The sequence below is a fragment of the Fusarium venenatum genome, assembly GCF_020744135.1.
Source record: "Fusarium venenatum strain MPI-CAGE-CH-0201 chromosome Unknown EDB82scaffold_1, whole genome shotgun sequence".
NCBI lineage: Eukaryota > Fungi > Ascomycota > Sordariomycetes > Hypocreales > Nectriaceae > Fusarium > Fusarium venenatum.
Window position 1 is genome coordinate 4,607,115 of NW_027072129.1, and position 851,620 is coordinate 5,458,734.

At 48.0% G+C, this 851,620-nt stretch overlaps 305 protein-coding genes and 10 non-coding genes across 315 annotated transcripts; 139 read left to right on the forward strand and 176 right to left on the reverse strand.

Annotated features, from left to right (window-relative positions):
- Positions 1-683: 683 nt before the first annotated feature.
- On the forward strand, positions 684-2,945 carry EDB82DRAFT_45311 (uncharacterized protein). Its single transcript, XM_025730744.2, has 3 exons — positions 684-1,445; positions 1,495-1,773; positions 1,826-2,945. Exons 1-3 carry the CDS (start codon positions 1,036-1,038, stop codon positions 2,883-2,885), a joined length of 1,749 nt encoding a protein of 582 aa, XP_025589838.1. The 5' UTR covers positions 684-1,035; the 3' UTR covers positions 2,886-2,945.
- Positions 2,645-6,207, reverse strand: EDB82DRAFT_45394 (uncharacterized protein). The gene is made up of 2 exons (XM_025730742.2): positions 3,003-6,207; positions 2,645-2,889 (listed from the first exon to the last, which is right to left on the reverse strand). The coding sequence occupies exon 1, from the start codon at positions 6,009-6,011 to the stop codon at positions 3,006-3,008; it is 3,006 nt and encodes a 1,001-aa protein (XP_025589837.1). The 5' UTR covers positions 6,012-6,207; the 3' UTR covers positions 2,645-2,889; positions 3,003-3,005.
- Positions 6,208-6,951: 744 nt separating this feature from the next.
- Positions 6,952-10,165, reverse strand: EDB82DRAFT_424579 (WD40-repeat-containing domain protein; the record flags this gene model as incomplete). Its single annotated transcript, XM_025730741.1, has 3 exons — positions 6,952-7,059; positions 7,110-9,746; positions 9,818-10,165. 3 exons carry the CDS (start codon positions 10,163-10,165, stop codon positions 6,952-6,954), a joined length of 3,093 nt encoding a protein of 1,030 aa, XP_025589836.1.
- Positions 10,166-12,356: 2,191 nt separating this feature from the next.
- Positions 12,357-14,973, reverse strand: EDB82DRAFT_471042 (uncharacterized protein; the record flags this gene model as incomplete). The annotated part of the gene is made up of 5 exons (XM_025730740.2): positions 12,357-12,500; positions 12,647-12,663; positions 12,712-12,729; positions 12,817-13,863; positions 13,911-14,973. 5 exons carry the CDS (start codon positions 14,971-14,973, stop codon positions 12,357-12,359), a joined length of 2,289 nt encoding a protein of 762 aa, XP_025589835.2.
- A 307-nt stretch (positions 14,974-15,280) lies between these two features.
- On the reverse strand, positions 15,281-17,129 carry EDB82DRAFT_45440 (thioesterase-like superfamily-domain-containing protein). Its single transcript, XM_025730739.2, has 3 exons — positions 16,979-17,129; positions 16,640-16,891; positions 15,281-16,591 (listed from the first exon to the last, which is right to left on the reverse strand). The coding sequence occupies exons 2-3, from the start codon at positions 16,737-16,739 to the stop codon at positions 15,741-15,743; spliced, it is 951 nt and encodes a 316-aa protein (XP_025589834.1). The 5' UTR covers positions 16,740-16,891; positions 16,979-17,129; the 3' UTR covers positions 15,281-15,740.
- On the forward strand, positions 17,086-18,050 carry EDB82DRAFT_45411 (uncharacterized protein). The gene has a single exon (XM_025730738.2). It carries the CDS (start codon positions 17,433-17,435, stop codon positions 17,964-17,966), a length of 534 nt encoding a protein of 177 aa, XP_025589833.1. The 5' UTR covers positions 17,086-17,432; the 3' UTR covers positions 17,967-18,050.
- Positions 18,051-18,572: 522 nt separating this feature from the next.
- Positions 18,573-22,922, forward strand: EDB82DRAFT_45426 (armadillo-type protein). Its single transcript, XM_025730737.2, has 3 exons — positions 18,573-19,039; positions 19,154-21,473; positions 21,656-22,922. Exons 1-3 carry the CDS (start codon positions 18,994-18,996, stop codon positions 22,593-22,595), a joined length of 3,306 nt encoding a protein of 1,101 aa, XP_025589832.1. The 5' UTR covers positions 18,573-18,993; the 3' UTR covers positions 22,596-22,922.
- A 26-nt stretch (positions 22,923-22,948) lies between these two features.
- On the reverse strand, positions 22,949-26,195 carry EDB82DRAFT_486459 (eukaryotic membrane protein family-domain-containing protein). The gene is made up of 2 exons (XM_065608277.1): positions 23,816-26,195; positions 22,949-23,768 (listed from the first exon to the last, which is right to left on the reverse strand). Exons 1-2 carry the CDS (start codon positions 26,042-26,044, stop codon positions 23,091-23,093), a joined length of 2,907 nt encoding a protein of 968 aa, XP_065465555.1. The 5' UTR covers positions 26,045-26,195; the 3' UTR covers positions 22,949-23,090.
- Positions 26,196-26,426: 231 nt separating this feature from the next.
- EDB82DRAFT_45509 (dienelactone hydrolase) lies at positions 26,427-27,732 on the reverse strand. Its single transcript, XM_025730735.2, has 3 exons — positions 27,498-27,732; positions 27,059-27,440; positions 26,427-27,005 (listed from the first exon to the last, which is right to left on the reverse strand). Exons 1-3 carry the CDS (start codon positions 27,545-27,547, stop codon positions 26,685-26,687), a joined length of 753 nt encoding a protein of 250 aa, XP_025589830.1. The 5' UTR covers positions 27,548-27,732; the 3' UTR covers positions 26,427-26,684.
- A 533-nt stretch (positions 27,733-28,265) lies between these two features.
- EDB82DRAFT_45507 (uncharacterized protein) lies at positions 28,266-29,360 on the reverse strand. The gene has a single exon (XM_025730734.2). It carries the CDS (start codon positions 29,229-29,231, stop codon positions 28,374-28,376), a length of 858 nt encoding a protein of 285 aa, XP_025589829.1. The 5' UTR covers positions 29,232-29,360; the 3' UTR covers positions 28,266-28,373.
- A 2,621-nt stretch (positions 29,361-31,981) lies between these two features.
- On the forward strand, positions 31,982-34,087 carry EDB82DRAFT_45535 (amino acid permease/ SLC12A domain-containing protein). Its single transcript, XM_025730733.2, has 2 exons — positions 31,982-32,568; positions 32,705-34,087. The coding sequence occupies exons 1-2, from the start codon at positions 32,084-32,086 to the stop codon at positions 33,903-33,905; spliced, it is 1,686 nt and encodes a 561-aa protein (XP_025589828.1). The 5' UTR covers positions 31,982-32,083; the 3' UTR covers positions 33,906-34,087.
- Positions 34,088-34,719: 632 nt separating this feature from the next.
- EDB82DRAFT_532625 (uncharacterized protein) lies at positions 34,720-37,307 on the reverse strand (the record flags this gene model as incomplete). Its single annotated transcript, XM_065609254.1, has 3 exons — positions 34,720-35,863; positions 35,923-36,182; positions 37,276-37,307. The coding sequence occupies 3 exons, from the start codon at positions 37,305-37,307 to the stop codon at positions 34,956-34,958; spliced, it is 1,200 nt and encodes a 399-aa protein (XP_065465556.1). The 3' UTR covers positions 34,720-34,955.
- A 557-nt stretch (positions 37,308-37,864) lies between these two features.
- On the forward strand, positions 37,865-39,498 carry EDB82DRAFT_550643 (uncharacterized protein; the record flags this gene model as incomplete). Its single annotated transcript, XM_065609571.1, has 3 exons — positions 37,865-38,005; positions 38,076-38,364; positions 38,506-39,498. 3 exons carry the CDS (start codon positions 37,865-37,867, stop codon positions 39,198-39,200), a joined length of 1,125 nt encoding a protein of 374 aa, XP_065465557.1. The 3' UTR covers positions 39,201-39,498.
- Positions 39,404-41,831, reverse strand: EDB82DRAFT_520312 (uncharacterized protein; the record flags this gene model as incomplete). Its single annotated transcript, XM_065609067.1, has 8 exons — positions 39,404-39,766; positions 39,818-40,213; positions 40,267-40,560; positions 40,613-40,919; positions 41,068-41,113; positions 41,169-41,545; positions 41,599-41,676; positions 41,740-41,831. The coding sequence occupies 8 exons, from the start codon at positions 41,829-41,831 to the stop codon at positions 39,404-39,406; spliced, it is 1,953 nt and encodes a 650-aa protein (XP_065465558.1).
- A 3,389-nt stretch (positions 41,832-45,220) lies between these two features.
- On the forward strand, positions 45,221-45,531 carry EDB82DRAFT_486473 (uncharacterized protein). The gene has a single exon (XM_065608278.1). The coding sequence runs from the start codon at positions 45,249-45,251 to the stop codon at positions 45,483-45,485; it is 237 nt and encodes a 78-aa protein (XP_065465559.1). The 5' UTR covers positions 45,221-45,248; the 3' UTR covers positions 45,486-45,531.
- A 15-nt stretch (positions 45,532-45,546) lies between these two features.
- Positions 45,547-46,326, reverse strand: EDB82DRAFT_486474 (uncharacterized protein). The gene has a single exon (XM_025730727.2). The coding sequence runs from the start codon at positions 46,074-46,076 to the stop codon at positions 45,684-45,686; it is 393 nt and encodes a 130-aa protein (XP_025589823.1). The 5' UTR covers positions 46,077-46,326; the 3' UTR covers positions 45,547-45,683.
- Positions 46,327-46,715: 389 nt separating this feature from the next.
- Positions 46,716-50,405, reverse strand: EDB82DRAFT_571302 (uncharacterized protein; the record flags this gene model as incomplete). The annotated part of the gene is made up of 1 exon (XM_025730726.2): positions 46,716-50,405. The coding sequence occupies one exon, from the start codon at positions 50,403-50,405 to the stop codon at positions 46,845-46,847; it is 3,561 nt and encodes a 1,186-aa protein (XP_025589822.2). The 3' UTR covers positions 46,716-46,844.
- Positions 50,406-51,656: 1,251 nt separating this feature from the next.
- On the reverse strand, positions 51,657-52,852 carry EDB82DRAFT_45655 (ankyrin repeat-containing domain protein). The gene has a single exon (XM_025730725.2). It carries the CDS (start codon positions 52,798-52,800, stop codon positions 51,706-51,708), a length of 1,095 nt encoding a protein of 364 aa, XP_025589821.1. The 5' UTR covers positions 52,801-52,852; the 3' UTR covers positions 51,657-51,705.
- A 303-nt stretch (positions 52,853-53,155) lies between these two features.
- On the reverse strand, positions 53,156-54,170 carry EDB82DRAFT_486477 (uncharacterized protein). The gene has a single exon (XM_025730724.2). The coding sequence runs from the start codon at positions 54,005-54,007 to the stop codon at positions 53,366-53,368; it is 642 nt and encodes a 213-aa protein (XP_025589820.1). The 5' UTR covers positions 54,008-54,170; the 3' UTR covers positions 53,156-53,365.
- Positions 54,171-54,332: 162 nt separating this feature from the next.
- EDB82DRAFT_486478 (uncharacterized protein) lies at positions 54,333-56,432 on the reverse strand. The gene is made up of 2 exons (XM_025730723.2): positions 55,638-56,432; positions 54,333-55,578 (listed from the first exon to the last, which is right to left on the reverse strand). The coding sequence occupies exons 1-2, from the start codon at positions 56,399-56,401 to the stop codon at positions 54,465-54,467; spliced, it is 1,878 nt and encodes a 625-aa protein (XP_025589819.1). The 5' UTR covers positions 56,402-56,432; the 3' UTR covers positions 54,333-54,464.
- A 1,353-nt stretch (positions 56,433-57,785) lies between these two features.
- Positions 57,786-58,113, forward strand: EDB82DRAFT_520319 (uncharacterized protein; the record flags this gene model as incomplete). The annotated part of the gene is made up of 2 exons (XM_025730722.2): positions 57,786-58,020; positions 58,100-58,113. The coding sequence occupies 2 exons, from the start codon at positions 57,786-57,788 to the stop codon at positions 58,111-58,113; spliced, it is 249 nt and encodes an 82-aa protein (XP_025589818.2).
- Positions 58,114-58,143: 30 nt separating this feature from the next.
- EDB82DRAFT_471059 (Alpha/Beta hydrolase protein) lies at positions 58,144-58,977 on the reverse strand (the record flags this gene model as incomplete). Its single annotated transcript, XM_025730720.1, has 1 exon — positions 58,144-58,977. One exon carries the CDS (start codon positions 58,975-58,977, stop codon positions 58,144-58,146), a length of 834 nt encoding a protein of 277 aa, XP_025589817.1.
- A 1,198-nt stretch (positions 58,978-60,175) lies between these two features.
- On the forward strand, positions 60,176-60,767 carry EDB82DRAFT_45689 (uncharacterized protein). Its single transcript, XM_065607853.1, has one exon. It carries the CDS (start codon positions 60,401-60,403, stop codon positions 60,710-60,712), a length of 312 nt encoding a protein of 103 aa, XP_065465560.1. The 5' UTR covers positions 60,176-60,400; the 3' UTR covers positions 60,713-60,767.
- Positions 60,768-61,536: 769 nt separating this feature from the next.
- On the reverse strand, positions 61,537-63,253 carry EDB82DRAFT_423837 (aldehyde dehydrogenase domain-containing protein; the record flags this gene model as incomplete). The annotated part of the gene is made up of 6 exons (XM_025730717.1): positions 61,537-61,829; positions 61,880-62,222; positions 62,278-62,338; positions 62,389-62,604; positions 62,655-62,887; positions 62,945-63,253. 6 exons carry the CDS (start codon positions 63,251-63,253, stop codon positions 61,537-61,539), a joined length of 1,455 nt encoding a protein of 484 aa, XP_025589814.1.
- Positions 63,254-70,633: 7,380 nt separating this feature from the next.
- On the reverse strand, positions 70,634-71,622 carry EDB82DRAFT_486491 (uncharacterized protein; the record flags this gene model as incomplete). Its single annotated transcript, XM_065608279.1, has 1 exon — positions 70,634-71,622. A coding segment is annotated over one exon (989 nt), but the record flags the coding sequence as incomplete, so codon positions are not given.
- Positions 71,623-72,274: 652 nt separating this feature from the next.
- EDB82DRAFT_486493 (Alpha/Beta hydrolase protein) lies at positions 72,275-73,698 on the forward strand. The gene is made up of 5 exons (XM_025730715.2): positions 72,275-72,808; positions 72,856-72,913; positions 72,968-73,045; positions 73,094-73,355; positions 73,404-73,698. Exons 1-5 carry the CDS (start codon positions 72,366-72,368, stop codon positions 73,604-73,606), a joined length of 1,044 nt encoding a protein of 347 aa, XP_025589812.1. The 5' UTR covers positions 72,275-72,365; the 3' UTR covers positions 73,607-73,698.
- EDB82DRAFT_486496 (catalase-like domain-containing protein) lies at positions 73,699-75,442 on the reverse strand. The gene is made up of 2 exons (XM_025730714.2): positions 74,761-75,442; positions 73,699-74,705 (listed from the first exon to the last, which is right to left on the reverse strand). Exons 1-2 carry the CDS (start codon positions 74,945-74,947, stop codon positions 73,756-73,758), a joined length of 1,137 nt encoding a protein of 378 aa, XP_025589811.2. The 5' UTR covers positions 74,948-75,442; the 3' UTR covers positions 73,699-73,755.
- A 1,390-nt stretch (positions 75,443-76,832) lies between these two features.
- EDB82DRAFT_45961 (lipoxygenase) lies at positions 76,833-79,388 on the forward strand. Its single transcript, XM_025730713.2, has 2 exons — positions 76,833-77,320; positions 77,374-79,388. Exons 1-2 carry the CDS (start codon positions 77,049-77,051, stop codon positions 79,349-79,351), a joined length of 2,250 nt encoding a protein of 749 aa, XP_025589810.1. The 5' UTR covers positions 76,833-77,048; the 3' UTR covers positions 79,352-79,388.
- On the reverse strand, positions 79,381-81,782 carry EDB82DRAFT_456620 (uncharacterized protein). The gene is made up of 2 exons (XM_025730712.2): positions 81,248-81,782; positions 79,381-81,198 (listed from the first exon to the last, which is right to left on the reverse strand). Exons 1-2 carry the CDS (start codon positions 81,701-81,703, stop codon positions 79,426-79,428), a joined length of 2,229 nt encoding a protein of 742 aa, XP_025589809.1. The 5' UTR covers positions 81,704-81,782; the 3' UTR covers positions 79,381-79,425.
- A 100-nt stretch (positions 81,783-81,882) lies between these two features.
- On the forward strand, positions 81,883-83,900 carry EDB82DRAFT_486502 (uncharacterized protein). Its single transcript, XM_025730711.2, has 6 exons — positions 81,883-82,379; positions 82,429-82,499; positions 82,547-82,761; positions 82,809-82,890; positions 82,943-83,231; positions 83,279-83,900. Exons 1-6 carry the CDS (start codon positions 82,262-82,264, stop codon positions 83,569-83,571), a joined length of 1,068 nt encoding a protein of 355 aa, XP_025589808.2. The 5' UTR covers positions 81,883-82,261; the 3' UTR covers positions 83,572-83,900.
- Positions 83,901-83,926: 26 nt separating this feature from the next.
- EDB82DRAFT_486505 (uncharacterized protein) lies at positions 83,927-84,884 on the forward strand. Its single transcript, XM_065608280.1, has one exon. It carries the CDS (start codon positions 84,422-84,424, stop codon positions 84,704-84,706), a length of 285 nt encoding a protein of 94 aa, XP_065465562.1. The 5' UTR covers positions 83,927-84,421; the 3' UTR covers positions 84,707-84,884.
- Positions 84,885-86,662, reverse strand: EDB82DRAFT_486506 (P-loop containing nucleoside triphosphate hydrolase protein). Its single transcript, XM_025730707.2, has one exon. It carries the CDS (start codon positions 86,454-86,456, stop codon positions 84,999-85,001), a length of 1,458 nt encoding a protein of 485 aa, XP_025589806.1. The 5' UTR covers positions 86,457-86,662; the 3' UTR covers positions 84,885-84,998.
- A 773-nt stretch (positions 86,663-87,435) lies between these two features.
- EDB82DRAFT_520329 (uncharacterized protein) lies at positions 87,436-87,963 on the reverse strand (the record flags this gene model as incomplete). Its single annotated transcript, XM_025730706.1, has 1 exon — positions 87,436-87,963. The coding sequence occupies one exon, from the start codon at positions 87,961-87,963 to the stop codon at positions 87,436-87,438; it is 528 nt and encodes a 175-aa protein (XP_025589805.1).
- Positions 87,964-88,200: 237 nt separating this feature from the next.
- On the reverse strand, positions 88,201-89,315 carry EDB82DRAFT_486510 (uncharacterized protein). The gene is made up of 3 exons (XM_025730705.2): positions 89,135-89,315; positions 88,468-89,072; positions 88,201-88,415 (listed from the first exon to the last, which is right to left on the reverse strand). Exons 1-3 carry the CDS (start codon positions 89,184-89,186, stop codon positions 88,326-88,328), a joined length of 747 nt encoding a protein of 248 aa, XP_025589804.1. The 5' UTR covers positions 89,187-89,315; the 3' UTR covers positions 88,201-88,325.
- Positions 89,316-89,323: 8 nt separating this feature from the next.
- EDB82DRAFT_564794 (uncharacterized protein) lies at positions 89,324-91,594 on the reverse strand. Its single transcript, XM_065609795.1, has 3 exons — positions 91,237-91,594; positions 90,799-91,184; positions 89,324-90,748 (listed from the first exon to the last, which is right to left on the reverse strand). The coding sequence occupies exons 1-3, from the start codon at positions 91,552-91,554 to the stop codon at positions 89,461-89,463; spliced, it is 1,992 nt and encodes a 663-aa protein (XP_065465563.1). The 5' UTR covers positions 91,555-91,594; the 3' UTR covers positions 89,324-89,460.
- Positions 91,595-92,051: 457 nt separating this feature from the next.
- EDB82DRAFT_564795 (amino acid/polyamine transporter I) lies at positions 92,052-93,804 on the reverse strand. Its single transcript, XM_025730703.2, has 3 exons — positions 93,436-93,804; positions 92,278-93,388; positions 92,052-92,222 (listed from the first exon to the last, which is right to left on the reverse strand). The coding sequence occupies exons 1-3, from the start codon at positions 93,730-93,732 to the stop codon at positions 92,092-92,094; spliced, it is 1,539 nt and encodes a 512-aa protein (XP_025589802.1). The 5' UTR covers positions 93,733-93,804; the 3' UTR covers positions 92,052-92,091.
- A 480-nt stretch (positions 93,805-94,284) lies between these two features.
- EDB82DRAFT_550677 (mate-domain-containing protein) lies at positions 94,285-95,766 on the reverse strand (the record flags this gene model as incomplete). The annotated part of the gene is made up of 1 exon (XM_025730702.1): positions 94,285-95,766. One exon carries the CDS (start codon positions 95,764-95,766, stop codon positions 94,285-94,287), a length of 1,482 nt encoding a protein of 493 aa, XP_025589801.1.
- Positions 95,767-96,588: 822 nt separating this feature from the next.
- On the forward strand, positions 96,589-98,027 carry EDB82DRAFT_543362 (arginase family-domain-containing protein; the record flags this gene model as incomplete). The annotated part of the gene is made up of 6 exons (XM_025730701.1): positions 96,589-96,723; positions 96,773-96,960; positions 97,013-97,096; positions 97,148-97,377; positions 97,427-97,845; positions 97,896-98,027. The coding sequence occupies 6 exons, from the start codon at positions 96,589-96,591 to the stop codon at positions 98,025-98,027; spliced, it is 1,188 nt and encodes a 395-aa protein (XP_025589800.1).
- EDB82DRAFT_532647 (fungal-specific transcription factor domain-containing protein) lies at positions 97,715-99,526 on the reverse strand (the record flags this gene model as incomplete). The annotated part of the gene is made up of 3 exons (XM_065609255.1): positions 97,715-98,122; positions 98,175-99,406; positions 99,471-99,526. The coding sequence occupies 3 exons, from the start codon at positions 99,524-99,526 to the stop codon at positions 98,091-98,093; spliced, it is 1,320 nt and encodes a 439-aa protein (XP_065465564.1). The 3' UTR covers positions 97,715-98,090.
- Positions 99,527-100,899: 1,373 nt separating this feature from the next.
- Positions 100,900-102,262, reverse strand: EDB82DRAFT_471075 (uncharacterized protein; the record flags this gene model as incomplete). The annotated part of the gene is made up of 3 exons (XM_065607958.1): positions 100,900-101,825; positions 101,967-102,156; positions 102,242-102,262. The coding sequence occupies 3 exons, from the start codon at positions 102,260-102,262 to the stop codon at positions 100,900-100,902; spliced, it is 1,137 nt and encodes a 378-aa protein (XP_065465565.1).
- Positions 102,263-103,560: 1,298 nt separating this feature from the next.
- On the forward strand, positions 103,561-105,317 carry EDB82DRAFT_486518 (serine carboxypeptidase S28-domain-containing protein). The gene has a single exon (XM_025730697.2). The coding sequence runs from the start codon at positions 103,676-103,678 to the stop codon at positions 105,287-105,289; it is 1,614 nt and encodes a 537-aa protein (XP_025589797.1). The 5' UTR covers positions 103,561-103,675; the 3' UTR covers positions 105,290-105,317.
- EDB82DRAFT_486519 (uncharacterized protein) lies at positions 105,318-106,955 on the reverse strand. The gene is made up of 4 exons (XM_065608281.1): positions 106,249-106,955; positions 106,149-106,201; positions 106,008-106,098; positions 105,318-105,958 (listed from the first exon to the last, which is right to left on the reverse strand). The coding sequence occupies exons 1-4, from the start codon at positions 106,611-106,613 to the stop codon at positions 105,355-105,357; spliced, it is 1,113 nt and encodes a 370-aa protein (XP_065465566.1). The 5' UTR covers positions 106,614-106,955; the 3' UTR covers positions 105,318-105,354.
- Positions 106,956-107,454: 499 nt separating this feature from the next.
- EDB82DRAFT_486520 (uncharacterized protein) lies at positions 107,455-109,242 on the forward strand. The gene has a single exon (XM_025730695.2). It carries the CDS (start codon positions 107,775-107,777, stop codon positions 109,164-109,166), a length of 1,392 nt encoding a protein of 463 aa, XP_025589795.1. The 5' UTR covers positions 107,455-107,774; the 3' UTR covers positions 109,167-109,242.
- Positions 109,243-111,333: 2,091 nt separating this feature from the next.
- EDB82DRAFT_486522 (uncharacterized protein) lies at positions 111,334-113,453 on the forward strand. Its single transcript, XM_025730694.2, has 2 exons — positions 111,334-111,536; positions 111,584-113,453. The coding sequence occupies exon 2, from the start codon at positions 111,796-111,798 to the stop codon at positions 113,107-113,109; it is 1,314 nt and encodes a 437-aa protein (XP_025589794.2). The 5' UTR covers positions 111,334-111,536; positions 111,584-111,795; the 3' UTR covers positions 113,110-113,453.
- On the reverse strand, positions 113,434-114,953 carry EDB82DRAFT_532652 (uncharacterized protein). Its single transcript, XM_025730693.2, has 2 exons — positions 114,396-114,953; positions 113,434-114,280 (listed from the first exon to the last, which is right to left on the reverse strand). Exons 1-2 carry the CDS (start codon positions 114,643-114,645, stop codon positions 113,664-113,666), a joined length of 867 nt encoding a protein of 288 aa, XP_025589793.1. The 5' UTR covers positions 114,646-114,953; the 3' UTR covers positions 113,434-113,663.
- A 1,209-nt stretch (positions 114,954-116,162) lies between these two features.
- On the forward strand, positions 116,163-117,542 carry EDB82DRAFT_46122 (glycosyl hydrolase family 61-domain-containing protein). The gene has a single exon (XM_025730692.2). The coding sequence runs from the start codon at positions 116,483-116,485 to the stop codon at positions 117,503-117,505; it is 1,023 nt and encodes a 340-aa protein (XP_025589792.1). The 5' UTR covers positions 116,163-116,482; the 3' UTR covers positions 117,506-117,542.
- Positions 117,543-118,082: 540 nt separating this feature from the next.
- Positions 118,083-118,598, reverse strand: EDB82DRAFT_471082 (uncharacterized protein; the record flags this gene model as incomplete). Its single annotated transcript, XM_025730691.1, has 1 exon — positions 118,083-118,598. The coding sequence occupies one exon, from the start codon at positions 118,596-118,598 to the stop codon at positions 118,083-118,085; it is 516 nt and encodes a 171-aa protein (XP_025589791.1).
- Positions 118,599-119,145: 547 nt separating this feature from the next.
- EDB82DRAFT_571325 (uncharacterized protein) lies at positions 119,146-120,926 on the forward strand. Its single transcript, XM_025730690.2, has 2 exons — positions 119,146-119,567; positions 119,620-120,926. Exons 1-2 carry the CDS (start codon positions 119,210-119,212, stop codon positions 120,576-120,578), a joined length of 1,317 nt encoding a protein of 438 aa, XP_025589790.1. The 5' UTR covers positions 119,146-119,209; the 3' UTR covers positions 120,579-120,926.
- Positions 120,927-121,433: 507 nt separating this feature from the next.
- On the reverse strand, positions 121,434-122,104 carry EDB82DRAFT_486530 (uncharacterized protein; the record flags this gene model as incomplete). The annotated part of the gene is made up of 2 exons (XM_065608282.1): positions 121,640-122,104; positions 121,434-121,579 (listed from the first exon to the last, which is right to left on the reverse strand). Coding segments are annotated over exons 1-2 (271 nt in total), but the record flags the coding sequence as incomplete, so codon positions are not given.
- Positions 122,105-122,482: 378 nt separating this feature from the next.
- EDB82DRAFT_550686 (nucleophile aminohydrolase) lies at positions 122,483-124,016 on the forward strand (the record flags this gene model as incomplete). The annotated part of the gene is made up of 2 exons (XM_025730688.2): positions 122,483-123,502; positions 123,554-124,016. The coding sequence occupies 2 exons, from the start codon at positions 122,483-122,485 to the stop codon at positions 123,557-123,559; spliced, it is 1,026 nt and encodes a 341-aa protein (XP_025589788.2). The 3' UTR covers positions 123,560-124,016.
- EDB82DRAFT_46142 (uncharacterized protein) lies at positions 123,726-124,814 on the reverse strand. The gene is made up of 2 exons (XM_025730686.2): positions 124,434-124,814; positions 123,726-124,384 (listed from the first exon to the last, which is right to left on the reverse strand). The coding sequence occupies exons 1-2, from the start codon at positions 124,674-124,676 to the stop codon at positions 124,043-124,045; spliced, it is 585 nt and encodes a 194-aa protein (XP_025589787.1). The 5' UTR covers positions 124,677-124,814; the 3' UTR covers positions 123,726-124,042.
- A 614-nt stretch (positions 124,815-125,428) lies between these two features.
- On the reverse strand, positions 125,429-127,437 carry EDB82DRAFT_46244 (GPI transamidase component PIG-T). The gene is made up of 2 exons (XM_025730685.2): positions 126,530-127,437; positions 125,429-126,484 (listed from the first exon to the last, which is right to left on the reverse strand). Exons 1-2 carry the CDS (start codon positions 127,290-127,292, stop codon positions 125,499-125,501), a joined length of 1,749 nt encoding a protein of 582 aa, XP_025589786.1. The 5' UTR covers positions 127,293-127,437; the 3' UTR covers positions 125,429-125,498.
- Position 127,438: 1 nt separating this feature from the next.
- On the forward strand, positions 127,439-128,638 carry EDB82DRAFT_46192 (uncharacterized protein). Its single transcript, XM_025730684.2, has 2 exons — positions 127,439-127,907; positions 127,961-128,638. Exons 1-2 carry the CDS (start codon positions 127,551-127,553, stop codon positions 128,414-128,416), a joined length of 813 nt encoding a protein of 270 aa, XP_025589785.1. The 5' UTR covers positions 127,439-127,550; the 3' UTR covers positions 128,417-128,638.
- Positions 128,560-130,043, reverse strand: EDB82DRAFT_46138 (uncharacterized protein). The gene has a single exon (XM_025730683.2). The coding sequence runs from the start codon at positions 129,820-129,822 to the stop codon at positions 128,704-128,706; it is 1,119 nt and encodes a 372-aa protein (XP_025589784.1). The 5' UTR covers positions 129,823-130,043; the 3' UTR covers positions 128,560-128,703.
- A 437-nt stretch (positions 130,044-130,480) lies between these two features.
- Positions 130,481-131,017, reverse strand: EDB82DRAFT_471090 (uncharacterized protein; the record flags this gene model as incomplete). Its single annotated transcript, XM_025730682.1, has 3 exons — positions 130,481-130,573; positions 130,633-130,728; positions 130,790-131,017. 3 exons carry the CDS (start codon positions 131,015-131,017, stop codon positions 130,481-130,483), a joined length of 417 nt encoding a protein of 138 aa, XP_025589783.1.
- Positions 131,018-132,691: 1,674 nt separating this feature from the next.
- On the reverse strand, positions 132,692-133,666 carry EDB82DRAFT_46261 (uncharacterized protein). Its single transcript, XM_025730680.2, has 3 exons — positions 133,649-133,666; positions 133,153-133,546; positions 132,692-132,980 (listed from the first exon to the last, which is right to left on the reverse strand). Exons 2-3 carry the CDS (start codon positions 133,264-133,266, stop codon positions 132,840-132,842), a joined length of 255 nt encoding a protein of 84 aa, XP_025589781.1. The 5' UTR covers positions 133,267-133,546; positions 133,649-133,666; the 3' UTR covers positions 132,692-132,839.
- Positions 133,667-134,043: 377 nt separating this feature from the next.
- Positions 134,044-135,616, reverse strand: EDB82DRAFT_486542 (uncharacterized protein). Its single transcript, XM_025730679.2, has 2 exons — positions 135,264-135,616; positions 134,044-135,197 (listed from the first exon to the last, which is right to left on the reverse strand). Exon 2 carries the CDS (start codon positions 135,193-135,195, stop codon positions 134,152-134,154), a length of 1,044 nt encoding a protein of 347 aa, XP_025589780.1. The 5' UTR covers positions 135,196-135,197; positions 135,264-135,616; the 3' UTR covers positions 134,044-134,151.
- Positions 135,617-136,946: 1,330 nt separating this feature from the next.
- EDB82DRAFT_46294 (uncharacterized protein) lies at positions 136,947-137,591 on the reverse strand. Its single transcript, XM_025730678.2, has one exon. It carries the CDS (start codon positions 137,523-137,525, stop codon positions 137,040-137,042), a length of 486 nt encoding a protein of 161 aa, XP_025589779.1. The 5' UTR covers positions 137,526-137,591; the 3' UTR covers positions 136,947-137,039.
- A 1,478-nt stretch (positions 137,592-139,069) lies between these two features.
- On the forward strand, positions 139,070-140,670 carry EDB82DRAFT_486544 (uncharacterized protein). Its single transcript, XM_025730677.2, has 2 exons — positions 139,070-140,368; positions 140,529-140,670. The coding sequence occupies exon 1, from the start codon at positions 139,078-139,080 to the stop codon at positions 140,245-140,247; it is 1,170 nt and encodes a 389-aa protein (XP_025589778.2). The 5' UTR covers positions 139,070-139,077; the 3' UTR covers positions 140,248-140,368; positions 140,529-140,670.
- An 837-nt stretch (positions 140,671-141,507) lies between these two features.
- On the reverse strand, positions 141,508-143,419 carry EDB82DRAFT_486549 (uncharacterized protein). The gene is made up of 3 exons (XM_065608283.1): positions 142,469-143,419; positions 142,024-142,423; positions 141,508-141,977 (listed from the first exon to the last, which is right to left on the reverse strand). The coding sequence occupies exons 1-3, from the start codon at positions 143,363-143,365 to the stop codon at positions 141,748-141,750; spliced, it is 1,527 nt and encodes a 508-aa protein (XP_065465568.1). The 5' UTR covers positions 143,366-143,419; the 3' UTR covers positions 141,508-141,747.
- A 1,227-nt stretch (positions 143,420-144,646) lies between these two features.
- Positions 144,647-147,258, forward strand: EDB82DRAFT_46334 (uncharacterized protein). Its single transcript, XM_025730674.2, has 3 exons — positions 144,647-145,342; positions 145,403-145,596; positions 145,648-147,258. Exons 1-3 carry the CDS (start codon positions 144,831-144,833, stop codon positions 146,952-146,954), a joined length of 2,013 nt encoding a protein of 670 aa, XP_025589776.1. The 5' UTR covers positions 144,647-144,830; the 3' UTR covers positions 146,955-147,258.
- EDB82DRAFT_46359 (uncharacterized protein) lies at positions 147,257-149,046 on the reverse strand. The gene is made up of 2 exons (XM_025730673.2): positions 148,880-149,046; positions 147,257-148,816 (listed from the first exon to the last, which is right to left on the reverse strand). The coding sequence occupies exon 2, from the start codon at positions 148,705-148,707 to the stop codon at positions 147,358-147,360; it is 1,350 nt and encodes a 449-aa protein (XP_025589775.1). The 5' UTR covers positions 148,708-148,816; positions 148,880-149,046; the 3' UTR covers positions 147,257-147,357.
- Positions 149,047-149,666: 620 nt separating this feature from the next.
- EDB82DRAFT_486554 (uncharacterized protein) lies at positions 149,667-151,973 on the forward strand. The gene is made up of 4 exons (XM_065608284.1): positions 149,667-150,253; positions 150,310-150,420; positions 150,471-150,649; positions 150,707-151,973. The coding sequence occupies exons 1-4, from the start codon at positions 149,939-149,941 to the stop codon at positions 151,752-151,754; spliced, it is 1,653 nt and encodes a 550-aa protein (XP_065465569.1). The 5' UTR covers positions 149,667-149,938; the 3' UTR covers positions 151,755-151,973.
- A 699-nt stretch (positions 151,974-152,672) lies between these two features.
- EDB82DRAFT_564801 (uncharacterized protein) lies at positions 152,673-154,104 on the reverse strand. The gene is made up of 3 exons (XM_025730671.2): positions 153,599-154,104; positions 153,079-153,550; positions 152,673-153,024 (listed from the first exon to the last, which is right to left on the reverse strand). The coding sequence occupies exons 1-3, from the start codon at positions 153,823-153,825 to the stop codon at positions 152,761-152,763; spliced, it is 963 nt and encodes a 320-aa protein (XP_025589773.1). The 5' UTR covers positions 153,826-154,104; the 3' UTR covers positions 152,673-152,760.
- Positions 154,105-156,572: 2,468 nt separating this feature from the next.
- EDB82DRAFT_486557 (uncharacterized protein) lies at positions 156,573-157,385 on the reverse strand. The gene is made up of 2 exons (XM_025730670.2): positions 156,998-157,385; positions 156,573-156,945 (listed from the first exon to the last, which is right to left on the reverse strand). Exons 1-2 carry the CDS (start codon positions 157,266-157,268, stop codon positions 156,731-156,733), a joined length of 486 nt encoding a protein of 161 aa, XP_025589772.1. The 5' UTR covers positions 157,269-157,385; the 3' UTR covers positions 156,573-156,730.
- A 434-nt stretch (positions 157,386-157,819) lies between these two features.
- EDB82DRAFT_46383 (heterokaryon incompatibility protein-domain-containing protein) lies at positions 157,820-160,230 on the forward strand. Its single transcript, XM_025730669.2, has 3 exons — positions 157,820-158,233; positions 158,281-159,248; positions 159,304-160,230. The coding sequence occupies exons 1-3, from the start codon at positions 157,924-157,926 to the stop codon at positions 160,060-160,062; spliced, it is 2,037 nt and encodes a 678-aa protein (XP_025589771.1). The 5' UTR covers positions 157,820-157,923; the 3' UTR covers positions 160,063-160,230.
- EDB82DRAFT_550698 (uncharacterized protein) lies at positions 160,116-160,743 on the reverse strand. Its single transcript, XM_025730668.2, has 2 exons — positions 160,441-160,743; positions 160,116-160,373 (listed from the first exon to the last, which is right to left on the reverse strand). The coding sequence occupies exons 1-2, from the start codon at positions 160,689-160,691 to the stop codon at positions 160,169-160,171; spliced, it is 456 nt and encodes a 151-aa protein (XP_025589770.1). The 5' UTR covers positions 160,692-160,743; the 3' UTR covers positions 160,116-160,168.
- A 468-nt stretch (positions 160,744-161,211) lies between these two features.
- Positions 161,212-162,153, reverse strand: EDB82DRAFT_520364 (uncharacterized protein; the record flags this gene model as incomplete). Its single annotated transcript, XM_025730666.1, has 3 exons — positions 161,212-161,678; positions 161,741-161,993; positions 162,055-162,153. 3 exons carry the CDS (start codon positions 162,151-162,153, stop codon positions 161,212-161,214), a joined length of 819 nt encoding a protein of 272 aa, XP_025589768.1.
- Positions 162,154-162,478: 325 nt separating this feature from the next.
- On the reverse strand, positions 162,479-164,222 carry EDB82DRAFT_46412 (FAD dependent oxidoreductase superfamily protein). The gene is made up of 2 exons (XM_025730664.2): positions 162,866-164,222; positions 162,479-162,816 (listed from the first exon to the last, which is right to left on the reverse strand). Exons 1-2 carry the CDS (start codon positions 164,076-164,078, stop codon positions 162,689-162,691), a joined length of 1,341 nt encoding a protein of 446 aa, XP_025589767.1. The 5' UTR covers positions 164,079-164,222; the 3' UTR covers positions 162,479-162,688.
- Positions 164,223-164,421: 199 nt separating this feature from the next.
- Positions 164,422-168,606, reverse strand: EDB82DRAFT_422883 (uncharacterized protein; the record flags this gene model as incomplete). Its single annotated transcript, XM_065607623.1, has 6 exons — positions 164,422-166,193; positions 166,260-167,207; positions 167,663-167,810; positions 167,863-167,976; positions 168,094-168,439; positions 168,500-168,606. The coding sequence occupies 6 exons, from the start codon at positions 168,604-168,606 to the stop codon at positions 164,422-164,424; spliced, it is 3,435 nt and encodes a 1,144-aa protein (XP_065465570.1).
- Positions 168,607-169,050: 444 nt separating this feature from the next.
- Positions 169,051-170,600, reverse strand: EDB82DRAFT_571343 (uncharacterized protein; the record flags this gene model as incomplete). Its single annotated transcript, XM_025730662.2, has 2 exons — positions 169,051-170,373; positions 170,424-170,600. 2 exons carry the CDS (start codon positions 170,598-170,600, stop codon positions 169,195-169,197), a joined length of 1,356 nt encoding a protein of 451 aa, XP_025589765.1. The 3' UTR covers positions 169,051-169,194.
- A 1,127-nt stretch (positions 170,601-171,727) lies between these two features.
- On the reverse strand, positions 171,728-172,785 carry EDB82DRAFT_46441 (Alpha/Beta hydrolase protein). Its single transcript, XM_025730660.2, has 2 exons — positions 172,302-172,785; positions 171,728-172,249 (listed from the first exon to the last, which is right to left on the reverse strand). The coding sequence occupies exons 1-2, from the start codon at positions 172,731-172,733 to the stop codon at positions 171,905-171,907; spliced, it is 777 nt and encodes a 258-aa protein (XP_025589763.1). The 5' UTR covers positions 172,734-172,785; the 3' UTR covers positions 171,728-171,904.
- Positions 172,786-173,032: 247 nt separating this feature from the next.
- On the reverse strand, positions 173,033-173,129 carry EDB82DRAFT_t62. The gene has a single exon. It is a non-coding gene; the product is annotated as a tRNA-Ala (tRNA).
- A 183-nt stretch (positions 173,130-173,312) lies between these two features.
- On the reverse strand, positions 173,313-174,101 carry EDB82DRAFT_532676 (Mss4-like protein; the record flags this gene model as incomplete). Its single annotated transcript, XM_025730659.2, has 4 exons — positions 173,313-173,456; positions 173,506-173,698; positions 173,748-173,792; positions 173,855-174,101. The coding sequence occupies 4 exons, from the start codon at positions 174,099-174,101 to the stop codon at positions 173,354-173,356; spliced, it is 588 nt and encodes a 195-aa protein (XP_025589762.1). The 3' UTR covers positions 173,313-173,353.
- Positions 174,102-174,173: 72 nt separating this feature from the next.
- On the reverse strand, positions 174,174-175,227 carry EDB82DRAFT_486572 (glycoside hydrolase superfamily). The gene has a single exon (XM_025730658.2). It carries the CDS (start codon positions 175,201-175,203, stop codon positions 174,283-174,285), a length of 921 nt encoding a protein of 306 aa, XP_025589761.1. The 5' UTR covers positions 175,204-175,227; the 3' UTR covers positions 174,174-174,282.
- EDB82DRAFT_564805 (uncharacterized protein) lies at positions 175,219-177,346 on the reverse strand. Its single transcript, XM_065609796.1, has 3 exons — positions 176,974-177,346; positions 176,286-176,925; positions 175,219-176,234 (listed from the first exon to the last, which is right to left on the reverse strand). The coding sequence occupies exons 1-3, from the start codon at positions 177,191-177,193 to the stop codon at positions 175,502-175,504; spliced, it is 1,593 nt and encodes a 530-aa protein (XP_065465571.1). The 5' UTR covers positions 177,194-177,346; the 3' UTR covers positions 175,219-175,501.
- A 755-nt stretch (positions 177,347-178,101) lies between these two features.
- On the forward strand, positions 178,102-179,949 carry EDB82DRAFT_46477 (pyridoxal phosphate-dependent transferase). Its single transcript, XM_025730656.2, has 4 exons — positions 178,102-178,746; positions 178,795-179,141; positions 179,186-179,638; positions 179,685-179,949. The coding sequence occupies exons 1-4, from the start codon at positions 178,365-178,367 to the stop codon at positions 179,928-179,930; spliced, it is 1,428 nt and encodes a 475-aa protein (XP_025589759.1). The 5' UTR covers positions 178,102-178,364; the 3' UTR covers positions 179,931-179,949.
- Positions 179,950-180,479: 530 nt separating this feature from the next.
- Positions 180,480-181,485, reverse strand: EDB82DRAFT_471109 (uncharacterized protein; the record flags this gene model as incomplete). Its single annotated transcript, XM_065607959.1, has 4 exons — positions 180,480-180,483; positions 180,516-180,921; positions 180,968-181,378; positions 181,428-181,485. 4 exons carry the CDS (start codon positions 181,483-181,485, stop codon positions 180,480-180,482), a joined length of 879 nt encoding a protein of 292 aa, XP_065465572.1.
- A 729-nt stretch (positions 181,486-182,214) lies between these two features.
- EDB82DRAFT_571349 (uncharacterized protein) lies at positions 182,215-183,514 on the reverse strand (the record flags this gene model as incomplete). Its single annotated transcript, XM_065609914.1, has 6 exons — positions 182,215-182,635; positions 182,685-182,778; positions 182,840-183,059; positions 183,104-183,177; positions 183,226-183,262; positions 183,326-183,514. The coding sequence occupies 6 exons, from the start codon at positions 183,512-183,514 to the stop codon at positions 182,263-182,265; spliced, it is 987 nt and encodes a 328-aa protein (XP_065465573.1). The 3' UTR covers positions 182,215-182,262.
- A 1,158-nt stretch (positions 183,515-184,672) lies between these two features.
- On the forward strand, positions 184,673-185,244 carry EDB82DRAFT_486584 (uncharacterized protein). The gene is made up of 2 exons (XM_065608285.1): positions 184,673-184,985; positions 185,033-185,244. The coding sequence occupies exons 1-2, from the start codon at positions 184,696-184,698 to the stop codon at positions 185,187-185,189; spliced, it is 447 nt and encodes a 148-aa protein (XP_065465574.1). The 5' UTR covers positions 184,673-184,695; the 3' UTR covers positions 185,190-185,244.
- EDB82DRAFT_486588 (chaperonin 10-like protein) lies at positions 185,231-186,919 on the reverse strand. Its single transcript, XM_025730652.2, has 3 exons — positions 186,029-186,919; positions 185,685-185,975; positions 185,231-185,632 (listed from the first exon to the last, which is right to left on the reverse strand). The coding sequence occupies exons 1-3, from the start codon at positions 186,448-186,450 to the stop codon at positions 185,350-185,352; spliced, it is 996 nt and encodes a 331-aa protein (XP_025589756.1). The 5' UTR covers positions 186,451-186,919; the 3' UTR covers positions 185,231-185,349.
- Positions 186,920-187,991: 1,072 nt separating this feature from the next.
- EDB82DRAFT_471112 (uncharacterized protein) lies at positions 187,992-189,304 on the reverse strand (the record flags this gene model as incomplete). The annotated part of the gene is made up of 3 exons (XM_025730651.2): positions 187,992-188,360; positions 188,539-188,993; positions 189,046-189,304. 3 exons carry the CDS (start codon positions 189,302-189,304, stop codon positions 187,992-187,994), a joined length of 1,083 nt encoding a protein of 360 aa, XP_025589755.2.
- Positions 189,305-190,436: 1,132 nt separating this feature from the next.
- EDB82DRAFT_46573 (sulfate transporter family-domain-containing protein) lies at positions 190,437-193,422 on the reverse strand. The gene is made up of 4 exons (XM_025730650.2): positions 192,710-193,422; positions 192,508-192,653; positions 191,920-192,460; positions 190,437-191,870 (listed from the first exon to the last, which is right to left on the reverse strand). The coding sequence occupies exons 1-4, from the start codon at positions 192,966-192,968 to the stop codon at positions 190,456-190,458; spliced, it is 2,361 nt and encodes a 786-aa protein (XP_025589754.1). The 5' UTR covers positions 192,969-193,422; the 3' UTR covers positions 190,437-190,455.
- Positions 193,423-197,279: 3,857 nt separating this feature from the next.
- EDB82DRAFT_486597 (Endoribonuclease L-PSP/chorismate mutase-like protein) lies at positions 197,280-197,936 on the reverse strand. The gene has a single exon (XM_025730649.2). It carries the CDS (start codon positions 197,839-197,841, stop codon positions 197,431-197,433), a length of 411 nt encoding a protein of 136 aa, XP_025589753.1. The 5' UTR covers positions 197,842-197,936; the 3' UTR covers positions 197,280-197,430.
- A 427-nt stretch (positions 197,937-198,363) lies between these two features.
- On the reverse strand, positions 198,364-200,089 carry EDB82DRAFT_486598 (uncharacterized protein). Its single transcript, XM_025730648.2, has one exon. It carries the CDS (start codon positions 199,787-199,789, stop codon positions 198,470-198,472), a length of 1,320 nt encoding a protein of 439 aa, XP_025589752.1. The 5' UTR covers positions 199,790-200,089; the 3' UTR covers positions 198,364-198,469.
- A 317-nt stretch (positions 200,090-200,406) lies between these two features.
- Positions 200,407-202,466, reverse strand: EDB82DRAFT_456645 (aldehyde dehydrogenase domain-containing protein). Its single transcript, XM_025730647.2, has 5 exons — positions 202,045-202,466; positions 201,792-201,993; positions 201,175-201,735; positions 200,856-201,122; positions 200,407-200,802 (listed from the first exon to the last, which is right to left on the reverse strand). The coding sequence occupies exons 1-5, from the start codon at positions 202,164-202,166 to the stop codon at positions 200,467-200,469; spliced, it is 1,488 nt and encodes a 495-aa protein (XP_025589751.1). The 5' UTR covers positions 202,167-202,466; the 3' UTR covers positions 200,407-200,466.
- A 115-nt stretch (positions 202,467-202,581) lies between these two features.
- EDB82DRAFT_486600 (Endoribonuclease L-PSP/chorismate mutase-like protein) lies at positions 202,582-203,570 on the forward strand. Its single transcript, XM_025730646.2, has one exon. The coding sequence runs from the start codon at positions 203,047-203,049 to the stop codon at positions 203,446-203,448; it is 402 nt and encodes a 133-aa protein (XP_025589750.1). The 5' UTR covers positions 202,582-203,046; the 3' UTR covers positions 203,449-203,570.
- Positions 203,571-203,636: 66 nt separating this feature from the next.
- Positions 203,637-205,136, reverse strand: EDB82DRAFT_520381 (major facilitator superfamily domain-containing protein; the record flags this gene model as incomplete). The annotated part of the gene is made up of 4 exons (XM_025730645.2): positions 203,637-203,879; positions 203,926-203,998; positions 204,048-204,830; positions 204,877-205,136. The coding sequence occupies 4 exons, from the start codon at positions 205,134-205,136 to the stop codon at positions 203,637-203,639; spliced, it is 1,359 nt and encodes a 452-aa protein (XP_025589749.2).
- Positions 205,137-206,059: 923 nt separating this feature from the next.
- EDB82DRAFT_471119 (uncharacterized protein) lies at positions 206,060-208,648 on the forward strand (the record flags this gene model as incomplete). The annotated part of the gene is made up of 5 exons (XM_025730644.1): positions 206,060-206,652; positions 206,699-207,049; positions 207,096-207,710; positions 207,755-208,198; positions 208,243-208,648. The coding sequence occupies 5 exons, from the start codon at positions 206,060-206,062 to the stop codon at positions 208,646-208,648; spliced, it is 2,409 nt and encodes an 802-aa protein (XP_025589748.1).
- Positions 208,649-209,632: 984 nt separating this feature from the next.
- Positions 209,633-211,193, forward strand: EDB82DRAFT_46704 (uncharacterized protein). Its single transcript, XM_025730642.2, has 3 exons — positions 209,633-210,065; positions 210,121-210,940; positions 210,989-211,193. The coding sequence occupies exons 1-3, from the start codon at positions 209,787-209,789 to the stop codon at positions 211,132-211,134; spliced, it is 1,245 nt and encodes a 414-aa protein (XP_025589747.1). The 5' UTR covers positions 209,633-209,786; the 3' UTR covers positions 211,135-211,193.
- Positions 211,194-211,721: 528 nt separating this feature from the next.
- EDB82DRAFT_520384 (uncharacterized protein) lies at positions 211,722-212,668 on the forward strand (the record flags this gene model as incomplete). The annotated part of the gene is made up of 2 exons (XM_025730641.1): positions 211,722-212,010; positions 212,058-212,668. The coding sequence occupies 2 exons, from the start codon at positions 211,722-211,724 to the stop codon at positions 212,666-212,668; spliced, it is 900 nt and encodes a 299-aa protein (XP_025589746.1).
- Positions 212,669-212,946: 278 nt separating this feature from the next.
- Positions 212,947-214,662, reverse strand: EDB82DRAFT_571361 (uncharacterized protein; the record flags this gene model as incomplete). The annotated part of the gene is made up of 5 exons (XM_025730640.2): positions 214,420-214,662; positions 214,234-214,372; positions 213,664-214,183; positions 213,465-213,617; positions 212,947-213,412 (listed from the first exon to the last, which is right to left on the reverse strand). Exons 1-5 carry the CDS (start codon positions 214,516-214,518, stop codon positions 212,947-212,949), a joined length of 1,377 nt encoding a protein of 458 aa, XP_025589745.1. The 5' UTR covers positions 214,519-214,662.
- Positions 214,663-216,413: 1,751 nt separating this feature from the next.
- EDB82DRAFT_532694 (uncharacterized protein) lies at positions 216,414-217,825 on the forward strand. Its single transcript, XM_025730639.2, has 2 exons — positions 216,414-217,020; positions 217,077-217,825. Exons 1-2 carry the CDS (start codon positions 216,419-216,421, stop codon positions 217,756-217,758), a joined length of 1,284 nt encoding a protein of 427 aa, XP_025589744.1. The 5' UTR covers positions 216,414-216,418; the 3' UTR covers positions 217,759-217,825.
- Positions 217,826-218,148: 323 nt separating this feature from the next.
- EDB82DRAFT_520387 (uncharacterized protein) lies at positions 218,149-218,775 on the forward strand (the record flags this gene model as incomplete). Its single annotated transcript, XM_025730638.1, has 3 exons — positions 218,149-218,287; positions 218,342-218,495; positions 218,538-218,775. 3 exons carry the CDS (start codon positions 218,149-218,151, stop codon positions 218,773-218,775), a joined length of 531 nt encoding a protein of 176 aa, XP_025589743.1.
- A 385-nt stretch (positions 218,776-219,160) lies between these two features.
- On the reverse strand, positions 219,161-220,710 carry EDB82DRAFT_532695 (major facilitator superfamily domain-containing protein; the record flags this gene model as incomplete). The annotated part of the gene is made up of 4 exons (XM_025730637.1): positions 219,161-219,455; positions 219,502-220,123; positions 220,170-220,481; positions 220,527-220,710. The coding sequence occupies 4 exons, from the start codon at positions 220,708-220,710 to the stop codon at positions 219,161-219,163; spliced, it is 1,413 nt and encodes a 470-aa protein (XP_025589742.1).
- Positions 220,711-221,218: 508 nt separating this feature from the next.
- EDB82DRAFT_46741 (uncharacterized protein) lies at positions 221,219-223,836 on the forward strand. Its single transcript, XM_025730636.2, has 5 exons — positions 221,219-221,574; positions 221,622-222,140; positions 222,183-222,926; positions 222,975-223,048; positions 223,094-223,836. Exons 1-5 carry the CDS (start codon positions 221,354-221,356, stop codon positions 223,735-223,737), a joined length of 2,202 nt encoding a protein of 733 aa, XP_025589741.1. The 5' UTR covers positions 221,219-221,353; the 3' UTR covers positions 223,738-223,836.
- Positions 223,837-223,873: 37 nt separating this feature from the next.
- Positions 223,874-224,927, reverse strand: EDB82DRAFT_520390 (mitochondrial carrier domain-containing protein; the record flags this gene model as incomplete). The annotated part of the gene is made up of 6 exons (XM_025730635.1): positions 223,874-224,147; positions 224,192-224,210; positions 224,258-224,614; positions 224,659-224,751; positions 224,804-224,835; positions 224,887-224,927. The coding sequence occupies 6 exons, from the start codon at positions 224,925-224,927 to the stop codon at positions 223,874-223,876; spliced, it is 816 nt and encodes a 271-aa protein (XP_025589740.1).
- A 269-nt stretch (positions 224,928-225,196) lies between these two features.
- Positions 225,197-226,105, forward strand: EDB82DRAFT_520391 (uncharacterized protein; the record flags this gene model as incomplete). Its single annotated transcript, XM_025730634.1, has 2 exons — positions 225,197-225,355; positions 225,413-226,105. 2 exons carry the CDS (start codon positions 225,197-225,199, stop codon positions 226,103-226,105), a joined length of 852 nt encoding a protein of 283 aa, XP_025589739.1.
- A 71-nt stretch (positions 226,106-226,176) lies between these two features.
- On the reverse strand, positions 226,177-227,682 carry EDB82DRAFT_46770 (uncharacterized protein). Its single transcript, XM_025730633.2, has 3 exons — positions 227,004-227,682; positions 226,685-226,954; positions 226,177-226,634 (listed from the first exon to the last, which is right to left on the reverse strand). Exons 1-3 carry the CDS (start codon positions 227,661-227,663, stop codon positions 226,248-226,250), a joined length of 1,317 nt encoding a protein of 438 aa, XP_025589738.1. The 5' UTR covers positions 227,664-227,682; the 3' UTR covers positions 226,177-226,247.
- Positions 227,683-227,960: 278 nt separating this feature from the next.
- On the reverse strand, positions 227,961-230,256 carry EDB82DRAFT_486631 (uncharacterized protein). The gene is made up of 7 exons (XM_025730631.2): positions 230,181-230,256; positions 229,378-230,115; positions 229,148-229,334; positions 228,694-229,104; positions 228,528-228,645; positions 228,257-228,478; positions 227,961-228,204 (listed from the first exon to the last, which is right to left on the reverse strand). Exons 2-7 carry the CDS (start codon positions 229,862-229,864, stop codon positions 228,070-228,072), a joined length of 1,560 nt encoding a protein of 519 aa, XP_025589737.1. The 5' UTR covers positions 229,865-230,115; positions 230,181-230,256; the 3' UTR covers positions 227,961-228,069.
- A 260-nt stretch (positions 230,257-230,516) lies between these two features.
- Positions 230,517-232,138, reverse strand: EDB82DRAFT_471130 (amino acid/polyamine transporter I; the record flags this gene model as incomplete). The annotated part of the gene is made up of 2 exons (XM_025730630.1): positions 230,517-232,006; positions 232,057-232,138. The coding sequence occupies 2 exons, from the start codon at positions 232,136-232,138 to the stop codon at positions 230,517-230,519; spliced, it is 1,572 nt and encodes a 523-aa protein (XP_025589736.1).
- Positions 232,139-236,177: 4,039 nt separating this feature from the next.
- On the forward strand, positions 236,178-237,150 carry EDB82DRAFT_486637 (uncharacterized protein). Its single transcript, XM_025730629.2, has one exon. The coding sequence runs from the start codon at positions 236,301-236,303 to the stop codon at positions 237,036-237,038; it is 738 nt and encodes a 245-aa protein (XP_025589735.1). The 5' UTR covers positions 236,178-236,300; the 3' UTR covers positions 237,039-237,150.
- Positions 237,151-238,526, reverse strand: EDB82DRAFT_486639 (iron permease FTR1/Fip1/EfeU). Its single transcript, XM_025730628.2, has 3 exons — positions 238,116-238,526; positions 237,621-238,066; positions 237,151-237,572 (listed from the first exon to the last, which is right to left on the reverse strand). The coding sequence occupies exons 1-3, from the start codon at positions 238,266-238,268 to the stop codon at positions 237,164-237,166; spliced, it is 1,008 nt and encodes a 335-aa protein (XP_025589734.1). The 5' UTR covers positions 238,269-238,526; the 3' UTR covers positions 237,151-237,163.
- A 157-nt stretch (positions 238,527-238,683) lies between these two features.
- Positions 238,684-240,625, forward strand: EDB82DRAFT_520397 (Cupredoxin; the record flags this gene model as incomplete). The annotated part of the gene is made up of 5 exons (XM_025730627.2): positions 238,684-239,010; positions 239,062-239,556; positions 239,598-240,162; positions 240,206-240,428; positions 240,475-240,625. The coding sequence occupies 5 exons, from the start codon at positions 238,684-238,686 to the stop codon at positions 240,623-240,625; spliced, it is 1,761 nt and encodes a 586-aa protein (XP_025589733.2).
- Positions 240,626-240,664: 39 nt separating this feature from the next.
- EDB82DRAFT_46823 (uncharacterized protein) lies at positions 240,665-241,831 on the reverse strand. The gene is made up of 3 exons (XM_025730626.2): positions 241,398-241,831; positions 240,968-241,342; positions 240,665-240,921 (listed from the first exon to the last, which is right to left on the reverse strand). The coding sequence occupies exons 1-3, from the start codon at positions 241,508-241,510 to the stop codon at positions 240,705-240,707; spliced, it is 705 nt and encodes a 234-aa protein (XP_025589732.1). The 5' UTR covers positions 241,511-241,831; the 3' UTR covers positions 240,665-240,704.
- A 407-nt stretch (positions 241,832-242,238) lies between these two features.
- Positions 242,239-244,574, reverse strand: EDB82DRAFT_486645 (heterokaryon incompatibility protein-domain-containing protein). Its single transcript, XM_025730625.2, has 2 exons — positions 244,125-244,574; positions 242,239-244,075 (listed from the first exon to the last, which is right to left on the reverse strand). Exons 1-2 carry the CDS (start codon positions 244,450-244,452, stop codon positions 242,343-242,345), a joined length of 2,061 nt encoding a protein of 686 aa, XP_025589731.2. The 5' UTR covers positions 244,453-244,574; the 3' UTR covers positions 242,239-242,342.
- Positions 244,575-244,778: 204 nt separating this feature from the next.
- On the forward strand, positions 244,779-249,287 carry EDB82DRAFT_571373 (P-loop containing nucleoside triphosphate hydrolase protein; the record flags this gene model as incomplete). The annotated part of the gene is made up of 8 exons (XM_065609915.1): positions 244,779-244,964; positions 245,037-245,367; positions 245,564-246,064; positions 246,111-246,344; positions 246,389-247,201; positions 247,248-248,463; positions 248,512-248,595; positions 248,639-249,287. 8 exons carry the CDS (start codon positions 244,779-244,781, stop codon positions 249,219-249,221), a joined length of 3,948 nt encoding a protein of 1,315 aa, XP_065465575.1. The 3' UTR covers positions 249,222-249,287.
- Position 249,288: 1 nt separating this feature from the next.
- Positions 249,289-251,168, reverse strand: EDB82DRAFT_532707 (cytochrome P450). Its single transcript, XM_025730623.2, has 2 exons — positions 250,932-251,168; positions 249,289-250,882 (listed from the first exon to the last, which is right to left on the reverse strand). Exons 1-2 carry the CDS (start codon positions 251,062-251,064, stop codon positions 249,366-249,368), a joined length of 1,650 nt encoding a protein of 549 aa, XP_025589729.1. The 5' UTR covers positions 251,065-251,168; the 3' UTR covers positions 249,289-249,365.
- A 656-nt stretch (positions 251,169-251,824) lies between these two features.
- Positions 251,825-253,311, forward strand: EDB82DRAFT_486651 (uncharacterized protein). Its single transcript, XM_025730622.2, has 2 exons — positions 251,825-251,927; positions 251,974-253,311. Exons 1-2 carry the CDS (start codon positions 251,852-251,854, stop codon positions 253,254-253,256), a joined length of 1,359 nt encoding a protein of 452 aa, XP_025589728.1. The 5' UTR covers positions 251,825-251,851; the 3' UTR covers positions 253,257-253,311.
- Positions 253,312-253,763: 452 nt separating this feature from the next.
- EDB82DRAFT_440835 (amino acid/polyamine transporter I) lies at positions 253,764-255,585 on the forward strand. The gene is made up of 4 exons (XM_025730620.2): positions 253,764-253,824; positions 253,871-254,829; positions 254,878-254,957; positions 255,002-255,585. Exons 1-4 carry the CDS (start codon positions 253,809-253,811, stop codon positions 255,375-255,377), a joined length of 1,431 nt encoding a protein of 476 aa, XP_025589727.2. The 5' UTR covers positions 253,764-253,808; the 3' UTR covers positions 255,378-255,585.
- Positions 255,586-256,568: 983 nt separating this feature from the next.
- Positions 256,569-257,895, reverse strand: EDB82DRAFT_571377 (uncharacterized protein; the record flags this gene model as incomplete). Its single annotated transcript, XM_065609916.1, has 6 exons — positions 257,716-257,895; positions 257,628-257,664; positions 257,505-257,581; positions 257,063-257,451; positions 256,941-256,961; positions 256,569-256,746 (listed from the first exon to the last, which is right to left on the reverse strand). The coding sequence occupies exons 1-6, from the start codon at positions 257,872-257,874 to the stop codon at positions 256,569-256,571; spliced, it is 861 nt and encodes a 286-aa protein (XP_065465576.1). The 5' UTR covers positions 257,875-257,895.
- Positions 257,896-258,593: 698 nt separating this feature from the next.
- On the reverse strand, positions 258,594-260,642 carry EDB82DRAFT_571378 (Tannase/feruloyl esterase). The gene is made up of 3 exons (XM_025730617.2): positions 260,113-260,642; positions 259,925-260,060; positions 258,594-259,878 (listed from the first exon to the last, which is right to left on the reverse strand). The coding sequence occupies exons 1-3, from the start codon at positions 260,471-260,473 to the stop codon at positions 258,777-258,779; spliced, it is 1,599 nt and encodes a 532-aa protein (XP_025589724.1). The 5' UTR covers positions 260,474-260,642; the 3' UTR covers positions 258,594-258,776.
- Positions 260,643-260,941: 299 nt separating this feature from the next.
- On the reverse strand, positions 260,942-263,852 carry EDB82DRAFT_532711 (uncharacterized protein; the record flags this gene model as incomplete). Its single annotated transcript, XM_025730615.2, has 4 exons — positions 260,942-261,874; positions 262,870-262,988; positions 263,041-263,502; positions 263,558-263,852. 4 exons carry the CDS (start codon positions 263,850-263,852, stop codon positions 260,942-260,944), a joined length of 1,809 nt encoding a protein of 602 aa, XP_025589722.2.
- Positions 263,853-264,455: 603 nt separating this feature from the next.
- EDB82DRAFT_486657 (uncharacterized protein) lies at positions 264,456-266,304 on the reverse strand. Its single transcript, XM_025730614.2, has 2 exons — positions 265,775-266,304; positions 264,456-265,731 (listed from the first exon to the last, which is right to left on the reverse strand). Exons 1-2 carry the CDS (start codon positions 265,986-265,988, stop codon positions 264,605-264,607), a joined length of 1,341 nt encoding a protein of 446 aa, XP_025589721.1. The 5' UTR covers positions 265,989-266,304; the 3' UTR covers positions 264,456-264,604.
- A 368-nt stretch (positions 266,305-266,672) lies between these two features.
- On the forward strand, positions 266,673-273,737 carry EDB82DRAFT_532713 (P-loop containing nucleoside triphosphate hydrolase protein; the record flags this gene model as incomplete). Its single annotated transcript, XM_065609256.1, has 4 exons — positions 266,673-269,631; positions 269,752-270,088; positions 270,134-270,801; positions 270,860-273,737. The coding sequence occupies 4 exons, from the start codon at positions 266,673-266,675 to the stop codon at positions 273,676-273,678; spliced, it is 6,783 nt and encodes a 2,260-aa protein (XP_065465577.1). The 3' UTR covers positions 273,679-273,737.
- Positions 273,738-273,788: 51 nt separating this feature from the next.
- EDB82DRAFT_550762 (uncharacterized protein) lies at positions 273,789-279,428 on the reverse strand (the record flags this gene model as incomplete). Its single annotated transcript, XM_025730612.2, has 5 exons — positions 273,789-277,605; positions 277,663-277,936; positions 277,992-278,585; positions 278,639-278,663; positions 278,729-279,428. 5 exons carry the CDS (start codon positions 279,426-279,428, stop codon positions 273,916-273,918), a joined length of 5,283 nt encoding a protein of 1,760 aa, XP_025589719.2. The 3' UTR covers positions 273,789-273,915.
- Positions 279,429-279,989: 561 nt separating this feature from the next.
- Positions 279,990-281,529, reverse strand: EDB82DRAFT_550765 (uncharacterized protein; the record flags this gene model as incomplete). The annotated part of the gene is made up of 2 exons (XM_065609572.1): positions 279,990-280,506; positions 280,766-281,529. 2 exons carry the CDS (start codon positions 281,527-281,529, stop codon positions 279,990-279,992), a joined length of 1,281 nt encoding a protein of 426 aa, XP_065465578.1.
- Positions 281,530-284,617: 3,088 nt separating this feature from the next.
- EDB82DRAFT_471150 (uncharacterized protein) lies at positions 284,618-285,930 on the forward strand (the record flags this gene model as incomplete). Its single annotated transcript, XM_025730609.1, has 3 exons — positions 284,618-284,744; positions 284,801-285,087; positions 285,133-285,930. The coding sequence occupies 3 exons, from the start codon at positions 284,618-284,620 to the stop codon at positions 285,928-285,930; spliced, it is 1,212 nt and encodes a 403-aa protein (XP_025589717.1).
- Positions 285,931-286,254: 324 nt separating this feature from the next.
- Positions 286,255-287,762, forward strand: EDB82DRAFT_46950 (cyclin-like protein). The gene is made up of 2 exons (XM_025730608.2): positions 286,255-287,167; positions 287,220-287,762. Exons 1-2 carry the CDS (start codon positions 286,346-286,348, stop codon positions 287,442-287,444), a joined length of 1,047 nt encoding a protein of 348 aa, XP_025589716.1. The 5' UTR covers positions 286,255-286,345; the 3' UTR covers positions 287,445-287,762.
- Positions 287,763-288,436: 674 nt separating this feature from the next.
- On the forward strand, positions 288,437-289,925 carry EDB82DRAFT_46970 (FAS1 domain-containing protein). Its single transcript, XM_025730607.2, has 4 exons — positions 288,437-288,668; positions 288,722-289,074; positions 289,120-289,547; positions 289,594-289,925. The coding sequence occupies exons 1-4, from the start codon at positions 288,554-288,556 to the stop codon at positions 289,829-289,831; spliced, it is 1,134 nt and encodes a 377-aa protein (XP_025589715.1). The 5' UTR covers positions 288,437-288,553; the 3' UTR covers positions 289,832-289,925.
- EDB82DRAFT_486672 (RmlC-like cupin domain-containing protein) lies at positions 289,913-290,697 on the reverse strand. The gene has a single exon (XM_025730606.2). The coding sequence runs from the start codon at positions 290,557-290,559 to the stop codon at positions 290,020-290,022; it is 540 nt and encodes a 179-aa protein (XP_025589714.2). The 5' UTR covers positions 290,560-290,697; the 3' UTR covers positions 289,913-290,019.
- Positions 290,698-291,164: 467 nt separating this feature from the next.
- Positions 291,165-291,250, reverse strand: EDB82DRAFT_t61. Its single transcript has one exon. It is a non-coding gene; the product is annotated as a tRNA-Gly (tRNA).
- A 751-nt stretch (positions 291,251-292,001) lies between these two features.
- On the reverse strand, positions 292,002-294,500 carry EDB82DRAFT_571388 (cytochrome P450). The gene is made up of 3 exons (XM_025730605.2): positions 293,844-294,500; positions 293,348-293,794; positions 292,002-293,303 (listed from the first exon to the last, which is right to left on the reverse strand). Exons 1-3 carry the CDS (start codon positions 294,023-294,025, stop codon positions 292,415-292,417), a joined length of 1,518 nt encoding a protein of 505 aa, XP_025589713.1. The 5' UTR covers positions 294,026-294,500; the 3' UTR covers positions 292,002-292,414.
- A 139-nt stretch (positions 294,501-294,639) lies between these two features.
- EDB82DRAFT_486677 (membrane bound O-acyl transferase family-domain-containing protein) lies at positions 294,640-296,404 on the forward strand. The gene is made up of 2 exons (XM_065608286.1): positions 294,640-295,839; positions 295,890-296,404. The coding sequence occupies exons 1-2, from the start codon at positions 295,073-295,075 to the stop codon at positions 296,332-296,334; spliced, it is 1,212 nt and encodes a 403-aa protein (XP_065465579.1). The 5' UTR covers positions 294,640-295,072; the 3' UTR covers positions 296,335-296,404.
- A 203-nt stretch (positions 296,405-296,607) lies between these two features.
- Positions 296,608-298,629, forward strand: EDB82DRAFT_571390 (cytochrome P450). Its single transcript, XM_025730603.2, has 3 exons — positions 296,608-296,792; positions 296,842-297,879; positions 297,927-298,629. Exons 1-3 carry the CDS (start codon positions 296,661-296,663, stop codon positions 298,428-298,430), a joined length of 1,674 nt encoding a protein of 557 aa, XP_025589711.1. The 5' UTR covers positions 296,608-296,660; the 3' UTR covers positions 298,431-298,629.
- Positions 298,630-299,846: 1,217 nt separating this feature from the next.
- EDB82DRAFT_486683 (cytochrome P450) lies at positions 299,847-301,793 on the forward strand. The gene is made up of 2 exons (XM_025730602.2): positions 299,847-300,277; positions 300,328-301,793. The coding sequence occupies exons 1-2, from the start codon at positions 299,964-299,966 to the stop codon at positions 301,697-301,699; spliced, it is 1,686 nt and encodes a 561-aa protein (XP_025589710.2). The 5' UTR covers positions 299,847-299,963; the 3' UTR covers positions 301,700-301,793.
- Positions 301,577-303,261, reverse strand: EDB82DRAFT_47138 (membrane bound O-acyl transferase family-domain-containing protein). Its single transcript, XM_025730601.2, has one exon. The coding sequence runs from the start codon at positions 303,006-303,008 to the stop codon at positions 301,830-301,832; it is 1,179 nt and encodes a 392-aa protein (XP_025589709.1). The 5' UTR covers positions 303,009-303,261; the 3' UTR covers positions 301,577-301,829.
- A 284-nt stretch (positions 303,262-303,545) lies between these two features.
- EDB82DRAFT_520420 (P-loop containing nucleoside triphosphate hydrolase protein) lies at positions 303,546-304,411 on the reverse strand (the record flags this gene model as incomplete). The annotated part of the gene is made up of 3 exons (XM_025730600.1): positions 303,546-304,013; positions 304,067-304,321; positions 304,373-304,411. 3 exons carry the CDS (start codon positions 304,409-304,411, stop codon positions 303,546-303,548), a joined length of 762 nt encoding a protein of 253 aa, XP_025589708.1.
- A 455-nt stretch (positions 304,412-304,866) lies between these two features.
- EDB82DRAFT_486688 (cytochrome P450) lies at positions 304,867-306,604 on the forward strand. The gene is made up of 3 exons (XM_025730597.2): positions 304,867-305,099; positions 305,143-305,521; positions 305,570-306,604. Exons 1-3 carry the CDS (start codon positions 304,917-304,919, stop codon positions 306,535-306,537), a joined length of 1,530 nt encoding a protein of 509 aa, XP_025589707.1. The 5' UTR covers positions 304,867-304,916; the 3' UTR covers positions 306,538-306,604.
- EDB82DRAFT_486691 (cytochrome P450) lies at positions 306,605-308,725 on the forward strand. Its single transcript, XM_025730596.2, has 4 exons — positions 306,605-307,076; positions 307,127-307,236; positions 307,284-307,446; positions 307,492-308,725. The coding sequence occupies exons 1-4, from the start codon at positions 306,852-306,854 to the stop codon at positions 308,617-308,619; spliced, it is 1,626 nt and encodes a 541-aa protein (XP_025589706.1). The 5' UTR covers positions 306,605-306,851; the 3' UTR covers positions 308,620-308,725.
- Positions 308,726-309,431: 706 nt separating this feature from the next.
- Positions 309,432-310,310, forward strand: EDB82DRAFT_520423 (RTA1 like protein-domain-containing protein; the record flags this gene model as incomplete). Its single annotated transcript, XM_025730595.1, has 1 exon — positions 309,432-310,310. The coding sequence occupies one exon, from the start codon at positions 309,432-309,434 to the stop codon at positions 310,308-310,310; it is 879 nt and encodes a 292-aa protein (XP_025589705.1).
- A 2,561-nt stretch (positions 310,311-312,871) lies between these two features.
- On the forward strand, positions 312,872-313,710 carry EDB82DRAFT_486696 (uncharacterized protein). Its single transcript, XM_025730594.2, has one exon. The coding sequence runs from the start codon at positions 313,048-313,050 to the stop codon at positions 313,486-313,488; it is 441 nt and encodes a 146-aa protein (XP_025589704.1). The 5' UTR covers positions 312,872-313,047; the 3' UTR covers positions 313,489-313,710.
- On the reverse strand, positions 313,705-314,858 carry EDB82DRAFT_486697 (uncharacterized protein). The gene is made up of 2 exons (XM_065608287.1): positions 314,543-314,858; positions 313,705-314,494 (listed from the first exon to the last, which is right to left on the reverse strand). The coding sequence occupies exons 1-2, from the start codon at positions 314,637-314,639 to the stop codon at positions 314,010-314,012; spliced, it is 582 nt and encodes a 193-aa protein (XP_065465580.1). The 5' UTR covers positions 314,640-314,858; the 3' UTR covers positions 313,705-314,009.
- A 23-nt stretch (positions 314,859-314,881) lies between these two features.
- EDB82DRAFT_486700 (uncharacterized protein) lies at positions 314,882-316,047 on the reverse strand. Its single transcript, XM_065608288.1, has 3 exons — positions 315,783-316,047; positions 315,564-315,729; positions 314,882-315,503 (listed from the first exon to the last, which is right to left on the reverse strand). The coding sequence occupies exons 1-3, from the start codon at positions 315,869-315,871 to the stop codon at positions 315,297-315,299; spliced, it is 462 nt and encodes a 153-aa protein (XP_065465581.1). The 5' UTR covers positions 315,872-316,047; the 3' UTR covers positions 314,882-315,296.
- A 129-nt stretch (positions 316,048-316,176) lies between these two features.
- Positions 316,177-317,146, forward strand: EDB82DRAFT_486701 (uncharacterized protein). The gene is made up of 3 exons (XM_025730591.2): positions 316,177-316,733; positions 316,782-316,817; positions 316,871-317,146. Exons 1-3 carry the CDS (start codon positions 316,575-316,577, stop codon positions 316,958-316,960), a joined length of 285 nt encoding a protein of 94 aa, XP_025589701.2. The 5' UTR covers positions 316,177-316,574; the 3' UTR covers positions 316,961-317,146.
- A 1,934-nt stretch (positions 317,147-319,080) lies between these two features.
- EDB82DRAFT_486706 (Alpha/Beta hydrolase protein) lies at positions 319,081-320,866 on the forward strand. Its single transcript, XM_025730590.2, has one exon. The coding sequence runs from the start codon at positions 319,277-319,279 to the stop codon at positions 320,777-320,779; it is 1,503 nt and encodes a 500-aa protein (XP_025589700.1). The 5' UTR covers positions 319,081-319,276; the 3' UTR covers positions 320,780-320,866.
- A 696-nt stretch (positions 320,867-321,562) lies between these two features.
- EDB82DRAFT_520429 (DSBA-like thioredoxin domain-containing protein) lies at positions 321,563-322,234 on the forward strand (the record flags this gene model as incomplete). Its single annotated transcript, XM_025730589.1, has 1 exon — positions 321,563-322,234. One exon carries the CDS (start codon positions 321,563-321,565, stop codon positions 322,232-322,234), a length of 672 nt encoding a protein of 223 aa, XP_025589699.1.
- Positions 322,235-322,382: 148 nt separating this feature from the next.
- Positions 322,383-323,668, reverse strand: EDB82DRAFT_471167 (uncharacterized protein; the record flags this gene model as incomplete). The annotated part of the gene is made up of 2 exons (XM_065607960.1): positions 322,383-322,405; positions 322,465-323,668. The coding sequence occupies 2 exons, from the start codon at positions 323,666-323,668 to the stop codon at positions 322,383-322,385; spliced, it is 1,227 nt and encodes a 408-aa protein (XP_065465582.1).
- Positions 323,669-324,122: 454 nt separating this feature from the next.
- Positions 324,123-325,735, forward strand: EDB82DRAFT_47470 (Mu homology domain-containing protein). Its single transcript, XM_065608026.1, has 3 exons — positions 324,123-324,609; positions 324,656-325,625; positions 325,671-325,735. The coding sequence occupies exons 1-3, from the start codon at positions 324,273-324,275 to the stop codon at positions 325,675-325,677; spliced, it is 1,314 nt and encodes a 437-aa protein (XP_065465583.1). The 5' UTR covers positions 324,123-324,272; the 3' UTR covers positions 325,678-325,735.
- Positions 325,711-326,996, reverse strand: EDB82DRAFT_47477 (uncharacterized protein). The gene has a single exon (XM_025730585.2). It carries the CDS (start codon positions 326,756-326,758, stop codon positions 325,793-325,795), a length of 966 nt encoding a protein of 321 aa, XP_025589696.1. The 5' UTR covers positions 326,759-326,996; the 3' UTR covers positions 325,711-325,792.
- A 5,576-nt stretch (positions 326,997-332,572) lies between these two features.
- EDB82DRAFT_471170 (uncharacterized protein) lies at positions 332,573-333,234 on the forward strand (the record flags this gene model as incomplete). Its single annotated transcript, XM_065607961.1, has 2 exons — positions 332,573-332,915; positions 332,972-333,234. 2 exons carry the CDS (start codon positions 332,573-332,575, stop codon positions 333,232-333,234), a joined length of 606 nt encoding a protein of 201 aa, XP_065465584.1.
- A 1,083-nt stretch (positions 333,235-334,317) lies between these two features.
- Positions 334,318-334,838, forward strand: EDB82DRAFT_486716 (uncharacterized protein). Its single transcript, XM_065608289.1, has one exon. It carries the CDS (start codon positions 334,362-334,364, stop codon positions 334,587-334,589), a length of 228 nt encoding a protein of 75 aa, XP_065465585.1. The 5' UTR covers positions 334,318-334,361; the 3' UTR covers positions 334,590-334,838.
- Positions 334,839-335,421: 583 nt separating this feature from the next.
- EDB82DRAFT_47573 (uncharacterized protein) lies at positions 335,422-336,049 on the forward strand. The gene has a single exon (XM_025730581.2). It carries the CDS (start codon positions 335,609-335,611, stop codon positions 335,924-335,926), a length of 318 nt encoding a protein of 105 aa, XP_025589692.2. The 5' UTR covers positions 335,422-335,608; the 3' UTR covers positions 335,927-336,049.
- EDB82DRAFT_520434 (uncharacterized protein) lies at positions 336,049-336,447 on the forward strand (the record flags this gene model as incomplete). Its single annotated transcript, XM_025730580.1, has 1 exon — positions 336,049-336,447. The coding sequence occupies one exon, from the start codon at positions 336,049-336,051 to the stop codon at positions 336,445-336,447; it is 399 nt and encodes a 132-aa protein (XP_025589691.1).
- Positions 336,448-337,223: 776 nt separating this feature from the next.
- EDB82DRAFT_486720 (uncharacterized protein) lies at positions 337,224-338,293 on the reverse strand. Its single transcript, XM_025730579.2, has one exon. The coding sequence runs from the start codon at positions 338,077-338,079 to the stop codon at positions 337,471-337,473; it is 609 nt and encodes a 202-aa protein (XP_025589690.1). The 5' UTR covers positions 338,080-338,293; the 3' UTR covers positions 337,224-337,470.
- A 948-nt stretch (positions 338,294-339,241) lies between these two features.
- Positions 339,242-340,521, reverse strand: EDB82DRAFT_47609 (60S ribosomal protein uL13). Its single transcript, XM_025730578.2, has 5 exons — positions 340,393-340,521; positions 340,033-340,168; positions 339,870-339,923; positions 339,558-339,816; positions 339,242-339,504 (listed from the first exon to the last, which is right to left on the reverse strand). Exons 1-5 carry the CDS (start codon positions 340,411-340,413, stop codon positions 339,366-339,368), a joined length of 609 nt encoding a protein of 202 aa, XP_025589689.1. The 5' UTR covers positions 340,414-340,521; the 3' UTR covers positions 339,242-339,365.
- Positions 340,522-340,831: 310 nt separating this feature from the next.
- EDB82DRAFT_47628 (uncharacterized protein) lies at positions 340,832-342,529 on the reverse strand. The gene has a single exon (XM_025730577.2). It carries the CDS (start codon positions 342,097-342,099, stop codon positions 341,182-341,184), a length of 918 nt encoding a protein of 305 aa, XP_025589688.1. The 5' UTR covers positions 342,100-342,529; the 3' UTR covers positions 340,832-341,181.
- A 1,998-nt stretch (positions 342,530-344,527) lies between these two features.
- EDB82DRAFT_520438 (thioredoxin-like protein) lies at positions 344,528-344,952 on the forward strand (the record flags this gene model as incomplete). The annotated part of the gene is made up of 3 exons (XM_025730575.1): positions 344,528-344,579; positions 344,630-344,728; positions 344,783-344,952. 3 exons carry the CDS (start codon positions 344,528-344,530, stop codon positions 344,950-344,952), a joined length of 321 nt encoding a protein of 106 aa, XP_025589687.1.
- Positions 344,953-345,134: 182 nt separating this feature from the next.
- On the reverse strand, positions 345,135-346,757 carry EDB82DRAFT_486726 (chalcone-flavanone isomerase-domain-containing protein). Its single transcript, XM_025730574.2, has one exon. The coding sequence runs from the start codon at positions 346,376-346,378 to the stop codon at positions 345,221-345,223; it is 1,158 nt and encodes a 385-aa protein (XP_025589686.1). The 5' UTR covers positions 346,379-346,757; the 3' UTR covers positions 345,135-345,220.
- Positions 346,758-348,080: 1,323 nt separating this feature from the next.
- On the forward strand, positions 348,081-351,158 carry EDB82DRAFT_47634 (uncharacterized protein). The gene is made up of 4 exons (XM_025730573.2): positions 348,081-349,073; positions 349,123-349,845; positions 349,894-350,005; positions 350,052-351,158. The coding sequence occupies exons 1-4, from the start codon at positions 348,327-348,329 to the stop codon at positions 350,693-350,695; spliced, it is 2,226 nt and encodes a 741-aa protein (XP_025589685.1). The 5' UTR covers positions 348,081-348,326; the 3' UTR covers positions 350,696-351,158.
- A 1-nt stretch (position 351,159) lies between these two features.
- Positions 351,160-353,296, reverse strand: EDB82DRAFT_47915 (ammonium transporter AmtB-like domain-containing protein). Its single transcript, XM_025730572.2, has 4 exons — positions 352,763-353,296; positions 352,399-352,715; positions 351,674-352,351; positions 351,160-351,627 (listed from the first exon to the last, which is right to left on the reverse strand). The coding sequence occupies exons 1-4, from the start codon at positions 352,844-352,846 to the stop codon at positions 351,306-351,308; spliced, it is 1,401 nt and encodes a 466-aa protein (XP_025589684.1). The 5' UTR covers positions 352,847-353,296; the 3' UTR covers positions 351,160-351,305.
- Positions 353,297-355,258: 1,962 nt separating this feature from the next.
- Positions 355,259-356,223, reverse strand: EDB82DRAFT_47944 (peptidyl-tRNA hydrolase). The gene has a single exon (XM_025730571.2). It carries the CDS (start codon positions 356,069-356,071, stop codon positions 355,466-355,468), a length of 606 nt encoding a protein of 201 aa, XP_025589683.1. The 5' UTR covers positions 356,072-356,223; the 3' UTR covers positions 355,259-355,465.
- An 18-nt stretch (positions 356,224-356,241) lies between these two features.
- Positions 356,242-357,745, forward strand: EDB82DRAFT_486738 (BAR domain-containing protein). Its single transcript, XM_025730570.2, has 5 exons — positions 356,242-356,556; positions 356,625-356,675; positions 356,723-356,768; positions 356,815-356,888; positions 356,943-357,745. Exons 1-5 carry the CDS (start codon positions 356,544-356,546, stop codon positions 357,542-357,544), a joined length of 786 nt encoding a protein of 261 aa, XP_025589682.1. The 5' UTR covers positions 356,242-356,543; the 3' UTR covers positions 357,545-357,745.
- On the reverse strand, positions 357,746-358,843 carry EDB82DRAFT_532745 (uncharacterized protein; the record flags this gene model as incomplete). Its single annotated transcript, XM_065609257.1, has 2 exons — positions 357,746-358,149; positions 358,201-358,843. 2 exons carry the CDS (start codon positions 358,841-358,843, stop codon positions 357,857-357,859), a joined length of 936 nt encoding a protein of 311 aa, XP_065465586.1. The 3' UTR covers positions 357,746-357,856.
- Positions 358,844-359,293: 450 nt separating this feature from the next.
- On the forward strand, positions 359,294-362,629 carry EDB82DRAFT_47951 (Endonuclease/exonuclease/phosphatase). Its single transcript, XM_025730568.2, has one exon. It carries the CDS (start codon positions 359,425-359,427, stop codon positions 362,338-362,340), a length of 2,916 nt encoding a protein of 971 aa, XP_025589680.1. The 5' UTR covers positions 359,294-359,424; the 3' UTR covers positions 362,341-362,629.
- A 709-nt stretch (positions 362,630-363,338) lies between these two features.
- EDB82DRAFT_471183 (uncharacterized protein) lies at positions 363,339-364,682 on the forward strand (the record flags this gene model as incomplete). The annotated part of the gene is made up of 1 exon (XM_025730567.2): positions 363,339-364,682. The coding sequence occupies one exon, from the start codon at positions 363,339-363,341 to the stop codon at positions 364,680-364,682; it is 1,344 nt and encodes a 447-aa protein (XP_025589679.2).
- Positions 364,683-365,372: 690 nt separating this feature from the next.
- Positions 365,373-369,319, reverse strand: EDB82DRAFT_471184 (uncharacterized protein; the record flags this gene model as incomplete). Its single annotated transcript, XM_065607962.1, has 9 exons — positions 365,373-365,563; positions 365,615-365,849; positions 365,899-366,203; positions 366,274-366,364; positions 366,417-366,950; positions 367,150-368,513; positions 368,567-368,669; positions 368,943-368,986; positions 369,187-369,319. The coding sequence occupies 9 exons, from the start codon at positions 369,317-369,319 to the stop codon at positions 365,373-365,375; spliced, it is 3,000 nt and encodes a 999-aa protein (XP_065465587.1).
- Positions 369,320-370,906: 1,587 nt separating this feature from the next.
- Positions 370,907-372,798, reverse strand: EDB82DRAFT_486768 (uncharacterized protein). The gene is made up of 5 exons (XM_025730564.2): positions 372,468-372,798; positions 372,163-372,393; positions 372,029-372,102; positions 371,801-371,970; positions 370,907-371,736 (listed from the first exon to the last, which is right to left on the reverse strand). Exons 1-5 carry the CDS (start codon positions 372,700-372,702, stop codon positions 371,238-371,240), a joined length of 1,209 nt encoding a protein of 402 aa, XP_025589677.1. The 5' UTR covers positions 372,703-372,798; the 3' UTR covers positions 370,907-371,237.
- A 3,313-nt stretch (positions 372,799-376,111) lies between these two features.
- Positions 376,112-377,309, reverse strand: EDB82DRAFT_48274 (uncharacterized protein). Its single transcript, XM_065608201.1, has one exon. It carries the CDS (start codon positions 377,153-377,155, stop codon positions 376,172-376,174), a length of 984 nt encoding a protein of 327 aa, XP_065465588.1. The 5' UTR covers positions 377,156-377,309; the 3' UTR covers positions 376,112-376,171.
- Positions 377,310-383,130: 5,821 nt separating this feature from the next.
- On the forward strand, positions 383,131-384,153 carry EDB82DRAFT_471187 (RTA1 like protein-domain-containing protein; the record flags this gene model as incomplete). The annotated part of the gene is made up of 3 exons (XM_025730560.1): positions 383,131-383,299; positions 383,360-383,608; positions 383,663-384,153. 3 exons carry the CDS (start codon positions 383,131-383,133, stop codon positions 384,151-384,153), a joined length of 909 nt encoding a protein of 302 aa, XP_025589673.1.
- A 1,098-nt stretch (positions 384,154-385,251) lies between these two features.
- EDB82DRAFT_486787 (uncharacterized protein) lies at positions 385,252-385,645 on the forward strand. Its single transcript, XM_065608290.1, has one exon. It carries the CDS (start codon positions 385,280-385,282, stop codon positions 385,622-385,624), a length of 345 nt encoding a protein of 114 aa, XP_065465589.1. The 5' UTR covers positions 385,252-385,279; the 3' UTR covers positions 385,625-385,645.
- A 329-nt stretch (positions 385,646-385,974) lies between these two features.
- Positions 385,975-388,478, forward strand: EDB82DRAFT_48413 (C6 zinc finger protein). The gene is made up of 2 exons (XM_025730559.2): positions 385,975-387,537; positions 387,592-388,478. Exons 1-2 carry the CDS (start codon positions 386,374-386,376, stop codon positions 388,390-388,392), a joined length of 1,965 nt encoding a protein of 654 aa, XP_025589672.1. The 5' UTR covers positions 385,975-386,373; the 3' UTR covers positions 388,393-388,478.
- Positions 388,479-388,891: 413 nt separating this feature from the next.
- Positions 388,892-391,480, reverse strand: EDB82DRAFT_48424 (Alpha/Beta hydrolase protein). Its single transcript, XM_025730558.2, has 2 exons — positions 390,160-391,480; positions 388,892-390,103 (listed from the first exon to the last, which is right to left on the reverse strand). The coding sequence occupies exons 1-2, from the start codon at positions 391,023-391,025 to the stop codon at positions 389,113-389,115; spliced, it is 1,857 nt and encodes a 618-aa protein (XP_025589671.1). The 5' UTR covers positions 391,026-391,480; the 3' UTR covers positions 388,892-389,112.
- Positions 391,481-392,221: 741 nt separating this feature from the next.
- Positions 392,222-394,868, reverse strand: EDB82DRAFT_48474 (heterokaryon incompatibility protein-domain-containing protein). Its single transcript, XM_025730557.2, has one exon. The coding sequence runs from the start codon at positions 394,555-394,557 to the stop codon at positions 392,371-392,373; it is 2,187 nt and encodes a 728-aa protein (XP_025589670.1). The 5' UTR covers positions 394,558-394,868; the 3' UTR covers positions 392,222-392,370.
- A 329-nt stretch (positions 394,869-395,197) lies between these two features.
- EDB82DRAFT_471191 (major facilitator superfamily domain-containing protein) lies at positions 395,198-399,242 on the forward strand (the record flags this gene model as incomplete). The annotated part of the gene is made up of 7 exons (XM_065607963.1): positions 395,198-395,853; positions 395,904-395,929; positions 395,977-396,911; positions 396,962-397,088; positions 397,402-397,461; positions 397,509-397,897; positions 397,947-399,242. The coding sequence occupies 7 exons, from the start codon at positions 395,198-395,200 to the stop codon at positions 399,240-399,242; spliced, it is 3,489 nt and encodes a 1,162-aa protein (XP_065465590.1).
- A 311-nt stretch (positions 399,243-399,553) lies between these two features.
- On the forward strand, positions 399,554-401,071 carry EDB82DRAFT_48574 (uncharacterized protein). Its single transcript, XM_065608246.1, has 3 exons — positions 399,554-400,222; positions 400,272-400,489; positions 400,693-401,071. Exons 1-3 carry the CDS (start codon positions 399,864-399,866, stop codon positions 400,977-400,979), a joined length of 864 nt encoding a protein of 287 aa, XP_065465591.1. The 5' UTR covers positions 399,554-399,863; the 3' UTR covers positions 400,980-401,071.
- Positions 401,003-402,217, forward strand: EDB82DRAFT_48543 (uncharacterized protein). Its single transcript, XM_065608234.1, has one exon. It carries the CDS (start codon positions 401,314-401,316, stop codon positions 401,923-401,925), a length of 612 nt encoding a protein of 203 aa, XP_065465592.1. The 5' UTR covers positions 401,003-401,313; the 3' UTR covers positions 401,926-402,217.
- A 175-nt stretch (positions 402,218-402,392) lies between these two features.
- On the forward strand, positions 402,393-406,395 carry EDB82DRAFT_456709 (uncharacterized protein). The gene is made up of 4 exons (XM_025730553.2): positions 402,393-403,140; positions 403,189-403,491; positions 403,539-404,456; positions 404,503-406,395. The coding sequence occupies exons 1-4, from the start codon at positions 402,818-402,820 to the stop codon at positions 406,070-406,072; spliced, it is 3,114 nt and encodes a 1,037-aa protein (XP_025589667.1). The 5' UTR covers positions 402,393-402,817; the 3' UTR covers positions 406,073-406,395.
- Positions 406,396-406,593: 198 nt separating this feature from the next.
- EDB82DRAFT_520457 (uncharacterized protein) lies at positions 406,594-407,591 on the forward strand (the record flags this gene model as incomplete). Its single annotated transcript, XM_025730552.2, has 2 exons — positions 406,594-407,473; positions 407,521-407,591. The coding sequence occupies 2 exons, from the start codon at positions 406,594-406,596 to the stop codon at positions 407,589-407,591; spliced, it is 951 nt and encodes a 316-aa protein (XP_025589666.2).
- Positions 407,592-408,218: 627 nt separating this feature from the next.
- EDB82DRAFT_486798 (uncharacterized protein) lies at positions 408,219-409,179 on the reverse strand. Its single transcript, XM_025730551.2, has 2 exons — positions 408,870-409,179; positions 408,219-408,813 (listed from the first exon to the last, which is right to left on the reverse strand). The coding sequence occupies exons 1-2, from the start codon at positions 409,090-409,092 to the stop codon at positions 408,464-408,466; spliced, it is 573 nt and encodes a 190-aa protein (XP_025589665.1). The 5' UTR covers positions 409,093-409,179; the 3' UTR covers positions 408,219-408,463.
- Positions 409,180-413,022: 3,843 nt separating this feature from the next.
- On the forward strand, positions 413,023-414,394 carry EDB82DRAFT_486805 (uncharacterized protein). Its single transcript, XM_025730550.2, has 2 exons — positions 413,023-413,200; positions 413,257-414,394. Exons 1-2 carry the CDS (start codon positions 413,160-413,162, stop codon positions 414,302-414,304), a joined length of 1,089 nt encoding a protein of 362 aa, XP_025589664.1. The 5' UTR covers positions 413,023-413,159; the 3' UTR covers positions 414,305-414,394.
- A 675-nt stretch (positions 414,395-415,069) lies between these two features.
- Positions 415,070-416,793, forward strand: EDB82DRAFT_571424 (uncharacterized protein; the record flags this gene model as incomplete). Its single annotated transcript, XM_025730548.2, has 3 exons — positions 415,070-415,518; positions 415,570-415,955; positions 416,003-416,793. 3 exons carry the CDS (start codon positions 415,070-415,072, stop codon positions 416,545-416,547), a joined length of 1,380 nt encoding a protein of 459 aa, XP_025589662.1. The 3' UTR covers positions 416,548-416,793.
- Positions 416,794-416,837: 44 nt separating this feature from the next.
- On the reverse strand, positions 416,838-419,620 carry EDB82DRAFT_48788 (lysophospholipase catalytic domain-containing protein). The gene is made up of 2 exons (XM_025730547.2): positions 419,151-419,620; positions 416,838-419,008 (listed from the first exon to the last, which is right to left on the reverse strand). The coding sequence occupies exons 1-2, from the start codon at positions 419,224-419,226 to the stop codon at positions 417,135-417,137; spliced, it is 1,950 nt and encodes a 649-aa protein (XP_025589661.1). The 5' UTR covers positions 419,227-419,620; the 3' UTR covers positions 416,838-417,134.
- Positions 419,621-420,924: 1,304 nt separating this feature from the next.
- Positions 420,925-422,700, reverse strand: EDB82DRAFT_48785 (ATP-NAD kinase-like domain-containing protein). Its single transcript, XM_025730546.2, has one exon. It carries the CDS (start codon positions 422,567-422,569, stop codon positions 421,151-421,153), a length of 1,419 nt encoding a protein of 472 aa, XP_025589660.1. The 5' UTR covers positions 422,570-422,700; the 3' UTR covers positions 420,925-421,150.
- A 762-nt stretch (positions 422,701-423,462) lies between these two features.
- Positions 423,463-424,895, forward strand: EDB82DRAFT_520463 (acyltransferase-domain-containing protein; the record flags this gene model as incomplete). The annotated part of the gene is made up of 4 exons (XM_025730545.1): positions 423,463-423,668; positions 423,722-423,965; positions 424,019-424,467; positions 424,532-424,895. 4 exons carry the CDS (start codon positions 423,463-423,465, stop codon positions 424,893-424,895), a joined length of 1,263 nt encoding a protein of 420 aa, XP_025589659.1.
- A 1,926-nt stretch (positions 424,896-426,821) lies between these two features.
- EDB82DRAFT_486816 (major facilitator superfamily domain-containing protein) lies at positions 426,822-428,898 on the forward strand. The gene is made up of 5 exons (XM_025730544.2): positions 426,822-427,362; positions 427,424-427,670; positions 427,724-427,803; positions 427,859-428,710; positions 428,764-428,898. Exons 1-5 carry the CDS (start codon positions 427,090-427,092, stop codon positions 428,797-428,799), a joined length of 1,488 nt encoding a protein of 495 aa, XP_025589658.1. The 5' UTR covers positions 426,822-427,089; the 3' UTR covers positions 428,800-428,898.
- Positions 428,899-429,415: 517 nt separating this feature from the next.
- EDB82DRAFT_456723 (Metallo-dependent phosphatase-like protein) lies at positions 429,416-431,767 on the reverse strand. The gene is made up of 3 exons (XM_025730542.2): positions 431,367-431,767; positions 429,528-431,313; positions 429,416-429,443 (listed from the first exon to the last, which is right to left on the reverse strand). The coding sequence occupies exons 1-2, from the start codon at positions 431,485-431,487 to the stop codon at positions 429,644-429,646; spliced, it is 1,791 nt and encodes a 596-aa protein (XP_025589657.1). The 5' UTR covers positions 431,488-431,767; the 3' UTR covers positions 429,416-429,443; positions 429,528-429,643.
- A 4,401-nt stretch (positions 431,768-436,168) lies between these two features.
- On the forward strand, positions 436,169-438,745 carry EDB82DRAFT_48996 (fungal-specific transcription factor domain-containing protein). Its single transcript, XM_025730540.2, has one exon. The coding sequence runs from the start codon at positions 436,505-436,507 to the stop codon at positions 438,719-438,721; it is 2,217 nt and encodes a 738-aa protein (XP_025589655.1). The 5' UTR covers positions 436,169-436,504; the 3' UTR covers positions 438,722-438,745.
- EDB82DRAFT_48988 (family 32 glycoside hydrolase) lies at positions 438,468-440,482 on the reverse strand. The gene has a single exon (XM_025730539.2). It carries the CDS (start codon positions 440,371-440,373, stop codon positions 438,769-438,771), a length of 1,605 nt encoding a protein of 534 aa, XP_025589654.1. The 5' UTR covers positions 440,374-440,482; the 3' UTR covers positions 438,468-438,768.
- A 738-nt stretch (positions 440,483-441,220) lies between these two features.
- Positions 441,221-443,429, forward strand: EDB82DRAFT_486823 (general substrate transporter). Its single transcript, XM_025730538.2, has 4 exons — positions 441,221-441,736; positions 441,819-442,126; positions 442,190-442,939; positions 442,988-443,429. Exons 1-4 carry the CDS (start codon positions 441,625-441,627, stop codon positions 443,336-443,338), a joined length of 1,521 nt encoding a protein of 506 aa, XP_025589653.1. The 5' UTR covers positions 441,221-441,624; the 3' UTR covers positions 443,339-443,429.
- Positions 443,430-444,081, reverse strand: EDB82DRAFT_532768 (uncharacterized protein; the record flags this gene model as incomplete). The annotated part of the gene is made up of 1 exon (XM_025730537.2): positions 443,430-444,081. Exon 1 carries the CDS (start codon positions 443,928-443,930, stop codon positions 443,430-443,432), a length of 501 nt encoding a protein of 166 aa, XP_025589652.1. The 5' UTR covers positions 443,931-444,081.
- A 358-nt stretch (positions 444,082-444,439) lies between these two features.
- On the reverse strand, positions 444,440-446,872 carry EDB82DRAFT_486830 (general substrate transporter). Its single transcript, XM_025730536.2, has 9 exons — positions 446,589-446,872; positions 446,381-446,538; positions 446,222-446,326; positions 445,814-446,173; positions 445,573-445,761; positions 445,433-445,519; positions 445,161-445,383; positions 445,005-445,106; positions 444,440-444,952 (listed from the first exon to the last, which is right to left on the reverse strand). Exons 1-9 carry the CDS (start codon positions 446,687-446,689, stop codon positions 444,688-444,690), a joined length of 1,590 nt encoding a protein of 529 aa, XP_025589651.1. The 5' UTR covers positions 446,690-446,872; the 3' UTR covers positions 444,440-444,687.
- Positions 446,873-447,412: 540 nt separating this feature from the next.
- EDB82DRAFT_486831 (uncharacterized protein) lies at positions 447,413-448,369 on the reverse strand. The gene has a single exon (XM_065608291.1). The coding sequence runs from the start codon at positions 448,177-448,179 to the stop codon at positions 447,472-447,474; it is 708 nt and encodes a 235-aa protein (XP_065465593.1). The 5' UTR covers positions 448,180-448,369; the 3' UTR covers positions 447,413-447,471.
- Positions 448,370-448,788: 419 nt separating this feature from the next.
- On the reverse strand, positions 448,789-451,054 carry EDB82DRAFT_49089 (fungal-specific transcription factor domain-containing protein). The gene is made up of 3 exons (XM_025730534.2): positions 450,847-451,054; positions 450,483-450,798; positions 448,789-450,435 (listed from the first exon to the last, which is right to left on the reverse strand). The coding sequence occupies exons 1-3, from the start codon at positions 450,984-450,986 to the stop codon at positions 449,080-449,082; spliced, it is 1,812 nt and encodes a 603-aa protein (XP_025589649.2). The 5' UTR covers positions 450,987-451,054; the 3' UTR covers positions 448,789-449,079.
- Positions 451,055-451,433: 379 nt separating this feature from the next.
- EDB82DRAFT_532772 (uncharacterized protein) lies at positions 451,434-452,560 on the forward strand. Its single transcript, XM_025730533.2, has 3 exons — positions 451,434-451,948; positions 452,002-452,102; positions 452,160-452,560. The coding sequence occupies exons 1-3, from the start codon at positions 451,864-451,866 to the stop codon at positions 452,298-452,300; spliced, it is 327 nt and encodes a 108-aa protein (XP_025589648.1). The 5' UTR covers positions 451,434-451,863; the 3' UTR covers positions 452,301-452,560.
- On the reverse strand, positions 452,561-454,335 carry EDB82DRAFT_486840 (uncharacterized protein). The gene is made up of 5 exons (XM_025730531.2): positions 454,244-454,335; positions 454,124-454,194; positions 453,945-454,075; positions 452,922-453,894; positions 452,561-452,873 (listed from the first exon to the last, which is right to left on the reverse strand). Exons 1-5 carry the CDS (start codon positions 454,263-454,265, stop codon positions 452,643-452,645), a joined length of 1,428 nt encoding a protein of 475 aa, XP_025589647.1. The 5' UTR covers positions 454,266-454,335; the 3' UTR covers positions 452,561-452,642.
- A 1,396-nt stretch (positions 454,336-455,731) lies between these two features.
- On the forward strand, positions 455,732-457,604 carry EDB82DRAFT_49148 (glycoside hydrolase superfamily). The gene is made up of 4 exons (XM_025730530.2): positions 455,732-456,120; positions 456,176-456,829; positions 456,889-457,026; positions 457,080-457,604. The coding sequence occupies exons 1-4, from the start codon at positions 455,998-456,000 to the stop codon at positions 457,386-457,388; spliced, it is 1,224 nt and encodes a 407-aa protein (XP_025589646.1). The 5' UTR covers positions 455,732-455,997; the 3' UTR covers positions 457,389-457,604.
- Positions 457,605-457,820: 216 nt separating this feature from the next.
- Positions 457,821-458,830, reverse strand: EDB82DRAFT_571438 (Clp protease-domain-containing protein; the record flags this gene model as incomplete). Its single annotated transcript, XM_065609917.1, has 5 exons — positions 458,641-458,830; positions 458,574-458,592; positions 458,497-458,522; positions 458,308-458,449; positions 457,821-458,263 (listed from the first exon to the last, which is right to left on the reverse strand). The coding sequence occupies exons 1-5, from the start codon at positions 458,782-458,784 to the stop codon at positions 457,821-457,823; spliced, it is 774 nt and encodes a 257-aa protein (XP_065465594.1). The 5' UTR covers positions 458,785-458,830.
- A 170-nt stretch (positions 458,831-459,000) lies between these two features.
- Positions 459,001-460,360, forward strand: EDB82DRAFT_520477 (uncharacterized protein; the record flags this gene model as incomplete). Its single annotated transcript, XM_025730528.2, has 2 exons — positions 459,001-459,325; positions 459,378-460,360. 2 exons carry the CDS (start codon positions 459,001-459,003, stop codon positions 460,358-460,360), a joined length of 1,308 nt encoding a protein of 435 aa, XP_025589644.2.
- A 104-nt stretch (positions 460,361-460,464) lies between these two features.
- Positions 460,465-462,009, forward strand: EDB82DRAFT_49158 (Alpha/Beta hydrolase protein). Its single transcript, XM_025730527.2, has 2 exons — positions 460,465-461,681; positions 461,732-462,009. The coding sequence occupies exon 1, from the start codon at positions 460,800-460,802 to the stop codon at positions 461,598-461,600; it is 801 nt and encodes a 266-aa protein (XP_025589643.1). The 5' UTR covers positions 460,465-460,799; the 3' UTR covers positions 461,601-461,681; positions 461,732-462,009.
- A 233-nt stretch (positions 462,010-462,242) lies between these two features.
- EDB82DRAFT_564844 (dihydroxy-acid/6-phosphogluconate dehydratase) lies at positions 462,243-464,423 on the forward strand. The gene is made up of 2 exons (XM_025730526.2): positions 462,243-462,482; positions 462,572-464,423. Exons 1-2 carry the CDS (start codon positions 462,415-462,417, stop codon positions 464,298-464,300), a joined length of 1,797 nt encoding a protein of 598 aa, XP_025589642.1. The 5' UTR covers positions 462,243-462,414; the 3' UTR covers positions 464,301-464,423.
- Positions 464,389-465,942, reverse strand: EDB82DRAFT_486849 (uncharacterized protein). Its single transcript, XM_025730525.2, has 2 exons — positions 465,684-465,942; positions 464,389-465,634 (listed from the first exon to the last, which is right to left on the reverse strand). Exons 1-2 carry the CDS (start codon positions 465,712-465,714, stop codon positions 464,694-464,696), a joined length of 972 nt encoding a protein of 323 aa, XP_025589641.1. The 5' UTR covers positions 465,715-465,942; the 3' UTR covers positions 464,389-464,693.
- A 714-nt stretch (positions 465,943-466,656) lies between these two features.
- Positions 466,657-470,506, forward strand: EDB82DRAFT_486852 (P-loop containing nucleoside triphosphate hydrolase protein). Its single transcript, XM_025730524.2, has 7 exons — positions 466,657-466,905; positions 466,964-467,135; positions 467,183-467,322; positions 467,557-467,791; positions 468,269-468,394; positions 468,442-470,147; positions 470,195-470,506. The coding sequence occupies exons 1-7, from the start codon at positions 466,891-466,893 to the stop codon at positions 470,252-470,254; spliced, it is 2,454 nt and encodes an 817-aa protein (XP_025589640.1). The 5' UTR covers positions 466,657-466,890; the 3' UTR covers positions 470,255-470,506.
- A 313-nt stretch (positions 470,507-470,819) lies between these two features.
- Positions 470,820-472,277, forward strand: EDB82DRAFT_486855 (uncharacterized protein). The gene has a single exon (XM_025730523.2). The coding sequence runs from the start codon at positions 471,263-471,265 to the stop codon at positions 472,136-472,138; it is 876 nt and encodes a 291-aa protein (XP_025589639.1). The 5' UTR covers positions 470,820-471,262; the 3' UTR covers positions 472,139-472,277.
- A 3,305-nt stretch (positions 472,278-475,582) lies between these two features.
- EDB82DRAFT_421593 (Manganese/iron superoxide dismutase) lies at positions 475,583-476,328 on the reverse strand (the record flags this gene model as incomplete). The annotated part of the gene is made up of 3 exons (XM_025730520.2): positions 475,583-475,705; positions 475,763-476,230; positions 476,281-476,328. 3 exons carry the CDS (start codon positions 476,326-476,328, stop codon positions 475,583-475,585), a joined length of 639 nt encoding a protein of 212 aa, XP_025589637.2.
- A 492-nt stretch (positions 476,329-476,820) lies between these two features.
- EDB82DRAFT_471220 (uncharacterized protein) lies at positions 476,821-477,364 on the forward strand (the record flags this gene model as incomplete). Its single annotated transcript, XM_025730519.1, has 2 exons — positions 476,821-477,026; positions 477,079-477,364. 2 exons carry the CDS (start codon positions 476,821-476,823, stop codon positions 477,362-477,364), a joined length of 492 nt encoding a protein of 163 aa, XP_025589636.1.
- A 756-nt stretch (positions 477,365-478,120) lies between these two features.
- On the forward strand, positions 478,121-479,663 carry EDB82DRAFT_49228 (meiotically up-regulated gene 113-domain-containing protein). The gene has a single exon (XM_025730518.2). It carries the CDS (start codon positions 478,405-478,407, stop codon positions 479,581-479,583), a length of 1,179 nt encoding a protein of 392 aa, XP_025589635.1. The 5' UTR covers positions 478,121-478,404; the 3' UTR covers positions 479,584-479,663.
- A 1-nt stretch (position 479,664) lies between these two features.
- EDB82DRAFT_49288 (Retinoic acid induced 16-like protein-domain-containing protein) lies at positions 479,665-483,666 on the reverse strand. The gene is made up of 4 exons (XM_025730517.2): positions 483,510-483,666; positions 483,341-483,448; positions 482,349-483,289; positions 479,665-482,304 (listed from the first exon to the last, which is right to left on the reverse strand). The coding sequence occupies exons 1-4, from the start codon at positions 483,516-483,518 to the stop codon at positions 479,865-479,867; spliced, it is 3,498 nt and encodes a 1,165-aa protein (XP_025589634.1). The 5' UTR covers positions 483,519-483,666; the 3' UTR covers positions 479,665-479,864.
- Positions 483,667-485,372: 1,706 nt separating this feature from the next.
- Positions 485,373-488,675, reverse strand: EDB82DRAFT_49220 (uncharacterized protein). Its single transcript, XM_025730516.2, has one exon. It carries the CDS (start codon positions 488,530-488,532, stop codon positions 485,680-485,682), a length of 2,853 nt encoding a protein of 950 aa, XP_025589633.1. The 5' UTR covers positions 488,533-488,675; the 3' UTR covers positions 485,373-485,679.
- A 3,774-nt stretch (positions 488,676-492,449) lies between these two features.
- EDB82DRAFT_49444 (uncharacterized protein) lies at positions 492,450-494,373 on the reverse strand. The gene is made up of 3 exons (XM_025730515.2): positions 493,627-494,373; positions 493,387-493,569; positions 492,450-493,332 (listed from the first exon to the last, which is right to left on the reverse strand). The coding sequence occupies exons 1-3, from the start codon at positions 494,218-494,220 to the stop codon at positions 492,745-492,747; spliced, it is 1,365 nt and encodes a 454-aa protein (XP_025589632.1). The 5' UTR covers positions 494,221-494,373; the 3' UTR covers positions 492,450-492,744.
- Positions 494,374-494,499: 126 nt separating this feature from the next.
- EDB82DRAFT_520490 (uncharacterized protein) lies at positions 494,500-494,811 on the forward strand (the record flags this gene model as incomplete). The annotated part of the gene is made up of 3 exons (XM_025730514.2): positions 494,500-494,548; positions 494,601-494,744; positions 494,795-494,811. 3 exons carry the CDS (start codon positions 494,500-494,502, stop codon positions 494,809-494,811), a joined length of 210 nt encoding a protein of 69 aa, XP_025589631.2.
- A 370-nt stretch (positions 494,812-495,181) lies between these two features.
- On the reverse strand, positions 495,182-497,346 carry EDB82DRAFT_49419 (uncharacterized protein). Its single transcript, XM_025730513.2, has one exon. It carries the CDS (start codon positions 497,195-497,197, stop codon positions 495,347-495,349), a length of 1,851 nt encoding a protein of 616 aa, XP_025589630.1. The 5' UTR covers positions 497,198-497,346; the 3' UTR covers positions 495,182-495,346.
- A 149-nt stretch (positions 497,347-497,495) lies between these two features.
- On the reverse strand, positions 497,496-499,011 carry EDB82DRAFT_49580 (uncharacterized protein). The gene is made up of 2 exons (XM_065608519.1): positions 498,021-499,011; positions 497,496-497,967 (listed from the first exon to the last, which is right to left on the reverse strand). The coding sequence occupies exons 1-2, from the start codon at positions 498,780-498,782 to the stop codon at positions 497,794-497,796; spliced, it is 936 nt and encodes a 311-aa protein (XP_065465595.1). The 5' UTR covers positions 498,783-499,011; the 3' UTR covers positions 497,496-497,793.
- A 1,392-nt stretch (positions 499,012-500,403) lies between these two features.
- Positions 500,404-503,008, forward strand: EDB82DRAFT_49415 (Endonuclease/exonuclease/phosphatase). The gene is made up of 2 exons (XM_025730512.2): positions 500,404-501,478; positions 501,531-503,008. Exons 1-2 carry the CDS (start codon positions 500,596-500,598, stop codon positions 502,733-502,735), a joined length of 2,088 nt encoding a protein of 695 aa, XP_025589629.1. The 5' UTR covers positions 500,404-500,595; the 3' UTR covers positions 502,736-503,008.
- A 1,271-nt stretch (positions 503,009-504,279) lies between these two features.
- EDB82DRAFT_532791 (uncharacterized protein) lies at positions 504,280-504,771 on the forward strand (the record flags this gene model as incomplete). The annotated part of the gene is made up of 1 exon (XM_025730511.1): positions 504,280-504,771. One exon carries the CDS (start codon positions 504,280-504,282, stop codon positions 504,769-504,771), a length of 492 nt encoding a protein of 163 aa, XP_025589628.1.
- A 169-nt stretch (positions 504,772-504,940) lies between these two features.
- Positions 504,941-506,458, reverse strand: EDB82DRAFT_486882 (mitochondrial carrier domain-containing protein). The gene has a single exon (XM_065608292.1). It carries the CDS (start codon positions 506,417-506,419, stop codon positions 505,076-505,078), a length of 1,344 nt encoding a protein of 447 aa, XP_065465596.1. The 5' UTR covers positions 506,420-506,458; the 3' UTR covers positions 504,941-505,075.
- Positions 506,459-506,642: 184 nt separating this feature from the next.
- EDB82DRAFT_486884 (uncharacterized protein) lies at positions 506,643-508,677 on the reverse strand. Its single transcript, XM_025730509.2, has one exon. It carries the CDS (start codon positions 508,500-508,502, stop codon positions 506,784-506,786), a length of 1,719 nt encoding a protein of 572 aa, XP_025589627.2. The 5' UTR covers positions 508,503-508,677; the 3' UTR covers positions 506,643-506,783.
- Positions 508,678-508,818: 141 nt separating this feature from the next.
- On the forward strand, positions 508,819-510,402 carry EDB82DRAFT_486885 (uncharacterized protein). The gene is made up of 3 exons (XM_065608293.1): positions 508,819-509,384; positions 509,535-509,710; positions 509,758-510,402. Exons 1-3 carry the CDS (start codon positions 509,119-509,121, stop codon positions 510,087-510,089), a joined length of 774 nt encoding a protein of 257 aa, XP_065465597.1. The 5' UTR covers positions 508,819-509,118; the 3' UTR covers positions 510,090-510,402.
- Positions 510,403-510,739: 337 nt separating this feature from the next.
- Positions 510,740-512,969, forward strand: EDB82DRAFT_423201 (heterokaryon incompatibility protein-domain-containing protein; the record flags this gene model as incomplete). The annotated part of the gene is made up of 2 exons (XM_065607624.1): positions 510,740-511,124; positions 511,186-512,969. The coding sequence occupies 2 exons, from the start codon at positions 510,740-510,742 to the stop codon at positions 512,967-512,969; spliced, it is 2,169 nt and encodes a 722-aa protein (XP_065465598.1).
- Positions 512,970-513,421: 452 nt separating this feature from the next.
- On the reverse strand, positions 513,422-513,511 carry EDB82DRAFT_t60. The gene has a single exon. It is a non-coding gene; the product is annotated as a tRNA-Glu (tRNA).
- A 530-nt stretch (positions 513,512-514,041) lies between these two features.
- On the forward strand, positions 514,042-515,280 carry EDB82DRAFT_49648 (uncharacterized protein). Its single transcript, XM_025730505.2, has one exon. It carries the CDS (start codon positions 514,200-514,202, stop codon positions 515,151-515,153), a length of 954 nt encoding a protein of 317 aa, XP_025589623.1. The 5' UTR covers positions 514,042-514,199; the 3' UTR covers positions 515,154-515,280.
- A 222-nt stretch (positions 515,281-515,502) lies between these two features.
- Positions 515,503-517,621, forward strand: EDB82DRAFT_543422 (uncharacterized protein; the record flags this gene model as incomplete). Its single annotated transcript, XM_065609374.1, has 7 exons — positions 515,503-515,546; positions 515,580-515,692; positions 515,748-515,923; positions 515,986-516,269; positions 516,327-516,594; positions 516,646-516,988; positions 517,020-517,621. The coding sequence occupies 7 exons, from the start codon at positions 515,503-515,505 to the stop codon at positions 517,619-517,621; spliced, it is 1,830 nt and encodes a 609-aa protein (XP_065465599.1).
- Positions 517,622-517,857: 236 nt separating this feature from the next.
- Positions 517,858-518,643, reverse strand: EDB82DRAFT_49644 (uncharacterized protein). The gene has a single exon (XM_025730502.2). The coding sequence runs from the start codon at positions 518,529-518,531 to the stop codon at positions 518,004-518,006; it is 528 nt and encodes a 175-aa protein (XP_025589620.1). The 5' UTR covers positions 518,532-518,643; the 3' UTR covers positions 517,858-518,003.
- Positions 518,644-519,048: 405 nt separating this feature from the next.
- EDB82DRAFT_564852 (uncharacterized protein) lies at positions 519,049-522,451 on the reverse strand. The gene is made up of 2 exons (XM_025730501.2): positions 521,973-522,451; positions 519,049-521,924 (listed from the first exon to the last, which is right to left on the reverse strand). The coding sequence occupies exons 1-2, from the start codon at positions 522,368-522,370 to the stop codon at positions 519,098-519,100; spliced, it is 3,225 nt and encodes a 1,074-aa protein (XP_025589619.1). The 5' UTR covers positions 522,371-522,451; the 3' UTR covers positions 519,049-519,097.
- A 1,512-nt stretch (positions 522,452-523,963) lies between these two features.
- On the forward strand, positions 523,964-525,817 carry EDB82DRAFT_440926 (chaperonin 10-like protein). The gene is made up of 4 exons (XM_025730498.2): positions 523,964-524,594; positions 524,645-525,455; positions 525,508-525,603; positions 525,655-525,817. The coding sequence occupies exons 1-4, from the start codon at positions 524,264-524,266 to the stop codon at positions 525,743-525,745; spliced, it is 1,329 nt and encodes a 442-aa protein (XP_025589617.1). The 5' UTR covers positions 523,964-524,263; the 3' UTR covers positions 525,746-525,817.
- A 21-nt stretch (positions 525,818-525,838) lies between these two features.
- EDB82DRAFT_543425 (uncharacterized protein) lies at positions 525,839-527,326 on the reverse strand (the record flags this gene model as incomplete). Its single annotated transcript, XM_025730497.1, has 2 exons — positions 525,839-526,346; positions 526,398-527,326. The coding sequence occupies 2 exons, from the start codon at positions 527,324-527,326 to the stop codon at positions 525,839-525,841; spliced, it is 1,437 nt and encodes a 478-aa protein (XP_025589616.1).
- A 1,159-nt stretch (positions 527,327-528,485) lies between these two features.
- Positions 528,486-530,117, forward strand: EDB82DRAFT_520503 (transmembrane amino acid transporter protein-domain-containing protein; the record flags this gene model as incomplete). Its single annotated transcript, XM_025730496.1, has 3 exons — positions 528,486-529,396; positions 529,445-529,797; positions 529,846-530,117. 3 exons carry the CDS (start codon positions 528,486-528,488, stop codon positions 530,115-530,117), a joined length of 1,536 nt encoding a protein of 511 aa, XP_025589615.1.
- A 1,396-nt stretch (positions 530,118-531,513) lies between these two features.
- EDB82DRAFT_486912 (major facilitator superfamily domain-containing protein) lies at positions 531,514-533,614 on the forward strand. Its single transcript, XM_025730495.2, has 2 exons — positions 531,514-532,220; positions 532,282-533,614. Exons 1-2 carry the CDS (start codon positions 531,686-531,688, stop codon positions 533,199-533,201), a joined length of 1,455 nt encoding a protein of 484 aa, XP_025589614.1. The 5' UTR covers positions 531,514-531,685; the 3' UTR covers positions 533,202-533,614.
- A 279-nt stretch (positions 533,615-533,893) lies between these two features.
- Positions 533,894-535,719, forward strand: EDB82DRAFT_486915 (succinyl-CoA synthetase-like protein). Its single transcript, XM_025730494.2, has 5 exons — positions 533,894-534,263; positions 534,325-534,353; positions 534,449-534,575; positions 534,630-534,718; positions 534,778-535,719. The coding sequence occupies exons 1-5, from the start codon at positions 534,109-534,111 to the stop codon at positions 535,365-535,367; spliced, it is 990 nt and encodes a 329-aa protein (XP_025589613.1). The 5' UTR covers positions 533,894-534,108; the 3' UTR covers positions 535,368-535,719.
- On the reverse strand, positions 535,720-537,293 carry EDB82DRAFT_486920 (ubiquitin-conjugating enzyme/RWD-like protein). The gene is made up of 3 exons (XM_025730493.2): positions 536,668-537,293; positions 536,266-536,540; positions 535,720-536,215 (listed from the first exon to the last, which is right to left on the reverse strand). Exons 1-3 carry the CDS (start codon positions 536,920-536,922, stop codon positions 536,041-536,043), a joined length of 705 nt encoding a protein of 234 aa, XP_025589612.1. The 5' UTR covers positions 536,923-537,293; the 3' UTR covers positions 535,720-536,040.
- A 586-nt stretch (positions 537,294-537,879) lies between these two features.
- On the forward strand, positions 537,880-539,835 carry EDB82DRAFT_49880 (ATPases Rpt2 of the 19S regulatory particle of the 26S proteasome). Its single transcript, XM_025730492.2, has 4 exons — positions 537,880-538,163; positions 538,216-538,269; positions 538,319-539,125; positions 539,172-539,835. Exons 1-4 carry the CDS (start codon positions 538,161-538,163, stop codon positions 539,676-539,678), a joined length of 1,371 nt encoding a protein of 456 aa, XP_025589611.1. The 5' UTR covers positions 537,880-538,160; the 3' UTR covers positions 539,679-539,835.
- A 130-nt stretch (positions 539,836-539,965) lies between these two features.
- On the reverse strand, positions 539,966-540,752 carry EDB82DRAFT_49884 (uncharacterized protein). Its single transcript, XM_025730491.2, has 2 exons — positions 540,421-540,752; positions 539,966-540,369 (listed from the first exon to the last, which is right to left on the reverse strand). Exons 1-2 carry the CDS (start codon positions 540,586-540,588, stop codon positions 540,082-540,084), a joined length of 456 nt encoding a protein of 151 aa, XP_025589610.1. The 5' UTR covers positions 540,589-540,752; the 3' UTR covers positions 539,966-540,081.
- A 697-nt stretch (positions 540,753-541,449) lies between these two features.
- Positions 541,450-541,539, reverse strand: EDB82DRAFT_t59. The gene has a single exon. It is a non-coding gene; the product is annotated as a tRNA-Glu (tRNA).
- A 367-nt stretch (positions 541,540-541,906) lies between these two features.
- Positions 541,907-548,067, reverse strand: EDB82DRAFT_422634 (putative DNA helicase INO80; the record flags this gene model as incomplete). Its single annotated transcript, XM_025730490.2, has 4 exons — positions 541,907-542,076; positions 542,127-546,621; positions 546,673-546,978; positions 547,321-548,067. The coding sequence occupies 4 exons, from the start codon at positions 548,065-548,067 to the stop codon at positions 541,907-541,909; spliced, it is 5,718 nt and encodes a 1,905-aa protein (XP_025589609.2).
- A 2,380-nt stretch (positions 548,068-550,447) lies between these two features.
- EDB82DRAFT_543432 (P-loop containing nucleoside triphosphate hydrolase protein) lies at positions 550,448-552,404 on the reverse strand (the record flags this gene model as incomplete). The annotated part of the gene is made up of 3 exons (XM_065609375.1): positions 550,448-550,574; positions 550,625-551,766; positions 551,817-552,404. The coding sequence occupies 3 exons, from the start codon at positions 552,402-552,404 to the stop codon at positions 550,448-550,450; spliced, it is 1,857 nt and encodes a 618-aa protein (XP_065465600.1).
- Positions 552,405-553,329: 925 nt separating this feature from the next.
- EDB82DRAFT_50047 (uncharacterized protein) lies at positions 553,330-554,595 on the reverse strand. Its single transcript, XM_025730486.2, has 2 exons — positions 554,331-554,595; positions 553,330-554,271 (listed from the first exon to the last, which is right to left on the reverse strand). Exons 1-2 carry the CDS (start codon positions 554,367-554,369, stop codon positions 553,669-553,671), a joined length of 642 nt encoding a protein of 213 aa, XP_025589607.1. The 5' UTR covers positions 554,370-554,595; the 3' UTR covers positions 553,330-553,668.
- A 3,662-nt stretch (positions 554,596-558,257) lies between these two features.
- Positions 558,258-560,422, forward strand: EDB82DRAFT_456778 (Glucanosyltransferase-domain-containing protein). The gene is made up of 2 exons (XM_025730484.2): positions 558,258-558,656; positions 558,706-560,422. Exons 1-2 carry the CDS (start codon positions 558,582-558,584, stop codon positions 560,245-560,247), a joined length of 1,617 nt encoding a protein of 538 aa, XP_025589605.1. The 5' UTR covers positions 558,258-558,581; the 3' UTR covers positions 560,248-560,422.
- A 3,282-nt stretch (positions 560,423-563,704) lies between these two features.
- Positions 563,705-566,032, reverse strand: EDB82DRAFT_421069 (uncharacterized protein; the record flags this gene model as incomplete). Its single annotated transcript, XM_025730482.1, has 2 exons — positions 563,705-565,459; positions 565,583-566,032. 2 exons carry the CDS (start codon positions 566,030-566,032, stop codon positions 563,705-563,707), a joined length of 2,205 nt encoding a protein of 734 aa, XP_025589603.1.
- A 1,635-nt stretch (positions 566,033-567,667) lies between these two features.
- EDB82DRAFT_520514 (phosphatidic acid phosphatase type 2/haloperoxidase) lies at positions 567,668-568,823 on the forward strand (the record flags this gene model as incomplete). The annotated part of the gene is made up of 2 exons (XM_025730481.1): positions 567,668-567,814; positions 567,861-568,823. 2 exons carry the CDS (start codon positions 567,668-567,670, stop codon positions 568,821-568,823), a joined length of 1,110 nt encoding a protein of 369 aa, XP_025589602.1.
- Positions 568,824-568,982: 159 nt separating this feature from the next.
- Positions 568,983-570,537, reverse strand: EDB82DRAFT_50217 (uncharacterized protein). The gene is made up of 2 exons (XM_025730480.2): positions 570,142-570,537; positions 568,983-570,086 (listed from the first exon to the last, which is right to left on the reverse strand). The coding sequence occupies exons 1-2, from the start codon at positions 570,434-570,436 to the stop codon at positions 569,143-569,145; spliced, it is 1,239 nt and encodes a 412-aa protein (XP_025589601.1). The 5' UTR covers positions 570,437-570,537; the 3' UTR covers positions 568,983-569,142.
- A 478-nt stretch (positions 570,538-571,015) lies between these two features.
- EDB82DRAFT_t19 lies at positions 571,016-571,126 on the forward strand. Its single transcript has one exon. It is a non-coding gene; the product is annotated as a tRNA-Met (tRNA).
- A 613-nt stretch (positions 571,127-571,739) lies between these two features.
- Positions 571,740-571,829, forward strand: EDB82DRAFT_t20. The gene has a single exon. It is a non-coding gene; the product is annotated as a tRNA-Glu (tRNA).
- Positions 571,830-572,359: 530 nt separating this feature from the next.
- On the reverse strand, positions 572,360-572,456 carry EDB82DRAFT_t58. The gene has a single exon. It is a non-coding gene; the product is annotated as a tRNA-Glu (tRNA).
- A 986-nt stretch (positions 572,457-573,442) lies between these two features.
- EDB82DRAFT_571474 (uncharacterized protein) lies at positions 573,443-574,773 on the forward strand (the record flags this gene model as incomplete). Its single annotated transcript, XM_065609918.1, has 2 exons — positions 573,443-574,407; positions 574,480-574,773. Exons 1-2 carry the CDS (start codon positions 573,844-573,846, stop codon positions 574,771-574,773), a joined length of 858 nt encoding a protein of 285 aa, XP_065465601.1. The 5' UTR covers positions 573,443-573,843.
- A 1,036-nt stretch (positions 574,774-575,809) lies between these two features.
- Positions 575,810-578,403, forward strand: EDB82DRAFT_486951 (MBOAT, membrane-bound O-acyltransferase family-domain-containing protein). The gene is made up of 3 exons (XM_065608294.1): positions 575,810-576,449; positions 576,495-578,100; positions 578,147-578,403. The coding sequence occupies exons 1-3, from the start codon at positions 576,262-576,264 to the stop codon at positions 578,171-578,173; spliced, it is 1,821 nt and encodes a 606-aa protein (XP_065465602.1). The 5' UTR covers positions 575,810-576,261; the 3' UTR covers positions 578,174-578,403.
- Positions 578,404-578,519: 116 nt separating this feature from the next.
- On the reverse strand, positions 578,520-580,117 carry EDB82DRAFT_471252 (Alpha/Beta hydrolase protein; the record flags this gene model as incomplete). The annotated part of the gene is made up of 4 exons (XM_025730477.1): positions 578,520-579,005; positions 579,054-579,522; positions 579,575-579,651; positions 579,698-580,117. 4 exons carry the CDS (start codon positions 580,115-580,117, stop codon positions 578,520-578,522), a joined length of 1,452 nt encoding a protein of 483 aa, XP_025589598.1.
- A 106-nt stretch (positions 580,118-580,223) lies between these two features.
- Positions 580,224-582,924, reverse strand: EDB82DRAFT_50288 (Hsp90 protein-domain-containing protein). Its single transcript, XM_025730474.2, has 2 exons — positions 582,573-582,924; positions 580,224-582,522 (listed from the first exon to the last, which is right to left on the reverse strand). Exons 1-2 carry the CDS (start codon positions 582,828-582,830, stop codon positions 580,678-580,680), a joined length of 2,103 nt encoding a protein of 700 aa, XP_025589596.1. The 5' UTR covers positions 582,831-582,924; the 3' UTR covers positions 580,224-580,677.
- Positions 582,925-584,403: 1,479 nt separating this feature from the next.
- Positions 584,404-585,615, reverse strand: EDB82DRAFT_486961 (flavin reductase like domain-containing protein). The gene is made up of 2 exons (XM_025730473.2): positions 585,288-585,615; positions 584,404-585,236 (listed from the first exon to the last, which is right to left on the reverse strand). The coding sequence occupies exons 1-2, from the start codon at positions 585,472-585,474 to the stop codon at positions 584,617-584,619; spliced, it is 807 nt and encodes a 268-aa protein (XP_025589595.2). The 5' UTR covers positions 585,475-585,615; the 3' UTR covers positions 584,404-584,616.
- Positions 585,616-585,660: 45 nt separating this feature from the next.
- EDB82DRAFT_50400 (mitochondrial 54S ribosomal protein bL31m) lies at positions 585,661-586,589 on the forward strand. The gene has a single exon (XM_025730472.2). It carries the CDS (start codon positions 585,833-585,835, stop codon positions 586,322-586,324), a length of 492 nt encoding a protein of 163 aa, XP_025589594.1. The 5' UTR covers positions 585,661-585,832; the 3' UTR covers positions 586,325-586,589.
- A 70-nt stretch (positions 586,590-586,659) lies between these two features.
- Positions 586,660-588,434, reverse strand: EDB82DRAFT_520521 (Vps5 C terminal like-domain-containing protein; the record flags this gene model as incomplete). Its single annotated transcript, XM_025730471.1, has 3 exons — positions 586,660-586,815; positions 586,863-587,846; positions 587,898-588,434. The coding sequence occupies 3 exons, from the start codon at positions 588,432-588,434 to the stop codon at positions 586,660-586,662; spliced, it is 1,677 nt and encodes a 558-aa protein (XP_025589593.1).
- Positions 588,435-588,686: 252 nt separating this feature from the next.
- EDB82DRAFT_486965 (WD40-repeat-containing domain protein) lies at positions 588,687-592,270 on the reverse strand. The gene is made up of 4 exons (XM_065608295.1): positions 591,679-592,270; positions 591,081-591,263; positions 590,229-591,034; positions 588,687-590,179 (listed from the first exon to the last, which is right to left on the reverse strand). Exons 1-4 carry the CDS (start codon positions 591,832-591,834, stop codon positions 589,051-589,053), a joined length of 2,274 nt encoding a protein of 757 aa, XP_065465603.1. The 5' UTR covers positions 591,835-592,270; the 3' UTR covers positions 588,687-589,050.
- A 53-nt stretch (positions 592,271-592,323) lies between these two features.
- On the forward strand, positions 592,324-593,632 carry EDB82DRAFT_486967 (mediator complex, subunit Med11). Its single transcript, XM_025730469.2, has one exon. The coding sequence runs from the start codon at positions 592,746-592,748 to the stop codon at positions 593,280-593,282; it is 537 nt and encodes a 178-aa protein (XP_025589591.1). The 5' UTR covers positions 592,324-592,745; the 3' UTR covers positions 593,283-593,632.
- A 1,035-nt stretch (positions 593,633-594,667) lies between these two features.
- EDB82DRAFT_486969 (uncharacterized protein) lies at positions 594,668-596,927 on the forward strand. The gene is made up of 4 exons (XM_025730468.2): positions 594,668-595,268; positions 595,318-595,395; positions 595,446-596,291; positions 596,338-596,927. The coding sequence occupies exons 1-4, from the start codon at positions 595,122-595,124 to the stop codon at positions 596,668-596,670; spliced, it is 1,404 nt and encodes a 467-aa protein (XP_025589590.1). The 5' UTR covers positions 594,668-595,121; the 3' UTR covers positions 596,671-596,927.
- On the forward strand, positions 596,905-598,094 carry EDB82DRAFT_486971 (uncharacterized protein). Its single transcript, XM_065608296.1, has one exon. The coding sequence runs from the start codon at positions 597,168-597,170 to the stop codon at positions 597,657-597,659; it is 492 nt and encodes a 163-aa protein (XP_065465604.1). The 5' UTR covers positions 596,905-597,167; the 3' UTR covers positions 597,660-598,094.
- Positions 598,095-598,111: 17 nt separating this feature from the next.
- EDB82DRAFT_520526 (uncharacterized protein) lies at positions 598,112-598,459 on the reverse strand (the record flags this gene model as incomplete). Its single annotated transcript, XM_025730466.1, has 2 exons — positions 598,112-598,197; positions 598,246-598,459. 2 exons carry the CDS (start codon positions 598,457-598,459, stop codon positions 598,112-598,114), a joined length of 300 nt encoding a protein of 99 aa, XP_025589588.1.
- A 990-nt stretch (positions 598,460-599,449) lies between these two features.
- On the forward strand, positions 599,450-600,966 carry EDB82DRAFT_532822 (uncharacterized protein; the record flags this gene model as incomplete). The annotated part of the gene is made up of 4 exons (XM_025730464.2): positions 599,450-599,618; positions 599,674-600,011; positions 600,069-600,895; positions 600,954-600,966. Exons 1-4 carry the CDS (start codon positions 599,492-599,494, stop codon positions 600,964-600,966), a joined length of 1,305 nt encoding a protein of 434 aa, XP_025589587.2. The 5' UTR covers positions 599,450-599,491.
- An 81-nt stretch (positions 600,967-601,047) lies between these two features.
- Positions 601,048-604,770, reverse strand: EDB82DRAFT_543440 (uncharacterized protein; the record flags this gene model as incomplete). The annotated part of the gene is made up of 7 exons (XM_065609376.1): positions 601,048-602,125; positions 602,159-602,267; positions 602,298-602,898; position 603,093; positions 603,878-603,968; positions 604,408-604,528; positions 604,660-604,770. 7 exons carry the CDS (start codon positions 604,768-604,770, stop codon positions 601,048-601,050), a joined length of 2,112 nt encoding a protein of 703 aa, XP_065465605.1.
- On the forward strand, positions 603,890-603,979 carry EDB82DRAFT_t21. Its single transcript has one exon. It is a non-coding gene; the product is annotated as a tRNA-Glu (tRNA).
- A 4,009-nt stretch (positions 604,771-608,779) lies between the features above and the next one.
- On the reverse strand, positions 608,780-610,522 carry EDB82DRAFT_471263 (uncharacterized protein; the record flags this gene model as incomplete). Its single annotated transcript, XM_025730461.1, has 1 exon — positions 608,780-610,522. One exon carries the CDS (start codon positions 610,520-610,522, stop codon positions 608,780-608,782), a length of 1,743 nt encoding a protein of 580 aa, XP_025589584.1.
- Positions 610,523-617,194: 6,672 nt separating this feature from the next.
- On the reverse strand, positions 617,195-619,248 carry EDB82DRAFT_50581 (Metallo-dependent phosphatase-like protein). Its single transcript, XM_025730460.2, has 4 exons — positions 618,719-619,248; positions 618,593-618,653; positions 617,510-618,529; positions 617,195-617,453 (listed from the first exon to the last, which is right to left on the reverse strand). Exons 1-3 carry the CDS (start codon positions 618,848-618,850, stop codon positions 617,586-617,588), a joined length of 1,137 nt encoding a protein of 378 aa, XP_025589583.1. The 5' UTR covers positions 618,851-619,248; the 3' UTR covers positions 617,195-617,453; positions 617,510-617,585.
- A 2,014-nt stretch (positions 619,249-621,262) lies between these two features.
- Positions 621,263-622,982, forward strand: EDB82DRAFT_520531 (uncharacterized protein; the record flags this gene model as incomplete). Its single annotated transcript, XM_065609068.1, has 2 exons — positions 621,263-621,358; positions 621,438-622,982. The coding sequence occupies 2 exons, from the start codon at positions 621,263-621,265 to the stop codon at positions 622,980-622,982; spliced, it is 1,641 nt and encodes a 546-aa protein (XP_065465606.1).
- A 1,150-nt stretch (positions 622,983-624,132) lies between these two features.
- On the forward strand, positions 624,133-625,877 carry EDB82DRAFT_487016 (Phophatidylserine decarboxylase-domain-containing protein). Its single transcript, XM_025730458.2, has 5 exons — positions 624,133-624,336; positions 624,391-624,750; positions 624,805-624,883; positions 624,933-625,104; positions 625,158-625,877. Exons 1-5 carry the CDS (start codon positions 624,197-624,199, stop codon positions 625,829-625,831), a joined length of 1,425 nt encoding a protein of 474 aa, XP_025589581.2. The 5' UTR covers positions 624,133-624,196; the 3' UTR covers positions 625,832-625,877.
- EDB82DRAFT_487018 (glutathione S-transferase) lies at positions 625,878-627,378 on the reverse strand. The gene is made up of 4 exons (XM_025730457.2): positions 626,747-627,378; positions 626,412-626,691; positions 626,192-626,359; positions 625,878-626,139 (listed from the first exon to the last, which is right to left on the reverse strand). The coding sequence occupies exons 1-4, from the start codon at positions 626,888-626,890 to the stop codon at positions 625,928-625,930; spliced, it is 804 nt and encodes a 267-aa protein (XP_025589580.2). The 5' UTR covers positions 626,891-627,378; the 3' UTR covers positions 625,878-625,927.
- A 534-nt stretch (positions 627,379-627,912) lies between these two features.
- On the reverse strand, positions 627,913-628,002 carry EDB82DRAFT_t57. Its single transcript has one exon. It is a non-coding gene; the product is annotated as a tRNA-Glu (tRNA).
- A 725-nt stretch (positions 628,003-628,727) lies between these two features.
- Positions 628,728-629,969, forward strand: EDB82DRAFT_520534 (ankyrin repeat-containing domain protein; the record flags this gene model as incomplete). The annotated part of the gene is made up of 1 exon (XM_025730456.1): positions 628,728-629,969. One exon carries the CDS (start codon positions 628,728-628,730, stop codon positions 629,967-629,969), a length of 1,242 nt encoding a protein of 413 aa, XP_025589579.1.
- Positions 629,970-632,130: 2,161 nt separating this feature from the next.
- Positions 632,131-634,213, reverse strand: EDB82DRAFT_543443 (major facilitator superfamily domain-containing protein; the record flags this gene model as incomplete). The annotated part of the gene is made up of 8 exons (XM_065609377.1): positions 632,131-632,446; positions 632,499-632,552; positions 632,731-633,088; positions 633,135-633,334; positions 633,386-633,561; positions 633,617-633,866; positions 633,912-634,045; positions 634,097-634,213. The coding sequence occupies 8 exons, from the start codon at positions 634,211-634,213 to the stop codon at positions 632,131-632,133; spliced, it is 1,605 nt and encodes a 534-aa protein (XP_065465607.1).
- A 1,048-nt stretch (positions 634,214-635,261) lies between these two features.
- On the forward strand, positions 635,262-637,543 carry EDB82DRAFT_550895 (tryptophan synthase beta subunit-like PLP-dependent enzyme; the record flags this gene model as incomplete). Its single annotated transcript, XM_025730452.2, has 7 exons — positions 635,262-635,472; positions 635,532-635,697; positions 635,757-635,883; positions 635,933-636,023; positions 636,074-636,134; positions 636,195-636,555; positions 636,601-637,543. 7 exons carry the CDS (start codon positions 635,262-635,264, stop codon positions 637,207-637,209), a joined length of 1,626 nt encoding a protein of 541 aa, XP_025589576.1. The 3' UTR covers positions 637,210-637,543.
- EDB82DRAFT_487023 (Sodium/hydrogen exchanger family-domain-containing protein) lies at positions 636,989-639,206 on the reverse strand. Its single transcript, XM_025730451.2, has 3 exons — positions 638,803-639,206; positions 637,957-638,753; positions 636,989-637,910 (listed from the first exon to the last, which is right to left on the reverse strand). The coding sequence occupies exons 1-3, from the start codon at positions 639,041-639,043 to the stop codon at positions 637,257-637,259; spliced, it is 1,692 nt and encodes a 563-aa protein (XP_025589575.1). The 5' UTR covers positions 639,044-639,206; the 3' UTR covers positions 636,989-637,256.
- A 275-nt stretch (positions 639,207-639,481) lies between these two features.
- On the reverse strand, positions 639,482-641,543 carry EDB82DRAFT_487029 (uncharacterized protein). Its single transcript, XM_065608297.1, has 7 exons — positions 641,176-641,543; positions 640,882-640,921; positions 640,583-640,828; positions 640,323-640,525; positions 640,176-640,270; positions 639,952-640,122; positions 639,482-639,899 (listed from the first exon to the last, which is right to left on the reverse strand). Exons 1-7 carry the CDS (start codon positions 641,223-641,225, stop codon positions 639,562-639,564), a joined length of 1,143 nt encoding a protein of 380 aa, XP_065465608.1. The 5' UTR covers positions 641,226-641,543; the 3' UTR covers positions 639,482-639,561.
- Positions 641,544-642,371: 828 nt separating this feature from the next.
- On the reverse strand, positions 642,372-644,798 carry EDB82DRAFT_487031 (amidohydrolase family-domain-containing protein). The gene is made up of 2 exons (XM_025730449.2): positions 643,024-644,798; positions 642,372-642,968 (listed from the first exon to the last, which is right to left on the reverse strand). Exons 1-2 carry the CDS (start codon positions 644,485-644,487, stop codon positions 642,474-642,476), a joined length of 1,959 nt encoding a protein of 652 aa, XP_025589573.1. The 5' UTR covers positions 644,488-644,798; the 3' UTR covers positions 642,372-642,473.
- Positions 644,799-644,881: 83 nt separating this feature from the next.
- EDB82DRAFT_487034 (fungal-specific transcription factor domain-containing protein) lies at positions 644,882-647,243 on the reverse strand. Its single transcript, XM_065608298.1, has 2 exons — positions 647,112-647,243; positions 644,882-647,048 (listed from the first exon to the last, which is right to left on the reverse strand). Exons 1-2 carry the CDS (start codon positions 647,199-647,201, stop codon positions 645,084-645,086), a joined length of 2,055 nt encoding a protein of 684 aa, XP_065465609.1. The 5' UTR covers positions 647,202-647,243; the 3' UTR covers positions 644,882-645,083.
- A 671-nt stretch (positions 647,244-647,914) lies between these two features.
- EDB82DRAFT_520540 (carbon-nitrogen hydrolase) lies at positions 647,915-648,925 on the forward strand (the record flags this gene model as incomplete). Its single annotated transcript, XM_065609069.1, has 2 exons — positions 647,915-647,974; positions 648,029-648,925. 2 exons carry the CDS (start codon positions 647,915-647,917, stop codon positions 648,923-648,925), a joined length of 957 nt encoding a protein of 318 aa, XP_065465610.1.
- A 239-nt stretch (positions 648,926-649,164) lies between these two features.
- On the reverse strand, positions 649,165-651,528 carry EDB82DRAFT_487039 (amino acid permease). Its single transcript, XM_025730446.2, has 11 exons — positions 651,296-651,528; positions 651,040-651,244; positions 650,921-650,990; positions 650,707-650,862; positions 650,492-650,657; positions 650,350-650,445; positions 650,060-650,302; positions 649,916-650,007; positions 649,669-649,865; positions 649,563-649,608; positions 649,165-649,512 (listed from the first exon to the last, which is right to left on the reverse strand). Exons 1-11 carry the CDS (start codon positions 651,385-651,387, stop codon positions 649,319-649,321), a joined length of 1,557 nt encoding a protein of 518 aa, XP_025589570.1. The 5' UTR covers positions 651,388-651,528; the 3' UTR covers positions 649,165-649,318.
- Positions 651,529-652,698: 1,170 nt separating this feature from the next.
- Positions 652,699-654,544, reverse strand: EDB82DRAFT_532835 (uncharacterized protein). The gene is made up of 3 exons (XM_025730445.2): positions 654,107-654,544; positions 653,694-653,981; positions 652,699-653,644 (listed from the first exon to the last, which is right to left on the reverse strand). The coding sequence occupies exons 1-3, from the start codon at positions 654,254-654,256 to the stop codon at positions 652,925-652,927; spliced, it is 1,158 nt and encodes a 385-aa protein (XP_025589569.1). The 5' UTR covers positions 654,257-654,544; the 3' UTR covers positions 652,699-652,924.
- A 1,690-nt stretch (positions 654,545-656,234) lies between these two features.
- On the forward strand, positions 656,235-657,561 carry EDB82DRAFT_471278 (uncharacterized protein; the record flags this gene model as incomplete). The annotated part of the gene is made up of 3 exons (XM_025730444.1): positions 656,235-656,455; positions 656,514-656,763; positions 656,821-657,561. 3 exons carry the CDS (start codon positions 656,235-656,237, stop codon positions 657,559-657,561), a joined length of 1,212 nt encoding a protein of 403 aa, XP_025589568.1.
- Positions 657,562-658,052: 491 nt separating this feature from the next.
- EDB82DRAFT_571499 (uncharacterized protein) lies at positions 658,053-662,361 on the reverse strand (the record flags this gene model as incomplete). The annotated part of the gene is made up of 11 exons (XM_025730442.2): positions 662,021-662,361; positions 661,589-661,962; positions 660,604-661,541; positions 660,192-660,552; positions 659,405-659,600; positions 659,142-659,327; positions 658,930-659,095; positions 658,854-658,874; positions 658,681-658,807; positions 658,373-658,623; positions 658,053-658,210 (listed from the first exon to the last, which is right to left on the reverse strand). Exons 1-11 carry the CDS (start codon positions 662,183-662,185, stop codon positions 658,053-658,055), a joined length of 2,943 nt encoding a protein of 980 aa, XP_025589567.2. The 5' UTR covers positions 662,186-662,361.
- Positions 662,362-662,789: 428 nt separating this feature from the next.
- On the forward strand, positions 662,790-664,864 carry EDB82DRAFT_51016 (major facilitator superfamily domain-containing protein). Its single transcript, XM_025730440.2, has 7 exons — positions 662,790-663,147; positions 663,197-663,254; positions 663,304-663,590; positions 663,641-664,054; positions 664,107-664,318; positions 664,371-664,542; positions 664,593-664,864. Exons 1-7 carry the CDS (start codon positions 662,974-662,976, stop codon positions 664,827-664,829), a joined length of 1,554 nt encoding a protein of 517 aa, XP_025589565.1. The 5' UTR covers positions 662,790-662,973; the 3' UTR covers positions 664,830-664,864.
- A 367-nt stretch (positions 664,865-665,231) lies between these two features.
- EDB82DRAFT_487058 (acyl-CoA N-acyltransferase) lies at positions 665,232-666,266 on the forward strand. Its single transcript, XM_025730439.2, has 3 exons — positions 665,232-665,421; positions 665,471-665,950; positions 666,000-666,266. Exons 1-3 carry the CDS (start codon positions 665,320-665,322, stop codon positions 666,024-666,026), a joined length of 609 nt encoding a protein of 202 aa, XP_025589564.1. The 5' UTR covers positions 665,232-665,319; the 3' UTR covers positions 666,027-666,266.
- A 236-nt stretch (positions 666,267-666,502) lies between these two features.
- Positions 666,503-667,860, forward strand: EDB82DRAFT_487059 (uncharacterized protein). Its single transcript, XM_025730438.2, has one exon. It carries the CDS (start codon positions 666,828-666,830, stop codon positions 667,743-667,745), a length of 918 nt encoding a protein of 305 aa, XP_025589563.1. The 5' UTR covers positions 666,503-666,827; the 3' UTR covers positions 667,746-667,860.
- A 274-nt stretch (positions 667,861-668,134) lies between these two features.
- EDB82DRAFT_440974 (xylanase) lies at positions 668,135-669,825 on the reverse strand. The gene is made up of 2 exons (XM_025730437.2): positions 669,137-669,825; positions 668,135-669,088 (listed from the first exon to the last, which is right to left on the reverse strand). The coding sequence occupies exons 1-2, from the start codon at positions 669,403-669,405 to the stop codon at positions 668,341-668,343; spliced, it is 1,017 nt and encodes a 338-aa protein (XP_025589562.1). The 5' UTR covers positions 669,406-669,825; the 3' UTR covers positions 668,135-668,340.
- A 692-nt stretch (positions 669,826-670,517) lies between these two features.
- On the reverse strand, positions 670,518-672,164 carry EDB82DRAFT_487062 (uncharacterized protein). The gene is made up of 5 exons (XM_025730436.2): positions 671,508-672,164; positions 671,385-671,458; positions 671,303-671,337; positions 671,082-671,254; positions 670,518-671,027 (listed from the first exon to the last, which is right to left on the reverse strand). The coding sequence occupies exons 1-5, from the start codon at positions 672,101-672,103 to the stop codon at positions 670,973-670,975; spliced, it is 933 nt and encodes a 310-aa protein (XP_025589561.1). The 5' UTR covers positions 672,104-672,164; the 3' UTR covers positions 670,518-670,972.
- Positions 672,144-673,340, reverse strand: EDB82DRAFT_571505 (uncharacterized protein). The gene is made up of 3 exons (XM_025730435.2): positions 673,159-673,340; positions 673,024-673,105; positions 672,144-672,963 (listed from the first exon to the last, which is right to left on the reverse strand). Exons 1-3 carry the CDS (start codon positions 673,193-673,195, stop codon positions 672,516-672,518), a joined length of 567 nt encoding a protein of 188 aa, XP_025589560.1. The 5' UTR covers positions 673,196-673,340; the 3' UTR covers positions 672,144-672,515.
- A 619-nt stretch (positions 673,341-673,959) lies between these two features.
- On the reverse strand, positions 673,960-675,144 carry EDB82DRAFT_543448 (Intradiol ring-cleavage dioxygenase; the record flags this gene model as incomplete). The annotated part of the gene is made up of 2 exons (XM_025730434.1): positions 673,960-674,720; positions 674,772-675,144. The coding sequence occupies 2 exons, from the start codon at positions 675,142-675,144 to the stop codon at positions 673,960-673,962; spliced, it is 1,134 nt and encodes a 377-aa protein (XP_025589559.1).
- A 2,299-nt stretch (positions 675,145-677,443) lies between these two features.
- Positions 677,444-679,276, forward strand: EDB82DRAFT_51140 (uncharacterized protein). Its single transcript, XM_025730433.2, has 5 exons — positions 677,444-677,918; positions 677,965-677,986; positions 678,033-678,349; positions 678,397-678,780; positions 678,832-679,276. The coding sequence occupies exons 1-5, from the start codon at positions 677,662-677,664 to the stop codon at positions 679,193-679,195; spliced, it is 1,344 nt and encodes a 447-aa protein (XP_025589558.1). The 5' UTR covers positions 677,444-677,661; the 3' UTR covers positions 679,196-679,276.
- A 374-nt stretch (positions 679,277-679,650) lies between these two features.
- EDB82DRAFT_t56 lies at positions 679,651-679,744 on the reverse strand. Its single transcript has one exon. It is a non-coding gene; the product is annotated as a tRNA-Ser (tRNA).
- Positions 679,745-681,519: 1,775 nt separating this feature from the next.
- EDB82DRAFT_550908 (uncharacterized protein) lies at positions 681,520-683,450 on the forward strand (the record flags this gene model as incomplete). Its single annotated transcript, XM_025730431.2, has 2 exons — positions 681,520-682,125; positions 682,179-683,450. The coding sequence occupies 2 exons, from the start codon at positions 681,520-681,522 to the stop codon at positions 683,448-683,450; spliced, it is 1,878 nt and encodes a 625-aa protein (XP_025589557.2).
- Positions 683,451-690,651: 7,201 nt separating this feature from the next.
- Positions 690,652-693,549, reverse strand: EDB82DRAFT_421398 (uncharacterized protein; the record flags this gene model as incomplete). Its single annotated transcript, XM_025730427.1, has 1 exon — positions 690,652-693,549. The coding sequence occupies one exon, from the start codon at positions 693,547-693,549 to the stop codon at positions 690,652-690,654; it is 2,898 nt and encodes a 965-aa protein (XP_025589553.1).
- Positions 693,550-695,994: 2,445 nt separating this feature from the next.
- Positions 695,995-697,155, forward strand: EDB82DRAFT_520555 (Alpha/Beta hydrolase protein; the record flags this gene model as incomplete). Its single annotated transcript, XM_025730426.1, has 1 exon — positions 695,995-697,155. The coding sequence occupies one exon, from the start codon at positions 695,995-695,997 to the stop codon at positions 697,153-697,155; it is 1,161 nt and encodes a 386-aa protein (XP_025589552.1).
- A 1,384-nt stretch (positions 697,156-698,539) lies between these two features.
- On the reverse strand, positions 698,540-699,706 carry EDB82DRAFT_487081 (glycolipid transfer protein domain-containing protein). The gene is made up of 4 exons (XM_025730425.2): positions 699,421-699,706; positions 699,303-699,361; positions 699,089-699,207; positions 698,540-699,035 (listed from the first exon to the last, which is right to left on the reverse strand). The coding sequence occupies exons 1-4, from the start codon at positions 699,566-699,568 to the stop codon at positions 698,741-698,743; spliced, it is 621 nt and encodes a 206-aa protein (XP_025589551.1). The 5' UTR covers positions 699,569-699,706; the 3' UTR covers positions 698,540-698,740.
- A 1,802-nt stretch (positions 699,707-701,508) lies between these two features.
- EDB82DRAFT_487084 (uncharacterized protein) lies at positions 701,509-705,182 on the forward strand. Its single transcript, XM_065608299.1, has 6 exons — positions 701,509-701,915; positions 702,012-702,136; positions 702,182-702,520; positions 702,637-702,920; positions 702,977-704,422; positions 704,617-705,182. The coding sequence occupies exons 1-6, from the start codon at positions 701,808-701,810 to the stop codon at positions 704,829-704,831; spliced, it is 2,517 nt and encodes an 838-aa protein (XP_065465611.1). The 5' UTR covers positions 701,509-701,807; the 3' UTR covers positions 704,832-705,182.
- Positions 705,183-706,171, forward strand: EDB82DRAFT_487089 (uncharacterized protein). Its single transcript, XM_065608300.1, has one exon. The coding sequence runs from the start codon at positions 705,592-705,594 to the stop codon at positions 705,934-705,936; it is 345 nt and encodes a 114-aa protein (XP_065465612.1). The 5' UTR covers positions 705,183-705,591; the 3' UTR covers positions 705,937-706,171.
- Positions 706,172-710,004, forward strand: EDB82DRAFT_487090 (bifunctional P-450:NADPH-P450 reductase). Its single transcript, XM_025730423.2, has 5 exons — positions 706,172-706,520; positions 706,572-706,690; positions 706,743-708,839; positions 708,886-709,082; positions 709,133-710,004. The coding sequence occupies exons 1-5, from the start codon at positions 706,409-706,411 to the stop codon at positions 709,812-709,814; spliced, it is 3,207 nt and encodes a 1,068-aa protein (XP_025589549.1). The 5' UTR covers positions 706,172-706,408; the 3' UTR covers positions 709,815-710,004.
- On the reverse strand, positions 709,916-712,289 carry EDB82DRAFT_51261 (uncharacterized protein). Its single transcript, XM_025730422.2, has 2 exons — positions 711,997-712,289; positions 709,916-711,941 (listed from the first exon to the last, which is right to left on the reverse strand). Exons 1-2 carry the CDS (start codon positions 712,138-712,140, stop codon positions 710,334-710,336), a joined length of 1,752 nt encoding a protein of 583 aa, XP_025589548.1. The 5' UTR covers positions 712,141-712,289; the 3' UTR covers positions 709,916-710,333.
- A 1,747-nt stretch (positions 712,290-714,036) lies between these two features.
- On the reverse strand, positions 714,037-715,057 carry EDB82DRAFT_487101 (uncharacterized protein). The gene is made up of 4 exons (XM_025730420.2): positions 714,898-715,057; positions 714,826-714,845; positions 714,578-714,760; positions 714,037-714,519 (listed from the first exon to the last, which is right to left on the reverse strand). Exons 1-4 carry the CDS (start codon positions 715,000-715,002, stop codon positions 714,456-714,458), a joined length of 372 nt encoding a protein of 123 aa, XP_025589547.1. The 5' UTR covers positions 715,003-715,057; the 3' UTR covers positions 714,037-714,455.
- EDB82DRAFT_487102 (mitochondrial 54S ribosomal protein mL44) lies at positions 714,967-716,574 on the forward strand. The gene is made up of 2 exons (XM_025730419.2): positions 714,967-714,989; positions 715,097-716,574. The coding sequence occupies exon 2, from the start codon at positions 715,227-715,229 to the stop codon at positions 716,376-716,378; it is 1,152 nt and encodes a 383-aa protein (XP_025589546.1). The 5' UTR covers positions 714,967-714,989; positions 715,097-715,226; the 3' UTR covers positions 716,379-716,574.
- EDB82DRAFT_487103 (acyl transferase/acyl hydrolase/lysophospholipase) lies at positions 716,575-719,521 on the reverse strand. Its single transcript, XM_025730418.2, has one exon. The coding sequence runs from the start codon at positions 719,163-719,165 to the stop codon at positions 716,700-716,702; it is 2,466 nt and encodes an 821-aa protein (XP_025589545.2). The 5' UTR covers positions 719,166-719,521; the 3' UTR covers positions 716,575-716,699.
- A 1,019-nt stretch (positions 719,522-720,540) lies between these two features.
- EDB82DRAFT_487107 (uncharacterized protein) lies at positions 720,541-722,576 on the forward strand. Its single transcript, XM_065608301.1, has 3 exons — positions 720,541-721,137; positions 721,196-722,010; positions 722,062-722,576. Exons 1-3 carry the CDS (start codon positions 720,895-720,897, stop codon positions 722,180-722,182), a joined length of 1,179 nt encoding a protein of 392 aa, XP_065465613.1. The 5' UTR covers positions 720,541-720,894; the 3' UTR covers positions 722,183-722,576.
- EDB82DRAFT_440993 (uncharacterized protein) lies at positions 722,577-723,851 on the reverse strand. The gene is made up of 2 exons (XM_025730416.2): positions 723,507-723,851; positions 722,577-723,450 (listed from the first exon to the last, which is right to left on the reverse strand). Exons 1-2 carry the CDS (start codon positions 723,622-723,624, stop codon positions 722,675-722,677), a joined length of 894 nt encoding a protein of 297 aa, XP_025589543.1. The 5' UTR covers positions 723,625-723,851; the 3' UTR covers positions 722,577-722,674.
- Positions 723,852-724,945: 1,094 nt separating this feature from the next.
- EDB82DRAFT_51558 (uncharacterized protein) lies at positions 724,946-726,143 on the reverse strand. The gene is made up of 2 exons (XM_025730415.2): positions 725,881-726,143; positions 724,946-725,820 (listed from the first exon to the last, which is right to left on the reverse strand). The coding sequence occupies exons 1-2, from the start codon at positions 725,983-725,985 to the stop codon at positions 725,242-725,244; spliced, it is 684 nt and encodes a 227-aa protein (XP_025589542.1). The 5' UTR covers positions 725,986-726,143; the 3' UTR covers positions 724,946-725,241.
- Positions 726,144-726,630: 487 nt separating this feature from the next.
- EDB82DRAFT_51535 (histidine phosphatase superfamily) lies at positions 726,631-728,846 on the reverse strand. Its single transcript, XM_025730414.2, has 2 exons — positions 728,142-728,846; positions 726,631-728,088 (listed from the first exon to the last, which is right to left on the reverse strand). Exons 1-2 carry the CDS (start codon positions 728,399-728,401, stop codon positions 726,777-726,779), a joined length of 1,572 nt encoding a protein of 523 aa, XP_025589541.1. The 5' UTR covers positions 728,402-728,846; the 3' UTR covers positions 726,631-726,776.
- Positions 728,847-731,092, reverse strand: EDB82DRAFT_51534 (uncharacterized protein). The gene has a single exon (XM_025730413.2). It carries the CDS (start codon positions 730,976-730,978, stop codon positions 729,293-729,295), a length of 1,686 nt encoding a protein of 561 aa, XP_025589540.2. The 5' UTR covers positions 730,979-731,092; the 3' UTR covers positions 728,847-729,292.
- Positions 731,093-734,166: 3,074 nt separating this feature from the next.
- On the forward strand, positions 734,167-737,846 carry EDB82DRAFT_440997 (ribosome 60S biogenesis N-terminal-domain-containing protein). The gene is made up of 2 exons (XM_025730412.2): positions 734,167-734,341; positions 734,400-737,846. Exons 1-2 carry the CDS (start codon positions 734,185-734,187, stop codon positions 737,636-737,638), a joined length of 3,396 nt encoding a protein of 1,131 aa, XP_025589539.2. The 5' UTR covers positions 734,167-734,184; the 3' UTR covers positions 737,639-737,846.
- Positions 737,842-744,264, reverse strand: EDB82DRAFT_487121 (chitin synthase-domain-containing protein). Its single transcript, XM_025730411.2, has 3 exons — positions 743,588-744,264; positions 738,280-743,534; positions 737,842-738,223 (listed from the first exon to the last, which is right to left on the reverse strand). The coding sequence occupies exons 1-3, from the start codon at positions 743,893-743,895 to the stop codon at positions 738,192-738,194; spliced, it is 5,595 nt and encodes a 1,864-aa protein (XP_025589538.2). The 5' UTR covers positions 743,896-744,264; the 3' UTR covers positions 737,842-738,191.
- A 3,908-nt stretch (positions 744,265-748,172) lies between these two features.
- EDB82DRAFT_520569 (chitin synthase-domain-containing protein) lies at positions 748,173-753,618 on the forward strand (the record flags this gene model as incomplete). Its single annotated transcript, XM_025730409.2, has 3 exons — positions 748,173-748,441; positions 748,492-752,196; positions 752,247-753,618. 3 exons carry the CDS (start codon positions 748,173-748,175, stop codon positions 753,616-753,618), a joined length of 5,346 nt encoding a protein of 1,781 aa, XP_025589537.2.
- A 326-nt stretch (positions 753,619-753,944) lies between these two features.
- Positions 753,945-755,984, reverse strand: EDB82DRAFT_487133 (branched-chain alpha-ketoacid dehydrogenase). Its single transcript, XM_025730408.2, has 2 exons — positions 755,479-755,984; positions 753,945-755,423 (listed from the first exon to the last, which is right to left on the reverse strand). The coding sequence occupies exons 1-2, from the start codon at positions 755,733-755,735 to the stop codon at positions 754,256-754,258; spliced, it is 1,425 nt and encodes a 474-aa protein (XP_025589536.2). The 5' UTR covers positions 755,736-755,984; the 3' UTR covers positions 753,945-754,255.
- A 363-nt stretch (positions 755,985-756,347) lies between these two features.
- Positions 756,348-758,745, forward strand: EDB82DRAFT_487136 (argininosuccinate synthase). Its single transcript, XM_065608302.1, has 14 exons — positions 756,348-756,651; positions 756,728-756,741; positions 756,800-756,994; positions 757,054-757,077; positions 757,134-757,226; positions 757,304-757,317; positions 757,367-757,371; positions 757,423-757,515; positions 757,568-757,682; positions 757,735-757,789; positions 757,844-758,026; positions 758,090-758,113; positions 758,175-758,297; positions 758,361-758,745. Exons 1-14 carry the CDS (start codon positions 756,629-756,631, stop codon positions 758,642-758,644), a joined length of 1,245 nt encoding a protein of 414 aa, XP_065465614.1. The 5' UTR covers positions 756,348-756,628; the 3' UTR covers positions 758,645-758,745.
- A 1,026-nt stretch (positions 758,746-759,771) lies between these two features.
- On the forward strand, positions 759,772-761,614 carry EDB82DRAFT_52224 (uncharacterized protein). Its single transcript, XM_065609098.1, has 3 exons — positions 759,772-760,040; positions 760,100-760,834; positions 760,891-761,614. The coding sequence occupies exons 1-3, from the start codon at positions 759,966-759,968 to the stop codon at positions 761,398-761,400; spliced, it is 1,320 nt and encodes a 439-aa protein (XP_065465615.1). The 5' UTR covers positions 759,772-759,965; the 3' UTR covers positions 761,401-761,614.
- On the reverse strand, positions 761,403-763,034 carry EDB82DRAFT_487142 (uncharacterized protein). The gene is made up of 3 exons (XM_065608303.1): positions 762,662-763,034; positions 761,978-762,603; positions 761,403-761,922 (listed from the first exon to the last, which is right to left on the reverse strand). The coding sequence occupies exons 1-3, from the start codon at positions 762,681-762,683 to the stop codon at positions 761,791-761,793; spliced, it is 780 nt and encodes a 259-aa protein (XP_065465616.1). The 5' UTR covers positions 762,684-763,034; the 3' UTR covers positions 761,403-761,790.
- Positions 763,035-765,728: 2,694 nt separating this feature from the next.
- EDB82DRAFT_422494 (putative polyketide synthase) lies at positions 765,729-773,620 on the reverse strand (the record flags this gene model as incomplete). Its single annotated transcript, XM_065607617.1, has 5 exons — positions 765,729-766,568; positions 766,621-766,947; positions 767,019-772,269; positions 772,325-772,374; positions 772,430-773,620. 5 exons carry the CDS (start codon positions 773,618-773,620, stop codon positions 765,729-765,731), a joined length of 7,659 nt encoding a protein of 2,552 aa, XP_065465617.1.
- Positions 773,621-774,455: 835 nt separating this feature from the next.
- On the forward strand, positions 774,456-775,751 carry EDB82DRAFT_487154 (Alpha/Beta hydrolase protein). The gene is made up of 3 exons (XM_025730403.2): positions 774,456-774,966; positions 775,023-775,456; positions 775,506-775,751. Exons 1-3 carry the CDS (start codon positions 774,729-774,731, stop codon positions 775,581-775,583), a joined length of 750 nt encoding a protein of 249 aa, XP_025589531.1. The 5' UTR covers positions 774,456-774,728; the 3' UTR covers positions 775,584-775,751.
- Positions 775,752-780,271, reverse strand: EDB82DRAFT_487157 (P-loop containing nucleoside triphosphate hydrolase protein). The gene is made up of 4 exons (XM_025730402.2): positions 779,200-780,271; positions 778,333-779,136; positions 776,029-778,263; positions 775,752-775,975 (listed from the first exon to the last, which is right to left on the reverse strand). The coding sequence occupies exons 1-4, from the start codon at positions 780,052-780,054 to the stop codon at positions 775,949-775,951; spliced, it is 3,921 nt and encodes a 1,306-aa protein (XP_025589530.2). The 5' UTR covers positions 780,055-780,271; the 3' UTR covers positions 775,752-775,948.
- A 451-nt stretch (positions 780,272-780,722) lies between these two features.
- EDB82DRAFT_487159 (putative AMP dependent ligase/synthetase) lies at positions 780,723-783,004 on the forward strand. Its single transcript, XM_025730401.2, has 6 exons — positions 780,723-781,104; positions 781,159-781,557; positions 781,626-781,871; positions 781,956-782,118; positions 782,168-782,499; positions 782,568-783,004. Exons 1-6 carry the CDS (start codon positions 780,838-780,840, stop codon positions 782,892-782,894), a joined length of 1,734 nt encoding a protein of 577 aa, XP_025589529.2. The 5' UTR covers positions 780,723-780,837; the 3' UTR covers positions 782,895-783,004.
- A 3,962-nt stretch (positions 783,005-786,966) lies between these two features.
- EDB82DRAFT_52575 (uncharacterized protein) lies at positions 786,967-811,580 on the forward strand. Its single transcript, XM_065609144.1, has 2 exons — positions 786,967-800,828; positions 800,881-811,580. The coding sequence occupies exons 1-2, from the start codon at positions 787,167-787,169 to the stop codon at positions 811,234-811,236; spliced, it is 24,018 nt and encodes an 8,005-aa protein (XP_065465618.1). The 5' UTR covers positions 786,967-787,166; the 3' UTR covers positions 811,237-811,580.
- Positions 811,581-811,660: 80 nt separating this feature from the next.
- Positions 811,661-812,216, reverse strand: EDB82DRAFT_487161 (uncharacterized protein). The gene is made up of 4 exons (XM_025730398.2): positions 812,132-812,216; positions 812,035-812,075; positions 811,912-811,980; positions 811,661-811,858 (listed from the first exon to the last, which is right to left on the reverse strand). The coding sequence occupies exons 1-4, from the start codon at positions 812,144-812,146 to the stop codon at positions 811,768-811,770; spliced, it is 216 nt and encodes a 71-aa protein (XP_025589527.2). The 5' UTR covers positions 812,147-812,216; the 3' UTR covers positions 811,661-811,767.
- A 3,487-nt stretch (positions 812,217-815,703) lies between these two features.
- Positions 815,704-817,697, forward strand: EDB82DRAFT_52609 (cytochrome P450). The gene is made up of 5 exons (XM_025730397.2): positions 815,704-815,987; positions 816,046-816,196; positions 816,253-817,217; positions 817,280-817,563; positions 817,616-817,697. The coding sequence occupies exons 1-5, from the start codon at positions 815,816-815,818 to the stop codon at positions 817,652-817,654; spliced, it is 1,611 nt and encodes a 536-aa protein (XP_025589526.2). The 5' UTR covers positions 815,704-815,815; the 3' UTR covers positions 817,655-817,697.
- A 529-nt stretch (positions 817,698-818,226) lies between these two features.
- EDB82DRAFT_487173 (Rhodanese-like domain-containing protein) lies at positions 818,227-819,145 on the forward strand. The gene is made up of 2 exons (XM_025730396.2): positions 818,227-818,676; positions 818,730-819,145. Exons 1-2 carry the CDS (start codon positions 818,424-818,426, stop codon positions 819,026-819,028), a joined length of 552 nt encoding a protein of 183 aa, XP_025589525.2. The 5' UTR covers positions 818,227-818,423; the 3' UTR covers positions 819,029-819,145.
- EDB82DRAFT_487176 (uncharacterized protein) lies at positions 819,146-820,423 on the reverse strand. Its single transcript, XM_065608304.1, has 3 exons — positions 820,226-820,423; positions 819,727-820,129; positions 819,146-819,669 (listed from the first exon to the last, which is right to left on the reverse strand). Exons 1-3 carry the CDS (start codon positions 820,268-820,270, stop codon positions 819,269-819,271), a joined length of 849 nt encoding a protein of 282 aa, XP_065465619.1. The 5' UTR covers positions 820,271-820,423; the 3' UTR covers positions 819,146-819,268.
- A 151-nt stretch (positions 820,424-820,574) lies between these two features.
- Positions 820,575-824,017, reverse strand: EDB82DRAFT_532875 (ubiquitin family-domain-containing protein). The gene is made up of 9 exons (XM_065609258.1): positions 823,659-824,017; positions 823,066-823,602; positions 822,794-823,007; positions 822,366-822,737; positions 822,077-822,319; positions 821,939-822,025; positions 821,523-821,529; positions 821,153-821,444; positions 820,575-821,097 (listed from the first exon to the last, which is right to left on the reverse strand). Exons 1-9 carry the CDS (start codon positions 823,776-823,778, stop codon positions 821,011-821,013), a joined length of 1,959 nt encoding a protein of 652 aa, XP_065465620.1. The 5' UTR covers positions 823,779-824,017; the 3' UTR covers positions 820,575-821,010.
- A 465-nt stretch (positions 824,018-824,482) lies between these two features.
- Positions 824,483-825,892, reverse strand: EDB82DRAFT_52853 (eukaryotic translation initiation factor 5A). The gene is made up of 4 exons (XM_025730393.2): positions 825,416-825,892; positions 824,906-825,172; positions 824,685-824,817; positions 824,483-824,632 (listed from the first exon to the last, which is right to left on the reverse strand). Exons 1-4 carry the CDS (start codon positions 825,437-825,439, stop codon positions 824,562-824,564), a joined length of 495 nt encoding a protein of 164 aa, XP_025589522.1. The 5' UTR covers positions 825,440-825,892; the 3' UTR covers positions 824,483-824,561.
- Positions 825,893-826,849: 957 nt separating this feature from the next.
- On the forward strand, positions 826,850-829,403 carry EDB82DRAFT_52701 (Sac2 family-domain-containing protein). Its single transcript, XM_025730392.2, has 3 exons — positions 826,850-827,617; positions 827,668-828,062; positions 828,114-829,403. Exons 1-3 carry the CDS (start codon positions 827,164-827,166, stop codon positions 829,251-829,253), a joined length of 1,989 nt encoding a protein of 662 aa, XP_025589521.1. The 5' UTR covers positions 826,850-827,163; the 3' UTR covers positions 829,254-829,403.
- EDB82DRAFT_487188 (rab-GTPase-TBC domain-containing protein) lies at positions 829,362-831,135 on the reverse strand. Its single transcript, XM_025730391.2, has 3 exons — positions 830,675-831,135; positions 830,466-830,621; positions 829,362-830,406 (listed from the first exon to the last, which is right to left on the reverse strand). The coding sequence occupies exons 1-3, from the start codon at positions 830,901-830,903 to the stop codon at positions 829,553-829,555; spliced, it is 1,239 nt and encodes a 412-aa protein (XP_025589520.1). The 5' UTR covers positions 830,904-831,135; the 3' UTR covers positions 829,362-829,552.
- A 2,796-nt stretch (positions 831,136-833,931) lies between these two features.
- Positions 833,932-838,851, forward strand: EDB82DRAFT_53336 (mono-functional DNA-alkylating methyl methanesulfonate N-term-domain-containing protein). Its single transcript, XM_025730390.2, has 5 exons — positions 833,932-834,493; positions 834,716-835,831; positions 835,885-836,396; positions 836,445-836,761; positions 836,817-838,851. Exons 1-5 carry the CDS (start codon positions 834,263-834,265, stop codon positions 838,625-838,627), a joined length of 3,987 nt encoding a protein of 1,328 aa, XP_025589519.1. The 5' UTR covers positions 833,932-834,262; the 3' UTR covers positions 838,628-838,851.
- A 251-nt stretch (positions 838,852-839,102) lies between these two features.
- Positions 839,103-843,090, forward strand: EDB82DRAFT_487194 (uncharacterized protein). The gene is made up of 4 exons (XM_025730389.2): positions 839,103-839,979; positions 840,057-840,560; positions 840,615-842,575; positions 842,625-843,090. The coding sequence occupies exons 1-4, from the start codon at positions 839,527-839,529 to the stop codon at positions 842,866-842,868; spliced, it is 3,162 nt and encodes a 1,053-aa protein (XP_025589518.1). The 5' UTR covers positions 839,103-839,526; the 3' UTR covers positions 842,869-843,090.
- A 571-nt stretch (positions 843,091-843,661) lies between these two features.
- Positions 843,662-846,386, reverse strand: EDB82DRAFT_543464 (heat shock protein 70 family; the record flags this gene model as incomplete). Its single annotated transcript, XM_025730387.1, has 5 exons — positions 843,662-843,937; positions 843,990-845,952; positions 846,050-846,081; positions 846,239-846,300; positions 846,374-846,386. 5 exons carry the CDS (start codon positions 846,384-846,386, stop codon positions 843,662-843,664), a joined length of 2,346 nt encoding a protein of 781 aa, XP_025589517.1.
- A 1,856-nt stretch (positions 846,387-848,242) lies between these two features.
- Positions 848,243-850,690, reverse strand: EDB82DRAFT_543465 (nucleotide-diphospho-sugar transferase; the record flags this gene model as incomplete). Its single annotated transcript, XM_065609378.1, has 5 exons — positions 848,243-849,241; positions 849,311-850,180; positions 850,223-850,376; positions 850,431-850,597; positions 850,658-850,690. The coding sequence occupies 5 exons, from the start codon at positions 850,688-850,690 to the stop codon at positions 848,243-848,245; spliced, it is 2,223 nt and encodes a 740-aa protein (XP_065465621.1).
- Positions 850,691-851,620: the final 930 nt, after the last annotated feature.

Consider the following 851,620-nt stretch of genomic DNA (forward strand, 5'->3'; position numbering starts at 1 on the left):
ACACACGGGAACCCCATCACGCAATAAGACCAAAAACGGTAAGACATTATCTTCCTCGGGATTGAAGCAGACGATGCCATGTGGCAGATGCTGGTCAAGACGTTTGGATCCAAAAAAGCAAACATTAGTTGCCGAAGGTTGATCAGCGGTCTTGGCCTCACCCTAGACCATAAACGAGTTGACGAACAGGTTTGAGTTTGAGGGGAGGGCCTCAAAGATGTGATGTTGTTTGATGATTTATCCACTCATTTTGAACAACTGACTCTATTAATACGACGTTGTTTCCGTGAGTCAGTTTCTGCTGGTGAGATTAAAGTGACTGTCTTAGTTTGAGGCTGTTAGGCTGAGATTCTTGTAGTCCAATGTCGGGGTCTCCAAGATTCCCCCGCAAGCTTGGCGGGTACCTGAGGTTGATAATTCCGAGATGAACCGAGTCATCGAAGAGTCTTTTGACGATTGAGTATCTCTTGAGGTTGTTGATGTTGCTGGAATTGAGCTCAACTAGTTACAGATGTTGATGCCCTATAGCATAACGTTTACCTCGGTTCGATTCACTGTCACTCGCGAAGCTCAGTAAGCCCAGTCTCATGCATGGGTAACAGAAAAATTGGTCTCTGAGCTTCGGGGTACAAAAATAAATGACCAAATATGTCTGCTCTAGGTGTCATAAACTGACCTACTAATTTCGTCTCCTATGGTCCCAGTGTACAATTTTCTAATACCCGAGGCCCTGTGTCCTCTTGTATAGCCAAGCCCAATTCATCTCTAAGCCTCCAAAGGCTGTAATATTAATTACAATTCCATTTGAATAAGAGAAAGTCTTAGTTCCTCAACTTACAACAACAAAATAAACTATAAGCCGGCGTCATCCCGATTCTCCGATTCTCCACACAATATCCCGCATTGGCAGTTACAGTACTGTACAGTCAGTACTTTCGTGAAACGCCATAGTTAAACATCACATCATCATAGATTCTGTCTGTCACCAAAAAGAATAGACAAAGAAAAAGAAAGAGATAGACATAGACCATCAAAATGTCTTCAATATCAACCCTCTGCGATTCCCTCCAGACCTCAACAGTCCACGTCGTCGATGGCCTCCGCAGCTTCGTCACGTCCTACCCGCAAGCGCGTCTGGACCTGGCCTCCTTGTCGCGCGAGCTCGCAGAGCTGCAGATGGTGGCGAGGCTACTTCACCACAACGCTAAAGCTCTCGACGCCGACTCTGACCTGAAATTGCCTGCGAGATTGGACGATGCGCTCAAAGGTGTCGTCAGTGAGGCTGGCGAATTGATCGAGGAGGCTGAGGATGCCTTGGATCTTGACAAGGAGGAGGAGAGGACACAGAGTTGGCTAGAGCATACCGCTGAACGGCTGTCGGCTTTTGCAAAACTACTGGAGAGTCTGAGAAGTTCCATGAGTCTAGGTTTGGATTGTGTGTTATTGTGAGTTATTCCATTACTACCTTATGCCATCTTCACTCACATGTCTCAGAGTTATCAATGCTCAACCTCATGATGGACAGAGAGAACTTCCCGGTTACAGCAGTTCTCAAATCCTCCAAGAAGCATCCACTCTACGCTCAAAATACCTCGGAGAGTCAGACAGCGAAGACTACCGCGTTGAAAGCCAACGAACCATCATCACTGAATTCCTTGAGGCTGTTCACGACTTTATCTCAGAGAGCTCCTCCGCTATACCTCCTCCTCCACCAGCCGACGATGAAGAGGGCAGAGATGTCAGCAACAGCAACAGCAGTTTCGCCAACCCTGAGTAAGTCCATCATTGTTCCATTCTAGGTTTCTTATACTTACTCACATCTCAGAACAATTGCTTCATCTCCTCACTCAGAGACAAACGAACCTCCCATCCCAGACTACAATGCCATCGGTATAACATCCACAACACCCCTTCGCATCTCTCTTCGCCACCTCGCCAAGAAAGAACTCTCCAACCATGAAGTTATCGAAACAGCCTACCTCTCGCGCCATGGCGCCTGCACATTCGCCACCCAGACTCTCGAGTCCCCCACACGCTTCTACGACATGAAGGTCAATCAGGTATCATGCCTTCAGAACCAGCACGGCGTGAGCATGATCTTCTCTCGAAACGGCCGCCAGTGGGCGTATCTCAGCGAAGAAGATGGCAAGGGTCTCAACGCAGCCAACCACGACGGGATCAACTTCAAGAAGCCCGTTATCTATCTAGGTGATTACATCAACGGACGCAAAGTCCCTGTCGCGAAGTGGCCCGGTGCGAAACCGCTGGCGTTTTCGAATGATGGGAACTGGCTTGCTGTGGGAAGTACAAAGGGTCGTGTAGGCCTCGTGGACTGCAGCGTCAACATTAACAGAGCATCCGTCGTTATACCTTGTCATCTGGACGAGGTTACACATGCCGTCTTTACACCCGACAGCAAGCTTCTCATCACTCAATCGCGCGATGGCACGATCCGTATAACAAACGTCAAAACGCGCGCCTCAATCGCCAAGTTGGAAACAGACACATGGAAGAAGCCTCTGTTCCTTGGAACGTCTCCCGACGGAGAAATCATTGTGGCAGTTTGGGGCGACACCATTTTTCACTGGAACCACGGCACGGCAGCGCTCGAGTCGTATAATCTCAGCGGACGAAGAACGCGCGAGGGTTGGCCTGTTGCTGTATCCGCTGACTGTCGTTTCCTGTGCTGTCGGACAGATGACGGTGTGGATGTGAGCGATTTGTATTCTGGGCGAGTGCTGTATACTATCAAGTTCCAGAGCGGGTTTGTGACTGCGGCGTCGTTCAGTTGGGATGGAAAATATTTGATTCTTGGAAAAGCGGCGTCTTGTATGGGATTGAAGGTTGGGACATCGACTTTGGATGTGTGGGAGCTTGTATTCTAGGCGTCTAAAACGGTCGTGCTTGTAAGAGTCAAGTTGTATTGTATACTCTAAAGACAAAAGGATGAACCAAAAGCCATAAGGATGAAAGTCCAAACGACCAAGTCAAGCAGGACTTACACATCACTCAACCTCTTTCCACCTTGCCTCAAGCATGCGCACCCTCATCACCGGCTCACCACTCATAACCTCAGCCGCCTTCTCTCTCGCCTGTCTATCGTATGTATATCCTTGAAGCACGTACTCATTCTCATGTCCATACCCAGCATACGCATTTCCAACCGTGTATGTATGTCCCACCGTCACATCATGCGTCTGTCCCATACTCTTGTAAAAGGTACCCTGCGTACCCAACATCTGTGCCTGCATCGCAGCTATCTTTTGCTGGTTTAGGATTTGCTCGCATTGCATAATTGTCTGCGTGTAGACAATGTGTCGTTGCTCCGCCATTTCGAGGAATTTTTGCAGGTCACCTGTTGTGCAAGTCTCGCTGTATAGATTCCTCATGCGAGGTGAGAAGAGATCGCACATGCGTTCCTTGTCAGGTTCTCTTTGGCCTGTGAGTGAGAATCGGGGTTCCAGAGCTGTCCCTTTGGCAAAGGAGGCATAGCAATCCTCGCAGATGGCTACGACTCCCCATCCCCACCAACGTCTGTTCTTGCTGAACTTGATCCGTGGGCATTGTTCAACAGAGCCCCATTGCGCAGCCCAGTCGAGGAAAATCCTGCCATCTCCCCAGTTCCTGGCATTGGCGTATGTCTCCAGAGCTTTGAACGCGCGTGGATGTCCCAGATTGAAGCCGCACATGTACACGCCATCCTGTGTGACATCTGTGTCTCTCATAAACCACCTCGATCCTCCAACTGGCTTCACGATACCCTCGTAACATGCAGCGCAGATACCCCACGAAGCGTCGTTAATGGGCGTATACCAAACACCGCCCCTGATGCCCTGACTGCTACAGAACGGATACTTGTCTATCTCCTTCACCGCGTTCCAAAAGAGACTTCTGTCCTCATCGTCCATGGCTTGGTGCATGAGAATGACATGGTTCAGTTGGCCCAGATTGCACCTCGTGCCGAAATCACCTCCAATGATTTGGTTCCATTTTTCCTCGTCTTCTGAAGCCAGGAAGTAATCATGGTAACACGCTCCGCAAGCCTGCAGTCCCTCTGGTCCAGATTTAGGCTTGTACCACGTATATTGGCTAGCCTTGACAACGTTGAGTTTTGGACAATCCGGTAGTTGCGCCCTGTCATTGAACTGTCGACAGAACTCACCCCATTTATTCTCTTTAGCATATTCCATGAACTTGCGCTTGAGGAACCACACGCTCAAATCACAATAAGCGCCTCCTTGACTATCTTGGAGACGATAGTACTTGGCAAAGGAGGATGTAATAAGACCATCCTCAAAGCAGGCCTGGCAGATGGTCCCGTTGGGTATGTCATCCGCTTTGTACCACAACTCACCCTCAACGGCATTCTGCTCCCTGCAGTCTTTGATGGTGATTCTTTTATGCATAAACTCGATAAGCTGGTCCAGGCTTCCAGAATTGACCGCCGCAGGGAAGAGATTGTCTTTGACTCGTCTGCTGCTGAACCGACATTTCCGCTTTTCACCATCATCGTAAAAGGTCTTTATAAACGAGTTGCAGAACTTAGTATCGTATATGTGATCAACGTAGCAACGGGCGCAGATGACGAATTCGGGAACTGAAGCGTGATAGAACCAGTGTTGGGGGGACGAAGTCAGAGCTCCTGAGCATTCGGCTCCTGGCTTTGCACCGCATGGATGCCGAAGTGCGGGTTCGGGCGTTCTCACACGAGGGGGAGGTTTCTGTTGGCGAGGACTTGGAACTGGGCGAGGCGAATCTGGCTGCTGCCGAGGGGAGGTATATCCAGAGGAAGGAGATGGTGGGTGGAAAGAATTCCTTAGTTTATGCGACCGAGATTCAGGACTCGGTAAATTATATGGGTTTCTTCTTCCTTGATCTACCTGATCTTGTACCTTGGATGTTGGTTTTGTCTGTGAACTTGATGGCTGAGGACTGTAGGTCGCCTGTTGAGAATTCTGACTAGCACCCGGTCTCTGATGTTGGGCCGTGGACAGGATAGGAGGAGGGCCAGGCGGCGGCGGAGGAGGAGGTGGTGGAGGAGGCGGTACATGAACCTGAGGACTCACTTGTTGAGGAACCTGACTGGCACTTCTCTGACGTTGGGTCTTGTTCAGAACAGGAGGAGGGCCAGGCGGTGGAGGAGGCGGAGGAGGCGGAGGAGGCGGTACTTGACCCTGGGGACTCTGAGGCGAGAGAGACTCCTTCTGTCCCGAGTAATGATAAGGAGTCGACCTTCTAGGACTCATACTTCCACTTCCACTTCCAGCTGTAGAGACAGGTCTCCTCGGCAAAGGCGGTGCAACATCCTCTGTGCTAATTCTCGGCGGTAGGGGCGGTCTCTCTTCATCATCCTCCCTATTCTGCTGTTGCTGTCTCTGTCGTTTAATCTCATCAAACAACCTCTGCTGCTCCTTCACAAGTTCCTCTTCACCCAACTTCAAATTTCTCGCCTCCTCTGCCCTCAACCTCTCCAATTCTTTATTATGATCAATATTCATATTTGCCATTTGCTCTTCCGCCTGCCTCATTTGTGCTTGGTACTCGGCTTTGTACTGTGCCGCGAGTCGTTCGGCTTCGCGCCATTGCGTTTCGAGGTGTTGTGTTTGTGTCTTTGCTTGCTCGGCTTGGGCTTGGAATTTGGCCAGGTCGGCGTAGTATTGTGTCCTGCGATCTGTTGTTCCTGGTGATTGTGAAGGTGTTTGGTTTGGCTGTGAGCTCATGGGACTGTATGGTGATGGCGGTGGTGGATATTGCGGACTCTGATGTTGTCCATAATGAGGTGACTGACTCTGGTACTGCGGGCTTCGAGGTTGTTGATAAGTCGCTTGTCCATACTGCTGTTGTTGCCAACCTGGTGATGAAGCATTCGGCCCAACCCGCCCATGCCCAGAACCTCTCTTCTCTTTTCTCTGCTGTTGGTCCGCAAATTGCTGCTGCCTCTCTCTCTCCAACTTCATCTCTTTCCTGTACTCCTCCGTCGCCTTATCCACGAAGTCTTTGAGCCACGCCATGGCAACAAACACAAGATAATTTGTTGGATAGTCCGAAGTGAGGAGGGGTCTTTGTTTGTTGTTTGCCTAAATACGTGTAAGAATGGCGGGTGGGTAATAAATGATAAGCCGCATGTTCGCTGGCAGTCGAAATGATCTGACCAATCTGAGAAGTCGTTAGACGAGTGACTCCATTCTCTCGATTTCCGATGCAACGATGCAATATCTTTATTGTACTCTTGGTTATCGTCCTCTTAATCGTGGTTTCTGAGCATCGCCTTTAATTGTAATCCCTGCATTCAGCTCGGCATGGTCGGGACTTGGCACATGTTTAACACCGGATATTGCTACACCATAATTTTGATCTAAACAATAAGCTTATTTATCGTAAAGCTTGACAGAAACCTCATGTATACATCGTGATATAGGTACCTAGTGGACAACAGAAAAGTTGGCCAAGGTTACCTAGAGACGAAATTAGTTGGTCAGTTTATGTTTCTTAGACTATAGTTTTTAGACTACTTATTTTTGTACCCTAAGACTTAGGAGGCCATCACCATCACATTCACAATCCGAAACTATCAAGCATGTAAAAAGTTGATTCCACCTGACTGTAATGCTAGGCCCCTAAAAACATGGCTTTTGTTCATCCTCCAGGCTCAACACAAGACACTACTAACATTTCTGTCTATCCGTCTGAGCCTGATGATACCGGACCAACTTTAGTTCTGAGAGAGAAAAAAAAACAATAGGTATATGCTCCCATCCGCCAAATAATAACAAGTTCGAACGCCTTTCCTCCCAGTCATGCTTGTACCTCGTAAACTATGTGTGTTGTTTATGCATAATGTTCGACGCCTCAACGCCAGTTGGTTTCATTAGTCGTCTCCATAGACTGACAAATCGCGTGTAAGCCCATATAACTGATATTTGTTCCATCATCCATACGTAACGTTATATCTCACGCTTCTTCCTCAATCATGGCCCGGACCTCGGGTTCATTGAGAAGAATGCGCTTGCCCAGTTCCTCTGGGGGTTTGCCATCTCGGACAGCTCCAAAGTCAAGAATCTGCATCGTGTTAGTAATTGTGCTTGTTTATGCTTGATTCATCAACATACCTCAACATATGTTAGCTGGTCTCGCTGAACGGCAGCTACACAACGTCGCTCGTCAAACTTGACTTGCCAAACACCGCTGAGATCACTCAGCAAGTCTTGCACGCATTCGCCAGTTCGGACATCCCACATTTTGACTGTCTTTTCACTGCCACTAATGACCTTGCGGCCATCGTGCTGGAAACAGGTAATGGCCCCAGTATGCGCCATAAGCGTATTACGGCACTTCCCATTCTCTGGGTCCCAGATACGAAGAGTGGAATCGGCCGCTGCTGATACCAAACGCTCGTCGCGCAAGTCCAACAACCCGACAAGGAGACTATGCCCTTCGAGCGTATACAGACATGCGCCTGTTGCAAGATCCCAAATCTTGACCAATGAGTCCATAGAGCCGGATATGCAACGGTTACGCTCATGGTCCAGAACCACAGAGTATACCTTTTGAGTATGGCCATGGAGGACGTGCAGTGCCTCACCAGTGCTGATACGCCAAACACGGACGGTGCTGTCATAAGATCCACTGACCAAGGTATCGCCGTAGGCCGAAATAGCCCGAACGGAATGAGTATGTCCAGCCAACACTCGAATGAAGTAAGGGCAGTCCGACTCGTGAGCTGGGGGGCCGGTCTGGATGTAGCGACGGGAGCCGACCTCGGGGAGGCGCCAAACTCTGAGCTGACTGTCTCTGGAACCAGTAATGATGAGAGGCTTCTCGGGCTGCATGATAGCCTGTCCGCCGGAGTCTCTACCAGTCTCGGTGGGCATCAGAATTTGCAGACAACGAACAGTGCTAGTATGTCCGTAAAATACCTGCTGGCAGAGTCCACGCTCAATGTCCCAAACACGGACAGACCTGTCAGTTGAACCCGAAACAAGCATGTTGCCCTCGTACTGCAGCGCCCAGACACCACCCTCATGACCTTCAAGCTTCTTGCGGAGCTTGCCCGTCTTGGTGTCGTAAATATGAATGAGGGTATCGTCGCTGCCAGTGATGATCTTGTCCTCGTCAAACTGAAGACACGTAATAACGTGACGAGGATGAGCTGCAAAGGCGACGTGGCCGGGTTTTACCTCGCCGCTGGTCCAGCTCTTGCGGATCATGTGGTGGCGGCGGTATAGTGACTTGTAGAGATGAAACTCGCGGAGACTTGGCAGTCCAAGCTGAGGGTCGGGAACAGCATTGATGGCAGCACTTGCAGCAGACAGCGGTCCCTCCGATGGGTGCTGTCTGACTTCAGGCTGCGACTTGCTTTCCTCGCGAGTCACGGCCTCCTGAGCACTTGCACGTCGCTTGGATCGCTCGGCAGCCGAATAGGTGTTGAGCGCTCGCTTTCGCTTAGAAGCCCGGGATTTTGAGGCTGTGTCTTGTCGAAGGGTTCGGGTGAGCTCGTGCTCGGTCGAGGTCAGGCGGCTTCGCATGCTCAAATCCTTCTCGTAACCAGAAGCGCCAACAGGGTCTTGCCATCCCCAGCCCTGAACGGAGGCCTTGTTAAGCTCACCAGGGGGGAGCCTGTAGCCATCACGGTCAAATAATTCCTTCCAGCCGGTCTCATTGCGGTCAACGAGATTGCGCCAGTGCTTGGAGACCTGAGCAGCTCGGCAGAGGTCCCGGTGGTCGAGATGGGACAGAACAGTGTACCCGAGCTCTAGAGGTAGCTGTCGAAGGAAATCGCACTTGAGGGCAGGGTTGACAGCGTTAGCGACAACTCGGAGAGTAGGTCGAGGACATCGGCGAAGGAACTGATACATCATGAATGTCTTCATTTCGGTCTTCATCGAGTCGAAAGCCTCGAGCAGAGTTTGGGTATCGACAACGTGGGGAGATCCACCAGACCGAGCAAGCGCGTAGTCATCCTGGGAATGACCAGCAGGGACTAATGCGGTCGAAAGATCATCTTCTGTCAGTTGTGATTCCTCGACCCAGCGAGAGGGGTCCGAGTTTGATGTCTGGAAATTGGACTGGCCTTCATCTTCGGTGTCGGCGGTATGTAACTGAGCGGCTGCTAAAGTAGGAGACAGTCTAGGACTAGGAAGACTAGCATCTTGGGCAGCAACGACATCGATACTGGGTCTGGGGTTAAAGGGACGAACAGACTGCTGCAGGGATCCATCAATGTCTGCAAATGGTTCTGCATCAGCGTCGGTAATTGGTGGAGTAGCAACGTTACTGCTGAAGACGGTGTGGGAATCACTTTCAACAGGGCTGGTGGCTTCGTAATGGGGGCTAACAGCGGACGAAGATGCTTCGGGGGAGTGTTGTCGTTCGTGGTGTGACGAACGTCGACGAGCTGATCGGTCAGATGAGCCAACAACTTCTGAGGTATCAGGGGTAGCAAGGAATCCAGAAGGCGCTCTAGGTGGCCTCTCTCCTTCTCGTCGACTTGACCCATGAGCGATAGAACGACGAAGCTTGTCCGAAACAGCGTTAAGTGGGTTTGATCGAGGCAATCGTCGAAGGTTAGATGTGGCTGCGGATTCGGGAGAGTCTGTAGGGCTGGCTCTTGAGGCCCGGGAGCGTCGGGGATAGCCTTCTGAAGGAGATTGTGATCGGTGCTTAGGCACTCGGACGAGGGTATTCGATTCTTGAGGGGATTCGGCTTTGATTCGGCCCTGGGTGGAATGACCGTTGCTATATGACATCTGGGAACGTTAGTCTTTATTTGTTGTCATGATGGCCACATCATGCATGCATGACCGTTGCGCGAACTTACTTGGGTGTCGTTGGGCTCATCCTCGGCTTCGTCGTCGGTCTCGAGCGCACCAGGCATATTGTAAGAGAACTCGATTAGTTCTGGGGGAGTGGGCTTCATGGCAAGAGGGTATTCTTTTGTATCGAGGTTTTCGAGGGGCACAGGATCCCTAACAAAGACGTGGGGAAACTTGCGTGTGAGACGAGTAGTGGTCGTAACAGTCTTAGTCTCGACGCACTCGCTAACCTCGAGCTGGAATCGACGAGATCGCTGGCTCTGGCTACCTTCGGAGATGTTTACAGAGACTGTTTGCGAGGGTTTGGGATGACGAGGCTCGAGAGCCTGACTAGTCGCGGGTGACGGTGTCATGGTTCGTTGTGATGTTTGTGTAGTTGTGTTCGTCCAGGCTATTGAAGATGTTGCCTGGTCAAAAAAAGGTGGACAAGTTCGGTTGAAGCAACCAGAGGCCGATTATCAAACCCAGAATCCACAACGATGAGGGAAGTGAATCTGAAGAACCGACCAGCCAGGGACGGGACAATCAACGCGATGGTTACGCCAGATCACGCATGTATCCGTAAGCGGCAGAAGCGATCAATGAGGCTCTTTGACTCGATCGAGAAAGAAGATTGAGGAGTCGGATGTGTACGGTCGTGCTGGGAATATACGGACGATAGCAGGCGTATATCGACGGACCGAACCGCGAAGAGGTTTCGAGTAATGGCTTCCCCGGGAACTGCACGCTCAAGGTTCGAAACACCGTAAATCGAACCGTCGTTGCGAGGGCGAAGGAGGGAACGGCTGTAAGGCAGTTCGTCGAGCAAAAGACGCGTGCGAGTGTGGACTCGGCGTGCAAAGGCAAGGGGAGGCCTGTATACAAGGGAGTGTGGCGAGTTGGGGCGGGAATAAAGAGAGGAGAGAAAACGAGATATTGATTAGTAGGAAAAAAGGAAACAGCAATACAAAGAAAGAAAAACAAGGCCAACAAGAAAAGGGGCGGAAAATGGATGTCGTAGAAGGGTGTTTTGCCTGTCTGCTTCTTTTTCCTTGGACACCCTTTTTCCTTCGTTTTCTTCTCGAAGGGCTCCGTTTGCTGACGAGGCTTTGGTGAGAGAGAAGATATGGTTGTGCAGGCTGATGTGACGGAGGAGTAGTTGGTGTCTGCTTCTCGGGCCAAGGTAGAGGTGGACTCTCCATTATTAGAGCTAGTCTATTTCAGGTATGGCGCTGTATTAAATCAGTTGGCCCAGGGCTCCTCCCCATGGAGGGTATCAGAAAAATTGACCGCTGGACGTAAAGAAGACGAAATTAGTAGGCCACTTTATGCTCCTAACAGTACGTTTCCTAGACTACTTATTTTTATACCCTAAAGCTTAGGAGTCCATTATTTCTGGTACCCAGTAGCTCCTTCTTACAATCCAACAAGGTCTAGCCTGATCGCTACCTGAGAATGATTGGACGAAGGCTTGAAGTACGTACATCCTTGGGGAAGGGGAAACATGACACGGGGACAGAGTGCTGTACATCTCCACACGCTTCCATTGTATGGGGTTTTTGGTGAGCGGCTGTGGAAAAGTGTACTTGTTATGCAATGCAATGCTGGGCATGAACTGAACTGCAACCCTATCACAGCTAAACTAGATTGTTTGGACAAAAGGTCAAAGGCTCATTTTACAGGTTGACTCTGTTGACAAGTGTGCATTAGGTACCGGAAAGTACCTGACCTGACCTGACCTGACCTGGCATGGTCTGTGTCTTGTCACCCGGCTACCCTCTAGTTATACTCCAGCTGCGGATACGTCCGTGACCGACCGACGCGCGAAAGCTGGAATTCAAGACAGGTTTTAACCGCTCAGTCAGCCTGCTTAGTCCGATGTCAAGCCTCGTTGATTCTCAACCCGGATTTTCATGACCTAAATCGAGGACATGCGGTCGTGCACGTCTTGGAACAGAATCCTTCAAGAAACAAGGCACATATCCCTCACGTGATCTGTTCCCATTTCTTATCGGTTCCGGCGTCGGCGAAAGTGAAGCCTATTTTGCCTTGCACTATAATTACTTGATGGAGTATCCGTACCTAGTAGTATTGAGATGCCACACGGAGGCATGAGACATAACACCCTATAAGTGCATTTAATTACATTTTATAGTTGCTATGCTATCATTGGCTTGTTATTCCCGAAAAGGGAGGAATACATTTTACGTTTAAATCAAAGGGAATATTCAGATAGTCTAGAGTATAAATAATTCACTATCTATCTCTATTGCCATTATGTATGCATTACCGTTTATGCCATAACTATTATGTTTGTTATTTCTCCAAGTAGTTCACCCTTGGCAGAATAACTATCCCTTCCCCTCACAACTACTGACCTATCATCTCCCCTTTCCCACTCAAACTCTTCTCCCTTCAGAACCAGACTTCACCGCATTCTCGACTAGAGTCCACTAACGAGACTCTTTTGCCACATGGGTTGAAAAGAGAGAAAAATCATTTCCAAACTCACGTGTATTCTCCCCGTCTGATCGGTGCCGATAAAGTTTCACTTAGTCAGCCGAATCAAAAAGGCAGTGCCATCGCCATCGGCATACCCGATACCAGGATTTCCACGTCCAGGTCAACACCGATGCGGGGGTGTTCCGATCGGGGGCTTGGGTTGGCTGATATGGCGGATTTCTTGAGTGTAGGATTGCACCAACTAGACTAAAGAGGAATGTGATTGCTATGTGAAAGTGTAAGGCTTTGCTATGATTTAGGTCACTTCTCTAGGGTAATCAGTATTGAATCATTACAGTGCTGTTATTGTCATGATATTTGAGGCCTATTTCCCCCAAAGAACGCTGACATACTTTTGTACTTCCAAAGACTACATAAGTCGTTATCGTGGTATCTAAAATCCCATCGCTAAACACACCATTCCCAAACGTGCCCCCTAATCAAGTAGATCATCCAGCTTTTTAAACATATTTACCCAAAGCTCAAGATATGTAAACTGGCATACGACTCCCAAGCAACTCACTCTTACTCAACTGTACGTCCAACTTGTTAAAATCATGCAGCATTAGCCAGCATATCATGCGGAATATCAACGTGCACCAGACATCATCATGCGACACCTCCTGCTCATACAAAGCGGCCTCTAGCCTTCTTGGCACCTCGCTCGTCAGTGAATAAGCCTCGCTCACGGCGCTGCCGGGTCTGCTGGACATAGATGGACGGCCGTTCGACATGGTGTTGAGAGGTATGTTTTCCACGCTTGTTTGTAGACGAGGTGCCGGCATGGGCGGCGGGGGAGACGAGCCTCGTTCCATACCGCGCGTACTACTTGCCTGAGTCCTACCCGTGCCTGCTCTTCGGAAACCGTGACCCGGAGGTGCTCCGACAATACTCGTTCGTCGATTTGTTGAGTGGGTAGCGCGAGGGACAACCTTTTCGCGGATGACATGAAAGTAAACTTCCATGAATTTATGCTGTCTTTCATCCGGACTGGCTTCGTGCATATCTTCAAACCCAAGCGGCGTCACTCTAGGTTGTCCATCTGGCCTAGGGTGCGCTGTTGCCGGGCTCCATTCAGCATGTAAAGATTGCGCATCGGATGAGCGATCTTCTCCGTCGTTGAGAAGACGCAGGACCTCTTGGATATGCGACCGGAGGACATCCTGGACCATCTCTCGACGCTTCTGTTGGATCTCGGTCTCATGAACCCTGATGCCCATCTGCTCAGCAAAGGGGGTGATGACACCGGCAGGTTCCTTGGCCGTCAGGATTTGGTCACAATCATCAATTGCTTCATGAAGTGCTTTGAGCATCATCATCCTTCCAGCCATGTTGCTATCCTTGTGATTCAGAATTTTTTCGATGTGTTTCTTGCTCTTTTCAAGAATGACCGGGTTTCGACGCGCTCCTGACAGTGATACGCCAACAAGTTCGGAGTAAGCCTCCATCACCTTGACTAGGGATACCGACTGCTTGTCCCAGCGATCCGACGTCGGGTTGGGAATATGTGTAAACATGCTGTCCTTGATGTGAAACGTGCGACTCAGCATACCAAGGATCTCGAACGATACTGAAACGTGTTAATGGATGCGATATCGAAGAGGGAAATGAACATACCAGGAAACAAATGGGAGGTGTGCTTGCCAGTATCCTGGAAAGCACGAACAGCATTTGTATTACATCCAATTTTAATCAGAGTCTGCGAGATCTCGCCACGAGTTGCTAATTGGAGGAAAGCTAAGTTTTCAGGGTCATCTTCTGGGAATTGAAGACGTCGCTGGTCCAATGTCACGCTGTAAATGGTAGACACGTAGCCAAAGCACAACTCTTTGACTTGATCCACAGGAATCACTCGATTGTGCTCGAAGCGACTTCTTCCGTAGATGCTAAAGGTGAACATCAAACCAAGATCAGCGACCTTCTCTCCCAGGACCATGAAGCCATTGCCCTCAGCGCGGTAGCGGTCACGTCTGCGGTCGAACTCTTTCCAGTAAACACCCAGAGCAGCCAGCATCTCGATTAGATGGCATATCGTTGTTGTCGCATATGGGCGAAGGACTGTTGCAGGCATCGTATCCCAGCTTTTCCGTTTGCGTTGAAGAGCCACTGTCATTGTATGTGCCTCGTACAAACCCGGAGGCTCTGTGGGAAGATCAGACTTTTGCTCCTGGGCATTGGGTGGCCCGATTTGTTTGTGCATCTCTCCATATTGGGTCTTCTGCCACTTCTCCGAATCGTGTTCCATGCGTTGCACAGCGCTGAGTAGGAGTGTCCAGGAAGCTCGTTCATTGTCGGCAGTGTGAATGCGCTCTCGTCTCGTCTTTGCCGCATACTCTTCTCGAAAGTTGATGCTCAACTCAGACCATGTATTATCGAGACTCTGTTCGCTGCCGTCCAGGAAGTAAATCTCGGCTCCTTGGATGGGACCGTTCCTGTTATCTGGGGGTGAAACGAAGATGACGGGAGCTTCAAACTCAACCTCGAAACGAAGCTCGTCCCATGAGAAACGGCGGGTTTTTGTGAGGGCCCATTTCCCCATTACTTTCTCGTTACATTGAGCGTATCCTGCGGCAGAGGCGTAGTATTGCTGCATAACCTGCATGAAAGTGGCTGCGAGAGCGACCAAAGACACGAGGAGAGCCACAACGGCCACGATGACTTCGGGGTCTGCTTCGGCCATGTTGGTGGATATTCTGTGTTCGTTCGTTCGATTCGTTCGTCTAGTGTCTTAGGTGGTGGCGTCGCGTAGTGGACTAGACAAGGCCGTCGCTAGCTGGAGAGACACGGCGTCAAGGGTCGATGATCTGAAGCCGTAGAAGCGAGTGGAGATTAAAGATGCGACGGGAGAGGTTTGAAGCAACTTGAAAAGCAGTCCCTTTCGTTTGTAAACCAAAACCCGCGTGGTGAATCCTTTAGGTTGGCGCCATGTTTGCCTGCGGATAGAGAGAAAAGAGGGATCCAAAGGTGAAAGGAGAGGATTGAGCTCCAGACGCAGAGCCTCGTTTGAACTTGTTAATTCGCATCTTCCTACGTACAGGGGGAGGGCGTACAAGGCTCTCAAGTCCGGGGTTTAATTGGAGCGATGGCTTAATGAGGTGGGTTTTTGGCTGAAGATGGTCAAGGATACGGAAACATTGGGGGCGGCCGCTTTCAGGGCTGTAGCAGGCCTCAATCAGGGAGGGGATTGAAAGGATTGAATGCCTGGGTAAAGGGGGTTATTCCAGGAATATTATAAAAAGGTTTATATCATCAAATAGAGCAACGAATTAATCCAGCCATAAGAAGAGGAAGGTTTTGGTAGGAATGACGTTGTGGTTGATGCATAGTAGTTAACCTTAACCCTATAGCTTAGCGGATGTCGCGTTGGAACGGTTGGTGGGCTGGGGGCTGGGCACGGGCGCTAGGGCCGTCCAAGGCTTAGGGTAGCAATAGCATCAGGGTAGCACCTCAAAGCTTCATCTCCCGTCCTGTGTTCCTCTCAACATCCAATATCAGCGCAACGATATTGCTCAAAGAAACAACATCACCCTCTCTATCATAACTAATCACCTCGACATCGTATCTCCCATTCTTGATAATTTTGGCTTCAATCCTGATCCTCAACCACTCGTCTCCCTTGTCTGGCAAAGCTTTCTTGACATCTAGACTCAACGATACCGTTGGCATCCAAAAGATCTTGTCAAACGCAAAACGGTCCTTTGGAGTCGGTGCTTCGATATCTGTTGGTCGGAATCCCTCAATCATAAGGGAAGGGGCTACGTCGGCGAGATACCCGAGCATCCATGTCTTCCAGCGTTCACCGTTGGACATACGCAGCCAGAGGTCCCATGACGCAGGTGACGTTGTCTTGTTCTTGGGACTATAGAATTCAACATGTTGCATCATGGGCACCATGTCCATAACTATCATATGTAATCTCTCCCAGTTTGGGTCCTTCTCGTCTGCAAGCTTGCTCAAGTTCACTGGAGGCGGTGGCTGACGAAGCTCAAAGCCTGTAGACAAGGTGAGACCGCTTTTAGCCTCCACCCGATTGTTAGTGACATACGCCGCGATTTTTTTCTTGGATTTTGTAGTTATCCACGGTTTCTGTGTTAGGAGTCCCTCTTGATATAGCGTGATGTGAACGATTGACAAGGCGCGACCTCTTCGGACTTCTTCGACTACAAGAACAGCTGGTCCAACATGTGTTGCGTTCAGAAAATGCCAATGCGCTGCGAATGTGTCGGGCTGGTTTCCAGATGTAAGGAAAATGCGCGCAGCGCGAAGAAACATGGCAGATATGTATCCTCCATGTGGGACTGTAGTTGTTAGTGAGTTGAGGTCCTGCGTGAACAAGACCAACATACCCGTTCCAACAGCATAAGACTCGGCGAGATTGACTGTAAATGTAGTCTCATTTTGCTGTGCGACTTGTGATTCTACCTCTAACGATGGATAATCTGACATTCTGAATATTGATTATTTGCTGTTTTACGGATGGTGGTACAGCGTAAGTTGGATAGAACGCTGACGTTGGCATCTTTGAACCTCAGACTTGAGCCGAGGCTGACAGGGGTCTGCAATGATGATGGCTGAACATCAACACATTGCATGTTGCTCTTGATTGAATGCATTAGTGGGCATGTACGACATGTGCGCAACCGGCCTGCTTGAAGCCACTTAATTACTTCTGATTGCCTACCAACCTCTTTGACCCGCAAAGTCGGGAATGGTATTGATGATGAACTAAGTGCAACCAACTGTTTTCACCCCTTTCTCCTCGAATTCTTAACAAGGCATGTTTGCTATTAGTGGCAGAAGTTATATCGCTGTTACTGATCCCGTGTAGGTAATGACAAAAAAGTTTATCTGCTGGATTCTAGGGTATAAATAACGAATGGCCAAGGAACCCCAGTTCAATCAAACATGAACTGATCGATTGATTAGCCTTTGTCTCATGTTTTTAACTCTGAGGTCAGACAGTCTCGGTTGGTGGTAACTTCAGACTTAGGCGAGGTGGCTTACTAAGATCATGACGCGGTCCCCTGTTGCATCATGTCTCGTGTTTCAAAGGAGGCAACCTGATCTCGTTCTCTTCCCTCCCTTTTTCTTTCCATATCATTTCCATCAGAATAATATTACCCACTATCAGCTACAATCATGTCTCGATTCTCTCGCTATGATACCGACGAGGAACGTCTCCCAGAAGGAATGCAGAGAGTAGGCTACGATGCTGACAGCCAGGTCTATACGTTCCGCGACGCCGACGGAAGTTACTGGGAGAGCGCGCCCGGCAACCAATATGGTCATCTCACCAAGGTTGGCGAAGCGCGTCCCGAAGGCCAAGAATCCGAGTCTTTCCTTGTGACGAACCCGCAGTATCAACAACCCAAGATGTCTTGGTTTACTGATATGAAGCCCTTCCTCAACTTCCTCATGCTCATCACCCTGTCGCTGCTTCTTCTCTTCTGGTTCCTCGGCCACAAGTCTTCTCCCGAGGAGCGCATCCCCATCCCGGACTGTCCAGAGGGTACAATCGCATATGGAGTTAAGCAGGACGATACATGCTATGATATTGCCAAGAAGGCGGGCGTGAGCGTGGATGATATCTTGAAGAAGAATAAGGATCTTGACTGCGATGCGCTCATGATCGGTGATCGTATTTGTGTGCCTGGCAAGAAGAGCATCGATTGAGAGAGTCGTACCATGTTTCGTGGGATGGCGTACAGAGCATTGCTGGGTAAGACCTGACCGGCAGATGATGGTGTACGGCTATTGAGCTATCAAGACTAAACTGAGTGACCTTGGAACTGGTCTTTGCCTACCTAGACGGAGCTACTTATAAGTAGGCCATCCGTTGCCCATGCTATGGGGCACCATAACGTCGAGTGTGGTCAGTTCTGACTTATTGTGCGGCTTTCATAGCAACAATATTGCAAGCAAGTGCTATTCAATGGATGTTTATCGACTCCTGAACCAGTATTTGGATATCTCTGTCCAATTGTTTGGTAGTGAAGCGTCGAATGCTTCGGGAGCGTCTCTATCGGCCAGCCAACGTCATCCGGGGCCTATTAATGCCCACTCATTGGGTGCCATCTGTGTCATCATGCGCGTTGCTAGTGCAGCTCTCGACCGACGTGTGCCAACGAGCCAAGTCTTGGCCTCTAGCGTTGCGTTGCATTGCGTTGCATTTATCCGATATCTTGAGCGATCCGTGACTGTCTCTTGGAGACGAGCAGAAGAGGATTCAAGAGGTTGGTAATGATGAGCATCAATAATGTTTGAAATGGATAAAAGAAACAGAATCAACTTCAACAGCTTCCTATCTATTATCACGTCAAGGGCGGTCAAGTTTGAGATTCTCTTCGGTCACATTTTAGCCCGACAAGGAAATCATCACAAAAAAAAGGCCCCGCGCTAGAGTGGAATAGAAGAAAAAAACGAGGGGCAACATCAGACCCTTGGAAGCTTTGGCCGCTGCCTACCAACCAGCATCGAAGGTAGCAGGAGCGGGGCACATGGAATTTTTTTCTCTTCCTCTACTAATTTCGACTCGACCCGAGGACCCCAAAATAATTTAAAAAATTCAGACGCGGGTCCCTGGAGGTTTATTTTTCTCTTTCTCTTCATCCAACTATAAACCTTCGGGTTCTTTTCTTTTTCCTCTTTTTTCTTTTCCTCTCTTTCTACGTCGTTCAACCTTTCGACTTAGAAATTAATCATGGATAAGGGGAAGCTTGCTCAGCTCCTTGAAGGGAGCCAGGTCCGTAAGTTTTTGCCTATTGATCTACGTCAACACATTCACCAGATGCAAGATTTGTTCTGCTTTGTGTGTTGCCTCTCGCTACACAAACTCTGAAGCTAACCTCACCTTTCTTTAGCCAACACTGAGCAGGTTAAGGCTGTCACAGCCGAGCTCCAAAAGAACTTCTACACAAAACCCGAGTCGCTTCTCGCCCTCGTCGAGATCTCCCTCACACATGGAGATGCCGGTGTTCGACAGCTCGCCTCGGTCCAGGCTCTCCGTCTGATCCCCAAGTTCTGGGAGAAGACCGCCCAGGACCAGCGCCAGCTTGCCCGCAACCACCTTTTGGAGGGTGTCCTCAAGGAGTCCTCCGCTGGTGTCCGCCACTCTCTCGCCCGTCTCATCGCCGGCATTGTCAGCTCTGATATGGAGAACGGTGAGGGTGAGGACTTCCTCAAGCACATCCTCCCTCTCAGCAACAACGACAATGTTATTGCCCGTGAGGTTGGCTCATTCCTCCTCTACGCCATCCTCGAGGAGGACCCCACACACTTCTCCGACAACACACACGATCTTCTCAAGCTCTTCCAGTCCCGCATTGAGGATCCCCAGAGCAAGGAGGTTCGCATCAACATCGTTCGTGCTATTGGTGCCATCCTCATGATCATCGAGCCCGAGGAGGACGAGGTTGCCCTCAAGGCCATGCAGGGTTTCGTTCCCAGCCTGGTCAACATCCTCAAGGCCACAGTTGAGGCTGAGGACGAGGAGAGCTACAAGATCGTCTTTGAGGTCTTCCACTCTTTCATCGCATACGACTCTTCCCTACTTGCTGTCCACCTCCGAGATCTTCTCTCCTTCATGATTGAGCTCGGTGGAAACGTCAACGCTGAGGAGGATGCCCGATCTCAGGCTCTTGCTTTCCTCATTCAGTGCGTTCGTTACCGACGCATGAAGATCCAGGGTATGAAGGATATGGCTGCTGAGCTCATGGTCAAGGCCATGCACATCGTCACCGAGCTTGACCCCGAGGACGACGAGGAGGACCTTTCTCCTGCCCGCACTGCCATCAGCCTTATCGACACTCTGTCCAACGAGCTTCCTCCCCGACAGGCTATTGTTCCTCTCCTGGAGCAATTCCCCCACTTCGCTGGCAACAACGACCCCAAGTACCGTATGGCTGCTATGCTCGCTCTTGGTAACGCTGCTGAGGGTGCTCCCGACTTCATCTCTACACAGCTCCAGCCTCTTCTCCCTGCCATCATCTCTCTTCTCGAGGATGCCGACACCCGAGTCCGACACGCCTCTCTTGTCGGTCTGATCCACCTTGCCGAGGAGATGGCCGATGAGATGTCCTCTCACCACGAGCAGATCATCTCTTCTGTTCTCAAGAACCTCGAGGCTGCTTCTCAGGGTCCCTCAGACAAGAGCAACGTCAGCATCATTCGCTGCGCTTGTGGTGCCCTTGACACCTTCGGTGACGGTATTGACACCAAGATCATGGCTCAGTACGGTCCCAACCTGATCGGCCCCATGGTCCGTCTTCTCGACCATGAGGACTTTGGCGTCAAGGCTGCTGCTGCTTCCGCCATTGGCGCTATTGCTTCTTCCATGGAGAAGTCTTTCGAGCCTTACTTCAAGGACGTCATGACCTCTCTTGGCAAGTTCGTCTCTATCAAGGAGGGCGAGGAGTCTCTTGACCTCCGAAGCTCCACCTGTGACAGCTTGGGCCGCATCGCTATGGCCGTCGGTTCTGAAGCTTTCCAGCCTTACGTCATGGACCTAATGTCCGCCAGCGAGGAGGCTCTCAGCCTCGACAACCCCCGCCTCAAGGAGACCAGCTTCATCTTGTGGTCTAACCTGTCCAAGGTCTACCATGAGCAGTTCGACCACTTCCTTCCTGGTGTCTTCAAGGGTCTCTTCTCTTCTCTCGAGCTTGAAGAGGAGGAGATTGAGATCCCTGGTGTTGACGCCAGCCAACTTGGCGACGGTTCTATCGTTGTCGGCGGTAAGCGTGTTAAGGTCAAGGCTCCCGAGAATGGGGACGATGCCACCATCGCCAACGGTGGTGACGATGACTGGGATGACATTGAGGACCTCGATGACCTCGATGATCTCGGTGCTGTGACCGCTGTCGCCCTTGAGCAGGAGATCGCTCTCGACGTTCTTGGTGACGTTATTTCCAACTCTTGCAACAGCGCCAACCTCGAGACCTACGTCGAGCAGACGATCGAGAAGGTTTCTCCCTTCACTGAGCACACATACGAGGGATGCCGAAAGACCGCTGTCTCCACCCTCTGGCGCACATACGCCCGTGTCTTCCAGGTCTGGGAGGAGAGTTCCGGTATCAAGTGGGAGGCTGGTCTCCCTGCCAAGCACACACCTCCTAACTCGCTCATCTCCATGGGCCAGGCTCTTGAGAAGGCCACCATGACCATCTGGTCTGATGACAGCGAACGGTTAGTACTACCCCTCTGTTCTTTCTTTTCTGCCAATATGATGAATACCTTGCGTTATACCCAGCTCACTCAGAGGCAAAATGCCGTTGCTGAGAACACGTCTAATCTACTTCTGATTCATGGCACTGTTACTTCTTTTTCTCGTATTCTTGACTTGAAATCATCTGCTAACAGTCTTATAGCACCGTTATCACCGACATCAACCGCAACATTGCCGCCACCCTCAAGGCTTGCGGTCCTGCCATACTCACTTGCAAGGACGGTTTCCTCCAGGAGTTGGTTTCGGTCGTTGGTCTTATCATTACCCGATCGCACCCCTGCCAGCAGGATCTCGGTGACGAGGAGGAGGAGCCCGAGGTTGATGCCGGCTCTTCTGAGTACGACTGGCTTGTCATTGACACTGCCCTTGACGTTGTCGTCGGCCTTGCTGCCGCTCTTGGTAACAGCTTCGGTGAGCTCTGGAAGATCTTCGAGAAGCCCATTCTCCGACTTGCCAGCTCCAGCGAGGACCTCCACCGATCTACCGCTGTCGGCACCATTGCTGAGATCACCAAGTACACTGGCGACGCCATTACTCCCTTCACTGAGTCTCTCGGCCAGGCTCTTGTCCGCCGCCTGACAGATCCCGACCCTCTGGCCAAGTCCAACGCCGCTTACGCCATTGGTCTTGTTGTCCTCAACTCCTCCGACACCAGCAAGACCTTCCCCATGTACCCTCTCCTCTGGGAGAAGCTCGAGCCTCTTCTGACCGTCAACGAGATGCGCATGACTGACAACGTCGCTGGCGCCGTCTCTCGCATGATGGCCAAGAACCCCAACAACGAGTTCGTCGCCCAGGCTCTCCCCGCTGTTGTCAACATCCTTCCCCTTCAGGAGGATTACGAGGAGAACGCTCCCATCTACGAGAATATCTACAATCTCTACCAGCACTCCAACCCCACTGTCGAGCAGCTCACCCCCCAGCTCGTCGGCATCTTCGAGAAGGTCCTCAGCCCCCCTGAGGAGCAACTCGAGCCTGAGACCAGGCAGATCCTCCAGCAGACCGTCCAGATGCTCTACAAGGCTAAGCCTGACCTCCTGGCCAACAACCCTGGCATCCTCAAGCTTGCCAACATCCAGTAAACTGGTTGCACGGCATAGCAGCATCATGATTTGACGACGATTTCGGAATGGTGGATTCACAAAAAGGGAAATGACGAACTACGATATGATTTGATGAAGAAAGAAAAGTTTTAGACACGCTTGTAGAAAGCGCGGTGTCATTGATAGAGTACACGCATGCTTAAACGGTCTAGCATGTGGAAAATAAAGGGCAACGGGAATGAATGGTAAACAAAAGGGAAAAAGGATTATAGGGATGGCAAGCGCTGGGATTTCTGAAGAAGCTACAAATAGGCTTTAGGACTTTTGATACCTAGGATTAGAAAGAGATACCTTTCCATATGGACATTTTGTTTCAAACGGTGAATGAATTGGTGATGATAATATATGTTAAACAAGACGTCACGTAAAGAACACAGATGTCAGACATGCTCTTCAAGCATTGAATCTCAAGTCAAAATGCATATCTAATACCCGACGTAACGCCATAGAATGCAAAAAGAAACTATTTACAAATTACCAGATCCTTTTCGCAACCATCTCATACCTTGAGACCTTTTCAAAGTCATCCTTCTTGGTCTTGTCCGTCGTCTTCTCAACTCTCTTTCCTGGCCCCTTTCCACCCTTGAGTCCTTCATTTCTATCAGCGTGCACCCACCTCTGCCTCTCCTCGCCGACTTCGACCTGCCCAAACCCGCCAACGCGGCGAGCACCAGGTGTATCGAAGGACTCTGACGCGCGACCCTGATGCTCCTTGCGCTTCATGTCCGCGTAGCGATTGCGCGAGTATTTGAGTAGAAGCATGCCAAGTAGGAGCTTCAGAATGAGAAGAACGAGGAAGGCGATGAAAAAGACAACCACCATTGTGACAGCGGCAATAACATCGTCTGATGTCCAGGAGTACCAGGGGCGGGAGTTGAGCGGTGAACCGTAGGGGTAGCCGTACGTTGCGCGGCCGAGGGAGTCGCGAATCAGAGAGTCGAAGTGGTTAAGAGCTGCAACTATGGCAGGAGACGAAGGCGTTGCGGATTCGGAAGTGAGGGATGTTTGTGTTGATGCAGGAATGGGCATCGGCATCGGAAGGTGAGTAGAAAGAAGCATGTGGTAGGTTTGGATGGATGCACGGATAAAGAGGCATGAGAGCGGTATGACTGCCAGACCTAGCCGTTTGGTGAGAGAAGGTGTCATAAATGCCTACATCTGTTAGTGAGGGCTATGAATGGAGCGATAGAAGAACTTACGTTGGTGTAGTAGTCTTTACAAAGGATATCGAGAATACGGCTGTAGAATGCTGGCTTGATATTGTTGAACTTTGTAACATAGGCATGTTTGATAGAGTCGACAAGCATTTCGCTTCCAATGACAATCAAGAACGGAGACAGAACTTCACCTGACATGAGCCAGGATGGAAGGACCGTGAAGCTGTGAGGGAGAATAGACGGGTTGTGTAGCGGCGCAGAGGAGTCGTCAAAGGATGATTCGGAGCCAGCACCAGGAACACTCAGTCCACCAACCTCGACGACATTTCGCATACCGATGATTAGCAGCATGATCCAAAGCTGAAACCGCTCAACGATATCAGCACATGTTAGCTGAAAGAGATTGTCCTTTTCGAAACGTTTGAAGACAGTGCTCTTGATCTCGACGAATTGGTTGGAAAGGAGAAGAGTCAAGAGGGCGTTGGAGTACGAGTTGACAGCGACGTTGAGCGTAATGACCTGGTAGTATAATGCTATTGAATGGAGACAGCAATACGCCAGCGCCAGCATGAACATGCCCAGTGGAAGCAACACCTTTGATCGGCCAGAGGCGTTACGGGAGAGTGTTTCGGTGCTGAAGAGACATTCGAGGATATCCTGACCGAGGGCGGATAAGAGACGATCGCCGACTTCGAGGATGTTGTAGATAACGTAAAGCTTAATGGCGGATTGGGCTCGAATGAAATGGTACATTCGGCTTGCGTCAAGTGTCATGAGGGCCATAGAACTGCAGATGATAACTGCGCCCTGAAGCAGATCAGCTTTATGGAAGGCTGACAAGTTCGAAGGCATGGACTTGGTTCTCCTGTGACGAAACGCTTTAGATCTTGGTTGAGATCGAGACGGCAAGGGCTTGAAATGGGCATTTGCATGTGGTTTGAAATCATGCTTCTTCTCATCGTTTGAACGACCTCGCGGACGACTCTCGCTGCGTGATCTTACTTGATCAGTGGCCTCCTCTTTAGTGGCAGGCTGTGAAATTCGTCCGCGTTTCCAAAGTCTCCCTAGGCCGTACCAGACATAGTCGACGAGCCATCGGATCTCCTTAAGAACCAGGTAGCCCCACCAACGAACCAACACACCAAGAGCGAGGATGAAACGCATAGGAAGAATAGTGAAGTTGTATAACCAAGCGTCAAGACATGCCAAGGCGCCGAAGTTGAGCGTACGCTCGAGAAACGGCGGAAGAAGAAGCACGTTCTTGAGACGCTCGAATTTGGCAGCATTGGACTCGTAGGGGATGTCGTATGCGTGAGATTGGTGAATGTACAACGGACTAGGTCGCTGAGCTGCTAGTTCAAGCTGTAGATGTGTAGGCAGTGACATGGGAGGCAGAGGAATAATAGGCGGAATCGGCGACGGCGGTCGTAGGCCATCAGTTTGGATGGGGATGGCTGTTGCAGGTGTCGGCCGACTGATGTTAATAGGAGATGTTGCACCTGCACCATCAAGATTGAGATTGAGAGAGGTTGGTCGACCAGCGGAATTGAAAGAAGAGTATCTTCGCGGCGATGATCTTCCGGAATCGCTTGTGTGCACACGGCTTGTAGGAGGAGTGGACAGAGTGCGCGCCCCAGGAGACGGTCGTCGTGGGACTTGAAGATCCCAGAGTCCAAAGCCAACACTTCCCGCTGATCGAGCCTCTACAGCGACACCGTTGGGCTGCAGCGAGGGGAACGCCTCGAGGGGTTGTTGGCAGTCGACACGCATCGTTGACTGTCTTAAAGCGTCGCGCTGGTCGAGAAGATGAGAGATAGAGTCTTGATCTATTGACCTCCGTTGAGGAGCGGGGGCGACTGGGAGAGACTCTGGAGAGTTTGTGAGGCGTTGCATTTCTGTTGCGGACAGGCGGCGGACGTTTGGGTTTGTCGTATTGCTTATCGTGCTGCTACGACTGGCCCTTCCAGAGGGTACCGCCGTTTCGAGGTCTGTATCCTTTTGCGCATCGTTTGTCTGCGGTTGAGGTTGATCATTTTGCTGCTGCTCGTTCTGGACATCTTCGACGGCCGGTTCAGAGATGGAGGATGAGCTGGAGTGAATGCGACGAATGCTACTGCTGGAGCCTTCCTCTGAGGAATGGTCCTCGTCCGAGGGTATCGTGGGGAGTTTCGTGGTCTGTTCGTCGGCGCATGTTGACGGTGGAGGAGTCGAGGATGGGGATAGAAGCGGTGGGAGATGATGAGGTTGGATGGTATCGACGGAGGCGGCCATCACGCGGGTTTGTGCTCCTGAAGCATGTTTTTATTATCCTCTATATAATGAATGAGCGTCGTGGAGAGGATAAGTCCGATCGAGGTTGAGATGTGTCGTGTGATGAAAGGAGAGACACAGAAGTAGGTTACGATTGCAGCCATCAGCATACATCACTGGCTAGATGTCTGAGGTGAGCTGGCAGTGGAAGCGCCACAGTGGAGTCTCCCCCTGAAGGTCACTGAAACTTTGGGCTGTGGGGGTCAAGCAAGGTTGTGTCAGTGGCTTGAAATTCCAAGGATCTGGATTGCCGAGACGGGAAGAGATGGATTTGAGATTCGAGATCTGGTCTTACATAGGAGCGCATAGAGAAGACAACTTCGCTTAATAAAGATCGATATGACCTAGATTAGTGTGTAGCAGAAAAGATGACCTCTAAACGTGAGGATATAAAAATAAATGACCTAATCATATCTTGAATAGCATAAAGTGACTACCCCGAGTGGCTGTTGCGACTGTTTCTGCTCATCACATCATTGCATTCGCATTCCACTTCCAAAAAAACAAACTTTAACCAAGAATGTCTTTCAACACTCACGTTCCAAGGTATCAATTGTATTCTATTTACTTATTTATATCATAACTCATTCGTCTTCACCCTTTAGATCAGGTGCTCATCAAACCACTGAACAGCCTGAACGAAAGCCTGCTCCTTGGCAAATACCTTGGCCTTGTCCTTGAGATCGCTGCGCACAGCGAATCCGTGCTCAACGTGAGAGTACAGGTTGATTTGGAAAGGCTTGCCAGTCTCGATGAGGATCTCCTCAGAGCGGTGTCGCAGGTTGGCAGGGAAGATGCTATCGGTCTGAGCGGCGGCAATGGAGAGAGGTCCCTCGATAGCCTTGAGCTCGTCCTCCTCGACGAAAGAGGGGTGAGCGACGTAGCCAACCTTGATACCCTCTTTGTAGTTTCGGATAACGTACTATGGTGCTGTTAGTCAAGTCGTTTTCATCAGTTCAAATTGAGGGGGCATACCTTGGCGCCGAAGCAGTATCCTACACCTCCAATCTTGGAGATACCCTGGTCCTTGAAGTACTTGATAGCCTCGACAACAATGGGGTCGATTTCAGCGGGAGTGTGGGGGTTGTTGCCGTTGGCACCCTTTGTGATCCAGCTCATGATATCGACACCCACAGGAGGGTAGGTTAAGACATCACCGTTGAAGAGATCAGGAATAATAGTGGTGTAGCCGTTGGCAGCGAATTGATCCGCCATAAGCTTGCTGTTGTTCCAGATACCATAGATATCAGCGACGTAAACAATTCCAGTGCCCTGGTGAGCCTTGCCCTCGGGAGCAGTCGCAAGGTAAGCATCGAGGCCGCTGGGAAGCTTGATCATCTTGCCAGTGGGCTCGCCTCTGTAAGAATAGTTAGTCAATGAAGGGAGTACCCGAGACAATGGGTTAAGTGCTTACTCGTGGCGCACACCCTCTGTGCAGCACTTTCCGGGTTGGTTAGAAGCCATTGTGTATAAGGAGTATGGGTGCTGTTATTAACGTGTGAAATGAAGCTGTAGATGCTGTAGAATAGAGGGTTTTTCTCGGTGGATGATTGCCCGAGTTATATAAAGGTCTTGACCTCCAACCCAAGCGGACCCCATTTTCCGTCGTGACGCAATGGAACCCAATAGATATAAGAGCTCCATGGCACGAAAATGCCGATATTGGTCCAACTACCCCACAAAACGCCGTGTCCTATGAACCCTTCACTTTTCCTGTTGCGTGGTAAGTAAGATCCATCAGATCCAGAGTCCTTATTGGTGACAAGAAGGACCTTTTCAATGTAATCCGCACAGGTTTTCTGGACTTGAACTCTTATCTCCGTATTTCCCTGGTTCTATGGAGTTGTTCTTATGTCCGTGTCAAAGCCTGAGATTTTGTGCTCCACGGAACGCCGGATTATACATCGGCTAAGATCTATGGACATGTCGGAACTCGGAACTAGGTATTGTAGGAATTGCCGTACTTTGTTCTTCGGCCCGGGGTCGGCGAAGATGAAGTATTTTGGAGAAATACTGTTGTGATGATGTTTTTTTTTTACATATAAAACATGTACAGATCGAACGCGCATCACCATATGTGTACATGGAGCATGGTGATGGCATTTGTGAACAAGAATGTGGCTCTGGACTCCAAACTAAGAGAACGTTGAGTGCGAAATGCCAAAGATGCGCGACGCTTTCGAGCATCGTGCCTGTGGCATCCAGCACCAGACAGTAACTGGATCAGTATTTATATGGTATCATTGCTATGCCTTCCAATGTAGCTAATTATATAATACGCCATCAATCATTACTTTTGTCGAATTCCCTTTGGCTTTCTCTTTTTGAACACCACCGCCGGTACGCCGGACTCAGCTTCCTCAGGCTCTGGCTTTATCAGAGGTTCAATATCTGGTGCTTCTGTCTTGACAGCCGACGTCTCCTCTTCTTTTACCGTTGTTGTGTTGTCGTCATCTTCCTTCTTGACTTCCTTTGTATTATCTTCTTCTTCCTTGACTGTCTCCTCCTTGACAGCCTCTTCCTTGACAGCGCGAGGCGCAAATGTTGACCCGCTCAGAAGCGCATCCAGCTCGTGGTCTTCTTGAGGCATCGCTTTTGAATCACGTCCCCATCGTCTGGGTTTCTTGAATAGTCCTTGCATAGCATCCTCTTCTTCCTTTTCTTGTTCTGTCGCTTCGCGCTTCCGCACGCCGTTCGCTCTTGTCTCAACCTTGACCTCCCCTTCTTCTTCTGGCTTTTCGATAACTCGTGTATTCGTAACTGTCCATTCGCCCGGCATAGCCATCTCAGGTCGGAAAGCGCTTGGCATTGCAACGCCCATCTCGGCGAGCTGTTCCCTCTGCTTCTTCAAGGACGCTTCTGACGGTGCGCTGGGCTGGGTGCGCGGCGCAGGTCTTGAGGGACCGGCAGCTGATGATGATGATGATCCTGATACGACGCCATTGAGACGGGCGATTTCTTGCTTTGCGCGTTCTTTCTCGCGCTCGTCACGCTCGTGGCCGCGGTGCAGGTCACGCAGGAATCGTTTGAGGGCGCCTTGATGCTTGCCGGTAGATTCGTGGTTCTGGCGCTCGAGTTTCGTGTCGCGGACGTAGATTTGGCAGTGCTTGCACCAGTATTTTGGTGTGGATTTCCAGTATTCGGACATCTTGGATGGTTGTGATGAAAATGATGCTTGGGGGAGCTTCTTTGGTGGAGGATTGACGATTTGAAAGTCAAGAGCTTATGTCACTGGAAATCTTTAGCACGGGCCACGTGCAGGTGCAGGGTAAGCATCTTTCGATGAAGATGAAGATGTAGAAATGGATGTCAAATGCGATAGAGCTCAGTTCACTGCAGTCACGAAACGAATATCTACGTATCCGTGGTTCTTGTTTTTCATTGTGTTATGCCCCGGTTAGTTTGGAGTTTTGAGACTGGGGGTGATGCTTCCAAGCTCATTGGATGTCTCACGCTGATACTGCAGCATGTAGCTTCCAACGCTTATAATCTATGTATGTAAGTGGCAGACAGAATACTAGATGATCATTGTCGACTCCTTTGTTTTTCTTCGCATACCAGTGGCTATGCGCTTCTTGTAATAGAGGTCCTCTGGCATATCTTGACCATCATCTGCTTTGCGGAATGTTGGCGATCACAGAACCCTGGATAATGTTGGTGAAACTAACCAAGTTTTCCTATTGTTCTAAGGCCCAGGCTAAAAATATTCGAGACTAAGGTTGCAGCTTAGTATCCTTTTGGCTTGGTTATATTTTAGCAGGTTCAATTGCCATGAGTCTGTTTATTGTTAATGTTACCTGACTCAATCCCAATGACGTATGTGAAGCTTTTACCTTGTGATGACCTCCCTGTCTCGGCAGTTGAGACAGAACGTTCCAACGAGCCAACTTTGATGTTGATCAGTCGGAAGTCAAATCAAAACCGCCATGGATAGCCTGTCTTGTACATACAGATGGTCTCGACTCAATTCTGGTGGCATCAATGCACAACCCGTACAGATATATCTTCGGCAACTGCGTCACATCTAGAGCACTTAACGGAACTCGTTGGACGCTTTGAGAATTTTGTTGAGTCGAGTTTCATAGACTCCAGGGTCCGACCAACCCCGGACCAGCTTGGACGCTTCGTTCGCCCACAATGGACCCTGGATTTGTTTCTGCCGAATAGATAGGCGAAATATCCACGATGACTTTTCTTCATGTGGGAAAGCCAATGTTGTCAATTACTTTACGAGAACCAGAAAAAGTTCTTGGCTTATAAGCTTAATTAGATGTCTATTTTATGCATAATCAAAAATATACAGGTGAATCTTGTGTAAATGTTGACACTAGGCACATGATGGATCTTGACCGAATGAAACTCTTATCCATGGTTAGCTTAGCCGACGTTCTTGTCTTGGTGGAGCTTCAGCTAAGAATACGAAGACGTAAATACCGCAATTCCATGTTCAGGTCACTTCTTGGCGCTTACAGCGCGTCATCAAGAGTTGTTTCTATCGCCGCCAATAAGCGCACCATTGGAGAGAATGAGGGTGATTACAATTACCTGATCCGGGTTTTGAGTTGGCCATGATTCGACTCCTGTATCGGATACTTCGTAGGAAAGGCGGTGGCGGTGTTGATGAACTTTTTCAGTGCCTGGACGAAAGAGGAAAATGCCCTGGAAAACTTGGCGTTGCTCTGCCGTTGAGCCGCAAGCTAAACTCTGGGCATTTTTGACGACAAGCCATGGCATTCAAGAACAGAGAAGTCTTTATTATTATATCTAACATTCTTTTTGTTTTATTAAAATGAAATCGTATTGTTTCAATGAACCCTTTGTTGTTGAATACCAGCATGGGCTTTGGATGAATGTATTGTCGGCTGGTTATTACTGTATTTGTTCAAGTAGTCAATTCATTATGTAAATGAAAGACACAGTTCGTTAATGATCCATCGAACTCTTCCTCCAAAGGATCGGGGTCCATGCAATACCCATGCTTGTTAGTCCGGCTCGAGGCGCCGCCTAAGTCTCACTGACCTGACCTGACAGAGACCTCCTCACTCGAGAGAGCAGCGGAAACCCCGTTTAGTCCAAGCCGCACCATGTCTTTGCCTTGTATCCACAAACGACCCTTTGGCAAATCACGTATTGAAGTTGCTTGAAAACTCTGAGGCCTGAAGGTGGAGGGCCCACTCGCTCGGTTTGCGACGCACTTTGAGTCACGTGGAATGGCAAGAAAAATGCTCTGAGGGTGTACACGTGACCATATTTCCCTTGACAGCTGAGAAAGAGACTGACGCTGTGACGTCAGATGTCCTGACTTGTTGCTTTGCATATTTTCTGGACTAGCAATTACCTAATTTGCAAAAATCTCCGATCGACGGTTGAAGAAACGACATTGTATGAATCGCATCTTCCAACAAGTACCTATGTCTACTGCACAAAAGAAACAGACAAAGATCATCGAAAGACAAGCTTATCGTTATTAGGGTCAAACATGCATTTGGTGAACGGACTCGTTCAAAAGTGCTTGTTCGATGGAGTATCATCGTGGTCGGACGAGTTGAGTGTTTGATGGTGGAGAAAAAAATATGTTGCCTCCACCTCGCCAGGCTCGTTCAATATCGACCATATCCACACTCTCCTCCAACTACTCTTACACGACCCATTATGACGCGATGCTTCACTACAATTCTGGGTTCAGAAACGTCCTCAATTGATGTTGACCCACTGGTCCTCTTCTCTCAGTACTCCACCAGAAGAGAACCATGTCTCTACTCGACTCTGCGGAGCGAGAGTCGGTCTTGCCTCTGAGCCTGTTGAATCGTCGATAAAACCCTTTGCTCTCGCTCTTACTTCATCCTATTTCTTCTCTTTCTCCTTCCTTTCTTTTAGTATCTCTCTCTTCATTCTTCTTCTTTCTCCACATGTTCTTCAACCCCAGATCTTCATCTGAGGGTAGTACATGGTTCTTGATCTGAGCTTCAACTAACACCAACACCTCCCGCGGCCGAAATCATGTCTTCCGACTCTGAAAAGGTCTCCAAGAGGGCCGAAAGCCCCGTTGCTGACTCTGAAAACGATGGCGGCAACACTGATGGTCTTCATCGCCGACTCAACAACCGACAGGTGCAGCTCCTCTCTATCGGAGGTACTGTTGGTACCGGTCTCTTCATCGGTATCGGTGCCGGTTTGGCCAAAGGTGGCCCCGGAAGTCTCCTCGTCTGCACAGCTCTCTACGCCATGGTCCTTGGTCTTACCAACAACTCTATCGCTGAAATGAACACTTATATGCCCGTCTCTGGTGGTTTCATCCGTCTCGCTGGCCACTGGGTCGATGACGCTCTCGGCTTCATGGTTGGCTGGAACTTCTTCCTCTACGAGGCCCTTCTGATCCCCTTCGAAATTGTCGCCCTGAACCTGGTTGTCTCATTCTGGAGTGATAACGTTACGCAAGCTGGTCCAACCGCTGGCTTCATCATCGCTGTCATCATTGCTTACGGGTAAGGCTTCTTCTCGAACTGCGAGTCGCATCCTGATGTGCATTCATGGATGGGGCTCCATAGTTCACTTTTATCCTCTCTCTCCCTTGTCCATTGTGTTGTGAAACGTATGCTAAACTCGTCTCTCCTCTTCTAGTGTGCTGAATCTTCTCGCTGTTGGTGTCTTTGGTGAAGCTGAATTCTGGCTGGCCCTCGGCAAGGTCCTGCTCATCTTCATCCTCTTCATGTTTACCTTTGTGACTATGGTCGGGGGTAACCCTCAGGGTGACGCTTATGGCTTCCGCTACTGGTCCAACGTGCATGATGCATTCGCTACATTCCGATCCGAGGGTGATCTCGGCCGTCTTGAGGGCTTCATGGGTGCCCTGGCTTCTGCCGCCTTTTTCGTCGTCGGTCCCGATTACATCTCCATGGTTGCCGCCGAGGCCAAGCACCCTAGCCGATACGTCAAGACTGCCTTTAAGACTGTCTACTTCCGATTCGGTCTCTTCTTCATCGGTGCTGCTCTGACCTGCGGTATCGCTCTTAGCCACACTGATCCCACTCTTGTCGGCGTCCACTTGGGTGATGGCTCCGGTCACGGCACCGCTGCTGCTTCTCCCTGGGTCATCGCCATGGCTAACCTTGGTATTGAGGGATTGCCCCATCTCGTGAATGCCCTGCTTTTCACCACCATTTTCTCCGCCGGCAACACCTATACCTACTGTGCGACCCGATCCCTGTACAGTTTGGCCCTCGAGGGACGTGCCCCTCGCTTCCTTCGCAAGACCACCAAGAACGGTATCCCTATCTACTGTTTCGCCGTCACCATGGTCTTCCCCCTGCTTGCCTTCCTTCAGCTCGACAGCAGCTCCGCCGAGGCTCTGACCATCCTTCTCGCCCTCATCACTGGTGGAGGTATTGTGGACTACATCACCATGAACATCACCTTCATCTTCTACTACCGCGCTTGTAAGGCCCAGGGTATCGACCGTAAGACGATGCCTTACTTCGGTTACTTCCAGCCCTACTGTGCTTGGATCGCCCTCGTCCTCCACACCATCGTCTGCTATACTTACGGCTACACCTCTCTGGCCCCCTTCGACGCCAAGAACTTCTTCTCCAACTACACTATGCAGATCATCGCCCCCTTTTCCTACCTCGGATGGAAGCTCATCCACCGTACCAAGGTTGTCAAGCCCGAGGAGTGCGATCTCGTGTGGGAGCGCCCTGCAATTGACGCTTATGAGGAGCGCGCCATGATCGTTGACCCTCCCACCGGTTTCTGGGAGGAGATCATCGGTCTTGTTGGTATCAAGAAGAACAAGAACAAAAGCGCAGCTGAGGCGCAAGTCTGAGTGAATTGAATCACCTGAAAGAACTGGCGAAAAGAACAAATGTCATACCGCAATGAGATGAGAAAGTTAATGAGGAGCGAGCCAGTTGGCGGATCATCGCGACTGTGAGGAGTAAGACTTGGCCGATCATTCATCACCACCTCGATGCGATCGGCATAGCAACACCACGCTGCTTCGCCTGCTTTGTGCAGGCCGTCATTGAACAAGATACCCCAAATCGTCATTCCCGAAAGGAGTGATTGTATTGCATTGACATGTATTAAGTTGTATATACCATAGAAAGAAGAAATGAACTTAACGTATTATGCTGAAACATCTACATATTACTATTATTGTGAAGACCATTATCCTCGAGACTTCTCTTTAGTATACCAAAATTTCCAAGACAGTCTCCCTGACAGATTGGCTTGATTGGTTAAGAAGTTCTTCGTCAAGTACCGAACGGCTCAAGTGGAGTTTGACGGCCCGAGAAGCCACCTCCGCTCGGCACTGGCCGCCGAGAAATGGGTCTCCGTAGAACCGGACCGACACAGAACATTCAGCTTGACTTCTCGGGTCATACAGAGTAAACATAAAACTCACCAGACTCAGTTCTAAGAGAATGATCTTATGATACAGTCTCTTGGCTAGTGGGTAGTAGAAAAGTTGACCTATTACATCTCGGCGATATCACGAAAGAGGGCCCGCAAAGCGGACTACCGACAGTCAATAGGTGGTCTCTAAGAAGCTCGGAGAATTAATTACAGGGGAAGCATACGGTCCATTTGTGAAGAAGATGGAAGAGTGCAATGACTACCTCTTTTTTACATTCTTTGGCATATGAGAGGAAAATTTGGTGCCCATCTGCTAAGACACGATTTAAACTCCCAAGTTTTCTGGAAGAAGTAAATACCATCAATTAGACCAAGAAGGCTTGACAAACTAAATATCCTGGTGCCAAATACCAACATTACAATATTGACAAACATGATTGCCAATGTACAAGAACCCGTAAGTGAAGACAAAGTCTGTCATCAAGAGATTTGATGCCAAGTACAACTAATGAGTAGACTAGTTGTCTCCCTGCTCTTCCCATATGGCTTGGTGCTGAACCCGGTGCATGATCGGATTGTCATACTCCTTGCCCGATAATAAATAAGGGCGTCCAGAGGCACCACACAAGGATGTAAACATGCTGCAAGCCCAGTGCACCTTGACAGCAGACTTGAGATACCGGACATCCTGATCTGGCACGATGACGTGAATGAGATGCCCTGATCGAAGCGGCTCACCTGACGTGGTGGTTGGCTCATTCTCGCAGGAGGACGGTGGAGGATAGCTCTTGTCTTGGGATGCCTGAAGCTCATCCATCAGGTGTTGCCAGTCGTTCTCCATATCAAAGGGCTGGCCAAATCGACCCTTTGTCCGGGGCATCCAGTAAAACTGCAAGGCCACCTTGACATTGCCATATTGGAGCTTTGCATCCTCATAATGCTTGAACGCGCATAGTCCGCTTGTGAGGGGCTTGTAAATAGCTGGATCGATGCAGATCATATTCCACGCTTTGTGAGATCCTCCTAGTTGGCGCTTGTTGCAGAAAGGGTTTGGTCTTCGGATCGTCGTGAGGTCAATATCCGCAATGAGTTCACCTGACCCCGCAAGATTCCCCGTCATATCGTTACGTATCACGGTGTTGTTAAGAGTGGAGGGGAAAAACCAGAATATCTTTGGGTTGGCTTTCCCAGTCACCACACAAACATTCCCATCACGGTTGCGGCACTTGTCCTCCTCGACTGTGTCTTGAGGATAGTCTTGGAGACCAGCATCGGTCCTGAAATGAGAGTCATAGTCTTGAGCCCGAAAGTCGGAAGTGAGATCATCGGTATTTATCTCATTGCCCTTCCAGAGTTCCAGTGTCTCGGGCAAAGCGTGGCCCCAGTCTTGGTGAGCGACATTCTCGGTGTCAAGGTGAAGCATATCTATAGATAGTTAAGTGGTTAGCTGGGCAAGGTCCAAAGTATTAGGGATGATTTCTTACAGCGCTTGCAGAATGCATCAATGCTGTTAAGTGTGCCCTTTAACCACCCTGGGTCGTTGAACACTGCACAGGGATCATTCCCGGGACCCAGAGCACCATTTGGCTTAATTTCCCGAAAGTTGACGAGAAGAATAGCAGCGACGTGTTCAGTGCGTAGACGGAAGAGGTCCTCGTAGATGGTTCGAATGTATGTTTCAAGTGGCTGAGGATACGCGCGCCGCAACTCAAGCTCAGGGAAAGAGAAGAGGGGTTCAGGTTCACTAAAGTGAGCTCACCCTATGTGCTGGGAAGAATGATCCATTTTGTGAGTATAAAAGAATACTGGTAGGTTGCTGATGAGGCTCGTCTTGCTGCTTACCTATCTGGGTTTATATAAATGATCATTTGAGGGTGGATAAGGTTGCGTGGTAAAGTTAATGATCTCATCTAAGTTCAGTCGCCTTGCTATCAGGAGAGGTAATTGGGCACAACAGGAAGAACAAATATGAGTGAAAAAAATAGAAGCAGGTGATTTGCCGTGCGTGCGTTAATCTCGGGCTCTGATTCAGCTCAGCGCCACTGAGTAACACAAATGAGAACAGACAGCAAATGAATTGGAGGCCGTGGAATCAGCGGAAGCAAGAGTCTTCTTCTGTCACAACTTGGCAAACTTGGTGATGAGGCATGAGTCTCACTTTGATTGTGGCTTGTGCTTGCGTGACGTCGGTCACCCAAATCGCTTGCACCAGGGCTTCAGATCAGCGTGGCGTTGAAGACAAAGAGACCTAGGTAGCGACAGGATGGGGGATGTGCTTGTGACGGACTATGATTGATTGTGCCTGGAGTCTAGGTAGTAATCGGCGACAACAGGTGAAGTATCTAGGTAGTTAAAAACCAGGTGATGATTGAATCTAAAATGTATAATATTTGTGATGGGTTCAGGCTGGCAGGGATTTGCAATCTAGAATAGCAAAGGCCGGACGCTCGCATAAAATATGATGCGTCTATCGCGGCAAACGGTAGACCATCATGCATTAGCCCTATGCTTGATATCGATTGCATATACATAGGTACATACTACCTACCTAGGTATCGTTACCTCCATCCTACAGTCTACCCAAACGAGCAAGCTGCCAAACGAATTATATGCAACGACACCAAAGTCAATATACAAATATAGTCACTCACTCTGACAATGCAATCGTGCTTCCAAGTAGCCTGGAAATCTCTCAATACTGTAACAACCCTCAGGGTATTGGATAAGCCGGCTACTGGGATCACAAGGGACGAAGTAATCTAATATCTATGACCAGACCCTAGACTATTTAACCCTTATTCTAAAGATTACATTCTCATGCTTGGACTCGATATTACTGAGGCTGTGTTAGGGATTCTTCAGCTGCCATTGCTGCAAGTCACACCTTGACAAGATACTCTCCAAGCCTCTCCGCTGTATGATACTACCTGTCACACCAAGCAATCAACTCTCATTCTTTTCGTATCCATTGGGGGGCAACAGGAAATCGTTGAAGCTCTAGGCTACAAACGAAAATAAACAACCAAAGGACTTGGCTAAAACTTACAGATTTACCTACCTAGTTGCCAACTGCGAGTGATGTCAACGATACAAAAGACAAATAAATGACTGTAATTCGTCCTTCCTCTATATAACACAGGCTTATGCCAGTTGCCTATTGGCTCGGAATGACCCCGGCGTATGTGAATTGAACACTGCGCAGTGAGTACGTTTCATTTGCTTCGGGTTTGTCTTGCTGTTATTGCAAATATGACTAGAATTACGAGTCACGGAAGAGGTTTGGGATAACAGCCTTCTGTTCTGCGTGACTGACAATCTGTCGAGCGTGAATTAACAAATGAGGGTAGGAAGACTATATTTCCTTGACATGCCAGAAGCATAAAGTCATTCTCTGATATGTCAGTAAAGCATATCAGTCATTTTATCATGGATCTACTGGAGACTGTGTGTAATGCCTTTCGAGGCTACATGGTGGAAAACCCACAGCGGATACCCGAAGCACTTGCGAAGATTACTCACGGCCAAGTGCACCCGTGGGAGCAACCCGGACTGCTACTTTCAGCTGCGGTTAGTTGCCTGCCTGTGTTTACCTATCTAGGTACCTGAAAGTCTCAAGGCTAATGTGGATTAAACTTAGGAGACAGCAAATTTGACGTATGCACGCAGAATTGAAGATCTGTGCCGAAGGCACATTGACGATGCTTTCACTTTGCCACATACCCATTTATCAGTAATAATGGGCAGTGCAACGAATGAGTTGCTCGTCTACATGGTTTACACCGTTGAACGGGGGTTTCTTGATGAGAACAACTATGAGGACGCCGGGGATGAGAACCCTGATCCTGAGGAATCATCGAAAATCGACAAACACAACACACGAGCCGCCCAGCAAATACTGACCTTCCTAAACCGTGTGGTTACATTCTGTAACCTATTTATGGGGGAAGTCAGAAGATAGAGGGACAACGTCCGTGGCCCATGATACCCTACCTTACACTGCCGCACCGACCCATATCTCCGCCGTGCCGGAGTTGTTCCCCCCGACGTTTCTGACGCCCATTCCCCAGTGCAAGAGGGTAAGCCAAAGAGAAATGACAGGGAGAAAGGCCTAGCAAGCTCCAGAGATGGAGTGGCTTGTGTCATTTTGGGAACAATCGACCCAGACGTGGCACATATATTGCCATTCGCGACCACACAAAGCCACGAAGCTGCAATGCAGCTGAAGGCCTACTGGCACGCAACAGCTTTTATCGTCAGCCGAGATTTTCATCTTTGGAAGTCTCGCCATGTCATCAAAGATGGATTTGATAAATCCTTTAACATGAACTGTTTAGAAGCGCAAATGCATCGCTGGTGGGGGAAAGCCTACTGGGCTCTCCAGAGTCTGGGTCAGCCCACGGCAATGACAGTCGACGGCGGCGACACCAAATGGGTGGTCAGAATGAAATTCTATTGGCTGCCTAATTTGTACAACAGTTACAGATATCCAGAAACAGCCAATCTTGATGGTAGTGACAACACTTTCACGCGGTTGTGTAATGACTTGAACCAAGCGTTTGCTCACGGGTTTCCTGCACGAACCCCAAGTGGCAATGCCGTAAGAGACAATGTTCGCGCGAATCTTGCGACTGGCGAGTTGCTCTTGGGTGGGCATTTATTTTCTGTTGCTTTTGATACGCAGCAGGAAGCGTTCAACTATAACGACATGATTAAACTAGAATGGGCAGTGTTGCGTATCGAGATGTTTCGCGCGGGATGGTGAAGGAGGGAACCTATTGCATATAAGTTTGAGACAGGGCCTTGTGAAAGCGTTACTAGACTAGGTAGACTTTAGGAAATTTCTTTCATCTGAGCCTTATGAGTCTGAACTGAATTACCATTCAGAATGGAACTGAATTATAGTCCAGTCTTGAATTTACCTTACTCGAGTTATTCTCGACCGTTTCAAGGTCAAAACAAACATTCCTAACCAACACTATTCACATCATCCAACTTCATGAAGTAATCAGTATCCATCATCGGTTGATCCATCCCAAGATATCCCATATCCAAAAGCGTATAGGCATCTGGCATTCCTGTATCCATGGCCTTGAACCAGTCGTCCGTAAACATTCCTGTATCAATAGTCTCTTGCATCTCCTGCAAATCGGGTGCACCCATCAACGAGTCAATTTGACACGCGAAGAAGCGGGCGAGATCAAAGTAGAGATGTGCTGCTGAAGTAGCGGGAAGGAGTTGCACGATTTGATCGAGCAGAGGAATAACGCCGATGACTTTCCCTGCAGCAGTAGATTTCTCTTCAGGCGTGAGGGCGCCTCTTTTGATAGCCTGTTTTAAAAGTCAGCAACATGGATGTGATTTTGTAGCGTAAAGACGAACGCGTAAAACCTCGCTCATGACGTGACAAATCATGAGATACTGGTTGTTTTGGAAGCCAAGGGCAAGCTCAATAATCGTTTTATCCGAAGTCAACAGGTCCATAACGCGACTTGCTACCTCGATCGACTCTTTCTCGATTTTTAGAAGAGCTTTTGATGAAGAAGGGGAAGAGTTATCATCTGCGGCAGTAATGTCCCGGAGGGCTTGGGCATTGAGGACTAGGATACTGTGGTCCATGTAAAATGCCAGAACAGGGAGTAATTTTCCAGATGGTGAGTCGTCTGGTATGCAACGGTCGTTGCGTAGGCGTGTTAGAGCGTCGTAGGACTCATTGTGCCATTCCACAATGGAGGACGTGGTCGAATTTGGTTGTTTTCGTTTGTCTACTTGACTTAGCTATTCAAAGTTAGTTATGAATGTTTTTGGTGAGAGGGGAGGGGTTGGCTTACCAATAGTCTTCTGCTTTCAATAATTCCACTCAGCATACGGTCCGTCGGTTCAGCCAACGGAGCCTTCCACCATTGTGTTGCGGAACTGGGAATTTCTTTCCAGTTGACAGAATGTAGCTTCCCATTCATGATGCCGAATCCTTTGTCTGAGATAAGAGTACGAAGCCACGTCCTTTCGTAGTTGCGGATATATCGTCCTATGTTTTCAGGGGATGAATTCTCGCATTCTGCGTTGACATATTCTCTTATGACATCTGATTTGCTGATTCCCATCTCTCTGGCCAGTTGCATGGCCTGGATCTGTTAGCATTTTGAATTATCAAACATCAACCTGGACTTTACTCACATAACTAAGGGATATAGATGAGGTATCGTCTACTTGTGTTGGGGACACAGGTGTCCAGTATTGCATGTTGACGATGGCTTGTATAGTTGCAAGAGACTTCACCGCGGCAGCAATGGACCACTTGACGTTTCCATTGGCTAGGTGTACCAGAACAGGGTATATCGCTCGATCGCGAGGGCGAGCTGACATGGCGCATCCAAGTGCGCAGATAACGGAGAAAAGGGTGAATGAATTCGCGTAGACATAGTCGACTGTGTGTAATGTGGCGTCGAGGAGGCCTACTAGTGGGTTGCGAGTAGAGAAAAACCTGGAAATAGTCAGATTTTGATATTATGAGAGTGTAAAAGAGGCCGACTTGCAGTTGAAAGTATACAGTCGCATCACTATCCTCGATCAATCGAGAAGCAAGCGGATCACAAGTGGCCTTTTCTAACTTGAAAGGGCAGTCAACTGACTGAGCGGCTAAAACATCCCAATCTTTTTGTTGCGCTCTATGTGATGCTTCTAGATGTTAGAGACACCCAAGAAATTACGATGGATATTTGTCTCAACTTACAGAAATAAGCACCAAGTCGTTCCTTTATAGGCGCCATGATGGCTTCCCTAACGCCAGGCTGCATCGGCATCTGGGATCGCAGTCTCTCACACTGAGCAGACGTGTTTGTTGCGATAGCAGTCGTGACAATACTAAGCGGTGAGATCAGGTCTTCAGGGTGGTCGTAGCTATCATCTTCAGGCGGTGAATCTGGTTGAGCAGGTTGAGACGTGGCGCGACTATCAGATGAAGACTGTGCTTGCGTCCACGGCGTTCCTCTCACGGAGACAGTCTTGTTCGGGCTTGGAAGACCTGCTCCAAGAAGAGCAGCGATAATTTCGTCTTTTGCACCGCTTTCTTCGATGCGTGAAAGGAGCTTCTCTACACTGTCAGGCTTGCTGTGATAGTAGTTAGAATAGCGTGTATGTTTGGACAACAGGGTTGGACTCACTTTGTACTTCCATGCTTTCGACCGCGATTAGATCGAGCAGGGTATTTGCAAGCGCGATCATGGGAAACACAGCGAGAACTGAAAAGAAATGTATCAGTAGTTGCCAAGGTGGACCAGCACTGGTATCTACCAAACACTCACCAGGGGTCTTGACGGTCGCATTTTTGTCTAGAGGCGCGACAACTAAAGCATGCGACCTGATGCTGCTGGTTCTTCTCCACTGGGGCCTCCATGGTTCAGCCTGTAGCGTGTTTGTTATGTCTTAATTGCGGCTCGGGGTCTTCAAGGGTCTCAGGAGGTTAAGTTAGTAGCCGAGTCTGGGGTCTTGTAGGAAGTCGCTGTTTTGATCTAGTCCCCGACGAGTCAATTGTCACGTGATAATTAATAAGCCATAATAGAACGATGTAAGTATCAAGATATAAAAATAGGTACTGATAAGTCTTATGTGAATAGAATATTGAACTACTGGTTTCATCTCTGACAATCCTAGTACCCAAATCTTCGAATGAATTGATTTATATCCCTGTCTTCGGACTTCTTTCCAGTGCAGTTGTTGAAAAACAGATGCCGTAATCATCAGACTTTTAAAATCGACCCTGTGGTTCAAAAAGGATCAAAAGAACTCTCGCCTGCGCTGCCTGTATCAATCGATATCCCAGCATAGGTACCGAATCAACGTATATAGCGCCTGTCACTGTTCTTTGTATCGCATTAGTGAATCGGGGTCACATTGTTTCGCGCTCTGACCGGAACATCCAGACCGAATGAAAGCAAGAAGCCTTGAACATCACAGTACAGCGCAGCAAAACACTCAATATGGATGCTCTTAACACTATATGCCATAAGCTCTATGCGCATGCGGCACAGAACTAGCACATAATTCCGGAGTACATGCATCGGATCAACAACAGACAAGTTCATGAGTATCAGATACCTACACCGCTTCAAGATCCAAATGACGCTGAATCACTGTCAAACATGAGGCTGAATCACTGTCAAACATGAGGCTGAATCACTGTCAAACATGAGGCTGAATCACCATCAAGAATGGGGCTGAATCACAGCCTGATCTTGAATTTGTCTAGTTATACTGTGAACCATCCCTGATTTACCAACCAACCTGCTTCATTTAAATAGCAGTACTGCCTACTGCAATCTGATTATTTCCTCGTAGGCGATAGCGTCCTTCTCTGTATTATAAGTAATACTAAACACGTATCTACTCAATAGTCACTCATGAGTGATAGGATTAGCTTAGATATTGCCTCTGGCAGTATTATCTCGCGGCTTTCGTAGTAGTAGACGCTGTCGATAAGCTTCGTTGAGGTCGTCTATTTAAGCAATAGTATTATCTCGAGTATCTAGATTTGTCCTTTCCGGGTATCTCAACTTGTGAAGGAGATCTGGTACCCAATAGAACATAAGTCGTACCTCCCATTTCATACGTCCTCCATCGACTATCTTCGGTCTAGGATAAACCATGCTCTTGAATGCCCAGTCGCATGCGCGACATCCGGATCAAGAGTCGACATAGGCGTCGGGTGCCTCTTTGCTATTTGGCTTGGATCCGTTTGGCAAATTCCTTTTAGACAATAGCCTAAATTTAGTCCATATTAGCTTTGAGACTTAGAGACTTTAGTATAGATAAGTCTAACCTCTTCTATTGGAAGAAGTATTGGGCGTGCGGGTGGGCTTGCTGATCGCCTATACCACGTATTAACTCTAGATATTGCGGTACAATGTGCGAGTTCTCTTCGACTAGTCGGCAAGTGAAGTGATGTTGAGTTGAGTATGTTTGGAATTTAGAATTCTTTTTTGCAGCATATCAAAGTAGGTAGATAGATGGATGGTCGGCTACCCCTTCTTCATTCACTATGCCTCGGCTTTTTGGCACTGCGTGACTGCGCGCACATTAAGCAATCATTTCTGGCTGTCGATACCTGAGTACCAGACTAGAGCTTCAGGCTAGATTGGGCTAAAGATTACAAACTTAGCTGACGACTTTGAGTGAAATTGATGGCTTTCAATGTCTTTACCCTTCTTGCCTACAACACATGCCGGTCACTCATTGGCCTGGAAACGCAAGATGTGAACACATGGACGGGATTTTAGATAGAAAAGCCTCCCACAAATTTCTGAAGGCCTATTGTATACCGAAGTACTGTTTCGCGTGACTGGGAGTCTGTTGCCTCTCAAAACGCCAAGCCTAAAAGATATCATGGTTGTGGGTTGACGGGAATAAAACAAAGACGAATAAGAGAAAGTGTTTGGTTAAAGCTGTGATTCACGACATCAGCAGCTGCAGAGTTCCTGGCAATGCCACAATAACAACAATTCTAAGGATAGGCACAAAAGAACAAAAGTCAGAAGCATAAACGCAAACGCAGCGCAAATATTATCTTGCTAATTTTATCACGAGAAAAATTTATCTTATCTGGTTTTATAGACTGCAATTCATTTGCATTCATTTGAGCGCTCGATTGCGTCGAGTCTGTATTGATTTATAAGTTGTCTGTATGTCCGTATTCATTTGTGTAACTCAGTGATGCGATGTCAGAGTTCGAGCATGAAACCTCCTGTTGATAGAAGACGCTTACCTGCTTGGAACTGATGCACTGGTGAGCATATGCCTATTCTTTCTCTTAGGCAACATATAAGTAGGCTAATAAAGGACAAGATTTGTGAAAATGAGTTACTACTTTTTATTTATTCTTTTTACTCTACGCCGAAGCCCAAGTCTTCTTAAAGTTTCTAGTAAATTTTGAACTGAAGGATTCATACGGATCAAAAACCCAATATATCAAACCTAATTTCTTCTCAATAACTGACTTTCCCAATAAGACTGTAACTGACACAGCAACAACTAAACTCTATGATGGCAGGGCAATAAAAGAGGCTTCTGCCGAGCTGTAAATGAGTTATTGCAGAAATCCCTAAATCTAGGAACTCGCACTGAACTCTATTAACTTCCGCCACCACATTAAGTTACAATGACCGGAAAAAATTGCTTCCAATTACTATATATTCTACCTTCATTCTCGCCTACCGTGACCTCGCAGCTCGGCCTGATCCTCCACACTCTACATTCGCCATCATTGTTTCTACAATTCATCAACATGGCAGAACTCAACATGACAGACCTTGTACTTCGAGTTAGAAGGCCCGACCAGCAACACGGAAGTACCGTTTTGGGGTGGAAAAGAATCGGCTGGCCAAGTCTTCTGCCCGTTCTGGAGCGTCGCTCACTTTACCATCAGCTGCCCGAAGATGCACGGCGGATATCACCAGAGTTGAAGAGCAAAGCAAGGGAGGTTCTTTTGAAGCACAACCTAATCACTGTCGACCCCTGGGGCGTGTCTGAGGAGCAGGTTTTGGTTGAGAACAGATGGAACCAGATGACCCTACCTGGAAGACCAACTCTCGTCATGGTGATCAAATGGTCGGATGAGAGGCAAGAATCGAGACGCCTCGCAGCCCAGGAAATAGCTGACTACGTCCAACACGCCACCCAAACATTCCCCTACACCTTTTACGTCGAGATCACTTCGGCAGAACGAGTGAACACGGTGTACTATGATTTCATCAGGGACCGGACCCTCTCACGACAATGGAATGACATCAGACACCGTGTTGTTGACTGTCTTCGCTCCATGGAAGAAACGCGAGGCTACCTCACCTGCCTCGCGTTCCAGATATATGGGTGCGATCCAGATTTGAGCATGAACCCACCGACTGTCTATATCGCGGTGGATGATCGCTCTGACGAAAGAGGGTGGTATGGTGTTGTTTCTGCTGTGAAGGATATACTCCGCGCAGCAGACGGGTTGAGCCATGTCCAAGTCCATATAGAGACCACCAAAAATGATCTCTTATCCAATTTCGACTAATTGTTAGCCCTTTTGAGAAAGGAAGGGGCCCTTACAGATAGTTAGTTCCTGAGGTTTTATGGAACAATTTATGACATTACTGATATAAATTGTGAAGAACTACTGTTGTAATAATGCAATGCAAAGCTATGAACCGAACACAAGCGCCTCTACCCACTCTTAACGCCAAACGTAAGCCCATTAATCATATTAATTCCATCACAAATATCCATATCCTCCTCCAGGTGACGTTCCCATTCCACCAGGTGCAAGACCACCACCGCTCGAAGTCCCCGAGACGCCTCCGTAAACACCACCATTGACTCCTCCGTTGGGGCCTCCACTGACACCAGAATAAATGCCTCCATTCACTCCGCCATATATACCACCATGTGGTCCGTCATGTGGCCCGCCAACGCCCAATGATCCATTGCCAGAGCCATGGCCGTATTTGTGGTTGTCTGAAGATGATCTTCTGCTGGCGTCGCTGGAGAATTTGCTTCCTTGGAGTCTGGATGTGGCTTCTGGTGTTCTTCGACCAAGAGTTGTAGGTCTTGGTGGTGGTAGGTCATTCGTTTCTTCGTGTTTTGAGAAGAGGTTGAATAAGCACATTGGAATTGATAGGGTATGTGTGTGGGTAGGTGTAGTAGGTATTGTGAATAGGATTGTAGCGATACTGTGACGTTTCTATAGTTGAGGTTGAGTAATAGTTATGTTGCGATAGTTGAGATCAAACCGAGAACAAATTGCAGGGCAGGTCGAGCATTTAAATGATTGACAACACGTTTTCGGCAGTCATACCTAGACCACGCGTACCTGCTTAAAAACCGGGCCTAAGGGGCTATGACGATCATTAGCAGCCTATAATAAGGCCTGATGGACCGCTTGCACCGCCCCATGTTGGTCCCTGATTTTAAGCACAGCCTTGAAGAATCCCTGCATTTTTGCATTGGCTCAGCGCTTGGTCATGATCACGAGGCGGTCAGGTCACTCATACGAGGCTGGCAGAAAAGCTATCCTTGCAAGCATTAGCATATAAAAATAAATGATCTAAAGTCATCGTTTAAACAACATAAAATGACCTACTAATGTCGTCTGATGCTTCTCCGATACCATGAGGAATTTTGCGTGGGATGGGTGAATTATATAATGCTGCCACACAATAAGTTGCTGGTCTTGTGCGAATTTAAGCTTAAATTAGCGAACGTTGGTGGAACATGGTGACGAAAATTTGCACATTTGATTTGACAGGCCACGAAGCATCCCGAAATTAAAGAATGCGTCAAATAAATAACGTAGTATTATGTCAAAAAACAAAAAATAAAAAAAATACCCAGCGAAATGTATGACAGTTGAACTTCCAAAGACTCGTTGACCAAACTAGTCAATCTGCTGATGCCTCTCGTTACAGTTGGTACAGTAATTGGCTGTGACACGGCAAGTGTTGGACATATAGCCAGTACCACACTTGCTTACGCCAGTATTATCCTTCATGTACTGGTACTCCTCCTTGATCTGCTTCCCGTTCAGACCACCGACACTCCAGTCATTACAGTCAAACTCAACAACACAACCAGCTTGACCAAAGGTGGGAACAATGATGAAGCCGCTCTTAATGCGAGCATAGTATGAAGCGAACTCAGTGTAGATGACATCATCCCTGAAGTTGTCAATCGCACGATCGCATGCGTTGTCGATAGAATGGCATTGGCTAGACCCCTTGTTGTTACCGTCAGTCTGTACGGGGTCGGCGGGACGAATTGTCGAGGCAGTGCCCGAGCCTTGAGTATAAGTGTAAGACCCGCCGGGGTAGTTGCCGACCTTGACGGACTGATCAGGGTATGCTAGAATAGCGCCATTATCCATAGTGGTAGTGAAGGGGGTAGGCTCTGGAGGAGGAGGAGCCTCGGTGGGGGCCAGAGTGACGGGAGATGGGTACTCGTGGTAGTAATGGCACTGGCCAGAGATGAGAGCGGCCGTAGTGACAAATACCTGACCAGCAGTTGTGGTTGAGCACTGGCAGTGAGGAGTCTCGACTCGGGGACCGCCAAAGTTGACACAAGGGTAAGGGCCGGTATAAGTGTCAGAGGTGGTATCGGGGGCCGAGGTCGTTGTGATGAAGGATGTCATGAGAGTGGTAGGGGGTGAGGTTGTAGTCTCACCAGCTGTGGTGGTCTCCTCAGCAGTGGCCTCCTTGGAAGTGGTCTCGTCGATCTTGGTTTCGGTAGTGGAACCGACCTGTGTCTCAGTGCTCTTAGTATCCTCTGTAGACGTAGGATCGACCGAAGCATCCGTGCTCTCTGATGTCTCGGCAGCCGAAGTAGCATCAGAAGTAGCATCAGAAGTGACAGCCTCTGTGGATGTGGGACCAGATGATGCTGTAGCGGTCGCGTCGCCGCGTACCAAACAGCTATGAGCAGCATCCTCATCGGCCCGCTTCCGCTGGCCGCCGGCGGGGGCGGCGGGGGCAGCAGGAGGGAAGACAAAAAACTCATGCGAAGTGACTAGGTTATCCTCAACCCAAAGCCTCCAACGACCCATAGCCATACCTAGACCCAGGAGCTCATCCTCTTCAGCGCTCTGGATAACCCGCTCAAGCATATCGAATTCAACAATCGCACGACCCCAGTATCCAAATATATCGGTTGACTGGTCTTTGTCAGTGCGGATGTAGCCGAGTACCTGACTTGTGGCACCGGGTATGATGCCTGTCAGTTTGGTAGCCAAATCATTTGCACGCTGCTCGTAACGATAGAGTGTGTTGATACCGTACAACGTGGTATCAGCAAGACTAGTAAAGGGGGTGATGATGAAGACCTTGGGCTCGTTAAAAGAGTGCAGATAACCTGGGTTTTCGTCTGTGCCGATAAGGGAAGTGACACTCAATGCGTTCCCGTCAGTCGTGCCGTCACGAAGAGCGTTGAAGGCCTTGGCCTCAAATTCGTCATCAGGCTTAAAATTCCAATCTCCATCAATGAAGACGGGGTTTTCCCAGATGTGAGAGAGATAGGTACCCACGTTCGAAACGATCATAACAGCTGTGCAGCCATAGATACCGTTGACTCCGGCCGAGCCCCTGCCTGCCGGGCCGGGGGCGTTATACCAGTGACCCGATGTGTCTCCTTGCTGACTAACCCAAATGGGATTCAAGGAGCCAACATACGCAGCGTTAGGAGAGGTATCATCGGCGAATGTGCGACGGTTTAGAGGCGCATCTCTCTTTTCGGAGGGACCAGAACTAGGTCGGGAGGTAGGAGGCGCGTTGAAGGGATCCTTGAAGCCACCAGGCTTAGTCGGCAAGGGTCCGTCGGTTGTAGAGGTAGGAATGTCCTTACAATCAACGACTCCTCCCTCGTCAGACATCTTTCCATCCTTTCCTGGCCCGGGACCCATAGGGCAAGAGTCACCACCGCCACAGATGCCTGAGGCACAAGGCAGTGGCATACCGGTGGTGGTCTCAGTTGTGGTGGACTCCTCAGTAGAAGTAGGGACTTCCGTCGTTGTAGGGGCTTGAGTCGTCGTTGGGGCTTCTGTTGACTTCTCGGTGGATTTTTCTTCACTCTTCTCTTCTGTCTTGTCATCCTCATCCTCGTCATCATCTTGCTGTTCGTCAGTCAACTCGTCGTTCTTGCCTTGAACGCCCGAGACAGCACCCGTCACAGCAGGGACGTTGCCCGCGATGATACCGCCCGACACCTTAGTAAGGTCCTCAGCCATACAAGCTAGCTTGTTGATGACATCTCCAATTGGGCCCAGAAGTCCACGCTTCTTGTTAGAACAGCCAACATCGGGACTGCCGCCGAGTGCAACAATAACAGCGATGATATCATCATGAGTGTCCTCGACCTCCTTGTTGGTTTGGTCCTTGAGAGACTCGGGATCCTCTTTCCACTTGTCGATGACGGGGATTAGGGAAGCGATCTGAGATGATACTGATGATACACTGGCGGTGGCTTCGGGTGGAGCTGTAGTGGGTGCAGGAGCTTGTGTAATCACAGGCGAGTCCTCTTCCTTGCTGGAAGGATCTTGTTCAACTTTGTTTGTTGTAGGCTTGGCTTCCTCAGAAGTGGGCTTGGCTTCTTCCTCAGAAGTGGGCTTCGGTTCAGGCTGTGTGGTAGTCTCGACGGGCTGCTGGTCGACCGCGGTTGTGGTATCAACGAGAGCCTCCTCAGACGTGGTCTCTGGAAGGCCCGGGATGACCTCTGACGTTGTAGGCACAACTGGCGCTGGCGCATCTGTAGTGGTGTCTTGTTCAACCACTTGAGAAGTAGCCTCAGGCTGGTTGGTGGAGACATCAATCGCAGGTTCAGTAGTCGTATCAACTGGAGGCGGCAGCCCGGTGGACGTGTCAACAAGGGCAGGGCCAGTAGATGTGTCAATGATGGGAGCAGGGCCTGTGGTGGTATCGATGATTTGAGGCGGTAGCTGAGTCGATGTGTCGATAGGGGTAGGGACAGTAGTCGTATCAATTGCAGGAGGAGGCAACCCACTGGTTGTATCAACGATTTGAGGTGGCAACTCAGTCGATGTGTCAATGGCAGGATCAGGGCCGCCCGTTGTGTCAATCACGAAGGGGATTTCTGTGGTTGTATCCACGACAGGTACGAACTGTTGAGTGGTAGTGTCTTGAGGTAGCTGCTCTGTGGCAGTGTCTGAAGAAGGAGGAGGCGGGGGCAGCGAAGAGGTATCTTGGATAAAAGGTTGCCCAGTAGTCGTATCCTGGACGTCGGGCACCTGAGAGGTGGTCTCGGGATTTTCAGGAACGACTTCTGGGGTGGTCTCTGGGATGAAGATAGCTTCGCTGGTGGTGGTGGGCAGAACAGCAGGTGGTACAAAAACCTCCGAAGTAGTAGTAGTAGTAGTAGGAATAGGCTCAGGAACAGGGTCTTGAGCGATGGCAAAGAACGGCAAAGCTGCCAAAGCAAAGAATGTGGTACGCATGTTTGCGCAAACGAATGACTAATAAGCAAATGAATGAATGACTAGACTAGACTAGACTGCAAGTAAAAGACTGTAAAAGGCCAAAGAGCCTATGGTTGGTAAAGACTCGAATGAATCGTCGCGCGACATCTCTATATGTAGGGCTGCTTTCCTAGAGATCAGTCAGTCAGTAGTAGTGAACGTCTCGAGGTCGTCTCGGTCAAGGCTCACAGGAACGTGCATCGATGCGAATCCTTCCATTGCTTGATCTCCACGCCACAGGGGTAGAAGTGAGCTCTGTGATTGCTTGGTGTAACACGGATGCAAAGATCAGCGTCTCATCTCATCTCATCTGAGGCCTGGGCTCATTTGCTTCCAGGGCAGATGGAAGCTGACGTGGGTTGTAATCAACAGGTGCCGTGTCAGTGTTGAACGTTAGCCTCAAGGCTTTAGGATACAAAAATAAATAGCCTAAAAAGCCTGATCTAAGTGGCATAAACTGACCTACTGATTTCGTCCCTTACACCCAGCGGCCAACCCTTCTGTTACTATGAGGCCACTGAAAGTTTTCTTTTTTAGCGGTCCTGCAGGATCTAATTAGCACTGATCCTTCTGCGTTTCAGAATAGGGTGGCTTGCCGCAGCCTCAATGGGCCCCAAATCTTCCGATCCGTAGAAGCCGAGAAAAACAATTGGAAGATAAACGAACGCGATCAAGAAAGCTTAATTACAAGAGACAATGATTTTATCTATGCCTTTGCCTTTTCTTGTTTCTCAAGAGGGCATACCTATAAGAATGCAACTGTTAGTGTATGTCCATAGAGGAACAACAGGCTCAAAAGTTAATACAATATGTACTACAGCTCAAGCTTGTGAATCAAGATCCTGTCTTCATCCAATACTGGTAATTCGTGTCTTGAACGTTTCTGTTTCTGTTGTCCCGCCCCCAGAATAGGCTCCATTATTTGTTCCTTCGGCCATTGTAAATGGAGTCGTCGATGATCGATATCACAAAATCCCGATAATCGCTACCAGGCTTGATCCCTGCTCCCTAATCACTTGAAATTGGCATCGGCAATGCATGTCAGCAAACCTCGAATCTCATGGTATACGAACCCTCAAGGTATCAGAAGACTTGGCTGCCGCTAGCATAATGAACGAAATCAGTAGCCTAACTTATGCCATTTAGCTCAGGCTTCTTAGTTTACTTATTTTTGTACCCTAAGACTTAGGAGGTCACAGTACAAGAACCAGCACGTTTTTGTAGATCACCCTGCAATTCAAATTTTCCGATACAGCCACCAACTAAACCTAAACTAACGCTACATTATTCCAAGCGCCTGTTTCATCTCGTCACTGCTCAACCTGCCAGCGTAATCTTTAGCACTGCCGTAAGGTCCCTTCTGATCAGGATCCGCCCCCTGGTCCAAAAGCCATTTCACTCTCTCAACAGCGCCCGCCCATACGGCATTCACAATCGGGTACAGCGCTACCATATGGCGCGTCTCAAGCTTGTCGTTAACTCCGGCACCATTCTCCACAAGTAGCTGCATGACGGGTATTCTAGAGACGTCAAATTCTCTTGTTGGCGTGACGCGTCCAGCATGGGGGTTTGCGCCTGGTGGCAAAGCACCTACTGCGTAGTACAGCGGGGCCCCGTTGGTGATTTTGGCGCCGGCGTTTAGAAGCTTCTGCACCAAGTCTGCACTGCCATACGTTGCTGCCAGCTCCAGTGCCTGGCACGAGCTTGTGTCGGGTCCGCCTAGACGGTCGCGGTAATCTTGCTGGCTGCCCAGATTTGGGTCTGCACCTTGCGCGAGGAACCAGTCGATGAGTGTTTCGTTGTTGTACTTGATGAGTCTTGTGAGGAGGACCTCGCCGTAGAAACCTGGCGTATTGACAGTCCAGCCATGTTCGGCAAGAACCTCGAAAAGGGCGATTTGCTGATCGGCTGGGGCTTTGAGAACAATCTCTGGTGTTTGTCGTGAGATGGGTGCTCCAGATTGGAGCAGATATCGTGCAATTTCGACGTTTCCGCTTTCCAGAGCGTTGATTAGACCGTGGTGAAGAAAGACTGGCGTGCGAGCTTGAGAGGTGATGATTGACTGGATGGTGAGCATGTCGCCGGCTTTGCAGGCAGAGAAAAATGAGGCGGCTGCGGGTGACACATTTCGCTGATAAAGGATGCCGTTGTCCTCGGGTGCTTGCACTGGAATGTCGTCGAAAGGACTACCAATTTGGTGAACCTGCTTTGAGCCCATCTGGTTCATTGTGGTCCCCATTTGACTTCCTATCTGGTTTGCTGCTTGTTGTTGTTGTTGCAATGCGGCCATTTGCTGCGCTCTCAATGCCATTTGTTGACGTTGTCGCATTTGCAAATAACGCCGTTGTTCGGCTTGTTCCTCTTGTAAAGACATTTTTTTAATTATTTAGTTGCGTGTGTTGGTTGGGAAGTGTAGGTGAAGCAATCTCAGTTGAATCCTTTGTGATTCATGCAGCGCTGAGATGTTCGCTCAGCTGACGTAATGTCACTGGAAATCGACACAAAGGAAAAATGCATCTTGTTCCCGGAATGTTCAGTACAGCATATTCATGTATATTATTTTAACTATAAGCTGAAGTTTAAGTCTCTTCAACTAACTTCGAGTTGTTGGTGATAAGGTTGGTTTATCTGCACAGATTGACGACTCAATGCCGCATTGTAACAGCTCCATATACGGTGATCGGGTTCTTTGATGAGCATAAAACAGTGCAGCTGCCCAAGTCAATACAGTGATAACTAAACTTTATAACATGAGCAATAAGACAAGCTTCTATTGTACTGTATGCACTGTAGCTATGTTTTTCTTCGATTTGCTTGATCTACTAGAAAGTTCACCACTCGTTCGATGTTCACAGCTCCCGGGTAACCACAATTAAAACCACCAAGTACAAAGTCTTCAGAAAGAAATAGTGTACAGTTCTTCTAAATTATCCTTTCACCTAAGCCTGCATAATCGCAGAAGCCAGCCCAGCCATAACCATAACACAAATGACTCGGACAGCACTCAAATTTGCCCCATTGGTCTCCCGTGGCGGCGAAGCATCAGTTGAGCTTCCAGTAGCTGTTGGTTCATCACTCGCAGCACTATCACTCCATGTATTTCGAGCAGAGCTTGATTCTTCCGTAGCAGTAGCCATGACCTGAGTTGATTTGATCAAACCCTGTCCCCCAGTAATAACAACAGGTATCGATGAAAAGGATAGTTCAAACGCCCCTGTGATCTCTGCCAAACCCGTAGCAGTCTTCGTCAAACCCTCCCCATCCGCTAAAACAGCCGTTGTACAAGCCTTTGCTGTTCCGCTGCTCACAAGGCATTCGATTGAACTGATTCCAAAGTCGGCCACAGATACCATCCAGTGAAACGTGCCCGTCGAAGCAGCGCCCTTGGCGACGGTCTTATCAGCCCATGGCCCCACAACGACGGTGTTGTTAAGAGTTGCACCGTCACATTCTTGGCCCAGGCAAACGATTTGGAGTGTAGTGGCGGTTGGGTTGGCGGATATCACTGTTGCAGTGGGCGTGTTTTGGCGGTAAAGGTTGAAGGGGGGCATGAATACGGGGGTTGTGAGTGCTGATGTCATTTTGGTGAAATGAAAGAGGTGCTATCGGTATGCGATTATGAGGCTTATTGTCGATAAGGTGTTTATGGAAGCAAAATCAAGGGCCAGGGACAGCAGGTGTTTTAAGGCAAACAATGCGGCGTAGGAGAAGGATTAATGATCGTGAATGCGATCGTGATACTATTGGCCATTAGAATGCGCTAAGGAGTGATGTCTTTAGCTTGGGATGGTAATTTCGGGTATTTGATTCGAACCGGCTAATACTTTCACAGTCAGCATACAACCGAGGACTATTTCTGATCAGATAGTACGAGTGGATTGGATATAGAGGTTTGAACTTTGAGGACGAGATAATAATAAATGAGAATATAGCGTCTTAAAACCCACAGAAAAGCTGGCTCTAAACATTATCGTACAAAAGAAATAGCTTGAGTCTTATTTAAACATTATTAAATGAGATCTCTTGTCCTTGTAGCGACTAACTTTGACATGTACTCCAGCAACCCATGAAGGGATCAAAGACCCTCTCTCCATCTTCAGCGCCTGGCTGTTGTAGCGACGACATAGTAGGTGGCGTAGGAAAGTCAAACTGATAGAACGGCACATTTTTGTTCTCCTTAACATGGATATCAATACCCCTCTCCCTGCCTATATTAATCAACCTTGAGTAATCAAACTTAGCAATCGTGTTCCCCTTCTCCGGGTTGGGTTGTTGCTGGATGAAGATGGCCTTCAGCTTCCCGCCACTACGTTCGTTATTTTCGACCGTGAGATAAAGAAGGAACTCCAGACGTCCCATCACTTCTAAATCCATCATCTCGTCATCGCGGTAGCTCTTTTGAACCAGGATCACCTCAACGTCTGGCAAGGTTAGACAAGATCTCCCATATGGATTGTAGCGCCTTCTAGGATCTTTCCATTCATCAAGCTCTTCCTTGTGTGTAGCTAGTCGTGGGAAAGCTAATGCCATAGGGTTCAAAGCATTGACAGTGACTTTGGTTGCTCCTGTGTACGACTTGCGTATCGGCCTGGTTCTACCGAACCATCCCCACGTGCTCTCGCTCGGCCGAAGACGACAATTGTACTCTATAACATGCTCTAGGCTTTTGCTCAGATGCAACATGAGCACATATAGAGCTTGGTTATTGGCCGCATTGGACAGCTGAAGTTTCAGGCCACCACGAACAGTTAGAGTCTTGAGTTTCTTGGGAATTAGCAAGAACTCCATGACAGACTCGGCCGTATAATCCTGGTCCGAAATATCATATCTGTCAACGAACTGGTCAATAAAGACGTGTTCTACAGAAGAGCAGCCTGTCAGGGCAGCTAACTGAGGGGGCCTTTCTTCGGACTCCAACCTCAACATGTTTCTCTGGAGATTCATAGTCCCAAAGTAGGCGGATTTGAGACGAGGAAGAAGCATTAGGCTGCGGAAGTGTCGCGGTCTATGTAAACCGGACAGATTGCGGTCCTCAAACCATAATCCTGTTGGGATACCGACGGAGACCTCTCGTAGACTTTTAAGGCCCGGCGCCCAGGAGTTCCGTCGCCAACTCTTAGTAATAATTTGCGATAGCCACTCCATCACTTCCCTAAGATACCTATATCAGTATCTCCCTAGTGAACCCAGCAAAAAAAAAAAAAAACTTACAATTGAGAAAGATCACTTGTGTTGTCTTTACTGCTCGCGTGTTTTAAAACGTTCAGCCGGGGACATAGAGTGACTAGCAGGGCTTTCAAAACACCATCATTGCCTTCGAGAAGTTGTGCTGAAAGCCGCTCGATTTCATCATCATCGCGGCGAAAATGCCCATACTCTATCAGCAGGTCGATGTAGGTGGTCAAGTGTTGTCCAATGATGCTCTCTCGATATTGGTCCCCTCTTTTTGTTCGCCATACAGCATAGATCATGCAATCCTCAGTCAAGTCTTCGTCTTCGTCTGTTTCCTCATATTCCCACAGCTCTCTCCAGGGCGGTTTCTCGAACACTTGACGCCATTGAAAGTCGTGGAATGTCTGACCACCTTGAAAGGTTGAAGACATTGTGTCTTCTGGAGACGGCGATGGAAAGATTTCTACTGTGGACGGCACCTCTGACCTAAAGTCTCCCCAGTACTCCCATCCGTACCTTGTACCGAATATCTCGATGGTGCGAATATTCCAGGCAACATATGGATCCGTAATGACTTTCTGCAAAACAGACGGTATAGTCAAGTACTTCCAGTCAGTTACGACGCCGTACTCTCGGTAGGCAGCCCTATGGCGTTTAAGGGTGGCGTCTCCTCCATTGGCGAGCCGACGACATGTAAGAGCAAGGTTGAAGTGGTCGGATACATGACATAGCTTGAATATTTCGTGAATCAATTCATCCGGAAGCCTCAGAAAGAACGCCGGCTGATCTGAATGTACAGCCATTTTTGAGTTGGAGCTGAAAAGGGGAAGTAGGTAGAAGCCAGGGACGAACTAGGCAGAGAGTAATAAAAATGGCCGCTAGTCAAAAACATATTAGCGCATTAATTCGGTATATCTTCCGGCCTTGGCAATGGAATCGAGCAAAAAATATGCCCAAATCTATGCAGTTTCATCAAGGGCTGCAAGAGAGGAACATGATTTGTTTAATTTAGCAACTTAGATAAAAAGCAATAATTCAGCTTCACAATCTTCATCACGAATCATTGCCATTGATCCATTACTTCTGCCTTATCTTCTGGCTCCTGTAGCACCATCTTGACGTACTGTACAATAGACAGGACTGTGAATGCACTCCCATGCAGGTGATTAGGCTCTGTTGACAAGTGTAAGAATATAACTAACAGCCATCTGCCGATAAACCCAGAGTTTCTGCCGCTCAATTCCAGTGAGGCAGACTGATCTCTCATAGTATTTATCATATACTGAAAGCCCAGTCTCACCTCACACACTCATCTCAATAACTGCCAAGATTGGAGGTTGGCAGCGACAAGTTGACAACCAACAAAAGATTGCCGAAAATGTTGGACAATCACCCAGCCTCCAAGTTGTAGATGTGAACTCCAAAATAAATCAGTGTGAATCTGCCAGCGACTCTACCTTGAACACATTCTAGATGTAAAGTTCACTAGTGTGGACTCGTTTGGAGGCAAAACCTGGAGGGTTGCTATCTCTGCATCTGTGTTGATTCTCTTGGACCTACCCAACTACATACACAAGTACCACAAGCCGATTCACGTATAAGGTTGGCAGATTGAGATCATGCACGAGACAGGTTGAAATTCTAGGTTCGTCATGAGCCAAGAATAAAATCATTACGCGTCTGCCGAGACCCTTCTTGGCGATGCAGAGGAGTGACGTTGGACAAGGCTTGGCGTTTCTGGGCGTTGCAACAAGGTTTCCCTCTAACGGCAGCCACAACTCTTCAGCGATGGCACCATGACATGTGCCAACGTACTGAGCCTCGCCATTATGGCTTGGGGGCTTGTAATGGCTGCCATCGAGTGGCGTCATGACGGTAGTTGCCATATTGTGAAGCAGGTTTCTCAACCTCGATTGGAGGGTGACGTCGAATCACTTCATGTCATAACCCATAATCCAAAAATACAAATACTCGTTGGTTTCCAGCTTGTAGAAGTACCATTCATTATCCTCATCAGACAGAATAACTACAAATCACCTTTAAAAGAACTACCACAAGAAACTACAAAGATCAACCAACAACAAACTACTACCAACCAACCAACTCTACTCAGACACAATTCGACCTCAAATTACCCTCTAAAACTCCAAACACCACACAAATCAATCCAATCCAATCCAAAAAAAAATGTGTCTTCCTTTCGGACGAAGCAGCAACAACCGTCGCTACGGTGGCAGCAGCGGAGGCATGATGGGAGCTCGCCCTGTCAAGGAAGTTCACCACCATCACCACGGAGGAATGGGCGGCGGCCGTATGGGTGGTGGAATGGGAGGCATGGGAGGAGGACGTCGAATGGGAGGAGGTATGGGCGGTGGACGTATGGGCGGCGGACTCGGTGGAATGATGGGAGGTCGACGAATGGGTGGACGCTGCTGAGAGGAATATTGCGATTAAATGATTGAGATACGACTATTCATGTGAGGACGTTAGATGTATAATAGAGCGCAGCGCTTAATTGATTGCACGAAAGATTAAAGACACCAACCTAAACATGGTCAAGTTTCAACGTTGTTGTAAAGAAGTGTACCAAGTCGTCCAACTCTTCAGGCGCCTTAATCCAATGGCCCTCCAACTCCGCACCTTGGTACTCCTTCCACTTTACTGAATAGCCAATGCGACTGAGGGCATCCCGAGCTTGTCGTCCCAGCTCCACATCGACATAAGTATCGTCTGTTCCATGACCAAGAAAGATGGGGGTAGATAGATCTGGGTTCTGTGATGTTGGCTGACCGAGTATATCATTCACGAATGTTGTGCCCTCATGTTTCTCGGCCATCGGGGTCTGATTCGAGTAATCCTGAAGACTCAAAGCGAAAGGAAGCCAAGTGTTGGTACCGAAAAACGCACCCAGTGGTGTTTCGGTTCGGCGGCGAAGAAGAGTCCACATCGCTATCGCTCCTCCTTGACTGATTCCGCCCAACACCGCTCGATTGCTTTCTCCATCAAGGATATTAATTTCTGCGTCGATGATTCTTTTGATATAGTCGGTCGACTCTTTTATGCCTGGTATTTGCAGATCCTGCTTCGCTGTTGTATCCGTCAAAGAATAGGCCTCGAACCAAGCTGGCATATCTTCCTGGAACATCTCACTCCAGAGTTCACGCGAAGTCGGAAATACCCATCGCCAGTTTGGAAGCTTCTGGGCCAGGTTGGTTCCATCGACGAATAGGGTTTCGTCAAAAAGCTCTTGGGCAAACTCTAGGCCGTTGCTGCCTCGTCCATGTAGGATGACTGCTGTGTGTGTGTGCTCTATCGCAGATTCGACAATGTGTGTTGGCCCGAACGGATCTGTAGTCTGCAACTCTGGAGACCGTGCCATAATGATGGTGGTCAGGATGCTGTCAGGGCTGATTGTGATGTAGTGGGGAAGTTTATTGTGGCGGGGCTTTGAGAATTTGCTTACGCTACTTACAAAGTCTGCCGGCTCAATGTTTTTCTGGCTAAAGCCTGATATCATGTTTCTCGAATGCGATGCTAGAAAGAGAAATTTCTCACAGGGTCTTGGTCTTTTTTCCTTAGCTCCGTAGATCATGTCAACTTTGCAACTATTTTGCCCGTCTCTAAATCACCACCATGAACTTTGTTAACAATATAAGTCAAGAAGTCTAATCTAAGAACTAAAGCAAAAATGATATTATAATTTCGTCCCTTTTGTTCTGAGCGGCCAGTTGTTCTGGTACTCTGTGACGCCTGCACAGCTACGCGGCAACGTCAGCGTCTAAGCACAGTTAACCGTCTGGCGCCACCTGCTAATTTTTGTACGCAACTCCGTAGGTGCTGTAGGTTTAAATTTTATCCCTTATGCCTACTTATTAGCCTTTTGGGTTTTAATTTAAATCCAATAATCTCCTCATCATCACCGCCGGCTGACGCATCCCCAAGACCATCAGAAAAATTGGCCGTTTGAAGCACAAGGAACGAAATTAGTAGGTTATTTTATGATCTTTGGAGCAGACTCATTAGGCTATCTATTTCCATATCCTAAAGTACAGAGGCTAACATTTCTACTACCTGATAGATTATCCAACCTACTCAACGGCACAAAATGAATCTACACAGCTCAGGCTCCCCTCAGTGGTCATCTCTGCCGCCAGAGATCCGCTCCAAGCTTCTCCACACGATTGTCGACCAGAAGAACCCACGGTGGTCATCTTTAGCTTCGGTCTCTAACGAATGGCAGAGTGTCATTGGGGCGCGAAACATGGCCAAACTGGAGATTTGACATTCTTGCAGCGTTGACGAGTCCGGGGAGGTGGTTGTTCGACACTCTTGCGTGGAAGAATTCGGGCGCATGGTTGTTCAACAAAGGCACCTGGTGAGACATATCTATCTCCAGATTGAACATGAACACGATTCTACGTTCAAATCCTGTTCGGGCGACGTTCTCCAAGAAGTCTTTGCCATACTCAGCACGTAGGAGACGACAGGACCTTTGACGCTAGAGTTCAATGAAATTCCAGCGAACGGCTCGCAACACTGGTTTCGGAATTTGCGATGGGATGACGACTATGATTCTTATGACCTAGATTCACCTATTTATGAACCCCAAGAGGTAATGGATGGCAGCTGGCATGATCCTGCACATGGTTGGGAGAATGGTGTGCAGGTGGAACCTCCTCCATTCTTAGCCCAACTGCCGCGGCTGACGGAATATATTTTCGAGCCATAGCCTAAGGCATATTCAAGAATTGGTCGCGAGGGTTCGTGGTACTTGGCAACGAAAGGTAAGTGCTTCCGTATATATGCGCAATCTTGCCCGAAAGATCATTATATTAACTTCATTGACAATAGTGTCTTTCTTGCATAGCATCTATCCCTCAATTGCGCTCAACAAAATGATTATTTTCCAACATTTTGACCCACGCTTTGGGCCGACTTTCCCAGTGCATCTACTTCCTCCGACTATCGACGAAGCTGGATATAAAGCGTTTCAAAACTTGGAATTCCATGCCCATCAAACCATGATGATGCTATTGGCCGATCGGGTGAAAGAACTGACTGTCTCGTTCTTGTTCGATGCCAATGATGTTTTGAAAGAGTTAAAATGGACATGAGACCATATGAATTTGCGATCTCTGGCCTAGACGTCAATATTTTTAGGAGCTAGAAAACAAGAAGAAGACAACATCCAACGCCAACTCGTCGACATGGCGAAGGTGGCATTGTTAATGCCGTAACTGAAGACCCTCGTACCATGGACTGGTGATATAGGTATAGCATGTGCTTTTGTGTACATGAAGGGAGAAAAGTATGTTGAGATTAACTGGCGCGGGACATGGGATCTTGATATTGGCCACCATGTCATGGATGCATGGAATGATGTTGTAACGTTTCATGGGGTGGAATTGCGTACTACTACCCCTAAGCGCATCACAGAGGTCATCATGTCTTATGGGGACGCTATCTATCATGAACTGCCTTGTCAGGTAATTCAGCCTACATCGCTTTGGCAAATTCGGGTGGAGAATCAGTATACTACCCCACCAATTCGAGCCTAGGCGGTGTGACTCGGGTCTCAGGGTAGCAGAAGAAATGGTCTTCAGTAGCATAAGAGACGTAGTCAGAAAGTCTGTCTACGCTGTTAAAAAGGGGTTCTTATGTCATTTACTATTATCCCCTAAAAAATGGGAGCTCGATGTCTCTATTTTTCACGAGGATGGGCACCGTTTCGAAGATGAAAGGAGTAGTGAGACCAGGATATTGCACCTCAAGTAGTAGAAAACTAACTATTATTGAAAAGGAAGCACTCGGCTCTTGTATTGCAGAGGAGGAACTGAGAAATGAGACGATCTGAAGATGTAATAAGAACCGAGTTTGAATTTAATTGATTAAAGGTCTTGATACGAAACATACTGCCACACATGATTGTCATGCCCCCCTAAGCAGCAATCTTGCTCAAGAACAAACTCTGCACATTACACATGCCTTTAAGGCCGTTGATACCCCATTCGGCTCCAATACCAGACTCCTTGTGTCCACCAAATGGTGCCATCGGTGTGATATCAAAATGAGTATTGACCCAAACAGTTCCTGCATCGAGCTGCTTCGCAACTCGCTCAGCTGTCTCCAGATCAGCTGACCAGACCGAAGCACCCAATCCAAGTCGTGTATCGTTGGCGCGCTCGATAACCTCCTCTTCATCTTTCCAGGACAGAAGAGGAAGAATGGGGCCTGTCATGTATGTCAGTATACCGACTCTTAGTGAATTCAGCTTAGCTTACCAAATGGCTCCTCGACAACAATCCGTGAATCCTCAGGTGGGTTATCAATCACAGTTGGTGTGATATAATACCCATCCTTGGGCTCGGGATCGAACTTTCCTCCCGTGGCAACTTTCCATCCTTGCTTTTCGATATCCTCAAAGAAGGTCTTGACTCTGTTGTATTGCATCTCATTTTGCACAGGGCCGTGGCTGGTTCCCTCATTTGATCCATCGCCAAGCTTGTAGCTCTTGACATGCTTGACAACTGCGTCGCGGAATTTCTCGTAGATGGATTCATGAACGTAGATGCGTTTGACGTTGAGGCAAATCTGACCAGAGTTCATAAACGCCAAGGTTGAGACCTGCGCTCTGTTAGTAATTCTTGTTTCGCATTGCAATAAGTCAGACAGCACTCACCTTTTGGGCCACTGCGTCAATGTCAACATCTGCAAAAACAACTGCAGCATCGTTTCCACCACTAAAGAAGTGTCAGTAGCATGTCCAACTCGCCATTTCAAAAGTACTTACAGCTCAAGGGTCACACGCTTTAGTGTCTTGGCAGCACTCTGCATGACCAACTTTCCAGTATGTGTAGACCCAGTAAAACTGATCTTGTCAATGCCTGGATGACTGGTGATCCATGGTCCAAGGTTATCATCTCCGCTGAGTGACTGCACGACGCCAGGAGGGAAGAACTGCTGCGCAAGTTCAACGAGCTTCAATCCACAGTATGGGGTGAATGGACTGCGAAAGGTCAGGAGCTGGAGTGTAATGGGAAGTGAAGATGCTCTTACGAAGGCTTGACAATGATGACATTTCCAGTCAACAGAGCGGGAGCGATTTTAGAAGCAGCAAGCATGAGAGGAAAGTTCCAGGGAACGATAGCAGCGACAATACCAAGAGGTGTGTATCGGGTGATGACCTTTCGAGTATCGCTATCCTCGACGACCTCTTCGGTAAGATCAAGGCTCGCTTGGCCTTTGATCCAAGCAACAGCAGCGTCAACCTCGCCGTTAGCTTGCGCAACCTGTAGCCCTTAGTATCTGCTCCAAACATTAAAGTTACCAGAAGGATGTAGACTTACTGGCTTTCCTTGCTCCGAAGTGAGCAACTCTGCAAATTCTTTCTTTTGCGCCTCGACAGCATCAGCCCAAGCAAAAAGCTTCTGTCTACGCTCTGCCCAAGGAACCTTGGACCAAGACTTGAAGGCCTGTCTTGCAGCATCTACAGCCTTGTTCAGGTCATCTTGGGAAGCAACAGGAACTTCAGGCTTCTTTTCAAGTGTAGCCGGGTTTATACCCTGGTGGGTCTTCTGAGTCGGGGCGCTTTTGCCATTGATGATCTGGACGTAGTTTTCCTTGAGGTCGAGGGTCTTTGTGCCGTTTGTAGACATGATTGTTGTTGAATAGTTATGGTTGAATGAACTGCGATGGGAGAAGGTAGTATCCTCTAGTGAAGTTCAGTCTTTTATATACATGACGGCATTTGAAACTCCCCCGCACTTTATGCCAGCTCGTACAGCACACGAATAATGAATGAGGTGTCACAAGATAAAGTAAAGACTTCCGAATGCCATCGGAGATGACGTCCCTCTGCACGCTAATGTATGGCTCCTCCACTAACATTTCCCAATGTGAAACTGTCTCTCAACAAAAGCCGAAACCCTCGGACCGAAAGGGCGGCTAACAAAGCCGTCTTCTCTCAATCGGCTTCACAAAAATAAAACAAGTGTTAGTTTGACATTACCAATGAATGGGTTGAATTCAATGTCATATATATACAACTAAATGTCTTCCCATTCCAACTCGGCCACCATCTTCATTAAGTTTTGGTCGGACAAAAAGATAATGATTATGGTACATTGATGGGTCGGTGATCCCTGTAACGGTAAAGGCAATAATGCATACTTTAAGTCCAAGACTACAAGCTGATCGCCACGCTGGCCCTTTTATCCTGTCATGTCTCACATGTTATGTCCGCCTAAGTAGGCTGTGTACATGTGAGGCTGGATGTTTCGCAGCTGAGTGGCTGTTCGACTTCACTGTACATACACATAGCCTTACATAATGCCCAAGGCAGATAGTACAGCCATGATTCATCATTTACTCATAAAGTAGCCTCTATTCTTTTGTATGTGAATACAAAACAATGGAAGGTATAGTTTGGATACCAAAAACTGATCTATTAATTTTATCTTATATACTTCAGGTAATCAACCACTCGATACCAATGTTACACTCAAAGTTTATCCCCCTTCCCCACGACCTTGACACTCATTACTCTTAGATAGGTATGCAACATGGTATCTGAAGTAAACAATCCGTCTCTATGCCAAGCTTGTCAAATACGGGATAAGAACGATTCTTTCAACAAATGTTGGCCAGGTCACTCAACTCGGATCATGTTAGACGACCTGGGGGTCAATCCGCAATGCCTGATATGTTCCATCGCTAAATCGTCTGTTGAAAATCGGCTTTCAAGGATCAGATGTTCGTCATTTTCTACAGTACAAGTTTCTATTCCCATACCGAGTTACCTGATCGCTGGAAAGGACTCCGATGACTTGAATCTTCCATATATGTCTATCTTGAAATCAGGAAACATCGAAGTTTCTATGCTTATGTTCTTGCATGTTTGGCCAAATTCTACTCAAGAACCGATTGCACTAGGTATTCATGCACCGAGATACCTTTGTGTTCAACTTCAAATTCGTCTTCTATATTCGACATGCGATCCTTTTACCGGGTTGACTGTGGAAAAAAAAGCCTTACTTGTCTGGCCTAGTACCCGATCCGAATCAGTCACCTCTAAAGTTCACGGGGCATAGGGATACAATCTTTGAGAAGAATGTCATACCAGTTCAGCCCGGGTCTTACAGTCCATCGTCAAGAGCCCAGTTTTCCGGAGAATTGGAGATCCGAGATATCGTGGAAGGAATACCCTCGGTCCCCATGGCAGAAGCTTGAACGACAGACTTTGGACCTCCAAACATGTAAGGTGGCCGCTACTCTTCCTGGTTGTCTTGTCTTCAAGACTGCCGTTGCAAATGTCAGGATTGGTATACAACAAACGCAGTCTCGGCGAGGAATATCTGGGCCGTACGGTGTTGACAATGACTTGTAGCAATTGCATATTGGTCACCAGCAGCTGGGGTGTCTTTACAGTGTACCCCAGCAACTACAAGAGAATATCCAGTCCTCGAATGGCTGGAGCCGTGACATAATAGCCATCTCTGGCACTTTTGTTAATTATAGAGACCAAAAGAGTATGCTGATGACCCGACGGGACAGGAAGGGGAGAATAGTGACAAAGTTCAGCCTGTGGCAGCTGCATGTTATGTTGATTGAGAGGGACAGCTCTCAACCGCATGTCGCCCGTCGTGTTGCAGTTGGTTATGTCCGCACGCACCTGTGGAATCTTTGCGCCCCACGATGGGGTACTATAGTTCTCTGTTGAATGCACCACTATATATTACTTCCTAGCTAGCAACCCAAGAATACCCTTCTTATCACAAGCACTCGCAACATCCAAAGCACTTCTCCCCTTTATATCCTCCTTCAAAGGATCTAGTCCCTTCTCCATCATCATCACAAACAGAGCCTTGTCATGCCCTTCCACCAAATACGTTGAGGGTGGCCGAGATGCGATTTTGTGCAGTGCCGTCTCTCCAGCTTTGTTGACAGCGAAAACATCAACCCCACTCTCCTCTGGAAACAGTATCTCGTAGTGATCTATGTGGCAGGCTGTCCCCTTCTCGTTGTCTTTCTGAGGATCCAACATCGACAGATAGGGATGCAAAGGGGTGTTCCCAGCATTATCAGCAGCATTGATCGAACCACCTTGAGATATATATCTCTTCCAGAGAGAGATGCAACTGTCAAAGAAATCTTCTGGCAAATCATTATACCACCGCCATCCATCTACATGCTCGCGTTGCTGGAGAAGACATTGAGATGCGATATGATGCAAGACTGTACGACCTTGGGGATCGGGTTCTGATAAATCTGCGCCTTTTTCCAATAGAGCTTCACAAACTGTTGGACGTAATGTGCGCAAGGCGCAATGCAATGGTGAGTACCCATCACTGTCCTTCTGGAATAATGTAGGAGATACCTCTGGTCGATTTATGAGACTGATGAGAACATGATCGGGGTATCCGGGATTGTTCAACAAATGGTGTAGTGCAGTTTTGCCTGAAAAATCCACCAAAGAGGCGTTAGCTCCGTGACTCAAGATCTCCAACGGGGATATCTTTTTCGATGCCTGCAGCCGTCGACGTGGCTTCGCCGAACAACCTAAGAGGTCTCGTCTCCAATCACATGCTGCCATTAAAATGGTTCTACCTTGTTGATCACGGCGGTTGAAGTCGATCTGTGATACACAGGGTTCTTGTAGTAGGGCTTCAATGATTTCGTATTCAGTGTATTCGAATAGAAATTGAAGCAAAGTCTCGTCGTCATTTAACGGGAGATAGAGGTCGGCACCGTGCTGGATGAGTGCCACTAGTAAGGGAACAGAATTTGATAGGTCATTAACAATCCCCAAGAAGTTTGTTAAAGTGAATGCCGAAAAGATAAGAGGGCATACTAGGCGAGATCTGTTTGATTCCATGTCAACATAACAGCTTTGACACTCTTCATCAGTCGCATCAGCGTTTGCCCCATATTTGAGAAGCAAATTCAGCGTTCCGAGGTTCTGATCACGGATGGACTCAAACAAGGGGCTTTTAACCCCAATATTGGCGTCTGCTCCATTCGTAAGAAGTTCCTGTACGATATCGGGTGCCCAAGATGCCTTGTGGAGAGCAGATTCGCCTCCCTTATCAAGGATATTGACATCGGCTCCATGCTCGAGAAGGGTTCTTACAGCTTCCGATTTCCATAGGCCTTGTTTTCCATACTCCGGTCTGCCGGAAGCAATATGAAGAGGAGTCTCTCCCTTCTCATCGCTTGCATTAATATCTGCGCCCTGAGCGAGAATGTACTTCAACGCTTCTAACTGCCAGTATCCTTCTGCTGACGAGAGGAGATGGAGAGCTGTGCCACCTGGAACTATATCGCATGATCTTCCTCGAACATATGAAGGAACACTTGCAAAATGAGCATTCACATCTACCTTCAGCTTTTCGACGAGCGTCTTCACAGTTACGAAGTTGGATTCCTTCCCGGAACATGCCATTGCCAGGGCAGTCAAAGAAGGCTTTCCGCTGTATGTTGACGGCTCGGAAGTAGCAGCCTCGAGTCTCGACTTAACTCCATCGAATGTGCTGTAGTAAATGACAAACTCATAGGCACTCTCGATAACTTTCAAGTGGTCTATATTTTGCTCAGACTCAGGCTTCACAAGTCGACCGAGTAGCTCATGAACTGAAGTCGACAATGGTGTCGCCTTGAAGCTCTTCATAGTGAGCATTGTTATTTCGTCGGTTGTCAATATGCCCAGAGTAATGCCAGGATTCTCAAGAAGCAACTTGAAATTGGGATCACCTTCACGCAAAGACACCAGGTAAGGCCTCGGAAGCATCAGCGATATCTGGAGTCGAAGTCTCCCTCGCGACTTCAGCACTAACTCCGAAATATGATTGTCGTTCTCCAGATGTTTGGTAGCTTGCTCGAGGAGTTTGTCAGACCGATAGAATATCTCGGTCAGTCCAGAACATCCTGTGAAGAGAGCAAGATCGAGTGCCGTTGTTCCATAATTGTCACGGCAACTGACGTCGAAACCAGACTCAATTAGAGACTCAATAATTTGTGAAAGACCTGGCGAGAAATTTGTCTTGAAGCCCATTGGCGGGGGACTATTGCACTTCCGAAGATACCAAGGTCGGGGAATGCCTGAACGCTGGGAAGATTCGCCTTCTTCCGATGCAACTTCTGCACATGCATGAAGGACGGTTGAACCATCGGATGCGTTCAAATGGGGAGAAGCACCATAACGCAGTAGCCATGCCACGCATTCTGCTTGACCCGAGCGGCAAGCGTAATAGAGCGGTGTTCTGCCTAAGTTATCCTGCAGATCAAAGTTGATGCCTCTCGTCAATAATTGACCGACTATGTTTGGCTGGCGGGCACGGCATGCCAGGTGCAGAGCATTCTGAGAATCCGAAGTTTGAAGGTTTATATCGACGGCACAGTCTATCATTTTCGCAACCTCCGCTTCTGATTTCGTGGCTGCAATGTGGAAAGACGAGTAACCATTTTTATCTAGGACTCTGAAGTCGATGTTGTGGTTGTTGCGGAGAACATCAATGAAGTGATAACCCTTTTCCTTCTCATTGACGTGACATCGTCCATCTATTTCTTGGTACAAATGCAGGGGGGTTGATCCCATATGGTTGACTGGACTGACAGGGACATCCAGATCAATCAGATAGTGGACAATTTCTGCGTGCTTTTCGTCGGTCTTATACCACTTTGCGATAAGGTGTAGAAGGCCATTGCCATCGTTATTCGATTTGAGAGGACTTACTCCATGGGCGATGAGTTGTCTAAATGCTTCACAGTCGTTTCTTTCGGAAAGACAATAGAGGAATAGTGCATTGTTCCCCTCATCATCTTTCAGATTGGGGTTTGCTCCATGGCTTATTAGAATTTCGAGTCTTTCGCGTGGTCCCCGTAGGCAGCAGTACAGATAAAGTGTTTTACCACCTTCATCTTTCGTGTCGATGTCAAAGCCCTCCTGTAGAAACATTTCCAGGCACTGTGAGAACTTTTCTGTATCCTTTCGGCGGAGTTTGGATAGCGAAAACCAGCAACGTTTCTTTTCTTGGACTTCCTGGCATCTTGAGAACAGAATCTTGAATATACTGGTACCGAGTGACATAGCATGAGAAAGTGGAGAATTGCCATCATTGTCATGACACGAAGGATCAGCTCCTTGTTCAAGTAAATATTCGATAACAGCTCGTGTCTTACTTTCTGATTCATGTCGATGGTTGCGCAGTGCGGGATTCATAGCACTCAAAAGTACTGTTTGTCCGAGCAGAGTCTTGCTGTTCAAATCGCATCCACGGTCCACCAATAGCTTCAACACTTCCAAATCTCGGCTATTGCTAGCGACTCTGTGCAAAGCGCTGCTTGGCCACACGTACGTCTCTCTCGTTGTAGTTCCATCATCCGAGAGAGGATTAATTCCGTTGACATTTGCACCCTCCTCAACGAGTGCCTTCACAGAAGGCAAACATGGACCGGACTTGTTATATCCGTTCCTACAATAGGTCGCTGCCTCGAGTAAAGCAGTCGTCCCTTCTCCATTCAGCTGATTGATGTCAGCACCGCCTTTGAGCAGAGCCTTCAACGTCTTTCGGCACTCTGCATCGTTGGTGTCGCTCCATTCTTTTACCAGCCGATGAATCGGTGCCTGGTCGTGTTTACAGAACGTCTTGCTATCCTGGCATAGCCGAGATAATTTCTTGGCGTCCGCACCTCTGTTGATCAGCATCTGAACGCATTTCGAGCTAGGTGTATCGCAAGCGTAATACAATGCCGTCGCATTTCGGTAAGTGGCATTAGGTGAGACCGGCGAGTTGTCTAATAGGGCTTGAACAGCTTCTATTCGGTTCCATGAGCACAGCAGGCACAGCATTTTGTCCAGCATGATCTGGTCACAGAAAGGCGCCATGACTAAGACAGTGCCGATACATCCTGCACGACTGACGTAGGTTATAGCAGTTTCCCCTTTCGTACTCTTTGTACAACACCTATAGCCTTCATAATTTTCCTTGGTTTTGGCTGTGTCCGGGCTGACACCATTTTTAAGCAGTAGGTTGACAACTTCTACTCGGTCTCTTAAAGTTGCTAGATGGATCGGCTTCAGGCCCCTTATATCATCGGCGTCAGGGTCCGCCCCATGCTGTAGAAGCAGGGATGCGGCTTTCAAATGGCCATTTACAGCTGCCCAGTGAAGGGGAGTTCGCTCTTGAGCATCGAGTGCTGACACAGACGCATTTTGTCGTAACAGTTTTGAAGCAAACCCAGACAACCCTGCAAAGGCTGCGAGATGGAGAGGTGTTGGGATTCCATGAGTAAGACCTTTCTGAGATGAAGTCGTCCCCCATTCAATCATCAGCCATCGCAGGAACGGAATGTTGTGGTGATCGACAAAATTAGTGATGGCTTGAATAAAGTTGTTGTCCAACACATCGTAGAAGCTTGCATGATATGACCAGTTTTCCACAGCATAGCTAAGAAACGGATGTAGCAGTCGAGCAGTCCTGTAGTCAAATGGATCGGTCTGTTCAACAGACTTCAAGTGTAGGACTCTCTGATTACTTTCATAAAGATCAAGAGCGTTTCTGGGCGACATAAATGTGATGGTCGGATCAAGAGGTATCTTACCAGATTTCTCAACGTCCAAGAGCAGTGAGCCAGCCTGAAGATACTCCAGACAGTTTAAGGCCATGCGTCGATGTGCCTGGAGCGAGTCGATGATAGGAAATGTAGATGCTTTCGGCGTCAAAGCACTGCGACTCTCCCCCCGTAGGAATTCTGTAAAAGAGTGGTGAACTACCTGCAAAGTCTCATCTTCGAGGATCTCGATTAGAGACCCACAACTCATTGCAATCAAAGACTTGAATGTATTTGGCTTTGTCAGGTTCGGATATACACATTCTAAGAGACTTGCAAGCTCATTCAACCGCAGCGGTTTGGATGCATGAGTGATGGCTTCCAGTATCGTAAGCTGCATCTCCGTGGTTATTCCAGACTCACAACGTTTCTTTTCCAGAATGTGGGTATAAGTTTGCTCAAGACCGACTGGGAGAGACGTCTCAAGCGCGGAGATATCAACGGGGTTATCTGATGGCGGAGACTCCTCGAACTGATCCATCGTCAATTTGGCAAAAAGGAACAGACCTTGAGACTTTCTTGCAACCATATCGATGATATCTTGTTTGAATTGATGATTAATATCAGACCTTGGCGACACATTAAATCGATGGTTGAGGTAAGCGAGTATGTCTGCATCAACCAGGCTCTGCTGAAGGCTAATGTGCACAATTGATGAATCTCGTAATGATTTCTGTAGATGTTGCTCTGGGCGACTAGTCATGAGCAGCTTCAAAGTCTCAGGTCGATGTGTAGCGAGGCTGTTGAGTTTCTGTAAAAAGAGTGTGTTGTCGGCCAACATCTCGTCAAGGGCATCTACGACACAGTATAGTCTCGGTACGCAAGATATACCTTCTATGAATAGCTGAATCAGTTCGTTGTCCGATGTGTCTTCCAAATTGGTTGTGAGCCGTCGAGATTGGAGGGCGAACTGTAGTTTCGGGGAATGCGGAAGAAGCTGGGCAAGCCAGTCTTGCAGCAGAGCCCGGGGTGAGGAGCTAGCAGCGACAATGTTCCTAAAGAAGAAGAAAAGGACTGGGCAGTCTTGGGTGACTTTGAGGTGCTGAATCAGACTGGCTGCCATAACAGACTTGCCAGCACCAGGCACACCTTTGATCCAAAGATTTCCGTGATGTGGGCAATCGTGCCACTTCCGATATTCCTCTGTCTGACAGATCCAGAGCCCAGTTTTTGGCGCTTGCGAGAGAAAGTTGCGACGAAACTCGCCCGACTCAGCGAGATAATCGGTAGGTTGGAGCCATTCCCTCAATTGAGCGACGACTCCAGGGTCTAGTGCTGAGTCTTGATGGTTGATGATATCATATTCATCTGCGGTATTCGCAGACTTGGGCATTATAAGATAGAAGTTTCGATGGATCAGCAAAGTTGTGATGGAATTAGATGAGGGGACGCGATTATGTTGCGTGCTTATCCTCATGTGTTGGAGAAGTAGGTATTCTGGTCCATGTCAGATTGTTGCGCCTCAGGGTATCAGAAAAATGGGTCGCTGACAATATAAGAGACGAAATTAGTAGATCAGTTTATGCTGTTTACACTATGGTTCTTCGACTACTTGTTTGTTTACCCCAAGATCTAAGAGGCCTGGGCATTAGCTGCGCCAAGATAATGTACATGGAACCCAGTTATTCAAGACCATTGGTCAATATTATTGTCAATAATACATCCAAACAAGTTGATAGAACTATCATCTTGATATCTAGTCATATTATTTCAGCGACAGCAGTGTTGTCTTCATGACCTGTAGAACCTTACAGTTTCTTGACAGACAGAATAAAGTCATGTTTGAGAACTTACCTGACACCAACAAATAGGGCCTGTTAATCGGAGGCACGTGTTAGGGAGTACTTGGTCTCACCCGACAAGTTAACCGTTGACCAAGTACTGCTTAACTTAGTGCCATTAGGATATGGATATCCCCACTAGTGTTAAGTCATGATTTGACGCTAGACTAATACAGGTAGTGCTCATTATGAATCATGCGCCGTCAGTCATGGGCTTTTCCGGGATATCAAGCAGAAAAAAATAATAACAACTAGAGAAGTATAGATGAAATAGTATAAATAGCTTGGAAAAGTGTCAAGTTTAATGTAAAGAATCAAGTTGCGAACTGATTCACAATCCGTTACCTCGAGACTCAGAATCCCCACCACGCAAGTCAAAATGGGTTTCATGAAAGCCAACTGTGACCATGTCGACCTCTCAGCTCCTTTCACACCCCTTCCCAAATATGGCCATCTCTCCAAAAAGACATCCGAGTACGAACAAGCAGAGCCTGAGATCAGAAAAGCACGTTCGGCTGTCAACTGTCTCCCTGACTTTCCAGCCGTTCGTGCAGTGGCTGGTGATCCAGACGCCGTAATGCCTCCCGGCGGGCCTGATAGATACAAAAAGATCACCACCGAGTTGATCAATATACCTACCCGTGATAGCACCAGTATCGAGCTCAAAGTGTACAAGTCACAGAAAGTGAACAATAATGCAGTTCTCATGTATCGCATGCATGGTGGGGGCTGGTGTCTTGGACGACACGAAGTTGATGGCATTGAGAATGTTTATGCAGCGATGAATCCTGATATCGTTGTTGTAAGCGTCGAGTATCGCAAGTAAGTTTCGCTTTGATTTATGGGGGGTATAATGCTGACGTGACCAGAGCACCTGAACATCCTTTCCCAACACCATACGATGACTGTTATGATGGACTCATTTGGGTATGTTCAGTCAAAATCTCGGACTTACAGGACTTTGATGCTCACAATCTCTAGTGCAAAAGCAATCCAGATAAGCTAGGTATTGACCCCGAAAGAATCATCATCAGCGGTGGTTCAGCTGGTGGGCAGCTTGTCAGTAACACTGAGACTTCGACTTCCACAGTTATTGATTGTTTCTAGGCCGCCTCCCTCACAATGAACTGCCTGAGAGATGGCATCACTGGCGTCATTGCTCAAGTTCTACACTTTCCAGCATTATGTCACCCAAAGTTCTTCCCCAGAGATAAGTACGAGTATGGCAGCTACATCCAGAACCATGACGATGCTATACTCAGTGCATTGGGTATGGAGACCTTTTACGATGCTTATACTCCCGAAGCAAAGCCTGATTACCGACACTCGCCTCTTCTTGCTGATTCCTTCAAGGATCTTCCACCTACCCGTAAGCTTCGTTGTTGGAGAATTTAAGCCAGTTGCTGACCGGTTACAGTTATTCAGTGTGCCGGTATTGACCCTCTGCGCGATGATGCTTTTGCACTAGCTGAAGCAATGAAGAACGATGGAGTCGAGGTAGAGGTTCACTGTTATGCTGGCCTTCCGCATTGGTTTCATGTTCTCTTACCTAGTGCAACAGAAACCTCCCAGTTACTTCAAAGGTATACTGGCTTCTTGGAAAAATATGCAAGAAGATAAAGAGATTCCAAACTAAGAAAATCAGGGTGATGGTGGAGCGCAATACCAATACGTTCTACAATCTTATAACATGAACTGTATTAGATCCATCATCATTCATTATTGTTGTATTCCCACCACCGATGTGAAAGTGACTAGATAAAACTGTCCTACTCCAATTGTGTCTCATGTCGTCGCTGATCCGAGCTAATCCAATACACACCCTTCCTTGCTTGAATCAAGGGGTCATTCGAAGACTTGATTCCCTCAATACCCCCCTTCTCTGGGTTTGGATGAAACGAAATCTGCTGTTGCTGAGCAGCATTGTCATCCGAAACCTTGTTGATCTCCAATCTTCCGACAGTGACGAACTCCTTACTCTGATACGGCTTGGTAGCATCGTCCAGGACATCATCAGGACCCGCAATGTGTGCTTGTATATTGATAACAATTGGTTTACTTGGGAATCGCTCCCGGAGATTATCCTCCAAGTAGTCGTTTCCAAGCTGTGCCAACCTTTGCTTGTCCTCGGGAGTATTGTTGGGATATAAGTGCTCTCCGTCAGCAGGATCAAGACGGTACCTGACATTGGTCTCTTTGCCGTCCTTGTTGGTGAGTACGTGAGTGTTGGGCTCATAGTATGTGATAGTGCCGTAAGTATGGGGGTTTGGCTTTTCAGACTGGACGAAAGCCAATGCTGACTTGTGATCCGGGTTTCCAAGGAAAGACAAAAAGGCAGTATGAGCTTGATCATATTCTTTTTTCTCTTTGGAGGAGTCGCCACCTCCGGCCTGGGCCTTCTTGAGCATAGCATCAGTATACCCGTCCACCCCAAAAAGTTTGAGGAAAGTCAGGAAGTCCTCCCCATTGCGGGTTGCAAATCCATTGAATGAATGAGCGATCAGATCAGTATGCGTGGTGTCGTCGACCTGGAAGCGGATGGCTATACCCTTGGGAGTAGCACCGTCGGCTACATCAGCGACATGAGGCAGGCCGCCACCGACTGAAAAGCGAGCAATAACCTTGGTAGAGGCATTGTTGAAGTGAGCTGCCCTGGAAAGGTTCTTAGCTTCCTCAGTTGGCGTGAAGGTACCTTCTACGAGAAGACCTTTGGCATGGGCTATCGTATGCAGTGGTGAGTTTTGGTTCTGAAACATAAGTCCTGGACTACTAACTTGTTCGATAGCCAGGATGCTTTCCAAAGATTCCCTGCATCGCATTAACCAAGTGATGAGGCAATTCATCTTTTGATGGCTCCGGCTTGTGGCAAACAGCATTCAAGCAAGCTTTAGACTTGTGATCCGCTGCATCATTGGCAAGGCCGACGGTGATAGTAGTTTGAGGAATAACTTGAATAGACATTGTGGATACCTTATGAAGAGGAACTGATGACGTGTGAATAGGCAAGGCTCAGTGTCTCCAATGCGTGGGAACGAAGGGTATTTCAGTTCAAGGCTGAAGGTGGTGGGAAGGCTGGCGGTTAAACGAATTGGATCTGTAACCCTGGTAAGTCCCAAGCACAATCTACAAACCTGTTAAAATTAGAAGGGGTAGTAAGCTTAAGCGGCCGCCGCCAAGTTAATCGACTTCTATAGAAACTCTTACTGCCATTTGGTTTAGCTGATCCAGGATGAAATACGACCTGCGGCTGAGCATAGTCTCCATAAAGATATGTGATATGTATAACTATCACGCCGAAAATGCGCATAGGTGGTTCAGCTGTCCACAAACACACGTCAGACTAGGCTTCTACAAGTGGAAATATTATGGTAAAGAACAGTCTAGAATAGCTGATCCTTGTCCTGAGGCTTAAAATAACACAACAATATCTCAGCTTTGGCTGCGTCGGTGCAACGTCGGTACATGGAGTAAACGTCTGCAGCAGCACCTATTGACATACTGTCTTGGGAGTTTCAGCTTACGGTGGTCGGTTCAATAGTTTGAGCGGCTATGAGATATAATAAGCGAGATACTATACCAGGTCTGGTCACTCCGGATTCGGAGTCGAACCTCAATCCAGAATCCCCATTGACTGCAGTACAATAGAGCTGCTTACTTGAAAATGTTTCCTTCGAATTAACCTATATAAACTAGACGTTATGAAGAGAAGAAGCTTGATGAAATTCCTGCCAAGTCTATCATACAGCAGGGATTGAAAGTCTGTCTCCATAACGTTGCAGAAATATTGGAGTATAAGACAGGGGTCCAGCAAAACGGAACTGTGATGGCGGCGTCGACAGGGATTGATGGTGAGGCTTAGATATGGGGAAAAGATTGATTATGTTCATATCATACTTGATTAGATCAAATGATTGTTCTTTCACAGTGGAAGGGCAGACCCGAAGGCATAGTCAAATCTGTGTCGGCTTACCCGAACTTTACGACCGAGATGTCGAACCGAGGTTGTATTGCAGGAGACGTTAGTCCATTTCTAGTACTTATTTATGCCGACATCTATGACTACTCTTAGGCTGATTGCATACATATGCAAGGAAAAGTTAGATACTTCCACCGTTGAATCGAGACACTCATGAACTTCTCATCCCTGAAAGTGGCACTTAGCAACACATGACCACATATGGTGATATGTTTCACACTAAAGCTTCTATCCCAATACTACTAACCGAGCTAGCTAGGCAGCTAGCCACAAGGCAGAGACTAAACTGAAATTAGACCTTCGAAGTCTTTAGCGCCATGGCTAATGCGAGGTGATAACCGTTAACGAGTGTGATGACCAAAGGCCGAACCCGGATTTGCTTACCTTCTCTTTTCATCAGCGACCTGAGTACAAGGATTAGTACGTCTCACATCAGCAAATAGCAGTTTCTGCTTGAATTGCATGAACCGTTGCTTCTATCACCGGTTACTATCTCGGCCAAGTCCGCCATTGTGGAGAACATTATTACACAACGGCTTGTCTAAGCCTCAGCCCTTCGGTCGAGCATTCTACTGGCTAAGAAGGCTCTACCACTTCTACAATATTCCGCGCAAGTCTGTTCTTGTAAGATGTCACAAGATCACATGCAGTTGATGGAATGACCTGTGCGTGGTTGGCTGATTCGAAAGATGCCTGAACAGTTTACGGCGAGCTGAAATGCATGTTTTAATAGTTGCAATGCACTTCATTTGATAGTCAGAGGGGCTTAAGCAGTTTCCACTCAGGTTCTTGGTTTGGGAACAGTGTATCTTCTATCTCCTACCTTCGTAGCTGACACCGGGATGGTTACGTCTTTCCCTGTCGACACGACGGCCATTGCCGAGGACTGTCTCTCCTCTGCCACAATGGAATCTAGGTTGCCTCTGAACCATCTAAGGGTCAAGACATTTTTCAGCATCTCTGGTATATAGGGGCTGCCACCAGCACAGAATCAATCTCTCAAATATCCATTCTCATTTTTATCTCATCCATTTAGTTCCCTTCTTCTTCATCCTTAACACTTGATATCGAGCGAGCTCTTACACAATGTCTGCAGTTGCTGGCCATATTGTCCCGCCCAGGTCCAAGCTGGACTCGATCCTGGGCTCTGGACTCGAGCACAATATCGAACATGATCCTCTTGAAGTCTGGGACAAGGGAGTCTTTCTCAATGAACTTCTAAAGCAAGGCATTGCACTCAGTACTAATGAATATGGAGCTCTTGACGGAGACCTTGTTGCGGACGAAGGTCTCAAGAAGGGAACTTACAAGGGTACCAGATTGGCCTTGACTGAGATATACAGTATTTTGGAAGACGCGTATGCAAACCTCAAATCTTGCAGTTTACCTCAACCTGCTAACCACTTCATAGTGCTGTCTCCCACTTTGATAAGCGCGGCTTCGAGCCCATCTTTCCTATACAGAGAGAGCTCGATCTAAAGAAGCGTATCTATCAGTGGAGCGACGGGAGTGATGGTTATCCCCCTCACTTGAAGGTTGATGGTAATGATGAGTCGAACCTTCCCCCCGATGAGCGACAAAGCAAACCGGGCTCCGCTAGGTCAGAGGGAGTTGGGCAAATCTTTGATATGCAGGAAACAGCCTTCGTAGCCAAGATTGCCCAGGCTGTTTCGTTTATCATCCCTAAAGATATTGATCACGAGAACACCCCCTACAAGGGACCTACTCTTGCCGACGTCGAGAAGTACAACAAGGCTCAGCTCCCCAAATCTGATTCTGCAAGCAATGGCTGCACTCCTAACACGGATGACCTCAATAAGGCCGCCGACATTATGACGGGACGAAACATTGGCGAGTACGATGACTGGTATTCGGACGCCCGATTTGCCCAGCAGCACTTCAGTGGTGTCAACCCTAGCACCATCGAGACTGCTCGTACGGACAAGATCAAGGCTTATATCGATGAAGCACAGAAGCAAGGTCTTGATAAAGTCAAGGCAATTCTCGAGGATGGAAAAGATATCCTTATCCAAGACTATTCCTACTTCCGAGAAGCTACAGGCGTTTCCAACGAACAAATCTTCCAGAACACAGTGTACGAACTCAAAGGCACTACCCCAACTGGAAAGACTACTAACCGATACGCTGCCGCCTCGGTCGTTATCTTCCAGCTTCACAAGGATGGCCGTCTCCACCCATTGGCTATCACGCTCGACTACAAAGGCTCACTGGACAAGTCCATTACCATCTTCAACCGAAGACTCTCTCCAGATGACGTGGCTGATATCGCTGAAAAGGACGACTGGCCTTGGAGATACGCCAAGACTGTTGCACAGACAGCTGACTGGGCGAGACACGAGGTTGCTACCCATCTTGTCGACACGCACATGATCGAGGAGGCCATCATCGTCGCAACCAACCGAACAATCCCTGAAGGCGAACTTTTGTATGAGATTCTTAGCCCCCATTGGTTTAGGACTCTTTCTTTGAACGCTGCCGCACGCAAACTCCTGGTCCCAGGTGTCATTGCGAGAATCGCTGGCTTTGGACCCTCGAGCCCTTCTGCCGACTTTAAGAGTAACAATGTTTTCAAGCTGGTCGACTGGTCATACAAGAACTTCAACTTCCAGGAGAAGTACATCCCCAACGATCTCAAGAAGCGTGGCTTCGACATCAAGGGGGACAAGAGTGGTAAGTACAAAAACTACCCCTACGCCAACGACATGTACCTGCTTTGGGGTATCATCCGCAACTTCGTCAAGACCGTCATTGAGTCTCAGTACACATCAGACCACGCCGTGCAGAAGGATCATTACATTGGCGACTGGTGCAAGGAGATTCAGACCAATGGCCAGATTCCTTCGTTCCCAACTATCACTACTGTCGAAGAGCTCATTGACGCAGTCACCATGTGTATCCACACAGCTTCACCACAACACACTGCGGTCAATTATCTTCAGGACTATTACTACAGCTTCGTACCTGCCAAGCCACCTGCCCTATGCACAACTTTGCCCAAGGATCTCCAAGCTTTACAGAGCTACACGGAGAAGGACCTCACGGCAGCTCTGCCCATCGGTACCGATGACATGAAGTGGAAAGACTGGCTTCTGGCTGCCCAGCTGCCCGAGCTCCTCAGCTACAAGGTGCAGCAAGACTACAACCTGATCACCTACGCCAAGTCGTTATACAATGTCAACAAGAACCGCACGATAACCGAAAACACAAAGTTCAACTGCAAGGCTATTAAGAAGGCTGCTGCGGACTTTTACAGCCATCTTAAGAGTGCTGGAGTGGAGTTTGAGAAATACTCAAAGGCTCAGACCGAAGGCACTGTTGAATACCCTGTTCTGCAGCCCGAGACTACTGCTATCTCGATCTTGATTTAAATAGTCAACGAGTACCATTCAAAAGCACATTTCTTTCTCTTAGATAGTAATTCATTAGATTTAAATCTGCTCCGTCAAATAATAGCTGGCCCATCCGTGAAAGCATCCAAAAAGCTCATGTCAATCCCTTCCAACGTCCATGTATCTGGAACTGAACCTCCTGGCATAATTTGCGGGAGTTCTGCATCTATGGCTGGGTCTCCTCTAGAACTCTCAGCTTCCGTCGACGACAATGGTTCAGTAATGCCAACGCCCGAATAGGAACCTGCTATCCCAACATTCGCTCTTCCGCCTCCTCTATTATCAACCGGTATATTGCCCCAAGGCAATTCCATCACAGTCGGCAAAGCTTCCTTTCCTTCTGGATCCCGACGCAATATCTTGATCAGCGGGTAGTTAGGAAGATGGATCTCTAGCTCGGTTCCATCGTTATTGGCTTTAACATGATGGCCTAAGCTCCCATCTTTCATGGCATCTTCCGCGAACGATACACTGTACCGCACACCAGCAGTTACGTTATCCTCCATAGCAAGAAGATAGTGAAGAAGTGTCGCTAGCCGTTTGGAAATATCGTCATCAGGACTTTGCATATTGTTTTCTGCTATAGAAAGCACCTGTTCCAGCAGACCTCGATCACTCAATCGCTGCTGGACAATGAAATGGTATCCATTATCTTCGATTCTTTTATGACGATGATCGCAAAGGATATGGCCAAGCGTCAATGCCGTAGATGCCATGAAAGCGATGAGGTCGGTTCCACGACAATGCGTCTTTGTTTGAGGCATCGATCGGACCGAGACAAAACGCGTCAAGATCTCTCGACTTGCTGTTATTGCAGTGAGCTTGTGATAACCGCAATTCTCTTTACCACCTTCTTTCAATAAATATGGCATATGTAATTGGAGTAAAAGATGATACTGCATAAAATGATCGTTAAATCTCAAGGTTTCGCGGATTCTGTCAGGTAATTCCAAGTGCGACGCAAGAGTAGGCATGACCCACCATTGCGCCGGCATTGAAGTGCAAGCATCTCGAAGAATTTTGTCAACCTCTTCAGTGATGTTCTGATCGTAGATCTCTGATGGTTTCCGGTTCAAAAGCTTCCCACAGGCAATCGAACAAAGATTCTGCAACTTCCGGTTGGACGGATATGATTCGAGTTCTTCCACATGAGGAAGTGGCTCATCAGGTGAACTTTGGGGAAGACCAAGCATCAGACATAGATATCTGTCAAAGTTGATGAGACGGAACCATAAATCATTGACATCGACGGCAACATCCCGGAAGGAAAATGGAACTACTCCTTTGTCGAGACCCATCATTTGAGCGATCATGACCGCCCGGCGAGCCGCAAGCCAAGAACGCCGGAGATCTCCTTTGTAGTTTGCGTACAGGCCTTGGAGCATTATGCACTCTATGCCTTCGAGGGAGGAGACAAGATCATCGTTACACGTGACCTTGTCATGCGCGACTTTGGCCAATCGAGCCATTATCGTCTCGTAGTTTAGGCTGAGCTTGTCAAGATATCTTTCTGATGCTATCGGCACTCCTTGGAGATACGTGGCTAGGACAAGCATCTTTCGCGCCACGAGGACAGGATGTGATCCGCGTGGTGGTAATCGAAGAAGGTTGGTAGGAGACGGAAGACCGGAATTTCGATCCTTCGGCGGTGCGCAAGTGAGCGCGCGAATGATTTGTGAGGGCTCAACTGGAAGGCTTAGGATGACTTTCATATCGTTTGGGTTAGGCCAGGCAGCCATAAGCTCATTGTATAGATCACCAAATTCATCCTCTGATGGAAGTGACGGTGATCCTTCTAGCTCTAGTGTAGTACTTGGAATGATATTCTAAACAATGTCAGTATTAAATTCATGATTCGGACATTTCATGACTAACTGTAGGTAAGTCTTCGCTGCCAGGATCGATATCTGTGTGAGCTACGGTAGGTGAATTGGAATAATGGTCGCCATCGTGGCTTCGCCTTCTTGACCCCAAGCTCTCAGGAGATACAAGCCTCTCTTGTGAATGTGTCTCAGTTTGTGAAGCCTTGATCAAATGCTGCACCAAGGCCTCGACTTCTCCAAGACGATCAACGACATGCTTGTTACTCCCCAGCGGAGGCGGGGCTTCTTGCACATCCTGGCTAACGCAGTCTGTTCCACGTCTCTTGCAAGATTCACAGACGCCAAGGTGATCAGAGTAGATGCACTTTGCTTTCCGCCGCTTGCACTCCCAACATGACTGGGTCCCCTTGCGGAGTTTCCGCCGTTTCGGGGCTGGTGCGGATTCGTTTTCCGAAGGCCGGGAAGTAGTTGGAAAATGATGCTCGTCCAATGAAATGTGGTCACCCATTATTGATAGTGTAATTTGACAGAGAGTAGGTAGTGAAGGGTCTCTGTTCGAGAGGGAATAAAGTCATAATTGCTGACCGTGGAAGGATTCCCATGCTCGTCCGCCGATTTCCCGGACATAAGTAATTTGTCATCCCCTTACTCTGCTGGATTAGGAATAGTGTGTCTCACGCCATGGGACCCCGGACTAGATACAGATGAAATTAGTAGGTCAGATTATACCACTTAGACCAGACTTCTTAGCGTACTTATTTTTGTACCCTCTGGCCTAGAAGATCAACTTTTATCACACAGAAGGGTGAGCAAAAGAAGCAACACAGAGAGCATGACACCCAGGGATAGTTGGCTCACTTATTCGGTCTTCCATGTTGGACCACTCCATCGTTGATAAAAACCGGAGAATGAAAATAACGCCGTGGTAACGAACGTCGGATATAGCTACCTTGCGGGTACTGGCAACACTATCATCGGCGGACAAAGGCTCTGGCATCATGAGATGGCGGAGAAGACGATCGCTAAGGATTAGCATTGACCTAGGTATATAAGAGTGTCTAATCGAATGATTTACCAGTTGTTCAGCAGCATTGCCAATCCAAGCATCACTTCAACAGAACCCCTTGCAACTGTACACCTTAAGCTCAACATGGTCAAGGTTGCAATAGCTGGAGGAGCAGGAAGTATGTTCAAATATTGTTGCTCGTGATATGTTGCTTATATAAATCACAGACGTAGGTCGAGAAGTCCTCGATGCCCTCCTCGCCAGAAACAGACATGAAATTATACTCCTCTCACGGAAGGTAAGAAACTAGATCCAAGACAATATAGCCAATTCTCACAACTTTAGGACGCCCCCGAAACACCCATCGCACCAGGAGTCAAGTGGTTCAAGACGGACTATCAGAACGTCGACGAACTAGCAAAGCTCTTGGAGGGTGTCCACACTGTCCTTTCTTTCATGTCCATCTCGCCGGGTGAGACTGGAGCCGGAGCACAGAAGCCCTTGATTGATGCTGCAATCCGTGCTGGGGCGAAGCGTTTCGCACCCAGTGAATGGGCAGCGTGAGTCTCCAGTCCTCCAAGGACGTATGGGTGCTGACTTAGAATAGCTCCAAACTCGATCATCTACCCTGGTACGGCTTCAAGAGAGCAACTCGAGAGTATCTGGCCGAGATTAACAAGGACAATAAGGTGAATATTTTACATTCCGCCCTACTTGTAGTGACTAATCAAAGACTCCCAGGTTATCGAGTATACACTATTTCAGTACGGACTCTTTACCAATTACATGACTTATCCATACATGTCATCCAAACACATCAGCATGTTTGAAACACCTGTCAACTTCAACGACTGCCGTGCTCTCCTTGTTGATGATGGTGAAGCTGTCATCTCACTTATCACAGCACAAGATGCGGCCAAAGTCACAGCTCTGGCTGTGGAGTATGAGGGAGAATGGCCTATTATCAGTGGTATCAAAGGAGCAGATATCACACTAAATGACTTGGTGGTACTAGGAGAGAAAATTAGAGGTATTGTATCCGGTGAATCATTACAACATTGTACTGACGTCTCTCAGGCAAGCCATTTACCGTCGTAAAGCTCAAGAGTAAAGACCTTCTCGCTGGCGAAGTCAAGGCCCCATGGCTCCCATTGCCTGAGCATCCATCAATCCCTGTTGCCGTCCGCAAAGAGTTCGCAGCCAACATGGTGAAGGGCATACTGCTTGGGTTCCAGGATGGCGCGTTCCAGGTTTCTGATGAGTGGAATAAGCTGTTGCCTGACTTCAAGTTTACTCAGCCCGATGAGTTTCTTATCAAAGCTTGGGCTGGGATTGACGCGGGCGAGAAGAGTGTGTGGACTGACTATTGATTGTTTTGGGGGCGTCAGATGATATAAGAAAACGGACCAATATGCGTGCCATTTAATTATGGAATGTGTGGTCAAACAGTACTGAATCAACGATATAAAAGCCTCCAGATCCTCGACTGTTTGGGACCCCCCAAATTGTATCTAATCATGTCTTCATTTTGTCTAATCTTTACGTTACTGGGGCAAATAAGCGGCTGGAATGGCGCAGCAATAAGACTCGCGATGATTTTAAAACTCAGTGAAAACCTCCAGTGTCGTGTCGATCATCGCTGTATCGCCCCTTATTACAGTAAAGATCGGCAGTGCCTCCAAGCAGGGCTGATGGGCTGCTAGACTGAATACGGTAACGATAGAGCGATGGGCCAATTTTCCCCTTTATTAGGTTGCACAGCCCGCTCAGCTGTGTCGCTGTCACAACCAATTAGCGGCTGACGAGTTGAATTATGACGCTAAATATCTTCTGGAACAATGTTAGATGGGCGATATCCGAGAGCTCAGCCTCGGGCTTGACTCTGATAAGGTGACCATCATCACGTCATGTGAAGTCGTCAAGGCTGATCGTATACCAACATTATTCTGTATATATAAATAGTCATTTCCACCCAAGAATACTCCATCATCATCATCATCATCACCATCATCAAGACTCAACAGTCAGATCAACACATACAATAACCCTTACCCAACACACTGACTGATTCAACAAAAACATTGACAACGGTCAATTCTCAAACACAATCTACCCAAATATAAAACCATATTTACATCAACATCAATATTCAATCCGGAACAGACACTATTCTACAAACCAACACACACCACAACACTAGACATATACAAACCACAAAAAATGTGTATACCATTATTCAGAAAAAAGAAGCAGCCAATGGTCTACGACTATTATCCTCAACCTGCAATGGGTTACGCAAATAAATACGATAACTACGGCGGGTACTCAAAGGAGTATAAAAAGTCAAAGAAGTACAAGAAACAACGCAAATACGACCACATGGGATCTGCTGCTGGTGAAGCGGCAGGTTTCTTCACTGATGCATGGGGCGGCAGTGGTGGTGACGGGGGAGGAGGAGGAAGTGGTGGTTGTGATGGAGGCGGCGGTGGCGGCGGAGCTTGCTAAGCGCGATATATTTGACTTCCATGAGTATAGAATGAGGAGATGGATGTGTTAGATTAGAGTGTACTGATACAGTTGTTGATGGACAGTTGGAGGTTGCTGTTTGAGCGTTTTCTTGTCTGATAGATTATAGATTTGATCTTTAGATACCATTTCAAATATTGATTTTCTTTATCTCTACCCATAAATCGAAATGAACAACTCGCAAGTTACCTGTCTATAGTATCATACACCCAAAGCCTCAATTCGAGACCCTATACCAACTTATATATAATTTACACTGATTAACTGAGCCTCAGACTCTTCTTTTCCCCGTAATTACCTCAAACTCCTTTTCTGAGCTCTTCTCAAGCTCTTTCTTGACCCAAGCTCCTATACTTGATGCCGCATCAAGAGGGCTCTCAAGATGCAATTGGAAAAAGCCCTGTAGCAGTGATGGCGTGAACGTATCGTCTGGAATCTGCTCGGCAAACCGAGCTGCCAACTCTTTAATCTCGTCCATGTCCAGATGTGATGTGCATCCCAAGTCGGGAGAGAACATGCGTACAAACATCTCCTCTGCCGACTTGCGACTGATGTTGCCTAACAACACTTTCATGTCGACGCGGCCTGGTCTAACTAGGGCACTGTCGAGTTGCTCGGGGTGGTTTGTCGTCATAATAATGATTCGTCCTTCCACGGAACCCACTCCATCCAGCACATTCAACAATCCGGATAATGTACAGTTTGGTGCAGAGCCGCTCTCTTGCCCATTGTCGGAGTTGGAACGGTCTGTCCACACGGCGTCAATATCCTCCAGCAGGACAACGCAACGTGGTGGAATTTCTTGAAACATTTGTTCGAGATCTGCATCCGTAGCAACGCTGGGGATCTTGACCTCGTAAAGGTCCAGACCGAATTCACCTGCTATGGCTACTGACAAGGACGACTTTCCAGTTCCAGGTGGTCCGTAAAAGAGATAACCGCGTCGATAAGGCATACTTCGGCTTTGATACCGCTTCTGCGTCTTGGGGTCCAGGTAATTACGAATATCCCCGAGAAGGTCTTGTTTGGTTCCGTTGTCAAAGTGAACAGTTTCCAGATAGCGGATTGGCTTGCGAGCTTTGGGTTTCCATGATAGGCCATATCGATCCCGGGCGTAGATGATGACGAAGAATTGAGTTTGTCGATCAGAGTATTCGCGACAGGATTCAATGAATGCTTTGATAGGCTCTGCTGACCAACCGAAACAGCTCACGGTTATTTCCTCTCCTCCAATTCCATCATAACTAGGATCCGATAAAGAGGAGCTGAAATCGTTGACGCGTCTCGTAACAAGAAACAGATTTCCACCCCAGAAAAGCCATCTCGTGTTCCAATGAGGTGAATACTGGATTGAATGCCGTGTCTTTTTAAGAGCAGCTGCACGATCTCCGTTTTGCCCAACATCAGTCCTTCCATGAAATGAACGATAATGCCGTTCCCGATTAGCCATGATCCATTTGACAACACTCCTATTCAAAGGATCACCGCCGGGGACTGTGACAGATGCAAGAAAGAACCGTCTTATCGTGCCATAGACTTCGTTCCATAGAGTGTTCAGAAATCTCCAGGCTGTGGGGACTGTGCCGGCTATAGCGATAAGGGAGCCAATTTGGGTGATATCAAGCTCTGACCAGCGCGAACAGACATCGCGCATGATGCCAATTCCATGAGTCCAAGGGTCGAGGAGATTTTGGCCAACTGTTGGGCCGATGGGTATTCGATGAGACATGCTGTCAATGGCTCAGATGACGTTGAGTTTACTCAATTGAGGATGAGCGACGAGTGCAATTGAGCACCCATTGAAGGGATAGACTCAATGATTTGTAAAGAACAATGAGACTTGAACTGATTACATTTGTTAACGAGTGACAGAAAAGGAAATCATGGAGGGTAGCATATAGATCTATGAGAGACTCTGTTATAATGAGATGCAATGTAACCCAGAAGATACAGATTTGTTAAAGTTTTGGCAATATTTATGATGCCGAGCTTGACCGCCTACCTTTCTCGGAGGATAGTCCCCCTTTCTTACCGCGTATCCCTGCCAATGACTTTGACTCTGCTGCGTGTCATCTCGCCCTTGCATTAGCAACAGAGCTTGAGATGTAATTAATATGGATATTGCTGGAAGACACAGCATTCATTCGTGTGAAGAACTGACTACGGTATCAAGGGTGCGTGACTAATTCGATATCAGCACCGAGACTAAACCATACAGCACGCTTTTACCAGTGCTAGTCGTAGCGCTACAATTTTTGTGATACCCTAGAGCATCACAGTATCACAGTTACAGATACTGACAATATACAGCTTTACTATTCAACAACTAGACATGGCGTTTCGTATTGATGCATAACAAATTTAAGGGTATTTTGTGGATCTCACATTAACAAGAAGAAATGAAGAAAGCTTAATTAATCCGTAGATCTCATCTGTTGACTTTACCAATCTTTTGGTACATCTCCACCAAGGGTTAGTCCTTTTCTGCAGCCATGTTCTCTATCCTTGAACAGCCCTATCATATATAGCACAATTTATGCATAACAATTAACCATCAGTTTAAAGAAACTGGGGGCGGTTGTCCGAAAAACATGTGATTGGATATATTTTATCATGAAAAGTGAATCAAGTCCTCCAAACAAATGTGAAACGGATTCCAGAATCCATCCAGCTAGTGGAACAAGAAATTGTGCTCCACGAGTTTCAGCTCATTTTTCACTATTTTTAGCATCATTGTACAATCCCGCAAAACCCTCAATCCCTTTAACTGCCATACGATCGATGTAGGGCAACTGTTCCTGGAGCCAGTCCTCTTCCTTGCCAGCTTCTGGAATAGTCATGCCTCCTTCTCGAAGGGCCACCATGGGTGTAAAAGTCACCATAATCAGTCTCTTGTCTTCATCTCCAACATTCCACCTTGCCTTCTTATCTGGTGGCTGAACTCCCAGTACGCTGTACCAGTATTCTTCAATGTCGGTTGCCAATTTGTCAAAATCCGCCTTGGACCGCGACGAAGAGTCGCGAACGAGACCGACAATGCGGTTAGAAGTGGCGGGGTGAGGCCATCCAGCCACAAAGTAGTTGTTGTCTTTGTTTTCTTCAAGATAAAAGCGCACGTGAACAAAGAATGAGGGTGTCTTGAAAGCTCGGCAATGTAGTTGGGTGATGGCAGTTGCCAAAAGTTGTTTCTGGTTTTGATTGAGAGAGCAAGAGTGGTGGATCTGGTAGAAAGGCATGACTGCCAGTAGAAGAAGGTATTAGATTAAAAGGTATAAGGATTGGTTGAATGGACTGAAAATGCGCGGATTGTATCGTAAAAGTGGCTTCTAATAAGCATATCTTGTCGGAGAAGCTGTCTCCGCTGACTTTAGACAAAAGCGGGGTTGGACAAGGTTGTGACGATGAATCAAGGAGTCATAGTTTCAGCCCTGACGTTTTTGTGTATCAGAAGCTCTTTGAGGGGAAAAGGCAAAACTTGTATGGATGAGTCTTATTTATATGGTAGATTCTCTTATGAACTAGCTACGTATATCGACTTCTTGTCTCGCCTGTACTTCTGAGGCCTCCCCAATGACGGTCCAAACTCAACGCCCAACTTTTACCACTTCTCAGCATAGGGTCGAATATCAATCTCCTGTGTAAAAGCAGATCGATGCTGTGTATGGAGATTCCAGTATGCCTCGGCAATCTACCAACACAAGTCAGTCATTGTCTAGTAACACATCTAGCTCAGAACTTACCGCGTCAGGACTAATCTTTCCATCCTCAATACCATCATTTGCAGCCCATTCCTTTGTTCTCGGGATATCAATCACTCCATCAATTACTGCATGCGCTATATGAACACCCTTTGGTCCAAATTCTCTCGCCAGTGACTGGTGCATCGCGCGTTGTCCCCATTTACCTGCTGCAAAAGTACTGAACTGCGGACTTCCCTTGATGGAAGCTGTAGCACCGGTAAGGATGAGAGTAGGCGGGTAGTGGGACTCTGGCACCGCTTCCAAAAGATGAGGAATGGTAGCCTGTGCAAAGTGAAAGAATGACCTGATTGAGCCGTCGATGCTGGCGTCGAGATCCTTTTCTGTCTGTTCCAAGAAGGGCTTTCTGACGAACCCACCGCTGCCGACGTTATAAACTGCTGCCGCGAGATGACTGTCGGGGAATTGCTTGTTGATATCGTCAAATGCCTTCTTCAGAGATGCTGGGTCGGCCACGTCAGCAGTGATTCCGATGGCTTTACCGCCTGCCTTTTCGACATCTGCGAGAGTGCTCTCATAGCTCTCAGGGCGACGGGCGAAGAGAACTACGGGATACTTTTGGGCGAAACGTAAAGCGACGGATCGACCTAGAGACACAATCTGAGTAAGACGTGGGTAGTCGTAAGCGGGGCGAAGAGATCAAGCTTACCTGTACCAGGACCGACACCAGCAATGATAGCGTAAAGGGATTTAGAGGCCATTTCGGTAATTGAATAAGTAAGTTGTTTCTTGAAAGAGATGAGAATAATAGTGGTCAAATGTTTATTTGGACAGATTTCTGTCTTATGTAGAGGTCGGGCTCTTCAAGTTGACCTCACATTCGAGTTCAATTATGTCATCTGCTTATAAATAAATATTCACCGACGCTACTGCGGGTATCTCGCGTGTCGGCACGTTGGACCAAGTCCGAATATGGCTGATTAATATAAATGTACATTTATCAAGATGTGTTGGTCTAGAATTTACCCTCACATCCTAATCAAGATCCTTAGCAATCTTATTTACCCATTCCTCCATTTCATTCAGATCTCCCCTAAGCCACATGTACACGGGGCGTGTAATCGCTCGATACATGACTGTTCTTTTCGAATTCGACGCTGAAGTGATTTTCTGGGCTTTCTTTATCCCCTTCTTCGCCTTCCCAAGTTTCGAACCAACTTCCCATACTGAAACGCCCATTGTCAATCGATTGAACTTACTGTATTCTCCCCATTGATAGTCTCCCTTGTTGTCATCCGAGTCACGATTCAGAATTGGAAGGACTAGTTGGCGGAGAAATTCAGGACCCTCCTCTTCGTCTTTAGTGGTGCTCCCACGTGTATTTATTCCAATCGACTCCAAATTGCGGCCTCGTGAAAGAGCCTCGGCGATCTCGCTCTGGAAAGAGTCAGTAGGATCTCCCTTCGAAAGTCTGCACATTCTTACAAGTTGTTTTCGTTCTGGATAAAAGTGGAAATGCTTCAGTTGAGGGAAGTTCTCGATGAAACGTTTCACCATCTGAGTATCCAGACATGGCATCTTCCATCCAGGGATAGAGATTGAATCTCTGAACTCCAGCGTGGTCAAATTTGTATGCATAAAAAGGCCTTGTAAGAGTGTATCCTTCAAACCCGGATTAGGTAAGTCCAAGGAATGAATCCCGGCATCAACAACGGTGAGACTCGTCAACGTGTTAAAAGAAGAAATGAAATCTATACCAGGGTCCTCTTCTTCGGGGTTTGCCGCCATCCTGGTCAGATTGGAAGAGGCTTGGGAACCCAGATTCAGAGAAAGGCTCCGGAGTTTTATGTCGGTACTCGTTACAGCAGAAAATATTTCGATTAGGCGCCGGAAGAGCAAACCAATCTTGACATTCTTGTAGCCAAACTTGAGATTTTCCAATGCGGAGAAATCAATAGCCCTAGACAGAGAATCCACTTCATCAGTGTTAATAGTTGCACTCTTGATAGAAAATGACCTCAAAGCGATTAGGTCGTGCTGTAGGTTTGAAGATTCAGTCTTGTCGTTTGATTTGTCCACCACCTCGTTATACAAGGAGTCAAAATAAGAGCGATCAAGGTCCAAACTCCGTAATGTGGAACGTGAGTTCCAGATAAGCTCCAAGGGAGGGCCAGCAGTGCCAAACCAATTGGATGTGAACAAGTGAAGGTGCTTTAAGCCTTTAGTTGCAGCTAGTGCTTCTGCCGCTGAGTTGTTTTTCCAGGAGGTATGTAGCCAAAGAGCCTGAAGGTTCTTTTTGACAGCTAATTTCGTTGCCATTGGCCTGTCCGTTATTAGCAGAGAAAGAATCTCGGTCAAAACTGGAATACATACTCTGTAAGATCCGTGGCTGCAAAGACTTCCAAATTGTCTGTAATCTCCAAAAGTTCCTCAATATAGCGAAAAACGATATATCTATGCTTCTTGCCCGGATCACCAATGTCGAAGAGGGCCTGTCGGACACAATCTGCGATCTCAGGTCTCTCGTTGTCGTCTGAGTTGTTGGGGAAACTCTCTTGTTGGCCCTTGTACTGGCCTTCTTTCTTCAGCTGTTTCCTCTGCTTGATCGTGAGAAGTGGCTCAATGGTGCGGATGAGCTTGGCAATATGAGCATGAAACGATACGGAACCCTCTACACGCTTGAAGAGTTGAGGTGTGACGAGGCTATGAAAGGCCTTGCTAGTTTTGCTAAGATTGCCTAGAGACTTTGTGTCTTCGATCTGGCTGTTGTCAACAAACGGGTTCATCTCAAGAATGAGAGTTATACTTTACCTTCTCTATGACCAGATTAAAGACTTCTGGGGGTAATGACGAAAATGGGCTATTGGAAGTATTGGCGGATGTCTGGACAGACGAATTGCTAGCCTTTCTCATTCCAGCTCTGGCCTTTGGTTTTGACTGTCGGCCAGGAGACTTGTCGTCGGACTTTTCATCCAAAGATTTGGTCTTCGGCGCTTTTTTGATAGGTTTGTCATGGTTGGAAACTGGAGCCTTCCGTTTAGGTATTTTCTTGGGTTCTTGGGTTTGTTTCTCAGAAGAGGCAGGCTCATCGGCCTTTGCCTTTAGTCTCGCGCTTCTCCGTGCCGGCATTTTGCAATGCTGAGTTCGAAGAGAGACAGATGTGGTGAAGAGAAACAAGGCGGGTTTCCAAAACATAGTCACACATACCTATTTGACGACTTTATCACGTGATGATGCTGACATTATCTATCCTTGCAGGAAGCTGCCTTGTTTTTGTTCTACTTGTCTTGCTACCTTGCTACCTCGAGATAGCCCAGTATCAAGCGAGCTTATGTTGTCTAGAAAGAGTTGGTAGGTTATTTCTTTCGTCTATGCAATGTTCTAATAGCCATAGATCACATGTCTCCGCATTGAAGGCATGTGGAGGTCTACCAAAGCCAGAGTGAGACACGTAAACTGATCTCACGATGCTAGGGGTTGGTGTCAATGACGTAATTGAGTCTTTTGATAACCTTGACTGAAATTATATGACGGAAATAGACAAGAACTAAGAATATTTATAGTGTTGAGCAAAATGGCAATCTGCTTATAGTTCAAATTTGGTTATAAATAAAAGATTACAAATCCCTACTTTTCCTTGTCTTTGTCCTCGCTATCAACCAGTGATTAACGAAACGAAGGGCCTGGGTAGTGTTTTGAAGCAGACGCCAGCCACCATATAGTTATAAGCGTACACAAGCCACAGAGAATCACGGAGTTGTAATTCATGGTCGAGGCATCGAATGGCAGTCCTACAGCTGGAGAATGAGTTAGTTGTGAATTCAAGATGCAAATTGCTTGAATGGCACTTACGAAAACAAAAGAATACATCGAAAAGTACAATCAGCAATATGGTGAATGTGTTGATCAGGGATCCCCATTTCTTCAGGTGAAAGGGCCCAGGTGAGAATCTCTTGCGACCGCTGAGGAGATTCGAAATAATAGGAATAGCGTATGAAACCGTGGTGATGATGATGAAAGATCCAGTGAGATTACTGAACCCGACTGAACTTCCCAGCGGAATAGCACCAATACCCGATGCTATGACTGCCACGAAGATGGTTGATTCGACCGGTGTTCTAAGTTTGGTGCTGACTCTGCTGAAGTAATGGGAAAACGGCACTGCTTGATCTCTAGCCAGAGTCCAGTAAGTACGGCAGTTGGTCAAGACAGTGCCGATGACGCAGCATAGAGACGATATTAAAATGATGAATAGTAGAGCAAATGTCGCCGCTGTGCTTCCAGTTGCTTGATGATAAATCCCGGCCAATGGGAACGTGTTGGAATTTCCTTGAAGTACTGAAAGATCCGAGATGGCATATCCGAGAACAACGGCGAAAGCCAAAGCATAAACACCGCCAATGGAAATATAAAGAAAGATGGCCCTGGGCAGATCTTTTTTCGGGTTGGCAGCCTCTTCAGCCATGTGAGTAATGGCATCCAGAGTCCCAATGGTGAAAGCACCGTTCAGAACTCCAACCATGAATGCAACTCCATCATTCCAACCAGTCAGGTTGTTTTCGTGGAAGGAGTTCCAGACGAATTGACTGGAGGCATGCTTCGAAGGCATGACGGCGACGATGATGATTGTCACGAGACCGCCGACAACAACGAGAATTAACCCAAGTTTCTGAGTATAAGGCACAAGCCGATTAGAAAATATGACAACAAAGGTACTCAGCCATATAACGATCAGATATGCGACGTAAACGTGCCACGCTGAAGGGGAGAAAGCAGGTGTGAGTGTTGCGTAGCACTGTACTCCTGCATTGGCTGCGACCTGGACTAAAGATGCGAGTCCGAACATCCAACCATAGAAGTTGATCCATCCGGCATAGAAGCCGGTGACTCGGCCCCATTTTGGCCCAGCTGCTATAGTAGCCCAGTGGTATACACCACCAGAGCTAGGACAGGAGGATGAAAGCTGCAGAGGTTAGCACGCTGTAAATAATCCTGTGGTGTTGGGTATACCTCAGCAAGGCTCAGTCCGATAAAGGTATAGTAGAAGACGGCGACCATAAGCCCATATATGACGCCAGAGATACCTCCGCTCAGAATTGACACAGATATAGATGAGCCTAGAACAACCCAGGCATTGTTGACCGTCACAGCAATGCCCGTGAGCCCCACGAGTCCATACTGTCGAGTGAGTTGGTCGGTATGACCAGATGCGTTGACGACAGAACCTTGCTCGGTAAATGTGGTAGAATCTCCTTCAGTTACATCCCCTTTCTCGAGAATACCACTATTGATCTTGTCGTGATTCATTAGAAGATAGGCAATGGCAAGGCTTGAAGATGATAAAATTAAAGAACAGTTGGTTCAACAACTATTGATTCATATTCCCTAGAGGTCTATATAGACGTTAAATCTTTAAGACAAACAGATAACTGATACCGAGATATCTTAGAGTAGCTCACCTTGTACAGGTGTGATCCCATTTTGGCTAGACCCCTGTTTATCACCCGGGAACCGATTGGAGATATCACACATCCCTTATCACAGGCCGAAAGCATTTTCTGTGCGGTTACAATTCCTAATCCAGGTATGTCTTATCTAGAGTTGCGCCTTCTGTGAGTAGCAAGGGTTACATCATTTTATTGACCTAGTTAATATTCGTTACGCGGTTCCAGTAACTTAGGTGCTTTGAGGCAATTACTCTCCAACTCCAGGGAAGTGGTCAGATTTAGGACAAGATGATATCTTCAAGCCATTGGATAAAGTCTTTATTGTGATTTGTTGTCAGAAAGTCCAAAAAGTCGACATCTCACCATCCTCTATGCTACTATTGACATTGCTGGGCATAACGCTTGCTCCCATCTAATCCTGGTCATCGACTCTGATCCTATCGGACGCTCGCTGGACTTCTTTCTTCCAGTTACACAGGGCAATGATAATCCATTCCAAAGCGCCCACAAGGAACAGGGCCACACACTGTCCAACCCAAAGTCCAGAAAGCCCCCATCCATGAAACGCAAGCCAGATACCTGCTGGAAGCGCACCTCCGTAGTAACTGACACAATTGACTAGAGCCCCGACCCACTGTCTTCCCATTCCTCTCAAGGCTCCTCCGCAACTTCCATTGAGACCATCAGCGATTTGAAACAGCGCTACATAAGGCATGATGTGCGCGACGAGTGATACAACCTCTTCGTCATCGTTAAATAGCTTAGCGATGGCATTCTTGGTGCATAGTAGGATGGTTAGGATAATGGTTCCGAAAAGGATGGAGAGGAGCGCTGCTGAATGCGCGCATATCCGAGCTTGAACCGCGTCCCCAAGACCCAAGAGATTGCCCAAGCGAGAGGATGCCGCAACACCAAGTCCAAAGGGAATGGTGTTGATGATCTGATCTAGAGTCATAACGACAGACTGTGCAGCAAGAGGTATGGTTCCGAGACGTCCAGCAGCAAGAGCTACAACCTCAAACGCCCACCACTCAGTCCCAACATGGATCACGCCCAGGAATGCAAGCTTCGCAAAGGGTCCAAGATGTTGGAGTGCTTGTCCAAGGTTGAAGCCACCCCAGCATTCCGAACCCTTGACAAATGATGTGTACCCAACGAGGGCAAAGAAGCATAGCCAATATGATATACCAGTGGCAATGGGGGCTCCATCGAGGCCTAAGTCAAGGGTGTAGATAAAGAACCAGTTAAGAAGAGCGTTGAGGGGAGATATGACGAGGAGTGCGTAAGTTCCTGGTCGGTAAATCTCTTGTGCCTGGAGGAATTTTTTCATCGCCTCGAACCAGACATATCCCAGGCCACCAGGGATCAAGAGTTGCAGAAATCTGGGACCTTGGACACAAATGAACTCCTCTTGTCCAAGAGAGCGAAATATGTATCCAGAGAAACACCATATGATGGCAACGACTGCGTAAAAGCCCGTCAAGACTATCAACCCTCTCTGCAATAGTGTCCCTAAATCTTGTTTATTCTTGGAGCTAGTAAATGTACTCGAGCCAAGTGTATCGATGGCAGTCGTTCCGCCGAGAGCGATCAGCCATGCTGTTGCCATGGCGAACATGTAAGAAAACGCGGCCGTTGCGAGAGCTTCGGGAGACAGACGGCCGACCATAAGGACGGATACTGTTTGCAAGCTGTTTTGGAGCATGTATGCCAGTATGACTGGCACCGATGCTTTGACCAGGACGATCGTTTCCGTGACCCATGGTGAATGGGAAGGACTCTTGAGTTCGACGGAAGAGATTTGGGTATGAGGAATCAACGGGGTCTCTTCGTCTGGGAATGATTCCAGAATTCGGTACGAGGGCTCTGTGGGCGGAGAATGCTGCGAGGCCATCGTTGAGTTGAGTTTTTTTTGAAGGCTAAGTAGAAGCTGAGTTGTAGTTAATGAGTCTGTTACTAGACACAGCGGGTTTGGGAAGATCTCAGCAATTTCGTCGCGCGGATTCGATAGAATCATCCATGCAAGTTTTGTAAGTCATGAATACATTGCCAAAAGTAATGCTATCGGCAAAAAGAGCAAACTATCTGCTCGGTATGTCTGAAGCCACATCAGCCTGTCTCATTTTGATAGGCCTGTAGTTATCGCAATCTGCATGCCATCATTGCTGTGCTCTGTATGCTGATGAATCTCTTTTACTATGAGGCATTTGTAACTTGTCATCGACGCCGCATCACACTTACACTGCATCAATTCGAAGCCATCACCGTGTAACGTTCTTATCTCTGAGAGATATATCTCGATTACCCAATATGGTAATTTACCCACGATAAGGACATGGAGTTGTGGGGTGTCGATCTGTTTGCAACTTGATCAACTATTTTACCCCAGACTAGCCTAACTTGGTGATTTACGCGCTCCATTGACGCCCGTTAATAGATGGTGATGCGAGTTGACGACAATGACGGTCAATAGCACGTTGTTGTTTAGTTCCTTGATGAATTGATGCTTGTGATTTGGAGAAACAAGACTTCATGAGTAAATGAAAATGGTAATTTGTGTTCGTACTGGAGTATGTCGGCAGGTATCAAACATGACTTTGCACTTAAGAGTTCACCCCGGATTGGCATAAATATTAGATTACTGGCCACTTTAAAATTGACTGAAATATTCTATGTTCTTTCCCATCTCTAGATACTTTCAACCACTGTATCGAATATGCTCTTTAACGCTTTCACTTTCCTCGGCATCGCGTCTGTCGCAATTGCTCATGGCAATCATGACCAAGAGCCGATGGAAGGACCTCATCAATCCCTTTGGTACAACACGCTCCCTGGCGATGGTGGTACTCAAGTAAGAACTCATTTATCAATTTTTTGTGACAAAGTTCTGATATGATTAGGCCGACTCTGTCTTTTCAGGCATCAGCACCTTTGGTCGACTTCCTTACCAACCTTGTCTAGGACACAACAGTATCAAATATGACATCGCTTTCATTGGTGCACCATTCGACACAGGTACTTCGTACAGACCCGGTGCTCGATTCGGCCCTTCTGGCATCCGACAGGGCTCTCGACGACTCAACCTCTAGTAATTCGCTGCTGTTCAGTCTTTAGAAAACAACTAATCTCAGGATTCCCAGCGGAGGCTACAATGTACCACTAGCCACGAACCCTTTCAACAGTTGGGCAACTGTTCTAGACTGCGGTGATATCCCAGTCACTTCGTAAGTTTACTTTGGATGTTGCTCATCAAAGCTATACTCACCATATTCTAGTTATGATAATCAATTCGCACTCCAGCAGATCGAAGAAGGCCATTACAGTATCCTCTCACGACCACCAGTCACGGATGCAGACAAGTTTGGTCCAGCAAGTAAAGGTCGAACTCTACCTCGAGTCATCACTCTTGGTGGTGATCACACTATTACCTTGCCCCTGCTCCGATCCATCAACAGAGCGTATGGACCTGTCACTGTTATTCACTTTGACAGTCATCTGGACACATGTAAGCCTTAGGTCCATATCCCAACAAGACTCACACTAATTCGTTATAGGGAGGCCCAAGGTCTTCGGTGGTTCGCCCTCAGAAGCCGCAAGTATCAACCATGGTACATACTTCTACCACGCTGCCATGGAAGGTCTGCTTGTGAATGACACCAACATTCACGCTGGTATTCGTACCACTCTTAGCGGTCCTAGTGACTATGACAACGATGGTTACTGTGGCTTTGAGATTGTCGAGGCACGAGAAATCGATACAATCGGCACAACAGGCATTATTGAGAAGATTCTGAAGCGTGTTGGAACTGATCGCCCTGTCTATCTGTCTATTGACATTGATACTCTCGATCCAGCGTTCGCTCCCGCTACTGGTACCCCCGAGACTGGTGGATGGTCGACCAGAGAGCTCAGGACGATCATCCGAGGACTTGAGAGCCTGAACCTTATCGCTGCAGACATTGTTGAAGTTGCTGTAAGTTCCATCTTCTGTTGGAGAAGTACATTGCTAATAGAGAACCATAGCCTGCTTATGACACTAACGCGGAGCATACCACGATGGCAGCCGCTGATGTCCTTTATGAAGTTATGTCAATCATGGTCAAGAAGGGACCACTTAGCAGAATGATGGACAGCAAGAAAGAAGAGGAGCTGTGAGAAGATGTAGTCCAGGGTTAACATCGAACAACTGTTCTGATATTTCACATATCTCAAGCTAGCTCAGAATAGAACAATATTGTATGACAATCTTTCTATAAGAACAACATTTAGCCGAATGTAAATAAATTTGGTTAGCACACTTACCAAGCAAGTACTCAGCGCACATGTTGCCCTCGTAATCTCCAAAGTCTTCTCTTAACTTCCATATATCTTTCAGGGCCTGCTCGATGATCTTGACATGTAGTGACCCGATACATATCTCGAGTTTATTAATTTTATCCAGAATGAAGGTCTTTTTGTCCTGGTCATACGCTTCACATCCAACAGTGAACAAAGGCATGGCCATGGCGACCCAAGTATGGCATGGTTCACCTTGTGCCATGTTCTGAATCATTTCGTGAATGGTATGTATAGCAGTTTGTATCTGTTCAGACGATGAGGGTAGGCCATATAATTGTCGGTATAATTGGATCAAGGTAGCCTGCTGGAAGACTTTGTTGCAGAGCGCAAAGTCACGATCTGCTTGGGAGGAAAGCGACGATATCGACACTCTTGGTGGCTGCTTGACGTCTCGACTAATGATAACGTTGAGTCTGTCCAAAATAACATCTGCATTTGTTGTCTCTTGGTCATGTGTAGATACCTTCATATTTATATGGTGTAGAATATCGAGAAGCTCCTCGCTATAGCCAAGAAACCCATCAATCTGAGAGTTGGGTTCGGGGGAGGCGGGGATACTGCATTCAGTCTTTTCGTACGCGCTTCTAGTCGAAGGGGTAATAGATCGCACGTGAGGTAGCGTCTCCAAAGCACGATAGAGCATGAGAAGGTGCTTCATTGCTGATCTCAGTCCCGCATCGCTAGTGTTAAATGAACGTTCTCCATGGAGTAGGGCTTTGATACCCTGCAAGTGGATTGGCCATCTCGACATTCCTTGCTGTCCTGAGAAAACATCTGCCAAACACCAGATAAGACAAGTCGCGATTAGAACCTCACTCTGCTGTCCTTTTTCCAGAGCTGCTCGCAGGAGAGGTAACCCAGTGGACTGTAGATGCTCTACGACTCGTGTTATGCTTATACCTTCTACATCTTCTATGCCTCTAGATATAAGACTTGAAGCTGAAAGCGCAAGACTTGCCGACAGAAGGTGCGGTGACTGCAGCATAGTCGGCATAAGACCTTGACAAAAGTCTTGATGGATCGTCGGATGGCTGGAGAGCGACGCCAAAACACCTTCTGCAAAGTGATGTAGCAGTCTCTTGTATCGTCTAGGTAAGATCATTCCATTAGGTAGTGACTCGGGTATTCCCGGCTCGACACTTTCCATGCCCTTTCCAAGGTCATCGTTTTGGGTGTTCCAGATGATGTCCCCAGACCTGCTTGAGACTATAATTATGTCGCGTCAGTGTGATGATCTCTATTTCAAGGATCCCCACATACCATGCTGCGAAACGCGAGACTTTTGACTCCAAACAAGCCTTAATTCGTACTGACATTTCCGGTTGTATGAGGCACATTGGCCGCAACTCGGCTTCGCTTCGTCACACTTTCGTCTACGTTTTCTACACTCTCCACACCCCTGCCGAGATCTTTTGCCAGTCATGCGTTTAAATGAAATGAACACAGATGATTCAGCATGAACTACTGGAGAAGTTGGGGTAGAGAGTCTGGGGTAACGGGCGTTAGTTAAATGGTTGGCAATTGTAGGTATGTTGTACTTGCGCGATAAGAGGTAGCCTCCTGATTGGGTACCTAGGGGTTGTACCGCTGGGGGTTTATCTTGGCTCAACGCATAATCTTTGACAGTTGAACTAGCGTATATCAACTTGACAATAATAAGGGGATGGGGATTAACACAATAGTATCATAACTTAAAAAGAATCAACAGTAGTCATAATGGGTCTTTGACACAAAATACTAAAAGATGAAACGGGTCTTAACAAGTTGATGACCCTAGTCTTACTCGGGCGTATGTTCTGCCATCCACTGCAGATATTGCTTATTCGAAAAAGACAGTATTTTTACATCAGTAGCATGCGTTTCCAGAAAGTTCACAAATCCGATCCTGATTACCTAGCCAGTCTAATAGTTGATCCCACGCAGGGTTCTGCCAGAACATGGGCTGAAGCTCTCCCAGAGGTGGGCAGCCTTAGTTTCGTTAAACCCGACGTATTGTAGCTTCTGAAGAAAGCTGATTTGGGACAATATGCTGTCATATTTCTGCGTCAAAGTATGTTGGTTCCTATTGATATCGATGCTATATACTGCAAAGAGGCGTACGTGTTCTTATATTCGGGGAAATCTCGTTCTACAACCCAGGTTACAGCCAGATGAGACGAATTTGCCATGCCAGTAGACCCATAGGTCTGATTTACTGATGGCTATGGTCGGTGCATTTTTTTTTTTTAAGCAAAAGCTGAGATAGCCCTTGCACTGGTCTAGTGGGTTGGTGTGCGTAATGTGATGTAGATAGGCAAAGTAGGCCAGTGAAGAATAGTCGCCAAGTCAGTATAATGTGAGTAGCTCGTGACTGGTGGAGACCGACTGATCATTTTGGACTGTAGAAGAAAGGAACAAAGGTCTATGTCTAGCGATGACTTCAATCCTATTGAGCGTCAACAGGACTTGAATGCTTACTTCAGCATCCCGGAATTGTATATCTGTCATAGATCTTCTGTTACGCAGCTGTATGGTTTTAGAAACAACAAACTGAGTTGAACTCACCCAGGCGCTTATAAACACCGGATCGAGAATGGGTTGCCACTATCTAGTTTTCAACTGGCTCTGAGTTTCCTTTGTTTTCTATGTCACCATTGCTACAGCCTTTTACCATAGATCTTTGACCAGGAACCACAAGTATATCATTTGACTAGAATCTGCTGCCAATATTTCTCCTCTTTTTCTCTTCGTCCTCTCTGAATTGTTCATCTCTCGGCTGACAAGAGCCATCTATCTGACTCCGGCCAGTCAGGTACCAAGAACGTCCAGCACCCCCACAAAGAGCTGCAAACGTGACACAAGCCCAATGTATCTTGACAACGGTCTCAAATAGCTGCGACTCTTGTTCTGATATCTTTATAAAAATAACTTGACCTGACGCAAGTTGCAGACTGCGGCGATCAAATTGCGGTGGAGGACAGCCGCGGTGCTGGAAGCTGTCGAGGTCAACAGTCAGTTCTCGTCTCCCTTCCCTCTGTACTTTGTCATGGTCGAAGCTTGTCAAACCATTTGCATTACTTCTGGGTCCGCATCGGTTGATTTCGTCGAGATCAATGACTTGATTAAATCGCCCGGGCAGCTCAGGCATCCAAAAGAATTTTAATTGTACCTGAAAGCTCCCGTCATCAAGTCTATGTGTGCAAATAAAGTTAAATGCACAAAGGCCCTGGGTAAGAAGGTGATAGATAGACGAGTCAGTGCAGAGCATATTCAACATTCTGTGAGTCTTACCAAGCTCAGTTGCACTGTGGATATCATCTAATAAGTCGATATTTCCTGTCAAGAAAATACAACCCCCTTCAAGATTTCCTGTAGCGTTATTATGGTCCGCATTATCATTCCGTCCACGGGGAATAAACCAGAAGATATAAGGGTTAGATCTTCCCGTCACAACACATCTATTTCCATCGCGCACACTGCAATTATTCTCCGCCTCCTTCTCCTTGTGGTGATGAGGAGGGAGGCTCTCGACATCGCTTGCAGTTCTAAATGATGCATGGTAGTGCATGGATAGCATAACCTGGTTATAGCTCATTCTGTGGTCTACTCTCGGCTGCGGTTTTGGCTGCTCAGGCACTGCGTGGCTCCAGTTCTCTTTCACACAAGATTATCAGTCAAATGCTTATGAGGCGGCTGGCCAAAATTTCACCCTTTTGCAAGCACTGTAAGAACATCTAAACCATCACTAGGCTGCTTAGGTAGATAAGACGAGCTGACTAAAGAAACAGATATGCTTCATCTTGACCCTAATAACTTGGGTAAAGATAACCATTGCCCTCGAGATACTGCAAAGGAAGAAGTAGAATTGTGGCAAGGTTTTCAACTCGAATACGAAAGCTACGTTCATATATTCGAATGCGCGTCTCAATATCTTTGGCGTTTCGATATCGTCTTTTGAGTCCAGGTTCTTGAAAACAAGCAATCGGAAATGAAGATATTGGACTTGAAGCAAGTGAATGGATATCATGGTTCTATGTAGGTTCGCGAGTTACCGCATCGAAAGCGTCGGCCATGTTGGGAGGGCACAAGGTAAGAGGAAGAGCGAGTAATAGAACTGCCTGGCCACTGAAGTTTCTGGGTGTATACAACTGTTAAAGAAGAGAAGAAGGGAATTTGTTTCGGCCAGGTACCTGATGATCGACTGGGGAGTGGTTATGTCTGGTGGTTTATATAAATATATATATTCCCATTATTTTATGCTTCTTGGTGATTCTCAAACTTTAAAACTAACTTCGTCCTAGGTTTATATGATACTTTGGGTGAGTTTATAGTCTTTGGGAAATTGGTGAGATTCTCCAAGCAACACATTTGTGTCTCTTAAACATTAAATGCTTCCAACTATGTTTTTAAAATGATGGTTCAACTCACAGTGTTACAAGATTCATCCCACAAGGTTTCCGTTCTCCGCTTATGCCACCTTCCTTTTCCTCTTATACATATGTCCAACCTTAGCAATGTTTTACATTCCACCTTCGTCTGTATTCCACCCCGACGATGTCGTCGAGTTGGAAACATCAGGTCGTCTCAGTCCTGTCGATAAGAAAGACTTCAGAAAGTTGCATTAACGACGCATCGGCGATATGAGCGACTGGTTTGAACACCGAGTACCCCAAAGATGTATATAGCGACAACAATGCTGCGGTTTGGAAGTCAACTATGGAAGGCTGGGGCATAGCTGAAGAGCTACAAGATGCCATTCTTGATCCTTTATTCGCGATGCAACGCGGTGGTTTCACTTGCAATGATTGCATCATAGATACGTTTACATGCGATACAGAGGATTACAGAGTGTTCGAAAGAACTCTCATGATCGCGCAATAGGGTTGCCATTTATAATCCCGAAAACTGTTCAAACAGAGAGGATGGAGAGATATAACTGGGGGGATATTTTAACCGTCACGATGAATTGCATCTGCCAAATCGATTTGTACTCACAGCCTGAAGCACAGTTGTAAGTAAACAAGGCAATGCCCGAGCGAGAAGTGAATAGCCTCAACTTCGTTACCCACAACAAGAGCCGCTACAAGTACGCGATGCCAATTGCGGGGCTATACCTGGGCAATTATCTATGGATTAACAAAGATAAGAGTCATCAATCAATCGGCTCATTTTGCCGTTGGTGATGCAAAAGCTTACAAAGGTTCCCATGAACGACGATCTTTGCACCAAAATGCTAGAACCTGGCAGGGACTAGGAAAAGACCGGACGAAAGTATTAGTGTATTTTAGGCCAAAGTTAGACCAAAGATGGTCTAATATTTTTGTCAAGCTATAGACTAGCCTGAACATGCCTGGGGAACTTCTGTATCAGTGCAACCATTGATCTGCATTGGGAAGGTGCCGGATACAGCATTGGTATATCAACACCAAAAGCCCCGCCTCTTCTAACCAGGACAACATTCCTCATCATCAGCATCATTAGCAAACATGGCGCGTGGATGGTTTGTCAATTGCGCTGCCTTTCTCTTGGCTTTGACCGCCGGAGGGAACGCGTACCGTCTTCCCGCCCTCTCCGCTCGCGCCAGAGACAGTGGTCCCAAAGCCGTCAACATCAGTGTTCCTGTCGATCATTTCCACAATGACACCATCTACGAGCCTCACTCTGACAAGAAGTTCCCTTTGAGATATTGGTTTGACGCCCAGTACTACCGCAAGGGCGGTCCCGTCATCATTCTCGCGTCAGGCGAAACTTCAGGCGAGGACAGAATTCCCTACCTCGAGCATGGTATTCTCCAGATGCTAGCCAACGCCACGGGCGGTATCGGCGTCATCCTCGAGCATCGTTATTATGGAACGAGTTTCCCTGTGCCAGACTTGAAGCCTGAGAATATGCGCTTCTTGTCGACTGAGCAAGCCCTTGCCGACACAGCCTACTTTGCGCAGCATGTCGAGTTTCCCGGGATGGAGGAGCACAATTTGACTGCTTCCACCACCCCTTACATCATCTACGGTGGCTCCTACGCCGGTGCTTTCGCTGCTTTCGCGCGCAAGATCTACCCCGACCTCTTCTGGGGCGGGATCTCCTCATCCGGTGTTACCGCAGCCATTGTCGATTACTGGCAGTACTTTGAGGCCGCACGTCTCTTTGCACCAGGCGATTGTGCCAAGGTCACACAGAAGCTCACCCACGTCGTCGACAACATCCTTCTTGGCGACGACAAGGAAGAGAAGAAGCAACTCAAGATTGCTTTTGGTCTCCTCGGTCTTCGAGATGATGATTTCGCCACGGCCATCTCTCAAGGTATCGGAGCCCTACAGAGCAACAACTGGGATCCTGCATCCGACTCTTCCAGCTTCGGTCTGTACTGCGGTAGTGTCTCTTCCGACGACATTCTCTTCGCGAGCACTCGACACCTCGCGCCTTATGTCAAAAAGTGGCTCATCTCCGCTGGTTACAAGAAACAGCTCAAGTATATGACAAATCGCTTCCTCAACTACATTGGCTACATAAGGTCCAACGTTGAGAGTGACAAGTCTGGGCGCTGTAACGGAAGAACGCTAGATCAGTGCTACTCTATCCGTGGGTCAATGAACGAGACTAAGCTTGACCCCAACAACATGTTGCGCCAGTGGACATATCAGACTTGCACACAATGGGGATACTGGCAAACTGGATCTGGTGTGCCAAAGGATCAACTTCCCATGGTGTCTCGTCTCATTGATGTCGAATACAACACGATTCCCTGCCGTGAAGAATTCAACATCACTACGCCTCCCAATGTTGAATCCATCAACAAGCTCGGCGGCTTCAACTTCAGCTACCCCCGCGTAGCCTTCATCGACGGCGAATATGATCCTTGGAGGGCTGCCACTCCTCACGCCATTGGTTTGCCGGAGAGAGAGTCTACTGTCAGCGAGCCTTTCATTTTGATTCCTTATGGTGTGCACCACTGGGATGAGAACGGTTTGGCTCCTGGTAGCGAGGAGATCGGACTGCCTCCTCCTGCTGTCAAGAAGGCGCAGCAGGATATCGTCGACTTTACCAAGGCTTGGTTGGAGGATTGGGAGAAGGAGAAGGGCAACGGTGCTGCAGACCTTTAAAGAGATAACGCGTTACGTCATAGCTAATTGAATTCTTTGAGAATGATTATATCTATCTTCCAACTCTAATAACCTTCTCGTCTGTTGACCTTGTTGATAAGATCACTCTGCCCCGCACCTAGTCTCTCTAAATTCAAACCGAAGATGTCGAACAACCTCTTGTAATAGAATGAGGAATTTGCACTGATGTGAGGCGTGATAATCACATTTTTTGCGCTCCAAAGAGGGTGGTTCTTAGGCAACGGCTCAGGATCGGTCACATCCAACGCCGCACCCACAATCTTCCCAGAATTCAATGCCTCGACAATATCGTTCGTGTTAACAATAGGTCCACGGGCGATGTTGACTACAAATGTTCTCCTCTTGGCGAGTATGTCAAACTCGGGCTTGGAAATCAGGTCCCTCGTTTTCTCAGTCAACGGTAATGCGATGACAACGATATCAAGGCCTGAGTCGAGGAACGCGCGGACATCTTCCTTGGACCCGCCTGAGAACCATTTACTAGGAAATTCACCCTCTGGATCTCCGAGGCCTGGGGGTGTGTAGGAGTCGTCGCGACGGGACTCGGGGGTGTTGCGAGGATGGAGAGTGTAGGCGTGGACGTCCAGGCCTAGTGCCTTGGATAGACGAGCTGTCTGACGTCCTATGCTGCCGTACCCTAAGATTCCACTGTAATGTGTTAGAAAATACTCTTGTTCTTGAGTTGAGCGTTTCGTACATTCGCTTGCCAGCTGTGTCTGTGGCATCTTCGGGGTCATTGTTGAGACGGTGCCATTGGCCTTGGTCCTGAAGTTTGGAGTATTCTTTCACTTGATACACTGTTATTTGATGATTCCACTAGATTACTCTCATTACTCACATCTCAGTCTATGGGAAAGGTAAGTCCCGATGACCCACTCAGCGATTTGAGGCCTTATTATTGTCAGCAACCTTTCAAACTCATACTGATCACGACTCACCCATGAACGCCATTAGCTGTGCAGATAGGAATCTTTGTGTCGGCAAAAAGGGGATTCTTGGTCAAATGGTCTACACCAGCGCTAGTAAGTTGGATGTATTGCAGGTGAGGCACCTGCTCTGGTTTCGGCAGTAGGTGAACAGTGGCCACAGCAGTCAAGATGATGGTGGTATCTTTCCATTCCTTTTCATCAAACTGAGGCTCCAAAGGCTCGTTATGCTTCTTCTCAATGAATGTCTTGATAGTCAGGTCAGGGAATTGTTTTTGGATAGCTTCGACCTGGGTTTTGGGAGACTCGGTATTCAGAAGGATAATTGCTTTGTGGCCCTTGAGGCTTTTATTAGTCTTCGTTACGATGAGCGTCATGGCGACGTTGTGAAGTATTGAAGTTAATCAGAGAATTACTATTGAGAGATATTCCTAGGTACTTGAGTGAATGTGCAGAAGAGGATGAAGGATGCGACAGGTGGAGATCATCATCGCGTCAAGGTGGGGTAGATTGACGTTCGAGATAACAAGTTGCTTGTCACGATAATGAGCAGGAGATGGGAGATGTCGCAATGGCAATGACATCCTGTTATGTACTGCTGTTATTGATTGATATGACAGACATGAAGCGTATGGGTCAGTACCTCCTAAGCCTTAGCGCACCAAGGTGAGTACTGACTCTAGGAAGTCTGATCCAAGTAATACTGTAGTGGTGTGACGACCGCGCTAACAACAGAAAGTCGGGTGGTAAGAGGGATAAATGATTAGGCCGATCCCAATCCTCAGAAGCCAATAAAACGTTCTCATACGGCAATCTCGAACACACCAACCCAAGTTTCAGCCTTCTGTCGCGTTAAGGCCTAGTTCATGGGCTCGGGTCGGCAGGATGTTACCCTATACTCATATCGGATCACGTCCACTCAGCTCACTTTCTGGATCTGAAGACTTCAAATCGGCTCTTTTAGAGATTTATGTTGCCTTTCCATGACACAAAAGTCTATTCAGCCATCTATTTACACTTCATGTTTTTTCGGGTTCGAATGGTTGACTAAACCTTTGAATAAATATGGATTACATGGACATAAACAATGATTGGCAACAAGAGGTACACGTACGCACCCTGGGGCTAGTAGGCAGCCCCCAATTGTAATTGTGTTTGATGCGTTTCGGTGCTACAATACAATTTAGCTTCTGAAGGCCTGGAGAAGTCCATGTTATATGGCCTTCCATTCATATTAGCATCAGCCCTACAAACAGCCTACCCCCGCTAATGCTGGCAGTCAACCTAAACACCCCACAGCAGCCTATAATCCGCGGATGTCATTGGCGGTGGCAGTGCAGTGAGCTGAGCAACCACAAGCTTCATTTCCACAATCTTGGTATGGCTTCTTCAACTTCACATGCACTGCCCGACGCCATGAACCCCAACAAACATCTAATCCCACCCTGAGGAAAGCTACAGAGCGAAAGATGCATTCAAATAACAGCCTATCCCCCGGTGGGATGACCATCTTTCAACTCATCTCGCGACAACTCTAAATGGCTTCCACATCATCGCCGTCCACAGACCTTCCCGTCCCGGCATACTCGGTGACCGACAACGATGACCTCCTGAAGCGTATCGAAGCTTCCTCCTGCGTCGATTTCCCCATCCTCTACTCCCCCGCTAGCCGCTCCACGAATCTACAGCGCCTGACCGTCGACGCGGATTGGAACACGTACCACGAAGCCTACCGTATCGAGACAGACATTGTCGACGCCTTCTTTCTCGCCATCGAAAACGGCCACGATGACGTTGTCGCCGACTTCATAGCCCGCGGATGGGTGTCGCCTGATACCACAAGCCGATGCGGAGAGACGCCCTTGATAGCAGCTGTGCGTGCGGGCAAACTGCCAATGGTCAGCCGCCTCGTCGCTCTCGGCGCAAGCGTCAATCACTATGGTCGCGTACCAAGCGAGGGTAAACCCGTTGCGCCAGAGGACCTGCCTGAGCGGACTCCGTTAATGGTCGCTGCTGATCGCGGTCATCTGGCTCTGGTCAAAGTCCTAATGGAAGACTACGGCGCCAAACACGACCTCATTGCACCAGACGGCGCAATCGCCTTACGTCTCGCAGCTATGAACCGCCATCGCGAAATCGTACAATACCTGCCCCATTTTCGCGGTGGTTCGTGGAAGAGGTGGATGCATGTGCATCGCAAGCAGATGGAGAGGCTACAACGCGCTGCAAAGCGGCTGTTCAACTTTCTCCGGCTACTGTTCTGGGACTGCCCTAAACTTCTTTTGTACGATGCGCCTAAGGAGGTCTGTCTTGCAGTCTGGAAGCGCCGCCACCGGATCAAGAACTTTGTGAAGGAAATACCCGGGAAGATCAAGGGAGGGGTTGTTGCGATGCCTGGGCACATCAAAAGCGCTGGGAAAGCAGTCTGGAAGGGTATAAAGAAGATTCCATCATTCTTGAAAAGCGTTTTCCAGGCGATTTGGGAACTGTTGAAGAGGATACCTGGCGGTGTGATGACAATTATAAGATGGATCGGTAGCGGACTAAAGAACATCGGCAAAGCCATTGCCGACATCTTTGCCGAGCTCTTCTCTTTCCTACACACAACGATCGTGGCCATTGTCACCTTCTTTCGCGGTATCACACTACGAGACATCTGGGATGGCTTCTGCTATCTCACCCGGGCCATATTCATCGACGCACCCAAAGCAATTGGTGCATTCATCGTGTCCTTTGGCAAGATGACCTACGATGTTCTGGAAGCACTTTTCGGCTGTCTTGGCTCATGTATCTGGGAGATCGGCGTGGGTATGCTCTGGCTGATCAAGTATATCCCGCTCAGGATCTGGACCATGATTGAAGCGCTGGGTATATCGTTGGTGAAAGCTTTTGAGGAGGTGATGGTGTATGTCAACCCTAAGCGGATGTGAGCTTGATGTCTGGATCAGATAATATTTAATATCCAACAATTACAACATAATATTTACATATACTATACTGTCGTGGAAATTATCTTGCCAAATTCAGCGCAAATGCCGCCATAAATCCGCTATGTCTATATGTTTATGCCTGAGCTGAATGTGTTTGTTGGCTCGAAACCAGACCATTGTTATCATAGCGCCGCCACAGGGTCTTGATCAAACCACGCCCAACATCATGTAATGACAGGGGTATCAACTGATTAGGCTATCTTTTCTGTTTTTCCATTGGGGAGTCAAACGGAAATACAAACGGGATTTCGCTTGTATCGCCACGAAAAAAAATCGTTGGTCCAGCACTTTTTTTCCTTAATGAAGCCATCGTCAAATCAATAGCGCCTTCGCTGTCCCCGCCAACAAACCAGTCGACCCCTGCATTTCGGACCGCCCCCCTGTCTGGAATACCGACAGTGCTTTAAAAGATCGATAGTTTGGCGACTCAGCTGCCAAGCAATTGTTCTAGATTATGGAAGAGGCAGAGGCCATCAAGATGGGCATGGGAATAAAGATGTGCACTACCCATGAGGCGGAGCGGTTGAGTCCGCGTCTGGCTTGCACAGATTATTCGTCGAGGTTTTAGAGATGGCTCGCCAGTTTGTCCTTTCGTTCTTTCTGGTTTCGGCCTTGTATCCGTCTGGAGTTCCTGCTGGACCTTGCCGGCCGAAGCCTGTGTCCTCTTATGCTGTTCCGAGCGTTGCGACGAGTGAGGTCTCTACAGATATTACCGGCCTGACGTCTTCTATTGAGAGCTTGACTGTCGAAGTCTCAGCAAGCGCTTCGACGGGCATCTTAACTGACCGTGGGGAGACCGATGCGGCGCAAACGACTGGTACCTTGTCGCTGAGTCTACCTGCCAGTCTTGCTACGACTACGACTACAGACGGGGAGACTACTGCTGTGGCGACTGGCCCTGCTACAGATACCTTCAGCTTTACGACAGACTCTAGCACGGTTGCTTCCTATTCTGCGTCCTCTGGCTTCATATCAGGCTCTGTCGCTACGGATTCTGCCAGTTACACAACCAGTGGTGCCACAACAGATGCCAAAACCGACACCGCCAGCGACGCCACAACCGATGTTTCTGTCTTCAACACAGGTTCTGTCACCACAGCCTCGACTTATGCGACCAGCGATGCTGGGACTGATGTCTCTGGCCTCCCCACAGGCTCTGCCACTCAAGATGTCTCGACTTACACGACCAGTGAAGCTACGACAGATGCCAACACTGACGACATCGGTGATGCTACTACTGATGCCTCTAGCTTCACTACGGGTACTACCACCACAGATGCGCCGACTGATGTTTCCAGTGATGCTACAACTGGTGCTTCCAGTCTCACTACGGACTCTAGCACCACAGGTGCCTCAACCTACACTATCAGCGAGTCCGGAATTGGCACCACCACGAGCCCTGTTACTGTTACTACCACCTCAGCCAATTACTGTAAGCCTCTTACGCCCGAGCATGTACTCCTATTAACTAATATTCTCCAGGCAGCAACGATGAATGGCAGAACGATGCTCTCATTGCCTCTTTTAAGGCCACAAGGACCTATGCGATAGATGTCTGCGCCACTGCTATCGAACCCGTCACCACTGTCGCAGCCACAGGATCGTCAGAGACTACCGAGTCCGAGATCGTTGTCGTCACAGAGGATTTTGCCGATAAGACCAGGATTGTTATTCATGCGCCGTCTACCAACTTTGTCGCTGGACCTGACAGGACTGTCACTGCTGTCCGTCGCGACGGAATTATCGAGATTATTGAGCCAAAAACTATCTACGACACCGTCGCCCGCACGACTATCGAGCTCCCAACTGCTTTCGAAACAGTTTTCACTACTGATGTTGAATACATCGGCAGTACCAGCGTGGACACTATCTACGATGTCGTCGATACGCAAACGACGTTGGTGGTTACGGACACGACCGAGATCACAACCGCTACTTCTACAGACGTGGTCACCGAGACTATCACCAGTATTGAGAGCATCCCTACTACGTCTACCGAGTACGTAGTCACCGGCACAACCATCAAGTTTGCCCCGGGAATGACTATCCACGTGACCAACTCTCGTACATTCGTCGTTTACTCGGTTCCATCTACTCGAAGGCATGTTTTGTACACGACTACCAATTACCGCACTTCTGCCTGGACGACCGTCACTGTTCAGTCAACATACACTGACTATACCACCGCCCCTACGGAGACTGTCGATGTTACTACTGCGACGAACACGGTAGACGAGACAATTGTCACGAGCACTGACACTGACTTTGCTACGAGTACTGTCACAACTAATGAGTGGACCACAGAGACTTGTAAGCCTGGTCAATTGATCCTTTAAGCACAGACTAACATTCCACAGCCGTCTCTACTTCAACTAGCACCAAGCTTCTCCCTCCAAAGTACACTCAGCACGAGTTCACTTGGCTGCAGAACAAAAAACGAGCCATCGCCAGCGCTGCTCTTAAGGTCCGCGTCGCTCTGCCCGACAGCCTCGAAGAACAATGGATCAACGAGTATGGTGAACCTCATTTCCATAGTGCCTGTTCATGTTTTCTTCCCTTCTCTCCCCACATGAGGACCGTCTACGCGTCCGCAGAACTTGAGACGATCATCGAGAAGTCCACCACCATTGACAAGATCTATGGCGACACCGTCACGCTGACCATTACCACGGCCGCAACCGTCACTACCCACAAGACCTTGACGGAGACCACTGTCATAGATGGGACCACCTCTATCGAGACGCGCACCGTCCATGAGGATATCACCCAGACTGTCTTGTCCACGCCCACAGCTCAATCCCTCATCACAAAGGTTGTGGTCAATGATGATGTGAAGCAAGTCACCAAGGAGATCGCTGTCATTGACACAATCACTCTGTATGGTATCGCTACTGGATACACATGGATGGAAGTTACCCGCACGCAGGACATCTACGATCTTCGCAGCAAACTATTCCCAGTTGTTCAGACCATCGACATTGCCGAGACGTCTACCTCTACTCTCCCAACTACCATTGTTGAGACTACCGTAGACGTAACCTCTACTGCGCTGTCCACTGCCGATGAGACTGTCTACGATGCGTTTACCAGCATTGTTCCCGTCGCTGTCACTGATGTGAAGCAGTTCACATATACAAAGACCATTTTCACCGATGCGACATCGGTCTACTCAGTTGAGGCTACCAACACTGTTGGTACAATTGCGACAACAACGCTGACTACCTTCACTACCGTCACCAATGGAGTCACATCCACAATCACCACAATTCTGTCCACCGACGTGACTGTCACAGCTCAAGCGATCGCAACAGAGACATGCGCCATGCCCATCAAGGACGGCGATTTCGAGTACGAGCCCGGCACCAGCCCTTGGTACGCATCCTACAAATCCAAGTACGATTGGGACAAGATTTGGCTTGACAATGCCCACGGAAAGGTTCTCCAGACGAAGCAGCTTTACAACAACACCAACTTCATCTTGTGGCAGGACATCCAGTCATGCAAGGGCGTGACTTTCAGTTGCGACTACCAGTTCTGGATCGACAAGTACTACTACGTCAAGGGCGACAAGAAACCCGGCAAGGGTAAAAACGACAACAGCGACTCGGCATACTACTGGTGGACGCCTTACATCTGGACGTTCTGGAACGATAATCCTAACACAATTGGAGAGCGGTGGCCCAGAAATACGGGCGAGGCTGGAAGGTGGATGGATGCCAACATCAAGTTTCAGACTACTGGCAAAGTTGACACGCTGTGGATTTACTCTGCAAGTCCACAGTGGCCGTGGGAAGGCGACAACTTTCTCATGCTGGATAACTACAAGTGCAAACCGATTGCATTCAAGGGACCGAATGGGCCTGTTGGGGGGTTCCGTTCATAGCGACTATCTGGGTAGCATTCTTCAGTACGTTATTACGTATATACATTTTTATCTGAACATTACAGCGAGCGATACTCTTGTTGCCTTCATCTTCACTTCGGCACGTCTGTGGAATTGATAAGCAATGAAACAACAATGTCTATGCTTCAGGGTAGATGTCCAGGTTCGTTCAAGCGCAAAAATTAGCCTACTGCGTTCGTATCTTTTACTTTTAGCGGCCACCTTAACTGATGCCCCAATATGGTGGAACGACAGTCGTGAGGTTCAATTGAGGACGTCACTCCATGTTCAACTTCATGGCTGCAGGAGTAGGAACTGGGCTTTGGTGCGATATGTCATATTAGTCTATATAATTAATTTTAGTTCATCATGTTCTCATGAATTTGAGCCTCTTCCTCTTGTCAATCGCATTCCCACTTTCCTGTCACTACCTGAGATATCTCGCCCTTCCATTTATTATTACTATTATTGATTGTGCTATTATGAAGTTCCAAAGTTCCGTCAAGTCGTTATTTCATCCGCTTAATTCAGGTGATGCACTTCGCTGTCGCATCTCATACAGCTGGTTTATCCTGTTGCGCATCTGCATACTGACTCCGCCGCGACTCTCTGGCATTAGATCGCTCATCATTCCCCTCCCAGCCAGCTTTGATAAGCCAGAACAAGGCCATCAGCGGTGTCGTTAGAAGACTAAGAACAGCACCAAGAATAGCCTTGAAGGCCTGTGGTGTCCAATGATCATCATACCGCCAGTCTCCGCCGTCGCGCTCACCAAGAGTGGTCAGAATGCCAACAGACAAAGGCCAGAGGAGGATGAACCCAGCGACAGCAAAGATGAAGCCCCTCAGCGCTCCCTGCACAATGGTGTTGAACACCGAAGCAGTGTTGGGATCGTTGAGTGGCTGTACCTTTTCGGACTGGTTCTCCGAGTCGCTGGGATCAGAAGGTGGAAGGAAGAAAAGCCATCTCATCCATGGCTGAGACGGCTCGGGTATGAAGCCGACAGGTTGGACGGAGCGCTTGGAGAGGTCGTAGCTGACGAGACCCATCTCGACGAACCAGGTGAGGATGCATTGGATGATGATGGTGACAGCGGCATCACCCGATAACGTGTTTGGTAGTTGAAACAAGCGTATAGGGTTTTTGATGGTGTCTTGGGTGGTGTACATGGCTGTAGACAGGATAGTCAGCTTTTCTGTCTCCTCTCTCATATTGTGTCATATCATGATGATGACCATACCCAAAAGGTAGTGAATGATTGTCAGGTCAGACAGGAATAAACTCACGGTAAGCCAAAGCAAAATTAACGCCGCCGGATAAAAGCATGGCACCCACACCATCAAGGCCAAACACATAAAAGAGCTGATGACCAGTAAAGTTCAAGCTTGGCCTCATTCGCCCCTCCTCTTGTTCCTGTTCCTGCATTTCGTCTGCATCAATCTCAGGGTTGACAAGTTTCATGGACCCCTCCAACCCCTGCTTGGCTTGTTGCAGAACCTGCCCCTGTGTCTCATGTTGCGCCATTAGAGCTGACATGTCGATTTTAGCGTATTCTTCCGTTTATTGTTTCTCCAGATAATAAATCAAGGCAGAGGACAAGTTGGTTGTTCGGATGAATTGAAAAGGCTGAGATTGCGTATGCGAATGCGAAATTTGGGTCGCCAAGCGGTGTAAAAGGGGTCTTGGGAAATTACTGTCCGAAAATTATAGTGGAAGACGGAGAAGAAAAAAAGCACTGTTCAAGAGGAGAAGCTTGGACTGGGTTGACTGACTCACAAGCGAGACTTGACGCCAAAAATCATGAATGATCAGATAGATCTCTACGGTTTTACACGGCTATAGGGTGATTTTCCCTTGAATATTGTTGAGATGATGTTTGTATCGCACCATTCTTCACCGCTTAGTTAAAGGTATAAGGCATCATCACACCATGTTTATATCAATAGTAGTATCAATCGCCGGTTAAAACAATGTTCTGACATCTGATACACGATTGACAGTTTATAGAAACATACATATCAATAAACATTGCATTGCAAAACGTTTGGTAATAGTAGACGCTGAGTGGTCTAGGGTGGTTGTGTCTTCTTTGAGTGGTTCTGGAGACGCTATCTTGATACTTGTAGAGTTTCACTAGCAGATGCAACCCCGATCCAATCGGTCACGTAGGGCGGGTCTTGGAACAAGCAAAGAAGAAACTTTATCTTACTCTTGGTAAAGATTGACGCTAAATCAGGTACAGTAGGCATTTTCGGTCCTGTCATCCGGCTCAAACCCTGGGCAGAGTCTACCGTAATTCCGTAAAGTAGTAGTCCATGTTAATATCAATATGGATAAGGCTTCCCGTCCCATCTCATCCCATCTGGGTACACCTGGATAGATTGAAGCTGTCAGGGGATACGCATGGCCAAGCTGTAAACGTCTCAGGGAGATTGACCCAGGAGTTGACAAAGACAAGGGTGGACCACTTTAACCGGGGGCGGGATCTAACAAGACTTGCGGAAAAATAAGAACCGTTTGAACTTTGGGTCCTTGCTTCTGATGGTTCTTCCGGCGCTAAAGCAGGAACCCACGATATTGTTTTTTCCATCCATCTTTTCTCTTGCTCCCTTGTCTTTAGTTTCAGGTACGGCGGCTCATTCAGAGATGCACGTCCCAAGAGAGGGGGAAAAGGGCCCTTCGCTTGGAAGAAACTGGCAGCTCGCCTGTTTAACTGCTCTAGACATGGTTTGACCGTTGTCAACTGAAGGAACAGCCACCGTATGACATGGTATAGTCATCTTGGCAACCGTCGAGCTTATTTCGACCATTACCAGATCTTGGGGAACAATTTAGACGAATACCTTACTATAGACCACGAATACGGACTATACTCTCGGCTCTCAATCATCAGACTCTGTCACTCGTTGTACATCAACGTCAATCGTTGCATGATCTACTAATATCTCGATCACTTAACCTTCACCACCACGATAACCCTGGTCCCCTGAAACTGGCTGGGCCACGAACAATGCAACCTAGGCGCCAGATCCCTGGTGGCATATCGGCCGAGCATGGTATCCCTGTCTCTGACTTTGTCCAAGGCGGGAAACTACCCCGTACAACCTTGAGGCTCTACCTATTTCGCATCCGTCTCGATTCGATATAAGAAGGACCAGACATCCCGCTTCCAAATCGACTCTCTTCTTCTTCACTCACTCAGTCTCAATACAGCAGTTTCATTCCATTCACTTTGATCTTTGCACATTCTTTTACTCTTCTTTGACAGAAGTAGTTCAATTCATTCTTTCATCACCGCCAGCCGGAATCAACTATCACAACCACTTTCTTTTACCAACAACTTCTTTTTTACACAACCAAACCAACTTTCAAAATGTCTTCTTTCACCACCAAGACCATCCTCGCTGCCCTCGTCGCCGCTGCCGGCGTTCGTGCTCACGGCCACGTCGAGTCCATCACCGTCGGCGGAACTGAGTACGAGGGTCTCAACCCCGGTGCCGCTGCCTACGAGAACCCCCGCAAGGAGCTCGCTGCCTGGTTCGCCACCAACACTGACAACGGCTTCGTTGAGCCCTCTGCCTTCGGTGATGCTGACATCATCTGCCACCGCGGCTCCGAGAACGCCGTCAAGTCCGCCAAGGTCAAGGCCGGTGAGAAGATCACCATCAAGTGGGACACCTGGCCCGAGTCTCACAAGGGTCCCGTCATCGACTACCTCGCTTCTTGCGGTTCTGATGGCTGCGCCAAGGTTGACAAGACCAGCCTCAAGTTCTTCAAGATCGCTGAGGCTGGTATGACCTCTGGTGGTAACTTTGCCTCCGACGACCTTATCGCCGCTGGCAACTCCTGGGAGGTTACCGTCCCTACCTCCATCAAGGCCGGTAACTACGTCCTCCGTCACGAGATCATCGCTCTCCACGCCGCTGGCCAGGAGAACGGTGCCCAGAACTACCCTCAGTGCTTCAACCTCGAGGTTGAGTCTGACGGTACTGCTGAGCCCGAGGGTGTTGCTGGTACCAGCCTTTACACTGCTGATGAGGAGGGTATTGTCTTCGACCTCTACAACAACCCTACCAGCTACCCCATCCCCGGTCCCAAGATGAACATTGCCGGCGGTTCTTCCGGCTCTGCCCCTGCCACTCCCACTACCCCCACCACTGGCTCCGGCTCCGGCTCCGGCTCCGGCTCTGCTCCTTCCAACACCGCTGCTCCCGTTGAGTCTGCTCCCGCCGAGTCCGCTGCCCCTGTTGAGTCTGCTCCCGCTTCCGGTAACGACAACCAGAACAACGGTGGTGCCTCTCCCGTCCAGACTGAGGCTCCCGCTGCTCCCCAGCCCACCAAGACTGGCTGCAAGGCCAAGAAGGCCCGCCGTCACGCTCGTGACATGATGAACTAAGCTCTCCCTTTTTAGAGCTTCAGTTCTCTCTAGCAACGCGCTGAGCGTGGTTGTGTAAAAAACCTTTCAAGGATCATTGTGTCCTGTCCACCCACCTCGACAAATGGGATGAACCTTCAATATTCTGCTGTATATTTGTGACCTCGAGTCCGATTAATAAAATTACTTCGATCACCGCACCTCTGAATCCTCTGACTTGGGAGCACGTTCATGCAATGTACTTGATACTTTTAAAGTGATGTTTTACCTCCATGCACTGAAATGTAATCTGGGGGCGGGACGGGTCTTGATTTGAGTCTAAGAACCTGTGTGTATTTCCAAGACGGGAAGACATAGATTGAGATCTGTTTTTACTATTGAAGTGCGTTCATAAGTGAAATATTAATTTGATTGATGAACATCAACGGACGACCACCACTTGTTAAAACCCATCACAAAAAATACGGTCGACTTGATTCCAAGTCTTCCTCACATTCCAGCTCCCAAAACAAGACATGCTTCAACCAAAGACGTCTCTCATCGCTTATCTTTGTTAGTCTATCACCAGGAAAATCGAGAAGGGGTGCCCTTACTTACTTCAGCTGGACACTCCACGTAGCATCAAGAGACATAGACATTCCCATTGTAGGCGAATCATGTCATGAAAGAGTCGCACCTCTTGAACAGTGTCGTGGTTAACCTCAAAAACATATCCACTCTTGATTTTCTTTCCGTCTCTGAGCCAGCCTGCCATGTGCCCATCCCCATTTTTGGGCGCGGGAGCCTCGTACTGTTGAGGGGCTGGGGCGATTGGGATGCCGGATCGGTCCGGCGGTCGCATGGGCGTCTTTAGAAATTCATTGGAACGAATAATGTGTTTATCAATAAGATAAACCAATTCATCAGGTCGAAGAAACAGGCGTGAGCGTCTGTCAAGCTGAAATTGCTTTGGGTTGGCCACAATGACAGCCGTCTCGTGTTGTGTTAATTCGTAAGTAGGTGCCATCCAATAAATCTTCTCGAGGACTTTTTTCGCCCTCTGTGTGATGGTTGACTCGTTGTCGTCCTTTAGGACGGAGGCAGCCTTCTCTTTGCCGTACCGATAGCGGGCCATCTTGACGATTTGTGGTTGTTGTAAAAATGAAGTTGCCGACTCTTGTGATTGCAGGTTTTAGAGCGAAAGATATTGAGCTTGGTATAGTTGGATTAGCTGACCAAGCGTGCTTGCATCTATAAACGCGGTGACTGGCAGCTGGCAGCCAGCTGGCAAATAGTGACAGCTATTTTATCCCGTCGGATAGATACATTATGTTGCGCAAAGGTCCTTGATATGTGCACACTCTTCTTTGGAGTCTCGAATATAGATACAATCTGCTACTCGCAGCCAATGATAAATTAGTTTACATTAAGAGCACAAACGTGATAAAGCTGGCCTAGTAACTGCAAACCTTGTGGAACAGCTTTGCTGACGTACACGATGTTAATTCAAATAAAATATTGTTTACTACCTTGTAGTTAAACCCAAACATCACCTCGCTTGTGTTACTTACTTGTTAGCCAGTGAATCAGAGCTCTAGGTAACAAAGAAGCGGGGTTAAACTTTGGAAGATCTTATTAACTTTCTCCTCGACTCTCAAATAATGATTTAAACCCAGACATTTCCTATTAGAAGCAACTCAACTCTTACACCTTACTCATCCTTCCACGCTGCGTCCTCCTAACAACATGGCTCCACCTCCGCCTCCAGCTGTGGAAATCAGCAGGCCTATGAATCGTGATGCGGATCGTTCAGTTCCGATCCATCCGCCTCCAACCCGTTCAGTTCCGTGTTGTTCATTCCCGGTCGCTTGTCTTCAAGAGACCAAACTCGGAGACCGATATGATTCTGCCAGGAAAATCGAGAAGGCCATCCGGAGAATACAGCCTGGGTTCCGTATCCGAGTTGAACATTTTGCCGCCATTCTGCTGGTTGAACAAGAAGATCTCCAGCATGAGGACGAGGGGGGTCACCTTTCACACGAGAGGTGCAACCCTTGGCAACTGAAACGTCGACTGGAAAAAATCTCGCCATTTTGCAAGCATTGTAAGAATATCCAAATCACAACTTGAGTAAGATTAACTGATCAGAATTATAGATATGCTTCACCTTGACCCAAGAAACTTGGATCTAAAGCACTGGGTTCACGCCAAACCTGTGCCGCTGGTATCACAGCCCCTACTAAGCCCCGAAATGAGCTACGACGAGATTCAGTTGTCGACGCACTACCGTGCATCTTTCAGAACTCAAACGACTATCGACGAAGTTCCTAAGAATATCGCTCAGCGGGGAGAGAGGGAGTGCAGAGAGCGCGATGGATATAAATGTGTTATAACAGGAAGATCTAGCCCTCGTGTATTTTGGCTGATTCCCAAGGGGTTTAATGATACCAAAAACAACAATAACGCAACCGGCAATTTTGAAGCAGGATGCGTCTACTTAACCAAGATCGACCTTCTAGACGATATTCACAGTGCGACTGAGCTCGGCAAGACCCATAAAGTCTGGAACATGCTCTGCGTTGATCCAGCTATTTACGATACTCTTGCACAGGGTCTGTGTGCATTCAAGTACATAGGTATAGAAGAACTTCGTGACGGACACTGTCAGGTGCAGTTGAAGTTCTTTTGGATGCCTAAGCTACCTCCACGATTTGGCCAAATTATGGATCTTAATGCAATCATGAAATTCAATCCCAAAGACAACGCACAAGGCTTCATAAGCTTCCAAAACATCGAAAGAGGAAAGGATATCTCTGCCGACCTTACGATGTTTAAGAACTCCGGCTGCCCTATGCCGGATCGAATTGACAAGCGAGAGGCCATATCGACTCCACCACTTTTGTCAGGCAAAGACGTCAATATAAAGATGCCAAAACGAGAGTCGAGACTGTTTAAAACGGTAATCGAGATACATTGGGCTTGTGTTACATTCACAGCTCTTTGTGGTGGCGCTGGACGTGCCTGGTACTTAATTGGCATGAATCAGGCAGATGGCTCTCTTCAGCCGAGATGGGAGCAATACAAAGAGGATAAACACACGGGTCTCACAGATTAATCACCCAGCCGAGAAATTCCAGAACGATGGCTCAACCATCCAGTTTGTAGCTTTGGGCTTTCTTTGATTTTTATTTCACCATTGGGTTTCTGTATTTCGACCATGGATTTGTCACCTGGAATTATATGTTTGTTGTTTGCGACTGAAGCTACCTGCAAATACGTTGCCTGTGACTTTTCTAGAACTGACACTGCTTCACAACGTTTGTGGTGACTGAGTTGGTAGAATTCCTCAAGTTTAGGTGGCTGTTGCTTTGACGACGCTCAAATGTAGCAGCGAAGAATATGCTATTACAGCTTGCCAGACGGCAGCCAGCTGCCATTCCAGTGGGTTTACAGATCGAGGCCGGCACACTCGTAAATGCCAACCCCTCTGTCAAGGTGAACATCTTTCGCCCATTCACTCGCTCGTTTCTCGATTCTTTCTTCATCAGTTAACGTCAACATCAGGTAAAGTCAGCTGTCTACCATTTCTACCCTCCCAGTATCCCCGTCCGCAACGATCATCTAGCTGCCCATCTCGGGTCTATTACTACCTCCCCTTGACGTCTTTCTTTTCCCCCTTCTCGCGGTCTTTCTGTCGCCCTACGACTATGACTTCGAGTGTTAATAAGTGCTGACGTATCTGTTTAGTTACACGTTTATTTTTATTCCTTCTTATAAAAGGAAATAACCATGTCTTCTGTACGTACTGACCCCAAAACACCATATCAATATTCCTCCTCCTGACTTATGCTAGTCTGGCAATCCCAAGACCCTCGGGAACACAACCAGTGAGGCTGGGGACAAGTCTGGGGCCTCAGCCTCAGGCAATAAGACCCCTCGAAAACGTCGGGTTTTCTGTACATACTGCAAAAAGGCCAATCATACCGAGGATGTCTGTCGCAACAAGCGTAAGTTCGTTTTACTTGCCCTACCTATATCAGAGATACTAACACCTTGTAGCTAGCACCTACTTCACTGTGGTGTCCGGCGGTTCCAAGGAGTTCCCACCGGGAACAACTGTCTGTGTGGTAAGCTCTTTCCTGGGTATTAGTGACTTCAGTTGCGGCAAATACTGACTGTGTTGAATCAACAGAGTGATGGTGGCGTTGCTCGAGCCGTTCCCGTGAAGGAGAAGAAAAAGAAGAAGGAGAAGAAGAAGGAGAAGAAGAAGGAGAAGAAGAAGGAGAAGAGGAACAGGAGGAAGGAGAAGAATGAGGAGGAGGAGGAAGACGAGAAGAAAGAGGAAAAGGAAGAGGCAGATGATGAGTTTGCGGCCCTCATAAGGGCCATGGAGGAATTTCATTTAAATGAATAGACTAGACTATATATCTAGTCAGACAGCACCCATCAATGGCTTTAGCCTCTAAACTCTAGTGTATCGACATAAACGACCGAAAGTGATGTTCTGGGTACTATAAATTGATGTACTAATTTCATCTTTCACTGCTAGCAGCCACTTTTTGATACTCTGTCGATGACATATCATTTCAGTCTAATTCCGTTACTGTTATGACTGGCATACTTCTGCTTCGTGTATTGTCTAGTAGGGAGAGAAAAGGAATGATGCATTGGAATGAGGGGTTGGAATAAACACTCGTATCAATTTTAATCACGCGTCAATGAATCCCTGTCATCACCAACACGCTTGAATGACTGGTCAACGGCTGCCGTAATTTATGTCTTACAGCGTTTAACTTTGACAATTCTGTATCACGTTCCTCGACTACCGAGACCATAAGAGACAAAATTAGTCCATCACTTTGAACCCTGTTTCTGGTTTTCTTTTTGGCACTCCTAATAACTACTACCAAGTCGGCACGACGCTTACCAGAAACCGTCGGTTTCGGAAGGTCGTATAAGATACGCCACTCCGTCCTTCAAATTTACCCTTCAACATCCTCATCAACAACTCTTCCAAAAATGACTCCCGTCTCCCTAGTATTAGGAATACTCTCATTCTCGGCTTTTGCCCAAGCGGGTAATTCGCCAGGTCTTCCCTTTGTCATTAACACTTGGGGAGGCGACTTCACTGCTGCCACAGACGCTGCATTCAATTCCCTACAGAAATCCAAGACGTCGGCAATTGATGCCGTTGAAGTTGGTGGCCTAACATGCGAACGCAACCAGTGCGATGGTAGTGTCGGCTATGGAGGTTCTCCCGACGAAAACTGTGAGACTACGCTTGATGCAATGATCATGGATGGAGATACCATGAACACTGGCGCTGTGGCAGCCCTGCGACGGGTCAAGGATGCTATTTCCGTAGCGCGACATGTTCTCGAGTATACCAGTCATTCGCTCCTTGCAGGTGATCAGGCTACCCAGTTCGCCATCGAGAACGGCTTCAAAACGACGAATCTCACGACAAAAGCGTCTGCCAAGAAGTGCAAGGAGTGGAAGGCCAGTAAATGCCAGCCCAACTACCGCCTCAGCGTTAGTCCCAATCCCGAACACTTCTGCGGCCCGTACCGTCCTCTGGCAAAGAACAAGCAGACCCAGCAAAAAACCCAATCTTCACACGATACTCTTTCTCTCATTGCCATAACCAAGGACGGAAGTCTAGCCGCAGGAACAACCACAAATGGTGCGTCACACAAGATCCCCGGCCGAGTCGGCGACGGTCCCATCGTAGGAAGCGGCTCTTACGCCGATAGTTCACTTGGAGGCTGCGGTGCAACAGGCGACGGCGACATCATGCTCCGATTCCTACCCTGCTACCAAGCGCTCGACAGCTTGAGTCGAGGTCTATCCCCCAAAGAAGCAGCCGAAGATGCAGTTCTGCGCATGGTTCGCAAATACTCTGATCTGAAGAGTGGCATTGTCGTGGTTGATCGGTACGGAAACCATGGCGCTGCTGCGAGTGGTTGGGACTTCACCTACAGCTACAAAGGAGGCAAGATGAAGAACACAAAGGTGGTCAAGGTAAAGCCGATGCAGGAGGTACGTGTTGAATTGAGGCGGTCATGATGGACATGGCTGACACACGTCTAGGTCTGATCGATGCGTCTATCGGTGTAGGGTCTTTGTGTTTGCATTTCTCGTCGGCAAGCGTGTGCGTTACTTCCAAGCTCGATCACGTAACAAGGAATACGGAGTTGAGATCCCCAATCTCATGTCTGCATTGGTCAGTCTATGTTGTTTTGTAATAACAAAGTCATATTCTTGCAATCCCGATGGCTTCTGTACTTTGATGTGCCTGATGGGTATGGCGACCGACCTGGATTGGGTGAAGGACATTACGCTGGTGGTATACGATTTACCCCATTGATATACGGACCACAAGTCTTGTCACGCTATATGATAACTCAGTGAAACTTAAGATTGAGAAACAACTTTGAGATCTTGTTTAATTGCAAAGAAATGAACCTCCAAAAGGCTGTCAACCACAATTGCCCCGAAACAAAGCAAACATATCCCTCCTTTGAACTCCCAATCACATCGTTACTGACCCTGCACATCCATCCTTGTATACCACATGACTCACGTATAAGCCCAAGCCGCAAACTTGTCTCCCGCAGTCTGGATCTCAATACCCTCGACCTTCAAACATCCCTTTCCTTTGAACAAGCCTGTGGTCGCCTTGAGGACCGCTTCATTACTGATAGGCACGTTTCTTGCTGTCGGACAAGCCCAGAGCCCCGGGCTGTCGTTCTCTGGCGACCACATGAGTATCGTGACAGGCATCTTGCAATCCGAGACGACGTGCGCGGGACGAAAACCACCCATTTGAGAACCTGGTGGACGAAGAGCCGAGTGCGGGGAAGGATACGAGATTATGCCGTCGGACGCGACAAAGATGAATTGGCCACCCGGAACTGCAGCCTACTACCATCAGTGGAGGCGAATTAAAGGTGAAGAGAGAGCAACTCACTGCGAGGCCCGTCATGTTTGCATTGACTTGTGTAGACTTTCCATCGGGACACTCGGTCGCATTATCAAGACCACAAAAAGTACTGGGTTGCGAAGCACCGATGATGAAGGCCCTGTTCCGAGCGTTGATGACACGGGCGTGGATCTGAGGAGCCTTTGGTGCGAAGACAGTGAGAGTGTAGTAGGCGTCTACCACGGCGAAAGCTATGAAGAGGAGGAGGAGGGCGAGCGGATTCGGGTTCATGGTTGCGAGTGCCCGTTAGGTTTTGACATGAATCTTGAATCGACCAAAGTTGAGGAAGTGTCGTTGAATTGATGGTATTTAGTTGCATGGGAAAGTTTGTGATCGATGTTTGTTTAGTTTAGACGTGACAAGCTGTTAAGGAAGGAACGGGGGAAGGAGGCTGCAAGCCTTTTCTACTCGATGCCTGAACACCTCAGTATCGTGGTTATATCTCGTACAGTTGCCTCGAAAGAGAGAAAAATGGCCACAAAATGATATAAATAACTATTTGTTCGATCAACTTCAGCTCGTTCCGGCATGGTGCTATTATTACAGTGAAAGTGCCGTGGTACTGGGAACATCGCCGTCCCGAACAAGTTCTTATACTTTCAGTAACACCAGGCGCCATGGCAGCCGCTACAGTCCTGGAAGAGCAAGTAAAACAGTGAAACATGGTATGGCAATTGTTCGCAGCATATCGCGCACCATTAATTCTTAAAACGCCTCCAGCCATGTTGCCAGAGGACTCTGGGCACAAGTGCGCTGGTCCGCGTCATATCGAACCCTAGTGCACTTCATCCAGAGATGCGATAAGCTCGTGCCAGTGTTCCCTAGATCAAATCACGCGGTCCGATTATATCTAGGAGTACGGTGCAGGGCCGTTACATGTAACGTTCAGTGGATGGCGAGGCCGAGAGCACGATGCATCACTTCGACCCTAACTGGACGACGAGAGCCCATGTAATTGGATCCTGAGACCCTAGTCCAGCTGAAAATCAGTATGACGGTGTTGGACATGCTTGTGTATTATAGGATGTCAAGGAAATAATTCATACATCATATCTATTGCTTCCCAACATTTCCCTTTAATCTATGGATAAGTCCCATAATCTTGGCCTTCAAGGCCATCCCTTGCGCCTCATCAGCGCCGACAAATCTTCTGACGAGGATGTTGTACAACCCTCCAAAAGCAAGGGCGATCGCCGTTGATGTAAAGATGATAACGTTGTACGGCATGCTGAAATCTGGCGTGGGAAGGTACAGAAGAAGCGTTGTAGTGCGGATGTTAAGGACCTTCGGCTCAAGCGTGGTGATGACTGCGGCAGCGACATCAAAGCCGCGATTGGCATCAGGAGGATATTCGGTATATCGTAGGATGGACTTCTCGAAATCGTATGTCAGAAAGACGGTGCAATGCGGAGGAATGCGTATGCGAAGTTCGAGCTGTGTACCTCGCGCGCGGTCGAGAGCAGGGCGGTAGTAGATCTCCTTGATCAGATCGGACGAGTTTGACAAGGGAGCATCAGCGATACGGGCCGAGAGGGTGTGAAGGTAAATGCGCATGAACCAGGGTAGCGACTCCATGTAGACGAACTCAACATCGGTGTCGCTGGGGTTGCTCAAGATAGCTTGTACACCACCGTGTTCCTGGCCATGACCGTTGAAACTGCGATCAGCGTAGAGAAGAGGCGTTTCGGGCTTGTTCAAGATCTTGTCCTCATCTTGTGACTCAGGCTTGACGAGCATGAGAGCTAGTTCAGAATTGGCATCAAGATTATAGCATCGAGAGTTTCCATCCTCAGACCTGATCTCGCGGGCACCCTCGGTTGTGTAGATGTCGCGGGATCGGGGGATCTGTATGCAGACGGGAGGGATATCGGGGTCGGTCAATGGGCATGTTCCTTTAATGGATCGACCAAATACTTGAGATAAACTCCAGTCTTGGCCATCGAGGCTGTCGGCGGGGAAGCAAGTGTTATCGGAGTGGTACGATTTGGAGGTATCGCAGAGAAGCTCGTGAGCAGGAGGGGGTCTTGGGATAGGATTGTCTAATGATTGTTAAAAGAGTCATCGGGCAGGTTAAATAAACATACTTTGAGGTCTCTTGGAGCGGTTAATATCGAGAACCATGTCCACAGTCTCCTCCATTTCCAGGAAGCATTCGCCATCCGCATCACACTTGGGTCTGACGTCAATTGCCATGCTCTGATAAGAGGCATCAAAGAGCTTGTGTCCATCCAGTAGCGTTGCAATTCCAGCCTTGCCCTTACATGGCAGTAACTTGAGGAAAGGTGTCAAGTTTTCGGTGCATACGACTTCATGTGGTAAGACGCCATGGAGAAGTCTTGTGTTGGCCAACGAGGAATTGGAGTGGTGGCCATCGGGCTGGAAGGACATGACGGGTCGAATCGTTCGGGTCTCGTCGATAAAGTTCAGACTGGCACAGAATAGTCCAGACAGAGCGTTTGTCAGAATCAACCACTTCTCATCAGCTTCGGCATCAGTTTCAGCATCCAACCAGGCCCACAGCTCAACACCAGTGCCTCCCTCGCGTGTCCCATCCCAAGGCCTAGCACCCCACGATTGAGCGTCCCATCGTCCTAGTGTGAATCGAAGATGTAATTCCCTCGTACCGGCGTATTGTAAGATCTGGGCGAGTGATCGTGGAAAGAGTCGAAAGTTGTGCGCTTCAAAGTCGGCGATCGAAGTATTGGCTCGGAAGTTGAAGCTCGCTAGAAGCTGGGACAGGGGTAAAGGTCGAAGCGTTAATTGTTCGTGATAGCCCGATGTCGCGGCCGAAGTTAGTGCCAAGCCATTTGTGATGGCTAGAAGAAGATAGGCCAGAAATCGGCGCATCGTGAAAAGGGTTAAAGAAGGTGGAAGTCGTTCAGGACTTCACATCGCACCTTTGCCCTTGGGAAATCGACATGGAGTCGTAGCTTGGAGAGCTCCAGTTGCGACGTGGAAGGTTCAATGTAATAAGCGGTGATAAGAGGCAGAAACTTAGCTTTACCGGCGCGCGCTTCCTCCACATACCGTCGCAACCTGGATCTTCAAAGGCCCCGCCAACTTTCAACATCTTCAATCAGCAATCTTTAACGAAAGACACAAGTTATGGCCGCCGAACAGAGAAAGCTGCTCGAGCAGCTTATGGGCGCATCGTCAACATCTCGCGCTGCTCAGCTGTCTCTTACAGACCCCAAAGTCTGTCGTTCCTACCTCGCAGGCACCTGTCCACACGACTTGTTCACGAACACGAAGCAGGACATTGGTCCTTGTCCAAAGGTGCACAATGAGGGATTGAAAACCGAATACGAAGCTCTGGCAGACAGGGAGAAGCAGAAATATGGATTTGAGTACGATTACATGCGCGATCTGCAAAAGTACATCGATGATTGTAACCGACGAATCGATGCTGCGCAGAGGCGATTGGAGAAGACACCTGATGAGATTCGACAGACTAACGTCCTGGTACGTCTTTAAACTTCGTGTCCCTTCTTGCATCCAAATGCTAACCATCACAGCTCAAAAGCATATCCGAGCTCACAGAGTCTATAAACAACGGCCTACTCGAAGTCGAAGTCCTCGGTTCCATGGGCGAAGTCTCCCGCGCCCAAGACGAACTCTTCCGCGTCCGCCAAGCCTCCCAATCTAAAGCCGATCGCGAAAAAGAGCTCAAGGCTCTTTCGGACACTTCAGGTCCTTCAGGTCACCAGAAGCTCCAGGTTTGCGACGTCTGCGGTGCCTACCTGAGCAGACTTGACAACGATCGTCGACTGGCGGATCACTTTTACGGCAAAATGCATTTGGGGTATGCGCAGATGCGAAAGACGTACGATGCGTTTCCCAAGGAGATGAAAGGTCGTTCGAGGGCGCCAATGGACGACGATGGTCCTGGCATGGGCGGGCCGAGAGGACCGCGCGGTTCAGGAGGATACAGGAGTGGTCGCGGTGGAAGGGGCTACAGGGGAGGATGGTAGTTAACGACTAATATTTGCTTACTGGATAGTACCAAGGCGTTGGGGCGCTGCTTAAAATAGAAGGAAATCAAGAAAGAAAGAGTTGGTTTGGGAGCATGGATGACAATACCCTTTCTAGACCGAGCAGCTCGGCGATAGAGCGAACGAAAATGAAGGAGGATTTTTACAATCTCGCTTGGACTATTTATGCTGTCTAATCATGCTGCCTGTGGTATTTTCCCAATGTTCTTCGACTCCGTTACCAAGCCACACCAAACATTCCGACTCTTTCATTTGTACCCATTCCCCTATGACTTTTTGTTCTGCTCATCATATTCATCCATCTCTTCATCCCACTTTCCGCCAGAGAGTGGTGGCAATGGGGGTGGCAGGCCAGCTGCAGCTGCAGCGAAGGCTGGCTTATCGCTAGCCGGGACAGGTATGCTCTTCTTGGTCTCACCAGGCAGAGCTGGGAAATCTTCAGCTGCCGGGATGGCTTGTTTGGGCGGTGCTGGAGGCGCACTCTCATGGCCACCACGTCCGCCTCTGCCTCCTCTTCCTCCCCGGCCACGACCTCTACCCCTTCCACCACGATGTCTCTCATCGAGGAAGCGATCCACATCGTGTTCTTCGTTGTCCCTGGTTGCATACCGACTTCCACTCATGCCAGCGTTCTTCGATCCTCTAATACCACCGTTTGCGCCACGGAATCTTCTGTTCTCTTCCTCTTCCTGGGCCTCCTTGCCTTCGTCCCATCCACCCTCCTTCATACCCATAGCCTTGAGCTTCCTCTCTCTGTTCTTAGCGCGCTCATCCTCTAATTTACGTCGATCCTCCTCATTTCGTTTGCGTCTCTCGGCGTCCTCAGCGCGTCGCTTCTTTGCCTCCTCCATACCGCGAGCATATGCAGCAGCATGGTCCTTCTCGTCTTTTTCGGCCTTTTCAAACTTGCGCGCCTTCTCAGCATTGATAAGTTTCATCTTCTCCATCTTTTCAGCGAGCTGAGCCTCGGTGAGCTTCTGTCGTGGATTTGCGCCGGATTGAAGACGAGCGGCGTTGTTATGTTGTAAGCCATGAGGAGTCTTCTCACGAGGAGCCGTGGGAGCGTTGGGAGGAGCGTTGGATGTAGGTTGGGGAGGTTGCTTTGTGGGCTGGGGCGCTGGGACAGGAGCTGGTGCGGGAGCTGGGATTGGTTTGTCGGCGTATCGTGACGAGGAGAGTCCTTGGGGTTTGGGTAGGGGTGCTGTAGGCGTTGGGGTTGGGGCTGGCTCTTCTTGAGGAGCAGGAGACGGTTGAGCTGGCGCGACTGGAGTAGGCTCAGAAGCAGAAGAGGCTACTTCGGGGGTGACTACAGTCTCGCTCTCGATGGGTTCGAAGTCATCGTAGAAGAGGTCATCGTCGGTACGGCCTCCAAATTGGTCATCCATGACGACAGTGTGTTGCGAGTATAGAGGTTGTCAAGTAAACAAGAAGTTTTGTTTCCAAGAAGGGCAATTGAAAGCGCGACGACACTTATGCAGTATGCCAAACCCAAAATCTATATAGTGTCGAGAAAGGGAGGAGGGTAATGGTCGCAAACAATATTGGTAAAATGATACCCCGCTACCATAGTGCGGAATTGAAAGGCACAGCAGTTTCAATGTGGGGGAGGACAGAACTGGCAATCAGTGGAGCCGGTGCAGAATTTCGGTCTAGAGTTTGTCCGATTTCGGTGAGCTCGGTGAGCTCGGTCAGGCTGGTAGGTCCAACAACTTATGTGACGACACTTCGTTGCCTGCCTTTTCCAGCTGTTATCCAATCCTGCACCGTCTGCTTGAAATTATTGTGCCGATGATTGTGATTTTTCTCTTTAAAGAGCATTTTCTTACTCTGACAAGATTAGGTCTTGTGGTGTATGAGAGATGATTATCACGGCGACGATGGATTGCTTCCTTGCTGACAGACAGGTTGAGCACTGAGGATGTCGAAAAGAGTCACTGTGAGACGAGTTTTCGCTTAACAGTGGATTTTATATACGCTGAGTTACTGTCACTGTGTTCTCATTTGCTTGCTCTAAAATAAATGTCTCCTGTTGTTCCATTCTTTTCATACGTTGGCATCCATCTCAGCCTCAACGGCTCCACGTCGCTTGTGGTATGTTTGCTTGAGAGACTCAAGCGAACGGTCGGGAAAATGGTTCTGAAAAAAAAGTCAGTAATCTCAAACTTTGGTAATCAGGAACAAGCGAGTTGAAATACCTTGATTTGGATCCAGGACAAGCCATTACGCCTCAAACGGATGAGGCGTTCGAGCTCCGCGACAGACCAGAACCTGTAGGCATAGGAAGTGGCGATCTTCATAGAGAACAGACAGTCAGTATTGCTAAAATGTCAATGGAAATTCATTGCCACTTACGCTGGTTGGCTGGGAGGCACTTTGGCTGGTGCCATCACTCGTGGACAGGGTAGAGGCAGAAGCCGCGTTGCCAGGGGAAATCTGGTCTTGGGAAGTCTCAGCGGAGTTGGCAGCCCATGGGTGACTGCCGGGCTTCTCGGGAAGAGGCGTTCGGCCACGGTCGAGAGCCCGACGCTGCCAACGCTTGAGGCATGGCTGATGGTTTGGCGCAGAGGCATTCGAAGACATGGTGTATATATGTCAAGTGTCTAGTTACTCGAATGTGTTTGTTTGTCAAGTCGAAAGGGAAAGAGAATCCGGAGAGAGAGGCAAAGAAGATGATATAAATACATCTTGAAGATCGAAGCCACGGACCTGAATTGTAGACTAGTATAATGAACAATAACCCGTTGTGTTGGGATTTATTGAATTGAACAATGCCTGGGAAACCATGGCAATTCATTGTGAATAGAACCAAGTACTTATGTGGAGCCTTTCCGAATTGTTTTAATGATGAATAAGATAATATAATGAAGAACCAGTGAATAGCGATGATTGACCGGGCTAGTGAGATGAAAAAATTGTTAATGCAAACGAGTTTGTCGTCATTGTGGTTTTTCCATCCGAAACCCAGTGGAGCTGAACTTGGCAGAGGTTGAGAGTATAAAGCAGCGGCATTCATGCCCAGAATAATTCAATCTGCAAGGGATTTTGACTGTGGGTGAAAGGGCGATCGCCGATACATAGGGAGATGTACTGAGATCACCACCTGACGTGCTTCACTCGCTCCTTCGCCACCAACAATCGGATTGGTGCGCAACATGCTACACTTGCTTTGTTCCCAAGCGGACCCTGGTATCCTCCCAGTATTGTTGCTATCTTCTTCGATGGCCACATCAAGGTAACAGAAGAGTCAGACGCTAGAAGCATAAAAGACAAAATTAATGAGTCAGTTCATGTAATCTTGGCTCTGCTCTTAGTTCATTTGTTTTTGTTGCCTGGAATTCAAAGGCCAAATTGTCTGCTGATACACTAGGGTTGTCTGTGGTCGTGCGCTTATGTTTCTTTCCTGGCTGTTAAATTTGATGCTCCATGGGAGAAGGAAACACTAAATCGACAAGCACAGTTTTTGGAAAAGGTTATAGAAAGTAAGTCCTGCAGCCTGCTTCAGTATTTGTTTCTGCGCATGTCAAACGGTCTAGGTTTCTTCTCTTACCTTTCCCAAACCGCCATCTCTGTTATCTTGTTCATTACAACACCAGCCAAACTGTTAATCGGCATATTGTCAACTACCATTTTCGACAAACTGTACAATCAAAACGTTTCAGCTCTGTGTTGAGCTGAGTGCGATAGATTTGCATCTCTTTAATTCGAACAACCGGACCAAAACTCCGAGGCAGATTCATTATTTATCTGGACATTCCACCGCTCACGTCAAGTCGGAGTATCAATTTTTCAACTCACTGCAGCTTGCAAATTGTCCCACGAAGACTAAAGCATTCGATTCCATCCAATATCAAATTCTTGGAAACCATCATGGCGACAACGCGGATACGGCTGAAGCCATGGCAGCAGAAGGCCTTAAAAAACGGAAGAACGCCCCTTCCTGAGTTTCCTGGCAACAGACTCTGGGCCCAGAAAACTCAGAGCGAATTGACCCCGCGCCCTGCTGAGAAGAGGCTACTTGGCGAAGAAGTGCTGGTGGATAAGACAAGGGGAAGTGAGAAAAGGTCTACAAGTCTTGAGAGAGTCTTTGTAGAGTCGGCCGAAAATTGAGTCATCGTCTGTTACAGGTCTGGGCAGGAACGTTGGTAATTTCGATGAACAGCAGCTTAACGTGATTTACAACAAGCGAAGGATAAAGATATGCAATGAATGAGTCAGTTTCAATAAGGCTCTATTCGATTCGAAAGTTAAACCTGTGAGAAGTCCTCCTCAACTTGAAGGTTGGGAGATGGCGCGGGCGCCAAGTTTTCTTAGAAGAGGTCAGCGTGAAAGAACACCCAATTATCTTCATTCCTCGCATGTTTTGCCCATGATCGGCATGTACTCCATCTGTGTATCGATATCATTAGACGGCATCCTTGTTGAGCCCAGCAGTGTTTGATGATGCTGCTTCAGCGGCCTGGTTCTCCATGTAGCATTTGATGGCATGTCTTCGCTTGTGAAAACCGTGTTGGATGGCCTCGTGCGTACGCTTGGGTAATTTCATCTATTTATGTAGATTGTTAGCGTTATCTCCGGCTATAATGTAACACCACTATTCCAAAAAGATGAGATGTCGCAGCTTAGCTCCTGGCCAGAAATGGTAGCCCAGGGAAGGTGGCTGAAGGAAAAATAAGGATTTGAATCATATGGCTAAGCTTCGGACAGAAGGCACTTACCGCGACATTGGCCGAGACTTGGACTGAGCCAGTATTGATGTCCGTGCTTCTCGGGAAACAGAGCTCGACCGTTATGAAGGAGACGGCGCTGCCAAGGGCGGAGTTGGTTGACATGGTAGTTGGTAATGTTGCTGTTGCTTTTATTGGTTATCTTGGTGAGTATATCGGGGATACTGATATATGACCGCCAACCATCCACACTGAAACACACGTTGAAACATGGACAAAATACATAGTATACAGGAATTTCCTGGTAGTCATCTAGTCTAGATAGATGGTATAGCGATTATTTTGGGCCGCCTTACTGTCATATCTCGAGTGCCCGGCACTCTTTTGACAAGTGGGCAGTTGTCGGAAGAGTGAACATTATTATGCCCTATTTTACATAGAGCCTCTTCATTGAGGTGATGAGGGAAGAAAATAAGCCAAATGTTCTGAAGTGATTGGACAAATGACAGTGGGCCCGGGCGCCGACTCTAAACCAAGCTTGACATACATCAGGATACGATACGCTATTGTACATAGCAGCTGAACACAAGCGTGTGTGCAGAAAAGAAACAGTGGTATTGAGTGATCTGACCAAATTCCATGAAGCAGGCGAATGTGCCCGTTATTGGAATGCGTGTACGTGACTGGTCCAGCTGTATACCGAATGTGGATGACATGATCATTTGGAGTAATGTGATATCATAACAAAAGTAAAATTTAATGCGATGGACAGAAAAGACAGACGCTGCATGCCTCTCTGTCCAATTAAGACTGCGGAGAGTCTAAGTGGGAACCTTGGGAGCATGGCCACCGTCTCCTTTTTATAATCCCAGTCATTGTATGGCAGAGGAGCTGACATCAATCAGACTAGGAAAGTCACGGCCAAGGCGTTTGCAACTAGCATCATAGTTCAAATACAACAATCAGACATTTTTCCCCCTAGCTACATAGCCAGACTTGAAAACTAAATAAAGAACACTAATACAAGACAACATGAAGAACCAAGAAAGTTCACGACATAGTGGCCAGAGCAGGAACGTCGAAGGAGGCCTTGAAACCATCCCGTACCATCTTGATGTTCGGGCTCTCCATGTCAATGTTCAGGCTCTCCAATTCCAAGTTCAGGTTTTCCTCGTCATCGTCGCCCTCAAATGCGTGATCCCTCGGCTTTAAAGACCCATCACTTAGATCCATACCAGTTAGGTTCCAAGCGCGCTCAGCACCACCACAAAGAGCTGTAAACAGAATACAGGCCCAGTGTACCTTGACCACAGACTTGAACTTCACTGCGTCTCGTGCGGACATCGTTATGTTGATAGAGTGGCCGGATCGAATTCTCTTGCCCATTTCGGAACTTTTCGGGAATTTCGTGGGACAACACTGGCGATAGTATGCGTTAAAGCGTTGTTGTAATGATATTGCTTCGGTCGCAGCTTGAAACCTTTGCTTGTTGATGTCAACGTTGAATCGTCCTGGCAACTTGGACATCCAGCAGAGTTCAAGGTTCACCAGGGCTTGGCCTTTGCCGATATCCTCATATCTAATGAACCTGAAACCACAAAGACCCTTGACGAGATAATCGTAGATATCTTCATGAACGCAAACCATGTTCCATGCTTTATGAGACGCGCCAAGCTTACTAGCGCTGCAGATGTCCGCGGGAGCATTCAAGAGATTGACACCAGCTAACTCGATACTTGCTCCTTTGAGCATTCCTGTGGCATTGTTGTGGTCCACGGTATAGTTCCATGTGATGGGGATGAAATGAAAGATCCGAATGTTAGACTCCACCGTCAACACACACTTTCTTCCATCACGCTCAAGGCACAACTCTTCCTGCTCTTGATCAAGATGCACAGGGTCAAGATCCGGGTCGGTCTTGAAACATAAAGAGTAGTACTTCGCGGCCTCGATTGTCTCTTCGTCTATGTCGTCATTCTCGAACAATTTGTGGTTCACTGGGGGCAGGGGTTCTGGCAGTCGAGGTGCAGCGTGTTCCCAATTTATGTCTTTGGGATTCTTCGGGTCAAGGTTTTCTGGGTCAAGGTGAAACATGTCTGCGTTCTGAGTCAGCCAGCCAACTCTAAGCACTTAGGGGCTAATGGGGGTTTGGTTGCGCTTACAGTGTTTGTAAAATGGAGAAATAAACTCCAGCCGGTCTTTTACGACGTAAAGTGAGACAGCCGTTGTTGACAGTCAACCACGGCTCCCGATCTTTTGGTTGTCTACCATCAGGATCGCGACAAGGTATTCAAAGTACAGTCGGAATTCAGGTTTTGCTTTCTGAATAGTAGTGCAGATCCTTTCGAGATGGTTGCGTCGAACTTGAAGCTCACACAGACTAGGCAATGGATGATCAAGATAGTCAGGGACTATCAGCGTAGAAGAGGACATGGTGTTGAGACAAAAGAACGAGAAAGATGGAGTGAAGTGTATGAGTCTGATCAAGTTCATACACATGAATTATAAATTTTGCTTGGGCGCCTCAAACCCTGATTCGGTGCTGCCTGATTTAATAGTTACACAAATGGTCGCCTGACTAGCTCATGACCAAATCTGGAGAAAGAAATCAACCTTAGCACTGAGCCACAAGAGGGATCAAGTCTTCATCGATATCTGCCCAGGCATGCAGACATGAGACAAAAAAGAAAAAGCCCAAAAACACGTTTGTTCTTATTAGGTATGCATTGCACGATTGTGAACGATGCCATCAAGATGATTACGCTCCACAAACATAAACACTTTTCTTAATGTCTCAAATCATCAAAACAAATGGCCACTAGGAACATGAGAGACAAAATTAGTATTCCAGCTTGCACTATTGAGATCTGGCCTCTTAGGCTTATTTTTCTAACCCTGCAACTGAGAGACCATCCCTTCTACTACTGATACATTCGTCTTGAAAAACTCTCTCTATTCACGAGGCGGATCTAATCGAAATTCAACATTTATTGAGATTGGGCACAAATGCGTGTTCGTATTCGTTTGAGATGCAGGCTTTGAAGTTCAGCCGACTCAATAACTTGCTTCTGCAGGAATAGATGCAAATGACGCTTGTAGATTACTTATTTCATTGAGTCAAATGCCTTCATGATTTGTTATCAGTCGATCAGTGCGCCTGTTTAGCAATGCGTGGCTAGCCGTCTACGGCATAATGCATATACGAGAAACATACTCGGTAGATCAAACTAATGTTTATCCAAGTAACTGACTTACAGAATAGGAATACTGCCTGGTAGATTAGTCCCCTTTGCTGTCAACGTGGTGAGGACTGCCCGTGTACTAAGGAGAGAGGAAAGCCCACAAAGCCTTTGCCGGTGTGAGCACATGATGCTGCTCCAAGCGTCTAACGCGGCAAGTGGCAGAACGTGAATGAATCGCGGGTTGAGAATGTTTCAAGCTCAGCACGAAGCCGAAATGCATTGTTCACCTTGGTACCTGGTTAGATAACTATATGTAGGGGGATACCGCGCTGATTGTAGGCAGCCATTTAAAGCGCTGACGGCTGCGGCTGGCTGGAAAACTGCCTTAGTGACCCCAGCTGACGGTTGTAATATCCGGAATCTGTAGAACCCTGCGACTCCAAAGACCGTGGAGCCCGGTGGAAGATTTACAACTGCTGCCCAAAGATCGCAACCATGGTTAGATGATGAAACATTGGACATCATCACTTCTGTGTCTATCCGACGCCCGAAGAGGACTTGCGATAAACCGCCGTGTGTCTCAGTTGACAACAGGGCCTTCCTTCCGGCGTCGGATGATAGACCAGGCTACAGGCGAGAGCAAATATCGTGTGCTTATCAATGTTACCCGGGACGGATCGCAATCTCCGGCTGCTGTCCAATTGCTCTTGTTAGGTATCAATAAATCACCACCAGGTGGCGTCTCTGGGGTTTTTGTCATTTCAATCTGCGGTCTAACGTTGCGATCAAACGATCTCTGAGTTCCCCTTGCGTGCTCAACAACTTTGCACCAAACCTGCTACAGACTGCGTCCACATTTCCTCTTTTCCTGTAGTTAGGATGGGCGCATACAATGACTGGCTTCGTCCTGACTGCCAAACCAAGCTCCATAAGACTGATCGGTGCTTCCGTGGCTTCGTGAAACATGAAGACAACGATGTCTGCAGCTTCTTGCATATCTAGCTCCCACGAGACCTGCTCAACCCAACGCTTGTCAGAGAAATCTTCTCTCCATGTGCTGTCCCAGTCCGGTCGATTGGGGTTGAGGATTGTGACTGGATAGTTGTTCAGTGCATCGGTAAGGGCTTGGCGCCAATCTGGCTCGCCCGTGCTTGTTGTGATACCCGCGAGAAATATTGATGTTGTGTGGTCGCCCAAGTTTGCTGGTTGCGGCGCCATGACTACAATAGCTTGCGAAGTCATTTTTCTTTACTTTGCTTGGTGATAAGTAAAACGTTTAATGCGGTCGTCCTGAAGTATGATGATAAGTAAAGCATAGAATCATGCTGAACCCCGCCTCGGAGTGCGCCAACTGTAGCCTTCATGACCGCATTGTGATTGGTTGGGTGATCCGGAGGCTCACAGCGGTTTCTTTTGATGACATTACACACAGTTACCTTGATAAAAAGCCAACAGGTATTATGCATGGAAGCACTCGGGCTCCCGTCCCGTGAGATAGTGCCATATACGAAAACAGTGCTTAGTAAATTCCTTTTATTTTATTTATTGTTCTCTGTAATTTACTTGTAATTGTCAGTCCAAGCCACTCAATATACTTGATTTTCTAACAAAATGTCCATATGCATCAAAATCTCAAATCAATATTCTCCCAGGAATTTACTTTCCTACATAGGTGCCTAGTACCAAGAACAGAGGTACGTAACTGAAAGGGCGGTAATAAAACTCTATAACTTGTAAATTTCTCAGCGTTTACAACGATCTTCAATATGGTAAGTGCGCTCAAGGCGGACGGAAGGCTTACTGCTGGTGAAAGAATTCCCGCCTGCATAGGTTGCTAGCCTACTTGCCTGGAGACAACATATCTGTGGCGTTCAATAGATGGACCGCTCCCATGGCAGTAAGCAGGAAACAAATTCGGGTACCATCTAAGTTACGAGGGGCTGGTATGTGCCGCGACTGATGAACAGATCAATGGACTGTTCTACTGGGAAAAGAAATGATTTTGTCGGGCACTTGACGCATGCTCAAACATGGAAAAATTTTGCTTATCGGTTTTGATGAATCACTTAGAATAGCCCGATGTAACTGTAGCCTGGCATCTACATGGACGATGTATGTCACTGCAAAATCATGGAATAGAATTTGCATATATGATATCTCAGTAATAGTGGTGTAGTCGAGTTCTACACGCGAGACGGGGCCAAATTTAACTGATTCTCAAGATACCAAATCTCGACTTTGCCTGTGACCTGTAGTATTGTGTCTCTGATCATATCATACACCTCCAGTCAAGCAAACAACTTCTGATCCTAGACCGCTGAAAGCACACTTTCTTTGGCAGTTTGCTGCTGCTAAAGCTTTGTAGCTGTGCAAGATCCCGTCCTCTGGACACGTTTGCGATTCACTTCGCAAACGATGCACCGGTCCGGCCCAAAAGGTTTGCCAGAACGGCTATGCATGTTCACAAAGAGACGTATTCTGTCATCTTTTTCTATTCCTGGAGCGAGTCGATTCAAGGAAAGCTGCTTTGCATAATCGTATCGGATTCCAAGGATCTTCCAAAGAAAAGAAAAGAAAAAACTCTGCCCGTCTTACAGTCATTCAGCTCTTCCAGGGCCATAAAGGATGGGTAGATTCCTTATTCACCCTGCCACTTCACAATGGACATTGATAACAGACCTACAACCGAATCGGACACTTCGGGCCAGTAGGTCAATGATTCACTCTGTTAACTTACAATAATCGCAGATATACCATTTCGTACAGATCCCCGACTGGAACCAATACCGCGAGGATGTCTTACTATCAGGGTCCTCTGCATCCTCAGATAAACCCTACACCTTTTCTGACACTCGAAGAGGCAGAAGATGCTAAACATAAAACCAGATTCATTGATCGCATCTTACAGAAAGAGAATCACAAGACCAAATGGAACATGACAAGAGATCACATGTCAGCCATAATCGCCAACCCCAACCTGATCACCTGGGATGACAACGACACCGAAGGCCGCGTAATCATTCAGGCTCTCGACAAGCTTCTCGATCTATCAGAGGTGCACTTGAACAAAGGCGCTAGAGGCAGACAGAGTGGCGACAAAAAGGAGAAGGAGGATAAAGCATCAAGAGACAAAAATGCGATAAAGAACGCTTCGACGCGCGACAACCACTCTTGTGTAATTATGGGCACAGCGAATCCTGAAATGGCCTATTTATTTCCGCTCGCGGCGACAAGCATAAACGCCGCGGTGAAAAGGACCCTGGGGTGCTTTGGCGCTCTGAAGACACTCATGGACACAGACTTCCATGACACATATCGTCCTCGGGCCAGCCAATTGAAGGGCTTCGAGGGGCCAGGAAACCTCATTGCGATCAACAAACAACAGCACACGTGGTTCGATAGAGCATTCTGGGCGTTTGAGCCCCTAGAGCCCGATGATGAAGAACCCTGTGTAGTAACTCTTAAGTCGCACTGGTTGCCTGCCTGTCGAACTCGACATCCAGAGTATGCGGTCCTGGACGACTCCTTCAACGACTCCATCAATCGTTTCCTCAGGGAGCTAACCCAAGCTCACGATGAAGGCTTGAAGCCTCGCCGCCTCAAGGTTGGTACTGGAGTCTTACGGGCACACCTGAAAACCGGTGAAGAGGTACGCAGCGGCCATTTGTTCAAGATCCAACATGGTTCTGTAGAGAACGCGCAGTATTGCAGAGATATGGCTCTTGTACATTGGAGGTTGGTGAGAATGTCAGTGTTCCGAGGAATAACGGAAATAGAGGGGCCTCTCCCTGTCGGCGATGTTGGCCATGACGACCTTGACGACCATGACGGCACCCCGTCCAAAGGGAAAGGGAAGGCTCCAGATCAACGACAGGGTCGGCCCAGCACAGGCGAGGACTCGTCGCCAAAGCGGCTTCGCCGGACCGCATCGTCTTCCTCAACAGCAAGGCTCAGCAGCATCTAGCACGTTGGTATTCATTGAGGGATGCAATCAGGAACGCTTCCCCGTACGCTTCAACCTCACAGGAGTAGCGCTTCTCCCAGCCCGGTTTGGGATGTTTGGGGAATCGATCAATCTTTTGTTCCTGGTGATGATAAGGGAGGTCAGTAGTTGTGGGTGTGACTTCTATTACATAGATTCACATGGTTGGTAAACGAAGTTTCCCATGTCACTGTTATTTTAGTTCATAAAGATTGTAGTTCATCCAGATTGGAAATCTTATGTCATTTGTTTGTCTCACTCACAGTTTGAATGTCCTCTACTCTAACAGAGCCTTCTTCTTTAGCAGGGCTTATTCTTCGTTCTGATGTTGATATTTCACTGAAATCCGATAATGAATGAATGATTGCAAATTTCGGGCTAGTACAAAAATTCAATAACCTAAAAGTCTAGTCTAGACAGCATGACTACCGTACATTTTCAAGGAAATTGATCGCGGTTAGCTTGCGACTAAGGCATGTCACCAGGCCTCGCTGTGCCAATCACTTCTATATCGGTCTAGGTCACGTCCAGGTCGGATGACAAAGAAAAGAGAGTATATCATTGATTTGTTCAGGCTTCTGAAAAATCATCGGATAGCCAACTTACCCTACCCATACCCCGCTGTGTCACTGGGATCAATTTCGTGGAAATGTACAGTAGGAAGTAATTATGTGAGAAGGAAGTAATTCGAGATCCACATTATAGTCCGGTCACTCTCTTAATGTACTCGCTTGTTACTTAGATGAGCACAAGACTTGTTCTAACTATAAGGGCAGGTTGTCATTTATATCAACCGCCTACGCTTGTTCTGATGGGATTCAGTGTCCTCATTGCCGTCGCTATCATCGTGAACACCATTCTCTGTATCCAGCTCATCTTCCAAATTCTGCTCGCCGGTCAAGTCAATTTCGCATTCCGATTCTGCAATTTCCTCGACGTCCTCCTGCTCACTCTTGCCGTCTGAATCCCCTTCATCTTCTGAACCACTAGTCTCATTCCCTTCCGAATTCATCTCATCTTCTTGTACTTCTTCTTCTACTTCTTCCTTTGCGCCCAACACGTGTCTTTCCTCGTTCAGCCTCACACGCTCCATCGTTTGATGAAACCTTGTCATAGGTCGCAGGGACATCTCCAAGTGGCGTCTATAGATGTTGCCGTCCGCGCTACTGTCCCCTCGTGCCAAGGCACATGCCGTACGAACAAGATTCTTGATCTGTCGGCCATTCAGTTTTTCTTTTGCGATTTTTTTGAGACTGCCGTCGAGTCTCAGAGCTTCTGCGCTCGTCAGGGAGATTTGCTTGAGAAAATTGAACAGTAATTTACTTCGACTGGGCCGAGTGAGAGGTGGGTAGCAGATTGCAAGATGAATGCGGGAGATAAAAGCGGTGTCGAATGCGCCGATACGGTTTGTTGTTAAGAAAAGGATGCCATGATAGTATTCGATCATTCGAAGAAACACTGATATTCCATTAATAGTTGTTGTTAGATATGACTTGCTATATGCGTACCGGAAATAACACCATTGTGAGTCAGGTTTCTTGATCTTCTTTGTTCAAGATACACGTCGGCTTCATCAAGAAGAAGAAGCGCATGCCATCTTTCTGCAAGATGGAAAGCGTTCCTCAATCCCTCTTCTACCGACTTTGGAGAGGTCCCAAGTGTTCCGGCATCAAGCCGAACAAGAGGCTTCTTGCAGTAGTCCGCAACACTTTCTAGACCTATCGTCAGTGTTTGAATCGATCAGTTGAAGTTACGTACCAGCTGTCAGAGTTTTCCCAAGGCCAGGTTCCCCGTAGAGCAGGAATGTCATTCCCTTCCCCTTTCCTCTAATGAGGTCGTCAAAGGCAAATTTATCGTCCTCGTGTACACCTACAAGAGAAAGTAGTTGCGCCTTCTGATCTTTTGGCAGAATGAGATCGTTGAAAGCTTCTGGGTCGAAATTGATCTCTCCGATATCATCAATGTCAAATCTCCCCCACTTGTTCTCCCTCAACGAATATCCTGCAACGCGAGTGTAGCAAATCATGAACTCTTCTTCTGTCAGGCTTTCTAGGACATCTTCAGGTTTGTACTTCTTCTTGTCATCGCGTAAGGACGTATACCAGCCCAAACCACTGTCCCGCCAACCGCCATGATCTGTCATAATCCGAGTTTTCATCTGTCAATTAGCCTGGATTTTGAACGATTTTACTGATGAACTCACCCAACCCGAAGATTTGCCAGGGCCGTCTTCAAACCAAAGATAACGTTTTCCATGGATGCCCACAAACTTGCGACCACGTGATATAAGCATTTCCCTCTTACTTTGCTTCTCTTCGCCTTGCAAACGATGGAAGGGCACGATATGGAGCTCTCTGAGCGGTTTCAAACCTTCATAATGATCGATATGCCCATGGCTTTCAGAGTAACCAAAATGAATACCGTTATAATCGATATCCATCCCATAGAGGAGCCAGTTCTTGCCCGACAGTGTCATTCTGTCAAGTTTGAAAGCCCATGGTACATCGTCTCGGACATATACGAGATCTCCAGGCCTGAAAATCATCCACAGGTGCTTATGCTCCAGACCTGGTTCAAATTCTGCGAGCCATTCCAAAGCATGGAAAGGAATTATCTCCTCTGCAAATACCTCCCACATGTGAGAGATGAGGTGTTGAATGTGTTTCGCTGCTTCCTCATTCTGACATTCCCACAATGTTCGCCCGTAACTCATGATTTCCTCACGGTATTGGAATAGACAATGAGGCTTACCAGTGATGGTGATATTTTTAACATCGATATTGAAAGTGGCGTACTCCGGAATGGCGGCCTTGAGGGCCGCTTTCATAAACGGTGATTTGATCTCAAGCACAGTTTTCTCAAGGTCCTGCTCTTTATCCCAGTGGTTTGTGACTGTCAAAGCACTTTCATTGGCACGCGCCGTTCTAGAAGTGTACTTCTTGCCAGCTGGTAGAATGACTCGGTCTCCAGAGGTATTATAAAACGAATCAAATCGTTTCGTTTCACATACGGCGCCAGCTCCACCGAGATCTATTGGGTTGGCTGGTTGAGAAGGTAGAGATGCCGTCCAATCGAACGGCTCCAGGTCTGAGTCCATCATTTTAAGAAAATATGGTGGTAAGATGATTAATTGGAAAAGAACTCTCTGGTAAGTGGAAAGCGGGTGGGGAGTAGGAAGAGCTGGATCTTTATTACTGTCATTTATGTATCCTGCTGGGCAAACGATTCTGCCTAGGCGACCAGCCTGCATGAAAGACATGGAGGTATGTACTGATACCTGGTTCCTTGGCACCGCCCGCATCTCCCCTCGCATGGCGCCACTAGCACAGGTCGTCCACCAGTTCACGGCAGCCAATCAACCATCCCTCACAAGCGTTTCAGAGACAGATTCTGCTTTCGGATCTTTGTCGCCCTTGACAGTCGGTTTGAACTTGATGGCAGCAATTGTATTGTATGGCTGCTCAGTCACGGACTCGGATAGCCACCGACCCATCTGATAACTTTGGTGGCGATGCTGTTTAGATTTAGAGGTTGTTGTCTTGTCTCCGGGTCGCGGGACAGTAACTAATGTGTCGGACTGTCAAGAAGAGGTGAACACAGGTAGCTATATGACAGAACAAAAAAGAACTATTTCTTACCATTGTGATTTGTTCTAGTCAGATATTTCTATGTTGATTGGATGGGAACTGTGTCAACGTCGCTTTGATGAATACTGATGTTGAATAATATGGATTTCATTTCCTCTCGGTATCATCATGTATTTATATAATCCAACATGATTCATTTATGATGGCGGGACCTTTTAGTCCCTATCAAGACTTTTCTAAAAATGTCATACAGTAGAGCCTTTGCGAGGTATTTTCAACCTTGCTCTACGACTATGATTTCTCAATATCAGTTCCAACTTTAGTGCCAGTCTCTTACAGTCTTTTAAGGGCTTTGCAAACCACGGTATTGGATGTCACCGTGCATGGTTTTGAGACAATAAGTGACAATAAATCATCCAAGTCCTTTTTAGACTTCTGAGAGCTTTTGCCCAGCGGCCAGTAGAACGGGACTGCCTCTGCAGCCTCACTGGGGTGCATGGCTCAGAAGATCAGCGGGTCCAGGGAGGGCTTTCCAGTTCTTTTTGAGCTTTTTATCAGCCAATGATATCGCAACGCCTGGGCTGTAACAGTACCTTCAAATCTTCTAGTGCGTGAAGTGGCTGATAGGCGGTAAGCGTTTCGAGCGTCATCGTGTTTCGTTTTATTGGATAAGTAATTGAATTGGAGTTACACAGCATGCTCAGCGCCGCGTGGCACCTTCTAGGACTTCTCAGTCCTTTTTTCAGCTCCTTGTATTAGGTCAGCTTTGACACATTAGTTGTACATAGCCCACATGTCTCTTCCATCCTCACGGTTGTTCTGCAATCCCTTTCCTGATCCGTTCACAGTCCTTTTTTTTTCTTCTTTTTTTCTTCTTTTTTTTTCCTTGTCTTTTGCCCATAAGCATGCTCGTATGCCGACATTTGCGAGGTCTGGCAAAAGATTTAAGATAAAGTTGTTTTTATCAATTCTGGCGAAATGTCTAGAATGAACCAACAGACTCATTGGGATGATTTTCCCAACCATCGACTACCAACAATCGCCAGCCTGAACCAACCCATGGATGTTTGGATGTCATCTGGTGCCTTACTTCCAGAACTTCAACCCGTTTACTCTGATGTCCCCCAAGCAGTTTCTCTCCCCACCCCTTCGAATGCAGTGCAAGCACAGGACGTAAGACTAGATACTGCCACCTCTGGAGGCGCGATGCCAATCGCAAGACCACAGGAGTCAGTTCCTTTGCAGCCGCCTTGTCGATCGGAGCCTATAATCGCCCGAGAACATGGAGGTTCTTCACATTCCCTCCTCGATAGAGGACGTGTTGACAACACCTCTTCTAAGCGACCCTCGCGCAAACCAAAAGCACCGCCTCTTGGAGAGTCGCAATGGGAGCAGAGAAAGCCATACATCGAGCAACTTTATATGCAAGAAGACCTACCTTTGTCAGAAGTGATACGAAGAATGGAAGAAACCCACAAGTTTTTCGCGACGTAGGTCCTCCTATCCACCGATGTTGATACATGACCAAGACTAATATGTTTGTATCATAGAGAAAGGATGTATAAGAACAAGTTCAAGGCTTGGCGATGGTCTAAAAACACTCCTGCTGCATGGATGGCAAAGAAAGCGCGACAACGCAAGCTTGATGGAAAAGACACAGTGTTCTACTGGAACAATCAGAGGTGGACTTCAGACGAGTTGGCACAGAGGAATGGCAAAGTCTGGCAGAATCAGAGTGGCGATGGTAAGTTTATCTCATTTCTGTCTTCATAGAGAGCTAGTGCTAAGTCACTAGGCACAATGATCATCTGCGGCCGCACCCCTAACGATACCAAATATTACACGCCTGGAAATGAGAGCCCTCAGTTGGGCTTCATCTCTCATCAACCTCACGGCTCGAACGAGAGAAACCAGGGAGAGACATTTTACCTTGACACACCACCAGTTAATCTTGAATATCACAAAACAACATTGTCTCAACTTCATGATTTACTGAAAGAAGCCTCTTGTGCAGCCTCGACTGGAAAGGTGAATGATGCCGATGCTGACTTTCGCGATTCTGTATCAGGATTCCGTTTCAAGCTCTCACCAACTCACGACGAAACTATTAGGGCTGCATATATGTATGCATGCTTCTATGCGAAAACCAACCAGATGGACAAAGCAGATGCTGTACTAAACTGGATGTCCAACCATCATGTCAAGAAGTGGGGGTCAAGTCATGATAATACCTATCTCCACTATGCACGCACGATAGAACTGTTTCAATCTTGGGGTCGTCAAGAGGATGCTGAGGTCCTTGTCTACAGACTCCTGGATGATCAGATGGGCGAAGGGGTCAACCTCCTCGACATAGGCCATGAACCGTACGTTCAACGCGCAAGCGCATGCGCCCATTTCGACAAATCGTTCCCTGACACGGATGATCCCGAGCAAATAAGCCAGCAACTCAGCAAAATAAATTTGGCAATTATGTCAAACATCAAGGGCTTGAACAATGTTCTTGAAGTTATCATCGAGCATTGCGATCAAAAGCCTCTTGACCTGAATATGTCGTTACAAGCTTGCCGGGCCAAGTGTACACTTGCAACATGGCATAACAACGATGGCGATCGTGGACTGGCTTTGAATATCTTAAAGGGTGCCAGAAGATCAATCACGCCCTTTATTATTGTCGAGGAACAGCCCATGTCGCGCGCGACAATACAAACTGCAAAGACACTTGCTTATCAGTTTCTAGAGATGAGGGAGGATTCTTGTTCCAATGCTGTTCTTGAAGACGTTGTTGGCTCGCTCAATTCACGCTGCCAAACCTTTGACTGCGACGACAACGACAAGGCGTTTCTGCTGGATTTTGTTCTCACTGTTGCTTTCCGTCTTCACGAGGTTGCCTCTTGGGATAAATGCCGATATTGGGTCGAGCGGGGGTTGGGCCTTGCCATGAAGCTGCATGGCTTAAAGTCGCCCGAGGCTCGCAGATTTCAAAAGATATTGGACAAAGAGGACTTTGATATGAGAAGTTCAATAAGCGTTCATGATCTGATGAAGGCTTCCGGTGGGTTGTTCAACATTAGGTTGGTTTCTAACTCAGGCTTTCTGTAATTGTGATAGTAAGGGGTGTAATAGACAGTACGTTTGTACCTGGAGTGAGCTGAAGGATTGATTTTAAATGTTCTGTAACTCCTATTTCCCTCTTTTCAACGTTTTTCTCCTTCTCTCCTGCAGTTATTCACGTTGGTTTGTGAGACCATGGAGGATCTTATGCTATTTATTCTTATTCCCTGGGAAATTAGCAGTGCTTCACTATTATAGACAAGCAACTATGCATAATGGAGCTGTTACTTCTCATGATAGAGTAAATTACGGAGATGTGATAACGACAGAGTGAGAAATTCATTAACTTTCCACGATTTAGGATGGATGTCAAAGTAGAAAACCTTTAAGTTAAGCCTGAGAATCACCAATTGATCTGCTAATTACATTTACGAAGCTGTCCATGGCCAACTCATGTCCCTAGATATTTCCGCAACCTCTCGATAATCGAAGGTATTCCAGCTGCCTCCTGGGGCTTCCAATGCTCGTCCACCGTCGGTGCCACTGTCAGTTGTGAAAATGCCCTCGACAACTCATGCATCTCAACAACATCGCGGCTGTCCAAAAGTCCTTCACGACGATTCAACCTCCATAGTAGATCAAGTGCCTGCACCTTGACTTCCTCATCCTTTGTAACCGTTGCAATAAAAGTTAAGCCTGAGATCAGATCTCCGTCGAGTGAGTATGTTGGCTGCTGGAGGGCAAGGATAGGAGCTGCTGCTTTTCGAGCTGCTGCTAGAAAAGGCTCGAACACCTTGAGACTTGGGTCTGCTCCATCACCCGTCTTTTTGTAAGAGTCAATCACCATTTGCCAATACTTTTGTCGCAGACATAAGTTGTCATATTGCTGTTCCTCCCTTTCTGACAAGCCTCCTGGTTTGAGATGACAGAATGCATCCAGTCGCACAGTCCACTCGTCCAGGGATTTTTGTAACTTCTGGCTTGCCTCGGCCATGAGACGCTCTTTGTCGCCTTCATCGCTGCACTCGTAATGCCAGGGCTTCTCGTCTTGAAGAACATCCAACTGTCGCAACACGAGAGATGCCTCGTCGAGACTGTTGAAAGGGGCGATCGATTTTGAGTCTTGGATTGTGTTCTTGCGATACCACTGTGTTACTCCTGAGGTCGCTTCGTTCGGCGGCATAAAGTTGGAAGATTCGACCTGAAGTCTACAGAACATTTCTGCAAGCTTCTCAGTTATCATGCGGTCTTCAAAAGTTGATGAGGGTGGCTTTGAGTGGAATAATGCCAATCCTGCCCGAAGATGTTTCAGAAATTCGTCGTACCGGCCCGTGAGACCTTCAAAGGAGATAAACAGTAGACAGCATATCATGACAACATGCAGGTTCTCAGCCGAACTTGCTGTCATGCTTGGGATAATGGATGCGATTGCCTTGTTGTACTGCTGAATCATGAAGTTTTGTATTTCATCAATGTTTGGGTGACCATTTGCCCGAGCCATGAACAGCCGATGTGAGGCACCCACAGCAACCACGCTGCATCGAATTGACTCATGCTTGTGTCCCATGGGAAGAACATATCTGATCCAGAAATTGGTCGATTCCGCAGAAAGTGAGAGTTGCGACGCTGTGAGTTGTAAGAAATGCTGAAAGTATGGGGACTCGTGGCTTGTGAAAGAAGGAACATTGCGGATGGCAGTCCCCAGTGGTATCAGCGTCAACTTGACTGGTGCTGTCTTGGTCTTGGTTCTTTTTCGAGGTGGCTTGGGGGGTTTCGGTGGGGGATAACCATCGCACTTCATCTTGTCCTTAGAACAACGTTCACATGTTGGTTTGGCCTCGTCACATTTGAGATGGCGGATTCTGTCCTGATAAGTATTTGACTAAAAAGTGTCTTGAGATCCTTACTTGCTGCGAAGTGGCAAAAATTAGATTAGGTTCAGGCATAAATGATGAAAAAGTGATTAAACGTACCAAGTAATGCACCCATTACGGCTTTTGGGAGTAGATGTACGAGTGTATCTGGCCCTGGTGGCCGTTATTACTTGGACGGCCGACATTAATGCAGGTGTTGCCGATACGAAATAACCTATAGGAAGTAAGAAGACCGCTGTGAAGTAGTAAGACAAACGGCAGAAACTGTGGCCTGTAGATATAAGTCAAGCAAAGTGGATTCGGATGAGACATGGCTGTAGTGCAAAAGGGGGTCCCATCCCAGGGCTAACCGATTTCGGTTGGGTTAACCTTGGGATGAAGCCTTGCTTGTCAATCATGATGCCTACTTCTGATACCTCTTGGGTCACATTGACATTTGAAACAGTTGCCAACGTAGCATCAGATGAAGAAAGAATGTTTAATTCAGATCCACTGGATTATATTACAATTTTGACATAAAAGTACCATATGTAAAATGGTGCTTGTGGCTTAATTGCAGCAACGTGAATGAATCGGCGAATTGTGAGGCCTACTTTTGAAGTTGTCCAACCAATCAAAGGAAGTATTCTAGCTTCAGAGGTCTACAGATGTTAAACAAGGCTGAAATTACACATATTTTAATTGATAATGGTCGGTAAGACCAGCTGAGTAGTGGAAACGATGTAGTCACAATATGAATCTCTCTGGAATCCATGTCACACTAACACTAACGTAGTGGAGTCACTCGGTATTCCCGACTGTCACTTTTTTACGTGGGAACCAATAATATGCCGTCTTGAACCCATTAAGTGGGTATCAAGCAAGTTGGCCTTCAAGATTTAGGATACTAAAATAAGCAGCTCAAAAAAACAGATCGAAACGGCGGAAACTAACCTATTAATTTCGTCTCTTATGCTTCTAGCGGTCATTTTTTCTGATACTTTGAAGCCCATCCACCTGGTCCGTGGTGTCGGAATTGACGTGAAACCCACTGGTTTGGTTCGAGTTGCACAGGGCACCTAAAAAGTATCCTGTGAATAAACATGACAGTACTTTATAATTCTCGCCCAAATCCTCCGCATTTCCCATCTCCAATCCTCCCTATCAATACCCGCCATCATGTCATTCGTCCCCATGGAAGAGGAAATCCGCTTTAGAGGGCTCCAGGCCAGCCGGACTGCCACCTGGAAGTACCTCTTCTCAGTCTTCCTGCGGTGGTTAGTTACTTTGCTGCTCAGCCTCGCAATCTGGAAGATTTTGTGGTTTTACTCCGAATCCATGGTCATCATGGCGAAACCGGCTACGCGCGACTTTAATGTTTGGATCACAGGGCTTACTATCGCTCTTGGGTTGGCGTTTGCTGGGAGTTTCGACAAGTTGGCCAAAGATACACGGTGGTGGATATTGTCCCGTCGACACCGATCTCTCAGAAAGGTATACCCACCTCTTTCATCCTTCCGACATGCCCTGTAGGCTGACAGTTCCCATAGGTCGAGGCTATCCTAGAGGCCGAAAACGTGTTAGCTATTTTGCGGATGGCCTTTAGCTCTCGGCGTATCACTATCCATGTCACCGCTTTGTCCTGGTTCTTGGTGTTTGTGGTGAGTTTTGTACACCCGACTGCCGACTACGCAAGTACTGACATCAGTAGGCCTCGCAAATAGGCCTCGCTGTCCTCGGGTTGTTCTACTCAGTGGATGTGTCAGACAAACTTGCCCTACAGGTGGTACCTGGCAACGTATCGATAGCCAACATGTCTGCGGTTCAACCTCTTGGATTCGTCTTCTCCAACAGTCAGTCCAGAAGCGATCAAGAATATGCCGCCAATATGTAAGTTCAAATACCTCGATTACCCAGGTTGTGGTATCAGCATCTAATATTTAATGGGTACGGTGCCATGTCACTCACATACTTGACTGGGGTTCGTGGCCTCGAACCCCAAGTCGGTGACCTACGACTCGCCTCTGATCCGGATTTGTTCTGCGACTTGGAAGGATGCGATTTTATATTCGTCGAATCATCAGTTCCGTCAAATCCAGAGAAAGAACTAGCTGATATGTCATCATGGCAACCGATAATAGTAGCCACGCCACGCAAGATGACTGTATCGACAAAGTGCGAAGCTTATCCCGTGATAAGTGGCGGCGACGGGTCATCCACTGAGATTGGGTATCGAAAGAATGCAACCAATGGCGGGAGTCGGGAAACCGTCCTTGTCAGTGTTCCCTTGACCGCAGACACCGAACAGACAATATTCATAACCAACACATCCTTTACCTGTGGCCCTGGCTGCAGCACCGTCACGGCGTTTGAGACATCGGCCAAAGATCCCTGGTTTTACTCATGCAATACGACTGTGGGCTCCGTCACTAACGCTACGATACCGGAACACGAGGTATCAGAACACGTACGGCTTTTGGCATCCTATGCTATCGCCCTTCAAGGCTTCGCAGCCAATTCGACATTCAACGACACTGACCTGCAGTACCAAGTGTACCCAGCTCAGTCACCGTTTGGAACTCCCCTCGAGGGCATGGCACAGGCGATGGAGCTTACAGTGTCGCGCTTCGCAGCAGGTGTCATTGCAATGGTAGCAAAGGTCAATGAACATATCATAATTGACGGATTGCCGCCAGTGAAGGGATCTAGTCTCAACGTGGACCACTGGGACTACATATGGATCGTTTTGGCTGTCATAGTCTGCTTCCAGTTCGTGTTCAGCGTGGTTGTCGCTGTTATGGCTACGAGGGTGGTTATACCTCCTGGAGGGGCGACGTCCATGGCAAAGGTATTGCGTGCTATGGCTTCTGACGGGAGTCCTGATGAGACAGACTGGATATACCGAAGTCGGAAAGTTTCAGCCGATGGGGTTTACGACTTGTATCTTGAAGGACGTCCACATGGTGAGCTGCAAGAAAAAAGCTTTGGAGCATAATTGACACGATTGATGGGGTGAAAGTAGTATTTCTGTGTCTGACAACAGGAAGAGAAAAAGGGTTCTACTAAGGTGTGAAATTTACGATTGAGCGTTGCATACAGGCATAGATTGCATGGTCAGTGGGAGTATTAGAGTATATCAGGAGTATATCTTGGGAATTTTGAATCTACAGCATTTCATTAATCAAGTTCTCGTTATAAATGAACTGAAACACGGCGCGACATCGCTGATCGTAGGTAAAACTTTTGCATGAACTCTTGCGCTTCTTCGTCACTTCATCATTAACTTCAGCTCTAACAAACACACTAATCCTTCTCAAGCTGGTTCATGATTCCACCATTTTATTACCTCCCAGAACATTTCGGCATAATATCCTTTATCTGGATAGTGTTGTCTCGAGGGCCGAACTCAACCCCACTCATCGGTAAAGACAGCCTGAGTAACCCTATCACTGTATACACGAGACAGTCCCTGTTTGAAATTTCAGGGTTCAAACGCCAAGATGTGTGGACGGGATTAGGAATTCACTGCTTCGTGTACTACAGATCTCTTCGAAGAGCACACGACAAGAGCAGTAAATGTAATGATCTGGCATCAATCAGATGATCAATAATTGGCGATAGAGAAGGCATAGAGATTGTAATATTGTTGTTCTGCTGAGAGAAGTGGTTGAAACAGATACAGAGATAGAGCTCCAGAGAGTTATTGCTGTGGAATACCGTTCATTCCGGTGCTTAATGTTCATTTCGGTATCTAATCAATCCTTGACGTGTGAGCTACTAGCATCGTCAATGCTTTATTAACAACGTGGACTGTCGACGAAAGTTTTCGTGCCTCTGAGTTAAGATAAAATATTCCCAAAATTTAGATATAGTAGTATATAATGCTTAATTGACGAGAACTACATAAGGTATTCTCGAATAAGAAGAAGGAGAAGAGAAAGTCAATGTCAACGCAAACAGGGCGAAGCCCGTTTGCAAGGCAACCAGGTCCATCGCCTAATCTACTCAAATGACCCAGGAGGGCACTCGGGGGTAGGCGGGTAAGTAGTTCCATCATTCTGCCAGCCTCGAAGTCGGGAGAAGCGACTCCACAGATAACGAACGAACCACCCCTCGAATCGAGTGATCTTGGTGAGATGAGCACCCTGGTCTGTAGGCTCCATGACCATTTGCTCGTCGAGGTTGGGCGGAAGCCACAGGATGGAACAGAGGGAAGTCTCGTTGCTGTGGTCGTTGACGTAATCGCGGAGGCCAAAGGTATGGCCCTAAGAATATTAGCTTTTGTGATGCCAGTGTGTAAAGGAAGTAAGTTTACGTACCACCTCGTGAACCAAGATAGACCAGTTACCCAACTGGCTTCCAACAGTGTCCCAGCCATACTCGCTGATAGTGATGCCCTCACCTCCAGCTGCACCCATGTTGTGCTCGCCCCAGCTCTTGTCGACCAGGAAGTACTGCTGGAATCGATTCTCTTTACCGCGGCCACACTTGGAAAAGTCTCCGTCAGAGTTCAGGTGTCGTGAGCAACCGGGATCGCAGGTAGGAACTCCATTATCGTCTTTGAACTCGGTGTAGACATGAAAATCATCGCGGTTTCCTACCAGCTGGCTCTCGTTGGCTACAGCCCATGCGATGACATTGTGCTTGACCTCTTTGAAGGGGAAGTTATCCCAGCCTGGGAGCCACTCGAGCCACTGCTCATATTGTTGAACGAGTTGGGTGTGGATATCATTTCTGGTTTCCTCATCGAGGACCTTGTCCGAGTTCCATCTCATGCAAACATTGACAGTGCTAATGTACATCAGTAATGGTCTTTGCAATAATTCACTTCAATCATACCCATTTCCATCGATGATCTGGTCAAGAGCCCAGTTGTGATACTTTGTGAAGCCGGGCCCATCTGGGAACATGGCGTTTAACATGATTTCGGTGTTATCCCATGCCATCGGTAGAGATTTCTCCCACTTCTTCGGCATAGGATCGTTGGGCGAATCGACAAAGGTAGCGGTGGCAAGACGAAGCATGGCTGCCGTCGAGAAGACGACGTGACTGAGGCGAGATACCATGGTGAAGTATTATGATGAAAATCGAAAGACTGGTGGTGAGTGTTGGTAATGAGGAGCAGAAGAGACGGCGAAGAGGAGTTGTTTTATAGCAAAAGTCCAGGAGTCTTCTTTACTTGACCGCTGATGCCAAGGCAGAAGATGTCCTAGGATGTGGCCAGGCATTTCTCCGAGATAGATGCTATGACCATGACGCAACGGTAGTATTTGGCAAGGCGGATTCCATCTTTCACTCCATAATGTCTTTTGCATGTAGATTATCTTGCTCCGTTCGTTGTCTTGTGGTGTGGTTCACCCTGGCCAAGTGCCCCAGTGTTATACCCCCAGTTCATACTTCCATCAACCTGCTCTTAGCCGGAAATAGTCAAGATGTTCACAGTCCCACTTAAAGTCTCTTTCATGCTTTTTGATTGGTAACTGCGTAATTTCTTGACATTCTGCACGGGTCTGGCCGTCTTCTTGGCATCAGGTACATGTAACGGCTTGGCTTGTGGGACACGGCACATTTCAGTACAGCCTTGTTCTCACCGTTTCCCTCGATTCCTAACAAAGATGCGTTTCAACACGCCCTTGATATCTTGCTTGCCCACTCTAGTTGTGGGATAGCCCCGTCACTTCGAGTCTCCATCTTTCCGTGCTGTGCCCCTTTGAACAATGGAAGCCGTCATTCTAGGGTAGGACAAGACTGGAAATGGAAACAATCTGACAACCATTTCACAATCTAATTGAAGCTCTGGCTTGTGCTGATGGGCCAAATTTCTAGCATTATGACCAATGATGTCGTTTCCTAGCAAACTACTGCGCCTTTTGCTACGATACCTTGAGAATGTGTTAAATCAAACACTGACCTCCATGCCTAGCAAATCGTCACACACTGTATATCGTAACCACAGTCAAGCTCTGCATACTCATTTACTGTTGACTCGTGGAGCTATGGATCTGCTTTTTCATGATGAATAAAATAAAGTAGAGAAGTAAATGACATTATGATCCTGTTCTTTGCTATTGAACAATCCTCTCAACTAAAATGCTTCAGGCCCCATCAATGACAATCATCAACAAAATCCCAACGCAACTGTGTCCAAAAATCACAGAGTAGTTCTAACCGACGGTGACTAATATTTGCAAATGATATAAACTGCGTGTATGAGACCGGGAATGAAGACTACTCATGTCAGTACGATTATAGCCTGGTAGGGATCGGGTGTAATACATAGACATGTGAGGAGAAGGTTGATCCAGAAATCGCCTCCACATCCTCTCTCCATAAAGACACCAAGAGGTGGGATAAAGATTGCGGCCAAAATTTTACAGGGGTCACTAGAAGACAGTTAGCCATTATGTACTTGACCTGTGTTGGAAGAGAGAATGTCGAAGACATACGTGCAAGTAAAAGGCATCGTTTCGGTTGTATGTAGAGGTCAGAATGGTGGTATTATAAAGGTGTTGATTCTTTGGTTATAAGTCAATTAATGAAGTAGTGTGTGAATGAGGGATGGAATGGTTCAACCAACGTAGAAGCAAACTCATCTTTTATAACTCTATCACCTTTTGTTTCGAGATCCTGGGATACAGGTATCTACCGAATATCTGAGGGTGCTCATCTACCGAGTCAGGGATGTTGCCAGCACTCAGCCCCGTTGCCCTGAAGCTTTGGACAACTTGAGGCACATGTGGAACTTTAGCTCGCTCAAGAGTGGATGAACTCGGAAGTTGATCTGTCTCTATAACAGACCTGACAAGGCACACTAGCCTTAAATCGGTTCAATTTGGACATTTCCAATGCTGTGATTGGCTTCTTCGTGTTTTTGTGCACTCGGTATCGTCCGAACCATATCTGGGCATCCATGCCACTGTTACAGACCGTAGGGCTAAGGGGTTGCAGAAGTCGCATTCGGCGTTTTAGTCTGCCACAGTGGAATGAGAGATGCCAAATGGAAATTATTATCCTATCAATTGGATATAGATGGAGACAATTCAAGAGTAATCTTGACGAAGATCGGTGGATATCTGCAACATGAAGGAAAAGTCTGGAATATTGATGTAACATTTGCAGACACTGAAAGGTACAGCATTTGCGTAGGCAATGCTTCACCAGCTCTAGTCAGCCTTCTTACTATGATCACATGAGGAAAACGATGCTGCGCTAGTTCAAATCCTCCTGAAAATCTGACAATCTAACACCCTCTTCATTGCAAGGTCCCTCGAGCTTGAATGAGAAGGAACAGATGCGGTGACATGTCCCTACCGATCATTTTGAAAGACAGTTCCGTGACGGATCTACGATGAAAGGAGTTTAAAATGGTTTGTTGAACAACCGTTACCACGCAAGAGACTTGTTTTGATGACCCGGGACGGAGATGTGAGATGGTTCTGCCTTTCTAATACCCACTTACCTAGGTCTTTTGTATGGCTTAGCGTAGGCTGAGGAGTATATGTAAAGCAGAATAAATAGGCTATACACTTTCTGTCCTAAACTCGTCGAGAGATCAGGCACCAAGCTCCAGATCTCGCTGACGGCAACCCCTTGTCGGGCGGGAGACAGGATCGTAGACCCTGCCGTTCGGAGAATTTCCATCTACTATTCACTACAGTGTCATGTAGGTGTAACTTTACTCCCCTGAACCCAATCATATTCCTGAAGTTAAAAATGATAATGTCTCCACTGTCACGATACTATGCTGGTAGCTTCAAGTGATTGAGTGTGTTAGAATGAGCAGCATTTGGAAATTGCTAAAACTTGAGAGTAGTATTGCATAGTTGGATTTGAATATCTTTCTATAGTAGTACAGAAATACAATTAATTGAGCTCTAGGATGTGATACACAAGAAAAGTTTCCCGCTATTTAGAGTATCAAATCTCAAAACAAAGTATGTTCTTGATTAATAGTAGCCCTTGTTATCCCTATTAAATAGCAAAAGCTGCGGCCGCACCAACAACGACAGCCTTGATAACATCATAGGTGACAGAACCGGCAGCATTCGTAGAAGTAGGCTCTTCCGTGGCAGAGATGGTAGCAGAGGCGACAACTGCATCCAGGACCTTGGAGGCAGAAGCGATGACGGCCATTCCGGGGTCCTCAGCTACCAAGTCGCACATATCTCGAACAATATCGGTGGAGCCTTGATAGAAAGTTCAGTATGAGGTTCGTAATACGCGGACAAACAGACTTACTGGAGGCGTCCTCAAAATCGCACTGCGATCCGATGACACACAAACCAACTTTGCTGATGAGAGAGGCTTTGCTCTTGCAGAGGCACACAATATCACCTGCATCACATCCGATGGCTTCGTGGAGATTCCCAAGGCACACAGCGACACAGTTTGGGACCTGAGATGCCAAGGCCGGGAGGGATGTTTGAGTTGGCGACGAGACAGTTGTTGTAGCTTGAGCGGCGATGGCCACGAGGGAGGTAAAAAGAGCGGACTTGGTAAGAGAGAACATGATGTTGGATCGTTTAAAGTTTGTAAAGGAGGGTATTGGTGAGATGTGATGGATAAGTAGTGGAATAGAGAACAGAAGTTAGTATTTATATCGAGCTATCTCGAAACTCAGAGCAATCATGACCTCCTTAGATTCAGCCCAAGACTGACGTTCGGAATACTATGCCGGAGACTCGAGAACTATGACCAATAGAATAATACGTATTTTGTTCAACATCCATGCCAACTTTGGCATAACGAGATAGTGGAGTTAACTTGACCCTATGAATCATCTGATTGGCCTTTACGTATTTCTTGTGCAATCGGGTCCCCCGACTGACACAAGTAAGCGACAAATCTGATGAATGGGCCAAGACACAGCCTTTCTTGGCTAATTTCACCTGTCACGAAAGTGTATAGCTAGCTTCAGGTAAGGCAGATTTGGACGAATTCCCTTGTCTAGTATAAGCCCGAAAGAGGAAGTCGCCTTTGTATCAGATGTTTATAAGTTGACACTTGGTTGAACCGACGATGTAAACTTGTATTTGATGCTTTTCCCCACACTCGGCTAACGGGGAATTGATTGGCCGTGTAGTCGCCTGTCACTTCATGTTAGGCGAGCGATTTTGGCATTATCATTCGACTATTTCATAACTTAAGATCATTCAAAATACAAGATGGCCGAGTCATCAATCAGCGTCACGTCCTTGCCCTGCGCTGTATGTAAGTTTGAAAAATGGAACACCGAAGTAGAAAGCAGCAACAAATTCGGTCATGAACATACCATTGAGAAGTATGAAGACCTGCAGAAATCTGTGCTCTCGGGATGTCCTGGTTGTATCATTCTTCACGAGGCGTGGGTTTGGTGCATTCCCGACCAACATTTACGCTCCAAGGCATGGCTTGCTTTCAACATTGATACATCCAAGATGTATTTCCATCTCTTCACTGAACACGTTCTTGATGTAGATATTTTCACTCTTTCAGGTGTGTTTCGCTCGTAACCTTACTCGGTCACTTTCTCAAGCAAACAGGTCAACCTCGTATCAAACATATTGCTTCAGCATCTCTGCTACCTCCTAGCACTGAACTCCGATACAATCTGTCCCGCATCCAATCTTGGATAGAAGCATGTGAACGTCTACACAAAAGATGTTCTGTAGTTACTGAGTTTACTCCTTTTCGCTTGCTTGACTTGCAAACAGATATCCAAGATTGTATAAAACTAGTGAATGTACCCAACGTTCGCTACGTTTGCTTGAGTCATTGCTGGGGTAGCACTCGTTCAAAGCACCTGACGAAGCGGGAGAACCTTCTCGCCAACCAGTCAGGAATTCCACTACTTGAGTTACCCAAGACATTTCAGGATGCCGTGCATGTCACCAAGGCTCTGGGAATTCGCTATTTATGGATCGATACGTTTTGTATCATCCAGGACGATGAAAAAGATTGGGAAACCCAAGCCTCGCTTATGGCGGCAATATACGAGAATGCGTATATCACTATAGCAGCAGGGTCAAGTGACGATGATGATGGGGGATTCTTTGCAGAGCCTCGTGACGCATACACAAAAGCGTACAAGTTTCACTTGGATGTCAATGGTATTGACCATGAATTTTACATGAGGTATGCTGTTCCACATCCAGGTGAAGGATGGCCAGTTGGACGATTACTCCCGTTGATGACTCGCGCTTGGACTATGCAAGAACGTCTACTCGCCAAGAGATATCTGTGCTTTGGACACAATGAGATATTTTGGGAATGCCAGGAGGATGTTTCCTGCAGTTGCACCATAGCAGAGGGCCCGTTCAACCCCTGTGATGGGGAGCCCAAGTTTCACGGGTGCGAACCACTGAAGTATAAAAGCTCATTGTTGAATAACCTATCTTCAAATGACCTAGCGACTCTTTGGAGAGATCTAGTTCATGAATACTCGGGGAGAAACCTCACGAAATCAAGTGACAAGTTGCCTGCTCTTGCAGGACTTGCAGAGAAGTTTCAGGTATCAGCCCACACTCGCCAACATGTGTCAAAGTGTATTTTGCTAACATTATTAGCGAGTATTTAACTGTGGCTATCTTGCCGGCCTCTGGATGAACAATATTAGGGAAGACGTTTCTTGGCGCACTTCAGGAAATGATGCCCCGTTCGGTCGTATGCGAAAAGGTCCTTCATGGTCTTGGGCGACGGCTTGTGAGTCACCAATAATATGGCCGCCAATAAAATTACACAAAACGTTCCAAGTCACAAGTACTTCTATCCATAAAGAGATTAACGGATTAACTGTACATGAATACGCCAAAGGTTCGCATTTAACAATTCGTGGATTTATACAGCCTATTTCTATCCAAACATATGTCAACCGAGACGAACTTGAGAAGGTCTACCCTTTGGTACGGCGCTGCCAAGTAGTCGAGTGGGCGAGGCGTCATTCTGAACATAGCCAACTGTTAGCCCGACGATTCGGATCCCTTGTCAAGCATGCAGAGCGCAAACCAAGGGATAAAGCAATAGAGATGGACAACGACCAGGAACAGACCATGTACGGGACATTCTTTGCCGATTATCGCTTTTGGGAAACGGAAGAAGAGTTGCGAGGGACATTGCAGCACGTCTACTTCCTTTTTCTAGGCAGTGAAACTGATACAGATCCTCTATGGATTGATGGTATGATTTTAAGGCCACGTTCAGGTCAATGGGATGAGTCTAATGTCTGTTATGAGCGAATTGGTTGGCTTCGATACTGCACTTTAGATTCGGTGACAGAATCAGATCGGACGCCCCGGGGAACTCAATCAACTATTACTCTATTATGATATGGGGGTACGACAGACTACCCTGTATGATAAAGTCTATGTGATATAGTTCCCAGCTACATGCACGAACCATGAAGTCCTCCTTGCCATCTTCAGACATCTTGTCCTAGTCTGAACTCCGCCTCCATTCGAGGTAAAGCTCCTTTCCACTTGTACCGCCTCTCATTAAAAGGTCAAACGCCTCCTTTGAGCCTTTCTGCTCAGGTTCGAGTTTGAGGCGGTAAGGCCATTTCTCGACAATGGTTTGCTTTTCCTTCATCGCTACCCCGATATAACGAGGGAATTCAGAGAACATAAACGTGTATGAAATCCTTGAGACATAGTCAGAAATAAATTCAGCTTGGTGACAAAGGATGGAGAGAGCCCATTATCACGTACCTGTCAAAAATATAATCAAAGTCCCTAACATGGTCGCGGGCATGTACGAGCTTGACAACATCGGGATCATATTTACCAACTCGCGGACGTGTCAGCGGGAGGAATTGGAGAAGACACTTGGAAGATGGGCTTTCCACAGCTGCATCGGCTACTTGTTCATCTTGAGTCAAGTTCTCATCCACAACGTTCATGAACAAAGTGATGAGAGTAGCGTGAGGGTTGGTAGAAGGTGTTTCGAGTAATGGTGACATGATTTCGGCGGTTTTATGGATACCAAGATACCCGCCATCCGAGATATTGGACACCTGTTCAAAGTGAGTATAGGATCTGATAGTTGCTATAATGTAAATTACCTCGATGCGATCAAAATATCATTCCGCGAGATGACGGGGAAGATCGGCTGCATCCAGTTGAACAAGTTCGAATGCCACACTTGAGCTCTCCATGCGCCCTAGAAATCCGTCCAACACAAATCTCAGATGACGAAAGAGCTTGCCATAGATATCCGAGGTCGCAGGTCCAGTAGAAGTTGCCTCAACCTCCTTTATAGACCAGCCGTTCAAAGGATCAGAGCTGTCATGCATAGGCCAGCTGTCGGTATTATGAAAGAACGTCCTACCTTCATTAGTTTCAATGTGCATGACAATCCTACATGACTTACGGATTTGGCAGTTGAAATTCACTGCGGCAGGTCCCAAAGGGGAGTAGAAGTCCATCCTCCCGGAATTGCTGTCTTGATACTCGATGTGCGTGAGGCAAGAAGAGAAAAGATCAGTCCCGGTAATCGACTCGCGACTCGGCGAGTATGACATCAGTACGTATTGTGTTTGCCTTTTCAGTCGTCAATCCATCAGGAACTTTCATGAAGCTCAAGATGTCTTCCCATGACGACTTCGCAAGGACAAGTCTCAAAGACCGTTGACCAAATGCCCAAGTCTTTCCCAGAATAGTTTTGGCTGGTTTACCTTTGATGTTGTCACAAACAACCTCAACGAGAGGGCGTACTCTGTGATGGAGAATGTCAAGATCAGACTTGCAGATAAAGGCTGAGTACCAAACGTGGATCATGCAATCGATGGTTTCATCTTTTCCTTCGGCTGTGAGCGCCAAAAGGAGCAGAATAGCATTACGTGCCACTACATCGAGATCGCGGTCATTCATGACAATGTCGAGGTCCCGATCATAGGTCGAAGGAAGTTCAGCGATAGTCTTGACAACATTTCGCATGTCACCGGAAGCTGATGAGTGACACAGAACATTAGCCTTGAATCAAACTTATCATGCTAATGGGAGTAGATACCTGCAAACAATAGGCTCAGATGGCCTTGATACTTGTCTCCTTCGTTCGAGCCAAGTTGAAGAACATCAAGGGCCGGGACATTCCCCCATAAATACTTTTTACCTCTAAAGTCGGCACCTATTCCTTCTCCAACGAAAGCTGGTGTCCTGTTCGTAAGAGCCCAGTCTGGAATCCAGTATTCCTTGGCAAGGAATGACTTGCAAACCACTTTGTGGAGAGGCCAGTGGACTTTCTGACACTCGGAACCACAGTACTGCGATGAAAGACGGTTAACGATGATCTAAAGAACTATCATGCCTTAGTAAATGACCTACTACAACGAGACGGCAATTGCTGCAGCTAGACTTTCCTACTTCCTGACAACCGTTACCATCCGGAGGGCAGTTCGCGCAGGGTAGCGATGGCGTGGCCATGATGATCTTGGATGGATAGCGGGCGTATCTCAGAGTCTCCAAGGTTTAAACTCCTGTTCTCTGAGAAAAGTCGGTGGAGGGTCTAAAATGTAAAGAATGATAATATTTATAATTTCCAAGCTATGCCAACGCTATATGCTTTGCTGGACCTTCCTACCAGTCACTATGCTACCGCCAGCAGCTGTACTATCACTTCTCCATTCTTCTTTATGAGACCCGCTTCTTTTTGGGTTGTTACTTGGTTTTTTGAAGTGACATATGACGGCCAGCTGGCTTAACATCGCAAATGAAGCTGCGTTCACCAAGCAAGATGTTTGTAGTCAACAACTAGGTGAAATAGTAACCCTATCCCATAAATATCAATACGACTTTATGAGAAATTATTCACTCTGTAGAAACTATATCATGCAGACTACGGGCTAAAAATCGCAATCAAACAGAGGTAATAAATCAGGAGCCTTGTGAAATTTAGCAAACTGAACTAAGCTAAACTTATGATTTTTAGGCCTTCTAAAATTTGATTAGCATAAAGCTGCTATGTCGTTTGGAACGTTTCATTCGGTTTCTCGAAAGCTCTGGCAAGGCGGAAAGATTTTGGCAGCCACTCTGGTTCTGAATCCATCATGCACACCAACGCCTCGGCGCACTTGTAAGCAAACGCCACTGTTACCATGTTAGATCGTTTTTACTGTGGATTTGGAGGAGTACCTACTTCCATGTCCATTCATTCCGACAGACACCCAAAGTCCTGGCTTGCCTGGGGCTTCGCCGACTAGAGGGAATGAGTCCGGCGTGTAACATGTGATGCCGACCCAATCGTGCACTACTTTGTCTCCTTTTCCCCAGTCACCGCGCCCGATATAATCTCCGGCCGCATGGTGGAGATACTCCGCAATCTCATAGTTGATCTTTGAGTCATCAGTGCAACCTGTGCCTTTGTCGATATGCTCTCCTCCGCCATAAAGCATATCCCCACCCCCTCTGGTACCTTCTTCTCGGACTAGGAAATAGTCTCCTCCGTTATAATCAGACAAGGCACAACTCTTCCTCAGAGCTGGAAGTTTATGAGCTTTGTCACCCGGACGGATTGCTGATACCTGGCGTCGACTGGGTACGAGAAAGCCCGTTGCAGTCAAGTCCGGGTAAAGCACATTCGTGTAGGCGTTGGTGGCGAGGATAACGTTTTTCGCGTGCACAGATCCTCTTTGTGTAATGACTTCCCACTCATCATCTTGTTTGGCAATCCGAGTTACAATCGTGTTGGTTTGCAAATTGAGGCCTTTTCCTAGACTCAGTTCAAGCATGTTACAAACCAGAAGATATGGATTCTGAGTGTATGCAGGATACGTTGTCGCACCAACAATATCAGGGATCCTGAAAGCTTTCTGAGCCTCTTTGCCTTGTAGAACCATCTGGGTAATGGCGATTTTGGACTCGGGTCGCCGCTGATGGAAAGCTTGCCTGAATTTGATAGCAGTCACCGCTACATCAAACTTCTCCTTCGTCTTAAACACTTCTGCGGTTTCCACAAGTGTGAAGTCGCATTGGATGTCATTTAGACAAACAAAGTCAGCCATTGCTTGAACATTTGCCTGCTCAAGTTTGTCGATCTTGATTGCTTCTTCTTCCCCATATTTCTCAACATGACGCGGAAATCTGTGCCACCATCCGGCGCGACAATGGCCACCATTTCGACCTGATGCTGCTGAGGCAGCTGTTCGGGCCTCTATCATGAGTATCGATGCTGTTTCATCACGTTCACGGAGCTTGTGGGCGACAACAGCGCCAGTGATCCCTGATCCGATGATGACATAATCAGCATTGCTCGGAAGATCGGGAGTCGTTCGATGATTTGCAATGCGGTGAGGGGGAAGTTGCCAGTACGAGGTTACCGGGTCTTCAACGGGAAATCCAGTCTTAGGCATGACTGTCGAACGGTATGTGAAATATATCCTCTCACGAAGATTGTCTTCTTGTTGTATTGACCATTTTGTGCTGGCATTGAATCAAGGTCATCATGCTATTGATTGCGTAGACATACGCGCGGTTTTCTGCAAAGAACCATGGAACTTTTGCACAAGGACGCGACCAACCAATACAGTTCGGTCACTTCGACGTTATCTAATCACTCTCCGGAGTTTCTCAACCGGCTGACGCCGTATCTACGTGCAGGATCAAGACCTATCATACATATATTGGCATGTGAGATTATACAGGACTTCACTCAAAAGAGGAGAACATTTGTATCTAATTTATACTGTAGACTTTTCATTTCTTCACAGATTTCGATGATTTCTTCTTGGAAGATTTGTCCTTCGAACCTTTCTCCTTTGAAGCTTTATCTTTTGACGACTTCTCCTTGCTAGTCTTTCCTTTCGAGGTCTTGTCCTTCGAAGCTTTCTTTTTACTAGACTTCTCAGGATCCTCTTTCTTGGTCTCAACCTCCTCACGATTATATGGAACCAGTGCCCAAAGGTGATATGGGTACTGTATTTGGACTTGCAGATTTTCTTCATTCGCTATCCTTTGACGTCTCGCATTTCTTTCCAGCAAATCTGCTTCGTAGGATGTGTGAACCCTGCAATCCTCGGCCCCATACTCAACATATGGCGTGTCGTACATCTGTTCCCAAGAGTAAATATTGGTATGTGGCACTTTCTCAGCGAGGAACATGCCGACGTATTTGCTCTTGCAGATAAAAGCAATGTCAATGGGTGTTTTACCATGACGGTCTCGCTGGTCCAGCTTTGCGCCGGGCATCTCTGATACCATCTCCATCGCATCAACACAGTCCAAAGTGGCTATCCAGTGGACCAAACTGCGCCCTTCGATATCTCTCTGTGTCGGATCAACACGACCGCTTTCTAGAAGCAGGATGAGACATTCTTTGAAACCAGCATCAGCAGCGGCCTGGACGGCTGTCCTACCCAGACGGTCCTGCAGTGTGAGACTGGCGCCACCCTGAATAAGAGCCTGGCAGCTGTAGAAGTTGCCAAGCTGGGAAGCGTAGTGCAACGCGCTACGACCGGAGTGGTCTATCTGGTCTATGTTCAGCGTCTGGCCACCATGATGCAAACAGGTGTCTATCATGTCGTCCCAATCGTTCATAGCGGCATGATGCAACACTCCCTTGCCTGACATGTCGAGATGGAAGCACAGGTTCCGGTAACCACAAGTCGCCATCAAACGCTCACATATATCCTTATCGCCATGCTTCGCTGCGAGAACCAGTGCGCTAAGATGTCCTCCTCTAGCGATTGGAAATGCCTCTGAGTGTTCGATGAGTACCAAAGCCATTGACTTTAGCCCCCAGTAAGTAGCCAAAGTCAGTGGTGTTCTGCCTATCCTGTCGGCCAAGTCGAGCCGAATACCTGGCTTGCTGAGCAGCATACGAACGACGTCTTCCCTACCAAGAGAGGTTGCCAGGTGAAGGGGAGTGTATCCATCGCGGTCTTGGGCATTGAGATCCGTTTCAGTAATCAAGTCCAACATCTCGGCAACGCGCTGGGTAGGGCCACCTCTGACTTGATCATGCAATAACGTACCGCCCTGCTCATTTCTCGCACTCAAGTCAGTCATTGGGTGAGATAGTAGCTCGTCATACAAGTCCCATGCTTTTGCCGTGAGGGCAATTGCAAGATTCGATCGGAAATGGTTTCTGGGAAGGTTTGGGTTTGCTTCAAGTTCAAGAAGTAGAGAAGCTGCCTTTCTTCCGAATTCAGTGTTCGCAATCATACAACAGTATTGGAGTGCTCTCCCAGGGCATGATGACCAGTTCTCGTCCATGTCATAGCCATGGTCTTGGAACATGCGTGTAAGAGAGAGCGCAGAAGGCTCGGGCATATTGCTGAGGACATATCTTAAAGGTGTCGTTCCATAATATTTCCCTTCCGGCCATAGAGAGCTCAAAGAGTAAATGCTTTTGTCCCCTGTTGTTTCAGAAAATAGTAGCCACATGGGATCGTGCGTTGGGAATTTTCTGATGTGCCATAGAAAGTGGCTACTGGCATAATCAAGAAAGGGATACTGTTCGGTTAGTTCTGTCAGGGAAATGTCAGCACGGTGGAAGACTGCAAAGTCGTGGTGTAGAAGTTCAGGGATCGTACCATCGTGTTCTGATTCAGTTGAAGCACTTTCCAATAGATCCGCCAACTTGAGATACATGAGGCAAGCCTTGGTGATACTTTGACGTCCCGTCTCAATGATTTGTTTGAAATGGTTCTGGCTTTCGAGGTAGTCTTTGAATGACAAATGAACAAAAGCCATTGTCCCGTCATCCTGTTGTGATACAAGGTGCGGAACCTCTCTTTCTACCACTGCGTTCAAATTCCGGAAAGGCTCGAAATCAGAAGACCGCTTGATGGGCTTTCTGGATCGACAGATACCTAGGATTGTCCCAATCTCAACTTCTGACATAGGTCGCGCCGCTGCGGCTAAGATAGAAAACATCAGGAATATGTCTTCAAGAACCGAATCGTCAATCTTTTCAATCATCTTGTCGTAGAACGTTACCATGCTGGTACCACTCAAGAGGACTTCGTCTAATTTCTCGTCTATCGTGTGTTCATTCCAAAATATGCCTCGTTGGAAGTCTTCCCATGCGAGAACAGCCACGAGGAACATGCCAGCTGCAGCACCTGAAATGGAAAGAACAATTTTCTGCTCAAGAGTCGGTGTGACAGAGGCGTTGAAACTTTCGTTCTCGGTTTTTAAATCGTCAACAGAGCTTTGGAGATATTTCTTAATGTCGCTCTTCATATCAACGTCTCCGAGATGCAGTATTTCAAGACCTTTGAGCTCACTACTTGTTAAACCAGTACTTGGACGACTTGAAATGAAGGCTTTGAGGGGTATATTTTGTCTCTGGAGGTCATTTGCAATTTCAGATAGGCCAACGAGGACAGCAGTAGCAACAGCGGGACCAAGCTCTTCGATAGCATCAATGACGATAATGACCCTGCTCATGGTTTGCATGGAAAGAACCTGCTGTAAAGCTTCCCACATCTTTTTGGTGGTCAGGTCAAAGACTTTCCCCCCCGTTTTGCAGCTTTCTACTCGGTTACGCACAAGAATACCGCAACGTGGATTGAGTTGAATGAGCTGGTGCAGTAGAGTACGGAGTATAGTGTCCTCACTATTGAAGACAGCATCCATGTATGAGCAAAAGTGACTGACGACTTGGTAACCGGATTCTAAGTCTCTGTTCGATCCGCAAGATTGGATATGCTCTGCCACGCAACGTGTGAGGACACTCTTTCCGGATCCCGCGAGACCAGTGAGTAGAAGTAATGGCGTTTGAGTCGACTCCAGCCATTTCACATACTTGGGATGGCTAAATATCCACTCGCAAGTGCCATTTTGTGATTGGCGAGGCCTCATTTGAGCCGCCTTAGGATCAAGGCAAAACAGAGCGTCAAGAAGATCCCTATTATCAGCTTCTATGGAGGTAATACACCCTGAACAGTAATGTTAGCAATGTATTCAAGGAAAAAACCATACAATCACTGACCTTCTGCAAGCTGCTTTATGGACGACCATATTGGAAGGTATTGTTGAGGCTTTTTTGGTGAAACATGGGCGAGCCCACGATGATTGGCATTGACAGGGACAGCACGCTCGTTAGGGAGGCCCAGGATTGCTGAGAATGGTTCTACAACCTAGTTTCTATAGTTAGAGCTGATGCCAACTTCTGGGGTCGGTCACCTTTACCATACTTCGTCCCGTCGGCTGCTGCTCGTAAAATGACACGATGACGATAGACTTTAACGGATATCTTGCGTGCTGAGAAACTGCTTCAAGCTCGGCGGAAGATACTTGGAGCGTCTTTAAAAGGTCGGATCTCGCACCAGTCCCAAGTGTCGCGTTGTTGATCAATTTTGATAGCAGACGTGCATGGGATGCGACTCGAGAGCCTCTGTGAGGGCAGCCAAGAAATATGACGCCGGCAACACTTTGAGCCAGATGCTCAAGATCCTTATTCAGTGTTACCTGGACGAGGAACTCCTTGAACACGACGCCCCCGAGGCTATGGCAGATGAAGAGTAAAGGTCGACAACGTTCTTGTGGGCTTTGGCGAAATATCTCCAGGCGGTTAGCCAGATCAAGAGCGTAATCGCAGATCTGGGAACGAGACTTCCCGAATAGTACGACTGAATCGTATCCGAAACTCATGATTCGCGCTTCGGGAACATGAAGTGGTAGAGAGTCCCGTAGCCACAGATGCCGGTCTTCCTTTTCGGTCCATGTTTTCAATGGGTGGCCACCAAGACCGTGGATTGCGACAATACTGTTGAGGTATCAGAACCAAAATTGAACAGCCTTGCGTAGAACAATCGGTGTTGCTTACTCAACGAGGTATTTGCTATTGTCGTGGGGTTCCTCCGAGTTAGGATGCAGGATAAACAATCCGTGTCTTTCATGATTCTCACTCTTTGTAGAGGTGAACTGGGTCATCTTGGTCTGGTATTGATGCAAACCAAGTTTTGAATCATCAGCCGGAAATCATCCATTAGGTAGGAAGGCATGACCAGTTGAGGCGGGGTTCAGGTCCAGATATGCAATAATGCGTTGTTTCCTTTACAGCCTATCTTACCTCGTTCAGCCTGACAGGGCATAATCACACGCCTAGACGTATGCTATTGGATAAGAGGAATCTCACCACCATCAGCCCTCTTATCTGATCTGTACTGCTGCTATTACTCGCCATAAGTTGCAATAGGTTGACAGGTCCATGTCCGCCCATGGACGCTAGTAGGTAGTGGGCACGTTGCTAGGTCTCTCGACTAAATTTTAGGGTATAAAATTAAACAGCTTAAGAAGTCTGATTTGGGTGGCTTAAACTAACCTAAACTAACCCCAAAATCCATCCCAGCTTTGATGTAAATAGGCCAGGTACTAAATGTTTTCAATGAGTGATTCAAAAATTACCGTCTATTTGTTTTCCAGATACTAAACAAAGATAAATGATATTTAAAAACATTAAACCCAACAAAACACCAAATCCATGCAACGACGCGACAACAATCATCTTCATCATGTTCATCACAAGACCAATAAGCCACCCAGCATAGCCGATACAAACACCATGCCTAGACTAGCAGCAATCTTCAACGCATCCGACTGCGCAGCATCAGAAGATGAGTCGTCGTCATTCGAGCCTGCATCTGAGCCGCTATCCGTCTCCTCAGCGTCATCTTTGTCGGTACTCTGAGGTCGGAAAGGCTTGACAGCGCGAGTACTAACGCTGCGAGAAGTACCAGTCTCTTCAGTGTCGCCAGTCTCTGAAGGGGAACCCGAGTCAGTGGCCAGCAGTTCATCGGTTTCTGTGGGCTTGGATTTTCCGGAGCGACCAGCGCTTCCTTGACCACGGCCGCAAGATTCATCATCAGAGTCAGCGCAATTCTGCGATGCTGCGCCCGTGTTTTCTGGTGCCGAGTTGCCTGCAGGTGAAGCACCAGGTCGAGAGTTATCACCCGAATCCTCGCCACTACCACCCTCGCCACCATTGCCGTTGCCATCACTGTCACCACTAGAGTCGCCTCCATCACCTCCATCACCACTTCCAGGTGCATCACCACTTTCAGGTGCATCACCACTTTCAGGTGCATCACCTTCAGGCTTTTCAGCCTCTCCAGGGTTGTTTTGAGGCTGAACCGCAGGAGGAGCTGGAGGTGCAGTGGTAGGAATTTGAAGCTTGCCATCCGAGACCTGACTGACAGGAGGAGCAGTAATGATGGGAAGTTCCATATCATCACAAGGCGTCGTGCGAACCTGCACCTGTCCGTCACCAATCTGGCACATAGGTACTGCGATTGTGGTGGGAACCTCCTTGGTCGTACCATCCGAAACAACAGTCACGACAGTTGTGGCAACGACGCTGCTTCCGACAATTCTCTTCTTGGGTGCAGTCTTGGACGAACTTCCCTTACCACATGGCATAACACCAAACTCGACAGGTTCACATTGCTCAGCCCAGTCGCGGTCGTACAAGTTGTAGAAGTCGCCCGACTTGCACTGCCAGAAGATGGCCGACGCGCCGAGGGCGAGTGTACCGTTGGAGCAGACGGAAAAGCCAGAGGTATAGATTGCGCCAGACTGAGCGGGCTTATCAAATTGGAATTGGTAGCTGTCGGAGATGTAGCCTGTGCGGTCTTGGGCATCTTTGAGGACTCCATCTTTGAGGCTTAGGACGAGAACACCCTCTCCGTTGCACGAGCGCTTCTGTTACTTATTAGTAAATGGGCTCTAATCTGTGGGTTTTACCAACTCACCTCACTGAGATCGCGCTTAGTGTTACCAGGCTTGAAGATGGTCACTTCAAATTGACCGCTGTATGATGTTGTGCATCCTTTGGGAGGGCCATCCTTAGGGCTGATGTCTTCTGTGACTGCTTGGGGGACAGCAAGGGCTGTGGCGGCCAGAGCCAAGAAAGCCAATGAGCGTCTCATTTTTTTTGTATAAAGGTGTGATAAGGTGTTATAGACGGATGCGATTGAGAAAAAAGAGTTGATTCCCTTTGCTGTGTGATTGGGAGGTTGTGTGGTGATGCTTTTTCTCAATGGCGAGAGATGTCCAGCTTGATATACACGACGACAACTCTTTTATTGTATTCTGGAACACCTTGCTAACCTCCCTTCTCCTGTTGGCACTCTACAAGAGGTACTGCATTGTTCGCAAGACGAGACACGTCAACCCACGCGGCTGGAAAAATCTTCTCGGCCTAGAACCCCGGTTCTAGACAATGCGATAGCCATTAAACCGTTTTTACAGGAGTCGCGCATACCAGTTGGTCATTCTTAGGGACGGTAACAATGGCTGGCAAGAACTCCTTCTGCAGGGAGAGACACATCTTCAGGGCATCGTTTTCAAGTGTGGCTGGAACTGTGCAAAGGAAAGCTGATGAAACGCACTAAATGGTAGGGAAGATGACCTGGACTGGAATCCTGTTTTCCTCAATTAGATCGCAGCGTATTTTGGGGAGGCGATATGGGATGGGAGGAATGAAGTAGTCCCAATGTCTCACCTTGTAATGGGCAATTGTCTGAAGGGATGGATGGCTCGATGGATTTCCTGACCTCCTCAACCATAGCCAAGGGAAGAAATATTTCCATTATGGGGAACTAAGGCACATGAGGGAATTGTTTGAGTATTTAGAGAACGACAAGAACTGAAAGCGCATATTTTACTACCTATGTTCAATGGACTAAATTAACCGTTTTTGATCAACGTCTCCCCTCTTTATTTGGCTTGGGTAAATAAGGTGGTAAAAAAAGAATGAGAAAAAAGATAATAATTCTGATCAACACTTCCGTAATCGAATTGACTTTGAACGATACTGGGAATTGAGAATCTGCAAGCCCAGTTGAAGTTGTCGCAATGGCCAGATCTACAGGGGACATGCAAGGGAATGGCGCTGAGACATGATCGTCCCTTACAAGGGTCAAGCACGACTTCCTGCCATCTTACAGGGTAAGTGAGGAATGTGAGGAACCAACAAAAAGGAATCCTCCAAATGGAATGAACACGACTATTCTCGTGTTTGATGTTGGTACCTGCATCAGTGAAGGTTGAAAATGACTGACAGATGCTTGAGACGCGTGAATTTCGATGTGGTAGTATTGATTAGATACATCCAGCCGTCGAAAGAAATTCACAGTCAAACATACAAGATTACACAAAATGTTCATCTCAGCCATTAAACAAAACTGTGGGTCGATATAATCCAACACAACAACTCCTTCATTCAAGACGCTTACGCAAGGATTTCCTCTAGAGTATCCATGAATAGTGAAGGATTCGTTTGGTGGGGTGAATGACCCGTATCGAGCTCAAACACAGGCACACTCCGACCCCCCTGTTCCTCAAGCCGAGCAATAAACATCCTCTGCGCAGCCTCTGGAACCAACAAATCCTTCTTAGTGAGTATCCAACTCGAAGGAATAAGCTTGTGGAAACCATCGTATGTCTGTTCGTCACCAAACACTCGCGCAGCCTGGTAGACTTGGGAAGCAGCTTGAGCTAATGGAAGTCCTTGCTCTTTCGTGAGTTCACTGTAAAAGCACATTGCTGTGTTTTCATCACAGACGAGGTAGTCGCCCTACATTATCTATGTTAGCCCTTGTCTACTTGTCTGGATAGTGCTGATTCACCTCTCGACGGGGATAACGACCCGGATTTGCCTCATACAAACCCCTTGTGTTTTTGCCCGGTGGCGCAAAGATGGAAGCCAGAAAGACAAGACGAGTTATTCCACCTTTCAGACCAGCTTTCTCGCGCTCAAGGCGACTCAGGCCACGAGTAGCCTCGGTACCAACCATTCCTCCATATGAATGCATAAGCAACACAACGTCGCTTCCTTTATCGATGTGCTTCTTAAGAACTGATGAAGCTTCTTCCACGTCGTCAGCTAAGCCAGGTGCAGGATTGATAGTTTCTTCCCGCGAAGATTTGAGACCGGCAACTTCGACGGGATATCCCTTGTCCTGGACTGATTGCTGGATAGCGCCCCAGAAGCGAGGGAGGCTGAAGTTGCCAGGTACAATGACTACTGCAGGCTTCATGGCTGCGCGTAATGTAGCCATGATTGAAGTTTGGATAAGAGATAGAACAATGGTGTTGAGAAATGAGGGGAAGACATCGTTTATTAGTAGGCACGAAGGATGCGCGATGCAGCCCGGCTTACGTGGGATGCCAGCATTTACAAGTCTGAATACTGAGCCAACTCTATGCCTGGGTCACCGCCACGACAATCATATCTAGTATGACTATTTCTAGAAACTAGAAGATAAAATCCATATTGTATATATACTTCGTGTAAGAAATTATATATAAAAAAAAATTGAAAAAAATTGTGGTAAAGGTGGAATCTAACCACCGAAGCTGGACGAACAGGGAATCGAACCCTGGACCACTCCCAAACGACGAACTCGGAGTCGAGAACATGCTAAGGGAGTATTATACCACTAAACCATTCGCCCGGAATTGCTTTGTGATTGGTTGAGAGCCAGGTTGCTACTACGGTAGACAAGGATTTAGGACGAGGCGCCCAACGACTGCTGACAACATCTCAATCCACACTAGCGATATTATTACGCGTTGAGTTTCGACAAAATCTCTTTATTCGTCAATTGGTATTCTCGTTTCAATACCGATCCCAATCCCCACAACGCCGCCGCTTGTCATCAGTCATAAACAACACAACTCAGTCCACATCCTTCATGAGTTCACTGTCCTTGTCGAGCTTGGTCCACTTGTCCTTTCCATCAGGAATGTCAACTACTCTTTGAGTGTAAAAGATGTGGCATCTGTTCTCGTTAGAATTTATATGACGGCCAATGTATGATGAAGACGTACTGAGGTTGGAAGTTCTCGCGGAGTTGAGGTGTGTCAAGGTTCAACAGCGTGGGGAATAGAAGGACCATGTTTCGACCTTCGTCCATGATCCAACTTCCACACTCGGCACAGCCTACCTTGCAGGGAAGAATGTGCTCGTTCTTTCCAGATGAAGTCTTGTAGAAACGGAGATTCTTGACGCCGTTTTCGAAAGCTGTTAATGTTAGGATATGTGCAGACTACTCCAAGAAGGGAAGACAAACCAAGATCGGTTTTCTTAAAGATGGCTGCCCATTGGAAAGGAGCACCTGCAATTGGTGAGTTATGATTCACGAAGTAGGTCCAGACTACGCTAAAGTGGATTACTCACCGTGGATCTTCTTGCAGTCAATGCAATGACAGTACTTGGAAGCAAGTGGTTTATCACTGTTCAGCCAATACTGTACTCGACCACAGTGACACGAGCCGTGAACCTTTTTCTCAAAGTTCTCTCGCTTCTCAGTGGCTTCATCAGGTCTCATGTATGGAGGCTGAGTCTCCCAGTCATCGTGGTTGTCGTGGGAAAACTGGTGCTGGTGGTTTTCCATGTGCTTCTTGTCGTCGTCTTCGGAACCCATCTTGGCGAATTGAATGTGTAATGTTTGGCAGGAGAGTAAATAACCTTGATGTCTAAAGTTAAGATAACAATTAGAGTGTATTAAGTATTGCAAAATAAATAATCTGGGGTCTTTGTACTGTCGCGTGCCTGCCCCCTGATGAGCGTGGCGCACGGTTGTCGTCATAGATATAACATCATAACTACGATTTATGACCCTCATATATTTCCTTTTCTCCCTGCATTTTAGAATCATAATTTAATATGTCATTGATCATCTCGGCCCACTTCCATGGCTCGGAGCTTTCCTCCGTCCTCGCGTTGTAGTACTCCCAACCCATGACGCCTCCGATACGTGGATATTTTCTTACCAGCTCCCCGAGACACTTTCGCAGCTTTGTTTCTTTCACGTAGCCAGAACAGTTGGACGGGTTTGTTACAAGCCCAATCACCACTTTCTCCTGCGGCCATCCGCGCGCGATGATTCTGTCGTAGTCGTGCGGCTCGCTCATGTCGCCCCAGCCGCAGTAAAATTGCGTGTTATACCATGCTATACGCGACCCGAGACCTTTTTCGAGCTCTTCCATGTTGAAACCACCCAGGTTTTGCTCATTGCGTAACGCTGGTGCGACGGGCGCGAGAGTCACGAGGAAGGATTGGCCAAAGTCGGTTTTGAGATGGTCAATTAGACGGATCACACCACCGAGGGACATTGCTTCTTCAATATCCAGATCCAAGCCGTCGAAACCAGCCCATTTGATCATTCTGCGCAGTGGCTGGTACCATCGATGAAAGCCTTCAAGCGAGCCGTCAAGTTTTGTGTATGACCCTTGCGCCGCGCCGCCCAGCATGCCGAGGACTTTTATACCTGCTGCTTGAAGTTTTTTGACTTCATCCCAGAGGGGAATGAATTTATCTGCATCGTAGAGATCATTGTTGAGTGTGATGCGCGTAGGCGTGTTGAGGTGAATAGCCGCGATGATGACGTGTGTGACGCCTGCACTTGGGAGAATTGTGGGTTGTATCGAGATGTATCTGTCGTCTTTATAGTGAGTTTGATGGTAGAAAACAATGCGCCGGTAAGGCTTTGTCTCAGAACCTGATTCACTTCCTTTGACGAGCATTTTGTTTTTGTTTTGATTGATGATGATTGTCCGAAAAGGAGGAGGCTGGCGGTGAGTTGGCAGGGATTATGGCTGGGTGTAGTCTTAGTCACGAGTCTTGTCAACATTCCAGCGAAAGCGATGAAAAACAATTAGAGCTCGGAATATCTTGTCTGTCTAAAGTATATTCAGATTGTCGCCTCAGGATACAAAAAGTGATATCCTCAAGGCTTATTTAAACTCGCACAAATAATAGTCTCAAGTCTCGTCTCTTTTGTAAATGGTCAAGACATTAGAGGGAAGAAGTGAATTTCCATCATTATTCCATGACCCTAAAAATAGGGTACTCATCGCCGACATTCAACGGGATAATGTTTACACTAGCATAAGAGTCAATGTTCTCAGGCTCAAGAGCAGCAAATGCCAAACCGGCATTCTTCTGCCTGGTGCTGACAAGGAAACTTCCGGCTGGTAGCTTAATCTCCTTCTCCTTTGTCTCGGTTGTGATAGTCGCAAGAACCACACCTTCGTAGTAAGAGCGAGAGAGCTCAGCAGAAGTAACGTTAAAGGCCTCAACGGTGCCGCTCCAAGGCTTGTCAAGAGTCTTGACTTCGAGGCCAGAAACTTCCAGACGTTCTGCAAGGCTCGACCAAGCTACAGGGATAAGGTAAGACTCGGGTCGAGATCGGGTGAGATTAGCGGTCGTAGGGGTTGTAGAAGCGAACTGAACAGGAACTTTGACGACGGAGCCGTTCGTTGCGTCGATCATTTCGAATTCGCGAGTGCTAAACTCTGTGTAATCGGTGATCACAATGGGATCCTTGGACTCGACAAAGTCCTTGATACCGCCCTCGACTGTCTCCAAAACCTTCTCTGCGTTATTGGCAGTTGTCTCGATGATAGAGCTAGCCATGGTCAAACCAGCAGCAGTTCGGCGTTGGAATTCCTGGTCAGCGAGACCAATGCCTCGCATCTCGATTAAGAAGGTGACACATTGAGTCACGCCCATGGCGTTGCGGCCGATCTTTACGTCTGAACCAGCCTCATCGAACCTTAAAGACTTTGTTAGACAATTATTCTCATGATATCAGAAGCGAGCTTACTTGGGGACGTAACCAGGTGTCGAGTTGGTCGAACCGGTGACATATGGTTCCCACCTCAATCCGGCCTTGACCATATCCTCGCCAATGTTCTTAGCAAACAACTCTTCCGAAAGCTCCCGAATGTCCTGGTTGATGTTCAGGTTCTTGGCAGCAGAGAAGAGACCATCCGCGGCCTGGACATAGTTGCCGTATCTAGAAGAGGCACCATACTCGTGCATATCAATCGCAACATGAGGTGCGAATTCACTAAAGAACTTCTTGATGTCGCGGGTCTGCTGACGAGCAAGCTTGATATGATCACGGTTGGGATCAAGGCCAGAGGCGAGAATGCGCTGGAAATAGTAGTTTCCGTCGGGGTTGTAGCGAGGCATGATGACAATGTCGGTATCTTTGAGCATCTTGGTAGCCCACTCGGGATCATTGTCGAACTTGCCGAGGAGAGCAAGAATGGATTCGTCACCAGCGGGTTCATTTCCATGTACGCTCGCCTGAACAAAAAGTCGTAGTTTGTTTGATCTGCTACGTCCCTTTGTTGTTGATAACTTGACATACGGAAATGAGCGGAACTCCTCCGATGTGAAGTTTGCTGTATGGTATGTCATGTAATCGTTGTCGGCAGCGACTCTTTCCATAAATGATTCTGTTGTCATTAGTAAATCAGACTCCTCAATGATACATGGCGACATACCCATATCTTCATGTGAGGTTGGTCCCTGTGTGCCGTTCTTGAACCCAGACTGTCTATCTCCGCCAAAAGCGGGTGATAGCAATTCAATGTCGACATCTTTGAAATTAGCAGCTATCAGCGCGGGATCCGGCCGAACGGGAACATGATTGTATCCATACTGAACGGCGTTGACAGTGGATATGGCCGAGAGGCCGAAGAGGCAGGCTGTTTTTGTCAACATCTTTGCTAAAGCTTAGAGGAAGTTGCCTAAAGATTTCGGAGTTGGAGGGACAACTACTTTATAGCTATCAGGCGAGAGATTCCTAAATAGGTAGCTCATAAAGTGACGGTCTCCAGTTCTTACCTCCGCCCTGCATGTTTTCTCAATCTCAAGAGATCGTCAACGTCAATCTTTCGTTTAAGCATGATATTAAGCAAGAATTGGGCTCTTGGCATTGGGGAGAGTAGCTTGATGAGGAAGCTGCCAATACTAAGAGCAGTGGGGCAAAGTAACGTCGATGTTGGTGAGCGGGGTCGCAACAGAGATATCGGACATTCAATTCCCAAGCTCGAAAGCATTATTCACATATACCAATGGCTATTGCATATATATTCAATAGTCAATTGGTCTATAGAATACTCATACTTTCGCATTGTAGAAGTTGAAGTGTTGATGAGCCTATCACGGTTGACTGGAATACGGAGATAGTGGCCTCGGCATGCAGTGATCGACAAGATAAGGCTTACCCGATAGCACCAATAAACAATGCCTCATAGAGAAAGGTTCGCCGATCACAGCAAAAGGTAACTAAAGTAAAGGTCGTTTATGATGCTCAGACCCAATTTTTGCGTTTTTTGTCTCGGGTTAAAAGCTTGGATGTCAGTTCTTCTGTAATCGACAAACAAGTTCCGGAGATCCCAAGACAATTGAATGCCGAAACCCCAATCTTGTGCGCCTGGGCAAAAATAGGGAATTATAGATATTCGGTAAATCGAAGTGGCTGGGTTCTTATTAATGAGTCGGTACTTGGATATACTATTTCGTTGTCAGAGAACATCAAGTGTCTCATTGGTCACGACAACTGTATGAACAAATCTACACTTCGCGTTGTACCGCCGATAACCTTCACTATCCCCAAGCTACCCCAAGGTCAACACCAAGACAAACTATCCCAAATGCAGTAGGCCGATGGAGACAAAGGCTACACGAACGCACCTTGACTAAGGTTATCAATATCATATCATGAACTCACATGTAATTGGACGCCGCTTCTCACTCTGGCTTCCCGTTCTGGACATGTCTGTTGTTTATATGATAGCCGAGTGAGGAGGTTATACATATGAGCTGGTATGGCAACCTCTGGTCCTTTCTGTTGAATTTTTGACATCTCACAATACACATAATATCCAAGATGCGACTTTTAACTCGACCAACAGCGTGTACGATTGCAAGAGGGGTTATCCGAAATAGCACGTCTCATCACTATGTCCCCCAAGCCAGCGTCTCAACACTTCATGCCAAAATCAACAGCCCACCACCAAGAATCGTCAAAAGTGAGGGTAGCTGGCTGCAAACAAACACAGGCCACAAGATTCTAGATGCATCTTCGGGTGCGGCTGTCGTATCTATCGGACACAATGATTCAAGAGTCAAAGAGGCCATCACCGCCCAGTTAGATCAGGTAGCTTATTGCTACAACCCTTTCTTCACAACTGAAGCTGCCGAAAAGATATCGCGATTTCTGACTGATTCCACGAATGGCCACATGTCCAAAGTGTTTGTCGTCAGCTCAGGTTAGTATTAGCTTGGACTGATGACAATGTATTAACCAGTTTGTTAAGGAACCGAGGCCGTGGAAGCAGCTTTGAAGATCGCTCGACAGTACTTCACCGAACTACCGACCCCGCAACCAAACCGAACCAAATTCATCGCGCGCAAGCAATCTTATCACGGAAATACACTCGGCTCTTTGGCAGTTGGAGGCCATAAAGCACGACGAGGCGTATACGAGCCTGTTCTCGCTACGAATGTGTCCCACGTATCACCATGTTATCCTTATCGAGAGATGAAACAGGGCGAGACGGAAGAACAGTACACCGAGCGTCTCGCTAAAGAGCTAGATGATGAGTTCAAGCGCGTGGGACCTGATAACGTGTGTGCATTCATTGCTGAGACAGTCTCTGGAACGGTAAGTCGACGTCCCGAATGAATGGACATAACTGACGGTCAAAGTCACTGGGATGTGCACCACCAGTGCCCGGATACTTCAAAGCCATGAGAGAAGTTTGCGACCGTCACGGCGCCCTTTTGATCATGGATGAGGTCATGTCCGGTATGGGTAGGACAGGCACGCTGCATGCCTGGGAACAAGAAGGCGTGGTACCCGATCTTCAAACTGTTGCCAAAGGTCTCGGAGCGGGATACATGCCAGTCGGTGCCTTGCTTGTCGGAAACAAAGTTGCAGACGTTTTGGAACAAGGATCGGGTGCTTTCTCTCACAGCCAGACCTATCAAGGTCATCCTGTTGCATGTGCAGCTGCGTATGCTGTGCAAACAGTCATGAAAGAGGATAACATGTTGCAAAACGTGCAGGGAATTGGGAAGATCTTGGGCGAAAAGCTGAAAGAAAGACTTGCGGGTCATAAAAATGTGGGGGATGTCAGAGGAAGAGGGTTCTTTTGGGGGGTAAGTGAATCATGCTGTTTAAGGATACCTGCTAACAAGTCTGAAGCTGGAGTTTGTTCAAGATAAAGACACAAAGGAGCCTTTCCCGTTGAGTGATCAAATCGCTGGAAAGTTACACAAGACTGGTTTGAATGCCGACCACGGTATTTCACTAATTCCTGCGACTGGAAACATCGATGGCATGCGAGGTGACATGGTCATTATCTCGCCTTCATTCACAATCACGGAAGTCGAAGTGGATATGATTGTAGACAGGGTAGAAAAGGTGGTAACATCTGTGCTCGGTTCATAGGTATGTATTAACTGAATGATATGACGCTCAAACGAATCTCACATTATGAAGGCCTGTGTCGGTCCACCCAACAGACTCGTCCATCGAATCGAAGACTGCGACGCCCAAATCTCCTTGACCTGATCAATCGCCCTCAACAAATTCCAACAACCAGTGGTATTATGCAACGAGACCAACTTGTCCAAAAAGAACTCTCGATGATCCGCCGTTGAACTCTCAGCAGCGACGATAAAGTACGGCCAGGCCAGGAGATGTCGTCCTACGATATCGACGTACGCGTCCACTTCGCCTAGAGATTGCTTGAATTCTTCGATCATGTGCACGGTTTCTTCTGCTGGGGGGTTGAAAACGGCGCGTTGGACGTAAATGTCGCAAGCGAGTGTCGTCAGGTTGGCGAGTTGGGAGAGTAGATCTTTGAGTTCGGGATGAAAGCGATCGCACCAGGTTATGAATTCGAGACAGGCTCTTTGTTGTGCTTGGATGAAGTGAACGCCATTTGTTTCGTTGAAGAGTGACTCTCCAAAGAGACAGACTCTGCGAGATTGTCAGTTACCTGTTTGCGTTCGTAGACTGTAGGGGGCGTACCTGAGGATTTGCAATTGAAGAAAGGTTCTGAGATCAGTTCTTCTATCCTCTGATCTTGCAGCAAGAGCATTAACTACAACTCTTAGAGACCCATAAATGAACCTAAAGTTGTCGCTGCCACTGATCATTTCGCGGATATGTAGCAGAAGCAGGGCTGTGAGAGCCGAATCGTCGTCTTGGGGAGCGCATTGATGAGACCGTGAAATAAGCTCTCGCACAAGACTACCATATGCTGCAGGATCGAGAGATATTGAGGTACCGTTTTGTAAAGAAAGATGCTGTTCAACGACGAGAAGAACCGCCTTTCGTACGAGAGGGTCTGTCTCTGCTCTTGGAAGGATTAGATCTCGGTAGCCATTGAAGCCCATATTGATGACTGCGATTAGCTGGGCTATGTTGTTGGAGACTGAAGCTTGTTAGAGGGTTCAACCGATGAGGCCTTGAGGACTTACAGTATCCAAGGCAAAACCGAGACTTTGGATCAATGTGATCCAGTCCCCAGTCAATTGATAATGGCTTATGACTTGACGCGACTAGATCTTGCGTCTGAGCAGTATCCTCCACTATCTCATCCGTTTGAAGTGAACTCTGGTTGACCTTTTCGTAGCCGCTCGTTCGGAACGGATCATCTCTTTGATGTCTGGTAATTGTAGATATAGCTTGTTTCTGTTTCGGTGACTTGGTGACTGGTATATCAACAATTGGAAAAGTCTTTCCGACAAACTTTCCCCTTGCGGCAATGCCATCATTGAAGCGATATCGTAGACCCAGGCCACTGCATTTGATACCTTTGGTGGCACACTTTACGCACTCTGGTTCTTGGCGATCACAGTCTATGCGGCGACGAGAGCATTGATAACAACCTGCATAAATATTATGAAAGGCCCTGACAGAAATAGTAGAGAGACATACCTCTGACTTTGGGTCTCTTCTTGGTTTTGTCCAAGTTCGGGGCTGTATTGGGGGCCATTGGAGAATTGTTGCACAAGAAGCGGGTGGCGCTGTCAGTCTGCAAGCTGTGTACCCAAGAGGGGTCGGGTCTCGTGCAGAAAGGTTGAATAGTTGAGGGCCGGTAGGGTAGAGCTCAGCGTATCAGGGATCTGATAGCAAGGGAGGTTGTTGAGAAGTTTGCCTATCTCGTCATGTTATCGCGACACGGTATTGGAACCCGGTCTTGTCCCATATCATCCGGCATCGCAAAGGCGGGGTAGGCTAATCCATATCAGGAACCTCCGTTGACTGTTGATAAGCGATTGCGGAGACCTAATTTATCACTCTTCTCATCGAAGGTAATTATGTATACATCTTGGAACAATTATCTTATATACCGTAGCGTGTACCAGCAGCAAAGGACCTGGGCCATATGATCATGTGGCACTGTCGTAAAGTTCGGGACTGTAAGGGAATAAATTTCCCGTCTCTTGGCGGGTGAGACAATCTGTAATTTGAAGATCTGAATGTGTATAGTTGCTAAGTGAAGCCGTCGCGTCCGAGGTTGTGCGGCAAGTTAGTTTTGTACATTTGAGTTGTTGGGAGAGACAATTAAGTACCGTACCGAGGCGTGAATTTGTGCCACGGAAGTGCCTTGTACTTGTTAGCGTTGTGGCTGTACAACTGACAACCACATGGAGCTGAAATATGGTCAAATCATATTTTAGCACACCTCGCTCAAGTAATGGCTCAGCGAATAAACATGGCAGGGCATTGTGACCCGATTCATTAATATTATGTAACGTTTTGTATAGCTCTACTTCCTCCACGGATGCTGCTTGGCTTCGATATATGTATTGGTCCCGTACCAATGTGCCCTCAATGTCCTTTGGGGATCTTCATCATAACTCCCCTGACTTTGACTTGCAACCTTTGTCACTGTGTCCATGTTCAACCCCATCTCGTCGTCGCTGCGTTGATGTCGGACAGCAGGTGTCTGCTCGGTCCTCTGGCAACGGGGTCTCATGGCATTGAGTCGGACAAGCAGAGGCTTGAACGTAGGTACACAGGCACATATCAGCGCGGATGTAATCTCTGCAAGACCCCAGAGTTGAGGTCGAACGATATCCCATGTTGACGTAGACCACAAATTAGCCCATCGTATCCTCACAATGGCTAAAGCTATTGAGCTTTGACAGTGTTAGTACAATGCTTATCAGGATTTGGCCAGTGGCTTACAAGCAGCCCAGCAGAAAGACTGCAGACAAGGCGATCTTTTGTGAACGGCGAAGATTCAGCTTCCAGATGAAAGGCAAAGGTAAGACTGCGACAGCTAAATCGGTAAATATGCTTATTCCAGCGCATATATCCGAGTTCCATCTTATGGTCTACACATCTCCCTTTTACTACCGGATTCCAGATGGCTGTCATAGGAATGCAGGTCAGGAAGAAGACCAAGATGACACTGATATTCCAGAGGACCAGAAAGACCATCGCACCGATATAAGTCCATCTCCAGTGAGACATCGAGACGATTCTATAATAAAGTAGTACGAAAGACATCTTGGCCCAAAAAAGGGCTTGGCCGTAGAAGAAGGTTGCGATATATGCACACTGGACTGGTATTAGTTATGTCCAAAAGACTCCAGTGTGAATACATATGCCTTGTAGAAATCGGCCATCTTGTCGGCCGGTATTTGTCCCGTTGGGTCACCGAGACCGAGGGGTATTACTATTTGTTGTAAGCTTTAGTTCGCTCAATTCGAGGGTTTCGACGTACACGCAAGTATCCCGGAACCAAATATCATTATGCATAACTGCAGAGATACCCACCGTTAGCAAACACTACAGCAATGGAAAGTATGCCTGACCAATCTTACTGTAGACATTATTGCAGTAAAGTCATCCAAACCGACAGCTTGTATTGACCAACGACACCATATCCTCAAACCGAGCACCAAAAGCGACACGATGGCGGAAAACACAACAACCACAAGAACCGTTATGAGACGATCTCCTGTGGTCTCGGCCATCGATGGAGGAGGGCCCGGGCCTATCGAAGTAGCCATGGTGGTTGTGGGCGAAGTTATGAGACAAGTCTGATCCAAACATTCGAAAGCAAGCAAAGACTCTGGGACTAGTCGAGTTGATATTACCTCGTGTAGATGTCTAGCGTCGAGTCCAAGGGAAGCCACTATTTTGACTTTGACATGACTGGGATGTGGACTATGATGGAAATGAACTGATCGACAGTCTAAATGGGAGGATCTTGCAGCAATGCAGGAACAAATTGTCCTTGGCCCAGCCCTAGAGTAACTTGTTTCGGGGGAGAATTTCTAATATCTGCAAGATCCAGGTATCCGGATCAACGTGATAGATGGGATTTTCTATGCGCCCAGCAAAAGTAAAACATCACCAACAAGGAGCGAACAGATGATCGGCTTGACCGAGACTGTTTCTTGTCGATTATAAACCATTACTCTGTTATTCTCCGATGCGATGACGGAACCACATACGCCGGATCGACGGTAGCATCTTCCTGGACAAAAGAAACCCGGTCTTTCCCAAACTTGTCTGTTTATGCCCGATTATACTTCAACTCTATCGCAAACTAACAAGTTTCGGACAGTCTTTGCGTCTCAGAGCAAGCTTAGTATGTCCGGATCCTGAGTCATTGACCTGATGAATCGAGCCTGTCATAACCAACAAGGCTTGTCATGGAACTCTAGCTGGTTTCAAGGCAAGAGTTTATTGCCGGCAATAATGGCTGCCAATCAATTCTTGCCGGACGAGTGAACTAGACCGAGGACGTTATTCGAATGGTGTCGATCGGCCCACGTTACCAGGCACGCCGGGCAACTTTGTCTCGGGCCGCTTTTGGCAAGAATGTTGCCTTTGGCGTTTTGCACTATTACTGAGGGCGTTTACCTCGGTTTGAAATATGCAATTAGTAATGTTCTCGGCTATCAATAATAATCCAGTATCGCTATCGTCATTAAGGATATTTGCACTTTTCTAGTGACACGGGGTTGAATCATTGGCAGTTATTGTCTATGTGTTTCAGCTTCCATTCAAATGATGATTGTGGCTGATATTCATCATGTCTCATTGGCTGTGTCTCTGGAACACGAAATACGAGCAATAAGATGTGGTACCCCAGGCATCCTTGAATGCAACCTTGATGATTGGTTGAATCACAAGTCTTGATTGTCAGACAAAGACCATATATCCATACCTTTTTGGATGATATATGTTGAAGATAATTTCATTTTCTGCGTTCTTCAATACAATGACAACTACCCTCAAGACAAACCTGCGGTCCCCATTCCATGATGACCAGACAAGTGACAACAATAAAATCGAACTCTATGCTTTGGGTGCAACCCCAGAAGATAATGGAATAACCGCATTCAATACCATTTCACCCACAAACGTCGTACCTTTACGAAAACTGAAGCAGTGGCCTCGGGCAGTACTTTGTCCTGCTTGTCGAGAACTATCTATCACAAGAGTTGAGCGGAAGATCTGCGGCGGAACACAGTGAGCTTGGCAAATATTATTTGGGAACGACACTAATGGTATTCCAGTGCCATGGCAGCATTGATGTTTGCGTGTACAATTGTTGGCGGCCCTCTTGCATACATTGGAAAACAATGGAAGAACGCAGAGCATTACTGCTGTAGATGCGACCGACGACTGGTCACTTGGCATTTCAGTTCTGGTACGGAGATTCATGTATGGTAGATGCCGATTTTCACTTGCTATAGATATCAAATATTAAGTATCAAGAGTATTGTTCAAAATTCTTATATTCTATTATTTCTATTTTTCGCTTAACAATCAACAAGTCGCCAACTCCTCGTTTTTAAACATGCCATGCTTTTTTTTATGTATAAGGAATATCTTACTCCTTGACGAGAACAGCTCTGTATCGGACCTTGCCGTCCTTGAGGTCGTTCAGAGCCTTCTCAATACCCTCCTCGTTAAGAGAGTACTTCATGATAGTAGGAGTAATGTTCTTTCTGGCGACAAACTCAAGAAGCTTGCGAACGCTGTCGCGAGAGCCAACAAGAGATCCCTGGATACGGATACCCTTGAGAGAGAGCTCAGTCAGGGGAACGGGAGTGGCCTCGAGAGAAGCGGTAAGAGGGTAGATGGAACCATCGTAGTCGACGATTGAGGCAAGGCTGTGATTTGTTAGTTTGAGTTTTGGGAAACATGATGTAACAGAATACATACCCGCTGTAGTCAATGTTGCCACTGCCGCAGAGAAGAAGGTGCTTGACGGGCTTGAGACCCTCGGGAGCCTTGTCACCAGACTTGTAAACGTGGAACTCGGAAGCACCGTAATCCATAGCCTCCTGTCTCTTGGACTCGGAGCTGGAGAAGACAACGACATGGTTGCCCATGGCGGCAGCCAGCTTGATGGCGAGATGGCCAAGGCCACCAATACCAACGATACCTACTGACTCAAGAGGTCGGAGACCGTACTGGGTAAGACATGTCCAAACAGTAGATCCAGCGCAAAGCCTTTTTTCCATAGTTAGTAAATAGCCATTAACGCCTCAGGGCCGAAAACATACAGAGGAGCCGCATCAGCGGAATCGTAACCCTCAGGAATGGGGCAAACAGTCTTGGAATCCCAAACGGCACCGTAGGAGAAAGAGCCGTTGTTGAAATCGGAGAAGCCGTAGATCTGGCGGTCACGGCAGTACTGGTCGCGGTCGGTGCAGCAGTTGTCGCAGTGGCCGCAGATCTGGTGGGTGTAACCGAATCCAACTCTGTCGCCGTTCTTAACGTTTGTGACGGCGGAACCAACAGCCTTGACGATACCGACACCCTCGTGACCCAGGACAACGCCGCTGGTCATGTAGAGCTTATCGGTACCACAGACACCAGAGTGTGTTGTCTCGATAAAGACCTCGTGGTTCTCGAGCTCGCGCTCGACGTTGTCGGCGACAATCTTGCCCTCTGGGGTACCGCGGAAGACCTTGAAAGAGACCATTTTTAATATGTGAGTATATATTTGAGTGAGTGGTTGAGTATGAGAGTATGAATGGAGATGAAGCAAATTCGGCCCGGGAGGTGAAGAATTGCGGGAAAGGGTTTATATAGAGGTTAGAGAAGACGGTAGATGATGTTACATAGTGTCAACAACGGGGCAGTCTTCCTGATTTAGGTGACTCGTACACATGGGTAATGGGTCGATCTATAAAACTTAAACCCCTGACCCTGAAAGTAGACGGGGACTGAAGAAACAGTTGAGGAGGTTTTTTGGTGTGTGATGATAAGGAAAGTCGGGTTGTGTGGGTTGAAACACGCGATCTCTAGTCTATCACCCGTATATCTATTTATTAAACGGTTAATCTTAACATCACCTACAGTACGCTCATGTTTCCCTATCGAATTCATGGGAAACAACTGTTCAATCTCTATTTTTTCAACGGTTTCGTTGGATCCAGGTCCTCTCTCCGGGCTCGCCTAGGGTATAAAAGTGGCTCTATCGATGGATCCAAAGTTTGGTCCTCGGTCCGGAAGTCTCTGGCCAATCAAACAAGGGTAAAAAGTGGCATGTCGCTTGTACGGCACTGAAATTCTTTTCTGGAAATGTTTCTAGAACCCCTGGTAGAATAAACGGTGGCAGGAAAAACGTGTAATGTAGTAATGTTGCAAGCATTCTTAAGCGATCGACGGAGCTAATGATATCACATCTCCATTGATTACTTTTCAATGCCGATTACTGATGAATTATCGGAAACATTTATAACTTGTACCGATGGCCGTCGCATTGAGCTTCAGTGTTCAATTTGACCACGCCTGAAACCTTGGCAAGTAGTGTCTCCTTAGACTCGGCCCATTCTCGCACTATCAGTTAGCCTCCGATGAAGCTTTACTCAAATCTGAGTTGACTACTCTGTACGGTGATAAGGCTACGCTATCGCCGTCCTTGTCTGACAAATGGAATCTTAGTTTCTGTCCGTCAGTTACAGCCTCACTTTAAATGCGGGTTCTATCCAACATCTCGATTGGGGTAGCAGATAGGCCTGGCTTTAGCAGAACACACAAAAAGAATGGTACAATTTTTTCATCTCTTATTTTATCCATGGTGGGTCTTTTCGGTGGATGGAACAAATAATGATCTCATCCCGAAACTTTATATCTAACCGGGAAACTTGGCCGTGAGAACGAACCACAAGAGACGAGTACTGTAGGTCAGTTTAGGCTTCTTAGACTATACTTCTTGGGCTATTTATTTTTGCATCCTAAATCTTGGATGTGAGCTTTTTTACTAATCACTAAAAAGAGAAACATTTAATGCTAGTGTGTACCGTTCCTAAAGTACCGTATCAACTCACCAAATTCGGTAGCGAAAGAGGCGTTTTTCAGCGGGTCTTCCGGTAAGCCACTGGCATCCTCTACTATCATTCACTTGGCTGGATATTGCAAGGCAATAGAGGCTTTTACCATGCATACATGATCTTTGCATTAGTGTGAATGTATCAGAAACGCGCTACTGAATTTTACGAGTTAATGGGTATGTTTACCCTACATCTCACTCTCGTCGCTATCCTCATCGTCCTGGACATACTCGCTGTGCTCACTTTCTCCGCTGTGCTCACTTTCTACGCTGTCCATGACATCCTCGCTGCCCTCGTCATCCATGGTATCATCGTTGTCCTCGCTTTCCTCGCCATTTGCCGACGAGAAAGCCAACCGGACCGGTTCATCAACATAGTTACTGAATCGTTTGGACCATTCAACCATTTCCACAGGTAAGGGTTCCTCGGGGTTGTATGCCCCATTCACAGCAGTCCAATCGACATATTCATCGTAAAAGTTGCTTGAATTTGGTTGACAACCTAAGCCTTCCAAAGCTTCACGAACATCGTCGTTTTCTTCGAATCTGTACCTGGACTGGACACATTTTGATTAGTGAGTTGAATGATTGGCCGTTCGAGTGATAAGGGACGGAATCAGTAGATCGCATTATGCCATTCAGACCATGGTTTTCGGTCATTTGCTCTCGTAGCCTAACACCAAGAGACCATCATTCCTGCTACTCACTAGGCACTGCGGAGATGGTGACACTTACTGATGTATATTCCCAGTGTGTCAAGATTTTTGAAAAATCAATGTCACTTTTGGTTATAGTGTCGGCAAGGCCGATGTTGGGTAGGTAAATGTCAAACAGGTTCCTTTCCCTGCTCACATCGATTGGAGCTGTCAAGAGTTGTTGTTCTTCGTTGGAAACAGCCGGGATTGTTGTGTTTGCAGTGTCCATATTACCCGCCTGGATCAGCTGAGCAGCCTCAGTCACTCCCGCCTTGATTATACACCGACTGTAATACCTCCACTTCAGTTCTTGTAGGAGGTGTTCCGCACCGACGTCAAGAAATCGATCCTTAGTCCTGTAGCTCGAGTCTTCTGGGGAGTTTATTGCTATGTCTGCTCGGCGCCATGTGAAACGGTTGAGCGGCCACAGTCGATGAAGGTGTGGTAGGTAAGTCAGGTTGGCAAGCTGTGCAAAGCATGGTACGTGATAATAATCTGTCATGGTCAACTGAAGTCTTGATAGCTATGTCTTGGAATCGATACATACTTGGTAGAATGGTAGATGAGCCGAACATCGGTGGGCGGATGGAAACGCAATATTGACTTGAATCAAACGTCCTGCTGCAGATCGGGCTCTTGCAATCTAGGACGGTCCGTTCAGTTCCATAGACCCTAGACTCCGGAGGTCTGTGTTGCAGGAAACACATGTATGTCCAACGACCTTTCACCATCCTGTTCAAATATCTGTTGAAACATTCGGATTGCCGCTTCGCCTCCAGCTCTCCTGGGGGGCGGGAATTATCCATGATTGCAGTGCGATGGGTTGAAACGATAGCGTAAACGATATACGATATGATCGGTGTTGATGATTGATGTAGATTCAATGTTCGATGTCCCAAATAAAATGCTACATAGTAAGTAGGTGCTTTGAAAGCATAAGAGACAAAATGGGAGAGTTCGTTTACCGAATTCAGTCTAGATTCTTAGACTACTAAGGTGTTTCCTTCCTTTCTATATCGTGGAGCTTAGTAGAAGCCAACTTTTCCATTACACACAGGTAACGGAGTTTGTTGAACTTTTGGAAGTCGCAAGGGGCCAAAGGTTACCCTTTCTCAGCTGGTTATTGACCGCCGGTTGCTGGGCTATGGGGTGTGTTTCCTCTCATACCTTCCATCGTCCTAGCTCTTCTTTCGAGGAATTCGTCATAGAAAGTTGCCATGGCCTGTTATACCTGGAAACTTCGGAAAGTCGCGGTCAACCGCGGGTGTGACATCAAAGCGCACTATAGCAAAACATACCAAAACTTCAAGGGTCCAGTGTAACACCACACGAGACTGCCACTAGATGCAGAGGGTGTCATGTTGCGTCTGCTGATATCGACGTGTGCCACCTCGGGCACTGCTTGTCGTTCCAAAAGGAGTAATAAAGCAATTGACGCCCAACAATGGGTTGCAGAAGATGCATAATCTAACATAGCGATCTGTTCCATAAGATTGATGTACATTCCTTCATTCGGGGGAAGTCTCAAAACTTAACTTGCCTACACCATCACGCGACCTTAGAACTGATTCCCATTCGCTCGGCATTATCTTGCTGCAGCTAGACCATCGGTTCTGCATCAAAACAATCAGCACGTGCTCAGGAAGCGACCAAGGATGATGACTGGCACCTGTCAGATCAAACATGGCCAAGTGCTACCTTCTTACGTCACAGCAATCAACATTCACAATTAAACAGAAGCTATTGTTGCAGGTAACAAATTCATTATTGTCATTCATATGCCACGCTATCTGCAGCGGGGACATTGCAATATCCATCATATCCAATGTAAAACATCAAACTAAATCGGGTATACACACGACATCGCCCAGCTGGCGATCACAAATCTTCCCAATAAGAAACGCCAATGCCTGTTTTTGAAATAAAAATGACACAAATTCACAATATCGTGATGAGATTAGTGCTGCTTGAGCTCGGCAGCTGCCACAGCCGCGTCGACAGCTTCTTGAAGATCGAGGTGAAAGTAAGGCCGGTTGAGACCACCAACAGCAACGAGGCGGGTACTGGTGGGATCTCTTGGTAGCTTCTCCATAGATGCGCTGTTGACAGAGCCTTCGACAGCCTCGATATCATGGCGCGTTGGGGTATTCTTGACCTTCTCGTCGAGAGCAGCGGCAGTAGCGGCACTATCGTCACCACCGAGGTCAGCGATAGAGAAGATAGCCTTCCAATGACCGGCAGCTTCATTTCCAGTACGAGGAGTGCGGTAGCCGAAGCCAGCAGCAGCAAGAGCACGCTTCGTCCATCGGTTCTCAATGTTGGCAAAGTGCCAGTCAACAACTTCGGGAGCAGCAAACTTGTCAAGCTGATTTCGGACATCGATCAATGCCTGGATAGATGTAACGTCGACGTTGTTGACACTAGAAAAGTCGAGGATAACAGACTTGAGAATGGGTCGCTCATCGTTTTCGATAGTCTTGATGTGGCGGGGCTCGCGGTCGTTCCAAGGTCGGTCGCCAAGCTTACCCAAGAGCGCGGGGTTTGTTCGTCTGCATTCGGAAAAGATAGACTCGGTCAGGTGGTTGAGGTAGTGAGAAGCGTTGGGGTAGTTGAAGCCTTCGGCAAAGCGGTAGATAAAGACACCGGGATAAGGAGTGCGAACAATGACCTTGGGGTTGGAGCCGTTGCCGTGATCCAAAGGAAGGAAACCAGCGCGTAGAGAACCCTCACCCTCGTCGACGGAACCGGGGCTAGCAGTACCATCACTGACATTGGCCTTCATGGTTCGCACACGAACGACACCCATGAAGCGACCGCGAGCCTTGAAGAGACGGAAAACAACAACAGCAGCGGACATGGCAATTGTGGTGTAAATACCGTTCTCGATGGAGCTGAAGATGGTAACGAGAACACCGGCAAAGAAAATGATGACCTCGAGGGGAGAGACACGCCAAAACTGGTAGACAACCTTGGGAGGAGTAATGACATCTCCGACAGCGTGAATAATGACACCAGCAAGACCAGCGTTGGGGATGTAGAAGAAAACAGCAGTCAGGGCGTAAAGGGCAAGTAAGACAACGATGGCAGTGATGACACCGGCGAAGGGAGTGCGGACACCAGCCTTCGACTTGATGGCAGTTCGAGAGAAGGATCCAGTAGCAGGGTAGGCACCCAGGAAGGGACCGAGGAGGTTGCTGACACCGATAGCGACGAGTTCTTGAGAAGGGTCGATGACATAGTTGTTGACACGACCGAAAGACTTGGAGATGGAGATGTGCTCAATTAGGACAACGATAACGGCGGCGGGAAGCTCAGAAACGAAGGACCGGATGATGTCACTGTTGATCTCGGGGACAGCGGCGTGAGTGAAGCCTGGGTCGGATTAGTAAAGATGCTTTGGGTAGCGATCGTTGATACTTACCACTAGGAACGTCGCCAACGATGCTGATGCGAGGGTTGTCGCGGTGCTTGATGTTGATTCCAGCGCTGATACCAACGTAAAGGAGGATGACAAAGGCGGTTCGAAGGGTGGAGATGAAGAAGTATAGCTTGGCACGGTGAGGCTGCTTCTTGGCCATGGTGCTGCAAAAGATACGGATAATGTAGAGCAGGACCAAGGCGGAGAGACCAATGGCGGCGTCAAGCTTGGAGCCACCCAGGTTCTTGAGGGTGTCAATGATGACCATGTAGGTAGGCTGACGCGTGTTGACTCCCTTGATGCCCATGAGCTTGGGAACCTGTCCAGCAATAATGTTGACACCGGAACCGGTCATGAAAGCGCAGATTGAAGGCAGAGGGATAAATTCGACGAGCCAGCCAAGTCGAGCGAGGCCGAGGAAGGTGACAATTGAGCCGACGATAACAGCCAGAGCGGAGGCAATTACGTGACCAGGGACATCGGGAAGAGTGTCTGCAGCTCGCAGAACAATGTTACCTGTAACTTGGGACATGACAGCGACGGGCTAAAACAATTAGCAGGGGTCTGGAAGTGGGAGTCGAATGTACGTACACCAATGGTGATATCCTTGGATGTCGCAAAGAACCAGTAGATCAAAACGCCCATAAATGATGAGTACAATCCATATTCGACGGGGAGCTGAGCCAGCTGGGCATAAGCCATAGATTGGGGGACCACAACAGCACCAACAGTGATTCCTGCGCTGGTGTCAGCAGAGATGTCCATGTGACAGACATTACGGGGAGTTACTTACCAGCAACCATGTCACCAAGGAACCAGATCAAATTGTATTTGCCCACCCATGATAGGAAAGGGAAGAGGTTGTAAAAGTATTCACCAACTTGTTGAATAGAAGGAGTGATTTCTCTGAGAAACTCTCCAACTGTAGGTTCCTCTTCGATATATAGGTCGGCATTCGTGATTGAGGGCGCTCTCTCTTCGGGTTCGGTGTGATCGGCGCCAATGAACTTTTCCAAGGCCGTCTTGGCCGAGTTTTTGCCTTGTTGCGGCATGTTTGCTGAGGGTGTGATTGTGTGAGAGTAAAGAAAGACAACGCTTGAAGGAAAAGAAGAAGATAAAGAGCTGGATAAAATAAGAATTGATGAAGGGATGAGGAGGAGTATGCAAGAACGGGGAGATCAAGAAGACACAACGTGGGTATTTGAGTCTTGGAGAGTGGTTGACCACTGAAAACGGGGTCTTTTGAGTGAAGGCCTGTAAGCGATAGCGGACCGTTCGGGTTGTCGCTCGGTGCGTCGGGGTATGCTGCAACGCTAGCAAGACTTTCTCCTAGTTGGGGCAAGTAGTCGAGGAAGGTATGACGACTCCAATGCTTGGTACGGAGTAAAATTGAGGTAAAAACTCGAACAGATCGACTCGATCTTATGGGGAGTTTGGTCTTGACCCGTTTTTTGGAAAAGAATCGGGGAATGCGACGCAGAGTGAGATGAGGTGAGGTGAGGAAAGAGATTGGAGAGAGAGGCGGCGATGGAAGTATAAATTTAAGAATGGTCAAGATGATGTGAATTGCCGATTGGACTGGACTTGACTTGACTGGGCTGGATAAGGCGATGTGGACCATAACAGTCTTGCACCATGGCAGACCATGCCGTGCGGTTGATGACCCTTCAGCCCTTTGTGTGCGACATTCCCATCTTCTGACGGGGAGAAATGATGCTATGGGTACACCCTCTCAGCGCGCGTTGATGACCGAGCGTACAGGGATCGACGAACACCAATTTGAGCGCCTGAAGTACATGGTACGTACGGGCTGTGTTTTCTGTTCTGTTTCTCGCATCACGGTCAATGTTCTTCCCACGCCCCAAGCTCTTGTTCCTTTTTTGCCAACCCGCGTCAAGCTGCCCTTAACTGGCCTGACCGAGGCGAGGGCGCAGAAGCGTGGGGGAAGCTGGCGTTGGCGGCAAAAAATGGTGTAGGGGCCCCATTAGAATCATTGCGTGCTGACCAGGATCTGAGCATGTCATGGTCGCTATCCCAAATCAGCTCCGCTCAGTTCTCCACCAACATTCGTGTCGTCTCCATGAGAATGAAGATTCTTTATTGCGGGGTATATATGGATTCGATAGAATGGGAGTTGTTTTGTTATCGAGCATTTGCGTTTGTGAATTTGTGCGACGATTTTACAGCGTTTGGTCATCTTGCAAAGATTTACAGATTCATGCATTCAGGGTTTGAGGAAAGAGAAAATCCTTGTTAGATCAACTCGCGACGATATCGTCTCCGATTGCGCCATCGCTCTAGAGCCAGTTAAAGTCTTGAGCTGCTCGCTAGGTGGATAACGCTATACTACTTATGGCTTAGCGAAAGCAAGCTTGTTGTGAAGGCGCAGAGCATTGATGGTGAAGTGAGATCATCAATTGGATTAGAAATGCTATAATGAATGCATTGCGACGAAAAGGCGGCGTGAAACAAGTATTCATTTATTTATTGTGTAGCGTGCGATGGAAAGTTGCAAATACAGTGGGTAGAAGACAACAGGTGTCTTTGTCTTTTCTACAGGGACCTTCGGGGAGTTGAGTGCTTTTTTACTGCCGTTCCCGCCCTGGAGCTTTTGTTCCATGCATGCTTCTTTTGTTTCGGGGAGATGATAATAGATCTCCTCTGAGAAGGAACATTAAGAATTGGACCTTGACTCTTCCTTAGACACGAGAAATATGAATAAAGTCATGGCAAGGAAATCACAAAGGGCTAAATGCGAATCTCCATCCTGTTGCATCTCTATCAGCAGCGTATACCCATCAACTCTTCATAATGGCCTCATAAAGATCCCTCCCCCAACTCCCCGTCGGCCCCACTTCCCCCTACAACATCCTGGACCGCATGCGCTACCCTTTATCAACGTCTCCAGTATCAACCGACTTCAAATTCATTTCACTGCCTACGACCGTGGTAGAGCCGTTATTTGATGCTCACTCCCATTAATAATTGCGTTTCTTGTGCACGTCCTCCGCGCTTATCAACGGTATGCAACACTTTAAAGCTATCCCCGAACCAATTTCCTGTTACCAAAGATTTGTTTTAAGATTATTACATATTTGATCCGTGGCACACAACAACCATGCAGGCATTTTAGTTGACAGACCTGTCTAGCCTTTCGCCAATAGCATTAGCTCCCAGTAAAAGACCACACCCTTGCACCTCCCATGCAGACACACTGAGACACACCCAATCTACCAGTCTACCAAAGCTGAAGTCCTGCTGTCACTCGACAGGTCGAGACTCAATCAAGCCGTAGTCTATTCAAGCCCTGAGCAATAGCTCTGCTTTTTCCATGCCGATCTTCCGGCCTTGGCGGACTTTAACAGCGAATTCTGTTCATCTAGACTCAGAGCTGATCGCCACGCATGGTGCATTTTGACGCAAGAAACCCTGACATATTGCTCCATCCACGCTTAACTCTAATCTACTCTTGATTGATCAATCAGGGGTATTATCCACCAACCTGGACCGAGCAATGACTTCACTAGCCGCCCCCATTATACAATCCCAAGTTAAACTCGGAGTGACCTTCGTCTCCCCGATCAGCTCGTTGGCTGGTGTAGTTCTGAATACCAGATGTACCCTGTGAATCTTACGAGATGAAAACTTATAATCTGCTGGTTCGGACGGTTGCCGCGTCTTGTCCTCCACATATTGCCAACTAAGGTATGAATATCCTGGTCCATGGTCTCCCCTTTCGACACTATCATTGCATCCTACAGTCGGACCATCGGCGTTCGACCGACGGCCCATCCTTGATACATGGTTCAACAAAACGTTATGCAGCCAAGGCCCCATTATCTCTCCCGCTCGGGAGACGAAGTGCTCAGGCAACCTTCTTTCCGTCTTGGCCCCCCACGTCAAGAGACGCCTGAAAACGCCTTTTCCGAAATTCCATGTGTCTCGCCGTCTTGGCCACCTAGATAGGGGGCCTTTTACCTTGGCAAATTCCGTAACTCGAATGATCTAGTCCAGATTAAGGTGTTAGGCACACGAGCTTATTACTGGCTTTCAATGGTGCCATTTTCCAGCCGTTTGGCGAATATGCGACAGCTTTCCTGGTAGCTTCGCACTTTGCACATCACATATTCGATCTATCCCACAACCCGATGATTTGTAAATTATGTATCCCACCATCCCATAACCTCCCACCATTGTCGTGTCTCTCCCATTACCCCCAAGAACGGGATCTAGATTTACCCTTGCTTCTGGATTCGATAGTGGTGTCTAGTGTCGGGGAGTATGCATTAAGTGTCTTGGTCTCGGCCTGTCATATTCCAAAACCCTGTGGCAACTTCGAGCTCCCCACGACATGTACTGAGTACATGCTCACTCAACGCCCTGCCAAGCGATTTCACGTTGACATTCCCACACCACTCGCTTCTGTACAACGAAGGCATCCCGGTACCGCCCTCCCTAGCAAGGTAGGTAGCACACCTTTCTCGGAATAACGGCACGCTCATATGCCTTATGTTGTATGCCAAGCCGACAAGAGATTGCCCATACACTCATTTTCTGAAGTTCGATTTCAAAGTAGAAGGCCCAAATGGCTCGTTCGCAAATCATTGATGTCGAAGCCATGCACAGTTCGGTCGATCTGATTTTCGGTTGTCAATTCTGTGAGCTCCCGGTAATCATGTAGAAAGAAAACACGATCTTCATCTAGAAAGGCCTGGATATTAACCAATATAAAAATTGAAGAGTAGTTAACTAGATATTGGAACACGGATTCTGATAGTAATATACGGAACACAATTACCCTGTATTGTTAGCGATGAACCCTTTGATGAAAAGATTTGAACAAGCACACAAGCAGGTGCTTATATTTTGTAATCATTTTGATTGATACAATGCTTCAGGCGGTACTCATGAACAACTTATCAAGTCCTACTCTACATATCATAATCTCTTACAAAGCTATCATATGACTTTCTGAAATCCATCGTATTAAGCACCTCTTGTGAGGTCTGTACCGGACTGAGAGTCCTGAGGATAATATAAAAGCTCAGCATATTCCCTTTCAGGGCAAGTGCTCAAGATATGCCAAGATTTAGGTGATAGACCACTCAGCTGACGTGACGTGGCATGTGACCGTCGCGTCATATACGCGTTCCAATTAGCATGAATTTCATTTCTGCCTTAAGTCTTCTCTTCTACCAACTTCACATAATCCACAAAAGTTTTAATGTCAATGATAAAAACATCATTTGGCAGTAATGAACTCTGGTGAACACAACATATATTGGTTCGATCCCAAGAAATTCGCTCGAGTAAAATTGCAAAGATATTGGGGTTGCGGCCCAGATGCTATCACTTTATTCAATATTAGAGAGATCAAAGCCTTGAATTTGAAACAGACTGTTTGTATTACGATAAGAAACGAGCTCTAAGAACCACCTGATGTCGAACTATTGCCATGATTGTTTCATGTACGCTTTGCAAAAAGTGTCAAATGTAGAACTGCTGAAGACATCCTCACGAGGAATGCTTCTTAGCGTCAACCTCGATTTCAATCCTCATATTCGGAAGGGCCAGCCTTGTAACACCCGCCGCAACGCCACCAGGTCGGTTGTTGGGAATTCTTCTCTTGAGCGCCTCTGTCACCAACGGCAAAGTCACGTCAATATCAGTATGATAGTGTCGTACGTAGTAAACATCCTCCCATCCACGAAGACCAGCTGCTTTGAGAACATCCTCGACATTTTGAACTGCCTGCTCTACTTCGTCTTTGACGTCGGATGGCATCTCGCCCTTGTCATTGAAGCCACCTTGGCCTGAGATCTTATAAAAACCATTGCATAGGTCGACAGCTTGCTCGTAGTGGTTGGCGTCACTGATGACTTTGAGAAAGTCATTGGGAGGGGCGATGTACTTGAATGAGGCCATGTTATTTAAGATGGAGGAAAGGTAGCGATGTGGTTTCAGACAGTGGTGAGAACGTTGGGCGATTCTTTTGACAACTCAATAACAGGAGAGCTATACGGTACTTTATATCCAGATGAAAACAATCAGAGCTGACCAGTGTCAGCTGAATAAGCTCAAAAGTCTAAAAGGGATACATATGAAGCGAGCGAGACATCTGCATACTTCTTTAACCAATCAATCAAGTCGAAGGCGCCAAGGTTCTTCAGCCGCAAGCCATTCCAAACAGTTAAGGTTAATTGATTATCTATAAGCGCTAGGTCTCGGAAGTTCCAGCTTCTCATTGCTTGAGAACCTGGGTAATGATTACCGTCTTACCAACTCCATTGTAAATGCTCAGGGTTCTGGGTATCTTGGAGGAGAATCGAAATGGATTTTATATTCTCTTTATTGTTAAAATCCAGGGGTCGATCAGTAGTAAATATGTTACAACCACTTCTAGACCCTTTACATCGCTGCGTTTAGATCTAGTAAGTCTTCGTTATCCTAGAATATTCTGATATTATTATTCGCTGCGGTACTATGAATAAGCCATACCCAATCTCGGCAGCTCCTCTATATAATCGTTAATCATTAATCACGTCCCTTGCTATCATGAAGTGACGAAACACTCTCTGATCGAAGCCTCCTGCATCTCACTATACAAATCAAACTCCTTCTTGACGGCGCATCCTAGGTTCTTCTCAAACGAACCTTTGTCGGCGCCTACTGTGTGTCTCATGCCGCCATCGCCACCAAGATTGGAGTGGAAGATCCCAGCGGCACTAACTGGCAGAAAATCTTCGTATGTAATGGGTTCAACCACAACAGCCCCGGAACTGACAAGGGCGTCAATGTCAGCTTCCGGGGTTTTGGTAGCGCTTTGGACAGGCTTATAGGCAAAGTAGGCCAGTTTTTCTGTTCGAAGGGTTTCCATATTGTCAGGAAATCTTTCAAAGATCTTGGCCAGATGCTTCTCTTTTGACTCGACTTCAGTAAGCTTGCTTACGGTCTCTCGCCATTCGTTGATGAGATCGTCGTATAGTTGTCGTCCCTTAGGTGTCAAAGCCATGCCTCTCTGTTCAATCTTCCCAAAGCGGGCCTTGTGGCTTCCTCCTGTCTCTTCGCCCTCTGAGAAGGCAATAGCTTCGTCGATCGCTAAAAAGCTTGTCTGACGAAGTAAGATGGGGCACAACCGCGGTGGTGGTCCTTCAATAGCGTCTTTTGCTTGTAGGCCATACCGCAGCATTTCAATCTGTGCTGTTTCGATGTCTAGCACGCGAGGTGTGAGGTGGTTGATGTGAGGGCCTTTGAAGCAAACAACGTCTGAAATCAGGGGATGTGCTTTCCGTAGGGCTTTGTATGTCTTGAGATCCACGGTTGACGTCTTGTGCCATCGGAACGTTTCGAGAGCCTCTTTGATGAATTCCTCTGCTATGGCTTCGGAGAATGATCCTTGTAACTCAAATTGCTCAATAAGCTCCACGCATCGAGGTGTGAAAATGCAGCGCTTGCTTAAGATTTCGGAGGCTTTTGACCTAAGATCCTCATCCTCGATGAGTTCCAACCTCAGCAATGACGTGAAAACTCGGAAGGGGTTATAAGCGAGTGCTTCTTGTGTGAGGGGTCGAAAACAAGTGGCATGAACTGGAAGGCTGGCAACGGTGAGATCGTAATAGCCGACGGGGTGCATTCCCATGACGGAGAATAGGCGTCGCATCATAGATAGCTCTTCTGGCGTTCCTAGCCTAATGGCACCGTGTCTTTCGACTTCAATGCGGGGTTCGATTTGCTGGTGTTTCTTGTGGTTGATGTCAGACACCAACTTGAGGAGAGTGCCGTATTGTGGGACTTCACGTCGGTACATGCTCGAAAGAGCAGACGCGAACATGGCCCTCACGGCGTCTGGGCTGATGGAGTTTGTTGCAGTCATGTTTATTAGCTTTGTTTGTAGAAAACAATACTCACAGGGTAAACAAGTGCGTTGATTATCGGCAAAGACTAGATTGTAATTCAGAGGGATCCTTATCCTTCATATATCTATCTGCTTCCAAGTCAGGCTTGGCTTATCGTGGTATCTTGACGCGTATCTTTCTACGCCCTTTTCTATGTAATCTAGCTCACCGACAAGGGGTGCAGCGAATCAAGTTACACGATTCATGGTAATTAAGCGGAGACGACATATCTAGTCCAGGATGGCGTTGACAGAAACAGGTCGTTATCTGGGGATGTGGGACCCGGAAGAGGTCATGAGGATAGTCAGGCCCGACAATTCGGAAACAGGTCCCGAGCGGCACGTTTATTCGGGAAAGACTTTCTCCATTTATCAGGAACTTACCCGAAAGCCGATACTAACCATTGGAAAGGGCTGGATATAAGCATTGAACTATCGTAAGTATCAATGCTTCAAGTTTCAAGATCTATTTAGAATGGTTCATTCAGTCGTTCAAGATCATATGCTTCCTGGTAATTCACTACGAGCTTCAAGGTACAAAGCAGACTGCGACATCTTTCAATTCCAATCTAAGCCAAACCGCATAAAAATTAGATGATGTTTGTAACTCAATGGTATCATTTAACTATATATCTAGAATTTATACTAGAGTTCATCTACAGCTCGAAACCCAAGTTGACATGAACAGCCTTGGGTTGGGTATACGCGTCCAGAGCATACTGTCCCAACTCACGTCCAATGCCTGAGGACTTGTAACCACCAAAGGGGATACCAAAGTGTGAGTCACCCGACGAGTTAATCCAGACCATGCCAGCCTGGAGCTTACGAGCAACCTTGTGTGCACGAGCAATCTTTTCTGTGAACAGAGCCGCGGCTAGACCATACGAGGTGTCGTTGGCCTTTTTAATAGCTTCCTCGTCAGTAGAGAACTTGGCAATTGAAACTACAGGGCCGAAGATCTCCTCCTTCATAATCTTCATGTCTTCAGTTGTCTGTTGATCGGGTCAGTATGGTTTTTGTCGTGAAATTGACATTGTGAACTTACGTCGGCAAAGACTGTGGGTTGGAGGAAATATCCCTTGTCACCATATTTGCTGCCTCCGTACAGAAGCTTGGCTCCAGACTTGCGGCCCTCCTCGATGTAAGATAGCACGCGCTCATACTGTGTCTTGGAGACTTGGGGTCCCTGAACTGTTGACTCATCGAAGGGTGAGCCGAGTTTGTCGTTCTCTTTTGTCACCTCGACGAACTTCTCAAGGAACTTGTCGTAGATGTCCTCGTGGACGTAAATTCTTGAAGTAGAAGTGCAGACCTAGACGTAGAATCAGTAAAAGTGTCACTGGACGTGTGATGGAGGATCTTACCTCTCCCTTGTTGTCCATGATTCCAAAGTGGCACCACTTGACAGCCTGCTCCAGCTCGGCGTCGGCAAAGACGATAGAGGGGCTCTTACCACCACACTCAAGGGTGATATTCTTCAAGTTGTTCGCGGCGTCCTTCATGATAGCTCGGCCAGTGTTGGTGCTACCGGTAAAGGCAACCTTGTCAATGTCCATATGTCCAGCAATGGCCTTTCCTGTAGAAGGACCAAGACCAGGCAGAACATTGACGACACCTGCAGGAAGACCAGCTTCTTTGACTAAGTTACCAAAGTACAGAGCAGATAGCGGGGTCTGCTCGGCGGGCTTGAGGATGACTGTGTTGCCACAGGCCAAAGCGGGCGCAACTTTCCAGGCGAGCATCATGAAGGGAAAGTTCCATGGGATAATCTGGCCACAGACACCGAGAGGCTCTTGGAGGACGTATGCGAGTTTGGCGGGGGAGGTTTCGATGGTCTTACCACTGATCTTGTCGGCAGCACCGGCGTAGTAGCGGAATACGTTGTAGGACTCATCGAGATCACCAGCGAGACAAGCGCTAAAGGGCTGGAGTGGCAGTTAGCAATAAAGTAATTTGCGGTAGAATGAAGCTTCGCGCGTACCTTGCCGTTGTCAAAGGCATCAATAGCGGCAATGAGCTCACGGTCACGATGAATAAGATCGGCAAGCTTGTAGAGAAAAGCGCCGCGGTCAACAGCAGCAAGCTCAGACCATTCGCCCTCAAAGGCCTTGCGCGCGGCTTGAACAGCTTTGTCAACGTCCTCTTTTGATGCGCCCTTGAGTTTGATGACTTCCTCCTCTGTACTGTGGGTTTGTGAGCGTATGCTCTGAAGGTGAGTGCCCGCGGGTGCTTACTGTGGGTTTGTCACGACAAACTCGTCGCCTGTAGCTGCAACAAACTCATTGTTGATGAAAAGACCAGTTGGTTGGTCATACTTCTTACCATTAGGCAGAGAGATTTGTGTAGTTGATGCCATTGTGAACGAAGAGGGGAGAGCAGATTAAATGACTTGAATGTCTGACAATAATTTGGGGACATCTTCATTTATAAAGAGTACGACATGACAGAAGCCGGAGCTCCACGGGTTACGGGACACAAACAATTGAAACCAATCATTCACTCGCCTCTGGAGCGTCAAAGAGAGCTGCATTGCGGGGTTCAATCAGTCGTGAATAGCTGCAGCCAACATATGCCGAGAACGCCAATAACCCTGTCTTTAGCCAATATCCATTGAGCATGCGGGCACAATTCAAGTTCATGATAAACAATTCCCTCCATCATGTTCAAGAAGGGTAATTTTTGAGGCCAGGACGAGGACCATCGTAACCCATGACATGACGCGGGGAAAGCTGGACGAAAGCTACCAGGGCTAATCTTGTTTGGGCAAGTTTTTAGTCCCTTGGCCACCCACTCTGGAAGAACGTTCTCTCATCCATGCATCACTCTTTGTCCTTATCTTATACTGGATTGGGGATATTTCTGGGCATTTCTGCGGGGATTCGATTAACTATCAGATACAAGTGTACTCTCGCTGAATTAGGAAACTTCGTTGGCCACTCGGCAGTACAACTCCATCGTGTCATGCCATGGATGACGCCCTATAGCCGGTCGTCAGGAAGTTGTCTTGGTATACAGCCTACGCCAAGATCTCCATGGCCATTCTGTGTGACATTGAGTGCAGTACATAAGAGACGATGCCACCTCTTGTGCGAGGATATCAAGCTCTACTGATCACGTCCACCAAGCACTGACTATCTAGAATCATCGATCAATCTTGACAATCTTCTCGTAGGGCCTTTCATGTGCAGTTCTAGATCAACGCAACTAAAGTATATCTCTAGGGCTCACTCACCACGATGTCACACCTCACATATTACAACTACGAAGGCGTGGGCAAAACCAACAACACAGAATACTCCTACTCCCAAGCCGTACGCGTTGGAAACACCATCAAGTGCTCTGGTCAAGGTGGCTGGGACGACCAAGGCAACATCGATAAGGAAGACCTGAAGGGTCAGATCGATCTCGCCTTCAAGAATGTCGAGAAGAACCTCAAGGATGCAGGCGCAAGAGGTTGGGCCGATGTCCACTCGGTCAGAAGTTACCACATTTCACTCTCTAGTTCTTTCGACTTGATGGTAGAGTCGTTTCGAAAGTGGATGCCTGATCATCAGCCTACGTGGACCTGTGTAGGCGTCACCGAGTTGGGAATTCCTGGTATGATTGTTGAGATTGAGGTGGAGGCCAACATTGCATAATAGTGGTAGTATTCAAGATATTGAAGCGCACAAATTCCATATTTCCTTCGTAGTGCTTCCTTTGTCCTTCACTTCTTGGTCTATTTCATAAGCTTCAGGGTCTAAAAGTACATAACTTAAGAAACCACTCTATAATGTCCTAGAGCAGCTCACTGATTTCGTCACGTATGTCTTTTTCCGGACGAAAATCACTCTTGGTGCAATGTCGGGTTATCGGTCTCCTTAGGCATCGGAACAAACAACCATGAGACAGATGTGGCAACCAACAGCGCACACAGAACAGGCTGCAGGACTCCCACGCCAACACTAGCTGCAACAAGACCGGTGATGATGGGGAACAAACAACCTCCAAGCTGAGCAAAAACAAAGACAAATGCTAAAGCCGTAGACTGAATACGAAGGTTGACCAATTTGGAAGCGATGTTAATGCCCTAGTAAAGTTAGTGTTGTCCAAGTAGAGAGGTGAGAGAGGCTGACTGTGGCAAAGTATGGACCCATGAAGAACCCTAGCAGACTAATGGCTATGGATGCAGCAATGATATTTGGAACGCTGGAATTATTAGCGACGACCATGAACTGGGGCAGCCGAGAAGACTTACAGCCAGAATAAGAGTTGTAATGCAATGCTGATGATGGTGAATCCAAAGATCATTCTTCGGACCCCAAATCTATGAATAGGCTCAGCGAGAAAAAGTCTTCCGAGTAGCGATCCTCCATTAAATCCAGCAGAGACAAAGCCCATCTGGTTAATATCACCATTACGAACATCGACAAGGTACTCAACAACCCATCCGCTGGCAGTAAGTACAGCGCCGATGTAAAAGAAGAAAAAGATGCTAACAAGCCAGACATTCTTGTTTCTGAGGGTCTCCTTGATCAGGGAGAACGCATCTTCGCTTCTCGATGCAGGCGACTCGTCAGCCTCCAGTGTCCTCTCAGTCGGCTTCTGCTGTCTCTTGAGTTTGAGGGTATCCCAGAACGCGTACATCACAAACGCGACGTTGAAAACGCCAATAGCGAGCGGGAAAGTGTAAAAGAGGTACCACCTCGAAGTGCTCCCCACTGACGCTATACCCGTCGCCACAAACGGTCCAACAAGACACCCAGCCATGTACATGGCATGGATGAAAGCTAGCCATCGATGCGAACTCTTGGTTCCAGCAACAAAGGTGTTTCCGTGGGTATCCTGGTACGCCTGTCCTAGACTTGCCAGCCAGAATGTGACAGCGAATAGGGCAAATGGTGGTTTCCAGGCCCGGAGAGCATGAGCTATGACTTGCAGGACAGCACCCAGGGCAAGCATGGAGCCGAGGTCAAATATCTGACAAAGATGAGTGTTTGAAAAGGCGCCAGAGAACCAGCCCGTGAAGTTGGCTCCATATCTGGGATCGTTAGTTTGCGTCGATTGAGCCAGGATTTTGGGCTTACACTGATGAGACAATGGCGGTCGTGACGTCGTAGTCGCGAATGATGTGAGGCACCAACGCTCCAATGCTCCCATCATTAACGCCTGCGACAAAGAATGAGAAGCCAGCACTGAAGATTTTGAGAAGTTCTGTGGTATTTGGCTTGTCGGATGATGTTGGCGGAGGGTCATCGTTGAGTGAGCGACCTGTTGGGTTTGTTGTATCGCGAAGCTCAAAGACGGGTTCAGACGTAGCGGTGTCGGTTTGCGTGATTGTAGCCATGATGGAAATAATGAGGGACAGATGATTGAACCGAATGGAAAGAACAAGCTGGTGTACTTATACCAGCTTGACATCCAAGTTGGAAGTGTTACCGGTTTTGTAATAGTCGCGTGCCAATATGGTGACATGATACGACAGACGAAATAAACCGGCCATTGTAGACTAATTTATGTGAGGTATTTGATCCTTTATTTTTCAACACGATAAACTTTGGGAGGTTGGATCGTCAGGGCGATCTCGCGTGGACGGGCCGTTTTGGCTAAACATCGGAGGAAAACTCAATTCATGACATGGATACATGAGATTGAGAGAGGAAATACGAGTGAGGCAACGGTCAAAGTAAACTGATTGACTGAGACAGATAGAACATCCCAAGTTGTGAGACCTGACTATTCAGCTCTTGTGATGGTGACTAGGCATACGTTGTGATAAGGGATCAACAGATGCTACTAAGTCAACTATTTTGGGTGTTTACATTAGTGACACGATTCGGCGTGAGACCTACTCTAGTTCTGCCACTAACCCTGTTTGCCAATGGGTTAAGAGGGGAATAACACGGTATAGTAAGAAAGACAAGTGAGTATTGAAATGAGTCACTCTGTTATAAAAAGTGCCTCATGGAGCGATATAATGTCTGGGCAGGCATAGGGTAAGTCAGGGTCTAAGATTATGACGTACAATAACATCGTGACATTCATCTCCGCGTTTGAGTGATTTGGCAAGACATGATAAGATTGTCAAAGTCGCGTGTCTATTGGCTGCTGACTCATCGGAGTGCACTTTTTTCCGCCAACCCCCTGCTCCCACATTCTCCACTCTGGCCACGTCAAAGGCTGTAGTCGGTGAGTGAGAGAGTCTTGCAACCCGACCAAGACCTCAATCTGGGGAATCCCAATCCCAACCCCTAACTAAACACCATTCCGATGCAATTACTGCGTGGCGATCGTGGAGATACCAGCAGCACTTCTTCCAGGAGCTATGGAGGTTTTGGACCTTCAGAGCCCCGGCTCTTCGAGTTCAACGAGCGGGGTCGCTCTGTAGCGCCCAAATGTATCGAGATGTCCAAGCAGCACCCTGAGGACTTCCTCAATTACCTCCAGCAGGCATGGAAGCGTGACAAGATTTACATCAAAGAGAACCCAGAGTCCATGTTTGATATAAAGGCCATCAGAGTCCTCTGCCAAGACGGAAAATTCAGACCCCTCGGAAACTCGTATATCCCGCTGCCCAAGCTGCATTACCTCCGGAATCGATATATGCTCGAAGGAGAACCCTTCCCTTTCCTCAGACTGGATCCACCCATACGCTCCGAAGGAGGATTTGGTCAGTGGAGATGTCTCAGGGCCTTTGCCAAGTACCATGACGACCTGGATTTCTTTCTCGAGATGTTGATACGAGTACGACGATCAAAAGCATCAACCGTCGAGTTCCCCCGTCGAATATTGGAGCTATACCTTCGGATACAAGCAGAGTGTGAAGACTCAAAAGATCCAGACGCCAGCGCCCACAAAGTCAGGTATGGACACCGTACCCTCCAAACATCATGATACTCACGCCATCAGATATGCCTTCGAGAAGGAGCAGCTTGTCTATGTCCATCCGATATGGCGGCCACTCAGTGAGTGTCTATTAGACGATTCATGTGAGATATCCAGCACGTTGTCCAAGTCACCCGTGTTTCCGGTTCCAGAAGATTGGGACGCTAGCAAGTCTGAGCTTGCGTCTCTAAGAGAATTCTACACCCAAACGCTGAAGCTTGAAAAGGCCAGCTACCGGACCATTGTAGACGTGTTGGAAAAGCGTGACTTCGATGCAGTCCTCGACCCAGCGGATCTTTGGTTGACGGACGAACTTTATCGCGCTTTGGACAAGATGAGAATGGATCTTTCACCCAATGATGCTGCTGATCTAAAGTGAGTTGCCTCATATTTGTCAAGTCATACAACTAACATTGTACAGAATAGCATTTATCGAAAAGTCCATCATCGCCGTGGCTCCTGGAGAAACTGTGACATGGCTCAACGCAACCGATGTCTCTTGGTGCCCCAAGCTCGACAGCCCCGAAGTCAACGATCTCAGCAAGCACTACTCTGAGCTCCATGAGTTCTTTGTCGACTTCCTCGACATAAAACAAAACGACTCGGGTCTCATTTTTGACACATTAATGCAAGTCTCTTCATTAAGTCCAGACTGCTCACGTGACGACACCGCAAGAGGTCTTTTGGTCGCCGTCAGTCAAAGGATACCAGAATACGGACATGTTTTCGATAAGGAGAGATTTATGCAGAGTAATGTTTTCCCTGTGTCGACATCGGATGGAGTTTTGCTTTGTGCCCCCAGTATGGAGTTTGTAATTGCAGATCGACAAAATTTGAAAGAGGCGTTTGAAGGAAGGTTGAATTTGTTGGATTTTGATCCAAAGACTGTTTGGATGTTGGATAATTTGTTGGTTTGGGCTGGCCTTGATCAGCGGTACTTGTCCCGTCACGTTGTGGATCAGGGGCCAGAGGACGAGAACTTCAAGTCCATCGAGCTACCCGATGAACTCTCGGCTAAGGCTGATCACATTTTACGGTATGTCCTTACCACTCTTGTCACTTCACATCTAACCCCTATAGTATTGCTGTCCACTTCAAAAGTCCTAGAACGACTACACCAAAAGCAACATCTTGGCTTCGCGAAACTCTCGATCACTGCGAAGTCCGACTCGCATCCAGTTTCCAATCACAACTCGTATACCGCTCCGGCAGCGCTGAAATTATTGCTGTCAATCCTATGGGCGGTCTCGACATCAAGGATACAGTTGGTCTTACTGTCTACTCGGACGATGAGAATTGGGAAATTTTCAAACAGACATTACTCCCACGCCGACTGCTTGAATGGATAATGACGGACCCCGAGACAAATGTTGTGCAAGATGTGCCTGAACAGGCGGTGAGCTTGATGAGAAGTATCATCAATGTTACAAATGCTCGCGAGCATGTGATATCGAGAATTCTCGATGCCGAGGGGATAGTCGATTTGGAGCTGTTACAGGCATCGCCGTATTGGCGGGTAAATAGGTGAGCAGCACGAAACGTGTTGAAGAACATGGCTGACCATTTAGTGAACGACAACCAGATGCGACAATCACGACATCCAAAGCAGACCAGTTTGCGGCAGCCAAGATCATCGACGACTCAGATTCCACCCCCGCTCCAGCATACAGCCAAGCCGGCCCCTCATACAGCAGAGACGAACAACCCGCCTACAGCAAGGGCGAACCATCATACACTCAAACAGAACGAGCCTACTCGAACGCCGAGCCACCTTACAGCAAGGAAGACCCCGCAAAGCGATCACCGCCGCCGCCACGGCCATCAAAACCAGATTCGCTGCGGGATAGACTTCCAGTGTCGAAACGGGGCTTGCAGAGACGGGTTTCGGAAAAACAGGATTGGGAAGGGGATTTTGTAGCGAACGAAGCTACCTTGGTTGATTTTACTGGAGAAGATGCATATGGCATAGATTGATTTATAGATGCAATGAGTGACGTGATAGAATGATTATGAAGTAATGGTACATGGCTAAACTCCTCTTTACATCAGTACTCAAGTTGTAGAGAAGCTCTGGAAGTAGACAGCATTTTGTCTTGATCATAATAAGGAAACAAATAATAAGAAGTTCCAAAGTCGAGATTCATCACTGGCGGGTCCTTTAAACTTATTTGACGCGTCCAGAGATTTATTGCTTAGTTGATCCCTGTTAGCCCCTTGAGAGTCGTCATCTGAATCTGCGAGACATGCCTGCCAAATCAAAGGATTGGCATTAACATACCCACTCGAGTTTGCTAGACTGGTGGGTAACAGAAGCTTACCTTGAGGTTTGAGTGTCAAAAATAAATGGTCTGAAGTACTGGTTTAAAGGTCATCAAGTGACCTACTAATTTCGTCTCTTGTGGTTCTCGCTGCCAATTTTATAATGTCCTGTGTGCTAGGGAGCCGTTTTAGCCGCTTAGACTGTGTCCACTTGTCGATCAAAATAGCTTCAGCGAAACAAACTAAAGCATGTGGACATGTGGACATGTGTCCGTAGGATGAAACATTCCAAAGGACGCGGAACTGATGACGTTTGCTTCTCATGTAGGTTGTTTCAAAATGATATGCAATCATCATATCATGAACTAGTTGATCCTAAATTACAATTCCATTTGAGATGATTGTGCGCATCTCTGGGCATTTGTCAAAGCGGCCGACCAGACATAGTCATCCAATCGGCATCAACGGAGTGTGTCGACAAGTCGGCGATTTCTTGTTTTGATCAACCCATGGGCCAGCGTTAGTGAGGCTGAGGACCCTTGGCGATGCGGGTCGTTTGCGAAGATGCATTGCCATCACAATAAAAGACTGTTTCATTGGCCAAAGCGTGGGATTGCTTACGCCCCGGTTCTTGGTACAGGGACCAACAAGGCACTGAAAACGGTAGAACTGGGTACTGCTCCGTAATAATTGTCTTGGAGCCAACATGTCACAAAAGAAAAGATGGGCTGAGGATCGTCATCCCAGTAGTCTCGCTTGCACGTCCTTTCTTTCTGAGCAAACAATAGTTGTTGAGCCGTTGTTTATATCCCTTTCTCAAACATGATAATGCCCAGCTTTTTAAACCAACATCATGTATAGCTTGCTGTACAAAACAACCGCCTGTGTAGCTTTTCTGCTCTGCCTGGTCTGGTACGGCCAGTCTCACTTCTACCGCGATCCCGGTAGCGTCTTCTTCGACAAGACACGGGCGTACGAGGCCAGTTACTCAACGATCCGTACAGCCGAAGCCGAACAGACGATCGGGTCACTTTCCGCCGAAGGGAGTCCTTATTCCAAGAACGTATTGTCGAGAAACAAGACACTTTGTCTGGCGCTGAACTCGGTTGCACGGCAGACACAATATCTTCCAGTAAACATCCCTCGACAGCTATCTTTGTTACATACTAATGTCGATCGACTGTTAGATCACAATAGGGAGCATCCTTCACGGTCTCTCCGAACAAGAACGTCAAGACATCGATATATCCGTCCTCATTGCCGAGACTGACCCGACGCGACATCCTAACTGGCACGAACTATGGCTCAAACGAGCAGTCGACCAAGTCTACACCTACAACAATGATACCACGAGCATCGAATACCTCTCCGAATTGGAAAAGACCCAAAACTATCGTGAAAAGGGCGTGTTCGACTATACCCTTGCTCTCGAACGGTGCTATGACACAGGCGCTTCGTATGTAGCTGTGTTCGAGGACGATATCCTGCTGGCACGAGGATGGTTTATGCGGACTTTGCAAGGCCTAGCAGACATCGCTAGTATAGATTCGGAGCAACACTGGTTATTTATGCGATTGTTCAACCAGGAGAGGTCCATAGGGTGGGCCTCCCACGAAATTGGCGGGAACAATGAGTTCTGGATTATTTTCGGTATCGGTTTAGGAATCTTGGCCCCCGCAGTATTCGCACGACGTCGTTGGAGGGCAACTCAGAAGTATCTCGACCGAGAGATACTATTCGTCGTCGTTTTCATCTTGGCCCCAGGTATAGTGATACTAGTGTATCAATCTGGTAAAGCGAGTTTGTTTCCACCGTCACCAGGAGTCTTCAACGAGCCTTTTGGATGTTGCTCGCAGGCTATGATCTTCCCACGCCGTCAGGTGCCTCTGATGATATCTGAGCTTCAAAAAAGGCAGAGAGGGCAGGTGGACTTGATACTGGACGACATTGCCATTGGAAATAAGCTGGATAGATATGCTCTGTACCCAGTTCAAGCGCAGCATATTGGTAGGTTCCCCATTAGTCTGGGGGTGATTCGGGACTGACGACTTTTAGGTATCGATTCAGCGAGAAAGACGACAAAGGATGAGGCGCAAGCCATATGGAGCATGGCGTTTGAAGATTTGGACTCTAAATCCTTGAAGACAGAACACGAGAGAATGGTCAAAACGTACCAGGAATTTTGGGAAAAGATAAGCTAAGCGACGACAATGTTGTATTGCCCGATCTTTAGACCAAAGCCGAAGTCTTCTTGACGCATTCTATATTGTAATTTGCAGGATTCATACGATTTCAAAACTCAGTATATCAAAATAATGGTTATCTCAATAAATGACCTCGAACGCGTATGCTATCTGAAAAAGCAGCTAGGTGGCGTTCAACACGGCAACGACTGGATTCTATAATGTACACATGGGCTATGGTTGATGTAAGAAGGTCCCGTTGAGCTGTACGTACAGAAACTTGAACTACGATGATAGGTCCCATGATATACACAATGTTAAGTTTATGAGTTCAGACGCATCTCGGTAATGTTTAGCATCTAAATCACCGCCGTGAACTACATGAAACATCAACGATGGGGTACAAGGCGCAAAAAAAGTTCATGACGTGGAAATGTAGGTAGCCGACGGCCAGTTGCAGGTGATAGCACTGGCGAAACCAAGCTGCCATGGACTGACGTGGACATTGTCACCCCCAAAAGATTATCTTTCAAGCTGGCAAAGTCACAAGTACACTTTTACTCATATTCATCACATATTCATCACACTATCATGCACCGTTGACGATGAAGCAAGCAAAGAGTCATCTCGACTTCACGGCGCAAAACCTACCTGGTCCATGCTTCCGAGACCTCAACTACACTGCTTACGACGCCAACATCACAAAATCTCGTCGGCTACATCTGTCGGCCTACTTTAAATTTATGCGCCCCGAAATAAGTTATCTCTACGATGATTATGCAGTGGAAGCCCGCAAGAGAGCCTGTCAGGTACTCTATAACAAAGCGAAGCAGCGTGGTGTCCCCATACCGTATTTCGAGTACCTTGTTGACAACTGTTTTTGGAAGCTATGGTGTGAGTTTGATTATATTTATACTTTAGCCACTGCTAATGCTTCATAGTCAGTTCATTTGGCTCTGATGCGCCTTTGTGGCCTTGGGGACCTCAAAAAGTCCCAATGACATTGGAACCTGGGGAGAAACCGAGTCGTACATATGCCAAATATTGTGAAAGCCGCGCCACTGAAACTTCCAGAGAATCAAGCGCTGCTAGGTTTATGTCACAGGCCGAGCCCGATCCAGAGTCTTCAATCGATCCCAACTCACAGTACATTGTGCGGTCACAAGCCGTGTTCACGAAATCTGGAGATGATAAACCAGAACCAGACCTCGATTTGAAAAAGCGAGAGGCTGCTTGGGAAAAACTGGATCCTTTCGAGCATGTGCCCGGCATTGTCGGGCCATTCGAAGTCGAACCACCATCGCTAACACCTATCGAGACGCTCGTAACACAAGATCTGGCGGTAATCAATACTTTATTTGAGGGACATGCCATCATCAAGGCAAACATAACTCGACGAAGAGTCATCGTTTCGTTTCCTGAGACGGTTGAAGACGGGAGTGAAACCAGACAGAAGCATTCCATTGTTTGGGGACACGTACGTGGATGGGTTGATTCGATCAACCAGAAGAAATACGTAACACTACGTGAACATTTACAAAGTGTTCTATAACTTCACGGGGACTGATATGGGAAATGACAGGATATTCTCATAGGACCAACCAAAGGGGAGTCTGCATTAGGATAGCCTCCTATGTTAAGTGGTTATTACACCTTATGAAATAAGCCATAGATTGTGTTTCGAAAATATACCTTACGTATGGATCGTGATGGATATTTGTGCAGTAATTTATTGATCATAAAGCTCGCTAATGCAAATCGAACTATTATAACCTCAGCCATTATTATAGACACAAGCCTGTATATGAATCATGTTATCATTCTATCAATCTAAATTGAGTTATCGCCAGTATCGCGTGACCTCCTTGTCTCCGATATAACCTGTGTCTTATTGTACTTGCTCGGCCCATCTACCAGGCTTTGCTCATCATTCTCACTATACTGCACTTGAAATGTCCTGTGCATTTCTATTCCTCCATGCTCAGGCGAATGGTCCGAGTCGCCCGTCTCCGAGGGGAGCTCCACCCGAGCAGCCCGACTACGGCTTAGAACATGTGACTTGCGGCCGTAGTTTTCGCCGTAATTGTTGTATTTGCTTGAGTCGTGGGAGGAGCCGCCGAGAGCGGGGAAGATACGGACGAGAAGGACTCTCAAAGCAGGCATGGATGCGCAGATAATGCCGATATTGATCTCCACAGTCGACCAGATTGACACATCTGTTTGGTCGTAGGTTGGGTTTGTTGAAGATCCAAGGTGGACGATGTACTGCAAGCGGATGATGCTCACGATAGTGATACTGATGAGTTAGCCGACGACGTTTCTGACACGTGGCAAGTCAAGTTACTCACAAAGTTCCAACGATAAACATGGCGGCAACACCAATTTTCTTCTTCCAGTGTAACTTGAGTTTACGGATGTACCACATGGGGATGCCTAGCATCCAAAAGTCCAAGATGATACTGATAGCCGCATTCGCCCAGCCGATGGATGCGATGTTGAAACTAAAGAGTTAGCACATTGTCACTCGTCTGGATCAGGTGGACATACCATTTTCCTTCATGCTCACCATCCCAGCTAAGCCAGAAGTAGTTGACAGGCGTGCACTGAAAGGCAGCTAAGAAAACAAAGACGACTCCATAAACAGTATTGAAAACAATAGTTCCCCAAAGAAGCTTCTGCGCCTTGCCAGGGAAGATACGGAGATAAAAGAACAACAACGACGTCTTGAGGAACGAGACTTGAGCAAAGTAGAACACCTCGAGAAGCCAGAAATAAAAGCCGAATTTGGTGATCTGGTCAAACTCGAGCGTCCAGATATCACGTCCCTCTCCGTGTCCTGCTGTACCGTGTATATTCATCGCAGTCGAAGGCATTCCGATAAGAAGTGTGAGACAAATGAAAAGATCGTCGAGACCATAGTCAGCGTTGCTGAGGAAGTATTTTGTGCCGAGACGCAGGAGAATAGAAACGCCGGAGATGACGCCGAGGACGATTGTAACGTTGATGAAGATTTCGGTCTTGTCGCGGACGGGATAATCGCAGTAGGTATAGGTCATGTTTAGAGTGGCTAGGTACAGATGTTAGTTTGGTCTCGATATTGTGTCGCTGTTGACTTACTCAAACTGTCTTTGACATGGCAAACCTGAGCTGCGCACCCCTCAGCCGTTTTGATGGTCTTCTGTCCTCCTCCACATAAGCAAGCTACATCGGTAGTGCTACATCCTGATTTTCCAAAAGAGTCTTCGTAACAAGGAGACTGTACACATTAGCAAGTAAATTTAGTTATCGCAGCAACAAACGTACCGAACAGCTAGGCAGAGTCTTGAGCAACTCAGTTGTATTCCCAAAATCTGCCACAGTCCAAGGCACAAAGGCCAGCAACAAAGGCAAAGCCCACTTCATTATGATCGACAAATCTTAGATAGCAAGACAATCAGCGGGTCCCGGGGAGCGACTATATAAATTCTTGACAGATCAGACCAGACCCTGACGTTCATCGTCTCGAGTGGATTTAAGGGTTTAAAGACTCGATTCCGTCCCCTGCTGGTCTCATCTTGTTTTCTGGGGTTGTGTTGATTATGGAACGCCCGGAAGGGCTTCCACGATACAGAGTAGCATTGCGGGTTAACTGTGCAAGGCAGGACCTTAGAATAGCGTCATTTATCATTGCCACGAGGGTTTAATCTGCCTGGATTTTGAGTCCTATTCGCCCAAAGTTGAGCTCGTTTACGGCAATCTTATAGGACACCAGCAAGGGTATCTAACGAGGAATTCTCTTTTTGTTGAATACCCCGTGTTTCACTATAATTTTAGCTGCTTATTCTGGAAGGTCGTGAAGAAAAGTTTGCCCCTGCGCTAGACAAGATCAAGGATCATATCTCGTCAACGGGAGTTCCTTTCTTCTCTTGGCATGTGTCAATGGCCCATCCCTGATCAGATTAGGGCAAGGATTGAGAGGAATTGATCATCTCCGGCTCTGTCAAAACGAGGGGCATTTGAGAGTAAGCACTTAATCCAAGGAGTAATATTCCTGTTTTTTCAGCTCTTGCATGCATGTAAAAGATAGCTTCCCCCTTTTTTTGTCTGTGCCGCACGTATTACGGATTGGGATAGCCGTAAACGAAAAGAGATTGACATCTCCAAAAGCCACTATGTTGGACTTGGCAAATGAACCGAAACGCCACAGAAAACATGTTCGAGTTTTAAGAGAACAATAGTAATATCATTCCGGGTTTCTGGAACTGCAGGTTATCCAAACTAAGCAAACCATTCGTGAGCGGCGCATTCAATAAAGTTTTGGACTACCATTCTGGATTTAACTAGTCGTCGGATAACCCTTCAAAAGCGGAGCGGACTCCATCTCAACGTTGTTCATTGCAACTGTGAGTCCTCACGGGCCAAGTCTAGAACACCAACCTTGTACGACTAGTTCATGACTCAACGGTCGACTAGGACAGGTCCTGCATTGACAACTTTCAAGTTTCCTGTCACCGTTTCTTCTCGATGTGTATTCTTTGTACAGTTTTAAGATCAGCGAATTGACCCCACAAACAAGACCAAATTCGGGTATCTTGACATCAAAGGTGCTACATAAACGGTTGCAGCCAAGCCAACAATGACACTTGTGCTACCACTACATACAGTACCGGTCATGTCCCGTTCTAGACCTGTATCCCTGAAGTCAGCCCTGTCAGTCTAGCCCAAGGGCTTATCTCAATCTGGGGGAACACAACTGCCGTTGTTGTGAAATAACAAATGAACTAATAAATAAACTGGAACCATTTGTTCATCAGTTCTGATCCATTTTGACAGGTAGTTTCTCAAGAAACATAAAAAACGAAGTTAGAAAGAACTGTCTGGTTTAGCAATTCGCGATTGGAATAGAAACGTTCTCAGGCGGTCATGGCTGGTTGAGAGTGTCTCTGTTGGACAGTATTCGATGAGTGTGCATATTTCATGGAATCGCGAAGACTGCGAGAACCCGTTAAAGAGTATTTCTCCCCAAGGTGTCCAGAGTCTCTACATCTTAGATTTCTCTTTCTTGTCAATTTGCTTCATCAGGCCATTTCACAGACGGTTTCCCAGCATGTCAATTAAAATTGGTTGCCAAGACCATGTAGCTCGTCTAGTTCCAATAGTTCATTCAATAAATCACCCAAAAAAGCAAAGCCTTTCAATAGTGTCTTTTGCCAATATTTGGCTTCCCCAGCCAGACTTTTCCTTTGTCTTAATAATGGTCTCACAAAACATCCCCCAAAGCCATCTGATTGCTTTCTCTTTATTCCCGATCATAGTCAACGCCATGGCGGCAAAGTTAATTTTGACGGCTTTCATAGCTGCACTCAGAGTCAATGGTAGCCCGTGTAAACCAAACTCTTCTGCACCTACCTCTCCAGACTTTACTTCCGATGCTGTTTTTACGACAATCACCGCCGACGACGTAAGCACTGGACCCGGTTTTCCGACTCAAAGTTCCATTTACGGTTTCACTTCCACTGCCTTAGCTTCTTCTCGAGCAATAGATGAGGCAATAACCGATTCTACCACTATCCTAACCCTAGAGGCATCTTCCTCTGACACGTCCTCACCAGAGACTTTAGCATCCGAGACAACTTGGGATAGATCATCGGCCTCCGCAATTCCAACCTCTCTTATGACTACTGACTCAACTGTCGATGAATCTACTACCGTAGACAGCGCAGTTGTAACATCATGGTCGTCCGGCCCAACAACATCCTCCTCCATCACAAGCACAACCACCACAGCAGAAGCACAGACTCCCATTGGCTTCCACAATGGTGGGTTTGAAGATGATCCGTCTCCCGATGCACTCCCTTGGGTCATAGGTAGAAGCGTCACGATTCCAAACGACCCAGAGAATGCTCATTCAGGCAACCGCTACGCGTACGTATCCGTCAATGTTTACGTGTTTAGAACTTTGTTTAACCGTTAAGCACTAGTCTTGTCAAATTTCCCATCACGGGTACCGGTCGTCCCATCTATCCTTTGCAGCAAAGCATTACCGGCCTCGACGCCACGAAAACGTACCTGCTGACTATTCATTGGGCCTTTACAGACTTTGGTTCATTGTCAAATACAGCATGTGAGTTCTGGACTTATTTTGGCCCACTCATTGAATACTATAAATTCAACGCTGCTGGCATGCCAACCAACGAATACTCCAGACGGCAATACCTGGCGGCAGTGTCGACGGTATCGGACAACGCCAATATGATATTATATTGGCGCTGTTCAAACTCAGTTCCGAGTTCTCCATGGGCTGGTGTCGAGATACGTATCGACGATGTTAGTCTTGTCGAGTATGATCCTCCGTGCACTCTTGTAGAGCCGCCTCCTCAAGGTCTCGTTTGTGGCCAAACTGGAACATTTCCAACTTCCGCAAATTCCTACCTTATTGGCTCTGAAATCCCCTTAGGCCCTTTCGAGAATTGTGCCCAGATGTGTGCTGAAAACCCTGAATGCAAGACTATCACTGGGGCTTTGGGCAATGGGAATGTGATTGGGCGTAATGCACGCTGCAAGCTCTACTCGAAAACACCTGAGGAGCTTGGCTTCTATGCTTCAACGAGTGGCCCGGGCGTTTTCCAGCCAGGTTGCTTTAAGTGTCGTCCTTCAGAGTAGACGTCGTTGTCGCTTTACCTTGGCTTGAAGAGTGATGTCAAGTCATGGCGGGATGATATAATAGTTGTATGAAAACAACCTGTTTCTAATTTCAACACTGAATTTGATTCCACTAGATAATTATCAGATTATTGATGAAACCATATTCACTGAAATGAAACATGATTCAATTTGTGTCTATTGCGCGAACTGATCTAACAACGCCACTTTGCATTGTCTTCGGAAGAACCAATCACATACAACGGTAAAGAAGACTTACTGTCGCCTGGAACCAACATATTTACCTGGCAAGTGGTCATTGCTCGGATTCTTTGTGGTACAAGTCGGTTCCCGAGGAATTTCTTTTACTGATTACAACCTGACAACCAAGAATAACAGAAGTGTTATACCATGACTCTATCAACTCGTAATGACAGCAATGTCTTTAAAGAATTCGAAATCCACCGACGTTCTACAAACAACCATATTATAAGCTACTTCGAGTGCCTCGGTCAACACCCAAGCGGGGACGGTCTTCCTGGCCTCTTAGGTATTCCCAGACATTTCTTTGACTGTGATCAACCTACTGACTTAGAGATCACAGATAGAACCCCAAGAGAGAATTCGCAAATATTGATGTTGAAAGACATCTCTATTAGCGCGGTTCAAGAGCTCAAAATTCTCGAAAGCATCATTGGCGAAATCATCAAGCAAGAGAAACCTCTTGCGAGCTCCGTGTCTCCAAGCGTTCTTTCATGGTAAGTCCTTCGCCTTTGTCCATTCATTACTGACAGTTTCAGTACGGTCTTCTGTCTTGCAGTCGCATACGCCTTGTCGAATCCACCACTGTCGGTATTTTTCAAGACAGTTACAGTCGTCGGGTCAGCTTTTCTGACTATTCGTTTGGTCCGAAAGTATCTGCAGCGGAGGCAGCTTGTACCTCTTCAGCACAAGGTCCAAGGACTGGGTCGGGCGTTCAAGAATGGGACAATTCGGTACAGGGACTTGGATGAGGTGGTTGTTTCGCCTCTTGACTAGTGAGAACTGGAGAGGATTTAGCATAGTCAACAGCAATGAAACAATTTTGTTCGTATCAAGATCTACCGTCGTATCCACAGCAAGGTATGAATCACACATCCTAGCTCCCAACCCCTGGGTCTGATCTCCATCAGTACAGTTACATTAGATCATCAACACTTTGAATATACTTTCTTGGCTTCTGGGGACTTCGTATCCTAGCAAATTCCCTGTTTCGACAGCGACACGTGGCACGGGAACAGCCGCGATGCTCCTCTCTCTCGCATCTTATACTTGATCGGTCCCACAGTTTAAACATTTACCAATAAGATACTCGAATCACAGTGTAAAATTTATGATATAGAATGACTCGTGTTGAACGAATATAATTATGGTATCAGATACTCTAAGAACTACTCTGCTCCTCCTCATCTGGCTTGTCCAACGCGTTTTCCGCTGGGCGTTCAGGAACCAGGAAAACGGCAAACGACGTTGAAGGTAGTGAAATGCAGAACATTGCAAAAGCAACAATGAGGTTGGTAAGAGATGGAACCTTGGCGGCACCGACTCCGAAAGCCAAGCATGAGCCAAGAGACTCGAAGGATCGGACAAGGCCGACGGCCAGAGTCAATGTCTCGACATCTTGGAAAAAGGTTCCAATAATCCAGTACACAAACATGTAATGAGATTCGTTCATAAACCTGATCAGTTAGCTTTGTTCGAAATGTATATACTTCAGGAACGTACCGAAGGAGAACTTGAACTGCGAATCCGCGTCCGAATCCAGGATGAGCCCAGTCCAGAGTAACAGGAGGGTTGGCACTGCGATATTCCATCTCCATAGCGAACTGCCATCCGAATAGTGCAGTCATGGTGATAGCCAGGAAAGCCCAGGTGAAGCGCGCAAGCTGAGGTCGGCTGAAATACTTGAGATCAAAGAACCATCCCCAAAAGATATTGGAAGCGGTAGCAGCGATACCAGATGTCAACGACGCCAAAGCACGAGATCGAACGGAAAAGTAGTTGACGAGGTAAATTCCAAGGTACGTGCTGTTCCAGTTGAATCCGACCAGCATGGGGATGAGGAGGAAGAACTGCTTGCGTTGGATGAGAACGCCCCATTTTCGGACTTGCTCTGCGATGCTCGTGTTCTTGTTGGTAGCAGGAAGCTTGGAGCCATCGGATCGAATGACCTTGTGAGGAGGCGAGATGAGAAATGCGAGAGGAAGACCAAGACATTGAAGAGCAATGAGGACGAGGTATGTGGTGTATCCGACTCGACCACGCTTTTCGGAGTCAACATTGAGGGAGAGTTGAATGGAAGAACCGATGAGTTGACCGAGTTCTCGCAGACCAAGCCAAATTCCAGCTACAATAATTAGTTTCCGTGATCGCAAATATGAGGGCTGACATACTGAATTTTCCACGATCCTTGACATCGCCGTATCCCAAAGCGATGGCACCTTCAGAAGCCCACAGAGCAGAAGCTCCGATACCGCAAGTAGCACCACCAAGCAGAACGAACCACTCAATTCCATATCGGTTGTTTGTGTAAAGTGCAGCTGAATAAGGCGCGTATCCAAGAGTACCGATGATGAGAACCCATTTTAGACCAATTTTGTTGGCGAGAATACTAAAAATTGAACAACCAAAGACCATTATACCGAAAGTGAGTGAGTTTGCTCCATTGACGAGGTATGGCTCTTGCTGGCCTCCAGCACCGGTGTCTACCAACGTTAGAGATATTTGGAAGATTGACGAAGTTTACATACTGTTGAGAGCATTCCAGATTCCTGGTTGTGTGAATGAAATCAATCCAACGATGATAACGTTGAATAGAGGACTTCGATACCAGCGTGTGAAGCGAGATACAGGCTTTGACTGCTCTGTAACATCTTGGGCGACATTCTTGACCGGTTGGTCTTTATCGCTGCTGTTGTCTATCACGGCAGACATTTTGACGGTTACTCTTCAACGTATAATCTCACATTGAAATGCAGGCACCAGTATTATATATATCTCTGTATTATTCCATTATCTATTTGCCTCAATAAATTTGTTCAAGGGTGTATCAAATGTGGAGAGAGCAGCGTCCCAAATCTTCCAAATAAGGCTAGGATCGCAAGTTGGCCGATGGTGTTTTTAATGGTTCTTCCCACTTTTATCAACTAAAGAGTCATTTCGTGCTTGACAGGGTCGATGGCGACATATAAGCGGATAGATAAAAGGGTCTGATGGTTGTAGTTGAATCTCTTGGTTTGTGTCTGTAGATTGCGTGCTAACTTATATAATATCCATGTATAATATCCTCGTTTAACATGTAATTGCTCCAAAGTCCCTTCTCCGCCTCTCTCCGATTTCTCGTCGGAAGCTTAAATACTGGCCAATCATGATTGTTTCCGACGCCTTCATCCCTGACTCGATACAAGGGGGGGATCGGGCAAGTTTCCGCTGTCAAAGTCCCCCTTCCCTTCTTTTCGTCTATTCCAATTCCATCTCATCACGTTTCTCCTCTTTAGCATCGCGTGCTTTTAATCCACATTCAATTGCTTCGGTAGACAAAACAACCGCCGAGTTTCGTCAGTTCCAACACCAATAAATGGCGGGGAATTCAAACTCGGACCTCCAGACGTTCACGTCCCCGCTTCAACAAGGAGGTGATTCGCCCCGTCCGAGACAAGCAGCTTGTCTCGTCTGTCGTCGATCAAAGATCAAGTGCGACTGGAAACCCCATCAGGAACGATGCAGGAGATGTATCCAACTCGACACGGAATGCGTGCGACCTGCATATCATCCCGGTCGTCAAAAGGGTATCAAAAAGTGAGTATCCTCCAATTCATGTCAATTGCAAGGCTGACAACTGCTAGTAAACGTACAGGTCTTGACAAAGCTTTGTATCAAATTGATCAAGCTGTCAAACGCGCTCGTTCAGCAGCTCAGAAGAATCCAGAAGATGATAGAATTCTGAACCATCTTCAGGATCTACTCAGTGGCGCGAATTCACCTGCTGATGCCCCGCAGACGAGATACAGTGCCAGCGGCGATGGTGAAGAGGATGCTTATTCTGAAGAGGAAGAAGAGGAGCAGGAGCAAGATCCTATCGTGATACCTGAGTTCATTCAAAGAACACAGCAAAGTCTTGCAATTGACGACGCCGAGAATCCACTGCAGCTTCTTGCAAGGGCATCCTACATTCAACCGTCACCAGAGTCGAGACATGGAAATTCCCCTCAGCAAGCCCATACAGCGAGCACAACTGGACAAACCGAGGATGAGATTCAAGCGTTCTTTGCTCCAGCGCATGTTCATCTAGATGTTGGATCTGACCTTGACCCTGTCACGTTGGGACTTGTCTCAGAAGATGAAGCTGACAGGCTATTCCACTTGTGAGTTCCATGACTTTTACTTTGATATCTGCTGACCATCAGTTTTCATCGCAATCTTGCTCATACCCGATGGGGCCTTGATCCAAGGATATACACCGTCGAATTCACGCGCTCGAGATCATCATTCCTCTACACATCCATCATGGCTGCATCAGCCCTTTTCATGCCATCAGCAGCAGCACTTTCAAAACGACTATCAAACCACGTCAGGACTCTCGCACACAAAGTCGTACTCAAGCGGTACAGATCAGTTGAAATCGTTCTTGCGTTCATGGTAAACATTCCATGGATGTTCCCAGGTCAACATTCAACCGACGACGAAACCTGCACGTACATCTCCATAGCGAACACGGTCGCCACCGATTTATCGCTTCACAAAACCCTCGTATCGCCAGAAATGCTAGGCTCAGGATCAGAAATTGGTCTCGCGAGGGGTGATTGTCTTGACCCGAGAGCAGCTTTAGCCATGGACGGATTTCCTGAGCTTGATCCATGGTCTGAGAAAGGACGTCTGTTACTTCGTAATCGGGAGCGATGCTGGCTTTCGCTTTTTGTTCTGGAACGTGGAATGTCTCTTGCCAGAGGACGACCGTTTTCTGTTCCCATGACCAAGTCTTTGAAGGACTGTGACAGTTGGCATCGGTCTGAATTTGCCGATCCTCTTGATGGACATCTTGTCTCGATGGCTGTGCTAAGAAGAGACTTGGATGCGTTGTTTGCTACTGTGAGAGCTCTTTGTGACGGATCGCAGATGGCTTCTAGTGACGGTTCATTGATCGCCCAATCGTATGTGTCACGTTGCTCTTTGATGCAATAATCAGCTAACCTTTTCAGAATCCAAGGGTCAATTGAACGATTCTTTGATCAATGGTACACAGAGTGGGGGATCTCAATTGGCAAAGGCCCAGGTAAGATAGATGTCCGTCTATCTGTCGAATCACGCTGACCGTCAGACCGTCGACTTCCACCATACGTCGAAATCCTCGTCACTCACACCCGCCTGTCCATCTATGGCGGCGTGATAAACCATCCCACAGCGCCGCTTGAAGTTCGTCGCTTCTTCCACACAGCCGGTCTCTCCTCAGCTCTGAACGTGATGCGTGCCGCTATCCAGGGAGAGTCGCAACTTCAATCCATGCCGAACAACACCGCCATCATGATATCCTTCGCAGCCTGCTTCGCTTTAACATTGAGTTCCTACGCGACTGGTGGTTCAGCTTTGGCCCCGAGTGTCAGAAACCTCATTGACGAAACAGCCACCGTTCTCGAAAGAATCGGAAAAGTAACGAGACATCGAAACGGTCTTTCTATTAAATATGGAAAATATCTCAAACAAATCGTCAGAAGGGCAGCTACAGGAGACGGTATATCTGATCCGAGAATGCCAATCGTCAACGAAGCACCCATCACGACGCCCACATTTCTGGACCAGCAAGCTCTATGGCAAGAACCGATTCATTTCTCTGCCATGTCAGATGATCAAATTGTACAAGCTCTGAATCAACCAGGCAACGACTTTGAGCCCGGATTCGGTGGACTTTCATGGGAAGATATGACAAATTTCGAATGGCTTTACTGGCCCGAAGTTGGTATATAACATAAAAGATAGCAAAACATTAAGCAAGAGTTTCCTTCTCTTGCATTCCACCCAGCCAGTCAAAAGAAGTAAGCTGTCGCAATTTCTCCATAAACACGAATGTCAAAACAGTATGCGGTCTGTAAAGTTAGTTTCGTCATATATGAGAAGGTAGAGCAACGTACGTAAGTCTTAGCCAAGCAGGAGTCCAACCTCTCATGAGGAACCGAGGACCCTCTTCGCGAAGACCGGCTCTAAGAACTTGTGCCAAACCTTCTTTGCCAGCGTTGGACTGCATTCGACTCTTAAGAACGTCAGCTGGGGCGCAGATGGTTGTCGCCATTGTTCCGGCTGCTAGGGACGATAACGCATGCGTTTTTGTGTCGTCTCCGAAGCCGTTGGCAAGGAGATACTGTTTAGCGGATGCGTATCTGGTCTGTTAGTTGAGTAACTGGTATACTTTCAGGAGACTTACGTAGCGATCTGGGAAACATCTACAACTGTTAGCAACCCGTTTGAATATAAAGATGAGGCAACTCACTCATCAAAGCACTCCTCGCAATGTTGGGAACAAGGCCCTTCCAGAACGCCATCATGCCCTCTTCACTATACACTCTGGCCAAGGCATCCAAGGCATGATTATATCCAAATTGCTGTCCAGGTGCCTTTGCGCCATCTGCACACATACGGACGAGAACAACTTCAGCTGGATTACCAACTAGTCCTGCAACACCACCTGCGACACCTGCACAAGCGATGTTTTGTGTGACTGATAGTTGCTTGCCTGTGTATCCTCTAACCTTGTCAGAGAAGTATGTGTGGAAGCCAAAGCGAGCGGTCGAGTATGTTCCTTGACGAAGGATGGAAGCTGATAGACCAGTCCATAGAGATGGGATGCCTGATTGTGTTAGCTTTGTTGTGTAAAGATGATTGGGAATTTACCATCTCGTGCTGCAAATCGGTATAAAACATTGAGCATAGATGAGTTTGACTTCAACACCTGCATTCGATATTTTGTTTGATCCAAAGGGTGTGCTGTACAAGTTAGTTGATGTCTTCTATGTGAAGTTGTAAGTGCTGAACCCACTGAAGCAAACAGCCATACAGGCGGCAGCACCACTATAACTTGTTAGTCACAATCACTGTACTACGCAAGACAAGCAAGCATACCCAAGCCAGAACGGCTCCTTTGTTTTCTTTTGAGAAACCATATTAACAAAATTACTTGGTTATCCTCTGCTCTGCTTCCTATTCCTCACTTACACTCTCATTGTTTTGTACACACCCAAAACCGTCGGCTTCTAAATCTAGCTCCGATGTCGTCCCTCATTCTGAACCCCGGATATAGTGGAGATATTTTTCGGCCTCCAGATCCGTCACCGAGGCATCATCGTCATCGTCTCAAAACCGCGACAGATCCTCGGCTTGTCCTGTGAAAATGCGACAGTAACAAATGTCAAACAACGAGAATAACACCGAAATGTCCAAACTCTCTGCACCTTTGAAGGCGCTTATCAATGCGCCTTTTGCGCGACCTGGTCCAAGACCTGCGCCAGCTCAAGTTCAAGAATTGTTCGAAGCCATCGCAAATGATGCAGCTATTAGGAACCTCGGCCCAAAGTCTTGGTTGACTGTCTCGGTATGTTCTGTCAATCAATTGTGTTCCATCCACTTGTACTAACGACTACTATCGTAGGCCGCTGCTACCTTTACTCTTAACTCTCCCGATTCTCTACCCGTCCTCCATCGCGTCGCATCTTCCAAAGATCCCAATTCCGCCGTCCAGAATGCCGAGTTCATCCGAGAGGTTGGTCTTAAGTGTATCAGCTTCAACGGCATTCCTCGAACCATCAACTCCCTCAACGCATTCCACGCAGCGCTTCCCGAAAGCGTTACATCTAAGCTCAGCACAAAGCCAAGCCGACAACCAACGTCGCAAAATATCGACCAAACATTAGCCCGCGGTCGAGGGCTGTGGGATTCTATCTACAGACCATACGAAGACAAGCTATTCGAGAAGCTCGCCCTCGCACACCCCGATCTACCTGTATATATCCTTAGTAGCCATTACTCTGCTCTCCTCTCCGATCCTGCCGCTTCCGATCGCGGTACACTTGCCAGTCTCGGCCGAATCCATACCTCCATGATTGCTATCTCTTGTCTACGCGCGCAAACTGGTGTCGGACCTCAAGTGCTGTCGCATGTATTTGGTCTACGTAAGGCGCTTGAGGATGGAACATATAAGAATGATCAGAATGGCGAGACAGAGGAGAGTGTACAATACTTGGCAAGTGACGAGGGTGGCCATTGGATCTTGAATACAGTCGATAAGATTGTTCAAGCGATCGGCGGAAGTAGCTTTGCGCCGGGCAGTGAATCTAAACTGTGATAATTTATATAGTAATTCATAAATCAGAATATATATACATGAAAAGATACTTGTGTAGTTAAAGCGTCTCGCAACTTTGGGCATTGCGCAAACCTCCCAATATCCTACTACATCTCCTATAGTGAGCACTGTTCAAGGCGCCCTAAGTCTGTCCCTGGTAAAGAGCGGGACCCTCGCCATCGAAGAAAGTCTCATCCAGAAGCGACAGCAACACCTTCTGCCCAGCCCACTGCTCCTCAACATTGGGCCTAATCTGAGCTGGTGGGAGCACAAAGCCCGTCTCACCAGTGTCCCTCAACTCAATTGTGTACGAGAACTTGGCCTGTCCTACGCTGTAAACGTGGTCAGGCGCCGCACCAGTAGTGACGTACAACACAGCGCCACTAGGACCGAAAGTATAGGTTGTCTTGTCGTCAGAGCTATCGCGGATAGCCGTGCTCACGAGGGCAGCTGCTTTGGTCCATTTTCCAAGCTCGGGCGCGTAGAGATCTTCCTTGTAGCCAAAGGGAGAAAGGATGTATTGACCGTACTGAAGAGTGTTAGCGACGCGGGCAATTCACCACGGAAACTCAGACTTACGCTGTGCCAGTCAATGTAGAGAGCAATACCAACGGTATCTCTCAATTGGCGAACAAACTTGTCCAATCCAGCATTCTCAGGGCTGTCAGCTGGCTTCTCGCCGCGGTAAGTCTGAGAGCAAGGATTTGTCGAAGCACCTCTCTTGTTGGAATCCCAGCCAAACTCCCAGTTGCGGTTGATGTCGCGACCAAAGCATGTCTGGTTTGGTGCTGAAGTTGGAGGAGGTTGACGGTTCTTTCGCCAGAGGCGATCAGCCGTGGTAGAGTAAACCTGATCTATTTAGCTGGGTAATTGACAATTAGAGATGAGGATAACTTACGAAACCGTCGGGGTTGACAAAGGGAAAGATGTAAAAGTCGTATTTGTTCAAGATGGTCTGGACGTCTTCATCTCCGCCTTTGAAGCCCTTGATAAGCTGAAGGGTGATGTATTCAACGGTTGGTGCAGAGATCCATTCTCGGGCATGAACAGTACCATGGTAAAGCACAGCAGGCTTTCCAGGTCCAGCCTCGCCCCAGAGATGAAGTCCATAAATATTCCTGTTCTGGTACGACTTGCCCGAAGAAATGAGCTTCGAATTGTTGGGAAACTGGGCTTGCAAGTCTCGGAAGTAATCGATATGATCCTCATAGTTGTGGAACTCATCGTACCAAGACTCATCATCGGCCTGACGCTTCCACTTCTTGTGAGATGGGCTTTCGCTGACGATAGAATCGCCCAGGTTCTCGTGCAAGGTGGTAAAGTCAAGCTTGAGACTCTCAAAAGCGTCTACATCGTTGGGTGCGACGACAATGTCGGCGTATTGGTCGCCATGCTCCCACTCGTCAAAAGTGACGGGGGCAAGCTTCTCTTTGACGTCTGCTTTGCCGTGGGTGTTTACTCGAAAGACTCTGTACCCGTCATACGTCTTAATGTCAGCCTTGGGAACAGCAATTGCTCCCAAGGCGAGGGTGAGGAGGGAAACGAAAGAGTACCTCATTGCGATGGATGAGTTGAGGATGGACTAAAGTGCTGTATACCCGTACAGCAGGATGTTATATAGAAGATAGATAGATCATCGCTTGGCGGATGTTCTTGGCAGGAACTTTTGACAACTAAAGACGATCATTTCCAGTCATACCACGCCCAGCATTGAGGTTTTCTACCTTCCTTATGTGCTCTGGTGGGAATTGTATCATTCGTGCATTTACAAGCCAAGCTCAACAGTGACCCGCCCTGTCGATCTGCCCTCTACCTTAATTAAAGCCTAACTCTATTTCACCATCCCCCGCTGCGGAGACATGACAACACGACATGGCAGGATTCAATGACGAATGATGCAAAAGTACTAACGTATCTTGACATTATGCTATGCTGGGTATGCTTTGCCGTCTACTTGGTATCAACTACTCCATCTGTTTTAGTTCTCTCGCTTCTACAAAGTCGGCCTCCGTTTTGCTTCTAACTTCATCAACGCTCACGCCCGGCGCAAGCTCAGTAAGAGTTAGAGTACCCTGCGCTCGGTCTACCTCAAAGACGCACTAATTGGACAGTTAGCCAAGTCACAAGCAACTCGAACGGCACAAAACTTACAAGGTCGGTGATGATCGTGCTGACTACATTTGCGCCCGTTAGAGGCAAAGTGCATTGCTGCACGATCTTGGACGACCCATCCTTGGCGCAATGCTCGGTTGCAACGACAATCTTGGTGTTGTCGGGGTTGGCTACCAAATCCATCGCTCCGCCCATGCCCTTGAAAACCTTTCCAGGAATCATGTAGTTGGCCAGATCACCGACTGCACTCACTTGCAGGGCCTGTAATTGTCAGCAATGGAAATGAGATGAGAGGAATTGCGCAACTTACACCAAGGATTGACACATCAACGTGTCCACCCCGAATCATGCCGAAAGACTCGGCCGAGTCAAATACTGATGCGCCAGGAACGAGTGTGACTGTTTCTTTTCCAGCGTTGATGATATCACTGAACTGTTAGTAGAGTTCAAGAGGGAAAAAAGGACGAAAGACATACGCATCAACTTCATCCTTTGTAGGATAAGCACCCATTCCGAGGATACCATTCTCAGACTGGATATGCACAGTCGAGTCGGCAGGTAGGAACGAAACGGCCAGCGTCGGAATTCCCACTCCCAAGTTGACATAGTATCCAGGCTTGAGCTCTTTTGAAGCTCGTCTTGCGATACGGTTTCGTCGCTCTTGAGCTTCATTTGCAGCCTTTGGTGGTCCATCCTGACCCTCCTCTCTCAACTTGAGGACCTCGATATTCTTCTCGGCGGTGGCGGGGACGATTCGATCGACGAAAATGCCGGGGAGGTTGACATCGTTGGGGTCGATTTCGCCAACTTCGACAATGTTCTCGGCTTCGACGATGGTGAGCTTTGCGGCCTTGGCCATGAGGGGTCCGAATGACTTTGTCGCATATCTGATCTATTAGCGGAGAAGGTGATTGAGGGTATCGGACATACCGGAAGACACAATTGCCATCCTTGTCTGCCTTCCAAGCTCGCATGATCGCGACATCGCCTTCAATTGCATGCTCCATGAGGAACGTTCGACCGTTAAACTCGCGGGTTTCTCGCTTTCGACCTTTTTCGACAACGGCGCCAGACTTGTCTAGTCGCACGGGGATTTCACCATCTTGCAAAAGGGTGTCTAACTTGTTAGCTTAGTCATTGTGTCCCAACGATTGACTTACGAGCTGCTGTTGGTGTAAAGAATGCAGGAATGCCTGCGCCACCAGCTCGAATGCGCTCAGCCAATGTACCTTGCGGACAAAGCTCAATTGCCAATTCGCCGGTCAAATACTTCTTCTCCAAAACTTTGTTGTTTCCAAGGTACGACAGAATCAAGCGATCGACCTGGCCAGCGCTGGTAAGCACCGCCAAACCACCTTTGCCTTCCACTCCAGCGTTGTTCGACACAGCTGTGAGCGAGTGGAGGGAATCACGACCTCTGCGGTTGATCGCATTGATTAGTGTATCAGCCACGCCGCAGAGTCCAAACCCAGAACTCAACAACGTTGAGCCACTCTTGATATCCGCAACCGCAGCATCCGCGTCATTGAAAAGCTTGGATTGCCCTCGTACCGACAGCGCCACTCTCGTTGTACTGAATTGGCGGCTTGTGAAGCTGCTTCCCCATGTCATGGGCCGCGCCCGTTGGAATCTTAGTAGCTTCGACATTATTGTAGCGTGCTGTGGTTTGTTCTCGTTGTCATGATGAAGGGCTCATGATAGTTTAAAGAGTGATTCGGTCGTAATAGTAGGGCCGAGAGCTACGACGATCGGCGACAGAATTGGATCCGAGAGGACGTCATTCTCGGTGGAAGAACTGGTGCCGACCCGCGGTCATCGGACTGAATGGTAGAAGCAGCAGCTGTCAGGTGTAAGTGAACAGTATTCTCCATTAATTGAAGCCGCGGCTATTACAGTAGGTATGTAATTACAAGTCTGCGAGCTATCGCACTTGAACGCGTGATGGAAAATAACCGGAGTATAGTTGATCCTAGTTGATCCGACAGCGCAGGGTAGGGGATCGCGAAAGCGAGAATAAAGTCATTCGCAACATCTTGTGGGCCTTGACGTAGGAGACCCAGGACTCTGGGCCATTAAAATCGCTAGCAACAGGTGTGGGACTGGGAATGTTCTATCTGCACGTCAAGCGCGTCCATGACGGGCGTCAATTGACAGCTGTCAAGCATCAGTACATATCTCACAAACATCACAATCAGAAAGTCAATCACGGCAATGGGAACAGGCTATTAATAACAATGTTGAATGTTAATATTGGGTATCTAGTAAATAACGCTGTTAAAACTCAAATTCATCCTCCAGTCTAATTAAGGGGAACACGACGGAAGCGGTTGGATTCCCATCCATCAATCTCATCAATATGAGTCTCGCGAACAAGCTTGTAGCCACCAATCTTGGGAAGGATGATAGCCCAGACAAGCCAATAGACAGCACCAGCGGCAAGAATAGCTATACCGACAACACAGTGGATGTAGTAAGGCATGCTCTTGTACTGGTTCTGGCTAGGGTCATCGGGAGCGATGAAAGGAGCAATTACGAGGTACATGTTGCTGAGAAGGAAGAAAACGGTGACAGGCAGAGTGGCCTTGATGGGAGCGTTCCAGTTGTACTTCTCGCGGTGGAGGTAGAGGTGGACGAGACCACCAGCCACAAAAGTGTTGACAATGGCGAGAGGGTAGGAGATGAGGTTAAGGATGAAGTTGTAGGCATCGCCAGGAGGAGGAGCAAGGATGACGATGACGCAAATGATCCAGTGCTCGAAGAGACCAGCCAAAGGAGCGTTGAAAGGTCGGTTGCTAGCCCAGAGACGGGAGAAGGGCAGAATACCCTCACGACCAAGCTCCTGAACGAGACGACCCTGGGAGAAGATAACACTCAAGACGTTTCCAAAGGCGGACAGAGCGACAAAGACAGACATGGCGCGCTCGGCAGCAGGACCCATGACGTTGCGGAAGAGAGAAGCAGCGACAAGACGCTCGGAGGCAATGATCTCGGCCTTGGGAACAGCAGCGAAGTAGGCGATGTTGACGAGGATGTAAATGATGGACACAGAGATGATGGCGGTAGGAGCAGCGATCTTGAGAGTTCGCACAGGGTTGCGAGTCTCGCTGAGAGCATAGTTGGCGTTGCTGTAACCGACGAAACTCCAAATGACGTTATACAGGGCAGTGACAACACCGTAAGCACTGCCAGTGGTGCCCTCGAAAGCGCGGCTCAGGTTGTCGGGCTTCTCATCAATCTTGAGGTGGCCGCCGAGAGCGACGAAACCGCAGATGATCATGATGAAGACGATGATCAGCTTGATGAAGCCGAGGGCGTTTTGGAGACGAAGACCCCACTTGAGGGCGCAGCCGTGGATGAGGAAAGCAGTTGTGATGCAAGCCAGACCAATAGCACGCTGGTTCCATCGATCGACCTCCTTGTTGGCGGCGTGGAGGATGTACTCGCCAAAGACGACAGAGTTACCGGAGGCCCATCCCATAAGAAGAATGTAGGAAGCGTAGATGCCGGTGACGAGGAATTTGGGCTTGCGGTAGATGAACTCGAGGTAGTTCTTCTCACCACCGTTCTTGGGGATACCGGTACCCCATTCAAGGTAGACGGCGGTACCAGCGGCGGCGATGAGGGAACCCACGACCCAGATGATGAGGGCCAGGCCAGGACTTCCGAGAAGGGCGAGGATGGAGCCAGGAGTCGCAAAGATACCGGTACCAATGACTCGGTTGAAGATGAGCATAGATGCGCTCAGGACACCAATCTGTCGCTTGGCATCGGCGGCATGTTGCAGGCGACCTGGTCAAAGTTAGCAGAGTCCAGTGTACAGGTTGTAATTCACGACGCACCCTCTTCTGTGTCAGAGCCAGAGCCGACATAGTTGGTCTTGTTGGCCTCAGGTGCGAGGCCCTTGAGATCGTCTTTGCTCATGATGACAAGACTGTAATATAGATCAGACAGTCTAGAAAGGATACAGAACTCGATGGACTGGAGAAGAGAAGCGGTGTTGAGAAGGGGGCACGTCTCCTTTAATAAGAGAGTCCATCGCGAAAACCAGTACGGAGTACCCCGTTCCTAACCATCCCCATGGGAAGGCAAAATTAGGAAAACTTGTCGTACCCACCAACCGGCGGAGCCTCCTTGATCCTCAAAAGTCTAGAAGACATTGCAGAAAAAGGCAAAGCCAAGACAAGGGATCAAATTAGAGTAAGAAACGGTTCGGGCCTGAATCGTGCCATTTTGCGGTGAAGCAGCGAATAAGCGCGCAAGAATTGTTGGTTCAATGGCTTGCTTGCACGGTCTTGGGACTTGGGAGGCAAGCTAATGTGTCATGAAAATCTCTGCAGTTGAAGCTTTTCGACATTCTAAAGTGACTAGGACGATGACGCGATCTGAGGTGATCGCACGCTTATTCCCTTGGAACCAATAAACGTCTCTAAAATCGCAAAGTCTTACCCACTCTGGATATTTTAATGGCATGGATCTTTTGAGTCTTGCCGGGCAATGGACCGATTTAGTCTACAGAACCCGGCCTCGTGGGTTCCCGTTTCAATTAATCTCACTTCTCGAGGCTCTTTTGGAGAGGTTCCATTGTTTTAACTATCTACTATTCTTAGGAGGTAATTGATTTGACATGTTGTTTTTTGTCAAACTCCCCGTGGATCCTCGTCTTCGGTTGTCCGGCTGAGTGGGTTAACTGGGGTGAACAGGAGTTGCATGAACTGAACTCGATCATGGTAGTCACAGTACCAATCAATGTCAAACACAACTTCCTCAACTGGTGTTTCAACGGGATATGGTTGGAGAGCCATTGAGTGTCATGCTATATGGTGTGATATCGTCAAATGCTTGCTCATCTAAACGTCCCAATAGTATTTAGGCGTATGACGGACAACAGGGATCGACTACGCCTCAGCACACCTTTGATCACCAATCTCACCACGCTCGACACGAGGTTGCCTCTCCATAAGGCTGGACTCCCCGAGAGCCCCCGGTCTCGATCAAGATGTCTTCACCTATAGACTACTGCATGCAGACCGCGGGATGGCGAGTGGGACAAGGTGTGGAAGAACATCGCCATCCTCGACTTGAACCACGCCAGCCGTGGCATGTCTTGTCAATGGACTGACCTGCCTGATCATACTTAGTCACCTTTTCCCGGTCTGTTGGTTCATAAGATTTACCTAATGTTGTGATCACTTGGTCTACTCGTGAGACAAGATTTGTTGACTGTATCGATGAGGTGCTTAGCACAAGCCAGTGTGTCAGTAACCATGGTTTGAGTTGTCATGAGTCTAGTGAGTCCAGCCCTCGGTAGGATGCTTTCCCTAGGCTTCTTCATAGCGTGAGCACTTGGCATCCATTTCTAGCTGCCTATTCTGTATACACAAGTCCGTGAATGTGGTTGCCAAGCTGAACTGGAATACAGGTCGTAACTGTCACCACAATTCGCCATTCAACCACTGTATGGGATCATCAATGGTGTCGTAAAGGCCCCATCTTAGTGTTGGGCAAAAATACACCAAAGCTCAGTTTATGAACTTTCACGAGAGATATACAAAGCATGCACACTTACAACAAATCAATAGTTCACGAATAAAGAAGCTATCAATTTCAACCCTCGGTATAGTCGACGCTACTGTACAATTGACAAGCTACCTTTGTGGCGTTGGCTTGCAGATGCCAGCCAGTCCCTAACATGATCTACCGGCCACTAAAGCCACTGGCGTCAAAGGCGTCATTTTCCAGCAGCAGAATTTTCTTTCCTTGTTTCTTTTCCTCGACAAGATTGATACAGCTGTTAACCCGCGAATAAGCTGCATTCAGCCATCTGCTCAAGCCAAGAGCAGCCCCTCTATGAGCGCAATCTCTTGACCCTTGTGAAGGCAAGGTAATTACTACATGGTTGGCAAAGGCAATATCATGTTCATAGTACCATGTTAACTTACGGTATCCCGAATACTTCTTTATCTAAACATCGTTCTTGAACCCTTGCTTGACCTTTACCGTGAGAAGCCGCGCGGGAACTCCAGGTCCACCGCGCCTAAAGAGGCTGCCGTGTGAACGCGTCTAGACTTTTACCAGGAACAAGCTGTTCTTGCGATCCACTTTAGGATGTGAATACTACTCTCCATAAACCCCATAGTCTAGATCTGTCTGGACTCTTACCATCCGGTTGGAGCGGCGGGCTAGCGACTGTCTTCCAAGCGATGTTCCCGGGGTCCCGATTTCGGCCCGTTATGGCTCAAGATGCTTGCTCAGGAGGTAGCTAGGCCGAGCTTTGGTTAAAAAAAAAATACACCGTATTGTCTTGGTAGAGACTTTGAGATGTTTGTTTGTAGAGTGGTTGGCATCTGTTCGGGACCGCTAGTCTACCAGACACCTGTCTCGCTGGATACATATGTACATGAGAGAATAAAGATCCATAAGGCTAACCGATAGAATATCTGCCAATACAGATCCGACTGTGAATGTTCTTCGGGCTTAGAGCTTATCCACTGTAGATTGTGTAATTATGTGGTCCATCGCCTATAGGGTATGTCCACCACGATGAGGACAACTGTCACATGGTTGGTCGCGTCCGTTATTAACACAGAAATATCATCATTGGCAGAATTCTGGTGTGTTTAGTTCAATGCTACCTATTCTTCATTACCTACATAGAATATTGTTGGTGGTGGTCAGGGGTACGCTATAGACATGTTGACGTACGGACATTGTCGTGTGTCGACGCTAGATATGATGACAGTGAACATTCAAAACAAGATCGCAAAAGGGTTTTCCAGGGGTCATTAACACTTCGCAATTTAATCTTTGAAATATTCGAGAAACTCTGGAAGCAATGTTATTATTTATGGTCGGTTGGCAGTTGCTAGAAATCCAGTTCTATCAACAACGCTCATCATGACTGAGGAGGACGTGCAGAGTGATGCACATCATGACCCCGAGGAATAGGCTCACTCGTTACATAAATACCATAAGAGCAAGTAGTAAGGGAAGATGGGAAGATTCTAAATGATCATATGGTAGATAGTGTACATAGATATACGATTACCCGCCATGGCCTGATCATGACCTAGACACTAAGCTTGATAGAGCAGCTTTGGATGCCGGGAAAATTACAGTTCAAAGAAAATTCGAGATTTAAATCACGGGAGATTCACCTTCAGGAGAAGATATCTGTAGATTCTCCTGCAAAGTTATTGATAAAAAGTCGCAAGGGTTTTAGGTATTTCCTCGTATCATGACCCTCAAGGTATCAGAAAAGTTGACCGCTAGAAGTATACGAGACGAAATTAGTAGGTCACTTTATGCTCTTTAGGCTATAGTTCTTAGACTACTTATTTCTATACCCTAAGACTTAGGAGGCTAACTTTTCTGCTACTCACTACCATGACACAATAAACCGTTAATTAGGCCCACCTCTTCATGCACTTGATGCGACATCAATTGCCTCAGCCACAGTCGTAACCAGTTCAATTCAGCCTAGAGGTAGTAGGAGAGATTGTAGGTTTGAAGTGTGTATTAAAGTTGAGCGATAGCACCTACTGAATTGGGCATTGGTCCATCATGCATTGGGTTACTATTCACTGACCACAAGCCAGAGGTTAATGCATCGGTAAACACAAACGGTTCAGAGGCAAGTTCTGCGCAAAGGTACGAGTAGCAATCAAGGTAACGCAAGCAAAAGAGCTGTAATCAGTAAAACAAGAAGCAGTCAGCAATTTGTATTATAGCAAGTGGCGGATCTGATCTGATTGTGGCGCTGCAGCCCCCAATCGTTCCTTCACCTTCCTTATCCAACGCGTTGCCATAGTAGTCCTTACGCGCCCACGCCTCAATTTGCGACCAACATCTACACAGTGACGCAATAGCGCACCCACTGCAACTGGACCTGGAATAGGAACCAAAGCTCAACGCGCGAAGCCACGACAAAAGTCAATCGGCGCTTTGCGATATTGTGCTTTATCGCTATGGTATCGCCCCGAAAAGGTATTACTTCTCATCTCCCTTTTATCCGCTAAACGTTGTCGCTGACTTCCTATCAGATCCATACGATTTCCCTGTTTCGCCCCTGGCGAACCGAGACGCCATGCGCCCAGCTACTCCCACCAAAGAAGATAGCCTCGCTCATCGCGAAAAGCCTGACACTACAAATGCTTCTGCTGCTGTGAGACCCGGTACTCCTCGATCCGGCACTCCGAAAGCTGGTACCCCCCGAACTGGCACTTTCAGCACACCAAAGACTACTCCCGGTGCGAAGAAAGTCGTTACCGAAGACGCCCCAGCTGAAGGCCACCCTGCGGAACGCGGCGAGCCCCAACAGGACGGTGATAAGGCGCAGCCCAACGGAGATGCAAGCGGACGAGTCGATCCCGGCTATAAGGAAGACGTGGAGATCGACTCCTTCATCGATCACCGCGTCGACGAGGCTAATTCCACCGTCGACATCCGGGTTCTGTGGGAAGGCGGAGAAACCACATGGGAGACAGAATGGAGTCTACAAGAACAGGTCCCTGCACTCGTCTTCCAGTACTGGGACAAGGTCGGCGGTCGCGATGCTGCCACCAAACTAGAAGTCTACCATGTCTTCAAGATTCTCAGACGCGACACCAGTACCCGAGCCAAGAGGTATGAAGTGCAATGGGTCGGTTACAAGCGCGCAGATTCGACCGTCGAGAAGGAGGAGTTCCTGCGCAGCATCGCCCCGGCTGAGCTGGAGAAGTTCCAGGCCAAAGAGTTGGTCAGCGGCGCTTCCAACGATAAGCGCAGAGGCGCTGCCCGTGGTCCTGGTCGACCTCGCAAGAAGGCCCGTGTTGATGAGGATTAGGAGCTTTTTTATTTGTTTACGATTCTAGGGTTGTTTCGGATGGCGCGCATGTAGACGACCGGGTGAATGAACACGATGGCTAATGGGATTTGCTGTATTCAATGGTTCAATACATTTCATCTAATTTAATCTGTCCTGCTGTGCTCTTCCTTGGCCTTGACAAGAGGCCAATGACCGTGATCCTCCTTGTATGCCATGGCGGTAAACTGCGCAATCACGAACACCCAGTACAAGTTGTATGCGAGAACAGATCCGTAGGTGGCGGAATTGTTCCATCCGACAACAGCATTTAGGATAGCCCAGCCTCCTCCGCCGTTGAGTTGGGGGTTGCAGCAGTTGACATGCCAGATGCTTCGGTCAATATCGTACGATCCAGGACCATCACCGAGTTCCGCGGCGTCTCCGCCGACAACCTTGTTCCACTGCTGCTGCTCAAAAAGCCAAATCGCGCGGGAGAATAAGCCTGCTGCGACAAGGTATAGAAGACAGGTCGAAGCAACGAGGAAATATTGTAGCTTTGCAGATGAACCGCCCCTGTACAAGTTAGATACAACGTTAAGAACAACTGAACTCAGAACTCACCGATAGAGAGCATATCCCACGAGACCACCCAGTGCCAGACCCAAAATGACGGGCAGAGGTACAGCTGAAGCGGGCGCAGAGAATGAAACGCCCGCAACGAAAACGATACCCTCAATACCCTCGCGAAGAACAGTGATACAAGGCAATACAAACATGGCATACTTCTCAAACAAGTTAATCAGCCATGCCCTCTTTCCGTGAGCAGCGACTACGGGCTCCTCAATGGCCTTGGATAGCTTGGCTCGCCATTTATCCTCCATCTTTCCGACGCGCAACAAAGCGCCGCCCATGATGGTGATTATGATGGCCGAAATGAGCGAGAACACGCCTTCATAGTAGTACTCATGGTCTGCCCAGGTGTCACTGCCTAGGATGTAGAATGTGCCAATGATGATACCGGACACAATGGCGCAAACTGCGAAACCAGTCGCAGTTCCAGCCCAGACCTGTCATGTCAATTAGCAATGATCGTGAATATGCCGACAGTAAACTCACCTGTGTACGCAGGGTTTTATAAAGGTTGGCATCGCGCTGAGAGCCATCAAGGGTCTGCTTGAGAAAGGCCAGCAAAACAGAGACAATGATGGCTGTCTCGAGAGTCTCTCGAAACACGACGACAAAGACGGGCACCGAGAACAATTCGAGCATATTGGGCAATGTTGACTTGAGAGATTTGCTATGCTATCGAAAAGATCGGATCAGATAAGAAATAGTCAGATGAGTTTATTCCGAGCCACGACACGCCAAGGCTTTTACAAAAAGGCTTGAAATTACCTCGGCCGGTTCAGGACTAACGAGTCACACGATGCCCACTTAGACCCTGAAATGCCGAATCACGCGCTGTTTTACCTAGTATCAGCTGTTCGCTTGGACTTTTGGAACGAAAACTCTGATGCCCTTGGTGTCTTATTAAATAACCGTGCAGAAGCAAAAAAAATTAAGGGTGCCAACGCGACCGACGTCGGATTATCTGATTGATAAGATCCCTGCTTTCTCCACGCTTAATCCGACTCCGAGGTCTTGGGGACTGTCTCATCTCATTTCTGATCAGTTCAACAACACAATGAGATTCGGATGGGCTGTGGTTTTTGCGCCGGCCGTTTTGGCTGCGACGGTGTCTTATGATTTTACTATTGAATGGGTCAGAGCGGATCCTGACGGGGCATTTGAGAGACCGACGATTGGGATAAACGGGAAGTGGCCAATTCCAAGGATTGAGGCTAATGTTGGAGATACCGTTTTGGTCAACGCCAGGAATAATTTGGGCAACCAGAGCACATCACTACATTTCCATGGGTTATTTATGAATGGATCCAATCATATGGATGGACCTTCACAGGTCACTCAATGCCCCATTCGACCTGGCGAGTCTTTTCTTTATAACTTTACGGTATGTGTTTACGATACACTGAGATGAATGAAGCTGAAACTGATCAAACAGATTACTCAACCGGGAACATATTGGTATCACTCACATACCGAAAGTCAATATCCAGACGGTCTTCGTGGTCCTCTCATCATTCATGACCCAGAGTCACCTTTCAAATACCAATATGACGAAGAAATTATCATGACTATCTCAGATTGGTACCACGACCAGATGCAGACTCTAATTCCAGAATTTATGAGAAAGGGAAACCCGACTGGTGCTGAACCAGTACCTCAAGCTGCTCTTATGAATGAGACTCAGGATCTACAAGTCGTTGTCCAGCCTGGAAAGACATATCTTCTTCGACTGGCCAATATCGGCGCATTTGCAGGACACTTCTTCTGGATTGAGGGACATAATCTGACTATTGTTGAGGTGGATGGTGCCTATACGAAACCAGCCTCAGCTAATATGATTTACCTATCTGCTGGTCAACGATGTAGTGTTTTGGTTACCACGAAAGAAAGCACACTGGACAACTTTCCCATTGTCTCAAGCATGGATACAGTAAGTTGCCCACTCTTTGATTTACTTGACTGACCATATAGGATCTATTCGACGTACTCCCCGATGATCTGAACTGGAACGTCACAGGATGGCTGGTATATGATCAAGAAAAGGACCTTCCTGAACCGTCAACCGTGTACGAATTTGATCCTTACGACGATATGGATCTCGTACCGTATGATGAAATGGCTAGACTTCCCAAACCCAGCAAGCATATCGAACTTGACGTTGTTATGGATAACCTGCGTGATGGTGCCAACTATGCCTTCTTTAACAACATCACTTACCGTGCTCCCAAGGTGCCAACTCTGTATACTGCGTTGACCAGCGGAAAAGAGGCAACGAACCCGCAGATCTACGGAACCTATACGCACAGTTTTGTTCTGGAAAAGGATGAGATCGTTCAGATTGTTGTCAACAACAGGGACGACGGACGGCATCCATTCCATTTGCATGGTCATCACTTCCAAGTCCTTCACAGAAGCGAAGATGATGTTGGCGATTTTACTGGATCGGAAGAGCTTGCTGAGACGCCAATGAGACGAGATACTGTTGTCGTGAGAGGAAATGGAAATGCGGTGCTTCGATTCAAGGCTGATAACCCAGGTATGTTTGTCAATTGAGTGTTGAGCAAATAGCTAATCGTCAGGTGTCTGGTTGTTTCACTGCCATATCGAATGGCACGTCACTTCTGGGTTGATCGCAACATTCGTCGAAGATCCCCTCGCTTTGCAGGCTTCTCTCGAGTTGCCTCAAAACCACCTCGATGCGTGCAAAGCTGGTGGTATTCCTACTGTTGGCAACGCCGCTGGAAACACCAACCTTCTTGATCTCTCTGGCGAAAACGTCCCTCCGCCACGTCTCCCTGAAGGGTATGTCTCAATCTCGCTGTTCAATATCGCCCACTGACATCAATAGCTTCACACTTAAAGGAACCGTCGCATTCGCGTTTAGCACACTGATGGGTATATTCGGCATTTACACAGTCGCATCATATGGAATGAAGAAGGAAAAAAAGACACCCGAGAGAGCGCCGTTGCTCGCCGAAGAAGAGCTTCCGGAGCAGTAGATACACAGAAAATATTATCGCTCGTACATATCCCAACGCCTAACCTCTCCCTACAACTTTCCCTGCCACATAGTGTAGTTTATTTATTCGGCGCAGGCGGTGGTGCAGCAGGATACTTGGAAGCCTCCCTTAAATGGTCTGGTGTACCCAAAGCCTTCATTTCGCCTCTGTATTCGCGCATGGCGACTTTGCGACCGCAGTTCTTGCAGTAGTGGTTGATGTTTGATGCGCAATGGCAGATGTAAGGGCAAACAACGCCGAAAAAGGTTCCGAAAAAGAGCGCGGCGGCGTAGACGCTGTACTAGTTAGACAAGTCTTTTTGTGAGATGCAAGGGAACATACTGTGTCATTCCAGACGCTGACTTCTTGACCTTTGTCTCGGTCTGGTGCTGACAGAACGGGCAGTCGACGGAATCAGCTTGGTCGGCTAGTAAATGTAAAGGCGTAACTGTGGGACCGCTTCGCTGCATGGGAGGTTGCGGTTGCATCTGAATAGACATGCCCTCTTGTCCTGCATATTGCTGTTGCGCAAGACTAGGATGCTGCAAGATTGGAGGCGATTGTGTTCCGTCCCAAGACATCGCGTTCGTGGGTACAGGCGAAACAGTCGATACGGGTGGTGGGGGACTCGTCTGCGGGCTTGTTTGCGAAGGGGGATATTGATGCGCTGGCTCGACCACGACTTCGGGTAGGTTATCGTCGTTAACGTGTCGCTGTCTGCGAGGAAATGTTAGCCAGTCGCGCGATCGTCTGAGGGAGAAGAGAGACAAACTCAATGGCAATCTTCTCGTCCGTAGGCGGTTCAGCGCTAGGCTTAGCTGTGTATGAAGGAGGCGCGATGGTGTCGCCATTCACAGGTGTCGAGGAAGTTGCTGGCTGTGACATTTTGAATCGCGAACTGGACGTAGAAATATTTTCTCAAGGAATGATTCACTGAGGCTGTGAAGAAAAAGAATAAATTTGGGTAAAACGTATTTTGAATAGCTCGCATTCGTGAGTCCGACGGGAATGTGTAAGCTAGGGAACCCTTGCTGAATCCTTATTTCGTTTGGGCATGGCGCAGTTGATTCCTTCGAAAACGGGTCTGAGCTACCATCGAAATTTGGGGGCGTCGCAAGCTTAATGGCCACTGGATCAGTCGAGTTGGCGGGCTGTGTCGACGATCGAAGAGCTGAATTTGCAGAGGATTGACAAGCTGGACTCCCTGTTGAGCCATGTTGAAGCTTAGTGCTTACGCGCTAACGGCATTCTGTAGCCGTTCAAGATTAGAGGACCAGGCTTATCGATAAACTTGTTTCCCAAGGTTCAACTTCAATCGTAGGGCTGAGCAGCTGTTATGTACATTAGTATCGCCAACGCTCAAAACCTTGTTTATCAACAAGCGAACCTAAGAAGTTGTTATACTTAACATAGTAACAGCTTCGTTTGTCAATGGAACAAGTAATGAATTACGTGATAGACACTGGAACGATGAGGCGGAGCCGTATAGTTGCAATTGAGTCTTTGACCGAATTTTTGATCCCTGTCACTTCCCATCTTAACGACAGCAATTGCATTGTTCTTTATATCCTTCACAGAAAATTTGACCGATGGAATCATAAGAGACGAAAGTGGTTGTCCATTTTATGCTCTATAGAGTATAGTTCTTAGACTACTTAGTTTTATACTCTAAAACTTAGGAGGCTATTGTTTCTACTACCCACTAGATATCCAAACGCTATATGACATATATAGAATGGAGACCGTCTTCATATGTCGCACAAGGTAGTGCTGTGAAATCAAATCCGTCTTGTTGAGCCGATTCTGATGAGGCTTCTTGGATAAGACTACTCATAGGGTATGGATTCTTGACCTTGCCTGTCCTTGTACGCGCCATGCCAATCCGACGAAAGATGCCCCGAGAAGGATCTACCAACTTGAACAGAAGAAAGTCCCACATGTTGAAAGGCGCACCAATATCATCGAAAAGATGGTGTCTCGTTAGCATGCAGTATAAGGCGTCGCTTTTGTTGTCCTTGTCAAAGTCTGTCTGCGGCTCGTCAAGCGATACTGATGACCATATATCACCTGTTTCTTCATCCTTATATTGTTGCGGATCATATTCAATGTTGTCAATAATCAGCGACCACATGTCCTTGCCTTCCTCTTGTTTGTGCAACAGTTTCAGCTTTCTCAAGTGTCCGCTAAGGCGAATCCATCCTGATCGGACTGCGCCCATCTTGTCCTCTGTGGCATACTCCAGTTTGTAATCACCCACTTCGTATAGATACTCCTCCCTGTCAGGAACTTGGACTGTAGTAAGTACATCACCGTTGATTGATGCCCATGACCAAGAAGGTGCTGTGTATGCCTCATAGCGCGTTGGTACGCCTTTGTCGCTGGTGTATGCCCGCCATAGCAGACCGCTCTGAAGATGGCTGCGCCACATCCCAGCAACATAGTCGTCTGACAGATAGTATTCGTATAGTCTTGCAACGGCGGAGAACGCGACTAGTCTATCACTGGGAAAGCTTAAAGCGCACCCTGAATACTTCATAACCAAGCTTGACCAGGACGAGTACCCATGCGGAGCATTCATCAGCCCTTTAAAGGGGTCTCCAAAATACAAGATTTCGAAGCCGTCCGGGTTTGTCTCTGAGGCCGCAAATTCACGACACTCCCAGTAAACCTGATGTGCACCAAAGTGTAGAGCCCTTGGGGATAGGAACCGCTCTTGCATGACCCAGCCTCGAGTGTTGATATGTGCGTCCTCGACCGGTTTCCAGTAGTCTTGGTAATCCAGAATATATTTATCTGATAGAGGTGTGTCTTCAAATTCAGAGTCAGAGGGCCTCTTTTGAACTATAGCCTCTGTAGTAGGAGGGATTAGACTTTCTGGATTTCGGTTTCTGAAAATGGGCTCAGAACTATTTGTGTTTTCCGCAGCAGCTATGTTGCAGTGTGAAAAGGAGTAAACCTTGTGCATTAGGGATGCCTCCCTGCTCCAGTCGGAAAGGTCGCCCTTGTCTTGAAATATGCACAAAGCATCGATCCATATGTGGTCTACGCCGAATTGTTGAACAATAAAACAAGCATCGCGAAATGTTGGCGGAAAAGATGACAGAGGCATCCCTTGTAGGAGGCTTTGGTAGGACTGCTTGTTCAGAGTAATGGCATGGCCTTTGCCCCAGGAATGGCTGAGAGTCATGTATGGCCCCGAAGGAGTGACCGCGCTTGTTTCTACAAGGTAGATGATAGGGTCTTTTGCATTATCAGAGGATTTAAAGCTGAGTAGTCGTGTAGGATACCATTCTGTATCAGTCGATTTGTTGCATGTTGGATGTTTCTCCAAGCATTGGCTCATCCATTTCTTCGCTAACGAAAAGACTTCGAATGAGTTTGTGCTGGCTGAGAACTTGATGGAATCAAGAATGAGGCGGTCGTGCCCAAGACGCTTTTCCTCATCCGTCTCTACTTTTGGTCAGCGTACTGTACCCATGTGATCACGCCGTAATAATACCTTTGCGAGCTTCAAATTTGAGTATACGGCGTGGAATGCCAGTGAGTTCGGATGCATCTGGGCCCAATTCGAATGACAGATTGAAGCCTGAATCATCTTCGATGACAGCCATACTCATGAGTCCAAATGTTTCGAACTCGTATCCCTTGAGCTGGTTAAGCTTTTGTTGTTCATCCGGCGTATATTGGAACCAAATGGTTGCACAAATCATACATCTCGACTCTACTGAAGCTCTCCAATGCTCAATGCAGGTTTGATGAGGAAAGTAATCGACCCCTGATACTTCGGCTGAAGAGGCCAAAAGGTCTTGGCACCTTTGACAAAGCATGACTTGGTGATGGTACCTGTGTACAAGTTGGTTCACTCGACTTTCATAGACAGTGAAGTCACAGAAGTATAATAGTCCCCGATCTGAACGTCTCTCTCTCTCTTTGAGAAAAGACGTAAAAGTGTAAGACGGAAGAATATCCCGCTTTCGTCCGTCATCCAATAGTCGTATCTCGTATGCGTATTCCGTATGACCCCACCATAATGACTCGCCGCTAAACCCCTTCTAGTCCCTTGGAGCGCTCCATGTTAGACGGCAAGACCTTATATATAACATGGCCGAATTAGCAGTTGATCATGGAGATGTTTGTTTCTTCATGACACGCCATGGATTCTGACAGTAAATTCGGGCCTCACAGAGTAGGCGTTTTTGACTTTACTATTCTTTTTGAGCAGAGCATCTTGTCGCTTCTGCCCACTGCAGTGTTTCTGCTTGTTGTGCCACTTCGACTGTTTGTGCTGAGGAACAACGAGAGGGCTGTCGTACTTGGAACTTTATTATGGATTAAATTGGTAAGTGATTTGAACATGTATTTAGCCTTGCTAACAGCGTAGGCCACGTCCGCCTGTTATGTCTGCCTGCAGGTGACTCTAATTGTGCTTTGGTCTCGAGAGAGTTCGACAGAGATAGCCATAGCAGAACCAGTGTTTGGATTTGTCGAATCGATAGCCCTTGTTACTTTGATCTTTTTTGAACACAAAAACTCCAGGAAACCGTCCAAGATAGTTGGGGGATATCTTGCCGTTACTATCATTCTCGATATTGCTTTGGTACGCACCTTTTGGATAAGGTCGATATGGGCCATTGCAGCTGTGTTCACTTGCTCCCTCGCACTCAAAGCAACACTTCTAATATTAGAAGAATGGCCCAAACTCTTGGTACGAGAGCAACACAAGATACGAGAAACCTCTTCAGGTGTGATCAGCAGAAGTTTCTTTTGGTGGCTAAACAGTCTCTTTCTTCAAGGACATCGTGGCATTCTTGAAACTGAAAATTTACCACATATCGACAGAAAATTCGATACAGATCATGTGTTGAGACCGTTGGAAGAACGATGGTTACGAGGCAGGTTCAAATCAAGTCATCCTCGGCGTTTCACTAACATCTATAGACCCAAAGAACGGCCAGTTCAGCCTTTTGAAGTGCACCTTCCTCGCCTACAAATGGCAGTTCGCAGCAGGCATCTTTCCTCGACTTTTCCACAGCGGCTTCAACTTTGCACAGCCATTTCTTATACAATCCGTCATTACCTTTGTTGGCCGAAAGGAAATGTCTGTACAAATTTCCAGTGGCCTTATCGGAGCGACTGTGCTTATCTATCTCGGTCTCGCAATATCTGGAGCATGGCACAAGCATCTCTCATTTCAGATGGTCACCATGTACAGAGGTGGACTGGTCTCATTGATATTCAAGAAGACCCTAAGACTGAAAACATCATCCATCAAAGATTCCGCACAAGTCACCCTCATGACAACAGACGTCGAAACAATTGTGGCTGCTGGAGCGTCAGTACATGACATGTGGGCCAATATGCTTGAGCTTCCAATTGGTATCTATCTACTACACCGTCAGATAGGCAATCCGAGTCTTCTTGTGTTAGTTCCTACAATTAGTAAGTAAATCCTCGCCCGAAAGTCGTAACCAAGCTAACAATCAAGTCACAACCATTCTGAGCGGAATCATCTCGATAGCAATGGAGCCGGCGACAGTGCGTTGGAACAATATGGTGCAGAAGCGTGTAGGCGAAACATCAAGCATGCTGGATCAGATCAAAGGCATCAAAATGATGGGATTGACCGATTTCTATCTTCAAACAGTGCAGAGTCTGAGAGTGAAGGAATTGAAGATATCTGCAAAACTTCGATGGTTGCTTGTACAATTTGTCACACTTGGTGAGTTGCCACTCTCTTTTCACTTAGCATTGCTAACGTTTTAGCCATGGTATCTGCACAGGTAACACCAGTCGTTGTGATACTCTCGGCAATCTACTGGTCCAAATCAGACGGAAGACTGAGCGTCGCCGAGGCATTTACGTCATTGTCCTTAGTATCACTTGTCACCCAGCCGCTTGTCTCTGTCCTGGTTTCGTTGATGCAGGTTGCTGGGGTTGTCGCAGGGTGTGGCAGGATCCAGGCATTCCTGGTGCTCAAGGAACAAGATGCAATGACAGCAGAGGTACCCGAAAACGACCTGGCCGTGGTCATCGAGGATGCAAACTTTTCCACATACGAAGGAAGCACACTTCTCACTGATATCAACATGCGTGTTGTTCACGGAACTATTAATATGATCATTGGCAAAGTAGGAGGCGGCAAGTCGTCTCTCCTCAAAGCCATCATCGGTGAGAACACACCCTCACCAGGCATTGTTAAAAGAGAGGCTTCAGTTGCCTATTGTGATCAAGTGCCATGGCTGCGAAACACCACAATCAGCAAAAATATCATCGGGCAGTCGCGAGTTGATGAGAAATGGCTTGCGACAGTCATACGGTCATGTGCGCTTGAAGAGGACCTGGCGCAGATGCCTCAGGGTCAAGAGACTGTTGTTGGATCCAGAGGAGTGGCCTTAAGTGGAGGGCAGAAGCAGCGAGTTGCCCTTGCTCGTGCTGTCTACTCCCGAAGCAAGCTCATCGTTCTTGACGATGTCTTTAGCAGTCTTGACCAAACAACATGTGACACAGTCTTTGATCGACTTCTGGGAGCAAATGGGTTGCTTCGTACAAGGACTGTCATTCTTGCAACCAGTAACGGTAAGTGTTTCCTGTCAACAATATGCGACTACATTCTAACAATCAGTCCGTTTTCTTTCCTCGGCAAACTATATCACTGTTGTTCAAGAGGGTCGCATTACTAGCAATCAATTGACACACTCTGATCTCGAACTTACGGAAACGCTCAAAGCTATTATACCCACCCAACCCCCCGAGATCGTTCAGAAGGACATTGCCACGGCTACCCCAAAAGAAGAAATCGACTTATCACGAAAAACAGGCGATACAGAGTGCTACCTGATTTATGTCCGATCAATGGGCTGGAAAGTCATCAGCATCGTGTTTCCCGCCTCTGTGACAGGTGCGGTCCTGGAAGCCATGCCTCAGATCTGGCTACGAATATGGACAGAGAAAGGTGACGGTTCTAAGGACACCAGGTATACAGGTGGCTATGTAGGACTCGTTGTCGCCTCCATGATTATGGCTCTTCTCAATATCGGTTACTTCCTCATAGAGGGCGTTGAGAGGTCTTCCAATAACCTTCACGAGCAACTGTTGAAAGCGGTTTGCAAAGCACCATTGTATTTCTTTACAACAACCGAAAATGGTAGCATTCTGAATCGCTTCAGCCAAGACATGTCGCTCATTGATATGTCATTGCCGTTGGCGTTCTATCTCACGCTAGACTTGACTCTACGCGGTTTGGTTCAAACAGGAGTTGTTGCATCAGGCGCAAGTTATTTTGGGGCTTTTCTCCCACTTTCGTTCCTTGCATTATACCTCATCCAAAAGTACTACCTACGCACCTCGAGGCAAATGCGTCTTCTTGATCTCGAAGCAAAGACGCCACTCTACACGCAATTCACTGAAATTACGGCGGGATTATCGACAGTCCGCACATTTGGATGGACGGGAGAACTTTTAGACGAGAGTTTCAAACTACTCAACACATCGCAAAAGCCGTTTTATCTAATGTTCTGCATACAAAGATGGTTAGAGCTAGTGCTTGATCTCTTTGTCGCTGGTATGGCGATGTTGTTGGTTACAATTGCACTTCGGATCCCGGGAACCACAAGCGAAGGAGCAATAGGACTCTCCATGGTTAATTTGCTCGGCCTGAACCTAACTCTAACAACTGTGATTGACCAATGGACGACTTTGGAGACGTCCCTAGGAGCCATAGCCAGACTCAAAGCGTTCATTAGCAGCACACCAAACGAGAACAAGGACAGCGAAAAAGAAATGCCATACAACTGGCCAGCAGGCAAAATTGAGATTGAGGGCATCACAGCTTCATACAGGTATGCTGCTACTTACTGTGATTTTGAGACTCGCTAAAGCTTTGATAGTGATCAAACGCAACCAGTCATACATGACGTGTCTCTAGTTGTCGAACCAGGACAGAAAGTCTGTCTTTGCGGCCGCTCTGGAAGGTACAGCACCACCCCCTTTTTATTGAAAAAGCTAACAAGACAGTGGCAAATCTTCCCTCATCCTCTCAATTTTGCGACTTCTCGAACTCCATACTGGAACTATTCGCATAGATGACAAAGATCTTACGACGATACCACGCCAATACATTAGATCGAAAATCACAACTATACCTCAAGATCCGGTTAATATTTCAGGTACGGTGCGGCAAAATATGGACCCCGAAGAGCTCGTTCAGGCGGATGAGGTGCTCATTGCAGCTTTGAAAAAGACAACTCTATGGTCAATCATTGAAACCCGTGGAGGGTTGGACGCTGATATATCGGCACTTGGCTTCTCAGTTGGACAGCGTCAACTCTTCTGTCTTGGACGAGCGTTGCTCTCCCACTCCAACATTATTCTTCTTGATGAACCATCAAGTAGTGTGGATGACGCCACAACCAAGGAAGTGCGCCAAATCATCCACAAAGTTATGCACGGCAGGACAGTCATCGAAGTTGCGCATCGACTTGGTTATGTCACAGACTTTGACGTCGCAGTCGTGATGAAGGATGGCAGAATAATCGAAACCGGCAATCCAAGAGATTTACTAACTCGAGATTCGGCATTGAAAGCGTTGCATGTATAGACTTTGAAAAGGACCCCACTCGACATGTAGTATTATCTCACATCTTCACTCAACCAATTGCAACTCATCTATAATTATTGTACATTACATGCTATTATATACTTTTATCTATCCATCCAAATCTATTCTATGTCTTTCCTGTGTCTAATCGCTCTTTGATGGCCACTTTATTCTCTTTTCAGCCCTGACATACAGGTTATTAGGCCTAATCAACTGGAACATGGGATCGTACTCGACAGGCCCATCTTGAGCGAGATTGAACTTGTATCGGTATACAAGCTTAGGCAAGAAGACCTTGACCTCTTGCAGGGCAAAGTTGAAGCCGACACACATGCGAGGACCAGTCGCAAAAGGGATATAAGAATCCTTGGGACGGTTCTTGACTCGGTCAGTATCCCAACGGTCGGGGTCGAACAGAGCAGGGTTGTCCCAGATCTTGGTGTTGTTGTGAATGTGGTGGAGGGCGGGGATGACGATGGAGTCCTTGGGCAGCTTGTAACCACCAGGAAGGATCATGTCGACAGCTGACGTTCTAGCGGGTTGGTAAGAGGGGTTGTGGCGGCGTTGTGTCTCCTTGATGTACTTGTCAAGGAATGTGAGCTTGTTGGTCAGGTCAGCGGTGATCTGGGTGTCTTCGTCAAAGCCATTGTCGACCAACTCCTGAAGAAGTCTCTCTTGCATGCCGGGGTAGGCAACGAGACCATACAAAAGCCAAGACAGAAGAGAGCTGGTTGTGGTGAAACCGGCACCAGTGGCGACGACGAGGGGTTCCATGATACGCTCTCGGGGAAGCTTGTTGCCCTTGCTATCGCTAGCACGGAGGACATAGTCGACCATGTTCTCAGCCTCAACAGCGGCATCCTGAAGTTCCAAGTCTCCTTCACCCTTGGCGGCGGCGGCGACAGACGCTGTCATCATGGCCTCCATGTGAGCACGAGCCTCTCGCATACGCTGAGGGTCGCCGAAAGGAAGACTCTTGTACCAGCTGGGCATGGATGTGAGCTTCTTGTTGAGTTCAAGAGATTGGGCAATTCTTAAGACCATAGCATGTGGTCGGGCATCAGGAGAGGAAAAGTGCTGGAAATCCATTCCAAGGACCAGCTTTCCAACAGCTTGGGCTCCGAGCTTCAGCATATAAGGGTACACGTTCCAGGCCTCATCACGCTCATCAAGTTCGTCAAAGACCTTGAAGGCATCTTCGACAGTTCGTTGCATGGTGGGTGCGTAATGTCGCACAGCCTTGGGACCCAGAGCAGGGGGCAAAAACTTGTGTACCTCCTTCCACTCTTCGGTATTAGTATCACCAAGGAAGACACCGGCCTCCTTGTTTTTGATTGGGAACAGAGGGTGGCCCTCAATAATTCGCTTGGAGAAGAAATCTGTCTCTGAGAAGACAATAGTGGCTAGCTTGGGGTCGTTTGTGTGATAGATGGTGTTACCCATGTTTGTTGTTTTGAAGAGAGGACCATATTTCTCAAACAGACGTTGATGGTTGCCGAGATGGTCGGGATAGACCTCGAAATAGTTGCCTACAAAAGGCAGACCATTGGGGCCTGGAATCTCACGGACGGCCTTGCCATCGATGGTGATGGAAATGTCATCAGCAGCGAGAACATCAGCGACCGTTGGCAAAGCCTCAGAGTCGGTAACAAAAGCGATACCTAAAAAGTCAGTAATTGTTTGGCTGTTTCTTTTATTCAATTGACGTACCGCTAGGATCAACAATTGCAAAATGCGACGCTATCAAGTGTTGGAGACCTTGCTCGTCTAGGGTGGCGGGTAGCTCAATTTCTTGGGCTGTTGAAGGGTCCTCGCCCATAAGATGAAAACGTTTTGTAGCCATGATGATGATGAATATAGTATAATGAGACGAACAAGTTTACAAATGGCTAGTCGCTGGCTGGTCTACTGGTCTATATAAAGCAAACAATGACATTGAACATGCCGAGGCCCAGGTTGAGCTACAGCGGATTCGTGTGGATCAAAGATACGAACCTTGCAATCTGCCGGTACATTGGAAAGGGGCCATGAAGAATTTGCGTCTGCAGACGGCATTGACATGATGAGGTGGCGCTTTGGATCCACCAGATATTCTCCGCAGCCCTGTTAACAAAGTACAGATGTTAGCGAGCAGCTTGCCTGTTGGAGTAAGTATCTTTTATTAGTGCCGGACTTGTCGGGTATACTAACGGGCACTACAGGTAGTATGAGTCAAGATAGCTTGGTTAGCAATTAACTTGAATCGCAATCCAATTGCAAAAACACGTTTCAAGCATGATTCTATGTACACATCATTATCTTTCATCATGTCCAATACCGTCGGAGTATATCTCACCACCGAATTCCGTGCCTCGGATTGATAATCCATTCGTGGCCCATGATAAAAAGCTTTGACCGACGGAATTCATGCCCATTCAAACATCACAAAACGGAGACAGGCACGGAGACTCGGCCGTTCCGGACCCACAGTCGGCCGAGAAAGGGCCACAAGCCTCGGCTCGTACCTAAAAGGGGCAAAAGTAGAGACCAGTCAATGCGACCGTGTTTGATAGCGATTAATATAATGTGCTGTCTCCTCTTGACCCGGATATTTGTCTATCTGTCTATCAATTAATTTCTGTACAATCAAAATGGCCTCATTTACTGCAAAGGAAGTGGCTGCTCACAACACCCGCGGTGATTGTTGGACAATCATCAAGGGACAGGGTAAGAAATTTTTAATCCAACAAAATAGCATCGCTGACCGCTTTAGTTTATGATGTTACAAAATACATGGAAGACCACCCTGGTGGTGCAGATGTCCTCATTGAATCAGCTGGAAAAGACTCAACAATAGAGTTTGACAGTGCTGGTCACTCTGAGGATGCCTTTGAGATTATGGAGCAGTATCGCATTGGAGAGTACAAGGGTGCACCTGTGCGAAACGCTCCCAAGGCTGTTACTCTCAAGAAGGCCGCTCCTGTCGCTGTTGCCGGAAGCAGCTTTGCTACAACCGCTCTTACAGCTACTGCCGCTATCTCAGTCGGTGCTGTTGCTCTTCATCAAGCATACCGACTGAACCCTGAAATTCTGTCTGCTCTCCCCAAGATCAAGCCTGGATCTGGATCTGGCCCGGGCTTCCTGGAAGGTTTCATCATTGCTTCTGCGCTTTTCACCGTTGCTGGTACTGTCACCGTCAAGAAGCTATCGAAGCACCTTCACTTTGAGGAGGGTGGTTTCATGAGCTATGCTCCTCACAAGAAGATGCCCAAGGTCACAAAACTTAACCCTCTACTCCAAAGAGGATGGCTCGACCCTACAACATACCACGCTCTTCCCTTGGCCGAGAAGGAGGAGATTGCTCCCAACGTTTACCGTCTGGTTTTCGCCCTTCCCACACCTACAACAGTCCTCGGTCTACCAACTGGTCAACATCTCGCCATCAAGGCTGAAATCGATGGCAAATCAGTCAACAGATCCTATACACCCATTTCAAATAACAGCGATCTCGGAAAGCTCGAGCTTGTCATCAAGTGCTATCCCGACGGTCTTTTGACTGGCAAGTACCTTGCCAACCTCGAACTCGGTGATGAGGTGCAATTCCGCGGACCCAAGGGAGCTATGCGATACCAGCGTGGTATGTGCAAGAGAATAGGCATGCTCGCTGGTGGAACAGGAATTACTCCCATGTTCCAGATTATCCGTGCCATCTGCGAAGACGATCGCGATCTTACACAGGTCAGTCTCGTGTACGCCAACCGGTCGGAGCAGGATATTCTGCTTCGCGAGCAACTCGAGACCTTTGCCCGACGATACCCCCAAAACTTCAGACTCTACTATCTTGTTGAAAAGGCGCCCGAGAATTGGGCGTACGGAACTGGTTACGCTACACAGGCGCTTATGGAGGAGAAATTCCCCGCGCCTGGGCCTGACTCCAAGATTATGCTGTGCGGACCTCCTGGTATGATCAAAGCGGCCAAGACATCTCTTGGCAACTTGGGATTCGAACAGCCTGGGGCTTCTTCCAAGATGACTGATCACATCTTTTGTTTCTAGTTAGAACTTACATGTACTTTTAATAATGAACCAATTAGACACTACTTTTCATCTCATAAATAGCCTATTGTACCCCTGTAAAATGATCAGCAGCCACTCGATAACCTTGGGCTGATGCTTAAGAGCTTATTTTGTGGCCGGGTCAATACGCCCGCTGACGGGTCTTTACCTTCCCCTTGGGGTAGATCTGCGCATCTTGGCGATGCTAGGATTCGATGTCGACATCGCAAAGCTATATCATTTGCAGAACTGAGGGGAACTTTTGTCTTGTACTCCATCGTCATTGTAACACTTTATTGCGTGTGATGCATCTTTATAAAGGCTCACATCTCGTAGTATCATGATTAAGGTTTGTCTTGTTTCGAGGCAGACATGGCCGACACAAAGAAAACTCAAGCCGTTGATGGCTTGCGCGGTCAGCCCTACGATGGCTTCAACAGTGATGAGAGGCCTGTCGCTGATAACGCCAGTACCATCGATGCGCAAAACTTTGCGTTCACCGAAGATCGTAAGATTGGCGTCACCGGCGCTGTCTTTTTGATTCTCAACAAGATGATCGGTACCGGAAGTAGGTTTACCACCATCATATTCGAAAGAACAAAGCTAATTATTAGTCTTTTCTACACCCTCTAGTATCTTTGCAGCTACTGGTTCCGTGGGCATATCCCTAATGCTGTGGATCATCGGTGGCTTCTTGACCTTTTGCGGTTTGAGCGTTTTTCTCGAATTCGGACTGGCGATTCCAAGATCTGGCGGAGAGAAGAATTACCTTGAAAGAGTCTATCGACATCCCAAATACTTGGCTACATGTGTCTTGGCTAGTCAAATGATTCTTCTTGGCTTCTCCTCAGGCAACTCTCTAGCATTTGGACGTTATATTCTCTATGCATCGGGTAGAGAGACACCTGATGGATGGGAGGCTCGCGGTATAGCAGTTGCATGCATCACCTTCTCAGTCCTCCTTCATAGCACGCTTCCAAAGTGGGGTATCCGATTATTCAACGTCTTGGGCGTTTTCAAAGTCGTTATCCTCTTGTTCATCGTCTTTTCAGGCTTTGCTGCACTGGCAGGACACCGTCGCGTTCCCAATCCTCACAACTTTGACAACGCGTTCCGCATAGAAGACGGCGACGGATATGGTGGTGGAGGAGCATACGCTTACTCGAACGCCCTCCTCAATATCATCTACAGTTACAAGGGCTGGGAAAACGCGAACTACGTCCTCGGCGAACTGAAGAACCCCAGAAAGACACTTGCTGTCGCAGCTCCCATCGCCATCGGCGGCGTAACGATTCTTTACGTTCTCGCAAACGTGGCGTACTTTGCAGCGATTCCCAAATCTGACCTCGCCAAGTCTGAAGTCATCGTCGCTGGCCTCTTTTTCAGGAACGTTTTTGGTGAAAGCGCCGCGGCGAGGAGTCTGCCTGCGTTCGTCGCGTTGAGTAACTTGGGTAATGTTCTGGCTGTTTCGTTTGCGCATGCCAGAGTGAACCAGGAGTTGGCTAAAGAGGGCATGTTGCCTTTTAGTCGATTCTGGGCGTCAAACAAGCCTTTTAATTCGCCTGCTCCATCCGTAAGTGTCCTGTCTATAAGGCGTCGGTGATGTGGCTAATGAGTGTAGTTGTTTCTTCATTGGATTGTCACTGTCGTTGTGCTTCTTGCACCACCTGCTGGACCAGCTTATAACTTTATCGTCAACTTGTATGTCATAACAGCCCGTCACGAAACTAAGCTAACAGACTCAGATACACTTACCCCGGCGCCTGGATCAACGGTTTCGTCACGGCTGGCCTTATCTATCTTCACTGGAGCAAATCAGAAAACTGGAAATCGCCATGGTACACATACCTTCCGATCTCGGTACTTTATCTACTCGCCAACATCTTCCTCGCTTTCGTGCCGTTCATTCCACCTGATGGCGACTGGAACGCGGATGGATATCCGTACTACGTGTTCCCTGTCGTCGGTGTTGGTGTTTTGATACTCGGTGCTGTCTACTGGACATTCTGGACCAAGATCTTCCCAAAGATTGGAGGATACAAGGTTGTTGCTGATAGGACATTCGATGATGCTGGTGTTGAGACGGTGCGGTACCGTAAGGTTTCTGTCCGGCATCATTAAGTGACCTCAGCGTATCAGAGAAAGTGAAAGAGAACGAGTGAAGCCTATATATGGAGTGGTACGGTGATAAAGTGTATCGATCGTGGGGTTGTATCAGGGTATCAGAAAAGTTGGTCGCCAGGAGCATAAGAGACTAAATTACTAGACCACTTTATGTTACTTAGACTATACCTCTTAGGCTATTTAATATTGCCGCCTAAAGCTTAATGGTCAATTCTTTTGCTACCCGCTAGGTGAGTGAATTTCTGTAAGAAATACATAACGATTGTCTTGTCACAGTCAATAAACGAAACTGAAATTCTCACATTGATGCAGACAATGAACTCTCTTCCTCAACTATAAGTATTTGTCTTGCTTGTCATTTCAACAGCATACCAAACTATCTCTTTTACTTTGATTACTACTTCCACATTGACATTCTTCATAATGGCCTCCGATATGAACAGCACTCATGTTCCCCAAGAACCATCTTATATCACCGATATCAAGGTGTACCACAATGGGCTTCCTGGTAATTTCCGAGTCGAGAGCGACAGCCTAGATGTCCGTTTGAAAGCTACAGTTGACTCACGTGGCAAAATCTCCGATATCGAATTCAAGCACCGTAATGGAGAGCAGATAAGGAATGGGATATTTACTGATAGGCGGGGAAGCCTTTACTTTACGGGAGATGCTCGCCTTGCGCAAATTGTTATTGTAGTCATGGGAATTGCTTGTGAGGCAGTCCGTGTGCCGGAGCGAGTTTCTATCATGGTGAGTCCTGAACTTGATGGTTGATAAATATGGAGAATTGGAAACCTCGTTCGGGATATCATTTAATATTCACTAAGGTATTCACTAATAAAACTACATTTCAGAAAGCAACATTTTCTATGAGATAGGAGTGGCGGAAGGCTTGAGCTTGAGATATAGATAGATAATAGCACAAGATATCTTTGTTTGTAAAGACGATGGAAACTTCACGCCAGCAGTATAGGCGTGAAAACTACTGCCTTTGTGCTGATCGATAATCTTGCCAAGATATCCATTAAGTTTTTCTCATGAGAACCGAGGTACATTTATCCATCGTCGCTTGTGTTTAACTACAGCTATGAAGGCGTTTCAGACGTGCCTACACAGTTTTGAGAATAAATTGCTAGGTAGTTTCTATTTGCATCCTTCGGAATATAGCCCATTCTCGTTATCCAGAGTCTACTCGGACGTGAATAGCTTCTCCGTACTACATTCCCTGATGCTTAACTCGATGCCAGTCAGCTCCCCACCAACCATAGTTCCCATCGTGCTGAGCCTCCGGTGACTGGCACTTTGTTTCGGATCATGGGCTGATGTTATCGGAGAAACTAACAGTGAACCCATCGACTGGCTAGTACTAAATTTCGTGTACCATAGTTTCGTGGTTATCAACATTACGCCTCGGGCAAAGCTCTGAAAACATGGTCTCATTGTCATAATTGCGGCGACAATAACGGCAGTAAAGATCTCTGACATGGCGAGGGTGTTGGGAGTGGTATTGTACCCTGATAGTGTTACAAAAAACTCAAAAATTCAGAACACCTAACATACAATGCGGATCTGTTGTGGCCCCTGGGTTGGGCACATAGAGTAGAACTACTCGGGACGAAGCACAGGCCGTATGCCTACTCAGTCAGCGTGAAATGATGGCCACCAGAAGTGACCAAACTTACAATAGACCGACTGCGATAAGACCGAGGAACTGCCATGTTTCCTTGCGTCGATTTGTCTGCAGTAAAACAGGGAAAGGCATAATGACGAGGAGAACAGAGGTGATAACATTTATGTAGGCATTTGCCACACGGAACTTGTTATTGTCAATGCATTCACCTGTCACATCTTTGAGCCACGCCTTGTGTATTGGTCTGCATTGGAATGTTGATACCAGGGTGCCCGAGGTGTAGTAGGCGACGATGACACACATGAGGGCAAAGTTGCAGTATCGAGCCAACCTTATTCGCCACAAGATGGGGTCCTTGAAGATGCTCATATAGATCGTACAAATTGAGAGCTTTATGACACCGGCGGTGGCCTTGAAGAAAACCTGGTTCAGCCAGAAGCACTATTGTTATGAGCGGCAGAACAAGCAAGTTGAGGATAATGGTAAATACCTACGAGTTTTGGTGTGAGTGCGGCTTGGATTTCGGGCGGTAGATCGGCTTTGTGATATCCATATCCCCATCGGAAGTACGCTATTTGTTATTCAGCTAGAGGTAGTAAGGGAGACACGAAACTCACGGTCCAGGTTAAAGCCAGCAAGGCATAAGCTCAGACACTACATATCAATTATTATCGACGGTGCGCAAAAGCGGAAACAATATCTTACCAGACCAAGAACCAATAAATAATCTGATAGCACAATAACTCTCTTCCACACACGCCACGATATTCTCCATATAACCAGAAAGGTCGCAACGATTGGAAGTACAATCGTCACAGCCTTGAGTTGAGCCGAGTTATTGGGGCCCTGATAATACTCTGTCATGGCTGTTGAACAGAGTTGGAGCATGCATCGTTGACAGATGACAGATAGCAACGCGGGTATTCGGGGTAGGAGACATGTTTAATTCAACTATGGAAAAAATTTCCCAAAGCCATACGCCGCACAACCTAATGACGGGAAAACTAACCGACAATTCATTCAAGGCTGCCCGGCTTCGCTGCCATTATTAGATGTTCTATCGGCACACTCAAATTGCCAACGTGCCAGTTGGTTGACATCTTTTGCAGATGATGAACTTAAATGAATGAGAGCCGGGATAGTAATGAGAGAGAACGACAAGTATTAGGCAGGGACAAAAACAAGGGTGGCGCGTTGTTGGTAGTGTTTGTTGGTTCAAGGTTGTATACATGAAGGAGGCACAGTTCCCCCTTACATGGATAGTACCCACCATTGAGATTGATATTGTACCAGACCACTGTGGCCGGGTTCTAAACCAGCTCTTTGCAGTTATCAGATTTCTTTACTTAGGCAGTTGTAACTGCTTGGTGAATAGCTCATACGACTTAAAAACCATGATAACATAGCATATGTATAACAGGGGCTGTTGAGATACCTTGAGCCCCCTGTCATAAACATCTGCAAAGGGTTCAAAACCGTCACGTCCGTTAATTTCGCTTGTGGACTGCTGGTTCACGGTAAAAATAAGCCGACTACTACGCCGCTGGAAAAGCCTGCAGAATGAGAAATTCAAATATGGATTTCGGTCTCCTGCTACGGCACTTGTCCACCTATGGTTTACCAGAACATCATTTTTTGTATTGCTGACTCTTGAATTCTACTGAAATTATCAATCAACCTAGATAATGAGATATTAATACGAGTTTCAATTGAGCGTGAAATGTCTAAGTGATCGTAGCCAAGTATCTATGATGGAGGGATTGGCGTTATTTGCATCGCCAACTGGTGACCTTCTTGGGATCTCCACCAAGGTATGTCTGCGTCTTGGGATACAGACAATGTTTGCGGCGAAAGTCAACACCCTCAGTATACGTGTCGTTGATAAACTTGGTACCCGTAAGGCTCTCAGGGGCATTTCCCTTCTCGACCCACGCCACTATGGCAGCCAGCACATTATGCTCGGGATCAAAAGGGACTCCGGCTGCTGGAGCACCCCCACCCTGTCCTACAGCCCAGGCACCGGGACCTGTATTGCAGTGGAACATGCCCGATATGGGAAAGTAACGGTAGTAATCATGCAGATTGTGGTCGGCGGACGCCATGCGATTCCAAAAACGATGTGTGCTGAACTGCGTGATCTGGTTGTCCTGACCGCCGTGGTAGCTAAGAAGCTTACCGCCACGCTTCTTGAAAGCTGGAAGTGATTTGGGATAGGTGCGAATGTTGGAAGGGTTCAGTTCGTCGGCCTTTCGAACATCGTCAGAGCTGTAGGTACTGGCATCCCACTCCGGGTCGTTGTACACGGCGTAACGGAACCAATCCACCGAATAGTCAAAGGGCTTGCCAGCTAGGAGTTTGCCCACTGCCTGCAACTCGTTGCCAGGATTCATACGCGGGAAAATAAGTTTGCCGTTGGGATATTTGTATGGGGCGTAGATCATTTCCAGTTGCTTTATCTGGGCCGAATTAAGGCAGTTGCTAGTTTGAGAGCCTTTGCAGAGTAGTGTCTTGGGGTTGAAGATGCATTTTTCAGGAACCTCGATGATGCCATCTTTGACACCATCAATCTTGTCGCATTGTGCAAGAACTTCGTCATGGATGAGGCCACTCCAGGTGGTTAGAGGAATGTAGTTGTCAGAACTTGCATTGCCTGTAATGGTATAAAACATGGCTCTCTGTCCTTGAAGATTGTTAAAGTCGACGGCGGGACATCCAGCCACGATGCCGTCGTAGTCCTCGGGGTATGCCTCTGCGGCCTTGACTCCCATACGACCGCCTAGTGAACAGCCGATATAGTAGTTCTTCGCAGAAGGCTTACTGTAGAAGGACTTTATTATTTTCTTGGCCGATGCGGTACCAGTGTGAAGGCTTAGATGTCAGCTGTTGTGCTTGTGATGGATAGAGGCATACTCACGATCTGTAGGAAAAGTCCTCGATAACGTCGGGATTGTTCAACATGGTGATGGCTGTAGTGCCATTGTGACCATTGTTAGTACCCATTGTAGCAAAACCATTCGATGTACCATATCCAAGATCTTCATATTTGATACCTAGTCAATGTTAAGCTTAAATCTTGTAATGCACAGTTGGTAGAATGCTTACACCCATCAACGCCGCCATTGCCAGTAGCAAGATATCGATTTCCCTTCCACTCACGCGGTAACCATACCTCGAAACTGATGCTAGACCGTTTGGAAGTAGGGATCTGAAGAGCGATACGGCAGAGGTCGACCTTAACAAGTTGGGAGCGACGGTTGCATGACGGGACGTTATCGGATAAATCTAGTGTTGTATCAGCCGAGATGAATTCTTGGCGCGTCAGAGTCGAGTTGTCGATGAGTCTTGCAGGCTTGAAGGCCAGACATCTCTCGCGAAACGAGTCGCGGGAAATGTCGCACACAACTGTTGCAACCAACAAGCTGATGGCAACAAAATGCCAGTAGAGATATCTAGTCAATGCCATGTCGCCTGATCTCTCAATCGAGGTATGCCTAAATTGAGCCTTTGTCCTCTGAATCCATTCGAGTGTATCGAAGGGAGACGATGAAGGAAAAGCGAACAGAGATAAATCTCAATTGTTGTTGGTTATATAAAAAATGAACCCTGGAATCTCAGAGCCCCTCATATCAAGGATGGCCGGACATATGTACCACGTTCCCCGAAATTGGATGCGGAGAAACCACTACCCATGTATATCATTTCCCAAGCAAGAAGAACTCAAGTACCTAGTTTAGGTACATACGATAAAGTTACCTGTCAATTTCATATGTTGCCGCAATTGCTCACAACTTCAAGATTAGCTATTTTCTGCGATTATCTGTTGCAAAGAGATATTGTCGACCACATGGCCCAACCCTAGGTATTTGATACCTTCTCCGTAAGATCTTACCTCGTCCGTCAACAAATATCTTTCAACTCTATCTACTCCGCTCTAACCCTCAAGTATCTGACTCAACGCCATCTCCCATGTTCCTCGCCAGATAATTGACGCATATCCATCTCGTCGAAAGTAGGTGAAATAACAAGCCTCTCCTTTAGACTCGTTCCATAGGGTCATCGTTTCGAGGTTAGGCATCCTTTGTGAAGCGTGTACTGCCACCATCAAGAGGTCATCGGTCCTGTCGGGCTCATTCTTGCACATCGTTCGGGAGGTCAAAGTGAGAGACTTCAACTTGTCCCATCGCCGCAGTCCACACGCATCAAAGAAATGGCGAGCATCGACAAGAAATGAGATTGAAATGTGCCCTAGCTCTCGGCGTCTAGCGAATGCAGCTCCCACACCTGTACTCGGTTGACGAACCCGTTCCGGATTATATTGCACGTCAGGCCCTCGATCAAGTTGAAACAGGTCAAGAAAGTCCCTCCGCTTGGCGGGAACCTCGAACTTATCTTCGGCAGGAGCACCGAAATAACAGTCTTTGAACCAATGCTCCGAGTCGCTTGGGGAATAGGCGTTCAGCTCCAACGTCAGACGTCGTCCTTCGTGGGTCCACTTAGTGAGGATGGAGAACAATCTGGAGACTGCTGCGACTATGATACCGTTGTTCGAATAGGACTGTGTCAGTGACTCCCACTTTCGGCAAGCTCTACAAGTGTAGGTTGTGAGCTCTATGTTTAGCCAAATGTGATCAATCTGCGGCGTTGCTTCTTCAGAAAGCTGGTCCAGAAACACAAGACAACTTGGATGAAGCTTGAGGTGGCTAAAGTTCCTCTTCTGTAGGACTTGTTGCCATTCCTCGGATACAGATGCATAGACTCCTACTCCTGCGTCGAGCCATGATAGCCGGTCGAGGATACTATTGCGTATCTCGGGGGGCAAGGATAACCAGTTAAGTATAATAGGGCGAGGAATAGGCAGATGTAGCTAGTGAAACAGAAGAGTCAGACTAAGCTCTAGGATACAAAAATAAATAACTTGAGAAGTATGTTCAAAAACAAATAAACTGACCTATAAGTTTCTTCTCTAATGGTTTCAGTGGCTGACGTTACTGATATACCAAGAAAAGAAAATGGAAGAAAAGCCACGAATATGAAATAGAACACCAACATTATACATGCTTCTTTACACATTATGTATTATGACTCACCGCCACAGTTTGAAGGATAAACTTGGTATCAGACTTTGAAAATCGAAAAGAAACGATTTTCTTTTACTACTCCAACCCGAAATCTAAACCTTCTGGGGATCAAGGATTTCAGAACATGCAACATGATATTGATAACTTATTACACCACCCATCTAGGCGGTGTTACAGATTGAATGGGAACCTAAGTATACCTTTCTTGACTTGCTTGTCTTGCTATCAAGCTATGGCAGGTAGAGTCACTTTCATCTTCGAGGCGATTAGTGGCGGTAGTCTAGAGTACGTCTGACAGAAAGAAATCAACGCAAGTGCTCCTCATGAGTTGAGTGAAAACAAAACTATACGCGCCATGACAAAACAGGTTCATTTTGTCTGGAGTTTAGATACCTCAATGCCTTCTCGATAAACCTCATCAAATAATCTACATTTGTGTTACGATGAAACCCCCGGGGTCTCGTTCTAATCACACGCAGCACATTCGAAACTTCTGAATATTAAAACTCTCTTTTGGAACAACCTAGGTTCGGTTTCCTCCATTGCCAACCTTGCCGCAGGGACCATTACTGTAGACATAAGAACTTGGAGCGTCAGCTTTAGTAAAGTATGTTAAGGTTAACACCTGAGTGTTGCTGCACGTAAATCCTGTGCCTGAAGGAGTGTAGATCAAGCAGCTCGAAGAATCCAACCGCCATATAGTGAGTAGACAATCGGATTTCTTTTGACACAAAACACAGCAGTCATAAGCACTTTTAGGACCACTCGTCGGAGTACCGACGGTGTTCATGTTCCGGGTTGCTGATACGATGTTATAGCCGCCATTGGCAGTCATCAGCATGTTGCTATCACCACAGGCCTCATAATAAGAGTCGGCTGGAATGACGCTCTCGACCATCACTGATGTCATCTGTTAGTGCATTCCTATTAATCGAAGAGAATAAATACGTACCGATCTCAGTTTTAGTAGCTGTCTCAGTGCGATCGTCATACTCGGTAACAGTAGAGACCGTAGTTGTAAGTGATGTTTCAGTCACCTTGGGAGGGTACTGGGTCTCAACCGTAGTCTCGATTGATGTCACAACCTTGGTGTTCGTCTTTGGGTTGACAGTGACGCGGGATCCCTGAACTGTGACAGTGGTAACCTTGACTGTGGTGGTGGGGACATTCTTGACACAGTCTATGCGTTGGACATACTGAGGGTTAGATCCAAGACCGGGCAGGGAAATGTCTGATGAGGCTCTCTCTGCATGCGAGTTTCTAGCTTTGATTTTTGGTCGCCAGTCAGGGCCTTTAGCGACGACGAAACCTTGCGAGGCTTGGACAGTACTAGTAGTATACTTTGTGGTGGTGCTGGACGATATTGAAGTTGAGGTGGTAGTATGTAGTCGAACTTCATTCTTGGTTGTCGTATCTGTAAAAAAGATTAGTTAAGCTATGTCTCAGTCGTAGTGAGACAAAGTCCGTACCAGTCTTTGTTACAATAGCAGTCTCGACACCAGGATCAGCCTGTGTTGTTTCCGTAATAGTCTTGACAGTGGTGGAAGTAGTTGTCTTGGCCCTGGGCACAACCACGACGTTGACCTTGCGGATGACCTTCTTCTGGACTGTTACTTTATTATGAACGGTTGTGGTGGTCCGAGGGATTCTGCTTGCAGGGATACTCTGAGTTCCAAGCTTGCTTTGGCAGATCACATTTGAGGAAACAGCCAGACCCTCAGCGGCCAGAGCGAGGAGAAGCAGAGCAGACCGAAGAGCCACCATGTTGATGAACAAAGACAGATGAAATGGCAGTGGAGAATGATGGCCAAGACAGAAGGGATGATTATTGTAAGTGGGAAAAGACGGATTTAAAGTGCATCTTACGAGCTGGGAACAAAACTGCTCAGCTGGATAACCATGAGAGGCCTAGACCAGTATATTCCTTAAGCGATATTGAAATATTGACCTTAGCACACGATTTACAGTGGAACATGACCAAACTGATAATAGCAACATTTAGTATTATGCGCTAGTTCCCAATTGGTATCGAATAATCCTTGCAAGAGAAATTCTAGGTGCAGATGGATTGAAACGATTGAGTTCTAGACGCTCATAAAAACAAATATTAGTCAGTAGGCGAAAGCCGCTCGACGCGGTCGACTGGCAAAAGCGGGCGGTGAGCCAGCTGTTCTGTAATTTCTTTCCATGCAAAGTGTTGAAGATACTGGTGGTCTATATATCAATAGACCTGCTGTCCCGTATGTTACGGGATCGAATCCATCTCTGTTATCCAAGCATTCACTTGTGTAAATGACATGCTGTTTATGCCTAGTGGTGGGGAAAGAAGCTTTTGTAGATGGTTGATAGCGGAGAGTGATGGATGTTGTTGGCATCCTTTACTTGATTTATGGAACATCATGCTCAATTTGAGTGTGCGCTATTCCTCGACTACGTTTAAGCTACTTGACAATATGCCAACCGGTAGTATCCAACCTGATGCTATCACAGTGGGAGACGTATGTCTACACCTGTTACTAGTTGCACTTTCCGCAATAGCCGCATTCAGCATCACATGCAGCGTAATCACTCTGCTCATCACTGTCTGAGAGTGTTGCCATGAACTCTTCCCAACGTCCTGAGCCTTCCAGATTGAACTTCTCCTCATCCTCAACTCCCAACCAAGCCTCCCATTGCTTCCTCACTGGCTCCGACAAGACGTCTCCCCCGTCTGGCAATTGTTTTCGAATCTCAAGAGAGCCGTTCTTAGACCAGACTATCTCCAACTTGCCATCATTGGATCTTCGAGTGTTGTCAATGATGACGTGGAGGAGGGCAGCAAGGCGATTGAGACATGGCTGATTCTGATCTTGCCATTTTTCGATATCGGACTTGATATCCTTGATCTCGATATCGCTTTCCCGGAAGAGCCCTTTTTCGTGGTAGGCGAGGAGGAATTGCGGGATCTGGGATATCCACAAACGTTGGAGTTGGTCTCCGAGATGATCCTTCTTGCGGGTGTATACCGATCGTGTCTTCAAGTCAAAGATGCTGCTTTGGGGGATATTCTCGCCGCCTTCCAAAACGACAAGCTTGTTGCTGATGTTGACTGGTGAGTCACTGACGCCAATATCTTCAATCTGGTAAAGGCTATTTGCGTTGGAGGTTTCATCGTATGACTTGATGCGAATCTCGGGTTTGGACGGACCAAGAAACCCATCGCCTTCGAAGCGGACAAGTAGATCATAACCGGCGAACCGATAGGAAATGATTCTTTGGTGTGTCTTGGATCTCTTAGCTTCAGGACCCCAAGTAGTGTATGCCTCGGGAAAAGTGTGCCCAAATCCTCGAATATCCTCGATCGTCTGATCAGGCGCGTCCTCCCTACGAATGAGATGAACCGTGTCGCCAACTCTCTCGACGAGAATGCGAAAGCAGCGATCGAGGTCGACCCCTCTGGTAAAACGTAAAAGGTTTCCAATTGAGCTTCCGCATGCGACAATATTGACGGGCATGGACTCTGGATGCATCTTCATGACAGACACAATGGCAGGCTCCAATGGATGCTTGGGGTAAGAGGCGGCGTTGATGTCGCGATAGTAATCACCGGAATCTTGAGGCAGTTTGTTGGAGCCCTTGAGTGGTGTCCATCTGGGAGGTTCGCCTATAAATGTTAGACGTGTTTCTCAATTACGTGGTTCACGTACCTGGGATAATGATCTTGGGTGTTGAAGAGCTAACCCAGTTGTAGGATGCCACACATTGGACATTGTCAATCTCAGCGCGGACACCAGTGTCGGAGAGACTGTCCCTAGTGATGCGCTCAATCACATCTCCAAGCGGATGTGTTTTAGAGATGCCTGGTTTCTTTTCATCATCGGTTGAGAGGGAACCTCTGTTGCCTCTGTACCGTCGATGCATAGCGAAGACGGATGTGATCAATTTGGCGGGTGAGTAAGCAGAAAGTATGAATGGGACTGAAAATTTAAGAGTGAGAGATCAAAGTCTGAATTTAAACAGTTTATTGATACTGCCGACAGAAAAAAAAACAAGAATGGTGAAGGTGGCCGGCCTCTTGCATTAATTACACTTGCTGCGCAGTGTTGGCCAGGTGCGACCAACAGTGGGCTGTGAATGCTGGACATTGAGGCCTCCCAATCTGACCAACACAAATGAATCACTTGTGTACAATCATTTTGCAGGAAATAACTCATGCCTAAGAGCAATTAATTCTTTGATCATCGCTGTTGGTCGTAGCCCACATGCATTGATTGCCAACATCCCCCCACCATTGTTGCTGTGGGAGGCCCATCAACCCTCCAAAGCCTGGTCGTATGACGAATAGGAATCTGTTTGTTACATCGCACAATGAAGCCTTGTCGGCCTCGTGCATAATCAATCATCGTGGCGGTTCTGGTTGGATTGGTCCTAGGCAGACTGTGGAATGCCGCTTCATTCACGGGCAGCCCAATACAAAGAGAACGCACATTCATTGCACCTTAACCTGACACTCTACCTTGACTACTCTGAATTGTTCTTCTTCATCTCAACTCTTCTCATACCATCTCTCTTGATTACATTACACTTCCATCTCTACTACCGATCATGGTTCTTGTGAAAGACGCATCAGGCTCACGAGCCGCCAAGCTCATTAAGTCTTTCTGGGCTATAACCAAGGGAGAGCAACAGATCACCAATGCTCACTCGGCTAAGCTCTTTCTGCAAGCCTGTCAGGCCTTTAGTGACAAGAACACGGCCGTCAAATGCGTAGAAGTCCTTATCTCCAACACACCCGGCTTCGCAGCTCTCGAAAGAGCTGTACGTGCCGACCTGAGCCCCGACTTCATCAATTCGGCCTCATTACCTCTTATCCTGACTCTAGCAGACGATGGTGTAATTGCACTCAACAACGGCGGGTTCCTTCGCCAGATCCTGTCTGCCATCTTAGATCCTTCGACATTTTGGAGCGCTTCAATGGATGCATACAGTAGTGGCAGACTTGACAGTCTTGGGCTAGAAGCTTTCGCTTGGCTCTGCTTGCAAGTTGTATCCGACCAAACAGGCTTCGAATCCCAGAAGCTTGAAGTGGACCAAATGATGAAGCGTCAAAGTCTTCTAAAGTCTCAATTGCCTGAAGTTCGGAAAATTGCCTATCGCATTGAGAAGATCATCAAGATCTTTTCCCAGCCCCAATCTGTAACACAGGGCATCACTCCTGGAGGACGTCACGACAATGATCATGCAAGTTTCCGTCAAGTCTCTATCTATCCCACCTCTGATGAGCTCACGTCTACCGACCCTCCGTACCTCCAACGACTTGGAGAGGTATTTGACACGCCAATGGACACCCGAAGTCAGGTTTACCGCGATTGGCTATTTCGGCTGCTCCGCGAAGACATGCTTTCAGAGCTTCGCGATGACCTCCAAGTTGCCATGGGCCGGAAGAAAAGCAAGCGCAAACCAGTTACCCTTGGCGAGATGAAGCTTGTCAACATTGATGTCGACAAGACGACCATGCGACACATTCATCCTTACAGCCTGTTCGTGGCCTGTGGCCAGGGAGTAAATTTCCCTCGCAATATGTCCAAAGACAGAAAAGCAGCCTTTGTTGACAACTCCAAGCATTTCATGAAGCATGATTCTTTTGGCGCTCTCTGTTGCGACGACAAAATTATCGCGTTTGGATCACTCGTGCGAAACAACACCAATCTACTAAAGTCGCCGCCTATCGTCGGTCTCAGATTCACGGACAGCTCTGGCTTAATGTCCGCTCTGGACGCTTTCGAGAGTCCCATCAAAGATCAGCTCAAGTTTTTGATCGTTGGCACCGCTACTTTTGCGTATGAGCCTATCTTAGAACGGCTGAAGACGATTGCAGACCTTCCTCTCGAAGCTCAATTAATCGACCATGAGCAGCCATCGCTTGATGTTCTGAAGCCCATCAAATTGGATGCTTTGCTTGATAGATGCCGAACAACCTTTGAGGCAGGTTCTAGGATGACCTTGCCTTTAAACTTCACGCGTTCCAAGGAGATTCACCTTCAAGACGCCCAGCTCAAGTCCTTCATCCACGGATTGAGTAGCGATCTGGCTTTGATCCAAGGTCCCCCAGGCACTGGAAAGTCGTTCCTGGGTGCCATCATCCTTTTGACTATTCTACGCCTGACCACATTCCGTGTCCTTGTTCTTAGTTATACAAACCACGCGTTGGACCAATTTTTGGAAGATCTTATGGATATTGGCGTTAGTTCAGATCAGATCGTTCGCCTCGGGTCTAAATCTACTGAGGCCACCAAGCCCACCCTTTTACACGAGTACGATGGCCAGAAGAGATACTGGCTGACTATGGAAGAGAAAAATATCCTCAACGCGCTGCGATTTGAAGAAACTGAACTGGACGAGGAACGCCATGAATACAGCAAGAAGCTCGCAGGACGCGGCGTCAACCCCGCTGATATCCTCGAGTACCTTGAGTTTTCTGAATCGTTTACGTCGGCATGGTCCGCGTTCCAAGTCCCTGACGATGATGGGTTTCAGATGGTAGATTCCCGCGGTAAAGCAATTGAGCCCGAAGCAGTTTATGACTATTGGCTGCGCAACGGCGACGTCAACGGCATGGGAAGACTGAACGACTTATTAGAAGGGTCCTCTCGTGCTTTTTGGGACCTGTCGCGCGAATCAAGAACTCAACTTCATCATGAGTGGGCTCGCAAGGTCCGAGAAGAACAAATTGTCAATTTTGTTGATCTGAGCAAGAGATTCAACGACACCAAGGCCAAGATCAGAAGTATACTCGACGAGCGAGGCCGAAGGGTACTGAGGGACAAGCGAATCATCGGATGTACAACTACTGCTGCGGCGAAGTACCAATCCATCATCGAAACAGCAACCCCCGACATCATTCTCGTCGAAGAAGCGGGAGAAATCCTTGAGGCTCATACCATCACCGCTATGAGTGCCTCCGTCAAGCAACTCATCCTCATTGGTGATCACAAACAATTGAGACCCAAGGTTGGCAACTACGCTCTCAGCAAAGAAAAGGGCGAGGGATACGATTTGAACGTTTCTCTATTTGAGAGACTTATTACCCAGGGTCATCATTTTACAGCACTGCAAGAACAGCATCGCAGCCATCCGGACATATCGCAATACCCCCGTATGCTGGCATATCCTGAGTTGAAAGACGTACCATCCACTGTCAAACGCGACCCAATTCGAGGACTTAAATCCCGGGTCACGTTCGTTCACCATGAAAAGCCCGAAGATACCATGGATGATGTAAACGACAGTCGAGATCCCACTGCAAAGGCCACGAAGAGAAATACCCACGGGGCTATGATGGTTCTCAAGATGGTCCGCTTTCTTTCCCAGAATGGATACAAAACCCAAAACATGGTTGTTCTTACGCCGTATCTTGGCCAGCTGTTCCTACTCAGGGAAACCCTACGACAAGAAACCGATCCCGTGTTGAGTGACATTGACTCACACGATTTGCTACGCGCGGGCCTGATCACACCAGCAGCGGCGAAGGTGAACAAGAAGACCCTTCGTTTGTCAACCATCGGTGAGTGCTTAAATTAGGAGCGATCGACTAATTTTATGTCCTAAGCCTGTCTAAACCCCCTAAAAAAACATATAGTTATCCCGCTTTAGACCAGGAACAGAGTCAAGCTAACATGTATAGACAACTACCAAGGAGAAGAGTGCGACATCGTCATTGTTTCGCTCACACGCAGTAATGACTCTGGCGACATCGGATTTCTGTATGCTCGCGACCGACTTGTTGTCCTCCTATCGCGAGCGCGAAACGGCATGGTTCTCTTTGGTAACATGGAGACATTCATGAAGAGTAAGAAAGGAGGGAAAATGTGGACGCAGTATTTTGATGCACTGAAGAGAAACGATTCTCTATTCAATGGTGTTCCGGTACATTGCGAGCAACATCCAGACGTCTCTATGCTTTTGAAGACCCCCGAAGACTTCGATATGAAGTGTCCCGATGGCGGGTGCGCAAAACCTTGGTATGTTTGGCTTTCTTGACTATTACATCTTCCTAATCTCTATAGCGGTGCTGCTCTGAGCTGTGGGAAACACTATTGCAATCGACGATGCCATCGAGTACAGGACCATTCAAAGGTTGAGTGTTCCGCAAAAATCGACAGGACCTGCGCCAGAGGTCACACTTCCAAGGTTCCTTGTGGAGACAACTCCAAGAGCTGTAGGGCATGCACCAGAGAAGACGAGGAAAACCGCCGTCGTATAAAACGGGACTTGGACATTGAAAGAGCCCGGCAGGAGCAGGAAGACAAGTACCGACTAGAGCTGCAAGAGATTGATGATGAGATCCACCATCTCCGTCGGACCGCCAAGTACGATTCGGAAAGAGAGAAGAAGATGGACGAAGTCGAGCAGAAGAAACAAGAGCTTGAGGCTCTACGACAGGCTCGTGCCATGAAGACCAAGTTGGCAGCGGCCCAGGCAAGCAGGCCAGCGCCCCAAGCCTGGGTTCCACAATTTGATGTTATTTCTCAGGCTGCCTCTGAGTGGAAGCACATGAAGAAGGTCGAGGGTGCATTTAATGACGCTTTGGACAAACTGATGGGTATGATTGGCTTAGAATCAGTCAAAGAGGAGTTTCTTTCTATTAAGTCAACTGTCGACACGAAAATACGTCAAGGGTTTTCACTTGGAGACGAAAGGTTTAGTTGCTCGCTACTTGGAAACCCGGGGACAGGCGAGTTTCCCTTCTAGCCGCTGAGTCAAAATAATGAGGAGGCTGACCATTCTGACAGGTAAAACGACGGTTGCCAGGATTTACGCCGAGTTTCTCAGTTCTGTTGGGGCCGTCGCCGGCAGCTGTTTCAAAGAAGTTACTGGATCAAAATTGGCCAATATGGGTGTCTCTGGCTGTGAGAAGCTTATCGAAGAAGTCAACAACAACGGTGGAGGATGTGTCTTTATAGACGAAGCGTACCAACTTTCGTCAGGCAACAGTCCTGGTGGAAAAGCAGTTCTCGATTACCTATTGGCTGAGGTTGAGAACTCTCGCGGCAAGATCATATTTGTTTTGGCTGGCTACAACAAGGAGATGGAATCGTTCTTTTCGCACAACCCTGGCATCCCCAGTCGCTTTCCTATCGAGATGAAATTCGAAGACTACACAGACGATGAACTTCTGAAGATCCTGCAGTTACAGATTCATCGCAAGTTCAACGGCACGATGGCTGTAGCTGAAGGTGTGGATGGACTCTTCTGCAGAATTGCGGCCCGTCGGATCGGCCACGGTCGCGGTAAAAATGGTTTTGGCAACGCGCGTGCTGCAGAAAACCATTTGCAGGCAATCACAAAGAGACAGGTAGCACGAATCCGGAAAGAACGTCATGCAGGAGGCAAACCAAGTGACCTACTATTTACTCAGGAAGACATCATCGGACCAGAGCCTTCAGAAGCACTGATAAAGAGCAAGGCATACCGAGAGCTCAATTGCATGATCGGACTCAAGGAAGTCAAGGACGCGATCAAAGTCCTGATGGATACATTGAAAACAAATTTTGAGCGCGAACTCGCTGAAGAGCCTCTAGTTGAGTTCTCTCTCAACAAAGTATTCCTCGGATCACCCGGAACGGGAAAGACAACCATTGCAAAGCTTTACGGCGAAATCTTGAGAGACCTAGGCTTGCTGTCCAATGGCGAAGTTGTGTGCAAGAATCCTGCAGATTTTGTCGGAGCTGCTCTTGGGCAGTCCGAAGCGCAAACCAAGGGTATACTCGCTGCAACAGTTGGAAAGGTTCTGGTAGTCGATGAGGCATACGGATTATCAGGAGGAGGGGGAGCAAACGGTTCCATGGCTGATCAGTATAAAGAGGCTGTTGTCGATACCATTGTGGCCGAAGTACAAAGTGTGCCTGGCGAAGATCGCTGCGTCCTGCTTCTCGGCTACAAGGACCAGATGGAGCAAATGTTCCAGAACGTCAATCCAGGTCTCAGTCGGCGATTCCCTCTTTCATCAGCATTTATTTTCGAAGATTTTGATGACGATGCCTTGGCAAAGATACTCGACATGAAGCTTGGCAAGTCAGGCTTCAAAGCAACTGAGAAGGCTAAGTCTGTTGCCCTAGAAGTCCTTGGCCGGGCGCGAAACCGACCAAATTTTGGGAATGCTGGCGAAATCGACATTCTCCTCGGTAGGGCAAAGGCGAGCCACCAGAAACGCCTCACCGCTGGTCTTGTCAACAGGCGTACCACCCTGGAAGCCGTGGATTTTGACGCGGAATTTGATCGAGCCGAAAAGGGAGACACTGACATCAGCAAACTTTTCTCCGGCGATGTTGGTCGGGATAGCCTCATAGCTACTTTACAAGACTACCAGAAACGTGTTCGCCAGGCTAAAGAGTTGGATATCGACCCAGAAATCCCCTTCAATTTCCTTTTCCGTGGCCCACCTGGAACGGGCAAGACAACAGCAGCTCGCAAGATGGGCAAGGTCTATTACGATATGGGATTCTTGGCAAAGCCAGAGGTTATTGATGTCTCCGCAACTGAGCTGATTGGTCAATATGTCGGACAAACAGGACCCAAGGTGCAAACGCTCCTCGACAAAGCTCTTGGAAAAGTACTCTTCATCGATGAAGCCTATCGTTTGGCATCAGAGACGGGATCATTTGCTAGAGAAGCGGTTGACGAACTAGTTGACTGCGTCACTAAACCGAAGTATCATCAGAAGCTGATCATCATCTTGGCTGGCTATGTCCAAGACATCAACTCTCTTCTCGCCATAAACCCAGGAATGTCCAGCCGATTTCCAGACAACATAGATTTCGATGCCTTGGCTCCTTCGGTTTGCGTTCAGTTGATGACAAAGCAAATGCAAGCTCACAAGGCCAAGCTCAAGGGTCGGAGGATCATGGACTTCTCGTGCTTGGAAAGTCCAACAGAGTTATTTTTGAACGACTTAACCAAAGCTTTCGAGGCTCTTTCGCAGCAAGATAGCTGGGCCAATGCAAGAGACGTCAAGGAGTTGGCAAAGAAACTTTTTCAAAAGTTTGACCTTTCTTGTCCTGAATTGACGTTGACGGAGGACATGGTCCTGGCGACACTAGACGACATGATGAAAGAGCGCCGCGACAGAATGGAAAACAAGAAGCCAACAGCAGCGTCTGAGATCGCGAAGGCGTTTGTTAATGGCCCGACCTTCACTCCTCCCACTATCACTACTAGTAAAACAGTGATTACTCAAGAAAAGGAAGCGGAAGAGCCAGAAGAATCCACCGAAAATCTGTCCCACGACGCACTCCACAGCATTCGAGATGCTGGAGTCAGTGACGAAGTATGGGAGCAACTGCAGAAAGATAGGGAGAATGAAGAACGTGATAACGAAGCGCTGCAACGTCTAAAGCAAGCACAGCGAACGGCAAAGGAGGCTGATAGAGAGAGGATCGTGCGGGAGATCTTGGCAGAAGAGGAGAGGCGCAAGCAGATAGAGGCAAGAAAGGCGAAGCTAATACGAATGGGCATCTGTCCTGCAGGATTCCAATGGGTCAAACAAAATGGAGGGTTTCGGTGTACTGCGGGTGGGCATTGGATTTCCGATGAGCAGGTAGACAGGATGTAGGTCAGAATCACAGATAGCGTGTCACTTCTTCAGGATAAGGTATAAAAGATTTAATCAATAATTCTGTTCTCTACCAGTGCTAAGGAAAAATACTTAACTCAACACCTTTCCCTCAATTAAAACCCCCTTTACTCTCGCCTGTCCTTTTTCCTCGGCGATACTCACGGCAGACCAAATCTTTCCGCTATTCCCCTGTGATGGTACGTTAGAAGCGGTTAAAGGTACTCTACTCATGCCTCAATTTTGTCGGAAGGCAACAAACAGGCTAGGGACAGGGTATATACTCACTGTGTTGTATCCCCACTGAGGCAATGTCACATTAGGGTCAGCTCCCTTCTCAAGCAACAACCTCAAGCCCTTGATCTTATACTCTTCCTCGCAGTCACACAAGACCAGAGCAATAAGTGGGCTAAATTCATTATGAGTGACGTTTACATCAGCACCTTTATCAATCAACAGTTCCAGCATATCATGTTGCACCATAGACCAACCAGGCGGGTCCTGGAGGTTATACTCTTCATGAAAGCTCCACTGAAATGGATAATGTGACGGGCCTGCACAGACGGCAATCAGTGGTGTCCCAAAAGGGCTATCTGGTACAATGGCGTTGACATTGCATCCGTAATCAAGAAAGTGCAGAATGGCATCTGCGCGTAGCAATGCTGATGCTGCGATAAGTGCGGAGCCGTAAAAGCTCCCTGGAATAACCTCATTTGGGTCGGCCCCTTGTTGAAGGAGGAAGGGAATGGCCATCGGCACGTTAACGCAGAGTGTGATCATGTTGCCCCAAAAGCTATTATGAATGGTCAAGCCGACATTTTCTTTCACAATGTCGCTGGTCAAAGCCCGAAAAGGGTGAGTAAAGTTGAGCATCTGACTGGCCGATATCTCAGTTGCGCCAAGCTTACGGAGAGGTTCCGAGACCCTGTAACTCTTCTTCATGTCAAGAGTCGCGATCATTGCTGTTGGATAGATGCCGCAGCTCTCCTCACGGTTCACATCCACACCTTCTTGTCCAGCTATCAGTTCCAGTCTATCTTCGTCATGTCCCTGAGTCGCAGCAATGAAGACGTTTCCAAAGAAAGGCTTCGCATACTGTATGGAGGGTCCCGTAATTTTGCAATCATCCCACATCCTCTTCCACAGCAATGAGAAGTGCAGAGACTTGCTGTATTTTAGAAGCAAGGACTCAAGACAGGTCGGTTGTGCGGCTTCATTCTCAAACGAATATGACATATCGAATTTAGCTCCCTTTCTCATAAGGAGCGACACAATCTCGTCTGCGCCGCTGCTATACGAAACCTCTACAGCAGCGATGAGGGGGCACCACTTCTCTCGGCCAGGGTTGCATTTGTTAACATTGTGAACCTGTTGAAGGAACATCTCAACCGCTTCAACATTTTCAGACCCACAGGCTGCTGTCAGAAAGTCCCCAAATGGTGCTCCTGGAGCTAGTTCTTGGGTCGCCCCAATGTGCTGTAACTTGTTGATCAGGGTCAGGTTCCCAGCAGCACATGCGGCATACATCTGGGTCCCTGATTCAGATAGAAGCGCCTTTATCTTATCCATGTCGGTATGGAAAGACTCTCTGATGTCATATAGTAGGTAGGACGAAGCTCCCTGGTCTATAACGAAGTTGACATCGACACCGCCTTCGATCAACTTCAGAGCAACATCTTGGTTATCCGATTGAATAGCAAACATGAGCGACATTGCCCATTTTCTCCATTCTTCGGGGGATTTGTACGACGATACGTCAAATCCCTCCAGAAACTTCAATGCCAAATCCCAATGTTCGGTAAGAATAGCAGCAAGTGCTGGATGTGACCACTCGGTTTCAGGATGCCCTGGAGTATTAGTGGTTGCACCATGTTGAATGAGAAGATCAACCACAGATTCACTACCCGTTGCGGCAGCAGCAATCAACGGAGTTCCATATTCATCACCTGGTAGATACTTATCAAGGTTGTCCAAGAGTCCATGAGACTTCATGAACTCCACTGGCATATGGTACCTCATGGGGCTTGTGATTATTGCAGAAATTACAGACCCATCTCGAGATCCATAACCGTATATATTGAAGGTAGGCGGCGGACATAATGGCCTCTCGATACTTGTTTTCAATGCTGGTGTGTGTTGCTTGAGAAGGTCAAATATCCGCTTCCGATCTAGCACGGGGCACCAAGAGTTTTCAAATAATACCACCGAGGGAAGCATACCAGACTTTGCCTCAAGGTTCGGATCAGCCCCCGCATCCAACAAAACCTCGACGTTTGCAAAGCCTTCTCCTCGACAAGCCGCCACGAGAGGCGTACTGAAATCGCGATAGTTCTCACCAAGAAGTGAGCTGTTTGGGTCTGCACCTCTCGCAATGAGCTGTTTTATCACCTGGATGCCTTCCTTTCTGCCCGCCCAAATGTTGAGTGCCAAGTTGAGCTTTTCTTTGTTCTCCGGTTGCTGCAGATAGTCATACAGAAGAGATTGCAGGATTCTAAGATCCTCAGTTTGTCCTTGTTTGTCGACCACAGGAAGCCAGGACCCAATAGCGTGTAAGAGAATATCTTCGTCATGTAGAAACTCTTCATGTGCTCCTTGGACAAGAAGTCGACTGATTCTAGTATTGTCCATCGCAGTGGTGGATATGATCCTGGGCTCTTCTTCCGCGTACTCCCAATCTCTGGAGTGGGTGTCAATCCTATCTAGGAGTACCGCAGGGTCGAGATGGCTAAGCCAATATTTATTGACCTCCTCCAAAGTCACATTGCTTGTGTATCGGCCTTGTAAAAGTCTCAAATTAGAGGCTCGGTTAATTCTAGCGGTTGGGGAAACTCCAGAGGCAAGCAGTTTTCGAACACATTCTGCGTTCCCTTTACAAACAGAGACGTAGAGTGTCTCTTCTTTGAGCTGTTTGAATGCCAGGGCGTTCATTCGTACGCTTCTAGAAGCATGGGAGAAAAGAGATGCCAGGAACTCTTCAAGTCCCTCCTCAGCGCTAAGTATAGAGCATAGTCGTATCATGATGAGATATACTTTAGTGCCGTAAGGACGGTCACTAAATAAATCGAAATATTCAAGAGCTGCTGCAAAAAGCTCGTGACATCCATCGACCCATTTGGCCACGATGGCTGTAAAGAGCCCGTTGACGGTGCTTTTCAGGATCGACTCCAGAATATTTTCAACCTCTGGTATATTGCTGATTGTAGCCCTTTCATAGCTTTCTTTGTTTTGAAGTATACAGCGGCGTACAAGGTCAATCCTACATGTAGCCACGATGAAGGCGAAAGGAGTCTGTTGATAATCATCAATCCCACTAAAGCCGACTGTGTTTTGGATCAACGAAATGCACGTGGGATACAATCCTGCCACGATAGATTTTGATAGGAAGCTCGAGGTGTGTCCGATTCGTAATGGACCGTCCAAAAGCTGTGTCATTGATATACCCCAAGGTCCACCTCTGGCATCGATGTGTAAAGCCGGGTTGAATGGTGAACGATAATCCGCCCAATAGTTGACTAGAGCGCAATTTTGATCAAGGTTCTTCAACCTGTGTTCCTGTTGAATCAGGCCGGTTATATAATGGACGAGGTCATACTCAACGTTTTGATATTGGAGATGGGAAAATATGTCTCCACATGTGTAAGCCAAGAACTCGACCACATCCCTATCATTTTCAGCAACAATATCATTCTCAGAACCTGATTGTTTGATTGATTCCCAGATAGGCGAGGTACTGTACGCCAAACAAGCTCTGGAAAGCTGAAGGTGAATGTCTCTCAAGTCGAGTCTGAATTTGCCAGCTTGCGGCGAGAGAAGATATTGTTCAACGCTAAAATGTGCAAGAGTTATGATCTTGTAGTCATGTCTCCGAAATTGGTGAGTGTGGTCGGACTCTCTGACGAGACTTCTGCAAATGTCGCGAATTTCACCCTTTTTGACAAGACATATATCATCATCCACCCGAATATGTTATCATTTAAGACTTACCGGATTTTGCAGACGATCCTCCTCATCAACCTCCAACCTATCCTCATCAATAGTCAATGCTTCGACGAGCATGTTGGCGGTCATTTCTCCATCCGTTCCAATTAGCCACGATAGTATCCGTCGGGCTTTGCGGAGATCAGAACCGGACATTTTCATAAACATCTGTTCATATGTCTCTGTAAGGGTTAATGGCAAGTTATTGATAGCTTCTCGTATCTCCCGTGCTGTTCGACAACGCGATATCTCGTCAAGTTGACACTGCACCCAGCGGAACCTGTTTTCAGTTATCAGCAGTCATCCCGTACAGAGGGCATCAAAGTAACACGTACATTCCACCAGACTTTTGCACTAATGTGGTTATCACATCGCTTCGAAGTCGTTCTGGAGAGTCGCGAAAGACTCTGAACTTGCCGTTTGTATCATTACGCATTGTCTCTGTTATAAACAATTCAATATCTTGAACCACTGCGGCATATTCCAGTAGTTGTATGGAGAAGCCTGAGGGCTCAAGAGATTGTTTGATGCCACTCTCATCACGACTGAAACACATAAACCGTACATCTGCCCAAGGCCCAGCGTTGCATGTCAAATTTTTAAGGACACTCAATAACTGACCAACTTTCTCGCATTCATCAAGAGCATCGATGAACAGAAACACCGAATCAAAGTTGGAATACTCCTGTTGCAGAATACTTACTAACTCCGAAACAGGCACCAGATCCGCGGTTGGATACTTGCTTCGCAATTTCTCGATTGCTTCTGGAAAGGTCGGCATGTCGGTGATGAGCTGATGTAACAAGGACAGAAGCATAGAGGTTGGCAGTAATTTTTGAGAGCTTCTGAAGTCGAAGTAGTAGTACCCAACGTATATATTGGATGACAGTAGAAATTCCGTTGACAGAGCGGCCTGTATGGCAGTCGACCTACCAACGGTTGGTTAGTCACGATATCGAAATGCATTTGAGTAGCGGCCTACATAAGTACTGTTTTCCCAGCTCCGGCTATAATCATGGCGGGTTAGTGAATTTCGCGGAGATTATAATTGTAGACAGAAATTAGAAATCACCTTCGCCTTGAACCAAGATATTTCTGGGTGAGTCTGCACCGCATCGCAGCCACTGCGCAAAAAGTCCTGTTTCCTGAAAGAACCAGGATCCTGTGTTTGAGACTGCCAGAGCGACGTTATCCCGATAGTTCGACTCACAGTCAACAGCATTTAGCCACTTCGTAAGCTCCTTCCTTTGATCGTCGCTCATTCTTTCCTTGATGTCGCATAGATGCGCATCTATCACCCCAATACTGTCCGATATGAGAGCGCAGTCAGACTCGCGTGCATCGCGTAGTTCGAGGAGCTGTGCTTTGATTTCTGCTGTTATCTCGAGTGTGCTGACAGCAATAGCTTTTTTGAAAATGTTCAAGTGTCTCTGAATCCGCATTGACGCATTTTGAAATTCTCCATCCTTCTTAAATGGCCAGACGAGAATCTGGCGGATCCTTCTAAGACCTTCAGCCGGCTGCAGCTTTGCCTGCAGTTCCAAAAGGTCATCGTGACAGAGTTTGATATCTGACTCTAGTTCTATCTTCAGGCTCGATGACACCGAGGGAAGTTGAAGTCGAGATATAATGCGTAGGAGAGAGCTTAGTTCTTCATGTAGTGCCGTAGCCTCGTTGGCCGCGTTGCTTACTCCTCTGATGTATTTAATACATGCAGACGAGACGGAGACGGAGAGGTCCACAATCGCTATCAAACTGGCGGCGACTTCCATTGTGGCGAATGCTCACCAAGGTATGGCAAAGCGTCTGAATGAATGTGTCATCGATGTAGTGTACAATGTGTGTGCTGGGAGAAGGCTTCGGTACTCTTTATAAGTCGGAAATCGAAGCTTCAGCCACCATTTTATAGACGCGGGGGTTTCTGCAAACCTCTTAACGTCCGACTCAAAACGGAGGACAGACGGTCTAGAGCAAGCCACTATTGTAGAGAAATACTCCCAGGCATTTAATTTTGCGGCAGATCCACGACTGAGACAATTCCATGAGCAATGGTCTTGTAGCATTATCTACCTAGTCCTTATCATTCACCCGGCATGACGCTGACTTGTTTGTCGAGGTTCAGCCCATATATGAAAGCATGAGAAACATTAGGCACAGAGCATGAGAGACGAAATTAGTGGGGCATCTTACACTTCTTAGACTATCATGCTTAGACTACTTATTTTTGTACCCTAAGAATCAGGGGGCTAACCTGGATGAAAGCTCTGGACTAAAAAGAGACGTACATATTACAGTAAAGAGGTAAAGAGCTGTCAATTACCCTGTCTGAGTATCTAAGCACCTTCAATTCGCATCTGCCAAAGTGACGTAGGTGGGATTATCTCACAGGGTAGGTTAATATGATGTATAGCATCCCCATAAGAGTTGATTATCTCTTGAATACGCTCATGCCCAATCTTCAGTTCCAAAGAATAAAGCGCGACAACAGCTTCCCATACTTCTAGAGCTTCCTGGCAAATGTCCATGACCCACGTCCCTCGCCATAGCACTCGGGCGTAGTACTTGTTTCTGGTGTAGATAAACGCACAAGAGTTTCCCCGACCTCCATTCCACAACACCATTGTCTCCAGCTTCGGCATCCGCAGTGCCAGTTTCGCTATAGAGAGCAGTAGACTGTTAATACTCCCCGCATAGCGCTTTCCACTTCCCTGGAAAGCCAGGGCTATTGATTGCATGTGATCCCATGTCCATTCTTCCCTGCAGGCTGCGACAAAATCCTCGGCGTTAATAAGGAACGAGATAGAAAGTTGTTCGAGTCTCAAGCTTGCCAGAGATAGATTTTGACTGCTACTAGATGCATTATCAAAGTCCTCGTAATACCGATTTCTTCTCATACTCTGGTAATGAAGATCTTGATAGACGGGTTGTGTAAAACGCTCAACGTGATGTCGAAACAAAATCAATATCTTGTGTTTTAGGTAAAGACAAACCCATTACCCCTAGATTTACTAGATAAATTAGCTAATTGAATTCCTACGAGGGGTTCTACGGACGGGATCGTATAGATTCGATATAAATATATGGAAATGTCTTTGTATATGCTGCTGACCATGGCTCGTAGATGATGTCCGTTAGGCAGACCAATTGCGACAAAATTTTGTCTAGACTGTCAGGTGCAAGAAAACGACGAAATTGGCGACGAACCATTAGGCTCGTGACTGCGGTGACAGAGACGGAGCTGCTGTGCTCCAGTATAATAAGCCCAAAGACCTGCTGCATAGCAAAGAAAGACGGGGGCTTCACCTGGACGCCATCTACCCACCTATGCTTGGTGTCGTACCAATTAGACTCTGCCAAAGTCAAGTCTTGGTTATCTGCATCGTGATCGTCGTCAAACCGAATGTTTTTAGCCCAGTGCTCCGTATCACTGCTAGACGTCGTGTTCAGTTCCAGCGTTAAAGGACCTTTTGTCTCCCACGTGCTTAGGACCGTCAGAACCTTGGCAATGGCCTTACTCACAACAGAGTCGATACCGTTGAGTCGACCAGGAAGAGAACGACCCTGGCAAAGGCCACATTTATACTTCGGTAGCTCAATGCAAAGATAGATGTGCCTCACAAGGTGTCTCTGTCGAACAACTTGCCCGAATCCGTCCAAGCAGGATGATGATTGGAGTTTTAGCTTGGCCATGTTCTTTGCTCCAATGACGCCTTGCCATTCTTTAGAAACGGAAGCTAAAGCAGCCCAACCTGGATTTTGGAGGTCGACTATCGTGTTTAGATTCATGTGGCGGATCTCTGCAGGGAGAGACGACCACCTAAGGAACCCTGAACTTCGAAGTCTCATGTTGCACTGCCGATTCGTTGGTGGCATTATGAAGAATAATTGAAGATGGTGTGTGAGTTATATGAGGGCTGTGATTGAATCTTATCTGCGAGTGAATAAATCAAGGTTTCGCGAATAGAACACAGTACATTCAAATTCCATAAATCTGAACACAAACCTTGCGAATATTGGATCTCTTCATATCCAAACACAACAGGTCCCTTTAATTTTGTGAAGGCTAGCGGGTATTTACACAGAGGCTATCAGGGTTGGCCTTGCCACATTATAGTCAAATAAAAAACAATCCTCCTATAGAGGGTTTTAGAAAAGACTTGGAAATTTTTTTATTCAGCATGCCCACGGACTTTATCCCAATGACTTGCATTTTGATACAAACCAGATGTTGAACAGATACGAACTGTCTCATTGGTTCGGTGGTTGGATGGCTAAACTGCGGTGGAAGATGCCGCCTTAGCTACCTCACCCTCAGTCTCAGAACAGTTGGCTGCTCGAGGTACAAGAGACAAAATTAGCAGGTCACTTTATGCTATTTAGACCATGATTTCATGTCATTTATTTTTGTACCCTGAAGCTTAGAGGCTATTTTCTGCTACCTACTAGCTTCCTAACTCACCCTTGCTCGACCCTTGATCTACAGTCAATAAAACCCTACTGGGAAGCCTACAGGTAGACGACATCTGTGCCACGCAATTGTCTCGAAATGGTGCACATCAACGTTTCACGCGGCGCGGATCGTAATGTGATGGACATGTCAAATCAGACAGTGCCTCTATTCGTGAAAATAGGGGATCAACCAATACTGGACAAGTCTGGCGCGCGCCAAAACATGCTCCTTACGCACCCGACACGAGCCATTGAAGGAAGTCTGGGGAACGGAACGAGACCAATTTAGCGTCAAGTCGCTCAGAGCCAAGCTTTTCAACCGGAGAGTGGGCGATTGTCAGACCGAAACGTGGGAATGAGATCGACAGGACCAGGTTGAAAAAGCTTTTTTTTTTTCTCTTACACAGTATCCGGGTCAAACAGCCGATACAATACAAATAATACTGCTACTGAGGTCACATTGGACTCATCTTACGTACAGTTAGTTGGTTAATGTAGGTACTTATGACTTGCGTGCTTTGCAACCCCGCCTTACGATTAAGACCATTACGCAAGCTCGTTGGTGGAGAGTTTTATCGGAACTGGAGGAATGGTCTGGATCCCGGGTAGTAGTGAGTGTGTGGAGCGGAGGTTGAGTCGATTTTGAGGGGGACCCGGGGCAAAAAAAGAGTGAATTAATTTTTTAAAATTTTGGGTTGGACCTTTTTAGGCGGCACGCATTAATTGTTAAGCTATTCCCAACATGGCTGGAGGCTGGAATAGGAAGGTTGGTTCTTGGAAGCAATCAGATAACGATTAAATTCTTCTGCCGGGGTTGATCATTTGCCTGTCTTGCGGCTCTATTCCATAGAAAGCGGGGTTGGTTCATCACCCCAAGCATAACATGATGGAAGAAAAGTAAGAGGTTGGAGACCAATGGGTTGGACGGGCCGAAAATGCTGTTTGACTAGAGATCAAGAATCAACAGAGGATAAAAAAGAACAGAGTTAAAAATTGTTGGTGGTGCCGTGCAATCTCTAAATGGAAAGGTTAGTTTGATGGAGAATAAAAATGGTATGCTTAAAGAAGATCCAGAGTTTTCGTCGGTCAACTCTAGTGGATGGTATGTCGGGGTAGATACGGAGTAGATAAATATTCACTCATCAAGATGGCTGCTGGCCTGATTAACACCTCATATTATTACATTAGTATGACGATGATAGATTGTACAGTGGCGGTCTATGATATATGTCCTTGTCCATATCCAAACAGTCAGTCACCGTTGTACGGTTCCATCTGGTCTATCTTTCAGTGGAGATGACCAACTTGGCTTTCCAGCCGGAGACAGTTCCCGTTGTTAGTGTAGCGGTATCGCAGGTCATTGGGCGCCGTTGTCTAGGTCCGTCTCAGGGGGCATTGGAACTTGGAATCACGGGCCACCAAGACGACTGTTAGGTGTTGGGTACTCTGTACGTGGTTACAGAATTGATCCGTACTCGTATCAGGATCCATCTCACCTCATTCAGAGACTCGTTACGAGTAGATCGTGGGTCTCGCTAACAATTTCTGTCTCTATTTTTACAAACTCTGACTGCGCAGTACGTCAACGCGATACATCCTCTGTTTGATGTCTAGACGACTTCTAAAAATCCTCTGGACACTGGGAAATCTTTAACCGCGCCACGTTCGGCAGCGCCTAGCTTGTTGACCAGTCCAGTCCAGCCTGTGGTGAACTGAACGCAAAGTTGGGGTCGGTAACCACTCGTCTTTTTGCCGCTTGAATCTCCTCATGCCATTCTAGGCTTTCCCATGGGACGCCAAGTTCCCGTCCCCAAGGTACCCATGACATGGCATATTGGCAACAGCAGCACGATACGATAGGTTCAACGTATCGCCTCGCCAAACGTAACCATCAAGATTCCAGAGAGGCTCAATAATACGTCACAGAGATTGTTGTGTTTCAATAATTCGCCCATTTTGCTCGGGCTTTGTTTCATGAAAATGAGATCTAATTCCTGCGACTTCTCCAGGTCGCGACTTCAACAGTGTTTGGCTACTACTGCAAGACGATAAGATAAGCTGGAGCTACTACTCGTGCAGGGCCGAACGCCCTGTATTTTGGTGACTTTCAGGGGGCCAGCCTCCCCAACCTCACTCCACACGGGCTTGGAGCCACTACGGTCACACCCCGGACACGCTCATCCAATGTCGCATCACAACCTTTTGCACCAGGAATCAGACTTCAAGGCCGGGTCGTGTCCTTTCCATCTTTGCTCATACGCCCCAACTGTTCGCCACCCTACCTAGCCTCCATCTTCCATCCCTCTTCTATACCCCTTGCTCTGTCTTGGTTATCATTCATTACCCCGTCTCTCGCTCTACAACTCAACTCAACTTTCTTTCTTTTGCACCTGTTCTCTGTTCCCTCGTTTGATCCATCTTACTTTGCTTCCTAGTGACGGCGCAAGACGACCCCGCGAATCAATCAATCGGACTGGCTCCGATTTAACAATCGATAACGAGAACACCAAAAATGCATTTCACAAAGAAGATCGACCGAGCCTTCCAATGGGCCGGCGAAAAGATGGGCGCTGAAGCCCGAACTGCTCATTCTGATGAGTTCAAGAATCTCGAGACCGAGATGGCTTTGCGACAAGATGGTACGTAACATCAACACCGACCCCAGCAGTCACCATGATGGCTCTAACATTATTAGGCATGGAAAAGATGCAAAAGTCAATGAGCGGCTACGTCAAATGGCTGTCTCGTCGCAATGAACTGATGGAAGACAAGGAGCGCGGCACCCCAATGTCGTCTCTTGGTCGAACTATGGCCACTCATGGTGAGGACTTTGAGCAGGATTCCGAGTTCGGAAACTGCCTCTTATCTTTGGGTCGTGCCAACGAGCGTATTGCTGGTATCCAGGACTCTTATGTTGACTGCGCCAATGCGACCTGGCTGGACAACCTCGAGAGGAGTTTGGCAATGATGCGAGAGTACCAGGTATGTCAATCACTTCAAATACACTTTCCCAACTAACAAGAGTAGAACGCTCGCAAGAAGCTCGAGAACCGACGCCTCGCCTACGATGCTAGCACAAATAAGCTGCAAAAGGCCCGCCGTGACGATTTCCGTGTCGAAGAAGAGGTTCGCATGAACAAAGCCAAGTTTGAGGAGACGAGCGAGGATGTTCTTCGTCGCATGCAAGACATCAAGGAATCAGAGGTCGACAACATCACCTCCCTGACCCAATTCCTTGAAGCTGAGCTCGACTACCATGAGCGCTGTGCTGAGGAGCTGCGACGTGTGCGCCAGAGCTGGGCTGGCGGTGCATCATCACCCACCAGTGCTCCCAAGATTGGCCGCAGTCGATCCAACACCGCTCGTTCTTGGCAAGAGCCTCGTCACCAAGCCGTCTACGAAGAACCCGAGGCTGAACAAGAATCTGCCCGCATCCCTCATCGTTCTCCCGGCAGCCGTCTCGCACCTCCTCCTCCTCAACCTGCTCGACCCCCGATTGGACGCGCCTCAACCTTTGAAGGCCGCTCCTCTACAGCTACACCACTTGCCAATCTCAGAGTTCCCGGTGCGCCCCTGACACGCGTCGCTACGGACGGCGGTTCATATGGACGACACGACGATGTATTCTCTGATGATGTCTCAACCAGCAGAAGCGGCAGTCCCGACTGGGAACACCGCGCTGCCAGCCCTGCAACTAGCTATGGAAGTTTGAGTCGAAGCACAAGTGGATTGGCTCTTGGAAAGAAGCCACCACCACCTCCTCCCAACAGGGCCAAGAAGCCCCCGCCTCCTCCTCCTACGAGAAGGGAGAACCTGGGATACTGATGATGTATTATGAGACAAATTGGGTAAATTGGGTACATGGGTAACTGGCGTTAGGGAATAATCTGCTTGACAATAGAGTCATTGTACGCGAAATGCGTCTAATTGAACATGTGATCCTCATTGACGTGATTGTGAAAGCCGTTTGGTGGTTGTACGTGATTCTCAAACAATGTCCTCAGACGTACAAACTGCTCAGCAACTGGATCCTTTTTCTCCTTTTTTTCCCCACCACAATAACCTACTTGAATATCGAGCATTCGACCAAAACACCAAGTCTCCACTTCAAGTTGTCAGTTGAATTGTGAATGTCATGATGCTAAGTTATTGTCGCGTGAGATAAGATAAGGTCACGTGAACTCCTTAAACAAAGAGGCTTCCATGATCACGAACACCATTTTGTTGCATCATCATCAACATGGCGACTGAAGACGAGCGCTACCGGCAGTCGAGCCAGTTTCGGCTCTGGTCATTTACAACGGCCAACCTACAAGAGCTACGCGCAAAGACAAACTCGCTCGCTCGAGAACAGATCGCTCCTCGACTCGCGACAGATCCTCCTCCCGACTTCCTCACCCCCGATGAAGAAATCCGTCTTGTTAAGTTCTTCACCGTAGAGCTTATTCGCGCGGCTCAGTTCTGCGAACTTCCTACCGAGATTCGAGCAACGGCCGCCATTTTCCTGCGACGGTTCTACGTGACCAACTCAGTCATGACATACCCAGCGACCGACCTTCTCAAGACATCACTATTTTTCGGCTGCAAGGCCGAAGGTTTCTTCTACAAACTAAACGCTTTTTCGGAAAAGTTTCCCAACACAACAGGCGAACAGATTCTTGCCGGAGAGTTCCTTCTCTGCCAGGGAATTCGCTTTGCATTCGATGTGCGACATCCTTTCAGAGCGCTTGAGGGTGCCATTCTAGAACTCAGGCGAAGGCTACCTGATGAAGAAACGCGAATCAATAAGGCACACGCTCAAGCGCGCGAAATTCTCAAATTCAGTCCTTTAGTGACAGATGCGTACTTTCACTATGCGCCAAGTCAAATCATGATGGCAGCGCTTTCCATGGTTGATCACGGATTGCTCGACATTCTGATCACTTCTCCGGGTCAGGGCGGGAATGCCAGCCAGGAAGCAGTCTTTGCAAACATGCGGGATAAGATCCTTGGAGCTGTCGACAGCTGTCGCAAGATGCTTGAGGAGGAACCACCAGAGAGGATGACGGATTACTGGGGAACGGTATGTAACGCTTTATACTCAAAGATGCGGGATGTTGAACTAACAATGATAGCCCGAAATCATCAAGGCAATGAAACCCCTTCGGAAGAAACTCCAGAAATGTCGCGATCCGGATCGAGCGAATCTCGTCAATCTTCAACGAGCGAGGCGAGAGCAGGTCATGAACAAAGAAAAGAAGGCAGAGGCAAGCGAGGATGGAACGGTATTTGGGGAGGATTCAAGAGAAACAAAAAGGGTGAAACTTGAGAATGCAGATCCTTTTGGCCCTCCTCTCTGAGTTGTCGGGTCAATTAGATGATACCTTCATCATGTTCTACGAGCAAACCAATCGGCACCTGCCAACACGTTTCCTAGGATGATTCCGCAGAGTCTGGACTTGGATCGGCCAGTTTTGGCCGATGCATGAGCTGGCAACCAGATTCTTGCATCCCTTGCTCCCTTGGCAATTTACCTTGGCCAACATGGTGAGTCCAAGGGAGCTTTCTGCGTATCCTATGAGAGAGCAGGAATGCGACGCTAGTATTGCCGAGCTCTTGGCAGCGTCTTTAATTCTTTCAATAGCTGAGTAGCGGACGCACCTTTTGCAAACAGCTGTTGGGCTGTGCTACAAGCTAAGCTGTTGCGATACCTTAAATCATGTCTATGACGATATCAATATACCCGATCGGCGTGTGGGGAGTGGGGACCCGGCCGAAGGAGCTCAAAACTGGGGGCCTAGGCCGAATTGATTCAACCTCCAGCCTATCGCGAATTCCGGATATTGCTGGCAATGAAAGAAGCTATCGTTTTGTGTAGGTTGTTCGTTACGCGGTCGTTGCGCCTCCATGCGACCAGCGTCTTCAGACCAGTGGACAAACAGGCTTTTGATCAGGTCGATACGAGCAGGGTTAGTTACAAACTTACAATAACAATATGGAATCGCCCTTTGTCCAATTGAATTCGTCCTTCGGCTTTGCCATTGGTGCTTCGCAACTCCCGAGCACAACGCTGCTTCGTCTCGCCCGGCTTTCGGCACGCGGCAAAACACGACAGCTCTCAATCGAAACCCGACCCTTGCTTGGCTTTAACATTGAACCGTTGCCTCAGACAGTCAAGAGCCTTGGCGCGTTGGCTAAGTTGAGTTGCGCTCTTGCAACCCTGTCTAGCCAGTGAAGATGTGGGAACGACCTTGGTCTATGTCATTGACTCTGTTTTATTCTGCATCGAGCATGGTCTCGACAAGGCTCGTGCTGATGAAGCATTCGCAATTGGACAGGAGTCTGCCGCAAGAGCTAAGACATGTCGACTGCGAGCTTCCATCGAAATGGTTCATAAGCTCTATGTTTCCCCCCAACTTTTGGTCAATTGTTTATTCAGGATAACTCTATTTAAGCAAACACATCCAATATGAAGCTGCAGACTATCACCACTCTTGCCCTTTCGGGTCTTGCTGCTGCTCAGAGCCGTCCCAACCTTACTGCGGCTATTGAATCTGAGAACTCTACTCTCTCCTCGCTTGGTGGTATGTAACCAACTAATCCAGCTATGATGTACTTGGTATGCTGACCCTCGCAGCTCTTGTCGCCGCTCAGCCAAGCCTTCTTCGAGACCTTGGCCGTCTTCGAAATGTTACTATCTTGGCCCCAAGCAACGATGCCCTCGAGGAGCTCCTCAAGGATACCACCGTCGCTCGCATGGTCGATGACAACCCCAGCTTTGTCGCCAACCTTCTGTCGTACCATATCCTAAACGGCACCTACTATGCCAGCAACATCACCGACATGGACGCACCTGCCTTCGTTCCTACCCACCTGACTAACTCGACATATGCCAATGTCACTGGCGGACAGCGCGTCGAGGTCATGGCCATGAACGATACTGTCAGCTTCTACAGTGGATTCCGTGCTCAGTCCAATGTCACCAAGGCTGTAAGTCACAACCCATTTATAGCATTGACTTTGCTGACTCTTTAGGACCTCAACTTCACTGGAGGTGTCATTCATATCATCAACCGTGTTCTCAGCATCCCCCAGAACATCTCTGATACTGCCGTCGCTGCCAACCTTTCCGCCGCTGCTGGCGCCCTCACAGAAGCCAATGTTGTGACCAACCTCAGCAACGAGAGAAACGTTACTGTCTTTGTTCCCAACAACAGCGCCTTTGCCAAGGTCGGTTCTGTCCTCGCCAATGCCAGCGAGAGTGATGTTGCCGACATCCTTGCGTACCACGTCGTCAACGACACTCTTGGCTACAGCAGCGACCTCAAAAACGGTACCCTCACTGCTTCCGATGGCACCAAACTCAACATTGCCATCTACAACGGCACTGTCTTTGTCAACGAGGCCAAGGTCATCGTCCCAGATGTCCTCATCGCCAACGGTGTTGTCCACGTTATCGATGCGTAAGTCTACTTCAGCCACTCTCAAGTTCCAAGCTAACATCTTCAGTGTTCTCAATCCCGAAAAGTCTTCTGCTACCGCCAACCCTACTGCTAGCACGCAAGAGGCTGCCTTCTCTGGCGCCAGCTCTGTCAGCGACGTTCCCTTCACCTCTGGTATTCCCGCGGGTACCGCTCAAGCCACTGGTCTGACTCCCTCCACCTCAACCGAAGGTGCCGCTCAGGCTACCGCTGCCATCGCTCTCGGTGCGCTGTTTGGTGGTGCTGCTCTCATGATGAATGCTTAAGCTGTGGTTAATTGTAATTATGTTAATTAGCTAGGGATTAATGGTCGTTCATAGTAATGGTGGATTGAATAAATGAACATGGTTTGAATCCAATTGTATCACTTGTCGTGAATTAAGTTTGATGTTTCCCGATCAACAGCCTCGCCGGTACATGCCACGCGACGTCGCCATCACCGTTGAGACAAGATTTATACCTCTATAGCCGGTCCTTCGTTACCATATACAGGATCTTTCCGAAACCATTCTAAATCCTTAATGACATTAACCTTCTTCTCCTCTCCGTTCTTCCCATAACACATGTCCCAATCGTATCCTTCCGGGTAACTCCCCACCATTTCAAACCCACCATCCAAATCCTCCAACAGCCGATGTCCAACGCCCGCAGGCACAATGACAACGTCTCCCTGTTCCACCACAGGCTCAACGCGCCCATTGTTCTCCTCGCCGCCGAAGCACAACCGCGCCCTGCCGTAGCTGATGCAGAGGACCTCGTGGGATGTGCTGTGGAAGTGCGTCTGGCTATACATTGTGTAGCGCCATTGAGGTTTCACTACACCAATTGACGTGAGGTGTGCTTCGATCTTTAACGCTGAGACGGGGCGTTGAAACGCGCCATGGTAATGAAGCAAAGGTTTTTGCTGGATGCTGCAGTTGGGAATGAGATTATGTGCTGGTATGAGATGTTTCGAGACGCGGAGAGATGAGAGAGGCGTAAGAGACATTGTCATGGGTGATGTTTGATGTTGTGATTGTAGTGGAGGTTAAAGTGAGACGTTTGGAATCATTCACTTTGTTAAGATATTTCACCATCACGTTATTTGACGTCACAGTAGTCTACAACCACCAGCCCAAATAACAATTTCCATATCAACTACAACTACAAGACACAGAATAATGTTCAATTGCATTTTGATACAACCAGAATGAAGCCATGAGTATTTCGTCGACTACATGCCCATTTTCCCAACACCTACCCGGCAGCTAGCGTCCGGTCACCCCGCAAATTGGCATCTACAGAGTTCAGCTAGCTGCACGCCAGGGAAGCGGAGACGGCGAGATCGAGAAATTAAGGTCTTGTCCAGGAGACGATCGACGTTCTTCATGATCGCCAAGCTACGATGTTCCAGTGATCGCCGGGTGTGCCTCACCATTGCGCAAGCAGCGGGGACGCATTCAGCGCTCACCAAAGCATCAACGAGGCCACACTCCCACACAGAGGTTTTCCCTGCCCGGAAACTCCTCCAGGTTAAAGCCAAAAAACATGATGAGTCGATAGAATGCCGTAAAAGGTATTGATAATTTCGATTCGACGCGAAAAAAAATTAAAAAAAATTGCGTAATCTGGGAATCGAACCCAGGGCTCCCCGATTTAAGTCACGTGACTGGCAACGGAGAATTTTACCACTAAACCAATTACGCTGTGATCTCGTATAATCAGTACGCTACAAATCAACTACATACGCCAAGCCTGCATACCACGACATCTCTAAAGGGCTGTCAACCTTTACCTGACCTGGCCCTCCGTAAATGTCATTATAGAAAAATCTAGGTCGATTGATTGGGATAGAAGCCGTCCTAAGGTAACTAATTTTGAGCTCTGTGGTGCTGCTGCTACATTGTTGAGATCAAGGCGCTGTATCTCCCTACAATCGCCTAAGTAGCATAAACTTAGCTCTCTTATGATGAGAAATAGTTTAGTTACTTTATGATCTCTTAGACCGGAAGATATAACAAGTGGGTGGGCCTTTGTTGTACGAGAGAGAATATGTCAAGCTTCCTACTACCTACCCAATTGATGGATGGAAATTTGACCATGTCGAATTAGGCCAGTATGTCTCTGGTCTTGATAAACTGTCGACTCTTTCTTCAAGGTTATATATATTACCGAGATACGCTTAGAATTATAAGACATATCGAGCGCTAACAGCCATGATTCTGGTTGCACTTATCCTTGGAACCACAACCATTGACATTCGGAGACAACTAACCACTATGAACGATGACACGAAACCTGTCTGAAGGCAAGTCATGCCCTTCAACTTTGATTGAAATCAAATACAGTAATGAATACCTCTAGATATATTTGATGTCAGGATGTTGGCCGTGCTGAATTTGTGAGTAAGTTCTAAAATCCAGGCCGTGTCAGCATTGCCATATCTCGACAATAGCTAGTTTGGAAAGACCTCTCATATTTGGGTCTCGATTACCGCGACGCTGTAGAGAATTCCATTGTTACCCTCTGGAAGCTCTGGAAACGGCGGGCGTCGAACATATCACATAGTCAAAGGGGAGTTGGGCGTCAGGAATGTGTTTGTTCAGATGAGACATTCAGAAGACCTTAATCATGGGGGAACAATGAATATGAACACAATCTTAACCTGAGCCATTTCAAGGAACACTTAGGTAACGCAGAAAAATAATCTGTGATGTGGACTACGTAACCATGATATTGTCACTAGACAATCAGAGTTTATGTAGGTCAACGGAAACAGTCATTGGGTATCAGTGAGGCCAAGTGTTCCTAGTCCAAGTATTCCCAGTCCAAGAGTTTAATTCAATTTCAATATATAGAATCCTATGCGACTACTTAAACTGAGCCTTTTCCCAACCACTTCGTCTGGCGAGGTTAACCTTGATGTCACCCGCTGGCTTAAGCGAAGTCAAAGGAAGCTTAGATCTATCCATCTCTGGCAAATTGAAAGTCTCTGTGGTAGGAGTCATGTCAAATCCCAACAGAATACTCCCCGCAAAAGTAAGAACCTCATACGATGCAAAGTGACGACCGGGACAGAGTGTGTTGCCACCACCAAAAGGCCTGAAAGCAGCAGCTCGTCGAGCCTTTTGTTCCTTGGTGAGAACCTTTGACTTGAGGAACCTTGTGTGGTCAAAGACCTCTGCATCTGCACCCCAGGTCGTGGGATCAGCGTGGATGAAGGCTGTGGGCATCTGCACTTGCGCGCCCTTCTTGAGGAGCCAACGGTCTTGGATGAGAGTATCCTCGTTGGTGTAGCGCACCGTTGCGATACCACTCGTCATACGAAGGATTTCTTCATATGTTGACATGAGGATGGGGCACTTTTCCCTGATGACAGTGTAGTTGAGACTAATTTCCGATCGTGATGAGGGGTCTTCCAGGGTTGCTTCGAGCTCTGATCGAATCTCCTTCAGGAGGTCAGGTCTGGAGAAGATTTGGATAAGGAGCCAGAAGGTTGTGGGGATTGTGTTTCCAACAATGGCCAGGATACTGCCGACCAGAGCGCGAGCATTGTTCTCATTACTCAGACCTCGACGGATGCCGAGGTTAGACAGCTCTTTGATGAATGAGCATGCAGTATCTAGTCCATCGTTGTCGAGGTATTGGAAGAATGCATTGACAAGCTCATTGCGAGTTTTCTGTGCAGTTGAGTACTTCTTGGGACTCAGGAACCAAGGAATACCCAAAAGAAGGACTTTGATGTTTGCTTCCCATAGCCTGTTCACGTTAGTCGAGACCTTGTAATGTTGTGAATTACTTACCAGAATGTGGAAATCAGGGATGGGTTCAGGGTGAAAGGGTCTTTGTCACCAAAACAGGCAGAGTTATTGGTTCTCATGTACAGATCTTGGACCCAGGCGTACAGATCAATGGTCTGACTTGAAGGCATGCCATTGACAATGGTCAATAGCTTGCCACGAATAACAGTGCACAGCTCGTCCAGAGATTCCGTACCAGGTAGCAATGAAGCTTTCTGCACCCGGTGAATCTCGCCATACATGCCCTTCTCTGTGTGGGCATCACGGAAGATCAACTCAATACCTGCCTCGTCGAAGCCCATCATTCGACGGAAAGCAGGGATCATGGCAGGACTGAATGACAGAGATGTTGTATTGCGTTGAACCGCCTGCACGAGTTCTGGAGATGTTACAATGTAGTTCTTTTGACCTGACATGTCAATCGTAAAGATTGGATGTGGTTGTTGGGCGCTGATCTTATTAGCAGCTGTTAACGATTTCTGATATTAGAGATACTTACCTGACAACATCGAAATACCGCAGACCATGCTTCAAGAGTCCATAGATGTGACTGAAGTACGGAACTCTTTCCTTGACATAGGGTGGTTCCCTTTGGTCTGGTCCTTTACGAGTAGCTAAAGCAACGACGGCCACTATCACGCAGCAAACCAGCCCAAGAGTGATGTTATTTACACCCATCATGATGGTTGTTTTGACAGGATGTACCCCAAAAATCTGAAAAGGTATGCAGTCTTGGTTTCAACGTGGTGTTGTGGGTGCTATCGAGGGGATTGCTGTGAGGCCCAATGTCACGTAGAGAAAAGACTAGAGAGGAAGACTGGACTCAACATGAGCTATGGCCGATTTACCCAGTCGGAGATCTAATTTTGGACTCGACTAATCAAGGGTCAAGAAAAGCAAAGAGTAAGCGCTGTCATGTCATGAAGGAGCCGTTTCGAGTCCCATTGCGTAGGTGGAGTTGCCAGGGCCACGATGGATGCACCAAGATGGATTCACGCACCCTTGTTCATGCGCCTCACAGACTCACACACCCAAGCTTTGGGTAGTTAGTGACAGAAATGCCATCGGTAGATGTTTGTTCTTTCTACTTTAGCCCTAAGCGAAAAGGACGGATTGGAGCTCGACAGCTACGCCTCGTCGGTGCACTGCGGAAGACGTCTCCCGCCGAGCCTAAATGCTGGGTGGTCAGCATGGATCAAGATAATGAAGTTGTATTTATTTGCGTCAAGGGGAGTGAGAATAGACAAAGGGTAGGGATCAGTCGGTTATCTAAGCGTCTAGTTTAGCGTCGGTTAGTTAGTTACAAGGGTTGTGAGAGTTGCATTAAAGGATCTCGCTCTAACTCCACACCAAAATCTTTCTAAGCCCTCACGATCCCGCTACGTATTGCCAATGCTAATGCGGATACATGGATGGGCAACTGAGGATGGGTTTCAATGCATTTGAATTTGCTTCTGCTTATCTCAGAAAATAGACTCGTCTCGGCAGCTCGGTCAGGCTCGAAACGGTAGTCGAGACCTTTTGATCCGCCTCGGCCTGCAAGGTCCACATTGTTTATCATGGCAACGTTTCTACAGGACGGACAGCGTTTCATCAGCCACGGCGAACAGACTGTGACAACTTTTCGTTGTTCCTCTATGTCTCTGTTACAGACATCTCTTCAAACTGTCACCTTCTAAACAAAGTTCTGTGTAACTGCTACTCTACCATCCAACGTCAGCGAAAACAATGGCTTGCCGTCTGTATCTTCACCCGCTGGTCATATCGACAGCCCAGCAGTTCTTCTTTATCTACATCGCAGGCTTCACATCCAGCAAGTCGGTTCTGCGTCCAATTGGCTTTATACTCTTTCTCATTTCCACTTTCGTGGCACTTTCCTCTTTTGAAGACTTTATCGAACCACCAGGATGGGTCTCGAGAGCCATCATATCTGTCTTTCCTCAGATCTCACTGACTTACTTTGAGCGCATGATCGTGCGCAAGATTGCGTACGCCGATGATCGAGAGAAGAAGGATCAGCCTGCTCAATCAAGACTCGTAGAGTTCCGCTCGCGATATGTCTTTGGACAAGAGGTTGCGTCCTCAATGAGAGGTCTGGGCACGGCGTGGGAGATCAGGAACATCCACAACTTTGACTCTCGTGATCCTTCCTATGTCCCATCTGCGACACCATTTGTGTGCATCAATCTGCTTAAGGTGCTGCTTTGCTTCTTTGTTCACAAGTTGTGCATCACGACGCAGCTGAGTCTGAACAAGGAATACATGGCGCCCGTTTATGTACCCGTGTTTCGTCGTCTCGGTGATGTTACTATGGACGAGTTGCAAGTTCGTTACATTGCGACTGTTACAACTGTCGTGTCAATCTTTTGCTTCATCCAGGGCGGTTATTCGCTGGCCTCAGCCGCTTCGGTCATTATGAACCCCAAAGCTGTCAAAGATTGGCGACCAATTTTCGGCGAATTATCCGAATCGTACTGTCTTCGACGTTTCTGGTCGTAAGTTTCGAGGCTCTCTCTCCCCGACGTTACACAACTGACAGATGTAGAACCTTTTGGCACCAGGGCCTTCAGAACAACCTTCGAGGTACAGCGACATGGATTGTCAAGAACGTGTTTCGTCTCAATTCTTACTGTCTAACCTCGAAATATCTCAAGATTCTCCTTGCGTTTGCGCTGTCAGGTCTCGTCCATGTCCCCAGTGACATGGGAAGCGCAGTACCAGCAGCCAAATCCGGGGCCATTCAGTTCTTTTCGACGCAACTGATTGGGCTCATGCTGGAAGATACATTCGGAGATATGTTTCTTCCTCTCTGGAAGTACAAGGCTACTAGAATTCTGGCAAAATTGGCTGGATACTTTTGGGTTATTAGTTTTCTTGCTTGGTCGGGCCCTGTGAGATGGTTCCCTGTAATTCTTCAGCAGACGCCTGAAACCGAGCTCTTTAGACTGAGTGCTTTTAAGCCTATGGCCAAGGTTATGACCTGCTTCTAGATTATAGATGAGATTTGATCATTGAAATAGAATATCTTCAATTTGATTATTAAGTCTCTCAAATTTAACCGCTTCGCTTTTAAAACGGGTAAACTAAATGAATATTCATGTGAAAGCCCAGGAGAGATAAGGCGAGCAGGTTGATTACAGGGCTGTAGCGGTGCTGAAGCCAATAAGTTACTGCTGCACAGTGGAAATTGAGCTCTAAAATTAGCGACGCCCACTGTAACTTGGCAGGTCAAAGTACTTAAAAATCGCACCGTCCATCCAAATGTACACTCACCCTCTCACTACATATACATATTCACAACACACAGATCACCATCATGATCACACCTATCCAGGCCATCGGAGTTCTCTTGCTGGGTTACAGTGGCCTCTGTACTGTACAGCTGCTATGGAACTACAGAAAGGCCAAGGCTATCGGCCTTCCAGTACTCATCACACCCATTGATCCTGTACGTCAAGCGATAGTCACCTTGTGATACGAATACTGATGAACAATAGTCAAACGTCCCTTACCTACTCTGTTCCAGCTGGCTGGAACCTCTGCTCCGCAAGATCCTGCCCTTTGGATTGGGAAACTTTGTTGAGTACAACAGTCGTGACTGGAATTACAGCCAGATTCATGGTCTCCAAGAGCGCATTGGTGATACCTTTATCATTGTCAGTCCTAAGCAGATCCGTGTCTTTACTGGCAACGCCAAAGCATCTGATGATCTCTGCCGCCGACGCAAGGACTTTGTCAAGGCTGTAGCTCTTTACAAGCCGCTTGAGACCTTTGGTCGCAATGTTGTAACTACTGAGGGTGATGACTGGGTGCGACACCGAAGAATCACCACCCCTCCGTTCAATGAGAGGAACAGCGAGCTCGTATGGGATGAGTCAAAGCGACAAGCCACCGACATGCTCAACATGTGGGCGTCGAACCCCAAGGGCGTTGTCAACCCCCAGAGCGACACCATGGTGCTTGCTCTTCACGTCCTCACAGCCGCTGGCTTTGGCAGAAGCTACAAATTTGGAAGCGGACTCGAGAGCGAACTGGAGAACCACAGTCTCAGCTATCGCGACGCCCTCAGTCTGATCCTCGGAAATCTCTTTACTGCCGTCTTTACAGCCACCCTTAATCTCCCCACCTGGATGCTGCCCTCCAAGTTCAAGAAGGTCCAGGACGCTGTCATCAACTTCCGTCAATACATGGCTGAGATGGTCGCCGAGGAGCGTGAGGCCATGAATGCCGGCGCAGAGGAGCAGGACAATCTCATGAGTATCCTTGTGCGCGCTTCAGAGAATGAGAATAAGCAGGGCAAGGGTGCCCGCCACTTGACTGATACTGAGATTTATGGCAACCTGTTTAGCTACAATCTTGCCGGACACGAAACCACATCCAACACCCTGGCCTACGCAACTGTCCTCCTCGCAGCAAACCCAGAATGGCAGAAATGGGCCGCCGAAGAGGTTGACCAAGTTACAGCAGGGGTTGATCTCAAGGACCTTGACTACGAAACTTATTACCCTCAATTGAAGCGCGTACTCGCGATCATGGTATGCGAACTCTCCCCCATCAATTGACAATCTACTAACACGCCCAGCACGAGACACTACGATTATTTGGAGCAGCAAGGGCTGTCCCTAAGACTACCATCGTGGACCAGGTTCTCAAGGTTGACGGTACTTCTTACACGATACCCAAGAACACCTTTATTGGCGTTAACCTTGCAGGACTGCACACATCATCCGCATCGTGGGGCGACAATGCGCTGGAATGGCTCCCCAGCCGCTGGATTACACGGGATGAGACGGAAGGCGAAAAGATGACTACTATGCCCACAGGGGCCTTCCTCCCTTGGGCCGCCGGTCCGCGTGTGTGTCCAGGCAAAAAATTCTCGCAAGTGGAATTCGTGGCCGTGCTCGCATGTCTTCTCAAGGAGTACACCGTGGAGCCCGACGCAGACGGTGAAGGAGACCTCAAGACTGCGGCGTCAATGGCGCTCATGGAAGAGGCGAAGCAGTCGAGTTTCAATTTTCTGCTCAAGGTGAAGCACCCTGAGAAGATCAAGCTGCGCTGCGTGCGGAGGGGCGAGAACAAGGCTTAGTTTAGTTAGGCAGGCAGGGGTGTGTGCCCAAGGAAGGATTGTTGGTTGGTAGGGCTAAGCTAGGGGTAGACTAGGCTTCGGATACTGTACCACTCTGCAGGGAGAGGAGGCTCCATTATGGAGCGTTTCTATTATACTACATGCATACAACAATGTTTTGTCGTGTCACGAAACGGATCCGCTCAATCAATTTCTGACTCTGTTGGCTGTCTCTGACCGTTCTATACCGCACAGACAGGGTCCTGTCATCATCAGCCTCCATTCTCATAACTGGGTCATATCATGATCTACGCTTAAGACTGGTAGACTTGCTAAGATTTGACCCGCCCCAATGGCTACGTGTCCGGCCCCATGCGAATCTAATCCTTTCTCGAAGGTCTCCGTGGTCCACTATCAAGAATTTGTTTTTTTACCATGACGGCTAATCAGCATTGCTGTACTGTAATCTAAACGCTTGGAACAAGGTTTCGTTTTTCCTTCCTTTCGCAGCATAGCCCTGCTAGTGATACTTGTAACGTTTGTTATTGGAGGACCTTGAAAATCGCTTATCCCTGCGTAGTATTTCCTCTCCCCTGTCCTTTTTCCATCCTTGTCGTGACAGAATGCAGTCAGCAAACCTGCGGGCCGTCTTAACACCCTTTGGGAACTTCGGCTCTTGAAGGGCTCACCACATGTATTGGTGTTTTTTCCCCCCCTCCAGGACACATGCATCGGTAAACTTACGATAGAGGTTGATATGAGTAAGACGTGACATAAAATTGCCCGTCAAAAGAGGAGGAGGGGGCGTCGATGATCGAGATGATCTGCATGCAACCCTCAACTTTAGTTGTACTCCTCCAGGTTCAAGTCTCAGCGCTGACGATAAACTTGCTCATGATACGAGTTGCACTTGGTCTTTGAGAGCTTTGGGTTTCTGTAATAGATGCCTAGATAAACATCACGAACACGAAGCTTACAGCGGCAAGAACCAAGAGAGTATCTCCAAGACAAAGGCCGCATGATGGAACACACCCTGAAGCAAGGACATGAACACCATCTTTACCTTGTCTGGTCCATTGTACCCTATCATTAATCTGCATCAGATCCAGGTTAGACGACGGCTCGCTCGGTATGTGGGCATGGAAGTCGCTAAGACCGACGAGCCGTGCCCCCTCGTAGGATTTCGACTTGCCCCGAGCTGACAAAAGAGGATGGTGAGTGAAGTATGGTATCTGTCTACCTAAACGAGATCCTGGTCCATGATAAGCTCCTCTGGCTGTGCAGTGCAGAATGTACACATGTTCCCCGTACCTTGGGTGCCAAACCAAAACCAGCCTTGTCAGGATGGATGGGGTCATACCCAAGTTCGGTTCAAACATGGAGTTTGCTTGTTTTGGAGCCCACGCTATTTATGGGGTCGTCTAACCTGTCATCAGGTCCTTGCATAGCGTAGTTAATTAATATTCCATGCCAAAGACGAAAAAAGAAAAAAGCTCGAGTCGCACTAAAACGATTTTGAGATTAAACTATACCTTCCCTTCACTTTGATCAAACATGCTCTTCTTTAGCGCCCCGCCGTTGAAAGATACCATGTCCGTCTTGAACTCCAAGATCATTTTCGACTTCAATTCCACAATCATGAAGATCACTCACTTTTTTGAAACCTCTCCCACGGCCTACGCCCTTGTTTCTCTGCTGGTTTTACTTTTCTCAACATATTGCATCACCAATATTCGTTATTCACTGCAGAGACTTTCCAACAGACGCTATCAAGGCAAGGAACCTTCAACACTTCCTTATGGAGTGCCTGTACTTGGTTCGGCCCTTGGCTTGATGCGAAATCCTCACGGATTCTTCAAGTCCATTCTGTAAGTCTTTGCCGATCTTTCGATTCATCTTCATATCTAACATCTTCCAGTAAAAAGGTTGACAGTGGAGAACCACTTCGAATGCGTCTTGGTCTTGACCATTACTACCTCATTCACGGAACGAGAAGCGTTCAACAAGTTTTTCGATGTTCCAAAGAGCTTACCTTTGAAGAATTTGCTCTTCGGGTCGCTCACAAGGTCAAACGTCTTCCAGAAAAAGATGTTGCTCTGGTATCAAAGGACAAGTCGGGCTCTGCACGAGTTCCTCTGATAGAGTCAAAGGAGGAGGATCGCATATGGCGAAAGTTCCATGAACTCTATGAGCACCATCTTATTGGGTCTAGCGCAGTTTCTGGCCTCACAGAATTGTTTGTCGGTTTGATGAACAACGAGCTCGACACTGTTGCCCTCGACGGACCCATTGAGATCGGTATCGACCAGCTTCTGAGAAAACACATGTTCAGAGCGTCTACCATTGCTCTTGCTGGTCACGGCGTGTTTGAGGTTGACCCCAACTTTGCCGATGTCTTTTGGGAGTACGACGTGGACTTCATGCCTCTTCTCTACGGTCTCCCCAAGGTTCTCTGCCGCAAGGGCTGGAACGCCAGAGACAAGTGTTTGGAGACTACAAAACAATATCTCGCAAATGCTTGGCAAAACCTTGACTGGCAAGCTGCCAAGGAGACCAACCCCGAATGGGAGCCCAACTTTGGTTCCAGGCTTGTCCGCGAGCGAGAAGTGGCCATGGAAAAGTATGGACTCGGCCTGGAGGGAAGAGCATCTTTCCAAATGGGTCTCATCTGGAGTATCAACTCCAACGCTATCCCCATGACATCCTGGATTATTATTGAAATTCTCCGCCGGCCAGAGATTTTCAAAAGGATCAAGGAGGAAGTCGCCATGGTTTTCGACAAGGAGAGCAAGCATATTGATATTGCAGAGATGAGAAAACTACCACTGCTCAACTCAGTGTACCTCGAGTGTCTCCGTCTCAGGTCTTCTGTTTTTGTTGTTCGCAAACTGCGAGAGTCTATCGAGCTCGACGGGTACACACTCAAGCAGGGAAATCTCATCCTCGCACCATCATACCTGGCTCACAGCGCTCCCGAAGTGTGGTCATCAGACTCTTACCCACCAGAGGAGTTTTGGCCTGAGAGGTTCATCAAGAAAGGCTCGGCTGGTATTACGGCAGGCAACTACTTCCCCTACGGAGGCGGCGTAGCCATGTGCCCTGGACGCAACTACGCCAAGCAGGAGATCTTGGCAGCCGCAACTCTGTTCTTTGCACACTTTGACGCTGAGCCGCTGCGATTCGTGGATGACAAGGGCAAGACGTCTGACAGGGGACCAGAGGTTGGCAATGAAGCCAGGGGTGTTGCAAGGGTTGATAGGGATATGGTTGTTCGGTTATGGCGCGCTTAGAATTATGTTACTCAATACCATTTGGAATTAGTCAGTTAAACTTGCAGTTTATGGGAATATACGTATATCATGATATCTACACAGAGAATCAAATTGTCTAGGCTAGCCTATGAATTACAAAGCAAATATCTCACTCTACAGCTTTGAAGTTTCCAATCACCGAGTACGAGACAAGTTGATCTTGCGGTCGTACAACCCTCGCGGCAGGATACCCCCACGAAGGAGTCATCCAATACATGTAAGCGATAACCCAGACGTAACCGAAGTATTTTCTCTTGTTACCTCCTAACCCCTTTGAAATGTGTTGCACGCCGTCCTCGCACATTATGGCCAAAGCGGTTACGAGGAAGTAAGTGACAGCATTCGACTCCTGAACAGAAATGCCAAGAGCTCTGTCAGCGGGATAATGCAGGGCTCCTGAAATGAAGAAACTGATGATAAGCTTGCAGTACCGGGCAATGACTGTTCCCCTTGGCATATGAAGCAGGCCGTGGACGAGGAAGTCGCTAATGCTGGTAAGATGACGTCGCAGCGTTTGATGCCAAAAGTCACCCCAGAAGCGCCTGATGGTGTAAGCATCCGACAGACTACCCCAGACGGGGGGTAACATTCGGACAGGGTAGAGGCCCAAGATAAGGTACACGAGTGAGAATACGCTGTTGACAAGGTGGATAACACAAAAGGTGTTTGCCCAGAAGCCAAGAACAGCAAAGAGACGGAATAAGGCTTCCTGTGCGTCAATTTCTCCCAATCGGGTGAGAAGCAGCTCATTCCGGGGTGACATGAGGTTCTCAATGTCTGGTGGCGGTTGGTTCGCGAATACGTCGAGAATCAAGTAGCTGAGGGTGGCATTTTTGACATGTCTCAGCAATTCTTGGCGGCGGGACGGAACGAGAGATAGCGCGGCGGGAGAGGATGACCAAGACGGGATTTTGGAGATCTGTTTGACTGTGCCGACGCCACGCATATTCCAAAGGTTGCTGACACCAAAGCCCAGCCGTGTTGCTGTAGACGACGACGTGGGGGATGATTTCTTGGCGGTAGTTTCCTCATCACCAAAAGACAATTTGGTGAGGCACAAATCGTCGAATGATTTTAGACACTGAATCCACATGCCAGTTGATAGCAAGGCAATGTGAAGACGGCTCGGCAAGGCATCATCAATAGCCTGATTGAATATCCAGGTGAGCCAAGAGACGACCAAGGCAATTGCCGGACGGACAAGGTTGCTGGGCGCTGTGAAACTGAGAGCAAAGGCAGTCAGGGCCTGGGACGTGGCTGCAAAGCAAAGGGCAGTCTGAGCCGTCATGGTTGTGGTGACTTGGTGATAGTGGCAAGCCTCAAAGAAAGGAATTGTCTTGTCATGTCTTGTCTCGTCTTGTCAGCACGGGATGGGCATTCAAATGTTATTTTCAACACGGCTTGCCAAGTAGACCGTGCAGTTGATGTAGCGAGACCCTGAAATGTCACACCTGAAGCGTCAAGTACGCACAGAACAGAACAGGAAACAGGTGTCTTGTCCAGGCATGTCTCGACATGGTCTTTGCCTCACCGTCAGCAAGGTATCCATAGAATGTTGGTGTTTCATTAAAGATGGAGTTACAATAAGCGCTAAACCAAAAGATACGCGAAGGATCTGCAGAGTCCAGGGGGATCCTTGTGGCTTGCATTAATCCCTGCGATGCATCATCATAGTTGCCCAACCGCATTAGGTGAAGACAAAAAAAAGAACAGTTCGTCTCAGATAAAAACACGGGTAATCACAGCCGGTAGTTGATAAAACACTGCCCATACGAGGCACAGCCTTTTCCTTTCTTTGTCAGAAGCACGGAGTATTATTATGACACTACAGCAAGTAAGAGTACCTGCGCCAAGCAAAGCAGCCGCCGAAATATAAGCCGGCAAATAGACAGAGCCACACCATCGATCCCACTGCCATGGCAGTCCTCTTGACGTTCCGTAGAAAGGCAGCTTCGTTCACGCGTGGGAAGTCCTGATCCACAGGTACAGGCTTATCCAAGAATTTCGCAAGGGGCTCCCATCCCATGCTTGGCTGGTACTCAAGGAGCTGACCAGGCGGCACAATGTCGTGCACCCATTGGTTGTGCTTATGGTACAGCTCCTCACAGGGCACCTGCTTAAGACCAAACTTTGACGAGTAAAAGTTGGACCAGGCAACGATGAGATCGCTCGAATGGATTACCCCGGGAACCCAATACCCGAGGATGCGATACCAGGAGGAGCGCAGATCGATGCCCAATCCGTAGTAAGAAGCCAGCCAGACCTGGGGATTTTTGCGTACAGAGAGAATAACCTGAAGGATTGTCAGCAAGCAAGTAACAATCAGCGGGGAAGTCCACTGCTTACCTTTGCGTTGGGGTAGATTGTCAGCATGTCGTCTACCAGTGTACTGGCAGGAGGCTCAAAGACGGCTTCAAAGCCATCGTAGAGCTTCTTGAGTGCTTTGAGCCTCTCGTTACGATCTTGAATGGCGAGAACGCGAGCACTCTCCTTGACGCGGGCAATGGGAGCCGGAGGATCACCGAGATGGAAACATGGGTTGATACCAAGAATCTCGAGACCTTTTTTGAGACTTGTTGTTGACGTGCGTGGTAGACCAGCCTATAGAGTTTGTCAGTGATAGAAGTGAGGTGGATGTCACATTAGACATACAACGATAATCTTTACGTCTTGTGTCTTTTCCTGTGCCATGTTGTTTGATTGATTGAATGATTGATTGGATTGCTGCAGAGATTGGGTGATCGTTTGTTGGAGCATTTATTTCACTATCTATACAAGTTTTTTTTTTTCCTTAGCCGTCATGGTTACCCCTAGTCCTTGTCATTTGAGTACAAGCCTTCCCTGGGTCTTGGTCCTGTCAGTCTTACATATCAAGGGTGTTGTTGGTGTTGTTTCTGCACACGCCAAACAAGGGTCATCGGCCTGATTTTCGGCAGGGGCGTGTGCATGAGAGATGACGGAAACTAAATATACTGCATTAGGGGTGAGTGGGGACAGAAATGGGCTGTTTCGGCTAGGGCTGATCCGCTGGAAATGGGCTGTCGGTGGGTGACCGGAAGTCGGCGCTTAGATTAGCAGTAGGTACGTACTTTCCATTGAGACAGGGAGCAATGGCTTTGGGTCATTTCTACCTCCAAGACTTTAATCAAGCAATCATCGTCAAGGTGTTCTATTCTCACCATCAAGAATCCCAAACATGGAGACATATTTGCTAGTCGCCATCTTTTTGGCTGCAGTCTTTCTTGTCAATCACAAAACCTCTCCCAAGGTTCCCTCCACTATACCACGACTTCAAGATTCATCCCCCTTTCTTCCATTCAAGCTTTACTGGCGTTATCTCACTGATTGTCGTAGACTATTTCTCGAAGCATATCAAGAAGTAAGTTTCTCCACTCCACAACGAGTTCTACTAACGGCCTCAGTTCACCAAAGATGGGAAAACATGTGTTCTACCAAGTATGGGCTTCAAAGATGAGATCCATCTAGCACACCATCATACCCAATGGGCAGCTTCACAGCCAGATGGTGTACTCAGCCCCTTTGAAGGGTTCCGTGAAATTGACAAGGGAGATTGGAATTCCGGTCATGCCAGCTACATCCAAGACCCATGGCAAAGTATCGTCATCAAAAAGGAGATGGGTCGTTTCCTAGAGATACTCGCTTCTGAAGTGGACGATGAGTTGAAATATGCTGTACCTGAATATGTGAAGCCTGGTCCAAATGATGAGCTCGATGTCTATGAATCCATGAAATGGATTGTAGCTCAAGTTTCTAGTCGTTTCACTGTTGGTCTTCCTCTCTGTACGTTTTTCCATCTCCGTCAAAAACATCACCTAACGGATTTTCTAGGCCGTGACAAGAACTATCTCAAAGATTCTCTCGCTTTTGCGGACTTGTTCATATTAAACTCTGGTCTTTTGATTTACACTCCTTCTCTCCTCAAACCTATCATTGGGTTCCTCATCACTCTACCAACACGGTATAACCGATGGAAAATCCAAAAGCACATTCAGCCTCTTTACGAGGAGCGCACCAAACATCTGTTGAACCCTGAGCTCTATGAGAAGAGCGAAGAGCCAACAGACAACCTGCAAATGATGATGAAATACGCTATCAGCAAGTACGGCAACCAAGTCACTCCCTCTCAAATCTCCGACAGGCTGTGTCTTGCGAATCTTGCATCCTTTCATCAGACTGCTGTTGCGACAAGTAATGTTTTGATCAACATTGCCGCCTCCAATGCAGAGTTCAACACCATAGAAGTCATCCGAAAGGAAATGGCTGAAGTCCTTGGTGAAAAAGGCGTGTTTGACAAAGCCGCCGTGTCAAAGATGGTTCAGACCGACAGTGTCCTACGAGAGTCTATGAGAACCCACGGATTCGGAAACAGAGCCATGATCCGCAAGGTAGTTTCGCCAGCTGGAGTAAAAACACCAGATGGTCAAACTCTTCCCAGCGGTTCAACCATGTCCATTCTTTCGTATCCTGTCCACAATGACCCAACCATCTACGAGCACCCTGAAAAGTTCCACCCTTTCCGTTTCTCTCAGTTGAGAACTGAAGGAAACGGTGCAAACCTGTCATTTGTATCTACATCTCCTACATATTTACCCTTTGGCCACGGAAAGCATGCTTGTCCGGGACGGTTTCTGGTGGACTTTGAGATGAAGATGATCTTATATCACGTCTTGAAGGAATTTGATATTGAGCTTCTTCCTGAACATAATGGCGTGCGACCGGAGAGTCAATGGGTGACAGAGGCTGTTATGCCACCTGTGGGAGTTAAGCTGCGATTTAAGAAGCGAGAGCTTGCATGATTTATTGAGAGTAGAATAGATGCGAATTGAAGTTATCATGGTTGAATTTAGCCTATGTTTTGCCACTTGAATGCAAGCCGTTATCAAAAGCCACCAAAATAGAACAGCAAAAAGAAGAAAAAAGAATGCTACGTATGTGTATGCAATAGCGTGGCGGTGCATGAAACAAGGTCCTTGCTTACTTTGGGACTTATCAGGCCCCTGCTCGTAGTAGCTCCTCCTCAAGTGGACTGGTACTGTAGCGCTACCTAGACATAAAATAGCCAGCCCAGTGAGATTCCATTCCCTCCTCATCCACACTGCAACCACCCACAATGGCACCAATTGCTGTTTTTCTGTCTTACTATCGACCATGGGCTGCCGTCGCCATTGCTGTTGCTGTTTACTACCAGATAATCGTTGATCAAAATTACAATGTCAAAAATGCACCCTTTTATTTGGCAAAGTATCTACTAGGCTTTTTGAGTATCTGGGCCGTATACACGACTTTCCTGTATCCTGCCTTGTTCAGTCCGCTAAGACATCTACCTCAGCCAAAGGTATGTGCATGATGGATAATACTGGAAAGATCATCACTGACAAAGTACAGGTCGGTAGTTTCATCAATGGCCATTGGGCCGAGTCTGTCCGTGAACCTGCCGGGCTACCATTCAGGCATTGGATGAGGACCATTGAAAACAATGGACTCATTAGATACAAGTGAGTCCATCAAATATTCTTCACAAGCCAGGTGCTGACATACACAGACACCTTTTCAATCAAGAAAGAATTCTTGTCACTAGCCCAGAAGGCTTGAAAGAAGTCCTTGGCCAGAACAGCTACGATTATGTGAAGCCTCATCTTCTCCGAGCAATGGTCGGCAAAATCTTGGGCTATGGACTGCTACTCTCAGAAGGAGATGTGCACAAGGTAATTCATTCCATCCCCTATAACCAAGTCATCTAACAATTACAGATGCAAAGGAAAAATCTCATGCCAGCATTCAGCTTCCGCCACATCAAGGAACTTTACCCAGTCTTCTGGACAAAAGCCCAAGAACTTGTCCAAGGGATCGAAAAGGAAATGTCAGAAGCTGCAGGCTCCCAGATCGACATTGCAGACTGGGCGAGTCGCGCTTCTCTCGACATCATTGGCTCTGCAGGCATGGGCCACGAGTTCCAGTCACTTTCTGACCCCAGCATCGAGGACACCATGAAGATGTACGGCTCAATGGTCAAGCAGAGTCGCGGAGCTAAGCTTCTGACGGTTTTGCAGCTTGTTCTACCCTCCGTCATCACGGATTATCTTCCCTTCCAAAGGAACATGGGCGTTTTGGCTGCGTCAAAAGCTGCGAGGGATACTTCTCAGCGGCTCATCAACGCGAAAAAGATACAAATGGCTGCCAAGGAGAAATTGTCGCCTGATATCATTTCTACAGCTCTTGAGTCTGGTCATTTCACAGATGAAGGTCTTGTTGACACTATGATGACCTTTTTGGCTGCTGGGCACGAAACAAGTGCTGCGGCGTTGACTTGGACAATTTTCCTGCTTGCCAAGAACCATGATATCCAGGACCGCCTACGAGAGGAAATTCGTCAAAATGTTGACGGTCTTGCTGACAGCGTTGACGCCAAGAAGCTCGATGGACTTTCTTATCTCCACGCTGTCTGTCAAGAATCTCTACGTCTGTACGCCCCCATCCCATTCACAGTGCGCGACTCTTTGAAAGACACCACCATCCTGGGTACATTTGTCCCAAAGGGAACAATGGTTATCCTCTGCCCGTGGGCCATCAACCGCGCGCACGAATCATGGGGAGCTGACGCGGATGATTTCAATCCCGAGCGTTGGATGGCGCCAGGCCAAGCCAACTCGGGTGGCGCAAAGAACAACTACGCGAACTTGACGTTCCTTCACGGGCCGCGGAGTTGCATCGGGCAGAAATTCTCGCTGGCCGAGCTCATGGCTCTTACGTGCGCCCTGGTCGGGAGGTACAGGTTTGACATTGACAAGGACTACGAGGTGAAGGATCTCACTGATGGGATTGTTGCTAAGCCGCGGGAGGGGCTCAAGGTTTCTGTGGAGGAGATTCAGGGTTGGTAGAGACGATTTGATTAGAGTGTACAGATTAGAGATGCATGAAGCAAGGGTAGATAGTGTAAGGCTGTTTAGACAGCGCCACAAAGATGCAGTTTCAACCGTTTTTTCACGAAATGTCTCACTAGATTAGTGTATCCGGTACTTTTCTCGTCTAGTTTTTTTCCGGACCACTGAGTGATTAATTATCCGACTTGTTTGCTGAGGGGGCTTAGCTTAGCATGTCACAAAGCTTTATCTGTGCGTGTCACTATCCATGTCAAGGGTCTGGTACCATGTCCATCATATCTTTTTCTCCACAGTCTAAGTCCACCCCGTAAGATCTAGCGTCTCACCCCTAACAAGAGTGACCCTGTCCTGTCTTTGTATGAGAAAAGCACAACAAAGATAATGCACCGGGTCTATGCTGGTTTCCATTTAGCCTGGCAAGAGGCGGAAAACATGAGTCGCTTGGCTTGTCGGATCAGCAACTGGCTCAAAGCAGCACCGGTCAGTACCTACAGCATCGGCTTCTACTTTTGTACTACAGACCCAGCACCAACACAACTCTACAAGGTCATGAGATTAAGTTGAGCGACTTGTTGGCCCTCTTTTCCCCCGTTTGTTCTGTTCTGGGGTCTGTTGCAGATCCTCACTGTTTTGCCTCTTGTCTCTGACTCTGTCTCTATCCCTTGTCCAACCTCGCAGCCCCATCCTGTTCCCTTCTGTCATTATTCTTCAACCTTCCCCGACAGTCCGGTTTCTCTCTTTTCTCTCTTCCCATCCATCTATCTACATCATCATCTCACTCATCATCATAATCACAAGATAAACAAGAAATGTCGATATCTGACGGTAGTTACGCTCGGGGTGACCTCCTCAACGGCTGCAAAGCCCTTATCCCAGGCCTTGAAAACGCCTACGGATATGTCCCCAGCCTCGCAGCCGGTATCGTCTTTGATCTTATCTTTGCCGGCACTGGAATCTACCACATTGTTCGCTCGTTCCAAAAGCGCAAAGCCACGTCTTACCTCTTGGCCATCGCGTCGTACGTTGAGCTCGTGGGATGGATTGGTCGTACGTGGTCCAACAAATGTCCCTACAACAAGATTGCCTTCCTTCTGCAAATCACAACCCTCGTCGTCGGTCCAATTTTTGTCGCTGCTGCCATCTACGTCACTCTCGGATATCTCATCAGATCCATTGGACCTCAGTACTCTGTCATCCGTCCTAAGCTCTACCTCTGGATCTTCCTCGTCGTCGATGTCATCGCCCTTCTCATCCAGGCGGGCGGTGGTGCTCTCGCTGCGGCTGCTGCCAACAAGGGCAAAGACACCCAGCCAGGTACCAGGCTGATGGTCGCCGGTATTATCTTCCAGCTCGTCTTTATGACTATCTTCTGCAGTCTCTTCGCCGTCTTCATTAAGCGAACTCGTGGTCTTACCCTCCAAAAGGGCCAGCGTCTATCCATCTACTCCACCATCATCTCTGTCGTCTTTGTCTACATTCGATGCATTTACCGAACGGTCGAGCTTCTAGAAGGTTGGGAGGGACATTTGCTCAAGACAGAGGGGTACTTTATCGGTCTTGATGGTGTTTGCATTGCCGTTGCAATCTTGATCTTCTGCATCTTTGACCCGGCTGTTCTTCTTGACAACCAGGAGCCCATCACTGCTGAGCAGTCCTTCAACGAGCTCAACACCGTGTCTACCAAGTAATTCCACGTGTAGAGCTTTGGGGTTCGTCAGTCATTACTAGCATAGCCAAATTCACATGCTTTTCGTGTTTTTATCTTCCAGTTTCAACGGCCTGTGTCAGACAGGACGCTCTTTAGTTACAAGCAGCCTGTATCCAAAAGTTTATGCTATTCAAATCCCCAACTGTCTCTCTCCATCTTCTCTCTATAAAGTGACTGCCGAGTCTAGATTGAGCCTCAGCCTATTTTGTCCCTTGCTTAGCCCGTTGGAGTTAGTAACAACGTCCCTGCCGCCCTACCGGCTTTTCGCATATGTAGCCTTGCCACTAAGGTCTAGCTTCAATGACACCATCGGAGTATTATAATAGTGCCACAGTGTTGTAACTCCTACCAATCGTTATTTCCTCGGGAGGTACAGATCCTTTATTGTGGCCTGGCATCTCAACCACAACACTCCCACGATTTGGCACGGTTCATTCTGCTGTTCCCTTCTGGGTGGTGATGTTGGACTTGTGATTTGTTGATGTTCAACCCATGTCAATTTGTCAAATGGAAGGGTAAGAATTTGCGTCCAATAGAGAAGGTAGAGGGTCTCGATCCAAGAAGTTCAACATGTGGTGACAACTATAATGGGTTTCTCCATCAATAGTAAGTGAAGATAAAGATGCCGGCTCAACTTGCTACCATCAAATGGGATCCAGTTTCTACATGAAGACGTAACGTCCAACACTTTCCTGTACAACAGCTACGCCATCTCATCCCGATCGCTCGATGTATTATATCCAAAGAAAAGTAATTGTCTATCCTCAGGTTAATGTGAGCATAGCTGCGATGTACCCCTCCCCTGCTCCCCAGCTTCGCAGAATCAAGTGGGTTGTCACCTTGCTTTCTCACATCCTCGAATGCACGTGGGTAATCGGTGTGTCACAGCAGAGACTCTGTTTGAGGTTTATGATATCTGAGACCCGAGAACGACTTACAGCCTTAAGCAGATGCACATCTGATATGTTCAGTGGTACTCGTCAAGAAGGATAGTGCGAATTGGCTGCAAGGCAATATATAGACTCACCCCTTTAGTACCAGGTGTTCAGACCGGATTGATCTGTTTACTCCAACCAAAAGTAGGTAATACGTTATAGCTAAGTGTTCCAACGTGACGGGAATCCTGGGGAGAGGCGGGAAAGGTGTGGCACTCCATTTTATGGACAGCAACTACCATTTGCAAGGTTTTCTGAGAAAGATACTTGACTTCCTGTAATTCATAACCAATGTGCTAAGATTATCTAAGAAAAACATAGCGTGCTTAGCTACTTTTCAAGTCGCAACTGGCTATGACACTATGCTATCCTGTCAGAATTTGACACATGTGACTTCCTAAGCTTCTCGAACTTTTGATGTAACTTAGATAGGCACAGACATCATAAAGTACCTATTTTGTAGCGACTCAATAATTCTTTATGTGACGAAAAACCATCTGAATCACCCCAGCAGCACTCATGTTAGAACCTCAGAGTATCGTCACACTTCAAATCCCTAAGACGGCGAGTCTTGCATCGTCGCTGTGACTTGGAGTACTGTCCTCAGTTGAATTGTACATGTAGGGCACGTACGAATTGTAAGTCTAGTTGTGTGCCACACATGGTTACACAGCTCATGGCTGACTGGTGTGTTATATCAGCCAAGGCGAACTTGGAAACAGTGACGAATGAAGACACCTGTTATGTGACACATAAGGCAGCAAAAAGTCACTCCAACGTAGACAACTTGTTTACTTTGCCAAAGTTCTTGTCCTCTCCTTTATAAGGCTTTTATGTCTTTTCGTGCTTCTCAGTCAAGGATCTCCAACACAGGATTCAAGAATTACACAAGCTACGCATCATGAATCTGATGCTCACGCAGTAAAGACAAGCCTCTCCACAGCTTGTCATTATTATTAGTTCATTTTTACGTCCATTTATGCATATTCCTTTCGGGTCTGTCGGCTGATAACCTTATTCAATACTATAAATCAGCTGACCTAGACATTGGTTTGGAAGATGAGGCTAGGATAAACCATGGCTAGATACTCGACGCTATTGAACGCCTCACCAAGATGCTCTGGGATAATTGGTCCTGAGGACTCACAAGATGCATTTCAAAGATCCAACGAGATGAAATTAGCGAATAAATTCGTAATATCTAGGATAGTTTGTTATCAATTGCACACCAAACTCATCATGAGACGTCTAGATTTATACTCCCCCATATCGCAGCATGACAACCAAATTGTCCGTCACGGCTACATTGCTTTTCACAGCCGGCAGTTGTCATTTTTAAGACCAATCGGATCATGAATTCTTCATCGAATCAATGATGTGTGACAAGACACACTAAACCCAAAAAACGAGGCTGGTCTGGAATGGTCGGCGCAGATGATAGCGCCGTTTGCGGGAAAGTATGTCGTTTACCCTGAAACACGTACTCTAAAATTGGAAGAAGGCATGGATCTTCTGCTCAGCTAAGGCATTTTTGAACGTCTGTGTGTGGTGATCAAGACCCTGCGTCATTGCGCTTGTTACTATTGAAAGCCTCAACTCGTGGTATACGAGGTGGCGTATGCTCGTTCGTCTCGTGGACTAACGTTTTTGTTCAGCCGGATTCAGATTAATTAAGCTTAATGAAAGATTTATAAGGCCATGTTCCTCCGCATTATTTGATCTGGAATTACTCAACTTACTACCTACTCTCAACAGTATCAGTTAACTCATCGCTTGGAAAACATGCTGTTCCAAAATATCCTCTTCGCTGCTTCCATCGGCCTCGCTGCCGCAGCCTCTCAAGCTACAGGCCAAGAATGTGGCAAGAAAATTGCACCTTGCCCCAATGACTCCGTCTGCAAGCCTACCCTCGCCAATTGCAAAAACCTCAACAAGTGCCCCGGAACGTGCTACTTCAAGAACGAGTACCAATCATGCGGTGGCTTCCGCTCCAAGCCTCCACCACCATGCAAGAAGAACACATCTTGTGCGAACGACCCTCGAACACCTGGTGACTGCGGTATGGCTTGTGACAAGCCTGGTATTTGTGTACCCAAGAAGCCACAGAGTTGCGGTGGATTCACGGGTAAGAAATGCCCTAAGGGCCTGTACTGTTATGACGATCCTAAGGACAAATGTGATCCTAAGAAGGGTGGAGCTGATTGTTCTGGAATTTGTCTGTGAGCTTTTTTTTCGTCTGCAAGTTTTGATATTAGGATGAATATAGGAGTTGATGAAATGAAGAGAGTCCCAATACCACAAAGAACAGCCAAGACCTCGGAAGTAGCCGAGGACTGTCTTGGTGTAATTTGGGGAAGAACAAGCTGAAACATCTGATATCAGGTCGTAAAAACGGGTGATCGACGTGCATGAAATGTAGTCCGTGATTTGTTTCAAGAATAAAAGGTCAATTAAACCCAATCTATGCTCTATAACTAAACTCCAATCAATGTCTTCATTTTGTTTACTTCTCATCCCAGCTGAGAATATCCCTTGTCTTTTGTTTCTTTAGTTGAAACGATGCTGGATGACTTCCTAGAAAGAACCAGCCAATCATGATGCGTAGCACAGACCTTCAATTGTCAATGCCATACATGGCATGTTTCAACAGGCACTTCCAAATTAATTACCCAGTAAAACGTCAATTTGCTAGCGACAATCTCATCCATCGCGTGGTACCTGATCCTTTGGGCTAGTGTGCAATTTCACACAAACTGCCACAGAGCAGCGACAACACCAGCAATACCCAAGAATCCAGGGGCCATGATAGATCCAGCATTAATCTCAGCATCCGAAGACGCAGTTGCCGTCTCTCCACTTCCTGTGGCTGTACCAACAGGTCCATCCTCATCTGTAGTAATAGCTGTCCCTTCAGCTGTCGTGGCTTTGGCGAATGTGGTCTCAGTCTTGGTCATGGTTGTCTCCGTGGTGCAAGTCTCGGAAGTCTCGGAAGTCTTAGTTGGCAAAGCGGTCTCGATGGACGTTTCTTTGGCCTTGGAATCTGTCTTTTCAGCCTCGGTCACGGTGGTCTGCGCGGCGTCTGGAACAGTCGTCTCGGCCTGAGAAGTCTGCTTAGTTTCTTCGGCTGTACTAGCAGGTGCGTCAACAGCAGTAGTCACACCAACGGCAGTGGTTGCATCGGTCGTTGGAGCGTCCTCTCCAGGTCCAAGATCAACAGGCTTTCCAAGTTCTAATGCGCGTCAGCTTCGTCTATCATGTCCGAAATCACTAAGCTTACTAGCACAGAGATCGTTTGCCCAAGTCATGGCAGCACTCTTGTCTTCGCCGCAGCTCGTGTCGGCACACTTTGAGAAGTTTTCCTGGAGTGTAGGCATAGTACAGAAGCAGAGGTAGTTCGTGGCTTCTTTGCAATCTGCTGGAGGGCCATTTGTGATAAGGCCCTGGAAACAGTCGATCTGTTGTCTTTGTTAGCATTGATGATGTATAAACGGTTAAACAATCCACATACAGCGCATGTAGTCTCAGCCGCCGTAGCGACTGAAGCCATCAAAAGGGCCAGTTGAGCGGCGTTAGGTTTTCTCATTTTGTTAATGATAACGCTTTTACTAGAGAATTTGGTAGGTAAAATTGTTGGAAGGGTCACGTCGAGGTTATATGCGCAGGAAATCAATCATATCTTTGCCCTTAAGTGTGTTTCAAGGTCATCTATGCGAGACCCTGTCTGATCCTCTGTTTCATCCCTCAACCCTTGTAAGACCCCATGAAACATCCATTCCTTTCGTGAAAGAGAGCAATTTGATACCATTGGATGTTTCCTTAGTCCTTCATTAAATCATGAACGAAAACCCCGGGAAAGTGAATCGGAGACTCTAATCAAGAACTGCGGCGGGGCAAGTTCATAGACGCGGTTGCGGCGTCCATACTCTGATTCAGAATCAACCCAACAATGCGACAGCATAGATAGAGATAGTGAGCCATTACTTCTTTGATAGACCAACTTAGTGAATATCCGCCTTTCCTCGTACTATTGTTTACCAATGTTCTGGTCCGATCTCGACAGTGTTGACATCCACTCCATCCTTGAACCATCTCTCCTCCTCACTAATCTTGACGTTGTTTCCGCTCATTTGTCTCTTCTTCATCAGTCCATTGTTATCAAAGGTCCAATCTTCAAGTCCGTAGCATCTCCACCATTGTCCATCTTCATCGCGGAATTCATACCAGAACTGCACGGCGATCTGTAGTGCGTGTTAGCACATGATTTTAGAGTGTAAAGAGAAGAAAAGAGTTAAACTCGCCTTGTCATTGTCAAAAGCAAAGAGTTCTTTGCGCAGTTTGTACTCGTGCTCGCGATTCCACTTGTCAGTGAGAAAAGTCTCAATCTCATCACGGCCTTTGACAAAGGTGCCACGGTTCCGCCAGATTGAGTCGGGAGTATACGCCATCTTGACTTTGGATGGATTTCTTATACCAGAGTGGTCAGTCAACTTCATTTATGTCTGGATTGGGGATCATACTGGGTATTCCATGCATCTTGCGCAGCCTTGACCTTGACATGCGCAGTCTCGCGGCTGAAAGGTGGGACAGGTGGTCTCTGTTCGCTCATTGTGAAATACCTGGTGAAGGAAGTAAAGACCTGGAGTTGATCTCTTGAGAGAATAAATGTTGTGAGGGAGAATGTTTATAAGGATGATGTTGAGCTTGGCATGACAGACATGAGTCTTATATCTACCAGTGCGGGGACTTGCGGCGAAAGCGGCCTCGGGCTCTGCCTCACTTGTCCTACTTGTAAGCAGACGTAATGTCAATCGTAAGCAAATCTAATTATGAGGATTCTGACGCTACTTTTTTACAAAGATTTAGTAAGCATTCCCTAACTCTAGCACGTCACTAATGGATGGGAACCCAGGTATATAAATGAGTGACGCTCAGTACCTTCTGCCCGCCAGCAGCTCACTATGCCTTAATGGACTTGGTTGAATTTTTTAATCTTCAAGTCACCATGAACTCTAATTCTAGTGTTACTGTTTGGCTCCCAGCTATTAATATTCTTCTTTTTTTCTTTTTTGTAACTGATCTAAAATCTGCCTGGGCCTCACATACTCCTCCTACATGACTCTCTTCGTGATAGATACTCAATAGCTAGATAAAGGTTCGGACGCACTTTGATTGGTCGAATGGTTAACACGAATGCCCCATTAGTAACGTAACCTATCTTGGTAACTAACCCTCTTCTTCGGCAGCTAGGTGAAACTATGCAGTGGAGTATTCGTGGGGAGGCATATAAGTAGCGGTGGAGGGTCGACCCCATGATATCTTCAGCTGTAAACCGACCTTTGTCCTCCGATTACCAGAGTACTATTACAAACATCGACAGCATGCATAATCCTATTCCCATTTATGGACTCTTGGTCCTGATTTTCTTCTCGGCCAACAGTCCTGTCCATGCATCGTCACCTGAAATGGTTGTAAGTGGATAGCTGGCTTCGCGAGTCGCCCTGCTAAGTTACTATCAGATACCGCTCCTCGGCTCTAACCCTTGCACTTGGGGGGTAAGTTTTGGAGCCATGTGAGAGTATAATTATTTACTAAAGCAATATTCCAGCCATCGTTCTGGTGCGCGAGCGAAGAGAACATGAAAAGATGTGGTGTTACCGCAGAAGAGTGTGAGAAATATGCCAGCGATGTATACTAGTCGGCGGTACTGGGTGTTCTGGTGCTGTTGTATTGTCACTTCACCATGCCACTCATGCCTGGGGTGATCATGAGAATAAATCCCTCATCTCGGGTGGTGTACCAAATTCATATCTAGGGACTATGGTTTATGAGTAGAATCAACTTTTATCACTATCGCCTGGCCGCCATCACATCATGCGTAAACATGGTTTTTTTTTGTTCTTGCTAGTACCACGAACTCTAATGGTCATACTGTTCGATTACCAAGCATAAAATTTTAGAATTACTCTGTTGCGGCAGAGGTTAAGGGTTAATATAGCGAATTAGTACACTACATCAATGCCCGCCAGCAGCTCACCATGCCTTAACAGACTTGGTTGAATTTTTTTGATCTGGAAGTCACTATAAACTCTAATTCTGATGTCGCTGTTCGAATCCCGTCCGCTCCCCCCTTCTCTCCTGCTTCTTCCTTTTTATCCTTTTCTTTTTCTCATCAATCTCTACATCGCCCGCCAACAGCCAACGCAAGTTTCACCGCGATCCATGCCACGTGCCATCTTGGTGATATATTGGCCCACCAATTTTCGCAACTCACTCCTTTTTTCATTCCCACTCACTTTTCCCTTTTGCAAATGGCTAGGCACTCATAAGCTTTACTTGTTCATTTCGACGGCCATGTGTATGCTCATTCATGGCATCCTACAAGCTACAAGTGGCTGTCCACGTTTCACGTACACTCTACCCTCTACAACTCTGTGAAGGAAGGAGCAGCCATCACGACGCCCACCATACCCCTCCCCTTCCTAACATCGACATCTAGAGAGTCTTGTATACCAAAAAAATTGGACACGCCTCTAACAAGGATTTCGGCCGTAGCTGGGTGGTTAAAGCATGGCGAGCTGCCTTGGCGGGCCTCAACCAAGTCCGTCGGTTCGACGCCGACCCGCCTACACCTGGGAAGGGAGATGCAGGTGTGATCCTTGTCCCCTGAGCAAACTCGGGGGTTAATCTACTTCGTTCAGCGCTGTGGTGGGGATGTAGTAGGCATGCCCAGTACTGTGCGAACCTTTTTGCTGTTTGTGATGAAGATGCCTTGAAAGGGGCAGAGTCCAAGGCTGTGGCATTCTGTTTTTGATTCAATGAGACAGGAGATATAGTTGAGAACAATTCTTCCTACAATAGTGAACTATTTCTGAAGTCTTGGTGTCGGAATGTTGTGCTTTGGAAGCTGTTTTTGGAGTGTGAATAGGGGCTCGACAGATATACCAAACAACAGCAAGGGTACTGATCTGGCCACATCTTCTAAAATCTCAAAATTGAATATTTGAGATCCTTGCTAGAATATTTTCAGTGATTATTCTGTCAAACACAGCTTTAGAGTGTTGTTGATCGAGATCTTGACAATCCAAAGTGTACCCTTGGAAATATGTTTAGACAAGCCACAAGCCCAGCACATAATGAATGGGAAACGACTGAGCTTGAAACTATACTTCTAGTACTTCTTTAGCTATCAGTCAATTTATATAGAAGGAATTATCGAATATGATAAAAGAAACGTCGAGTTCTTCGTCTTATTACCTCTGACGGGGTATCTCCTCATAGGCAAGCTTGATGGATTTACCAAGATTCCCTGCAGACTAATTCTAATACTAGTCACCACTTATTGCGCTATTTATCAATAGTATACTCTCGATTAAACTAGTGGTGATGGTAACATCTAGTTAGAAAAGTCACCCAGGACATTGATCCATACTGTGTTAAGTGATTACTAAACGAGAATGGTCGTACATCACGAAGGGGAGTGATCACAAGGCATATTCATTGCTAATTGACTGAAATCGTAGTCCTTTAAGCATATCAGACGTACCTTCAATGTCAATCGCGGCTATTAGTGTTGGTGAACTAGTCTATCTAGACATTAAGCGCAAACCTACAACTTGTTTCCACAACAACAGCCGCGCTAATGATCAGCATATTAAACGATTGTTGTGATTCGTATACCTGCGAATGAACAAAAGCGAATGCGATTCCGACCACTCATCTGCAGCTCTCGTAGCTTGGAATGTTCGTGGCGTCTTTGGTGCCAGTCAGCGCTAAGATAATCCAGCCTTGTTGGCACTGGATTACTGCACATTGTCACGGAAAACACGGCATACAGGTCATAGGTCATAGCCTCGAATTAACTTTCGGTACGTGTTATTCAGAGATCTGCCCGATCAGATCATGAGGGGCAGCCTTGTGTCATTGGGGGAGGCATAGGTATAAATTCTCACTACTGCTCTGTGCTTTCCCTTGCTTTTCTTGTCGTGCAACTTCATACTTAATTATTTCAACAATGACGTCCTCAATTTTCCTCTCAATATTTCTTCTTCTACTTGTAGCTGTAGCTACAAATGCTGCAACACCAAAGATAAATTACGCAAAGTGCCCTTCCGCGATTCCCCCAGGTGTAGACTGTGGGCGGATCAACGTCCCTCTTGCATATCAAAGCGGGAATTCTACCTCTGCTAAGGGCAATGAAACAGTCGAACTTGTCTTCACTCGGTTAAACCACACGGGCAAAGGCGAAAAGCAAGGCGTCCTTTTCTTCAACACTGGTGGTCCCGGAGCATCTGGTGCGATCCTCGTCGCTGGAAGTCCCTACGTCCCCGCAATCGAATTCTCGTCTGATCTCCGAGACGCCTATGATATCATCGGTCTCGACCCCCGCGGTGTAGGCGTCAGCAGCCCTGTCGAGTGTGACCCCAAAGTGTTCAACCAACGCGTCAAGACTTATGTAACAACCGATGAGGAATACGATGCTCTTTACAACTACAGTCGCAAACTTGGCGAGAGCTGTGCAAAGTTGACCGGCCCCTTGATCGACCATCTCGACTCTGTCCACGTTGCAAAAGACCACCAGGTCGTGCTCGAAGCTCTCGGGGAATCCAAATTCAATTACCTTGGTCTTTCTTACGGTACCCTTCTCGGGTATACGTATGCATCCCTGTTTCCCAAGTCTGTCGGCCGAATGGCTCTCGATGCTATCGTGGACCACTCGCAATCCGAGATCGGAGCTCTCCTCGCAGAGTCTACAGGCTACGAATCTACTCTTAACGAGTTCTTCGATTGGTGTGACAGAAACTCTACCTGTGCTCTTCACGGCAAGAACTCAAGTAATGTATGGGACCAGGTGCTCTCGCGCGCAGACTCAAAGCCCATACCAGCACCAGGCTGCAACGGCACATGTCGCTCCAATGTGAACGGCGAAGAGATCCGTTACAACGCACAAAGCTTCCTGACATTCCAATATCTCACTTTCGGCCCTAACTGGCTCGATCTTGCAGACGCTCTCCTCCAGGCTAGCAGAGGCAACGCAACAGCTCTATCCACACCCACCCCTAATTCCCGGATTGTCCGAGACCCGAGCGGTTCGCCGTACAATTATCTCGCCATTGGATGTCAAGACTGGCTTCACAACTCTAAAAACTCCGTTGATTTACGCCAGAAGCTCATCAACGCTGTGACGTTTGCACCACGAACGCTTGGTATGTCGCAGACATACTATTACGAAAGCGCGTGTATAGGATGGCCTGCGCCGTTGACAAATCCACAAGGCCCCATCGCTAGCGGTATCAAAGATGCGCCGACAATTCTTATTGCGGCTTCTGTCTATGACCCTGAGACGAGTGTGACAAATGCAGAGGGACTCAGGGAGCAGTTGACAAGAAGGGTGAGCATCACAAGGAACGGGCCTGGACATACGAGTCATTACCTACAGGGAGAAACAAGCCAGGCAATGGACCGGTATCTGGCTACGGGAACACTGCCAAAGGACGGCACTGTATACAAGAATTAGGTCTGGTTTGGTTCTGATTTTAGCCACATTTCCTGGATTTGGTGTGTAATGCAGATTTAGTTAATAATATCTTGTGATGAATCTTGCTACGAATCATGTCCCCCTTGTAGTTGGCATACCCACAAAAGCACAAGAGAAAGCTTTAACATATCCATGTATGATATACTTGTAAGGCGGGATGATCTATTTATAACTACTGGTCGTTTTACGCTCGTTGTCTAGGGACACGGCCCCTGGTGTCATCCATGATCCGTCGAGCTGCATATCATAATGGGGCTATACCGTCTTATGCCATCGATCGTCACCCTAGTTCATCACTTCAGCCCTATGCATACGAACTACATCTTTAATTCAACTTCAAATTGACATCAACCGGTGACATGGGGTTTCTTTGACCTCTCTAGCACCATCTTGCGAGTCCCGAGATGGATCAAGGTCAGCCAAGGTAAAGAGTAACATCGCCACCGTGTAACTTGAAAAGGTTGTTAAATGCAAGCAAGTTGTATTTCTAAGCACGTCTCACAATGGTCGTATTGACAGCTTTGTGTCACTTCCAATATCCACTCCGGACCTCGGCATCCCACTGAGCCGACCCACCCCGAACAGGTGGAGTCAAATTACCGGCGTTGTAAGTGATTACGTGATCGAAGCGGCGATTTGCAAGCAGGATTGCACAAAAGCAAATGCCTTTATGTATAAGTCGAGAAGAATGCCGCCATTTCGACCTCTCATCACACTCCAGCAATCCCATTTCACCCCATCCTACATACCAACTCAATCAATATGACCAGGTTCAAGATCACAGTCACCTCGGACACCATCTGCCCATGGTGCTACGTTGGTCGCAGACAGCTCCAAGCCGCCCAGCGCCTGTGGGAGCAAAAGTACCCCAACTCCAATGACACCTTCGCCGTTAGCTACCAACCCTTCCAACTCAAGCCCGATTGGCCCCGAGGTCCTGGATCCAGCGTCTCCAAGGAAAAGGTTTACAATGAGAAGTTCGGCAAGGAGCGCGTGGCTATGATGCACAAGCACCTAAGCGGCGTCGGAGAGAGTCTGGGCATCAAGTTCAAGTATGGTGGACAGACTGGAAACACTAGGGACTCGCATCGGTTGGTTCAATTGGCCAAGAAGTATGGTGGGGAGACCGAGGGCAAGGCTCTCGATGGCCTCTTTGCCGCGTATTTCGAGGAGAACGAAGACATCACCAGCTACGACATCCTGAGGAAGGTGGCGGTTGAGGCGGGGATTCCGGAGGCCGAGTTCCAGAAGGCCATTGTCGACAGCGACGAGTTCGGCCCCGAAGTGGACAGGCTATCGGAAGAGGCGCACTACAGTGGTGTCAGTGGGGTGCCTGACTTTGTGATGCAGGATCGATTCCGACTTTCTGGCGCCAACGATCCATCGACGTTTGTCAGTGCTTGGGAAAAGATCAAAGCGGCTGAGGGTTCATGATCAGATCATTCTCTTAGGGTGGTCTGATTGAAACAAGACCTCTGTTCGCTTCTCAAGGACATCATTCCAGAGATGCTGGCCTTGGAAGCCAGGGACGTAGAACAATAGACCAATTTCTTGACTTGTCCACCAACTTGCTCTGTCCATATTACCAGAACCCAGTACCAGATACTCATCATCCACAAGAGTCATCTTAAAGTGGCTCACAACCGGTTCGTCATCTTGATCACGTCTGGCGTCGAGCTGTTTGTAGTAAAAGATCTCCAATTTGCCAGGCATGGGTGCTTGCGACTCTGGGTCTGATGATTGTGGCTGGTTGACAAGAGCGTTATATCTCTGGATGAACTTGCGCAAGCACCAGGCTGTCGTCGTGCCAGATGTGACAAGCTGTTCGATAAGCATCATGCCTTTGCTTGTCCTGATTTGAACATCGACTCCACGAGCGAGCGCATCCAACAGACTTTCGACAACGGGCCATGAAGTAACGTTTGGTGTGAGGATGGTGATTCGTCGCTGAGCGTTGTGGAATAGTGTAAGTAGAGCTGCGTTGAGCGGAGTCACCGGGGGATCCTTTTGTGATAAAAAGGGAAAGGAGAACGAGAGTCTGGGGTTGCGATGATGAGGCGACGGGAGAAAGATGGTTGGCACTAGGCCATTAGCAGGAAACTCGATTGACTGTGTTGCCGATACTGCATTGCTAGCTGGCAATCGAGGTGCATCGTCTCTATATATATCGTTTGGGGCGTCTGATATCTGTCGAGGTTCATCGCCCTGTGCCCAGACACGGTCGTAAAAGGCCAAGAGTCGATCAACGATGGCACCTTCAACCTCGACGCAGCCTTCAAACCATCGTTCCCAACTGACGTTACAGCTCGGGATCCAGGCCCTTTTCCCATCAACAATGACAAACTTGGGATGCATAACACTTAGAGGCGTGAAGAAGATGCTCTTGACGGTGAGATCAATACCCGCATGCTGTAGCAACAATTGATCCGGGAGACCCAGCTTGGACCATTTGGAGGGCTCGTAAATGTACCCATCACGGGATGCAGGATGTAATAGCTTCTGGAATAGCCCAAAGGACGAGAAGCCGATCGTAATCTGTAAACGAGTTTGGACCTTGGCCTCAACACGCGCTGTCGCAAGCTGTTCAAGAGTATCGCGAATAGCGTCGAGAGAAGGAGACGCAGCCCAATAGCATGTAATTAGCTGTACGCTATGTTTGGCGCTCAGAATAGCTGGAAGTAGAGCGCGTGTGTAGATGGAGTGGCCTGTTCCCACGTATAAAGACTTGGGCGAGCTGGTCGTGATGAGAGAGTCAACGTTGTTGACGTAGTAGCTCGGGAAGTCATCTTGTTGCTCGTCGCGACGCGATTGAAGTAGTTCTTTCCATGGCCGAACAAAAGATTGTGGAAATTCTGTATTTGCTTCCATATTTAGTATGATATGACGGGGGAAGAATGAGGACTCGGACGAAGGAGATCTAGTATAACATGATGAGAAAGTGAGAAGTGGCTGGCGGCGCAGTAGATGACGCGGAAGAGTAGACCGAGCCATCATCGCCAAGAAGCAACCCACTTTCATACATTCTCTACGAAAAGAGGAATTGATAGAATCAATTCAACTCCAAACACGAGCCAGAAACAATACAGTATATTTAATCTGTTTGAGATTCTAACGGTATTAACGGTGTTATTTGTCAAAGTATGTGCTGCTGCTGCACGTTCCAACTACTAAGTTCAGCAGAAGCAATGCTGGTGCGAAAAACTATAACACCATAATACTCCAAACGTTTTCCTTCAAAGTATCAACATTCAAACACTAATAATTGCTTTCATTATGGTTCAACAATCATCATCCGCAATGCCTTGTCTTCAATCACCAACGCCAGTTTAGTCATCCACGCGACTCGCTCACCGCTTTTGAGCTCCCTGGCAGAATCCCCCACTACGGCACCTCCACCTCCTATCTTGAGACCCTGGAGATTGGATTGACTTCTCATCGCATCGCAACAACAACACTCTCTCAATTCGCGATCATGTTGTCCGGCGTCCTCGTCTTCAATCAAAAGGGTGAGAACCTAATCTTCCGCGCCTTCCGAAACGACTGTCGTCCTCGTCTCGCAGACGTCTTTCGTATCCAGGTCATCTCCAACGCTCAAGTCCGATCGCCCATCCTCACCCTCGGAAGCACCACCTTTAGCCATGTCAAGCACGAGAATATTTACCTGGTCGCCATCACAAAGAGCAACGCCAATGCTGCTCTTGTCTTTGAGTTTCTCTACCGGCTAATTCAGCTTGGTAAGGGTTACTTTGGCAAATTTGACGAGGAAGCTGTCAAGAATAACTTTGTCTTGGTCTATGAGCTGCTCGATGGTATGTGTCCCAATTGCTGATATATGGCTCTGCTAATCTTCCACAGAAATCATCGACTTCGGATACCCTCAAAACACAGAAACCGACACCCTCAAGATGTACATCACTACCGAAGGCGTCAAGTCCGAGTCCCGAAAAGAAGACACATCCAAGATCACGATGCAAGCCACTGGTGCCCTCTCCTGGCGCAAGGCAGACGTAAAGTACCGTAAGAACGAGGCTTTCGTCGACGTGATCGAGGATGTCAACCTGCTCATGTCCGCCACCGGCGCTGTCCTGCGCGCAGACGTGACGGGTCAGATCATCATGCGCGCTTACCTCTCCGGCACTCCCGAGTGCAAGTTTGGTCTCAACGATCGCCTACTTCTCGATAATGACGGCCTTCTGAGCCTGCCGAGCGGAAACAAGATGGGAACCAAGGCTACAAAGGCCGCTGCTGGAAGTGTCACTCTCGAAGACTGTCAGTTCCATCAGTGTGTTAAGCTCGGCAAATTCGACGCCGATCGAATTATTAGCTTTGTCCCTCCCGACGGTGAATTTGAGCTGATGCGATACCGTGCCACCGAGAACGTTAATCTGCCTTTCAAGGTGCACGCCATCGTGAACGAGGTCGGACGATCAAAGGTGGAATACAGCATCGGTGTCAAGGCCAACTTTGGCTCCAAGCTATTTGCGACAAACGTTATTGTCAAGATCCCTACACCGCTCAACACCGCAAAGATTACCGAGCGCTGTACACAGGGCAAGGCCAAGTACGAGCCTAGCGAGAATGTTATCATCTGGAAGATTGGCCGCTTCACGGGCCAAAGCGAATACGTCCTCAGCGCTGAGGCTATACTGACGAGCATGACGGAGCAGCGCGCGTGGAGTCGACCGCCGCTGAGCATGAACTTTAGCTTGCTCATGTTTACAAGTTCCGGACTGCTGGTGCGCTATCTTAAGGTGTTTGAGAAGAGTAATTATTCGAGCGTCAAGTGGGTGCGGTACATGACGAGGGCAGGATCATACGAAATAAGGTGAGTATCCCAGCTCTTTTTCATCAGACTATGCTAACAAGCCAGATTTTAAATGCATATAAGTGGTAGAACATGTATGGCGTTATGGTATATCCCGGCAAAAGTCGAGCGGGCGGTTTCTTTAGCTTCACAACCCAAGTTTCCAATTACATTTGTTCCTCCGTGATTCACTCATCTTCTACCACCAACACCCTGACACCCTGAAACTTGCCTCTATCCGTGCCTTCTTGTTGGGTCTTGATAGCGGTGTCAATCAAACACGCAAAGAGATACGCTGGGTGCTCCTCGTCCCATCCCAGGGCGGCAAGGTTTGTTGCTTCAACGTAGCGTCTCGAGACGGCGTTGATGATGTCGCCTGGTCGATCTTCGTCGTCGGTGTTTTTCGTTCGTAGACCTTTCCACAGGGCGTCACGCTTCCGGATATCGTTCATTTTAACACTCTGCCTTCTGCACTGCTTGCACCGCCCGGCGCACTCATCTACCAAGTACAGCACCTCGAGATCTTTCTGGATTGTGCACGCAAAAAAGGCAATCTCTTCAAGACCCAACTCGCCGTACAAGCCCGTCGCCCATGTTTCGCCAACATCGATGGCTACCTTCTTCGCATTTCGCAGGGCTGACGCCAGCTCGGCTGACCACTGGTTCTCGAGGATATCCTTGATGGGTGGTGGACAGAGAAGTGTCTCGGTGGCTAGATCGGAATGGTCGGATGGATCTTGGCGAATGCGCAACATGAGGACATCCGACGCTGGGATGGAAAGCTTTTGACCACGGCCGGAAAGATAGATCTCGTTCATGTCCTCTCTCGTCTCTGTCTCTCTGACAGTCCGCTCCGTGAGACGACTGATCAGCTTTGACGTCGCGGTGGCATGATACATGCTTGGATCAAACACGCCCCTTGGGCTGATAGTGTCCATACGATCAAGAAACACCATATTTTTATACTCTTTCAACTTTTCCACTCCTTCTTTGCTATTCATTAATGACTGGAATGCTTTTTCGGTACGTTTGTCTCCTTTCCATGACGGATAGCATACATCAAATATGTGCATGGCCGGTCCGGGGCGCACATAGGTATGCCATATCTTGATCTGAAGTTCGAGCGGAAGACTTGTAAAGTGTCTGAATGCCATTTTGGATGTGGAAAGTTTGTTAGCATTCTGTATTTTCGCTCTCAGCACTATTACCTTATATATACTTGTCAAGTCTTAGCCTTATGGTGATGTATCCCACGTCAGCACGACAGCACTTCAAGACATCAGCACTAATATACTGATGTCTTTTGTCGGGCTCTATATGGATGACTATTTGTTGAAGCTGATATAATACGTTGGTGGAGGCTAACCAGGTATGTACATTCGAAATAACTACGTGTGTCGAGTTCCTATGCTCATCTGACTCCTTTGCTGATGTTGTCGAGATACCGCCCCTTAGTACGCAGTCATGTCAGCAATTACAGTTCCAAATTGGTGCTTCACAGCGCTTGTTCGACGGCTGTTGGATGATATCCATGGAGGCCTAACTGCTTCAGCCTGCTCGTGATGGTCAATTGAACGATGTTGGTTAGTCCTCAGCAGAGGATGCACCTGTTCTTCAAATGCATTGGTGGCATTTCAATTGTATCAACTCGCTGTACAATCGACGTGGTGGGCTTTGGAGTTATTTGTCCACATCGTGGTAAGACAGCAATGGAGCGAACGATGATGCGTGTGCGAGGGGCCATCCTAACCAGAGTTCATTTAATAAAAGGCTAAGCTTTCTGCAAAGCCTTGGCTCCATTACCTGTGGCAACAGAGGCCACTCAGCTCTACTCCGATACAGTCGTCTCTCGGTCAAGACGAGCTCCTTGCTTTCAGAACGATAAAACTGCAAGGAGCAAGGGGCAAGGTTAAGTTGTCGCTGTGATGGACGCCAAGAGCCTTGGTTGTGGTCCGATTCTTTAGGTAGGCGACCTTTCTTGATTCATTTGAGTTGCGTCATTCGGCCGGAGGCTAGTCCCTCAAGAGACGTCTTTTCATCTCCTATTGAGCGCAGGAAAAGCAGCGGTCATATCAACATGAAGCAAGATCCCAGTGGTCATCTAGCAATTATCCCTGCAAGACACAGGAACAACAATACATTCGGGTCAGTTTTACGGTTTGTCGAGAGCCGTTTCATTCCCAGAAATACCCGCGCACACTCGGAGGCCTCAGGTGGGATTGTAGTACATGCATATTCCAGATAAGTCGATACTAGAGGCCGATAGGTTTCGGTGTCTGCAGTATCTATTGACCAATATTGATTGGGTATGGCAGTATTGTGAGAGATTTGCTCGCAGATCGCCAGACACTTTGATGTCCCCGGGATGTCTTTGTTGAGGCGACCAATGCTGTTCTATCGAGACAGGGACTAGACTAGTCTAGAAGGATACAGACCGAAGATCAATCGTACGATGAGGCTCATAGCGTCTTCTTATCCGAACAATCTCTTACATACCATTGGATCATATTCAAGACAGCGGCGTTTTCGTTCTGGGGCTTAAGCGGGCCTCGACCAGGCCGTTGGACAACGACCAAGATTAATCAACAACACCAAGCCCTGGAAGCCACTCTGATTGAGCCCGTAGTCAAGATATACGGGCGTAAACTCGGGTATTTTGATCATGTTTCGTTTTTGGTGTAGTTGTGGCTTTCCAGTTCTCCATGTGGTTGTGTTACTTTCCCATGAGATGATCCCATGTTATACGCTGTACAAAGTAACAGTGGACTTTTTCTACCTCAAATGCAGAGACAATGCAGAGTAGGCTGGGCATCATTGCTATGACCGTCTATATGACAATCCCTATAGGTACATAACGTCCAAGCTCAATTGTCATAACTTAGTAACTTGCTCTTAGAATGATGGCCCTGCTAGTACATGCTCCATTCCTTCTTTTATGGATGCCCAACCACACATAATCTTCCGATTCCCATTCCAATTCCAATTCCCGGGACGGAATTCCGATCCAATCTAAGAGCCTCCAATGCCAAGCACCAACGTCTCCATAAGAAAAGCAACCGTGAAACAAAGTAGCGTCCCCACGAGAGAGCCATGTGTTTAGTGAGACCTGAGTAAGCAGACATTTACACCACTTAGTACAGGATGAAAATGGTAAACACATCATCAAATCACACAATCTCCGCGGCCTAGTTCCCCTTTCTCTCTTTTTTTCCCATGGGTTTTTTTTTCTCTCGGTTATGCTATACACGTTACATCGCTTTCCGTCCAGGTACTTGGGTTATGCAAAGCGAAAGCGAAAGCGAAAGTCCAAAGCCTGATCTTATTAGATGCAGCTTTACAAGCGAAAGGCTCTCAAAGGCTTGATTGATAAAGCCCCAACCCACCAGAACTCTCCACGATGTGAAAAATAGTCTTGTCCCTGCATGAATATGAGACCCGCCGTGTCACTCCAGTTTCAGCTCGGTCCATTGAGGAGAAGAAGAAGAACAAGACACGCCGTTGTGAACCTAGGGATGCGGTCAAGACCTTCCGCATTGACTCAACTCTGACATAGCGATGTTCTGAGCGAGATCGTATACTAGATCCCAGTCGGTTTCGTTTCCATGAATCGGGCGTTTTGTCCGGCTTATACCTCTCGAGAATCGTTTCCGCATCACCTATTGGACCACCACCTCTTCTAGGCAATGTTGCACCGTCCACGTTATTCGCTGGAAGGACCAGGCCTAGAAATTTGCTGGTTAGTAGTACTCCCGTTGCCAGCTTCAGCCTTACGGATATAGTGCAGTGTCTGGCTGGGCTGTGCTGTGCTTTGCTGTCTTATGGGTTGACCGGTCTGTCCATCTCTATCGTTGACGTGGGCTGTAATTTTGTGGTACTAGAAGAAGAAAACATAAAGAGGATCGTTACTCTCTTCTCAAATCTCCTGGTTGTTCTGAGTTTGGAGCCATTAGTCATTCTGTGGTCTAGCATACAGCTTTCACTATATCATCAAGTCCTCTCGACAGTCTTGACCCAAGATATTGGTGTCTTGGAAGACTAGCCCTAATATCATCCAGCACATCTATCGAAAAGAACACACATCACCTACTTACCCTGCCAATTCAGCTGCGGGCCAATAACAATATCTATAACCTCATTGTGATATCATACATCTGCTACCTCTGCAGAGGAGTCAGACCGTCTCCTTCAACATACTGCCGCATCTATCTTGTCTTGCAGCGACACAGCACAACTCCCAAAACCAGCAGCCCGTCCCGATTGCGCAGTTCAAATCGCACCTTTCCTCTTGCTCGATCGTATCCAGCTGAAGCACCCTCCCGAGACATACATATATACACACATCTGTACAATACGATGTGCATCGCTAACTACATCCACTACCATCACATACCCCCCTGTGACCGCCCCATCACCTACAGCTACCACTACACATTCTGCGCCGCAGCCCGCTACGACCCCATAACCAGTCAGCCCCTCGACCCTTGCGGCAGCGTCTCTAGCAGTTCCCCCTATGGCGATCTCAACGACCCGTGTTCTATGAGCCAGTGTATGGTCGACCGTCGTTGCAGCTCAGGAGAGTGTCGGCTCGAAGACCTGAACGGGAGGTGGGTGTGTTGCATGTGTGGTAGAGTAGGCAACTCGAGCGTCAAGTGCCTGAATGTTCGATCTGCAGAAACTATGACTGTCTGCACGCACCAAGTATGCGAGAACTGCACAGAGGACAAGACATGAACGGCGCCAGAGTCCGAAGAATATCGGGGTAATGCGTGGGGTTCGAGATTTAACTCGTAACTGATGTCTCAGCTTCGAGTATAGTCCGACGTTGTGGCATATGCAGGCAGGATGTAACCGCCGCGATGTATACATGTTCCCCTCGTGGCGTTCAATTATGGCAGGTCTATTATTATCTTTTTTTCCTACTATTACCACATCTGTTTTGCTGACTACATCCAGATTTGACCGCCCATGTTTCCATTCTTAGCTCTTTCGCGAGCCACTCGATGACTCTCAACATCCGCAAAGAAACGGGCTACATACAAGAGATGAAGAACAAAATACAATCCCAAGTAACACTCCTCGACCACAAAGTATGGTTAACCGATCGAGCGGTTTCACAGTGATGGACGTTTTTGCGACCTCGAAAGGAATTCTCTCTTTTCCACTGACGATATATCGACAACCCATAATGGTGGAAGCAATCGTCGTCAGCTATGCTACAAAACCCAAGCCAATGCGCCCAATAAATTCCGATCTTCAAGCTTGTCCGCCCGACTTCAGGCTTATTTGTGAGATATGGAAGCCATGTCCGCCCTCGGGATCTATCGCGGTTGGGGTTGCGCTGGTGGTTCATGGTTGTGCTGGTGAGATCAAGGAAAGGGTAAGGAGAGCCGGTTTGACATGTTGGATGGAAATTATGAAGGTTATTGGGATACATAAAGCCCATATACCTTCGATCTTTGCATGAATAAGGTGGATTTATCAGAAAAGTCATGTCAGCAGCCATATTATCAATCCTATCATCGCCCATCAATCCAGCAAACAATCCACCTGGCTTCAATCAGCATCTCAGAAAATGTGCCAGCAAATCACTTTCCGTCTCGCGTGCGAGCATGTCTCAACGCACATAAGATACTGCGTGGTCGGTCTCTTGCACCGCCGCACCTGCAGCAACACCACCAAGGAGTCCATCCCATACCCTCCCCCGTCTGGCTACACGCTTCCCAAGTGCCCGCTTGCAGACTGTCCCTTTGAGACCAAAAACCAGGCATGGGACTGCTGTTGGTGCGGCAAGACGTGGAATGTCGGCGGGCGATGCAGCTGTGTCATGATAGGAGAGGGGGGCACGTATCGGTGCGAGCATATCTGCTGCCAATCTTGTATGCCTTCTAGAGAGTATTTCTCCTAGGATGATATGCTATACAAGCAGAGCAGCGTGGAGGATGATACCCTTGATTACGTTTGCATTTGACAATTCGGATTAGTTCTGTACTTGTTGTTCTCACGAGATAGCCATCAATCTAATGACGCTCCTATGATATTGCAAGAATCAGTCCAATGCACTACAATGACCCTTACGAACACCTCCTCAATAGCTCGCGAACTCAACATCATGAATTACAAGCATTATCCCAGTCCTGAATCAATTTGGGGACTTGTCTTGTGACCATTGGCTTATTCCCAGGTGCTTCCCAGGCTGGCATGTCGCGTTGTACCAGATTGTGTTGCGAGCCAGGGGGTCTAAATCGAGATTGACCTAGGCAGTAAAGTAGATCATGTTGGTAGATGCACAAGATATGCTGTGATACGCTTGGCTAACCACACACGTATCCAAGGACACATTCTTATTGTCTTGGCCGTAATTCAATCATCACTTTCATCACACTTCAAGATCACTAATCTTGATATACCAGGCTGCCAGGTTCATCACATCTTGCCAACCACCGATCTCACAAAGTCCATCTTGTACCACCAAACTCCACCATTCCATCCCCGTACGACCCGCCTCACTTCTTGTGGCGTCCTATAAGCTTGTGTCGTACAGGAAAGTCATGGAATCCAACATCCAAGGATCCCGAGACAATAGGACTTTAGGGCATAATTCTGCCGGATCGAAGACTTGGGAAGATTAAAGGCTACAAACCCCGATGATGCAACGTTCAAAAAAGATGGGGAACACGATCGATGATTCTATCTGGGGTGATGCAATGCAGACGCCTCAGAGGGAGTATGCAAATTGTGTGGTTGGTATGTGAATGTGCATTTGTGAGGTCTCTAGTCATGAGAATTGCTTCGCTGAAGGGGAGACTAAGCCTGCGGTTGGCCTCGGCCATGATAGATGGCAATCTGTCGAGTTGGTAGTCAGGCTGGCTGCTGTCTGTGTATAAATAGGCTCAAGATGAAGCCGTCCAGAAGCAATCCAAACTTGAATAAACAGAGTCATTCACTTCTCATTCCTCAAGATAGTCAAAATGTGTCACGGTCATCCTCGACACCACCCCTGCGCCCATACATCCATCAACTGGCACTACTGCCCGTCGGCGCTCATCGATCTCGAGACAGGCTATGAGACGCCATGCAGCAAGATGTCCTTCGCGGCAGCCCAGCCCACAAAGTCGGACTGTCCTCTCCAGAACTGCCAGTTCAAGAGCAAAGGTGGCAGCTGGACATGCTGCGCATGCCAGCAGGGTCCCAACACTCAGGGCTGGTGCACCAAGCCCCTGAGCAGGCTGACCATGAATCCCGAGTCCTTTACACTTGAGACTGTAGAGACCACGTGTGACCACGGGTGTTGCAGCGAGTGTGTACGATACGGTAAGTACCAAAGCTTCAGATGGAGTGGTACGTGTGACTGATGCCTCTGTTCCTAGGCCCAAGCTGTGATACTTCTTCGCCAGAAATGGCCTTTTCAGAAATTCGAAGGGGTTCTGCGTCGCGCAAGTTCGGGTACGGCAGCGTCACCAAGTCCCATCGTCGAGGATCTGCCTTCTCGCCGCCTGTATCGGAGGAGGATTCTACGCCGTCGCCATCTTCGTCAAAGTCTAGCTCCGGTAGCTCGAGATATAAGCTTGATCTGGAGTATACATCGAGCAAGTTCAAGTCAAACAAGAAGAGACACAGAAGCAAGCGATAGGGGACATCTGCATTGTGATTTTTGGTGACGAGTATGATGATGATGATGTTGGTGAATGAATGTTTTGGTGAATAGATGGTTACCTATTTTGGTCAGCACGTGAAGATAGGTGCGGTCATGATCAAGTTACCAATATTGGTGGCAGTCGCACATTCAGCAAATATTTAGTTTTCAATCTTATCTCATATTTACAGACTCTACTAAGTCTAAGACTCAATCTCGACATAGATCTACGATCTAGTCTATACTTTATCTGTCTGGGCCCTCGCAAGCCAGACTCGAATAAACTTTTATAGTCAAAGCCACCGTCGAATCAGTCAGTCCACTCTGCGGCCCGAGAATGAGACACACCCGAGCGAAACGAATCTAGCTATTATCGGCTCTTTCCAACAGCCCATCTTGACGATAGCGTCGGGGCTTCTCGTTGCCGCCTTAAACTATTCATCTGAAAGATGGAAAGAGGAGCCGGGTGATGATGATCTGCGACGGGCTGAAACGTCAGCCAATAGTCCGAAGGTGTATTTACCTCGGTATATAGTCCGGTAAGTCAAAGACGAACAAGATGTGTTGAGGCCTGACACAAGAGTTGATAGTCATTTGTGCATTGGGCATTGGTGTTATTACTGGGAAGTGCTAGTAATATTTGCTTGCAATCTTGAGGCTCCATCAAGTAATCTTCAAGGTAGCCTAGAACCTGCAGCTAACCTAGATAGATAAATGGCTAGATGGCTTAGGTTTCATGTCGATTTAGGTAGTCGACGACAGTTTCGGCGACGCCTTTGATGAACCGACATTAATCTGGGCTTTTACTTGTCATAATAAGCTTCTGCCACCGAGTTTCATCAAAAGCCAAGCTCGATTGCAAAGTGATGTTGTAAACCTAAGAGCACATGGCGACAGTCACGGCTGAGCTGATCACCTCCAGGATGGGATAGAATGTGATATGTCCCTTTGCTGACAGCCATTGGGTTGCCATACGAGATAGTTCTCTTGAATGTGAGCACTGAATTCAGCTTACTTTATTGCTTATCTGCTGCGTAAAAGTTACAGATTGAACTTAATGCATGATATTAAGTTCATCCCCTCCAACCCAAACCACGTGTAATGCCAGGATCATTACATTAGCCATGTGCCTCTTCCCCCCCTCTTCTCTCTCTTCTCTCTTGGTTGTCGTCGCCACCATGTCATGCCATGTGGAAATGACGATCAGTTTGTCCCTCTTTAGCTTGTCCGTTTCTGCTTCTACTAACACCATCGTCATCATCCCCCCAGAGAGAAAAAACACAAACGCCGTACCTACATGCCTACGTGGCTCCCACGCGAGTGGCGGATATTCCAAGGGTCTGCTGCCCTGATTATCACGAAAAAATACATTCCAGTGACGAAAAAAGGGCTTTGAGGTTCTCCGTGGGATAGCCTTTTGGTGTTTAGTAGTCCCTCCCCTACAGATTCAGGGCAAGTGGGTACTGTGATGGAGCCTGGGGTCTTGTACGAGTGTTTTGCTCCAGGGGCGCCATCTGGCTTGATCCCTGAATGTTTTGAAACGCCAACTTTTGCTTTAGCTCAGTTCAGCTTTTCAATTGATGAATGTTGCATGATGAATCAATTTGTTCTTTGCCAGCGAATTCATTAATATCTACAAGTGCAATAAAGTGTTAACCCCATCAAATTCGGGTCTCACCAGTCCAGTCGAGTCCAGTCCCCTAATCGAAACTGTGTCCCAGGCGGCTCTAAACTGTAGCGCATGTACACATGCTGTAGGTAGCACACCCCCCCTGTAATACGACCCATCCGCGGGGGGGGGACCAGGCGAGACAAGTCCAAACTAACCGCTGAGACTCGTGCCTGTGCCGTTTTGTTAGGTGGCTTTGGCTTTAATCTCCAACAAATCTTGTCCAATCCCCTTTCCCCTCTCCCTCCTCTCTTGGACCTTTGCTTTTTTATCCATTTCAATAACTACCTCTGTTTGTCCATTTCTTGTTTCTCGTTTTGAGTCGTGATTAAAAAGAAAAGGAAAAAGGAAATAAACCGCTGAACGGAAATCGACAGCAAAACGGTCAAAACCCACAACCCGCTCATCCGTTCTCTTTCTTTTTTAAATTACCTACATACATAGCTCGGTCGCTATTGTATCGGCTTACCTCTACTATTACGTCTCTATCCACTTTCTCAAAACCCACTATCTTCCCTCTCTTTCTTCATCTACGGTTTCGCTTCTCCTTTTCTCCTCTTTTGCTTGCTTGGGAATCCTCGTCGTCGCGAGTTTCATAAATCCCTCTATAGTACCCATATCCGCCCTCAACTCTCCATCGCATCATCACCATGCCTGCTTCTCTGGACTCTTCCCGGCCCATCATGGCCCCTTCTGTAAGTAATGACCGCTCGGATCTTCTCTTTTTTCATCCTCTCCTTTGTCCATCCACTTGGCTTGGAGCCCCCCTGGTCAAGTTCCGTACAGGACCGTCTAGTTCCGTCTCTAGTCTCGCCTGTTCTGCCGTCCGTCTGCCCACTTCGATGGATGATCGGTGCTGGCTGGAGAATGCAAGAGACGAAACCGAAACCACTGAAATGTGACTCTCTTACCTCACCGGCCGCTTGGTTCAGCCCATACAACCTTTACTGGCACATATGTACCTTGGCTTGGTTGTCATCCATCCGTCTTTGTCCACTACGCCCATCATTACCACCTTGACACATTCCCCTGTCGCATCCTTTCCTCTCTCTCTGTGACTCTTTTCTTTATTTTTTGTTTATCACTTCTTGTCCCGTCCGTGTGTCTGTGCCTACTTCAATCTTATTTACTTCCTGCCCATCATGGCTAAGCCTTGGATCTCATCGCACGCTCATACCCAACCTGATCGCCAAACTACCAAAGAAAAAGAAAAGGATCAACCGTCCACTGACTCTTCAAAGAACCGCAACTCTGTTCGCTTCAGCACTTACAGCATGGCTCCCTCACTGTCTCCCACCGTCGGAACCACCGACTCTGCCCACGCCGAGATTCGCGACATCGCTACCGGCCTCGACCGCATGGAGAACAAGGCCCTATCTTCCCAGCGCGTCATCCTCACCGACGAGAAGACAGACACCATGAGCAAGCTCGCCCTCGGCGCGAAGCTTGAGCGTGCTCTCGACAGGAGAATGAGCGGCCAGGACGCTGTCATGCGACCTCGTGGCCAGAGCCTCAACGAGAAGCTCAGCGAGAAGGAGTAGAACATACCTACAAGAAACCCACCAAAACAAACAACAAACGCAACAAAGCACATGTCTTGCGAACAAGATACCCCTCGCAAACGAGAAACTCTTCTTTTTAATTTTGATACAAAAATTATTTTGTTTTCGGCCTGGTCTTGACTCTCCTGAGTAGCGCATGGCATCTTGCTCCCATCGCATTGTTTTTTTTTTTCTAATTCGCAAGCGGAATAACGCATCACGCCAATGATCAACCAAGGGGGAAATTACATGGAAATGCGTGGGAACACGAGCCGCAATTCATTCAGCCTCTGATGTATGCTCGCAAAGCCCACAATCATGGATCTTGTTCAATGACTTCAAACGCATGCGAATTGGATCTGGGCGGCTGCTTGTTGACATCCAATTCCTTTTTCTCGATTTTCTTTTTATAGGCTTTTGTTTACTCTAATGGTATGCTGCGATGGAACATATAAAGTGGCAAAGACACAGGAATGGGGCATGAAATGCAATGCATGGAAGACGTCCTTTGGAATGGAATTTAGGGGACCAGGTGATTAAGGTTACGGTTAGGGAAAGGACGAACTGTTTCGCATTTCCTTAATCTGTTCTCAGGCGTAGCGAGTGCAGGACAGAAGAATTGACATTGTACGATTGAACTTTGAAAACTTATTCAATGGACCCCCACGTTTACACATCCGGGATGAGTGAACACTCGCATAACGCCACCACGATATGTCAATATGTCTAATGCTGCAGTTGAGATTGAATACTGGGGAGTCACATTGACCTGAAACATTCATGCAATCCATCAAATGCGTTGTGTTGATATTAAAACTCCTGATAGCCACGGCCGAGCAAACAATGCCGTTAAAACAAAAATTCCATGTGCCGCTATTACAGGCATCTCCTTACTGAGACCTCATAACTGCTATCGTTGCCTTGAAGCTTACACCCAACTATCATGTCTCGGGTGAATCCTCCCACTTCGTCTCAGCCTTCAGCAGCCCTGATTCTAACCACACTCAACCATTCTTCGTTAACTTAAGCCTGCTGCTTCTCAATCCTCTCTTCGATCTCCTTCAATAGCTGCACCAGCTCTCCCTCTTCACCCTCAACCTCCAATCCCCTCCTGATCCAGTCCCTAGCCTCTTCAAATCTGCCCATCTCGGCCAGACATCTTCCTCTTCTCCACCAAGCCTTTGCGTTTCCGACCCAGCGCGCCTCGACGCTCGCATGCGCATCCACGGCACCCTCAGCCCAGTTCTGCATCGCCATGTGCGCCTGCGCCCGGTTGGCAAGCAGTCCGCTGATCTCCTCCCGCACGAGCGCAGCAGGCTCCCACATAGGGCGCTGCATGGCCATCTGCACACCCAGCGTGTAGAACTTAACGGCCTCAGGGAACTTGCCCTTGCGATATTCGTTGTTACCAGAATCGCGCAGCTTGGTCACATTGGCAGTGCGCTTGGGGTTGACAGGCACAGGAGGAGGGGGTGCGCCTGAAGGGTGCTCGATGGTAAGGAGAGAGCGGTGGAGTGTGTTGAGAGCTTCGAGTTCGGCGGCCAGAGAGCGCGATGCGTTTTGCGAAGTGATGGCCTTGGACTCAGGGTCCATCTGAATGGGAAGAAGGTCGAAGTGATCAAGATCCGACATGTTGGCCGTTTTGGTATGTGTTCTCTTTTGCTTTTGTGTGTCGTTGCCTCTTCTCGATGGTATTATTTCTTTCTTTTTTTCGTAAGTCTTTTGATTGTAAAAGAGTGACTTGGTTTGGAGTGTAAAGTGACAAAGTGTTTCGATGTTGTCCCACTGCACCAGTGTAACGGAGTGGGTGAGGACACCTCACAAAAGGCTTATCTTATCAACACATGACACCCCAGAGAGCAACCACCATACCCTACAACGACAAGATGAAAGGAAACATTCTACATTAACAAGTGATTAAGTGCCTTAATATTGCATTTTTCATATTGAATTATATGTTTTTGGCGGACATTGGCGTGTGTCTAGTTCACACAACAAGCTAGAGTTGTACATTTAGTTGTGATATTTAGACCTATACGTATTCATTCTTCATGGCGACACAAGGAATGGCTCACTCCTCTGCTTCCACAAAGATTAATACTTGACGGGTGCACTCAGAAGAACACCAAACTTCAACATATCTAGCTTTGACTACAGCTAAAGAGCAACACACACACACTACAAAACACATGAAGACAAGTGTGCTTTCGCATATCATGACTCTTAAGGGCTAATGTGCAATTAATTCGTATGATATCACTACACTAAATACAAGACAATCACTAAGTGCTTGAGTTTACGCACTGACGTCAACATGAACGGACACAAGACACAATGCATTCACATGAAATCATAATTGATCAAACAAGAGCCTTTCCTTTTCTACTCCTATTGTGCAAAATGCGAGACCCTGTCCCGTTCAAGGAAGCGTAACAAGATCACCTCCCATTGCCATCACTCATAAAACCCGTCCGCCGAACTCTGGCGTCCTTGGGTAAACACGGGATCAATGGCAATCTCCAACCTCCATCAAACGTTCACTAATGAAATATCCCTCCTCCACATCATCAAAAGCCTCATCACAAAACCCAAAGTTCGAAGAGGTATCCACACAAGAGTCTCGGTTATTCTCATGGAAATCATGTTGAATTGTCGGACCCCTGTGCTTTAGGTTCTTCTGGTCTCAGATGGTAAGTGCAAAAAGGAACAATCGACGATCGTGGTTGGGGACTTTTCATTTAGAACATTTCTTTTGGGGGGAATCGACATCTACTCCTCGAGCCACCCTTGCCATCACTCAGCAAATCAAGTAAATCCCTTTGAACCACCGCGCCATCTAATGAAACGCATGAGAAATGATAGACGTTGCCAAGCTGTATCTAGACCGGCAAGATTCCAGGTCGAGGGATATGAACAGCTTAGTAGCCGAAGTTGGCAAGAGCCTTTGAGGTCTCCTCCTTGACAGTGGCGTTCTTCTTGGCATCGGCCAGTTGTCGGGCAGCAATCTTCTTGCGCTCGTAGTAGGCGGCACCCTTAGCCTTTCTTCGCTCCTCCAATCTATGACAAGTTAGTTCGTGTCCAATGCAAAGGCACATATCGAGAAAACATACCGGGCAACGACATCCTGGTACTTCCAGCCAACCTCGTGGGACAGACGGCCGACAGTGCAGAACTTGCGGCCGGGCTGGAGTCGGAGAACGCGGAGAGCCTGGGGAACGACGACCTTCTTGGTCTTGTCGTAAGGAGGGGGGACACCCTCGAAGACCTTGAGGCGCTCGAGAGCAGCGGCACCACGGGCGGTCTTGTGGGGGATCATGCCACGGACGGCCTTGTAGAAGATTCTGGAAGGAGCGCGGAAGTGGAAGGGACCTATATCGAGTCAATGACTGTTGTCCAATGTTGAGGAAACGGCTTCGACTCACCACCGCGGGTGGGGTTGTATCGGGTGATCTTTCGGAGGTGGGCGTGGTACTTGACTGTTGTCATAATCAGCTTGGTTGTTCTTGTAATAGCATCGCTGTGGTGTTTGTTCCATAGATGCTCGGCCTCATATCGAGGTTCTGTGGTATCGTGGGGTAGACATACGCTTGGCGCGGAAGAACTCTCCAGAGATGTTAAGGGCCTCACAACGGACGATAACGATCTTCTGACCGCTAAGGAGCTGCTTGGCGACAATGGAGGCGAGTCGGCCAAGGAGATGGCCCTTGCCATCGATGACGACCTGTAAACGCACACAACGGTCAGCGAAATGCGTCTTCAAGACCAATATTCCCATATGAAAGGCGAGCGACGAGCAGCGTGAACAACAATTGTAGGCGCTGACTGCTGAGATCCCAAAACGTCTCCAATACCATCGCCAACGTATCCCAGTTGCCCGCAGCTCGTCTTGCACTTGCACATCAAGGCAATATTGATTTGGTGTTTTTTTCTGTCGGTGGCACTCACAACTTGCTCGAAGCTGGACATCGTAACCGTCTTTTCTGGGGGGATTAAAGAAAAGGAAAGAAAGGCAGCTCAGTCGACGGCTAGACAAACAAATCCTCAAACCGGTCGGCGAAGATTTGGATTTCCTGTGCTGCTGGGGTTAGTCGTCCCTCGAATTGTTGGGTGCAAGTGGTCGCGATACTGATTGACGGGCGAAAAATCCAAGGACCATTCGAGAGGGCTCGTTGTGCCTTGTGCGCTAACCGCTATTGGAAAAGACTCTTAGTAGAGCAAGCGACTCGCTGAGCTGCTTAGGGCTCAAAAGACCTATTGAATTCAGCCGAAGAAATTCCGAATCACTAGAACAAGGCGAAAGTAACTGACTGATGGTAAGATGACGGGGCCTCCACTATAATTCTCCATCTTCACGTGATTCAATTGAATCTGATGATGCAAGACATAGACAAGATACCGAAGGGTGATTCACTGCCGGCAGAGGCATACATCAGAGATGATTATTAACAAAGGTTGTATATAGACATTGTAGGTGTATATAGATATGGTAGGTATGCATCAATCTTGGGTGTGTTCAACCAAATTATTATGACAATATGCTCAGATGCTGTCTATCATTGTCATCATCGTCAAGCTGTTTCATTCCTTGAATCTATTGTACAGCTTGTTCTATATCAAAGAGCAATCAATGGTAGTCGATAATTCGTTCCCAGCAACGCCAAGCGCACTCAAATTAGACAATCTTTTCAGTCAACCTCCAATAATAACATTCAACGCCTTCGCTTGCATGCGGGCTCAACGCTCCTTTGCAACGTCCAAATCCTTCAAGGTCTTTTGGACCTGCTTGACCAATTCTTTTCTTCGCGCTCTGACCTCAGGCATTCCTTCGGCCTCGACACCATCCAGCTTTAGCATAATGTGCATCATGATACTCTCAGATAGTTTGCGATGATCCTCTTCTTTCTTCTTGGGGTCTGAAGGTGGTGATTCAATGTACTCGGCGGACAATGGTAACCACTTGATCTGGTACTCAACTGCCAGATCGTCCAAGACCTTCATGGGACCGCTGGTAGCTCCTGTGGATGCAGGCGGTGCTGGAGGCGATCTAGGGTGATCAAAGGTAGAGGTGCTGTCGCGCGGACTGCCTGATAAAGAATCGCCATCACTAGCGATGCCCTTCTTCTTGCTGCGCTTGTTCTTGCGGCGACGTGTTTTTCTGTCGTCTCGAGGGGCATCGACAATAACCATTTCCTCCTCCGAACCACTACTAACATCACCGACCTCGGGCATGACAGCCATCAACTCGCTGTTGTTCTTAACACCATAATCTCGTACTGGCGCCATAGGGTCCTTGAGTTGCTTTCCCTTGTAAAGAAGCTTGATGCGTGAAGTTCCGCGCTCAGGAAGCTCCATCATTAACCCAACCCGATCCTTGACATCGATCACCCGCAACTTTCCATCTCCGATCGCATAGGCGGGGAAGTGAGCAGGATATGTTATTCCGCGGTTTTTGATAAGAAGGATATCGTCCTCTGGAGCTGGTGGGGGCACCGTCGAGTGAGATCTGGGATAGTATCGGTCCCCAGTGACGCCATCAAGATCTTGGGAGGTGATGTAGCTGAAATCGTCGTCGGTGACAGCGGGGACGCCGCTGGGCATAGAGCTGTAAGGCGAAATCTGTTCGCGGCCAATAGACCAACCGTATCGCGACATTGTTAGGGGAACGGCGACTAGAACAGCGAGGCTGCTATAAACGAGGGTTGGAGGGACGCCGAGAGTGTCTGATATGTATTCGCCCGAATCTTGAAAGGCAGATGAGAGGTTAGCCAGCGCCCCGTTGAGGTAGGACGTGACGTTTTGTAAGGCACCGGGAGATGCCACGATTTCTTGGGCGGAATCCACCTTGTTCGACGGTTTCTAAGGTGGTCCCGAACAGGACACCCTAGAGGCAAATGGGAATACGAGTGCAGCAATTGACCAAGGTCCTGGACAGGAAGAAAGGTCAGGACAGGGCGGTCGGTCGATAAAGCTGAGCGACTGGTGGTTCTCTTGTGATCGACCCGTGGGCTGATGTGGAGCGATGAACAGAACAGGTGGGCGGGCTTCGATGCAAGGCGTGCAACGATAACCAAAAGTTTGCGAATCGCGGGCAGAATGCGATGATCACGACCTTTGCGGTATAGGGGGGTCTGCACCTATACCTGCGCTGTCCGCCTGGTTTCGTCTTGCACAACAAGACAAGCAAGTTGGTGCTGGGAGAAATGTAAAATACCGTAACCCGTCAGTGATACACAACGAGACTAGGCAAACGGGTGTATCGGGCTGGGCTCTTTTTCAGGTGACACCGTGAGGGGGCTTGGGCGTCAGTCTTTGTCCCGGCCAAGCTGTGCAGTGCAGGACAACCGGTACTATAGCGCGAGTCTAAAGTGCTGTACGTATTCTGTATTGGTGATGACGGGGCGATGCAATGCAAGAAACCGGGCAGCTTTTAGGGGACACTTGAAAACTGCAAGACGTGAGGCCGGCGATTGGTGGAGATGTGGGCAAGAGGGGGGGACAAGTGCAGTACAAGATGTCGCCCCAAGAAACAAATCGAATGCAAGAAATATGCAACGAAGATTTGACTCGTTTTACTTTCTCTTTTTTGGGAATAGCGAAAGCTTGCGCGCGTTATGTTGTGTGTACGTTGCAGATGGAAAGTCTAGATTACAACAGTAAAAAGGGAGAGGCCAGATTATGGATTTTTCTAAATTTGATAATCTATGGACCTGGTACTAAAAAGCCAAGAGCCGCACGGGGAGTCTACTAACAACGCTTTTGTTCCAGGTGCATGGCCTGACAATTGGCAATCGAATCCTGGGGGAATGTGTCAGACTGTTCTAGCGGGAAAATCATAATCAAGGGGTCCAGACGCCACTAGATTTGTTTAAGATGGCAGTTGAACAGTTCATTGCCTTTGACACGACTTGAGTCAAGATTTACTTGAGTAGCACATAACTATCTTTAAGAATTGTAGTCCAACTATGAGCTGAATACTACCGGGATTTGATCATTCATCCAAAGTCCTATGATTCCATTGTGAGCACTGGGCTGATGTCAGATGTAGATATCATGAAGTTTGTCAGTGTTTTCCGGTGGGTATGCAGAGCTACCACATGTACTTCTTTTAGATCATTATCCGCTCATGGTGGAAATCAATTCAATGGGAAATAGACGGTTGAAAAAAACCGTGACTAAATTGTGCTTGCTCCATTTGTTCTGCGGTGGTTGCTCGATTTCATCACCTCTCGAGTGGAGGTTTAAAATTGAATTATTATGACTAACTGAACAGATGGACCACCACAGGACCTTCATCGATAGGAACCATCGATAGCTAGACTTAAAAAGGGGTCATATAAGTATCTAGCCAAATACGAAAGTTTCTGGAAGCTCTCGCAATCGCGACTTGGAAAGCATAGTCCTGGACTATGGATTTTGGCAGTTCACTTACCCTGAACACTGGCAATAGAAACGTTCGGAACAGAACCATCTCCATTCATTTTGTTAACAACGGCTCATACAATATTTTTCTACTGTAACTTTAAACTGACGATAAAACCCATTATGATTCAACATCCAGTTGCTCTCTTCATCATTTACATATGCTTACTTATCTATCGCGTATATATAATCTATTATCCGGCTGTGCTTACAAGGGTTCACCGGCAGTTGTCCACAAGCAACCTGGATACTTAGTGAAGCAAGTGCTTATGGTTCCTGTCAAAACACCAATAAAGTATCGCATTCTTTCTGTATGCCGGTTTCATGATTACAGATGCAAGTCAATTTGATCACAAATTCAGTTGCCTTCTCCGGAGACTCAAGAGACGCAATGGGACTGATTCCAAAGAAAGACACATGTGATTACTTAATCCGGGGCGCCAGATGATTGCATCATTGTACCTATTTTTCAGTCGCCGAACTGTCTCCGACCACTGACAAAGCAACTCGCCCTCAGCTACAGTGCATACATCCATTACATATTGCAATCCGTCCCTCTATCCCCAGCGCATCTAGAATAAATACCTCCCCCACTTCTGCACAAAGCTTCCTTATGAGTTTCTTTCGATCATTCTTCACTCGAGCAACAAGCCCCGGCACAATGTCTCAAGCATCTACCAAGGTTCAGCAGCTTATCGACAACAACTCTGTTGGTATGTTATCTTGTCGCAGCTGAGTATTGCGCAATCTAATAGTTTCGCAGTTGTCTTCTCCAAGTCTTACTGCCCTTACTGCAAGCAGACCAAGAAGACTCTGGATGATTTGAACACCGAGTACGAGCTCCTCGAGCTTGACGAAGTTTGTAAGTTGGACCCAAGATTTCTCTAAAACTATATCAGCTACTGACAACCCGCAGCCGATGGCTCCGCCCTTCAGGATGCTCTCGAGAAGATCTCTGGCCAGCGTACCGTCCCCAACGTCTACATCAAGCAACAGCACATTGGTGGCAACTCGGACCTCCAGAGCTTGAACTCTGGCGGAAAGCTCAAGAACCTCCTTAAGGAGGCTGGTGCCTTGAAGGCGTAAGAATTCACAAAAATAATAACGAAAGATGGACACCATGGGCTAAGGACATCTAATGCTTTCAGTTCTAAGCTTTAGACGTGTCTGTACACCGCACAAGACATATAGATTAGGCACTTGAGGATTAGACGGTACTACAGCTTGGGCGATATAGCCCTAATTGAGTAGAATTCATAACTTCGAAGAACCCCATCCGAGTCCTCGTGCATTACATAGTGATACATGCCGAAATTCCCGTAATATACATCTTTTTACTGTAAACCGAGCCCTTTCACAGAACCTGTGTGGCGACTGTGCCAACGGGTCGCTCGACAAACTCCATGACGCCATTGATGATGTTCTTCCTGGCCTCCTCTGACGCAACCTTATTTCCAGCTAGGTAGTTGAGCCACAACAACCTTGAAAGTCGTTCGTCGTCGACAGTTCCTAGGATAGTTTTGACGGGCTCCTTGCGCGTGCTGTCGTTGTAAGTGATAGTCATCTTTCCAGCACCGTCTCGAACGAGAAGAAGCTCGTTCTTCTTGGCCACCTGCCCTCGTTGGAATAAGACCTTGAAATGCTTCATGGCCTGTCCAAACGCCTCGTCGTTGTAGTCTGGGTTGCGTGCTGAGCGAGCCTGGACAGCTCTAACAAGACCGTCGCGCATGTGGGGGAAGTCTGTATCTCTAACGGGAATAATGCGGAACGCTGAGCGGCACCCAGCTTCCTTCAAGAGTGTGTTCCATGTCTCCTCGCCTTCGCTAGCATCCTGAAGAGCCTTTCGCAGATTCTCCTTCTCGGATGGGATCAGTGTCGTAGCAAGAGGGTTGATCTTCTTAACCAGGTAACGCTGGAGCTTCTCGACATCCTGGGTGGCGACGTAGAAGCCCACTACATATACCTCGAAGCCAAGGAAAGTCACTGTTCTTGTTCCCAATCCGACCAGCGTAAACTCGGTTCCATGCTTATCCGTGACGGCGGCTGCAATTGGGCCAGCTGCAGCTCCAGCTGATCCAACGTTCTCAATTTCTAATGTTCGTGGGAATAATTTGATGGTTGTGTTGCCTGTAGGAACAACCTCGTTTCCATCTTCATCATGGATAACCACTTTTCGCTTCTCGCCCGCCTCTGTCTTGAAGGCCTCTGTTGGTACTTCAGTATCGCACTTGATCGCTGCCTTTTCTTTTTCTCCCTGTGCCTCAATAGCCTTTTTGAGTTTCCATGCCGTATAAACGAAGGAAACAATACCGGCGATGGCACCAGCGGCCAGAAAGGCCGTGCGGTTCTGTTCGTAGTCTCGTCGCTTCGAATTGAGCTGGTTTACATCGAGATCATCGGTTAGACGGCCTGATCGCTGGGAGAATAGAGTCCGGCGAGTCGTTGGGGCGATGGCGCATCTAGTGTGGACTGATGCGCGAAGCGCAGGGCGGAGAGTTGAGGGGCGGAGCATCGCGGGGTTTCAGGGCAGGATATCGAGGATCACACCACTAGCCAACAAAACAAAACAAAACAATGTCTATCTGAGCAATAAGCAAATTGATAGACCTCAATGGTGATGGTCTGAGTTGCTAGTCAGGAACCTGTGATCACCTCAGAAAGATGCGGAAGAAACGGGTAAACCTCATCCGACCAAGCCCCACAAAACCAATCGACAAGCTTAATCGATTGCCTGCTTACTACGTCAGCGATGCCATCGCGAGGGTCCTACCCTGTACCGATAGGACGTCATGACGGAGATGGGCCTCAGGGTATCAGAAAAATTGACTGCTGGAAGCATAAGAGACGAAAATAGTAAGACACTTTATGCTTCTTAGGGTATAGTTCTTAGACTACTTATTCTTATACCCTAAGACTTAGGAGGCCATTTTCTCTGCTACCCAGTAGATGGGTATTGTTTTGTGATTTTTAGCATTTGGAAAAACCAAAGAGTCTCGCTAATGGTAGCCGAGCTACTCTGTATAAGATGGATATATATTCACCTCACCTGGAACCGAAGCGTGACTTTTGATTCATGCGCGAGTTCTATCATGAATAAATCCACTAAATCAGTCATTTCCCACTTCTCATATGTACACATACCTATTCTGTACAGAGGAGGCAGCGCTAATATTCTTATTATTTTCTCTCCGAATACCCGTATTTATTGTAAATGAGCTCTTGGGCTTATTACTGGCTCAAGCCTCATGCGGGACGAGATTGACTCACAATTTCAACCTCAAATCAAATCATTACGCTTACCTCCTTCATGTATGTGAATGTATCCAATGCTTGTCATCTTCCCCGCAGCAACAACTGACCTTGGACATAAGGCGTTTATTTTGTGACAAATAGCCAAAGAGTATGGAATGGGTTGCTGAGAGATATGCACATGTGGATACGCTGAATATGCCATAATAAAATAACAAAAGTTCATGGAATCACATGAACTGAGGCTGTTAACAATTATAAAGACGGTTCTTGCCAAATTTCAGATGTATGAACCAAGCACGCGGTTTTCTGAAACATGCATCATCCCTCGCATCAAAACCACTAACTAATCGAAACAACAAGTCACACACGACCATCACCATCACTATCACCACCATTCCTAGACCCGCAGACTTCAAACCCCTGACTTAACCAGTCTCGAGTGACAAAAAAAGACCGTGTCAAACCCCAAACCCCACTACGGCCATCCCGCCCGACTACGACGTAAGGAGGAGATCTAGGCTGAGGATCATCTGGCCTGGGCTCGCTCGTCTCATTGAACGGGAGTCACTTGAGAGAGTTTGCAGCGCAAGACTGTAGTATAGCGGCAATTTGCAGGGAGCGCGGCTGAAACCAATCGTCTGGTGCAGGGTAGTAGGTAATAAATACAAACGCCTCGAATCGTGCCACCCCCGTGGATACTTGTCGTTCTTCATCATTTGGCTGTGTCATAGGCCTTGTTTTCCCTGCTTTTGAGGTACCTACTACCCAAAACCCCAGCAGCCCAGTTACGCTACCGCTGTCGCTACCGCGCGCCCAAGCCAACCTAACCTAAGCAACCTAACTTCAACCAAAAACCGCCGCCCCGTTTCGGCTCTAACCTTGCCTTGTCAATTCAATTCATACTCTTATTATTGTTGTCGCCGTCCCCTTCAACGACCAGCATCAGCTTCCTTTTGGTCGCGATATTGATTTTTAGACCTACGAGTGAACCTGCTGTCTCCGCATCGCTACTTCGAATACTATTGCTGTCGACCGCCCACAGAAGGAACCTTGGGACCGCCCACAGCTGCTGCTGCTGTTGCTTAAGAATCACCCTTGTGATCCCTGATTTCCCTCCGCCTTAATCCTGCCCAAACTCACACCGAACAACGTCACCACACAAAGTTTCAAATCTCTGTGAAGCGCCTCCCTTGCCAACTACCAAAGACATGGCCGCTGCTGCCACTCCTGCTGCCGCCGCGAGGCCAAGTCCTGCCCCCGCCGACGAGCGGGAAGACTCACGATCCTCATCCTCGTCAACCTCCCCCGCGCCGGCCGACAACGAAGAATCCGACTTCTTTCTTGGAGCCAACGACTCGCAGTCTAGCATAGGGGTACCAAACTTTCAAGATATGCAAGTCGAGGATGCCTGCCAACCGCCCGTTCATCGGTTGCCGAACGAGATCCTCATCAGTGTGTTTGCTAAGCTCAGTTCCACATCCGATCTATTTCACTGCATGCTTGTTTGCAAACGATGGGCTAGAAACACTGTGGATCAACTATGGCACCGTCCTGCATGCACAAACTGGAAGAACCATGCCAGCATCTGCCAAACTTTGGGCATGGAGAACCCTTCTTTTCGATACCGCGATTTTATTAAGCGCCTGAACCTGGCCGCTCTCGCCGATAAGGTCAACGATGGTAGCGTCATGCCTCTTTCGGTTTGTACTCGTGTTGAGCGGTTGACTCTCACAAACTGTCGCAACCTGACCGATTCTGGTCTGATTGCTCTGGTGGAGAATAGCAACTCATTGTTGGCACTCGACATTTCCAACGACAAGAACATTACAGAACAGTCTATCAACGCCATCGCCAAGCACTGCAACCGACTTCAGGGACTCAACATATCGGGTTGCGAGAGTATTTCCAACGAAAGCATGATCACTTTGGCGACTAGCTGTCGCTATATCAAGAGGGTTGGTTTTGCGACAGTATCGAATTTTTGCAATAACTAACTATTTATAGTTGAAACTCAATGAATGCGGCCAGCTGCAGGACGACGCTATTCACGCTTTCGCCAAGAACTGCCCCAACATCCTCGAGATTGACCTTCATCAGTGCGCTCGCATCGGCAACGGCCCAGTGACATCCCTCATGGTCAAGGGTAACTGTCTACGGGAGTTGCGGTTGGCAAACTGTGAACTTATCGATGATGAGGCTTTCTTGTCACTCCCCTATGGACGAACCTTTGAACATCTCCGCATTCTCGATTTGACTTCATGTCACCGTTTGACAGATGCTGCTGTGCAAAAGATTATTGATGTGGCCCCTCGCCTCCGCAACCTTGTTCTTGCAAAGTGCCGAAACATCACCGACACAGCCGTTCATGCTATTTCCAAGCTTGGTAAGAACCTGCATTACGTGCATTTGGGTCACTGTGGGAACATCACCGACGAGGGCGTCAAGAAACTTGTACAGAACTGCAACCGTATTCGATACATTGATCTTGGCTGCTGCACCAACCTGACGGATGAGAGTGTTAAGCGTCTTGCTCTCTTGCCTAAACTGAAGCGTATCGGCCTTGTGAAATGCAGCTCTATCACTGATGAATCAGTTTTCCACCTCGCTGAAGCTGCGTATCGCCCACGAGTGCGACGAGACGCCAGTGGAATGCTTGTTGGCAACGAGTACTACGCCTCCAGTCTCGAGCGTGTCCATCTGAGTTATTGTGTCAACTTGACCCTCAAGGTTCGTTGATCCTTTGTCTAACCTGTCACTATTACTGACATTTCACAGAGCATCATGAAGCTACTCAACTCCTGTCCACGACTGACCCATCTGAGTTTGACTGGAGTCGCCGCCTTTCAACGTGACGACTTCCAGCCATACTGCCGACAAGCGCCTCCTGGTATGTATCTCGAGACTGGTTTATACTACTGCTAACTGGATTATAGAATTTACCCAACACCAAAGAGATGTCTTCTGCGTCTTCTCTGGTACCATGGTGTCCAAGTTCCGCGACTTTCTCAACACTTCACCACAGTTTGAGGATATGTGGGACAATGGCTGGAATCGACCAGCAGTCTTCGGTTCACGACGCCCTGTTGCGGCCAGCCAGCCAACAGCACCTCCTGGAGAGGGAGCTGACGACGAAATGGTTGATGATGAGAACGACTATGAGGGTTTAGACGGTAGCGAGATGGTTGTGGATGCCCAAGCACAGAATCCCGTCAACGGCAACGGAACCGTGAACCCCAATGGATTGACGAACAACGCATTCCAACAAGCTATCCCTATACCTCCTCCACTTCCTGGTTTTCCAATAGGTCAGCACCCTGTATTCTTCCCGCCGTACACCCGGTTCTTGTCTTCGTCGCCATTTTTGCGACAAGATCCAAGACTGCTCAGGCCGATGTTTTTTCAGACCAGCATTAACAACATGACAGAAGGCGGAGTGCCACAACCTACGACCAGTCAAGCGAGCGCAGCACCCCTTGGCCATGGGGGCCCAGCAAATGGAGAATCCCCTAGTGGCGCAAGCACAGCGACGATCCACCGGTCGCAGGAGAATGGAGATCAATCTGACTCGATGAACTAAACAACCAGAACTTTGCTTTCGCTCACTTAGACAACGCACCAGATTTGTTTTGTGTTTCTTTCCCCTCTTCATGGTATGTGGATCGCTCCATCTCTTTGACGGGACGTTACTAATGGTTGGCAGAATTAGATTATGCGTGCTTGCACACGGACGGTATGGCTAGACGGGACAGAGCGTATCAAGGAGTTTTGTGTTTGCATTATCCTACGAGCCGCTGTTTGCGGCAATGACATTAACGGCAAGAACCAAGTATACCTATACCACAGAGGGCACAGATAGGACCGGGAGGCTGCGGCAATTGATCACTCACATTAACATTCATGAGCTTTGGTTTTATGTACGACCTTTGATAGTAGTTTGAGCACCCTTAGTGGTCGCAATTTATTGCACCGCGAACACTCGTCGGACACTTGCCTGAACCATTAGAACGGAGAATATAATTTATACCTCAACTTCTAAGATCCTTTCAGAGATAAGCCCTGTATTCAAATTACAAAGGGTATATTAATTTTAATGTTAAGAAATGAATATAACTCTGGTGAGCCATTCCAACTTCGACTAGACTCGTACAATTTGAACGCTACTGCATCTCGCTATCTTGACAACATTGCTAGACCTTCTCGTGACTTGTTCGCGCACTCGCATCAGAGTTGGGATGTGTGCTATCAGCCATGTGACGAGTCATCTCAACATAGTCATATGCAAACTCGCCCAACTGTCCATCATCCGTACCAAGCTCTTCCTCCTCGGGAGAGACGCGCAAAGACAGACCGGGGATGAGGTTAAGAATGAAGAGCAGAAGGCAGGTCAGTACAAAGGACCAGGCGAAGCAGGCCAGAGTGCCGGCAATCTGGTAGCCCAATTGGACCCAGTTGCTGTCAACCCAGCCGATAGGGTCGTACTCTGCACCATCAAGAGAGGCGATGGATTTACTGCAGTGAGTTAGCTGTGTTACTTAAAAGGAATGGGAAAACATACGTTCCAAAGATACCGGTGAGGATGTTACCAACCATACCACCAACTCCGTGGATAGCAAAGATATCAAGACTGTCGTCAATGTTGATGAGGAACTTGAGTTTGGTCGCAAAGTTGCACAGGACACCACCACAAATTCCGATAATGACCGCACCCCAAGGCTTGACAAAGCCAGCAGCGGGAGTGATGGCGACAAGACCAGAGATAGCACCGGAGCAGAAACCAATGGTGCTCCACTTCTTCTCAAGACGATAATCGAGTAGGATCCAGGCAATGGCACCGCATGAGGCAGCCAGGTTGGTCACATAGCATGCCATGATAGCGCGGATGTTCATAGCAAGAGCTGAACCACCATTGAAGCCAAACCAACCGATCCAGAGGAATACCGTTCCGAGAACAACATGAGTGACGTTGTGAGGGCGGTAGGGAAGACCATTGTTGCGAGAGTAGCCAGTACGCTTGCCGAGCATGAGGGAGTACGCAAGGGCGCATGTTCCTGAAGCGACGTGAACGGGGCCGCCACCGGCAAAGTCATAGCTGGGAAGGTTGAAGAGCCAGCCGTTGGCGTTCCAGGTCCAGTATGCGATGGGGTCGTAGACGATAGTGGACCAGAGGAACATGAAGACGATGGCCGGGAGGATACGACCTCTGTCTGCTACAGCACCAATAGCAAGGGCAGGTCTATCAATGTTAGTATGGTGATTAGAGGTGATCAGCGAGAGACTCACGTAATAGCAGCAAACATGCCCTGGTAAAGACAAAAGAGAATATCAGGGAGAGCATCAGAGCCATTGGGCTGTGCGAGCGTCTCCATGAGACCGAACTGGGTGAGATCGCCCAAGAAGGCATTTCCAGTTCGTGAAAAGGTCAAGGAATAACCCCAGAAGAACCATTGGAAGCTGATGACAGCAACCGAGATCATGGACAACAGGATCAAAGTCAGGGCCGACTTGCGACGAGCGAGACCACTGTAGAAGAAACCCACGCCGGGAATCATGAGAAGAACGAGCACGGCGCAGGTAACCAGGAAGACCAAGTGGCCCGTCTATTCACTATTAGCCAGGGACATGCAGAGGCTCTAGCAGCACATACCTCATAGAAGATATTGAGGTCAGATACGCCAGACGAGTAGCCATCGTCGGCAGAGTCGTCGGTGCCATTGTAAGGAGTCGCCATTGTGACAACACTATGCGGTTATGAGACGCAAGCTCTTGATCCAAACCTGATGCAAGTCCAGCTTAACTTTGACAGCTAGAAAGAGTGGGATGATGGAGGTCCAGGGACTCGGGTCAGGAAGGCTTGATACTTATTTAAAGCAAAAAGACCCGACGCAGCTCGCGACGAGCCAAGACAGAGTGTCTATGGCGACCAGGGGAGGGTATGGTAGATAGTGTGGGGGATGCTTGATAAGACGCCCGCAAGTTAAGCAACAACGGGAAGGCCACTCCGTTGGATTGAGCCGAAAGAGCCACATGCTCGGGTTGATGGGATCTAAGGTATATCCATATATGGAACAAGGCGATGCCAATAAGTTCAAAGAGTCAGGTGCCAAGAAGAGCTGGTAGATGATCCTCCACAGCCCTAAACTCATCCCATGATAAGCTTGAACACAAAACTCGTTGTGACAAAGCGTTGAAATTGAGTTGACAGGCTCATTGTGTCACAGAGATGAGGCCTTGGTCGTGTTAGCGGCCCCCCTGTTAGTATGTTCCTGAGTCTGGCACACGCATGTCGTTGCTTATCACGCCAGCATTCCGATTCGGTTGTATTAGGATGGACGCCACGCCCAGGTTTAAACAGCCGGCACTGATAAGCTCAGATATGCCTATAGGGCGCGTCTGGTAGTAGTCTTGACTTGGCAGTTGGTCCGCGATGAATATCTTTTCTTGGCTTTGGGTGGTGCAGGCATTCGGGGGTTTGATGAGTCGGTATGCATTGTATTCGGAAGAAAAGAGAGGAAACGCGGACTAAGACTAGGTATGTTGTACCCCTCTCTGACTGAGATGAGGAATCGAAGGAATATGCGGCCGCAGATATTGTTATAACATTGAACTTGGCATTCTGATTCGCTGCTGTTTAGTATATTTTAGGCTGGAGATCCTCCAGAGAGGCTTCGATTCTGACACTGCCTGGATGAGCTATGAGACCAAATTTAGATGGCGAAAAAGCTCCGAAGAGGCACTCATGTCCGAACACCCTCTTCTGGGATATGGACTGAGCTTTGAGCTTCCCCAGACCTGACGGAGTGCATATCCGACGCATGTCCGTGTCGTTTATACTTCTTATCTGACTTGACCTGAGTGTTGTCCAATTCCAGTAGGAGATGTTGATTGAGATTCAATAGAAGGTATATGATTGGATAGTTCTTATCTCTTGGCAGGTTTGGTGGAGTGCTTAGCGTAGAGACCCTGAGCCCAGGGAATGTGATCCTTGTCCTTGTATGTCGTGTCGCTCGGCCGATACTTGATACAGGTAGCGAGACACCTTCATGTGCAAGTAGACGTGTGTAAATTGTTGTTATGGCTAGTCTGGAGTTCTCATAGTGCTTATTGCAAAACACCAAGCTTTGCTAAATATCTGACTGTGTTGCCTCGGGCTCTGGGAATCAAGACCTCACGTTGTGTGGTGGTACTTAGTGATATCGGTTCCTGAGTGTCTGATAGTAAAGATACAGAGACGATCGCATGGGACAGCATTTGTCGAGATGCCTGGAAGATTTGACATGATTGACAGCTCTACCCCGGATTTACAGATGTTTACTATGCTTTTGCGCCCGCAACGCCCTTGATAAAACCTTTGTTGCGCGCGTCAGCATGCGGACTACCCGCTCTTTGGGACGCCCTGAATGATAGACGTTCATGTATATAAGGTTGACCTGCGTCTCGTGGCATGTCCAACATTTCTCGAAGCTTGGGCTTATTCCAATGTCGAGGAATCTCTGATTTTCTTCACTCTCTTCAAGGATCGACCCTCGTTTCGCTTCGCTAGTCAATCGCAATGTACACGATAGCTTGACCGGCCGCTTTGACAACAGCCCTCCCAAACCAACACACGATTACCGGATCGATTCGAGAGATACCAAAAGCACGTCGGCACTTGATCACTCGTTATTTCGACACCTCCGCATGCCTTGTCGGATACCAAGGCGCCGACTGTACTAGCTTTTGATCAATATTTCAGCTCCGCCCCAGGTTGTCATACCCAAAGTACATCATGAGTGGGATAATTGAACCTCCATAATGATATGACCAGAGTTCATTGGACTGAAGGGATTATGCAAAATTGGTTCCAACTTGGCATAGATAAGGAAGCGAAAGAGGGAGTGTTGGCTGTGACCTAGTTCATCCGTGGCGTGCTTAGCGTGAGATAAGGAACTGGGCATACCACAAGGTAGGACAAGCAGATAATGCAGTGCGTAGAATGCATTCTCAGATGTATCGCACTCATGATTGAACCCGACTGCTGGACAATTTGAAGATGCATGTGTGGTCACAGGGAAATATGCGTAGTGGTGGCGTGTCTTGTTTGGGTATCTTTTAGACTGTGATTCTTTCGATTGCTCAAGTAGTCTCCATGTTTACTGAGCAGCTGTGAGCTTGAAGCTCCAAGCGAATATGCGCGTCTGCGTTTTGAACTTCAATATGAAGTAAGACTGACGTTGAGCTATTCCTTGAAATGGACAGTAATCCAAATATGGCGGTTACTGCAATTCTTTGAGTCAATCCGTCATAATATTGCAGTAGCGTTGCAGCGTCGTATCGCTTTGCCGTTGGAAACAACCTAGGAGGTTAACCATCATCGCTCAAGCTCGGCCTTCCATTCCTTTTCCACTTGCATGAGCTGTTCGGCGACCATGCGTGGTACTTCATCCTCCTCGAAAGCCCTCCTCTCCTCGTTCGAGATCCGGTCAAGGACATAGTCACTGACAGTGCCTCTGTCTCTTTCTCCATCCGAGGGGCGTCCTATTCCAACAGCTATTCGCACAAACGGTGAGGTAGGATACTTATCCTGTGACAGCTTGTTTTTGACGTCCTTGATGCCGTTGTGCCCCCTGGGACTTCGATCCCAGGCTCTGAGAGAAACAGCACCTTTCTTCGCCTCAAGTTCGTCATGTAAAATGATCAGACTGAGTGATGAAGGGTCTTGTTGCTTGACCATATCGCTCCAAGCACGGGCAACAAAGCGACCAGAGATGTTCATAAGAGTGGGCGATTGAACTAGAGTGTACTTTGGACCTTGGGATACTAGGCATGATTGGCCCCCGAAAGTCTTCTCTTGAAATGAAGGGTTGCGCAGAACGTTGGCGAGACCATTGAGAGCAAAGTGACCAGCTGAATGAAGACTTTGGTATTTCGGCAAAGGATTTCCCAAGCTAACAACTAAGAACCGAGGGTTGAACATTTTGATGAGCCAGTATAGGAGGAAAGTCGAAACCTGTTAATAGGATGAGAAGGATAGGTTGATAAGTAAATGATTGGCCGAATTTGTATTAGATCAAACCAATTTACTTTTGTTCCTTTGCCGTATAATATAACGCGATTCGATATTGAAACGGATCGTCAAACTCTTTCCCAATTGCATTTCGAGATGCAAATCCACGCGTGATCACGTGTATCGAATAAAGAGCTAAACACAGCCTCCATCGCTGACGTCGATCATTTCGATTGGGCTGCTAGGCACTAACAGGTAGTAGTGTGGCTGAGCTCCAGTTTTGTCGTCACTCTTCACTCAACTTCCATGTTTATTACCATCCTCCTCCTGTAATACCACCAGCAATTCAACCATATACCCTCGAGCGCGCATTTGCAAATTACTGCCAAAAAATCACTCAATCAAGACGAGAAAGCTCTTTTTATAAACATAATATTTCAACATGTCGTGGGCGGGTACGAGAGCCATCACCCCGCAATCAGGAGCACAACAGATCAGAACAGAGGGGTCTAACATGAGGCAGGGTTCAAGAAGAATGTCAACCGCGCGACGACGCAGGTTATGATGAAGACGGGTACGCGACTCGTACGAAACGAGGAGACGAAGCTGATTGTGCTATAGGGCACGTGGAAAAGACAAACGATCGCGATTATGAAGTCGAAGAAAGGTCAGTAACACCGAAGCCACTGAAAGACCACGTCTAACGGAAATAGGCGATTCAAGACCATGGAAGCAGCTGCTTTGCGACTACAAAAGGAATCAAAGGGTTATCTCGATTCTCTCCGAGGTACGCTCGTCATCCGCAACACCATATGATCTTCTGTACTGAACCCTGACTTAGCTATGACTGCTTCGCAAATGCGAATTGCCGAAACGATAGATGCATTCTATGGCGACGCAGGCGCGAAAGACGGCGTTAGCAGGAGTTACAAACAGGCAGTCGAAGATCTAGACGCCGAAACCATCAAAGCCCTAGACGGCCCATACCGAACCACTGTCCTCGACCCCATCACACGATTCTGCGCTTATTTCCCCGACGTCAACGAGGCGATCAAAAAGCGTGCGCACAAGCTGCTCGACTATGACGCCCTCCGCGCAAAAGTGAAGAAGCTTGCCGAGAAACCCGACAAGGACGCCACCAAGCTACCACGTACCGAAAAGGAGATGGAGATGGCAAAGGTCGCTTACGAGCAGTTGAACGAGCAGCTAAGCACCGAACTGCCCCAACTTATCGAACTTCGCGTGCCATACCTAGACCCTACTTTCGAAGCTCTCGTCAAGATCCAGCTACGGTTTTGTGCAGAAGCCTATTCGCGTATGGCGCAGGTGCAGCAGTATCTGGATGCCGACACGAGAGATCAGTACGCCGAGGGGCAACTGGACGCCAGAGTGGAACAGGTGTTGCAGGAGATTCGTGAGTTAAGCATCAGCGGTACGGTATAGGCTTTGGTTTGGATTTGCATCTCATCAGGATTGGGGAACGGCGTATGGAACGGTTGGTTGTTGTTTGTAGGCATGTGCTAGTATCATGAAGATTCATGAGAAAATAGGTGCAGAGTCCTTATGGGCTTTCTCAAGTTCTACTGTATATAGGCGGATCAGTTTCTATAATTTTATTATTACGCGCTTTGCTCTTAGGCGAATACTTGCTGTCGTTGACTATTCAACTCCGTAACCTTTTCCTGGGTTCCCAGAAGGCTCTTTTTGAATCATAGAATCAGGAATCTTCCCTGGCGTCCCCACAACAAGACTGGCTTAGTCGGTATTGATATCAGATTCAGATCCCGCAGACTCAGGTTTCTCCTCGGCTGGCAGCTCAACCTCCGGCATATCGACCTTTAAATCCGTGTTCTCGGAGTTTTCAGTCTTCAAGTCTTTGCCCTTTGGATCCTTGGCCTTTGCCACATCTGCTTCTGGCATCTCAATCTTTGACCCCGACTCCTTTGGTTTCATAACCTCTGGTTTCACGGATATCGGATTCTCTGCCTTTTGTTTGCCTTTCCCTTTCGTATCCTCCATCTTCGACTCTTCAGACTCGGGGTTTTCAACTTCAGGTTTTCCATTCATGACGGACGTCACCTAGTGTCCGACATTAAAACCATTCGCCGTCCCAAAGAGATCGCTTATACTCAGTCGTCTGCCCATCGCCTGCATGGCGGGGCCAGCTTCAGGTCCTTGTGTTGTTTCGACAGGACCCGCAGAGCGCGCAATCTTCCAAGCTTCTTGGATAATGGCGGCGTTCATCTCTCTCGTCTCATCCTTGTCGTTGTGGATCCACACTCCTAGGACCTTGTCGCCCTCCTCCCAATCGCCCTCGACCTTCATAATCACGAGCTCGCCAGAAACTTCAGCATGGGACACCCGTGAGAGATCTACAATCACATTATCAAGCCCTCTTCTGTTAAGGACAAACACGCAGGCTCGTGGTTGTTGGGCAGGATCCTCGGAAGACGGACTTTGCGCGCAGACAAACATGGTGCCCTCCACGCCAGACTTCTCCCAACTCTCAGAGGTGCTATTGAATGTGTAGATAACAGCGTTGGCTGCTATGCTGAGGATGGTGTGGATAGAGGGGAGATAGCGCTGGAGCACAGAGAGGTTGAGTTCGGTGTTTGTGCGTGGAGGCGGTGGCGCGTAGTCGGTATGTATAACTGCGGCATCTGATTCGTAGTCTGAAACGGCCGGTATGCGGTTCGAAGGCTGACGGGTGTGTCGCTGCTTTCGTGGTGTTTGTCGACTCATGATGGTGGTTGTGGTGTTTTGAGGTTGGGCACAATTCACTACCTGTGAGACTGGTAGCCAGTCTAGGGAACCTGATCGGTAGGGAAATGTCAAGCTATTTCGTATGTAAGACCTGTCTGAAATGATGATCGAGTGTCGCGTGATCGACGTTGGTTGTGGTATGCAAGATAAAGTCAAAGGCAGGCTGGGTATTGTTGACAGGCACGGTTGCGCATTCTTGAGTGCAGCACCTTGGGCAGGTAGCTTATCGATAAGGCGCAAGATGACGCTGCCGCGGGGCGTTGAGTTCCTAGGACCCTTCCTTAGTACTCTGTACATCACAACTAACCAAGACTACGACAACTCCGACGTCATACGCGAAAGCTGAGGTTTATCCCTTCATAACCCCCGTTTTTGCTTATTTCAACATTCTTTTGGTGCTGCCGCAGTCGAGAATCATCTCTTTGACTCAAGTTTATGGTTAAGCCAGGTTGTTCGAAGTCATGATCTAGAGAACGACAAGTCGACCTCCAAGCGATACCTCGAGCCGACGCCGTGTGTATGACTCGTCTCTCTATTCTAATACTATAGTAACGGCGTCCATGGCAGAAGAAAATGACCAGTCCCCTGGTTCTGAGCTAGGGGATCCTACATCCACGACGCCTCAGTCTCTCGCTAAAGCTGTTCATGCCCGACGATCGGAATTCGTGCGACCGCATAGTTTAAAGGTCAAGATTGGAACATGGAACGTTGCAGCGTGTACGGGGACGGATAAAGACCTTGCGACATGGTTCACATGCGGTGAAGGCTTGGACGAGCAGTTGACAGGCCTCAATCTTTCCAAAAATAGTGCCGTGGAAAAAGATGCAAAAGACAATGGCAGTTCCGAGCCTCTGCACTTGACTTCTGGAGATGCTATCGGTTTGTATGTGCTGGGACTACAGGAAATTGTAGACCTTAACACAACCAAGGATTACATGAACCGTGCTGTTTACACAGACACAAGTGCTATGGATAAATGGAAGGCAGCTTTGGAAGCAGCATTGCCTAAAGGCTACGAACTCATCACGGCTGAGCAAATGACTGGCTTGTTGCTCCTGGTGTATGCTTCCCCTGAAATTGCGCCTACCATCAGCAACGTCAGTACGAAGCAGGTTGGCACGGGTCTCTTGGGATATTTTGGAAACAAGGGAGCCGTTACAACGAGACTGTTACTTGGCGAAACAACGCGCATGGTCTTTGTGAATAGCCACTTGGCTAGTGGTGCTGGCTCTTCATACTTGGAGCGTCGCTGTTGGGACGTTGGCCAAGTTCTCTCGCGAACTCAATTCGACCCAATTGTGCACTCGGGCGTCGAAGAAGACGAGGGAGAGAAGATTGGAGACGAGGATCTTGCATTCTGGTTTGGAGACCTAAACTTTCGGCTGGATGGACTACCCGGAGATGATATAAGACGAATACTCACGTTGCATGCTCGAGGTGAGTATGGCATAAACGAAGACGAGTCGAAACCACTTGGCGAGCAAGGTGTCATTGTCATGAAAGGTTCCGATAGTGATGAAGAGTCATCTTCTAGGCCATCTCTGCATTCAAGGGACGAAAGCTTTGATACCGCCAGCGACCTACCGGACCCTGATGACTTCCCCGAAGACCCCAGTCAAGATCCCACTTCGTTGCAGGCTACAATCGACTCTTTGATTCCCCATGATCAACTGCGGAGGATCATCAAGCAGCGGAAATTATTCCATGATGGCTGGAAAGAAGGACCAATCACTTTTCTTCCGACATACAAATACGATGTTGGCACGGTTGGCCTCTTCGACTCAAGTGAAAAGCAAAGAGCTCCAAGTTGGTGCGACCGAATTTTGTTCAGGACTCGAAAGGACAAGCAGGATTACGAAAATAAGATCAAAGAGGAAGAAGAAGCGAAGAAAAAAGACGAAGAAATGAAGTCTAGGGGACTAGAAGAGGATGAAGACGTGCTCTTTAGTTACGATCCCGACGCTGACGGAGAGGATCCCATGTTGTCCACTGACAACCTCGGATATGATGAATACGATGACAACGATGAGCCAGAGGCAGAAGAGCTCGTGACAAAAGAAGGCTTTCGGGATCGAATCAACCTCGAGATTTACACCTCTCACCAACGCATTGCATCCTCAGACCACAAGCCTATCACTTCAATCTTTACGCTCGACTATGATGCTGTTGTACCAGATCTTAAAGCAAAGATTCATGCAGAGGTGGCAAGAGAACTAGACAGAGCGGAGAATGAGGGCCGCCCAGGCATTACCGTTGTCGTGGAAGGTAGTGAGGGCAATGAAGATAAGATTGTCGACTTCGGAGAGGTTCTACCTCTAGAGAAGCAGGCACGCCATTTGACGGTTGCCAATACAGGGAGTGTCGCAGCGACCTTTTCGTTTGTGACGAAGCCGACAACAGATGAAGGAGATGATGCTATCCCTGAATGGCTGAAGACGTCATTCGTGTCCGCTGACGAAGAAATCCAAGGTTCCCTGGGCACTACTGTCACTTTAAACCCCGGAGAGACGGCTTTGGTCTTGTTGGAACTCCAGGTACAAACTGTCCCTCACATCAGGGCCCTGAACGAAGCCCGTGCCAAGATCGAAGAGGTTCTAGTTCTTCGTGTAGAGGATGGCCGAGATCACTTCATTCCTGTACGCGGGGCCTGGAAGCCCTCTTGTCTAGGTCGCTCTATGGCAGAGCTGATAAGAATCCCAGATGGAGGTATCAGAAAGTTTGTGGAGGACAAGGGCATAAAGGGAGCGATCTCTTACGACTCAGCCGTACAATGTTCAGCGCCGAAGGAGCTCTTCAGGCTTACTGAAGTAGTGCAAACACTTGTGGAGCGTAGTCTCGCAGAGGCGACGATGCTGGAGGATGAGGTGCTACCGAGAGACCCTGGATGGCCTCTTGAGTCTTCAACTTGGAGGGTTGCCGAAGAGGACATGCAAGATGCAAAGGTCAAACTCGTGTCTGCCCTCGATAACGATAGCTCTCTACTTGATGCGCTCCCACTAGAATGGTCTGCATCCTTCAAGTTAGAAGTTGTCTGCTCTATACTCCTTCTCTTCCTCGAATCGCTTACAGATGGTCTCATTCCTACTCATCTTTGGGCCAAGCTCTCTACGTCTTTACCCAACGTAACCTCTGTACCTCCCACTGCCTGGCCCGACACCAAGACCCGGGTTCTCGACATTCTCTCTACAGCACCAAACCACAATATCGCGTTCGTCTTTCTCACAGCCACTCTGTCCCGCGCAGCGTCGGAGCTAACGCCTGTAACAACTGATCCCAAACCCGGTCTTTCCCGTCGTCTAAGCTTTCGCCGAGGAAACGCGCAAGATGAGGACTCAAAGAAGCGGAAGATGAGAGAACACAGATACGCCGAGATAGTTGGGCCATTGGTCTGTCGGATAGACGAAAAGGAAAAGGGCGCAAGGGACAGGGCGAGAACGATAGTAGAAATGTTCATAATGCGTGATGAGGGGAGCTAGAAGCGGCCGGGTCGCAAGATACGAGCTTTGTGGGCAAGTTTTTGAACATGACGTTAGAGATGCGCTGAGAAGGAAATTAATCTGGGGTTTTGTTTTTTGGGTTGAATAGAAGGTATACCGGCATTTTCGATGTGTCAGCAGGGCTGGAGGACAGGATACGACAAAGGGGTTAGAAAAGGTCAGTGCTAGTCTATAACAATGAGAGATCAAAGTCGTGAACAAAGTTTGAAGAGTCAAAGGAAGTGTACAATTGGTGGGTGTATCATGTCTTTGAAGAATTAGCAGGTTCATGCTTTGTATACAAGGCACTAATGAGGAACAAGATACAAGATAGGTACTCTTCACATTCCTTCAGCTTTATGGCTTCTTGGCACCGCTCCCCTTGTTTCTGTTGCTTATTAGTTCTATCAGCCGTCCGTCAATGGTGATGGTATCACTTCTTGGTACTCAGCCATTCCTTCCTTAGGTCGCTGTAACTCTTGTATAGAAGACTCTTACTGTTTTCAACAGCCCTTTCCCATACATGAAATGTCCCTTCTAGACGTCGGTGAGTCACTGCAGTTATATTTTTTACTCGCATGATAGTACCTGCAAACTTGCACTGCTCGTTCTGTTTCCCCATCGCTTTTTTCGGTGGGCCACCGAGTTTCCCTTTTCTTCCATCATCTCCCATTACCTCTTCTCATTTTTCCTTTGTTCAAAAACAAAACAAAAATCATTTTGAAACAGCATTTTCTCTACCTTTTTGACCGTATTCTTTCAGTTACGCGCATAGCCTGGCGCCGCCTCTTCTTGCTTTTGATACGAGACACCGATTCTTAGGAAATCATCTTGGTATTTTCAGGTACCCAGGTGAGAATGCATGAACACATAATACTCCTTGAATATCCTTTAACCTCCTCGCAGGAACAGTCATCATGGGCACTCGCACAGATGTGATGTCGTTCTAGAAACCCAAGGCTCACCACACGGCCAAGCTGCCTGCAGTCTACCGACGCATGGTGCTTTACCAAGCGGAGACTCTGCTCGATAGGCTAATCGATATACGTGATTTTGCCATGGAATATGTAGAGGAAGACGCTCTGTTGCATTATGCTAATGTGCTTCCACTTCCTTCTCCTGACGAGCAGGAGGAAAAAGACCTAGTTGAGTCTCCAGAGGGCAACCCGGTCCCGGACTCGGACGAAAACGAAGAATTTGAAGCTTGCGAAGATCAACTTGCGCAGCAAGAGAATGCACACTTGGAGTTATCTGAGAATATTGCTGCCGTGGACCAACAGGACAGTGGTGCGTTCACTGGTACTACCGATGTCGACATGGAGGACACTGAGCCTATGTGGGATGGCGCTATCCACGGTTATGACTGGCCAAATGTCGAGGAGCCATCTGAGTATCACTCTGCGTCTAGTGATGAAGAGGACGAGATGACTGATAATGCCAAATTCGACCCTTTCGAAGCCTCTCCCAGTACTACTACTCCTGAGTCGAATACATGGCTCACAAACAGTCCTGATGCTCCCCACAGTGTATTCTTTAATACATTTGTCACGTTCCCAATCGCTTGTGCCGGGGATGGCCAAGGAGTCCTTTCACCTGGAGTTGAATACTCCGATCCTCCTCAAGGCCCTGCTTCGGCATGGTTGACTAACAGTCCCGATGCTCCCGAAGGAGTCGCTGAAGCGGAAACCTCTTCCGAGACTTGGCCTGGTGATGGAATTGGATCTCTGCCGGTCGATCACCATCTTTCCATATCACAAGACAGTTTGGATAACGAAGAAGACGTGGGGTCCTTGTCTGATAGCGACAGTTCAGACGAGATCACCTCCCAAGCTATTGATGACCAGATCGAAAAGCTACGACTCGCACCGAGCACTCTTCTACACCCACACGGTTGGTATTGGCCAACACATTTCCTCGACGAAATCGCTACCCAAGTCGAAGAGTACGAAGAATACGTTCAAAAGAAGAATTTTCTCATCAAGAGCATCTCCAAGAACAAGACCCTATCACGAGACGAAACCGACAACATTCTGTGCGAGTTCGTACACGAGAACATCGTGCGCAAACCCGTTGTAAACGCTGTGCAACTCTTTAAGCTGAAGCGTTTTATCGATAATGTCGTGCGATTCGTTCTCGCAACTCAAAGAAACATTGACGCAATCGATGCAGACATGGACGAAGGCCGCCGACGCCATTTCTTGCCGTTGGATTCACCGTTGCGCTTCCGAAGCAAGCGCCTTGGGAGCTCTCTCCGGTTTGTAACCAGCGTCAATGATGCGTGGGAGAGAGGCCAGGATAATTGGGGTATGCCGCCCGTAAAGATAAAGCGCGAGCAAATATAGGCTTGGATGGCAAGACTGGGAGATGGATTCACAGAGCCGGATCTAGGACTATACACGCTTGTCTTTGGTGGGTATTAACGGACACTTGCTATTGGCATCGACATTTCCGAGGAATAGGTTGCGAGACTGAGTCAAATTGGAACATGTAGATAAGAAGTTGCAAATCGGCAACTTGGTCATCGAGATTGGGCTGCGACGTCGAGAGAGCTTGGTGCCGTTGGAACAAAGGGTTTCGCCAATATTTGAGAAGCCAAGAGAGAGGCAGAGGAACCAGGACAACGCGTAGTAGATGGAACAAACGTTAAATGGACCATTCTGTCAAAATTCTCGGGTGAAGTCATGTTGCTGTTGTGGCCTCACGTTCAATAGCGGGCAGTGCTGAATTTTCGATGCTCGTCTTGTCGGCTCGGGCCATTGGCTCAATGCCGATAGCTCCCAAACGAGGGAGTCAGTTCGTCACAAGTCAAGTACTATCTCTAAAAGTTCCTCCATCATTTGTCACGGCTTCGTTGGGAGTTCTCATCGGGTCTTCTCACACTGCCTCGGGATGCGGAATCTTTTCCATCGGAGCATCTTGTAGTTATCGTTACAATATAAATAGAGAAGAGTTCGTCTCGGTCGTCACATAGTCATTCCGCTAGATCTCGTAGCTTTCAGATACAAGAGCGATGAACATTCGGTAGATATCCGTCAACTAGGCGTAGAAATGGGTGTCGGAAAAGGATTATTGGGCACAGGCTCCCGCTGGTAGGTCGGATGGGGGTACCAATTCTTCTCAAACATCTGCGCCACCCAATAGAGTGAATGGTCCCAGTCAAACTTGTCCTGATTACCTATGTATCTGACATCCTCTGGGTCTCTTCCAAGGTCAGGTATGTTCACTGGAAGTAATGGTCAGTTCCCTCTTGAGATTGTAAGTTGGTTCCGTCTACCTTTGCCGTTGTTGGCCTTGAACTGTTTCCATACAGAGAGATGCTGCTTGATACATTCGTCCCAGCGGGTCTGTCTGATGAGATCCAATTGATCCCCCGCAAGGCCTGCGAAATGCTCAGCGTCATCTTCTTTGTTTTTGGGCCATTTGTTGCAGTTGTAGTAATGCCAATGGGTGAGGATGTTATTGCAGCTTTCATGGAGACTTTCGACGAATCCAGGTATCGAGTATCTTGGCTTTATCTGGTCAGTCATCTCAACGCAAACGCATGCCATCATCAATCACCTTAGGTCCAAAATTGTCCCTGGCATGTCGATATCGATCTGCGGTCATGCGACTCGATTCGCGCAACAAGATGAAAACGACGGTGTACATGGTAAACCACCACCGATTTTTATCTTGGCTGAAGAGCCAGTCAACATCCCTGAGCAGCTTTTCCTTATATATTTCGAGGACCCAGTTGTACACAAGGTTATCAAACTGAGCGACTATCATGCGCGGAGCCGATATCTTGCCGTAGAGTGGGTAAGATTTATCTTGGGTCTCAGGCTGCATGCCGAGTGTTTCATCGCCTTGTATGTAGAGGGATCCTACAGTGTGTTCTAGGTGCTGTCAGTTTCTCCGAAGTGATGTCGATAAGGCCAAGGGATAATGACTTACGGATGGCGCACCACATAATAAAAAGGTTTCCAAATACCTCCACCTCTTTCTTATCCTCTTGAGACATCGAGTTTCCCAATCTCATTTCTTTCTGAAATCATTGTCAGTGCTATGAATAGTTTGTCTCACCTGATCACTCTTACAGTGAGTTTCATAAAACGTATCATTGCTAACTGATATGTTCTGCAAACAACAAGCCGACCTTCGTGTCCTGAGGCCAATTCCTCTTGGATTGTTTGTAGTAATGCTGGGAGCGCATTTTCCACGGTATATTGCCTGACATTCTCGGCCGTCTCGTAGATGCTGTTGAGACAATACGTTGCCAACTCCTTCTTCTTGAATGCCATCGTTCCCGAGTGGTTATCGGTCCAGTATCGAGCTGTGACATCGCCGTCTTGGGGGGTGAATTGAACAACGTCCAAGAACATTGGCTTCTTGCAAAAATCTTGGGACACTTGAATCCTCACGATTCTAGGCTTGCTGAGGCGACCTGGAATGTCTCGCATCTCGATGCCCTTCCATCGTCGGGTGAGGTTGAGGCCGCCGCTTCGGTAAAGCACAATTTCGGTGATTCGGAGTCGCAAGCAGGGAACTCGGTGGATCGTCTTCGGAGAGGTCTTGGAAAATCTTTTGCATGTTTTGCATTTCCCTTCGGGATTCCTGGGGTCAGGAAAGCACTGTTTGTTTTGTCAGCATCGCCGTGAAGTAGAACTAGAGGTTGAGAAACGTGGGGAATAGCAGAAAGGCTAACTATAGGCTCGAGGAACAGAAACCAGAACGGTAGATATCTAGTCCAAATCTGTATAACCCAAATAAAATCTTGGCTCTCATGCCACCAGCAGTCAAGTGTTCTGCTATTCCCAGGGAACAACATACTTTGATTTTCTGAAATCGACAACGAACACAAGCTCCAATTTCTCTCGTTTGCCGAACAAGCTCACGTTCCTCGCTTGTCAATCGACGTCTTCCGGATGGGGCCATTGGCGGCGTAAGGGCGTTGCTAGCGTTCACGTCGTGGGTATCTTCATCGGCCTCGCAAAGATCCGACAAATACTCGTCCTCTTCTTCGTCTGTCTGTCCGTCGGACTGATCATCGTCATAGGCTTCGTAGTCGGAGTCTTCATAAAGCGATGCTGCCTCGGAGGATGAGTCCTGATACAAGGCGTCGGTGTCGATGGGAGATGAACAGACATTTTGCTCGGGGGAAGGCGAAGGCGATCCACGGTTTGCATAAGCATCGCTCGCGTACCCTTCGGAACCAGAATCTCCAATGGTCATTGAATCTAGACGTTGAGAAAGAGTGTGAGAATTAGTGGCATCGTTTTGAGAACCTTCAATGCTCTCTGTGTCGGTATCATACAGGTCATTTACTGGTTCACTCCTCTCTCCCAACTCCCCGTTGGTGCCACCATCGTCGCTGTTGACATCCTCAGGTGTGTCGTCGACGGAATGGCCTCGAGTCACCGCGAAAAGAAGAAGCTTCGTGGGTTGATCAAGAACTGTGTTCTCGCAGGGCTCATGGTGGTGTTCGGAATCATTCTCAAAATCGATATTACCAAATTTTATAATAGGTACCTCATCATCGTCAACAGAATCGTCATGTTGGGGATCTTGAGCGGTACTGCAGCATAAATCGGCGAGACGTTGATGGTGCAAAATAGAGGAGTCGCATGTCGTTGAAAAGTTTGGTCCAGGAGTGACTGGTATGAGACCAAGGTTCAGGCTTGATTCTTCCTGAAGTCGGGTTTGTGGACGTGCAGGCGCAGGTACAGGCGATTCTTTCTCCTGTTCTGGGGATAGGAGCGGTCTCCCTTGACGACCAGGTACTGATTCAAGCTCTGGCTTGGATTGTCTTAGTTCCAAACCCTCTGGATCTTCACCAGATGGATCCTCCAAGTCTACTTCGGGTGGAGAAGGGAATTTCCCCTGGTCCTGTTGCCCGTCGCTTCGGGTCGCAAGCCCAAAACCTAGGAACCGCTCACAGTATGGACTTCGCCGCGTTGATATTGGGAGATGGTCCGAGTGCGCTGGAGACTTCTGAACAACACTCCCCGAACGCTGGACGTTCCCGACTTTTACACTCCCATCGTCGGCATGTGCACATGTACTGCCGGAAGCGACATTATCTTGACCAGGGTGTTGTTGACCGTTCTCTGGCGACAGACTCAACTCGGATGGGCTTGTATCCTGTTGATAAACGCGCTCATCCGAATGAACCAGTGGCACATGGCCCTCGATGCCTGCATTATCATTAGAGCTGAGTCAGTGCTCTTTGTTTGTTTCATAGGCTCACCACTGTTTAGATGTTGGTTCGAGCAATGACGTTTCAATCGACGAGAGTTGGCTGCATGTTCGGTATCCGCACGTTTCCGACGTTTCTGTGTCACCAAGAGAACCTGTTAGGATACAGAGCGGAACGAGTTGACACATTGGAATGGTTCCCGGCAATTTGGTCCTCCAGTTACACAGATTGGTACCCCCCGCGTCGTCACACACTGCCTAAACCAGTAGGGCTCTACAGGCGGTCCCAGGGTCCGGTCAAGCATGTGCTTGACGAGCAGGTTACTTTACAGGAGGCGTTCAGTGTAGTGGATGGCCTCTGGCGTAAGAATCACGCTCCAGAGGGATGAGTTGGCATGTGGAGGAGTATGGTTCGTTCGTTCACTTACGAGTTTCTCAGCCGAACGATTGGCTTCAACATCCATACCGGCAGCTAGAAGCGGTGTCCCATGCGGTTAGCTTGGCAGCTATCGAGACGCATCCATCCATACCTCTCTACTTACGACGCGATATTCGTACAGCGACGAGGTGTCGGTGGTCTTACGACAGTCGGGAATACTTGATCGGTAAGAGTGACGATGCAGGAGCAATATCCGCGGTCTCCCTCAGGTGAGGTGCCCAGGATTCACCCACTCGTCGCCCTCGAGCCCTTGTCTGAAGGGAGATGCAGGGGCGTTCGTTCTACCACTCCCAAGCCGTTGAGTGAGACAACCACATCCTTGTCGACTACATGAAATGATCCTTGTTCAGAGAGGCAGTTGGGCATCTTGAGAGTCAGTTTTCCTGTCAAAATGAAATGTCCTACTCCTATTGCTCTTCCCAACCTTTTGAGGCTTCACGACTTTCAAATTCGACATATTTTTAACATTTGATGCTAGTTCAACGTCTAACTTTCAAGGTTTCCTAGTCTTTAACGGATGGATCCTGTCTCAAGAGATACCGCCAATCAACGACAAGGTTAAACAGCTGGCTTGGATCCACAGATGCCATGTTCTGCCGTCACCGGTCAATCTGAGTGGTCAATAGTACAGGGTTTAGGTTTCGCTGGCGTTGTCGACGGGGATAGGCCATCTCGGCTTTTTCGGAGCTCAACCTCAAGTCAACAACGGCAATTAGAACATTAAAAATCACTGGCATCCCGTGTTGCTATTACGTATCGCAATGTCGGATAGGAGCAATCAATGGTGATCTTTTGACTTCATGAAATCCAACTATCCTTCAACAATACAGCATATCTGAGGTTGTTGTCTCTCTCGTATTTGAGCCAGTCACCATCCCAGTACTGATTCCATTGAAGGGGTACTATGTACAAATTCCGGATCTTCGCTTGAAGACATCTGAGACGGAATCGGCTAAGTTGCCTTGACGGCCCGCATCGGGAACCTACATAGATGGACAGGCTGCCAGACGGAGAAATTTGAACAAGGGTGAGTAGGTAATTAAAAGGAACTTTTGAATATCTCAACTGAAATGAACGCAATTCAATAGCTGAGACACGATTGTCAGTAATCGATGAAGCCAAGCATTCTCGCCTCTCGTTATACAGCCGAAAGAATCTAACTAGTACTTGATTATAACTATACGTGTCTCGCGGTCATTACATGAGAGCCGAACATAGTTGAAAGAATTGTCTGTCTCAACCAAGCCAATCTCGCGGACAACAAATCCATGGTGTCTTTAGTCACACTGTGGCATATCTCGGCAGTTACATTTGTGCAGTGGTGCGATTCTCGAAGCTTACACATGGTATGTACGTAGATTTGGTCCACTGTCAAACCAGAAAGATCGGTCATTCATAACAAGGAAAAATTTAGCATCAACTTAGGCGAGTACTGGTCTAGATTCTCACGAGGTTGGTCACTGTAAGCGAGTTTCTGGGCAAGGGCCGCTTCCTTAGAAAATGCTCATACAATTTCGCTACCGTAAGGGACAACGGGAGACCCGAGATCTTCTTGACAACCCTTGTCTTACAAGACATTGCATCAACGTCAAGGTAGTCAAGATCCGGCTATACGTATTCGGAAGAAAAACATACCTGCGTGTTCGAGGCCGCTGACTATGTTCAAGTGTTGTTATGGCAAGGTTTCAGAACTCGACAGACAGGTATTTGAAAGTTACCTGAGCCAGTCAAGCAAGGCCCTCACATTGTGGATCGAAAGGCATGGCTATGTGTATCTTACGATTACTTAGGAATGGACTAATATTGATATGAAAGAAACCCAGGAATGTAGATCTACAGTATGTAATGTGCTAGTAAAAGGATAATACCAACTCCTGACTTTTTGGACTTGGTGTCTATAGTACACAGCAACCAATCTTGACTCCTTGATACGATAAATCAATTGGTCAATTTGTCGGTGTTTTTAACACTGGCGGGGGTGAACTTATAGCGGCACGCAACAAGGATTCTCCGATAACACAACTATGACAGACAGGGGGGATACATTATCCAAAGAATGGCTACTACCTAACGACCTGGTACCAAGCATCCGTACCTAGGTTGTCTAGCGTAATAAATACATGAGGCTGGATCTAACGAGGCGACAGACACATAAAAGGGTCTATACATCCCGCCAAAAACAAAAAAGCAAACATATTGTAACTCGGAAACGACTGAAGATTAGGAACAGAGACAAAAATCAAAGGTCTTCACATCCGTGCGGCCTATACATCATCAGCTTTCCTCACTCTTCTGCATCAGAACTCTCCGAGTCTTCCATCACGAAGCAAGCCGAGCTTGTGGCGTACTTCGGCACAGGATACTCTGGCATTGGAACAATAGGGTAATGTTGAGTCCTGATCCTGCGGTTCTCTCCATAGGCAGCTTCCCAAGGAGGAAGCAGACCATCAGGGATTGCCCAGCCGTACTTTTGGCTGCGAAGCCAGAGTCTTACCAGATGTCGCGATGATGTAGCGTTGTCCGTGTAGGCATCTCGGCGGTGAACGAGGGCAAGGTTGTTGAAGAACAAGAGATCACCTGTCTCCAGCTTCAGCTTCAGCTCGAATTGCGAAGCGGCGTCTGATACAGCTTGGAGGGCATATCGCTGAGCTTCTGAGAGATCAGGAATGTTCGTCCTCATCTTCGGGTGCGGGCCGAGGCGGTGCAGATCAAGGCTGACGAGAAGCTTGTTATCGTGGAATTCAAAAACGGGCGCGAGATAGAACGAGGCGTTACGGCCGGACCTGCCCGAGACATTTTGTTAACGCTGTCCCCAGCCCTACTGAAAAATGCGAGGGTATGTCTTACAGTTGAACAGGCCAGTTAGAGGCTCTCAGAGTATCAATAACCTCAGGCTTGTGGATAAACAGGTGATTAAACACAGTCCAAGCAGAACTAAGATAGGTGTTTCCTCCCTTATTGGCGCTGTCTCGGACTTGGAGGGATAAAATATCACATCCCATGTCAGTATGGAAAGGCTGCAGAACGAACAGTTAGGTGGAATCTTATTTCTTTGAGTTGGCTGTTGAGGCCTACCAAAAATTGATTGGTATGAATACCATGACGCGCGTGAGTGGGAGTAGCCCACTTCTTTGAGTCAGTTATATGGGCTACAATCGTTAGATGAAAATCTTAAAATTCGAATAATGGCAAGTAAAGTGAAAACGTACAAAGCATGTTCCCTTTTCGGTCCTGTAGGCCACGCTTGTCGCCAATATAGCTGGCTACACCCAGGAAGATAGTAACACTATCTTCATTAGTGTATTTCGCACCATCGATGCCACGAATAATAACGAAACCCTTGCCAAGATGAAGAGTTTCAGCACTGGCACGCAGGCGCCGAGATAAGTTAGGAAGGGGGAAGTTATCTGCTGAAACTTTATCACCATCAAGACCGAGGGCTAGCGTACCAAAAACCGTTAGCAAACTACTTAAACCTGAGTCAAATTAGTGGCTTAAGATGATTAGGACTGACCTTTGAAACTGGCAAGGGCGCTGTCAACCTCGCCAGCCTCCTCGTCACTAAGACGGAGAGTGTAGGTTTGGTCTCCGTCGAAGTCTTGACCAGACCAGAGAAGAGGACCACTAAGACGATTGTTTTTGGCGTCATCCTTGATAGGAGAAGCTCCAATAATATCAGAGTTTGCACCAACGACGCCATCGTCAGAGCGTTCCGTATCTTGAGGAGTAGTGCCCCTGAGAGATGCCATTTTGGAAAACGAACAACACTTTAAGAGTCAGGGGACAATAGGAAGAGTAGAAGTTATCGATAGAGTTTTATTGTGCTTTGGGAGATGGTTTGCATGTGAAGCTTCAATTCTAGAGAGAGTAACCCGAGCTATTTATGTTGATAACTCGTCTAACACCAGATATCCCACATTTCGAGGCATCCAACAACTGATCATCTCTCTTGCAGACTGAAAAGATGCAAATCAAACATCTCCACAGCCGCCGGTTGTCTGCCGGATGCCTCCCCGGCCTGAAATCAACGAGTTGTCATCGCATTGCATCTTGACATTGTCATCGTCCACTATGGGCTGCAGATCAGATGACCGGCCGGCCTTGTTATCGTACATATCGTCTTTGTTAGCTGCAGAATTCGTGGGGCGGATGCAAAGAATAGAAGGCCTCATTTTTCAAAGTTGACATGGTGCGCTGGTTTTGAAAAGGGGGTGTTGACACGCTGGGCTGAGATGGCACCTCTTCGAGGCCAAGCAAGCCCTGGCGGTTATCGAGAGTTCCAACTCTACAGAAACTAGAAGGTATTACAAAGGAAGCGGTACTATGGTTCTTCATATTGCTTTGGAATATATGAGAATTGCACCGAGAGTCATAAGGCAATACGTTCGTCTAATTGCCGTTTCACAGGGCCTTTGGTTAGACTGACCAGGTCTCTCGGTAGGGTGACCGGATAGAGCAATTGACAGATACAAGGCTGATCGATATCAAACTAAGGATCTTAGACCCGGTTCCGGCTGCACGACATTGTTGTCCGGTCTTAGCCAGCGCTAAAACAAGACATAAGGCGGGTACCTGGATTGTTCCGGTTCGAATATTAACAACTATTACACATACCGAGATACTGATCCACTACTTGTAGTCACACTATCTCTCTTATTGATCATAAAGGTTAAAGAGTGACATAAGCTAAGCTGTAATAGGATGGTTCTAGGAGAATCTTTCACATTATACCTGGTCAGTTGACAAGTACCTCTCGGTTCCTTCACACTTACACTTGTGCAGGGATATTGCCAATCTAGAGATTTAATAGCGACTGTTATGCAGCAATATCGAACGCGCTTAATTCATTCCAAGTATCGGGACGTCTTGAACCCCGATGTGGTGCACTATGTGTCTAAATAGGGGTATCAGTTCGTTGGACTTGCTTAAGCAAAACACTTTATCGTCTGTATAAACACCAGTATGTGCAGGGTAATTAAATTTCCAGATAGAAGTTCAAGGATGCCATTATAATACCTTTTACTAAAAGCGAAAGAAGTCCATTCCATTTTGAGTACGTACTGAGCGAGTTTACCTCCTCGTCTTCGACTCTCTTATCATATACCGACTGTGACTCTAAGCTGTTACCTTCTCATCACACTGCTTACACGTAAACATGTAAATCAGCACATGTCGTCGACAAACACCCGGATATAACATCCGAGCCAATGATAGTTGCAGCAACTCTTCCTCAACGACCCTTGATGAATTTCGAAGCCCTTGTCTTGAGGCCGGATCATTCACATATCTTGATCATTTCTACAAACTGCTCACTTCTAAATAACCATTTAGGCAAGCCCCGTGTCTGTGATGCGACACAAGACACGTAGCGAGTATCAGTGATAACCGGGTATCACACTGCGCACTCAGGGGTGACCCTGTCAGAGGAACATGTCTGATGGGGAACAGCGGCCCTCTCGCTCCTCTATAGCTATGGCGTGCATGATCACCATACTGGGGCTCTCCGGTTCCACTTCTGTTGAGGTGTGAGTTGGCTAACGAGTATCTTCAGGTCCTGCCCGAACTACACGATCGCAGCTAGCCTGAGGTGTCGTCAAGTTGCATTGTTGCAACATCGGCCTGAGCAGACACCTGAACCATGAGTTTTCATTGGCTAGGTTACAAATTTCCTCGAGCTGGCGTGCATCTATAGATGGCATCATGCGAGATTCTTCTGCCCCGGCTGGTCAGACAGTGTGACGCCCAACCTTGACATGAGAAAAGGCGTACATCGTGAGGGATACCTAACAGGTAACACACTTGACGTGTATAGCACATCACTAGCCTTCTTTTCACGTTACAACGGCAAGTTGGGGTCCTCTTGAAGCTCGTTTGTACGACTCGGGCATCACCAGGGTCGTCCCCTTGGCTGTTAGCCAAGCCGCAGTTCACCTTTTCCAGCTTCGTGACAACTTATTGCTCCAAAAGTTCTAGCCAACTGATTGCATAACATTCACCGAGATCCTTTGCTGCAGAAGCATGGTCCTTCCTAGTACCCGTTTCTTGAGTCAGTCCCTTAAGATACCCGATATTGCCAGGTTTACTACCGATTAGGTAGGCAATTAATTTTAAGGTGGCTTTCAGGCTTATCTTTAACCTAAAAAGGTATGCAACCTCTTTATATCTCCCTGAACGACAGTGAACTCTAACATAAATATGTGAAATTGTCCAGACTCTCCAAAGCTAGCGCCTTGCAACTGTGACGGTCTTAATAGAACCGCTAGTCCCAACGTTCTTGGCACGTCCCTCCACTGCGGCAAAGGCTCCGAGTCTCTAGTAAATGGGTCTTTAATTTCCCTTGGCGCCAGAATGTTGTCACTAGCCGGGATCATTCGTCTCGAGTAGTGATGAGGGCAAACGATTCGGGGGCCCGGAACAGAAGCACTTGCAGCAGGGAAGTTCTCCGGTTGCCCACACCGGGATATACCTTGGGGTGTGTTTTATTCGGCCGCGGATTTCGTCTGGAGTACTTGCGGGATACTTCAAGTGCTCTGCATTTGAGGCAGCTGGGATGGCATCAGACCGAGGTAAGCCATGGTCTCGATGGAGGCTATACTCGTCCACAACATAGAAGCAGGATAGACCAAGGAGAAGCACATGATGATACCACGTCACGAACAGGGCTCCCAATTGAGACATACCTGCGTTGTTTGTCTTTGATATGTGGGATGTGTTGGCTCTAGAAGAAAGAGATCAACCTGATACCCATCCACCGTAAAGACCGCCCAACCAGCCCAAGCCCCACGCCTTGTTCTAAGCCATGATCATCTGCACAACTCTGACGCCAAATTCCACTTTCCAACGTGGAGTGTTTGTTGCAGCCCTGTTCGTGCAGTATATGTAAGTAGAGACTGACAGGGACCAGCCTACACAAACCAACAAGATACATAAGATTGATGAGCTGGCTACACATCCAATTCATCAGCACTTGCCGTATCTCTGTGTCATTGACGAAAAGAAAGTGCAGAGTTGTGGACCTAACTCGCTGAGTGTGGTTGCTGTCCTATCCTACCTACAACTAACTCAAACTATTACGTCGCACACGCGATCCTCATCCTAGAAAACAAGCCATTATGCAACCATCAAAGGTTGGACGTACCAATCTCTGATACCCATTAAGCAATCATTATCCAATACACCTGCTCATCCTGAACAAACTTGTTACCTCGTTTTCGATCATCAAGCCAATAAACCCATTATGCCAAAGATAGCCCCTATCCCCATCGCCGCCGTCACATGAGCGGCTCCCGCAGTCTGAACGGACGTTGGACCATCCGTCTCGGTCTCCGATCCAGATACAGTAGTCTTTTCTACGAGTGTCATTGAGGTGGTGGGAGATGAAACCTCGCTTCCTGGGACCCAAGTCTCCGACGGGGCTGGTACTACTGAACCCCCAGCAGACGACACATACTCCTCGACAGTCATGAGAGTTGACACAAACGTCGAAGATATCGTCTCGACGCTTGCAGACTCAGACTCAGCTGTGACTGAGCATGCTGCACAACATTTGCCTGTCGCCTCAGAACAACCTGCACCCGAACTCACTGCCTCGACCGTAGTCAACTCCGTCCTCGTACCTTCGACCACGACTTCTCCCGTCGACGTAGAATATGCCTCCACAAGAACTGTCTCTATGGTGGTCGATATAGTACGGAGCAGCGTCGCCGTTGACGGGGTCTTGGACTCCCATGTCTCGGTGATTGTCTTTGTCATCGTCACCGTGATGTCTGTTGTACAAGGCCCCGAGATGGGGACTTCCTCAGTCACCGGCTCTGTCAATGTCTCAGTGGTAGACGATGTCTCGATAGATACAAAGGACCATGGGAGAGTCAACTTCGTCTTGCTTGGCAGGACGAATGTGCCTGTCACCTCTGGTACATGAGTTACCGTCGGTTCCTCTGCCTCGGCTGAACTCAAAGGGGGAAGACCAAGTTCGCTCGAAGCCAGCTCACTCGAGGCCGAGGAACCAGGCTGTTCCCATGTCCAGGGAGACATATGCGTGGAAGTAGTCGAACATGATGTCGAGGTTGACAGGTATGGAGAAGTCCACGTCTCTACCGAAGGGATAGGAGTATTCCATATCGTGATGCACGATGTCATTATCGGCGATGGAGTAGCTGCGGCAGCTTTAGACTCGCCACTCCTCCTGTTCATCATTAGCATGTACCTAGCTCAAGAAGGGGCCACTTACCAAGGGACAGTGACAAGTGTTTGACATGGCGGCGCGCAGATGATCGTCTCCGAAGCCTTCCCATATGTGGTGCTGTACTCTCGAGTAAACTCATCTGTGATGACCGTGAGTTTCTCCGTAATCGTAATGACACTAGGATCCCACTCGGTGACAGAAGATACGTCCTCACCATCAGTAACAGAGCAGAAGAGACAGTCCACAGTCAAGACAGTCGTCGGCTCGGGAGCAACAGAGGTTGGAAGAGGAGGAAGAACCTCGACAGAGAGGACAGGCTGTCTAGAATGAGGAAAGGGTATCTGAGTCACCGTGGTGGAAACCAACGAGGTCAAGAGGACAAAAAGAAGGCTAAAGGCGCCCATGGTGCAGGTAGAAGCAAAAGCCACTACTGTAAAAAGCTAAAGAGTGTATCAGCGTTCGGTTATTCAGTTTGTATCAAAGAGATATAAAACAGAACAAACAACCCCTGAGCAAACGACAGAACTTCTTCCTTAAGTACAGATATTAAGGCCTCATTACACAGCGTTTCTTAGACGGCCGCTGGCTCGGGGATGACTGAAAGGATTTGAGTTTCTTATCACGTTGGGCATGAGCCATGTTTACCTGTCCTGTTCTTTCTTTCTTTCTTTTCGTTTCGCGGAAACATATCACGGCATATTCTGTCAAATATGTAGTGATATGAGTCTACTCCAATCAAAGGCTCTGTTCTTTAATTACCGTGGAACCATTGGGTTGTACGGATAGGGGTAACGGCGTCTGGTGCAACTACTTGGTGCGACTAGTTCAAACGAATAGGTTTAGGCTATCGTTCTTTCAGCCGGCATTTGCAACGCGAACCAATTCCTGACCGACGGCAATGTAAAAGTTCAATTTCGCTGTAGGTCAAGGTTTCCCTGGGGCGAAGAAGAGGTTTGGAAGTGCAACATTGATGTCGGTTGAAGTTGCCCAAAGGCTGATGAGTCTGTCTACACCGCTCTTCGGTTCTATGAGAAAGATTTTCAGAGAAGTACGAGCTTCTTTTGTTTCTAATTCAAGCTTCTGAACTAGCAATTGATAGGGGAGACACAAATGTTGGCGGGTGGTGGAAGAAAGGACATATCGATGTTTGGGGTGAACCATTCATTTTGGCGACGAACAACGGTGCAGCTGTAGGATTCCTGAGATGATCTCATTCCGCCTAATTCTAGAGTCCCGTTCTTGGTTCATGTAAAAGTTTACAGGATTAATCCAAGCGAGCCGAGTCGATCTCAGACCCTCTCGCCTCTGCCTTAACCAGCACAGCCTAAACAAATCTCAACTCGGAGATACTTGAGCGATGCATGTTTATATCTTCTAATGGTTATTCCATTACCATTAACTGTTCGAAACGATCATATAATCTCTCCTAAATAGCCCACTCAAAGTCTCGTTCATGTCGCAAGAGCGTTACTCGCACCCGTCGGGAAGACCTCCGAAATCTGATATTCCCGTCCGAAACAGTTGCCGGATCTCATGTCTGACCTGTCAGTTAGACTGATAGTGGCTAAGACAACTAGATGAGGACATGTCGGACCTCTATCTATTGTTCTTAGATATTGGATGTTGAAAAGGGGATTAACCTTGCTTTGTCCTCAGAGCTGGATCGGCTACTGTGAGCAGATCCAGATTGAACATTATGAAAGAGCTACTCCTGAAGTTTTTACTCACGCTTGATCCATCTTCTTGTCCCTACCATTACCCCACGATGTCTTACCCGCATGGCTCAGGGGGGGGGATCGCAATGAGCCCTCCGTACATTGTGTGATAACAAGACTCGAATCTTTCGTTACGTGACAATAGCTTCTGTGGTCACTTAGGTGAGATGTCATTCGCAACATCCATCCCGGTTTTTGTATTCACACAGATGGGTTTTATCAAGACAGGAATACCATCAGATACTGCCCGAGAGTGATCTTGTGAAGAATCGTACAGGGAACTATTGCGTATCTTGTGATTGAGATGATGAGTTGACCGTGTTCGTGTTTTGCCTCCTGCGCATGATGTATTATTGATGCTTCTGCTTGTATAATATGTTACTTATCTAACTAATCACATACTGGACTCTTCAGCTAACCCGTCAAATGTTCCCCCTATAATATCTCCTACTCGCCAAGTGTAATATGATACCACTTAAGCATGGCTTAGGGCATGCCGCATACATGTCTTTCATGCCACGGAGAGCACGGTTCAAATTGAGATCTTGTTAGTTTAGACATCTGTGTCAATTCTGATGCCATTGTGCCATAAATCAACCCTTGGAACGTACTGGCTTGATCGATCCTTCACCCATTTGGCAGTAACAAGTCAACTGGTAAGTGGCTGGAACATACAGCAAGCCAGAAGCTCAACGTTATGCAATAACTAATGCAGCCACTAAAGTTGGCGCAGAGGCTGGCACTGGCATTACCCTGCAGGTGTAGGTTCTGGCCTCGTGGTTCAGAGAGTCAGGCTGGTATGTAGACATTGAGACCTATCACTGCATCTTAACTCAGAGGCTGGCTGATTCACCAAGAACATGTCGGAAACAAAGGCGAAGTTATGCCTTTTGGCTCAACCTTCCGCTGAAATCCGTTTCGTCAACAGTAAACCTACGCTCATCCAGCCCACCGGCGTCTGGAAGGATGGCTGCTCCAAGCACCAGAAGCCATGGCCAAAGTCTAACAGGCAGCGAGTTGAGATCGAGGTACCTCAATGAAATACCAAGCTATGATATCATTGTTCTTATCTGACACCTCTCGGTAATAACCGACGCCACAGCATGTCAACGGGGCAAGTTGTCAAGAATCCCGGGGGCTGGACGGGCACTTGTGGGGCCGTTGATGTCGATCCCGGCGCCGTCCACCGGTAAGTGGCTAGAAATGGCAGTTCTGAAAGTGCAGTAGACAGTAAAATTCGGTTGCGGTAGGCTCTTCTCTGCATAGTGACATGGCACGAGCGGAAGCCGTACTCGTAGGGTCCATCGTTCGGGACTCCAGAAGCATATCAGCACATTATGCGTTATCTCACGAGTTTACTCTGGAGAATACTCCACTTGCTCCAATAGCCTGTTTCTAATGGATCCCCCTAAATCTTTGGGGAGAGAAAAAATTGCACCTCTTGGCGAGGTCCGACACAGCCTGTGCGTTCAGAAATAAGATTATCATGTCATGGTGATTCTAGACTAACAGGTATGGAGAAAAAGAGAGTAGAGTCGCTAGTTGATCTCGGGTTTTCGGGTTTAGGCTGTTGAATCCACTGATCTGCGGCAGTGGTCTAGTTTTGATTCATGGAGCTTTATTGACATATTGGGCCCAGACACGAGAGTGAAGGATCGTATTAGCAGGCCCTGTAGATATAATGATGGGATGTTGGACTTGAGGCATGCGGTATTGTTCAGCCAAGTATTAAGCATTGTTGAGTTCTTCTTGATCGTGACGAAGAACTCACTGGCGTGAATCAACCCAAGGAACAGTGCTGGTGAAAACCTGGCCAGAGGTCTAGGGTAGCCAGATAGCTGGGTTGGCTGACTAAGATTCATGCTCGTGAGAACTGGATGTGATCTGACATGTACCTATGCATGTACTCTGTATGCGACGTTGCATTTTGGTGGACCATTCCATTGGCATATGACAGATTTTCATTGCTTTCAGGGTTCACCTGAAATTTTATGTTACTCCTAGACTTTGAATATGATCTGATCTCACCTTACAGCCAGTACTTGTCCAACCTACTACAAGCGTGGTTGCTGTGTCACCAGTCACCGCTCTCCCTTCTCAAGACAATCTTCAGCCTTGCCAGCAAGCTGAGCTGGCGCCCTTTCGGACCGACCGCAAAGAGACGTTGCTTCTTCGGGTCTAGTCTGGGGTTTAGCACAAATACTGGAAACTGTGTTTCTCCAGGTTCAGCCAAGGGCATTTCCCCCTTGCTGCTGGGGTTTGTGGGTGATGGGTTGTGTTAAGATTATAGCAATCAATTCCAACATCGAAAGCTGGAAAATATCGTCAGGCCCTGATCGACAAAAGACGCATCTACCAGCAGAGGCACGACTCATGCGCAAGACGTAACAAAACCCACTGAAAAGCACACGACGAGTGTTCCAAGTTCCTTCGAGAAAGACGCTAGCCACGGCCAGTCCGGCAACTACTGCACGATGAGGCCACGAACGAACACGCACAAGTATACAGTGTTGGTGACGGGCAAACCTAATTGGCTCATATCTCACACTGTGATAGCCCACCAGGTTATGGGAGGAACTTGCTCGCTCGCACACCGTCCAGTCAACAACATCAGCATCTTTTGGTGTTTGTAACCATATCGTGAAAAGACGGGAACACGTCTGGGAATAACAAACCCAATTATATTGAACTCAATCATTCTAAACTCAATCGCTAAATACCTTCAATCACGTCAATTCATATTTCCCTATCAGCTGAGTTGGACAATCTCGGTACCAGTGACCTACCCCTTGCAACATATTACAATGCACAGAAGCTTGGATGATCCGACGCTATTACGGTGAGCCTTTTTCAACCATCGAATTTGTGTGTCACAAAGGGGTCGGTTAAACATGCTCAAACTCTTCATGCGTAGCCACGCTATTGTGATTAGGCTTATTCACGATATTTAACCTATAAGCATGGACAGGAACAAACGCCTCAGGGTCATATCAAGCTTTATGATATGGAAGGCGGCTTAATCGTATCACCTCCCCTCTTTGCGGGGAAGGGACTGGGAACTTCCATCAGATCCACGTTGTTTCCCTTTTCAACATCGGAAGAAGCTCTGGTGTCGCTGTGCATAGCAACGCGTACGTAACCTTATTACCCCAGAACTAAGATTGATACGTGATACAGCCGCGCAAAAACGCACGGATGGTCCTGTTTCAAGCGAGATGACAGCTGCACTGCGACTTCCGCATCAGATCTATCTATATACGTACAGTTGTACCTAGGATGGGTAGTACTCTGTACTGTCAAAGAGCATCATTGGTTGCCTAGGTATCCTGATGTTAGTCGTAATTGTGCTCTAGTATAAGTGAACATAAGCGTCGTGTTATGACTTTACGAGCTACAAGGAGGCTGAACAGACGTAATGGGAGGCTGTGTTGCTTGAACACTAAGTTGATGGTCCATCAAGGGTAGAGATCCTCAAGATGGAGATATAGTAGAGGATGTAATTAGACCTGAGAGTCGACCAATTTTTGGATGACACATAACTCTCATTCCATAGTAATGGCGTTATAGCAGTCAATTGCAGTACAAGTGCTAGATAATGGATCGACACAATAGCCAGATACTAACCTACCTGTTATTGTACAGAACCAGGGGCTGACATAACGGAACCTATCCAAGTTCTATAACGTCTAGTTTGTATTCTACCATGAAACAGCTGTATACTTGCAGTTACGCGTCATGATATCTTACCGTTACTGTCTACCGTCCAAACATACATTCATCTTACTTTCCTAGGGGCCGAACCGTCGTATCGTCATCTGTACAGCCACCTAATGAATGACACCGAGATTGATGAAACGACAATATTCAAAGTACGCATATAGATTGACTCTTTACCTGTTCATCCGTCCGCGCGTATATTGTAGGGCTGAGTATCTGTTGTCTCTATCGTTTTGTAGATGATCTACTTATACGCGTATATGGAAGCCCCACAGATTACTGATGGACTATGAATGGTCCAAAAAGAGTGGGCTCACTCACGTATAGGTATCCGCGTAAAGAAGACAGACATTTTTTTATAGACATTTGTAGAGAAAGACGACAGTTGGGGAGGAGGAGTTTATATGAAAAGTCGAGTATATAGTTGAGCGTAATACCAAGACAATTCAAGATTATTTCACCCCACTCAGCTTTTATTTCTCTCTGCATCATAGCGACATTAAAACACCAATATTAAACCCCACCACTATCACCAAGAGCCTCACGACAACTCACTCACAATGGCGGGCTCAGATGCACCACAGGCTTATGTCTTTTACAATTACAACCCGAGCATGGTGGCGGCTGTCATATTTATCGTTGTGTTTGGCATCTCTTCATTATTACACACGTATCAACTTGCGCGCGCTCGAACATGGTACTTTATTCCATTCTTGATTGGATGTCTCTGTACGTCCCCCCAAAACCAACCATTGGTGTCTATTCATCCCTTACTTACTTATAATTTAGTCGAATGTGTTGGCTACATTGGTCGTGCTCTCTCAGCAAATGAAGCACCCGACTTTAGCAAAAACCCCTACATCATCCAGTCTATATTGTTGTTACTTGGACCAGCACTGCTCGCCGCATCCATTTACATGGTCCTCGGTCGTCTCATCAGGCTCTTGGATGCGGGTCAACTCTCCGTTATTAGCCCCAAGTGGCTTACCAAAGTGTTTGTCACTGGCGATGTTTTGTCTTTTCTCGCGCAGAGTGCCGGTATGTGTCTTTTAAGTAACTCACTCAAATGATCTTGCTGACTGACTCTTATAGGTGGTGGTATGTTGGCGACAGCCAAGGACAAAGATGCTGTCAAGAAAGGCGAAAACATCATCGTCGGTGGTCTCATCATCCAGATCCTCTTTTTCGGCTTCTTCATGGTTGTCACTCTCATCTTCCATGTCCGCATCAACCGCAACCCCACACAAAAGTCTCTAGAGATTGTCACTCCTTGGAAGAAGCTCCTATTCGTCCTGTACGCGGCCAGTCTGTCCATCCTCGTGCGATCAGTATTTCGTGTCGCCGAGTACGTCATGGGCAAAGACAGCGCACTCCAGTCGCAGGAATTCTGGATCTACATTTTCGATGCTCTACTTATGAGTTTGGTCGTTGTCTCGCTCAACTGGTTCCACCCTAGTCGCGTGATCAATGGTGCGTTAGACGGGAAGCGGATTGCGAGTCAGGATGAGTATATGCTGGAGGGTCAAGGGTATGAGGGACACCGCCAACGATACTCTCTGTCGCCTGCCCGTCCCAAGAATTGAGGAGGATTAATAGGTCTGTCTGGTGGAGAATATGTTTGAGGACAAGTATGGGCTTTAGTTGTAGACATAGTATTGGTTGAATAAAACTTCCTTTTGTTGTATAGAAGTGGGATGTCACTCAATATTCATGGGTCTAGCCTGTAAAGCTCATACGAGACAGCCTCAACCTTGTTACTGTTACATGAGGCTCAAAGTGGCTCTCATTGCTTCAGGTCTTGGAAGTAAATTATGGAGATTAAGAGGCAGATGAATGAGTGGATGTTTGTTAGTGAGACATTGAGATTGAAGTTCCGATGATGCGGAATTGTGTCGATTCGAAACCAAGGCGACCAAAAAGCAAAAAAAGTTGGTTCGGGGATTGTCTTTTTTCGGTAGCATTGGCGGGAACCTGGAACTAAGACGGGAATGGACGGTTCAGAACAACGGCTCTTATGCCCCGAAATAGTGACAATTGGCGATTGACAATTCAAGTCATATCATTTCAGTTCGTATCGTTTCGGCCTGAAGTGTTTGAGAAACGTCAATGTACCGTGACGGAGCGGAACAGAAGAAGCAAACATGAGATCTTTTGACGCATCATCTTGAGGTAAGGCAAGTAACGTCAAGAGAGAGATAACGCGTGTCGGACCGACGTACAAGCAAAAGACTTGCGACTTGCGTGAATTTTAGGTGTAGAAGCATGTACACGATCGTCGATGTAGATTGATTCTGTTAGGCTTCACCTCTATTCCATCACCAGTACGTACAGGCAACCCGAGGTTTGTTTGTTGCCGGAGACTGGAGGCTGGCTGTGCTTAAGTTGCACTGTTTTGAACTGTGAGAGCTGAGGGATTAGAATGGTCAAAGCGGAGAGCAGTCACTGAAAGTCGACGTGGCACAGTGTAAGGTAGCTTTTAGAGGCTTAGCACTCTAGCCTGGCACTGGTAGGTTGGTGAGCGCCATCTGGAATCAATTTGTCAAGGTATCGTTGCGTTCGCTTCCATCTTCAATTCGATGATTGCCATCATCAACTTGATTTGATTGTTTGGAAATTGACGAGGATAAAAAGCAACTGAATCTCCCTCTGTTTACGAGTAGTACTCTGTACCAACCTCTCATCCCCCCCCCCCCCCCCCCCCCTTGTTCTATGATATTCCTCGTCCATGATTTTCAAGCACTGTGGTGGCTGCTAATTTCTTCCTCTACACCTTTCCTCTTTCAGCTCCTTCGCCCGTTCGGAAGTACGGTTGGCTGCGCGTTCCTTGGTCTTTGGAAGACGTGTGGTACGAGTAAAAACTGGCTTAAAAAGTCTCTCTCCACTTTGTTTCTTTGCCAAGGTACTTGCTACCCGCGATCCTCTTGTCCCACCCTGGAACTGCGGACTACAGACCGCGCATCCACTGTCCAGGCACTGACTGGCTTCAGGGTATCAGAAAAATTGACCGCTGGAAGCATAGAAGACGAAATTAGTAGGTCAGCTTATGCTTCTTAGATCAGGGTGTTTGTACTAGTTATTTTTGTATCATAAGACTTAGGAGGCCAACTTTTCTGCTACCCACTAGACTGGCTGGTACAGTACAGCAAAACTGTACTGTACCTCACTTGCTTGCAGCCGTCAACCTAAGATCCACTACGGGCAAGTCCACCACCCCGGTCGTTTCCTCGAAATCTCCTTCCCCTACAAACCCGCTTCTCACCTCATTCTATTCCTATTCCTACTCTTGCCTTCTCTCCCCGTCCCCGTCCCCTTCATCCACATTCTTTCTCCCCTGTTACAACCAACACAACGACGGTTGCCAAAACACCACAACTCCGTCAACTCTTCCTATATTCAACTAAAACAATATTGACCTTCCGAATATCGACAAACTCTACGCCTCTTACAACTCCTGGTCACCCACCCGAACGAGACCCCCCGCATTATGGTCCATCGCGAAAGGGCCGAATAACGCATGCACGCTCGTCTCGTCCCCTTCAATCTCCCCTCCCCGCCTGAATTCTAAGTCGCCCCGAATATACCTTCGAAAACGACATTTCTTGTCACGGCCGGCCACCCCCGCAAAATCCCCAGACTTTGGCTCGCTGGCTTGCTTCCTCCCCGCGATCCGTCTGTCTATCATCCTGTCAACCGAGCATATATAACGCTCCGCCGACAGTATATCTTTCATCGACCTGGGAGCTTATCGTGCTCTAGCACTGTTCCCATCGCCCGTCCCGACCGTTATTAACCTAATCTTCACCATGGGTACCATTCAAAAGAGGGCCTGCGATGGATGCCATCGTCGAAAGGTCAAGTGCGATTCCAACAATCCATGCCGAAACTGCAACACTGCCAACATCCAATGCACGTACAATGCTATTCCTCAGAAGAAGGGCCCCAAGGGTTCGCGCGCCAAGGTCATCAGTGAACTTCGAGAGAACCAGCGCTTGACGAGTCTTCCCGTCAAGGTCCAGGCCAGAATGAACGGCGTTATTCCTGATGCCATTACGCACCACAATCCAGTACCCGGACTGCTCACAGCCGAATTCGCAAAGAGCTGTGTCAACTTCTTCTTCGACAATCTCTACTCCAAACTACCCATCCTCGACCGAAATGCCATAGAAGCTCAGCTACCAGCCATGGAGAGAAGCCCCGATACATACTGCTTATTCACTGCCATGTCCGCCTTCATGATGCTTCAGCCAGGCATGGGCTTTCCCACAGCCGATTACAACCTCCAGATGGAACCTGGCGCCACCATCGCAGCCAGTGCCATACTGCTCGACGAGTGCCTACGCGTTCGCAAGGGCTCCGACTATTGGGAACGCCCTACCCACAACGCCCTGGCCACCAATTTTTTCATCTTCGCCATTCACTACACTCAAGAAGCTCATTCTTCCGCCTGGTATTATCTTCGAGAGGCCACAACCATGATCCAGATGTCAGGCCAGAACAACGAGGAAAAATACTTGCAAGATATAGACTCCATCCGACGACGACGCCTGTTCTGGCTGTTTTTCAATGCTGAGCGAGCCTATGCTATTCAGCGCGGTTATCCCCTGTCCTTGCAGGCAACTGTTCACACGGGCAATTATACCGATGATCCTGGGGACACTTTCAACCCTTCTATCCAGAACAACTTTTTCAACTTGTGCGGCGTCTTCCAAAACATCGACGACAATTTCCTCAATATTTGGCGACATCCATGCTGTCGCCTCGATGGCCAGACTATCGCTTCATTGAGCTCTCAGCTCGCCAAGATGCCGTCTACATACCCTCCTGGTGCTGCTTACCAAGCTGTTCAAAACTGGCTTAAGAGTGTGGCATGGCAGGTCAGCGGAGATTCTCAGGAGTCTATCGCGTACAGAATGTCCCAGTTGCTTTCTGGTTTCCCTAACCCGGGAATGTTGATGAACTCTGGCTTGGTAAGTTCTTATATCATGTTATCCCACATTTAGTTTTGCTCTAACAATTCACAGATCCCCAAACTACTCCAAGTAACTTCAGACTTGATTGTTTACCTGGCCAATGCGCCCCAGTCTCGCAACCCAACAACCCCTGGGCCCGACCGTCACCTTCAGCCCCTCCTGCGCATTTGTCTGGCTATTCAAAACGAGAACTACCAGTTCGTGCCTCTGTTGTTGAGCAAGATTAACGAATATCTCCCTTACGTCATCGACCCTACATTGTTAAACCCACCAGAGAATGTTGCCTCCTATGGAATGTCTGCTGATATCTTCGACGGCTTCGGCAATGCTGGTATGGCCCAGATGCCTATGGGCGACTACAACAGCGCCAGCCTACCCATGAACCCTTATGAGCCCAAGTATGAGGATATGGGCGGCAATAGTCCTGATTCGCTCCCTCACTCCCACCATTCCCATCACTCAAACGGTTCACCATCAGGCTCTCAAATGGGCAATGAGATGTCTCAGAACTTTGTTAGCTCCCCTGGTGCCGTCATGTCCCCAGGCATGGACTACACCCCCAACATCGGTGGTTTCAACATTTCTGATATGGTCATGAGCCCCCTCGGTGGTCCAGCCCCGCCAAACGGCATCAATATGCAGCGGCAACAGCAGCTAAACAACCAACCTCAGATGCAGGGAATGCCCAATCAGGGCATCAACGCCCCGCCAATGAACCAGAATATGGGCTCGCTATACAGTGGTGTACGACAACCATCACGCCAGAGTAGCTTCAACATGCAAAGTCAGCCTCTGTCGGCAATGGGGTCAATGCCTGATGGAATGGATTTTAATACATTACCACCGCGGTGATGGCCCGGCCCAACTGCAGAGCTTGATAATGCTTGGCTGACCTACCGGGCTGGTACCGATTTTGGGGCATTCCTTCTTCTTTTTCTTATTCGCCTTTTATTATTTTCATAATCCTCAGGGAACTGAACCAATTTTGATTGCATGGCTGGTGTACTGGTGTTTTTGTATTATATCATGGCCGCTGGAAGCACAAGGGACGAGATCTTAGTAGATCCTTAGGCTGCTTATTTTTGTATCCTAAGACTTGGAGGTCAATCTTTCTGCTACCCACCAGTATGGCTATTTGGGGAGTTTTGGGTCTGGAAGAAGGTCTGGGGTTTTCTTTTGTCATTTATGTTATGCCAATTAAGAGTAAAATCGGAGTCTTGTGGCATAGGTTACGATCTGTATCAAGCGGGACCCTTGTATGGCTAAAAAAAAAGGAAATGTATTTCGATGAAATTACAATAGATACGGAATAAAACTTTACTCAATATTTTGACCCTTGCACCTTGAAAAACACCCAATTGTGCAGATTTCAGCAGACGAGCATCTTGACACTGCTGCACATTCAAATTTAGAGCTGTGATGTATGTATTTATATAACAAATGCTAATGGGTATTCTGTCTGGTATCTCGTTTTCAGTCGTTAAATCTTGTAGTCAAACGCCAATGTTAAAAACAAAACCCATCATAACTTCGTAATCCAATCTTTATATCTTTCTCTTCCACAAGATATCTTCAGTGCTTTGCGGTCACAGACCGAATGGCAAGCACCTGGATCCTCTCAGCGTATAAATTCATTAAGTGACAAACGGGATCTCCCCAGATGACTTCCCTCAAGTCTTCTTCGCTGCAAGTTACCGCAACAACGCCCTCTTCGAGTCGCTCTTTGACGGTCTTGCGGTCCTTGGGTTTGGCATGGGGATTTCCCGAGCGCAGCACGACGATCCGGCCGGCGTTGCTGAGCGTGCAGGCGGGAACTTTCCACCTTGGTTTCTTCGTGCGCGAAGAAGAGCGCGAGCGCTGCTTGGATTTGGTGTCCTTGTGGTGTGAGGAGGACGAGGGTGGCGGCGAGGAAAGCAAGTCGAGAAGGCTTTTAACGTAGGCTTTGTCGGCGCGGACGACAGGGTCACCCTCGTTTACAAAGCTGAGGAAGACGCTCTTTCTAAGAGACGGCGCGTCGGGTTTGGAGAGCGGGAGGAGAGATACTGGTGGTGCACCGAAGGTTATGCAGTGGACTCTTTTAAAGTGCTCTGTAAGAACGTTGAGTTCGGATTTCGCCTCACTCGTTTGGGCGACCATGTGCGAGTACAGCAGTGAAGCAATGGCACCACCAGCAGAGTGCCCTGTAATCAGGAGACTATACGAAGATCTCGACGGATCTTCCTGTAGAAGCTGTCTCAGCCGCGCAGCGACAGGCTTGACCATCTTCTTGGCCACATTCAGGAAACCCGCATGGCACAAGTTACCCGGATCATCGAGGAACTTGACAGGGCTGATGGGTACAGACTTGAAATTGACGGCCCAGTCCATGAAGCTCGCTGTGCCCCGGATAGCAAAGACGATGGTGCCGCGATTGTCTACCGACACAGATTTGATGCAGGTTTGCCTAGGACCTGCGAGCCAGTCGGATGAGACGTGGGCGTCACGTTCGGAGCCGGAGGGCTTTTCGTAGACACGTTGGGAGTACTGGGCAGCAAGACAAAGGAGAGGCCATGTAGGCATATGCCTGGACACGTTAGAGGAAGTCTAGGAGGTACAATGGTGACATGGTATGATACGTACAGAGCGAGCGTGTGTAGATCCATAGGGAGTTTAGAGTTTGCATATTGCTCAACTTTAGAAAAGTAATTGCCCGAAACTACTGATGCAGCAACATTGCAAGACTGCTTATCCTTGTGCTTCTTCTTGCTAACACCCTTGTCATTGACATGCTGATCCTGAACCGGAGCGCAGTTGAAGAGCTTGCTCTCATTACCGCAGAGCTTCTCATGATCAATCAGCGTCATGATATCATTGAACCGATCATACATGGCATTTGTCGACTGTACAATCTGGGTGCAGCCGTGCCAAGCAGACAATCCATCGTCGTAGAGTTGTGGCGCCGCTTCTTTGGCCATGTTGGCCATTGACCCTGTGAAGCGGTTCAATGATGAAGAGAAGTTTGGCTGCGAATGCATTGACGAGAGATTATGACTCGGCGGCACCAGAGCTTGAGATTGATGGTTGATGGTATGGTACTGAGGAGGATTAACAGGCGCGAGGTTTTGCGACGGCTGATGCGAGATGTGGTAGTGGTGGTTTACCACGACTGGCTGCTGGTAACCGTTCCAACTTGGCGGCGCATCGAGGTAACCCGCTGGCTGAAAATGCGGCTGAGATTGTGCTGCATGTTGGTTGCTGTATAGAGTCGTAGGTGGTTGAACAGGATACTGTTGCGATGGTTTTGGTCTTGGCGCCGACGGAAGGGTAGGACGAGCACCGGACTGATTGCCTGAAACAGGAGCAGGAAGAGCTGGACGATAAAGGTTTGGAGGGTCCGTTATCGAGGGTTTGTGTATTGAGGGGTTTGTGGTCTTTGTCTTTGAAGTCGACTTTTTTGACCTTTTCTTCTTTGAAGAAGATGACGACGAAGCGAACCACCAACCCATGATGATATATGAGGTGGAGGAGGGTGAAGGGAGTAAGGATGTTTACATCTCAGGCAGGAAAGCGCCGTAGTCACACAAGGTAAGATAAGAATAGAGATAGAGAGAGAAAGGTGTGTGTGTGTACGCGCTCTATGGGGACGATTAAAAACAATAAACAAAAAGGTGGAAAAGCAGACGGCGAGAATCATGAATAGTCTCACACATGACCCGACCTGACCGAGGCATGGCAGTGGAGGAAGATATTCTTAGCAGCTGCTGTGATTCAGTGTTTTCCTAGCGGGGGGGTATATCTCAGCCCGGTCGATCTTTCCCCTGTCGAACTGCAGAGAGCATTAATCTTGGAGCAGTATTCTCAGATCAGTGGTTGAGACCTGCAGCACTTAATTTGTCTCCAAGATAAGAAAGCCCTTAGTGAACCTAACTAAACAAGCGAATGCATGGGTGGCGCAAAAAGACCCCTGTAATAGAGCTTTTTGGCATTATCATTCGTTGACAACACACCAATCATGGCCACGTCGCTCTGACAAGGCATGAGAATGACTCTGAACCTGCCAGACATTGGATGACTCTGCAGTTGAATGCAGCTTCTATTTGATGCCGTTAACAAGGGGGTTGATGAACGGGCGGCAATAGTACCTGTAGCCCCAATGTTCTAACCCTATGGCTGGGTGAGTCAATGACTTTGTCTCAGGCGATTTTAAAGACTCGATCGAGTTATGTTTCAGCCTTTAAGACATCGTCTTTGTATGACGCGCGATTCAATATAGTTCACACCTTTACAATTTAAAGGTGTGTTAGCGTGAGTTTGGGATGCTCGGATCTAAGAATCACGACGAGGTCACCAATGAGGGTTCGGTTCGTATCAAAAAACCCTTCATGTATGTACGTACTTACTGCACGACTGTTTTGCAAATGTGGGTTCAAGACGAGTGGGGGATGAACACTTTTGATGCATTCATGAGACTCAATTAAACTCTGCCGATGCAGACAACTGTAAGGACACCTCGATCGTCGACCAATTGTGTGCTTGACGTTGCCAACGAACATGCCAGCAAACTTGCCAACGAACACTCCCGGAGCTGCTTTAGCACCAAGATGCGAGGTCGAATGAGTCACATCGTTTCAGAGTGCTTCACCGCAATAAAGCAATGGTGTAATGGGTCCTAAAACCCTTCTTGTAAGTGAGAAGCAGGTGTTTTGGACGTGCCTCGTGCTTCTTAGAATCTCAATGTGTGGTCTTGACATTGCGTTATGGAGCTCGAAAGCATGAATCTTCAACTGCAAGACGATCATCAGCGTCCACAGAAGCCACCGATATCGCTGCCATGACTCCTTCTCCCTTTCGCTATGCATCATGCGACTGTGGTCCTTTTGGCGTTTGATCGATATCAAACTGAACCTCGTACAGCGTTCGACCTAACCCTTCAGTCACCACTATCCTGATCGCCAGGTGAGTATTCATCACTGGATCATTCGCAATGTTATGAATTTGGTCTTCTTCCCAACCATCTTCACAGGAGCTCGGGAATAGGGCCTTGTGTTCAGAGTCCTGTGAGATACACAGGTGCTGCCAGTTCGATGAACACAGCCGGCGCCGCTGACCGTCCAGTTGAACTTGTATTTCGGATGGGTGGAGAGTGGCACTCCCATGGTACATCTCAAGTGACCTCATGTCGTCTGTTGAAGTGCGAGCATACTCAGTAAAGGCGAGCATGTTGAAGGCCCGGCACCACGGGCTCCAAGGTGTGTAGCCTCTGCCGTCTGCATTTACCTGGCGATGCATGCCCCATATTATTACCACATGTCCGACAGTGGCATCCTTATCCTGAGATTGATCGCTATTGGAGAGACTATCTATCAAGAAGCTGACAAAGTGAATGCCACCAAAGTGTCGATCAACTCCTGCATGCTGACACTTCACAAAGACCCATGGAGAAGGGATCTGGGTTGCACGGGTATCGTACCTACTCAAGGGAGGGTGACCACCAAAATTGTTCATAGCGTAGCTGAAATTGCGCTTCCTATCCGAAGTATATCGCAGCCTCATCATCTTAGAAACAAGGTACACTGGCCCAGTCTTTGAGCCCAGGTCATACGAAGGATTCATGCTCACAACGTTGCTGGGGCTTTGATGGCGCAGAACACTGACATTCTTCTGGGTAGCCTGGTTGAGATACCGCCTGGCCTTCAGTACAGGAGGACATCTCAGAACATCCCCGTCCGCGGATGCGCTCGACCAGGCCTGGTCGACTGATATCTCAAGACTACTGTAAACCTGTCTGGGGTCAACAGGAACAACAAATCTATGATATACGCGTCGATACAATTTGATAGTACCTAGGTGTTCAAGCAGCAGTGCCGGTCGAACGAGGTAGTCATCATCGTAAGCAAGATCTAGTATACCTAAAGAGAGCTTCCGGTCGAACCATTCGTTTGTTTCTGGATCGTAAATGCTCACGGTACAAGGGCAGATCCACAAATCCATTTGTATAGCAGTATCAGTCAACTCTATCGGAGTAATAGAGCCCATAAAGCCGACTTCAAAGGCCCTGCTCGTCCTCTTGAAGACTCGACGACCAAGAATATGAATAGGTTCGCTGAAGACGGAAGGTGAAGGTGCTAGGCATCCGAAAACATGACCGAACGGCGCGTGGTCGAAGCCGCCGCGCCACAGGAGAATGGACTGATCCTTCGACTGCCGGACTATGGCTTCTTGGAGTCGCAAGAAGGCCTTATTTCCTTCCCCATAAAGCATGGGCATGTTTAAGTTGAACAGGCCAAGAAGGCAATAAGCGGAGTCTTCCTTGCGCGTTGTGATACGCGATGAAGCCCAACTCATCTTGAGAGACACTGCAAATGAGTCAAGAGTTTGGGGAAGTGTATCAAGTGCTGTGCAACGTACACAGACACCATCGCGGACCGCATGATAAGGTTCGAGACAGTAGCATCGAGGCTCGTCAAATAGCTGAGGCCAGATACCTGTTTTATGGCAAAGACGGCCGAGAAGCTCGTCATCCCTGGAGCCAAAGTTGATCCAATCTTTATCGAAAAAAGTGACACGGCGCGGAGCAATCAACTCCTGTAATGTCCATCCTCTTGTGAACCAGCGGCTAGAGAAGAATGAAGTATCCGCTGATCGGAGACGAACGACTCTCCCGGCAGATGTTCTGGCAGAGTCATACGAGAGGATGGTACTGAAATCACTCAAGAAGACGTACCATAGAGAAGCCTGCTGATACCATTTGAACATGGAGTTGATGGCCTCAGATAATTCTGCGCTGCTGGTCTTGTCGATGCAACATGTGTCGATCCAGACATAGCCATAACCATTCCTTCGAGCCTGTGCACAACATTCTTGAACCTTGTAGAAAGCTTCACGGCATTGGAGGCTCTCGAGTGGCTGCTGCGTTATATCTTGAAATATAATTTCATCGTCCCCCCATGTGTGCGACAGGATGACATAGTGAGGGATATCGGATTCAGCACCGTTGAAGCTCTCAAGCCGAATAGTATGAGCGTTGAGTAGTCGCATGTTTGTGATGGTTTACCGGTTCTGATTCTGATGCAAGAATGGGACAAAAACGAGGGGGACTTTGTATTGAAGCCGAGCCCTTCAGGTTATCAGGTCAGGCTTTCAGGAAGGCGTTTTGCATGCAGCCCTACGGCTGGAGACTATGTATTGGTAGGGTGACATTGTCCAAAGTAATCGCTTCGGCTGGTAAACCAAAGAAAGTCCACAGCAGCTTCATTTCAACAGATAATGTGACGAACCCTCGGGTGTTTGGGATTTTATTCATGTAAAGGCAAAGACGAATGGTAAGGCGAGAGAAACAACTAGGTACTGCTTCTTGTTCGAAAAAAGATGGAAGGAAGGATCGATCATGCGCGGGAGCGGGCCTTCCCCAAATAATCTACGCATCTTGGCAGGCAGGACCCTTAAATGCGATCGCATTCGTTAGCGGGTCCATCATTCTACATGTTCTTATTCTCACCAACAATACATCAGATGGATACAATCGGTATGACGGACATAGGTACATAATGGAGTAGAAGCTATTATTCCACAGCCTTAGAATCTATATAAACCCGCCTATGCTTCCCTTTTGTTTTTTTTTCTGTCGCACAAACCGTTTCTGCTTTCCAATCTTCAAATCATGTCGCAAACAACAACCATGGCGTCTAAGACACTCGCGCAACCTGATGAACTGGATATCCATGCCAGAGATCACAAACCACCACATCCTCAAGACGAAGCCAGCAAAACAGTAGGGAACCCGACCCTCATCCCAAACGATACCAATGATCCACCTACCAATTCCTGTGAACCCGAGCCCACGGAACACAGATCCAAGAAGAGCCTGGTGCAGATCGCAACAGTGATGACTTCTCTCTGTGCTTGCGTCTTCCTCGCTGCCCTTGAAGTGACAATCGTCTCAACTGCCCTTCCAACTATCGCTGCCCACTTCGCTTCTGATTCAGGCTATACCTGGATCGGCACATCTTTCGTCCTTGCGCACACTGCCTCAACACCATCGTGGGGGAAAATCTCCGACATTTGGGGAAGAAAACCCATTCTACTCGTTGCCAACGTCATTTTCTTTGCCGGCAGTCTTTTATGCGCTCTTGTAGATGATCTGGCAACATTCGTTACTGGGCGAGCTATTCAAGGTGTGGGCGCTGCAGGTATGCAGACTCTGGTGAATATATGTATCAGCGATATGTTTTCGCAAAGAGATCGAGGCTTATACTATGGCTTGACATCAATTGTGTGGGCAGTCGCAAGTGGTATTGGTCCCATTCTAGGAGGTGCCTTTACCGATCGATTGAGGTGAGTAGATCTCTTCAAAAGAACGGGCTTTATTTATTGACGGCCACCAGCTGGAGATGGTGTTTCTGGATCAACTGTGAGTTCTTCACACAAAGCTTTCATACGTTTAACTGACACCTCTAGTGCCCATCACTGTCGCCGTCTTTGTTCTACTTGTTCTCACTCTCAAACTCCCGTCCCCAAACACTCCCGTGTGGGCAGGCATTAAAGCTATCGATTGGCCAGGCAGCTTCCTCATCGTTGGAGGCACTCTGATGTTGCTTCTGGGGCTCTACTTAGGTGGAGTCTACGAACCCTGGAACTCGGCTACAGTGATCTGTCTTATTGTCTTTGGAATCATCACTGCATTATTGTTCGTCTGGAACGAGTGGAAGTTGGCACAGTATCCCGTGATACCAGTTCATCTCTTCAATACTTGGTCATCGTCAGCTGCATATGCTGTCACATTCTTCCATGCTTTTGTGTTTATGGGCGTTGCTTATTACTTCCCCTTATACTTCCAAGCCGTTCTCTTGGCAAGCCCACTTCGCTCGGGACTCTATCTTCTCCCGTTCATTCTCTCCATCTCCATATCCGCTGCTATTACTGGTGTGTACATACAGTTCAGCGGCAAGTATCTTCTAGTCTCGCGTGCTGGGCTAGTCATGATGACTTTGGGAATGGGACTCATGATGAATTTGAGCATGGATTTGAATTGGACAAAAATGATCACCTTCCAGTTATTAACTGGTATAGGTGTTGGCATGAATTTTGAAGGTCCCTTGCTATCTGTTCAGGCGGTGGTGCCGCACGAGGATGTGGCAGCTGCAACAACCTCAATGGGATTTACCAGAACTATTGCAACAGCCATATCCGTCGTCATTGGTGGTGTTCTCTTTCAGAATGAGATGAAAGGAGAGAACAAAGTACTTATGAGCGCACTGGGCCTTGAGCTCGCCGAGATATTTGATGGGGCATCTGCGTCTGCTAATATTGACCTGATCAAAACACTCCCTACTGAAGCACAGCTTCTTGTGAGGGCCGCATTCTTCCACTCTCTTGATAAGATGTGGATATTGGTGAGTTGTACTAGGTTATATTCTTCCACTTCTTTTCTGACAGCCAATAGTATACTGTATTCTCGAGTGGTGGGTTGTTACTCAGTTTCTTCATGAAGGCGCAATACCTGAGCAAAGACCACAACGATGCACATTTGGGCATCGTTAATAATTGTGAAGTAGGAGATTCAGCAGGAGGTACTGCAATTTCGACAGAAACCAACGGGACTCACGAACTGAGATGCATCTCTGTGAAGACCAGAGGTGCTTACCCAAACTGATATGTCGAAGATAGTTATTCAAGATATCATAAGAAAGTTTGAAACACAGTTTAAGATAGTAGGCCACTGTGTTTAAGAGAGCTTAAGAGAGCAGGCCGCTATAATTTTATGCTTAAGGACATATAATCTTTTAATTATCTATACTTTTTTATATAGATATTTACTATTTTTTATTGCAGATATATAATTCATAAGAGGTTTACCACTGTAATGTTTAATACTTAACACAGTATATCGAAAGTATTCGCACCCACCCGTCGGTATCCTGACTTTATTCTTTAGCGACTTAGGTACTTACCGTCTATAACCAAAACCGTTATCAGTACTACAGTCCCAGGCTCTATAGCATTAGAAAAAGCAATAGCTGGGACTTTGCAAGGGTCAGCGTTTTCACCTTTAACCACAGCCATTGTAATGAATGGCCCCTCTTCCACGAGTCCCTTGGCCGCGGGGAATACTTCCATACTTGACAGTCTCTCAGATACAACCATCACGCATGAAATGGACGACAGCCCAACTGTTCCTTTACTCCAGGACTATCAGAGAAGTCCTGTACCCAGCGAGCAGTCGCTGCCCCAAGACATCATCGATAACGAAGCTGGAAAAAGAACGTTGGTCAAAATTGACCGTACCATTATTCCTCTTTTGTTCATAACATACATGTTCAATTTCATGGACAAGGTCATATTGTCTAGTGCAGCGGTATTCGGGTTAAGAGAAGACACTGTATGTTTATCCTCCCAATATTTGTACGTTGGTACTGAAACTATCTGAGCATCTCCAAGGCCAACAGTACAGCTGGGTAGGAAGCGTTTTCTACCTAGGCTATCTACTTTGGACTTATCCAACCACCATTCTTGTTGCAAGCCTCCCCATTGGAAAGTATCTTACGGTCAATACGATTTTCTGGGGCTTGGTTGTCGCTTTCACTGCATCGTGTCAGAACTTTGGCGGTCTCTTGCTCATGCGGTTCTTTCTTGGCATTGCCGAAGCGACGATAACACCAGGCTTCATGTTCCTTACTTCATCATGGTATACACGCGATGAGATGCCGACCCGTGTGGGAATATGGTTCTCAGGCAATTCTGCCGGGGGGCTAGTCGCGAGTTTGCTCGCTTTCGGAGTTGGCCATATTGACAGCACGACAATACGACCTTGGAGATGGATGTACGCGATGTTAGGGAGCATGACCTTTCTATGGTCTGTACCCTTGTTCTTCCTCCTTCCTGACAACATATCAAAAGCCACCTTTCTCTCGCCGGAAGAGCGGAAGATTGCAGCGCAGCGCGTGTCCACTTCTGGTACTGGTAAAACCGAGGGTGCGCGCTGGAGATGGGACCAAGTGCACGAGTGCTTGATCGATCCCAAATCCTGGTTTATCATTGGAATTGAACTGTTTACTCAGATTCCAAACGGTGGCTCTCAAAGCTTTGCCAACATCGTCGTGGCATCTTTTGGGTTCACTAACCTGCAGTCTACATTAATCAACATACCGTACTCGCTTCTTTCAGCTGGTATAATTGCAGTAAGTGGCTATTTGGCTGGTCGCTTCCGCACCCTGAATTGTCTCCTAATTATTGCGGTAATTCTACCTTGTGTTATCGGCAGTGCCCTCATTTACAAACGGAGCCATATACCCCAAAGCCTGCATCTATTTGCGTACTTTCTCCTTTCAACCGGATCTGCAGCAATGCCTCTCAATATGGCCCTTGTGCAGTCCAACTATAGAGGAGTCACCAAGAAGATGACTATAACAGCCATGTTATTTGTCACGTACTGCCTAGGAAACATGGCTGGACCACATTTCTTTCTAAAGTCCGAGGATCCGCTATACGAAACTGCGTTTAAAACAATCACGGTTTGCTACAGTTTGGCGATTCTTTGCGCTTTGAGTCTGAGAGTTTATCTTAAACGGTTAAATGCAAGTCGTACACAAGAAGAGGGTGTTGTGGGAAGTGCTGGTTCGGGGGGGATTACGAGGGAGGGTGCTGGAGAAGAGAGTAGCGATCTAATAATGAAGTCAGGAGATTATACGGACTGGCAGGCTGTGGGATTCAGGTATAGACTGTAAACTCGGACTTGGTTTCATCACAATGCGAGGTGATGGCGGCCTAGGATGTCTGCATGAGCCTAACAAGGTACTTTGGTGGTCATCGGGTTCGGCTGTGGCCACTTCACGCGGTAGATTTCTAGGCAGCAGAGACCTTTAATTTGATGGTTTTACACAATTTCTAAAGTCTAATACCGACTTTTTCCCTTGCTCTGAGCTTTAAGTTCAAAAATGTAGAGCTCAAGAAATAACCTTATTCTCACACAATACAAAAGCACTGCTAAGCAGCCCACTTCTTCTTCCTCTAGCACAACCTACGAAACACGATCGACGCAAAGACCTTTAAAGAACAGATTTAAAGACGCCGATTTCTTCAATTGAACGTCGCATGATATACATGATAATTAAGAAGACCAGTCAATTAAATTCCAACATCAGTTCGTGAAGCTGGTTGAAAAGGTCACGTGCTCTGTGGCCGAACGTTTCGCCGAGTCCGCTAAGTGGCCCCAAGATTTGGAAGCACCAAAGCACCCACTTTGAACTTTTGACACTAAGGCGAGTCCAGCTCTCTTCTCCTGGACCATCTTTGTCAACTTTTTTTTATTTAAAAATCATCAATCTCTGATCGCACAGCATTCCAAAATGTCGTGGAGAAACCAGGGAATCACCGGTTCGAACAACATCCCCCTGGGAAAGCGACGCTTCGGGGATGAGGAGGAGGAGGAGACGTTCAACGGTGGCGACGCCGCTGTTGATCGCGACTTGAAGCGAGGACGCGACCCTGAGCCTCGCAGCGAAGCTGATGGACCTCGACGACGAAAGAAGCGAAACAGATGGGGTGATGCATCCGAGAACAAAGCAGCTGGTCTCATGGGCTTGCCCACTGCTATCTTGTCAAACATGACAAGTGAACAGCTTGAGGCCTACACGCTGCATTTGCGAATCGAGGAAATCTCCCAGAAGCTACGCATCGACGACGTCGTCCCAGCTGATGGCGATCGGTAAGTACTCAAATCTTGTTTTCATCTCTTCACTGCTAATCCAGGGTAGATCACCTTCTCCCGCGCCTCAGTACGACAACCACGGCCGACGTATCAACACACGAGAATACCGATACCGCAAGCGACTCGAAGATGAACGACACAAGCTCATTGAGAAGGCCATGAAGACCATCCCTAACTACCACCCGCCTCAGGATTACCGCAGACCTACAAAAACCCAGGAGAAGGTCTACGTTCCTGTCAACGATTACCCGGAGATTAACTTCAGTATGATTGCTAACCCTTTAACCCTACTTACCAATATTCTGTCCTTGTTTTTTGTTTTCCTTTTGGAGTTTGATCAGACTCATCAACACACACACACACACACTGTGTTGTGAGATCTGGTCCTTCATCGAATGGACAAACCCCTTGCACGTCCGTCTAATCTTTACCAATCAGATACTAACAATAGCTCTCTCGTACTAAAGTTGGTTTACTTATCGGCCCTCGTGGTAACACTCTGAAGAAAATGGAGGGAGACTCAGGTGCCAAGATCGCTATTCGTGGCAAAGGCTCCGTCAAGGAGGGCAAGGGCCGGTCCGACGCCGCGCATGCCAGCAACCAGGAAGAAGATCTGCATTGTCTCATCATGGCCGATACTGAAGACAAGGTCAACAAGGCCAAGAAGCTCATTCACAACGTCATCGAGACTGTAGGTGTATTCCCACTCTTTGCAGGGCTTTTACTAACAAATTTAGGCTGCATCTATTCCTGAAGGTCAGAACGAACTCAAGCGCAACCAGCTCCGTGAGCTCGCCGCCCTCAACGGTACCCTCCGAGACGACGAGAACCAGGCTTGCCAGAACTGTGGCAAGATCGGCCACCGCAAGTACGACTGCCCTGAGAAGCAGAACTACACTGCCAGTATCATCTGTCGCGTCTGTGGTAACGCCGGCCACATGGCTCGTGATTGTCCCGACCGCCAACGTGGTGCCAGCTGGCGCAACACCGATGGTGCAGCCCGCCCTGCTGGTCGTATCGATAGCGGAGATGCCGTTGATCGTGAATACGAGGTAAGCAATCTCCCACACATATATTGTAATTAAACAATGCTAACAAAGTGCAGCAACTCATGCAAGAGCTTGGTGGAGGATCTTCTGGACCCCCTGCGCGTATCGAGGCCGGCCCTGGCGCTCAGGACAACGGCAGCGCGAAGCCCTGGGAACGTGGCCCTACCGGCGGACCTGCACCATGGCGTAGCCGTAACCAAGATTCTAACGAAGGAGGATCAGCAGCTCCCTGGGCCCGAGACCGTGGTGGTCGCAGCCAGGAGAATGCCGCTGGCAATGGCGGTGACAGTTACTATGGCCAAGCATATGGCGGTGCTTCAGGCGGTGCTGCTCCATGGCAGCAACAAGCTCCTGGAACTCAGGCTGGGTATGGCGCGTATCCTGGGTACGGTGCCTATGGTGCTGCTCCTGGAATGGCCGCTCCGCCTGGTCTTGGGGCTCCTGGTGGTGCCCCTCCACCTCCTCCTGGTGCTCCTCCTGGACTGGGCGACATTAATGCCTTCATCCAGCAGTATGCTGGTGCAGCACCTCCCCCACCGCCGCCCTCTGGCGACGCCCCGCCACCACCTCCCAGTGATCAGCCTCCTCCACCTCCACCTCCCGGTGCCTAAACGAGGCAAGACCAGGATATCCAAGGTTGGAAGCTTCTGACAATAGTAAATTCTCGGCTAGGGGCTAAAGATTGTTTGTCAAACCGGATATTAGGAAAGGGAATAAGCGATCGTTTCTAATGTGGCAGCGACTAACCAGTACAAGCCAAGCTTGTATTTCACTGCTCAGTATCATGAGTTTTGATGATCGAACCGTGTGTTGCAGCTAGTTATAGTTCATTTCGAAGCATAGGACTAATCGCGTAGGCAAAGTGTATTTGATAATTCAGTCGATTTGTTTATATGGTCTTTTATCTCTTGTGATTTGCTCTAGTGAAATAGATGACATGCTGATCGTAACGTACCTAGAATACCCAGTTTATGCACGTCGATAATTGATGCAACTCATGCATGCTTATAGGCCCCCGCATTGCAGTATTGGCGTCATTGTACGTACCTTAGGAATTCCCGGAACAGGACAAGGAGCTTGGGCCATGTGACAATAACTTACTGAGGAAACGACGCAATCGACAGGAGTTGCCTCTTTCTCGTCGAGTCCTACAAACTCCATCTTACTCGATATTTTAATTTGGTTCAACCAAGAAAGGCTCTTGCGACGCGTTGTGGAAGTCGCGCTCGTGAAATTCTTAAAGTACCTGTACCTTCTTCTTTTGCTTCCCATCCGTTGACAAGCGTCATCTGATCTAGTCTAGTTAGATCCTTGTTCCATCTGCCTGACTCTCCCTCATTGTCTTATCTTTCAACCTCTTTACTTTTCTCCGAAGTACTTTGTCTGTTCCCATCGCTTCGCGTTAACTTGAATCCTGATAATGACCCTTCAACTATAATTCTTATTCGCGCCACCTAGACTCTCTTCTCTTCACTTCGCGACGCACAGGCGCGTCGAGTATACGGCATTACCTCAGCGACAATTCCAAGCAATTTCCATCGCAATGAGGGCTAAGAATCCCCTTGCCTTTCGGCCAGGGCCTGTAACTTTTTGGACTACTGTCATATACATCGCCCTTCTTATACCTCTTATATGGGTTCACGAGACTGTCCCTCCGGCTCCGGCCGATCGCTCATTATATCAAGGCCTCAACCTCACCGAGGCGTGGCTAGATTTGCAGGCCATTAGTCGCACTTATCATCCCTACAACAGTCACGAGAATGACCGAGTGCGCGAGTTTCTCATCGACCGCGCAAAGGAAATTCTGGACCGAAACGACGTTTCTTATACGACCGAGACTATTGGTGGTGTTGACTGGTATTCGAGGTCAGTGCCGAGATTGCGCGACAACGGACACTTGCTAATACCCAGTAGAGCCTCTTCTCTTGGAAATCTAAACTCCTTTGATAGCCCCAAAGAGACAGTGCAGGCCAAGCCTCGTGGGGCCACTCTCTTTGACGACAGAATCTCCAATATCTCTTGGACTTACAACACCGCCAGGCGCATGGGCTCTAACATCTCCAAAGGAACCTGGTTGGCACAATACTTTGAAGGAAATAACTACTATGTCTACATCCACGGCACGGACGACCCCGAAGGTGAATGGTGGCGTGACGAATCCAAGTATAAGAAATTCCACGGCCAAGGAGGTGTGCTCGTCAACTGCCATTTTGACTCGTAGGTGGTTCTCATCCATGATATACTTCGATGACTAACAGTTGCAGCGTTTCCACTGGATACGGTGCTACCGATGATGGAATGTCCTGTGTCTCGATGCTCCAGCTTCTGAGCTACTTCACACTCAAAGGACGTCAACCCAAGAATGGCATCGTTCTGCTTTTCAACAACGCCGAAGAGGATGGTCTTCTTGGCGCCAGAGCTTTCGGCTATAGTCCCTTGTTGCATTTCACTCATACATTCGTCAATCTCGAAGGTGCCGGCGCCGGAGGCCGAGCCCTGCTTTTCCGCACTACTGATTTGCAGGCTGCCAAGGCGTATTCCAAGAGCCCCCATCCGCTCGGATCCGTTGTGGCTGCCAATGCTTTCGAACGAGGCGTTATCAAGAGTGCCACCGATTACGAGATCTTTGCAGACATCTTTGGACAGCGTGGACTTGACATTGCTTTTTATGCACCTCGTGCTCGCTACCATACTAATCAAGATGATGCCCGACATACATCTGTTAACAGTATCTGGCACATGCTCTCAGCCGCCCTTGCTTCGACTGAGCATTTGTCCAAAACGACCGGAACCATCTTTAACGGTGATCGATCAGATGGCAACTCTGATCTCGTTCAGAATGGTAAACAGGCCGAGGGTGTCTGGTTTGATATCTTTGGCGCTGCATGGGCCGTGTTCGCACTTAGGGGACTCTTTGCATGGTCGTTGACACTCCTCGTCGCCACCCCTCTAGTTCTCATGGCCTTCACGTATATCCTAGTTCGCAAGGACAAGTACTACTTCTTCGCTCGGGACATAAAGATGCACCACGACATTAACGATGATCCGGTCACGTTGGGTGGTTGGAAGGGCTTCTTCCGTTTCCCCTTTGCGCTTGCTTTTGCTGGAGGATTGACTATTGCGGCTACACTTTTGGTTGCTAAGTTCAATCCACTGATCATCTACAGTAGCGGTTATGCTGTGTAAGTAGCCTTGACTTATGACCGATCGCAAACTAACATGTCCCAGGTGGTCCATGACTTTGTCTATCTTTTACTTCTCTTTCTGGCTTATCATGCGAGGATCCGCCTTTGTCCGCCCAAGTGCCCTCCACCGAGGCTTCGTGCTAATTTGGCTTTTTGCTCTTGGATGGGGTGTACAAGTTGTCTGTGCTGTGGCAGAAGACCGCATGCACATTGGTGCCCTTTATGCGACCGTGTTCTTCCAGTCGGCTATTTTCCTGGCTTTACTGATTTCTCTATTGGAGCAGTTTGCGCTGCTTGGCAAGCACGACTTTGCCCTACAGCTGCACGATGCGCATCAAGCGCGCGATGTCTCGAGCCGCGGAACTGAACAGGAATCCAGACCACAAACGGACAACGAACCTGCCCAAGCTGAGGCCGAAGAGGGTGAGGGCGAAAACGAAGATGCTACCGAGACAACGCCACTTAGAGCTGGCGAATCTGGCTACGGTTCCAACGCCCAAACATCATTCGCAAACACGTATCGCCGTTCGGTTGCCGACACTTCGCCTGCCCCGCCTAGTATGCGACGATACCAACCTTTCGAGCACGAGCAGAGCTGGTCTGGACGCCTTCCCTCCTGGACTTGGATTCTTCAATTCCTATTCCTGGCCCCGATCCCTGTGATTATGTTTGGTAATCTTGGATTAGTTGTGATGACTGCCACGCAGATGACGGGTACAGATGGAGGTAGTCTTCTTGTCCCTGTCCTATCTCTGGGCATTCTAAGCATCTTTTTGTTGCTACCACTCACACCTTTCATGCACCGAGTCACCCATCATGTGCCCATGTTCCTGTTTTTTGTCTTCGTTGGCACCTTGATCTACAACTTGGTGGCGTTCCCATTCTCTGATAACAATCGCTTCAAGTTTTACTTCCAGCAGGTGATTGATCTCGATAACGGCACCGACACTGTCTCTATTGTTGGAATTGAGGATTATGCGCGCGCCGTTATCAACTCGCTGCCGAGTACAACAGGTCAGGACATTAAGTGCCAGCCAGCTGTTGGACGGGATCTAACGGACTGCCAATACGACTCTTCCTCTCTGACTCCCAACTTGTATAAGGACAAGTCACCCAAGCAGCTAGTCTCGATCGAGACGGTTCACGGCAGCGATGAATCGAAAGCACGAATTCGAATCGACGCGGTAGATTCTAGACTTTGCTACGTTCGCACATCTCGACCCGTTTACGGATTTGCTGTTGATGGCGCGAGTGCGCGAGATCCTCGTTTTGGAAAATTTCCTTCGGAGGGTTTCAGTAGCGTTCAACTCTGGCGACGTGATCGCGATCGACCCTGGACCTTGAATCTCTACTTGAATGAGCGTAATGCATTGGCCGTGGCAGAATCAGAGCGAGAAGAAAGCGAGGTGCTGGGAGACGAGGAACTGAAGGCTAGAGAGGTAGAGCAAGCGGCAGATCGTCTTGAAGTCACAGTCAGCTGTGCCTGGAGCGATGCCAACACCCCTGGCACGATTCCTGCTCTTGATGAACTTCTTAAGTACATGCCTACTTGGGCAGCAGTCACCAAGAAGAACGTGGGACTTGTAGAAGTTCGCAAGACTCACAAAGTTTAATTAACGGACGGAAGGATATCACGAACACGACATGCATGACGGGAACCTGAAAGACTTGGCAATGTATCGCTAGAGTGGTTAATGATTGTGAAAGGCCCTAAAGCATGGTGACAGCCATTGATAGGGTGTTTGGGATTGATTTGTAGCATTGGTTTCGTTTGGCCTACTGTTTAACTGTTGAGTACCTGAGTGCCGTAAAGAATATGATTGTCAAATATCGTCAAAACGTCAATACTGAGACCCAACTCACACTCGCTACAATATAACGTCAGGTGCCAAACGCAAAAATATAATCCACAACTCGGAGAAATGAAAATTATCGAGCGTCCATCAGTGAATAGGTAACTACCCAAGCTGCTCCAATTGATTGCTTATGTGTGATGCTTCGACAATGCCAAAACCATTATCACAAGCTACCGGGTAGCTCGGGCCCTCCAAAATACGCAATCGCATCCACCCATACTTTTGTCTCTCTCACTAAACCCTCAATTCAAGGACCTCACATACATTGGCCAAACACCATGGTCCCTCAAATATGGCTGCCATCAGAACGCTCCAAAGGAGCCGAACAGAGGGCCCTCATTTACTATATCTGTGGAAATCCAGGGCTTATCGAGTACTATACCGACTTCCTTAGCAACCTACGAGGTCTGCTGGATAAGATGGAGAAAAACACTGCGTACGACATATACGGTACCAATTTACTCGGATTCAGTGACGACGATCATGAGCCATTCAATTCAAATAACAAACCTTGGGGTCTTGATGGACAGGTCGAAGGCATGTACGGCAAAATCGCGGCAAGGGGAGAGGGTTACAACTTTGTGATACTCATGGGCCATTCTGTTGGGTCATATATCGCGGTTGAGATATTCCATCGACACATGAATAACCCAGAAAGAGCGCCGCATCTCAAGCTACGACATGGATTCCTCCTGTTCCCTACGCTGACGCACCTCGCTCGTTCGTCCAACGGCGTGCAGTTTGTATTGCTGCATCGCATTATTCCCTTTCTCGACACCGTCGCATCGCTACTCGCGCGGCTACTCCTCGGTTTAATGAGCGTAGCCAGAGTGACGTGGATCGTGCAACGTCTTTTGGGCTTCACTCATGCAAGCGCAGACGTCACAGCGCGATGGCTTAAGAGCAGAGATGGTGTGTTGCAGGCAGTTCATCTGGGGCTGACAGAGCTGGAGATGATCTGCGAGGAGAAATGGAGTGATGAGCTTTGGGCTACAGCTGGAGAGGAGAATGGAGTGCCGAGGTTCTTTTTGTTTTATGCAAAGAAGGATCATTGGGTTCATGATGCGGAGAGAAATGGCATTATGGAGAAGAGAGGGCATATGTCAAGGATCACGGTTGATGAAGGGGATATTCCACATGCGTTCTGCACGAGACAAGGTACGTGAAATACACCGAGGTGATCTGATATTTGCTAACGGATTTAGATGCGAGTCTGGAGGTTGCAAGGAGAGTATGTGAGTGGGTTCAGGAAATCGATGGACACAGAAACGAATAAGAAGAAGGATTCTCTTGCTCAAGGCGTATCTTTCAAGCCTCGCCACAACGTTTCAGAGCAGAGAGAATGATCAATAATTAGACGTGGACTGTGGGCACTGGCACCGTGATTGCATATACGAAGCTGGCGATGAATTCAAGACACATGGACACCACTTAAGCATAACACGCCGTCTTCTATTGGATCTCGATAGGAAAACTAACTTTTCAGCCACAAGAATACTTTGGCTTTCGATACCCTGGTCTATTTTCAGCGTCACATCGGTTGTCGGTTCCCCCGCACTGCGCCAAAATGAAAGATCGAGAGGGACAGGGACGCGTAAGGGTTATGGCCTCTTGGCGGGCCAACAGAGGACCTTTCGGGATGCGGTCCAGAAACGGAGCGGCTCTCAATGCAGACAAACAGACGTCGACCACTGGAGGCGAGGCTAGCCATTTGGAGAAGGAAATGTGGGTGTGAAGACGTTGGAGGTGGCGGCCAGTAACCGCTCAGTGATTGGGTTACTCGGTCAATGACAGTTCAGTACGATCGAAGTGTGTCATCACGATCTGCAATCAGGTACTGTCTATTGTTTATTCGTGATATTGTTAAACAGTCAGGCACTCAATTGCAAGAAACAAGAGACAGGCGAGGTAATTGTCACTGGTATATTCGCTTATATTCATTGTGGTCGAAGACCATTACTATTAACCCGTGAATCGAATCCTGATAGCGTTTCCAATTCTCATACACATAATCAATATCGTCCTTTCAATTTAAAAAAAAAACAATGCCTCTTACCCCGTTCGTCTCACCAGATGTACATTGACTGTCCAGTTTGACTACTTGAGGAATCAGGTTTTCATAACTGACAAGCTGGTTCCTAAACTCCTTTACAGAGCAAGGGCAGCGAAAGCAGCCATGGCGATGGCACCGAGACCAGTGAGGCCAGCAGCGCCGTTGGCCTGCTCAGGGCCCTTGGTAGGGGTGGCAGCAGCGGGAGTGCTGGCAACGGGCTCCTCAGCAGCGGTGGTAGGAACAATAGGAGCGACAGTGGTGGTGGGCTTCTCCTCGGCGGCGGCGGTGGTAGTCTCAACGACCTCAACGCTGGTGCTGACAACGACCATGGTGGTGGTAGGCTTCTCCTCAGCAGTGGTAGGCTTCTCCTCGGCAGCGGTGGACTTGTCCTCAGACTCCTTGGGAGGGTTCTTGCAGAGACCCTCGGTAGCGGGGAGAACCTCGTCTTGAGGTTATAGGTTAGTATATGATGTAGACTATAAGATACAGAAGGGGACTCACTGATGGCAACGTCGGTACCACACTCGTCAATGACACAAGAGGTAGCGACAGATCGGACAGCGCTGAAGTCCTTGCAGACACAGGCGAGGTCGGTCTTGTCACAGTCGGTCTCGCTGGCGATAGCCTTGTCGAGGCAAGGAATGGCGCACTTGGGAACGTCGGCAAGAGACTGAGCCTGAGCGGCAACAGCGGCGAGAGCAACGAAAGCGACGGAGTACTTCATTTTGAATGTGTTGTTTATGTTTTTTGTTTAAAAAGGCGAGATACAACGAGTGTAAGAGGCAGTGTAAGAGCGAATGGATGAGGAGGAAGGTAAGAGACTCGAGAAGATGGATGAAGAAGAGGCTTTATGTAGTTTATAGATTCTAGTCAACAACAAGTCGAATCAGGTACAACAGGGGTGTATGTCTGTGCGGGTTTGGTAGCCGTTGGTCGATTTCCATGGAAGAGACAGAGAGAGGAACCAGCCTCTTCTCTTAGCTGCAGCTACAACTGCATGTACTGCTTTGGACATCCATCATGTTCTTGATTCTGAAGCTATTGCCATCCATGTAAACTAACCAAGTGTGGGTGGAGTATAGAAAAGTGGACAGGTCAGGCCAGTCCCCCAGGGTATCAGGTTAGTGGCATGCGACGAGCCGGGCCAGACTAGCTCGGAGAAGACTCTCAACCAATAGGAGATAAGAAGTGCAGCAGGGAAGCCCAGTATAAAGAGGGGGTGGCTATTAACAAAAGGCCCAAGTGCATGCAAATGATTGTACAGCAACTACGTACGTTTCTGGCCTGTCTATTCCTTTCAAGTAAAGAGGCCAACGGGGTCGATTACCGAATTCGATACACACATCCGAGTAGATCGACGAGGGGGACTCGGATGAGGAGGGAAAAGTCTGGGGGATGCGGAGAGAGCGAAGTTGAAGCAAGCACAGGCCTGTACAGACACAGAGACTACTCTACAGCAACAGCTCGGCATATCCAGTTGATTCAAGAATGCAGAAATTGAGAGAGGCGATTCTTTAATGACTCGGATTGATTCTTTCAGAAGCCCACTTGAAAATCCCCTAGATCAGGTACAGAGGGTTCACTAACGAAAGGGGCTGCTGCTAGATGTCAAAGCTAAATGGATACTTGGTTTTACTAGACGCAGCTACCGCATCAGAAGTCACCGTGTCCAATCCATTTAACTGAAACCACTTAACTTAGCAATGAGCACAGATGTTCTAGAGACAATCACTGGATTATAGGTCCGATCGATGGGGTTTATCCGATACCTGTTTCCACCTGATGCCCAGTCGAAGCTTGACCCATCAGTATCCGAAGGTCAGAGCACACATAGGATGGTCCACTTCGGGATATTGAATATTGGTTCCCTCTTGTTAGCTGAAGATATCGATTAATAGTTATGGATCTCTAAAAGAAACGTGACTCGATTGCGATGGACTATCTACTTGGTTACTGAAAAACAAGATTTGGTGTACGGATACTCTCCGGGACTTGTCCTGGATTGGGTCACATGCTGACAGGCAAGGTTCTATTAATCCCATGGGCTTTTTTTTTAAAAAAAAAATTTTAGAGCCCCGAGGGCCGATGGACGGAACGCAATGGACCAGTGCCAGTGTCAAGTTGGTGAGTTGAATGGAAAAACAGGTTCTATAAAGTTTAATGAGGGAGTTACAGCATACCAACCACTACAACTAGAAAATGGAATGGTACGTCGAAAATGCAGGAACAGAACAGACACAAAGGTTGCTAGTTTTTGATTCGATGCAGAATATTGAGATCGGCTTGAGAAGTCGGATGGTGAATAGGCTTGACTCCAAAGGGTAGAGTCTCAAAGCTTGGATGCTGTCATGGATGCAGCATTACTCGGAACATTTGACTTTTCTTCTCTATTCATTTCATGTGTTATTATGATCTGAACTGCAAAGAGAACTTCTTCCTCATCTCACTGTAAAACTTACCTACTTTTGGTAATGGCGCCAACCTCCCCCCGCATCTTCTCTGTCTGTACGCCTCCACCATCAGAAACAAATAACCCCGGTAGAGACACCCACAACGGGAATAAAAGACCCTGTCACTTGTCAGGGATCGAGACTGACTGCCTTCCTACCATGGACAAATGCATTATTACCTACTCAACCGCCGCTTGTTCTCGACCGCCACGCCGAGGACTCACATGGAAAAAAGAGTAAGGGAGAGGAGCCCACATGTCCTGCGGCACTGTTTATTGCTTGCTTTTCTCTGATCTGAGCTTAGCTTGACCAACATAACTGTTGCTAGGGGATCTCCCCAGGAGGAGTTGAAATCGACTGATGAGATGGGGGAGAGGACAAGGGGTCTTCCATCGCATCGCCTATCCGCCGTTGCCGACTTGGCAAACGTTACTAGCGAAACAGGGTTCCTGTTCTCTTTTTTGCTTCTGTTCAACAACAAAGAACCCATCTCAAGATGTGACATTTTTGGTGTTTTGCAATAAATATGTATAAGCTGAGATGCAATGCATGGCATAACCTTTACGAGAACACGATCCATCTTAACATTAATGCAAGTGCATTTCCTTATGTATAGGTGCTCAATTATATACCACACACAATATGCAACCATGAAAGAGGTTGGTGACGAAAAGACACACATTCCTCCGAGATGAGGCTTTATTGCAAGGTACGGAATGTACTTGTCTGGCACAGCAGAGCAGTAGGGTAGGTAAGGACCAACGTTTTTCGTCATGTCAAATTTTAGCTGCCAGGTCTAGGATTAAAATAGCCTCAAAGGCTGAAGAGAACAAAAAGGCTAGGTTCAATGCAACCATCTCAGCTCGGGTTTGCATACAGGGTCAATTTGCGTTGCCACACACTTTTAAACTCGCGGCACTACCGACTATAGAAAAGGGAAAGTTGGGCAATGTTAATTATTAGACCGAGGGTGAGAGATGAAGCATATGATGGGATCTACATTCAGCTGCCCCTAGAGTCAAAGCAAGACAGTGCTGTAATCTCCGATACTGAAGTGCCGTACAGAAGACTCTGAATCCTACCGGCAACGACAAAGTCCCATGTTTCCTTGATCCTCCAGCTTTCCTACACATCCAATCCTGAAATTACCACCAATCATTACAGTTCACCATCCCACATTCTGTTCCAAAGGGAACCCCTGTCTCTTGGCGCTTGACCGTTGACAACAACGTCATTGCAACCGTTCCAAGAATTGTTTTGCGACAGAAACTTCAACGTCTTTTTCTCTTAACCAAGATCACCGATAGATCTCTAGTGTGACGTACGTCTAGATTGACCGTGCCAGTCTTGTGTGCCCCTGTTCGAGAAGGGTCTATGAAACATGGTGTGACGCAGATGTTAAGCAAGATTTCTGGCTAAGATCTTGGCTGGTTGTACTGGAGATATTAGATGTTGGATACAGGTATTTCCGGGCGTTGATGTAATGCTATGTGGTGAATGAGTCGGCCTTTGGAGGTTGGCATACATCAGCCAAGGCTGTTCAACGAGACGTCGACCTATCTTGTGGTTGATGGAAGCCAGAACGGGAATATACCTCATAGTGATGGCACGCAGTCAATCAGTAACACGTGCTACTGGGAACTATGTCCCATTGAATCCTTATTTCGACTTGTATCATAGTCTTGATCGACTACCCGGGTGTCGCAGCGACTGTCCGGGATCCACCCCGAGTCTGAGACCCAAAATGCCCGGTTACGGCGCCGAACCATCGGCCTTTGCAACCAGTTAGATCGGGAGTTTATCTTGGCTTGTCGTATCGATAACTTGAGCTTATCAAGAGATATAAACTTATTGCAGTCTCTCAACAACCGCTACAGTCTCACATATACCTTTCCTAAACAGGAACTTCCGCAACTAACCAATATCCCTCACCAAGAAAGTAAAATTTCTCTTCTGGTTTCTTCTATCATGCAAATATCTCGTATTGAAAGGGCTTTAAATGTTTTGTAATCCAAAAGATGTCAAAACTTGACTAAGTAGTTGAGGCTCTCTCGCTTGGACCTTCTCACTCTTCCCCAAACATCCCCGACTTCTCGGTCAAATCCACTTTATTCAGAGACTATGAACCAACCGTAGAGCTCGGAGTTCTCCAGAGCCTCCAAGAATGGCTTGGCAAGTAACCGTGGGGAGTAACTCCGCATCATGACGGAATCATTCGACAGTTTGGAGAAATATCTAGTTCATGTGAATGTTCTTCATCGATCGTTTATAAAGTGAAGAGTATCCCGCTTGTAATATTGTTCATCATATCCAAGCGGTTCATCATCCAAATACAACCAAAATGAGCGGAAAGACATTCAACGTGGGCATCGTGGGATATGGGTAAGTTCACCTCATAATCATGACATCTCACCACTTCAGTTAGCTGACTCAAATAGCATGTCCGCGAAAATCTTCCACATCCCTTTCCTCACTCAGACTCCTCAGTTTAAGCTGCATGCCATCGTCCAGCGATCTCCCAAGGAGGGCAACTCAGCACCTGCTGACTACCCCGATATCAAGCACTACACAGACTACAAGCAACTCTTCGCCGACTCCGATGTCGACCTGATCATCATCAGCACTCCCCCCAACAACCACTTTGAACTCACAAAGGCTGCTCTCGAGTCCGGAAAGCATGTCTTAACTGAGAAGCCTTTCGTGCCCACCTCTGCTGAGGCTGACAAGCTCATCGAGATTGCCAAGCAGAACGGCAAGCTCCTCATTGTTTACCAGAACCGACGATGGGACTCTGACTTTGTCACCCTCAAGAAGCTCATCTCTGAGGGTACACTGGGCCGTATCTTCCAATTTGATAACCACTTTGACCGCTACCGAATGGTCCCCTCCAAGAACTGGAAGTTGGATTTGCCTATTTCTCAGGGAGGCAGCGCCCTTTTTGATTTGGGAACCCATCTCATTGATCAGGCTTATATCCTATTCGGCAAGCCTCAGGCTGTCCACGGTCGTCTCCTATCCCAGCGCAGCGGCAAGTTCGACTTTGAGAACCCCGACGGTGTCTCAGCTGAACTGACCTACCCTGATGGTCTCATCGTCAACATCCGCATCAGCGTCCTTAGTGCTGAGCTTGAGCAGCCTCGCTTCTGGGTCCGTGGTACAAAGGGCAGCTTCCGCAAGCTGGGCCTTGACACGCAAGAAGATGCGCTCAAGGCTGGCACAAAGGCTACCGATGAGGGTTTCGGAAAGGAGGACCCCACACGATACAAACTGATTGTTGTTGACGAGAACGAGAAGGCCAAGGAGCAACCTCTCTCCTCAATTGAGGTTCCTACTTACAAGGCCTTCTATTCCCAGCTCGCCAAGGCCATTGAGACTGGAAAGGAAGAGGATGTACCTGTCAAGGCTAGCGAGGCCCGAGATGTTTTGCAGATCATTGAGGGTGTTTTCGAAAGTGCTAAGACTGGCAAGGACGTTACTTTTGCTTGAAGCCTTTAGGGCACTTAAGATATAATGAATTTAATGAACAATAAAAAGTAAAGTGTACGCTGTGCACCTTCCATTATCCTGTCGTTACGGAGCATATATTCCGCACCGTGACCTGTTGTGCTTTCCTCCCAAATATTACTTTGTGACGTCCTATCAACATCGTTGAAGAAAGGAGACCAGGACAAAGACCAACTTCCAATACTTTATCCCCGTGTTTTTGAGTCTTCTCTATCTGCAAACCCATCGTTACCCAGAGGTTCTTATTATTAAAAGCAACATTACATACACATCAATCATTTACTTCTCCATATACCGCCTGTCTCGCCCACGATGACGAGAAGCCGTACGAGACTTCCCCGGTACCTATCGAGGCGGTTCGTCCCCAAAGACACCTCTGAGTCGCCTTTGCCAACTGCTCTTCGACGAGTTCCCCCACCTACCCGGGCTCCATGCCACAGGCGTAGCTTCTCTGATTTGGACGATCTTGAGCAAGGGAGCTACACTCTGCAGCCATTCCAGAGAGAGTGGTGTCTCCAGAAAACCAACTGGATCAGGCCCAGATGGCTCAGGCTTTTCATCCAACTTTGTCTACCCCAAAATGATGACAGCGAACACTATCGAATTGAGGGGAAATTCGCCGACCCAGACGGTTCCAAGTACATCGATTAGAAACTTGGGCGCACTAGGAATTGTCGAAGTTTTGTCTTTCGCTTTGTCTTTCGCTTTGTCGTGGTGTTTGTTTGCTCTATGATCATATCGTTCATTATGGCTCGAGTGACTCCGGGTGCAATCGAACCTACAGGCCAAATATCGGGGGGAATGCCTTTACGCAGGTCTCCGCCAGACGGTATTGCCTCTGGTTTGAGGGGAGCATATGAAGACGGGAGGATCGCCCCCGGACCTACGGACGCCAAGACTCGTTCCAGGTTTCTTCCTTTCTTCTTTGAAATCTGTATTATCGGTTCAGCTTTTTCAATGGCTCAGGGCCTCATCACGTCTGGAACCCTCCCCATCGTAACGTCGAAAATGAAGCTAAAACTTCTCAGTTTGCGAGGAGCACGAGTCGGAATGGAACGTGTAGGGCATACAGCCACTACAATAGCAACAGCACTTCTCAAAAGCACGCAAATCGTTGATCCTCAGAAAGCCAAAGACCCGATGATTGGTCAATCAGAATATGTAAATCACCAGAAGTTATTGCAGCGCCGCGTTTTGTGAGTTCTCTTGTCAGTCAGCTTAAAGTCCTGGTGATTAACAATCTTTAGCAAATGCCTCGCACTATTAACGGCATATCCAGTCTGCCTACTGCACCAGGGACTAGACAACAAACGTTGCGTAGATATTGACAGACGCTGTGAAGAGGCTGCACTTCGGCTCACAGAAATACACCCTATCACACCACAGGATTTGTCGCAGTCTTCGTCACAACTGAGCGAAACATCTCAATCTCCGATGGAAAAGAATGTTGATATCGAGCGAACCCGTTTCTTTGAGATGTTCTCATTAGAAATGGAAATGGAGTTCCGTACTTCGTGCACAAAGAACGACTCCCCGTCTTTGGCTGCTCAACGGGCCATTACCAAGATTCGCATGACTCTCGAAAATTTGGTTGATGAAGGCCAATTGGATAGTTTTAGATCCCCCATCATCCGTGAGTGATCACCCCCTTGGCGGAGATCATGATTCTCACTACAGCAGGTGAGAACATCGATGTCATGGCTATATCAGGTCGCGAGTGCCTGGTATATTCTTACACCGATGCAGTACCCCGTGCTTTCCTATGGGTATTGAAAATTATTGCAAAAGTGATGTTGCTTGCAGTCCCTTTATTCATCAACGTTGACTGGAAGAGCTTGGCAGTGTCGAAGAGGCTCTATTTATGTCTTCTAATTGGTGCTGTCGGTGCTTCTGGGCTGACGATACTCGACGAGATTGATTGTATGTGGAAGGCTTTCAAGAAAGGGATGAATACATACGCATGGTCACTTGGTATCGCTCGAGAGATCGACGAACTATTGAACGAACCAAACGACATTATACGAATGCATTGGTACAATGGAGTGCCGAACAGTAGTATACGAGAGCACAGCTACAATATTGGTTATGATGAGGTTCATCGTCAGGTTGGCCGAATGGAGTCACCTTATAATGAGTGTTCTCCTCAAGTTAGCCAAATGAACTCGCCGTATGAAGAGGTTTCAACAATGCTTTCATTCGGAAAGGCCAAGCCTGCAGACTTCTAGATAGCAAGTAATAGAAGAGTTAACCCCCGAGCCTTGATATGTGGGAATGAACCACATGAGAGTCCAGTCAGAACAGCATAAACTAAGTCACGAACTCTCTTGAACAGCAAGAGACTAACGTTTCTCATGCCCTGCAGGTAGAGAAAATACACTCGATAAGATGTAGTTCAAGCCATATGACCAAATGAATCTAAATGGCATTGAAGACGTTGTCCTGTGTCGCAACTGACCGAGGGACCGTTTTTGGGTTTGGATCAAAGTGAGATTGTCAATATCATGACTTCACCATCGTACAAAAACATTGGGCGCGAAATCATTTAGATTGACCATAGTACTAGAGTAGGTATCCTAAAGAGCAAACCGTGCAACCCTTCCAATTCAAGTATAGCAAGTAAGAAAAAGATGAGCCTCAGACTCATCGTCTATTCAACCGAGATATATCCCCCTCGCAATGCATTTCCTCAAGAACATGCTTCAAAATGAATAAATAAAGTAAAAATCAACAACTCCAATACGTGGTATATATAAATATATGTATATTCTTCCCGTATGTGCAAAACCTTTTCTTCTTTTCTTGTTTTTAGGGTTTAAATGGCTAGGATGAATCCTGCAGCGGCTGCGATAGCGACGAAGGCGCTGCTGGCCATCTTCGTCGCAGAACTCTCAATATGAATCTGGTCGCCGATGAACTGAGGGTCGTAGACGCCGGGATCACTACTATCGATGGTACCATTCCAGCAGTAGTTTGTGAAGCACTCCTGGCACTTGTCGGGCACGGTAGTGTTTGTGCGGTCGAAACTGCGAGAGAGCATGGCGCAGCCAACACAGACGGGCCAGTTCTCGTCGCGGGTGCCGTTCAGCATGGTGGCGACAGCGTAACCGTTTTCGATGATGGCGGAGAGCTCGGAGGAGTTGATGCTCATTTGGAAGGTGGAGATATTGGAGGAGTAGACGTATGGGTAGTTGGGAATATAGACGATGAGAGGAGTAGGCTCGGTCATGTTGGTGGCGTTGCAACCGAAGAAGGTTGGGCGGGTGTTGAGGCCCAAGTTGAGGAATGTGTTCTTGTCGGGGACAGGAGGGAATGATGAGCCCCTTGCGATGTCGGTAAGAGAGCGCTCGTAGGTAGCGATGGGAGATGCACCGTCGGGCCAACTGAATTCGGTGTCGGCCGAGGAGTCGAAAGAGAAGACAACGTCAACCTCACGGTCCTTTCGGAGGTGAGGGTAGTAAGGGATGTTCTGAAGATCCTCACCACCGTCGACAAGAGTGAGGCGCTCAGATTCGGCACTCAGATTCTCCTCAGGGTTCCAGCCATAGAAGGGGTTAGGGGTCCAGTCAGCGATATCGTTGTTCTCATTGCCAATAGCGTTGAAGACAGCAGATACAGCCTCGAGGGCAATGTTGGGAACACCATCGGGGACGTAGTTGCTGTCGTCCTCGTTCAGGTACAGAACAATCTGGTTAAAAAGACTGCTAGATGTTCCCATGACGAAACCGGCATTGTCGAAGCCAGCAATGCAGGACTTGTCCTTGGGTAGCTTTCCCTTGTCGAACTCGGAACCGACGTACTTGAGGGGAACAAAGCCCTCAAGAACGGGGTCGTAAGAGCCAAGTTCCCAAGGAGTAAACTCAAAGTTGGTCGCGTTGAGCGAGATGATCTTCTCGTTGGGCGCGCGACCGTCAGCGACAATGAGAGGCATAGGGGCTTTGCCCTCAGAGAAGTCGGGATCGTCGGCGATGGATGACCATGTGTAGGAAGGGCCACCATCTGTGGCGTTGATGAGCTGATATGACAGCATGCGGCCCCAGTAATCGGTAAGAGATCGTTCGTAGCCGGCATCCTTCTTATCTGATACGGCGTCGAAGATTGTGTTGTAGTATTGAACCAGCGAATATCGCTCAGGGCCCTCCAGAATCGAGTTCTCCAGCTGCCAAAGACCAGGATATTGCACGCTATCTTGCACAGAAGTGAAGTTGTTCATCATCAAACTACCGACGAGCCATCCACCTCCGGAAAGACCTGAGAGATATGTCGCACTCTGCAAAAGACCACCGAGGTTTCCATTCTTGTCGCTGCCGTCGGAGCGAATATCCCAAGCCGCCAGCGCACCAGCACCACACAACATGGCACGATAACCACCGCCAGAGACGGCGAGACCAATATTTGGCAGAGCCGTAGCGTTGGTCTCCACATCCTTAAGGTATTCTTCGCTATTGAAACCAGGGATCGCAATTCGTTTCAAAAGATCTCGGATAGGGGAGATGGTCTCGTTTCGGCGCTTGGGAATCCAGTCGCGCTCCATGCTCGAGATGGAAGAGCCATTTCGAATGGTCGGGCGCGTGCTCGGGCAATCGACTTCGGCGGGAACATAACCATCGGGGGCTTGGGGAGTGCCTCGTTTTGACACAGATTGGGGAGTGAAATCTGAGTTGGAGATGGCGACAAAGGCGTCATCAACTGCGATTAGGTTGCGATTAGCCTCGATCCAGGACCCGTAAATTTGGTAAGAAATGCGACCACAGCACAACAACCTCGATGCGCCTCAAAATGCAATCATGGAATGTGCGAGCGCGCGCGATCGCATAAAGTGTCGACTTACTGGATGGTCTGGCAGCAACGGGCTGCAGGGCGGCGCTGGCAGCCAGCAAAAGGGCGAGGCCCGAAGTGATGGCCATACTAATTAAGGCCTCGGGCAAGATAAAAAAGAGCGATGAGAAGACGGTAAGCTAAGAAGAGTTTGTAAAGGCGCCAGAAGGAACGAAGTGGATAAGTCGAATTGGAATTGTCGTCGATAAATTGGCTCGATAATGGTTATGCGATCAACGAAGATGTTGCGAAATAAGACAAGGTTGGTGTTTCAAAGTTGAATGCGTCCAAGTGGCAAAGGGGAAATAAAAAGAAATGCGATATAGTACGAAACGAAAAGAATGAGAGGAATCCCTTTCAAAGAAGAATGAAACGAAAAATAAAGGGAATAATAAAATGAAACCCAAGAAGCACGCGAGGGTTGCTTGTAAGAGGGAAGGATTCGATGTGGGGTGAGAGTTTGATTGGAAACGGTTTCTTGTGGTTTTTTGATCCGTGCTTTGCTTTACTTTTGACACTTGTTAGTTCGAGACGAGTACATATATGTCAAAACAATTGATGAGCGAAGCAAGTGACTGTATAAATAACAAGTAATTCCTTTCTCTCCATTCCTATTTCTAGTGTCATCAGCCGCCGAACGCACCATTTTCTTACAGGCGCCCAAAGTCCCTCTCTTACTTTGCTGCCAAGCCTTGCCCAGCCCTGCGCCGCCTCTCTGAGGTGTACCGGTCTGATGCAATGGTACAGGCTGTGTGACTTTTGTGCTTTAACTTAGAGTTACACTGCAGATGCTTATAGTTGCAGATAAGCTCAGTTGAATCTTTTGAACTGCAATTGAACGTTGATGCTCGTACGTTATCGTCTTGTAACATGACCTTTTACTGTCCAACTATAGCTTTTGTTAGTCCACAAGTGACAGGTAGAGTCCGCTACGGGGGCCCCCAGAATAGAATAAACCCCCTGCACCCGAACCAGCCACTCACAAGGTTCCAACCCGTTCCAGGTACACCCGCCATTCCACCCTAGGGGATCATGGATGCCCGTTGAGCTGAGCTGAGCCTCGGGATGGAATGACCTCACCTCAGCCAGGGATCTCCTATTCTGGATATTTCGCTGCGAGATCGTCAAAGGCTGAGAATTAAGATCCGCGGAACATAAAACGCCAAACGACATTTTCATGAAGATCAAGCACTGACCATTAAAGTCTCGGGACCAAATCCTCTAGCTGTCTTTCGTAGAACGATCACCCCTGCCCAGAGAAATTAAAGGGAATGCCCCAAGCTCAAATTTCCAAAGCCAAGACGGCTTGGCGGCTCTTGTGACGTCTTGTTGTCATGCAATTCACACCCAGAGATTCATCCAAAGGGCGCTTAGATACATATTGTACAAGTTGTACAACACATCTCTGTCGACCAGTGTTGTCTATCGAGTAAGACAAATGCCATCAAAATTCTCATCATGTCAGCTTCTAAAAACCAACTGTGGATAAAAAGTACAAGCCTCGTATCACGCTGTGGATTATCCTCCACTGCACTGCCATCTGTCAGCAGGCATGCATCCATCGTGGATCACCATTTACCACCAAGAGGAGCAATCTCTCGTGTTGAGTGGTCCAGGAACGCTTACCACATCACAATTTTAGCTTGAACCCTTGTCCGCGGACAATTCCATGCCCTTTTCTCGGCCGATGCGGAGAACTAGAGCGATCCATTCCTCCTTTACAAGCTTATTGCAGCTATTATGCTTTAGTTGGTTACCATGACCTAAAGGTTAGGAGAGTTGACTGCTGAAAGCATAATGTCAGAAGTCTTTTTATGCTGTTTAGACTAAACTCTTAGGTTTGGTGTTTATTTAGGTTTTAAAGCTGGCGATTTTTCTGTTACCCGCTAGCATGTTCAGCCCTAGAACATCCGTATATGTCATCTTATATCCTTTGATAAATCATGGGTATCAAATATTGCATTACATAGTCTAGATCTGCATGCATCGTCACCAACATATCTCATAGCTGGCTTAATCGGCAGACTCATCGCCTGCAGGCTCTCGTCCAAAAGTACTGTTAAACTTAAGGAGGCCAGTCAACCCACCGACCCAAGGGTCATCATCTTCGGTCCTGATCATGCATGGCACACCGCCATGCCACTCTTCGCCAGGCCCAGCACGTCCAATAAATTCACCTTCCACCCGGATCTCGGTCCCCGGAGAGACTCCGGCGCATCGTTTGCCATCAATGCTGAGATCAAGCTCGCGGCCACGATTCTTCCGGCTCATCCGTAAGGTGACCTTTGTGTCCAGTGGAAGTACTAGAGATCGAAAACTGAGACTACAAGGGCTGATGGACGTGATAAGAATGGACTTGACCAGTGGATGAACAATAGGGCCACCCGCACTTAGACTGTACGCTGTCGAGCCAGTCGGTGTGCTGATCAGAATACCATCAGCTGTGGTTTCGGTAAGAAAGTGCCCGTTCTGGTAAATGTCGATAATGGCTAGATGAGGGTGAGATCCTCGATGCACCGATATCTCGTTGATTGCTCTCAACGATGGCGACGGTTCATGCGGGACTGCTAACGCTTTTGCCCCCGACTTGGCCTCGCTTGATAACGTATCTGACAACCAATGGTTGATATTATTTCCCGAGGGATCAAACACGTCAGCCTTGATGCGATGGCGCAGCAGCACCTTGGAAGCTCGCTGAGCTCCCATGCTCTTCCCCCTGTGCCTATCCCAAGCTGTGTAAGACACTGGGGTTGTCTTATCCCAATCGCCACGAGGGTAGTTGGCTTCGCGCGTTGCAACATCACTGCCACTCATAAACGTTTCCCTCCAAGCCTTTTTGTATTCTCTGAAATCCCATTCTCCGAGAAACCCCAACGTTCCCATGTTGAATGAAAGGATGGGAGGAACAGAACCATGGAGCTTGTACAAACTAGCAGCTCGAAGAACAGTGCCATCTCCCCCAAATGTTGCAATGACGTCAACCTTGTCCGCCATGTTTGATCGAGAGTCTGAGGCGTAGATTGGAAAATCGAGATGTTCCTTCAGCGTTTCGGCGATACGAGGCTCGAACACAAGGTTGACCTCGGGATACTCATTGTGAAGGTATGTGGAAAACTTGACAACGGCGTCGACAACTGCATCTGAGTACAGCTTGTGGATGATGAGAAGGTTTTGGGGAGGCTTGGGCCAGTTGAGGGATAGGAGCGATGATCCGGGTTTGGTACTTTGAAGGTATCGTGGGTTTATTCTATTTGTTAGTTCTGCAATGCTGCGAATTTCCGAGGTTCGGCGGGCAGAGGTTGTCGATAGAAGACGACATGTTTGTGCAGTGCAAGTCGAGGTTGGTAGTCGAAAAATGAACGAACGCGCGGGTCGCTGATAAAGTCTGGGATGAATGGGCGCCAGGCCTCTTATAAATGGCCTTCTAGACATGGCATGGATGATACTGCATAGCTATCGAGAAGAAAATATGCCTGTCCAGGCTGATTGAATTTGATTATAGATGACGCCGAAGACGGCAGCTAGTCGCTTTGCGACTACCTTGGCAGAATTTATGAAGCTAAAGGTGGGCTATTTTCACCGCCTGCCTTTCCTAGAGGCAAGGTCTCTTGGAAAGAATAAGGGTGCTTTGGCTTGGAGGGGTCCCAAGGGATCGGATGACAGCATCTGGACCCTTTAAATATTGACTCAGACGTTATAACCTTAAAGACGAGAACTGATCAGGTGAAGAATATGTATGACCTCCACTGTAGAGTGTCTTGTTGAACCCCGCGATAGCTTCTGTAGATGTAGATCCAACAGCTGCGAGATCTGATATTACCAGGTTGTGATTGGTCAAATACCGACCTTCCTCCATCTTTAGCCAGGCGTCATAGGACCTCAGCCCAGCAGCTCCGACGCATCCGCCTGATGTCACTAGACTACTAACCTGCTAGCAGCTAGCGAAGAACAGACAAGCACATTATGTAGGTACGGTAGCAATAAGCTCATACCTAGACATTAATCACATGCTGTGACCTGGACTACTAATTTCGTTGGCATCTTTGTCTTTACCTTTACCTGAAGCTTTAGCAGGTTTGCGACAGTGTTCGTCGGCTGCCACGAGGCTTCTACAGCTGCAAACTGACTGCCTGTGCCACGCGACCCCTCGTCTTTACCTCAGCTCGGCGACATCCATTTTGACGAGACAAACACGAAATATAACAGTCTTGAGTGCGCTCTTTTGTCTGTTTTTGTTCGTTCTCCTCGTCGTGACACCTCGTACGAACCCATCGGTCGAGATAGACAAGCACAATTAAGCAAGCAAGCAACAGCCAGGCGCCGCTATGGCTGACACTACAAACGCTGACCCGTCAGAGACGGCACTCCCAACGCCAGAAGTCCTCGCTGGAATCACTGAAGAGTCGTTGGCCAAGAAGCAAAAGCCGCTACCAAAGGAAGAGCATCCATCAGGAAAGGAAGGCTATGGAACCTTTGTGCAAATACTCCGTGGCTCCTGTTTTGCTCTCTACTTCAACTCATGCATCTTCATGTACGTGCATCAAGTTTCATTCATCCACCGCATCATGGCTAACATGATGGCAGGATTTTCCTCACCCAGCTCATCGGCTTACCACTGTACCTTGTCAACCGTGACTGGTACTACGCTTACATAGCCATGACCAAGGGCTTCTTTGGTCTTACCATAACTCTCATGACCCAAATCTGGGGCCCGACAACTATTCGAGTGAGCGGTGACGAGTCGGTCGCTGGCCAGATTAAGTTACGGGCCGACGGAGGAGTGCAATTTGAGTTCCCTGAGCGGTTGGTTCTCATCGCCAATCATCAGGTAGGAGAGGCGATGCGATACGCAAAACGGCTGTGTGCTAACTCTGGTCGTAGATTTACACTGACTGGCTTTACCTTTGGTGGATTGCTTATGCCAACTCCCCAAGCATGCATGGCCACATCTACATCATTCTCAAGGAATCACTCAAGCGCATCCCGGTTGTTGGTTTGGGTATGCAGCTCTATGGGTTCATCTTTATGTCGAGAAAGATGGCTTCCGATCAGCCCAGAATGGCTTACCGCCTTAACAAGTTGAAGAAGCCCAAGGTTGACCCTAATGGCAAGTCTTATATGGACCCGATGTGGCTGCTCTTGTTCCCTGAAGGCACCAATCTTTCCAACAATGGACGTAGAAAATCGGCAGGCTGGGCCTCCAAGATGGATCTCAAGGATCCCGAGCACGTTTTGCTCCCAAGGAGCACCGGTATGTTCTTTTGTTTGAACGAGCTCAAAGGAAGCCTTGACTACGTCTATGATTGCACGGTCGCGTATGAGGGAATCCCGTAAGTTGTGACCTGCAAGCCCCGTTACACAGCATCGAGACTGTCGACTGACGAACGAATATAGCCGAGGTGGATTCGGTGAGGAGTACTTTGGTCTGGTTAGCACCTACTTCCAAGGGCGCCCTCCCAAGTCGGTCAACTTTCACTGGCGCCGTTTCCGACTGAGCGACATTCCCCTTGACGACCAGAAGGCCTTTGATCTCTGGCTTCGCGAGGAGTGGTATAAGAAGGATGCACTGATGGAAGAGTACATGTCAACCGGTCGGTTCCCTCGCATGGAGGGCGGCAAGGTCGATTACATCGAGACCGAGGTCAAGACACGGCAGCCATGGGAGATTCTCCAGCTCTTCACTGTTGTTGGCACTGTTGCGCTGATTTGGCACAACATCAAGAAGACGTTTACGACTATGACAACAGTCCTTCAATAGAAAGAGCCGAGGTTCGGTTGGGATTCAGGGCGGTAAGACTGAGGATGTGGATGGAACCGGACCTTCGATGGTTGTGCCTGTCGAAATTTGACGACTTCAAGGTTGCACAACCTTTCAAGGTGAGCTGAAAGGATTTGATAAAGGTGTGGAGGTTCTTCTCGTTTCGGATTGATGTTTTTTTTGTTGCGGCATAGGTGAGATACCGAGGCGCAGTCTGGTTAGAAAGGAGGCATCCATGAGAAGAGAGGATGCTATGAGAATTCGGACAGTATCCGAGAGCTAAGAGGCGAATGATATCTCTGAGTTTGGCTTGAGGTAGACCAGCAAGCGTATAGGAACGTACAATTGATAGCTTGATATCCTGAATGACACTTTTGTCGCTACCGAAGGAAGGATCATTGACGAATAATAGAGCCTCAGCGCGTACCGACGTTGAAGCTAGGGAAGGATGCGCAAGCATTGCCACAAAGAGATGACAATGCTTTTGGGTTGGGTTACCATGCGGTGTTGCTGCAAGCCTCCCTCAGGTGGCAGCTCTCAAGTGCGGATCAAGCCAAGCCAAGTTGCAAACAGCCATAAGTTAGCGTCCCCTTCTTCGCAGATTGTCCAACGAGGAGTTGTAAAGGTTGGGGAGCTAGGGAGGTGTTAAAGTAGCCTTTCCGGTCTGGTCTTACTAGTCGTTTTTCTACCAAGGGTTAGTCTAGATTAACTACGAGCCTCGGTATCCAAGGTCGCTCTATGGAGCGTTATTGGTTCGGGATATCGAGAGATGATGCGGGGGTGGGGAAGAAACGCGGGGAAAGAGATTAAGTTGAGAGCTTTGAGTGTGTGTGGTGTGTCTGTCTTGTCTTGACTTGTATCGTTTCCAAGTCCGAGTTGACAATTAGTCTAGGATATCGTGTCCGTGATGGAATAAGATTGGTTTGATGGACATGCTGAACAGGAGGTGGCTTAAGGCTAAAGGCTTGAGGGTGATGGAAAAGATGACTCTTGTAATTTGGGTTGCAGAAATTAATTAAGTGTCAAGGGTGTCTAGAAGATTGCAAAATGACTGAGTATTTTTGTTGGTCAACCTTTAAACCATCCAGCCTTTTTGTCGCTCTGAAAAGGTTCCCCTTGTTGGTGTAAGTGAGGTCAACAGATAGACAGCATCTGTTGTGTTTCCCACGACTTATGTAGTAAAAGGGAAATTGGCTTGATACAGCATTTGGTTACTGGTCAATACTACGACAAACAATGCCAATGCTCGCTTCTAGATTCAGCCCATGCAACACAGAAACAGGAGAGAGCGCATCAGTCAGTGCGCTCAGACAAGCAAAAGCAAGGGGCCTGTCAATTACAGAGATAGGGACTCCATATTCTGCAAATGGTTGGTCTAATTAATAGCCAAGACTGCACTACCCAAGCCTCTTTCTTTTTTTCTCTTCTTTTCTGTCTTTAAACTAGTAAGAAGGAGTATTCCGCACCTCGAAAAATACCAAGTCTGCTGATACATTTCCAGCGCAGTTGCATGGCTCCTCCTTCGCATCTTGCCCCAAAAAAGGCAATCCTCCGGGCGTAGGAGCTGGAGCTATTAAATATACTCATGGGAACGAATTACTTTACCCCGCAAAGTTCCCACACCCCGGGTTTTTTATTCCTTTACTATCGTAGGGTGTGGAGCGACCTCCAGGTTTAGTAGGCAGATCTTGCGGGGAAGAGTCACAACGTAGATGGGACATGGGGACAATACTGACGCAACGCTCTCCAAAGCATACAATACCAATAGCCCTAGACGAGACGCAAAGGGGGTGTGGACTGTTTAGCAATTGCTGCTTGGCATTGACCGCCACCCGAGGCATGTTTCTGTCGTTGTATTGGATTGGTCAATAAGAGGAGAGAACCCGGGGTAAAGAGAAAATCCCAGACGTATATAAACAAGAGAGGCGACGCATCATAAACCAACAAAACAGAATAAACTGGAGACAAAGAAAAACTCGGGGTAATACAAGCAAATCCAAGCTTGGCCTCTTCGATCCGTGAAACTTGGGACCTTCCTCTTTCTTCAAAAGGGGGGTTGTGTAACAAATCAGGACATAATCCTCATCCACTTGCTCATCTTTTTTATCTATCCACTATCCCCATCCCCCTCTTCTTTCCCTCTCTCTTATTCTCTCAACCTCTCACCATAACATCAAACTCTCGATAACAAACCATGGAGAGGCCAAACGATATGGAGGCTGTTGAGAAGCAGCCTGACTCCGACTATAAGCACATCGACCAAGCCCCCAGCAAGGTCAGCTCCGATATCGATGCCGACCATGGCTTCACCCACGAGGAGCAGCGCAGCATCATCAAGCGCATTGATCGTCGTCTGGTTATTACTGTCGGTGCCATGTACTGTGTCTCGCTCATGGATCGCACCAACATGAGTGCTGCCAACATTGCCGGTATGGGTGTCGAGCTTCAACTCACTGGCTTCAGATACGTGAGTCTTGTTCCTGACAATTGAGGTCAATATCGCATATGCTGACGAATTCGGTCAACAGAACATTGCAAACCTGGTCTTCTTTATCCCGTACATCATCTTCCAGCCGCCTTCAACAATCCTTATCCGCAGAATTGGTCCCCGCTTTCATCTGGCCATTATCACCATGCTCTGGGGAGCGGTAATGATTGGTATGGGTTTCGTCGAAAAGTTCCCTCAGCTTGCGGCTCTTCGTGCGGTCCTTGGTTTCTTCGAAGCTGGTTTCTTCCCCAGCTGTGTTTATCTGCTTAGTACCTGGTACACACGATGTGAGTATACTTGAATCTGCCCGGTTCTCACTCAGTCACTGACCAATATTCAGACGAGGTTGGAAAGCGATACTCTGTCTTTTATCTCCTCGGCTGTGTCGCCTCAGCTTTCTCTGGTATTCTCGCCTACGGTGTACGTTTCATCCCCGATATCGCTATTTCGCTCTTACTTACATTTAACTTCGCAGCTTATGCAGCTCAACGGTCGCGAGGGTCTCACCGGTTGGCGCTGGATCTTTATCATCGAAGGTGCCTTGACTGTCGCCCTTGGTATTTCCGGCTACTGGCTTCTCGTTGATTTCCCCGACTCAAAACGCAAGACGTGGTCTTTCCTCGGTGCTCGTGAGCGCCAATGGGTCGTTGATCGCATCACCCGTGACCGTGGCGATACCGTGGTTCCTCCCTTCCAGATGAGCAAATTCCTTCGCGGAGGCGCCGACTGGAAGGTCTGGGCCTATGCCATGATCTTCTTCGACACCACCACCATCAGCTACGCCCTCGCTTACACTCTGCCTATCCTTCTCGTTGGAAATATGGGCTTCAGCGTTGGAGCTGCTCAGTGTCTCGTTGCGCCTCCTTACGCCTTTGCCGGTATCGTAATGTTCGCGACAGCTTGGGTTGGTGATAAGTATCACGTCCGAGGCCCCTGCATCCTATTCAACATGCTGCTTTGCCTCATCGGTCTTCCCATCATGGGCTGGGCTGAGAGCGCTAACGTCCGATACTTTGGTGTCTTCCTCGTCACTGCCGGTGCCAACAGCAACATCCCCACTGCCATGTCATTCCAGGCCAACAACATCCGTGGTCAGTGGAAGCGAGCTTTCTGCAGCGCCACTCTTGTTGGTTTCGGTGGCTTTGGAGGTATCGCTGGCAGCTTGGTGTTCCGTGAGCAGGACAAGTTGACGGGATACAAGCCTGGCATGTGGGCCTGCATTGCCTGCTGTCTAGTCACTGTTGTCCTGGTCATCTGCTGTGACTTGGACTTCAAGAGAAACAATGCCAAGGCTGACAGAGGCGAGAAGATTTTGGAGGCTCATGATGTGAGTAAGCCCTTTCCTGCTGACACAGCATCATCACTGACAAACTACTCTAGGACGATGCTACTGCTGATTTCCGCTACACTTACTAAGATGGACGAATACATGTCGACTGCTAGCGTACGATTTCTCTGTTGTTCGAGGTGGATATGTTCCAGTAGTCCAATAACATCTATTGTTCAAATCTTTGTCTTTCATATTCCTTGCACTCGACTTGGTGACATGTTGCTCATAAGAGACAAAAGCCTTTCTTTCTGTCACATCAAACGCTGTTCGTCCTCCCAAGTCATAGACTGGATAGTGTTACTCCTGAAATGCGTCGTGTTCCTTGTCTTGTTCTCCAACCATGACCATCGTACATTGTACACTCCTACCCAAACACTTTGGTCTCCCACATACCCGTACGAAGAAAAATCTTTCTTCGCCGTTTCCTCATAAACCCCATATCTATCCTGTCGTGATGATGGTGGTTCTGTAACAACACATCTTCATTTCTCAACTCGCAAACATGAGTCATCCCGAGTACGCTGTCCCAGTCTATCCGGGTATTTTGGCCGTCGAGCTAATGCTATGGCTTTTTCTTCCCATCGTCTTTGTCACACTGCTAGTGTTCAAGTGCCGTATGGAAAACAGAGAGGTAGAGTGGTTGGAGGAGGGTCTTCTTTTGCCTGTGGAGGAAACACCGATGAACTATCAAACCACGATCCGAGGTTTGAGAGTCGGTGTATGATAACAGGTTGGTGGAGTTTTTCTTTTTCTTTTTCTTTTTTACAATGCTGGCATTGTTTTTGATAGATGCTGACGATCATGTCTACTATAGACACTAACAAGTCATTGTACAGGACGATCGAGACAAAGAAGTAGAACAAGAGACCATTATTTCGCTTTGCGCTGTAAGTCGTCTATCTATACACAAATTGCATGTTTTTTGTATATTTACATCAGAAACATAGTCATCGCAACACCGAACACAGCAGTAAGCAGAGAGATCTGCATACCGCTGGCGGCGTTCTCGTCACTTCCTCCTGTGCTTCCACCGCTTCCCTTACCCTTGGCCTCTTCCGAATCGGCATCCTCGGAATCATCATCATCGCTGCTAGTCGCATTGGTCTTGGCGACGCGCTCCTCCAGCTTGGGCTTAAGAGGGTTGTGCGCATCGAAGTAATCGATCAGCACCTCGTCCTGGGTGTCAAGAGTAGCAATATTCTTTTTATCAGTGCTAAAGAAGTTGTCACCGCCACCGGCCAGGAAGTCAAGCGTGACGACGCGGTACTTGGTCTTGTCCTCGAAAGATTCGCCGTCGAGCTTCAAGCTCACCAGCTTGGATCCGTTCTTGTTGTCGGGGTTGAATTCGACCTTGAGACCCTTGGAAACCTGGAACCATGAGGTGATTTCCTTGTCATTGTCTTGGTTCATGCCTGTCACGGCACCCTCGAAGATATCCTTGATCTCGGCACCAGTGAATGTGAGCTCAACGATGGCGTTGCCGAAGGGGAAAGATGTCAGTACCTCGCCACGGGTGATGTTGCCCTCGTCGATGGTGGCGCGAACTCCACCAGCGTTGATAAAGGCGAAGCTGGGCTTATCATCGTCGGAGCGGCTTTGGTTGAGGCGGTATTCGAGCATGGCGTCAGCCATGACTTGTCCGAGAAGACAGTCTCCATCTTGGCATGTAGACTGGTCAAGCTCGGCATCCGTGTAGCCAACGACTTCAGCGGCGAACTTCTCAAAGGGACCTCGCCACGACTCAATCTTCTTCTGGAGGTCCTTGTCCATCTCGGTCTGGTTGGTGAGGTGGATGGGAGCACCATGATATGCGAGGGGCTTGCCATCCTTGTCAAAGGTCAGGTCGATGGAACCGAGGTACTCGCCCCATCGATAGGCAGTAACAATAAAGACTTCATCACCATTGATGTTGTCAACAATGGTGGGGTACTCACCCTCGGAATTGCTCATGTTGCCGAGAGGAGTGTGACTGTGACCACCGATGATAAGAGACAGACCCTCCGTTTTGGCGGCAAGCTCCTGGTCCACGTCGTAGCCAAGGTGAGTGAGCGCAACAATGCGGTTGACCTCGGTCTTGTTGCGAATCTCCCAAACAGCCTTTTGCACTTCGGCGATGGGGTCGAGGAAAGTAGTCTTGTTTCCAACACTTGAAATTCCGGGTGTAGTATCAGTCGTCACACCAATAACAGCCAAGTCATGCTCCTCAAAGATCTGGTAGTTCTTGATGGTCTTGTTAAGACCTTCGTACTCACTCTTGACATTGCAAGAGACGACAGGGAAAGTCAAGTTTTGGAGAAACTCGCCGAGCTCCTCATCGCCGCCATCCCACTCGTGGTTTCCGAGGGTCATGGCGTCAAAGTCGAGAGCATTCAGGTTCTCTGCAATCTTGGAGGGTCCGTAGAAGGAGTAGAATAGCGTACCCTGGAACTCATCACCCGCATTAAGCCACAAGTTATCCGGGTTGTCCTTTCGCAGGGCATCAACGGTGTGCTTGATGCGCGCGTAACCACCGAAGCAGCCCTTCTTGGGGTCGACGCAGTCTGTGCCTGACTTTGCGAATTGGTCGAGATGGGCATGGACATCGTTGACGTGGAAGAAGGCTGTGAGATGTTAGTGATACATAAGTTAATTGCGACGAGTTTAGAGTGCATACAAATGTTGTAATTTCCGTCATCGTCGATGAAGCGCTTGGTCAATCGCTTGCTGAAGAGGGTATCTTCAGCGATGACGGAGCTGGTCAAAGCGAGAGCTGTGAGAGTAATTGACGACTTCATGATGGATGTTTGGACTCGTCAAAAAAGCGCAATTGCCCCAGAATCGAGAGTTAAAGGGTAGACATTTCGAGAAATTAATCAAGAGTGCATGGCCGGTCTCTTTAACTCGTCAGTTGAAGCAGACCCTGTCGGTGTTCCTTGGCCTGATCGTCGCTGATAATGACAGGTCTTGGGTCTTGCAAAGGTTCCATGATAAAAAGGGATCGCCAAGACCACACGTGGGCAATGTGACTGGCTTATCGCATGAGCCGAGGTGAATCCTTTTCATTTTGTTTTATTTAACTATTATTGATTTGGCAGGAGTTGTTATCGTGTAACCTGCCAGTATATAGAAACGTGTGTGCAGGCTCTTGTTTCATCTGTGTTGGTTATCTCACAACCTACCTATTACTGTGTGGTCACTGGATAATCCATCTACCAACAAGGTAATACTAGTACTCCAGACTCTTGATAAGCTTGGAGACCCCAACAAGGCCAAGACTTAAGACTCGGGGTAGTCAGTGCCGCGTCGGCGTTGTAAGACAAATGAGGAAGGTTTATTGTTTATAGCGTCGGTCAAACGGTTTTTAATCAAGGTTAGCCTGGCCAATCTAGACATGCCTTGTGCGCAGCTTCCAGTATGCCCAGTATGTATGTACTCTCTAATTCTGTGCCTGCTCAATGCCATAGACAAGTAAATCTGTTGTTCCGTTTTACTGTCATCAATCATCAAGATGGTAGCACTAACCACTGAATGACTCGTACAGAAACATAAACTCCCTTGGATCTCTCAGAACCCGCAACTGAACAACTGGGGCGATTTGTTTAGTGCCAACGCGTTAGCCTTTAAGCTTATTCGTTGCGACTAGGTACTAGATAAAACGCCTCATTGACCCTGAACATTGGCTTGCTTGTCAACTGTTCGTTACGTCAGAAAGCGGGCGTGTTTCTTAGGGTCAAGGAATATGGGCTTGTGACAGATAGGCAGCCAATCTCTATGAATTGCCCATTTGAGCAACCCTGATTTCACTTTGATATCGCCAACTGCCAAGACTTTTTGTGTTAATGTTTATTGTTGCGGCTGGAATTTGGCCACCGCTGTAGATTTATCGAGATGCCTATTTTGATCTAGTGTAATCCCTGCAAAACATCCAATCGCTAGCTAATCTGGCTGATCATCAGTCAAAGCGTTGATGATTTGTTATTACTATTCATCATAATAGTAAACTAAAAGCTACAGGAAAGCTCCAAATCGATACCGAGGTAGACAAGTCGGGTCCCGGAGCAGCAGGCCCGAATAATATAAACTAGAAAAGGAACTGTTGGTATTAGTTTCGTCCCGTCTCTCTGGGTAGTTGACAATAGTCATGTATTCATAAGCGCATATTTCTCCACTGAACGCTTCCAGTGGGACACAGTGGAGCGTTAGTGGCTTGAAGAACCACGTCCGTGAACTGAACTGCGGGCACTAACAAAAACCATCTTGCCTCGATCAACTGACTACTATAGAGTCTACAGATGACAAGAGAACTCAAGGGAGATTAAAAAAACGCTATTTCGTATCCCGATTACTTTCGGGCGATATGATTAGTAATACTCGTCATTGGTACGGTTACTATTTTGGACATGTTTACTGAGTGAGCGGTGTACTTCAAACCTTGGCATGCTGATTGGATCCCTTGGTATGCAGACTACCCTAGACCATACACATGAGTCAGCTTGCTCTCTGTCATATTGTCGCGAATAACTTCATATCAAGACACTCACCAATAAACATGTCTTGAGCCTTGATTTAATTCATTCCATAAAAACCTGAATCGTTACCAATAACAGTCTATGCGCAACCAGGATGGTTATCCACTTACAACTTAGCACCCTAGTAGGTAACAGAAAAGTTAGCCCCAGAGACTGGCATCACCATATGAAAAAGATAGTCATCAAAGGCCTGGACTCCGGACCGAACTCGGCCAGTAGTCGCTTACACGATTCAAGTTTGAAACTATCTCCCTGTCAACTGATTAATGGTATCAACTGACGGACTGTTAAATTCTTTGCCGTGTTATCCACTTGCAACGATCACTACCTAGGACGATAGGATCTTCACTCAGTACGACATTGTGTAAATAACTCGATACGCCTACTCACGGCTCAAGCCCGATCACATAATCGGATGTAAAATTCAGATCAAGTCCTATTATTCATCAACTTATTGTCTCTCAAGATTGCCATTATCCTAGCGACTCTCTTGGCATCAGATACTCAATTGCTCCATTATGCAGAAATGACCCGACTTTGCCCGCCAAGAGGTGGAAATGTAATAAAAAAACAACAAAGCGTCTTGAAAATCAGTGCCTTTTGCGAACTATGAATGTTCAGCTGCTGTGCCAAGACGTGTTGGAAATAGCAACGACGTCCGAGCGACGATCATAACATCCAAGCTGCCAATCGCCACGGAACGGCGCGCCAGTAGCCACTTGTAGCTCAGGGCATGGTACCGTAAGTCCGGCCTCGTCACTTTCGCGCTTTAGATTTCGCAGGGCTGGGCCGAGGGCACGAAGCGAAGCGAAACCGTTGCGAGAAAACGGAATCTTGGCTTTTGGAGGGGGAAGCCAAGACGTTACCAGTATGTTCGCGGCTCCTCCATCTAACTTGATCAAGTTAGATGTTTGCCTACGTAGGATTTTCTCTTGGAGGGAGCCGACGGTAGTTGTGGGCACTCTGTGAGCTGGGCTGATACCGATTCGCTGCGTGTACGAGAATTGAGAATGATCTTCAGATGAGGTTGATGCAGGAGCTCAACGACTGGACGATGTGGGTATGTAACAGTAGAGCATCTGATATGCTCGATCACCGCGCTCGCTTGTTCAGGGGAATATCGAAAAGCTAGCGGACTTATCATATGGATTGACAGTGGCTGCCCTGACTACCTGGCACTGGTGGTCGATCAACGGAAATAGCAGAATGGTTATCAAGCTCCAATGTCGATCTTTGGAAGGAATTCCTGAGTTTTCGGAACAAGAGGCAATTTGACAACGCCACGTTTGGCGCACAGGTACAGCACAGTAGTCCAAAGCAGTTAAGTTGGCCGACGGGAGGCCTACTGAAGTGTGGGTAGAACTTGTTTCTGGAGCACTAGAGAGTGATATGAGGTGTCAGAATGAGGCGAATTCCATCATGAGCTGCTAAATAATCGGAGATGCTAAAGGTTGGTGGAAATAACGTTGGTGTGTTTTCATGGAATGCCTAAATGATGTGCATGCATGGGTAGGAAAGTTTACAGTGACATTTTGGACTTGTTGGCGCCAAGAAATGCCACACATAATTTGAGATTATTGATCTGCGGTTAAAAGGTGTTGATAGTAAAGTAATTCTTGTTGACTCTGGACATGTTTGTAGTTACAGAGTCTTGGCAAAGGATGTAGTTACGCATAGACCATTTTGGTTAGTGACGGATCAAATTTCACATACAACGAGTCTTGGCATGTAATAAATCATGCAGTGTCATCACGTGAATTGTATCGTTCCCCTACATACCGTACATTGTGCTCTAAAAGGGGGTATCCCAGATGAGGTCATCTCGGATCAATCCGACAATCGAGCATCTCAGTACGTCATCTGACTCTGGAATAACTAAAAGAAGACGCAAAGGAAGCACAAGACTTTCAGGGTCACCCTCCTCTAGGGTCCCATGCCAAGACTGGGCGGCGGCAACGAGGACCTGGTCCGGTTTAGTACGGTACCTCGATACCCCAACTCCCGAATCCACGGAACTGGGCAATGCAAAAAGCGACAACTAACGTACCGTAAAACTAAACTGTTCGGATAACGAGGCAACACTATAGTGCGCCATGGCGTCTTGGTGTGTGGATGCGGCGGCGTACTTGCTAAAGCCTGCAAAAAATGGACGGACCCAACTCTATTTGCCGTCCGCGTCTACAGGTCAACCAGGTTCCCGTCTTAACCTTGACCGACTAAGCAGGGATACAACACGAATGGATGGATGGATGGACCGAGGACAGAGGGATGGCCTCAAGATCGGCCAGTCCCCTTGCACACTCTGACACTCCAACACACTCGATACGGGTGTTATGTAAATGGCTCGGGCCCCGTTGGTACGTTGAGGGAGCTGAACCAAAAGGAATCACTCCAGAAGCTTTGATCAAAATCGACATGGTTCATCATCATCTCCTCTTCCCTCTCCACTGCACTGACTGAATCGAGCCAACGAACCCACAAGCTGAGACTTGACTTTAAGGCTGACTGACAGTCACCATCCACCGACAAAAGATCATCCATTATCTCCCCCGATAAAGATACACAGATACAGTCACGGTACAGTACATACAGAGTATAAGACTGCCACATCTATCGACACAGCCTCATACCAAGAGAGCTTGTTACCTGGGGTCAAGGACTCGATCAAGTAAGCAAAGCTCGGCACTGTAGATTATACACTATACTGCGGATCGGTAGTTGCATTTGCATACCTCTCTCTATACAACAGTGCACTGCAGTGCCTCAGTGCATTGCCAATTAATAGGGACATGCCCTAGGTGTAGACTGGGTATTTTTTCTCCCTCTTCCCTTTTTTAGAGAAAGGCAAGACCAAGACCCAAGACCCTAAGAAAGAGAAAGGAAAGAAAAAAAAGTCCAAGCACAATCCATACCAAGACAAGAATTTGCTTGCACAAGTTGAGACAGGGACAAGCAGACGAAAAGAAGCGGGGGGTGGGTTTTCTTCTTAACAACCTGCCCGGCCAGACACAAGATAACACAAACATCAAAAACCTCTTACACATCATCTCTCTTCTTTCTTACCTTGGCTCGTCTTGCATATACTAATATCCATACCTATCCCCATACTTATACTTATACCCGTCCCCATACATTTTGCTTATACATACATATACATATACACAACACATCATCCCACACACGCCTGCCTTGTTCTGAAAAATAAGGACATGGCAAATAGATTTGAACCCACTTCATCGGTCTCGTCTTCTCCCACATCAACACTACATCACGACACCCTCAAATGGAAATCATCACACCCCAGGACTACCAGAACAACTCCCGCAAACGACAACGTCGTAGCCTTCGTCCCTGTGACGCTTGTCGGAAGCGTAAGACTCGCTGCGTCACAAAGGATGGTGACGGCGACTGTGTCCATTGTCAGCTGAGGGCTACACCGTGTACCTTTCAGCACGATCCCCCAGAGCGACAGGTTGCAAGCACCAGCGGGAATAGCAGCAGCACAACCGCCACCGCCCCGGGAATTCAGGAAGAGATCAGCCCAGACGAGATTCCAGGACCGCTTCAGAACCAGTCCCAGTCCCAGAACCAGAACCAGCCTTCAGCCAGGAGTATGAGCCAGCAAAGCCGTAAAGAGTCTCGGGACGAAGTTCAGTCCGTCTACTCCGTCCCCTCGATCCAGCCATTCCTCTCCCCTGCCGAGACGCGCGCTTCTGCTGATAGTGGTATGCCTATTGCTCAGCCCTCGGTGCTTGTTCCCGAGCTTGGTCCCCTAGATCGCACTATGGGGTGCTCGTCTACGCGCTTCGCCGAACTCTATGGCCTTGGAAGTGACATGGAGCCCATACTAATGCGACATCGTCCCTACGATCCTCAAACCCACGAGTTTAGCCTTGATACGCATGCCATCCGCCGTGTGCTCGAGAGGGACGACGGCCAGGAGTATCCCTTGACGTTTCACATGGCTCGAGACGAAAAAGCAGTTGACGGTGATCCCACCTTTTCCCAGGTCGACGCTATCGAGAGCTGCGTTCGCCCCCATGGTCCTAGTCTCATTGAGCTCTTCTGGAGACACGTTCAGCCGTGCTATCCCATCCTCTCCAAGGACCCCTTCACCCTTGCCTATAGCCAGTCTTACCGGCGCATACCCGCGGCCCTCCTCGGAGCAATCTATCTATCCGCGATTCGCTGGTGGACCTATGACCCTGAACTCTCCATCAGAAGCCCCCCGGATGCTGCCCTACTGCGTAGGATGCTCCGGACGGCCATCCCGGCGTCCTACCACCGCCCAAAGCTCAGTTCCATACAGGCTGCCCTGCTCCTCCTCCAATGCCAGCCTGAGGACCCCCTCAACCCGGACCATACCTTCCAATGGGGCCTGACATGCCAGGCGCTTGCTATCGGTCAATGTCTTGGTCTTCACCTTGATGCCAGCAACTGGACTATTCCCCAATGGGAGCGCAACGTTCGTAAGCGTCTCAGTTGGGCGCTATTCATGCAGGACCGCTGGACTGCATTGGCTTACGGACGACCTGTTCACATTCACGACGATGACTGGACAGTTGGTGATCTTACTCCGGCTGATTTTTCGGATTTCGAAAGTGAGGTTCCCAACGCTCCCTCAGCTACGGGGTCTGTTTCTAGTTCCGTTTCTGTTTCTGGCTCCGACGATGACCGGAGATCGATTGCCTACACTGGTATGACGCAGTATATACAGATGGTGCGGTTGACGCAGATTCTATCAGTTGTCTACTCCACCTTCTATACAGCTCGCGCCTGTCGAGAGCAGGACACGGTGATCCTCTTTGAGAAGGCCCGGCCTCTTTTCGAGATGTTGACGAACTGGTACCACAACATCCCGCCAACGCTGCAGATGAATGTTATCTACCAGCGCAAGCTGTGTTTTCACGGATACTTGCACTTTTCATACTATGGCGTTGTCATGACCCTTCTGCGTCGCCTGATTCGCTCTACAGCCCTCCCACCACGCTGTTCAGACGATCGCGTACTCTCCAGCATCCGCCAGATTGCTCTCCAAACAGCCCAAAGCGCGATAAGCTTCGTGATAAGCTTGAGGCCCGACCATCTCGAAGCATTTTGGTACTTTACATCACCCTACCTCTTCTCGCTCCTCGGCTCCTTTACCACCCTACTTCTCGTCACCTCACTATCTTCTCAAGAACGTCATTTCTGGCAAGAAACCCTAAACTCGTATCTCTGGAATCTTCGTATGATGAGCAAAAGTCATCAGCCTATGCAATATGCTGTGAATCGTCTCGAGGGTGCCATCCTGCGTGGTCTAGAGCACTCTCTGGCGGTCAACTTAAACGAACCGCTCAATGACAAAGTTAGCCCCATGATGGGGAATTATGCTTCAGATGTATATGAATACACCGATTTTGGCGACTGGGACCTGGCTGGCGCATCAGGTCCATATGATCTTCTTAGCGGGTTGGTTATCCAGCCGAATCCCATGATGCCACAGGACGATCTAGGATGAGAGCTGCAAAGAAAATAACTTTGCGGCGAGGAAGGTTAATAGAAGAATTACTCGGCGTCTTCAAGATTGTCCGACTCGGCTGAGCCGTCCTTGCTGCACATCGAATGACGCATATTTATGTCAACTAAATCAACCATGCCATCCTCCACATACCACCCCAACCTGCGGACGCCACAGCGGTCGTTGTCTGTCCAGTTGGGTGGTATAGGTAATCGAAAGCTTAGTGCTCGCCCTCCACAAAATACCTCCACGATTTGACCTCTCAAAAAGAGGAAGACTCCGTCGACAAGGCTGACATTGTCATGTCGCACCAGTTCGGGTCCATCAACAGGTCGTGGAATGTGCATACGGTACTGGTCAGCCCAGAAATCATCTAGGGGAGGGAAATCCGTCATGAGCGCGACAGAAAAGAGGCCATTTCCTTGAGGGCTGAATTGCAAGCGATGGCCCTTTCCAGTGCTATCGACTTGCAACATGACTCCAAAAGTGTGAGCATCACAGGCTGCGACTTTAAAGTCGACCATGAGATGTCTCTTCCACTCCGCAGCCCCTAGTTCGGGATAATGCGTCGCTGTCGTCCCGAGAGAACAAAGATACAAACTGGGAGCAGCATCACCGGGCGACACAGGTCTAGAAGTTCGCCATATATAACTTCGAAACTCTTGAGAGGCGTCAATGCGCAAACAGGCGTTGTTATCTGCCCACATGATTCTGGTGATGCCGAGATCACCTCCCCAGAGCCACTTGTTCTCGTCGTCCGCATAGTCACCAATCCAGCCAAAGCAGATCCTCTTGTCAGGGTCTCCAGCCTTTGGGCATGATTTGGCTGCATACCAACGGCGTCCGTCCAAGCGTCCATGAGACCCATCGCGTGGGACGCGAAACGGACCATATGGAGTGTCGGCCATGCGATACACTGTTCCTGCATTTGGTGCGTGGAAGCGTGAATATACCAGGTACCACTTCCCATTTGGCATTGTGAACAACTCTGGACATTCGGGGCAGAAGACGTCGTTGGGGGCATACAAAGGCTCCGGTGACACTGTCCAAGCCTCAAGATCGGGTGAAGTCAACAGGGCGATGCACCCACGACTCCAATACGGGCCATTGGCGAGGCGAGTGCCGACAAGCATCCAATATCTCCCTTCGGCGCGGTTGAAAAAGACAAACGGATCGCGAAAATCGATACGCTCAAACTTGTCCAGCCCATTGCCGAGAATAGTGATTGGCTTTGATGTCGAGTCGAACCTTGTACCATGACGGTCAGAGGCCTTGGTGTGAAGGATTGTTTGTTGGCCGTTCCGAGACAGGTTATATCCCGTATAGAAGATATTCATGTTCTGATCCAAGTCGAGCACGGCGCATCCCGTCCAGACGCCATCAGCGTCAGGGTCGGTACTTGACTCTCCAGGGGATATCACAGGTTGCGGGTCCCGTTCCCATTCGAGAAGGTTCGTTGATCGCAAGCGTGACCATGTTGTTCTCAGTCGTTGAGGATGGTGTTTTGTGGATGGTGGTGTGCTGAGGTGGAAGACATGGTATGTATCGTCAACAAGCAGTGGGATGACATCGGCGGATGCTTGACTGGCTGATGCGCGAGAGTAAGGGCATAGTTCGGGTGGTGGAGTTGGGACTGGGAGTATGGATCGCATAATTGTTTGTAGTGAGCTGTCTTGATATGAAGTATAATAAGTGAGGAGTAATCTGATTATCAAGGTAGACACGATACTGTTTGTTAGCCTAAAATGAATGATAGGAATAATAAAGTAAAGTAATGTCTTCTGTTTATATCCATTTTAGAAGAAACCTTGGCATATGAATAGGTATAGGAAAGGTATGGGTATAGATATGGTCGAAGCTTCTACGCTGTTTAGATATCGAATGGAGTTCCCCGATTCATGTACATGGTCAGGGCGTCGGCGGATTGACTCTTGGAACATGACTCTCCAACTGGAACATTGTCACTTCTGAAGAGGGGTAAAAAGAAGAAGATCACATAACAAGGCAGGACAGGTCTGGGCAGGCACCAGGCGGGGATCATTCAGAAATAAAAGAGAGGATTGGAAGCTATACCAGTGCTCAACAGTTTATCGCGTCGGCAGCAAGGTATCAAAATGAACCTTTTTAGAAAATGCCCCGGCACGGCGCTGCCCGAACGAGTCAAGCTTCTAGACCCTTGCTCAAACTTTATTTCGATGATCCTAACTCGCACGGGTTTAGTTTAGGTTTCGATGAAGAATGCCCAAGTCCCGGGCCCCTAACCTGATCCTGAATAGTAAGGACCCAGACAGAGACATTACTATGAATACATGACTAGGTTGAACAACAATGAGGCTTACGGGAGAATATGTTCTAGAATTAAAACATCAGCTTATCAGCCAAAGCCTCAAAAGCCATTGCAAGGTAGGTGCAGGCAAAAAAAGGGGGAGTTGCAAGGGAACTTTTGTTGGTAGACATCATGATCAGGCCAAGACAAACTCGTGATTCAGTCATTTTTCGTATGTGACGTTGTATTCTTTCCGGAGCCTCTCTTTTTCTCCTCCTTCTTCTCCCTCATCAACAACGTCAAAGTATCCATCACAGTCTCTTTCTTCAAGGATACCCTCTCCATTTGATCCACTCACTAATCAATCTACTGCATCGGAACCGCAAATTGCAATCTCCCCCCCTCATCTAAAACCCAACTAGCCATAGTCAACTAAACCCAGAAAGCCTTTGCCGGTTTGTGTCAGAAACCAGAGACAGAGAGCAAAGACCAAGGCACGGGGGGAAGAAAGAGTATCCTCCCCTCCCTTTCAGCCCTGTCGACGCCCGCGCGCCGGACTTCGTTCTATTTCCCGCGGAGAAATATTAATTACAAAACGAACAGAAACTGAATCAAGAGAAAGTTACAGAGTCGGAACATGTTCTTCCGGATTAGACATCCCTATGTCTGGCTCTGCTGCGGCTTTGCAGCTTTGGGTGCTTGCCTGTATGGTTATGAGGGCGTTTACTTTACCGGGGTTTCGACTCTCGGTATGTTACTTTTTTTTTGTTCGATTTCTCCAAAACTAAATTACACCAGATATTAGTGTTGTTTAGCTGATATCATCAAAAGATGTCTTTGTACGCGACTTTGCCACACCAGTGTCTGGTGCCCAGGACGAATATGAGATCTCCCCCACCGACTTGGCTGTCATGACGAGCATGATTAACGTGGGCGAATTGGTGGGATCGCTATTGGCAGCTCCCATCAATGACCTATTCGGCCGAAAGGGAGCATTCATGTCCGGCGCTATCACTGTTATCATCGGTGTTGTAATGCAACTTTCCACCACCTCGAGCCGTGCTCTCATCACGGCTGGTAGAGCCATCTCGGGTTTTGGCGTGGGTAACTTTTCCGTTACTTCGCCCTTGTACATGGGAGTATGTCTCTTTGAAACTTTGTGAAATATGCTCGGTTTTTGCTTATCAGTGGTCAACTTGTAGGAGGTTGCGCCAGAGGGGTTGAGAAGTCCACTCCTTATGTGCTGGCAGCTCGTCTTGTCTATATCGCAGATCATCGCAGCTGGTATAAACCGAAGTGTGATCCACAACGACACAACCTTTGCGTATCGATTTCCCATTGGGTTCCAGTTGATATTTCCACTGATACTGCTGCTTGGTATCACTTGGTTACCAGAGTCGCCGCGATGGTTATTACGCCGTGGACAACACGATAAAGCAATGCGCTCTCTGCGCGTACTTCACCGCGAGGACAAGCAGTACGATTGCCAAGCCGTGATTCAGAGCATCGAAAAAGACTCTGCGAAGGATCACATCGATGACGCAGAGAGCGCATGGATGCAACTTATAACAGACCCCGTCGAGCGTCGTAAAGTCATCCACAGCGCCGGCGCTTTGGTCGCTCAGCAAATCAACGGGATCCAGTGGTTCTATTACTTCGGAACCATCTTCTCCAAGGCAATTGGTCTGCGCGACCCATTCCTCATGACGCTTATTGTCTTTATTATCCAAGTCTTTGTTGTCCTTGCAGCGGTGTTGCTGGCTAACAAGATCCCAAGACGACCTCTTCTGCTGATTACTACGGGAATCATGACTGTGTCTATCTTTGTAGTTGGATGTCTGGGTATTCCTGGTGGACAACCAAGTGAGACAGTTGGCAAAGTGATTATCAGTTTTGTCATCATTGAGATTGTGGCCTTTAATTTTGCTTGGGGACCTCTTGGCTGGACGATTGTGAGTATGTCTCCCCCTTGCCGATGCTTTTCTAACATGATATCTTAGGCTTCTGAAATGGCAGTTGGAAGAAACCGCAACAAGATCTATGCTGTCGCCGTTGCCTCATTCTGGATTACGGTCTGGGTCACAGTCTTTACTCTGCCCTATCTGTACTACTCTGCCGATCTCGGTCCCAAGACAGGTTTTGTGTACACAGGCCTTTGCTTCGTGTCATTGACCTATGTATACTTTTGCGTTGGTGAAGTCACAGGACGTAGCATTGAAGAGATCAACGGTTTCTTCCGAGATGGTATTCCTGCGCGTCACTGGAAGAAGCAACCGTTTGTTGAAGCACAGAACCCTCCAAATGTGAGCGTCGTCGAGGTTCAGGGACAGGAAAAAGTGGCTAATCATTGAAACGAGTTATGAATTATGTACTTATGATGTCTATACCCATTAGTCTAGTATACTGGCCCCGTTGACAATCTTGATCCTGATCTATACCCATTTAACGACTCATTCCAGCGTCTCTAAAGCCGCGGCTGATATACATTCTTTGCGCCACTAGTCTTTGTTCACCATTGCAAGTGGTGATTTTTGGTCTCTCAACGTATCCAGATTGAGGCCGCCCAAAGAGCCATGCCATATCCCCTCCTATTCTATGCCCCGATGGCGGCATCTTCATGCTCTCGCTTGTAGGTTCCGGTAATGATGACAAAGGAACTATGCCTCCAAAAAGAGGTTGGAGAGGTTCGGGCTCATAAACGATAGCTGGTGTTTGCGTCACTCGGCCGTAGCCCATAGTGTCTCTTGTGAAACGAGTTGTGAAGCCGACACTTCCCATCCAGGCGCCCTGCCTTCCACTACTGGGGTATGGTGAGGATGAAGAAGTCGTCTGTTGAACTGACCCGGTGAATTGGCTGGCAATAGCTGGGTTTGAGGGTCTGTTTGGACTTGGAGGAGCCTGAGATGCTTGACGCATCAATAGTACCGGGGTGACAGTCTCCATTTTGAACTGATGTGTATTGGAGTAGTTGACTGTATGTAACTGCAAAGAAAAATTGGTGAGAGGTTTGGAACTCTATAGTCATTAGAAGTGTTTCAAAGATAGGTACAGTAATTTATTTTCGGATATTGTTATACATGGCCGTTGTCCTGCCTTCTTATATCGCAACTCTGAACATGAGTATTAGTTATATCACACCAACAAACGCCACCATTTATTTTAATAGGTATCTGTAACTAAAGCATGAAACAAACATCCAACAACGAATAAATTGACATAGAGATTCTCGTATCTGTTTCAAAGACAACTCGTTTTCTTTGTTCTTTGTTCTCTTGGCAGGGGTATCATCGCCTTGTGTGTGCATGTGTGCGTGCTAGTATTGAAGATGCCGAAAATAACAACCGGCCACGCTTTCAAAGGCAAAGAAACTGCGAGACGTAGCTATTTTCGGGTCATTCGTTTATCGAATTCGTTTGGTCGAGTGACTGGTAGAAAGGCTGGCCTCCACGTTTGGGGTACAGGAATAAATAGCCTGAGAAGTCTAGTCTAAATAGCTAATACTGACCTAATAACTTCATCTCTTGCCATCGTCTCTATAGACTGCAAGCTCACCATAGTGTACCATTGTGCACCATAAAATAACATTGAAACTTTGTTTATTACCGCACTGAATCTAAGGCGCGGTGCAACTGGCAGCAACGCACTATGCCGACGAGCAGAGAGGCTCCTCAAAATAAATCTACATTATACACAAACCTGCTCAGACGCTATCTTCCCTATGTTCGGTAACTGATGCCTTGGCACCAAGCTTGCCGCCCATATCGTCGCTCTCGGTGGGCGCACGGTCGTGCACGTAGCCAAACATGACATCCATCTCTTCAAGGGTCTTGCCCTTGGTCTCAGGAAGGAAGAAGAAAGCCCATACAGTGGCGATGATCATCCAGCACGCGAAGAAGAACCATGTTCCATAGCCGAAGGACTTGAAGATGTAGGGGAGGGCCTTTGTGATGGCGAATTGAGTGAGCCTATATAAAGTTAGATCATTGTTGGCCAAGAGGAGTAGTGAAGATGCCTTACCATTGCACACAGGCAGCGTATGTGCCTGTCAAAGTACGCAGAGCACCGGGGAAGATCTCAGCAGAAACGATCCAGGGGATACCGTTCAGACCAAAAGACCAGCTATAACGAATCAGCATACTGATTTCATCACCAAAAACGAGGAGGGGAGCTTACAAGACAGAGTAGACCATTATCATGGCTGTGGCAGCCTTACCACCAGCGGCAGTTGATGGAGACAACTCCTTGCCCTCGGCGATGATAGAAGCAGGATGTCCGATCTTGACATAGGCACCCACGATCCAAAGACAAGCTGAGCAAAAGGCAGATGAAATGATGGTCGGGTTTCGTCGTCCCCAGATATCAATAAGGGCACCGTAGAAGATGATGGATGCAACAGCTGTAGGGAGTCAGAGAAAGCACGGTGAATAGATATTTGTTGAGCATACCTTTGACGAGACCGTAAACTCCAGTGTACAAAGCGACATCCTTGATACCAAGCGATCCGAAAAGAGTGGGAGAGTAGTAGTTGATGGCTACAAACTGTTAGTTGGCTTTATCATAGTAGAAAGCAGATGAAGGACCGTACCGGCAGCACCAGACATGTTCTGCAGGGCAAAAGAGCAAAAGACAAGCAAGACACGGTTTCGCATGCCCTTCTTGGTCAGTTCAGAAATCGCGCCGCGGAAAAGAGCCCAAGGTCCCGTTCCGAATCGGCTAGCAACGCGAGCCTCATCTGCGAGACGCTTGCGAATCATATCGAGATCTTCCTGGAGATCTATCACGTTGTCAGTGTCCTCTTTTTTGTAAGTGCGAGATGCCAAACTTACACTTATGGTCACGGGGAATCTGTCGAAGACTCTCAAGAGCCTTTGTCGCATCCTCCTCACGGTTATTGCGCATCAACCAAAGAGGACTCTCATGCAGGAAGAAGCCACCGACGAACAGAACAGCGGCAGGGGCAATTTGAACAGCCATGGGGACACGCCATGCCGCTGCAGAGTTGGGGTTCATGTTCTGGTTGATGCCATAGTTGATCCAAAAACCAATCAGAGATCCAGTCTGGTATGTGACTTCGAAAAGGCCAGTGAGAATACCGCGGATGGAAACGATGGAAAGCTCGGCGATGTAGCTGGGTACTGTGGCTGTGATGGCTCCGCATGCGATTCCTGTAAGAGCACGACCGGCGTCTGAAGTTGTTAGATGTCGATACTATCAAGCTTGTAAGGCTGGCTTACAGATATAAGACAGCTGATGAGTTGCGGCAGTCATGAGGATAGCGCCGATGAGGAAGACGGCAACGTTAGCCTGAAGAGCCCATTTTCGACCAATCTTTTCAGTGACTGTCCAGATGTATCAGCAATTGTATCTCCAAATTTCAATCTACGAGAACATACTCAAGAAACAGATGATGGCACCGAAAAAGGCACCAGCCTGGAACGTCGCAGTGATGTTGGACGAAATATCAGCCTGTTGGCTAGGCTGAATATTGAAATCGCGCTTGAAGCTATCGCGAGCAATGGTGGTACCAATGAAAGCGGAATCGTAACCAAATCTTCCATCCTGTTAGTGGCCTGAACTTTGGGTTAACGATGTGAAACTTACAGTAGAGATCCTGTAGCAATAACTGCTGCTTCGGTGTAGAGACGCCAATTGTACACCTCCTTTGGCGTAGGCCGATCTTCGACAGCACGAAAGCCACCCATAGTGATGTCTATATCGTGAACAAGTAAATGTTATACTTGAAGCTGAGACAGATTGATTAAGAGATAAGGAGAAAACCCTGTGGAACCATGTCTTCAAGAGCGTTGGTTGATCCAGGATCGGTAACGGTATTTAAAGCATAATCTCTCCAATTGACAAATCCGGGGGCGTGGGGAAACGGAAACCTGGGGATTGTGTGGAGCAACAGAGTCATCACAAACATGTTTTTCTCTCTCTTTTACGAGTCATGGTCTCATGCATGAACGATGCAGGGTTCAAGTCTTGGAGAATGTACCAAACCCGACAGGCGAGCCGATGCGAGGGGAAGAGGCGATTGGAGGATTGAGTTTGCCGATGCGGGGGAAGACAGCTTAGTCCACTTCTATAAACAAAATCAAGATATCATATCTCATGATTTCCGTTTTCTTTTCGCTCAATTGCCTGAGACGCGGAATTGGAGCGAGGTACCAAGGCCAAGAATTGGCACAAGACTCACAAGATCTGGCCATTGCAATTGCTATGACAATTATTTGCTAGCTAGACATGACTAAAAAGATCCGAGCAACGACTGTAAATCACCAAATTTGTATATGCGATTCGAGTAGTGAATACAATTCTCTAAAACATCACAACACATTCGTACTCATATAGAGCCACAGGGAAAAATTGCAGAATTCAAATAGTCATTCTATCTCATAGTAACTCATCGAGATGGAAATACGAATGCCAAATTTTGTAATGTAATAAATTTTTATATATGTCATAAGCTCATCTATAACCCCATCTAGATATCAGAACCCCTCTTGCCGAGACCCTTCTCAACAGCCGAAAGAGGCTCAACAACACTATGAATCCAGTCCTGTTTACTCTCATCAACATACTGAGGGTAGGGCTTCCTGCAGTGGCAGCTGCCAGAGGGGTATCCCAGAAGCTTGGCCACAATCCACTTGGTGCCGTTGATACCACCCTTGGCGAATCCCCATTCCATCTTGGCCAACTCAAGCTGTGCGGCCTCAGCTTCCTTTGTCTTGCCAGCCATGTACAGGTCAAAGATTCGCAAGCAAGTCTTGGGGTACAAGTTTGCAACGCCAGTGACTGCTCCTGTGGCACCGACAGATAGTGCTGGGACAAGCCAGTCGCTCTGACCAGCAAGAGCAGTGAACTCTTCTGGCTTGTATTGGGCTGCCACACGGGCGACCTTTGCGATACCACCACATGTAAGCTTCACGCCGACAATGTTGGGGTGCTTAGCCAGACGCTCCAGCATCTCCGAGTTGACGTCGAGACCAGCTACAACGCCAGGGAAGTTATAGATAACAACGGGGACAGGGCTAGCGTCTGCGAGCTCCTCGAAGAATGCGACAATAGCATCTTGCGTCATAGCGAAGTGGAAGTAACTGGGCGTCAGAACGAGTACAAAGTCGGCACCTGCCTCCTTGGCAAGTTTCGTCTCGTTGATGGCGTCTCTTGTTGTTTGGGACGAGGTTCCCATTGTGATTGTGATATCGGGGCGACCACAAGAGGTTGCAATCTCGCGCGTCGTTCGGACTAGTCGTGACTTCTCGGCTGCTGAAAGTGTGACCGCCTCTCCGTTTGTTCCTGCAATTACGACTGGAGGTTGTTAGTTGAAGTCCGACGAGAATTTACGTATATACATACTGCCATCCAGGCCAGAGTTGACTAGGAACTCAATATGGCGACTCTGTTGGTCCCAGTCGACTTCTTGGTTGGCATCATTTTGGAACCAAGTCAAAGAAGGGACGTGAATGCCTGGGGGGAAGGCCTTGCCCTTTGCGGAGATTGATCCCATATTGAATGAATATAATATAAACTGAAATACTCAAGGCTGAGATGGTGAAAATATCGATGTCGAAGAAGACAGAATTGGAGTAAGAGGTTGTTGATTGTTGCAAAACCAAGAACGAGCTGCCTCGAGGGTTTTGTTCCAAGCCTGACGCTGGCTTAGTGGGGGTCTTGGTTGTATTCCCATCGGATCCATTGGTACAGCGGCATCATGTCATATTCTAGTTCTGCGATTCGCTGGTCATGGCTTTGACATCTGTCGTGTAAATGCATTAGGAGAGGTCATCCCCAGCTTTCACCCACTTTAGCCTGGTGCGGGGAAGTTGGAGATCACCACATCCGATCGGCTCGACAAGTGTGTGTGGGGCCTCGATCCGACCGTTAAGTAGAACAGTCAGGATCATTCGCATGACATTCATTAATGGTCCGAGACAAGTCAGTAGTCTGTATTCCAAAAGCCAAGACAACTAGTGTCATGAGCTTGGAAGTGTCTGACAAATATTCACCGACGTCGCGGAATTGATAGTCAGAAACCACCATGACAGCGTCGCAGCAGAACAAGCTATCGGAATCCAATCTCGACCCGATCTCAGACGATGGCAAAGCTTGAGTTGAAGACCTCATGCATCACAGACCGGATGTCCATACGTGCCTTGGCCGCGTCTTGCCGAGCCTGGACTTCCTCTAGCACTTGCGCCGTGATGCGTGCATTACCCGCGACCTTCTCCATTCTGAGAATCTGTGTTTTGATCCAAGCCTTTTCGCTAGCGTCTTGCTCTTCTACACCCAACATCAAAAGAGGCCATAGCATATTGATGGGAAGTGTGTCATCAGTATCCAAGGCGGCCACAATCTGCCGAGCGAGCTTCCGGATTTGGTCCAAAGCTTCTGACGCCTCTTTCGTTAGAGGCAGGCTCTTGTAGGCAACGCGATGAAGATGCACTTTGCTGGCGTAATAGTTTGAAAGGTATGTCCGGAAGGCTCGTGTGATGACAAATGCCAGGTGTTTCGAGACGTGAGGCTGCGTCAACTTGCCTGCTACGGCATAATCCATCAGTGGTGGTCGATGCTCGTACAGAGTGCGTAAGTCAGCCGCTATGACAGCACCGATATTCATAACCTCGATTTCGTCTTCAACCGTACCACGTGATCGATGCCATGGGTCAATCTTGGAGATCCTGCCCATAAAGCTCTGGACTTTCTGGTAAAATACAACACCTGGTTGATATAACACCTGGAATAGTACGTCCTCGATATCTTCCGCAGGGTCATTCTTCGAGATGTCGTCGGGTTCCCCATCGAAGCTTGCCGGCGATGCTTCCACTAAAAGGACCTCGTCGTCTTTAGTAAGAAACAAACCATCGCCCCCAGCAGATACTGCCCGCCCATCGAGGAGTCGAATCCAGAGAAGCAATTGCTTCTCCACCTGCGTCAAGCCATGCTTGTTACTCGCTTGGAAAAGAGTGTACGCGCGCTTTAGGTTCGAATGCGCGGCATCGAGACGACTCTCCAGTATATCGATATAGCTGAGAAAGAATAAGGCTGCAAGGAGATGCTCGCGTCCACGGCTATGTTCAGACATGGACACACCATCATGGCTTGCAACTTCTGCAACGCCACGCTGGTAATGATCATCATCGCTCATAGTCCAATTGCCGTCTTTCCTAGAAAGTAAAAGGTTCGAAAAAGCCATAATTGCGTGACGGACCATGGGAGAGACATTGGCCATTCCGATGACAATTTGTCGCATGGAAATCCATTTCTTCTGAGTCTCGACCTCGGCGATAATGGGAGGGTTGACAGAGCTGGCAAAAAATTCCATCAACCTTTCGCTTCCATCTCTAGTATCGGTCGCCCGACTATCATTGCTGTGCGTCATTGAAGGCGCTTGTAACGGTGTCACAAATGTCGTCCTATCCGGAAATGCGACCTGCGATTGAGCAGTCTGTTTGTGTCAGTAGGCTTTCGTAGTGCAACCATAAATTTTCCTACCAGCATGGGTGCTTCTAGCCCCTGATTCTGGTGCATTTCAGGTGAAGCTTGTTGCCAAAAGTCTCCGTAATCCCACATGAAACTTGCATAATCAAACACTTCGTCTACTGCATGCCCCGGTTGGAACACAGATGTTCCTGGTGACGTATCTGTTGGCGACAAACTTTGCTCAAGAGACTGTGCAAGCGTTCCCGTGGTAGATGCTTGTCTCCTTTGAGCTCCTGAACGTTGTTGAGGGCGCCACTTGCACTCCATATTAAGCCTCTCACAATGTGAACATCTAGGTCTCTGCTCGTCGCATTTGACTTTTCGTCTCCTATTTTTCGGTCAGGGACAAGCACATTAATCGAAGTACTATACGTACTTGCATGTTAAACATCCATCGCGTGAGCGAATCTGCCTCCTGGCCGCGACTGTAGGGCGTGTACTTGATGTACTCTGGCTCTGGATACTCACACCGCTTGAAAGGCGTGGGATGAGAGGTCTCCCTCCATTCATATCCATTAGAGTTGTGAGAAACAAAAAGGAGTCAACGATTATACTATGTAGCAATTGAATATAGAAGCTTGAAGTTGTATAAGAGGATGGGGGAACTAAAGCCATCCGTCACCTGACGCGGAGAAGTAAGTTCATTTGTGGGGCTCCCTCCCGAGAATCAGGAACTGACGATCAACTGACAGGTAGTCCACATTTACCCCAAGTACCCTGACGTTCTAATTAAATACTAAGACTAGTAGGCTAATATTTAATTAATGACTACAATCCAATCTGACTCCAGTGTGTTAAAATATTTCTACTATCATATACCATTTTGAGGCTTTTTATATATTAATGCATGGCTCTATGTACTCAGGAAAGTCATTCTTAGCCATACTTTTTGATACCCGTGGCATGACCTAGGCTGTCGGTACTGATTCAACCCCATGCCATAAGATGATAGCCTTACCTGAGCGTCATCTAGTAATTCCATTCATATTTAGTTCCATTTTGGGCATTTAATAGTATCTTGGTAACTGCCTGGTCGATCGATTTAGTCACTTCCCTATCGTCACTACCGTTTCTTACCCGAGCTTTTGACTTACAAACCTCCAATGAGCTTCCACATACATCCGTTACCTACCTCAACTTTCTGTTGTACAAGTGCAACCACGATGCGTAACAAAGCCACATGATTTCCTACACTCTATGAACACTTAGAGTATCCAAGTGACGTCAAACTTTTATAGAAGGTTCAGCATCATCTGTCCTTTACGCCTTATTTCTGTCTTTCCACACTTGAATTCAAGACATTCATAACCTAACACCTTCAAATACATCCAACAATTCAACGCCTCAAACACTCAACACCCAGTTTACCTTTTCCCTAAACGATCATTCCATCATGCCTACAAGAGAAGTGCTCGACCAGTGGAAAGCCACTTCCCCTACTGCTAAAGGCGAGGGCCCCCTCCAAGGCAGAACCACCCGTTAGTTTCTCTCGATAGCTCTCTTCTTCAGACTGTACTGACCGATCGCAAAGCTGCTCAGTCTTTGGTCTCCATGCACGAGTGTTTCGCTGCACGACCCAACGCCGAAGGATGTATGCATCCCTGTCATGATGGACGTCTCGAGCCTGGCCAGGTATAAACCCCAGGAATTGCAGCTTTTCATGAACATAGGGCTAATGGCGGGAAACAGGACCGCGTTCGTAATAATGGTGCCCGTACACCCAACACCATTCACGCTGATATCATCGCACAGATAGAAGCGAAGCGAGAGCGAAAGGAGTCGGAAGCAATTGAGAACAAAAGAAAGCAGTCCGAGATTGCTACTAAGTGAAATTGAAGTGGGAAACATGTTAGGGGATGTTCAAATTGATGATACATGACTCTCGAGTGTTTCGAGATGTCATAGTAACTGACAGTATGGGTCTCGCAATGGTTCGCCGCTGGTTGCAGTCAGGCACAGACGACTTGACAGTATAGTTTGATACAAGAATGTCCCTCCTATCTCTTTTTAAGATCCGGGTTTATCAGTGTGCAGCGATAAGTGCAGAATAGTCTGAGTACCATGAGGTGCTAAAAATGGGACACACATCTTCTAATGTTATTCTTTATCATTTCGTTTTTACGTCTAATCAAATCTATCATCATATCAACAGAATTTATCTAATAAGATTGCTTAGTGACCTTGAGAAAGGTTGACGACAGCCCACTTGCCATTCCATGCCCACTTCCTGGCACCAGAATCACCACCGCCACCCTCAAGTTGCCTCAACTCCTCATCCTTACCCTCAGGAAGGCCAACGACAACATCAGCCTTGCAAGTTCGCAGAGACAGAACATTGACACCTGAAGAGGGTCCCAGAGGACCCAAAGCCTCAGTGAAGGGTGTGGTGGGGGGCCAAGCAGCCTGTATTATGTTAGTGATAAATCTCTTACGTTGGTAGGGGTGGCTTACATCAGCTGTGAGCTTGCGGTAGTTCAGATCTCCCTTAAAGATAACAAGCTCAGCAGGCTTGAGCTCCTCGTGCAACTCAGGGTTCTCGGAGGGCAAGCGCCAAAAGCTTCCGCCATAGGTCCAGTAGCGGTTGGGTCGGAGAATGAGTTGTCCTTCAGCATGGAATGTGGCCCACTCTTGGAATAGAAACTGGAGGTCTTTCTCTCCCTCTTCGGATAGAGGCTCAGGCTTCTTTCCTTGAAGATCCTCGTCCTCTGATGGTGTGTCGTACAGTGCACGAGGGTTGGCAACAGCGTTCAGGAGGCCGCTAAAATCGCTGGGCACGACATCGGAGACGAACCATGGGATGGACTTGGGTCGCAAAACGACTTGGGTAGCAAGACCGGCCGAGAGAAGGTAGCCGGCCAGGATCATGTCAACATACAGTTCGAAACCAGCATTGTCGAGGACGATATCAACACGGCGCTCCTTCTTGCCTTCATTTTGGGCCTTCTTGAGGATCTCGTATGCTTTGGGTAGATCATTGCAGAGAATGTTCTTCTCGGCCGCCTTACGAGCCGAGGAACCCTGCAGCTTCTGAATATCCTCGTAGGTCAAGTTGGTGAGTAGTGACAAGTCAGTCGCGTTACCCCACAGGCAAATCTCAAACATCTCTTGGAAGAGCGTCTCCTCGGCTTCGGGGTCGTGGGTCGAGTCTTTATCGGCGCGGAGTTGCTCGACTAATTGTCTGTAGTTGCTGGCGAGCTCGAGGACAGCGGGCCGTGATGATCGGAAAGTATCCATCTTTTGTCGGGCAAAGATATCGTAGTTCTTCCAGTGCTCGCTCATACGAAAAATGGAGCTTATGCGCCTATACAAATAGCATTCGGAAAAGAGCCATGGCACATCGTACCAGTGAGCATCAGGCCCGAGAGCCTCGATCTCCTTGTTGTAGGTCGCAATCTCTTCAGTGAAGCCATCATCGGGGATGGGACTATTTAAGTCAGTCAAAGGTGGCTTCATCGAGGTATAGTTGTGTCGTACGTAAGCTTGCGATCGTGTTCGACTTCGTACTTGAGACCTGCCATCTTCTCGATGATCTTCTTGCCCTCGGCTAGTTTCTCGGGGTCGGAGGTCTTGGTAACGGCACGGTAGACATCGTCAATTCCTTGGGTCTACAAAAGTCAGCGATTGCTTCAATGAGACATATTGTTCCATCTCACCAGAATGACAGGCCATCGCTTCTTAACAGACTCATGAGCGAAAGACGTAGGATCGCTAGTCTTGTACTGTGCTGTCGGTGGGGTCAGTCGTGTACGATGGTAGACTCGGGAAGCACATACGGGTCTTGGTGTCGTGCTCCATATTGATTTGTGTATTTACTGTAAATTGTAAAGAAAAGAGAATTGACAACTTTTTTCTGCTGATAGAAGATCGTCAGGAAGTAACTAGAGATCTCAACTAAACATCTTGGAGGGGCACGCGGGGCATTTTTTGGTGGGGCTCAAGATGGGAATCTGACGTCAAACCGCAATTGGAATGCCGAGCGTCTCGGGAAATGCTTGACTTGGATAAACATTTAAATTGCCAAGTTGGAGAACAAAAAGCAATATATTTCTCAGATATTATCGGATGCTTTGAGAAACAACTAGAGATTTAGACTTACATCCGGACACTGTCATAAAAATGCTGTTTGGATGTGACTATACAGGTACATTAAAGGAAAATATTTGTTTTGGCGCAGCATCAAGAAACAATAACAAAGAAGTAGTCAAGTGACAGGTAGACACAAATGAATTAAACTGCAATAAAATCAAGCACGGATATGTTTCAACCCATACAATCCGTCAATGTATCATCATTCGAGACGGCTGCATTAAAAATACTCTACTCCCTCATATTTGAGCAACCTAGTGGGTAGCAAAAATGTTGGCCTCCTAAGTCTTAGGGTGTAAAAATAAGTTGTCTAAGACATATAGCCTACCTAAGGAGCATAAAGTGACCTACTAATTTCGTCTGATATGCTTCCAGCGGTCAACTTTTCTGATACCCTGAGGGCAACTTACCCCAGACCTTAATCAAGCTGCGATTATGGCTTTCCCAGTGTCAACAATCTCAACTACTTGTTGGTTCGCAGCGAGGAGGGACCAACTAGTAAAGCCTTTGAAAGACAAATTCCTGTATTGAATTAAGGAGATAATTATACACTCAGTGCAAACCCAGTTTCTTCTTTTTATCCCTTCATTATCTTAGATCGTTACGTTGCCTTGCTCAAGAGTCTTGGCGTCTTGAATGTATCTGTATCCGTCAACCTATTCTCATCCGATATATCTGATATTCCACAATACATCAGCCAATCATGCCTGCGTTTCTTCTCGTATCGATAGAAAATACAATACTATGGCTAGCAGTTCGCATATATTGCCCTCATCAGATCAATCCCTGCCAATATCAAGGCCTATTAAACATTCTTCTGGGGCAGACGTGCAGTCAACATCTTCACGACTTCATCGTCCTTGGCCCGCTTGTACTATGCAGAACTGCCACGGGGACTTTGTAGAATAGCCTATCGGGAAAAGTTCAACCCGCTCGAATTGAATCTGAGAGACCGTCATCTTCCAGCAAACCTAGCTTTGTCGTGAGGAGAACCATGTCAGCTATGATCTCCATCGAATGACATATTCTTGGAAACAACGAGGAAGGTAGCATTCGAAGCCGAATTAGGCGGATCGCCACGTCCGGAAGCACTGAATCAAGTCCAAAAACGCACTGCCATCTGGAGAAGTCCTCTACTAAGCGAAACGTTCGGACGAGCCGCACCAATTGATTCAAAGCGCATAGAATCCCGGCCTGATGATCAGCTACGATATGGGACTTCCCCGGACTCTGGGGTTGGAGTAGTGGAGATTGTTTCACTTATACGAATTTAACCTTCGGTACTCATCCATATTAGCCGGCACTTCAGATGGTATTGACGGTCTTGGTTATCATGAGAGGCAAAAAAGTATATAAAGAAAGCAAATGGCGGCCCTGTTTGGAGTGAAAGTCTGGTACTTGCTCGACAGCAATCCACCAGTACTTCCAGCTTCATTCCATAATGCTTTTTTCTCAGTCCATTGGGGTCGTGGCCCTTGCCACATTAACCACTGCTCTTCCGGAGCGAAAGACTCTCGCAACCCGAGAAGTTGGAAGACTCCCAGCTTTGGGATGGAATGGCTGGGTAAGTTAATCATGGAAACCCGAAAGCCCTGCCTGATTACTGACATCGTCAACAGAACCAGGGACAATGCAATGCGGCCAGCGAGAAAGTTGCTTTGGCTACAGCCAAGACCTTCATTGATATGGGTCTAAAGGACGCCGGATACCAATACATCAACATAGACGATTGTTGGTCTACGAAACAGCGTGACTCGAAGGGCAACCTTGTACCCGATCCCAACAAGTGGCCAAGAGGCATCAAGCCCGTCGCCGACGAGATCCATAAAATGGGTCTTAAATTTGGTCTCTACGGTGACAGAGGTGTCAAGACTTGCGCTGGCTTTCCTGGAAGCCAAGGCCACGAGAAGCAAGATGCCGACTTGCTTGCCAGCTGGGGTGTTGACTACTGGAAGTACGACAACTGTTACACGCCATGCTACAACGGCAACCAAGCCGACATCCAGACCTGCCCTATCGGCCAGGGTCCCAGCTCCAGACCCGGATACGAGTTGATGAGAGACATGCTCCGCAACACAGGAAAGGATATCCTCTACTCCCTCTGCAACTGGGGTTGGGATGAGGTCTGGACTTGGGGTGCCCAGGTTGGCCACATGTGGCGTATGAGTGTCGATAACTGGGGTAAATGGGAAGATGTTGTGCGAATTGCCAACCAGGCCGCACCTATTCTCAAGTATACCCAACCTGGTCGCTACAATGACCTCGATATGATGGTAGGTTATAAACTGCCTATGCTTAATGGCAAAAAATGTGAGGACTAACAGAGATTTAGATTCTTGCCAACGGTGCTTTGACACCAGCTGAGGAGCGAACTCACTTTGCAATTTGGGCCATCACCAAGTCCCCCATCATCCTCGGAACGGACATGACCAAGATCAACAGCCAAGAGATTAAGCTCATCACAAACAAGGTACCTAAAGTCACATCTTATACTGTAGACATAAACTAATCATACCCGTCAAGGGCCTCCTTGCGATCAACCAAGACTCACTGTCAAAGCCTGCTGTGCCTTTCACCCCTCCCGGAACCCCTGCCAAAGCCAACAACGAGATCTACCCTTACTGGTCAGGACCTCTATCGTCCGGAACCGTTGTTGCCATTGTCGCTAGCAAGGGCAACATCGACACAAAGCTGAGCCTCTCACAAGTTCCCGGACTCAAGGACCAGGATTACTCATGGACGGAGCTTTTGACTGGCGCCAAGGGCAGGGGCAAGACTGTTCAGGCCAAGTTGGAGAAGCATGACATTGCTGTTTTCCGAATCGACAACTAGTGGAAGATTATGAACACTTGTAAATAACTTTTCTCTTCTTTCTTTTCGCCAGTATTTTGTTCACTGGATTTCATTTGTAACCATCTAGTGTCGATAGTTTGTAGCAATATTAGTCTGCCCTACAAGAGTCCTGTGAGCTTAGGTAAGAATCATGGTATTATGAGTGATGCAATCAATATGCACAAAGATAGATTGTTAAGGCCTAAGTCAAACATTAAGTTTCAAGTCGTTGACCTCGTTAACAAGTCAAGAGTAGAAGAGTCTGGCTCGATTGTGTAGTCAATGAATATACTCTCCTCAACAATTATTATACAAACCATGCTTTGAACCAACTCTCTACCGAGTATGAACAACGAGCTTGATCGAGAAATGCGTGAAACATCAGTCTCTGTTATATTTAATACCCATTGGATTTATGGTAAGCTTGTAATCCTAGCTCGTCTTGGGTGCGTCGGATTGCCCCTCTTTCTTTTCCGACTCCGTTTCCGGCCTTTTGGTTAGGATCTCGTCGATAACGCCCAAATCTAGGGCTTCTTCTGGACTTAGGTACTTGTCTCGCTCCATCAAATCGTTGATCTCCTCCAGCGAGTACTTCTCATGACCTTTGGCTTTGTTGAGGTGGTATTGCATTATCCTGTTGGACTGCTCTCGTGTCTTTTGGATCTGATTCGCGTAAATCATAATGTCCGATGCTTGACCTCTAGTCCCACCAAGAGGTTGATGGATCATAATTGAGCTATGAGGGAGCGAGAATCTCTTGCCGGCTTCACCTCCTGCGAGAAGAATAGCTGCCATTGACGCAGCGCCTCCTATACATACTGTCGAAACTGGTGACTTGATGTATGTCATGGTATCGTAAATGGCCATTCCTAAACCTGCTATGAGTATTGAAGAGAGACATGATTGACGGTGGAAGTACCTGAAGTGACAGAGCCACCAGGAGAGTTGATGTACATCGTGATCGGTTTTTCCGGGGTATCGGACTCGAGCCAAAGAAGCTGCGCGACGATCGAGGCGGACATGTAGTCGTTGACTTCGCCATTAAGGCAGATGATGCGTTCCTGGCGCCGTTAGAACTGTGTTCACAACATGAATAAATTGTACGTACCTGTAAAAGCTTGGAAAATATATCCCCTATAACCCATCAGCTTGTTGACAACATCCAAATAACAGCCTTAAACGGACATGTCTTTCTTCCAGCAGCCTGGGTATGTTAGTTGGGCGCATTGACTCAGAACAAGAGGTAACCTACAGACGACTCTTCAATGTACGGCATGGGGATGTTAGCCATTGGTGCTGTTGGTCCCTGGCCAGAGGAGCTAGAGAATCCAAATGCCCTCACTTGCTGCTGCGACACGCCGCGCAACACGCGCAACGTCCTCGGTCTTAGAAACATTATCGCGATAACGAGTGGTAGGTATGATGATGTTGATAGACTGGGGCCGGACGGCGGAAGTGGTGGGGGGAAGCTTCACGTAGCTCAGCGGCGCGTTATCGATAACGATGCGACTGACCCCTGCTGAAATTTAGCTTGCTTCCCTCATGACCGAATTCGCCATTGAACAAGCACGATACCAATTACGATGAACCGATCATGATACCTCGAGAAACGATGAACAGATGTACAAAGGTCTGCGTCGATCAGCTCCGGAGCCTGCGATTGACAATTGACGGCCAAAAACAATGGATTTCCTACGATAGATCAAAACATTCTCGAGAACAAATTCTTAGGCAAATACAAGCGGAAATTACGAGAATAGAAAACCGGGACGATCCGATAGACCTGGAGAAAAAGACAATCGAGACAGAATCAGGAGAATTGCCACTATCCCCAATTCTTGATGCGGAATGGATCGCTTCAAGGAGACGGTCGCGCAAACCAGAGGCGGGGAAAGTATCAGGACAATTTCGCAAGCACCTTTCAAATAACCCATACGGTATGTCGTCCGTATTTATATATATATATATCATGGCTAAGTGTCACTATAGCCGAGGCATTGATGACCCCGATGAGATGGTGCAAGAATACGAATGCAATTCTACCTAGACATTTCTTGCAGGATTTCGAGCTGGTTAGGCATCCGGATTCCACTCAAACGGAAGCGTGGTATGCCCCAGGCCCACTGGCTCTCGCGAACGTCATGCCATGGAGTCTTCAGAGGCCGGGAGAGGATAACAAGAGCAACACTAATGTACAAACACAAGAAATGGAGCCTGAGAAATATGAGGCCCTTGACACAACATTGCAAAGAGAGGCATCCGCCAACAGCGGGGAGTCGTTACAAGGAAAGGAAACAACAAAAGTCGAGGATGATATTCTGGAAGGACAGGAAAAACACAGCCTCGATGGAGAAATCAGGGAAGATTCCCACCGGCCCGGACGTTTCGTCATTTACGCTCTCTCACGAAAGAACGTGATCGATAAAATTGCAAACAACAGATCACTGCAAGCTAGAATGGCAGCTCAACGCAATGGTATGGGAACATACGGCATCCCTCCTGTTGGAAAAAGAGTCTTCCGACCTGATATGAGCGACTTGCTGCTCAAGATGATGCGACGCCAAGCTGTCGACGCCCTCATCGCACGAAGCTCGAGTAAGCGCGACGGAAAAGAACCCTATAAATTTATCATGCCGGTCGGGAGTTGGGAAGAAGCAGCACAATCTGTTGCTGGCGGGGCCGTGCTCTACATACCAACAGAACCAATGGAAGACATGAATAATTACGCCACTCTTGATGTGCAGAATGCCAATTACGGTGGGAAGATCGCAGTGCACGACTTGGTATTTCTACTTGGCGAGTCAGAGGTTGAGCGATTGAGAACAGAGGCGAAAGAGTTCCAAGGCCAGGAACTGATGATATTGAAGAATCACAGAAGTGAAAGCATGCGAAGCTTGTTTCTACTCCTTTGGAGGCTGCAAGGATATTTGGCAGAGCCGCAGGCAGAGCTCATTGAGCCAAGGCAATATTAGTGGAATTGTAAAATAGAAAGACACCATGATAATAAGCAAGACAGGGATTTTGTACATGTGCTACATCCCGTTCACTCCGGTCGGTTTCAATTACGGCCCCACATCTACCGACGGCCAGCTGTCATGGCCGACACACGCCGATAGAGCGGTTCCGTTTTTTTTTATGATGGCCATGGCAATAGAGGATTGTAACCATTCGTTTGTTCATTGTTTATTGCTTCCAAGTTTCACAACGTTTGCTTTCGACAGAGTTGAAAGCGAAATACAGTGTTGCAAGTTATTTGAGCGATTTTTGTTCTTCTCACTGAGCGTCTACAAAACCGAATCAAACGATATATCACATCGACATTGGGAGAAGACCCAGCCCAAACATCTCAAATTCACGTCGATCTAGAAAGGTCCCTGCATAGAAACCATTGCAACTCAAATCCACGCAGCCATGGACAACAATCCTGAATGCATTCAGCCTGCAGACTGGCAGGCCGGTCAAGCTGTACCAGTCTTCCTCATCCACGATGGCGGCGGCACAACATTCTCATATCACTGTTTGGAACCTCTTAACCGTCCTGTTTACGGGATCTACAATCCCAACTTTCACAGCGGGGAACCCTTCGACGGGGGACTCAAAGACATGGCTAAGCTTTACACACATTGGATTATTGAGACTGTCGAGAAGCCCGACTTCCCCAGGCGATACAATTCGGATGGAAAGATCCAAATACTTCTCGGAGGATGGAGCTTGGGTGGCCACTTGAGTCTTGAGATCGCCAAGCAGCTCAACCCTGAGGATACCGAAATCAGAGTTATCGGTATTCTTATGGTTGACACAATCTACCCGCACAAGTACTCGAGTAATAACCGCAAGAGACCCGGCGAAGGATCAGAAAAAGGCAGAAACAAGAACCAGATTCTTGCCGACCTTTCCATGGCTGATGCTCGCCGTATGCTTCAGTCTTGGGATCCTCCAGTTTGGCACGAGGACTCTATAGGAGAAAGGCCACGAATCTCTCTGCTCCGAGCTAAAGAGGCCTTGCCAGTGAAGGATGGTGAGAAAGATCTTGTGGACATGAGTCGCGAGGAGCGAAATCTTGGGTGGGATTTGTATGACAAGAATCTATTTTCCGAAGTGGTGGATATTAATGGTCATCATTTTGAAGTGTTTGCTTTCAAGTTCATTGAGGACATTTCTGAAAAGATGAAGGATTCGCTGAATGGTTTGGAACGTGCCTCCCGAAGCTGAATGAATAAGTCTTAGGGAATGGGGACTGTGTCTTGTCACTGGTAGAAATAGTACATGCCATTCTTAGACATATATGATATGGTAAGTTACTTCTTCATTCGTTGGACGTACTGGAGACTAAAAGTGAGCAGGTTACTATGACCTAGGTCTTTCACTAAGACAAATTGTGAGATGGGAGACATAGGATATAAAGAAATATAGAGTATCAACGCTGGTTGCTTCTTACATAGTACCTACCTAGGTAGCATTAGCAGTTCAATAAAGACCGCCGGTGTCGCTCATAGTTTCTTGGCAAGGATGATTTTAACAATTATGTCTCTCACAACTACTGAAACTCACACTCTCACTCGTGATAAACAATGCACTTGGTATACCTAGTGTCATAAGCTGTCATAAGCCCGGAAGCTCGGCAGAATAGTATGCAAGTTGTATTGGTAGCTCCTATGACATGATTTGAGTGGGCAAAGTGGACAATGCGCTGAAAGCCCCGCCGGAGTAGAAGCACTTCCCCCGGAGGAACTTGGCAATACTCCTTCCAACCAATGGCAATGCTCGAATTGTCATGCGGGGAGCACTCAACGGGGGAGGAGCACCAAAAGTCAGAGGGAAGATCACAGGGAACCTGAACTGGGAAATTTTGGTCAAAAGGGCAGCCGACATCGCAGCTGAACCCCAGCTTAAGAAATTCCACAAACTTACCACCGTTTTATTTCTGGCATCTCTGGGCGATTGACCATCCCACGCACGCTGTGACCTTTTGAGTTTGTCGTGAAAAGCTTCAATTGGCTCTTGTAAACAGCCTCAAGTCGTCATCATGCTTTCCCGGTCACTACTGCGCTCCAGAGCTGTGGGAGCTTTCCCCCTCTCCTCCAGGAGCCATGGGTATGTTCATCACGATCCATTGCCAACGATCAAGAATTTCCTACACAAGGTCAATTCATATGTAAATACTAATCACTCTTCCAATGCAGCCGCTTCCTGTCTACCACAGCCATCCGCGCCGATGACAAGCTCAACAAGATCTCCTCCAACATCACCCAGCCCAAGGCCCAGGGTGCCTCCCAGGCTATGCTCTACGCCACCGGCCTCTCTGAGGATGACATGAACAAGGCTCAGGTTGGTATCTCGTCCGTATGGTACGAGGGAAACCCTTGCAACATGCACCTTATGGACCTCTCTGCCCACGTCAAGGAGTCTGTTGCCAAGGCCGGTCTCATTCCCTACCGATTCAACACCATCGGTGTCTCTGATGGTATCTCCATGGGTACCACCGGTATGCGATACTCCCTCCAGAGCCGAGAGATTATCGCCGATAGTATCGAGACCGTCATGAATGGTCAATGGTACGATGCCAACGTCAGCTTGCCCGGCTGCGACAAGAACATGCCCGGTGTTGCCATTGCCATGGGTCGTGTCAACCGTCCCAGCATCATGGTTTATGGTGGAACCATCAAGCCCGGATGCACCAAGCAAGGCGAGTCTATCGATATCGTCTCTGCTTTCCAGGCCTACGGCCAATACATCACCGGCGAGATTACTGAGGAGCAGCGATTCGATATTATCCGAAATGCCTGCCCTGGTGGTGGTGCTTGTGGTGGCATGTACACTGCCAACACCATGGCTACTGCCATTGAGACTTTGGGACTTACCCTTCCTGGTAGCAGCAGCAGCCCTGCTGAGGACCCCAGTAAGGTCGCCGAGTGTGAGGCTGTTGGACCTGCTATCCGCAACATTCTCAAGGAGGATATCCGACCTCGTGACATCATGACTCGTCAAGCCTTTGAGAATGCCATGATCGTCACCACCATCCTTGGTGGCAGCACCAACGCTGTCCTGCACCTTATCGCCATTGCTGACTCTGTCGGTATCAAACTCGACATTGAGGACTTCCAAAAGGTTTCCGACCGCACTCCTTTCCTTGCCGACCTGAAGCCCTCCGGAAAGTGGGTCATGGCCGATATGCACAAGATTGGTGGTACTCCTGCTCTTCTCAAGTTCCTCCTGAAGGAGGGCATTATTGACGGCTCTGGTATTACTGTCACTGGTAAAACCATGAAGCAGAACGTCGAGGACTTGCCTGGATTCCCCGAGGACCAAACCATTATTCGCCCCCTGAGCAACCCTATCAAGCCTACCGGCCACATCCAGATTCTTCGCGGGTCGCTGGCCCCTGGTGGCTGTGTTGGTAAGATTACTGGCAAGGAGGGTCTCCGATTCGAGGGTAAGGCTCGTGTCTACGACTCCGAGCCCGCCTTCATCTCTAGCCTTGAGGCTGGTGAGATCAAGAAGGGTGAGAAGACTGTCGTCATCATCCGATACGACGGACCCAAGGGTGGTCCTGGCATGCCTGAGATGCTGAAGCCTTCTTCTGCCATCATGGGTGCTGGTCTTGGTCAGGATGTCGCCCTTCTCACTGACGGTCGCTTCTCTGGTGGTTCCCACGGTTTCATTATTGGCCACATTGTCCCTGAGGCCATGGAGGGTGGTCCTATTGCCCTTGTCGAGGACGGTGATAGCATCGTCATCGATGCCGAGTCTCGTGCTATCGACCTTGTTGTTCCCGAGGAGGAGGTCGCTCGCCGCCGCAAGGCTTGGAAGGCCCCTCCTCCCCGGTACACCAAGGGTACTCTCAGCAAGTACGCTCAGCTGGTCAGGGACGCCAGTGAGGGCTGTGTCACCGACAGCGGACTCAAGAACTAAAAGGCTCATGAAAGCCAAGCAAAACTGTTATATGTCACGATGTAATTCATTTTAATGGGGTCGGAAAAGGCGAATTTAGATTTTTCGGGTCAGAACTTATATCCAAATATTTTTTGTATTAAATACCTTGCCAGATTATTCATCGTGATTGGTGATATAAGAAGTGCTCGGGGCTTGACGACTCTACTCAACAGGCTACAACATAGAACGTATCAAATTAAATATAAAGACCAAGGCAGAAAACACGGTCCTACGAATGATCGTAGGTATTTGGCTGACTGAACAAAAAACCTCCAAGCTCCTTGCAATGCGGCAACTCCTTTTCCACAAATCATTTCTCGAACCAACCAACCAACATCTCCGTGTTGGCTCTTTCATCTTTTGTTATCGTAATCATTTCTTACTGTTCAGTGCGTCAACAAAGGATGCCTTGTCCTTCATCGTGAGGCCGACTCGCTTGACACGGCTGAGTCTAGCCAAAGCCTCACCCACGCGGTCGAGAACACGCTGTTCATCCGCGGAGACGCCGGCGCTCACATCGTTACGTTGGCGCAGCTCAGTGGGGGCAGAATGTGAGACACCATTGACCTTTGCGGCAGATGTGTTGATCTGGCCCTCAGCGATGCGCACACGGATACATGTTGTTGGTCGAGAAAGGAGATCCCACAGGAATCGGAACCACTTGCCAGGCACGGGAGTCGTGACATCGGAGGGTGTATATCGAATGCTCACGGGGAAAATGTGGACATCAGCTGGCGTTTGAAGGATGCTCGGGCTAAAAGGCAGAATGGCCTTTCCGTTGGTAGTTCCGCACTCAGGGAAAACGGCCACAATTTGTCCTGGGTTGCTAGCCAAAATGTCCTTGATTTCGACAAGTTTGGCGTTCGGAGGAGGAGCAGTTCGTACGGGCGAAAGAGCTGCCAGAACAGCGCCCAGCAAGCTAACACGCTGCACACGACGAGTATCAGGATACGAGATTGTAAAGATGGGGTCGAAGATGGCGGCGAGGTAGATCGCATCAATGGGACTCGAGAAGTTGACAGCAATAACTGAACCGGGGTGAGGGAAGCGCTCGCGGGGCTGGTCCGCCAAAGTGCCACGTTTGACGCCGTCGAGCTGTAGATCAATCCACCATATTCCCGGTATGGCCATCAACCCCCAAAGAGCAACTTTTCTAAAGATGACGGGCAACGGGAGGAAGTGGAAGAAGAGAAAGTAGCCGGCGAAATAGGCGATGAAGAATGGGAGGCGGAAGAGGAAGAGTGCGGCGTGGGTGAATATCGCGACCGCTGAAATGGGTGTCGAGACAGGGAGAAAGGGCGCAATACCCGTTGCTATCAACATTAGCATGTGAATAACACCAAGTTTCTGAAGGTAAATTACCTCGATCGCGAAATTGGCTGTACTTTTCCATGTTGCTGGTGATCGCGTGGTGTAAGACAAAAGAAGAGGACAAGCGGAGGGGTTAGCTATCGAGACATGAGAAGCCTTTCGCTTTTATGTTTGCTAGTCGTTGTCTGAGGGAAAAAAGGCGACTCGGCTACGGATGACGAGAACAAATGAGACGGCGTTGCGAAGTCAGATTCTACGACAGCGCATGCTATCAAGCGTCATGTCATAAGATGGACGGACAAGAGTGACATGTGAATTTGTGTGTGAATTGTCGCCCCACGTTGGGACTTGTCAACGGTGCTGGCTGAGTCAGCCGAACGTTGGTGATGTTTTTGGCCTAGACTGGGGTAGCTGTCATAGAGGTTCAACCTTGTAGCACTTTAAGGTCGACTTTGTAGATAGTTACTTGGTGGTATATTGTAGAAAGTTTAGTGGTACAACGGGCTCCAGTTAGTCCATTGGAGCATAAGAATAGATCAGTAAAAGTTGGGTCGGGTGGGCTACATGGGCAAGAGTCGAATATGAGGTAACATGGTGATACAATGTTTCGATTCACAGTGTGTTCTTGGAATCACCAGGCATATGCAATAGCTTGGAAGTCACTGCCTGGCCTAGCAGTAACAGCCATGTCAAGTGTTCTATTCCACATGACAAGACTTGAAGGTTGCATAGCTTTGAGAGCTGAAGCTTTAACGCTTTGCTGGTACGGCGTTGCACTTGACAACGGCGGTTTGCACTGCAGGAAACCCGATTAGAAAAACAATCATACAAGACCTAGCTGACCAGGTCATCGAGATTCTTTTTATCGAGAGGTTATATTTCAGGCTATATTTGTACATACAAACAGTGATGTCAACTTGGAAGTCCCCTTTCCGTGGTGGGGTGTCTCCAAAAACGGATTCGGTCCATCGCCCCAGCAACGCCTTGACGTAAACAATCAACGCTTCCACATCGCCAATCTCCAAGCGAAACTATCCCGCATGAGGATCGTTCCAAGTCAACCATAATAGTAGCTCCATCCATGAGTTGAGCACCGAGCGTGTACCACTTTTGTTACCACTGCTTTTCACTCTTTGTTAGCTTTCGTATATTCACACTACTTACTTTTGCTACTGCGGTCTACAACAAGTGCTTCGTTGCTGCTTGTTGTCCGTGCCTCCTGCTTTTGTCTCTGAATTGCGGGCGCACTGTTTTCACCATGGAGGACACCTCAGTACGTTGTTAATTCGCGTCAAAAACCTGAGACAGACACTTATCATCAACCTTCACAGTCATTTCGAACCTCCAAGATGAGTCGACTCCCCGCACCTTCTTCGATGTCCATGTCGATAGGAGGGGGAGGCCTTACGGAATGGAGCGAGTCGCAACACAATGCTCGCATTGCGTCTACTGCGAGCTCACTATCGGCCCTCAAGAACCTGAAGCGCGAGATCCCTCAACCAGGTAAATCTAACTTCAGGGATATCGCAGCTCTATCTGACATCGTATAGCCGCGCAATCTGATCCTAAGCGCAAGCCGCTTTCCGAACGCGCTCTCGAGTATTCTTCCAAACCTACATCTTATGCCTCCGGCGCAGCGGCTGCACGATCAGGTGTGCGGCCTCAGAGTCTAGCGGGCATGTCTTCCGGGGTAAGTCACAAATTCTCTGATCTTGCACCAGTTTGGCGCACCAAAATCACCCTTCGACCGCACCGACTCGACATTTTTAAACCGACGTCACGAAAGCAGTCTAGAGACAAGACTTTGCTCCTGAGCCCGAACCGCATCCACTTTGTCCTCCCTGCATATCAACTTGTACTAGATCACAGGGCATATGGTCACGGTATTAATATAACTTTGCAGCTGCTAACTCCTTGTGTTTAGCTCAAGCAACCCTCAACCACTCAGTCACGACTCGGCGCAGCTACATCGATGGGCTTTAACAAGGCCACCCAAAACGGACGATATGGCACGACAACGACAACGACTACACGAATTAACGGACCTAATGGAGTCAATGGACGCCCTACGCATACCCGATCGAAAAGCCAAGCACCCCGTCCACGAACAGCGCATGCTATCCGCGAAGAAGAACGACAAGAGCCTCCAGCAAATACTGGTACGATAGGAATTCAGCTATTCTGTTCACAATCGCACGTCCCGCTCCCCCGCAACAAGACAAGAACATCACAAGCCTTTCCAGCCCTACCAACAATCAGAGATAGTTCTCTAACCACAAAGTTCAATGGTTTAAGCCTCGAAGATCAAGATATCCCCGGGACTCAAGCGATCTCCCGCCCCCCAACACGTCGATTATCACAATCTTCAATTGCATCGCATATATCCAATATTCCTTGTAAACGACGTGGCAGAGTTGGCCAGAATGACAAGATCGCTACCTCTCAACTGGCGTCTTCAGAGTGGGCATAGGGAGCTCCTCCGAAAGCACCAAGAACTGAGGAAGTGAAACGAAAGCTTGCGCAATTCGAAGAGTCACTGGCTCTTTCGCCCGTCAAAACATTCCAATCCCCTGCCAAAGCACCTTCCCCCAGCAAAGCGTTTTTAAACAAAGATTCTAATCTGACATCATATGTAGCATGGGACGTTGACGGTCGAGTCGTGGACATGGAGTCCCAATTCAAAGAACTAAAGGAGATGGTCAACACTACTCTTATTGAGCGAAAGGGGCATGATGATGCTCTTGAACTAGCCAAGAAGCGAGGTGGGCATTTCTGACCAAAATCAGGGAAATTACTAAACCTTCTACAGTGAAAGAGTTGGAGAGTGATAAGGAGAAGCTCGACATGAGGAACGACGCCTTGAAATCAGATCTCGACTCGGCAAGAGAGGAAGGACGCCAGATCCGACACGAAATGGACAAGAAAAAGTGGGAATTCGAACGACAAATGGACGACCAGGAACGAAAGCATAGAGAAAAGATTGACGACATATCACGGCAACATAGAACAGCAACCGAAGAGCTCAAGCGAGAATTGGACCGACTAAAGGAGGAACAGACAAAGGACCACGAGCAAAAGGTCGAAAGCTTGACAAGGCTCTACCATCAGGAATTGTCGGAAGAGCGACAAAAGAAGGACCGCGAGATCCAAGAACTACGAACCCGGATGGGCAACGAGCACCAGGATATGGGCGTTGCTATACAAAGAAAGGACCGTGAACTCCAAGAAGCCAACTCCATGGTGGAAAATCTTAGAGGGGATCTCCAGCGGGAACGCACCTTGAAGAGCACTCTTCAAACGAGCATCGCCGAACTTTCGGCAGCCAACACGACACTAGAGGCCAAGATCAACTCGCTCAAGTCACACGTCGAATTCCTTGAATCAGACAACAAGGCCCAGTCGGACTCATTCGCCAACATGGAGGCACGTCTACAAGAAGCCCTCCGTGTAGCCGAAGAAGCCCAGACCAAGCTCATCAAGGAGGAGACCGAGCGACGAGTTCTTTTCAACAAGTACCAAGAGCTCAAGGGCAACATTCGAGTCATGTGCCGTGTTCGACCGCCCCTGGGTAATGGAGAGGGAGAGGAGGCTAAGATGTCGTTCCCTGATGACAAAACATCTTCCGAGATCGTTCTAGCTGGCCCTGAGGAAAAGAGCAGCTTGGGACAAATCACACGGAAGAACTACCCGTTCGAGTTCGATCGTGTCTTTGTTCCCGGTACTCAGAACGAAGAGATCTTCGGCGAGATCTCTCAGTTAGTTCAGAGCGCACTCGATGGCTACAATGTGTGCATCTTCTGTTATGGCCAAACAGGCTCTGGAAAGACACATACCATGTCTTCTATCGATGGTATGATCCCACGTGCCACCCACATGATCTACGACACCATCACCAAGCTCAAGGAAAAGTCCTGGGAGTACACCATGGAGGGTTCGTTTGTTGAGGTGTACAACGAAGAGCTCAACGACTTGTTGACGCCCAATGATCGAGCTGCAGCAAGAAAGTTGGAGATTCGTCATGACGAAATTCGCAAGCAGACAACAATCACGAACTGCCAGTCAGTACGTCTTGACAGTCCATCCAGTGTAGAAATGATGCTTGAGGAGGCACAGAACAACCGATCCGTAGCAGCCACCAAGGCCAACGAGCGGTCGTCCCGATCCCACAGTATCTTTATCCTCAAGCTGATCGGAGAGAATTCTGCCACCGGGGAGCGATGCGAGGGCACATTGAACCTTGTTGATTTGGCGGGTTCCGAGCGTCTCAAGCACTCACAGGCTGAGGGCGACCGTATGAAGGAAACCCAAAACATCAACAAGAGTCTCAGCTGCTTGGGCGATGTCATCGAGGCACTCGGACGAGGATCAGGTCACATCCCGTACCGCAATTCCAAGTTGACCCACTTGCTGCAATACAGCCTGGGAGGTAACAGCAAGACTCTGATGTTTGTTATGGTTTCGCCACTCGAGACACATCTGAAGGAAACATTGACAAGTCTTCGATTTGCGACAAAGGTATGCTTGTTCCCATGTATCGGTTATTACAAAGCTAACAAGAACAGGTGCACAACACTCATATTGGTACGGCCAAGGCGACCAAAAAGGTGCGCGATTCAACATAGGCCGGCCTATAGACAGACTATCGATTGGAACTGTCAAGAAGATGCGAATAATGGAGTTGTGTGTTTTTGTTGCTTTTGAGTTGGGTCATCAGGATAGCGTTGAACATGGCGTCCAGAAGCTGAGATGTCTGAATTGCAGGAGTTGAGGAGCATATATGGTTAAGAGCTGTCGCCTACGGCCAGTTTATGATGTGTTTGTGTCAGGCGAGCAAGTAAACATGATTGATTGATTGATTGATTGATTGATTGATTTCTGGACATGAGTTGGGTAGCCAACCTACTGAGGCTTGCTGCGTCTGCGCTGTCTATAGTGAACGAACATTGTATATATTGATATGGTAAATACTTATCATGTGTATTGATCTTGTTTCTTTCTCGATATAATCAATGTTAGAGATTGGTAATGAATTGTTCTCATGTTTATGAGAGTGAATTCATTGATGCAGTTCTAGTGGGAATTGATGTTCACACAGCCAAGTTAAGTTAGAGTCAAAGCCAATTACCGCCGATGAATAAGCCATCAACGGGCACTAAAAATCCGTGGCTGTCAATCGTTAATTGAGTCGACCTATTCACTCACTCACTTTCGTTCTTTCATTCCTTTGAACATCTCTCTTTGTTCATCACCACGAGATATTGTTTCGGTTACAACTTAACATTATCACTATTTTATCATCTATCTCAGCTTGAGCTCATGGGTAAAGGCATTGCTAGTGCACGTTGACTCCGCTTTAGGAACCAGGCCGCCGCAAGCATAAATAGACGTGAAACAAGTCAGTTTGTGCTGCTTCAGCCAGGCTTCAAGGCATCTAAGCCACGGAAACAAAGGAGGTTGGCCAATTGAAGTATATGAGATAAAACAAAAAAGCAAATAGGCTTGCAAACTAAACCTGATCCTGAGCCGAGGTTGGCCAGCAACAAAGTCTGCCCTTTCAATCACTCACGGACCTTTTCGCATTCTCTCAAGTTACACGTCATCTCAACTCGTTCAACTCATTCAATAGCATCATGTCAGGCGCGACAGGTCTCAAAGGCTCTATCTGGGCGACGGGAGGTCGTTCTCGCCTTCAAAACTCTGTTCCCTCAGCACGCGCCTCGTCGCAACCTTCATCGCGACCAACGCCCCCGCCACCATCTGCCTCAGCACCTTTACCAAGCTCTGTTTCAACTCCAGCGCCCTTATCTGACTCAATTTCACCACCAGCGCCCTTGAAGGGCTCGATTTCAGCCACGACACCTTTGCCGAGCTCAATTCCAAGTTCGACACGCTTAACATCGTCACAAGCTTTCCATCGCTTTGAACAGGCCTGCCAGAGGCTGCGATGGAGATTCGTTGATCTGAAGAACTCGTACGAGCGTGCACTGCATCCGGAAAAGTTTGGATTCACGGTGGGCGACGCTGAGAGGAACTTCAAGGTGGACTTTCATGAGTTCTACGTGTGGATTGAGCAAGCGATCGTCCTTCTCCTCCTCGTCTTCGATATTGAAATTCCGCATCAAAGGTTTGCCGGCGGAAGGAAACAGCAGCACCGATATCACGAGGAAGTTATCAACGCCTTGGAAGAGGTGTCTTGTCCCCTATACAAGGCACTAGGAAGTGGAGAAGTGAACATGGCGCTACGGAAAGCTAAAGAGCTGAGGAATAGGTGGAAGGATGCTGGCGAAGGGAAAGAGACGCCACCTCTCAAGATGTATGACCTAACCTGGCTCGTGGGACAGATCCTGGCTGGTTTGGAAGTTGGCTACAGTATTGGTGCTAAAAAGGTTGAGAAGGACAACCAGGGGCGGTCGTGGGCTGATGACTATGATGATGAGATGGGCATGGCTGTGGATGATGAATGGGATTGGATGGTTGATCCTATGGAATGGGAGAGTGTAAGCTAGTCAGATGATATTGGTTAGCATCACAATAACTTGAGAGGGTAGATATGGGTTGTTCTAGTTGGACTAGAAGAAATAGACGCCAACATAAATGCAAATTCAATATCATGCTGCAAACTAACCACGTTTGCCATTAACCTCTAAAGTCAAGCAACCACAATTTATTTTCTATCAATTATCTACCTCCAAATAACAACGTATCCCAGATACAAAAAAAAACAAGATTAAATCAATCAAAGTAGGGAGAAAGACATCAAGTCATTCACAAGAAAGTAAAAAAGACAAGAATCAAGCAAGTACACCCGCGTCCTTTGTACTAAACGAAATCGCCTACCATCCGAAACCCCATCGCTTACGGATATATGCAGGCTCACGGTACGAAGGAGGCTCGTAGGCAGGTGGCTCGTAGTCAGGCTCCTTGATACCAGTGGAAGTAGAAGCAGAAGCAGTATCGGTGGCCTTGCTTGTAGTGAGGAAAGTGGTGAAAGACGAGAAACCAGTTGCTGCATCGGCGCTGGAGTCAACGGAGAATGTTGGCCAGCCGTTGTTTGCGGAGCTTTGAGCACCAAAGTCATAATTGTGAGGAGGGTAGGTTGGTTCGAAGGGAAGAGAGACGGGTGTCGTGGCGGCGGATGTGGTGGACTGGGAGGCGGTTGACTCAATGGAAACTGAATCGCTTGTCTCAGCTCCAGCAGCTGTGCCACCGGTAGTCACTCCGGTCTCAGTCTCTGCGGTGGGAGCTGTAGTTTTCTCGACCACACCTGAAGTAACAGAGGTATCACTTCCCTCGGAAAAGGTTGACGTGAACGACCCAGCCAGAGCAGACGAATCGACGCTCACATCAGCGGTACTATGAATAATAGTCGTGTTCTCATAGATGTGAGTGTGTCTGGTTGATGTGCAGGGAGTAGTTGCCGATTCCTCAACCTCGGTTGTGCCAGTGGAAATGCCAGCGCTTGTGGACTCGGGGCTGGAATCACTGGCAGTTGAATCGGTCTGAGAAGATGAGGTCTCTGCGGTGACGGTCTCGATTGAGGTGACAGTTTCGACCGCGGTCTCTGAATCAGTAGAGGCGTATGTGCTGGAGGACTCGGAGATAGAGCCTTCGGTGGTTCCTCCTGAGGAAGCGGTGGACTCCGACACAGACACAGATACGGTCTCGGTGCGTGTAAAAGTGAAGGAAGATGTAAACTGGGTAACACCAGTAACTTCAGAAGTGACAACTTCAGTTGTCGCAGAGCCTTGCTCAGTTCCGCTGCTGGACTCCTCAACCTGAGAAGATGTAACCAGGAGTTCGGTGCTTTCCTCTGAGGTAAAGCCTTGCTCAGCGGAGCTGGAGTAAACAGTAGAGATAGTCTCAGTGAAGGTGACCTGGCTGGTGAGAACCGAGGTCAGAGTAGCGGTGGAGACTCCTTCAGTGGCTGAAGATGCATCAGTGCTTTCGATCAGAGTAGATTTACTCTGCTGAGGAACAATCTTATCGATGGTAGTACTCTCAGTAGACACAAATTCAGTGCTGAGAGCGGACTCTGAAGACTGTCCGGTAAAACCCTGAGTGACGATGCTGGACTTACTTGTCTCTGACAGCTGAGTAGTACCGGATGCAAGAGCAGAGGATTCAACACTCGGGACAATAGTTGGCATGGTCTCAACGTCTGTGAAAGTCTCGGTGGTTGCCTCTGTCAAGATCAGAGTACTGGTAGAGTGTCCGTACAGACTAGACTCAGACTCAGACTCCGAAGTCTCACCCGCAAGAGCACTCGAGTCAACCGAGACGCCAGACGACTCAGAAATAGGAATCGTAGTCTCAGAGTCAGAGACAGTAGGGGTAGAAGTGTAAGAGCCCGTGACAGCGCTGGTGTTGGCAAGCTTGGAGAACTCCGAGGTAACAGAAACAGTGGGCAGGGAGACAACCTCTGTGGTCTCGATGAGAGAAGTCTCAGACACGACAACCGAGGATTCAGTCGGAAGCTTGATGATGGTGGATGTATCGATGTACTCGGTCGAGGTACACTGCGATACGACAGAGTAACAGGACGCTGCACACTCTGTGACAGTCTCGGTGACAGTCACAGTGTCGCGCTGCGCATAAGCAGCTGACGCCCTGTACTAGTTAGTTTAAATTACATTGAACAAGAATGAGAAACACTTACCAAAGCCCGACGAGGGCGAAGCGAGCGAGGAGAGACATGTTTGGGTCCCTCTGGAGAGAAGCGAAAGTGGTGAGTGTAAAGATTAGGGAACAAAACGAATGACGAAAAAGAGTGAGTCTGGTCTTAGTTCTGGGTAAGCAAGACTTGACCTTTGATGTTTTTCTTGAAAGCTCGTCATCCCCTCTTTATACCTATTCTTCCTCTTACGAGGCCTCTCACGAGTCCGTTGTCATGTAACCCCTATCGATGCATCATGCGGTGATACCGGAGAGACCGTGAGCGAGGTATAATGGAAGGGTATGAGAAGTATGTGTCAGTCCGCGTTGCACGTTTCGTCTTGCCGTAAAGTTAATATAATAATCCTTCCGTCAAGTTACCCTTCCCTTCGGCTTCCGGCAATGTCCTGATACTAATGCTTGTTTTGTCAACGGGAAGCCTGTCGACGGGTAGCTTCGTTACAGCTAATGCTTTAGGCCGAGAGAGCCTGCACTTCATACGGATAATACGCTTCCATATTCATGTCTGTTTGCAGAGTACCTAATGTCAACATAGCGAGAAATTGGATACGCTGAGAGCTGGCACTTGAGAGTCAGTATAACGTCTCACAGTTACATCGAGTCACTTGCGAAGGTTGACTTATTCCTTTTTTTTTGGTCTAGCACTTTCTATAGCCTTAGTCAAGACTCGTTGACGTTTCTTTTTTCTTTCTTTTTCAATTTCCCATTGTGCGCAATCGTGAAGCCGTGCCTTGCGTCTGTTCTATGTAGGCGAGTTACACGAGCACAGACACATGATTCACATGTACAAGCTAATAAAAGTACGGTGATACAAGACTTAGGACCGAGGTCTCAGGCCAGTCATTGTTGGATGATGTGTATGCATATTTAGATACGTGGCGTTGCCAAACCCGCGTGTAGACGGGAGCATGCATGTGGCCGCATAATAAAAGCGAAAGGGGAGAAACAAGGAGGAGAAGATCAGAGCACTTCACGGGCCATTCGGAGGCGCAATTGACAGAGGGACAATGAAAACTTGGCGGTCAAGCAAGATAGATACTGGTGCACGGCATGCTGCTGCGCGAGTCAAACGGAGGCCACGGTCTTGGGTAGCTAGCCGAGACTGAGTGTCGGATGTTGAGCACGTTGCTAGGGAGTCTGTATAGTTTCACTGCATGATTGTTAAAGCTTGAGGTTGGGTGTTTTTTATTTGTGCAATCTCAAAATAGATGAGATGGTACTATGGTATGAAGGAGTCGTGTGGCGTCATAACTCGTTCTTCATTATGTCAACTCCGTCTAGATAGAAGCTCGCAGGACCTTGAAAGCATCCTCACGGGAGCCGGTGAAACGAGCCTCGGCCGTCTTCCAGTTGATGACATTCCAAATGTTATCAACATAAGCAGCCTTTCCATTGAGGTACTAGTTGCACACCCATATTAGTTCTGAATTGTCTGTAACACTGTAACTGTAACGTACCTGCAGATAGTAGGCATGCTCCCACATATCGACACCGAAAATGGGCACTTCTCCTCCCACGACAGGGTCCTGGTCCTTGGTGGTAACGACACGCAAGCCCTGGGCGTCCTTGACCAGCCACCCCCAGCCGCTGCCCTGCAGACCCAGCAGAGTCTTCTTGAAAGTCTCTTGGAAAGCCTCGATGCTGCCCCACGTCTTGGAGATTTCAGCACCGAGCGTGGGGGCGCTTTCGGGCTTGGAGTCTGGAGAGCTAGAGGGACTGAGGTTCTCCCAGAAGAGGGAGTGGTTGATGTGGCCGCCGCCGTTGAACTTGATGGCGGACTGCAGGGCGATCTGGCCGGCGATGTCGTTGGACGAAGTAGCGGTGGCGTAGTTCTTGAGTGCGGCGTTGAGATTTGTCACATAGGCTTGGTGATGCTTGGAGTGGTGAAGTTCCATGATTTGAGCAGAGATGCTAGGTTCAAGGGCCTTTTGTTGTTAGCTTGGCTGTTCTTGATGATTAGAGGGGACCAGCTCACATCATAGGCGTACGGCAACGCCGGAAGAGAGTAGATTCCAACAGACATGGCTGAATAAGAGTTTATGTTATCGGAGAGTTGAACAGTCTCAGAAGCAAGGTCAGGCTCAGCGTTAACTGAGAGAGAAGATAGAGGTGATGTGAGAAGGAGGAGGGGTAGGAGGGAGAACATGATGGAAGAGAGATTGCGTCAGAGTCTAGTTAGTAATATGTCTGTTATAGTGATAGATACCCAGTAGATAGTGAGTAGTGAGTGCTGTTAGTGTTCATCAAGGTACTCGAGTTGATGTTGTTGTTTCGAGAGCATTTCCCCTCAAACTTGCTCAACCCAAAAGTTACCCGATTCGGGAACACGCTAGGTCTTGCTGATCTCTGATTGGTCAGTTTTGTGTGAGCAGGTTTGACGGGAGGAGCCGTGAGAGACTATGAGAAGAATGCTAAAACAGGCCAAATAATTATATCTACTATTATATCTACTATATTCCTCTATAATTCATCATCAACATACTTTATAATCATCCTAAACATTCTACTCATCATAATGTGCGGCCCTGAAAACACCAACCGTCCTCGAGGAGGTGCTCTCGTCTCCCTCAACTCTCCCACAAACTCTCCTTCCAGAATCTCTGGTGATCTCGCCTTTCACACTCCCGGAAGTCCATCAACTTCAAGCGCGACACATGCAAGACTCACTCCAAGTGAGGAATGCAGTATACATAATTTCTCTGATTTACATGTCATTATACAGTGAGTTCCCTTCACTTCCACCAGACCATCAGTCTATATTAACGATAAAAAGTTCGAGTGGTGATTTGACCAGAAACGCAAGCGAATGTGGTCTATTTCGTCAATTCTCTCTCCAAAAACCTCCAACATCCAACGACTTTGTCGAATCACAACTCCAGGGACCACTATCACTTGAAGTTGGGGGCGATGGAATCATTGGACGTCGTGTTTCTGTCTATTCACGTCTTGAAACAGGCCAGAATAAAATTATTGCAGAAGGTATCGTCGGCTTCAATTTCATGAGTCAGGAATTATCGGAAGAATCGTCCTGCCCATCATCTCCTTCACCATCGCTCTAGAAGAGTACCTTGGCGGACAGGTCAGGACCATCAAGGTTGTTGAGAAGCGCACCGGGTGCGAATTAAGTTTATGGTCAAAGGGTTTTGTGTCTTTGCTTCATCAAGGTTCTTATTGGCGGGCGTTATAAGTTGTCATTCACCCACGGTCTGCGAGCGGCAAGGAATCTGGTTCTAACATCATATCATGGATCCCCAGCATGGGTTCGTTCGGCTCGGCGTTTAATCAACTGCATACAATTGATTGTTTGCTTCTTTACTATTTGTTACCCCATAGTTTTCTCGAATTATATCCCATTATTCTCTCTCGTTCCTGGTTCACCTGGGGCTTATTCCACCTGTTCAACCATCACAAAGAATCAATTCAGGCACCGAATCATGAAGATTCACAACTGCCGTATCCAAGGCAAACCAAAATCTCTTATTCAGGAAAGACCCCGGTTTATCTGTCAGGGATTAACCGTCATTGGGGATGACGTTTCATTTTGTAAAAATAGAGTGCACTGATCAACAACACGTAGTAACCAACACCAACATATGTCCTGTCGTTCAACAACTCACCAAGCATCGATAAAACAAAGCAAAGCCTAAACAACTCATCGTCAATTCCTACAGCATCCGAGCTGAGTTGTTGGCCACATAAAGACTGCCACCACTTCATATGTAGGGTTCAATTCAGCCTACGGCTCATGCACAGCCACGCACAGCCACATACTGTCTGCCAACTCAAACCTACTCTCCACTTAGCTGCAAACTCATTCTCCATCACGGATCCCTCCCCTTGCCTAGCCGCCGCCATGGTTGGACTTGGTCGCGACTACACAAGCCAAGCCAAGATGGGGAACGGGAACAAACAAACCAGCTTCCGGACACGCCTTGGTTGGTCTTGAACACTTCGTCATCCCTTCAAACATCCCTGAATCATATTCATCCTGCTTCCTCATCCCACCTATATATACAACTATCTCTCCCTCTCCGCAGTTCTTCCTTCCTCGAAATACGCCATTCATTGAGTTCCCACCGCTCTTTGTAAACACGAAACAATGCCTTTTGTCGCAAATACTCCCGAGTCTTATCTCGGTCGATCCGATTCAAAACTCACTGAAGGAACATGCCGTGGTTTGACATCCAACGGAAAACCATGTCGCCGCCCAGTCGTTCAGCAGAACCCCGCACCAAAGACCGACAGGCGCAGACGTCCCGTGACGCCTGATCCACGCGATGAGAGTCTCTACTGCTGGCAGCATCGTGAACAAGCCAACATCTCAGCACAATCTAGCCCTGGCCCGCGACCCAATGCGACACCAATCTTGGAAGGTCGTACGAGCTTGGATACGTTGACGGATAGATTGGGATTGGTGGACCTGAACGAAAAGAAACATGGGAACGGGAGACTGAATGGTTCGAAACCACAATCGAAAAAGTCGTCTCTGTTGTGCTGCTTTTGCTTTTCGGTTCCTTATGAAGACGATGAGGAACCAGAACGTCCACAACCACGCCCTGTTCAGCACACATCCGCGTCCAACCAAGGACTGAGCCCATCACAAAACATGTCCGGCGGCAAATCTTCCCGCAAATCACGTAAATCAACGGGCTCCCGGACAGCAACCATCAAAGATTTCATCCCCGACTCTCTAGACACCACCACTGCCTCGGCGCTAATGGCCGAGATGTCCCGTCCGTTCGGCAGTGGAGAAGAGCCTGGCTTCATCTACATGTTCTGGCTCACTCCCACATCTCAGTCCAAATCTGCCGCGCCCGTTGATGCAGCACGCTCTCTCCTAGCACCTCCATCACCAAACAACCAATCGCGCTCACGAAGTGCAAGCAACGCTGTGCGCAGCTTTGCAGCTTCAGATCCAGCCAACTCTAAAAGCACTATGCTTCTCAAGATCGGCCGCGCATCTAATGTGCAGCGCCGACTGAACGAGTGGCAGCGCCAATGTGGTCGCGAAGTTGAGCTTCTACGATACTATCCCTATATTCCTGGTTCACATGAATCGTCCGGCGTGGTCCCACACATGACGCCGCACGTACACCGTGTAGAGCGTCTGGTGCACCTAGAGCTTTCAGGATTGGGTTTCAAGGCGGATGCGGGCAAGTGTGCCGCTTGTGGTAGAGAACATCGCGAGTGGTTCGAGGTAGAAGCCACAAGAGACGGCATCAAAGCTGTCGATGATATCATCAGAAGGTGGATAGAATGGGATGAAATTAACCCATAAGTTTGGGAACCATGTAACATATGTACGCATTTCTAGCCGGCGTTGGGTTCATTTCAATACACAAAGTCACGATACACTACCACGAGTCAAAAGTGAATGTTACGTTCAACCAGATCCGGATCTACGGTCTCGGTATGCATTATATAAATATTCCTTTCCTTTCCTTTCCTTCATTTCCCTTCCTGTGTATCAAACAATCGCACCAATGCCATCTGCTCATGAATCGTGAGGATCTTGTGAATCTCGCCCGAATAATGCACCTTCTAGCTCAATTTCCACCGTTACACAAATCGTACCTCGTCGAATAGACCTGCCCTGACTTGGATGAGAGCAGCAAGCTCAAAGAGAAAAGATTGCAGGATGATCACGTTAGTGACAACGTGAGAGACTGATACAGTCGTTGTGTTCTCTTTTTGCACTCGTGGCTGCGGAGTTTCTGGCTCTAGAGTTTGCTGTCGGGATTTTGGTCGAGGAGTCTCAGGCCTAGGCTCATCACTAGGCTCCTCAGCTTCATGGCTCTCGATTTCAGTGTCATTAGCCTCAGGTTGTTGCTGTGCCTCGGTTTCCTCTTCGGCTCCGGGATCCTTTGATGTAGGCTCCTCTGTCTCAGACTCCTTGATCTCTGACTGCTCGGCCTTTGTCTCCTCATCGCCCAACTCCTTGGTCTCTGACTCCTTGACCTCTGGCTCCTTGACCTCCGATTCACTGGTCTCAGGTTCATTGACCTCCGGCTCTTTGTCCACTGGTTCCTCATTTTCAGGCTCCTTGATAGGCTCGTTTTCCTCAGGAGCCTCAGTTGTCTTAGGATCTTTATCGTGAGTCTCAGTAGACTTAAGCAGCTCAGCCGGTTCAGGCACAGCCTCAGCAGGTTCGGCCTCTGAAGGTTGAACTTCAGTCTCGGTCTCGACACCTTCAGGCATTGTTTCCCCATCCTCTTTAACTTCGGCAGGGGGCTGCTCTGCGGTTTCCATCACAGAATCGTCTGTTTCATATTTCTTCTTATCATCCAGTTCACTGGGCACCTCAGCAGTGTGCTCTGGCTCATCCTTCTTTGCATCATCCTGTTCAGCGGGAGCCTCTTCAATAGGCTCTGGTCCATCTACAGTTGCGGTCGGTTCTGGCACCGGCTCTTTACCAGACTCAACAGGAACATCAGACTTGACAGAAACAGGCTCAACCTCGACTTGCGGTAATCCCACCTTCTTAGAAAGGATAGTTTGGCCCATAGTTGCAAACTCAGCCGTCTGTCGAGAAAGCACCTCCTCCCTGGCCTTCTGCGTTGGGTCGATAGTGCCCTGTATCCTCTCCGGAGAGTGGCTCAGCACCGGAGTGCCTCGTCCCCGGCTAAGAGACGCCTCCTTTGAAGAACTCAGACCAGATTTTCCGGGGGTCGCATTTCCACTGCCAGGCGCACGGCCAAGCTCCTTACGTCCTCGCGGGCTGCTGGCGCGGCTTGGGGTTCCCAGTTCGGACAGGAGACGGTGCGCTAGGCCTTCCAGTGCCGACGGCCGGGAAGGAGAAGTGCTGCGTGACGGCTCTTCAAAGCTGCGTCGGTCAGGGGGGTCTTCACTGATGGGGGTAGGCCTTGGCGTGGGACCCGCATGGTGTAGCATTGCATCCGCAGTTCTGAATGCATCTCGTCTTTGTTGCACCAGCTCGTCAAAGTGGGGAATGCTTCTCTTGTAGGAAGCTACTTGTTCTTCCAATCGTCTGAGAACACTGAAAACACGTGGTAACGAAGCTTGAGACCACTGCGGTCGTTGGCGGCATTGTTCCATAGCTCGGAATTGTTTTTGTTCTGCTGTCGGAGATGGCAGATCTCCCAAGTCGTCGTCATCGTCACTCTCTGTAGCTTCTTCTTCTCCTTCAGCTGTATGTGTCTCCTTCACGGCATCATCATATATATAAGAGCTCGGATTGCGAGTCAACCATCCCTCAATCTTCATAAAACCACAGACAGCCAAGTCAACGAGCGTCTCTGTCACAGAAAGATTTGTCTCCACTTGATTAACGAAGAACGTCTCCAGGAGATCCAATAGCGAATTGAGAAGAGGGTCGTCTGGACGAAGGGTATGATCCCCAACATCCTTGGGTGCTCCAGGAAGACTGTCAGGCAGCCTTTGGTTACTCGTAGACGCCCTGGGTGCGACAAGCTTCAGCGAACAAGGATGAGCTTCAAGTTTAGTCATAGTATCTCGAAGGACAAGCTGATACACTTCATCAAAATCATCCTCGCCACCTATTGTCCCTGCTAACGACATGAAAAATTCTACTTCTTGCTCTTGAGCACCGACAGTTCGGGTAGCATTTTGAACCGGAACATTATCAGTCCTCAGAAGAGTGACAATGGCGTAACGATGATGTCGCTTGAGAATAGCCGACACCAATTGCAACGTAACATGAATCGTTTGTTGGTTCCGTGATCTCAAACATGCGAGAATAAGATCGACCAGGTTGAAGAGCAGAGGGGTTGCAGCTGGTTCTGCCCTCTCCGCCAACATTGTGGCCAGATCCATTGACTTTCGTTTGCGAGCCTTACTGACAGACGAGCTAGAGCCAGGTCCATCAGAGGCGATATTATCAGGTAGTGCCAAGAGGTAGTGGAGGATAAGGTTGATCATGTCAGGGTGGTCAAGTGATTCTAGGATACGGCGGAGATAAGTCAAAACAGCTACTGACGAACCTCCGTCAATATCAGAGGATTCAAGCAGCGATGGGTATCTGGACTGTCAGTAAGGTCCACGTAGAAGGATAAGGTAACTTACAATAACTGTTGCAAGAAAATAACTTGAAAGTGCTCCAACAGAGTCGACTTGACCTCAACCGATCGACAGTGGTTCAAGACATCTTGCCAGAACAATAGGTGAGATAGGAAAACTTCAAGGTGAGATTGAAACTCGGGGGAGCATGAGCTAATGACTTCGTAGTTGGATGTAGGGTGTTCGTAATCAGAAAATGCGAGAATAGGGGGCAGGTTATGAGGGAGATGGTCAACGACCAGTTTGCGACTCAGCTGGCTGTACAAGGCGCCAAGACCTGTCGCCATCAACGTCGACAAGTCGCTTTCGACAATCCATTGTTCCAGAGGTCCTGAACTTGACGCTGCTTCGATAATGTAGAGCAATCCTGTCCGCGCAAAGTCGCCTACTTTTCCCTCATGATGAATATAGTCCATGAGGATATAGAAAAGAGGAAAGTCGGCCTTTTGGGTCCTTCCAACAAAGGTGTCGCGGTTTCTGTCGTCCTTCTCCCTGTTCTGGAGCGCCACACCGCGATGAGTTTTGAACCATGCTGGGAGGATACTTGGGTCCAGCCGGATCTTGGTGGTGATATTGAAGGCAAGCTCGACGACGCGCGACTCAGTATCGAGGCCCAGTCGCACACTATTTAACCCAGTGATTCGTACGAGGAGGTTTGTCAGACTAGAGGAGAAGGTCTGGTTCTCGACAAAGGCTTCCTCCTCACTTTCGATCAAAGTCGCAAAGAAAAGGACAGCCTCCTTAATGATCCATTCGTTATATGAGGTCGTGGCGATCTTGCCGATGGGAACGTAGATTTGCTTGATCGAGCAGTATTGAATACACGGATGCGGTAGCGGTCGTCGACTCTCGTCGCTGAGGATGTTGGTGAGCTCTTGGAGGCGGATCTCCAGGGTTTCTGCAGCGTCGCTATCGCGAGACAGGTTGGATGACGCTCTCCAGGCGTTCTGCAGTGGTTAGTACTTGTCGGGTACGGAGGGCTTCGACTGGTGCCTCACTAATAAGCGGCTGTACTGTTTCTCGAATCGCTGCAGTCGTTTCGCGGGATCCTGTCCGAGGTCCTTGCGGGAGCCCCCAGATGAAAGAGGGCTCAATAAGCGCGACCACTATGAAGGACAATTAGCTGAAGGTCTTGGCTGCGGTAGTGGCTGTTGATGAGGCACTCACGAAATCCATGGCGATATTGGATGCATCTCCCGGCGACTATATCTAGGACAATAAGGTCACCTTGACCACATAACGGCACTGCGCAGGTTACTTCAATTTGTTGTGTTGAGAGCTGTCGTCTCCTGGGTCGATGGACGACTGAGTGGACATGTGGCGTTGGATTGTGGCTCTATAGGGGTGTGGCTGATCGTTCAGGGTAGGGGGTTGCGACCCCTTTTCGATGTACAAGTCCTGAGGTGAAGATAGTTGACTGTAGAACATAAGCAATTAATTATTTTATTTTGTACTCTTTATCGTTGATGTTATTACAATAGTTTCTGGCTGAATGAGGTATTCATAACAATAAGAGCAGACTGTTGTCGCAAAGATAGTGAATGTATCATGCAGTTCTTGAGCCAAATTGAATTTAGGTAATTGAAGTGGAATGACTTATAAAACAATTTCCGTGGTAAGGGACAACTCGACGGGATTAGAAAAGGCGACATAGCTGTTTAGTAGTATGCAAGACCGGGATAAGTTAAGTCTTAATTATGATTCCATTTCATAATTAATCAATGCTTATGAGTTTCAGCACATAAGCTCTTCCATACTCTTACCTTGGGATATATCGTCAATCAGCTGTTTGTACGAATATTCAGGTTGAGCCACACTCGCTTTAAGTTTGCCCGCCGCCGAGCCAACAGGTGTCAGTTGAGAAACAAAAATTCTTCCTTTGGTGGTTGGTATAGGCTTGTCGGTACCTAGTGTTCATATTAGATCTCGCAAGGCTCAATGAATTTTATACGGCGATGCCCTACGAATATGTCACGGATAATGATGTTCGTTTGAGCTGGTGCTCATCTACGCAACATTTACATTGACGAGTCTAATGATGAGTCTTAGGTTGGCGACAAAAGGTTAAATGACAACTATCACACTGCTAATCATTGAAAGGTGAAATGGTAATCTTAAGTTGCGTGTAGAAGCATCTGCCTTTTCTCTAGGTTCATAATCACTTCATCACCTGCTTTTCTCTTTATATCCCCGTCCACTCTCCTCATCGTATTCATTACTCTTCCCTAGAGGCTGGCCAGCATGGTCCGACACGTATTCAAAGCACGCTGGCTACAGCTTCATCATGGCCACATTCGAATGATACCGAGAGCAGTGCCACGATGCAACCCTAGAAGTGACACAGGGCGATGCCGAGTTGTTGTCTGGATAAACAAAGAGCCATAGAAGACTGTTCCCATATCCCATCCCATGTGCATACATGAGCTCCATACCAGAACGATATACAATCTGGTCCAAGATCGGAAATATGCTGGTAAGTCTCTTACTACTTCTAAACAGCCAGTCACTAATGAATAATCTAGAAAAGGAAGAAAGACGCTGGCGTATCGCGCAAGCATGTTTGGCATGGAGTGTTGTGGTATTGTACATTGCGGTATTGTACACTGCAGCATGTTTTCTTCACTCTTTAAAAAACAGCCTGATGCTTCAACTGCAAGCGAGAAAGCAGTCTAGTGATACAACACAGACACTCTCTACTCCGAAGCTGAGGATAACCGAGTAGCATAAGGCTACATGGGTATGAAGATAGCGGAACCCGCATTTTGATCAGGTATGCCTGCATTTTCTTTCTCATACAACCTCGACTGCACTTCCCTTATTCCCTTTTCTTGCATCCGAGCTGGAAGCACATACTGTAAAAAGCCCCAGTATTGATACCTGGCTTTGAATGTTACGGGTTTGGACAATAAATCCTAAGATAAATGCTAGGTTCTCGGGCGAGTAACTTGGAGCTACAGCCTGGGGAAATTCTTCATGCTTCGGGTTAAGGTCTTGGATGTCGCCTCGGTTTTGGACAGCAATTCGATGGACCTTTTGAGCATTAGATAATTGATTTGGTCCTTTTTCGACATCCTGGCAGTTATGATTGCATACAACTGAGACTTATCTTCAATTTCAAGGCTTTGACGTAAACACTGCAGACCACCACAACAAAGACATCACCAATCAATGAGCAATCAATATAACAAAGGCACTACTTTTATTCGCCGCAAGCACTATCCAACAGCAGCCTGCCGAAATCGAACTAACCACCCGCTGACTTCTACCGCAGCCATACATCACCCAATGCTACATAGCCAAATCCTCAACCCAAACACGGAAAATGCTCATCTTGTGCTCATCTGGGGCTTGTCGGGTCACCATTGCTGCCGCTGCCGCTGCTACCGCCACCGCTGGCTTTGGTTCGACTCGCCCAGATGTGCTTGACCCGGTAAGAGTCCATGGGGGGTGATGCATATTCCTCGCCGCTCGACTGCGTGAAGCCGCTAATGTTACTGAGCATACTTGAACTGCGTCCACGCGAGCGGTTCATGCGCGGCTCAAATGGTGGGGCAGTTGGGGGAGGCTGCCAAGGGGACAGGGACGGAAGCGTGGGAGCCGATGCCGAAGGAAGCATGTTGTCAGAAGCGGACCAGAGACCGGTTGGGTAGTGAGGAGGAACCGTAGGATCAGGATTCCAGGTACTCGAAGTCGCAGGCTGGAAAGGCGGTCCAAGCTGTGAGTGGCCAGCGTCGAGAGGCGGCATCATTTCGTATGACATGCCATTACCCGAGGTCATAAACTCGTGCATACTCATCAACTGCATTTGAAAGTGCCGGATCTCCTCGCTCTTACCAGCATTGTCGGCACGGACGTGGGCCAGTCGCTCGTTGTAGTTAGCTTCGATGCCGGCGACATGACCTTGCCAGTGAGAACGCTGTTGGTTACGCCGTTCCGCCTCGTCCAGACCACGGTTGTTCGCATCATTGATGTTGGCAAGTTCGTTCTCAACCTTGGCAATACGCGTGGCGACCTTATTTCGACGGGTGTTGAGGTTTGACTTCTCAACTTCCTTGGCTTTGATTTCCTTCTCCAGTCCAGCCTTGTACTCCTTGAAGGCCTTTTGCGCTGCCTCGAAAACCTTCTTCTCACTGCTGAACTGCTTCTCAACCTTCTTTTTTCGTTCGGCGAGTTCAGGAGCGGTGTCAAAGTTCTTGAGTTGTTCAGTAAGTTGCTGGGTGTCACGTTCTGCTTGGGCTTTCTGGGTTTCTTGCTGACGAATCTTTTGTCGATACTTTTCGTCATGGTTTCCAGCCGAGGAGAGCTGATTGTCCGTCAACTCATTGTCCTTTCGCAGGGCGTTGGCGCGGTTCTTGTATTCCTTTCGCAGAGTCTTGAGGCGGGACTTCTCTTCACTGAGCTTAGCCTCGACCGCGGCAATCGATGTTCTCAATGTCGTGGCAGGCGAGTCTGGATGAAGAGAGCGCTGGGCATTAGTCACAGGAGGCGGGACGCCATCCGTCTCGCGTTGAGTGGCCTGTATAGTTCTGATACTGGTTGAGAACAGAACCTCATCAGTTTGGCTATCAAGAAATTCACAGACATATTTGGATGCGGGCCTGAGCCCATAGATATCGCCTGTCCAGCGCATGCCTTCGTGAGAATCCTCAGGAGACTCCTCGATTGGAAACATGCGTGTGGGCTGCCAAACAGCGTTGTTGACTCTGACGTAGAATGGCTTTGAGGTGTCGATGTTGGCGGGTCTTGAGTCCTCGCCGGAGGATTCAACCGAGCGTGTCTCGTCGTCGTCGATTTCGGGAAAATAGCTGGTGTTAAAACATACTTCATCGCTACCAATATAGGAAATCCAAATTTGATTGGGTTGGTTGTTGAATGGGGCATTGCCAAGATTGTGAATGTCGGTAGCATTTGTCCCAGCTGACTCTGAAGCTGCATGGGACAACTCATACTCCTTCACCACCACAATCTTGGTGCTCGCCAATGCTGCCCATAGCGGTTGCTGAAGACGAACTTGAGTGCTTTGCTTTCTTCTTTTTTTGGTTGTAGGTGCCGTGGACGTCGACGATGTCCCTATTTCGGTATCAGGCGTTGAAAACCCCCCTTCATTGGTCGTGTCGCCAGCCACACTGGGTGGCTTTCCGGCCTCCGGATCACTGGCACCAACGGAAGAATTGGCCTTTTCACGCCTTAAATACCATTCCCGGATGTATCGTACGATGCCTTGGGTCAGGATATGTATAGCTAGAACACTTCTGACCCATCCATAGGCACTCATTTTATCATATGTGCTGGAGGTAGCTTCGAGTGAACTGCTGAAAATATTGGGCACCCGCCAGTGCTCAGGTATATGGCGAGCCACACGACCCCAATGGTTTTTGGTCCCTCGGAGCAGATGATGGCCTATAACCCACGTGAAGCATGTGGTGAGTCCCCTGGAAGTCCCGTCTCTTGCGCTCGTTCCCCCTCCCAAAGTAATAGCAATGACTGGCTTAGCAAAATCCAAGATAGCGTCCTGGATTGGACCCCACAGAAAGAGCCATATCAGAAGGAAAAAAAAGTCGACGCATAAAACTGTCACAAGAGAGGGCATAGTCGAGTTGCCATCAAAAATCTCGGCCAAGTTAATGTTCATGCCGGAACTGGTCGTGACAGGAGGGACAAAGGTAAGGAATGTAAAGATGGTGTAAATAACGGTAAGTGAGAGCGATGGAACATGCATAAGAATGATGAGAATAGCGAGCGTGTCCTGCATAGGAAGCGACTTTAGGACAGTGGTTGCGAGGTCAAACGGGCCCGAGTCACGATGGACATCAGCGTTCTTCATGGCATTGACGTCGATCTGGCGGTGGCTAGAGTCGACACCACTGGGGCCAGTGGTGGTGGATGAATCGGAGGACATCTCGGAGACAGCGTCAAGAGAGGAGCGTCGGTGGTCGTCGTTAGGGGTGTCGTTGGTTGCATCATAGACACACTGCTTGTACGGGCTGCTGGCGTGACCGTTGACGGGCGTTGACTGTCCAGGGGCGCCGGAAGCACCTTGGTCAGATCGTCGGGCAGAGTTGTCGAGCTGTCCTGAGCCCTTTTTGTCGTTGGAACGCTTGGCAGGACCTACAAGCCCATTCTCATGGCGATTGTCGCGGTGACTGGCGGCGCCTTGCTGTCGCTTACTCGAACCTGGAGCGCGAGGCATGCGCAACGACTTGCCTTGCTGCCACAGTCTGTCGAACCTGAGAACCACGTGGGAACAGGACCGGCAGCCGGGACAAGCCTTTCAAAGTCAAGGGCTTGGAACTGGAAGTCGGCGACTCGAACGATATGGTGTCTCGGCCGTTTTTAACACGGTACGGCAGGCAGAAGATGGGATCTCGGGCAGATAGAAGGTAGAGTTGGGAGGCGGACCGTTGCGAAAAGAGAGTTCGAGGCCGGCATATGCATTCGAATTGTAAACGGTCGTAACGGAACAAGACACGAGGCGATGCTAAGATCAAACGATAAGGGCAACGACAGAAGAGGGGAACTACCGTCAAGTCAAGTCAACTTCAACAAGCAAAACCTGCTAAGATCGGCCGAGGGGCCGCAGAAAGCAGGTATTGTTGCAACGAGATTTGACTGGTTACGACGTGGTTTTACAGTAGAATTTTGATATAGAATATTGGACGGTTAAAAAGAAAAAAGTAATGCAAGGTAGTGGTTGTTGTTGGTTGTGGAGGTAGGAGATTTTTTTGGCTGTCAAAGCCAGGCTCGTGCTTGTGGAAGAATCGAGGTATTGGAAAGGAAACAGAAAGGAATGGAGTGGCCGAACGCAAAAAGGATAATGGAAGGATGGACGGGAACGGGAATAGCGGGGTGCGAAGACTCGCACTGTACCCTACGCGGCTGTTTCTGGCGCTCTTTGAGTGCTGGAATCCACTATAGTCTTAGTGGCTCGCATGATTACAGGGCTCCAGTCGCCAATGGATGCCCGGGTTTTGGGACGCATGAGATGGGGCGCAATTGGGGCAGTGGGCAGGCAGTCTATTCCAAGATACGCGCTAAAGGCGCGTTAAAGAGGATATCAGTGGAGTCTTTGGCTGAATTGGAGAGTTGTGCTGATGAGAGCTGAAAGGTGTCAATGATGACTAGAATTAGGACAATGAATAACTTCAATAAAGGGATGTATCCTCCATGTGGATCGGCAACGTTAAGATTCCGCTTCTGGGTGGTTTTTGGCGTCTTGAATGCCAACAGATCAGGTAACCAGGAACAAGGTTGTGTTGGTTAAGATGAGGCGCTACGCTGGACTGCATAGCTGGCTGGTCTACATACAACAAGCTCATGATCTACCTACTAATCCATCAGATTAATGATTGAGTTTGGAGTTGAATGCCATCCCATGCAACGATATCCGTTGGAAAACTACGCCGTCTTGGCTTTGTGCAGTAGTTTTTCTCAAGTAAAACCAGACGATTGAAGAGGAGTCACATGCTCCACCATGAAACACTCCGTGCGTCTTACTGTGTGAACCCTGCTTTTTAGCAGAGATGAGTTGAGGCGAAAGAAGGTAAATTATTGGCAGAAATCAAAGTCTTTGTCCACATTCGTCACGAAGCATTTGCTTTGACAGAAATGCGACATGATGGCTTGAATTGAAGTGCTTGGCCTGGCCTTCCAATATCTCGATAATACATCGACATTAAAGAACAAATGCAACACATCGCGCGCGCACGCCATCGCTTACAAGCTCTGTAAACAAGCAAGTATTAGCCAGGGTGCACCCCGGCTCTGCCGTGCTCCTACTATAGGGCTTCTCCGCAATGCAAGAAAAAGGACATCACCAATTGCAGCCTCATCTCATGGTTAACATCATCACTAACAATGTACAGTGTCATCAACAAAGCTAGAAACTCTTGCCTCGGTAGACTCCGACACATGTCGAACCAAGCTGGACGAATGAGCCAGCGAAACGCCCCCCAAAGGTTAATCTCTAAGCTAGCTAGCTGTCTCCCTCTTAATTTTGGAACGACGGCCGATACCTTGGAAGCGACGCGAGAGAATTCACTGACGTCGTGGGCGCCACGGGCTGCCCATTGTGGGAAAGGCCCTGAGCTGGCTCAAGGGGAAAGATTTTAGAGCAACACGGATTGGTCAACTCTTTCCAAGGGTCGCTAAACTGCACGACAAGGGCACGACGTGGACACAAACATGAACGGACATGGCCATGGAAGTAGAAAACACTATGAAACGACAAAGGGAGCGGCTTCTGTACTCAAAGCTCAACCTTTATACCACAGGAGGCTCTACAGCTTCGATACCACAGCAATCCACAAGCTGCAAATCATTCTGCAAGACCCTCATCGAGTTTATCGGAATCTCCCAACTTAAGCAACAACTAACAATTATTTCCCGACTCACCGATAATGATCAACTCCCCAGGACGGTACTTGAGTCATTAGACTCAGTCCAGGATTTACTTTCGGTAGTTTTTCTTGGCCCATTTTTTGGTCTAATTTAATGTCCCGCTTTTTATCATGTCCTTTTGCAACGATCAAGAACGAACTTCGTCTCGATATGGACAAAAGCCGATCAACAAGGGCAACAATTTTGAGCTTGGTTACATTGAAAGATTTGCAGGCCATTCCCTGGCAGATGCACACAACTCTTATATACCCCACTTGCGCAGAATGAAGCTGTCGGTCCGCTAACAGCACAGGGGACAAGAGAATACGCAGTTGAACTTGCTGAAATTTGTGCTTAGGCATTGCCTGCCTATTTCTGACACACTGTTCAGGAAGTTCAAAACTCCTCTTTATCAGTGGTTGACAGTCACTGGTTGTACACATCAACATCACAAAACCCCTCTTCCATGTGTCGTCAGTTGACGACTAAAAACGCTGATCATCCAACCCACATAGGTTTGTTTACGAAGAGATCACCGCACTGTGATCTGCTGCCACGACTCAAACGGCCGTGCTTGCTTATGCGAGCCCACTGCTGACTCTCGTCCATTCAGAAACTGAGAATGGCCTTCAACGAGGCCAACCTCAAAATGTTTGCTCTGTACGAGACAAGTACAACGTAGTTATTTATATCGTCCTCGTTTTCATTCAGGCTTTTCGAGGCCGACCACGAGGCCGTTGATGAGGTTGTGGCTATTTATCAACGCCGGTTGTCTCAACGAGCATCAACCCCACGATCTCGTTACTACAAACGAACAACATCATGATGGAGCGCGATAATCGCTACTGCCCTGCTATGTAGCAAATCGCAGCACTAAGCTTAGGTCTTGGCTTGATCCCTATCGATGGGGGCGATCTGTTTGGCTGCCACCCCTCGTCGGCACTTCTCGCACTTGTCTGTTTAACTTGCCCTATCAAAACTGAGCTTACAACCCTGCATCAGCTTCCTGTGCACTTTGTTTCGTGTGCTAGGCCATGAGGTGGTGTCAAGTGACGGTGAGCGGACAACGGACCGGCCTCTGCGGATAAGAAATAATGATGGTGTTAAGGGCAAGTGCTCTAGCAACGTCTATAAAATATTGCGTCGTTTCTTGAGTTCTTGGCCTGAATCAAATAGCATCGAAGCTATCTATGCAATAGCCAACTGGTGAGCTCCGGTACTTGAGACCCTGTTCTGGGCGGGGGAACGTTGGAGCTTCCAATATGCTATGCGGGATGCCCCGTGCTGCTGCATATGAACGCCACTTGAGCCAGCCCTGTCTGGATGGACAGAAGCGTTACATGACATGATATGCTGTGATATCGGAAGATATCACACTTTTCGGTTGTGCTCCCGCTGCGTCGTTCTCTCTTCAGAGTGATCCGGAAATTGTCCATGTGTTCTCGGAGATGAAGATGTCAACGTCTTGCTTTGGATGGCATGACTTGAACTGCTGCCTAATTAGGCAACCCGATGTCTGGATGTCTCAAGTACAAGCTCAGTACATAGTGTTTTGACGTTAGCTAGTGACACTGAACTTGTTCTAGGTTTCATTCTTTGATGTCTTTGTTGACTTGGAGGCCTTTCATTCCGCTGCTGCCGATTGTATTCAATGCACGTGTTACGCGTGGCGGTCTAAACGCCAGTCCTAAATTAGGCGCTGGATGGAGATAGGTGAATATTGCCCATATCAAGACTAACACGTTCCGAGGCCATCTGAGTTGAATACCGATGAGTACTGCAGTCAACTGCAGGCCAGAAATAATATCATCCTCAGTCCATGTAAGCGTTTCGTTGGATTGCCTTTGAGACTTCGTCAATGCCCTAGGTATTGTTCCAAAGTTTTCGACAAAATGGCCGATGTGAAGTGGTGAGTGTATGCTTTTCTACCTTTACGTCGCTAGAGTCCTAGGATGATTGAAGTATATAGTGAAGAGGTATAATGCCCTTCAATGGCCAAATGAGCCTCTAGAATATGGCTGTCTCTTCAAGTAGACTTTTCGCCACGCAAACCCTCAGCGACATCGTCGTCTCTCTGGCTCTGTTCTTCAGATTTCTCTTTCTTCTCCGAAGGCATTTCATTTCCTTCCATGTCTGCCTTCACCTGGGCCCTGATAGACTTCCTCAAAGCCTTTTGTGCTTCCCATTCACGCCTCTTCTTCTCGTTCATCTCCTTCCTCATAGCATCTTCTCTATCCTTCCAAATCAATCGCTCAAGCCTCCACAGCTTCCTGGTCATGTCCTGAACGATAGGCTCCTGTCGCTCCATCGAGCTTGGTGCCTCGATATAGTAAATCTTCTGCAGATTACGACGCACATCTTCCCTTTCTTGCTTGCGCGTTTGCATTTGTGATTTGGTATCATCGGGGCTGGCATTGTCCATTTCCTTGGCCTCCTCCGATCTCTTTTCTCGGACATCGTTGTCGACGCTGGGCTCAAGTAGGAGGCTTGCACAGCCGAGGAAACGCTTTGTACCTACAGCGTGAAGCTCGATGTTCATATGAATGCGGCTTTTATAAACTGCTGTGGCGACGTAGGCATCGACTGAAGTGAGACGGGGTCCGTTGATGGTTTCCTGCGAGGTTTATTAGAACATCAGGGATTGGACCGAGTAACAAGGAAAACCTACATTAATCAAGCCCATGCCGTCTTTGCTATTCAGGAGCCACATCTCCTTGCTGTATTTAGAAAACCTGACTGGTAAACGACCGCCTTTCCCTTCGGCCTCCCTTCGAACCTTCCAGTCATCTCGCCATTTATTTAGCGCCACGTCAGTAAGCTCATCGAGGCCACTCGGGAGCAAGAAACCTCTCTGTAGCAAAATCAGCGTCGTATCCTCATTCTTCCCAAGGGACATCTACCAACGCACCTTCTTCCAAAGTCTGTCAAGATGATCCCTCTCATTTACCGACAACCGGTATACGTTCCATTTATCGAAGCGCACTTTTTTCTCAGTCGCGTGCCATGCACGGATCTGCAGTCTGCCCTCATGTTTCACGATTCTCTTGAGCATATAGCCTATGGTCTGCAACTGTTTCTCAGTTGGACCATCGTAAACCAACACACCAAGGTCATTATACATGTAAGGCATCAATGCTAGTTGTTTCTCTAATCTGGCATCACGGGTTGACCCAGGTTGGACTGTTTCGAGTTTAGAACCAATGGATCCCCCGGCTTTGACTGTTCTCCATGCTCGCGGATTCAGTGCTGGCATGAAATTCCTGAGTGTTGGCCATCTGACAAATGCCTCGGAATTGTTTGGAACATTGTACACTGTAAATGGCACAGAGTAGTTCTTGTCTGGGTGTCTCCATGTACTGCGAAATGGCCTGGCTTCCGGTGTTAATCCTGTTGGCCATCGGTCTTCAGCAAGATCGCCTTTATAGTTTTTGAAGCGAACGAGACTTGGGCATTTGGAGAGTGGTTTTAGGATATGCAAAGATCCTATCCTGTTGGGCAACATGGAGGTTGATATCTTGACCAGTAGCTACACTGGCGCAAGACTATAATCCAGGGTATCGTAATATGGAATAGATTGAAGCTTTTGGCGATTGTGCCATCAGACGCTTGTTGAGATGAAAGTATTTGTGGCTGAATGATAGCGAGGCTAAATATTTCTGATTGGGACGGTGGATACTGCGCCACGGTCTGGGGAAGTACCGCGGTATCATCATAGACCATTGGTATGCAGCTCCAGGTAATGCGATGAGATTCTCGACAATACACAAACATATAAACCACAATGAGTTCCAACCCGCAACTAAGACGCCAAGTTATAAACATCTACAAGGGTGCGTGATTACCTTTTCTAGGACTAAAGCCGCACACTGATACGTACAATAGAGCTCCTATATCTGGGGAGAGAATATCCTCTTGGCTTTGATTACTTCCGACCTCGGTTGCACAAGGCCTTCATTTCCAAAGCTGGAGAGCGCGACGAGGATAAGATTCGTCAGGGAATTGCGCAGGCTGAGTATGTTAAGAAGGGTATGTTTGAACGTGGCCGTTTTGCCAGTACTTACTGACACGAGACGCAGAGATCGAAGCTTTGTAAGTCTACTCCCAAAACATTTACCAACGTGTCAAAACACATGCAATCGTTTATGAAAATGGCTTGCCTTCATGTCACATCTGTCAATTCGAATGATTCTCCGTCGTTGGATGTTACCCAGCTCCAAACTTTGTCACAACCCAATCACAAGATCAAATCAAGGTCAAGTCAACTCATCCAATGCCAAAAAGAATTCAATTGTCCCTGAAGTTCCATTATCCTAAAATCCCGTCCTCCTATCCAATAACCTGCTTTTTTACTAATCATATGGGTATAGGTACTATCTGAAAAGGTATCGCACATTGAGAAAACGTTATGACGCCGACGTGTAAATGGGAAGAAGTACGAGAAAAGATGTTGGCGAGGCTGTGGGGACTCGACCTGAGACGTTGAGGTCCCCCCATGTATGTAGGCCTTGCGTCACATGGTAAACATTCCAGCGGTGTCATCTATCATGAGACATTGATGCGCCAAGGCGTCCACTAAAGTTCACCTCGAGACACCATTTTGCTTTTGTGCTTCAACTCCCGTGACGACCTCAAGATTCGCCCTTACGCAGCCTCTTCCTCGCTGACCATACTCCCAATTCTAAGCACTCTCCCCAGCTTGTTCCAGTCTCACTCATCAAATCCGCCATCATCTTGGCTACCCAAGCATCCCACTCATCTTGGCTCTTGCCGCTCGCATCTCGAAGAATAGGCTCCAGTGCCGATACTTGCTGCGCAACTGTCAAGAGCGCCGTTTTGCGCAGTGCAGACTGTCCAGGTGTCAGGGTTTTCTTTTCAACCTTTTGGTTTGGTGCTGACTTGGCTTTCATCTCCACATACGACTTGCCGTCCTTTGTGACCACACCGCCGACACCTTCGCGCTCCCATCGGACTTCGCTCAAAGGGATTGCTAGACGCTTCGACTTGATATCCATCAGATCTTCTGCCTCTTGAAGGAGGAATGCGCTGATGAGAGAGCACGGCACAGGCGACAGTTGTCGGCCTTCGAGAGTTCGCGACAAATATGTATTGTATTCAACCAGGAATGAGTTCAATGGCGCAGACAGTGGCGTTTTTGATGTCATGAGGAAAGCGCCTAGGTCAAGTGCGGCTTCATGCTCTTCTGCCTCTTCCGAACCTGGCATTGCGCTTGGGACATGTGGTCGCAACATGCGAAATGTTGGATCACTGTCCCAAATTTCCAAAACTCCACCAGGTTTGAGTAGGCGGAGGTATTCTTCAACAAAGAGTTGGTAAACGTGACTTGGAACCATGAGGCATGCGTCTTTGACCATGATCAAGTCAAACTCTTCATCGCCAAAGGGCCATGGTCTCTGACGAAGATCATGCTGAACAAATCGCCATTTCATATCCTTGTCTGGTTTGCAAAGCTCGGCTGGGGATCCTGGACTGCCAGGTGCCAGAGGCGCGATGTCAATGCCTGTGAAGTGTATGCCGGTGTGGCCTCGATCCTTGTAGTATCGATGGCACATCATACTCCAAAAACCTGTGCCACATCCAACTTCTAACACACGCTGTGGAGGGTTGTTTTGAATGAATGGTGTATAAACGGGTGCGCCATAAACCTGAATCATGAGAAGCGTTCGCAAGCTTTGTCGATGAAGCTCTGTAAGATCGGTAGGGAGAGGATATGACGATGTAGGATCATTGAAGTAGGTGCGGCCATTTTTTACGATAAATGGTTTCATCGCAGGGTCGGACGAGTTGGAGGGGTCTGTCGAAGTCATTGTGTGGTTTGAGGCGGTCGTCTGTCCGCTCGTGGAAGATACGGACTCTGTTCGAGGGAAACCGAGGTTTAATTGCTTCGTTGTCCCCGACATGGGTTTGTTGCCTGCTTCCAGCTGGGAGTACATGGTGACATTTTTCAGATCAATAGAGCCGTAAGTTGGAGTAATCGCGCCTGAGTGACGAGAAAGAAGTTCGCGTTCTCGAGATTTGTCGATAACGACGGGGCGATTGAAGATAATAGGAGAGGATAAAGGTGCTGTTACGGCGGTGGTAGAAGTTGGGTTAATACGATGTTTATGTGATGTTGACGTCGACGTTGAAGATTGTCGGCGCGAGTCAGATGATAGGACTTTTGAGTGCGAGTAATGAGAATTGTCTTCCCCCAAGGAGGGGCCGCTTTTGGCGACGGGGCTGGAGCTGGAATGCACGAGAGACGACTCGTGCGACGAGCGACTACCGCTACGCTGACTCCCACTAGAGGTCCTCGTATGCTGAAAGGGACGTCTTGTGTTGTTGGGCTTGATGTCGTGGGAAGCTGAAAGGGACCGCGGGGGAGTTTCAGGGCGATGCCACTCCTTTTCAGCCTTTGTCTTTCGAGCAAAGGTGGGTAAGGGGTTGGCAGAAGCGTAGTAAAATCCGCTCCATTCCGACATTGTCGTCCTGGGCTTGGACTAAACTATACTCTTTGGCGCAAGCTTGCCGATGAATAGGGATAGGGATGGGGATGTGGATGTGGATGCCCGTGGATTAGGGGATGGGGTGGTTTGCCTGGACTAGACAGGGGTGGGCTAATAGTTTACCGTTTGTACGGAGTACAGTGCAGGTGTAGGTGCAGCTGCAGGTGTAATTGCTATGGGTTGATCAATCTGGTGATGTAGTTTCACCGCCGCTAGCAAACACTGGCGGCTTGAGCTGAAGCCGCCCGGGTACTGCACTGCACCGAGATTTGAGATGGGAGGCAACTTGGGTGTAGGTAAGTTGGGTACCTCAGTACCTACCGGCAGGCACTGTAGAAAACGGTACTCTCCCGACCCCCTGGGGCTGGTTGCAGACTTTTTAGCCCTTCTAGAACTCTTCTTTGGCCCGCGTAATTGGACTTCCAAATCCGGGTGGTCGTCGGATTGCCTCCCGGATCATGCAGGGGCACTGAAGGAACCGATAGTTAACCCTTGGCTTGGGCTCTTTCGTGAATGCTTGACACTGATTCAAAGGTGTCGGTCGCCTAAATCGCTTGTGCCAGGGTTTCGGTTCAGCGTGGTGTTGAAAACGAAGAATTCCCGCAATTTGCAAAGTTAAAATGTCGACCGCTGATCGCACCTAGAATTATCCAGTGCCAGGTGTCGACCTTCTTTGCTGCTCCTGTCCTGGTTGCCCAAAGAGGGACATCGACCGTTGTTAGCAGCAGTGCCGTCGTTTTCCCTGTCTTCTCTTCCCGTGTTATGATGTCGCAACCTTGGAATAGATGGCGGAACCAACGTAGGCTAATGATTGACGACGGACGTTACTGGTTGGCCAGCAAGCCGTGTCTCTGGTGTGGGCGGTGTTTGTTTGTTTGTCCTGAACAAAGATTGCGGGAAATGCCGCAGATACATGTGTATGTGCGTATTGGTTCAAGTCTCCATGATGAACTTTGGCGTTAAACAACGGGACGTGTAGCTGCGTCGAGATCGAGTGCGAGTGCGAGTGTAAGGAAGGACGATGATACTGCAGCAAACCGCATGTCCTATGCAGTAGTAGTACTGTGGTTTCAGGTTGGACAAGCAAGCAAGCAGATAAGCAAACAGGCCAGAGATGGCGGCAGAGGTCACATTCTATATACGGCAACTGGCTTCTCGCAACAGGATACATCCCCCAGGCTTCACGCTTGCTCGGATCCAAGCGATGCTGTTTCCCCAGTTCAAGAATGTATGAGGTGTGGAGCGCTGCACTTCGGTTGGCTGTCCCCCGCACATTAGACTCTTTGCCTGATGTTTTATTGACGCGTATCGTGTTAGCAGCTTCCTCTCCAGCCCTGGCGTTCCGAGGTCTTTCTGGTTGGTTAGACAGGGGATAATTACTGTCAAGAACTTGTGATTGCTGCAGGTCGCGGCCAGGTACGAAGGGTACATTGCGAAGGATCAAACATGTAATTTCAGCTGCAGCTGTAGTGACCCGAATCTGACAGTGTAGATACATTTTTGCCATGTTCACGGCTGACAATCTTTCCAGGGTTTGGGTATTCGAGCGGGTCGCTTGCATGAATAATAGCCGAAGGGAGCGCAGACCCCAGCTTTTCCTCCGGAGCTTGTGCTTGAGGCGATCTTGTTCCCCCGCGATAGTGACATGGAAGAGAGTCCTACACTACATAAAAGTGAATCATGTCCAACGGTGCTATTCTCGGCTGAATGGCAGTGTTGTCTGCTGGAGTTGTGCCATTGCGGCTCGAGGCTCCGTGACATGAAAAATATACAAGAATGATTGGGCGACGTTGTTGCGGACGAATCAGTACAGTGTTTCTTGGCTCCTGCTCCCAAGCAAGCGGTCCGTGTTAGCGGATCGAACCATTAATTTTGTGAGTTGCCAGTCCTTCCCCTTGCGAGTCCGCAGTCAAAGTTTATGTTGATTCGTGCAGCTTTAAAAAGAGCCCATTGGGGTATTATTGCACACCATAACTATATGATAAACATGTAGCTAAGTCACCGTACAAATGTATCTTTTCAGTGGTAATGACAGAGGACGTAGTGCCATTGTGCGAGGGATTGCAGTAGTGGCGTCACTTTCATAACTTTACCTGTGCAATTGAGGTAATGAAGAATATTTCTCGATACTATAGATGTAGCATATGGTTCCCTGTAGTGTGTTTTTCTAGATGGTAGGTGATTGCAAAATTCACGTTTGCAGAATATAAGTCTGGGGTAAGCTCGAACCATACGGTTAATTAGTAGTTCCCTGTCATTGCATACGCTTGCGTGGGTTCCCGTGAATATCAGCATCTGATGCTGCAAATATCCTATGGTTTGTGAGTTTAATGAGATTGCCAAGTTTGAGTTCGTCATTGAACAACGATAGATATTAGTGATTAGCGAATTCTGCTTCAGTCAACAACATGGCATGTGATGCATCTTGGTTGACTTGAAGCATCCGTTACTGTCAAGCAAGGCTGAGTGCAATGGTCTCAGACGTCCTGGAGAACGGCTGAGAGTGCACGTGATCTGGATACTCGCACGAGCCATCAGAATGCGGAGCAAGTGCACGTGATTGAACGTCGCTCCTTGGGCCTCAGTCCCTTCGTCGCAGTCTCGACCAGCATCACAGTCATATCTAAGCCGTGCTTTCTGTACCATTAACTGCTCTTCTGCTCTCCAAGTATCAGTTGATTTTTTAAACCAATATCTGCATTGTTGCGCTCGCTTCTTACATGTGCGTGGCCCCGCACGAGCTAAAACAGACACCGCAACGTGTTCGCGAAAGCTCGGATCCCCCTCCTCCTAACTACCTATGATGCCCTTCTTTCAAACAAGCTCTGACTGACCACTATCCTTGCAGCATTTCTTGACACGCATGCTCTGCACTTGATCTTCACTACAATAGCTCTGTTGCTTCCGTTTGCTCGACAGTGATTAACCAACATTGGTTTACCCACCATCACAAATAGGGACCTAACGAAATTGTCGCGAACAACTCTCATGAGCTCTTGACCTACCGACGAATCAACCTTCTCCAATCGAGCCACAAAGGCACAACATACTTCCCCACGAACTGGCTGCTAAAGGCCAATGCGTCAACGCGAGTCAATCTTCCTCTCTCTTTTTTTGAACATTGGGTGAAAGTGTCGAGCCATTCGTCACTCATCAAAATCACCCCGCGCGGTTACGCGAGCTCTTCAACCCAATTCATCCAGCGATTTTACTCGACGGCCGATGAGCTGCTCCAGCGACTTGCTCTACTCACCCCCCCTAAGAACGACTCCCGACCAACGATATCTGCTGCCGTGCTGCTTGCCGGCGCAACCCCCTAACCCACCACCCTACAACCTATAACCATCATAATCACTTCACAGACACCTGCCGGAATGTACCCTCAACACTCCGGGCAAAGTCAACATGGTCGGATGAACGGTGCCGGCCGAGGCTTACCGGGCATGATGTACAACTACCAACATCCCTCACATCAACACCCATCTCAGACACAACACCACCAAGGACTTCAACACGACCATGGGATGCCCAACGGCATGGGCCACCACTCGACATTCACTCCTGCCGGCCTTTCGAACTCGAGTCCCTTCGCTCCGAATGCGCTTCAGAATGGCCACTCAGCTGGCCGCGGCCAGGCGCCCCCAAACGAGATGTGGCAGGAGCAATTGAGGATGGCCAAGGAGTCTGAACGAGCGCACGCCGCCATGACCGATCAACAACAACCGCACTACTATGCTAGGCTCAAGGCGTCGGAAAATAGAGGCATTGGCGGCCCACCACCGAGTAGTTTACGTGCTCAGCCGGACGACGAGAACGATGGTGTCGATAGAAGACGACCCCTAACTGTGGAGAAGGAAACGAGACGGCAAGACTGGCACAACATGGATATGAGTGGACAAGGCTTGCGAAACCTAGCACCGGAACTATTCAAGTATAGCTTCTTGAACGAGCTCTTCATCGCCTCGAACAAGCTCAAAATACTACCCAACGCAATTGGAGAACTACGAGCACTACGCCACCTCGACGCCTCTTTTAACCAGATCGAAGAAATCCCCCCGGAGATCGGAATGTGCACCTACCTCAAGAACTTGCACCTTTTCAACAACAATATTCGAACTTTGCCCAATGAACTGGGATCGCTTCACCTTCTTGAAATGCTTGGGATTGAAGGTAACCCTCTGGACCCAGAGATCAAACACGAAATCATGGAGAAGGGGACAAAGAGTCTGATCACTTACCTAAAAGAAAATGCTCCTTGTACGTTAATTAAAACTTGTACCTTGGTTAATTGTGCTAACAATTTCTACAGGCCCTCCTCCTCCCTCTCCTCGGAAACTCGTTGTCATTCAAGATGACGTATCCCCCAATCTGGAAAGGATCAAAGTCTTTTCATGGAACATTCTCTGCGACAAATACGCGACACCCCAGACCTACGGATATACACCAACAAACGCTCTCAACTGGGACTATCGCAGAAGCTGCATCCTGGAAGAACTCGAAATCAGGGACGCAGACTTCCTTGCCCTTCAAGAGGTGTCTACGGATGCGTTCAAGGAAGACCTTAGCCCCGACCTGGCACAACTGGATTACAAGGGTGTTCACTGGCCCAAATCGCGAGCCAAGACCATGTCTGAGAAGGATGCCCAATCTGTGGACGGTTGCGCCGTTTTTTACAAGCAGAGCAAGTTTATTCTTCTCGACAAGCAGCTAATCGAGTTCGCCACTATTGCCATTAACCGACCAGACATGAAGAACCAACACGATGTCTTCAATCGTGTCATGCCCAAGGACAACATTGCCGTTATATGTTTCTTTGAGTCTCGCCTTACTGGAGCTCGAATTATCCTGGTCAACGCCCATCTTACATGGGATTCTGCTCTAGCTGATGTCAAGGTTATCCAGACCGGTATTCTGATGGAGCATGTTACCAAACTTGCGGAGAAATACGCTAGGTGGCCCGCAGTTAAGGACAAAAAGATGATTGTACTACCCATGGGCGAGGATGAGGTTCCCGTGCCTCAGGCTGAGCCAGGCCCCAGCCAAGAATACCGCACAAATACTGAGATCCCTCTACTTGTCTGTGGTGATTTCAACTCAACAGAAGACTCGTCCGTGTACGAGCTGATGTCTATGGGACGTGTGCCTCCGGACCATCTCGACTTGAGCAGCTTCCAGTACGGTAGCTTCACACGTGACGGTATTGAACACCCCTTCAGCCTGAGGGATGCCTACGCCCACCTCAAACAAACTGCCGACGATATGCCATTCACAAACTACACACCCGGGTTCGCAGATGTGATTGACTACATCTGGTACTCGACCAACACGCTGGAAGTAGTAGATCTGCTGGGACCCCCTGATCCTGAATATCTCAAGCGGGTTCCCGCTTTCCCCAACTGGCATTTCCCCGCCGATCATATTCAGATTATGTCTGAGTTTGTGATCAAGGGGCGTAAAGAAAAAAAGCACCTTCCCGAACGCGAACCCGACTTTGGTCCTGGATCACGCAGCTAGAAGCGGCGGTGATAGGACTGGTTTCTTGTCTTTCCTTTACGGGGAGCACGTTTATACGTACATCTGGATGTAGTTATTTTTGGTTTTTGCGTCATGGAGTTTTAAGGATCTTGCACGGTTCTTGGGGATGGGGGGACGGATGGGAGGGGTTGATGTGTCCAGCGGTATGTATACAGAGAGCGAAGATAAAGGGGGGCGGCTCGGAGGTGATTTGTAGGAATTGATTCAATGTTTTGCACCTTCAAACCAATATCTCTTGTCATGTGTGATGTAATTGTAGGTGTACTTAGTTGTATCTACGTAATGATCTCAACAACAAAGTGTGGCTGTTATGTTGGCTCATTTTTGTCCTTGTGACTTGACTTGGTGGGTTGCGCAGAGTATGAACATAACTATCTGTTCTATGCAGATATGCCCTGAGAAAGCGAGATCAACACTTTCACCCTTTGAGGTATATGTAGACAATGTGGTCTTTTCTGCCAACATATTGTATGTTCTGATGATGATATGGAGAGTTTCTGACTACAGCTTGTGGGCCACGTATAAACTACAAGGGGACATCGGTCTTTGTGTGAGCAAAAGTTAATCCTCATGTGGATTCGTAAGTGAGTTTGAAGCAGTTAATTAACTTATACTTCAGTCTGTAACTTATGCTTTTTTATCTATTAATTGATGCCTAAACCTTCTCGATATACTCTAGGTATTCTCACCCCTCAAGGTTGATCTGTCTGTCTGTACAAACTGAAACTTCATAAATTGTAAAAATAAAGCTGTCTCGCAACGACCGACTTTCTGTCAATGAGCATGTACGTGGCTATAATATGTCAACGTTCACGTATTTATTTTGTCGGGATTCTTTTTCTGCGCTGCTGCAGGCGACCCTTTTCTTCTTGGCAAGTGCTCGAAAATTTTGTGCCTGTTACTCTGTAAGATCCGGGCACAACCACCCAAATACGTTTGTATATGTTTTACTTTGAAGTAAGTGTAAGAACCGAGTTTCAGAAACACTGAAGTCACCCTTTAACCACAGACAGACATATAGGAAAGGCGAGAGCACGCAATGCCTCAAAAGAATACAATTTGATGTTATACACGACAAGTAACAAGCAGATTTATGCAGTCATGAAGTCAATCCGTTTATACATTTCCCGACTGCGTTCTGCCAGGTTTGAGTCCATTGTCTAAGTACTTACGCGGCACATCTGAGATGGGGCGTGGCATGAGGGCATTTTTTAAACTCCAGCAACTCGCTCAGATGGGGATGATAGGGGAAGTATAAACCTGAACCTTTGAATCTTTGGGAGAACTTTGTAGTAGACAGACTATTTATAAAGCCAATTCACCTCCTAGTTTCAGTTGCCATATTCTTTCCCCACGATCAACCAGTGTTCATCAAGTCATCGCAACCACTTCTCAATTCCCAACACCAACTGCTTTGTACTATTACAAAGAAATATCCCTTGAGTACTCTATATACCAAGGTCACTCCCATAAGCTTACACTCAGAACTTATCGAACAAGTTCGTTTCTCATCATCAAGCAACATGGATCGTTTTACTATCCACCCTCCTCCTTCTATCAAAGTTATTACCAAGTCCATTATCCAACGACGTACAAGGACCAAGTATATCGACAAAGACTTGGAATCGCTGGTGGTTAAAGTAAAGATTGACCCTACAATAGATCCCTACCAGTTCCTTATTAAGTACATTGATCCTAGCAATATAGGCATGGCCGTCGTCGCGTTCAGCGTCCACAGATTCCCATTCAATCCCATACCTCCTGGCAGAGACCTTGATAGATGGGTGTTACAATACCGGCGCAAAATAATCGGCCATGCTGAGTCCATGCGGGCGTTCATACAGCTGGCCGATAATATCAACCAACTTTCTGCGATCTATGCGGCTATGCCAGACCCCCAGAAGCACTGGGAGCTCATGTATCGGCTTGCACTGTACAATACCTACGGGGATACGTGTTTGTACACTGCAGCTTCAGACAAATGGGATTCTTTCTTGGATCGGGTCACAAGTTGATGTTAGTGACGCTTGCGCTTGCGCCTGGGCCGCTGCTAAAAAAAACCTCAACCAAAACTCCCAGGCTGTTTCAATAACTAACCCCTAGGTTTAACTGTCTACCCAATTAGCCCGCTAGTAGGCGAAGAGTGTATAAGAATTATACATTAGATAGAGGTCATTAAAATGTTGGGAGTGGGTGGGAAGGCATATATTTTACAGCGGGAAATGGAAAACAAATGAACAAATAGTCTATATATGTAATAGTTGGAAAAGAGGAGAACGTCTATCATACATCACCAACGCCGTCACAACGAATCTAAATCTAGTGAAGTAGAATGTCATACCCATCCTTTGTGATCCTTACTTCTTCCTGTCCAAGTCCGTACTTGCGCCGTATCAGCTCAAAAATGATCAATCCCGCACTCGTGCTAGGCACTTGACGGATTGCGTTCCACCAAAACCCGCGGTAGAGCCATTTCGTTAGGCTCAGCCCTTCAGCCGCCGCCTCTGTTCTGCAGACAGCTAGTGATTCTTGATAAGCATGGTAGTAAGCTCGTAGCATCCTCCACCGCCGATGGGGTTTTTCTGGATTGACCACTTTGGACGCGCGCAGTTTGGCGGCTTTGGCGTCGAGGTCTTCGAGATGATCCCAGTGCTTGACCTGAAAATGTGTCAAGGGGTGGAGGAGAATTTGCTGTGTGAATGAGGCACCTAAGCCTCCGAGTAGAAGAAACATTGGCTCGAGAGCGTAATGCGGTCGGATGAGCCTAATGCCTTCTTCTTGACGATGTTGGTGTGCGGGACGCTTCATAGCTAGCACGTCGACAATGTCCTCTGCCAGGCCACCATAGTACCACGTAACGAAGCGGTAGTAACCTTGGGCCTTGACGTATTCGAATGTGCTAAAGAATATAGCACTTCCAAGACTATCCTTTGCGAGGGACAACCCCCATCCTGCAAAAATACCCCTGAGACCGATTTCACGAAGTTTTTCCCATCCGAATTTCCACATACTCCTGGGTTTTCCGCTGCCGTCGTTAGGCATGAGATCGGTGTGGTCATACCGCGCTTGAAGGGCATCCAAAGGTGCTGCTAAAACGCTCTGGAGTCCGCCAGCAAGCAAACCAGCCGTGAAGGTATGTGTTGGATGAGGTGGTGGATACACTCTTTTCCGCGCTTGGCCGCTCTCTTCATGGAGCCGTCCTAAAATTTGGAGATAACTCGTATACAAGACTGCTCCAACGCCAACATTTGCAATAAGAGGCGGTAAAATCTGATTCGGTACGATACCCCATCCTTGGTGTCTGATAGCTGAAGTCAGAACTCCAGGTGTCGTACTTCTTAGTAGGAGCCAACTTTGGCGTAAAAGCGTAGTCACCGCTGAAGCAGAAGCGTCGTTTGCAGCAGCTTTCATTAGCATCTGCGTCTGTGCCTGGTGGATATTTCTAGCATAGGCAAGATAATCCACTCGTGTTCTGAAGAAGGCCTTTGCAGGTGCACGAAAGTAAAAAGCGATCACTTGGGTGCTCAAGGCGCGGACACCAGCTGCTGAAGCGGCGGTAGCAGCATTGCTTCGTGGATCACGGTCTGGCAAAGATACGTCTGGAGGTATCACCGGAAGAATACCGGTTCCATAATCTGGAACCCCATTTTGACGAGGGTTCATGGCGTTGAGAGATTCATGTTTTAGAAGGGATTCGGGAACAAGAGGCAGCCTGTAAAGATGAGGTAGGTTGGGCTGTCTGAGGATGATGATCGGGTGACTAATCAGAGCGGGCCTATCAAGTGCTGCGGATGAGGGTTCCAAGATCTGAGGCATCACTAGGTATAAACGGTCCAGGTGACCTAAAATGACAACACGGGACAAGGAGAATAGACAGTCAAACATAAGCAACACAAATTGGTCAACCGTCCTAGCCTTTTATTCCCATCCAATGTACGCCATCTATAAATGCAAAACCCTAACCGTGAGATATTCCCAATGCCACTATTCATGCTATTCGTTACCCTGTACTCTGCAGTTCTCCTATTTACTCGGGTTGCTCGCGACCATCCAGCCACTTGCTCATGTACGGTCCATCCAGCCAGAAACCAAGCTTCTTGTAGTAGCTTCTCACACCAACACCAGAGATAACACTGATCTTGTCACTTCCGTGCTCCTCAAGCGCGATTCTCTCGGCCTCCTCCATCAGCAGCGTACCGAAACCCTGGTGCTGGAACTTGCGTGGATCGCGCGCGTGAACAGGGACGGCTGTACCGTAGACGTGAAGCTCTCGAACCATACTGGTGGGTTGGCCAGTAAGCTCCTCTCGGTAAGTGTACTTCTCGGTACACTTTCGCAGTCGAAGAAGAGCAACGAGAATATCTTGCTTGGGGTCCTCGTAGGCGAGGAAAGTTTCCCAACCGCCATTGGCGACGTAATCTCTTCGAACCAGCTCGATCTGGTTAGGTCGGATCTTGTTCTTGATCTCGTTCACACCAACCTCTCGCGTTCGTACATCTCGGCAAGTCGTTCCAAAGTCTTTCATTCGGGCCAAAGCCAACTCACGTAGGTTACCGTTCTCGACACCAGATGTGACCAAAGGCATGGGAATATCACGCTGAACACGGTAGATACGAGTCCAAGGAGGGATCAGAGCCATGATTCTTGCGATGAGATCGATCAATCCGTTGGGAGTGTAGTTTTGGTATCGTCCTGTTCGCCACAACTCGTATAGACCTGTGCCTCGAATGACCAGTGTGGGGTAAATCTTGAGACCATCGGTTCTGAATGCAGGGTTCTCGAAATATTCCCTGAATTGATCGATGTCGCGCTCCATGCCAACATTGGGTAAATCAGGCATCATGTGACTAACGACCTTGTAACCAGCATCCTTTGCGAGACAGAAAGTCTCGGCGACAGCGGCGACGGTATGTCCTCGATTGGAGTCTCGCGCAACATCCTCGTACAAAGACTGTACACCAACCTCGAGTCGAGTGCAGCCGTATCGCAACATGTCGGAGAGATGGGGCTGTAGACAATAATCGGGTCGGGTCTCGATTGTGATACCAACACATTTGACGTTGCTCATCTCACCTGCCTCCACGGCCTCGTCGACATTGGTAGTTTGATATCCGCTGAGAGCGTTGTGAAGCTGGGCAATGAATTCCTCTCGGTATGACTCAGATAGAGACATAAAAGTTCCTCCCATGATGATGTACTCGACCTTGTCGACGGAATGCCCGAGGGACTTGAGCTGATCAACACGTCCTCGAGCCTGCTCGAATGGATCGTATCGCGCGCGGATGGCTCGCATCGACGTAGGTTCGTAGCCGGTGTATGACTGTGTACTGTACTCGAAATCGGAGTCGGGTCCTCCAGGGCAATAGACGCAGATGTTTCCGGTATAAGCGATATGAGGGCATCGATGGGGCTTGCACATGACGGCAACGACAGCAATACCCGAGGACGTCCTAATGGGCTTGGCAATAAGCTTTGGTAGGATGTACTTCTTGTAGTGCTCGGGGATGGAGGCGATGATGGCGGTCAAAGGTGGAATGTTCATGAGCTTGTGCTTCTTGGCGAGCTTGTTTCGTAGCGAGTTGAGGTTGATGTCGCGAGTTGTGCGGCCAGCCTTTGAGGCTTCGTGGTCCTCAATGAGGGCATTCGCGACGTCGGCGCAACATCGTAGGAAGCGCTCGCTCTCGGGAGCCATGTCAGGCTTCTTCTTGGTCGGCACAGCCGTCACAGTCATGGTGGCGGTCGCCATGATGGATGAAGTAATCGAAATTGGTTTCGCGATGGGACTGATGTTTGTAGACTTTGGTACTTGGACGTTGCGATAGTCGTTCGTAGTAGTGATTGAAATGCCGGGGTTTGTGTGTCAAACAGACATGGGAGGAGTTCAATGATCGATATTTTGCCCCTCCAAAAGAAGCTTTAGATAAAAATCTTGGTGGGGTTATGAGTTTCCACCCAATGCGGAGTTGCACAAAGGTAAATAAGTTGGTCACGTGCATCCTTTGCTGAACTGTATAAGCTGCTCTTGGACGGCTTTGTTACCTTCTATTAATTTCGTTATGTGAGTTGCCTTTCTCGCCGGCTTTGTCTACGTAATCATCATAAATATACCTGAGCTTTAGTTGTTGTCGTTTTGTCTTCTTCTCCAAATCTCAACATAATAACAATACAGCAAGGTGTTTGCTTTGCCACACATCATAACGTATTCTTCGTCCCTTCTCATATTAAAGCCGTAAGGCCTTATTGGATCATACTATTGAGATTACTATCATTCCTTATTTCAAAAGACTGGTCGTGTATCGCCGGATTTCTTTCATACCTTACACTCAATCATTCCCCATCTAGGATCTCGAAACCGTGTGAAGATGTCTTTAACCAAGGACGCAGGCGAGAATCTAGACGAAATGCTGGAATCAACAATCCTTCAGCTCGCTTCAGACTGGGACACGATACTCGTAATTCCTGACGACGAAAATGAAAAGCCTACTCTACGATGCATGGTATCTTCAAGCATCCTGATGAATCAGATGTCTTATTTCCGCGCTCTTTTCACATCCGGCTCCAGAGGTCTTGCCTCCCCGAAAGGCGAAAAGCCCGAGATATCTCTTTTAGGGGATGACCCAGAAGCTATGTGAGTTATCTTTTCAATTATACACGGCAAGGTAGAGCCCAGCAGATACGACGTTTTGAGTCCCCCGAAAATTCTTTCCGTGGCACGACATTACGATAAATATTGCTGCGACGGGATCTTGAGCGCTTGGATTGACCTGTGGCTCTATAGAATGGCCACCAGGGCCACGGCAAGAGAGATAGGGACTTGCATTGCAGCCGCATGCTATTTCAAATGCCCCAAGTTCATCAAAGTGTTCATCTACAGAGCAATACTGTATGCAGATGAGTTCAGTGAAGGGAACGCATGGATTGAGGACGGAATAAGCGTTGCCTCGGATATCGAAGGTACGTCAGATCTAACCTTGAAAGAAAGTAAGACTGACTTGACTGAGATCTTTTGCGAAAAACCACGTCTCGCACCGTGGGAGAGATAAAACTCATGATGCAGAGGACTCAATTGGATTTCATATTCGATCCTGCAGGGCCTGAGTATACACTTATCCTTGAAACGTATAGAATTTGGCCCTTTCAGCGGTTGTTAGGATCGATGATGGATGTATGGGCCAAGATGGAATCAGCCGCTATGGAGAATCCCCATTACGCCAGGGACATCAGGGATCTGCAGGTGAGAATGAAAGATCTAGTCGCCAAAACCCAGAGCAACTGCGATATAGATGTTCAGTACACACAGAGCATGCAATCATTGCTGAGGTGTAACAAGTAACGCAGAAGACTCCAACACTGAAAGCATCAGTCTTGGATGGGAAGTACTTGCCAATTAGAGTATGTTTACTTACTAGGGCATAGGCCGTGAAATAGCATGGAATCTTTGTTTATAAATCCACGTTGAAGAAGCCAAAGATGAAGTAAGTCCACAACTAACATAATGACGGTAATTCATGTCAGATCCCAGGAGTGCTCGAACCTATTCATAGACTTGTATGTAACAATGAGGGAAATATAATACCCAGAGATACGAAAGTAAAATCCAGTATCAGATTGGACCCCTGGCAGGTGTGGCCAGGGTATCACATGACAATGGGTCGTAATATATAATCATGAGGTTGCTTCAGCTGACTTCCAATAATCCTATCCTAACTTGAGACATTCTAACTTGCCCCAACAGACTTTCATCTTCAAAAAACCAGTTTTGGTTCTGATATTGAGTATATCCTCACTACCAACATTTGCGTGATCAAAAGCATCTCCTCACTGCGGGGTAAAACGAGTATGGCCTCACTAAACCTCAAAACTCACCCTTACCCAACAGGCAATACCGATGAAGAGATTAGGAACGATCCAAAATTGTGCCGAGTATGCTGGAATCTCTACCCAGGATCAGCTTCCTCGGCTCTTCCTTTGGCCGGAATAGACATGCACGAGAACTCTGGTACCATCAACTCCGCCAGAGCTGCCGAAGCTGGTAATTTAGAGGCAGCCCCCACCTGGGCGGGGGAAGCTCGTATTGATTATGCTTCTTGGGGGGTCAGAGTCTACCTTCCTGACGTCCCTGGTTCAGCGGCGGGGGGTTGTGCCTCTTGCTGGCTTCTTCAAGATATGTTGACGAAGCTCAACAAGGGCAAATTAGATTGTACCGATCTTGAGCTTTGGCTAGAGATTGTGTTCTGTAAAGGAAACGCTCTGAGGCTGAACCTCATTCGTGGAAGCCCGCCTGAAGACGATTTTGACATGTTCTCTTCCGGTGGAGATAGTTCTGACGGTGATCTTATTGAACGATATGAGATATACACTCTGCCTGGTAAGAAACTCCTTACGCACCCCCGAGCAAGATGGAAGAGCGGCATCTGAGATTTACCTAGATTCCCCCTGCCCTTGGCCAACCGTTGGTTCATGCATGAATATCGAACGGCCTGATTGGAGTCTTGATGCCGAATTCGGCGGACAAGCGAATCATATCGAGCCTGATCCTACTTCCAAGCCATCTTTCGATAGAGCAAGGAGATGGATAAAAGCGTGCAAAGAGAATCATACCATCTGTTCTGAAGCAGAGTCTGCGTCCAGTTCGAAATTACCTAAGCGAGTCGTCGATATTGGGCCTGAAACAAATGATGGAATTCACATCTTCACGCACGATGACTCTGAGCAACAGATAGTTGAACAGTACATCGCCCTTTCTCATTGCTGGGGAAAGACACAGCATCTCAAGTCAACTAAAGACACTCTTGAGCAGTGGAAACAGAACATTCCATTCGATCGTTTTGCCAAAACCTTCCAGGATGCCATCATCATCTCGCGAGAGCTGGGTATTCGATACATTTGGATAGATTCCCTCTGCATTGTCCAGGATGATACAAAGGATTGGGAAATAGAGGCTGCCAAAATGGCGTCTATTTACAATGGTGCTGAGTTGGTCCTATCAGCTACAGGATCAGTTGATGGATCTGGTGGTTGTTTGTTCCCACGAGAGCCCTACGTAACGGTCTCAGGCACCTTTCCTGATGGAAAGCCTTTTGAGGTTTATGGACGCAAAGTCGCCCAGCATTCTGCCTTTGGCTGGAATACCGATCGAAATGTGGCCAAAGGTTCTTCAAACCCCCTCAGCGGAACCAGCGTGTCTGATGTCCTAGATCATCCGTTGTTGACACGCGCATGGTGCTTCCAGGAGAGATTGTTGGCCACACGGATCCTTCACTACACCAAGAGTGAGATGATATTCGACTGTCTATCGTCTATGGACTGCGAATGTGGTGCGCTTGAGAGACACGAAGATGATCCCTTGGTACCAGCGCGCCGGATTATCAAGACGGGTCATAAGTTTATCACAGGAACCAAGAGCTATAGGGGAACTTCTCTTAGACCATCAAAGCCTCTTGAAGGAGAGGTGAAGGAATTCCAAGAACATCATGAGCTTTGGCGAGATTTGATTGTGCAGTATTCTCAGAAACAAATCACCTTTCGAACCGATGGTCTACCCGCTGTTGCAGGATTGGCTACAGAGTGGTCAGACAAGCTGACCGGCAGATATCTTGCTGGTTTGTGGGAGAAGGATCTGCTAAATGGTTTACGCTGGATGCCAGACGAAAAAGACTCTGAGAAGGAATTGAGCTACATTGCACCGAGCTGGAGTTGGCTCAGTGTTCACCGTGGTGTAACATGGGGACTAGAAAGCTTCGAGTACGACAATCACTTCGTCACAGTCGACTTTGATCGAACAGCCTGTCCCCTCAGAGGTGAAAACAAGTTCGGACAGGTGGATTGTGGCTATATATTTCTCACGGGTCACGCCATGTCAATGACTTTTATCATGGATGGAAATTCGGTGTATCTGGAAAAGCCGGGCAACTCTGTCAGGAAACCATTCGAAAGACCAGACAGTCTATTTCGTTTGCGAAACCTCAAAACTAAGGACTTGTTGTGCTTGAGACTCTGTACAAGACTGAGTACGAGAAATGCCTGGGACGATGACGGCGCTTTAGTATTGGTCAAGGTGGATAACGAAACGCTCAACAAGCAGTCTGATCTGCCCAAGGAGGTCCGAGAATTTGGAAATGTATATCAGCGAGTGGGATACATAACGAATTATATGACGAAAGGGTGGAATCACGAGCAGGATTCGGAAAAGATAGAGATGTATATAATCTAGATAGTTGAGAGCCAAACTCGGAGGCGAGATATGTTAATGTTGAAATATATATCAGTACGTTATTGATTTTTCAACTATATTGGAAAAAGGGAAAACAAGAGCCTTGACTGTCCGATTATGATGGATGGATAGAACATATAATTAATAATCTTTGATTATGACATCTCAGTATATCGTGTCTTGTAACACTGTGTGTAATTACACTTTCTATTCTGTTCATTATCTAGCTCATTTATATAAAATTGTCAACTCCATGAGATTGATATTTGGAAACATTCGTGGCTTGAGTCTGTAGAGCTTGACTTCGAGGGGTGAATGAGCTGTGCAGGACTGGTTATGGCTAAAAGAAACATGCACGTACCAGTGGAAGATATCTATCCATTCTCCTCTACTAAATGCCATCATGACCAGCAAAAAGGAAGCAAGTGGATAGTACTAATGGCAAAAGCTAACTCCGGTACAGGGAATCGAACCCTGGGCTCCGCGGTACTGATCTCTCAGGTTATGAGAGCGCGAAATGTTAGCCACTACACCATACCGGAAATCGAAATTGGTGATTTGATGGAGTGAAGGGAGCAAGGAAACCTCATGTTTGCAACGGTGCGGGAACTCTGAGAATTGACTACCAACGGGTCTTGGTTATGGGATCCTGATGACCAGAAGGAATGCGCAGAGGATAATGTCATCAACGCCTGTACAACGACTGGGAAGTCAATGGCTTGACCAGTAACTGTACCTTTGCTACTAGACTCTGATCCGCTGAATATACCATCGTGGAATGATATAATAAGTACGTCATGGCAGACTATCGCTTATTACCATCTGGAGATCACTGTGGCTCTTCTTAATCATTTAATTTTCTAATCCGGTGACTAACAAATAACGCGATAGAAAACCGGTAACTTGACATCATGAGACTGGGTCTGATGTCGTTGATAGAAGATGATCTGACACTACCCCTGACACTTCCACAAGACACTTTTAGCGGCGGGATTACCGCCGCTCTGGATCCAGATCTGATATTGCCAGCGAATCTCGGAATTACACGACCTCATTGAGACCCGGATCGCCCGGTGCAACATTGACATCTCACCATGCCGATCAGACCATGATAATACGGTCAGGGCAACGGGAACGTATAAATAGTAGAGTATCTCGTCTAGCATTGTAGTTTTATGTTAGCTACAATTCCTAAATCTTATTGTCAGTTCAAATCATCATATAATCACAATGCCAAAGTACGTTCTCACAGGTGCAGACGGTAATCTTGGTCGAATTGCAGCTAGCTTCGCCCTGGAGATCGCCAGACCTGGTGATGAACTTGTTTTCACTACCTACAAACAAGACGCCATCCCAGAAGACCTTCAAAAATCGTGGACCGATAAAGGTGCAAAAGTCGTTACTGCCACGTACGACGACGTTGAAAGCCTCAAAGTAGCCTTTCAAGGCGCTGAAGCTGTTTCACTGATCTCGACGTGGCTCTTTGGGGAAGGTCGCCGTCGCCAAGCTCAGACGGTAGTCGATGCTGCCAAAGCCTGCGGTGTTAAGAGGGTCTGCTATACCTCATTCATTGGTGCCGGTATCGAAGCCGAGAATGAAGAGGATATTCCTTTCCTTCCTCGAGATCATCATTTTATCGAAAAGATCATCTACGCTTCTGGTCTGGAGTGGAATATCCAGCGCAACTATCTCTATGTAGACAACATTCCGACTTTGTTTGCACAGTCGTGGAAGTTCTGTGGTGATCGCTGGTTGGTCAACACACATGGCCAGGCTGGCGCTTATGTCGCACGAGAAGACTGCGGAAATGTGCTAGCTGCCCTACTCCTTGGAAGAGGAGAGCCTAACACAGTTTATGAGATCAGCGGTCCAGAAGCAGTCACCAACGAAGAAGTGTTCAAATGGATGTGCGAACAGACCGGGTACAAGGGAGAAATTGTCGATATGCCCGATGGGGAACTCAAGACATGGTGGCTGGATCACGGCTTGCCCACTGATTTTTTTGGTGACTTCTCCAAGTTGCCTATGAAGCTTTGTATCGGTGATCTCTTGTGCTGTGGAGAGATGGTTGCAAGGGGGTTCATGGCGAAGACGACTGACAGTGTTGAGAAGTTGACGGGAAGGAAGCCGAAGCCGTATAAAGAGGCTTTGTTGCAGTACAAGGACTTGTTTCCGAAAGCCTAATTAAGAGTCTACTTGAGTATCACAGAGCCTATTAAATATAGAAAGTTGATTGCTTGTGGTGGCGGTGTCGGATGACTAACTTGGGTGGCTGCATGTGCGATAACTTGTAGGATTGTCGTTGTTTCAAATCTGCACTTTTGGTAGCCATCAACGGTCTCCTATGACGATGGTATGTTTCACCGTATGTTGGATGAACAGTTATAAATAGTTTGATTACTGTTGCAATTTCAGGGTATTATCGTTAAGCTCACATCTCGTCTTAGATTGTTAGCGAGTCGCCACAGATAAATAACTGGACATTCACCCTCTTGGGCAAATTACTCTTAGGAATGGGCAGCCAATCACGAGTATGCAGCACGTATCAATCATGAGTGCTGGCAATACAACTTCTTAGTCTCTGCTGGCTCAGGCACAAGATGTTCGCAGTGAGACGCTTAAAGACGGAAATTTGAATTGGCCAAATCATCCCAAAATTCTTGATTCTGGATGGAAGGCTCTTTGTCTCTTTCCGTTGGTCCTAATATGGGTACCATTCATCAGTCAGCATTTTCTTTCATGTTTTTCTCTTTTACCTTGCCACTGACAGTGATTAAGTACTTGCATTCTTTATTCGCGGCTTGGACGATCAGTCAATTTCTGCACACGGTGATATGGTACGTGAAGCTATTGAACTTGCATCGACATTGTGGCCCATCGCCTTAGCAGCTGTCCTTGGAGCTCTAGTCCATACAGTCGCCTTGTTTCGAGCCGAGCAAGGCACAGAACTTGGTGTGAGTGGAAGTAGAACGCTTGCTACTCATATTGATTACTCTACTGACGTTGTGCAACCAAGACACTCGCAGTTCTATTAGGAAGTCAGACCCTTGTCGGTACCATGAAAACCGCTTTCGTGCTTCGGATGCTGTCAGTGTGGACACTGTTACCCTTCGTTCTGTGGACATTCAGTCGCTTATGCGGTCAAGCCGTTCTGAGGACCATTTGCACTTCATTCCATACTCGTTCACAGGGACACAAGATTTCATACATTCCAACAACAGATATCGGGCTGCCACTTAACTACGGTCTTTGGGAGAGCGCTTCTGCAAGGGGCGACCAGTTGGGAAGGATACAGCCCATGTTCGGCGCAGCGCTTTCTGCGTTGAACGCCCTTGCCTAGGCTTTTAATGGATCTAGTAAAAGCTTTGAAGCGATGATACAGCAGCTTGGGGGTGTGGACGTAGCTATCGAAGATGCAAAGGTGGATCTCTGGGGGAATGTTCGTGCCCCAGAAATCACCCAGTTGCCCGATTACGATTCTTCAGATCCTTACAGCTGGATCAAGGTACCCTCTGATCAGCTTGTGACATACGAGTCCTTGATCGGAATTCCTATTCTAGGCATGCCTTCAAACTCTGCTGGCAACTTCACACTACAAGTATCGGCGAGTTATATGGCTCTGCAGGTAAGAGTCTCTTAATAATTGTTGCGAGGCCACAAACTGATGATTACTAAGCATTGGTGTTCCTCCTGGTTCAATACTTCAGAATGGCTTTCACGAATCCCCAATGGGTTATCCTTACACAAAGTCATGAATGATAGTATCACTGAAGAGCGGGTGAAAGAGCTTAATCGCGGAAAATCACATACTTATATGGACATACCAAGGATAAACGGTGACTTTAACTTCTCCAGCGAAGATAGATACAGCATAGGACCAGTCAAGCGCGGCACTTTGGTCTTTGGTACGAGGAACAATTCCACTATATGTGATATGAGCCACGTCTATGTTGATGTCGACATCAAATGTGACAGACCGCACCCTTTTGAGAAAATGGTCTGCCAAGCTGTTAGTGTTCGTCATTCATGCGGCTGAGGCCTCTGTCCCAGACACAAAGATGCCAACCAATGGTAGTACAGCACCAACGGTATTTATTGTTTCTCTACCATGGCTGACTCATACCTTCCATGCTGGAGTTACGTCACCCTTCGAGAACTACCTCGCAGATCCAGCGTTAAGTATAGGAGATGATATGACAGGCAGTTTTGGTATCACGACTGAGTTCACCAGACTTCCTCTCAAGGTCTTTGTTCAGAGACTAGCTTTCATTATCAACACGGCTGTGCGTGTCTCGTACTGGGAACCTGCTGTTCTAGCGTTTGGTAATGTGAATATGACAGACATGGATGATCGGATATCCAAGAGTTATGCAATCCAGTATATAAACACGACTGGGGATTTCATAACCAGTGAGGAGCGGTACGAGGTGCAAAAGACGTGGATGGCAATCTACATCTTTTCTCTTGTTCTCATGGGAGCCAGTATCTTGGCCACCGTTACCTTCAGCCTCGCAACAAGAGCCCCGGACTTTCTTACCAACATCTCTGCTCTGACACGAGACTCTATCTATACTAACATCCCTCAAGGCGGAAGCACCTATTGTGGTGATGACCGGGCGAGGTTGTTGACGAACAGACGCTTGAAGATTTAAGATGTCCAATCTGAGGAAGACATTGGTTACGTTACACTTGCAGACGACCCTGGTCATGGAAACCAACGAGGCTTTAAGGCGACAAAGAAGCGCTTGTATGCCTGAACTTGGACAAATCACTGGCTTTCAAAGTTTGTTAGCGGAAGATGAACATGTATGCGATCTACAAATTGGATATTGATGGAATAGGTATTGGTAGTACTATATGGCATTATATTCATCCAATGCTAGTAACATTAATTGTTTCTGATAAACCACTATATACTCGAAAGAAAGCAAAATGTATGTGTGATATAATCTCACTCAGACATTATCATTTTATCGTATCCGAGCGCAGATTCCAAGAAGATTGTGTGCCTGGAGAAGTCGGGGCTTGACTCAATCAGTGAAGACGTCGTGGGAGAGGAACATCAATTTCAACGTTGAGAAGCTTGCAGAAGCCGTTGACGCAGCCACAATTAACTGTGTCGCAGAACTCAACAGTCCGACATTCCTCTTCCGAAGCACATGGGAAAAGATCAGCAGGAACAAAAGCAGAAGTAGTTGCAGCGGATTCGCTCGTTGTGGTCTCGGCAGGGAGGGTGATGAAGGAGGTGATGTCGGTTGTGAAGTCGAGATTCTGTGTGGTCTCGAGTGTAGTATTCAGATCATCCTCTGTTACGAAAGATGTCTCGACTGATGTCTCGGCAGATGTGAGCGAGATGGTGGTTTCGAGGGTGGTTGTGTCTTGGGCAGTGATTGAGGATGTCTCAGTCTCGATCGATGTTTGGAATGAGGTCTCGGCGGTTGTGACGGTGGTGTCAATTCCAGAGACAACTGTAGAGCTGGGTCTGGGGCGGCATGCGCCAGCGTTGACAGCATGGAAAGAAGCAAGGGCAATGAAGCCAGTGAATAGTCTTGATGAAACCATTGTAGCGAATGTAGCGATGTACGAAAATGAATGACAAACTTCTCCAATTAGAACTCTGAGCAAGCAGGTAGATACACAGCACAGGCAGTATTCTTCAATATATACACATATGATTCATGCAGTGATAATCCTTTTGAAATAAGTGTTGATTAGGCTGAGTCTTAGCACGAAACTAACAACAGACTACTGGAATTGGCGCTGCAGCTAACACGTTTGTTTTCTTGTTTTCTGTTGATCGTGATAAGTGATAGAAAAAACAAGCATGTTTACCCCTGAACGCTAAGACTGAAGACACGAATCAACCGCTGTCAATCGAGGCGCTAAGTCAGTTCAAGGCTGAGCGGAAATACAGATCGACATCAGCGCTGCCAAATCGACTTTATTGTGTTTTCCTTTTATCGGTGACTGTGATTTCTTTTAAGGTCAATGACGAAGTCAAAAGTAGCAGACATGCATTATACTTCTCGAGCGAGTGCCATGATGTGATAGCTGAATCTCAACGCAGAATCAAGATAAAAGACGCTTTCGCATTAGACATTAAGAAATAACTGTATACTACACTCTATCTATTCAAGAGACATCCTCCTTATAGGTTCACTTCCCATAAAACGTCTGTACCATGACATGTCCTGTTTCCACACCGGAGCACCCACAACCTCAAGAATGTCAGTGGCCTTGCGCTTTTCCTTATCCTCTAGATCCTGGTTAATACCAGCTTCGATTAAGAGGCCAGCAATACCATATAACTTGTGCTCCTCATCATCTTCCATATCCTCCCATGCCTTCTTTGCCCTCCCCAGCGCAATCTGGTTAGCGACGTGATGCAAAGCGCTCCACCCTTTTCGGTCTGTTTGGTTGATGGAGGCGCCTGAATCTAAAAGAAATTGTACGATTTCTGTTGGGTCAACTCCAGGGCAGTTCAAGTGCATTGATGAGATGACGAGCATCAGGGGTGTTTGTTCGTCTGGAAATGGTCCAAGGGCTTGAAGAGTGATTCCTCGACTGTGTAGCAACTGTAGGAGTCCATATTTCAAATGCCTTAAACTGTGACCTTCATGGTATGAGACAGTACCATTTGGCGAAGCACCTCCGTGAATCAGAATTCTTGCGTAGTCCTCAAACCTAGGTTCATCATGAGGAGATGGTGTCGCATCGTTGGCAAGATTTAATAAAGCCTGTGTAATCTCATCCTGTTTCGAATCTTTCCGTACCCAGATATCCTTATCAGATTTGCAAAGAAACTCCACCATGTCTAAGCGATTGTTGGTGACTGCATTACCGACAGGTCCATTTGCATTCCTGGAAGCTCTCAATTTTGGGGCTCCAGCACTAATCAGAAGCTTGACCATTTCCTTGTCACATCGACTGATAGCCGTCTCCAGAGCAAAAGTCGAATCTGGTCGCATGCTCGAGTGTGGATGGCGTTCCAACAAAAGAGACACAACCTTCTTGTGTCCCTCGAGGACAGCTAGTTCGAGAGGAGTCATTGCCACAAGTTCCGCGGTGGCTAACAGTGGTTGCCCTTCCCGGGTTTTCAGTATGCGAACCTCGCTTCTGGGCTGCGAGAGGGAGAAGCTGTATAGTGAAGATCGAATATTGGTCTGCCGCAGATATCTTGCCAGACTTGTGGTATCGATGATCTTTCGAACAACTGACATTATACCAAGCAGTGAAGCTAGTTGCAAAGCGCTGAGCTTGTCTGCTGAAGTAAGATCCTTTGGTTGCTCGACAATAATAACATCGGTGATTTCTCCAAGTCCGTTGATGGTAGGAAAATGTTGACCATGCTTTCTTGCAGTCCATTGGTCTTTGATATACTCTTGTGCATCTCTGAACTTGGAAAGGTATGTGAACCACAATCCTCGGTTGACGCTGTCCTGAGTCAGGAATGACATAGCTTTTGTTGCTAGTTTGTCATCCTCAAGTAACTGAGGGCACTCTCTGAGATGGCGAAACCAGTATCGGGCTGCATAAGGAATCACTAAACCGAACCTCTCGTCTGTTTTACCCTCGGACCACGCTGGAAGTAACTCTTCCATCAGGTCCAAACACCGCGATGCAATAGACTCATGGTCTTTATCGGAAATTATCTGAAAGAATCCCGGGCCAGCCCTCTCAGCTGTCATGTATCGATGAAAATAGTCTCGAACCGAGCGTTGAGATAATTGGACAGTCTGCACTGTCTCATATTCCAAGCCAGACTTTCTTATCTCTGGTCTGATAACGAGAAGGGATCTGCAAATCTTTAAATAGGCCTTTAGATCTTCAATGCTGGCCTCTGAGTCAGAACTATGGCCTCCCATTAAGGCATTTAGCTCTTCAATAGTCAGAGGATGATGTACAAGCAATAACCAACTGAGAAATAATCGCATCCTTTCTCTGTGTTCGACTGGGATCTCCTGCAGAATGTTGCCGTAAGTAGTCTCAAAACTATTACTCAGACACCTGATGTGTAATGGTATCTGAAGTTGAGATTTGTATCGGAGGTCAGAAAGCACCAAGCTTGCCCAATGAAACGACTGGTTGGATCGTGATGCGAGAGTTGTTGCTACTTGATCGTGGAGTTGCAAAGACCACCCATTGTCTTGTGCGATCTTCTCGACGTTGGTCTTTATGTAGAGCTGAACATCTCGAGCATTGCTCTCTCGTAGCCCTGAATCGAGAGAGAAGATCGAAATAGTATCCTTGTGCTTCATCTGGGGAGGTACCGCGAGACATGTCATGAGGAGTCGAAAGTTTTGAGGACATTGTGGCGGGGTTATTAGTTCAGATAACCGCTCAATTAAGCTCTTGATCGATCCCACATCGCACTCGTCGATTCCATCGAGGATACAAGTGATACTTCCTGCGAGTGGATCTCGAATCATGGCGACAAATATTTGCCAAAGTGTCCCGACCACATTTTTTGCTAAAGCTATTCGGTCGCTACCGTGAGCTCGAAGAGGTTCGAGCCCATGTCGTATGAGCTGCGGTCTCAATTTGCACAGTTGCCATATGAGTCCACGGAGAACAGCCGTAGCGGAGTTCTTGTAGATGTTGCCCTGGCTGCAAAAGAAGTATAGCACGGTATTGTCAGGCGTGTGTTCGGATAATCGTTCGAGTTGACCGGCGATGTAACTGGCCAACATGGTTTTTCCTGTACCTTGACTTCCTTGGATGAAAATACCCTTGCATTTGCTGGGAGGTAAAAGCCAATAACGGAAATCGGGAATCTCAGTGATCCAGGTACATGTTCCTTCGAGAACACGGCCCTTTGCTGCTTCGAGGGATGCAAGATCTTGTCGTGGATCGGTGACAAACAAATAATGCAAAAGCTCTTTCTCGCGTTGTTCAAAAGAGTTTGAATACTCTGGTTGATGTAAAGCGTTGGGGACACAGGACAGTGATTTAAATCTATCAAATGGTTAGCTTTGCCTGTTGGTAGACTTGTTCATAACTTACTCTGCGTTTCGGAAAGCCGCAAGACATAACTGCTCTCGTTCCAGTTCTTCGAAAAGGTCTCTACCTCTCTTTCTATTGATGATTTCATATACTGTTAACGACTCCGGCTTGACCAAAGTGGGTTCACGCCAGTTAAGCTCGGTCAGAATGTCTCTTATGATCTCAGAGCAGTGAAGCAAGATTTGCGTTGTGAATTCGAGCTGCTTCTCGGTGTCGCTTATGTCGGTTGATGGGGCTAGTTTAAAATCGCTTGCTAATCTTGACAAGCTTTCCAACTGTTCTGGTCGTTTTGTAATGTCCTTTTTGGAGGGATCAAGTTGGTGAAAGAATCTGGCCGCTTCATCGGCGAATTCCGCAAGCCGAGAGGCAGCATCCTTTACATCTGCGGATGTACACATAACGCCGTAGAATGAATGACAATATTTCTCAAGTATACCTTATCATTGATAAATATAACAAGAGTAAGAAAAAGTGATACGCGTCCAAGTTGAAGAGATATGACGATGGAACCTAGACCGTGTAAGTTGATAGCTTAGTCAGACGGCTATTTTTATACACTTGACATGGGGCTTTCGTATACATCGCAGCTGCGCCACGGTCATCTGGACGAGTCGTTTCTAAAGAATTATTTCTGCCTGGTTTTGTTTGAATATCCTAATGATGAGCATTGAAAAATCCAGCCAAACATGGGCTATTTCGTGTTTTTCCCCTGCGATTTGGACACCACAAACACATTCTGAAAGCGACTAACCAATTTTGGAATGCATACGTTTCCTAATATCCTGTGAGTATCAATCTTCTGTATTTGATTTATTTATATCACGATTGATAAGTCTATTTACAGCGATGACGTTTGGTTTGATGTTCAAGATACTTATTAAAATCATAATGGATATTTATTCGTGTTCGTACAACCAAAATAAATCTATAGCTTGCGCGCATTTATGGCTATGATAGGTAGTCAAAATCGTCAAGGACAGCAATAGCTTAAAAAGACAGGTTTATTAATAATCCTAATATGCATGGGGTATGAAAAACGAACAATAATCTTATCCTTGACATGACGAAAGCTCAAGAGTATCGGAATGTTTTTTTTTTCTTTTGAATCTACATGCGGCGTAGCTTAGAGCTAGACTCTTAAACTGGCTGGTTGTGTGAATGTAGCAACCAGAGTTCGTCTCGTGAAAAAGAATTGTGCTGCGAATCATTAAGGCTATTTGTCCGTGTTCAGATAGCAAATGTATCATAAGTAGAAAATAGCAACATCTTGTTGACCTTGTTCTCCTCTATACTTACCAAAGTAGTAGCGAATTTCCATTATCCACGATATTAAGTCCCTTGTTTCGGCCATACTGGTGTAGCAATGCAACCGGAATATACAAAATCATGGCATTGGTGCCAAATACACCAAAGATTACATCTCCGATCCTCGGAGTGTCAATCAGGAATTTTATGGTTCTTGTTGGTTGAGCCAATAACCTCGCGTGACGTGAATCCTAAATCTCGTGATGTTTGATGGGCTGTTCCATTCTCGGACTCACAGTTCCGGGCTCCAAACTAACCGAAGAAATATCTCAGCTACCATTGTAGAGTTCCATGCAGTTGAAACATTTGCATTGGATTTTGAACACTTCTTTCAAAAGGGCTGTTGTAACCCCAATGACGTCTAAATCACCAGTTTAGAGTTTTTATATTGGTGCGGATCGAAAGGATAATTACTTTGCCTCTTGCTGCACTGCAAGAGGCCGAGAGCAACGATTGATCTCTAGTTATGGTCAATTGGGGGACTGTGTCACCTTCTTGTTGTAGCAAATATTCTTACCGGCTGGTTCTTTGGGGGCAAAAGTCTGTCTGCCAGCTTGTGGCCCAGTGATGGAACTGAAACCCATTATTACAGCATCATACCCTAAATCGAATCATTTCCATAGCCTGTCGTGGAAGCACGCACGAGACTGTGTTGGCCAGGGTAAAATGAACTATTGACCCCACGGGGTCAGCTGGCTTTGCCGCATCTCCGCGGATAAACGTACATTCAAGCATAGCTCACTCATCAGCTTACAATTGTAGTTCCATTATTCCGGGGTTCTTGGAGTTTTTATGATTTGACATGATCTGATGAAAAACAATTGACTCCTCTTCCATGACACCATAGAATTCTTTAAATGGGCTGATATCTGATTTTGTATTATAAGTTGAAGCGAGGTCGCCCTTCTACAAGACATTGACTCATACATTTGAATACTTGTACATCACCAAATACCCAATTTCATATACTCTTTACAAATCTGAATATGCTATCCTCCAGTAATATGATGCGAACTAGCATTCTTCGGCCAGTTAGGCTGGTCACTCAAAACACAACACTTCTCGCACGCTCAACAACAGCAATAATCCAGACAAGTCGCCAAAACTTTTCATCTACCAGAAGAACGCCTTGTACAAGCTGCGTAGCTTCTGGGTGTCAGCCATGTGCTCGTCACGGCTCGAAAAGTCGTGGCAGTGCAAGTAGCATCACCACAAGCTTCAACGCTAAAAACCTACGCAAAGGTGCAGCTTATGCCACTACAGCAAGTCCGATCCCTACTGAGCAGTGGGCACAGGTTTTAGAAAAGACTGGGGGAGGTAAGTCACGCATTTTACGCTCATTGATTCAGGCTGACCAACTATTATAGCTGTTCAATATAAAAAGATCCCAGTCCCTACACCAGGATCAGATGAGGTTTTGATCAACATCAAGTACAGCGGTGTTTGTCATACAGATCTTCACGCGGTCAACGGCGACTGGCCCCTTGCTGCCAAGATCCCTCTAGTGGGGGGTCATGAAGGTGCAGGCGTGGTAGTAGCACGAGGTGAGCTGGTCAAAGACGTCGAAATAGGTGACCATGTAGGTCTCAAGTGGCTTCATGGCTCATGCATGAGTTGTGAGCAATGTCGCCAGTCCAACGAATCTCTCTGTTCCCACGCTTCACTATCCGGCTACACAGTCGATGGCTCATTTCAGCAATACGCCGTCGGCAAAGCAGCGCATGTAGCGCGTATTCCTAAGGACTGCGATCTCGCTGGAGTAGCACCTATCCTCTGCGCCGGACTAACCGTTTACAAAGCTCTCAAGTCCTCCAACGTTCGCCCTGGACAGAGCGTAGTCATTGCTGGCGCAGGTGGTGGTCTTGGTGTTTTTGCAATCCAGTACGCCAAGGCTATGGGGCTGCGTGTGACAGCTCTGGATGGTGGTGAAGAGAAGCGCAAGGTTTGCACTGAACTTGGTGCTGATACTTTTGTTGACTTCAAAACTTCTGCGGACATTGTAGGGGAGATCAAAGGTGCCACTGGGGGTTTGGGACCGGACGCAGTTCTGCTTTTGGCAGCGAGTGAGAAGCCTTTCCAGCAGGCTAGCCAATATGTCAAGAGCAAAGGCACGATCGTCTGTGTTGGATTGCCAGCAAATGCTTTCGTCAAGGCCCCTGTGTTTGACACAGTTGTTCGGTGAGCAAGTCTCATGTCTTTTGTCCGAAATAACTAACAAGGGATAAAACAGAGAAATCAATATCAAGGGGAGTTACGTGGGAAACCGCCAAGATACTGCCGAGGCCATCGAGTTTTACAGACAGGGCCTAATCAAGGCACCTTACAAGTAAGCCTTTCTCATATCGAGACATTACATATCACTGACTTGACGTCTCAGAATTGTCGGCCTATCGGAGCTTCAGAAAGTTTACGACATGATGGTTGCGGGTAACATTGCTGGTCGCTATGTAGTAGATACTAGTAGATGATGTTGCAAATACTCTGATTTATTTTATATACATCATATTCCAAGCTTTGTCTGAAAATATCCATGTTCAAGTTCGAGTTCACTTCCATCACATTCATACGTCTTTCACATCAGAAATCTTGAAACCCCCAGGTACCAGTTTCTGAAATACCTGATCAGGATCATACTTGGCCGCCGCATCCTTCATTTTCCTGATATTTTCAGGTCCGTAACTCCCAAGAGGATTCTGGCTCTTGTCGGCGTAATTCAGATACGTCCACTCCAGATTTCCTCCCTCGATAGTGGCTGCAAACTCACGCAGTTCTTTAACCCAATCGCTAACTTTTGGTCGAGCAAAGGCTTCCTGTTCAGGGGTCTTGACCATGACGTTGGCGAGGAATAGAATTCCGTTGTGCTGATGACGCTCGACACCCATGACATTACCACCAGCTTCGACGGAGCGTTGCGCAAACACCGTTGGTAGAGGTTGATATATGCACTGAGTGATGAAGTTACCATCAGGAATGAATCCTTTGAGTTCCTCCACTAGTTTGTTATGTAGCTCTGAAGCTTTGGTGACGATTCGGATATCGTTTTTGAAGCAGCATGTAAACCAGGTATTACTACAAGACGTTAGTACCATCAAAACGTTGTTTAAAGGTGAGTCAACTCACTAGTAATCAGGGGGAAGATTATAATCAGAAGCAATTTCAGAAACAGTGGTATCTTTGACCCTACTGGAAATTACAGGCAAGGCGAGCCACTTTTTGTAGGCTGCGGCCTTTTCAATACCTTCCATGTTGGCATACACAGCGGCTGTACTGATGTCTTTTATGTCGGGCAGGTATTGAAAGACAGTCACAAGGTTGCTGTGAACATCATTGGCCACGTTATCTGTGAAGTCAGAGAGGGCTTCGATGACTCCAGGAATAGCCTGCTTGGTGAATACGACCATTCCACCCCATACGCGATCAACTTTAATGGCCTTCATGGTAAAGTTCGTAACGATGCCAAAGTTGTTGGAGCCACCCTTAAGAACTCTGAATAAGTCGATGTTGGTCTTGTTATCTGCCGTGACGATGTCTCCGCTGGCGAGGATAACTTGGTAGGAAACGACATTGTCACATCCGAAGCCCTGTAATCCTGTAAAGAAGGTATTACCACCTCCCAGGAGAAGCCCAGCAACACCGGGATTTCCCTCGCGGCCTCCAGCCACAGCACGGCCATACTTGCTCAGCTGAGAGTAAACATCTCGCCACCTGCAGCCAGGTCCAACATCGACTGTCTCGGTGGAAGCGTCAAAAGATACATTGTTCAAGTGAACGAGGTCAACAGTGACTCCACCCTCGATGTTGTTCGATCCCGCCCAATTGGTATGGCCACCGCTACGAATAGCAAACTTTTGACCAGCAGCTACAAGTGCCCTAACAATACTGGCAACCTCGTCAGCGGTATGGGGTTTCACAATACATGCGGGTTTGATTTTAGCACTGTTGGACCAGTATGATTCCTGACGAGTCGTGAAGTCGGCATCATCTGGTACCAAGATGCGTGCCTCGAGGCCGGCCGCGATGAGGTTTTCGCTGGGGGTGAGAGAATTCATGTTTGGATGAAGAAGAGATGAGACGGAGAGGGAAAGTCGACCCATAAACAACTTCTTCCATTTTGGCGGCTTTAAAACTCTTTGATAAATGGAATGGACTATAGCCTGTTGACTACAGCCTGTTCCTTGGTATTGTCTTATTCGCTAGTTCAACTCGAGCCAAGTCATCAGAGTTACATTTTCGCTTTGACCATGGCTATATATGACTTGTTAACTTTTGACTGGCCAATTTCAGCGCGACATATATACCCATTTGTATCCCCAGAGCATCCTCTATAAGAAGGTGCCCACTGTGGATCAGTCGGTTCTACGTATCAACTTGCAAATCATGTTGGGGGCCAGAAGATTGGATTGCTTTATTAGGTAGTTATGTGCCGACGGGATGGAGGTTTTTCCAATGACATTTGGGTAGGACGAAATGACAGAAATGTAACCATTGCTATTTCCATCCATCAAAAAAAAACCTTAGGACGGCGAACCATTTCTGTTGTGGATATAATCGGGCGTTCGGCGTTGCCGGGGATTGCATATTATTCCCGTTGAGCAACCAGTAGAAGCTGAGCAAAAAACAAGCTTATGGAAAGTAAGCTTAAAACCCAATTCTACTAGGCTAACGCTACGCACCTATGAGCAATGAGCATCATTGCGTGATTGAACAGGTTCTTTAAGTGTCATTGAACCTTTTCAGTACATCATCATCGATATTTTCGTACCTTTACACTGGCAGACAGCCCAATCAGCATAAACACTGTAGGAATTAGTGATAATGATTGATCGCAATTTACCTTGAAACCCGACGCCTCAACGCCCCCGTCATGCAAGGTCTCGGGGAGTTCATTCAATCCCTTCCTGTAACTGCAGGCTGGGGCAGTCTGGAGAAGATCGACGTGCCTTCATCTCGACTTGGCTTGGGCTGAGGGTTAGTAGGTAGCAATAGGTAAGGAAGGCAGCATAAAGATACCTGCCTTCATTCGGCTGCTCCTTCCATAGATGAGGTACTTTTCCTCTCTTTCATTTTTCTACCTATATGGACTGCATCCCTCGTCATTTTCTCCATCGTCATCTTCATCTCTCGGCGCTGTCTTTCATATTCTGTTCGTCCTCCCTACAATTGAGCTGCATATCGCATACAGTACATCATATCATTTATAGCACAGCCATGGAATCTAAAACCTCCACACTTGACGAGGCTCAACGCACGCCAAGCTCAGGCGCCGCAAACAGATCGCCTTGGCTCGCATCAGCTTTTGGAGGCTCCAGAGTCACAATTGGCCCCCGCGTCGAACCCCTCGCCGAGCACTTGGCATCCAACCTTGTCTCCGAAACAGACAGCACCTCGGCCGTAGACCTGCACAACAAGCAGGTCGCTTCCGAAGCAGGAAATGCCATCCAATACAGAACATGTTCTTGGCAGAAGACGGCTGGACTTCTCTTTAGCGAGTACATTGTACTTTCTATCATGAGCTTTCCTTGGTCTTACAGTCTTCTTGGCCTTGTACCTGGATTGATCCTGACTGCTGTTGTTGCTGGACTCGTCCTGTATACAAGTCTCGTTCTATGGGAATTCTGTCTGCGTCATCCCGAGGTTCGCGATGTTTGCGATATAGGCCAAATGATCTGGTGGAATGGGCGATGGGCTTGGTGGTGGACGGCAGCTATGTTTGTCCTCAACAACACCTTTATCCAAGCTCTCCACGTCCTTGTCGGCGCAATTTACCTAAACACCATGACCGAGGCCGATAACATCAAGGGTTGCAGAACAGTTGCCTTTGCCGTAGTGGTGACCGTCATCAGCTGGATCGGGTCACTCCCACGTACCTTTAGCATGCTGTCAAAGCTCGCCTTTGCGTCGACACTGTTCACTTTCATCTCAGTCGTATTAGCAACCGCTTTTTCTGGGGTCCAAGGAACGCCTGCTGGTTATCCTAGCAAGGGTGAGCCTATCATCTCGATATGGACGCCAAGTAGCACCACCCTTGTGACGGGCATGTCGGCCTTTATGAACATGAGCTACACATTTATCGGTCAAACCACCATTCCTAGCTTCATCGCTGAGATGCGCGATCCTCGGTAAGCTGCAGTCAATTAATAAAGCTATCAATCTTCTAACAATTATAGGGACTTCCCCAAGGCCTTGTGGGCTTGCACATGTGCGGAAATCGTCACTTTCAGCATAGTTGGTGCTGTCATTTACGCCTATACGGGTAACCAGTACATGGTCACACCAGCCTTTGGTGTCCTCAATGACCTCTACAAGAAGGTCTCGTATTCCTTCATGATCCCTACTATCATCTTTGTTGGGTGTCTCTACGCCAGCGTGACAGGCAGATTCGTTTTCTTTCGCATGTTCAAAGATTCAGAACATCTCACGTCGCATACCTTCAAAGGCTGGTTCTGGTGGAGCTTCGTTTTGTTCCTCAGCTGGGCTGCAGCATTTCTCGTCGCTGAACTCATTCCTTTCTTCTCCTCGTGTAAGTTACCTCGACTTTGCTGTTGAATATTGCTCATCAAAACTCTAGTATTATCCGTCATGTCGTCTCTGTTCAACTGCTGGTTCGGTTTCATCTTTTGGGCTCTAGCCTACTTTCGCATGCGAAGCGCCGATAAGAAAGTTGGAAGGACACGCCAGCCTGTACTTGACTTCCTCTCGGTGGCTCTGAACATCATCATTATGTTGACTGGTGTTTTGTACCTCACGTTGGGAACGTATGTCAGTGTTCAGGGCATCATAGACCAGTTTGAAGCTGGGCAGGTGTCTGGTGTGTTCTCGTGTGAGAGCAACGGCATTTGAAGTGAGGCATTGGTCATGGCACAGTATTGTTACGATGGCATTAATTGTATACAGTTTGTTTAGTATGTTTGCAATGAAAAACGAGAAGAGAGGGAAGGGGTTTGTATCTTTAGGTCTCTCAACCTCACCTCTCCTTAGTGTATCAGAAAAATTGCCCTCAAAAGCATAAGAGACGTCATTCTTAGGCCAACTTATGCTACTTAGACCATGCTTCTTAAGATATTTATTTTTATACCCTGGGACGTAGGAGGCCAAATCTCCTGCTACTTACTAGATTCGTCAGGTGAGGTAAGTTACTCGTGTACTTTAGTAGTCCCCTGTCACTGATCATTGATGTCTAGCCAAGAGAAGCCGCGTAGAGACCTTAATGTGTCCAGACAAGGACAGCGAAAAGAAAGTGCCAATACGTTCAGGGCCTACATAGGCGTCCCGTCTAGCAAGTAACGGCAAATCGCAGCTGGAATGTTTCCTCTGTAATTAAATGGACGCTATAATTCAACGTCATGGACGACGTGCTCGTGTAGGTGCTTCAGAAGAATAGGGAAGTTATTGCAAAGCATTGCAGTTATGCACATTGACGACAGCTGCGCCCGAGGTTAATATCACAAACGCTTGGAGGATGCTGCAGGTAATTTTCCATGGCACATATAGTTCAAAGACAACTTTCCATGATTAATCCGAGTCTACTATCACCGTTTGCAGTGGCTGGTGATCAAGGATTAAATGAGGCCAGCTACTCGTTGCGAGTTACGGGAGATGCTTGCCAACACAACCATTGAACTATACTGATTATATTCCAACCGAAGGTGTTTTGATACTCATCAGCGCCAAACAATATTCCCATGTGCGACCGTTGTTGTTGGTGTCGCTCAGTCAAGACCCTGTATGGTAGTAAGCGCCACGATGAGTCGAGACCAATTTCTCCTACATGCAGTTTGAGCAAACATATGCAATAACATAAGCTTAAATTCCCATGCATGTTTGTTTATCATACGATTCGGACTCGTATATATTAATTACGACGGGTATCCAGATATATCCGATGTGATTCGTTCGGAGATGTTCAATTCATCACGGCTAGAGTATCCGATGGCCCCAAATTTACTAGCTCCCTGACAGCTTCAAAGATGGGGCAAAACGGGCTCTAACTGCATGTAATTGTAACTTGACATCTGTCAATGAATCAGATCAGCCAATTCATCATCATAGAGGACAATAAGGTCCCCCTGACTCATAGAATCTGCAATTTAAACGAATAACCTGTGGTTTAGTGCCAAATCCTGCACCTCTACGGACGCGACGCCCATGCACTAAGCAAACTGAATTGTTGCAGTGGACTCACTTGTAGATAGCGCCCAACCTAACCAACATTGTATCATCCCATACACCGAGTCTATCGGCTGCATATCCCGGCATATAAATTCTTTCTCTATCCCCCCTCCTCGGAACTTTGGCTTTTCTCTCAATTCAACGAACTACCTTCTTAACAATCTCTCTCCATGTAAATTCACTGTCAATTGAACAAGGCCAGAAACTCGTTTGTGATCAAGAGGTTTTTTAACCACCATATGACATACAACGAACACAATGCAGAGGACAGCTGCCTAAAAAACCAGCACCGAGCCTGCCTTGCGCAGGACGAGTCTATCAATTTTAGTCCTTCCACTTCCCCTCCGCCGCCGGCGATCCAGCACGGAGATCCCGAAAAGTCATCATCAGCCCCGGTAACGGCTCCGGGGTTTGAGTACGGAGCCACTGAATCCTCCTCCTCCACCAGCCCGACCGAGAACCATGAGCCTAATCTCGAGTTTCCCGAGGGCGGCCTTCAAGCATGGCTTGTAGTCTTTGGGTCCTTTTGCGGCATGTTTTCCGTATACGGTCTCATTAACACCGCTGCTGTCTTTGAGTCGTACTTTTCCGAGAATCAGCTCCGAGACTACTCGTCATCCCAGATTGGATGGATCTTTAGTCTGTACCTGTTTTTTGTTTTCATCGTGGGCATTCAGGTTGGGCCTGTCTTTGACAAATATGGCCCCAGAGTTATTGTTCTTGCTGGTGGTTTACTCATTGCTACCAGTTTGTTCATCCTCAGTGTTTGTCAAGGTGAGTAATTCTATCTTTCGTGGGCTCGTCCAAAGTAATCTCTAACTATAAACCTATGCAGAGTTCTACCAGATCCTTCTGTCGTACTCGGTCGTGGGCGGTTTAGGAGGCGCCCTGCTCAATTCTCCCTCCTATGCATCCATCGCCCACTGGTTCGACGTCCGCCGTGGTCTTGCAACAGGCTGTGCAATGACTGCAGGATCAATTGGCGGTATCATATTCCCCGTCGTGCTGCAAAAGCTCCTTCCCACAATTGGCTTTGCATGGACGACTCGTATCTTGGGCTTCATCATCTTGGGTCTTACCGTCCCGGCCACACTCTTCATGCGATCACGTCTTCCGCGACAAAACAAAGTAACTTCTGTCTGGCCGGACTTGAGCATCTTTAAAGACCTCAAGTTTACCTTTGCTGCGTTTGGGATCTTCTTTATGGAATGGGGTCTCTTCGTACCATTGACGTACATCGTATCTTACGCTGGTAGATACTCTGGCGATGCCAATAGCTCTTATACGCTCATTTCGATTCTCAACGCTGGTTCATTGCTCGGTCGTTTTCTCCCCGGCCTTCTGGCCGACAAGATCGGCCGCTTCAATGTCATGCTTCTTACCCTTGGGCTGTGCATTCTCTCGGCTTTCGCTCTGTGGCTGCCAGCTGGTAATTCCCAAGCCATGATCATCGCCTTCGCGGTTATATTTGGCTTTGGCTCTGGCTCCAACCTGGGTTTGACACCTGTCTGCGTTGGTCAACTCTGCGATCCGCGCGACTACGGACGCTTCATCTCGACCGCTTTTATGGTAGCGAGTTTCGGGACCCTCAGCAGTCTGCCCATCGCCGGTGCTCTTCTCGAAGCTGGAGGCAACGGTGATGCAGGCTGGACGGCTCTCATCGTTTTTGATGGGTTGTCGTATGTACTGGCGCTTGCCTGTTTCCTCGCTGCGAGGGTTATGGCTGTCGGTTGGAATGTGAAGAGCGTCTACTAAGACTGTTCTTTATTGAAGATGTGCGCGATTGAACTGAAATGTTATGCGACGCGCACATCTTCAATTGAGCCAAAGGGCTGACATGGTTACGATTGGTCCGGTGATCAATTATACCAACGGTCATGCATACCAGGATCAGAGTATTAACTGACTTGGTCGGGATGCTTCCTCGGAAGTGTATCTTGATATCGTTACTTTCTTGACATTCTTTCAAACATTTGGTTGAGATATTTTGGTTGCAATTAGCAGCACAGAGGGAGAAAAGGTTGAAGCAAAGATTGGATAAGAGGGTAGATAGTATACATTCGTTCTTTAGATAATGGTCAAAGAATACTACCTGACATTCACTCATTTACTCCCACGGGATCAATCAGGTTGTCAATGTCCGCGATTTTAATCGAAACAATCATTAGGACTTACAAGTCCGTAACAAAAAGAGGGTCCAGGGCCCTTGCAGCACCCAATGACGCACCTTCCCGTTAGTTTTCGCTCTCACCGAGAACCCGCGATTAACCGTGTACCAAAACGCTCACCTCTACACGGGCACTTCTTAGTGGTTCTCGTCACCTGTAATCCCGGATTATTCATGTTCCGCTCGGCACAGTTCCTCCGAGACCACCCGTAGCGCAGACGTTCAGCACCAAAAACTGACACACTGTAAAGGTAACAAAAATGTGTGAGTCGACCCGTTCTGGTTTAGGCCGTTAGATCCCGGCCACGGGATAATCTTGATACGAACAAGAACAAGCTCCTGTATCGACGTTTTTCCTTTCTAGCTCCTCCAGTCCTGTCCCCAGAAATTGAACCCCCCCATCGCTCTCTAATCTTTAAACGTTGCAAATCATAAGCAGCGTTACTTCTTCCCTCTCTTTTCCTCCTCTCTCCTTTTCCACAACCTCATACCATCATGCAGTCCGTCACTAGAGCCGCTCGCGCTTCTGCGCTGAAGAACGTTGGCCGCCGCGCCTACTCTTCATCGCAGTACGCCAAGACCATCAACAACCTGCGCATCAACAGCGATACCAAGGTCATCTACCAGGGATTCACTGGAAAGCAGGGAACGTGAGTAGTGCGAACAGTCAAATTTGTTCAAAAGAACATTTAAAACTAACAAATGACGTAGTTTCCACGCTGAGCAAGCTATCGAATACGGTACGGTCTTCCCGCTATATCTCGACACACACATACATCATGATATATATATACACATGTGACAGGGGTTCAAAGACTGATAATCCATTGAATAGGCACCAAGGTTGTCGGTGGAACAAACCCCAAGAAGGCTGGCCAGACTCACCTTGGCCTTCCTGTCTTCAAGAACGTCTCAGAAGCCGTCAAGGAGACTGGTGCTACCGCTACTGGTCTCTTCGTCCCGTACGTCTACTCAACCACATAACGAACAAAACCGCCCCTAACAATATCTTTCAGTCCTCCTCTGGCCGCTGCCGGTATCGAGGAGGCCCTCGAGGCCGAGATCCCCCTCGTTGTCTGTATCACTGAGGGTATCCCCCAGCATGGTAGGTTTTTTATTCATGTCCGACTCACGCCGAAGGTTTCTAACCCAGGGCCCACTTAGACATGGTTCGCATCACCGACATGCTCAAGACCCAGGACAAGACCCGTCTCGTCGGCCCCAACTGCCCCGGTATCATCGCCCCCGAACAGTGCAAGATTGGTATCATGCCTGGTTTCATCCACAAGCGCGGTCGCATTGGTATCGTCTCCCGTTCTGGTACCCTGACCTACGAGGCTGTCAACCAGACCACCCAGGCCGGCCTCGGTCAGTCTCTCGTCGTCGGTATTGGCGGTGACCCCTTCTCCGGTACCAACTTCATCGACTGCCTCAAGGTCTTCACCGAGGACCCCAACACCGACGGTATCATCATGATTGGTGAGATTGGAGGTTCCGCCGAGGAGGATGCCGCCGAGTTCCTCAAGCAGGCCAACACCGTCAACGGTGGCAAGCCCGTTGTCAGCTTCATCGCTGGTATCTCCGCTCCCCCTGGACGACGAATGGGTCACGCCGGTGCCATCGTCTCCGGTGGTAAGGGTGGTGCCGACACCAAGATCAAGGCTCTCGAGGACGCCGGTGTCATTGTCGAGCGCTCCCCCGCTGGTCTGGGCAAGGCTCTCTACAACGAGTTTGTCCGCCGCGATCTGCTATAATTTTATAACTAAACTACGTCTACGTCTTCTGACTGGTTTCGGCTTTTTAGAAGGTGAGATATGTGTCTGAGTTGGGGGAAGTAAATGAGTCAATAGAGCCCGGTTTATATACTTGACCGAGGGCTCGCTCATGGAGGGCTATTTGCATCATATTGCATGATTTCTTCGTACGTACCTGATAGAGCAAGGATGGTCTGGCTGGCGCGCAGGCTAGATTGTGGAAAGGGGCCATTTGGTGTTGATCTTCTACAGGCGAGTGCGTGCCATAACATAACCCTCAGCACGCGATGCGCTAAAATGTCACATTACACCATGAACTACCTATCTAATGTCGAAAAGTGTTTCAAGCTATCTTTGATCAGGAGCCCATGCATGAGATGAGCATGTGGTTTGTTGCACGTGAAAATGTCGTAATTGTTTCCTAGATATGCATGGTACAAGCCGCCAAGCATCAAACCACAATGTCACACCATATTTCGACTTTAAGCACTACCAAGTGCATTTGCCATTTCAACTTGGCAGAATTTCCATCATGCGGCCTTGTCTATGTTGAACGGATAAAAGAAATAAAAGAACGAAACAAATCCGGAACGCAGTCTTACTCCCCATACCATGCTGAAAGTTATTTATCAGAAACGATGTTCCTCCTCTTTAGACGTTACGTGATGATGAATTATTGCTCGCCGAGGAGTCTGGCGACAATGTCGCCCATGTATGCCTCCTCCAATACGTAGTCCCGTCCCCCGTTACGCTCAATGCCGATAGCAATGAAGGCCTCAACGACACTGTCGAGAGCAAAGCCCATGCTGACGAACCTCTCAACGAGGTCCTTATTGTATCCCATATACCTGTGTTCCAAGTTAGCCCTTGTTGCTTCTCATCCGCATCGTCCACATACCGGGCGGGATCAGCTTTGGGAGTCTCAGGAGCGCCTTCTTGTTTGTATTGACTGAGATCGACCTCTTTTCGTGGAGCTCCAGCGTATTGAACTGCCCAGTCGTGGGCCTTGACAGCGAACCGTTCAGGACTTTCGATCATCATCTTTGCAACCTCTGCGTCTTGGGGATCTTTTGGGTTTGGACATTCGAGAAGCATTCGAAGGGAGAGAAGAGCGGTTTTGATGGTCTGGACGGGAGACCAGTTGGAGCTGAGTGTGTCGAGACAGATAGCGCCCTAGAAACGGGTTGGTCAATGACTGCATATTTACCTGCTCTCTGATCGTGTTCTGTCTCTTTTCCATCCGGTCCTCGTTTTCAACCTAAGTGCCCGGATCTTCTTTATCTTTTTATCCTACACTTACCGTCTGACTGCTGACATTGGGGTGCCAAATCTTTGTGTCAAACGTCATCTTTGGTGCCTTGAATGGATATTGATCAGGGATCTGAATGTCGACCGTGTAGGTACCCCCAGAGTAAGGCGTGTCTGGAGGAGCAGGAAATGTCCCTTTGAGGCGTGTCATGACCCCGTCGGAAGCAAGAGTCGCATTTACACCCGAGTTGTCATGATCAAGTTCAATATCCTTAAGCTCTTTCAATATACGGCGATCTCTGGACATGATGTTGACTGTGGCGGGTTTCTTGTCTTGGAATATGTAGTAGCTATTTTTTGTTTAAAAAGAATGTCGGTTTATGTAACAAGGCAAAGATGCAACCTTTGGGGTAAGCTTTTGTAGATGGTCGTGTGCAAAAGACCAGGTAGGTTGGGTTGGGTCGGCGATGGAAGGAGGGGTCCTAGATTTTTGTCAGGCTGTGGCGTAGCGTTCAGCCGACGTCACTCCACTGGGAGACTGCTAAGAGTTAGCGCCTTGTGGGGGTGGTTGCAGCCCGTGGTTCAAAAATAGATGGATCCATGGAAGGAAATGAATGGATCACTGCCTTTCTACGATTGCCCAGGTCGGTCAGTAAAGGTCTTTGGGTCTTTTTATAGGTGGAGTTTTAAGTAAAAAGAGAGAAAAATTCCAAGTCAGATATATTCACAAGTCATGTTTTAAGCCGACAGAAGTAAACATCATGTCACAACAGTGTAACACCCCTGTTTGCTCCTGCAGCTGCTTATTCCGCCTTGTGTTTATGCTCACAGCTGAGAGAAAGACGTTTCATGTCTGTCTCACCCAAGAATTGACTTCTTTAACTGCTTTCTCTGAATGGGAATCTTACAGTGGGTCAACGCTTCATACCTGTCCTGATATTTCTTACATCTACAACTACCAAGGTTTAATGAGCATCTCATGATGAATCGGTAACGTTGGGTTTCCCAACCACATCTCATCAGCCAATCTTCTACATTACAACATATTTTTTTTAACCTCTAACATTTTTAAATCGTAGGATTGAACATTATACTACAGCAACGTATCCTCCGAAATCGGCGAATATGGCATTTGTTAACTTATAAGTAATAGAAGGTTACCCAACTGGATAGAGGTGCAGCAGAAACACGTTAATCATTAAAACACTCACAAAATACAAACACCATCTAGAAACTTAATTTAGTTAGCTGCGATATTCCTCATGAATTGGGTCTTCTTTTTAAGACATTTATAGCATCGTATGCTGTCGTCAAGCTTCACGTGACCGTCAGAGCTCCAACACGTGACTAGGCTGGAGCTGCTGTCGTGTTTCCCTGGCGCCTGGCGCTCGCTTTCATCATCACTAAGCTCTGGAGCCTCGTCCTCGACCTCTCCTCCACATCAAATCACATCCACCATCACTACTCTCTTTCACGCAGAGAGAATCCCGACACATAATTTATTGATAAAGAATAGACTGAGCTTCAGGCTCTTAGTTCTCCAGGATGGTGGGTTTTTCGCTGCTGTTTTGGCGTCGTTGCAGCTACTGACGTTATCTAGGGTCAAGGTCAATCTGGCATGGGAGAAGGGGGACGTGATGACAAGGACAAGAAGGTAAGCAATTCGAATCCGCCTCCATTCACCTTTTCTAACAGTCTTATAGAAGGATAAGCCCAAGTACGAGCCTCCGCCCAGGCCTACAACACGAGTTGGTCGCAAGAAGAGAAAGGCCGGTGGCACCAGCGCCGCACAAAAGCTTCCCGCCGTCTACCCTACTAGTCGATGCAAGCTCCGACTCTTGCGAATGCAGCGAATCCACGATCATCTCTTGCTTGAGGAGGAATACGTCGAGAACCAGGAGCGTCTGCGAAAGGCCAAGGCAGCCAAGGAGGGCCAAACCGCTGGCACCGATGCCGACGTTGACCGTTTAGCAGATGAGCGCGGTCGTGTTGACGATATGCGAGGAAGCCCCATGGGTGTCGGAACCCTGGAAGAGCTCATTGATGATGACCATGCCATCGTTAGTAGCACAACCGGTCCCGAGTACTACGTTAGCATCATGAGCTTCGTGGACAAGGATCTTTTGGAGCCCGGTGCCAGCGTGCTTCTGCACCATAAAAGCGTCAGCATTGTTGGTGTTTTGACGGACGACGCCGACCCCATCGTCAGTGTGATGAAGCTTGACAAGGCGCCAACCGAATCATACGCCGATATTGGTGGTTTGGAACAACAGATTCAGGAAGTCAGAGAGTCAGTGGAATTGCCGCTACTCCACCCTGAGCTATACGAGGAGATGGGTATCAAGCCTCCCAAGGGTGTTATCCTCTACGGTGCTCCTGGCACTGGAAAGACACTACTGGCCAAGGCTGTTGCCAACCAAACATCTGCTACTTTCCTGCGTATCGTGGGTAGTGAGCTTATTCAGAAGTATCTTGGTGACGGACCTCGACTTGTCCGACAACTTTTCCAGGTATGTAGGTTCCTTTGATAGGTCCGACCTTTACTAACATTGTCAGGTTGCTGGCGAAAACGCACCCTCTATTGTCTTTATCGACGAAATTGATGCCATTGGTACAAAGCGATACGACTCGACATCAGGCGGTGAACGAGAAGTCCAGCGAACTATGCTGGAGCTTCTCAACCAGCTAGACGGTTTCGATGACCGTGGTGACGTCAAGGTCATTATGGCCACCAACAAGATCGATACACTGGATCCCGCTTTGATTCGACCTGGACGTATCGACCGAAAGATTCTCTTTGAGAACCCCGATCAAAACACCAAGCGCAAGATCTTTACCCTGCACACCTCCAAGATGAACCTCAACGATGATGTCGATCTCGAAGAGTTCATATCCCAAAAGGACGATCTTTCCGGTGCCGATATCAAGGCCATCTGCTCTGAGGCTGGTCTCTTGGCCCTCCGAGAACGAAGAATGCGGGTGCAAATGGCGGATTTCCGCTCAGCTCGTGAGAGAGTGCTCCGTACAAAGCAGGAGGGCGAGCCAGAGGGTCTGTATTTATAATGTACCAGCGCGTTTGGGACAGAGATAGATGGGTCTCGGTCGTTTTTAATGAGGAATAGAGTTGAACAACAGCAAATTCATACACATGATTGTTATGGCAGGCATTGATTCTAGGTCGGCAAATAGCCCTAGGATTTGGTGCAGAGTGTAGTGATGCGTATTGCATTGTCATGTTACATACATGACTTTAATCATATTGTGAGCGAACCATTAGTTTGATAGCGTGATAATCCCATTGCCCTTTCAGCGAGCAAGCCCAGAACTCCTGTTCTTTCACAAATTGAATAAACCATTATTCCCCTCGGTACCCTCCATGTCCCATACACGGATCCTAAAACGCAGACATATCATGAGGATCCCAATCAGCCCCAATGCCAAGTTGCCAGACGGTGCAGGCGTAAAACTAGTTGCCATTCTCTTTCTTCACAACCTCCCCGTTCTGCACGCCGACAGGAGAGTGGTTGTACAACCATCGTGCAACAACAAAACTGCCAACCGCCCAACCCCAGACAAGCACTGCAATAGACGAAGTGACGAGCAGAGCGGGCACGAGGATCAACAGCGCGACACCGATCCAGAAGAGCGCAAATACGATGGCGGCGCCCAAGGCGAAAAGAATGGTTGATAGGGAGAAGGTGAGAAAGATGAGAAGAGGGAGGAATGAGAGGAGAAGCTGTGACACAATGAAAGACTGTTGTCGTTAGCTAACGTTGGCGCAGAGGAGCTGAAAAGGGTAACTTACAAAGAGAATAGGTCGCGAGGAAGCAAAAGCCATAGTATTGTCATATGCCTTTTGTCGTGAAGGAGGAGGGACAACTCGATCGACAGAGTTACGCGCATAGGTGATAAAGCCAGATGCTTTCTCCTCTGGGAAGTCTTTCCATGACTCCGTCGTTGCGCTTGGAGCCATTGTTGCTGTTTTGGTCCCGACGCAGTGAGTTATAGAGAAGTTAAGAAAGGGAAGAGAGATAAAAGAGTGTGTGATTTAATGTGATAGAGAGTTGGTTTTTGGTGTTTAGATACAATTGTCATGAGAAGGGAAAGAGATGAGGTCGACTGTAAGATTGACAGGGGATGACGTGGGGGATGTGCTGGTGCGTACGGGGAGGGAGCAACCCCGGAGGGTTTTATCCAATCAAGTAATACAGATGAACGGCTCCCTTTCTTCCCATCATTCCAGCTTTTAATACATATTAAATGTAAAATATCAAGTAAGTACCTACTCAATAAGAGGGTTAACATGCAATCATTGGATATCACAATACGGAAATCCTCTCAAGTCATACGCATTACCCATATCGTCATATTCATCGATGGGTACCTTTACAACACATCAAACCAATATCGTGCCCATAACATAACATACACAAACCGCTTTCTTCATTGTCTACTAATTTGACTATAACTTCGATTTATTGCCTACAAAGCAGGCCATGGGGGACATGTCTCTTATTTCAGACAAGTATTTCAGTTTGGGCCTCCAGTTCTCAGTCAGCCCTTGCTTGCGTATCTTGCTCTTCTCTTCATCTGCGAATCTTACGACAAAGACTCATGAGCAGTCACATTTCGCACTTTCGGTATATAATTTGCCGAGACAGACTACCTGTTCACTCGTCTCACTCATGTGCTTCATGAAACCTAGTATATAGCAGCTCGGGCCCCAATTATTCATTGCCTACGCACAATACAGTCTCCCACATCCACAACGATCAAGAAGCCTCTCTCATCAGCAAAAAGAGATCAAGACACATCACAAACAGCAAAAGAGAAACTCCGGTACAGGGAATCGAACCCTGGGCTCCGCGGTACTGATCTCTCAGGTTATGAGAGCGCGAAATGTTAGCCACTACACCATACCGGACTTTGGAAATCGCGATTGGTGATTGTTGACAGGGTGCTCGCAATTTGGTATCATGAACACGCCAGCCAGGCTTCTCAGATAGTTCCTATATTCCTCACTCAATTTCACGATATGGGCTGGTTCTAGGGACAAGATTTGTTACCCTCCGTCTATAGTAATGTACAGGTCCCATTCCGTAAGAATGCTTTGCCTTGTTATCTTTGATCGGCATTTTCACCATCGACTCCGCCTATTGATGGTCCATCGCCATGACTAAACAAAGAAAATCGCAACGTAGTAAATACATAATTAACTCCCTTGATCTTCCATGAGCCTTCGAGGCTCCGAGTTCCACGCATCTATTAGATACCGCTTACTTTCTATCACTTCATTCCATCATACCGTCGGCGATTGCCAGCCTTTGCTTTGCTGTCTTGGCTCGCTTTGTTCCCTTGCGGCCTTTCTTGCCTTTGCTGTCACTATCGGCAGGGGTGGCTGCTGTAGCTGGTGTGGCTGTACCAGAGACACCCTTTGAACCATCATCGAAATTACCCTCGCCTGCATACTGTTAGTTTGAAGAAAGATAAATAGGGGGTTGCACTGCTCACCTTCATGGTACATCTCATCCAAACTGGCCGAGTTTTCAGCCTTGCGTCGCTTGCCACCCTTCTTCTTTTGCTGCTTCTCCAATTCGCCTGACTCGAGAAGCTCCTTCTCACGGCGTTCAATCATCTCAGCCTGCTCATCATCGGCCAACCACATAGCGATATCGCGGTTGCGGTTCTCAGGAGCACGACGGCCAGAGAAGTCCACGCTTGCGCCACCACCTTGGATGACGACACGCTGGACTTCTTCCTTCTGCATGGCACGCTTTCGGATGCGCTCTTCAATCGTGCCACGGGTAATAAGACGATACACCGTGACTTGCTTAGTCTGGCCAAGACGATGGGCTCGATCCATGGCCTGTGAATCAATGGTCGGGTTCCAATCAGAGTCATAAAAGATGACAGTGTCAGCAGTTGTAAGGTTGATACCAAGGCCACCGGCACGAGTAGACAGAAGAAAGATGAAGATTTCGGGACGAGTTTGGAAATCGTGCACAGTATCACGTCGATCTTCAAGCTTGGTCGAACCATCCAGTCGGCAGTACTTGTAGTTGCGGTATGTCAAGTATTCCTCCATCATATCAATCATGCGAGTCATCTGGAAGTACAACAGGACACGGTGACCCTCACTCTTGAGCTTGAACAGAAGCTCATCCAGCTTAGCCAGCTTACCACTGTCGGTGACAAAGCGTTGCATAGAAGGAACACTGATGTTGGTGAATCCTTTCTTCTCATGATCAGGCTTGGGAAGCATCTGTCGGGTAGGCCACAGCTCCATGGGAAGTTTCTTCTCGACCAGAGCCTTCTCCTCGAAAACTGTGGGCCCATAGAGGATCTTGCGAATTGGCGCATTAAACAGAACTTCACTGCGTTCAAACTCGCTTGCCCAGCTACGGCAAGACACCTGGATAGGCGGTGCCGACGCCCGAGGTCTGCCCGCAGCTTCCAGACGGCCGAGACCAGATTCATCATAATCTCCTTGAGCAACGTTCATAAGCCGGCTCAGGATACCTTCATCAGTAATTTCCGCGAGAGGCTTTCGGTTCTGTCGAGCACAGATCTGGAACAGAGCATGAGCTGGAGTAAAGTTTGCATCCTCAGTATCACTATAAGCCACGTTCATGTATCCAAGTCTGTCGCGTTTCTGAAGCTCCTTGGCGGCTCGGACGATCAGGCTTTGGTGGGTGGCCTGGTAAGCTTCATTGGGAGATGTATCCGCGAATCTGAGCCATGAGAATGCCTTTGACCCCTCACTGCTGTCCCGGATATTGTCTGGGCTCCAGATATTCATCAGATGGTTCAGTGTTCGGTTCTTCCAGCCTGTAACCTGACTATCTGGGCCAGCCTTGTGAATTCGACCTCCGTCCCTCCAAACAAGACGAGGAAGCTCATACTCGATCAGATTTCGGCTTGAATAACCAACAGCAACATCGTTGCCCTCGCGAACGAAGGATGCAGTCTCGGCAAAGTAGGCACAAGCGAATGGGGAATTGACCTCAGCGCGTTCGAACAAATCAGGATGGTTACAGACCTTTCGGAACTGCATAACCAAGTTCATGAGTGTACCAGAATCTTGTTCATCTCCCATTGTGGCCTTCTCAACGAGATCCATGATGTTGATCTGGTTTCGTAGATTGCTGTAGTAGGCACGCTGTCGGTAGGTGAGGTCACAGAAGATGTCAAGCTCGATCTTGTCACCGAGTTCCTTCTGCACATGCTTCTTGACACGCCGAAGCATGAAAGGCTTGAGAATCATGTGAAGACGTTTCAGCTGATCTTCATTAAGCTTAGTGTTACTTTGTGCGTGCGACTCAATATCCTTGGAGAACCATTCACTGAACTCGTCGTGTGAATCGAACAGTGACGGCATGATGAAATGAAGCAGAGCCCAAAGTTCTTGCATGTTGTTCTGGATGGGTGTTCCGGTGAGAAGCAATCTGTTTCGACAGTGGAAGTTGAGCAGTGCCTTCCATCGCGAACTCTGTGAGCTCTTGATGGCCTGGGCTTCATCCAGGATCATGTACTGCCATCGCATCTTTTGGAAGTATGCCACATCCGAGACAACCAACTGGTACGAGGTAATACACACGTGGAAGGGCGCATCCTTTCGGTATGTAGTATGTTTGCGATCCCAGAACTTTCGGAGAACCTTTCGGTCGCTCGCACCTCCCCAGTAGGGGAGAATCTTGAACTCGGGAACAAACTTGGCGATCTCCTGCTGCCAGTTGTGAAGTGTCGAAGCAGGCGCAACAACGAGGAAGGGGCCCCAAATATCGTGCTTCTCTGCAAGGTAAGCCATGACGGAAATGGACTGGACAGTCTTTCCGAGACCCATTTCGTCTGCCAAAATACCGTTGATACCCTGCTCGTACAGATTGACGAGCCAGTTGAGGCCCTTCAGCTGGTATTCCTTGAGTTGAGCATTGATGAGTTTGGGCTGCTCGATTTCAACATCGCCAAGACCTGTAGGGTTTTGGAAGTTCATCTCGCCCTCATCATCCATGTCCAAGCCTTGGTTGTTGAAGTCGCGAGCCTTCTTCTGGGCCTCTGCAATGGCGTTCTGAGCGTTGGCCATGGCAGCAGCACGGAGAGCCTCATCACTACCTTCTTCGAAATCGAGGTTCTCAAAGTTAGTGACCTTGCCGATAACAGGGCCAGTAGGCTCGTCAATGTCAAGCATCTTCTGGTCGGCATGATGGGCATCCTTGGCGACGTCGGGGTTGTCTGTACTTCGTTCCACCTCGTCGGTCTTGATCTTCTTGCCGATAAAGTGGGAGTATAGCTCGGTCTGAGAGATAAGGAAATTAAGCTTTCTCTTTTGACGAGCGGCTTCACGGTCGGCTTCTTCTTTGCGAGCGTTTTCGATCTCCTGCTTTTCGGCAGCTTTGCGCAAGTCTCGCTCCTCTCGCTCGTTGCGCTTCCAAAAGCCCATCATATCACGCATGACACGTTTCGCGCGAGCTTGAAGATCCTTGGTGCCTTTGTTTGTTCGCAGTTGCCATCGCTTGGCCTCTTTCGATGCCAGAATGGCTGTTTTCTTGAGATTCGATGCCTTGGTGGCATAAGAGTCCACAGCAAGCTTAAAGGTCTTGTTAACGTCTTTACGAGCCATGTCTCGCCAAATTTGGTCATAAATTTGGTTGTAGCCCTTGGACATGAATCGCTTTTCGTTGTCGGGGATATCGTCGACCTTTTCCTTGTCCTTGTCTTTGTCCTTGCTTTTCTTGGTCTTCTTCTCAACAACCTCTTCTTCGGTCTTTTCGGCTTCGTCCTTGTCCTTCTCACTGTCGACAGCGACATCCTTCTTGGTTTTCTTGATCTTGATGCGAACGCGATTCTCTTCTTTGGTCGGTAACTCCTCTCCAGCATCCAAGGCGGCCTGTGCAGCTTCCGCAGAATCCTTCTCGGCTTGCTTCTGCTCTTTCGATTTCTTAAGACGAGGTCCACTGCGGCCTTTACCCTTACGCTTGCCAGATGGTGTACCTGCTTCTCCAGATTCAACATCTGAAGCTTGGAATGAAGACATAGTGCCACCTTCCAAGTTAATTTCGAGATTCCGAGCAGGCCCCTTGATGCCCTTCTGCAAGATGAGCTTCGTTTGCTGTGCCTTCTTGCTAGCACGCTCGGCATCTCGAAGATGCTTTTGACGCTCCGTCTCGTCTTCAGCAGCTTCAGCACGAGCAAGGGCTGCTTCCTTCTGCTCCATCGTGACTGCCATAGACTTCTCACGACGTCGCTTGCGCTGCATGTCCTTCTTGCGTTCCTTTTCGGCATAGACTTCTTGATCGCGCACCTCATGAAGCGCTTCATCGTAGAAAACATCATCGTATCGTCGCTTGCCAAGCTCGGCGTGAAGCACCAGCTTCTTACTAGCGGTAATCGCAAATGTGTCGCGTCGGGAAAGGCCATGCTCAACATCAAGTTCGCTCATCACGCGTCGTCGCTTCTGGGCTCGCTCCTTGTATTGCTGTTCGTCGAATTCATCAGCGTCCAAGTTCGCAGCCCTGTTTTCGATCTGTGTTTCGGCGTTCTGGATTTTCTTCTCCATCTCTGCTGACCAGGTCTTTGGCTTGGGCTGACCATTCGCCTGTCGCTTAGCTGGCAGACGAGGCGTTGGCGACTCTTTCTTGACTGACGGTCTGCGGCCGTTCTTTGGTGTTGCAGCGTCTCTGATATCAGAAGCGCGACCTTTGGTTGACTTTCGGGCTCCTCGCTTCTTGGCCGCCGGCTCCTTCTCCTTCTCCCTGCTGGGGATTGGTTCAGGCTCGGTCTCGACATCCTTTTCAACTTCGGTATCGTTATCCGGCTCGGGCTCTAATGAGCGTTTTGTCTGCTTTGGTTCCCGTGAGTCGCGTTTCGGTTCGCGATCACGTTTAGGCTCTCGCTCCTGCTTAATTTCTGGCTCTCTAGCAACTATGGGAGAAGGCTCTTTGGGTTTTGAGGCGGGCTCGGAGCTAGAGAGGATACTGTCAAAAGACATAGGGTTCGCCCTTGATGTCTTTGGTGGAATTAGTACAAAAATAGCCTTCATAAATTCCGGGGTACTTACCGTTGATGAAGGCGCAGGCTTGGGAGGTGATGGAGCCGCGAGATCCGTCTTGAAGGGCGGCATCGCAGAAGCGCCATTAGTAGTTGAGTTCATGTTGGCTGTAGCACCATGTCTCACGCTGGGAGAAGCCAACAAAGGTTGTTGCCCCGGAGGGCTGAGCGATCCAGCTGGAGGGTTCTGATGCGAGTGTGATAGAGGGCTACGCGGGCGGTTATACGATGGACCTCGAGGAGATGTATAGGAGCCGTTGTAGTACGAAGGAGTATGCTGGTCGGTAGTTTGCGAATAGCTGTATGGATCGCGGGACTGTTGAGGGGGAAAGAAAAGTTAGCTCCACGTCAGCAAGTGATTATGTCGATTTTGAATTCGGAGGAGTAAGGTTGCACGACGGAGTAAAGGAGTGTGATGATGAAGTTAAAAAGATGATGTGACGGTTACAGCTTGAAGGGAAATTAAGCTCGACAAGCGTGAAGAAATGAAACAGGCATTGATGGCCTAAGTGTGATGGTTGAAGATCGCGATGATCAAGAATTGAAGGTTGATAGGAAAAGGAAAATCAAAGGCCAGCAAGTGCAATCAATCTAATCAAATCGAGTCTGGGCGAAACGAGAGTCAAAGACAAAAAAGAAGTGGATTTGCCCCCCTTACCTTCGGAGTGCCAGCCGGGGGCGCGTTGGCGTTGGCGTTGTGCCAGGAGGCTCCAGGCGTCGCCGCGTCAGAAATTCGACGTTCCTTTGTTGTATCAGTTGTAGGATCATAAAAACCTCGCGATGCAGGTTTGGGCTCAGGAGGAGGTATATAAATATCCGTGTTCGTCCCGGGAGGGTAATATGCAACAGGAGGGTGCAGCGGCGATACCGGTGGAGGAGCAGCTCGGTGTGGATGAGCTGGTGCTCCGGGTTGATGATGATGCTGATGAAGTCCAGCAGCCGACGACCCAGGTGATGAGGACGAATTAATGCCTACAGGAGGTGGCAGAGAAGGAGCGACGGGGCCGCCGGGTGCGCTCGTGGACGATGGCATGTAGGGATTGGGCAACGCCGGGCGAGGCGGGGATTGAAGGGAATGGTTGACACTTGAAGTGCTGGTGTTGTGGTGACTATGGTTATGACCGTTGGGAGAAGAGAATGGAGGCGGGCGGTACTCAGATTTGGGTGAGCGCAGGGTAAATGTGGAGTGCTGATGCGCATTCGCGCCGCCTGCATTCGATGAGGCTGTCGCCGCTTCTCCAGCTACAGCTCCTGCAGGTAAATCGCCGTCGCGACGGTGGTGATGATGATGGTGGTGGTGACGATGGTGGTGATGAGGACGAGAGTCTCTGTCCTCTTCGCCTCCATCGTCCCCTCTACGCGGTGGCCGCTGCAGCACCGAGGAGTTATAGCCGTTCTGATCCATGGTGATTGATGGTCTAGCGCCTGGGTTGGCAGAACAGAACAAAGCTAAACACCCGAGAGAGCAGGGAATATGTTATAAGTCGGGCGGCCGTTGGCAATCAGTTTCGAGAACCCATGTGCTCGACAAGACAGCGTTGCGACGATTGGGGGGGGTGGGATTCGATGTGCGAGGGTTATTTCTCCGTGACAAGATGCGCAGTCGATCAGTCAGAGATTCGCGATGCGCACGCGAGGCTTTGTGTAATCTGAACTGGATGTGATGCGATGCGATGCGATTCGCAAGTCGCGACCGGGTGATGCAGCGAACTGCGACTGACGAGGGGAATGGGAACGATAACCGATATAGATGGATCGCGACAATGTTAGTTCCAAGTTGAGCCCAAATTCACGGCAACTCGAACGAGGAAGCCCTGGCTGGGGGGCAAAGTGTTTTGGTGTGGAGGTGTTGGACGTAGCGTGGCGCTCAACTGGGATACGGCGATGCAAGCGGCAGTCGATATGGGGAAGGGGATTGGAGACGGGGTGTTCGTGGCTACGGGATATTGTAAAAGTGGAAGAAACCAGCCAATGGACAGAGTAAAAAGAGAGGCAGTGGGGGAACGGATAGTAGGACAACAATGGGAATGCGAATGGTGAGAAAGTTGAAGGATGGCCCGGGGAACAACAAAGTGGAGTGGAGTTTGTTCCAGACGACGGGTTGAACCAGGCTGAGGTGGTGGTGATGGAGTAACTGACAGCCCAGCCCAGCTAACGGTAAGTACCTGCTTCTCAGGCACAATGCGAGTATGAGATTTTAAGTGATGATATAAACATGTCAGATATATTTTGTATGATGACCTTTCTATCCAACATGTTGACTTTAATCATGGACAAAAATCTTGCCTGATGAGCCATGACGACGGTGGTGGTGTGGAGAATTAACGCATCCAGCCCATCCAGATGTGAGCAAGGAGAGACAACCAAAAAAGAGACAAGAGGCATATGTAGACGCTGTGATAATCATTTACAAAGCTGCGCGCACGGGTATCTAGGGGCTTGGATGGACCAAATTATAACCACTGAGATGGGAATCACAGACACAACAAACTGCATTCGACAGTGAAGCAATCCAGGCCAGGTTTTTTCATTTGTGTATCACACCAACTGTTTCAAGGCACGATTCCCTAAAGAGGAATTGGCGATAGGCTCAGTGTTGAGGGAGTGTTTACCCATATCAAGTTGGCATTGATGCATGTTGATATCAATATGCATTCTAATGCACTGCGTTTAAAGCCTCATAGTAATCGAGGTGTAACTGTTGATGGAAATGTAAATCAAGGCACACACGTACACGATCCGATCTCGACTCGTCTCGCCTCGATTTGGTGCGTGTCAGTCTCGTCTCTTTTTCACGTCAACTTTTTTGGTTCAGACAGTCTGCCCCTGTCCTGTCTTGTCCCGTTGGTCCCGCGCCATGTGGGTCTGACTCAAAGCTAATCCCTCCAGCGTTAACCAGGTTTTGGCCATCTCCCCAGTCACCGGCAGCGGGGGATAGTTCCCGAAGATCGGTTAATATGGATGCCAACAGTTGACATGTTGGTGGTTATGTCTAGGGTAGAAGTCAGAGGAATACACATTATCTTGCGATATCCGATACAGATATGTTATTCGGATCACTGTATGTCATTATAAGTGCTTAGAATAATCGTTATCTACCTACATGTGCCGCTTATTGTATTCTATGTTCTGCAGGAACTATAAGACTGAAGCTTATTTCTTGGGCACTTTATTTCTCAGCTGGCCTCGCTCAAACATACCAATGGGTATGGAATGCTATCAAAATCGACATTACTGATGAAATACGTTCCCGACCAGCTTGCCACACTCATTGAATAATAGGCTGCATTGTAGAACGTGTTCAAACTAGTGCGCATGAATTTCATTGGAAGCTGTCGCTGTCAAACCAGGGCACTTCCAGCCTGGCTTCATAGCCTCACCCAGGTCAGACAGGTAGTCACATTTTGACAGCATTAATTGTTTTAATGGGAATCCCATTTATTCGTACTACTAAAGGCTTCAAGAGCCGGACCCAAAGGAAAAAAAGAAAATCTATCGTGAACATTTCCACATCTTCATGAACGCTTCCGGGCCTCTCTACTGAGGCCATGCCCATGCGTCCTGTAGCGTCGTCGTGGCCGTTTCATTTCCCATCGTAGGGCAGGTATCAAATATCCGTATCCTGATGGTCTAGCCACCCGCGCTCATAACCCATGAAAATACCCACATAATGCCAATGGCACTCATCAACTTTTTGTGGATCAAATATCCTCTATAGTTAATTTCCTTTCATGCATTCGTGCCAAAAAATCAAAACATCGTCGTAAAACACTTTTGTTGTTGCCTTAGACAGCACCAGCGTTGATCATCTTCTTTCGGAGGTAGTTCTTGTATTCCGAGATAGAGCCATCCCATGTGCGGATAGTCTGGTTCTCACAAACAAGAATCTGCTTGGCAATCTTGTCGAGCAGTCTGTGCATCGTTAGTCATCCATCATTATCATTGCGTTTAAGGGTGCTTACCGGAAGTCGTGGGACACGACAATAACACCTCCGCTAAAGGCGTTGATGGCATCTGCCAAACTGTCAATGGTGGGGATATCCAGACCGTTGGTAGGCTCGTCAAGAAGCAACATGTTGGGGCTCTCAATGGCGAGCAGAGCGAAGACGATACGACTCTTCTGACCCTCAGACAGAGTACCCATCAGGGCAGTCTGGGAATCACCACTGAGACCGTACTTGCCGAGCTGCTGGCGCCAGTACTGGTAGTCCTGAGACTTGGAACTGTACTTGTCACGGACGAAGTCGAGAGCCGACTTTGTCAAGTCAAGTTGCTCAGCACTGTGCTGGGAGTAGAGACCAAGCTTCAAGTGGGTGTGTCGGGTGACAACACCACCGGTGGGAGAAAGCTTGCCAGTCATGAGACGGAGCAGAGTGGATTTGCCAACACCGTTGGGTCCGACAAGGGCAGTTCGGGAGTCCATATCGAAACCGAGGTCAAGGTTGCGGTACAGGTCGTCCTCGGGGTTGCCAGAGTAGGAGAAAGTAACGTTGTCAAAAGACAGGACAGGAGGAGGAAGCTTGTCAACATCGGCGAAACGGAAAGAGAAGACGCGGTCCTGCTCGACAGGCTGGATGAAACCATCGGCCTCCATCTTGTCAAGAATCTTCTGTCGGGACTTGGCTTGTCGCACCAAGTTGGCGTAGGTACCAGCGCTAGCAATGAACTTTTTGATGTGGACAATTTCGTCCTGCTGCTTCTGGTAGGCCTTCATCTGGTTGGTCTCGTTCTCAGACCGTGTCTTGCTGTACGAGTCGTAGTTACCACCATAGTAGATGAGCTGCTTACCACGCATATCGATCATGCTGGAGCATACACCGTTCAGGAAATCCATAGAGTGGGAGACGAGAACCAGAGTTCGCTCCCACTTCTTGAGGTACTCCTCGAGCCACACACAAGCCTCCAAATCCAAATGGGCAGTGGGGTCATCGAGAAGCAGAACGGAGGGCTTGACGAAGAGGGCCTTGGCAAGGGCGACTCGCATACGCCAGCCACCGGACATGTCCTTGGTCTTTTTGTGGATGGTCTTCTTGTTGAACCCCAGACCTGTCAGGATCAGGGAAGCACGGGTAGCAAAGGTTGAGGGGTCAAGCTTGTCCATGTGCTGTAGGATGTTAGCTGAGTGCTTGTATCAAAATGCTGCGGGAAACTTGCCTCGTAGAGATCGAGGAGAACAGGGCTCTCAGGGCCCTCATCCTCGAGGAGCTTCTCAGCCTGATGGTCGAGACGCTCAAGCTCCAGCTCAGCCTCTCGGACGACCCACTCAAGGGCACCCAAGTCGCTGGGGGGAGCACCCTCGTTGAGAAGGTAGATATCGAGATGCTCGGGGATGGGGTACTCGCGAGCGGCGATGGCCTTGAGGAAAGTGGACTTTCCGCAACCGTTCTCACCGAGGAGACCGTATCGTCGACCGTACGAGAGCTCGAGGGTGGAATCGGTGATAAGGACACGACCGTGGAAAACCAGGGAGGTACTTGTGATCTTGACGTCCTTGCTGGTCTGGGTAGAAGCGAGGACACCGGTGGTGACACGGTCAGAGATACCGTGCTTATCCATCTGATCGGCAAGACGCTTCACCTCGTCGAGCTTATCGCCTGAAGTCGCGGGGGCATCGTCCTGGATGGGGTTGCCGTTGGCATCGAGCTCGGGCTCTTCGTTCTTCTTGGCACCCTTCTTGCCCTTGAGCTTGCCCTCGGCAGCCTTCTTAGCGAGACGCTTCTCCTTGGAAGAAGAGGGAGCCATGATGACGAGTTTGTGTGTGAAGAAAAAAAGACCGCGGGGTTGAAAGAACGGAGACTGACGGCGGGGTGAATGAACTGTCTGTCTAAGAAATCAAGTCCAAACCAAGGGGGTATATGTGATGATGGTTTGGAAAATGAATGTTCGATGAAGAAAGAAGAAAGAGAGGAGAGATGGAAAAAGTTAAGTTGACCGACAAGAAAAAAACCAGCCAAGCAAATAACAATGAGTGTGGCGGTTCCAGTTCCCGGTTGAATAATGCACGTACAGGCCGTCAAGGCTTCTGAGAGGCAAGGCGGGGTGAATTTTTATTTGGTGGGGCAGATTTACAGATTTTTTGACTGACGAAAGAGTCAGGCACCAACTAAGGCACCAAGCTATGATTATTCCCGACAAGCGGCAGTTATTTGAGAGGTTATTAGATTTTGTTCGAACTTTGAAGAACAAAATGTCAATATTTTCTGATTCTCTTGATGTGTCGATTTCTAGATTCTGTCCTCTTTGTGTAGTAAAATCCACTGTTATTAAAACCCCAATAAATCGGGGATCTTTTTCAAAAAACCTGACGTCATCAATCCCTTCAATCTGATTGGCTATTGTCTTCAGGATTTTCACTGCCCGCCATTTTGTTATCGTGTAGGCAACCTTGAGAGACGGCGAGCCCGTATCATTGTATTGTATCTACACTTGTAGTTCTCTGGTTCATAATTAAATTCGGGCTCACCGGCTGAATGTTGAGACAGCGCGAGTCAACTTTGCCTCTCAGCATAAACTCGCAAACCAAAGTACTGTCACCTGAAGGTGATACTGCCGCGCGTTGCGCCTGGGATCCGACGGTAACTGTCGCTGACTCAATCCTTGTAGGCGAGATGTATCAGGCAGTTATACCCTTTCCAGCTTAACTCGTTACTTATCATGATGAATTGCCGGGCTGACACTTGTCTCATGCGATGCGAAGACATTGATCATTAATTATTTATCTGGAAGACCTGATACACGGCCATATACCGCTGATGATTACGAGCTGACGCTGGCCGGTCTTACTCCACCCTAGAAACTTGCATCGAACTGGGCTCTACATGGCACTATGGCGAATACAACATACTATTGAGAGCACATGATGATAGTGACTAGACTATAGTCTACGTCCAAAATCATAGGTCACTAGTATCACTCCAAGTCGCTCGTATCCTGTTTTGTTTCATGCAGTCATTTCATCATTGATACTAAAGTCGCTCTGCTACAGGTGTCATTGCATCCTCAGGAATTAAGAGGAAGTCTCGTTGTTGAGAGAATCGAAAGGGGTCTCGCTGGAGAGGGCACTCTGCCTGGGGCCAGCATCCCGTCCAACAGCATTCTGTCTCTCCTGGAACTGCTGCTCAGCAAGCCGGCTAGGGTCATTTTCGCTGCCTGGCTCAGACTCCAAAGCCAACTTGAGGCCATCCTTGGTCTTTGAGTCGTCAAATCCCTCGGTAGCGTTCTTGCCATGAGGTCCACTCGAGCTCCGGATGTACTGGTTCTCGACGTAGCTGGGAGCAGTGCCGCTGTTGGCAGAGCCGGACTGGCCAGACTTGGAATCGGCGTTGGAGCCAAGAGCGGAAGAGGTCTTGGTAGTACGGCCAGCGCTGGACTTGTCGGCGCTGGACTTGCCAGAGCTGGACTGGGTAGACTTGGAGCTAGGAGCCGAAGAGGTATCGGTGTTGTGGCCAACGCTAATGTTCTCAGACGCGGATGAGGGTTGGTTCTCACCGCGAATACCCTCGTTAGAAGCGAATTCGCCGCCCTCCTTGGTGGACTCGGCAGCAAGAGACTCCGAGGCGACCTTGCCGGCGCCCTCCTCCTTGACAGGAGCGTTCTCGCCAAGATCAACCTGGATTGTATAAGTATTCGTTGCAGGTTCGTGGTGTGGTGTTATTTGACGGAGCTTACCTTTTGGCCGTGAGTGGGATTCTGGTTCTTGGGAGCCATGATGTCTATTGTCTGGTATGGTAGGGAGAGAAGAGAATTGGTTCAATATTCGCAATTGAAGATGAAGTTGCAGAGTATGGTTGAATACAGATATCACTTGAGAAAGGGCCTTGAGCTCAATGATATATTGCTATTTGGCAGTTGCATGACATCATGGCGGCTGTCTCTCACTTGACGCCTTTAACCTCTAGCATGACGCCGGATTACATCATGGAGGTTCTAGCCACGAGGAATTGGTCATGAAAACAAGCAAGAGGGAAGGAACAAAGGGCTTTTTGAGTTTGGTTAGCCAAAGGTTTGGAAAGTTCGACAGAGTACAAAGACATCGAAATCTGAGCGGCGGGTGCCGGGTCGTGTAAGATGGGTGACAACTGCAAGATGTGTGTTGTAACATGACGGGATACTACAGCCAAGGGTAGCACCAAACCTTTGGCAAAGTAACAAATGTTGCCATGTCAAGTAATGGCTCTTCAGCCCTGCCGGCATCTCATTTCTGTGACAGCGGAATGACGGTGTTTACCCGCTTAAAAGCAGCTTGTCGGACGACCATTCATATGACAACACCAACACCAAACTTTATGCATTCAAGGCCAGGATCACGCTTCTATCCAGAAACCCATGATCTTCCGGAGCTTTTTCGCCTGTTTGTCTATTTACTGGCCACTTATGCGTGTCTGTGCAATGCTGGGCCGTGGAGAATGTGTCTTGGCGCATATCTCTCCAACTCTCCTCATTTTGCTCTCACTGTTTAGTTTTAGCAATTTGGACTAATAAAGGCTATCTTTCTAATAACACTAGACGATAGCTTCACCATGTAAATAAAGACTTTTCACGTTGAATGCGCCCAACGGGGGAAGATTTACTAATCAGAAAGTCTTGTGATATCGCGATATGGTCTACGTGCGTTCGCGTAAAAGTTCGCTACAAGGTGTAGTTTGTAACGAGATGTGATACTTTACGTGGGGCTTTTCAACATGTATGATAGCTCGCGTGCGTACGGAGTATCAGCTCCTATGGTAAGCTTGATAATCGCAGTCATTTGACAATTTGTTTATTCTCATAGTGGTCACTTGCTCCGAGTGTACAAAAGCTCTCGAGATATCCGAGGGGCTACATAAACTTGACGGCATGACCCGGCTACAACAGAAAGCTTTATGCCCTAGTATTATGGCAAATAGCGCGCATGGATATACGGCTGTTTCTTTGTCCGGGAGACATATCGTTGATATCAAGCGATCTGTATACTCGAGTGTCACTTGAGTGATAGGGAAGTAATCGGGGAATGCCATGTCGAAAACATCACGGCTTATGTGAATAATATGGATTATTGGTTTCAGTGCGAAAAAGTGATGGGTGTCCTCTAAGCGCGCCTTGTTATATACTGATTAGTTGTTCTCAGCTAGATAGTTGAGCGTCAAGTCAACGGTCGGGTCATAGAGGAGCGAGTCTACGAAGGAGTCCTGGTCCTGTCCACTAAATCGAGTCCGTTTAATATTCGATAGCTGTGATACTAGAACTCTTTTTTTATTTGTATCCGGATCTGCTAAGCATATACATTGCTGAACTGAGCACCTCGATACCTTTTTGCGCTTGTTGGCCTGCAACACAATAGGATGTTGGAACTACGACTTTGACGAGGATAAGAGACGAAATCAGCATAAGCTCATAGCAACTGGGACCCATCCTTATTTCACTTGTTTAATGTCTACCATGGCTTAGAAGTTGCCTCTCTTAATACTCTTTGGACGGTGTGATGATGCAAGCAGGGAGCGAATCTAGGATATTATCAGACCTGCCCATGTTATGAACGTACTCGCAATTTTTTTTTTTTTTTTTAACACGCCTGACAATAAAATAACAGGTGAGAGAATCGAGAGTAGGAAATCTTGCACTGCTATTCTAAAACAATTGGGTGATCTTGATCATTTCCACTGTTGTCAATAATTTTGTCTTTTACTCCGTGCCAACATTTAGTACATTATTTCTCTTCCGTTATTTGCTACACTAAAACAGGTTCTTGAGCAAACAGGCAACCACAAAGGCATTCTAAATCAACAAAATAAGATCTTCACAAGGCTCAGTTGCCAAGGCTGATATTTCGCGCGCCTGACGCAAGAATGAAGGAAATTCGGCCCCGAATGGCAGTTTCGCCACCCTATAGCCAACTGAGGCAGCGATTGTGCCGCATGATCGACCATCAGTGGAACCAATTCAGTAACGCTGGAGATTTCAACGCATGTCAGTGGTCAAAAGTGGAAGAACCATAAAATCTCGAGCAGCAAGTGATGAAAAGGTGAAGTGTAATTAGAGTCATTGTTTGGCATGCGGCCCAAAAGGCTAACAACAACCACCACAGCCTAGGACTAACTCAGGTTCGATGTTATTTAAATAGAGTAGTCCCTAGGCGCAGAGAAAGTTCCAAGCTTCAGAAACAAACACCACCGTCAAACAACTAAATTTTGAACTATTTAATTCGCATTAAAACGCATACTCCACATCTAATTAAAACCAACACGATGCCAACTGGAGAACTCGTTTACCACAACGGTCACTATCATCGTACTTCGGCAGACCGGCCGGAACAACGGCATAATCAAACGCGTCCTCAACATGGGATGTTGCAAAGAACTCACGATGTTTGGGGTCGCTTACTCTACGGCGTTGGTAATGTCTATTACAAGATTCGAGGGCAATGAACCACGAAAACGATGACGACGCATACACGAGCGAGGAATGGGATCGATGATCAAAAAGAAAATTACCCACTGTTTGCGTTACTGTCAACAAGATCAAGCTTTGACAAGTCGTCGACGAACCACTCTATATGATGATGATAGACAGAGCTCCAGCGCTTATCAAGGAGGAACAACAAAGAACAATCCAAAAATACGACAATCAAGCTCACGCCAGCTATGCACCGCCGTATCAGGAATCATGTTATGGACCCATCGACATGCAGAGAAGTCAATGCTCTGCTTTACTCTGGTTTCAGAGTCCGATGGAGCAAGGAACCAACCAGCACACACGAGTGAGAGATACAGTATCAGGGTTAGGAATGACATGCCTCAAGAGGCTTGAGATAAAGAGACAATCCGGGCCGAGGTGGTAGAGGGATCTGTGATCCTTGAGAGAGAATCAGCGTGACACTGGATATGAACATGCGTAAGCTTTTTTTGTTCAGGGATGAAGCTATTGACAATTCAATGTCATTGATTGAAATGAGGCTGCTTGCAATTCAATTAAGCCAAGAGGACAAGACATGTGCATTTAATATCATTGTATTGCAAAGTCCATGACTCTTGTTGCCAAGTGCAGTTCCAAAGATTGAGTTCCACCGGAAGCGTTTCAAGACAATTTCCCAAGATTGATTTGAGACGTCGTATACGTCTAGAAGGCGAAATAGAGCAAGTGAGACCCCTGGTGTTTTGGCAAAAGACGGATATCCGGTGGAGATTGTCCCCTTTTCTGTACAGTGCAGAGTCTTGTCTGAGCATGGGTTACTAACACCACATGCCCTAGGCGAGGCCAAGCTTTGGCTAGAGCGAGATAGAGCTACGGTGTGCATTGATACCAAGCACTATATCACCGTCAACAAGATGAGATCCCGCATTCACCATCCCTGATTGGATACGGATGGCGCCGGTCAAGACCCAAACAAGCTTCAATTTCTGGACTGCGCCTCACAATAGACATGGGATCTTTTGTCTGGTTGGCTCATTTCCCGCTTGTCGAGGAGATCTGCTCGTTCCTGTTCTTTGAGGGACCTGTGCCTTTACCGCTGCAAGCACAGTGTCGCTCATCCACTGCAACACAGCCGCTGCCAACCCCTTGCCATGACAATTAGCGGCTTGGGTTACTGAAGCTCAGGGGCCCCAGAGCCAGTGGCCCAAGTAGGGGCGATTAATCCCGGCCACCCATGCATTCCATTTTACTTTTCAAATGCTCCCACCCATCCCTCGACTCGAAATCATCTTTCCTCTTTCTTCCTACAACAACCTCTAATTCTTCATCGCCGTTTTTTTGTCTCTTTCGGTTCTCGTTACTTTGAGACCGATTTTTTTCTTAACTATTCCCGACACTCATTTATAAACTCTTGCTACTACGATCCGACCTTTGCGAAGGCAAAAAAGGGGTTTCAGCATTCCAACAATTGCTCTTGATTCTCGACATTCATTACACTCTTTTTACTAGCCGTTTGATACACAACACACAATGAAGTACTCTGCCGTTATTGTCGCTGCGGCGGCCGCGGCCGCCAGCGCCAAGCTCGAGCCCATCACCATGAAGGTTCGTTGCGCGCGCATTGTGATATGATGCACATGCTGACAGCTCCCAGGGTTCCAAGCTTTTCTACACCAACGGAACTCAGTTCTTCATGAAGGGTGTCGCTTACCAGCAGGACTCCGCCGCTGGAGGTGAGACCACCTCAAAGAAGTCCTACAGCGACCCTCTCGCCGACGAGAAGGCTTGCAAGCGTGATGTTCCTCTCCTCAAGGAGCTCGGTACCAACATCATCCGAACCTACGCCATTGATCCCGAGGCCGACCACACTGCTTGCATGAAACTCCTCGACGACGCCGGCATTTATGTTATTTCTGATCTTTCCGAGCCTTCTGTTTCAATCAACCGAGATGACCCCAAGTGGGACATTGAGCTGTACCAGCGATACATTGGCGTTGTCGACGAGCTCGCCAAGTACGACAACGTGGTCGGTTTCTTTGCCGGTAACGAGGTCTCCAACAACGTCTCCAACACTCAGGCTTCTGCCTTTGTCAAGGCTGCCGTCCGCGACACCAAGAAGCACATCAAGAGCAAGTACGACCGCTGGCTGGGTGTCGGTTACGCCTCCAACGACGATGTCGACATTCGTGAGGATATTGCCGACTACTTCAACTGTGGCAAGGACGACGAGCGCATCGACTACTGGGGTTACAACATTTACTCTTGGTGTGGCAAGAGCAGCATGAAGGACTCTGGTTACTCTACCCAGGCCGAGTTCTTCAAGGACTACTCTGTCCCCGTTTTCTTCGCTGAGTACGGCTGCAACGAGCCCGATGGTGCTGCCAACCGTATCTTTGACGAGACCACTGCTCTCTACGAGGAGAAGGAGATGACTGATGTCTTCAGCGGTGGTATCGTCTACATGTACCACCAGGAGGCCAACGACTACGGTCTTGTCAAGATCAGCAAGAACGGTGACGCTGTCAAGCAGAAGGATTTCGCTCAGCTCAAGAAGAAGGCTACCGCTGCTCAGCCCCAGGGTGTTGAGGAGGACGACTACAAGCCCACTGGAAAGACTCCCACCTGCCCCACCCAGTCCAAGACCTGGAGGGTTAACGCCCTTCTCCCCCCTACCCCCGACAAGTCCCTCTGTGACTGCATGGTCAAGAGTCGAAGCTGTGTTCCCGCCGACGACCTCAAGGCTAAGGACTTTAACGAGATCTTTGGTTACATCTGCGGCGAGAACAAGAAGATCTGCACTGCCATCAACGCCAACGCTACCGCCGGTATCTACGGTGCCTACAGCATGTGTGACAACGAGGCCAAGCTCGCCTACATCCTCGATGCCTACTACAAGGAGCAGAACAGCAACGCCAACGCCTGTGACTTTAAGGGCAAGGCCACCACCCAGAAGGCTCAGAACCAGGACTCTTGCAAGGCTAAGCTCGAGTCTGCTGACAAGATCAACGAGGAGGTTGCTACTGCTACTGCTGCTGCTGGCGCCGCTTCCACCGGCGAGTCTGAGAGCGAGGACGACGATGAGTCCTTCGGTCTCCAGGCCGCTACCATCGCCCGCGTCTTCTCTCTCGGCGACTACGCTGTCGGCGCCTACATGGCTGTCGCCGGTGTTGTCGGTGCCGGTATGGTCCTTCTGTAAGTGATTTTTGGATGGATCATGGTATGACTCGTATCTTCTTAGCGGTGGCCTTTTTGGAATGTGCGTTATTCCCACATTGTGTCCTTTTTTCTTGTGTATCTAGCATCGCTTTCATGGCTTGTAATTAGAACGATTATAGATGTCTAATACCATCTTGCGCGATTGATATGCCAATGTTGTGTGAAAGTCTTAATTGTGACGAATTAAAAATTGCTTGTAGTTTACTCCGGAATGCAGGCTATGGGCGTCAGAAGACAACCGCATGATGGCTCTGACCGGTGCTTTTCACTAGTAACAGACACGTTTTAGCGATTACTATCATATTCTTTTGTTGCTGTGAACTGATGACTGGGGTGCCAATTTCAAGCACTCCTTGCGTAAATACATTCATTAGCAAATGCTGGCCTGAGCGTTAATCTTTGGAAAGGGGTTATGTTGGAGTAGGCAACCTACGAGCTGCACTTGAAAGATCGTTATCAGGACGATATCTACATAATATGGCAATAGGCAAGAGGGGACATGGAAAGCGCAAAAAAAATAAAAATTGGTAGCTTCTCTTTGATTGAGCGTGTCATCGTTAGGACAGGGGCCATGCTAATATATATTCGGTCAGTATCGTGATATCAGGATGATCCTATTTCAACTTGTAGACCCTTCTGATCACCGATCTTCTAGGCAATAGTAACGTTTGTTATCTGGGTTTTGTGTTGAGTTTCTGTGTCTGCTGTCACTACAGCAGCACGGCACTCCCCAACTGCATACCCTGGATTTTGCTGGAGTGTGATAGAATAGTTAGCGCTCAGCCTCAAGATATAGGGATGGAAGGCTTAAGAGTCCGGCTTAAGGTACATATTGAACTACTGATTTTGTTGCATACTTCCAATGGTGGTTTTTCTAATCCGAGTCAGATAGAGGAACTGGTGACAGCCTACTTTGAGTATGGTTCCAATAGAGGTTTGCGCATCAGCCCCACCACCCTTTACAAATGGCACACAATTTTGTAAAATAACGCTTTCTTTGACTATTTGAGAGAGTAATTTTGCACTTGTAAAAAATCCGAATTCCGTCAGTTGCTGTGGTTGTGGTATCTTGTGGGTTGGGATTCTTCAGCTTGTGTGCCAGGCCTGGTATGGAGGCATGGCTTCACAAGGCATGTTGTGTGTATTTGGCACTGGCACGTGAGTTTTGGTTCAAAGAAAGGTAAATAAAAGTGTCAGCGATTGCAGGAGACGTGGTGGTGCTTGCGTAGTCGTGGGTGGTATATAAGTCTTTCTACATTCTCACTCTTTCGTCAGCGGGCAACCGCTGACATTTGGTCTATTGGTAAGTTTGGTCCAGCGGTCTATGGAATGTAACGACATTTACTAACAATGCGCAGAAACGATACAGAGAAGGTTAGTTCGAACGACACTAATAACCCGATCACAATACTGACCGAATATAGATTAGCATGGCCCCTGCACTAAGGATGACACGCTCAATCAAAGAGAAGCTACCAATTTTTTTGCCTTTTTTTTATTTATTATATAAAAATATCACGGCTTCTGTTCTGTTTTGCTCTGACGCGATACAAGGTTTCGTGGTGGTTTGTTTTGATACCCCGGTCGAAGCAAGGTTATGGTCCCCACATATAATCTCTGCCCCATCTCGTGCACGTGCCCGTGCCTGGGCCGGGCACCGTTGGGATATACCCCAAATAACCACGTTCCACTTAAGCATGCGTCTACATATAACCAGCTGTGTTGCTTGAACTTAAGACCAATAGACCAAATGCCAGCGGTTGCGGCGAAAGATAGAGCAATCATGGTATCTGGAAAAATACCATTACACTCTGGGCCCTTATAAGTTTGGACTGCCTCCTCGTAAGCGTCTTGACTTTTATATATCTTCAACTGTCTAGATTCTGTCAATAGCTGCACTTGTTGATGGTCTTGTTTCTTAAATGCTAAGAAATACTGATTGCTAGCGCTTGATGTGGTAACTTGAGCGCATAAGCAAAATGAGCACTCTCATAAATTCTTAAAAAAACACCCATACATGAGCTTGCGTGACACAGGAATGGATGGCGAAGCCCGGGCATCAATCTATCAACCAAGCATCCAATGGTCGGGGTCTGACAAACGTAGCGCTGCAAGTCACGCAACCCATTTGAAGTAGAACAATCATCGCTGCGTACTGGAAGAAAGACATTGGTATTACAAGTATAATTTGGCTGCTTATCATTCCCTCTATTGCCATGCGTCCTGAAGGACAGTGATCGTAGCTTGACCCATTCCATCACCAGCTCTCTTGTGATTGAAGACTACAGAGGCCGTAATGCAATGTGTTTTATGTCTGTCTAAAGTCGTTTTTGTTTCGGAGTAACTCGACTCTCTCCTTCCACAAAAGCTATCCTACAGTGTCTTAATTCATGGTTTGTTATTTGGCATCATGGACAATCATAATGATTGTGGTGGAAAGGTTAATTGCTCCCCCGACTAAGGCAGTACTGATCTACTTGTGCCTTGACCAAGAGCAAGCTTGTTCTGGCGTTCGATACAGCTTGTCAGTAATTTACTGTTTCCTTGACTTGCCAGAAACACACAATACGCTCGCCTCCTCTTCATCAGAACTACTGGCCACCAGGGGCTCATGGTGGTCGATATGGGAGCATTTGGCTTGACCTTAGACATTAAGTCTAAACGCAATGATAACAACTTCATTCGATATCCCGTCGTCAAGGTGCATCATCGTGCGCGCAGTGGTTCGAGCCGTTCCTTGTATCGCATTCCGGACAAAGCACATGTCGCCATCATCTCACATCAACATCGGAGCCATACATACTGAGACCCTGAAAGTCGTGAGAGAAACAGTAGTCGTTAAACAAACTCTCGCATTCCAGACAAGCATCGCAGCCACCACTACCATCCTTTCTTCAAACGTTCCTGGCGGCAGTGACAACTGCCCAGAGTCGGGGGTTTCTCACGACTCACACTGTGATCATACATATTCTCGAGCCACAAGACAACAATGAGAATCAACGATTTCACTTACACGCTTCCAGAGGGTAAGTCTCCGTTCATCTCTGCATCGCTCGTCCTCACAAAGCATTCAATGAAAGTGTACTTCTACATTATGTAGTATGACGAAAGAATCAAGGCCGCGGGCCTGTGTATCGGGAGAATGACAAATCTCAAGAACCGACTGCACTTCCTGTCTACCTACTATGCCTCCTACCTTTCTATTCGAATCTCCCCAACTACCCCTATTCACCTCCATCTGCGTCCCTACATACCTACCTATCAACCCCCCCACCACACATCTTGCAATCGCTGACATTTTTCTTTACCTTTCATTAGATTAAAATCACGTAATCAAGTGTAACACGAAATAAATAAATAACTCTATCAACATCTGGTATCATAAACGCCTCTATATACGTGCCTGCAATATGGTATCATGTATAAATCATTATCCATCACTTCTTCAACATGCCAGGACCCTTGATGGTGCTTGCTCGGCTTCGAACTCTAGAGTCATACTTGAGAGTCTTATCGCCAATCATTCCATTCTTTCCCGTGGTAGAGCCTGGAACACAAGGCTCTTCATTCCATGCTACACCTCTAGCACGTCTCCAAACGGCAGTAGGAGAAGCCGACATCAGCTGCGTATAAAACAGGCGGCAGTTGGCTGCTTCATATCGAAACTGCACTGGGTATCCTTTGAGATTATCCTCAGTGTAGCCGTTGAGCGAGTTGACTCTACCAGCGTTGGGAAGGGGTAGAAGAGGTGGGTTAGACAAGCTGGGGAGTGAGGCAGACGCGTCGTTGAGGATGGAGAGTGCTTCCTTATCAGCGCTTGCGCCAGCTTGAACTTGAGCCACTGCGCTGACAATATCCTGGTTAAAGTTGAGCAAAGTCCCCTTGACACCACCCATGGCTTGCATAGCTTGATTGAGAGGGCGACCGCCAAGAGCAAGCGTACGAATGCCATAGTTGCGTGTGAGAAGACCAGTCAGGATACCACAGGCTGATGCGCAAATGCCGTCAGTGACAATGAGTATATTCTCAGGCTTCCAAGGGGCTTTCTCCACAACAGGCTTCATCTCAGGGTCGAAACCGTTGATGTAGGCAGGGATACTAGGCTCCCAAGGGACAGTCTTGTCGGTCTGGAAAGCCACAGTTACGTTCTCCCCTTTGACTGTGTACGGACCGAAAAAGTCCTTGCCGGTTTCGATGGCCTTGCCGTCGACGCCCACAGGGTAGTACTCTGATCTTGTGATGAAAGATGCGACGAGATTGTCATAGTCGGCCTCGGAGGCTGCCTCGAGAGCTGCGTTGGCGCGATATCGGTCCCAGCCGGTAAACTTGCCATCTGGAAACAACAGACGATAGATCAAGTGTGCCAAGATGACTGATCCACCACCGTTGGCAGACATGTCGATGATAAGTTTATCACGGCCAGCTGCTTTAGCCTTGCGAATGAATTCAAGTACAACAGCCTGTCCCTCGAGGATGAATGTTTCCAGGCTGAAGCCAGCAGGGGGGTTGGCAAGGTCAAGTCCAATAGGGACGAAGCTCAAGATAGAGAGAACAGCAGTATCTTCATAACCCTTACCATCGAGGAAGTATGCGGCTACCGAATTGGCTGAATGTTTAGCAATGGGAATGGGGTACCCAGGGATGGACTTGGATGACTCTTGGGTTGAGCGGCGTTCATTGGTAGGTTCCTCAGATGTCGTATTGGCGGGCATGATTTCGATGTACTGATGGAAGTCCTCGCCAGACTCAATTCCAGAGAAATCGATTGAAGGCAGGATGATAATCTCGTTTTGAACAACCTTCTTGGTGCCGTTGTGGAATTCAATGGTATATGTATCAGGGATCTCATACTGAGTGATGATCGTGCTTGCGGATGAGCCAGCAGCTTTGCGGGGAGCGGATGAGAATAGCGCATTATACTGAGCATCAGGATCTTGGGCGCCGGCTGTAAGACGAGAGGCATCCTCCTCGAGCCACTCTACAATCGGGGTGCCATCGATACTCTTGACAGCTGAAGGGGTGTAGTCAAGAAGACCGTGGTTGCCACGGTCTGAATCAATACGGGAGAAGATGTAGGGCAGGCGGATACCGTTGGAAGAGACGGATTCAAAGTTGATGCCTCGTCGGACGTACATGAAGGCGTTGAGAAGGGCCGGGGGGTAGTCGAAATGGCCATCATAGGCAGCGGCAAACTATAAGGTTAGTATGGATCATGTCAAGGTGGAGGAGTGGGTGACAGAAATGTTGGCGAGACCTAATGGTTTTGTCTTCTATGCCTCTAGCAACTTCTCTTATACCCTGGGGAGGTTACTTACAATACTCCGTAGATCAGTCATGACTTCATATTGTGTCTTGTACTTGTTGTTCTCCAGCTTGCTGCGAATGGTATCAAATCCACCCAAGACATCGACACCAGGGAACAAATATTCTTCTGGGGGATCAGCAAGAATCTCGAGTGTACTCTGGAACTCGATGAGAGGCTCAAGGTAATCTAGTAGCTCAAGGTCTCGCTTCTTGTCTAGGGGAACAGACTTGAGGCAAGCAATGCCAACTGATGGAGGAATAGCCAGAATGACAGGATTTCCCTTTTCAGGATTCGACTCCTCGTAAGTCTGGCTTATAAGTTTGCAAGGGTTTTTCGTATCTGAGAGGTCGCGGTATGTGATGAAAGAGGGCTGATGCCTCGCCTGGTGCATGATCTGTCTGGGCTCCAGGGCAGCAAAGCTGACCCCGGCAAGGGCCAATAGAGAGGTGGAAATGATCATGATGAGTACAGAAATGAAGAACGATAGGGCTGATAGAAGTGCTCTTTCGGGCGTCTACCAACCCTTTTATGTCGTCCATCCATTTTCGCAGGGTATCAGGAAAGCTTATGCTGGAAGCCTTGGAGACGAAATTAGTAGGTCAGTTTGCGCTGACTTGACCACGCTTCCTGGGCTGTTTATTCTTGCAGCCTAAAACTTGGAGGCTTGTGGCTGTGTGGAACTACCTGCGCAGTTGTTGGCGCTGAGCGGGTTGCTTACTATCCTGGTAGTTTGATGGGCTGTGCTTGCAGCTGCTGACAGCTTTGCGGACCTGTCAGATCTCAATGGCATCTTGTTTCAATCGGGTAATATTTTGTTTATTTTTTCTTCTTGTCTGGTCAAATGAGAGACAGGCAACCGAGATACTGCTTTGGATCTGCAAGTGATTCAATTCTGTTTGGCTGTTGAAGCTCTTGCGAGGGATCAACATGATATGTTTCAACCAGGCGGCTCGACAACCAGTGATGGTTGACATTTGAACTGTGGTCCCCGCCAACGGGCTTCTATTTTAAGGAGGCGCCACAAGGCATCTTGGATCAAAAATCCCTACCAGTTTCTCAGCCAGGCGGAATTAATCAGTCAGCGCCCCAATTCTTTATTTCATCCCGAGTCTTGACGGAGAGATGGGATAGTGAACATATTTAGACCTAAAAAAATACACAAAAAACATGCTAATATCGTAAACTGACTCGATAAGCACGTCCCTCATTCCCTCAGCCGTCAATCCAAATGCGCCACCTCGTCTCCAAGTACGAAACGGTTGTCTTGATGTTGCGGAGTTTAGGCTTGGGGTTTTCGTACAAGTTTAAGCATGCTTCTTAGCGCGTGGGAGCTGACATCTACTGCGAGGCGTATGCAAAGACCTATATAAATACCCGCCAACAGGAGGAGTTTTCGGGACCGAACTGAAGCTTGTCTGTTGCTTCTGCGAGTATAGGTTTGTCACAATCAATCACTCCCAGGCATATGGCAAAGAATGGAGTGAGTTTGACAAGTCATGCTGATAGTGACAATGATTCAAAACCTTGATAATATACTTTGCTGCTGCTGCCTGGAAAATAGGCGTTGGGAAGGGTTTATAAGTTAACACAAGACCATCACTACTGTCTCTTCAGAGATTATATGGTTAACAGACAGAGAAGATCAGCGTGGCCCCTGGTACTAAGGATGGCACGCGTTCAATCATGGGGACGCTATACTTTTTTTGTGTTTTCTGTCGATACTACCAACCTAGGTCACAGGTGGCTACTCTCTACCATGACCTGTTCATAAAGACTGATGCATAAAACAGCAAAGATTTATCTAGTGAGTGACAGAAAAGCTAGCCTTTAGGCTTAGGATATAAAAATAAGTGATCGAAAAGTTTGGTCTAAATGGCATAAACTGATCTGCTATTTTCTGTAGCCTCTAATACCCTGAGGACGATCCCGATCGCGAATGTACACCATGACGTCAGCCATCTAAAAGCAGGCACGCGACGCATCACAAGCTCGCATGTCGTCTTTCTCTTGACTTTCATTTTTCTTTACCTGCAATAATTTTATTTCCCTAGGACATTCTTTTTTTGAGACGATATCATTTATCGTCCAGGCCGACATGCCTCTCCTTCCACGAATCAACCCGGATGTGGCCGCAACGCCTGAATCCAAGAGAGCGACACTCAAGGCTTTTTTGCGAAAATGGTTAAAAGTGAACTACCAAGATCTGCTTTGCATGGCCTTTGTTGGCGCTATCGCCTATGGTGTACGTATTCTTCCTACGTTTTTCTTCCATCACTAACAAATCCCAGATCTACCACTCTCCCGTCATCATTACACGAACATTCCCCATCACTTTCGATGCGACGTCCGGCGATATCGTCTACCCCCAATGGGCCTACCCTGACCGTGGTTGGATTATTCCTGCGTGGCTATCCGGACTGATCTCTATCGCGTTACCTATAATTACCTATGTCGTCGCTCAAATTCGGATCAAGTCAGTTTGGGATGCGAGTAACGCTATAATCGGGACAGTTTGGTCCGTAACTCTGGCGTCACTCTTCCAGGTTACCCTTAAACAACTCGTGGGCGGTTTTAGACCTTACTTTCTCGATGTTTGCATGCCTGACATATCACTCGCAAAGACGCACAACAAGACCGGCTTGAATGGAGTTGGCTTCTACCAGATCATGTACACTACAGAGATCTGCACACAGCCTGACCAGTCGAGGATTCAAAACGCAATCACGTCGTTTCCGAGTGGACATACGACCGCTGCATTTGCTGGATTCGGGTTTCTTTTCCTGTGGCTTAATGCCAAGCTAAAGGTCTGGGCAGATCACAAGCCAGCGTTCTGGAAGCTGTCACTCACTTTCATACCTGTCTTGGCGGCAGTTCTCATCGCTGGCTCTCTCACCATCGACGCTGCGCACAACTGGTATGATATCTTGGGAGGAGGTTTTATCGGCACGGTCATGGCGTTTGCTAGCTACCGCTCTACCTACGCTTCAGTCTGGGATTGGCGTTTCAATCACCTCCCACTTCAGGAGACGGAATCTTTTCGATATGGCTTCGATGGAGACTTGGATTATGCAGCGCAAACACTATCCATGGCTGCTGGATGGGGAGGCAAGAAGGTTAGGTTGCCTGAAAGCTCGAGCGGTCCTGCTATCAGCACCGAGTCTACCCTTCGTAGTGGCGCTGAGGAGATAGAGAACCTGGACGCGAACACTAGAAGGAAGCGAAGGGGACCTGTGGGTGAAGAGGCTGTTTAGTCATGATGCATGGTTAGCAAGGAGTAACGAGGGTATGAATGGTGAATGAGTATTTTTAATATGTTTGTATAGCATTCTATTCGGATTATGGAACTTTGATTCATGGCTATTGAAGGTGCTGCTGACGAAAAGACATTTGTTGCTACATGAGGTCTGTATCCTGCTCAAGCACGATGGTCTGGCTCACGACTAATGGATGAATAAACAGATGTATCATATAACAATCTAAAAGACTTGAGCATTGTCACGAGAAACAAATAAACCTCGATAGGTGAGGATCTAAGAAGAAGCCCGTTCTGTCCTCACCGAAATCCTGAACCTAATTCTTCTCCACAACCTCATAACCGGGCAGGTCTTCCGTACTATGAATAGTGGTGGGAGATGTAACTATGAGCATTGGAGGCTCTTGAGTCTTCTGGCTCGGAAGTTCATCGACCCTTTCTGACTTTTCAGATCCACCAATCTCAGACTCTTGAGGTTCATCGGTGTATCTTTCTAGCTTTTCAAAGCTACGAGTCTTGGACTCTTCAGGCTCATCGGTATATCTTTCTTGTTTCTCAGACAGGATAGAATCACCAGAGATAGAGTCACCAGGGGTGGGAGATTCGCCCACGGCCTGTACGACAGTGCGATCATATGTAACCCGTCCCTCGAGTGCTTGGAGCACTTCAAAAAGAGGCTTAGCACCCATGGGCCAAGCAACATCACCAAGCAAGACCTTCTCTGCTGTGATACCGCGCTCGTTGTAAAATGCGGCATTGGCATCGCCTCGTGCAACAACAATAGTACCATCAATCTGAATACCCGCCCACAAACCACGACTCTTCATATAACTCCACACTGGTCGAGCAGCAGTCTTGCTGAGGGCCGCCTCGATGCTGCCGCCTGTTCCAACAGGACCAACAGCAATGGAACCTGCTGCGCCGAGTGATACACGAGGCTTGGTAAAGGCGGCAACTTGCTCAGGGGTGTTGAGAACGCAGACGCAGTCGTAAACATCAAGACCAAAGACAAAGCCCGCACCGAGTGTGCTTACAATGAATGAAGAGGGAGGAGACCAGGTGCCGTCTGCGCGACGAGAGATGACTACGCCGGAGCCACCGGAGAGAGAGCCATGGCAGGCGCCGGCACGAATGACATTGAATATGGCGAGACCGGCGGCGCTTTGAAGAACGTTGGGAGGGATCTTGATCATCGACTTGCGAGTGAGACCTGTGGGGTGGAGAGGCCCTTTGCTGTTGCGAGATGTAGAAGAGCTGAGGTCTGAAAGTGCAAGTCAGTACTGTTCATTCTTATACATGCAGATAGGAACACTCACTGGTAAAAGAGTGAAGAATACGAGCAGCCTTGGCGCACTCCTTGTCCATAGTAGTAGGCCACCACCCTTCAGCTCCAATCAAGTTTGCAGCTTTGTTGAGCGGCGAACCAGCCTTGGAGCTGATTTTGTGGAAGCGTTGGCCTACAGTTGGCTTATTGTGAGGAACAGCATCTCGGTCTTGTGGTTGAGTATGGTAGTATTCTGTGTTGTCTGGTTGAATGCTGTAGGAGGGAGATTGACCGGCTTGTTTGAGAGGGTCAACATCGATGTAGCTGTTGGTGGGATGGGCAGTCATGATGAAAGATATATGGAATTGTATGAATTGAAGATGAATAAAAGGAAATTAAGGTGAAGGCTTGAGAGAATGTTATTGTTCTGGCCATCTTGATCCAGATCACTCATCCTTATATGTTAGACACCTTTCCGCCTAGCCCGCAGAGTGCCAGAAACGTCAAGTTATCAGGACTACAAAAGACAAAATTAGTAAATCAGCTTATGCTATTTAGATGTCACTTTTAGATCATTTATTTTTGTATCATACAACCCAGAGGTCAACGTTTCTGTCACCTGTGAGCCAACATGCCTTGCATTCTCTTCAATAAAGAGTCTACGCAATCTCATCCAACCAGATACTAAAACATCATCGCCCCCAGGCGAAGTAAAACGCGGCCGCCTAATATTGATGGATGTGTAGTGCGTGGACGGGAGGCGCAGCATTGTCATAAAAGGACTAAAGAGCGAAGCGAGAGCGAATGACGATCCGCGAATGTACCAAAAAGAGCGAGACTCACATGACAGCACGTGCTTTCTTACATAGGAGAGAATCAGAGCATTCCTTCCATCTTCGGAAAACAATCTTAGTTTCCTATAACATGTCGGTGTGGCTCAGTTGGTTAGAGCGTTGGTCTCATAGTTGTGAACCATGACTTGGTTGTAATAAATCAGGGTAATCCAAAGGTCGAGAGTTCGAGCCTCTCCACCGACATCCTTTTGCCCGTTGCATCGTCTGGAGGGATCTGCATGCCATGGATGGTTAATCAACAGCCGCCCCCAACCTCACAGACAGATCAACAGCGAGATAACTACTGGATTTTTTTTTTGTGCCTCAGTTATAGAATATCAGTTAGTGGTATCTGTAACTGAAGTTACTCTCGCTTTACGGTGGTGTTTCTGACTCTTGAAATGTCGCTAGACAAGTTCATGATACTGTAAACTTACTGCAACCAACAACATCCTCAACTTTCTCACTGAGCCAATGCCCTTTATCATTATAATGGAAGACAATTTACAACAACATCGATGCCGCATTTAGACTAGTTATCACGTACAGTAGCGTCTTGAGGAATACAATCCTGCTCATGGGATGGATAACAAACAATACACTCCGCAAGCCAAGAGGCTGTCTGCATGTCAAGTTGTTTCCTGCTAAACAGGTCAGCGGCTAGGTTCCTGATATATGGCAGTACAAACTATAGCAAACGGGTGCTCAAGTGAAGCAGCCACGATTTACTCTCAAGAGATGGACCCGTTTCGTGTCTTGCTTAGCACCACCACGAGGTTGGAACAATTTTGCAACCTCAACCTCCAACAAATTACCATCCGGTATGGTGTAGTGGCTAACATTTCGCGCTCTCATAACTTGAGAGATCAGTACCGCGGAGCCCAGGGTTCGATTCCCTGTACCGGAGTTTCCTTTTGCTATCCTTTTTACCTATAGGCGCATATCCTGCTTTGTTTCATCGGTCGACAAGCCTCTAGACAAGCGCTGGAGGGATTCAATTTTTAGTCCTAGTGGGTTCAACAGATACCACTGTCTCTGGCATATATGTGCTGTTTCTGTATTAATATTCTCTATCAGACGCTCTTCTTGTTCACAAGTGTTAGAGAGGTATCCTCTTTTACAATGAGAAGCCAGCAGCTCGAGAGGCTTTTCTCGAGAGACAGGAATTAATTACGAAGCGCACTATTACTCAAGTCTTTCTAGGCTAGAGAAACAACAATGAGCTATCTTACTCCCATTTTAATTATAGCACATTGCCAGTTATACACTCTTAGTACTGGACACTTGGGGTTTGCAAAATAGAGTATATACTTACCAAGACACTCACTACAGTTTTCACTGCCGGATAACACTGTTCTTGAGCTGCCTGATGCCTGCTCCTGCATACATCCTTGAGTTGTTGTCCTTCCTCTTCTGTAGGGGAGCAAAAAAAACTAACTCCGGTACAGGGAATCGAACCCTGGGCTCCGCGGATCGAGATGATTCTCTCTCATTTAATGAGAGCGCGAAATGTTAGCCACTACACCATACCGGATAATGGTTCATGATTGAGGGTGAGCAGTGGGCGTCTAAGATGCCGAAGCTCTCTCCTGGACAGCTACCAACGCAGTGCGTCTCCTGTCGTAGCGGATGGGATATATCAGTAGCCAATGTGTCCTGGTATCCTGAGTAGCGATGATTGTGTTGATAATGCAGGAGTTAGGGCAGAGTTGGCGATTGTTAAGTTAATCCCCGCACAGAAAGTAAAAGACAAGATTAAGCTCAAGCTTCAGATCGGAAACGTGGTTTCTCAAAATGGCAAGTCCTATCCCATCGATGTAATCATCGTTAGTCATCCACCAAAAGTTAGCAAACAACCCCCCTAGTAACTTCCATCTTGCTATCCCCTTTCCTCTCTATCAACAACGACATATTGCATAACTGTCTAGCGTGCACCATACCGGATGGAGCAGTTAACATAGCGTCATGGAATAGCAACTAGATCGTTCTTGTTGCACCGAGTTTAACAAAAGTCAACTGGGCAGACTACTTTAATGATAAGAGGACTGGCTGTCTAGCCCTATTGTACTTTAGCCCACTGTCTGTCTTACTGGTCATATATAACGACTCTATATTTGGGGGCATCGGCATAGTCATCAAGGCATAGGATATATAATACAATTGCCTATAGAACTGAGGAATTCCATTGACATATAGCATTAGAATAATAATTGGCCAGTGTCATTATGAAAGTAAGGCTATTCCTTCTGTAAACAACGTAAACTTGATTGTTGTTATATATTGAAAGAAGTACACTTTGGGTTATGCCTTGTTCTGGTTTAATAGGAAAACACTTGAGGGTTGACGAAAGGTACATACAGACTAAACACAAACCGGTCGGACTCGAGCGCAGTCTTAGGCTCAGTTATATAAAAAGATTATAACAAGTGATGCCTCGTGCCAGAGTGGTATTAATCTTGATCAGCCTTTTGGAAAGTTTGCAAGCGGCTGGCACTAACACCGGTATCTTTATAGGGGCGAGATTAGAACTACGCTTCATAGGTGACTGTGAGCGCTGTTGTTTTTATTAATTACCTTTATTGATGGCCTGAGGTGGGCTTGGTGAATCACTGTTGGCCGGTGATGCGGTTTGTCACTGCTGCCAGCTGCCAGCCGCACATCTGTTTGTTTATATCCCAATCCCCCTCCACTCCCCTGTTCAATCCCAATTCTCAACATTAACATCAACTTCAGGAGCCTCTTCACTTGCTGGCCTCTCCCTTCCAGAGGTTGTGCTTGTTAACCTCGCTTCCTGCTTGCGATCTATACAAAAGTTAGTATTGGGATATCGCCATCTATTTGTGAGTTTTGTCAGCCGACTGCGCGTAAGAAACATCTGCTAATATGATCCAGAGACAAAGAGGTCCAAGGCATGCTACAAAATGGCCGCTGAAGGATCAGACCTAAATGTCTCGTCGCAAGAGCCTTCACAACAATCTTCGACACCCTCGGCTATGGCTGCTGGGCCACAGTTGATAGGAGCAACGTATCTGATGACGCGAGAGAGAGCCATGGCGCATGCTGGCGACATCGCCAAGAACCTAGGGCATCGAGGCTTTGATCAAGCATCTCTTGTCTCACAATTGAACGAATGGCTATCGCTGCCTGTGATCAAAGTGCTCAGCGAGGACATGAAGAACAGAGTCTCTATTTGGTGCCAACAGCACAGCCGGGGATGGCTTGATGCAATTCGGGACGCAGATGAAGACATCATGGAATATAAATATTTTACCCTCGAAGAGCCGGCTACTACGATCCCGACTATTCAAAGTGCTACCGAAGAGAACATTCGCCAATGGATGCAAGAGATCCTGCACGAGCAGCGGGAATCCACAGCCAAAATAATGGCCAAGATTGATGGTTTACAGCACCCAGACCAAACCTCTCCAGCTGGACCTCCTACCAAACGCCGGCGGACAAGCACGCGAAGCATTTCAAAGAACGTGGTGATGGACAATCTTTAGAAGATTGACGAGGGGTTATGCCATCTCCTGGGAGAAGACAGCGAGCTCCTTCAGTGTTTCCGCGACTATGCTGTCAGTGTTGACCCAAACTTTCCCGATGCTGGATCAAAGTCCAGCGGAAAGGCTTTCTGGTCAAAGGGCCAACTAGAGAACTTCCGAAAAGAAGCGCGGGAGTTGGGACTCGGTATCCTCGAATACAAGCTTCTCGACCGAACAGTCCAGGAAATGGATGAAGGCGGTCTGAGCATGGCGAACATTGCCGCACTATCTCGCCAACTGGTGTCTCGGGAACAGTACGAGAATTTGGAAGCCAAGTTCCCGTTCCCAATTGTTTGCGACCAAGAATAAGAGTGGTAGATGTGTATAATGAGAACCATTGTGGCTTACGCAGGGGAAGGCCATGGGGCAGAAATCATTTGGTCAAGAATGGGAGCTCGTGGAAATTGTCTAGTTGCTAAGTGTGTTTGGAACATCAAGTCCCAGGAGATTTATATAGAGATGGTCGGCAAAAACGGGGTAATAGGGATCTGTTGAGATGGTGTTTATAGAGAATTTAGTCGTACCTCAATAAGCACAACTCTAACAAGGTCTTTAGCAAGCGAGAGGCGGACTTTGATTGTGGCTTTTGTATTGAGTATGTGAATATGGGCAAGGTAAATGTCGTTAGTCTTGATATATGGTGTTGAGACCTTGGAGGTTATTTTGTCAAATCGACGTCGAATTTGTGTATAAAGGTCGACATGCTACTGAGGTCACCAAACTAGCATCAATCACGTACTGTCTTCGTGTCTTGTGTGCTTCTCATCGCGTTTTAATGTATCGGCTAGTGGGTAGCAGAAAAGCTGGCCTCCCAAGTCTTGAGGTATGAAAACAAATCGTCCAAGGTTTGGTCTCAATAGCATAAACTAGCCTGCTAATCTCGTCTCTTAGCTCCTAATACCCTGAGGATTAGTGATGATTAAGAAACGACTCGGATAGCGAGGAGAACATATGCTGCAAGGATTCTGATACGAAACGGATTGTGGGAGAAAAGGCCAACCGTTCGAAACTAGCCGTGGACGAATAAGAGCAAAGGAAACGACACGCGGAAACGAAAGAAGGGTACAGCGATATATGATACGCGTATAGTTGCTGTTTGGCAAGGGTGCATTGGACATGCATTAACGACGTTTCCTTATGAATATCTGTTGTACGAGGAAGTGATTCTGCCTGAACGAGGCGAATTGACTTTTGTTGACTTTTGATAGACGGTATCTTTAGGTCACGAGGATTGAATGAGTTGTCATGAGTAGAGATTACTTGAGTGCGTGCAGAAATGACGAAGGACCCCAACTCCTTGTTACGTCATGGGATAAAGTTAGGGGTTCACTTCAAAAAGGACAGCCCTGGAGCTCCATTTCTAGCTGTCATCCGCCGCTGCCTCCGCTGTAACCCCAAACCAATTCCCCATCGATCGACCAAATATTTAGGTCCCTTAGTAAAAGGATTCAAACAAACAAGTATTGTCACTTCTTGGCTGTCTTGCAGTTACGTCGCTCCTTTTTCCCCCCTTCCCTTACAGAGTTGTATCTGCCGCTCTTCCTTCTATATTACCCCTCGATAAGTCACGACCCCTTCTCAACGTCGTTGACGACACCACAAGTCTAAAAGACAAGCTACTTTTAGCTCCCTCGGAGCCATTCGCTGTTGTCTCACATTTACGACAAACTTGACTCAAGTCTTGTTTCTGACTTTCCGTCCTCGCCGAGCGACTACTCCAACATAATAGTTCTACTGAACGTTGCCGAATGAATCCTCAACATTGAGCGCGACATAACACCACACAACACCGCGACCATGAGCTCTTCGATAGAGACTCTTCCTAATGGGAATGGCCATGCTGGCGAACATGACCATGTCCTTCGTCCTCGACCGCGCAAACCGAAGCATTCACAAGTCTCTGATGTTGTTCGCATGACGACAAGCGATGGTGAACACCTAATGCCCGATAACGCCAGCACAGGATCAGCAAGTGGTTTGACTAGGTATGAAGATCAAATCTTCAACGAGCCCAAGCTAATTGTATACAGTGGTCGCTCTACACCCGTCCCAGAGAATGCGCCTCCATCCGTCAAGTCCCTTTCTACCGCTCGAAAACAAGTTCGCGCCGAGCAACGCCGCCGTATATTCCCCACGATCGAGTTCGCCTCACGCGTGAGTCACTTCGACCCCGAGAGTGATTATAGAGACTTCCATGGCTTCTTCAACTTGTTCTGGATCGGTCTTGCCATTATGGGCATCACTTCCATGTTGCGCAATCTTAAAGATACTGGCTTTCCTCTGAGAGTGCAAATATGGGGTCTCTTTACTGTCAAGCTTTGGCACCTTGCCATTGCTGATTTTCTCATGGTTGCGACGACTGCTGTCAGTCTACCTCTGAACCGTGCGGCAAGGAAAGCCAAGCCAGGCAGCTTTCTGGACTGGGATCGAGGTGGAATTGCTATCCAGAGCATTTACCAGGTTGCTTGGCTCACTCTTTGGATCATTGTCCCTTTCTACTTTGAGTGGACGTGGACCTCCCAGGTGTTCTTCCTCCTACATACCATGGTCCTTCTGATGAAGATGCACTCTTATGCTTTCTACAACGGACACCTATCGCAAACGGAGAAGCGATTGCACGCTCTCGATAACCCTTTCTCGCCTCACGACCGACGTCCCGCTTATCAATACCCCAGCACCGATTTGCCTGCCAGCGTCACAAAGGTAGAATCTACTAGTACCAGCGCTAAGAAGCGTCGTCGACAACGGCAGAAGAAGCAAGAAGCCAAGCAAAATGGTATCAACGGTCACAAGAGCAATGATGATGAACCTATCAACCATGACCTCCTAGCTCCCAGCCCCGTCGCCAGCCCCAACAACAGTGCCGATGAAGTCGACGAGTTAAGAGAGGACCTCGCCCGCGAGCTTACGAGTCCCATTGGCAATGTCACTTACCCAAACAACCTGACTTGGTCCAACTACACGGATTACATCTTTTGCCCGACGCTCTGTTACGAGATCGAGTACCCCCGAACATCACGCATTAACTGGATTAATCTGATTTCCAAGATTGTCGCCACATTTGGCTGCATCTTTCTCTTGACCATTATTTCAGAAGACTTCATCCTACCAGTCCTTTTGGATGCCTCGGAACGTCTCGATGCCGTGCCGGCAGTATCCTCCGTGTCTGAGAAGCTTCTCATCTTGGCCGAGACCATCTCATGGCTTCTTTTCCCTTTCATGCTTACATTTCTCCTCGTTTTCCTTGTCATTTTCGAATATGTCCTTGGCGCATTCGCTGAAATCACCTTTTTCGCTGACCGACACTTTTACTCTGACTGGTGGAACTCGACAGATTGGATGGAGTTCTCCCGTGAATGGAACATTCCTGTCTACAGCTTCCTCCGACGTCACGTTTATAGCGCTTCTCGACCTCGAATTGGTAGAGGCGCTGCCACTGCTCTTACTTTCCTCATCTCGGCATTTGGCCACGAGATAGTCATGGCATGTATTACAAAGAAGTTCCGTGGATATGGCTTTGTCTGCCAAATGCTTCAGCTACCCATTGTTATGCTTCAGCGTACACGATGGGTTCGTGGCAAGGAAACCTTGAACAATGTCTGTTTCTGGGCTTCAATGGTTCTTGGTCTCAGCATGGTAAGTTTACTTTGTTCCCCCTGAAACGCCACTAACAAAGTCATAGATTTGTGCTCTCTACGTTCTTGTGTAGTCGATGCATATTTGCACCGAATTGCAATTGCACGAATATGCTGGCCATATCTAGCGATTGTTGAATTCTCGAACTGAAGGAGAAACGGTCCCATAGGAATCTTTATTTACCACGTACAAGTACAAGAGTGGTCGTTCAGGGCCAGCACAGGATTGGACTATTGTTTACCACATTATAAAGATAGATAGATAGATACCCCCATAGTCAATAGTGACTTTTGTTCTTTCAAGTCTTACGTCAATCTATGTATTGAATTGCACTATATACCTACAAGTATGTATGTTTGCCAGATATCAGGTTTATGTCCAACCACTAGGCATTAGACTGATTGCACCCGTACTATCTACTACTTAGCACCAGCTTTGCTACATCCAGTCTCCATGCTAGTCCAGACATATGGCTTCACAACAACCTTATTGTCTGACCCAAAGGCAATCCCCTGTTGAACTCCTGTCTTTGGCGTCGGTTTCCATCCCTTCCGTGTCAAACCCGCAGAAGGATCCTGCGCAAAAGCAAGCCAATAATCCTGCATAGCGTGGCTGACCTCGTACTCAAACTTGCTTGACTTTCCACGGGCTTCGTCATGAGTTCCCATGATCAGTGGTAGCTCGGCGCTGTGGAACGCACCCTCTCCTCCAGGCATAATGTTGGTAAAGTTGGGGGAATACATATATCGCCATGTGTTTGCGCCTGCTGAAGATCGAAGGATAGTCTCGTAGTGCGCCGGGCAGTGGAAGGTATTATCGGGCTTGGCTTGATCCGAAGACTGGTCTCCTTGCGCTGGAGGGTCAGTCAGGTCTCCTTCGTCTCGGTTTGTTCCAATGATCGTAGGCTGATGAGACGGTCAGTATTGATAGACAGGAGGCTGAGGTCAACTTACAAGTTTGGCAACATTGGGGATTTTGTCAGTGTAGTCGGAGAACACAGTCCGTTCATCAACAACAGGGACAAAGCTCATAGTCTTTGCTTCCTCGACATGTCTCTGGAGATCCTTGAAAGGAACACGTCGTAGACACTCAACATAGTCACGCCTGCATCCGAACGATTTGGCAAGCGAAGTAAAGTTGCTCTTCGTGTCATCATTTCCCCTCAACCCGAGGAAAGCAGATCCCGAGTCCTCAATGTATCCAGCAGCGATGGGAGTGTGGGGATACGCATACTGGTAGAATGCCACAGAAGCGGCGCCGGCGCTCTGGCCCCAGAGAATAATACGTTTGGGATCACCACCGAAGCGCGATATGTTGTCGTTGACCCATTTGACTGCGAGACGTTGGTCAAGGAATCCCAAGTTCTGCTGTTTAGGGTTAAGACTGGGGGCATTGGGGAAGCCAAAAACTCCGAGACGGTAACTAAGTAGCAGAGCGATTAGTATACAACTTGTGAGAGTGAGCGATGACATACTTGATGCTGACAACAATGTGCTTTTGACTTCTCTCAACCCAGTTCTTGGGGATCTGATAAACAATATCACCACCGCCCTGCACTTATTAGATCAAGCCATCTCACGTAGAATGCAACACATACCGATGCGAAACCTCCTCCATGGATCCAAACAATCACAGGAAGCAGTTTCGCTTTGGGGCAAAGGGCCTGCTCCGGCGCCCAGACATTCAGGAAAAGACAACTCTCGCTCGTGCTGTTATGCTTGATGAGAAACTCGGGAGCCCAAGGACCGCCAACACCAGGTTCACTCTGAGCACAATTAGGACCAAACGATGTAGCCTTGAGTGTTCCGAAATGGCCACTAGGTATGGCTGGCTCCCATCGTCGATGTTCACCATAAGGAATACCGAGAAACTGGGCAACGTTGGAGGAGTCGTCTTTGAAACCTTCCAGCACACCGTTTTGAGTCTTGACTTTTAGACTTGCAGCGCAAATATCACTAGCCAGTGCAACGGCCAGACCTGAGAGGACGGCCAAAACGTTAAAGGCGCCCATCTGCATAGTTGGCTATTGGTGTCTACAAACTATCTAGACAATAACGGTGAGTACAGCACAGAATTCAACGGCTTTATAGTCGCACCAAGTCCACCATACAAGGATTGAGCCGAACCGACTGCTCTTTCTGCAACAGCCGAGTCCAATATGCGGGGGAATATCTGGGTCTGATGTAGTATTCCGGCGATCATGTCCAAGACTGTATTGCCGACCCGACTACCATAGATCCGAAATTCAAAAGGTTGGGAAGTTCAACCAGTCAACTCAAGTACCTGCAGTTAATAGATGAATGTACAGTCATAGCCAGGTTCAGTCACAATGATTCACAAGTTGTTCTATACCATTTCCATTTCGCATCTACTTCATCTCTCTCGTGATCATAGAGCTAACTAGAGTTACACCTCGTCCTACTTCTAGAACTGAGGAATTATGGCAGATAAGGCGGCTGCTCAAATCCGACAAGTCCGCATAAAAACCAGAAAACAAAGACCTTGTTGCTCATAAAAACCGAAACCCTTCAACTCCGTTGACTTTTTATGGTATCCCGTTTAGAATGCATTGATCGTTTAGTCGACCTCCTCCATGGCGCTGTCACCCGCGGCGGCAGCGACAGGGGCGTCGGTAGCATCAGCATCAGCAGGAGCGGAGTCATCCTCCTCAATGTTGAGGCCGAGCTGGACAAGCTTGTGGATGCGGTCGGCGAAACCAGCAGGCTCCTCAATGGTGAAGCCAGAGACAAGGAGAGAGGTCTCGAAGAGGAGCTGAACGATGGACTTGACAGTGCGGTCATTCTCACCGTCGTTCTCAACCTTCTTCTTGAGCTCCTGGACGATAGCAGACTTGGGAGAGATCTCGAAAGTCTTCTTGGAGGACATGTAGCTGGACATGGAGGTGTCACGGAGGGCCTGAGCCTTCATGATACGCTCCATGTTGGCGGACCAACCGAACTGACCAGTTCGGATAGCGCAAGGAGAGGAGCCGAGCTTGTGAGAGACGACAACCTTCTCGACCTTGTCGCCGAGGACGTTCTTGAGAGACTTGGCAAGGTTCTCGTACTCCTTCTCCTCCTCCTCACGGGCCTTCTTCTCCTCCTCGGTCTCCTCGAGCTCAAAGTCCTTGGTGATGTCGACAAGCTTCTTGCCCTCGAACTCCTTGAGCTGAGTCATGGCGTACTCATCAATGGGGTCAACGAGGAACAGAACCTCGAAGCCCTTCTCGCGGAGAGCGTCAAGGAAGGGAGACTTGGAAACAGCGTTGATGGACTCGCCAGTGATGTAGTACATGTTGTTCTGGTGCTCGGGCATGCGAGTGACGTAGTCGGTGAGGGAGGTAAGCTCATCACCAGACTTGGTGGAGTTGAATCGGAGGAGCTTGGCAAGGATGGATCGGTTCTGGGAGTCCTCGTGGATACCAAGCTTGAGGTTCTTGGAAAAGGCGCTGTAGAACTTGTCGAACTGCTCCTTGTCCTCGGCGATCTCCTGGAAGAGCTCAAGAGACTTCTTGACGATGTTCTTCTTGATGACCTTCATGATCTTGTTCTGCTGGAGAGTCTCACGAGACAGGTTGAGGGGGAGATCCTCAGAGTCGACAACACCCTTGACGAAGCCGAGCCACTCAGGGATGAGGTCGGTAGCATCGTCGGTGATGAAGACACGGCGGACGTAGAGCTTGATGTTGTTCTTGGTCTTCTTGGTCTCAAAGAGATCAAAGGGAGCGCGCTTGGGAACGAAGAGGATGGCACGGAACTCGAGCTGACCCTCAACGGAGAAGTGCTTGACAGCAAGGTGGTCCTCCCAGTCGTTGGAGAGGGACTTGTAGAAGGAAGCATACTCCTCTTGGGAGATGTCCTGAGGGTTGCGAGTCCAGATGGGCTTCTGCTTGTTGAGCTCCTCCTCCTCGATCTTGGTCTCCTTGATCTTCTTGGTCTTGGGCTTCTTCTCCTCCTCATCATCATCGACCTCCTCGATCTTGGGCTTCTTGTCATCACCCTCCTCGGTGACCTCCTCGGCCTCCTCATCGGGGACCTCCTTCTCGGTCTCCTTCTCGACGTGGAGGTAGATGGGGTAAGAGATGAACTCGGAGTGCTTCTTGATGACCTCCTTGATCTTGCTCTCGTTCAGGTAGTCGGTCTGCTCCTCCTTGAGGTGGAGGATGATGGAGGTACCGCGGCCGAGCTGCTCGCTGTCGGTGTCCTCGGTGATAGAGAAAGTACCACCAGCGCTGGACTCCCAGATGTACTGCTCGTCATCGTTGTTCTTGGAGATGACGGTGACACGGTCGGCAACAAGGTAGGCGGAGTAGAAACCGACACCGAACTGACCAATCATGGAAACATCGGCACCGGCAGTGAGGGCCTCCATGAACTGCTTGGTACCGGAGCGGGCGATCGTACCCAGGTTGTTGACAAGGTCCTGCTTATCGTTAGTACTGTAACAGGCAACTAGTAGGCGGTTCAACTTACAGCCTTGGTCATACCAATACCGGTATCCCGGATGGTAAGGGTCTTGTTGGCCTTGTCGGGGATGATGTCGATTCGGAGGTCCTTGCCAGACTCAAGCTGGCTAGGGTCCGCAAGGGACTTGTATCGGATCTTGTCTAGGGCATCGGAGGCGTTGGAGACAAGCTCTCGGAGGAAGATCTCCTTGTTGGAGTAGACGGTGTTGATGATAAGAGAGAGAAGCTGAGAGATCTCAGCCTGGAACTCGAAAGTCTCAGACATGGTGTCGGGTATCAAAGGGAATTCGTGACTGTTAAAGACGTTAGAAACTGGAATAAGAATTGAATTTATAATTGTAAAAGTTTGGTCGGTGAGGTGGGCAGAATGGAGGGGTACAGAAAGCTCTAGAAATCGAACTTCACCAGGAACCACCAGCGTAAGCAGAAATAGCGAATCTAATAAACAGTAGTCTGCTGGAAGATTCTGAAGCTATTTGAGCTGCAACAGAGGTTTACCAAAGAATGGTGAAGAAGAATTCTAAGCAAGCTGCGTGCAAGGCTGATAGATGTGTAGCGGGGGACGCAACGGCAAAGACGTACCTTGAGATATTCGTTACAAAAAGGAAAAGGCTAAAGACAAGATTGCTCGTCTAAAGTTGAGTGAATCTCCTGGTGAGAGAGAAAAGGAGAATGTTCAAAAGCGTGAGAGAGATGTGATGTTTGGAGAGAAAGGGAAGAAAGGTCGAAGCAGAGGCAGTACAAGAAAAATATGTAGGCTGGCGGCCGGCCCCTCCTTCCTTCCATCTGGTTCTCCCAATGTGAAGGGTTCCATGAGATTCCACGGCCCCAGAGTCCACCTAGCGCCGCCTACAGCTGCCTTCCCCCGCCTTCCGTTACCCATGTTTTACTGGTACTGAGGGGCACTGGAAGGCAGCCATAGCAACCGCCCGACTTTTACACGCACTACGGCAAGTGGCCAACGCTATCACTGCAGTTTGCCTCTTCTCTGACTTGTCTGGTCTCCATTCCATTTGCCTTCCATCCATTGTATCCTCTCATCTTTGCGCTTTACAGTGAATGGGATGGTACGTATACGCTTACTCCAAAAAAATGTATCAAGGGACTAGGCGGCAAAGTCCACGTTTGTCTAGTACGATCTCGATTGATTGGCCAGACTTTGCTAGAGTCTTCCACGTTTTTAAATGCATCGCCTCAGAATGTTCATCTTTTGCGAATTCAAGTACCACAAGCTCCCGAATCAAATATTAGACTATCACGATAGCGGGAACAGAGATTTCACCGATCTACATGATTCATCCAAATTTTCTGTGATGGCGAATTCCGTTCATTGTTTGTCAGTAGCAGAAGAGCCTCATTATCGTTATTGTTTTGTCTTCGAGTAGTCGAGGGTCTACAAGACAACCCCTCATTCGAGGCTGAAAAGGACCCCTGTTCTTCATGTTCCTAGACTTTCTAGCAAGGTCCACCGCTTCCTTTCCCCGGCAAAAAAGACGACCCCTCGATCTGGTCGAATCTTCTAGCCATCCAGACAGGCGGATGATTGTGTTGCCTGGCGGTTTTGCTTGAAAATGGATCCAATTGAGGCCCGTCAATCATAACAAGTTGGGCTGTAGCTGTGCTGGGCCGTTGCAATTTATGCATAAACCAATAAGATTTGTTATCGAAACTAACAAGGCTGAGTACAGACGGTTGAGGTACCAATGGGGGCCAAAAATGAGGCGGGCTGCAGGAGACTTGAGATTGCCTAGAGCCCAGAACATCAAGATCTGACACCCAAGGCTTAATTGCCGTAACTGGGAGTTTCCGTAATTGCCCCTGCTGGTTTCCAGATCCAACAATCATGATGATAGCAGCCGACATGAATAGAAACCAGCCCAAAATTTCACGATGGGGAATATTCGTACAATTCGATAATACATCTCTCATAATCATACATCGTGAACCTTCGAGAAGCGTACGATAACTCCTTGCTCTCCACCCTACCCTATATCGTTACACACAGCTTACAGTCTAACATCATACTCTTATACCAGCTTTTGATATATCATTTACATCTCCAACACTCCTCCAACCTGTCTATATTTCCTATCCGCATACACAAGTCCAAAATCCTCATCCTCTTCTTTTTCAACTCTCACCATCTCCACCACCTCTCCAACCACAATGACATGATCTCTCACTCTCATAAGACCCTCTTCAGGTGCATCCTTTAGCACCCTACACCGTAGTGCAAACATGACGCCCTCCTCTTTCAAAATAGGTGCTTCATCACCGTTTTGAGTATAATCAAGCCCTTGGAATGCATGCCCGCCAACATTACCCTTTGTAAAGTGACTCGCTACACTTGCGCCCCGCTCATCCCCAGAGAGAACGTGCACGTTAAACTCCCCGCTCGCTCTTATAGCATCCAGCGTTCTGCTCGGTATCGCAATGTTGAAGTTAACAAGAGGTGTCGGTGTAAGTGTAAGAGAGGTAAACGATGACATTGTCATGGCCCGTGGGCCATCGTCAGGTTGGTTGGACGTGCATACCACCACACTGTGGGGGAGAAGACGCATTATAGAGCGGAGCTGTTCGGGGAGAGGAACTTGTTTGGTCGGATGAACGGTCGGAGGAGTGGCTGGTGATGTATGCCATGGTTTTGAGGTGGAAGTGTGATTTCTTCTATCTATAGTACACATCATTAGCTAGAGTATCAATAAGGACGATGAGAGCTCACTCTGAATAGGCCATTGGTACGAATAAGACCTTGATATTGACCCAGAAGGTATCTCATAGCCTTCACGTCCCACTAAAGACCTTCTCCAACGTTCAACATTCCGTAGAGAGCCCAACCCTCTTGTCCCGCCTCTCGTCATGACAAGTGCTGTCGCAGCGCCATTGCGCAGCGCTAGGGAGCTCTTCATTGCCCAACACAGCGCATTATCAACAAATGTACTTGCGGGAACCGTATTGATCGCTCTGGATCCTCTCTGCGATCGAAAGAAGAAAGGCACGTTTTATTTCACTCGTTTCGCAAGCTTAGGACTCCGACGCCAGTCTCGAAATGACGAGCAACAATTGCCATTTTCTTATCGATAAGCTTCCGAACCCCTGCCTGGTGGTACCCGCCTTCGGACCTCGCATCCTAAATTTTACCGATCAACTTCAAGTCGATCTAAAGCTGTATCACCAGCCAAACGGCAGTCAATCGTTCTATATCCCATAGCCAGGGCCGCTAATTCGTGTCCTCCGGCCTCGCTCGCAGCAGCACTTTATATCAAAATGGCCAAATTCTCCGTCTCACCAGCGACCCTGTCGCCTATCCGAACAACGCTGTCAACATCATCATATTCACCAAGCCGCTTATCCCTTGGCCAAGTCCGTCATGCGACCTTCATTCCCCGACCTCGTCGACCCTACACATTTACCCAGCTCGTCACGCTGTCAGACGGCTCCGCATACACCATGCGAACTACCTCACCACTGCCCATCTACCGCGCCGCCAAGGACACACGCAACACACTGCTGTGGCAGCCATCCGAGAAGTCACTCAAGAACGTCGAGCTCGATGAGGCTGGTAGATTGGCTGCTTTCCGAGAGCGTTACGGCCGTGCCTACGATGCCTCTAGCACCGAGGAAGGCGGAGAGAATGCCGAGGCTGCCGAGGATGCGGACGGAAGTTATGCGGATCTTATCACTGGATATGCGCCAGCACAAGATGCAAACACTATGAGAGATTCAGGTCCCAAGAAGCAGGCCAAGAAGAGAAAGTAAACGAAATTATATTGGAACTAAACAGAGGAGGAATGACCACCGCAACATTATTCTCTACCCAGATTCTTCAAAGGGTATAAATGTGTCTTGTATAAATTACTACTGGCAAGGTCCGAGAATTGGAAGCATGAGGTGGATGGGGGTGGTTTGATATGTACAACAGTTGACGGCCCCCGAGGCTTGTAAGATATAAAAACACGTGCCCACGATTCTCGAATTGATCAATAATCAAACGACCCCATAGGTGTGAATATGACCCTTCCGTCTTCTCTTCGACTTCATTCCCAAGAGACAGAACTGTAGCAAGGCGCTAGGGACAGAGGGCTCACATGAACCTAATCAGAGTCTTCGTCTATCCTTGCTCGAGCACGGTCGACGGCAGTATCACCCCCTTTTTGCTGTTGCTGCTGGTATACTGGTGGTCTATAAAACACTGACTCGTCGTCTTCAGCGTCAAGTTGCATCAAAAAGGTTTCCCACTTCTCGATAAGCTATGACTGTCAGCACTCTTCTCACATGCGCGATGTTGTTAACTTACTTCCTTTTGTGCTTCAACTGCACTCTCGAGGAATGTCTCAACTCCGCTTTTAAAGTCTTCCACCTTCTCCTTCTCAAATCGGTCGAGTTCGCTCCTCATCAGTCGTCCCATATCCTCGAACAGGAGCCTAGCTTGGTGTACCTTGCGCTCTGACTCGCCCACTTCGGCACTCATTTGATTGAGTCGGTCTTGCTGACTCTTTCCTTGCCTCAGCAGCTTATCCTGAGTAGCCTTCTTCTTTTGCAGTTCTGATTCAGCAGTGTGCCATGAATAGAAAGCCTTTTGTCGCTGGCTGAATGCCATCTTGACTGAACCAATGAGACGAATGTACTCCTCAAGAATAATTCCAAATGTCAGAACATCCTGTTGGGCCTGACGATCGTAGACATCTCGAATAGTAAGCTGGAGCTCAGAGAGAGCATCAAGAGGACCTGATAGTGATGGGGACAGCTCCACAGTAGAGAGCGCATGAAGGGAAGCCGAAAAGTCACCAGCTGCCTCAGCCATCATCTTGCGCTGCCCAACCATAGTCTCCATTGCTTTAAGTAGACCCTTGAGCTGGTTCTCGAGGGCGTCAAGATAGACTTTACGGTCGTGGAACCAATCATCCTGCTCCACAAACTTGTTGCCGCCTCCAACATTGATACCCAAAGAACCCAGTACGCCCTTGCTCTCGGTGGGAATAGGATCTCTCCTTTCCTTGTGCTTGATATCCACATTAAAGGTCTCGCTTTCCAAGAAAAGCTTCAGATCGGGGTCGTGCTGTAGCGTGGGGTGTATCGCGGTCTTGTTGAGCATTTTCTCGAGTGCGGCTCGGCGGCTTTCAACAAAGTTACTGTCAAAGCGACCAACAGCCTGCTTGTCCGGGGGTGGTGGGACGACGATGCCAGGGTTATTACCGTGGAGAGTATTATAGAGCCACAGGAAATCACGGTATCGGCGTTTGACTTCGAACTCGGGTTGCTTGTATCCCTTAGAAGTGGTCTGTTTCTAGGTCAGTCTCAATTGAGGCAATTGAATATTCGGGGTTTGTACCTTGGTTCTGACAGAGTAGACGATATGAGAACTAGTCAAATCGCCGACTTTGTGAGGATCACCAACGTAAATCTGGAAAGTAGGCTTGGCGGCCTGTTCAATGCTAACACTAGGCTGGTTGCTGCTCCTTATAGCACTAGGCTGCGCAGCTTCGACGGGTGGAGGTGCGCGAGGAGCCTTTGGACCGTCATTTACCTCGTCGTCGATATGGTTAGGGTCCGCAGGTCGTCGCTGCTGTTGCGGTTGAGGCATGGTGGTACGAATCACCATCTGCTCCTTTTGCGGAGGCACCGGAGGGGCATCCTGAGCGGAACCATTGTCTTCGGGGACGGCACCGAGGGGACCAAGAGGATCGTCGACAGCTTCGAGACGTGTGGGTTGAGCGACCAGGCGACGGGGCCCTCTCGACGGACGAGGGGCGGATGAGGAAGCGGGAGCTGGGGTAGGTGATTGCGAAGCGGAGGCCGAGGCTTCAGGCTGCGACGCCTGTTGCGAAGCCTGTGATGAATCGGCCCAGGGCGACTCTTCGACATCCATAGCTAATTAATGCGACCACGAAACTTGAAGCTAAGCGTCTGCTGTCGTGATATATAGATGGGGTTAGAAGTGACTTGAGAGGTGAAGGTTGGAAGCTTGGAGAGCAAGCACCCACGCAGCCGGACGTCAGCGGAGGCGGTTCCACTCTTCCCCGTACGGTAGGTACGTATCGAACAGGCTACAAGCTGTGCCGTTTCATCACAACTTACACTACTTGTAATCGCTCACATTAGACAAATGAGTACATACTACTAATGGTATCATCAGTTAATTTCTGTTATTACGGTAACCTAATAAAATTATAAGAGCCTCAAGCATCAGCCAAGAATTATCAGCTACCTGTAATTCTAGTTCTTCAAAAAAGCCTGGATGCAACGCTTTCACCTGGATCTATCTAGCAACGTAATGCATCACAGCCACGGCCTGTTTCTGGTTGATCGAATCACGATCATGCTTCCCGTGCCTGTCTGTTCACATTCACCCCATTTGTTCCGTCCGTCTTCGCCTCGGGCTATTCGCGAGCTGTCGCCCTCAGGTCAAGATCTATTCCAAACTGAGCGGCAAAAAATCGCTTTCGTTGTTTCTCAAGCGCAACTGGGTCGGTAACCTCTCGCTCCTAACGCTCGGGGTCGTAACAGCCTCCCACAATTACCAAGTTCATCCGTGTAAATTTGACCTTCATCACTGGCGTCTTCTTTGTTGGAAACGCGCTGATTTGGTCGGGGGTTATCATGACCTCCTTGTTCTTTTTCTTATGTGTTCCGGTTGTACCACTGCCTCCACTTTGCCCTGAAGTAGCAGCTGCAACACGAGAACCCTCGCCAACGGCACCTCCAGTATTCGTGCCATCCGCTCCCGTTGTTGTCGCGTCATTTCCAGTCTGCTGCTGGCTGGCCTTTTGTGGATCAGCGGGCAGTTCGACATCCCATAGTCGAACTGTGCCATCTTGACCACCAGACGCAAGAACGTTGGATTCAACACTGAAGCTCAGCGACCAGATACCACCTTTACCATGACCACGTGACCGCTTGATGCGTGTTCCTTTAGCAAGGTCCCAAAAGAAGATGTTACCTGCACAATCGGCACTTGCTAGGATCTTGCCATTTGGCGCGCATTCCATGGCGCTGATGTAGTCGTTATGACCTGTAAAGACACGCACGCAAGAGCCGCTCAACACAGACCACATACGGATTGACTTGTCGGTCTCATCCGAGGCCGAAAACACGTAAAGACCGTTAGGATGCCATGTCAGCGCCGAGATGGCCGTATCATGACCGACCAACAGTCGTTGAGGAGAAGCATGATCTTGCATCCACACACGGAGAGCCTTGTCATACCCTCCACTGATAAAGTAGTGCCCGTGAGGGCCCCAGAGTGTTCTGAATACAGGCCCGTCGTGAGACTTGTAAAGACAAAGACAGCTCCAAGACTCCAACGACCATAGACGAATCTGGCCATCCGCTGATGCAGATAGTAGAAGCTTGGGTCGCGTGTCCATTGCTGGGTTTGACTTGCCTTCGTCGCCAAAGAGCTTCTGTGGGGGTCCTGACGCGGCGTCAGAGAAGGAAACATCGTACACAGGGCCGGAGTGTCCGATGAGCTTGCGGCTGTTAAATTTGGCATCCTTCTCATGTGGATTCATGGTGGGAAGGGCCTTGCCATCTAGCGACCATACTCGAATATAAGACTCAGTAGTGCCTGCCGCCACTAGCTGCCCATCGTTGGAAAAGTCCATAGAGGCAACACTGCAATCCGTTAGTGTGGGCTATCCACCGTTTTGTCAGGACTACTTACCTTCCAAGTGTGTTGTGGAAAGTGAACATGCATGCGCTGATCGGTACACCCACACCTCCTGTTGCGCCATCAATCTTGAATCTGTCGCGGTTCTCTCTGAGCTTTTGCATCTCGAGCATAATATCTCTTGGCCTGGACGGCGGCAGAGGCAGCTCTGCTCTGCTAGGGGCATCGGCACTCTCCTCTCGCTTTATCTTCTGGTCAAATTCGTCCACTAGTGATGCTTTCCCAGGAGGAGGTGGGTTTCTTCGCTCATCATCCTCAAGCTCTGCACGCACATCGTCGCGAAGATCTGCGTCCATGGGCAAGGGCCCGAGCTTTAAAGTAGTAGATGGGTCCGTAATGTCCTGGTTGGACAACCCGATATTGACACCTGGGATGCCTTCGTTGGTATCCACGCTCTCGACTTCCGTATTTCTTGAGCGTCTATAGACAGCCTCAAAGCTGAAGGGAGTGATAGGTCCACGAGCTGTAGAGTCAATCTGGCAGTATGTCGCCAAGAGCTGTCGGATGACCGAACCACCTTGGTCAGACTCGCGTTCCAGGAAGTTAAAAAGATCGCCACTGGCGTGTTGGTTCAGAGGAATTCGATATTTGTTCTCCCGGTACAGCTTTGTCATGGGATTCTCATTGATGTGCTGTGCAAGTGTAATAGTACCAAGCGTCTTGAGATCGTCTGCATGGACTGGCTGAAAGTTGGGACCAATATCCCTAAGAAAGGCTTTGGCATCTTCAGTATAGGCATGGGTGATGAGCTCCAGAAAGGAGTAGACAAAGACTGGCCAAAGCAATTTGGACAGTTCAAACTAGGGTTGTTAGCAAAGCAGGAGCCGAAGAAAGACCCTGACTTACCTTGTAGATGTCCAGGTTATTCTCTACCCATTCGCGAAGGAGACCAAAAGCTTTTTGATACTTCTTTGGTCCGAGGTTAGCCAGTTGATAGATTGGCTTACCATCGGGGCCGAGATGCTTTGATTCTTGACGAAAGACTTCTTCTGTGCGATTGAAGCCTCGCTTGAGTAGATAATCTGTTACCTGTTCACGAACACCAGTCAGTCTTAAGCTCGGAAGGGAGTCCATAGTTACTCGGCACGTGTTCAGGAAAGATAATACAAGAAACCGTCAAGATTAAAACGAACAGCTAACAAGGTATTTCGGTAGGGATTAACGAAAATGAAAGGGCATGACTTCATCAAAGAGTTGATGTTTGATGTGTGTATTAAGCAAACGTGACTGTGAGGAGGCTACACGAGGAGCCGATTCAATGTAGTTTGGGTAAATCAGTTCACCAAACTTTTTTTTGTTACTGATTTAGTAGGTTGCCTTCTCAGGCATGAGGTAGATGTCATTGTGCAGCTGCTTGGCAGTGATAGAGACTGACAGTGGGCAGATCGGCCAACACGCAATTACTGCATAGACAAGTGACGAATAAGAAATTTAAAGGACTTACTATTTGATTAAGATTCTGGTTTGACATTGGCCCTGTACCTGTGCCTGCTTGTCCTGTTGTGGTTGAACCTGTGTGCGTGGGAGCTGGAGGAGTGGCTGCAGGGCCTTGATATGCGCCCGGCGCAGGGGCACCCGGTGTTTGCGATGGAGCAGACATGATGAAAAGAGGCAGAGGCAGTCGGTATCAAGGCTGCCTAGTAGCGAGGCACTCAAATGCGCCTGTCCTTTGTGCACACTTGTGATGAAACAGCCTAGCCTTTCAAAGACTGATCATATCCTGATGATGAGGCTTTCGTGTTGGTGATGGCTGACTTTCCGTCAAATGTTGGTAAGATGAAACCACAGACTGTGGTTTGTATGCTGAGATATCGTCTGCTGAGGGTTTGGGAGGGCTGGATCAATTCGACGCAAAACTGATGATTTCAGTGAAAGAAGTCTGATAAGCGCTTAAAAATTGAGACGTATTCTGATAAGAATATCGAGTTATGCACCCTCGAAGTGTTACGAAAGGCAAGTGTGAACAGACTCAAGCGCGCCGGAGCTTGTGAGAGCGCGACTGATTAGCCGAAGATTAAGCGAGCAGATATCATGAGAAGTTCAAACCAATTGAATAAGTTATCTTCCAGCAATTCCTTGATTGAATCAAGAAAATTATTAGTCAGCCTGTTAAAAATTGATCTCAAGTTCGTCTTAGTCAATCCGCTGAATTGAATGCGCTGTTAAAGCAGGAATATTGAGCCTGCCCCGCGAACCAGATCTGCCCAGGCATTGAGTGACAGTGGGCACGTACGTACATTAGTAGGTCAATAGTACCTTGTTCAAACTCACATCAACCTCACATCAACAATTGCATACAAGCTTTGGACTTCTTATTTATCGACAATTGAATGAATAAACTCAACTTCCACACTTTTTGAAAGTCATTTTAAACTTGGAGCCAATATCACCACATACTTAAGCTACGCGCACGGCACCGCTCTTTTCTAGAGCCTTTCATCAGAGCAAACACTAAAATTCACATCAACATCATCGCACGTTTGCTTACAGTCCATCTTTCTATACACAAACATGTCTTCTCCAAACGACGTCGACATGGGAGGCGCCGAACCGTCACGCGCAAACGAGCCCTTCACCGTGGAAGAGAACATCCGACAGCTTAATGCCGTCGATCAACAAATTGTCCAGCTCATGAAGCACACTGCCACAGCCCTCAACGCACTCACAATACCTCACACTCCAGAGTCCAACCAAACCCAGGACCCAGCATCTGAACCTCCTAAACCATCACTGGATCCTCCCGCCCAAAAGGATGCTTTCCGCTCAGCGACAGATTCGTTTCTTACTGCACTACACGCCGTCGACGTCAAGATGAAGCGTCAAATATTCGCTCTCGAGGAGGCTAGTATCGTCAATCTTGCTCCCCCTCAACGGCATGAAAACAACGGGCCTATTATGGCATCTCAGAAGCCGAATGGAGTGGGAGCTGTGGGCAATATTGGCGCGGGCTGGCTCAACAGTCGAGGCACGCGAGTGGAGAGGGACATGGAGGCGGAGCTTTGGGACAAAGCTAAGGGTTTTTTGAAGAAGAATGAACCTGCTCAATAGAATTCGGCTTGTGAGTTGTGGCTGTCAAACGTCATTTGGACAGAGAAACACATGCCTTGGGACCGTGAGGACTTCAAGGCATGGTCTTCGAATATACATATGGCTGGTGACACATGATTCACCCTACATTATTCATCCAGGGAATCATATGGCGTGTGAAATAATAACAAGGGAATGAACAGAATTGGGTATTCTAGACACTGAGGAGACTGGATGAAAACTGGAGTAAGCTATTCGCTCTCTATATTCGAGCAACGGACTGTCATACCTACAGAAAACTTGATCCTTATGATGATAAACGATTACCTTAATTATTCTAGTCGCGATAACATATTAGTCTTGCCTTGCACATTTTCTAATTACCTAGACACCTGACGACCCCCATCCACTCACCCCATTATTAGGTTGTTTGTCATAACCATCTCTCTTAACGACCTGGATACGTATACCAGTGTTGATTCGCGGGCTCTAGGAAGTCAATAAGTCCTGGATTGATTGTCCTCCGGCCGGGTCCTTGATGGGATGGGCAGTGATTTCCTGATGAAAGCTGGCAGCAGACTTTCCTGCAAGCCAACCTATTATAATAGCCTCCCTCAATCGCGATTCCAGTTGTCTTTTAGTGAAGTAATCAATCAATAAAAAGGTTTAAATAAATGGCCTGCGAGAGATTTAAAGGAAAATGCTGAAGGAAGAACATTATCTACAGACAGGATATGCTCCTGAGAATGTTGATATCAGCCAGCGTCTGGTCTTGTAGAAATAAGACAGCATACGTTCTTGTCGTGTATGTACAGTACAGTCCAACATAAAATAAACTACGTTTCAGGTGCCGGCCCAACAGGTAGGTACTGTAACACAGCATCATTACGATGAAGTGATCGGTATTAGTGGGTTAAAGCTAAACCCAATAAGTTCCGCAATAGCTGCTGCCGTCTGATATTAGCATTGCCTGCCAGTTGCTGGGATGCGGATTTCGTTTCATGACAAAGGGGTCAACAATCATGTCTTGTATACTATTGTCTATGGAAGATAGTGGATATGCGCTGGCTGGGCCTTTTAACCATTTTCAACTTTGTACTGCCACAACAACTCTTGGCTTTTGAAATGACCAGTAAATACAGTTCAAGCCGTCAAGGCTAAGAAAAGTCAAGACCAACTAGCAAATCCTGCTGAGACTCTTATAGACTAACCCTTGTCGTTTACAAGATATGGCATTCTTGGGTTCTTGGATCCGGATATATCGGACCCAAAAAAAAAAACGCACGTTGCTTCCATCTATTAGTGGACTATCCGTACAAAGCTCCGGAGCCCCCACAAGTCGTCCAAGGATTTAACAGACAAGGATCAAGCCTCATGCTGCAGATAACCAATCACTGTGGCTGTCAAGGTCATGCTAGAGCTGCCGAAAGCTCCGGAATGACGCTGTCAGTCGATGGACCCCCCTGGGGCTTCATGTTTTATGGAGGACCAAGAGGACCCAGAGGTAAAGCGACACAAGGAAACAGCAAACTTTGGGGTTTCCCGATTTCCGTCCTCATCTTTTTTAGACTTCTTAACCTTCTTTCTTTTCGTCTTTGCTTTCTCTAGAGGAGGCTTTATTCTACTGTCTTCAACACGCGCAGTCATTTACTTGCTCTGCCGCTGAAAGTCAACATCAACTCGCTTATCGACGCCAATGTTTACTGCTTGCAATCGAATCATTACGCCGCTAAATCATCCGTGACGATCCCCCACTGACCCGGCCGCGATTGTTGCGACAGAAAGGACGGAACAACCTCACTGAAAGTTTTCAGCAATATCGATTGCAGTACATACAAAGAAATTGAATACGAAAAGACCATGATTGGCGCTTATAGAACAAAGGCCCTCGCGGCGCCTTTGATATCTAGCATCACGATAATTGCACTTCTTGCTCCAGTTACGCAAGCCCACGAACACGATACAGGTCAAATTCCCGAAGGCGAAACTATTTCCCTAGAGCCACTGGTGCGTTTGAAAGTACACAAGACTTGGAGCATTACCTGATGAGTAATAGGATACGATATTATGGATTCACATATTAATCCAAATGCTGGCTTACGGCGTTATCTTCCCAGTTGGTATGGTTTTGGGTGTAAGTAATTGCTTGGTGCAGACTCCAAACACAACACTGACAACTCCCAGATGACCAAGAATCGATGGCATGTCCCAACCCAAGCTGTAGGCACGATCCTCGCTATTCTTGGCTTTTTCCTCGGCCACGCGCATAAGGGCCGCCAGTTCATCCCCAACCATGTTCATGGAAAGTTCGCACACATTCTTCAGCTTACCCTCGCTGCGCAAGTCATTCTTGGGTTGTACCTCAAGGGTCATTGGGAGAAGGGTATCAATGGCAAGATCAGAAAGTTAATTCGTCCATTCCATTCCATTATTGGAAAGCTGATGCCAATAATGGCCTGGACACAAATGATCTTTGGTGGTATTACTGCCCTCGGCTTTTGTCAAGGAGATCACACCGGCCAATGCGCCGCTCATTTCATCATGGGGGGCGCATTCATCGCTTACGGTATTCTTCTCACAATCCTCTTGGTTGTTGGTCAGCTTTGGATTCGCCGAAACGGCCGGTCTCAAGAGTTTTACGATAGCGCAACAATTGCCGCATGGGGTTGTATCAACACCTTTACCGAGCACCGCTGGGGCACCGACTGGGTCAAGAATGACTGGCAGCATACCACAATGGGTGTTATATGGTGGTCGGCTGGTCTGGTAGGTATCTGGCTCAGCAAGGACCGCGATGGAAACCCAAAGCGCAACTTTATTCCCGCTTTTGTCATCTTTATTACTGGATGGGGTATGTCTGCTCATCCCCAGGAGCTCATGGTTAGTGCTGCCACGCACACCATGTTCGGATACACTCTTATGGGAGTCGGTATCACTCGAGTTATCGAAATTGCTTTTGTCCTGAGAGATGCGCACTCCATCTCAGAAGACGGCCGATCAGCCAATAGCTTCCAGTTTATTCCCTGTTTCGTAAGTTCCAACTTGTATTCCGATGACTTGACACTAACGTTAGTAGCTCATGTATGCCGCCGGCTTCCTTTTCATGGGCGCTACAGAAGAGCAGATGAAGCTCGTTGCCGGTTCCTCTATGGATCACATTTCGTACATCCTCATCACCTACTCGCTTGCGTCTCTGATGTTTTTGTTCGTCAACATTCTCATTGGCCTCTGGGATCGTCTTGCCCACCCCGTCTTAGACACAAAGGAGCTCGGTGCCAACCACTACGCCAATGGTTTAACAGTTGAGAACGGCCAATTACGAGATGCCCAGGAGTTTGAATTGCATGGATTAATGAGCGATGATGATGATGATCCCAGTCGACAAATGCTCAACCCTGGCAATGCGTGAACGGCAGCAAGGAATTGATGGGTCCTCGGTGCAAGGGCACATAAAGATTGAAAGTGTTGTTGTTCGAAGACGATAATTATCTTATTACAGGAGGCGACGATTCATGGTTAGGCTCGTCGTTGAGATGGGAAGCTGATATTTTCTCAAGACATACATTACACATATTTTAGGCGCGATGCAGTTACATGATACACACCAAATACATATAGTAGTCAACAGATGGATATTAGATATGGATTCAATACGTTTGATTTGAGACCTGATGTTCTATTTCCAACAGATCTACGATGACAGTCCAGGGTACTTCTTATCTTATCTCTCCCTGAGCGTTCTGGAATATGCAGGACAGCCGCTCCCCACAGCGGGGCACAGCTTAGCGTAATTCCTCACCGAGAGTTCACCGAGATTTTTGACCCCAGAGTAAAAAAAAGTTTGGAGCCAAGCTGAGCTGTGATTGCAAACTCCAACACAACCACCCAAAATCACATTCCATCACAATGCCTTCAGTCGGAAACCCCAACGGCCCCTCCAAGAACCGCCTTGCGGCCCGCGCCTCAAAGGCCCGAAAGGACCGACGCAAGAAGGCCGAAGCTCCCAAGGACAAGGTCGCAAAGGCCGACACAACACGAGGCGCGCGAAAGGGTCTCATGCCCACAAGCGGACCCAGAGCAAAGATGAGTGCCAAGAAGGTGCGCAAGGTCGAGAAGGCAATGGCGCATGCTTTGAAGCGAAAGATGGAGGCCGAGGGAGAGGCGGAGATGAAGGGTGAGTTTGGGCAGAAATCGAGATCTTTGTGTGCTTATACTGATTTGTTGCAGATGCCCCCGAGGTTCAAACCGAGGAGAAGACCGAAGAGGCGGAGATGGCTGATATCCAGTGAGGGGTGCGTGATGGCGAAAAAAAAAAATAGACAAAAACGACCGAGCGGACGGACGGATTCACGACAAGCGCCAAGTCGGAAGTTAGCCAGCGATGCGATTATTGAATAACCCGCCCATGATAGCGGCAGAGAGGAAACGTCGTGTCGAAAGATATTTACGTGGTACAAGCACTTGAGAAAGCTGGTATTGAACATTAGCAGGATTGAAGGAGCAATATTCTAGTGTACCACTCCACATTAGAGTCGCAAAGGCGCATATTGAGGGAAACAATCTCCAGACATTCCCGATAGTAATGAATATGACGATCTGTTTTCGATCTTGGTCTATTTGTTTATAGTCACTGGCCGTATATGGTGTAGATGTTGTCAACCAGATGTCCTGATCTCCTTGCGAATGAATCTTGGTGCTTGACGAAGGAGTATTCGGTCGATTTATATATGCATCAGGTGGCCCAGCCCGCCTTTGGGTTAATGTATACACCCAAGCGGCATCTTGGAGTGGTTATGCCATGATAGAGAGCCCCAGTGCTGCCTTTGTTCCGACTCGATAGATGTGTTAACTTAAGCCCATCTCTTTGGCTTTTTGGTCTTGTTTCTCCTGGAGGTGGACTTGCGCTTCGGTCTTTTAGGGGGCTTTTCGGGTGGTCCTGATTAGTTAGCCAAGGCGATATACTCGCAGCTGTCGATCTACCTACCAGGGACAACATTGTCTATCCATTCCAAGATTGTCTCTGTGGTCGTCGCGGATCTCGTAGTGGCGGTGGCCCAAGAAGATAAGCCAAAGCGAGAGCCAGCCACGTAGAGTCGCTTTTTAAGGGTCTTCTCGCAACCAAAGATCCTGCCTATGCTTACTGCTATGGCCCACAGTGTTGAGATGAGAAAGTTGCGGAACCAAATCGCGATGTCCATATTTGGCATGGATGTGAAGTACAGATAGATGCTGGTTTCTGCGGGATACGGCGAGAACCAAGCGAGCTTGAAATCGAAAACCGAACAAGGTTTGTAGACATCGAGGAGCCAAGAAACTGTGTTTGATATCGATGGAAATATGGTTCGTTGTAATTTTGCGTTTCGATGAGGGCGTTAATAAGCCTATTATCGCTTCCTTGGTGTGCATTGTCAACCCTTCTTCCATGGAGACATTTTGAACTGTGACCATAGGCCCCCCTCATGGTATCAGAGCAATTGGCCGACAGGAACATAAGAGATGAAATTCGTAGGTCAGCTTATGATATCTATATCAGGCTTCTTAGGATGTTTATCTTTGTCCCCTAAAGCTTAGAGGCCATCTTTTCTACTACCCACTAGGCCCCGTATGTCACTTTGAGCTGTCGAAGTTGGCATTAAGGTTATTTATTCCAAATAAATACAGACAAACCTAATCTACTCACCTATATGGCTTCAAATCAGGTTGTTTGTTTAAATGCGGTCGAGTTGTTGATCAGAGTGGGCTACCTCCTCGCGCGGTTTACATATGCTTGTTAGAGGGGCTGTTTAACCAATTGAAAGGCCGTAAGATGAAGTATTGTATGTGAATCTCAGTTGAAACTACGATGTTTCTAGAAAGAGCAATATGATAATTATCAAGGCATGTCTGGTAACCCTGCTAGCCTGACAAAGGGGACAAACCGATAGTGACAAACATCCTTGGTTAAGTAAGGTTTGTTGGACATCACATGTTACTGATTGATATCGAAAGTCTACTTTAGTATGTAGACAAAAGGTCATCCGATACGTGTCGCATCAATCTGCCGGTACCCATTTGAGAGGCAGTGATTCACCCCTTTTAAAATTCCTTCCCCGCTTCTTCTTCCTACTTCAACTCAGCAACGCAACTCAACCAGCTATCTATTTTTTCTTCTTTCTTACCTCCCATTGTCAACCTTCTTTCAATGACTACAAGTCTTCAGAAGGAGCAACGAAAACCCTGCCGCAGATGAAATGCATCGCACCGATGACACAGTTGAGCCAGGGCCTTCCGGCTTTGGTCTTCAAGACATTATCACCATCGACTCTGACAGCGTTGAACCCGACATTTCTTCTTGTATTCCTTCAACTGGCACTCTTGGTAAGTCGACAGACAAATCTATCTTCCTTCATCCCCATCCCTAACATGAAGATAGATGGAATCGATCTCGCCGCTAGGGTCAAAGAGTTTAGTGAAAGGCATCTCAACAGTCTCCCTCTCAACCTTATGGCCGCTGATTTCAAGAACTACTACTTCTACAAGTCAAACCAGCGCCTTGAAGAAACCAAAGCGAGTGGTGTCGATCTTGATGATATTGCTGTCGGCGATGATTGTCTTCTAACTTGGTGTGGACGCACTTGGGACCCTGCCGCAGAATCTCTGCACGACATCATCCAGTCTCGCCTCGCCACAAGAGATGAAGCTCAACAAGCCGGAAATTTGGTGCGTGAGGATATCATCTGGAAGACAGGCGTGAAGCTGTACGAGGCCAGTGTTCAGGGTATCCCACTAAAGGATATTTACATCGGCTTGAATCTGTTGCCTGTCTAGGGTATGGCAGCAGAGGATGCGATTCGATATCTGCATCACAGGGATGAGGATGAGCTGCATACTCCAGATGACGACGAAAATTGTACCTTACTTTCCAGCGATCTTGAGGCTGAACAGCCATACGGCACTGGAGTAGGATCGCTATCCCAAAGCACGACCCTGATGTCGTCCGATGATTCCACCTCCTTAAGCTTTGTTTCTTTCTCTTTCTCCGACCGCGATAGTGGCATCGACAGTGAGTCTGATCCCGACATTGGTCCTGATGATGTTGACGACTTTGACGACACGTTCTCGGTCGACAACATGTTTGATCCCGAGCCACTTTACCCCGATTCAGACGACGAAGAGCTGAACATCTTCCACGGCGCCCGTGTCGTGGGTGTTCAGTCTCAATATGCAAATGTTGATCTCGAAATCTATGAGGCATCCGATGAAGATGACGTCGAAGACCTACCAGAGATGGAGCTTTGTATTGACGGACAGCTCTATGAAGAGCTATTCGACATTGAGGAGGTAGTTGGGGCCGAGATTGAAGGGAGTCGTATCATATGTACGGGAGAACTCTTCGAGGAAGGAGATGAGATAATTGTGGATGATCCGAAGGATGAAGTTGCAGATTCTGGGTATCAACAAGACGAAGACGGCTCAGCTCTTGAGTCTCCCGAAGAGATCCCTGAAGGTCAGATGTTTCGGCAGCGATTCGGCACTGGGGATGAAGCCATTAGTGGTTCTCTTTCCAAGTTTTGGGAGAGCCTTGACGGGGAACAAGCTACTCAACGCGAAAACTCCGACAGCATTTTCCGAGATACTGAGGATGGATTTATGTGGTGATTTGGAGGATATTTGTGATACTCTGGGCTCTTCATTATCTAGACACCGGCGTAGCTGCTATCTATAAGTAAAGTGCGGATAAACATAGTCGTGATCCTTTCATCCAGTACCGATTAACAGTCCCTTCCAAATCTCCGTACATTATCTTTCAATACTTGGCCGGATTCCTCATATCATCAGATTCATCGACTTCCATAGGCACATCAAGACGAAACTCGTCTTGCACATACTGAGCCAAGTTTTCCATCTGTCTAGACGAAGTAGGGGAAGACAGAGATGAAGAAGAGGCGTTAGATACCTGAGCAGCAAGTGGAGCAAGCAGACCTGATTGAGGGCCACTCGGACTCTTCGGTCCAAACACTTCTCCTTCCAGCTTCGTAACGCGCTCCTTCAACTGCTGGTTTTCCTTCTCGAGCTCCACGATGCGCTTCTCATTGCGCGAATTGGCACCAGATGATCGCCGAATTCGAATCTTTCCCGGGGCACGGGTGGCAGGACTGTTCTCAGAAATACCAGCTGGGCGTCGCACGAGGTTAAGGCCTCGACCAGCAGAGGGGCTTCCGGGGGTTACATGAATAGTCGAGCCATCCATCTCGATAGGCGTAAGGGGAGAGTCGATTGAATAGTGCTTGATACGACGCGGGGTGGCGGTGATTTCGCCAGCCTTCAAGTGACTAGTGCATCGAGCATGCTGCCGGGCGAAGCCAACATAAGCAAAGCGATGGCCATAACGCTTACAGGCATTCTTTGTACAAACCCAGGCGGCTAGTTCCTCCGAGTACGCCACGCCATCAAGCTCTTCTTCGGACTCACCATCAGAGCTCTCCTCTTCAGCCATGACGTGGATCTCGCTCGAGAAGTGCCGCTTCGCGTTGTAGAGAATGCGATAAGTAGTCCCGAGTTTTTTGCAACCTGGTCTGACGCAAAGCCAACCACTGTCTTTGGAAAACTCCATTCCATCCAGCTCCTCATGGGTGTCATCGGAAGAGTTGACCTCGTCCGCCGCGTTGAGGTGCGCAGCTGAATTGAAGTGCATCCTGACGTTGGCCATGTTGCTCATGATCTTCTGGTAGCCTTTGCATCCTTGCTTGGCACACTTCCAGAGGCCTTCATCTTCGGTAACTTCCATGCCATAGACATCGCTCGTCTTCCAAATCTCATCACCAGACTCTTCGGCGTCTGTTGAGGCTAGATCCTCTTCTGTCAGGGAATGATCAAAAGATCTGCTGTGCTGCTTCATAGCCGTGAACGAGTCAAACTTCATACCAACCCGGGGGCATTTGTTGTTGACACACATTCCCTTTCGACCGTCAACGTAAAAAGAAATTCCAGGCAAGGGCTCGTTGTCGCTGTTGTACTCGAAACTATCTTCCTGGAATTTGATATCCCACCCGTTACGATGATCCTCCTCCTGGAGGTGACGGTAAAATCCCCTGGCATTCTTGAAAGTCTTTCCGAACAGCAAACAGTCAGACCAGTTACATCGTAAGGCACGTATGGCTTCCTGCTCAGCCCCAACCTCGTCAGCAGGAGTGTTGGCTAAAAGAACCTGGCTCAGTCTGCTCGCAATCTGGTGGGTGCCAGTGTCTTCGTGGCGGTTGAACTTGGACTTGTACCTGTAATCCGTGCCATAGCGATAGCAGCAGGGCTCATTACAAATGTTTCCGTTGGAAGAAGCAATTTGAACAGACGGGCCAAAAATGTCGTCTTCAGTATCCTGGGTAGCGGAGTTGGTCGAGGGCGAGAAAGCAGACGTGGCATTCTTAGCCTCATCGCTTCCTTCACCACATCCGTGACTCGACGAGTCCCGAAGATGCTCGAGATAAAGAGCACTGGTAGCAAACTTCTCCCTGAACTTCTCACACTCATCGTCGCGGCATTCCCACTCGACTTGATGACCGCTCGCACGTCCATGTCTGTCAAGGGCAGGAGCAGCTGCGAAGCTGTGACCACACTCGCCGCAAATGTAAGGACCCTTGTGCCAGTTGTACTCGTGCTTCTAGCACTCATCGGCGGAAGCGAACACGAAGCCGTCGCAGCCTACATAGGGGCAGGTGAGAGTTTTGTTTTCGGGGGAGTTTGGGCAGTCCAAGGAGGTATAGCCCTCGGGCGGATCATAGGTTTCTTCCATAGGCTCCATAATGGATGAAGTGAGTAGCAATGTTGTGACCCGAGCTTGCGTGATGTAGGTACCCTGGAAGCCTGTCCTTCGATCAGTATGCACCGAAAAGAGGGCTTTTAATGAGTAAATACCTTTGGATAAAGCTTCAAAAGGAAGGCAATAATTTTTGTGTTCAAAAAAGACGTTATAGCGAGTACCGTTCAGCCAGATAGATGGAGAGCTGAAAGGGTGAAGCTCAAGTTGGGCAGCTCACGATGTCCACTTCTCAAAATTGAGAATTGGGGGCACAAAAGAGGGGTTAGATACCAAAAATGAGAACAGACGTTAAGCTGTACTCGAGAAGAGATTATAGGACCAAAGAGACGAGACACTGGAGCGTTTGGGTGAGTTGGAAGTGATAATTTGTAAACAATGCAACAAAATATCTGAGCAAAGTCCGTTTACCCAAAATGCACTATGTTGCCGGGTAACTGGATCTTTATCACTGCCATTCATTGACAGTGATTAGCCCGCCATAAGATAAAAAGTAGCCTGGAATATAGAAGGGCTATGGTCGTCTGCGTATTCTAGGCCAGCTGGTAGCATATGGAATTTCACGATAAATATATATACTATTTCCCACTAACTCGTCTTTGTCCCTTACTTCTACTTATTGCCAACTAAGTCTTTTAGCAGGTTATAGCTATCGGAGACTGAGAGAATAACAGAGAGCTCAGCATTATGGCATATATTATGATCTATATAAGAAAACGAAGTGAATATAAAGGAGGTTAATGAAGGGTCTCTCTGTATAAGTCTCGCTCTCCGCTGTAGGCAACATGGTGGTTGTTTGCGTTCACCATCTTTATCGAAGCACAAATAGCCGATTTCCGGTATGGTGTAGTGGCTAACATTTCGCGCTCTCATAACCTGAGAGATCAGTACCGCGGAGCCCAGGGTTCGATTCCCTGTACCGGAGTTTCTCTTTTGCTGTTTGTGCTGCATGTCTGAGGATCTTTTTGTTAGTAGACAACGATGAACTTCTGTGTATCGGGCGCATCAATATTGAGGCGCTGTCTTTTTCTTCGTCAAAATAACTCCAATGGGCATTGGAACTGGCGAACCCCTTATCATACATCCGCCCCTATGCGACTACACTTCTTCGTCTTGCTTCATTAACACGTCCATTATGGGAGAATCAAGTTGAGCCTTTACGAGAACGGGTGAACGGATCCGAGAATCCGGAAAATAACAACAAACGTCATGATCAATTCGTCTCCGTGAAACTGAACTGAGCTAACATACAAAATAGCCCTTAACCGCCATGCTTCCTCCTCAAATGCCGCGTCAAATGATCGCGCCTCGCAAAGTCTTGACCAAAATGTATGCATATAGGTCTAGACATACTAAGCCCCATCTTGGCAGCTTCATCGGGGTGTTGAGTGCAGTAGTGTCTTTCCAGGTCACGCCTCCATTGATGGCCCTTTTGGCAGATACGGCACTTCTCCGGTTTGTCCTCTTTTCGCTTCTGTCTTCTGCGATGACTGTTAGAACAAGGAGATATTCAGAATATAGAATTTGTAGTAACCAAATTTAGTCACATAGCCGTGTGCCATGCTTCATCTTTGCTCTTCCACTCAGAGTGTTTGGTACGCCTACTGGCCGCCCAGGGGTATTCTGTGTTGGTAGCACCTCATGCATTCGCGGGCTCAACATACCCAGCGAGACTTGAGTCATTGGTCTCGGCAGCACCACTGAGGACAGGCACATCATTCCGCCCATACTGTCAGGGACAATATGGGCAAAAGGTTGAGCTTGCCCCCAGTGGTGCTGATAAACTAGTGAAACGGGATTGAAGAGAAGAGAGAAAATAGCACAGGTGAGAGAGCGCAAGAATGAATATTTATATTGATGGTCAAGCTACATCCGCAGTGTTCATCCTATCAAGTTCTATTGGTGGGTTTGGAGGCCTATGCAGTCTGAAGGGTTGTGTCATTTGATGGTAAGCCTCCCAGAATGAAGTAGACGTTCTTATCTCTCCAGTTTTACCGGCATTCAAAGCAGACAAATGGTCTGACATGGCAAGTTAAACATAATGGTCGTGTCTATCCTTTGTATCTTCTAATGTGATTATAGAAGAAGCGGTTGATAATAGACGAACCTTTTCATTTAGGTGTAAGACTATCTATATGTTTAGACATATTGTATAAGAGATATGTGAAGAATGATCTACATCGAAACCCAATCCATTTACCCAAGGGCTGACTTGAGAACATACAACCGAGAATATGAGGGCATCCATCTCACTCCCTAATTTGCATGACACCCGGAAATTTTCATGTTATGTTTTGTCTTTCTCCAATGTAAAGAACCTCCCAGAACTGTTCATATGTCCCGTCTGCAGTTTCGAATGTAGTCTTATGAGACCTTTTTATGATGTGCATCGATATCCTCAGCGTTGATGATCGATACTGAGTCACTTTCACTAGTGCTTCTTTTTGGACAGGGATTTCGAGATATGAGGCAACAGTCTTCGCTGCGAACTCACGTTCGGCAGTAATAAGCCCACTGGCACAGGCCAATGCCTTAAACTGGTCCCAGTCAGACGTCCAGACGTAAGGTACCTCTGGTTCAACTTCACTAGAATCTTGAGGGCCATTGCCGCCTAGTACTTGGGTTGGACCAGGTATTAACATAACCTGATGGCGACATCTTTCCGAGGATCTGGGTCTTCAGACAAGTGGCGAGTTGTGTGCGTGTCGCTGGTGCTATCTTGTCGAGAGCCCAGTATAATGTATTTGCAACTGCTGTATTGCACCTGCTGGTATCTCATTCTTGACACTCTAGCCAAGATCTCCAGCTCAAAAGTTCATCCGAAGCTGCCATCAATACACCACTGAGAGCTGCGTACGAGCGTTAAAGGTATGACGCCTATATGTTCAGCCTCTGTGCTTTGAGACTTGTCCCTCAAAATTCTGATGCGCATGGACTCGTAACCCATGAGCTTCCCAAGCGCACTGGACCTGCAAGGAGTGAAACCCTCGCAGCAAACTTCTAGAAGTTGGAGATCTGGGTCTACCCAGCCGCTTTAGGGTCTATTGCCATGCCAAGAAGTATCAATGACAATTAGTTCACTGATAGCCACTTGATAGGCAATAGGGAGGTCATCGACCCGAGATGAGATGACGCTTCTTCTTCGTCCTTGCTAGCTCTTTGTTGGAGAAGAGAAAGATGGAAACAACACCTCCAACTTCAAACCGTCTTCGAAGCCAAAGTACTCTCGGATAGTCTGCATTTGATTCCATTTCTGTGCTTTACCAGAAATTGATCTTCGGAGTTTTGCCTACCGCTCGCTGTGAGAAGGCATGAATGTTTCTCATGAAGCCTTTTCTCTCCCGGCGGCGCCAATTATTGAGGCACCAGCTGAGAAAGACACCGATAATTAATGCTGGCATGAGATATTTGCCTGCTATGCGATGCATTATTTGGCCAAATAGTGTGTTTTCCGCTCATATTCGTGGGACACCTTTACGACAAACTTGCACCCGAAACTGTACACAGCGTGTGCTTGAGCCAGAATACCACAAGAAGTTGTATTCCATGTGAATACAGCATCAGCCAGGACAGGTGACGAAGGCAGGGAATTGCTTCTTCTTCTTTCCCTGCAACCTCGGACGTAAAGATAGCATTTGAGGAAGAGGATAATGCCCAGAAAAGCCTTTTGGGAGCATACTCCTTGTCGATGCCCCTTTCATGGGATGCAAAGTCATAGTCCCAATAAAACTTGACAGAAGTCCAGTGATAGGATGTGCAGTAGGAAACAACGATTGGGGGAGAATTGCGTGAAGATTTGAGATTTGAGATTCGAGGTTCAGATCAGGGTAGAGAATGAGTGTAATATGACCATTCTTTCCTTCAGATTTGTTTAATTATTACAGTACCAGTCTTTCTACAGATTCCGTAATTGACTCTATCATAGACAGCAATCGACAATTGTGTGGCTGGAGAAACATGGCGGCGACGGGATACTGTAGCAAGGAGAGGAAGCCGAATGCATGACGGGCGCGGTGTGACATCTCTTGCGCATGCTCCCGTTTAAGCTATGTACAGTATCCGTTTGTCTTTGGCAATGTGAAATTGCTATCTCTTTACTGGCCTTCGGACGCGGCATAATGCATCGTCGCCGGGATCACTTCCAGCTTCTTCACCGTCATCGTCAAAAGACAATACGGCTATTGACCTCATGCATTAGGGGAGTATCGTTATTAATGACTTCATGGAGATCTCTCGCTTGGAAGGAATGCATTGTCACTTACTGCAAAGACCCGCGATGCCTCAGTGTGTTGTTGTCTCTGCATTGACCCGACCTCAAGGATAAACAACGTACACGAAACATACAAAACAATCCACATCATCACAATAGATTGCTTCCCCACGATATCTGCCCCGTTTCATATACCGTAACTGACGTGTCTAATCAGATAGGCGTCTCCTCTTGCCACCTCACTAAACCTCCACTGGTAATCCAGACAACAATCCCGAGCAAATCGGTTAGATAGTGTCCCCGTGATACCCCAGATTCGTGCTTCCGATGATCTAGGCAATATTCCTTCCATTACACGTCTACACCGCGGCTCATCGTCCCAAACGAGATACGCTCCCGTGAAGCGGAGGCAAAAAAGTAGAGTCCCGTATGCGAATGACACTTTGCGTTTCTGAGTGATTACACGTACGAGCAAATGTCCGGCATGTCCACACGCACAATGAAATCAGAATGTATGTACGTGTGCTTGTATCTCGGTCCGGCATGTGCTACGTAGGTACACAGGTGACCGACCACAGGTGAGTGGTGTTTGGGTGCGGGCCTTGGTTACTTTCACGATGCCAACGTTAACCGAGTCAAATTTATGGGCGTGGCCTATCATATTGGCTTCCGTTCAATCCGGGGCAACTCTCAGCTTAGTCGGTCAGTATCCATTAGAACATTCGCAGCGCAAGAAGATTTGTCGTCAGCTTATGCTTGTATGCAGTCAAGGTCGCCACTGAGATATCGTGCTGATTTGGCAAGGGCTGGGCTAAATAGCATCAAGAAGATAGCAGGGATTGAATGTTGCAAACATCAGTAAACGAGTACAGTTCATATCACAATTGAACAGGAAAAGTAAAATGGGAGGCGAATTAGCTTTCATTTCTAATGAAGCCAGGCCATGTCAAAGGCCTGCCTCCTATCTCTATATGATATTGATATAACCTCTCGTCATCCGAGTAGATAAGAAACCCGAGCGAGTGTGGTATCCCCAACGCCAATGATGTTATGGAAAATAGAAAACTGGAAAAACAGATAGAGCCGCCCAAAGATCCTTGCCAATGCCATGATTGCTGCGCTCCCTACAGCGTAAAATGAGTGGCTCTGGGGTCACAAGAACACAGAGTGACAAAGCCAAGAAAACACGTCTATCATGCAAACTTGTCTCTCCACAGCGATCCAAGGCCCTTCCAGATGCCAGAGAGCTTAACTCATCAAATGGTGGTGAAAAACAAACAACCACTGCCCCTTCGCGCCAATCATCCCGCATCCCAATCGCCTGTCTGCGATCGAGGTAAATTTCGTATTTCGTAAGACATGTTTCGTGTCGTTAAAGCATGAAAACAAGGTAAATGACAGAAATATCAATGCCGAGGCTAAGATGGAAATGGAAACCCAGGTGCTGGAATACACGCGTTCAAACGCCGTCAAATGATGTCGCGAGACAATGTGTGTGAAGGCTAGCGTCGCTGTCTAGGCAGCATAGGCTTCGCGGTAGGGCCCGTACTGGCTGAACTGCACGTCGCTGTAATTCGAGGTCTTGACTTTGGAGTATTGAACGCCTCCGTAGCCACCAGAGTAGCTAGTGTCGCGGGCAGGCATGGAAGGACGCTCACCGGCGCGGGCACCAGTGTGATCAGCGTAGTATCCGTAGGCATCGGTGGGTTCTGCGGAGCGCGAATAGGAGTTCTGGAGCGTTGTACGGCCACCATCAACTCGGTATTGCATCACATGTTCGCCACGCGCTTCGGGACCGTGCTTCTTGCTGCTGCGATGGGCCTTGCGCTCTCGTCGCTGACGCTCGTACTCATCCTCTGAATCACTTTCAGGGATTTGGGCCTGATGCCTGGTGCGGCCTCGACCACGGGGGTCAATCTCGGGGTAGGCACCGCTGAAAGTTTGAGCTCTGGCGATGCCTGGCGCGTAGCGACTGCTGTGGCCACCCTCAACGGGCATGGTAGATGTCCGGGGAAGGTCGCGTCGGGGAGGAGAGCCCGTAGGCACACCGGTTGCTGTAGCTGACTTGTACATGTGAGGGCGAGCAGTGGGAGGAGAAGCCTCAAGGGGATCATCAACGACCTCAGGCTTGCTGTAAACCTTCTCGCCAGCTGAGTTGCGCCTGGGCTTGGCGGATGATCGGCGAGCGTCGTCGTCTTCGGTAGGAGCGGCGAAGGGCGAGCCCACAGGAGGTGGAGTGGGTGCAGGAGGCTGCACATGTCGAGCGAAAGATGATGGAACCTTGCTTCGAGAAGCCTGGATGTAGTTCATGGCAGCATCGGCCTTGCTCAAATATTCATTCTGATACTGAGTAGGAATAGGAGGCGGGGGCATCGAGTTGGTAGCGGGAGGAACAACCTCCTCACGGTGCGTTGATCGATCTCGCTCGCGTTTCTCGTCGTGCTTCTTGCTCGACTTCTTCTTGTCGGACTTTGAGGCGGGCTCGTTGTCAAAGGTCTCGATGTAAGGTTTCGTCTTCTTGCTTTCCGTTTCCCTCTTGCGAGACTTATCACGAGTCTTCTTCTCGGCGCGTCGGGCTTCTTTGGCGGCCTCCTTGGCTTCCTTCTCGGCACGTCGAATGGCATCGTCGGCTTTTCTTCGTCGTTGACGCTCAATTTCCTTCTCCTTCTCCCGCTCACGCAGCTCGCGCGCGTACTCCTTCTCCCGTTCTCTCTCTTCTCTTTCCCTCTCTTCACGTCTTGAAGTCTTGTCTTGGTAGGACTTCTCCCTCCTCACAGTTCGTACTCCCTCAAAGATATCGGCAGCACGAGGATGGTCATCCTCGTAAGAACGTGAATATGAAGAGTATCCCCTGGGGCCAGGTGAAGGCTGTCGGGGAGACTTATAACTGCGCTCAGGTGTGTGGATTTCATATTTATATGCGGTTGATGTAGGTGTAGGTCGACTTGCTGAGGGGCTTGCGGCTGCAGCTGTCTGACGACTTGACGCACTTGCAGCTGTCTTGGCTCGCATTTGCTCTCGCAATTCTGCGAGCCTGGCCTGGTCGTCGTAGCGTTTCCGCTCTTTCTCGTCGGCCAGTAGCTCATAGGCGGTTTGAACGCGCTGGAACTCGTCCTGCTTTTGAGCCTTTAATGTTGGGTCCTGAACTTTGTCAGGATGGCATTTGAGGACGAGCTTTCGGTGCGCAGATCGAATTTCGGGTAATAGAGCATCTTTGGCGACACCCAAAATTTTGTAAGGATCAGGTTGTGTAGACATATTGGGTGGTTGATTGTCGACTACCGATGAAGGTGTCGAGTATATAGAATAGATAAATGTTGCTCGTTGAGGATATCTATTGCATCGATCCGAAGGTCGTCGGAAGGGCGAGGCTTTAGTGAGTTGTGGTAAGGCTGTATCCTACAAGCAAGGCAGGGCTGGGAAGTTGATTGTATGTATATTAAAAACCAAGTCGGGTAAGTATGACTTGATGTTGTTGAGTGGTCTGGGCTTTTGCTTTTGGGGGGCGGTGTCTTGTGAGTCTCGTCGCCAGAGCAAGGTGAGGTGAGTGGGTGGTGCTCGGATTTGCAGGGTACCGTAGAACCAGGCAGAAATTTGTACTTTGCAAGTAAATGCAATGCAATGCCGGATCAAACGAAAGACCGGGGGTGGGAGGCGAGAGTCTTGACAAAAAAGTGAGCAGCCGGCTGCTGAACACGAGGCAGACGACACGACAGAATAAAGATGTAAAGTAAAGCAAATTGGTGGTGTTGATTTGGTTGTTCACGTCCACGGGGAACAGAGGAACAATGCGGGAGAAGGGGACAAGACAGCGGTCGTTGGGGTATTGAAGAACAAGAGCAGATGAGGTCACGGGCGAGAGTGTAGTAGTAGACAAGGGGGACTGATTCGCCGGTACAAGGGTCGATAGAGAGGACAAGCTAGAGTCGACGATCAGACGCCAGGAAGGGGGTCCACGACTCTGGAGGGTCGCCTTTGGGCTTTGGGGGTGCGGTCCACCTGTACCTTGGACCGTCTCGTCTGGTGGTGCGTGTTGCGTGGTGCGTGGGTGCTGGACTTGTCCGCTGTTAGTGGTCGCTGTTGGTCCAGAAGGTGGTCCACTGGAGGGGTGCTGTATGTACTTGTGAGGTAGTCCGAGTCCCTCTTTACGATGGAGCTGGTCTGGTCTGGTCTGGCCTTGGTGGAGTTTTTTTCTTTTCGAGTCGGGTATGACCTCGAAAGAGTCACTTATTCACCGATGAATTCCGTTGTTCGCCTCTGAATATCTTGATTTTCTAGAATGAATCAAGTAGTTGGGAACTACTGATTAAATTGAATGGTTTGACTCGTAAGGCGTGTGGTTGAAACGAGGTGGCTGGTCTTCAAGTATTGCCAAGCCTCTATCGGCCTGAGGCTTCGACAGGTTAAATAGTATGTATCCGAGTACGTACTCTCGGGTGGAGCGAGATTTATCAAAACGCAAAAGCAGATCAGAGTCAATTGGATAAGGAGATTCCGTTTCCTTTCTGCAAAAGGCAAAGAACCAGGAACGTGGCGAGTTGAGTTTACTTTAATTCATGTTATTCAGCCTCCTTTCTAGTCGTGTTTCCGTCTCATGTTTTCTTGTCTTGGTCGTCGGCGGCGGCGGCGATTAATCATGAGCTGACTAGTACCTCCAACTGAACTGACACTCCGTAACGATATGCTTGGTAAAAATGATCGGTGGTTTTTTCCTCAGTATCCGTACGTATTGGGCGAATAGCATCACAGCGGATGGAGAATCCTGGTTGAAGAGACAGCAACTAATGGAAGGGCGTCGAAGGCTCTGATTGAGCCTGGCCAAGGACAGAGCTGCTCCAGCCCGCACTTGAACCAGGTTAGTGAATGGTCCCCTGTTGTCCTTCACTGAAATGGCTCGCGAAGATGGGTGCCCGCGGGCTTGATTCACCATTGCGGAAGTGGGTTTGTGGCGCGGTTCGCTGTTGGTACGCGCATCTTACGAGTCGAGACACGTGGAGGTACATTCCTCACAGTGGCGAGATTCACCGAGCTAAAGGTATCAGGTTAGATGAGTCAGGTAATGGCGCATGTATCTCATAGCTTGTTCTCGTCGGCTGCGCGAGGATGACCGACACTGAGACGAAGCAGGCGATGAATCAGGATGACTGGCTGTGAGTGATGATACAGTCAGTACTGTAGGCCATCTTGACATGGATGTAATGTCAGATATAGCCTCGGATTTTAGATCAATTACTGGATTTGAGTAATCCCTCTCAAAAGAGTTAATCCCGATTAGACTATTCCCCTTCATAATCAAGTGATTAGTAGATGGCGATTCCGACCGAGATGGTGTACCTTGCATTACAGTTCTACCAAACCCAAAAACAAAGTACCTCGATAATTGAAGTGGCTGGTGTGGCGAGTAAGACCCTTCAATTCCGACTCACCTCTTTGTCGGAGCTCGGGCAAACCTAGATGGTGAACAGTACAATGATCAAAGCAAGGCTTTCCAATTCATCGGGTCTGTCGTCAATTCAGGGTCCGGGTGGAGATAACCTGTCAGTGAGTAGTCCGACAACTCCATCAAACTGCTGAGCTGTATGAATCAGCCCAGGAACATCCTGACAACTACAGTCATCGGCCCAGTAAAAGCATCATCAGTTCTTGGATTACAGTTCAGGCGTTCATCAAGCCCCGTCTCATGACGGCAAGCCTTGGCCTGACTGCAGAGGAATCCATCGCAGCTGGATACCTAAAGTTGCCCGCTGTAGTAAGCCCGACGCGTCCCAAAGCTAAGTAAGGTGTCTGCTATTTGGAGGTGCCCAGCGGGAGGGATGGGAACGGAAGCGGGAGGGAGCGGGACGAAGCCCAGAGGCGGTGAGGCTGATGACTGGCGCCTTTCCTTAAATCTAGCATTGCACCGAAAGTATGTGTCTTTGGCAGCTGAAATGGCACGAGGCGGTGCTGAAAGCGAATGGAGGTTTCTATTTCGGCAGTTTCAGTAAGGCTGAATTGTCAAACTAAATGATGACTATGACGATGATAACAAGCATCTTCTACGAAGCGATACGACAGAGGTAAAGTGAAGCAAAATACAGCGGTGCTTAGGCGAGTCGTTAGTTGAAAGTAAAGCGGTGTTGGAGCATCCCCCAGATTGGGCAACCAAAGTGCATACATCCAACCACAGCACAAACAGAGACATATCATTTTTCAACGGTCGATACAAGTGCCTTCTCTCATTCCATTGGATCATTGACAACTATGGGCTGACTGGCCGGCTGCCCTCTCCTCGTTGGGCTGAGGTGGTCGTGAGGCCATCCGACAAGAATTTGAATTGAAATACAGCATCATGCTTGTTGCAAACGTTGGCAGCATAACGTGCAAGTGATTTTCCTACCACGAGACATGAGCACAGATCGTCGATCAATTACTCGGTGTGTAGAGCTCTGGGGATCGACGGCTTGAGCTGTCAGAGCTTGGAGGGGAGAGGCTAAAACGAGCCAAGATCCAAGCTATGCCCTGCCCTGGTGATGTTCCATGATACTATGTACAGCTCGGGTAGACAGACATACGGATCACAAGTGCGGTCAATTACTTCAAGGGAGTTGCATGTAATCACCGTAGCGACGAGCGTCTCATGAGCTCTTTTTAGCTTCAGGTTTCGTTCCACGTTTCTGTTCCTTGGACCTTGCTCAGCTCGCTTGATCAACCGATGCATGCTGTCAGGGACCACAGCGATAGCTCCACGAAGATTTCTCCCTCGTGAGATTCTATTCATCAATCCAGCAGACTCGTCGACAAGCTGCAGCAGATATCCCTGGAATGAAGCTCCCCTGGGACCCCTTGTGAGACGACGGATAGTAGATAGTGGGAATGTAGCTCGCAGGCCATCGCATCACGAGGCCTGCATTTTCCAAGTTGCACTACGTCTCTGGACTCTTCACTTCACCCCCTGCAGCCGGCTCGGGGTGGATCAAAATGTGTGGTTGCTGTGGCTTTCTGACCATTGTCCCAGGAACCTCATGATGATAACAGTACTATTCATTTGCTCCGCAGGTACCCAGATAGATGTTCGGCGAAAATAAAAGGAGATTCCAAGATTCGAGAAAACCATGTGTTGCATATCTCCACATCTAGATTTGGATAAAAGATACCCCCCACGGTAGATGTACAGTACAACAGTATGAAGCACATGTGGAGTGCTTACCCATGAGCAAAGGGAAGAGTGTCATGATGCGGATGCTACACCAGACACACGAGAGCATTCCTGCAGAAGGCTTCTCTGTGGACTCCTCATCCGATAGGAGATGGGATGGACCTGCAGAAAGACCAAAGAGATGCAGTGGACACAAGCTGACAAAGGCCAATTAACCATAGAGAAAGATGGTGGTGAGGGGCATGTTTGGTCTCTTTCTTCTGCATGACACCATCCATGAGAAGCGACGAGTCCTACATAATACTGTACTTGACACCCAAAAGGTGGTTAACTCGACTGACTACAGCAGAGCCCATCACAGCTCGTCACACAGGCGCTTATTGTGAAGTGCATAAGAGCTGTAGGAGAGATGTGATGGAAAAACGTACCACATATCACATCCATCACTTCTTCTCTGTACAAATAGACAATCGATAATTCATCCGAGATGACGAACTCATCGAGAGAAAGGGGAAAGAAAAGTCAGATGCTCCCCAGATCAGAGTCTCTTGTGACAGATGTTTTGGTCATCAGCGTCATGGCCCAGTGGAGGCCCAGTGCAAGGCCGGTAAAGTACAGCATCCGTTGGGCTGAAGTCAGGCCAGGTCAGAGGGTCAAATAAACAATCTAATTGGATAAAAAGCAAAACTCCCCCGTCTTCGGGAAAGGGCGGGGCCGTCCAACGGGCTTTCGCATCTGATCACATCTTGGATGTTATTTCAACCAATCAAGATATGCTTCCTTCGACTGAGGTCTTTTATGGAAAGATACAAAAAAAACCATGACAAAGATTCAGATCCAGCCTAAATCGTACATTCAATAATATGTCCCTAAGCAAACTCGTATGGAACCTGGATCCATCTGGGTCTCTGCAACTGGCCAGGTTACAGCCGGGGAGCTGAGGCAATACATACATACACACATTCGACACATACCAACATAATAAGCAAAGGGGACCGACCAGAATCCTGGGGAAGAAGAGAAGAAGGGGGCCACCGCCCAAAAAGAGCGAAGCCAGAGGAAGATCATCGACGGTCTCGTCCAGGGGATGCTTTCCTCTCTGAGTAAGGACCAACGAGGGGACACTTCTCTGATAGGAATAGCAGACGGCAGAAGATTGATAAAAGACCCCCTCACGAGAGCTGTCTAGCCATCTACAGGCAAGGCCAGACGCCGTCTTGGTGCTTGAATCTGATCGCAGCATGTGGCTTTGGGGATCACAGGCCTATCTACTAGGCTAATCCCTGGACAAAAAGAGAAAAAGAAAAGCAGAAAAGTCAAGTACTTTTTTGCGCTTGTTGGTCGCGTAGAGTGACTTTGCCAATACGAAATACCCGTGGTAGCAAAGTTTCTAGAAGGCTTCTGCCTCTGAAAGTTTCACAGCAAGGCTTATCATCATCAAATTCCTGTCTTTCTTGATATCCGCTACAAGACGTCACATCGTACATCTCGAAACGGAAACAAGTACAGCGCCGTACCACTATCATACGGTTAGGTTAAAGAGGGTGGGCAATATTAAAGCCAAGTCAGTGTGGTGGCTTTGGCACGAGCCCTTTGACGTTATTCCTCGATCCATAGCTTGAGATGGCAGGATGGGATAGGATAGGATAGCGCAGGTCACCACCACGTGGGCGTGCTCTCTGCCAGACGTCCAATTCCTAGATCCGGCTTTTTTCTCTCTGAATGATTCAACCTTTTCCTTTTCCAAGTTTTCGGCTCAATTGAAGAAAGATTGGGAAATGTCCTAATCCACCATGTGAGCCCAAACATGGGTGTACTTCATCTTCCTATTGTACCTGAAGAAGAGAAAGAATCTTGTTACTTGGACTTGGACTTGGACCTGGACATCGATCGATATCGATATCCTTTGACGATCCCGCGATTGGCGATGCCGATGTCATTTCACTCATGACCCCTCGAGATAAAAAGCGCGTTAATCATGAACAGGGAACATGCCGCTTCAACCCGCGTCGGTCAAATGCCTCAAGCGCACTCTTACTGGGAACATCCCCGTGAGCGTTCGTCCATCCTCTGCCGATGCACTTGTTTGCTTTTTCCCTTTTTTCCTTTCCTTCTCCTGTCCTTCGCTAAACGCGGGGTCGTATGCACATACAAGCGAAGCGTATTACACATCGCACAGCTCGGTTTCATGGAGGAACTGCCGTACCTGATCTAGCCTTGTATAAAATAATACCTAATAGTACACGAAAAGGGGGGAAGACAAGTTTTGGTTTGTGCTTCGCCATTCCCAAGATAGAACAGAAATACAAGGGGAAACTAAGCCACGCTATTGGGCTGCTGAGGGTATCACGACAAAGACTGGCGGTGAGCAGACGAGACTGGACTTGTTTCCCCCCTCTCTCGGCGGAGCCCTCCCCGCAAGTATGAAGCAAATCCCTCGTTGTGGTTATTTGTTTGAATTGGTACTAGAGAGGTTTTCTGTAACTCGGGACGACGACGACGAAGAGCAAGGAAGAAGGTTTGTTCGATCTTCATGCTATAGCCACGTGAATGACTATCAACGGGTTTCCCTTGTTTCATGTGCCAAGGGAGGCATTTCTTTGACTTCTTGGCGTCTCAACAGGAGGGGCTGTAATTCCACTGTAGAGGCTATGATGTATTAGTTATGGTGTTGCGATTACGATGAGTGTCGTAGCAGGAATCAATCGATGAATTGCCTGACTGATTGGCGGTCTGGTGTTGAGAGTCGAATTGATCACGAATTTATCCGGCTCCAGGGTAGGTTACCGTCTAAGGCTCTGAATACCTGCAACTGTATCAAACCACGTAGTATGTTGAAAACACATCGAAGTTTAATTTGATACCCGATTATCTACTCAGGGAATACTCGAGTGACCATTGGGACCACGTTCACGCACTACAGTTGTAGTTCATCTCTTGGACTCGACTATGACATACATCCAACAACGATGGTACACGACGTCAAATACCACCACATGCAGTCAATTCGTTGTATCTCGATCCGGCACAATGCAGAAGGTGCGTCACAACGTAGTAAGCTTCATCAATAGCCTACGACTACATGAAAACTTGGTTAACTTCAACTTCATTTGAGGCCATCTTCTCTCCCAACGTGGTTCATTGGGCACCAACTCATGCCTGAGTCTAGGGTAAGTCAGGAGCGAATCAGTGATCATCGATATGGCCGTCCTGTTCCCAGACAGGAAGATCAAGGTCAACTACGATAGGCTTATTGAATTGCTTTCCTCCGATATGTGGATGCCGGCTCTTCATGATCGCCGCGTTTACGACACACGTCTCTCGACGACCCATCCTCCCAAACAGAGCTGCCTGATCGCTTCGTGGTGAGGCGGCTTCACCCCCTAATCCGATGGTGCCATGAGAAGCATGTATATCCATAGGACCAGATCCGAATACATATGGACTCGTTGCTGACTCGACAGGGCGAGAAACGTTGGTTACGTCAGAGCCCCCTATATTTATCCCATATCGACCCGGATGAGACCCATCGTTGGCTAGTGACGGTGTCTTCCTTCCAGTCAAGTCTACCAGGCATGTCTTGTTATTGCCTTGACCAGGATCTTCCCAGCGAACGACACTCTCCTCCTGATAGGCAACATTTCGACAACTGAGATCCCACATCACTCGTTCAGCACCTCTCCCATCATGAATGTGGCCACAAACGACAAGCTGTGGCCTCACCCGCCAGAGTGCCTGCCTTAGAGCCTCGCAGCCAGTAGCTCGCCGCTCATCGGTTTCGTCGCAATGCATTCTCGGAGGCGTGTGCGTCACGACAATGTCCGTATCGAGTGGTATGGACTCCCATATCGACGTCAGATCTGACCAATTGCTCGGATTCTGAGGAGCATCATAGTAGAATGCCCATAATCCATGGCGTGGAGAATATGGCGATCCAAAGACCTTGAAGTGTGTACGTGGCCCTGAAGGCGATGTGAGACGAACGTTGGCTGAGCCGTGGGACAGATACGTTATCGATGGCGAAGATGTGAACAGTCGCAGACACTCGTCGTGAGACTGGGGGTTCTTGTTGTGAAAGTATAGGCCATGCTCGGCATAGAATTCCGGATCCAGAGTTATATCGTGGTTGCCTGGAGTTTGCAAGGCGCGTTAGACACTGCTCAACCGTGTCACGGATCTTGAAGAGGTCATACCAGCGATGACGATCTTGGCCTCAAAGTCCTGCTTCTCTAACCAAGCGACTGTCTTTGCAAGCTGAAGAGAGATCAGCTTCTGTCTTGTACGTGCCCGTTCAGAATATTCGAGTTAGTACTACAGACCTCAGCATGACTCCCCTGGTTTGTCAAATCTCCAGCGTGGATGAGGACATCGCCCTTTGGCAGCTTGACCTGACAGTTGTGAGTATCAGAGATGCAGACGATTCTGGTTCTTCTCCTCATTGATGCTGTCATAATGGCGTCAAAAGCTAATTCACAGCCGTTGAGCCTAAGGGAAATGGTTGGCTTTTGTGTAAAGGTGAGGAACCGAAAGTGTAATCGCTGGTTAGCGTTACTCAGCGAGTCAATCTGCGAGCTCGGCAACTAAGCTATGCGCCCTGTGGAGTTGATGTCTAAGACAAAGGATCGTCTTTTCAGAATTTGGTGGCCGATTTGATTTCTTTTTCCTTCTGCAAGGGAGATTCTGTCCGACGGGAGCAACCGTTGAAGCACGTTTCGATAGCGAGCGAGCTTTACTTGATCTTCTCGTCCATGCCAGTGAGGCTCTCGCTTGTACCCGTTGTAATGCGAGGGTGATGTGCAGGCTGCAGATTTGGTGGATCAATCAGAGCTGATCTTGTGCTTGTTTGCTAATGATGGATCACGAAGGCTTCTATAATGCTACGGTTCCTGCTTCTAGAAGATGTTACCATCAACATGATCCTCCGATACCACGAAACATTACCTAGGTACGGATACTCTGTCCGTAGATAGTTAAGGGATGATTTTTTGACAAGAAAGAATGCTACGTAATTTAAACATGAGGTTGGGAAAGTGAACCGAGATGTTGGAGAAACAAGTGCCGTTGGGTATGGACCGTTGTAAAGGCACGGTACAGTGCACGTTACTGTATGCCGCTAATTTGAGCGCTAGAAGGACCCTAAATGACAACCTCTTCACTCAGTGGCGTCCAAGTTTCTTCCCGCACTGACTGTTTGCCTGTTTTTTGAACCTGGGAATGACTTCATTAAAGAAAGCTTCATGCAGGTTTGATGGAAAACAAGTCCGAAAGACGTCTTTCCGCGTCACTTTTTGACAGATTTATGTTTTCTCGGATACTTGGCCCCTGTTGACGCGCAATTCAACAGCGTTGCATAAATCAAGGCGATGATAACTTACAATACGTCCCCTGTCGCTGGTAACAGGGAGATGGACAGGGCCAGCTGATTGACAGTCCATTCCCAGCGCAACGGTCCAGCCTGTGGGAGGGAATCTAATCTCGGTATCGTCCGTTTGAGTTAAAGCACGTCGTTTTCTGCCTATAGCATGGCAATTTAATGATTTAAACAAAAATAAAACAACCAAGCAAAGCATGACCTTGGACTTGTTGTTGATGCGTGTTCGAGTACATGAAACGCTGACGTTGGCTAGAATATTTCCGTATGGGGTATTTGCTTTGCTTTGACTAAAAAAAAGTCACTGACGAGTCGAAAAAAAAGCAATAAAAATTCGGGTCAGGCGTTCCTTTGATCAAATTGGCCCAGAGCCCATCTTCTCCCCCCCTGTCCGGTGGCTTTCTGACCCTGGCGCGGCTTATTCTCATCAGGGGAAACCATGGTTATTCCCCTTCCACTCGTTGGCTTGCATTCATCTGTGCACCATAGCATGATCCATTCCTTTCTTTTGGGATTTTGCCCATTGGGCAATCAGAATGAAACAAACGGCGGCGGCAACTAAGGGGCCTTTGAACAACTGGCCGCGATCTATGGTCATTGTACATGAAGCGTGGCGTTCCCATGACTCCTCACTTTGTGTTCTACTAGCTATTGGTTAGATACAATGTCCGATCAGATCCATCAAGCAAGCAAGCACACCGCTGGCTGATGCACATGATAGTGGCAGTGTAAATGCCATTTTCACAATAACCCAACATCAGGCGCAAGACACGCTCTAACCTGCCTTGTGCAGAATGTCTCTCCATCATTCAAATTTCATATCCCATCTTAAGCCACTTGCTCGACAATCCCTGCCCGTTCTCTGCTGTATTTCCGTCAGTGTCCACTTAGAGCTCGCTGAGTCCGTTACAGGGGCTTCCAGGGGATCTAGCCCGCCCGGGTGAGGGGCCGTGCAGCGAAGGTTGTTAGTGCACAACACAGTGTTAATTCCCCAGCACAGGCCAGCCCCCTCATGGGAAATCTCTCGCCTTGTCCTTGTCTTTCTGTCTCGACTGTCTGCCTGTCCTGCCTTCTCTTTCTCTTTGTAAAGCTCTCTCGGAGCCCGACGCGCCTCGATTCACAAAAGAATGATATCTTAGAGACGACGATATCTTTCAATAGTTAGTATCGCTGGCCGTCGACGCTCTCCTTCAACAAGTATTCCCTCTACCAAAAAGTTATCTTATCTCTTCTTCATCACGATCTCTCCACCCCTTTACCTTTTACCGGATCCCCTCGTTAGCCGCTTCGATCAATCTACGCAGTACCGATTGCGTCCTATAAACACTGCCTTTACTTTGGCTAACAGCTACTACTCCGAAATCCTGCGTCATTGACCACGACATTTTCCTCCTTCTATCTAGATCAGCATCACAATACATACCTTCTTTTACCGCCCTACAATCCGCTAAATCAGTCCTCAACGGTCGCGGGCGCCATCTACACGGCGACAATGGCTCCAGCCCCGACCTCGACCGAGAATATTACCCCACCGCGCAGCAGTCATGGCCAAGCAGACTCATGGGGATACAGCATGTCCCAGAAAGAGGTATGGAGTTTTGCGTCTCAGGATGCTGTCTGCTGCTATCGAGGTTGCAAGGGCAAGTTGCTGACGATTGGCTGGCTAGGACTATGATAACGACATGACCAACCATGCCTTTTCCCAAAAGAACCATTTCACTACCCAGAATGGTAACTCCAACTCTTACCACTCTGGTATGGATAGAGTTGGTCGCAAAGTAAACTCCCACGATAATCTTTCGAGTACAAAGCTCCATAACTCCGTCGACGGTGCCGGAGGTCGTCACATTGCCGAGTCCCAGACGAGCCCAGCCTTGAATGGCAGCTCTTGGGAACAGGAGTATGGTCCCCATGAGACCGAGGACGAATACAGCCGCAATGCTGTACCTATCGATCAACCGCCTGATGAGGGCTCCAAATGGATCCATCGTGATAAGCTGGCAAAGATAGAAAGCGAGGAGCTTCAGGCTGCAGGAATCTACATTCCAAGATCCCGTAACCAAAGCAAGCAACGACGAGGCGATCGAGACCGTAGCCGTAGTGCTATGCGCCGAGGCACAGATACATCCGAGACAAGATCTCGAAAGAACTCCACAGCTGTCGATTCGCGAAGTCCCGAGATCGGAGGCGAATCCTGGGATTTGAGAACTCCAGAGGAGATTGCCGAGGAGGAAAACAATGCTTACTTCCATGCAAACAGCCATAAGGGAGGTTCTCGCATTCCGGTTGCCAAGGTTAGTCCAGTGCCCATCAGTATCGATCGTTTTGAGCGAGAATCCATCGCTTCGAGAAAGACAAGCTCGAGCCCCGAAAATGAACGGACTTTGACATATGAAAAGGCGCGACCCGGCAGCGCGCACATGATGAAGGGCTCCGACGCCATGTCGATCAACAGCAACTTCAATAATAGTAGCTTGCCCGCACCGAAACGAACCGCTACCGACAATCCTTCACCCAAGAAGAACGCGAACGGTCCACGAAAGACCTCTGCACCTTCCAAGACAGGGACTGGAACGAACAGGCCAAAGACAAGGTCTGGTTCTGTTGGAAATAGTATCTCAAACGCCACGCGACCTACAACTCGATCTGGAGAGTTGTCACCTGGGAATAAGGCACCTGAAGGTGACCCTCCATGGATGATCAACTCTTACAAGCCTGATCCTCGACTTCCTCCTGATCAGCAGCTTCTCCCAACCGTGGCGCGACGCCTACAGCAAGAGAAGTGGGAGAAAGAGGGTAAATTCGGCGATGTCTACGACAAAGATTTCCGACCCCTCAACGACAACGCCTTGGGCAAGGAACACCATGAGAATAGGTCCGGAGACGAGACCGACTCGAAAGAGAAGGAAGAAGGCCAGGCTGGGGGTGAGTGGCCACTCAAGTTGGAGCCAAAGAGTCCTACACAACGTGCTGGAGGTTATTCTACAATGCCTAGGATCTCGGACAAGCCCACCAACAGTCCTCTCCCAAGTCCAAGGACACCCATGTCGCCCAATGCACCTCTTTCACCCAACGGGCCAGGACAAGAACAGCCAAAAGAGGAGCAATCCACCGAACAACCTGTGCAGCAGCAACAACAACAACAACCTCAACGTCAACAACCTGCCGACGACGACAGCAAGGGCGGTTGCGGCTGCTGTGTGGTCATGTAGACTCGGTCTCGTCGATTGTCGATTCAACCACGATTTTGAAATACCCACTCCTTACCGCCAGTGCTTGACAAAACTTTACGATGCAACGAATTTCTTTTTCGAATTATTTACATTCAGCCATTGTGTTACACCATATCATACCAAACCAGCCCACCACCTGGTTAGCGACGCACCTTTCATTCCCTTTGTTGAACAATTTTTTATAAGCGATCTGTTCCACGTCAACCCGAACAAAAGACAGCAGCGACCTTGTCACCACGACATATATCCAATAGAGGAAAGTTCATGCATTCACCGACGTGACGGGCTCATTCGGTGAGCTGCCTGAGTCTGGTGAAGCAAAGGCACACACATGTCTTTTCCGGAGTCCTTCATTATCTTATTTAATCCCCCGGCGTTCGAGCTTCTTGCCTTGTCTTTTGGTAACTGATTGCGGCTTTGCCGCTGAAGTGGTGTTTCCTGTTATTTTTCTGCCCAAAGAGGAGGGGTACAAACGGAGCGGATTGATAGACGGCGGTTTCTTGATGGCGACATTCTTCAGACTTGCAGTGAGAGTCTGGCAACACTGGCTGGCGTGGGCCAGTGCTTGTTATATAGCCAGACTTCCGAGGGGGATCTTGACAGGATGTTTTGGAGATTGAGAGTTGAAGCGGACGAATAACAAAACATTAAAAGTATGATTGTGTCCAAATGCGTGATGAATGATGATGCTACATTGGTTTGCGGTTGTGTTACGATATCTGCGATCTGGATAGTGGTTATCTGTACAAGTGTTCATGTCAATGGCAAACCAGGATAAAACCTTGATGAATACATTTTGATTGGTGTTGAGTAATATCTACTGTGAAAAATCTTAAACGACAACTTCCAAGGTAATACAAACTATAATGAGTTGGAGGTTTAGGTCTCAAAATAGATAGAACGCCCACAACGTCATCATTATTTATTTGTCAATTGGCCTTGGAAGTTCGGGAGATCGGCACAACAATTGGATAAAGCAATGCGCCTTGCATTCTTGCCAAAGCAAACGAAAGATATCAAGTAATTGAATACGGATAACGGCACTTTATAACTAAACGGGTACGTCGGAAGAGGGGTTACAGCACGGCAATGCCCGGGGGTGGAGTATTGTCTAAGTGGTTTGCATCATCGAGATGCTGACGTAGCACAATCGTATTTCAGCAGTAATGGATATAACGTAGAGAGAGAAGGAAATGTTTATATATAGTGAGAGCATCTCTGTCTTGGCAATTGACCTGTTCTTGAGTCTCATTGTCACTAAAGACACTGCAGCAAAAATGGTTCATCAACACGGAGACCACCATAATATCCCAAAAAAGCACAGGATTCACAAGTATGAGTGACTCACTTCCTACTCACCTATAATAACAGCTAACAAAGCTTCAAGGCCTGGTGCATGGCTCCCAGCCGACCATCGTGTGCACAGGGAGTACATGCGTCGCGTGACAAAACACGCAGATGAGAATCCCAAAGAACTCACCCCTGTCCTCAAAGAGTTCAAGGAGTTCATTGAGACGACGCCCCGCGTGTATATGTACTTTGTGCAGATGTTTGAAGAGATCCCTCAGAAGCATCCTTACGACAATGATCCCACAGGCACACCGCAGCTACGCGACTATCAGCACATGCTGCAGGTGCTGAACCATATCTTTAGCACGGCGCCAGAGTGGACGGATGCGGCTGAGAGTGTGGGGATGGTTGGAGTACCACTTTGTGCTATTTTCGATTACCCTATGGGAACGCCCAGGTGAGTCTTCACTGACAGACTAGAGAGGTGAGGATGAGGCTGATTAGTATTTAGTGGTTATGCTGCGTTCTTGGACCCTGATGTGAACCGGATGCTTAAAAAGGTTCTCAATCACTGGGGAAAGTATCTTATGGTATGTCATTTATACGCGAGATATATGGATTGAAGCCGACTCTTTATAGACGCCTGACTCGGCAAAGGTCTTGGGAGATCACACTCAAGGCTGGTTTGGCCCGACTGGCATCCATGATCTTGTCGAGGTTGCCAACAAGCCGAATGGTACAGACATGAGGTTTGAAGACATGTTTATCTGCGACTCTTCAGCTAAATACTATGGTTACAAGTCATGGGATGGTAAGTGATCTGTTCATCGTCGATGAAGTCCTGCAGTTTACTAACAAGCTTAGACTTCTTCACCCGCAAGATCCGTGACGACGCTCGTCCTGTAGCATCTCCTGATGATGATCTTGTCATCGCCAACTGTTGTGAGTCCCGTGTGTACAACATCGAACACGACGTCAAGCTTCGCGACCGCTTCTTCGCAAAGGGACAACCCTACTCCATCCTTGATATGCTCGCCCATGACCCTCTAGCTGAGAAGTTCGCCGGTGGAACGATCTACCAGGCCTTCCTCTCCGCCCTGTCCTACCACCGCTGGCATACTCCCGTCTCCGGGAAGATCGTGCGCGCTTTCGTCCAGGATGGCACGTACTTTAGCGAGCCTCTCTTCGAAGGTGTAGGAGAGCCCGGATCCACGGAGATTTCGTCCGCGGGACTATCGCAGAGTCAGGGGTACTTGAGCGCTCTGGCCACGAGAGCCATCATTATCATCGAGGCGGATGAGCCGGCTATTGGATTGCTAGCATTTGTCGGTATCGGTATGGATGAGGTGAGCACCTGTGAGATTACGGTCAAGGAGGGAGATCATGTAAAGAAGGGCCAGGAGACAGGCATGTTCCATTTTGGAGGCTCGACGCATTGTGTTATCTTCCGCAAGGGAGTCAAGGTTGAGGGATTCCCCGAGGTTGGAAGACAGGAGAATGTGCCTGTGCGAAGCAAGCTGGCTGTTGTTAAGAAGTGATGACCACATTGCGCCATGAAATACAGTAAATGGGTTGAAAAAAAAATGTATGTATTATGACTTCTGTAATTATTCGACTTTTATGTTCTCATTAGTTCATTTCTTAGCATCATCCTTCATACCGGCCTGCACCCAGTTCTTGGCTCCGGTGGCCTTCTCTTCCAGCTCCTCCTCAGATAGCTTGTTCAGATCAAAAGCACTGTGAGGGGTAGGAACGTGGCGACCGGCTTCGAAGCCAGGACGCTCGAGGAGCTTGTAGAGCCACTTCTCCAGATGAGGGAACTCGGACAAGTCGACGCCAGCCCACTCTGTTGAGTCGCGTCAGTATGTGAGATGCTGTATAAAATGCAAGAGACTTACTGGCAGAGGCTACCCAGCCCCAGATGGAGATGTCGGCAATGGTCACCTTGTCGCCGACAATGTAGCCGGATGCTTGCTTGGAGAGATGAGTGTCGAGAGTGCGGTACAGACGACGGGTCTCGTTGGTGTAGCGGTTGATACCGTACTCAATCTTCTCAGGAGCGTAGCCTGAGTGACGTGTTAGGACTGGACATCTGGGAAATCAGAGGGGAAAACATACGCTTGAAGTGGTTGGCTTGGCCCTGCATGGGACCAAGACCACCCATCTGCCACATAAGCCAGCTGGTCATCTCCCAATGCTCAGCAGAGCCTTGAGGGAAAGAGAACTTGTGATCCTTGTCATAGCGATCAACGAGGTACTGCAGCATAGCACCACTCTCAAAAACACGAATCTGCTTGCCGTCGAGTGTGTCGGTGAGAGCAGGGATGCGACCGTTGGGGTTGATCTTGAGGAACCACTCTTCCTTTTGCTCATTCTCGGTCATCTTGATGGCGTGCACCTGAGTTTTGTTAGACGCTGGGCTGTGTTGCTGCAAAGTGAGTGATTTGGTTTACCTTGTACTCAAGGTTGAGCTCCTCAAGCAGAATGGAGGGCTTGATGCCATTGGGAGTGTTGGTGGTGTAGAGGGTGATGTCGGTCTTGATCTTTTGAGCCATGTTGACGAATTGTTTGCCTAGTTTGGCAATGCGTGTTGTCATTAATGTTTGGTGTTTGTGGAGTGAGTGAGTGAGTGAGTGGAGGTGGGGAGAGAGGGGATGGTGTGACTTTTATAAGAATGGGTAGTGTAGAAGATGTTAACCTTGAATATGGTTACAGTACAGTACTTATGTCGTATAATGAGGGGCTTGTTGGTCTGGGGAATGAAATGGACTGGATCAATTATTCATAAGGTCCCCCAGTTTAGATTTCTAATCCGAGGCTACGCTACCTTGTATGGATCGAGTGGGAGGTCCCACATTGGACCACGATTGTTACAATAATCTTTGTAATCAACCCGTCTCCGAAAGCTCCATCCGCCTTGGAGTATTCAATATTGTCTTTGTTAATAGATAGAAAGATGGTGTTCCATGGTATGATTTGTAAGTGTTGTTCTTCTTCAGCTGATGATCTGATAATGCCATTTCTAGTAATTGTATGGATAGAGTTAGCTAGCACTTTGAATGCACTGGACTAGTCATTGATGTCATTTCTTTGAACTACCTGCACAACCGCCCAACGTAACAGTTGTGATACTATGATGTTTTATTCTATAGCTTTATCGATAAGGAAGTACCAATTCTACCATCTTTTCAACGTCATCAACCACTCTTCTCACGGTTCAATGTCTCCGTTTCTATGTGCAAACACCGGCCCCACTTCCGGATCCGAGTCTTTACCCGGCCGGACTATAATTGATGGGCAGCAGATATATCAAGGTGCGATCTAGATCGTTGTGATATTTCTCTCTTAGTTCGAGCGAAGTTATTCAACTCTATCCGCATGATGCTAGAAGTGATGAGAGCTGCCTTTCTCTCGAAATGCTTGCACAATAGAGTTTTACCCTTGCCAGAAAGTTTGTTCTTGAAGCATCAGATTCAATTTTAAGTCGCTGCAGCAAGCAGGCATCGCGAATATAGTGAGAGTTACGCTATGCCAATCGACAGATGATAAACTTACATCTGTAGAATGAAAACCCAAAAAGAATAAGGTACTCAACAGAGTCGAGAGCGGCAAAAATTAACTCCGGTACAGGGAATCGAACCCTGGGCTCCGCGGTACTGATCTCTCAGGTTATGAGAGCGCGAAATGTTAGCCACTACACCATACCGGAAATCGATAACCGTGATTGGTGATTGTTAACAGGGTGTCTGCGATAGGCATCTATATAGATATGCTGCTGTCCATGTCCAGGCGATCATCTAGACTCGCATTGTTTGTATGAACACATGTACAATGTTCACTTTCTGTCGTTACCTGCCTACAAATTGTATCTCATGGAAAAGCTTGCAAATGATTTGTGGATACCTGACAGCAATAGAGTCTTGACTGAGCGGATTGTTAAATGTTAAAATATGAACCTCAGACCGTAGAGAAGCCAAACAGTCTCAAATTGCAGTGCGCACATTTTATGAACAATATTTAAACATATCAGACAAGCCAAGATTGTTGTTGCTATGGAGCAAATCGTGATTTGAGTTTGCATGTTGCGGCCATTTGAAGAACCCACGCCCATTTTGCAAACAAAACGTTTACGAGAGACGAACCCTTTCAGTCGTATAAGAAGCAGCCTGCTCTCCCACAATCCCTCGGTCTTTGGCATCAATCCATTACACATCAGACATCGCATTAATCTTCACGCACCCGAATACCAAACACATTTTAAACCACAGCGAAACCCATTGGTAATCTACATCATTGCCGTGTTCAAGGAATCAAGACTTGCACACACATATCCTACTACTATCAACAAGATTGTTGACATTCCTAGTACCTCGAGTTTGGGTATATCTACTTGTTATTACTAAACTTTTTGACAACTCCTACCTATACAGCAAGATGTCTGTCCATACTTACACAGTCATTAATATGCCTCGCACCTTCCTGAGGATACCCCCGGAGATCATCTCCTCCATCGTTGACAACATGCTTAAGATGAACCATGAATGTGAGAAGCCCGCACCTTGGTTTTGGGCCGACACCGAACCTGAGCCATACTTCAATCCCTTGCAGAGATACAAGGATGCGCTGAGCCTTGCTAGAACTTGCAAGACCCTTTACAACCTCCTCATTAAACAGATATACCGCACCGACGTGCGAAACAACGAATCGTCTGCACTCTTGAGGTCGGTAAAGCTCTGTAGCTTGGAAGGGGTCAGAAGATCTCTCGACGCTGGGGCCGATATTGATATCCGCGATCCCTTGGAAAGCGACCAAACCACTGCTATCCATTGGGCCTCCTACCTGGGCCACAAGAACATTGTCTCTCTTCTGCTCGAACGAGGCGATGACGTAAATCGCCGCGTCCGTGTCGAAGTTGGTGCATTTTCTTGCGATATCGTGGAGGTAAACGTCGAAGCTAGCATAATTTGTCTTGAAGGTGTTCAGGAGGAAGTTACTAGATGGACCCTGGAGCACGGAGCAAACCCCCTTTACTTTGCCATCTTGGGGGGTGACTGGGATACCATACAGCTCCTCATCCATGCCGGTGCGGAATTTGTCACCCATACTGGATGCGGCGTTCATGCTCTTCATCAAGCCGCGAGTCACGGCGATGCCGGTCTAGTCGAGTCGCTACTAGAACACGAGTCCGTTGTTGCCAACCTTAACACCATATTGGATAACCGCGGCGCAACAGCTCTCCACTATCTCAACCACATTGATGACGATGAGGCGGAGAACTGTAAGATAATCAGGAAACTCGTCGAGCACGGCCACCAGGTTAGCACTACAGATGGATACGATGCTTTGCCTATTGAGGAAGCTATTTCGAAACGCTCGAACATGATCACTGCAGAGTTCATCCGAAATGGTTCGCTAATCCCTGTGGAGCTTCGTTTCCATATCTTTGGTGATAACTATTTGGAGACCATAAAAGCATTAGCCGAAGCTAAACACAGAGGCTTCCCTCTTCGCTTTCATCGCGCAAATCCTCCCATGGTCACCACGTTTTTGGCAAGGATACGGACATACCACCATTTCTATAAGCTCGTCTACCAGACAGGTCAAGTTCCCGGGCCCATGAACTCTTACGATCCTGACCAGTGGGAAGTCTTTTGGGCATCAAGACCTTTTGTATAAATCACAAGGCTACGGCTGCGCGGGCTAGTAGTTACAGGCACTGAGTAGCAACGCTGACGATGACGGTAATGATAATGACGATAACGGCGACAACAACAATGGTGATGTTCTTTATTTCTGGCATAATTTTGACGACATAACGGTAGGTATATCCGATGCCTGATGAGCAGTATACAGGTTTGGTAAAAGTATGAACAAGGTTGAAGTGTCAACTTAATCACATCGAGTCAGGAGCGTAGAATACTAGAGGAGGAAATTAAGATTGTGGGTTTATTTAATGTACCTGTGCTATTTAACTTTAAAGAAACAGGAAGCTCCATTGCATATCTTGCTTGAACACCTGTGTTTTGCTTAGTTGCAAATCTACACAATAGTAAAACTACCCATTCAAGTGCCATTGTTTCCCCGAGTCGCCTTAACGTGTTATGTTGTAAGTAGCTAATATCTGGTATTTTGTGCTTTTCTCAACCTCAGCCCGTAACACATCGATGCCTTCGTTGACACAGTCCATGCAAGATAGCGGTAATTGCCATTGGTCTGGACGATCCCCGCCTCAATCGTGATACTTCACTTGTGATACAGCTTGATGAGGGATGCGGCGCTGGTAAGGTTCTCTTGATGGTCATGGTGGCTCATGTCAACCATGATAGAGTAATCGTGCAACTTCTTAGATTTGAGACATCTTGAGCCAGGTCAAGGCCCTCAGGATACTGTATGGCTGCCAAAACTCCACAATTGCCTCTTACAGCACTCTCCAAGATATGAAGGGTTGATCCAATCCATTGAGATACTGATCTGAATGCGACGTAGGTGGTTGGTGGTTGCTACATAAGAGCATAGTGGAAGTTATCGTAGGATGGCGTGAGGAGTGAGTTGACCGCTTGAAAGTCAATTTTGTAAGCACTTGATGAGGTGATAAAAACCAACAATGTTGGATAGATATGTATGCATTGCGAGGAACTTTTCCGTTAAGAATAGCCGTGACTAGCTTGGTGAGACAAATTACACAGCATGTCCCCAAGCTCGATCTGGCGTAGGATGTTTCGAACGCTAGTATTCTGCCGGAGCAGATTGAGTACAAGGCTCGCTTCACCAGCATTTCTCGATCGCAGAAGCTCTATGAGTTTTCCGTTAACCTCTTGTTCCGCCTCCAAGGTCCTGATCTGCTGTCGTAGCTCGTGGTCCTTTAAAGGCAAGGCGTAGGTACATGGTATTCCATTTGTGTGGCATTTCGCACATCGTGGTCGATTCCCGTTGCACTGTAATATCAGTTAGAGTAAACATACAACTTATCAGTCGTGGGTGCTGTACTCGAGTTTTGCGTCTTCGACGAGTTTCGCAGGCGACCGAGACACCAATTCGTGGTGGACGAGGTAGTAGAGTATGGGAAATGTGCATTTGGGGTTCTGAATTTGAGGGAGCGGGGAGAATAGGACGATTGTAACTTGAGCCTGGAGCAGGCATTGTTCAAAAGAGTGCAAGAATAAGTGATTTGTGATTATAGCCCAAAAGGTCTACGACTGCAAAACTGAAAGGAATGGACTGCGTTAGAGTAGATCGCATGCATTCACACGAGAGCTAAAAGGGGGTATCGATGTTGCCAGCGACACAATGAGAGAAACGAGCGACCACTGAGCCCTCATCTATAAGATGCAGAGATTCATCTTCATACCTAACCCAGCTGAACATAGGCCATGCTCTCCGGTATTTGCGGTTGGCTGTTATAGACTTGTCAAGTGATCGTCATGTTACGTTAGCAACAGTTCTAGCTGTTATCGCAGGGAACTAGGGGGTTGTTCTACGCTTAAACATTGAACATCTAGGCCAAGAAGTCACCAAATAGGACCAAGCGGCAGGGCCATCCAATGATAATCAAGGCCGAAGACACCATCAGGATTTCGACAGCGGCTTTCACAGGGGTACTGCTCATCCTGAATCCCGTGTTTGCTAGGCCTTCCATCTTGGAAGGTTCCCAACAGGCAATTCTTTTGTTCATCTCACATCACTATGTTGGCAGAAATTGTCAAATAAAATAAACAAACTGTTATTGCTGGCGCCCAATGTCCTGTACTTGAACCTCGATCTGGAGTGAGACAATCAGGGTAGTCCAAAGCCCACAATTCTTTCCCGCCAAAGCACGCACATCTGGCGTCATGCCCACCTAACTCGTGTCTTGGGCCTTTTTCTCTTCATAGGCTCTACGACCTTCTTCTTTCAGTCTCGAGTCATCCGATCTAGTAAGGTTGACTTGTGGCATGAGAATAAATGCCAGGATAAATGCGAGACTGGCTGCACCCGCGCCGATGACGAAGATTATGCGGAATCCTTGTCTATAAGCTGGGATGAGAACTGATCGAATTCTCTTTGCTTCATTTGACGAAACGGTATCGAGGAAGGATTGAGGGTTCCCCAGTAAGGTCTTTGATTCGTGGTCGCCCAGGTTGAGGGAGGATAGTGAATCGGCGAGGACATTGTTCCTACAGCCATTCAATTAGCGATTGCTCATTCTTGACACATGGTGCAGCATACAAGACTGTACCGCAAACTGCAAGTCCTAGTGTTGCACCCAGGTTTCTGACGAAACTATTACATATGTCAACTTCACTCTTGTGTTATGTTTGCCATCAACCACTCACTTGCGAAATGAGGTGACAACTGCCATGTCACGCCTATCAACACCAGCTTGCGTAGCAATGAGCGCACTATTGTTCTTGTGAGCCCTTTCTGATACCATTCAAACATCACGAACCCCCCTACTTACGGCTGCAGCGTATTGCCCACTCCGATACCAATGAGTACAGAATAACCGATCTGTTTGTCCACACCTGTTTTCTCGTCAAGAGTTGACATGAGGCCAAGACCAACAGCCCAACACAACCAGCCGAAAAGTATACATTCACGGTACCGACCGACCCAGTGGACGATGAGGCCTGAGAGGGTACTGCTGGCGGTCTGGAGCAGTGTGATTGGCAAAAGCATTGCTCCGGCTTTGGTAGCCGAGTAACCGTAGACGAGTTGGTAGAATAATGGTATGTAGTAGACTTGCATGACAAAGTTCCAGCCGTTGATAGCCATGGTGAGACATGCGCCGTTGACGATCTTTGACCTAAATATGTGCACTAATATTCGTCAGAAGTTGTTTCAATAGGTGTTTGAGATACTTGCGTGGTATTAATGGGTACTTGGGGCCCTTCCACTGCCAGAGCATAAACGCAATGGACACTGCTGTTCCTATTACCAGAGTCGATATCACTTGCGACGAGTTCCAAGCATATTCTTTTCCTCCCCACGTCAAGCCTAGAATAACAACAGTCATGCCAGCGAGGGCGAGGAAGATGCCCAAGAAATCCACAGCCTTGAGTTTTCTGTGTTCCATGTTAGTTAAGTTGCATTTCATATTCGTCACAAGCACTTACAGTTTCCAGTCTCCTTGCACGCCTTTCAATGGCATGAAGAAAAGTACACATATGGTCGTCAGAAGGGTCAAAGGTAATTGCATTCTAAAGATCCATCGCCATGAATCTTCTGAACTGGATGAGAGTGCACCTCCCACGACAGGTCCAATACCATTGGCGATCGCAACCACAGCGCCCTGATAAGGAAACCCGTCAGTCTTCTTTGCCACAAATGTGCTTCGAGTGTCTTACCAGAATACCTTGATACTTTCCCCTTTCTCGCAAAGGAACCACGTCACTAACTATCAACTGTGCGACAGTCATGAGACCGCCCCCTCCAATACCAGTGAAAGCGCGAAAGATGGCGAGTTGCAGCACTGACTCTGCTAAAGAAGAGGCCAGTGATCCGATGAAGAAGATAGCAAGGCCTACAAGAAGGATTATCTTACGAGACCAGATATCTGATAGTCTTCCATACATGAGCTGTCCAACTGTTGAAGTGCTGTAGTTGTTAACGGGCGTCCAGTGTCGCAATGATATCGCTTACATGAAATATCCGCTGGCTATCCATGACACCTGAGCTGTTGAGCCCAAGGCATTTCCAATGATGTACAGACTCGTAGCTAACATTGTCTGGTCCATCAATGCTAACAAGTCGACGGTTGCACATGCGAGAAATATCTGTAGCATATGTCAGCTTGTTAGCTCCTCTGGTGGGTTGTCACAGCATACTGTAATGATGGCTCTCTTGGGGACATAGTTCGTCTGCTCATTGAACTGATGGGTCTTGCCGTTCTCAGATCCTGTTTCGTCAAAAATAGTGTTTGCTGAACCTATATCACGACCCATGACAACATTGTTATCTGAGTTGTTGGTGTTTGCCATTGTCTATCGTATTTTGGACACACGCTTAAAACGTTTGGCAGTCAACGACTGACCTCTTTGGAGTGTCAACTCTCTTTTAACCCAACCACAAGTTTCAACCTACCTTGATGCCGAGACTTTCTCCCCAGACTGAGACTCTAGTTTTCCTCCTCAAATTACATACGTAAGGATCGACAAATATGGCGAGAACCTTTCTGGCCGGAATATAAAACTCGATTGCAACATGCTGCAGCGTGGTTAGGGTTTTGCAAGGGGAAACAGCCCCTAGTTCATCAAGGTTCTTCTAGAAACCATTAAACTAGTAGATCTAGTTTTGGAAAAACTTGACTAGCATCTCCACCGTGAACCTCCTTGTCCAAAATCTATCAGGGTCCTCTACTGCAGGGACTCACAAAATTAGTCATTGTTATTAGCCTGGGTTATATGAGTAGTCGAGATGAATCAACTGTTAAAAGTTACTCTTATTTACATACACATGCGTACGTATTCTTTGGTACTCATTTATCTACTTGCTCCTTATGGAAATCACCTTGATGGTTAAACACACCACCACGAGCTTCATACATGATACTTGAACAACCTAATTGTCCTGGCAAGGGTATCTCTGAGCCAGAATATTCCACTGAACTAAAACAAAAGTCTGTCGATCATTAGGAGGTCACTGAGTTGCCATTACGAGACCCCATTCCCTTTGGCCAGACTGTTTCCAGCATCCACTTCGCTCTCACCAGGAATACGATGATCTTAGTACCATGAAAATCTCAAGTGTGGGTTGTAGCTGTGTTGATTGGTATGCGACTCTCTTTGAGGAAGAACGTTTGCTGACTACCCGAAGACAAGGGTCGCCACACATCCTATGTCTGCACACAGCCGAAGCAAACCAAGAAGGCTGACAAGAAAAAGGCTCACCCAGAATCACTTATATAGCGGCTATATTACTCCTTCAACTTCGAGGTTCTGTCCTTATGCCTGTCGACTCAATCCAGTCTCCAAGCCACAAATTTGTTTCAGCATGGCTAGTCCCAACCCCCTGAACGTATACAAGGGACAAGACTCTATCAAGAGTTACTTCGACCCTGAATCAGCACCACCTCTTCCACTAGTCGAGATCCCAGACTCTCTTAACCCTTATCGCCAGGATGGAGTGCGCATCTATGCCAAGATGATGACTATGCATCCTGCGAACAATGTCAAAGCCATGCCAGGCAAGAGAACAATTCTGCGTATCTTTGTACCTTTCTAATATGGATCTTAGCTTTAAACTTACTAAATACCTGTGTAGTTCCGGGGAAAACTAAGGCAGTTGTTGAATACAGTTCAGGTTCGACTGTTTTGTCCATGTCGTTAATTTCAAGGGCTATTCATGGCATCGATGATGTGCGAGCATTCTTGAGTAACAAGACGAGCGCAACGAAACTTCAACTCATGCAATTCTTTGGAATCGATATGTGAGCCGTTCACGTTACTGAAGCCATGGGTGGGCCAAAGTGCTGACATGTTACCTTAGTACACTCTTTGGAGGCCCATCTCAACCTGAGCCCCTTGACGAACGTGGTGGTATCAGAGCAGCTCAGAGGCTCGCCCAGGATTCGGATGAGACTGTCATCAACCCTAATCAATATGAAAACAATCTGGTAAGTCGTTAACAAATCGAGCATCGGCTTGAGGACTAACGTATACCAGAACTGGAACGCACACGTCAAGTGGACAGGCCCGCAGATTCATGCACAATTACCAGAAATCAACTTGATCTGTGCGGGAATGGGAACTTCAGGTAAGTTGAACTGGTCATCATCTCTGCAGTTAGCTGTTAACAGAGTCAAGGTACTATGACCGGCCTTGGCACATACTTTAAAGAAGCCAAGCCTTCGGTGTATCGACTCGGGTAGGTATTAATCGAGCAAACATGCGTACCCGAAGGACTCATTAATAATTGTTTTTGTAGTGTATGTACAGCACCTGGCGATCGAGTCCCTGGCCCAAGATCATTCGCACTGATGGCTCCTGTTCAATTTCCATGGAAGAAATCAGTTGACCACATCGAAGAGGTCGACTCACACAACTCATTCTCCATGTCCCTGGATTTATGTCGTAACGGAATCGTCTGTGGCCCATCTTCTGGATTCAACTTGACAGGAATGTTTCAGCTCATCGAGAAACGCAAGGCTGAAGGTTCTCTTTCGGATCTGGCTGGACCAGATGGAACTATCAACTGTGTGTTTCTATGCTGCGATTTGCCATACCAGTACATAAGCGAGTACTTTGATAAGCTCGGAGAAAGCTACTTTCCTTCCATCAAGAATGAGGTATGTGATCAAGAAAGATGAAGTCCTTTGTCTAACAATATATAGGACCTTTTGAAAGTCGACCTTTATCGGTACGACGAGAAGTGGGAGAGAACAGCTTCTGAAGCTATTGATGCATTTTTCGACGTTGATAGAGGCGCTCTTCTCGACATGGTGCTTGCTGACCCCAAGAGTGCATCGGTGAGTACAGTTTATCTACACAACATTCTCCGTTCGAGACAGGATACAACGATTATCGATCTACGACAGTCTCAAGATTTCAGCAACTTCCATCTTCCTGGTGCCGTCAACATGCCATTTGTAAATGACAACACACCGAGCCCCTTCTCTGACGCCAAGCTTTTGGAAACTCTATGGAAGAGTCTTGAAGATACATTCAGGAAACCTGGACAAGAACTTCAGTCCCTCCTCCAAGGAAGAAGGATCTTGTTCACTTGTTATGACGGAGACAGTGCTCGTGTTGCGACAAGTGTGTTTCGTGCCAAGGGCTATGAAGCTGATAGTATTCGAGGTGGCTTTCAGGCGTTGAATAAAATGAGGAATAGCTCGGGCCACGGTTCTATGGACGGTACTATAGAGACATCGTCTTGGGTTGGTTTAAACAGGGAAGTTTTGGGTGTTGGACCTTCGCCATCAGCTCGTGTCTCGTTGTAATCTACCCTGAGGCTATGAAAAAGATCTATAAATAGCAATGTAAATATCTAACTGACTCCCCAAGCCCCTAGAACATTTCTCTTACTTTCGCCTTTCGCCTTTTTGCTTCCATATTCTAGTCTCCTAACGCGTTTCGTAATGAGTCCCACGCAAATCGGACCTGCCAATGTACAAAGTGTGATGGCCCAGGTGACGATGAGAAAAATTTCAGATGATTGACCGTTCTCTGAACGCCCAAAGATACCCTTGCTCTCAGCCAGTGCAGAAATCAAATAACCGATCTCTCCTCTAGCTACCATGCCAATCCCGACTATACACGCTGGGTAGAGTGAAAGCGCCTTTTCAGGCTTCGGTGTTGAGTTGCGTGTATGAGGAGAGACCTGGGATGTATCAGTGTCTGCTAGTGACTGAAGAGGAACACTGTCGCGCTCTTGACTCTGTTGCGTAGAACTACTGGACCCTTCTCGTGCTGAGCTATCTGTGCATTGAGCACCAGTTGTCAGAATCTTTGAAGATTTTTTGAGCGTAGGCACAATCTTTCGAACAGGTCGAACGAGGGCCTGGAAAGGACTGGTGAAGGAAATAAGCCACAGTCCGCATGCGAGTTTTGCAATTATCATTAGAATCGTGTAGATGACACCTCGCCAGACCGTGGGCCCTGTGAACAGTTCAGTGATGGGGACGGAAAAGCCAATGGATGCCTATATTGTTAGAATGTGTTTGTGATATAAAGGTTGGTGGACTTACAAAGAAAAATGGCTTGAGAAGTCGTTGTAGGGGAGGCTCAAAATAATGGCGAAAGACCTCAGCACCTGAGCCGCCTTCCATAATCTTGGGTGAGGGTGTTTGAAAAGAAGGCCCTTCTCCAGTCTGATGATCGGTTGTGAGAGTCTCTTCAGGTTCTGCGACTGTAGGACTATCGGTATCCAGCTTCAAGTGAGGTACTTCAGAGTCCCACCAACTAATGCTCGCACCAGCGATGTAAGCGGCCAAGAGACTTGAAGTACCAGCGAAAGTTGCTCCAATTACCACACCAAGAAGATAGCCCGTATGAATAACAAACGCAGTTGGTTTCATACCAAAAAGCTTCGAAGACACGGAAGATGAGTTTGCCACACGGTAAGAGTTGAGGCGGAGGGTAACTGGCACAACGATAAATCTGCAAATGATAGGAATCACAATTGCAAAAGCCAGAGAGACAGCAATGGGTCTAACAACAGTAACAGCGTCGAAAGAATCGCCACCGAGGTTAGAGATAACCTGTACCATGATAAGACCAACGACATCATCCATCATAGCAGCACTAGTTAAGACAACGCCGAGACGTGTCGAAGAAAGGCCGCTTGAGCCAAGGATGGTGAATGTTGTGCCGAGACTTGTAGAGCAAAGCGCGGCGCCTGCTGCAAAGGCTTGAAGGGGAGTTGCGTTAAGCATAGACATGACTGCGAAGGAGAAGCCGATAGGAAGTAAAATTCCAGTCGTGGCAACGGCAGATGAGAGGCCGAGGTTGGCTTTTAGGGATTTGAAAGAAGTTGAAAGACCTCCTAGGAAATGGGTTAGTGGGTGATATGTTGGTCAGAAAGTGAAGTTTACCTTCAAATACTAGAAGAATCAGACCAAGGTATCCCAGTTGCACCACAGCACTTTCAACATCGTGAGATAGCCATTTTGCTCCTGGCGTACCCCAAGCTATCCCTATCGCGACCTGGCCAATCAGGCCACAGTAGGCAATTTTATCAAGACCATGATTAATTAAATTCAGAAGAAGTACAAAGCTTGAAAGTATGGCAATGGTCGTTATCGAGGGTTCGTGATAAGGCAGTGAAGCTTCCATGTTGTGGCGATGATGATGTTCATGGTGTCTTTGCAAGCTTGGTATGAAACAGTATGTGACGTGTCGGATATTTGATTGTCCGGGTTTCGGACCTAGACCTGGCAAAGATCCACAGCGTACTTACGCCGTTCTATTTCAAGCATTCTGCCCTGTTTTGTAACTGTTGTGAAGTTTAAATTGTGTGAGAACAGGCTTTGGTAGAACTTTGTGTGTATCATCCCGAGGAACTTATCCACGGGCCGCGGGTAGGTGGCAACCAACAGCTGACGGGTGTCGATCGTGGGATGATGCGAGTAATGAACCATGCTTTAACGACCAGGAACGCTAGTCAGGGGTCCAGGCAGGGGATATAAGTTCTTAACTCACATGTCGAATTATAATTGCGTTAAATGGACATCGATTCGTGCATATGATTCGAGGTTACAGTACACGTGGGTTACCACGATGTGCCAAGCATAAGAATTGGTTTTGTGTGCATTAATATCCCTCTCTACCGTTGCACCCGGCAACTTTATAGTCTATACATGCATGCGATCCTTGGCCGCCATAACGTCAAGACTCACCAGTTCAACGTCGCTGCCGTTACTCTTCTTATCGCTCCACCCTGTTCCACAGAGCTCAGGTGAGTGTCCCACAGCCCACGGGCCAGGTCCTCGATCGCCCTCCACAGACGGCGTCTCGTCTATCTCTTGGAAGCCTCGGTCCACTGTCCTTCTTGCAGGATGGGTTGAGTTACCTGTTGGTCGGCCTGACTCGCCGTAACTGAACTTGGAGCCCTTTCTGTGGAGGTATGGGCGGAGGGCGGGTAGACAGGCGACTATCAGGCCAACATAGACGTCAAGGCTACTCCAGAGCGCTGAAACATGTTAAAAAAAAGATGTTCATCTGGAATTGTGGGGGTGAATTACCAATTGTTGTGATGGATGCAAAATCGCCAACTTTGGTGAGTTGAATAGTCAAAAAGCGAGTTAAGGAAAACGCTATGTCGATGAATCCAAGAAGGAAAATGGCGTAAACACCGACTCTGACCTTTGGGCGCAGGTTGAGCTTGTGGAGGAGGAGAAATGGCAGGGCAAACACTGAAGGTATGGTTAGTATTTTCACTTTAATTGGAAATATGAGGCAAGCTCACGAGCAAGAGATCCAGTAAAGTGCAGCGCCCAAGCAATCTGGAATGTTGTAGCCACCGGCCAATCGCCGCAAAGCTTTTCGGGTTCCGTGACAGACCTATAGGATGAATTAGAAACAGACCTAAAAAGTTGTATGTCAATTGACTTACCAATTCCTTTCAGTGGGGAAACACAGGAATATCACGAGGCTCATCGATATAATGTATGCGCACACGCAATAAGCAACCACTCCCCAGAGCACTATTCGTGCCTTTCGCATGAATGTAGGAAATAGCTGGAGGTAGACAACAAGAAGTGAGGCTTTGCAGAGGTAAAAGGTTGAGAAGAAAGGGATCGCATTGGCCCAGGTAAACTGCGTAGATATTCTAGTCAGCCTATAGTGTGTACACACTTGCATAGTTAGACGGACCTTGAGGACTCGCTCTAGCTTCTCTGGTGGCACATTCCAATTAATCAGCGTGAAAGTGATGGTGGGATCTAATGCCCCTTCGACCAAGAACACAACGTCGAAAACGGCCGTGACACAACCAGATATAAATGCTACTATGCGTATCCAGTCTGCAAGAACAAGACTTTGCTTCTGTACCACCAGACGTAGATAGATCCGAGCGATGATGATGGCGAGTGCCACTGCGACGAGCATGAACTCCACTGCCTACGCATTTGGGTCAGTATCAAGAGATGTAAAGCTCATGTGGACAGACATACAATCACAGTAGCAGCAGACGGCGCGGTAGCCATAGTGAGTCTGGGAAAGGAATCAAAGCATCAGAAAAAGAAATTGTGTATCATGCAAAGAAGTAAGGATTGCAATGATTTTCCAATGCAATGCTTGAGTAATGGAGATCGGAAAAAGGAAAACTGAAATGACATGACGCAAGCAGGAGAAAGATGGGATGGATGCCCTTGATAAATCCGAAAGTTTAGATGCATTAGAGCACAGCCATTCAGCAAGGGTTCATCTGTATGTATCTAATCAATGTACATGAACTAAAGCCTCACCTGAGAGTGACAAGTCCAAATCCGTCCCCCAGGAATTGGAGACTTGGCATTGTTGCAGACTTTCACAGTCTATGGCGTACATCCATGTTGAGTTGGTGGAGAGAAACGTCCCCTGTAGAGAGTAGAGTGCGGAGGGTTCCTTGGATACTAAAACTCTGAAGAATGGGTATGAGACGAAATAAGAAGGTCGCTCTAGACGAGTTTACGATAGAGTGATTTCCTAATTATTATTGACCTCTTGACCAGACGTGCTCATAAGCCATAAACACATTGTCTTGAACTAGACTGCGAACTGACATTGTAAGCTCAACCAACCCTTAGCAAGTGGCGTTTTTAGACATGGAAACATCCACTGAATAAAGTAAAGGTCAACACATCAGTAATTAGGTACGTTAGTGAACTGGACAGGGGGTGCTAGGCCTAAGCATTAAGGTTTGCACTAGAGTCTCGGGCACGTCCACCCAAGAGTGGGATGCCGGGAATAATCATACCTTGCTTCTCATCCCACTGACCAAAAGAGACATCAAGCCACTGTTTCCTCAATCAATTGTCTTAGAATTTAAGAGACGGCGACTGGGTAGATGTCGGATCACGGCTGCTTATTTATGACATGTTATAACATGAATCGCGATACAGGCGCCACACCTGAAAAGTGGCCAACAAAGGCTGACCAATATCACATCACGTAAAAGAACACACTTATATCATACAGTATTATAGTTCGGTGATTATGCAGGCAAGCCAAAACAATCGACCTGCAGCATGCCAAGGAACGCTCATGCCGAGTACTACCTCAATACTGCTGGTTCCCGGTAGATCCTTCGCCGCTTTTGATGCCCCTGACACTACCTCGTGGCTGATCTATTGATGCGATACGCCCATTAATCATGAGCTATTTCCTCACTTGCTTATCGGACACTTCTTAGTACAGGGGCTTCTCAGTCCAAGCACCTCGTACAATACATTATTAGTGCTACTAAGATGAGACATGGCGCTCAGGCACCAATACCAAGGCCAAGTAGAAGAAATTCCGACAGCTAATTCCAAAATTCCTCAACTATTCCGTATCTGGTCTGGGAAGCGATAATTCCATATCTGGAAAGTCGTACTGAAACATGGTCCCACGGACATGACACGGGATCTTGGCGGAGATACTGCAAAACTTTGTGTCTATCACAATCACAGTTACAATCACGCGGGACCTGTGCGTTTAAGCTTTTTTTTCAAGATCTCATTCAGGAAGTCGAGATGGAATCGTCATAAGTGCTATCTACAATCTGGTAATGACAAACACTCGTTTAGTGCTTGTGAGCACAAACGCCCCTCTTTCGTAGCTTGGCAGCGTCCATCTTGGCCTCCTCTGACAGATCGTTGGCGTTGAAACCGCCAATGGTGCGACGAGCCAACTTACCACTTGCCTCATCATCGTTGGGAAACTTGGCCTTGACGCCAAAGTCGTGACCCTTTGCAACGTAGAGCACCTCTCCACCGACCATGGTCAGCAGCACCTTCTGTCGACCAAGCTCCTCCTCGGGGACCTTGAAGAAGTTTTTTTCCAAAACAATTACGTCAGCCAGCTTGCCCTTTTCCAGTGAGCCAATCTGCTTATCGGCACGGAGAAAGCGGGCGCCGTTGATAGTGATTGAACGTAAGGCTGACGTGCGTGAGATGCCGCTGCCCGGGAAGACACCATCGAAAGGAGGACCCTGTGACGCTGGTGAGTTGGGGTTTTCAGGATCTCCTGAGCGTGTGACTGCAACTTTGAGAGCAAGGAACTCGTCCAGAGGATCAATCTGTCATAGTCAGTAACCGTATCTAGCTGTGGTCAACGATATGAAATCAACTTACAGGCCAGTCGCTTCCATACACAAGAGGGCGACCTCGCTTCTCAAATTGGGCCCATGCCTGAAGATTGTCCATGCGATACTCGGCAAGGGAATTGAAAGTGTTGGGGATATAGAATGAGCTGAGCTGTGACCACTGGTAGCTGACGATAGGGTCAACGCCTAGCTTGGCATATCTGGGCCAGTCACTTTCTTGTGAAAGCTCATTGTGAGCAAGACCAAGGCGGATGTCCTTGCCGGGGTGCTTTTTCCGGAATGCCTCGGCAGCGTCAAGGCCAACCTGCACAGCGAGATCACCGTCGACGTGGAGTTGGGCGTCAATACCGGCCATGAAAAGCTGTTCGATGGTCTTGGTAAGCACAGCAGGCTTCCAGTAGGGGTCGTTCAGGGAGTTCTTGTCAGGAGCCCAAGTGCCGTTCTCGTTAGAGGCATTGACGGGTGCCCAGTATGGGTCGACGAGAGCAGCGGTGTTTGAGGGGTATGTGATGACACCGTCGATGAAGGCCTTGATGGCTTGCCATTTGAGGTTAGGCTTAGGTCCGACAGCAGACTTGTCGTGCCAAGAAGCTAGTTTCTTAGTGACGTTCTTGACAAGAGCAGATACCCCTTCCACTGAGCTGGGAGCCTCAATGCGGTAATCGAAATAAGCGCGTGCAGAGAGACCATCTTCCTCCTTAATAGCGCTAAAGACAGTGTGGTGACCCTCATCAGCGGCAGCATCCTGAAAGGTGGTGATACCGGCTTCACGCAGTAGCTTGAGGGCAGCACGGCCAGCCTGAAGGTTCTCGGCCTTGGTGGGAGGAGGGGGACCAGCAAGAAGGCTAGAAGCGCCGTCTTGGAGAGCACCAGCAGGCTCTTGACTTCCCGGAAGACGGACAATCTTGCCGTCAGCAGGATCCTTAGTGTTGGCATCAATGTTCGAGAGATCAAGCGCACGGGAGTTGGCCAGAATAGTGTGGTAGTCGCTTGAGCGGATGATAACGGGTCGTTTTGTGCTGAGCTTGTCGAGTTGAGCCTTTCCAACATTTCCGCTCTTCGACACAAGACCAGCGTAGTCCATATTGACGACCTCAATCCAGTCATCATCACCCTTGTCGGCCTCATTATCGATACAACCCTGAATGTGCTCCAGCACCTCCGCAATGGACAATGTCTGGTAGCTCAGATCGCACTTGAGAAGAAAGAGACCCCCCGACACAAGGTGCATGTGGGAATCTACAAGACCAGGCATGACCATGCGGCCCTCGAGGTCAATAACCTTTGTCTTCTTTCCAATGTACGAGTGCGCTGTTTTCTTGTCGCCGACATACTCGATCTTTCCTCCACGCACAGCCATGGCGGTAACCATGTTGTTAGAAGGGTTCATGGTGTAGATGTTGCCATTGTAAAAGACCACGTCTGCGGGCTTAACTGCGCCGGCGACGGCCAAAAGAGCGCTGACGCAGATGGTGAGAAAACCACGAGCCATGATTGCGTTGATGGTGATGGCAGTGATGAGCTATCAACTGTAAGTATGTGGTAATGGCAGTTTATATGTCTTCTATCAGCAGCCCTTGCAACATAAAACAAGGGTTGACCAACGGTCGAAATGGCATAAATTATGCGATTCTTTGCCCGAATCCAGTCAGAAAGCCGACCAACCGGTAGTTCAGGGCCGGGACTGGATTCCCTCGTAAACCGGCGGTTGCATCACCCAAGTTCGGTTAAAGCTTATGCATGCAGGGCTCTTCTCCTTATGGATAAGTGGATAGGACCCTGGCTCTGGCCCCGACCCTGACATGATATGGCATGCAAAGACTAGATTAAATTTCGACGGATCGTGAGTTTAACCGCAACCAAGGGAGATCCAGCATTATTTAAATGCTTATTAACGTCTGATAAGTCTCGACCGCCTCTTCATTAAGATAACGCAATAGGTTCAGTTGATGATTAAAAGCATAATATAAACTACAAAGCAGTGACATCTTCTAGATCGCATTCTATAATCATATAAAGAAAATAAGTGAAGGTCTGAAAAGAAAAGAAATCCGCAAAGTCTATATGCTATCTTTCGTCGATGAGATTTCAGCCCATCAACGTTTCATATCCGTTATCCATCATAACATCCATCCAGTACGTATCCTTCTTATCCTCGTCCATGCAAGCCCACGTCTTTTTGACCAACATCAGCATTCGCCGAATCGGCTTAGCAGCCAAGATATTTTCAAAAGCGGAAAGACGGGCAAGAACTATCTTTCTTGCTTGAAGGACTTCCAATCCATTCAATGGCGCCCTAAACCGTGGACTGGCTGCTACGCTCGCCACGGGAGATCTTTGCAGATTTGAAATTGAGCAGTACGAGCGACACATCGAGAGCTCACTACAGATACTCACAAACAGCAACGGCTGGATAGACCTGCTTCGAGATGTCGTAGGAATATCTTTGACCAAGTCTAGCACATGGAGAGCTAAGCAGGTCAACCACGTATCTGCAAAAGCCCTCTCATCTGGATAAGAACCTGATGAATCAGGTGAGCCCGTCATAAAGTGCGCTGATTGTGCATATGGTAACAAAAGATCCGGGAAGTTTCGGTATAACTGAAGTAGCCCCGTGCATCGATAAGCTTCGGCAATATTGACTAGGTGAATGGCTGGGGTCAAGTCGTCGCCAGCATCGACAATATCGCCCTCTTGGGGTAGCTCAATTGCACAAAGCTCCGCATGCAGCTGTTCCGAAGCTAAAATTGCGTCCTGAGCCTGTTGAATATCGTCCTTGGAAACAAAACGTCGGGTGCGTAATCGCTTTCGTTCTTTCCGTACAAGGCTACCCACACTGGCAACTAACTCCTGCACTTCAATACCGATACCTGTCTGAGGATGAGGCATGCGAGGTTCGTGCATATCGAGAGAGTCCGGTGGAACTGGCTGCGGTGCAGCAATCCTTGTGTTTGGGTCCAAATCTGTCACAAAAGAAAGCAGCATTTTCCAATACACCAGCGAGTTGTAGAAGAAAAACTCCTTCTTCTTGTCGGCCAACGCAAGCGGATCTCCGCGCGCTTCGGCAGATATAACCTTTCGAGCAAGGACATCGAATTGAGGCTGGCCGAGACTATCCGGATCATGCCATGAAAGACTCATTCCCAACATGACTAAGGCCAACAGAGACGACGTTTCTAATTCGGCAATCTTGGCTTCCCTGGACAAGCATATCATGGCTTGGTCTCTTAGTCGATGGCCAACCGACGCAAAGGTAGGCGAAACTTCTGATAGACATGCGGCAGCCATACTCTGCGTAATATAGTAGAGAGACTGTGATCCGGACCACATGTTTGAGATGGTGGTTCGATAAGGGTTCATCGGGCTGTCGTAACAGGACATCATTCCGCATACTTCCTTAAAGTAGTATTCGACAAGTACAGAGGAATGGTCCTGGAGAGCTTGAGCTAATGGCATTTCGATAACTTGCTCAGAAGCCTGGTTTGAGGGTTCTACTCTTGTCAAGGCCTGTGAGTATACCTGTGGCGGTTCCATTGTGGTAGTTGACCAGAGCCTGTCGTCAGTTTGCTCTGGGGAAACATTATCTGGCGTTTGTCCGAGTGATTGGTCCGGATATAGATGTAACATATCATCGGTGAATTGCATCAAAGGCATTGAACCATCCAAGGGTTCCTGCCCTCGAGACTCGATACATCCCGCGTCGATGACATTAGAGAGATGATCTAAAAGTCCTTGATCATAATAACTATTGACAAATTGTCCCGAGTGTTGAGATTGTGGTTGTGTTTGGGGTTGAGGCGGAGGCGGGTGCGGGGGTTGTTGTTGGCGTTGTAATGGTGGAGGTTGATAAGACGCATATATTGGACTTGGTAGAGGTTGCTGAGGGGGTAAGGCGGCGGTATCATCAACAGTAGCATCGGCAGGCGTCTCAGGAGGATCCTTTGGCGGAGACTTTGATCCGCCTTTCCAGCGCAGAGGCTTTTGATAACCTGGACATGGAATACCTAGTCTAACACATCGGGAGCAAGCGGGCTTGGATTCGTCACATTTGAGCTAGTTAAGCGGTCAGAAAGGGGGAGGGGTAGGGTCACGGGTGAGGCAAAGACAATGGCTTACCCTTTTAGACTTACACACAGCGCAACCCGTGCGTGATCTAGTGATATTCATGCGCGCCGCTGAATGTGTAGAGTTAGTTGAGAGCATCATGACCCCGTTTGGTGGTATCCGTCCGTGTTGATGAGTGGAGATTTCAAGGTGCGGGATAGTCGGGGGTGGAGAATGGAGAAGAAAGATAGAGCCTCGACAATCACGTGATTCTTTAGCGTAAAGCCTTCGCCTCTCCTTATTGGATCTTTGCCATGAGGTATCATTCCGTTGATACCATTGCCGAGGAACATGTCTCTCTAACTTGATTCTATTCAAAATGCCATTTTGTGGTGTTGTCAATATCTAGATTCAATCAATGTACTCTTACAAACACTGTATTAATGCACAAGTACCTTAAACCCATGTGGAACTACTTAGCTTTGTACTACATCTCCACCTATAGTATATATTGCCACCTCCTCAGCCGCTCCAAGGTTGCCAGAATTGATTGACCATGGCGGAAATACGGAAGGAATGACAGGAAAGGCATATCTCAACATGCGTGTCATTTAACTTCCATTCTGAGACATGAGGTATAATCAATCACCATATTCCCCAGGAAATGGTTCATCTCCACCAACTCCATTCCCAACTTGGCATTAATAAGCTAAGGATATCAGTACCAGAAACGGAAGTTGTTTGCACAGGAATCATGGCTATTGTTCTCTCTATTCATGGGTCCTATTACTCCCAGCTATCTAAGCTATCTGTACCAAGAACGCCAGGTCAATGCTCCCTTGTTTTTGCAGCTGTCAATATCAAAGCTAATCAAGATGGCGTCAATAGCACCAAGTCCTTCCTTTAATGTGGCTCTTGTGCAGATGAAGCCAAAGGTAAGTCATCACAACAGTATCGATGACGCTTGGAAAGTACTGACGTCCAGAAAGCCCCTCGATGCGGAACATAACTTTGCACATGCGGCCGAGCAAATACGACTCGCAGCGGTTCGGGGTGCGTCCCTAGCAGTCCTGCCAGAATACCACCTCACAGGTTGGGTGCCAGAAGAGCCATCTTTTGCCCTCTCGCCTGAAGATGCACAAAAATATCGAGAGAGATACCAGGCATTAGCAGCAGAGCTTCACATCAACATCTGCGCTGGCACCTTTGTTACCCAGACTTCCAACCTTGGCGATGTAGCCAATCTTGATGCCAGGCCTACGCTGCTGAACACTTCAGACTTTATCGATCATAATGGCAACCTCCTTGGCACTTACACCAAGACCAACCTCTGGATTCCAGAGCGCCTTACGTTAACTTCTTTTGTTGATCATGCTCGCAACACATCCAAAAACGAATTCGGAGCCCCCAACCCTCACCAAGTCATCGACACCCCTCTCGGTCGAGTTGGCATACTTGTGTGTTGGGACCTTGCCTTCCCCGAAGCCTTCCGACAACTGGTCCTCGCCGGGGCCAAGATAATAATCATCCCTTCATACTGGACATCGGGGGATATGTCAGAAGAGGGCCTCGCATATAATGCCAACTGCGAAAAGATGTTTATACAGTCTGCACTGGTGACTCGAGCCTTCGAGAACACTGCCGCGGTTATATACTGCAACGTTGGCGGACCAGCGGAAGAGGGCTTCTTTGGCTGTAGTCAAGTCACGTTGCCTATTGTTGGGACTGTTCCTGGGAGCTTTACTGATGGTGAGGAGGCAATGCGTATCCTGAACGTTGATATGCAGACTGTGGACATTGCGGAGCGCAATTACCAGATTAGGCAAGATTTAGCGAGGGAGGATTGGCATTATGGATATGACAGGAGCACAACAGCAAAGCTGTAAGTTATTGCGCGCATCTTCTTTTATATCACATCATGAATGAATATCCGAGTACCATTCCAAGTCGTCGTCGTTTGTTGTATACGAAAACTACAACATAATCCAATATCTTCATGCCACAACCGAGTTACTATAAGATCATGTGAAGACTTGGTATTATTGAAACATGATGCGAACTATATGCTAGCATCAACCCTTGCCTATGCAGCATTAGCCGTTACATTCACTGACACATTTGCAGTCCCTGAACCACGGTCGACCTTGAATAATTAAACGAGAACTTGAAAGATAGCCTTTACTTAATTACAATAATGCAAATAACCAATAATCTCATAAATACCGTTCAACAATTCCACCCGCTTGCTTGCCCGTGCTCAAACTTCCGTGTTGGTCAGATTATGACTCCTCTTGCTTCGAATGTGCGCTAGACACAACCTCCTTCTCCGTTCTCTGTGGCTCTGGTGAGTCAACCACGGGCAATTCTTCCCCCAAGATGAACTCAAGCTTGGGTCCTTCATAGGTTTTTCTCTTCATAAACCACAGTCCTGTCACGAAAATTATGAAGATGCCCAAAACGGCCGTGACGTAGTCTAAAACATGTTAGCATATCGATCAAGTATGTTCAAGCTCAGAAACTTACTCATAGTTGATAGGTTAATAGGAATCGCAGGTGGGAAGCAGAAGAACTGCAGAAAGGTTTAGTATAACTCCACAAGGTAGTTTACGCTCTTGAAGCCAGAACTTACAACAGATGTAACAAGCACAAAAATGACTGCGATGTAATTCACTGTATATCCAAACACATGTCCGAGAGAAAACTCAGGAGGCTCTGCGAGAACAAGTTGTCGGCCTCGGATAAGGAGAATGAGAACTGGTGCAGCGTATGAGAGGTTGAGGAAAAGCGTGCAGCTAGCGATATATGCGTTGAAGGCAACCTCCGGACCTTTGATATGTCAGAGTGGACATTGTAACGTTGGGAATGAAGATACTTACCTAGATACAATAATCCAAAGAGAAGGTTGAAGACAGCTTGTACCAAGATGGCGCGAACAGGAACATTAAGCTTGGGGTGAAGATGCGAGAGGCTATTTTTGTTAGTAACACAGCATAGCTATGGAATGTTGAAGGAATTCTTACTATTTGGAAAATGGCGTTCCATTATCTCGTGCCATGGACCAAAGAAGACGACTTCCAGAAGTCACACAGCCATTTGCTCCATTGACGAAACACAGAGCAACAGCAACACTCAAAACTGTAGCGGCAACCTGACTGCCGGTTGCTTGAAAGATCATCTCGGTAAGAGGGCTCTGAGTGGGTGATGCGAGAAGAAGATCAAGATCGACAAAGCAAAAGAGCATAACCAAGATGAAGACAATGCCACTGGAAATATTTAGCACATTTTCTAGACTTTCTTCGGGAAATCTTACGTTACGCCACCGACTAAGACAGCAGCTACCATGGCTTGAGGTGCATCTTTGGATGGCCGAGGCATTTCTTCAGTCATGTGTGCCACAGCATCAAAACTACAATCGTTAACAGTTTGCCACTTGAAAGCCAAGAGGAACTCACCCAATCATACTCAGAGCTGACTGGAGTAGTCCAAGCATCCAAGCTGTGCCATCGCTCCATCCGGTTGTGTTGGAAAAGTTGGTAAAGACGAACTTGGCATCGGTTTTGGGAGACGTGGAAAGAAGTACAATACTGATAACCACAACACTGGTCAAGGACCAATACACTGCAAAAACTTAGCATCTAGATCTTCAGATCATACACACAGGACGTACAGGCACCCTCATTCCAACGGTTCAGAATTGGATAGGCAAAAATGTTCAGGAAAACGCCGACAATTGATACTGCTACAAACATCAAATATGTGCCCCATTGAGTGATCTCGTAGGTACCGCCAGAGCCAGCTACTGCTGCGGCAGCAAGGAAACGTGCTAATTTGTTGTAAGCGATTTGATAGAGATTTAGCGAAATAAAAAGGGGGTGAGGTACCTCCAAAGTAAGCAGCGGTTGTGTTGAGGGTCAACCATCCAGCGATGTTAATCCACCCAACGATGAAACTCTGTCGCGCGTCAATAAGAAATTGATTGAATTGGTGATGATGTTTTTACCATGAGGTTCTTCCATTTTTTGGTTGATAGGGCAAAGGAGTAGTGATATTGTCCTCCTGCTGTAGGATACAGGGATGCTAGCTCTCCGACACTGGCGCTCAAACAGATATTGCAGATAACGCAAAAGATGAAGCCGTAAACAAAACTAACAGAGCCACCAGATGGCATAACAAGTCCTAGCGATCCTGCAAGAGAGATCCAGGTGCTGTTGGTTGTGAGTATGGGTAAGTCAGATGTGGTGAGATGGATGTCTTACTTGAGAATTGCAAAAGCCATGCCAATCATGGTAATCTTTGAGAACCTCTTTTGGAGGCGACCCTCGTGGGCCTGATTCTCTGTCGCCGCCATGATTGCGATGACTTACAATGGGTTGATTGATGTTGAACAAAGTCTTGGCTCTGAACTACGCCGCGACAAAGAGGAATAAAGACGCGACTAGTTATAAAGTCTTCTGTTCTTGTCCCTTATCTCAGAGTCGACGGGATGGGATACGAAGTTGATGTGACCTTACTCGCGTCCTGCATGGATCCCGTGGCCAATCGGGGGTGGACCGACCGGTCTCTCCGCGTTGCGGGGGAAATGGAGTCCTGAAGACAAAACTAGACCAAGACCGGCAAAAATAAGCTTAGGAATTCCATTGTCCGGGCCTGGGGGAGGGAGGTGGAGATGAGCTGTTCTTCGGCAGATAATGAAGTGATACATACATATTGCATGCAGGTGATAAGTTGATAACAGACTGAATCCCTGCTCTCAGTGTGTCTTGGACAATTCTGGCAACTGGACGGAGACAAGAGGGTTCAATACTTTAACCATTTGATAAGACTGATTGAGAGGGAACGTAATTTTAATCATGTCAGCAATAGGTAACTAAGCTAAGCCACTTCAGCCTTGCCGGCAACTTTCGCCCAGCTCCGTTCCTGTCCGGAGCTCCAGGGTATGTTCCGCGAGGAATGTTGGCTGGGACAACATGTTGGTCCGTTCGAGAATACCAATCTGAGGGAAACCTTATTCTTTGCACACAGACAGTTCTGCAAACTAATGGAACAAAGGCATTATGATCCGATAATAAGCCTGAAACGAACATGCAGCACAGATGGCTGAGACATGGTCAGTCGTGCAACCCAAATGATAAATCACTTTGGTTAAAAGGGGTATCTTATCAGACTCAAATCCCCTTTTCTTCTTTAGAGGCTCGGTTCACGGCAACGCGTGCCCTCACATATCTGGAATATGCTAAAATTACCCCTGACTTCCATATCAGCTATTCAAAGCCCTGCATTAGCTCGCCCTAGAAGCATTATAGAACGTTACTTATATCCGGATTCGACAAGCTATAAATAGCGTTTGCATCTAACACAACTCAAAAGTATATCCATATCTGACAAGTTAGATCACATACTTTTTTCAGTATACAAATCGACCAAGAATGTATCATGACCTCACTCGCGGTGAAGTAGACACGGATTCGCGCAATGCTTGATAATTCGATCAATCAGTCACACCATATGTGTTCATATTGACATAAAGCCATTAATTATGAGATACATTTGTTGTTATCATGTGTTCAGTCTCGATCTGCGTTGACAGACGGATCAACTTCACAGTTCAAGTATATCGAAAAGGGTTTTGCACATGCTAATCGAAGCAGAATATGTATACATTATTAAACTCGCATTGAATTGATAAGAAAATGACAAGATCCACTTTAACATAGCGTAAGTCGTCAAGGGATATATACTAAAAACTATATACATACTTTTAGGCTCAAAGAACTTCTCTTCGCACAGGGAAGTCTGACACATATCCGCATATCATATAAAATTTCGTTCCAATAAATTCAAATCCATCGATACAAGTAAAAAGAAACTAAAAATTATCGCATTGGTCAATGGCCTGCCCTGGAAATTTTGACAGTGGTCATGGTGGTTTTCGTAATGCCTGCGCACTCATCGTCACTCGATTGTAAGTCAATATTACCGAGGACTGTCGCCTGATTGGTAAACCCATGAGGGCTTGTTATCCTGTCTCGAAGCTCATAATCAACGTTGATACCTTCTTGACTGCTCGTCTCATCCTCCCTTCTGTTACCACTCGACAAGGTATGCCAGTTCTTTGCGCTAAGCCCTGTCGCGCTTCGCAGTGTCCCACGACCATAGCCAGTGTTGCCAGTAGTTGGAGTCTTCTTGGAATTCTTCCCATAGTATGTGCCGAGGAAGCGGCGGAACAGTGGCTTGAGACAGGGCAGACTGCCACCAATAATACCAACGTTGAGCTCGACAACGGTCCAGATGCTAATGTTGCGGGAGTCCCAAAGCCAGTCACCAACTTTGCCGTAGTTGGTAACATAACCGACTTTTACAATAGCGGCAGCGCAGGCAAAGACACCGAGGCCAAGAATGGCAAGGAGTGTCACTCGAGTGCGGAAGTGGACATTTAGATTCCATAGCATGGGTGTAGGAATAATGATGGCAAAGAAAAGATCAGTCAAGATATTCAGAGCCGCGTTTGTATATGATAGGCTTTGTAGAGTGCGCTGGTGCCAGCATTGCATGGGAACTAAAGGATCCCAGAGGGCACGAAGATCCTTGCACTGGAGCACTACGGTCTTTTAGATGTCAGCATGCTGTGTCTTGTGACTGAAAATTGCAACTTACAAAGAAGCATCCAATGGTATAGATTGACATGAAGATCATGATACCACAAATAAGCCATCGGTAGAATTTGGTAGAGGCAATTCGTAATAGAGCAAATCCGACGGATAGCTTGACGACGCAGATAGCAATAAGAAAAATGGGTTGACTGATAAAGTTGAGCTTCATTCCTTTTTGAAACACAGCTGGATCAACATCGCCGATGTGTTGCCCAGCGCCATAAACCACCGAGGCGATGATTACACCCTCTCCGGCCCAATTTAGGGCCATAGTTAATATCATAAATGCATCCTGTCAAAATGTCAGTGTTGGATCGGACTGCAAAAGATTGCCAAGTAGATGATCGGCAGAGAGTTAAGCGAAGACAAAAAGCAAAGAAAAAAAGCAAGTTGACGGCAATATTAAAATCAACTTACATCCCATCCAGTACCACGAATGATAAACACTCGCACATACAAACGAGCAAGTACAATGATCGTGGCCAAAGTAACAATAGAAACGGTAGAACCAAGAATAGTAGCAGACGCGTTCTCTTCAGGATTTGAGGGCAAGTTGGCTGGATCCATGATGAATCGACGCAAAAGCAAAGATGTACAAGAGACCCCAGAATATGGAAAGGATGGAGCAGCAAGGTAGGGGAAGCAGGGCACATAATAAGAGAAAATAGATGCACAGAAGAGTGGGCAAAACGTGTCTGCCAAGGGGGTACTATCAGTAGACGAGTTGCCTCTCACATAAAGAGCCTGGACACCACGTTTCTAACAGGGTTTCAGCATGAGCTAAAATGTGTAAGTCCCACAGTCTAGGAACGCAGGTGAGGCCTTTTGAGGATAGAAGAGATGCAGGTTCGGCGGGGTCTACCGAAGTAGGAAGATAAACATACAGCTACAAGGTACAACGCAGTGAAGAAACTATTGTACCTGCAAAATCTTTGACCCGAATTCACTGTCACTGCGGAAATGTGTTACGTCAAAGTGTTCGTATAGCATTGGGTAATTTCCACATTTTCCAATCGGAGAATACTGCCAAACTAAAGTCGGATCACCTACCCAGTTGATGTAGAATTATCATAGTGCCGAGACATAATCACCAGCCTCCTGATATTAAGCGTCTTACACGCTGCGTTCCGTCTTATACCCTACGCCTGGAAGAAGATCCCTGGCAGCGGTAGATCCGGTACGCAGCATAATCTGAGGGCTAGTTCCATCAGTTTGGCCAGGGTCTGGTGATCACATGTTCCTGAAAGACGCCACCGTAGATGAAACGCCAAGATAATGTGATAAAGCGTTTCTCAATCCAGTTCACTACAGCCGAGACTAAAGATATGCACGTCCAAAGCGTTTGCAGGATCCGCGGTAATTCTTCCCCGCCAGCAAATGGATTGACGCTTCCTGTACAAGTCTGCGAATGCAACTGCAACGGCTTTGCATAAGAAGTAATATTCAACATGGAAGGTGCTATATAGCAGAGTGACATATTTCTAGGGTTAATAAAGTCGAGTCGCACGTCAACTGGATCCAGCCATGATTCGCGAGGGGGGGACGATCTACATGTCGATCAAGGAGTTCGGATGGAACTATGACCAGAAAGCGGGTTTTATGTCTTTTGTCTTCTGTTGAATATAATTTTTTTTATTGGATATTAGCCCCGAACTCTCCCCTCAATTATCTATGGATTCAAAACACCAGACACTCGGAACAGTTTTCTTGTTTTCCCCGCGGGTACTAACGGGAATGGCACACTTTCTGTTAGTCTCGGGCATATTCTCAGATATGGATACCTTTCTCCACTTGACGGGACAGTTCCGGATCTTCGCTCAGCCATCGTTTGTACTAATAAAAGCCCCGTTGATTGATATGGATATGAATAGAATGGTAGCTTCAGCTCAAGTTCATGATTTTCAAAAAGGGGCTCACTTATCATATCATACCATCAACTGAGCCTTATTCCCCTGAAATATTTATCTCAGCAAATGCGCCGCTGGTGTACCTTTCTCCTGCAGATAAACCCCTGTCACTATGTGAGCGTCTCCTAGAACTCCCTGTTCATTCTACAGGATCACAATCCTAAATCGGATTAGATCTTGGTCCATTGAACCCCTGCCTCGGTTCAAGTGTATGTATAAGGTTTAGACGGTACTCCACACTCACCACGCGCTTCTGTCTTGACCCTGGCTTTTTTGGTCATTGGTCCGAGGTTAATTGCCGTCAGTTCAAGTCAATGCCTTATAGCCACCGTTGAATGGTTCTGCACGATACCCCAATTGTAAGGTACTTTGGCAGATTCTTTATCCATGATAGTCGTGGGGTCTGACAGAGAGCCAAGACCACTCATTTCCTTGTCCTGCACTTGGGACCTGTTGATCATGCAAGTCAACTTGACGAAAACCCTGGTTAAGGGGACTCACATGCAGTATATAGTTCAATCAGATTCTACTTGATCATCTCTCTTCACTCACCGGTTATTCAAGTCACAATCACCAGAGTTGAAACCTGAGCAATCCCTGTCCCTCGTTTGTCCTGTTCCCCTCATTCTTTCATCATCATGCGTGCCGGATTTCTTTCCCTTGTGGCACTCAACGCTATCAGCGTTTTGGCTGCCCCCAAGCCCACCACAATTGATGCCTCTGCTCCTGAGGTGACAAACATTGATGAGATCGCTGATCTTGCTGCTGCTGCCTACAAGACTGCCCAAGAGCTTGCTGGTGGCAAAACCAAGCGTGCCAACACTTGTGATTGGAGCAAGGTCCGCGTTCGACGAGAATGGTTAGTCTGGATGCTACTGCATGTCATGCAGAGTAAGCACGATACTAACTACCGGTAGGAACACACTCTCCAAGAGTGACAAGCAGGCTTACATCAAGGCTGTCAAATGTCTCCAGTCCAAACCTGCCAAGGGTCCTGCAGAATTTGCCGCTGGAGCCAAGACAAGGTTCGATGATTACGTTGCTTTGCACCTTAACCAAACCAATGCCATACATTATACTGGCAACTTCCTCTCGTTCCACCGCTACTATACTTGGTTGTATGAGGAGTCTCTTCGAAACGAGTGCGGCTACAAGGGAACTCAGCCTGTAAGCACCCCAACAAAATGATGACAACTTACTTTGGTTACTAAAATGCTTTAAAAGTACTGGGACTGGTCACTCACTGCCATTAGTGGCCTCAAGAAGTCTCCCATCTTTGATGGTAGTGATACATCCCTCTCTGGTGATGGTGAGAGCATTGGCAAGACCCCCGATATCGTTCTTGGAGCATCCAGTGGTCTGCCTCCCGTGTACCTCGAGACCGGCAATGGAGGTGGCTGTGTCACGTCAGGTCCCTTCAAGACCATGAGTGTCAACCTTGGCCCTGCAGCCCTTGATCTTCCTGGCGGGTTAGTCCAGTCCAATCCTCGCCCGCTCGAATACAACCCTCGCTGCCTCAAGCGTGACTTGAGTGACTCGGTCAATAAGCGCTTTGCAAACGCTACTTCTGTCCTGAACAATATTATCAAGCCCCAGAATGTCTTAGACTTCCAGATGCAGATGCAGGGCGTCCCCGGCACTGGAGACATTGGTATCCATGGTGGTGGTCACTACGCTCTTGGTGGTGACCCTGGTCGGGATGTCTATACCTCCCCTGGTGACCCTGCCTTCTACCTTCACCATTCCATGATTGACCGTGTCTGGTGGATCTGGCAGATGCTTGACACCAAGAACCGTATCAATGGAAAGGATGCTCTTGCAGGCACAAACACGTTCCTCAACATGCCTCCCAGCGCTGATACTACTTTTGATGACACCATCCATATGGCCTGGCTTGGACCTGATAAGCAGATCAAGGATCTCATGAGCACTCAATCTGGTCCTTTCTGCTATGTCTACCTGTAGACTGCGATATTATTAGATGGGAAAAGATTTCTTTTTTCTTGCGCTAGAACGCTTTAATTACATCATAATAATACCACACGATTTTTAACTATAATCAACTTCGCCGTTGTCTTGGTATTGCCATGTTGCAGGATTTAGATCTACCACGATACCCGCGGGTAATTATTCGCTTTCGCTTAAGTAATTGGCCCAACAACCTAGATGAAGTCACCAACACAGAGTTGTGCAACCCTGTAACTAGTCGCATCATAGTGGAGCGTTGAGGTTCGCCAAGGAAGGTGTTCCCGGTCTAAGTCTATGGATGAGTGTTTCTACAGAGTACGTGTCTATCGGCTTGATTTCTACTATAGGCTGCTCGACTTGCCACCTTAAACCAACTGCCTATATGAGTATCGGTTCCTAACCAGATCTAAAGCGCGTGGATTTCACTCCGTAGCATGTCCCCTGCAATGCAACCACATTATCCACAGCGCCAAGTTTTATTTGCTCCTCTACGGGCCGAGCCCTGATGCAACAACATTCCCCGCGGGAACGATGATCCCTGGCATTTTCGTTTTATCCAATGTCACCATAGCGGGGTGGCTTGAGAGGCCTGGAGCTATACCAAGACGTTTTATAATCGTTTGAGCCTGGGATTCGAGTTTCTTGGCTTTAGAGGCGTTTCAAGGATATGATGATCTGAGTTCATTTGATTCGCCGGTATTCGATGTATTATCAAATCGTAACAATGAAGGGAAGACTTCGCCAAGCGAACCTGGAGATAACAAACAAGACCTTTATCTTTTGGTGTAATCGTAAAAGCCTCGCCCACTCTTGATACCCAGGTTGCCTTCATCTAGGAACTTCTGCAGAAATTCCTGGGGTTCACTCGGAATATTCCCCCTTGCATCAGCATAATGCTGCTCTATGTCCATAACAACGTCTAGACCGACCAAATCCATCTGTTCAAATGGTCCTTTGGGTGTCTTTAGAACTCCTTTGAAGATACCATCGATTTCTTCAGGAGTTGCGACGCCTTCTGCTGCTGTGAGAAGAGCTTCTCTCTTGATAGCTGCCCATATTCTGACGAGAAGAATTATTAGTCATTGAAGCTACTATGATCCGGTACCAGGGACTTACCTGTTATAGATGTACCCCATCGATGGCTTCTTGACGTGAAAGGGAGGAAAGCCATGGGCTTTGCATTGCTTCATCATTAGATCAACATGCGAAGGATCTGTGGTTTCGTGACCCATGATCTCGATTTCTGAACCAGTTAGCATGATTTCTTTACTTCAGAGTTTATTGTATACCAGGTACTTCAGGTGGCCAATCTATAAATTTTAACATCAACAGCAGTTCCCCGAAAAAATATTTGTCTTCACGTACAAGAGTGAGCGCTCAGGAACCGACTCTCATGCTTCAAGTTAAGACCCTTCAAGATCTCGGAGCAGGAGTAACTGCTAGAGTTTGAAGCAATAATCGTCTGTTTCGGGGCGATGGAATCTAGCTCAGATATGACCTTTTGCTTGAGGTCAAGTCGCTCAGGGACACACTGAAAAATCAGCACCTCTTCGATTCGGACAGAGAAGCTCATTTACCTCTACCACTAACCATGCGGCTTGGAGAGCCTCAGATAGTGTTTCTCTTGAATGGGTAATTATCTTTCCCCATGAAGCGTTTTCTTTGTTGGAACTACTTCGAAATTCATCAATAGCCTCAATGCTGGCCTGGAGCTGAGCCTCTTGGTTGTCGACCAGATGGACATCATTGCCTGTGCTTGACCACTGGAGAGATAGCGTGTCAGCTCTGAGATTGAGAATATGAGCCGTTTCAATTTCGCATCGTGCTTTCAAGTACTGACCATAAATGCAAGGCGTCGTCCTTGTGTCCCAGCACCGATAAGGGTGACGTGTTTCCGAGTAAGTACCATCGTATCGAGTTGTGCTTGTACTGAGATGCAAAGATTTCTTTCGTCGAAGAAGGTGAAGTATTTACGCGTGAAGAGACACCCTGAACAAAGAAGCCAGAAAACATCGTCATTTCGGATCCGATTGACACTGTGGCAAACAAGCCCTCTTCATTTTCTTCTCTAAGTTGTCTGTAGTCGGATCCGACGATAGAAGAAAAAACAGGATAATCGTACCCGAAGAATCAGCTGTGATGTCGGTGGCTGACTCGCTTCTGTTAGAGTTATTTTTGCCCTTTCGCCGTGCGGAATCTGTCCTTGGGCTAGTGTGAATCTCGTTTCTCGTTTCTACTTGTCGAGAGAGCGAAATGACAAGCTCGGTCCCATGTTAGCTATTTTCTATGTTCTGAATCTACTAGGCTTCGAGTCCCACTTCCGCCTTGGCAAGCCTTCGCTTGAGGATAAATATTCTGTTTCAATAGCGCAGAAGTCGAAAGAACGTGATATCGCTAGATGAGTTTGATCAGCTAACTAGACTATGGCGTTCAATTATAGACTATATTGGCTGAATCTTGTATCATGTAAGAGAATAAGGCTGCTTTATGAGCTCTACCTTTTGTGACAAAGCTGCACGCCGAAAAAGCCATTATGCTTTAAAAGCCAAAATCATCAAATATTGGCTGAAACCGTTGAAAACTTTGCTATCGCGGCTTGAACAGATCTCGAACTTTGTGGTAAGTACTTTAAAGTTTGTTGCAATGTCGAAAGTAAACTCTGATACGTTTCTTCCGTGATCTTGCCTACTCCAAAATCACGATCAATTGCCTTTCGTAGTAGCTGCACCCCAGCAACTGCATGATGCGGATAGGGATCAATTGACACGATCGGTATTGTAAATACTGATCTCCCTCCATTTTGGGAATCGTCGAGGGGCCTTTTCAGTGTAAAGGTATTATGAAGGCCAAACGCCAGTGTGTTCATGACTGTGTTCTCGGCATCGATGCTTATGTCCGTAATATCCTGCAATAGATCTTGACGATCGGTGGCTTCGATGATATCGACTAGCATTAATATGCTGAGGTGGTAGTGAAGCATAAGAGAGACTATTTTATCAGTCAGTGCGGCGTCTTCTATCATATATATACTGTACTTACACCAACGCAATTTGGTCTTTTGACCAAGAAACGGCATTCTCTTGTGACACTCGTCCAAAAGTGGACGGTAGATGATACCAAACTGCTTTATGGAATCCACCACAGCGAAATAGGCCTTTCGTACCTCGGGCTCCTCGTGACCATCACGCAGCGCTTCCTTGAATATCGCAGTCAACTTCCATCCGAGAAGCTTCCAGGAGGCACCAGCAGCAATTATCTGATTCGCCCTCTCATCTGTCATGTCGGAGCTTGCTTGACTCCACTGACGGGCATTTTCATCAAACATCTTGGCACAAGTCCTGACTAGACGCCAAGGGAGCTCGGACTCGAATCCGAATATGTTTGAAGACAACAAAGATCGACAGTTCAGAGTGAGGGACGCTGAGGTATCGAATGTTAGGGCGGCCCAGTATACGGTACTTTCGGCGTTGATGAAGCCAGAGGATTCGATTGATTCGGGTGTTGTGACGATGGTTTCTGATCTTAGTGAAGGGGAGACTTTGGAGCCACTAAATTGAAGGTTTCTTTGACGAGCTCGCAAAGTTTGAATTTGTTGCAAGGCAGCATGAACGCAAGCTTGGCCGGATATGCCGTCTGTCTCTTCTGCCTCCGAGATACCTTCGGGTATTGGTGTCAAGGCAAATAGAAGCAACGATAGCATCGATCTGTAGGACGGTCGGTTAATGACACGCAGCATGTCTCTTCGGGCATGTCTCCAAAGCAACTGTACGAGATGACAGTGATTCTCGTAAGGTTCTGCTTCAGAGGTCACGGGAAGCCAACGCGCAGCAAAGGCAGAAATGGTGCTTTGCAGAGACTGTTCAGCATCCTCACCTCGACCAACTAGTTGACTGTTGCCCGAGTCTACTATGCACCCATCGAGATGGCGACAAAGATCAGATATACTGACGTATTTGTCGGCTAGGTTATGACCAAACCTTCAAAATGTCAGTGTTGACTTGAAAGAGAGTCATTTGATACGTACAAGAACGGACAGCTATAGCTACCCATCCAGGAACCAAATACAACCTCAAACCCTTCTCTGTACAAGGTGTCGAGCCATCGTGTATCCAGTACCTCCATACTGGCATTGCCCACATGGCCCCTAGGCGGGCTTGTGTACCGTGATGGTGGCACTGACTCTAGGGGGGCCGCCGAAACGGTTGAACTGTCGCCAGAGATAGCGATATCTGCTTCAAAAGTAGAAATATCATCTAGGGTCGGCTGTCGAGAAGTCTCTGTACCATGGCTAGCTTGTGTTGAGGATGTATCACTTATTGGTCGCGAAGTTGTCCTTCGACTTCGACGGGACTTCCCCTTTGCACTCGAAGAAGTATTTGCTCTGGCATTTTCAAGCCACTATACGATTGAACATCCATTAGCCCATGATGCTGTATGGTACTGGATTAGTACATACCTGGAAAGTACATGTTTGGTTCCGGTTCCGACATCGTGTGCATGGCGAAGAAGGGTCTCCAGGTGGATTGTCGGGGTTTCTTTGAGCGTCACACGCTACACGAGATCGGCGGCATTCATCGCAACTGGAGAATTGAGTACGACTTGTCACAAGGCGAGTTGGCATGATTGGATCGCTATAGTGGAGGTCTTTTCATCTCGAATTAGGCAAGGATGAATTGTGATGAGTAGAATCGGATCCGGAAGATGATGATTAGGAAAAGAAACAGGGAACTGGGGCTGGCATTTTGAGATGCGGGGTAACGTTAGTGCATGCTGATCACCGAGTTCACTAAATCTGGGGTATCGTCACTGTGCTTCAGTGGACCGAGGGTTTAACAGTCTTAAGCTTGGCCTGGGCAAATGACAAACGATACCAGTTTGGCGGTAGCCTCAAGGTTGTTGGCAATTTTAGTCTTGGACGAGCCCTTGCATCGAATGGAATGATCGCCGCCACTCTTAGTTTAACGCAATTGCAATATGCTGGTTGGGGCCATCGGAACCGAAGCACCACTACAGTTAAACTTGACGAGAACCATGACAGCATGACTCAACTCATGCAACTCAATGACAATGGCATCGGAACCGATCCCTACCGCTACCCTTTCGGTCCTCTTTTATTCTGTGTCTAACCAATTCCGCCCTTCCCTTGTTGCAGTTTCGTTTACGCCGTCTCCATCTGCCGCTTGCTCCGCCCACAAGCCTCTTACGGTTGTAACACTGCGTCTTTTGTGATCCTTGTTTTACGTTAAACATGAGATCTGCAATACAAATAGCTGAATTTTGCGGGGAAATCATGGGGAAGACAAGGGGCAAGCTCCGACGTACTTAAAGACGTTGATCATCCACAATTCCATGTTTTTTTGAACCTTCAGATCAAGCTTCAAACAGTTTCAATCCTCAACTGTTCCAACGATGGCACCTTATTCTACTCCCCCTAACGAAAAGGCTGAGGTCTTGGAGGCAGAGACAGCACCCAACCGACATCATGATGGAACACAAGTTGGCCGCATTGATGCTATGGCCACAGCACCCGGGGTAACACTCGAGTCTTTTTCTCACCTTGATGAGAAGAAGATTTTGCGCAAGGTAATTCTATGTCACCGCCACAGGCGAACCCAGCTAATTGTCATCATAGATGGACATGCGCTTGATCCCCATGCTAGCACTTCTGTATCTCCTCTCATTCCTCGACCGTACGTCATCACCGGCCCTACCCCAATACCAAGCTAACCTCGTTCTCAGGAGGAAACATCGGAAACGCGAAAATCGAAGGCCTCCAAGAAGATCTCAACATGACCCCCGACCAATACAACTGGTGTCTTACCGTCTTCTTCTTCACATACGCCGCCTTCGAAGTTCCATCCAACCTCCTCCTCAAAAAGCTCCGACCCAGCGTTTGGCTTCCCATTATCATGATTGCTTGGGGTGTTGTGATGACGTTGATGGGTATTGTCCAGAATTACACTGGTCTTCTTGTCGCTCGCGTCTTTCTCGGCCTTACCGAGGCTGGTCTTTTCCCAGGCGTTGCGGTAAGTTCAACAATTTTTTTTGGCTTTTTCGGATTACTGATAAGATTTAGTACTACCTTACCATGTGGTACTGCCGACACGAAATCCAATTCCGACAAGCCCTTTTTTTCTCGGCTGCTTCTATCGCCGGTGCCTTTAGCGGTCTTCTCGCCTTCGGAATTGCAAAGATGGACGGCGTTGGTGGTCTCGAAGGATGGCGCTGGATCTTTATTCTGGAAGGGATCGTCACTGTTATTGTTGCCATCTTTGCATTTTGGGCTCTTTACGATTTCCCCGAGACCGCAGGTTTTTTGACTGAAGAAGAGCGTGCCTTTGTTGTTTTCCGACTTAAGTATCAGGGTCAGCAAAAGGCGGCCGGTCAGAGCCAGTCTCGTGTTGCGCAGAGTGATGAGTTCAAATGGGCTTATGTCTGGGATGCATTCAAGGATTGGCAGATCTGGGTCAATATCTTTGTGTACTGGGGAGTGAGTCTAACTTGTACATGACGGTTTTGAAGTTATACTAACAGGCCGGCAGATTGTTTGCCCACTCTACGGAATCAGCCTCTTCTTGCCCACCATTATTCGAAACCTCGGTTACAGTTCGAGCACTGCTCAGCTCATGACTGTGCCCATCTACATCACAGCAGCTATTCTGGCTGTGGTTGTGGCATGGACTTCGGATCGAGTTGGAAAGAGAAGCCCATTCATCGTGGCATTCCTCTGTGTCATGGTTGTTGGTTTCTCAATGTAAGTCATGTCTTATTATTGCACCATTCATTCACCTCTAACTTTTGTGCAGGTGTATTTCTACTCACAACCCAAAGGTTGTCTATGGTGGAGTTTTCATTGCAGCTTGCGCCATTTACCCAGCCTTCCCTGGAGTTATTACATGGCTGGCCAACAATCTGTCGGGAAGCTACAAGCGAAGTGTCGGTATGGCTATCCAGATCGGTGTTGGAAACCTTGGTGGTGTAAGTTATTGTTCTTCTCCGAGTCAACTCGACCTTTCTAATAATTCCAGGCCATGGCATCCAACTTTTATCGGCAAAAAGATGGTCCTCGGTATATACTAGGCCATGCTTTGGAACTTGGCTTTATTGGCGCAGGAATCATCGCCGCTCTTATCTTGATCTTTAGCTACAGTCGCATCAACAAGAGCCGCGATAGCAGAATGGCGGCCGGCGAGCACGAGACCATATCGGAAGAAGAACTTTCAGCCAAGGGAGATAAGGCTGTGACCTGGCGATACATGCACTGAGTTTCGATATTGAAACAACTTTCGATATATAGTGCGAGAAGAATATGCTTCGTCCCATTTTGATACATACTACCAGAATCCGGTTGAAACTAATGTTTGCTTAATTTTGGCACAATTTCCATTAAAGGCATCATAATCGTAATCTTCGCAGAGCCTCAGTCTTGATATAATGTTTTTGCACTGATGCAGACTTTGACTTGAGCAAATCCCCCGCCTGCTAAGATTTTTAAAAGAGTTTACCTGAATCATATGTTTAATTTTGGGGTCTATTGTAACATATGTGCCATTGTTCGTCTATATACTTTCTTGCAACTATCATCCTGTTTTGGCTTCGTTTATCCTCATGGCGATCAGTCAAAAAGCACGCCCTTAAATAGACTCTAGCCCCGCACAACCCCGCCTTCTTCCATCAACTTCGGCCGGATTGTCTAGTATTGAGATCATTAAAACTCAAACATCTTTCTCCAATTGCTTTGAAAATCTAGAAAAGATGACACTATACGTTAGAGAACTCAACGTCAACGACCTGGAGCGGTCACTAGTCGTCGAAACTGCTGCGTTCCCACCAGCTGAAGCAGCAACTCGCGAAAAGGTATTTAGATCCACACGAGGATGAAAAATGATCTCACGCTTGTTCATAGATCGAATACCGCTTGACAGTATGCCCTGAGCTATGTATGGGTTTGTTTCTACGCGCCGGGACCAGTCTACCATCAATCATCCCTCAGGACATACCCTTCATTGAAGAGCCTGGATCCGACGACGATGCGCTCCTAGCACACGTCATATCCACTAAATCCACCAACAAGCCCGTCAGAGACGAAGATATGGATTACCCTCGCAATTGGAAGTCCGACTCTCAGGGTGACTTCGACGTTGGCCACAAGAGAAACGGAAGAACAATTGCCCTTCACGCACTTGCTGTGTCTCCCGACTACCAGAGGTCTGGTTTGGGAAAGGCTATCATGCGGGAATACATCGAACGAATGAAGAAGATGGATGCGGCAGACAGAATATCAATCTTGACGTACGACCGGCTTGTGCCATATTATCAAAAGCTTGGGTTCGAGCACTACGGCAAAAGCGAGTCCGAGTATGCTGGCGTCGCCTGGCATGATCTAGTAAGCGAATCCTGCGTATTGGCAAACTGCCGTTCTAACTTTTTCATAGTCCTACATTATCTCTGGTTCTTCATAGATAGGCTAGGAAACATGGAGGTTCAATCAACTTACCTACAGCCGTTGACGACACAACACATGAAGGGAGCAGTTGAGAAGCGTTGATGGTTCCTCATGATTGAAGAACAATTGTTTCAGACAATTGTAAACAGGACAGCGAGATCGCATTCGAGCAATAGCCCTGCCTAGTGGGTAGCAGAAAGTTAGCCTCTCGAGTCTTAGGGCAGGAAAATAAACAGCCTAAAAGTCTGGTCTTAGTCGCATAAAGTGATCTACTAATTTCGTCTCTTATGCTAACAGCGGCTATTGTTTCTGGCACCTTGAGGCTTGCCTACTCTATTTCTATCTTACTCTTGTAAGCCACTAAGTTTATTACCATTCAGAGTCCATTATCTGAATTTGCTGTCGTGCTGGACTTCCAGCCCTAGCGCATAGAAGCCAACATTAAATTAAGCGTAGAGTTCGAGATAAGGTTATTAGGTGGGTTCCCATCGAGGAAGAAACCTTGCCCACCTACACCGTCTTTGTTAGTTGCATTTATGAATTCTTCAGTGTCATGCTAATGAAATTGTGCGCAACTATTGGGGGAAATTTACTAGTAATCAAAGTCGTGACGCTAAATGGGTTTCAGCCTTTTCAGCTGGATCCCAAATCTAGTTGGTTCTGGATGATGAACAAGGATACACCATGCTCAAACGGCTGACCTGATCTCACTATAAGACTTTACAAATGGCTCAAATACTCTTCATTTCCACATAATTCATTTGATCTCGGTCGTCATCTTTAGTCTTCTTTGATAACACCCGTTGTTCACGTAACTATGCGTGCCATACCTTCAACACTCATCAGCCTAGGCCTCTCAACCTTGGCAGCTGCATCTGATGAAGATGTCGTCTCATTCCCCGCCATTGGCGAAGTAGACATCGTGTTTCCACGATCGGAGGAAACGTACGCAGCAGAAGCACCATTTCCTGTCATCTTCGGCCTCCAAAACGCGCCAGTTTTGACCACTTTTAGCGGTACCCTGAACTGGGAGCTTGACTGCGCTTACACGCTATTTGGCATCGGTAGGCTCTACTTGGACTTTCTACCCGACTCGGAGCCATATTACTTTCTCAACACCAGTCAAGCCATTGCTGATGCCGACGAAGACCAGTTCCAGTACTGGCGCGGTGAAGAAGATTCTTGCATCCTCAAGTGGGATTTCCGATGGACAACTGTCTGTGAACCGCGGTCTGATGGCAGCGTTCTGTTGAAAAACAACCAATTCCAACGTTCAGGAAACGTCACATTCACTCTTCGTCCAGGCGCAAAGACTGCTCGCAAAGCTATTACAGAATACGAAGGTTGCGCTATTGGGGGGACTGCGATCAAGCTTGAAAAGAACCACACAGTTGGCTGTCCCATCCTTGCGGAAGATGCGTCGCCAAAACCAAAGCCTTGCAACCTTGACGTCAAGAAGGCTCGAAGTAGTCTTGCGGCTGCCGTTGTAAAACCTACTACGAGCTTGACTGAGATCCCTAGCAAGACTACCGATTCAGGGTCGAGGGTCACAGGCACGGGAACAGATAATGCTTCTGAACCTACGAGTACTAGCGGGACTCAAAAGACAAACGGGGATGATAGCGGCGTCGATAGTGATAACGGGGCACAGGGTCACAGCATTGCTGACATCGGTGGACTTTTGGCTGTATTCATCACTGTCTCTGGTAGTATCATCCTTCCATTATTCTTGTAAGAGGCATCTCGATGTTGTTGTGTCAGCGAGCATAGTGATGCCTGCTGGCTGTTAACAGTAGTAAAAATCCTGAGGCTTAGGTTTAGGATGCAAACAAATAAACATCATAAAAGCCTGTCTAAAATAACCTAAAGTGATTTAGCTGTGCGAGGCAAGCCTGCTAACAACGACAAGACGGCCAAGATAAACTAGTAGGGGTCAGCTACAGAATGCTTGCAGATTGAAGTCTGGGCGAAACAAAAACTGGAGTTGTTTGCATGGGTGTGAGGCAAGATCTCGGCAGGATCTACATACCATAAATTGACTGTTCAGATAAAGCGATAAGTAGTAGTTCATGTACGTACAAGGAGCATGGCTGCAGATAGATCACTTGAGCATGGGGACATTTTATGTGGCTGCAGGATCTGCAAGCAAATATTTCATATGTACAAGAAATAAATACGATTCCTTTCACCTCTATGCAAAAGGCACAAGAAGCTAACAACCATCATCCAAACTTGACAGCTCTCAGGTAGTCTGACTTAGTTCTATCCACGCGCGTTTCCTGATGGATAGGAAAGCCAGTACCCGATTTTGTGCTCGACAGGTTTCCACTTTAGTTGCTCTGGCAAGATTCGCCAGCGGCCTGCTCCTGCTGGGGCTGGGCACCTCCCTGCTGGAAGGGGTTACCGCCCTGCTGCTGGCCGTTTCCAAAGCTAGGCTGCTGTTGACCGTTACCCTGGTCCTGTCCCTGACCCTGTCCTTGGTCCTGTCCCTGACCGGCACCGGGCTGCTGCTGGCCATTGCCGGCATCACCCTGACCGTTTCCAGCACCAGTACCAGCACCAGCGTCACCACCGTTACCAGCATCGGGCTGAGTAGCGTTACCGTTACCAGCACCAGTGTCAGGCTGAGCAGAGCTGTCACCACCAGTGGAGGCACCACCACCGGAAGAAGCACCGCCCTCAGAGACAGTCATGTGGGAAGATCCACTGCTGAAGTAACCCTCAGTAGCGAGAATCTGGTAGTCGTGGGTACCGAGCTTCATGCCGTTCTTCTCCCAGGCGTCGAAGTGAGCACCAACATCGATGCTACCAGTGGATCGGTGGTCCTTGCGAACGGACCAGTACTGCTCAAAAGTCTGTGTACCGTCGATGGAGGGAGCGTTGGTACGGGTCTGGGTGAAGATGTCGTAGGTGCTGCCATCGACCTCGACAGTTCCCTTCTTCTGAGCTCCGGTGGAGGGATCGTAATCACCGAATTGCTCAACAATGTAGTACTCGATCAGAGGGTTTTTGGTCCATCCGTAGACGGAGAGGTAGCTGTTGCCGTTGGGCTTGTACTCTCCCCCGTAAGAGATGGTTCTAGAGATGTCAGTATGATTTCGTAATTGATGTTGAAGAATGACCTACCGAGCCTTTCCAGGGCTCCAACCCTTTCCACCGACGACATTGCCACCAGTCTGCCAAGACATGGTGTAAGAGCCGCCAGGGCCGTTCTCGTAGGTAGCCTCAGCACCGCCATCAGACCACCAAGAGTAGTAGAAACCATCGTGAGTACCGGAGCTGTTGGGGGTACCGCCTCGCTTGGCAAGCTTGGAGAAAAGGCCTTCGGGAGAGGGCGCGGCGATAGAACCAGCTACGAGCGACAGCCCAGCGAAGACGGAAGTGATGCGAACCATTTTGGTAGAATAAGATTGATTCCTGAATCAAGTTGAAAGAAAAGAATGTATAAGAGTGAATAGAAAGCGAGTGATGGTGAGCTGAAAGGATGATTTGACAAAGAAGAGGCAGAAGAAATAGTACATATATAGTCTAGAGAAGAAAGTCCCATGTTTCATGAGGTTACTGAGGCTGAAACAACTACCGCGTGCTTACCAGGGCGGGCCGAAGTGCCGATCGGACCATGTTAATGAAGGAGGATCGACTTGATAATTTTTCCGTCCGTTAAGCGACCGACTTGGCGGTTTATTCATGTTTATGAAACAGTGAAATCAATGCGTTGGTGCCTGTCAGCGAAGGAACATGAATCGATCATGGGCCGAGAATGCCGATATGTCAAGGAAATATTCATGCTCTGGCAGGCCTTGTGGCGATATTCCCCCCGGCTAAATGTGATTTCGAGATCTTCTGTAGTATTTTAATCTTGGCGTTGGTTAATATTGAACATCATCACCTCATACCTGAGGCTTGATGTGAGAATAATGTTTCCATCATCGGACAACTCTATCGTGTTTGCTGTTTTGAATGCATCTCTTGTTTTGTATCGAAACAAGTTGACAAACAGAAAATAGGTACCAACTATGGCACGACTTGTGTCGTTTCCTGTCAACCAAACTCAATTTTATTGTGCTTCACGTCGAGCTTAACCTAACCATGTTGAGCCACAATTAATTTCGATTGAAACATAGCGTAACCGTAGTCGACGACGCGTCTCGGGACTTTTACCCACCTTGGCATTCGATAAACCTTGCTTAACTTGAAACATGACGAAAAGCCAGGACCAGTTGTCAAAGTTGGATTGTTTCAGGTGCAGTAACCGGACATGAGGCTATTTTTGACCAGTAGCCTTGAAAACCGAGAAGGAAAAGTGACGATGTTGATTGGCATTAGAAACATGTATCTGTGATGCGATTGGATGGAAATAATACCGTTTTCGTTAAACATTCATGAGATTAATAGATTAATGGCGCTGTCATTGGGGATTATCTGACAACCTGTAATATGGAAAACTGATATAGCCATTTAACCGTAAGGCATGACATTGGCAACGGGCACCTCGACAATTAATATGGATAAATACTAGGTAAACTTTCACCAACCAAGGTAATCTATATATGTTAAACCTCAAGGTAAAATTATCCAAAGGAAGAATAAGCTTTGCTAATATTTAGCCTAAGATATAAAAGCGGAAGCTTCCGTTGTCTCTCCGAAATCCACAACATCACATTCAGCTCAGGCTTCGACCAAATACAGGTCTTTGCGCTCAAGACTATAGCCGAACTGTGACAAACTACGGATGCCCTGAGAACAACCCTTGTTTTTCCAACGAGGCCCGAGCAATTGAGTGGTCCACGAGTCCATCAATAGATCGGCTAAGTCAAGGATTGTAATGATCTTTCTCTATCCAAGTCTGCTTTACTGTCCAAGGTCTCTGTCGTGTTCTATTCCCTGCTCTAGTTACGTTATCATTTTGATCCATTGTGTCAATGCCAATGCTCGTCATCACATCTTTCCCTGTAGCTTTTCTCATCCTGTGCTGTTTTTCTGACTTGGTACTTTTTCCCCAACGTAGAGCAACACCCTGATATTGTCAGTTCGGATCATATCAGAAGTCATCTTCCAGAACGCTACTCACCATGAAATCCTCCAGTACGGCTTTCCATTCAAGCTCTTACACATCCCCCTACTCCCATCATTCTCAGGCGCCACGTCTGCGCAACACCAGCCATCATCCGCAAAGTCAAGGGATTTTTCACGGAACAGCTTTGCAGCGAGTGTCTTGGCGAGTCCTCGTCGACGATATGGTTCCTGGACATAATCAGCTTCCATTTATTCAGTCAGCCTTTGTATACTTACTTCACAGTGAAGACTGATCAGTGAACCGTCGAAACCTAACCCAATTAGAGCCGAGCCGCATAATAACGATTGGAGACAATACCCAGAAAAGCCCAAGACACAGGAGTCCCATCCTCGAGCTTGATCATCAAACTTGGCATACGACGCAGGACTTGTCTAAAACAATCCATCAGTAAGACGCTTACAGCGAGCTGTCAAGACCTACACAGTCCTGGGGATATCAGTTCGCGAGATGACAATCCGACAGTCATCCTCCGTTGCCACCCCCCATTTCATACCCTCGGGCAACTCTACTTCGTTCTTTGGTATATCCTCGTACTTGAATAGCCACTTGTCGTATGCTCCTGTTTCGCGCGGTTCTACTCGCCCTGTTTTGTACAGAAGCTCACGAACAGAGTCATGAAGCGTTCCAAGCAAGACAGCATCACCATATACAAGTTCTCGGCCGTAATCCTTTGCAATCTTGATACTCTCTTGCACAATCTTGTCGAGCTGCTTCTCGTAGATGGCTGTGTCACTCGTCGTAGCTTGGTCGGGGTGTTCGTAGGTCGAGTAGATCCATGCCTGTGTGTCAGGACCACCCCCCACGTCAATATACATGGCCGTGAATCTCTCTGGGGACTCCTCATCATTCAGTTTGGAGTCCGCTGAAAGAATGATTCTTGCTGTTTCTCGTAGTCCCCCTTCCAAATTAGTGAATTGTAGTCGGCGCAGGAGGGGTAAGGTGTAAGGCAATTTGTTGTTTAAAAGTGTCAGCAACTCCGCTGGAACGGTAGAATAAACCTCGATAAAGTCAGCCATATTGATTTCTGTCCTCAACTTGGTTGTTTGATCAATTCAAGGGAAGTTGAGAAATTATGACTCCAACGTCCTGGGTACTAATCTACCAAGGCTAGATGAGTCAACCATTATCGCAAGGTTAAATATCGGTTATCTAATTACTCTGTGACACTATGGCACATAACAGAATAGTACCACGTCAAGAGTAACTTGGTAACAGACCCTTTTGGACTATACACTCCTCAATATTGAATAAACATTTTGGCGACTGAAACATGGGAGACAAAATTTGGGTTGGTCCATCCTGATATTCTGATCCACCTATCATTTGTAGCTCTCAGTATGCGCTCTGAATTTGTGAGACTTTAAAGGTGCAGTAGTTAGTCGAATCTCAATAGGTTTTCACTTCAAACTCTACAGGTAGAAGTTAATATTACAACCAAAATGACAATACAAGTCCACCTATGACACTGAGAATCCACGTAGCTGCTTCTGATTTCTTGAACTGGGCCTTCTTGTATCCAATACCCAAGTCAAACACCAGGTGCCGAATTCCATTAATGAAGTGGTACGAGAAAGGGAATCCCAGTAAACCAAACTTGATAGCTGCCTTGGCGACAAAGGGCAACGCACCGAAAGCCGTCACCAAAGCCGTAGAGTCAAAACCTAGTCCGAGGTAAGGAGCCACAGCGTGAGCGCCAAGTGTCAGGTACGCTGTGCCGCCTACGACGAGGCCAGTGATTCTGGTCCAAGCCGAAGCACTGAACCAGACTTGGCCGATTTTATAAATACCAAGGTTTGGAGTGACGGGTCGGTTCAGGCGCTGTTTTACGAGAATCTGTTGACCTTCTTCCGGCTTGAGTCTTGTGATGATTGGGGCTCTGAGGAAAGGTCAGGGCTCTTCGTTGAGTGATGAGGAGGATATTGGCTGTGAGACTTACTGTGATTGTTGAGACAGCAAACGAGTAAATATCATTCTGGCAGTGTTGCGACCGAGTATCATGCTTGGCCTCGCTGAAGTTGCTAATTAACAAATCAGTCATGGTGAGCTTAGTTGTTACAGAAAGGTTACGTACCGCGCATAGCAACGAGGCCAACTCTTTGGAAACTCATGTTTGCGAGCTAGATACGGGTCCAACTCAACACTCTAAAGTCGGAAGAGAATCTTTAGCAACTAATTGATCAGTGATCATCTCTATTAAAGAATCCGTCAGTTCATCTTTCCGTCTGGCTCAGCTCCGGAGTGTCCGGGGCTTATATACAGACGACATGACATGCTAGGTAAGTGGATCATGGCATCCGCATTCTTATTCCCGGTTCCCATACCCTCCTACGTCAATTATTCTCCAATCGGATTATCATGATTGTTCATATGTTGGTTAAAGTATGTATGGCGAGGCTCCATAAAGGTTCTGTGCGCCGGTACTCTATATGCGATGGGCCGGATATCAACATTGCGCCGGAGTCATATTACCAGCACAGCCAATTGATTCAATGATACCAAACCTGACTACTCTACAGAGGAGGGAATCCTTGTATAGTTATGGCAGACCGGAAAATGTTGTCAACACGTGAGCACAATTGCAGAATAGTTCTGGCTTTTTAACCGGATCACTATTTTGAAGAGACGTGTTGGTACAGGATAACAATGTAATTTATACTATCAAGATGCTCCTAAAATTTCCAACGCATTTCACCACTCTATAATAACAAACTCTGACTCAGTACCTGACTGAGAATTGTACATCAGCCCACAAAATCTTCCCTCCCTTGTCCTACGGCACAGCCGAACTCGGCAAGGCCGGGTAGATCGGCTAACAAAACGATGTACGGCAACAGATACCACCCGAAGACCACTCTGGTGTTCTTTTCCCGATTTACTCGGCATCAGCAGTAGCGGAAGGAGTAGATCCAGGAGGAGATCCGGAAGGCATTCCAGAAGGAGGGCCACCGGATCCGCCACCAGGGGCACCACCGCTGTTTTCGTTGGCAACACCACCCTCCTTGTAGTAGTAAGCAGCGGGGGTAACGGAGTTGGAGACGGTAGTGTTGATGCCGAAAGCGAGCCAAGCAAAGAGACCGTCGCTGACGCTGTCTCCAAGGAGAGTGTACTCCATGATAGGGTCGACACCGTCGGTGCTGAGCTCCTCTTTCAAGATACCATCATCCGCGTTGAGAGTAAGCTCTTGGGTGTTGGAAGCGTAGGGCTCCAGAGTTTCGACCTGAGAGATGAGATCCTGATCAAAGAAGGCTTGTCCCACATGGCTAGCATAGTTGTCGCTTCCGAGAGTGTGGTTGGCCAGGAGAGTGGCGTTGGTGTGAACCATAACATGGATGTGAGTCGCTCGGCTGGTGTAATGACCAGGGAAGATGGACTCGAATTGAGCGACACCATCACTGTCGGTCTTCTGGATTCCACGAAGCCAGGTGTTGTCGATGTTCGTCTCATCGGAGCTGTCGCCGTTACCGTTTGCAACGATGCCAGAGTAGACGCCGGTGGAGTTGCAGTGCCACATCTCGAGGTAGACGTTGGGAACGGGGTCGCAAGTCTCGACGTCGATGACTTGGTAGTCGAGGACGATGTTGAGTCCGTCTTGCTCTTCAATGATGTTCTCTCGGACGTACTCGCCAGCAACGTCTATCTTGTGTCAGTATTTGTGTCTAAAACATGGTTTGGGGTATATCTTACAGTAAGGACCTTGGGTGACTTCGGGAGTCAAGACACAAGAGTTGATGCTGGCAAAGAGGGCAGCGGCATCAGTGCACTCAGTGAAGCCTTGGTCGGTCTGGTTGTGAGAAGTGTTCAGGGCGTCTTCAGCTCTCTTCTTCAAAGCGCGCTTAGCACGAGCCTTGTTGACTTGAGCTGAGCGACGAGCGACATTTCGAGCTGCCACGCCACGAGCCTTGAGCTTGGTGGAGCAGTGAGCGAGAGAGGATCTTTTGACGGAGCTGAGAAAGTCGCGGCGCTCTGCGGCTTCATGGGCGATGTCGTGTCCGGGATGGGCTGAAGCAATGCTGGCTGCGAGAGCGAAGCTTGCGAGGATGTTCTTGATAGAAGGCATTTTGGTGGTAGTTGGTGAGGATTGGAGTTGTAGGTAGTTTCTGAGGAGTTTGGATGGTTTGGATGGAGAGAGATATCGATTGTTTCCGGGGGTTGTCTGCTTTTATGTTTCTTTAGTCGCAGGAGTTGTCCTTAGGTTTCTTGTTGATGAGATCCCACATGCCGTGTGGCCTTGCTCAACAGTACTGTCATTGTATCATTCAGAGTGAGGCGCATGGATATTTGCGGTGACTGACGCGTTACATCGAAGATATCGAAAACGACGATCTCTCCGAATGGAGTCAGTCGAATGCTAGTAAAGAAGCTAAACATGAAGCATAAGCATAGACGGCAACTAAGGGGAATACTACCGAGGATGGCATCTCGCATGACGCAGGGGTCGTCGTTGTCTGTCCTATGAGAAGACTTCAAAAGGATAACCGTGCGTGTCAGAGTACAAAAAGGTGACGACGATTGGTTGTTCGCCGTGGCTTTTTCTTGGTGTTGACACACGCAAGCTACCGAGCCTTGTGGGGAGTTCGGCTCCCACATCCCGAGTCCCGAAAGGCTGAGTTTACAGCCAAAGAAAGATGGGATTAAAGAGAGTTGCGACTGCATACTACGTATGTAAATATTCTTGTATTACAATTACTCCGATTGGACAATGGTAGAGACTGTTTCTCATGAATTTTCCAAAACTGGATTGATGCGGGATGGACAGGGATGGTGAATATGATCGACAATGTTTTTTGTTTCTGAATTGGATTGACAAATTACATGGATTCAGTGGTGGAACGACAAGTTATGCCTGATTTAGATAAATAGAAGCTTTCGCAAATTAAATTCTCATTAGTTTAGGGTAGGATTGTCGTGAAGGATTGTTGTGAGATTCCATGACAAACTCGCTTCTCCTCACAAGAGTCTGCCTTTATCTGCTTTGATATCCACAATCATCGGCAGATGGGAAAGAAGGAAACTAAACCTCCATTTGCCATGTGGGCTGTGCTGGATCCCCCAGTTTGTCTCCTTAAAACCATCAGTTTGGTGCGCCACATACCAAGTTCATGGATTCCTATCAAAGTCAAAACTGCACTAGAAGTTTCCAGATGCGGCTTCAAATGTTATCTAACTTTAGGACGGTAAATAATGTGATATCCAAGATTAGACTGGATAAAATAGTTGGGGCCAAAAGACCAACCCAAATAACCAAAATATGATCAAGTAATTTCGTCCTCTGTCGAGATTTCTGCTACCCTAGGGTCTAGACAGTGGATCTTGATTGTTCTCTGCCACCTCATTCCTCAGGCAGAGTTAATGCTCAGCCGCATTCTTGTCTGGGCGGTGGTTTCTTGGCCCTCGGTATGAGCGAGAACGTGCGGTGGCGCTAAGACTGAACCAACGCGTCGGTCCGCTTATCTAACTTGGCCATCAATTTCATTACTCTCGCGTGGGAGCTCCATAGCATCTCTGCCGTTCAAGATCCAATGGCCAAAGCGCAAGCTCTGCGGGATTTATCGGAGATATTGTATGTTAGCAACGGCGAGACTGCATTGCTTTGGGTGGCATATTTCGAAGTGCCTCAACGATTATTACTCCAGTCAATGAGCTATGACTATGGTTGTAGGTGGTCAGTCAATGTATCTCATTGTGTTGCTAATTGAAGTAATGCAACATATTCTCACTTTGCGGCCGCAGATTCTCCAAAACAATCCGTAAGGCAGCATTTTTGGACCCCTGATCACAAGCTACCCTAGTGGGTAACAGAAAAGTTGACTTTTAAGCTTTGGGCTACAAAAATAAATAGCCTAAAAGGTATGATCTAAATTGCATAAACTCGGCTACTAATTTCGTCTCTTATGCTTCTTGTGGCCATCTTTTCTGATACCCTGATGCCACCGAATTCTGTTCTGTTACGCGGGGAACCGGCTAGATCATTGGGGTTTAGGAATGGTGGCTTTTCAAATGAGGGACGCAATGCAAGGATGTACCAACGTGCACTTCTCCAGAGTGTTACCTGCCAATTGGACTTTGATCTAGACAAGGGAGACTTTTCTACCGTTCCCTCCTTGCACGACGCGCCACGAGGCACAGGCAGTAGTTGATACCTCGGTTAGAGACAATTGACGAATGAGCAGCAACAGCGATCAATCAATAGTCAGTGCGGATGCACCTGTTTTGTCACTGGCACCATTTTGCTCGAAGCCATGTCTTGAACTCCCCCAGCTACTTTGACCCGGGTTCACAGTCGAGTTTCCCCGACAAGAGATCTATCGATGCAAGTGGCCCGCTAGGCCTGCCAAGCTCATCACATCTGGTAGAGTTTGAACCTATTGCCTAGCGGCTTACCACAGCTGAGAACCATTAGTCTCAGTTCCAGATTCAATGGAAGCCGGGTAAAAGTGTGGTTATCAACAGAAGAGACATGGCTTGTTAGAATTCCTTAAAAGCCGACCCTGCCTTACCCGCTACTCCCGTTCCCAGGGATCTTTCCCATCTTTTTTCTTTCTTTCTCCTAGCCATCTGATTGTTTGATATCAAAATGTCTATCTCTGAAGTTGACAAGTACCTTTGGTTGGCGTACTGCAAGGCAGTACAAAATGCTGTCGGTGGTCTGCCGGGACACAAGCCTGCCCTATTCTTTACCAAGAAGGCTCAAAAGGCACCCGTTGCATCGCCGGATGTTGATCCAGCCTATACAAACTATGGCATCAACAACATCATCAACAGTTTTCTCCAGACAAATGATCTATTCTTCGACCCATCTCACCACAAGACCTATACACAATGTCTGCTTGAGTAAGCAAAGCGATCCAAGGGTGAGACTAAGCTAATATAAAACCAGGTATCTACTCTCAGTCAAGATCGTATGTATTCTTTATCAGAGATACACGTATTTCTAACAGACGTCAGGGCGACGGAAACCAGACTCGCATAACTATGACAGGACGGACCCTAACCAGCGCACTTGATCAAGCTCTGCGTGAAAGAGAGCGTGCGCTAGACAAGTTTGAAAAAGAAGAAGGTTATGGATTAACTGGCGAAGAAGACTTTTCCCAGTGGTGGCCCTCGCACGCACCGGCATATTCTGCTGCCAAGTCAAAGGTCGACGCTGTGGCTGCAGACTATAAAGCTCTCCTCCTTAGCACTGGAGGCCCAGCTGCTAGTCAGCTTGCGAGAGATTTCAACAGAATCATCCAAGCTTTAATTGGCGGACAATCTGTTGATGGGTAAGTATCAAACATTCAATAGGTTGAATATCATCTAACGCTTTTAGAATTACCATGCCAGCTTGCCATGCATCCGCTGAAATCACTCGAGAACTCCTCGAGAAAGATAGAACACCACATGCCATCACATATGTCCCCGAGTTCATCTCTCCACAGTATACATATCAGATTGAGCACTGGATGAACGGAGTTGGCGACGGTGACTCTTCTACACAGATAAATGTCACAGATGGAAAGCATGTCAATGAGTTTGACTTTGGCCATGCTGCCACAGATGGTTTTTCTTACGGTCCGTGGCTGTCATTCTCCAGTGGTAAAGGAAGCACGAATGAGAAGCCTTTGTCTTTTGGTTCTGTCGACACTGATACGAACCTCGATGTTCAATTCTCATATGACGAGATTCAAACTGTCGCGGTTCCAGCTGGTGACTGGTAGGTTTTACAACTTTCACACCCAAATATAGCATACTCACTACTTGACAGGAATGTCCCCAGCCCTGGTCGACGATACCAACTTTCAAGCACGGCCTCGGAGGAGTCTCGCAAGCTTGCCTTCCCAGATTACCTCGTCGTGGTAAGAAATCTCGGTTTCAAGATCAGTATTCGAGACGACAAGCTTGCTAGACAAGTCGATGACATGTTTAAGCAAGCCAAGGAGTCAGGAGGCTCTGTGCGTGTCTTTGGTATACCTGCTACTCCAGAGGGCGATCCTGACAAGGCTACCGAGGATAATGCGCACATCGCCGAGTGGGATCGAGGGAGTGGAATGCTCTTGGTTCGGCCTACGACTGATGCGGGTTTCGCTTCTGTCGTAGCCCTTGTTGGTGAGCTTAATATCAGTCAGTAGCAGGAATCCAGCATCTAGCTTAGTATATTGTTATAACCGTGATTCATTATTTCTATCAATACTACCCATAATTTGTCTTGATGTTAGTTTTATTCATCGAGGATTTCGACCTCAAGTATCAGATAACAAAAAACCAAGACATTTTGCCTAGAGAGGCTTTAGACATCACTCTACGCTTAATAATTGATGTTGAGAAAGAATCTGTAGGGTTTAGTTTGCTGAGATTGTACGATAGTTGGTCCGAGAATCAAAACGCCATTGCTACTCCATACTGCACACTGACACTGTTCCACAACAACAACTGAGCACTGTTTGACTCGGAAACGACCCACTGTTATCCTTTCTTCTTTATTAAGTGTCTGTTTCCTCGTTTCAGACCCACCAAAATCTCACCGCTTGCAAAAAGCTAGTCTGGAACCCACAACACCATGGATGCACATCATAAAAAGGTATCTCGACAACGGCAGGATTCGAACCTGCGCTCCCGAAGGAAATCGCTTTCAGGTTAATTTTTCGAGGCGATCACGTTAACCACTCCGTCACGTTGCCTTGCTTTGATGGTGTTTTCAGATAATAAATTTTGATATATGCCAAGTATCACGACAACCAGCCGCTTGACCCACTCAGCCACCTCTGTGAAGGAGACACAATCCTTTCCTGGATATATAGGCAGTTAAAAAACCAATTTACTTGAATGTATGGTATGCCTGGGGCGTTTTGTGTTGATTCCACCACTCTGTGGATTTGATATTAACCTAGTGGATAGACAGTCACATTTATTTATTTTGGCATATACCTCCAGGTTCATCGGAGTTTCTAACAACCTGAGGAGGCATATACTGAAATAGACACAGAAGTAGACTTATGTTAGCATTTTAGTTATAAAATTAACATTTAACTGAAAGGTTTAAACTGGAATTATGCTAAGATTCAAGTGTTACAAGTATAGAGCGCATACTGAGAGCTACAAATGATAGATAGGTCAGAATATCAGGCGGTTAATCACCTCATCGCAGGCGAGGATGCCGACACTCCGCCCGAGGAATAGAGCAAGAACTAAGAACAAAACTGCAAAAAGTAAATTAGCCAATCCAGGACTGGAATCTGTCATTTTGATTATTACACTCTATTGATATATATCAGGTGCGGATCTGGTTATTGCGGTAATCTAACGAGTTGGTAGTTCGTGACACTGCCGTACACTTGAACTTCATAACTGGTTTTCTTCTCCACCTCTGGAAGAAAGAGCCAAAGCTTGCCATTGCATCTAAAGCGTCTCCCAGTCCATTCATATTGTTGTCTTTGCTGTCTTCTACTTATTTCTTTTTAATACATGTATGGCTGAGTGATATGGACTGCTTAGTGAGATCGCATGTTACCTCATTAGAGATATTGTTGCTATTGGTAAATTGATTCTATGGCGTCAGGTAGAATTATCATATAGGGTGGGCCTCAGCTTGTTCAATACGTCTTTGAGAGCTGTGCCAATTATCGCTGACTGGCCTTGCGTCACTGAGTACATTTCGATGTCTGGAAACAGTCCCATATCATTTAACCGCAACCCGATTGCAAGAATCTGGAAATCCATGAACTGATAGATTGGAAAATGCTTCGATATTGCTTCCTGTTCATTGGGTAATGTATCGCAGTATTGTGCAGAGACAATAACGTGTCATGGGAGATTAATTAGGGGGTAATCACCGACACTTTCTGTCAACACGTTTCAATTAGGCGCCCTCCGCCGCACAACAGGAATAATAGGAGGCAGGTAGAGTCTCGCAGGTATTTCCATCAATTCTTGGCCAAATATAAATCCTATGGCATGAAGTGCCTCATATGAAGATGTGTTCAATGGAGAGACCTATCCGCTCACCCAACCGTCCAGCGACTCCTCCTCTTCTGCGCTCCCTCAGGGTATCAGAAAATTTGACCGCTTGGAGCATAAGAGATGAAATTAGTAGGTCACTTTATGCTCATTAAACTATAGTTCTTATAATACTTATTTTTATGCGCCAAGACTGAGAAGGTCATTCTGCTACCCACGAGCGCTCTTTCCTATTCCTCAGCGAGGGTACCGATGAGGGGTACCGTGTCTTATTGGGGCATGTTCCTGCGAGCACGCAATCCCAGACGCGTTTTCCGTTCCTTCCCAAACGGGAAGGAAGGCAGGTCCCCGGCATGTCCCGGGCCTTGGCCAATTCCAATGGGGGTATGGGATTGGCCAATGGAATCCGTGCCTGCTGTTCCTTCCCTGTCTGTAAGTTCGGTACCTACCTAGGTACCCATACATGTCTTACAAGAGTAGGTATAAAGATGAATTAAGTATGGAAAAGAGTCCAGTCTCTGAATCACAGTCACCAGCAGCTATGGAACTCCCGAACCCATCTGATCGCAAGGCCACTTTCGCGGCCTCGTATAGCCAGACAAGTTTTGTCAACCTGCCACCTTCAGATCCAGCCCCCAGAGTTGATGATGCTCACACTCCAGCATTAGAACGGGAGAGCATTCGCCGCGAAGAAGCCATTCGCACCACGGCCCAGACACTTGGTATCGAGACATCCGTTTCCTCCTATCGTGATCTGGCGCTCTCCCTTATCGAAGATTGCCCTCTGAAGCATGATCTTGTTGCTTTCGTCGACAGGCCAAGACAGGCTCCTCATGAGTCTCTGGAACTAGTTGACGCTTTCATTGCCGACAACGATAGAACTGATTGGCATACTCACTGTCCCGACGTGACCAAGAAGTGGAAAGCCTTTTGCAAAAAGATTTCTTCAGTCTCCGACAAGGTAGCTGTCAACAGAATGGCGGCACCCTCTGGACCCATGAAAGCTAGAGCAACATTCCTCTGGCACTACCCTACCGACACCTCTCCTAACCAAGTCTTCTCGCATGTCATGGACCCCGCAAGCCCTTCATTGAATGTGCAGAAGGTGAGAGCAGATCTTTATTGACTAGACTTGGCTACCGTACTGACACAATATAGTTGAAGAATGGTTTGAGAGGCGACGTGAAGACTATCGACCTGATCCCGATCAGAGTCCTCTACAAGAAGACTGGCCCCGAATGGGAAACAACCTATCCAGAGTGGCCGGCCATCGAAGAAGTTTGCGTCGACTTTACCCAAGACGCCATCAAGGACGATGATTTTATCTTTGCCATTGGAGGCGAGGTTTTCCCATATCTGAAACGAATGATCAAATCATGGGGTCTCACATTAGCGTGGCTAGAACTCGACGTCAGCACCAAGATGTGGGAGAAAGCCCCTCGCATCTACATCGTCCGTGATTCGAGCGAACAGATCCGGAAGGTTATTTTCTGGACATTCCACGGTCAGTTCTCTTTTTCCAACAGGAAGGCAGCTGTTGGGGCTGTCTGGGATTTGTTGTACAACGCGGGCTATGAACTTGCTGGAGTGCCAATCCTGAACTATGGCTATTTCGAGTGGAAGTCCAATTTCATTCGTCAACGCAATTGGAGCAATCTGCCTGAAAAGGTTGGACTCATCGCCAATCATGAGATGTACAAGATTCTGAGAGAGAGAGAAGACGCTGAACAGAAGCCATGTACCATTGACTTAGTGCAACAGTGCTTCCCGTCGCTCTTTGATAAGACCTCGGGACTTCTCGAAGAGGTCAACACAGCGGTTCATCAGAATGGTTATAGTCCCTTAGAACCCATCATGCGTATTTTTATACGCAGACAGGCGGAATCATTTGCTACTAACAAAGACGCCAAGAGAAAAACCACACCTCCTCCCGCCCCGGAGCCCAAGAAGCCCAAAGTGACAATGACCGATAAGTTCCAGGCTTATATTGAATCAGATACCCTTTCTGCCGCCCAGAAGAAAGGAAACGATACCAAGAAAGCAATCGTCAGAGCCAAGTACGAAGCCTTCGTTGGATCATTCGAGGTTCAACAAGCTGAGGCCAATCGACTTAACCCAAACAAGTCGACTGAGCATTCTCGCGCCCTCCCAAGAATCGACCAAATCAAATCTGAATGGCAGACTGCTGTTGAAAGCGGTCTGTACAAGAAGGTCGGTACTTCACTTGGGAAATGGTGTGTCTGGTATAGCAAAGACTACCCTGGTGGACTCCGACACTCCATGGATAACGGCCCTACTGTTTTACAGCCTGGAGCCTTTGATGGCAGACTTCACCCTGCTATCGGTATTTTCAACAAGTCGCACTTTAGAAACCCCAAGGAGAGGCTGGCTGCAGCTGGGCCCGATGAGGAGGATGAATATGACAACTGACGACAAGACGAAGTGATTGCACGCGTACATAAAACCTTCCATACTTGCAATAGTATGTACAAGATCTGCATGAGTTTCTGTTGGGTTAGCAACTGAACGGAAAGCAATGGCTCAACTCTTAAGAAAGTATTCTACTTAAATAAGGCTGAATTACTTTATTTAATAAAAAAAATCTGAGTTCTTTATGAGTAACGTATTACCTGTTGCCTTTTGGCTTCAGAAAGATCCTTATGCCCCGCGGGGAAAAGGATATTGCCCGTTGCTTCGGCTTCGGAAAGACCTTGGTCCTTGACGGGAACTTGGTATGCCTTCTGTGGTCTGTTTCGAATGGAATCAACAGAAGGGCCCTTCGGGGTTGGGTGACGAAGTCGGACTCTGCACCTCCACGTGGTGTTGCCTGGAAATCCCTTGTTTAGAACAGGGAGCCAACACAGAGACGCATCTTTATTTATCGGTGGACCTGTATTATTGATCTTGTATCATTTGGGTCAAGCTGTATTGTTCTTGGCACTTGTGTACTGTATCATCTGGCTGGTACGCGTAGGGCCTGAAGTGCGGAAAGGTTGGGAGATACATCGATGGTGAGGTGAGGAGGGGGGCTTCTGACGCCTCCTACCTAGGTAATAGCAAAGCCAGTTGTAGAATGGCTAGAATGAGTGTTTATCTAGTCATGCCATGATCAGTCTAATGTCACACGAGACGCTATTTACTGTACCTCCGATCAAAGCTGCCCCTTCTGTAACTTAACGTTGCCAAGTCGCCAGGGGCATTAGGCCTCACTACAGAGCACCTCATATTGGTATCGAGAGTTTCTGCGTGTTACGGGCCCAGCGAAGTTTGAGAAAACGTTGTCTGGTAGTGTATATTCACTGTGGTGATGTAACCTCATCTTCAGGATCAACAATTAGCGAGATTGGATCTACGCTAGCAGCAATTTGGCGGACTATATCTCCTCAGCAACACTGCTTTGCTACGAAAGACTGTAGCCATATTTATTTCAGGTGAAGCAAGTCTGATGTGCGAGACCGTGTTGTCAATGTTGAGCCAGTTACCATTTCATGTAGCCTCCTTTGTGATATTAGAAACATTAACCGCTGGAAGCATCATGAAATTACTAGGTGATTATACACCTTAGACTTCAGTCCTTAGACGACTTATCTTTGTACCCTAAGACTTAGGAGGTTAACTTTTCTGCTACTCACTAGCCTGGTTCTACTAATACCTGTGAGACGATGGAAGCCTCCCCTCTCACTACCCCACCGACAAACTCTCCTAACCAAGCCTTCTCGCGTGTCATGTTTCCTTGAAAGTGTAAAAGGTAAGAGCAACTTCGTCGTACTGGACATGGCCTCCATATTGACATGATACAGCGGAAGGATGATTTGAGAGGCGACATGGAGACCATAAACCTCATCCCGATCAGAGTCCTCCACAAGAAGACTGGCCCGAATAGGATGGCTCTGGCCTCAGGTCAATAGGCCGGGAAGTCCCGCCGTTTTTGTACCTTCTGTCACAAGGCGAATCACACTGCCGATACCTGCCGCAATAATAGTAAATCATTCCTGCCTACTCTATACCGTAATACTAACCTTTATTTTAGCTGGCAACGTTCGTATTATTTCCAGTTGTTTATTCCTTCCTCCTGGCACCATCCTTTACGTGGTAATATCACTTGATTGATATTGAATACTACTTGAGCATAACAAATGCTCACTAGGGTGTCTCTGCCGGTGTCTCTTAACAGAGGAAGAAGAGGAAGAAGAAGAAGAAGAAGAAGAAGGCCGAGGAATCCTTGGCCAAGGCTGTTGAGGATGTGGACATAACCAAGCAGATTTATTTCTACAACCAGTCAACACTCAGCATGTACTGGCCACCAGATATACATGAACCTTGATTAACATGGAACGCAGATAGTAATAACACACAAGGCGTTCAGAACGTATTTCCCAAGGGCCTTTGCTTATTCAGAGCTTATCCCAAATCTCAATCACTCCTCTTCCTCTTTCTACCACTCCGTCTAAACAACCTATCGTCAATTAGAGCCAAAGTCGAAAAGACGCTCCTTGTTGTCGACCTTGGGCAATACTTTCCCGGTCAGTTGAGTGGCATCCTTCATATTGTGTCGCCCTCTAGTGACTGGGTTGTTTCTATGATACATGAATCTTTTTAGCGTCATGAAAAGGAAAAAAAAAAAAGAAGAAAAAGAAGAAAAAAAGGAGAAAAAGGAAAAAAAGATTCTTTTGCAATACATTCTCCTAGGGTCTCGGCATCCTAAGGAGCGCGGAGTAAGTGACCTACCATTAGGTGACATGCCTGTCAGTGACATCTATCAACTGTGGCACAACCAAACGCGCCGTATGAGAAACTACCTCATGACGTTGAGGGTATTTTAGTACCAATGGCGATAATTTGACCGTTTCTTGTAGGGGCTTCTGTTCAAAAGCGAATAGCTAGGACTGGTCGAAGCGTTGCAGAAGACAGTTTGGACAGAGATTAATTGCGGCTATACGACGATTAGAGCTGTTGAAGTCGCTCGCCCAGACCGAACTCACATTGCCCAGCATCCGAGGAAAGAGCGAGAATGGCATCGTCATTGCCTGATCCCTTGATTGACGCAAGTGTTGTGTGGGCGAGCTCAGACTGAGATGTCGCGACTGCAGCATTGAACAAGCGGGCGGCTTTGCATGTCAGTCTCGGTGAATATGGCATGCTTGGAGCCAAGAAATTGCATATCGAGTCGATTATAAGTCGGTGGAGGTGTATCCCAGTCTGTTTGTGATTATTTTCAGCATCCTGGTATACTATTCTCAACTCATAGCCCCTATGCAGGATGGCGGCACAGCGTGATCAGCGCGTAGATATGCAACAGCCAAGCCAGTGCGTGTGCTATGTAGAGCTGTCCAGAAATGAGGACGATAGCAAAATAGGTACTTTCAAAACACCTTTTCGTTTATTTAGCCAGAACTCCTATCTAGTTAATAAGTTGTTCATGTTCATGTTTAGTAACATTGATAAATGTGGTGCCTAACATGACGTTTTGGTCCGAGCTTCAGTAGCGGCAAAAGACCGATAGCTATTGGCCATTATCCCTGAACGCCGGGGAAGCTTTGAAACCGTAGAACCAACACACCCAACAGAAGACAAGACGGGATTATGTACTCTTCACTACTTTTCATCGCTGATATGCCGCCAGGCCTACAGAATCTATGCAATACACCCCTCATTCCAGATCAAACAATCCGCCCACGTCCATTTTCTCAGCGAGCCTTATATGGGCTTCGTAAATAGGGTTAAAACTTAGTTACCCAAGGTGTAGGCCCAGCAGCATAGTCGAGAGCTTAACCATTGGGTTAAACTCTATGCTTATCGTAAGTGGAACCTCCCTAACCTCGAGTTGACGGTTTGAGGCCAGGTGAGCCCAGTGCTGTACCACTCTCTCCTGCAAAGTGAATCGGTCGTCAGTACATCGCCATGTGATAGTAACTCTGAAGTCATCTAGGGTGCACCGGAACAAACAGCCAAATCCATCGCTGGCATCCCATAGTTCCAGAGTCGGCAATGCATGTAAGTGTTTTGATACGACACTGATGAAGCATAGAAACTCTGTCACTGCTTCTTGGTTCGATCTGTGACCAAGGTACCTTGTCCTGAAAGCTAGGCTCTGAAGCTTGGATTCGCGCCCATCAACTCTCGTCAATTCATCCCAAAAAGAAAGCCGGCTGCTAAACCTATCATCTGGGAGGCAAAACTGGGTAAATTTATGGCAAACATTGGCCAAGAGCACCAATAAAAGACCGGGTACAAAGTGGGAACGGCTGGAACGGTCGGAATTATATCGACCATAGTCCGTACGTATATGGAAGACAAAGTGCTGAAGACTGGCAGGGAAAGCTGGCTTCAACTCCCACGAAGATCTGACCTCAGTGGTTAGTTGTGAGAACTTTGCTTGTGTTTAACATACTCTTAAGTTTATACATACAATTTGTGAAGGTTGTTTCTTGTTCCTCCATAAAACCATACCAACGCATAATATTGAATGATTCCAAAGCTACAAAGCATTTACGAAACAGCGTGGTGAGACTTTTCACTGCAATACTTTTTCGGGAAACCCCACGTAGAATTAGACCCTTGACAACGGGGGTCTTTGGGAGGTTGCGTATTGTTTTTGAGCATAAATGTTGCTTCTTCACCCGTGACGGCTTCAACTCGAGCGGCGTGCCATGGAGTCGCTTCGTCCGGCCCAGAACATGCAAAGAGCGTTGTGCAGCTCTGAATGACTTGAATCGTGTCTTGTTTCTCCTAAAAAACCTCAAGAATGTAGTCGACAGCTGTGGATCATCCTCAAACCGAAGCGGGTAGTCGTCATATAGCTGCATTAGGTTCCGTGATACAGGTGATCACTTGGTGTGTGCATTCGAATCTCCAGTATAAGCCCCGAACCGCCATAGCCCTCCCAAGAAGATACTATCTTGAGGAGAACGTCCATAGCTTGCGTAAAGGTCCTGTTGTTCCTGTCCTCAAAGTGTCAACAGTGTCTCAAGTCAGTAGAGAATGATATTTCTAACCGAGTAACAGTCCTTCCACTCTCTGGTTTGTCTACTATACGTCGGGTTTATGTTGCAAGTTTAATAGTAAGCAACACATTGGTTACATAATTCAACCTGATAACGTTCTTCCCCTGAACGGTCTTGGAAAATGTATGCAATTCGGTCGCTTCTAGATCCATGCGTCGAAACGTTTCTCTCTCGAAAAAGCACTGCCACTCTTTGGACACGGTGGCTAATAACGATGCTCGAGGGAATCCGCGGTCGGTAATGGTTCTTCTGAGTCGATATTGAGGGATGATATATCGTAGAATTAGGAGACGAATCTCTGGAGGCAATGATCTCCAAGAGGACGCCATGGTGAGTGATGTAGTGTGTGAAGATAAATTCTTTTTGCGCGTGTGGGATGGGGTAGCTCAGCTCTTATATCTTCAAAAACACTCTAAGTTTTAATTTTATGCATCGGCGACGCAGATGTGACTCAGTGCAAGTCTATAGAGTTTGACAGATCTCATGTAAAGTGTGACCATCAAGTTTCATGTCTACTCAGTTTGAATTTTCCCAGTACGCACTACCACCTACCGCCTAAGGTTGTTGTTACTTATAGTACATGGCAGACTGTGCAACAAAACCCAGTGTTGTTTCTTTAGGTAGGTCATGTCTAGCTGTGTAGAAAATACCTGCTAGCTGGCACTTGCACTTACCAGGTCACGTCTCTACGCGTCAGGGCTTTAATGCTCTTCTTTCTCTTGTATACTAATATTTCATCCTTCACTGCCACTTTTACCTCTGACGCACTGCGCGCGCAGCATAACGCGATGATTTCATCTTCACCTGCAGTAAAGAGGCGAAGCGACATCTGCAACGAAGAAAATGTATGTGTTCATCTTCCTCCTACCTCTCAGATTTCTTATTCACTTTACCCGAAAGATCTCCGCAGCCACCGGTATTTATCTCCAGATGTCTACTCACGCCGAAATGTTGGGGTCTATGGGTGTTGTTACTGAAAGCCGTAAAAGCATCTGGGCTTGGTGGCGGGAATAATAAATGCTACTATGTAAGTGTATCTGCCATTTGATTAAGCTTTGACACTAACAACGACCTGCCCATAGCACGGGTTTCCTGACCATCTACTCCGGGATTACTTCAAGCTCGACGGGCGAGTCAGAGTAAGGCACGTCGGGATGCCGGGCTCGTCGCGGTTCGGGGCCGATCTCTCTGGACGACTTCTTGGGCCCTGCCGAGAATCTACCTCCCAGTCATGGTCGGTCGTCTGAGTCTCCTGATCTAGACAACATCTCCATTAGGACTAATGGTGAACTCGCAGGGGAATACTGTTATATGGAATATGCCCTGCTAGACTCTCCCAACTCGCCAAAAAGCGGGAAAGTTTCCAGATTCTAGCTTAGAGAGCAGGTAATGGGTGGCGTTGTCATGAGTGATGAACTCATATAGTTAGAATAGGGGAGGAGCCGATGTAGATGAAGAAACAGAAGGTAATACCAGCTGCGCACCCCTTAGCGTCCTGGTCTAACGTGCTCTCTGTTGTAGGTAGTGTTCACTTGGAGACCTCTCTCTGTGTGAGCAGTTATAGTCTCCTCTGTAACAATTGCAACCCAAGTTCAGAGGGTAAAGATACACTGCGAGTATAGCTCAAGCATACTAACTTTACTTGCAGTCCAGACAGTACCAAGTAGATCCAGCAGCGTTATTCGTGGCGGCTTGCAAGCAATCTAAAAGAAGAGATGCAAGCTTAACAGTAATTCACAATGGTACAAAACGAGTTAAGGCTCGTGGTGACATACGTTATTTGCTAGGGATTCTCTGCATGATAATTCCTGGTAAAGATACGACAAGTCTTACTGCTTGGTATGGGTATATACAGCAGATGGCATACCTCAAGTTCTCAAAGCCATGTTCAAACCGTGGTGTCATGGTCATGCGAATGGGGAAGGGACTCGTCGTGGGTTCCCGTCCAGTCCAACCAAGCTCGCAAATTGCAAAAGTGAATGGGCGGGGTCTCGATATCACAAAGACACAAGGGACGAAAATAGTAGGTCAGTTTATACTGCTTAGACATACTCTTAGGTAAACCATTTATGTTTGTTCCCTGAAGCTTAGAAAATTACATTACTCGCTGACACGGGAATCTCCAGTATCTACAATGCCAAACTGCATAGACGACCCGCGGGCGGAACAACAAAAGACATAGGCGGTTATGATCCCCAGGTATAGACTACGTTCTCACGAATACAAAGTCGCACAGCTCAAGTCCCAATTATTTTAAACATATGAATTCTGTAACTAGTAATATTGGTTCACATCAGTAGGCACAGCCTGCTGAAGATCATCCGTCTAGAGTGGTTTTCATCCAGGTTTGGTATCTAAAGGGGGAATTGTTAAACAATAAACATGTTGCAAACCAGTACAAAAGAAATTAACGTCGCCCTCCCATCCAAAGCAAGACTTCATTAAACAGCTCCTCCAACGCAGGTGCCATCCTCATCATTCATCGTTGAACACCCGCCCTACGGGTCCAATCATCTGTATGGTATCATGGTATCTTAGAAACGAAAAGAAACCCTCTTTCCTCGCTATTGTTTCGCTTGGTAGCACGGTCATGATGCTGTATATATTTTTTCGTGTTGATTAATCGTTTAGTCGGTGAAGAACTTGATGACGTTTTGCAAGTCGCGCAGGCCAACACCCTTCTTAGGATAACAGATGTAAATCTCCTCTCCCAGGGCGCCGAACTTGGATCGGAACGAAGCCTTGCGGCGAAGGCCGAGGCTGTCGATGATAGATCTGTAGGTGGCGCTGAGGAACTTGGCGCGAATTCCGCCGACGTGCTCACCGGCAGTGAGCTTCTCCGACACACCTGCACCAAAGGTGACCTTTCCGGTGACGTTGGACAAGGCAAAGCTGACCAGGACCTCGATGGCACCGTTGACAGCACCAGGGAAGTCGAGAGCCCACTTCACTTGCCAGCCGTGACGAGGAGCAAGCTTGGCCAAAACGACCATAGACATGACCTTGCCGTCCTTCTCGGCAGCAAAGTAGCGGCGGTGCTCCTGGTCGATCCATGGACGAACCTCCGTAAGATGCACTTGCTTGCCCTTGCGGTTGTTCTTCCACTCGTCGATAGCGGGGTTGGCACGAGAAATAAAGTCTTCGTCAGCCTTGACCTCGTGGATCTTGACTCCTTCACGCTCAACACGACGGGCCTTGGCAGCCAATCCCTCGATTTGAGCACTGTTATGCTTGTCGGCATCAACACGCTGCTCCTCGGTACAGGTCAAACTTCGCCAGCGAAGCTCAGAAGCGAGAATCTTCTGGACTTCGTAAGAGACAAGCATCCAGAGAGGTGTCAGGCGCAGGTCAACAGTAAGGTGGTGGATAAAAGCACGGATGACCTGGGGGTATTGAGTGCGGTCGCAGAGAGGATCACCAGTGATCATGGCAAACTTGTCACTCTTGACCCAGCCGATGGCTGCACCAGTCTCGTGTCGCCAGATCTGGAAACGCTCATCGAGCCAAGATGTGTTGGTGGCATCACCGTAGTTGGCAATAAGCTTCTCCAAAGGAGGGGGAGAGTCGGCGTGGTGGGGCTTAGTGGTGTCAGCCTCGGGGTGAGGCAGGCCAGGAGCCTTGGTAGGGAGGGACTTGGGATCTCGGTGGAAGAGAGAGGCGTATCGAACATCGCCAAGCTCGAGCATCCAGGCGACAATACGCTCAAGACCAAGACCAGCACCAGCGTGAGGAGGAGCACCCAACTCGAACGCGGTGAGGTAATCCTCCATACCATCCTCAGTCATACCGACTGCAGCCATGTTGGCTCGAAGCTCGTCGACGTTGTGAATACGCTGGCCTCCAGAGCAGATCTCCTGACCGCGGATGAAGATATCGAATGATCGAGTCCACGTGGGGTCCTCTAGGTCTTTGGCAGTATAGAAAGGTCGAGCATTGGCGGGAAACTTGTCGAGAACATAGTAATCGGTGTTATACTTCTCACGAACAAGCTCGCCAAGTCGCATCTCATCGGGAGTAGACAGATCCTCCACCTCAACCTCGCGCCCGTCGTCTCGAAGCATCTGAAGACCCTCGCTGAAAGGGAGGATAAGGGTCTCCTCGAGCCACTTGAACTCCTTGCTGGGCCATCGCTTACGAATGACCTCAAGCTCTCGGGATGCGTAAACTGTTCTGAAGACTTCCTTAAGGAAGATGTCAATAAAAGAGATGACCTCGTGGTAGTCGGTGTCAATGGCCATCTCCAAATCGAGACCTGTGTACTCGGTCAAGTGGCGATGAGTGTTGGAGTTTTCAGCACGGAAGACAGGGCCGACCTCAAAAACACGGCCAAAGTCAGCAGAGATAGCCTCCTGCTTGGCGAGTTGAGGGCTCTGAGCGAGGAAGGCCCGGCGACCAAAGTAGTTCACGGGAAAGACAGCAGCACCACTCTCTGTGGCAGCAGGCTGCAGCTTGGGGGTATTGATCTCGACGAAGCCATGTTCCTCGAGCGTGTTTCGGAAGATTCGCGTGACCATTGCGCGCACACGGAAGAGGGCTTGGTTGGCGGGGTGTCGAAGATCGAGAATTCGGGCATTCATTCGGTTGCGCAGAGTCTCTGGGGGTTTGTAGTTGCTGAAAGGAAGGTTCTGGGCAAGGTTGACGAGATGGACAGAGTCGATAGCAACCTCAACTCCAGAGTGTGTGGCCGATCGGATGGGCTCAGGAGGTTGTTTGAGGGTACCAGTGATCTGGACCAGAGACTCAGAGTTGATCTTGCGGACCCAAGAGATAAACTCGGTATTAACGGCATCACGGGCGAGAACACCTTGAACAGAGTGTGTTTGGTCGCGGAGAAGGAGGAAGTCGAGCACCTTTGAGATGGGTCGCTGCGTCTCGATACGGGCTCGAAATGTGACTTCCGTACCAAAGGGCAGGGTATCGAGCTGAGCAATTGTGTTGATTTCGCCAGGGTGGACTGGCCAGTCAGAGCTCATGCTAGTTCGACCGCTGTCGAGAGAAGTTCGGCTGCTAGGAACAATAGCATTGGTGGTGGCAGTTGTGCCATCCATGCTGGATCGAGCCGAATCCCTGTGGGGAAGTTCGACGCCGCTATCGTTCATGGTGTCGCGAATGGTTCTGGATGGTGAAACGGAGCGAGGTGACGAAAACGCTGAACTAAGAATGGCTGCTGAGGGTCTTGTATCAACACTCATTGAGGCCGCACTCGTAGCGACCGAGGCAGGCCGGTGGGTGGTGTCCGGGCTCGCCATTTGAGCAGTGTAGTAGGGCGATGATGTCAGAGGATCAGTGGGTTCTGAAAGGACCGAATCTATAGAGATTGTCGAAAGTGGGCTTGATGTTAAAGCCTGGACTGGAGTATATGATGTGATTAAAGGTGAAGGAATTCTAGGTGTAGAAGAAATAGAGGTAGGAGTAGAAGGAGAGGAGGGAGACGAATTTGTGGTGGTTGCAAGACCTTTTTGATGATATTTGGACGGTAGTGGCATGCCAAAAGCTGATGTGACGGGAGCCAGGATGCCCGTCATAATAGCGAATTAGTGCCCAGGTCGCAGTATGCGATGATGATGGAGGGTGTGGCACGGTGGGTCAGCCACACTTAAAATCTTGGATATGCCTGACTTGGTTTTGGCTCTCCGTAATGTTTCCGCAATAGAGCACCCCTGCTTGCAGTCGATGACGATCGCGCGGGCTGGTTTCGGTTGTTCAGTTCTCTTTTGGGTGATTCAGAGTCAGGGACTGGTCTTGATGATCGTGGCTGTGACGATGAGAGGTGCAGGTATGTATCAGGTACACACTGTGGCTTGTAATTGGATTAAGAGATGGGAAATGAATCAGGCGCAACAGAATAGTTAGTTTCCTGTTATACTTTTTATGCGAGTCCCAAACGCTTGAGAAGCATGACTGAACAGAAAGGAACTACGATACAGTTTATATGATTTTAAACACAAACCTAGAAACCGTAATATTCTCGCAGTCACGGCATTTTCGGCGACCCGGAATGAGACATGAACAGGATCTGCTTACAAGAACCGAAAAAAATGTGGTCAGTCTTTGTCAAATTCCGACAGCTTACTCAATCAGCTACCCTCTATTCGGCCTCGGCCCTACACATAAAATCCGCTAGACTGACAGGTGATTCGGCATCTCGTGGGGGATGTAACTCTCCCGTGCATAACCCAGCTCCACGGGTTTTGTTTTGAACACACTCCGCGGGTTGCTGCACGTAGTCGCTCAGGTCTTTGCACTAGCAGCCCTAGAACAGTGCCATGATCGTGATAAGTAACGTGCCCGGTAGTTTAGTCTAGTTGTGGCGGATAGACGGACATACCGTCAGTTAGAGCCTCACATGCATCGTCTTTATCGCATCAGATCGACTGCAAATGTCTGAGTGTTTAGATGCGTCATAACTGATGTTTTTCTGATGCACAGGAAATGTCTCAGTGATTGATACACTGAATAGTCAAGCCAGCTACAAGGACTGTACCACGCAGCAAATAATCAGTAGAAGAGACTGACCAGCATACGCCACACATACCCCCGGGCAGCCAAGGTGTTATTACCGTCAGACACTCAGGTCCCAGTCTTGGCCTCACCCTGAAAAACAAGACAAGCTGCCGTTTACCGTCTCGGCGTTCCTCTACGTACCCATCAAAGTACCGGTACGTCTACGGGTGATGCCCGTTCGAGTAATGTGAGAAACACTGTGACATCAGTGACATAGCGCTAGGATCGTTGTCGATTTTTCCTCGTCTTCTGTCCATCCAGACTAAAGTTTTAGACACTGCGAATTACCCGCCCCCGGATGTTTCTGGGTCTGCACGGAGCCCATGATTGGAGTTCCGGTGGAGAAGCTCCGGATACTGCAGTACAGCCAAGCCCATGACATATCCTTAATCCCATCGGCGATTGATAGCGAAGATCAAACGAGGGTTTTCGTAGTCTGAGACCTCGTGGCTCGTCTATAACCTGTTATTCCCCCCTGAAATTATTTAATCCAAGCCTTTTTGTGTGTCTGTTCGAGTGCTGAAACGACAAGTTTAATTTGACCAGCGCATTGAGTTGACGTCAATCAACAAAAAGTAATCGGGTGAATCGGAACTTAGTGATACGAATCACCAAGCAAAGGGAACATTCTCGTATCTGCTTGGCTTTACTCATTTGTCTACTAAAGCGATTCTAGCCCTTTTCTTTTCTTTTTTCTCTCTTAATAATAGGAGACTCCACTGACATGCCCTTGTCCTTGTCGTGCCGCGTCTGTACTAACCAATTTAATCCAGTAAAGTGGAAAACACAACAAAAACAAGCCTCACTACGTCATAGCATTAACTCATCTGTCATGTCACTCCAAGGCCTGCAACGTCACGTAACAATTCTGGTTGGATACTAACCAGGTTTTGCATTATCTCGGCGTTTTCAATGAGAATTTGATACACTCAATCAATTTACAAAGCCACTCAATCTCAATTCACTGCTTGCTTGCCTGGCCTACCAAACCTGCTTTTGCTTTTTCTCTTTTTCTGCTATTGTCAGCTCAGCTTTAGGGTCCAATCTCAATAGTTTGACTTGAGGTCGTCATTAGTAGTAAATGAGCCGACAAACACCAACATAGACGCTATCAATAGCTCCCTCGACAAATTATCTATCTTCTTATCCCTTCTGATCAGCATTCATTCTCCTTGTCAACCAATCCTTGCTCCCACATATTATCGCGCTTACAGAACACTCCAATCCGGCACCGGCTCTGGCTGTAGCACCACGCAAAAGGAAACTCCCCCACCGCTTCTTTATTCCGTCGCAGCCGAGTCACTTCTTGGCTTTGCTTTGGGCTTGTAAGCCTTTTTCTTGTGCTTCCTCACATTCATCACTCTCCCTCAGTACAGTACTGTAGCTACTGGCTGCCGTCTTACTCCAGAGTCTCAAGCTGGAACCACGCCCTCCTCCCTCCCCTCATCCATCTAATCAAATCTGATATGGAGACTGAGGCCACCCCCTCTGAGTCACGACCAACCACCCCGGAACCTCCGGGTTATGTGAATCCTCTCGAGTCCAGCTCGAGATGGTACCTGACCGCTCGTGCCCAAGCCATACGCTCTGCTGCGAGTTTGGGTTTCAGCATCGCCAATCGCACTAGTCCACCTGCACCATCACCCACGCGAGACATTTGGCTCGATGCCACGCTGTCAAAAGCTGCCCCCAATCACGCCGACCGCGCCAAGACTAAGATCAAGGCCGAAGTATGGATGCCGCCCCGTCCCGCTCTCGGCGCCAGAGCTGCTGTTATAAACTTCCACGGCGGTGGTTGGATCCTCGGCCAGGGCACTGACGATGCCCGTTGGGCCGGTGCCATCATGGCTAATCTGGATGCGGTTGTCTTCACTGTCAACTACCGTCTAGCGCCTTCATATCCTTTCCCAACTCCAATTGAGGATTGTGTCGATGCTGTTCTCCAGATCAAGCACCGAGCCGCCGAGTTTGGCATTGATCCTGATCGAATTGTTCTTTCAGGATTCTCTGCAGGGGCTACAAACGCCATTGCATCCTGGCTCATTCTAAACGACCCTGATCGATGGGGCTACAAGTTTCCCTTCGAACCCCCCAAGATTGCGGGTATAGCACTATACTACCCCGTCCTGGACTGGACCATATCCCGTCCCGAGAAGCGACTCACATGCTCAAAACCCGAGTTCACCTTGCCCAAGGGTCTCACGGATCTAATTGATGCCTCGTTCATCTACCCCATCATTCCCCGCGAGGAAAGGTCTGATCCACGGTTGTCACCAGGTCTAATGCCAGATGAGATGCTGAAAAAGCTCCCCCCTATTCACCTGGTCCTATGCGAGTATGACATGCTCCTCGCCGAAGGTCTCAAGTTCTCAAATCGCCTCAAGGCTGCTGGGAAGCAGTTCACGTTGCGCATTGTTGAAGGTGAGAGGCACGCTTGGGATTGCCCCCCGCCCATGACACCCAAGGAGAGTGTCATGACAGAGTATCAAGTAGCTGTTGAAACCATAGCTAGTTGGTTCGGCAAGAAGTGCGAGACCGACACCGAGTCGCTACGGTCCATGAAACTAAAGCGAGCAGTCTTCAAACGACCCAAATACCTCTCTTACAATACCTGGTCCGGGTGGTAGTGGCCTCTGGCAGGATTATTGGGTTTTGGCATCATCCTGATATTACTTTGCGTATTTCTTATTCTGTTTTTTACTCAGCGAGGCGCTTCATCCGATTGATCAGATAACGGTTGGCAAGGCACAGAAGAATACACGGCTAGGCTTTGGATTTCACATAATTTGTTTTAGAGCGAGATAAATGCATATAGACATGATAAAATCAGCCTTACAGTAGCATCTCAAGAACACTTGGCAGAGTAGCAGGGGTCTCTAGATCCGTAGCCAAGATCACCAATATCAGCCACATGCCCACTCAATTAGGAAGAAGCATTTCCGGTCTTGCCAAGGGCACTTCGCTAAATAGACTTCGGCATCTGCTCTCTTTTCGTCTCAGTGAATTCCACCCCAAGGTGTAAACGAAAATATCAGGAACCAGGTACTTGAAAGTTTGCAAAAGGTACATTCTAGCATTTGGGGGTCCTCTCGGAAGCGTCGGGAGCACGGTAGCATCTCAAACCCTGAGATTGGGCAATGCGTTTTCAGATATGTCCATGTGGCTTTTCTGGATCGTCAACTAGTCCCGAGAGGTGATGCCTTTCTCACAAAATTTCCCCATCATTTCTTGCCATCAATGGCATTGAGTGTTTCAAGACACCCTCAGCCTAGACTAGCCTTGCCTTACAAACAATATGCGGAGAGGTAATACTTATGGCGACCTTGGTCAGCTGCTTATCTTTTGCATCTATGCATTAATTGTTTATGCTTAATGGCCGCGTGACTAAGACTAGGACTTCTCTTCGGGGTTTTGGACAGTACCAAATGCCGAGCTGTTTCGTCCGGACAATCCGACGCTCCCGGTACATGACAAGAACAGGTGCAGATCGTATGTAGTATCGTATTGTAACTCATGACGGAATATCGGGAGACAATTTGAGATAAAGATCCGCGATACTTAAACATTGTCTTGTTATCATGTTGGTGGGATAACTTTGTTGTCAGATTATCTGCCAAGCTCCATGTCTCACCACTAGATCTCACTAGGCCGTCATCATTTGTTGCCGCGTATTTTGGACAGAGATCGACTTTTATTACTTTTCAATGCCGCCAATCATGGAGTGAAGCTCATGATGTTACCTTCTAGCCATGAAAGTGGTGTGCCCGGTCCCATGTTGCCGAATTGGCTAGGACAGACTGGTACTTCATCCTGGCGATCTTGAAAGCGATACAAAGGTTCAGCCACTTCATGATACAATGTGGCGTCTCCAGATCGACAATCGTGGCATGACTTTTGGAGAAAGCTTGACATTAGGTTGTGGCTGGTTCAGAAATCTTGATCCGGATCTATCAGGCACGGAAAGGGGCTTCGAGTGTGGGAAGTCACGACAAGAGCAGCAGATCAAACAGGTGGTCGGTCATGCAATATATATTTATTTTCGTTATCGTAATATGGGACGACAGCTATTGTTGTAGCCATCTTCCACAGGATAGCTTCTCAATGCTGATGCATCTCATCAACCAAGTCGTGTTTTGTGACTCGTTGTCACTTTCGCTCTGCCATTTATTGACTGGCGACAGGTACACTAACATCTATTATATCATATATCATTTACCACTTAGCCTCAGGGCTGTTGATGAACTCTTTGAGGATGGTAACAATCTTGGTGAAGGAAGCAAGATAAGTCTTGAGCTCAGCCTCGACCTGCTCGGGGTTCTCGCCAAGCTTAGCGTAGAAGTCCTTTCGGTAGGGAACAGCGGACATGGCGGCGCTGAAGATAGGCTTGACCATGAAGCTGTGGTGAGGCTTCAGAGTGTTGCCGTAGGCAGTGCGGAAAGAGTCAGCAAGCTCCTGGGAGGAGTTGGCGACGTTGAGCTCAAGGCCCTGGCAGGTGAAGTCAAGACCCCTATAAAATTGTCAGATGTGTGTCGATGTATCATCTCGGGGAGTTATGCATACCGGACGAGCCAAAGGCAGCCCTCAGTGGCAGTGTGCTTGCCGGACTTGAGCTCATTGCGGACGAGGTCCTGGACGGTACCGGACTCAGCAGGAGCGGCAGCTTGGCGGGCACGGAGCTTCTGCAGATGAATTGTCAGATATATTATCGGGAACGGATATTGTTGATAACAAGGGCTTGCTGTTGTGCAACGGAAAGGAGCATGTCGTGACGAACCTCGACGTTGCCAAGGATATCCTTCTTGACAGGACCGAAAGCAACACCACCAATGGCATCTAAGAGAGAACAAAGTTAGCACCAGATCATCCTCGTAATCTCTGAGACATTATCATACCGAAGATGGTGGTCAGGGACTCGGAAGCCTCGAGGAACTCAGTGGTAGAGACAGCCTTGCCGTTGGCCTCATCGACGGGAACGTCGACGAAAGATCGCTTGAGCGACTGCACAATAGTGCCTCCAGGGGGGTAAGCGGCGTCAGACATGATGATTGATGATAGAGATGAATGGAAAAAGGAAGTTGAAGATTTGTTGGATGGGAAGAAGAAGATAAAGGAGATGTCGTTGGAGCGGTCAAGCTGAGCTGTCCCTTTGCGGGTAGGTACAGTGAACAGCAGTACAGGAGGGGTCTAGCTCAGGGGACCTAGGGAGGGGTCGATACGGTGAAAGAGGGGCAGATGTACAGTGCATATAGATAAGATAAGAGCTCTGATGCATGTAAATTGGCGATGGGTATTGGAGCAATCATGCTGTACGCATCTAAAGACAACACTTGAAACAGATATAAGGTATTCTACTAGAGACACGCATAATGTACTCTATTATAGAACCAGATTCAATCTGACACAATTCGAGTTCAGTATGGCTTAGAATCTCCAGATGCATCAACGGTTCTCGCACCCGACACTGTGTTTCGGGGCTGGATTTAGTTGTTCCGTCGACCGCTTGAACCCCACGTTCTTGATCCCTGACTTGTCAAATGGCGGAGAGAAAGAGACCAGAGTCGAGACCTCAACAAATAATTACAAGTTGGGTAATACCTCTGAGAAATAATTGATGATACTTTTCAGTGGCTCTCACGTGGAACGACTTGTTCTCAATGATACGATGCAAAGGCCACTGTTGAAGTATATGGAGCTGTTTTAGCTTACGACGCTTCCCATGAGGCGGGTCGAGCTTGGGCCTTGGTTCTGGTATGTCTCTAGGGTAGCAATACCAGCGACAAGTTTGTCTGTAATGGATGAGTTTGTTTGGTATCAACGTAAAGAAATAACATCCACAAGAGTGATAGATACTTATGTCTTTGGGGGTATCAAAAAGATCTGCAAACATCATACAATTCATCTTATAACTAAGACAAGCGAGGGGAATCGGTCTTAGCCCTTGGGTTTTGTTCACACAACTATCTTTTGTAATCGAATGATACACGGCTACCAGGTCTACCCCTCATTCAATTGAACATGTAAAAGTATGATACTCGATAAGGTGAAGAGAATCATTGAATGAATGAGAAGAAAACTGTGATACGATTGCACCAATCGAAGCTCAAGGCGATACAATCCAGATGGTGAACATGGTACATCACCATCGAAGATAGGGAAACCTGATTGGAAGCAAACTAGACCAGGCACAATCTGACAATCCCGGAAATATCACTCATTCGGGAACGTGTCAACTTGTTTCTTTCCATGGAGACTGTCTAACTGTATGGTCCTTTGTCACAATGCTACGCTTCTACCAGCCGAGATCATGCAAGGTGCTGGATCCCTAGCTAGGGGTCTACTGAAAGGATTTGTCAATTGGACAACATACCAAGGCAAGGATAGCCATCAAAACCGTTAATTATCGTACAGAAGTAAATTGATTAGCTTGAAACATGTCGAACGGCTGATCGTCACGAACTTTTGTGACAGGACAGGCCAAAATTCAGGATATAGCTTCTGACGTCATCAGATCCAGGGGATAAACGGGACTATGAGACTGAAATGGCATGACTGGTTCTTCTTATTTTTAGAGTTACAATGCAAGCTTTTTCTCGTTGTTGCTTGTTCTCTTAATGAAATGCTCGGCAAGGGAGACCATGAAAAGCTTCATGCGGTATTCTCAAGTCAATTGGTTGGTTAGTGATACGACCCTTTCAGCCCTGTGCGTAGCCCATTACGTGTTCCGCTTGATGTGTGCGGGTCATGACGGATGCCGTGATCTTGTTTAGCTTGGCCGAGGCTTAATGTTTGCCTGCAATAGAGAGGGAAAAGTCCCTGGTTTGAGCCTGTAAGATGCTATCCAAGAGTTCTTGCGCGCCGTATCGCCGGCTTGGCGTTGTTTTCCTGCATTTTGAGCTTGGCTTGTTCGATGACATCGCCAGGCTCTAAGAGCTGTAGTCAGTTATACCATTAACCTGAGATGAGTTTGGCTCTTCTTTTGGGTTGTCGCGTGAGGATCTGTCCCTAGTTAAGCCAAGCCTTTTGATTACTGTCACTCTCTTCTCAAGAGACTAAAGGCATTGTCACCCTCGTATATTCTGTCTCTTCTCTTCTCTTTCTTCTTCTTCCTTTGCTTCTTCCGTCTCATTACCCCTCCATTTGGTCCCCTCACTCAAATCTCACCAACCCCTCATATTTCTCCGATCGATCTGCTGCCGAATACCGGCGCAAAGCGATCTGAGCGCTCCTAGTTTGCTTTCTCATTCGAAAGACCCCTACAGATCGCTAGAGCTCTGTTAAAATGGGGGAACACAAGCGTACCGAGTCGTTGATGGAGAAACTCAAGCTGCATGATGCGAAAGTGCATCTAGTTCACCAAAAACATAAAATTGGCAAATTGGCAAATTTGGTATGCTGCGCGCTTCCCAATTGATAGTGTCGCATTGTCGCGATCGCCGACCGAATCGATACCTCGAACCGTGAAGCTTACACACGTGTTTCTTAGTTCAATAAAAATCACAGACACGATGAAGAGCATGAGCAGCGTTGCGACGAAAAGCGCACCGCCATCTGCGAGCAGAACCGCTACAAATCTTACTTCCCCATGCGCGCCGGCAACCGCGTGAAATGGTAAGTCAATTGACATTGTTTTTGAACCGGAAGCTAACTTGTCAGGTACGTCGATGGTAGGGACTACTTCTGGGCTGTTTCTATCGCCCTCGAAAACGCCAAAGAGTCTATATACATTGCCGACTGGTGGCTGTCACCCGAGCTCTTCCTCCGCCGCCCCCCGTACAAGGAGCAGGAGTACAGATTGGACAAACTGATTAAGCGAAAGGCCGAAGCTGGTGTCCAAATTTACGTTTGTGTCTACAAGGAGGTTGAACAGGCCTTGACTTGCAATTCGGCTCATACGAAGCATGCGCTGAGGAGGCTCTGCCCCAAGGGCACCCCTGGATACGGAAACATCCATGTCGCCCGGCACCCCGATCATAATGTTTTTGAAAACTTTGGGTAAGCTAATAAGTAGCTGCAGAAATATCGCAGCTTCGGTCGGGGTTGTGGTGCCTGTGCCAGACTTGGCGATATCATCACCAACCGTGTTAAGCTATTACTGACTTATTTCTCAGCGACATGACTTGGTACTGGGCTCACCATGAGAAATTCATTGTCATTGATTACGAAATCGCCTTTGTTGGTGGTCTTGATCTCTGCTTCGGACGCTGGGATAATCACCAACACCCTCTCGCCGACATCCACCCTACCGACGTTCGTGACGAGATCTGGCCGGGCCAGGACTTTAATAACAACCGTGTAATGGATTTTCAGAAAGTGGACAGCTGGCAGGATAATGAATTGAGCAAGGCTGACTTCGGGCGCATGCCCTGGCACGACGTGGCGATGTGCATCCAAGGTATGTCGATTTTCAACCCCACACCTTCTCAGGACGCCAAACTGACTCTCCTGAATGCCCTTCATGCTATGATGTAGCTGAGCACTTCATTCTTCGCTGGAATTTCGTAAAGCGTGATAAATATAAACGTGATGAAAGATTCAACTGGTTGATGTTGGAGGGCCGTGAGGGCGAGGATGAGGACCTCGTTGGAGTTCAGCGCCCCAAACATCCAGTTGGAGATTACGTCAGACACCCTTACACGCCCCTGAGTGAAAAAAAACTTGAGGGTATGGGCACAGTTAACTGTCAAATCGTTCGGTCAAGCGCCGACTGGAGCAGCGGTATCTTGACAGACCATAGCATCCAGAACGCATACATTGAGATTATCTCAAAGGCTCAGCACTACGTCTACATCGAGAACCAGTTCTTTATCACAGCGACAGGTGACCAGCAGGCTCCGGTTAAAAACCAGATTGGCCGTGCTATCGTCGATGCAGTTGTCAGAGCCGCCAAGGAGGGTCGCAAATTCCGCGTTATCGTTCTCATCCCCGCAATCCCCGGATTTGCTGGAGATCTACGAGAGGAAGCTGCTACGGGCACGCGTGCTATCATGGATTACCAGTACAAATCTATTTGCCGTGGTGAACACTCTATTTTTGGCCAGTGCCGCGCTGAGGGTGTTGACCCCACCAAGTACATTTTCTTCTTCAACTTGCGATCTTACGATCGTCTCAACAAGACGCCTGCTATTATCAAGGCTGAAAAGGAGACTGGTGTGAGCTACCAGCAGGTACAACGTGCTGAAGCCGAGGAGATCATGAGTGAGGGTATCCACGGCTCATACGACCCAGAAGATTCCGAGGGCGACGAGCATATGAGGCGAGACAAGAACAAGGGCGAACTTGACGAAGACATCAAGAAGACGATGGAGGCCCGAAAGAAGTTCGAGGCTGCCATGCCCCCGGAAAACGTCCACACAACATCATCGGTCGCCCACCACGCGATGGCTGGTACTGGCGAAGGTTTGAAGGCCGAACCTTGGTTCGAGGAAGACCCCGAATCGGAAATCAAGAACTGGATTCAAGAAGAGCTCTACATTCATGGCAAGTTGCTACTTGTTGATGACAGAATCGCCGTTTGTGGAAGCAGTAACCTCAACGATCGAAGTCAGCTCGGCGATCACGACAGCGAATTGAGTGTCGTCATGGAGGATACTCGTTTGATTCCTAGTGTCATGGATGGCCAGCCTTATGAAGCTGGTTACCATGCGGCTACACTTCGTCGCTACCTCTGGCGTGAACACATGGGTCTCTTGCCCCCTCAGGAGCATGATGCTTCCAAGGACATCAACGCCATGCCCGTCAACGTCAACCCTGAAAACAATATCTACGACCAGGACGAGTCTTACAAGTTTGTCGAGGATCCCCTCAGCGACGAGGTTTGGGACATGTGGACTAGCCGAGCGGACAAAAACACCATGCTCTTCCGACATCTTTTCCATGCCGATCCTGATGACCACAGTAAGTTATACCATCTCTTCTCATTTATTACTCCGTGGAGGAAATCCTCTTTCCACTTTGATACACTCCTTCCCTTTTAGTCATCTATTTTGGTCATCTTGTGCCTACCCGTTGTGGGACCCCCACTTTTACCCTTCAACCTTCAACTCAATCTCAACCTTGATCTCAATTCATAACTAACACTTCACTTCCAGTCAAGACTTTCGAAGATTACGATAGATACCTACCTCCCAAGGGTGTAAAAGCAGGCCACATTTTCGACCAATTCCTCCCGGTAGCTGACGCGAGAGAGAAGCTATCGCAAATAAAGGGACACCTCGTCTGGTTCCCCCTCGAGTTCTTGTCTGAAGCCGAGATGGCAGAATGGGGACTTCAAGTCAACGCTGTTACTGAGTCTATATATACTTAAAAGGGGGTACGTGGATAGGAGCAACAAGAGCATGGGGCCTGGTAAGTCTGATGAATAATGTGGGCAACATTTTGTTGGCGTTTGATTGAGTAATAATGATAAACTTGGATGCTTCACCACTGTGCCACATACTCTGTAAAGATGCAATCAGCCTTAGAATGATTGATGGTGTTCCTTATAGGCTGTTTTTGAAAAGTACGCCTGAGGCTGTGAAGAGACTAAATAGGACAGGTGGCTGGTATGGTTGTTGCCGGCGGAGAGTCCGAGTTGACGTACACGAGGGTAATGAAGAAATAGGGTTGGTGCCGGGCTGTGGCCTCGCCTCAGGGTAACAGAAAACTTGGGAGCTGAAAGCAAAAGGGACAAAATTATTAGGTTAGTTTATGATATTTAGACAAGACTTCTTAGGCTATTTATTTTTGTACCCCATAACTCAAAGGCCAGCTTTTCTGTTTCACACTACCCTCAACCGAATCCAACCTGCGTACGTAGTTGACGACATTGAACTTGGAGTCGTTATAATAAATATGTGGTGGGTAATGAAGAGCATTGATGTCGTAGGACGATAAGCCAAGCAATTTAGTAGCAATCCGCAGTTAAAGTGACTGATAACGCTAAGCACATGTCAAAAGATCGGAGGACCGGGGGTCTATAAACTCCGATCGAGGATCTACAACGCCGACGGGCCGTTCAAGCAGACTCCAAGGTGGCATTTTAAAGAACCGATATTGATGATATCGCGTAATTAGAGACCTAGTAGATGCTGTCAGTATTCTTTCTGTGCAGTGTTTCTTTTATTTGGCTAGGAATAAGTGCAATAGAGGCAAAGCCGACCCTAGACCCAAGACAGATGATGAATGAGGAATGTGCTAACTCAAACTGGTCTACGTTGACAAGCAAACTCCAAACTCCCAAATGTTTGCTTCGAAAAGCCATTCGAAAACTCTCATTGATAGTTCCGTTTCCATCTCCGTTTCCATCTCCGTTGGAGAGATTGGGAAGGGGATTCGGGAATACAATCCTACCGTTTTCGCCGCTAGACGGATTTCGGTGCTGCAAAAGTGTGGATCTACACGGCTTCGGCCGAGGCATAGGAGAACAGTAGAGACAGAAACGGCAACGTTACCAAGTTGAGTAGCTTGATGCAATGCGTCCCCCATTATTGGTCAAAATGACCGGCACTTGATACGGACGGGGCCGGAGTTTGATGCATAGTCTAGAATAAGAACATTTGGGTCATTTTGAGGCTCCTTAGTCCGTCGGTATTGGCATTCGCCGTGTGCCATGACGTTTATCAAAGTAGCTATTTCTTGAGACAGAATATAAAGGAGATCCATGTCTTCTCAACAAATGCAAAATACTTTAAATACGGAATTCCAGTCGTCCTTCCCCTCACTGATCCACGTCAACACACATCCCACACTAACCAAACACGATTAAGAAACTTTTCTTCACACAGACACGCCAAGCCTCATACGAGCTGAAGCTCTGTAATCTAGCTGGACTAGGTGCTGATATTTAAGAGAACGAATACTCTTTCATCCATCCCACATCTTCACCTTTCTTCACACACAACAATGGCTGAATCCGTGCCCATTCCTGAGCCTCCTGGCTATCCTCTCATTGGAAATTTGGGTGAATTCAAGACGAACCCACTCAATGATCTCAACCGTCTGGCCGACACTTATGGTGAATGACCTCACTCGCCTTGCTTTTTGACCGCCACTAAACCTTCAACAGGCCCCATCTTCAGACTGCATCTTGGAGCAAAAACGCCCACTTTTGTCTCAAGCAACGCCTTTATCAACGAGGTTTGCGACGAAAAGCGCTTCAAAAAGACATTAAAGTCTGTTCTTAGTGTTTGTTTATACCACCCACAAACAAAAAGGCACCACTAACCAGCGTCATTAGGTCGTGCGAGAAGGTGTCCACGATGGATTATTCACAGCATTCGAGGACGAGCCCAATTGGGGCAAGGCACATAGAATTCTGATTCCTGCCTTCGGACCTCTGAGTATCAGAAACATGTTTCCAGAAATGCATGAGATTGCCAATCAATTGTGCATGAAGCTGGCTCGCCATGGCCCTCACACACCAGTTGACGCCAGTGACAACTTCACTCGCTTGGCACTCGACACCTTGGCTCTTTGTGCCATGGACTTCCGCTTCAACTCATACTACAAGGAGGAACTGCATCCTTTTATTGAAGCGATGGGCGATTTCCTACTTGAGTCAGGAAACAGAAACAGGCGACCTGCATTCGCACCCAACTTTCTCTACCGCGCAGCCAACGACAAGTTTTACGCCGACATTGCTCTCATGAAGTCAGTGGCAGATGAAGTCGTTGCGACACGAAAGCAGAACCCCACTGATAGAAAGGATTTGCTCACTGCTATGCTTGAGGGCGTTGACCCCCAAACAAGCGAAAAGCTATCCGACGACAACATCACCAACCAACTTATCACATTCCTCATCGCTGGTCACGAAACAACGTCTGGCACACTATCCTTCGCCATGTATCACCTTCTCAAGAACCCAGAGGCCTACAACAAGCTCCAAAAGGAGATTGACGAGGTCATCGGCCGCGAGCCTGTCACCGTGGAACACCTCACCAAGCTCCCCTACCTCAGCGCCGTGTTGAGAGAGACCCTCCGAATCAGCTCTCCGATCACCGGTTTTGGTGTCGAGGCTATCGAAGACACCTTCCTCGGAGGCAAATACCTCATCAAGAAGGGCGAAACTGTCCTTTCTGTCCTGTCAAGAGGGCACGTAGACCCCGTCGTGTACGGACCTGATGCCGAAAAATTTGTTCCCGAACGTATGCTTGACGAAGAATTCGCCAGGTTGAACAAGGAGTTCCCCAACTGTTGGAAGCCTTTCGGCAACGGTAAGAGAGCTTGTATCGGAAGACCTTTCGCGTGGCAAGAAAGTCTCCTCGCAATGGCCCTCTTGTTCCAAAACTTCAACTTTACACAGACCGATCCTAACTACGAATTGCAAATTAAGCAAAACCTCACCATCAAGCCTGACAACTTCTTCTTCAACTGTACTCTGCGACATGGCATGACCCCCACGGACCTTGAGGGTCAACTGGCTGGAAAGGGTGCTGCTACTAGCATCGCTTCCCACACCAAGACTCCTGCATCCAAGGGAGCCAAGGCCAGCAACGGGAAGCCTATGGCTATTTACTACGGTTCCAACAGTGGCACCTGCGAGGCTCTCGCTAACAGACTTGCTTCAGACGCGGCTGGTCATGGCTTCAGCGCATCAATCGTTGGTACCCTGGATCAGGCCAAGCAGAACCTCCCCGAAGACCGACCCGTCGTCATCGTCACTGCTTCATACGAGGGACAGCCACCTTCTAATGCCGCCCATTTCATCAAGTGGATGGAAGATCTGAGCGGTAACGAGATGGACAAGGTATCTTACGCCGTCTTTGGCTGTGGCCACCACGACTGGGTTGATACCTTCCTTCGAATCCCCAAGCTCGTCGACACTACCCTCGAACAGCGAGGCGGTACCCGTCTTGTTCCTCTGGGTAGTGCCGACGCTGCTACAAGTGACATGTTCAGTGATTTTGAAGCTTGGGAAGATACTGTTCTCTGGCCCGCTCTCAAAGAAAAGTACAACGTCACAGACGATGAGGCCAATGGACAAAGAGGTCTTTTGGTCGAAGTGACAACACCGCGAAAGACCACTCTTCGTCAAGACGTCGAGGAAGCTCTGGTGGTATCAGAAAAGACACTTACAAAGTCTGGTCCCGCCAAGAAGCACATTGAGATTCAGCTTCCTTCGGGCATGACCTACAAGGCTGGTGATTACCTCGCCATCCTTCCCCTGAACCCAAGGAAGACAGTCTCAAGAGTCTTCCGACGATTTTCTCTGGCTTGGGACTCTTTCTTGAAGATTCAATCTGATGGTCCCACTACACTGCCTACCAATATCGCGATTTCTGCCTTTGACGTTTTCAGTGCTTACGTGGAGCTGTCGCAGCCAGCTACCAAGAGGGTATGTGCAATCATCACTGACATTTGAGCTCTACTGACATTTCCAGAACATCCTCGCTCTGGCCGAAGCAACCGAGGACAAGAAGATCATCCAGGAACTCGAGAGACTTGCTGGTGATGCTTATCAAGAAGACGTCTCGGCCAAGAAGGTCTCAGTTTTGGACCTCCTTGAGAAATACCCAGCTGTTGCGCTTCCCATCAGCTCATATCTCGTCATGCTTCCCCCCATGAGAGTCCGACAATAGTAAGTTTCATCTCAAAAATTGCAACAGAACGAAATACTAACATTGTTAGCTCCATCTCTTCTTCTCCCTTTGCCGACCCCAGCAGACTCACCCTCACATACTCCCTACTCGACGCCCCTTCGCTCTCTGGCCAGGGTCGCCATGTTGGTGTCGCCACAAACTTCCTTTCTCAACTCATCGCCGGCGACAAACTCCACGTCTCAGTCCGCGCCTCTAGCGCAGCCTTCCACCTCCCCAGTGACCCCGAGACCACCCCAATCATCTGCGTCGCCGCTGGAACTGGCCTCGCTCCTTTCCGTGGCTTCATTCAGGAGCGCGCCGCTATGCTTGCCGCCGGCCGAAAGCTTGCTCCTGCTCTTCTCTTCTTCGGCTGTCGCGACCCTGAGAACGATGACCTCTATGCCGAAGAGCTAGCACGCTGGGAGCAGATGGGAGCTGTGGATGTGCGCCGTGCTTACTCTCGAGCTACCGAGAAGTCTGAAGGTTGCAAGTACGTCCAGGATCGTATTTACCACGACCGTTCCGACGTGTTCAAGGTGTGGGATCAAGGCGCCAAGGTGTTCATCTGTGGAAGCCGCGAGATCGGCAAGGCAGTTGAGGATATCTGTGTTCGTTTGGCCATGGAGAGGTCAGAAGAAACACATGATGGAAAGGGTGCGACAGAGGAGAAGGCAAGGGCTTGGTTTGAGAGAAGCAGAAACGAGCGTTTCGCTACGGATGTGTTTGATTAGGCGGTATCTGGTTAGGAAATCTCTGCATTGTCTATCTAGGGTTGGGAGTTGTTGTGTTTACCTATTGTCAAGGACCTCTAGTGCCTTTTGTGGTATCAAAGGTTATACTGATGTTCCAAAAACTTGGCTGTCGCTTAGCTCGTCTTTAATCCAGAGTAACATATATCACAGCGATAGTGGCCAATCTCAATCTTCATTTCAGTATGGGTATCCCTGACGTCCATTTATATAACTAGCAATACCGCTCGCAGCTTAATTTCAATCCATCCCCTCGTCCCCTTTGACGATCTATTCTATTTGTACATAAAACGTTAAGCCTTTGAGCTCAGTGTTCTGTTTCCAGAGTCCGATGCCTGTTTCGCCGTATCAAAGTGCCATGATGCCCGCATGTCTTCTCCTCCGTGCGACCCGCCTGATGAGCCTCTTATTTTCTTCAATCCAGCTAGCTAACAAACGAGGAACCGGGACGTCTGATATCGTACCCAATGCGATTCCTCCAAAGGGTTGTGAGTGGCCATCCTATTGCCGACTTCCGTCTCGTGGTGATCCGGTACCTGGTCCTCTACTGAATTGGCCACGGAGCCAGCTAATGGGACCGTGACCGCCAGTTCGAGATTGTTGGTCCGAATCTGCCGTCGATCGTCGACTGCTCTGGGAAGGGCTTCTTTGTCTCATACGCGCGCCATGCTCACTAGGAGCTCGCGCACGAGGACTGGTGGGGGAATGGGAGCTGCGACGTTGCAGTCGAGAGGTGTCGTAACTGTACCCAGATGTTGTGGCGCGATCTCGCTCGCGGTCATATTCACGGTCTCTCTCTTCTCGTTGTGAGATATTTCGCAGGACCTCATTGATGCGGCTTTGGCTCTGACTAGGGGGTCGTGAGTGTTGTGCCGGGCGCGAGTGGTTGTGAGGCTGAGAAGTCCAGTTGTATGTCTCCCAACCAGAGTTGAACGCATTAGGCATATGGGCTGCAAAAGGGTTCGGTCGGTCGGAGCTAGGTCCTGAAGCTGGTCCTTGAGACTGGTTGCTACCGCTGCTGTTGTTGTTACCGCTGTTATTGCTAGCACCCCGGTCATTCTTCTCGATTGGTGTTCGGCAAATAGGGCACGTATTGTGCTCCTTCAGCCAAAGTGTGACGCACTCCTCATGGAACCAATGACTACAGGGCAAGAATGTGGCCATATCTCCCTCTTTCATCTCATCGATACAGATGGTACATTCTGCCTTACCTTCAGAGCCCAGCATCTCCTTGTTGACAGGTTTACGCTCTAAATTCCGAAGGGCTTCGTCTGAAGCTGGAGGCGCCGCATTTGACTGGGGATTGGCCTCCATGAGCCGAGTGATGATCCGGTCTAGAGCTTCTTGAGAGTACACTGCATCACCATGCACAGCATTTCCTGGGGTGAGGAGGTTCAACAAATCTTGTAGTCCTCGACCGAAGCCAGGTGGATGGACACCACCCGTGCCATCTTCACCAGCGTTCTCATGACCTGGTGGTGCCCCGACATCGCGTAGTATGTCTGAAAATATGCTGGGACGTTGGTTAGCTCCCGTGGTTAATGAAATGGCTGTAACCCGTAGACCCCTTGGTCCGTCGGGACGTCGCAGAAGGGGTTGTGCATACTCTTGGAATGTTTGGAGTCCTGCGGCACCAGAGGCACCAGGGGGCCCAGTGTGGGTTGTTTGCATAGGTGTAGAGATCATTGTTATGGTAGTTCTTCCGGAGCCAAAGGGTCCAGTGAAAGTCGCCCGTTGTACACGTGCAAAGTTCGGTTGAGCATGTTCTCCTTCTCCTGCTCGTTCTTCATGCCCCTGATGTTCGTGTTCTCCGTGACCTTGATGTTCGCCATGCTCGCCAGGTCCATGGGAGAACGATCTGCCATCAGGTACCCGCGCTCCGAATTCGTTAAGCATATTCACAAAGCTCTCGAAAGTGGGAACATAGGCAGGATCATGGTGGTGATGGTGACCGGGTCCCTCCCGAATGCTTTGTCGAAATACAAAGCCTTGATTGGTGTGTTCATCTATATCGGCTTCATCAGGGTCCGAATCGTAAGGGTGAAGCTCTGGTGAAGTAGAACCGGAGGAATGGTGGCCAAGGTCGCGGGGATCGTTCTCAGGGTCGATCTAAAGATTCATGGTCAGCAAGCGGGGGATGTAACGGGTCTGGTGCAAGTCTTACAATCTCCGTGATCTCCCCACGGCATTCGGGGCATGTCAAGCCATCCTCATCTCGATACCATTCGTTGGTGCAGGCATGGCAATACACTACCTCACGCCCCGCGGTCGCGTCGAGGTGGCCATGCCTTTCGGCATGAGAAGACATCTGTTGCGCTTGATTGCGCTGATAGGCAGTCAAGGCACTCAAACCAAGGCCGACAGCAAGGCCGGCTAGGCGAAAAGCTCGGGACGCCAGACTGAAGGTTGGTATAAGAAGTCGTTTGTAGCGATGGCCGAGGTATGGCGTAATGGACCGAGCGCTAGAGTGAGGTAAGCTCTTGCGGCAGGTCCGGATGTTGAGGTTGGAAATTCGCGTGAAGCGGTGATGCGTTAGTCAGATCGTGCTGGTTGAACAAACGACGAGGAAAACGCCAGCCCCCTTTCGAACCCAAACGAGGCTATCGTTAAGAAAGTTGGCAATGTAAAGGTAATGGTCTGGTTATCCAGCGTTAGGGCGGTGGCGAACTAAATGACCTAAACGGCAAAGAATAACGGTGATGCAGTGCCAAGACAAGGGTGGGCCAGTCGAGGAGTGTTATGTGAACAGAAAGGGTAAGAAACAGAAAATGAAGAGCGTAATGTAGAGAGAAAAGAGAAAAGAGGTAGAGTGATGTCTCGTAGGAATGGAGGAGTATGGGAGGACCTTGAGGTACAGGAGCTTGGTAGGTCAAGTGTAGGTATTGTAGGTAGTTAGTTGGATGCACTGACAGTTGTGGCTTAGGCTCTGGAAGACGGTCGATACTGGCGGAACGAGATCGGAGGTCAAACCAGGTCAAAACGTGACGACAGGCCTGAGGTTTCCCCGTACAACAAATAACAAATGCCGGTGGAATCTTATCTTTTACAAAACAAACTCCCATCAATCTCAAGTTATTGATAACAAATCGATACAAAAGAGGGGAAATCGGCATACAAAGATGACAACGCAAAGCAGCCTTGAAGCCTCAATAAGCCAGCGGAGCTGTACAAGGGTCGGTAGTGACCTCAATGGCAGCGGCTTAAAGTGGACTCAGACAGTTTAATCCTTGCGTCCATGAAGTACCCCTGGACCCGAGACTTGTACCAGACTGATTGGAGGTGCGTAGGCATTGCAAGTGTTGCATTTCTGGCACGCTGCAGGCTGTCTGGGCTGGATGTACTGCCTCTTAGATGTACGACAGTTCGTCTTGAGGACGGCTGATATCCAATGATTCACAACCGGATCACAATGAAATGCACTTATTATTGGTCATGATGCATCGGATCAGGCAATGAGGATATGAGGCACACTCATTGGCTATATCACCATCATCATATCAAAGAGTTTGGTGCCCATACTCATCACTCCGCTGCCCTTTATGTCTTTCTCAGCACTGCAAGAACAAGAGCGGATATTAAAATACAAAGGACTCAAAAGATTCAGACTACTTTCATTTGCTTCTATTCATCCCCATTAACCAATTTATACTTAGAAGCGTGTCGAAAATTGTTGAAGTTTCTTCGAAATCAGCAGAATAAGATACTACCTGACCTTGTACTACAATACGTAAATGACAGACAATAAGAGCACAGTTATAATTGCGCATAAAATGGACAAAGATATACAGTCTTTTGCTTTTACCTCTATCTGGACACCTCTGCTCAACTTCAATCTTGTCCAAGATGAAATCGGGTAGAGTCTTGTTCAGGGCCATCTATTTCCCTGTCCTGCTCTACTACATACAAAGGTACCTACCTACCCAGTAGTTCATGTCAAGGATCGATTGCTGGATCACACAAACTAGAGACTATGCCACGCGGTCTTCTTCCAGTAGCGAAATGTCTTAGTGGTAACATAGCACATCATACACACAAATTCTATATCATCTGAGGCATCGAATGAAACCAGTCAGTTCTTGGAGTTAGTTGAGGTGAGTCCCAGGAGAAGACTACCCAATCCATGGATGCCAGGCATGACACCCAATATGAAGCTCTACAAGACAGAAACCACCTGTATACTTTGAATCCATGACTTTACAGAATTACCAGTAGATAAAGGTAAGTTGAGTTGTATAGATCCAGACACAACGAGCTTTCTTTGTGCCTCTCATTACGCCAAAACCATGTCCATAGCGCGGATTTAGGACGGATATACCCTCTCTTATAAGCATATTTAGAAATGCTCTGATTTGCCCATCAAGACATGTGTAAACCAGCAATTCACTCACTTCCCAGCAGTACAACACGCTGGTGAAGTCGAACATCACAAGTAGTGGCCCAGCTTCCCAAGAGTTCGAAAATTGCCATTAAACTCCAATTCAATTGTGCATAGGCAGAATCCTCACAAACGGTATCAGCGCTTCGGTTTCACCACAAAACATCAAGGAGCCGCAAATATTGATCTTTAACTCGAGGTTGTCTTCAGCTGTCGCAGAAATATACACAGGTCTTTTTATCCAGACTCTATTCGCTCTTTGTTGAGTTCTCACGGTCCTCCGCATCCCACTGCTTCAACTGCTTTGACCAGCTACATTCCTACGTCAGCACTTTCACTCTCATTCGCAAATCGGGACCGAATAACGTACTGTCGGCTGGCGTACCATTGACCTGGCTCAGGTCGGTGCGCCCATTGTTCTCGCTCAGAGCTGAACTTCCAAGTAACAGCCACGATACCGGCCATGACGACACCAGCAATCAGAGTATTGCCGCGCCAGTTGGCAGGCTGCGCGTACCAACCACCGGCTGGGGACCAGACGTGCTTAGGGTAACTGTCGTAGCATACGGATTAGATACGGTCGCCTCTTTCGGTGCGTCGGTTCGTGAGAAGACTTACGGGACTTTTCCGCCGCCGCCCTAGGTCAATTGTCAGCGCAGGATCATGCAGGACTATGAAAATATCACTTACCATTTTGAATGACTTATCAATGGACGTAAAGGAGAGGATCGGGGTGCGCAATGGCGACGTTGAATTGATGTCGAATGGCCGGTTACCAACAGGTGAGGTCCCCATCCCAAGCTTCCAAGGTTCGCCCGGGAGAAACGCTCAGCGGGCCGTAGGTTGTTCCGACCAACCACACCCCAGCTCACACGACTCTAGCCTCTAGGCTTGTAGCGCAGAACTTTTTCCCCGTCGATGACCAAACGAACAGGCGACAATTCCCTCCCCCGTCGCCCCCAATTACGAACAGAAGGGAACTTGGAGATATTTGGGATAGAGGGAAATAAATTGGCTCGATGAAGCGGGTACGGCTCGATCGATGGGGCGGCCAATTGCTGCAGGCCCAAACCCAAGCCCGCGGCGGCATCAATATCACGAGACAGGCCTTTCTGCAAACGACTCGACGACAGACCACTTCGGCTACCGCTGCTGAAACTGAGAACGCCTCATCTAAACCTCAATCTCTTCCTTCTCCTCCTTACCAACGCGCGGTAGAGTCGGCTAAGCTTGCTGCCCTCCATGCCCGGTTATCCCTCTCCAACAAGATCCCACTCGAGACTCTCGCCCGCACCCTCGTCGTCCCCTCGGCCGACGAGAACCCTAGCTACAACAACTCGAACCTCGCTTTCCTCGGCAGCACATTCATCAACTACCACGTCCTCGAATACCTTGTCTGCAAATGGCCTCGTCTGCCAATGACCATCCTCTATGAGGCTCTTCGTGCCTTCGCTGGAAAGGAATCTCTGCATCAAATAGCTCGTCGATGGGGTGTTGAGGCCGCTGCTGCTCCCGGCGAGGAGGTTGATCCTGGTCTGCTACAATGGGCACCCAAGGATTCAGGCATGCAAACTCGATGGGGATATGTGCGTCAAGAGGCCGCCTATACCGACCGATTTCAGCCCCGCCGTGGAATTAGCAGCCGAGTGGTTTTCGATGACGATTTCGGCGATCCCATCCAAGAACCCAAGACTGGTGAGGATGCATACAAGTACTACCAGCATGAGGCGCATTCTTCATTTGTTCAGGCCGTTGTCGGTTCCATTTACACCCACGCCGGTCAAGACGCCGCCCGAGACTTTGTCAAGTCTCACGTCCTCTCCCGACAAGTCGATGTTTCCACCATGTTCCAGTTCAAGCTGCCCACACGAGAACTCGCCCTACTTTGTGCCCGCGAAGGCTTCCCAGCTCCCATTGCCCGTCTCGAGAGTGAGACAGGTCGTCACTCACGAACTCCCGTGTTCGTTGTTGGCATCTACAGTAACTCCGAGAAGCTTGGTGAAGGCGCCGGTGCTAGTCTGGACCTTGCTAGGTGGAAGGCTTCGATGAACGCTCTCAAGGCGTGGTACCTCTACAGCCCTGGTAACAAGGTCAGGGTACCAAGTGATATGCACGAGCAGGGTGCTAAGCCCTGGAAGGCCCCTCATATTGATATTGGTGAGATTATCTAAAAAGAGGCGTCATCGTGTTGGATATATATGTACGCGGAGGGACGGTGTAAGGCGTCGACCCTGTATGTGAATAATGAATTCTTCGCCCAGGTTGGGCAGTGTATAAAAATTACATGGGAGCATAGGACCCTAGAGAATCGGGTCGGGAAATGTCAATGTACGATACAATGTAGAACAATGACAAAACTCCTCGACAATGGCGAGTCAAAATAGCTTTTTTTTTGCATTACGCTGCGTCGCTGACGCCCAAATGGGTATACTAGATACATGGTCTTATGAATCAAAACAATTCCTTTACCAATGATTTTTGCCACTACAGGCTCAACTGAAATGGTCGCCCTCGCCCAGACGGACACCCTCTCCTCTCCTCACAAGAGATCTATAGCGATTTTCTCGCTGTGCCTTTTCAGCTTCCTCGCGAAGCTTCTTCTTGCGTTCGTACACTCCACGAATGGTATCTCGGATCTGCTGCTTTCCTTCGTTGTAGTTCGCTCGTGCCAACTTAACCACGTTGTCAATCTGCTCAGGGGTATAGATAAAATTCCATGTGCTGAGGTAGTCCGTGGTGCCGGGAGAGATGCCGGGTACCTTGTCATTCGAGATAAATGGCAGATAGACGACGGCAATGCCGGCCTCCGGCTCCATCAGTTGCCACGAGTTATCACCAGATAATGCTTTTGAGGGAGGAGGTGGCTTAGAACTGCGCTCTTGGTTTGTTCCGACCCAGACAGTGCAGTATCCCAAATCGCCGGACTCTTGATCACCGTGCTCGAATTTGGTTTTGTCGTTCTCGGCCATAACTTGTTTGCCTTCTTCATGAGCTTCTTGGCGCAGTTCCTTTTGTTCTTCCTTGGCTTCTCGAAGTTTGTTCTCCGCCTCACGTGAAGATTTGGCCTGGGCTTCATCGAGCTCTTCAACGACTTGAGATGTGGCTTCCCCTGGCTTGGGCCAACCAATTCCAACTGGCCAGCCTTTGATGTTACGTTGGCGAGCGTATCCGTCTGCGACTGAAAGCCAGTTATCAGTTTTGATATCTGCAGAAGCATCAAATGCGACAAGAACATCAACATCTCGGCCGGGTCGGAGAAGAGGATAAATGGGCAAGTTGTTGGACATTCCAGCATCCATGAGTTGGATGTACTCATTGTTGTAGATGCTTTCAGGGGTTGTCTTTGGGAGTTTTCCGTGCATACCATAGGCAAAGTTGGGTATCTTGGCAGGGTCGATCGGATGTACCTTGATCAGATCATCGTCTCGTGTCGAGATCAGTTCATCAATAGTGCCGAAACCAGTTAGCCCTTGAACAAGAGGCTTGATCTCTCGGTAGTAATGGCTGAGAGTAGCACAGAATGCACTACCAAAGATGCCCATGAGTAGCGGTAATCGGATCTCGGGAAGATGAAAACCATCCTCTGGAGCGATATCGCGACCTGACTTGAATCTCCTGCCCAGGGCCCAGGTAGGAATACCGGCACCGAATTCTTCACAAAAGAATTCATAGGGAGTGATCTCGTACCATTGAAACCAAGCCTCTTTCCTGGCTTTCTCCTTGGCGATTTCAGCTTCTATAGGCCCCTGTTTAGAAGCTTCAGGGAGGTCAGGAATTTCGTGCCTCACGGCAGTGTAGATAGGTAGCGGGAGCTGTCCATATTGGACATACTGTCGTTGGTTTGAAAGCTTAAAGTCGCGGTCATTTACGCCGAGATCTCCTTTAGGGACCAGATATCTTGCTGCTAGCAGAACGCCGTAGACGTCAACCAAGCCAAAATCGGCCTTCGGGTCACCCTTGAGCTTTTCAACCATACCGCTCAGAAGATATTTGTTGGTAGGCATAGAGGCAAGCGCCTGGAATGCCTCGGGTGGGTAAGCAATGTGAGTGGAAGACCTGGCCTTCAGATGTTCGATGAGTTTTTTGAGGCTCCCTTGGTTAAACGAGGTCAGGTTCAGAGCTTGAAGCCAGCATGAGCCGCTCACGCCCGATGTATATGTCACACAGTCGAATAGGCCATCTTCCTCTGTCGCAAGGATCGAGCCTGTTCCTGCAATGAGCGCCCTCAGACCTCCTCCTGAGCCACACATGGCGATTGTAGGAACATCGTCCGGGTGAACCTCATCCTCTTTGAGTCCAAGGTATTTGGCCAAGCCAACTCTGGCAACTCGTTTCCGCCTGGATAAATACTCCTTCTCTTCGTCACAAATGTCTGGGGATACTCGGACTGTGGCGGAATATTGGATTTCGGGATTTATTGATGGATCATGGGCGTCTCGCCAAATTTCGTCGGCTAAGGAGCCTGGTGACATGGATAGCTCGCGCTGTAACTTGCGAACATATCCGGGTATGAGTCTGGACCATTCTGGGAGTAACGAGTTGACGATCTTATCGGGAAACGAGGAGAACTCAACACTGTTCAGTGCGGAGAAGGCCTCAAAACGGCGAGAGAAATTGGCCCAGGCCGATTGGTCCGAGTCTGATTCGGAGTTCTGACTCGTATCTCGGCTCTTGTCTTGTTTTGAGTGCTGGTCGCTGCGTAATTTTGCTTGTTTGCCGGAGAGCTGTGCAAAGTCGTCAGAAGGGTAAAGCCACCAGATGAAAAGTCCGCCGGTGATTACTGCTACTGGCAACGTCGATCGTTGTTGTTCTTCTTGCTTGGCATCACCTTTGGTATGCGAAGTCCAAAATTGACGGTGTTGACGAGGCGTCAATCGCCTTCGTGGGAGTCGTGTGAGATTATTGAATCGAGAGGGGATTCTATGGAGGCTCTTGAGAGAGCCACGATAGTGTCTCATGGTTTTCGAGCTCAATTGGTATTCGTTGGAGATTTTCTTATGCGCACATGCTTTCTGTGGCTAGGTCCGAACTTAATACATTGTCGCGAAAGGATTATATGGAAGTTGACAGTGTTTGAAAGAAAGTGAAGAATTAGATTGACATGATAGTTAAAAGATTAGAACACAGGTATTGTGATGCTGCGGGTTACGTCGGACACTGGAGGTTTATATGACACGGCGTTGCGCAACTTGTTGAGAATAGCTCACGATGGCTGATGTCATTCTCAAATTGCTCCCTGCAAAAGTGGGAGGTGGGGTTATGAAGGTAACACTAGAGTGGTACTTGAGAATTTATAGTAAGTGTGAGATTATTCCAAGTATCGCTCTATTAATGTCTGAGATCACAATCACGTCGGACACTCCCGCATAGGCAGGCAGACAAGGTGGTACCATGCATGGGTCAGTCAGAGGCAAAAAAAAAAGACGAAAATTCCCGATGCCTGTAACAAAAATGTGGTAAAGATGCTTATTTCGGACAGTGTCTGCCAATTTTTACATGTGCCACGGATCTTCAGGTCCGGTCGAAACTTGGATAGTTAGAAAGCTTGGTTCAAGCCAAGCAACCATGTCAAGACCCAATCAAATCATGGCTAACGGTCAACTTGAGCGCTTTCATTTCGCGGGAACTTAATCTGCTTTACTGCCAAGTTTTGAGGTGGTGGGAAGACTCGAAGCTCGACGTTTATCTTGGCAAAGGAAACAGATCTTAGATCTTCCGTGGAGATCTATCGATAGTGCTGATATCACGAGACATCTTTAATGACGACTACATTGTTGAATCCACGGCAATTGATAGTTGAATAATGACTCGAGTTTTTATTTTTATTTAATCAATCCAGTGGCATTATTTCAATTGTCTTCTAGAACAACTTTGTCATTAAGGACAGTCATGATTGTACAAACATGGAACAAGTACTAAATTCTAAGCAAGCACAGTAGAAATGTTCCATCTGGAGCGAAATTCAACAATATAGAGCGATATTCTTAAAAAAAAAAAAAAAAAAAAAAAAAAAAAAAGCTTTGTCAAGTCATCATACTTTGAAGCATCAACAAAAGTACTTTATTTATCTGCACCCTACAAAAATTACAAAAGTCAGTATTGGCCAGTACCTACTATCTTAGTAGGCTTTGAAAATCACGTACAACCACAAACTGATAGGAAATACAAACAATGGACAAACGGTCAAAGCGCTAAAAGCAAGGGAATGGCAAGTGGGGTCGGCTTCGGTGGGGGAGTCTCTCTTTGGCAAAGAGACAGAGCGCGTCGAGTGGCTAAAAGCGGCGGGCGGTGAAATCGCAAAACCAAGGATGGGCCTCTGGATGGTTTTTTTCAAGTATTTTTTCTCTCGCGCCGGCAGAATTAATCAATCGCATACTTGCGTTTGTGCAACAACCTCTTTACATTGCACAATCAATTCTTCTGTAATCTCAATCAAACAATACAATACTTAGGTAAGTCTCTATTAGGCAGCTGCAAACTCAACTTTGAGTGTAGGTACGCCGATGACTCTTTTTTGCCGTACCCCGCCACCATCTTTTTATGGTACCTATTTTTCGCGACTCCTTCTCACCTAGCTTCTAGTTTCTTTCCTTTACATACCACAACGCTCCATTTTTCAGCTTGTATCGATTACACTATCGCGATCGCATACCATATTCAATCATTACTTCTCGATAAAAACACATAATGAGCGAAGCTGAAGCCCCCAAGCCTGTCGAGGCTCTCCAGCCTGAGGCCGAGGCTGTCCCTACTACCCAGTCTACCGAAGAGAAGCCTGAGGAGACCACACAGACTTCAGAGGAGAAGTCTGAAGAGAAGAAGGAGATTCTCAAGACCACCGCCAAGCACGCCGAGAACCCCCGTAACAACCGCAAATTCGACCCTTCTGTCCGTGAGGTTACTGACGACCCTGAGGCCATCCGCAAGCAGGTATGTACAGCCTTTTTTTTTTTTTTAAACTCCACGGCGCGCGTACTGACTCCTCTAGGTCGAGTTCTACTTTGGTGACTGGAACTTCCCTCAAGACAAGTTCATGTGGGAGTCATGCGGTGGTACCGAGAACAAGCCCATGAAGGTCAAGACTATCCACTCCTTCAAGCGCATGCGAACCTTCCAGCCCTACAGCGCCGTTATTGCTGCTCTCAAGGACAGCAAGTTACTCGACCTCTCCGGTGAGGAGGGTGAGGAGGAGCTCAAGCGCAAGACCCCCTACCAGCCTCTGAACACCTCCAAGTCCAAGGTTGAGGCCGCCACCGTTTATGTCAAGGGCTTTGGCGACGAAACCCCCAACACTCAATTTGATCTTGAGAGCTTCTTTGCCCAGTTTGGTGAGGTCAAGGGTATCAAGCTTCGACGCACAAATGAGGGTCTCTTCAAGGGCTCCGTCTTTGTTACATTCGCCGATGAGGAGGAGGCCAACAAGTTCCTCAAGACAGAGCCCGCCCCCAAGTGGCAGGACCATGACCTCAAGATCATGAGCAAGCGTGCTTACTGCGATGAGAAGAACGAGCTTATCAAGCAAGGAAAGATCGAGCCCAACCAGACCCAGCCCAAGAAGTTTTACGAGGGTAGGGAATCTGGCAAGAGTGGACGCGGCCGCGGACGTGGCGGTAACGACTCCGGCAGCCGCGACAACGACAACTGGAAGCAGCGCCGTGACAACGACCAGAAGAACGGCTTCAAGGACCGACGAGGAGGCCGCGGTGGCCGTGGAGGTCGAGGTCGCGGTCGTGGTCGTGGCGGACGCGATGGTGGCCGTGACCGGGATCAGGCCAAGGACGATGTCAAGCACAGCAGCAACGAGTAGGTTCCCCCGTTGACTCCATTATCAAGCTCATCTGCTAACATTAACAGCACCATGCCTCGCATCCAGTCCACCGCCGACGAGTCTAGCGATAACAAGAAGCGAAGCCGCGATGAAGAGGCTCCCGCCGGCGAGCCCGCCGCCAAGAAGGTTGATGTCAAGACCGAGTAGGTCAAGGTCAAGATTGAATCCGAAGAGTCCATCGACGACAGAGAAGATACACCTATCGGTGATCCTGTTCCCCAGGTCAAGACTGAACCCAAAGTCAAGTCCGAATCTGATGTCGAGGGCGAGTGGGTCAAGGTCAAAACAGAACCATATAACTGAACCAGGGAAGAGAAAGGAATACCAAACAACAAGTTCATGTTGGCTGATACCACGCATTTAAACAAAAAAAAAGGGGGGGGATGTTTCGGGAACTGGGAAAGTCATTATTAAGCAAAGGACACAATGCTCGTTTACTACAATTGTATCATGGAACTTTTTACGGAGCAATGGGTGTTTCTTATTGTCTATCATAGCTCTAAATGTGGCTAGTGGAAATTGACAAAAATCATCATAGATAAGCTGTTCGCAAGTGACTTTTTCTAACATTGCATCCGTTTTCTCTAGAATCCCGCTCGTTGAAGCATTCATTATCTTTCGTTACATAACTCTTAGACTCTAGATAGAGTAATCAAGCTTGTTGTCTCCTAGGACTCCCCAGAACTCTTCAATAAGCTCCTTCTGACCACTTGGAGCGCCGCGCACAGCAAGATACACACGCGACTCGACCTCAGGATCCCAGTTACCTGGGTTTCCATGCACCATTCGACCGCCGGCCTCGTTGAGGATTGCCCATCCAGCACAGACATCCCACGCCCAGCAGCCACCTTCCCAGTACAGATCCATCTGGCCAGCCGCAACAGCAGCAATGTTCAGTGCGGCAGATCCCATCGATCGTAGGGAGTGCACCATCGAGCCGCCCGTCTCGCGACTGGCTGTAAGTTTTCTGAATGCCTCAACCTTGATGTCAAAGTTTGGTCCGTCACGCTGCGCACCCCACTCAATAGCGACGAGCGAGGTTCCCAATCCCTCAATGGGTCGGGGGGAGCGCGCAAGAGGAAGACGCTGAGGCTGCTTTCCGCGACCGTGTGTAAGGAAAGCACCGTGGCCCTTGATGGCGGTGTAGAGAGTATCGAGCCAGGGGTTATAGATAACGCCAACGACTGGCTTGCGATCGATGGCGAGGCCGAGAGAGATACAGGCGCTGGGGAACGAATGGACGAAGTTGGTGGTACCGTCGATGGGGTCTACGACAAAGGTTGGTTCGGGGCCAAGCTTCATGCCAGGCTTGTATGTTTCCTCGCCCATGAAAGAGATGTTGGGGAAAGATGATGATAGTCGGGTCGAGACCATCTTCTCGACACCCTTGTCTGCTTCAGTGACAATGTCGACGGCTACACAAAAGGGTCAGGTCAGTGGTATCGTCAAGGCCAGGACGACTGAGACATACAGTTGAGCTTAGTATCGGTGTCAAGCTCAGCAGGGTTCGCTTCCAATATCATGGCTCCGGCCTCGTAGGCCACCGATACGAGCTCATCGTGAACAGCTTGAAGGTCGAGTTCTGCCATTGTTTGGTTACCGTGGCTAAAATGTATAATTCAGTTCGACAGTGTTATGATGAGACTGGGCGGAGCAGGTTTATTATGGAGGGGTTCCCCATGTCATTTCGGCGGGGTAGCTCAGCGGTAGGTTACTCATCCTTGACCAAGTTGTTAAAAGGGCTTCAAGATATCGTATACTTGCCCTCTCATATATTATGTATATAACGGAAGACGATTATGATCGGAAATTTACCAAAACAATTCCGTAGATCTTGATAGGTTTATATATTTCTAAATATCACATTTTTGTAGGAAGACGACCTTATAGTTTTATTAAAGTTATCAACAAATATTAATCTGTCCGCGCAGACTGATCATAGAACTTTCATACGGTTCCTCTCAAGACAGTGTTTCCCAGTACAACTTGACTGACAGGGCAGCTGCCTTAGCTCTACGGAAATTCGGATGGGTAACGAAAAAGTCGAATTTGTAAAGTTAAAGTCAATATGAAGGAAGCACGAAGCCAAAGGCGAGGTATGATCAATTAAGCCATGTGTCCTTTAAACTCTACTCCCTCCTTCATGAGATTCCCCCACTGTGTTATCAACCATGTTATCAACTGGGGGAATAATGTGCGTATTTATCTTAAAGTTCATTTGTCACGGCCACTTCTCCTAATGATAACTTAGTTTTGATCTGCCCGAGATAGGTTATTTTATTGTTGATTTTTTGAATTATGAGCTGTTGAAAGTTGGAAACAGAAAATTCACATGATCAGCAATATAAATTGTACACAGTCCCACGAACTAACATCAAAGCTTTTCTTCATCAGCCGCAGCCTTTTTACCACAATGGGGTGTCACATTCAAAATAATTGGCTTCCTGTCAAGACAAGATAAGCGTGGGCACTTGAGGGGAATATATTACTAGGACGATGATGATAACTGGTCCTCTAACCGGGATCAGAGAAACTGAGTCCTTCAACTTGTCTAGAAATCTCCTTAGATACAAGAGAGGAAATAGTTCAAGCGAACTATTGAATCCCATCACCATTCCTACACATCCATTATGTCATCTTCCTTAGTAGTAACTGACTGGGCTTCTGCAGGTATCGCTTGCTATCCATATTACATAGGATTAAGAGTCTCTGTCCCAACAAGGGTAAGCGTTTAGGTAGTGAAGCTCCACCAGGCCACCCTGACGTCTGCGAGGAGGGGCCGGAAACCGGGGCCGGTCGGACAAGACCCCATCCAGAGCTTCCACTCAAAGTGATATTCCTATTACCGAATTGCTCTATCTGAAACAGAATTGCGCGTTGTTCTCCTGCCCTGCTATGAATTGGTCACGATGGGATCCGTCGATGGCTAGGCCAACATGTCATATCGCAACGCCATTGATTCAAAGGCAAAACCACCTCGCCATAAGTTATACAAATGTTACACGAACTGCCAATTTTAAGAGAAAACACGCATATAACAAAGTCATGATATATCAGAGCTCCTCCACCAAGCGAAAACCCAGGCCACAACAATAGCGAGACGTTTCGAAGGCCGATAAATGAAAACGCAAAACAGTAAACAATCCGTCGTCCTCGTAGCTCCTGTCTCGTCTCATCCTGAAACCAAACAACTTATCCATATCTTCTCACATGTTCTCTCTGAACACAGACCGTCGTTCTGTCGGGCTGCTCTCGGCACTACCACTTCTGTTCTTGGGTTTTCCGTATCCTGTGTCGATAGGTCGGGGGCTCACGCCGCGCAAACTCGTGGCAGCAGCATCGTCATCGAATGGGTTTCGTCCACCAGGTCCTGAGGTGGGACTCCTGCTTGCCCTGCGGCCTCGGTCCTCTTCTCCATCACCAAATCCTCGTCCACCAGACATTCCCGGTGTTGCTGCAAGGTTCATATTGTAGCCGCCTCCACCGTATGCGGTATCTCGGCCACGGCCGCCAACTTCCTCTTCATAATATCCGTATTGGTCGGCTTCGTTTCCAACGCGCGAGTCCCATGCCTCGTCCGGATCGAGAGGACCGAAGCCGCGACGGCCGCGGGATGCACCGGACTGCTCGTAAGCGCCTGCGGCGGATCGGTTGTTGCGGTTCTTCAGCTTTCGGAACTGATCGTTGAACCAACCGACAACACCTCCTGGTGCAGGTTGCGGGGGCCCGTAGCCGTCGTCTTCTTTATGCCATGGTAGATATGATGTGAAGCTTGGGGGTGGGAGCTGTAGAAAGAAGTCAGTTCTGATTGCTCGGGAGCAGAGAAGCAAGGGCAATTAACGTACCCCGAGTCTGCGGGCGCGCAGTTGTGTAAAGATGAACCATCCTGCGGCGCCTGCGAATAGCAGGACGATAATTGCAATCACGATGCCTCCAGCCGTCGACACCATCTTCTGTTATCCCACTATTGTGTATCCCAGACAATTCGTTCTGCGATGCGATTCAATCGTGTGATGACGATGGATAAATGCACGAGTCCTGGTGACGCAAGTCAAGATGATTGCTCCAGTGGACAGACGTATCTGGATGCTGACGAAACAATCGCCGTAGAAAAGAAAGGTTTGAAAGACGGATGTTTTAGTTAGGTAGACTGGTATGTAAGATTCGAGGCCCTTTGTTTGACTTTGGGCTTGTCTGTGGGTGAGGTGGCTGTGCTCAAGGTCGGGTGCTTTCCAGATTGCTGGGAGATCCGATCTCACTCATCAATTATGAGGAATAAGCAAGCCTAAGCAAAATCAATGGATGGCCCGTGTCTGACGGGAAGCTTCGGTAGCCCACTGCAATGGACGGCTGCACGGGCGGGCCAGGGCCTAAGGTACAGGGGCTGCTTACAGTGAGCTTGGCGCTGATGCTGTGTGCTGCATTTGAATGGTAAGTTCCTTGAGCCATGGAACCGAATGAGCAAACTCTAAACCCTCCAGATCAGTGAGCTCATGAACCACTTCGATAGACAGCGATACTAGTCTTTTCTCCTAAAGAGGCGACTATGGTACTATCCATTAATCACTCTCGCTGTTGAACTACAACATGTTACTAGCCCTAAAAACCTCGTATTCCTCTTCCAACTCAATCTACGATCCTTGCGTCTCAGTTCTATTTCAGTCCATTGCAGCGGACACTAGCCTCTCAAAATAACAATAACGTGCAATTAACCGCTCTCTACTTTAAATCTAACATTAAATCAAACATCGCATCGATCCCAGTGTCCTCCTCCCCTAGAAAACGACAAACTCTCTACAAAGTCCTCCAACGTGCAGCGTCCGTACTCATCTCCTCCACATGTGTCGAGCTCCATCACTCGGTCATTGATCAACACCCTCACATACTCCTCGCCTTTCTGTTCCTTGGTAGCACCGCACTCAAGCTTCTCGACGTACATGCGCGCCGCAAAAGGAACCACCCACGCAGACGAGTAGCCATGCGCCCGGACGGCGGGCACAATGTGTTGTTTCGGCAACTTGCCTGTGTAGTTGTACAGACCCATAGCGGAGAAAATGGAGACCATGCTGTTGTCGTGGCTAAAATCCGCATACAAAGCCCTGTCAAGGGGGAACGTCTCTGGGTTGGAATCCAACGTGCTGTTCGTAGTTGTCTCATCCTTGACGGGCTTCCGTGTCAGGCGGGAAATAAGTTCATTGACATATCCTACACCTTGTGTTGGTCCCATGTCGTTGCCATTACCGTACTTGTAGTACTTGCTGAGCGTCTGCCAGTAGTTGTAGCTTCGCCAATCTTCTGTAGAAAAGAGGTCGCAAAACCTGGACTGCACGGCGCCGTCAGGTGTGTTGACAGTGTTGAAAGGGCACAGATCCATCAGATAGATGGTTTCCTTCAACGACAATTTGGCTTTTTTCAAATCTCTGTTGAGTCTGTCGCGAATGGGAGGCAGGAACTTGTTTCCCCAAGCGGTTTGTGCGTCGTTATCGCCAAGGTCATCGTCCTTCTCAAACGAAGTGCATAATCCATGCGACATAGTATTGTTGATGCCAGACTCTTCAGGAATGACCAGAATGTTATCAGTGTAGTCATCTCCAGATTCGCCACGAGAAGCATAAAAGCCTTGTGTGAAGTTGTAGGATGAAACCACGACTCTGTCCGATCCTGATGCCCGAATAAAAGGGTTCGAGTTCTCGGCGAGTCCAATGTATCGCTCGTAGAATGCCTTTCCAGAATCAATCATCTGGTCCTGGCCAAAATCGGTCAAATCGTCAGAACCGAGACTGTACTCGTATTCCTCGAGCCATTCATAGCCACTACCGTACTTGGTCACGGACTTTTGAAGACGCGCGATGGTGGCTTCGTAAGCTTCAGACTTGGTGATCGTTGGGTATCGTGCTCCATGACGAGATAAAACAACTGCGAGGGTGACATCGCAATCATCGGGTGTTGATGAATCAATCTCTGATGGGACAGAAAAGAATGAAGAGTACTGGCCCCAGAGTTTGGAGATGTCATTACAACTTCCATCATACTCGCATCCAGAAGTTAAAGTGCTTTGGAAATATTAATTCAGAGTGAATGATTAAATATTTGGCGGGATACTTACTAATTGTGAACCCAAAGAGCAAGAACAGTGATCAACGCGATCGTGCTGATTACCATAACAAGATAACTCCAGCGTCTGGTCTCACGCCGCTTATGTTGCAGATGCCAGCTCTCAAGTCGCTCGGCATCCTCACAGCTCTCGCCAGCGTTGGTCTCACCATCGTCATTGTTCGAAAGCAATCGCCCTCTCTCGGCATCGGCGTCAGAGATGCTTGATCGTCCGGCCGTTGAAGGCGCATCGTCGTGCGAGATTCCTACCATATCGAATGAGTCTGTTGTAGTAACAGGGATGTTTGCTGGTGGGTTCTTGAAAGATAACCAGCTAGTCAAGCTGGCTCCCAACGAATGTGTTGATGACAAAGCGGCAAAGCAGGCTTATCTCGCCAATAATCAAGCAAATAGAGAGTGCTCTATTCCTCTTTCCATGGGGTTCTTGCGGTTTGATGGCATCGATTGAAAGTGAATGAGCATCCCTGATGTTGTTCGAGGTTTCGAGACAGGACACCTGAGGCGGGCCACGTGCATGGTCATGAGACTGACCAGTGAGGCACTGATTAGCCACATGCCATTATGCTTCGACATCTTGTTTGTAACCCAGCGACTACCTATTTCAAGACTTTCTAGGTATATGGTACTACTAAATCTATAGGTTTCAGATACTATAGAGAATAACTTAAATGAGAACTTTCGTCAATTAGTGTTATTAGCTCATTTACCCTAAACCTTTGGTAGAATCTCAGTTTCAACTCAGAACACCAAGAAAACTTCTGTAAAATAAATAAAAAAGAATTACGACGATGAACCAATCTTTGTGAGAAACCGCTCTAGGCGTTATATACTGTGACTATCTAGTGCAATGCCCTCCATCAACACCGTTATGCCAAAACTCGCCTATTGAGAGGTGACCATCGTGTAACATGACATGAATTTTAGAGCAAGCCTGCCGCCCAGGTTTCCATCCTTTTATCCGAACCCAGTTCCCCCAATTCATTATCCATTACCGCAATGTCAAATATCCAAAGAAGTACCACGTAGTCTAGCTAGGTAGTAGCTATCGTATATGGTAAAATGGTATCATCGAATGTAAATAAAGTCATCAAAAACGTTGCAAAACGCGGGGTATAAACCAAACAATGTACTCCAATCATTCCTTCACATTGCAACGCCGACGCTCCTCCGCTGTGGTCGGATCTCGTTGCGGCCAAACGTAGACGTGGCGAACCGCGAAATCAGAGGTCCCTCGTCTGGTGACACAGCTGCTGTGCTACCAATTGAGCACGTCGTTGGAAATGTGCGGTTTTCCTCGTCCGACTCCCAAGTACTAACAGTGTCGGCAGAGTCCGTGCTCCGTCGTCGAAGTGATGTCCCGCCCAGCGAGACCTGATAGAAACCTTGGTTGCCCTTGATAGGGCGGGGAGCGTTGGTGACAGAATCGAAACTCATATTGCGGCTGTGCTGCGATCCGGGGAAGAGCCAGCTCGATACCCGAGAAAAGGACTTCTTCTTCCTCAGAGGAGGTCGAAGTACTAAAGGCAAAGGTGGCGGTGGGGGTAGATCATCTCGTCTGGGACGAGGGGGAGGAGTGGTAGAAGATGGGGTCCGCGGCTCACCAGGAGTCTGGGCCCGGCGAGGGGGGGTGACGGGAGTCCTCATAGGTGTACGAGGTGATCTGATGGGTGCTGTGTGAGGTCTCTCAATGATATCAGAGTTAAGACGCTGGGCAAAGGACGGGGCTGCTGGTGGCAAAGCAGGAATTGAGGGCATAGGCTCCAAATCTGAGCGAGTCAGCAGATGAGATTCGTCACCAGGACTAGAACTCATACTCGGCAAGTTTCTAACCACAGAGTGGGGAGTTGCTGGCCGGCTTGGGACATAGAGACTCTGCCTCTCAATAACCTCGTCTATTTGTTTCTGGAGTTTCTCGACCTCGAGCATGGCACTCGCAACCCGTTCCTTGACCTTTTCCACGTCCGGTGAGCTATAGGCCCGAGAACGGCCTCGTGCTTTGGGAGGGATCAGAGGAGGGATCTCGTCGTCTCCAAAGGAAGAGCTGGGAGCACTGCTCGTCATGTTTTTGCGTGGAAAATGAAAAGACATAGGAGAGTCCGAGAAACTCTTCTGGTGCTCTAATGAAGGTTGTGCCTTTCCTGATGGTGAATCTGAAAGGTCTAAGACACCTTCCTCAGAAAAGTCCGATGAAGGAGCCGGGTTGGCAGGTCTAGGTTCAAAGTGAGGTAGGATGGGAGATACACTATTGTCAGGCTGGTAAATGCTCAACTCGAGCGGTCGGTAAGGGCGATGAGGTAGCTGTTTGGCCGGTCGAAGATTCGATGCCCGTGATGGTGTAGGTTCAGGGTAGTCAAAGAATGGATCGGTGGACGTCGCTATATGGCGAAAGTCTGAAGGTGCTGAGATAAGAGGCCGGCGCGAGTTGTTTGAAGAGAACGACCAAAATCTCCTTCTCTTTGATGAGACACTCTCTCTTGTCGATGTTTCCGACATGTTGCGATGCTTAGGCATGGCTACAGGTTCAGGATGGTGAACTGGTTGATCGTATATTACTGGGTATGCTTGCTTCTCATCGACTTGGCCTATCAGCAACTGTTTGTCGCTCAACCTACCCACTGGCCACGAAATGTTCAAAGTTGAAGACGAATCCGAGGCCCAGGCAAAGCCAGCGTGGGCAGAGTCAAAAGTAGAAGTAGACAGAGACTTACTACGACGCGGCCTCCTGTCCTCTGAGGAGACCAACGGTGCGCAGCAGAGAGAAAGCCACGATGGCCAAGGAGATGTTTGAGGGCCAGAGCCATGGGCACCGTGGGTACCGGCGTGTGTCATGCTGCGAGCGAAGCTCTCACGTCATACCGAGAATGCGTATCGAACGCACGGGAGAAGAAAAGGCGGAATAAGTGAAAAGACAGACGATTCGTTACTCAACGAAAACAAAAAGAAAGGTCGGGAGTCCAGCTGAAAAAGGAAGGGCTCAACGCATATAATAGATAAGGCAAGGTGAGATCCCGAGTGTGTATGTATGTGTGTATGTGCGCATGCGTAGGTATGTGTGTATTATGTATGTACGGCACACGCCTTCGTATATGTAAGCCAACACCTGCACGAACGAAGGTGAAAGGGATAGGACAGAGGTAGAAGCAGAACGGGAAAGCCGCATGAAAGGGACCAGGGACCCGGCAGATAAAAGAACCAAGAGAAGCAAGTAGCGGCAAGCAACTTGCAGTCTAACCCAGCCCATCTCGTGGGTGACGGCTGGGCTGCGACATCGAAGCCACACCCATAGAGGCAACAAACGGCAGCATTGGCAACCATGACCCTGCAATGGGATCTGGGAAGTTTCAGGGCCCCATCAGACTACGATCTCGTTGTAGAGGGAAAAAGTAAAAAAATTAAATAACAATAAAAATGGGCGGCAGCCCAAGCAGATGCAAGACGACCTATCGAGTGGTTGACGTTTGCCCAAGACGAACCCACGGCGCAGGTGATGGACCGGGGTCGGTTGATACGCCGGACCAGTCGGCGCTTAGAAGAGAGACTTGACCATGTTAGCGCTCCACACCAACTTTATCAAAACACCACAGACACTCACTGACTGGGCCACACGTAGCGGCCGAGATGGTGTCTAGTTTCCTCTCCTACGACTCGATGTCGTGCATTTGGTCCACTCTCTGCTTGCCACAAAAGACCCCAGACAAGGTCTCGTGCTGCCTCCGCATTGGACGCTTGCAAGAGATGACGGGGGTTTGAGCCTTGAGGCCTTTGCCTGTGTTCGAGGCTGTGTGTCGTCACGCTGCACATTTCTCACTTTCTCTTGTCAAGCTGGTGTGAACTTTCTTCTTGGCAAGACCATTGGCATGAGATTGATATCACTGATGTTGGGTGCATTGACAAAAAGACGTTGCCAGTACCACGTAGCACGCAGTGAAGAGTACAAGCCATTCATTGCAAATCAATCCATTGCAAAGAGCAAAAAATTCATAGCTTTAAACTCTGTGAACAAACTCCCAGTAGCAGATCGTAAAGGCCTGCCTCGCTTGTTGGCTTCTAGTGCCAATCTTGCCCTTCTCATCTTCCTTTGTGTTCCTTGAATCGACATCTGACGTCGCATTCGTACATCTTATTTGGGGTTGCACCGCCGGTTTGGGCAGCACCCTGGTCTTGGTGGACTGATTGGTAGATGCACCCCGGGACCTAGTCTCTTCATCATCTCTCCTCCATCAAATCGGTACGCTGCACGTTTTGTTTGTTCACCTTCAACCCTGCGACTGACAGCCGCGTCCCTTATTGTATGAGATTGCAACAAGGGCCTCTTGAAACGTGGGAACATCAGGAACGCCTGTCAATTTAGCTTTCGTCAAATCCCGTTGCTCCTTTGGGCAAAACATGTTGCAAACTTGGCTGGCCGAACTGGTCGTTGCATCCCAAAACGGCCGTGACGGTATTTCATGTCACCCAGAATAGTGACGAGAAAGAAGCCGCTGTGATGACCCGTCTTCTGGTGTGAGCGGAGGCAATACGATTCGCTTACCATCAGAATTTGAGACAATTGACGAGATGATGATACTCCCGAAATTTTAATGTTTGCCGCTGACGAACGGAAAGTCTGAAAACGTCTTGGCCTCAGTGGCAGTATCTGATGGTAAGCGGCCATGATACCTTGGGTCGTATTCTTGTTGCCTTTTTCTACCTCTCAGCCGTAGGATATTGCACAGCCCGGCATTTGTCTCAGTGAGAGTCACCAAAAATGACTAACACGAGCATGTGTGATGGCTTCAAGTGGGGTTTAAAGAGCGTGTGCCAGACGAACACTGCTAGGGGCTGATTCCACGCAGCTGGGTCGATGTCAAGCCTGATCGACAGCCGGACCGCTCCCTGCTGCTGCAAAGTGCAGACATGGTTAGTGAACTTAGGCGAGGTAGTTTGTCTGTCCTGTGCTGTAAGCTACGTTACGCTACGCCGTGCAGCTTTCCGATAATTTGGTGTGCGGCCGTCGCCACCATCTGCTCTACTCTACTCATCGCTCAAGTCTGCTAATTGAAAGACGATGGTTGCTTGTCAGGCATGCTGTCAGGGTGGTGCCCCTGACTTTGCCTTTCCTTGGTTCTTAAAATAGAGACGTATCAAGAATGGCGACGAATGGCTCCGCACGCTTGGGAATTAACTTTTTTGGCAGGGGTGCCACCATACTCTCATCAGAGGGGTTCAAAAGCTCATGATCGAGGCAAGATGCCATTCACATGCCATGATCTCTTCCAAAATAGAATTTTAAGAGAAGATTGTGGATATTATAGTGGCGATCTTTCAGTCATTCTGGCTGAGATTTTTTTCTATTTATCCCGCAGGAAGCGCAGTATTCAGCTTGGAGGGCAACCTGTCTCAGTCTTCGGGACGGGAATGGCTGTTTAAAATGATGGAGCACCTCGTTTCCTTGTTTCTTGTGCATTGGAATCTTGAGCCTTGCAACAACGGATGCAACGGGTGTGGCGCAATGAGAAATTCGCGATGTGGGATCAGAGTGTCCTCTTTAAATTTTTTTTAGTGAGTGGAGAGGAGAGGAAACAAGTCAGTTGACTTGGATGACTCGATTTTGCTGATAACAAGTTGAAAGCGACACCAATCCTCAGCCAAGGTTGAATTCCAAGGCCCAAGGGTTGCGGCCTGCTACTTCGTTTGCCTCTATGTGAAGAATGATGTAAGATAACGGTGATAGGCAGTAGCCAAGGATTAGATAGAGAGAGAAAAGACTATGGGTCTTTGTTCCTGTGCATTTCAATCTTTTCGTCCCATCTTTGTGTCTGTAAGTGGGTTCAAGGGACCTGTAAGTGGGCTCCAGAGAGTAGGAGCCAAAGGATAGATGTATGGAATCTTCAACGGTTTCGCGGGTAAATAGATTTGCCGATGTCCCATAACTCCGGCTCTCTAAATCCAAATTAGGCAGGCGGAGACTGCGGTCGCAAGTGGCAGAATTCCAAAATCTCAAGTAAATTCATGGACAAGAGCTAGAGGTTGCGGCAAGCTACCAGGTCGTCAAAATGGGCAAACGTGACTTCAACAGCGGAGATGGCGCTGCTGCTTTTCGCAAGCGCCAGAAGATCGTACACGAGGCGCCCACGAGTGAAGAGGTGACTTCAAGCGATCAATTGCGCAATCTCCTCTCTTTCGACCAAGATTTGCGCAATGCCAGGCATGGTAAGTTACCATGTTATCGCAATCTTATTCTAAATACAAACTCACAAATTCCTCTTAGGTCTTCAATCTTTCAAGAATCTCCTCGATCAGATAGTTCACGAAGAAGGCGACCGACGAGCAAACCTCGAAATCTTGCAACACTATCTCGAATCTGTCAAGCCCAGAGACACAACCGAAAATGCAGTCTTTCTCAGCGATATCATGGAAATGTGGTCCTTTGCTGTCCAGGTGAACAACGATGGCGTCATGTCATCTATTACCGTTGTCCTAGCTTTATTACTCCAGATTCTTTCTGGCTCGCTGCAGCTCGTTCGCCACGGCCTCGGTATCTGCCAAACCCTCCTGCAAGAGGGACAACTCAAGTCATTGGCGAAGAACCTTTCGGCTGAAAAAAGCAAGGGCTTCGTCATCTCACCTACTTTGCGCCTTCTGAGAGAGGCGGCATGCTTGGATGGAGGTGCCTATGCCAAGCGCATTTTCCGTGCTCGAAACTTTACATTGGCCTCTCTCGGAAGAAATCTCGAGATTGGGCATATCGGCGACACTCCAGAGGAAGTACACAAGGCTTCTGTCAGGACGAACGCTGTCCGCTTCTTCTTGAGTCTTCTCAAGTTTCTGGGTTCTGATGGCAGAAAGGAGCTGCTTTCCCAAAAAGAGCTCCTTTCGCATCTGACTTACACAATCAGAAACGATCCTCCTTACGTCGTTACGGATATTCTGGATTCTTTGAAAGCGTATGTTCTGAAAGATGATAAAATTCCTCGAGAAATCAAATTCCGAAGCTTCAACACCAAGTCATTGGTGCGTTTCTTGGCTCTTTACACATATTCCAACGATGGTGAGGATGTAGATGAGAAGTCGACAGTGAGCTACAAGGCCCACCAGCTTCTCATCTATATCTGTACAACCCCTGGCGCTGGCGTACTATACCCTTCCACCGGTCTCTATCCCAAGGAATCCGAGGACGACCCCATACCAAGCGGAGCGCAAAAGGCCAGTACGCAAGGCGCACTGTTCACAGACAAGTACAAGGAGGACATCCCTGTGTACAACTTTGTTCTCGCTGAATTTGCCCAGAAGCTACGCCCTTGGTCTAGTCTGAAGCACAGTGAATTGCTGATTGAGATCTTCACTGCTGCCCCCGAACTAACTGCCAAATATTTCCTCAGCAACAAATCTTTCACTTTCGAGCCAAAGCTATCCATGACTTGGATTGGATACGCCGCTTTCCTCTTCAATACCATGCAGATTCCTCTGCTACCTCGCTTCGGAAATCGCTCACGATCTGCCAAAACTCCTCCTCCTACATCTATCCTGCTTGATAACATTATTCCTCTCCCTATCAATCAGAAGGTCCTCATTCGATGTCTTTCATCCAAATCGAACCTCACATCATTCTTTGCTACCCGCATTATTATCGTGGCAGTCGAAAAACTATCTAAAGCCCTGAAAATGCATGAGGAGATATCGAAGGGCAAAGATCCTGTCTGGACTGAGGCTGGCCGTCGTTTGACTGATGCATTTTGCCAGCGTATCCCCGACATGAAGGAAATCGTCCGATCTTACAAGAGTATTCCAGCTGAGAACATCCTTCACAAGACCATGGCTAGTCGCTTACTACGCCTCTACTACGAAGTCATCCCACAAGTGGCACTTGCTGCAAACTTCGACGTTTCACCCTTCTTTACCGAAGTCCTCAGATCGCTTAACAAGGGTAGCGAGCAGCATGAGGATGAGTCTCTAAGAGTGATGGAGCTTGAGAACCTTGTTTCTATTGCCAGCTATTCCCCAGGTATGCGATGGTTCTCAAAGATCGACAACCTTGTCGACGGAGCAGGATCTTCACCATATACTGCTCTGCTACGGCTGCTCTGTGATAAGAAGCGAGATCTCCCATTCCAGCAACTGAAAAAGGTTCTTGGCGAGGTCGCCGTCGAGAACCAGCTAGTCACAAAGGCATCTATCATGTCTCCATTGTTTGATGCTCTTCAAACTACATTGGCCGATGTCAAGATAAAGCATATGGAAAAGATCTGGTCGTATGTTGATAACTGCATTAACCGATGTGCTTCATCACCTATCAAATACCTCGACCTTCTAGAGACATATGTCCAGGAGGATGGCTTACAGCCGCCTAGTGACGATACTGCTTTATTAAATGTCACTATGGCGGAGCAGCTGTCTTTTGCTATGAGCTCTGCCAGTAGCGATGAACAGGCTGCGCTTGGCAAATTCCTATACTCTTACTTCTCTGTCTCATACAACATGAAGCACGGAAAACAGCTTACAAAAGCCTTGTACAAGCGCATCACAGATCAGTTCTCTTCGAGCAAGGTCAAGATGAAGAAGCTCAAGGAGGAAAAGTCCGACAATGTAGTTGTCGATGAGGATATGATGGATGTCGACACTACTGAGACCACTGTTGCGAAAGACGGGTCAACTATTGACTCTTCAAAACTTGAGGCCATGCTACATGTGACGATCGCTGAAGACGAAGATACCACAACCTTGACCAAATGGGCAGGTAAAAACGCAGAGGATCTTGTTGAAGACGGCTGGGCATCGGGCCTAATCCGCCTCCTCTCTTCTGCCCATACCAACATCCGTAAAGAAGCCCTCACCAGTCTTCTCAAGATGGCCGCCAAGCTCAAGGAGTCTTCATACGAAGAAAAGGAACAAGTCTGGCTTCTTCTCTCCGAACTTGTCGAGTCCTCGCGGGATCAAGTTGACAAGGGTCCTGTTCCTTCTGCATTCACAGCCTTCGCCATCCACGCCCTGGACGTTCTTAACAACCCACTGCACCCTCTCTACCCCAAGATCAACAGCTTTCTCACCCGCAGTCCTTTCTGGTCCGCTGACAAGCTTCCTCTCGCTCACGATGTCCTCCACGGCGAGCCTTCAGAAGATGACAAGTACTATACCGAAATTACATGGCTTCTTACGTACCTACTAGATAGCCTGCGTACACCCTCCGACCTGAGCATCTTCCACCGCAAGCGCTGGTTCGAGAAGATCCTTGCTGTGGGCGTCAACCCTTATCTTCGTGTTAACCTTCGCACTCGTCTTCTGCGTCTGCTTTACCGCGCGACTTGTATTGAAGGCGGCAGCACCACATTGATTACTCGATTTGGCATTCTGAGCTGGCTTGACACACAACGTGCTTCGTTCGAAGGAGGAGAGGAGGCAGATGTAATGGCTGCGCTTATGAAGAGGGTCTGGGAGACCTGTGACCAGGAAAAGGTGAAGATTTGGAGTAAGGGCGGTATTGAAAAGTTGCTTGCTGCGCATGTTCTGTAAAAATGGACGATGGAATCTTTATAGACCATTGATAATTGATATACCCGGCGTTATAATACGACGAAGAATCCAACGTTGTCACGGAGTGATGTTGATAAGATATCGAGCGTGGCCATTGTAGGGTGATAAGCACGAAGTGAACCTTCTCTTAAAACATGCTCAAGATGAACCGACAGCGTCACACAGGATAGTAAGAGCAATAGTGAACTGTCAAACTTGGTCAAATTTATTTGTACATGTATGTATGTACATATCCCTAACCATCCACCACAGTAAACACGAATGAACGAACAGACACCGTACAATGAACACAGAAATGCGTGTCTATTCACACAAGATAATTTCCCCCTCGCTAACCACCCACGCAGTATTATGGATAAGACCGGCCAAAATTGGTTGTGCCGTTAAACAAAAATGTTAAGTTTTAGTATTCCCATTCCATGTTCGCCATATATAAAAATAAATGAAAGATTTCCAAGTTCAAATAAACAAAGATTATCGCCAGGCTTTAGATAGGCATTATAAAGGCCGTTTCATTGGGTTCTTATGCAGTCTATAGTTGGCCAGAAAGCAAGGCTTCAGTCGCTGAAAGGAATGTTAGCTTAGGTTCTTTGAGTAGAAATAAGAGTGAAGAAACTTACCAGAGTTGATATAGGCCCTCTTCGCGTCTAGAGGAACGTTGAAGCGTCTCTCCAACTCTTGCTTGATGCCCTTCTTGGTGACGGTCATCAAGTCGGCTGTCTTGAGAATGTCGCGGATCTCGGCGAGAAGAGCGTCATCACTGGGCATGCCAACCATCTCTTCAGGGGAGAAGAATTGTGAGCCACCGAACTGGCTCGTGCGGTTACCAGGCATCTCGGAGTGGGCCAGAGACATGCGAGACATGTTGTGGTGACCGAAGCCGGCAGTTGAGCCAGGGCGGCTGGGCTGGTAACCACCATTGTAATCGGAGAAGGGTCCTTGAGCCTTGGTCGCATAACTGTAACCGGAAATCTCGGATCGAACATCGTCGCGAGCAGTCTGTGTTTGGGTCTCCCAAAGCTCGGCTTGGTACTCCTCCCACTTCTTGCGAGGGATCGAGTTGGGGTCGAACTTGCCTTCGTCGGAAACAACGATCTTCTTGCCAGACTCACCAGCAATAACACGAGTGTTACCCCAGTTGAAATCATCCATATGCCAGAAAGAGTAAAGAGGCAGAGCAAAGGAGAAGACGGGAATGGCAGCAATGTACATGATCATCCAACCAACCATCTCCCACTTGCGGCGCAAGATGAAGATAATGGCTTGCAGACCGTAGATAGCAGCAAGCAACAAGAAGGCTGTGATGGGCACAACGGCGGGGTTGGACGCGACCTGATAAATCAGGTACCCAATGTACATAACAATGACAGGCTGGACAATAGTACTCAAGAGATCGATAAAGACGACGAATCTCATACTGAAACAACAGAAACCACAAAGCTGGGCAAGGGGAATAAGCTCGGCCAAGTTGTGCACTGTAGAGTTGATCCAACGACGTCGCTGAGACAGGAAGACAGCCCAAGAGTCGGGGGCAATAGTCCAAGCCTGCGCGCTGTAGAGGTACTTTGTCTTGTACTTGGCGTGGTACTTGAGGAGCAGAGTCGTAAGGTATCGATCTTCACCAAGGTGAAGCAGATTCTTCATGTGAAGGGTATCGACACGAATTGTAGAGTAATCCTCGACAATTTCCTTGCTGACGAACAGAGGCTTGCCAGTCTCAGCAGCGCGGATTCGATACATTGAGAAACAACCAGGCAAACAAGTAACGGAGCCGAACAAACTCTCAAAGGCCTTGGACAAGTTGTGAGAAATCCAGTACTCGTAGACCTGAATCATAGTAATGAATGAGCCCTTGGCGTTGGTCAGAGCAGTTTCACCACAGCAGGCAATCAGGCGAGTATCGTCGATAAAGGCTGAGATCATGCGAGTAGCTGAATCGGGAGCAACGACAGTATCGGCATCAATTTGGAACAAATATTCGTAGAAGGTTGGGTTGACGCCGATAATGTTGCGGATCTGGTGATACATCTCGAGCTCCATAGGGCTCATGGCAAGGTTGTAGTGGACGCGGTTGAGGAAGCGCATGAGAACCATCTGAGAATCTCGCTTACCACGGTTACCGGGACGAGCGACCTCGGAAGGTTTGCCAACCTTGACAATGACCATGAAGGGGACGATATGACCTTGGACTTCGTAGAGACCAGAGTAGATCTTACCCATGTTGTGCTGCTTCATACCCTCACCAAGAGCCTCGAAGCTGAGTGGCTCGGGGTCAACAGTCTCAGAGACACCCAAAATATCGAGAACAATGCGAGGCGTGGGCCTGTCGTTACCCTGACCGATAATCATACCGTCACAAACAACGACAAGAAGCTTACGCTTGTCATCGTACTTCATACGGGAAAGCGAATCGATAGCACGGCGAAGAGAGTCCTCGTCTTCAGTATAAGCGGGAATCATACACATGACGAACTTGTCAAGGTTCTCAGGCACATTCTTGCCACCGAATTGGAGGGCAGCAAGGAACTTGAAGACCAAGATAGAAGCAAGCATAACCGAAATAGCCAAAATGAAGTACTCGGCGAATTGACAACGAGTAGAGTTTCGGGTATCAGAGTCGCCGATGTAGAAGAGGTTGTTCAGGCAGGTCTCCATACGTTGCTTCTTGACTGCAGAGAGCTTGATGTTGTCCCAGTACTTAGAAACATCTTGACCCTTGGCACTTCGGAACAACTGGACAACGCTATCCTCCATGAAGTCGGTAGCGCCAGGAATGTTAGGAGTCTGCTGGCCGGGCTTGGGCTTCATGCGAAGACCACCCTGCATATACTTGGTCATATCGTAGACCTTTCCGTGGATGGTGACAATGTTCCAGGCGCTATCACGAGCGAGCTTCTCGACATACTTGGGAGTGTAACCCATTCTGCCCTTGAGGTAGACATGCTTGAAGGTATACATCTGCTCAAAGTACCAATCGGGTCGGCTATCGTTGGTACCATATCGGAAATCGTGGTAGATTGAGTTGACATCAACATCCCTCTGCGCAAGAAGCTGAGGCTGACCAGTCATGTTGGTGTTTCGGTTGTCAAGAGTAACCTCGGGAGGAATGGCGCCATCCTTACCCTGGCAAAGAGCAGAAACCTGGACGGGGAATAGAGAGGTGATATCCTTTCCAGCGTACTTCATGAGAGTCGTTTCACTAACAAGATCGCTACCAGGATAATGGTTGGGGATGAATTTCTCAAGGTCGATGACGAATCCGCGAATGGCAACATAAGCACCCTTGCTGCCCTTGTCACCGTCGTAAGAAGATAACTCACCGGAACTATAGACGAATTGCTTGGGACAGATGAGCATGGGGAATCCGACCATGAAGAAGGCGGCAACAGCACACATCAACCAAATGAGCATGTTGATAGCAACCTTTTCTCGCCAGGCCATTCGAACGTCCTTACGGGACATACGTCCGATAACTCTGATGGCAAAATCGGGAATAAACCAAGTCAGGAAGTAAACGAGAGCAACCCAGCGCTTTCGGCTGGGCTTGTCTCTGTACTCTTCGACTTCCTCGAGTGATTTCTCGTTGCCTCGCTCGGCCATCTGCTCACGAGTGTCCAAGTTCTTGAACATGTCGCCTCCGCCAAAAGCAGAGACGCCAGCCTCAGACCGCGTGTCATCAGTGAAGTAGCCGCCCTTGGACTTCTCGCCGTACATGAGAGGGGTATTGCCACCAGAGACCAGATTCTCCTTGGAAACACCATAGGGAATGGACTCGGCAGGTGTGAGACCATCGCCAGCGTCGGATGAAGGCAGACCGCCGTATCGACCTCCGACAGAAACAGCTTCGCCGAGCTGAGCGATCTCCATCCAGCAGCGCTCACTAAGGAACACACCAGTAGCACCCACGCGGACTTCATTTTGAGGCCACTGCTTCTCCTCAATCACCATCTCAGCACGCTCGCGTTCACTGCCCACCAAAATCGTCTCAGAATCTGTCAACCCAAGGAACTCGCCGAAAGGTAAGAACAGACTGAAGTCGGCAGATCGGAGACGCTGGCTGATTTCAGCGATGCCGAAGGTTTGAACCTGCATACGCACACACTTGCTATCAAACTGATTGGCAATTCGTCGATCGTTGGGCTTCAAGCAGAAGATAAAGTACGAGTTTGTGCCGGGGTCGGTAACAGCTTTTTGAACGTTGTCCAGAGAAGCAAGGAACTGGCCTGAGGCTCCTTGCTCCGGAGTCATGTTGGCATTCTTCTTGTTGGACTCTCCAGCTTGGCTCTGCTGATCAAGCTCCTCCAAAGCCTCTTGCTGCTGGCGCCTGTGGGCAGTGCAGGGTCGACCAGTGCGGTGAGTCTTTCGTGACATGACACTGGGTGCACGCATCGGCTTTGAGCTGACAGTAGCCTGCATCACGGTTGTACGTTCGGTGGGATGAGTGACTGTCTGAAGAGCATCCTGGCCGAAAAGGCGAGCAACAAACTCGCTCTTGGTGCCATTGATCATGTTGAGAAGATCACCAGATATGACCTCGCTGTTCTCCTCGATGAGTCCCTTGACAGGGTAGTCGACCTCACCAGCAAAGTGCTTGACGGTGAAGCAAGCGGAAGTGTTCTCGGTCAAGAAGTTGCTGCCGGGCAGCTTGGCTTGGGCGGAGCCAACCTCAATCGCAGCGTTCTTGCCGTCGAAGCGTCTTCGGAGAGCCTCGAGGAACTGCATGTCCGTTCGGTTGCGTCGGGTCTGGTCGTCGAGGATGCTGAGAAGACCATTGCCAGGCTTCAGGATACCTCGCACGGCGTCCGAGTTGTCGAAGTAGCTGGTAGCAGCAACGCTGACCTCTTCAGACTCCAGCATATCAGCCTTGCGGTCGAAGAAGTTCTGAAGAGTCAGGTTGTAGATGCTCTCGGTGGCAGCATTGTTGAGCAACTGGTCGAGGGCAGATCCAGTGGGGGTTTGCTGGCAGAAGCCGGGGAAATCGACGATCGAGACAGTATTAGCAATGGACTCCTCGGGGGCACAGAGGCGCTGGTTAATGGTCTCGAGGATCCAGGCAACGAGAAGAGAGTACAGTGTTCGTGCAAGCTCGCCAGCATGGGCACGAGCACCGTTGGGATCAAGCATGACGGTAACACGTTCTCGGTGGATCATCTTGGTCTTGTAACCCAGAGTGGTCTGAAGGTCAGCAGCGCTCACACCGAGGAAGGCCGCAATAATGCTGAGAACATCCTTGTTCTTAACGGCTGTGATAGTGGTGCCGCCCTCGTGGGAGAAACCACCGCTATCATCGCCAGTAACGCTGGTCTGGCTAGTTGTCTCAAACTCAAGTTGACCAATGTGAAGAATACTGGCGAGAATCTGGCAGATCTCAGCGATCTCAGCACGGGGGAACTCAAGCTTTCGGAGGGCGTTCTTGAAGACTTGGAAACCCTCGGCATCGTTAATGCCAACCTTGAGCTGGGTAGGGTGGCCAAGATACTTCCAACGCTTTTGAGCGGCGCCGGCAGCCCCAGATCCACCATCCAAACCAAGATGAGACCTCTCAGCCTCGCTTGTACCAGCGAGAAGATAGTACAGAACGTGGAAGTTTCGCTCTCCTGTTGGAACATCGGCGATACGGCTTCGCTCCAGACGATGGTCAAGAAGCTTACCACCGATCAAGATGGGGTTGGTAGTAGAGGAAGTATCATACTGCAACTCGTAGAACAAACCAGACTTTGAAGCAGTCGGTGTTGTGGCAGTCTTTGTAGTTGTGAGACTGTCAAAGACATATGCGGCAAGAGAGAGCTTGGTGGAGAGAGGTGTCGATGATTTGTTGAGGAGAGCAGTAAGGAGGTGGGCTCGAATGGTGGACTTTCCAGCACCAGATTCACCCCTGAGGAAGGTCTGTTAGTACACCGCCGAACTGCGAGATTCTGCATCACTTACAAAAAGACAATGGCCTGGTTTTCGGATCTGTGTCCTAATCGCAGATAGGCTCGGTCTGCAATATCTTCAGCGCCAGCCATGGCGCTTCCCTCCTTGCCGCCATCTGGACCCTTTGACGAGTTGGTGTAGGTGTTGAGAGAGATGAGGGCGTGAGAGGAGAGTCGAGCAGTAGGGTGAGAAACATGGAAACGACTGGCAAGGTGAGCAGTGAGATGCGTGTCGGACTGGAGATGTGCCGGTAGCGAAGGCAGAGAGGGTTGAGTATGAGGGCCTCCTGCGCCGCCGAGCTGTGGAAGGCTCATGGCCATAAAGTCAAGCCAACGAGTGGCTATCGATGATTATAACGATTCGGTAGGTTCTTGTATCAGTTCTTGTCGTGAATTGGTTATTATGGACTCGATCGGTCGTTGTTGATTAGTGAAGTTGGGGGTGGTTGTTGGATGGCAGATCAGAGCAACAAGTCAACAGGCACTCTGAGCGAGGGTAAGGGTGCAAGTAGACAATAAACGAGCGTCAGAAAAACAATAATAAAGATGGAAAAGGTAAGAGGCTCCGGATTCAGAAAACCTTCACCAGAACGATTGAACGGTAGTAGTGGGAAATCAATCTACTTGCCAGCCAAAGGTAGTAGGTAGTATGTATTAGCACAGCACCAACAAAAACAACCTGGACTGACTGGGCTGGACTGGACTGGGAAAAGGGATTGTTTTCTTGGGTCGACTGGCCACATGCAAGTCTTCTCGTACACGACAGGGAGAGTGGAGGTGGGATTTTCTATGTACGGTCGACCTTTGGGTCAGTATGTGCAGTTCAGGCATGGCGCAAAGCCCCCCTTTGGCCTTGGACTGATTACTATGTTTGGCTTGTCCCACGACCACAGCATAAAAATGGGCGCCCATACGAGCTTTTTCCCTGCCCATAGCCACACGGCACTTCCGTCTATACTGCTGTACAGTACAAGTCCTGAGCCCCCCTGGATTTATCTCTGTCGTTCTCGTCTGGCTCTTGGCACAACAGACCAGACTTATCACGAGCTTCATCTATATTGACATTCTGGGTCTGTGAACAATAGGAGAAACATGTCTACTACTCTTTGTTCATGCTCAAGCGACCTTCAAAAGAGATGGAACAGCCGGCGCAAGTTAATACATGTGCCTATTTCCCATGCATAATCAATAAATGACGGCCTCAGCACAGCGCATCGCAGATCGATAATTAAAGGTGTCTGAAACCGCGCTTGTACAGGCCGCTTACTACTGCAATTCAATCCGATCACGATGAGGTCAATACACTGCACAGGACATTGAAATGCCACTTAATAAAAGGTCCGGTGGTGGTGGCTCTGTATCACCTCTAAATCAAGTCTCAATCGCGCCTCTCCCTCGCTAAGACTAGATTGCCCATCTCACTTAATTTGGACGCCACAACGGCCAGCCATGACGATAGCTGAGCCTTGGTCCAGAGAAAGCATTCCTGTCTTGTTGATGCTATAACCAAAGGGGACAGATGCTACTCACCACAAACTCATGATGGGTGCTGCATCATCGTCAACCGTTTTGTTATGGACCCATTCGATGGTACGGACTGGTACGAACTCTCTCGCTCTTTACAGACCCCTAAAAACCCATGCAATCCCTGACCCGGTAACCAGCCAGTCACTCTCTCCTCGAATGATATTCCTGCAAGTCTTGCCTACTAACCCGCACAGACAGGGACAAGACGGCGGGTCATACAAAAGGCTTGTTTACATTTATGCTCCGTACTGTGCGCATTCATAATCCCCTATACAGCGAGTATCAGACCTAGAATTGAGACATGTTTCTGCTTCGGCTTCCTTGAAAGCCGATGACCAGTTGTAATAACCGATGCTATGATGGCGGCAAATTCTACATGCCAAAATAGAGGGTTCCAGACATATTCAAGGGATCAAGACCCAAAGAATAACTCTGGGCGAGACAACATGTGGCCAACACCCTTCATAATCCGTCTTACCCTATGACACCGCAAAGAAGCGGCGAGGCAAGAATGCAAACGGGCGTATGGGCATTTTTTAACAATTTCTCCTGTGATATCTCAGGGGTCTAGAATATCCACTGTCAAAATTTCAAAGTCGCCTCAAAAAAAGACAAGGAGAACGTTGGACCGTCACTCGGCTTACTAGGGTCAACCTCCCGGCTCCAGTGATCGATCCTCCCCATCAGCCTTCTGGAATGTGTGCCCGAAGTGTGAAAATCGATGCTAGCCCGCGATTCTCCCTCCCCTGCAGTGGTTATTTTAGGACCGGGAGATGGATGGCAGGTCGTGATGGCATCCATCCGGTGGAGGCACAGGCATGAAAAGGATGCCATCCATCCTCCCGTCTTTGTTCTTATGACACCGGTTTACCACGAGACTTTTATTTTTATTTCCTGAATCTGACTATCGTGATATTCATTCCTTCTGGTATCCTCACACAGCCCGGTAAGGTCGCTTCAATTGTCTGTGAGATTGTATTAGTGAGCAAGATTGTGGAAATATCCGAGACATCCTTACTACTGCTGATCTCCAATCAAGCTGGTTTGACGCGACCCTCGGCATCGATGGAAGGGTAAAGAATTATAATAAACTCTTCCTCGTGTCAGAATATAGACCAGGTAGGATTAATTACCAAGAGCCAAAGCTTGCTTTGAGTGACATGATACTGGTTCTTACGTAGTATCTCATGCCATTTTCTAAGTTTAGGGTAAACAGTACATATTTTCATAAGCCAAATTATTGTACGTACCCACGTCCCAGCTGCGGATCATGACTATCTGTCAGCGGACGTTGCAGTTAATGCTACCTGCTAGCAATAAATTAAACTAAACTCCCGCTCAAGCTATTCATGATCCATTGTATAGACGGGCGTTGACGCTCTACGTGCCCTGAGCGCTCGGCTGGCTGTCGGTATGCTATACCAGATGCTACACAGTGATGGAACTCTATCAATAATAAGAGGGTCATGGTAACCGCAGATCAAGGTAGAAAGTCAAAAGACAACAGCTTGGAAAAAGAACTGTTACCTGTAGATCTGTGACAGGATATGGGTTCTCCTGGACTGAACCACAACTAGATAAGATTTTCGGGGTGATGTGATTTCTCGATCTTTGCTCACGTCTGCCCTTGTTTTCCCGATTGATATGACCAGGCTGGTGGACAACCTGAGAGTTGGGTGTAACCACATGCAAGCCGAAAACTTGGGTTGTGTGATATGTGTAACGTATACCTAGGTGTACGAGTAACCAAAGCCTTACTGTACTACAACAGAAGAGACACAGACTTTTTTTTTAATCATCATTATAGATCACAAACTTGAATATATCATATGCAAGCAAGTCTGTGTATACACAAAGCTGGCTAGCTGAATAACCTGCAGGTCGTGCATCGCGAGACTTTTCTCTCAGGGACGCGTAGTCAATGCAAGTGAATGATTGAATGAATTGGCCCGACCCTCGTATTTGGCTTTGACCCACACACCACTCAACTCCAATCCGGACCCAATCCTTACTAAACACAAGGTTCTTTGCCCTGCCCTCGGGTCGGCCCCCTTACCCCGACTGGTGATGGTACGGTCGTGTGTTCCAAGTTTAGATATGCGATGGACATATCCATTTAGGAGTGACAGTCAGTACAGTGCTGTACAGTGTCGCGTGCTGGTTTGGCATTGAGTTTTCAGAAGAATACAATGGAGCTGTGATATTCCCCGTTGTCTCTTGATGGCTTATGTTGATTGTGCTGTGTTTGTCGAGAGATATTAGATCCATCGTGCCCTTGACCAGTTAGATGACCCCTTTACAGAGCAAAGCCCGCCTGAAGCGCCACGTCCAGTCGCTAAAAGTATCAAGATGGGACGTTAGACATGAAATAGTGCGCGCTTGGATTGAACGTCTCGCCGTACACAGTGCATCATCAGGTGTATCCATTTTCGGAGTCGCCCTTTTTTGCTGGGGCACGCTACAACGGCACTAGGCCATACTGCTCGACCTGCTGCCGCCCGCTACTGCTACTGCTACCTCTACCTCGCCTGTCCTTCAGACTAGACCACCCTGAACAAGACCCAGTCGTTTCTTCAATTCTACGTGAGCGTCTCGTCTTGTCTTGTCGTTATCTGTTTTCGCTACAACTTTACTGACCGGCCTCACTCGCTTTGGCTGTGTCTTCTTTTCATCAATCGCTACTTTATCTTAATTACTGACTATCATCACCAACCTCCCTTTACACAGTATTCACTGTCGCCCAGGCCGTGATACTTCATCCGATCAGGCAAAAAGGAGGGCGGCGTTGCCTAGCGACCGAAACCTTGATCCCATCATTCGACCATCTTCCTGCACGCCTCAATTGCTGGGGAGTCGATCGCTATCATATCCATTCGCTCATACATCTAATTGTTATCGTCTGTCGTTCCTCTTTCGATTTTTCGACGTAATATCCTTTGCACCATATACTTTGTTGCACTTAGACTCGGTCGTTGAAACCAACACCAAAACCCAATCCCGTGTACTACATCTACATCGCAACGTGCAATATCCTGTGATTGTCCCCATCGAGGGCATCACTTTCATCGACCATGGCGAGACGAATGTCCATGTATTCGATGGCCTCTGAGGCTATGGGTGGTCCTCAAGTCCCCCAGCAGATGTCCACCACGACTCTCCTGAATGCCATTCATAACATCTACCTGTCTTCTCAACCCTATCAGCTCGACGCCGGTACCAGTCTGGTCGTCAACACATGGCTCACAGCTGCCCAAGCTGGTGCTACTGTTGATGCTACTCTCGCTGCTCGAGCTTGGGAGCATGCCAGGCGTCGTGCTGAGGATGGCTGTGTGATTTTAGGGTATGTTTCTTCCAGTATGGACCATTGTCGCCATCGCTAATCCATTATAGTTCACTCCACCAGGCAACTCCCTCGCTTCTCGTGCCGTTCCTTAACACATTCCCGTTTGCTATCCCCGCATCCATTTACAAGTCATTGGAGGCTGTACAACCGTTTCTCCGATGCGTCACTCCCTACAACGCTTCGGCTCCACGACAGATTGCCCTTGGCGTTACACTGACATTGAGCTTGGGAGGAAGTGTTACAGGAGCTACTCTGGCCTTGTCGCAAGGCGGAATCGATACAGAGAATGGACTACTCAACGTTCCTGCTGAGGCTGGCTATCGTGCTTTTGACGTTTTCTACTACCTGCTCACATCCGCCTCAACACCCGCCGAACGAGAGTTCCTAGGCCTCAAGTCACCTTCAGCGTATGCTCTCCTTGCTCGCTCAGGCACCTACGAGCCTCCATCCTATCTCATCACAGCCGATGACGGTGCTGCTGCCGACGACTTCCGTCAGGCACTCAAGGAGATCGGTATCAAGGGATCTGCTCATCGTAGCTTTATCTCCACACTGGCCGGACTTCTCAAGCTTGGCAACACCCTCGACTACGATGCCGATTCCGACGATTTCGAGGAGATCTGCGAAGATGTTAGCGGTCTTCTTGGTATGGAACCAGAAGTTCTCATGCAACAGTTGAGCACTGAGGATCGAAGAACACTTGTTGCTGGCTTGTATGAAGCTCTCGTTGACTGGGTCATTTCCAAGGCCAACGCTGCCATCGCCGCTCAGATGCTCCGTATTAGAGATGGCGATGAGTCTGTCGATGGCCGTGGCGTTCGTACCCCTAATGAAAACGAGGATGGTGACACTGTTGCCATCACCGTTGTTGAGGTGCCTGAGCCCGCTCTCGGCAGGGCTTTGGCCATGCGAACTATTTTCGACGACACTCTGGGCATCAACGCTGAGATGATTGAAGATGGTGTCGAGATCCCCCCGGCTTCGTCTTCTGTCGTTCGTGAGATGCAGCAAGCCGTCGCCGACGTCGCACCTGATCTGGGCATCATGACCGGTCCTCAGGGCCGAGACCGCCAACATGATATAGAGAGGCGAGAAGTCATTCTGGAGAAGGCTGCCTATGCTTCTGAGGAAGACAGCTTCATCAAGAAGTTGTTGTTTCCCGTCGAGGGCCAGGGTATCAATTTGGGCCGAGCCGGTCGTTTTGACCTACCAGGTCTTCTGAGTGCTAGCCGTGCTTGGTTTCACCTTTCTTTGCACCCCACAGATGATTCTCCTGCCAATTTGGCTACGCTCCCCGCCATCACCTCCGCGTGGTCAGCTGGCACCATCTCTCGACAGCTTCGTTCTTGGCGACTTCCCGAGTGGGCTAACCGTCGCAACCGAAGTCTCGACTACACAGCCGACTTTGATGTCGATGAGTTCGTTGGTCGTTACGGTGCACTAGGCTGCAAGGATGGCAAGGACGGCATTGAGACCTGGATGCTTGAGAGAGGATGGAGCAACGGTGAAGTCTTCATTGGCAAGGAGAGAATCTGGGTCCGCGAGGGTCCTTGGTGGGAGGCAGAGAGCATGCTTGACATCAAGCCCGCCCATAGTCTCCAAAGCATGGGTCAAAATCCGTTCACATCCGGTTTTGACACAAGTTACTCAGCCAACCCACCTAATGGTAGCGGCTTCTTCCCTGCTCCCGCTATGGACAACAGCTTGAATGGCAGCAATGATCACCTCATGCATACCCGGAACTTCAGCCAAGGTAACATGAGCCAAGCTACCTTCAACCAACACCCTCACCTGAATCCTCAATCAGCACCTTCGGTTGCCCCATCTGCCATGCGCAGCGGTCCGCCCGCCGCCGGTGACTACGGTCTCGGTAACAAGGGTGACACCTACAAGGGACAGGTTTACTACAATGAGGATGGAGAGTTCACTGGTGTGCTTGATGGAGAGCTTGCCAAGGACAAGAAGATCGAAACCAAGCCCCTGACGTTTGGCCGACGGGCCTGGGTTGGCTTTGTTTGGGCCATGACTTTCTGGATTCCTTCACCTCTTCTCAAGTTTGTTGGACGCATGCGACGACCTGATGTCCGTATGGCTTGGCGTGAAAAGTTTGTTCTGTTCTTCATTATCCTTTTCCTTAACGGTTTGATTATCTTCTGGATTATCGGTTTTGGAAAGCTTTTGTGCCCCAACGCCGACAAAGCATGGAACGTCAAGGAGGTTGCTGGTCATGCAGAAGACGAAGACGCTTTCTGGGTTGCTATTTTTGGCAAGGTTTACGATATCACCGACTTCTGGCGACAGCAGCACAGTGATACCAGCATCAAGACCACCAAGACGAACATGTTGCCTCTCGCTGGTATGGTCATGGACAACTACTTCATGCCTCCCCTCAACAGGGCCTGCAGAGGCCTTGGCATCAAGGAGACCATTCAGCTCACTTACAACGAGACTCTCAACAACCCTCTTGCTCAACATATCTCTGGTTTCTACACTCGTGACCGTACCAGTGCCCTCAATGACCCTGACTGGTTCTGGCAGAAGTTCCAACCCAAGATCAAGGAATACTACCATGGTGACCTTGTTTGGAAAGAGAGCACTGTCAAGAGCCAGGGTGAGGGTAGCGAGCAACACCCATGGGCCATGTACGGCAACCAGGTTTACGACCTCACTGACTACTTGAACACTCTGGATGTCCACGACAACTTTGATACGTACAAGTTCCTTAACGAGGATATGGTCAACTTGTGGAAGAACAGCCCCGGTACCAACATCAAGAGTGACCTTGACTCTCTCATCGCCAACGCAAAGAACGAAACTGTGGCCGCCAACCTTAAGAACAGTTGGACCTGTATTCAAAACATTGCGTTCAAAGGTATCACCGATTTCCGTGACTCTCCCCGATGCCGAGTCAACAACTGGCTTCTTTTGGCTTTTGCTGTCATTATCTGTATCGTCACCGGTGTCAAGTTCCTCGCTGCTCTACAGTTCGGTTCCAAGCGACGCCCTTCGCCCCAGGATAAGTTTGTTATCTGCCAGGTGCCTGTCTACACTGAGGGCGAAGATTCTCTTCGAAAGGCACTGGACTCTTTGACGGCTCTTCAGTACGACAACAAGCGTAAACTTATCTGCGTTATTTGTGATGGTGTCGTCGTTGGTGAAGGTAACGATCGTCCTACACCCAAGATTGTCCTCGACATTCTCGGCGTTGATCCCAAGGTTGATCCTCCCGCGCTTCCCTTCAAGTCTGTTGGCAACAGTGCCGAGCAGCTTAACTACGGCAAAGTTTACTCTGGCTTGTACGAGTTTGAAGGCAACGTTGTTCCTTACATCGTTGTCGTCAAGGTTGGCAAGGAGTCTGAACAGTCCAAGTCTAAGCCTGGTAACCGTGGAAAGCGTGACTCCCAGATTCTCCTTATGAGCTTCCTCAACCGTGTCCACCACCGCTCCCCTATGTCTCCCCTCGAGCTCGAGATGTTCCATCAGGTCAATAACATCATTGGTGTGGACCCTGAATTGTACGAGTACCTTCTCATGGTTGATGCCGATACCTGCGTTGAGGAAGATTCTCTGAACCGTCTTGTTGCCGCTTGTGCTCACGATGCCAAGATTGCTGGTATTTGTGGTGAAACCACTCTGGAGAACGATGAGAAGACTTGGTGGACCATGATCCAAGTTTACGAGTATTTCATTTCTCATCATCTTGCCAAGGCTTTCGAGTCTCTCTTCGGCAGTGTTACTTGTTTGCCTGGATGGTAAGTTTCTTTTTGACCTTGATGTTTTTGATCTAGCTAACTCGTCCCAGTTTCACTATGTACCGTCTTCGAAGCGTTGATAAGGGCAAGCCCCTGATTATCTCTGACGGTGTTATCAAGGACTACAGTGTTTGCGACGTCGACACCCTCCATAAGAAGAACCTGCTGTCTCTTGGTGAGGATCGTTATCTCACTACCCTTATGACCAAGTACTTCCCCGAGATGTCCTACAAGTTTATCCCCGATGCTCAATGCAAGACTGCTGCTCCTGAGTCTTGGAGTGTTTTATTGTCTCAACGTCGACGATGGATTAACTCGACCATCCACAACCTGGTTGAACTTATGCAACTTAAGGAGCTCTGTGGTTTCTGCTGTTTCAGTATGCGCTTCGTTGTGTTTATTGATCTTTGCGGTACTATCATTCTCCCCTCCACCACTGTCTACATTGGTTACCTCATCTACATCCTGGCTACCGGCACTGGACCCATTCCCTACATTTCTATTGCTATGATTGCTGCCGTCTATGGTCTCCAGGCTCTCATCTTCATTCTTAAGAGACAGTGGCAACATATCGGATGGATGATCATCTACATCCTTGCTTTCCCTATCTACTCCTTCATCCTTCCCCTCTACTCCTTCTGGAACCAGGACAACTTCTCGTGGGGTAACACCCGTATCGTCATTGGAGAGAAGGGTGACAAGCAGGTTGTTGCTGTTGACGATGAGGGCTTCGATCCTCGCTCTATTCCTCTGCAGCGCTGGGACGACTATGCCATGGCCAACAACCTTCCCGGACGTCGTGGCGGTTACCAGGAGAAGACTGATTATTCCTACGGCGACAACTACGAGCTTGATGAGATCAAGTCTGTGTACTCTGCCGGTCCCCAGGGCTCTGTCTTGACTGGCATGCCCGGCCGCAACACTTACATGCCTCCTTCTCCTGCTTTCAACAACGGCCGCACATCCACCATGGGCTTCCAAGAATCACCCATGCAGCACCGTCAATCCATGATGTCTATGGGCACAGGTGTCCAGGATATGCGCAGCCAGTCACCGTACCAAGATTACCCTGGCCAGCACCCCAGTGTTGCCAACCTTCGTGGCCAGGCCAACCTTTCCCCTGCTACCGGTGGCGGTCACAGCAGATCAGGCACTGCTCTGGGTTTCAGCAGTGGCTCCCGCTCTCCTATGCCTGATGCCATGCGATCACAGTCATCATTTGACTTCCAGCACGGCCAGGGCGGTCCCACCGACATGGCTATCGTTGAGTCAATCCGCTCTGTTCTCTGCGAGGTTGATCTTGATACCGTGACCAAGAAGCAAGTCCGCGCTCTTGTGGAACAACGTCTTCAGACCGAGCTTGTTGGCGAGCGCCGCACGTTCATGGATCGACAGATTGACCATGAGCTCGAGAACATGTGATTTGAATATTAGAGAAATGTGGAAATTTGTGTTTTTATACTCTAATCTTGGGTACATACCTTTTACTGGGTTTATACAGCGTGTCGCAAAGTCATCTACTTGTTCTCGGGTAGAGTTGCTAGCAAAAACCAGAGCATGATGGAAACATTAGTGTTCTTAAAACGAGAAAGTGAGAATACTGGCGGGCGTTTGATGATATTAATGGGCAGAAATGGGAGTCGTTCCTTGGAAATTTTATACTATTGGTTTACTGTAAAAATGTTACATCTCTTATTATCTCTTAATGGTACAATGGCTGGCTATTGGTTTTTGTTTCAATAACTTACCTACGTTAATGCTATCTATTGCCAAATCCACGTTCCATGTGATGTACCCTTGACTTGTCGGGTCTACTGTGAAATATGTGAAATTGCCAATGTCGTCTGGTTGTCGTGTTTCGCGTAACGTGCATCATAAGAGTCACGGTTTGTAAGTACCGATCTGTAAAGTTGAGCTTAATGTTTGATCGATCATAGAATTAGTCTACCCCTCCAACATATCTTGATGGGTAGATACAATGCCGTATCTCACAACTCCTCATGTCATACCATAGTAACCTGGCAAGTTCCGCTTACATCCAAAATAGGGTTATTATCTACTACTGCTTATCCAGGTTTCCCACGCCTTTCAACCGCAAGTACACATCCGTTCCCCATCCATACAAACTCTGCACCGCAATTCCCCCGCCAAAATATTCAGCATAAGCCCTGCTCAGAGGCAATCCGTAGCCAAGACCAGCGATGGAACTGCCACCAGTGCTAGCAGTGGATATGGCGCTGAGCCCGCCATCATTGCCGTTGGCGTCTCCAGGGAAATCGTCGACGTCGTCGGAGAAAGTTGTAAATGAGTATGACCAGATATTGGGGGTGACCTCTGGCGGGATGCCACCACCGCGATCGCGAATACGGATTGTGACACCTGGGGCATTGTCATCGAGAGGGCGTATGGTTTCCGTATTCGTATCGCTTTGTTTGTTCTCGGCAGGCAGACTTGAAGTGGATGTTGACGAATCTTTAGGCGAAGCTGGCTCTGGAGCGATGGTAACAATTACTGGTTCGTTGGATCTGTTCTCGATTGTAGCTCGGAAGGCGTTCTTGAGAAGTTCGGTGACGATGTATTCGAGATGCATAGGCACGAATGCAAACGTCGTGTCCGGTTCGCCGCGGATGTATAGCAGAGGTCGTACGCCATAACGTAGCTCACAGATGTCGGCGACAAAACCAGCACATGATTCCACTATTTGCGCTGGACGAAGAGCTGTGTCAATGACTCCGATATATGAAGGGTGTTCAGGACATGGCGTTGGGCTGGCACTCGGATCGAAATGCGGCTGGGAACTAAAGTGCAGTGCGATGTGTTGTTCTGCGATAAGTCGTGTACCAATTCGAGCGCGGAGATGCTGATCAAGGAATCGAGTTACCTCCTCGGGAGATATGTATCGCCGACATTCGAGAAAGCCTTTTGCGAGAATGGGGATCGTATCCGTATGCGTCGCCACGAGCTCGGCAAGGACATTGGTGAAGTGTACTTCATCCTCGAGGGTCGAGATTGGTCGTCCCTCGCGGGTCGCGTGCCAGTAGGGGAGAAGGATGGATAGAGAGTGAAGGTAGTTGTTGTAGATGCGAGAGATGTTTGGGTTCGCGACGACGATGTAGGGGAGGTTGCGTAGAGCTTGGATACGGTGGGCGAGGCGCACTGGGAGGAGGGAGAGTGCAAAGTTGGCGGAAGAGAGGAGAGATTCGGATGAAAGAGGTGGACGGCCGTGTCTATGTGATTAGGTTTAGTTAGTTTACGTAGATAAGAGTGACTGTTGAAACATACCTCACCAGGTCCGCCAGGGATAGTGGATGTTGATGGAGACGGGCAAGAGTCGCAATTTCATCATCCGTTACCTTTTGAGAATGTATACTCCGTCTTGACACCATTCTAGTTCCTGTACTTCTGTAGACCCATTGCGATTGTCTAGGTCCCCTCCATTGAGACATACATCGTTGTAAGCTGGGGTTAGAACATGATCGGAGAATTACAGAGGCGGTAGGCATGCGTTGCCGAATTGACCTTGCGGAAGACGAAATCATGGCAGCATACTGAGCCAGCCGGCTGGGCACAAGGAGTCTTGTTCCTTTTGATATGCGCCTTTCGGACAAGTCGGGTGAGGAGTGAAACAGAAATATTGATGTTGATCTGTTGATGTACGAATACTATGACTCGCCGTCACTTGCTTGTGTCTGGGGAAATTTGTGGAGAAAGTCGCGGAAGTTGAACGGCTTATCAACAGGCGCTTGAGACCGGCTTATCGCTTATCACGCGGTCTTTCCATAACTGCGGGGTGTTGGGCTTATCTGCTTATACGTCACTGATAGGTACTCTATTCCCCCACCACTGGTGCTACTAATCTTTAAGCTCCCGCCTTTTGAGGGGTCTTTTTTTTTCTGCTCATGAGGAGGAATAGTGGCGTTGAGCTCAGCTGATACGAGTATAGTCATATCATGGTAGAGAAATTGAAAAGATACACATTGTAAGATTGTAGAAGTCTTGCTTCTCTTGTTGCCCAAGATGAATAGCTAAATGATGATGTCTGGACTGGATCCAAGTACTGACTGTTGAGTCAAGGTAGAAGTGAATTGTAGTACAAAGAGACATCCACACGACTCATTCACTATCCAATCTCATCCATGATTGCTTCAGTAAATCCAGTAATCTTTCGATTGAGTCCCAAATTGAGACATGGGTAGGGTTGAGCGGCCCTGATGATATCGAAGAGACCCCACAAAAGTCATGACTCGAGTGGAGGGGCCGTCTTCGGAGCTGGAGATACTATTCTAAGGCTCTGCTGCTCTGCTGCTCTGCCCGCACCTTTGCCGACTTCCATTCCTGATATCGAGCTGCTTTGTTTCTCGTACCAAACTTTTGGGTCCATCTCTCGCACTTGCCTATTCAGGTCACTTTTTGACACCAAGAAATCATCACAATGGCTGCTGAACGTGTTTGCCTGTAAGTTCTCTCTCTCGTCCAGCCAGAATACCTCCTCTACAAGTAGCCAGTCAACTGATAGCTAACCCAATCCTAGTGCCTACTCTGGTGGTAAGTCGAGCAAAACTTTAAAAAGTCGCCTTGACTTCGATACTCACCATATGATTAGGTCTCGACACCAGCACCATCCTCCGATGGTTGGTCCTCCAGGGCTACCAGGTTGTCTGCTTCCTTGCCGACTGCGGTCAGGAGGAGGACTTCGACGCTGTCAAGGCCAAGGCTGAGAAGCTCGGTGCTGAGCGCATGATCATCCTCGATGTTCAGCAGGAGCTTATCGACGAGCTTGTCTGGCCTGCTGTCCAGTGTACGTCCAATCCCTTTTGTTCTGACTGCTCAACAGCTTACTGACACTCGACATTATAGGCAACGCCATCTACGAGGACCGATGTAAGACGCGATATCCGACTTATATTCTTATTGAAGATCCAGCTAACATCGAGAAGACCTCCTCGGAACCAGTCTTGCCCGCCCCGTCATCGCCAGGGCCATGGTCAAGGTCGCCAAGGAGCACAACTGCACAATTCTCAGTCACGGATGTAAGCGACCTTTTGCTCAATTGAGAGCTAGCTATCTGTATGGAGAACTTGCTAATACGGGTTTCCTATCTCTTTAGGTACCGGCAAGGGTGTAAGTTGTTCAATTCCACTAGTCAAGTTTGTCATGCTAACATTTATAGAACGAGTACGCCTCTCTTTTCAACATAGCTCTGGCATAGTACTTACATCTTTTTAGTCAAGTTCGATTCGAGCTCGCCTGGAAGGCTTGCGACCCTACCCTCAAGGTTCTCGCCCCCTGGCGCATGCCTGAGTTCTACAACCGATTCGCGTTCGTTACCGTCCCCAATTGCTCGCTCGCGACCAAGCTAACGACCGTATAGTGGACGTGCCGATCTGCTCAAGTTCGCCTCCGAGCAGAACATCCCCGTCAGCTCTACCCCCAAGGCCCCCTGGTCCATGGACGACAACATCATCCACTGCTCTTACGAGGCCGGTGTAAGCTTCCTACGTTTCTCAAATGTTTCGTGCACCGTACTGACCCAGTCAGATTCTCGAGCAGACTGAGCTTGAGCCCCCCAAGGACATGTGGAAGCGCACAGTTGGTAAGTCGGGTTTGGATATCACCAGGACTAGTAGATGCTAACGTCCATCTTCAGACCCCATGAAGGCCCCCGATGAGCCTACCCCCTTCACTATCCACTTCGAGCAGGGTGTTCCCGTCAAGCTCGAGGTTGGCGGCAAGGTCATAACCGGATCCCTCGAGATCTTCAAGGAGGCCAACGAGATCGGCCGAGTCAACGGTATTGGACGTGTCGACATTGTCGAGTCTCGATTCATTGGTGAGTCTACCTTGGATATAAATGGCTTCAACATCAATTGTATCATTTGCTAACAATTTTTAGGTCTCAAGAGCCGAGGTTGCTACGGTATGTGACGAGATTTGGTCCAGTCAGTCACTTGAAGACACCACTAACACTAATTCCACAGACACCCCCGGTCTCACCATCCTCCGACAGGCCCACATCGACCTTGAGGGACTTGTCCTTGACTCCAAGGTGCGAGCCATCCGAGACCGTCTTACTCAAGACTGGTCAGCCTGCATCTACAACGGTCAGTCATCTTTAGCCAAACTCACATACAACACCCAGATTTGATGTTCTAACTCCCAAACAGGCATGTACTTCAGCCCTGAGCGTGAGCTTGTCGAGCACGCCATCAAGTTCTCTCAGCGCCAGGTTGAGGGTAAGGTGAGCCTTGTCGCCTACAAGGGTAACGCCTACGTCGTCGGACGATCCAGCGAGACCTCCAACCTCTACTCCGAGGATGAGAGCAGCATGGACACCCTCGACATGAACTGGACCCCTCAGGACACCACTGGCTTCATCGCTATCCAGGGTATCCGTCTCGAGAAGTACGGTGCGAGGAAGATCAAGGACGGCGAGCCCCTTGCCCCTTAGAGTTAAGAAGGTCGTCAAACAAAACCCAACTCCCATTGTGCAATAGTTCATTCTAGCATTTAAAAAGAGATTCAAAATACCAATACTGTTAAATTATCCAACCGTGGTGCCTTCAATCGCCATGCTCTAAAGACGTTGAACAGTCTGCCCTCAGATGTGATGTACATATTTACGAATTGACGTGTCTTGAATCCATTAAGCGGCTAATTGTGGGTAGCATGAGCTTAACTTGATGGTGCCCTCCTAAATCCGGAACGACGCTTTGGCTTACAGAACTCCGATTCTCAATATCATAAAGTGCGAGGTGAGACTTGGGAGAGATAACTAAATGGTCGGTTCAGCAGGTATGTACATAGTCGACCAAATTCCCACCACCGTCAAGAAGTAACCTTGTTCTTACACAATACAAAAGCAATACCTGCTAAGCAGCCCACTTCTTCTTCCTTTAGCACACAAGAGGTCATCCATAGCATAAACTGCCCTGCTAGTTTCGTCTCTTATGATTTTACCGGCTAATTCTTCTGATACCCGGAGGCCCCTAAAACGAACCGACAAGGATTACGATCCTCATGGCAGCCGGAAGATTAATGCTTAACAACGGCACTTAATATCCGTAATGGTAGTACCCGCTAGTATACGAGGATCCTCCGTAATAACAGGTAAATAACACAACCCCGTTACTATTACATGGGCCATGGCGACAGCTAGCTTGTTTTCACCCGCATCGAAGCTACTAACCTACCCTGATACTCTAGTCTTAGACCCACCCCTTCCTTCTGCTCCGTGGCAAAGGAACGGGCCCTTTTATAAGTGAACGTACATTTACATTTACATTTACATCTTGTAATTGACACGATATTTATCCATTCCCTCATCGGTTCAGGTGTTGGATCGTCTCCAGGATACCATGCCCCGCCCAGCTGACACCTACACACACGATCAGGTATGTAACATGTAAGCCCATGGCGTCTCGGAAGAATAGTCGTTAAGAGATGTCACAGTTTAGACCCGTCGATAGTGCAAATCTAGGGGAAACAGTTGAGTGCTTACATTGCGGTCGCTGGCAAGGTAGTGCAAAAGTCCTAAGCCGCAAAAAGGTCAGAATCTTTTCTACCCCATTCTTGATCAGCCAGACTGACAAGACTGTCAGGGGCACCTCCAGAATTGCCCTGAATACGTGGCGTGGAGGGCGGCTGGAAATGGTCAAGAGTTGGCCCCAACAAACCCATACAACGCCACTGGTAGGAGAGCTTTCGCTGAGTCTTACGGCTTTGACAATTCGAATCTCCTCCATCTGGGACCAAATCCAGAAGTCCCTACCATGCAACGGATACGATCAACGCTTGACATGAGCAAGTACTTTGACGAGTTCTTTGATGATAGTCTTGATCACAAGGTATGTGACCAACATGCATGTCAGCGAGAACTTTTGAACAATTGTCTGACGGAAAACAGTGCGCAAGAGTCCGATGCAGAAGTTGTGGCTTCGTCCGAGCGAAAAATGCAACTCGTCAAGCAGATCACTTGATGCAATGCAAGGATTTTATTGCGACAACTGAGGGGGAAGAACTTCTGGCAAGTGGAAGCCTGGTTCACAATGCGCAGCAACAGCAACCTCCCGCGATATGGAATGGTGCAAGACCACACCCTGATCTCATGGTCCGTCGTCTCTCGAATCGTCCTCCGAGTGCAACGATGTCAGTCGGACATCATCCACGGCCTTCGCCATCTCGTACATCTCAACGTTTAGAACCGCCTTCGTTGGCCCAACACTTGCTTGGCCAATCTGAGAATGTATTGACCAATGCTGTTCAACATAGCTTCTTGGCACATGCAGGCTCTGGATCGCTGAGTGAGAATGCCTTCAATCAATGGCTGGCCCAGATTGGATACATCTCGCGATCACTTGTTCCTTTCACTGGAGCGCTAATAGGCAAGATCCGTATACCAGAAACTGCAAACCTGGAACACGACTCAACATTTCGGTGTTTAGATTTGCTTTGCTCTGCCGTAAGCAATATGAAGAAAGAGCTGGAATTCCTTGAAGCTACTAAGCACGAGTATGGACTTGAAGTGGGCTTGGATGAACCGAGACCGGCTACCAAAAGCTTCATCGATCTGTTCAACAGCGCATCATGTGCGTCTGCCACGTTACTTGAGGGCATGGTATTGCTATGGGCTGTCGAGATTGTAAGTTGCTTCATGATTGATCCTTTTGATATGACCACAAGCTGACTCTCTTTGAGCTCTTTTATAATTCTTTCTCATACGCCGGTTCATTTGTTGCCCGATCGGTGCCAACACCGGAACGAAGCTCTTTTTCACTTCCATCCTACAGCTTGCCGTCGAGCGCATCTCCAAGCGCATATAGCAGCCAAACGATACGTAAAGATAAACACACAACCGCCCTCCGGGAAGCATTCATTGAGAACTGGAAGTCGGAAAACTTTGGCCGGTTCGTGGATGCTTGTAAGTTAATCGTCGATGAGCTTGCCATGGATCAAATGATGAGCAACGGAGCCGAGATATCGGCGTGCGAGCGTGTTTTTAATCAGGCCGTTTGGTTATGGGCACAAGTTTTCCCTCAAAACGCAGGTATAGGTCAACAGAGAAAAGCAGGCCATGAAGATAGCATTAATGGCGGTAGAGAAAATAACGCGATGAATAGAAATCGCTCGACGGGTAACCCTGCCGAGATTGAAGATGAAGATAATGGGCAAAATTCTACTCAATTAGGGCGAGTCTTGCCCAGTTAAATTACCAATCGTTCCATCAATCATACCAGTGTTGAATCTACTACATAGAATGAGTATGGAAGGACTCGGGCTGGTCATTATGACGGACAGAGTAAGTTGATGTGCAGTACAATCTGCTCAGTACAATGACATTTTGGCTAGACCTCCGCCTTCCTAGCCCTCACAACAAGCCATATAAACACACTCTACACTCTAAGCGTTGTGATCACTTTTAAATACTAATTGGAGGTTGTAGAGGAATGGTCGTGTAGGGCACAGCAGTCGATCATCAGCCAACCTTCCAACCAAACCAGTCCTCGGTCACATGTGATCTATCATGGAACTATGCATTAGCCCATAATTTACTGTTGTGTTTATTAGGGTAAATATTTATTTTAGAGCCAAAATGCTTTAAGTATTTAATTCAGAGCCGGCTGCAAGGAACTTGCTAACTAATCTTGGCATATCGGTTTGTAAATCTTGAGAAGCTATGCTGCTGTATCTTGTCGAAAGAGACGTAAGCAAGGTCCATGTGTTGGGAAGCTGTACTTGTAGTCAGCATTTTATAAGGTGAGTCTGATGCTTCTTGGGAACTTACCTCGGCCTCTGGATCTGTGTCATGTTCAGTCATTTGTTGACGGCCTTGACCTCTCTGCTCAACGCTGCACGGTGAGCCGTGAGGAGAGCTCCGCCTCGCCGCAAGATGATCTTGTAGTTCAGCGAAGAGAATGTCTTCTGTGCTCTTAATGATTTGTTCTTGGAAGTTCCTCCGCTCCCATTGACCCCAGCCTTGTGCTGCAAGATGGAGCTCCTTCAAGAGAATAGGTAGCCGTCGCATACGATTTAGTCTCTGTTCCTGCCGAAGCCATTCGTTGCCTTTGGATGATCTTTGATAGTATGCGATGACGGCACTGTCCAGACTATCAAAACCAGCTGCGTCGACAGCCTTTAGAACTTGTGATAAGCGATCTTCAATAGGAACTTGAGTTTCGACGTGACCATCTCCCGTGCTGATGGCATCATGCACATCTTGGGCACTCCTGTCCGATGCGACCTCCACTATTTCCAGAGCGGCTTCAAAGGGCGACACATGTTTGTCGATGATAGGTGTAGCTCTGTTCTCAGTACTGTGTGGCTTAGTGGTGGTATCCCAGGAAGATAGATCCGGAGTAGGAAGTTCTCCCCATGTATCTGTGATGGCTGGGCTTGGAAAGAAAGTCGAGTCTGCCAAGTTTTAAGGTCAATGGGAGGGGCTTGCGTAAGTAGCGGCATGTATGCTTACCTGGGAAGTAGTTTTGTTTCATGGCAGCATCTTTATTGATTGATTGGTATACAAAGTTGGGAACATGGTTCAAAAATTGAGTCGCCGGTATTTGTCTGACAGTCCCAGGAACCGAACAAGGAGAACAAATTTGTGCTTCGCATGGTGCTCCGACTGTTAGGTATGCTGGTTCTGATCGAGAGTCCACATGTAGGTCATCAATGTCGTTTGAGGGCGGGGTTCGTAATGTTTGGTTTAGGGGAGAATACTGGACTATCCGCGGTGACTGAAAAGATGCCGGAACTGCGTATTGTGTCTAAAGACAAGGTGAGTTGAGTTCATGTACACATGCTTGTGATTTGAAGACTTACGAGACCATTACATCTTGAGCTGGACTCCTTTGAAGCATGTCCTGGGCTTATCCTTTTTCTCTTGCCTGTCACTTGATTGTGACCATCTTGAACTTGGCCTTGGCTTCCGTTTGTTGGTGCTCGTACTGGCTGGTCTCTGTCTCCACGCGGGGAAGTGACAGATCGCGATGCCAATAGAGATTGTGAAACGGCGTACGTTGGCTGTACGCACAATGAACCCTATTAGCTTTCATACCCTTGCGAAGTCGCATTGATCGATTTCAAACTCACGAGCTCCATGCGTTCTAAGCGGGGCTGGTTTGACGATCTGTTGGTAGTGTTCATTCCCAGGATGATTGATTAGTTTGACGACAGTGTATCAAGATTATATCTAGCTCTAGCATCTACAATTGGGATTATTCTTCAATACATATATGCCATCTCGATCGTTCAGTGCAATTCAGAGAAAAATTCCATCATCCGACACGTGTTTACCTCTTTCATTCTTAGAAGTGTGCTCCGGACGAAGGATTCTACAAGGGTTTAAGCGATGTTACGCATCCGCTCGAACCAGGCTGTCTACTACATAGTAAGCATTTAGGCAACCCTCAATCTTTAGTAGAGGAAAAAATGTAGTTAACTAGAATGTCACAGCTTCCAAAACACGCAAGGATGAACTTGTCGACGCCGGGTGTAGAAGCCGTTCGATGAGCCGCTTCGGCAGCTCCGCCTTAGCGTTGCTGTGCCGCAGTCGATGCCGCCTCTATTGCCGCTTCAGGGAGGTCTCAAAACCCGACTTTCCTCATAAGGGACCTACATGGCTTCGTCCCACTTACCGATCATGATCCTGACCAGGCTAAGCCAAACTCATTCGGTCCCGAATGTACTATGTAAGCCGGCAGTCCCAATATCCCCAAACCTTGAGGTTGTCAATCCTTCGCCGACGGGCTTTTGAATAACATCCTAGATATCGCACACATGCAAGTTTTAGTGGCTCTGCATTGCATATCAGGCATGCACGTTCACAGTTCGTCATCCTAAAGAACTAACTAAGCTATTCTATTAGTCACCAAAACGGCGTGTAGATGCTTTCGACATACTCCGTAGCACAGGAGAAATAAGACATCTACTTGCTCAAGAGGCTACTTGTAATAGAAAAGATGACCTACAAACCACAAGGTACAAAAATAAATAACGTAAGAGTATACATACCTAGTCTGAACGGCATAAGTTGACTAACTGATTTCGTCTCTTATGCTTCGATCGGCCAACTTTTTCTAATACCCTGAGGATAGGGTTCCCTCTGATGCATGAAACCTTACGAGTCTGACATGAGTATGTATGTAGTTATAAGAAAGACAGGGGAGCTGAGGGAATTAACACATATATACTATCTCCTTACTTCGTCCGTGGTACAAGTGTCAATACTTATGGAGCTTAAAGTTTACTATGACAAGCCAATAGGGTTGTATGAGATAAAGGATTCAGATAAGTCTGTATCTTGCATTCCCAATAGACACAGAACAGTGACATTGAATTCAGCTATAGCTATTAGCTGAAGAAAGTGATGCTGAAGTCTTTGGCCAAAATCTCGTGTTTGTGGATTTGGCAAGACTCTACAAGTCTCGACGCCACTCACTGTATGTACGTTGTAAGAGATGTTTTCTCAATACGAGAAGCTGCCCTGGCTAGCGTAGCAGTGAGTCGGAGGGACTTTCTGTGAGAGTTTGCCCTATATATGGATGCGTATGTAGGGATTTGGGCCTAGATCTTGTCTCCTCTAACGTAGAATTAGTCTCCATATTTCGCCTTTGCGGAGTTTTCATCCCTATCCTCCGGCTCTAGTTCCGGCGAATTGCAGAGGAAGGGGACCGAGGGGGCCAATGCATGTAAATATGACCGTTTTTTCTGATGACACCGTTACAAATCTTGCATCCTGACCCGTCCCGCTTTGGCACTGATCCCTGTCCTCGAACTCGATGGGATCTTACGCAGCGAGAAAGTTCACGTTGCATCCTTTGTATGTCGTAGGATGTAGTGCATTCAGGTAACAGTGGAGTCAAATGGAATGAAAATTTTCAATTGGCGCATAATTCTAGTTCAATTACAAAGTCTTCCGACATGCTGGGGTTTTCTCCACTGATGATAAATGCACCGTAGTATTGTTCATCTGGGGTTGTTGTCTTGACCCGTCTTGTTGGGAATATTGACTCACTTCCTTTTTAGCCAATCATGTCTGAAACCAAGAACCAGAAACTCATCTCGAATCAATGTAGCACACAGACTATTCCGTACTATGTAGATACACTAGAATAGATAGTACTTGACGCTACAGAAGTCACTAGTGGAATAGCTCTGTTACCTTGAGCTGGCCCGCCCTACCCATAGACGCTCTGGTTGGCGTCTAAAGGTCGGGAACGTTGTTAGTTAGTCTACGGTTATTGGCTAGTCTACGGATATCGAAAGGTGTTTACCCAGGGCCAGGGCTTAATTACCCGTCAGTGTATGTATCTTCATGGCTGAGATGAACCCTGCTACCGTCTCATCAACCCTGTGGGTGTGAGTGAGTTTGCACAGCTAGGTTCCTACGGATACTGCAATCGGATTCTACTTTTCATATCCGTACGACATTGGCCTGGAAACCAAGGGATCATGGACGTTAGACGAGCCATCTTGGTGAAGGAAATAAGAAAATAATCAATTCTTGTACTCAATATCCATCACGACTATACTGAATTTTAGGCCAACTTTAAGACAGCCTCCTGAAGCTTGGCTGGGACCAATCTTGACTTTCCTGCAACCAAGTGGATGAGCTCCTCAATGCTCCTAGACTCACGAATCAAGAGAAGAGAGACATCGGCTGCTACAATTGCCACAACCCAATTGCGCAACTCCACCGCCACCAATGAGTCGACACCATAGGAATCCAGCGTCCTGTGAGGAAGGATTCGATCCACCGGAGTGACGGTCAACTTGCTCAACTCTGCTAGAACCGCTTGTCCCACAGCCTCGAGAGCCTCCTCGGCTGTCTTTGCACTCCTGATGTGGCCAATGTGATCTGCATCACCGCCACTACCGTCACCCAACGCCGCCACACCATTAGCAGAGTCTTTGACCAAATGCGAGATTCGCCTCTGCTCTAACCATTCAGCGTTGTTGGGACTGGCCTCAGCCATTACACCAATGCTGGCTTGGCAATCTGGCCCGTCGTTGCTAAGAGCATAATCGAGCGTCGCAAGGAGCTCAGCAACGGAGATGAAAGAGAAGCCCTGGCGTTTCATGTTGGAGAAGACAGCCGGAGCCTCACTTACAAAGCCAGCATCGCTAACGACTCCAACATCGACCGCAAATGAGGCTCGGCCTTGGCTTCGGCGGTAGTGCATGAAAGCATCCTGGAAAGTACAGGCTGCGGCATAGTTCGCCTGAGCTTGATGGCCGATGATTCCAGCAATAGAAGACAAAACGACGAAGAAGTCCATGTCTTTTGGCAGAACCTCATCTAGGTTTCGGGTGCCCGCAACCTTGGGTGCTAGCGATGATACCCATTGCTGATGGGTCATCTGATCAAACATGGCATCCTAATATCACATAAGTCAGTTATTGCAGAGAATTGAACGTTGAACTACTCACCTCGAGAGCCATGGCGGCATTGATGACACCGCGAACTGGGTTCAGTCCGTCAACATCCTGAAGCTCTTTTACCACAGCTTCCAGAGCCTCCTTGGAAGATATATCGCAAGACTTGGCGACAATTGTCACGCCTATACTGTGCATCTCCTCGATACAAGTCTTTGCAGCAGGGGTCTTGGCCCCCGATCGAGACATGGTCACAATAGTCTTTGCGCCTCTTGAAGCAAGCCATCTGATGAGACGAACTCCAAGGCCACCAAAGCCACCAACCAAAAGATAGGTGGCGTCCGGCAGGAGCTTTGGAATGTTGGGGGTTGCTGGAAGAGCCTGTTCATTTCGTTGTATTAGTATGCATTTCTTGTGGTTAAACTTGGAAGTTGAGTAGATATTTCACGTACCAAAACAGTCTCGCCTTGATCGATTGTCAAGATGACTTTGCCCATATGCTTTCCAGCCGAAATGAGGCGGAAGGCGGACTCAATTTCTCCCAGCTTGTACAGCTGGAGATTTACTTCATCCTTCAATTGTCCGCTTGCCACCAATTCGACTACATCATTGAGCAATCGGTGAACAAGTGGCTTGTCCTCATTAATCATCTGGACTAGATCAACACATGCAAAGGTGATGTTTTGAAGCAAGAACTTGGTTGGCATCAATGCGTCGTCGAGGAAATCCTTCTTGCCAATCTCAATGAAGCGACCAAAGGACGTGAGGCACTCCAGAGACTCTCGGAATAGCTCACCGGCCAAAGAGTTCAAGATGACATTGACGCCCTTGTTATTGGTAGCGGCACGAAGGGCAGGGCCGAAGGCGGAAGAGCGACTTGTAAAGATATGGCTAGGGTCGACGCCCATGCTTTCAAGACGTTCACGCTTCTCCTGTGAACCGCAAGTAGCATACACCACGGCCCCAAGATGTTGAGCCAGGATGACAGCGGCTTGACCGACCGCTCCAGCAGCAGCATGAACCAAAATGGACTCTCCCGCTTTGAGCTTGGCAACGTTGACAAGTGAGTGATATGTCGTTGCCCACACGATCGGCAAAGATGCACCTTGCGCAAACGAGACATTGTCTGGGATCTTTGCACAATGCTGCCCATCGACAATAGGGTAGTTGTTGTAAGACTGAGCATAGTAGCTGCAGACTCGATCACCAACTGAATAGCGCGATGTCATGTTGCTGCCGACCTCGACCACTGTACCGGCACAGTCGTTCATCATGGTCCCAGCACCGCCGAGTCCACCAGTAGCAATGAGAACGTCACGGAAGTTGATACTGGCAGCACGACACTCAATGCGAACTTCGTCTGGTGCCAAGCTGCGCGCATGTTGATGGTCGTCTACCCATCGGAAGGTCTCGAGTAGTCCATCCACGCCGAGCTCGACCTTGAGTGGGCGTGAAGGATTCAGGAACTCGGTCTGCTCAGGCTTGCTTCTTCTAGTAGAGCGTGCTACACTCTCCTCGAGATTGACATTAGGGAATAGTCGATTCACGTGCAATTGTCCCTTGCGCTCAGCAAACTCATAGTCAGCATCAGAGATAGTGCGATCAAAGTCGAATGTCTCTGAGGTCAGGAGTTGAGCTAGCACCCGGCTCAGCTCGTTGGCATCGTGATTGATACTTGGGTCAAGATCGAGCGTGATGTATCGGATGTCGTGTTGTTCTAATCTCATAGATCGGGCGAAGCCAACGGCCAAAGCTCCTTCGGGAACAACTGAGCTACCAGTTGCGCCTCGAGAAACCAATAGCAGACCCTTGCAGGACAAAGCACACTTTTGGAACTTCTCCCATAGGGATGCGTCCATGCGACCCGCGAGAGCCTCGATTGTCTCAGGATCTATCACAACCACAGTGCTGTCGATATCTTTTATGCTTTCCAAGGTGCCGGTCGTGATTTGTCGCAAGCTAAGCTCGGGTCTCTGTCCGAGGTGTTCAGCGACATTGTCAAGATAACCTGCTGAAGAATCGGCAAATAGACCGGTCGCGAAATGCAGTGAAGTCTCATTAAGATGATCACGTTGAGACTCAACCGGAGTCTTGGCAAAGATGACACTAATCGTGCCTCCTTCAGATGTAGCATAGTCGCCCACAATGATTGGATCTGGCTGATAGCCTTGTTCTGCCAACACTTGCTTCCAGTCATCCTCTGATAGAATGGCGGTGGATTCTCGCCCTTCGTCAACACCGGACCACCATCCGGAAAGGGAACCAAAGATGAGTTGGTAGAAGGGATCACCGTTGGTAATCTCCATAAGAACCAGCGTTCCGCCCGGACGAAGGAGTTGACGAATGTGCTCCAGAGATGATGCGATGCTGGGAGTAGCGTGAACGACATTGCATGCAACGATTATATCGTAGCTGCCAGGTTCGAAACCTTGGGTTTCAGGGTTCTGGGCGAGATCGAAGGCCTCATAATTGACATTTTGGCCATACTGACCCAAACGCTCGCGGGCGGCAGCAAAGAAAGCTGTCGAAAGATCCGTAAAGTCGTACTGCGCGACCAACGGATGGCTTTGATGAGACAATGCCTGTAGCAAAGGTAAGGTAGCGGAAGCTGTACCACCTCCAACCTCAAGCATTTTCAACGCTGGATTGTACAAGCCGATAGTCTTGCAGTAAGCACTAATCTGTGTATAACAACGTTGATTGCGTTCCTCTGAGTACAATCTTCCGAGCATATCATCGGTGGACAGAAGGGAAAGAGAGTTGACCTCGCCTGTTAGAAGCTGCTCGAGATTCTCTCCGATGATCTCTACTGCGTCAAAGCCAACAAACTTTTCCGACTTTGTTGCCTCTCTAGCCTCGGATACTGTCTCAGCAGAATCAGGTTCTGTGGCCAAAAATGATTTCATCCAGTTGTACCAAGGCTGCTGATGACCAGAGGCAACTTGGTCTGGCTGGATCTTGTTGAGAGCCCGTTCTACGTGAGCTCGAACATCTGCGTAGAGGACGATATTGCGCTGTCTAGCAGATCCAGCAGGGACCGAGTTGATGCAATTGTCGATGATCTGTTCCCGTGTAATGCTTGGATAATGACCTACCCACTCTGGGCTGTGAGCCAATTGATGAGGCCGCGTGGTTATTACATCACTGGGAAGTTGAGCGGTCCTCAATCCATGGAAGCTCATGACGGACTCTCCGTTCAACTCAACCTGGGCGCTCCAACAAGAACCTTCCTCCCGGGAGACAGAATAAGTGCGCAATTCCGCGCCTTCAGGAACTTGTATAGCAGTTGAGACAGTAAACTGTTCAAGGAAAGTAGGCACCACAGGCGCCTTAACCTCCTGCTCAACTAGGACACTGGCGACTAGGCCGTGGAAAATAGTTGAGTCAAGCATGCCTGGATGCACAACATATGTTGACGGCCCGAATGGATGAGCCGAACTCAACAGGGTTGGCATTTTGTTGGTGGCCACACTCAAATCGGTTCTTGCTTGAAGATTCACGACATTGTCGAACGGAGCGTACCATTCCATGCCAACTTGACGTGCAGTGGCATACAACCGATTGGGAGTGATGTGATGGGGAACCGAGGCGGCGATGCGGTCCTTGACTCCAGTTGTGTCCTTGAGAGCATCTGCAAGGATACTTTCATCGACAACAGTGCGAATGCGACCTCGGCAATGTTCACTCCATCCTTTACCAGGTGATATCGAAAAGACTCGGAACTCTTTCCAGTCTTGCCATGAGTTCCTTGCGCTTCTCGCTTCGGGTCGCAGAGACAGGCAGATCTCGGTATCCGCATCGTCCTCTCTGAGTACAAGAGCTTTCGAAAAGCTAGTGTTGCGGAATGAATAGCCGGCAGTCGCCTTAGGCTGATTCTCAGTCTCAAATGCCGTGAAGCGGCGCATAGCTTCCATGGCCATTGCCAGATAACCGGCTGCTGGGAAGATAACTTGACCTTGCACAACGTGATGTTGCAGCCAAGGGAGCTCCTTCAGCCTCAAGAAACGGCGCCACCTGGGCTCAGTATGATTAACATCGGCGGACAGGTTGCCCAGAAGCTCATGAGGGAGGAACTGTCGGTGAGTGAACTCATGGGATATACGGCCATCATGCCAGAGACGCTGGTCATGGTTGAATGCATAGGGCGGCAAATCATTCAGGATGGATGGCAAGCTTGTGCGGAATCCGACGTTTGCATAATGGAGGTCAACAGGGGCACCCAGGGCAAACAGATCAGCCAGGGTGCGCAGCATGTTTTCGGCTGCGCTTGCCTTTCTCTTTAGACAAGACAGGTATTGGATGCGAACTGAAGATCCCAGTCCCTTCAATGTTTCCTTGACTGCACCTTGCATTGTCGCATGAGGGCCTATCTCGAGAAGGAGATCGACCTGAGGACTATGCTGTGATGTCCCATCATGTTCATCGCCTACCATGATACCCCTCAGAGCTCCAGCGAAGAGAACTGGCGACACAAGGTTTCGAGCCCAGTACTCCCCATCCAACAGGAAACCGGCTGGCAGTTTCTTTCCTAGCAGCGAGGACATCATGGTAACTGATGCATCCACGGGGCGTGGCTGAATATGCGCGATGGCGGATCGGTACTCTTCCTCCATCGCCTGCATCATCTGTGAGTGATACGCAGCTCCCTGTGTCTTTAACTTGCGATTGAAAACATCATCGTCCTGGAGAAGTTCGGCGATGGCATTAATAGCTTCGCTGTCGCCAGAAAGCGTGACACTTGTTGGACTATTGTAGCAAGCGATCTTCACATTGGCTTTGGTAGTTGCCTTGACCTGTTCAATGTAGTCTTGAATTGTATCAGGTGATGAGCCCACGGCAAGCATACCACCGGAAATGCCAGTACGGATCAACTGAGATGTGAGACGACCACGATGATACGCCACTGTCAGTGCGTCTTCAAAGGAGAGGGCACCAGCAGCATAAGCCGCAGCAATTTCTCCACTAGAGTGACCAACAACGGACGTCGGACGCATCTTCACAGCGACCAGCGTATCGACTAGAGCTAGCTGAATGGCAGTCGAGAGAGTCTGTCCATATTCTGGCTCATCAACATGTGAGTCCTGAGCCTTTTCATGGCCCAGCTCGGTAAGAAGATCCCATTGACATCCCATAGTCTTGAGATGGGCGTTGGCTCTGTCCAGAGATTGACGGAAAGGTGTCCAAGACTTGATCATTTCCCGGCCCATGTTATAGTATTGGGCCCCTTGACCTCCAAAGACATATCCGACGCGAGCTCCTGCCTTGACAGGTGCTCTGATTGCGACAGGTGTCTGCTGCAGGACATCAAGCTGTGCAAGCAAGTCCTCTCCGTCATAAGCAATGATAGAAGAACTGTAGTCATGGACAGTGCGTTTGTTGACCGACACAGCCAGCTTATCAAGAAACTCATCCGAGTCCTCCAACAGAGATGCTGGAAGTTTAGTAAGATATTGTGCAAGGCGCTCTGCATTTTGATGGCAGCTCTGCTCTTCAGCACCGCTCAACACGAAAACACGAGGCCTTTCCGAGGCAATATCGGATATGCTCTCAGTATTGTGGAAGCCATTAGTGCCATTAGTACCATTTGAGCCGTTGGTGCCATTGTGATGATGGGCACCATTTGTACCGTTCGTACCGTTGCTGTAATTATGTTCGCCCGCGCGATCGACAATCACATGAGCGTTCGTGCCTCCATATCCAAAACTACCAAGTAAATTAGCAATGAAGGACTTCGATAAAATTGGACTATTTCCTTTACCTATTCACAGAGATGCGGTGAAGTGGCTTCTCCTCGAAGCGAGTCGGGATCTGAGACAAGAGTTAGCCTGTCCGTTTTCTGCTGAATTATCTCTGATAAACTTACCTGTAGATTCCATTTATCCAGCGGGATCTTGGGGTTCGGCTTCTCATAATTAACCTGAGGGGGGATAGCCTGGTTCTCGAGCATCAAGACGGACTTGATCAGTCCCGCAATACCAGCGGCACTTTCCGTGTGACCGATGTTTCCTTTAACTGAAGATAGAGACAGCGGCTCTTGTCCTGGCTTCCTGGTTTGAGCAAGCACAGAAGCAATAGCTTGAGCCTCGATTGGATCACCAACGGCAGTACCTGTTCCGTGGGCCTCGACATAGTCTGTCTCGGTGGGAACCAGCCCAACCTCAGCATACGCCCGTCGGATCAATTCCTCCTGCGCGTTCATACTTGGGACACTGATGCCCTGAGGCGTTCTGCCGTCTTGGTTCAATGCGGAGTTTCGAATCACTGCTCGAATTCGGTCGCCATCCTTGACGGCGAGTGAAAGTGGTTTCAAGACGACGCATCCACAACCTTCTCCTCTTCCATAACCATTGGCGCGATGATCAAATGAGAAAGAACGACCATCGGGCGAGAACATTTTGAGCTTGCTCTGGTACGTAAAACGCTGAGGATCCAGCAAGACGTTGACACCGCCGACAAGACTCATGGTACTCTCACCATTGCGCAGACTCTGCACGGCATTGTGCAATGCGACAAGACTTGATGAGCAGCCCGTGTCGACCGTGAAACTGGGGCCTCTCAGATTGAAGAAGAATGAGACTCTGTTGGATGTAATTGCTGGACCAGCGCCGAGAGTATGATAGAGTTCCTGATATTCTGGATCTCTCGCCAGAACTTCACTGTAGTCTGAACTCCATTGACCAACATACACGCCAGTGTTGGATCCCCAAAGCTGCGGTATGGTCAAGCCAGCATTCTCAAATGCTTCGTACGCAAGCTCTAGAGTAAGACGTTGTTGAGGATCCCAGGCTCGAGCCTCCAGAGGTTTCACTCCAAAGAAGTTGCTGTCAAACTTGGACAGGTCTTCATCCAGGAAGTGACCTCCAGCAGTATTAGTCGTGCTTGCATGAGGATCTCCGCGTTGGTAAAAGGCTTTCATATTAAATCTGTCTTCGGGAACTTCACTCCATGCCGATTTTCCCTCAGAGAGGGTGTCCCACAGACGGGATGGCTCCGAAGCACCACCCGGAAAGCGGCAACTCATGCCAATGATGGCAATTGGCTCTGGAGCTGACATGTTGGGAGCCATTTTGTTCGCAATTAGTTAGGATTGTAGTTTACAGAGACAACATGGAGTATACAGAAAAAATCGGGACGATGTATTATAGTATACAACAGACTACAAGGCTGAGGTGATCAAGAGGTTGATTATACCAGCATGCTTGGTTGTGACTAGAATAGGTAGGCCAAGCCCGGCCCACCATCAATGATAATGACATTCACCGTTCCTATTACGGTTATTCAGCTCCCGTTACCAGTGTCTATCTGCATTCGAACAGGCAATGATAGTGGATGTATTCTCCCATGGCCATAGCCACGGAATCTCCGAACCGAGGCAAAGGATCTTTTTCAAAGAACCCAATGTAACGTTGAACATACCATTGTCAGATATCTATTTCTGGTCGCATAAGCTGTCTACTGAAAGAGGGGTTCTCGCGAAATGTGATTTTCAAACAGAGTCACAGTAACAGTCAGTAGCTAGGAAGCCCATTTGGTGAACCCCGATCAAGTTTAATAGATATTTTTTCACAACAGTTCCTCCTCTTCAAATGACTTCAAGACCATTAATCAAAAGCATTTCCTTCAATCAAGAGATACACTCGTAAGAGCTAAACTAGACATCCTCTAAGGTGATATTTCTCAGTCACGAACGGAGGGAGTGTATTTGAGCCGTTCATTCAGTGCTAGAACTACACCCACCCATGTCAAGAGTTTCCTAATATGGCAGCTATGCAGAGCCTCGAAAGGCAAGATCCCAGCCTAGCGCACCATACCCCTGCTCGTTCCATTACCCCACTTATTACATGAATAACTCTGTCTCAAGATATCATCTCTTTATTGTCATTCTCATTATTGACGGCTTACAGCATACCTATTCGGTATACTTGGTTGAGTACTCAGATCTCATCATTGACCTAGACCACACATGCCTAGCCGTCATGAACGTTCATGGCTTACGACGGGAAATTCCCTCAGTCGATGGAGTCTGTCCCTGTCTTGCTACTGGCAAAGAATCGTTCTCATCAACTAGCCCCACGAGATCATCCGCCAGCCAGGGAGATCTTTTCCTTGTTGCTTCAACCTCCAGTACTATCGTTTTATTGTCACGATAATTACAAGCAACCATGATTCGCCAAATTCAGAAGCGACCTGCTGGGTCGAATGCCAGTCCACTCTTTCTGTTTCACGATGCTAGCGGTACCATTTCTAACTATCTCGCTCTTGGTCTCCTGGGACGTGATGTATACGCCATCGCACACTCGCGTATCAAAGCCAGCAGTGATGAAAGTCTTCAGGATATGAGTCGCCGGTACTATGCTCTCATTAAATCTACAGTCGCAGAAGGAGCTATTCTGCTTGGCGGTATATACACATAGATAAGACATATTCGACGAGGACGTGACTAACGAAAGATCTAGGCTGGTCTCTCGGAGGCATGACTGCACTCCAAGTCGCATGGATCTTCTCTCGAGATCCCAAGGTGGACGTCGCGGGCATTCTCATGATCGATAGCCCCTTCCCTGATTATCGTCATGCACTCTCCCTCGCTCTCGAATCTCCTCCCTCGGAAGATGGTCCAGCCTCGACTCGAAGCGATGTCGAGAAATCCATGTTGCAAACGGTAACAATGTTGCATAAATGGAAAATTCCTGTGTGGCGACGAGAGCCGCAACCCTATACCGTAATGCTGTGTGCTGGCGACGACGTGGATAGTGACCACGTAGCTTTGTCCTTGGTCGACCAGTTCAGAGATAGTCCTACCTTGGGTTGGAACGAGCGAGCTGGGTCTTCAGTTATCAAAGAGAGTTATCCGATCCAGGGTCACCACTTTAGCATCTTTGATCCGAGAAACGTAAGAATCATTTGCTCTTCCTGATGAAGGCAGCTACTAATGGTCGCAGGTTGATTCTGTCACAAAGACAATTGCGACTGTCACAGCAGCCATGGAGATGCTGGCTCCCGAGGACGACGAGGATTAAGTGCAACTTCAACAAATTTTACGTTTTTGTAGTATGGAGTATGGGTTTGAGGGGACTTGGGGTTAATATGACTTTTGAACATTATATAGCACAGGAAAGGATTTGAACTTGAACTTGACAGAAAGTAAAAAGTTACTAGGAAACACTCCTTAAAAAACAGAATGTACATAAAAGATTGTACATTGTATCATTGAATAAGATATTTTACATAATTCAGTCAGTTGACCATTGAAACATTTCCAACAGCGTAAGGTGGGCGCGTCTATGATCGGGCAATGTGTTATGGATTTATAGACTTGGATCGCTATTATTCGAGCATTTAAACTCAAACGCCTGCCCTATCCCCGGATCCCATATCAGACGAACTATTGATCCAGAGCTTGAGTTTGGCACTGAATGGTTTATGGGTTAGCCAACAGATACAAGCGATGACGGGGAAACTTACCATATCCCAGTATATACCACGCTTTTGGAGAAGTTCACTGTGGGTGCCTTTCTCAACAACCATACCTTGATCAAACACAAAAATGATATCAGCATCTTGTATTGTCGCAAGCCGATGTGCCACGGCAACCATAGTTCTTCCTTTTCGCGCCTTCTCAAACGCAGCTTGCACAATCTTCTCCGACTCAGAATCCAACGCTGAGGTGGCTTCGTCAAGCAGGAGAAGTTTCGGATCACGAATCAAGGCACGGGCGATGGCGATACGCTGCTTCTGACCACCAGATAGAGACATGGCACCGATCTCGGTGTTATACCCGTCTGGTAGTGAGACGATAACGTCGTGAATGAAGACGTCGCGACAAACCTCGTGAATTCTTTCCTCTGAGACAGAACTCGGGTCAGACACTCCAAATAGGATATTGTCTCTTATAGTCCCTCGAAAGAGAATGGGCTCTTGAGAAACAAGAGACAAATGCTGTCGATACTGATACACGCCGAAATCGTTGATATTCGTCCCGTTCCAGAGAATCTCGCCATGGTTTGGCTCCAAGTCGTAGAAACGTTCCAGTAAAGAGACTATTGTTGTCTTGCCACACCCGGATGGCCCGACAAGAGCTGCGTACTGACCCTTCTTGATAGTAAGACCAAGGTTGTTGTATATAGAGACATTTCGTGTGGGATATTTGAAGGAAACATTGCGGAGTTCAATTTCCACTCCGCCTTCCGTATCCTCCACCGTCGGGCTACTCTTCGCTGCCTCTTGCGAGGACCGATTAGAGTTTTGAACATCAAGGATACGGTTTGCAGCAGCAGCAGCTTGTGCAGCGCTCGGGGCTACGCCTAGGATTTGACCAGCGTATTCCACGCCGTTGATGATGGCCATGTAAGAGACCATGAAAGCCTCAAGGCTATATTCGCCACTGGAGATTAGCCTACCTCCATACCAGAGGATAAGTGCTTGGCATCCAAGTGTAGCGCTCTCGGCGAAGCCGAAAATAATAGCAGTCCATTGAGCTTTTCGCCGTGCTGCTTCAACATGACCGTCTAATAGTTGCTTATAACGGTTGTTAATAGCAGATTCCATGGTCAGTGATGATACTGTTCGCATAGCTCCGATGGCCTCTGAAGCAAACTGTGAGCTCTCTGCGAATACAGCCGCATTCATTTGGTCGAATTGGAGCTCATGCCGAAACTTCCAAAACCCGGACACCATCATTATAGGAACCGTGACGCATAATCCTACAAGACCAAGCTTCCAGCCAAATGTGAGTGAGATAATGAGGCAGCCGACGATAGTGAAAACGCTGCTGGTTGCGGAAGCCAAGTTCATCCCGAAGACCCCTTCGACTTGTTTGGGATCGCCCGCGATACGCCCAATCAAAGCGCCTGAAGAGCGACTGTCGTCGTCAAAGAAGCGTAGTTCTTGATGTAACATGTCGCGGAGATAACTTTCCCTTGTTGTTGCGCCAACATAATATTGAAGACTCAGGCTGGTCCAACATTGGAAGAAGTAAGCAACACCGACACCTCCTGCTAGCGCGAGCCACATAAATCCCCAAAAGTCGCCCTCTTTCTTCAAATCATCGCTAGGTGAGACAAAGACAATAACGGCTTTGGCAAAGAGCCAGGCTTGGAGCGGGGTGGCTGCGCCAACACCGATGGATGCGATGGCGATAAGGAGAAAAGAGGGCCATTGTGAGCGAAGACCATGAAGCAACTTTACAAAAGACTGTGTTAGTGTCCGTAGTACCTCAGGTTCAACGTCGGGGCTGTTTTTGTTATCGTTGTAAACCTCCAACGGTTGTTCAATGTCGACGGCAGCACTCTTCAGCTCGACATATGTCGTGGATGGGACGTCAGGATCTGTGCCATCCGTGGTTGACGTTGACAGTCGAAGTGATTGTGCCTGGACCAAACTATAGTACACCCCATTTTCGTGCTCCATGAGACTCTTGTGTGTGCCCTCCTCGACAACACGACCCTTGCTGAGCACGACAATATGGTCTGCCTTCTGTATGGTAGAAAGACGATGGGCAATAGTGATAGTTGTACGGGCTTTAGTGGCTTGATCGAGGGCTGCTTGGACTATTTTCTCGCTTTTTGCATCGATTGCAGAGGTGGCTTCATCGAGAATCATAATTTGTGGCTTTTTGATGATGCTGCGGGCAATAGCAATACGCTGCTTCTGGCCGCCAGATAGCTTTGCGCCGCCGTCTCCTACGCGTGTGTCGTACGCCTAGATAGACAATCTCGTGGTTAGAAGAGCTGTTCGTGTCGTAAATACGGATAATTGGTGGAAACTTACATCTGGTAGACGGCAAATGAATTCATGAGCATATGCTTCTTGGCATGCATCATGGACCATTTCCCTTTTCTTAGCCTCGGACTCATTTTCCCATTCGGTACCGAGAAGACCATTCGCGACGTTCTCAAAGATGGAGCTGTTAAACAGAAAAGGTTCTTGTTGAACCAAACCGATCTGTGCCCTCCACCACTTTGCTTCGAGATCATCCAAGCCGTGAACACCAATGCTGATAGATCCGGACAAACCACCAGTCAAGTTGGTCGGTGACATGACGGGTACTTCGTATGTGCTTCGCTCATGTTTTGGCTTGTCATGGCTGTCGAGCTCTCCTTCTTTCGAGGACGGCGGTGTGGCTGCTTCAGGAAGGGCTTGAGAATGCTTCAAAGAGTACCATCTTTCTAGCAGGCCAACAATCGTGCTCTTTCCAGAACCAGATGGACCAACAAGTGCAGTATTCTGACCCGCTTGAATGCGGAACGAAAGACCGTCCAACACTCGAGCTCCGGGCCGGCTTGGATACTCAAAGGTTACATCCTCAAATATTAGATCTTTCGAATTGATGTCAGGTGTGAGAGAGCCCATTGGCGGCAAAGGCGCGTCGATCACTTTGAATAGCTCAGTGGCAGCAACCATAGCTTGACTTATGGCCATAATTGGCTGTTCCAGGTATGAGAAGGCAAATAATATCAGCATAACCGACGTCAACACAATGATGACTACCCCCACGTTCTTTATAACGCCATGGATGAACTGTTGCGTGCCGTACCAGAAAGCAAGACCGAATACACCAAATATGCCAAAGAACTGTATACGCAATCAGCTCGATGCACTTGATTTACAACGATGGAAAAGGAGGTTAAAACATACTACTAAGCCCGTCTGAGCGCCGATAATGGGGGCAACCCTTTGCGATCGCTCCATAGCCTTGGTAACCCATTTACTGTACCTGGAGATGATGCGCTCGTGAGCACCACATGCATTGACTAGCCGAATCCCTTGCAAAGCCTCACTTGCAATGGCCGTGCCTTGTGCATCTGCTTCGAGCGTAGCAGCATTTGCCTTTAGGTATATCGGCACAACGATAGCGATGATGATAGCGATATAGAGAAGTAGTGACGCTGAAACGACCGTCAGACTCCAGCTCCAAGTAAATGCAACAGCTATAGCGGCAATGATGGTGGACACGTATGTCACGAAAGTTCCCAGACGTTCCGATACTCCGATTTGTAAAGTATTGGATGTTGCAGTGATAGCAGTTGCAGCCGAGCCTGGCGGCATTGAGTCAATGACATGGATGGATTGAGCAAATAAAGACCGTAAATAGTGATGGCGAATAGCTGATGATAGACGAATTCCAATCATCCTGAAGCAGAATTTGTTGATCGAGTTTAGAAACCAACGGCCCAAGAAGAGTCCAACAATGTACAAAGACTGTTTTTGCAGCATCGACTTGAAGCTGTCCAAATCCATATTATATGGATCTTGGACCGTGTCGCTGAAATCGCCGACGAGCTGTCCCAGGACAACGTTCATCAACGGCATCGTCACGCCGACTCCAATGGACGCCAGTGCGCCAACCACATACACGCAAAAGTCCCATCTTGTCGCATAAGCAAAAACTCTTAGATAGTTGGTAAGGTTCGATTTCTTCTTGGTCGATTGAGGCTCTGGTACCACTGTTTGTTCGCTGCTTTCACTCTGGCGAGCCTGATGGTTAGCCATTTGGTGTTTTCCTGGACGGTATAGGGGATGGATGGGTAGGATCTGACACCAAGTGAGGAATTAATGGGTCAGGAGAATAAAATTAGACACAAGAAGCTGGTGTTCTGGAACAATGGCCAGCACGCCAGGGATACCGAGTACTGTGGAGTTATCATATCTGAAAGGTTCACGGGGTAGGGTGGCATGCTGGGGAGAGGGAGGTGAAAGCAAATGGATCTGTTATTGACAATAAGAAATAAGGGAATTCCGTAGGAAGATCCAGTGTTATTTACACCAACTCAAGGTAACAAGTGGGGCAGTAAGACTTACAGAATTGTCCTACTTATGCCCCATGCATACCTGGTACATTTGGGGCTCATTTTAGGGCCGTTATTGCTAGGATCAGCTAAGGACTCTTCTAAGAGTTTTGTTGAAAGCTAAGCCAAAATCAAGATGCAGGCTGTATTATCTTATTCTCCGTGGTGTCTAGGCATTTGCATTGAGTATCATGCACCAATGGGCTGGTTGCGATGCATTCGAATCTGGTAATTGTACACGGTAATAATCATTATTGGTTCCAGGGGTTTGTATATGTATGTACTCAAGGATTGCGGGTGATGCCCACTCCGCCTCGTGTACATGGATGGATTCATGCAAAGCGCCAGATGTCGGATAGCGAGAACTAGACATAAATCGTAGGTAGCTAGATTTGCATGTGCGGAAAGCACGAGACTAAATAAAACATCTCCAAAGCGCCTACGTCAGATTAAACCGTGCTTCATTCACTGTTGGTCATCGTTCATCATGATCTTTACTGCACCAGCTTACGCTCCGGCGTTACCATCTCCTCTGCCGCTTCAACAGACAATCGGCGACTTTTGTCTGGCAAAACGGCGTGAAAGACAAGGTGCTTCCGATTCACTCTTCATTGAGGCAGCCATTGATCGAAAATGGACTATCGACGATATTGAAGCTCGCCTTGGCCAGATGGCGGCAGCATTGAGCTCAGCATGGCACATTGCCCCCGAACAGAAGTGGCACAAAACCGTTGCCATCTTGGCTTCGAACTGTGTTGGTAATCTCCAAGTCTTATATCTGAACAAAGTCTAATTGGTCTCTCTCTAGGTCGACACCCTGATTCTATCATGGGCCATCCATCGCATTGGTGGTGGGTGTCTCATGCTACAGCCTACAAGCTCAGCTGATGAAATGGCCGCTCACATGGATCGTGTGCCACCATTTGCCATGTTTGTATCTCAAGATCTTCTTGCTCTCGGAAAAGAAGCCTTTCAGAAGAGCTCTTTGTCTTCGAGTGTGCCATTCTACAGCTTCTCAGAGGCCCCCAAATCTCAGCAGACGGCAGTGCCAGAGACATCGCAAGACTCACCCAAGATGTCTACTCTTGATGATTTGATGGCGGTGGGTAAAGATTTACCTCCACTTGAAAAGACTTCCTTATCAGAAGGCGAAGCAAGTCAACGTGTGGCGTACTACTGTACCACCAGTGGCACATCTGGTTTCCAGGTAAACATCACTCACCCTCATTGCCCTGTAGTGTTTGTTACTGATCGAATTCTTTTGCCATTTTCCAGCGTGTTGTTGCAATCACACATGAGAACATCATTGCCAGCATTCTTCAGGCTGGATTGTTCATAGAGGCCACAAAGGGGCCCGCCTCTGAGGTTACTCTGGCTTTCTTGCCGTTCAACCACATCTACGGTCTCTTGATCACACATACCTTTACATGGCGTGGTGATAGCACTGTGGTTCATAGTGGCTTTAACATGATGGAAATCCTCATTTCCATTGGCAAACATCGTATCAACACGCTTTACCTAGTTAGTATCTCCAACTAAAACGGCATTTGAGATTCAGCCAGGCTCTCAGCAATATCCTAACATAAGCTGATTGCATTGATACAGGTTCCACCCATCATCAACGCTTTATCACGTAATGCGTCTATTTTGGATAGATTCGACATGAGCTCGGTTCGATATATCGTTAACGGTGGCGGACCTCTCACAAAGGAGGCCTTCTTAAAGATGCAAGCCGCGCGCCCAAATTGGCAAATCATTCCAGGATGGGGTACGTCGCATTATCCTCAGAGTCAAGAAATGCCTAACAATTCATCTAGGTCAAACTGAGGGTTGTGGTATTGGATCTCTCTCCTCTCCAAAAGATATTTTCCCAGGGTCGAGTGGAGTTTTGCTTCCTGGCGTCCGCATCCGACTAAGAGATGATGATGGCCGCATCGTCGAAGGTCTTGAGGCGATGGGTGAGATCGAGATCGAATCTCCTAGTGGTCTTCTTGGTTACGTCGACCATGCCGACGAGGCACTCCTCCCTCCCCCTAAAGATGAGGAATTTTGGTGGCCAACTGGAGATGTCGGTCTCTTCCGTATTTCGCCTAATGGCGAGCAACATTTGTTTATCGTTGATCGCATCCGTGATATGATCAAAGTCAAGGTAAGTCACAGAGAAAGCATAGGTATTCCTACTCATGCATTTACCAATTACTGACGTACATTATTCAGGGCAATCAGGTTGCCCCAGGCCAGATCGAGGACCACCTAACCAAGCATGCTGCTGTCGCCGAAACTGCCGTCATCGGTATCGCTGACGAGGTAGCGGGCGAAAGAGCTTTAGCTTTCATCGTTCGAGAGCCTTCATACGCACGCGAAAAGAGCGAGGCCGATCTTCGGAAGATAATACAGGAGCACAACGATCTGGAGCTGCCCGAGGTTTGTCGTCTGCAGGATCGCATCATATTCGTTGATGAACTTCCCAAGAGTGCGAGTGGCAAGATCCTTAAGCGGGAGCTGAGGAAGCAAGTGGCTACGTGGAGTCCTCCGAAGAAGTAAACAGAAGATGCGTTTGTACAAGGGTAATGGACAAAGGTACTTTATAGTATCCAAAAGTTGAAAGCGGAAGCAATCTATCTCATAGCTCAATCGAATCCTTGCAATCGTCATTGTTTATGCTTCAATTCAAGAATGACTGGAAATCACGATTAATGCAACGCCAATTTATTTATCCATATAAACTCCCCAGGAGGTACTTCAGAGTCTACTTTATCTCAATAAGGAAGAAACAAAGGTCCAGGGGCAATTTGTTCACTTTCTTGTTTGGACATCCTTTTGGCATTCATTCTTCGCTTTCGAATGTAGCTACCCTGTACGTAATTGGAACAGAGCTCAAGTGACGAACTATGCAATCACTCGACCGGACAAATAGGTAGATAAGCAGAAATTGACATATTTGTGATTGCAATTTTAAAATTGAATAATAGCTACGCACTGTCACATTTTGATGGTGGGTTGTGACGATGTTTGTAAACTTCCCATGGCTACATAGAGTAGCTCTCCATGGAGCGGGTAAAGAAAGATGGCAGGAAAAAGTCCATTTACCATTACTGGCTGACTGGCGAGCTAATGTCTACCTACCTGATAGTTGAACAAGAAAATTCACTTTAAAAACCCATAAGGTCTCGTCCCATCGCTTGATACCACTATCATTTGCAGTTGTCAGTATCCCATCTCATCGATACTAAGTACTGGTAAGAGGCAAGAGGCGTGAATCCATCAAGACTGCAGGTACCCACCCACTGTGAGTGGGACCTGCATAAGCGGTTAAGTGGAGTAGCTGCCGTTCGGCCCGTGCTTGCTGGTTCAAAGTTAAAAACTCCCCCCATTTCAATATTTACTCCCATTTTGGTTTGGGTTTGTTTTCATCCTTCTGTCAATATCCACCCACCATGTATCTTCAAGCTATACCAGCCGCACCGAGCAACTTCATGTGGCCACATTTGGGATGCCAGGGTAGTATTGAGGGGAACGTATCATCAAGAATCCCCATGTGTTATTGACATGTAACGCATAGGCCAGGCCGGGCTGACCCGAATGAGCGGAAGGGTTCATGATACCTTGCTTGCAGGATGCGCGCATGCACCGCAAATGCTTCTTTCGTATTAGTCTCGCCATCAAAGGAACGGACAAATCGCTATCTCAGTGCCAATGCTATACAGAGATATCTCTTGCTTACGTGATTATACTTCCGAATCTCGCACCTTCAGCCAAGTTCATCACACATCGTGATATCGACTTTGCGACACCTTGGATGATTAGCAGTTAGCTTTTTGAGGTTGGAAGTCTCACCTACGTCTTTCAGTTTGTAACAAGACATTGCCGCTTGTAGACTTCAAGCTATCGTTCTTTTCTACCTTATTTTCTTCCCAACAATAATACAATCAGTAATACCAAAAACATAACCGCACTCGTCAATCATGGAGAAACCCAATAACGGCCAGGCACATTTTGAGCCGTCCAAGCTTGTGCTTGGTAAGGTTGCTGCTGAACTATTCGACACCGATGTCGACTCCCTGGACTGGGACAAGTCTTTTATTATGTTAGGTGGTGATTCCATTCTAGCAATCGACTTCATCGTCAGGTGTCGTGACGCAGGCATTGTGGTAGACATGAAAGATCTCTTGATGGCTGGTACCTTAGCTCAACTTGCTGAAAGCGTAGCCCAACAAAACGCTGGAGCAGCCAACGGAGCAAATGGCCACGCAAATGGAAACGGAATGAATGGGAATGGGGTTCATGACGAAGCTACCATTCGAAATGGTTCAGATGACTCGGCTACAAGCGCCACCGCAGCTGGTCGTCGGTTGCGCTTCGCTACCATGGAGATACCCGAGAACACGGATACCTCTATCATCCCGACCGCGATGCAGCGCATTGTTGATAGACACTCAGCCCTACGTTCAAGTTGGTCTGTTCCATCAACTGGCAAATGGATTCTTACAACAACCCCTGGATCAGGCCTAAAGTCACGTCAATTTTTTTATGCAGAGTCTCCAGAGGCAAAGGAAGTGACAGATGCATTTGAATTGCTGAGGGATGCTCTGATTTCTGGCGAAGCCCCTTCATCAGGATGTTTGGTAATTCCTAGTGATGCGCCAGGGTGCAGTCATACCATTGTCCTTGCTGCAGATGCAAACGTTGTCGACGTCCTTTCTATGCGGCTTATACTGGGAGAATTGCGCACCACTATCAACGGAAACAAGCTCGAGCTCAGCTCTGACTTCCAATTTAGCGATTGGATTGCTCAAGGATGCCAGGGATTAGAAGCGCAGGTCGAGAGAGCCAATGCAACCAAGTCCAATTCCACTATCGATACTGGCACCCTGAAACTCAATGGCAACACTACTGGCACTGTTGATTTTCAGCTATCTCGCTTGGAAACCGAGAAGCTCTTCGCAACGCAGACGCATGCTACCTTGAGAACCAGCCCTGTAGATATTGTGAACGCCGCTGTTTCGGAATCTCTTGGGCCACGTTATCGAGACACGGGGACTATCCTTACCATCAGATCTGCCTACAGTATTCGTGAGGAACAAGATATACCCTTGAACTCGATAGGATGTTATGAGGTTGAGACGGAATTGGCTGCTCCAGCTCTAGAGTCGGGTGAGACTTTGGCGCATGTGGTTCGCCAAATGCGCGATGCTCGTGCCGGATCCTCTACAGATTCTGGGTCTTCTGCCGTGATTTACGTTGACTGTACGCGTCTTTGTCGTTTTGAAGATGTCGATTATTCTCCGTGGCTCTCGGATCCCACTCCCAATCACTCTCCCTACGTATCCCTGGCAATGATAGCCGGACAAGCACATGTTTCATTGCACTTCGGCATTACTAGGCCTGATGATAAACTCATTGCAGATCGACTCAAGTCCTGTCTGAATGAGACAGTGGATGAGCTTGCAAAAGCTCCACGGATGGGAACCCTCCACGACTTCCCTCTGGTTCGTTGGTCGTACTCCGCGCTGGATGGGCTGGCGAGGGACTTGCGGACACACGGCTTAGCTTTTGACGACGTTGAGTCAATTGGACCGTGTTCCTCAGTGCAAGAAAGCTTCTTTGTCAGCCAAGCTATCAACCCAGGTTCATACGTTAGCCAAGCCACTCTCAGGTTGCTGCCAACTTCTGCCAATGTTCCGCGCCGGGTCGAAATAGGGAAGGTTGCGAGGGCGTGGAGCGATATTGTTACAAGACATGCGATGCTAAGAACTGCATTCGTGGAGAGCAATGACCGACCTGGCAAGTTTGATCAGCTCGTTCTCAAGCCTACGGCCTTGCCACCACGCCTGATTGTCATCCCCTCCTCAGCTGACACCAGCGTTATTTCTGCCTTCACCACGGGGAAGTTTGAAAGCCCACTGCGGCTTTGCATCTACCAGATTAACGATGAAGAGCTTCGACTCGAACTGGAAATCTCTCACGCCCTAGTAGATGGGCACTCTGCTAAGATTTTGTTACACGACATCCGTGCCAGCTATCTGCAATCTGCCCACTTCTCGCAGAACCTGCCGCTTCCATACACGGTTTTTGCATCCCGCCAGCAGGCCACCTTGAGCGAGGGCGAAGCATCCGCGGGAGTTGCATACTGGACGTCTTACCTGAACGAAGCTAGTGAATCCCATTTGCCCCTCATCACTACCAACCCACAGTTGAAAGATCTGGAAACAACTCGTTGCTCTGTGTCGATACCTGATGGAAGGCTGCGTGCAGTTTGTGGTAAACTCTCGATCACTCCAGCCAATCTATTCCATGTCGCATGGGCGCTAGCCCTTCGACGCATTATCCTCTCCGATAAAATTACCTTTTCATATATAGTCTCTGGACGCAACAGTGATATAGATGGCGTCGAGGCGACGGTTGGGCCCTTCATCAACACCTTGCCATTTTCTCTGGCATTGAACCCAGAGACCAGCGTTGCTGATGCACTTGGGTCTGCAATGCAAGATTGGCAGAATGGCTTGCAATTTCAAAACATACCGATTGCTGACCTAGCCGCTGCAAAAACCCGATCATTGAAGAGGCTTGGAAACACATTGCTCTCAATTGAACGCGAGGGATCGAACACGCATCCATTCACAGAAGGAACCTATATGAGCTTGGACGCAAGGACGAGCGCAGCAGACGTAAGAAGCTCCGAGTTATCAATTGACCACCACGCTAACATGACAACAGTTTGATCTTGTTGCCAACGTCAGATTCAATGAAGAACGCATCAATTTGAGTGTCGAATACTGGGCTTCTAGAATAGCCAGTCCAGTTGCAAAGGCCCAGATGGCGGCATTCGAAGACGCAGTGACATTCTTATTAGAAGGAGTGGACTTGTCGATCCGCGACTTTCCAAGTCATAGTTCACAAGACCGAGCTGCGTTTATCAAGTGGAACTCGGCCAAACCTGCACGTCTCGAGAGCTGCGTTCACGATTTGGTTGTGAAAAAGATGGCTGAACAGCCAGAAGCACTGGCAGTGAGTTCATGGGACGGTGAGCTGACTTATGGCGAGTTGGAACGCGCGAGTCGTCGACTGGCCTATCACCTTGTCGAAAAAGGCGTGGGCCCAGAGGTTATGGTCGGCATGTGCATGGAGAAGTCAAAGCTGGGTGTTGTCGCTATGGTAGCCACACTTCTTGCAGGTGGCGGCTTGGTACCTCTTGGGGTGTCCCATCCTCTGGCACGTATTGAAGGTATCGTCAAGGACGCGGCTTCGCCACTCATACTCGTTGATCGCGCCCACGAAGAGCGATTAGCAGAGTTGGGTTCCTATACAGAATTAGTTGCCGTTGACTCTTTCTTTGACGATGCGCCTTCGACCGATATACCGACTTCTGGTCCCTACACCTCCATAGGGCCAGACAACGTGGCTTGGATGATATTTACCTCGGGTAGTACAGGAAAGCCCAAGGGTGTCGTCCTTGAACACGGCTCCCTTGCTACTAGCATCCTCTACCATGGTCGCAGACTCGATATCCAATCTTACGATCGTCTTCTTCAGTTTGCAGCCTTCACTTTCGACGCTGCTATTCAAGAAATTATAACAGCTCTTGCTTTTGGCGCGACAACCTGTATTCCTTCCGAAAGCGACCGTATGGACCGACTGTCAAACTATCTTGCAGAGTCCAAGGTCACTATCGCAACCTTGACATCAACAGTGGCTGCATTAGTTCGGCCGCAGGAGACTCCGACAGTCCGGACGATAATTCTAATGGGCGAGGCCGTGCAAGCAAAGGTCGTTGATCAATGGATAGAGCATGCGACTGTCATCAACGCTTATGGGCCATCGGAGTGTTGTATTCATTCAACCTGCAGACCAGTTACTGACAGCTCTGCTTCTTTGAATATCGGAACGGCTATTGCTGGTGCGACTTGGGTTGTCAACCCGACCAATATCGGACAACTTGTGCCGTTGGGAGGTCAAGGAGAGCTTCTTCTTGAAGGTCCTCTACTTGCAAGAGGTTATCTCAACGATCCCGTGAAGACTGCCCAGGCTTTCGTGACCGACCCTGCTTTTGTTCAGGAACTTGGACTTGGCCATGGTCAGCATAGGATGTACCGGACGGGAGACCTTGTGCAGCAGAACACGGACGGAACATTAACATATCTAGGCCGCATTGACTCGCAAATCAAGATCCGTGGTCAGCGCGTGGAGATTGGTGAGATTGAGTACCATATAGGAAAGCAGGGAGGTGTCCACGATGCAGTCGTTCTCTATATGCGACAGGGACCCCTTGCCGGCCGTTTGGTCGCTGCCGTCAATCTAGGCGAGTCCTCATCGGTCGACCGCCCTCAAACCTCGGCCGTCCAGCGTGTTCCGGAGGATCAGATGGAGAATGCTAGACTCCGCCTGCGTGAAGTGCAACACGGCTTGTCGCGGCAGGTGATGCACTACATGGTACCCAGTATATGGCTCCCTTTATCAGCCATGCCGATGAATCAGTCCGGAAAAACAGATCGACGCGCCTTGACTGATTGGATACAATCATTATCATCCGATGATATCGCAGCTCTAAGCAACGGTGGCGATGCCGACGATGTGGACGACACGTCGGCAACAGCTGTTGAACGGGAGCTACGACAAATTTGGAGCGAAGTCTTGGATGTTCCGCTGCGTAGCGTAACATATTCAAGCAGCTTCTTTAGTCTCGGCGGTGACTCAATTACAGCGATGCAAGTAGTCTCGGCCGGCCGGTCGCGTGGGATCCTCATAACCGTACGGAAAGTTCTCGACTGTCAGACAATCCCCGAGCTGGCAGCCGAGGCACAGGCGACCCAGGATTCGGATTACGCAACTATACCAGAGGGTGCATTTGCACTGTCGCCAATCCAACAGATGTACTTTGAGAGTATAGCGGCTGATGGAATTCGGGCTGACAATGAGCATTGCTTCAACCAAGGAGTCTTGCTTCACATTACACGCCAAATCACCTTGGCAGAGTTGACCCGAGCATTGAACATGGTTGTTGCGAAACATGCTATGCTTCGAGCCCGATTCCAATACAGCCAAGACCAGGGATGGCAGCAACGGATAGAGAAGGAGGTAACCGGTTCCTATCGTCTTTGTACACATGCAGCTGGAGATGCAGAAATGTCGGGGATTGTTGCTCAGTCTCAGTCGACTCTCAATATAGAGCATGGCCCGGTGTTCGCAGCTGATCTTGTCGAAAGAGAGGATAGGCAGGTCCTCCACCTCGTCGCCCACCACCTTGTTATCGACCTTGTGTCTTGGCGTATTCTGTTGCGAGACCTAGAGGAGGTAATCATCAATCAAAAACTCCCAAATCCAAGCAGCTTGTCATTCCCAACATGGTTAGAAAGACAAAAAGAATCCCTTGGTAGGGTTTCGAATGTGCTTGATACATTGCCTATGACTGTACCGAAGACGAACTGGGACTATTGGGGGCTTACACCCGGCCAGGAGACTTTCGGTATCCGTTCCAGTACTCAGGCAAGGTGTGATATCGAAACCACCTCATTACTTACCGGTGGCGCGAATGTTCCTCTCAAAACCGAACCGGTCGAAATATTGTTAGCTGGTCTACTTCTGTCTTTTCAACAAGTCTTTACCGACAGATCTGTGCCGGCTGTCTTTACTGAAGGACATGGTCGTGAGGCTCCAGATGACGGGACAGACTTGTCCGAGACTATAGGCTGGTTCACAACAATGAGCCCGATTTTTGTTTCATTCGGTGAACCTGTTAGTAGCAACATGATTGACGTTCTGAAACAGGTTAAGGATCAGCGTCGACGCATTCCTGGCCGTGGAGTTCCTTATTTCGGCAGTCGCTTCTTGACTGCTCAAGGCAAGGAGCAATTCGCAGGCCATGGCCCGGCAGAGATCATGTTCAACTACACGGGACGCTTCCAGCAGCTTGAACGGGATGATGCCTTGTTTCATTTTGATAGAGACAATGATTCAAGCACCATGTCACGAGCTGGTGGTCTAGTAAAGCTTTTTGCCGCGCTTGATGTTGCCATCACGATAGAAGCAGGCGAGTTATGCATCACTGTTCATTACAGCAATGAATCGCGATTTCAAGCAGCTATCCGAAGATGGGTCGAATTATATGGCCAAACCGTCAAGAGCTTAGTCGAGGAGTTGAATACAGTGGAACCAGTGGCAACAGCAACGGATTTTCCACATGCTCGTCTTTCTGACAGCGACATGGAAACCATTGAAGGACAGTACCTGCCTACGATAGGTCTCAATTCCTCTGCTGAGATTGAAGACATTCTGCCCTGCTCGCCAATCCAACAGGGTATCCTGCTGACCCAACTTCAGTCGCCGTCAACCTATTGTATTTACCAGACATGTCGTATCGTACCATCTGGTGACGAGCCTGTCAGTGTGGACCGGCTCATTGCAGCTTGGAGAGAGGTTGTGTCTCGGCATTCCATCCTTCGGACTGTGCTCTTGGAGCCACTGCCCGGACAGGAGAACTTCATCCAGATCGTGTTAAGGCACCCTGAGATTGGCATTATCAAGAAAGACGATATTGCAGATGGAGGAACTGCTGCTGAGTGGCTTGATTCACGACCGTCCTTGGACGTCTCAATTCTCAACCGCCCTCCCCATCTTCTCACTGTGCTGACAACGGTTTCTGGAGAAGTTTATTGTCGATTCGACATTAGTCATGCTCTGGTCGATGCCTCCTCCGTGGCATTAATCATGCGAGACCTCATGGATGTGTATGATGGCGAGAAGCTGCAGGCGCCTGTTAGTGGCTCTAAATACAGTACCTATGTTGCCTTCCTTCAAGGAAGAGACTCGCAGGATGATCTTCAGTACTGGAAATCACTGCTCCAAGATGCCGAGCCATGTCTTTTGCCCCCAAATGATCCAACTCACGGCACTGGCGAACAAGCAACTATTAAGAAGGTATCCGCCCGGATTGATGACATTGGAAAACTTCACCAATTCCGAGATAAATACGGTATTTCTGTGGCCAGCATATTTCAATTATCGTGGGCCTTGGTTCTCGCGATGCAAACTGGTTCACGAAATGTCAGCTTTGGTAACTTGTCTAGTGGCCGTGATGTACCAATCTCAGGCGTGCAAGAGCTGGTAGGGCCAATGATCAACATGCTCGTCTGTCATATAGACCTGAACTGGGGCGCAAGAGTCTCTGAGGTAGCTCGCAAGCTTCAGAGTCAATCCACCGGGGCATTCGAACATCAGAGGACATCCTTAGCAGCAATTCAGCACGGGCTTGGTCTCTCGAGAAACCAACCACTTTTTAATAGCACCTTGTCATACAAAAGACAAGCATCTACAAGCTCTGGGAGAGCATCAGCCATCACACTTGAAGGCCTGACCTGGGAGGACCCGACAGAATACGATGTCCACATCAATATTGAAGCTTCCCCAACCAGCATCGATATCAACATGCAATATTCGACAGCAGCATTTTCTGAAGCGACAACAGAGAAACTTCTTGATAGTCTAGTGCAGGCCGTAATTGCCGTCTGCAATGATGGAGACAGAACTCTTGGTCAGCTGAGACTGCTATCGCCGGCTGAAGAGACGAAGTTACGTGCGTGGAATTCCGTCATCCCACCACGCATCAAACGTTGCGTCCACGAGCTTGTGCTTGACAGGACCGTTAGCCAGCCAGAGGCATTGGCCATCAGCTCGTGGGATGGAAATCTCACCTATGCCGAGCTGAACCACACAAGCTACCAACTGGCCCACCACCTGGTTGCTGAGAGAGGCATAGGCCCTGAGGTGATGGTTGGTCTGTGTATGGATAAATCGAAATGGGCAATAGTGGCCATGATTGCCGTGCTGCGCGCTGGCGGTACTCTGGTACCTCTCGGCGTCCAAGAGCCACTCTCTCGAATCCGACTAATCACCGGAGAAACAGGCACACCTCTTGTCTTGGTTGACCGCAAACACGAGCAGCGACTGGCAAGGCTAGATGATACGCATCTGTTCACGGTTGACTCTTTCTTCGATGCTGCCTCTCCTATTTCTATGCTGCCATCCTCCACTGAGCTGTCTCCTACGCAGCCTGGGCATGCAGCTTGGGTCATTTTCACATCTGGCTCGACTGGCAAGCCCAAGGGCGTTGTACTTGAGCATGGGTCTGTGGCAACAAGCATACTTGCTCACGGTCCTGCAATTGGTATCCAAACCCAAGACAGAATGTCGCAGTTTGCAGCGTATACTTTTGATGTATCTATTGCAGAGATCATGACAACGCTTACCTTTGGTGCATGCGTTTGTGTACCCTCGGAAGACGAACGAACAAATCGTCTCACCCACTTCCTATCAGAATCAAAGGTGTCTATCGCTACGTTGACGTCGACTGTAGCAGCACTTGTTCAACCGGACAAAACACCAACGATTCGGACGTTAGTCTTGACAGGTGAAGCTGTTCAGTCCAAGGTTGTTGATCAATGGATACATCAAGCCACTGTCATCAACGCATACGGTCCTGCTGAAAGCTCCATCTGGACCACAGGTAAGATAATCAAGAACTCTCTGGATGCCACTAACATAGGAACGCCACTTGCCGGCGCCTTCTGGGTCGTCAACCCGGATAGCGTTGGACAGCTGGTTCACATTGGTGAACTTCTCATCGAATCGCCTTTATTAGCACGCGGATACTTAAACGACCCAACAAAGACCGCGGCATCATTCATCACAAATCCGGAGTTTCTGAAAGATCTTGGCCTCGATACCGGCTCCAGACGCATGTACCGTACTGGTGATCTTGTCCAGCAAAATCAAGATGGGACAATCACTTACCTCGGACGTCGAGATACCCAGGTCAAGATTCGCGGCCAACGTGTCGAGATTGGGGAAATAGAGTATCACTTACGTCGGCAAGCAGGAATGCTCGACGCAGTGGTCCTATACATGAAGCAAGGTGCTCTGGCTGGGCGACTCATTGCGTTTATCGTCTCATCTGATATGTTGGTAACCCGTCATGATCAGAGACAGCCGCAATCCAGTGCCAATATCCAGCGCGTTCCCGATGAGCAAAACGAAACCGCTGATATCTGGTTGAAAGATGTTCAACAGAATCTTTCCCAGCTGGTAATGCATTATATGATGCCGAGTGTCTGGATTCGCTTGTTAAATATCCCTATAAACGCATCAGGCAAGACCGATCGTCTTGGACTTTTGCGGTGGGTCGAGTCTTTGTCTACAGAGGACACTGCGGTGTTGACTGGCGCGGGAGCGATTGAAGGGGAGGATGTTGATGAATCGTCCGCCACAACGATTGAGCGAGAACTGCGACAGATTTGGAGCGAGGTTCTCGACGTACCGATCTCTCGCGTGACATACTCAACCAACTTCTTCAGTCTCGGAGGAGACTCAATTACGGCTATGCAAGTGGTGTCCGCTTGTAGGGCTCGCGGTATACTCGTAACCGTCCGTAAGGTCCTGGACTGCCAAACGATCCCTGAATTGGCAGCCAGCTCCCACACGGGCCGAGAGGATGCAGCTCATTTGGCAAGAATTCCAGACGGCGTCTTCGGGCTATCACCAATCCAGCAGATGTTCTTTGACGAAATTGCAGGAGATGGTCTTCGTGCCGATATGGACTACCGCTTCAATCAGGCTGTTTCACTATACACTACACAACGGGTCGAGAAAGCAGACTTGACCTGGGCTATTAATGCTCTCGTCTCTAAGCACGCCATGCTTAGAGCCCGTTTTCGCTACAGTCAGGACAATGCTTGGAAACAGTGGATAGAGAAGGATATTGCTGGGAGCTACCGCTTCCAGGATCATACAGTGGTGGACGTCGAGCTGATGCAGCATGTCATTGAGAAATCACAAGCCAGTCTTAATCTGGAGCATGGCCCAGTCTTTGCAGTCGACTTCATTGAAAGACAAGACAGACAGGGTAGACAGGTCTTGCACCTTGTTGCTCATCATCTTGTTGTTGATCTGGTTTCATGGCGCATTTTGATACGAGATCTGGAAGAACTCTTGGTTCATCACAAGCTCCCGAACCCAACGAGCCTCTCTTTCCCTGTGTGGCTAGAGCGTCAACAAGACGCATTGAACAAGCTCATGAACGAGACAGAAGAGGGAGCAAATAAATCATTGTCAAAGACCTTGCCGGTAGCAGTGCCAAATTCAAACTGGGACTACTGGGGTCTTGTTCCCGGTGAAGACATCTACGCCAGCCTTTCTACTATTGAGATCAAGTGTGACTCTGTCACGGCTTCATTATTGTCAGGCAATGCCAACATTGCTCTCAAGACCGAGCCCGTTGACATTCTGCTTGCTGCCCTCATCAGTTCCTTCCAAGATGTCTTTACAGATCGTCCTATGCCTGCTGTTTTTACTGAAGGACACGGTCGTGAAACTGAGGAGGAAGAAATTGACCTTTCTGACACGGTTAGTTGGTTTACTACGATGGTTCCAGTTCACGTACCACAAGGAGCTTCCAAAAACAGTATTGAAGTACTCAGGAATGTCAAGGACCAACGCCGACGTCTTCCTAGCAAAGGCTTGCCCTACTTTGGTAGCCGTTACCTGACAAGTCGCGGGCGAGATAAGTTCGCCAGTCACGGCCCCGCCGAGATCATCTTCAACTATCTGGGACGTTTCCAACAACTAGAACGAGAAGACGCTCTCTTCCATATCGAGGATGATGACACGAGTGCATCCTCCCAGTTTGGCCCTCTAGTCAAGCTCTTTTCTGTACTTGATGTTTCTGTTACAGTTGAGGCAGGACAACTCTCGATCAAAGTCCGCTTTAGCCGTAACTCACGACACCAGTCTGCAGTTAAGCAATGGGTGAAATTGTATGGAGATACAGTGAAGACTCTGGTCGAGGAGCTCTCTATGACACCTCTTACACTTACAGCGACTGATTTTCCACTCGCCCGACTATCCGACACTGACTGGGAACTGATCGAAGGGCAGTATCTGAAGACAGAGATGGGGCTCTCATCTACCAAGGAAGTTGAAGATATCCTCCCTTGTTCAGCTATACAGCAAGGTATCCTGCTTACTCAACTTCAATCCCCCTCGACCTACTGTATCCATCAAACTTGCCGCATCCTGCCGACCGACCATACGCGCCCTGTTGATATCCAGCGTCTTATTGCAGCTTGGCACCAAGTTGTAGCGCGACACTCGATTCTTAGGTCGGTTTTGGTAGAGCCGTTACCTGCCCAGGAGAAGTTTCTTCAGATCGTCCTAAAGAAACCACATATCGACATCCAGATCGCGGATGGAGAGAATATCAGAGATGAGGACGCGGTTGACTGGCTCGCTTCGCAATCAACGCTTGACATTACGAGATTGGGCCGTCCTCCTCACCGCCTGATAATCCTGAAGACGAATACAGCCAATGTTTACTGTCGTTTTGATGTCAGCCACGCTCTGGTAGACGCTTCGTCAGTGGCACTCATCTTGCGTGATCTCATTGCCGGATATGAGGGTGAGCTTGGATCCAGTGGCGGCTCTAACTATAGTACCTATGTCGCTTTCCTTGAGGGCAGACAGCAGCACAACGACCTCCAATATTGGAAATCTTTACTGGCTGGTGCTGAACCTTGCCTCTTGCCCCCGCAACAACCAGTAGATGAAGCTAGCCAGGCACAACTTGGCCATATCATCGACCGACTTGATGACATTACGACGGTTCACCGATTTCGTGATAAATACAATGTCTCCATTGCTAGTATCTGTCAACTGTCCTGGGCATTGGTCCTGGCAAACTGGACGGGATCACGTAACATCAGCTTCGGCAATCTTTCGAGTGGTCGCGATGTTCCCATTCCTGGCGTTCAAGAACTAGTTGGACCTATGATCAACATGCTTGTCTGTCATTTATACTTAGATTGGAATGCATCGACAACGATTGGCGACATGGCTCGAAAGCTACAAAGCCAATCCACCGAAGCTTTCGAGCATCAGAGAGCATCGCTAGCATCTATCCAACACGAGCTAGGCTTTTCGAAAGACCAGCCACTGTTTAACAGCACGATTTCATACAGACGTCAAGCCTTAACTTCACCTGACGCCAAGCCAGCAAAAATCAGACTTGAAGCTGTCGTCTCAGTGGATCCAACAGAGTATGATGTACATGTCAACATCGATGCCTCTTCAACAAGCCTCGAGTTCAATCTTCAATACTCGACTGCAGTTCTCTCCGAAGCAGCGGCTACAAGGCTCGTCGAGAGTCTAGTGCAAGCTGTCCGCATTGTGTCCGAGAACGTAGATCGACCACTACGGCAGCTTACAAGCAGTCTACTGCCTGTTGGTGATAAATTGCAGCTACAAGAATGGAACTCGGCTGTGGCCCTGCCTGTCCAACGTTGCGTGCACGAATTGGTCTCAGATCAAATTTCCACTATACCTGAATCGCTTGCTATCAGCTCGTGGGATGGAGATATGACATATCATCAGTTAGGTGAGACTAGCCGCAGACTGGCTTCCTACCTAGTTGAGCAAGGTGTAGGTCCTGAGACAAAGGTCGGCTTATGTTTGGACAAGTCAAAATGGGCAATTGTCAGTATGCTCGCGGTACTGTTCGCTGGAGGTGTCGTTGTCCCTCTTGGCGCCAAACACCCAGTCAGCCGGATCAGAAGCATCGTCGAGGATACGACCGCCCCAATCGTTCTTGTCGATGACATCCACGAGACGAGACTAGCACCCTTAACATCCCATACACAGCTTCTCTCCGTTGAATCCTTTTTCCGAACATCTAAGCCAGTGTCTCTCCGATCTGGAAAGTCGACTGTACGACCTGAAGATCCAGCTTGGATCATCTACACTTCCGGAAGCTCAGGAGTCCCCAAGGGTGTCGTCCTCCAACATAACGCCCTCGCAACAAGTATACTTGCCCATGGGCCAGCAATTGGCGTACAACCATTCGATCGGCTGTCGCAATTTGCAGCTTACACTTTTGATGTCTCTATTGCAGAGATTATAACCGCACTCTCCTTTGGCGCGTGTGTCTGCGTTCCTTCAGAGCAGGACCGTATGGAACGACTTCCATCTTTCTTGAAGGATGCAAATGTTACCATAGCAACTCTAACATCGACCGTTGCGGCACTTATTCAGGAGGACATTCCTACAATACGAACAATGGTTCTGACTGGTGAAGCTGTTCAATCAAAGGTGGTTGATCGATGGGTACAACAAGCAACTGTAGTAAACGCATACGGCCCCTCCGAAAGTTCTATCTGGGCATCTTACAACATAGTTCAAAGTGGTACAGACGCTCTGAACATTGGCAAACCCCTCGCCGGTACCTTTTGGGTCGCTAACCCGGATAATACCGGGCAGTTGGTGGTTCGTGGAGCACCAGGAGAGCTGCTTATCGAAGGCCCCTTGTTGGCGAGGGAGTATCTGAATGACCCTGATAAGACCTCGACAGCCTTTGTGTCAGATCCTGCGTTTATACAAGAGCTAGAACTTACCCCAGGCCGGCGTTTATATCGCACTGGTGACCTAGTACGACAGAACGAGGATTCTACACTTACTTATCTGGGCCGTATTGATAGCCAGATCAAGATTCGAGGCCAGAGAGTAGAGGTCGCTGAGATTGAGAGTCAGATTGTTCGATTACTTCCAGGAGCGCGGGAGGCTCTTGTCGACTTGGTCCGCCCAGAAGGCGAAGTGCACGATGGACCGCTTATCCTGGTAGCTGTCATCGAGCATTCTGATGCTAGCCCCTTCCTCGACGGCGAGGTGTTCAGTCTTTCTGACACTGCGCAAATTCCAGACACCGCACTCGAGGCGCTAGGAAAACTAGACAACGACCTCAGTGACGTCCTCCCTCCTTACATGGTACCTGCAGCATTCCTGCTAGTGTCTAAGCTCCCTATCAACGCTTCTGGTAAACTTGATCGTCGTACCGTTCGGCAACAATTGCAATCCACATCCCGTGACACGATCGTCAGGTTCTCGGGCTCCAGAGATTCGATTAAAGCGGCACCTACTACTGATCTGGAACTGAAACTACAGACTCTCTATTCTACGTCATTGGGACTTGTTCCAGAAGCTATTGGAACTAATGACTCTTTCTTCAAACTCGGCGGAGACTCAGTCGCGGCCATGAAGCTGACCGCTATGGCTCGTGCTCAGAACGTTTCCATCTCGGTAGCCGATATCTTCCGCTGGCCCCGTCTGGCAGATTTGTCAAGAGTCATAGAGGAGAAGTACAGTCACGATATTAGACCCCTGGACAAAGATCCAGCTCCTTTCAGCCTGTGGCCGGACCTGGCGAAGACGACTCAGGCCGAAATTCAGACCGACAGCCACAACAACACACGACAAGCACGACTATTGCAAGATATCGCTACGCAATGTGATATATCTGCTAATCAAATTAAGGATATCTATCCATGCAGCCCAATGCAAGCCGGTCTGATGGCTATTACCGCACAACGTCCCGAGGCTTACGTTATTCAACGGGTGTTCAAGCTACATGACGATCTACCCACTCAACAGCTCCAGGCTGCATGGACAAGTCTGACTGATAAGCTCTCTATTTTGCGCACTCGAATCATACCTTCGGCTTCGGCACAGGCCGATGCTCTGCAGGTTGTGATACAAGAAGCCCCTGTCTGGCAAGAGTGTAAATCACTAGAGGTCTACTTGGCCAAGGACCGGGCCATTCCCATTACTTATGGCCGAGCGCTCAGTCGTACAGCGGTTGTTGACGATCCCGCTGGTCGTTATTTTGTATGGACAGTGCACCACAGTGTATACGATGGTTGGAGTGTTGCAAGGACAATGGAAATGCTCACACAACTATTGAGTGGACAGTCGACGTTCTCCCCGGCACCAGTTTCACGTTTCATCAACTATCTAGTCCAACAAGACAAGGATCAAATCGCAGATTTTTGGAAAGAACATTTCAAAGGTGCGAACTGGGTTCGCTATCCAGCCATATCGTCGCCACAATACCAGGCCAAGCCGCGCGATACATTGCAGAGTCAAATACGTGTCAACCTTGAGACAGGCGGCCCTGCAACAATGTCCACACTTCTTCGAGCTGCTTGGGCCCTGTTGGTTGCTACGAATACGGGTGCCAATGATGCAGCTATCAATGTTGTCCTCTCCGGTCGTATGGCACCTATAGATGCAGTGATGGACGTTATTAGCCCACTTGTCACTACTGTTCCATTTTACGTATCTACCTCCAGAGAGCAGTCTGTACGTGCCTTCCTCGAGACAATTCACCATCGAGCTACAGAAATGATCCCGTACGAGCACACTGGTCTACAGAACATCAGGGCCATTGTTCCTGGTTTAGGATCAGAGTTTGATCCGGGCCATACATTTGTTGTTCAACCTGCCGGAGAGAGTGAGTCCGCAGACTTACCGATGTTCAAAATGGATGCCCAACGCGATGCTACTTCATTGGATGCATTCGATGCCTACGCATTGACAGTTGAATGCACGGTAGGCGGTCAAAACCCAGGTGATGTGACAATCGAAGTGCGTTATGATCGTTCTGTTCTTGCAGTCGACACCGCGCAACACTTGGTTTCCCAGTTCGCGCATATAGTTCAGCAATTGGCACAAAACGCAGAGACAGACAAGCCACTTGCAGAGCTTCAATTACTCACCGATGAGGATTGTTCCCAGCTCCGTGAATGGAACTCGGTTGTGCCGCCACGTCTCGAGCGCTGTCTTCACGACTTGATACTTGAGACAATGACTAGCCACCCCACGGCGCCAGCTATTTCTGCATGGGATGGTGAAATGACATACGGCGAGTTGAACAACGCCAGCCAATACTTAGCCTACCATCTTATTGATCAAGGAATCGGCCCGGAAGTGATGGTCGGCCTCTGTATGGATAAGTCCAGATGGGCCGTGGTGGCTGTACTGGCTGTCCTTCGCGCAGGCGGCGTCGTCGTTCCGTTGGGAATCCAACAACCCCTTTTACGAATTGAAGGAATCATACAGGATACATCCAGTCCACTTATTCTAGTTGACCGAAGTCAAGAACATCGGCTGGCTCCACTGTCTGAACGTGCATCTCTCTTCGCCGTCAACTCTTTCTTTGACGCGGCCCCGACTCCATGGACGAAGCGCGACTCATCCGCTAAGTCACTTCCATCTGTGAAGCCTGATCACAGTGCTTATGTCATATTCACATCAGGTTCAACTGGTGTTCCCAAGGGCATTGTCCTTGAGCATGGTGCCCTTGCAACAAGCATTATCGCCCATGGAACCGAGTTCGGCATGGACATCAAGGCTTGTGACCGAGTGCTGCAATTCGCAGCGTATACCTTCGATGTTGCCATTCAAGACATCATCGCAACGTTATCTTTTGGTGCGTGCCTCTGCATACCATCTGAACATGATCGAATGAACCGGCTGGTGCCGTATATATCGGAAGCGAAGGTCACTTTAGCTATCTTGACGCCGACAGTAGCTACGTTGATCCAGCCACAAGATGCCCCTTCAATCCGAACATTGATCTTAGGAGGCGAAGCTCTCCCAGCAAAGGTTAGTAATCTAGTATCTCGCTCTTTAATGCATCGTCTAATCTCCTCCATAGGTTGTTGATCAATGGATAGATCACGCCAACATCATCAATGGCTACGGTCCCTCAGAATGCTGCATCCATTCTACATGTCATAAGGTTCAGCACAGTTCAGAAGCCTCGATCATAGGATGGGGAATTACCGCCAGAACCTGGGTTGTTAATTCTTCTAATTCTGATCAACTTGTCCCCATTGGGGCCATCGGGGAGTTGATTATCGAAGGACCATTGCTAGCTAGGGGATATCTGAACGATCCCTTGAAGACGGCAAATTCATTTATAACGGATCCCGCGTTTATTCAACAGCTTGGCATCAGTCCAAATCGCCGCATGTACCGCACGGGCGACTTGGTGCAACAGAATATGGATGGCTCGCTGGTCTACCTAGGTCGCAGAGATACGCAAGTCAAGATCCGTGGTCAACGCGTGGAGGTTGGTGAGATCGAAAGCCATATCATGGATCTATTACCAAATGCCCGTGAGGCCATTGTTGATGTGATACAGGCAGCAGTCGAGGACCAGGATGTGTCACCCATTCTAGTGGCCGTCATTGAGACTGATATTTCCGAGACTGAAACTTTTACTTCAGACGCAAGATTGGAGCTCTACAGTCCGTCACAGATCACCCAGAATATGCGCGAAGGACTAGACGAACTTGATAACAATCTTGGCCTAGTTTTACCAGCTTACATGGTCCCAACCGTATATCTACTGGCATCGATGATTCCTCTTAACGCATCTGGCAAACTTGACCGGCGTGCAGTCAGGGATCACCTGATGTCGCTTCCCCGCGATGTGTTAAGCAACTTCTCTGGCCTTGCCAACAGCAAACAGATGCCAACTACCCCTATGGAGCAAAAGCTGCAGACTCTATATACATCAGCACTTATGCTCAATCCTGAGGCAGTTGGTATCAATGACTCGTTCTTCCGACTTGGCGGAGACTCTGTTGCAGCTATGAAGTTGACGGCTGCGGCTCATGCCCAGGGTATCCCTCTTTCTGTTGCTGATATATTCCGATGGCCTCGACTCGTGGATCTAGCAGAAGCCATGGATGAGAAAGGCGGCCACGAATCTAGCTATGCAAACGAAAAAGACCCGGAGCCGTTCAGTCTTTGGCCAGAGCTTCAGGCAAGTGTTAAGGAAAGATCGCGACTTCTGGCAGATGTTGCAGTGCAATGTGATGTATCCGTCAATAAGATCGAGGATGTATACCCTTGTAGTCCATTACAAGCTGGTTTGATGACTATCACGGCACAACGTCCCGAAGCTTACGTTGTTCAACGCGTCTTCAAGCTGCAAGGAGGCATCTCTACGCAGAGGGTGAAGGCCGCGTGGGCACAACTCATCAATGACCTTCCCATCTTGCGAACTCGTATCATTCCGTCTGTTCAAGCAACAGCGTTGCAGGTTGTACTACGAGAAATGCCTATTTGGCAAGCCGGGGTTTCGCTAGAAGACTATCTCACTGCCGATCGAGCTACTCCTATGACATACGGTGGTGCTCTAAGCCGTACAGCAATTCTCGAGGATGGAAGGCATCGTCACTTCGCATGGACAGTTCATCATAGCATCTACGACGGCTGGAGCATGGCAAAGACGATGGAAATGTTTGAAGGGTTATTAAGCGGTAGCATGCTCTCGCATCCAGTGGCAGTTCCAGTCTCCCGCTTTATTGGTTACCTGGCCGAGAAAGATAAGGACCAGACAGCGATGTTCTGGCAAAAGCACCTTGAGGGAGCGAATTGGACCCGTTACCCCGAGTTACCATCTCAGCAACACGCCATCAATCCACGAAGTACATCACACAGGCATCTTCGAATCCCAACTACAGTGGGATCGACAACATCCATTGTGCTACGCGCTGCTTGGGCACTCCTGGTTGCCTCCAACACGGGTGCTGATCAAGCAGTCATCAACGTCGTGCTCTCAGGCCGTTCAGCCCCCGTGAAGGACCTCCTGCATCTCATGGCGCCCACAATTACCACTGTTCCTTTCCACGTTTCTACCTCATCAAGTCAATCAGTGCGCGATTTCCTTGCCAACATACAAAATCAAGCCACCGAGATGATCCCACATGAACATACTGGCCTCCAAAACATCAGGCGTATGGTTCCCAGTCTTGGACCTGATTTCGACCCCGGTCATATCTTCGTAGTTCAGCCGGCTGCAGAAATGGAGTCGACGGTCGCGAGTTCCCACCTGGAAATCGAGCACGAAGCTAGTTCCATGGATGCTTTCCACGCTCAAGCACTAACAATTGAGTGTACCGTGGGACAAGACACAAGGGATGTTGAAGTCGAATTGCGCTTTGACGACGCAGTCATTACCACCAATGATGCAGAGCAGTTACTCGATCAATTCAACCATCTCGTTCAACAGCTCGCGCAAAATGCAGACAATAATCTGCCACTTGATCGTCTTCAACTTCTTTCACCAGATCAAATGGCCCAGATATGCAAATGGAATTCTTCCATTCCATCACGAGTCGATCGTTGTATTCATGAGTTAGTGGTGGATCAAATGACCGCTCGGCCAGCAGCGACAGCCGTTACTGCCTGGGACGGCGACTTCACTTACAGACAGTTGGATGATCTCAGTCGCCAGCTAGTCCTCCACTTGATCGAAATAGGCATCGGTCAGGAAGTTATGGTTGGGGTGTGTATGAGCAAGTCGAAGTGGGCAGTAGTGGCAATGCTGGCGGTCTTAAGAGCAGGTGGTGTTGTCGTTCCTCTTGGAACACGCCAACCGCTGAGTCGTATTGAAGCTATTCTTACTGATACGGCCGCACCCCTCATCCTGACCGACCGTCCTCAGGAGCAACAGTTGAAAGGACTGCGGGCACATACACAGCTTCTTGTTGTCGAGTCCTTCTTTGACAGAACAGCGGAACCAGCGCAAAATACTGAGCTCCATGTGCTCGCAAGACCTAATAACGCGGCTTGGGTTATCTACACATCAGGCTCAACCGGAACGCCGAAGGGAGTTGTTCTCGAACACGGTGCTCTAGCAACCAGCATCCTTGGTCACGGAAAGGCATATGGCTTACAGGCCGATGACCGTATACTTCAGTTCGCGGCTTACACCTTCGATGCCGCTATCCAAGAGATGATGACTACACTTGCATTTGGAGCTTGCATTTGTATCCCATCTGAACAGGATCGTGTCGAACGTCTCACATCATTCGTCGCAGAGAATCAAATTACTATGGCAACTCTAACGTCAACCGTAGCTGCACTCGTCCGACCTCAGGAGACCCCGACAGTAAGAACAATCATATTGGTTGGTGAAGCTGTTCAGGCAAACGTTGTAGACCAGTGGTTACAACAGGCCACGGTGATCAATGGATATGGGCCATCTGAATGCTCAATTGCCTCAACATGCAGGGAGATCCGGAATAGTTCGTCGGCGTTGAATATTGGAACTGCCATTGCGGGTGGTCTCTGGGTTGTGAGACCTTCCAGTACTGAACTCGCTGCTTTTGGCAGTCCAGGTGAACTACTTATTGACGGGCCTCTGCTGGCACGCGGATACTTGAATGACCCTACCAAAACAGCAGCCGCTTTTATCACGGATGCTGGTTTTCTTAAAGAGCTGGGTCTTTTCAGTCGCCGCCTCTATCGCACCGGCGATCTTGTACAACAGAACCGGGACGGCTCTCTTACCTACCTTGGCCGCATCGATACACAGATCAAAATCCGCGGCCAGCGTGTAGAAATTGGAGAGATTGAAAGCCAAATCGAGAAGCACTCCACCGTTCGAGATGCAGTTGTCCTTTTTCCACGCCAAGGACCTCTCGCCAATCGTCTTGTCGCGACTGTTGTACTGGGTGAAACCTCTACAGGTGCTCAAAGCACAGCCATCCAACAAATCTCTAAAGAGCACGAGGGCTATGCCAACATACAGTTCCATGAGCTCCAACACATCTTATCGGACAAGCTCGTCTACTACATGATCCCGAGCGTTTGGATTCCGTTGGCAGCTCTGCCGGTGAATATGTCGGGGAAGACTGATCGACTTGCCATCTCGCGATGGGTCCAGTCCTTGACAGAGGACGAGATCACAGCCCTCACATCCAAGAATACTGAGCACATTGACGAGGGGTCAGCAACAGCGGTCGAGAGGCAGCTGCGGCAGATCTGGAGCGAAGTGCTGGACGTTTCACTCCACAAAATTACATACACAACGACCAAGTTCTTCAGTCTTGGTGGAGACTCAATCACTGCAATGCAGGTAGTTTCTGCTTGTCGAGCTCGTGGTATTTTAGTCACTGTGCGCAAGGTTCTAGATCACCAGACTATCCGAGAGCTCGCAACCCAGACACAAACAACCGAGGATACAAGTTCGATAACAAAGATACCAGAAGGCAACTTTCAGCTTTCGCCGATCCAGCAAATGTATTTCGAGGATATTGCGCCGGGCGGAATCCGCGTTGACGGAGAATATCGTTTCAATCAAGGAGTGTCACTCCATGTTACACGTCAGCTAGAGTGGGAAGACCTTTCCCGGGCTCTCGATGCGATTGTATCAAAGCATGCCATGCTTCGAGCCCGTTTCGGTCACAGTCAGAATGGCTGGCACCAATGGGTGGAAAAGCAGGTACCTGATTCTTATCGTCTTCGCAAACACACAGCCAGCGACGCACACTCTATGCAGAATATTATCGAACATTCACAGGCCTCGTTGGATCTCGAGCGTGGCCCGGTTTTTGCAGCCGACTTAATCCATCGTCAGGATGTACAGAAGGAGGATGGACAAGAAGGGCAGGTCCTTCATTTTGTCGCCCATCATCTCGTTATCGATCTCATGTCTTGGCGTATTCTGCTTCAAGATCTTGAGACCCTTTTGGTGTATGACCAGCAATTGAAGATGGATATCTTATCTTTCCCTTCGTGGTTGGAGCGCCAGCGCCAGTCGCTGAGCAAATCCTTGAACAGCAATATTGACACCTTGCCTGTAACTATACCCGATGCCAATTGGGAGTACTGGGGACTGGTTCCTCGCCAGGAAAGATCTGCCAATCTCATCAACATCCAGACCAAGTGCGATCCTGCCACAACTTCGATTCTTCTCTCCGACGCTGCCAATTCCGCCCTCAAAACGGAGCCAGTGGAAATACTACTGGCGGCGTTCTATCACTCTTTCAGGGAGCACTTTAGTGACCGACCTGTGCCGCCCATCTTTACCGAAGGACACGGTCGAGAGGCCATGGATGGCGAGACGAACTTGACTGAGACTGTCGGTTGGTTTACAACGCTCTCGCCGATTTACATCCCGCCAAGTGAAGACAACAAAAAGGCTATCGATGTCCTTCGACAATTGAAAGACCAACGCCGACGCATCCCTGGTCGTGGAATGCCTTACTTTGCCAGTCGATTCCTCACTCCTGAGGGTCGAGAAAGATATGCTGATCACGGTCCAGCTGAGATTGTCTTCAACTATCTTGGAAGATTTCAACAACTCGAGCGAGAAGATGCTCTATTCCGCATCGATAATGGCGATGATGCAACTGGCGTAGCCCCCGTCGGGAGTCTCGTGAACATTTCCGCTGTGCTTGACATTTCCGCCACTGTGCAGGGAGGGGAGCTTTGTGTAAGCATTCGCTTCAATCCGAAGACAAAGCATCAGACGACCATACGACAATGGGCTCAATCTTACAGCTCTGCTGTCAAAAGTCTTGCCGAGGAGTTAGCCACAATCACACCAAGAGTAACAGCAACCGACTTCCCACTTGCACGCCTCTCCGATAGCGATATGTCATTGATTGAGAACCAATATCTCACCGCCATGGGAGTCTCATCCGGTCAGGTTCAAGACATTCTTCCATGTTCGCCAATTCAACAGGGCATCCTCCTTACACAGATGCAACTACCTCGGGCTTATCTCATCTACCAAACGTGTCGAATTACACCATCAAACCATGACCGTCCAGTCGCTGTAGATCGACTGATCAAAGCATGGAAGCAGGTTGTTGCTCGCCATTCAGTGTTGAGGACTGTATTAATGGAACCACTTCCCAATCAGGAGAAGTTCGTTCAAATTGTTCTCATTGATCCTGAAATAGATGTTGTCTGTGTAGACGGCGTCTTAGATGAGGAAGCCACCCAGTGGTTTGAAGCACAGTCTCAACTTGACACATCCGATCGACGTCGCCCTCCCCATCGTCTCACAACGTTGGCAACAACTTCGGGCGAGATTTACTGCCGCTTCGACATCAATCACGCGCTTGTGGATGCCTCGTCAATGACACTTATTATCCGCGACCTCATCGATGCCTACGGGAATGGATTCACAACAGGTGGATCCAACTACAGCTCCTACATCCAATTTCTCGAGAGCAAGCATCAACAGGACGACCTTCAATATTGGAAGTCAGCACTTCATAATGCCGAGCCATGTCTTCTGCCGCCGCAAGATCCAGCGCAAAGTGACAGGCATGGCAAAATTCTCTCCGTCTCCAAACGAATCGAAGATCTTACCATGCTGAACACCTTCAGGGATACGCATGGCGTGTCAATTGCAAGCATCTGCCAGCTGGCTTGGTCTGTAGTACTAGCCAGCTGGACGAATTCGCAGAACATCAGCTTTGGCAACCTCTCGAGCGGCCGTGATGCACCAATCCCAGGTGTCCAAGAACTAGTTGGGCCGATGATCAACATGTTAGTGTGTCACTTGCAGCTGGATTGGACCTCAACTGTGTCAGATGCGGCTCGCAGGTTACAAAGCCAATCTGCCGAGGCATTTGAGCACCAAGGAGTATCACTTGCCGCTATCCAGCACGAACTTGGTCTTTCAAGAGGCCAACCATTATTCAATAGTATCCTCTCTTACAAGAGGCAAGTACCAACCGGTTCCGGTACTGCTGAGATCATCTTTGAGGGCTTGGACTCAGAGGACCCAACAGAGTACGACATCAATATCCACGTTGTTGCGTCACCCACCGATCTTGAGTTCGACATCCTGTACTCGACTACATTGCTCTCCGAGTCAGCAGCATCCAGACTGGCCGATAGCTTGATACAAGCTGTTCGTGCTATATCCGAAAACGCGAGTCACCAACTTGGACAGCTGAGTCTGCTGCCTACCGGAGATGCGGATCAAATTTGCAAATGGAACTCAAATATGGCAGAACCTCGTGAAACCTGTCTCCATGACTTTGTAGTACAACAAATGGCAGCACATCCGAAAGCTCAAGCTGTCTTTGCCCACGATGGCGAGTTGACTTACGGGGATCTAGATAAGGCCAGCCGTCAGCTAGCTTGCTATTTGGTCAACAAAGGTGTAGGACCAGAGGTGATGATTGGTCTTTGTATGGATAAATCGAAGTGGTCAGTCGTTGCTATTCTAGGCATACTTCGGGCTGGCGGAGCGGTCGTTCCGCTAGGCGTGTCGAATCCCCTGGCTCGTGTTGAGACGATTCTCAAAGACACGGCCGCCCCCTTCGTCATCGTTGATGAAGCACAAGAGAGTCGACTGGATGTACTCGAAGCAGACACGAAACTCATCAACATTAACTCATTCTTCGACGCGGTTCCATCAGCAGTGGAAGACATACTACTCAACGAGCCTTGCACATCGGTACGGCCTAACAACGTTGCCTGGTGTCAGTTCACAAGTGGATCGACTGGAACACCAAAGGGCGTTATCCTTGAACACCGCGCACTTGCAACAAGCATCTATGTCCACAGTCAAAGATTTGGTTTGCAGCCTGGCGAGCGTGTGTTGCAATTTGCTGCGTTCACTTTTGACGCTGCTATTTACGATATCCTGGCACCTCTTTCCTTTGGTGGTTGCACATGTATCCCTTCCGAACATGATCGCATGAACCGACTTGGATCTTTCATCTCGGAGGCAAATGTCACCTTTGCCTTTATGACACCTGCTGTGGTTTCTCTGCTGCAGCCAAAGGATGTTCCAACTATCAAGACCCTGATTGTAGGTGGTGAGGTCTTTGCATCAAAGACAATTGATCAATGGATAGAACATGCCGACGTCAAGGAGGCGTATGGACCTACGGAGTGTTCTATCTACTCGACATGCAACGACCTCCTGGACAGCTCACAGGTTCGTAATATTGGAAAGGCAGTCGCCGCCAGAACGTGGGTCATCAATCCATTCAGCAACGGACAATTGGTTCCGATTTCTACACCAGGTGAACTCCTTATAGAAGGTCCGTTACTAGCTCGGCGTTACTTAAATGATCCTGAGAAGACGGCCGCTTCATTCTTGGTGGATCCTGCCTTCGTCAAAGAGCTGGGTCTCAGTCCAGGTCGGCGATTTTATCGTACTGGCGATCTTGTGCAGCAAAATGCAGACGGTACGTTGCAGTATCTCGACCGTATTGGCACCCAGGTCAAGATCAATGGTCAACGATTGGAAATTGGCGAAATCGAGAGTCAGATTCTCCTCTTGCTCCCAAACGCAAAATACGCCTATGTCTGCAAGCGAGGATCTTCTCTCATTGGCGTCATCGAAGCTGCCTCATCAACCAACCATTCCGCTGTTACCGGTTCGCATTCCATCGTCACACCTAATAGAGAGCAACGGAAGAGTTTCGAGTACATTGAAGCTTCTCTTCGGGAGAGACTGCCCAGTTACATGATACCATCCGCTTTCTTGGTCATCAATTCATTCCCGCTAACTGACAGCGGAAAGCTTGACCGTCGACGAATCGTCAACTTGTTGGACACTATACCATCAGACAAGTGGCTTGAGTACACGGCCAGGTCCCAGATGTACTACGCACCTGTTGGCAGGAACGAAGAAATATTGAGCGAGTTGTGGGCAGCCTGCGTTAATATCAAGAAGAAATCTGTCTCACGCATGGATAATTTCTTCGACCTTGGAGGCGACTCTATCACAGCCATGTCACTGGTTCAGCGCCTTGCTAAGCTCGGCTTGAGAATCCACGTTTCCGAAATCTTCAAAAACCCTGTACTCTGTGCAATGGCAGCACGAGTCACTACCGATACTGAAGAAAATGGAGAATATGAACGCTTCTCTCTTGTATCATCGGAAGAGCGAGCAAGTGTTATTGAATCCGTACTTGCCGATGGTTGTATCGAAGTGGAATCAGACGTGACTGACATCTTGCCAACAACCGCCTTCCAGGCCCAGATAGTCAGGGAAAACATGTCACCCGCACGCAGGCAGTTGAATCACTTCGCTTTCGACGCGACCGGACCTTGCGACACGTCTCATTTAACGTCAGCAATCATTCAGCTTGTCACCAAGATCGAGTCACTCCGTACTGGATTTGCCAAAACACACGATCAGAAGTTGCTGCAAGTTGTTTACGCCAATTTTGAACCAACAGTACGTGTGTTCAAGACCGACAAGAGCCCTGGTGCCTTTTATGAAGAGACTCCAGAGCGAGACATGTTCACCGAACCAAGTCTTGCGCGGCCAATGTTTGATGTCGCCATTATCACTACCAAAACTACTCAGCAGGTTCGCATTATATTCCGCATGTCACATGCGCTGTATGATGGCGCCACTCTCCATCAAGTATGGGCAGCCTTGGAAGCAATCATGGCAGGACAGACCATAGGCAATCTTGCCCCTGTTGGCCCGTATTTCCAGAGTCTCCAAGCTCGAACCACAAACGAAACTGGAGAATATTGGAGCGAACTTGTCCAAGGAGCCGCCCTTTCATCCGTCAGTGCACATGCGGAGCCTCTCGTATCACGACTCGGTATCGTTTCTAGCAAACCGATCATGTTGCCGAGAATCAGACAATTCGACTTCACTCTTGCCGTGGCTGTCAAGACCGCTTGGGCCATAGTGCTGAGCCACCACGTCACAAGCAATGATGTTGTCTTCGCAGATATCCTGACAGGGCGAACTATCGTGCACCCCTCAGTCGCAGATGTTGTCGCATGTTGCGCAAGAGCAGTACCATGCCGGGTTACTTACGAACCGGAGTGGACCGCGAAGAGACTGCTTGAACAAATCAAACAGCAGCAAGTCAACAGCATGGCACATGAAGGTCTTGAGCTCCAGCAGATTGCTCAACGATTCATGGGCTGGTCGGAAGAAGTCGAATCAGATGCACCAGACATGCGAGTCAGCATGGTGAATCACACAAAGGCGCAAAAACAGAATATGTCACTTGGCTCTACAATTTACGAACGAGTGGCTGTGGACCTGAGCAAGTCTTACGCATCTGTTGACTTTGCCATCGAGTCTGTGGAACAAGATGATGGCTCTCTGTCGTTAGGCATGGCATATGCCTCAGATCGCATTTCTGAGCAGTTGGCAAGAACACTATCAGACCGATTCCAGGCAGTTTTGTTGGAAATTGTTGAGGATTCAGAATGTAATATCAGCCATCTATATAAGATTCTGAGAGATTTGGCGATGGAACAATAGGGCTCACTACGCAGAGCATGGAAGAGACGAAGTTACCAGACGAGGGAGCAGTATGAGACTGAGTGAGTAAACTATTGAATGGGAACGTACCTTTACTCCCTGCAAAACATTTTGATATCTACCTAGTTGAAGGCATCAAGTTCAATTTTCCTTAAATACATGTCTATCTTACTTTTATACCCATTCTGAATCTGAAGTTGCTGCAATACCTGTTGTCATTTGATTGTTGTTACCTTATCACACGTGACCGAATAATACATATCTCTCGTCAGTTGTAGTCAACCTCAAGCCTCGATCTGCGGGGTTGCGGGGTCGTCATGAGCAAGCTCCAGTAGAGAGAGCACCCCGCTCCGCCAGCTCATGAGATTGGTTGCGGTAGGAGAGAAAGGACTTTTGTCGATATGGTTATCACGGAAATACAAGGCCTTGAATCATAATGTAGTTTAATAGTTATATTCCAGAACGCCAGTGCAACAGAGCTCAAGATGATCTATAGGATGTCGCCCATCTCTTATAATTTATTCCTGGACTCTACTGGGTCGTCATGACGCCGTCTTCCTCAACAGCCTTGATATGCTCGTGACTCTCGAGGGTCTGAACGGAATCTGCGGGGAACTCGACGCTGTCATCAATAGTTAGCCTTCCATCTATCATGCTAGAGGTGCCCAAACATACGAAAAGCCCTTAATGAGGCTGTACTCATGTCCGATCTTGCCGCCCTGGTCAATAGCGTGCTGCTTAGCACTATTGACTGTTAGCATCTGTATACTTTCCCACCAAGTGCAGTTTGGTACGTACGACTGGACCTGCTCGTCGCTGGCGTCTTCCTTGCAGGTAACCTAGAGAGACTATCAGCTCATAGCCCGCATATGATCACGTCCGGTGTGGTCCTTACGATGTAAGAAGGCATGTTGGATATAGTTTTGTGATGAAAGTGTTGTTGTTGTTGTTGTTGTTGTTGTTGTTGTTGTTGTTGTTGTATTAGGAGGGTTGGATATGAAGCTTTCAAGTTACTGTGGCTGCGGGTGCTGCGAGTTATAAGCGTCAGTAGTTGGGCTGAGGCGTGACCACGGCCCATCATCCAGCCTGTTTGGCAGCGGGCAGGCGCGTGCAGGTCTACGTAGCTCTTGTGCGATAGGTGGTTATTAGCATCCACTTGGCTCTGCTGGTTTGCCAGATACCAATGAATCTGGTTTCCCCTCCTTTTTGCAACTGCCCATTCCAGTATACTTTTCTTGGTGGAGAGAGTTTACTTGATTGTTATAGGGTAAACTCGCGTCTTACGGCTTGTGAACATGACGCAATCTTGAAGAACAGTGTGTGTGACGTCGGCATATCTGACAGCAATGACGCGGTTTCTGGATTATAGTTGCAAATTTTAGCATATGATGGGATTTTAATCACAACTTTGGTGTGTTTATCAACGTTATGGTTTAGAAGAGAGCAAGTTGAAGCAAGTGAGGTGAAGTGGGATGTTGTATTGATGCTATTTCACATTCTTACCTTGATGGATAATGTCGCTGTCAGCTAGGATATCTCAAGCCATGTTACACAGTCCAGATCACTTGTGAATTATTCAGTAAACAACATACAATTCATTTCATTTAGTATTCGGGAAGACTCCAAGTCCAAGTACATGTAAACAAACTAAAGAGACAGAAAGGTTATGGCAACGATACAGGGTAAGTGAAACATCCATGATGCCCCTCATGATCTCGACGATCCCCCACTTGTATTGTCAACGGGCTAGAAGTTGAAGAAGTGAGTGACGTAGACAACAGATAAGAGATAAGCATAATATACTAAGCCAGAATAGTATAACCCTTATGATAGATAACCTTAACCCATCTGCTGCAGCTCTAGTGACCAAAGTAGCTTGGCATTATATTCATCCTAGTAAACCTCAAGAGCAGACATGATGAGTAACAAGGAATCAAGCAAAGTCACAATTCTCATCGGAAACGTACACTTTGACAGTTTGCTTGTACCAATTTGGTGCAATTGTTGGAGAGTTGTGCTGAGCCAGTCAGACGCCACAGCTACTACGGTTGTGGGGAACCAAAGAATCGCATTCGTATTCGGGTCAACTGCTGACTGGAACAAGCATTCAAGCTTAAAGCAAATGAAGTCGGTATCACGGGCAGGTAAAGCCGGTCTTTGTTATTGCCGGGCCATAGACAAATCCCGAGAGCATGTTCGTAAATGCATGTGGACTATTGTTTGCATCGATGACACTCTAGTACTTGGCATATATGTAAGTGCACCCTCACATGACTCTAGAGTAAACGTCTCTCTTTTTTGTATCAAAGTTTTGTCAACGTTAACGTGGAAAATACATCCGAATATTCCCAGATAAACGAATACGCCGTATCCATGTCAAACCGTTCCTCGGTGTGGTGTGGAACCCCGGATGATCGCGCGGACTAGAGGCGGACCCTTGAGATGAGCCTTTGTCAGCGACAATTTAACTGGCTGCGTCCCTGACATTATAAGTCAGAGGAGCCAATAGCGGCTGATGTTGAATAGAGCGAGGTGGATAGGGTGTACAAGTAGCTTTTAGGCCTGTCAGAATTTCATTGCGACAGTTATGGAAGCTCTCCTGTCTATGTTGACTCTGACTTTTTCATATAATCAAAGTAGATAGATGTACCTGGAATACATGAACAGAATATTCAACCATCTTTCATCATTTGTATATGCGTATCGGCCGACACGATCCATGTTCGTATAAGCGATTACATAGATCAGAGACAGCCAGGCCAGGCCAGGGTTTAAGCGGTTTGTTGTCCAGATCTCATCCCCAGATGCGCGCATTGGCCCAAGAGTCCGTCTGATGCATTCTACACACGCACTGGCTGAGTTTCAATGGCGCATTCATGAGGCCAGAGTAATTATGGCTTCAGATCGGACACAGCCGATGGCTTTATCAGACAATCTAGCAACTCAATGGCACTATGAGGCTCAAGGGGAAACATACGATCAAGTAGATTGGTAATACTAAGCCTTGTCCCGAATATCAGGCTAGGGGCCCGCTTAGATCTGTGACGGAAGGCGCGGAAGAAGGCGAGGCGGTGGACTTTGCAAAAGAGAATATGCGAGTTTGGCCTAGTTAATTGCTAAACTAGCAGGGCTGTCTATTTCCTACATTGTACGGATACGATCATGGATGGTGGAGTCTCCCAACATAAGAAAGACATGCCAATGCTTTAAGCGCTTGCTTGTTGTCTGTAAGTGAATCACGGTCACGCGTGCGTTCCATATCTGAGCACATAGCAACAAGATGTACGAATTGGAGGTTCCAATGACGGTGGCGGTGAAAGCGATACTATCCGCGTATTAAGAATAAAGAAAGCCAAGAAGTGGCCTACCTGTTTGCTTTCCATTTAGAAAAGTGAATGTTGACGTTATTTACTGACCAACCAGTCTTGGATCAGACAGCTTCAAGTTCGGAGACTAAACTATGATGGGAAACCACACGGTGCCAGCTGAACACCTTTCGCACCAAATGGGCACCTAGTAAAAGGGACTCTAATATGAAAGACCCAGCAGAAAAAAAGATGGGAAATTGACATGCCAACGTGCGTTTGACTCTCATCATTTGTGCAATGTAGATCTATCAAAGTGAATAAAGAGTCGATTGAGTAAAAAAACAACTTTAGTTCATCGATTATAGTCTTGAGACTATCATTGATCAAAAGAGTTTGCAGTTGGAGGAGAACCAACCGTACCCCCTCCATCTCTAATCAATCACGCTACAAATGCACATCGTATCTAATCTGTCTCTTCTCTCACACCCTACTCAACAGCATCGTCTTTGGTACAGAGAGCCACGACAAAGCTTGTAGGACGGACAGCGAATAGTGATTGATAATTAGAAAACACATAGAATCATCCACTTCTTCCATTGGCTCCATAGACGTACTGAATTAATGAGAGATTCATCCATCAATGACTCTGTCGTCATGCTAAATCTCCGCTCGTTAGCGAACTCGTTCCCGTTAATCGCCCACACCCTGACCCTTGCAAACAAACCTTGACCTTTGAGACCCCAGGGCCCTCTTTTTATTTTTTTTCTGGCCGGGTTTTGTCTTGTCACGTCCGCTCCCTGTAACTGATGGGCAAGGAAGGGCGCTGAAGTGATTAAGTGATGGATAGTTTAGTTGGGTACCTGTTGCTGTTACGCGGACTTAGCACCTACTATGCAGACGAGAGGCGTCCATCTGCGGGTCGGTCACTGGAAAAAACAAACAGCCAACAAAGACATTCAATGGACGACCAATTACTAAGGAACCTAACATTGGACCTCCCCGACTTGGAAAGAAATACAACATCCACTTCCCCTGCTTCTACATAGGTCCTGCTCTCCCCTTCCCTTCCCTCCTTCTCCCTCTCCTTACCCTCCATCCCTCCTTTACCTTTCACCCAACTTCTCCTCAGTCGCAAGGAGTACTCAGTTGTTGTGAAGGACTTAACAACAACAATCAGCAACACAACACACTTGCTTGGTTGCGACACTTCGAATTCGATTGCGACGCGACTCCAGCGACTCTCATTACACTTCTGTCGCCGCGCAAACACAATGGAGGCAGTCAATTCCACCACCAGCGGCTTCTCGTCCGTCTTGGCTGGCACAAAATATGCCAACGTCAACATCCCTCCCCAGGTCGACTATGTTATCGAGGCCGTCTCCAATGCCGGTGTCTGGACTTGGGTGTTCACTTTGATCGCACTCTGCGTTGCTTATGATCAGAGTACGTCGTCTCTCTGCTGGTATTGGGAGCCACATCACTAACCATAGCTTTCGTATAGTTGCCTATATTGTCAGGAAGGGCCCTATTGTCGGTCCCGCCATGAAGATTCCCTTCATCGGCCCATTCCTTGATTCCATGGACCCCCGATTTGACGGTTACCATGCCAAATGGAGCAGCGGTCCTCTCAGCTGCGTTTCTATCTTCCACAAGTAAGTCCTCCGATAGGGCAATAAAAAGTCGGCCATACTGACATGTAGCTCCTTAGGTTTGTCGTTATCGCTTCCACTCGTGATATGGCTCGCAAGGTCTTCAACTCGCCCGCCTACGTCAAGCCCACAGTCGTCGACGTTGCCCCTAAGCTTCTTGGACACGACAACTGGGTTTTCCTCGACGGTAAGGCTCATGTTGATTTCCGCAAGGGTCTCAATGGTCTATTCACCCGCAAGGCTCTCGAACTTTACCTGCCCGGTCAGGAGGAGGCTTACAACACTTACTTCAAGCACTTCCTCAAGATGACCAAGGACGCCGGCGGCAAGCCCGTTCCTTTCATGCACGAGTTCCGTGAGGTCATGTGTGCTGTATCTTGCCGTACTTTCGTCGGTCACTACATTTCCGACGAGGCCGTTACCAAGATCGCCGAGGACTACTACCTCATCACCGCTGCTCTCGAGCTTGTCAACCTCCCCGTTATCCTCCCTTACACCAAGTCTTGGTACGGCAAGAAGGCTGCTGATATGGTCCTGGCCGAGTTCTCCAAGTGTGCTGCCAAGAGCAAGGTTCGCATGGCTGCTGGTGGTGAGGTTACTTGCATTATGGACGCCTGGATTCTGTCCATGATCCAGTCTGAGCGCTGGCGCGAGGCCGAGGAGAAGGGTGAGCCCCACAATGTCGAGAAGCCCTCTCCTCTCCTCCGCATGTTCAACGATTACGAGATCTCTCAGACCATCTTCACCTTCCTCTTCGCTTCCCAGGATGCCACCAGCAGCGCCGCCACATGGCTCTTCCAGGTTACCGCCCAGCGACCCGACGTTCTTGACCGTGTCCGAGAGGAGAACATCAAGGTCCGCAACGGTGACCCCAACGCTCCTATCACCATGGACCAACTCGAATCTCTTACTTACACCCGCGCTGTTGTCCGTGAGCTCCTCCGATGGCGTCCTCCTGTCATCATGGTTCCTTATGTCACCAAGAAGGCTTTCCCCCTGACTGAAGATTACACCGTTCCCAAGGGTAAGTTCAACAACACTTTGCTTCTGTATCATCGGCCTCAGACTAACTTTCAATCTTCACAGGTTCCATGTTGATTCCCACAACTTTCATGGCTCTTCACGACCCCGAGGTATACGACAACCCTAGCCACTTCGACCCCGAGCGATACTACAGCGGTGACGCCGAGGAGAAGGGCTCCAAGAACTACTTGGTTTTCGGTACCGGCCCTCACTACTGCCTCGGCCAGGTCTACGCTCAGCTCAATCTGGCTCTCATGATCGGAAAGGCCTCTGTCATGCTTGACTGGAAGCACCATGCCACCCCCAAGTCTGAGGAGATCAAGGTCTTTGCCACCATCTTCCCCATGGTACGTTTACACCCATCTGCTAGATTTAATAACAGCAACTAACATGTAAAAGGACGATTGCCCTCTTACCTTTGAGGAGAGGAAGTGGTAAGCGGTACCACAAGATCTATTTTCGAATCAGGAATAGATACCGCTATCGGCCATACTTTTGACGTTCCTGATGCCCTCGATTGATATCACCAGTCGAAAGGCATCTGATGAGGAATTTTTCGAAAAGAATCGGCTGAGGAACATGGCTGTGAAAGGCCAATGTTTCTGGGGAAGAAAAGCAGACTGGACTCTGGACTTTCCAGAAGTAATTGGGTAAAATCCCAGACATTCAGTCGGAAGAGCCATGCAGCTCTACGGACGAAAAGAAGAGACATGATGGATATCAGTTTTAATACCTATTCTCGGTGTATATATTGGCAGCCCGAGGGCTTTTGAGATGAATGGGCCATAGAGATGATTGCCATGATTACAACATGGCTTTTGGACAGCGAAATGAAAAATAATACAAGATCAATAATGAACAAGATGACGGAATGAATGGTGTTTCATTTCAACCAACGTCAGCACAAGGGATTCATGATCACGCTGCTGACCTGTGAGCATAGCCACAAATCTTATACTAATTATAGTGATTCTATTTTAAAGAACTTTGATGAACGCAGGTTTTGGCATCGGGAATGATATTGTAGGTTTGTAGGCTTATACATACATTGTGCTGGTCTCGTCATGGCATTTTTATCAATTATTACATCACCCCCACTCAAGCTTCCGAAGTGATGATACCTTAGTCAGGCAACTTAGCTTAGCCCAAGATCCGTCATTCTCGACCTCAATACAACTTCTCTTGTGACAATACACACCAAATCAAAATGGCATCCCGTCGCACCTTCATATCCTCAGCTTTGCGCGCCTCAGTTGCCGTCCGACCCGCGCGGCCTATCTTCACCATCGCAGCCCGCACAGCAAGGCCATCTCTGGCACCACGAGCATTTGCGCCCTTTGCTAAGTCGTTGCGAAGCTATAGCGTCAAGGAAGAACCAACAAAAGACTTTAAGAAATGGGAATTCGAGGAATTGAAAAAACTTGTGGAAGATGGCACTCATGAAGATATAATCATTGTTGGTATGTTTGTCCCTTCCGACGTATACAATACACATATTGACATTGCGCTACAGATGTCCGAGAACCGTACGAGCTCTTCGAGACAGGCAAAATTCCCGGCGCGATCAATATCCCCATCACAACAGCAGTGCAGAGTTTCCATATCCCGGAGGAGGACTTTGAGGAGATGTACGGCTTCGAGAGACCTTCAAAGGACAAAGAGCTATTGTTTTACTGCAAAGCTGGCGTTCGCGCAAAGTCGGCCGCGCATTTGGCTGAGCATGCTGGCTGGAAGAAAGTGAGCGATTATCCCGGGAGCTGGTTAGATTGGGCGGCGCAAAACGGGCCTGTTGAGAGTGTCAAGCGGTCTTAGGGATCAAATTGCATCTTTGTGAAAGGGGGACACGATAAGGAGGTAAAATTTTGATCAGATGAAAGCACCTTCTAACTTATTGTACAAAAACAATGCCAAAATGATATGTTTCCCCAAAACTCCGTTTTGGTTACACTGTGGCTGTAGTTGAGGCCCGGGACATGTTCTCTAACACGTATCATTCAAGCCCTTATATCCATCCCTTCTTATCTTTTTAATCAAATTCCCTGAACTAGTCTTTTAAAACATGCGGTCACCCTTGCCCTTGTCTGGCGTGCTGGACACGGGGCTACCATGGGCAAAGAAGAGGATCTTGATGGCAAGCGCCAAACCAGCGTGCAGTAGCACAACAACGACCAGCAGAATCTTGCTGACTTGGCGATCTGTGGCACTGAGAACGGGATACAAGTTGCGCAGCAGGAATGCGACCGAGATGCCGAAACCAACACCGACAAAAACCCAGTTGAGAATGGAAATGGGCGATGAGCTGATAAGGGCCACAGGAATCCAGATCAGGTTGGAGTAACCGTACAGAGCCCAGCACTCAAGAAGGTTGGCAGATTCGCTACCGAAGTATTTGAGGGCAAGGAACAGAGCCATAGGGATGAAAAGGGTGTAGCCGTAGATGAGGCCAGCGGCGCCTGGTTTGATGTTAGTACGCAACTTCCTGACAGCAGTGCTCTAGATGTTGGACATACCGCTCAACAGCTTGAAATCGTAGAGGAATGGTCCCTTGCCCGTATCAGACATATACTGGCTGATTGTACCTCCAAGGAAGAGAATCAGGACAACTGTTGTGGCGATCCAGAACGGTCCGTATAAATCAGGGTTGCCCTCGAGAACATCGAGGAAGTTTGCTCGGGGAAAGAGAGCGGCCCAGCAACGGGACAGGACAGCGGAAGTATCGACATCGAAGAACTGCGCATAAAAGTTCATGCTCCAGAGGAAGCGCTTGGATGAACCTGAGCCGCTCGAAGCTGTGACCGGCGCAGGAAGACTGCTGCCGCCAGAGGGAGGCTTGCGGGTGTTGGGATTTGTGTCGTTGAAGTTGGACGTGTGGAATTCGAGATCTTCTTGGAGGTCGGTGTGGCCGAGGTCACCCTGGGCATCATGTTAGTTCAGATGTAAGAGTATACGAAGAGTTATGTTGCTGGACATCTTCGCAGGAGCTTGATGAAGCTAGAAGGGTATGTGTACCTCATCGTCAACGTCGACGACGGCGTCGTATCCTGAGCCAGACATTGTGGAAACTAGTAATCGATCGTTGGATTGTTTTGAACTGATATAGCGAGCGACTCGTTCGTAGTTGGTGATGTGTACGTGGTTAAAAACGAACAGCGCTATTACAAGGGAGGGTAAAGTTGCAGCTACTTGTCACAGGTCACTGTCAGCTCCAATTGGGACAGTTTGGCAGTTGTCGTAATTCAGGAGCGCGCGCAGCGTGTCAAGCTCGGCTACCGAAGTTTAAGCGGCGCCTCATGATTTACAGCCTTTGTCTTATCACAACCCTGTGCATGATTATCAGTGGGGCTCAAACATGAAACACCCTGTAAAGCGAGGGATAGAGTGACCTGCTCCAATAGATGAATTTGATGTGTTGCAGTAGGAATTACCTAGGCATGCACGATGTTATCTATGGTCGCAAAGCGCGTCTCTTTATACATATCGGAATCATATAGCATTGTTTCTTTCTGCCAGGTCAAGAGGCGCAAAGCCGAATTCCCTACACACAATCACAGCCATTTCGTTGCACAAGCATTGTTTGAAGCTTGAATGCTTTTTATTTCTTTTGAGGGGTCTGGCCGGGACACCTTACGGCACGGCACATCGTCATATGGGCATCATCTAGAATGTATTGCCGGAGCTGCACATGCTATTTTAAAAAACAACCAGCCTCGTGTGAACAAAAGAAAGCTCTCCTCTGTCCTCGCCATCGACCCCCAAATGCCAAATCCCAGACGCCATATCCATGGAGTAATCGTTTATTTGAGCTTCTTCTTAGGTCGGAGCTGGTTGGTGTGACCACACTTGCGCTTGCGGCAGTTGGTGGCACGGGGAGGGAGACGGGCCTGAGAAAAACTGTTAGAATCCGGTGCGCGCGGCGCAAATTGAGGTTCGACATACGTAGCACTTGCGGCAGATCATCTTGTCGCAGTTGAACTTGGAGGCAAGAGCCTTGAGCGAAGGCTCAATGATACCACCACGGAGACGGAGAACAAGGTGCAGAGTAGACTCCTTCTGGATGTTGTAGTCGGAGAGGGTTCGGCCATCCTCGAGCTGCTTGCCAGCGAAGATCAATCGCTGTTGGTCCGGGGGAATGCCCTCCTTGTCCTGGATCTTGGACTTGACATTGTCGATGGTGTCCGAGGACTCGACCTCGAGGGTGATGGTCTTGCCCGTCAGGGTCTTCACGAAACTGGATGGCGCTGTTAGTACACGAACGGAAGGAGGCGAATTTTGGTCGATATTTCGGAATCGGCGGGTTCGAGCTTACATCTGCACTACATTGAAAGTCAGTATTCACGTCTTCGCTCGTTTATTTACGGCCACAAGTAGGGGGTATACTCACTCTTGACTGATTTCTGTGACGGTGACGATGTGAGGATTGGAAAGCCGGCTTCCTTTCTGCGTGCAATATTGGTGGGGCGAAAGGGAAACGAAAGGGAAGGCAAGCCCTAAAGGTACGAAATGGTCACGTGCATCGCACTTGACATTTTTGATTGGGCTGGGGGGCAGTGGGCAGGAGCAGGGGGGTGGATCCATCACTCAGCACTCATGATATCATGCCCTGTTACTTCTTTCCCCCAAAGCTTAGGCCACAGGAGGTGTGAGTCAAATTAAGCAGGTGATTGGATAATAATGGTATTTGTCTTGATAGGTACTGTCATAACATCTCTTCATCTTCTTTACGCTGAGCCATTTGCCAACCGAGTATTTTCTGCTCCAACATATAAACGGCCTGTACTGCTTCATCCAGTGACAAGCCTGATATGTGGCCTTGATAACTTGTTAGCTTTGCAGGCTTCTGAAATGTGTATGGGGACTTACCAGCAGCTTTATACAACGCCTGCGCTGTCTCGTTTAAATCCTCCACTGAACGGAATGCTTCATAGTTTGGCTCCAACATAGTTTCGTCCTCTTGTTCAGATCCTTCTTCTCCAACGATTGTGATAGCTCGACCTAGGATCTGCCTCATTTTGTGATCGTTATCCTTCTCGGCGCTCTCTGCCGAAAGGGTTTCGGGGGGCGGAGCGTTTTCTGAAGGGAAGAATCTTGTGACTACCGAGTCATCTAAAAGTTGTCAGTGTGTATCTATTGACGTGCTCGAGCAACCTACTCTTCTTATCAATTGTACTAGCAATATGAGCGAAGTATTGGTCGAGCTCCTCGGCTGTCATGGAGGTAACTTGGTCCACGGTAATCTTGTCAAAGCTAGGCTCTTTTTCGGATGCCTGCGATAGATCTATCAATTCGTGAATGCTTTTCTGCCACTTCATCCAGTCAAATTTGATATTCGACTCAGTCTCTGCTACTTGAAGTAAGGGGGCGTGGCGCCCCAGTGGAAAGCACAGTTTTGCTGCAACAAGAACAACCGAGATGAGAAGAATCTCAGGGTAATCAATGTAGAAGCGTCGTGACTGTTCAATAGGTAATTGGAAAGAGAAGCGCATCACTGATAGTATACTTTTGGCAGTGACAATTGCTTCAACTACAACACAGTTAGCGCAAAGAGACCAGTTTTTTTTTTATAGAAGAAGGACGCACCTGGCAAACTGAGCTGTCTAACAAAATGAACCAAGGTTGGTGTTTCATTGATAGCAGGAAATATCATTCCATAGTTGTAATTATACGATAGCGCAAGATCTAACACTGCATTGTGCAAGTCGATGCCCTTGAGAGGCCAGCGAAGGGGTAGCTTGAGCGCTCTTGTATAAGCAGAAGGCAATCGATCCTGCATTTCTTGCGGCAAATCGTAATACTAAGAGTCATTAACACACGAAGATAGAAAAGAAAAAGTTTTCCAGTATGAGACTTACCGATCGTTTGTACGGTATTCGTCCAGCATTGGCCCAAAGACACAGCTCACCGATGGCTGTAGGTATTCTGAGCAGCAAGCACCCAAGGTAGCACAAAGCCAGTGTGTCAATCATCCTAGGCATTGGCCAGTCGGGATTCTCCTCTGGATTCCAGCTCTGGGCTCTTGTGTGTTGTTTCTTGGGCGCGTTGCCTTTGATCTTCGCATCAGCTGTAGGCTGAGAGCTGAACAATGCGAGACCTTCATCCTGTTCTGCTTCTTGCGTCTCTTCTCCCACGGGAAGCGCACCACCGCCGCGGGTGCGAAGATCCCAAAGGTCGCGGACCACAGTCTCAAGTTCTTCCCGATGACCTTTGCTTGTTATGAGCCATAAAAGTTGGTTTCTCAAAACCAGCTGCAGGCATTCGAGAAAGAGATTCCTTCCTGCTTGGCCAATGAGATGTCGAAGTTCTTTTTCTTTGACTTCCTTTTCCTTTCTGGCTACTCTTCCGAGATTTCCAGCATCTACCTCGTCACCTATATCGAATTGAACAAATCCCTGTTTGGCTGTATCAGTCGATGGATATCGAATACTGGTAATATCGCGCCACATACCTCGACTTGATGTCCGTTGGAGCAGAAACGCAGACCATTTTCCAAATACCATCGCCTAGCACCACATTCTGGACATCTTTCACCGCGCGGAAACTTGCGAAGATCTCGCCGTTCGTCCATGATCCCGATTTATCATGTCATTGCACTGCTAAATGAGGGTTGTTGTTCTCGAAATCGGATCACTCAGTACAAGTACAATGCCAAGTGATTGTGATGTTTTGCACAGACAAAAAAAAGTGGTCAAAGCTAAGCTAAAACTTAGCAAAGTCAGTGAAGCATATTATTTGTCGGTTTGTTACAACCGAGAATTTTACTAGTAACACAAGCTGTAAGACAACGAAATCATACTTTGCCTTTTGTCTGTTCATTAAAACATAAATCTGACTCCTCAATTACCCAAGAAGTTCTGTAGCTGGAATTTAAATTAATTTACTAGCGGGCCTGACATTCAGTATAGCAATCATTTTGTCCTTTGTCCCACATGAATACATTGACAGGCATTGACAGGTTCAGATCAAGGTTATCACAAGGTTATCAAAAAATGATTCACATCACCAAGAAGACATATGTAATCGATCAACTCCAAAGCTCTCCCATTTTTCGTCATTTAATTGCTGCTACGTATCGTGACATGATGGTATTCGCAGCTTGTGAGCCAGGAACAAAGGAAAACATTTTCGAGCCTGAGGCTCGGGTGCTAAGGGTTGCCGTATATCATAAAAGGCAGGCAACCCTGTCCAGGTAGAGAGTCCTTTTGCACGACGCCTACCCATGGCCCATGAATATTGATGCGCCAAATGTCCATCAAAACAAAAAAGATCCCCTGATCCAGATCATCTTTCAATGTAGATCCTCAGGGGCCAAGTGCCATTAAGGTAGGGCGTGGATCAAGGTTTAAATGATTTAGCCCTGGTTGGGAGCCTCCTTGGCCTCCATAGCGCACTCCTCGCCCATAGAGGTGAGGACAATGACGTCTGAAAATCATGGTCAGTCTGTCGTTCACATCGAAATTAGCAAGCTACTCACTGGTGTCCTTCTCTTCCTCCTTGAAGAGCTTGGTGATCTTCTGGCCAATTTCGTTGTCGGGAAGAGGAACATCGTCCTTGGTGTCACCATCGTCGGTCATGAGGGAGAGGAAACCATCGTCGGAGATGTCGAGCTTGAAGATTTGTTAGTCGACCACAACAAGGGTTAAGCTCTCAAAGGAGGGGTTCTTCCTTTGTGGAGCGGGGCAAGGGTTCACACACCAGCTGGTACTCTCGGCGGGTGACGTTGGGGACGTCCATGTTGTGAGTAGAGGGGGAGAGATCCTCGTACTTCTTGCCAGTGAAAATGTCGGTAGCAACAAGATGAACCTTGGCGTGACCGTGCTTTCCAGTCTTGGAGGTGGACATGTCGATAATCTTGCAAGGGCGGCCCTTGATGACGACGAAACCGTTCTTACGCAGAGCAGAGCACTGCATAGGGAAGGTGAGAGACGCGCCGGCATCGGCGGAATCGAAGGTCATCTCATGCTATAGGAAGAACAGAAAAATCAGCAAAATTATTCATTTTCGGTCAAGCAATATAGTAATGTTGTTGCGATGGCTGTTGAAGCTCAAAATGAGGACAAAAACCATGAGGCAGCATTGTATCGTGGGGCACAAATCGCAATGCGGGGTGAAAATCCCCAGGCGAAAAATGGGCGCAGGGCAGACTTCGTGGGCGCGTGCGCTTGGATCTCGAGACAATGCTATGCATGCAGATATGTAACTCACCTCGTTGTCGTTAGGGGCGGACATTTTGACGGTATTGGCAAGAAATCGAGGGTCTTGAGGAGAAAGGAGTGAGGTTGAGGAGGAGAAGAAAAAAAGCTGAAAGTGGTGCTTAATAGTGGGATGGAGAAGGGAAGAAGGAGGAAAGGGCCCAAGTCGGAAAAGATAGAGGGGGCAAGAAAAAGGCGAGAGGCCCTCGACGGAATTTTTTTCTCAAGGTTGTGATTGGGCGTTGCTGGGTGCAGCAGTGGAGTGGGCACTGTTTTTCAGGCTGCCCGTCTGTGGATTGGATGGACGGACGCTACCGATGGACAAGAAATTAGCAGCCCAGCCAGCTTATGAGATTGGGTTACAGTAGGATAGCTCTTGTCTTGTGAATTGATTGATCTGATCCTTAGATCAGGTGGGTTGAGGTCCATTCAGGCCCTTTGTCTGAAGGAGGGGTCTGGTCTAGAGCCTTGATGAAGCTCCATTTATTGTTGCTACCTTTTGCCCCTCGCCTTTAACCATAGATGCTGCCCGTTCGACCCCTCCTCTGGTTACCTATATCAGTGGAGGGGTAGTCTGCTTACAGGGCACTTATCCGCTACACACAAAGATCGAGCGGGGTGGAGCGGAACTGACAGCTTCAAATTTTGAATTGATCGATTGACCTAGGTTGTTGCCTTGCCGATCAGTCCAACAAATAGATGTGCGACACAAACTTACGACAGCAGGGTTTACTCAAGTTCAACACCAAAGACTGAATTATAACTATCATTCGGCAAGAACCTTGATGCAGTCCTTGATTTCGACAGTGACTCCAAATGATCACGAGGCGCAGAATGGAGGTCCTCAGCCTGGTCATTTGTGTGAACCACCCTGTAGGGGAGTATGATGCATCTAGAACTACAGAATAACTTCAAAAGCGCAGTGTGAACAAATGCAGCTGTCCTCATACAAGGTGATCCTGTCCTCCCACTTCTAACACGAGGTCATGATTAACACACAACTTGCCGGATTGGTCAGGTTTTCTTGAAATGCACTCCAAGCTCTTGCTTGCATGCAGGACGGTGCATTCGAAGCACATACCTGCTAATACTAGCCCTGCTACAGTAACACAGCTAGCTCTGCTGGGCGACATAAATTTTATGCTACTTACCAGAGACACAAAATCATTCAGTCACTTTATGCCACATTAGACTAACTCTTCGGCTTTTATTTTCTGTATCTTAAGCTTTGAACATCATGTTTTCTGCTACCCTCTAACTCCATCATGCTATGACTACCTTTGACTTCCATGCGAGATCGCAACTTAAAGGTAGTGTGAAATCCCCGCAAACCATGTAAGCTGCAGATTTTACCCATCACATTCTCCGTGTTCCGTGGCGTCGCTGTTCTTTCATCCACTTTCTGACTAAACTCTTGTTGTTGGTACCTCGGGTGTCGGTTCACCGAGACCCCACCACTTTCCAAATATAGAATCGAATTCGGTTTAGCCACACGAGGCTGAGCTAGTGTCCGCGCTAGCTCGACGCGACCAATCACTCTATCTATACTTGACACCTTCAAGTTAATGGCTGTTGACAGCCTCGCGTTGCAAGCTGGCCAAGCTGACCCTTATACGCCCGCTTCATCCTTGCATTCACTCAATATTGATTTATCGCCAATACGTTCGATATCGACGAATAATGCCATGGTATTGAACTCGAGCCCCGTATCCTTCAATTAATCACCCTTCATCGAATTGCCTCGCCTTTGTTCTCATCGACATGTGGCTCGATCGACTGGCCGGAGGCCCTGCTACTAGTCCTGGACCCTCAACACCTCAAGCCGGGGGCAGGCCGTATCCCAAGAGAACTTCGAGTACTTTAAGTCCATATGTCACATCCCAGCGTCCAGGACTATCTCCACGAGGCTCTTCGCTATCATTGGCCTCCAACGAATCCTCTTCATCACTCCTATCTTCAGCGCGAAGACCGAATGGGTCTGGTTTGAGACAGGCCTCGACTATCGAAACGGGACCTGACTCTCTTGAGGTACTGGAAACGTTGTTGGCAGGGTTTTCAGACGATCGCGACCAGCATGAGAAGAAGGTCATCATTAATAAGGATGATCTAAACTTGGAAGCCGACTTTGGAGGCTTGTCATTGAAGGAGCTGGCTGCATCTCAGCCCCCTGATACAACTGCGATCAACAAACGCAAGCCAAAAACGACAGAAGAGAGTACGTGCTGTACCCCAGGGAAATACAAACACCCGACTAATTTACAAAAGGCGAGAAAGATAGAGCCAACCTCGAAGACCTTCACCGATCGATAGAAGCATGCGACGACGTTCTCGAATCGGTTGAGCTCAACCTTGCCAACTTTCGCAATGATCTAGCTATGGTCTCGGCAGACATCGAGTCTCTACAAACCCGATCGGCGGCACTGAACAAGCGATTAGACAATCGAAAGCAAGTGGAGAAGGCATTAGGACCGTTGGTAGAAGAACTGAGCTTGCCTCCTGAAGTTATCTCCAAGATCTCTGAGGGCCACATTGACGAATCATGGGCTAAGATGCTTGCCGAACTTGATCGCAGGTCGAACATGTTCAAGAAGAAGCCTGAGACTGAGATCAGTAATGCAGCAAAAGATCTCAACCCAATTTTGGAGAAACTTACTCTCAAGGTATGAATGAGGCAATGTGACTCTCGAAAAGATCACATCTAACTTAATCAGGCAATTGAACGAATTCGCGACTTCATCGTGGCTCAAATCAAAGCATTGCGATCGCCACACATCAACGCGCAGATTATCCAACAACAGAATTTCCTTCGCTTTAAGGAACTGTTCATTTTCTTACACAAACACCACTCAACTCTTGCTAACGAGATCGCCTTGGCTTACATGAATACCATGCGGTGGTACTACTTAAACCAATTCTCTCGATATGAGAGGGCCCTAGCCAAAATCAAACTGCATATACTTGACAAGAATGATGCTCTTGGTCATGAGGATACAACTCGCAAAGCCACTGTCCTTTCAAGTAACCGAGCACCAGGACCTCCTCATGATGCCTTTAACCTTGGAAGGCGTATTGATCTTCTAAAAACTAACAATCAAGCCGCCCTCTCATCCTACCTAGCCGAGGAGGACCAAACAACCCACTATTTGGAAGTCCCCTTCCGTAATTTTAATCTCGCACTCATTGATAACGCCACGGCCGAGTACACTTTCATGGCCACATTTTTCTCGCCTGCGCTGTCTTTTAATCAAATCTCAAAGAACTTCAACTACATCTTCGAGTCCACTTTCGAGCTTGGCCGGGCACTATCTAAGACGCTCGTGGGAGATACCTACGATGCGCTGGGTTTACTTCTCTGCATTCGATTGAATCAACATTTCGCCTTTGAGCTTCAGCGCCGTAAAGTCCCAGCCGTGGATGGTTACATAAATGCTACTACTATGCTCCTCTGGCCTCGTCTTCAGGTCATCATGGACCGCCACTGCGAGTCGGTCCGTCAACTCATCAATGCTGTACCATCCAAACCAAGTCGGGCGGAAGCTGCGAAGCTGTCTGCAGCCCCTCATGTTGTGACTCAGCGCTTTGGGCAGCTATTGCACGGTTTTTTGACCCTCAGCGCCGATGCTGGCGACGATGAGCCTGTCGTATCTAGTCTGCGCCGATTACGCTCCGACGTGGAGACCTTTCTTACTCGCCATGCTGAACTATTTGGCGACAAGCGCAAGAGCGGGCGCTTTCTATATAACAACTACTCACTCATCCTCACTATCATCAGCGACGCGAACGGCAAGCTGGCTGATGAGCAGCAGGAGCATTTTGAAGGCTTGAAGATTCAACACCAAGAATCATCGTAGAGAGCCTGGGATATGACAACAATGGCAGGTTCGGGGTTTAATGATAAGAGAGTACTGCATACTCGAGTTCTAAGCCTGGGTGTTACGATTGCACATGTTTTGCACGGCGTCTAGGTTAAGGTGATATATATCGGTCTTGATAGTTAAATAGAGCTTGCCCCCCTTTCCCCCTTCAACAAAGAAAGACATGATCTATGTCATCTATGTACGAAAAATTACTCCAGTTGCCAATCGCTATACTACATATGCTTGTCTTGATCATTCTTCGAAACAGTTCTGTGCAAACAGGGATCATGTGTTTATCGGGTAAAAAGGGACGTGATGCGGCTAACCAGGCTTGGGTTGCGTCGCAGGTAGAAAGCCAGAGCTCCCACAGCCAGAGCCATCCCAACCGTCCTTGCTGGTCGGCGGTAACGCCAAAGAGCCAACCTAACGCGATCACGAATCTCCTGCCAGTGAACCTCATCAACTTGTTTGTCAAAAAGCTCGGAGCCCTCATCTAGGGTTTGTTTTGCACAGGCTTCAATATCACGAGCTGTCTTGAGAGCGCTGTATTTGGATATCTGACGCCAATAACTCAAGGTTTCTGGGGGGTGAATCTCAAAAAGAGCGGCTGATTTGATGATAAGATCATCCAAATCCATTTTGGTAGGTACCTTGCCAAGAATAACGTGTAGCATGTCAGGCTCGTCAATCTCGAAAATCTCATTTCGGCGGTCGAGAATGATTTGCGCAAATACGTAGACAGGAAACACAGGCTCCCGAGCGAGGAAGACATCAAACAGCCGGGCGATGTCTTGGTATGCCTCGATGTTGTGAGCATACATCGTTAGGGTACCGGCCAGTGCGTAGAATGGCTCAACACCGGCGAGGTGCCGCCGAAGCTTTGGATCAGCAGCATTGAGGATATCAGGGAGAAGACGGAGCTGAGCAGTCGTTGGCCCGAAACTAGGCAGCATGAAGTCCCGTATCCTCAATACCGACAGTCGTGCAAGCACACGAGCTCTCCATGCTGGTGCTAGCACTAGCAGTAAGACTTGGGAAATATCGTGGTAGCCTTGGAAGTAACACAGGTAAGGATGGCGACGGAGAACCTCAGTGATGAGAGATGAGAGCTCTGATTTGCGGAGACTTAGCTCCGCGTCGGACTGGTCTATCTCCGTATTAGCTTTCTGAACATGCCATAATGAATAGAAAAAGGAAGGTCAGTACTGTTTGGGTAGTAGACGAAGGAACGGTTGACGTCAAGCTGAACCTGGTCTTCATCCCGGTGGCGGGGTAATCCCTTCCAGTCCCCGGAATCATCCTGCATTGATGACAGATCCTCTTGATCATCTGATGGGGCATCGATGCCTAGCAATATGGGCCCTGCAAGACGTTGTTAGTCGGGATAGACTTGTGTAAAGGGGATGGGCACGTACACGCTTGCCTTCGCAGGATGTCGGACAAGAATCCACCATGGCTTTCAGCTAGAGATCTAAGGCGGCCGATGTCCTTCCATTTGCATGCTTTAATGATCTCGGAAGCTTTGGGATTGGACATGATATCGGGTTCCTGAGAAACATGATTGCTAGTGTTGACGTTGGTGCTGCTACTTGTCTGGCTAGCAGATAAACGCGATTGGCGATCGAATTCTTGAGTGCTATCCATATTCGTGGCAATGACCAATACAAGCCCGGAGACAATAAAGAGTGACAATCGAGGCGGAATAGGGGTGTGATGCAAAGCTTGGATGGAAGGGATGGATATCAGATATTCCCGGACCAAGATCACAGCTGAGAGACAGAACAAGCCGTGGCTGTTCCCTGAGTAGATGAGAGATATATTATTGGACAATCTTGGGACCCTTTCTTTTCTTTTCTTTTCTTTTCTTTTCTTTTCTGGTGATGACTGCTTAGCAAGGGGTTTGCGATTTTTCGTGTCACTTGATGAATGAGAAGTCTTAGGCAGGAGAATTGATGTAGCTTGTCTGCTCCCTGTTTGGCCGACGGGAGGTTAGGTTGATTCAAACTCCTGTTAAGTGTCTGTAGGGGGGCGCACGTACCCACTTTGACCGGACGGGACGGGCCCGATAATGCCCCCACGTCCGGACATTTCTCGAGGAACTGTACATTATTAGTAGGTAGTTTATTAGTATTGTAGTTTATGAGTAGTTTGTAATTATGAAACCTTTTATTTGAGATAAATTGTTTGGATGTGTCGTATTCAACGTGTGTACTTTCAAATGCAAACACAGAACAAACACAACTGCAACTCTAGGGTGACTTGGCAGATATTGCCGTCTTATTCCATGATGACCGGTTATTAGACACCACTTCCATCTCTGATTGGATCAAGAAAAGGACGAAAAGAAAAGAAAAGAATTTACACTAATGTAGTGAGCAGGTTGGAACATGCATATATTTAAGACACGCGACTATCTCTCAACTTCAGTTCTGTGTACATATTGCAGTGTTGTACGTTAACCAATCCATTCGTTTATTGTCAACCTTGTGATCAGCTTTCGTGCATGTGAGTTATCGGAGCCCTTTACAAACAGGTATTATACATGACCTTGAGTTTGTTTAAGACAATCAGCTGCAAGGATCTATCGAACGTGGGATAGAAATCTACCGGATTATTGTCAGGGCAAGCGCCTTGATCTTTGTAACGGCATCATGTTGATGGCTGGAATTCTGCACATTGCTTCCCATGCAATTATAAGCTTAATTTTCCTGTCGTGTTTTCTGCGGGAGACAGTTACAAGTAGCCTTTAACAACGATCGTCCTATGTCAGTTAGCCCTACAACAACAAAAACCCCCCCAATAAGGCTTGACAAACATGACAGGTCGCGTTACACCACAGTTGGTAAGCAAACAACAACTTCCTCTAGGGCAGGAGGGTGAAACAGCTCTCCACTGACACTAGACTGGTGCCAAAACGCAGTGATGTGTTTTCAAACTTTGCATTGACTCTGGGTATGCAAAGGGCTGAATGAATACCTATGCCACGCGGCTCGAGATCTGTAGTCTTAATATCTACCTGGTACTATACGATGCCACATATGCAAATGTACCAAGTCAGCAGTTTACATATATATATATATATATATATCAACATTTTATATGTTCGTGTTTATAGTCTAGTTTGTTTAACATTAAACCGATTCAGTCACAACTCATAATACCATGTTTAGCCTCATCAGCGCAGATCAACGCCCAATTCGACTGCATGAGGAGTAGTAAAACTCAAGAGCCGCTCCGCTCTACCAATGCCCTGGTTCTCTAACGCCACCAAAAGATTGTTGGGTAGAAAGTTAGAAACTACCAAAGCATCAGGGCAGTAGAAAAGTTGACCAGGAGGCAGGCATAAGAGACGAAATTAGTGAGACAGTTTATGACATCTAGACCCTACTCTTAGTTTATTTATTCATAGCCTAAAGCTTCAAGGCTAGCTTAGCTGTTCTGCTACCAACTAGCTAAGGTGACATGTTATTTATTATAGTGTGCATACAAAAGGATTGTATTCGTATTGTGTAATATATTGTAACCCAATAACAATGGTTATCTAATTATAATGTGGTCTCTCTACTCTTGTCGTACAGTACTAATGCATGGTTCGTTCATGTGTCTTGAGCCATTGTCGGATCGTGTTATAATTGCTAATGAAGTATGATGCAGTGTAGGGATCCGGGGTTGAGTGGTAGGCTACCGGTGACAATTCTGTTGTCTTGCCCAGCTGCGGTCGAGATTGGAAGCCCTGTTAAGCCTTAGTGGAGATTGTGCTGACTTGGGGCTTGGACAAACAGCTCAGTGGGGCACGAATCTAGTTGCGGGATGTTCATGAGAATTACTCCAAGGCTACCTACTCCCCAAGGTCCAGGTAGTGTGTTTATGTTACTGGTGGTTCTGAGAAACCTAAGGCCTGACTGGTACAGACAAGGTACCTAGGGTGAAACCGGGTTGTTGAGTGACCATGGGAAGGCAACTTGCAGAACAGGACAAGGATCAATTCCAGTATTCAGCATCTATGGATAGCTAAAGTGCAATTATCCCGGCTTGATAATAGACTGAGAACTGATCACACAGTTACTGTACGCCTAAAAATGTGGGTCAGGGTCTGACGGGGCGCTAAAATCTATCCGCCCGGGCTTGAGGATCGATCACAATTCAGATGGACTCGACGAGCTGGACCTGACCCGAACTCATTAGGTACAAACTACTGCCAGGCGAGTAACCTAGCTTCCGTAGCAGTTAGGTGTGTCCAGCGCCTCCTACCCGGCATGGAAAACGCACAAAAAAGGTGGACCTCCACTCGCCTCTCTTCAGCTTCGGAGCCTCACCCACGCCTCTCGAGTTGTTTTTAACCAACGCAGGTCAGATCAGGTCAAATCAAATCTTGGCCGGTTTCAGAACCATCGGGCTCACTTATCTGTGGCTTGCTCTGATTTTTTATCCTCCGAGACATATTTGCTCTCCATCTACCCCCTAGAGCCAATCTCAATACGAATGGGGCTTTTGTCTAATATCAGTTTGCCCTGATCAATAATCAACTCTCCTCCCATGTACTGCAGTCTTTACTAGACCTCACTTCAAAATCGACCACTTGCTCCAGGACATATATCTCCTGGCATTACCGCAAGTCCCTACCTTGCCGATCAATCGACTAAATCAATATTGGCTGTCCACGATTTGTGCTTCAACTGGCTCACATTTACCTGATCGACAGACCGTTACTAGGCGATATTCTAGCGGCGTCAGACTTGGCTGGTGTTGGACTGGCGCAGACAACCATCCACCGGATTACCCCAAACACACCAGACCACAGCAGTGCTGTACAGGAGGGGACTTGCACGGACGACGCACCCAACACTTGCAATGCCCCGTGCGGAAGTTGTCACTTGTTCGTCCTGAAAACCACTTCCCATGTTTAAAACCTTCACCACTGGCATTTCGGCATATTTCTCCTGATTCCAGGAATCACCCCGAGCTCCGCTTTGGTCATTATTTGATGCCATGAGGAGTTCAGCATGGCTTTCCAGAGCAGTGTTCTTAGAGATGGCGAGTGGGTGACGCAAACAGTCAGCTTCCAAGATGCTTTAAAGGCCTCCTCTTCTATGCCCAAAACCGCATCTGATCATCATACCGAAAAACCTGCCTGTGGCATCCTTTCGAGGACTATTATAGAGAGTCCCGTTGTTCACTGGGTTCTCCCAGTGTGGTTACGGTCACGCTCCAACAATGATCTTGCATTTATTGGGGTAAGTTATTTTCCTTTCCGTACGAACTATATCTGGCGCGCACATGTCAAGTTATTCCTTTATCCAAAGATCTATTCATTGGTAGAACAAAGCTTGTCTTGTATCTGTTGATGTTGCTTTTCATGCTACCTGAATTGGGATTGTGGCCGAGCCCTGAAAATCACTTTGGCAGTGTTTGCCATAGCCTAAACCTACAATGAGAGTTGTTGCTGATTGATCCAGGATCGCTTCGTTCAAATTAGTGAACTCCGTGAGGATGGGCAAGTCCACGAGGTTATCAGAAAAGCCGATTTTGGTACACGAATTCGCAATGCAGTCGTCCTTGGAGCACCCCCAGATGGCGTACGTGGCAATCCGATCAAGACCGAAGACCCTGATGTTGCTATGCAAGACGATGATATAGTGTATCAAGCTGACGCGCACCATGTGTTACCGCCGCAACTCCTGGTGCTGATGCTCGAGACCGGCGATGCTGTTTTCCTGTTCATTCAACAACGTGCAGATGGAACGCTCGAGTTTGTGACAACAAAGTACGAGAGTCCTAGAAATCTACAATTTCTGGGATACCATCTTGTTATTAACCCCTCGTCCCGGTACATGGCCGCTGGGTCTGCCCAAGGTGCGTTTATTATCTACGAGTTGGAGTCACTTACCACTATGGATTCACAATTCCGCCATCATGGCTCTTTCAAACCTGTCAAGGGAATTAGAGTTCGGGCAACGCAAGGCGTCATACACAAGATGGAATTCTTATACCCACGACCCGAGGATGACTACCATATCATCCTTCTTCTCATCATCATTCGACGCGAAGTCAACAAGCTGACTCATATATCCCGCATGGTCGTCTATGACTGGGAGCTCGGCGATGAACTAAGCACTGTCCTCCAGTCAGAGAAGGGGACTCTTCTCCCAAGAGAACACCGGATGCCTCTTATGATCATCCCTCTCCAACTCAATACTGCTTTCTTTGCGGTCTCGGAACATTGCATTGGTATTGTCAAGAATGCATTCACTGGACAAACAATCTTTGACACCATTGAGACTAATCCTCCTGGACAAACCAACTTGCATCATGGAGCCTCCGAGCCCCTCTGGACAGCCTGGGCAAGACCGTTCAGGCTTAAAACATGGTGGGTCAAAATTGATACTATTTACTTAGCCCGTGAAGATGGCATTATTGTTCAGATCGAGATTGATGCAGCGGCTCTAATTCCCTCTGTACTCAATGTCGGAACGATCAACACCAATATTACGACTGCGTTCACCACCGCCTATGATGTCTTCTCGGATATGCTTGTGATTGGTGGCGAGTCGGGCCCAGGGGGTATTTGGAAGGTATTTGTCTCTCTGCTCGTGGAATGGACTTGAATAACGTCTAGGTGCTATAGATCGAAGCCCGTGCCGACCCTCTGCAAGTTAGCGTTTTACCGAATTGGTCACCCGTTGTAGACCTTGCCACCACAGACACAAATCTCTCATGGTCGAGAGATAGCACACATAAAGAGATTTCAACCAAGCGCAAAAATCCTACAAACCTGAAACAGAAACCAGATCGCATCTTCTGCACTTCTGGCCGTGGACCTCGGTCAAGTTTGACAGAACTGAGATGGGGTATTCAGGCAAGGATTGGACTGGAATTCGATTATGACCAACCTGTTCGCCAGTCATGGATGTTTCCTATGGAAGTTCAAGGCGAGAAAGGCTTTTATGCTGTCCTGTCGTTGCCACATTCTTCAGACGTGCTTCATTTTCCTGCTGATCTGAGCAATGCCAGCGCTTTGTCCTCAGATGCTTGCCCATTTGATACCTCATCGCGAACAATCTCAGCGATCCAGAACGGCCAAGGAACGATTATACAAATCACTGAAACGTCCACAAGCTTTATTGCACCCTTTCAGAGGTAGGAGAATTGTATTCTGGCCTTAACGGATGGCTAAAAGGACCTTAGTTCACGACATAGCCACGATGAGGTTTGTGGGAAGACCTCGCTAGTAGCGGACCATGCATCTTGCCTTGAAGATATGATAGTACTCTCTTCGCATGATGCCCACGGATCGCGGTTAGACGTCTTGCGAGTTGACGAAATGAATCTGTTGCACTCAACCTCATTTGATGCCAAGGGCGAGATAACGTGCTTGGGCCTCTTCAAGAAATCACCCGAGACCTACATTGTGGCAGGTTCTGTCAAAGACAGCATGCCTTACTTGACGATATATTCACTTGATGGTCAAGAAATGAGCAGCAAGGCCCCCTGCCCAAATCTTGGTGAGTGTGGTGCTTAGACAGGCTAGATGAAACGAGTGAACTGACAATTTAGAAGATGCTGCCGACCAAGACTTTCTCTTCCAGACAGAGGCATACACAAGTGTTGACGCAATCGCTGATACCGCCGAAAAGACAATCCTAGTGCTTGGCACTAGGACTGGACACATCGTGACCGTCAAGCTTGAAGGCGACCTAGAGCACAGTTCGTTCGTAATTGAACATCTCGGTCTGTCACCTGCCAACGTATTTGCGACTTCTGGCCGGTTTAATGGAAGTCATGCTGCTTTGGTCTGCTGTGACAACAATCTATCGATTGTTACTGACTTTTCGACAAAGACATCCAAATTTCTGACCAAAAGCCGAATCTGGGCTACCGACTCTAATGAGCAATCAATGCCATCACCGCCCATTCACTCGGCCTTTTGTCTGGAGAATAGTCTCTCTGGCTACAATCGCCACATGTCTTTGATGTTACTAGCTGGGACACAGATTCTTCTTGTGGATATATGGCCTCATGTTGGCCCAGTTCCTCGCAGTATTCCGCTCGACGGGACACCAATGCGTCTTATCTACTCCAAACAATGGAAGGCCTTGGTGGTTGCGCATTTAAAAGACAACCGGCCAACACTTTCTTTCATTGACCCTGACACGGGGGAAAACATTTCAGTAGCGACTAACAAGGACAGGCAACCGTCTGATTACATCTCTGGCCTTGGACATCCAGGAGACAGGATATTTGGCTTATACGAGTGGTTCTATGTGAAGGATGGAATGACATTTCCATTCATCATTGTGACCACCCAGCACGGTCGGTTGATGATAGTTTCTGTAAAGGCAGAGAAAGTCGAGGGTGCCAATGGGCCGACAAGGCAATTGCAATACTGGACCCGATATAAGAAGAAAGGCTTTACAGAGCCAATTTACACGGTTGTTGGAGATGCTGTGGGCCTTTTGTTCTGTGTTGGCAAGGTTCTCCATTGGGAAGTTCTCGACCTCTCCGAGAAGAGACTCAAACCGATGAAACAGATCAAGTTGGATTCTCCAGCTACGTCACTTCGTGTTGAAGGTCATAAAGTCTGCGCATTAACTGCACAGCACTCTTTACAAGTCATTGACCTTGAAGTGGGATCAGAGGAGACTCAGGCGTCCATCATACACAGCGACCGTATAACACGGTACACAGGGCATGTGATGGAGATGGGGGATTCGGAAGAACAACTGGGCAAGTGGCCCGTGAGTGTGATATCCACTCCACAAGCTGGTCTTGCTGGAGTTTGGATCCCTTGGGGCCAACGCAATAAAGAGTTTGAAGTTGTTTTCGAGGGTGTATTGCCCACATCAATCAGGAGATTCCGCAAGGGGCAAACCCGCCCATTTTGGTTGGCAGTTGACCGCCAGCGGCGATACGATACCCTGTTCAGCACGACTGACCAGGCCGAAGTTTTAGGAGTTTCACTTGATGGATCACTTCAACATTTCTCCCTGATAGGCATGGACCTTTGGCGTTTCCTTCGACTCATACAAAACCTGGCATATCACCACCCGGGCGTGTGCCCCTTTGCGCGCGGCAACCAGTCTTCAATAGACGACGACATGGAACTCGATCTGGATTTAGAACTGGAGCCTCAGTCTTATCCAGACATGATGCATATTGACGGCGACCTGCTCAAACGTTGTTTCGATTTGAACGCATTGGAAAGCCTCGTATCCATTGGCGATGGCATCGATTTGTTTTGCGAATACTTGGACGGAATCGAAGATGGCATTCACACGGAAGGGTTTCGGGACAATGGTGTTGACGGACAGGAGAAGTATATTGAGCTGGGCTACAAGATACTTGATTATGTTTTGGCTCCGCCAATTTGATGAATAGCAAGAGGGATTTACAATGAGACTTGGGGGTTAGAAGTTGTTGAGAGCTTGATGATTATAGGTATGACATTAATGAAGTACAATCTCCGGCGACTTTGAAATGCAAAAGTGTTGAGTCTATAACACGGGCATGTACATTTCCCTCGCTCTGTAGCTAAGAGTCATGTCATGCAAAAGTGTTGCAAGGCCTGCTCACACCATCTTCATTGACCAAAATATGAAGTGTCAGTTGACCTGGCATGTGTATTGGATTTACCTGACTGCCTAGCATCAAGGTTGCCTACCTACTATTACGTCGGTAGGTTTTGACTCACATCATTGGCTTACATAATATAGCAAATTCACAAAATAATCATGATTCCTGGGTTTTTCTCCCCATTGCCCCGCACTACATGAGAAGCCGAGGAGTTAAAATATCGTTTACAATGTTTGCGTTTGGCATGTACTTGAATAAAGAAGAAGTTAATGATGGGCTGAAATGATCATTAACAAAATGATTAGCATATAAAAATAAGTGTATCTCTGCATTATATTTATACATAACAAAACCCCAACAAAGTTAGATTCGCCACGCAAGAAGCCCTGTCTGGCATTGTATGATACTCGAGTGCTAAATTGCCCCGCCTTAAACCTGTTGCAGCCACTGCAGTAGGCCTAAACCCACTCACTCCCACCCTCAAACCAACCTGACCATCCAGGCGCTCTTCTGCTTGTGTGAGTGACCAAGAACGAGCATTTGGTTGCCTTGTTCGTTTGACAACTTTTTTGTATTTTAGTTTTTGGGTTCCGGTACTCCGCCTCCACCCTAAAATTTCCAGAAATACATCTGGCTTGCTCGCCTACTCCGACGACTGTATCTCGAGTTCCAGTCAACCGACAAGCCAAACGCCGAGATGCCGCCCAAAAAGAAGGGAAACAAGAAGAACCAGCAGGATGACTGGGAGGCCGAGCTGGGCGAGACTATTGCCCCGCCCGCTGCCGCTGCTGATGGTGCTGATGGTGACGCCAACGGCGACGACGATGAGGGCGGCGCTGGTGGACTAATGGCCACTCTGCGCAAGAACAAAGAGAAGCGCAAGAAGAAGGGCATTACCGAACCCGAACCCGCCCCCGAGGAGCCTGCTGTCGAAGAACCTCCCGCCCAAGCCCCTGCCGAGGCCAACATCGACGATGAGTTTGCTTTGCCAGAGAAGAAGGGCAAGGGTGGCAAGCAGAACAAGCAGCCTGCTAAGAAGTCTGAGCCCGCTGCCGCCGCCGATGATGATGCCGAAGGTGGTCGTATCCTGACCAAGGCCGAGAAGGAAAAGCTCAAGAAGGAGCGTGAGAAGCAGCGAAAGAAGGAGCAGGTATGTTTGGCTGCGGATACTTTCTGGCATAAATCACTTGCATATATATGCGTAAGTTACTGACAATTCTCTACTAGGCCGCTGCCAAGAAGAAGGGTGGTGCTGTTCCCAAGAACGAGCCCGCCAAGCCCGTCGTTGCCGAGGAGAAGAAGGAGGAGGCTGCTCCTGTTGAGGCTGCCCCTGAGCCCGAAGCTGCTGGAGGAAAAAAGAAGAAGCTCCCCGCCCATCTTGCCAAGCTTCAGAAGCAACAGGAGGATCTAAAGCGTCAACGAGAAGAGGCCGAGAAGGCTGACGCCGAGGCCAAGGCTCAGGCTGAGGAGGATGATCGCCTTGCTGCCGAGGAAGAAAAGAAGCGCGAGGAGGCCAGAGCTTTGAAGAAGCAGAAGGAGAAGGAGCGCATTGAGCAGCTCAAGAAGGATGGTAAATATCTTACCAAGGCTCAAAAGGAAGAGAAGGCCCGAAATGAACTCAAGCTTCAACAGATGTTGGCTGCTGGTATTCAAGTTGGCCCTGCCGACGGTGGTGAGAAGAAGAGTAAGCCCGCAGACACAAGAAGAAAGAAGGGCCGTGGTCAACAAAAGGTATGCTCAGACGCTACAAAGATGTCAGTATAAGCACAGGCTAACACTTGATAGATTGACGAGGAGAAGGCCCTTGCAGAAGCTGCCGAGCGAGCACGAAAGGATGCCGAGAAGGCTTTGAAAGAAGCTGAGGAGAAGGCCGCCCGCGAGAAGGCCGAGGCCGAAGCCAAGGCTGCCGCTGAGAAGAAGGCTGACGAAAGTGACATTGAGGACGACTGGGAAGCCGCAGCTGCCTCCGACAGTGATGTTAAGGACAGCTGGGATGCTGACTCTGACGAAGAGGAGGCCGGAAAGGAGAAGGAGAATGGAAAGACACAAGAAGACTCTGCCGAGGACGACTCCGAGGATGAATCCTCTGAGGACGAAGCTGTCACAGCCGCAAAGGCCGCCGAGGCACAGCGAAAGCGTGAGGCTGCCGAGCGCCGTGAGAAAGCTCACCAGGCTGCTTTGGCTGCCCGATCTAAGGACAACCTGCGATCACCAATTTGCTGTATTCTGGGTCACGTCGATACCGGAAAGACCAAGCTCCTTGACAAGATCCGACAGACCAACGTCCAGGAGGGCGAAGCTGGTGGTATTACTCAGCAGATTGGTGCCACGTACTTCCCCTCTGAAGCCATTAAACAGAAGACAGCTGTCGTCAACCAGGACGGCAAGTTCGAGCTCAAGGTTCCCGGCCTTCTTATCATCGATACCCCTGGTCACGAGTCTTTCTCCAACCTCCGATCTCGTGGTTCTTCGCTTTGTAACATTGCCATTCTGGTTGTCGATATCATGCACGGTCTCGAGCCCCAGACCCTTGAGTCTATGCGCATGTTGAGAGACCGCAAGACTCCTTTCATTGTTGCCCTCAACAAGATCGATCGTCTCTACGGCTGGAAGCAGGTCGCCAACAACGGTTTCCAAGACAGTTTGGCCCTCCAGAGCAAGGCTGTCCGTAACGAGTTTGAGACTCGTCTCGAGAAGACAAAGATTGCATTCGCTGAGCAAGGTTTCAACTCTGAGCTCTTCTACCAGAACAAGTCCATGTCCAAGTACGTCTCGCTTGTGCCCACTTCGGCTCACACTGGCGAGGGTGTTCCCGACATGTTGAAGCTTATTGTCCAGCTTACTCAAGAGCGCATGGTTGGTTCTCTCATGTACCTTTCTGAGGTTCAAGCTACCGTCCTTGAAGTCAAGGCCATTGAAGGTTTCGGTATGACCATCGATGTTGTTCTATCCAACGGTATCCTGCGAGAAGGTGATCGTATCGTGCTATGTGGTACAGAAGGAGCCATCAAGACAAATATTAGGGCACTTCTCACACCAGCACCCATGAAGGAGCTTCGTCTCAAGTCAGCATATGTCCACAACAAGGAGGTTAAGGCCGCGCTGGGTGTCAAGATCAGTGCCCCTGGCCTCGAGGGTGCCATTGCTGGTTCTCGTCTGATGGTTGTTGGTCCCGACGATGACGAAGATGACATCGAGGATGAGGTCGAGTCTGACCTTGCTGTTCTCTTCAACCGCGTTGAGAAGTCTGGTCGTGGTGTCAGTGTCCAGGCCTCGACTCTGGGTTCGCTCGAGGCTCTGCTTGATTTCCTCAAGGACTGCAAGATTCCCGTTGCCAACGTCGGTATCGGACCCGTCTACAAGCGCGATGTCATGCAGTGTGGTGTCATGTTGGAGAAGGCGCCAGACTATGCCACCATGCTGTGTTTCGATGTCAAAGTAGACAAAGAAGCTCAGCAGTACGCCGATGATCAGGGCATCAAGATCTTCACTGCCGATATTATTTACCATCTGTTCGATTCCTTCACCAAGCACATGGAAGCGCAGCTCGAGAAGAAGAAGGAGGAATCCAAGTTGCTTGCTGTCTTCCCTTGTGTCCTCAAACCTGTCAAGGTTTTCAACAAGAACGATCCCATCGTCATCGGTGTGGATGTTACCGAGGGTCAGCTCCGAATCAACTGCCCTGTAGCTGCCGTCAGGAACAACCCCACAACTGGTGTCAAGGAAGTTGTCAAGCTGGGCAGAGTGTAAGCTTAATCATCATTATTTTGTGTGACCTCTCACTAACTTTTGCAGTACTTCTATCGAGCGAGAGCACAAGCAGATCCCCGTGTGTAAGCGAAAGGAACCTTCAGTCGCTATCAAGATCGAGATGGGTGGCAACCAGCCCATGTACGGTCGTCACCTCGAAGAAGAGGAGACTCTGTACAGTTTGATCTCAAGAGCCAGTATCGATACTCTCAAGGAGTACTACCGAAAGGAAGTCACCAACGAGGAGTGGCAGCTAATCATCAAGCTCAAGCCCTTGTTCGACATCTAATAAGCGACCAGATCTACCAAAAAGTTAAGAGCCTGGTAGTTTGTGAACTTTCTCGCCATCGTCGGCGCCGGGAGCTCGGTCTTTCTCAGTACTCAAAGCTATATCACACAGTCAAACAACGTGGAGGTAGGGAGAGCCAGCTCCCTGCGCGGGGAGAACAGTACGAGTCCTACATTGCATTTTAAGGCGAAGAGATCGGAAAAGAAATTGCATCCATCTTGTTTGAAGGTAACGGTGTACGGTAGTGGTTCGCATTTCCAGGACGACAAAAAAAAAACGGCTAAGGGCTCACGAGGTCAAAGGAAAAAAGAATTCCTTTAGTCGGCGTGACCATATAGAAGGGAGCTTTATATCCAAATCAAAGTTGAAATTATTAAAAGTGCTGTTCCAAGTGATATATTAGGTGAAGCATCTACAACGACTTGTTCATCTGCGGGGCATGTTTCCTTTTTTAGGGATTTGCTCATGACTGAATATTGTTAGATATCATGTATTCATTACTGATGTACATCATTCCAAAGACGGCAACGAACGATAAATGATCAAAACTTGAACCAAACTCGAGTGTATGGATACTAACTACTAAAGGTGTAAAAAGTGGTCTAACGTTCGGGTAACATATCCGTTATGATGATCCCTCCTTCTCCAAATAAAACAGAGTCGTTGCAACCATATCGCATGTTCTATCTCTTCCCCACCCAATCCTAATAGCATTTCTTTTTCAACATCCGTACGTAATCTTTTTTAGGCGTCATTCATCTCATATCATGCATTGCTCCCCTTTTCTCATAATTTACTGGGGGTCGGCTGTGCCTTCAGTCTCCTGAGCGTCGGCATCTTTCATCTCCTGGTCGGGGGTAGCCTTCTCGGCTTCCTGAGCCTTGCGAGCATCCTCCTCAGCCTTCTTCGCAGCCCGTTCGGCCTCGGCTTTCTCCAGAGCGGCTTGTCGCTCGGCCTCGACTTTCTCAAAGTGACGCTGAACAATTGGGCCAGCCATGGCACGGATCTCGTCGATCTTGGCAACGTACACACCCTTAGTGGTATCCTCGCCCTCTTCATACAACCAATCCTGCAGTTAAAGTAAGCATAAAGCGTCTCGTCATGGTGCACTATCAACGTACCTCAGTAGCCTCGAGCTTAGCCTTAATAGTCTCCTTCTCCTCCTCGCTAGCAAACTCAGAGTATTGCTCGTCGAGCTTGGCACGGAGGTCGTAGATGTAGGCCTCGAGCTCGTTCTTCTTCTCCTCGGTGTCGGCAACAAGCTTGTCTTCCATCACCATGGCAGACTCCTTCTCAAGAAGGCTGGCCTTGGTGGAGTCATCCAATGAAGCACTGCCAGTGGAGATGGGCAGGTCACCCTTTCGGACCTGCTTCTTGACCTTGCGTGTCTTCTTGGGGGCATCCTTATCAGTTTCCATAGCCTTTAGGGAGTTGTACGTTAGCGATCGGGTTTCATAAATTGAAGTTTCTAAATCTTCATTGACGGCAGTAGAAGAACGGGACGAAGAACGGTCATTGTCATCGATGCGTTGACGCTTGGAGGGATAGGTACGACTATCATCTCCAGCAGTTGCAGACGATGAGGTAGATGCCGAGTCTTCTGAAAGGACAGGGGGGAAACTTGAAGCCATAGGCGGTGCAGTAAAACTCACATCGGGGTCCTCGTTGACCTCCTCCTCGACCTCCTCCTCCTCGACATAGTAGCCGGTCTCGACGTTGAGAACACCGTGGATGTTGACACGGGCCTTGAGCTTGCAGATCATGAAGTCGTCCTTACCATCGGCCTTGACGTTCTTGACGGAGAAGCGGCCGATCCAAGGGTTAGTCTTGCCGGGGAGCAGCTCGGGCTGGGCGTATCGAGCCTCGAGATCGAAGGGCTGTTTTCGGTAGAAAGTAAGAATCTTGGTGGAGGGCATAACGTTGCCCTTGTTGAAGACAGTCAAGCTGGTGTCCTCATCAGGAATATCGGGGGCCTTCTCCCAGCCAAACTCAATGGGGTAGCTGATGATGTCCTGAACAGCGAAGTCTCGGACACGGAAAACGGGAGAAAGAATGGCACAGCTGAAAGCGGAACCACGGGCAAGAGCCTCATCGGCGTTGAGGGTGAAAGAAAGGGTCTTGCCGAAGAAGGACTGGATGCGCTCCTTAAGAGCAGGAACACGAGAACCACCACCAACGACTTCGATAATGTCGATATCGTCCTTGGTGAGCTTGGCCTGAGACAGAGCCTCCTCAAGGGGAAGGTGGGTTCGCTGAAGGAGGGGCTCAATCATGGCCTCGAACTCCTGGCGGGTGATCATGGCGGAAGCATCGATATCGTTCATGAGAGACTCAATGTTGACGGGGGCCTGCTGGTTGGCAGACAGGATCTTCTTGGTCTTCTCGGCGGCAGCGATGGTACGGGCGAGAGCACGGCCGTGGGTCATGATGTCGACCTTGTATTTGCCCTTGAACTCCTTGGCAAGGTGGTCGACAAGAGCGCGGTCGAAGTCTCGGCCACCGAAGTCCTTGTCCCAGGTAGTGGCCTTGACGGCGAGCTCACCCTTCTTGAACTCGACAATGGAAACAGTGTAGCTGCTGTGTCCAATGTCGATAAAGCAGACTCGGCGAGCCTGCTCCTCGGGAGCGGGCAAGTCGAGCTTTGTGATACCCCAGCCAAGAGCAGCAGCAGTACCGTCGTTGATGAGGCGCAGGACGCGGAGACCGGCGATCTCGGCAGCATCGATAAGGGCACGGCGCTGGACATCGGTGAACCAAGGGGGCACACTCATGCAGACATCTTGAACAGGCAGCTTCAGCTCGGCGCCGGCGGTCTGCTTAATCTTGCTCAGGTACATGCCAACCAACTGGGTAGCTGTGAAGTTCTCCTTCTTGCCCAGGTAGTTGACCTCGGCACCGACTTGGCCGTTGACATCGACCAGAGGAGCGGTAACATATTGCTGCTCAACCTGAATATCGGGGTCGTTGAATGATCGGCCAGCGAGTCGCTTGAGGGAGCTGACGGTGTTCTTGAGGTTGGAGATCTCCTGGGTCTTGGCGGCCTCACCGAGGTAGCGAGACTTGGGTCCGAATCCTACCAGGGAACTATGAATCAGTCAGTATGAAATATTCAAGAATCATGGTGGGGTTGCTTGAATTTGCGCGACAAGCGACAAGTTGAAGCAAGTAGGAGATGACATACGGAGTTGCTCGGTTTGAGACTTCATTGGTGACCTATATCAAAACAAAAATAGTCAGTCAAAAGCACTACTAATGCTATCCATCTATCTCGATGTCGATATATGAGCGAGAGCGAAGAGGGAGTATGGAGGGGTAAAGCGGTCGGTCGAGATAGATTAGATAGCGGGAAAGACAACGAGGGTATACGCACAACGTCGACGCCACGGTTTCGGGCAATGGCAATGACGGTCTTGAGGGTTCCGAAATCGATTCCTGTAAGCGGCAAGTTAGGTTTATTGTCTTTATAGCGTCGTGTGTAACTGGTTGAGAAGGAAGGGAAACTTACCAACGACACTCATGATTGCGGCTGGTGGGGTTTGCCCCGAAACACGATATTAAGGTAAAAAGAGGAGGGGGAATATAGTTGAGCGATGCGCAGGAAAGCTCAGAAGAGGGAAATGAAAGGGATCGCAAAAAAAGCGGAAGATGGGGGAGAGAGGATCGTGAGAATAGAGGTAGTGTATGGAGGGGGAGAGTAAGGTAAGGTCGACTTGGTCGGGCGGCGGTTGGTTGTTTATGGTCCGTCCTTGGTCCGCTAGGTCAATTTTTTTTTTATGGTGGAGGGGCAGCGAATGGGGGATGCCGCTTGCCTACTGAAAGTACAGAACTGAAATTTTCAAATGGCACCTTTCTTTTCAGTGGGTTGAGTCCTCAGTACCTGCGGGTCTATACACTACACACCAAACAACAGCGTGGAGCGATGATGTAAGTAAAGTAGAGGTTACTTTTCTTTTCCTTTTTGTTTCTGTCGCGATTCGATTCGTGTTTTTTTTTAATGAGGCTTCTTCTAGAAGATACGATATTCTTTTCTCTTATAAGAAACAAAGATTTAATGTTGAGATGGTGATTTATATATTCATGATAATTCCTTCTAGTGGAAACACAACACAGCACGCACCAGGGATGTTGTGGTCACGTTAAACAATCAACGATGGACTTTGGTCGACGCTAGAAACGACGATAGATTTCTGTGCGATTCTGTCACCAAAAAGCATGTACCTTTTGAGTCAAGGTACTGGGTACCTTAATCAATAGTGTGGCTTAGTATTCCTGTACGCAATCAATTGCCTTACAGTGGATTTCAGGGATTCTCCCCACTAACTGTGTGGTACATGACAACCAAAACGCAAGGCACCAATCTCGAAACGTCGATACCCTTGACTTTTGAACGTGTCAAGGTTGAACGAGACATGGCAGATACTAAGTGCATCAGATTAGGAGAGAAAAAATATTGCCCCTCCCCCGCTGTTCCGTCACTTTGAAAAGGGTGAGTAAGGCCTTAATGGAGGGGCAACATGTTGCGTTGCGTCTTTTGATAGTGATAGAACCTTGCCACATGGAATAGTACATACATGTACATCTATATCGCAATTCACTTGGCGATACTAACTACAACACAATCACGGTCATTCTTTCTCTCCAGATTTTATTGACCAAACTGTTTCTAAACCGGGCCCGATCCTCCGGGCATGACTAAGAGCAACCCAGCCTTGAATTTGCATGATCATGACACAGCCAAACAAACCGTGCCAAGATGTCGAAAACTAATATCATGCATTTTCAACTCCGCCGAATTATTGCCTTGAAAGTCTTTTCCAGGTGGCCGATAGGCTCACCGACAAAGCCTACGTTTTCTCACCGGTCTACCTATTGAGTTTATAGTATACTACCCAAGCATCAGAAAATAGATATGATGCCTGTCTCGAGGTAATTTTGATACGGATGCATTAACAGATATAGCAGCACCAAAGTTATCTGGTAGCAACTGCAACCTAACTGGACTGGACCCTGGTCAGCTTGTTCCTTCATCTTCATCTCCCAACTGACGAGCCCTCTGTGTTGTCATGGCCCATGCGGCTCCAGAATTGCGGGGTAGACTTCTGTCACTGTGGACATGATGGTGTGGGATCGACAAGCACGGGCTGCTTGCTTGTTGTTCGAGATAGCTTCATTCTCAGGGTAAGAGTACAAAACTTGCGAGTTTGAGCCACCGACACAAGGTAAACAAATACCACAAATCGACCGGTTCCTGTCTATTATTATTCTATCTGTTAAGCTCCTTGATACTCAGAATTCCTCGATTGCTCATCCTTGAAGAATAATTAACATAGCCTACTTTCCCAACCACCAGCAGCCCTGTGTAGCTTGCCTCATCTTAACGACTCGTCTTCGATTTCTTTTTCGCCATACGACTGGCAAATGACAAACTACCTTGGTGCCTCGATCGTTCATTGTCTGTTCTTGTGCTAATGCCTCTCCCTTCTGAAAACCGTTGGATATCCTCGCTCCGACTACCATGTGCGGCAGCATCATTGACTCCCAATCCATGCAAAGGGATGTCATTCGTGCTTGCTGAATGTCCATGAGGGAAACCTGAGAGATTCCGAATTGGCTGGCGGTAAACACCATCTGCATCGTTAACTCCAGAATTTCGGTTATGAATTTTTTGCCCAAGTTGATACTTTCGAAGGTCTTCGTCATTCATGAGAAGCTTCATTCTCCGTGGTGTACTTACTCCCAGGTTAATATTTCGAATCGATGGGATACTATCCAACGAATCTCGATCTGCGAAGAAACCTCTAGTTGCTCTCCTTCCCTTCTCAATATCGTCGGCACTTGTATCCATCTCGTCTGGGTGGGCGTACGTTCCCGATGCAGTCTTTTGACGTGCCGAGAACTTTCCATCGATTTTTCCAGGCGGGCGTATCACGCTTCTAGTGCGGCCAAGCTCGCTTGTTGCAGTCGATTCACGATTCGATGCAGCCCTGCGCGCATCATGTGCCGCTTTGAAAGTCTCAGGGACCACGTTCAGCTCGTCCCCTTGTTTCTCGGCTTGTTCTGCCGCTTCTCTCGCCGTTGTATGGCTGTCTGCTGCCGCAGCGTCGGCTCGCGGTCCACCCCATGTTCGTTGTCCTGCAGTGAAAATCCCGTACACCATGTAATACCAGTTGTAAAACGGGTTAAGAACGAACATGAGCGGGTACAGCCAGATCTTGAATCGCTTCAGCTTGGCCCCGAAATATAGCATCAGCATCCAGTTGAGCCCAAGAGATATAGCGATGAACCCCACAGGGAGATCATCCACCTTCTTAACCGTGGTAATAAGGGCAAAGACCATGATGAAGAATAGTAGAGCCGTTGTCCGTATAGTGTTCTGCATAAACCGAACCAGGATAAGTATAGGATATCGTTTCCATAAGCGCCAATCAGTCAGCATACAAACTTCATTCGTTATGAAGCCGAGGAACCATCGGCGCCGCTGCTTAATCAGGGACCGAGTGGTCTGCACAGCCTCTGTCTTGCAGAATGCCGAAGTGCACATCTGGATCTGGTGCCGTTTCTTGGCACCGATCATGAAAAGGTGCGTCAACCAGCGGTCTTCTCCAAGGTGACACTTGGCGAAGTCAAACAAGTCCTCGCACTGCTCTGCCTTGTCCACAAAGTAGTATTTGGCCATTCTGCGAAAAGCCGAGAAGCGTAGCATAGTCAAAGCCCCTGGCAAACAAGTGACAGAGCCACAACCAGACTCGACCGTCCGCTCAAACAACTGTCCATGGATGTACTCCATATCCTGCAGTAGAGTTATAATGCTATGTTTCTTTGTCGTCGAGGTAATGACTCCTGTCATAGCTAGCATCTCTCCAGTGTTGCCGGGACTGAGCTCCATATCGTAGACAAAGTTTTGCAAACACACTTTGTCCAGTATACAGTCAGAGTCGATGAAAAGGATGAATAGATTGTCGTTTCTCTTAAGGTATTCCTCGTATACCCTGTCAATAAGCTTGAAGGTTACCTTCTGGCAGTGTCTCTTTCCTCCGTGTGGGAAACGTGAGATAGTCACCCGTGCGGATCGGTACTTAACATCGATACTTCTGGGATGTGACTCCGTTTTCAACAATACGCCCAATTGACTAATCGTGTTGATATATAAATCGTCTTCTTCTTCTCCGTCGAATGACAGGAAGACATGAATGCATGATGGTGGATAATCGCAGTCGACAACCGAGTTAATAGCTTTTATGAGGACTTCGGGCTCTTCTCGATAGCAAGGCATTACAATAACAACCTTGGGCGCAGTGGCGTCGTCGAGAACCTGTTTCATTCGTTTTGTTCGTCCAAGCTGATTTGTTACGACTTGATAGATACAAAACAGCCATGGCACTGTCAACAGAATGGCAAAAGCCCAAAAGGCGAACCACTGTAAGAATGATACCATATCGTCTGGCCAGAGCTTTGCAATAGGATCGGGAAGGGGCAATGTGACCACCATAATCGGAAGAAATATCACTCTTTGATCGGTAAAGATTAGCTGGTGTCACATAAAACAAAGGAGCAGAGTTTACCGCAGGAGAACAAAGGCGACACCAACAATGATGCATAGAACATTGATGGACCAGTGTTCAGACTTTCGAAAGACCTTGATAAGGCAATACAGAAAAGCGGCGAGCCACAAGAACCACTCGAGGCACGCCATCAGGAGAACTGCACTCATTATACTAGTGTAGATAATCTGTCCAAGCAAGTGAGTAATTGTGTATTCAAAAATCTGTTCGTACCTATAACGACTCACATTCTCCAGAGGCCAGTCATCCAGCACGCCCATGATTGCGAAATGACACTCTTCGGGGATATAAACACTGTAACTACCTGCCTATCATCCAGGATACGGGTTCTTAAAGGGAGAATCTGGAAAGCATGTACTTTTACGTGAGAGAGAACATAGAACCCAAAAGTCAAGGCAAACACTCCCAAGAAAGGAGTTGTCTCCTGAGGCGGTACCTTGACGGGGATGTTCAGCGGGCGCCCGTGAAATATGACGAGTCCTAGAAGAAGTAAATGACGGGACGGTGGAGGCTAGGAAGGTGACACAACTAAGGTGTATGAGAATTTTAAAAGGAAGGTGCTCTCGACTCAAGGTTGGTGCATCTTCCTCTTGTCAAGTCTTCGCAGGTTCAGAAAGAACGTGCCCAGAGTCGAGATGCAATAGAGAAGAAGATACATTTTGTTGTTTATCTTCTCCCCGGACGGCAGAAATTACTTGCCCAGTCTTGCAGGTGAATCACGGTTACACAATGATGTCGCTTTTCACAGTGGACTGCTCAAACAGCGAAGCAAACAGCAATTTTGCCTACAAGACGGCAATAACACTCATATAAAACTAAAACAATAGTTTCCCGGGACCAACGAGACGATTAGCGTGATCAGTAGGCCTCCAGTCAGAAAACGGAGCAGTAATTCCTCAATATCAAAGGCCACACTGGCTGCCTCCCCACCTACGCAGGTTGTTGGGAAAGCGCCCCCTATTCAGTTAGCCACGGGAGTCGTGATAATAGGGTATTGAAAGAGTTGGTCAAGTCCTGAGATCTGATGTCCTGCATTGGGTATCTCAATCATTAGGTATCCAGTTATGTAGAATCGGGGCATATGCTACTATGTTAGAATATATTAGGAGCACTCTTGATACGGGTACACGAAGGAAACCAAAATATCTCCTGAAATATGAATCACATTGTAATTTATCGACAGCAGAGAC

What these genes read in the sequence shown, in the direction of transcription:
- EDB82DRAFT_45311 (XM_025730744.2), top strand. Translation starts at nt 1,036, where the DNA reads ATGTCTTCAATATCAACCCTCTGCGATTCCCTCCAGACCTCAACAGTC. An exon ending in GGTTTGGATTGTGTGTTATT is followed by an intron (nt 1,446 to 1,494) that starts GTGAGTTATTCC and finishes CACATGTCTCAG; the next exon opens with AGTTATCAATGCTCAACCTC. An exon ending in AGCAGTTTCGCCAACCCTGA is followed by an intron (nt 1,774 to 1,825) that starts GTAAGTCCATCA and finishes CTCACATCTCAG; the next exon opens with AACAATTGCTTCATCTCCTC.
- EDB82DRAFT_45394 (XM_025730742.2), bottom strand. Translation starts at nt 6,011, where the DNA reads ATGGCGTGGCTCAAAGACTTCGTGGATAAGGCGACGGAGGAGTACAGG.
- EDB82DRAFT_45440 (XM_025730739.2), bottom strand. Translation starts at nt 16,739, where the DNA reads ATGTCAGATTATCCATCGTTAGAGGTAGAATCACAAGTCGCACAGCAA. An exon ending in GTCTTATGCTGTTGGAACGG is followed by an intron (nt 16,592 to 16,639) that starts GTATGTTGGTCT and finishes TAACAACTACAG; the next exon opens with TCCCACATGGAGGATACATA.
- EDB82DRAFT_45411 (XM_025730738.2), top strand. Translation starts at nt 17,433, where the DNA reads ATGTCTCGATTCTCTCGCTATGATACCGACGAGGAACGTCTCCCAGAA.
- EDB82DRAFT_45426 (XM_025730737.2), top strand. Translation starts at nt 18,994, where the DNA reads ATGGATAAGGGGAAGCTTGCTCAGCTCCTTGAAGGGAGCCAGGTCC. An exon ending in CCTTGAAGGGAGCCAGGTCC is followed by an intron (nt 19,040 to 19,153) that starts GTAAGTTTTTGC and finishes ACCTTTCTTTAG; the next exon opens with CCAACACTGAGCAGGTTAAG. An exon ending in TGGTCTGATGACAGCGAACG is followed by an intron (nt 21,474 to 21,655) that starts GTTAGTACTACC and finishes ACAGTCTTATAG; the next exon opens with CACCGTTATCACCGACATCA.
- EDB82DRAFT_486459 (XM_065608277.1), bottom strand. Translation starts at nt 26,044, where the DNA reads ATGGCCGCCTCCGTCGATACCATCCAACCTCATCATCTCCCACCGCTT. An exon ending in GTAAAGACTACTACACCAAC is followed by an intron (nt 23,769 to 23,815) that starts GTAAGTTCTTCT and finishes TAACAGATGTAG; the next exon opens with GCATTTATGACACCTTCTCT.
- EDB82DRAFT_45509 (XM_025730735.2), bottom strand. Translation starts at nt 27,547, where the DNA reads ATGGCTTCTAACCAACCCGGAAAGTGCTGCACAGAGGGTGTGCGCCAC. An exon ending in ACAGAGGGTGTGCGCCACGA is followed by an intron (nt 27,441 to 27,497) that starts GTAAGCACTTAA and finishes CTATTCTTACAG; the next exon opens with AGGCGAGCCCACTGGCAAGA. An exon ending in GATACTGCTTCGGCGCCAAG is followed by an intron (nt 27,006 to 27,058) that starts GTATGCCCCCTC and finishes ACAGCACCATAG; the next exon opens with TACGTTATCCGAAACTACAA.
- EDB82DRAFT_45507 (XM_025730734.2), bottom strand. Translation starts at nt 29,231, where the DNA reads ATGTCCGAATACTGGAAATCCACACCAAAATACTGGTGCAAGCACTGC.
- EDB82DRAFT_45535 (XM_025730733.2), top strand. Translation starts at nt 32,084, where the DNA reads ATGTCTTCCGACTCTGAAAAGGTCTCCAAGAGGGCCGAAAGCCCCGTT. An exon ending in GCTGTCATCATTGCTTACGG is followed by an intron (nt 32,569 to 32,704) that starts GTAAGGCTTCTT and finishes CTCCTCTTCTAG; the next exon opens with TGTGCTGAATCTTCTCGCTG.
- EDB82DRAFT_486473 (XM_065608278.1), top strand. Translation starts at nt 45,249, where the DNA reads ATGGAAGAAACGCGAGGCTACCTCACCTGCCTCGCGTTCCAGATATAT.
- EDB82DRAFT_486474 (XM_025730727.2), bottom strand. Translation starts at nt 46,076, where the DNA reads ATGTGCTTATTCAACCTCTTCTCAAAACACGAAGAAACGAATGACCTA.
- EDB82DRAFT_45655 (XM_025730725.2), bottom strand. Translation starts at nt 52,800, where the DNA reads ATGTCTTTACAAGAGGAACAAGCCGAACAACGGCGTTATTTGCAAATG.
- EDB82DRAFT_486477 (XM_025730724.2), bottom strand. Translation starts at nt 54,007, where the DNA reads ATGACATCAGCACTCACAACCCCCGTATTCATGCCCCCCTTCAACCTT.
- EDB82DRAFT_486478 (XM_025730723.2), bottom strand. Translation starts at nt 56,401, where the DNA reads ATGGCTGTACATTCAGATCAGCCGGCGTTCTTTCTGAGGCTTCCGGAT. An exon ending in ACAAGTGATCTTTCTCAATT is followed by an intron (nt 55,579 to 55,637) that starts GTAAGTTTTTTT and finishes TAGGTATCTTAG; the next exon opens with GGAAGTGATGGAGTGGCTAT.
- EDB82DRAFT_45689 (XM_065607853.1), top strand. Translation starts at nt 60,401, where the DNA reads ATGCGCAATCTTGCCCGAAAGATCATTATATTAACTTCATTGACAATA.
- EDB82DRAFT_486493 (XM_025730715.2), top strand. Translation starts at nt 72,366, where the DNA reads ATGGGTTTCATGAAAGCCAACTGTGACCATGTCGACCTCTCAGCTCCT. An exon ending in GTTCAGCTGGTGGGCAGCTT is followed by an intron (nt 73,046 to 73,093) that starts GTCAGTAACACT and finishes GATTGTTTCTAG; the next exon opens with GCCGCCTCCCTCACAATGAA. An exon ending in CAAGGATCTTCCACCTACCC is followed by an intron (nt 73,356 to 73,403) that starts GTAAGCTTCGTT and finishes GACCGGTTACAG; the next exon opens with TTATTCAGTGTGCCGGTATT.
- EDB82DRAFT_486496 (XM_025730714.2), bottom strand. Translation starts at nt 74,947, where the DNA reads ATGTCTATTCAAGTTATTCCTCAAACTACTATCACCGTCGGCCTTGCC. An exon ending in GCATCCTGGCTATCGAACAA is followed by an intron (nt 74,706 to 74,760) that starts GTTAGTAGTCCA and finishes TGCATACGATAG; the next exon opens with CCCATGCCAAAGGTCTTCTC.
- EDB82DRAFT_45961 (XM_025730713.2), top strand. Translation starts at nt 77,049, where the DNA reads ATGTCTGCAGTTGCTGGCCATATTGTCCCGCCCAGGTCCAAGCTGGAC. An exon ending in TACAGTATTTTGGAAGACGC is followed by an intron (nt 77,321 to 77,373) that starts GTATGCAAACCT and finishes ACCACTTCATAG; the next exon opens with TGCTGTCTCCCACTTTGATA.
- EDB82DRAFT_456620 (XM_025730712.2), bottom strand. Translation starts at nt 81,703, where the DNA reads ATGGGTGACCACATTTCATTGGACGAGCATCATTTTCCAACTACTTCC. An exon ending in GCAGCGAAGACTTACCTACA is followed by an intron (nt 81,199 to 81,247) that starts GTTAGTCATGAA and finishes GACATTGTTTAG; the next exon opens with AATATCATTCCAAGTACTAC.
- EDB82DRAFT_486502 (XM_025730711.2), top strand. Translation starts at nt 82,262, where the DNA reads ATGATTTACCAGTTGTTCAGCAGCATTGCCAATCCAAGCATCACTTCA. An exon ending in AGATTAACAAGGACAATAAG is followed by an intron (nt 82,891 to 82,942) that starts GTGAATATTTTA and finishes AAAGACTCCCAG; the next exon opens with GTTATCGAGTATACACTATT. An exon ending in ACTAGGAGAGAAAATTAGAG is followed by an intron (nt 83,232 to 83,278) that starts GTATTGTATCCG and finishes GACGTCTCTCAG; the next exon opens with GCAAGCCATTTACCGTCGTA.
- EDB82DRAFT_486505 (XM_065608280.1), top strand. Translation starts at nt 84,422, where the DNA reads ATGTGTATACCATTATTCAGAAAAAAGAAGCAGCCAATGGTCTACGAC.
- EDB82DRAFT_486506 (XM_025730707.2), bottom strand. Translation starts at nt 86,456, where the DNA reads ATGTCTCATCGAATACCCATCGGCCCAACAGTTGGCCAAAATCTCCTC.
- EDB82DRAFT_486510 (XM_025730705.2), bottom strand. Translation starts at nt 89,186, where the DNA reads ATGGCCTCTAAATCCCTTTACGCTATCATTGCTGGTGTCGGTCCTGGT. An exon ending in TGGTGTCGGTCCTGGTACAG is followed by an intron (nt 89,073 to 89,134) that starts GTAAGCTTGATC and finishes TTGTGTCTCTAG; the next exon opens with GTCGATCCGTCGCTTTACGT. An exon ending in GAAAGATTAGTCCTGACGCG is followed by an intron (nt 88,416 to 88,467) that starts GTAAGTTCTGAG and finishes TTGTGTTGGTAG; the next exon opens with ATTGCCGAGGCATACTGGAA.
- EDB82DRAFT_564794 (XM_065609795.1), bottom strand. Translation starts at nt 91,554, where the DNA reads ATGCCGGCACGGAGAAGCGCGAGACTAAAGGCAAAGGCCGATGAGCCT. An exon ending in TTAATCTGGTCATAGAGAAG is followed by an intron (nt 91,185 to 91,236) that starts GTAAAGTATAAC and finishes GACAACAGCCAG; the next exon opens with ATCGAAGACACAAAGTCTCT. An exon ending in GCAGCCACGGATCTTACAGA is followed by an intron (nt 90,749 to 90,798) that starts GTATGTATTCCA and finishes AATAACGGACAG; the next exon opens with GCCAATGGCAACGAAATTAG.
- EDB82DRAFT_564795 (XM_025730703.2), bottom strand. Translation starts at nt 93,732, where the DNA reads ATGAATCACGACAAGATCAATAGTGGTATTCTCGAGAAAGGGGATGTA. An exon ending in TCGGACTGAGCCTTGCTGAG is followed by an intron (nt 93,389 to 93,435) that starts GTATACCCAACA and finishes TAACCTCTGCAG; the next exon opens with CTTTCATCCTCCTGTCCTAG. An exon ending in CGATGTATTCTTTTGTTTTC is followed by an intron (nt 92,223 to 92,277) that starts GTAAGTGCCATT and finishes CTCATTCTCCAG; the next exon opens with CTGTAGGACTGCCATTCGAT.
- EDB82DRAFT_486518 (XM_025730697.2), top strand. Translation starts at nt 103,676, where the DNA reads ATGGCGCGTGGATGGTTTGTCAATTGCGCTGCCTTTCTCTTGGCTTTG.
- EDB82DRAFT_486519 (XM_065608281.1), bottom strand. Translation starts at nt 106,613, where the DNA reads ATGACGCTCATCGTAACGAAGACTAATAAAAGCCTCAAGGGCCACAAA. An exon ending in CCTTTCCCATAGACTGAGAT is followed by an intron (nt 106,099 to 106,148) that starts GTGAGTAATGAG and finishes CAGTGTATCAAG; the next exon opens with TGAAAGAATACTCCAAACTT. An exon ending in GACACAGCTGGCAAGCGAAT is followed by an intron (nt 105,959 to 106,007) that starts GTACGAAACGCT and finishes AACACATTACAG; the next exon opens with TGGAATCTTAGGGTACGGCA.
- EDB82DRAFT_486520 (XM_025730695.2), top strand. Translation starts at nt 107,775, where the DNA reads ATGGCTTCCACATCATCGCCGTCCACAGACCTTCCCGTCCCGGCATAC.
- EDB82DRAFT_486522 (XM_025730694.2), top strand. Translation starts at nt 111,796, where the DNA reads ATGAGGACCGTCTACGCGTCCGCAGAACTTGAGACGATCATCGAGAAG.
- EDB82DRAFT_532652 (XM_025730693.2), bottom strand. Translation starts at nt 114,645, where the DNA reads ATGTCAGCTCTAATGGCGCAACATGAGACACAGGGGCAGGTTCTGCAA. An exon ending in TAATTTTGCTTTGGCTTACC is followed by an intron (nt 114,281 to 114,395) that starts GTGAGTTTATTC and finishes TCCTGTCTACAG; the next exon opens with CCATGTACACCACCCAAGAC.
- EDB82DRAFT_46122 (XM_025730692.2), top strand. Translation starts at nt 116,483, where the DNA reads ATGTCTTCTTTCACCACCAAGACCATCCTCGCTGCCCTCGTCGCCGCT.
- EDB82DRAFT_571325 (XM_025730690.2), top strand. Translation starts at nt 119,210, where the DNA reads ATGGCTCCACCTCCGCCTCCAGCTGTGGAAATCAGCAGGCCTATGAAT. An exon ending in CTCGCCATTTTGCAAGCATT is followed by an intron (nt 119,568 to 119,619) that starts GTAAGAATATCC and finishes TCAGAATTATAG; the next exon opens with ATATGCTTCACCTTGACCCA.
- EDB82DRAFT_46142 (XM_025730686.2), bottom strand. Translation starts at nt 124,676, where the DNA reads ATGAACCCGAATCCGCTCGCCCTCCTCCTCCTCTTCATAGCTTTCGCC. An exon ending in CAAACATGACGGGCCTCGCA is followed by an intron (nt 124,385 to 124,433) that starts GTGAGTTGCTCT and finishes TGATGGTAGTAG; the next exon opens with GCTGCAGTTCCGGGTGGCCA.
- EDB82DRAFT_46244 (XM_025730685.2), bottom strand. Translation starts at nt 127,292, where the DNA reads ATGCGCCGATTTCTGGCCTATCTTCTTCTAGCCATCACAAATGGCTTG. An exon ending in CCGCTCCAAGAGACCTCAAA is followed by an intron (nt 126,485 to 126,529) that starts GTATGTTTATTT and finishes AACAATCATTAG; the next exon opens with ACAATCCTATCCCAAGACCC.
- EDB82DRAFT_46192 (XM_025730684.2), top strand. Translation starts at nt 127,551, where the DNA reads ATGGCCGCCGAACAGAGAAAGCTGCTCGAGCAGCTTATGGGCGCATCG. An exon ending in TTCGACAGACTAACGTCCTG is followed by an intron (nt 127,908 to 127,960) that starts GTACGTCTTTAA and finishes TAACCATCACAG; the next exon opens with CTCAAAAGCATATCCGAGCT.
- EDB82DRAFT_46138 (XM_025730683.2), bottom strand. Translation starts at nt 129,822, where the DNA reads ATGGATGACCAATTTGGAGGCCGTACCGACGATGACCTCTTCTACGAT.
- EDB82DRAFT_46261 (XM_025730680.2), bottom strand. Translation starts at nt 133,266, where the DNA reads ATGTCAACCAACTCCGCCCTTGGCAGCGCCGTCTCCTTCATAACGGTC. An exon ending in AAGTCTCGGCCAATGTCGCG is followed by an intron (nt 132,981 to 133,152) that starts GTAAGTGCCTTC and finishes CTACATAAATAG; the next exon opens with ATGAAATTACCCAAGCGTAC.
- EDB82DRAFT_486542 (XM_025730679.2), bottom strand. Translation starts at nt 135,195, where the DNA reads ATGTTTCACCTTGACCCAGAAAACCTTGACCCGAAGAATCCCAAAGAC.
- EDB82DRAFT_46294 (XM_025730678.2), bottom strand. Translation starts at nt 137,525, where the DNA reads ATGACTTCGCAAGCTATTGTAGTCATGGCGCCGCAACCAGCAAACTTG.
- EDB82DRAFT_486544 (XM_025730677.2), top strand. Translation starts at nt 139,078, where the DNA reads ATGTCTTACTATCAGGGTCCTCTGCATCCTCAGATAAACCCTACACCT.
- EDB82DRAFT_486549 (XM_065608283.1), bottom strand. Translation starts at nt 143,365, where the DNA reads ATGATGGACTCAGACCTGGAGCCGTTCGATTGGACGGCATCTCTACCT. An exon ending in CTGGCAAATCTTCGGGTTGG is followed by an intron (nt 142,424 to 142,468) that starts GTGAGTTCATCA and finishes GCTAATTGACAG; the next exon opens with ATGAAAACTCGGATTATGAC. An exon ending in TGGGAAAACTCTGACAGCTG is followed by an intron (nt 141,978 to 142,023) that starts GTACGTAACTTC and finishes CGATAGGTCTAG; the next exon opens with AAAGTGTTGCGGACTACTGC.
- EDB82DRAFT_46334 (XM_025730674.2), top strand. Translation starts at nt 144,831, where the DNA reads ATGTCTAGAATGAACCAACAGACTCATTGGGATGATTTTCCCAACCAT. An exon ending in ACCCACAAGTTTTTCGCGAC is followed by an intron (nt 145,343 to 145,402) that starts GTAGGTCCTCCT and finishes TTTGTATCATAG; the next exon opens with AGAAAGGATGTATAAGAACA. An exon ending in GCAGAATCAGAGTGGCGATG is followed by an intron (nt 145,597 to 145,647) that starts GTAAGTTTATCT and finishes CTAAGTCACTAG; the next exon opens with GCACAATGATCATCTGCGGC.
- EDB82DRAFT_46359 (XM_025730673.2), bottom strand. Translation starts at nt 148,707, where the DNA reads ATGAAGTGCGATGGTTATCCCCCACCGAAACCCCCCAAGCCACCTCGA.
- EDB82DRAFT_486554 (XM_065608284.1), top strand. Translation starts at nt 149,939, where the DNA reads ATGTCATTCGTCCCCATGGAAGAGGAAATCCGCTTTAGAGGGCTCCAG. An exon ending in GACACCGATCTCTCAGAAAG is followed by an intron (nt 150,254 to 150,309) that starts GTATACCCACCT and finishes CAGTTCCCATAG; the next exon opens with GTCGAGGCTATCCTAGAGGC. An exon ending in CCTGGTTCTTGGTGTTTGTG is followed by an intron (nt 150,421 to 150,470) that starts GTGAGTTTTGTA and finishes TGACATCAGTAG; the next exon opens with GCCTCGCAAATAGGCCTCGC.
- EDB82DRAFT_564801 (XM_025730671.2), bottom strand. Translation starts at nt 153,825, where the DNA reads ATGGTATCTCGCCTCAGTCACGTCGTCTTCTCGACGGCAGCCATGCTT. An exon ending in CAGATCATCGATGGAAATGG is followed by an intron (nt 153,551 to 153,598) that starts GTATGATTGAAG and finishes GATGTACATTAG; the next exon opens with CACTGTCAATGTTTGCATGA. An exon ending in CTATCTTGGTTCACGAGGTG is followed by an intron (nt 153,025 to 153,078) that starts GTACGTAAACTT and finishes TAATATTCTTAG; the next exon opens with GGCCATACCTTTGGCCTCCG.
- EDB82DRAFT_486557 (XM_025730670.2), bottom strand. Translation starts at nt 157,268, where the DNA reads ATGTTCTCTCTTACCAAGTCCGCTCTTTTTACCTCCCTCGTGGCCATC. An exon ending in CGATTTTGAGGACGCCTCCA is followed by an intron (nt 156,946 to 156,997) that starts GTAAGTCTGTTT and finishes CTTTCTATCAAG; the next exon opens with GCTCCACCGATATTGTTCGA.
- EDB82DRAFT_46383 (XM_025730669.2), top strand. Translation starts at nt 157,924, where the DNA reads ATGGCCGAGTCATCAATCAGCGTCACGTCCTTGCCCTGCGCTGTATGT. An exon ending in AGATATTTTCACTCTTTCAG is followed by an intron (nt 158,234 to 158,280) that starts GTGTGTTTCGCT and finishes TCAAGCAAACAG; the next exon opens with GTCAACCTCGTATCAAACAT. An exon ending in GACTTGCAGAGAAGTTTCAG is followed by an intron (nt 159,249 to 159,303) that starts GTATCAGCCCAC and finishes TAACATTATTAG; the next exon opens with CGAGTATTTAACTGTGGCTA.
- EDB82DRAFT_550698 (XM_025730668.2), bottom strand. Translation starts at nt 160,691, where the DNA reads ATGTCACCATTACTCGAAACACCTTCTACCAACCCTCACGCTACTCTC. An exon ending in TTTGATTATATTTTTGACAG is followed by an intron (nt 160,374 to 160,440) that starts GTACGTGATAAT and finishes CTATGTCTCAAG; the next exon opens with GATTTCATACACGTTTATGT.
- EDB82DRAFT_46412 (XM_025730664.2), bottom strand. Translation starts at nt 164,078, where the DNA reads ATGCCTAAGACTGGATTTCCCGTTGAAGACCCGGTAACCTCGTACTGG. An exon ending in CGGAATGAATGGACATGGAA is followed by an intron (nt 162,817 to 162,865) that starts GTAGGTACTCCT and finishes ACATGGTAACAG; the next exon opens with TGGCGTTTGCTTACAAGTGC.
- EDB82DRAFT_46441 (XM_025730660.2), bottom strand. Translation starts at nt 172,733, where the DNA reads ATGGCTACATTACGCGCAGCCATGAAGCCTGCAGTAGTCATTGTACCT. An exon ending in GTCGTTATCCCCGTCGAGAG is followed by an intron (nt 172,250 to 172,301) that starts GTGAATCAGCAC and finishes TAGATAATGTAG; the next exon opens with GGCGACTACCTCGTCTGTGA.
- EDB82DRAFT_486572 (XM_025730658.2), bottom strand. Translation starts at nt 175,203, where the DNA reads ATGCTCGTCAAAGGAAGTGAATCAGGTTCTGAGACAAAGCCTTACCGG.
- EDB82DRAFT_564805 (XM_065609796.1), bottom strand. Translation starts at nt 177,193, where the DNA reads ATGTTGACAAAAACAGCCTGCCTCTTCGGCCTCTCGGCCATATCCACT. An exon ending in AACCTCACATGAAGATATGG is followed by an intron (nt 176,926 to 176,973) that starts GTATGTCGCCAT and finishes TAATGACAACAG; the next exon opens with AATCATTTATGGAAAGAGTC. An exon ending in ACACCTGGTTACGTCCCCAA is followed by an intron (nt 176,235 to 176,285) that starts GTAAGCTCGCTT and finishes AAAGTCTTTAAG; the next exon opens with GTTCGATGAGGCTGGTTCAG.
- EDB82DRAFT_46477 (XM_025730656.2), top strand. Translation starts at nt 178,365, where the DNA reads ATGCGACTTTTAACTCGACCAACAGCGTGTACGATTGCAAGAGGGGTT. An exon ending in CTGAGACAGTCTCTGGAACG is followed by an intron (nt 179,142 to 179,185) that starts GTAAGTCGACGT and finishes TGACGGTCAAAG; the next exon opens with TCACTGGGATGTGCACCACC. An exon ending in GAAGAGGGTTCTTTTGGGGG is followed by an intron (nt 179,639 to 179,684) that starts GTAAGTGAATCA and finishes ACAAGTCTGAAG; the next exon opens with CTGGAGTTTGTTCAAGATAA.
- EDB82DRAFT_486584 (XM_065608285.1), top strand. Translation starts at nt 184,696, where the DNA reads ATGTTGAAGATAATTTCATTTTCTGCGTTCTTCAATACAATGACAACT. An exon ending in AAGATCTGCGGCGGAACACA is followed by an intron (nt 184,986 to 185,032) that starts GTGAGCTTGGCA and finishes ATGGTATTCCAG; the next exon opens with TGCCATGGCAGCATTGATGT.
- EDB82DRAFT_486588 (XM_025730652.2), bottom strand. Translation starts at nt 186,450, where the DNA reads ATGGTCTCTTTCAAGGTCTTCCGCGGTACCCCAGAGGGCAAGATTGTC. An exon ending in TCCGCTGATGCGGCTCCTCT is followed by an intron (nt 185,976 to 186,028) that starts GTATGTTTTCGG and finishes TATGGAAAAAAG; the next exon opens with GCTTTGCGCTGGATCTACTG. An exon ending in GGCAACATTGACTACAGCGG is followed by an intron (nt 185,633 to 185,684) that starts GTATGTATTCTG and finishes AACAAATCACAG; the next exon opens with CCTTGCCTCAATCGTCGACT.
- EDB82DRAFT_46573 (XM_025730650.2), bottom strand. Translation starts at nt 192,968, where the DNA reads ATGCCGCAACAAGGCAAAAACTCGGCCAAGACGGCCTTGGAAAAGTTC. An exon ending in CCTTGGTGACATGGTTGCTG is followed by an intron (nt 192,654 to 192,709) that starts GTAAGTAACTCC and finishes ACACCAGCGCAG; the next exon opens with GAATCACTGTTGGTGCTGTT. An exon ending in CGTTGGCGACGTTCCTAGTG is followed by an intron (nt 191,871 to 191,919) that starts GTAAGTATCAAC and finishes AATCCGACCCAG; the next exon opens with GCTTCACTCACGCCGCTGTC.
- EDB82DRAFT_486597 (XM_025730649.2), bottom strand. Translation starts at nt 197,841, where the DNA reads ATGGCCTCATTCAAGTACATCGCCCCTCCCAATGACTTTCTCAAAGTC.
- EDB82DRAFT_486598 (XM_025730648.2), bottom strand. Translation starts at nt 199,789, where the DNA reads ATGACTGCAACAAACTCCATCAGCCCAGACGCCGTGAGGGCCATGTTC.
- EDB82DRAFT_456645 (XM_025730647.2), bottom strand. Translation starts at nt 202,166, where the DNA reads ATGGCATCAACTACACAAATCTCTCTGCCTAATGGTAAGAAGTATGAC. An exon ending in TTTGTCGTGACAAACCCACA is followed by an intron (nt 201,994 to 202,044) that starts GTAAGCACCCGC and finishes ACAAACCCACAG; the next exon opens with TACAGAGGAGGAAGTCATCA. An exon ending in AACCCACAGTCTTTGCCGAC is followed by an intron (nt 200,803 to 200,855) that starts GTAAGTTCACAA and finishes CCCGATCAACAG; the next exon opens with ACAACTGAAGACATGAAGAT.
- EDB82DRAFT_486600 (XM_025730646.2), top strand. Translation starts at nt 203,047, where the DNA reads ATGTCACACCTCACATATTACAACTACGAAGGCGTGGGCAAAACCAAC.
- EDB82DRAFT_46704 (XM_025730642.2), top strand. Translation starts at nt 209,787, where the DNA reads ATGTATAGCTTGCTGTACAAAACAACCGCCTGTGTAGCTTTTCTGCTC. An exon ending in GGCAGACACAATATCTTCCA is followed by an intron (nt 210,066 to 210,120) that starts GTAAACATCCCT and finishes ATCGACTGTTAG; the next exon opens with ATCACAATAGGGAGCATCCT. An exon ending in AGTTCAAGCGCAGCATATTG is followed by an intron (nt 210,941 to 210,988) that starts GTAGGTTCCCCA and finishes GACGACTTTTAG; the next exon opens with GTATCGATTCAGCGAGAAAG.
- EDB82DRAFT_532694 (XM_025730639.2), top strand. Translation starts at nt 216,419, where the DNA reads ATGGCGGCAAAGTTAATTTTGACGGCTTTCATAGCTGCACTCAGAGTC. An exon ending in CATTCAGGCAACCGCTACGC is followed by an intron (nt 217,021 to 217,076) that starts GTACGTATCCGT and finishes GTTAAGCACTAG; the next exon opens with TCTTGTCAAATTTCCCATCA.
- EDB82DRAFT_46741 (XM_025730636.2), top strand. Translation starts at nt 221,354, where the DNA reads ATGGCGGGGAATTCAAACTCGGACCTCCAGACGTTCACGTCCCCGCTT. An exon ending in GGTTCATTGATCGCCCAATC is followed by an intron (nt 222,927 to 222,974) that starts GTATGTGTCACG and finishes TAACCTTTTCAG; the next exon opens with AATCCAAGGGTCAATTGAAC. An exon ending in CTCAATTGGCAAAGGCCCAG is followed by an intron (nt 223,049 to 223,093) that starts GTAAGATAGATG and finishes GCTGACCGTCAG; the next exon opens with ACCGTCGACTTCCACCATAC.
- EDB82DRAFT_46770 (XM_025730633.2), bottom strand. Translation starts at nt 227,663, where the DNA reads ATGAGGTACTCTTTCGTTTCCCTCCTCACCCTCGCCTTGGGAGCAATT. An exon ending in TTGTCAACCCCGACGGTTTC is followed by an intron (nt 226,955 to 227,003) that starts GTAAGTTATCCT and finishes TAAATAGATCAG; the next exon opens with GTTTACTCTACCACGGCTGA. An exon ending in TCTACATTGACTGGCACAGC is followed by an intron (nt 226,635 to 226,684) that starts GTAAGTCTGAGT and finishes AACACTCTTCAG; the next exon opens with TACGGTCAATACATCCTTTC.
- EDB82DRAFT_486631 (XM_025730631.2), bottom strand. Translation starts at nt 229,864, where the DNA reads ATGTCGAAGCTACTAAGATTCCAACGGGCGCGGCCCATGACATGGGGA. An exon ending in ACAAAGGATGAAGTTGATGC is followed by an intron (nt 228,646 to 228,693) that starts GTATGTCTTTCG and finishes CTAACAGTTCAG; the next exon opens with TGATATCATCAACGCTGGAA. An exon ending in TTGATGTGTCAATCCTTGGT is followed by an intron (nt 228,479 to 228,527) that starts GTAAGTTGCGCA and finishes TGACAATTACAG; the next exon opens with GCCCTGCAAGTGAGTGCAGT.
- EDB82DRAFT_486637 (XM_025730629.2), top strand. Translation starts at nt 236,301, where the DNA reads ATGCGCCCAGCTACTCCCACCAAAGAAGATAGCCTCGCTCATCGCGAA.
- EDB82DRAFT_486639 (XM_025730628.2), bottom strand. Translation starts at nt 238,268, where the DNA reads ATGCTCGAATTGTTCTCGGTGCCCGTCTTTGTCGTCGTGTTTCGAGAG. An exon ending in ATAAAACCCTGCGTACACAG is followed by an intron (nt 238,067 to 238,115) that starts GTGAGTTTACTG and finishes TTGACATGACAG; the next exon opens with GTCTGGGCTGGAACTGCGAC. An exon ending in GTGGGATATGCTCTCTATCG is followed by an intron (nt 237,573 to 237,620) that starts GTGAGTTCTGAG and finishes TAACTTGTACAG; the next exon opens with GGGCGGTTCATCTGCAAAGC.
- EDB82DRAFT_46823 (XM_025730626.2), bottom strand. Translation starts at nt 241,510, where the DNA reads ATGTCACAGCCAGCAACTTCCTCGACACCTGTGAATGGCGACACCATC. An exon ending in GACGAGAAGATTGCCATTGA is followed by an intron (nt 241,343 to 241,397) that starts GTTTGTCTCTCT and finishes ATTTCCTCGCAG; the next exon opens with ACAGCGACACGTTAACGACG. An exon ending in TCAGCGTCTGGAATGACACA is followed by an intron (nt 240,922 to 240,967) that starts GTATGTTCCCTT and finishes TAACTAGTACAG; the next exon opens with CGTCTACGCCGCCGCGCTCT.
- EDB82DRAFT_486645 (XM_025730625.2), bottom strand. Translation starts at nt 244,452, where the DNA reads ATGCTTTGTCAAAGGTGCCAAGACCTTTTGGCCTCTTCAGCCGAAGTA. An exon ending in CAAATTTGAAGCTCGCAAAG is followed by an intron (nt 244,076 to 244,124) that starts GTATTATTACGG and finishes GACCAAAAGTAG; the next exon opens with AGACGGATGAGGAAAAGCGT.
- EDB82DRAFT_532707 (XM_025730623.2), bottom strand. Translation starts at nt 251,064, where the DNA reads ATGGCTACAAAACGTTTTCATCTTATGGGCGAGGACCCTTCAACAGCC. An exon ending in TGCAATTGTTGATCCTAGCG is followed by an intron (nt 250,883 to 250,931) that starts GTACGTCAATTG and finishes CTGACTTTTTAG; the next exon opens with GTATCGCTTTTGTTACCGAC.
- EDB82DRAFT_486651 (XM_025730622.2), top strand. Translation starts at nt 251,852, where the DNA reads ATGGCCTCATTTACTGCAAAGGAAGTGGCTGCTCACAACACCCGCGGT. An exon ending in GACAATCATCAAGGGACAGG is followed by an intron (nt 251,928 to 251,973) that starts GTAAGAAATTTT and finishes TGACCGCTTTAG; the next exon opens with TTTATGATGTTACAAAATAC.
- EDB82DRAFT_440835 (XM_025730620.2), top strand. An exon ending in TTAATTCGCCTGCTCCATCC is followed by an intron (nt 254,830 to 254,877) that starts GTAAGTGTCCTG and finishes TAATGAGTGTAG; the next exon opens with TTGTTTCTTCATTGGATTGT. An exon ending in TATAACTTTATCGTCAACTT is followed by an intron (nt 254,958 to 255,001) that starts GTATGTCATAAC and finishes TAACAGACTCAG; the next exon opens with ATACACTTACCCCGGCGCCT.
- EDB82DRAFT_571378 (XM_025730617.2), bottom strand. Translation starts at nt 260,473, where the DNA reads ATGGCATTGACTAGATATCTCTACTGGCATTTTGTTGCCATCAGCTTG. An exon ending in CAATGGCGGCGTTGATGGGT is followed by an intron (nt 260,061 to 260,112) that starts GTAAGCATTCTA and finishes AACATTGACTAG; the next exon opens with GTATCAAATATGAAGATCTT. An exon ending in GAGGACTTTTCCTACAGATC is followed by an intron (nt 259,879 to 259,924) that starts GTGAGTATGCCT and finishes CTGACATCTAAG; the next exon opens with CCTTCACACTGGTACCGCAT.
- EDB82DRAFT_486657 (XM_025730614.2), bottom strand. Translation starts at nt 265,988, where the DNA reads ATGCATCGACGGTACAGAGGCAACAGAGGTTCCCTCTCAACCGATGAT. An exon ending in ACCCAAGATCATTATCCCAG is followed by an intron (nt 265,732 to 265,774) that starts GTACGTGAACCA and finishes TAACATTTATAG; the next exon opens with GCGAACCTCCCAGATGGACA.
- EDB82DRAFT_46950 (XM_025730608.2), top strand. Translation starts at nt 286,346, where the DNA reads ATGGCGACTGAAGACGAGCGCTACCGGCAGTCGAGCCAGTTTCGGCTC. An exon ending in TGACGGATTACTGGGGAACG is followed by an intron (nt 287,168 to 287,219) that starts GTATGTAACGCT and finishes TAACAATGATAG; the next exon opens with CCCGAAATCATCAAGGCAAT.
- EDB82DRAFT_46970 (XM_025730607.2), top strand. Translation starts at nt 288,554, where the DNA reads ATGAAGCTGCAGACTATCACCACTCTTGCCCTTTCGGGTCTTGCTGCT. An exon ending in TACTCTCTCCTCGCTTGGTG is followed by an intron (nt 288,669 to 288,721) that starts GTATGTAACCAA and finishes TGACCCTCGCAG; the next exon opens with CTCTTGTCGCCGCTCAGCCA. An exon ending in AGTCCAATGTCACCAAGGCT is followed by an intron (nt 289,075 to 289,119) that starts GTAAGTCACAAC and finishes CTGACTCTTTAG; the next exon opens with GACCTCAACTTCACTGGAGG.
- EDB82DRAFT_486672 (XM_025730606.2), bottom strand. Translation starts at nt 290,559, where the DNA reads ATGACAATGTCTCTTACGCCTCTCTCATCTCTCCGCGTCTCGAAACAT.
- EDB82DRAFT_571388 (XM_025730605.2), bottom strand. Translation starts at nt 294,025, where the DNA reads ATGATGGGTGTAAATAACATCACTCTTGGGCTGGTTTGCTGCGTGATA. An exon ending in CGGTATTTCGATGTTGTCAG is followed by an intron (nt 293,795 to 293,843) that starts GTAAGTATCTCT and finishes TAATAAGATCAG; the next exon opens with CGCCCAACAACCACATCCAA. An exon ending in TCCCTGATTTCCACATTCTG is followed by an intron (nt 293,304 to 293,347) that starts GTAAGTAATTCA and finishes TAACGTGAACAG; the next exon opens with GCTATGGGAAGCAAACATCA.
- EDB82DRAFT_486677 (XM_065608286.1), top strand. Translation starts at nt 295,073, where the DNA reads ATGGCTTGCCGTCTGTATCTTCACCCGCTGGTCATATCGACAGCCCAG. An exon ending in TGTCTTCGACGTTTCTGGTC is followed by an intron (nt 295,840 to 295,889) that starts GTAAGTTTCGAG and finishes TGACAGATGTAG; the next exon opens with AACCTTTTGGCACCAGGGCC.
- EDB82DRAFT_571390 (XM_025730603.2), top strand. Translation starts at nt 296,661, where the DNA reads ATGATCACACCTATCCAGGCCATCGGAGTTCTCTTGCTGGGTTACAGT. An exon ending in TCATCACACCCATTGATCCT is followed by an intron (nt 296,793 to 296,841) that starts GTACGTCAAGCG and finishes GATGAACAATAG; the next exon opens with TCAAACGTCCCTTACCTACT. An exon ending in AGCGCGTACTCGCGATCATG is followed by an intron (nt 297,880 to 297,926) that starts GTATGCGAACTC and finishes TAACACGCCCAG; the next exon opens with CACGAGACACTACGATTATT.
- EDB82DRAFT_486683 (XM_025730602.2), top strand. Translation starts at nt 299,964, where the DNA reads ATGCTCTTCTTTAGCGCCCCGCCGTTGAAAGATACCATGTCCGTCTTG. An exon ending in GGATTCTTCAAGTCCATTCT is followed by an intron (nt 300,278 to 300,327) that starts GTAAGTCTTTGC and finishes AACATCTTCCAG; the next exon opens with TAAAAAGGTTGACAGTGGAG.
- EDB82DRAFT_47138 (XM_025730601.2), bottom strand. Translation starts at nt 303,008, where the DNA reads ATGACGGCTCAGACTGCCCTTTGCTTTGCAGCCACGTCCCAGGCCCTG.
- EDB82DRAFT_486688 (XM_025730597.2), top strand. Translation starts at nt 304,917, where the DNA reads ATGGAGACATATTTGCTAGTCGCCATCTTTTTGGCTGCAGTCTTTCTT. An exon ending in TTCTCGAAGCATATCAAGAA is followed by an intron (nt 305,100 to 305,142) that starts GTAAGTTTCTCC and finishes TAACGGCCTCAG; the next exon opens with TTCACCAAAGATGGGAAAAC. An exon ending in CACTGTTGGTCTTCCTCTCT is followed by an intron (nt 305,522 to 305,569) that starts GTACGTTTTTCC and finishes CGGATTTTCTAG; the next exon opens with GCCGTGACAAGAACTATCTC.
- EDB82DRAFT_486691 (XM_025730596.2), top strand. Translation starts at nt 306,852, where the DNA reads ATGGCACCAATTGCTGTTTTTCTGTCTTACTATCGACCATGGGCTGCC. An exon ending in AATGGACTCATTAGATACAA is followed by an intron (nt 307,237 to 307,283) that starts GTGAGTCCATCA and finishes TGACATACACAG; the next exon opens with ACACCTTTTCAATCAAGAAA. An exon ending in CAGAAGGAGATGTGCACAAG is followed by an intron (nt 307,447 to 307,491) that starts GTAATTCATTCC and finishes TAACAATTACAG; the next exon opens with ATGCAAAGGAAAAATCTCAT.
- EDB82DRAFT_486696 (XM_025730594.2), top strand. Translation starts at nt 313,048, where the DNA reads ATGCTGTTCCAAAATATCCTCTTCGCTGCTTCCATCGGCCTCGCTGCC.
- EDB82DRAFT_486697 (XM_065608287.1), bottom strand. Translation starts at nt 314,639, where the DNA reads ATGCCTACACTCCAGGAAAACTTCTCAAAGTGTGCCGACACGAGCTGC. An exon ending in GGCAAACGATCTCTGTGCTA is followed by an intron (nt 314,495 to 314,542) that starts GTAAGCTTAGTG and finishes GACGCGCATTAG; the next exon opens with AACTTGGAAAGCCTGTTGAT.
- EDB82DRAFT_486700 (XM_065608288.1), bottom strand. Translation starts at nt 315,871, where the DNA reads ATGAGCGAACAGAGACCACCTGTCCCACCTTTCAGCCGCGAGACTGCG. An exon ending in CAAGATGCATGGAATACCCA is followed by an intron (nt 315,730 to 315,782) that starts GTATGATCCCCA and finishes CTCTGGTATAAG; the next exon opens with AAATCCATCCAAAGTCAAGA. An exon ending in TTGCTTTTGACAATGACAAG is followed by an intron (nt 315,504 to 315,563) that starts GCGAGTTTAACT and finishes CACGCACTACAG; the next exon opens with ATCGCCGTGCAGTTCTGGTA.
- EDB82DRAFT_486701 (XM_025730591.2), top strand. Translation starts at nt 316,575, where the DNA reads ATGATATCTTCAGCTGTAAACCGACCTTTGTCCTCCGATTACCAGAGT. An exon ending in CATCGTCACCTGAAATGGTT is followed by an intron (nt 316,734 to 316,781) that starts GTAAGTGGATAG and finishes AGTTACTATCAG; the next exon opens with ATACCGCTCCTCGGCTCTAA. An exon ending in CTAACCCTTGCACTTGGGGG is followed by an intron (nt 316,818 to 316,870) that starts GTAAGTTTTGGA and finishes GCAATATTCCAG; the next exon opens with CCATCGTTCTGGTGCGCGAG.
- EDB82DRAFT_486706 (XM_025730590.2), top strand. Translation starts at nt 319,277, where the DNA reads ATGACGTCCTCAATTTTCCTCTCAATATTTCTTCTTCTACTTGTAGCT.
- EDB82DRAFT_47470 (XM_065608026.1), top strand. Translation starts at nt 324,273, where the DNA reads ATGTTGTCCGGCGTCCTCGTCTTCAATCAAAAGGGTGAGAACCTAATC. An exon ending in GGTCTATGAGCTGCTCGATG is followed by an intron (nt 324,610 to 324,655) that starts GTATGTGTCCCA and finishes AATCTTCCACAG; the next exon opens with AAATCATCGACTTCGGATAC.
- EDB82DRAFT_47477 (XM_025730585.2), bottom strand. Translation starts at nt 326,758, where the DNA reads ATGGCATTCAGACACTTTACAAGTCTTCCGCTCGAACTTCAGATCAAG.
- EDB82DRAFT_486716 (XM_065608289.1), top strand. Translation starts at nt 334,362, where the DNA reads ATGTGCCTCTTCCCCCCCTCTTCTCTCTCTTCTCTCTTGGTTGTCGTC.
- EDB82DRAFT_47573 (XM_025730581.2), top strand. Translation starts at nt 335,609, where the DNA reads ATGACCGCTCGGATCTTCTCTTTTTTCATCCTCTCCTTTGTCCATCCA.
- EDB82DRAFT_486720 (XM_025730579.2), bottom strand. Translation starts at nt 338,079, where the DNA reads ATGTCGGATCTTGATCACTTCGACCTTCTTCCCATTCAGATGGACCCT.
- EDB82DRAFT_47609 (XM_025730578.2), bottom strand. Translation starts at nt 340,413, where the DNA reads ATGTCCAGCTTCGAGCAAGTT. An exon ending in AGAGTTCTTCCGCGCCAAGC is followed by an intron (nt 339,924 to 340,032) that starts GTATGTCTACCC and finishes TTATGACAACAG; the next exon opens with TCAAGTACCACGCCCACCTC. An exon ending in ATACAACCCCACCCGCGGTG is followed by an intron (nt 339,817 to 339,869) that starts GTGAGTCGAAGC and finishes GACTCGATATAG; the next exon opens with GTCCCTTCCACTTCCGCGCT.
- EDB82DRAFT_47628 (XM_025730577.2), bottom strand. Translation starts at nt 342,099, where the DNA reads ATGTCGCGATACGGTTGGTCTATTGGCCGCGAACAGATTTCGCCTTAC.
- EDB82DRAFT_486726 (XM_025730574.2), bottom strand. Translation starts at nt 346,378, where the DNA reads ATGCTCCGCCCCTCAACTCTCCGCCCTGCGCTTCGCGCATCAGTCCAC.
- EDB82DRAFT_47634 (XM_025730573.2), top strand. Translation starts at nt 348,327, where the DNA reads ATGGCCGCTGCTGCCACTCCTGCTGCCGCCGCGAGGCCAAGTCCTGCC. An exon ending in GCTGTCGCTATATCAAGAGG is followed by an intron (nt 349,074 to 349,122) that starts GTTGGTTTTGCG and finishes AACTATTTATAG; the next exon opens with TTGAAACTCAATGAATGCGG. An exon ending in CTGCCGACAAGCGCCTCCTG is followed by an intron (nt 350,006 to 350,051) that starts GTATGTATCTCG and finishes ACTGGATTATAG; the next exon opens with AATTTACCCAACACCAAAGA.
- EDB82DRAFT_47915 (XM_025730572.2), bottom strand. Translation starts at nt 352,846, where the DNA reads ATGGCGACTCCTTACAATGGCACCGACGACTCTGCCGACGATGGCTAC. An exon ending in ACCTCAATATCTTCTATGAG is followed by an intron (nt 352,716 to 352,762) that starts GTATGTGCTGCT and finishes AATAGTGAATAG; the next exon opens with ACGGGCCACTTGGTCTTCCT. An exon ending in GGCATGTTTGCTGCTATTAC is followed by an intron (nt 352,352 to 352,398) that starts GTGAGTCTCTCG and finishes TAACATTGATAG; the next exon opens with ACCTGCCCTTGCTATTGGTG.
- EDB82DRAFT_47944 (XM_025730571.2), bottom strand. Translation starts at nt 356,071, where the DNA reads ATGTTCAACCCTCGGTTCTTAGTTGTTAGCTTGGGAAATCCTTTGCCG.
- EDB82DRAFT_486738 (XM_025730570.2), top strand. An exon ending in GATTATGAAGTCGAAGAAAG is followed by an intron (nt 356,769 to 356,814) that starts GTCAGTAACACC and finishes TAACGGAAATAG; the next exon opens with GCGATTCAAGACCATGGAAG. An exon ending in TTATCTCGATTCTCTCCGAG is followed by an intron (nt 356,889 to 356,942) that starts GTACGCTCGTCA and finishes ACCCTGACTTAG; the next exon opens with CTATGACTGCTTCGCAAATG.
- EDB82DRAFT_47951 (XM_025730568.2), top strand. Translation starts at nt 359,425, where the DNA reads ATGGCAGAAGAAAATGACCAGTCCCCTGGTTCTGAGCTAGGGGATCCT.
- EDB82DRAFT_486768 (XM_025730564.2), bottom strand. Translation starts at nt 372,702, where the DNA reads ATGGCATCTCTCAGGGGCACTACTCCTCAAGATACGGAACGCTCTGAC. An exon ending in TTCATACCAATCAATTTTTG is followed by an intron (nt 371,971 to 372,028) that starts GTAGGCCTCAAC and finishes TTCGTTCTGCAG; the next exon opens with CCTTTCCATACTGACATGGG. An exon ending in TCTAACTGGCCTGTTCAACT is followed by an intron (nt 371,737 to 371,800) that starts GTAAGACATACC and finishes TGTCTCGGGCAG; the next exon opens with GTCCGGCCGTAACGCCTCGT.
- EDB82DRAFT_48274 (XM_065608201.1), bottom strand. Translation starts at nt 377,155, where the DNA reads ATGCTAATGATGAACAGGAGGAGTGGCGAGTCTAAAGCTGCCGCAGCT.
- EDB82DRAFT_486787 (XM_065608290.1), top strand. Translation starts at nt 385,280, where the DNA reads ATGATATTCCTCGTCCATGATTTTCAAGCACTGTGGTGGCTGCTAATT.
- EDB82DRAFT_48413 (XM_025730559.2), top strand. Translation starts at nt 386,374, where the DNA reads ATGGGTACCATTCAAAAGAGGGCCTGCGATGGATGCCATCGTCGAAAG. An exon ending in TGTTGATGAACTCTGGCTTG is followed by an intron (nt 387,538 to 387,591) that starts GTAAGTTCTTAT and finishes AACAATTCACAG; the next exon opens with ATCCCCAAACTACTCCAAGT.
- EDB82DRAFT_48424 (XM_025730558.2), bottom strand. Translation starts at nt 391,025, where the DNA reads ATGGGTTGGTGGTTCGCTTCGTCGTCATCTTCTTCAAAGAAGAAAAGG. An exon ending in GATCTACACACGCTCGCTCT is followed by an intron (nt 390,104 to 390,159) that starts GTACGTATCATA and finishes TAACGTGTCCAG; the next exon opens with GCATATGCCTACATGGCCTC.
- EDB82DRAFT_48474 (XM_025730557.2), bottom strand. Translation starts at nt 394,557, where the DNA reads ATGCGACTACTCAACGCTCATACTATTCGGCTTGAGAGCTTCAACGGT.
- EDB82DRAFT_48574 (XM_065608246.1), top strand. Translation starts at nt 399,864, where the DNA reads ATGTCGTGGAGAAACCAGGGAATCACCGGTTCGAACAACATCCCCCTG. An exon ending in GTCCCAGCTGATGGCGATCG is followed by an intron (nt 400,223 to 400,271) that starts GTAAGTACTCAA and finishes AATCCAGGGTAG; the next exon opens with ATCACCTTCTCCCGCGCCTC. An exon ending in TTACCCGGAGATTAACTTCA is followed by an intron (nt 400,490 to 400,692) that starts GTATGATTGCTA and finishes CTCGTACTAAAG; the next exon opens with TTGGTTTACTTATCGGCCCT.
- EDB82DRAFT_48543 (XM_065608234.1), top strand. Translation starts at nt 401,314, where the DNA reads ATGCTAACAAAGTGCAGCAACTCATGCAAGAGCTTGGTGGAGGATCTT.
- EDB82DRAFT_456709 (XM_025730553.2), top strand. Translation starts at nt 402,818, where the DNA reads ATGAGGGCTAAGAATCCCCTTGCCTTTCGGCCAGGGCCTGTAACTTTT. An exon ending in GGTGTTGACTGGTATTCGAG is followed by an intron (nt 403,141 to 403,188) that starts GTCAGTGCCGAG and finishes AATACCCAGTAG; the next exon opens with AGCCTCTTCTCTTGGAAATC. An exon ending in GTCAACTGCCATTTTGACTC is followed by an intron (nt 403,492 to 403,538) that starts GTAGGTGGTTCT and finishes TAACAGTTGCAG; the next exon opens with CGTTTCCACTGGATACGGTG.
- EDB82DRAFT_486798 (XM_025730551.2), bottom strand. Translation starts at nt 409,092, where the DNA reads ATGAAGTACTCCGTCGCTTTCGTTGCTCTCGCCGCTGTTGCCGCTCAG. An exon ending in TGGTACCGACGTTGCCATCA is followed by an intron (nt 408,814 to 408,869) that starts GTGAGTCCCCTT and finishes TATAACCTCAAG; the next exon opens with ACGAGGTTCTCCCCGCTACC.
- EDB82DRAFT_486805 (XM_025730550.2), top strand. Translation starts at nt 413,160, where the DNA reads ATGAGCGGAAAGACATTCAACGTGGGCATCGTGGGATATGG. An exon ending in GTGGGCATCGTGGGATATGG is followed by an intron (nt 413,201 to 413,256) that starts GTAAGTTCACCT and finishes TGACTCAAATAG; the next exon opens with CATGTCCGCGAAAATCTTCC.
- EDB82DRAFT_48788 (XM_025730547.2), bottom strand. Translation starts at nt 419,226, where the DNA reads ATGGCCATCACTTCGGGCCTCGCCCTTTTGCTGGCTGCCAGCGCCGCC. An exon ending in CGTTGCTGCCAGACCATCCA is followed by an intron (nt 419,009 to 419,150) that starts GTAAGTCGACAC and finishes ACCTAATCGCAG; the next exon opens with TTGATGACGCCTTTGTCGCC.
- EDB82DRAFT_48785 (XM_025730546.2), bottom strand. Translation starts at nt 422,569, where the DNA reads ATGTCTAGAAGGCCATTTATAAGAGGCCTGGCGCCCATTCATCCCAGA.
- EDB82DRAFT_486816 (XM_025730544.2), top strand. Translation starts at nt 427,090, where the DNA reads ATGGAGAGGCCAAACGATATGGAGGCTGTTGAGAAGCAGCCTGACTCC. An exon ending in AACTCACTGGCTTCAGATAC is followed by an intron (nt 427,363 to 427,423) that starts GTGAGTCTTGTT and finishes TTCGGTCAACAG; the next exon opens with AACATTGCAAACCTGGTCTT. An exon ending in AGATTTTGGAGGCTCATGAT is followed by an intron (nt 428,711 to 428,763) that starts GTGAGTAAGCCC and finishes AAACTACTCTAG; the next exon opens with GACGATGCTACTGCTGATTT.
- EDB82DRAFT_456723 (XM_025730542.2), bottom strand. Translation starts at nt 431,487, where the DNA reads ATGAAGTCGTCAATTACTCTCACAGCTCTCGCTTTGACCAGCTCCGTC. An exon ending in TGACGGAAATTACAACATTT is followed by an intron (nt 431,314 to 431,366) that starts GTATGCACTCTA and finishes AACATCTCACAG; the next exon opens with CCTTCTTCCACGTCAACGAT.
- EDB82DRAFT_48996 (XM_025730540.2), top strand. Translation starts at nt 436,505, where the DNA reads ATGGAAATCATCACACCCCAGGACTACCAGAACAACTCCCGCAAACGA.
- EDB82DRAFT_48988 (XM_025730539.2), bottom strand. Translation starts at nt 440,373, where the DNA reads ATGCGATCCATACTCCCAGTCCCAACTCCACCACCCGAACTATGCCCT.
- EDB82DRAFT_486823 (XM_025730538.2), top strand. Translation starts at nt 441,625, where the DNA reads ATGTTCTTCCGGATTAGACATCCCTATGTCTGGCTCTGCTGCGGCTTT. An exon ending in TACCGGGGTTTCGACTCTCG is followed by an intron (nt 441,737 to 441,818) that starts GTATGTTACTTT and finishes TATCATCAAAAG; the next exon opens with ATGTCTTTGTACGCGACTTT. An exon ending in GACCTCTTGGCTGGACGATT is followed by an intron (nt 442,940 to 442,987) that starts GTGAGTATGTCT and finishes ATGATATCTTAG; the next exon opens with GCTTCTGAAATGGCAGTTGG.
- EDB82DRAFT_486830 (XM_025730536.2), bottom strand. Translation starts at nt 446,689, where the DNA reads ATGGGTGGCTTTCGTGCTGTCGAAGATCGGCCTACGCCAAAGGAGGTG. An exon ending in TGCCATCATCTGTTTCTTGA is followed by an intron (nt 446,327 to 446,380) that starts GTATGTTCTCGT and finishes ACATCTGGACAG; the next exon opens with TCACTGAAAAGATTGGTCGA. An exon ending in TCATCAGCTGTCTTATATCT is followed by an intron (nt 446,174 to 446,221) that starts GTAAGCCAGCCT and finishes TAACAACTTCAG; the next exon opens with ACGCCGGTCGTGCTCTTACA.
- EDB82DRAFT_486831 (XM_065608291.1), bottom strand. Translation starts at nt 448,179, where the DNA reads ATGGGAACCTCGTCCCAAACAACAAGAGACGCCATCAACGAGACGAAA.
- EDB82DRAFT_49089 (XM_025730534.2), bottom strand. Translation starts at nt 450,986, where the DNA reads ATGGATATGAATGGAGGGAGACCTCTCATCCCACGCCTTTCAAGCGGT. An exon ending in GATGGATGTTTAACATGCAA is followed by an intron (nt 450,799 to 450,846) that starts GTACGTATAGTA and finishes ACCGAAAAATAG; the next exon opens with GAGACGAAAAGTCAAATGCG. An exon ending in GGCTAGAAGCACCCATGCTG is followed by an intron (nt 450,436 to 450,482) that starts GTAGGAAAATTT and finishes TGACACAAACAG; the next exon opens with ACTGCTCAATCGCAGGTCGC.
- EDB82DRAFT_532772 (XM_025730533.2), top strand. Translation starts at nt 451,864, where the DNA reads ATGCCTACAAGAGAAGTGCTCGACCAGTGGAAAGCCACTTCCCCTACT. An exon ending in CCTCCAAGGCAGAACCACCC is followed by an intron (nt 451,949 to 452,001) that starts GTTAGTTTCTCT and finishes CCGATCGCAAAG; the next exon opens with CTGCTCAGTCTTTGGTCTCC. An exon ending in GACGTCTCGAGCCTGGCCAG is followed by an intron (nt 452,103 to 452,159) that starts GTATAAACCCCA and finishes GGCGGGAAACAG; the next exon opens with GACCGCGTTCGTAATAATGG.
- EDB82DRAFT_486840 (XM_025730531.2), bottom strand. Translation starts at nt 454,265, where the DNA reads ATGGAGCACGACACCAAGACCC. An exon ending in AGCGATGGCCTGTCATTCTG is followed by an intron (nt 454,076 to 454,123) that starts GTGAGATGGAAC and finishes TGACTTTTGTAG; the next exon opens with ACCCAAGGAATTGACGATGT. An exon ending in GAACACGATCGCAAGCTTAC is followed by an intron (nt 453,895 to 453,944) that starts GTACGACACAAC and finishes TGACTTAAATAG; the next exon opens with TCCCATCCCCGATGATGGCT.
- EDB82DRAFT_49148 (XM_025730530.2), top strand. Translation starts at nt 455,998, where the DNA reads ATGCTTTTTTCTCAGTCCATTGGGGTCGTGGCCCTTGCCACATTAACC. An exon ending in CTTTGGGATGGAATGGCTGG is followed by an intron (nt 456,121 to 456,175) that starts GTAAGTTAATCA and finishes CATCGTCAACAG; the next exon opens with AACCAGGGACAATGCAATGC. An exon ending in ACAATGACCTCGATATGATG is followed by an intron (nt 456,830 to 456,888) that starts GTAGGTTATAAA and finishes ACAGAGATTTAG; the next exon opens with ATTCTTGCCAACGGTGCTTT.
- EDB82DRAFT_49158 (XM_025730527.2), top strand. Translation starts at nt 460,800, where the DNA reads ATGGACAACAATCCTGAATGCATTCAGCCTGCAGACTGGCAGGCCGGT.
- EDB82DRAFT_564844 (XM_025730526.2), top strand. Translation starts at nt 462,415, where the DNA reads ATGCTTTCCCGGTCACTACTGCGCTCCAGAGCTGTGGGAGCTTTCCCC. An exon ending in CTCTCCTCCAGGAGCCATGG is followed by an intron (nt 462,483 to 462,571) that starts GTATGTTCATCA and finishes CTTCCAATGCAG; the next exon opens with CCGCTTCCTGTCTACCACAG.
- EDB82DRAFT_486849 (XM_025730525.2), bottom strand. Translation starts at nt 465,714, where the DNA reads ATGGAAAAGTACAGCCAATTTCGCGATCGAG. An exon ending in CAGCCAATTTCGCGATCGAG is followed by an intron (nt 465,635 to 465,683) that starts GTAATTTACCTT and finishes TAATGTTGATAG; the next exon opens with CAACGGGTATTGCGCCCTTT.
- EDB82DRAFT_486852 (XM_025730524.2), top strand. An exon ending in AGAGCCTCCAGCAAATACTG is followed by an intron (nt 467,792 to 468,268) that starts GTACGATAGGAA and finishes CATCATATGTAG; the next exon opens with CATGGGACGTTGACGGTCGA. An exon ending in GTCTTCGATTTGCGACAAAG is followed by an intron (nt 470,148 to 470,194) that starts GTATGCTTGTTC and finishes TAACAAGAACAG; the next exon opens with GTGCACAACACTCATATTGG.
- EDB82DRAFT_486855 (XM_025730523.2), top strand. Translation starts at nt 471,263, where the DNA reads ATGTCAGGCGCGACAGGTCTCAAAGGCTCTATCTGGGCGACGGGAGGT.
- EDB82DRAFT_49228 (XM_025730518.2), top strand. Translation starts at nt 478,405, where the DNA reads ATGCCTTTTGTCGCAAATACTCCCGAGTCTTATCTCGGTCGATCCGAT.
- EDB82DRAFT_49288 (XM_025730517.2), bottom strand. An exon ending in AACAGTACAGCCGCTTATTA is followed by an intron (nt 483,290 to 483,340) that starts GTGAGGCACCAG and finishes TAACCACTGCAG; the next exon opens with AACGCCTGGAGAGCGTCATC. An exon ending in ATTTTCTTGCAACAGTTATT is followed by an intron (nt 482,305 to 482,348) that starts GTAAGTTACCTT and finishes CTGACAGTCCAG; the next exon opens with ATACCCATCGCTGCTTGAAT.
- EDB82DRAFT_49220 (XM_025730516.2), bottom strand. Translation starts at nt 488,532, where the DNA reads ATGCCTCGCGCTCCAGGTTCGAGTAAGCGACAGCAAGGCGCCGCCAGT.
- EDB82DRAFT_49444 (XM_025730515.2), bottom strand. Translation starts at nt 494,220, where the DNA reads ATGTTGCCCAACAGGATAGGATCTTTGCATATCCTAAAACCACTCTCC. An exon ending in TTGACAGACTTTGGAAGAAG is followed by an intron (nt 493,570 to 493,626) that starts GTGCGTTGGTAG and finishes ATTTTGCTACAG; the next exon opens with AGAGGTTTCTTGCTCCCGAG. An exon ending in ACGGCATGGGCTTGATTAAT is followed by an intron (nt 493,333 to 493,386) that starts GTAGGTTTTCCT and finishes TAAACCTCGCAG; the next exon opens with GAAACCATCAACGGACCCCG.
- EDB82DRAFT_49419 (XM_025730513.2), bottom strand. Translation starts at nt 497,197, where the DNA reads ATGTCGGAATGGAGCGGATTTTACTACGCTTCTGCCAACCCCTTACCC.
- EDB82DRAFT_49580 (XM_065608519.1), bottom strand. Translation starts at nt 498,782, where the DNA reads ATGCAAGCGACCCGCTCGAATACCCAAACCCTGGAAAGATTGTCAGCC. An exon ending in GTCGTCAATCATTAGCCTAC is followed by an intron (nt 497,968 to 498,020) that starts GTTGGTTCCGCC and finishes CGGGAAGAGAAG; the next exon opens with ACAGGGAAAACGACGGCACT.
- EDB82DRAFT_49415 (XM_025730512.2), top strand. Translation starts at nt 500,596, where the DNA reads ATGTACCCTCAACACTCCGGGCAAAGTCAACATGGTCGGATGAACGGT. An exon ending in CCTAAAAGAAAATGCTCCTT is followed by an intron (nt 501,479 to 501,530) that starts GTACGTTAATTA and finishes CAATTTCTACAG; the next exon opens with GCCCTCCTCCTCCCTCTCCT.
- EDB82DRAFT_486882 (XM_065608292.1), bottom strand. Translation starts at nt 506,419, where the DNA reads ATGAACCCTCGTCAAAATGGGGTTCCAGATTATGGAACCGGTATTCTT.
- EDB82DRAFT_486884 (XM_025730509.2), bottom strand. Translation starts at nt 508,502, where the DNA reads ATGGCGACCGCCACCATGACTGTGACGGCTGTGCCGACCAAGAAGAAG.
- EDB82DRAFT_486885 (XM_065608293.1), top strand. Translation starts at nt 509,119, where the DNA reads ATGTCTTTAACCAAGGACGCAGGCGAGAATCTAGACGAAATGCTGGAA. An exon ending in GGGGATGACCCAGAAGCTAT is followed by an intron (nt 509,385 to 509,534) that starts GTGAGTTATCTT and finishes GTGGCTCTATAG; the next exon opens with AATGGCCACCAGGGCCACGG. An exon ending in CGTTGCCTCGGATATCGAAG is followed by an intron (nt 509,711 to 509,757) that starts GTACGTCAGATC and finishes GACTTGACTGAG; the next exon opens with ATCTTTTGCGAAAAACCACG.
- EDB82DRAFT_49648 (XM_025730505.2), top strand. Translation starts at nt 514,200, where the DNA reads ATGCCAAAGTACGTTCTCACAGGTGCAGACGGTAATCTTGGTCGAATT.
- EDB82DRAFT_49644 (XM_025730502.2), bottom strand. Translation starts at nt 518,531, where the DNA reads ATGGTTTCATCAAGACTATTCACTGGCTTCATTGCCCTTGCTTCTTTC.
- EDB82DRAFT_564852 (XM_025730501.2), bottom strand. Translation starts at nt 522,370, where the DNA reads ATGTGTACATCCGCAGATGTAAAGGATGCTGCCTCTCGGCTTGCGGAA. An exon ending in GCGGCTTTCCGAAACGCAGA is followed by an intron (nt 521,925 to 521,972) that starts GTAAGTTATGAA and finishes ACCATTTGATAG; the next exon opens with ATTTAAATCACTGTCCTGTG.
- EDB82DRAFT_440926 (XM_025730498.2), top strand. Translation starts at nt 524,264, where the DNA reads ATGCTATCCTCCAGTAATATGATGCGAACTAGCATTCTTCGGCCAGTT. An exon ending in TTTAGAAAAGACTGGGGGAG is followed by an intron (nt 524,595 to 524,644) that starts GTAAGTCACGCA and finishes CAACTATTATAG; the next exon opens with CTGTTCAATATAAAAAGATC. An exon ending in CTAATCAAGGCACCTTACAA is followed by an intron (nt 525,604 to 525,654) that starts GTAAGCCTTTCT and finishes TTGACGTCTCAG; the next exon opens with AATTGTCGGCCTATCGGAGC.
- EDB82DRAFT_486912 (XM_025730495.2), top strand. Translation starts at nt 531,686, where the DNA reads ATGACATACAACGAACACAATGCAGAGGACAGCTGCCTAAAAAACCAG. An exon ending in CATCCTCAGTGTTTGTCAAG is followed by an intron (nt 532,221 to 532,281) that starts GTGAGTAATTCT and finishes AAACCTATGCAG; the next exon opens with AGTTCTACCAGATCCTTCTG.
- EDB82DRAFT_486915 (XM_025730494.2), top strand. Translation starts at nt 534,109, where the DNA reads ATGCAGTCCGTCACTAGAGCCGCTCGCGCTTCTGCGCTGAAGAACGTT. An exon ending in TTCACTGGAAAGCAGGGAAC is followed by an intron (nt 534,264 to 534,324) that starts GTGAGTAGTGCG and finishes CAAATGACGTAG; the next exon opens with TTTCCACGCTGAGCAAGCTA. An exon ending in GCTACTGGTCTCTTCGTCCC is followed by an intron (nt 534,576 to 534,629) that starts GTACGTCTACTC and finishes AATATCTTTCAG; the next exon opens with TCCTCCTCTGGCCGCTGCCG.
- EDB82DRAFT_486920 (XM_025730493.2), bottom strand. Translation starts at nt 536,922, where the DNA reads ATGTCCAGAGATCGCCGTATATTGAAAGAGCTTAAGGATATTGAACTT. An exon ending in CCAATGTCAGCAGTCAGACG is followed by an intron (nt 536,541 to 536,667) that starts GTAAGTGTAGGA and finishes ACCCGTTTCTAG; the next exon opens with GGCGCTATCTGTCTCGACAC. An exon ending in CCCAAAGCTGATCCCGCCCG is followed by an intron (nt 536,216 to 536,265) that starts GTATGTGGACGA and finishes CTTGGAACACAG; the next exon opens with GTATATGGGATACAATAAGG.
- EDB82DRAFT_49880 (XM_025730492.2), top strand. An exon ending in GTGATGACAAGGACAAGAAG is followed by an intron (nt 538,270 to 538,318) that starts GTAAGCAATTCG and finishes ACAGTCTTATAG; the next exon opens with AAGGATAAGCCCAAGTACGA. An exon ending in TTGTCCGACAACTTTTCCAG is followed by an intron (nt 539,126 to 539,171) that starts GTATGTAGGTTC and finishes TAACATTGTCAG; the next exon opens with GTTGCTGGCGAAAACGCACC.
- EDB82DRAFT_49884 (XM_025730491.2), bottom strand. Translation starts at nt 540,588, where the DNA reads ATGGCTCCAAGCGCAACGACGGAGTCATGGAAAGACTTCCCAGAGGAG. An exon ending in CCTCGCGACCTATTCTCTTT is followed by an intron (nt 540,370 to 540,420) that starts GTAAGTTACCCT and finishes TAACGACAACAG; the next exon opens with TCTTTCATTGTGTCACAGCT.
- EDB82DRAFT_50047 (XM_025730486.2), bottom strand. Translation starts at nt 554,369, where the DNA reads ATGGCTCCCAAGAACCAGAATCCCACTCACGGCCAAAAG. An exon ending in ATCCCACTCACGGCCAAAAG is followed by an intron (nt 554,272 to 554,330) that starts GTAAGCTCCGTC and finishes TATACAATCCAG; the next exon opens with GTTGATCTTGGCGAGAACGC.
- EDB82DRAFT_456778 (XM_025730484.2), top strand. Translation starts at nt 558,582, where the DNA reads ATGAAGTACTCTGCCGTTATTGTCGCTGCGGCGGCCGCGGCCGCCAGC. An exon ending in TCGAGCCCATCACCATGAAG is followed by an intron (nt 558,657 to 558,705) that starts GTTCGTTGCGCG and finishes GACAGCTCCCAG; the next exon opens with GGTTCCAAGCTTTTCTACAC.
- EDB82DRAFT_50217 (XM_025730480.2), bottom strand. Translation starts at nt 570,436, where the DNA reads ATGACTGCCCATCCCACCAACAGCTACATCGATGTTGACCCTCTCAAA. An exon ending in TATTCTTCACTCTTTTACCA is followed by an intron (nt 570,087 to 570,141) that starts GTGAGTGTTCCT and finishes TTGCACTTTCAG; the next exon opens with ACCTCAGCTCTTCTACATCT.
- EDB82DRAFT_486951 (XM_065608294.1), top strand. Translation starts at nt 576,262, where the DNA reads ATGAGCTCTTCGATAGAGACTCTTCCTAATGGGAATGGCCATGCTGGC. An exon ending in TCAGCAAGTGGTTTGACTAG is followed by an intron (nt 576,450 to 576,494) that starts GTATGAAGATCA and finishes AATTGTATACAG; the next exon opens with TGGTCGCTCTACACCCGTCC. An exon ending in TGGTTCTTGGTCTCAGCATG is followed by an intron (nt 578,101 to 578,146) that starts GTAAGTTTACTT and finishes ACAAAGTCATAG; the next exon opens with ATTTGTGCTCTCTACGTTCT.
- EDB82DRAFT_50288 (XM_025730474.2), bottom strand. Translation starts at nt 582,830, where the DNA reads ATGTCTGAGACTTTCGAGTTCCAGGCTGAGATCTCTCAGCTTCTCTCT. An exon ending in GTATTGGTATGACCAAGGCT is followed by an intron (nt 582,523 to 582,572) that starts GTAAGTTGAACC and finishes AACGATAAGCAG; the next exon opens with GACCTTGTCAACAACCTGGG.
- EDB82DRAFT_486961 (XM_025730473.2), bottom strand. Translation starts at nt 585,474, where the DNA reads ATGAAGAGCTCCCTAGCGCTGCGCAATGGCGCTGCGACAGCACTTGTC. An exon ending in GTACCAATGGCCTATTCAGA is followed by an intron (nt 585,237 to 585,287) that starts GTGAGCTCTCAT and finishes TGTGTACTATAG; the next exon opens with ATAGAAGAAATCACACTTCC.
- EDB82DRAFT_50400 (XM_025730472.2), top strand. Translation starts at nt 585,833, where the DNA reads ATGGCCAAATTCTCCGTCTCACCAGCGACCCTGTCGCCTATCCGAACA.
- EDB82DRAFT_486965 (XM_065608295.1), bottom strand. Translation starts at nt 591,834, where the DNA reads ATGTCTGCTCCATCGCAAACACCGGGTGCCCCTGCGCCGGGCGCATAT. An exon ending in ACCAGAATCTTAATCAAATA is followed by an intron (nt 591,264 to 591,678) that starts GTAAGTCCTTTA and finishes GTTCGTGAACAG; the next exon opens with GTAACAGATTATCTACTCAA. An exon ending in TTCCACAACACACTTGGAAG is followed by an intron (nt 590,180 to 590,228) that starts GTAAGTAGTCCT and finishes AACGGATTGCAG; the next exon opens with TGTTGCCTCTATGGACTTTT.
- EDB82DRAFT_486967 (XM_025730469.2), top strand. Translation starts at nt 592,746, where the DNA reads ATGTCTTCTCCAAACGACGTCGACATGGGAGGCGCCGAACCGTCACGC.
- EDB82DRAFT_486969 (XM_025730468.2), top strand. Translation starts at nt 595,122, where the DNA reads ATGATTGGCGCTTATAGAACAAAGGCCCTCGCGGCGCCTTTGATATCT. An exon ending in CTATTTCCCTAGAGCCACTG is followed by an intron (nt 595,269 to 595,317) that starts GTGCGTTTGAAA and finishes GATGAGTAATAG; the next exon opens with GATACGATATTATGGATTCA. An exon ending in TCCAGTTTATTCCCTGTTTC is followed by an intron (nt 596,292 to 596,337) that starts GTAAGTTCCAAC and finishes TAACGTTAGTAG; the next exon opens with CTCATGTATGCCGCCGGCTT.
- EDB82DRAFT_486971 (XM_065608296.1), top strand. Translation starts at nt 597,168, where the DNA reads ATGCCTTCAGTCGGAAACCCCAACGGCCCCTCCAAGAACCGCCTTGCG.
- EDB82DRAFT_50581 (XM_025730460.2), bottom strand. Translation starts at nt 618,850, where the DNA reads ATGACAGCATCAATGAGGAGAAGAACCAGAATCGTCTGCATCTCTGAT. An exon ending in ACCAGGGGAGTCATGCTGAG is followed by an intron (nt 618,654 to 618,718) that starts GTCTGTAGTACT and finishes ATCTCTCTTCAG; the next exon opens with CTTGCAAAGACAGTCGCTTG. An exon ending in GGCCAAGATCGTCATCGCTG is followed by an intron (nt 618,530 to 618,592) that starts GTATGACCTCTT and finishes TGCAAACTCCAG; the next exon opens with GCAACCACGATATAACTCTG.
- EDB82DRAFT_487016 (XM_025730458.2), top strand. Translation starts at nt 624,197, where the DNA reads ATGTTTATATATAGTGAGAGCATCTCTGTCTTGGCAATTGACCTGTTC. An exon ending in ACTGGGGAAAGTATCTTATG is followed by an intron (nt 624,884 to 624,932) that starts GTATGTCATTTA and finishes GACTCTTTATAG; the next exon opens with ACGCCTGACTCGGCAAAGGT. An exon ending in TGGTTACAAGTCATGGGATG is followed by an intron (nt 625,105 to 625,157) that starts GTAAGTGATCTG and finishes TAACAAGCTTAG; the next exon opens with ACTTCTTCACCCGCAAGATC.
- EDB82DRAFT_487018 (XM_025730457.2), bottom strand. Translation starts at nt 626,890, where the DNA reads ATGACAACACGCATTGCCAAACTAGGCAAACAATTCGTCAACATGGCT. An exon ending in AGCTCAACCTTGAGTACAAG is followed by an intron (nt 626,692 to 626,746) that starts GTAAACCAAATC and finishes AACAAAACTCAG; the next exon opens with GTGCACGCCATCAAGATGAC. An exon ending in CCAAGCCAACCACTTCAAGC is followed by an intron (nt 626,360 to 626,411) that starts GTATGTTTTCCC and finishes CACGTCACTCAG; the next exon opens with GCTACGCTCCTGAGAAGATT.
- EDB82DRAFT_487023 (XM_025730451.2), bottom strand. Translation starts at nt 639,043, where the DNA reads ATGGAAGCTTCACTGCCTTATCACGAACCCTCGATAACGACCATTGCC. An exon ending in GATTCTTCTAGTATTTGAAG is followed by an intron (nt 638,754 to 638,802) that starts GTAAACTTCACT and finishes CCCATTTCCTAG; the next exon opens with GAGGTCTTTCAACTTCTTTC. An exon ending in TTCTCAAGCCATTTTTCTTT is followed by an intron (nt 637,911 to 637,956) that starts GTAAGTCCACCA and finishes CTAACAATATAG; the next exon opens with GCATCCATTGGCTTTTCCGT.
- EDB82DRAFT_487029 (XM_065608297.1), bottom strand. Translation starts at nt 641,225, where the DNA reads ATGCCAAGTCTCCAATTCCTGGGGGACGGATTTGGACTTGTCACTCTC. An exon ending in TTCCCCACTGAAAGGAATTG is followed by an intron (nt 640,271 to 640,322) that starts GTAAGTCAATTG and finishes TTCATCCTATAG; the next exon opens with GTCTGTCACGGAACCCGAAA. An exon ending in CTTTACTGGATCTCTTGCTC is followed by an intron (nt 640,123 to 640,175) that starts GTGAGCTTGCCT and finishes CCATACCTTCAG; the next exon opens with TGTTTGCCCTGCCATTTCTC.
- EDB82DRAFT_487031 (XM_025730449.2), bottom strand. Translation starts at nt 644,487, where the DNA reads ATGGCTCGTGGTTTTCTCACCATCTGCGTCAGCGCTCTTTTGGCCGTC. An exon ending in TGTATGGAAGCGACTGGCCT is followed by an intron (nt 642,969 to 643,023) that starts GTAAGTTGATTT and finishes TGACTATGACAG; the next exon opens with ATTGATCCTCTGGACGAGTT.
- EDB82DRAFT_487034 (XM_065608298.1), bottom strand. Translation starts at nt 647,201, where the DNA reads ATGATGCTCTCAACTAACTCTACACATTCAGCGGCGCGCATGAATATC. An exon ending in CTGTGTGTAAGTCTAAAAGG is followed by an intron (nt 647,049 to 647,111) that starts GTAAGCCATTGT and finishes CCGCTTAACTAG; the next exon opens with CTCAAATGTGACGAATCCAA.
- EDB82DRAFT_487039 (XM_025730446.2), bottom strand. Translation starts at nt 651,387, where the DNA reads ATGGCGGCGACAGAGAATCAGGCCCACGAGGGTCGCCTCCAAAAGAGG. An exon ending in GTCTTAGTCGGTGGCGTAAC is followed by an intron (nt 650,303 to 650,349) that starts GTAAGATTTCCC and finishes AAATATTTCCAG; the next exon opens with TGGCATTGTCTTCATCTTGG. An exon ending in TATTAACCTATCAACTATGA is followed by an intron (nt 649,513 to 649,562) that starts GTAAGTTTCTGA and finishes AACATGTTTTAG; the next exon opens with ACTACGTCACGGCCGTTTTG.
- EDB82DRAFT_532835 (XM_025730445.2), bottom strand. Translation starts at nt 654,256, where the DNA reads ATGGATCCAGCCAACTTGCCCTCAAATCCTGAAGAGAACGCGTCTGCT. An exon ending in TTCGTGGTACTGGATGGGAT is followed by an intron (nt 653,982 to 654,106) that starts GTAAGTTGATTT and finishes ACATTTTGACAG; the next exon opens with GATGCATTTATGATATTAAC. An exon ending in ATACCATTGGATGCTTCTTT is followed by an intron (nt 653,645 to 653,693) that starts GTAAGTTGCAAT and finishes GACATCTAAAAG; the next exon opens with ACCGTAGTGCTCCAGTGCAA.
- EDB82DRAFT_51016 (XM_025730440.2), top strand. Translation starts at nt 662,974, where the DNA reads ATGGCACCTTATTCTACTCCCCCTAACGAAAAGGCTGAGGTCTTGGAG. An exon ending in AGAAGAAGATTTTGCGCAAG is followed by an intron (nt 663,148 to 663,196) that starts GTAATTCTATGT and finishes TTGTCATCATAG; the next exon opens with ATGGACATGCGCTTGATCCC. An exon ending in ATATCTTTGTGTACTGGGGA is followed by an intron (nt 664,055 to 664,106) that starts GTGAGTCTAACT and finishes ACAGGCCGGCAG; the next exon opens with ATTGTTTGCCCACTCTACGG.
- EDB82DRAFT_487058 (XM_025730439.2), top strand. Translation starts at nt 665,320, where the DNA reads ATGACACTATACGTTAGAGAACTCAACGTCAACGACCTGGAGCGGTCA. An exon ending in AAGCAGCAACTCGCGAAAAG is followed by an intron (nt 665,422 to 665,470) that starts GTATTTAGATCC and finishes GCTTGTTCATAG; the next exon opens with ATCGAATACCGCTTGACAGT. An exon ending in GCGTCGCCTGGCATGATCTA is followed by an intron (nt 665,951 to 665,999) that starts GTAAGCGAATCC and finishes ACTTTTTCATAG; the next exon opens with TCCTACATTATCTCTGGTTC.
- EDB82DRAFT_487059 (XM_025730438.2), top strand. Translation starts at nt 666,828, where the DNA reads ATGCGTGCCATACCTTCAACACTCATCAGCCTAGGCCTCTCAACCTTG.
- EDB82DRAFT_440974 (XM_025730437.2), bottom strand. Translation starts at nt 669,405, where the DNA reads ATGGTTCGCATCACTTCCGTCTTCGCTGGGCTGTCGCTCGTAGCTGGT. An exon ending in TGGAGCCCTGGAAAGGCTCG is followed by an intron (nt 669,089 to 669,136) that starts GTAGGTCATTCT and finishes TGACATCTCTAG; the next exon opens with AACCATCTCTTACGGGGGAG.
- EDB82DRAFT_487062 (XM_025730436.2), bottom strand. Translation starts at nt 672,103, where the DNA reads ATGGCTGACTTTATCGAGGTTTATTCTACCGTTCCAGCGGAGTTGCTG. An exon ending in ACTGATATCCCCAGGACTGT is followed by an intron (nt 671,459 to 671,507) that starts GTAGGTCTTGAC and finishes GGATTGTTTTAG; the next exon opens with ACAAGTCCTGCGTCGTATGC. An exon ending in TGATCAGTCTTCACTGTGAA is followed by an intron (nt 671,255 to 671,302) that starts GTAAGTATACAA and finishes GATTATGTCCAG; the next exon opens with GAACCATATCGTCGACGAGG.
- EDB82DRAFT_571505 (XM_025730435.2), bottom strand. Translation starts at nt 673,195, where the DNA reads ATGAGTTTCCAAAGAGTTGGCCTCGTTGCTATGCGCG. An exon ending in TGGCCTCGTTGCTATGCGCG is followed by an intron (nt 673,106 to 673,158) that starts GTACGTAACCTT and finishes TTTGTTAATTAG; the next exon opens with CAACTTCAGCGAGGCCAAGC. An exon ending in TTGCTGTCTCAACAATCACA is followed by an intron (nt 672,964 to 673,023) that starts GTAAGTCTCACA and finishes ACCTTTCCTCAG; the next exon opens with AGCCCCAATCATCACAAGAC.
- EDB82DRAFT_51140 (XM_025730433.2), top strand. Translation starts at nt 677,662, where the DNA reads ATGTCTATCTCTGAAGTTGACAAGTACCTTTGGTTGGCGTACTGCAAG. An exon ending in TATACACAATGTCTGCTTGA is followed by an intron (nt 677,919 to 677,964) that starts GTAAGCAAAGCG and finishes ATATAAAACCAG; the next exon opens with GTATCTACTCTCAGTCAAGA. An exon ending in GGCGGACAATCTGTTGATGG is followed by an intron (nt 678,350 to 678,396) that starts GTAAGTATCAAA and finishes TAACGCTTTTAG; the next exon opens with AATTACCATGCCAGCTTGCC.
- EDB82DRAFT_487081 (XM_025730425.2), bottom strand. Translation starts at nt 699,568, where the DNA reads ATGTCTGACGCCGCTTACCCCCCTGGAGGCACTATTGTGCAGTCGCTC. An exon ending in ATATCCTTGGCAACGTCGAG is followed by an intron (nt 699,208 to 699,302) that starts GTTCGTCACGAC and finishes ATTCATCTGCAG; the next exon opens with AAGCTCCGTGCCCGCCAAGC. An exon ending in GGCTGCCTTTGGCTCGTCCG is followed by an intron (nt 699,036 to 699,088) that starts GTATGCATAACT and finishes ACAATTTTATAG; the next exon opens with GGGTCTTGACTTCACCTGCC.
- EDB82DRAFT_487084 (XM_065608299.1), top strand. Translation starts at nt 701,808, where the DNA reads ATGGGGGAACACAAGCGTACCGAGTCGTTGATGGAGAAACTCAAGCTG. An exon ending in GCCGGCAACCGCGTGAAATG is followed by an intron (nt 702,137 to 702,181) that starts GTAAGTCAATTG and finishes CTAACTTGTCAG; the next exon opens with GTACGTCGATGGTAGGGACT. An exon ending in AATGTTTTTGAAAACTTTGG is followed by an intron (nt 702,521 to 702,636) that starts GTAAGCTAATAA and finishes CTTATTTCTCAG; the next exon opens with CGACATGACTTGGTACTGGG.
- EDB82DRAFT_487089 (XM_065608300.1), top strand. Translation starts at nt 705,592, where the DNA reads ATGCTGTCAGTATTCTTTCTGTGCAGTGTTTCTTTTATTTGGCTAGGA.
- EDB82DRAFT_487090 (XM_025730423.2), top strand. Translation starts at nt 706,409, where the DNA reads ATGGCTGAATCCGTGCCCATTCCTGAGCCTCCTGGCTATCCTCTCATT. An exon ending in CATTAAAGTCTGTTCTTAGT is followed by an intron (nt 706,691 to 706,742) that starts GTTTGTTTATAC and finishes CAGCGTCATTAG; the next exon opens with GTCGTGCGAGAAGGTGTCCA. An exon ending in CGCAGCCAGCTACCAAGAGG is followed by an intron (nt 708,840 to 708,885) that starts GTATGTGCAATC and finishes TGACATTTCCAG; the next exon opens with AACATCCTCGCTCTGGCCGA.
- EDB82DRAFT_51261 (XM_025730422.2), bottom strand. Translation starts at nt 712,140, where the DNA reads ATGTCTTCTCATGCCGAAAGGCATGGCCACCTCGACGCGACCGCGGGG. An exon ending in GTGGGGAGATCACGGAGATT is followed by an intron (nt 711,942 to 711,996) that starts GTAAGACTTGCA and finishes ATGAATCTTTAG; the next exon opens with ATCGACCCTGAGAACGATCC.
- EDB82DRAFT_487101 (XM_025730420.2), bottom strand. Translation starts at nt 715,002, where the DNA reads ATGGGGACCTCACCTGTTGGTAACCGGCCATTCGACATCAATTCAACG. An exon ending in GGCGGCGGCGGAAAAGTCCC is followed by an intron (nt 714,761 to 714,825) that starts GTAAGTCTTCTC and finishes ATGCTACGACAG; the next exon opens with TTACCCTAAGCACGTCTGGT. An exon ending in CAATGGTACGCCAGCCGACA is followed by an intron (nt 714,520 to 714,577) that starts GTACGTTATTCG and finishes GTAGGAATGTAG; the next exon opens with CTGGTCAAAGCAGTTGAAGC.
- EDB82DRAFT_487102 (XM_025730419.2), top strand. Translation starts at nt 715,227, where the DNA reads ATGAAGCGGGTACGGCTCGATCGATGGGGCGGCCAATTGCTGCAGGCC.
- EDB82DRAFT_487103 (XM_025730418.2), bottom strand. Translation starts at nt 719,165, where the DNA reads ATGAGACACTATCGTGGCTCTCTCAAGAGCCTCCATAGAATCCCCTCT.
- EDB82DRAFT_487107 (XM_065608301.1), top strand. Translation starts at nt 720,895, where the DNA reads ATGAGCGAAGCTGAAGCCCCCAAGCCTGTCGAGGCTCTCCAGCCTGAG. An exon ending in CTGAGGCCATCCGCAAGCAG is followed by an intron (nt 721,138 to 721,195) that starts GTATGTACAGCC and finishes TGACTCCTCTAG; the next exon opens with GTCGAGTTCTACTTTGGTGA. An exon ending in GTCAAGCACAGCAGCAACGA is followed by an intron (nt 722,011 to 722,061) that starts GTAGGTTCCCCC and finishes TAACATTAACAG; the next exon opens with CACCATGCCTCGCATCCAGT.
- EDB82DRAFT_440993 (XM_025730416.2), bottom strand. Translation starts at nt 723,624, where the DNA reads ATGGCAGAACTCGACCTTCAAGCTGTTCACGATGAGCTCGTATCGGTG. An exon ending in CACCGATACTAAGCTCAACT is followed by an intron (nt 723,451 to 723,506) that starts GTATGTCTCAGT and finishes CCTTTTGTGTAG; the next exon opens with CCGTCGACATTGTCACTGAA.
- EDB82DRAFT_51558 (XM_025730415.2), bottom strand. Translation starts at nt 725,985, where the DNA reads ATGGTGTCGACGGCTGGAGGCATCGTGATTGCAATTATCGTCCTGCTA. An exon ending in TGCGCGCCCGCAGACTCGGG is followed by an intron (nt 725,821 to 725,880) that starts GTACGTTAATTG and finishes TTCTTTCTACAG; the next exon opens with CTCCCACCCCCAAGCTTCAC.
- EDB82DRAFT_51535 (XM_025730414.2), bottom strand. Translation starts at nt 728,401, where the DNA reads ATGGTAGGAATCTCGCACGACGATGCGCCTTCAACGGCCGGACGATCA. An exon ending in GCTCTTTGGGTTCACAATTA is followed by an intron (nt 728,089 to 728,141) that starts GTAAGTATCCCG and finishes ATATTTCCAAAG; the next exon opens with CACTTTAACTTCTGGATGCG.
- EDB82DRAFT_51534 (XM_025730413.2), bottom strand. Translation starts at nt 730,978, where the DNA reads ATGACACACGCCGGTACCCACGGTGCCCATGGCTCTGGCCCTCAAACA.
- EDB82DRAFT_440997 (XM_025730412.2), top strand. Translation starts at nt 734,185, where the DNA reads ATGGGCAAACGTGACTTCAACAGCGGAGATGGCGCTGCTGCTTTTCGC. An exon ending in TTTGCGCAATGCCAGGCATG is followed by an intron (nt 734,342 to 734,399) that starts GTAAGTTACCAT and finishes AATTCCTCTTAG; the next exon opens with GTCTTCAATCTTTCAAGAAT.
- EDB82DRAFT_487121 (XM_025730411.2), bottom strand. Translation starts at nt 743,895, where the DNA reads ATGGCCATGAGCCTTCCACAGCTCGGCGGCGCAGGAGGCCCTCATACT. An exon ending in AACCAGGCCATTGTCTTTTT is followed by an intron (nt 743,535 to 743,587) that starts GTAAGTGATGCA and finishes GACCTTCCTCAG; the next exon opens with GGGTGAATCTGGTGCTGGAA. An exon ending in GAGGGCCTATATCAACTCTG is followed by an intron (nt 738,224 to 738,279) that starts GTAAGTTTCTTC and finishes CATTCCTTTCAG; the next exon opens with CGACTGAAGCCTTGCTTTCT.
- EDB82DRAFT_487133 (XM_025730408.2), bottom strand. Translation starts at nt 755,735, where the DNA reads ATGATTTCGTCTTCCGCAAGGTCAATTCGGCAACGCATGCCTACCGCC. An exon ending in TCCCTGGCGGACCTGGTGAG is followed by an intron (nt 755,424 to 755,478) that starts GTATGTTTCAAC and finishes CTAATCACATAG; the next exon opens with ACACGGCCGTCCACCTCTTT.
- EDB82DRAFT_487136 (XM_065608302.1), top strand. Translation starts at nt 756,629, where the DNA reads ATGGCTGCTGAACGTGTTTGCCT. An exon ending in ACTGCTCTTACGAGGCCGGT is followed by an intron (nt 757,683 to 757,734) that starts GTAAGCTTCCTA and finishes TGACCCAGTCAG; the next exon opens with ATTCTCGAGCAGACTGAGCT. An exon ending in TGTCGAGTCTCGATTCATTG is followed by an intron (nt 758,027 to 758,089) that starts GTGAGTCTACCT and finishes AACAATTTTTAG; the next exon opens with GTCTCAAGAGCCGAGGTTGC.
- EDB82DRAFT_52224 (XM_065609098.1), top strand. Translation starts at nt 759,966, where the DNA reads ATGCAACGGATACGATCAACGCTTGACATGAGCAAGTACTTTGACGAG. An exon ending in ATGATAGTCTTGATCACAAG is followed by an intron (nt 760,041 to 760,099) that starts GTATGTGACCAA and finishes GACGGAAAACAG; the next exon opens with TGCGCAAGAGTCCGATGCAG. An exon ending in TGCTATGGGCTGTCGAGATT is followed by an intron (nt 760,835 to 760,890) that starts GTAAGTTGCTTC and finishes ACTCTCTTTGAG; the next exon opens with CTCTTTTATAATTCTTTCTC.
- EDB82DRAFT_487142 (XM_065608303.1), bottom strand. Translation starts at nt 762,683, where the DNA reads ATGAAACAAAACTACTTCCCAG. An exon ending in GAAACAAAACTACTTCCCAG is followed by an intron (nt 762,604 to 762,661) that starts GTAAGCATACAT and finishes AAAACTTGGCAG; the next exon opens with ACTCGACTTTCTTTCCAAGC. An exon ending in ACACAGATCCAGAGGCCGAG is followed by an intron (nt 761,923 to 761,977) that starts GTAAGTTCCCAA and finishes CTACAAGTACAG; the next exon opens with CTTCCCAACACATGGACCTT.
- EDB82DRAFT_487154 (XM_025730403.2), top strand. Translation starts at nt 774,729, where the DNA reads ATGATTCGCCAAATTCAGAAGCGACCTGCTGGGTCGAATGCCAGTCCA. An exon ending in AGGAGCTATTCTGCTTGGCG is followed by an intron (nt 774,967 to 775,022) that starts GTATATACACAT and finishes CGAAAGATCTAG; the next exon opens with GCTGGTCTCTCGGAGGCATG. An exon ending in GCATCTTTGATCCGAGAAAC is followed by an intron (nt 775,457 to 775,505) that starts GTAAGAATCATT and finishes TAATGGTCGCAG; the next exon opens with GTTGATTCTGTCACAAAGAC.
- EDB82DRAFT_487157 (XM_025730402.2), bottom strand. Translation starts at nt 780,054, where the DNA reads ATGGCTAACCATCAGGCTCGCCAGAGTGAAAGCAGCGAACAAACAGTG. An exon ending in GCGCTCAGACGGGCTTAGTA is followed by an intron (nt 779,137 to 779,199) that starts GTATGTTTTAAC and finishes TTGCGTATACAG; the next exon opens with TTCTTTGGCATATTTGGTGT. An exon ending in TCATTTGCCGTCTACCAGAT is followed by an intron (nt 778,264 to 778,332) that starts GTAAGTTTCCAC and finishes TTGTCTATCTAG; the next exon opens with GCGTACGACACACGCGTAGG.
- EDB82DRAFT_487159 (XM_025730401.2), top strand. Translation starts at nt 780,838, where the DNA reads ATGATCTTTACTGCACCAGCTTACGCTCCGGCGTTACCATCTCCTCTG. An exon ending in GTATCAACACGCTTTACCTA is followed by an intron (nt 781,872 to 781,955) that starts GTTAGTATCTCC and finishes GCATTGATACAG; the next exon opens with GTTCCACCCATCATCAACGC. An exon ending in GCAAATCATTCCAGGATGGG is followed by an intron (nt 782,119 to 782,167) that starts GTACGTCGCATT and finishes CAATTCATCTAG; the next exon opens with GTCAAACTGAGGGTTGTGGT.
- EDB82DRAFT_52575 (XM_065609144.1), top strand. Translation starts at nt 787,167, where the DNA reads ATGGCGGCATTCGAAGACGCAGTGACATTCTTATTAGAAGGAGTGGAC. An exon ending in GCGAAGCTCTCCCAGCAAAG is followed by an intron (nt 800,829 to 800,880) that starts GTTAGTAATCTA and finishes TCTCCTCCATAG; the next exon opens with GTTGTTGATCAATGGATAGA.
- EDB82DRAFT_487161 (XM_025730398.2), bottom strand. An exon ending in AGCGACGAGCAGGTCCAGTC is followed by an intron (nt 811,981 to 812,034) that starts GTACGTACCAAA and finishes AACAGTCAATAG; the next exon opens with TGCTAAGCAGCACGCTATTG. An exon ending in AGCCTCATTAAGGGCTTTTC is followed by an intron (nt 811,859 to 811,911) that starts GTATGTTTGGGC and finishes TATTGATGACAG; the next exon opens with CGTCGAGTTCCCCGCAGATT.
- EDB82DRAFT_52609 (XM_025730397.2), top strand. Translation starts at nt 815,816, where the DNA reads ATGGAGGCAGTCAATTCCACCACCAGCGGCTTCTCGTCCGTCTTGGCT. An exon ending in CTGCGTTGCTTATGATCAGA is followed by an intron (nt 815,988 to 816,045) that starts GTACGTCGTCTC and finishes GCTTTCGTATAG; the next exon opens with TTGCCTATATTGTCAGGAAG. An exon ending in TGCGTTTCTATCTTCCACAA is followed by an intron (nt 816,197 to 816,252) that starts GTAAGTCCTCCG and finishes GTAGCTCCTTAG; the next exon opens with GTTTGTCGTTATCGCTTCCA.
- EDB82DRAFT_487173 (XM_025730396.2), top strand. Translation starts at nt 818,424, where the DNA reads ATGGCATCCCGTCGCACCTTCATATCCTCAGCTTTGCGCGCCTCAGTT. An exon ending in TGAAGATATAATCATTGTTG is followed by an intron (nt 818,677 to 818,729) that starts GTATGTTTGTCC and finishes ATTGCGCTACAG; the next exon opens with ATGTCCGAGAACCGTACGAG.
- EDB82DRAFT_487176 (XM_065608304.1), bottom strand. Translation starts at nt 820,270, where the DNA reads ATGTCTGGCTCAGGATACGACGCCGTCGTCGACGTTGACGATGAG. An exon ending in TCGTCGACGTTGACGATGAG is followed by an intron (nt 820,130 to 820,225) that starts GTACACATACCC and finishes CATGATGCCCAG; the next exon opens with GGTGACCTCGGCCACACCGA. An exon ending in CGATTTCAAGCTGTTGAGCG is followed by an intron (nt 819,670 to 819,726) that starts GTATGTCCAACA and finishes ACATCAAACCAG; the next exon opens with GCGCCGCTGGCCTCATCTAC.
- EDB82DRAFT_532875 (XM_065609258.1), bottom strand. Translation starts at nt 823,778, where the DNA reads ATGGACGAACGGCGAGATCTTCGCAAGTTTCCGCGCGGTGAAAGATGT. An exon ending in CCAACGGACATCAAGTCGAG is followed by an intron (nt 823,603 to 823,658) that starts GTATGTGGCGCG and finishes ACAGCCAAACAG; the next exon opens with GGATTTGTTCAATTCGATAT. An exon ending in GAATACCGTACAAACGATCG is followed by an intron (nt 823,008 to 823,065) that starts GTAAGTCTCATA and finishes AATGACTCTTAG; the next exon opens with TATTACGATTTGCCGCAAGA.
- EDB82DRAFT_52853 (XM_025730393.2), bottom strand. Translation starts at nt 825,439, where the DNA reads ATGTCCGCCCCTAACGACAACGAG. An exon ending in CCCGCCGAGAGTACCAGCTG is followed by an intron (nt 824,818 to 824,905) that starts GTGTGTGAACCC and finishes CAAATCTTCAAG; the next exon opens with CTCGACATCTCCGACGATGG. An exon ending in GGAGGAAGAGAAGGACACCA is followed by an intron (nt 824,633 to 824,684) that starts GTGAGTAGCTTG and finishes CATGATTTTCAG; the next exon opens with ACGTCATTGTCCTCACCTCT.
- EDB82DRAFT_52701 (XM_025730392.2), top strand. Translation starts at nt 827,164, where the DNA reads ATGTGGCTCGATCGACTGGCCGGAGGCCCTGCTACTAGTCCTGGACCC. An exon ending in GCCAAAAACGACAGAAGAGA is followed by an intron (nt 827,618 to 827,667) that starts GTACGTGCTGTA and finishes AATTTACAAAAG; the next exon opens with GCGAGAAAGATAGAGCCAAC. An exon ending in TGGAGAAACTTACTCTCAAG is followed by an intron (nt 828,063 to 828,113) that starts GTATGAATGAGG and finishes TAACTTAATCAG; the next exon opens with GCAATTGAACGAATTCGCGA.
- EDB82DRAFT_487188 (XM_025730391.2), bottom strand. Translation starts at nt 830,903, where the DNA reads ATGGATAGCACTCAAGAATTCGATCGCCAATCGCGTTTATCTGCTAGC. An exon ending in CATCCTGCGAAGGCAAGCGT is followed by an intron (nt 830,622 to 830,674) that starts GTACGTGCCCAT and finishes AACGTCTTGCAG; the next exon opens with GGCCCATATTGCTAGGCATC. An exon ending in CTTCGTCTACTACCCAAACA is followed by an intron (nt 830,407 to 830,465) that starts GTACTGACCTTC and finishes ATACGGAGATAG; the next exon opens with ACCAGTCCGACGCGGAGCTA.
- EDB82DRAFT_53336 (XM_025730390.2), top strand. Translation starts at nt 834,263, where the DNA reads ATGGCTTTCCAGAGCAGTGTTCTTAGAGATGGCGAGTGGGTGACGCAA. An exon ending in GCCCAGGGGGTATTTGGAAG is followed by an intron (nt 835,832 to 835,884) that starts GTATTTGTCTCT and finishes TAGGTGCTATAG; the next exon opens with ATCGAAGCCCGTGCCGACCC. An exon ending in GGCCCCCTGCCCAAATCTTG is followed by an intron (nt 836,762 to 836,816) that starts GTGAGTGTGGTG and finishes ACAATTTAGAAG; the next exon opens with ATGCTGCCGACCAAGACTTT.
- EDB82DRAFT_487194 (XM_025730389.2), top strand. Translation starts at nt 839,527, where the DNA reads ATGCCGCCCAAAAAGAAGGGAAACAAGAAGAACCAGCAGGATGACTGG. An exon ending in AGCAGCGAAAGAAGGAGCAG is followed by an intron (nt 839,980 to 840,056) that starts GTATGTTTGGCT and finishes ATTCTCTACTAG; the next exon opens with GCCGCTGCCAAGAAGAAGGG. An exon ending in GTTGTCAAGCTGGGCAGAGT is followed by an intron (nt 842,576 to 842,624) that starts GTAAGCTTAATC and finishes TAACTTTTGCAG; the next exon opens with TACTTCTATCGAGCGAGAGC.